At 41.0% G+C, this 1141866-nt stretch overlaps 9 protein-coding genes, 1 non-coding gene and 3 pseudogenes across 26 annotated transcripts; 6 read left to right on the forward strand and 7 right to left on the reverse strand.

The window, feature by feature from the left end:
- The first annotated feature begins 43617 nt into the window (after positions 1–43617).
- Positions 43618–112063, forward strand: SWAP70 (switching B cell complex subunit SWAP70). The gene is made up of 12 exons (XM_058545964.1): positions 43618–43748; positions 64923–65063; positions 79397–79570; positions 88756–88983; positions 90970–91116; positions 92511–92619; positions 94351–94532; positions 101518–101625; positions 103237–103403; positions 109193–109391; positions 110401–110497; positions 110821–112063. Exons 1-12 carry the CDS (start codon positions 43650–43652, stop codon positions 110925–110927), a joined length of 1758 nt encoding a protein of 585 aa, XP_058401947.1. The 5' UTR covers positions 43618–43649; the 3' UTR covers positions 110928–112063.
- A 23575-nt stretch (positions 112064–135638) lies between these two features.
- SBF2 (SET binding factor 2) lies at positions 135639–643586 on the reverse strand. 5 transcript variants are annotated; one of them, XM_058545970.1, is made up of 42 exons: positions 643407–643586; positions 531031–531116; positions 414004–414141; positions 393341–393463; positions 391899–392009; positions 389758–389863; positions 366603–366735; positions 365229–365337; positions 362968–363081; positions 357672–357749; positions 356171–356284; positions 355586–355714; positions 353074–353172; positions 335496–335700; positions 329886–329995; positions 328347–328496; positions 256472–256540; positions 209631–209801; positions 207186–207448; positions 205111–205283; positions 204197–204270; positions 202281–202476; positions 199023–199150; positions 197392–197567; positions 194683–194828; positions 192451–192649; positions 185555–185751; positions 183264–183404; positions 182278–182373; positions 174631–174705; positions 173093–173277; positions 168271–168447; positions 166071–166172; positions 164844–165029; positions 149412–149538; positions 146949–147076; positions 145552–145785; positions 144363–144467; positions 142735–142928; positions 141961–142048; positions 138547–138678; positions 135642–137514 (listed from the first exon to the last, which is right to left on the reverse strand). In XM_058545970.1, exons 1-42 carry the CDS (start codon positions 643459–643461, stop codon positions 137416–137418), a joined length of 5721 nt encoding a protein of 1906 aa, XP_058401953.1. In that variant the 5' UTR covers positions 643462–643586; the 3' UTR covers positions 135642–137415. The 5 variants fall into 5 exon arrangements, with proteins under 5 accessions (XP_058401952.1, XP_058401953.1, XP_058401950.1 ...); XM_058545965.1 differs by lacking the exon at positions 174631–174705 and having other exon boundaries at positions 135643–137514; XM_058545967.1 differs by lacking the exons at positions 174631–174705; positions 393341–393463.
- On the forward strand, positions 589397–591412 carry LOC131408873 (mitochondrial fission factor-like; annotated as a pseudogene).
- A 9070-nt stretch (positions 643587–652656) lies between the features above and the next one.
- ADM (adrenomedullin) lies at positions 652657–655022 on the forward strand. Of its 2 annotated transcripts, none has more exons than XM_058544681.1 (4): positions 652657–652799; positions 653239–653357; positions 653511–653660; positions 653871–655022. In XM_058544681.1, exons 2-4 carry the CDS (start codon positions 653260–653262, stop codon positions 654184–654186), a joined length of 564 nt encoding a protein of 187 aa, XP_058400664.1. In that variant the 5' UTR covers positions 652657–652799; positions 653239–653259; the 3' UTR covers positions 654187–655022. The 2 variants fall into 2 exon arrangements, with proteins under 2 accessions (XP_058400664.1, XP_058400663.1); XM_058544680.1 differs by having other exon boundaries at positions 653868–655020.
- Positions 655023–681472: 26450 nt separating this feature from the next.
- LOC131408123 (large ribosomal subunit protein uL22-like) lies at positions 681473–682063 on the forward strand (annotated as a pseudogene).
- Positions 682064–765436: 83373 nt separating this feature from the next.
- On the forward strand, positions 765437–808102 carry AMPD3 (adenosine monophosphate deaminase 3). 9 transcript variants are annotated; one of them, XM_058545972.1, is made up of 16 exons: positions 765437–765692; positions 775041–775266; positions 782123–782312; positions 785637–785799; positions 787992–788211; positions 790118–790247; positions 794207–794401; positions 796212–796343; positions 796818–796981; positions 797750–797876; positions 800660–800823; positions 801958–802078; positions 803242–803415; positions 805048–805158; positions 806243–806419; positions 807688–808102. In XM_058545972.1, exons 1-15 carry the CDS (start codon positions 765569–765571, stop codon positions 806417–806419), a joined length of 2418 nt encoding a protein of 805 aa, XP_058401955.1. In that variant the 5' UTR covers positions 765437–765568; the 3' UTR covers positions 807688–808102. The 9 variants fall into 9 exon arrangements, with proteins under 9 accessions (XP_058401955.1, XP_058401954.1, XP_058401956.1 ...); XM_058545971.1 differs by having other exon boundaries at positions 806243–808102; XM_058545973.1 differs by having other exon boundaries at positions 765437–765680; positions 806243–808102.
- Positions 808103–809691: 1589 nt separating this feature from the next.
- On the reverse strand, positions 809692–854571 carry RNF141 (ring finger protein 141). The gene is made up of 6 exons (XM_058545981.1): positions 854483–854571; positions 846867–847056; positions 843519–843627; positions 836000–836181; positions 831173–831280; positions 809692–812807 (listed from the first exon to the last, which is right to left on the reverse strand). The coding sequence occupies exons 2-6, from the start codon at positions 847007–847009 to the stop codon at positions 812657–812659; spliced, it is 693 nt and encodes a 230-aa protein (XP_058401964.1). The 5' UTR covers positions 847010–847056; positions 854483–854571; the 3' UTR covers positions 809692–812656.
- LOC131409170 (U2 spliceosomal RNA) lies at positions 843270–843441 on the reverse strand (annotated as a pseudogene).
- Positions 854572–875847: 21276 nt separating the features above from the next.
- Positions 875848–889015, reverse strand: LYVE1 (lymphatic vessel endothelial hyaluronan receptor 1). Its single transcript, XM_058546304.1, has 6 exons — positions 888931–889015; positions 885307–885478; positions 885058–885197; positions 878777–879088; positions 877811–877889; positions 875848–877278 (listed from the first exon to the last, which is right to left on the reverse strand). The coding sequence occupies exons 1-6, from the start codon at positions 889013–889015 to the stop codon at positions 877092–877094; spliced, it is 975 nt and encodes a 324-aa protein (XP_058402287.1). The 3' UTR covers positions 875848–877091.
- A 7532-nt stretch (positions 889016–896547) lies between these two features.
- Positions 896548–1012123, reverse strand: IRAG1 (inositol 1,4,5-triphosphate receptor associated 1). 4 transcript variants are annotated; one of them, XM_058544683.1, is made up of 21 exons: positions 1012057–1012123; positions 971074–971231; positions 954084–954184; positions 952924–952994; positions 950715–950888; positions 949591–949668; positions 948783–948835; positions 948526–948570; positions 946682–947299; positions 944384–944462; positions 932908–933031; positions 927200–927230; positions 924686–924826; positions 924065–924196; positions 921628–921769; positions 915166–915215; positions 914522–914629; positions 912521–912585; positions 904633–904752; positions 903134–903268; positions 896548–898159 (listed from the first exon to the last, which is right to left on the reverse strand). In XM_058544683.1, the coding sequence occupies exons 1-21, from the start codon at positions 1012121–1012123 to the stop codon at positions 897916–897918; spliced, it is 2736 nt and encodes a 911-aa protein (XP_058400666.1). In that variant the 3' UTR covers positions 896548–897915. The 4 variants fall into 4 exon arrangements, with proteins under 4 accessions (XP_058400666.1, XP_058400665.1, XP_058400668.1 ...); XM_058544682.1 differs by having other exon boundaries at positions 948526–948573; XM_058544685.1 differs by lacking the exon at positions 946682–947299.
- A 44783-nt stretch (positions 1012124–1056906) lies between these two features.
- CTR9 (CTR9 homolog, Paf1/RNA polymerase II complex component) lies at positions 1056907–1085876 on the forward strand. Its single transcript, XM_058545982.1, has 25 exons — positions 1056907–1057076; positions 1058293–1058391; positions 1060406–1060645; positions 1061170–1061287; positions 1061765–1061854; positions 1064460–1064608; positions 1068169–1068276; positions 1071415–1071522; positions 1071630–1071866; positions 1072095–1072184; positions 1072297–1072425; positions 1072532–1072715; positions 1074144–1074232; positions 1074980–1075165; positions 1075254–1075341; positions 1075830–1075978; positions 1077429–1077545; positions 1077706–1077851; positions 1078780–1078851; positions 1079395–1079530; positions 1079685–1079831; positions 1080260–1080417; positions 1081755–1081851; positions 1082068–1082180; positions 1084796–1085876. The coding sequence occupies exons 1-25, from the start codon at positions 1057032–1057034 to the stop codon at positions 1085220–1085222; spliced, it is 3522 nt and encodes a 1173-aa protein (XP_058401965.1). The 5' UTR covers positions 1056907–1057031; the 3' UTR covers positions 1085223–1085876.
- Positions 1085877–1102133: 16257 nt separating this feature from the next.
- On the reverse strand, positions 1102134–1113748 carry EIF4G2 (eukaryotic translation initiation factor 4 gamma 2). The gene is made up of 24 exons (XM_058546305.1): positions 1113520–1113748; positions 1112569–1113368; positions 1112388–1112475; positions 1111842–1111968; positions 1111449–1111514; positions 1110572–1110712; positions 1109898–1110000; positions 1109136–1109267; positions 1108982–1109048; positions 1108738–1108889; positions 1108265–1108375; positions 1107987–1108070; positions 1107798–1107896; positions 1107389–1107530; positions 1107133–1107293; positions 1106655–1106768; positions 1105978–1106103; positions 1105722–1105826; positions 1105418–1105633; positions 1105071–1105329; positions 1104548–1104752; positions 1104204–1104415; positions 1103997–1104118; positions 1102134–1102961 (listed from the first exon to the last, which is right to left on the reverse strand). Exons 1-24 carry the CDS (start codon positions 1113746–1113748, stop codon positions 1102896–1102898), a joined length of 3927 nt encoding a protein of 1308 aa, XP_058402288.1. The 3' UTR covers positions 1102134–1102895.
- On the reverse strand, positions 1106460–1106602 carry LOC131409209 (small nucleolar RNA SNORD97). The gene has a single exon (XR_009220887.1). It is a non-coding gene; the product is annotated as a small nucleolar RNA SNORD97 (small nucleolar RNA).
- Positions 1113749–1141866: the final 28118 nt, after the last annotated feature.

Here is a 1141866-nt window from a genome sequence, read left to right on the forward strand (position 1 = left end):
TGAAGAGAGGGAGAGGGGTGCTGTGGGACTGACTGACCAGGGACCAAAAGAGACCATGATTAAAGTGGGCTCCATGCTGTGCAGACCCAGGTCCTAGGCTATGTCTACAGCCCTATGTACAGTTTAGGCTTTGCACCAAGTTCCCAACAGAAATTTGGTGATGTTGCTTGGGAGCCTCTACAGGGCCTGGCCCTGGTGAAGGGACGGATAATTTGACCTGAGTCAGAATAGAAGTAGACAGTGGTTTGTTGCACCCCCGGCCTTGGTGGGTATGCCCTTGTCATGGATCCTGTGGCTGGTCCCCCACCCATGCCATCCTCTCCCCTCTATGGAGGAACCATCTCTTTAGGTAGGATTGACTTCACTTCCAGCCCCAATGGTGTGTTCTAAACCAATTAGAGAAACCCTACTCCCTTGGCCAAGCCATTGGTTCAGAGAGGGGCCTACGCCAGCTCTGCCCTCTGTGTGTTGGCTTTTTTTTGGCACGGGGGTTGCTTTGGAGGTGGGCACATGACAGACATTGGCCCAAACAGATTGAAGCCCAGTAATCTGTACAGACGATGTGGTGTAGAGACGCACAATCTGAAAAAAACTGTAGCCATTTCTGTCCGCATGAAGGGAAACAGCCCTAGGACAAGGCCAACACACAGAGGAGGGCAGAGCTGAGAGTCAACAAAGCCACTGAAGATGCTGGAAAGTCCCGGATCAAATCCTTATTGCTTCCAAGACAATAAAGGCCTTGTATTATTTAAACCAGTTTGAGTTGAGTTTTCTGTTACTCTCCCTTTCCTGAGCGCATCCTGACTGAGAGAAATATACCTTAGGCATCCCTTTGTCCCATCAGTTTCTCCGCACCACCTTGGAGGGCCAAACTGTGTCTGCGGGGCAGGGACGGGGCAGAGTCTGGCGTTCTTAGCCCTCAGAGGATTGTGATTCTGAAGACGGAGCTGGATGTAAACTCTGAGCCAGGGAGCCAGCCAGTCTTCTCCGGCAGAATATTTGGCCTCCAGCCTCTATCTTGGTGACCCAGACACTTATTTATATGTTGTAGAATCTTTTGCACTATCAACCTGTATTCTTAGTAATCTCCCTAAGTTAGGTTTCTCTGAATAAGAATGTTTCTTCCTGTCTCTGATCTTTACCATGTTGTTCTTATCTGCCTCCCCCTCCCCCTCTCATTTACTCCGTGCATATTCATCACGTGCCTCCATGTGGCAGACACTGTTCTGGGCACCCGGGATACGTCAGTGAACCAAACAGGCACCAGCCCCTGCCCTCAGAGGCTTACAGTCTAACGGGGAAATGCAGACAATAAACAAAATAAACAAGTGAAATAAAGAAATATACATATCTTTTGATAGTGATAAGTGGAAAACCCAGCGCAGGGAGTTTTTTTGTCTGTTCCCCTCACTGAGAAAGTTGTTTTGGCTTTTGAGTAAAGATTTGAAGCAAGTGAGGCATGGGCCCCGTGTGAGTATGGAGGGGAAAAGCATTCTTGGCCGAAGTGGGCTTGTGCCTGGTGCGTTTGAGGAGCAGCAAGGAGGCCTGTTTGACTCAGAGGAGTGATGGAGGGGAAGGAGTAGAGAAAAGGTCAGAGAGGCGATGGGGCCTTTCGGGCATAGTGAGCACTTCAGCTTTTACAGCTAATAGATGGGGAGACAAGAGTAGGTTTTAAGCAGAGGATAAATAGGACCTGACTCAGCTTTTAAAGGAAAGAGAGGAATCAAGGATGACTCCAAGTTTTTGGCCTGAGCAAATGAAAGAATTGACTTGCTATTAACTGAGATGCAGGCTGTCAGAGAAACTACTTTGTGTGTGTGTGGGTGTGGGTGTGGGTGTGGGTGTGGGTGTGGGTGTGGGTGTGTGGGTGTGTTTAGGGGAGGAGGGTTGGAGAACAGGTGTTCAGTCTTGGACATTTAAGTTTGACGCCCATTTTGAGAGGTGAAGTGGACACATGGATGTTTGAGTCTGGAGTTCAGGGCAGAGCTTTGAGATACAGCTCTGTTTGAGAATCGTTAGGATAGTATTGGTATTTATTTACTTTTTGTTTTGTTTTGTTATTGAGGAAAATTGGCCCTGTGCTAACATCTGTTGCCAGTCTTCCTCCTGTTTTTCCTTTCTTCTCCCGCAAAGCCCCAGGAGATAGTTGTATGTCACAGTTGTCCTTCTAGTTGCTCTATGAGGGGCGCCATCACAGCATGGCTTGATGAGCGCGTGCACAGGTCTGCGCCCAGGAGCTGAACTGGCAAACCCCAGGCCACTGAAGCAGAGCATGCGAACTTAACTGCTATGCCACCAGGCCGGCCCCAGTATTGGTATTTCCAACCACAAAACTTGATAAACCTACTCAAAAAAAAAAAAAAAGAAAAAAACATTTTATATCAACTATTTTTTAATTAAAAAAAAAGAAAAGCAAAACAAAAACAACTCCACTTTTTTTGCTTTTACTTTGAAGACCCCCTTCTCTGAACTGAGGCAGTACTGTAATTCACATCTGTAGGTACTTTATTTAGAAAAGGCCTGAGTACACGGACAATGAAGAAGTAGCATTTTCTGTCCGGCTGACTGCAGCTCTGGGAGAGGATGTGATGAAGCCATCTTTTTGCAGGGTCACGTTCCATTGAGGCTAAGGTCTGGTTAGTTTAGTGAAGATAAAATAACAGATATTTGACTATATCACTTCAGACGAATGAATTCATCATTATCAATGTGTATACAAAGTAAATCAAATTTTACAATATTTATAATGCATGGCTAAAAAGGAGTCAAATGGTGCTCTACTAGTCACACGCTCTCGCCTTACGGTCATTGCACTCTTTGTTCCCTCTAACCTGGAGCACTCTTCCCACAGACACCGACAAGATTTGGTTGCTCACTTTGTTTGCCTCTCTCTGTTCAGGTGTGAGCTTATCAGAGAGGCCTGCCCTAACCAAATTCAAATAACACAGTGGGGCCCATCACTGGCTGCTCTATTTTTTCTCTTAGCCCCATTACCACCATACACGGTGTGTATCTGTCTGTTTATTGTCTGCTCCCCTCCATTACAACGAACTCCTCAATAGCTATAAGCTGAATGCATGGAGATCACCATATTGCTGTATTGTGACTTGTATTGTATACAAGAATTGTCTGAAGCTATAGTGACTATTATTTTACCGCTTTGCTAACATTATGCATTACAATTTTAAAACATTTTTGTTACTTTAATAGATGTAAGGTGCTATGTCAAGGTTTTTGTTTTGTTTCGTTTTTCCATGTACACAACTCGGCAAGCACAGACCAACCACAATACACACCCATCGTCATCCTTGGACCCACCAACATGAGGTCTCCCGCACACCTCTCCCGCGCACCGCCGCTGCCCACCGCAGGGATGGCGTGCGTGGCACCGGAACCTCATGGTTGTTTTAAGTTTAAAATTTTTGATTATCAAAGACAATGAACATTTCCCCATGCACTGTGTACTAATTTTATTTCTCCTTGTGAATTATATACTTACCTTCTTTGTCTATTTAGTTATTGTTATCTTGATTGTTTTTATATATTTAAACAAGCTTTATACTTTTGATGTATTTTCTACTTGCTATCTGGCACATTTTCCTTAAGCTTTTTGTCTTTTTAAAATCCTGTCTGGTTTTTATATTCTTGAATGTTAGTCTTCCTTTGCAGTTTCTTCTATTGTTTCAAATGTTTGAGGATGCTCACATCTAGCCATAAACATAACTGTTTTATCCTATTTAATATAGTTTTCCTATGACTTAAAAAAATATATTTAGCATTTTAATCCACTTGGAGTTTATTTTGATGTATAATGTGGAACTTACATTTTTTTCTCCAAATTTTCATTCGTTTATCAGAGCGTTCCTTACTAAGTAATCCTTCCTTACTGCCATGTTTGGGAATACTACTTTACTGTGTGTCCCGTCAGGATTATGTATATGCACGGATGTTTGTTCAGTCTCATTCCTTTCAGTTGATCTCAGCTTCTATTTTTGGCTCTGGTCTCGGCCCCCGCCCAGCAGGACGTGACTATTTCGCCCCCTGCAGGCGGCCGTTGTTCCCAGATCCCGGGAAGCCTGGGGCAGGGCCGCGGGGGCGCTCACTCTCTGGTATCTGCCCTCTGAGCCTGAGTGGACGTGTCGCTCTGTCCCTGCAGGAGGATTTGGGGCCCCTTTGACCAGCTTTCTTCTGTCTTGGTCTCCTGGGGCCTTGAGCGTCCGCCATCCTACGTCTCTAGTACCCAGTAGAGCCGGGCCTCTACCCAGCCGTCGGGTGGGGACTGTCCCCTCGGGCTTCTCCCCTTGTCGTCTTTCCACCTGACCTCGGGGCCCGCGGCCCGCGGTTCTGACCATCCGCGCGGAATTCCGCGGCGCGGAGGCGCTGCGCCCTGATAGGTTCTGGGCGCTGACTTTCCAGCTCACCCAGAAGCTGCTCGCTGGGCCCGCATATTTCCCTCCACTTCCCCTGCTGTCCCCCATCCTTCTCAGCACATCACCGACTGTATCCGCTCCTAACAAGGGGCTCACTGTTGGAAGTGCTGCTGAAGCAGACACGATTCAAACATGAAAAATAAAATAGTTTATTTATTCAACAGATGCCCAATACCCACTGTGTGCCAGATACTGTTGTCAGGTGAACCCCGCTCTCAGCAGCCCGGGGCGCCTAGAACCAGCCAGGTTTGGTTGCCAAAGTCGAAACCAGGTCTGAGCATCTCAGGGAAGAAGTGGAGAGCTGGGAGGAGGGACCGTCCTGGAGCGGTCAGTGATGGGGCATGGGCCGGGCTAAGCACCCCTCTCCTCGCTATCTCCGGGTTAATCCGCGAGCCTCCGGGAGGAAGGCGTCCAGGCCGAGCCGGAGCCCCACAGCGCCCCCGCCGGCGCCGCGGCGTACTGCGCGCCCCTCCTGCAGGAAGGCGGGGCGCTCCCCGGGGCAGGGCCCGGCGCCCGGGCGCGCCCAGGCGAGGGAGCTCGCGGGCAGGACATTCCGCAGTTGTCGCGGCGGGTGACGGCCGCCCACGCCCGTGCCCCTCGGGGCTCCGCTCAGGGGCGCTCACCCGGAGCAACCTCGACGGCTGCGTCTAGCGCTCATGCCCACGCTGGCAACTCTTTAGACACGGGATGACAATCCAGGTCCGGAAAACCCAGTCATAATCGCAGAATAAAACTTAAATACACGTGAGCCAACCAGCGACTGCAGCATTTCCGTGAAAAAGCCCCAAAGCTGGGGTCGGCTCCCGCGGAGCCTCAGATCCTCCGACGTCGCGGCCCCGAGCCCTGTGCCCTCCAGCGCCTGGGCCTGGGGCAGGGGAACGGCCGGCAGGACCCACTCTCTTGGAAGAGACACTTGGGAGACAGCCTTGCTGCAGGGATAGGGGACCCCTGGGATAGGAGACCCCTTTAACATGCTCCTGGGCCTGCACAGGCGTGTACTGTCTCTCTGGAGAACATATATAACAACAACAAAAAAGTCTGAATTCAGTATTTCTTTTAAATAAATTTGTATTTATTCATCACAATCCTATCCACAGACTTTAAAAATAGTGTTCCGGGGGCCGGCCCGGTGGCGCAAGCGGTTAAGTGCGCGCGCTCCGCTGCGGCGGCCCGGGGTTCGCTGGTTCGGATCCTGGGCGCGCACCGACGCACTGCTTGGCAAGCCATGCTGTGGCGGCGTCCCATATAAAGTGGAGGAAGATGGGCACGGATGTTAGCCCAGGGCCGTCTTCCTCAGCAAAAAAAAAGAGGAGGACTGGCGGATGTTAGCACAGGGCTGATCTCCTCACAAAAAAAAAAAAAAAAAAAAAATAGTGTTCCGGTTGTGCACGTTGTAAGTAACACATTGTATTTATTCTGGGGGTACAGGGACAATCAGGATTGTCTAGGATTTAGGGGGTCCATGAAAACTCTGAAATTGTTTCAAGTTTTTGGGCTGATGTACATTTTTCTGGGAAGAAGTTCTATAGCTTTTATGACTACCAAAGAGTTCGTAACCTTAGTTTGGTTAAGAAATGCTGGTTTAAAGTTAACGCTCAGTGAGTTTACCGTTCAGAACCCTTTGCATGAACACTCAGCACCCACTGAGGGCCCGACGCCCACGAATCTGGACCTCCGTGGAAGAGTTTGGTTCTTGGGTGAGGGTCACTAGAACCTGGACTTGTCTTTTCCTCCTTACAGAAGCCCCCCACCCCCACCCCCACCTCACAAAAACTCCAGGGGCCTGAGTGGTTTCGGTTTAAAGCCAAGTTGGGTTCAAGTAGATTTACTTCTGCATTTCTCTGAGCTTAAATAGAAATAGCTCTCTGGTAGGTTTTTTCCCTGTGTTAGTCATGCAAACGCTCTATGCCTCACTGACCACTCAGTTTCAGCCTCTGGGGTAGCCCTCTGCACAGGCCTGACCCAGGACCCCTGTGCCATTGCACGGGAGTCTCTGGGGAACTTGGGTGCTGACTTCACTGGGCTGGGATTTTCCTCAGCCAACGTGCCCAAGGGAGTTAAAACGTGTTCCTTTTAAGGAAAAAAGAATACAAGATTTTTTTTTTTAATTGTGAAGAAAAAAGATTACAAAACCACCCATAATCCCACTAATAGGCCCAACGCAATAAGTAATTTTGGTTTTAATATCAGCTCTCCTGTGCGTACACATTCTGGATTGCTGTGATTGTAGCAGTATAGTAATTATATATTTAGAACTGTTCTAATTTACAGTCTACTACTTTTCCTTAACATACCCTAAACATTTACTGTCTTCATAATCAGTGTTTTTAATGGCTGCATACTTTTCCACCCTACGGGCACACTTCATCATTTCCCTTTGTTGTACATTTGCATGGGTTTCAAGTGATTGCTGTGTGTAGTGTTGTTTTACGCCATGAACTTGTGTTCAGAGTTCATGCTGAGGTTTTTTTTCTCTGGCCAATTTCTGGTGTCATGATGACAACTTCAAGCTCCAGAGAAGCCATGCTTCATTCATTCATTCATTCCTTCATCCAGCAAATATTGAATGAATGTCCACTGCACACCAGGCATGGGTCCAAGCACCGAGAATACGTTAAGTGAACAAGTCTCTGGCACTATGGAGCTTACATTCTAGTTAGGGAAGACAGACAACACAGATATATAGATATAATATATATTATAACGTCAGGTAGTGATAGATACAACAGAGAGAAATGAAGCAAGGTAAGGGAGATCGGGTTTACTCTTTTTGTAGTGAAGTCAGGGAAGACTTTTTGATAAGGTGATGTTTGAGCAGAGACATGAAGGAAGTGAAGGAGCAACATTTTTGCAAATCTGGGGAAAGCTTTCTAGGCAGAGGAAACACAGCAAAGGCTCTGAGCCAGGAGTGTGCTTGGCATGTGGGAGGCCAGTATGACAGGAGTAAAGTGAGTGGGGAGGAGGGAAAAGGGACGCGATTAGAGAGGTGGGTTGTATGTGGTGGGAGGCCACATCCTGTGGGGCCTACAGACTTTTATTTTGAGATCAGGAGCCATTAGATGGTCTTGAGCAGAGGAATGAGATGCTCTGACTTACCTTTCAAAACACTCAGTTTGGTCAGACTGTCAGAGCAGACGGTCAGAATTTGGAGGTTGTTACAGTAATCCAGGCGAGAGATGATGTGGTTCTTTGGACCAGAATACCATGATGAAGGAGGTAGGGATAGCCTGGGGGTGGATCCAACAGGATTGTTGATGGTTTAAATGTGAAGTTTGAAAGGAAGAGTCAAAGATGACTCAAAGATTTAGGAAGAATGGAATCGCCATTGAGTTTTTTGAGTTTTGTTGTTTGTTCTTTTGTTTGTATTTTGTAGAGGGAGACAGGGAATTAGGAATTTAGTTTTGGACATGCTAAATTTTTTAAATAATTTTATTTATTTATTTATTTTCCCCCCAAAGCCCCAGTAGATAGTTGTATGCCATAGCTGCACATCCTTCTAGTCGCTGTATGTGGGACGCGGCCTCAGCATGGCCGGAGAAGCTGTGTGTCGGGTGCCTGCCCAGGACCCAAACCCGGGCCGCCAGCAGCAGAGTGCATGCACTTAACCTCTAAGCCACGGGGCCGGCCCTGGGTATGCTAAATTTGAGATATCTGTTAGAATGCTATGCACATAAGTCAAGTAGGCAGTTGAATATAAGAGGTTGCAGTTTAGGGGAAAAGTCAGAGCTAATTTTGGAGGTGTCATTGAATACATGATATTTAAAGCATGAGATGGCATGAGATCCACCCAGACCTCTGTCCCCAATCATTTACCCAGCTGTCTACCAGACATCTCCACTTGGATGTCTAAAAGACAACCCAGGGTCAACGTGTCCACACCCAGACATCAGACCTTACCCCTAACCTGCTCCGCCCTCAGCCTCCCCCATCTCAGTTATGAGAGTGCGTTCTTCCGGTGCTCAGACTAAAACCTGGGAGTAGTACTTTACTTTTTCTCTCACCTCCCACATCCAGTCTGTCAGGAAATCCTGTTGGCTCTGCCTCCTAAATATATCCAGAATCTAATCCAAACACTTCTCACCACCTCCACGGCTACCTTCCTGGTCAGAGACACTAGTAGTTATTTCTTGCCTGGGTTACTGCAATGGCCTCCTAAATTTCCTCTGCTTCTACCCCGACCTCCAGCCTCACCTCACCGGTCTATTCTCAACACAGGAGCCCGAGGGATTCTTTTAAAACATGTCAGAGCAACTCCCGCCTCTGCTCAAAACCCTCCAACAGCTTGCTGTTTCACTCAGAGTAAAAGACGCAGTCCTCATAATAACCTGCAAGGCCCTATGTGATCTGACCCAGAGCAGCATACCTCTCTCTCCCGCTGTTCTTTTCATCCTTCACTTTGCTCCAGCAACATGGGTCTCCTTGTTGTTCCCCACACATGCCAGACTCTCTCCCGCCTCAGGTCTCTCTATTTGGAACGCCCTTCTCTCAGCTATGCCCCTTGTCTCACTCCCTCACCTTCTTAAAATTTTGCTCAAGTCTCACTTTCTCAGTGACCCTGCTTCTGACCACCATACTTAATATGCAACAGCTTTCAGCCTGTACTCTGACCTCTCTCTCCTCTCCCTTGTTCTTTTCTGTATACCTTTTCACCTTATAACATATGATATAATGGATTTATCTGAATGTGAGCTCTTCCAGAGCAGGAATCTTGGTTTTGTCTTTTTTTGTTTACTGGTGTGTCCCAAATGCCCAGAACAGTGCCTGGCACATGGCAGATGTCCATACATTTGCTGAGTGAATGGATAGTTGAAAGTAGAGCATAATGAGATGAGCCTGATGGTCTCCAAGGCAGATTGTGATGGTGAAGCTGAAATATGGGAGTGGTGGAAGATGCCAAGAGCAGGTATAGGTATAATGCTGAGACTCCTTCTGGGCTGGGTGAAGGGTCCAGATAAAAAATTATTAGGACTTGAACCAAGGCAGGGAATGGAAGCATATTAGAAAAGTGACAGTCTTAAAACTCTGGAAATTAGAGAAATCCCATAGTTACTTCTTCATTCATTCATTCACTCAGTCATTCATCAAATGCTTTCTCTGCACCTACAATATGGAAGATACTGGGATCAATGTAGTGTCCAGTCAGAGTCTTCCTGAGTTAAAAAGTGAAGTGTCCAAGTGGCTGAAGGACATGGTGGGCATTTGTCTCAGTCTCATAGGGTGACCAACACGCTGTAGGAGCTGCCAAACATCTCAGAGGTGGGAAGAGTGACAGAAGAGTGAAGTGATTGGCTGGTGCTCCTCTGGCAAATACGCATGCTCTTTCACTGCCCAGGAGCTCTGGGCCTGCTGTGGATCAAGGAGGGCACAGATATGGGATCAGAACTCCAAAGCTTCCCCAACAGCCATGTAGGGCAGCTGTGTAAGCTGAGAGCCTGCTCAGCCTTCCCTTTCCTCCCTCACCTCTTGTGAACTGTCTGAGGCCAGTCAAGTCCTGGGGCAGGATATGTTGGCCGGTGGAAGGGGTGCTAGGAAGACCTACAAATTAAACCAATTCGAGATTCATCTCGGTTAACCAGCAGGGTTTTCAAACATGCAAGTCCCTGAAAAGACGGAGATGGATGGGATCTAGGGTTAGGGGAATCCTGGGAGGGGGAGTCTGCCTGCAGGGACTATGCACAGACAAGTTCACTGGACCGTGGGGTCCAGAGGCAGCTGGAAACACAAAGGGTGTCACAGTTTCATCCTTTACTATCTCAAGTGTGTTTGTGTGCATAACTTGTCACATTGCTTTAGACCCTCACGGCAAGCAAAGATCTGGATCCAGGCCAGGGTGACCCCTCGCCTTTTGACTCCTCTCCACTCCAGCTCTTCCACATCCTCTCCCACTTGGGGTCTGGTATCATAAAAATCATCCCATTTTGTAACTGCGGTTGCTTTATGGAAATGAGATCGGGTGGGACAAAGAGGCTGACCTCTCACTATTTATACTTTGGTGTTATTTGAATTCTTAAAATAAGCAGGAGTTATTTTTGTTATTTAAAAATAACAAAATGGGGCCGGCCCGGTGGCTTAGCGGTTAAGTGCTCACGCTCCGATACTGGGGGCCCGGGGTTCGGATCCCGGGTGTGCACCGATGCACCGCTTCTCCGGCCGTGCTGAGGCTGCGTCCCACATACAGCAAGGAGAAGGATGTGCAACTATGATACACAACTATCTACCGGGGTTTTGGGGAGAAAAAGGAGGAGGACTGGCAATAGATGTTAGCTTGGAGCCAGTCTTCCTCAGCAAAAAGAGGAGGATTAGCATGGATGTTAGCTCAGGGCTGATCTTCCTCACAAAAATAAAACAAAAATATAAAAAAATAAAAATTTAAAAATAACAAAATGGATGGGGGCTGGGTGATAAAATTACTCAGTTTCAAAGAGGCCCTGCAACTGAGTCCGCAGTATTTGGACTTAGACTTTCAGCAAGTTAGTCTTATTTTTTAAAAAAGAAAATATGGAATAAAAACACAGACACCCTGATAAGCCAGCAAGTGTCAGTATTGCTGACGACTGTCCCCTGCCCTCCACCCTCGATGCTGCTGCCTTGGTTTAGGACTCAGTGCCTTTCTCCAGGCCTGTAAACTCCACGAGGGCGAGGCTGTGGTTATTATTGATCTCCAGAGCATAGCACAGTGCCCGGCACAGAGTGCCCAGTCCATCAATAAATGCTACAAGTGAATGGACTATGGCAACAATCTCATATAGGTCTCCTTGCCTCTAGTCTCACATTTGCTGCTAATTAAATTCAGCAGATTCATTAATACACCTACTATAGGCTGGATATTTCCTACTATTGTCTTCAGCCAGCAGTCTTCAAACTTTTGAGCTTCTGTATTCCCCAAAATCAGTTTTAGAATTTGTATTACAAGGTTAAATAATTTCAAAGAATGTAATTTCTGGCTTATTGTATATATATTGACATTTACAACTATTATAACACCTTTTAAAAACATATATCTAATAGAATCTGAATACCATGGCAGCTTAATGCATACCGTTATCCATTAAAAAGAAAAATAGACAAAGTCTTCTTTAAAGTGGGAATTTTATCTTGTGCCTTTTTCTCCTTGAACTTGTAAAATCCATTGTACTCTCCCCATGAAATTTTATCCTGATAAAACCTATTGTTATCCTTGAAAGTCTTTTATTATTTTCTTATTCTTTTCTTTTTTTTTATAATTTTATTTATTTTTCCCCCAAAGCCCCAGTAGATAGTTGTATGTCATAGCTGCACATCCTTTTAGTTGCTGTATGTGGGACACGGCCTCAGCATGGCTGGAGAAGCGGTGCGTCAGTGCGTGCCCGGGATCCGAACCCGGGCCACCAGCAGCGGAGCTCGCGCACTTAACCGCTAAGCCACAGGGCCGGCCCTATTTTCTTATTCCTTTTGTAACAAAAAAAAAAATATATGAATTGAAATAAAAAAATATTTCCTGTGATCATCAGATTATAGTGTTAAATTTCTTCCAAACTGAATTAGCATTATAATTATTATTAGTACACAATTAGTCAAAACAACATAAATATGTTTTAAATTATGATAAATAATTATTAAACATAAAAACAAAACTTTAGTGAAAGTGTCTCTTTTATGGAGATGGATGGGCCTGTGTTTTTATTAGTCCACGTATCAGTGGTTAAATATTACTTTGTTCACGTAGATAAGTAAATGAGACTGGAAGGAGTTTTGTTATTGCACTTTCTCAATTTTTTGAGCCTCTTTTGAGTTATATGCCAAAAATCATATAGTAATCTATTATCAAAAATTATTTTAATAATCTATCAACTGATGACTCAATTTTCAGTTTTGTTGAAAGCAAAAGAATTGGAAACCACCTGACTTTCAAAAGGATTTGTTACCCAATTAGACTTGTTCACTTTTCAGTTTCTGGGAAGCATACCAAGAAAGGCTTTACCAAGACTTAACAAATTAATATTACTTATTTCTTTGGTTCTTTCAGATAGAGACACCTTATTTAATCCAGTATACTCAGAAAGAATTGGGAACATAAAAACATTAATTTAAATATGCCTTGACAACATAATTTTTTTAAACAACATGCTTTTATCTTATTTTAGGCTTCAAGTATAATTTGTCAAAATCTTGGATCTGCAGATTTGATTCATTCAATTTAAGAGAAATGTCTGCCGTGTAAAGAAAATTGGCAAAACCAGCATATTATCAAATTAATCAGCCAATCAGGCTTCATTTTTCAATTTCAATAAACATGTTGTGTTTCCCTACAGATCTTGTTTGAATTCCAGTTCTAAATTGAATAAGGCAGATAAGGCAGAGAGCCTTGCCCGGAGTTTGTGCCTGGATGATGTAAGGTGCTGCCACTCTCAGTATTTCCTGCTGAAGTTCTCTTTGCTTTGCTCTCACAGGATTCTGTCTCCAAAGCCACGCATTCTTTCACAGCAGTCTGGATATGGAAGAAGGAATAAAACTTGTCATTGTTACTTGTTCTAAGTCTACAAAAATCTAATTGAAACATCTCAACATGTGCCAAATCACCCCGTGTTCAAAGGGATGTTGCAAACTTAACAGAAATATGTATAGGACAAGGAAAGACATGAAGCCTACAGGTGACCTGTTTAAAGAGATGAATTTTTTTATATCCTGAGTCAATTTACAATATAAGACTCAGAATGGGTGAGAGATATCTTTCCTGTGTAAAGAGAAGGGAGATTGTGAAAGGGGTGGTGGGAATGGATGACAATCATGATGGTATACACTGCCGGTACATCCTTACGTCAGTTTTAGGCAAAAGTACTCATGGAAGTCAAAGATCCTCTTAAACTGATCCCCTCAAACTGTCCATGCCTGCACACCCCTTGAAAGCCCAGTTTAGAGACCACTATCTTACAGTACAGTTCTGATCACCCACCTCCCCACCAAAGGCTTCAACAGCCTCTCATTGCCTGGGGTGGTAGCTCCTAATGCGATTACCATCAGAAGCATGGGTCACACTCCCAAAGATTATGATTCAGGATTGCTAAAGTGGAGCTCCAGGACGTGCTTGTTTACAAAGTTCCCCGAGTAACTCTGATGGCCAGGGAGACTAAAGCCTTCTGACGGAACAAGCCCCTGGCTCTTTTTTGCAGCCTTTCCCTCCACCCCCACTGCACAATTGTTCTCAGCGACTCCAACAGCCAGGTGGATGACTCGCCAACACCCAGGCCTCTCAATTCTTTGACATTCTAGTCACCGATGCCATTCCCTCCACTTCTCCCTACTCTCGTGGATTCACCTGGGGTCTTACCACCAGAATCTTCACCACCTCTGCCATCTCCCCCTTCCATTTCTCCAGCTCACTTGCTCTCGTGACTCCATGTTCTGGCAGGCAGAATACAGGTTCCCCAAAGATGTTCACGTTCTGATCCCAGGAACCTGTGAATATGTTATCTCACGTGGCAAAACGGACTTTGCAGACGTAAAAAGGTTACAAACTTTAAATAGGTAGATTAGCCTGGATTATCTAGGTGGGCCCAATCTAATCACATGAGCCTTTAAAAGCAGAGGACTTTCTCTGGTGGGAGTCAGAGAGATGCAACAAAAGAGTAAAGCAGAAGAGGGGCCGGCCCGGTGGTGCAAGCTGTTAGGTGCGCGCTCCGCTGCGCCGGCCCGGGGTTCGCCTGTTCGGATCTCGGGCACGCACCGACGCACCGCTTGGCAAGCCATCCTGTGGCGGCGTCCCATATAAAGTGGAGGAAGATGGGCACAGATGTTAGCCCAGGGCCCGTCTTCCTCAGCCAAAAAGAGGAGGATTAGCAGATGTTAGCTCAGGGCTGATCTTCCTGACAAAAAACAAAAAAAGAGTAAAGCAGAAGAGATGTGGCAGGAGGGAAGTCAGAGAGATTTGAAGTATAAGGAGGACCCCACATACCATTGCTGGTGGGAAGATGGAGGAGACTATGTGACAAGGAATGCAGCAGTTTTAAGAAGCTATAGAGGCTCCTGGCTGACAGCCAGCAAGGAAATGGGGACCTGAGCCCTACAACCGCAAGAAACTGAATTCCGTCAACAATCTGATTAAGCTTAGAGGAAGATTTACCCTAGAATCTCCTGAAAGGAATGCAGTCCGACCAACATATTGATTTCAGCCTTTATGAGACTCTGACAGAGGACCCAGTGGAGCCACGCCGTACCTGGGTGAACTTCTGACCTACAGAGCTGTGAGATAATCAGTGGTGTGTTTTTAGCCACTTAGTTTGCGGTAATTTGTTATGGTAGCAATAGAAAATGAATACACTATACTATAATTATTTGACTTTATTATATTTTAAGACATTGACCCCACCACTTTATCACTATTGATCAGCCCCCTCATGCCCTTACTTTCTTTCTTTGCCAATTTAGACTCTCTAGTCTGCCATTTTAATTATTCCCTTATCAGTATTCTCAGCTCTCCTGTTCTTTCCCTTCATTGCAGTGCTGCTCAAACTTAACTGGGCAGAGCATCAGAATCACCAAGGGCTTGTGAAAACACAGATCGCTGGGCCCTACCTGCGGAGTTTCTGATTCAGGAGGTCTGAAGTGAGGCCTGAGAATTTGCATTTCTTACCAGTTTTCAATGATTCTTTTGCTGCTCGTCCAGAGACCACACTTGGAGAAGCACTGCTTTGCTGCAGGCACGCTGATTGAGCTCAACTCTGTCTTCTCTGCACCTGCAACCAAGCAGCTGGATGCTGCTCATGAGAAAGTACCGACTGGGTTGACTGCTTTCGTGTCAATTCGTGATTACAGACTCCAGATGGGGCCTCAATTACTGCCTGGCTGCCCTTTCACGTTTTCCTGGTAAGGTCTCTATCTTTCTTCACACTCTGTCCTCTCTTCTCAAACCTCCAATATCCTGCCCGCCCCTTGGTTTCAGCCGATAACCTCACCTCCCATACTTTAGTGAGGAACCGGAAGCCAGGAGAAGGGAACTCCCTCATCTTCCCACTAATAGGCTCTAACTGTGCTGGAGGCTGCTCTCTCCTCCTGTTCAATAGAAAGATCTATCTCTGCCCATCACCAGCCAACCTCTCCTCCTATGCTCTGCATCCCATTGCTCTCACCTCTCCAAGAACTCTGCTTCTCTAATCCCCTCCTTTTTCCTATGCTGTGATGTATGTGTCAATCTGGATTATTCTTTGTAGCCCCATTTTTAACCCTCCTTTGACCTTATATCCTCTTCCCATTTCTCTGCTCCCATTCACGGCAAAATTCTTGAAAAAGTTGTTACCTTACCATGTTTCTACCTCCTCGCTTCCCATTCACTCTTCTAAAAGATGTGTGGGACATTATTTATTGAATAAATATTACATTGGATACCTGATATTTGTTGAGCATGGTTCTGTGGTCCTTGCTTTCACAGATTTCACGGACAAACTCCTAAACATGGCATTTACAACTAGTGACAAGTGCTGTGCAGAAAACAGAGGGATGTGATGGTTTTCGTGACTCAGAAGGACATTCAAGAAATCCATATTGAGCACCCACAATGCACTGGGAACAGTTCTAGGCACTGAGAAAACATCAGTGAAGAAAGCAGACAAAGCTTCCAGTCCACATGGAGTCTGCATTTTAGTGGGAGACTACAGAAAATAAGCAACAACAACAAAATGTAAAAAATATATATTAGATAGTGATATACGATATAAAGAAAAAAATAAAGCAGAGAGAGTTAGGGAGTGTATGCAGGGAGATTGTAATTAAATCAGATGGTCAGATAAGGCCCCTCTGAGAAGGTGCATTGGAGTAAAGGCCTGAGGGAGGAGAAGGAGTTAGCTGGGCAGATATCTGGGGGAAGAACATTCCAGGCAGAGAAAACAGCAGGAGCACAGACCTCAGGGCGAGAGCATGCCTGGTTGGTTGGTGTAACTGCAAGAAACTGCAAAGAATGACAAGGAGGCCATTCCGCCTGGAGCTAGGGGAGCCAGGGGCACCAGCAAGGGTAGGAGATGAGCCCAGTGTCATCAGGGGCCAGATTGTGTAGAGCAGAGGTTGACAAACTTTTTCTGTAAAGTGCCAGATAGTAAATATTTAAAGCTTTGCAGGCCACATGTGGTCTCTGTCACGTATTCTTCCTCTTATTTTTTATTTTAAACAACGCTTTAAAAGTGTAAAAGTCTTCTCTTCTCTGACAGCACAAGGATTTGGCCCATGGCCTTAGTTTGCCACCCCGTGGGACCCTGTAGGCCGGTGTAAAGACTTTGGTCTTACTCTGGGTGAGATGAGAAGCAGTGGAGGATTCTGAGCAGAGGTGACATGTGACCTCTCTTACTTTTGAAAAGATCCCTCCTGCTGTTGTGTGGAGAATAGGCTGAAGTGAGGGTGAAGGAGGAAGCAGAGACACTGCAGTTTAGGTTACATACTGTGGCAAAATAAACTAGCCTATAACTTAGAGGCTTACACAACTAACTTTCGTTGTTACTCATGGTTCTGTGGGTCAGGAATTCGGACGAAGCACAGCAGGGCTAGCAGTTTCTGCTGGGCCTGGAATGTCCCGTTTGGCTTCTTCACTCACATGTGTTCACAGTCGGGGGCTGGCTGCAACAGCTACCCCAGGGTCATATGTCTGGCAGCTTGGTGCTCGCTGTTGGCTGGATTCTTCGGTTCACCTCCAGGTGGTCTCACAGCCTCTCCCTCTTCCTGTGGCCTCTCCAGCAGCGAAGCCAGACTTCTTATATGGCAGCTCAGGGCTTCCAAAAGTGCACGGGTGGAAGCTAAACCAGGCTGTCTTAAGGCTTAGGCTCATCACTGGCAAGCATCAGTTCTGCCACATTCTCTTATTTAAAGCAGGGTACAGGGCCAGCCTAGATTTGAGGGGAGAGACCCCTCGAGGACATGAATACAGGAGCTATAGTTCACTAGGGTCACCAAAGTGACGGTCCAACACCACTGAATTGAAAGCCATTTCAATTGAGGAAAGACGTGATGGTGGTTTGGACCAAGGTGTGAGCAATGGAGATGGTGAGAATCCCCTGGTTTCTGAATATGTTTTTTTTTTTTTTTTAAAGATTTATTTATTTATTTTCCCCCCAAAGCCCCAGTAGATAGTTGTATGTCATAGTTGCACAGCCTTCCAGTTGCCGTATGTGGGACACGGCCTCAGCGTGGCCGGAGAAGCGGTGCGTCGGTGTGCGCCCGGGATCCGAACCCGGGCCGCCAGCATCAGAGAGCACGCACTTAACCGCTAAGCCACAGGGCCGGCCCTATGGATATGTTTTGAAGGTTGAGTTGAGAGGATTTGCTGACGGCATTGGATGTGGGTGTGAGACAGAGAGGAGTCAAGGGTAACTCTGAGGTTTTCAGTTTGAGCACCTGGAAGAATGCCTTTTAACTGAGAAGTGGAAGACTGAGGGAGGGGCAGATTTAGGAGGTCTATCAGGAGTCCCCGTTTGGAATTTTAAGTTTGAAATTTCTATTGGACACACAAGTGAAGATAACAAGGAACAGCTGAATACGCAGGTTTGGAGAGGCCTGGTGTGGATATATGATTTGCAAGTTGTCAGTGTATAGATGGTATTTAAAGCCACGAGACATGATGATATCACAAATGCCCCAAAAGCAAGAAAGGGAGATTCCTAGGTGCCAGAAACCAACAAGGAGCCCACGGCTGGTATAGCGAGCAGAGTCTGAAGCTGGGACAGGATAGGTCTTAGGCCCTGAAGATGGGATTTTAATGTTGATATGGCAACAGGAGATGAGGCTTTTGCTTTGATAAGACCGGGAGCTGGAATGAAGGTCCCATCATAAAGTATGAAAGAGTCCACTAGAAGTCTAGCAGAGTGACCGAAAATTGGTACTCTATGGAGAAATTCCAAAACAGGGTGGACAGGGGGTGTTCCTAAAACCTTGCAGAGAAAAAGAATAGTTTTCTGCAAAGGCTCAAAGATCAGGATGCATCTGAATTCTCAGCTTTCTCATGGAAAGCTAGGAGGCAATGGAAAAATGCCTTCAAAATACTGAGGAAAAAATAATTTTCAGCTTAGAATTCAAACCCTACCAAGCTATCAAGTGACGGTAGAAAAAAATACTTTCAGGGGCTGGCCCAGTGGCGTAGTGCCTAAGTTCGCACCCTCTGTTTCTGCGGCCCAGGGTTCGCAGGTTTGAAACCCAGGAGCGGACCTATGTACCGCTTATCAAGCCATGCTGTGGCAGCTGTCCCACATATAAAGTAGAGGAAGATGGGCACGGATGTTAGCCCAGGGCCAATCTTCCTCAGCAAAAAGAGGAGGATTGGCAACAGATGTTAGCTCAGCTAATCTTCCCCACAAAAAAAGAAAAAGAAAAAAATATTTTCAGATATGCAAAGGCTCAAAAAAATATTACTTCTAGATATACAGATGGCCAATAGGCACATGAAAAGATGTTCAACATCACTAATCATTAGGGAAATGCAAATCAAAACAACACTAAGATACCACCTCACACCCGTTAGAATGGCTATAATCACCAAGACAAAAAACAACAAGTGTTGGAGAGGATGTGGAGAAACAGGAACCCTCATACACAGCTGGTGGGAATGCAAACCGGTGCAGCCTCTGTGGAAAACGGTATGGAGATTCCTCAAAGACTTAAAAATAGAGATGCCCTATGACCCAGCCATCCCATTACTGGGAATCTATCCAACAAACCTGAAATCAACAATCCAAAGAGGCTTATGCACCCCTATGTTCGTTGCAGCATTATTCACCATAGCCAAGAAGTGGAAGCAACCTAAGTGTCCCTCGACTGACAACTGGATTAAGAAAATGTGGTATATATATACAATGAAATACTACTCAGCCATAAAAAAAGACAAAATCGTCCCATTTGCAACAACATGGATGGGCCTGGAATGTATAATGTTAAGTGAAATAAACCAGAAAGAGAAAGACAAACACTGTATGATCTCACTCATATGTGGAATATAAACCAACACATGGACAGAGAAAACTGTACTGTGGTTACCAGGGGCAGTGGGGGGTGGGGGGTGGGCACAAGGGGTGAAGGGAGTCATATATATGGTGATGGACAAACAAAAATGCACAACCCAAAATTTCACAATGTTAAAAAACATTAAAACATCAATAAAAAAAAAGTGTTACTTCTAGTGCACTCTTGGGACACAACAGGAGAATTTGCTCCACTAAAACAAGGGGATAAACCAAGAGGGAGGAAGAATAGGAACCAGAGATCAGGTTTTCATCACAAGAGAGAGGTGAAGGAAATCCCCAGAATGATGGTGAACGGAGAATCAAGACGACGATGATGTTGCAGTCTTAGAGGACAACCAGTTCATACTGGAACGAGTCAGAAGGCTCCAGGGGAGACTTCTCCAAGTAGAAGGAATCGACAGAATGCCTAATGAGAATAAATATACCTGAGACAAGATTTACATAGCTGGCGGAAAGTTTGGAGATACATTAGGATGAGTACATAGAAAACTAAGCAAATAAAAATCTAGACTTTTTTTTAAGGGAAAACAAAACTAAAAATAAAAGTTGCCAATAGATCGTAATATGTCATGATTTCTAAGATGTTAAAATGTGAACAAATGTACACGTTAGAATAAAAATCCAATAGTTCATTTAGTAAGGGCCCGTGAGTGGTAAGAATTTCTTAGTTATTATACACCGAAATTCCTCCTCCCCCAACACTCTTGAATAATAATTTGGCTGAGTGTAAATTTCTTTCAGTCCTAAGGCTTTTTCTTCAATTCTGGGGAAAAAAAAAAGCTCAGTAATTTTCTCTTCAAATATTGCTTTTTCTATCATTGCTTTCAATTTTTTTCCTCTGGAACTCCTATTTTATACATATTTAAACCTTTTAATGTGTTCTCCACGTCTTTAACTGTTCTCTCTTTTTGTTTATCTCATGCTATATGCTGAATGAGTTCCTCCAGTTTTCTCTTCCAATTCTCTAATTTACTCTTCAAGTGTATGCAATCTAGAGTTTTTCTCCTATTTATGGCCTTTTAGACTTCAATTAGGGTATTTTTCATTTCAAGGATTTGTTTTGTTTGGTGAGGAAGATTGTCGCTGAGCTAACATCTGTGCCAATCTTCCTCTGTTTTGTATGTGGGACACCGCCACAGCATGGCTTGATGAGCAGTGTGTAAGTCTGTGCCCGGGATCTGAACCTGCGAACCCTGGCCACCAAAGCAGAGCGCATGAACTCAACCACTATGCCACCAGGCCTGCCTCCATTTCAAGGATTTCTAACTGGTTATCATCCATATTGTTTCATTTCAGCCTCTTTTTACTTGATAATTTCCTTTTGAAATGGAAAGTGTGCATTCATCGCTGAACATTTCAACAAACTATTTTAAAGTCTTTCTATACTCTTTTACGAGTTTCCAGAGGAAAACTGAGAAAATTTCTGATCTGATTGTCAATTTTAAAGGCTATCTTTCTCACCAGTAGGTTCTTTGATATGTTTTGGAATTATGGTTTGCAGTGAGAAAGTATTTATTTTTGTTTGCTTTCTCTCTCTTTCTTACTTTCCCTTCATCTCTTTGCAGGATGCCTCCGTCTGGCCCACTGGGCCTCAACCTAGAGCCAGGGCTTCGGATTATGATTCTCCACCCCTGGGCCTTTGGAATATGGCGGGTCTAGCCATGGGGTCAGCAGACAGTTTGACAATTCCTGGCAGCCAGGTGTTCTCTTTGTTTCCCACCTACCAGGGCTCTAACGGAGCCAGAGTCCGCATTGACAGCTACATTCTTCAGCTTTTCTTTTACAAGCAGCGGGGCCCACGTCAGCCTCTGGTATCAGGCTGTGACTTTCAGCTCCCCACATTGTGGTGAGCGCTTTACCCCCACAGGAGCTGAACTCTCACCCAGCTGCCAATGTCCAACTTCTAGACTTAGAGCCCACAAGCCAGAGACATCAGCCCTCTCACCTTACTGTGTTTCTGTTCCACTTCTGGCGCATGGGGATATGTGAATCTACCTACGTCTTTCTTTAAAATCATTTTTAGACTTTAAATGTCATGGCTATGTGTTTGAAGCAAAGGGGTTTTTGGAGATATAAATTTACTTCCTTGTGTTGACTTCAACCTCCTCACACCTGCTTTCTGCCCCCCACTCCTCTACTGAAACCACTAAGCCAAATTCACTTGCGAGCTCTAGGTTGCCAAATCTAAGGGACTTGTTTCTGTCCTAATCATAGTTGAATATTTGGCAGCTTTTGGCATAACTGACTGCCTGGTTCTTTTTTTTTTTGAGATATAATTGACATATAACTTAATGTTAGTTTTAGGTGTATAACATAATGAGTTGTTATATGTATATATTGCGAAAGGATTACCTCAATAGCTTTAGTTAACATCCATCACCACACATATTTACGATGTTTTTTCTTGTGATAAGAACTTTTAAGGTCTATTCTCTTAGCAACTTTCAAATATACAATACAGTATTGTTAACTATAGTCACCATGCTGTACGTTACATCCAGAGGACTTATTTATCTTATAACTGGAAGTTTGTACCTCTTGACTCCCTTCATCTATTTTACCCAACCCCCGACTCCCTCCCACCTCCGGCAACCACCAATCTGTTCTCTGTATCTATGAATTTGTGTGTTTTTTTTTTTTAGATTCCACATATAAGTGAGATTGTACAGTATTCATACAGTATTTGTCTTTCTCTGTCTGGCTCGTGTTACTTAGCATAATGTCCTCAAGGTCCATCCACATTGTCGCAAATGGCAGGATTTCTTTTTTTTTAATAGCTGAATTATATTCCATTGTATATCACATTTTCTTTATCCAGTCATCTGTTGATGGGCACTTCAGTTGTTTCTATGTCTTGGCTATTGTAAATAATGCTGCATCACTGGCCGGTTTGCTTGGTAACCCAGCACTGTCCTGATTCTCACTCTCATTGTCCTTTGCAGCTCAATAGATCAGCAATTTTAAGATATTCCTTTGTCTTCTGGCATTTATTGCTGCTGATGAGTAGTTTGCTATATAGTTTGTTAGTCTTTTGTAGGTAGTCTGTCTTTTTCCATAGGTTGCTTTTAAGATTTCTGTTTCTTATAACCGATGTTTTCCAATTTTACCATGCTGTCTACATATGAATTTATTTGTGTTTTGCTCTGTATCTTGCAACCTGCACCTGGCAGATAATGTGAGCTCAGGTCCCACACTGGTGCAGAAACAGGCTTGGGGTTCCAGTTTATCATATACGATTTTTTTTCTCCCTGTGGCCCAGGCCAATGGCAAGTTTTCTTGCTCCTTCCCTGGGCTGGTAAGCAGGGTTTTTCTCTCCTCCTTTGGGGAGCACATAGGACCTTTGTTCCAATTCCAGGTCTTGTTAGGGTTCAAAGATTCCTTCTGTTGCCATATCAACATTAAAATCCCATCCTTAATCTCAAAGACCTATCCTATCTTTGCTTCAGATTCTGCTCACCATGCTAGCTTCCCTTTTGATTTCTGGCACCAGGGAATTCCCCTTTCTTGCTTTCAATCTCAGTTATATCTTAAGAAAAAGTTATCCAGCATTTCTATTTGTCTGAGAGGTGCTTCAGTTCCATCAGCTTGTCCTGGTTTCAGATACCATTTTGGAACTCAAAGCCCAGAATTTGACACTTTCTCCTCACTAGGGTCTTTTGAGTCCTCTTTCCTGGGTCAATGAACCTCATCCCCAAGATCTAGTACAACTGAGCTAGCCAAAATTGAGTTTTGGTCACTTGAAGCTAATCTTTAATACAATGACGGTTGGGAATTTCTGACCTTCAGGATAAATTTCAAGTTCCCCAAATATGTTCCTAACTCTATTTCCTGTTATCCTCTCCTATACAACCAACGCTTTTGATGAACCAAAGTACTTGCTATTGTCCACGTGCCCCTGAGTTTCTTATATCTGTGACCTTGCATATGACGCTCCCTTTTATCCATAATACTTTTGCCATCACTGCAGGCCCAATCCAACCTCTCTTTCAAGGTCCAGCCCAATAGGTGCTCCTATGAAGCCTGGCTAATCTTCCCAGCCTAAAGGTATCTGTGCTTCCTCTGGATTTCTGTGACTGAGGGAAGCAGCTGTGGTGTGAAGGACTGAACCCACAAACTGATATCAGGACTCGTGGGCTCAGGACGTGGCTCTGCTACTCTTTAGCAGTCTCTTTTTACCTATCTGAGCTTCAATTTTTCTTATATAAAACAGAGATGGGGGCCGGCCCGGTGGCGCAAGCGGTTAAGTGCGCGCGCTCCACTGCGGCGGCCTGGGGTTCCCTGGTTCGGATCCCGGGCGCGCACAGACGCACTGCTTGGCAAGCCATGCTGTGGCGGCGTCCCATATAAAGTGGAGGAAGATGGTCACAGATGTTAGCCCAGGGCCGTCTTCCTCAGCAAAAAAAGAGGAGGATTGGCGGATGTTAGCACAGGGCTGATCTCCTCACAAAAAAAAAAAAAAAAAAAAAAAACAAAAACAGAGATGGAAGTATTTACCTCCCAGAGTTAAAGCCTTTTTAATGACTCTTAGTTTTGTGTGACAGAAAAACCAACCCAAACTGGCTTCAAACAAAAGGGCATTTATTGGGGGGCTGGCCCTGTGGCGTAGTGGCTAAGATCGCACACTCCACTTTGGCGCCCCAGGGTTAACAGGTTCAGATCCCAGGCACGGATCTATGTACCACTCACCAAGCCATGCTGTGGTGGCGTCCCATATACAAAATAGAGGAGGATGGACACGGATGTTAGCTTAGAGCTAATCTTCCTCAGCAAAAAGAGGAAGATTGGCAATGGATGTTAGCTCAGAGCCAGTCTTCCTCACAAAATAATAAATAAATAAAAAAACAAAGCTCTCTCTCTAAAAAAGGGGGGGCATTTATTGGTTTATATAGGTGAAAAGTCTAGGTGCAGAGATGACTTTAGAGGTGAATTCAAGGCTCAGATGATATCATCAGGACTCTGTATCTCTCCTTCTCTTGGTTCTGTCTCTTGCTCTGTCGCGTTCGGGCTCCGGTTCAAAGAGAAGCAAGATGGCTGGCAGCAGGCCCAGAACTCAGTCTCTCTGCTTCCAGTCCAGCAGACAAGCTTGACCACCTCTTTCTCAGAAGTCCCAAAAACTCCTGTTGCTCTCATTGGGTCATGTTCCTGTCCCTGAGGTGGTCACTATGGCCAGGAGAATTTGAGGCCTGGATGGGCTGGGGCCCAGGAGACTTGTCCTACCTCAGACCCTGGGGTGTAGCCCTGCCTGCAGCAGATGAGATGAGAAGTATGGGTACCTTTACCAGAATGATGAAAGGATGCTGGACAAGAAAAACTGCAGATGTCCAGCCCAAGGATCAAATGAGATAATATAAGGAAACTGACTTCAGAAAGTCCCATTTGACTATGAACGATGATTATTATTTGGGTATATCTCTCTGTGGCACTTAGCACTTTCTTCCTTCTATCCACAGTCATCTGGTTCACGCTTTACCTCCCCTACCACACTCTGAGCAGCTAGAGAGCAGGGACTGTGCTCTAGTCGTCTCTGGAGCACTCCACCGCTTCTAACTCAGCACCTAGGGGCCGGCCCGGTGGCGCAAGCGGTTAAGTGTGTGCGCTCTGCTTCAGCGGCCCGGGGTTCGCAAGTTCGGATCCTGGGCGCACACCGACGCACCGCTTGGTAAGCCATGCTGTGGCGGCGTCCCATATAAAGTAGAGGAAGGTGGGCATGGATGTTAGCTCAGGGCCACTCTTCCTCAAGAAAAAAGGGGAGGATTGGCATCGGATCTTAGCTCAGGACTAGTCCTCCTCACAAAAAAAAAAACTCAGCACCTAGAAATTAGAAAGTACCCAATAAGTGATTGTGGGATAACTGAATGGACCTAAAATCCAAAGCATTCCCCAGAATTCTGTTAATCCCTGCGCCAAACTCTCAGAAGACTTTAGAGACCTTTAACCTTTCACTGGGGTCATGGATAAGGCGGCTCTGGCTTTTTCATTGCGGGTGGAGGGTGGGGTGAGATAATTTCAGGAGGACGTGTCCTTGCATTGATTTATTGACCTGGCCAGGCTGAGACCAGACAGAGAAAAGAAGAGTCCTTCTGATTTGTTTATTTATTCGATGTCTGCTTAATTTTTCTCTTCCTGTCCTTATTAGAGAAGAGTGGGCTTCAGGAAAGCGCAGACTGAACCAAAGAACTTCCCAAAGGCGCTCACTAGCAGGGCAGGTTTGGGGCTCCCTCCTGATCCTTGAGGCCTGAGCTTCCAGGAAGTTTTGAGTTTAATAATTAAAGGAACTGGATATCTGTTCTAGTCAGAAAGCTGGAAGCTCAGCCCAGTGAGTCTGTTCTCCCGGGTCTCTGTCGCTGTGTTCATTTCCTTAGATTTCCTGTCTGAACAAAGTCTGGAGCTGCTGGGACCAACTGGAGCTTGGGAAACTGAGCTCTTAAAGGAAGGAATACAGGACTCAGATCACCTCTTGAAACAGTCTACAGCTGGCCCCTGCTCCAGAGTTGTCCTGAAGCAGCTTTTTGGCTGATCTTGCCATAGAGAGACATTCTCTTCAGCTACAAGTGTTAAGTAGGAAAGGCAATGTGGCTTAACATATAGTATATTGGGGCTGAAGGGACCCCCTAGTTTTCAACCCGCCCTCTCTTGTGTTGTAGCAATGACGCTATTCCAAGAACCTGGGCCCTAGCAGGGCAGAAACTACAGGGACACTTTTTTAAAGAAGGAAAGTTACATGATTACGGTATTCAGAACATGGACACAAGCACTTGACTAAATTGCAGAGTCATTGTTGGAAACAGTGTTTCAATTCCTGTACATCAAAGACACTTGCTGGGTGGGGGCGGGGGGTGGGGAGTGGGAATGAGAACCGACCAAGGGCAGTCTTAGCAGATCAGGAGTCACCAAAGGAAAATCTGAGCTGGGCGGGTCAGCAGCTCCCAGCCTGGTGCTCGGCAGACTCCGCAGCACAAGCTGAGTGCTGCTTAAAAGAAACTCCCTGTTCGCTATCTTCACTTCCTGGACTGTCCAAGTCAGTGCAAACTCAATTCTGGAAGGATATCCCTTGACTTTCAGGTTCCGACCTTGCCTCCCCTTCGTGTCTCTGTCTCTTCCCCAGTTGGCATCTTATCTCTCTTCCTGACTCTGGCTTCCTCTTTGGGCCTCAGCAAGGCTCTCACAACTTTTCTGGGTAATGCTGTCCTTGTCTGAGCCTGCCCTTTGGTCTCTCTTTCCCACAGGCAGCCACAGGCACTCTAACCAGGGACATGCAGCAGCATGGCCTTATAGAAAGAGCCTGGACATAGGTGGCTTCTAATCCTAGCTCTGCCATTTATTAACAGAGTGAACTTGAACAAGTTATTTCACCTCTCTGAGGTTCAGTTTCCTCATCTGTAAAATGGGGATAACTTATCTTATTGGGTTTCTATGAGGGTTTGATAAGATAAAGGACCTAGGACAGCAAGCAGGTTGACCCTTTGTAAATGGCAGCTCCCATTAGGCTGCCCTACACACATCACACAAACACGACCCTCCTACCCCACCAGTGATAGCATCTGACCGACAGAATCAGGCGTTTACCCTAGCGGAAAAGTCCTGCAGAGATGGAGCCTCCACTTCCTCATTTGTAACCTGCTCTAATGTTTCACAATCTGTTAGTCAGGAAATTGTTCTTAATATCTACCCTAACTTCCTCCTGTTACAATGTGTCATATCACACTTAGTTTAAATAACACACAAATAGACCTATGAAAATGAACAGATTTTTCTATGAGTCAGAGGCGTTCACAGGCCTTGAGTTTACTCCTATCTTCAAGAAAACAGGGAATATTTGTTGTGTGACCACTGCAGACCAGGGACTGTGCTGCGCTATGCTGGGAAGCTCCAGAGAGGCATGACAAGACTCTCTTGAGATTCATGTCTCGTTTGGACCAGCTGTCTCAGTCTCTTTCCCTTTCTTATTTTTTCAGTTGCAATTGAATGACTGATCCTAATTTATAAAGCCTAGGAACACAGCAAAAGGAGTTTAGTAGGACTGATCACATTGGTGGCTAATCACTGACATGCAACTTGGCTCTGGCAAGGATTGAAATGAAAATTGTGTTTCGGTCTTTGACATTTAAGCAGATGATACTAACCAGCCCCATGCAACAGATCACTCATTCAACTATGCAGGTGCATTTTGCAGCTAATCCTTCTTGCGAGGCTATTACTATGAATCACATCTTTTTAGCAATGTGGTCCAGAGGCTAAGTGTCTAAGAAGGTCCTGTGCAAGGGAAACGTTTGCCCTGCCTGGTGGTACTGGGCAGATGTCTCAACTCTCACACGTGTCCACCGTACGAACATGCTCTAAGCCTATGGCCGAGGCTGCAAACTGGCAGCCTGTGGACCGAGGACAGCCTGTGGATGTGTTCTGTTCGGCTCCACAGTGTTTTGTTTTTGTTTTTTAAGTTGAATTTGTTGTCCTAATCTAAAACTTGATAGATCCACATGACCTAGGTTTCTGGCTTTTCTTGAAAAAGGGAAGATCTGGCAACACTGAAGCTGCAGTAATATCACGTGGGTCTGAGTGGAGATGCTTCCCGGACATGGGACCACCATTTCCCACTGCCTTATTCCCGCTCAGTTTCACTCGTGTATGGAACCTGCCACGCCCCTGAAGGCACGTGAGTTGGGGACTTAGCCTGCGAAGTCCCTTTGTCATTGATAGAAAGCACAGCTGCTAGTGTTCTGTTTGTTTGGGCTCTCTAAATTCTCTTCCTCCACCAGAAACGATACCAGTAGAAATCGGTGTTTGTGATTCCTGCAGATATGTCTTCCCTGAGTTTATATTTAACGCCACAGTTGAAGTTACCAGTAGGTTCTCATACGAGGATCGAGGGGATGAACGCTTCTTTGAAATTTGCCGCTCTGCACAGTTTCTAGGATCTTTATTTTTTCTTTTTTGAGGAAGATTAGCCCTGAGCTAACATCTGTTGCCAATCCTCTTTTTTGCTGAGGAAGATTGGCCATGAGCTAATGTCTGCGCCCATTAGCGCTGAGCTAACGCCTGTTGCCAATCCTCCTCTTTTTTCCTGAGGAAGACTGGCCCTGAACTAACATCTGTGCCCATCTTCTTCTATTTTATATGTGGGACGCAAGCAGTGCGTATGTCCGTGCTGGGGATCCGAACCTGCCAACCCTGGGCCGCCAAGCGGAGCCCGCGAAGATAACCACTACGCCACTGGGCCAGCCCCCCTCTAGGTTCTTTAAAGTCCAGGGGGCTTCTGTGTGTACAGATGAACACTCTCTACAACTTCCAGCATAACTGATGCTCAATTATCACATTTATATACCTAATAAACAAAACTCAGAAAAGTAAAATTTCTTAAACTACATTTAAATCCTGACTACAAATTATATTTCTTTTGGGTGAAAATAACAGAAAGCCCTGACTCAAAATGGCTTAAACAACAAAGAAATGTATGATCTCGAGTAACGTGAAGCCCTGAGGTGAGGCGGGCAGTGGGCGCACCTCCACTTCATTGTGCTTTTCTTGGTTCTGCCCTTCTCCGTGTGTTGGCAGCAACTTCACGCTTGTAGCAATGTGGCTGCTCCAATGACATTATCAGATCCAGACACAATAATTCAGAGGAGGAAGTGGGACTCTTATTTCCCTTTTTTGGGACTATGGAAACCTCTCCCAGAAGCCCCACAGTGCACTTTTACTCACATCTCATTGGCCAGAGTTGTGTCACGTGCTCATTCCTAAACCAATCTCTGGCAAGGAGAATGGGACGGCCAGTTGGCCTTTACTAATTATTCTGGAGTGGAATCACTGTTGGGGAGTCCAGCATAATGATCACTACATAACTTGACTAGATTCCCTTAAATAATCCAAACTATAATCATAAATCCAGTGAGACTGATTCCTTGAACTTTCAAACATCCTAACACACCAAATAGCAGACAGAAACACAAAAGTAAAATAATCACAAAGGCTATAATCACATTTAAATTAATTTAAAAATATTTAAAATCATGGATTTAATTTCTTTTTCACTACCTCTATACTTATTATTATAAGTAATATTTATTTGATATTTTTCTAGATTTACAGTGAGTTTACTAGACTCCAAATTGAAATAATACCATCTCATACTGGTCCAGGTTGTAGGTTATTTATGTAAATTGATTCTTGGCTGGAGAAGGGAATTTGGTGGCACCTTCTACACCTAAGCTGGCATGCATCAGGCTACCCCCTCTTTCATAATAGCTTTATTGAGATAAAATTCACATACTATACAATTCACCATTTGAAGTATACAATTCAATGGTTTTTAGTATATTCACAGAGTTGTGCCACTATCACCACAATCAATTTTAGAACATTTTCATCACTCCAGTAAGAAACCCATTAGGAGGCGCTCTCCATTTCCTCCCTTCTCCAAGCTGTAGGCAACCACCCACCTACTTTCTGTTTCTATGGATTTGCCTGTTTATACAAATGGAGTCATACATTTTGTGGAGGCTAGGCCCTATCTAATCATTAAACTTTACTTGCTCCATCAGTGCCACTTGTCATGCCTATACCTTTCATAGGGGATTTCCTGAAATTGTGTATTTTAAAGTTTTGCTTGGTTATTATTATATGATTGGTTGTACTGCCTTTGTTATATATTGACCCAGTAGTTTGGAATGGTTGGAAATATAAACACGCCTTATATATTAGGCATTCACTCCCTTCCCTTCTTCCTCCATGTCTTCCTTCCTTTCCTTCTTCCTTTCCTTCTTCCACAGGTAAGTATTGAGCATATTCTCTGTATCAGGTATTGTGCCAGGCACTGGGAATCTAACAATGAACGTGCAGGTTGGCCCTTCCCCTTATGGACTTAGAGTTGGGTGGAGCTCCTGTCCCCTCTGCTGATGACTTGAGGAGGCCATGCCATGTGGGTGCTGCTGAGTTACTATTCCAGAATGTTCATCGGGTCCCCAGAGAAGCTTCCTTCTTCTTACCATATCTCCAATCTTTCCCAACTCTCCCATCATCTAACCCTTGACATACTATCTTCAGGTGTATAATTACCACCATTTATGCAAACTTTTTCTGTACATGCTTAATTATCTTATTACCACAACAACTCATGAAACGTATCAGATTTGCTTTGTTATCAAGTTTTACTTGATTACAACACTAGACTGTTCATTTATTTCATATTTATACCTAGATTCTTCCAAAAAAGGATTAAAATTAAAGCAGAACACAGGTCATTTATAAATAGCCACAGTATACATGTTAGCAGCTAACTGGAAAATCTTTCCCACAGTTGAGCACTAAATTTATTTTGGACCAAAAAAAGAATGCAAGCAAATTTGTATCAGTGAAGAGACTTTCTAATGGTGACAGATGATTCAAATGAAGATCATAAAAGAGAAGAGGTTACCATCATAGATTTGGTGAAGGGTTAACAATTAAGGAAGTATAGAGTATATCAAGGAAGTATATTTTTATATTAGAACAAAAATAATTTAGAGTTGGATAAAAATAGAAAGTTTTAATGTAAACTGATGAACTTAAAAAGAAAAATAGGGGTCAGCCTGGTGGCGCAAGCGGTTAAGTGCGCACGCTCTGCTGCAGCTGCCCAGGGTTCGCTGGTTCGGATCCCCGGTGCGCACCAGCACCGCTTGTTAAGGCACACTGTGGCAGCGTCCCATATAAAGTAGAGGAAGATGGGCATGGATGTTAGCCCAGGGCCAGTCTTCCTCACCAAAAAAGAGGAGGATTGGCATTGGATGTTAGCTCAGGGCTGGTCCTCCTTACACACACACAAAAAAAATTCTTCAGGTTTGTCACCTGGAAACAACTTTTTGTTGTTGTTAGTGCGTAGAGTCGATTCTGACTCCTAGAGACCCTGGGTACAGCAGTGCCGAATCTTAACCACTAGACCACCAGGCTGGCTGGAAACAATCTTACTCACTACTAAATTGATTTGCGTGCCCAACATCCAGACTTTGGATTCTCTATGCACCTTAAAAATAAACCAAGGCTTTTCGAAGCCTAGCCAATTCCATGTCTTGGAGAAGGGAAAAATCAGGAGGGGCTTGTAACATCCAAGAAAAGGATGCTTCCAAAAATATTTAAAATGGTGCTGATTAGACATTGAAGCCAATACAACAGGGTTCTCACTGGTCATGTTGTGATTCTTTTGAGCATGAGAAAAGAGTAATATACAGTTAATTATAACATTTGTAAAAGTCTATGAGTCGAAGGGAAAAGATTTAAAGTATAAAAAATGGTAATTATATTACAAAAGGAGGATAAATAAAATATATTTAAATTTTTATTAGTTTTCAAAGTAGGTGCTAATTGTTTTGGCTGCTTTGTTTCTTCTGTTAAATATATTTTGTGCATAAAGTATAAACATAGATTTCTCTCGTGTAATGAGGGAAGAGTGTATACAGGGAACTGTGAATAAGCCAAAGAATTATATGAAATGCAGGAATTGTACCAAGAACAAGAAAAAATGATTAACTTGATTAACCAGGTGTGATAATGTGTTACAAGATGATGCATTAATCAAATGTCATGAAGAAAGAAAGTTGACTCTGCAAACTCAATCCTTTGTTTCCTGGGAGGTAAAACCTTGCATGGACTCTACTCATACATTAAAGGTTAGCTGATTGGAGAGATGAGGAAAGATTGGAAATATGGGAAGGAGCAGGAAGCTACTCTGAGGGCCTGATGAACATTCTGAAATAGTAACTCAGCAGCACCCACATGGCATGGCCTCCTCAAATCATCAGCAGAGGGGACAGGACCTCCACCCAACTATAAGTCCATGAGGGGAAGGGCCAACCTACACGTTCATTGTTGGATCCCCAGTGCCTGACACTATACCTGATACAGAGAATATGCTCAATACTTATCTGTGGAAGGAGGAAAGGAAGAAAGAAAGGAAGGAAAGCATGGAGGAAGAAAGGAAGGGAGTGAAGAATGGAAGAAAAAAATTTTTTTTTTTTTTTTGTGGGGAAGACCAGCCCTGAGCTAACATCTGCCAATCCTCCCTCTTTTTGCTGAGGAAGATTGGCCCTGGGCTAAGATCTGTGCCCATCTTCCTCCACTTTATATGGGACGCCGCCACAGCACGGTTCGACCAGCGGTTCATCGGTGCACGCCCGGGATCCGAACCGGCAAACCCCAGGCCGCCGCAGCGGAGCACGCACACTTAACCGCTTGTGCCACCGGGCCAGCCCCTAAAAAATGTTTTTTTTTTTTCATATTGCTTATTTTCTCCCCACCTTTATTGAGGTATAATTGACAAAAAAAATTGTACATATTTAAGGTGTATGACGATGTTTTGATATATGTATACATTATGAAATAATTGCCACAATCAAGCTAATTAACACATCTATCACTTCACATTGTTACCATTTTTTTTTCGTTTGTTTGTTTTTTGGTGGTGAGAACACTTACGATCTACTCTCTTAAATTTCAAGTATACAAAACAGTATCGTTAACTATATTCACATTGCTGTACATCAGATCTCCAGAAGTTACGTATCTTGCACAAGTGAAACTTTGTACCATTGACCCATATCTGCCTATTTCCCCCTCCCACCAGCCCCTGGCAACCACCATTCTACTCTCTGATTCTGTGAGTTTGACTATGTTAGATTCCACATATAAGTGAGATCATGCAGTATTTGTCTTTCTGTGTTGGGTTTATTTCACTTAACATAGTGTCCTCCAGGTTCATCCATGTTGTCACAAACATCAAGATTTTCTTCTTTGTAAAGGCTGAATAATATCCCATTGTATATATATACCCCACATTTTCTTTATCCATTCACCTGTCGATGGACATTTAGGTTGTTTCCATATTTTGGCTACCTGTGAATAATGCTGCAATGAACATGGGAGTGCAGATATCTCTTGAAGATACTGATTTCATTTTCTTTGGATATATACCCAGAGTCAGACTGCTGGACTGTAAGTCATTCTATTTTTAATTTTTTGAGGAAACTCCATACTGTTTTCTATAATGGCTGTATTAAAAGAAAAGATGTTTGATGCCACTCCCAGAGGGAGAAGATTGATGGAAAGAGATGACCTCTTCTCTGCTACTCTCTCCATCAGTTTCCTGTGTGGGGTCTGAGGCCTGAGTTGTTCTGTCCTTGCTGAGAGTCAATAAAAGGCCAGAAAGAAGAAGGATATTCATCCTGATGCTGAACTGGACCAGGACACCAGTGTTTGGCTTGTCCTAGCTCCCAGAATCTCTATGTACACATGGCTGTCAGTAGAGGTTTCCAGCAGATTCAAACCATGGCTGTTTCCCATTAGAAAAAGGTGGTGGGGCCGGCCCGGTGGCGCAGCAGTTAAGTGCGTGCGCTCTGCTATGGTGGCCCGGAGTTCGCAGGTTTGGATCCCGGGCATGCACAGACGCATCGCTTGTCAAGCCATGCTGTGGCGGCGTCCCATATAAAGTAGAGGAAGATGGGCACGGATGTTAGCCCAGGGCCAATCTTCCTCAGCAAAAAAGAGGAGGATTGGCAACAGATGTTAGCTCAGGGCTGATCTTCCTTACAAAAAAAAAAAAAAGAAAAGAGAAAGGTGGTGGGCAAGAGGGAACCACATGAGTATTATTGAATTAGGGCTTCAGAGAGGTTTCATAGCTGCTTCCAACTCTCTCCTCTCCTTCTCTCCCCAAAACTGAAGTAAATGGCCAGAGCAGCCATAATTGAAGCTTTCTTTACCATTCCCAGGTCAAGTGGGCTGAAATTTCATCCACTAGAGATTAATTTATACTTCCAGGTTAACACTCAAGGATTGGCTGAAGGTAGAGAAGGATTTGTCATTCAAACCTAAGTGTGGAGTACCTTAACTTAGATTGCTTTCCTACGCTCAGGAGAAGGGGAGTTTTGATGGAGAGGGTAGAGAGGAAGGATAAAGAATTAACTCAGGCACAAGGGGCACTCTGAAGGGAGAGTGGGGCTGAGAGGAGTGCTAGAGGCCAAGGAGACTTTGCACCTCTCTGGCTGCACTTTCTTAGCCTCTTTCATGCGTTCTTCTTTAAGCCACTCAAATTTTGGTGATCGCTGGGATTCTGCCCTAGACTCTTGTCTCATCTTACTTTCTACTCTCTCTAGCTGATCTCGTCCACTCATCTACTTGTATGTCACACCTGGGCTGGACATTACCCATAGGCCTCAAGTCACGTTCTTGCCTTTGACCAAAGGAACCATGTACAAATCAGCACTTCTTCAGGTTCTGCCTCCCACCCTTGGGTTTGGTCGATCTCCCTGATTTCTGCACCACTGCTTTTATGCCAGATTCCTCTTCTCTCTGTCTAGTCCTTTCATATTTCACTACTCATTTGGAGGGTCTGCCTGCCTTTTGGATTCAGTTTCTCCTAAAAAAAAATCTCTCTCTTATATCACCTTTCTGACTGTAAAGACCAAGGTATCTTAGCCTATTATTCTGACACCAATTCAATGCTTGAGTTTTTTCCCTACACCAAACAATTCTCCAACACCAGCCAGTGTCAATTCTATCATTATCTTCCCAGAGATAGCATCAGATTCTGCAGGTTAAGGGCTCAGTCCCACATGCTGCCCCCACGTCAGACGCCAATCGCAAGTCCAGGTTGTTGCCTGTGCTTCTGATGGACTGGCTGTAAATCAGAGGTTCCCACGACCCCTTCTTGCATTTGATTGATTTGTAGAGTGGCTCACAGAACTCAGGAAACCAATTTACTTACTAGACTACCGGTTTATTACAAAGGATATTAAAGGATACGAATGAACAGCCAGATGAAGAGATACATAGGCTGAGGTCCAAACACAGGGGCTTCTGTTTCTGTGGAGTTTGGTGCCTGGCACGTGGATCTGGTTCACCAACCTGGAAGCTCTCCAAACCCCCTCCTTTTGGGTTTTTTGGAGGCTTCACTACATAGGCATGATTGATTAAACCATTGGCCCTGGTGATTGAACTCAGTCTCTGGTCTCTCTTGCCTTCCTGGAGTCAAAGGGCTGGGACTGAAAGTTCCAACTCTCTAATCACACTGTTGGTTCCTCCAGCAACCAGCCCCCAACCGTAGGTGCTTTCCAAAAGTCACCTCAGTAACATAACAGAAGACATCTTTATTGCTGTCATCACTTAGGAAATTCCAAGGGTTTAAGGGCACTATATGCAGGAACAGGAGGAAGACCAAATACAGATATCTTTTTTTTTTTTGCAGGGGAAGATTCACCCTACGTTAACATCTGTTGCCAATGTTCCTTCTTTTTTTTTTTTCCCTTCTTTTCCCCCCTGAAAACCCCAGTACATAGTTGTATATGGTTATAAGTTCTTCTGGTTCTTCAACGTGAGCCACCGTCACAGCATGGCTACTGACAGACGAGTGGTGTGGTTCCGCACCTGGGAACCAAACCTGGGCTGCCAAAGTGGAGCACACCAAACTTTAACCACTAGGCCATCAGGGCTGGCTCAAATACATATTTCTTATTATAAATCAGAATATTACATAGCCAAAACGCTGTTCTACATTACTCCTTCTCCTTCATCTCCCACATACTATTATTACTATTTTTTTGGCTTCTGTACTGCAGCTAGCTCTTTCTGGAATGCGCTTCCTTCTCTCTACAACTGTCTGTGAACTTTTACTAATTCTCAAGACTCAATCTCCACCTCTGAGAAGTCTACCCTCATCCCTAACCTCAGTGTGTCGGGCTCACATGGATTTTCACGCCTTCAGTGGGGCAGTAGATCTGGCCTTGGGCTCAGTGAAGGACCATTAAATCAGCCTAAACTCCAGCTGGTGATGTCTGGGAAGGCTTTCAGAGTTAGCCCTGTCACACAATTTTTATAATAAAAGGCAAAATTTTGCTGCTTTTGCACCTTGAGCAAACCACCCAACCCTAAGGCCTCAGAGACTTTTGTCCTTGTTGGCATCAGAACTCTAATATTATTATTCTCTTCCTTCCTGTATGTCACTATTGCCCCTCCCATTTGGATAGGCTTTAGGGGTTACGCCCAGCTGTTATCTTATTTGTTCCTCACAGACCCAACCCTGCGAGGCAGAGAGGGCTGTTGTTTTCACTGGTGGAGGAGACTGCAATTTCACCTGGCTCTGAGGATGTGGGGAGGCCTCACTCCTGGAGGCTCTGCTTAAATCCCAGGACTGGCTTATGAAACTTCTCATGGAACTAGAAGCTTCCTCTTGTTCCCAGGAAAGCTGTGGGGTAATCAGCTGCTGAATGGCCAGGGGCTGGACACCACTCCCACATCTACCAACTTCAGGCACAGTCGTCCAGCATTTCTGCTTCTTGCTGCCAGATTGCACCCACTGATTACAGGGTATTTCAGACCTTTGGGGAAGATAAGAGCTCTACGGAGCTAGAGCCCCTGGCTCATTAGGCATCAGATACCGACCTCCGGGATTTCTCCTCTCATCTCAAGACTCTCGCCGTCGTTCTCCACACTCCAGCCACACTGGCTTTCACTTGGGTTTCTTGACTAAACCATACTGTGGTAAGGCCATTCTTTCTGTCTGGAAGGTTCTTCCCTCATTTTTTTGCCCAGTTAACTGCAACTCATCCTTCAGGACTCAGACTCATTGTCACTCCTCATTTGCAGCCGTCCTTGTTCCCAACAGATCAGTATGCTCACCTGTATACACTCTCACATCAGCCTGTACTTTTCCTTTGTAGCACTTAGCAGAAAAAGACAGGATGGACTGGAATGCAGTCCAAGGGAGGGAATGCCATTTATTTGTAACACTTAGAAAGCACATAAGTGTTAGCCATGACTAAGCTAGTCCTGAATCAAAGAACACAATCCTTTCAAAACTAATTTTAAAGGATTTCAGGTACTTCATCTGTACCTTTCAAACATGATTGAGCTATATAGTCTCCCATGACACCTCTTAAAAATCCCCCTTTCCTATCCACTGCCTTCACATACTACAACTGCTGTTCCTTTCTTCTCAACAACTGCCCCTTCTCCAAAAAACTCTGCATTGTGGTCTTCTTTGTTTCTTCCTAATTCTCCATTACAAAAAACAGCTCAAGAACTGGTGTGGGAAGAGAGGACTCTCCTTGGAAGGCAGGGGAGGGGAAGAGTCTGAGTAGGCTAAGCCAGAATCTTCTTTGGTGATCAAGGAAGGAAACATTATCTTGGGAACATTACCTTGCAGCTATCTAATGCTACATAACAAAACACCTAAAACTTAGTGGCATAAAACAACAACCATTTTATTATGCTCATGATTTAGTAGGTGGGAAGTTTGGGCAGAGCGCAGAGGGTATGGTTTGTTTTTGCTTCCCAGTGTCTGGGGCCTCAGCTGGGTTGGCTCAAATGGCTGGAGATGGCAGGGACAGCTTGACTGGGGTGATATGTCTGGGGTTTCAGTTGTTCTCCATGTAGTGTCTGCTGGGACTGGAATGTCCAAGATGGCCCCCCTTCACTCATATATCTGATGTCTGGTCTGGTATGGTTGAAACAGCTGGGGTCTGGCCAGCATTGTTCTCTCTTTCCATGTGGCCTTTCTATGTGGCTTTAGTTTCTCACAGCATGGCAGCAAGTTTCCAAGAGTGAGAATTCCAAGAAATCCAGGTGAAAGTTGTAAGGCTTTTTATGACCTGGCCTTAGAAGTCCCAGGGTGTCACTTCTGTCACATTCTACTGATCAAACAAATCACTGAGTCCAGCTGATATCTAAGAAGAGGGGAATCAGACTTCACTTCTTGATATGAGGAGTAGTATGGATCTATATGGAGGGACAGAATTCATGGCAGCCATCTTGGAGACTATCTACCACCCCATCCCAGCCACTACAATTCATTTACCTTTCATGGAATTGGCTTGAAGTCCAAAATCTCATCAAAATCAGGTTCAGGTGGATGAAGCTCCTTGATTGCAACTCCCCTTCATCTGAAGAACCACGAATTAAAGAGACAAATTATTTGTCCCTTCCCTGCCTTTGTTGGGGGGTCCCCAGGACCACACACAGGTTTGATGATTCACTAGGAGGACTTACAGGACTCAATTTATAGTCACACTCATGCCTAAGATTTATTAAAACAAAAAGATACAGAGCAAATTCAGTACAGGGAAAAGGCACATGAGGGCAACATCCAGAGAAAACCAGGTGAAGCTTCCAGAGTCCTCTCCCAGTGGAGTCACACAAGATGTGCTTAATTCCCCCAGAAACGAGTTGTAAAAACACATATGAAATGTTGCCAACCAGGGAAACTCATTAGAGACTCAGTGCCCAGGGCTTTTACTGAGGTCTGGTCATGTAGGCAACCTCTGCCTGGCATGTACCCAAATTGTAGACTCCCAGAGGAAGACAGATGTTCCACATAAACCATATTGTTTGCACAAAATGTTTAGACATAGAGAACCATTATTATCAGTTAACGGCGGGAACCTTCCTGAAATCTAGGCCAATCTTGTAAGCAGACCTTTCTAAGAAAAAACAGTCAGGCCTGCTATGTTAACTCTTTTTTGCACATTGGCCAACATGTACTGATAATATAGGGACAGAATAGCTACAAAAAACTCTCCCATTTAAAAAAGTGGAGAGAAGAAGGACGAGAGGCACATAGTAGTCACTGGTCCACAGCAATTCTGAAATCCATCCGGGTACATGTTTCTAGTTCATGGACTAAGGCCCAGTCCTGCTCCATGGGAGTATTTCTTTGTGATTCTTGGCTCTTCCCTCTGGCTCTTGGCTCTGCGCTTAGTCATTCTTCATTTTCCATAAGAAACAGTCTGTGTTTGCAAATGAGTTGCTTTTTCAGCCTGCTTCCTGTTCATATAAGGTTGAGTGTCCCAAGGCCTCTTCTCATTTTGAACTATCTCTGTTCTTTTTAGTCCAAGTTGGTAGTGCTTCTACCAATATAATTCTCTTAATGACATTGTGGGTTTTCTGTTAATCATATTTAGGTTCACTCTATTAGACAAACACCATGTTATAAAATCTCCTAAAGATCATCCCTTCTCTTCTTTGGGCTGAGAATCAAGATACCATGAGATAATGCTCTTAAAAGTCTTAGAGCCTTTTTGTCTAATTGGGAGTGTCTATGAAGCATACCCTTCAACCTTACATTTATTTCCTGAGCTGAAAAAAATCTTAAGATGATTTTTACCCAGAGGCCATACGTTACTTGAGGTGTGCTGGATTTAATTTTTGCTATTAGGCCATATCCTGTTTTGAGACTCTTAAAGTGGAAGAGACTGGGGATTAGAAACAGTTTTATTTTTGAACCTAGTAAGTCTTGGCTCCTTTACAGTACCTCTAAATTCTGCTTGAAAATTGAACAATTTCTTCTTTAGTTCAACTCCCTTCTTGAATTTTGTCTTAGACAAATAGAAGAAGCCAGTTGGAAATTCAACATTCTGATTGGAAATCTCGTTAGCCACATCGACAAGATCATTAAGTATCCTTTCTATTTTTCATAGATACCTTTCTATTTTTTACATTACCTCAGGCAACAGTGTTGCCAAGCTTTCTGCCACTATATAACACTGGCCACCCTTTATCCAACTGTATTAATTTGCTAGGGGTGCCATAATAAGCTACCACAAACTGGGAGGCTTAAACAACAGAACTGGGTGGCTTAAACAATAGAAATTTATTGTCTCACAGTTCTGGAGGCTAGAAGTGGAAGATCAAGGTGTCATAGTGTTGGTTTCTTCTAAGAGCTCTGAGGAAGAATCTGTTCCATGCCTCTCTCTTAGCTTCTGGTGGTTTGCTGGCAATTTTTGGTGTTCCTTAGCTTGTAGAGCCATCACCTTGATCTCTGCCTTCATGTTCACGTGTCATTCTCCCTGTATACATGATTTATGTCCAAATTTCCCCTTTTATAAAGACACCAGTCATAGTGGATTAGGGTCCACCCTAATGACCTCATTTTGACTGGATTACCTCTGTAAAGACTTGGTCTCCAAATAAGATCACATTCTGAGGTACTGGGGGTTAGGACTTAAACATATGAATTTTGAGGGGACACAATTCAACTCATAACACTTTCATAACAATTCCCTCACTGCCCCTTCAAGCCCTCACTTGAGGCCATTTTAGCTCCTGCCCACCCCCTGTCCAAAGCCAATAGCATACATTTTTTGTTAGCAGTATCTAACTTCAATGTCAGTATCAGTTATGGGCTGATTAGGGAATACAGGATTTATTATAGGGTTTATATATAACACAACTGCAGAAGAAGCTAAGAAAGAAAATGTCTAGATGGAGATGGCTGGAGGATCAGAGAAAAGTCATTAACCAGGGATCACAAAGAAAGCTGGTGAAGAAGTCTATGGAAGGCTGTTGGCTCTGCATCCAGTAATGAGCCTGAAATTGATAGGTCATTAGGACTAGCAGTTGGGAAGAAAAGTTGGAATGGATTGGGGGAGAGTGAGGACAAACTAGAATCCACAATGACAAACTGGAAGCCAGTTTGTCAACACAATGGACAAATGGATGACAAATGGAAACTCTAGCTATCTCGCACATTGATAATACAGGTGGTCTGCCAAAGAAGTTGATGCCCTTACCATAGAACTACATGTGTGCCTTGCCCGAGGGCTTGGAGAAGCTGAAATAGGAGAGGTGATGGGCGCTGGAGGAACTGGGGGCCGGCTGCCGCTCTGCACAAAAGAAGCGTGGCAGCAGGTCCATATCAAGTTTACAATCTGCAGCTGGCACCTGGCACGCTACATCAACCTTTGGAGCACAAGGACAGCTTCGCCTGCTCCTTCCAAATCTTACACAAATTTCTTTTGTGGCTAATCCTATCCTGGAACCAGTCTGGGAAGGGAAATTTGGGGAACTAAATTCCAGCTTAGCTGAACTGACAGTACAAAATGACCACATGAGCCAAACGTCAACAGCTGCCAGACACCATGATGCTGTGTCTCATACATATCAGTTTCTCAGTTAAACCTAAAAGCAGTTTTGCAAGATAAATATTAGCATTCCCATTTTACAGCTGAGGAAAGGAAGCCTCATATTTGCTCATAGGTGAGCAAGTGGTAGAGCCTGGATTCTGCCCCACATCTGTGTGATAGCCAGCTTCCAAGATGGTCCCTAGCGATTCTTGCCTACTGGTATTCATGCTGTTTTGTAGTTTCCCTCCCACATTAACTAGGTCTGACTCGAGTAATCAGTAGAACGTTGCAGAAGAATGACTTTCGAGGCTGGATCATAAAAGACATTGCAGATTCTACTTTTCTCTTGCTTGCATCACTTGGTCTGGGGAAAGCCAGCTGGCATGCTGTAAGAACATCAAGTAGCCTGTAGGTAGACCCACATACGGAGGAACTGAGACTTTTTTTGAACTAGTCCATGTAGTTGAATGATCTTGGAAATGGATTCTCCAGCACCAGCCTAGCCTTCTGATGACTACAGCCCCATAGTCTAACTGAAATCTCCCAAGAGACCTCAAGCCAGAACTACACAGCTAAGTAGCTTCTAAATTCCAGACCCATAGAAAATACGAGATAATGTTTATTATTGTTTTAAGCAGCTAAATTTTGGGTTAATTGGTTATACGGTGAAAGATAACTAATATAATCTGTTAGAGTCCAAAGCACAGCCCTTTCATGACGTCATTCTGCTTTAAAATCTGTTTGGATTATGAGAATGGGGACTGTGGAAGAAGTAGGAATTTGGAAGTTCAGAATGTTCTGGTTATGTGATTAAAAAAAACTTTGAAATGTCTGTTTGGTGCTTCCAGATACTGAGAGAGAAGGAGTGTCATCTAGGTTTAAGCTGAACCTTGAGAATTAGGAGGGTTTCTTCTTTGTCACTACCCAGGGAATGAAGAAATTAGAGGTTAGATAATTTGTTTTTGCTGACAGGTAGACTTGGGCTGGAGGTGGGGAAAATAAATGATAGAAAGTGCATTCTGGCAGGGTGAAAAGTCCTGACAAATGATGAAGAGGGTGGGGCCTCTAGGGCCCTCACAGCAGGGAACCCACAGCCCCTTTGCTTCTGCCCCTTGCCTCCAACTGGGCCATCCTCTCTTCTGCCCCATCAAGTTCCCTTTAGCTTCAAGCTCATTGAAGCAGCTCCTGCTTTTTCTGCTCTTTCCAAATCCCTCTTCCTTATGATGCTCTTTTCCTATTTTATAAGATACACGTGTGCTAAATAGGACCATAAAAGAGGAAAACCCCAACTTTACCTGAAAACCATCTCCTTTTGAAAACTCTTGGTATTTGTTTTTCACCATATTGTCCAGATTTGGTCTTGGATTGGAGAGGCGAGGCACTGTGCCTGGTGACTTAACCAGGTTGGAGTCAGCCAGCAATAGTTATTATTCTCGGATGTGAGCACTAGAAGAACCTTTCCAGAACATCTGGTGCGACGATGCTCATTATATACGTAGAGAATTTGAAGCCCACAGAGTTCAAGTGACCATTGTTATTGTTATAGATATTAATTGAACATCTACAACGAGGAGGACGGTCTTCTAGGCTTGCATAAATTCTTTTAGATGGTCCACTCATTCTGATTAAATAAGATGGGTGGAGTGATCCTCCCAGATCCATTACGCAAGCACAGAAACACCAAAACAGCAGCACAATCTGGGTCAAGCTCTTCCTAAATTGTAAACTGACCCTCAACAGCTGAGGGTTAGGAAGAAAAGCTTACCTGAACCCTCTGACTTCTAAACCCACCTTAAGCCTCGTCTCTGAGCCCCCAGAGCCCACTATACAGTAGGCATCAAGAAAGGTTTGCGAAATGAATGAACCAACTTCCCTGAGACCCTTCCTTGCCTCCCCTCCCCGCCCCCACATCCCCTCCCACTACGGACTGCGCTAGCATTTGAGCCCCTGCCCAGGGACTTTTCGGGGTCTTGTCTGGTCTCCTCAGACAGCGACCCCGTCCCCGCAGCAGGACCATGCTTCCCTTCTTCACTGCGGGGCGCCGGCTGGAGCCGGGCAGGCTGCTCACCCCTACTCTCATATTTTCCTCGGAATGGGCATTCTTGTCCAGGGAGCACGCGAGCACCGAAAGCGGCCCGAGCTTGCCCAGGGAACACTAGGGGGCTGCAGAGTGGCTCACGATCCTAGCCGGGACAGGAGGCCGGGCACTCCCGCCGCGCTCTCCCGGCCCCGCGCGCGCCGCCCCGGGCAGGCGCCGAGTGGGCGGGGCCTGGCGGGGGCGGGGCCTGCCGCGGTCAGGTGACGGCGCTGCGGGCGGCGGCGGCCCAGGCGGAGGGGCGTCAGAGGCGCCGAGGGGCCGGCGGGGCAGGCGGCGCAGCGGGGCCGCGGCCATGGGGGGCTTGAAGGACCAGCTGCTCAAGGCCATCTGGCACGCCTTCACCGCGCTCGACCTGGACCACAGCGGCAAGGTCTCCAAGTCCCAGCTCAAGGTGGGCGCCCCCCGCCCCGGCGCGCGCTCCACTGTCCCCGGGTGGCAGCGGGACCCGGCCGGCGGTGACCGCAGGGAGGGGCAGGCCGGAATGCGGCCGGGCGGACTGCGTGGGGCGGAGGGGCCGAGACCGGGAGTTGGCGTTTTCTGCCTCCCTCTTGCCGTCGGGCCGTGCCCTCGGGCCGGTGCGTTCGGCCCCTCGGGGCTCCCCGTGAGCGAGGGAAGGCGAGGTGGGTCTGCGGGGGGCGAGCCGGGCTCCCTGTTGGCGCGGGCGGCCCAGAGAGTTTCGGACTCGGAGGGGGCAGTGGGAGGCTCTCAGACAACCTGCTCCGAGTTTCCCCCTTACTCTCGGAGAGGAAGGGACTTGCGCAGGGTTACTGGGCAGAACCTTCTACAGCGCACGCCCCACACCGAGGCAGTCCGCAAAACGGCCAGCTGCACCCGAGGCTCGGGGCAGTTCAGAAAAGGGAGAAGTGCCCCCGAGCCCGGCCTCCAGCGGCCTCCTCCTTTGGGGGGCTTTGGCGGTGGGGGGCGCTTTCTGACTCGTGAAGAAGACCTCCCCATCCAGAGTCCTCAGGTCTGGAACTAGTCAAGGGTGTGCTGTGTCCTGCAAGGACCTTAGTTCCGGGTGAGGAGCACTGATCTTTCTGGCACCCTGCAAAAGCGACTGCTTTTGCAGAGTCTTTATTGGGACTGCCAAAGACCCTACCACTAAATGCAAGTATGACGTATAAATAAAGGAATGCTTATAAATTGAGTAACCCCAAGGAGGAAACGTGGCGCTTAGCCAGGAGTAATTGGCAGCTTCTTGAAAAGTATAAATTATGGAAACAGACAAGAAGAGCCATTCAGAAGCATTTTCAAATATACACATTTTGGATCTGAATGTCTGATTTTCTTAGCCTCTTCTGGGAATGAATTTTTGAAGATTGGGTTTGCTTTGTATATTTTGTGCAGTAATCACAAAGGTTCTTATGAGTAGTGGCTTTTATGCCTGTAGGACTTAGCATTTCCCCCTGTCTTCCTTTTGCCTTCCTCTCTTTTTCTCATTCATAAAATCATAGTCTGGAAGAGTTCTACAGAGGTCTTCCACTTAATCTTTATTTTACTTTATTTTTTAATTTAACATACAGTAAAATTACAGTACAGTTCTATGAGTTTTAATATGTGTGGATTTGTGTAACTACTACGAAAATCAGGGTTCCATCAGTTCCATCATCCCAAAAAGCTCCCTCATGATGCCCCCTCACCCCCTACTGCTGGCAACCAATGATCTGTTCTTAATTGCTATAGTTTTGTCTTTTCCACAGTGTCATGTAAATGGAGTCATACAGTATGTAACCTTTTGACACTGGCTTCTTTTACTCAGCATAATGCCTGAGTAAAGAAAGAGATAAAGAATCTCTTTCTTCCATGTTGTTGTGTGTGTCAATAATTCTTTTTATAGCTAGGTAATATTCCATTGTATGGATGTACTGTAGTTAATCCATGCACCCTTGAAGAACATTTGTGTTATTTCTGGTTTTTGGTGATTACCAATAGAGCTGCATTTTATTTTTTACTGTTTTTACTTTTAATTTACCTATACTACTATATTTAAAGTGGATTTCTTGTAGATAGCATTTAGTTGAGTCTTGAGTTTTAATCCATTCTAACAATCTGTCTTTTAACTGACGTGTTTAGACCATTTACATTTAATGTAATTATTGATATGGTTAGAGTTAGGGATACCATTTTATTTTTTGGTTTCTGCTTCTTTGTTCCTCTATTTCTCCTTTCTTTCCTTTATTTTTTTAAATTAATTTTATTGTAAGGAAGATCGGCCCTGAGCTAACATCTACCAGTCCTCCTCTTTTTTTGCTGAGGAAGATCCATGCCCGTCTTCCTCTACCTTATATGGGACGCCGCCACAGCATGGCTCGACAAGCAGTGCGTCAGTGCACGCCCAGGATCTGAACTGGCGAACCCCGGGCCGCCGGAGCGGAGTGCGCGCACTTAACTGCTTGTGCCACTGGGCCAGCCCTTTCCTTCTTTTAGATTATTTGAATATATTTTAGTATTCTGTTTTAATACTGGGCTTTTGACTATCTTTCTTTGTATAGTTTTTTTAATGGTTGCTCTAGGGATTATAATGTACATATCTAATTTTTCACAGTCTACTTAGAATTAATATTTTATCACTTTCAGAGGAATGTAGAAACCTTATGACCATATAGGTCTGTTTAACCTCCCTGCTTTATGCTGTATTTGTCATATTTATTAATCTACATACATTGAAAACCCCATCAGACAATGTTAAACTTTTTTGCTTTCAACCATAATTTTTATTTTAAAGATCTTAAGAGAAGAATAGTTTTCCCCAGATATTCCAAAATTACCCCTTAATTTTGTAGATAAGGTAGATGAAACTTCTGGCATGTTTGGTAACGTGTCCAAAGTCACAGTTGTAAGTAGTAGCTAAATCTAGAACCAAGATTTTCAGTACTTTTGAGCCAGTGTTTTTTCATTTGTTCTCTTACAAGTGATGGCATAAATGAGATGTTTTCTATTACTTTTGTTGCACTCCATTCAAAGCTGTCTTTGTGACTGTTTATAGAAAAAGTGTCCAGAGGATTCTTGACTGCAGACTTGGCTGGAAATACTACATCCCACTTCATAGCTTTTACCCACAAGATGTTGATAATGCAACTGTGCAGTTGTGTCTTATCTCTCCCTTGTCTACTTAACTGAGAGACTGGGATTGATTCAGTTCTGTTTATCTTGTCAGTGTTTCTGGAATTGAAAATATTAAAAAATTTTTATTAAAGTCTCTCATTTTTGGTGTTTTGACTCTGAAGTTTGATGTTCAACGATCCATTGACTAGGCGTAGAATTTTTGCCTTAATTTGTTTATTCATTCCTTTATTCATACAGTAATCTTTGTGTCTACTCTGTGTAAGGTACCATGCTAATTTCATAAAAAGATTAGTATTTTTGGGCCCTTAAGAGTTAATATCTACTTGGAGGAAATATCATATAATTGATTTATTAAATAGCAGATTAAAAGTTACATATCCAAAATGAGGGTTAAAATTTATTGGCTTTGAAAAACTATATGGGCATTCTAAAATATTTTTGACACTTGTCTTTTTGAATTAGCTTCGCAACTTTTGACACAGTGAATGGATACATTCACTAACTAAGTAATGGACACTTCATATGTTAGATACTGTGCCCAATTCTAAGGGTGATATAGTGGTAAAGGTGGGGAAAAAAGGAACAAATATGAATCTTTGCCTTCAAAGAGTTTAAATTTTGGTAGGCAAAATAAGAAGATAAGCAACCATTATAGAAGGCTCGCTCTCTCTCTCTAGATTGTATTACTCAGACAATTACCCTATCCTTAAAAAATGTAAAGTCTGGTGTAAGAGATAAGAAATACAGAAATATTATTGGGTGGAAGATACTGAGTGGGACAGAAGATAAGGGGCCATGAGATTTTAGAGGATTAGGCAATTGCATTTTACTGGTGGGATTACTTCATGAAGGAACCTTTTTGAAATGAACTCTGAGGAAAGCTAGTATATGATTATGTAGAAATGGGGGAGGATTAAGCCCATTTTATTCATTCTTCATTCAATGGATATTTATTGATTGCAGGTAGCTCTAAGGGATCCCTGTGAACTATTGAAGGAGACAGGAATTAATCAGGCATTTATGGGGACTTCTGTGTAACTTAATTTGAATTGGAGTGTAGAAAGTGTGTGTGTGTTTGTGCGTATGTATAAGAGAGAATTATTGGTTATTGGTTAGATTGGTGGTTACCAGAGGGGAAGTGAGGAGGGAGGAGGGCAAAAGGAGTAATAGGACGCATGTGTACAGTGACAGATGGTAATTAGTCTTTGGGTGGGGAACACGATGTAGTCTACATAGAAATTGAAATATAATGATGTGCACCTGAAAAAAATTATCATTTTTTTAAATATGTTCCTGCTTTACAGTTCAGAATATATGAGCAAAGTAAAAAGAAAAAAAGAGAGTTATTGCTGGTGATAAAGCTGTAGAACTAGATGGGGGTTAATGCATGGAAGGCTTTGAGTGCCATGCTAGTTAGGAAGATGCTATAGGGCCTCTAAGTTTTCTGAAGGGTGATGGGCCGTGATCAGAATTGCACTTTAGGAAGTCGCTTGGGCAGTAGCATATGTACTGGGTTGGAATGGAATACAGAGGAGTGGAGTGAAGTGGGCAGATTGGAATTAGGAAACCATTACAGTAGCCCAGAGGAGAGGTAATGGGGGCCAGAGGCAGTGAGGATGGACAAGGGGAGGATCGTGGGTGAAGTAACCTTGCTGTCCACAGGCCTAGACCCATGATTGAGCATGAGGAGAAATGGACAGAGTTAGAAATGTCTCTCGTTTCAGCTATGAATGACCAATGGATAGTAGTGGTTTTTAATGGAAAGGAAAGTTATGAGAAGGAACTGTTTAGAGAATAAATGATACAATTAATTTTGAACATGTAGAGTTTTGTTTATTTTTTTGTTTTTGAGGTCCTTAATGGATAGATATTTAGCTGGAGATGATGTCTTTGGAAAATGTGGAGCTGGTGGTACAGGATCTGATAGTTGAAGCTTGGAAAAAGGAGAGAAGAGATTCATCGATGGCCTCGGGGAATGGCTAGAGTAGATGGTGAGAGGAGGAATAGAAGCCAGGGGACCAGAAATCAGAGATAAGAACCACTTTAGGGCAACCTTGGAGCTGAGGGAGAAGAGATTTTCAAGGAAGACATGGTCTCTTATCTTTGAGAGTTAATTTATTATTGTTCTATACATATGTTTTGGAGATTGTAAAGTAATGAGATTGATTCTTCCCTGCCATAGCTTGTAAACTACATATTTCTTCTCTAAAGAGAAGTTGTGAAAAGTTTGGAGTATTGGCATCATCTTGGGAATAAATATATTTTTTACTTTTAAAGAGATTACAGTACAGTACTCATTCAGATAAATGTTTTTGAGTCACTGCTATAATTAGTAAATATTGGCCTTGAGGGCCCCCAGTTTAATACAGAAAGGCTTATTTTTTATACCCAATTTTTATTATTAACTAATAGCATATTTTGAGTAAAACAAAAATTACTATCTAAATAGATGTTGAAAGTTGAAATCCAAAGAAAAAATTAACATAAGAAATATATTTTGTTGTTCCAAATGTAGACTTTCATTAAACTTATCAATAAAATAAAAATACAGAACACAGAATTTAAAAACCACTTGTGACTTACATAAGCTACTAGAGAAGCAGATATTGGGTTGTCATGTAGTCACAGTGATGTTGGCTTGTTAAAACAACTAGACATGAGCTCATTGCAGGTGACTATCTTCTTGACTCATCATTAAAGTAGCACCCCCCCCCCCGCCCCCCATCAAAAAAAAAGGGAACCACTTCTCCCTCACTTTCCTTACCTTGATTCTTCTCTTGCTTCCTTCCACATGCCCTGTGGGCTCCTTGGGCTTTTTCCTGGCCATCTGTGTATCTCCTGCAGGGCCCTCTGTCGGTTCCAGTTGTGGCGTTTCTGGCTCCCCACCTGAGTTGCAGCTGTACAAGTCTTCACCCCCACGTCCAGCCTGTGCACCCCCACAGAAGTCATCAGCTACATTAGCTTAATTTGCAATTGGATTTTAGAAGATAGCTCATTATTTTATTGTCATATTGATCTGGTGTTACTTTTTTTTTCAGGCTGGAATACAGAGGGACACTAAACTAAGTTGTTTTAAGCTTTTTAAATTTTATTTATTTTATTTTTTTTTGAAGGGGAAGCTTCACCCTAAACTAACATCTGTTGCCAATCTTCCTCCTTTTTCCTTCCTTTTTCCCCCTTGAAGCCCCAGTACATAGTTGTGTATAGTTGTAAGTTCTGGTTCTTCTATGTGAGCTGCTGCCACAGCATGGCTACTGACAGACAGGTTGTGTGGTTCTGTGCCCAGGAACTGAACCCCAGGCTGCCTAAGTGGAGCGCACCAAACTAACCACTAGGCCATCAGGGCTGGCTCGAAGCTTTTTTTTGTGTAGAGATCTGCTTTTCAGCTGCTGAAGTAGATAGCAGTAGGCTAATGGTGGGGAAAGAAATCTTCAGAAATACATTTTCTACTTGCTTTTAAACTTGTATTCATGAATAGCCCTTCTTTAGAACAAACTGTATAGTTTAAGACTTTATTATTTGTTTTGAATGCAGTTTTGGTATAGTCTGTAATAACTGATGGGAGATTAAAAACTACTGAGAGAGATTGATGGAAACATTTCTTTATAGGAACGTGCTAGGTACATAGAGGTAGCTGAGTAAATATTGTTGAGTTAAATATTAGAAATTATTTTTTCACCAAATTTTTCCTTGTGTTGGTGTTTGTGCCTTTCTTTTGTCTAGATTTTTTTTTTAATGAGGGATATTTGTGTATGGATTCCATATTTTAGGAAACCTTATTAGTATGCCATCTGAAACAGACATTGTTACTTTTAGGTTCTGTCAACCTACAAAAAGAGAAACCACTTTAAGAGGCAAAGTGTTTATTTGGGATCAAAGAATTGCAATTTGGGGAGCACAGATTCAGATAGAAACCGAATCATGTCCCAGTTGCAGGAGAGGGGCTCAGGGTTCTTATGGGAAAAAGGCAGGAAGATGAGGTAAGTTGTAGTGAAGAAGAGTTCACTGCTGCTAGCTGAGGTAAGGCTGGGTTTGTACTTTGTAGATTGGCTTGAGATTTGGTCATCAGGCAGAAGGCTAGCCTTGCACTTCATTGATTGGTTAGTGATTCACTTATCAGCAAAGTCCAATTTCACTAGTTTTTACAAATAGGATATTCTTGTCCTTACTGACTTCTTGGCATGTTGGCAGTTTGTCCAATCTAGAAGATCTAAGGAAGAGAAGGCCTGCAAGGCAGTCCCTCTGAAATGGCTGCTCGCCTTTATTTTAATTTGGCTGCACTCATGTCATCTTTCATAGTCATGACGTAAATTTGCAGAAGTCATAATGCACTAGGTGTAGGGCATATTATTTGAAGTAGAGGTAATTATTTTCTTCTCCACTGATGTTTAAAAATTATCTTCAGATTATTTAGAATTTCAGTGGTCTTGCTGAAGATAGTAAATCTCAAATCCTACTTAAAAATACAGGCAATTCCAAGAAGATAAAAAAATGAAGGCTATTGTTTAAACAGATGTACATTAAAAAGAAACCTTTTTCTGTAACTATGTATGGTGACATATGTTAACTAGACTTATTGTGATGATCATTTTGCAGTTTATACAAATATAGAATCATTATGTTGTACACCTGAAACTAATAGAATGTTGTATGTCAGTTATACCTCAATTAAAAAAAAAAACAGCTTTTGAATAGTTCATGTATACACATGGTATAAAATTCATAAAGTTCAAAAGGGCGTTTATAAAACTGAAAAGTAAGTTTCCTCTAGCCCCTGGCCCACACTAGTTCCCTGCCTTGGAAGTAACCATTACTACTAGTTTCTTATGTTCTTTCCTGAGATCAAAATGTACCTTAAAATTAATACTCTTATTGTTATAGTAAGTGTTTTCCTCTTAAATATAGCAAAATCTAGTGACATTTTTGCAGCCTCTATTATAACTTTACTTTTCAATTATGGTTGCAGTGTGAATTACATGTCAGTGCTGGAAATGTCTTGAAATAAGCTTATTGGCTCCGCGTTTTTATTTTTACTTTTAGAAACACAGGGTTTTGTTTTGTTTTGAATTGTGCCCTTTTGAGGTAAAAGAGCTTACAACTCCAGGGAGGATCTAAATGAAAAAAAATTATTCGAGGAACAACATGGGTAGTTTGAATCTTTATTCTTTTCTTAGTGATAGATTTTCAACTAAATGTTTTTATTCTTTGCCTTGCATTTGGTTTACATATCTTGTGAATAATCGTGTGTTCTGTTCCCATGTAGGCATTTAGCCTCAAGTATTTTTAACTTTGCTGGTTACAAAAGTAATTGAGCCAGGCCAGTGGTCAGTTGAAAATATAAAAGAAGCAAGTTGCAGCAAAGGGCTTTTATTGTGTGAAACACAGTGTAAAAGATATAGTTAATTCTTGTGAACTTAGCATGTATAGTATTCCCTCCCAGATCTTTAGCATTATGTTTCTGTTAACCCCTGTGGTAAAAGTTGTTTCTGTTGAGGAACTAAAAATCTAATTTTAAAAATGGGGTTAGGGAATTGGAGTCATGAGTGAGCCTATAAAAGTCTTTGTAAATATTTTTTATATTTCACCAAAATAAAACAGTGAAGACAGCGCTCTAAATAAAGAGGATATCCGAGATATTTTAAAATCTTAAAATAGTGATAATGGATTCCGGGTTACTTCCTTTCTCCATTCCTTACTTGCTGGAAACTTTTCAGTGAGATATCTTGGAAATTTTTGTTTTTTTTGGAATAAATGTAAACTTTTGCTTTATTGAGGATAATATGTAAACCATGAGGCACTTTTTTGTGTGTCTGGCCCTCCATCTTAATAGCTAGTGCATTTCTAATCTTCTGACTCAGCTTTTAACCTTCCTGATCCCGGTTTCGTATTTCCTTTGGGGTCTCACCACAGTCCCAGAGGTATACCCTAGCTGGAAGCTAGAGACGGAACAGGCTTCGAGTGACCTTTCTCACTTAGTTTGCCATTACAGAGTAGGTATTTCTCATTTCCTCCCAACAGGAGGGTTATTATAGTCCCCTCAGTGATATTTAGCACACTGGAACTCGAGGTACTCCGACCTGCCTCCTCAGTGCCTCTTATGGGTGTCCCTGTTCTCTTTCCACAGCATAAACCTAAGGTAGCTCCTTGCCTCAGCTTCCTTTTTCTTCCCCAAGTCTTCATTTCGTAAATCTATTTTTCTTCTTTGTTTCCTTCTTCTCATTCTATCTTCAGGTTCCGTCTTTTTTACTCAAAAATTGTGTCTACTTGAAACTGCAATTCTTGGCCATTAATTAATTAATTATGGAAAGGTGTTTAGGAGTAAATCTGCATATAGTCGAATTTCACATAAGGAGATCTTGTGATTAGGGAGAGATTTCTGCAATGTTGGAAAAACTAATTTTTTCATCTTAGGACTTTTGTGTGCCTTCTATAACTTTTCCTTCTTTAGGAGTAATTAGCTTTACAGCTATGTTTGATTTGGACTAGGAGAGTAGTATATGTGGGCATGGTGGAACAACCAGAAGAAGTGACACCAGGTAGGATAAAAGTTGTTCTGGTCAAATGTACAGCATTGAAACTATTATATTTCCCTGGACAGGCAGCTCTGGGAGGGTGCAACACCATCTGCCTTGCCAAGCAGCACGTCCCCATCAATTCTATCAGTTCTTATGTGATGGATGTCTCAGCCAGATGGCTGTTACACTGGAGTTGAGAGCAGGAGCCTGTGGGCAGCTGACTCAGCTCTCAATGACTTTCTTCAGTGTTGACTTGAGAAAATGCTGTGAGATAGTGGGACCCCAGTCAGACTAGATTGGAAATCTGAGGTTCTCTACCTGGGTGACTTTGGGGAATTTGCTGTGCTTCTTATATTTTAAGATTATCTGTTAAATGGGAATAATAAGACAGTTAGCAACATGCATGTTGACTAGGTGAAGCTTGACAGCCTTTATGTGTGACAACAGAAACATTTACTAGCCACCTATTTCCTACCAAACACTGATGTTGAAGAAAATTAATCTACAAAACATTATATGAATTTGAAGGTTTCTACTGACTGAACACCTTTTGTTAGGGACTTGGGGAAAGAAAAAAATATACAACGTTGTCCCTTACCTTGAGGAGTGTGTGGTTTAATAAAGAAGACAATACATGAAATGACCTCAACCAGAAAACATATAAGAAAGTTCTAGAGAGTCTGGAAAATGAGTGCTCTAGGCCGTGCTGTCCAGTACTTTAGCCCTTAGCCACATTTGGCTATTGAGCATTGAAAAGTGGCTAGTCTGAATGGAGATGTGCTGTAAGTGTAAAATATACACTGGATTTCAGGAACTTAGTACAAAAAAAGAATGTAAGATATCTATTTAATAATTTTAAAATATTGATTACATGTTGAATTTATAATATTTTGGATGTATTATTAAAATTAATTTCACCTGTTTCCTTTTGCTTTCTAAAAATGTTGCCGTTAAAATTTTAAATTCCATATGTAGGGCCGGCCCCGTGGCTTAGCGGTTAAGTGTGCGCGCTCCGCTGCTGGCGACCTGGGTTCGGATCTCGGGCGTGCACTGACGCACCGCTTCTCCGGCCATGCTGAGGCCACGTCCCACATACAGCAACTAGTAGGATGTGCAGCTATGACATACAACTATCTACTGGGGCTTTGGGGGGAAAAAATAAATAAATAAAATCTTAAAAAAAAAATTCCATGTGTAGTTTGCATTATATTTCTATTGGACAGGGCTGCTGTAGAAGTTCAAAGGAAATAGAGAAAAAGATGCAGGCAGTTGTAGACAAGGAAAGTTTCATGGAGGAGATAGAACGTCAGCTGTTTCTGGAGGGAGTAGGACAGATCTTGTCCAGTATAGTCACAGAAAGATGGCAGATATGGTGGTGGCATTGTAGATGAGAGCAAGAGCCCAAACTTGAAGTATTTGTGAGCAGTAAGGAAATACTCTGGGTAGAGTAGAATGTTTGCTTTGAGGCATAGCAGAAAATTAGGATTTAAAGGGAGATGGGGTTACATTTTAGGTGTTTTTGTTCTTGCATAGAATAGATGGTTAAGATGTATTTGTTGACTGACAGTCTCTGTTAGGGTGAGTAGTTCAGAACTGATCCTATAAAGAGGAAAAGTCATTAAAAGTTTTTGGGTAGATATATGACAAAGTTACAGTTTTGAGATTATTCTGATGATGTGAGTGTTATGATTAGAGGTGAGAGGCTGGAGATGGGAGACGAATTGGGGGGCTGCTGTGAAAGTTGATGAGTAAGTTGATAAGCGCTGGACTGGGATAGTAGCAGTGGGAATCAAAACAGTTATGTTCCCTACTCTTATAGAGCTTAGAATCTGGTGAATGATACAGACCAGCAAACTGGCAACTCAAATATAGTGAGATATAGGAAGTACATAGTGCTGGGGAATGCAGAGGAAGGGAACCTGCCTAAATTGCAAGGAGGATTGGAGGAGTTAGGCCTGAGGATGCATCCTAGAGGAAAAGCCATTTGTCACTGACTTTAAGGGATGTGTGAAACTCCTCTATAAGAACTTCTATGATGAAAGATTTGAAAGTAAATCCCTTGGAGGAACAGGAAGAGTTGTCAGGAGAAAGAGCACTGGTTGGAGATTCAAAAGACCTTTCTCTGCTCTGTCATTTCTGTGGCTATGGGAAATCACTTCTTGCTGGGCTTTAGTTTCTTTATTTGTAAAATGTGGAGTAGCGGACAAGATCTTTGAGGTTTAGCCTTCTAATTTAACTTTGTTAACTTGATGTGTTTACCATGGTCATATCCTGGTGAGCGGTTGCTGTGCAGCAGCTCTTCGTTAGGGCCTCGGAAGGAAGAATGGGACTCGCTACCGAGGGCAAGGAGCCCTTGTTTCCCCAGCGTCACATTCTCTGGTTAGCCTGAAGCAGATAGAGCAGCTCACTCAGTGGAGAGAGGAGTTGGCATTGCGGGGGCTGAATTAGATCTGGAAATAGGACAAACTATAAGAAAAAGAGGTACAAGAAGAGGAGATTCCATAGTTGTGTGTTGAGGGAGTGGTGATATCAAAGTCAGAATCAGGGTTGGAAACCTGTTTTGGGGATAAAGGGGATGAGTTCTCTTTTGGCTCTGTTGGATATGAGGCAAATTTAGTGTAGAAATCGCTAGTAATCCTTAGTGATATAAACCAGAGCTCAGTTGACAGGTCAGGACCAGAAAGGGATCTGAGAGTCGTTAGAATAGAGGTGACTGACTTGAAGTTGTCAGAATAAAAGCTCTTTTTAAGAAGAGAGTAAGGAGAAGGAAGAACTTAGGGTTGAAACTTGGGCTTTGGGAAATTTCCAGATTGGGAGAATGAGGGGTGAGGGAGGTGAGCCCATAAAAGCACCTTCGTAGAGGAAAGAGAAGAACTTAGAAAATATTATGTCGTGGGACTGAAGAAAGTCTCAAAGGAGGGCATGATCGACACTGCCATTGCCAGAGACTTGGGAGAGTGACTTGTTCAGAGAAGTGTCTGTCCCGGTTGGGTTCTCCAGGAAGCAGATGTTGAGACAGAATTGGGAGTGCAAAGGGTTATTGAGGAGAAACACTTGTGGGGGAAAAAAAGAGCGAAGAAGCAGGATTGGGAAAAGGAGCTGTGAAACCGTGATATGGATTTGACAAAACTGGGGGCTCTGCAGCAAAGATGGCCTGTTGGAGGACTCCCATGTTGGAGAGAAATGATACTACCGCCATGTTTAGTCGTTGGTTGGGGACTGGCCACAGAAGAGTGCGGTCTTGGCTGTTACCAGCTTACTCAGTCATTGGCTGAGGTTTACCCTGAAGGCAGTAGCAGCTGGAGGCTCTTAGCAAACCACAGTTCTTGTAGCTGGGCGGCTGTTCTTTTCTCGAGGAGGGATCTGAGCAGTACGTTTCTGTCTGTCACAGAATCCTTTTTAAAAAGCAATTTCGCAAGATTGATAGGGAGAGAAGCGTATTATGGGGACCATAAAGGGATAGAGTGGCCAGAAGATGGGGCAACAGAGGTAAACCTCAGATTTGTGATCTTTATCATCACCTTGAGTGTATACTGTGGCTTCAGGTCTTCTCTTGGAGAAGAGTGTACTAAATTGAGCTACCTGATTTCTCTCTCTTCTACTATAGAGTTCTCTCTCGCACACTTGTTAATTCTTATTGAATCCTTTCCTCAGAAATCTTGAATTTGGAGGAACTAGACTGCTTTACTAGATCTCAGGCCAGACGAGTTACGCCTGCTAGATCTGGTGGTATTAATAACTAATAGAGGCATTGTTTTTTACTCTGAAAGTGGTCTGAATTAGAGATTCCAATTAAACAAAAATTCTTTCTGGAAACATGTTAGTATAGTAAAATAAATTAAAAGACCCACATCTAGATAAAGATGATGGAGAAGCAAACTAAACTAAGAAAAAAAGAAAAAGAAAATTCTTAATTGGACTCATTTAGCAAACATTTGTTGAACAGCTCTCTCATCAGACACTTTATTAGGTTTTGGTATTGCACAGATGGATAAAATATAGACTCTCTCTTTAAGGAACGTCAGAGTAGCGGGAGAGATAGACACAGAAGCTTACTGGAGTTAAATCTTCTTACAAATGATTTATCTTCTTGAAGACATTTGTTCGTGCTGTATTCTGGTGGGAGGCTGGAATCTTAAGGAGGCTGTCCCAGATCGGGAATCTTTATTACCCGTAGTATGGCTTCTTTTTTTTTTTTAATTTTATTTATTTATTTTTTCCCCCAAAGCCCCAGTAGGTAGTTGTATGTCATAGTTGCACATCCTTTTAGTTGCTGTATGTGGGACGCAGCCTCAGCATGGCCGGAGAAGCGGTGCGTCGGTGCGTGCCCGGGATCCGAACCCGGGACGCCAGCAGCGGAGCTCGCGCACTTAACTGCTAAGCCACAGGGCTGGCCCAGTGTGGCTTCTTCAAGAGCATAGTTCTTTATGGATGACTCAAGTGAGTTAATTTCATCAACTGTATAGTCCTACAATGATCTCTTAGTATTTTGTAATTTTATTGGTGCGCTCTAGCTGGAACCCCCAAATATATTTAATTTTTAAATTTTCCTTACATATAAAAGTTTTACTTTTTATGATTATAAGGATACTATGTAGAATATTGAAACAACATACTAAAGTATAGAGGTAAAGATAAAAGTTCCCAAAATTCTACCACCAAAGGCAGATGCGGTTTACTTTTTAGTGACTATCTTTTCTCTCCCTCCACCTCCCCCTCCTGTAATTTTCCCTCTCTCCCTCTCCCCTTTGCCCCCTGCACGCATACATAAAAATATATCCTTTTATGTAAATGGGAGAGTATTTCATATGCTTTTGTAACCTATTCTCTTAACCATTGTGTTAGTATCATCTTTCCGTATCAATGCGTATAGATACAGACACCAACCTTTATAATTATTATCAGCTCTTTCACTGTGTTGATGCATCATGCTTTATTTAACCACTTTCATATTCACAGATATGTGAGGTGTTTTGAGGTTTTCAGCCAGGGATGCTGCTAAATATCCTGCAGTGCATAGGATGCCCCCCCATTCTTCCCAAACAGAGAATTATCTGGCCCAAAATGTCAGAGTGCTGAGATGGAGAAAATCTGCTCTATGCTTTCTCCAGTTTTAGGGATTGGCAATCTTTACTCCCCTATACCTGCTTAAACACCAGGTATTGTTACTCAGGCAAAAAGTAATAGCTCTTTTAATTTTCATTATTTTGATAACTAATGAGGTAAAGCATCTTTTCCTATATTTAGTAGTCATTAGTTTCTTTTGTGAATTTTGTTTCTATTGTGAATCATGTTTCTATTAGATGTTCTCCTCTTTTACTTGAGTGATTTGAATATTGGAACTATTAGCCTTTTTTGCTTATTTGTTTGTGCTCTCTCTTTTTAAAGGGAAATTAAAAATTTCTTATTTGGTCAAATTTACCAATATTTTCTGTTTGGTTTCTGAAGAGGGCTAAGTTAATGAATTATCCAAAATAACTTATTAAAGATGGTTCATTTAGAATGTAATCCAGTGGCATATACTGTAGTTTAGTGGCATATATTTTATGGACAACATCACAAGTGATTTTGAATTAGATATCCTTTCTTAATCTGTCCATAAGTGTTACACTCCTACTGAGTCCTCCTGCCTTAGCCCTCCTAGTCACTGTGAAGGATATGGAAAAAAAATATTAGGCAGGGTTTCCTCCCTTCCTGAGCTGCAGTTAGGTATTTGAGATACCATTAGCTTATGAAACCGAACAACTAAATGCTAAATAAGAGTTTGGTGGGGGAGGGGGAGCAATGAAGGTTTCCTAGAGTTTATGAAGTTGACCGGGTCTTGAAGGATGTGACTAGGCGGAAGGGAATGTTTCCAGCACAGGGCATCATTGTGAGACAGGCAGTTAGGAGACTTGGGTTCTCGTCCCTGCTTTATCACTAATCAGTGTGTGACTTATGCCAAGTCTCAGGCTCCGGTCTTTTTATCTATGAAATAAGGAGATAGGAGTAGGATATTTCCTAAGATTGTTGTCATTATTAAAATACTATGGTTTTACAGTTAAAAGAGAATTTTTATAAAGAATCCATTCAGCATTTATTGAAAGCTTTCTGCGTTCTAGGCAGCATGCTAGGTGCTGTGGGAGTGCAAGAATGGGTAAGACATGATTCTTTCTTTCAGAAATTTACAGTCTTATGGGAGAGAAAAATCATGTATGCTAGTGTAAAATGAGAAATACAGAGTGCTCGGGAAGTGCAGAGTAGGGAAGACCATCTTGATTTTGGGTGGTGGAGGCCTCAGAAAGAGATGGCATTTATGTTAGGTAGAAATGAAAGTAGGGGTGGTTGGAGCAAAGGCCTGGAGGAAGAAGAGGGATGGTACAGGGTTTGCTTTGGGTACAGTGAGTAAATTTGTTTGGCTGGATTTGTACGGTTGATGCAGAGGGGTAGGAAAAAATAAGGCTAGAAAGGTAAAGTGGGGCTAGCTTGTGGAGTGACTAAATATGGAGTTCAGATACTTAGTTGGCTTTTACTCCTGTAGGCTTTTATGAGTTTTAGACAGGGGGATAATGTGATGTAAGCAGCACTTGAAGATTAATTTGGTAAAAGTGTCTAGGATGGTGATTGATTGCGTTCAGGGAGTGAGGGGAGGCATTGTCAGCGCTGACTTTGAGATTTTTGAAGCCGAATACAGTAAAGATAGTTTAACAGAAAGCAAGTAAGACTTAAGCAGTGACAAGCAGGTTGAAAGGATATTGTCGGGAAAGGGAAAATGACTCCATGTGGTAAGGGGCAGGACTTCTATTAAGACAATGCTCTTAAGGCAAGGCATAGCAGCGGTAGGAAATTGGTCATTCTGGTTCATTGTTAGGAAGAGTTTTCTGGTAATTTGCCATTAGCTTGAAATTTTATAAATCAGACAGGAATGTTCATATTTTAAAAAAAGATTGCCCATAATGTGTTATAATTCTATAATTGTGTCGGTTCAGATAAGCTTGTTGGAATAGAGATCCCCACCCCCCTTTTTTCACTGTTGAATTTTGCCCATTACACACTTCCTGTAAAGGGAAACAATGTGTGACTTGGGGGGGGCACATTTCAGAGAACCTTTATAATCTCTACATCTTTGGGAGGGAGGAGTGAATATTATGCGCTCATGAGTGTTAAAACACTGTTTAGTCGTTCATATTCTTCACTTCATTTTCATGATTGTTGGAGCAAAATGCTTAAAAGGGGTAAATGGCAAACCACTGAACAGGAACAGACCACACGAGTAGGGCTCATACAGTTCATTAGTCATCTCTTGTCAGTGGAGGCCTTGCAGAGGCAAGAGCGGACAGCTATGAAGGAACTGGAGAGATGAGTTTCTGGCATGGATATGGATCTTTTATTGTAGCAACAGTAGTTTATTCTTCAAATTGGGCATCAGAGCAAAGTTGCTTAGCAATCATGTGGGTGCTAAAAGAATGGGCTTTGGAGGAGCAGGCATTTGAAGTGGGATAAATTCAACTTCTTCAAGAAACTTGCAGACACTCTGATTAGAGCGATTCGGGGGCAGTTGTTTTACAAAGCAAGAACTTGTCGTCCTCTTTCCTCCAGATTGCTTTTGTCCTGGTTTGCTTTCTAGCTTCCTCATCTGGAGAAGAGGCTGTAGTGTGTCTTGGAACTGGTTCCCCCAAAGGCAGGTGCTAGGAGATGGGGGATTCCAGAGCAAGAATGGTCTCAGATTTCTAGGCATATGTAGTTCTTTGCCACTGGATTTAACTTGGCTCTGCTAAATAGCGCCAGCCCTGTTGCTGGGTCCTGGAGAACTGACTGGGTGGGGATGGGGGAGCACCATTCCATCACTGCACCTTAGCAACAATGTGCATGCATGCCCACACAGTCACTTTTGTATAGGCGGGGCTCTCTGCTTTTCCACAAAGAGAGAGAAGGTGGCACAGGGTGGAAAGGGCATGAAAGCGTGAGGCTTGGGTTCTAGTCCCAGTTTCACTGCGCATAAAACTGTGATTTGGGGCATATCTCCTAATCTCTGACTCAGCCTCTTTATCAGTAAAAGAGCGGTAATAGCTACTGTCCTGGTGTGTAGTATCTACACACCAGCTGATGGATGATGTGAGTCTACTCTGAAAAGTATAAACTGCTGCCTAAGCTCATGGAGCTTTTATTTCTTGTTACTAGCTTGTAGTCTGGCCTTCAAGATTTTGGTTTCTTTATATATTTTACTTTTTGTTTTAAAAAAATCGACATACTGTCTAGGGTTTTAAAAAAATTGCAGATAAAAATTTTTAAGAAATTTTAAAGATAGCACACAGTTTTTTTTTCTTTTAGTAATAAAACCTTTTCAGTTATCTATTGTTCAGTTTGTTGTTATTTTGTTTGGAGAAGACTTTCCTATTCTAGGCCTTACTAATGAAAAAGCTGAATTTCTGATCTGAATTATTGTTCTTTTTGCTGAATTCATGAGTTGAGTTTGGGTTAACAGTTAAAGATTGGGCTTTAAAAAAAATTTTTTTTAGAGACAAGTCCAACTCCTCATTTTGCGGTGAGGATACTGAGACTAAGCGAATAAGTAGCAAAATATTAAAGCATTAACAAAGGGCAAATGGCAAACCACTAAACAGGAACAGACCACATGAGCAGAGCTGGTGCTCAGGTCTCCTCCTCCACGGTCTTTGTTACTGTAATGTGCTGCCTCCCTCACAGTTTGCTTAAGTAAAGACAGGTGGTTAAAAGAATTAGCACTGAATTCAGCTATCCCTGTATTTAACAAAAGTGCTGTTTAATTTTGTCCAAGGCTGAAGTCTAGAATTCAAATCTAAATCTCCAGTGGGGGCCGGCCCCGTGGCTTGGCGGTTAGGTGCGCGCACTCCGCTGCTGGCGGTCCGGGTTTGGATCCCTGGTGCGCACCGTCGGGCCGCTTCTCTGGCCATGCTGGGGCGGCGTCCCACACGCAGCGGCGAGAGGGATGTGCAGCTGTGACATACAACTATCTACTGGGGCCTTGGGGAAGAAAAAAAGGAGGAGGATTGGCAATAGCTGTTAGCTCAGAGCTGGTCTTCCTCAGCAAAAAAGAGGAGGATTAGCACAGATGTTAGCTCAGGGCTGATTTCCCTCACCAAGAAAAAAATAAAATAAAATAAATCTCCAGTGGGATCACTGAGTTGAACTAAGCACCTACGCATACGAAGAGCATTGTTGTTGACTTTAGAGAACTAAAAATATAATGTTCCTTATTACTAGAGAGTGATGGGACCAGGGATTATAAAACCTGAGTTCCAGTCTCAGTTCTGCTAAGTAACTTTAGTCAAGAAAAACAAATTTAATCTCTTTGAGCCAGTACTCACCATCTGTCAGATGAGAAGGATGGCAATAAGGCATTCAAGACCCCTGCCAGGACTTCAGTTGGAGGATCTGTGAAACCCAAAGACAGAGAAAGGGGTGGGTGTGAGAGAGATTGGTGTCTCCTTTCTGTACCCTGAGGATTTTGCATTAATCAACCACTTTTTTCGTGTTATGCCCCTATCTGGAAAGCCTTCCAGTTGCCCTTTTCCTCTCCAGCTGCTCTCCTTATTTTAAGGCCTAGGTTACATTTCGCTTCCTTTATGAAGTCATTGTATCACACCCTATGTCTCCTTTTGGAACTCATTTATTGCCCTTACATCTCACTCATCGGTTAATCATGGTACATATGTCTTTCTTTTATACCTCATTTCTAGGGAGTAGGTTAATGTAGAAGAAAAAGTATAGACTTTGAAGATAAATAGATTTAGTTGTATGATCTTAGGCTGGCCACTTTTTAAAAATATATATTTAATTTTTTAAGTAGGTAATACATTTTTGAGTAGGTAAATTTTTTTTCCTCAAAACTTAATAGAAAGGGGAGGTACAGTAAAAAAAAGTCTTCTGCCCCTGGTCTACCATCCAACTAGTCTTTCCCCTACTGTTATTAGTTTCTTACATATGTTCCTAGAGTTTCTTATTTTTTCTTCCTTTTTCGTTTGCATAAAAGGTGGCACACTACGTGTAGTCTTAGGTACATTGCTTTTTTCACTTAATTTATCTTGGAGATCTTTTCATATCACTACACGGTGAGCGTCCTCATTGTTCTTAATGTTTTATGGATGTACCATAGTTTAACCAGTGGTTGGGAATTTTTACTTCAGTAAAGTCCCAAATGATTTTAAAATTTGAATGACCTTTGAGCTTTATCTAAGAAATATGCTCTTTATTTCCCTAAAACTTTTATTTCTGTAGTACAGTTTTTAAGCACTTTACATTCTTGAAGTTGACCTTAACAAAACCTCTTGGTGGGTAGATACTCTATAGGTTTTACTAGGTTAGTAGAGAAAGGAAATATCTAGTTAGGGTTTTGCTGACTGTGGTGCAAGATTCTTCAATAAAAGCTCCGCCGTGCTCTTTTCATGTGCTCCACTGCTGGCAAATAGAGAGTTTGCTTGAGAAACACAGCCTGCTTTGTAGGGGCTGATAAAAGTCTTCATTACTTCATTTATAACCATTTGTTAATTTACTTCCTTTACTTTACTTACTTCCTTAAAACCAATAGAGCATGTAGAAAAGGATCTCCACATAAACGAAGCTTTGAGAAACAAAACAAATGTAGGAAGAAGATATGCAAATGTTCTTTTTATAGATAAAATTTTTTTAATCTTAAAAAAAATTCTAACTGAAATACGTGTATGCAGAAAAAAGTGACTTGCTTAATGGAATTGCAAGTCTTCATTGAGATGAATGCGGCTCTTTAAAGTGATTAAATGGGTAGGACTGAGAAAAATAGGAAATATTTTAACCTGGGATTTAACATCTAGTAAGATTCTCTGTTAAAGGAAGTACAGCCTTAGCTATGTAATTTGACCTGATTAGAATGCACAAATGAAGTGAAAGGGATTTCAGTTTTATTTTTAAATTTTCATTTAATGTGAAACAGATTAGTACTGAGACAGCCCAAACTGCTAATTTAACTACTTGAATGTTAAAGTATGCACTTACGTTATCGCCAAGATCAGTAACCCTTTGTGCAGTGTTGCGTCAGTTAACGATGGGATGTGTTCTGAGAAATGTGTCATTAGGTGGTTTTGTCGTACAAACATCACCCAGTGTACTTACACAAACCTAGACGGTATAGCCTACTACACACCTAGGCTATGAGATACTAATCTTACAGGACCACTGTCGTATATACGGTCCATCTTTGACTGAAACGTCAGTATGCGACACATGACTGACTATATGGAATGCAAATTTTCTACAAAATATTTTCAACCATTGTGACTCCTGAGATTTTTTTTTTTTTTTTTTGACTCCTGAGATATTTTTGCTATTGATTTTTTCTCATATTTCTAAACTGGGCCCTTGATTTCTTTCTCTTTTTATATTCGTACTCTTTTATACTCATGCTGAAAACTTAGCCTAGCATCATAGAAGTTTAGAGATGTTTGGACACCTAGACATTACAAATTAATATTTGGTATATTTGTTATCTTGGCCCTTCCTATTGAACAAATGAGAAAACTGAAGCCCAGAGATGTGATTAGCTCAGGTCAGCCACCTTGTCCAGAACCCCTGGCTGCAGCTGCCCCGAATCAGGTTCTTTCTCTTACAGCTCCAAGACTGACACTGCTTTACTTGGGGAGGAGTTTAATTTTGAACACACTTCTTTTGCTCTTTCCCCTCTTTTTCTTTCTAATGTGGGCCAGTTTGTAAAAGACGACAAGGAGTATGAGGCACAGATCTTGCATGGGGCCTGGCTCATTGTAGGCATGTGAGAGAGACTTGTTTGAAGTGAACCAGAACTGGGGAGAGAATGTGAGACACTCTTGGGTAACAAGTAGGGAGCTGGCAGCTGAGCGGTACTCAGCCCATATTTGCTAGTTTATTCTCCATCTTTCTCTCCCCGGGGCAGGGAGTAGCCAGTTGTGTTCAGATAGTGAAGGTGCCATGTGCTGGTTAGTGGATGTCTTTTAACTACTCTGTTTCCCTCTTAGGTCCTTTCCCATAACCTGTGCACAGTGCTGAAGGTTCCACATGACCCTGTTGCCCTTGAGGAGCACTTCAGGGATGATGATGAGGGGCCCGTCTCCAATCAGGGCTACATGCCGTATTTAAACAAGTTCATTTTGGAAAAGGTATGATTCTACCCTGTTCCTGCTTACAGCATTTTTTGATTTGCACATTTCAGGTGGGCCCCAGAGCCCCTTGTTAGTGAGTTCACTAAGGAGTTGAGGTGAGAAGCATCAAGAGATAAATCAGGAAGGAAAGAAAGAATGAGAGACTGACAATGCATCCTATTTCTCCCTCTTCTCCACTATCTTCTAAAACTTGGTTTGATATTTTTCCAACTTGGCTCATTTTTTGAAGTTAAGAACTGCATTTTGTATTAATCGGTACCTCTCTTCTCTTAGGGTGCTTTTTTTCCTTTTTAAATTCTGGTTCCTCATGTACTGGCAACAGTCGTTAAAACATGGGTATGGTGGGGTAAAATGTGAATACGACAGGTGATGTTAATTATCTTTACTAAATAGATATTATACAGCAAAGTTTTCATCTTAGACTTTTCAGGGTACCACTCAGGTGCTTCCTCTGGGGTCTGTTGTGAGTAGAGATGCTGCAAAAACCTATTATGTGTTTGGAAGCCAACTATAATGTATTGGCATTGACTGCCATGTTCAGTTTCTCTCTTGGTTTGGATAATTAAAAATTGACACATGGAAGTGTTGAATTTAATGTACTTTTATTTCTTTTTAGAAGAAAATAATCTAAACTGCTATTACATTTAAGTAACTAAAAAAATTGGTGATTAAAAAATTATAAAAGGTAGCACATGCTTATTATTAAATAGGCAATTAATACAGATATATATGACATAAAAAGTGAATGTCCCTTTACACTTTTTAATCTGACTCTCCAGGAGTAACCACTGTTAACAGTTTGGTGAAAATCTTTGCAGACCTTTTTTGATATACATGCAAACACAACTACATAATACGTAGTGTTTCGTTTCTATATGAATAGGATCATGCTATACATATAATTCTTCAACTTATTTTTTTTAACTGACCAATATGTTAGTGTCATCTTTCCATATAATGTACATTTAGTTTAGATACGAAAGTAATCATATTCACATGAAGGGCTGGGAATTCCTGCTTTTGCTTATTTATAACACCAACCGTGAAATTTTTGATATATTTCAAAAATGCCTTTCAAAAAGTGACAGTGATAATACTTTTAAATTAAAAATAAAATACATTTAAAAAAAATTCTAGGGCCGGCCCCGTGGCTTAGCGGTTAAGTGCGTGAGCTCCACTGCTGGCGGCCCGGGTTCGTATCCCGGGCCCGCATTGACGCACCGCTTCTCCAGCCATGCTGAAGCCGCGTCCCACATACAGCAGCTAGAAGGATGTGCAACTATGACATACAACTATCTACTGGGGCTTTGGGGGGGAAAAAAAAAGGAGGAGGATTGGCAATAGATGTTAGCTCAGAGCCGGTCTTCCTCAGCAAAAAGAGGAGGATTAGCATGGATGTTAGCTCAGGGCTGATCTTCCTCACAAAAATAAAAGAAAAAAAAAATTCTATTTTCCCATCACCTAAATAGCACAACTATTACATTTTTTTTCCTGTGACTTCTTTGGATTTTTATTGCTATTTATATTTATAAATTCTTTTTGTAGTTTAGTGTCTTTATATTAGCAAAGTACAGTAATTAAAATTTATAATAATTTAAGTTAGTTTGGAAAATGTTGGTCAGGATTCTTTTTAAAAATCACATTATAATTTTCAGAAATTTTGTAGCAAAGATTGTCAGAATTACAGTGTGTTCATGTATGTTGTATTCTTTATAGCTATATCTGTTATTCCAAATCAGTCTCACAATACAATTTTCTACTCTTTATTTGTGTGTGTGTTTTATGTGTATATGTGTTATATATATTTCCTAAGTATTTTCTCTGCGGAGATGATAACATTGCCTTGATCATAATTAAATTAAAAAAGATATTAAGCACGCCATAATGAAATGTAAAATTTAATCACACTCACAAAAGCCACATATTGTATGATTGCATACATGTATAAAATGTCCAAAATAGGCAAACACATATTTAGTGGTTGCCAGAGGCTGAGGGGAGGTGGGAGTGGTGAGTGACTGCTAATTGCTTCGGGATTTCTTTTTGGGGGTGATGAAAATGTTCTAGAGTTAAATAGTAATGATGGTTGTAAAACCTTGTGAGTATACCAAAAACTTCTGAATTGTACGCTTTACAGGGTGAATTTTATGGAATGTGATTTATATCTCAATAAAAATGATTTAATAAAATTGTATAGAAACTGATGTGTGAGGTCTGAAAACTTCACAGTATGATGTACTATTTTCTGGAGCTGTTTTGGTTGCTGTTGTGTTCATTGATCAGGTTCATTTGTGTTCTATAGTTGTATTATAAGTAATTATGTCTTATATTCAGCAAATATTTGATGACCTACTGTGTGCATGTGTTTAATCTTAAAAATTAAGGAAAATAAGCAGAATTTTGTCTGTTATTAAAATATAGAACATACTTGGAAATTCTCAGAAACCTGGAAATTGCTTTGGTTTTCAGTACTCGAATTCATGTGGGCTGGGCCAGTGGATAAACAGAGTTTAATATCTTGAAATACTGTATCCTAATACTGCATTTTGTTCTCCTTGGTGTAACTTTGTTTAAACATCTTGAATTTTAAGTTTTAAAATGTTCTTTGTTTTAGTATTTAGGTATTGTAAAGTATTGTAACTGAGAGAGAGAATATAGCAGTATTTAAAAAAATCCAAAAATGAGCCACTAAATTTGGAGAAAAACTTATTTACAGAGCGAGTGAGGATGTGATGAAACAGTGAGCCCTTGTTTATTATTGCTTAGCCACCTGGAGTGGAATTTTGCCAGTTCTTCAATCCAAATACAGCAGCCAAGGTTTCCATGGTGTGGGTTTAAATTAAGCAAAGATTAGTGCCTTGTTTTAAAACTTAGTTGAAAAAAAATGCCAAGAGTGACTGAAGAATGTTAACATAAAACTTAGAGATTGTCATCAGTTATGCAAAGAAAATGTGAAATAATGATTAAACATTTGCAAGATGTGCTTACATACATACATATATATATACACACACACACACTGTCTCATTTGATCTTCATGTTAATCCTGCAATGCATAACTGAATTCTTACCCCGTTTAACTCAGGAAGAAACAGACCCTAAGGCTGCCTAACTGATAAGGTATAGATGATTTTGAACCTAAGCCATTTAACTTCTAGATCAGTGTTCTTTTAACTGTACAGTTGAGGGATTAATTACTCCCTTCCAGAATTATTCTGTTTTTACAGTTATTGGATACGTTGGGCAGGAGTGAAGTGGCTTCAGAGCCATTCTGATAATCTCAAATTCTCTCAGCCTCTGTCTAGTTCTCTTGGGTTCTTTCTGAAGTGTTTTAAGATGATCCTTTTCTCTTAATTAGTATCTAGTGTTTCTTAGTGTTCATTTTGGTCAGTTTTCCCCCAGGTCATTTTAGAAGTTTTCTGCCTTTGCTTAGGAGAATCATTCTGAAGGGGTTGGGACCAAGAGATAAATTATGTTGAAACTCGCTTTCCAAAAAGTAATTTTTTCCATTTGGTTTTGATATCTACTTCTTCAGAGATAATCATTCCTGTTGTTTTTCACACTGAGAATTTATTTTCAGTTTTTCTGAGACTTCAGATGATTAATATGTCTGTTCTTATATAAAATATTTTGCCTCCTCTGAATATTAACTTTTTCTTTTTGGCTTTTTGTTAAATCCCTTCTTTTAGTAAAGAATGGACTTCGATAAACATCTGGGAAGATTTTTTTGTGAGCTTTTACCTTTTTTTTTTGGGCAAAGAGACACTATACCTGGATTATCTGACAGTGAATGATAGAAGAAAGTGGTATATTGTTACCTTTTTACTAGTGAGCCCCAATAGACTACATCAAAACCTAGTTCTTGGGGCTGGCCCAGTGGCACAGTGGTTAAGTTTGCACGTTCCGCATCGGTGGCCTGGGATTCGCCAGTTCAGATCCTGGGTCCGGACCTACTCACCGCTCATCAAGCCACGCTGAGGCGGCTTCCCACAAAAGAACTAGAAGGATCTACAACTAGGGTATACAACTATGTGCTGGGGGCTTTGGGAAGAAAAAAGAAAAAAAAAAACTAGTTCTGCTTCAGCATGTTTTATGGGCAATCTAATTCTTTTGTGAGATTTAATAGCCTGTTAAGCTTTTTGGTTAAAATCATTGTCAGTTCTTTTCTCTGATTCTACATGTTAAAGGTTGGTCTAGACTACGTGATTAAAACCAATAATCCATTGGCAATATACCAAGTCCTAATTGGGGACTCTGCTGCTTTCTGACGTAATCCTTTTTGTTTGTTTGTTTGTTTGTTTTTGGAAACATACATGCACTCAAAAGAAAAACACAAAGAGAAACAGTTCAGTTCAATATAATGAACCTTTCTCTAGAGGCTAGGAGCCTCTGCATTCTATTTTCCTAGGCTGACATTTATACTTTCTTACCAGATGCTTGCTGTTCATGTGTCAGTTATAGTTCTTCCATAAAATGAGGTTTCATATTTCTGTTAGTTCAATGAATATGCCTCAGCACTCAAAATGTTTTCAAATGTGTGCCTAACAACTATCGTTTAATAGGAAGTGGTACTGCTCTTAAATACCCAAACCCTGCTTTTGCATGGTTCTTTCTTACTGCCCTTTGGCATGTTGTTTTTTCTTTCATTGTTCCCTGAAGATTATATAGTATTAATTTGGCACAATGGTCAAGTTGGACTCTATTTTTATCATATGTGTGAAGTTATACGGGACTAAAAACTTCTGAGTGAGTAAAGAGGTTCCATGCTGACAACTATGGATGACTTTATGCCATTGAACACTGGCCAGCAATATAAATCTAAGAGTGATGTAGTTTGAAGAAATACTTGTTTTTAAAATAATAAGTTTATTGAGATATAATTCACATACCGTACAATTTAACTACTTAAAGTGTACAAGTCAGTGGTTTTTAGTATAGTCACTTTTTTGTGCAACCATCACCACAATCAATTTTAGAATATTTTCATCATCCTTCCTCAAAAAAACCATACCCGTTAGCACTCACTCTCTCCTCCATAGCCCTAGGCAACCACTAATCTGTTTTCTGTCTCTATGGATTTGCCTATTCTGGACTCATACAATATGAGTGGAATCATATAATATGAGGCCTTTTGTGTCTGCCTTCTTTCACTTAGCATAATATTTTCAAGTTTCATCCACGTTGTCGCATGTAATGGTACTTTGTTCCTTTTTGTGGTTGAATAATATTGCATTGTGGATATACTACATTTTGTTTGCATCTTCATGAGGTGATGGACATTTGAATTGCTTCTACTTTTTGGTTATTATGAATTTGCTGCTGTGAGCATTCATGTTCAAGTTTTTGTGTGGATATGTGTTTTCACTTCTCTTGGGTATATACCTAGGAATTGTTGGGTCATATGGCAACTCTGTGTTTAACCTTTTCAGGAACTGCCAAACTGCCAAAAGCAGCTGTGCATTTTACTTTCCTACTGGCAATGTATGAGTGTTTCTGTTTTTTTTTGTGAGGAAGATCAGCCCTGAGCTAGCATCCATGCTAATCCTCCTCTTTTTGCTGAGGAAGACCGGCTCTGAGCTAACATGTATTGCTAATCCTCATCCTTTTTTTCCCCCAAAGCCCCAGTAGATAGTTGTGTGTCATAGTTGCACATCCTTCTAGTTGCTGTATGTGAAACGTGGCCTCAGCATGGCCGGACAAGCGGTGCGTCAGTGCGCGCCCGGGATCCGAACCCGGCCCACCAGTAGCGGAGTGCGTGCACTTAACTGCTAAGCCATGGGGCCGGCCCTGTATGAGTGTTTCAATTTCTTCATATCCTCACCAGCACTTGTTATTTTCTGTTGTTTTGATTATAGCCATCCTAGTGGGTGTAAAGTAAAGTATAGTATCTTACTGAGTTTTGATTTGCATCTCCCTGATGATTAATATAAAATATTGTTTTTAAAGGTTTTTTTAAATTGTAAAGGTAATACAGGCTATTGTTGGAAATTAAGGAAAGAAAGGAATTTATTAAGAAAATGTATATCACCTATAACCTTACCATCTAGAGGCAGTCACTGTTAACATTTTGATCTGTTTGCTTTGAGTCTGTATTTTTTAAAATACGTTTTGTGTGTATTATTTTTCAAGTTGGGATCATATTGAACACTTAACATTAATATTGCCTTTCCCATGTCATTAACAATTTTTTGAAAACATGAGTCTTAAGATAAAAATGCTAACATTTATTTAGTTTACTGTATATCGGGCACTATGCTAAATGTTTTAAACCAGTATTCTACTTAGTCTTTATATCAATTCTGTGGGTTAAGTACTATCATTACCATCATTTTAAAGATGAAGAGACTGGGCCTTGGGTTAAAGGTCTTGCCTGAGGTCACCCAGCTACTAAGTATTCAGTGACTGTATAATAGCTTTGTACCATAACTTTATAACCATTCCCTTTTTGGTGGACTTATATTTTATTTTTTTTCCACTCTTATAAGTAATAGTGATTATCCTAGGTAAATTTTTATCTGTCTCTGATTCTCTTTTTAGAATAGATTATTTAAGTAGGCTTATTGATCAAAGAGTATGAATGCTTTCTGAGAAAACAAATTCTAACAATTTCTTTTTTTTTTTTAATACATCATAGTAAGTTTAAAGATTTTATTTATTTATTTATTTTCCCCCCAAAGCCCCAGTAGATAGTTGTATGTCATAGCTGCACATCCTTCTAGTTGCTGTATGCGGGACGCGGCCTCAGCATGGCCAGAGAAGCGGTGCGTCGGTGCACGCCCGGGATCCGAACCCAGGTAGCCAGCAGCGGAGCGCGCGCACTTAACCACTAAGCCACGGGGCCGGCCCTCTTTTTTTTTTTTTTAATAATTTTATTTATTTATTTTTTTTCCCTCAAAACCCCAGTAGATAGTTGTATGTCATAGCTGCACTTTCTTCTAGTTGCTGTATGTGGGATGCAGCCTCAGCATGGCCAGAGAAACAGTGCGTAGGTGTGCGCCCAGGATCCGAACCTGGGCTGCCAGCAGCGGAGCGTGCGCACTTAACTGCTAAGCCATGGGGCTGGCCCCTAACAGTTTCTAAAGTATCAAATTGGCCAATTTCCCTGTCTTCTGATAACTGTCTCTGTGCCACAGAACTTTAATTTTGAGCTGGTTTGGATGAAAATTCTAGTTTAGAAAACATGTGAGTTTAGTTTTGTAAATACTTTTAATACTTTGAGTCAGAATTAAGGTCTATAAATAGTATTGCTGTCTTATTGTTCATATGTATGGATCAGTGAAAAGCAAATATATGGTAAAAATAAGAACAACTCTACACATTTCTTTCTAGGAAATTATCTTCCATTTGGACACCTTGAAACCACTGGCAGCTGTAATTAGTTTTCCAAAAGATGTGAGACTATCAGTTTAATATGTGTGATATAAACTGGGATTTTGGAGCACAATTTGTAATCTTATTTATTTATTTATTTTTGTGAGGAAGATCGGCCCTGAGCTAACATCTGTGGTAATCTTCCTTTTTTTGCTGAGGAAGACCGGCTCTGAGCTAACGTCTATTGCCAGTCCTCCTCCTTTTTTTCCCCCAAAGCCACCCAGTAGATAGTTGTACATCATAGTTGCACATTCTTCTAGTTGCTGTATGTGGGACACCGCCTCAGCATGGCCGGAGAAGCGGTGCGTCGGTGCACGCCCGGGATCCGAACCCAGCCCGCCAGTAGCGGAGCTCCCGCGCTTAACCACTAAGCCACGACGCCGGCCCACAATTTGTAATCTTAGATGAGATGGAGTATGGTATCATAGATATCTAGACCTTTTGTACTTAGAATGGACCTAGAGATCATCTCAATTTACAGATTTATTTTACTTTAGTAAGCATTAAATATTGAACTCATACCCTTCAGTGGCTTGCTGCTGTTTTTAGGTCAAGTCCAACATCCTTATCATGGCATACAGGGCCATGTTCAATTTGGCCACTGCCGTCCTCTCCAGGTTCCTCTTCCTTCTCTCCCCTTTTTGTGTCTTCAGGGCAACTATGTTGGCCTTCTCTCTGTTCCTCAAATTACCAAGATTATTCCTGCCACAGAGCCTTCAGACATGCTGCTTCCTCTGTTGTAAGGCTTCCTCCATTCATAACATGCAGCTAATTCCTGTTCATCCTTTAGGTCTCGGATTGATTGTCGCTTCCTCAGGGAGGTTTCTCTAGGTAGCGCCACCCCTTCCCAGAGTTAACCAGCTCTCCTATAACGTGATCTCACAGCATCCTGTGCTTTTCTTTGTGGCACTTACCACAATTTTCATCATATGGGTAGTTGTGTTATTGCTGTGTTGTTTGATATCTGATTCCCCTTCTAGAGTGTAAGTTCTGTGGTGGTGAGGACTGGTTCACTGTTGTCCAGCTCTATTGATTGTTTCCTTTGTGTGTGGAAGTTTTTAAGTTTGATGTAGTTTTCATTTGTCTATTTTTGCTTTTGTTGCCTGTGCTTTTACTGTCATATCCAAGAAATCGTTGTCCATTCCAATGTCATGAAGCTTTTCTGTTTTCTTCTAGGAGTTTTATACTTTCAGGTCTTACATTTAGATCTTTACTCCATTTTGAGTTAGTTTTTGTATATGATGTAAGATAAGGATCCATCTTCATTCTATTGCATGTGGATATTCAGTTTTCCTAACACCATTTTTTGAAGAGATTATCCTTTCCTCATTGTATAGTCTTGGCATCCTTGTTAAAGATCATTTGACCATATATGTGAGGGTTTATTTTGGGCTCTCTATTCTGTTTAATTGGTCTATGTGTCTGTCTTTATGACAGTACCATACTGTTTTGATTACTGTAGCTTTGTAATGTTTTGAAATCAGGAAGTGTAAGGCCTCCAGCTTTGTTTTTCCTCTGAAGATTATTTTGGCTATTCATGATCCTTGACATTCCATATGAATTTTAGGATGATGTTTTCTGTTTCTGCAAAAAAAAGCCATTGGGATTTTAATAGGGATTGCATTGAATCTGTAAATTGCTTTGGGTAGTATGGACATTTTAACAATATTAGGTGTTCTAATCCATCAACATGGATGTCTTTCCATTTGTGTCATCTTTAATTTCTTTGAGTAATGTTTTATAGTTTTCAATGTACAAGTCTTTTGCCTCCTTAGTTGCGATTGTTCTTAAGTATTTTATTCTTGTTGATGCTATTGTAAAGAGATTGTTTTCTTAATTTCCTTTTCAGATTGTTCAATGTTAGTGTATAGAAACACAACAGATTTTTTTTTTATATTTAGTGGTTTTTTAATTGATGTCATAATAGTTTATAACATTGTGAATTTTTAGTTGTACATTATTGTTTGTCAGTCACCATATAAATGCGTCCCTTCACCCCTTGTGCCCACCCTCCAACCCCTTCCCCCTGGTAACCACCAAACTGTTCTCTCTGCCTGGGTGTTAGTTTATATTCCACATATGAGAGAGGTCATACAGTGTTTGTCTTTCTCTGGCTTATTTCGCTTAACATAATACCCTCCAGGTCCATCCGTGTTGCAAATGGGATGATTTGTCTCTTTTTTTATGGCTAAGTAGTATTCCACTGTGTGTGTGTGTAACCACATCTTCTTTATCCAGTCATCAGTCGAGGGACACTTGGGTTGCTTCCACTTCTTGGCTGTAGTGAATAATGCTGCAATGAACATAGGGGTGCATAAGCCTCTTTGGATTGTTGATTTCAGGTTCTCTGGATAGATACCCCGTAGTGGGATAGCTGGATCATAAGGTATTTCTATTTTTAATTTTTTGAGGAATCTCCATACTGTTTTCCATAGAGGCTGCACCAGTTTGCATTCCCACCAGCAGTGAATGAGGGTTCCCTTTTCTCCACAGCCTCTCCAACATTTGTTATTTTTTGTCTTGGTGATTATAGCCATTCTGACGGGTGTAAGGTGATATCTTAGTGTTGTTCTGATTTGCATTTCCCTGATGATTAGTTATGTTGATCATCTTTTCATGTGCCTATTGTCCATCTGTATATCTTCCTTGGAAAAATGTCTGTTCATATCCTATGCCCATTTTTTGATTGAGTTTTTGTTTTTTTGTTGTTCAGTTGTGTGAGTTCTTCATATATTATGGAGATTAACCCCTTGTCAGATATATGCTTTGAAAATACTTTCTCCCAGCTGGTGGGTTGTCTTTTCATTTTGATTCTGGTTTCATTTGCCTTGCAGAAACTGTTTAGTCTGATGAAGTCCCACTTGTTTATTTTTTCTTTTGTTTCCCTTGTCCATGTAGACATGGAATTTGAAAAGATCCCTCTATGACCAATGTCAAAGAGTGTTCTGCCTATGTTTTCTTGCAGGAGTTTTATATATTTCAGGTCTCAGTTTCAAGTCTTTGATCCATTTTGAGTTAATTTTTGTGGATGGTGAAAGAAGATGGTCTACTTTCATTCTTTTGCATGTGGCTGTCCAGTTTTCCCAGCACCGTTTATTGAAGAGACTTTCCTTTCTCCATTGTATGTTCTTAGCTCCTTTGTCAAAGATTAGCTGTCTGTAGATGGAAACACAACTGAATTTTGACTGCTGGTTTTGTATCCTGCAGCTTTGCTGAATTGTTTATTAGTTCTAAGAGTTCTTTTGTGGACTCTTTAGAGTTTTCTACATATAAGAAAGAAGATGTCATCTGCAAACAGAGATAATTTTACTTCCTTTTCAATTTGGATGCTTTTTATTTCTTTTTCTTGCATAGCTGCTCTGGCTAGGACTTTTAGTACTGTGTTGAATAGAAGTGGCGAGAGTGGGTGTCCTTGCCTTGTTCCTGATCTTAGAGGAAAAGCTTTCAGGTTTTCACTGTTGAGTATGATATGCGAGCTATGGGCTTTTCATATATGATCTGATTCTGTACTTTTTTAAAAGGTGTAAATGCCATCATTTAATATGCTTTTACTTTTGAAGCGTGATTAAACTAAAGAATTAGATTTTAGAGAAGGAATGAGCCAAACAGACAACTTATTAAAATTAAGTGAGATGCAGTGAACTTGGATCAAAAAGCCCCTACTTATTTCCTGGGAAAACTAATTTATGGAGGGTTTGCTTGGTTTCTAGTCCCATTGCAATCTTACTTCTACCCAAACTTCTTGGCTGTCATGAAGGTAACTAGTGACGACTGAATTGAAAAACTGGTGGTCTTTTCTGAAACAACTCCTCCTTAATCTCTCTGTAGCGTTTGGCACTATTGGTCATACCTTCTTAAATGCTTCCTCGCTCAGTTTTTGTATCTCTGTGGTCCTCCTACCACTTTCAGGAGTATTGCTCTTTCAGTCATCATAATTCCTCCTCCTCCTCTTGCTTTGTACGTGTGAGTATCCCCTGAGGTTCGGTTTTTGATCCCATCTCTTTTCTCACTTTATGTTCTCTCTCAGTGATTTCATTGACCGTCGTGGCTCCAGTCATCATCGGCATGCAGTTGATTCACAAATCTGCCTCTCCTCTTAGGGTACAGTACCGCCTCTTTGATTATCTTTGGACATCTCCATCCAAATGTCTTACCAGAACTTCAGGCTGAAGATGCCCATAATTGAAAACTTTATCTTTCTTTCTCTCTTGTTTTTGTCCCCTTCATCTTGTGACTCTTTCTCAAACATGGTTGGTGTGCTGCTCCTGGCATGCCTTTGCTCATAGCATTTCCTTTCCTGTCCTTTGGAATACTTTTCCTTGCACTCTTCATTGTACTTCAAAGAAGCTCATCTCAAATAGCATCTTTTCTGGCGGGAAGATGTCCTGCTCTTTCTCTGCTCTAAAACCCTTTATTTGGGGGTTTCCTACAGGCTGTTTCTTAAAATTTTAAAGCTCTTTGTGAGTTGGTTTGTGTTTGCTTTTCCAACTGTAAATCTAACCACTCCCCCTTAGGAACTCTATATTTCACCACATAATCCATGTAGAATCACTTCTTGTTCCTCAGAGCGAGGCTATATGCTTTTGTGCACATGTCATTTCCTCTGTGTGGCATATCTTCCACTTAGTGTTTTTTAGGAGTGCGAGTGGATAGAGTTGATGGTCATGGCCTTTGAAACTAGTCCTATAGAGATGTCTTCCATCATGCAGATGTCCTTCATCTACTGAGTTCTACAAGTACTTTGCTATAGTGGAAAGAGACAGCATTTGAGCTTTGATTTAAACTCTGGTTTTGATATTTACTGGCCATGTGAACTTAGTACTCAGTTTTTTGAACATCTATTTCGTGATCTGTAAAATAAGGACAATATTTAACCTTATGGGGCTAATATGAAGTTTAAGTGAGAAGCTGCATATAAAATGCCAAGCGTGTACTAAGTTCTCAATAAATGGTAAAGAAAAGAAAAGAAGAAAGAGAAGCTGCAGCAGGAGCTATTGCTTTCCCTTTGTGGGATCCATTGTGTACGATGGGGCTGTGGGACATAGTGCCAGACTGACACTGGGTGCTGAAGGCAGAGCACAAAGGATGTCTTCCTACTCCTGGGGAACTGGTTTGCCAACCACAAAGTCTAGTTACGGATTGAGAGAAACTTCTCCCTGCAGCTGGCTTGCAGCCGGCTAGTGACTTCTTCCTTACAGGGCACACAGCACTCTGTTTGTATCTCTCTAAGGAAATGTTTTGATCATGTTGTTCTGCCACCCCTCTGCCTCCTCCAATATATCTTCCATATTGTCCCAGAATATGGCTTTTAAAATGTAGGTTGTGCGTGTTGCTCCCTTCCACTCTTTTAGTACAGATAAATCCTAACTCCTTAATGTGAATTATAAGGCTCTTCGTGATCTGGTCTTCACCTCCCTCTCTAGCCTCATCTTTCACTGTGCCCCATGCAGTGGATATATGTTGTTTTTTTGTCTGTGCAGTATCTGAACTCTTTTCTTATGTTTGGGAAATTTCCACAGCGTCTTGGTATGGGACAGAACCTGTCTCACATCTCAGATATTGAAAAGTTCAGATAGTCATTTTCCCTGCTCTCTGGCAGCTAGAGTGGAGGAATGTGACCCAGGCTCAGCTAATGGGACTTTGAATCTGCAGTGAGTGACACAGAGGATCAAGAACTGGGTCAGTGGCAACAGTGATGGCCTCAGGTTACATTGGCAGTGGTATCTCCATCACTGCATTTAAAGGACATGAATAGTTTCAACTGTAGTTCTGACTGCCTAGTCTAGCTTGGTAATGACTTAGTTTCAGAGCCTAGATTTTCCAGCCCTGTGTTAGATCTTGGAGGTTACCCATTATATTTCCAGTAAATTCCTTTTCTGTTTAAAGGAACCCAAGGTAGTTTCTGTTATTTGCCCTTACGAAGAGCCTTGACTCATACCACTCTCTAACACCAAGTGCCCCATTCATGTTAAACTTCCCACAGTTCTTCCAAACCCACTATGGTTAGTTGTCTCCACCTCTGGGCTTTTTCACATTCTGCTTTACCTGGAACACCCTTTACCCCATTCTTATACTATTTGACTCTTAATGGTTCTTTAGGACTCAGCTCTGTTGTCATATTGTTCTTTCTGCCAATCTTCCCCTAATTCTTAAGATTGGATTAGCCTCTCAGTGTTCCCACAGAACCCTCTGCTTATCTCTATTATAGTACTTATCACACTATATTGTAATTGTTGTTGACATTCCTTGGAGACATGGGCTAGTGTTATATTAAGTATCTTTGCATTGCCCCTGGCAGATAATAATTACTGTCTAAATTTTATCTGTTGAATGAGTGAAAAACTATTGAATTATACACTTTGTTAAATTAAAATTTGTCTATTTGTATATCTGTTTTCCATAATAAACTGAATATTCTAAGAGCAGAGACCAAGTTCTTCATCTTTATATCCTTAATTTGTAGCATAGTACTTGGCTCATAGTAGACGCTGAGGGAATGTTATGCATGATTGAATGACTGAATGGCAGGGCTGTCTTTTTAGAATTTCAGTTAAACAGTTTTTTCCAAAAGAAAGTATCTTCTTTGACTATATAGATAAAGATGAGCTATCTGCATGTGGCTCACGTTGAGTAATTGACATTCTCAATTCCTCTGTATCAGGATTGGTAGTCTATTTAGAAGATAATGTGTGCACATGAAAAAATAACCATTCGACAAGTCAGTATTTGTGCCAAGTGAGTGATATGGACAGGTGTTGCTTTGGTGTCAAGCTAAATATAACATTCTTAACTGAGCCTTTGAAAGTGTGGTACCTAAGCAAATATTTACAAAATGGTTATTGGTTAATTGGATTGATTAAAATGGAAATTTGTAGTAGGCTTTGTCTTTTTGTTTTACTTGGCTTATATACTGCTTATTTTGGACTGGTTCATTGGAACTTTTCCTCATTCCTTTCTAGGTCCAAGACAACTTTGACAAGATTGAGTTCAATAGGATGTGTTGGACCCTCTGTGTCAAAAAAAACCTCACAAAGAGTCCGCTGCTCATTACGGAAGAAGATGCATTTAAAGTATGGGTTATTTTCAACTTTTTATCTGAGGACAAGTATCCATTAATTATTGTGCCAGAAGAGGTAAGGTGTGGCTCTGGGAAGTTTTTACGTGGTCATCTTAGCATTTAATAGATCTACTTTGGAAGTATTTGTGTTAATTCGGTGGAGATATGGAAGGAGATCCTGGACTACTGTTTTCGGATCAGAGGCAAAACAGCTTGAATCTAAAAAAAGTCCAAAACTTAATGATTTGGGGTCATGCAATACCCCTAGAGATTTGCAGACAGGGTGGGACTCTTCCTTTCTAAATTGCTGTAATTATAGATGAATCCATCCTTATGTCCAAAGAGTCTTTATTCAGTACGAGTCACAACATAATTTTCTGTCTCCTTGCATGCTGGCAAAACTGTAAGAACTGGCTTAGTGATGCCATATGGGAAACACATAGGATCCAGAAGGTTGTTTCAAGGCTGTTTTATGTGAAGAAATACTATTCTTGTTTCAAAGTCCAGGATGGTAACTTTTTACCATACTTTCCAAAATAAGTGAAAAAGGACATTTGCTTGTTTTGTTCTGGGTTATTTTTCCTGAGCTTCCAAAGGAAAAAAAATACAGGAGTAAGGTTTCTGTGCTATCTTACTGCCCTAAAAAATTATACATGTAATACTTGCTTATTACAGTAGTAAATTTAGAACAGACTGATGATATGCAAAATTAAAATCAGCTGTAATCCTTCCCTTAAAAAATAGTCATCTGTAATCCCTTAACCTTGGACAAATTATTTAACCTCTTGAGTTTTAATTTCCTAATCTATAAAATATGGCTCATAACAATGTTTCCTTTAAGGATGGTAAGGTTCTGCATTTAAAGGACTCAGCTCAGTGCCTGGCATGTAATCTGTACTCAGTAAATATGTTAACTCCTATGACTACTATTTTGCATACATTTTTGCACACTAGTCTGCATATTTCCTTAGGATAAATTTCCAGCAGTGGAATTCTGAGTCCTAAGAAATATACTCTTTCAAGGTATTAGATGAACAGGCAGAATTGCCCTTCAGAAAGGCTGTACCAATTTATACACCTACCAGTAGTGGTCGAGGGTGCCCATGTAATTACCCATCCTGCCAATACAGAGTCTAGTCTATGATTTCTATGATTCATGTTCATGTTAGGAAAATCTGAGAGTTCACACTGCAATATTTTATTTAAAATCAGCAAGCATTTATTGACTGCCAACAATAAGCAAGGTACCAAGAGGAATACAAAGTGAAAAAGATTACTTCTTGCCTTCAAGGAATTTACAGTCTGCTGGAGGGAAAACACAAGTGTAATTCAAAGCAAAGTAGACTGCCTGTTATAATAGAGATGCATATGCCATGCAGATACAGAGAAGGGAAAGATTTGTACCCGTTTGGGGAAGTAAAGAATCAAGGAAGGCTTTTCAAGAGAGGCAGTATAATGTGGTGGTTAGAAGCAGGGTCTCAAACTTTTTCAGTAAAGAGCCAGACAGTAAATATTTGAGGCTTTGTGGGCCATCCTGCTTCTGTCGCAGCTACTCAACTCTGCTGTTACGCGTGAAAGCAGCCACAGACAGTATGTTGCTGTACTTCAATAAAATGGTGGTGTGATTTGAATTTTCTATGATTTTCATGGGTCATAAAGTATTATTCTTTTGATTTTTTTTCCCCGACCACTTAAATATGTAAAAACTGTCCTTAGATCACGTGTGTGTAAAAACATACTGTGAGCCAGGTTTAGCTGCTGGGCTAGTTTGGCTTGTGGGCCGTAATTTGCTGTTCCCTGGTTAAGAGCAGGGGTCTGGAGTCAGATTTCCGGGATTTGAATTCTCGCTCCATCAGTGTTCACTAGCTGTGTGACCTTGGGCAATTTACTTAATTTGTTTTTGCTGCAGTTTTCTGAACTGTAAAATAGGGCTAATGCTAGTATCTACTCCTACTGTTCTTGTGACGATCAAATGAGAAGAATGCCTGGCCCCCAGAAAGTGCTCATTAAGTGTTAGCTATTATATTTATGGGGAAAGTAGCACTTATTCTGGGTCTTAAAGGTGGGAAGAGTTTTGACTAATGGAGAAGGCAGGGAGAAGAATTCTGGATGGGAGAAACAGTAGGCGAGGTCATGTGAGGCAGGAAAGCAAAGGGCACGTTCTGAGATGAGTGAGGTATCCATCTTGACTGAATTGCCAATTAGGATGCTTGCTTGGAAACAGCCAGACTGGCTGATTTAAGCCAAAAAGGATCTGTGGTAGCTCACAGAATCGCCATTATGGCTGAAAAACCAGGTGTGGACGCTATGCAGCCTGGAACCATACTGGTCACTCCAGTGAGGAACCACAGGGAAAATGCTGCTGCCACCAGAGGGTAGGTATTGCACCTGTACCGTGGAACTCCTCTGGCCCTGCACGCTGGGTGCTGCCTAGGAACTCACATCTTTCTGCGACCGTTCTTGCTACCAGGGAGAGTTCTCTATGGTGCCCGTTTTCCAATTCACAGTCAGCGGATAGTGCATCAAATTGGTATGGCCTAGGTCAGGCGCCATAAGCTAGCTGCAAAGGAGGCTTGGAAAGGGTGCATTTGCTTTTTTAGCTTCTACACTGAGAGGTAGGGAATTCCCCAGACATAAGAAAGGCTTAGATGCTGGGCAGTCAAAAAGAATGACACATGTCCTTTCTAACTGAAACTTGGTGGCTGTGAAGAAGAGTGGTGGTAGATGAGGCTGGAAAGAGTTTTGACTTTATCCTATAGGCAGTGGGGAGCTGTGAGTCCTTGATGATTTTTGAGCAGGAGAGTGATGGGTAAATAGATGAAATATGGAAAGATGGGAGATGGGAAGTTGAGAGAAGGTAAGTGGTATTGAGGACTGAAGTACAGTAGTGTCACTGAACGTGGAAAAGAAGGCCAGATGGGAGGTACCTGGAGGTCACAGGACCAAGCTCATAGTGCCTGGCTGGGCGGAAATATAGACAACTTTCAGGTCTGGGCAACCGAGAGGTTATATAATGTAATTGTTTAAAGTATGGTCTTTGAAATCAGACTGCCTGGTTTGAATCCTCACTCCACCACTTTTTAGCTATGTGACCTTGAACAAATTACTTAATTTCTCGGTGTGGGTTTCCCCATCTTTTGGGGATAACTGCTTTCTTCATTGGACTCTTGCGAGGATTAAAATAGTTGATGTACGTGAAGCATTTAACATCATATGTGGCCCCATGATAAGTGCTTACTAAGTGGTGTGTGTGTAGGAATGAATGCAGGATGATGAACAAATTGGGGATACAATGTGTGATGATGTACATTTGGTATCTTAGGTGGAACATCCCTGTGGAGCAGCCCTGTATTTAACTGAAGTGCATACCCGGAGTTTGTGAGAGGCCAAGGCTGGAGAAAGAGATAAGGAAGCCATGGGACTAGGTTAGATCAGGTAGGAAGAGACTGGAGTGGGAGAAGTGAGGCTGAGGACAGAACCTTGGGACCATTTCTGTAGCAGGAGGAGAAAGTAGATTTGGTAAAGGAAGTTGAATTGAACAGTCTGTGAGGTAGGGGGAGAGCTGGGAGAGTGTTGAGTCATGCATGCCAAAGAAAGAAAAAGTTCTAGGAAGCAGAAAAGTAGTTACTGGCATTCGATGCTACAGAAAAATTAGAGAGTAGTAAGTGAGAAGTTGCCTTTGGATTTAACAATTAGGTGGTCATTGGTAATCAAGGAGAAGGCAGTTGCACTATAGTGGTGGGAATAGTTTCTTAGTGCTTAATAACCATAATGGTGGGCCTATATGTTAAAGGGGAAATAAAAAATAAAACATGCTATGGAATTTTTGTCCATGAAAATTGTCTAGCTTAATACAAAGACATATAGAAGGAAATGGACTATTGATCGGCATAGAAAAAGATATACCAATAGTATTTTAAAAACCTAGCTGCTGCTTGGAAGAATTATGCTAGTAAAATCTCCAGTATCGTCTTTTAAGACATTTTGTAGTTATACTCAGTATTCCAAAATTATTGGTGTATTTTTTGGAACTGGAAGTGAGATGGGTCTCTTAGCTGTGATGTTTTGGTCCTTTTCATCACTAAAATATTCCTGGTGGACTTGAAAGTGACCTTGTCCTGATTTCACAATTGGAAATTAGTGAGTAAGGAGACTTACCTGTTCCTCGAGGCAGCTCTTGCTTTTAAGGTGGAGGACTTGTCGTTGGCTCTCAGTCGTCCCTGAGCCACAGGCTGTGAAGGGAGCCAGTTTCAGCATCAGCGTCCTGACTGCTTTGCCTAAGAAACTCACAAAATGCCTGCTCCAGGTGGCCTGAAAAATTGGGACCCACGTGAGCTTTGATGTGAGCCACGACTGTATCCTTTCTGCACCCCAGGGCCCAGTCAAGACTCGTAGCATGCTTACCTTCATCTTTGCAGGCAGACAGGAATGTCTTGGTTCTCTTTCCAAACAAGTTAATCTCATTTGAGAGAGGAACAGCCTCTTTTTGACTTGGTAGAATAGCCAGGCAGCATACCTCGTCGTGTTATTGTTTGGACTTTATGTTTTGACGTCCTTAACTCCCTCAGCATTTCTCTGGTTAGAAATAGAATTAGAGTTAGTTTTACAGATTATTGCTCTGTGGCCAGGAATACTTGTGTGGGGAAAGAAGGGATCACTGGAACAGATTTATGTGGAATTGCCTTGTCTGGCTGCTGAACCAGCCTCCCGAGGTTTAAAATATGGCCTTATATTTATTGAGCTCTTAGCACATCTCCTGGCCTTTGTCCAAGCCAGGAGATGGCCTTTGACCAAGCACTGCAAACTCAAGGTTGCACTATTTTATGGAAAACACTAGAGTCATAATATTTCTTAAGGTGGCCATTCTCTGTGAGATTTTGCTTCCTTTCTAAATACTTTAGTAACATTTAAAAAAATATTTTGAACTAGTTTCAGATTTACAGATTTTAATAAAATTTAATGTGAAAACATATTTAAAAAATAAAATTTGAAGAATAATGTCTTAATTTGTCAGGAGTTTAATTTGTAATCTTACCAACAGTTTTTAGGCTTTATAAATTTAAAGTAATTTTTATGTTTCCAATAATCTACTTACCATAATAATTATTTGCATTTTAAGTCCAGAATGTTTTAAAGAGTTTATTCTCCAGTTTTAATACTATATAAGATATAAATAACAGTGGTAGTTATATAAATAACTTTGCTTTTGACTCAGTTTCCCACTACCCAGAAAGTAGTGTCAAGAATATTGAATATTTAAATGACTTAGCACACAAAAGTCAAGAAATATTATGTCCACATTTGAGATGGTTCCGTAATTTTTGTCAAATGGTATTCCTGGAAATGTGTGTCTGTAAAGTGTAGTTTTTACAGTAGTATTCATTTCCCACAAAGCCAAGAACAAAACAGGATGTGTCTGTTGTGGGCATATTTGGAAGAATTGCCTTGATGCAATTAAATATCAAACCTGAAACAGTTTTAAGAGACCCTCAGTGAAATAAAACCTGAATTGTTGTTAAGCCAATAAAGGCCCTTTTAAATGATGACAAGGAAAGAACTTTTAACAAAATAAATTTTGGAGCCAAAGGCCTCGAAAATCACATGCAGCTTGAAAGTTTATTCTTTGTTATTTTTGGTGAAACTTGCTTGGAAGGAGGAAGTAAGCTGCTTCCTGAAACTGAATGAGCTCTTAGAATTGATGCAGGCCACTCGAGACTCACACGGCAGCACGTGACCTATTATTCTGTGTAATTGAATAGTTGAGAATGGTAATGTTTGTCTCTCCTTGGCCCAGATCTTAAGTTATTTGGTTATGATAAGTATGTGATTGTGTTGAAAGTCAACAGGAAATGAATTTAGATTAGTTGTCTGGTCACTGGGAATGCTGAGCAGATGCTGGGTGCTCATGTCAAACTCAGAAGAGTTTGGGAGGGCACCTTCAGAAAGGTTCAGGGTGAACCTGGGAAGCTGCTTCTAGAGCTGCGTTTGCTAACAGGGACTTTCTGTTACAAACGTTATAAAAGGTCATCTGATACCCAGGAGGAACTGAAGCTCCGAGTGTGAGGGGCTTGGGTTCATTCACAGTGGTACAAAGAGCTGAGGCTGTCTCCTGACTTGTAGTACAAGTGGTCAGTCAAATGCACCATCTTGTCACGCCACTTTTCGTCATCCTGTACATACATGTGGCCATGTGCATATGCTTCCACTGGCCCTGCTACTGAAACTTCTAGTTGTGCCGGTACTACCTCTACCGCAAGTTGCGATCAGGCAGCATGGTCTCTTCTTTTTGCTGCCTTAGGGAGATCGAACTTCTGTACGTGTTATTGCCTCTAAGTTACTTAACCTTGGGCAATTATTTATCTTAGTGTCCTTTTTGACTTTCTTTTTCTCTCTCTCTCTCTTCAATCTCTTCTTGCCTTTAACCTTTTTTCCCTCTTCTCTTTTGTCCCGTTCTCTCCTTCCCTCTTCGCTTTCTCGTGCTTCCTCTTAACCATTTCCTTTTTCTGTCTTCCACTGACTATCCCTGTTACTTCTATTTAAGAACCAAGACAATAATACTATCTGATAAACTTAACAGTGGATGATATATTGCCAGCAAGAGAAAGGAAAGACCTAAGTGTGTTTTTCTCCAACAAGTAAATGTTTGTTGACCACCTAGCATATGCTACATTTAGGGGGTAAGATAATCTCCATACTAGAGGAGCTTATAATATCTCATCAAATTAAATCTGTAGAACTCTTGATATTTTTTGACCTTGTGATATTTTGTGAATGTACATTTCTTTGCAAACATGTTTTTCCTGTTATTGGCATTCTTTTTCTGTTAAAATATGTTATCTCACAAATAGCGTTATAACCAAATTAATGGAAGTGCAAAGAAGAGAAGGAAAAAATTCACAACCCTGCCTGTAAAATTAGATTTACTGTTTCTATGTTTTCCTCTAGTATTGGTCAAAATATTTATGTAATCTTTATGCAGTGGAAATCATAGGTAAACTTAATTTTGCATTCTTCACTTTATGTTACTTCATAAATGCTTTCTTAAATGTAATTTTAAATGGTTGAATAATATTCCACTCAGTGCAGAATGGAAGTAACATTGGTGGAGTACCGCTGTGCCAAACATTGTGCAAAATGTTCTGTTTGTTTCCATAGTACTTAGATATGGTGAATGTTATTATTCTCATTCCATAGATGAGAAAATTGAGGCTTAGCTTAATTTATTTCAGTTTAGCAAACATTAATTGCTACTACTTTCTAGGTACCATGCTGAGTTCTGGAGATTCAAAGATGAGTGATACGTGGTTCTTCCTATAAGGAATTCAGAAAATAGTGGGGAAGCAAATGAGTAAAGAGATAATTTTAATACAATATGCTAACTGCAGTGACGGAGAAGAACACCTGGCCTGGTCAGAGCAGGTTTGCTAGAGCAGTGCTTCTCAAACTTTAATGTGCATGTGGAAGTACCTGGGGTTCTTGTTAAAAGGCAGATTCTGATTTTTGGATCTTTGGTCGGGGTCTGAGATTCTTCATTTCTAATAGGCTTCTAGGTGCTCCTGCTGCTGGTCCACATACCTCACTTTGAGTAGTAATATTAATATCCTAGACAATGTAGGACTTGGACAAATGCCAGCTAGCTGGGTAGAGAAATGGAGAAAGGTGTGTTAAGTGGGTAAACTACTTGTAATCTATGGCAAGTGTTGGCGAATTACAGCTTGCTGGCTGAATCCAGCCGATGGCCTGTTTTTAAATTGTGTATGTACTAGGAATAGTTTTTACATTTTCAAAGGGTTGTAAAGAGACCTCTAAAACAAAGAAGAACATATAACAGAGATGCACAAAGCCTGAAATATTTACTGTCTAGTCGTTTACAGAACAAGCTTGAGACCCTTGATCGGTCGTATTGGTAGTATTGGTGGCGTGTAAAATCTGCAGTGGGGCATAGCGGAAGATGTGTTAGAGACAGCAGGCAGGGATGCAGAGGAGCTTAGCCTTTGTCTTTGAAGTGATAGGGAGCCAAGGCAGAGTTTACAGATGGGGGGGGGGTCACAGGCTTGGGTTTTGTTTTAGAAAAATCTTTCTGGCAGAATACAGATAAAAGGGGGCAAGGCTAGAGGCCAGGATACCAACTGGGACACCTGGACAAAGGCAGGTCGAGTAGGAAGGGCCGGATTTGAGAACTGTCTTGGGCAAAGCTTTTCATTCTCTTTTGACTGCAACCCGTAGGAAGATAAATATTTTATTTCACGACCCAGCACACATAGACACGTGCATACCTAGAGCAAAACTTGTCACAAAGCAGTATTTGTCTTTATTGTGGATGACCTCAAATGTTTTTCACTCCATTAAAGAAAATGCTGGTTACTACCCACTAAATTGATTTCATGTAGGATTATAACCTACATTTTGAAAAACACTGATCTAGGGAAGTAAAAACAGTACGATTTTGTCACTGATTTGATGTAAGAGAGTGGGGAACAAGGCGTGGGTGAATGGTGTTGCTCCCGAGTGAAATCAGTAATCGAAGGGGAAGCCATTTGGAAGGTAGAGATGATTCATTCATTTTTGGACATGTTGAGTTTGAGAGCCCTGTAGGATACCCAGGCTTTCCAGAATATAAGAGAGATTAATTTCTCATTCAGTATTACTGCCTCACTGTTTTGTTTAACTGCTATTATTTCAATAGCAGTATTTTCTACACAAACGTATGTGTTTCGAGATTTGATGAGCTCTTCCAGCCCAGGCTAGGAATTCAACCATTGTTTACAACATTGTCTGTTCTAATGGCAGGAAGCAGCATGAATTTCAAATAATTGACTTACATGGAAAATTTGTAAATTGGGGACTAACTTATTCATACTACTTTGAGATGCTTATTTAACTTAGTGCTTGCATATTAGTTCAGTAAGATTAATATTCTGATATATTGAAATATTTATCCAAGAGAGTAATCAGATCACATTAATTAGTGTGTGTATGGTAGTGTATGTGTGCAATTTACTTTAGTTCTGTATACAAATATACTATACTGTTAGAGGGTTATCACTTTTTGAATCCTTTACTTGTTCTAGGTAATATAGAACCAGTGGCATTTATTCATACCCTTCTCTCTGATAGTGTCATGATCCTTTAAAGATACATTTTGGAACTGTCAAAGAATATTTCTTAAATTGACCTTATCAGTGTAAATAACATAGATACATGCCTAAGTTGAAAAGTGATTTTTTTTACTAGGAAATAATTTTTTATTTCTTTATAAAGATTGAATACCTGCTTAAGAAACTTACAGAAGCTATGGGAGGAGGTTGGCAGCAAGAACAATTTGAACATTATAAAATCAACTTTGATGACAGTAAAGATGGCCTTTCTGCATGGGAACTGATTGAGCTTGTTGGAAATGGACAGTTTAGCAAAGGCATGGATCGGCAGACAGTGTCTATGGCAATTAATGAAGTCTTTAATGAGCTTATACTAGATGTGTTGAAACAGGTAAGAGACCTATAACATTGTACTTCTCCTCACCTTTAGAATTTGACGTTTGAAATAAAACAAATTTTCATCACAAAGATCACTTATACTTTTACACTGATTTAAAGCAGGAATAAAGTTTCTTATTTTCCCAGACTTGTATTAGGCTTTCATTTTAAAGAATTATTGGTGTAATTTTGAAGTACAGTTAAGCATTGAAAAGTTACTATTTTAGAAGAACTGTTTAAATGATCACATTTCCAAACTATTTTTAAAGTACTTTCATGTGTACATCCATACTCACTGATTTGAAAGATCCCCATGGCATGTTATTCAGAGAAGAAGGTTGTTGAACAGCAGGTGTCTGTAACTGTCATGTAACGTATGTATAGAGCCATCCGGAAGGATGTTCACCACCATGTTAAAAGTGATGGCCTCTGGATTGTAGGATATCTGTAAATTTTATTTTCTTCTTTGTTCCTTTCTTATTATTGAACTTACTACTATATATGATTTTATACATGAATCTGTGTATATAATTATTATATGTTATTTTTATAAAATCGGAAAAACACCTTACTTTTGGAAAAAAATACCTTTATATAGCAAAGTTGCATTTATCTTATTAGATTATGATGTTTGTTTTCTCAGCGCCTGCATAGCGTCTGATATACATATGGGAAACTTAATGCTTGTTAAGTAGGATTTATATATTTTTTAGTGGATCTTGCGAATTTCTTACATTATTACATTAATAATAACTCCAATTTGGGATTTTCTTACTTTGGTCCTTTCTTTGCTCTGTAATGATATTGTTGTCTTTGCTCTTTTTTCCTAATGGAGCCAATCAATAAACATTAATTGAAGCTTAAGTTGTATAGGTTTTTGGTGCTGCAGAGAAATATGAGACATGGTCTCTGAAGAGGACTTCTAGGCACACCAGGATGGCAGGATATAGGACTACAGATGGATTTCAGTATGAGATAGCTTTTGCTTAAATGGCCAGTATTAGGAAACTGAATAAGTAATATGATTAGAACTTAGTGTAATAATCAAATGATACATACAGTTGAGCTAATATCATATATTTAATGATATGTTCATAGGCTATCAGCACCTGTACATTTAATATTTAAAATGTCAGCTATTCTCGAATAACCCTGAAGGGCTTTGGCCTATAATACCGTGTAATTTTCCTGAAGTACAAATTTGAATTACACACCTTTGAGGCTGATATGTGTGGAGGAAGTGGAGGGCTAGTAAGTGTGAGCGTAGAAGCTGCACTTAGAAGCCAGTATCCTAACTAGTGGTCCAGTTCTTTTTCTGCTCATTCTGGAGTGGAGTTCATCCTCCAGAATAGTAAGAGGTCAGATAGAAAGGTAGGTTGATGCCAGTAGGTGATTGATTCAGAAGATATACTTGGCCAAGTTGACACCGTTTAGCATTTTCATTGATTGAGATTTTAATTCACTGAGAATCACTGTTAGAGTATTTTTTGTTTTAAACAGAATGGACAGAATAGTATAATGAACTCCCATATTCCATCACCCAGCCCCAGTAACCACGAAAACATGGTTAATCCTACCCCTCCTGCTTTTGCCTCTCCTGTATTATCTTGAAACAAATCTTAGACATTTCCTTTTCTCTATAAATATTTCAATAGGTATCCTTAAAAGATAAGGAATTTTACAAAACCACAGTGCTATTAACATCAGGGATTCTAGGTCTACTATCTGTATATAGCTTTGGAGGGTGGGGATTGTCTGAGTGTCTAAAATTCTGTCTAAACTTTTGTCTGCATGTGCTTGCATGAATTTGACTGGGTCTAGTGCCCCTGACCTTCATAGATCCTCAAAGCGTTCATGATCCACAAAGGGGAAGAACCCTTGATATTCATGTATTTACGGACTGTGTATCAGATAATGGAGAGGCTAGAGTATCAAGGAAGAGATATCAGATCTTATTAATAAAAGGACAGGCATTTATATCAGATTTAATCTTTCATAGGGTTACATGATGAAAAAAGGCCATAAACGGAAAAACTGGACTGAACGCTGGTTTGTACTAAAACCTAACATAATTTCTTATTATGTGGGTGAGGATCTGAAAGATAAGAAAGGAGATATTCTCTTGGATGAAAACTGCTGTGTAGAGGTAAGAGTCTACTGTTACCTCTTTCTGGTGCTGCCCCCTGCTGCTCAAGTAGTTTATCTTGCTGCTTCTAGACGTGAGCGCCTTAAAATAATCTCAGAATTTACATTTCCAAAATAATGTAGGCATACAGTTGCCATAGTTTCTGAACTAAAAATTAAAAATACCTGAAGAAATTTTTTCTAATGTGAATTTATTTTCTTATACTAATGAACAAAGTATACGATTAAATCTCATTTATTTGTGCATTTAGGGAATCATTTATTGAATAAAATGGATTGTAAAAAAGAAACCAAAAAAAAAAAATTCAGTAATACAATGTTTTAAATCATGAATATACCAGGAAATCTGGGCCATTTTGAGTGCAATAAATATAACTAAAGAAGATGAGAGCCTTATTTTTGAATATTTTGGGTGACTTTCAAGGACACTTTATTCACAGCTGTTAATTCTGTAAAGAAGTGAAGTCCTCAAGAACATACATTTTTGAATTTTTAATTTATATCTGAACTATCACCATGTCTGTATTTGTTGAAGAACATTTAAAATACCTAAGATTGGGCCGGCCCCGTGGCTTAGCGGTTAGGTGTGTGCGCTCTGCTGCCGGCGGCCCGGGTTCGGATCCCGGGCGCACACCGACGCACCGCTTCTCTGGCCATGCTGAGGCCGTGTCCCACGTACAGCAACTAGAAGAATGTGCAGCTATGACGTACAACTATCTACTGGGGCTTTGGGGGGAAAAAATAAATAAATAAAATCTTAAAAAAAATAAAATAAAATAAAATACCTAAGATCTCACTCTTAAATGATAATGTATTTTTCTGGATGAAGTGGTATAGATATATTAATGCCTTAGGGTGTGCAACACCTGTTAAGGGGTCTCCTTAGATTCTTAGATTCAACTAAACTAAACGTGGAGACTCACAAGATTACCATAGACCATACCAGTCTACTTATAAGGACATAGGACAGGAACCACAGCTTGTCTGCAACAACACCTCAGGTTCAAGGAGAGGAGAGCTGCATTAGGCGGGTGTGAGAATCACCCTGGCTTAGAAGCCTCATAGCCCATAGGACTCAATTCCTCTTGTACCAATTCCATGGATATGCCTTCCAGCGTTCCTGTAAGGGATGCGCTCAGGTACAAGAGTCACTGTACTCAGGAAGGGCCAAAGCATGGCATCCCCATCAGGTGTTGATGGTTCTCCCAATCCAGATGTAGTATACTGATCAGGGGTCATTGTTACCGTAAGTATCGTCTAGTAATAAACCAGTAATATGCATTTATAGATATTTTTCATTGATGTTGAGTTTCAGCCAGATTTGTATAAATAAAGGTTGAATTTAGTTTAAATACTTAAAAATAAAATTTTAAAGAACTGATTTTGCTGTTTTAGTCCCTACCTGACAAAGATGGAAAGAAATGCCTTTTTCTTATAAAATGTTTTGATAAGACCTTTGAAATCAGTGCTTCGGATAAGAAGAAGAAACAGGAGTGGATTCAGGGTAAGGTAATTTTTATTATTTGTCATGATCTAGCTTGAGAGCTCTGACTCTCTATTTTTGTATCTCATTAAAGATGCTAAGGCATTGTTTTCTCATTGTCTATAGCTATTTCTGCATGTACCATAGTAGCTGAAAGAAAAACAAATTAAGAAGAGTTCCCAAATTTTTCATCAATTTCTTTTGCATAATAAGCTTGTGAGAAAATTATAAACTGGACATTTTAGGTTTTATTTTACTCTTACTATTTAAAGAGTGTGGAATTTCCCCTTTTAAGGACTATGAAAAAATTTAAAGTGGCCATGTTAAGTTTTTAGTAACCTATAAAACAGAAGAGGAAGAATGCAATAGCTTTAGAATAATTTTTAAGATCTGTTATTTCCACAAGAAATCACTAGTTTCAAATAATATCTCAATTTGATTTAATAACTTTTAAGCTAAAGTATTATTCCAAAATTAGTAAAGAATGAAACACTATATATGAGATTTTTTTTTTAGTCACGAAAGGGGATTCTGAATATGATATTCTTGGACATGGGTAAAATTATATTCTACTGAAAACCATGGTCATTTTTTATGTGGTTTAAGAGTTTGAGGCAAGTGCATCTAAGCTTTGAACCCTCTTTCCTGAGTCACTTGTGTCGAGTTATGAATTCGGTAACTGTTTCCTCTTCTGTGGAATGGGGAAAATAATAGTACCCACCTCTCAGAGTTGTTGTGAGGGCTAGTAATTAGATAATGAAGATATACTTGCTCATTTTTAAAATGACACATCATTGCAGAAATGTTTGTGATAGATTGCAAACAACCTAAATGTACATTAGTTGGGAAATGATTGGATAAATTATGGTATAGCTACACAATGGAGTACTGTGCAGTACTTTATTACTGATATGGAAAGCTCTCCAAGATAAATTAAGTGAAAAAACCAAGGCTCAGAAGAGTGTGTTATACCACCATTTGTGTCAAAAGAAGATGGAGAATGTGTATACATGTTTATTTGTATATGCTTAAAATATCTCAGGAAAGATGCCCAAGAAACTGTTAGCATTAGTTGCTAGTGGAGAGGGGAACCCAGTACTTAGGGATAGGAGTAGGAGGGAGACTTCCTCTGTGTCCCTTCATGCTTTTGGATTTGAACAATATGAAAGTATTAGCTATTTAAAAAGTTAAATTTATATAATTTAAACAATCAGGAAAGAAATCAGATTTCATGTAAAAATTAGATAATGCACATAAAGTATATACATATAGCAAGTATTCAATAAATGGTAGCTGCTGTTATCGTTTCAGGAAAGGTGTGTGTAGGGAGATGGTTTCACAGACATAGATGAGGGGCAGACGAAACACAGCAGATCTGATATCAGGAAGTTTGAATCTCAGCCCTTATGTGTCTTATTTGGCCTTTTGAGAAATATAGAGAAGGGTGTTGAAAGTGTTGTAAATTTTTCAAATGTCTGCAGTCTTCTTGAATCAAGTATCTGTTTAAGCAGATAAATACGCAGTTACGGAATTTTGGAGCTGGAAGGGACTTTAGAGATCATCTCTCTCATTTTAGAGATGAGGAGGGTGATGCTGCAAGAGGTTATGTGACTTACTCAGGGTCACACCACTACTTAGTGGCAGAATCAGAATCTACACTGGGTCTCTGGTTTTCTTCCCATTGTGCTGTTTGCATGTTAGGCTTACAAAGAATGAGGGATATTTCCCGTTTTTTGTCTACACCTTTCACAGCCATTCATTCTACCATCCACCTGTTGAAGTTGGGCAGCCCCCCACCACACAAAGAAGCCCGCCTACGTCGGAAAGAACTCCGGAAGAAGCTGCTGGCTGAGCAGGAGGAGCTGGAACGACAGATGAAGGAGCTCCAGGCTGCCAACGAAAACAAGCAGCAGGAGCTGGAGACCGTGAGGAAGGTGGGAGTGGACACTGGGCTCGGGGAGGGCTCTCCGTTTCATTGCGGGAGCCCCAGCTGCCTTACTTACGAGCTTTGGTTTTACCGAGCCCAGGTTACTGCAATGTTAGGGAGATTTTTTGGTGAACCGTGTTCTCAGGAAGTGTATCTAGACCACTGAGTGAGACACCCTGGTTTTCCCAGCCCTGAAAGTATGAGGGTCTCAGGGCAGCACGGACAGTTCATTAACCAGAAAAGCATATTTATAAGAACAGTGAGCACAGCTGAATTTTGTCAGAGAAAGATGAGAAATTTTATTTCCCGTGTGATGTCAAGGTCACTTTTGGTGACCTGGGCAGGGTCTGCTGCTTTTTTAGTCTTTCCCCCTGGCCTCCCATCTTCACGCATGAGTACTGTGGAAGACCCTTAGTGTACAAGTGTGGGTTTTACTTACTATTTGGAATCAAAGATACAGTCTGAGTTAGCTTCTCCTCCCATCTCAGAGCTGGGAGGTCAAGTACCATAGGCTGTCCAGGACAGTTGACGTTCCCTGGGAAGCTTTGTTCCCAGTTATGTCACGGCTCTGGGGGTGGTGGTGAGTCCCCAGTGGTGAGCATGGTCTTTATTTGGGACACCTTTGGGTTGAGCCTCTGTGCCAGCAGTCAGTGAATACCTGCTAACCACAAGCTCAAAGACCCTTTTGTGTCTTCCTGTGTAGCACCTTTGCCCTGGGATATGGGGGTTGCTCATCGTAAAGGCCCCACATTCCTGGTGGGTTTCTCCCTTTGGAACCTATGAAAGTGCCACACTCTGTGCTGACTTCCTCCGAGTAGACTCGCAATTAAAGAATTTTTTTATGCTTTTATAATCTTAGGAACCATGTAGGCATACAATCTTAGACACAGTTGTTCCTCTCCAGCACACCTACTTTCTAAAGGCAGCTCCTCAGGTTTTGCTGCTCTTTCTCCCAAGTCACTCTTGCATCTTGCCTCTTTTGGCTGCAACACATTTTCTTTAAAAACTCCCTTAATAGGCTAGGATGAGCACCTGAAGTATGTGATTGCTGGTTCCTCCCTCCACTGCGCACACAGAAGTGTTACGAGAGTGGGATGGGGCTCTGGGCTTGCTGTCCTTCTTTTGTAATTTTTAAAAATTACGAAATAGCTCATAAAGGGTAGAGTTTGAAATATGTATATACAAATAATCAGAAAGTGAATACCCCTGAAACTACTACCCAGGTTAAGATAGAATATTGCCAGTATTTTAAAGCTCCTGTGTCCTTTTTCTTTCTTTCTTTTTAATTTTTAAAAAGTTGCAGACAGTAAGATTCGTGGTTTATGTATAGTTTTACGAGTTTTTACATGTGCCTAGACCCTTGTAACCACCACAGACAGAATACAGAACAATTACAATGCCCCAAAGAATTCCCTCACACAGCTCCTTGTATTCAGACTCCCTCTCCTCACCCCAACCCCTGGAGACCACTCATCTGTTTCTGTAGTTTTGCCTTTCCCAAATTGTCATATAGATGGAATCATACAGTATGTAAGTTTTCAGTGGGTTCTTTTACTTAGCATCATGCATTTGAGATTTATTAATCTGGTGTCCTTTTAAAACTCTTTTAACCTCTGCAGCCCAGGAGCACGTAGGTGCCCTGCTCTGTGTTATGTTAATGCGTGCCTGAGTTGGCAAGGCCTAGGCCTACCTGGACAGCTTTCCCACCACTGAGTTTTAAAGAATTATTTAAGTAACTGATTTGGGATTTGATGGATAAGCGTTGGAAAATTATTACAGATCCCTTAATAATCTTTAATTTTCTTTTTGTTATCAAGAAATAAAATTCTCCAATTTTTCATTAAAGCATTTTTGGAAAAGTACTGCTTACATGAATATTTTAATCACTTGGAATTAGGTTATTTTTTTTGTGGGTTTTATAAGACTTGATAGGCCTCATTTAATTCAGAAGAAGGAATACGAAATCATGGTAGTTTTTATAAATTAATAGATTTCTTTAAAGGTTTACCCAAATAAATTTTTTTAAAAAGACTTAATTTTTTTTGCTGAGGAAGATTTGCCCTGAGCTAACATCCGTTGCCAATCTTCCTCTTTTTGCTTGAGAAAGATTCTCCCTGAGCTAACACCTGTCCCAGTCTTCCTCTATTTTGTATGTGGGTCGCTGCCACAGCATGGCCACTGATGAGTGGTGTAGGTCCTTGTTCGGGAACCAAACCTGGGCTGCTGAAGTGGAGAGTGCCAAACTTAACCACTAGGCCACTGGGGCTGGCCCATATTTTCCCTTTTTTTTTCTATTGATGTCATGATAGTTTATAACATGATGAGGTTCCAGTTGTACATTATTATTTGTCAGTCACCACATAAATGCACCCCTTCACCCCTTGTGCCCACCCCCAAACTCCCTTCCTCCTGGTAACCACCAAACTGTTCTCTCTGTCTGTGTGTTAGTTTATATTCCACATATGAGTGAAGTCATACAGTGTTTTTCTTTCTCTGTCTGGCTTATTTCACTTAACATCACACCCTCCAGGTCCCTCCACGTTGTTGCAAATGGGATGATATTTGTCTTTTTTATGGCCGAATAGTATTCTGTTGTATATGTATACCGCATCATCTTTATCCAGTCATCAGTTGAGGGACACTTGGGTTGCTTCCACTTCTTGGCTATAGTGAATAATGCTGCAGTGAACATAGGGGTGTATAAGCCTCTTTGGATTGTTGATTTCAAGTTCTTTGGATAAATACCCAGAAGTAGGATAGTTGGATCATAAGGTATTTCTGTTTTTAATTTTTTATTTTTTTTATTTTTGTGAGGAGGACTAGCCCTGAGCTAACATCTGATGGCAATCCTCCTCTTTTTTCTTGAGGAAGATTGGCCCTGGGCTAACATCCTTTATATGTGATGCCACCACAGCATGGCTTAATAAGCGGTGCATCGGTGTGCGCCCGGGATCCCAACCTGCGAACCCCAGGCCGCCGAAGCAGAGCGCGTGCACTTAACCGCTGCATCACTGCACCGGCCCCTGTTTTTAACTTTTTTTTTTTTTTTTTGGAGGAAGATCAGCCCTGAGCTAACATCCATGGCAATCCTCCTCTTTTTGCTGAGGAAGACTGGCTCTGAGCTAACATCCGTGCCCATCTTCCTCCACTTTATGTGGGATGCCGCCACAGCATGGCCTGACAAGCAGTGCGTCTGTGCACGCCCAGGATCTGAACCCGGGCCGCCAGCAGCGGAGCGCGTGCACTTAACCACTATGCCACCGGACTGGCCCCTGTTTTTAATTTTTTGAGGAATCTCCATACTGTTTTCCATAGAGGCTGCACCAGTTTGCATTCCCACCAGCAGTGAATGATTAGAAATGCAAAATGATTTGCATTTCTCTGATGATTAGTTATGTTGAACATCTTTTCATGTGCCTATTGGCCATCTGTATATCTTCCTTGGAAAAATGTCTGTTCACATCCTCTGCCCATTTTTTGATTGGGTTGTTTGTTTTTTTGTTGTTCAGCTGTGTGAGTTCTTTATATATTATGGAGATTAACCCCTTGTCACATATCTGATTTGCAAATATCTTCTCCCAGCTTGTGGGTTGTCTTTTTATTTTGATCCTGGTTTCCTTTGCCTTGCAGAAGCTTTTAGTCTGATGAAGTCCCACTTGTTTATTTTTTCTTTTGTTTCCCTTATCCTATTTTCCCTTTTTTTTTTGTGAGGAAGATTAGCCCTGAGCTAACATCTGATGCCAATCCTCCTCTTTTTGCTGAGGAAGATTGGCCCTGCGCTAACATCCATGCCCATCTTCCTCTACTTTACATGGGACACCCCCACAGTATGGCTTGATAAGCAGTGCATCGGTGCTCACCTGGGATCCGAACCCAGCAAACCCTGGTCGCTGAAGTGGAGCACGTGCACTTAACTGCTATACCACCGGGCTGGCCCCTGTTTTCCCATTTTTTAAACACAAAAACTACATATCCAACCTTATAGCTCTGCATATAGTTTAAAGATTTTATTTATTTATTCCCCCCCCCCCAAGCCCCAGTAGATAGTTGTATGTCATAGCTGCACATCCTTCTAGTTGCTGTATGTGGGACGCGGCCTCAGCATGGCCAGAGAAGCAGTGCGTCGGTGCGTGCCAGGGATCCGAACCCAGGCCGCCAGCAGCAGAGCGTGTGCACTTAACCGCTAAGCCACGGGGCCGGCCCCTCTGCATATAGTTTAATTCACTTAATATATTTTTTGAGATCTTTCTATATCAGTAAAAAGAGAGCTTCCTCATTCTTTTTTATGGCTATGTAATATTCTGTTATATGCCTGTATCATTACTTACTTAACCAGTCCCCTATTGATGAACACATGGGTTGTTTTAATCAACAGTGCTACGGGGACTTATTTTGTACCTGTGTTAATACATATTCTAATGTATCTGTAGAATACATTCTCAGAAGTGGGATTGCTGAATCAGAGAGTATATATAGATCTGTAATTTTGAAATCTAGGCTGATGGAACAGCTGCCGTTTCAAATTTTGCTGTTCACTGTACCAGAGGAAAAGTGTTCTAGGGTTTGGCATTTAAGTACTCCAGCCCAGAAATATCACACTTCGCTTCTATTTACAATATTTTGACCAGAACTAGTCACACATGTTTCTGATGAGAAGTCAGCTGTTGGTCTTACTGGAGTTTGTGTGTGATGAGTCCTTTTCCTCTTGTTGCTTTCAAGATTTTCTTTTTGTCTTTGTCTTTCCATGGTTTTAGTAGGATATGTGTGGGTGTGGATCTGTGTTTATCCTAGAGTTTGTTGAACATCTTGGATGTGTAGATTAATGTTTTCCATCAAATTGGGAAAGTTTTCAGCCATTATTTTTTCAAATAATTTTCTGCTCTTTTCTCTCCTTCTGAAATTCTCATTATGTGAATGTTGGTGCCCTTAATGGTGTCCTACATTTCTCTGAGGCTCTGTTCGTTTTTCATTCCTTTTTCTCTCTGTTCTTCAGATTGCATTTCTATCAATTTATCTTTGATAGATTCTCTTGCAGCCCAAATATACAGGTGAGAACTTCTAGTGAATTTTTCATTTCAGTTATTGTACTTTTCAATTCCAGAATTTCCATTTGGTTCTATTTATAATTTCTTTTTATTGATATTCTCTATTTGATGGGATAGCATCATACCTTCTATTACTTCCTTAAGCATAGTTTCCTTTAGTTCTTTAAACATATAACTTCTTTGAAGCTGTGCTAAATCCACCATCTGGGTCTCTTTTCAAAGGTGCTTTCTATTGCCTGTATGAGTCACACTTTCCTCTTTCTTTGCATGTCTCATAATTTTTTGTTGAAAACTGGACATTTTAGATAATATATTGGAGCACTCTGGATTTGGATTCTTCCCCTGCCCCAAGGGCTTGTTGTTTGCTCGCTTATTCATTTAGTGGCTTTGCTGGCCTATTTCAGTGAGGTCTGTTTTCCTCATGGTGTGAAGCCTCTGACTCTCCTCCTCAGAGGCACAGCCTTGGGCATGTGCACTGCACCCTGGGGTCCCCGTGATGTTAGCTGGGCTCTCTTGAGTGTCTCTTTCTCTCATTTCTCTGTTAAGCTGTCTGCCTCTGTTGGTATCATATCGAGCTGTTAGATCTCACTGGTCTCCAGCTGATTGCTTTATTGTTTTCAGCGATGCCCTGGGGCCTAAATTCCCCCACAGTCTGATATTATATTTCAGGCCCACATATATGTAGTCTTTGAGGCTTGTTCCTATGACAGGAGGGCTCTTCTTTGCTGTCTCACCCTGGTTCTCTCTGTCAAACTTCTAGCTGGTCTGTGGTTTAGTTTGTTGGTCTCATGAAGCTACAAGCCTCTTCTTAATTCCTTAACACCACCATCTCCGTTGTTTTCAAGAGCATCTTTAGGCTTGAACTTCCTCACACTGTGTTTTAAAGTCAGTCAGTCTCTAGGGAGAGCTTCAGAGCCTGCTTTTCTCTGTGGGCAAACCCCAGTGCCAGTGCTCTGGAGCTGAGGGCGGAGACAGTGGGCTGCTTCTCTTGGAGTGATACCCCCTTTTGATGAGCCTGTCACTAGGTGGAGGTGGTAGCCTCTGGTCTTCTCAGCTTGCTTCTGCTGGCGTGGAACCTCTGCCCTACAAATTAGTTGGGACAAGGGTGATCAGGCCCAGTATCCTCAGCCTGTCAGACCTGAGGTGGAACTTCCACCCTGTGAGTGGGGGCTGGTGGAGGAAGAGAGCCCCAGACCTCTTAGCCACTCTTGCCTGGAGTAGGGTTTCTGCAACATGGAGCTGAGTAGGGTGAGAAATACTGGCGGCCTGCCCCTCCTGGGGAGATACTATAGTCCTAGACTGTGAGCTGAGGATAGAGGGAACCCTGTGTTCTTGGTTCCATTGCCATGGAATAGAGCTTCGTTCTCCCTGACGTTGTGGAGGAAGAGAATGGGCCACAGTGGCTCAAATGCCAGACTCCTGCTGTTAGTACTGAGATTTAGATGATTTTTCTTGCATACATGTTTTCCATTTGCTATATGCCCTTAGGATAATTCCCAGAGACTTTAAATGTTTTTGTTTTTAATTGTTATTTCGCTGGAGAAAGGATCCACGGAGTTCCTCATTCCATCCTTCCGGAAGTTGAGCTCTGGTAAAAAAGTTAAGGAATAATGTGTAAGATAACAAAACTGTGTAGGAAGAGCTCAAGAAATAGATCTCGAACCTCACAAATGCATTTGCAAGTGAATTCAGCTCAATGACTGTACTAAAATTTTCTTTGCAAAATGTTGTTTAGACTTATCAGTAGTCATTCATTTACCTAATTTGCGTGTTGACTGGGAAAATTGTTGGAATGGAATTCCAGAAGATCTAAAAATTTGTATTCTGTCTTTATTGAGCATTAAGAATGTTTGACTTCTCCCGTGTATTTAAGTGCATTTCCCTCTCCAAATGCACTCTCACTGGAACATTTCCTGCTTCTCTCTGGATGGGTTTTTGATTGGGTAGAAACTGGAAGAAGCAGCATCTCGGGCAGCAGAAGAGGAAAAGAAACGCCTTCAGACTCAAGTGGAACTACAGGCCAGGTTCAACACCGAGCTGGAGCGAGAGAAGCTTGTGAGTACCACATGGCTGGGGAATGCTGCTGCGTCCACTCACAGAGCCAGCCTGGGTCAGTGGAGGGACGAAGGCCTGGAGGCTGGAGTGGGGCTGTCTTGTCAGCTTGACTCCGATACTGATTGGCAATGGGGAAGTTATAGGGGAGTTATTGGGGAAGTTATGTGTTGGTTCATTCATCCGTTATCAATTTATTGAGCACCTTCTATGTTCTGGGCGCCATGCCAAGGATGTAAAGGTGAAAGACATAAACCTTCCTTTCAAGACCCTGAAGTAGAAATTTATGGAGTGGGGTGATAAGTACTGTGGTTAAGGTGACTGTATGTCCAGGTTTGCCTGGGACAGTCCCTGCCATCCTGGTGTAATTATTAATAGCATCCCTCTTCCTTCTCAGAGTGTCCTGGCTTGGCAAATAAATAGCTATGGAAAAAGTAAGCATAGATTTCATGGCATTTTTCCTCTGTAGTGAGCAAAATGGGGGGTTCTGAAATCATGAGAACATGTGAGCTCTGGTCTGCTGCTCTTGGCAGCTTTGATTCATCTTAGAGGTTCCCATCCCCAAGAGACCCAAGATCCAGGTTGTTTTAGGTAGTTGGCTGGTTAATTGGAAGACAGGTCTTCTCACACTGAGTTATAACGTGTGGGAGAGTGCTAAGCCCAGAGCCTATTAAATAGATGCTCATGACATTTCCTTCAGTAACTTTTTGTTCCTTAGAGTTGAAATAGACAGGTTAGTGTTATGAGAGAGAAGTACACAGAGGAAGGTGATGTGATGGGAGGAAGTGCTAGCTACGCGCACAGCCAAGGGGTCCAGGTTTGCTTCCTCTCTGCTCCTTCTAACTGAGCATGAGTTTTCTCTTTAAGTCGGGGATTATCATATGATCTCTCATGACTCTTATAAGGATAAAGTGAGCTAATGCAAGTGAAAATATTTTATAAACCACAGACACATATGCTCATGTGTGTGCTGTTACATTTAGGATGTCCTTGTCTTTTAATTTTTAAGGCAGAGATTCAAAACTCTTTAATCCAGGGGGAAGAAACCATACACTTGTTAGGACTCGAACTTAACGACTTGAGTTCCTCCCTGGCTGGAGGTGCCCTAGGGAGGGCGAGGGAGGGGATGCTAGGCAGCCAGGTAAGTGCAGGGGGAGGCGCTGCAGATCAATCTCTCCTTTTCCCTTTATTTTAACCCTTCGGCTGTTCTGACTGGGAAAAGCTTCATTCCTTTTAGAGAAGACTCTGTTGGTAAAGAGCTTGCGTCTTTAAGGTAGAAAAGAATTTAAGGAGAAATTATACAGGGAAACATTTTTTTTCTTGACTTGAGTCTTCAAATGTGGAGTGGAAGGGATGGAAATTATACCAGGGCAGGAAAACAGGCTTGGGATTGTAGTTGGCCCCTGGACTCTGTGGGCGTGGTCTTGGTGTTGGTATTGGGGGTGGTGCTCTCACTCCCTCTGTCTTTAGTTCCAGGACTGAAGGACGGGCCCCGCCACCCCAGTGGGCTGCAGCCATGGGCTGTGGTAATCCCTCAGGATGGTGGTGGAGTGGGAGGCTTTCCCTGAGGGCCAAGTCCACCTGGGTTTAACCCTGACCCTTTTATACCCTCAGATCAGACAGCAGATGGAAGAACAGGTTGCCCAAAAGTCCTCTGAACTGGAACAGTACTTGCAGCGAGTACGGGAGCTGGAAGACATGTACCTAAAGCTGCAGGAGGCTCTTGAGGATGAGAGACAGGCCCGGCAAGACGAAGAGACTGTGCGGAAGCTTCAGGCCAGGTGCAGATCAGTTTGTGTGCTGCGCTTTTATGTGCTTTGCTTCGGCTAATACAGTTTCTGGGAATTACTAACGCTCCAGTGGAGGGGGGGAGAGTCTCTGCCAGATTAGAGTGACCCTGGAGGCTTGGCTGGCTGCATTATTCATTCTCAATCGAGGGTCCTGGAAAACCTGTGCTTCTGGGGCTAAAGGCAGACCTTATATCTATTTTAAGAGCAGTCTGGTAGGTATGTTTGATGAGGTCCCCTTAGTCGTAGTCTAGAATGTCCACGGACCCAGGATCAGCTCTGGTGAGAACCTGGCTTCGTTGACGTGTTCCAGACCAGAGGGCACCCTTGGTGTGGAGATGGGCCTCCTTCAGGCCAGAGGTGCAGCATTTTGGGGGGATAAGGAGGAAGCAGTTTCCACGTGGTCATTCAGGACTGGTGACATTCCTCACATAATTCTTACTTGAAATCTTAGTTTTAGAAGTTATTGAAGCCTAGATTTTTTTCCTTAGAGGTTTTTAAAGTCAGGTTTACTATTTATGATGGTCATGTTCTCAGATGAGAACTCTCCGTTTTTGGCCTTTGTAGCAGCAGGGAGGACGAAGTAGAATGAAGATGCCGAAGGGAAGATTGGAGCTACCCTCTTTCCGGTTCTAACTTGCTTCCCATCTGCTTTCTTTAAGACGTCTGTCAGGGATACAACCCTGAGAATGTTTACCCCAGTCACAGCAGCTGTTCAGTGAAGGTGTGCCGTAGGCTTTGAGCTGTGACCCCCTGTTTTGGGAGCAGTTGTGAGATGAGCTGGGGTAGATTTTCCATGGCTGCCATTCCACATGTGGAGCAGCAAAGGATGTCATTTAATCTTTAAGTAGGAAGAGGGGAAAAAGGAGGTCTTTGTTGTTGTATACTTTGCTAAAAATGACTTCAAAAATAAGTAGGTTTTGAAAATTTTGATTTTTTTAAGAAAAAATGATCTTTTAAATAGAAAATTAAATGCTTAGCATATTGCTTGGCATTTATGAGTCCCACAAGTGTGTGTTCCCTGTGCCGTGGTGTTAAGCAGATTCTTGGAACCACCATACAGCCACCACTAGGCAGTGATGTTGGCACAAGACCCACCGCGTGGGAAGGTTTGAGTCCCACGTAACTTTCAGAGAGAGCCATTCTCAGGGACACTAGATGGTTTTTGAGCCTCTTTATAATTTGTAATGTGTCCAGAGTTTATAGATTGCCCTGGTGCAGAGAATTCAGGTGAGCTGTGGCATATGTATTACTTCTCTACAGTTTTGAGAGAGGTCGATTATGACATAGCAGAGATTAGATCACAGAGGGAACCAGCTAACTCTAGAAATTTATTAAAGTATTAGTTATTTTGTGTTTATAGAATGAGTGGCATTTTGAATAAGAGACAATTTTGGATAATTGAAACTTGTAGTTTTTAACCAGTGGTAAATATCAGAATCACCTGTACAACTTTTTAAAAAATACACATGTAGGGCCTGTCCCACATTTACTGAATCAAAATATCCATGGACAGGAGCCAGGCATGAGTATTATTATTTAAAAAGCTCTAGCTAATTATTTTGCACATTCTGATAGCAAATGTAAAATAAAGTAAATAGCAAAATGGTTTCAGCCCTTCGAATGCACATATAACCACTGCATACAGCTCTGCTCCAATAAACTTAAATTATTGCACAAAAGAGAACTTTTCGTGGTGTGCAAAGGCCACTTTATATATGTAATTATTTCACTGTTCTAAATTATTTTTCTTTTGACTTTGTTTTTGGAACTTGAAATGGACAAATTTGCCCCCTCTAGTGGTCATTTTTAAGTGAGGCGAGTCCATCTCTTGCTGACATCATAGAAGGCTGGGCCTGATTGAGAGAGACATTTTGTCAGTTTGGCAAAGGGACTTTTCTCCTTGTTTCCCGCTCCTCAGAGTAGGCCTTTCTGGGTAGAAAATCAAGGAAAGTCACCATGGGGTTGGGGTAGAAACATTTAAGTCTGGCACTAATGAAATGAAACACAATCTCAGGCCAAGTGTGTCTGTAAAGGGCTGTTTAGTTAACCTTCTCTTCCTTTCTTTAAGCAATAGCAAGTCATTCTTGGAATCTTTGGCATCTCATTGTTCTTCCAATGGATGGTCCTTTCTCTGTCAGTGTCTTAAGTTTCCCCAGAGATAGTTTTTATAGTCCATTGTTTAAATACGAAAACTTTGCCTTGAGCCATCTGAGTCTTGTCATTTTTTTTCATTAAAATTGAAGTTTGTTTTTTTGATGTGTAATCCTGAAGGTTATCTACCCTCTTCTGAATGGGAACTCAGAAGAAAACTGTTCATTTAACATTTGGACAACTCAATTATTGGGAAGTTCTTGAGGCTGAGCCATAATCGGTCCCATTTATAACTTCCACCCACTAAAGTTTTGGCTCTGTAAGGCCTGGGAGCATGCCTTAGTCATGTCTGTGTTCTCAGCACCAAGTGCAGTGCCTGGCACATGGTGAGTGCCCCAGGGATACTTTTTGAATGGATGAATGGATCCAAGTTCTACTCACTGGGGCCACGTGGAACAACAGTCTCTGTTGCACCTGATAATACTTTTCATCTGTTTGAAGGCGCTTAGGGACTGAGCTCTGGAGTGAGGTCTGTTTGATTCCCAGCTCTGATACTTCCTAGCTGTGGAATGTTAGAGAAGTTATTTCACTCCTCTGACCTTTCAGTTCCCTATCTATAAAATAAGGATAATTGCCAACCTTGTAGGGTTGTTGTGAAGACTACATGAGATAATGCATGCAGAGTGCTTAGTGTGATGTCTCGCATGTGGTAGTCACTCAGAGTGTGTTAGTTTCAGTTCCTTTATCTCATTTGCAGATGAGGAAGATATATAATGTCTAGAATGTCAAAGTAAGCATTCATAAAAGTTATTGACTGGCTGGAATGATGGTTTTATTTATTTTTTATTTTTCGCTTGGGAAAAATTTGCCCTGAGCTAACATCTGTTGCCAATCTTCCTCTCTCTTCCCCCCGCCCCACAAAGCCCCAGCACATAGTTGTATATTCTAGTTGTAAGTTCTTCTAGTTCTTCTGTGAGAGCTGCCACCACAGCAAGGCTACTGACAGACGAATGGTGTGGTTCTGCACCTGGGAACTGAACATGGGCTGCCAAAGTGGAGCATGCAAAACTTTAACCACTAGACCATCAGGGCTGCCTCTAGAATGATGGTTTTAGACCAACATGATAGTTTAAAATATCAACAGAACAAGTACAGGATCCAGGAGACTTGGCTTAATAACAATTCATTTGAGAAGATTCAGGGTCTTACTTCCTTGTGATGTGTGATTGCCAAAAACCTTGTATTCTCTCGGGTAGTCTTAATGAATGCCAAGTGTCCAGAGCAAATGAGGTAATAGTTCCTCTGTAATAATAAGAGCTGCGGTTTATTCAGCACTTTCTACATGGTAGGTACTGTTCTAAGTACCTTACAGGCATTATCACATTTGATGCATCAGCAAACCTCTGATGGTGGGTGTAGTTCCTTTTCCTTTTTTTTTTTTTGAGGAAGATCAGCCCTGAGCTAACATCCATGCCAATCCTCCTCTTTTTGCTGAGGAAGACCAGCCCTGAGCTAACATCTATTGCCAATCTTCCTCCTTTTTTTTTTTTTCCCCTTTTTATCCTCAAAGCCCCAGTAGACAGTTATATGTCTTAGTTGCACATCCTTCTAGTTGCTGTATGTGGGACGCCGCCTCAGCATGGCCGGACAAGCAGTGCATCGGTGCGCGCCCGGGATCCGAACCTGGGCCACCAGTAGCGGAGCGCGCACACTTAACCACTAAGCCGTGGGGCCGGCCCCCTTTTCCTTTTTTATATATGAGGAAACTGAGGTGCAGAGAGGTTAAAGTCTTTGGTCAGGGGTCTTGTTTGGAAACCACAGAAATCAACTTGGGTTATCTAAAGTAATGAAAGAATTTCTTGGAAGGTTCTTGAATAGTTCACCAATTCCATAGAAGGGCAAGTGGCCAGGCCTGGGTCACAGGCACAAACCAAGGGAAACTGAGCAGCCCAATCCAGGCCACGGGAACAGTCCAGTGATGATGCCACTGATGCCAACATTGGCGCCACGAGTTGGTAGTCACCACTGCTCCTGCTGTCCCTCGACACTGGGTGTTGCTGCCACCAGCAGGATAAATTCTCCACTGTGTCTGTTCCTTTGTGTCAGTTGTTTCAAAGTTCCAGGAGAGGCATCTGCTTAGCAAAGCCCACCTCAGGCTTCCGCTGTGCCCTGGCTGCCACGGGCAGGAGGGCAGTTGTCTGGCCTGTGGCTTCTGTAATGGGAGATGGGCTCTACTTTCCATCAAGACGCCTGCTGTGGCAGATTGCTGAGCAGCCTAAACGCCTGCAGATGTCCATTCCCCCCTCCACACTTTCACCCCTTGGATGAGGACACATCCCGGGGCCCTCCCCATCTTGTTTACTGTTGTATCCGCAGTGCCTGGAAAAGCACATAGAAGGTGCATAATATGTACCCATTGAGTGAGTGGATGAATTCTGCACTGGTCAGACCACTAGTGTTGTGTTGTTTGCAGTGTCGTGTTCACTTGTGGATGTCACACTCCAAGAGACATCGCAGGAGGGAGTAGTCTGGTCCTTTGTGGAACTAGAGACAGTGGATGGGAGAGGCCATCTTAGTTGAGGAAGAACTTTCTAAGGATTGAGGCTGCCCGTGTATTAACTGGCCTGATTTGTGAAGTGGTGAGAAGCCCATCACGCAGAGTATTTGAGCGGAGTTGGATAGCTGCCTCACAGGATGTTGGAGAGGGTGTTCTTGTGGTGATGCAGGTGGGAGATTGGGGTGGAGGAGTTGGGGAGTGGTCAGATGAGGGGTGTGTGTGTGTAGTCTGTTACTTTTCTTCCTTTGTTGTTGGTTTTAGAAGAGCAAACACTCCCACGTAGTAGTAGCTGGCCTGCTACGGGGCTCTTTACATGATGCTGATGGTCAGGCCCCTAGAACTGTGTCCTGGGCTGGCGTCTAACCACGTTCTTTACACTTTGGGTACAGGATGGGGCTGTGTGTTAGTTTGTTTAAATACCAACACAGTTGGATGTTCTGATAGGTAGCCCGTTATTGAAAGATGACATTTTGGAGTCACACAGACCTGGGTTGAAATCCACTGCTACCTGTGCAAAGTGAGCTCTGCGGTGGCTTCGTCTGTAATGGAGGGGTGACTGCAGGAGGCAGGATTGCTGGGGGGCTGGCCGTAGTGGAGGGCGGTGCTGGCGTGTAGTGACTGCTCCGTAAGAGCTCTCTGTTGTTAGTCTGCCTTTTGTTGGCTCCTTCTTCCCTCACCTTCATTAGTTGAATTATCAGCTCTTTCCTGGGTGATAGGCTTTTACTAGATGAAAAACGTCTTAATGTTGTAGCAACCAGGCAAACGTGGCCCTGCCACCTGCCAGGTGGGTGACCTAGTCCAGGTCACTTAACCTTCTGCCTCTCTTTGTTCATCTCTAAAATGTGAGTAATAACAGTACTTAAGTTTATTGTGAGGATTGAGGAAATACACTTAGCTCGTGGCCCAGTTCGTGGCACATTAAACCCTCCTTAAATATTATTAATTTTTGTTCAAAAAAGGGTGAAACAGAGCGAGCTTGGAGCGGGTCACCTTGCCAGCTTTGTGAACGTGGGCCTGTGGCTCCGGTTCCCTCCTTGCACAGTGAGGGAGGTGGATTAGACAGCCTCGGTGTTCTCTCCTGCTGGTTGGGAGTGTGACCGGGCACAGTTGATCGGAGCTCTCCACATTGCAGGTTGTTGGAGGAAGAGTCTTCCAAGAGGGCTGAGCTGGAGAAGTGGCACTTGGAGCAGCAGCAGGCCATTCAGACGACCGAAGCGGAGAAGCAGGAGTTGGAGAATCAGCGCGTTATGAAAGAACGGGCCCTTCAGGAAGCCATGGAGCAGCTGCAGCAGCTCGAGTTAGAGCGGAAGCAAGCGCTTGAGCAGTATGAGGTACCTACACAGCTCCCTGCAAACGTGTGCATTGCAATTTTTAAAAACAAACATTTTTTAATAACAGTATTTGCTTAGCGGTGAGAAGCTGTAGTAAGAATTTTGCTTACTAGGTAAGAAGAAAGAAGAAATCTTCACAGGCGATGAGGTGTATCCGTCAGAGTCCAGTCAGGAGACAGAAACCACACAGTGAATCTAACAGGGAAAGCTTAATCTAAACAATTGTTAGCTGTAGCAGGATTACCTACGAGGCGGTACAGGAGACTCCAAGAACACGGGAGTGGCGGATGCAGGAAGCAGCCACTGCCTGTAGGACTGAGGCAGGGCACCCAGGGAAGGAGCACGTCTGGAATTGCGCCCCTTTGTTCCTCGCCCCTTCAGCCCAGTGCTGTGCTCCAGACCTCCTGGGAGAGGGCATGGCCTTGGCCCACCGAATGGCAGAAAAGCTTACCCAGGTGCCGTGCTGGCAGAACTCACGGGGAGGCCGCCCTCTGGCGCACTGGCGGAAGCTGCCCACAGGGAGGTGCCACTAAAATTCCCTGGGGTGAGCACTCTGGGTGTCCCAGGTGCCACGGGAGCTGCTGATAGGAGCGTAGTGGAGCCTGGAAGCAAAGTCCTTTCCTCCTCCAGTGTCCCTCTAGCACCCTCTACTGACAAAGCTTAAATGGCGCCAACTGGTGAGGAAGAAGTATCCTAGTGTCACAGCAAGGCAAGGAAGAGTGGATTTGGAGCCAAGAGGCAGTGAGCCATCACTGACACACAGGATTTTATATTCATCTATAGTTAGTGTGAATTAGGTCCTCTGTGTGACCTCGGGCAGGTTACTTAACCACTCTGAATCTTAGTTTCCACATCTGTAAAATGGGAGGAATAACAGTTCCTGGTTCTTAGAGTGGCTGTGAGGATTTAATGAGATAATCTACAAACATACAGTAAGTGCCCAGTCATTGTTATTTGGCTCTTACACTACCTGTGTGTTTGCATAATCCAAAATCTGCTTTTGTTCCAGGGAGTTAAAAAGAAGCTGGAGATGGCGACTAATAAGACCAAGAGCTGGAAGGACAAGGTGGCCCAGCATGAAGGATTAATTCGATTGATAGAACCAGGTAACACACTCTTTAAAGTAATCATATATTTATTCAATTTATTTTTCTCTTTGATTTGTGTATTTCAGTTGTACTAAGAAACTTCTTTAGCCCAAATATACAGAAACCAAACTGTTTAGGGTAAACTTCTCTTGAATAACTTGCCCTCTAATAGATGAGAATCCCCATTGTATACATCTTCTAGTTGTATTGGCTGGTATGACATTTTTGGCTGTTCCTCAGAGAAGAAATTAAGTAGAAAAATTACTGTTTTTGTCTGTGGAAAAATGACGTTAGTTGAAGAATATAACACTTCCTATATTTAAAGTGTGTTGGTCTCTTAGGTTCAAAAAAGCCTCACCTGATCACTAACTGGGGCCCTGCGGCCTTCACTGAGGCAGAGCTGGAAGAGAGAGAGAAGACCTGGAAAGGAAAAAAGACCACGGAGTGAGCCTGAGCGAGCGCAGAGAGCTCGTGTCAGTTATGTCGATTCCAAGCGTAGCTGGAAAGCTCTCTGCTCAAGACACACGGACCTGGCTTGGCTGTTTCTCACTCCTCTGCCTTCAGCCCTCCTGCTGGGTCAGTGTCCTAAGGAAGGCTTCTTACTGATCGTCCTGCAGATAAGGGCTAACCTGAAAAGGAAAAAAAGGCAACATTGTCAAGCTCTTTATTTACTCTTTCTTTGAAAACTTCAGCTTCTGAAAATTCCCTTTTAGCCTCTCAGATTCTTGTCAGAAGGCGCGGCGTGCAAACAGTGCAGTGGGCACTGTTGTCTGCAGCGTTAGGAGGGGGCGGGAGGCGCTCAGGATCACCGGCCGTCAGAACCTCCGTGGACGGACGCGTCAGTTGTTTCCTTGGGCAGCATGGTTCCTTCTCGGGGTATGTTTCTGAACTAGGTTGGCCCGTCTGCTTGCCGGTGCCTGTCAGCTGACATCGCAGGCCTCTGACCCCTGCTGCTCTGATGGAGAAGTCATTGGCACACGTGGACCTGCCTTGATTAAGCGGTTACGGTCCACGTGTGCGGTTGTGCAGAAGGTTTCTAGTTAACAGTGTTACTGATTCATATCCCGGCTTCAGCAGCAATGTCTCGGAGGCAGAAATCCCTTTAAACAATGCTTTGGCTAAGATAGATCCTTGTGAATCAAAGACAGCACAGAGACGCACAAAGTAAATCCCGTTGGAATGACATTTTGCTACTAACTGAATTCCTCCTCATATTTAAAAGGGTTTCAGCTGTCAAAGTGCTGACAGACCCCTGGGTTTTCCTTTTGTAGTTACTGTACAGAGAATTTCAGGAGTGTGTGAATGCTTGTCATAATCAGGCCTTTTCCTTAATAAATAGAGATATGATCATTTATAGGAATTATACATGAAAAAAGTTTTAAAAATGTATTTTTGTGATGTGCTACGTTGAGAGGGAACAAAATATTTATGATTTTAAAACATTCTTACCTAAATATTGTACAATGTAATATGCTGAACTTTCTTAAATTTTTGCTAATTTTCTAAGATATATTAAAAATGTTTTGTATTTTTTTTTTTTAGTAAAATGAACTCAGTAAGAAAATAAAAAATACCAGAAAAACATACATTTTAAACTGATTTAATAGAACAGTAGGGTAAGGTTGTGTGTGTGTGTGCATTTTCATGTAATGAGATGGACTTGTGTTGAGGGGCACTTCCTGAGGACACTGGGTTTGGAGTTCGGACCCCCAAACCAACGCTATCACGAAGTTAGCTCTGGCTTTGTGTTTGGTGTTTGAGTCACTAATGTGGGAAACCGTGGCCGATGTGTCAGCTCACAAACAGGAACTCACAGAGATGATTTCTCCCTCATTGTTGCTGTTACCTCCGAATCCTCTTACCTCTGCTTTCCCAAATTTTCTTTTTATGCTCTTCGGTTTTTCTTTCCGTTTTACCAGAGTAAACAGTGTGGTTTTTTGTTTTGGTTTTTCATGGTTGCCAAGATTGTGGACTGAGCAGGCCCACTCAGGCCAGCTTGATTGTCTCGGAAGGCTGATCTTTCCCTTCTAGAGAGAGAGAACACGCTGGTTGGTGTTTTTTAAAACTGTTCTTTCTCTACTGCAGTGATTCTTAACCAGGGACGATTCCCTCCCCCAGGGGACATTTGGCAGTGTCCAGAGACATTTTTGGTTGTCACAACTGGGAGTGTTACTGGCATCTAGTGGGTCGGGGCCAGGGATGCTGCCAGGCATCCTACAGTTCACAGGGCAGCCCCCTGTTACAAAGAATTACCTGGCCTCAGATGTCAGTGGTGCCGAGGTTGAGAAAACCCGCTCCACAGCAAGGCACGTTCTGTTGTCCAGCACGGAACAGGCTCTGGAGGGAGGGTTCCCTTTAAGGAGTCCCAGAAGTGGACTCTGGTGTGAACTGGGCATATCTGGAAGGCAGAGAGGCCGTTTGCTCTGCGAGCCAGCAGAGAGCAGAGGGCAGGGGCTTTGGCGCACCCCGAGTGGGGCGTTGTGCTTCAGAGGCTCTGTAAATGCCTTTTGAATACAGATCCAGCAGGAATTGCTCTGGACGTGTTTGAAAGTCTTTCTGTGACGCAGGTTGCTGGGGCGTGAAGTGTAAAAGCTGCCATGACCTAATTTCTTCTCATGAGTGCCTGCACACGGGGGTCTGCCGGAGCCGCCCAGCAGCTGGGGAGGAATGAGTGTTCAGATTCACTGCCCAGCTGCGGATGGACTCGAGGAGCACTGGAGCCGTTCCACTTGGCAAAGCCTCCATCGTATCTTCAGGGTGGTGCCAGCAAGGCCCAGCTGCCCTAGTGGAGCAGGATCAGGTTAACGTCAGGCCACACGGAAGTGGGAGAGGCACTGCCCAGCTGTGACCAGCTCATAGTGGGTGCTCAAAATTTATTGAAAGAGTCAGCCTTGGGAATAGTTTAAGGAATGTCTGTTTCTTTCTTTCCTCTCTCTTCCCCTCTACTTCCTTCTTTATTTATACGTTCATTTTGAGACCTGTCAAAGTCACCCCTCAACTTTGGGAAGCTATTTTGTAGTATCTGCTAAAGCTAAAGTCAACACCTACCCTACAGGCCAGCAGTTCCGTACCCAGGAGAAAGGAGGCACCGAAAGACCCTACAAGGAGGTCACAGCAGCTCTGTTTAGGATGACCCACCAGAAACAACCTAGACGCCCATCTGGAGACAACAGATCAATGAGTTGTGGTATCTGCAGACAAAGGATACTACACTTTAATTAAAATAACATGTCATTGAGAGATGCAGCAACATGGATAAATCTCACCGACATGTTGAGCCAAGAACGCGATCATAGAGAGCATACTTTGTGATTTCATTTATATTAATTTCCAGAGCCAGCAAAGCTCATCTGTGGATTTCGAAGTCGATTGTGGTTACCTAGGGGTAGAAGGGGGTGGTTGACTGGAAAAGGGACCAGTGAACCTTCTGGGATGCAGAAACGGGTAGTAGTTACGTCAGTAAAATTTATCAACTTTACACTCAGGATTTGTGCCGTTTACTGCTTGTAACTGTAGAACCTCTAGAATGCTAGAACTGGCTAGTCCCTAGAGGTCAGCTGGTCCAAACCCCTCAGCAGGGAAGGACCTGGAAGGGGAAGAGCCAAATCCACACAGGAACTCCTGACCCTCTTCCAGGATGCAGCTCAGTCCACCACCTGCCTCCACTTGAGTCCTTGAAGTACATTTCGATGTCAGACATCATCTCAGTGTGTTTCTATTCCCCATCACCCGCCAGTCACACGTCCAGCTTCAGCCCTCTGTGGAGAGAGGGCCCTGACCCCTTCTAATCCAGCGCTCAGCTTCCGTTGACCCTTCTGAGGTTGCTGAGCCTTTCGCCCTGGGTAGTGGGTACATCTGTGGTGGACACTAAATTCCAACAGGGCTGGATTCAGAGTCCTTTTCCTGTCCCCATCACACAGACGCAGCACACTGACTGTGAGGGCTGTGCACCCACAGGAATGCAGGCCTTCCTCCCTGTTTATGTCCACCTCCTCAGTCCACAGGGCCCAGCTGAGGGCCAACAGGACGTGAAGAGTGGGGAAAGGCAAGCTCTGTCTAGCAACCCCCATTCCATTCAGTCCCTGAGCCCAGCGGCCTGCCCGTCCTTGCCATCTGAATCCCTCATTTCCTGTCCCCTGTCATTCTGCCTCTCCCTCAGCCAACACTCTGCCTTGACTAAGCAGGCCTCCCTGGGCCCCACTTTCTACGTTTTCCCTCCTCTGCTCTCTGTGTCTCTGGCCCTCCTGATGGGTCAGCTAGGACCGTGCTGGGCCAGCTCCCCTGGGAAGATGCACAGGCTGGTTTCGAGGATGCCAGGATTGCTGCCCCCTCCGCGCTCTTCTGTCCCCCTCCGCCCCTTGGAAGCCCAGGCCCAGCCCATCTCCTCCCACGCAAGAAGAGTGACCAGCATCACGTCCAACACTGCCGAACTGGGCTTTCCATCCCCTCTGGAGGGCATAGGCATCTGAAATATTTGTTTACAAGGAACACACAGTCCACCCAAAAAAGGTGTAACGGTGGAAGATTCCATCCCCGAGCCCCAAGGCCCTGTACTCCTCACAGCACAGTTAGCTGTAAGATGGCTAAGGGGATAGAGTGAATGGCTTCTTTGCTGAGTGGCTGCTCTCTCAGCCTGAGTCAGAGTGCTTGGCCTTCAAAAGTACTGAGTTGGAAAGGACCCTGGGTTTCAGAGACAGACCTGGCTTCTACTCATGTTTCTACCTTACTGTGTCACCTTGAGTGAGTCAGATTCGGGGTCTGCCTTCTGAGAGGGAATACTGAACAGGTAATGTGTCTTTCTGAGGGTGTCACACCTGGAGGCACACGATGTCCATCTGTCCCTCATTGGTGAGGGAATGCATGACCTGCTCATGTTTCCCCACATTGCAGAGACACGCTTCCCCCCGATGTTTCGTCTCGGTGCATTTTCTTTAGAAAGTCATGTGGTGAGGGGCTTTCCATCCTGACTGGGCCAGGCCACGTAATGGGGATTTTGCTGGTGGACTCCAAGTTCTGAGAAAATCCCGCAGATGACTGAGGTAGGTCATGCAAGGCTACCGGAAAGTTTGAGAAGCACCTTGGGTGCTGTCTTTGCACTTCCACAGGCAGGTGTCACTTCCCAGGTGACCTGCAAAGGCAGGTACCTGGCAAGTGTTGGAATGGCTGAGTGAACAAATGCGGTCCTAGGGTGCTCCTGCTGAGCAAGGCTCCCACTTCGTCTGTCACACCAGCCCGTTGGAGGCCCAGCCAGGCTGTGAAGTAGATCTCAAGGGCTTGTGACTGCTGCCTCCCAGTAGATCCCCGAGGACCCCCAGCCTCTGCCTTCCCCTCAGGGATCCTGTGGCCTCCTTGATGGCATTCCAGCTTTTCTGCTGTGGTGTCCAGAGCCAGTCACTCTACCTCCCAGGGCCTCACCCGACAGCTGCGGCTCCCACCACCACTTCTGAAGTTCTTGCTGATTCCATCTCAACACCGGTGGGGTGAGGCTCCCTACTGGCACTTCAGCTCTGATGAACTTTCCCAAAGGCAAACCCAGAGCTCCTTAAGGGCAGGACGGCCTCCTCATGGCTGTATTGCCAGCACAGGGCACCTAGTAGGTCCTCAGTAAATGCAGGCTTTTTAATGGCCCCTTTCTGAAATAAGTCCCTGTCGTCCAATACATCCCAGATACATTCCCCGCTGTGCCTGATCAGAGCTCGAAGGAGACAACAGTGAAACTCCCAGGAGTTTCTGATCCATTTGAAGCATTTACCCCACCCTATCCTGAGGCTGGGGACACTTTTTCCTTCCTTTCCTCTTAAAGTTAGTCCCAGCATATGTGAAGGACGGACCACCAACCCCAAAGGCTCAAGTCCTGGGCTCCGTTTCTCCCATCGACGTGAGAGACTTCATTCATGCAAAGAGATACTAGACGGCGGAAAACTTCCAGAATTCCCGCCATGGACAGGCCGATTGGGCCCCTTCTCTCCCTCTTGTGATTAAAAAGACAAGATTTGTAGTTTTTCTTAGCACAATGTAATACACACCCAATGGGGAAAATAGAAAGCAGGAATGCACAGAGAATAATAAACGTCGCCACAATCCCACCCTCCGGAGACAGTCACCAGGCTTTCCGTGTGCAGCCCCCCGGCCCCCATTTCGGGCCGGTGTGACAGAGGAGCACGCCCCTCCCCACCCCCCGAGGGACAGTGCCACCACCCAGAGCCTCTGTGCCAGGTCCTGGAATGGCCCGGACCCAGGGGCAGGGGGCTGTTCACGCCTTGGGGGAAAAGGACCCGGTGCCGAGGCCGAGCCGCGGGGACCGCGTCGGGGGCCCCGGAGGCGGCCGCCAGGGGGCAGGCGAGCGCCGCGGGTCCCGGCCGGCCCAGGCGCTGCGCCCTCCCCCGCTGGCCGCCGGCCGCTGTCCGGCTGTCCTGCCCCAGGCCGGGTCGGTCGGGTCGGCCGTGTCGGGGCGCGGTGGCCGCGGCCGCGTCCCCCTCGCTCCTCGGGAAGGCGGCCGCGCGGGCCGGGTGGGGGCGGCGGGTCGCAGCCGAGTCCTGCCGGCGGGTGAGGAGACCCCAGGCCCGGAGCCAGCCCGGCGCGACGTCCTCTTGTCTTCAACGACCCACAAAGTTGGCGCTGTTTTCCTATTTTACGGATGAGGAAAGTGAGGCTTGGAGAGTTAGGTAGTTGCCCGAGGGGACACAGACAATGACGGATCTGGGACAAAACCCAGGTGTCCTGACTCCAGGGCGTCTCCCAGCCGTTCGGGCATGTACCCCGTGCTGCAAGTGCGGGCCTGCCCGGAGCACCTGGGGGAGAATGGGGACCCCCCCCTCCCCGTTCCTCAGCCCGTGAGGATGTCCCCTAGGGGCCTAAGTAGGGCCCTGCTGGCACCTGGAGGCATGTTGCCACGATCCACCCTCCCCACTGCCCCCGCACGCACAGCCTGGGCCTGTTTCGGGAAGTGCCCAGGAAGGCGGCAGCCCTGTCCCCTCTGTCTCCTGTGGATGGCTGGGCTGGAGCCGCCTGGTTGGGATGAGAGTGGGTGAGGAGGGAGGGGAAGCAGCCAACAAGCCCGGCCTGTTTCCTAACTGGTTTGACCCCGGCTGTCCCTGTGAAGGCCCCAGCAAACAGAGCAAGGTCATCCAGGGCGAAATTCCAGTCTGAGCCCTGAGCAGTAACTTTGGTTTTTCCGATAAGGCTCAAGAAAGGACGGAGTGTCCTCCCCACACCCCTACCCTGTCAGCACCTCCACTCTTGTGAAGCCTCCACTGCAGACAGCCTGCCTCAAGAAGAGACAAAGATAGACCCCGGGACAGATAAGGAGCGAGCCAGGGAGAGACAGGCAAGGAACACAGAGGGAGAAGATGGGGAGGGACCAGGCAGGGCCGGGGCTCTGGAGCCCCAACCATCAGAAATGGTTCCAGGATTGCACTTGCTAAGGCCATGAATGGGTGCGGATGTTGGAGAAAGATGCAGTCATGGCTGAAACAGAGGGTTTTTTGAGGTGGTAGAAAAACGGATTGGGCTGGCAGCTCTGTACCTTGGGGCCTGTTTCCTGATGTGTGGGAACCTGGGACTGGTGGGTGAGGGGGATGGAGCAGTCAATGTGAGGTGTCGCCTCCCAGCCTCCAGGAGGCCAGGCCAGAGAGGTGGAGATGGGGACCCTATACCCGTGGTGGAGGGGACAGGGAGGGGGCCAGGGGGCAAATGCAGCTGGGCCCAGACTGCTAAGTCCCTCCTGCTTACCAGAGGCTTCTGGCTCAAGACTTCTTCCCTGCACACTCTGTGATAGAGTATTTGCACCCAACACTGGCTATTTGGCTTGGCAAGTGAGCAAGGTCGTAAAGTCACAGCTGGCCTGTGGGCACACAGTCACCATATGCGGCTGAGTCAGTCACAACCACTTCCCCCACCCCCTGGAGGGCAAAAGCCTCTGCTCGTGCCTGCACACACGGACATATCCACACAGGCACCTACAGACGCTGCGTGCTGCTGAGTCATAGCTGCTGCCTCAGGGAGCATGTACCTGCACCTACACGCACACAGATACCCACAGACGCCATGCACACCTGAGTCACCAACAGTGTGGAACCCTGAGGGAGGGCACCACGAGTATGTTCTGCCATCCCTGTATAGACACAGATACCCATGTATACACACGTGCATACATGTGCCCAATGTACGTCCTGTTGTGCCTGCGACATCATACTAGGGGATCAACAAATGTTTGTGGAATGAATCAAAGAGTTAACGAATGAATATCTAACAAGTGACAATGCCAGCTACACCCCCACTGCTCGGAGACTCAGTAAAATCGGTTGGGGCAGCGCTGCAGGGTGGGTCCTGAGTCTGTGTCTGCAGGGAGTTGTCTTGCTCCAAATATAGCCTCCGTGGGCGGGCGGGGAGCCAGGGCTGCCTCCCAGACCGTGACTTCACTGGGCCTGTGGCCCAGCCTCTGAGGAGTTGGAGAAAATTAACAGAGAAGAGGCCCCAGCTTTCCGCAGCCAGGGCTGAGCTGTGAGACTGGAGTTGGTGGGTGACCGTATACTCTGGAAATGTCACTTGTCAGGGGCTGGAGCTGTAGGACAGAGGGCTCTGCAGATGGGCCTAGAAAGGACTGGTTCTAGGTTGAGCCTCACGGGAACTCCCTGTCCTGAACATCTTGGGCAGAACGTGCAGGAGGCACTGCCCCACTTGAGAGCGGGGGCAGGCACCATGCTGGGCTCCACCTGGTGGTGGCCAGACCAAGGCCCTGTTAGACGGTCCCTCATGTGGGCGGGCCTGCTCCCAGGGCTGCTCTCCTGTCTGCTCCTTGAAGCTTCCTCTGTCTAGCCGCTATGCCTCTGTGCTAATTCATCGTCTGGAATATTGCAATATTACCCCACATGCTTATGTAACTTTTCTGCTGAAAGCCCTTCCACAGCTCCCCACTGTTGAGCAGTGAAGTTGGATGACTTAGCCTGGTGCTCAAGATCCTTCCTAATGTGGCTCCACTCTACCGTGTGTGTTTTGAAAGGCTGAAGTAGGGAGGGGTAGTTGCTTGGTTATGTGCCGATGGGTGGATGGGCGGACTCCAGGCCGATGGATACTTATATGGATGAAGGACCAGTGGACTGCTTGATTTGTAGACAGATGATTAGATGTCTAGATGATTGGGAGGCTAGATGCAAGGGTGGAGACATGGATGGGTGTGTGGTTGGAAGGATAGTGTTCAAGTCAAGGCTATTTTGGTTGTAAGAAACAGAACCCCACGTGTCATCAGGAAAGGGGTGGGGACGATTGTGAGGATACAGTGGGTAACCTTTCAGGCCCCCCCGGCGTGAGGCCTCAGGAAGATTGGAACTGGCAAGTCAGGAATGGCAGCCCTTCTCTCCATGTCTTCAAGACCTCAGTCTGTCATCCCTGCTTTTCGGTGTGTTCTCATCCCTCTCTCGGCTGGCGTGATTTTCCTCCTCATGGCCCAGCAGCCATCCTTGTGGCCACTCTATCTCCTTCCTTCCACAAGTTTTTATCAAGTGCTTATTTATGTGTCTGTTTGGACCTTGACGATGCTTTTGTGTGCTGGAAAATAGCCTGCAAACAAAACATTCCTACCTTCATGAAGCCTGCTTTCTGTGGGGAGAGAGAGAATAAGCAGTTGTATGGGAAGTGGGGACCCCTGCTGTGGAAACAATCGAGTGGGCATGGAGAGGGCTGGGGTGCTGTTAGAGACGACAGGCTCAGGGAGAGCGTCTCTGATCAGGTAACATTTGAGTGGAGATGTGAAGAAAGTGAGGGGTGAGGCCTGAAGATATCTGGGGAAGAGTGTTCTAGGAAGAGGGCATGGCAAGTGTGGTGGCCCTGAGATGGGACCTCTCAGCATGTTTGAGGAACATCAGCAAGGCCAGTGTGGCTGATGCAGGGTGAACAAGGGGGCTGGAGGTAGGAGATGAGGTCGGAAGGGCAGCAGAGGGACAGATCACAAAGGGTTTTGCAAGCCGTTGTAAGGACTTAGACTTTTACTCCAAGAAAGACTGGAAGACGCTAGAGGATGCTCAACAGAGAAGTGACACAATCTTCCATTTGGTAAAGAGCCCTCTGGCTGCCATGTTGAGAACAGACTGAAGGGGCCCTGGTGGGAGTCGGGAGACCAGATAGGAGGCTCTTGCAGAAATCCAGGTGGGAGATGGACCAGGGTGGCAATGGTGAAGGTGGCGGCAAGTGGTCCAGTTTAGGATGTAATTTGAAGGTGGAGTTACCAGGATTTGCTGATGGATGGGCTGTGGGTGTGAGAGAAAGGAACATTCTGGCAAGGGTGACTCTAAGACTTCTGGCCAGGGCAACTATAAAGATAGAGTTTCCGTTTCTGAGGAAGAAAAGCAAGTTTTCTTTTTGGCCGGAGGGAGTGTAGGGAGAGGAATTTCACTGTAGTTGTGTCCAGGTGGCGATGCCTACTGATACTCAAGTGGAGATTTTAAGAGGCAGTTGGGTATATGAGTCTGGGGTTCAGGAAAGAGGTTTAAGCCGCCTTCCAGTGTGGGACTTCTCGCCAGCCAGATGGCAATTAAAGCCATGAGACAGATGAGATCACCTAGGGAGAGAGTAAAGAGAGAAGAGAATAGGTTCCGGGCGTGACTCCTGGGCCCCTCCAGTGTCGTAGGTTTGGGAGAAGAATAACCACCACAGGAGACAGAGATGGAGTGGCTGGTGAGATTGGAGGAAAACCAGGGTGAAGAAACGTTTGGATCCAGAGGGAATGAATGTGGTCAAAGCTGCTGATAAAGTGAGGCAGGGCCCGAGTGAAGGGTTTGATAGAAGACAGCAGCTTTAGTTCTCACTCACGACCAGCATTTGCAAATCTCTCATTGGGTGAGGCGGCTCCTCGCAGATCAGCTGTGGACTAGGAGGACATGTGGTCCGACGTGGCCATCCCGCTCCACCCTTCTGCTGGGGTGGCTGTGCATTTGTCTCAGCTAATGAGGGCTTAATGCAGGGGTGCCCAGCTGTCCCTGCGTCTCCTGAGCTGTGCAGTCCCTGTGGATCCCAATTCTTTCAGGGCAGAGGCGAACAGCAGGCTTAATAGAAAACTTCAGTTAATGGAAAACTTACCAGAACAATAGCTTACTGATGTTCAGGCTGGAATCCGGAGCTTGACGCAACCTGACTTCTCAGTAATACCTCACATTCACACTCTCCGAGGAGGGGAATGTGTGTGGTTGGCTGTCTGTCACCGCCAGTACAGACGACCTCTTCTGGGCAGAGTTTTATGCCAAGCTACTCAAGTTATAAGTTATATGTGTGTGTGTATATACACACATATATATCACATACAAGCCTCTATCTATATCTGTCTATCTATCTGTAATACACACACAAATACACACACAGACGCATAGGTGCCTTAGCTGAGGAATCCCAAGAACCGGGTCGTGGTCTATTCAGGGTTGTCCAAGGAAGGAGAACTGATTTCGCTTAATGCATGTGATATAATCCTCACACTTTATGCAGAGAGAAACCTCCCCTCCCCTCAGAAAGGGTAGGTGGGTGTGATGGGTCCTAGAGCTTCAAATGCTCTTTCTTAGTATAAATGGGTTGTGAGAATAGTGAAGAGATCACTAGATATGTATGTCATATGAATAAATGGTGAATATTCAGGCTGATGAGCCGTGAGGTCAGATTGGATCAGAGAGAAGGGGATAGGTGGCTGGACGGAATGTTAAAATGGATGATTGGTAGTTAGTTGGATGATTAAATTGGATAGAGAAACGGACGGTTAGATGATGACTCTAGATTGATGCATATGTGAATTTAAGGTTAATAGATGGACATCAAATGGAGGGAGGGATGGCAGTGGTGTCTCAGAATCATCTGGAAGGTTTGTTAGACACAGGCTGTTGGACCCGGCCTCTGGAGTTTTTTGATTTAACAGATCTGTACGGGGCCCAAGAATCTGCATTTCTAACAAGTTTCCAGGTGATGCTGATGCTCCTGGTCCAGCGAGTCCCCTCTGAGAACCACTGCCCTCTGGTATCCCTGGGATTGTCCTATACCGCAAGCCAGGTGGCATTGCCTGGAGGGGTCAGGGATGTCAGCCAGGTCTCCAGACATCCTGTCACTGGCAAGGGGCCTCATGTTCATGATAGGCCTAGGGGCCATGCCTCTTCTCCTGGAGAGATAGCACCCTTATCACAGCCACCACTGTCTGTCCAGCTAGCTCCAATCCCTGCTGTCCACAAGCAGGGTTAAATAGGGTCCAGAAGGTGCACGCACATGGCCATCGAAGGCGCTGGACCTTGGCTGTGGGGCCCATGGAGCCATCCTGGGCAGTGCCTCAGCCGGCCCAGCGCACAGGGTCAGAGGGGCCCCTGAGCCCCCTCTGCCCGCTGCACCTCAGAAACCGCCCCTGGAAATGTTGGAAGCTGCTCTCGCCTTCCTTACCCTCAGCTTCCCAGAGAAGTGTTCCCTCTGGGGCCAGAACTGGACGAGGTGACTCTCGGGCTGCTCCTTGTGCCTCTGGGGAGAGCAGCGTGGCAGTGGGCAGTGAAGACACCACTGCACCAGGAGGCCAGGAGTCCCACGCTCCCTCTGGCTCAGCCCCTGACGTGCGTGCAGAGTGGCCCCGCCAAGTCCCCCACGGGCTCGAAACCATCTTTCTGTTTGTCATCCCGCTTTCTCAGGTATTGTCAGCCTCTAGTCTCAGCAGGACCCTCCTCGGCCACATTTCAAAGTGAGCTCAAGCCTCTCTTGCCTTAAAAATGAACAGAAATCCTCTTTGACTCCGCAGCCCTGCCGCTGCTGCCCCATTCCTCCCTCTCCCGTTCCCGGTGCAATTCCTGCAGAGCTGTTTATACGCACGTCTGTCTCCACCTCTCGCGTTCCTCCCGGCCCACGACGGTCTGGCTTCTACGCCCCTCTCTCCACTGAAACGTGCCCCTCAGTCACCAGTGACCTTCAGGACGATAAATCCTGTGTCCACTCCTCCTCCTCATCCTAGTTTTCCGGCAGCTGCCAGCACTCCCGAACACTCCTGGCTTCTCGATCACTCTCCTCCACTCCTTGCTTGACACAGCATTCTTCTGGTTCTTTCTATATCGGTAACTGCTCCCCTATCGCCTTCCGCCAGGTCCATCCTCTACTGGCCAGCCAGCACTTGTGACCTTGAGGCTCAGGTTGGCTCTCTCCTCCTCTTACTCCAAACTCGCACCCTTGGCAACTTGATCCCTGTCTCAGCTTGGATGCCCGTCTCTACTTTTCTGCTCCCCAAAAGTGCATCTCCAGCTCGCCCCTTTCTGTGTAGCCACATGTTCACTAGGACGTGTGAAAGGTACCTGGGGCTCCACATGCCCGAGGCCACACTCACGACCCTTTCCCCTCCCCACCAGAGCCCTGCTCAGCCCTCGGTGCTCGCTGTCTCAGAGAGAGGCAACGCCAGCCGTCCAGCTGTGCAACTCAGAAACCCAGGGGGCCTTTGACCCCTCTCCCCTGCAGCCTGCATGGCCAGACTGCCACCAGCTTCTCTCATCTTATTTCCGCAACAGCTTTGGAGTCTGCACACTTCTTCGCATGGTCACTGTCCCATCCTGATCCATACCACGGTCATTTTTCCCTGAACCACAACAGCCTCTTAAGTGGTGTCCCCACATCCCCTCCTGTGTGCCTCCAACCCATTTTCCTTATTGCAGCCACTCTGCACATGGGTTCTGCCTGGCGGCTGAGAGATGGGGAGACTGCTCTCCCAGAGAGGGTGGGGCCTGCTTCCGGTCACAGCGGGGGCCGGAGTCCGGGCAGCTCTGTTTCCATGTAGGCTGGAGGCTTGTTAGAGCTCAGCCAGGCCTCCTCATAATGGGGAAGAGGCTCTGAAATTTGCAGTATCAGGTTTCGGAAAACACGGGGTCAGGGTCAGCAGAGCAGCTGGTGGTGGGGAAGGCCAGGCCTAGCTAATTTCCTGTCAGAATGGCCCGGAGGCCCCAGTGCCTCTCTGGGCTGGCCACAGGGGAGGAGGTGCCGGGAATGGCTCACATTCCTCTGGCCGGGGCTGCACCGAGCCTCGGGGGACCTGCGGGGAATGAGGAGGTGGATCTGCTGAGGCCAGAGCTGGGGGCTCTCTGCAGGGACCAGGCATCTGTTGTCCAGCCCTTAGGCTGGGATGGGTCCAGGGACTGTGGAGCAGACACAGAAAAACCATTGCAGCTGCTGGGGCTTTGGGATAAATGAGCCCCACCTCACATTTCACAGATGAGGAAACAGAGGCTCAGACAGGACCAGATCTCACCGGGATCACTCGAGCTTCCTGGTTCTCAGCCCTGAGCTCTCTGTTTCTTCTGGCCAGGCCTGTGTTTCCTGGAAGGCCCAGCTTTGCTGAGCTGTGTGACGTGGGGGACAAGCCGGGCTAGGCCTGCGCTCCTCTTGGAAGGGAAGCAGGAACCCTCCCTTCCAGACGAGGTATATGCTTCTCAGGTGGTCTAGCTGTGGGGTGGGCGGCCCGGGGAGAGGGTGTGAGAGCGCTGAGTCAGCTGTGGGCCTTCTGTGCTCTGCCTGGAAGGCCCAGCTCATTCCACCCCAGAGGGAACTTTGTGCCCTGGTCCAGGCCCCAGGAGGGTGAGGCCGTGGAGGTATGCTCCTGGCCTGGAATGGCCCTCCGAGCGGCCTGGCCAGGCTGGGTGGGAGGCAGAGGTCACGGGTCACCTGTACTCTCGATTCTCTGGCACCACGACTGGCCTGGTTGAGTATGATGGCCGGGGAGGGCGAGCCCAGGACGCAGTCCCACGAGTGTGGGCTCCAACCCGGCTCCCTCAGACACTCCTGTGTGACCTTGGATGGGTCATCTCACCTCTGCAAACCGTGGATCCTCAGCTGCAAAGTGGGGAGGGACTCAATTTCTTTCTCTCTGTCAAGTTGTTCGGTGGGTCTGTGACGTGGGCAGGGGGTCTCCTGCCCGACGCTGTGGGACAACCCCTCCCAGAGCCCGAAAGTGCTGCCCATGCCCTCTCTCCAGCAGCGCCCCAGGGGGAAGCACACGGCCTGCTCGTGGGGTCCGGGCCAGGACCTCTGCGCTGCTGGCCATCCTTCCCCCACGCACCTGACTCTGAGGCTGCGGCCATTTTCGGGAGTCCCAGGGATCAACCTGACAGTCCTGACTGCCTCTCTCCCCTCCCTCCCCTCCACCCCCACCAGTTAGGCCCCAGTCCTACAGAGGCCGCCTCAGGAATGTCTCTGAAGCTTCCGCGTCTATCCAGCCCCACTGCCTTCTCAAGTCTGAACAACCACAACAGCCCCTAGCCGCCCTCCCTGCTTCCCAGTGCCCCTGCATTCTTCACCAGGGAAACCTTTCTAAACACGTGTCACCACCTTGCCCTCCTCCACTTCACCTTTGCCCAGCTAGCTCCTGCTTGTCATAAGACTCAGCATAAACGTCATTTACTCAGGGAAGTCTTCTCCGATCCCCAGGGCTGGACTAGGATTTCCTCTCATCTTTCTACAGGCCCCCAGCTGTCCCCACCCTGTCATAGCTCTGATCACACTAGATTTCACACCTTGCAGGTGTGGATAATGGTTCATTTTACTTGGGATCCAGAGTAGCCAGAAGGGGCATCAACACACAGCAAGCATCAATAACTGTATGTTGAATGAATGAATGATGGACAGACAAATACAGGGAAAGTGGGACACACTATAGTTTGGGGTGACCGGCCCTACCAGACCATAGGAGGTTCCATCCTACAGTTGGCGGTTTGGGGGGAACGTGGTCATCCTGGTACCTCACATACTGAGGCCCAGGGCAGAGAGATGAGTTCCACTTGCCTCCCACTGGTGAGGATCAGCTGATGGGGCCACGGCAGGGCCCCCCAGCCCCACCTGCTAAACTCAGCTGCGCCAGGAAATGTAGATGTTGAGAGGGCACCAAAAACAGGTGGAATCCAGGCAATGGGTGGGCCTGTGTCGCCAGTGTCTGCGTGGATGTGCCTGTGTCACCAGGGTGTGTACATGTGCAAGTGTATATGTGTGAGCACGTGTGCCCTTGTCTGCTGTGTCAGGAATGTGTGTGTGCATGCGTGAGTGCCCCCCCTCAGGGCCTTGCAGTGACTCCTGACACAGCCCAGCCCCCGGGGACCACGCCCTCCACAGCACCTCTGCCCTCTGCCTCCCTCCCGCCTCTCCCTTGGCTCCCCAATCCCACGTCCCTGCTCTGGGCTCCTGTGCCCTGCACACCCCTGTCATTGCACGTACCATTGTAATTCATCTGTGTGATGCTACATTAGTTTCCTGTTGCTGTTGTAAAAAATTACCACAAACTTAGTGGCTTAAAACAACAAAAATTTATCATCTTACAGTTCTGGAGGTCAGAAGTCCAAGAGGGGTCTCACTGGGCTCAAATCAAGGCGTCGGCAGGTCTGTGTTCATTTCTGGAGGCTCTGGGGGGGATCTGTTTTCTTCCCTTTCCCGGCTTCCAGAGGCGGCCCACATTCCTTGGCCCATAACCCCCTTCCATCTTCAATGCCAGCCATGGCTGGCTGTGTCGGTCTTGTATCGCGTCACTCTGACACTCGCTTCTGCCTCCCCCTTCCACTTATAAGGACCCTGGTGATGGCACTGGGTCATCCAGGATGAGCTCTTGAGGTCGGCTGATTAGCAGCCTTAATTCCATCCGCAACCTTAATTCTCCTTTGCATGTCAGGTAGCTTGTTCATAAATTCTGGGGATTAGGATGTGGACATCTTCAGGCAGCGGGGTTGGGGGGCATTATTCTGCTCATCGTAGTCTGTCTCCTCTTTTGGCTGTGAGCTCTTTGAGCCTGCGCTGTATCTTACTCACCCAGAGGCTCCTGGGGAGCAGAACAGTGCCCAGCCTGCCCCAGGTGTGTGTTACATATTTGTTGAGTGACTCTGATTCAACCAACAATTTATTGAGGATCCATTTTGTACTGGCTACTTTCACATCATCGCAGTTTTTATTCCCATTTCGTAGGTGAAGAAAATGAGGCTCAGGGAAGTTAAGAACCACCCAAGGCCTAAAAGCTAGTAAGTGACAGAGCCAGAAGCTTCAGTGTACGCTGACCGTAGTAGAAAATGCTGACATCTTCGTTCCTTTGTGTCCAGAACTCTACAAGAGCTAAGCCCCTAGTCCTTTGGTGGTGTCCATGAAAATGCACCTCTCAGATTTCAGACTGGTCCCCCTGCTGCACTTGGATAGCCATCACTGTTTGTGCTGAGGCTCTCGGGCTGCTCCCAGCCAGCGACCATGGCAGGTCCCCTCTTGGGAGATGCAGGACTTCCCTGATAGACAACTTTGGCACAAGAACGCCCCATTGGCCTCGCTACTTTCTTAGATCTGAACCGCAGCCTAAGACTCTTCCACCGCACCTTCTGTCCTTCCCTCTCTCCTTCGCAGGGGTCAAACCTATGTCATTGTCTTGACGTCCCTCCCAACTTTCCCCTGGCTCCCTGCCCATCTTCCCTCCCTGCCCATTTATAGGAGGAACAGGTGTTCCTCCTATAAATCTCTTGCACATAGAATCCTGTCTTGGTGTCTACTTCTTCAAGGACCAGAAGCAACATAAGTGGTTTGAGGAAACAGTGATAAGATGGGGACTTGGGGCTGTCTCACTCAGAGAGGACGGGGAGGAAGATGTGGTCCTGGTTGACAGGGGGCCCCAGAGAGTCCCTAGAGCAAGGCAGCAGCTCAAATGCTAAATATTTCCCTGGCGAGGACCTGGGAAAGTTTCCTAGAGGAGGGGAATGCTGTCACAGGTGTGATAATTCAGGCATTTGAAAAATACGGGGGAACAATGCCTTCAAACAATGAGCTGGTTACTGCAGACGAATGAAGAAGGACTGTGGGCCACTAACGAGCAGTTGATGGCTAAGTGTGGAAGCCAGAGAGCCCTGCGGTAGCTTACAAAGAGGCCCTTATCTCTGGCAGCAGAGAGCAGCGGAGTGGCAGGCTGAAGGCAAATTGTGAGCGTCGCAGAGCTCCAGATAAGTCTGAATGCTCAGCCAAGGAAGTTATGTGAAGGTCGGACCCCGGTGGGGAAAATCTGGACCCCCAAACCATGAGATACAGACATCTGGATGGATACCCTGAGGACATTGGCGCTGCAGCCTCCCTGACCCTCTGAGCTTGCAGAGGTGGCCCACCCTTCCTCGCAAGAGCTACCACCTCCACTGTGCTGAAGATGCCAGAGAGGCCTCACCCCTGCAGGTGCCCTCTCAGGAGGTGCCCCCGCTGCCTCTCTTGGGTGCCAGGGACAATTGTTAGGGCTGAAGTCCAGAATAATGGGGCTGGGGACATGCTGGGCCTGATAAGGGAGGAAGGAGACTATACCATGAAAGAATAGTGGCTCTCATGGATACTGGAAGGGGCCAGGAGATCCTGCTGGGACTGGATTTTGAGAGTGCCTGATTAAGGAGGCTGGAATATAAGACTGGATAAGCAAGAACCCACTGACCTGAGGGCACTATCTTGAGACTCAAGATTTAATACCCTAGCTAGGACACCAGGGGATGCGGCAGACTCTGCTGGGGTGGCTCTTGGAAGTCTGGAAAAAGCAGTGGCCAACACTCAGTGAAGTGGAAACACCTGAGTTCTCCTGGCACACAGTAGAGAAGAAATTTAAAAAGCTGAGGAAAGTGGACATACTGCAACAGATATGTAAGGCCAGTAATGACAGGCAAGGACAGAGGGGCAGGCGAGGGGGCTTGACCCACAGAAAGTTGTGGAGATGGTGAATGGAACATGGTGTCCCAAGGAGCAAAACAGACAGGCAGCCAATAAGGCTCAGCTTAATATCTACAACCAAAAACGCAGACAGGAGTGGAGGAGCAGGAGGCAGGGGCAATAGAAAGTCACGGTCCCTTATTCAGTTCCCAGGCCTGAGCCCATATTCAGATATGAAACCCGCTGACTGACAAGGTGGCCAGGTTTCTAGGAGGAGGGACCCTGCAAAACTGCAAGTATGTATCGTGATGATTCCTTCAGCATTTTCCCAAAGGCCTATGGCCATTTATTCGGGTGATTGGTCACCAGAGAAGGGAATAACAAGACATTTAAGGACTAGCAGACACAGAGTTTGAGTTGACACTAACACCTGGAGACTCAAAGCAGCATCATGGGCTCTTTGTCATAGCCAGGCCTATGGTGGTCAGGTAATAAGTGGAGTCCTGGCTAAAGTCTGGCTTGCAGTGGGCTTACTGGGTCCATGAAGCCACCCAGTAGTCCCTTGTACCCGAGTGTTTAATTAGAATTCACATGCTTTGACGGTTGGAGTAACTCTCACATTGGGTTCCTCTTCTACTGGGTAGGAGCTATTATAGCCAGGAAGGCCAAGTAGAAACTTCTGAAACTGCCTTCTCCCCCCCACCCCCCACCCTGCCTGAGATGGTAAATAAAAAACAGCATCTCATCCTAGGGGATGTGGTAGAAATTAATGCCACAACTAACAACTTAAAGGATGAAGGAGTGGTGGTCCCTACCATTTATTTCTTCATTGAATTCACCAGTCTGACCTCTGCAGAAACTGGATGGATCCTGGAGGAAGACTGTAGGCTGCCTCAGCTTCACCAAGGGGTAGCCCTGCTGGCAGCTGCTGTGCCTGACGTGGAATCATTGCTGGAGCAGGTGCATGAGGCCTGAGGTATGCAGTCAGCAGTCACTAGGTGAACGCAGTCTTCTCCATTCGAGTTAGAAAAGAGGATCAGAAACAGTTCACAGACAACAATATTCATTTACAGTTCTCCCTCAGTGCTATGTTAACTGTCTCGCTCTCTGTCATAATATGATCCCAAGAGATCAGGACCACGTGGATATCCCACAGAACATCACATTGACCCGTTACATCAATGGCACCATGCTGATTAGACAGGACGAGCAAGAGGCGTCCCTATGCTGGAGGCCATGGCTAAGTCACAAGCACTCCAGAGTGTGGCATACAAAACCTAAAGATTCAAGGACCTGCCATTTCAGTGAAGTTCTTAAGGGGTTCACTGGTCAGGAGTATGACAGGATATCCTCTCTCGAGTAAAAGAAATGGCTGCATTTTGTATTTCTTACCACAACAAAGCAGAGTGCCTGGTGACCCTCTTGGGGTTAGAGACAATACATTATCCTGGGTGGCATGGAAGGCTGCCAGCTGTAGGTGGGTCTCGTGCCAGGAAAAGGCTCTGCAGGAGGTCCAGGCTGAAGTGCAAGCAGTCCTGCCGTTTGGGTTATACGATTTGGCAGACTCTCTGGGGTTGGAAGGTCAGTAGTGGGAAAGGGAAACGATGTAGTATGGAGCTTACGGCAAATCCCAGAGGGAGAATTGCAAAGAGCGCCCCTGGGATTCCACAGCAAGGCCATGCCACTGGCAACAGAGGACTACATGCCTTTGGAGAAACCATTTCTGGCGTGTTACTAGGCTCTGGTAGAGACAGAACACCTGACCACGGCACACTAAGTGGGACATCTGAAACTGCCCCTTGTCAGCTGGGTTCTGTTGGATGCATCAAGTCATAAAGTCAGATGGGTCTGGCAGCAGTCCATCATAATATGGAAGTGCTATCTCTGGGACTGAGCCTGAGTGAGGCCAGAGGGCATGAGTAAACTGCATGAGAACACAGCCAGAGCCTGTCCCCTGGTGTGTACTTATGGCCACATGGAGGGTCCTGTACAACCAGCTGAAAGAGGAGGAAAACGCCTGAGCTTGGTTTATGGATGGGTTGACGTGGCACATGGGTACAAGCTGAAGCTGGATGGTGGCTGCATGACAGGTGTAAGGGAAAGGGAAAATATTCCCATGGGTAGAGCTGTGAGCAGAGTACTTGGTCATCTACTTAGTGCACAAGAAAAAGTGGCCCAAGGTGGTGAGAATATATGCACACTCTTGGGCAGTGGCCAATGGCCTGGCTGTTTGGTCAGGGGCCTGGAAGGAAAAGGACTGGAAGACTGGGGACAAGGAGCGTGGGGTAGAGGCACGCAGATGGACATATGGGAGAAAGCATGAAGCATCAGGATCGCAGTACCACACATTAATGCCCATTAGAATGCACTCAACACAGAAGAGGCAGTGAATAAGCCAGTAAACAAAATGACATGGACAGTTGACACAAGCCAGTCCTTGTCAGTGGCTACTCTGGAACTGGCATGATGGGCATATGAGGGGAGTGGCCACAGTGGCAGAGGCAGAAGCCATACAGGAGCTAACGTGGACCCAACAGCACAGACTCCCACAAACCAAGGCCACTCTGGGTGCTGCTGCTGCTGCTGAATGTCCAACCTGTCAGCAACAGAGACGAGTGCTGAGTCCCTGCAATGGCACTATTCCTCAAGGAGCCCGACTCACCACTTGAGGGCAAGTCAACTACATCAGGCCCCTTCCATCCTGGAAGGGTCAGCGGTTCATCTTCATAGGGATAGAGATCTATTCTGCGTTTGCCTTTCCTGACCACAGAGCCTCAGTCAGCACCACTATCCAGGGACTTACAGAATGCCTCATCCACAGGCGTGGAATGCCATACAGTATAGCATTTGACCAGGGACACAACAAGGGTCCTGTTGTACTACAGACTATGGCTGCTACCAGGGCACTTTGGAGTCCTTGTGTCCACGGACCAGCAGGGAGACTTGACCCTGATCAGGAGGATGTAGGGCTGCTGCTACATAATGGGGACAGAAAGGAATGTGTGTGCCCAAGTGACCCACTGGGCACCCCCAGGTAACCCCACTGTCACTGTGAAAGGACACGCACAGCAACCCTGACCTGAGAAGGGTTTGGTCACCAAGCATTTAGGTCCGTCCCCCTTCCCCTCTTCCCCGGAATGGTTTGGGTCACACCACCAGGTAAGCCATCAACATCTGCCAAAGTTGTTGAGGGTGAGAATTCAGAATAGAGAGTGGGGAGGGAGAGGATGAGATTAACTCCAACGACAGGGGCTGTAGTTAGTCCTACCATCTCCCTTTCTCTCTTCTGAGTCTCCCTTAGGAACAGAGGCCCAAGGGCGACAGGGAGGAGCTGCTCTCTCAATCTGGTGGAGAAGCAGATCTGTGTGGCACAAGGGTGAACTGTGACAACCATGAACAGACTTCTCTCAGGCCTCTGACTGCAGGGATTGTAAGTGACCGTCAGCCCCAGCTGCTGTATCCTGGAATCTATTCCTGTGTTTGTGCTAAACAAACTTCCCGTTTGTTCTTCCCGTGAGCTGCTGCCTGCCAATGACTGAGTGTGGCAGGATCCTAGGCAGGCCCCTTCTCAGGAGATGTGGCATTCCTCTGACGATTCCCGATGGCTTGAGGACTTCTCCCCTGCCTTGCCGAACTTCCTTAGAACTATGCTGCAGTCTAAGTCTCCTCCACCCAACTTTCCTTCCTTCTCTTTCTCTCTCACAAGGTCACACCTGCACCATGGTCTCCTGGCTCTCCCAGCCTCCCCTGCTTTCCTTCCATTACAATTTGAGAAGCACTGATTTAGATGATTTGGTCTTTTTCAGCAAATCCTTTAAATCTCAGTTTGGAGTCCTTGCAAAGTTAGAGTTGGAATCACGAAATCACAGATCGTCTGGGTCTTTCATTTTATAGGTCAAAGCCCAGCAAAGTTAGGTCACTGGTTCAAGGTGATATCGTGAATTAGAATAGAGCCAGCACCCAGATCTCTTGCCTCCCAGCCCTTCCCACTGTAGGCTCTGCTGTGAGCAGACTACTCGCTCTAAATCTGCTTTGTCTAGTACGGTAGCACTGGAAATGTGGCTAGTTGTGGTGTAATAAAAAAAAAAAAAACCTTGGTCTTTGTCTTAGGTTCCTGGCATAGAGTCCATCAAACCCTTAGAATTTCCCCAGTGATAGGAGTATCTCTTGTTATTCATAAGGATTCCCTTTGACCACACCTGCATTTATGGGAATGAAGTGCCCCCTGCCCCCATAGCTTCAGGAGGAGGCTGGTCATTAGAAAGACCAAACATGTGAATAGAGGGTGGGAACTTGCAGCCTCTGGGCAGAGGATGGGGGCTGGAGAATGAGTTATAAAAACTCTTGAACAAGATTCAGAGAGCTTCCGGCTGATGACCACACTGAGGTGTCAGGAAGGTGGCATGCCCTGAGAGGCACGGAAGCACTGCACTACTCCTTCTCCCATACCTTGCCCTACGCATCTCTTCTATTTGGCTGTTGTTGAGTTGTATCCTTTATAATAAACCGATAAACACAAGTAAAGTGTTTTCCTGAGTTCTGTGAGTTCTTCTAGAGAATTATTGAACCTGAGGAGGGGTATGGGAACCCCCAGATTTATAGCTGGTTGGTCAGAAGTATAGATGGCCACTGGTACGTGCATCTAAAGTGGGGGCAGTCTTGTGGGACTGAGTCCTAAACTGTGGAGTCTGCACTAACTCTGGGGAGTTAGTGTCGGAACTGAATGACATTGTTGGACACCCAGTTGGTGTCAGAGAATTGGAGAATTGGTGTGGAAAAATGACATGCATTTGGTATGAGAAGTGGTGTCAGAAACAAGATAACACACTAGTCCAAACTGAGCTGTGCTGCAAGTGTAAAATACACACTGGATTTTGAGGACTCAGAATGAACAAAGAATATAAAAGACTTCATTAATAATTTTTTGTATTGATTTCATGTTGAAATAATAATTTTGACATATTGGGTTAAATATATTATTAAAAATAAGATAAAATATGTAATTAAAATGAACTTCATCTATTTCTTTTTACTTTTAGAAAAAAGATACCTAAGCGGCTAGCATTCTATATTTACCTGACGGTGCTGCCTAAGCCCCATCTCTTTGTCCATACTGCTTTTTTTTGTTTTTTTTTTTTAGAGATTTTATTTATTTATTCCCCCCCTCCAAGCCCCAGTAGATAGTTGTCTGTTATAGCCACACATTTCCAGTTGCTGTATGCGGGACGCGGCCCCAGCATGGCTGGAGAAGCGGTGCGTCGGTGCGCGCCCGGGATCCGAGCCCGGGATCCGAGCCCGGGCCACCAGCAGCGGAGCGCGTGCACTTAACCACTAAGCCACGGGGCCGGCCCATACTGCTTTCTTCTCTGCTAATTCATAGCTCTGGTTGCCATTGCTGAGGGCACCTCCTGGTTATCAGCTTGAGATCTTCCAGAAATTCTCTACGGGATGATGGGGTTACTTAACGACTCTTAAAAGAACTCCTGACAAAATATCTAGAAATGTCGATTTCCATCGAAAAGCAAACCTGCCATGCCATTAACAGTTTAAGCTCTAGCTCTGGAATGGAGATGGCAGGTGGAGGGGTTTAGGGGTTGAAAATAAAGGACTTGAGCCAAATGGGTTGCAGACAGGGGCCTGCACTGATGTGGTCCTGTGGGTCACATCTTCCAGGAGCCCTGATGTAGAAAGGCTTTGTCACAGGAGCTACGGGAGAGGAGGGACCCTGTTAAGGCTCTTGCAGGGCGCACGGCCCTAGTCTTTCCTCCTTGGAACCCAGTGCCCTTCTCCCCCTCACAGCTAAGACCTGAGGAAGGAAGGGCATCTGGATTCTGACACTGTGAACACAGCTTGTGCTCAGCCCCCAAGCCCAGTTGTTTCCCTCCTGACTAAATCTCAGGGACACAGCAGGGACAGAACGGCCAGGTCCCAGGGCCAGTCATTAGGAAGAGAGACCTGGGACCAGCGAAGGCCTGAGGGCCTTTGCCTGGATCACATGAGCTCCCTAGACTGAGGAAATCTGAAGGCTCAAGGAGGGGGATGTCACTGCTTTGCCTTGAGCCTCTGTGGCTCTTGGGGGTCCTTTTTGCCTGGCTCAGAGAGGGCTCCAGGATATCAAAAGACGTAGAGGTTCAGCTCTGAGATGAGAACCTGCGTTCTGTTGGCTACATGCTGAGATGTGGCCAGGGTCTCCAGGGTAAACTCCAAGGGCTTAAGCAGAGGAAGTGCTGTCCAGAGCTGAAATCACTGATCCTTCATTTGTGCTGTTTAACAATTTCCTGAGGCAGAATAGTCTGCTACTCAACCAGAGTTCAATGTCTCCTGCTTAAAATTCTCACCAATTGCCACATACCATAGGCAGTAAAACTGTGACCCAGGACTTAACCAATTCCACACAGCTCATTAGAGGCACAGGGTGGGAGTGGTGGCCTCAGGTCTCTTACTGAAACTCTGCAGCAGTGCATCTAGAACCTAGAAGCTCATGCCAACATGTCCAGTGTCTCTAGCTACTTCATGAGCACAGGGCAGTGATGACATTAATAGAACCAAGGCAAAAATGGGTCGTGCTGTGTTTTACCCTTGAACCTTTAGTTCCACGTATCAATCCTGAATGCTGCCTCCTGAGCACTAGGTGCTGCAGAATGAACTTTACTTCACAGTAATGAGGGATTCTTTTTCTTAAGAAATAAATTTAATTCAAGGTGGTTAGTGAATGTAAGGCATGTAATGCCTTCATGAAAGTTAAAGGAATCCAGTTACAAAAGAAGCACTGTGTACAGTCTCAAATAGCTGAAGGTACAATGGGCTCCATATATTACAAAGTACAAAAAATTATTTCATATACAAAGAAAAAATACAAATAATGTGCAAAACCCATTTTCACAGGTGGCAATTTATAAAATGGAAATGATAGAAAAATCCTTCATTCTTACTATCTCCCAATTTCTTATATATTAACACAGTTCTATTTCCTAATGTGTGGATAATTTTAAATTTGAAAATCTGATTTCTTTTTAATCTACAAAGTGGTTTTTTATTTTTTAAAAAGGAAACCATTTTATTACCGAAATCTTATGAATGAATCAGTTTAGTTAATTTTATATTAAATTATAAGCAGACTATCTGAAAAACAAGGATATAGAAATCATATATACAGACTTTTGAAATATTAGTTTGATATTTAACATATTAACATTTCAGAACAAACGCAATGACCTTAGCTACCTCTGACTCCAGTTGGCTGCAGTGGCCATAGCAGAGGTGCTGCTTCTGCTCACCGTGAACAGACAGCACTCCTCAGATCTCAGGCTGAGCAAACACAAGGTTATCATCAAGAGTGAAGAAAGTCTGCACACAGTTCTTCTTGTTCCGTGCAGAAACGCTGGGTATCCAATCTCGGCACAGCACGACAGTGGTCTGCACAGCCCTGTCACAGGTGTGGGGTGGTCATGAACAGCTGGTTCTGTCCTTCCAAAATCTCCACTTCATTAGGAGCTCAGTGCAAGTTTGTTTCGTGGGTTAGTGCATTCAGCTTTTTGAATGTTATTTCATGTAAGACGCTGTCAGGGAACAGAAGAATACATAGGAACACAAGGTCCTGGGTCCTCAGGACACTTTTGGCCTAGAGAATTCAGTGTTTTCCTGCACTGGCCTGGTCACTGTTACATCATTCCCTGGACGATCTTTTTCCACCAGGATAACCCCTGTGCTCCCCTTTGCCGGCCACTGAGCACCAGTGTTCTTGCTGTCAACCCCAGAGGCCGAGCAGGGATTATGGAAGCACCTTTTGGCAGCACCAGAGAACTGAGCATTTCTAAGGCCAGGCAGTAAGAGTAGGAGCCTCTGATGGGAAACCTATTCTATGCCCAATGTATGATGATCTTGGAGGGTTTTGATTTTTGCTTGTCAGAAAGCTCTCCAAGGAAATTATGACCTTGGAGAACAAAAATGATCTAGCTTTCATGAACAAGGACCCAAGTAGGTGGTAGCCATTTTGTCTAGGGGATGGAGGACAGTTGGCTCAGGAAGCATTCTTCTGATGCCTAACCACTAAGACCCGGTTAGAACAATCTAGTGCAAGAAACAGGGAATACTTGGGGCTCTTGACTAGACCTGTGTGACACATCCACTCAGGCTAAGTAGACACAGCAACTGCTGAAAGAGGGGACTGGGTAAGACTGGCCAGGAGAACCTCAGGCCCTGGGATGACTCATCAGAACTGAACAGGAAGCTGTCAGCTCCTCAAGGATTCATGCACTCTTTTTCTATCTGGCAGCATGAGTCCTTCCTCCCTCTTCTGCTTGGGTTGACCATGGGCATCAGGCGTCAGAGAGACAGCTCTGGATCCTGTCAATCCACTGCTGGGCACTCTGTCCATCCTGGGCACAGAAGTTATACACACGTTTGCTGGTCTTGAGCTACAAAGCCAAATGAAGAGAAGCAGAGATGAAGGGCAGGTGTGCGAATCAATCCCTGGGACCTGCCCTCTCGTACTGCCCAGAACTTCCGTATTTTCTCTCCCTCCACTACCTACTGTCATTGCCTTTAGAGTCACTTTACTTTTCTGGTCCTCAAAGTCACAGGGGATGATTAACATCCCCATGGCCGATTAACATCTGCCAGAAGGGTACTGCATTAAAAGGACACACACAAGGAGAGCCTTACTTTGCATCCTCCTGGGGCCTTCCTTGACTAAGGAGGAGGCTCAGGGATGGCTGGAGCTTCTGCAGCCACAGCACTGCATGCACTGCACCAACACAGCAAAGGTGCCAAGGAAGCTCCCTGTGCTCCTTAGGGAAGCCTAAGACTCATCCACACCAGGATAAAGTTGGATTTCATGTTCCTCTTCCATCTCCTTCTCTGGTCTTCAGTTGGGGCCCCACTGGAAACCCAGAGTTAGAGAAAGGGCCTCATGGCCTGAGCAAGGCCCTGGAGTATGACATCTGCTCCTTATGAAGCCCTGCTTGGCTCTGGGGACTAGATAAGTCCTCTATCATTTGGCCATAAAATGCCCCAAGGCCCACCTAAGGGCTGCTGAAGATGTTAGGGCAGACAGTCATCCTGTGTGACTAAGGACGGTGAAGCATGAAGACCACTAGATATGACGGAAGTAGCATCTGTTCTTGACAGTAGGTGGTGAGTGAAATAACTAACAATATTTAACAATGAGTTCATTTGCTTCCATGTGTGTGGCTGGACACCTTTTGAAGGAATCCTTTGTGCACAGCAATGTGTAGCCTTTCCGAGACATATGAACTGCTAGGAGAGGTCAGGTTTGGGGATCAAGAGTGCTGAGCTCAAGTTCTGTAGCAATTCCCATAGTCAGGGGGTCTGTGACCCATCTGTAGTCACTACCAATTACTCTGAGGCCCCATAATTCTTGGAGGTGGATGGATTATAAGAATTCATGTGCAGGCAGAGCTAGGAAAAGACACGTAAGATCAACTTACATCAAAGAAAGCCTTGTCACTCGTGTGCTTCGGGGCTCCCATGCTGGGGCCAGCAGGGATGACCATTTCTACTTCAGCCAGATCAATGTGGCCTTTACAGCTTGTGTCCTCACCCGAGTCATAGTATCGCAGCTGGAACCAAAAGGATACAGATGGGATATAAGAGACACAGAAAGAGAAATGGCATGGATTTTCCAACTGTATTTGAATACTTTCCTCTGTATCTTGTTAAACTATGCCTGGAAGAATGGACAAGAATTAAAAACACTGGTTGCCTCTAAGAAGGAGCACTAGGTGGCTAGGAGAAAAGAGAAAAAAGACACGTATTTTTTGAAATTTGAAAAAATGTATTGCATATTAAAAAATAAAATTAAATATCAACTAACAACTGTGAAAAATATATGTAACATATAAAAAAGGGGTTAATGTTTAGAATATGCACAGAATTTCTAGAAAGTGATAAGAAAAAGATAAACCTAGAAAAATGGTCAAAAGATCTCAACAGGCAAGTCACAGAAGAAACACAAATGACCTATAAACATTTGAAAAGATGAGCAACCTCACTGATCAAAGAAAAGTAAATGAAATCAAAGAGATTTCACTTTTCACTTAGTTTAAGAAAAATGGCTGATAATATCCAGGTTGAATGTAAGATACTAGGTACTCTCGAACACTGTTAGTGGGAATATAATTTGTTAGAAATTCTTGGAGAACAATTTGGCAATATCAACTAAAATTTAAAATGTTTATGCCTACTGATACACTCTTCCCACCTCTAGAAATTTATCCTACAGAAACATTCCCACGAGCAGGCAAAGATACATGGATGAAGAGGTTTCCTTCAGCACTGTTGTTTGTTTTTTGTTTTTGTGAGGAAAACTGGCTCTGAGCTAACATCCATTGCCAATCCTCCTCTTTTTGCTGAGGAAGACTGGCTCTAAGCTAACATCTGTGCCCATCTCGCTTGATGAGTGGCGCATAGGTCCGCACCTGGGATCCGAACCTGTGAACCCCAGGCTGCCAAAGCAGAGCACGCGAAGTTAACCACTATGCCACCAGGCTGGCCCCCCTTCAGCACTGTTTTTATCAGCTAAAAATTGAAAAGATCTATCTGTCTTTCAGCGGGGTATTGGTTCATTAAATGATAGTACATCAATAACATGGAATACTGTACATACAAATATGATAAGGAAGATCTATACGAACTGGCAGGAAAATATGTTCAAGATACATTATATAAAAATAGTAAGTTGCCAAATAGCATGTAGATATAAAATGATTTCTGAAAAACATAATAAATAGCTTAACATTTGACTGAGCGGTTACTATGTGCCAGGACTGTTCTGGTTGTTTTTGTATATAACCCATTTAACCCTCCTAGCAACCCAAACTATATATACATACATATACATCTATACATATGAAAATTATTTAGAGAAATAGATATCATATTGTTAATAGGAGCTATCCCTGGGAGTTGGGGCACAGGGGATTTTTCCATCTTTATGAGATGATTGAATTTGGTGTAACAACCATGTATTACTTTTGGAATGAGAAAAGTATTTTTAAAAATCAAAGATTGCTGGTGAAAAAGACCTATTGATCCATAGTCTGGATCTCACTCTCTAATCTATGCAGCAGGAATGTGTCTGGTGCCTCTGTCACTGTGGTTCTGGCCTCAGACCTTTCTCTGTCTCTCCCTTCGGGCATGGTATGTGTAGGGCTAAATGGAAAAACTGTATACCCTGCACGTTAAAGGAAGCCAAAAGATTGGTAAGAATGCAAGTATAATTTGACGTAATTGTAAATTACAGAAAAATTATGACATTCTCCCATGTTATATTTAGTGGTTTAATGGAACTTTTCTACACAGTGTTGGCTGTATGATTTCAGAGACATTGTTATTTTAAAGTACAGCTCCCTAAAAAGGGCTTCCATTGCATGTTTGAAAATAAGTTCTCTATATTCTTCCACAAAGACTCTGCATAACCTTTATGAAACCCCTTGAGCAGAGGGAAAGTCTTCACCTGGAAGGAGTCTTCTAGATGCAAGTCCCAACCAGAGCATTGTACAGGGGGAACAGTTCACATCTTTCCCAACAGATTCCATTTTAGAGATGAATGCATTGAGAACCAAAATGTGTACCCTCTGCCTCAAGGCTGACTCGTCAGTTCCAAGGTAGAGTGAGGCCTGCAGTCAGAACAGGGGAGGCCATGCGACTCTCCTAGTGAAAGGTGCAGAGGGACTGAGGATTGGGTACGGATCCCTCTCTCCTGAGGTCACTGGAACAAAGATTGTGACACTGAGGACTGCAGAAGCTGCTACAGCTATAGCTAAGAACCTAACAACGGGCAAAAGCTTCCCTGCCATGGTCAGCAAGCTCCAGGCCAGTACTTGCCCACTGTGAATTCCAGGTTTGGGTGGCACATCCCCTTCTGCCTGTCTCAGGGCCCACTCCCCGCTCTGTTGCTGCCATCTCTGAGGGATAACGATGCCTTCTTTAGTAACCAGTACAGTGATGGGCACAGAGAAGGTGTTAAATAAATGTTTGTTGAATAAATTAATGTCCTCAGTTTTGAATGGATGCTTTATGCTGCAAGGATGAAGGTCATTTGTATTCTGGGGAGTGCTCACAGGCGCAGCCTCTATACGTGCGTGTGGTATGCAGCACATTGAAAACCTCAAGTCTTCCCCGGCCTGGGTTTTAAGAGCAGGCAGCAAGAGAGAGTTGAGCATTAAAAAGCGGAGTTCTATTGCTCTTAATGACAGCCTGGCGGTCGAGTGGTTAAGATTCAGCACTCTCACTGCTGCGGCCCCAATTTGTTTCCAGTCAGGGAACCACACCACCCATCTGTCAGTTGTCACACTGTGGCGGCTGTGTGTTGCTGTGATGCTGCAAGCTATGCCACCGGTATTTCAAATACCAGCAGGGTCACCCGTGGTGGACAGTTTCAGTGGAGCTTCCAGACTAGACAGACTAGGAAGAAGAACACGGCCACCCACTTCTGGAAAAACTGGCCACGAAAACTCTATGAATAGCTGCGGAGCGTTGTCTGATATAGTGTCAGGAGGTGAGAGGATGGCGCAAAAAGACTAGGCAGGGTTCTGCTCTGCTGTACACAAGGTTGCCAGGAGTCAGAATCGACTTGACAGCACTAATGATAAAATTGTTCTTAATGCTCTGGGCTCTGCTGTCACTGCCTCTGCCTGCACATACCAGGCAGGGCTACTTTGGAACTTCCTCAGAAGGCTACTGCCCTGGCTCAGGGACATGGAGGAGACCCCGGGCAGCGTATGAGTGGCCTTGGGAAAGCAGCCTGCAGATGAGGGACGTATCTGCTGAGAGTCACACGACAGCCCAGGACGGAGCCGCGCCAAGAAAGAAGGTATCTCTGTAGGCCATGACAGTATTACCTGATGTTTTGTTACATCCAAAACGAACCAACGGGGCTTCCATCCTTTCAGCAAAGCCCCTCTTTTGTAAAGTGTTCCCTCAAAGGACCTAGAAGAAATGATGACAAGGCAGTTAATTTTGATTTTTCATTCAAAAAATGCTTTAAAGAGGATGTCTGTTGTTTTTGTTTGTCAAGTCTCTATTTCCCCCAGATAATCCGAAAAAGGCCAATTAGAGTTCTTGGTAGAATTTTTCTACTAGACCTGCCTCTTTCTGCTGGAGTTACCAAACTTGTGAGGTTTGGAGCTCTCAGTAGCCATCTTTTGTGCCATGTTGGGATTCAAGCAACTCACAGGAGAGAGCCGAGCTGGCACATAGACTGAAGCCTGAAGACACTGTGTGAGAAACTGGCATAACCTTGGCCTTCCCAGTTTATGGGAGTAAATTCCTTTTTGCTTGAGCTAGCATGAGCTGGATTTCTGATGTCTGCCACTAAAAAAGTGCTGACTAACACTTATTCCCTCAAAAGATCTGGCAGACGTGAGATAATAACAATCAGGACTCAACCACAAATAACTACAACCTCTTGGCATTATTTTAGTTGTAATTTTGATTTTTCCTCTTCAAAGAACCATCTAACGCATTTAAAACAGAAACAAAGAATTAAAACAAATCCATTTTAAGTTTACAGAAGGCTGTACCGCACAGCCTAGCTTATTAAAGGGCCTGTGCTGTCGCCTTAAGCAGGGTGGGGTGTGTTTTTTCAGCCACCCGGCAGGGCTCAGCATGTCAACCTGTTTTCGTCATTCTTGGACGTGTACTGGCTGTACAGCGTGGCTGCTCTTCGGTCCACTCCATTGGATGGGGAGATGCTGGCATTCTGCTCATCCCCCATGCTGCTGTCTGGGAGGTGCAGCAGAGACCTCTTCTGATAGGAAGGTAGGTTGGTAGACACAATTCCTGGGGAGCCCGAAGGGTGTCTCTGGGGCTGAAAAAGACAGAACAGGAGCTAGGAAAGCTTTACAAAGACTTTAAGCAACTGATCTAATAATTCCATTTCTAAAAATTTATCTCAAGGAGAAAACTAGACCAATAAGCAAATTTATATACAGAGATGTTTATCCTGGAGTTGTTTATAATAGTAAAAAATCGGAAATAACCTAAATGTCTATCATTAAGAGACTGGTTAAAAAAAACGTCTTTCCATAGAATGGATTTCTTGTTAGCCATTGAAAATGATGTTGCTGATTTATATACAGTGACAAATGGAAGGACATGTATGCCACAGTAAGTAAACAAGGGAGCAGGTTTAAAATAGTATGTATAGTAAATCCCTTTTATACGTATGTTTAGAATGATAAAACAAGTTTGACAGTATAGTGGTTTATTTCTAGGATATAAATTATGGGTGATTTTTGTCTTCTATTTATAACTTTCTGTGTATTATCTTATTTAAAAGAATAAATATATCTCACTTTCATAATCAGAAAAAAAAAATCAAGAAACTATTTTATTTTTCAGGGAAAAAAAGCAGAAAGACATCCACCTGTGGTCTGTCTGATACCAGCTCCTGAACTGCCATTTGAGGGCAGGAGATGGCACCCAGAGGCTCCCTCTCACACTCAGAGGCTTCCTTTCCACTCCGCTGTCCTGGACCCTCTGTGACATCTCACTCTGCTGACCTCTTCTTTCTGAAGTGCTCTTCACACACTCACCTGTCCTAACTTCCCTCTGTTGCATTTGGACCCAGTCTGACGTGGGTCTGACTGGTGGCTGTACCAAGTACTGTGTGATCTCTGTGCCTGTCCCTTCACATAGGAGATGGGACACCACTCCCTCACTGTGGGTTAAAGAGGATGCTAATGTGTGTACGGTGCTCAGCACAATCCCTTGCACGTGTTAACATGCTTGATAAAAGTTTCTTAAATCAGAAACAGAAAAGGGGGCGTGAGATGCAGAAAACAGTATTTGGTTTTAAAATGTTTTTATGATAAATGTTTCTTAATTCAGAAATAGAAAAGGGAGTGTGAACAACGGAAAGCAGCCTATTCTGTCATTTTAAAATATTTTATCTTCTCTGATTATTTCTCTGGAGCAAACATGGTCTTGGCATTCCCCTCCTCCCTCATGTGGTAGAAAATCAGCTGAAACCACAGAGGCACTGAGATAGAAAAGAACCCAGTAATTTCCCCTGGATACAGGGCCTTGACACATAAGTATTATGTCACTGTGGTAAAGTGAGACACTCAGGAAGTGTTCAGTCATGTGGAACTTTCTGCCCTGGACCCCCAGGCCATGACCCCTCCCTTCCCACGCTTTCCTTTGGCCATTAACCCACCTGGGTTGCCTGTGGCAGTGGGCCCCACCTGACCTAGCACCTCAAAAAGCTCAGAGTAGCCCTCGAAGGGTTTTGCCAACTCACACGGTCTGCTCTGGGCTCTTCTTTAAGGTCCATGGTTACCCTTTCCCACAGCTGCTGCCACTTCTCAGGGGTTTGGTTCAATTTATGCTCTAATCTTTCGATTTCCTGCAAAGTAATTAAAAGGAGTTTTCTGACAGACAAGTATTTCACAGAAATCAGGATATGCCCCAGAACCACATCTGTGTACAGGGCCCAGATGAACAGCGTGGCCAGAGGGCAGCTGAAGACAGCGGTAAACACGGGCCTCGGAGGTCTCCCAAGCCAGGAATAGTGGCGGGAGCTCTGGCTGGTGTGATGTACTGTGGCAGAGATGATTTATCAGGATCTGTAACCAGGGCTTTTTGTACAGAATGGCTTAAATAGAAAGATGAAATATGTATCCCAAACACCTTCACCCTTGGCCAGCCCATAGGAAATCTGATGGCCACAACTAAAGGTCGAGCACTGGGCTGGCGCCCAAACCCTAATAGCCGAGGTAGATGAGAAGTCCATCCTTGACAGAGGAACCCCTCAACTCTTATGATTCAAACCACATGTGGAAAGAATGAACCAAGAAATGCCCAAGGAATGCCCAAATTTCTTTGGACAGGGAAGCTAGAGATCAAAGCAGCCGCCTCTGTGCAGTGCTTTCACTGAAGCATGATCCTCCTGGTCAGAAAACCAGGCGGAGAGGACTCTTCAGGAACTGTTTGGCCCATATCAGGGCTCAAACCCTTTCCTCAGGGCTGCTGCTCTCATCAGGGTGGCTACTGCCAGGATGGTTTCACTCCAGAATATTCCTTGTAGGAGACTGTTGGCAGTACTCCCATCAGGCCCTCAGCTACCCACACTTCTGACCAGAGGAAGTAAGGCACCCACAAAAGCCATAACCCAGGCCTGACTCAGGCTGCTTGGGCAGCTACAACAGCTGGAAAGCTGCAAATTGCTCCATTTGCTCGACTGCTTTCTCATAATGCTGGAAAACTCATTTTATGGAGACTCTCTTCGAGTAGCTGAACCTGGTCCCACTGATGCTGGAGAGCAAATTTGGTTTCCTCATACTCCTGGAGTGCTACCTATAATGCTAGCCCAGAGTAAGAAGAGCCATGTCCAGAAGTTTGTGACCAGTTAACTTAGCCTGGTTCCTGAGGCCTCAGGTGCCTCCAGGGCCATGGTGCCCTAGGTGTGTGTCTACACATGGCGGACTTACATTGAAGAGGCTGGTGAGAGCATCGGGCTGAGTACAGCTAACATCATCATAGCACGGCCACACTGTTTTCCTCTGGCTCTGGGGCCCAGCTCCTGCAGCCAGGTCAGAGTCCTCGGAGGGGACCTGCTTGGGGGGCAGCATCATCCAGTCATATGAAGGTCCTGTGGAAAGGGTCTCCTCTATGTAGTAATCCCACTTCTTGAGGCTGGAGACATTTACACTGGGCTTCAGGGCCTGTTTAAAGAAAATTCTGAAATGTAGTTTCATTTTGACCCCAAAGTACTCCAAACTTATTGGCAGGCCAGCCCCTAATATTTGCAGGGGCAAGGACAAGAGTATGAATGGAGGTTCAACCATCACATGTCTAAATATTTAAACATCATACATCAAGATATACTATTACATATGTTCTATCTTCCTACCTGGACAAATATAACTTCCTAAGGACCTGGAAGGCCAGGCTCAAACTGAGAATTCTTGGACTCCTCAGATTCTACATCAGAAAGTGGTGGCACTGGGGAAGCTGGTCCCAGCTCCCAGTCCTTGGCCTAACCTCCCGCTCCTCCCACCCCGGCTGTGTCCTATATTCTGAGGGTCTTTTATGAATGTGTGTATATACCACACGCAGCTAAACACTGCCCACTTCCTGCCAAACAGTTACTTCTTAGCTGCCTTTTGGGCCTGGTGGTGCATGCACTGGCTTGGGAAAGAGACTTGGAGAAGTAGTCTAGTGAGGAACTTGAACCCGGGCAAGGAATTCTGAGGTACCAGAGCATGGTTTAGAAGAAGGAGGGGCATCTAAGCATGGAAACTTAGTTTCTCGGACTCCTCACCTCACGAGGAGGGTGCAGCTGGAGAAAGACCAGAGGCCTTCTTGCCCCGGAGTAAGGTAGTACCCCTTATCAAACCAGTCTGTTCCATCCCAGAGCCTATTCCATGTAAATGTGGCAGAGCATGGTTGCCCCTGAGATGTCATCCTTCTTGGGCTGGTCTCCAAACATCCTTGCTTCCCATGGAGTTCTTCCACGGCTTTGGTACAAATGGACTTAGGGAAATCTTTTCTAAAGTATTTTAGATTTTTCAGCTCAGACGACCTGTTGAGGTTTCAAGTTTTGTTTGTTCTTTCTTCCTAGGGAAAGTTGTCTTGCTTTGATTTTCTTGAAGTTATCCTTTCTAGGTTTTGGGGGCCAGCTCCTAATTTTTGTGGTCAAGAATATTGTGAACAGTCTCCATTCCACCATAACCCAAACCCATAGGGTATCAAACTTTTAAATAGTTTCTAGGATGAAACCTAGTCAAACGTTTATAAAAAGCTTAAACAGCTTACATACATCAAAAGGAGGGAAAATTTTAACACGAAATATTCAGAAAATGAAACAAATGCTTTCTTACTGTACCTCTATTTCCAGTGGTGAATACAAATAATTAAAGAAAATGGGACTCCTCTTGTGCATTCTATCAATACACTCCCAAATACAAATCCCTTTTTTGGCATGCTTGTCTCCTTTATCATCAAATAAAGTTCCTGTAAATCCAAAAAAATTCAACAAAAGTCAAATAAATCAACAGTTCACCTGAAAGTATGATGCATGTAGCAGATGAAAAATGGAATATTTCTTACGGCTCTAGAAACAGCAATGTATGTACAGAAACTTTAGAAAATAACTGCAGAGCTAAAGATAGGAATGAACATCAGAGCTATATGGAAACAAATCCAAATGGAAGGAAAACATCTGATAAGTTTTTCCCAAGCATTTTGCAGTCCATCACGACTCCCTTCCACACCACATCCTACATGTATATCTAGATTCAGAGAGGTCCATGCCAGGAGACAGTCTACACATTTTTCAAGAGAAGATGTAAGGACTTAGTGTTGATTTGATGAAACTCAGTTAAAAACATAATTTTATGTTTATTTTTTAAGTCGTTGGCTGTTTATTATGAAGCCATTTAAAGTGTTTTCTTGTTTAGTAGTTTATATATACCACAAATCATGGTCATGGATACTCTGGATGACAGAAGGGTGTGGTCTGTATCCCTGGGTGACTTAAAAACAAAAGATGAATTTAGGGGGAGCACTTCAAGGATTTTCTGACACTATCTTTGCACCTTTCAAACAGTCAATCTGTTACTCACATGAGCCCACTCCACTCACAGAGAGGAAAATGTGTTAAGGTGAGGCAGGAAGTATTTCTTTAAAAGGCCAGGAAGGGTGCCTCTCTTAACAGTGCTGTCTTGCTTTGAACGAAGTGACACAGTCAAAAGTCAACAAGACCTTTACCAGTTTATCAGAAAAAAGTGTCTCAAGTCCAAGGCTGCACAAAATCCTATAATATGAGGGGCCCCCCCAGACTAATTAATGTTTTCTTCTCTACCTTTTAACTGCAGAGGTCCAGCGCAGTAGTTCTCAACGTTGGCCACACATTAGAAAAACCAAAGGCTTTAAAAAAAAACCCCAATGCCTAGGTCTTACTTCAGACCAATTAAATCAGAATCTCTGAGGACGGACCCCAGATATTAGTCATTTTAAAAGTCCTCCGAGTGACGCCAATGTCCAACGTGACCAGCTCTACTTAATGCCTTCCCAACACACGGTGCTTAAGAAATTAAGGTTTCTGATTATGATGTGTGGAATGACAAGTTTATGAGTCAACAAAGGTCTGGAAGTATAAACGGGATGGGAAATGGTCTCACCAGTGTTGTCTCCCTTACCGAAAGTATGAAATATCACACTAGACAACTTTAATAGCATGCACTGGAAAGCAGTATTTCCTGATTTCATATTTTAAACTGAGAACATCAGTAAATATTTTCAGCCACTAAAAGAGTCTACTTTATGAATATTCAGGCACATATAATAACCTGAAAATAGCTGTTTTTTTTTTTTTTTTTTTGCTTGAGGGCCATTAGCCCTGAGCTAACATCTGTGCCAATCTTCCTCTACTTTATATGTGGGTTGCTGCTGCAGTGTGGCTGACGAGTGGTGTAGGTTCGGGCCCAGGATCCGAACCTGTGAACCCAGGCCGCTGAAGCAGAGTGTGCTGAACTTAACCACTACGCCATGGGGTGGCCCCATGAAAATAGCTGATTTTTAAAAATTGGCTTATTTTCTTAACAAAAATAGTCATGTGTATCCTCCCTTCCCCTCTCCCTAAACAACAACAAAAGTAAGAATATAAAACCCTCTTGGGGAATGTTTTCACAGGTGCTGACTGACTTTCAGAATCTACTCTTTACAACTATTACTGTTATTAAAAACTATAATAAAGTCTAAAATTCACTGAGTGCTTACTATGTTCTGGCAACTATGCTAAGAAATTTACAAATATTTCCCAATGTGATCATTATGGCCCAAAGGGGTGGGTGCTATTATTGTCCTCATTTTAAAGATGAGGAAACTGAGGAACCCAGAGAGGTACCTAACTTGTCCAAAGTACTCAGTTGGTCACTGGGAGTGCTGGGATTTAACCTTCGTCCATTTGCTCCGGAGCCCATGGCCTTAACTGCTATTCAAACTGCCTCCAAGGGTAGGTACCTTTCCCACCAGAGTGTACCAGGGATGGAAAAACTGAGTCAAACGTTTCTCCTCAATCAGTGATACCACTATGAGATATTAAAATAGTAAGCAGATTTAACTTTTCAAAAGGGCTACAGGGATGACCACTTGCAGTGCCAAAGAGTTAACACAGTGCATAATCTCAGAATCTGGGGACTTGCTGATATTCACTCTACTTTCATAGTTCAGAGTAAAACCCTAAAATGGCCTGGCCATACTTGGGGGTAGTTATGTTATTAGAGTTTTTAATTAAAATCACACAAAACTAAAAAAAAAGACGGGACAAGGGTATGCAAACACGTACCGTGCTCTAATCTTTCATAGTCTGAATCCAGGAGAAATGTTTTAAAGCGATTGGATACATAATGGAAAGCCAAGAACTTTAAGTAATAGAGATTGAATTCAAACTCAGTTGGATACTGGTTATGAACCTGAAACACACAAAGCAAAGAGTAAGAATCAAACCGAACAAAAAGTAGATGCCATCCACTAAATGCTGACTTGAAATATGCAGGAGACCATTTGGTCACTCAATCAATTGAATTCCTACCATGGATGGAGGGGGGAAGGGAACCAGCCTTTCTGAGCACCTGCTATGTGCCAGACACCATGCTAGGGGTTTTAATAAACATAATCTCACTTAATCTCCATGGCAACACTGCAAGATAGGCATTATTTTTTCCAGCTTTATTGAGCTATAACTGACATAATATTCTGTAAGTTTAAGGTATACAAACGTAATGATTTGATATTCATATCTATTGTGAAATGATTAGCACTGTAAGGTTAGTTACACCTCCATTACTTCACATAATTTTTTTGTGGTAGCACATCTAAGATCTACTCTCATAGCAACTTTCAAGTATATAATAGAGTTTTGTTAACTATAGTCACCATGCTATGCACTGGATCCCCAGAACTTATTCTTCTTGTATCTGGAAGTTTGTATCCTTTGATCAACATCTCCTCATTCCCCTCACTCCCCAATCCCTGGCAACCACCATTCTACTCTCTGTTTCTATGAGTTTGGCTTTTTTAGCTTCCACATATAAGTGAGATCATACAGTATGTATCTTTCTCTGACTTATTTCACTTAACATAATGCCCTCAAGGTCCATCCATATTGTCACAAATGGCAGGATTTCCTTTTTTTCTCATAGCTGAATAACATTCTATTGTTTATATAGATAACATTTTCTTTATCCATTCATCCATCGATGGACACTGAGGTTGTTTCCATATCTTGGCTATCGTGAATAATGCTGCAATGAACGTGAGAGTACAGATATTTCTTTGAGATAGTCATTTCCGTCCCCTCGGATACAGCCAGAAGTGGGACTGCTAGATTATATGGCAGTTCCATTTTCAATTTTTTGAGGAAGGTCCTCCATAGTGGCTGCACCAATTTACACTCCTACCAACAGTGCACAAGGGTTCCCTTTTCTCCATATTCTCGGCAACACTTGTTCTTTCTTGTCATTTTGATAACAGCCATTCTAACAGGTGTGAGGCAATAACTCATTGTGGTTGATTTGCATTTCCCTGATGATTGATGATATTGAGCACCTTTTCACCTATCTATTGGCCATTTGTATGTCTTCTTTGGAAAAACATCTAGTCAGATCCTCTGAAGATGGGCATTATTACCCCCACTTTACAAACGAGGAAGCTGAGGATGAGTAAGACTGAGTAATTTACCCAAGGTCATTCAGCAGTAACTAGCAAGCCCAAATTTGAACACTGGCTTGTTAGGCTCCAAGGTCTCTGCCCCATTCACTACCTCATACTGTGCTACGCACTTGACAGATACAAATTAACATAAGTTATGGTTCTTGCTTTTCAGGTACGTGTGGTATAATAGTGTGTAATACAACAAGAAAAACTGTACCCATATAAGTTTGGTGGTGAAAGGAATGAGAAGAGAAAGTGGTGGTTTAGGAGGACAGCAAGAGTTCTCTGGGTGAAAGAAATGTGTGCCTGTCTGAAAGCAATGCAGAAGAACAAATTGTGGAGAAAGAGCTGATAACTAACGGAATAAGGCCCTGGGAAAGTAAGATGAACAAAGCTAAGGGCCTGGAAACAGGAAACAGCTTGGAAATGAGGAGGGATAGAAGAGTAGGCAAAAAGAAAGATATGTTCAAGTGCCAAGGGGAGGGGGCAGAGCTTTGCCTTTTAACCTCAATTTTTCATCAGTAAGTTAGGCAGTGAGGTCACTGGACATAGGAACAAGGATGAGTGAATGACATGGGAGAGGGGAGCAAGGGAGAGCTTGGTCACTGATCTATAGCATACTTTAGGCCAGCTGTATGCAGACTCTTTGGAGCCATCTATGTTGGTAGAAGTCAGGCTGATGACCTTGTGACACCCTCCAATCCACCTACAATCTCACCTCTATATTGCTCAAATAATCTCTCATGACCAGTTAGAGAATTTTGTTTGGTTGAGATAAGTTCCAGTCATAATTGTACTTGCTTAAAAGCTGTTCCAAATGAACACTGCAGGCAGGCTAAAAGCCAGCTTTCTTCTCGATGTTTAATTTGGCAATGCAGACTCACACTTGGTCAGCCAAAGTGAGAAGGCATATGTGTAATATGTTAATTGCCCAATAGATCAATGGGAATTTATAGTCATGATCCGAATATCATCGATTTAACAAAGTTTATCATCTGGTTAGAAACCTAGTTTTCTGTGATGATTAAAGGTTTTTTCCCCCTACATTTTCTTATTGGCTTTTTAATTGAACTAAAATTTTAGCTCATAAGTAATAGAAAACATAATGGATTTTAGGAAGACGTACTAAGACTTTGACTCTTATGCAATGGGCTTGGATACTGTGGAGCTGCTTCCCTGACCTGAGTCACTGCCCTTCCTGCTGCATCAGGTCTCCACAAGACAGGAGAGTTTTCCATGAGACAACTGTGACATGGCTCTGAATAGCTAGGTACTGTGCCCTATTCCAGGTTTTTAGGAAAAAAAACCCAAGCTCCTCGTTCGGAATCAATAGTGCCACCCCAAGGGGCCAGTGTGCACAAAGTGGAGGGGGGTGACAGATTGTGGGTGGTAGGACAGAAGAAGAAAACAGGCCCAGGCGGATGGAACTTGGTTCTCTACCATCTGAGAGTCTCAGGGAGGAGAAATCTGCAATGTGCTCAGGCAGGATGAGCTCCAAGAACAGCAGCCCTTGGATTAAACCTCGGTAGTCACAGGCCAGCCCCCTGGCTCACTGTTTCCAGGGGAAGAAGAGTTCAGGCCTATTACCACTGACCCAGTCCACAAGAGGTTCTAAAAACTCTTTTAAAAACCGTTATTAAACAAAGCTCCAGAATAACAAAACTTTTCTTTCAATGACTGTTCTCCATAGAAACCACTTGCCTCATACATATTTGTTTCTTTCCTTGATTATTCTGATATTTAATATGCTAAGGATTATAATTTTGAAGACCGACTTCTGAAGTAAAGTGGAATGGAAATGATACTGAATATGACCTTAAGTTGAACTTACAGGCATTTCAGGGAGATCATATGCCAGGACTAGAAGCAAAACTCCTCTACAAGTGGAAAAATGCTTTCACAGCCCACTATACTGTGTGACTGCCTCACCACAAACCCTGCACTCGACAATTACGTTAGAAAGGTTAGACACTTCTCCAAGGCCGCTGGCACTCATCCGGCTTGAATTGGAACTGGTGCTTAGAGAGCATCAAGGTGTAAGCGCTTGGGGGCACCAACGTGTGTATGTGTGTGTGTCTGCGTCTGTGTGCCACAGTGGCACCTGCAGCTGCTAACTGCTTTGGGTTGAAAAACAATCTGCCCTCAAACTGGTCAAGTCTGTTGGAAGTGGAAGAGAAGATACTGAACAACTTGTTTTTTTCTTTTTTTTCACTCTTTAGCAACAGTTTAAGCAACAAGCATGTGAGAATTTCTTCAATGGAAAGAAAAAACCAGATTGACCTGAACGCTGGGTTGATTAATATCTAGATAACCACATTTGGAATCTGTATTAAGAAACACAAGGAATTTTCTGAAATGTCTTTGTACCACAATGAGAAATGAAGACGTGATTGTATTCATAAGACAAAATCTGGTGCTTAGATTGCCAGTAAAAAAGAAAAATTATACTTTCTTCATTTAGGCCTATATCCCAGGGACTCAGTCTGTCCAATTCATTGGCTTCTTTTCCTCTTTGTCATTGGGACACCTAGACTCTTCTGCTGTACCACACCACAGTGGTCTCCAAAAGGCACAATCCACATCCTTCCTTTTCCTTCTGTTAAGTATTGTTTTAATAGAAGAAATGGGATCAGGCCAAGGAGACTTCCTCTAAGGACTTACGATATAGGGAATGAATGAGAGTTTAGAGGTTTGTTAGGCATAAGATTTTTTTGTTTTAACAGCTTTAGTGAGGTATTATTGACATACAATAAGCTGTACATATTTAAAGCATACAATTTGATAACTTTTGACGTATCTACACACCCGTGAAACCATCACCACAACCGAGATAATGAACTTGTCACCCAAAACTCCCCAAAGTTTCCTTGTGCCCCTTTTGCCTCTTCCTGCATGCTCCTCTCCAAGCAACCACTGATTTGTTTTTTGTCATTTGAGATTAATTTGTATTTACCAGAACTTTATATAGTAAATGGAATCATAAGTATGTACTCCTTTTTGTCTGCCTTCTTTCAGTAGGCATAATTCTTTGAGATGCATCCACGTTGTTGGGTTATGAGTAGTTAATTCCTTTTTACAGCTAAGTCGTACTCCATTGTATGGATATACCACAGTTTGTTTATTCATTCACCTGTGGACAGACATTGGGTTGCTTCTGGACTTTTGGTTATTTACATATAAAGCTGCTATGAACAGTTATGTACAAGTCTTTGTATGGGTACAAGCTTTCGTTTCTCTTGCGTAACTGCCTAGGAATGGAATGCTGAATCATACGTTGGTAAGCATGTTTAACTTTTTAAGAAATGGCCAAACTGTTTTCCCAAATGGTGGTACAATTTTATATTCCCACCAGCAGTGTTAGAGAGTTCCAGTTCCTCTACATCCTTGTCAACACTTTGGGTAGTCAGTTTTTAAAATTTTAGCCATTAAAATAGGTATGTAGTGGTATTTCATTCTGATTTTAATTTGCATTTCCTAATGACTAATGATGTTAAGTATCTTTTCATGTGCTTATTTGCCATCTGTATATCTTTGGTGAAGTTAGTACAAATATTTTGCCCATAAAAAAATAGGTTGGTTGTTTTCTTATTATTGAGTTTTGAGAGATCTTTATATACTCTGGATACTAGTCCCTTAGCAGATATATGATTTGCAGATATTTCCTCCCACTCTGTGATTTGTCTTTTCATTTTCTTAACAGTGATTTTTGAAGAACAGAAGTTTTTAATTTTGACAAAGTCTAATTTATCAATTTGTTCTTTTACAGATCATGCTTTTGGTGTTGAATCTAAGATATCCTTGCCTAACCCAAGGTCATAAAGATTTTTTCCTATGTTTTCTTCTATAAGTTTTATAGTAGTAGGTCTTACATTTTAGGTCTATGATCCCTTTTGAATTAATTTTTATAGTGGTGCTAGGTATGGATCAAAGTTAATTTTTTTTGCATCTGAAAATCCAAGTGTCTGGCACCACTTGTTGAAAAGACTGTCCTTTCTCTACTGATTGCTTTTGCACCTCCATCAAAAGTCACTTGTCCATACATCATATGTGTGGGACTATTTTTGGACTATTTCATTCCGATCGATTTATCTTTATAACAATTATCACACTGTTTTGATTACTATAGCTTTATAATAAAATCAGATGGTGCTAGTCCTCCAATTTTGTTCTTTTTCAAAGTTGTTTTGGTTATTCTAGATCCTTTGCATTTCCATATGGATTTTAGAATTAGCTTGCCAATTTCTATAAAATAGCCTCCTGGGAGTTTGATTGTGACTACACTGAATCTTTAGATCAACTTGGGGAGACTGACATTTCAACAATATTGAGTCTTCTGATCTATGAACAAGAGATATCTCTTGATTTATTTAGGTCTTTAATTTCTCTCAGTACTATTTTGTAGTTTTCAGTGTCCAGGTCTTTAACGTATTTTGTTAGATTTCTTTCATGTTTTTTGATACTATTACAAATGATAATGATTTTTAAATTTCAATTTTCTAACAGTTCATTGCTAGTACGTGGAAATACAATTGATTTTTGTATCTTGATCATGTATTCTGCAGCCTTGCTAAACTCACTTATTCTAGTAGCTTTTTTTTTTGTAGATTCCATAGACAATCATGTTGTTTGTGAATAACGATAGTTTTACTTCTTCCTTTCTAATGTGGCTATCTTTATTATTATTACTATTTTCTTGCCTTATTGCATGGCTAGGACCTTTACTACAATGTTGAGTAGAAGTGGTGAAGCAGACAACCACGTCTTGTTCCTGATCTTAGAGGGAAAGCATTCAGTCTTTCACTATTAAGTCTGATGTTAGCTGTAGGTTTTTAAAAAAATAGATACTATTTATAGTTTGAGGAAGTTCTCTTCCACTCTTGGTTTCCTGAGATTTTTTTTTTACTTTAGTGAGGAACATCAGCCCTGAGCTAACATCCATTGCCACTCCTCCTCTTTTTGCTGAGGAAGATTGGTCCTGGGCTAACATCCGTGCCCATCTTCCTCTACTTTATATGTGGGACGCCTGCCACAGCATGGCTTGGTAAGCGGTGCATGGGTCGGCGCCCAGGATCTGAACCTGCAAATCCTGGGCTGCCAAAGTGGAGTGTGCGAACTTAACCACTACGCCACCGGGCCAGCTCCTGAGAATTTTTATAAGGAATGGATATTATATTTTGTCAAATGCTTTTTCTGCATCTATTGAGATGATCACATGGTTTTTCTTTTTTTGTTTCTTAATATGGTGAATTACATTGATTTTGAATGTGAAACCAACAGCATTCCTGGGATAAACCCCACCTGACCATGGTATATTATCCTTTAAATACATTACTGGAGTTGATTTGCTAAAACTTTGTTTAGAAAGTTTGAATCTATGGTCATAAGGGGTACTGGTCTATAGTTTTCTTTTGCTGTCTTTGTCAGACCAGGATAAGGCTGGCCTCATAGATTGAGATGGGAAGTATTCCCTTTACTTCAATTTTCTGGAAGAGTTTTTGTAGAACTGCTATTATTTCTTCCCTAAATACTTGGTGGAATTTGCCAGTGAAGCCACCTGGGTCTGAAGTTTTCAGCATGGAAAGATTTTAACTACAATTTCAATTTCTTTAATAGACATAGGCCTATTCAAGTTATGTATTTCTTCTTGAGTGAGTGTGGTAATTTGTGTCTTTCAAGGAATTTGTCCATTTCATCTAAATTGTTGATTTTATTGGTGCAAAAATGTTCACAATATTCCCTATGGTCCTTTTAATATCTGTAGAATCTGTAGTGATGTCATCTTTCCCATTTCTAATACTGGTAATTTGTGTCATCTTTCTTTGATCAGTCTGGCTAGAGGTTGATCAATTTTATTGATCTTTTCAAAGAACAGCTTTTGATTTCATTAGTTTTCTTTATTGTTGGCCACAAGATTTTTAGGGCCTAAAGGCAAATCTGCTTCAAATAAATTTAGCCTTATTATGTTATGCAGAATTGGAAATGATAGGCATCTCAGCCTATAAATTAATTCTAAATGAACATTTCCCCGAATATGCTGACGAACAGTCTTAGGCCTTTCTCAGGCGTCATCTGGATTCTGTTGCTCAAAATAATTTTGCATTTATCTCGATGAAGATTAAGAATATACAGATTTAAAAGACTAAGTTGTGTGAGGCATTTTAGTTTTGTTTTCCATTACGGAGTGAAACCTGCCAATTTTTTTTTTCTTTATAAGAAGAGAATCTGAAATGGAATTTGGAGAAACATGAATTTACAGGGTCTTACTTTTTGCCCATGTGCCATTAAGTACTTTGTAAAATTTAAGGGCCTATAAAAATAAGCTATGACTCAAATTCCAGGCAAGATGAACGTTTTGGGAATAAAATACAAATTGGATTTTGCTTTCAAGTACTACAAATATTAAACTACAAAAAACCATATGTAGAATGGTATCAACATTTGAAATACTGTGAATATGGTAAGATACACCCTAGAAAAATATGCAGCTAATATTAGTTTTTGCTATTTCACAGGTTAAGATTTAACAAATGTTAATTGTGTACCTTCTACTGTGTCAATTACTCTACATAAAACTTTTAATCTTTCCAAGATAGATAGAGATATATATATATATATGTATACATATATATATGTATGTATATACATAAAGAAACTGAAGCACAGAGAGGTTAAATAATTTGTTAAAGATAAACAAATTAGTAAATGAGACTGATATGCAAACTCAGATTTTAAAATAGCTTGAATTCTGTCAATTTTTGCTAGTTTCAGTGAATGGGAAGCAGGCAGATACCAGAAACTGTTGAATATACCATGACTCCATTAGCTAGAGTTATTGCGTCAATATTAATGGATACATTTTAGAGTGGCCAACCTGTGTGAGGGCAGCTTAGCTCCTCATACATGTGCTCACAAGCAAAGCTCCTATCTCCAAAAGGCAAATAGCTTTTCGCTTTGGAATAGGACCTAGCATAGTGCTGGTATACGGTAATTGCGAGGAGAATCATATCATGAAGCCAGACCAGAACGAGTCAATTTATAATTTGAATAAACTTCAAAAGCAAAGTTATAACTGTTATTTGTTTTTCTCAAAGTAGGAAATAATGAAAAAGTTCTAAGATGCACTCAGATTTACTCTAATGCTGAAATAAAGGAAATGCTTTCTTATACTTCATGTTTTTGTTCACATTATACATATTTTTCCCCATAGTATTGTATCTTAAAAAGAAATTTTAGGTAAATTTCATTTTTGTATTTTGGATGTATTTTCCTTTTGAATTTGGTTCCACTATTTTAAGAAAAGGAAGCATCCTGTAATGATATCATTTGAACTAAGCCAATTTCTTTTAGAAGCAACAAGAAATCTGCCAGATGTTGCTATTATGAAACAGTGATCTAGCATTTATAATTCATCTGACACCTGGATATACTGGCGTAAACAATGGCTTTTTATATGATGAGGCAGTTCTAATTTAAGATCAGTGCTTCATCTGTTTTCTTTGTAACTCTATTAGTACTAATGGGCAAGTTTAGGCATATGTCCATGGAAGAAATAGTTAACAAGCAGCAAACACATTCCACCTGGGGAAAGTTTCGCTTGCTGCTACATAATTTTGCACTTATTTTTTTAATGTTGTTGGGCCTGGCTTTGTTTCGTGTCCCTGAGAGACTGAGGACAGCACTAACTCGAATTGTCTGGCAAAAGCCAAGGTCATGTAAAGCACTAGTGTTCACTTGAAAGGTGTTCAAAGAAGGCATTTTCTAATGCCTAAAACCAGCATGTAGGAGATGATGAAACACTACCTTAAATTAAGTCAGCAAGAGTCAGAAGCACTATTTGTTAACTATAGTCTTCTGTTTTTGAATGCAAAAACAATCCCTTTTTAGCACAAAATAATTTGCTTCACCAAAGCTGATACCTATCATAGGCAAGCATGTTTTAAATACCGCAATTAAGGTCATATGTTTGCTTTGCCATGACTTGTCTCCACTCAGGTTATTATTTAAGAGGGTAGTAAGTCAAAGGAGGGTTCAGGCAAATTTTTAAAAATTTATATTTTAATTAAAAAATTTTTAATATAGTACAGTCAGATTTGAAATCATATTAAAGGGGCCTTTAGACACTTAATATTATTTTCTATACTTTGTGAAGCGTTTCACCTGCAAATAATTGCGTTTTCATTAAAAGTCAACTTCCGTTTTCAATTTCAGAACTAATTAGTTTACATAGAACGTTTGAATTTTAACTCCTTATTTAAAATAAAAACAGTTACCAGAAATTAAATATATACCCCAAGTTGCTTTACATAACTTAACATTACATAGTTTTAGCATCTATTGTAATGTACTCTAAAGATAACAAGGTAATTTACACTTCATTTTATTTTATGTTAAATTGCTTTGTTTACACCACTTACGAGGTACTCACAGAATACAGGTTCCTTTCCAACATTCTAGACTACTCACACTCCCACCCATCTCACTGCAGCTCTAACAGTAAAATATAAGCGCTACATTCCAAGTAATTATTATTATACTTGGGACACAATGATGTTCCCATCTGCAAGGACAGTACGTCTTATATGCAAACATCCCATTTCTTACCCATTGTGAGTGGATTCTTTTGCTGACTCTAATGTCTAGGTATGCAGAATTCTGCAAGTTGAACATGGATATTTAACACATTTAATAGTGCATTTAACTTAAGCCAAATTTAGCCATACAAACTCAGCCTGCTGCAACTCTCCCTCAATTAAAGGAAAGGAATTTTTAAAAGGTAAAAAACCCAAAAGGAGGTGGGGAGAATGGGAGGAGAGACAGAAGCAGGCCAAGAAAATTCTATAAATTTTTGAAAGATGGAAAACAGAAAGAAGAATAGCAATAAATGATAGAAGATGAGAAGCTAGACTGGGATGCCTGCAGGATGAAAATGATTTGAGAAGGTAACAGTTTGCCCTGTAAACCCACGAAGGCTCAGGACTCAGAGGCCCAAGTGCTGAGTAACATATATTGGGATGAAAAGGAGGCTAAAAATGAAGCCTAGCTGTAAGTCTATGGAGGCAGTGACTACCCCATGTAGTCATGTGATTACCTTGTTGCAAGCAAGAGATTAGAGGTTTGTTTTCTGAAAAAAACCAAACTTGATAAGCTCTGGACTTTGGAACACCAGGCACAACTGGGTTAGTGATGAGGCTTGAAACTGAAAATAGCATGGAAAAAGCAAAAATCTGCACACTTCACTGGGATCTCCCTGGACCCATTTCCTGGCCTGCTTCCAGAAAGCAGCAGCCAGGCTTATAAGTACTCTCTGGGCACCAGACTGACAAATTTTTCTCTGTAAAAACCAGATAGCTGCTGTTTTCTTTTTCTGGAACTCCTGCTTAGTGAGATGTAGAACTTATTAAACTTTTTTTTTTAGGTTCATTGAAATATAATTTACATATAATAAAATGTCCCTATTTTAAGCATACAGGTTGATTAGTTTTGGTCATTGTATACATTTGTGTAACCACCACCATCAGAATACAGAACAGTTCCCTCATCCTAAAAAGTTTGCTCATGCCCTTCATAGTCGATCCTCTCCCCCGACTACTGGTCCCAGGTAACCACTGATCTGTTTCTGGTCACTATGGTTTTGCCTCTTGTAAAATTTCCTACAAATAAAATCATATAGTGTGTAGTCTTTTTTATCTGGCTTCCCCCCCCCCAGTTTTACTGAGAAAGAATTGACATACATCATTGTATAAGTTTAAGGTGTACAGCATGATGGTTTGACATATATTGTAAAATAATTACCACAATAGGTTTTGTTACATCCATCATCTCATATAGATACAATAAAAAGAAAAAAAAAATTCTCCTCGTGATGAGATTTACCTAGCTTTTTTTCACTGATCACGATTTTAAGATTTGTTCAGGTTGTTGTGTATATTAATATTCATTCCTTTTGCTTGCTGAGTAGTACACCATTGTATAGAGATACCAGAATTTATTCATCTGTCCACCAGTTGATGGACATGTGGTTTGTTTTTCATGCTACCCCTTTGTAGTCACACTCATTCCCTTCCCCCCACTATCTCTAACCAATAATTTATTTTCTATCTCTATAATTTTGTCATTTTGAGAATGTTATATAAATGGAATCATATAGTATGTGACCATTTGAGATTGCTTTTTTTCACTCAACATAATGCTCTTGAGATCCATTCAAGTTGTTGCATGTATCAACAGTTCATTCCTTTTTATTGCTGAGCATTATTCCATAGTATGAATGTACCACATTTTGTTTAGCCATTCACTGTTGTAGGACATTTTGGCCCCTCCCCTCCTCCAGCTTTTGGCTATTATGAATAAAACTTCTATAAACAATACTTTTGTATTTGAAGTGAGTTTCTTATAAACAGCATATAGTTAGGTCATGGTATATTTAGACCATTTCCATTTAATGTAATTATTGATATGTTAGGGCTTAAGTCTGTCATTTTATTTTTTGTCTTCAGTTTGTTCCATTTTTTTCCTTTTCTTTTTCCTGCCTTCTGTGGATTATTTTCTTTTAGCATTCCATTTTGATTTATCTATAGTGTTTCTGAGTGTCTCTCGTAATACAGTGTTTCTCGTGGTTGTTCTAGGTATTACTTTATACATCTTATCATAGTCCATTGGTGTTGACATCCTACCAGTGTCAGCGAAGTGTAGAAACCTTGCTTCCCTTCACATCCCTTTATGCTCCCCCACTTATAATATAATTGTCTTAACTATTTCCTCTACATATATTGAGAACTATATCAGTGTTATAATTTTTGCTCCAACTATCAAACATAATTTAGAAAACTCAAGAGGAGAAGAAAAGTCTATGGTATTTTACTTTCTGTTGTTCTTTTTTCCTTCCTGATATTCTAAGATTCTTTCTTTTATCATTTATTTTCTGATATTAGCTATTTAGGTCTATGATCCATTTCAAATAAATTTTCATGAATAACATAAGGGTCAAGGTTCATACTTTTCCATACAGATATCCAGTTGTTCCAATACCATTTGTTGAAAAGTATCCTTTCCCCATGTCCAGGCTTTATAATTATTTTCCGTGAGAGAAGTTGTCTTTAGAGTCTTAATACCTCACTGGTAGAAGCAGTAGTCAAACTTACTCATTTTAAACTCTATTTTACCTTGTGAAATCTGAGGATGTTACCTCAACATGATATATAAAAAAGGAAAGTGACAAAACTTTTATTTCAGAAATAAAAAAAACCTTAAGTTAACTTTAGGATAAAAATATGTGAAACTGAAAATATTAGACATTTTCTATACGCCTATTGATGCTACCTTAAAAGACTCAGAAAAGAAATTTATTACACAAACAGCCTATTCGCAGTTTAATTCTTATTAAAAAACAAAGCTGACAAGGGTTCAGTTTAATTCTTACTAAAAAAAGTCTACATGGGTGATTCCACCCGCCATTCCTCTCATTGAATTTATGCCTCAGAGTCAGATTTTGATGGGAGCTGTGACTCTGATGTTCCCTCATTTGGTCTCTGTTCCTATATGTTCTTTTTTTTTTTTTTTAAAGATTTTATTTATTTATTTATTTTTTCCCCCAGAGCCCCAGTAGATAGTTGTATGTCATAGCTGCACATCCTTCTAGTTGCTGTATGTGGGACACGGCCTCAGCATGGCCGGAGAAGCGGTGCGTTGGTGCACGCCCGGGATCCGAACCCAGGCCGCCAGCAGCGGAGCGCGTGCACTTAACCGCTAAGCCACGGGGCCTGCTCTGTTCCTATATGTTCTTTAAGTGTGACCACTACACTATGAGGATTGTGATTTTAATAAAGATAAGCATCTTTATATGCTTATCTTTAGAAAGCCAACTGCTTCATTTAGTGTTCAACTGAATAAATAGTGATATTATCTCAATGCAGGGGTAAAAACAGAGTGTACTTACTGAGACAGAACATAGGCCTCCAGTGAGAGCCATACGAACCTTTCAAGGGAAAATCTGACATTATTATATTCAAACTGGATATGAGGAAGAGTAATTCTTTAAAACGTGGAGCCACTGAAAGCTTTTGTTTTAAAGATTTTTGTGAAAGAAAATAATAGCATTGTATCTGAGCTTTCAGAAGTTTCTGTCAGCAATTCTACTTAGGATATTTTAGATGGTTTTGAGGAAGGGTAGTGAGAGCCCGAACAAGGCTGAAGAAGGAGATCATTCAAATTTTCATTTATTCATTCATTATATATATATATTTATTGAGTGTCTCCTACATTCCAGAGACTAAAATTATAATTGTGTTAGATACCAGGGATATGAAGACTAATATGACATAGTCCCTGTTCCCAAGAATTCTCAGTTTAAGTAGAAGGCAATAGACACATACAAATAAATATATTCTAGTGTTATAGATGCTACCAAAGTACATGGTTCATTAGGAATACAAATGGGGTCAGGAAAAGACTTAGAAAGAATCCTGAAATAAACTATAGTGCTGAGAACAGTGCCTGGCACCTAGTGAGCAGTCAATAAATATTAGTAATGATTGTTAGTAGTAGTATATAGGCAAGAAGGCAGGAAACAGCCTAGCGCATTCGGTAAGCATCGTTAAGACCACAAGATCATAAAACTCATATGCTTTCACCTCCAGAAGTGACAAAAGATGCTTGCTCCTTTCCTTTTGTCCCAGTTAAGCTTTCTGTTTCAGAGACAATGGGCTCCAAACTTCTCCCTCATCTATTTGCCAAAAGGAGTATGAATAAAAAGGCTAACATTCAAAAAGGAAACAAAGATACCACTTGCTGCAAAGAGTTTAAAAGTATAAGTTTAACCTTGTGAGCAGCTTCTCCAGATGCTGCTCAGACAGAATCAACTGAAATTATTCAATAGGGCTTTTCTTTAAGAAGCTGATTGGAGCAATCAAAAACATGACCACCAGTGTGTGTATGTGAGGGATGGGGTCGGGGGATGGGAAGTCACTGCTAATAGGTATGGAGTTTCTTTTCGGGGTGATAAAATCTCCTAAAATTGATTGTGGTAATTGCACAATCTGTGAATATACTAAAAACTACTGAAGTATACACTTTAAATAAATGTTTTTAAAAATTATGTAGTGAATTTATAAAGTTGATCAAGTGATTAATAGAATAAAAAACAAAACAAAACAAAACATAACCACATACCAACTTGGCCTCTTCAGAAGAACTAGTTCCAACTCTGGTTCCTGAAAACATTTCCACCTTTCCTTCCAACAGATACTTGAGGCCAACATATTTCAAAGAGGCTCACTGTTTTGACAAATATGTTTGACATGCCAGAACCCATTCACTGTCGTGGTGCAGATGAAATTTAGCCACCGGTGCCAATACCTTCAACTTGCAAACCCAGTGCCATGCAATTCTCAAGCCCAATCCTGACCAAGCCCAATTAGTAAGTTTATATCTGATATGCCCGAAATGAAGGTAGGAGGGAGCCTAGAGCATTCACATCTCCCCACCTCCGCTCCCACTGGGTTAGACTGGATTATATACCTGGGTTTCTGTCTCGTCTCTTGATTAGCCTTGATTAGGTCACTCAGTAGAATTGAGCCAGTGTTCTCAACCTTATAGACTTGCCTGGTTGGGTCCTGATTCTTTCTCTAGGAGTTAAGCTCTACCTCCTACATTCCCAGGCACAAGCTAGGGTCGTTCCAAGGGAAGGTCTTCTAGGGAAGACCACACGCTGGATTTCAGGCCCTGCAATCACCGAGAGATTTTTCTCCTTCTACCCTAGGTCAAACCTTCTTGGAGAACAAGCCCAAGTTTGCTCCTCTTCTCGAGAGATGGTAATTTAGAGTGCTGGCCACTTCACTTGGGGGCCAGCCCAATAGCCAGTTCAGCTGTCCTAGTTTCAGAAACCAACTAATTTCTTTTTCTTCTCCATTCCCAGAAATCCACTGCTAAGATTTTGGCAGATCTTATGGCTAAGTCCATCAGAGTTATGACATGAAGGTACCTCGCACAGCACTGCAATACTCAATAAATGCTAGCTCTTTTCTTTTCTTTCCTTCATATCAAGTCAATTTAAGTTTGCTTTACTTACCTGGTGTACACAGTCTAAGAACTGTAGGAAGACTGGAGCAAAACCACTACCCTGACAGTTGAGGGTCAAGCTGCTCCGCTGACTGAATTTATGACCAAAAGAGAGCCACTCTTTTTCGATCAACATCCGGAAGCCTTCAAGTGTCCTATAAAAGGGATCACTGAGCAACTGAACCAGGGATGTCACCTAGGGCACAAACAGGATAAACACTTCATTACTTTCAGTCCTGAAAAAATCCTGTGGCTAAGACAAAGCACTTCCTTTTTTTTTTTTTTTTGTGAGGAAGATCAGCCCTGAGCTAACATCCGTGCTAATCCTCCTCTTTTTGCTGAGGAAGACCGGCTCTGAGCTAACATCTATTGCCAATCCTCCTCCTTTTTTTTCCCTCAAAGCCCCAGTAGATAGTTGTATGTCATAGTTGCACACCCTTCTAGTTGCTGTATGTGGGATGCGGCCCCAGCATGGCCGGAGAAGTGGCGCGTTGGTGCGTGCGCGGGATCTGAACCTGGGCAGCCAGCAGCAGAGCGCATGCACCCAACCGCTAAGCCACAGGGCCGGCCCAGCACTTTCTTTTAATGATAGCTAATTCACAAGCAAAGTTACCTGGACAGCAAATTTGTTCCCTAACTGCTCCAGGACAGCCAATCAAAATAATTCTGCAAACTTTCCAGTAAAAACTAAAACTCAAATTCCTTTTGGCTACATGCTTTCTTTCAGGGAAGTAAGATTTTAATCCTTACCTGGCCAGTCTGTTGACTGTGGCCTTCTCCTAGGTTAATTAATGAGGTCAGAGGATCAGTTTAAACCTACATCTACTTTTTGGCCGGTGTAGATTAACGTCTTACTGTAGTTTATACTCATACTTTTCCTTTTCACTCTGGAGTGAGTAAAGGAGGGGCTTATAGAGATCCAGGGAAAGGACTGACAAAACCTGGGAAGGATGGTCCATGTCCTACACTGCTGGGTCAGGGGCTCCATTTGCATGCTTGCATTGTGTCTGTGGTGAGGGAGCCTGATGCACTGAGCCAGAGCTCCATGCTATCTAGGGCCTGGAAGCTCATGGCACAGAGCTTTCTGATGGATACCAGGTGGTGTTTAACACAGAACTTTCTCTGTCTGTAAACACATTAGTCATTACACAAAAGATTCATCTGCAGAATTTAAAAACAAGTGAATTGAAATACAAATATAAAACTAAACATCCGAAAATATGTTTTAATAGTTTACTTGTGCAGTGATGTCCCAGCCTTCTTCCAAACAGACCAAAACTGAGGAACCATTCTCAAGTATTTCTGATACAACCACAGCCAGCTGCATTATCCTGTGAAGCTAAGAGATAGGAAGGGAGGCCACAATTAGATCAAACACTTTCTGAGCACAAAGAACAGAAAGGCTTGCTATCAACCTTAGATAATCAAACAAGTTAGGGATAAAGTATTTGGAAAGAAGAACCACATAAGTTATAAATACTTAAAGTTCTTTGTCAAAATCAAGATTAAACAATTACATATTTTAAAACAATGTGTTCAAGTGATACGTGAACAATGTGTTCAAATAAACCGACCTTACATGATCCCCCCCAAAGTAGAAGAGCTATAATTCCAGAGTGGAAAAGACAGAGATTCTAAGTGGCTCTCCTAACATAGTTATTGGACTTAAATTTTGTTTTCCTATGATGTAGTAAGTTCTGTTTCAGATATTCTTAACTTTTCTGGAATTAGATAGTGGTGGATGCTTGCACAACTTTGTGAATACACTAAAAAGCACCAAATTGTACACTTTAAAAGGATGAATTTTATGGTAAACGAGTTATATCTTTAAAAAAAAGGCACCCATTTGTCTGTACTGTGTATTAAACGGGAAGAAAACTTATATTTGTGCTCAGCTTTTTAAGCAAAGGCAATTGACTCAAAGTCTCTAATGAATAATAGGGTGTGAGCAGAGCACACAGATTTCAAAACCAAATGTGTAACATTCTAATTTTAAAAAATATTTTAAGCATCACTTGACATAATTTGTAGAATGTATCCAACTCTGAACTAAAACAAAACAAAACACCCCCACAATTTAAACGGAGGTAGGCTATTTTAAACACAGGAAGAAGGCACATGTCCTCTCCAGCAATAGGAAGCTCCTCACTGTTCCTAAACCACTGCTATTACCAGGCCTGAATTCTCTTGGGCTTAGCATTTGCTCTGAGTTAACTTTTAAAATGCCAACATCCCAAGTGGGGCAATGTTTTCCACTGTTTTTAGTCACTAACTTCTGGTATGGATTCACTGTGGAGGAAGGAGCAGAACATAGAATGTACCAGAAACACAGACAGATAGGTTGAAAGGTAGAAATAGTTTGGGGCTTGGGCTTATAGCTTAGGGACAGAAAGGAGTATTGATCAGCTCCTTCCATAGGTACTCAAAGTATCACGAATTGCCTTAATAGTAATTAATATACCTTGATATAGATTTATAGCTAACTGTACATGTGGCTGTTATTCTATAGTTTACGTACCTTGAGAATAGTCACTGCCCTGAGTACTTACATCATTTTCCGGCATTTTTTGCCTTTTAGTCCAATGTACTGTGGCAAACAACCCCTTTCCTCCTCAAGAGAGGCAGGAGGCTTGGAGGTGGGTGAGGGTAGGGGATAGAGGGGCTGGGAACCCCCTGCAGGGGAGAAGGAATAATGGACATAGCATCAGAGGCCCAGAGACGAGGCTGAAGGCTATACTGCAGAGATGCTCTTGGCCAAATGTCTGCATCAGCGTCTAAAACATGCATGTCATAAATACCTTTCTTTCTGTGGTTTGGAAGAAATGTGGGTTATGTGTGCTAGTATACCTATTTCTCTTTAATTTCACAATAAGAGTCCAATTAAAAAGATCCCAAGCTTGACTTAGCTGAAGGAAGGATATGTGGTTTTACTAAACCTTAGGTAGGCCTCAGGGCATCTAATGTGCCTTTGGTGGCTGGTTTGGGGGTGAATCTAGAATCTAGAGACATGGAACAGGCAGAGAGAAATGGAAGGTGAAAAAGTAAGAAGGAAAAGCTCTTGGAATCATTTAGAAATCACATTCTGTCCTGGATCCTCACTCTGCTGACAACAGAACAGGGCCCTATAAAATGTATGTTGATTAAATTTATTGTGTACCAAAAAGTTTCCATCTAAAAATACTGCTCTCCTCCTTAGCATCCTATGGAGACCAAGTTTTCAATTACAGAGTGATAAAAACCCAAGGATGAAGAACTCTACTCCTCATCTCCTGTATCATAGTTTCCTGGTACTGAAAGGCCTTTATAGAGGGCACACGATAAAGGAGAGAATACCAGGTAGTGGGGGAACACAGTATCTTTTTCTCAAATGTGAATTCTGTATATCCACTTGCACCTCTCTTTCTCTGAGTTATAAGGCAAGCTGCTCCAGATATTACCTGTGGGAACCACTCAGAGTCTCCCAGGGCTTTCAGAAAGGTCACTTCTGAGTCAGTAGGGATGGTGCTTGGGACACAAGCCCTCATCAGCTTTTTAAAACTGGCTTTCACTTGTCGGATGTCATGAAATTCAACAGGAACAAACTCACAATTTAAAGCAAATTCTAACTTGAAGTTCTGTGGATGAAGATGCAGAAAATTAGGTTGATGAAGTGCTATAGGCAAAAGATCAATGTTTTCAACAGGGCAGTGCTTAGTGATATACAGTTAGTTGAGGCCAAGCAGCTGCAGAGGCTGCAATGGATTAAGAAAGTCAATCTTGTGTGGATAATGTGTCAGGATTGCTGGAAAGAACCATTCAGTAAAGTCTAGTGGTGTGACTTGGGTTGTTGTCATTCTGAGCACTTGAAGAGACTACTGTAGGCTGGAACCTGATGGAGCTTATAACACCGAATATAAGCCAATTATAAAGCCATGAACCTGAAAGTCTAAATAGGAACCAACGATACATGGACAGCATGATTAATCCAAAACTGTAAACTAAGTCTCCCTAAGACGCACATCGTAATTAAAAGGTAATATACTGCTGAGGTTCCAGAATTCTACAAATTAAAGTTAGTAGACATACACATATTTGTTTCTTATTATGCAAGTAAGACATAGTCATTGTAAAAATGAAAAAAAAGTAGAGCTAAACATTGAGAAGGAAATAAAAATCACCGTCACACTGCCCTAAGACTACAACATTGTAGTTACTCTTTTAAAGTCAATAATGAAAAAATATATACTGTAAAACATGAAAGGCTTTGTTGATTTCTAGCTTTGGGAGAATATTTTTTCACTCAATATGACACCTATCAATCTATATTAATCTGAGTACTTTTATCATTTATATCTTTAAAACATATGGAATTTATTCTATGTGAGGTTGCACTTGTAATTAAAGAGAGCTACACTGATGGCTCATTGGTATATTTTATTTTGATTATCTAGTCGCCTAGTTCTCAAGAAGATTTAAAAGTTCTCTAACTTCTTGTCAGAGAATAAATTAATTTTCTCATATTCTTTCCACTTTCTTCACATTCTGCCCAAATTACTCTACTGGATGGTCTGCTTTTCTAAGAGTAAAACTACTTTCTGGAGATCAGTCGTACAACAATGTGAATGTCCTTAACACTACTGAACTGTACATGTTAAGATGGTAAATTTTATGTTATCTGTATTTTACCACAATTAAAATAACCGCCAAGGATTTATACATAGGGTCTGTTTAATGTTATTTTATTTTATTTTTATTTTTTTTGGTGAGGAAGATTAGCTCTGAGCTAACATCTGTTGGCAATCCTCCTCTTTTCACTGAGGGAGATTGGCCCTGGGCTAATATCCGTGCCCATCTTCCTCTACTTTATATGTGGGATGCTGCCACAGCACAGCTTGATAAGCAGTGCATAGGTCTGCACCTGGGATCTGAACCCGGGCCACTGAAGCAGAGCGCATGAACTTAAGCACTACACCACCAGGCCGGCCCCTGTTTAATATTTTATATTGGTTATTTCAGAGTATTTTTTTAAAGGCTTATTAAAGTTTTAAAATAAAAAGCAAAAATTCCCAAGTTTTTTTTTTTTTTCTTTAAATTGCATTTCCAACATGTATTAAGAAAAAAAAGTTCCTTTGTCTTAGTAATACCACTTTTAGGAAGCAACCCTAAAGAAATAATCTAAAACATAGGGGAAAAAAAAAACCCTAGTGAATTGTATCTCAGTAAAAAATTATACGCTTGAAAATATGACTGCAATTTTACATATAGAAGACAAAGAAAGTAACTGAACTATCCAACAATATGGAATGTTACCTAGTCATTAAAATAATTATGAAGACTATTATATGGGTTGGCCCCATGGCTTAGTGGTTAAGTGCACGCGCTCCGCTGTTGGCGGCCCGGGGTTGAGATCCCGGGTGCGCAGCGACGCACAGCTTCTCCGGCCATGCCGAGGCCGCGTCCCACATACAGCAACTAGACGGATGTGCAACTATGACATACAACTATCTACTGGGGCTTTGGGGGAAAAAAAAAGACTATTATACAACATGGAAATGTTATGGCTTGAGATAAAGAACTTAGCAGTATAAATAGGTTCTTTTCTATTAGTTTTTTTTTTTTTTTAAACTTACAGTAGATAAAAAATGGTTTACTTTTCAGGAAAACTAGCTTCCTTTCCATTTCCCAACTATACCTGAGCTAGGGATGCCTATCTTATAAACCAGGAATCATCAACCATAGTGTTGAGACACACTTCAAGGTCATAAGGAATTTATTACTAAGTATAAGGTATTAAAGAACGTAAATTAAAAAAGGTAAACAAGGGGCCAGCCCCGTGGCGTAGTGGTTAAGTGCTTGCGCTGTGCTGCTGGCGGCCCGGATTTGGATCCCAGGGGTGCACCAAGGCACCCCTTGTCAGGCCATGCTGTGGTGGTGTCCCATATAAATTAGAGGAAGATAGGCACAGATGTTAGCACAGGGCCAGTCTTCCTCAGCAAGAGGAGGATTGGCATGGATGTTAGCTCAAGGCTGACCTTCCTCTCAAAAAAAAAAGAAGGTAAACAAGACCAGTTTAAGATTATTTAGAATAAGTCACCCTCACTTACTTGCTTTCCCATATGTTTCCTTTGTTGGGAGAAAAAGGTGTGGAGCTGCAACGAGACAGCACTGTGCTAGCTAGAATGTGGCACACATCAGACAGATAGGACCCACACTCTCCAGACACGACTGAATTAACAAAACACAAAACTGGAAGGGAGTATACAGAAATCCTAATAACTACTGTGCCAGGATGGTGGAATTATGTATGTATGTATCTATGTATGTATGTATTTATTTATTTATTTTGTGAGGAAGATCAGCCCTGAGCTAACATTCATGCTAATCCTCCTCTTTTTGCTGAGGAAGACCGGCTCTGAGCTAACATCTATTGCCAACGCTCCTCCCTTTTCTTTTTTTTCTTCCCCAAAGCCCCAGTAGATAGCTGTATGCCATAGTTGCACATCCTTCTAGTTGCTGTATGTGGGACGTGGCCTCAGCATGGCCGGAGAAGCAGTGCGTCGGTGCACGCCTGGGATCCGAACCCAGGCCGCCAGTCGCGGAGCGCACGCACTTAACCGCTAGGCCACCGGGCTGACCCTATTTATTTATTTTAAATGTTTGCTTTTTATTTTTACTATTTTTTTTTTTTTTTGGTGAGGAAGATTGGCCCTGAGCTAACATCCGTGCCCATCCGTGCCCATCTTCCTCTATTTTGTATATGGGACGCCGCCACAGCATGGCTTGATGAGTGGTGCATAGGTCCACACCCGGGATCCGAACCTGCGACCCCCTGGGCCACCAAAGCAGAGCACACAAACTAAACCACTACGCCACCGGGCCGGCCCCTATGTTTTTTAAATATAATGCTTTGTTGATGAAAGAAAGAAAGAAAGGAGGGAGGGAAAGAGGGAGGAAAGGCGGAAGGGTCTCAAGAGGTCAGTCTTTCTTACCCATATGTGCATGATCACACAGCTAATCTGAGGACTGATGTGCGAAGGGGATGGCAGAGGTGAGCATTCAGCAGACAAATCTTGGGGAGTGATTCAGATCATGAATAAGCGGTGTGCTGAAGTGTGGAAAGTCTCTGCTCTGGAAAAGACATTGGTGCCAAGGAGGCTGTGCAGGCAACCCTGGATTGCTGCTGAAGTGTTCCAACTATTTTCTGGATATAAAATTATCTGCTGTATCAGAAGACACGTGTGCATATTTAAAAACTGAGCATTACCCAGCAGTTTCATGTCCTCTACCCTAGAGGTTGGTGACTAAGCGATTGCAGCAGTCCAGGCAGTGGGAGAAGAGCTGGCAAAGGCAGCTTGCCTCCGAAGAGATGACTCAGTCACTGGCATCTTGAGGACCAAGCATGTGGGATCCTGCTCACAGCCTCTGCTCCACAGTTCAACTGAAGGTCTGTCTAGATTGTCCAGTGCTGACTGGAGCACTGGACTAAACTCTGAGGGGATTTCTGAATTAACAAATACTTTTATTTCCCATACACCTGTCAGCAGTAATGAAATTTATTTTGTAATGTGTGAATTGCAAAAATATTAAACCTGAGGAATTACTGTTGCTTTTGGAGGTAGAGATTATCTTTACAATTTACGGGACCTGAGCATAGTGCTCTTTAGCATAATAATTTAAAAGTTAGAATAAAGTTGATTAGCATTTAATATTTTGAATTCTCTGACATGTCTTAGGACAAGCGTCTCTGTATATACAGCCTTGTGAAGTTTTAAAAAACCTAACTTAGAAAACATACCCCTGGCCTGTGTAGTGCCACAGTCCTCTTCTTTCCCCTCTTTTACCTTGCTATAACTTTATTTATCAATAGGTTTACAACAACAAAACCACCTGTTTTGCCATGGGCACAGATTCCTACAGAAACTGAACTAAGAGAGTGGAAAATCACAGCCTGAATAAGCCTTATTTCTTTTTTGTATGTATACTTCCTAATATTCCTGATGTTTATGCTGATTTTTTTATGATTATAAATAAGTACATATTTTCATAGCTAATAAATATGCATATGTACCTGTGTGTGTGTATATATATATAAATATAAGTATATGGTAGATATACATATATACATATGAGTTAAAATTTTTTTTGTGATTGATTATTCACTCCAGGTTAAGAATCCATGGTGCAAAAAAAAAATTTCTAGGAAAGCTGGTTTATGAGATAAGTTTTATAAACTACCTTTATGTATCCATAAAGTTTCCAAGTGAGAAAAAGAAATCTTACCCTTAGTTGTGACTTTTCACCAAATATATAAAGGGTTGCTTGGCGTTTCAAGAGCTGGTTTTGCAGGTAGGTGCTGTTACTAAAGGAGGCCGTGTGATCCTTGCCTGCCAGCCTGGCGCCAACATCAATGAAGGATGTTGGAGAGCTGATCAGGCGAGTGCTAGAGCGAAGACTTGCCCATACACCTTCACAAAAGCCAAAATAATTGAGTGAGATAATCTGATGTGGGAATGCCACTGAACAGGGAAAAAGATGCATGCTCTATAGGTACAGTTTTAGAGGTAACAGCAAGTTTATCTAAGTAATAATGATCATATTGATTATCTGTCATTTACTTTTGTAACATATAAATATTACTTAATATAGCATTTCAAAATCATACAATCTTAGGCTCAGAGGGACCTAAGAAGTCACCCAAGTCAATCCTATTTTTGTATTTTAATGTAAAGTCAATATTTATAAGTAAATACTGAGATCATAACTAGAAAGAGTGCACTGACACTGGGAAACAAGAAATAGGAGCAGAAGGCACACTGAAGCCTGGGGAGGAGAATGTGGAGTGACTCAGTTTCTCAGGGCTTCATGAAAGAAGTAAGGCACATCCTTCTGCTTTAGTCAGTCAATTCAACAAGAATCTAGATTAAGAAATAAATTAGAACTTTACTAAACCTACTAAAATCTGAGGCTAGATTTAGAATTAATATTTGTGTATCATGCCAAAACGATGTAATTTTAAACTAGTAAAGATTATATTATAGTCTTTTTTTCCCAGTATCCATGAAAAATAGTGAGAAGTTATAAATTTGGTAATCTGCATTTCACTGAATCTTAGGAGGTTTTATTTAAAATTTACAGTCAAAAGCAGATATCTTCTAAGGGAAAGGTCAAGCTAAGCTGCTAGAAAAATCTGTTATAAGTTGCCCTTAATTATACTAATTAGGAGAATCAAGGATTTCTATACGCAAGGGAGACTACTAAATATTAAATATCCAAACACAAAGGCATATACTAAGTCTCAAATTTGACTAGCACTGCAGCACCTTCAAAACAACAGAGCCCCTTATATGTGCCCATAGACCACGGTGCTCATTCAGTGATGCGGTCACAGAGGTACAGGACACAGCCACTGCTTCTCTGAAGTGGGTTTTCTTCTCTTGATTTGGAAAGGCTCTTTGAGAAGCTTTAATCTTTGCCAGATCTTAAATCAAGCCACGTTTCTAGGTGACTAAAAGTCACCATGATAATGTCACATCTGTTTCTCTCTTTATAAGCATTTATAGGGTCAGGAGACCAGCTCCCAAAAAAGGGTTTGTAGGTGATTTCTGCCTAACATGGATGAATCTTTCTATATACCTATAAGCTTGTCTTAGATATTATGGCAAGTTTTTGTAAATGGAATCACAGAAGAAATTCAGAATGTGGATGGGAATAAAGGACATAATTTGACAAACAAATGTGAAAAAAGTCACTTGTAACACATAGGCTTTCATATGAAGATGTTGAGAAAGAGTGACACATCAGGACGGATAATACAGTACCTTGATTATGGACTCTTGCCTTAGTTGAAGATTTGGGATTTGACTGAGTAAAACATTTATTTCTGTACCCATGCACTGGTAGGTAAGATTAAAGACAGAAGGAGGAATGAAATGTATATAGCAGCAAACATCAGAGAAAAATGAGTAAGAGAAGAATAAGTTATTTATTTTTTTAAATTAACATAGGAGAAAAATGTAAACGTAATAAAAGTAGAAGATTTGATTAGCAAATAAAAAGCTGCGCAGTCACACAAAAAAGATGAAGTGAGTGCCTGTTAAATGAAACTTCAGCACCTGTTTATAAATATCATAAGCACAATGAAATGGACAGCACAGCAGAGAGGGCCACTAAAAAATTATACCAAATGGAATAAGCTTTTGAAGATTGTCATTTGGTGAGAAACAAATTTATAGAATAAAATTAAGAAATTTGGGGAAGGGGGTAAATGTTAGGAATGCATTGGCCCTAGTATTCGGGAAGGCTGATTGACTGGCAAATGCTACGTGTTGTGCAACACGTTTGTTCTTTGAGTAAGGTCATCACATCAGGAATAAAGCTCTAGCAACCATTTGGAATAACTAAGGGCATGTTTTTGCAGTAGAGCATTAAGCATTGCCACACTATCTTCTTTTTTCTTTTGGAAATTACATTTATTTTCCATAAACAGATAGTTATGAGCAGCAAAAATTCATGATCCTGTGACAATACCCAATGCCACTAAAAGTACAGCTTGTGATGATTGAAGTAATGACTTCTCCTAAAATCCTTACTTGCACCAAAATGATAGGCAGTATTAGAGATAATACTTTTGTAATTTGAGTAATATTTTTCTCTCCAACAGAAAAAGTGTTTCATGACTACGGCAAACTTTACCCAGTAATAACAAAAACAGTGAGTAGTAAGTTACTGTTATATTATTTCCTGAGTAAAAGAACTGTTCAAGTCAATTAAGAAAAATGATTCTGTATTTATTCAGGAAGGAAAACTTTAACAGCAGTATTATTAAGCTATACATTGCAAAACTGCATAAAATATGACATAAATTTGATAAAGGAAAAATCATTAGAAGTAATTTTTCATTTCCTTCTCACTCCTTTGGAAGCAGGAAACGAAGGGCACTGATGCCTTTAGTGGCCAAAGGAAGTGAAGAAGCTAAGGGCTGCAGAGGCACTGGCTGACTGCACACAGAGAATGCCACTGCAAGACAGAACAAAGACCTGGGACATCAGGGCAAAGGCACAGGCCTCCTGTGTGCTGGCCGACTGCTCTCCTTTCTGTCAAGGTTTTGAGCTTTCCTATTGGAATATGGGACACTAAATGCTTATAGTGAAGCTTGAGTGATTCCTGATTCTGAGATACTGTTCCCCAAACACATCACACTTTCGCATGCTAGGCCCTCTGCGTGGAATGACTTCTCCCATTTCTTTACCTGACAAACTCCTTATTCCTTAAGATCAGGGAACAATGTGAACTCCTCTGAAAAGCATTCCTGACTGTCCCCAGAGTTGTAGAGAGCCCTATTTGAACTCTGATCACATGGCATTGTGATTATTTGCACACTTTATTCTCCTAGATTGTGTGCTCTAAAGGGCAGGGACCTAATCATATTTGTTCTTATATCCATGCTGAGAGCCTGATATATAGGTACTGAAAACATTTGTTGATTATTTTCTTTTGGAAAATAGATATATTGTAAGCTGTTGTGGTCCTCTACTATATCTTCAACTCAATTATTTGCCCTGAAAGAATGAAAAGAGGGGTACTAAATAAAAAAACATTAAACACATCCCCAAATTTGTTTTTAGCGCCAAGTCAATTCCAACTCCTAGTGACGCTGTGTACAGCAGAGCAGAGCCCTGCCTCGTCTTTTCGTGCCATCCTCTCACCTTCCAGCACTGTATCAGACAATGCTCCACTGCTAGTCATAGGGTTTTCATGGCCAATTTAGCTTAGTTAGCTTTCAGACTAAGACAAACTAAAAACAAGGACTTCCCCAAACAGAGGCTCATTAATGAAAAACTGCCAAGTGTTTATCACGTAGCAGAAAATCAGTAATGAGAAAATGGTCTGTACTGATAAGGGGCCAACAGAGGGCTGTGAGAACTGTAATCCTGTCTGGCAGTCATGTTAACGAAAGGAATTACACTACTGCACTGGTGGTGAGGTCTACTTAGCTTCCTGAGTGATTCCTAGGTGTCAAATACTTGTCCTAAGCATGTAACACTGGTCTGGAGTCATGTTTTTCCAAACAGCCGGGTCCCCTTTGTGGTCTGTGAAATCACTTTAGTAGGTCAAATCAGCATTTTTAAAAAAGTGAAACAGATTAGAATTGAAAATACTACGTGTACTGCATGTGGTATAGATGAATATTGTTTCATGAAACTTTTGTTTTAGTATATATACTTTGCATTGTGACTTAGTACTACCTGAATTGTGATATAAAATGAATATGTGTCTGTACATACAGATATAAAATGTATTTCTTACTGGGAGTCATAATCAAAAGTATTTGAAAGTTCTTGGCCTAGACCTAGAACATATGCCCTCTAAATTCTTGCCTTAGGCCAGTGAAGTACAATCTGGCTTAAGGCAATTTAGAATCCCCTGAGGAGTTTTTGTTTTTTTGTTTTTTTTTGAGGAAGATTGGCCCTGTGCTAACATATGTTGCCAATCTTCCTCTTTTTTCTTTTTTCTCCCTAAAGCCCCAGTACATAGTTGTAGAGTTGTAGCTCTTCTATGTGGGATGCCGCCTCAGCATGGCTTGATGAAGGGTGAGGAGGTCCAAGCCCAGGATCCGAACCGGCAAACCCCAGGCGGCTAAAGCCGAAAGCAGGAACTTAACGGCTATGCCACTGGGCCAGCCCACTGGCTTAAGGCAGTTTAAATGCAAATATAGACTTTCCTCCCATTTCAGCAGAGTATTAGGCAACAATAGTGATAATAACCACAACAATAATAATGGAACTAACATTTACTGAGCTCTTATTAATGGCCAGTTACTAAGTTAAGTGCTTTACATATATTATTTCATTTACTCCTTGTAACTACTCTAAAGCTAGATACTATTTATCATCTCCATTTTACTGATGAGGACACTGCGAATTAAGATGCTTCCTAAATTGCTTATTATCACACACTAAGTGGTAGGGCTGTGGTTTGAATTTGAATGTAACTGAACCAAACTCTTGGTGTCTTGTCACCTAAGCAACCATGTGACCCTGGATCTGTCCAGCAGGGTCTGGCTAAGGGGACTACTTCAGTGAAGAAGTGATGCAGTTCATCCCACCCATGGGAATGCACTGTTGTTTAGAGCATGAGGGTTTCTTAAGGACTGGTCGTGTTCCCTCCACTCTGTTCTGACCAATCAAAGGAGAGAAGGAAAAGAATGTTTGGGTTGGATGTGGGGATGAGGTCTGTATTTATCAATGTGACCTTATGCCTAGCAGTGCATGAGACACAAGCTATATTCAGTGAATGCTGCGCTGAAATGGACTGAACTAATCCTAGTCTCAGTTATGCTGTTATTTGCTAAGTGACTTTGGCCAAGACACTTCATCTCTCAGAGCCTCTTAAAATACCTATTCTGGAGGTTATTTCGAGGATAACATAACACATGTAGAGGAACTTAAAGGGTCATGGAAATGCAAAAGATGAAAAATTAAAAGCTGCCTCTATGTGGCTACTTCTCAATATACCCAGCTATTAGATTTTTGTATTTTCTCATGGCATTTTTCTAATCAACAAAATAATTTATCCAAGTTGTAAGTATATGTGTTTTCCCCAAGGAATTCAAAAGCTATTTTAATATTAAATGAAAAACAATGTGATCTACTTACATCTTTTTTTTTCAACTGGTTCTTGTGTAAAACAGGTTGCCTCCCCTGTCATAGGAACCCATAGACATGCTTGCTGAATGCAAAGTGATCACCCTGACTGAAAAAACGGTGAAGGAGAAGGTGGAGGTCAATCTAAACTCTAGCTCATCAGAGTGGGAAAGGCACACAATGGAAATAACATAAGAAGGAAACAAGGAACTAAGATTCTATGACAAAGAATGGAATAAAAAACAATGAAAATAGACAGAAGAGCAAAAACGATGTTAAGAGGAAGATTTAGCGATAGGAGGCTCCTCCCATACAGGGTAAATAAGGAACTTCTGGAGAAGTGGTACCTAGCTCTCTGCAAGAATGAAGAGACTCTGTACTTGAGGGTAGGAACAAGGAAACGACCTACTTGCAGGGGATGCAAGTGTCCATCCCTAGGCTTGCCCCAGCCAATCTGAGTGTGTGTCTGCCTGTCAGGTTCAGGTTAACAGGGAATCTTCTGAGACTTCCCAAACTTGCTTGCTCCAGTCCATTCCTGCTACTCTATGTGAGGAGAAATGACACTCTTGGAAGACACAAAGGAAGCAGCTCTAGGGACCACAGAAAAAGTTCAAGGTGCCAGGAAACAGAAGTATGTCATCTTCCAATTAATCACTGGGACCTTGGAAGATTTGGCTTTAGGAGTGAAGAATTAAGAGATGAGGCAAAAGAATGAGATTTGTATTTCTGGATCCTAGCTTAAGACACCAGAATGATGGGCACTTGGTTAGGAGCAAAAAAACTGTCATAAGGAAACATACTAAGTTCACAGTAATTTTCAGGAGAAAATATTTGGGAAGGGTGTCAGAAATAATAATTATGGCCTCGTTGTGCACAGAGTGGGTCAGAAACAAATTAAATAGGAGATTTTAACCCTAAGAAGTAAATATAGCCTTCCAGGTACCTTTGAGAAGAGCAAAGAATGGACTCATGCTTAGAATGTAACCATTAGTGGGGATCCCCTTGTATTAAAAAGCCATGAGTCTGAGGCCAATATAAAAAAACAGAAGATAATGTAGTTGGAACAGATTGGTGAATATCCATGAGCCTTAGGTACCAACACAGAGGGAGAGACAATTTTGTAGCTAAAATTTATATTATAGGTCACCTGGCCAAACAGAGGAATAGGTCATGTGTTCCTTATGAAATTTACAAAGGCAAAACACAAGAACAGGGTGTGGGGTGAGAGGGCTTCAACTAACCAGACCTGTGCTGGAAGCTGCATTCTACCAAAAGCTGAATGGAAAAGTTGTGACGCGCTGCCAACAATATAAACTTTCAGATGGTAAATAAAGCAATAAGGGGAACTGCAACCTTGAACCAAATTTGACAGAAGAAATACCAGGAACCTTAGGAGAAAGTCACTGTACTATCTTTTAGTTCAAATTCACCAAGAAAGAACTGATGAGAAGAATGAAGTTTGTATCTTTAACTTTAAAACAATGGTATTTCAAAAATTCAGAAAAAAGCTATATATGACTGTTATGGGTTGAACTGTGTCTCCCACCCCCTAAATTCATATGCTGTGGTCCTAACACCCAGTTAGGGTGGTCACTCAGAATGTGACCTCATTTGGAAACAGTGATTGCAGATGTAACTAGTTATTAAGATGAGGTCATACTGGAGTGGGGTGGGCCCCTAATTCAATATGAGTGGTGCCCTTATAAAAAGGGGAAATTTGGAGACAGATACACAGGGAGAACGTCATATGAAGATGAAGGCAGAGATCTGGGTGATGTTTCCACAAACTAACAAATGCTAAAGACTGCCAGCAAACCACCAGAAGCTAGTGGAATGGTATGAACAGATTCCTCTTCACAGCCCTCAGAAGGAAGCAACTCTGACGACATCCTGATTTCGGACTTCTAGCCTCCAGAACTTTGAGACAATAGTTGTTTAAGCCACACAGTTTGTGGTACTTTGTTACAGTAGCCCTAACAAACTAATACAATGACCTTAAGGCCTAATGAGGAAGATGACTGAAGAAGGATGAAAGCTTTTAGAAAATCCTGCAATCGCAGAAAGTTCTAATGAGGTAGGAAAAATAGTATCCAAAGAACCAATATGACTGCCAGGAGATGTGCATAGTAGTCTCGGTTTTCAAAGGGAAAAAAGTGAATTTTGTAAAATAAAGACTTTATGTTGATTCTAAACCAAATTCTAGAATGGACTATTTATAATTACTTAGGAAAAAGCACTTATTCCTATAATGAATCATGCTAAACTAACCATAAAGTCTTCTGTGATACAATTAACAGTTTGAAAGACTGGCAACTATTGGATTAAAAAGATTGGCAGAGATTTAGAAATATGGGCCAGGTGAGTTTTAGTAGGAGGACTCATAACCAGTACAGATTAACAGATCAGTCTCTTTCTTCAGAGATGCTTCTATACTATTTTGCTGAAGGCTTTTGTCCTCAGCTCTGCTTTGTTCAACATTTTTTAAAATAAATCACACAAGAACAGCGATCAAATCTATGGCTGACAAGAGGCTTGGGAAGACAGCTAATACACTGGTGGACAGAATCAAGATCCAAAGGTCTAAAACAATAGTCCATATCAAAAAAGATGAAATTTTGTAGGTACAGTACATAGTATATTTAGGTCTAAAAACAAACCCTCCAGGCTGTTAAGAACAACAGCACATGTGAAGCAGACAAAGAGATTTCAAACGATATTAATCTCAATATGAGTCAACCTCATGATGGGGCTGCCCCCACATCTAATGTAATCTTAGGCTGCACTGAGTTCAGGTCTGTGGAGAATATACAGAATGACAAGGATGGTGAGTGGACTGCAACCATTTGAATGGGGACATTTAGCGTTAACTAAAGTTCTCAGAGAGAAAAGATGAGCAGTTTTTAAATCTGAAGAGTTGTAGTGAGGGAGATTTGATTTAGAATTTTCTAACCTTAGATGGCAGAGCTAAGGTCAATATGTAAAAGTTACACGGTGGTAGATTTTTAGATCAATATGAGAAATAATTTTCTAACAAATAGACTTGCTTACAAATGCAAGGGACTACTTTTGGGAAGAAATGAGTTCCCCATTACTGATGATGTTCAAGCAGAACCAAGATGACTCACTTGGTATGTTTTTAAGGAGATTCAGCATTGCATGGGAGTGAGAGGAAGAGTCTAAGATGCTATGACTCCACTGTGAAGCAGTAGGACCTTACAATCCAGATACCTGGTTTGGAATTTCCTCTGCAAAGTAAAAGAATCTAACACAAACCTCCAGAGACCAAAGTAGACCACACTTGAGAGCTAAAAGAGCCAATGTTCAGCCCTTCTCTATTTTCTCATGCCAGCAGCAACAGCCCAGAAGAAAAAAAGAGTGACCTGGACATTATTCTCTCTTATTCCCCAAACTAGCATTTCAGAGAACAGGAGTAAAAATAACAAGCACTGGAGGTAGAGCCCTTGGGTCTTGGATCACTTCTCCCTGCTGTTCATGCTTCTGTGATCAGTCATTCTACCCTGCAAACCCAAAGCATAATCGAGTACTCCCAGGACTGATTCACCATTTAGACATGCTCCCCTCACCTCCCAATGCTTCCAAACCCATCAATAGATAAGATTTCAGCAATTATTATACCTCTTGTCCCACAAGGCTTAAATCATCTGTCACCATGCTAGTAACAAATTTGATCATTCCTTTAGAAAAGGGTAATTAAAAACAATTTGAACTATAATCAGTTGATTTAAAGTATCACTATCTAGAAAAAAGTTTCCTGCTTTTAAGGTTGTATCAGTGCTCAGTCATAAAATCAATCTTACTAACCTCCTCGAGCAAAGCTATTGGATGGGTTTACATCCAAATGTCCTGGCACTACCTGCTTAAGCACAGTGGACATTCTCGAAGTCCTCCTTTCAGTCCCTAAAGTCAGCCAAAAGAAGAACAAAAACCATGTCGTTCGGGTTAACATTACTCAAATGACAAAAAGTTATCTTCATGTGTAGCATGTCTAATTGCTGCCAAACATTGTACTTTTTAAGTACCCAAAGCTTTAACAGAGATAACAGGCACTGTTACTGTTTCCTCAGAGATACACACATCTGCAAGATTATAGAGGGTTAGGTTTGGCAAGTGCAATCAGAGAATTTAATGATACATGAAGCAAGCATGCATGGTGTTACTTTACAAGAAAAGCCACTTTCTGCTTATGTTGAGCTAATTCAAATAGCTGATTAAGCCAAGGAGACCAACTTCTCAAGTCACATGCTCCTGTGTCTAACATATTAGGGTTACCTCTACATGAACCCTTTGGGGTTCCATCACATGATAACTGAAACAAAATATTAGTACAAGTCTTAATGGCTTCATCCAAGTCTAGTGAAAACAAACTGTACTGCAAATCATAAAAGGCTGCAGAAATTTTTGGAATTTCAAACTTATAAATGACGATTTTAATAAATATACATTTAAATAAACAGATGTTCAACTTATACATTCAATTTTGTAATAATATTTTAAAGTCAACGTAATACAGATTCTAGGGGGAAAAAAACCCAGGTGACTTTATGTTCCCCACCTCCTCCCCTATTACTCCTTTACAAAAGAAATAATTGAACCTCGAAATTTGGTTACTATTTACTAGAAATTAATAGTGGTACCCTGCTTTCTAAGTAAAAGGAGCTAAAGCTATAGCCCCACAAGGTATAACTTTAAGGAGTCATGTTGAAGGAACAGTGCAAATAACTAAAGAGACAAACCCTAGGAATGAATCTGACCTTTCATAGTTGTCAAGAAGTATTATCAAATCTTACCTGGAGACAGAGCAAGTGCGGGCCTGACAGTAAGGGTGTTATTGCCACTGAGTTTCTGATGGACAGAAACTGCACTCAGTAAGGCTTGCAAGTACTTTTCTTGTTCTATGCTACTGGAAGATTCTAAAGAGGAGGTAGGAGCTATAAAAGGAAAAGATACTGAATAAAACAAACTGTCTCTATGTTAATAAAACAGGCTTTTATATCTATATATATTTTGTTTATTCTTTCTATACACAGCGTTTAAGTTACCACACCCAAATATAGAAACCAGTCCCACTTAAAGCTCCAAACTATTAAATGGCTAATCCTCCCATGATATTGGTTTCACCACACCTACTTCTTGATTGCCTCACCATCCTCCTGGAAAGATCCCAGGTTTGGAAACCAGCACACGGCTGTCTTTCCAAGTACAGGTGCCGTTTCTCATATCCAAGCAACTCAAAATGAAGATTCACAAAAGGCAACATCCTCTTGATGATCTCCCCCAACCATCCTGTCCATGCTACTGTTTGGGAGCAGAGGATGGAGTGGGCTCCCTTGGCATCCCAGAATGGGCAGAAGTGAGAATTTCCCAATACCAGTAGCTTTATTCCAATTCTGCCATAGAGGCCTAACAGAGGACATGAACTTGTAGAGGTTTGTTGCAGGAAGGGTGGAGGAAGATGGGGAGAAGGCAGAAGCAGCTACTGCTAGATTCCCTGGTCCTTCTAAAAGAGAAGCAAAAAGTACGCACAGATGGAAACAATTGTGAGAGCGATTCTGGGTGGGAGGGAGTCTGAGCCTGGTTTGTGTGGAGTAAAACAGTGTCACTGACATTGGCCCAGGCACTTTAAAGAGGCATCAGGAGGGACTCACTAGAAGGCCAATAGATAGTAACAAATTTTCTTACAAGCTGAATAGGAAATAAATAATTAGCATTATTATATCATTGTATTTTATCAACTTTAAGATGCCATTACCATACTTTATAAACTTAAGACGTCATCAATTATAAGATGCACTATTATTTTATGTACTAAGTATAAAAACCTCTGCCACTTAAACTATGATGTAATTCTTTCCGATCACATCAACTGTAAGGTGCATCCCGATTTCAAAGTTATTAAAATGTGAGAAAATGTATGAGCTCAAAAATATGAAATATAGTAAATTTATATTCGATTAAAAAAATAAAAAGCCAGTGGAATACAAAAGTTTCAATTTTTTTCCAAAAGCTCAGTGATATACTCATTAATGTTCCTGAAATGATTCACTCACTTTACGTAACTTACATATGCTGTGTTCTATTATACCCACTATGTGGCTTGGGAAGATTCCTCAGGGTGGAAACAGTTAAAACCAAGCTGCCTTCAATTATACCAATTTTGAGAGTCCAAGCCAGGTGAAATAACAATGATAATAATAATGTAGTGTTGTGTGTGTGCTGCCCTCAGTCAACTGAATGATCAAAGACACTGGCCAACTTTTAACTTTCAGGAGGGAAATAGATGAGAATAAAGAAGAGATATCAAAAAGCACATGGTTCTATCTGCTGAACCATAGAACTTGAGCTACCTCATTTCCAAAGAGGCATGAATGCAGCCATCCCTAAACTGGATCTGATATCTCAGTGGTCCATTGTTTAATTTTATTAAGCATCTACTATAAGCTAGAAATTATGAGGAAGGTCAGCAAAATATAACTCTTGACTGACTTCAAGATCTCAGACATGGTGCTCAAAAATATCATCAGAAAAAGAAACAGTAGCACTTATTATTTCTGTTTTCTTAAGTTGGCCACCCTCTAGCTTTCTAAAAACTGCTTTGCTTCAGAGCTCCAAAAGCAGCATTTGGTCATTAGTAGCTAACTTGTTTTTGTGTGCGCGTGTGACTTGTAGGAATGAGAGAGGACATCTCATATCACATGGGACAGAATCCCTACTTGCCTCTGAAGCTGTTAAATATATTTGGATGCTTCCCAGAAGAAAAGAAAAAGATTAGTATAATTTAGTTTCCATCTGTGGCTACTCTGTTGAAATGAAAATAGCCTAGAACCAGACTTTATGTTAATTTCTATTAAAATCCAAATATAGACACACATATTAAGTAGGATGTCAAATTCAAGGTGGAGTCCCACATTGTCAGGTATAGCTCCTAAGTTCTACGCGTTGTATACAGCACAGCGGAAAAGTCTACGTGTGAGAGGCTTAATGAAAGGGCACAACTGGCATTCCCTCATTTTACTTCCTTTATTTTTAGGAATAACTCTGAAGTGAAAGGATCATAATTGTGCTGTAGAGACATGCTTACCTGCCTGAGGGGAATTTTGAGATTTGAAAAGACCAACTACTCCCTTCCCATGGAATCCTCCAGATCGGAGGAGCAGGGTACTGCTTCTTGAGTTCTTCCAACATACAACAGGCAGGCGATTGTGTCGATAGCAGCGGGCTACTCTTGGCAAACTGCTGTCCTGTACAGCTTGAGGTACAACTAAAAGGCCGGGATAGCTTCAGGGATACGCAAGGGAGAAAGAGAACCATTTGGGTGGGTGAGGGGGGGGTGGGGAGAGGAGAAGGAAAAAGAAATGGGGAGAGAGAGAGAGACAATATAAAAATATGAAAATCAAAATATCATGGTAATTTTCTAAGACTCAGAAACATATTGCTTTAGGGGTAAGATATATATTTCAAAATATGGAACTTAGTTTCAACTCAGTTCCTCAGGGGTTCAGAAGAAAAGGCCTAGATGATGAAAACAGCCAACTCATCCACTAATCTGTAGTTTTTCTGAAATAAGCCCCCTTCAGTGATACTAGACTTTTGCTGAATAATATAAGCTTAGAAAATAAAAAATGTTATATAGGATTATTAAAAAGGCCTCTGTTACAGCCCAGTGGTGTAGTGGTTAAGGTTGTGCTCTCTGCTTTGGCGGCCCAGGGTTCACGGGTTCAGATCCTGGGTGCAGACCTACGCACCGCTTATCAAGCCATGCTGTGGCGGTGTCCCATATAAAGTAGAGGAAGACGGGCACAGATGTTAGCCCAGGGCCAACCTTTCTCAGCAAAAGAGGAGGACTGGCAACGAATGTTAGCTCAGGGCTAATCTTCCTCACAAAAAAAAGAAAGAAAAGAAAAGAAAATAGGCCTCTGTTAAACTGATGATTTCCTTTGCCTTATATACTACTTTTCATCAACTTGAAATAAAGATCGTAAGATTAACATATTAATGTCAACTTTACAAGAATGACAAGTCAACCTGTCAACTCATTAGATTGCTGAATGACAACAGAGAATGGAGTACACTAATATTACACTGCCTGAGATGGTGAAAGAATTAAATAACAAAACCAAATGGCTTTTGATATGAGAACAATATGTTCAAGTGTTAAGGTCAGTTTAAATATTTTATTAACACTACGTATTGATAATTAAAAAAAAGATTAGCTCATAAAGTTACAGGCTATGATACTGGGAAAACAACAGACAAGAGTACTTTGTTTTTATAGATTAGTAAGTACAACAAGACAGGCAAATTTCAGAGTCATTGCTTTCCTTTAGTTTAGTTAGAAATACTACACTAAAGAGATTTCACATTAATAACGTCCCAACTTCTAATCCCCTATCTTTTTTTGTGTGTGTGATTTTTTTACTGTGGTAAAATATACCTAACATAAAATTTAACATGTTAATCATTTTTAAGTATACAAGTCAGTGACATTAAGTACATTCACCATATTGTGCAATCATCACAACTATCCATTTCCCAGAACTTCTAATTCCTTAACTTGATATAACCCAGTGCCGGAGGAGGGAGACGAAATCCAGGATATGGTCATGTAAATCACAGCCTTCAGCGACTTTAGTGAATGCCAAATTAACTTTCCATACTCGACCAGGGATACCTTGGAGGCATTCTGAAAACCTAGCACTTTGGTGCTCTAGGAAGTTATAGGCTATATTTTTCTAATACAAATTGATGAGGAGTCCTAACTGTAGACTAATCATTCACAAAGACTGGAAAAGCAGTTGCATCATTAGGGCCCTCTATTTCTAATTCCACTTTAATATTTGTTTTTCCCCCACCTGCTTCTGGATACAATGATTTTGTGTATTAGATAAGGGAGTAATGCTTAATGGCTTCAGGTGCTGTCTTCAGTAACTGGGAGAGAACCTGCGTACCCCTTCACTTCCTGCCCCTTTAGTGGGCTGTTCCCTTGTTCCACAGGACACGAGCACCACAGACCATGCTCTGCTACACACAGGATCTAAGACTTTCTTGCTCCCAGGCATGGGCTTGAGCGATAGCTGGATAGCCACTGGTGCTGGGGTAAACAGTGTTGAGCCTGAAGATCAACAGAAGCTACTCTCAGTACCAGTCTCGTTTAGCAATGAAAGATACACCCATTTACCCTGCCACCCACACCATCCCCACTACCTGGAGGCATCAGCCCTGGGCTCCAGAGTAAGCCTCAAGAGGTACACTGGGCTTCAGGAGCTGCTGTGGAAAGTTTTTAACCAAAGAATAACACACTTACAAATGCTTGAAACATAAATGAATGATAACAAAAAAGAAATCTATAAGTCAAGAAATGGACCATTACCAGCATCCAAGAAGATCCCTTTGTGTCTCCTCCCAAGCATTATTTCTCCCTCCTCCTCAAAGATTATCAACTATCCTTGACTGTTAACAACGTGGATGACTTTTGCCTGATTTTGAATTTTAGAAAAAAGGAACCAATAAAATTTACTCTTTGGTGTCTGGCTTCTTTTGCTCAACATTATGTTTGTGAGAACCATCCACGCTATTGCATATAGCTGGTTTGCTTATTTTCATAGCTGTAGAATACCCCACTATCTGATCCCACTATGTGATTACACTACTTATTTATCCATTCTTCTACTGTTGATTTTGAGTAGTTTCTAGTTTTTGACTATGTAAGAAAAATGTTGCCATGAATATTCTTGCAGATGTCTTTTGGGAGCACATATGCATTTCTATTGGAAATTCTACTCCATTTAGGAGTAGAATTTTATTAGATCTAATTTTATTAGATATTAAACATCTAGGAGTAGATGTTTATTAGATGTTGCCAGACAGCTTTCCAAAGTTGTTTAACCAATTTATAGTCCCACCAGCAATAAGTGAGAGTTCTACTTGCTCGACACTCTTACTAGCATTTTGTATTGTTGGTCTTCTAAATTTTAGCCATTTTTGCAGGTATAAAGCAGCCTCATTGGGACTTTAATTTGTATTTATCTGAAGAATAATACGCTGAGCATCTTTTCAACCTATTCTTTTCTTGGCTGCCATAATATTCTCTTTTATGAAGTGCCTTTTTAAGTCTCCTGCCTTTTTTTTTTTTCTTTTGGTGAGGAAGATCGGCCCTGAGCTAACATCTGTTGCCAATCCCCCTCTTTTTGCTTGAGGAAGATTGTCCCTGAGCTAACGTCCACACCAATCTTCCTCTATTTTGTATGTGGGAGGCCACCACAGCATGCCTTAATGAGTAGTGTGTAGGTCCGTGCCCGGGATATGAACCCGCGAACCCCAGGCCGCCAAAGCTGAGTGCATGAACTTAACCACTACACCACGAGGCCAGCCCCACTCTCCTGCTATTTTTTTTAACTGCTTTTTTACTCTCTTAATGATATCTTCTGATGTACAGAAGTTCTTAATTCATCAATCTTTTACTTTATGGATAGTGCTTTTGCTGTCCTAAGAAATCTTTCCCTACTTCAAGGTCATGAAGATATTCTCCTATCTTCTAGAGGCTTTATTGTTTTATAGCCTTTTACATGTAGATCTCTAGGATCAATGGAGTGTAAGGTGGGGTCAAAATTAATTTTTTTCTCTTGTGGATAGCCAGCACCACTTATGGAAAAAACATCTTTTATCCACTGCTCTTAAGTGCTATGTTTATTTTCAATCAAGTGTTCATATATGTTGAACTGTTTCTGTAGTCCCTATTTTGTTCCAATGGTCTGTTTTTCTATCCTTGTGCTAATACCATACTGTCTTAATTACTGTAGCTTTATAAAAAATCTTGATATACTGTAGTGTTATTCTATGACTATCCTGACTACTTTTGGCCTTTTGTATTTTTATATAACCCTTAGAATCCTCTTTTCTTTTTTTTTTTTTTTTGTGACGAAGATTAGCCCTGAGCTAACATCTAATGCTGATCCTCCTCTTTTTGCCAAGGAAGATTGGTCCCAGGCTAACATCTGTGCCCACCTTCATCTACTTTATATGGGACGCCGCCACAGCACAGCTTGACAAGCGGTGTGTTGGTGCGCACCCGGGATCCGAACCTGTGAACCTTGGGTGGCCAAAGCGGAGTGCGCGCACTTAACCGTTGCGCCACCAGGCCGGCCCCAGAATCCTCTTTTCAATTTCTGTAAACATTTTGCTGGGATTTTGATTGGGACTGCATTGAATCTAGATCGATTTCTGGAGAAATTACAGTTTTAGAGTATTGACTATTCTAATCAAGAACATGAAATATTTATTTATATCTTTAATGATCCTCAATATTGTTTTGACTATTCCGTGTACAGATCTTACACATCTTTCATAAGATTTATTTCTAAATATTTAAGGGTTTTTAGTGCTATTCTAAATAGCATCAGTAGTACCAAAATAACATCACTTAAAATTTCCTTTTTAAATTATTTGTTTTTGGTATATATATGACTAATTTTTCTGTAATGACCTTGTATCAGCGACCTTACTAAATTCACTTATTAATTTTAAAAGTTTATCTGTAGATTCCTTCAGATTTTCTATGCATACAATCAGGTCAGCTGTGAATAATGATAGTTTTATTTCTTTCTTTTCGAGCTTTATACCTTTTATTATTTATTTTTCTGGCTTTTTTGCACTTCCTAGGTCTTCTAGTGCAACACAGAATAGAAGTGGTGATAGCGGGCATCCTGGTCTTGTCCTGATTTCAGAGTAAAGGTTTTCAATATTTTACCATTAAGCATTTTTTGCTGTAGGATTTTCTTAGACACTTACTAGATTAAGGAATTTCCCTTGTATTTCTAATTTGCTAAGACTTCTTTTCTTAAAAATCACAAATGTATATTATATTTTATAAAACGATTTTCTGTATATAATGAACTTACATTTTTCTTCCTAATTCTTATAATGTAGTGAATTATACTGATTGCATTTCAAGTGTCAAAGCAGTTCTGTATTCCTGTAATAGACTCCACTTGGTCACAATAAATTGTGTGTGAAATGAACTTTTTGTCATTATGAACCATCCTTCTTTACTGCTAGTAAAATGTTACTTTAAAATCTACTTTGATATTTATATAGTGACAATACCTTTTTTAAATTTTTTGTGTGTGTGTGTGTGAGGAAGATTGGCCCTGAGCTAACACCTGCTGCCAATTTTCCTCTTTTTGCTTAAGGAAGATTGTCTCTGAGCTAACACCTGTGCCAATCCTCCTCTATTTTTTGTATGTGGGATGCCACCACAGCATGGCTTGATGAGCAGTATGTAGGTGTGTGCTCGGGATCCAAACCCGCAAACCCTGGGCCGCCGAAGCAGAGCACGCGAACCCAACCACTACAGCACCGGGCTGGCCCCAATAGCTTTTTTAAAGGTAGTTTTGCATGGAGTATTTGTTCCATTCTTTTACTTTCAACTTTTTTGTATTCTTCCATATTAGATATATCCTGTAAAAGCAGCATAAAGCTTTAAAATAATTCTGATAATCTTTTTCTTTTAATTGGAGCATTTAGCCAATTTATAAGTAATGTAATTACTGATACATTTGAATTTAAATCTATCCTCTTACTATTTGCTTTCTATTTGTTCTATCTGGTCTACAGTCCCTTTTCTTTCCTTTCTTGCCTTCTTTTGGACTATTTTTTATTATTCTATTTTCTTCCTTCTAATAGCTTGAGGGACATATATCATTTTATATCACCACAAATGCTTTATAACAAGTGTTCTAATAAGTGGTCTACTAAAATTTTATTTTGTTTCTGACAGATTGAAATGATAGGTGAGGCCTGTTTTCTCACTGGCAGGCATGATTTCGACAGCAAGTCTCCCAGACAGCAGGACATCACACCCCTGACACCACCACTTACACTCACCTACAAAGAGATTGTGTCAGACAGACAGAGTATTCAGGAAAATTATTCCACAGTCAACAGAATCATAGCCTTTCAGGACTTAATGCAAAATTTTTATTTGGCCCAAATCTCAAATTATATTCCCAACTTGTTTCTCAAGTTTCACATTATTTGTAAATTTAAACTGTCATTTAAAATGAAATATCTGTAGTTCTTCAAGAAGAGTGGGGTAAACTAATATCAACATTAAGACAACTTTCTAAAACATGTACAAGGCTTACAATTTACAAAGTACTTTCATAGCATTATTCTATTTAATCAAACCAGGAATTTATAAATGCAAAGAAAAGAACTTACCTGGAGATGAAAATGATTAAACTTGTAGATGGTGGAAATGTAGTTTTAAAAAATATAAAACATGGAATAGGGCTTAACACATATACAAAACAGCGAGAGATGATAAGAATAGAAAAAAGAAAATGTGTTCATTTACATTCTTTAAGTAATATCCCTTGAAAATATTCTAATTAGACAGCATAAGAAAACCCTGTCCACACTTGGGTCAGCATATTACAGCCCGTGGCCAAAACTGGCCCCGCCTATCATTTACTTCCTATCTATGGCTGCTTTTGTGGCAGAGTTGAGTAGTTGCAACAAGAGACCATACGGCCTGCCACACTGAAAATATGTACTATCTGACCCTTCAAAGAAAAAGTTTGCGGACCCCCGGCCTACAGCAGACCTTCATCTCTCCTATTTGCCTGGGCAAGTCCTATTCTTACTTCCATTATCTTCAGGCATGCTAGAAAAGAGGCACATGGGAAGAGAAAGACAGATAAGGAAAACTCATGAAGGCGACAAAAACTTCTACCTTTCACCTTCTGATCTAATATAGGCACTGCTGAGAGTAATCGTACTTCTGAAAATGCCAATGAGACACTTGCTCATGCTGTGTAAAAAGTGTCCCTTAAACACACACATCCCTGGGGACCTCGCTCCTTTCCCTCCCTCTCTCTCTCTCTCTCTCTCTCTCTCTGGGCTATAGATGCAAATAGCCTATTCAAGACTCAAACAGAAGAAAGAAGGTCTTCTTCTGGAGCCCACTAACAGACTTACCTCCGGCAGAGTGAATACATCCTGTTGCAGGCAGTGATTCTAAAATACTCTGGTTTTGAGCGAGAAGAGCTGCCACTTATGGTTCCCAAACCCAAACGTTGATAGTCTCTGAAACAAGCTTTTTCCACTAACTGTTCCATTGTGGACTTCTCTGAGGCCTTCAGAGTGGTGCTTGTGGGGAGTTCGCTGTCATCTGAAACTGGGATGGCAGAAACAGGTTTGGGAGAAATGATAGAGCTCAAAGTAGAGGATTAAAAACCTCCTTTTGAAGAGGATCCTTAAACCAAGAGAGGTTTATATTAGGGCCGCAGGTACTCTGTGTATCACAAATTAAATCATGTAACTTCTATGAGGAATCATTATGCTCAAATTGAAATCGTAATGGATAGTCAGGAAATAAAATATCAGAAGCTCAATTAACTCAAAATGTCAGAGAAATTAACTCAAAATTTCTAAACACAATATAATTTTGAATTCATTACCCATATTTTTCTGTTTCAGTCAGCCTTGCTTATTAATGCCAAAGTGTAGTGATTTCTACCTAGGACTCTATAGAATAAACACGTAAACTTGGTCAGAGGCTAATTCGTCAGTAAAATTAATCTTTAATACAATCACTACACAAACTCATCATCCAGGTTTCAGTTAACTTTTCAGAGCATAAACTTTTATTAGAAATTTCTACATTAAGCAGAAGTTCACTAGTGGGGAACACCTTTCTTAGAGAGGTATGAAGAAGTTATACTTTTTTTGTAGAAATATTTTTGTCAGAGGATGTGGCATACATGGGAAACTCCCTCACAATTTTGCAATCACAAGTTACAGAATCCTTTAAGATTTTAGACGTGGAAGAATTTACCCAATAATCAAGTATTTTAGGGAGGATTAAAAAAAAATTCCTAATTGGTACTGCATGTTCTACCTAAAAAAAATTCCATGTTAAAAACTGTCCTTATTTATTTTCCTATGTATTTTTAAAGTGAGAGAAGTCAAATTAAGCTTTCAAAGTTTTCGGAAATGTACTCAAAATTTTAATGTCAAAGGGAACAACATGGCTCTCTTCCATTAAAAGAAAAAAAAAAACCTAACAGCTTATCCCTACAAATATAAGACTTTGTATTTTAGTTTGTGAACTGCACAATGCAAATATGTTATCAGGTATCAGTTTTATGTTGGCCTTTTATTTTCAGAGGAGGAAACAGCATTACATAATTTGGTCTTTTGATGGAATAACTATCATAGAATAATAGTTTTGGTTCTGTGAAATCATAAAAACTTTGAATTAGAAGAATCCATAGTGATGAGTAGCAGTAAATTTTTTATGGCTTTCCATGTGACTGTGAGGAGGCCAGGGTTCCAACAAATGGTCCTTTCAGTAATGTAATGGTGGGTCTTTTCATCGCCCCCAGAGGCAAGCCTGTAGGTACATATACTGAAATGAGACCTTTAGCCAGTGATCTCTCTAAAGATGAAGTTTCTTTCTTTAAAATCTTGTTATTGTTATTATTATAGTAGTAGAAGCAGTAGTTGTATATTCACTGGTGGTTGATTCTAAGATTCTGAGAAGCAAAAGGGTGTAGTGGCATCCTGTCTTCCATTAGATCAGATTCTTTCTAGTGTTAATTTCACAAGCATACTCGATAGTGGGTTAAAGAATAAAAAACAGTCAATAAGACATTTTCCTTCTGGTTTTCTGCCTCTATTTTCCCAGCTGAGAGGTAGCTCAGCTTCCCAGATTCTGTTCTTTTAAATATTTAGCAGACATTTTTTTCTTATAACCTAAGAATCCTTTCATCTTAGGTCCCCCTTTTGATTTAGAGCACCCACAATGTTCTTACTCAAACCCCAAATCTTCAGATTCAAATATGCAATGGCCTTAGTTCCTTATTCTTACTCCATAACAATAAGCTACAGGTGACTACTTCGCACCTAAATTTCCTATGCAGTGCATTTCTTTCTTTCTCCCTGTGATAAGACCCACATAACCATGGCCAGTTAGCTTTATGGATTTAGTAAAGGAGAAGTAGAATTTAACAAAATCTTATCTGAACAATAGAATATTGGGAAAATAAAAAATTTTTTTCCATTTCTGAGAAGCTGGTGCTTCCAATCTTCTTATGAGATCTACGTTTTTGTGAGTCAAAGTTTAAGTGCAACTAAGTTTTTTATTCTTATTCATATAAGAAGAAAAAATAAAACTGATTCATGAAGGAAAAAAGAGTTCTCACATACCAGATATATCGTCGTCTTCATTCCCTCCAGGACGATTCACTCTCTCTTCCACAATTGTCCCTGTCCTCCTCTTCAATAAATACTGCCGCCCAATTGTCATTTTCCCTGCCCTTTTGGCACCTTTCACAATTGTTTTTGAGAAGGTGCTACAAGTTATAAAACCAAAGAGAATGTCCATTTAATATGAAGATACCACTTACATTTTTTGATAACTACATAGTTTAATTTGTTTCTTCTCCATTCCCACAGCCACTAGTATTGCCCAGACCTTCATTAAGCCTTTCCTTTAGATCACTTTTTATATGGTAGTAGACTAATTTCCTTTAAACACTGTCCTGTTGTCATCAGGACACTGTTTTAGGCAAATAAGTGCAAGAACCTAGAGCAGGACACAAACTACTTATCACCCCAAATCTAAACTCTTTGGTTTGGCTTTTTGGTCAAGCATGCTCCTAACCCACTCTGGTTACCCATGCCACTGCCTCCAGCCGTCCCCACAAACCATGCCTGTGGAAGTCCTCCTGCATGGAAAGCTAGCCTGTCTCCTTCTCTGCTGATTCCAACTCTCTACTAACTCAAAGGCTTTTCTCTGAGATCATATGACAATTATAGTTGGCAACACTCTTACTTATCTCTTAAATGTTTTAAGTGTATGTGTAGGTTCCTGCCTTCTGATGCTATAAACCTTTTCAGATATAGAAAAGAATAATGTAATTCCCCTTTTTTGAGAGAAAAAAAAAAGGAAATCAGAAATTTGAGTACCCTTTTGAGAATCAGCTTTAATTAAAGGGGAACTAGGTTGTAAATTACTTGGACCTAAAAGTAGTTTACTTAAACAGTTTAGCTTTTCTTGGTGACAGAACATCTGGGTACAGAGTATTTACAATGCAGAGAATTAAACAAAGAACCTATTTCCTGAATGATCACATTGAGATGAAGGTTTTAAGTAAGATTGTTTTTGATTACGCTCTTCTCTACCACAAAGAATAGAACTCTTTCTGTGTTTTCTCACCATTTGGTGAAAAGTGATAAAGATTCTTTTATTGTCATATAGTTTTACCAGACCCTGTTTTCAGTCATCTAAAATGTAAATCTGAGGGTTATGAAACATGTTTTAGATAATTGTTAGAAATTATAAAATACTGATATTTCCTAAATTAAATCTACTGTAAATCACTTCAGGTGTAACAATATAATCTCAATGGGATTTTTGAAATTTTATTCCAGCTAGAGCTATATCCTTTGTTTTATATACACAAAACAATTCCAAGATGTTTTAAAATTTAAAATTGCTATATCTCTGTCCCAGCTGGATAGAATAAGCTTGATACAAGAAGCTTAATTATATATATATATATATAATTTTCCCCCAATAGTTTTTAAACATAAAACACCATACAAATCTTTGTTTCTTCCATAGAGGGATGGGATAATGAATATTATAGGCTCCTCTGTGACTCCATAGTGCTAAAACAAGATGCTTGGCTCACTGTCACAAATACCTAGGAAGCTGTTCATGTTTCAGCGTATCACTCCTGGATATGTGTGTTCTCCTTTGCTTATCAGGTAACAGTGGTACAGGTGGCTAGCTGTGCAATTTAGAAATGACAGACTATCTGAAACCTCAACTCCTCGATAATTCCCAGCATACCTCACTTTCAGGCAAAGGAAAAGCCTTTTCTCCAAAGTCTGCAGAGTATTCCCTAACGTGTAACTTGTATAGGCAGATGCCCAAATTCCAGGTAATTAATGAAGAATGAATAGAAATTTTAGCCCCTATATTTTATCACTAATTGAAGAGAATTTTAAGCAAATGTTATTTTGTAATAATTGAAATTTAAAGTTTCAACATAAATTCCCAAAAATTTCCATCAGAAAATGAGGATTCCTAAAGAAATATGACAACTAAATGCAATGCCTGATCCCGGATTGGATCCTATACCAGGCAGAAAAAAAAAAGTAGTTATAAAGGATCATAAGCAAAATTTGAATATGGACTTTGGGTTAGATAAAAGTTTTATACCAATTAAATTTCCTGGTTTGGATTACTGTAGTGTGGTTATAAAAGATAATGTCGTTGTTCATGGGAAATATATATTGATGTATTTAAGGATAAAGGCGTGTTATGTACGTAACTCAAATGGTTTAGAAAAACATATATTTATAGGTATGTCAACTATACTTCAATAAAAAATATATATATGAGAGAGAATGATAATGAAATGGAGCAAAACATAAACAATTGGTGAATCTGGGTAAAGAGCATACAGGAATTCTTTGTACTATGTTGTAACTTTTAAGTTTGAAATTATATCAAAACAAAAAGTTACAAAAGAAAAAGAAAAGGCTCCCATCTTCAGATCAAAGCAAAACTGTCTACTAGGCCTGACTATTAATGAAAACTAAAAGAGGTGCTCAAAGGAAGTTAGAAAGTGATCAATACAGGAAAAGGGGAAAACAGAATTTCACATTCTAAAAATGCATCATGAGCAATGGACACGATAGTCAAAGTCTCTTGTAGCTTTCAGTTTCTGAAACTTGTTACATATATCAATGTTGCTGCCCCATAACTTTCTGAGCTTGGTCCCATGGGCTTAACAGAATGGCAAACAAAAAGAGCAGTCACTTACACATTGACCCAAAGGATAGGGCACTTCTGACAGTCAACTACGGGAGGGCTGACAGGAAGAAACCCGACAGTTTTCTTACCGAAAGGAAGTGTTCTTTTCCTTCTGTTTGGGTAACATTATCTGTGGGGTAGTTTGTCCAGCAGCAAAAGCAAAGGTGGTGAAAATGGACTGAGGATAACGGAACTTCATCAGCTGTTTCTTAAAGATCTCTACTACTTCTGGACTCACTTCTTCATCAAATGCTACTTTAATCAACTAGAGACAAAAGAGATTAAACACATCAGAAGCATTAAGGATTTCCAGGTAACTTCCTCCAAAATTACTGAAATAGCAGAAAATAACAATACTAAATGGCAAGAGGTTGGAGGTTGAAGGGATCTGGGATATCATGCAATACAATTTTTTATTTATTTTTTTTATTTTTTTCCCCAAAGCCCCAGTAGACAGTTGTATGTCATAGCTGCACTTCCTTCTAGTTGCTATACATGGGACGTGGTCTCAGCATGGCCGGAGAAGCAGTGCGTTGGTGCGCGCCCGGGATCCGAACCCAGGCCGCCAGCAGTGGAGTGCGCGCACTTAACTGCTAAGCCACGGGGCCAGCCCCAACTTTTTAATTTTAAAAATAAAGATATAAGACTCAGAAAGGTTTACTTGCCATAGATGGTTAGCTGGCAAGGAAAATCGTGTATCTTAAAGTTGGGTTTCTCTAAGATTACCTTTTCTATGATGGGATAGAGAAATTAACTTATAGTGACTGAAGTAGGAAACATGTCTTTCTCATTTCTCAACTGTTGGTTCTAGATAGGTAATTTGGCATAATAAGGTCTCTTCCTATCCAGAGATAGTATAAATCTAGGAAGAAAAAACTCAGTTTGACTAGAATGCTAACCAGTGTGACCAGGCAATATTCTAGTTTAGAGTCCTTTGGCAGTTGGAACAGTGAAGAAATCCCTAGGAGGTCACTGCTTTCAGGTGATGGGGGAAGGTGTGGAGCCTAGAGATCAGCAGCCTCACATTTCACACAATCAGATGTGGAGGTACTTAGGCACGGCTTCTTAACTGGAAGGAGCGAGGCAAGAATTGGAGCCTCTGGAAATCTGAGGAGTCAGAGACAAGGTATGAGGAACGAGAAAGCAAAATGTCACAGACTGAGAATTGTAAAAAAAAAAAAAAACGAAAAAGTAAGAAAGGATCACTCTTCCAGTGTCTGGTTTACAACAGTAATTCTACAAGTTCTGATATGTTCAGAGCCCCCTGGAAAAATCTTTGCTTTATTAGGGGTTATTTAGTTAGAATCAATAGTACTTTAGCCCTAGCTACAACTCTGAGTTTCACCTCTTTCACAGAAGAGCCATAGGGAATTTCCTTCTGAAACAAATGTCAAGAGAAGTGCTTTCTATCTAAAGGCTTTATCAAACACAAATTGAGTACAACTTGGAAGAGAACAAGAGTCAATTGTGTGTGTCTGAATTTCTAAGATCACTAAATATTGACAGATAATCTGTTGGTACTCTGAGTTGGCCAAGGGGCTCAGGGAATGAAGGATTAAATCCAAGACTATACATGAATTTACTCAGCTGAAGATTACCCTCTCAGACCCTCTGATCCTCCTCATCCTTTAACTTCTGACTACATTACCACAAAAAGTGCCCACAATGTCATTTGTAGAAAACTTTTAAATAGTGGAAGAATGGCTCCTTTTCTTAATACCTGAAAAGATGCTGATGTGATCTGCAGTCCTTCCTGCATGTTCTGCTGGAGCTGGTTCTGCATCGTGATCTTCTTCTCCTTGGTGACGGAGGCAATAGGAAAACTTCGCACAACTGTCTGCTCACCAACTATAGGAAAACAGAACACAGACTCAGCAACAGCACTTTACAGCTCATTCTAGTGTCTCTGCTGCTCATTTTATCAACCTCTGCTGGAGAAATGTATCTGGAGAGGACGACACCCAGGAATGCAGTGAGAGAAAAATGCCATGATTCTAGAATCGCATTCATTAATTTTATTGGATGGCAATTCACTCCTGAGACACAGTCCTTTCCCAGAGTGAAGGAACTGTCACAACCTGCCTGCCTTCGTTCTATTTCCCAAACCTATGTGTACCCCACAAGATCACCTGGTTTAAGGCAATCTTACAGGAAGAAGAGGTTTTATACAGAAAACATAAATATCTTCAAATATTGAAAAGATACCCATGATATTTAATGTAAGAATAAAGCAAAGGAGAAAAGGTTTTTAAAGTTTATTTCCGTATGTGGTAAAAGGTGCTGTACTATGTATATGTGCCTTCAGAAGATATAAGCCTGGGGTTAGGCCCAAGATTTTTAGGAGTTTAAATATTAAATCAAGAAAGGGAAAACCATAAATAATTATTTATCAACTAACTGAGGTTATGAAGATGAGGGTCTAGAAAAGAAGTAGCATACATGAAGCCCCCCTTGAAGAGCTTACGGTTCCCCATGGGAGAAGAGAGTCACATGCAGAATAGAACAACATGTAATTAGCTTCTAGGTTTGAAGGGATGAGGCTTTAAATATTTTAGAAGGGGAGAAGATTTCTGGATGCTAGACGGCTAGAGAATGGTTCCTGGAAGAAGTGAGAGAGAAGGTGAGCTTTGAAGACAGTGTAGGTTTGGATTTGCAGAGGGGAAGAGGGAGGGCATTTCAGGCAGTGGTACAAGTAAGAACAGGAGCAGCAATGTGCAAGGCCCCTCAGCTAGTAAGCCAGAGAGGGTGAGATGTGAACTAGGTTTATCTGACTTAAGAGCCCATACATTTATCTACTTATTATCACCAGAATTCCTCATTCCCTGGACCTGTCAATTCCTAACCTTGAAAATTCTGATTATCCTCTTATGTTAAGCTCCTACCCAGAGGCTAAACAAAATCGGGATATACACAGGATTTAAGTTCTAGGATGTATTAAACAAGCTATGCTTATATAACAAAGGTAAAGTTATTTCTATGGGTCATTAAAAGAGAAATTTTAAATTAAAAATTTAAAAAGAGAAATAAAACACAAGAGACAAATAAAAAGGTTTCCTTTGATAAAAACAGTTATCCTAAAATTATGAAATTACACCAAAAATTAACAGGAAAAAATAAGAGAATAATACAAGCTTTCACACTAAGTACGGCTTTGATTTATTTAAAAGAAATAAATTAGAGCAACTTAAATGACCAACTATCTCATATATTTATATGCCCAAAATGTATGTTCATGGCCACTGAGCTCACAAAAGTTATAGTACAAAAAAATTATAAGTACGGGACATTTAGTTCCTTTTAAAAATATATTTGCTTTCAAATACAAATGTTATTTATGTATAGTAATATGACAAGAGAGGGCTGAGAAATTTTGTTCTATTTCTCACTCTTTTTCAAAATGAGCACAACTATTCCTATGGATTTATTTTGTTCATTGAATTTTATGAGCTTTTTGCTTATTATATGGTAAGCAATCTTTTATAACCAAGATAATAAACCCTCTTGATTCTATCCAAGCAAGAAATTATACAGTTGTGAGATTTTAAAGATAATACATTTTATACATCTGAATCCCACTGTCTAACAAAATGCACAGCACACAGTACATACTCATCAAATGCTACTGAATGAACAATTTTAGACGAGGAAGGAATTTTAGTGACCTTCATCCCAATGGTTCTCAGTCCTCAGCATGCATCACCATCGCTTCTGGGGCTTAAAAATACAGATGCCTGGGTCTCCCCATTCCTAGAATCCTATTCCAGATTCAATATCAATTGTTTGAGGGTTGGGTCCAGAAATTGGTATTTTTTTAAAGCTTCCCAGATAATTCAAATATACAGTCAAGGCTGAGAACCAATGAATTCTCACCAATCAAACCCAATTCCCTAATTTTATAAAAGGGGAAATTGAAACCCAGAGAAGTTAGAGGACTTAAAAAATCAAGATCTGTCAACAGCAATATAAATCTGAGTTTCTGGATTTGAAGTCCAATAATTTTATTCAAAATCTTATAGGCTTTTTCCATCAACCAGAATAGTTTATATAGAGACTACAGTGATTTTAAACAGATAATTCAGACTTGATAGGGCATGCTATTCCTTTCTTTCTTTTTTTTTTTTTTTGTGAGGAAGATCAGCCCTGAGCTAACATCAATGCCAATCCTCCTCTTTTTGCTGAGGAAGACCGGCTCTGAGCTAACATCTATTGCCAATCCTCCTCCTTTTTTTTTTTCCCCCCCCCAAAGCCCCAGTAGATAGTTATATGTCATAGTTGCACATCCTTCTAGTTGCTGTATGTGGGACACGGCCTCAGCATGGCCGGAGAAGCGGTGCGTCGGTGCGCGCCCGGGACCCGAACCCGGGCTGCCAGTAGCGGAGCGCGCGCACTTAACCGCTAAACCACGGGGCCGGCCCTATTCCTGTCTAATATAGATGATAGCATAGCATAGTGGAAAATAGAAGTTGAGAGAGTTTAGTGGATAGAAAAGAAGTTTTATGCTAAGAGGGAAATGAGGTTAGTTGAAATGGGATGAGAGGGAAGTGGAGTGAGTTAGTGCTGTATAACCCTGTGATGCTTAATACATCCTTCCACAGAAGGGATCATGTGCCTGGAAAACCTTAGCCTTACAGTTAACGGCAGGACTCGGAAAAGTGGGGCAAATCAGCAGGGGACACTATTAGCAGCTAGATACTGGGAATATCCCCAGGTCACAAGATGCTGCCTCATGAAATTATGATCATTTCAGTGAATGAACCCATGATTTACTGTTTAAAAGATACCTTTTGTTCTTCAAGTAAGAATTAATCTATGATCCAAATTATTATTAGCTTTGACAGATAAAAGAATTCTAAAAAATATCTATGTGGTAAAAGGCTTACTTTGAATCTGAAATGACCTGCAAATCACTGTACACAGATGGAATCAAAACCTCATGTAGCACATAGACATCCATGTTCTGATGACATATGAGCCATACCTAGCTGATCATGGGGAGTCCCTCTGAAGAGAATTCTATAAGTGGTGAGGAACAAGGCTCCTTCTGCTGGCAGGAGCTGAGGACCTCCAAGAAGGCCTCCGGTGGCTTCTTCTCTTCCATCAGGATCCAGTAGGACTCGAAGACCTTCACAAACAATTTCTTCTCCCGGCAGTAGAGCAGGTCTAAGAATCTTGGGCTAATAACAGAGAAAGTATTTTAAACAGAACTCTTGTGGTGTTTCTTAGACCAAGGTTATCTTTTCAGCTACAGATCTAAACAACTTGAGCCAGATTTCCCAGGTAGCCAAAATGAGAAAACAGATTTGGGAAGAGGCAGAAATAACATTTCTGCATCTAAATGTAAAAAGATTCTTGGCAGCATTGCTAATGAACAGTAAAATCATTGGAAATTACTAAAATGTTTGAAACATCTATTCAATGGAACATTTTGCAACTGTTAAAAAAATTACATGGATATATATATATGTTAAGATAGAAAGATATCCAGAATACATTGTTAAGTAAAAAAGAAAGTTGCAAACCAGTATGTTTATTATGATCCTCTTTTTGGAAAAAGAAAAAAAAATTGTAAGGCTATGAACCAAACTGTTAAAGGTGGTGCTATCATGATTAAGGGTAGAGGTGGTGGGGTGGAGGACCAGGGGGAACTTCCACTTTTTACAATACGTATTTCTTTAATGCTTCAATTTTATACAAAGAACACTATTAGGTTTTTTTTTTTTAATGATTTTTTTCCCCTCCCCAAAGCCCCAGGACATAGTTGTATATACTAGTTGTACGTCCTTCTAGTTCTTCTAGTTATTCAGTAGCTGCTACAGCATGGCTACTGACAGACGAGTGGCGTGGTTCTGCGCCTGGGAACCGAACCCGGGCTGCTGATGCGTAGCGTGCCGAATTTCAACCACTAGGCCATCAGGGCTGGCTCCACTGTTACTTTTGCAAATTGAAAAAAATAAATACTTAAAAAAATGGATGCATCTTTAAAAAGACCCGCCCTTCTTGGCCTTTATTGAAGATTAACATAATAAATGGCCAAGTAATGAACATTTACATATCCTGGGAAATAAGGAACCATATGATACACTCTTCTGAAGAGTAGTTTAGTGTTAGAAAAAAAATCCATCTCTCCTGAAGATAATATGCTTATTTGTTACTAAGCGATAAAAACTATATAAATCAAGAGTATTCTTTTTGTTGGCTCTAGGAAGCTCAGAGCTAAATGTAAAGCGAAAGTATAATGATCACTGTGTCTCAGATTTCTGATAGAATTATCTTTCCTATCCATCTGGCTTCTGATTTCTCCTTTGAATTTCTTTTTAATAGTTATGTTATATAGGCAAGAGGGTCCTGAACCCTAGTCCATAGACTGGTGCCAGACTAGCTGCAAAATAACTATCTGGGAGGCTTGTTAAAGTACAGATTCCCAGGCCAAGTCCCAATTGTACTCCAATTCAGGAGGCTGGGGTAGGGTTCAGGACTCTCAATTGTTAATAGACTTCCCAGATGCTGTAATGTGTGCTTGTAATATACACAGATTCAGGAACCTGCTGTTTTTATGGTAATTGCCTTAAGGCCTTTTTTTAGGGAAGTAGGCAGAACAAAAAATCTTGGCTTGGGCTTGGAAGTTAGAATGTTCATAATTTATGCCCTGCCTACAAAAGTAGACTCAACAAGAGGTTATTATTCCTCCTTTATTGAGTCCACTATGCTTACTTCAGTATCTTTTCTATGAGGATCTACATGATAAACTCCTCTGAAAGTTTAATGTATCATTAAAACTGGAGCTAGTCTCTGTAAAAGGTTAGGAGAAGGTACTTTCTGGAGCACAACAGTCTATTGTTGCTGTTTTTAAGAAGAGATGTTATACCCTGAAAGCATGTGGTCTGGAATAATTACCTTCTGTATAGGTGGAAGTCTTCTACTCTCTCGATGCACTGCTTCTAGGGTCTCAATGTGCATAGCTACAATTCCTAGGGTGAGTCAGAGTATTCAAAGTGAAAGAACACAAAACAAGCAGAATTAAAACAAATTCTGGATATTTTAGAATTAAAAACTAATCATAGTTTAGTGGTTCCTCAAATAGTTAAACACAGAATTACCATATGACCCAGCAATTCTACTCCTAGGTATATACCCAGAATTGAAAATAAGAACTCAAACAGATACTTGTATGTGAATATTCGTAGTAGTGCTATTCACAATAGCCAGAAGGTGGAAACAATCCAAGTGTCCATCAACAGATGAATGGATAAACAAAATGTGGTATATCCACACAGTGGAATATCATTCAGCCATAAACAGGAATGAAGTTCTGATACCTGCTACAACATGGATGAACCTTGAAAACATTACGCTAAGTGAAATAAGCCAGACACAAAAGGACAAATATTATATGATTTCATTTATATGTAATATCTAGAATAGGGAAATTCATAGAGATAGAAAGTAGATTAGAGGTTACCAGGGGCTAGGGGGCGGAGAATGAGGAGTTATCGTTTAATGGGTACAGAGTGTCTGCTTGGGGTGATGGAAAAGTTTTGGTAATAGACAGTGGTGATGGCTGCACAACATTGTGAACGTAATTAATGCCACTGAATTTTCTACTTAAAATGGCAAATTTTATGTTATATATCTTTTACCACAATTTAAAAATATTTAAAAAACCTAACCAGAACATAATTAAATAGCATGGCTAAACTACCAGAAGACAAATATTGCAGGTATTATGCTGGAAAAAGTAGACCCACAAGAAAAGTTTTTACTCAATTATCTCTAATATTCTGGTTCTCTAATATCTGCAAAGTGATTACCTGGTATCATGCAATGAAGGCTCTTGATGTGATCCTGAGTAACTCCACTTTCTGTACAAACCTTATCAATAAATCGCGTAATGAAACGCACAACAGAATTGGCAATATCATTATTCTCTGAATCTTCAAACCCACTTTCTGTGTCATAGCTCTCAGCTACACTTCCTGCAATACTAAGAAAGTTAAGAAAAGAAATTATGGTCAGTACTCAAATGTAACAAATGACTACTATATCACAGTCAATTTCCACAGCAAGTTAAACTTGCTCAAACAGATGTATACTCAAGCAGAAGGCTCACTTAACGCCATGGCTCCTTCACAGGTGATAGCGGTGAAACATGATATTCTACTTGCCTACATTGGGAAGCTACTGTCAGGCATTGTCCTTTGGACTCACATTTGTTTTTGTAAGGAATCCTTCAGTCATTCTCCTAAAAGGACCTCAGGAACCACAGAAAATAAGCAAAAAGGGACTCTTTCATTTATAATCTGATACTTGAACCTTCTAAAAAAAACATGTCCTCCCAAGTTAATTACCACATCGAATCAGACAAAGCAATATGGCTATCTTTTGCCTTTGGCAACTGAGGGACATGTTCCCTGGTAGGCAAAGTAAAAGAACTTTTTTCAGCAATAGTATGTTCTTCCAAACGGAAGAAACAAATTGTCCTACGAATCCTTCTCTTGCTAATATTTATCTCTCTCTGAGGGAATCACAACCTTTTTGGTCACTTTGAAGCCATCATTCTTCTGTAGGTGACAAAGTTATGCAAGAGAAGGGGATAAATATGAAATGGAGTGTGAAAGCTCAATCCCTGCTCTCGGTGCTTATTCAGTTCACACTATTCAACAAACATTCCTGCCTCCTGTGCCTTCGTTTAGACTGCTAATCATGGAGAAGACTCATTTGCCTGTTCTAACCTACTCAGTTCTCTTTCCTCCAAATCGAGCCACATTACCTGAATCAGTGTTAAGGTAAAGCTAAGCAGTGAATATGGCCATCACACCATCCCAAGCGTTAAAAGACTTCAGCCACTCACTATGTAAATCAGGTTATAGAAAAATGTCATGAAAAAAAAAAAAGCAAGGTAGGAGAAAGAGTGATGGACATGAGCTTAAGATGGGGAAGTCAGGAAGGCCTCTCTGGGTAGGTGACATTTGAGCAGAGAACTAAATGAAGTGAGGGAGTGATTCTTGTGACTATTTTAAGGAGGGTATTTCAGATTGCAGGAACAAGTACAAAGGCCCTGAGGCAGGATTACGCTTAGAGTGTTTGAAGATTAGCATTAGCAGGACACCAGTTTGGCTGACTGAGAGCGATAGGAAACAAGGTCAGAGCAGTCACCAGGGGCCAGATCCTGTTAGGCCTTGTAGTCCACGGGTTTTATTCTCAGGGGTATGGGAAGTCACTGTTGAGAGCAAGGCATGGCTGAGGACATGATTACAGGGAAATGCCATAGCTAGCTGAGGAATAGGAGGGCCAAGAAACAAATAATCACTTTGGCAAGAAGAGTTCATTAGTAATTTTCCAGAGCACTTTCTGTATATTGCTATGGTAGAAAGCACCTAAAGGGCTGGATCACTAGTGGGTGAGACGTTTGAAAACTTAGGTCATGAAAGAGAAGACAGTATGAGAGGTGGTTAAGAATAGTTGGATGGGGGGCTGGCCCCGTGGCTTAGCGGTTAAGTGCGTGCTCTGCTACTGGCGGCCCGGGTTCAGATCTGGGCGCGCACTGACGCACTGCTTCTCCGGCCATGCTGAGGCGGCGTCCCACATACAGCAACTAGAAGGATGTGCAACTATGACATATAACTATCTACTGGGGCTTTGGGGAAAATGGGGGAGGGGAAGGGAGGAGGATTGGCAATAGATGTTAGCTCAGGGCTGGTCTTCCTCAGCAAAAACGAATAGTTGGATGAAGAGAAGGTCTTTTAATAGCGAAGAGCTGAGCAAGTCTGAAGGTGGGGAAAATGGATAAATTTTGAAATATGTATGGCAATATTCGCCCAAAATACTTTATATTCTCTGCTAAGCCAAGAAGAATAGAATTCTCTGTGTGTCCACATTTCAGTACCTGTTTGTGACAATGCTATTGCTCCCACTCTCCCAGTCCCCTGGCGCCGATGTTCTTAGGAGCTTGTTTTTACTCGTATCCAGTGGAACTAGCAGGTTGACCATGAGGTTTGCAAAGTGAATGGCCTGACTGAAGACAGTACTTTCCTCACGTTGCACCAGCTCCTGCTGAGCTGATTTGCTCAGAGTAGGCCAAAGGCGTAGCTGCTCGGCCGCCAGGTCCATTGCTGTCTTCTCCTGATACTGGTCATCAGGAAGCTTATCCTAAAAAACAAAGCAATACAATCGAAATCTATCACTTCACACAAGCTTCAAAAAACATGGAAGATGTTTTAATAACTCATCTACTAAATACCTATGTCAGCAAAAACAAAAACAGAGAAACAAAACAAAACCTAGTCTTCTTTATTTCCCAGCTCCAGCAGGCTCTGAGTGGAACCATATGACAAACCCAAGGAAGCAGCAGGAAAGCACAGATGGAAACACTTCTCATTGCTAACATTTCACTGCATTTATTTACCTCTACGGCTCCATCCCTTTCAAGCTGCCAGTTATGACAAATTGTTGACCTGAAGTACCTATAAAAACTCAGGTATGAATGCTCCAGTAGCATTTACTAATACTCTGATATGTTTCTTTTATTCTGCTCTTTGGGAGAAGAAGATAGAATGACCAAAGTCACAAAAAATAGAGCTAGATTTCCTTGTAAATGTGAGAGTCAAACATTATCACCACTTGGGTATATAGATGACCATGGGATTTTTAAGAGGGGTTTGCTAGTAGGCTGAAGATTAAACAATAACAGTAACCCACATCTGCCTAGCACTTTATAGCTTATGAAGAGCTGGCATATCTATAGTCTCACACATCTAATCCGGGGCTCAGAGGCAGGCTTCTTTAGAACAGAGGACACAGAAGCAGTGACACGTGTTTGCTCTACAAATGCTTTTGCGATAAACCAACGTTAGCGTTACAGCTGCTTAAAAAACTATCAAAAGCACCCCACCTGCCCAATTATTTCTGGAACATGTCTTTACATCTGCTACAAATTATTCCTTACCCAAGCGCATGTGGTGTTTTGAAAGAAAAATCTAAGTTTTAAATTAAATTAAGCAAACAATTTACACTAACAGTGTACAATAATAATTTGGAATATCAGATAGGTGTCAGATAGTGCTATTTGTTATTAAAGTTTCTGTTCTTATCATACTTAATACTAGACCAATAATACATTTAAAATTACACGAGGCATAGAAATATTTGAGTATAACTATATAGTTTCTGTTAGATATCTAGGTTCATTTATTTCACATTAGGTCAATTTAAAATAGCATAATAGAAAGGATCAGTAGCAGTGTGTTAGCTCAGTATAAGAATTAAAAATTACTCTTTTTTTTTTTTTGTGAGGAAGATCGGCCCTGAGCTAACATCTACCAATCCTCCTCTTTTTGCTGAGGAAGACTGGCCCTGGGCTAACATCCATGCCCATCTTCCTCTACTTTATATGGGACGCCGCCACAGCATGGCTTGCCAAGCAGTGCGTCAGTGTGCGCCCGGGATCTGAACCTGCGAACCCCGGGCTGCCGCAGTGGAGTGCGCACTTAACCACTTGCGCCACCAGGCCGGCCCCTAAAAATTACTCTTAAAGTGAATCAACACTGATATTCAAGTCTTTAATGCTGCTTTAAGTTCAATTAACGAGGATGATAATTTCTAACATTATTTCCTATATTTACAAATATAGGATATATTTATATTTATATACTTACTATATTACTTAAATGCCCTTTACTTGTATTAGACATTAAAATCTTACAATAATCATATCTATTCATTTTACCAATGAGGAAATAAGGCACAGAGAGGCAAAGCGAATTGCCCAAGACCAGACAGCTAGTGAACATTTTAAAATTTCAGAAAAATTTAAACTACTTTTTCAAACTAAAAATAATTTTATTTTAAAATATTTTCTTGGTATTTTATGCTGATAAAATAAATGGAAGCCTATAGAATATTCCTAACAGGAGACCTAGATTTATTGCTGGCATACTTTTGAGCAGAACTACTGAATTTTACATTTATTTTAGAGTCAATTAACTTTAATTTGACATTTCTTCAAGAAGTTAATTGCACAAAGACATCTGCCTAGGTATTCTAGGTTTGTTCTTTCTGTTCAACCTCCTATAATAGTTTCCAGGGAATTCTTACTTACTAAAATATAATAAAGCAATTCTAGTGCTAAAGAACCGTATTAAGAAGTTATTATGAAAAAATATGTCATAAATCAACAGAAGAAAGATGCTCACCAACAAGGCTCCCTAACGTAAACCCCAAATACATTGGTAGGATGTGGCTAGATTTCCTTTTGTGCTGGGAATACATGAAGAAGCTTTCCTTGAAGCCAGGATCCCAGCCCCACACAAGTACCTTTCTTCTCTTGTCTCACCTTTTGCTTCACATGTGGGATGTGATTGTCTTCCTTGGCTGAGAGATACAGGGAACGAACCTGTTCCTGCACTGCATTATAAAAGGTTGTCTCCCAGAATTGCTGATTTGTCCAAATGGAGTGGTCCTGTACGCAGGTGTAGGCAAACTGGCTGACTCCAGGGGCCAGTTTCTGTGAGAACACACAATATACATCACCATGGGGCTGACAGAGTCATGACAGTTCAGGTTACAGGGGCCACAGTTAACCACGGGATCAAATGATTTATCTATAAACGATATCTTACAGCAGGATGAGCTTAGCAACTAGCAATCTACTCATTTTTAACTGGCAACTTTGGGCTTGCTATCAAATCCTTTAGGGTCTCAGTCACTTTATCTATTAAAATGGACATTTTAGCAGCAGCTAAAAATCAAAGTTATTATATGAATTAGAGAATATATGAAAAGTACCTACCACTGTACTGTGCACACAGTAGGCACTGGAGAGTTGGTAGGCCTCATTACAATTAGGACATATAAGAAAATCCATCACAATCTAAACATAAAACTCCAGATAATTTAAAATTTCTTCTACTTGGTTTTAGAGTACATTTTGGGGGGGTACTAATCGACATGTGAGTGAGCCTACAACTTGGCCTTACACACAGAATGAAGGCGTGTCATGAATTTGGGACTCGAGAGGAATTGCACCCTCCCTACTGCTCACTCTAGCCCTTTACCTCCCCAACAAGGCTGCTGCCTGGCTCACATACTTCCTAGCAGACTGTCCTGGGCTTCAAGGGCATTTTCTGGTAACCAAGTCTGGGCATGGGAAGGTAATCTCAAACCAAATCTTTCTTTCCAGGACTTCCTGCTGGGCTTCAAAATAAGAGTAAACCATACTCCGTGATTAACAACAGAAGTAAGGAAAACTAACTCTGTCACTTGAGACACTTCATAAATATTTATATATCTCTTTAAATACTAAAATCTTGTTAAGATGCACATTATTATCGCCTATTTATTTACTGGTGAGAAAGAGTGGCCCTGAGCCAACACCTGTTGCCAATCTCCCTCTTTTTGCTTGAGGAAGACTGGCCCTGAGCTAACATCCATTCCCATCTTCCTCTATTTTTTGTATGTGGGACATCGCCACAGCATGGCGTGAAGAGTGGTGTAGGTCCACACCCGGGATCCGAACCTGCAAACCCGGGCCACTGAAGCAGAGGATGCCGAACCCAACCACTACACCACCAGGTCGGCCCTATTGCCAATTTAAAGAAAAGAAAATAGAAGTTCAGGGAGGTTTAAGTGATTGCCCAAGGCCATATAGCAATTACATAAGTGGTGAAATTGGGTTTCAAACCCAAAGTTTATTCGGTTCCAAAGCTCCTGATCTTTTTACTATACCAAATTGTCTTGCAAAGGAACTGAAAGAAAATCATAAAATAAATTAAATACCAATTAGCACTGCTGTCTGTTTTTTTTTTGCACTTTAGGATTTTGTTTCCCAAAGTAATATTCTGCCTCAAAACCTCTGATATGATTTTAATTAACACTGTGTTTGTAATTTTACAGATAATATACATTGCTAAATTTCAGTTAATGATCTGAGTCATCTTTCCACAGTTATTGCTTTCACCTCTAAAAGTTAAAAATGTTTCAATTTTTTTTTTTTTTTGGTGAGGAAGATTATCCCTGAGCTAACATCCGTTGCCAATCTTCCTCTTTTTGCTGAGGAAGATTGGCCCTGGGCTAACATCTGTGCCCATCTTCCTCTACTTTATACGGGATGCTGCCACAGTATGGCTTGACAAGCGGTGTGTTGGTCCGCGCCTGAGATCCAAACCTGGGGAACCCCAGGCCACTGAAGCAGAGTGCACGAACTTAACCACTATGCCATCAGGCCAGCCCCTCAAAAATTTTTTAATCCATCATCCTCAGCAAACAGCAAGTAACACTCTCAATAAACATAATTTTTTTTGTCCATTTTATTCTTTGGAATTGAGTTCATTTGTTTTTTGAGAGTGGAACTAAAGTTTCTGATAATATAAGTTTTATTTTGAAGCAATTTGATAAGCTGAATTCTCTTCTCCTGAAATGTTGGACACAGAAGATTATTATTAAGGTTATATACATAACAGTTATGTAGCAAAAGTTGGTTCATTTCTTAGGGATGCACAGCAGATGTACAAGATACTTGGTAAAAATTATATGCTCAAAACATGCTAATTTCCTTCTTGGTCTAGAGCAGACTAAACCTTGAACTGGAATAGGCACCATGCCTACCATGAAATGTAGTACTTGTGTAGCTGAACGTAGGGTGGCTGTGATTTTGCCTATGAGAGTTTGTGTATTTCTGCATCCCATGTGTAAGTAAGTCCCTTTTAAGATAGGCCTATGCACTGTTGCTGAGGTGGTCGACTATAACTCTATTAGGTGGCTGTAAGCAGGGACTGACCATGAAGCAAAAATCAGGAGTTTCCCAAGGCGAAGCTGCACGAAGATCACTGTTGGTCTTCACAATGCCTGTCTGCTCATTTAAGACACGGCTACTATCTACCCATGGGAAATCAGAGACAAAATGTGTGTGGTTCTGTGAGTATGTCAGCAGAAGCCACAGACACTGTGAATCACATGCTCCTTATACTCTGCTTGAAGATACTTCGGATGTGGGCTGCAAATTTTTCTTTTGCCCCTAAGCACTCTAAGGACTAACAACGACCCCAGTAGCAGCGCATAGGCCTATTTTGAGAGATTTTAAAGGCATGAAATTGAAACAAGATAAAAGCATAATTCTCAACTGCCTCTCCCATGAGCATAATCAGAGGCAGCACCATTTCTTACAAAGGCAATGTAATGAATAGCAGCTCTTAAAATTTTGGAGTTCTGAAATTATATTAATATAGATGAGCTCAGAAAAACTGAGCTCTGAACAAATCCTTATCAGTTTCTCACATGAAGTACTTTTAGGATCTTCAACACATCAAAAAAGTTATTATTAATTATAAATCTCTTACTACAACTTGACAGAGCTCTACAGGAATCTGACAGTATGATGAAGCCCTGCCTTTCTCTTTCAGCATTTTTCTTACTGATGCTGCATTTTCACTTTCCTTGGCACATATCAGTTATTATCTTCCTGTTTATTCTGAAACTAAAAGTGAATATGTAAAAAATTCCCTATATCTTTTGAATATAAGTGGACTATGTATGTTCTAAGGCAGAAAAACGGTATAAAACAGAGTGACAGGGGCCCAAAGAGTCAGAACCCACAGCTTGTTTACTAGGTGAGAATTATAGCAGGATGAAGTGATTATACGATAAATAGTTTTTGGTGGCAAGACAGTCACAAATGGCTATGGCACCTGACACATGCATAAGAAATCATTAATTCTCAAATACTACTTCGAATATTATTATCTTTCCTAACCTGAAATTTGCCTCCTTTCTTTGTGGTTTCCTGCTATGTCTTCTCAACGGCAAGGGGCACTATATCCCTCGCTCTTAGGATGGGCAGGGCCACTGCACTGATGGGCAGGGGTGTTCTTAGGACCAGCAGAGGGCAGTAGCACCTTATTCTGCCTAGATTCCATCAGGGCTTTAGATAGGAATTGCAAAAACGGAGCTCTGCAGTCTGGCTGGGCTATCAAGTGGGTAGTACGGTGAACACTGCATGTCCTCACTGTACATTTGAGAGACCCTATAAAGAAAATGGATTTGGCTAAGGTCACCCACCAAGATGGGTAGTAGAGAAGGGAACAGAAATAAGGTTTTCCATTATTCTACATCATTTCCGTAAGATACAAAAATTAAGATATTCCATAAAACAAAATTATAATTATCTAGAGAAAGATGCAACAAGACTGTTTAGGATTTTAGATTCAGTGTATCCTGTGACAGTAATAGTAGTTTTAGTAAACAAAGAAAATAAGCACCTGTGGATAAAACTATCTCCTGGTTCTAATCACTTCTTTGATTTGAAGAAAAAAACTTTCCCAAGACGGTTTCTCAAATTGGTCCATATGCCAATTTCATGACCTTTCATTTTATTTTATTTTTTAAAATTAATTAATTTTTTAAAAATGCAGCTTCTGATTCAGTAGGTCTGTGTGCAGAAAAGATTCTGCATTTCTTCTTTTTTTTTTTTTTTGCAGGGGAAGATTCGCCCTACGCTAACATCCGTTGCCAATCTTCCTCCCCTTTCTTTCTTCTTCCTCTCCAAAGCCCCAGTACACAGGTGCGTATGGTCGTAAGTTCTTCTGGTTCTTCTATGTGAGCCGCTGCCGCAGCATGGCTACCAACAGACAAGTGGTGTGGTTCCACGCACAGGGAACTGAACCTGGGCCGCCAAAGCAGAGCATGCCGAACTTTAACCAGCAGGCCACCAGAGCTGGCTCGTGACTTTTTATTTTGCACAAAGATGAGACTCAATTTGCACTGAGAGTGTGAGGGTGGTGGTGCTGGTAGAGGATGCTGTTGTCAAATGACATTTCTCTTTCTTTCCCTTTAATTCTGGCAACAATATTTACTTTACATTTCATAATAATTCTTATGATTCTGTTCTAAAGAAACAAGTGATATTTTGCCATGAACTTTTATGAGATGTTTAAGAATGTGTTGACTTCCTTCCTTATCTAGAAAAAATAGCCCTGAAGGTACTAGATTAAGCAATGGCATTCATTTTCCACAAAGCATTCAAAGGAAACCCAGCATGGGACAGGATATAGAGAATAAATTCATGGGGCTCACCAACCAGCAGGCCAGATTCAAATCCAAATAAATGCACAAATCACCTCAGAGACGAGCTGGTCAAGGGAAAGGTTAAGATAGCAGTACGAGGGGCCTGTCTAAGGCCTGTCTGGCTAGACATGTTTGCTCTCCAGGCCCAAGGCTCTAATTAGGGAGCTCAGAGGGAAACCAGATTTCAGGGAAAAAAGCTAGCTGGCAGGACTAATTCCTTAAATATGTAACGGTCTTAAAGAATACGGCAAAATACAAAGATTCACTGTTTTGATTGCTGGGTATTTCCTATCCAGTTCTGCACACTGGAATACAAGTGCACCTCACTGCACAGTTCAGAGATGGTGCCAGCCAGTCCTTTTATGATTCTACACTGGTCTGACCAAGTCCAGATACTAAGTCACTTTAAGAATTTATTTCTGAGTATTTTCTGATGAACTTTGGAAATGCTTAGTCTTGAGGGACAAACAAAAGGAAGATAGGAATAGGAAAAATGTGCATCTAAAACCTGTATTTATCAATTTTAACCAAATCTTAAACATATTTGCTTTGTGCATTTTTTTTTTAAACAAAGGACACATAATATTACAGATTTGGTTGCAGCCCACTGTGTACCTCTCTTGATCCCATTTCCCTTCTATCTTAGAGGTAACAAGGATCCTGAATTAGGTATTTTTCATGCCCATTTATGTTTTTCCACCTGTATATATGCATAAAGAGTATACAGGATTATATTGCAGGTTTCATTTTATCTCTTATTGATGCTTTTCAAAGTATACAACTTATATTTCACTGATCTATGTAAAATTTAACTAAACTATGTAATTAGGACAAAACGCAACTGGCTCTTTGTAAACATACAACTCAGTTATTAGGGGCAGAAAGAGAGTGGCCTATAAGCAATGAGTATTTAGGATACTGTGTTCATTAGTCGTTAGGAGTTACAGAATGGTGAGTAATCCAATTAAAAGGAGGTGATTATGAGAATCTACTATAGTTTTTCCTGTTCTACTACCTGATACTCTAAGTGCAAGTAACTTCAAATTCATAATGGTCTAAACCTCTCTGGGGTTGCTTAGAAGATCCAGGCACATAATTTTTGCACAAGAAGTATATTCATTCAACACTATTGCCCAGTATTCATTTGATGTGCCAATGTCAGTAGTTGGAATGACAGGGTTGAAGTCCTTCTAATGATTATCCTTCTAATGATTCTCTGTATTAAGTTGCTTAGTAAATATTGAGAAATCAGAGTATGAATCAATTTCTTTCCTTTGTGGTCCAGAAATTAAATACAGGCTTGTTGTCAAGTACTTTGCCTGGGTTTGGTACTCTTAAAAACACAACACAGGCTCCAAATTCCCTCTCCGTTTTTTTTTTGCAGGTTTTTAAACTTTATATAAATGGTATCATATTATGTTTTATTCTGCAACTTGGTTTTTCATACATTATGTTGCTAGACTTATCCACGTAATAATAAATAATAATTATTACTATAACTAACCTGTACTGAGCTCTCACTATGTATATTTATCCACTGACTTAGTCCTTACAGCAATCTCATGATTACCCTGTTTTAAAGGTGAATAAACTGAGGCACAGAGAAGTTAAGTAACTAGTCTAAGAGAATACTGTTAGGAAGTGGCAGAACCAGAGCTGGGATTCAAACCCTGGTAGTTTAGCTACAGAATCTAGTTTTGTAATCCCTGCGCAGTTAACCACTGTATGGAATTCCATTGTATGAATATATAGCATTTCCTCGTTCCTGTTAATGGACATTTGTATTGTTTCCAACTTTTTGCTATTATACACAATGGCGCATGAATATTATCACACATGTCAACTGCCAACTTTGATTATTGGTTTCAGTACCATGGAATAGTGCCTGGTGGTACTTAAGAGAGGCCTAACAAATACGGTAATTCCCATTGTTATCTGTCCAAAAACATTTTTGAGTTATTGTACAGTGGTTATTTTTCCAATGAGAAATTATTTCATGCAGATTTTTTGCAAATCCACTATTTAAAAAAATTAACAATAATTCTTTAATATCAACTATCTAGTCAGTGTTTAAACTTTTAATTATCTTTATGTTAAAAAAGTTTTTCTTTGTTTTCTTTCCTTTTTTGTCCCTTTTAAATAATCAGTCTGTTTGACTTAGGAAGGACTCAAATAAGGTCCATACATTATTCCAACAGAATTTCCATCAGTCTGGTGATTGCTGACTGCATTCCAGTGGTGTCATGTGACATTCTTTTGTCCTCTGTATTTCCTGCAAATTGGTAGTTGGATCTACAGGCTTGATCTAGATTCAGGCTTGATTGTTTGGCAAGAATACTTCATGGACAGTACTACCATAAGAGATACATCTGGTTGTTTCTCCTTTTGTGATGTTAAAGGCCACTGATGGTCAATGTCTAGATTCATTAATCATTAGGAGTAATAAAATAGTGACATTCTCACTCTACCTTTACTCTCTCACTTATTAGCTGGAATATTTCTATAAAGAGAAACTTCTCATCAACTGTTTGGTGATCCAAACATACAGTCTGTATTAGAAAGCACGATACATACATGATTTTATCCCTTCATTTATCAGTTTTAAAAACAATGAGTTGTTTTTCCAGCATCCATCATAGATGACCACTTCGTTTTTCTCTTTTTTATTCATATTTTTATGAACTCATGGATTTTTAAACATTTGATGTAACTATTCTTAAACCTGTTTAGAAACAAATAAAAAAAAATCTATCCTTACGTGTTTACTGGAAACTTGTGTTTTTCATTAACTCAATACCAAGCACTATGGGATCCCTGTCTACAAAGTGCCTATATAATCTATATGGAGAGACAACAACTCCAGATGTGTTGACTGATGAACCTAACAATGTTGTTCATAACAGCACTGTAAACCGGGAGATAAAGGGCCTGACTGGGAGAACACAATCAGGAAAAAGACTACTAGTAGATATATCACAAAGTGTTTTCTCTGAGATGTAAATGTAAAAGGAACAATAGAAGAAAGACATCAGTGGGTCCTGGCACAGGAAATGGAGGAATTTGGTGAGTCATAGCTCTCACTATGTGTACTTGCAAATGGCCCAAAAGCTCAACAAAAGTGTTTACTAAGGCATTATCTTTAATAGCTATACCCTCTCCAAAGTTAGCAATTTTAATGTCTAACTATAGAGAAGAAAAGTTAGGCAAATGATGGTACATTATTAACATAAAAAAATTAAACTGCCATTAAAGTGGTTAATATGATGATGTGCTTATGAATGAAGTGTTTACGCTACACTTCAGAAAACAAGTCAATATTACGTCTGCAAGTACACAAAGACTGGGAGGAAAAAGGCAAAAGGAAAATGAAGTAAAGGTAATGGAATTTTGAACAATTTATTTTCCGTTTCCAAAAATAATTTTAGGGAATATTTTTATTAAATGTGGCAGATTGAATATTTTTTTGCTCCCCAAACCTCACTGAAATGACAGCAAAGGAAAAAAATTGCAGAAACATATAAAAACAAAGAGAATGAGAAAGGAGACAACACTAGATCAGCGATGGTAATAAAATTTTTGAAGTCATAAAATGGATTTATAAGCAATAACAAATTTTGAAGATCAGATAAAACTGAAACCCCATACTACTTAGAGAAGAAAAAGCCCTTTTCACACTTTCAAAGAGTGAATTTTATGGTATATAAATTATATCTCAATAAAAAAATGTAAACAACCCAAATGTTCAACTGATAAATAAAATGTGGTATATACGTAAAATGTAACATTATGTGTCAATAAAAAGATATCAGGTACTGATACATGCTATACCATGGATGAACCTTGAAAACAAGCTAAGTGAAAGAAGCCAGTCATCAAAGATCACATGTTGTATGATTTCATTCATATGAAATATCCAGAACAGGCAAATTCATAGAGACAGAAAGTAGATTAGGGGTGGCCTAGGGCTTAGGGGATGAGGGAAATAGGTAGTGACACATAGTGTGTACAGTGTTTCTTTTCATGGTAATGAAAATATTTTAAAATTGATTGTGGTAGAAGGGAATATACTAAAAACCATTGAATTGTATACTTAAAGGGATGAATTGTATGGCATGCTAATTGTATCTCAATAAAACATTAAAAAAGAGGTTGCTGACAGGAGGAACTAAGTGAAGACATGTGGAAACTATTTATATTATCTTTGCAACTTTTGGTAAATGTCAAAATAACCTAAAATAAAAGTTTACTTTAAAAAAAGGATGGAAAAAGATATACTATGCTGACACTAGTAAAAGGAAAGCAGGAGTGGATATGTTTTTAGAAGATGATTTAGATTTCCAAGCAAAGAATATTACCACAGATAAAGAAAGTCATTTCATAATGGTAAAGGGTCAATTAATCAAGAAGACACAAAAACCCAAAGTGTTTACGTACCATAAAAGAGAACTTCAAAATACATGAACAAAATCTGATAGAAATGCAAGAGAAATAAATACACAACTATAGTTGGGGATTTCAACTTCTCTCTCTAAATAATTAATAGAAATGTAAGCAGAAAATCAGCAAGGACATAACAGACTTGAATAACACTATCAACTAACTTAACCTGATTGACATTGACAGCACAACAGCAAAATACCCACGCTTCTGAAGTGCATACAAAACATTTACCAAGAAAACCTGAATTCTGGGGAAGTCTTAATATATTTAAAGGGATTCAAATCATACAAAGTATATTCTCTGACAAAAATAGAAATAAACTAGAAATCAATAACAGAAGGGTATCTGGAACATCTCCAAATATTTGGAAACTAGATGATTCATGGATCAAAGAAGAAACAAAAGGGGAAATCAGAAAGTACTTTGTACTAAATGAAAATGAAAACACAACATGTCAGAATTTCCGGAATGCCATTAAAGCAATACTTTGGGGGAGATTCACAGCACTAAATACCTGTATTAGAAAAGAATAATGTTTTCAAATCAATGACCTCAGCTTACACTTACAGAAATTAGAAAAAGAAAAGCAAATTAAAGTCAAGGTGAGCAGAAAAAGGGAATTAATAAATGAAAGCAGTCATCAATGAAACAGAAAACAGAAAAATAATAAAAAAAAAAATCAGTGAAACCCAAAACTGTTTTTTTGAGAAGATTAATAAAATGGATAAATCTCTAGCCAGACTGATTAGAAATAAAAAGACAAAACTGCCAATATCAGAAATGAGAGGTAATATTACTAAAGACTCTACAGATATTAAAAGGATCATAAAGAAATAATCACGAATAACTTTATGTTAACAATATTGACAACTTAGGTGAAATGGATAAATTCCTTGAAAGATACTGTGGGGGATCAGAATTGGCCACCCCAAAATGTGTCTCTATGGCATAAGGATTATTTTGGGCTGGTTACTTTTAAAAACTGCAGACATAGGAAAAACTCTGAAAACCAAGCAAAAGTAGAAGTTATCCTTTGTAAGAGACACTTACATTTGTATGGGAAATCTCCATTTGTGAAGGTATCTCCCTCTCTGTACCACGAAGAAGGGGAGACGACCTTATCTCTAGAAACTCTTATCAATGCAGAAGGCTAGACTTAAATTTGCATAATAACTTTACTCTTGTTTACTGTCCTTTTCTGGTAATCTCCCATAACTGACTCCCCCCACCCCTAACATCCTCCTTTGTCTTTAGCTGAAGATAGTATTTAAGGTAACAGCCTCTGCCATTTTAGAGAGTTACTCAGTTTTCCTGGGTCTCTCCCATGTATACATGTTATAAATCTTTGTTTGATTTTTCTCCTGTTATTCTGTCTCACGTCAATTTAATTCATAGCCCAGCCAGAAGGACCCGGAGGGTAGAGGATCTGTCTTCCTCTCCTACAATGCAAACTACTAAACCCCACTCAAGAGGAAAAAGATAACCTGAATAGGCCCATATCTACCAGAGAAAATGAAATTGTAGTAAAAAATTTTCCCACAAAGAAAACTCCTGACACAAGTGGCTTCACCAGGAATTCTACCAAACATTTAAGAAAGAACTAATACCAATTCAACACAAACTCTTCCAAATAATTAAAGAGGAGGGAATACTTCCAACTCATTCTATGAATTTGTTATCTCTGATAACAAAACCAGAACACACTACAAAAATAAACCAATATGCTTAATGAACATAGATGGAAAAATTCTAAACAAAATATTCTAGCATATATTAAAAAGATAATACATTATAACCAAGGGAGTGAGAGAGTTGCAAATTCATAACAAGGCAACGGTTTAACAAGTGAGAGTGAGGGTGGACGAGGCATTGACAACTAATAGTTCCAGTGCCCAAGCCCTATTGGCTTCGCAGATTCCAGAGATGGAGTGACAAATACAAATACAAAATTTGTATTTACCCAAAATAGCACATGTTCTAAAGTAACTGTTATTCTTGCACTGATGGAACTTATATTGTTCTTAGATAAATATAATAGATTAGCCATTCTAAAAATGGCTTTGGTGATGCTATTGATTCTTGGATTCCACTTGATCAGAGGAAAACTGTCTTTTTAGGACTTGGGGATTGCTTTCAGCAACCTGAAACAATCACTATAAAGCAATTTTTATAGTGTGCCACAAAGGTCTAAAGAGATGTGAATTAGTACAGTATAAAAATATTAGGACATTGGATTTGGCAATGATTTCTTGGATATGACATCAAAGGCACAGGTAACAAAAAAAGAAATAGACAAATTGGATACATTGGATTTGGCAATGATTTCTTGGATATGACATCAAAGGCACAGGTAACAAAAAAAGAAATAGACAAATTGGATTTCCTGAAAATTAAAAATTTTGTGCATCAAAAGACACTACCTACAGAGTAACAAGGCAACCCACAGAATGGGAGAAAATATTTGCAAATCATATATTTGATTAATATCCAGAATATACAGAACTTCTAAAACTCAACAATAACAAAAAACCTGATTCAAAAATGGGCAAAGGACTTGAATAGACATTTCTCCAAAGAAGATATACAAATGGCCAACAAGCACATAAAAACATGCTCAACATCACTAATAATTAGGAAAATGCAAATCAAAACTACAATAAGATACCAGCTCACACCCATTAGGATGGCTACTATCAAAAAAACAGAAAATAACAAGTGTTGGTGAGAATGTGGAGAAAAGGGAACCCTTGTGCACTGTTGGTGGGAATGTAAAATGGTACAGCTGCTGTGGAAAACAGTGTGGTGGTTTCTCAAAAAAATAAAAACAGTATTACCATATGATCTAGCAATTTCACTTCAAAAGAACTGAAAGCAGAATCTCAAAAAGATATTCGTACATCCATGTTCAGAGCAGCATTATTCACAATAGCTAAAATGCAGAAGCAATCAAAATGTCCATTGACTGATAAAGGGATAAACAAAATGTGGTATATACATACAATGGAATATTATTCAGCCTTAAAAAGGAGGGAAATTGTGCAATATGCTATAACATGCATGAACCTTGAGGACGTTATGTTAAGTGAAATAAGCTGGTCACAGAAAGACAAATACTGTATGATTCCACTTATATGAGGTACTTTATTGTTGTTAGTGCCCTAGAGTTGATTTTGACTCTTAATGACCCTGTGTACAGCAGAGCAGAACCCTGCCTGGTCTTTTTGCACTATCCTCTCTAACCTTCCAGTGCCATATTAGACAATGCTCTGCTGCCATTCATGGCCATTTTTTTCAGAAGTGGGTGGCCAGGTCCTTCTTCCTAATCTGTCTTATTCTGGAAGCTCCACTGAGAGCTGTCCATGGGGACAGAGTATTTGAAATATGGGTGGCACAGTTTTCAGCATCATGCAGTTGCCACAGTATGACAACTGACACACGGGTGGTATAGTTCCCTGACCAGAAACGAATCTGGGCAGTGGCGGTGAGGTGCTGAATCATAACCACTAGACCACCAGGGCTGGTTATATGAAGTACTTAGAGTAGTCAAAATCATAAAGACAGAAAGTGTAATGGTGGCTGCCAAAGGCTAGGGGGAGAGGAGAATGAGGAATTATTGTTTAATAAGTATAGAGTTACAGTTTCATAAGATGAAAGGAGTTATTGGGATAGATGGTGGTGATGGTTGCACAACAACGTGAATGTATTTAATACCATTGAACTGTACACTTAAAAATGGTTAAGATGTCAAATTTTATATTATGTTTTATATTATATTTTACCACAATAAAAAAAGAAAAAAAATTAGCTCACAGTCATGGAGGTAGTTGTAGTCATTCACCACAGTCTGATAATTCAGAAGCTACATTATGGAAGCAAAGCTAAGAAGATTATGGTGTACTGTGCCAACTTCATTTCAGGGTAGCTTTGCCCCATGAAGATAGGAAGAGTCAATATGTAAAACACTTAGCATAGTACCTGGCACTTAATACGTATTTAGTAAATAGTAGCAGCAGCCAGGGGCTCAAAGAGATAGTGGGGGCTATGGCACAGTTGTACAAGGTCATAGTTTAACAGCTGAAAGCCCATGTGGGAAGTCATGGATATCTCTGGAAAATATAAGCACTTGCCTAGGTAGAGGAACGGTAAGTGGTTTTAGGGATCTGCAGAGGCAACGAGGCAGGCCAGGCACCTAGAAAGCTGGCTACGGCCATCCACCTCTAGATGTCCTGCATGTAATAGGTCACTACTATATTAGGATAAAAAGACAAGGGTGTATCCCCCGGAAAAGCACATTTTTTTTCTCGTGTGATTAAACTTCAGAGTTTAAATCCTCCGATTAAATTTGGATAATGTTATCTCTCTCTCAGAGACTGTTCTGATGACAAAGAGAATCTAGAGGAAAAACACAATTAGCAAGCTCTGATTTTAAGTGATTTTTAACTCGAATTTTACTACCAAGTAAATAACCTAAGAAAAATGAACTTCTTCCTTATTTTCTTCTTCTTACTAGATGAAAGCAGAAACCACAGTACTATTGAATTACATTTTTGTAGTAGAACTTTTCTTTCTTTAGTTTCCATCTACTCAACTTTTCCAGAGACAAAATAATAATAATAATTAAATTATTTTGTTAGAATTACAAAATGCAAAGTAAGTCCTGAAAGCATTTCCTATAAACAACAAAATCAACATGTTAGGGCCTAAATTTCTGAATTTCACTGAAGTTTTGACTAAAAAACTTAAGACTCTTGTCAATGACCAAATAAAGACTCAAATTGTAGGTTGCACCCATGGTACAATCAACCGTGGGTGAAGTAACTGTAATTGTTACTTCAGCGCCTACATTTTCTAGGGGTTTTATTTTGAAACTGCGGTCTTCAAAGAACGAGTGACGGACAGCCAGTGTGATTCACTAAGCTGGTGCCCACGCAAAGTGGAGGCCACAGAGCAGTAAATACTGGGGTTGGATCTTGAAAAGTTTCTGACTGATAGAAAATTCTCAGATGAGTCATTAAGCTCCTAGCTTAAGTTCATTATGAAGATAACACCTTCTTGATTTGGATGTATATCTGACAGAGGTAGACCAACCTATTTTTGAGAAGAAAAACCTAGTATTATAAGCTGACTATATATAATGGGGGAAGAAAATGTATTTCTTAAAAAGAAATATGCCCCTGTTTTTGAGGAAAACAGCTCTTCAACTTTAGTTCTACTGCTTATTTATTTTGGAAAGATTCATTAAAACTGAGACTGTAGAATGAGGAACAAGCTGTTGGCCTAGTAGCCATTTTTCAGGAAGAAGAATTATCTATTGAATCATATAGATTGGGTCAAAGTTATCCAAGTGTTTGTATGGGTAAGCCCACACCTATATTTAGAATTCTAGAAAATAAATAAATAGCAGTAATTTCCGGCTAAAAAATAACCAAGACAGGACCAGGGCTGAGAATAAATAGCTGTAAAGCTATATTAAACTGTTCTAGGACTGAAGATGGTTTTCAAGCTCCAAGGGTTCATGTCTTACTTCTTATTTATTTATTTATTTATTTTTTAATTATTTATTTTTTGGTGAGGAAGACTGGCCGTGAACTAACATCCATTGCCAATCTTCCTCTTTTTGCTTGAGGAAGATTGTTGCTGAGCTAACATCTGTGCCAATCTTCCTCTATTTTGTTATGTGGGATGCCGCCACAGCATGGCTTGATGAGCAGTGTGTAGGTCTGTGCCTGGGATCCCAACCCACAAATCAACCCCGGGCTGCCAAAGCGAAGTGCGCAAACTTAACCACTATGCCACTGGGCCAGCATACTTCTAAGGCTTTTAGGAACACCGCAAAATCCATCTCCCTATCCCCAATCCCCAGCCTCTATGTCCATTTATTAATGTCTAGATTTTTACTATTCATGTTTCATTCTTATAGTTTAAGGCCTGGTTCCTACTTAAAAGCAAATATCCCTGCAGGTTTGGGGATACCTTTACCCAGTTGGCCATAACCGAGTATGAAAGAAACCTTTGAGATTAAGTTTCCTTAACACGGTAGAAAAAGCAGTCATAAACGAATTGGAAGTCTGAAGCAGGAGAAAATAAGAGGGCCAATGAAGTTGGAAAAGGGTATGGAACAAGGCTGGGGAAACCATATATTTCCCCAATTTGCCTGGTCAACTCTCCCTGGGAGGTCCAGTTTGGGTCCTTAGAAGAAGCAGAAAAAGGTTCTCAATTCATAGCAAGGTGGAAGGAGTTCAAATTCAATGTACGTAAGTGGCGGCAGGTTTTTCTGTGTATCATCAAACACTTGCAGAAGTATGCACATCTGCTGGTGTGAGAGCACAAATGTGAAAGTATATGGGTACACACAAGCACGTAACAGTCGTTAAACTTAAATCACTTACTTGTTTTGAAGTATAGACTCATTAAATTAAAAGAAACCTCAGAAAGAGCTTAATTTTTTCAGTGACACATGGGGATGCTGAGACACAGAGAAGTAAAGGGACATAACCAAGGTCACACAGCTAATTAGAGCAGTGATAAAACCAGAAAATGATGTTTTCTAAGATACTAAATAATCCGGCCACATCCTCTCTTTCTCAACTTCCTGGGTACGTAGATGTCATCCTGCAGGCGCAAGTGCTAAATGCTCTGTATGCTAAACATACTCTTTGCTTTCCCACCATCATGACATTGGTTAAGCTATTTCTTCCACTTGGAATCTCTCCTTCCAATCTCTAATGGTTAAAATCCTACCCATTCTGCAAGAGCCTATTCAAATGCTACCTCTTTCAAACTGCCTTCCCTAGTTGCTCCCTCTCTATTTCATATCCGTTATGGACTGACTGTTTGTGTCCCCCTAAAATTCATATGTTGAAGCCCTAACCTCCTGTGTGGTTGTATTTGAAGGAAGTAATTAAGGTTAAACGAGGTCATAAGGGTGCTGCCCTGATCTAATAGGATTAGTGTCCTTATAAGAAGAGACACCAGAGAGTATCTGGTATCTCTCTCTCTTCCTCTCCTTTCACCACCACCCCACTGCATATATGCACTGAAGAAAGGCCACGTGAGGACATAGTAAGAAAGCTACTGCAAGCCAGAAAGACAGTCTTTAACCAGAAACTGAACTGGTCAGAACCTTGATCTTGGATTTCTAGCCTCCAGAACCATGAGAAAATAAATGTTCGTTGTGGAAGCCGCCCCATCTCTGGTATTTTGTTATGGCAGCCTGAGCAGACTAAGACACTATCTTACACAGAACTTTGTTTATACTTCTCTAACAATTATTTCATTCTATTTTTACATTTAGGACTATTTTTGTTCAAGAATGTGCTGAAATTACATGTTAGAACCTCTCTCAGAATTACACAAGATAGAACAGGTTTTGACAGATTTTAGTTGGAATGTGGTAAAATGTAATAGCAATAGAGAGTATTGGTAATTGTATTACAACAAAAATGATCAAGGTACAGAAGGTTTTTTAAAATAAGTAATACTCTATTGTCTTATAAGAAAATTTATTGTATGAAATCAGTTCCTATATTGTTCTTATTTTTGCATGCTTATTAAGAGATGATAAATATTTATTAAAAGGCCAACAATTTATTAGGCTTTAAGAACTAAGCATTTCTATTAATTAATTAAACATAAATAGTTTAAAAATTTTGTGTACAGAAAAGGGTCTCTTCTAATAGATTTTGAGGGCAGAAACATGGCACATCTTGGCATCAACTCAAATGTTTGGTTAAAGTATCTTAAACATAGGTATTGGAGATATACAAAATTTTGCTTATTGAATTCTAAACAGGTTAATTACATATTTTCCAGGGATTTGCTTCTAACAGTACATTTTTTATTCTAATTTTATTATCTGGAAATGTCACCCAAGAGTATAGTGACATTCTCTAATTTCTCACAGTCATTCCAGATGGTTCTCTGAGTTTTTCCTGGTAATCCCCTGACATCAATACTAAAGCACTATTATGACTGAGGGTTCTCTCTGCTTTCATTTCCCTAGTACTTAAATCTCCCTCTGAAAGTGGTCTCTCTTTATCTTGATGCCTTTCACATCAGGTAAAAATCTATCAGTGATTAACAGGGACAACTGCAAAGTTGCAGAAATTAAACACAGACCTCATGAGTTAGGTACAAAATGTTTCCCTTTGGACATAGAGGGAATTTGCTGCGTCACCGAGTCAAGTATTTATAGCATCACATAATTTATCTTCTGCTGTAATAACTTCTGTAATTCAGCAGCTCCTCCACAAGTCTCCATCAAATCTATGATTTCTCAAAAATGCTAACAATGCTGACTAATAAGAAGGAAACAGTGCTACCCTAAGCAAAATTAAACTAGAAGAGTAACCTATTTATAAAGTGCTCTTTAGGAACAAGTCGTTAATAAAATCTTTGCTTTTGCTACCCGCAAAGAGTGTCATGAGTTTTGCATTTTACATTCTTTTCTCAATTATGTTATTGGGGTGTACCTCACCAAAAGTCTTCTAATTCCTATCCTTAGGCCTTTTCTCTACTACACCACACAACCAGAAGAAGCTAAAAGCTACAGCTTGTAAAGCTGGCATCCTGTTAGCTGCATCTGGCCGCAGATGTGTTTTGTTTTGGCTGTCTAGGGTTTTTAAAAAATTAAGCCAACATTTAAAAACAAAGAGATTCTACATAAAAGCTAAATTTCTAGGGTCAGCCCAGTGGCGCAGCGGTTACGTGTGCATGCTCCGCTGCTGGAGGCCTGGGTTCGGATCCTGGGTGCGCACTGATGCACCGCTTGTCAGGCCATGCTGTGGTGGCGTCCCATGTAAAGTGGAGGAAGATGGGCACAGATGTTAGCCCAGGGCCAGTCTTCCTCAGCAAAAAAAAGAGGAGGATTGGTATGGATGTTAGCTCAGGGGTGATCTTCCTCTCTCTCACACACACACACACACACACACAAGCTAAATTTCTAGCTTCTCTTGAAAAACTGAACGATGTGGTAACAATGTTCCTGCATTCCTGCATGGTGACAACTGCTGGAGCTGAGCAGTGGTGGCCCTCATTAGATGTGCTCTTCCTTTGGCCTGCTTAACTCATTTGCATTATCTGTTTGGCCTCTGTAGGTACTTGGTTTGTAATCCTTACTAAAAGCAAACTATGCTACAGATAACTTTCCATGTGGATCTCTCCCTAAGTACTCTAATTAACACTTGTCTGTTATTCTAGCCTACTAAATGGCCTCTGTTCCTCCAACCTCCCCATCCTCCCCAACATCTTCCACACTGCTGTAAGTTTCTGAAACACATTCACGTCACTGCCCTGTTCCGGAGTGTGCTATTGCATGCTTCTTAGCGACTAGAGAATAATATTAGTCTAAACTCCTTAACGTGACATTCTAGGCATTCTGTGATTTGATTCCAAATTACCTTTCCTGTCATATTTTCCACATCTAATGACTAAGTAGATTGACACTATCCTAAAAGGAAGTGTCAAGTGGCCCGCTATTAAGTTCTGCCCTTTTCAACATTTTATCAATGATTTAGATGACAGGAAGCATGATTTTCAAATTTAAGTAGGAGAAGGAATATGAAATATTTATAATTTATTTACATCCATTCTGTGAGATGCGTGCCTTAATCCTTTTACTGCCTTTGGTAAGTGCTCACCATGGAAAACAGAAAGATCTGGGGTCAACAGTGTTTTAAGACTACACACATGTCAATCATAAACATAAAGATACTAATGCTCTTTCGTCTCTTACCCATGGTAAGCATACCTAAAGCATTTTTGGATCTTATTTTTTCAAGACAATGAAGAAAAACAGGATGACAGATAAAGGATATAAATGAATTGAAGCAACGATTAAATAAAATAAGATTTGCATTTGGACAGAAAGCTCTCTGCACAGCACTGGCACCTAAGGGTAAATTATACTATAACCACAAACATTTTTCAGAGCACCACAGATGTGTTTAGTACTCTGCTGGGGGCTGGGATGGTAATTCTAAAATGTACTGTCACGTACAAAGTTTTAAAACATTGGGATGAAACCATTAAAACAGCCTATAGTTGTGTTAGGAAGAACAAAAATAACTGTCAATTGTGACACAGCATCCCACTATAGAGAAAGTTATGCTGTAAAAATGTAAAGTTTATTAATTCCAAAAAATATGATATAGTCCAGAGAATTTTCTTTACTCAATCCTTCTAGAGGATTCAAATTCCACTCCTGGTGGGCCAATTTTTCATGATAACACTTTGGCATGGGGCATGCCCAGATGTCACTTGCAATGCACTTCCCAGAAGTCATGTCAGTTTCAGCTAACTTTCTTGGATGGAAAAGATAACAGATTTTAGCTTTGGCTAAGTATAGTCTCTGGAACTGCCCCTGACCCCAAAATTAAACAAATGAATTTGTTTTGTAAGGAAAACAAGAAAGCAAAATGTCTGGGTTTTCCATAGCTTTCCTTGTAAACCACAGATCTTTATAACATAATGAGTCAAATCATCAGACATGCAATTGGGAAATCAATTACTTAGTAAATAGACAAAAATTCTGGTCCAATACAAATGTCTCCTTAACTTGAGAGACAGCAAAAATGCAAATGGCAACCAGAGAACATTTCAGAAAAGGCATTCTAGGGCTTGCTTGAGCAAAAAGAAACCTCTTCATTATTTGTTAACCTCTGAGAATTATGAATTAGTACTTTCATTGTTATATTATAGAAAATTTCCTAAAAAATTCACAGATATTGGGATGAAGCCAGTAAAATTTTGATTGTAACCACAAAGAAGAACAAGAATTATTAATGGTGACACAATATCCTGAATCACAGAAGGTATACAATTGCATATTTCAGCAGATATTTGTAATATGTGAAGTAATTTAGCATGATGGGGCCACTGATTAGCACTTCCACATATGGTGTTCTATTTTTGTGAAACTTCTAATACAGTTCTTGAAAATGTCTTCTCTTGCACTAATTGATATTTCTTTTAAACCATATTCCACGGCAAAGTTAATAAAATATTGTTTCATTTATGTTGGTCCCCTCACCCAAGCACCTATAACAGTTCCTTATTGATCATATCTGGATGTCAGAACTTGGCATAAAGGTCTATATAAGGATAATAATGATATTAGCTAACACTTACCTAGAACTTACTAGGTACTAGTATTTCTGCTATCTATTGCTGCATAAAAATAACAGCTAAAAAGTTAGTGGCTTAAAAACAACCATTTCATTATCTCTCACTATTTTATAGGTTGACTAATGGTTAGAAGAATGAATTCTGGATTCAAACTACCTGAGTTTAAATAATTCTGGGTAATTTTTCTGTGATTTATCTTATTCATCTGTTAAAGATAAAAGTAGGGTTTTTAATTTCATAATCTCTCAGGGTTATGATTTTGAGGATCAAACGGCATGTTACACGTAAGATGCTTACTACAGTGTCTGGTACGCAGGAAATGTTCAGTCAACGCTAGGTATTATTATTATTGCATTTTATAAATTCTTTTTCCCCAACTCAATTATAATAAATCACAAGCTCCTCAAAGGCAGAAGCTAGATCTTCTATGTTGAGATTCCTCATTTAGCCTACCAAAGGGTTCTCAAGACAAAGAAAGAGCTGAATAAATTTTTTTTTTTTTTTTTTGTGAGGAGATCAGCCCTGCGCTAACATCCGCCAATCCTCCTCTTTTTTTTTTTTTTTGCTGAGGAAGACGGCCCTGGGCTAACATCGGTGCCCATCTTCCTCCACTTTATATGGGACGCCGCCACAGCATGGCTTACCAAGCAGTGCGTCGGTGCGCGCCCGGGATCCGAACCAGCGAACCCCGGGCCGCCGCAGCGGAGCGCGCGCACTTAACCGCTTGCGCCACCGGGCCGGCCCCAAGAGCTGAATAAATATTTTTTGATTTGAATAGGTGCAATGAATTAATATAGGTATCCTTCATTTTTCATCAACCTGTCTTTTAGAATTTTAAACTTACAGATCTGAAAAAAGGGCATGAATTTATTTTTTGGACCCTAAAATCTCAGGTTTTTTCCTCCTAGCATGGATAGTACTGTCTTTACAACCACTGTCTACTGGCCAAGTATGTTATTAAGCTATATTAGACATTATCAGCATTTTCACAAGAAGTTGCTCAAGGTTTTGAGACCCTTAAAGATTTTTGAGTCCGACTATGGAACTTTTAAGACATTGATGTCCAGGCCTCAGCCCCAGAGATTTTGATTTCAACTGGCCTTTGATGGGAGCTTTGCATCTGTTGCCTTTAAAATCACTCCAGGTGATTCTAACATGGAGCAGGGCTGAGAATCATGGATCCAGGCCCAAGGATTAGAGCTCATATAGAGCGATGAGTGATCTGGAATCAGGGGACTTGGGCTCCTGTACTGAACGTCAAATAATCAATCCAATTCAATAAACTTTCTGGTGACATACTCTGGACCATTTGAAGATGGGAGTGGGTTTCAAATCTTTTTTTTTTTAAATGTTTTAGCTTTTCTTCAAATGAAATCTTATTTGTAAGTTCAATGTATGTAAAAGAAACAGAAGGGAAGGGGGTTAGGATCAGGAATTTCTGCCATATTGCATTAGCTTTCCCACTGCTCTTCTCAGTAGGAAGCTGACTCTTAACTCTCCATTTTTCTACTAGTTTTGGTGGCACACTTGCTCCTTATCCCAAGGCGGCAGGTTTCACTTTTCCTGGAGCACAACTGAAATGAGGACAAGCATTTGTCATAGAGATGTGGGTACACAAAACATTTGTGCTCACAAAAACCCTGGCCCAGGAGGGTCCCTATCTGCTCAAGCCCTATGGGTGGCACTGCATTCTGTGCCCAGGTTCTGACTTCTCACTTAAGACTCTCCTACGTGTCTTCTGAGGTAAATCAAGAATTAGCCACTTTTCTCCAATTACTCTTGCTAATATTTAAAGAAAACCTAACAAAATAAGTTATGTATTCAATCACGTAAACACATTCCAAACATTTCCTGGAAACACCCTAAGCAGTATATATATAAACCAAAGCTTCTGGGACCTAGATATTCAAATAGTGTAATTACTTCCCATTACTACACATGATGTCAACACTTCCAAGTGGCTCATGTACTTTTAAGTGCATTATTTAAATATTTTGAAATATTCTTTAAATAATTTAAAATCTATAGTCTAATATTTTCTTCTAACCCTCGTGTTGCCCATGAACAAAACCCTGTCTAGTCTAGGCCTGTATAATTCACAATCATCCCCACCCCCCTGCCACCCCAAGTTAAAAAGGTGGGACAGTGGGTAGAAATAGCAGAGATCTTACTGGTTCGAAGTAAAACCACAGTGGACATTAAGGCTGGCTAGTTCCTTTCTCAATCTGAGAGACACAAACATTTTATACTGTATTCTTTACATGGTAATAGCAAAGTAAAAAGAGATATACTTTGGGAGAAGTCCATTTTCTCTAGAAGATGAAAATATTCAAACAAATTTTCATGTTTTGATTAAGTTATTCTGTGGTAAAGATTTTATTTTTAAATCCATACATCAGCAATTATTTGATTGTCCTAGAATCCTGCAACAGGATCCATGACGCCAGGTAAACCAAGGCCAAGGCAGAATCAGAATCAGACTCACAGAGGATGACCTCTGCAGCCCTGCCCCCTCTAAAAAAGAAAATGTACTTGGAGGGGCCAATAGAATACATCAAATTCCCTGCTATTGTAGAAAAAAGTAGAATCTAGCTTCAACTTATAATTATATTTCTTTTCTCATTGTTTTCTTGCAAAATAAATTATTAGTTGATTTTTGATGGCACTACATAACCTACTAAAAGACTGCTCAAATTATCGACTTTCTTGTAACTTCTATTTCAAAGTAGGAATTTTGCAATTTCTCTTGATCTCCTACATATGATTCTCTTGTTTTGTCTCATTCTTTGTCTTTTCTTTCTTTTCTCATTCCATAGATTTTTTTTCCAAGTTTCTGACCTTTATTATTTTCTCTTCTTTCTCCTCCCAATAGGGCTTGGTAATCTCTCTTTAGAAGACTTTCAAATGTATATCTTTAGCCAGACCTATCTTTCAAATTAAAATTCTGTAATTTTCAGTGTTTTCTACACAGCTCCACATAGAAGTTCTATAGCAGAGGCTACAAACTGGCAGTGTGCAGTATTGTTTTGAACTTTATTATTAATAATTAGGGAATTTTTAAAAAGCAGATTTCTATCTTTTGAAAAGTGCAAGACTTGGCACTGTGCCCACATTACTGGAATTAAAGAGAAGATGTTCCCTTAACATGGAACAAGCATTCTCCAGTTCTGTACAATTTCCACTTCAATCATTTACATTGGTTGTCTGGCTTTTTTAAGCATCTGAGTTTGCAAGCTTGTTAAAGAGGATAAGAAGAATAGATAGCAGGCCTGAAGAGAACTTTTTAATTCCTTCTACCCCAAAATGTCAAATGTTTAGTGACAGTCTGCTTCTAAACATATATTTGCCACGATACCATTGGGGAATTAGTCAGATGTTTTGTTTGTTTTCAGTTTGAGTAATCAGCATATGACCTTTTAGTAGGGAGTGTACAGCCTGATAAGTAGAGCAGGGTGTATGTGTGTATGGCGGGGAGGATGGTTCTCATGGAGCCCTTGGAGGGTTATCGTCCAAAGCTCTCCTGACTCAAGAGCAATATACAAACCATGTCCTCCATTCTTATACAACTCTCCCCTTCCCCACATTACCGATTTGTTATTGCCATCAAAACTCAGCACAGAAACAAGAATTAACTGGACAGTTGGTTTGAGTGTTGATTCTTGTGTTAGATAACCAATATGTCCACATATAGGACTTCAGATTGGCTTTTACTACATTCATAACACTTCCTGGGAGAACTGAGCTAAACTTGACAAGAGGAAGAAGAGGAGGAAAAGCTGTAATAACAACAAAAAAATCAGCAGTAATCATTAACATTTATTGAAGGCTTATTATGTGCTGGGCAGTAAGCACTTTACATGTGCTATCGCATTTAATGCTTATAATAACCCTATAAGGTAGATATCATCACCCTTACTTATAGTTAATGACACTGTGGCACAGAGAAGTAAAATAACATGCCCAAGGTCACAGAGCTATTAAGTCCCAGTCAATCTGACTCCAGTGTCCACTCACTAGAGGTTAAATTTTGTGAAGCTGGAAGGAAGCTGTATTTTGGAAGCTGTGTACTGTAAAAGGGATGGATAGACCTCACCAAGAAAGTGACATGTAAGCAAAGACATGAGGGAACTGAGGGACAAAATCATAGAGTTAATTTAGGAAAGTGCCTCTGAGTAGGATGAGAAGCAATTAGAGGGTTTTGAGCAGAAGAACAACATGATTTGAATTATATTTTAAAAGGCCAAGTCTGGCAGCTGTGTCGACAACAGAATATAAGGGACAAAGGTGAAAGCAGAGAAACCAATAAGAGGGTAATAATCCAGGCAAGAGATTACAGTGGCTTAGAAATTGTTTCTTTAATTTATAAGTGTAGAGTACGTTTACAAATTTCAGTCTCCCTACCCAATACCGAAGGTTCTAGATTCCAGGTAATGCTAGATGCTTTCCATTCAGCTGCAACTTTAGCAGCAGCAGCAGCATACAACCTTAGATTCCTGCTTCCTTTTCATTTTTCACCCTTGAAGATTTCCCTGACTTTCTTGTGTTTAGTTATGCATTTAAGAAGATATTTGTATTTTATCCTACATTTTTAGTGTTTTATTGCTGGTGGTGGTGATGTTTGCGGGGGAGGGGTGTTTCAGAATATCTAGCATGCTCTATTGCCAGAGTGGAAGTCCCTAGGTTTGAATGCCACCTTTCCCTATTTACTAGTTGTGTGACCTTGGCAAATTATTTAAATTGATCTACACTCAGTTTCCTCAAATGTGAAACGGAGACAATAACACCTAGATCATGGAGTTGCTGCCAAGGTTATGATCTAACGCATATAAAGTGCTTAGCCACAATGTGTGGCACATAGGAAATGCTTAATATACTTTAACTATCACTATGGTCATCAACATCCTTGCAGCATCTTATACATAGTAGGTACTCAACAAACGATTGTTGCAGTGATCTATTGAAAATGAATTACAAATGGCAGTGTGCTCAGTGGGAAAGATGGGTAGCTGGTTCTTCTCTAAGTATATATCATGACCAGAGCCAACTGCATAAAAATGTTACAAGGAAAACTCTTGCCACCCGCTTCCTTTGAAAAAGGGGTTACACTCACATAGCTGTGATTCATTAAATGTTTTCAGGTAAACAACCATGCTGTGTTTATCGCCACCTCCCACTACCCCGGGACCAGAAGGGAAGGGGGAGGTAATCAGCCAAATGTCAAACCCAAAAATCTCAAGCTTTCGAAAATAGTCAGTGTATGCAAACAGAGGGAAAGAAAGTAGGATCTCTCCTCTGTAACTTGTGGGTCTCCCTGAGATGCTGGTTCTTTTCTTCTTCCAGGCAGTGTTTCCTCAGGAGGTCTGCAGTTGATATGGGGGCAGTGCGTAAGCTGTTTAGTAGGTTCCCTGGAGGAGGCACAGGACCTCTTCTTTCCATGAGACTATTACACTCATTAGCTATTTAAAGAAGATAATATCAGACGAAAGTTTAATTGATCTCTATTTTAAAGTAAGTATAGTTAAAATTTTCCCATAAAATGTATCTTAAATATAAATCAATGTTATCTGAATTATAAATCACACAGTCTGGGCTGGTCAAGGCAAATTAGTTCTAGAGAAGTAGGTGAAGATTTGATCTCACTAAGAGCAGTCACCAGTTTCCACAAGGAAAATTTCATTTCATAACCTGAACTAATCCTGAGGGGAATCTGTATAAAACAACGGATGGCTCAGAGGTAATGCAATTCTTCTCCTGAAATCAGCTCAGGGTCTGTGGTATTTATGGTGGCTGGGCATCATCCATCATTCCATCATTCCCCACAAAGGACAGCCCAACACATGTTAGTAATATAACATGTTATTACATATTATATCATATATATTACATATAATATTCATATATTGTTAAAATAGTAAAAAAATCTTTCCGAGGTTTAACAAGTTAAAATGACTTTGAATATGGCTTACTTTTTTGACTCTGATAATATCTCTGTGGGTAAATTTTAAAATTTTCATAGTAAATTCTATATACAAATCAAAATTATCAAGTATTAGAAAATCCATGAGGGAAAAAATTATTTCATGAGCTTGCACCCTTGCACCTTGTTTTCTAAAACCTAGATATCTGAGTTTCAGATAAGCCCAAATTTTAGATAAGAAGTAGACCATGTTTTAAAGAATTTAAAAAATGGCATGATTACACCTAAAAAATGGAATAATTAATAGTTATTATTATCCCATGCATATAAAGCATTTAGCATAGTTCCTGGTATGTGAGAAGTATGATAAAAGTAATTATGATTATTATTTCATTTATTTTCTTTCTATAGCCAATAGATATAATAGTTATATTAAAATTAACATTAATGCATTAATGATTGTCATATTCACACGACAGTTTATAGATGAGGTCTTACTGGTCTCATTCAGTTTAACTGGGCTCTAGTGACATTGGGAAAATACACAGACAATAGTAGTTAGGTCCAGATCACACATAACAGGTTACAGGTAACTTTCAGTTTGGTATAAACCAAATTAAACAAATAAATCAACCAGCATTAGCGAGGAAACTAAGTTGGGTAAAAGAAAGTACTTACACACCATCATTATGTAGAATCTTTCCAAGAATATTTTTTAAAATGGTGCCCAATCCATTTCATGTACATATTTTAATTAAAAAAAATTTTTTTTTTTTTTTGGTGAGGAAGATCAGCCCTGAGCTAACATCCATGCTAATCCTCCTCTTTTTGCTGAGGAAGACCAGCTATGAGCTAACATCTATTGCCAATCCTCCTCCTTTTTTTTTCCCCAAAGCCCCAGTAGATAGTTGTATGTCATAGTTGCACATCCTTCTAGTTGCTGTATGTGAGACGCGGCCTCAGCATGGCTAGAGAGGCGGCGTCAGTGCACGCTCAGGATCCGAACCCGGGCTGCCAGTAGCGGAGCGCGTGCACTTAACTGCCAAGCCATGGGGCCGGCCCCCATGTACATATTTTAAATTCTCATTTATAACTCTCCTTTTAAAGTTAGGCTGTTGCCCCAAATCACTTATGAAAAATTTCATAAGTGGAATTTAGCTGAGGATATATACCCAAGATTCTGATCTTTTCTTAGTATACTAAATACCCTTTACAATAATTGTACTCACACCATGTTCTCCCAATCTCTTAGTATAGTAGACACTTATTCCCCCTTAAGGCACCAAATTCCAGAACAGGAAAATAAATATTAAAAACTAAGAATAGAGACAAGTCAGACCATCTTCCTGTTCCCAAGGATCTGGTTTGACCCCCATGTTGAATGGTAATTTGTACTTCAAACTCTGCTCTGTTATACAACAATCTAGAAGAAAAGGCAGGTCCTTCCTCCAAGGTGGATATTTCTCCGAGAATGATTGGGATTAACAGTTTTGATTGGAAAGTGCTAATAAATCTTGAGGTTGAATGTTAACTACTGGTAACAAATTATCTTTTGTGATAACCACTTTCTCTATAACATTAATAAAAGTGTCTTGATTTGTGTAGCTTTCATGTATACTAATCTTGAAGGATGCTATAAGACTGGCTGAAGCAGAAGCAATAACAGAAAGAGGGTTCTGAAAAGAAGGAAAAGAGGAGAGAACGAGGAATAAGCCCAGGAAAGCATGGAAAGTTGACCAGAAAGCCTGATGGAGAAGGCACCAATGCAAGGCAGAGGACACAACTCACACATGAACCCAGAGATAAAAAGGAGAAACAGAATTCCCACAAATCACAGTGTCACCATGTAAGGGAGACTAAAAAAAAAAAACAAAACAGGTTAGTCTCCTCAATCGTTGACACACTCCTGCTCAGTACAACAGTTGACTTTGTTTCCTCCTATTTTGCTTACTACCAGTGATTTTCATGCCTGTCTACCCTACTAGATAACTAATGAATAGCAGAAACCATGTCTTATGCATCACTACAACTCATAAAACACCAAGTACAGAGTTTTACACAAAGGACATACTCAGAGACTTTGTTGAAATAAAATTTTCTACCAAGGTGGTTAAAGCAACTTTACATTTATGAGTAACCATGTTTCTTCAAATCTTGTTTTTGCTATTAGTTTATTTAAACCTTTTTAAAAAAATTATGAGTGTTGAAGTAAAAAATCTTTATTACTTATTCAACATTATTCAAATTCCTTAACATGGCACATGGGGCTCTTCATAGTCTAGCCACAGACTACCTTTTCTTACTGCCTCCATCTCCAGTCACAATTCCCAGTAAGTGATTCATGGTGTTTTCTCTGCCTGTAATATTTATGTCTTCCCTGATGACACATTCCTCATCTCATCCCCACTTATAAGACAAATACCTACTTATCTTCCAAGGCACAAAAGCCACAATTTCTTCGTAGTATTCCTTGTTGTACCAGGAATTAATATACTTATAGTACTTACATTGTATCTGTTTTAGAACATTTAAGTTGTATTCTGTTTTACTAATCTATCTTTTCTCTAAATCTGTGTGCTCCCCAAGGGCAAAGACCTTGACTTGTTCACTTTGTATTCCTAACACTTGGGACACGGTAGTAGTTCAATGTCTATTGAACTGAATTGTACTAAATTTCTTTGGAATAGAGAAAAAACCAGAATCTGAGTAGACTGCCTTATTATCTGAAGAATGAAGAAAAGGGTCCCAAACTTTTAATCATAATATGAAAGAAGTTGAAAAGTTCAGAAAAACACTCCACAAATACTTGTTAATTCTTCACTGAAAAATACAATAATGCATATCCGTTCTAAAGCTTCTGAGTCAATTACTCCATTGTTGCCTTATCTCACTAGTTTAAACAGTGACTATAAACCAATATTAATAAAGAACAGTAATTCTAAACTAATTATAATGATTCACAGTTTCTCAGAAGCAGAGGTTTTCCAGGAAGACTAGGAGAAAAGAGCAGCCATCTAAAACTGGAAAGAAAAAGTGAGAGGAGCAAGAAGAGGCTGCACTGAGAGGGAGGAGGAGGAAGGAATGCTAAGTAGTCCTAAAGCACAAGAAGAAAATGAAGGGAGGAAATAAAAGCAAGACACGATTTTTCTGGCCGTTCTAAAATTCTGCTGTGCTGGAGGCAACTGTTACAATAAACACATGCATATCTTTCCCAAAGCCAAATTTGGATTCAGCCCAGTGCTGATGCCTGTCTTCACTATCAAACATTTTTCTGCTGACTAACTGATTTTTAAGATTAGTATTTGATTTTACAGCAGAAAAAAGATGAAAAAAGACCCTTCATCACTCTCTTTTTTTTTTGCCAAAAATGTTATCCTTGGAGATCTGTTGCAGGAAATACAACGTATCCAGATCATGAAGTCTAAGAAAAACAAAATTCTTTTCTTATTTTGTAGATTTTTAAGAACTTTTCTTGTCATTTACTAATGGGAAAAAAAAAGAACTGATGAAATAACTATTTTTTATATTACTATAACATTTTTTTCTAGCAGCAATCTTAATCTCACGAACATGGGTTCATTTGGATTCCACAGTTAGAATTATCTGCAAGCTGTCATCTCTATAGCAGGACAAGTAGGGTCTATTTATGACCAAGAGGGAAAGCCAGTTAGTTACTCAAGCAACTTCAAAATCATCAGAGAAATACAAAAGTCCATCTGGTGTGACTTCTGAGTACTCAGTATGTTTTCTATTGGAAATATGTGGAAATTAAAGATTTCTAAATAATGATATGTAACAATTATTTATTAACCATAACATCCAAGTAATCAGCATTTCCTGACTTTGCCCCTCCAAGCCAAAGCTTAATGAAGTATCCTTGCTAGATATATGGATGAAAATGACTGGAGAAATGAGGGGAAACAGGAGAAATGCCAACTCAGTACCTCTAAGCAAAAAGATAAAAAAAGCTCCCAGAAGTATGCTGCATAAATTGGGACTCACTTGGGGAATCCTATTATAGATAAAGAACATGAGCTTTGGAGTCAGACAGAACTGAGTTTGAGTCCCGGCCCTGCCACTTACTAGCTAAGTGGTATAGATTCTCTCTAAACCATATTTCCTTTACCTCAAAATAGGAATAGTATCCACTGAGTTGGATTAGCTACTGCAAGTCAAATATAGCATCTTGTGCTATGCAGTAAGAATTTAACAAATATTAGCACCATTATTATTCCTATCACCTTCCTCCGGACTTCTCTTCTTTACCATGTTCTATTAGAGACATAGGCTTACACAAGAAATATCAAGCTCTGACATCAAAGATGCAGATAGCAGATTTTAGTTTACTCATTTTGGGGGGGGGCAGGAGGCAGGGGTTGTGAGCAGAATTACCGCTAGAGTCTGGTAGCAGGAAGGTTATTGCTCAGAACATGGCTCAGGAAATTCTGCAGTTCTCCATGCTTTAATGTTCACTCTCTGCTTCGCTGACTGATTAGGTGAGCTGGGTTTACACATATGACTTCTTTCAGGTAGTGATCAACAGATTTTCGTATCACATCACCCTGAATATACTTGCTTTGGGCTTTTATATTTTGAAATAGCAATAATACCTAGGTCTCAAATTTTATTTACAGTCAGATAAGCTAGTAGATGTTCACTTAGAATGTATAAGCAAAAGTTAAAATTTAGCAATAGAAAAATTAAAGAACTGTAAAATCCTGTAGACAGAAATGTAAAATATATATTTCTTCAAACTGAGAAATCATGCTTTACATCTCACATTTTTTCCTAATGTATTTATTAAAAGAGAATTAGTTTATATATTACATTTTGAATTAGATACAATTTGAAAGAATACAGAAGGTGACCTAAGCACTCTGGGTACAGAAAATTCTTCATTAATAATTAACAATCCTAAAGAACTCTTCTAACAACATGGATGAACTTCAAATACTTTATGCTCAGGGAAAGAAGCCAGACATAAAGAAACATATATTGTATGATTCCATTTACATGAAATGTCCAGAAAAGGCAAATTTATAGAGACAGTATATTAGTGGTTGCCTGGGAATGAGGAGTGACTGTAAATGCGCATGAGGTTTCTTTTTGGGGTGAGGGAAATGTTCTAAAATTAAACAGTGGTGACAGTTGTACAACTCTGTATATATACTAAAAATTGATGAAATATACACTTAAAATGAGTGAATTTTATGGTATATAAATTAAACCTCAATAAACCTGTTAAAAAAATAAATCTTCTATGTGACTGAATACTAGAAAAGACGTTTTTACATGGTGAATGAAATGAGAATTCTGAAGAGGAAATCTGTGACCAGGAACCAGGTGAGGAAAGGGTTACTGAGAATCTGAATAATAACTAACATGGTCTGTCAAATGTTTTCCAGACAATGTGCTGTTTTTCAGAAGTTGATGTCCCTGTTTTCACAGATGTTGCCATCTTACAGTGAAACTTACACGGTTGCAGCAAGACCTCTGCAAATTGCTCCAGCTCCAAGTGTCCAAAAGTTACCATGGACCCATCATGTAAGGGCCTGTTGCATTGAATCTGTTATGTAATGGTACCTTGACCTTGCTATGTAATGGCATGTTGCACTGAACCTGTATGTAATGGTAGCTTGAACTTGTTATGTAATGGCATGTTACACTGAACATGTTACGCACTGGTGCCTTGAATACATTATGTAATGGCATGTTACATAGAACTATTATGTAATGTTACTTTGACCTTGTTATGTAATGGCATGTTACATTGAATTCATTATGTAATGGCCTGCACATGTGTCCTGATTGAACCCAGTTGTTACAAAGTTGTAACACATCTTCTGCACTCGTGTGCATAAAGTCTTGCGAGGGGGATACTGCTTTGGGAGCTATCATCAGTGTTCTCCACTGCTTGTGCAAGCAATAAAACTTTTCTTAACCCACTTCAACCTTGGTTGTGCTTTTCGGCTCCACACTCACCAAGAGGCAAACCCACTGAGTTTGGTTACAGTTTTTGGCGACCCAGATGGGACATCTCCTCTGAAGCCTGATACCCTTGTCATTCAACCTCCAACAGGGGAAGCAATGGGCAGCAGCAGCTCGCTCGGGCTAACTCCTCTATGCCACTGGGGACTTAGTGAGTAAAGGGAGAGGTTCCTACTGGTGCCTGACTCATTGGCCCTGTAACACTACTACCTTGGACAAACTCAGCAGCCACACCAGACCATTCTGTCTGGGAGTTCTCCTGGAGTGGTGAGTAGTGCTACACCCACAAGTTGGCCAGAAAAGTCTTTTTGAATTGGGTGAAGAATGGTTTTGGGTATAAACTGCACAGATTTCTGATTCCCAGGTTTGGTTTCTATTCTGGCCAAAGCAGCTATAGGTCTGGGAGATTGAGAGACATCTCTGTCCTGGCTGCAGGAGAGGCTGGTCGGGGATGCCTGACTGAGAAAAACCTCCATAACCTAGGGAGAGATCTCCATAGGCAGCTCCAAGCTCTGGGAAGGGAGGTTCAGCTGTACATCTTTGAGCCCCCTGTGCGTGTGTGTATGTGTGTGGGGGTGTGATATTGCTAGAGGGCTCTGATAGTGGTACGAAAGTATTTTAATTACATCTAGGTTAGAATTGTGTTTATGTGTTTACTTTATGTGTTTACTAACTACCCCTCAGGAACTAGAAACAAATGTATAGCAGCAGTATGGGCAATACAGCATACATACCAAAGAAATGCCCACTGCGGTGCCTCCTTCATCATTGGCAATTATTTGGCTGTACTCCCATGACTAAAAAGAGAAGGATATTCTTTTGTAATACAGCTTGGCCCCAATATAACTTGGGAAGTCAGGAAAGGTGGCCAGAAAATGGGTTGCTGAAATATAACACCATCTTACAATTGGACTTTTTATGCAAAAGGGAAGGGAAATGGGAAGAAATTCCCTATATACGATGCTTTATGGCTTTATATCAAAATTAGGGGCTACTGCAAAAATACAAATTGACCAAACTTAAGACTAAACCTTCTGCCCCAAAAGAGAATACCTTCCTAGTACTAGAAAGTTCCCCAGACAATAGAACCTGTTCTATCCCGCTAGGAGATGGGACGGGGAAGTTTTGCCATCTGCTCCCCTCACCCCGGCTCCAGCGAGACTCAGAGAGCAGCCCCCTCCTTATCCTCCTAATCAGAAGTCTGCCCCTAAGGAGCTGCACTCATTCACTGCCCCTCCTAAACCTATCCCCCTCACCCTGCCTGATAGCACTACTAGACATGGGGCTCGTTACAATCCAGGGAAAAGCGGAATTTTCCCCTTACAACAAGTCCCTGATGGGGATGGGAACCTTATAAATGTCCATGTGGCGTTCACACCTCAGACCTTTACAACTGGAAGGCATATTCTCAGGGTCTGTGGGCGGACCCTGGAGAGGATCCTTAATTTAACGAGGGTTATAGTATCTACTCATAACCCCACTTGGGCTGATGTACAGACTCTCCTGTCAACTCTCCTCACTGGAGAAGAAAAGGCAGCAGTTTTAGCTGAAGCCTGAAAAGAGGCAGATAAACAACATGCCAATCAGCTCGATCACCAGATTTGGTGACTGGCTGAACAGTCAGTGCCCGCCCACAGATCCAGACCAGGACCCCAAGAGAACAGGGGACAAGGCAGCCTTAGAGCACTACAGAAACATGCTCCTGAAGGGGATGCAGGCAGTGGGAAAACCTCCTCTTAGCTGGAATACATTCAGGGAAATTCAGCAAAGGCCAGATGAGAATCCATCAGCATTTATGCAAAGACTGAGGGAATGCCTTCAAAAATATACCCCCTGGAGCTTTGATGGTGAAGGCAGCCAAATGGTGCTAGGAACTTATTTCATATCTCAGAGTGCCCCTGTTATCTGGAGGAAACTCTACTGGCCATTTGTCCTGAGATCAATCCCTCCCAGTTGGTGGAGATTGCCTTTAAGGTCTTCAACAACTGAGATGTGGCAGAAGAGGAAAAGATGAGAAGAAGATGAAAAAGCAAGCAGCCTTGTCAGCAGTGGTGTTGCAGTCTAACCCAGGTAACCCGGGAGGAAGGAAGACCACGGGTGAGTGCCCCTGGTTCCCAATATGGGACCAAACAAGTGCTGATAGCGCTTGGGCCTAGTCAATGTGCTTACTGCAGGCAGGAGGGACACTGGAAGAGGGAATGCCCAAACCATCCCCAGAGAGGGAAGGGGCCAGACAAGTCCAATTCCTTTCAGCTATCCTCAACCGGAGAGGACGACTGAGGAGGCCAAGGGGCGCCCCGTTCGGCTCTTGAAATCTCCTCTGAGGAGCCCTGGTTATTTTAGATATCGCAAGAGAGGAAATAGAGTTCCTGCTCAACATGGGAGCCACATACTCTGTACTGACCACTAAAAAGGGCACTCTATCCAAGAGGGAATGTAACATAAAGGGGTATCAGGAAAGGGAGAAACAAAGCATTTCCTAGAGCCTCTGACATGTGAAATAGGTTCTAAAGTGTTAAAACACTCTTTTTCATACGTTTCAGTGTCCAATTCTCTTGTTGGGGAGGGATCGTTAGCAAAGTTAGAGGCCACCATAAGTCTGCAGCAGGACAAAATAGAAGCTCAGGTTTCTCAGAACAGAGGAGCGGAATTTGTGGTACTCCTTCGTGAGTGGATCAAACTGGCTAAGGTCATTCCAGAAAATATTTTAACTAAGGCTGATCCCAACGTTTGGGCACAAGAGCAGGTGGGATGGGCTGTTAACGCCCAGCTGGTTAGGCAGACTTGAAGTAGAGTGACCCCTTTAAAACCTGAGGCTTTAGTGGGGATTCTGCCTGTACTAAATAGGCTTTTGAGGCAAGGAGTAATAAGGCCTTGCACATCTCCCTGCAACACCCCCATCCTGCCTATTAAGAAACCTGGGACACGGGCCCCATGGCTTAGCGGTTAAGTGCGTGCGCTCCGCTACTGGCGGCCAGGGTTCGGATCCCGGGCGCGCACCAACGCACCGCTTCTCCGGCCATGCTGAGGCCGCGTCCCACATACAGCAACTAGAAGGATGTGCAACTATGACATGCAAGTATCTGCTGGGGCTTTGGGGGAAAAAAAGGAGGAGGATTGGCAATAGATGTTAGCTCATAGCCGGTCTTCCTCAGCAAAAAGAGGAGGATTAACATGGATGCTAGATCAGGGCTGATCTTCCTCACAAAAAAAAAAAAAAAAGAAACCTGGGACAGGAAAATACAGGTTTGTACAAGACCTCAGAGCTATAGATGAGGCTGTCAGGGACATTCACCCGGTGGTGCCAGACCCATTTACCCTCCCAGAAAACTGGCCTGGAGATAGTAAATATTATACCGTACTGGACCTAAAGGTTGCTTTCTTCTGCATCCCTTTAGACCCTGAGTCTCAGGAATTATTTGCTTTTGAATGGGAGGATCCTAAGACTCATCAGAAACAGCAATATTGTTGGACTGTGTTGCTACAAGGATTTAAAAATTCCCCAACCATTTTTGGGTAAATCCTTAGCAGAGACTTAAAATTAAGCTGTGGGACTTTATTGTAATATGTAGATGACATCCTTATTGCAAGCCCCACAAAGGAGGACTCTGATAAGAACACGGTTGTGCTTCTGAACTGTTTAGCTGAAATGGGTCATAAAGTCTCTGGAGAAAAGGCACAAATATCTAAGGCAGCTGTTAAGCATTTGGGGTTCATAATTTCACAAGGCCAATGCAGCCTTCTCCAAGAAAGAAAATTAGCCATTTACCCACTGGTCCCCCAACCACTAGGAAACAATCACGAGGGTTTCTGGGAATGGCAGGTTTCTGCCGCATTTGGATTCCCAATTTCAGATTAATAGCAAAATCCTTATACGGTAAGTTGCAGGGGCAAGAAACCGATCCCTTTGAGTGGGACACGCAATGTGAACAGGCTTCCAAAATACTAAAAGAGCTCTTGATGAGTGCTCCTGCTTTGGGTTTACCTGATTCAACTAAACCTTTTGATTTATAGGTGCATGAAAAACAAGGAGTGTAGCCTTAGTAGTATTAACTCAAGAGAGTGGTGGACTATTTTTCAAAACAATTGGATACTATGTCCTCCGGCTGGCCGCCCTGTCTGTGGGCCATGACAGCCACTTGCCTGTTAATTCAAGAGGCAGAAAAACTCATGATGGGACAGCCCCTACCTGTGTGGACCCTATATCAGGTTTCAAGTGTTCTGGAAACGAGAGGACACCACTGGCTCATGAGTGGCAGAATGTTGCAGTATCAGGCGACACTGCTAGATACTCCTCAACTACTCTTAAAGTCTTGCCAGGTCCTAAATCTAGCCACCTTGCTTCCTATATCATAGGAGCCTCTGGTGCATGATTGTTCTGAGCTAGTGGATTAGATACATTCAAGCAGGGGAGACCTCCAGAGTGACCTTTTGCAGAATGCAGAGGAAGTATGGTTTGTGGATGGAAGCAGTTTGGCTGTTAATGGTCAAGGCCGAGCAGAAGCCACCACAGAAGCAAGGGCGCTCTCCCCAGGAGTATCAGCACAAAAGGCAGAACTTATTGCCCTGATAAGGGCATTAGAACTGGGGAAAGAAAAAATTTTAACTATGTACGCTGATTCCAAATACGTCTTCTCTGTTATTCATGCCCACGGGGCTATTTGGAAAGGCGGGCGTCTGTCAGCTGACAGGAAAGAAATCAAATATGGAAGGGAAATTCTCAGGCTGCTTTCAGCAATCAATGAACCCAAGGAGGCTGCCACAGGACACTGCAAAGGACATCGGAAGGGAGAATCAGAAGAGATTAAGGGAAATCATTTGGCTGATGCAGCTGCCAAACAAGCAGCTGTAGCAGAGGAGGTTTTCCAACTTGCCTCATTCCCTCTTCACCCCTCTACGAATTCACCCCCAAATACACCCCAGAAGAAAAAGAGAAAGCTAAGAGGGTTGGCTTCCAAATGTCTCCAGTCTCAGGGGGGTAGATGATGGACAGCAGTGGAAAGGTCTGGTCGCCTAAAAATATAGCTTGTGCAAAAATTGAATCTGCTCACAATTCCACTCGCCATGGAAAGGAAACCTGTACTACTGGCTTCTGGGCATAACGAGAACCTCAGGTTTAAAGGAGATAATAGACAAGCTAACAGAGCAATGTGTACACTGCCAACAAAATAATGTACACACCAGGCCACCAATACTACCTCTGGCAAGAGCTGTACAGTCCAGGGGAACCCTGCGAGGGGAAGATTGGCAGGTGGACTTTATGGTTATGCCAACTGCACCAGGAGGGTTTAGGTATCTCTTGGTTTTTGTAGACACTTTTACTGGGTGGGTTGAAGCCTTTCTTTGCAGAACAGGAAAGGGAGGGGAAGTGACAAAAGGACTGATAAAAGAAATTCTCCCGAGGTTTGGACCACCTAGGTCAGTCCAAAGTGACAATGGTCCCGCCTTCACATCAAGAGTAGTTGCCAGAGTCTCTCAAACACTGGGAATACAATGGAAACTGCATGTGGCCTGGAGACCTCAATCTTTGGGGAAAACTGAAAGAACCAACCGTACCCTGAAGGTCACTTTGGCCAAACTCTGCCAAGAGGCACAGGACAACTGGCTGAAGCTTTTGCCCATTGCCTTGACCTGATTCAGGGCTGCTCCTTAAGGAAAACTCAAGCTAAGCCCTTTTGAAATGTTATATGAAAGGGCCTTTCTGGGTGGTAAAGGTTTAATAATGCACCCTGATAAAGAGATCAAATCAGCTGTAAAGCACATAATTAACCTAGGGCAAGTAATGTCTAACCTTCATAAACAGGTCAATCTGAATCTTCCTTCTCCTACAGAAATAAAGCTTCATCCCTGTGAGTCGGGGGAATGGGCATACTCGAAAATCTGGAAGTCTAGGTTCCCCCAGAACCACCTTAAGCCCATTTGGACAGGGCCTTGTTTGATCTTACTAACCACTCACTCTTCTCTTAAATTGCAAAGTGTGACCCCCTGGATCCACCACACTTGGGTTAAGCAAACTCAGGAGCCAGAAACTGTCACCGTTCCCACCAACTCCCATTCCTGCAAACCAATATCAAACTCGAAGTTCCTGCTCAGGAAGGGTGCCAAGGATCCAGAGATAAGTAATGCCTAAATCTACTGGTTATATTATAGCTTGTATCCTTATCTACCTTTCTTCACAAAGGACATTAACACAGACCCCCTTAATTCCCTGGGAAACTAACGCAAGAGTAAACCTTTCTAGAATCACAGTGAAGGGTAATGGATTGTCCCAATGCTAGATATGCCATAAGCACCCCCAAACCAAAAGTGGATGGCCTGTCGCTTATCCTACACAATCAGAGCCCAATATTAGCATATTTGAAGGGCCCCCAAAGACTTTTAGTGGACTCCCTTCTATTGCAGTAGAGTTGGGCTCCTCAGGTATAAATCTAAATTATTTAAATCTTTTACCCTAGTAACAAATCACACTAGTCTGAACTGCACTTCAATCAGTGAAACTTGTCACCGATGTTTACCAAAAAAGGGCAACATAAACCAATCCTCTGTATACCCTATCACTTTTAATATTACCTAATGCTGCAGCCCAAATGAAACTCATTGGTGCCCTAAACTGAAAAGGTATATAAAAAGCCCAAGGGAAAACTTCTAAACCAGTGCAAATTCTGGACAGGAATACAAAGGCAAAAGCCCCTTAGATACTGGGAGCTTACTTATCCGTCTCCTTTGGTAGCTGGAAGGGTACCCACAGGTCCCATAAAATATAAGTTAACTCATGGGGGACCAGTGGCACAGACAATGCCCAGTTGCACAGACAACGCCCCTGCTGGAGCATTACACTACTCAACTGGTGTAACAGTACCATGCCCCGATGGGCCTGTGCACCCCCAGGATATGTCTTCCTCTGCAGCTCCCCACACCATAGGCTCCCTGACTATCATTCCCCTTCTGCTGTCTTCCTTCCCCCACTGCTTGCAATAGTCCATCCATGCTTAGATAATGTATACTACGTGGGACAATGTACAATGGGAATGAAGGGTCCCACAGGTATAACAATATACAACCATACCCAACACCACTCCAGAGAGAAAAGGGCTATTGAATTGATGTTGGCAGGAACTGGATTAACAGTAGGACTGGCTGCACCCTAGAGAGGATTCATATATCATGAAGTGACGGTAAGGAACCCAACTAAATCTCTTGAAATATTGGCTAGTAATACAGGAAAAGCAAGCCAAAACACACGAGTATCCTTAGATTCACTAGCCAACGTGGTGCTGGACAACAGAATGGCCTTAGATTACCTACTGGCTGAACAAGGAGGTATATGCGCAGTGACTAATACTTCATGCTGTACATGGGTAAATACTTCAGGAGAAGTTGAGGTGAATATTAAGAAAATATTTGACCAAGCTACATAGCTACACACCTTTAACCAGAAAGATAGTATAGCCACCGAGGTAACGGACACCGTAAAAAAGGCCATCCCCTCTGCAACCTGGTTCTTGCCGTTCATAGGCCCCTTTATACTTCTCCTGTTATTATTAATTTTTGGTCCATCATCTTTAATATGTTAGTTAGATTTGTTAGTTCTTGGTTGGAACAATTCAAGTTACAAATAATGCTTCTGCGATGGTACCAACCATTGCAGAACTCAGCCCTGAAATTTATCTTAGCCTGGCATCACGAGTGTTTTACTCCTGTAACTCCCCTGACAACGACCCTGATCAGCAGGAAGCAGTTACAGAAGACTGAACGTCATGCCTTATCCCTCAAGAATGAGGAGTAAAATATCTCAGGGGAATTTATGACTGGCAACCAGGTGAGGAAAGGGTTACTGAGAATCTGAATAATAACTAACATGGTCTGTCAAATGTTTTCTAGACAATGTGCTGTTTTTCAGAAGTTGAAGTCCCTGCTTTTGCAGATGTTGCCATCTTACAGTGAAATTTAACATGGTTGCAGCAAGACCCCTGCAAATTGCTCCAGCTCCAAGTGTCCAAAAGTTACCACGGACCCGTTATGTAATGACATGTACTTTGAACTCGTTATGTAATGGCATGTGGCATTGACCTCGTTATGTAATGGCCTGTTGCACTGAACTCGTTATGTAGTGGTACCTTGACCTCGTTATGTAATGCATTGCACTGAACCTGTCGTGTAATGGCATGTTACACTGAACTCGTTACGTAATGGCACCTTGAACTTGTTATGTAATGGCCTGCCCATGTGCCCTGATTAAGCCCAGTTGTTACAGAGTTGTAATATATCCTCTGTACTCTTGTGTACGAAGTCTCCACTGGCACTAGGCTTGGGAGGGACACTGCTTTGGGAGCTATCTGCTGTGTTCTCATTGCTTGTGCAAGCAATAAATCTTATCTTCACCCACTTCAGCCTTGGTTGTCCTTTTCGGCTCTGCACTCAGCAAGAGATGAACTCATTAAGTTCAGTTACAAATCTATTTCTACTGAGAATGAGAGCCTGAATAACAACACTCTTATGCTGAAGTAAGACCTATCTTGATCAATAAAACATCAGAGTGCCATTTGCGTTTGCAAGATCTTTGGAATCTGGGAAAGTGTCTCTTCAGGGTGCTTGATTTTAACGTAAATAGGGCCTTGCAGGACATTTGGTCTTGCCCAAAACGTTCAAAGGACATTTGGTCCACGCCAAAATGTCCTGGATATTTGGTCCTGTCCAAAACGTCCATAAGACATTTGGTCCATCAGACACTTGGTCCACACCAAAAGGTCCTTGATATCTGGTCATCTTGGGTCCTGCCCAAAACATCCATGGAGACATTTGGTCCATGCCAAAAGGTTCTTGAAATTTGGTCCTGTCCAAAGCCATTTGGCACAGACCAAATATGCTCATGGATGTTTTGGACAGGACCAAATAGCAAGGAACTTTTGGCATGGATCAAATGTCTTCTGGATGTTTTGGACAGGACCAAATATCCAGGACCTTTTGGTGTGGACCAAATGTTTTACTGACTTTTTAGACAGGACCAAATGTCTGCTAATCAAATAGGGTATTTGTTTCCTCCCAGGGTAAACATAAACTACAATGGGTACCACAGGAGAAAGTGTCAGCTCTCCTTAGAGTCACTTGGAGCGTCAGTAACCAACAGATGTGCCTCAAGGAAGTAATGGAAAGGATTCATCATATTTTTTTGTGTGTGTAAGTGAGGTAGATCAGCCCTGAGCTAACATCTGATGCCAATCTTCCTCTTTTTTTGCTGAGGAAGATTGGCCCTGGGCTAACATCTGTGCCCATCTTCCTCTACTTTATATGGGATGCGGCCACAGCATGGCTTGACAAGCGGTGCGTCAGTGCGTGCCCGGGATTCGAACCTGTGAACCCTCGGGGTGCTGCAGCGGAGCACACACAGTTAACCGCTGCACCACAAGGCCGGCCCCAGGATTTGTCATATTTTGATAGATTCCAGGACACTCTCCAGATTATCTGAGTTTTTAAGAACTACAGCAGAGTGACCTAAGTATATGGGGTCATGGAAGAGAAGGCATTAAATGGTGGCTCATGGTGAAGGGGCCCATGGCCTGCATGGTTGCTCACTGCCATCATGGGGAAAGAGTAATACAAGGGTATCCTATTTTGGTTCTATTTCTGCTTTGACTATTGAGTTTTATTTTACTCTTTATTCTTTTTCTTCCAACAAAGTAACATTTAGACAAGAACCCCTGCTTTAAACTTTGACTATATATTTTGGTTCTTAATTTAACAAACATGATCTTTAAATAAAAAGGATATAAATAAACAAAGAGTACCCCAATGTTACTCATTAACTGTGAAATGATTCCTCTGTCAATAGCTGATTAATGGATACGAAAGGTTATTAGACAGCATATTTCTTGAGGGTAAGGACCATGTGTTATTCATCTGCAACAAACACAAGCACAGGGCTTGGCACACCTAATAAATGTTTGCTGAACTGAGAATGAAAGCACTCTATAAACAATAAACGTAAGTGTAAAAGATTACATCATTTTTCACCATAAAGTAATCCTAACAATTGAAGGTATTGGCTGGCTATTAAGGTACTAACTTCAAGACAGGCTTCATAAGATAAAGAAGCATGAATTACATACAACTTATTAAAAGTAGAGAAAAGTGAGAAGGAATTGTAGGGGGAAAAACTCTAAATTTGTGGTGGCTGTGGCATAATAAATTCCCAAGGATCTAAGGTAGATAATGTTACAAGTGGAATATCTTGGATAGTTTTACACAATAAATAAAGCTCTAAAAGATGAACATCATATTTCATCTGGGTCAATGAAATATTCTGTTCTTATGAGAATGGTAAGTGTATATATATATACACTATCTTTTCATTAAAAAGAAAATATATATGCAGTCATTAAAAATAATTAGGGATATGTGCTATATACCTAATCAGGTATATGGAAGGGTCTCCAAGATATACTACTAAGTAAAAAAAGGTGAGAAAACAGTGTGAATGGTTTCATTACTTTAGCTTTTTTTTTTTTTTTTAAGAGATAATTTTATTTGTATAGGCTGGCAATAATGCATGACTTTTTTTCCCCCAAGAAGAAGTCAACTGTCAGAGGATAATAGAGTAGAGGTGGGAAAGGCAGTGTTTATTTTGCATTTTAATCTTTCTGTACCATCTGAATTCTCTGACCATGTATATGTATTACTTTTATTTAAGAAAACGTCTATCTAGTTGATGGAATTGTGCACCACTTTGGCTTCTTGCTTCTGATTTATTGTATTAGAAAGACTAACATAAGCTCCTAGTGGCCATGTCAATATTTTATTCATGTCATTGCCCACTATGTTGCCTGGCACAGTAACTTTGTATATTGAGATGCTCAGCAAATTTTTGTTGCATTGAAAAAAAAAAGACTAAGGAATGTTATTAAAAACATTTTCAAAGTAAGTTTTTTTTTTTTTAAAAGACTTTATTTATTTATTTTCCCCCCCAAAGCCCCAGTAGATAGTTGTATGTCATAGCTGCACATCCTTCTAGTTGCTGTATGTGGGACGCGGCCTCAGCATGGCTGGAGAAGCGGTGCGTCAGTGCGCGCCCGGGATCTGAACCCGGGCCGCCAGCAGCGGAGCACGCGCACTTAACCGCCAAGCCACGGGGCGGGCCCTCAAAGTAAGTTTAAACAAGACAACCACCTGAGTCCATTCTCTGAAGCAAGGCTGAGCAAGGCCCAGGAGTTTATACTGGCTGAATAGTATGAGGAAGGCTCATTTGCAATCTGTGGCCAGGATAATGCAACTTACATCTACAGAATTTTCCTGAATTAACAAACCCACTATGCACCAGAAATAATTTCCCATAAGACAGAAATTTAGAAAGTATCTAAGAATCAGTATGATCTACCCTTATCCTCTCTAACCCCTCTGTTGGTTATCAATGTAGTGCCTCTTTCTTCTAAATCAACCTTTCTTTGCCCTGCTTTGTGGTACTGGAGCTGGATTTGTAAACACTTCTCCTTTGCAAACTGGCACAATATTAAGCTTTGTCAGCAAGGGGTGCTGAAGGGACATTGCAGTAGAAAGTGGTTTCTTTTCCTGGTTCTGGTGTGCTTTTTCCTTCTCGCTCCTGTGGCATGCAACTGCTAGTGGTGTGTGGCAAACCCAGAGGTGAAATTTAGCAAGTTTCAGTGGCACTCTAGACAGTGGCTTCCTATCAAGTTTCATGGGCACTCCGGTGAGTGGATTCCCAGCAAGTCTTGCCAGAACTCCAGCAGGCAGTTTCCTGCATGCCAGCCCTGGTCTGTGGCACCTCCGTGAATTTCTATGCCATCCAGTGGCCACATCAACACCTGTCCAACAAGGTCTGAATCTCAATCTTGGGAGGGGAGGAACCCTCTTCCAAGTTTGCTCCTTTCTCTGAGCCGGAGAGGTAGTATTTGCTTCCTTTATCTGCTATTCCTATATTCTTTAGAATTCTTTTTACTTCTTAGTAGTTAATCCCCTGTTACGACTTAGTAACTCCCTATATTAAGATTTTCCTGCTCATATTACAGGTATGGTTTCTGGCTCCTAATTGGACCTTGACTAATTTACACCCAAACCAAATCAAACCAAAACAAACCAAATCAAATCAAACCCAAGCCAACAACAAAGAATTAAATCCACAAGCTCACCCCTAAAACATAAGTTTGAATTACTAAGTTTGATAATACATGCCAGAAACAGCACGGCATTTAGCTCAACTTGTTAACTCTCACAAAACTAAAAAACACAGCGTGATGGTTTTGTACTGTGTAAACTAAGCTAAGCTAGAATTACATTTCCTAGAATTCTCTTCCCTCTATGGTTGCAGGTAAGGGTTGGCCACAAGAGAAATTTGTCCAAGATTTGGAAGGCAAAAAATGAAGCAGCAGTCATTACACTCTGAAAGTCAGTCTAGGACGCCAGTTGCTGCTGTAGCTCGTACACTCTATCACTGATCTGCTGGCTCATCTTGCTGATGTGGGGAATGTACTAAGTTCACAATTCCTCTAGTTCCCGCCGGATCTGTTCCCTCAGCTTCTCCTAGGCCAAGGCCAAGTACAACTGTAGCTCATGGCCAACAGTGCTGCGTCTTTTGCGGGTCATCAGCACTGTCGAGGTTGGAAGAAGTAAGAGATATATACAGTTTGTTCTTGTTCTTTCCTGTGTCATATCTAGCTTTTCTTCCTGACTGCTGCTCTGATGACCTACAGAGACTTCGGGCCCACAGGTAGACTCTAATTCAAAGCCTTCCATAAACTTCTTCCCCAGCTTCCATAACAGCATAAGGGCTGGTCCCTATAATAAATTCCTTACTTCACATATCACTCATGGTATTTCTGCTATCATGATCTCACTAATATACACTGTAAAACGGTGAATATGATCCAGCTTAAAAAAAATCATAACTGACTTGGGTCACTTGAGCAACTGAGTTTCTATTATCAATTCTTATTTTCCCTATGTTTCTTCTTATATATTTCTACATAATATCTAAGTTTAAAAAATATCTTAGATGTTGAAAGTGGGAAAGATTTTAAATGCCATGTTCTTTAACATGCCCATGTGAGGGACCATATGAAGGCTAGTTAGATATAGGACTGACTTTTCTGGCTGCTCTGATATGGTGATAAATTTTCTAGGTGGCTTAGGATCCAAGAGAGCCTGGCCTATTTTGTAACAGTGTTCACCACACTAGCAGAGGAATGAGATGCAGGAGTAGGGTGTTCAGAGCAGACTAGTATGCATGCATCGAAGGAAAACTGCAGTGGGCCTGGAGCTGGGCTTAAACTGGGGAGAGAAGACCAAAAGATGATGCTGAAGCTCTGGCCAACTGTAATTAGTTTCTAAACCCCAAATTCATTTGTTTGACCTTTTTGAGATTTGTCCTTGTTTCCTGAGCATGCTCAGTATGACTTGCCAGTTCTCAGAAGCGTGAACCTCGTAACTTCCACTTTCTATTTTATAAGGGGATGGGAAGGTAAGTACGAAGAAAGGGGGAAATGCAGTGATTTAGCAGCAGAGAAAGAGCTCCTGATTATGGAGAACCTTTGGGTTAAGACCGTTAACTCAGAGCCTGCGGACAGACTCCTTGACATAAAGTTTTTAAAAAAGTGGCCTTATCAATAAATATTTATTGAGCATCTACTAGCTGCAGGAAGGTAGCTAGGCCTCATCAGTTAGAAATAGTGGATGAAACAAAAAGGATGGGCAGAACAAAAAGAATAAGAGAATCCTACCAGCTTCTAAGGGCATGGATCACTTCATAGCTGAGACTCTAACTGAGACATTTTACCTGGTGCCTCGTTTTCTCACACAGATCTGGGAATACTTAATAAGCTTTCCTGACTTAGAGCCCATGAAACATGGAGTCAGTTAAGCCAGAAGCCCTACCATACCACCTTTCTTGAAGTCCTGGGCCTCCTGAAGCTAACTGCGTGTGGCTGGGTAAGTCAGCCTGGCTCCAGAGGTTTACTGTTGTTTACTGCACGTTTCAGAAGGATGCGTTAAATGAACTATTCAGTGTGTGGCTATTTAATTCTTTACAAGTCCTTCATAGGAAAAGAGAGAGTAAGAAGAATTTGCTGGATTTGTTTGCCATAAAAACCAATCTCTTTATGAAAAGGTATGGCTAGGAGAACTGTAATAAATGACAGAATTAAGAAAGTCACTGAACATTTCAGAAAATTCTCAGAAGGTTCATAGAAATTGCCAATGAAGTTAAACTCTAATTTCTGCCCCCATTTATTTATTTAGTTTGTTCATTCATTTGTTCATTCAACAAATATTTACCGATTGACACTGGGATATATCAGCGAATAAGACAGATAATATCCCAGCCTCATGGAATTTACTTTCTGTGTTGAGGGAAAACAGTCAAATGTAAAAAAATCAATACATAACATAATTTCAGGTGCTATAAAGTCCTATAAAGAAAAAAAAATCAGGGATGGAATGGGTGGGGTTCTATCTTAGCAGATGATTTAATGTTATATATTAAATTTTCTACACATAGTATGCAATAAATGTTATAATAAATATAACCACAGATATGTCTTAGATATACTAAAGAGACAAGATTCATGTAGTTCCATGATAAATCAAACTGAATATGTTTATATAAATCATAATGAGCTTATGTATAGACCAATGAAACTTACCCTATAGAAAGCACTGATCAAAGGGAGTAATGCTGCAGCAATGTTATATTCTTCTAAACTTGAACAATCCTTAAACAAAACAAAGAGAAATGAACATTATTAGGACATTTACCAGAAATCACAAATATATGGAAAAAAAATCTAGGATACATTGTTTACTGTCCTATGGGATTTTTACTTTTACTTCAAATTGTCACTAAGGCTTAGTTAGGTAAGTTTGAAAAAAAAACCTGTCCTTGAAGCACATTCTCTTAGAAATGAGATAAAATATGTTTCAGAAAGATATTTTCATACACTATTGGTGAGCAGCTATCTTTACTTTCCAGTTTTACAAAGATTGTGTTAAAAGCTGTGTAATTTATTTATTTATTTATTTTTCAAGGAAGATTGGCCCTGAGCTAACATCTGTTGCCAATCCTCCTCTTTTCCTCTTTTTTCCTCCCCAAAGTCCCCAGCACACAGTTGCACATCCCAGCTTCAGGTCCCCCCAGTTCCTCCATGTGGGACGCCACCCCAGCATGGCTTGATGAGCCGTGAGCAGGTCCGTGTCCAGGATCTGACCCAAGGGACCCTGGGCTGCCGAAGTGGAACACGCAAACTTCACTGTTATGCCACCAGGCCAGCCCCAAAAGCTGTGTAATTTATACAAAAAATTTTTTAGAGGGGGTTTTAGTAGATTTACTGTATTTCATGGAGTCTAAGATTTTTTTTTTTTCCCCAAATTTTAACTTCTCTGAGCCTGGGATGCATCTAATTATTCATTGGAAATATTTTTCTCTCTCTTAGTGTTACATACAAAGGGTATTTTGTTATTGATCAGGCAAAAAATATCACTGATGTCAAAACCCATTGGGTGAAATGTTGCTGGGGAATGGGATAGTCAAAATCTCAGTGGGAATGTAAAGTGGTGCAGCTGCTAGGAATACAGCAGCTCCTCAAAAATTGGAAGATAGAGAATTACCATATGACGTAGCAATTCTACTTCTGGGTATACATCCAAAACCACAGTGACTTGAAGAGATATTTGTACATTCATGTTCATAGAGGCATAATTCACAACAGCCAAAAGGTTTTGAAAGCAATCCAATGGTGAACAAAATGAGATACACACACACACACACAAATGGAATATTATTCAGCTTTAAAAAGGAAGGAAATTCTGACACATGCTACAACACGGATAAACCTGGAGGACATTATGCTAAGTGATTATTTGTATACAGTTATATTAACCAGTTCTTCCTCTGTCTGGCAGCCGGGCACAACGTGAGCCATGGGGAAGACCTGGAACAATGCCCACAGGCAGCAAAAAGCTGCAACTGACCTCCTCCTTAGAGGGTCAGGTATAGTAATTACAGCCTCAAGCTTAGACAATGTAGCTATCTCCATCAAAATGCAAATTCATTAGCCATCAATTATTCATATGTTTGAATGAGTTTATTTTAGACTCATAGAGCTGGGACCTTATATATCAATGCAATTCCTCTACTTTTCAGATGAGAAAAAAGAGGCTAGAAGTCAGCCATAGAGCTAGTACTGGAATCTGGATTTATTTTATTTTATTTTATTTATTTATTTATTTTTCCCCCAAAGCCCCAGTAGATAGTTGTTATGTCACAGTTGCACATCCTTCTAGTTGCTGTATGTGGGACGCGGCCTCAGCACGGCCGGACAAGCGGTGCGACGGTGCGCGCCCAGGATCCGAACCCGGGCCGCCAGTAGCGGAGCGTGCACACTTAGCCGCTAAGCCACGGGGCCGGCCCTGGAATCTGGATTTATCTACCCATCAGCGTGGTGCTTTTTCCTCTAGACATTGCCTTTTGTACTTAATTGCTTTCCTCCTGTTCTTGTGGTGGGGGATATGAGTTTTTTGAGCTTCCAGCGCTAATTTTGGAGTGTGAGGGAGGGAGGACAGGGGGAACAGGCCTCAAAAGGAGAGCAGGAGGAGGCTTAGGGCTGCATAAGGGCACTAGTGTCAGGGACAAGGCTCCTAGAAAATAGGGGAGGCAGTCAGAAAGCAAAGTGAAAATACACGATAGACAACCTTGGCCTATTTCAAAACACTACTAAGGCTGGGCAGGGCTGAGGGTGGGAGTAGGGCAGGTATAGCACTGCCTTGAGGAAAGGAAGGAAGAAACTTTCTTTCACAAGTCATGGCCCAAAGGTGGCCATCTCCTCTAAAGCTTGTCTGGCCCAGTGTGAGTACATTTGGTGCTACGACATGCTGAAAGAGTTCTCAACTGAATTTCATGCATTGTCAGCTCTGAAAAACACAGTTGTAGAATACACTGAATGTTCAACTCCAAAGAATACTGAAACAACTCTCTGCAAATAAAGACAAATCTCTGCAATAAAGAATCATTCTCATAATGCTGACATTCTCTGGCACAATTTAAAAAAATGACTAAAAGATAGGCTCAATCTTCCTGTACTATTCTAAAAATAATACTTCTAATTAATTCATCACACTGAGTAAATATTTATTGGATAAATGAATAAGTGAATGAATAAAGGAATAAATATAAGGAGAGAGAGGAATGAGAAAAAGGAGCTAAGGAGAAAAACTTGGGAAAGTCATATATTTATGTAGAGGGAGTAAGGGAAAATCAAGATGGAAAAGGAGAATTAGGAGAGAGCAGTATTATAGATGCCAAGAGAAGAAGAAATGACCAATACTGTTGAATGCTTCAAAGGAAATTCAGTAAAATAAAGACTGAGAAAAAGCCAAGAAACTTGTGAACATAAGAGGTCCCTGGTGAACTTGACACCATTAGGGTTAGGTGACCAGAGTAAAACAAAAGGCCCAGAGTGTAAATGTTCATAGTTGTAAAGGAAAGGGAGGTAATAAGACAGCTGTTTGAGGAGTTATGACATCCAAATGGGTAATTTAATGAATCTGGTAGGACTGACCCAGATGAATACTAAGATTTTATGGAATCCTTCGATTCTATAAGAATTAGAAGGGATCCAAGCACACTAAGGAGGAAAATCCAGAGGAGGAGAGAGTTGAAAAAGAAAGGTCACTGGTAGAGCAAGGTCTCTCAGACATGGCTGGTAGTCAATAGGTCCCCATTTCCAAAAGGGAAATATCTCATTTTCATAAAAGGCAAATAAACAGAATTTATATTAAACATCAGGATCCTTGAATATATCAGCAAATACAACATACTAGGAGAGAGAAGCTTAGTCCTGCAAGGAAGACTCCCAGGTTATGCAAGGAAACATACCTAAGAGATTTCTATGGGGGTGGAGGTGGGGGTGTTCTCAAACTGTTCTGTAAACACTAGTTTTAAAGAGTATTGATAGCTGTTACTTGAGGGGAAATTGGGGAAATGCTAGGTAAACAAAATTGAATAAGGTGTTTTTGTTTGTTTTTTAAAAACTGTAGGACTTATCAGGGTTTTTAACTGTGACTGTATGAAGGGAATTTGGTAGGCAGCATTTTCAAACCTAATTTGACTAAGAACACTTTTAAAGAAAGCAGTTGAAAATACATTCTGAAAAAACGATGATTTAAGATCAATTAGAGAATTGGTTGGAGAGAATTCCAACCAAAAGATCATTTTAAAACTTAGTTATGGACTTTTATTTCTTGACTTATGGTTGATTTGACATAAGTATTATGTCATATTCTGACAGGCACTTTTGCTGAAAATAATTAAAAATGCTAGAGAAAATATTTTTAAATCTTTAATGCAAAGCAATGAACTGGCAAGAAAGTAAGAAATACTCAGACCAAAATGTAAGTTAAGTGGGAACTTGGAGAGACAAACAGAGCACTGAAGCATAATTTTACCTCAGGAGCAATTGGTGAGCAAAGTAAAGCTGAGTATTAGTTTTGAACAACTGAAAGGACTCAAGAGATAGGAAACAAAGCTCAGTGCTCAGTCAAGGTAGGAAGCCCATTAGGAAAACTACCATAAAGCTGGGACCCCTGGGGCCAACAAGGACACCAGATGGAAAGTCTAAGATATAAAAAGATAATTCAGCAAGGAAACTGATAAACATGTGGGTAAATCTAAACATACAGTGACTATACAAAATAATGACAATAATGTCTTTTGGTATTAAAGAAAATTAAGATACAACTAACATATACAACCACAGTAGCACAGAAGTTATTCACTCCAGTGGTGGACTGGAGTTATATATATATTTTTTTTTGTGAGGAAGATCAGTCCTGTGCTAACATCTGCCAATCTTCCTCTTTTTTTTGCTGAGGAAGACTGGCCCTGGGCTAACATCCGTGCCCATCTTCCTCCACCCTATATGGGATGCCGCCACAGCATGGCTTGCCAAGCGGTGCGTCGGTGCACACCCGGGATCCGAACCGGCGAACCCCGGGCTGCCGCAGCGGAGCGCGTGCACTTAACTACTTGCACCACTGGGCCAGCCCCCTGGAGTTAGATTTTGATAAATTAAGTAAGCATTTAAAAATTTCTATACTATTGCCAAAGGAATAGAAACAGAATGGGTTAAAACTTCCAAACTAGTGGAGGAAAAAATGGAATAAGAGAAAAACAAACACAAAAACCTAAAACCCAAAGAAAAGCAAGAAAGAGGAAAAGAAACCCAACAAGGGAAACAAGCAGAAAAGAACAAAATAAGATGGTAGGAATAAATAAAAATATAATATCAGAAATGGACCAAATTTTCTGGCTAAAAGACAAAGACTGTCACTGAATAAAATACTAGAATCCAAATATTTGCTGTTTAAAAAGACATATCTAGGGGCCGGCCCGGTGGCGCAAGCGGTTAAGTGCGCGCGCTCCGCTGCGGTGGCCCGGGGTTCGCTGGTTCGGATCCCGGGTGCGCACCGACGCACTGCTTGGTAAGCCATGCTGTGGCGGCGTCCCATATAAAGTGGAGGAAGATAGGCACAGATGTTAGCCCAGGGCCGTCTTCCTCAGCAAAAAAAGAGGAGGATTGGCTGATGTTAGCTCAGGGCTGATCTCCTCACAAAAAAAAAAAAAAAAAAAAAAAGACATATCTATAACTTAAGGATACACAAAAGTTAAAAGGATGGAAAAAGATGTACCAAGCAAGCACCAAAAGAAGTTGAGACAGCTATTTTAACAATCATACAAAATAATCTTAAGGCAAAAAGCATTGCTAGAAAAAAAAGAAGCATTATATAAAATAGCTTAATATACCGGAAAGATATAAAATTTTAAATGTGTATAAACTTAATAACTTAGCCTTAGCCTCAAAATATATAAAGCAAAAATTGACAGACATATAAAGAAAAATAGATAAATTCACAATGGCACTGAAGTGTTTTTTTTTTTTTTTGGTGAAGAAGATTGGCCCTGAGCTAACATCTGTTGCCAATCTTCCTCTCTTTGCTTGAGGAAGATTGTTGCTGAGCTAACATCTGTGCCAATCTTCCTCTATTTTGTATGTGGGACACCACCACAGCATGGCTTGATGAGCAGTGTCCATGCCTTGGATCAGAACCAGTGAACCCTGGGCTGTCGGAGTGGAGCACACAAACTTAGCCACTAAGCCAATGTGCCAGCCCCTGAAAGATTTTAATGTACCTCTCTCAGTAATTGATAGATCAAGCAGGTAGAAAAGTCAGTAATTCTACAGAAGATTTTTTAAAAAGTTAGAGCTAATGGATATATACAAAACACTATACACAAAAACCTACTTGATTTATACTCTAACACTGGACCCACAACTGTTCAGATGGATTTCGAAAAACTGACTTCACAATGGGCCATAAAATAAGTCTCAGTAAATTTTAAAAGATTAATAACATATAGATACAGTTGTCAGACCACAATATAATCAAGTTAAAAATCTTGTTAATACAAGTAAAATATTTAAAATTCTACCTGGCACACAGCAAGTACTCAATAAATGTTGTTATTATTATCACTGAGTCTAGGAAATGCTTAGCATAGCACACTGTATTGTAATTATCTATTTACTTTTCTGTCTCCTTACGAAGCTATTAGCTCTTTGATGGTATTTCTACAGCAGTGAATAAGAAGCAGTATCAACGTTTATGGAAAGCCGTTGAATGATTTATGACTTTTTCAGAATGTCATGAAGCAGAAAGGTCAGTAGAAACAAATTATCTTGCTAGGTCTTAGATTTCCAGAATGAGCATTGAGAGTAGTTAGCACGATACTCCTTTGAATAACAATTTTCACTCATTTAACAAATATTTATTGAGTATCTACTATGTGGCAGGCATTTTGTAGCTAATGAACTCAGAAAACTACCCCAAGAGGGAAGACAGATAAATAAGAACACACTTTAAAGGGCTGAGATAGATTCATGGCTGAATGGAACACATCTTTAAAATACGAGGGACAACCATGTTCACTCATGATCTGTCTTTGGCAATAGTTGCTGGAGTTAGGTTACTGGTTGGATAGCTCTTAACTTAGAGCTCACATATAAAAGAATGACACTGGACCCCTGTCTTATACCATACACAAAAATGAACTCAAAATGGATTAAAGACTTGAATGTAACACCTGAAACCGTAAAAATTCCTAGGAGAAAACAAAGGTGGTAAGCTCCTTGATTTTGGTCTTGGCAATGATTTTTGGCATTTGACACCAAAAGCAAAGGCAACAACAGCAAAAATAAACAAGTTGGACCACATCAAACTAAAAAGCTGCACAGCAAAGGAAACCATCAACAAAATGAAAAGGCAATCTATGCAATGGGAGAAAATATTTCCAAACCACATATTCAGTAAGGGTTTAATATCCAAAGCATGCAAGGAACTCATACCACTCAATAGCAAAAAAACAAATAACCCAATTAAAAAATGAGCAAAGGAACTGAACATACATTTTTCCAAAGAAGATATGCAAATGGCCAATAGGCATTGACGAGAAAGATGCTCAATATCATTAAACATCAGGGAAATGCAAATCAAAACCACAATGACATATCACCTCACATCTGTTAGAATGGCTATTACCAAAAAAAACAAGACAAAACAAATGCTGGTGAGGAACCCTTGTACACTATTGGTGGGAATGTAAACTGGTACAGCCACTATGGAAAACGGTATGGAGGTTCCTCAAGAAATTAAAAATAGAACTACCACGTGATCCAACCATCTCACTTCTGGGTATTTATCCAAAGAAAATGAAAACACTATCTCGAGGAGACATCTGTACTCCCATGTTCACTGCAACATTATTTACAATAGCCAAGGTGTGGAAACCACCTAAGCATCCATCAATGGTTGAATGGATAAAGAAAACATAGTGTATATATATATATACAATGAGATATTACTCAGCCTTAAAAAGAAAGGAAATCCTACCATTTGCAACAACATGGATGAACCTGGAGGGCATTATGGTAAGTGAAATAAGCCAAACAGAGAAAGACAAATACTGCGTGGTATTACTTATAGGTGGAATCTGAAGGAAAAAAAAAAAAGGTCGAACTCAGAAACAGAGTAGAATGGTAGTCGCCAGGGACTGGGACAAGGGGGAAATAGGAAGAGGTTGGTAAAAGGGTACAAACTTTCAATTATAAGATGAATAAAGCCTGAAGATCTAATGTATAACACGGTGACTATAGTTGACAATACTGTATTGTACAAATGAAATTTGCTAGGAGAATAGAACTTAAGTATTCTCACCAAAAATAGGGCAAATATGTGAATATGTGAGGCAGTGGATGTGTTAATTAACTAGACTCTGGGAATCCTTTCACAATGTACTATTATCAAATCGTCATGTGATTTCATATCATGTAATAATATATTACAATTTTATTTGTCAATTATACCTCAGTAAAGCTGGAAACAAACATATGGGGAGGCCATGTAGGAAAACACACCTTTTTCCTATATGGTATCACTGTATGTTCTCTTATCATCTCCATGGATTTTATAAAACAATCCCAGAACACAGAAAAAAGTGTGAATCATCTTTCTCTTCCTGACTTATTCCTCATCCCCTTGCTTGGGACACTGCTATGCACAAGAATGTCATCCCCCTTGTTCTAGCACATCTGAATTTCTTTAACAGAAATGCCTTGCATGTTTCTGAAGACTGTCATGAGGCCCAAGGCAATAAAATTCAACAGGCTTGAGCTGTAATTTTCTAAGGAAATGGTTGGAATGCCAAGATGCCTTTTGACTTTGATTTCACAGCAGGGCTTCATTTGTAATGATGCTGTCCAAACTTTAAATGACAACAGCTGTGATATGAAGCCCCACACACTCATTTATAAAAATTTCCCACAAATTAAAAAAAATTAAACAATGGGGAATTTCAATCCATGACCAATTAGCAGGGAACAGGCAATCACAAAACATTGAGGGGCTATTTATTATCTTACAAAATGTTTACACATTGTAGTGCATGTCTCAAACCTGAGCACCAGTCAAATGCTGATTGCAAAATATAAATATAAAATTCTTTGCAAATCATGTTAGAGACATTCTAAGTTAATTAGGTTGAAAAATGGAAAATTTTCAAAACAATAAGTCTACAACTATTGACATAGCAATAGCATTCCGGAATAGTGCAGTTATCTGTAGGGGAATCAGTCCATAAACACACATCCTGAAGTCCCCTGTGCTTTGGCCACATAACGGCAATGTAGTTACAGACATACCAGGCAATTTATAAGCTTGCAAGGACTTGAATACTTATACATGTTTTATTCTGAACTTTGCTATGTAGTTTACCTTTAATTTTCCTGCTACAATTGAAGAGTGAGCCCTGCAATCTTAATTTTCCATTATCCTCAATTAATTCATACTTTTCATCTGCATACTTTTGAACTGTCGTGGCCAGCACTGCTATTTCATAAAACTTTGGAATCTCTCAAAAAATGATATATTTAAACATTAAAGAAAAAAATGAGATTGAAAGGCACAATATCTTACAGAACTGGCTTTTCTTTAGAGTTTAGATTAGACATAACTCAGGAAAGAATTTTTCTGAATTCTCCAAAACATTGAGAACATTTGCATCTTCTACATAGGGACAAAAATTAAAACTACCAAAGGCAAAAATACCTCTTTATATCCTATTACTCTCCTGCTCAAAAATCTCAGCTATGTTCTGACCATTACGGGATAATGACCACACTCTTCTGCCGGGCCCTCCATCATGTGGACCCATCTCCACATCCAGTCAACCATATGGCCCTCCTGCTACAAGCCGCAGCTCTAGTCAGTCTGCTCTACTTATCACCCTCTCTTCTATGTCATAATTATTCCTACCACATCTAATATTCCTAGGAATACCATCCACATGCCTTGCTTTGTCATTTACACTCTTCCCCTTTGGTACCTCCATATGCATGCCCCCATACTTCCCCACCCTTTCCAAGTACAGTGCTAAGCACAAAATAAGCAAAAGGACTCTTCTTATAGTTTCAGCCTCAGGTTATATTTTAATGCTAAATAAATTTATATAATTATAAAGAACGTATCACAATTTTGAACACTGGTTATTTAACATGTACCGTGATGCCCACTGGAATAGAAGAAGGTGAATGCAAGGCTTGACAAATAATATCAAGCTTTGTTTTAAGCTTTTGAGTGAATAGCCCAAGTCTGTTTTAATTTTATATGCTTGGAAACTAGAACATTGCACCTGGCATACAGCAATGATAGCTAACATTTATTGAGTGCTTACTCAGTATCAGACATTTTAAGTATGAATTTACACAAATTATTTCATTTAATCTTTACAACATCTCTAGGAGGTAGATAATATAATTATTTCCATTTTGTTGATGAAGGAATTGAGCCTCTCAGAGGTTAAATAATCGCCTGGGACTACATGGCCACAAATGGCAGAGCCAGAATTCGAACCCAGGTAGTCTCACTCCAGTATTTGTGCTTAAGATCTCTATGTTCTCTTGCCTCTCAAATGCAATAAGGCATGAAACTAAATCTAAAAATGATATCTGTGGAAACACATAATTCAGGCTAAAGAAGAAATCTTCCAGTAATTATAAATAATATCCTCAAGAGAGTTTGAAACATCTATGCAAAAGCAACTGAAAATTTAAAGTGTGACTGCTAAAATTAAAATGCAAAGGAAGAGCTGGAAGATATTTTTTTTCTCCTGGTATCCTTTTATTTCATCTCTATCTTCAGGATGTCAAAAAAAAAATTCAGAAATACAGAGGACCAAGTCAAAGCTTCTAAAATACGCCTAACAGGAGTGCTGGAAATAGAGATTAGAGAAAGTAGGTAAGAGAAAGTGGAAGAAATAATGAAAAGAATTTAGTCTTCAGATGCAAGGAGTCCAGTGAGTGTCAAACAGGACAAATGTAAAAAGATATCTGGTAGGATCAAAATGTAGTATAGTGATACAAAGGAATACTACATGAAAGTGAAAATAAATGAATTATAGCTATATCCAACATCACGGATGAATCTCCCAAACACAATTTTGACCCAAAGAATAAAAAAGACAAAAAGAATACATCATCACCACTATCATCATCATCAAATTAGTCACTACTGAAACATACCTTCTTGATTAACGTTTGCCTCTATTTATCTCATCAAATCACATCAGGGTAAACATGTGCTGATACAATGTAGGATTTCATGAATTCTACCATAGTGATGTCAAAGAATTGCTTAAATCAAATCATACTGATAAAAGGAGAATCCAATAAAGTTAGATCAAGTAAAAAAGAGATAATTAGGATGATTTTATGATAAGTGCTCTAAAAGAAAATGATTTGATATCAAAGAATTAAGGGAATCCCTTGAGAAAAATAATGAAGGCTTTGAATACTTTTGCAAAAATGATTACCTTTAGGACAGTGCTATAAAAGCTAAACACATAGTAAGCCATGATGCAATTTTGTTAGAAAAACTATTTTAAATACTCTTCTCTCTCCCAAACAAAAGTCAGATTCATACTTTAGTTCTAAAAAAATCAGCACATGGTTAAAATTGTAACCTAATTATTTGTTAAAATAAAATTTTATAATTTATTCTTTTAAATATAATGTACCAAACGAACTCTTTTTTCCACTATTTGGTATGAAATTTCAGTCTCTATTTTAAATGGATTTACTAGAGGTGATAGTGAAAATTAGTTCTATTCTTAAGGATCTAAAGGATGCAGGAGTGATGGTCGCTGTCATATAGCTATTTAATTCCCCAGTCTGGTGTCGGCGGAAATGAGATCCTGGAGGATGAAAGTAGACTACAGCAAACTGAACCAAGCAGTAGCTTCAATCGCAGTTATAGAACAAAGATGTGTTGTCTTTGCTAAAGCAGATTATCACGGCCTCAGGTATGTTGTATGCAACCACTGATTTGGTGAATATGTTCTTTTCTATTCCTATCAGAGAGGAGGATCTCAAACAGTCCGCATTAATATGAAATGGACAATGGGAAATATTTACAATTTTGCCTTGGGGGTATGTTAACTAAACCCTCTCCCACCCAAATCCAGTCTGAAGAAATTTGGAGCATTTGAACATCATACAGAACATTATATTGATCTACTACATTGATGACATCGTTCTAATTGGGCTGGATGAGCAAGGAGCGGCTATCATGTTGGAAATCTTGGTAAGACATATGCACTCCAGAGGATGGGAGATAAACCTTATGAAGGCTCTGGCATGCTGGGACATCTCATTCAAAGTAAAGGAAAATGTGTTGCATCTTATATCTCCCACCATGAAGAAGGAAGCACAACTTCTGGTAGGTCTCTTTGGGTTATGGAAGCAGCATATTCCACATCTAAGACTGCTGCTCTGGTTCACACCAGGTGACGTAAAAAGCTGCCAGCTTTGAGTGGGGCCCAGAGCAAGAAAGGACTTTGTAGCAGATCCAGGAATCAATAAGCCCTCCTTACCATCACATTCAGTGACCCATTTGGAGAATCTGCACTTTCCATTGCTATAACTCTGAGCTCTGCAAGGTTAGAGGTTCTGGTCCCCAAAAGAGGAACACTTCTACCAGGGGACAAAACAAGAATCTCATTAATCTATAAACTACAGCTGTCACCAAGGCACTTTAGACTCCTAATGCCCAGGGACCAGCAGACAAGAAAAGAGCCATCATCTTGGCAGAGATAACTGAACCTGAATGCCAGGTGGAGGTAGGGCTAATGTTACACAAAGGGAACGACAACAAATGTTTGGCACCCAGGTAAGTCCTTGGGAACCTCTTGGTACTTCCTTATCAAATTCTGATGAAAAATGGACAAGCGCAGCAAACCTGGGCTGAGAAAGACATGGTGACCAGGGGCTAAGACTCCTCTAGGATGAGGGAAGCCACTAAAAATAGAGATGTTAGCTAAGGATGAGGGAATCAGGAATGGATAGCAGAGAAGGGAGATTAAGTATCCTTTGCACCCTACGATCAGCTACAGCTGCAGGGGCCAAAGTTTGCCCCACTTACCCTCTTCTAAGTTTCCCCCAGCAAGAGAGGCACACTAGAATTCTGGAGGAACTGCTTCTGAATACACATGAAGAAGTGGAGCCAAGCAGCACAGCGAACATGGCAGATACTCCTTCAAGGTAGGATTTGTTGACCCCATGACCGGGAGTGTTGTCAACAGCCCTTCCTGAGGCAGCCAATATTCAGTAACTGATCAAAGTGTGGATATAAAGACCTAGCCATTTTGGCTTAATGTAGGAAAACTCCAGCTCTGGAACTCTGTGTGGATTTGGTAGAGGCTATTCTTGAGCCCACAGTATTGCTTGACTTCTCCTTCTGCCCAGTTCTGCTTCTTTTCCCTTCCTTCCATAGGTGTTGATCTCAAGAGCACTACCTAACAAACATCCTTTGCACTAAACTCTGCCTCAGAATCTGTTTCCAACCTGAAACAACTTCCTAATAAATTAGTAGCACACACATCTTTGCCTTGGGTTCTGTTTTCTGGGGAAACCCAGGCTAGGACAGATCTGTAGTTTGAAAAGATCACTATGGCTACAGGATGATGAATGGGTTAGGGAGGGAAGAAGAACAGATGTGGGAAGAATGCTTAGAAGGGTATTATAGCAGTCTAGGTGGAATGATGGTAATTTGATTAGGGTATTAGAGGTAGAGGTAGAGAGAGGTGGATTGAGCTGAAAGATTTTTACGAGGTAAAAACCAATATAACTTGGTGTTAAGGATGAAGGAGAAGAAGGTGTCAAGGATGGCTCTTAGGTTTTGGTTTGTATAACTGTATCAATGGTGGTGCCATCTGCTGCAACTGAGAACAATGGAAGGAGACCAGGTTTGAGGGTTGAGGGGTAGAGGAAATGAATATCATAATTCACTTTGTAACTATTAAAGCTGAATATCTTTGGGGCCGGCCTGGTGGTGCAAGCGGTTAAGTGCACACGCTCAGCTTCGGCGGCCCGGGGTTCACAGGTTCGGATCCCGGGCGTGCACCGACGCACTGCTTGGTAAGCCATGCTGTGGCGGCGTCCCATATAAAGTAGAGGAAGATGGGCACGGATGTTAGCTCAGGGCCACTCTTCCTCAAGAGAAAAAAAAAAAGGGGAGGATTGGCATCAGATGTTAGCTTAGGGCTAGTTCTCCTCACATACACACACAAAAAAAGATGAATATCTTTGAGACATGAAAATGAGATGTTAGGTAGCTAGTTGGACATATGGGTGTAGAGCTCAGAGGAAAGGTATGGAGTAGAGAAATTTGTGAGTCATCAACAGATAGGTGGTAATTTAAGTTGTGAGTGTGAAAGAGATCATCCTTGAAGAGGGTATAGAATGAGACAAAAAAAAGAATATAAAACTTCAAAAACTAAAAGCCAAGTGGAGAAGGATGAGCTTTCAAAGATGGAGAAGGAACGGCCAGAGAGGAGGATACACAGGAAATGTTTCATCATGGAAGCCAAGGAAAGAGAGTGCTTCAAAATGAAATTCTAATTGATAAACTGCTTCCTCTATCTTCAAAGCAAGGAAAAGCTGGTGAACTTAACCATGAAGAGATAACATTAATAATTTATATACTTTACATAATTTCAAGGTAGCTACTATACTGTATTTTTTGTTTGCCTTCCTTTGTCCCCTCCACCCAAAAAAAGACCATACGTAAGTTCCTGTGAGGAAAAAAGAAAGTGAAATACAAATCTTCAACATTTAGAATGGCTGATCTGTTACATTTAGAAGCAATAATAAATAAAATTATATAAATTATATAAATATATATAAATTATATATAATAAAATTATGGAAAAGCCTTCTACATTAGAAAAGCTTTCATGTATGTAAGCGAGGTTATAAAGAAAAACAGTTATTTTTAGTATTTCAAATACACAAGTTATCATTATGCTGCCTCTATAATAATATAGCAAAAGATAAAATAATCAAATACTTATACAACCAATTATCACAAATAACTAGAGACAATTTTCTTCATGATCTATATTGTAAAAATAATGGTAACAAGATCAGAAAAAACTTAACGAGCTCTTAGTTTCAAGAAGAATATTTTGGAATGTCATTGTAAAGAGTTAAAAATAGACATTAGCATAAAAATTTTAAATTGTGAGACTATAACTGCTCAGCAGCATTATTTATAAAATTTTTTTTCAAACTCAAAATCAGGTTCCAAACAATGAATGAAATATATGAAAGTGAGACTCAATTAACCACATCTAATCATCCTTGAAGATAAACACACAAGGAATGATCAACTGTGTGGGTTAAATGTATTTTCTCTGAAGCACTGATAAGAAAGATACTCAGTAAAATGTGAAATGTTACATAAGGGCAGGATAGTAACATGAAAGCAGCCCTGGGAATCCTAAGAAAACAACGAGCAAGTTCTGAACTTATTTCTTAACCACAATGTAAACCTGGACACTGGCCAGAAGATCAACCCCCTCTAGATTGGCTTTGGCCTTCTGAACCCCTCACCCCCACTTTCACTGGCAAAGGTCACCACCAATGACCTCTTACTTGCCAACCAAATGGATTGTGTTTAGACATTTAATTTAACCTCTACACCATTTGTTAAGATTAAACACATGCTTCTTTTTAAAAAACAACTTCCCTTTAAAAAACTCACAAACTTCCATTTCATTATTAAAAATCTAGGAAATACAAGTAAGTGAAAAGAAAGAAAAACATTTGGTGATAAATCCTACGACCTTTACACAACCAATGTAACATTTTGATGTCTATACTTCATATTTTTCCTAATCACAAATTATATATTTATTCATATAATTTAACTTTATTTTTTATATAGTCACTTCAAATTTAAACTAATTTTCTTCCTCAGTCTCCATGACTCCACTTTCTACGACTCTTTCATCTCAATATCCTTTATAGGATTTTATTATTCTGCCTACCCCCCCACTGTCAGTATTTCTCTAATTTTTTTCATCCTCAGATCTCCTTTCTTATAGTAGCTACTTTCCTTAGGCTGGCTCAACCATTTCTACCGTATAAAGTGCCACTGAAATCTATATTTTCAGCCTAGATAATCTTCCTCAGCTCCAGCTGACTGGATACCTCCAATTTGATGTCTTCTAAAGACCTCAAACTCAATATATCTTAAATTGAATTATCTCCACCCCTCACCCCCACCTTCAAGCCTAATATTCTTCTATAATATCTTGGTAAAAAGGACCAGCATCTATTCAGTCACCTCGCCAGAAATCTTTCTATTACATCATACCCTCACATTCAATCAGATATCAAGTTGATGCTTCCAATGTGACCTTCCTTCCATCTATCCATCCAACAAATATCTTTGAACTAGGTGCACTGTGCTGGGGGCTATGAATTAAACAGTTATATAATCATTGCCCTCTTGAAGCTCAATCAAACACCGTTAATTCTGTCTTCATCACATTTGTCATCTGTTCCCTCTTCTTCATACTTAGTACCTTTGTTTGGAATTTCACCAGGGCTATAACTTCTTTACTTCTACTAATTTTTTGAGCCTCTGGGGAGTTCTGCAGTATAAATCAGAATGCTTCTCTGCTTTCTCCTGTCCTCCTAATTTCAGCTTTCCCATGTCTGTTAAGTCAGTTACCACTTGTCCATTTGCTTTCTGTCTTCTAAAATTTTATCGCTAACATTTCTTTACCTGTTTTCTTTGTCCTTGTGGATTTATGTTTATCTTTAAAAAAAATCCTCTACTACCATTTTTAGTTGAGTTTCAGAAGGAGAGTGGAAGCAAATGTATGGAGGTAAATGACCAGGAATCCAGAATCAGGTCATTCTAGAGTTTATAATTTCTAGAAGTTTCTTTATGCCACCATTGTTAGAATATCTTAATATCTTTTCCTAGCGACATGGTTTTCCAGCAAGATTTGAAACAGCCTCTCCCTCATTCCTTTTAAAAAACTTATTAGTGTCTTATCTCATATAGTCATCTAGTCACTGAGGAAATAGGAAATAAAATTCAGTAAGTAGGCAGATATATTAGGAGAGTATAGCAACCATGTATAATTTATTAGGCTCAATATTGTGCAAATATTAGTGACACACACCTTGGGCCTTAAATCTCAGGTGGTAACTAGGCCTGATTTTTTATTTTGGAACTTTATAGTCTGTCTGTCAAGTGACTGGCATGCAGCCTATCAAATTCTCTTTCTGATCTTAAACACCTTAGAGAATCACGTATGTTTCTTCCACAAAACTTTTGGAACACACACACACACACACACACACACACACACAAAGCCACGGTATTTTTGAAAGGATATGAGAGTGAACCTTGAAACTGAATAATCATCCAAATACTCACTTAAATCTTACTGCTTTCTTAGGTGAAAACAAATCACACCATTGGCGGGAATTTTTTTTTTTTAAATCAGACTTTTTTCTTTCTAGGTATAACTTTCCTAGATAGCACATGAACATACAAAATAGAAAGAATTTACTAGCTATGGCGGCTCAGGAAAGGCAATAGGCGCATAGGGACTGTGAAGGTACTGGACATGAGAAAAGGAGTGGCAAGGTTACTGTAAAAAAAGAGAAGAATCCTTGTTGGAGAAGAGGGATCAGAAAAAATCTTTTTTTTTTTTTTTTGCATGAAAAGATAGGCAGAATTGGGAAGGGGAAAGAATTTATTCTAAGTTGAATGGCTAAGCTTTGGACAGGCGTAGGGGAAGGAGGGTATAGGAAGCAAAGGCAAGAGCCAGGCCAAGATCCTGATACAGAGAGAAGCTATTGGTTTTGAGTGCAGTTTACAAGACCTGTTATGGATACTCTGGGCACCAGTATGAGCAAAACATATCATCAATTAGCACAATATGTCTTAGTATATATCTGTATAAAACCTAGTCTGTCTTTCACAACCTAGAAGAAAGAGATAAATTCCTAGAAACACACAACCTACAAAGACTGAATCATGAAGAAACAGAAAATCTGAACAGACCGATTAGTAGTAAGGAGATTGAATAAGTAATCAAAAACCTCTCACCTAACAAAAGTCCAGGACTAGATGACTTCACTGGTGAATTCTACCAAAAATTTAAAGAAGAATTAATACCAATCCTTCTCAAATTCTTCCAAAAAAGAGAAGAGGAGAGAATACTTCTAAATTTATTTTACAAGGCCAGCATTACTCTGATACCAAAACCAGACAAGGACACCACAAGAAAAGAAAATTACAGGCCAATATCCCTGATGAACATAGAAGCAAAAATCCTCAACAAAATATTAGCAAACTGAATTCAACAATATATTAAAAGGCTCATATATCATGATCAAGTGGGATGCAAGGATGATTCAGTATCTGCAAATCAATCAATGTGATACCCTACATTGATAAAATGAAGGATAAAAATCCTATGATCATTGAAATAGATGCAGAAAAGCATCTGACAAAACTCAACATTGATTCATGATAAAAATTTTAAACAAAGTGGGTATAGAGGGAACATACGTCAACGTAAAAAAGGCCACACACGACAAACCCACAGCTAACATCATACTTAATGGTGAAAAGCTAAAAGCTTTTCCTCTAAGATCAGGAACAAGACAAAGATGCCCACACTTGCCACTTTTATTCAACATCGTATTGGAAGTCCCAGCCAGAGCAATTAGGCAAGAAAAAGAAATAAAAGGCATCCAAATTAGAGAGGACAGAGTAAAACTGTCACTATTTGCAGATGACATGATATTGTATATAAAAAACCCTATAGACTCCACCAAAAAATTGTTAGAACTAATCAACAAATTTAGTAAAGTTGCAGGATACAAAATCAATACAAAAAATCAGTTGCATTTCTATACACTAACAACAAACTATCAGATAGAGAAATTAAGAAAACAATCCCATTTACAATTGCATCCAAAAAATAAAATTCCTAGGGATAAATTTAACCACGAAGGTGAAAGACCTGTACACTGAAAACTATAAGACACTGATGAAAAAAATTGAAGATGACACAAATAAATGGAAAGATATTCCATGCTCATTGATTAGAAGAATATTGTTGATATGTCCATACTACCCAAAGCAATCTACAGATTCAATGCAATCCCTATCCAAATTCCAATGACATTTTCTACAGAAACAGAACAAATAATCTTAAAATTTGTATGGCTCCCACAAAAGATCCTGAATAGCTAAAGCAAAGAACAAAGCTAGAGGCATCATACTTCCTGATTTCAAACTATATTACAAAGCCATAGTAATCAAAACAGTATGGTATTGGCATAAAAACAGACACTTGGATCAATGGAACAGAACAGAGAGCCCAGAAATAAACCTACACATATACTGTCAATTAATTAATGACAAAGGAGCCAAGAATATACAATAAGGAAAGGACAGTCTCTTCAATAAATGGCATTGGGAAAACTGGACAGCCACATGCAAAAGAATGAAACTAGTCTTACACCATGCACAAAAATTAACTCAAAATGGATTAAAGACTTGAACGTTAAGACCTGAAACCATAAAACTCCTAGAAGAAAACATAGGCAGTAAGCTCCTTGGTATTGGTCTTGGCGATGGTTTTTTGAATTTGACACCAAAAGCAACGGCAACAAAAGCAAAAATAAACAAGTGGGACTACATCAAACTAAAAAGCTTCTGCATCGCAAAGGAAACCATCAATAAAATCAAAAGGTGACCTACAGAATGGGAGAAAATATTTGGAAATCATATATATGATAAGGGGTTAATATCCAAAATATATAAGGAACTTATATAACTCAATAGCAAAAAACCCAAACAATTCGATTAAAAAATGGGCAGAGGATCTGAATAGACATTTTTCCAAAGAAGACATACAAATGGCCAACAGGTACATGAAAAGGTGCTCAACATCACTAATCAGGGAAATGCAAATCAAAACCAAAATGAGATATCACCGTACACCTGTTAGAATGGCTATAATCAAGAAGACAAGAAACAACAAATGTTAGCAAGGATGTGGAGAAAAGGGAACCCTTGTGCACTGCTGGTGGGAATGCAAATTGGTGCAGTCACTATGGAAAACAGTATGGAGGTTACCCCAAAAATTAAAAATAGAATACCACTTGATCCAGCAATTCCACTTCTGGGTATTTATCCAAAGGAAATGAAAACACTAACTCGAAAAGATACATGCATTTCAATGTTCATTGCAGCATTATTTACAGTAGCCAAGCCAAGACACTGATGGATGAATGGATAAAGAAAAAAACTATGTCTACACACACACACCACGGAATATTATTCAGCCATAAAAAAGAAGGAAATCTTGCCATTTGCAGCAACAGAGATGGACCTTGAGGGTATTATGCTAAGTGAAGTAAGTCAGACAAAGAGAAATATTGTATGATCACTTACATGTGGAATTAAAAAACCCCCAAAATCAAACTCATAGACACAGAGAACAGATTAGTGTTTGCCAGAGGTGGAGGGTGGGTGAAATGGGTGAAGGTGGTCAAAAGGTACAAACTTCCAGTGATAAAATAAATAAGTCCTGGGGCTATAATGTATAGCATGACGACTATAGTTAATAATATTGTATTGTATATTTGAAAGTAAAGAGAGTAGATCTTAAAAGTTCTTATCACAAGAAAAAAAATTGTAACTGTGTGGTGATGGATATTAGACTTATAGTGGTGATCATTTTGCAATATATACAAATATCAACTCATTATGTTGTACTCCTGAAACTAATATACTGTTATATGTCAATTACATCTCAAAAAAAAAAAAAAAAACCTAGTCTGTCTTTCAGAGCATACACCTAAAGGAATTTTGTAATCAGGGTGCAGATTATTAGACTCTCCTCTACTTGAGTGATCAGGTTTTTCCTTCTTTCGCATGTGAAAAGAGACATTATCTGAGAGTTCTTTATGATTTTATACTTTCTCTCTGAGATTTCAGTGCTGTGTAGAAAAGCAGTCCCTCAAAGTACTTATTTTAAAGGAGTAGTTGCAAAATGAGGCCAATTTCCTGAAACAAAACTGATTGGCTGGTAAAGAGTAAGTTTGGTTGTGGTGCCCACGCCCTTTCTTTCAGAATGTCTAGGTGTCAGGACAGTGGTACCTTAGTCAGGGAAGTATGAAGTGGAGAGAGGTCATGTCTTTCTAATGCTTTGGTGTTTTGGCAGGGCTCCACAACTACTCCTACTCTTAATCTTCCCACTCATTGTGAACACTGCCCTACTTCCTTCTTTCTCATTTCAGTTTGCCTCTCCTCTCTTCTTAGTCTATTTGCCTATAATAGTAGTTCAGAAAACGTGGTCCCTGGACCAGCAGCACAAATGAGTATGACTTGACAACCTGTTAAATATGCAAATTCTCAGGCTCCACTCCAGACCCACTGGATCAGAAATCTAGGTGTGGGGACCAGGAGTCTCTATTTTAACAAGCTCTCCAGTTATTCTAATGCATGCTAACCCTTGAGAATCATTGGCCTATAGTGTACTAATATTGTCCTTTCTGATACGACCTTGAATCATTCTAGAAAAATAGGATTATATCTGTCTTTATTTTAGGTGAATGTGTGAAATATTTTGAGTTATTCAAATTACTCTACATTTGCTTAAAGTAATTGGCACGAAATTCTTTAGACTGAAATCTAAGCATTTAAAAAATCTTTATCGGTGCCGGTCCGGTGGCACAAGCGGTTAAGTGCACGCGCTCCGCTGCAGCAGCCCAGGGTTCGCTGGTTCGGATCCTGGGCGCGCACCGATGCACTGCTTGTCAAGCCATGCTGTGGCGGCACCCCATATAAAGTAGAGGAAGATGGGCATGGATGTTAGCCCAGGGCCAGTCTTCCTCAGCAAAAAAAGAGGAGGATTGGCAGATGTTAGCTCAGGGCTGATCTTCCTCACCAAAAAAAAAAAAAAAAAAATCTTTATCTTAGTTTATACTTACATGCCTTCATTTTTTCAGCCAATAAACATGGGCCTACAAAGTGAAAACTTACATATGGTATCTACCACTGGAGTTACTCTGTCTGCAAAGGGCTTATAAGCTAGTGGAACTAACAGACAGGCAGGCCTAGCAAGAACTAATGCAAATCCATGTGTTTAACATGCCACATTAGGAGCAGAAAATGGTGTTATGGGAACATAGAAGAGGGAGTGATTCCACCATAGCGATAGAAAAGGCTTTATGAATGAGCAGCATTTGAGCTGGACTGGAAGATGAATAGGTTCTTTGGATTCATTTCTCTTCTTTTACATCTTTCTTCCAATTTTTTCCTCTTATATGCCATTAGTTAATGGCTGTTATTTTGCATATGGTTTTACTGCAGTGTTTTAAAAATATATAAAGCTTAAACATGACAACCATTATATATATTCTGCACTGGAAATAAGGCCCACTGATTTTGATTTTAAGAAAAGCATTGTTTTGCCTCAAGAGAAATTTCCAATATTGAGCTAGTTTATATTTATTTAAGTGAATTTAAACATTTCCTTTAGATAAATATGAAGAAATATTATTATGGTTATAGACCAAACACTATTTTATTGTTTAAAGACCATGTGTAGCATATTGGAAAAAGCACAGGACTGAATATCATTAATACCATATTCTTATCCATAGTATGTCACTATCTGGTACTGTCATCTTGAGCAAATCACTTCATCTCTCTGGACCTTAGTTTCTTCATCTAGAACACAGTTTGGACTCAATGATCTCTAATGACTTCTATTTTTATTTCTTCTTTGTCTAAACCCTTTTGAATTCCATTTATGAGTTCAACTGGTTCAATTATTAAAATATTCATCAAGAAAGGGAATGCCTCTTTTTGTGGCTATCTAGGCAAATATCCACTGCAAATATTTTGGCTACAAGGGTAGATTCCAGAAACTAGTCACATGAAGTTTACAGAACACAATGTTAGGCTCAAAACGTGCTCATGACAGACCACATTAGGAAAGAGTGTCCTTAAAATTACATTACTTCATCTCTAATGAGAAGTGTCTCAAGAGGCCACGGCAGTGGTCAGAACCTCGGCCGAACAACTTTCTGATGTATTATTGAAAGAAAAGTCATTCCTCAAACTGCAAAACCTGCTCTAAAACATACCCTAATTAAAAACAACAACAAAACCGGTAAGGCCAGAGTTGCATTCCACAAATGGAGAGCCTGAGACATTTACATCAAGTGGAAGAATTTTTGCTACAGTGAGACAGACTTTGGGGAAAGATGAGACTCGCTGATCACATGGCTAGAATATTTCAGTCCAAATAAAATTCGTAGTGCACAGGAACATTATGGCAACTGTTTACTATGGTTGTGAAATTTTGAATCTGTCAAAAGTTGAGTAACTTTAAAGAATGAAATGCTATATAAAAAGGAGCACATCTTCCTGACTCTAAAACAGGTTGTAGATCTTCACCATTTTCTAGGCTGGCTCCTCCTGGCAGACGGAGGTCATGCTGAGAACTGCAGGAGGAGGGATTTAGCAGTGACTTTTTGAAATGTACCACCTTACTGGCCAAGTGTCTGTACCTAAATGATTTTCCTCACCCTTTTAAAAGTGCATCTCTAATTCCTGGCCCCAAACACTTGCCTAAAGTTCAGCCAAATATCACAGTGAGATCAAGCTAAATGGATTTCACTGTAGTGTGAAGCGTGAGGAAGACAGAGAGTTACAGACAAGAAGGTTTAGTAGCTTGGGTTGAGTTTTATGCTAGTTCCATTATTAAAATGCAATCTTTGCTAAATCTCTGGAAGGGCTTTGCTGTTCTCAATTGTTCTTTTTTCACCAGTCTTCTATTACCAGTGTCAAAGGAAAACGAACGTAGATAAAGTGAAGCAGGACCAGGGTCTTGGACTGAGTTTTGAGCATAGGATTTTACAGCAATAATGTCTGACGGAAATATACTATGAGCCATATGTGTAATTTAAAATTTTCTAGTAGTCTGATTTAAAAGAGTAAAAAGAAACACGTAAAATTAAATGTAATAATATATTTTATCTAACCCAATACATCTAAAATACAATCATTTCAACTTGTAATCAATATAAAAATCATTAATGAGTTATTTTACACTCTTTTTTCCAGACTAAGTCCTCAAAATCCAGTGTGTATTTCATACTTACAGCCCATCTCAATTTGGACTAGCTACATTTCACATACTTGGTCTCTAGTTCCACATGGCATCTTAAGTAACGCTACATGAGACTGTAACACCCTTAATATCTGGGTCTTGTAAGCCCAAAGTTATGGAAACTGTGATTTTCCCTCTTTTTTCTTCCCATAACTGCTCTTTCCTTGGGCTTTTGGTTGCAATTTGGAATATCATTTAGAAAATTTATAGCAAAGGATATCAAGCCAGGGCACTAAACTTCTTATAGGGCAACTAAAAAATATCAATCTCTGCAGGCTAAAGAATAAGGAGGTTTGGAACCAGGTAATAAAATGTTTTTCATAAAATTAGTCATAGATAAAAGAAAGAAGAGATCAGTCTTGAACTTCAAAGGGTATCAAAGCTAAGCAGATTCAAAGACTGAGATGTGGATCTTTTCCCTTTGACCTTGTTATGAAACTAAGTTGTCTCTGCTGCAAACTATTTATAATCTGGCTTAAGTTGTACTTATAAAAAGTGTTTCATCCTTTTCATTTTTTTCTCTTTTCACAGTGAGGCTTGATCATTTATGTGCTGAATAAGTAGAAAAATATTTGGGGCAAACTGTGTTTGACTCTCCTGTAGCTGTTAGAAATTTGTAAACTTCTTTTGACATTGGTAAACTTTCAAAACTGGAGTGTACACTCGAGATTCAGAAAAGTTTTTCCTTTTTTTTTTGAACAAACTACCAGTACAAAGATCTTATGAAGGGAGAAAAAAAAAGGATAGCGCAACTTAAAATTTCACAATGCTATACTTATTGAGATTCTTATACTAGAATATATATTCTTTTCAAGTGTACAAGGAATATTTATCAATATAGACCATATACTAGACCATAAAACACATCTTAATAAATTTAAAAGATTTCAAATCATAGAAAGCATGTTTTATGACCGTAATAGAATTAAATTAGAAAGAATTAACAGAAAAATTTCTGGAAGACCCACTAAGATGTAGTAACTACATAACACAATTCTGAATAACCCAAGGGTTTAAGAAGAAATCAAAAGGGAAATGAAAGTATTTTAAAATGAATGGAAATGAAAATATATCAAAATTTGTTGGCTCCTGCTAAAGTAGTACTTAGTGGGATATTTATAGCACTGAATGCCTACATTAGAAAAGAAGAAAGGTCTCAAATCAATCACCGCAGCTTCTACCTTAAAAAAATAGAAAAAGAGTCAATTAAAAATGAAGCAGGTAGAAGAAAGGAAATATTAAATATTGGATCAGAACTCAATAACAAAAAACAAAAACAATAAAGAAATCAATAAAACCCAAAACTGGTTCTTTGAGAAAGTCAATAAAATAGACAAATCTCTAGCCAGATTAAACAGGACAAAAAGAGAGGCTGGCCCCGTGGCTTAGCAGTTAAGTGCACGCACTCTGCTACTGGCGGCCCGGGTTCGGATCCTGGGCACGCACCGACACACTGTTTGTCCGGCCATGCTGAGGCTGCGTCCCACACACAGCAACTAGAAGGATGTGCAACTATGACATGCAACTATCTACTGGGGCCTTGGGGGAAAAAAAGGAGAACTGGCAATAGATGTTAGCTCAGAGCCGGTCTTCCTCAGCAAAAAGAGGAGGATTAGCATGGATGTTAGCTCAGGGCTGATCTTCCTCAGAAAAAAACAAAACAAAACAAAAAAATACAGGAAAAAAAGAGAAGCCAACATATTGCTATGAGAAATGACATTACTTACAGAATCTATGGATATTAAAAACATAATAAGGAAATACGATTAGCAACTTTGTGCTTATAACTGGACAGCTTAGATTAAAAAGACAAATTCCTTGCAAGACACGAGCTGCCAAAGCTCTTTTAAAAAAGTAGATAACCTGAATAGCACGTCTACAAAATAACTGAAGTTGTAGTTAAAAACCTCCCACAAAGAAAAATCCAGGGCTGGAATACCTAATTGGTGAATTCTATCAAATATTTAAGTAAGAAATAATACCAATTCTAGACAAATTCTACCAGAAAATTGAATAGAAGGATATACTTGCCAACTCATTTTATGAGCTTAGAATACCCTGCTTCCAAAACCAGACAAAGATATTAAAAGAAAACTATGGATTAATATCCTTCATAAACAGAGAAAGAAAAATTCTAAGCACAATTTTAGCAAACTGAATCCAACAACATATTTAAAAAGTTACTACATCAGGACCAACTGGAATGGAGAGCTGGTTTCACATTAGAAAATTACCATAATTCGGAGGACAGAAGTCAAGATGGCGGCGTAAGCAGACTCAGAACTCACCTCCTCCCGTGGACACAGCCAATTTACAACTACTCATGGAAAAATTACCCCTGAGACAGAACTCAAAACTGGATAAAAGGAACTCCTGCAACAACGGACAATCCTAACTGAGGTGGAAGAGGCAGAGACTCCCTTCTGTAGAGGAAAAACGCCGCCTTCACAAGCCGCCAGCTTCACGGCCGCCGGGAGCAGCTCACAGGTACGCAGCCTCCCTGGAGGCGCGGGGCCCTGAGCCGGGGAGCGCCCCGCTGCGGGCATTTTGTGGACCCAGCACAATCGAGACCAGCGGCATAATATCTGACTGTGCCTGCTACTAAAACATTGGGGAGTACCCCCAGAAAACCCGGTTCACAAAGAAACTAAAACCAGCTATTAAAGGGCCCGCGCGCAAACTCAACCAGTTCAGACAGCATCCTAAAATCACCAGAAAGAAAGATGCACAGTGCTGTGGTGAAAAGAGACTCACCTAATAGGCCCTGAGTGCATCTCGGTGAGGGGTGAGACCTCTCCAGGGACTGGGACTTGGCAGCGGCCATTGTTGTGGCCTGGTGTGGGCGTGCTGACACAGACACCATTGGAGTTCTCCCTGAGGCCTGCTAGCCCAGGGTCTGCCCCACCCGCTAGAGCACCGATTTAATCCAGCTCGGCCAGGGCAGGCAGCCCACCCTAGAGACTGGCCCCACCCAACAACAAGCCCTCAGGCAACTTGTGGGCCTGCATAGATTGGTGACTGGATTCTCTGCAGCCTGGCAACTGAGCCGACTTGAGCGGAGCAGGGTGTGCACAAGGACAAGGAGCGGGTGGAGAGTGTGGGGCGGTGGCGGAGTGTGTGGGGCTCCCGCCGTGGAGAGACTGGGTCCGCCTGGGGAGGTCGGGGTGCGCACATGGGGCAGGACTGTGTTGACTGTGTGTGTGGACCTGTGGGTGGCAGGGCTTGTCAGCTGCAGAAGACTTGTGCTTCTCAAAGACCCACATAGGGGTTTGCCCCACCTTCCAAAGCCTGAAACAATCGGGTGCTCCTGTGCCTGAGGCCAGCCCCACCCAGCTGCAATCCTGAGAGAGCTGACAAGAGACCTAATAGGCTAGAGGCTTACAGCAATTCTAAGGCCCTGAGCCTAACAACCTGCCACGCTGGGGGCCTACTCACTTAAAAAAGAAATACTGCAACACAAATGTGGTATTAGAACTTGCAGCTAACTGTGCTGGGGCTCCCGACACCTGATAAAGAGACTGAAGGGCCCACAACAACTACAAGCAGCTGAGCATTACAACAGCTGGCCAGGAGCATAACTCAGCCTCCCTGGGTGCCTACAGGGAGAGCAAAGAGGCCACAACAGAAGGACACACGTAGCCCACACAGGGGTCACCCCTGGAACATTGAGAACTGAGGGAAGCAAACTGGAAGCCTCCTAAGGCATCACTTACATAAGGTCACCTATCCAAGAGCGGGAGACATAGCTGACCTACCTAATACGTAGACACAAGCACAGGGAAAGAGGCAAAATGAGGAGGCAAAAGAATACATTCCAAGTAAGGGAACAGGACAAAACCCCAGAAAGGAAACTAAGTGAAACAGAAATGAGCAACCTACCCGACAGAGAGTTCAAACTAAGAGTGTTAAGGATGCTCACTGATCTGGGGAGAAGAATAGATGAACTCAGTGAGAATGTCAACAAAGAAAGGGAAGATATAAAAAAGAACCAATCAGAAATGAAGAATACAATACTGGAAATGAAAAATTCATTAGAGGGACTCAAAAGCAGAGTAGAGGATACAGAAGAACGGATCTGCGAGCTGGACGAAAGACTAGAAGAAATTACCCAAGGTGAATGGGTAAAAGAGAAAAGAATTAAAAAGAAGGAGGACAGTCTAAGGGATCTCTGGGACAACATCAAGCCCACTAACATCCGTGTTATAGGTGTCCTGGGAGGAGGAGAGTGAGACAAGGGGGCAGAGAATCTATGTCAAGAAATAATAGATGAAAACTTCCCTAACGTAAGGAAGGAAACAGACATCCAGGTACAGGAAGCACAGAGAGCCCCAAACAAGAAAAACCCAAAGAGGCCCACACCAAGACACATCATAATCAAAATGTCCAGAATTAAAGATAAAGAGGGAATCCTAAAAGCCGCAAGAGAATGTCAAGTTACATACAAAGGAAACCCCATAAGGCTATCAGCTGACTTCTCAGCAGAAACCTTACAGGCTAGAAGAGAATGGCACGATATATTTAAAGTGCTAAAAGGAAAAAACTTACAGCCAAGAATACTCTACCCAGCAAGGTTATCATTTAAAATGGAAGGAGAGATCAAAAATTTCCCAGACAAGCAAAAATTAAAGGAGTTTGTCACCAAGAAACCAGTGCTACAAGAAATGTTAAAGGGACTGATTTAAGCGGAAAAGAGAAGACTACAAATAGGAAAAATTATTTATTTCTATGATAAGAACGTAATGGATACAAATGCACAAACAAGAGGTTAGATATGATATCAAAAACATAAAAGGAAAGAGGAGGGGCGTTAAAGAGTACAGCTTTCAGACAGAGGCCAAACTAAAGTGACGATCAATTCTGTATAGCAGAAGAAAGGAACAGAGAAGGACTACTAAAACACTGAGGGGAAAAAAAAAAAAGTTAAAAAATGGCAGTAAGTATGTATTTATCAATAGCTACTTTAAACGTCAATGGACTAAATGCTCCAATTAAAAGGCATAGGGTGGCGGACTGGATAAAAAAACAAGACCCATATATATGCTGCATACAAGAGACACACTTCAGACCTAAAGACACTCACAAACTGAAAGTGAAGGGATGGAAAAAGATACTCCACGCAAATGGCAATGAAAAGAAAGTGGGGGTAGCAGTACTCATATCAGACAAAATAGACATTAAAACAAAAACTGGAAAAAGAGAGAAAGAAGGGCATGACATAATGATCAAGGGAACAATCCAACAAGAGGATATAACACTTGTAAATATCTACGTACCCAATGTAGGTGCACCTAAATATATAAAGCAATTATTAACAGACATAAAAACAGAAATAGACAGTAACACAATAATAGTAGGGGACTTTAACACTCCACTGACACCAATGGATAGATCATCCAAACAGAAGATCAATAAGGAAACATTGGCCTTAAACGACACACTAGAACAGATGGACCTAGTACATATATACAGAGCATTCCATCCAAAAACTGAAGAATATACGTTCTTTTCAAATGCACATGGAACATTCTCCAGGATTGATCACATATTAGGCCACAAAACAAGTCTCCATAAATTTAAGAAGACTGAAATAATACCAAGCATCTTTTCTGACCACAACGGTATGAAACTAGAAATCAACTATAGGAAGAAAATCAGAAAAGCCCCAAATACGTGGAGATTAAACAAAATGCTACTGAACGACGACTGGGGTAACGAAGAAATCAAAAAATACCTGGAGACAAATGAAAATGAAAATACGACATGCCAGAATTTATGGGATACAGCAAAAGCAGTTCTAAGAGGGAAGTTTATAGCGATACAGGCCTATCTCAACAAACAAGAAAAATCTCAAATAAACAATCTAACAATGCACCTAAAGGAACTGGAAAAAGAAGAACAAACAAAGCCCAAAATGAGTAGAAGAAGGGAAATAATAAAAATCAGAGCAGAAATAAATGAAATAGAGAACAAAAAACCAATAGAAAAAAATTAATAAAACCAAGAGCCGGTTCTTTGAAAAGATCAACAAAATTGACAAACCTTTAGCTAGACTCACCAGGAAAAAAAGAGAGAAGGCACAAATAAGTAAAATCAGAAATGAAAGAGGAGCGGTTACAACAGACACCTCAGAAATACAAAAGATTATAAGAGAATACTATGAAAAGCTATATGCCAACCAATTCGACAATCTGGAAGAAATGGATAAATTCTTAGAATCATACAACCTTCCAAAACTGGATCAAGAAGAAGTAGAGAATTTGAATAGACCAATCACCCGTAAGGAGATCGAAACAGTAATCACAAACCTCCCCAAAAATAAAAGTCCAGGACCAGACGGCTTCCCTGGTGAATTCTACCAAACATTCAAAGAAGACTTAATACCTGTCCTTCTCAAACTCTTCCAAAAAATTGAAGAGGGGGAGAAGCTCCCTAACTCATTCTACGAAAGTGACATTACCCTGATACCAAAACCAGACAAGGACAACACAAAAAAAGAAAATTACAGGCCAATATCACTGACAAACATCGATGCAAAAATCCTCAACAAAATACTAGCAAATCGCATACAACAATACGTTAAAAAGATTATACACCATGATCAAGTGGGATTTATTCCAGGTATGCAGGGATGGTTTAACATTCGCAAATCAATCAACGTAATACACCACATTAATAAAATGAAGAATAAAAATCACATGATCATCTCAATAGACGCAGAGAAAGCATTTGACAAGATACAGCATCCATTTATGATAAAAACTCTGAATAAAATGGGTATAGAAGGAAAGTACCTCAACATAATAAAGACCATATATGACAAACCCACAGCTAATATCATCCTCAATGGTGAAAAACTGAAAGCTATCCCTCTAAGAACAGGAACCAGACAAGGATGCCCACTCTCACCACTCCTATTTAACATAGTACTGGAAGTCCTAGCCAGAGCAATCAGGCAAGAGAAAAAAAGAAAAGGGATCCAAATTGGAAAGGAAGAAGTGAAACTGTCACTATTTACAGATGACATGATTTTATATATAGAATACCCTAAAGAATCCACCAGAAAACTTTTAGAAGTAATAAACGAATATGGTAAAGTTGCAGGATACAAAATCAACATACAAAAATCAGTTGCATTTCTGTACACTAACAGTGAAGTAGCAGAAAGAGAAATTAAGAATACCATCCCATTTACAATTGCAACAAAAATAAAATACCTAGGAATAAACTTAACCAAAGAGGTGAAAGATCTGTACACCGAAAACTATAAAACATTTCTGAAAGAAATTGAGGAAGACACAAAGAAATGGAAAGATATTCCTTGCTCTTGGATTGGAAGAATTAACATAGTTAAGATGTCCGTACTTCCTAAAGCTATCTATAGATTCAATGCAATCCCTATCAAAGTTCCAACAACATTTTTCACAGAAATAGTACAAAGAATCCTAAAATTTATATGGAACAACAAAAGACCCCGAATAGCTAAAGGAATCCTGAGAAAAAAGAACAAAGCTGGAGGTATCACACTCCCTGATTTCAAAATATACTACAAAGCTATAGTAACCAAAACAGCATGGTACTGGCACAAAAACAGACACACAGATCAATGGAATAGAATCGAAAGCCCAGAAGTAAACCCACACATGTATGGACAGCTAATCTTTGACAAAGGAGCCAAGAACATACAATGGGGAAAAGAAAGTCTCTTCAACAAATGGTGTTGGGAAAACTGGATAGCCACATGCAAAAAAATGAAAGTAGACCCTTACCTTACACCACACACAAAAATTAACTCCGAATGGATTAAAGACTTGAATGTAAGACCTGAAACTGTGAAACTTCTAGAAGAAAACATAGGCAGTACGCTCTTCAACATCGGTCTTAACAACATCTTTTCAAACACCACGTCTGACCGGGCAAGAGAAACAATAGAAAAAATAAACAAATGGGACTACATCAAACTAAAAAGCTTCTGCACAGCAAAGGAAACCATCAACAAAACAAAAAGACAACCTAACAATTGGGAGAAGATATTTGCAAACCATACTTCTGATAAGGACTTAATCTCCAAAATATATAAAGAACTCATGCATCTCAACAACAAAAAAACTACCAACCCAAATAAAAAATGGGCAAAAGACCTGAACAGACATTTCTCCAAAGAAGATAGACAGATGGCCAACAGACACATGAAAAGATGTTCAAAATCACTATCAGGGAAATGCAAATCAAAACTACAATGAGATATCACCTCACGCCCGTCAGAATGGCTATAATTAACAGGACAGGAAACAACAAGTGTTGGAGAGGATGTGGAGAGAAGGGAACTCTCATAAACTGCTGGTGGCAGTGCAAACTGGTGCAGCCACTATGGAAAACAGTATGGAGATTCCTCAAAAAATTAAGGATAGAACTACCATATGATCCAACTATTCCACTGTTGGGTATTTATCAAAAGAACTTGAAAACACCAATGCATAAAGATACATGCACCCCTGTGTTCATTGCAGCGTGATTCACAATAGCCAAGACTTGGAAGCAACCTAAATGCCCATCAAGGGACGAATGGATAAAGAAGATGTGGTATATATACACAATGGAATACTACTCAGCCATAAGAAACGATGAATTCCAGCCATTTGTGACAACATGGATGGACATTGAGGGTATAATGCAAAGTGAAATAAGTCAGAGGGAGAAGGTCAAATACTGTATGATTTCCTTCATTAAGTAGTAGATAATAACAACAATAAACAAACACATAGGGACAGAGATTGGATTGGTGGTTACCAGAGGGGAAGGGGGGAGGGAGGAGGGTGAAAGGGATAATTCGGTACATGTGTGTGGTGATGGGTTGTAATTAGTATTTTGGTGGTGAACATGATGTAATCTATGTAGAAATAGAAGTATAATGATGTACACCTGAAATTTTTACAATGTTATAAACCAATGTTACTGCAATAAACAAAAAATTAAAAAAAAAAAGAAAATTACCATAATTCATCGTGTTAAAAAACTAAAAAGAAAAACATGACCATCTTAATAGGCACAGAAAAAAGAATCTGACATAATCCAACATCCATTCTTGATAAAAACTCTGAGCATCCGAGGAATCAAAGGACACTTCTTCAAACAGACCGAGCATTTACGAAAAACCTGTAGCTGACATCTGCACTTACATCTACATTTAATGGTGCAAGACTGAATGCTGTCCCCCTAAGACTGGCAAAAACAAAAAGATGCCTGCTCTTACCACTTTCATTTAACATTTTACTGAAAGAGCTAGCCAGTGTGATAAGGCAAGAAAAAACAAGTAACAGGCATATAGATTGGAAAGAAAAAAGCAACACTGTTTTTATTCACAGACAGCATGATTATCTATGTAGAAAATCTACTATAAAACTTAATAGGGGCCAGCCTGGTAGCATAGCAGTTAAGTGCACGCGCTCTGCTTTGGCAGCCTGGGGTTCGCAGGTTCGGATCCCAGGTGCCCACTGATGCACTGCTTGTTAAGCCATGTTGTGGTGGCATCCCATATAAAGTAGAAGAAGATGGGCACTGATGTTGCCCAGGGCCAATCTTCCTCAGCAAAATGAGGAGGGCCGGGCCGGTGGCGTAGTGGTTAAGTGCGCGTGTTCTGTTGAGGAGGCCCGGGGTTCGGATCCTGGGAGTGTACTGACGCACCACTTGTCAAGCCATGCTGTGGTGGCATTCCATATAAAGTGGAGGAAGATGGGCACGGATGTTAGCCCAGGGCCAGTCTTCCTCAGTAAAAAGAGGAGGATTGGTAGATGTTAGTTCAGGGCTGATCTTCTCGCCAAAAAAAAAAAAAAAGAGGAGGACTGGCATCGGATGTTAGCTCACGGCTAATCTTCCTCAAAAAAAAAGAAAACTTACTAGAACTAATACATTAGTTTAGGATGGTTATAGGACACATGATTAATATACATATACTGAACATAAAATCAATTGTAGTTTTACATAAAATCAACAATTAGAAATTGAAATAAAAAATACCATTTATAATAGAATAAAAACAGTATGAAATACCTAGGGATAAATCTGATAAAAGATGTGAAAAAACTGTACACTAAACTCCACACTACAAAATATTGCTGAAAGAAATTTAAGAAGACCTAAGTAATTAGACAGGTATACTGAGTTCATGGGACAATTCAATATTGTCCCATGAACAATACAAGTCCTTGTATATATGATCTATTTGATAAAGGATTTAACATCAAAAATCATATATTTGATAAATGACTTGTAAAAATCACATATTTGATAAAGGATTTAATTGACATTAAGATATCAGTTCTCCTTAAACTGATATAAAGATTCAACACAATCTCAAAACAGAATCCCAGCAGCCTTTCTTTGTACAAATTGAAAAACTCATTTTAAAATTCCTATGGAAATGCAAAGGACTGAGAATACCCAAAACAACTTTAAAAAGAAGAACAAAGTTGGAGAACTAACAATACCTATTTTAAGATGTATTTAAAGCTACAGTGATTAAAAAGAGTGTGATGTTGACATAAAGATAGAAAAATACATTAATCGAACAGAACAGAGAGTGCAGAAATAGACCCACACGTATATGGACAACTGTTTTTCCCCAAAAGTGCAAAGTCAATTCAATGAGGAAAGAATACTGTTTTCAACAAATGATCCTACAACAGTTGGATATCTATTTGTAAAAAAATTGAACTTGGCTCCATATCTTGCACACTTATAAAATAATAAACTCAAAACAGATCATAGACCTAAATATAAAACCTAAATGTATTTTTAGAAGAAAAAAACATAGAAAACTTTTGTCACCTTGGGTTTAGAAAAGACTTATCTATCCATAAAGCATATCTATCCATAAAAAACAAATTGATAAACTGGACTTCATCAAAATAAAAAAAAACTTCTGATTTTTCAAAGACACTGTTCAGAAAATAAAAAGACATCTGAAAGAAAATATTTAAAAATCACATATTTGATAAAGAACTTGTATTCAGAATAGATAAAAATCTCCAAACTCAGCAATAAGAAAACAAACAACCCAATTAAAAATGGACAGAATATTTGAATAGACACTTCAACAAAGATATACAGATGGCAAATAAGCAAAGATAGAAAATATTATTAGTCATTAGGGAAAGGCAAATTAAAACCACGTGACATACCACTACACACCTATTAGGATGGCTAAAACTAAGAAGACTGACCACAGTAAGCATTGGAAAAGATGTGGAGATACTGGAACTCTCATATACTTGTGGTGGGAATGAAAAATGATACAGCCACTTGGAAAACAGCTTGGCAATTTCAACAAAAGTTAAATATACACCTACTATAGAATCCAGCTATTCCACTCCTAAGATTTTACCCAATACAAATGAATGCGTATATCCATCAAAGACCTGTAAATGAACATTCAGAGTAGCTTTATTTGTAAAAGCTTCAAATTGGAAACAAACCAAATAATCATCAACAGGTGGATGGCTAAACAAACTGTGGTATATCTATACAATGGGATATTACTTACCAATAAAAAAGGATGAACTATTGATACATGCTACAACATAGATGAATCTCAAAATGATTTGAATAAAAGAAGCCAGACAAAGAAGATTACATATTTGATTCCATACTATGATTCCATTTATATAAAATTTAGAAAATGCAAACTAATCTATAATGATAGAAAGACTAGTAGTCACCTGAGGATGGGTAGGAAGGTAGGGTATAGAGAGGAGGGGAGAGAAGAATTAAAAAGGGGCACCAGTAAACTTTTGGGGATGATGGATATGCTCAATATCATGGTTGTGGTGATGGTTTCATAGGTATATACACGTATTTAAAAAGTTATCAAGTTGTACACTTGAAATATGTTCAGTTTATTACACACCAAGCATTCAGTTTATTATATGTTTAAGATATTACAAAAAGCTATTATCAGTGCTATGGTAAAAGTACATAAGAGATGAAGATAGTGGCCATTTCTACCTGAGCATGACATGAAAGATAAAAGTTGAGCTGAGGCTTGAATGATATGCTAACTAGATTTGGGGGAAACTGGAGGGTAACAGGCATTCCAGGTCAAGAAAGTTAGATGAAGAAAGGTACAAAGGCAAAACATAGTTTGGTCACTACACTGTAAAGAAGGTGGCTAAGTGGAATTTAAACTAGTAAGATGAGACATAGTGATAAATATAATGCTAGAAAGGAAGGCATGGCTTTGTATGCCATTCTAAAATATGTTGACCTTACTTTGTAGGTGAGTAAAGTTGAAAATTTTATACACATCTGAATTTGCTTCCTCCTAAATACACAACCAAATTTGCTTCCTCCTAAAACCCCACTTAAATTACAATAAAGACATTATTTTCTTAAAAAAGGTATGTACTATAACTATACACTTAATAAGATAACTAACTTAATAAGAATGGGAGGAAATGGAAAGCTGAAATGCAGATGAACAAATAGCAGAAATGGGAACGCTAAACCCTAAACTGACAATGGGGAAAATGAAGAACAATCCAATTTACACATGAGAATCTTTAAAGGCTTAGGAAGTGGCAGCAACAGCTACTTCTGAAATTGGGTGAAGGAAGTACTACAAAAGGAGAACTATTTATAGTCTATTTAAAAAGAAGCTGGACTACCAGACTGTCTCATCCACTCCATGTAGCTGGACTACCACCCCTCTCCTACTCCAGCAGACACCTGGGGAAAGTACAACAGAGGATCACTGGATTGCAGGACACCAAACAGTTGAAGGTAGGTGTACCATACTGAAAATGAGGGAAATTAAGTAAAATATTACATATTGAATGTTAAGACACCTAGCCTTCTCAGTCTAAGGGGCTCCTAGAACTCTGGCAGCCAGGTCTTTTCCTTCTAGGCAGGAGACTAGAAGATTATTTTCTGGGAAATCTGAACAGCCCTCTGCACCCCAAAAAGGAAAAAAATTGAAGATACTGACATTGAAGGTTCCCCTATAAGCAGACAACCAAAGATTACCAGACATCTGAGCAAAGGTTCTAATATAAAAGACAAAGGCCAAAAGAAAAAATTGGCAAAAGGAGCTACAGGGAGACAGAAACCACGAAAGGATATGGAAATTTCTCTCTCTCACACACACACACACGTACACACAATCAGTATCTTCAGAGAGATATGTGAAGTTATTACATCATGAAACAAAATCAGAATAGCAAAAAAAAGGGAATATTCAGAGAATAAAAATTCCTTGGATATTAAAAAATATGATGGCTGAAATGTAAAAATCAAAAGAAGGGTTGGAAGATAATGTTGAGGTAATCTCCCAGAAGGTAAAGCAAAAGAGTAGAGAAAGAAAATAGTATAGAAAAGAAAAGAAAATTAGAGGACTGGTCCAGGAAGGCCAACATATGAACAGTATAAATCCCAGAAGAACAAATTGAGAAAATGAAGGAATGGAAATCAAAGAAAATAATTGAAGAAAATTGCTCAGAATTTAAGGACAGAAATTTCCAGACTGAAAGGGTCAGTCAGATATCCAGCATAACACATGCTAATAGCCCAATGACATTAGGGGACATCATTGTGAAATTTTAGAAGACTGGAGTCAAAGAGAAGATCCTTCAAGCTTCTACAGAGAAAAAACACAAGTTTCATAGGAAGGGTAAAGGAATCCAAGGAATTCCAGTGAGGGAAATTTATCAATTTAATCCATTTTATCAACACATTAAGAGAGAGAAAAACATATTATTATAATAGGTGCTGAAAAGCCATAAAAATATTTATCAGCCAATACATATAAAGCTAAGTAAAATGGAAATAGAAGAAAGCTAGTTAAATATAAGGACTATTCACTAAAGCCAAATAATAAATATTATCCTAAATGACAAAACACTAACCATTTCAATCAGGAAGGAGACAGGAATGACTTCTATGAGACATTTTTTTTTTTTTAATATTTTTGAATTCAGAAACATCTCATGAGACTTGGATGTTCAGAGGAGGTTTTGGGGAAGGGACTGTGATTTGAAACGGGGCTTGAAGAATGGGAAGTCTTTCTTTCTTTTCTTTTTTTTTTTGAGGAAGATTGGCCTTGAGCTAACATCTGTTGCCAATCTTCCTCTTTTTCTTTTTTCTCCCTAACGCCCCAGTATATAGTTGTATATCCTAGATGTAGGTCCTTCTAGTTCTTCTATGTGGGACGCCGCCTGAGCATGGCTTGATGAGCAGTGAGTAGATCCACGCCCAGGATCCAAACCAGTGAACCCTGGGCCGCCAGAGAGGAATGCGTGAACTTAACCGAGGCACCACCGGGCTACCCTGATGACATTTTTACTTAACACTGTCTTGGAGCTTCTGGCAAATACAATGAGACAGAAAAATTAAATAAACAAATGGGGTCCACGTTGGCAAAGAAGGGATAAAACTATCTTTTTGGGGGGGCTGGTACCTTTGTATGCCTAGAAAACCCCAGACACCGTAATAGAAAACTGAAATTAATAAGAGAATTTGGTAAAATTGATAGATACGAAATAAATATATAAAATCAATTCCTCTGATTTATTTTATCAAAAAGTAACTAGAAATAGAAATGGGAAAAGCACTCCATTCACAATAGCAATACAAACTAAAAAATAGTAGGGAATACATGTAACAAAGCAAAAAATTTGTAAGCAGAACACTTTAAAAGCTTATTGAAAGGTATAAAACAAAAATTGAAAAATGGACCAGTTATTGGATGAGAAGACTTAATATAATAAAATATTAATTCTCTCCGAATTAACACAAATTAAATGCAATTTCAGTTGGTTTGCATTCTCAATTCTAATTGCTTTTTTGGGGGGAATTGAATATTATCATCCTAATGTTTATATGAAAGAATCAATGCCCAGGAATGGCTAAAAAAGTACAAAAAAGAATATTACTGTAAGATGATTTGCCTTATCAGGTATCAGGACATAATAAAGTCCCTTAATCAAATGAATATGGTGTTAGTCTAGATATACATAAATATCCATGGATTGGAATAATAAATCCAGAAATAAATTACAGTATGTATGAGAATTCAATATATGACAAATGTGGTAGTTCAATTCAGTGTGAAAGTTATGAATTATTTAATAAATTGTTCTGGCATTAACTGGCTATCCTTCTGGAAGAAAATAAAGTTGAACACACAATATACTATGTAATTATAAAAATAGATTCCAGATGGAATAAGAATCTTGCAAGAACATTTAGACAACATGTACATCTTGCGAATGAAGAAAACGTTATTAATTAGAGTGAAAAAACAGAGGCTAAGAAAAAGAACAGCCTGTGGAACAACAAAAGACCCCGAATAGCTAAAGGAATCCTGAGAAAAAAGAACAAAGCTGGAGGTATCACACTCCCTGATTTCAAAATATACTACACAGCTATAGTAACCAAAACAGCATGGTACTGGCACAAAAACAGACACACAGATCAATGGAACAGAATCGAAAGCCCAGAAATAAACCCACACATCTATGGACAGCTAATCTTCGACAAAGGAGCCAAGAACATACAATGGAGAAAAGAAAGTCTCTTCAACAAATGGTGTTGGGAAAACTGGACAGCCACATGCAAAAAAATGAAAATAGACCCTTACTTTACACCATACACAAAAATTAACTCCAAATGGATTAAAGACTTGAATGTAAGACCTGAAACTGTGAAACTTCTAGAAGAAAACATAGGCAGTATGCTCTTCGCCATTGGTCTTAGCAACATATTTTCAAGCACCATGTCTGACTGGGCAAGAGAAACAACAGAAAAAATAAACAAATGGGACTACATCAAACTAAAAAGCTTCTGCACAGCAAAGGAAACCATCAACAAAACAAAAAGACAACCTAACAATTGGGAGAAGATATTTGCAAACCATACATCTGATAAGGGCTAATCTCCAAAATATATAAAGAACTCATGCATCTCAACAACAAAAAAACTACCCACCCAATTAAAAAATGGGCAAAAGACCTGAACAGACATTTCTCCAAAGAAGATAGACAGATGGCCAACAGGCAGATGAAAAGATGATCAACATCATTAACTATCAGGGAAATGCAAATCAAAACTACAATGAGGTATCACCTCACGCCCGTCAGAATGGCTATAATTAACAGGACAGGAAACAACAAGTGTTGGAGAGGATGTGGAGAGAAGGGAACTCTCATACACTGCTGGTGGGAGTGCAAACTGGTGCAGCCACTATGGAAAACAGTATGGAGATTCCTCAAAAAATTAAGGATAGAACTACCATGTGATCCAGCTATTCCACTGCTGGGTATTTATCCAAAGAACTTGAAAACACCAATTTGTAAAGGTACATGCACCCCTGTGTTCATTGCAGCGTTATTCACAATAGCCAAGACTTGGAAGCAACCTAAGTGCCCATCAAGGGATGAATGGATAAAGATGATGTGGTATATATACACAATGGAATACTACTCAGCCATAAGAAACGATGAAATCCAGCCATTTGTGACAACATGGATGGACATTGAGGGTATTATGCAAAGTGAAATAAGTCAGAGGGAGAAGGTCAAATACCGTATGATCTCACTTATTAAGTAGTAGATAATAACAACAACAAACAAACACATAGAGACAGAGATTGGATTGGTGGTTACTAGAGGGGAAGGGAGGAGTGAGGAGGGCGAAAGGGATAATTCGGCACATGTGTGTGGTGATGGGTTGTAATTAGTATTTGGGTGGTGAACATGATGCAGAAATAGAATCTATGTAGAAATAGAAGTATAATGATGTACACCTGAAATTTATACAATGTTATAAACCAATGTTACTGCAATAAACAAAAAATTAAAAAAAAAAATCAGCCAAAATCTGAGCAAAACTTTAAAAGTTTTTCTATGGCAAAAGATAAAATACAAAGCCAACAGATAAATAATGTTTGGGAAAAAAATTTTTTAATGCCATATCTACATTAAACAAAGTGTTCTTCCAAAACGTCTAGAAAAAGTCAGACAATCCAAATGAAAAATGGCCAAGAGGTATGCACAAGCAAGTCACAGTAGAACAACTCTGGACAGGTCAAACAAACATCTAAATTGACGCTAAAATTCATTAATAGTCAAATAATTGCAAATTGAAGAAACAATGAGATTAGCTGATTGGTTGACTGGTTGATTCATTCATTTCTAATTCACACACTCAACAAATATATATTGAAACTTTCCATGGGCCAGGCACTGTTCTAGGTGCTGGGGATCACAAGTGAACTAAACAAAGTCTTTTATATGTACTTTTTGCCATATCATTTTGCCCATTTGGTAGACAGCAAACACTGAAAAGAGCAGTTGAACCTATCATTGGCAGGAATGTTGGGAAGGACATACTCTCAATAATTGCTGACAGAAACATGAAACCTAACAGCCTTTTTGAAAAGCAATCTGGCAATATCTATTAAAACTAAATATACATATACTCTCTGATCAAGCAATTCCATTCCTAGGACTCTCACCCACAGAAATACAAAACTATCAGTAAAAAAAGACATAAAACAAGTCCATTTATTGAAGATTTAAGGTGGGAAAAAAAACTTGACAGAAAGTGAATTCCCATCAATCGGAAAATGCTTGAAAAAAAATTGGGTTGCAGTCACACCATGAAATATTATGCAGTAATTAAAAAGAATGTCTTAGAGCCCTGGTTCCTAAACTGTGGGATGAGTCACCTGGGGCGCTACATCAAAATCACAGGAGTGACATGGTATAATTTTAATTTTCAAGGGAAACACAGCATCTTTCAACATCTCTTGACACTGCATGAACAACTAGCTTGAGGTAATTCAGTTTCAACATCAGATTGTGCTACATTACCACCAACGACATCCTATCTTTGTGAAGCTGGGTATTCAGTGGTTGCTGTGATTTAAAAGCAAGTACTATCCTAAAAGCAAGGTGAAACAGGAAATGTATAGTGCAAACCATGGTTTGAGCAGCTGTGCAGTACTTAACAGGAGCACACATCCCATTAGTAAGCAATTGTAGTTATTTAAAAAAGAAATAAAAGTATTAATTTTTTTCAATTATTTTTTCAAATGGTTATTTAGTTGTAAGGACATAAATACACATTAAGTTGTCCCTAACTACTTAATAAGTGAGGCTGTTAGGTATTTCTATCGGCCCAGGGGGCACCAAGAAAAAACTGCTGAGATATTGAGGACTCTGAACTCAGGAATTTGGGAACCTCTTAAACCTGTAGCTTAAGAAGTTAAAAATGACAGAATAAAATTAAAAAGTAGACAAATGGAAATAATAAAAATGAGCAGAAATTAATACAAAGTTAAAGGGTTTGTAGAGTAATAAAACTGGCAAAACCAATTTAAAAAAAGAAAATTTCTTTTTTAAAAACAAAAAATCAGGGGCCGGCCCCGTGGCTTAGCGGTTAAGTGCGCAAGCTCCGCTGCTGGCAGCCTGGGTTCGCATCCCAGGCGTGCACTGATGCACCGCTTGTCCGGCCATGCTGAAGCGGCGTCCCACATACAGCAACTAGAGGGATGCGCAACGATGACTTACAACTATCTACTGGGGCTTTGGGGAGAAAAGGGGAAAAAAAAAGGAGGAGGATTGGCAATAGATGTTAGCTCAGGGCTGGTCTTCCTCAGCAAAAAGAGGAGGATTGGCATGGGTGTTAGCTCAGGGCTGATCTTCCTCACAAAAAAAAAAGAAAAGAAAAGAAAAAATCAACAATAGACGAAGTCCTAGGAAAAAATTATCAAATAAACTCAAGAAAAAAATGAAAAATCTGGGGGCCGGCCCGGTGGCACAAGCGGTTAAGTGCGCGTGCTCTGCTGTGGCGGCCCGGGGCTCGACAGTTTGGATCCCGGCCGCGTACCAATGCACTGCTTGGCAAGCTATGCTGTGGCTGGCGGTGTCCCATATAAAGTGGAGGAAGATGGGCATGGATGTTAGTCCAGGGCCAGTCTTCCTCAGCAAAAAAAAGAGGATTGGCAGATGTTAGCACAGGGCTGATCTCCTCACAAAAAAAAAGAAAAATCTAGTCTATAATTAGAAATTTAAAATATTCCTACAGTGAAAATACTAGGTTCAGATGGCTTCACTAGTGAATTCTAACAAACTTCCAAGGAACATGCTATTTCAATCTAACACGTATACTGTTTCAGAGAAGAGATACAGAAGAACACTCCCTGCTTAATTTTCTGACACTATTACTTTTCACCAATACTAGCCAAGGACAATATGAGAAATTATAGGCTAATGTCAATCATGGAAACAATCAATCATGAGAAAAATTCCTAACATATCAAGTCCAACAATCCATAAAAACAATTGACATTTGCAGAAAAAGCATTTCATAAAATTCAACACCTATTAATGATAAAAACTCTTAACAAACTAAGAATGGAAGAGGACTTTTTAACCTCATACAGGACATCTACCACTTTTCAGCAAATATAAAGTTCAATGATTAAACTTTAAAAGAAAGGTGCTATCACTTCTATTTAACGTTATATACTATAAATCCTTGCCAGACAATTAGAAAAGAAAAAGAAATAAAACACATAAAGTTTGGAAAATAAGGTAAAAAGCAATATTAATTCTGGATGATATGATTACCAACATAAAGAACTAAAAAGAACATGTAGACAAATTATTAAATTGCAAAATTAATAAATTTACCATATTTCTATATCTCAGAAAAAAGCAATTAGAATATGTAATTTTAAAAGCTATCACCTACAATAGCAACAAGAGTAACAACAAAAAAATAGGGTAACCAGGAATAGATCTAACAAGAGATGTGTAAGACCTTCGTGGAGAAAATCATAACATGTTATTAAAAGACATTAAAGGCCTATATACATTAAAATATGCCATGTTTACAGATAGGAAGACTTTAAAAATGTTAGTTCTTCCCTAAATTAGTCTATGGATTCAATGTAATTTTAATTAAAGTCTCAATAGAGTTTCTCATGGAATTTAATAGGGTGATTCTAAAATTATATAGAAAAGCAAAGGGCAAAGAATAGGCAAGATATTTCTTAGAAAGATATAGCATGGGGACTTGCCTTGCAGATATTACAATTTATTATAAAACTGTAATATTATGTGATGCTTTTGTGAAAACAGGCAAATAGATGAACAGAACAGAAATCCTGAACAGACCCACATATTTATAGAGATGTGATGTATGAAAAGGGGGCCACAGAAAATCACTGGAGAAAGGATATACTATTAAATAAATCGTTCTGCAGGCAATTGGTTATACATTCAAAAAAATAAACTGGATCTCTACCTCATAGAATACACAAAAAATCAGTTTCAGATAGAGTAATGACTTAAATATGAAAGGCAAAATTATTAAACTTTTTAAGAGGACATGAGAATATCTTTATGACCTCATGGAAGGGAAGGATTTTTTGTACAAGACATAAAAAAGTAAAAACCATAAAGGAAATGATTAATGAAGTTGACTACATTAAAATTACAAACTTACATTCATCAAAAGATACCAGAAAAACAAGGAGAAGACAACCACAAACTAGGAAGAGACACCTGCAACATGAAAGGATTGGTGTTCAGAACATATTAAGAGCTCCTATAAATCAACAGGAAAAAGATACACAATACAAAAGGAAAAAAGGGCAAATAAAACAAATGGGCATTTCCTTATACAGAAAACATGCAAAGCCAATAAACACGAAAAATTGTTCCATTTGATTAGTTATCAGGGAAATGCAAATTATAACTACAATGATACACCCTTTTACAATCACCAGATTGGTAGATTGTAATTGTAATTGTAATTCTTAAAAATTAAGAATTTATTAATACCAAAAGTTGTCAAGGATGTGAAGTAATAGAAACTCTCATACATTGTTGTAAGAATGTAAGAATGTAAGAAAGAAAATTTGTAAAGATATTTTAGAGAATAATTTGTCATAATCTAGTAAAGTTGAAGTTGCTCATACTCTTGACTCAGCAATTCCATTCCTGTGTGTTTATTCAAGAGAAATTCTTGCACAACTGCATCAGTGCATAAAAATGGTCATTACAACACTGTTCCAGTTACAACACTGTTGTCATTGTTCCAGTCCAGCAATGAAAACAGTCCAGATGTCCTTCAACAGTAGAATGGACTCACACAGCAGGGAATATAAATAAACCATAACTACACGCATCAACATGGATGAGCATTATGAGCAGTTGCTCAATAAATACTTATCGTATAAATGAAGAAACAGGATGATTCCAATTACATGAAGGTCGAAACAGGCAAAATTAAACTGAGTAATATTTTAAGAGTACACATATGGGGTAAAACCATGAGGAAAAGCAAAGGAATGAATAACACCAAATTCAGGAGAGTGGCTCTAAGGAAGAGGAAGAGTGGGAGCAGTCGGGATGGAGCTCACAAAGACTTCAATGTTAATGTTCTATTTCTTAAACTGGGTGTTGGGTACATGTGTGTTTATTTTGTTTTTATTCTTTAAACAATACATATGCATAAATACTATATATTTCACAAATATAATTTCATAAGTCACACAGTGATTACTTGACAACAAGGTCAAGCTGAGATGCAGAATGGGTAATGATTAGCAAGGTTTACACGCTACCTAAGTGTTCCACTAGCACACACTAGCATTACATGTACAGCTCAAATTTCCGTCTCAGCAAAAATACAAATTACTATGTTTCATGGATTGTTCTCAAATAGTCAACACATAGAATGTCAAATCTGTGATTGTCAGCAGTCAGTTATATTTCCATTAAATGCCCTTTAATTATGTAAACACAATGAAATCTGATATAACTAGATAATATTTTAAATTTCATTTGCAAAAGCAATTATTTTATTGCCCAGAACATTTGGAAATTATTGTTGGTCTTTTCTACACATTTAGACAGATGTAACTCAGGTAAGTATAATATAACAAATTTGCAGAAAATGAAGAGTGCTACTTAAGGATTTTCCTGACCTGTACCAGAAGTTGTTTCAGAAGAAAAGCAACTTAAAGCATAGAAATATGGAAGTGGTTCTCTGATCTGATGAGAGTCACAAGCATTAATAATTGCCAGGATTGGAGGGAGGGGGCATGAATAGGCAGAGCACAGAGGATTTTTACAGTAGTGAAAATATTCTGTACAAAACCATAAGGATGGATACATCTTATTATACATTTGTCCAAACCCAATGAATGTACACCACCAAGAGTGAAACATAATAAAAACTATGGACTTTAGGTGAATATGATACATCAATGTAGGTTCATTAATTGTAACAAATGTACCACTCTGGTGGGGAATGTTGACAATGCGGTAGGCTATGCATGTGTGAGGGCAGCAGGTATATGGGAAATCTCTATACCTTCCCCTCAATTTTGCTGTGAACCTAAAGCTGTTCTTAAAAAATACAGTCTTAATAAACATAATTATTAAAAACAAAAGCATTAATAAATCTTTGTCAGTAGTTAATGAGAAACTGGTAATCCATGGCACTCAACGGAAAAACAATTACTTAAATTATCACCTATAGACAACTATAATCAAGTGCCTATAGATAATGAACTAATTGTTGCCATAAATACTTCAGTTCAAATAAGGGGAACAATGAGGCTAGTCCATTGTTTCAAAGTGTTCTAGAGAATACAGAGAAAGATCATAATAAGCTCAGCACGTTAAATTCCTATCACAAGGTTCAGGTAAGGGACTGGAAAGTTTCTATGTTCTAAAAGATTCTGTAGCTGCAGGGTTAAGATGTCTAAATATTATAACAAAGTCTAATCCTGTAGGTGACAATTACAATACAAACTGAGTTTACAATCTCACATGGTCTCATGTTAAATTAGGGTATTGACTGGAAAGAAGACGGTGGTGACTGCACAGTGTCAACTTAGCTAAACCGGAAGTACGTTCCTCAGAATTCCCTTTCCTGGAAGGTTCTGAGTTAGAGTTGCCAGAGATTTGGAAGGCGGAAGTGAAGCAGCATGCATGCTTATGTTCAGAGGTCAGTGTAGGGTTAGGTGCTGCAGGCACATACTGTCATTGATCTGCTGGATTATCTTGTCAGTCAGACCTGCAGCTCCTGCTGGATTTCCTCTTGCAGCTTCTCTGAATTCTGAGCTAGTGCATGGGTAGCTCTGTAGTGAAGGGAATTAACTTTTCCTGCAAGTCAACTGCATCATCATAGTTGAAGGCTTAAAGGCAAAGAGAGATACACAGGGGCTCAATTTGTCCTTGCTCTCCTCCTCTTCAAAAACAGGAAAATATATGGACTAAATAATCTACGAACTCAAGTAATTATAGGTGTATAGATAAATCCTATATTTTAATTAATGTAGTAGGCAAGGGTAAATTTGAACATTGTACTTTATTACACAGGATTACAAATAAGTCCTTCAATATTCACACATGTTGCTGTGTATACATTCAGCACATCTTTAAAAGCTGCTGCATAGTACTCCACATGGTGTACATCTGCCAAATTTTATCTGGCTTCTATCCCAGTGACAAACAGATTGCCCCAATGCCCTGCCATCACAAATAAGTGAGTAACCAAGTACAAGTCCTTTTATGGTCTTGTGTAAGATCTCTCTCTCAATCAGTCACCTATTCAGGACTACTGCTGGATCACAGGGTATGTATACTCTCCTCTGGACTAAGTACCACCTGACTGCTCTCCAAAATGACTGTATTTATCTCTGCTCTCAACAGCAGTGCAGGAAGATTCCTATACTGCCACACTCCTACCAACACTGCATTATTCTACTTTCTAATTTTTGCCAGTCTAAGTAAGAATATAAAGAGTTACTGTTTTAATTTGCATATCCTTACAGCTTTTTGAGTTCTCTTTTTTATAAAGAGCCTATTCATATCTTTTTTTCATTTTTCCATTTGGGCTGCTGCTTTATTCTTGGTAATTTACAGAAATTCTTTGTATATTCTAGATATTATTTCCTTCCTTGTTGTTTAGACATCGTAAAACAAGCAAGATTTCTGGTCTATTAATTAACATCTGTAATTTAACTTCATCTATGTTGTCCTTCATTGATTAAAAAGTCTTAATAACTTAAGAAATCCATCTGGTTTTTTCTTTGTATTGTTGTATGTATGTTTTAAATTTTAAGAATTTCTTCTCTGCCCCTAGGTCACAAAGATATTCATCTTCATTTCTTCTATTAACTTTGGAGTTTTATCTTTACATTTAGATGTTTAATCTATCTGAAGAACATCCTTAAACGTGTTACTATCTAGGAATGCTTTATTTCTCTTCATATAGTGATCTAATTTCCCAAAACCATTTACTAAATAAGCTCTCCTTTCCCCACTGATTTGTGACACCTATTAAGTTCCCACGAACATGAGTCTGTCTCTGTGCGCTCTCTTCTATTTCATTGACTTCTTAGTCTGTTTGGGTTCTAATACAACAATGGTTTTATTATTATGATTTCAAAGTACATCTTGATATCTGGTAGGGAAAGTCCCCTCTTCTCTGTTCTTCATGTTCTTTCATATAAATTTTAGAAGAATATTACCAAGATCCTCAAAAATTTCAACTAGACTGACTAAAAAATGGGCAAAAGACTTAAAAAGACATTTCTCCAAAGAAGATATACAAATGGTCAATAAACTCAGCAACGCCACTACCATTAAGGAAATGCAAATCAAAATCACAATGAGATACCACCTCACACCCTTAGGATGGCTATTATCAAAAGAACAGAAAATAACAATCCTCTGACGAGGCTATGGGGAAACTGGAACCCTTGTGCACTGTTGGTGGGAATGTAATATGGTACAACCACTGTGGAAAACAGTACGGCAGTTCCTCAAAAATTAAAAACAGAATTACCATATGATCCAGTAATTCCACTTCTGGGTAGATGCTCAGAAGAACTGAAAGCAGGGACTTGAAGAGATATTTGTATACCCACGTTCACTGTAGCATTATTTACAATAGCCAAAAGGTACAAAACCACCTAAAGTGTTTGTAGACAGATAGGTGGATAAGCAAAATGTGGTATATACATACCATGGGACATTATCTCAGCCTTAAAAAGGAAGGAAATTCTGACACATGCTACAACATGGATGAACCATGAGGACATTATGCTAAGTGAAATAAGCCACTCACAGAGAGACAAATACTATATGATTCCACTTATATGAGTACTTAGAGTATTCAAATTCATAAAGACAGAAATGATGATTGCCAGGGGCTGGGTGGGGGAGGGGAGAAATGGCAATTATTGTTTAATTGGTACAGAGTTTCAGTTTGGGAAGATGGAAAAAGTTCTGGAGATGAATGGTGGTGATGTTTGGGTAACAATGTTAATGTACTTAATGCCACTTATCCGTACACTTAAAAATGGTTAAAGTGGTAAATTTTATGTTATGTATATTTTACTACAATAAAAAAATCTGTAACTAGAGCTCATTCATTCTTTGAGCACTTCTGTACTTTCTGGAATATAAAGATACTCCAAACATTTCTTATATTTTCCTTGCCCTAGTCCTGGCCCAAGGCATTTCTTTAAGAAGTCATTTCTTCCTTTTAGTTGAGACTCGTATTTAAAAACCAAGGTCTGGAGACTAGGTGTGCACATTGTTACTGGGGTGTCTCTGCTGCCAGGCCTTCTCAATGAATAGAGCTAGAAAATACATATATGCACCACCCCCTCCCCACAGACATATACACAAATTTCCACTTATGTTTATTTCAGTATCTACCTATATATGTTGAAAACTATGAGTTCATATCATTAGCTCTAATTGATTCAAACACTAGGATTCATACTAGCTTTCTCCTTTTCTATATTTGTACCTTCTTCTCTATCAGTGAAAAACCTGGCTACCATTATCCTCAATATCTTTACTTATTTGCTCAGTCTTCTGAAGGTAAACAGTATTCTGACTCCACTGGGCCACCAATACCACCTCGCCTAGACTCACCGTTTGCAAGGAAGGGGCCAGGCTCTGCCTGGCTGTGATTACTGCCCTGCCTGGGCCTGCCTAATGGTGCTTGGACGCAGGACAAAGGAAGGAGAGAAGGAAGGAAAGAAAGAATAAAGAAGGGAAGGAAGGGAGGGAAGAGAGAGGAAAGATTTTTAAAAAATTTTATTTAGTTAGTTTTTGCTGGCAAAAAGAAATGCTATTGATTTTTGTAGATCTTATATTCAGCAACTGAACTAAATCACCTTATTCATTAAAATAATTTGTTCAACGTGGCACTTTTTCTAGGCAGAGGATCATATCACCTGAAAATAATGACAGCTTTCTCTTCCTCTTCTAATTCTTAGATCTCATTTCTTTTTCCCCCTTTATAATATTGTTTTTTTAAATTAAGACATAATTGACATATAACATTGTATCAGTTGTAGGTGTACAACATAATGATTTGACAACATTGTTAACCATAGTGATAACAGTAAGCATCTTCATCTTGCCCCAATCTTGAGAGAATGCATATAGTTTCTTCATTCACTATAAGGCTTGCTGTAGGTCTTTGGTATGTAGGTTTTACCAAGTATGGAAGCTTTTCTCTAATAACAGTTTGCTAAGAACTTTTACACAAATACACACTGAACTTTATGAAATGCCTTCTCTGCACTGATTAAGATAATCATAATTTTTCTCCTTTAATCTATTATTGTGGTGAATTACACTAAAAGAAACCTGGGATCAAATCTACTATCTTGTGATGTTTTATTTATTTATTTTTTTGTGAGGAAGATCAGCTCTGAGCTAATATCTGATGCCAATTCTCTTTTTTGCTGAGGAAGACTGCCTCTGAGCTAACATCCGTGCCCATCTTCCTCTACTTTATATGGGACACCACCACAGCATGGCTTGACAGGTGGTGCACTGGTGCGCACCCGGGATCTGAACCTGTGAAACCTGGGCCACCGAAGCAGAGGGCAGGCACTTAGCTGCTGCGCAACTGGGCCGGCCCCTTGCGATGTTTTATTTTTTTAATGCAATCCTGGAATCAATTAGCCAAATATTTTATTTAGGAGTTCTGCATTTATATTGATGTTAAAAAATGGGACTATTTTTTTCTTTCCTTTTTGCATTCCTGTTTGGTTTTTGAACCCAATTTACACTAGCTTCATAAAATGGCATTAAAAACATAATGCTGATGGACAAAAGAAACAGAATAAATATACAACACACCACTTACATAAATTAAAAATACATGTGCACTAACAGACATTTTTTCAAGAACATCTGCATAGCAAACAATATATTAAACACATTACAATGACTGGAGAAAATTGGAAGTATAATGGTGATAAAAATAAACAAACAAATAAATAAAATAAGAAAAGGACCCTGCATGGACTACAGATGATAATGTTATGAACTGCGGAGGGCCAGGATTGCTCCTAGTGAGCAAGGATGAGAAAAAAGATCCTGAGATCATGGAATTCAGAGGCAAGAGGAAACTTGGGGGCATCTAGTCTAATCTCCCTGACAATGGAGGAATCCTTTTTCAGCTTTCCTGAAAATGACTAGAGTATTTGATGGAATACTCTATGCAATGGTCATTGCATATCTATAAAGTTGTCCATTTTGCTGTTGAAAAGTTTTAAATGTTAGCTCCAACCTAACATTTCCAGATTTAGCAAATCAGAATCTCTGATGATGGGGCCCAGAAACGCATACTTAAAAAATTTAAGAAAAGTTTTGAAAATGACTATGCTAGATAATTAGATGCTGCTTTTTCAACTCTAGCTACATATCAAATTTACCTGTGGAAATTTAAAGAAATACAGATGCTTAAGCTTCATCTCTCATGATTCTAACGCAGTAGGTATGAACGCTTGTGCTTTACATATATCAATAACAGTACTGTCTATTGGGACAGTATTGATCAGCTATATGTGAACTTTAAGTTTTACTTTCAAGCAGAGGTCATGAATTATCAAACTATCCATCTACATTCTCTTACTGAGATATTCCTGTGCACAGAGACACAAAAGTGAACAGAAGCTGGCTCTGGTTGGGGATTAGATTATAGCCAAGAAAGGGTAAAAGCTACTGGCCTGTGTAGGGATGGAAACTGTATAACTGAAGCTATAACCAGCTGAGGTAAGCAGCTACTTATATTACATTCACTTACTCATTTACTCATTCATCAAATTTTTATTGAGAGACTACTTCATGCCAGACATATGGGAAATATGGATAGGCCAACAGGCAATTTCATTACATGTGATAAGTGCTATTGCAGGGTCACAGTGGATAGGATGGGAGCAGTACAAGATACAGTGGAAGCACACAGAAGTGGTTATCAATCCATAACCGATGGGCTGAGGAAGGCTTTTTAGGAGGAAGTGACATCTAAACTGAGATTAAAGGATGAGTAGGAGTTAGCTGGGTGAAAGGGATGATTGAGGGAGTGAGGAATAGAAGGAAATAGTGTTTCAAACTAAGGGAATACAATGTGCAAAGGCCAGAGGATGACAGCAGTGAAAGATGAAGCTATAGAGGCAGACAGGGGCCAGGACATGATTAGTAGGGGGATGGGTCAGATGGAGGTTGGGAGTCCAGTTATGAAGTAGGTGTAGTGGGGCCGGCCCGCTCGCACAAGCGGTTAAGTGCGAGCGCTGCGGCAGCCCGGGGTTCGCCGGTTCGGATCCTGGGTGCCCATTGACGCACTGCTTGGCAAGCCATGCTGTGGCAGCCTCCCATATAAAGTGGAGGAAGATGGGCACGGATGTTAGCCCAGGGCCAGTCTTCCTCAGCAGAAAAAGAGGAGGGTTGGCAGACGTTAGCACATGGCTGGTCTCCTCACAAAAAAAAAAAAAAAAAAAGAAGTAGGTGTAGTAACAGAGGTAAGAAATGTTGGTGACTTATATCAGGATATTGTAATTTAAGGTCAGAAAAAAGTGGATGGAGTTGAGAGATATTTAGGAAGCAGAATCCATAGGACTCAGAGGCTGACTGGATATAAGCATAAAGCTAAGAGAGACTAATTCCATGTTTTTGGCTTATTGGTTCTATTTGATGAACTAGGACACTCAGGAGGAAGAGGTGTGGGTCGTGGCTGGATATGGGGGTAAAAGATGATTATTTCAGTTTGGAACATAACATCTAAATAGCTTTGGGACATTTAAGTAAAGATGGACAGTAACCAGCAGGACATTCAGTTGTGGAACATAGGATGTAGATTTGGGCTTGAGATACAGATTTAGAAGGCATAAGTATAAGACGGTAATGCAGATGAATAAGATTGCCTACGGAGAATCTTAGACTGGGAGAAGATCTAAAGATGGATCCAAAATGCAAATGAATATCACCATTTCCAGGATGGGGGAAGAGAAGCCCTACCAAGAAGACCGAAAAAGAGATTTAAAACAAGTAGAAAACCAGGAGAAATGGTATCATTAAAGATAAGGGAAGAGAGTTTTGCAAAGAGGTGACAGTGGTTACCATCAAATGCTACCAAGTGTCAAATAAGATAAGAACTGAGGATGGTAGTGGTAGTGAGGGTCAGGGGGCAAAAAAAAAACTGATAAGTTTCCACTAGATTTATCAGTGAGTTTTCATCAATGATTTTGATTGGGTGGTGGTATTTGAAGATTTGGCCTAAACATTACAACTATTAGGATAGCTGACTTCTTAATGAATTTTCTCCTAAATCCGAAACTCAAAGGTGTTGACAACCAAGTTAGCGCCTTGATAAGTAACTTAGAAAAGTAGACTCTTATTTCAATAAATACTGCTTCCATGAAATTATGTAATCATTCATGTATTCAAACAATATCTGAATACTTCCTATGTGTCAGGTGCTGTGCTGGATGTTGGGTATACAATGATGAACACTAAAAACAAGGTCTGTTTTCATTCAGTTAAGGTTGGAGTTTTTCAATAGCAACTGTTATTTTAAAAAATGAAAATAAAGATCCACAAGTTTCCAGAATACAGGTTCCTGATCCAAACCTAAATTCAGCTATAGAGCACCCACTGCCACAGTTTTTGAAGAACGCAGTATCAGTGAGTTAAAGGCACAGAGTAAAAAAAACAAAACAAAACTAGATTTAGGACTTAACTTCTTCAATTTACGAGCTGTGTGATTTGGGAAAATTACTCAATTTCTTTGAGCCTATTTCCAGAGGGTAGTAGTGATTGTGGCTGACCTATTTTCAGAGCCAAATAAAGCTGAGGTTGGGCTGGCCCCATGGCTTAGTGGTTAAGTTCAGCGCATTCCGCTTCGGTGGCCCGGGTTCACGGATTCAGATCCTGGGCACAGACCTACACACTCTTCAGCCACGATATGGCAGCGTCCCACGTATAAAGTAGAGGAAGATTGGCACAGATGTTAGCTCAGGGCTAATCTTCCTCAGGCAAAAAATGATGAAGATTGGCAACAGATGTTAGCTCAGGGTAAATCTTCCTTAGCAAAAACAAAAAGAAAGCTGAGGTTGTTTGAGGCAGTCAGAGTGATACAGGTATCCAAGAAGGAATAGGACAGGACAATTATTGATGATGGCTAGATGGTTCTCTTACGGGGGGAGTGGGGAATGAAAGCAGAGTTGGGGCGTAGGAACTGACTTTAACAGCCCTTTCTGCTTAGATTCTCCTCCACAAGAAGTAAACCAAAGAATGACTAAATAAAAAGAATGTGTACGTGGTGAAGCTTGTTGACTGTGAACTTCATTATAGCATGACCTTGTTGAGCTGTTCTGTTGAGAAATAGAATTCTTTGCAGCAAAATAGAATTTCCCTTAGCCAGACCTAGTGTCTCCCAGGCCACATGTCTCCTCGCTCTTAAAAATAAATATGCAAACAAACAAACAAACCTCTAATCTTCTGCCAGGGTAAAGGAGAGGCCACTGGCTGTTCACACGGAATTGATAAAGGGAATCCAACTCCATCTTAAAGAGACTTCCAACCAATCCTCTTTTTAATGTTTTAGCCCCACCTTAACCTGCTTTCAGAGATAACTCAATGTGCCAAATTCTTGAGCCTTCTGCAGTTTGCAAATTGGGCTGCTTCAAGGCTTTTACAATTGTCAATTAGGAAAAGGCTTTCTTGGGTCTGCTAAGTAAAGTCACTCATCCATCAGCTTTCTGTTTTCCCAGATGTTGTTGTTGTTTTCTCCTCTCCTGTTTTGCCTGTGGGTTTATGCATTAAAAAAATCCTTTACTGAACCTGAAATCAACAATCTAAAGAGGGTTATGCACCCCCATGTTCATTGCAGCATTATCCACTATAGCCAAGAAGTAGAAGCAACCCAAGCATCCCTCAACTGATGACTGGATAAAGAAGATGTGGTATACATAAACAATGGACTACTACTCAGCCATAAAAAAGACAAAATTGTCCCATTTGCAACAACATGGATGGACTGGAGAGTATTACGTTAAGTGTAATAAGCCAGACAGAGAAAGACAAACACCGTATGATTTCACTCATATGTGGAAGATAAACTAACACATGGACAGAAAGAACAGTTTGGTGGTTACCGGGGGGAAGGGGGTTAGGGGTGGCCACAAGGGGTGAAGGGATGCATTTATATGGTGACTGACAAACAATAATGTACACCTAAAATTTCACAATGTTATAAACTATTATGACATCAATAAAAAAATACATCCATTAAAAAAATAAAGTCTTTAATAAAAAAAAATCCTTTACTTTTGTTTTAGTGTGGTTTTGAGTAGTAGCTGAGGTTAAACGTATGTATTCAATCTGTTCACTTTAACCAGAAGTTACTCTATATACTCCTCTCATCTCATCTCCCACTATCTTTCTATACTACACTTGGCAACATGGAAATATTTTTTAACTTTCAAAAACACAGGCCCTTTCTACACTTTTTTTTCTACTAGCAACTTCTGTCTGGAAAACTCTCCTCTCCCAATCCTTGTCCAACAAATGCCTTCTGTGACTACCTCCTTCCCACTCTAAATCAAGTAACCCCATAATAGCGTTCGTAGTACTTTTCCACACATATCTATCAGTGCACGTCCCACTATATTATAAATACTGGTTTACCTGTGAGTTTTTCCTTCTAGACTGTGTACTCCTTAAGAACTAGGATTATATCTTAATAATCTCAGTATGTCCAGTACCTAGTATAGAGACTAGACCATGACAGAAATCAGTAAATGTTTGGAGAAAGAGAAGAGAGGAAAGGAATAAAATACATACCCTGATTAAACAAGATGTATTCTAATGATATTCTTAAATGTGTTAGTCTGTTCTGGGCTGCTATAACAAAATACCACAGACTGGGTGGTTTATAAACAATAGATATTTATTTCTCAGAGTTCTGGAGGTTGGAAGCCCAGGATAACGGTGCCAGCATGGTTGGGTGAGGACCTTCTTCAGGGTTGCAGACTTCTCCTTGTATCCTTACATGGTGGAAGGGGCTAGGGAGCTCTGTTGGCTCTCTTTATAAGGGCATTAATCTCATTCGTGAGGGCTCTGCCTTCATGACCTAATCACCTCCCCAAAGCTCCACCTCCTAATGCCATCACCTTGGGGGTTAGGTTTCCAACATATGAATCCAACAGGACACATTCAGACCATAGCACTTAATAAAATCCCCAAATTTGCTACTTCACACATAGAAACTGGTCATCAGCAGCGCTTGAGTGTCCTTAAAAATTTCTAGATTGTTAAATCAATCTGATCTGGAAAGTTTGGGGTTCCAGAAGAAAAGCCTCTTTTCTCATACTTTTAAACCTCTATGTGGTTTCCTATATTATTCAGAGCTCTTGGTCTAAGAAGCCCAATATAAGAATTTATCCAGCAACCAATGAAATTTTATAAAAACATTTTGTTGGTGACTGGAATTTTCAGCCTTGATAAAATCTGACGCTTGACTATTGAGCCTCTCCTCTTTAATAAGGCAGGACCCTTGGCTACCTTTGGAGATACTGACTACTGCCTGAAGTCACACTAAGCTCACTGTTCAGTAGCTTACTTTTTTTTTTTTTTCATAGTAAGACTTTCTCAATGAAGAGAAAGTCACTGATTTACATTCAGGCACAAGTTCCTTATCTTGTCACACACTAGCACTTTGAATAGTACTGTGCTAGACCATCTCATTATATCCTCCATCTGTCTTAACTTCCCTTCCATACTTTCTATCTTCTCTCTCTCTGCTCCACTGCGTGTAATTGTTTCAGATGTGTATTCCAGTTCACTATAATTCTCTCTTCCACTGTGTCTAGTCTGAAGTTTAACCTATCCATTGAGTTTTTTGTAATTATGTATTTATTTCTTTGTTTACTTATTTTATCTGGACATTTCAAACATATATCAAAGTTGAAAGAATTTTACACTGAACACCTGTATACTTTCTACCTAGACTGCATCATTAACATTTTACTATGCTTGCTGCATCATTTATCTATCCATCTTTCTATCCATTAATCCATCTTATTTTTACTCCATTTCAAAGCGAATTGCAGACATCAATTATACTTTCCCCTAAGTACTCTAGCATGCATATCATTAGAGTTCAATATTTGTTTATAGGGTTTTGCTCTACAATTTACATACAATAAAATATACAAATCTTAAGCATACATTCACTGAGTTTTGACAAATATGTCATAATATTTTTGAAATTTAGCCGTGTGGTTGCATGTCTACTAGTTTGTTTCTATTGCCAAATAGTATTACATTGTATGGATATGCGATAGTTAAAAAAAAAAATGCATTCTTCGATGGACACATGGGCTGTTTTTAGTTTTAGGCTACTATGAATAAAGCTCCTATGAATATTTCTGTATAAGTCTTTTTGTAGATATGTCTTCATTTCTTTTAGGTAAGACCCAGGAGTGAAATTGTTGAGTACAGGATAGGTATATGCTTAGTTTTATAAGAATCTCCCAGACTTTTTTCCAAAGTGATTGTACCAGTTTACATTCTCAACAATAAAGTGTGAGAAATACAGTTATTTACCACCCTGTCAACATTTGGTGTGGTCAGTCTGTCTAATTTTAGCCATACTGGTGGTTATATAGTAGTATCTCATAGCAGTTTTATTTGCATTTCCCGGATAACTAATAAATATTGGGTACTTCTTCATGTGCTTATTGACCATTCACATATCTTATTTTGTGAATGCCTGTTGAATGCCTGTTCAAATTACCCATTAAAAAAACTGGTTTGTTTGGCTTCTTCTTCTTAAGTTGTAGACGTTCTTTATATAAACATGAAATCAGTTCTTTGCCACATATACATTTTGGGAATATTTTTTCCCAGTCTTGCCTCTTCATTTTCTTAATGGTGTCTTTTGATGAGCATTAGTTTTCATTTCAATGAAATATAGTGATCATTTTTTTTCTTTTTTGGTTATTGCTTTCTGTGACTTAAGAAACTGTTGCCTACTCCCAAGTCATGAAACTATTCCATGTTTTCCCTTAAAAGCTTTACGGTTTTATATTTTATGTTTAGGTCCATGATGTACCTCAAATTAATTCTTGTGTTTGATGTGAGCTGGAGGTCAAGGTTCACTTTTTTCCAAATGGATATTCAGGTACTCCAGCACTATTTATGGAAAAAATTTTCCTCCTATTGGATTGCTTTGGTGCCTTTGTCAAAAATCCCATAAATATGGGTCTATTTCTGGGTGTTCTTTCCATTGATCTATTTGTTGATGCTTATGTCAGTAACCACACTGTCTTGATTATTGTGAGTTGATTGTAAGACTTGAAAACAGGTAGTTTAAGTCCTCCAATTGTGTTCTTTTTTGAGATTGCTTTGGCCATCCTAAGTACTCTGCATTTCCATATAAATTTTAGAACCAGCCTGTCAATTTCTAGAAAAAAGCCTAATGCAATTGTGATTGGGACTGCATTCAACCTATAGATTGATTTGCAGAGAACTGACATCTTACCAATATTGAGTCTTCCACATCCTTTGAGCTTTTACTTTTAATGATTATATAATTTAAATTTACCTGGCCATTTTTCTTAGTCTCTTGTTATTTGCCTATTTTATATTCAATCTTTTATTTATTTAAATATTTTAATTATGTATTCAAATTGGATAATTTCAATATATAAAGTCTTTGGGGGTCTAAATCTGTTGTTGTTGTTTCTGTTGACACTAATTCATATTGGCTCATTTCCTTGGTATTTGGTCATTTTTAAATTGTTAGTTCATATTTTATTGAATTTCATCTGTGGGAATCCTGACTGCCTAAACTAGGGCTGCATTATTCCATAAAGGATTTACAACTGCTTCTTCTGGAGGGAAGGGTGAGGAGCATACTATTGAAGAGGAATTATTTTATTTCTTTTCCAGTGTCCTCGCCTGATGCAAAACTCTCAGGTTCAACCAGGTCTCTTTACAGAGGCCAAGGCTTAATTGTGCTCACAAATCTGGTTTTCCCAACTGCTAATTTCTCAGGATTTGGTTTTCCCTATTTGTCCTTTTCTAGAAAGTAGAGGAGGGGTCTATCAGAGATTTCCTTTTCTTCTTGGGAAAAATAATGTATCAAAATCGTGTGTTTTTGGTTTTTTGTTTTGCAATTTTCTAAGATCTATTTCTATGCTAGTGAGAGAGACCCTCATAGCATGCAGTTTATTATGATGCTAAAAATGGAGGACTTCACTGGGTTTTTATATTATAATTTATTGTTAAAAGACCTTAGCTAAGATCTTGACACATAAAAAGTTTTAATAATGTACCTGCTAAAATGGAAAGGGTTAAGGCCATGATATTTGTGGAGAAATTTCTAGTAATCTCAGTTATAAAAAATACTAAAATATGATCAGTTATTTGAAGTGAGATGATATGTAGGAATAATCTATAACCTCTACAAATCAGTCCTTCAAAAAATTATCTTGGCAATGAAAAAACCTGATAAACAAAATAGCCCCTTGGCAGTACTCATGTTCTATTTAATTTTCCCCTGAGGATAGGAAAGACAGAATAACTTCGAGGTCACGAAAAGCAAAAATCACTAAAGTTTTGGAATCACTACCTAAGAATTAGTTCATTTAGTTAATGTTTCTTTCTTAAAACACCAACACAGATGTTTGGCCTCTCTGCCTTGAAACTCTAGGCTTTTGCAAAAAATGTTCAGAATGTCACATTAAATCCCCACAAGCAACATTGTTAAAACAAGAGTATAAATATTAGTAAATCCCAAGTTAGCAATAAATAACCTATTAAAATAAGAATATCACATGCGAGCCCATTTATAACTGAGAAGAGCCTCTATATAATGTTAAACATTAGCATGTGCTAGAATGAAGACAGAATCTATTTTTATGTATTTACGAAATACTGCATTATAAAATATTAAGTGCCTATCAGTCCAGGTGTATTTGAAAGCAGCAAAAATCCATGTCTTTTTTTTGAAAAATAATTATTCAAATGAAAAAGAAAAATATTTGTAGCCCAAGGGCACTTGGCTATTCTATAAGTGACTTTCTAATTAGTATATGCTAAAATTAAGTTTAGAGAAAGCCTTATAACTTAGTTCTTCAGTTAATAAATAGCACAGAAAATACTAATGAAAAAAAGCTCCCCAAAAGAGTTTCTGTAGTTCTATCACCAATTATAGGGAATCAGGAAATTATACAACTTTAGGGCTTCTATAGATCTTGATCTGTTAATCAAATTCCTTTGTTCTCTATAATGACAGTAGCAAAGTAACTGTAACAAAGTGACAATAGTAACAAAAGACGTTGCTTTTTTAGAGCAAATTTATTATGTTTTACTCTTCTCATAAAGATGTTCAATAATTTCCTTCCTACAAAAATGAGAATCTTCTTTTAAATTATAAAAGATATACTTGTTATGTTTTATATAATTTAATTATGCTTGTATATGTGTGTTTCAAGCAGAGAAAGGTTTAAATTGAAAGTCAAAACTCTTCTAATCCATATGCCAGAGATAACCACTGTTAAGAATTTAGTGTAAATATCCTTCCAGATTTTTACTATGATAAACACACATACATACATGTAAGTCTAGGTCAAAAACAAAATATTATATTTACTTTATGTAACCTCCCTTTTGCCCACCGAACAACATATAATTGAAGTTTTTCCATATGGGTACATATTACAGGTCTACCTCTTTCTATTTAGTAGCTGAACAGTATTCCAAAGAACAGTTGTACTCTAATTAAATATCCAAATGTTAAACATTTAGGTTGCTTTCTATTTTTGCTATTATAAACTACTATAGCAGTGTCTTATACTCTAAAGTAAGAATGTGTTTCCAGTAAAGGTCAATCTCTCCTATCTTGTCAATTTGCTTAAACAAACTACAAAAATCTTGTTACAAGAGTACATTTTTGATGCTAGATTTTAAGTTAGAATTTCTGAGAAAGATATCCTTTGAAATGGGCTTGAAAAGATAAATACGCCCTACAAAAAAATCTAACAGTAGTACCCTAAGACATTAATGTGTATAAGCGATAAGGTTATGAAGAATAATGATACAATGAATACCCATATACCTAGTTTAAGAAATAGAGTATTACTATCACCTTGGAAGATCTTTATGTTCACTGCCCTTTCTCTCTGTCCCCCAGTGGTAATTTTCTTCAATATTTTGTTCATCATTCCCTTTTCTTTTTTTTCCAGCTTTACTGAGGTATAATTGATAAAATTATAGTACAACGTGATGATTAATATACACATACACTGCCTTGCTTTTCTTTATAATTTTACCCCGTATGTTGTATCCCTAAATTAAATATCCCAAAATAATATATTACAGGCTTTGAATTTTATACAAATGGAATCATATTGTAATTGAATTGCCTTTTTATTTTTGGACAAAATTATCTTCTTTCTGATTCACCTACATTATTCCTTGTAGCTGTAATTCATTCATTTTCTCTGCTAATAATATTCTAATATAAGAAGATACCATAACTTACTTACCCATTCTACTGCTGGTTGGCATATGAGTTGTTTCCAGTTTTCTGCTATTTCAAACTATGTTATAATGAACATTTTTGTGTCTCTTGGTATATGTGGGCAAGAGTTCATATTCAGCTTTACAGGAAAATGACAAATTATCTTATATCTTATTACATTTTCTAAAGGAATTGTACCATTTTACACTCTAACCAGCAGAGTTTACTTGTTCCACTTGTTCTCTAACTTCACCAATACTTGATATGATCTAATTTTTTAATTATTACAAAATAGGGGATGTAAAGGGCTATCTCATTGAGGTTTTAATTTACATTTCTCCAATTATTAACATAAATCATCTTTTTTTTAGATCTACTTTTTATACACTTATGATTCAACTGGGTTTCCTTTTCTCTGAGATACTTTTAAAGTCTTTTGCCCATTTAAAATTAGGGTTTTGTGTTTTTCTTATTGATTTGTAGGAGTTTTTATAATCTGAGTACTAATCCATTGGCAGTGATAGGCTTTGCAAACATCTCTTACTCTGAGGTTTGCATTTTTAGTCTCTTCATGGCATTTTTTGATGAACAGAAGTTCTTAATTTTAATGTAGTCAAAATCATCAATCTTTTAAGATAGGCACTATTTGTGACTTGTTTAACAAATCTTTTCCTACGCTAAAGTCATAAAAATATTTCCCTTATTATGTTTGAAAAATTGTATAGGTTGGCTTTTCATATTTAAGTCTTTAATCCACATGAAACTGATTTTAGTGTATGGTATGAGGTATCTATACATTTTTTGTGTACATGGTACATTATGTGTACATGGTCACTCAATTGTCTCAGCACTATTTACTGAATTTTTCATCTTATTGCCACTGATCTGAAATGCCAACTTTGTCATGCCAACTTTGTCATAAATCATGTTTCTATATATGTATACATCTGTTTATGAAAGCTATATTCTGTCCTATTGGTCAATTTGTTTTTCTTTTTTTTTTCAAAATAATTGTATAATAATAATTTTTTAGAAACAACTGGAGAAAATTTGTCTAGAAATAAGACATTTCTATTTTGGCTATCCTCTTCAGGTTCAAGTGGCTAAAAATTACACTGACTTATAATCATCTTTTTTTTTTTTAATTTTTTGTTTATTGCAGTAACATTGTTTTATAACATTGTAAAAATTTCAGGTGTACATCATTATACTTCTATTTCTGCATAGATTACATCATGTTCACCACCAAAATACTAATTACAACCCATCACCACACACATGTACTGAATTATCCCTTTCACCCTCCTCCCTCCACCCCTCCCCTCTGGTAACCACCAATCCAATCTCTGTGCCTATGTGCTTGTTTATTGTTGCTATTACCTACTACTTAATGAAGGAAATCATACGGTATTTGACCTTCTCCCTCTGACTTATTTCACTTTGCATTATACCCTCAATGTCCATCCACGTTGTCACAAATGGCTGGATTCCATCGTTTCTTATGGCTGAGTAGTATTCCACTGTGTATATATACCACATCTTCTTTATCCATTCGTCCCTTGATGGGCACTTAGGTTGCTTCCAAGTCTTGGCTATTGTGAATAACGCTGCAATGAACACAGGGGTGCATATACCTTTACAAATTAGTGTTTTCAAGTTCTTTGGGTAAATACCCAACAGTGGAATAGCTGGATCATATGGTAGTTCTATCCTTGATTTTTTGAGGAATCTCCATACTGTTTTCCACAGTGGCTGCACCAGTTTGCACTCCTACCAGCAGTGTATGAGAGTTCCCTTCTCTCCATATCCTCTCCAACACTTGTTTCCTGTCCTGTTAATTATAGCCATTCTGACGGGCGTGAGGTGATACCTCATTGTAGGTTTTTTTTTTTTTTTAAAGATTTTATTTATTTATTTTTGTACCCCGAAAGCCCCAGTAGATAGTTGTATGTCATAGCTGCACATCCTTCTAGTTGATGTATGTGGGACGCGGCCTCAGCATGGCTGGAGAAGCAGTACGTCGGTGCGCGCCCGGGATCCGAACCCGGGCCGCCAGCAGCGGAGCGTGCGCACTTAACCGCTAAGCCATGGGGTTGGCCCCTCATTGTAGTTTTGATTTGCATTTCCCTGATAGATAGTGATTTTGAACATCTTTTCACATGTCTGTTGGCCATCTGTATATCTTTGGAGAAATGTCTGTTCAGGTCTTTTGTCCATTTTTTAATTGGGTTGGTAGTTTTTTTGTTGTTGAGATGCATGAGTTCTTTATATATTTTGGAGATTAAGCCCTTATCAGAAGTATGGTTTGCAAATATCTTCTCCCAATTGTTAGGTTGTCTTTTCGTTTTGTTGATGGTTTCCTTTGCTGTGCAGAAGCTTTTTAGTTTGATGTAGTCCCATTTGTTTATTTTTTCTATTGTTTCTCTTGCCCGGTCAGACGTGGTGTTTGAAAAGATGCTGCTAAGACCGATATCGAAGAGCGTACTGCCTATGTTTTCTTCTAGAAGTTTCACAGTTTCAGGTCTTACATTCAAGTCTTTAATCCATTCGGAGTTAATTTTTGTGTGTGGTGTAAGGTAAGGGTCTACTTTCATTTTTTTGCATGTGGCTATCCAGTTTTCCCAACACCATTTGTTGAAGAGACTTTCTTTTCCCCATTGTATGTTCTTGGCTCCTTTGTCAAAGATTAGCTGTCCATACATGTGTGGGTTTATTTCTGGGCTTTCGATTCTATTCCATTGATCTGTGTGTCTGCTTTTGTGCCAGTACCATGCTGTTTTGGTTACTATAGCTTTGTAGTATATTTTGAAATCAGGGAGTGTGATACCTCCAGCTTTGTTCTTTTTTCTCAGGATTCTTTTAGCTATTCGGGGTCTTTTGTTGTTCCATATAAATTTTAGGATTCTTTGTACTATTTCTGTGAAAAGTGTTGTTGGAACTTTGATAGGGATTGCACTGAATCTATAGATGGCTTTAGGAAGTACGGACATCTTAACTATGTTAATTCTTCCAATCCAAGAGCACGGAATATCTTTCCATTTCTTTGTGTCTTCTTCAATTTATTTCAGAAATGTTTTATAGTTTTTGGTGTACAGATCTTTCACCTCTTTGGTTAAGTTTATTCCTAGGTATTTTATTCTTTTTGTTGCAATTGTAAATGGGATGGTATTCTTAATTTCTCTTTCTGCTACTTTGTTGTTAGTGTACAGAAATGCTACTGGTTTTTGTATGTTGATTTTGTATCCTGCAACTTTACCATATTCGTTTATTACTTCTAAAAGTTTTCTGGTGGATTCTTTAGGGTATTCTATATATAAAATCATGTCATCTGTAAATAGTGACAGTTTCACTTCTTCCTTTCCAATTTGGATCCCTTTTCTTTTTTTCTCTTGCCTGATTGCTCTGGCTAGGACTTCCAGTACTATGTTAAATAGGAGTGGTGAGAGTGGGCATCCTTGCCTGGTTCCTGTTCTTAGAGGGATAGCTTTCAGTTTTTCACCATTGAGGATGATATTAGCTGTGGGTTTGTCATATATGGTCTTTATTATGTTGAGGTACTTTCCTTCTATACCCATTTTATTCAGAGTTTTTATCATAAATGGATGCTGTATCTTGTCAAATGCTTTCTCTGCATCTATTGAGATGATCATGTGATATTTATTCTTCATTTTATTAATTTGGTGTATCACGTTGATTGATTTGCGAATGTTAAACCATCCCTGCATACTTGGAATAAATCCCACTTGATCATGGTGTATAATCTTTTTAACGTATTGTTGTATGCGATTTGCTAGTATTTTGTTGAGGATTTTTGCATCGATGTTCATCAGTGGTATTGGCCTGTAATTTTCTTTTTTTGTGTTGTCCTTGTCTGGTTTTGGTATCAGGGTAATGTCAGCTTCGTAGAATGAGTTAGGGAGCTTCCCCCCCTCCTCAATTTTTTGGAAGAGTTTGAGAAGGACAGGTATTAAGTCTTCTTTGAATGTTTGGTAGAATTCACCAGGGAACCCTTCTGGTCCTGGACTTTTATTTTTGGGGAGGTTTGTGATTAGTGTTTCGATCTCCTTACTGGTGATTGGTCTATTCAAATTCTCTACTTCTTCTTGATCCAGTTTTGGAAGGTTGTATGATTCTAAGAATTTATCCATTTCTTCCAGATTGTCGAATTGGTTGGCATATAGCTTTTCATAGTATTCTCTTATAATCTTTTGTATTTCTGAGGTGTCTGTTGTAACCTCTCCTCTTTCATTTCTGATTTTACTTATTTGTGCCTTCTCTCTTTTTTTCTTGGTGAGTCTAGCTAAAGGTTTGTCAATTTTGTTGATCTTTTCAAAGAACCGGCTCTTGGTTTTATTAATTTTTTCTATTGGTTTTTTGTTCTCTATTTCATTTATTTCTGCTCTGATTTTTATTATTTCCCTTCTTCTACTGATTTGGGGCTTTGTTTGTTCTTCTTTTTCCAGTTCCTTTAGGTGCATTGTTAGATTGTTTATTTGAGATTTTTCTTGTTTGTTGAGATAGGCCTGTATTGCTATAAACTTCCTTCTTAGAACCGCTTTTGCTGTATCCCATAAATTCTGGCATGTCGTATTTTCATTTTCATTTGTCTCCAGGTATTTTTTGATTTCTTCGTTAACCCAGTCGTTGTTCAGTAGCATTTTGTTTAATCTCCACATATTTGGGGCTTTTCTCATTTCCTTCCTATAGTTGATTTCTACTTTCATACCGTTGTGGTCAGAAAAGATGCTTGGTATTATTTCAATCTTCTTAAATTTATGGAGACTTGTTTTGTGGCCTAATATGTGATCAATCCTGGAGAATGTTCCATGTGCATTTGAAAAGAACGTGTATTCTTCGGTTTTTGGATGGAATGCTCTGTATATATGTACTAGGTCCATCTGTTCTAGTGTGTCGTTTAAGGCCAATGTTTCCTTATTGCTCTTGTGTTTGGATGATCTATCTGTTGGTGTAAGTGGGTTGTTAAAGTTCCCTACTATTATTGTGTTACTGTCTATTTCTGTTTTTATGTCTGTTAATAATTGCTTTATATATTTAGGTGCACCTACATTGGGTGCGTAGATATTTACAAGTGTTATATCCTCTTGTTGGATTGTTCCCTTGATCATGATGTCATGCCCTTCTTTCTCTCTTTTTCCAGTTTTTGTTTTAAAGTCTATTTTGTCTGATATGAGTACTGCTACCCCCACTTTCTTTTCATTGTCATTTGCATGGAGTATGTTTTTCCATCCCTTCACTTTCATTTTGTGAGTGTCTTTAGGTCTGAAGTGTGTCTCTTGCATGCAGCATATATATGGGTCTTGTTTTTTTATCCAGTCCGCCACCCTATGCCTTTTAATTGGAGCATTTAGTCCATTGACGTTTAAAGTAGCTATTGATAAGTATGTACTTACTGCCATTTTTTAACTTTTTTTTTTTCTCTCAGTGATTTAGCTTCCTTCTCTGTTCCTTTCTTCTTCTATACAGAATTGATCGTCACTTTAGTTTGACCTCTGTCTGAAAGCTGTACTCTTTAACTCCCCTCCTCCCTCCTTTTATGTTTTTGATATCAAATCTAACCTCTTTTTTGTGCATTTGTATCCATTACGTTCTTATCATGGAAATAGATAATTTTTCCTATTTGTGGTCTTCTCTTTTCCCCTTAAATCAGTCCCTTTAACATTTCTTGTAGCACTGGCTTCTTGGCGACAAACTCCTTTAATTTTTGCTTGTCTGGGAAATTTTTGATCTCTCCTTCTATTTTGAATGATAACCTTGCTGGGTAGAGTATTCTTGGCTGTAAGTTTTTTCCTTTTAGCACTTTAAATATATCGTGCCATTCTCTTCTAGCCTGTAAGGTTTCTGCAGAGAAGTCAGCTGATAGCCTTATGGGGTTTCCTTTTTATGTAACTTGTCTTTCTCTTGCGGCTTTTAGGATTCTTTCTTTATCTTTAATTCTGGACATTTTGATTATGATGTGTCTTGGTGTGGGCCTCTTTGGGTTTTTCTTGTTTGGGGCTCTCTGTGCTTACTGTACCTGGATGTCTGTTTCCTTCCTTACGTTAGGGAAGTTTTCATCTATTATTTCTTGAAATAGATTCTCTGCCCCCTTGTCTCGCTCTGCTCCTTCCGGGACACCTATAACACGGATGTTAGTGCAATTGATGTTGTCCCAGAGGTCCCTTAGACTGTCCTCACTCTTTTTAATTCTTTTCTCTTTTACCCGTTCACCTTGGGTAATTTCTTCTAGTCTTTCGTCCAGCTCGCAGATCCGTTCTTCTGTATCCTCTACTCTGCTTTTGAGTCCCTCTAATGAATTCTTCATTTCCAGTATTGTATTCTTCATTTCTGATTGGTTCTTTTTTATATCTTCCCTTTCTTTGTTGACATTCTCACTGAGTTCATCTATTCTTCTCCCCAGATCAGTGAGCATCCTTAACACTCTTAGTTTGAACTCTCTGTCGGGTAGGTTGCTCATTTCTGTTTCACTTAGTTCCTTTTCTGGGGTTTTGTCCTGTTCCCTTACTTGGAATGTATTCTTTTGCCTCCTCATTTTGCCTCTTTCCCTGTGCTTGTGTCTACATATTAGATAGGTCAGCTATGTCTCCCGCTCTTGGATAGGTGACCTTATGTAAGTGATGCCTTAGGAGGCTTCCAGTGTGCTTCCCTCAGTTCTCAATGTTCCAGGGGTGACCCCTATGTGGGCTATGTGTGTCCTTCTGTTGTGGCCTCTTTGCTCTCCCTGTAGGCACCCAGGGAGGCTGAGTTATGCTCCTGGCCAGCTGTTGTAATGCTCAGCTGCTTGTAGTTGTTGTGGGCCCTTCAGTCTCTTTATCAGGTGTGGGGAGCCCCAGCACAGTTGGCTGCAAGTTCTAATACCACATTTGTGTTGCAGTATTTCTTTTAAGTGAGTAGGTCCCAGTGTGGCAGGTTGTTAGGCTCAGTGGCTTACAACTGCTATAAGCCTCCAGCCTTTAGGTCTCTTGTCAGCTCTCTGAGGATTGCAGCTGGGTGGGGCTGGCCTCAGGCACAGGAGCACCCAATTGTTTCAGGCTTTGGAAGGTGGGGCAAACCCCCTATGTGGGTCTTTGAGAAGCACAAGTCTTCTGCAGCTGACAAACCCTGCCGCCCACAGGTCCACACACACAGTCAACACAGTCCTGCCCCGTGTGCGCACCCCGACCTCCCCAAGCGGACCCAGTCTCTCCATGGTGGGACCCCCACACACTCCACCACCGCCCTGCACTCTCCACCCGCTCCGTGTGCACACCCTGCCCCACTGAAGTAGGCTCTGTTGCCAGGCTGCAGAGAATCCAGTCACCAATCTATGCAGGCCCACAAGTTGCCTGAGGGCTTGTTGTTGGGTGGGGCCAGTCTCTAGGGTGGGCTGCCTGCCCTGGCTGAGCTGGATTAAATCGGTGCTCTAGTGAGTGGGGCAGACCCTGGGCTAGCAGGCCTCAGGGAGAACTCCAATGGCGTCTGTGTCAGCACGCCCACACCAGGCCACAACAATGGTTGCCACCAATGTCCCAGTCCCTGGAGAGGTCTCACCCCTCACCGAGATGCACTCAGGGCCTATTAGGTGAGTCTCTTTTCACCACAGCACTGTGCACCTTTCTTTCTGGTAATTTTAGGTTGCTCTCTGAAATGGGTGAGTTTGTGCACGGGCCCTTTAAGAGCCGGTTTTAGTTCTTTGTGAACCGGGTTTTCTGGGGGTACTCCCCAATGTTTTAGTAGCAGGCACAGTCAGATATTATGCCGCTGGTCTCAATTGTGCTGGGTCCACAAAATGCCCCCTGCGGGGGCGCTCTCCGGCTCAGGGCCCCGCGTCTCCAGGGAGGCTGCATACCTGTGCGCTGCTCCCGGCGGCCGTGAAGCTGGTGGCTTGTGAAGGCGGCGTTTTTCCTCTCCAGAAGGGTGTCTCTGCCTCTTCCACCTCAGTTAGGATTGTCCGTTGTTGCAGGAGTTCCTCTTATCCAGTTTTGAGTTCTGTCTCAGGGGTAATTTTTCCATGAGTAGTTGTAAATTGTCTGTGTCCATGGGAGGAGGTGAGCTCAGAATCTGCTTTCGCCGCCATCTTGACTCGACCCTCGGTCAATTTGTTTATGATTGTGCCAATACCACACTGTCTTCATTACTACAATCTTAAACTAATTAAATTTTTTTTCGGTTTTATTGAGGTATAATTGACAAATAAAATGGTAAGATATTTAAAGTGACATCGTGGTGATTTGATATACAGTCGGCCCTCCATATTCATGGGTTCCACATCCACCGATTCAACCACCCTCGGATAGTATACTATGTTTATGACCTATACTATGTTTACCACCGATGGTTGGTTGAATCCTCAAATGTGGAACCTGTGAATACGGAGGGCTGACTAAGGGACTTGAGCTTCCACAGATTTTGGTGTCCACAGGGGGTCCTGGAACCAATTCTCCAAGGATACTGAGGGTCAACCGTATGTATGCATTGTGAAAGGATTCTTACAGTTGAGTTAACATATCCATCACCTCCCATTTATCTTTTTTCTTTTTTGTGTGAACATTTAAATTCTACGCTCAGCAAACTTCAATTATACAATATAGCGTTATCAACTATAGTAACTATATTTTACATTAGAGCCTCAGCCTTATTCACCTTATAGCTAAAAGTCTGCACCTCTTACCATCCTGTCCCTAACTCCCCCACCCCTCAGCCCAGCAACCACTTTTCTACTCTCTGTTTCTAAAAGTTTGACATTTTTTTAAAAAAAGATTCCACATATAAGTGATAGCATGCAGTATCTGTCTTTCTCTGGCTTATTTCACTTAGCATAATGCCTTCGAAGTCTATCCATGTTGTCACAAATGGTAGGATTTCCTTCCTTCTCATGGCTGAATAATATTCCATTGTATACCACATCTTTTTTTTTTTTTTTTTGAGGAAGATCAGCCCTGAGCTAACATCTGCCAATCCTCCTATTTTTGCTGAGGAAGACTGGCCCTGCGCTAACATCTGTGCCCATCTTCCTCCACTTTATATGGGACGCCGCCACAGCATGGCTTGACAAGCAGTGCGTTGGTGCGTACCCGGGATCCGAACCAGCGAACCCTGGGCCGCTGCAGTGGAGCGCACGCACTTAACTGCTTGCAACACCAGGCCAGCCCCAACCACCTCTTCTTTATCCATTCATCCATCAATGGACACTTAGGTTGTTTCTATATCTTGGCTATTGTGAACAATGCTGCAGTGAACATGGAAGTGCAGATATCTCTTCGAGATCCTGTTTTCATTTCCTTTGGATATATCCAGAAGTAAGATTCCTAGATCATACGGTAGTTCTATTTTTAATTTCTTGAGGAACTTCCATACTGTTTTCCATAGTGGCTGTACCAATTTACATTCTCACCAACAGTGCACAAGGGCCCCTTTTCTCCACATCCTTGATAATACTTGTTATCTCTTGTCCTTTTGATAATAGCCATCTTACAGATGTGAGGTGATATTTCATTGTAGTTTTGATTTGCATTTCCCTGATGATTAGTGATGTTGAGCACGTTCTCATGTACCATTTGTACGTCCTCTTTAAACTACTTTTTGATATCTGACAAGGCCAATTCCCACACTCTGTTTTTTAGGAGTGCGTTGGTAATTCTAGGTTTTTGCTCTTCCAATTGGGATTCTGATGGGAACTGCATTGTCTCTATAGATTATTTTGGGGCAGAAATGATATCTCTATAATGTTGAGTCTTCCAATCCATAAACATGGTATATCTTTCCATTTATTTATGCCTTCTTTCATCCACAATTTTTATTATTAATTATACTCTATAATTCTCAATTTCCAATCTACCAGAATTTAACATGCATTTTATTTAGTTTCTCTAGAGTCCCAGAGACAGTCTTTGAAATCTTAATATTTAATTACATTTTTTTCCTTGTGCAAAAAAAGTTTGAGAAATGATTTTAGGATTTTTGCATCACCTGTAAAAAATATGCCAACGTCATAGATATACAACAAGATAGATAGGGTGGGGAAATCAGATTATTTCCTTCTGCTAAATTTTGTTTTCATTATTTTGTGTGAAGTTTATCTCTGTAAGATCATACACATATTTTGAAGCCAACCAGAAATAATTTTTTGTGCTTTACACATGCAAGTGGTTAGTAAACACTTAATTGAGTAATTCATTTATCATTTGGATTATCCACCATTCACTGCCCTTTGCCTTAATGGTACAACTGAAAACTAACTAAAAAGCACTGACATGAATATAGACATTAAGTAATATATAACTGAATGTTTTAAAGATGACTTTTCATTTTCAGAAAGTTTGCTTATAGAACTAGGAAAATAATCTAGTATTTTTCAAGAAAAAACAAAGAAGGAATGAAAAACTCTTAATGTTTATGCCAAGTAATAAATGTTTCTGAAAGAAACAGTATGGATTATTGGCTCTTCATCCTATTAGCTGTGGAGGGCTCAAGAACTTGATATAACAGTAATTACTGATTCTCCTGGAAAAATACAAAGTATTCTCAAAGAAGAAGAATAATCTGAAAGAACTAAAAATTACCTGTAGAGTACAGTTCATCATCCTAATTATGTAGTCAAACTGTTGATGGTCTAATATTGCTCGGTTTTGCTGGACATGCAAACCCAGCTCATCAGTGAGACACTGTCTTGCTGCCTTTCCTTTAAGGGCTCTCAATGCAGCAGGAAGGGTCTGAGGAAAGGAGAGGCAGAAATGAACAAAAGGTGCCACTGGAGAAAAATAACTTCCAATCACACTGAAGACTCAAATGCATCCTGTAAACCATTTAAGATCGTTATTGGTAGAATTAAACTCCTAGAAAAAAGTTGATTTTCTATTAAGAACAATTATAAAATAATGGATTTATAGTTATTTTTATTTGTAATCCAGAATGAAAAGTAAGTAGAATTAGTTTACATATAAATTAAAAAAACATTAACTTCTCTTTTTAAAAAAACTCATCAAAACTTTGGTCACAAAAATGACTGTTGCTTCAGATCACGAGTCAAAACCACAGACATTTAGACACCTTTTTTCAATAACTGGCCACATCTCCATGGCAAGAATAGAAGGAAAAATTAAAATGACAAGAAACACAAGTGATTTCACACTTTAAACTAGTCAGCTATTTAATCACTACTCAGTTTTGTGATTGGAAAATTCTACAATTTCTTCTCCTCGTTTCAATATCAAAATAAAGAAAAAGAAAAGGACTCAGAACCACAAATAGAAATCTCTAGGTTTATGCATTAAAACTCTTTCACCCACAAGAATGCTTCTTCCAGTTGACCAGTCACAGCCTAATTAATTTACTGTACATAAAATAATAATAGACTTATTTAACTTTTTAACTTTGAAAACGTAAAAAACAGAACAAAGGAGCAAATAAGAAGGAAGGGAAGAAGCCTGTAAGTAGGAGGGCATAATCTTATTATAGGCAGGCACAAGAAATAGGATGTGAACGCTGAAAGCAAGAGATGCAAAAGAAAGTCTGTAACACTTCACCCTTAAGAAACCAGAGAAACCAAAAAACTCAAACAGAGAGGTTTAGGGTCACTGAATGTAAGGGTAAAAACTTTACTCTTCACTTTACACGCTTTACTAGCTTTACATCTTGTAACAGATGTTCAGAACTATGAAGATTCACTAAGAAAAGGTTACATTATGTTTAGTATGTTTTACTAAAGAGGGCAAGAAAATGTGCTTTAACGAAGCACAGTTAAGTTGAATACCACGGTTTCCATAATTCATTACTTATTCTGACTAGATTCTTTGCAATAAATAAAATTACATTGAAAATGTTAAGTTTCTAAGTACTACGCCAAAATAAGATTTAATGAACAGGGTTTAAAAGTTTGAGGGAAAAAAATGACTATCAATATTTCTCTGGTAGCCATATACTTAGGCTTGGCTGAGATTTTAAATCTTAAGACACTATTCATTTACAATGATCAAAACAATGAAGGGACACTTTATAATGAAAAGGGATGGAATTAGAGGAAAGGTTAGTTGGCAAGCTCAGCATGTAAATCTGAAAGAGAAATGATGAATGCTTACTTGGGAAAGATGACATTTTATTACCTTTTCAGTCTCCAATGTTTTATTTTCAAATATGAACGAGATGCAGTTTCTAACAACTTCCAATCTCTGTGCACTGTTGAAAACTGTTGTCACCTTATCCATTATTGAAACTAGTAAAGGAATATAAAGAAAACACAAAAAAATTAAACTCCTTTGGCAATTAGAAAAGCAAGAGGAATATTACTGTTTATAGTTCACATGACTGTAACTATTTACATGACCAACACTTAGAGTTTACTTTTTTCCCTTATTACCTGGCATTGAAGGTATTCCATTTTATTACTTTGATTACATTTTTAGGTTTGAAGTGTCAGGCTAGTCAATGGCTTATTGAGGATAATTTCACAGGACAGATTTTAATGATATACTTAACTCTTATGCAAATTAATTCATATTGCACAGTAAAATTATATTAAGCAAAAGTAAACATCTGTTTTTAACTGTAATTGTAAACAAACTGATAAATATTTGAAGTACAAGATCATGACAAAAGTGGTGGTGATATTTCTAAGACATTACCAAAGAAAAACCACATACACAAAAAACTAGATTCTACAAATTTGAGTAGACAGGACTTGAAGAATCACTGTACAAAAAGAGAAATGATCATAGCCAAAGAACTGTTGTACAAACTCGGGAGTCACTTTTTAGTCCTGTGACCTTAGTACTTGCCACCTTTACCATAAGGTTCAATAATTCTAGTCTATTACATAGACTAAAATTACTTAAAATAAATTTAACTTATTAAAAGAATATTGGAGAGGTAACCACCAACCATCCTGAAACTGACCAAGCCTCACTACAAGAGCTACGCCCATGACCTTTACCTTATTTTTAATGCAAAGATCTCTCCAGGAGGAGCTTAGGCCTCATTATGTGGAAGCATGTTCTCCAACTGAGCCTGTGCAAGCGAATACCCGCCTCTCCCGTTTGAATATTCATTTCCCAACAGAAATACAAGTTCCTGCTTCCCTTTGTTTGGGAATGCCATGGCTTTGGAAATGATTCCTCATGGCCTCCTATTTGCTGAAAATACACTTTACTTTGTAAGACAACTTCCACTGGTGTAGAGTCTTATTTAATTCACCAGGAGGCGAGCCCCCCGAAAAATGATATTGTTTCTTTGTTCGGTAACAGCATCATTTGTACAAATGAGGTAGTCTCAATAATTCTTAAGCCAAAAAGATAGACTCCTTATATTTCACGGCTGCTCTTGGAATCTAAAGGCATAATCTCTTCACCTCTCCCATACCTAATAAGAAAGACTATCATATATTACTCATTAGCATCCCTTTCATTAATATAAAACCTTAATCCTTCAAATAATTTTTTTGTGTGTGTGTGAGGAAGATCAGCCCTGAGCTAACATCCATGCTAATCCTCCTCTTTTTGCTGAGGGAGACCGGCTCTGAGCTAATATCTATTGCCAATCCTCCTCCTTTTTTTTCCCCAAAGCCCCAGTAGATAGTTGTATGTCATAGTTGCACACCCTTCTAGTTGCTGTACGTGGGACGCGGCCTCAGCATGGCTGGAGAAGTGGTGCGTCAGTGCGCGCCCGGGATCCGAACTCGGGCTGCCAGTAGCGGAGCGCACGCACTTAACCGCTAAGCCACGGGGCCGGCCCTCAAATAACTTTTTAAACTTTTTTTAATTTTGAAATAATTATAAGCCCAGAAAAAGTTGCAAAATAGTACAGAGAAGATCCATGCACTCATTACCCAGCTCCCCCCAATGGTGACATGCTGCATAACTATAGTGCTTTATCACAATCAGGAAATCAATTGGTACAATATAATCAAATAGACAACAGATTTTACCAGTTTTATTCAAATTATTTTTAATCATGTAACATTAATATTTTATATGACCATAATGTTAAGTAGATTATTTCATATAACTTTTCTGTCTGAAATGCTCTTTCTTAATTGTGGGCTCTGGGGTTTCCCACACATGTCAGTCAGTGGCATAGACTGAAATAGAAATTGATCCATTCCACAGTAGAAAACTTCGTAGAGTCTCCAAGTCATACCACATACTCTACTGAGAGAGCAACATCTTTAAGCTATGTTTATAAACTTTTAATTCTAAAATCTCTTTACCAGTATTTTAAATTTTCTTTAGGATGAGCCATTAAAAAACCCACATTTTCTTATAATAAGTCTGTTTACCATCTGGGAATTATTATTTTCCTTTGGAGACTATGACTTAGTTTGCTCCCAGAAGAAAGTTCTTTACTTGGAGTTATTGATACTTCAGGGATTGGCCAAATCCCCACTTGTGGTATTCTAATACTAGCTTTTGAACATTTGATAACAACTCTGGTTAATGGGTATCTGACTTGCCAGGGCTTCTCTTCCAAGGCTTTGACTTTCAAATGCTAGCTCCAGCCAATCATCATTACTCTGTCCACTCTGAGGAATAGTTGGAAACTAATAACCTCTCAAAATGTGAATGCCTTTTAAGATGACAGAGAAATTTTACACTCATATTAAATGGGCATCATGTAAAACAAAACATTCATACTTCTAAATTTTAGTACAAGGGAAATCTTGATTCTGATCAACCCAAATGAATCAGAAAGTTGGACAGAAGCCCCTGCATTCATTCATTCATTCATTTATTTTGGCTTTACAGGAAGTGCATGCAGGGCCAAATACTGAGTCATGTGTACCTCTCTTACTGATTACAGTGAGACATTCCATATGCATCTAAAGAAAGAATTTCATGTGATTGAAAATGAAGAAGGTAAAGAAATTATGCAAAGATAATACTGAGACGACCAAGGCTACAATTCAAGCAAATTAAATTTTAAACAAACTTCTAATCTGTTCATGTGAATATTTAAAGAAAGCATTCAACTAGCTTATGAATATTAAAATAACACGACCAAATCCTTCAAAAAATAACTATTTACCCTAACATATCTACCTTCTCTGTCTTCTTCTCTATGTGAAAATACAAACGACACTTAAGTAAAAGCTGTTAATTCTTAGGAAAATAATGGCAAATTAACATTACTAAAAAAATAAAACATTAATATGAACATTACTATATAAATAATATAACAAATGTTAATAATACATAAATCATGAACATTACTATATAATTAATATATTGGCATCCATTAATAATAAAATTACACTCACTTCCAGGTATGATGGAACAGTTTGTAGCAAACTAAAACTCCTAGCAGGAACAATTATAAAAGTCAGATAAAATGCAAAAACCATCTATTTAAATATATCAGAGAGCTACAGAAGCACAAAGATTAGAGGACCTAAGATTCCAGAGAAGGGAAAAGACTGGAGACACATCCATTTTTTCCCTAGGACAGTTGCCAATACTGGGTGCAAAACAAGAGGACGAGAATCCAGGCTTGATTCTGGCAGATGGCTGGGCTGACCAGCAGAGTTTCTGGTGAAAGCTGAACTGACAAAAGTGGATGTGTGCCACAGTCTTAGGTAAACCTCTAAAAGAGCAGTAAACAAATGAAAAAAGAACAAGTTAACATAGATAAATTATGGAATAAGAAAAATAGTTTATTAATCCAAAAGAAGACAATAAAGCAGGGGAAAACATAAACAGGGGGATCAAAGAGAAAAAATATCTTTGGGTGGTGAATATGAAGTAGTCTACACAGAAATCGAAATATAATGATGTATACCCGCAATTTATATAATGTTATAAACCAATGTTACCTCAATTAAAAAATAATGAAATATATTAAAAAAAGGAAACAAACAAAAAAGAAAGAAAAAAATAACTCAGTAAATTACATTAAAGCCATTACTATGTTAGTAATTATATTTATATAAATGAGCTAAATACAAGTAATATACTAATATAGTCAGACTGGCTAAAAAAACCCACCACATGCTGCTTACAGGAGGCATACCTTAAATATAAGGACCCAAAAAGTTTGAAAATATCACTTTTTTTTTTTTTTTGTGAGGAAGATCAGCCCTGAGCTAACATCTGCCAATCCTCCTCTTTGTTTTTTGCTGAGGAAGACTGGCCCTGGGCTAACATCTGTGCCCATCTTCCTGCACTTTATATGGGACGCCACCACAGCATGGCTTGACAAGCGGTGTGTCGTGCGCGCCCAGGATCCGAACCGGCGAACCCCGGGCCGCCGCAGCGGAGCGCGCACACTTAACTGCTTGTGCCACCAGACCGGCCCCCAAAAAGTTTGAAAATAAAAGGATAAAAAAAGATAAACCATACAAACACTAACCAAAGTAAAGCTGATGTAGCTATATAAACATCAAGGTACACTTTAAGGCAAGAAGCATTACTAGAGACAAAGAGGGACATTTCATAATGACAAACGGATCAGTCACCAGGATGCTATAATATTTGTGAATACATTTGCATCCAATAAATCAACTTCAAAATATATAAAGAAAAAAATGGATAGAACTAAAATGAGAAATGGGCTATTCTACTATTATGAGAGACTTGAACATATCTCCCTCAACAGCTAGAGAAAAAGAAGAGAAGAGATAAAAATCAGTAAACAAAGACAACTCACAGAATGGGAAAATATATTTGCAAATCATTTATCTGATAAGGGACTTGTATACAGAATATATAGAGAACTCTTACAACTCTATAACGAAAGGACAAATAGCTCAATTTAAAAATGGGCAAAGGATCTGAATAGACATTTCCCCAGGGAAGATAGAAAAATGGCCAATAAGCACATGAAAAGATGCTCTACCTCATTAGTAGATGTGGAGAAATCAGAACACCCATGGGAATGGGTGGTGGGAATGTAAAATGTTGAAACTGCTTTAGAAAATATTCCTCAAAACATTAAACATTAAATATAGACTTACTGTATGACCCAGCAATTCCACACTTAGGTATATACCTGAGAGAACTGAAAACGTATGTCCACACAAAAACTGACATATGAATGTTCACAGCAGCATTATTAACAGTAGCCAAAAAGTAGAAACAACCCAAATATCCACCAAATGATGAATGGATAACAAAATGTGACATACAGCCATACAACGGAATGTTATTGTGGCCATAAAAAGCAGTGAAATACTGAAACGCTACACGGATGAACGTTGAAAATCTTACGCTAAATGAAAGAAGCCAGTTACAAAATATCACATATTGTATGATTTCATTTATATAAAATGTCAGCAATAGGCAAATCTATAAAGACAGAAAGTAGATTACTGTTGAAAGCTAGGGAAGGAGTGGTTTTGGTGGAAAATGGGGAGTGACTGTTAATGGGTATTTCTATTTGGGGTAATAAAAACGTTCTGAAAGGAATGGTTACACAACTCTGTGAATATACTAAAAATCACTGAATTGTACACTCTAAATGGGTGAATTTTATGGTATGTGAATTATATCTCAATATAGCTGTTTTTAAAAAAGAAAAGATTCTATAGTGGTAGCAGTTAGGTTAATGGTTATTCTTTGAGAGGTAGTGAATGCAACAGTGTTTCTGGGTGTTGCTAATGCTCTGATTGTAGTTACAGGAGTTTGTTCACTTTGTGAAAAGTCACCAAGTTGTACAACTTTAGTTTTTGTGTCTTATATCTTGACAAAAGATTTACCTTTAAAACAAACAGACAGACAAATACATACCAACAGGTGGACCTGCTGGCACAACACATTTCTTTTCCACTCGTGAAGCAGGAGGTGCATTCTGGTTCTTAGCAAGATTTTCCTGTATTAATTCCTGTACTCGGGTTTCATTAATCTTTGGGAAAGGAAGAATATGCACTCGCAAGTGAGATCCTTCTGTTGGGCGTGGAACTTTCTGGAATGCCATATGAGGGTTTGGATTCTCCTGCAACATTAAACATAGGTAAAATTTTTCAAAAGTTAAGATAACAACGGCAGACTGCCATGAAGGGAGTGGGAGTTCAGAGGGAGGCAAACTGAAATCAGACTGATGAGTGATCGTATATACATTCAAATACATGCCATAAAATACAGATACCAGAATCTTATACTTCTTACACGATCTATCAGCAGCATCTGGTACAGCTGATCACTCTTCTCCTTCCACGAACACTTTCTTCACTTGGTTTCTAAGTCTTTTTGCAACATCTTTGTCTATTTTTCATCTCCCTAATCTTTTAACTCTGTAAATACTCCAGAGCTCACCTCTTTTCTATTTACACTTACTTCCTTGATGGTAACTTCCAGTCTCAAATCTTTAAACCAGGGCCAGCCCCGTGGCTTAGCGGTTAAGTGCGCACGCTCCGCTACTGGCAGCCCGGGTTCGCATCCCTGGCGCGCACCCACGCACCGCTTTTCCGGCCATGCTGAGGCTGTGTCCCACATACAGCAACTAGAAGGATGTGCAACTATGACATACAACTATCTACTGGGGCTTTGGGGAAAAAAAGGAGGAGGACTGGCAATAGATGTTAGCTCAGAGGCGGTCTTCCTCAGCAAAAAAAAGAGGAGGATTAGCATGGTGTTAGCTCAGGGCTGATCTTCCTCACACACACAAAAAAATCTTTAAACCATAAAAACACCAATGATTCACAAATTTTTGTCTCCAACTGAGCTTTCTCCTGAACTCCATACCCATATATTCAACTGTCTACATACAGTATTTCCATTTGGATTTAAAATAACATCGTAAATATATGTCCAAAATGAAGCACTTAATCTTCACCTCCTCCAAACCTGCTTTCTACTGTCTTCTCCACGTCAGTAAATGGCATATTTATTTTTCCAATCACTCAGGTGAAAAGCTTAGAGTTATCTTAAAGCCTTTCTCTAACATCCAATTATCCATTCCTCTGCAAACCTTTTGGACTTTGTCTTTAAAATACGTTCATGATCTGACCACTTTTCAGCAATACCTTGGTTCAAGCCAACGTCTTCATGTTACTACAGACCAACAGTCTCCTAGCTGGTCTCTGTGCTTTCATCCTTGCTCCCTCCCTCACTCTATTCTTAACACTGCAGACAGACTGATCTAGCTACAAGTGTGTCAAATCATCACCTAACTACTCTGTGCATTCAAACAGCTCTTCATCTTACTCAGAGTATAATCCAAATTTCTTACAATAATTTACAAGGCCCCACAAGATCTGGCTTTTCCATATGACCATATCCTACTACTGTTTTCTTCATTCATTCTCCTCCAACCCCCAGGCCTTCTTGTTCCTGCCTAAGGCCTTTGCACTTTGCTGTTCCCTCTGCCTCTAATGCCTGTCCCCTCTCCAATTTGTACAGCATCTTCTCTCCCTTCTTGCATTTCTTTGCTCAAATGCCGCCCTTCTTGGCCACCCTATCTAAAATTATACCCCTCAACACAGTCCTTATCTCCCTTATAATATTTTTCTCTTTAGCACTTATTACCTTCTCACATACTATAAATTTAATTTGTTTATTGCCTATCCTTCTCTCACTAAAATGAAGCTCCATGAGAGCAGACAATTCAGCCAATTAAAAAAATATTTTTTGTTCTCTGCTGCATACCTATTGCATCGAGAAACTGCTTGGCACATAGCAGGCACACTAAACTACTTCCTACTGTATCCTAATGAGAGGGAAACAATGTTGAACACATATTAGGATTGCAATAACTGAATTAAATGTGTCATTTAATATTTTCATAGACCCTTAGGGCTGGCATAGATTTTTATCCAGTTACCTCCTTAAGTAGGATTATATTTCAAATACTTTAGGTAGTGTGGAATCCATCCTTTTAATAAAGTTCTCTAGGGAAGGCTGCTTTACAATCATTCTTAGACTGATTCTAGCATTTACTATCCTTTGCAACCATAAAAATCCTTTTCATCCCTGAACCTATGTTATTCATGTTATAGATTAAGCTCATTACTACCCTATACATTCTCTGGACAGTTAAAATGGCCAACCGTCATCATTTACTACAATTCTTTTTGGTTATTTGACATAGATCCAGTTAAAAAAAAGTTTGGGCCATGGCAGATGATATAGATAGCATATCTCAGCAATACAAAGGAAATAATACTCCTTTAAGTGTCAAAAAGCCTGGGCTCTAGTTTTTGCTCTACTCATTACGTGATGCTGGATAAATAACTCTGTCTAAGGATATACTTAGGCTTCTCTTACACAACATTCCTGAGAAGGTGAAATCAGATACGAAACCTGTTCTTGCCAAAGTAGCCCTCATACACACTTTGTATTTTCCCCTTATATCATTAACAAAGGTAAGGAAAAGTAAACAAGTAAATTCCTATGCCAAGTCTTCATGATCACCACTTTCTAAACTATATGTTGAAAAAACTGTTCTAAAATTATGCCTGGATTAAGACCAACACCACTAGTCTGTAGTTTCTGAAATTGCCCTTTTCAAAAAGTAATACGTTTGTTCTTCTCTGTTCTTTAGGCACAACATCTAAGATACCTTGTCTTTTCAAAAGTTATAAATAACAATTTTCTAAACTCCATTGACATTTTTTTCAGGTTGGGGATGTAATTCATGTGAATTTTGAGGTCTGAATCAAATCATTTAAAGTACATTCTTTACTACTTCTGTTTCTATTTATACTTATTTTCTTTAATAAAAATTAAAACTTTAAATATATTTTCCATGATGTAATATTTATCATAACAAATTTTTAAACATGGAAAAACAACAGCAGAAAAGACATTTTCTTAGTGATGCCAGTACTTTTTTTTTTTTTTTTTTTTTTTTTTGTGAGGAGATCAGCCCTGAGCTAACATCCGCCAATCCTCCTCTTTTTTTGCTGAGGAAGACGGCCCTGGGCTAACATCTGTGCCTATCTTCCTCCACTTTATATGGGACGCCGCCACAGCATGGCTTACCAAGCAGTGCGTCGGTGCGCGCCCGGGATCCGAACCAGCGAACCCCGGGCCGCCGCAGCGGAGCGCGCGCACTTAACCGCTTGCGCCACCGGGCCGGCCCCGCCAGTACTTTTATAGCTATATTTTATCTACTTCTCTTACTATGTATTCTTTTATCTTGTTCCAAAAATGACTTAAGGTAGTTTAGAAAATTAAGGATAAATATATTGCTTCTAGTCAAAATCCTCATGTGACAAGTTCATCCTAAACTTTACAAGGAAGAACAAAGATCCAAAAATAGTCAAGGCAATTCTGAATTAGAGTAAGTGGAGAAATCAAACTTTCCATATATCAAAACTTACATAAGGAGAGAAGTCAAGATGGCGGCGTAAGCAGACACTGAATTCACCTCCTCCCGCGGACACAGCCAATTTACAACTACTCTTGAAAAAATTACCCCTGAGACAGAACTGAAAACTGGATAAGAGGCACTCCTGCAACAAAGGACAATCCTAGTCGAGGTGGAAGAGGCAGAAACTCCCTTCTGGAGAGAAAAAACGCCGCCTTCACAAGGCGCCAGCTTCACAGCAGCCCGGGAGCAGCCCAAAGGTCTGCAGCCTCCCTGGAGAAGCAGGGCCCTGAGCCGGGGAGCGCCCCTGCTGTAGGCATTTTGTGGACCCAGCACAATCAAGACAAGTGGCATAATATCTGACTTTGCCTGCTAGAAAACATTAGTACCTCCAGCAAAGCTGGTTCACAAAGAAATTAAAACCGGCTCTTAAAGGGCACATGCACAAACTCACCGGGTTCAGAAAGCAAACTAAAATCACCAGAAAGAAAGGTGCACAGCCCTTTGGGGAAAACAGACTCACCTGAGAGGGTCTGAGTGCATCTCGGTGAGAGGTGAGACCTCTCCAGGGAGTGGGACATTGGCGGCGGCCATTGTTGTGGCCTGGTGTGGGCGTGCTGACACAGATGCCATTGGAGTTCGCCCTGAGGCCTGCTAGCCCAAGGTCTGCCCCACCCACTAGAGCACAGATTTAATCCAGCTCAGCCAGGGAGGGAGCCCACCTTAGGGACTGGCTCCACCCAACAACAAGCCCTCAGGCAACTTGTGGGCCTGCATAGATTGGTGACTGGATTCTCTGCAGCCTGGTGACTGAGCCCATGTCAGTGGGGCAGGGCGTGCACAAGGAGCGAGTGGAGAGTGTGGGGCACTGGCGGAGTGTGTGGGGCTCCTGCTGTGGAGAGACTGGGTCCACTTCAGGAGGTCGGGGCACGCACACGGGGAAGGACTGTGTTGACTGTGTGTGTGGACCTGTGGGCGGCAGGGCTTGTCAGCTGCAGAAGACTTGTGTTTCTCAAAAACCCACATAGGGGGTTTGCCCAACCTTCCAAAGCCTGAAACAATTGGGTGCTCCCGTGCCTGAGGCCAGCCCCACCCAGCTGCAATCCTCAGAGAGCTGACAAGAGACCTAAAGGCTGGAGGCTTATAGCAATTGTAAGCCCCTGAGCCTAACAACCTGTCACGCTGGGGGCCTACTCACTTAAAAGAAATACTGCAACACAAATGTGGTATTAGAACTTGCAGCCAACTGTGCTGGGGCTTCCCACACCCGATAAAGAGACTGAAGGGCACACAACAACTACAAGCAGCTGAGCATTACAACAGCTGGCCAGGAGCATAACTTAGCCTCCCTGGGCACCTACAGGGAGAGCAAACACGCCACAATAGAAGGACACACATAGCCCACATAGGGGTCACTCCTCGGACATTCAGAACTGAGGGAAGCACACTGCAGGCCTCCTAAGGCATCACTTATTTAAGGTCACCTATCCAAGAGGAGGAGACGTAGCTGACCTACCTAATACACAGACACAAGCACAGGGAAAGAGGTAAAATGAGGAGGCAAAGGAATACATTCCAAGTAAGGGAACAGGACAAAACCCCAGAAAAGGAACTAAGTGAAACAGAAATGAGCAACTTACCTGACAGCGAGTTCAAACAAAGAGTGTTAAGAATACTCACTGATCTGGGGAGAAGAATAGATGAACTCAGTGAGAATGTCAACAAAGAAATGGAAGATATAAAAAAGAACCAATCAGAAATGAAGAATACAATACTGGAAATGAAAAATTCACTAGAGGGACTCAAAAGCAGAGTAGAGGATACAGAAGAAGGGATCTGTGAGCTGGATGAAAGACTAGAAGAAATTACCCAAGCTGAACAGGTGAAAGAAAAACAATTAAAAAGAGTGAGGACAGTCTAAGGGACCTCTGGGACAACATCAAGCACACTAACATCCGTGTTATAGGTGTCCCGGAAGGAGAAGAGCGAGACAAAGGGGCAGAGAATCTATTTGATGAAATAATAGATGAAAACTTCCCTAACGTAAGGAAGGAAACAGACATCCAGGTACAGAAAGCACAGAGAGCACCAAACGAGATAAACCCAAAGAGGCCCACACCAAAACACATCATAATCAAAATGTCCAGAATTAAAGATAAAGAGAGAATCCTAAAAGCCTCAAGAGAAAGACAAGTTACATACAAAGGAAACCCCATAAGGCTATCAGCTGACTTCTCAGCAGAAACTTTACAGACTAGAAGAGAGTGGCACGATGTATTTAAAGTGATAAAGGGAAAAAACTTACAGCCAAGAATACTCTATCCAGCAAGGTTATCATTCAAAATAGAAGGAGAGATAAAAAGTTTCCCAGACAAGCAAAAATTAAAGGAGTTGGTCACCAAGAAACCAACAAATTTCTGCTACAAGAAATGTTAAAGGGACTGATTTAAGGGGAAAAGAGAAGATCACAAATAGGAAAAATTATCTATTTCCACAATAAGAGGGTAATGGATACAATTGCACAAAATGAGGTTAGATATGATATCAAAAACATAAAATGAGGGAGGAAGGGAGTTAAAGAGTAGAGCTTTCAGACAGAGGTCAAACTAAAGAGACCATCAATTCTGTATAGAGGACTACTAAAACATTGAGAAAAAAAAAAAGTTAAAAAATTGCAGTAAGTACATACTTATCAATAGTTACTTTAAACGTCAATGGACTAAATGCTCCAATTAAAGGCATAGGGTGGCTGACTGGATAAAAAAACAAGACCCATATATATGCTGCATGCAAGAGACACACTTCAGACCTAAAGACACTCACAAAATGAAAATGAAGGGATGGAAAAAGATACTCCATGCAAATGGCAATGAAAAGAAAGCTCGGGTAGCAATACTCATATCAGACAAAATAGACTTTAAAACAAAAACGGTAAAAAGAGACAAAGAAGGGCATTACGTAATTATCAAGGGAACAATCCAACAAGAGGATGTAACACTTGTAAATATCTACGCATCCAAAGTAGGAGCACCTAAATATATAAAGCAATTATTAACAGACATAAAAAGAGAAATAGACAGTGACACAATAATAGTAGGGGACATTAACACTCCACTTACACCAACAGATAGATCATCCAAACAGAAGATCAATAAGGAAACATTGGCCTTAAACGACACACTAGAACAGATGGATCTAGTAGATATATACAGAGCATTCCATCCAAAAACCAAATATACGTTCTTTTCAAATGCACATGGAACATTCTCCAGGATTGATCACATATGAGTCCACAAAACAAGCTACATAAATTTAAGAAGACTGAAATAACACCAAGTATCCTTTCTGACCACAATGGTAGGAAACTAGAAATCAACTATACGAAGAAAATCAGAAAAGCCCCAAACATGTGGAGATTAAACAAAATGCTACTGAACAATGATTGAGTCAAGGAAGAAATCAAAGGAGAAATCAAAAAATACCTGGAGACAAATGAAAATGAAAATACGACATGCCAGAATTTATGGGATACAGCAAAAGCGGTTCTAAGAGGGAAGTTTATAGCGATACAGGCCTATCTCAACAAACAAGAAAAATCTCAAATAAACAATCTAACAATGCACCTAAAGGAATCGGAAAAAGAAGAACAAACAAAGCCCAAAATCAGTAGAAGAAGGGAAATAATAAAAATCAGAGCAGAAATAAATGAAATAGAGATTAAAAAAATAATAGATAAAATTAATAAAACCAAGAGCTGGTTCTTTGAAAAGATCAACAAAATTGACAAACCTTTAGCTAGACTCACCAAGATAAAAAGAGAGAAGGCTCAAACAAGTAAAATCAGAAACAAAAGAGGAGAAATTACAACAGACACATCAGAAATACAAAAGATTATAAGACAATACTATGAAAAGCTATATGCCAACAAATTCAACAATCTGGAAGAAATGGATAAATTCTTAGAATCATACAACCTTCCAAAACTGGATCAAGAAGAAGTAGAGAATTTGAATAGACCAAATCACCAGTAAGGAGATCGAAACAGTAATCAAAAACCTGCCCAAGAATAAAAGTCCTGGACCACATGGCTTCCCTGGTGAATTCTACCAAATATTCAAAGAAGACTTAATACCTATCCTTCTCAAACTCTTCCAAAAAATTGAGGAGGGGGCGACGCTTCCTAACAGAAGACCCCGAATAGCTAAAGGAATCCTGAGAAAAAAGAACAAAGCTGGAGGTATCACACTCCCTGATTTCAAAATATACTACAAAGCTATAGTAACCAAAACAGCATGGTACTGGCACAAAAGCAGACACACAGATCAATGGAACAGAATCGAAAACCCAGAAATAAACCCACACGTCTATGGACAGCTAATCTTCAACAAAGGAGCCAAGAACATACAATAGAGAAAAGTAAGTCTCTTCAACAAATGGTGTTGGGAAAACTGGATAGCCACATGCAAAAAAACGAAAGCACACTCTTACCTTACACCATACACAAAAATTAACTCCAAATGGATTAAAAACTTGAACGTAAGACCTGACATTATGAAACTTCTAGAAGAAAACATAGGCAGTACGCTCTTCGACATCGGTCTTAGCAACATCTTTTCAAGCACCACGTCTGACCGGGCAAGAGAAACAATAGAAAAAATAAACAAATGGGACTACATCAAACTAAGAAGCTTCTGCACAGCAAAGGAAACCATCAACAAAACGAAAAGACAACCTAACAATTGGGAGAAGATATTTGCAAACCATACTTCTGATAAGGGCTTAATCTCCAAAATATATAAAGAACTCATGCATCTCAACAATAAAAAAACTAACAACCCAATTAAAAAATGGGCAAAAGACCTGAACAGACATTTCTCCAAAGAAGATAGACAGATGGCCAGCAGACACATGAAAAGATGTTCAAAATCACTAACTATCAGGGAAATGCAAATCAAAACTACAATGAGATATCACCTCACACCCGTCAGAAAGGCTATAATTAACAAGACAGGAAACAACATGTGTTGGAGAGGATGTGGAGAGAAGGGAACTCTCGTACACTGCTGGTGGGAGTGCAAACTGGTGCAGCCACTATGGAAAACAGTATGGAGATTCCTCAAAAAATTAAGGATAGAACTACCATATGATCCAGCTATTCCACTGTTGGGTATTTATCTAAAGAACTTGAAAACACCAATGCGTAAAGATACACGGACCCCTGTGTTCATTGCAGCGTTATTCACAGTAGCCAAGACTTGGAAGCAACCTAAGTGCCCACAAAGGAAAAAGGGATAAGGGAGATGTGGTATATATACACAATGGAAGACTACTCAGCCATAAGAAAAGATGAAATCGTCATTTGTGACAACATGGATGGACACTGAGGGTATTATGCAAAGTGAAATAAGTCAGAGGGAGAAGGTCAAATACTGTATGATCTCACTCAGTAAGTAGTAGATAATAACAACAACAAACAAACACATAGATACAGAGATTGGATTGGTGGTTACCAGAGGGGAAGGAGGGAGGGAGGAGGGCGAAAGGTATAATTCGGCACATGTGTGTGGTGATGGGTTGTAATTAGTATTTGGGTGGTGAACATGATGTAATCTATGCAGAAATAGAAGTATAATGATGTACACCTGAAATTTATACAATGTTATAAACCAATGTTACTGCAATAAACAAAAAATTTAAAAAAAAACTTACATAAACCCTTAATAAGTAATATAGCATGGCAATTGGTATTAGTGAAGGGTTAAAAGGGCTAGTGGAATAGAGAGCCCGACTATGTGTGAAAACGTGATAGATACAAGCGGCACTACAATTCAGAGGGACAGCCTGGACAACTCAGTGAGAGAGGCGTGCAACAAAGTATTTTTAGTTCATGGTCTCTGATGTCAGACTGCTTGGGTCAAATCCCAGCTTAGCCACTTACTAGTAGTGTGAGCTGGTGCAGTGTCAACTCACTCACCACTTGTGTTTTAGTTTCTTCATCTGTAATGAAGATAATAATATAGTACGTACTTCATAAGGTTCTTGTGAGGACAGAATGAGTTATTAGAGGAAAGATTTTAGAACACACACACAGACACACACACACACACACTCACACTTCCCCAGAATAAATCTGAAAGCTGTTTTTCAAAAGTCTAGGGTACGTTTCATTTGAAAAATATTTATTCACCACATATTCTATGGCATGACACCAGGCCTCTAAAACTAAAACCATCTCTTTCTCACAAGATTCCCATCATCATATGACCAGGTAGTTATAGTTTAACAACAACAACAATAATAATAATTGTACTCCGTAAGGGTTTAAATAGAAATCACCTATTCAAGATATTGCTGCTAGTCATTAATAGTGTTTTTATTCTCATAAGCAATCTGAAATATCGTAAACCAAATCCATACACAATTCAGAATAACAAGCATTTTTTTTAATCATTTTAAAACAAAGTTCGAAGGTGAGGCTATCCTGTAGTTGTATAGATATTGTACATAAAAATTCAGACTACAGGTTAAAGTTACTAAATTATAATATATTCAATTGTGTTTAGAAGATTTACACTAAAATCTAGCATTTGGTTTTCTGGCTGCTGTGTCTGTACACTGCTGCCCTCTAACGGGCAGTGTAGTAAATACAAGGACCACTTCACTACCTTAACACCCAACTTGCTTACGTAACGACTTGTGAGAAGACAGCAGAAAAGAGAGGAAGTTTAAGGCTCATTGAACTCTGCATATTCTTAGAAACATCTGCTCTTACTTGTAACTACAAATATATTTAAACCAGTCCCTTGAAGATTACTGAGTTCATTAAAAACCACAGCTTTTGTTGTTGAATTTCCTTGCCAAAACAAGGAAAATTCCTTATTTTCCAATAGAACAAAGAAGCAGCCAAATTTTCATCTTTGATTGCAGCTAAGTGCAAATATAAAGTAATAACCAAAGATTTAGAGAACTAAACACTTAATGGTGAACACGGTAACAATTTGTCCAAGGCAACCAACATGAACTGCCAAGAAAGCTGGCACAATGCACTATCGTTTAGATGGAATTTTGAAGTTGAATAATGATTTTCAAGAAATGGGCTCTGTAATCCTGCTGTAACAGTATACTATAGTAATGGGCGGTACAATGATTTTCTCAGGATTGAAAAAATGACACACACGCCATCTGGTCTGGAAATATGGATTTTTCTCTTTTTCTGGCAAGCTAAATGAGACTATGACTAGGGCTTACAGAAAATAAGGCTGAAAATGCACTTCAAATAAAAGCAAGGCAAAGCACAGCAAAACAAAAACCTCCAACCCTACTGGAAATTCAAAGTAGGCAACAGCCACACCGGGGAAAAAATTTTCTTCCCACACACTGGTCTCAGTAGTGAATGACAAAACAATGTGACCTTGTTAGAGGTTACCAAGTTTTCCATATTAATTCAGGCATTTAATAATTATTATAGTGCACAAATTATACCTAGAGCTGTGTGGTATAGCAAATTACACAAATCCTTTCAAACACAGACGAAACCAATACTGGCATTGGACTAAGTCGTTAAATACTGACAAAATGTAACTGGCCTTTTTAGAGTTGCCTGGCTGTGAACACAACATTGATGGAATGAAACATTTTCAATTTTTCAGCCTCACAGGCCATTCAGTGATCAGCCAACGGAATTAATGTTTCATCCTTAATACAAATAAATTTGGTGTACACCTTTAATATCTAATGTGTTGGTTGGATTAATCCAGAGTTTCTCAACCTTGGCACTATTGACATTTTGGGCTAGATAATTCTTCATTTGGTGGGTGCGGGAAGTGGGTGTCTCATATATTAGAAGATGTTTAGAAGCATCCCTGGCCTTTACCTACTAGATACTAGCATACCCTCTCTAGTTGTGAGAACCAAAAATGTCTCCAGACATTGCCAAATTTTGGGGTTGCCTTGTTGAGAACCACTGGTCTAATTCATGATTCTAGATGAAGGCTTCATATTCTAAGACAAGTACTCTTTTCACAAGTACCAAGGGAGCATAAAGTGACTAGCTAAGAGACTTATTTTTAAAATCTATTTGTTTCAATGCTAGGCAATGAAATACCCATAAGGCACATATAGAAATCTCATATTATCTAATAAGAAAGTCCAAGTCCTCTCATTTTTCCCTTAACTTTTAAGAAATCTGTCAGAAAAATTACACAATCTAGCAAATATTTATACACAATTGCAGATGCAAAGCAAATCAGAAAAATTGCACTATGTAAAGCCGTAAAACACATGTCCAACTGATTTCTTGATGCCTTGGAATGAAGGTTTTATAAAGTTCTTGTCTTGGCTTATCTTAATGTTCTCATTTTGTGTGCAGTTAGTGGTACCTTTAGAAGTGTATATCAAGAATCATAGGGACAGACCAGGTAAGTAGCTAAATGTGCTGTCATGCAGACATCGAAGATTCTGAAAGCCAACGTGGGCCAATCTAGTATTACTGACCAGGCATGGAAAGAAAAGTTGTATAGATGTTTGGCCAATAATCTTCATGGTATAAACCTTGCCAACTTGCCATGCTGACACAATTTGTCTCTAATGAATTTATTCCTTTCCTTCTCTTTCTTCCACCTTCCCATTCCCCTCCTCCACCAAAGTTACCAAATACTTTTAATTATTTAGGAAGCTCCAGAAAGTTAAAAGAGCAGCTAAACTAAAGCAGTTATAATTCATCCTACTCACATTCCTGCAATTCATTCCTACTCACTAGAAAATAATATAAAGGAATGGTGAGGAGAAACAGAAAAATTAAGGTTCGTTTTTGAGGTACTTCAAAGGGAAGGAGATAGGCTAGATATACATACCAGACTTCAATGCAATCAAGTATTTACAAACATCTGAATGGAATCACCAGGTCTCAGTTCTAACCCAATAATAAGGAAACAGTCAAATTATATGGTTAGTTCTTGCTTACCAAAAGGGAATTTTAGAAATGTGATAAAAAACAGAACTGACTAGTTAAAAATAGAACCATCTGGATCATTTTCCTTGCATTGAGACCATCCTTCCTCCCTCCCCTCAACTTCCTGCATGACCCAAGAAAGTAACTTTACCATCATGCTCTGCTTTTTAACTTTGTAAAGTATTTACTTCAGGAATGTTAGGACTATGATGGACTTCAGAATCTCAGAACTAGAAGGAATCGCAGAAAGTTTGATGACACTCCATTGGGATATTCTCAAATTCTCACTCATCATGTAGTGCATCCTCTTCTCAAGGATATAAGGGGAATCATGTACCTAGAAAATGCCTGGCACCAGTAGGCGCCTAATAAATACATACTGAATGAATGGAATTGATTAAATTAAATGGAACAGAACTAGATTGTGGGGAAAAAAGTCCAATAAGGGCTCAAGAAATGCAGATCACATTTGAAGGGTGATTTCCATCTCTTACTAGTAAACACAATCCCTCATGATGCTCACTTTAGAAGTGTCATTTTTAAAGGACTGGGCTTGTTTGTGTTGTACATTCACCTTTAAGAATGCATAATTACTAAAATTTATTTTATTGCAGTTTTCAGTTTTGTGTTGGCTTAGCATAAGCTATATATCATAAAATTTAAGTTCTAGGATGGCAAGAAAGGAATTTACTTCGTTTTTGCATCAAAGCGCCTTGTCCCACTTCCTTACATACATTGTGTACTCAGTCATGTCACAGAGACAAACCTGTGTCAGAACCCCAACTCTGGTCACTTACTGGCTATAAGATTTTACAACTCTGGAATTGTCTTGTAAAGACCTAAGAAATAAACATTCAATTATTAAAGGGATCAGTCCCAGAGTCTTAAACACTGATTCCCATTTGACGTTTTGTTATTCTTTGAAATCCATCAATAAATCACTCCTAGTGGGCAAGCACAAAAACTTTCTAATCTTCAGTTTCCTCACAGATCAAAAGAGGAAGTACGTTAAAGCACTTTACAAAGAACAAAGTATAAAGTCAATTGTTGGAAATACTATTTTTCCAATTGGAGATGAGCCAGCCTAATGGAGTGAAAGAATGTAGACTTAGGAATTGCATAGATAAAAATTCCTGAATTTAAAATATGGATTCAATCACTTAATAGCCATATGATTCTCAGACAATTAACCCCAGTAAAATGGGGATAATGATATCTATCCTACATTGTTGTTATGAGGATTAGAGATGATATATGTAAACTACTTAATCCCATGAGTGGTACATAGTGCTAAATACTCAATATTTATTATTATTACAAAAAGTCAATAGAAATTTCTCATCTGATCATGCTGTACATTAGTTCTACATAGCCATCATAAATGGCAAAAACCAACATAGAATACAAGTTTTCATTCTGACAGAATTTTTTTTTAAGTCTCAGCACACTAATCAAGAAATAGATTTATTATACTGGACACAATTTTATGTGGAGTTTAGGGTTATCAGTCCCAGGGATAAATTTTAAAATAACTTCAGAAATAAAATTCATAAATAATTGAACAATATGAAACAAAGAAATACATTTTTTTCCCCAATATTTATTGAATCTTTAATATGGGCCAATTACTGTTCCAAAGTTCATTATGTGTATTGACTCATTTATTCATCTTAACAATCTTTTTTTTTTTTTAATTTTCTGTTTATTGCAGTAACATTGGTTTATGACATTGTAAAAATTTCAGGTGTACATCATTATACTTCTATTTCTGCATAGATTACATCATGTTCACCACCCAAATACTAATTACAACCCATAATCACACACATGTACCGAATTATCCCCTTCACCCTCCTCCCTCCCCCCTTCCCCTCTGGTAACCACCAATCCAATCTCTGTGCCTATGTGTTTGTTTATTGTTGTTATTATCTACTACTTAATGAAGGAAATCATACGGTATTTGACCTTCTCCCTCTGACTTATTTCACTTTGCATTATACCCTCAATGTCCATCCATGTTGTCACAAATGGCTGGATTTCATCATTTCTTATGGCTGAGTAGTATTCCATTGTGCATATATACCACATCTTCTTTATCCATTCGTCCCTTGATGGGCACTTAGGTTGCTTCCAAGTCTTGGCTATTGTGAATAACACTGCAATGAACACAGGGGTGCATGTATCTTTATGCATTGGTGTTTTCAAGTTCTTTGGATAAATACCCAACAGTGGAATAGCTGGATCATATGGTAGTGCTATCCTTAATTTTTTGAGGAATCTCCATACTGTTTTCCATAGTGGCTGCACCAGTTTGCACTCCCACCAGCAGTGTACGAGAGTTCCCTTCTCTCCACATCCTCTCCAACACATGTTGTTTCCTGTCCTGTTAATTATAGCCATTCTGACGGGCGTGAGGTGATATCTCATTGTAGTTTTGATTTGCATTTCCCTGATAGTTAGTGATTTTGAACATCTTTTCATGTGTCTGTTGGCCATCTGTCTATCTTCTTTGGAGAAATGTCTGTTCAGGTCTTTTGCCCATTTTTTAATTGGGTGGGTAGTTTTTTTGTTGTTGAGATGCATGAGTTCTTTATATATTTTGGAGATTAAGCCCTTATCAGAAGTATGGTTTGCAAATATCTTCTCCCAATTGTTAAGTTGTCTTTTCGTTTTGTTGATGGTTTCCTTTGCTGTGCAGAAGCTTCTTAGTTTGATGTAGTCCCATTTGTTTATTTTTTCTATTGTTTCTCTTGCCCGGTCAGACGTGGTGTTTGAAAAGATGCTGCTAGGACCGATGTCGAAGAGCGTACTGCCTATGTTTTCTTCTAGAAGTTTCACAGTTTCAGGTCTTACATTCAAGTCTTTAATCCATTTGGAGTTAATTTTTGTGTATGGTGTAAGGTAAGGGTCTACTTTCATTTTTTTGCATGTGGCTATCCAGTTTTCCCAACACCATTTGTTGAAGAGACTTTCTTTTCCCCATTGTATGTTCTTGGCTCCTTTGTCAAAGATTAGCTGTCCATAGATGTGTGGGTTTACTTCTGGGCTTTCGATTCTATTCCATTGATCTGTGTGTCTGTTTTTGTGCCAGTACCATGCTGTTTTGGTTACTATAGCTTTGTAGTATATTTTGAAATCAGGGAGTGTGATACCTCCAGCTTTGTTCTTTTTTCTCAGGATTCCTTTAGCTATTCGGGGTCTTCTGTTGTTCCATATAAATTTTAGGATTCTTTGTTCTATTTCTGTGAAAAATGTTGTTGGAACTTTGATAGGGATTGCATTGAATCTATAGATGGCTTTAGGAAGTATGGACATCTTAACTATGTTAATTCCTCAAATCCAAGAGCACGGAATATCTTTCCATTTCTTTGTGTCTTCTTCAATTTATTTCAGAAATGTTTTATAGTTTTCGGTGTACAGATCTTTCACCTCTTTGGTTAAGTTTATTCCTAGGTATTTTATTCTTTTTGTTGCAATTGTAAATGGGATGGTATTCTTAATTTCTCTTTCTGCTACTTCGTTGTTAGTGTACAGCAATGCAACTGATTTTTGTATGTTGATTTTGTATCCTGCAACTTTATCATATTTGTTTATTACTTCTAAAAGTTTTCTGGTGGATTCTTTAGGGTTTTCTATATATAAAATCATGTCATCTGTAAATAGTGACAGTTTCACTTCTTCCTTTCCAATTTGGATCCCTTTTATTTCAAAGAAATACATTTTAGTATTCCTGCTTTTATCCAGATTTCTCAGATTTTTTTTTTCTCCTTTTTTCTCCCCAAAGCTCCAGTAGATAGTTGTATGTCATAGTTGCACCTCCTTCTAGTTGCTGTATGTGGGACGCTGCCTCAACATGGCCCGACAAGCGGTGCATTGGTGCACGCCCGGGATCTGAACCCAGGCCGCCAGTAGCGGAGCGTGAGCATTTAGCCACTAAGCCACAGGGCCGCCCCCCCACCTTTTTTCCCCCTCAGATTTTGAATGGATGAGACAAAGCACTGACTAATGTCCAAAAAGGTCCACCTATTCAAATAATTAAGTTAAACAATACCAGGATTTCAATTCCAAATCCTTCTGAACTATATTTCCTTGAAAACACATTTCCTTCAACTTTCCCCTGGAAGCCCATACTTCCCACTTACTTTCCTTTTCTTAGTAAAAGGATTCAGCTCTGAAAATCTTCACAAGCAAGAGGAATGACTAGTAACCATCAGCCAAAATCCATTTTGCCTAATGTACATAATATTCCTGTCATCTTAGGTTCTCTTCTTTCCTGGTATCCAAATGATTATTTCACACCTTACCACATCTCAATCTTTTTAACTTATTGCATTTCTTCTATACAGGGAATATTTTCACCCTTGAGTTTCTGTGGTCACTTGACAATTTGCTTTCTTTCTCTCAGCTTTTCACTCCCTGACTGTTCAAAACAATACAACTCAAACAATTTTCCTGATCTAGTTGACAATCACTGTATCAAGCTAAAGCAGAGTACATTGGTCAGTTCTGAGGTAGTTCTGGTCTCCAAGGAGTCTAATCTTTATGTCTTAAAAATGCTCAGTATGCTCTTAAGAAGGCAGAGACCTAAATGAAAATCACAATGAGGGCAAGTGACAACCTGGAAAATTGTGACTAAGATTTTTTTTTTCTTTTTTTTTTTTTGTGAGGAAGATCAGCCCTGAGCTAACATCCATGCCAATCCTCCTCTTTTTGCTGAGGAAGACTGGCCCTGGGCTAACATCTGTGCCCATCTTCCTCCACTTTATATGGGACGCTGCCACAGCATGGCCTGACAAGTGGTACATCGGTGCATGCCCGGGATCCAAACCCCAGCCGCCAGCAGCCAAGCGTGCGCACTTAACCGCTACGGCACGAGGCCAGCCCCTAAGATGTTTTTAAAATACAGTGATTGACAGGAAAATCACTTTGAAAAATGAGGTCTATTTTGATGCACAGTACCCACTGCAATATCGTGTAACTTACAGTCCCAAAGGTTTTAAGTTAGAGCAAAAAGATTATCATTAGAAAGATAAATCTTTTTAGTTTTTCAAACAAAATACTTTATTAATACCTTTAAAATTAATGACTATCTAAATAAACATACTTACATTTTTGAATAGTTGCTCAGCAAGTTCTCTGACATGCTTTATCATCTTCGATGGGTTATTTTCTTCAACTTTAATCCGCTCTACTTCAAAAGCTACCAACTTGGAAAACGAATCAAATGGCAAAACATCAACTCCAAAATATGCTGAATTAGAAAACTGTGTGAAAGTCTGATACAATTTGCAAACCAAAAAGCATCCAAAATACATACTATTATTAAAACAAACTATTTTAGATTTTTACTGGGTTTCACGTCTATTCTAGAGTTAGTTGTCAATCAAGTCCTTGGATGGTCTGGTAGTCTCTCCCTGACGATTTTAGGTCCCTATTTCTTCTTGAGAAAAGTCATGTCTGGAACTCAGGGAGACCCTCTCATTCTCTAGGCCTCAATCAGAGAATTCTCTCACTCAGAGAATTTCAGAAGGTCAGAGTCTCCAAACATTCCCCTAACTCATAAACCATGAACCAAACATACAAGTCAGGTTGCTGAGACTCCAGTCCTAGCTCTGCTGACAGTGTGATTTGGAACAATTCGCTTAAACTCCTGAGCTTCCGTTTCTTCATCTCTAAAATAAGATGGAAGAACAAGATGACCTTTAGGCTCCTTCTAGTTCTCAAACTATACAAATTCTAGTCCACTTCCCTACTAACCAATTTACTGGGAGAACTGTGTGGATGTGTACACTTGGAGTGGAGAAAAGAGTACTGACAGGAAAAAATTGCAAGTGGGGAGGAGAGGTAAAGAGATGGATGATTTTTTTAAAAAAAGCATATAATATAGGATTTTTCCTTCTAAAAACTAATATAGAGTCACTGGAGCAGACAGACATAAAAACTGTGACTTCACCTATTCTAGGCCAGAATTCAGAAAGATTGTTAAACAAAAGCAAACATTTCTTTCCTTCTAAGAGGCCTATTTATTTGATAGGAGAGTGGGGACAAGACAACACACATTGCAAGCTGCCTCTCAAAGCTCCATAAGCCTTCCATGTGGTAGGCAGCCCTAGGCTAAATGAAAACAAGAATCCCTTTCCCAGTAGCAAATGCTAGTTTCCTACAAAAGCACATTCCCATACGAACCAATTAAATGGCCAAAAAGGGTAGAAGAAGAAATTACTTAGATTTGGCGCCTCATTCCTTTTAGGCCCTTGACTGAAGTACGCACATGAACAATTGGCTTTCGAGTAACAACATCAATAAGACACCAAAAGTCATCACTGTAGGCAGAATATAGAACTGGATGAACACTAAAGGGAGACCCAACAGAAGTCTTGGACAGAGTCCTTGCCTTACCATTGTTTCCAATCTAGAGGATATATACATGTATCTTATATATATAAATGTACTGACTACTTAGCTCAGGATCTAAAGGCTGATACATGTTAGTATTAGACAATCAATGATCAATCATATTAAACGTTGGTATTAGAGATCAGTGATCAATAATTGACCAGAAAGAATTGTTCACCTCAGGGCAATCTCTCCTAAATCTTCGTACGCTTTGTGTTATTATTAACTAAAGCATTTGGTGTAGGTCTCCAAACTCAGAACTAAAACATGTGCCTCTTCTTCCATTCTTACTGTGAATACTTAACTATCTTTACAGAGAATAAAAGATCCTTCTCTGAACTGAGGATCTTTAAGATCTTGATTCCTATCTTGTCTATACAAAATAAAACCACCAGCAGCAAACATGATCACTATTACTATTCTCCAGTATCTTGGGTGCTAGGAGTGTTTTTTTTTTTCTTTTACAGACTTTAAGAAACTTTTAGATTTATTGGTTCCAATACAGTGCTCTTTCAGAAATTGAAATGGGAATAATATTTGTTGTTGTATCCACCAGAATGGGCTGCTGTGAACATAGTTAAATGATAAATGGAAAGATGCATTAAAATAAGAGAAATCACAACTAACACAAAATAGCATGCTTATTTTGAGTCACATTTGTCCTAATTCTCCCTTTATTTGGCCAATTCCTTGAAGACAGGGAGTAAATCTGTCTTCCATATATTTAACATCTCCTAAGGGAGCTAGACAAATGTTGATTTTTGATTAGTGAGAATGCCACTAAGCTAAACTATGGTTCTAGGACACTGATAGGCTAAAGGTAACTGCAGTTTGAAATCACATATCTATACATTAAACTTAGACCTTTCTCTCTATGAAACTTATAAAGGAATCCTTGTATTACTGACTTCAAAAATAAGAGTTCTATTTATACAATCACTGTAAATTTTTCAAAAAGATTTTAATCAACTATTTAAAATTCAGTTCTTCAAGGTTTTTATGTACTTCTGAGACATCTTATAATTATATTTTTTCTAATTTTTCTAGTCCACATTTTAAATACCAAGAGCTGATAAGCATAATAGTAAATAATATCGATTATCAGATATTTAATTTATAATATATTTATGATTTTGATTAAATGTTTAAAATACTACTTCTCTACTTTTAAGTAGTAGTCTAATTTTGTCTGTATATAATGCATTAATTTGATAAGAACTATACCTCATCAAAGAGATCACAGGATCTATAGGGAGGACCTCTTTCTGAAACAAAACCTGCAAATGCCATTCCATTGAGAACTTTAATGAGGAAATCATTCTCAACCAAACCACGCTGCCCCAAGAAAGCTGTCTGTAAAGAAAGAAAATGTGAAATGAATAAATTATCACTTAGTAATGGATGAATGGTCAAAACAAAAATACAATAGAAAGATCAAAGCCTGAATAAATGTCTTCATGCATAAATGTTATAAAATACTTTTCTCTCAAAAAAGAGTTTTTGATACCTGAAATACTACACGTATTGGAAAGAATAAAAATGAATCTGTCCATAAATCAGGAGGAGAAATCCGAAATTAACACAATTTTAAAAGAAAAACCAATTTAAAGTTAATATATTCTAAAGGAAAACATGTCAGTTCCATAGTAGTATTAAAACTTATCATCTAACCACACAAAGCAGAGACTTTAAATAACCACATTTGATAAATTAAGGTCAAAATACATGGTTAGAAAAAAGACAATCAAGTTGTTTTATTAAATTACAGTCTACATTTTGGACAGATATAATATGGTACTGTTATCTTACCTTGTGAAAATGTATTACTGGTTCTGCATGAATTCTGATAAGTTGCAGGCATGATCTATATCCTTGGAAAAGTTGTGCAAATAATCTAAGAAAAACTGCACGCACTTCTTTATCCTGAAAACATAAGAAGAAACATGTGGTAATCGAATTTCTTAAAAAACAAATGAAATATCGCAAAGTCAAAAGTTGGAAACAACCTGAGAGATTATTTAATAAATTTGTCTGTGCTTCCTACACATAAGTGTCATTTGTGGCAGCCCTGAGTGCTGGGTGTCTAGTCCATCCCATTGTTGGACAGCACAGGCTGTTAAATAGTTTTTGTTATATTGAACCAAATAAAACTTGCCTCTAATACAACCAACTTTCCTCTCAGGAAAAATATAAGTCACAAAGTCTCCTCTTTTACCATGTTAGAGAAGGGAATATTTCCCAAGTCATTTGATTTTTATATCCATCAAAAGAATTATAGTCACAAAAATAAAAGAAAAAAAACTCAGAAGACTGTATTTTAAAAGCTTATGAAATTCTTTCAAAGTTTATCAAACTTATAAAAATCTATCTTATATTAATAAGGTATAACTTAAAAATCTGTTTTGATAATTCGGGTTTTAATAAAATCAAAGTTTTAGAACCGTAAGGAAACTTACAGATTTATTTAGTCAACTCCTTATTTAACTGATGAGAAAATGGACAAGAATGCTTAAGTAGGGGCCAGCCCCGTGGCGCAGCAGTTAAGTGTGTGCACTCCGCTGCTGGTGGCCCGGGTTCGGATCCCAGGCACACACCGAGGCACCGCTTGTTGGGCCATGCTGTGGCGGTGTCCCATATAAAGTGGAGGAAGATGGGCACAGATGTTAGCCCAGGGCCAGTCTTCCTCAGCAAAAAGAGGAGGATTGGCATGGATGTTAGCTCAGGGCTGGTCTTCCTCAGAAAAAAAAACAACAAAAAAAAGAATGCTTAAGTAACTTGTCACAGGTGTCCAGCTCTATGAGGCTCTTTAATGGCCACAAATCTCATCTCTAAGAAATGCATTGGGCAAAATAAAAAAGGGGCCTGTGTTACATACTTACCCTTTTATGGTTTCTAATAGGAACTCTTTTCATCCACTCACTCCTCAAACTTGATTCTCTGCTGTTATCAACAATCAGTTTCCATTTTTTGTAAGCTTCCCTTTTTTATCCTTCCCTAACCCTTTTGATTTGATCCTTGGCACAGTTTTCCAGGCCATAATCTAGGTTCTGCCTTTTTGTCCCATACTTACTCATGCCTCCTCAGGACAACAGTCGTAGCCCTGCTCCCCTCCCAGTCACTATGCTGCCCTGTGGCTCCTCCTTGAGCAGGCCATAAGGTCAGTTAGTGGCAATTCTCCTAATTTCTAATTTGGTATACTTTTTACTAGACTGTCCATCTAACTCTCACTACTCTCAGCTTCTTTAATAACCATACAAGTAAAAGTATAGCTCTCTTTAAAAGCATCAAATATAAATATTAAACTTCTTACCAGCATTTTTGAGTGGGATAAAGCTGTTCGTGAAGGGGGAAAAGCATGATCTGCTACTTCCAAATCTGGGTGTAGAATCTAAAGCAAAGAAGTTTTGTTATGTAAAAGATCTTAACATCAATAAAATATAATATTTAATCTACTTGAGACACTAAGATGAAAAAGTATCACACCACATTAACAAAATGAGGAATAAAAATCACATGATCATCTCAAAAGACACAGAGACAGCATTTGAAAAGATCCAACATCCATTTATGACAAAAACTCTCAAAAAAATGAGTATAGAAGGAAACTACCTCAACATAATAAAGGCCATACATGACAAACCCACAGCCAACATCATACTTAATGGTGAAAAACTGAAAGCCATCCATCTGAGAACAGGAACAAGACAAGGGGGCCCACTCTCAGCACTCCTATTCAACATAGTACTGGAGGTTTTGGCCAGGGCAATTAGGGAAGAAAAAGAAATAAAAGGGATCCAAATTGGAAAGGAAGAAGTGAAATGCTTACTGTTTGAGGACGACATGATTCTATATAAAGAATCCACCAGGAAACTATTAGAAATAATCAACAACTACAGCAAAGTTGCATGGTACAAAATCAACTTACAAAAATCAGTTGCATCTATACACTAATAACAAACTAGCAGAAAGAGAAGTCAAGAATACAATCCCATTGACAATCACAACAAAAAGAATAAAATATCTAGGAATAAATTTAACCAAGGAGGTAAAAGACCTATGCACTGAAAACTATAAGACATTACTGAAAGAAATCAAAGACGACGTAAAGAAATAGAAAGATATTCCGTGCTCATGGATTGGAAACATAGTTAAAATGTCCATATTACCAAAAGCTACAGATTCAGTGCAATCCCAATCAGAACCCCAATGACATTCTTCACAGAAATAGACAAAGAATCCTAATCCTATACGGAAGAACAAAAGACCCCAAATAGCCAAAGCAATCCTGAGAAAAATGAACAAAGCTGGAGGCATCACAATCTCTGACTTCAAAATATACTACAAAGCTATAGTCATCAAAACAGCATGGTACTGGCACAAAAACAGACACACAGATCAATGGAACAGAATTGAAAGCCCCAAAATAAAAATACACATCTACAACAGCTAATCTTCGACAAAGGAGCCACAAACATACAATGGAGAAAAGAAAGTCTCTTCAGTAAATGGTGCTGGGAAAACTGGACAGCCACATGCAAAAGAATGAAAGTAGACCATTATCTTTCACCATATACAAACAATAAATCAAAATGGATTAAAGACTTGAATGTAAGACCTGAAACCATAAAACTCCTAGACGAAAATACAGGCAGTACACTCTTGACATCAGTCTTAGCAGCATCTTTTTGAATATCATGTCTACTCAGGCATGGGAAACAAAAGAAAAAATAAATAAATGGGACTACATCAGACTAAAAAGCTTCTGCAAGTTAAAGGAAACCCAGAACAAAATGAAAAGACAACCCACTAACTCAGAGAAAATATTTGTATATCATATATCCAACAAGGGGTTAATCTCCAAAATATATAAAGAACTCATACAACTCAACAACAAAACAACAAGCAACCCGACCAACAAATGGGTAGAGGATACGAACACACATTTTTCCACAGAAGATATACAGATGGCCAACAGGCACATGAAAAGATGTTCAACATCACTAATCATCAGGGAAATGCAAATCAAAACTACAATGAGATATATCACCTTACACCCATCAGAATGGCTATAACTAACAATATAAAAAATAATAAATGTTGGAGAGGATGTGGAGAAAAGGCAACCCTCATACCCTGCTGGTGGGAAGGTGAACTGGTACAGCCACCATGGAAAACAGTATGGAGATTTCTCAAAAAATTAAAAATAGAAATACCATACAACCCAGCTATCCCACTGCTGGTTATTTATCCAAAGAACTTGAAATCAACAATTGAAAGAGATTTATACACCCCTGTGTTCACTGCAGCATTATTCACAATAGCCAAGACATGGAAGCAACCCAAGTGCCCATCAACTGTATGAATGGATAAAGCAGATGTGGTATATGTCTCTCTCTCTCTCTCTCTCTCTCTCTCTCTCTCTATACACAATGGAATACTACTCAGCCATAAAAAAAGACAAAATCATCCCATTTGCAACAACATGGATGGACCTTGAGGGTATGATGTTAAGTGAAATAAGCCAGATAGAAAAAGACAAACACCAAATGATTTCACTCCTATGTGGAAGATAAAGAAACACAGGGCCAAAGAGAACAGATTAGTGGTTACCAGAGAAGAAGGAGGCTGTGGGGTGGGCGAAAGGGGTAAAGGGGCACATACATACAGTGACGGATAAAAATTAGACTCTTGGTGGTGAGCACAATGCAGTCTACACAGAAACTGATAAACAATAATGCACACCTGAAATTTCACAACGTTATAAACCTAGTGACCTCAATAAAATAATTGAAAAAAAAGATATAAACAGAAGTGAAGCACATATTTGCATTTGCTATGACAGAAACCTCCACAACACACTAAAGAAGTATAAAAAGTGAGAAAGGTCAATGTTACCTGTTGGGAGGACGAGAAGAGGAGGCACAGTCAATAAAGGTTTTATAAAAGAAAAAAACAAAAAGAAAGAAAAAGTATCAGTACATGAATTATGACCTATTCCCTCCATGAAATACAACGCAATTAGCTGAGGCAGCTCTGTATGGAAAACTACTACTGTGGAAAGATCTCCAAGACAAAATATTTAATGAAAAAGTATGTTCTAGAAAAACACACATAGTATAGTCTCATTTATTTGAAAATAAAACAAAATAAACCTTAAATCAATATATATACACACACTGATATACATATAAATGAAAATGTCAAGTTCTGAGAGAATATACACTAAACTATAAAATAGTAGTTACCTCTGGGAAGGGAAAGGTCTAGGGCAGAGCTATTGGTCCATACAGTCGAAATTTTCAGCAAGTATTTGTTTTTATATTTCTTAGTGTAATTAAAAATTAATTAGTTAATTAACTAAAATACTAAGGAGAAAGGGAATAAGCTTATGAACCTCACAGTCCAGAGGGGTAAAAGTACAATACAACGTGACAAGTACTAGAAGTATATAACTAATAATATATAAAATATAAAGTATAATTATTCAACCTAGGGAAAGCTAAAGAAAAGAAGGTAACATTTGAGTTAGGCTTTGAAAGCAAGCAAGTTGAGGAGCAGGTGGGAAAGAAAGTCCATGCAGGACTTACACAGAGAAAAAGATGAAATTGCATCAGTATGTAGCAAATTGTTGTCTTTGCAGAATCATTTTCAAATACTCAGGTTTTGGTAGTATGCTTATGATAGATCAAAAGACTCAAAATAGTACTTTAAAATGTCAGTAAAATATTGACAGTATTTATAACCCAATCACCACTAGACTACTGTACTGTCTTCATGTCTGTACAATCATCCATGGTTATTACACAGTTCAAGTAGTGTGCTGCCATTTGTTACAATTATTTACTAACCAAACGAAGCTCTTATATTTGTGTGTCAAAGCTCCCATATGGTCCATCAAATGAGATTTCTTTCTGGTCCTAGTTTGACAATATACTATGCTCTTATGTCTTATTTGTATGACAACACTACAGCATATAATCCACCATTGTGCTTGACAACTACAAAAACAGGCACACTCAGTTTTACCAAAAATGAATTTAACTCATTGATCAAATTTGGTGCCATAGGTGTCACAGGTTAAGGTATACCAGTGTGCAGCTGAACCTCTACTAGAAGCTATTGACTTAAGAACTAAAATCTTATCTTTGCCAATTTTGGCACTTAATCCTTGAATAATTATAAATATCATTATTAAGTAATCATATATAAGATTTAAAAACTTATTTAAGATTTCTAGAAATATTAAACTTTTTCAATCACTCAAATACTACCTTCTCAGCTTTTGCTATATCCATACACCATTGATGCAATTATTTAATTAATATTTTTCTTTAAATTGTCTTTAAATCAACTCACTTCTTTAAATCTAATATTTTCTTAGATGAAATATCTGTGAAATTGCAGGTTTTACATGCTATTTTAAAGAAACATTATAATACATACATAATTATTAAAATAAAAAAAGTTGCCCCATACCACCCCTAACCATCTCCACACTTCACTTGGGGAAACATTCACCTAGTCATCCTATGTATAAAACATTCATCCAACAGATAAGGACCAGGAAACAAAGGTCTAGAGATGGAATGTGATTTGCTCAATGATATCAAGTGGCAGGATGCAGGCTGGAATTTAGGTCTCCTGAATCCTACACTAGTGTTCTTTCCTCTGTCACACCTCGTATTACAGATTACAAATTACATTAGGATAAGCCAGTCTTCTCTAAATGTTTCCATCCCATAAATACCACTATAACAACATAAGGACTAATATAAATTTGAAAATTTTCTGAGAATAAAACCCTTCCTGGTAATCCTAGACTTCTGAGTTCCTATTTAAGGGGGGAAAAAAGGTTTTAAACAGCTCAGGCTGGAATATTATTCAAGAGGAATATGAAGTCCTTAGTTCTAGTGATGGCTTGAAAAGAAATGCAGAATTCATAAGTTTCAATTTTCTGATGACGGATAAATGAGCACCTAAAACGTTGTCAGTAAAATAAAATACTGTGCTTTCAAAAATCAACTAAGGTAAAATAACTACAAAAAATTACATCCACTTCAATGAGAAACATCCAGGCCATAAGATTTCTTAAAACTTCACTGCATAGAATGCTGGACATTTAGTCTATCAATAAGTTACATCTTTCTGTAGTAACTTGAAAACATTGGCAAGACAATATCACACAGTTTTGCAAATAGCACATCTACCAAAGAGGAACGAGATGTCAATAAGGAGGTCGAAGGAGAAGGAACAGGGGCTAGCTTCTAACAGGGGATGTTAGGGGAATCAGGGATTTTGAGGCAGAGTCTGGTCTTGTTTCCAAAGGTGTGCTTCCAATACCTAGCACAGTATTCAGTTTATAGTAACAACTAAATAAATATCCTCAGTGAAAGAATGAACGTAGAAGAAATATTCAGTTAGGATTCAAAGTATATTCTTTAGACACCTAATAAAGAATCTTATTCTAAACTATACAAGAATATATTCATGTTTTAAGAACACATAACTCTCTTTTCTAAGTGATTACAATGCAAATAATATTTAATTCCAATTACCTTAGTTTAGATTTAAATTAAGAGAAAATTACTATGAACAAAATGTCATACCAAAGAAAGAGCTGCTTGAGTCTGCTGTAGAAGTGGTTCCGGGAGGGAAGAGAGGTGAATACATTCAGGAATTTTAATAGTGCCTCCATCCAAATCGGCTATGATTACATCTAACTGAAGGAGATAAAAAAATTAATCTATAATTAATAAAATGTATTTGTTGTTAAGAAATTAATTTGGCCTTCACTAATTCAAAATGAGAAGAACCAGGTATGGAAGAGACTCCTGGCTGCCCATAGTAACAGAATGCTGGGTTCATGGCTTCCCCACTACCATATATGTCCTAGCTTCCTTTGAAATTAGGTGTGGCATGTGACTAAGTTTCTGCCAATGGAAGACGAGAAGTGATGTGTACACTTCCAGGTATTCAAAATAGAGGGGATGCAAGGCTCTCCTATGCTCTCCTTCCTCTTCTCATGGCTGAAACCATGAACTGGCAGCAAGCCAACCTTTAACATTCAGATGATGACAATGCCTAAGGGGATTCTGGTGGAGAAACAAGAAGGAAAGAAGCTTGGACCTTGAATGAGTTCATGGACGAAATTTGACCGGCATAATGGAACACTTCTATGGACTATGGATGAGTGTTAAATAAAATTTCATTTTGTTTGAGCCTTTGCATTTTGGGTGCTTTATTATAGTAGTTTAGCCATATCCTAAATAACATAGTAATTATTACAAGAGTTAACAAGCAGAGCAATTAGTATATATCAAAATGGTACTATTTAGGTACTTAAGAAAGAAACTGATTTTTAGAACTTTACAACAGTCTATTTAAAAATAACATACATAAAAATGTAATAGAGAAACTAGTCAAGATTGCTGAAATTATTACATTGATAATAGGATTAAAATTCATTCTAATTCATTCATTACAAAATTAAGCAATTTACTTTTGGCAACACTTAGTTTATCCTACCTCCAGAGACTGTTGATATTTAGTGGGAAAAAATTACCTACGAACTAGATGGGTATGCTTCTAAATAGTACTAACTAGGTTTTACTGAATATGTTTATTGATTTACACGCTTTTATATGGTGATATCGAAGCTAAATAGGAACTAGATATCAACATATAAGGTTAGGAAGAATGACTAATATATGAATGAGGGTCCTGTTCATAATTACAATGTTGAGTAGTCTTTTGTCAGTTTAAATGACACCTATGATTTGATTACAATTACAAATATGTAAGTACCAACAGAGCTTACCTCTTTGCTGGCATTTAAAACTAAAACAAAAGGTAGAATTACAAAATCTTAAGGATCTGTGAATCACAGATGTCATATAGCCCAACTTTTCATAAATAAACAATTTCTCTTAAACCCCCAAAAAGTGTCATGCAATCTGTTCCTTGCACTCTTCTTACAGTGCTTGAGAGTACACTCTTCACATAAGAAAATCCATTCATCACCATTGGGCAGCTCTAATAGTTGAAAACTCTTATGTTAAGCAGAAATTTGTTTCTATATCCACTATTACTGATTCTATTTCCACCTTTAGAGGTACAAAAAAACAATTCTTACCCTTTCCTAAAACAGCCGCTTAAAAATATTTATCCTTAGCTATCAAATAGTATTAGGTTATTACCTGAGAAAATTTCCTTAGAGTCTCACTGAATATAGTTTCTAAACTTTTGACAATTCTGGATGTCCTTCTGTGAAGTGCATTATTTTGTTTGTTTGTACTCTTCAAGTGCAGTACAGAGAACTAAATATGTTATTCCAGAACTGGCTTGAACGTAGAGTATTACTCTCCTTCTTTGGTATTTCTAGTCATATGGCATTAAGAATACAATAATTTGGCGGGGCTTATACTGAACTTGTATTCCACTAAAATTCTTCACTCTTTCGCAAATGCTTTTTGCTTTTCAGTTCTCAGTCATTCAGCATTAACACAGGCTTCATTTCAAAATATGAATAAATTAAAGCACTCATAAAAGTAAAAATAGAATACTAATTAATGAATTACTTTATCTTCCTTTCTCATAGATAGGATGAAGACTACAGAAAGATAAACTTAATATGCCAAAAGAAGGGCATTTTAAAATACCAATGAATTCATTTTTTAAGTCTTCCTTACTTGCTATAAGAAAAAATTAATATATTTAGATTTTTTAATGATGCTTTTCTTCTGGCCAATCTTTTCTATTGGGAATACAACAGATCTGAAAACAGTAATTAGTTGAAATGTTATAGGACTCAAAGAAATATGATTAACCTCTGGCCTCAATAACTGGCAATTTAAAGATGAATACTTACAAGTTCATGAACATCGGTTTTAAAGACAGAATGTACTCCAATAATGAAAGGTGTTGGGGAACTTAGAACTTCCAGTAGCTGAGCCGGGAGAATGGGAATATACGGATAACTAGAAATAATAAAAATATATATGAGATATATTTGTTTTTCCATAATATAAACGTATTTTTCTTTCATTGTTATGCTGTATGAATTTTAGATTACCTATGTTTAGAAATTATCAGTAATATTCTCATGGTTGTTAATATTAAATTTTTGAAAGAAAAGATTAAAAGAAAATCCTCATGTGAAAGATACCATCAGATACAAGATATAAAGTAAATGGAACCCAGGGGAATTTCCTTATCCCTCCTAGGCAAGGAGTCTCTAGGTTTTTAATCTTGCTTGAAAGCATTTTTCCTTACATAGAAATCTGACATCATCTGAAATCAGTAATACTGACTCACTGATGGGTCCTACCCCTCAATATTGGTGATGAATTGTTTCTATAAAACAACCATTTAAATTCCATTTTTCTACACTTGATTTTTGCATTCAATAAGATTGGCAAAGTACAAAAATTAAGGCCTAGAACACTCTATTAGCTAGGGGTTAAGAAAAGAACATAGGTTAAAAAAGTTTTTTTAAATAAAATCTGGAGACAGTCTAAATTTTTTTCTAGTTTGTATGAACTTAAATTTCCTAGATGTTATGATTATCAAATTGATAAAACAGTAATTAGAATAAAATATTCTACTTATAGCACTATCAGGCATCACTATTTAGACTGGTTTTTTACTTTTTATTATGGAAAAATTTTAACATACCCACCCCCCAAAACGTAGAGAGAAGAAAAGGAAAATGAAGTCCCATGTATCCAATATAGCTTTGACGATTACCAATGCATAGTCACATATATATTTCTACCCACTTTTGCTCTCTCCCCTACAGTATTATTTGAAGCAAATCCCAGATATCATATCATTTATACATACTTTAGTAGGTATCTAAAAAAGATAAAGGTTCTTTTTTAATAGACTCATAATACCACTATAACCTCTAAAAATTAATAATAATTCCTTAATATCACATAATCAGACAGCACTAACCTAAGACTTTTATTATCAACTGTATTCAAAGAGAATTAAATGTTGCTGACAATACTATTCAAATTAATCATTTTTTCACTATTAATCAACATTCACTAATGGAAAACTTGGAAAAGTTCCAAATTCTAGTCTAGATTTCTATCAGAATCATGACTCACATAACAGTATAACTTTGTAAAATATGCCCTTGTGGTTCAAAACTATTGTGCAAATGACATTTCAACTGATCATCAATAAGTAATGCATAATTTAGGAATAAATAAAAATACCAAGTAAGAAACCTCACCTATATTTAAGAGGAAACATTAAAGATTCCAGGGCTCTACAAGCATCACTAAGTCTCTGGAAACTTGCAGAATGGAAGAGAACCTTATTTTCCGTGAGGACTGCACAAAAGAGGCTGAGGACATTTTGAATTCCTGAAAACACAAGAGCAATGCTTACTAAATGCATTTAATTTTATAAGTGCTGCCAACAAACACAGACTTAGAATGATATGAAATGAACAAGTCAATTTTTGTGTGTGTGTGTATGAGGAACATCAGCCCTGAGCTAACATCCATGCTAATCCTCCTCTTTTTGCTGAGGAAGACCGGCTCTGAGCTAACATCCACTGCCAATCCTCCTCCTTTTTTTCCCCAAAGCCCCAGTAGATAGTTGTATGTCATAGTTGCGCATCCTTCTAGTTGCTGTATGTGGGACGCGGCCTCAGCATGGCCAGAGAAGCGGTGCATCAGTGCACGCCTGGGATGCGAACCTGGGCCGCCAGTAGTGGAGTGCTCGCACTCAACCGCTAAGCCACGGGGCCAGCTCCATAAAGTAAATATTTTTGAAATTTCTGAAGAAATATATTTGGTTAAACTTTGTCCATGTAACCTATGGGTATTTGTTTTCCCAAACTTTCAGTTTTGTTTGTCTTTATTCTTCAAATCAGTCTAACAGTCATTGAACATATTAGTTGTTTAGAAATACACTATTATCTTCTTTTCAACATCATCTCCAAGGTCTGTACTTAAATTCCTATTTTAGACGCTGGCATTGCTCTAATAACTTTTTTCCCCTTTAAAGTCCCTTTGTCTGATGTTAATATAACCACACCAGCTTTGCTGCTGAAATTTTCTAGGTCTATCTTTTTCCATCTTTTTACTTCAACTTTTCTCTACTTCTTGTAAATAGCATATAGGTGACATTTTTTTAAATCCAGTCTGACAATCTTTGTCTTTTAACTAGAGTATTTAATCAACTTACACTTATTGTAATTATTTCTGTATCTACATATATACAGCATCTTATTTTATATTTCTTATTTGTTCCACCTCTTTTTTTCCTTTCTTTATGATTTCTATTTATCCTGCCTCTTCTTTTACCCCTTCTGCTAGTGTGGAATTTATAAGCTCTGTTTCTATTTTTTAGTGGCAACTCTAGAAAATACAGCATGCATACTTATCAAATTGAAGTTAAATAAGTACATTGTTGCTTATTTTCTCATTTTTATTACTGAATCATCTTTCTTTATATCAGTTCAACATTAATTACATGGATCCACTAAATCAAGAGTCCCCATTAGTTTTCTCAAGGTAAAATACTTCCTGTATCTCCCTTTACCATAGCTTGTCCCTTCACAAGACACATGCAAATTCTTTCTCGGCCTATTATAAATTGCTATCCTCTTTTATCATTTCCAACTTACCCCATATGATACACCCGAACTTTTGGTTCAGGTTTTTAATCTTCTCTCATTTGGACTAATGTATGAGTTTCATAACTTGTTTCCCTAATCTAGTCTTCATCTACTGCAAATCTATCCTCCAGGCAGTCTCTAGCATGATGGACATAAAATACAAATCTGATTATGTCACTTTCATGCCTCAAACCCTTCAACATCTTCCCATCCTTTTTGGTAGTGATTTTCATATGTATTCTGTTCTAGAGAAGTAATTTAGTAAGAAAAGCTTTCCTTCAACTTGTCTTATATATTAATCTCTCTGAGCATCAGTTGGTAAAATGACGATAATATTAAAACTTATCTTACAGAGTTGCTATAAAAAAGAAATGAGATAATGCATGGCATTCTCAGCACAGTACCATGGTAAATAATCCAGATATTATGATTATTATTGTAATTATTATAGCTGTAACTGTTAACTTGCTTTGAAGTTAGGGTTCTGATCCTAAAAATGTTTGAAAACACCTAACCTACAAGATTAAGTCTGAGCTCTGTGACAAAATGCCTTCATGGTCTTACTCCCATCTTTCTAACCCAGTTGTCACCTCTCACACCTGTGTGATCAATACTGAACTAATCTAGCTCTCAGAACACTTCTTTCAGTTTGATATCTCTGCTTCTTTTGCTCATGTTCTTTCTGCCTGATGTCCACTTCATTAAAATGTGAGTTCGTCATAGATAACTCTGGGCCTTATACACTGATATCCCTCCTGCCTAGCACGGCATATGCTATACAGGAGGCACTCAAGAATGTTTCACTGAACTGAGTAGCTCTCTGAAGAGTGATATGATTCACTAATAAAAGATATTAAAATTTCATTAAAAGATGCCAGAGAATATCTTTATAAATTCAGTTAGGGAAAGTGTAAAATACACAAATCATAAATGAAAGATTGATATATTCAATTATTTGAAACTAAAAATTTTCCCATCAATGGGGCCTGCCCCATGGCATAGCGGTTAAGTGCACGCACTCCACTGCTGGCAGCCTGGGTTCGGATCCCGGGTGCACACCGATGCACCACTTGTCAGGCCATGCTGTAGTGGTGTCCCATATAAAGTGGAGGAAGATAGGCACAGATGTTAGCCCAGGGCCAGTCTTCCTCAGCAAAAAGAGGAGGATTGGCATGGATGTTAGCTCAGGGCCGATCTTCTTCACAAAAAAAAAAAAATTTCCCATCAAAAAATAACATAAATAAAGTGAAGACAAGTCTCAGACTGAGAAAAGTTACGTAGAAAGTATATAAATATAAAAGGATGTCCAAAATATGCTTTTAAAAATCCCCACTAAAATCAATAGGAAAAAAGCAACATAAGAGAATAACATGAACTTAAAATTAACAGAAGAGGAAACCAAAATGGCTGATAAGCATATGAAAAGATGCTACACCACCTCTAATAGTCAGAAAAAGTCTATCTAATAAATTCATGAGATATGATTTTAAATCTATCACAACAGCCAAAATTGAAGCCTGACAATTCTAAGTTTTTATGGGGATGGGTAGGAAAAGAAACTATCATACATACTGCTGTGAGGAATATAAATAAAGTTAAGATGCACATACCCTACAACCTAGTTATTATGGTAATTCTAGTAATTCCATTATTAGTTATTTATCATGGAAATTTTCTCACATGTACCCAAGAAAAGTATAAAAAGGTATATTATAGCAGTACTGAAACAATGAAAAAAGTGAACACGTCCTAAATGTGAGAATGAATGAATAAATTGTGGTAAAATCATACTATGAAATTATTATACTTTCTCTGAAGATGGTAAATGTTGACTGGAACCAAAAACTAAAACAAAATTTATTATTCACAATTTATAAAACTAAATATTCATTAAAAATTTAAATACAATTTTCAAGTGATATGGACTTTGTGGGTAAGTTTGTAGCATTTATACTTGTGAATTTAATATAGATTAACACTTCATTAAGACTTTTGGGATACCTGTAAAGCAGCGAAAATAAGAAAGCTAACACCTCATATATCAACATGAATAACTCTCCCAAATATAACGTTAAGTGAGGAAAGTAAGGTGTATAATGATTATATAGAATGATAGCATTTACGTATTGTTTAAAACCATACAAAACACTGCTATATATTGTTTAGGTATATGTAAACATACAAAGTATAAAGATATGTCTGGGACTAATAATCACCAAATTCAAACAGTGTTTATCTCTGGGGAGAGTAGGCACATGCAGGAAGTTTCAATTTTATTTATGACAGTGTATTTAGTAAACTGGATCATGAAATACATGGATTTTTTAAACACTTCTCCGGAAATAATTTAAAACTTACAGAAAAGTTGCAAGAATAAGGGTAGTGCACAGAGCACCCATCTAGCCTTTACCATGACTCACCTACTGTTAAAATTTTGCTCCATTTGCTCTAACATCTGTACTTATGAGCTAGTGCATACTCTCTGACTCCCTCTCTCTCTTCACACACACTTTTTCTGAGCAATTTGAGTGTATACACCATGACATTTACCCCTAAATACTTCAGTGTGTTTTCCTAAGAATAAAGATAATATCTTACATAACCACAGTACAGTTATCACCTTCTGCAAATTTAACATTGTTACAATATTTTAAGTCTAATCTCATATCTGTATTCCAACATTGTCCATTGACCAAATAATATTCTTTAGAGCCTTTTCCCTACAGTCAGGATTCGTTTTAGGATCAGATATTCCGTTTAGTTGTCACGTGTCTTTAGTCTCATTAAAAATGGAGCATTTCTACAACCTTTAAAAAGTTTTTCTTTTATTGAGGTAAAATTCACATACTATAAAATCAACCATTCTTAACAGAACAATTTATTGATTTGCTTATGTTGAACCACCTTGCATCCCAGGAATAAATCCCACTTGATCATGGTATATGATTCTTTTAAGGTATTGTTGAATTTGGTTTGGTAATATTTTGCTGAGGATTTTCACATCCATGTTCATCAGAATACTGGCCTGTAGTTTCTTTTTCTTGTAGTGTCTATGTCTGTCTTTCATATCAGGGTAATGCTGGCCTTGTAAATGAGTTTGGAAGTGTTCCCTCTTCTATTTTTTTTTTGTTGTTGTTGGGAAAGATTTGCCCTGAGCTAACATTTGTTGTCAACCTTCCTTTCTATTTTTTTTCTTCCCAAAGCCCCACTACATAGTTGTATATTTTAGTTGTAAGTTCTAGTTCTTCTACGTGAGCTGCCGCCACAGCATGGCCACTGACAGACGAATGGTGTGGTTCCGCGCCCAGGAACCGAACCTGGGCCCCCGAAGTGGAGTGCACCAAATTTTAACCAAAAGGCCATTAGGGCTGGTTCCTTCCTCTTCTATTTTTTGAAAGCGTTTGAGATGGATAGGTATTCATTCTTCTTTAAATGTTTGGCAGAATTCATCAGTGAAGCCATGTGGTCCTGGACTTTCCTTTTTGGGATATTTTTGCTTACTAATTCAATCTCCTTACTAGTAATTGTTCTGTTCAGATTTTCTATTTCCTTGGTAGGTTATATGTTTCTAGGCATTTTTCCATGCTTCTAGGTTATCTAATTTGTTGGCATCTAACTGTTCATAGTAGCCTCTCACAATCCTTAGTATTTCTGTGGTATCAGTTGTAATGTCTCCTCTTTCATACCTGATTTTGAGTTTTATGTCTTTTTTTTAGTTAGTCTACCCAAGGGTTTGTCAATTTTATCTTTTCAAAAAAATAGCTCTTAGTTTCATTGATCTTTTGTATTGTCTTATTACTCTCCATTTTACATATTTCTGCTCTGATCTTTGTTATTTCCTTCCTTCTATTAACTCTGAGCTTAGTTTGTCCTTCTTTTTCTTGTTCTTTAGGGTATAAAGTTAAGTTGTCTATTTGAGATCTTTCTTTGTCTTAATGTAGGTGTTTATCACTATAAAATTCCTTCTTAGATCTGCTTTTGCTGCATCCCATAAGTTTTGGTATGTTGTGTTTCTATTTTCATTTGTCTCATGATATTCTTGATTTCCCTTTTGATTTCTTCGTTGATTCATTGGTTGTTCAGGAGCATGTTGTTTAATCTTTACATATTTGTGAGTTTTCAAGTTTTCTTGTTATTACTTGCTAGTTTCATACTTTTGTGGTCAGAAAAGAAACTTGATATGATTTCAATCTTCTTAAATTTATTGACTTGTTTTGTGGCCAACATACGATCTATTCTGGAAAATATTCCACGTGGACTTGAGAAGAATGTGTATTCTGCTGCTGTTGGACGGAAGGTTCTGTATATGCTTGTTAGGTCCATCTGGTCTAAAGTGTTGTTTAAATCCAATTTTCTGTCTGGATGATCTATCCATTGTTGAACGTGGGGTACTGACGTCGTCTACTATTATTATATTGCCATTTTCCCCTTCAGATCTGTTAATATTTGCTTTATATATTTGGGTGCTCTGGCAAGGGTGCATAAATATTTACAATTTTTACATCCTCTTGATGAATTGACTACTTTATCATTATATAATGACCTTATTTGTCTCTTATTCCAGTTTTTGGCTTAAAGTCTGATATAAGTATAGCTATCTGTGTTTTCTTTCAGTTTGCATTTGCATGGAATGTATTTTTACATAACCTTTACCTTCAGTCCAGAAAGCTAAAGTGAGTCTTTTTTCTTTCAGGTTCCAGTGAGTATAGCAGTCAACACCTAGATATATGCTTAGTAGAAGCTGGATCCTCAGGCAGCTACTTGTAAACTATGAAGTCAAACCCCTTTTAGGAAAACACTGGGAGATGGGCATTTTTGCCTGCTCCCTCTGCAATTGGCCCTAAGGGGGCAGTTGCAGTGAGTGCTCACATGTCCATTAAGAACTATTTGTTTGTTTGCTATAGTCCTGTGGGACTCGTGAATGCAAGCCCTGTTGGCTTTCAGAGCTAGGTGTTTTGGGAGCACATCTCTCAGGTGGGAGCCTTAAAAGTTGGGATGCAAGATGTGTGGTCTAAATCCTTCATTCTTCAGGGAGAAGTTGGGAGTTGGGGGTTCCCTCTTCGATTGATGGCACTGTGCTGGGAGTGGGGTTTATGGCAAGAGTGTACCTCAGCCTTTCCTATCCATTTCAATGTGGGTATTTTCTGAGGAGCACAATGTGTAGGAGTCACTCAACAATCCTAGTTTCTGGATTTCTCTCAGAAGGAATTGCTCCGTATGTCGCTATACATTCGGTACATCTGTGGTAGGAGTGAAATGCAGGAGGCTCCTGTGTTGCCAGCTTGGCCCAGAGTCTCATCCAGCCCTTCTATGACTCTCATTTTCAGGATTTCCCTGTTAAATTTCTGGTTGGTCTGCCACTAGTCCCAACTAGGATTGTAACTTACACAACCAGAGTTATTTTTTTCCATTCATTTCCTACTGAGTTCAATACTATTGATAAATAAATGGCAAGCAACAGGATATATTGGAACATATGAGGAAGTCATCTGGTGTAAAACTAATTCAGCCTGACCTTGTTTTTCCAAAAGGGCCTGAGGCCTTTGAACTTGCATTGTATATCTGCTTTAAGCATTTACCATGTCCCAAAGACAAGAACAAATGCCCTTAAGATAAGGATGCAACTTCCCCCACACTGGCATTTCCTTAAGGAGAAGCATTTCTCCCTAGGCTAGGATTTGATTGCTGCGCTCATCCTGTGACCACCCACCTTGAGACAACAGACCTGCTACCTGCTGTGTCCCTCAATCGCTATGCCAACAGGACAATCTTGTGACTACTGTAAAAAGGATGCTGCAATCATATGTGATACATGTTCTTTGACAGTATATAACTTCTCTGTACACCCCACTTCTTTGGTGCCTTTCCTTGGGGAAGGATGGCCCTGGGCTATATGGTCCTCAAATTTGGCTCATAATAAACTCACCCGAATTTTGATTTATAGATTGATTACGGATTATTTGAGTCGACACTATTTTTACTGACAATGATGTAGGTTTAAGCTTCCCAACCCATTTGGCAGCAAAGCTGCTAGCTTTACGGCCAGCGCTGCTCTGGTAAAACTACCATTCTTACTGATAGAGCTGAGGTCTGAGGGAGATGGGAGCAAACCCAGGTAAGAATGCTGCAGATTCTTACTGTTCTTACCCAAAGTTCTAGCATGAATAAATGCTTCTGAGTTTGTTGCTTGCTTTTGGTCAATTTCCAGAGCTCTGTAATAGTTGTATTCAACAAATTTTGTCTAGTCTTATACTGGTTTTTGGTGAAAGGATTTGCCAAATTCTTCATACTGCCATAACCAGAAGTATTGTCCTTGGTGATGTCAATTTTGTTCACCTAAACTTTTGTTCAATGCTGTCTAATTTCTCCAATGTATATGTCATATTTTTCCTTACAACTAATATGTGTGGTCAGACACTATGCCCATGCAAATATCTTGTTCCTCACCAAATTTCTGCCTATATTTTGCATCTATTGATAACTACTGCCTGATTCAGTCTTTACTATGATGATTATAAAATGATTTTCCAAATCTACCATTTCCTCTACATTCACCAGTCAGCAATCAACATTCTGTAATATGCAGACTCCTCATTTATCCCCCACTAACCTGCTTATTTATACATCCATTATCAGTATGGATTCACGGATTCCTATTTTTTATTCCAATATTCTGTAAGTCATTACTGCCCTTAATTACTTTCGTGCTAAACAAGTCCTAGATTTAGACAGTGGGCACCCCTTATCCTAGTTCCTTGTGACATGAAGCCTTTGTTTTGTTTTTTTTTTTCAGTTCTTTCTTACTTTCTGACTTAAAAAAATAATCTAGGCTTATATTCTACCTACTCTGTCCCTACCCTAAGTTCAGCCATTGTTCCAAGAAGTCCTGGTTCTTTTTTGTGAGGAATGGTATTAAAGACCAAGATTCTGGGTATTAGAGTAAATGTTAGGTCATTTCTACTAGGGTATCTTTGTTTGTAGGACACTTCTGCAGCTAGAAGAAGAAATATATGCATGTACATACATTTATACATACACATACATGAACACATTTACATGCATATAGACAGACATACACATACATACGTATACACAAACACACATATTTGAGAAATCCTGTGTCCATACCATTACTTTCAATTCCAATCTATTCCCACAGGGTCTCCCCACCAACTTCAATACATATTTGTATGTCCCTTCTTCCAGTGAGAACCCTAGATCCTAATAAAATAAACATATTTATTCATTTGCTAAATCTTATATTACACATAAAATAGTTGCAGAATTTTTTCAGCCATTATAACTCAAAAACTAAATCAACTAAAAAGGAATTCACAATTTTTTTGCAATTCTCTCCTCAAACCTGTCCAAAACTGAGGTTTTATAGTCAAAGACTGTGTTCATAAGTTACTTAGTTTTTCTTCTTCACTGTGGTTACATTATTCATTTGAAAGACAGTGGAGTTTATTTGTTTCTGTATGCTTTCAATTTTAAGATTTTCTTTTTCGTTTCTTCCCATCATGATGGATCTAATATTATTTTCTGAAGATGTAAGACCTAAATATACTTTCAGAAGTCAAAACTATATAAGAAGGCCTACTCAGAGAAGCGTCACTCCTTCAACTGAATTAATAGTATCGTGCCAATATCAATTTCCCGGTTGTTATAAAGTACTATGATAATATAAGATATTGTTGTTGGGGGAAGGTGGTGATGTATACTTGAGGATTCTCGGCACCAATTTAGCAACTTCTTGTGAGTCAAAGTATTTAAAAATAAAAATTTATATTAAAAAAGTCTGTGGTTGCATTAGTTTCCAATGGCTGCTGTAACAACTTATCACAAGTTTGATGGCTTAAAACAACACAAACATATTATCTTAAAGTTCTGGATGTCAGAAGTCCTACAGCTCATGATCCCCTTCCATCCTCAAAGCTGGCAAAGGCCAGTTGAGTTTTTCTCACTTAATGTGATGTCAGGGTCCATCACTCTGACACTGACTCTTTTGCCTTCCTCTTCTATCTGTTAAGGACAATTGTGATTACACTGGGCCTACCTAAAGGAACTGACCCTCAAGTTGGATTTTGAAGGATAAGCAGGAGTTAGGGAGACAAGAGCAGCAAGGTTTTCAAAGCTGACGGAAGACCTACATGCAAAGAAACAGAGGACTAAAGGAGGAAAGGGCACTAAGAGACCTACAAGTAGCTCTGCCAAGTGCAAGTTTATGAAAAATTTGTATCCACAGGAAGGAGGCTAGGTTTTTTCCCTGAAGACTCTGAGGAAGAACTTTTCCCTCCTCACTCCTATCTGAACCCTCCGCAATTCTCTACAGAAAAGATAATCCATTCTGACAACCCATCAGAAAATAAAAGTCCCAGTCAGCATCATTTAGCATCAGATAAACCGTGAAGAAGGAAGGCATGCAGTTGTAAGGGACTCTATCCTACTTATATCAGTAAAAACAATCAGCTTATGATATCAAGGGGGGAAATAATACACTATACTTACTAAAATAGGAATTTATCTCTCACATATTAGGAATAAGTTAGGGATAATATTCTAGTGCTTAAAGAGTAAGTTTTTCATTATCCAGAAAATTATATAGTGTTATAAAGAATAAGTTACCCATGCCTAAATGTTTTTATTCCTAACTAGCAATGCTTGTTGCTGTATTCACAGCTACATAGTTATTTAGAAATTCAATTTCTCTGAACTACAAGTCATAATCAGTTTTCTACATAACCTTGAATTGTTTCCTAGTCTTCGGCAGCCAATGTCTATCCAAAGCTGCACAACAGCAGAGAAGACAATATGAAAAATAAACATTCCAGTGATAATTACTACTGATTTCGTTACAATGGTACATACACATCCTGTTGATTATTCAAATAGTAAAACATTCTGAAAAATTACTTCCTGATCTTAACATTTCTTTATGGGTTAAAGTTCTAAAATTCATAGCATCAAACATTAACAAATGTATTTGTCTCCCATTTTGAAAAAACAACACAGAAAACTTTTCTCCAGAATCCTCTCCTCCTCTGAATAATGACACGTTGCACAAATAGAACACTGTCTCAACTTTCAAATGGGAAAATTGAGGAAGACCTGGTTTTAAGACAGGATATATTTCAGAAAGCTTTAAACAATTTATTATAGTTCTTTCTGGTCAATCTACAATGAAGAAAACAATATAATAATGGTCATGGCTTAATATAAGTCATGAAAAAGGAGATTTCTGATTCAATCGATCAATATTTAAGTATCTACTATCCTCCAGGCACTGGGAATACAGCAATGAAGAAAAACAAAACCCCTACCTTCACAGGTTAACTAAAGCATTATATAGTTTATATAGTTTAGTTTTGTAACTATCACTAGGAGGCAATGTGTAATATTTGTTACAAATTCAGTATATTATTTCTAAATATGTTAGAAATGAAAATATTCTAAGTAAAAAATAGTGAAGAAAAATATAACTGAATTGAGCGACCATACATGAGTATAATTTAGTCGTTACGAACATGGATGGGCTTATTCCCTTCAGTGTGACATGAATTAAATACACTCTATGTGCTTTTAAGTAGACCTTAGCAATGTGGTAATCTTTAAATATAAGGAGTCCATTAACAAATACATATGACTACAAAGAATTCAAATCTAAAATTGTATATATCCCATGTAACAATCCATAAAAGACCAATTCAACCAAAACTATGTAAAAAGGTACAGCACATTTCTTTCCTTGTTTAACACTATAATTGGTTCTTTGGATGTAAGGTAATCACATCAGATTATTCCAACCCCAAATGGCCCAGATTCCTAGTCTGTGCCTATTCTGACTGACCAGTTTTTAAATCTACTTTTAAGTCTAAATTTAAGAAGCAGGAAGCAAAAGGAGCCTTGGGAGTAGAATAGCAAACCAACGGGAAGGATAATACAGAGTAACTGGAGAATTAAAGCAGGGAACAAGAAAGAGGGAACTGCCTTGGCAGAAATAACTCTTTTAATTAAAACTTCTTTTCTTCTCCCTTCTCCTCCCTTCCTCCACTATTAAACTTTTACCAAGTTGCTGAAATATACAGGAAACTGCTACACTGTAGGGGTGGATATAAACAAATCTGAGGCAGGCTGATAGGAGCTCACAGTTCACTGAAGATGGCAGGTTGGTAAATAAATAGTTAAAACACAACAGAATAGAGACATATACAAAGTGCTACAGCGGGCCGGCCCCCGTGGCGTAGCGGTTAAGTGCATGTGCTCCACTGCTGGTGGCCCACAGCGCACACTGACGCACAGCTTGTCAAGCCATGCTGTGGTGGCGTCCCATATAAAGCGGAAGAAGATGGGCAAAGATGTTAGCCCAGGGCCAGTCTTCCTCAGCAAAAAGAGGAGGATTGGCATGAATGTTAGCTCAGGGCTGATCTTCCTCACAAAAAAAAACAAAAACAAAAACAAAAAATACAAAGTGCTACAGAGCACAGAAAAGAGGGTAAGTTATCCTGCTACCATTTGTAAGTTGCATACTTAAATGCTGGAGTAGCCAAATTTTATAAGACTATTAATCTCTAAAGTCCTGAAAGAGCAAAATGAAATTTTAGACAAGAGAACTTCGCGACAATGAAAGATAATACTTAACGGCTTCTTGTCTCAGAGCATTTGCATTCATTAAAGAGTAACTCGATACAAACACAGAGATAGCTATTTAACAGCAGCATTTAAGCACCATAAAAAGAAAATGGAGAAGACAGTTTTGAACCAGGATTCTTCCGAACTGTCCTCAAATTATATCATGTAGCAACCACATAGTTTATTTATGTGTAATTCTAGCAAGCGTAGTACACTTGTCAACAAGCACTCAATCGGTCAATGACCATCAGTCTTTGGTATTTTAACAATGGTTTCCTTTACAAAACTAGCATAAATATTTAATCTTTTATTTTGAAAAGAAAAGCAATCAATTTCCTGATAACATTCTGACTATTTCCTACAACCTTATACTCAAGCTTCATCAAACATCTTACTATTTCATGAAGGCATTTCATGGCTCTATACTCTTGCTTATGGTCTTCTTTCTGCATGGAATGCCCTTCTTCCTCTTTCCTAGCTGGTAAGAGTTAGCTCTTGGTATCTCTTTATTGTACTAAATACACTGTACTATAATTTTTGAAACATAATCTGTTTCTCCACTAGGCTAAAAGTATATCTGGGATAAAGGCTGTGAGTTTTTCATCTTTATATCTCTAGTAACTTAGCACAGGACCTGGCACATGGTAATGGCTTTGTAAACATTTGATGACAAAAATATACTCCTGCAGGTGGGCATTATAGGGACTTTATTCTTTGTGCTATTTATTACAAAAAATTAAATTCAAACAGTCTTCCCTAAAGATCCTTAGGCCTCTGGAGTAGAGTAAACATGGTAAGCAGTTTCTTCAGAAAAGTGCTCCAGAACAGACTAGTGAGTGAGAAGATTTAATTTGTTTCAAATTCCCAAGAAAAACAGTTGATATTCAAATTGTCAAAAAATGATTAATCATAGATATAGTTGCAGTAAAAAACTAAATTTCCTATTTCCTCCTTTTCCACCTAGACCAAATATGCCATTCATGGTAATGGTCTAAACTCTTCAGCACTCAAATTCTCTATCTTTTTAACTATATATATTGGAAAAGAAAATGGCTGCTTCAATTCTTCCCATTATAATTGAGAATAAGACTAAAACAAGTAATAACACTACATGAATAAGCTGGGAAAACTGAGTGAAAACAGAAACATGATCCAAGGCACTCAATTTTGATTATTTAAGGAAAAAGGACAAAAATCATTCTACAAATTGATGCGTTAATCATGTGGTTCATAAATTTACTAATCAACATATTCTTAAAGGTGTTACCTTTAAAGAGAACAATTTTGCACAACATAAGCCTTCATTCTTTCCTCTGGCATCTTTTCATCTTTCTATTTCAGGAATATAAATCATTTTTGATACACTTATAAAAGTTAATATAACTTCAAGAATAATTATATAGCATTATAGACAGAAGCTCTTCCAGGGGAAGACAAAAGAGAGAACACCAAAAGTTTTCCATTAAAATATTTAAAAACAGAAACAACTTTCTGAATAGCAAGTTATGGCTACAATCAACATTTTAAGGATATTTATGTACAAAGTAAAAGTAATATTTGTAAGATAAACTGAAGAAAAAACTCTAGCCACTTTAATAATTAAAAAAAATCTATATTTAGTATTAGAGATAATCAACACAGAAATAATGACTTAACAATAGTTACTGAAAAACTAGCTAAAGTTAAATATGGATAAGCAAAAAGAAAGCATGCATATAAAAAAGTTTATACCAAGACTAAATCATGATGAAACATAAATTTTGAACAAATAATGAGTAAGGAGATTGAAATTGTAATCAAAAACCTCCCAACGAAGAAAAGGCCAGGACAAGATGATTTCACTGGTAAATTCCACCAGACATTTAAAGAAGAATTAATATCAATCCTTCTCAAATTCTTCCAAAAAACTGAAGAGGAAACGCTCCCCAACTAATTTTACAAGGCCAGCATTACCCTGATAAAAAAAAAGCCAGATAAGGAGACTATACAAAAAGAAAACTGTAAGTCAATATCTCTGATAGATACAGATGCAGAAATTATCAATAAAGTACCAGCAAATTGAATTCAACAGCACATTAAAAGTGTCATACACAACGATCATGTGAGATTTATTCTAGGGGCGCAGGGATGGTTCAACATACACAAATCAATCAATGTGATACACCACATTAATAGAATGGGAGATTAAAAAACCATATGAACATCTCAACAGATGCAGAATAAGCATTTGACAAAATTCAACACCCTTTCATGATAAAAACTCTCAACAAATTACAAATTGAGTATAGAAGTAATGTACCTCAACATAATAAATGCCATATACTACAAGTCCACAGCTAACGTCTTACTCAATGGTGAAAGGCTGAAAGATTTCCTGCTAACATCAGGAACAAGACAAGGTTGTCCACTCTCACCACTACTATTCAATACAGTACTGGAAGTCCTAGCCAGAGCAATGGGCAAGGAAAAGAAATAAAAAACATCCAAAGTGGAAAGGAAAAAGTAAAATGGTCTGTCTTCAGATGATACGATTTTATATACAGAAAATCCTAGACTCCACCAAAAAACTGTTAGAACTAATAAAAGAATTCAGTAAAGTTGCAGGATCAACAGACAAAAATCAGTTTTGTTTCTATACACTAACAATGAACTATCTGAAAAAGAAATAAACAATCCCATTTACAATAGCATCAAAAATAATAAAATATTTAGGAATAAATTTAACCAAGAAGGTGAAAGATCCATATATTGAAAACTACAAGACTTTGATGAAAGAAACTGAAGAAGACACAAATGAATGGAAAGATGTCCCATGTTCACGGATCAGAAGAATTAATATTGTTAAAATGTCCACACTACCCAAAACCATCTATGGATTCAGTGCAATCTCTATCGAAATTCTAATTATATTTTTCACAGAAATAAAAAAAAAACTATCTTAAAATTCACATGGAACCATAAAAGACCTCAAATAGCCAAAGCAATCCTGAGAAAGAAGAACAAAGCTTGAGGCATCACACTTCCTGATTTCAAACTATATTACAAACCTATAGTAATCAAAACAGTATGTTACTTGCATAAAAACAGACACATAGATCAATGGGACAGAATCTAGAGTGTAGAAATAAACTGAAACATATACAGTCAACTAATATTTGACAGAGGAGCTAAGAATATACAATGGGGAAAAGATAGTCTCTTCAATAAATGGTGCTGGGAAAACTGGACAGTCACATGCAAAAGAATGAAATTGGACCCCTATCTTACATCACTCACAAAAAATAACTCAACATGGACTAAATATATAAATTTAAAAACCAAAACTATAAAACTATTAGGAAAAAAACAGGGAAAAAGCTCCTTGACACTGATTTTGGCAATGAATTTTTGGATGTTACACCAAAAGCACAAGCAGCAAAAAACAAAAATAAACAAGTTGAAAAGTTTCTGTACAGCAAAAGAAACAATCAGCAAAATAAAAAGGCAACCTACAAAATAGGAGAAAATATATGCAAACCATCTATTTGATAAGGGATTAATATACATAATATGTAAGGAACTCATACAACTCAATAGTAAAAAAACAATCCAATTAAAAAAACAGCAAAGGACTTAGACATTTTTCCAAAGAAGACATAAAAATGCCAACAGGTACACAAAAAGAGGCTCAACATCACTAATTATCAGGGAAATGCAAATGAAAATCACAATGAGATATCACCTTACACTTGTTGGAATGGTTCTTATCAAAAAGACAAGAAGAGATAACAAGTGTTGGCAAAGATGTGGAGAAAAGGGAACTGTTGTGCACTTTTGGTGGCAAGTTAAATTGGTGCAGCCACTATGGAAAACAGTATGGGAGTTCCTCAAAGATTAAAAATAGAACTACCATTTGATTCAGCAATCCTACCTCTGGGTATATATCCAAAGGAAATGAAATCACTGTCTGGGAGAGGTATCTACACTCCCATGTTCACTGTAGCATTATTCATAAAACCCAAGACATGGAAACAACCTAAATGTCCATCAATGGATGAATGGAAAAAGATGTGGTATACATATATACATACAACGGAATGTTATTCAGCCTTAAAAAAGAAAGAAAAAAGAAGGAAATTCTGCATTTTGTGACAACATGGATACACTTTGAAGGCATTATGCTAACTGAAACAAGTCAGACAGAGAAAGACAAATACTCTATGTTCTCACTTATATGAGGAATCTAACAAGCTGAACTCTTAGAAATAGAGTAGAAGGGTGGTTGCCAGAGGTTAAGGGTTGTGGGAAATGGGGAGATGTCCGTCAAAGGGTACAAATTACAGGTTTAAAATGAATAAATTCTCTCGATCTAATGTACAGCAAGGTGACTGTAACTAACAATATTGTATTATATACTTGAAAGTTGTTAAGAGAGTAGATCTTAAATATTATCAGCACACACACACAAAAATGATAATTATGTGAGGGGATGTGTTTACCTTTATTGTGGTAATCATTTTGTAATATATAAGTGCATCAAATCACCACAATGTAAACTTTAAACTTACATATGTTGTAAGTCAATAATATCTCAATAAAGCTGGAAAAAAAAGGATAAACACAGATGACATGAGACTAATGTTTAACCATGGAAACAGAGTGATGATAGCTGAAGGCCCAAGATCATTTTAGTCTGTGACTTTAAAAATGTTTAATAAACAGTATACTATAAAAGCTGAAGAATAAGTATTCTAAAACTAGTGTGTCTGCAGTTAAAATACAAATTATAGGTGAACAGATATGACAAAAGATGTCATGAGAATTTCAAAAAATTATTTGGGTCAAGGAGGGACACAAACAGCTATGGATTAGATTAAAAAATCAGAAGGGCTATAAAAACCAGTTCCTGTGAATACAACCTATTTAACACAAAAAATAACACTACAGTTTTCTACACTTAAAACACAAATCTTCAGGTAAACAAAAATAGTTCACATAGGCTGCAACAAGAAACAAACAAACTAACAAGATGGCAAGTCAGAGATGAAGGGGATTAACAGGAATTTATAGGGAATGAGATGGGTGACAGCAAAAGTCTGCATAATTATTTCAGGCAAACACAGAGACCTCGCAAACTGTGAAAAACAAATTCATTATCATAACAATCCTTGGAGAGAAGAACCAAGGAAATGCTATCATTACATTTAGACCTTTCACAGGAAAACCAGTCAAGGCTACAAAAAAAATCTTATAGTCTTATCTGCTTCCCGTCTGTGCTTTGTAAAATCCACCACCACCACCCCACCCCCAACCCAGGTAGTGAACTCTGATAATGGTCTAATATTGGCCTTCAACAACAGTCCAACCAAAATGACTGGTGATAAGAGCATGCCTTCAGACAGAATTATCAGTACCACATGCTCTGGAAACTACAACTCTGCATACACTGCGGTTTTAGAGTCATCCTTCTTTCTCCTTTCCTTCCTTATCTTTTCCTTATTCTTTCCCTGGAAAAGTAAATTTTGAATACGTAAGCAAAACATAATTAAGCTCAAAATACCAGAGCGTATTGATCTTCAAATGACTAATCATCACGTGTTTTAACACACTTCATCCATACACAGAACATTTCCTAATGAGTTATGATTGCCATTTTCTTCATGGCTAGTGTGTTCATTCATTTATTCAACAAACATTGATGCCTTCTGTGCCTAAGACACTATGCCAGATATAGAGGACACAGAGAATAAGACAAGCCAGTTCTCGAAGCTCACAGTCTAGTAAGGGAAAACTCCATATTAACAGGAGAAAAGCACAGAGTAGAATTTCCATACCATCCCTGAGATATCTGAGAATCAATATATCAGCCCTGTAATGCTTACCTCTAGACTTTTCGTTATCTGAGAAGGATAAAATCTAATTTGTTCAAGTATTGCACTTTTTTTTTCTTTTTTTTTTAAAGAGGAAGATTTGCTCTGAGCTAAAATCTATTGCCAATCTTCCTCTTTTTTTTGCTTGAGGAAGATTAGCCCTGAGCTAACATCTGTGCCAATCTTCCTCTATTTTGTACGTGGGTTGCCGCCACAGCATGGCTTGGCGAGTGGTGTAGGTCCGTGCCCGGGATCTGAACCCACGAACCTGGACCACTGAAGCAGAGTGTGCCGGACTTAACCACTATGCCACAGGGCCAGCCCCAAGCATTGCACTGTTTTAAAAAAATAAAAATTAGATATACATATAAAGAGTTAAACAGTTTTATATATTTTTAAAAATATATTTTTCTCCTAAGATAAAACACAAATATAGAACACCATACAAACCAAATGCATGGCTTAATGAATTATCTTACAAATAGCACTTACATTGAGAAACCCTAGAAGCCCTTCCATGTGCCCCCAATCACAACCACCTCTCCATTGCCATTAAGTAACCATTATCCTGACTTTGCTATTAACCATTTTCCTGATTTTTTTCTATACGCAGTTTTGTCACTCAAATGTGCATCCCTAGACACTACAGTTCAATCTTACTCTATTAAAAATGCGATGTGTTTTAAATCTCTTTTAATCTAGAGGTTCGGCTTCCATTCCTTTTCTTTCAATTTATTTGTTAAAGAACCTGGGACATTTGACTGATAGAGTTTCCGAGAGCCTGGATTTTGACAACTGCAGTCTTTTGGCGCAGTTCCATGTGTTCCCCTATCTTCTGTATTTCCTGTGATCAGACTCAGATTTAATCCTTCTGGTAAAACTACAGGTAGTGTTTGGTAAGGTTAGGTACATAACATCTGCTTGTTTTTCTTCTCATGATAACAGTTATTGATGCTTAGATCTTCATTCACTGAGGGCTGTAAAATGATGATGTTCTATTTCCATAATTTCTTTTTCATTTACTGATGCAATACTTTTAAAAAGCAACAATTCTCCTCATCTACTATTGGGTTACCTTGTAAAACTATAGTTCATATAGACAAGGCAAAATAAATGCATGATTGATGATCCTTTATTGATAAGTTTTCAAGATAAAGTAGTTCCTTGTCATATTTTGAGGTAACAATTTTTTTATTTTAATATTATGAATTCATGGATTTAAAAATATTTTCTGGGTTTCAATCAACTGCAATTATTATCATTTTTGATGCTCAAATTGTACCATCTTAGATCAGTTGCAAGCCTCTTCAAGATGGATCCTGAGTTCTTTTGACAAGCCCCTAATAGCTTTTCTTTATTGAGATATAATTCACATACCATAAAATTCACCCTTTTAAAGTATACAATTCACTGGTTTTGAGTATAGTCACAGGTTGTGAAACCATCACCAGTGCTTAACTCCAAAACAATTTCATGACCTGAAGAGAAACCCCATACTCATTCAGAGTCACTTTCCATTGTTCCCTCCTCCTAGCTCCTGTCAATCACTAATCTACTTTCTGTCTCTATAGATTTGCCTATTCTAGACATTTCATATAAACGGAATCATACAATATGTGGCCTTTTGTGTCTGGCTTCTTTCACTTAACAATGTTTTCATGATTTGTCCATGTTGTAGCATGTATCATCACTTCATTCCTTTTTGTGGTTGAATAATATTCCATTGTGTGGATATACTATAATTTGTTTATCCATTCATCAGCTGACAGACATTTGAGATGTTTCCAGTTTTTGGCTATAATGAATAACGCTGCTATGAACATTCATGTACAAGTTTTTGTTTGAACATATGTTTTCAATTCACTTGTAGAATTTGATATATTTTGACACATGTATATACCTGTAAAACCATCGCCACAATCAAGATAACGAACACAAACATCATTCCAAGGTTTTCTCACGTCCCTTCATAATCCCTCTCTTCTCACTCCCCAGGTAACCAGTGATCTGCTTCTGCCACCATAGATTAGGCCACATTTTCTAGAACTTTATAGAAACCGAATCATACACTATGCATTCTTTTTTCTCTTGCTTTTTTCATTCAGCATAATTATTTTCAGATTAATCCATGCTGTAGCATGTATCAATAATTCATTACTTTATACTGCTTAGTAGTATTCCATCGTATGGATAAACCACAGATTATTTCTCCCTTATCATCACCATTATCCATTACCAAGGATGGACACTGAGCTTGCTTCCAGTTTTCTACTATTATAAAATATGAATATTCACATACAAATATTTTTATGAATAATTTTCCTATCATTTTCCTTAGGTAAATGCCTTTTTAAAAAAGTCAAACTGTGTTCCAAGTTAGCTGTCCCATTCAAATTCTCATTACCAGTCAAAGTTCCAATTCCTCCATATCTTTGCCAATATTCAGGCAGCCCTCTGAAAAGCTAGAATGTTGATGCTCCTCTCCCTCCTTCCCCAGGGATAAGCCTCTCCTTCTTTTTTGCACACCTTCTCCTAATTGCGCCAAGCTTTGATGGTCGCAGAAAGCCACCCTCACTCTTCTTTGTGTTCGGTGGCACTCGGGCATCCAAACTATGCTGATTCTGTCAGTGCTCCAATTGAAGTGAGACAGAAACCAGTCCCTCGGGCAGCCCTCCATAAAGCTGGAACATTGGAAGCCAGTCCACTCTTCTCTTTCCTCTCCCTCAAGGAGAAGCTGCAAGCTGGGGCATCCTCTCCCAGTGCTGAGCTGTGCTGGGTTGCGGGAGAGGCTGACCAGGTAAAGTGAAATTGCTCTTCTTACCCATTTCAAGGTTGCTGTTCTCAGCTTTGTGATCATCTAGGGTACTGAAACTTCTTAACTGGATTCTGGAAATCTCATAAAGGTATTTTGGTCTGCATATCATTGCTAAATCGATGTTTCTGTGGGAGAACAAGGACCAGGACTTCCTATTCTGTCATCTTGCTGACGTCACTCCCCAAATTCTCATTCTTGACTGTTTATCTCCTTCACTATTTTAAGCACAGTAATTTTAATATCTGAATCTTATAACTATTTTCTGGCACTCCTGTGGATCTTTTATACTGTCTATGATTTTTTTCTTTCTTTCACATAGGTTTAGTTCTCGTGTTTCTGATTAATTTTGACTGAGTGTTGGGCACATATATGAAAAATTATAGATATACTGGAGGCCTAGAATACAGTTATCTTGTTCCAGAGAAAATTTACTTTTACTTCTACTATATGGCTAGAGACAGTAGTATCAAGGATCATCGTAATCCATTTCAAGGAACTGAAATAATTTCAAGCTGTACTTCAGTTCCTCAGGGGGCCTGTCTACTTGTGATATACCTAGGAGTGGTCCCAACTCAAAGCATGAGAGCATTATAAAGGAATCTCCCTTGGGAAAACCTGAACTCCAATTTTCCCCTTCCCTGTGGGATATCAATAGTGCTGATCAGCTTTGTAGTTACTTCCAAAATCAACAGGGGCTCTGGGAAAAATTGGTTCCAAATATCTGGCTCACTTCTCTAGGTTTTCTTCTTCTCTTGGACCATGGCTTGGTAATTCTTTACTGTTTCTGATGCTTTCAAGCAGATGTTATTTATATTTGTATAGCTTTTCTAGTAGTCAGTGTTAAAAGGGTTAGTCTGAATTACAGAGGCCAATATTAATGGAAGAGAGGTCCAGGATTTTATAAATTTATACTTTATCTATAGCAGTTTTTCTCAGTGGGAGTGCTACTGGTATTTGAGGTAAAAATTCTTCTGGTGCATATATGTCATGCATAACAGATATTTAATATCCCTGGTCCTGGGCATTAAATGCCAGTAACAATCCCTCCTCTCCCCCTCAAATCACTGTAAAAACTAAAAAGCATGAGAGGTTTATAAGGCATTCATTAAGTATAAGATAAATGGTAGCATTTTGGAATGTGAAATTATTTTATTTGTGTCATATCCTTCTATTCCTCTTCATGGTAAATCTTTGCTTTGATTGATCCTTTAGAAGTATACAGGTGAACAGTGCTTGGCCAAAAGCAATTAAGTCAATGGTTAGAAGGGACAATGGACAGGCTGCTGGTAGTCCATGAAGCCCCTAAAATTATTTCCAAAAGTTTGTGGAAGGAGGATTTTCATCAAGAATATGTTCTTTAGAAAAGTAAGTGCCACCAGGGAAAAATTACCTATTTCACACATTAAAGAAAACAGCTTTAATTAAATTAGGACTCACTTGAGATGATCCAGTGAGTAGAAACTTTCAGGGGGGCAGAGAAAAAAGGACACGTAATTTTTTAGAGTTTGAACTCCTAAGGGGAGACAGACGTAATAGAGAAGAACTACTACTTTCGGATTGGTATCACCATTCATCTTTATTAGGATACCAAAAAACTCTACTTATATTTACATTAATCTCTTCTAAGTCTTTTTAAATTTAACTGATTGAAGTCACAGCAAAAGAATAAGGATGAGGCTACTAATGAAAAGGAGTGGTAAATTACAGAGCAGAGCAAGGAGCAAAAATCAACACGAGACAGGAAGGAAATAAAAGGGTAGAATTTTTGTGCAAGGAACTAAGAATTCCATGGAGAAGCAGAGTATGAGCCCCAGGGAAGGGAAGGTTTCAATATAACTAGAAAAAGACAAGCATAGATGAAGAACAATGACAAAGACTGAATCAAAGAGAGTGGGACACTCATATGCAGGCACATATAAAGGACAAGTAAGAGGTAAAGCAAATGGGAATCTCTAGCAGCCTTAGTCTGAGACATCCTCATTTTTAAGTTGTATTACTCCTTAAATGAAGTACAAGCTGTCCAGTGTACATAAGACACTTTCTAGTGTCCTCCCCCCAGTTCTTCATCCTAGCCATTGCTAGAAAATTGGAGATAAAAGTCCTGATAGAAGGACAGGACTTTTAGTTCTATCTGACAAGTTTTCTACAAAACTACAATTCCAGGAAAGCAATTCATCTAATGAAAAGCAAAATATACTATCTACTCATCTTTTAGGCATAAAGAAAATATTTCTACCTTCCAAAAGTCTAATTGACTCTAGAGCAAAAGAGGCCTAAAAATTAAAAAAAAAAAAAAAGGAATGAATACTAGTTAAGACTAGGACCCACATAATTATATATTTTGTATATCAGGTATTTAATGATTTGCTTTTTATTTTCTTGATTCCTGTCGTGATGTGAGGTTAAAATAAATCTTTTTTTCGTAGGCTTCTATAAGAGGACATTGAAAATGGGAGAGAAGACATACCCAACTGCTGAAACAGGAGAGCCACACTAGTGCCTGTGACTGGAAGACTATCATGCAAAGGAGTCTGAATCAGCTGTCTATCTCCTGCACCCAAGGAAAACAGCTTCTGCAGAATGGGAGAAAAACACACAAACACACAAATGATTTCTTTTCAGACATTTTCTTAAGATTAAAAAATCCCTTTGAAGTTCAAATTTGGATCAGATGATGACCATATAAGATCCAATTAACAGATGCAAAGGGCAACAATGTAGCCTAAAACATTGAAGTTACTTTGTGCCCAACTGAGTATGGTACAAGAAAATTCAGGAGTTGAAAGTTGGAAATTTCGTAGTGATGAGATATGAAAATCACTGACAATCAGACAATTAAAAAATAATAAAACGTTAAAGTCAACATTTATATGCCAAGTGTATCTTAATAAAACTGGGAAAAATAAAAGAACTATAACATGAGTCACATATGTAATTCTAAAATTTCTGGTAGCCAAAATAAAAAAGTTTTTAAAAATAAAATAACATAAAGTCAACAAAAATCCCATCATAGTAAAGACCCATAAAACAATTCCACTGCTTTAAAGTTTAGGTTGAATCATGACCAAACTTACATTTCATATTCTGCCCTTGGAGCAGAGGTAGGAGAATGAGGGAGGAGAGAGCAGGAGGAAGAAAAGAAGATAAAAACTTAAGAGTAATTAAAGACACTTGGAAAGACAGAAGACAGTTGAAAAGACAAAGGGCAAGGAAAAAGGATGCCAATTTCATTATCAGTAACATCTCTGTCAGACTGAGGATAAACAATGTAATTTTTAGAGGGCTGTCCTCTTCCCCAATATTACATAAGGATAAGCAAAATAAGTAATCAACTAATCAATTTTAGGGCTTAAGGAAAAGTATTTTTTTCTTTTTTTAAAGTACGGTGTCCTAGAAACATTAAGTCATAGCAGCTGAGGTTCTTATTTTTCTACTCCAGAAATATGAATATGAAATACTTTAAGCCATACAGAAATATGAAATTTTAAATATGAAAATCTCAACACATACAGAAGACGAAAAACACATGACCACTTTGAGAAAGTTTTATTTCAGTAAAAGAGTTTAATGTCCTCATCTGAGGCTCAATCTGTGACAAAATTCTTGGGAAATTTTAAGGTACAGATTATACTTTCCAAAGAAGATCTGTGATTTTACAGGATGGTCAACATTATTATTATTAAAGGTAGCAAACTGGAATAACAAAAATAAGCCCTCTTCTTTCAAAGCTTAAAGGCAAGCTATTCTATTAAAGATTACAAACAATACACAAAATGATTTTAGGACCACATATAATTGCTGTTATCCAGGGAAATTAATAAATAAATGAATCTATTCAGAAGTAGTTATAATGTTACAAAGAATCGTTTTGAGAGTTTTCTTAATGTTATCTAATTTTTATCACTCAAATTTTTTTTGTGTGTGAGGAAGATCAGCCCTGAGCTAACATCCATGCTAATCCTCCTCTTTTTGCTGAGGAAGACTGGCTCTGAGCTAACATCCATTGCCAATCCTCCTCCTTTTTTCTTTTCCCCCAAAGCCCCAGTAGATAGTTGGATGTTGTAGTTACGCATCTTGCTAGTTGCTGTATGTGGGACGCGGCCTCAGCATGGCCGGACAAGTGGTGCGTCAGTGCGTGCCTGGGATCCGAACCCAGGCCACCAGTAGTGGAGAGCGCGCACTTAACCGCTGAGCCACGGGGCCAGCCCTCACTCAAATTTTTTGATTTAAGTTAATAAAATGAGGTTTAACTATATTATATAGAGGAGTAAAAAAGGTAGAAAGAACACATTTTAAATAAGTTCAACTTAAAAAAGTGTATTTCCAAGAAAATGTAAACCAGAGCTCAAGTTACACAAAATATGACTTCTAATTATGCTATGTGAAAGGTGAACCCTGTGTTAAAACTAACCTCATGACCTAAGAAAAAAATGGAATCTTGGGTCTCTACAAGGCAGACTATAGGGACAATGCTTAAGTAAACTAAGATCCTCTTTAAAATGAAAATATTTAAAAAATTCTGTTTTTCCTTTTCTTCATAAATTAAATTAACTGGAGGAGAGGAAAAAAGGAACAGGCCCCCTTCATCTCTTTTTTTATTCTATTTACCTGAGACCCTCCAGCCGCTGGGACAAGGCATGCACACAGGTTTGCAATGAGACTTTCCAAGGAGACATTCAGACTGTCCACATATACAGTGTAGATCAAACCCAAGCAAGCCTGCAAAGAGAAGACGCATGTAGTCATTTCATGGAAAAAGAAAGCACTAAAAATAAATTGTTGTGACATTTGCTCCTAGGAAAACTTCTCTTTGAACCTAGTAAAGTATATTCTGTAGTGACCATGAAATAACTTTTAAGCAGCGAATGTTATTAGGTTTATTAAATTTTCCTCCAGAAGCAGAAGCTCTAAATGAGCTTTTGAGATGAGTTTATAAAAAGCAGAAATCCATAATTTGTAAAACAGGTGTTTGTGTTCAGATAACCACTCTAGCAAATTTATAGGGCTTAAAACTGTTTTTGTTTCAACTTACTTTGCAAAACTCCAAATTTCAAGATAAAAATTTAGAAATTTTATCTTGTTTTGTGATTCTTATAAATTCAGAACATTTAGTCTACAGAAAAGTTTGACTTATGTGAATTATTACAAAGGATAGCAAAATAGAGACAAGACGTGACTAACACTTGAAGCTCCAAAGAAGGTAGGTGGTAAAATGGAAGACAAAATGCAATCTTTATGAATCTTTCAGTTTATTAAAACTTGTGGCTCTGAAAAATTAGTATTCATCAGGATTTACCCACTGTCATTGAAATTTGGACACTAAGTTAATTTTTCTAGAATATATATAATTTCAGCAATATGAAAAAATTTTCCAGAAATTATGTAATAATATCCCAAATCCTTGGGAAATTTTAAGGTATAGTTTATACTTTCCAAAGACATGTGATTCTAGATAATAGTCAACATTACTATAACTAAAGATAGCAAGTGAAATAAGAAAAATAAACCTTCTTCTTTCAAAGCTTAAAAGTATTTATAACTAAAATTTTTTTCTTACATTTGAAAATTCTGAGTGTCTAAAAAAAGAAAATATCTGGAAGTAAACGACATTTTAAAGCTATGTTGGCAGTAGCACAATCTGAACTATTTGAAATTGTAAATATCCATCCTATTTACTTGAACCTGGACTCCTCAAAAGAAGGTGAATAAAAATATACAAAGTTGTTATATTACTATGCATTTTAAATTTGCTACAGGTAACTATACAAATGATTTCTTTAGGATTCATAAGTTTTGGAATCAGTAAACATGGGACCTATTTTAAAACAAATACTACACGCTTAGAAGTTTAAATAGTGACATTAACATACTCAGGTATTTATTTCATCCAACATGAATACATTTCCTCTGTTCATACTAACTTTACTTTATTGATGAATTCCTAAATCAATTTCAAGATATTTTAAATACAAAGAACTTGTTACCATGATTCACTCAAAACAGATTTACACAATAATGCAAATCAATAATGACAACTATGAGTTCTTTACCCTAAAAATTTCTGGATAATCTAATCTGGATACCAACACCAGGCTTTTAGGAGCAAACACTTCTGCAGGCTGAATTAAACCAGTCACTTCCACTTCACCTTCAATCTCCTCCTTCTTTGTTCCCTAGAAAAAGAGGCACTATAATCAAGACAGAATTTCCTAGGTTTATAACTCAACAAAGGCATATCACACACTTCCATATAATTTACAAAATCCAAAATTAATTATAAGATATCTTATAATTAACAAAAATCAAATTAAAAATAAAGAACATACTTTGAGAGGAATCTAAGAAGCAAGCAGGCAAGAAATTATCAAGCAGAGCATACTTATTTCATTTCACTAAACTTTACCTGAGCATTTGGTTTCTGTGTGAGGTGCCAGCAATCAAAGGTAAATAAGACACATTCAAATCACTTTAAATAGTGACCCAAACGACTAAAAATGACACTTGAATGGAAAGTCAGTTTTCAAAAGAAGAAAAAATCTGTCTTAGAAGTAAGGCACTAATTTTCATTTTTGTTTTTCTGCTTATCTCCATCTTTCAAACAGAGGTGATAATCTTTTAGGATTCTAAGGCTTGCAGAATGCTCAAAGCTCTTGGAAGTAAAGCCCAATCAGCTCTAAATTCCATTTGTTCATAAGCAACAAGGATGATTTTTTGAGGAGAGAATATTTTTTTATACACAAAACTAAACTTCAGAATGCACTTAATGCCACTGAATTGTACACTTAAAATGGTTAAAATAGTAAATCTTATATCATGTATATTTTGGCACAATAAAAAAAATCTAGAATTAAAAACACACCTGTTTCTTTTTTTTTTTTTTTTTTATAATTTTATTTATTTTTTCCCCCACAGCCCCAGTAGATAGTTGTATGTCATAGTTGCACATCCTTCTAGTTGCTGTATGTGGGACACGGCCTCAGCATGGCCGGAGAAGCGGTACGTTGGTGCGCGCCCGGGATCCGAACCTGGGCCGCCAACAGCAGAGCGCGCGCACTTAACCGCTAAGCCACCGGGCCGGCCCAAAAAACACCTAAGTTTCAGTGACTAAATACTGGTTAATAAAATAAACTTTGAAAAATATTCTCATTTATGAGTCAACAAATATTTCCTATGCACTTATGTTCCATAATACTATATGATGCACTATAAAAGTTTTAAGTAAAAAAAAAAAGACAAAGTAGTAAAGCACTCAGATTTATTTCTAGATGATATTCTAAGATGCTAGGACATTTTCCCTAACTAGAATCCTCTTCTCTTTCTTTTCCAATTATGAAAGGTTCAGCTTCAAATTTATCTTCCTTCTTGAAGCCTTTCCTTCACTGATTTTTCTCTCACTCTTAATTCCCAGTGTAGTTCACCAACATATCACACTTGCTCAAACTTATTTCTCCTGCCAAACTGCTACTGCACAAAATTGGGGTTTCTTGCTTGATGCACATAAAGAGCCAATTACTATGGCATCAGCTTTTGAGAAAAGAATACAGCTTTACTGCAAGATCGATCTGCAAGGAAACAGAAGGCATAAACTCTCAGATCTGTCTCTCCAATACACGGCTTGGGTCAAAATTTATGAGACGAAGGGCAGGACGATCTACAGTGTGGAGATAGATGATTGCTCTTCATAGGATGTATGTTCACAAAACGGTGGTGTTAGTAGGATCTAAGGCTGGAGTTTTCAGCCCCTTGATGTCAAAAGGGTCACTTATCAGGCATTTGTGCAGGCCTGGTGGATGGGCTGGTGGTCTCAACCAGCCTGAACTGAACAAGGGGTTGTTTCTCTGTTCCTGAAAAACCACTCTTCACTACTCTGTTGATACGACGGGGTCAGTCGAACTGGCCCTAGAGGGCCTGTGGTTATAAAACCTTGCCCCCACAAAATGTCACATCCAACTGCCTGCTTGACATCTCCACTTAAATGACTAACAGGTATCTCAAACATGTCCAAAACATAGCTCCAATCTTTCTCCCCAACTGCACTCCTCCTGCAGTTAATGGAAATCCTATCCTTCCACTTGGCAAATCAAACATTCTGATTCTCATCTCCTTCATACCCCATATCCAAACTGTCAGCAAATCCAGGTTTCTCACCACCTCCACTGCTACCACAATACTACGAGCCATCATCGCTTGCCTCCCTCCATCTCCTCTATTCCTCTTTAGCCCCATTTCGCTTCCTTGCTGCTGCTCAAACATGATGGGCACGCTCTTTGCTAAGGGTCTAAAGCCCACGTTTGTTATTCCTTTGCCTGGAATACTCTTTCCACAGATATCCTAATGACTAATTCCCTCATCTCTCTTAGGTCTTCATTCAAGCAACTTCTGCTCTGTCAAGACTTTGCTGGCACCCTAATTGAAACTGCAATATCCTAACACTCCCTACCCACTTTCCTTGCTTTATTTTTGTCCACGGCACTTGTTACCGTGCAGCATATTATGAAATTCACTTATGTTGTTTCTTGGTTTGTCTGTCTTCTCGACCAGAATATGCTCCATAAAGACCAGGATTTCTCTCTGTTTTTGCTCACTGGTAATTTCCCAGTTCCTAAAACAAGAGCTGGGCACATAATTGATATTTACTTAATATTTGTTCACTGCATACAGGCAGGAATGAATTTTCTTGGAACAGGTTTTTTTTTGGTGAGGAAAATTTGCCTTGAGCTAACATCTGTTGCCAATTTTCCTCTTTTTTCGCTTGAGGAAGATTAGCCCTGAGCTAACATCTGTGTCAATCTTCCTCTATTTTGTTTGTGGGTCGCCACCACAGCACAGCTGATGAGTGGTGTAGGTCCGCACCCAGAACCTGAACCTGCGAACCCCGGCCCCCAAAGTAGAGCGCACCAAATTTAACCATCACGCCACAGGGCCGGCCCCTTGGAATAGTTTTTGGGGTATTTTACCAAGGGAAGTATTTTCCCCCCTACTTATGGAGGCCAAGAACTGTATTTTCTATCTCCTTTGGAGCCCATATAGTTTCTAATACAGTGAAATATAACCAAGTATTAGATGTCTATGGAATGCACACACCCAAAGGGAACTATTTGTTTACTTTTTATATGTGTGATAAGGTCCATATGCTCCTGAGAGATTTTCATTTGTTACAAAGCAAAAGCTAAAATTAGGTTGGTTCATTTCTGGAATCCTTAAAAATAATAAAAATGTGATGAATATGAATTTACCAAAGATTTCCACACTTTATGAATCATATTCTTCATGGATTACTAACAAATTTGAAATGACAGAAAAATGACTGAAATTCCTGAAAGAGATAAAGCTATCCACATTTTTTTGAGATTGTGATAAATGCCCTAGAGTACCATTAAGAAGTCAGCTTGAGTAAGTTAGATAACTATTTCAGAATAAATGACCATTAATCTACTTTGACCAAAACACATAATAGAATGCACTCGTCATTTCCTAAAGCTATTCTTTAATTATACGTCGCTAAATGGAATAGTTTTTAAGAAGAAAGAAGAAAGGTTCACTATAATGTAAATCAATATCAAGTAAAAAAATTCCATTTTTATTTACACCACTTTTTATTACAGATATTGACTTTTACTTTGTAAATGTGCTATAAATCATAAGATGTGATTATTCTTAATTCCAAAAGCTCTTCTAAAAGAATACAATGTCCCAAGTTTAGAAAAAAATAATATTTCTTTTTTCAAAGCAAAATGTACTGCTATGATAAAATAAATTTAATAACCTAAAAACTGTTGGTTAAAATAAGGTTTGTTCCAGAAGATGGTAATGTGGTGTTTTTGATCACATGTAAGGAAATACTGCCTCTTCTTTACAGCTGCTACACAATATCTTTTGTGTAATAATTATGTAATGAGACTGGCTTTGTGTTTTACAATGACAGATTTTCACATATAGGAAAGACACGAGAAACTTAAAAATGAGCATGAAGTTAAAAATATAGGTCACGAATATAATAGATGTTATAATAACGCTTTGGAATCTAATATTTTATAATATAAAACATTTTCACATATTTTATCTCACTGAACAATATTTGCAAGACTTCTTCTAACCTAAGATTATTCCTTGGTTTTAGTAGACAGAGCCAAGGAGGTCAGAGAAGGCTTCTCTGAGAAGGTGATGCTGGAGCTGACACCTAAAAGACAAGAAGCAACTAGTCTCTTGAAAATCTAAGGGCAGAACATTCCAGACACAGGGACAGGCAAATGCAAAGGGCCTAAGGTAGGAAGGAGTTTGGTATATTTTAAGAAACAGCCAGAATACACGAAACTTAAGTAGCTAGGGGGAAAAATATTGCAGAGGAAACTGGAGAGTTAAAAAGGGCTAGACTATCCACGGCCTTGAAGCCAAGGTAAGGAGTTTCGATTTTTAAACTAAATGCCCTGGGAATCTGTTGAAGGGTTTTAAGCAAGGAGGCTAATCTCAATTCTATTTTGAAAAGATCACTGATGCTGAATGGAGAACAGTTTGTAAGGAGGCAAAAGTAGAAATAGGAAGGCTGGTTAGAAGTCTCTTTGGCAGTTCAAGCAAGATAGATGGTAGAGTGGTAACAGGGGACACAAAGAAAAGTAGATGATTGAAGATTTATTTTGGACATAGAGTTGACAGGATTTGCTGATGGCTATAATGTGAAGGATGAAAGAAAAAGAGGCTAAGGGATAACTCTAAGTTTTTGTTTGAACACCTGGATGGATAGTAATGACATTTATTGAGATTAGGAAAATTAGAAAAAGATTAGGGGCTGGGGATTGGAGAAAGGAATGGGTACAATTAGGAGGCGATGCACCTGGCATATATTAAAGGCTCCATAAATATGAGTTCCATTCCTCTTTCAACCAGTGTTTTTTCTATTATATAAAAACAGGACAGCAAGAAGCTGAAACTCTGTTTAGAAATAATGGCTATAAATTCAATTATATCTTAAGCAAAAAAAAGAAAGAAAGAATGGCTATAAAAACAATTTGAAGGTAATCATACATATATTGACATGGGAATATATCAATATAAACACAACAACTCTAAGAAGTATCATGCAGTATGTATGTGTATATATATATTTTTGTATTAAATATGTCTACATTTTTAATATGGAGGAGAAAAGGCCTGGAAGGTTATACTCCAAAAGATTAGCAGTTGTCTTTGGGTCATGGGATTATGTTTGATATATATCACACAAAAAATATACACATATCGAGAAAAAAATAATTTTCTAAAATATTTATATTTGTATTATCTTTATAACAAAAAGTTCAAAGGTTTAAAAAGAAATAGTAATGTATCAGTATGTGTTTATTTATGAAACACTTACTACATGGTTGGCCACATAGTGGGTGCCACAGAAGGATAAGGTACAGTCCCTTCTGTCAGGAAATTTATAGTCTAGCTTAAGTGCTAAAAGCAACACAGGTGAAAAAACAACAATAAGTGCAAAACAATATTGTAATATTTTGGAGTTCATATTTAAAGTGCTTGAGAAGCTCTGAGAAGGGAAATCAGTGAGGCCCACAGCAGTGAGCTGGGACTTAAAGGTTAAATAGAACAGAGAGAAAGGGAAAGGGAAAAGAAGAGGTCCAACAATGAGGCAAGTCAAAGCACCCAGAGAGGTCAAGCTGAGAAAAAAGCAGTATGCTTTGTACTGTGGCCAGCGTGAATTGTACATATATCCACCCTGCCTATTTCATTTTCCTAATTTTAGTTTTTATGTACCTTTTAAAAATATGATGACCTAAATACTAAATTTTTATGCTAGGCATATTTAACTAAAATTCCTTCCCTATGTTGACATTATTAGTTGATAAAATAGATTAATTTGCAATTGATTTTTTAATATAAAAAAGATATGGTAATGGTAATTTATTGAAGCTTTTCATTTTCAGCATCTTTTATTTCAAAAATTCTTACTGCATATCTTCTCTAAAACATCTTTTACCCTCCAATTAATGTCTAGTGAATATATCAGAATTAATGAATTAATCATGATAAATTGAGGAATATGGTCACTGGTACTGAGGTATGTTCCTGCTTATCAGTTATCTCCAAGACATAATTAAATCATGTTTCAATTGTCATAAACCACTCAAGAATTCTTTGGTGTATCTTATAGAATTACTAAGAACATCTAGGACTGACTTAAAATGTCAAAATTATGAGAAACACTATTAAGCTAATCCTTATCTCTGGAGAAAAAGAGATAATGAATGCAAACTTTTGTGTGAGGTGAGAATAGCAAATAAACTTCATGTTTGTTTTCTTTCTAACAAGGTTAACCATCTCAAAATTAGGTTCTCATAAATTTAAAAACATTATTTTGGGAACCACCATAATTAATGAACTCTTTTGAAAGTTCTTTTCCACTATTTGTTAAAATTAGTGAAAAAATTAGAAATGATAAAACATTAAATAATTTTTTTAGAATAAACAATTACATTAATATTATTTGTTGAGTTATAAGATCATAGAACTTAGGTTTACCAATGCATAGGTTAAATAAAATATATTTCCCTGGAATCCCTGATAGAGAAGTTTATATGCTGGACACCAAGATCAAGATTTCAGCTTTATTTTCTTAAAGAATACACGTCAAAACCTTGTTAATGATCATGTAACATGGCATATGGAAACATTCCATAAATAAATAGAACATTTGCTTATAAACAAACATCAAGCAATAAATTCCAGCAATGCACATTCATCTAAAATGTATGCCTTATTCAGATGACGAGGAATAGTATTCTGTGGATTATAATTTGGGTGGAAATTTTAAAGTATATCTACTATGAGCAAAATTAAAATATATCTCTAAAATCAGATACAGTTAACATGACAGAATAATAAAAATAATAAAATACTAGAAGGTACCTACTTCATTTTACAAACTAGCAATTTCATGCCCAGAGAGATAAAATAAATTGCCAAGGTCATACAGCTCATTAAAGGTATAATGGAGATTAACAAGTCAAGTCTTCTAACTCTTGGACTAGTTCTCTTTCCATTCTCTTGTATTCTTTTTTTTTTTTTTAAAGATTTTATTTATTTATTTTTGCCCCCAAAGCCCCAGTAGATAGTTGTATGTCATAGCTGTACATCCTTCTAGTTGCTGTACGTGGGACGCGGCCTCAGCATGGCGGGAGAAGCGGTGCGTTGGTGCACGCCCAGGATCCGAATCTGGGCCGCCAGCAGCGGAGGGCGCGCACCTAACCGCTAAGCCACGGGGCCGGCCCATTCTCTTGTATTCTTATACATAACCTTTATGAGTAATAGGCATTAGTTCAAGGAAACTGCTTAGAAGAGATGACATATGAGAATCCAAATTGTAAATCTGCAAAGATGTTTAGACCTTTTTTTCCTTTAAATATATTTGCATGTAATAATCCTTCTTGTGTTACATTAAAATAGTAATAACAATATGCAGTGTTTACTGCAGCCCTCCTTAGTGTAAAATTGTTGTCAAAATTTTAGAAAAGGCATTTAATGCTGAAGGACTTTGGGAACCTGTTCTCAAAAATTTCTCCTGTTTTTTAAATGTCTCATATCATTTAAGCATAAATAATATTAACTACTCATAGCTAATTCAGTGAAAGTTTTTCCCTACAAAATGCATCTATGAAGAATGTCAAGGGGATGTTAAGATTCAGCATCCTGTCCATCAGCCAACTGTCGTTTTAAAAAGGGGGAAAGGGCGGAGACAGAACCCTTTCATAAAAAGCATAATCTTCATCATTTTATACTATAAGTAGAGTCCCATGTGAATATCTGCATATGCTGCAAATTATCAAACTATAGAACAGACTCAGGATATATAAGTCCTCCAATTTTTTATCTCTGTCTGAATTATGTTACTTATGCTAGTTTTCACTAGACTCTCCTTGTTGAATAAGGTCTGAGGATTAGTCTCTAGAATACTATCAAATATATGTTGATTGGCAAGCCCAGTTCCCACACTTCTCTATTCATAATTTCTAATTTAGTAAGGTTATCATTGACAAAACCCTCCTTAAGGGAATCAAGATTTTCCAAAGAGATGTTCATCACAGTGTTATTCATAATATTGACAAAAGGGGAAATAAACATCCATCAGGAGATGGATTAAGTATGTTATATCCATATGGTTGATTAGTATGTAGACATTAATTATATCTGTAAAGTTTTAGTAAAAAACCTTTCAATAATATTGAAAGAAAATATATCAAACTATTTTTTTTTCTGTTCTCTTACTTTTCTCCAAATACACACTAAGTTTTCCAAAATGAGCACAGTTTAGTTTGATAACCAGGGGAGGGGAAAGAGAAACAAACAAAAAAAATGACTGGGTTATTCTTCAGATAAATCTATCATAACGTTTCATATGTGACCTCCTCCACTGTTCCAAGCTTTCCCATCAAGGGATCAGTTTAGAAATCCATTTTTATTACTTCATTTTTCCAGGTAAATTGGTCAATCATTTGGAATTGTTGCATTTTATTATGAGCGTTTAAATTTATTTTGTTTTCTCACAAAGTTCAACAACCACTTAAATAACGTTTGTTAAAATGTACAGATTCCATTGATTTGTAATGTTTCCATTGTCAGATACTGATAATAAATAAGACCAATTGTGGTCTTATTCTTGACACTTATTCCTGAACCACTGATATAATTTTTGCAGCCTCATGGTACACGTTTTAGTATTTGATATTAGTATTTGGTCTTCGGAGGCAGACAGATTCAAGCTGTTTGACTTAGTACCTGAATATCCCTGGGTAAGTCTTTTAGCTTCATCTATGAAATGGGAATATTAAAACCTACCAAGTGGTGTTCTTGTGAGAATAAAATAAACTACGTGTAAATTAAACAAAATGGAATAAAATAAAGTGTAAAACCTTTAGAAGAGTGCCTGGTACATAAGCCTTAAATTATCATAAGCACTAAAATCTTTTTTCCTACCCAGAAGCTTTTTGCCTGGATTGCCCTTTTTCTTTCCCTTACTCTAAGTCTTAGCTCTTGCTTTTTAAATGTCCACTGAGTCCTTTAAACTCTGTAAGACTTATTCCAGCTGCCCAGTCTTCAATTATTAACTCTTTCATTGAACTGGTACTTAGCATAAGGTACTTTGGAATGTCTTTAAACTTAAGTTTTGATTTTGCCTCCCAAGCTAGATTTTAAGCTGACTGAGATGAAGAAACATATCTTATGCCTTCTATGTATCTCCCTCTTTATTCTTCATCTTACTTCCCCAAAGTACCCTCATTCATCTGCCCCCTTTCTTCAATGACATTGTTTGCTGAGATACCAAATATCTTTACTGCGAATTGCATCATTATTATTGGTTCACAAACACGTTACAAGACTTTAAAATGATACAACTAAATAAAAAATGTAGATAGGTCTATCATTTTTTTAGATAAGCTATAAAAAGCAACCTCACATCTATCATACTTTACTGATTACTTAAAAAATTTGCAATCACATTGCCTACTTGGGTAATTCTGGGAATATGTTATCACAAGTTTAATGTCAAAATTTTGCTTGTGATTTTTGACAGTGTTACTGTATCTCGGAAAGATAAGAGCCAATAATTTTAAAGTTGCACAACTATACTTTGGATGGTGTGTGTCCCTAAGTTCCTCCTCTTCAGGCTTCCAAATAATGTGTCATAGTATATTTGGTATGAAATAATTCACACCAAACGAGAATTAAAAGATCTATTTTTGAACTGATGATATGATCCAAAAATAAAAGAAAAACACATTTTTTTACAAGTACATAGTTAACTGTTCACACTGAAAATGGGAACAACATTAATGATGACCTAGATAGGAACATCATCTGGGTTTTAATATATTTTTTAAAATTCTCCCTCATTGTTTGTACCATTTTTGGGACCAATTTCAAAAGACATTAACCTTCCGTTCTGAGCACAGAAAAACTGTCATGCAATTACGGCTAGCACCTACTACCTAAGTGAAATTATATAGAAGCCAGAATTCTTACAATTTATTTACATTTTCAGAATCTTGGAAAAACTCTTAAGAAGCAGACTCTAACCTTCTGTAAGTCAACTGTAAAACCTAAATAAATTATAATTTTTTGGTCCCCTTAAAAATGGGAAAATTATTTAAAGACAAATAACTTTTTAAACACTGATTCCAAATACACAAGAACTTAGATCTTGGTTTCAGTATTAATCCCTACTCAAATGAGCCAGGGCTCCTTAGAGAAATGGCTGATTTCAAGGCTGTGGCAAGGAAGGAATAAGATGAGCCTGGATCAGCTTGTTATGACAAAAAGTTAAAAAAAAATGGTTTAAAAAAATGCTGGGGCCTTGTCAAAAGAATACAGGAACCAACCTAAAAGGGTGCCCGCTGGTCAAATCTAGGACAATTTGTGCATTAAAACAATGAAAACCATTAATTATATACTATTGAGGAAAAAATAAACTGGAATACATGAGTCCATAGCTCAGACAGATAGACAAGACAGGAAAGCTCTTGCTTATACTAAAATGTCAACTGCTGACTGGTAAAGGTAGAGGGTGCGTTGAGTTGAAAATAACCATTTTGTAACCATTATAACAAAAATTGGCACAGGCAAGAATCAATCACTAAATGCTAAATGTAGGAGGGCATGATTAATGAGTAAGAATATTTGCATAGTCTTAAAGGGTCTTCCCACAGATTGTTTACTAGTTGCAAGTAGAAAAACAGCAACTATACAATAGAGATAAGTGACAATCACCTGACCAGGTTACCAAAATTAACATCATCAATGGGGGGCAGATAGACATTGTGTACTTACAGATGTGTACCCATAGACAGAGACCTTTATAAGGAACACATTTAGTATTCCAAATCTTGGTAGTATTCCAACTGTTGATGTATAACTTAAATCTAAAGACGAGAGATATCAGAGAAAACACAAAATAATGAAAATTATATTAAAAAGGGCATAGGGATCTGTATTATTTAAAAAAAAAATTATTCTTTGCTCAACAATAAAATGTTGAGGGGCCGGCCCGGTGGCACAAGCGGTCAAGTGAGCACGCTCTGCTGCGGCAGCCCGGGGTTCGCTGGTTCGGATACCAGGCATGCACCGACGCACCACTTGTCAAGCCATGCTGTGGTAGCGTCCCATATAAAGTGGAGGAAGATGGGCATGGATGTTAGCCCAGGGCCAGTCTTCCTCAGCAGAAAAAAAAAAAGAGGAGGATTGGCAGATGTTAGCTCAGGGCCGATCTTCCTCACCAAAAAAAAAAAAAAACAATAAAATGTTGAGCAACTATTCCAGATGAAAAGAGACAAAAGAGAAATGATAATTAAATGCAGTACATCATTTTAAACTGCATCCTGTACTGAAGACAAAAGAAAAAAAAAGGCTATAAAGGACATTATTAGGTTAAATGACAAAACTGAAATATGAATGGATTAGATAAAAGTATAATATCGATGTTAAACTTCCATAAAGTACTGATACTCACACTATGTTTATGTAAGAGATCATACTTATTCCTATGAAATATACACTGAAGACTTTAGGGCAAAGGGAGATGACACATGCAAATTTCTCTCAAATGGTTCAGAAAAAAATGTGTGCGTGTGCGTGTGTGTGTAAGGAGAAAGAGGGAGTGAGGGAGAGAGAGAGATGGATCTATTAAAAATAATAAATAATATTATTTATGATAAAGAAATGGTATAAAACATTAAAATAGGTAAATACCAGTAAACGGTATATAGATGTTTGCAATATTCTTATAACTTTTCTGCAAGTTTGAAATTATTTCCAAATAAAAAGTTCAAAAAATATCCAAGAATTCCTAGAACCTCTTCATAAATACTTGCTATAATGTCTGCATGTATTGCTTTCTGTCAGTTTATCTGGGGTTCCTAGAACCTCTTTACACCTGTTATATTGTCTTTCTTTTCAGCTTTATCGAGATATAATGGACAAAACTGTAAGATGTTTAGAGTGGTGATTTGATATACAGATACATTGTGAAAGGATTCCATCAACTAGTTAATTAACATATCCATCACTGCACATATTTCTCTCATTTTTGTTATGAACGTTTAAGATCTACTCTCAGCAAATTTCATATAGAATATAGAGTTTATCATCAATAGTCATCATGTTCTACTATAGATCCTCAGACCTTTATTCATCTTATAGCTGAAAGTTTGTACCGTTTTATCAACCTCTTCCTATTTCCCCAACCCCTCAGCCCCTAGCAACCACCATTCTATTCTATTTTTGTGAGTTTGATTTTTTTTTTAAGATTCCACATATAAATGATACCATGCCGTATCTGTCTTTGTCTGACATATTTTACTTAGCATAATGCCCTCAAGGTCAATCCACGTTGTTGTAAATGGCAGGATTTCCTTCTTTCTCATGGCTGAATAATATTGCATGATATATATGATATATATGTGATATATATATATCACATCTTTATCCATTCAACCATTGATGGACAACTAGGTTGTTTCCATATCATGGCTGTTGTGAATACTGCTGCAATTAACATGGGAGTACAGATATCTTTTTGATATCCTCTTTTCATTTCCTTTGGATATATACCCAGCAGTGGGATTCCTACATCATATGGCAGTTCTCTTTTTAATTTTTTGAGGAACCTCCATACTGTTTTCCATAGTGGCTGTACCAATTCACATTTCCACCAGCAGTGCACAAGGGTTCCCTTTTCTCCAGTCTTGCGAACACTTACCTCGTCTTTTTTTTTCATAATAGCCATTCTAACACATATGAGGTGGTATTTTGGTTTTGATCTGCATGTCCCTGATGATTACTGATGTTGAGCACCTTTCCGCATATGTGTTGGCCATTTATGTCTTCTTTGGAAAAATGTCTATTTAAGTCTTTTGCCCATTTTTGAACTGGATTTTTTTTTGCTATTGAGTTGTATGAGTTCTTTATGTATTTTGGATATTAACCCCTTATCAGATATATGATTATAAATATTTTCTCCCATTCTGTAGGTTGTCTTTTGATTTTGCTGGTGTCCTTTGCTGTGCAGAAGCTTTCTACTTTCTTGTAGTCTTACTTGTTTAGTTTTGCTCTTGGTGTCAGATTTAAAAACAACTGCCAAGACCTTCATCAAGGAGCTTACTCCATACGTTTTCTTTTAGGAGTTAATTCTGTTTTAGGTCTTACATTCAAGTCTTTAATCCAGTCTGAATTTGTTTTTGTACATGGTGTAACACATAGGTCCAGTTTTGTTCTTTTGCATGTGGTTGTCCAGTTTTCCCAACACCATTTACTGAATGGATTATCCTTTCGCCACTGTATATTCTTGACTCCTCTGTCACCATTAATTGACTATATATGCATGAGTTTATTTCTGGGCTCTGTATGCTGTTCCACTGATCTATGCATCTGTTTTTATGCCAATACCATACTGTTTTGATTACTATAGTTTTGTAATATACTTTGAAATCAGGAAGTGTGATGCCTCTAACTTTATTCTTCTTTCTCAAGATTACTTTGGCTATTTGGGATCTTTTGTGGTTTCATAAGAGTTTTAGAATTTTTTCTCTTTCTGTGAAAAATGTCATTAGAATTTTGATAGAGATTGCAGTGAATCTGTAGATTTCTTCGTATGGACATCTTAACATTATTAATTCTTCCAGTCCACGAGTATGAACTACCTTTCCATTCATTTGTGTCCTCTTCAATTTCTATCATCAATGTCTTATAGTTTTCAGGGTACAGATCTTTTACCTCCTTGATAAATTTATTCCTAGGTAATTTAGTATTTTTCATGCAATTACAAATGGGACTGTTTTCTTAATTTCTCTTTTTGATAGTTAGTTGTTAGTATATACAAATGCAATTGATTTTTGTGTATCGATTTCGTATCCTGCAACTTTACACAATTTGTTTATTGGTTCTAAAATTTTTGGTAGTCTTTAGATATTTTTTATATATAATATCATGTCATCTGCAAACAGAGACAGTTTTACTTCTTCCTTTCTGATTTGGATGCCTTATATTTCCTTTTCTTGCCTAATTTCTCAGGCTAGGACTTCCAATACTATGTTGAATAAAAGTGGCAAGAGTTACAAGTGACTTCTACTGGAACTTATGAGAAAAGCATTGAGCTTTTCACTGTTGACTATGATGTTAGCTGTGGACTTGTCATATATGGCATTTATTATGTTGAAGTATGTTCCCTCTATACTCAGTTTGTTGAGAGTTTTATCATCAATGGATGCTGAATTTTGTCAAAGGCTTTTTCCGCATCTATTAAGAAGATCATATGATTTTTATCCTTAATTTTGTTAAAGTGATGTGTCACATTCATTGATTTGCATGTTTATAACCACCCCTGCATCCCAGGAATAAATCCCACTTGATCATGGTGGATGATCCTTTAAATGTATTGTTGAATTCAGTTTGCTAAATTTTTTTTGTTGTTGAGGATTTTTGCACCCACGTTCATCAGGGATATCAGCTTGTGTTTTCTTTTCTTGTGGTGTCCTTGTCTGATTTTGGTATCAGGGTAATGCTGGCCTCGTAATATGAGTTAGGAAGTGTTCCTTTCCTCTTTGATGTTTTGGAAGAGTTTGAGAAGGACTGATATTAATTCTTCTTTAGATGTAAGGTAGAATTGACCAGTAAAGCCATCTGGTCCTGGACTTTTCTTTGGTGGGAGGTTTTTTGTTTGTTTTTTTTGTGTGTGAGCAAGATTAGCCCTGAGCCAACATCTGCTGCAAATCCTCCTCCTTTTGCTGAGGAAGACTGGCCCTGGGCTAACATCCATGCCCATCTTCCTCTACTTTATGTGGGACGTCGCCACAGTATGGTTTGATAAGCAGTGCATTGGTCCACACCCAGGATCTGAACCCATAAACCCTGGGCCACTGAAGCAGAGCACACAAACTTAACCACTATGCCACCAGGCTGGCCTCGGTGGGAAGTTTTTGATTACTGATTCAATGTCTTCACTAATAATTGGTCTGTTCATATTTTATATTTCTTCATGATTTAGTCTTGGTAGGTCTTACGTTTCTAGAAACATATCTATTTTGTCTAGGTTGTCCAATTTGTTGGCGAGTAATCATTCATAATACATAATAGTCTCTTATGATCCTTTGTATTTGTGTGGTATCAGTTCTAATGTCCTCTCTTTCATTTCTAATTTTATTTATTTCAGTCCTTTTTCTTTTTTCTTGATGAGTCTAGCTAAAAGTTTGTCAACTTTGTTTATCTTTTCCAAAAACAGCTCTTAGTTTCATTGATCTTTTCTATTGTCTTTTTACTCTCTATTTCACTTATTCCCACTCAGATATTTGTTATTTCTTTCTTTCTACTAAATTTAGGCTTAGTTTGTTCTTTTTCTAGTTACCTAAAGTGTAAACTTAGGTTGTTTATTGGAGATCTTTCATTTTTCTTAATGTAGGTGTTTATCACTACAAGCTCCCCCCTTATATCTGCTTCTGCTTCATCTCATATATTGGTAGGCCAAATTTCCATTTTCATTTGTCTCAGATATTTTTTGATGCCTCTTTTAGTTGATTTTTTGACCCATGGGTTGTTCAGTAACATGTTGTTTAATCTTCACATATTTGTGAATTTTCCAGTTTTCTTCTAATTGATTTCTATTTTCACACTTTTGTGGTCAGAAAAGAAGCTTGATATGATTTTAGTCTTCTTAAATTTATTAAGACTTGCTTTGTGGCCTAACATAAGATCTATCCTGGAGAATCTTCCAAGTAGGCTTGAGAAGAATGTGTATTCTGCTGCTGTTGGATGGAAGGTTCTGCATATGTGTGTTAGGTCCATCTGGTCTAACATGTCATTTAAGTTCTATTTTCCTTATTGATTTTCTGTCTGGATGATCCATCTATTGTTGAATGTGGGATACTGATGTCCTACACTATTATTGTATTGCCGTCAGTTTCTTCCTTCAGATCTGTTAATATTTTCTTTATATATTTAGGTGCTCTGATGTTGGGTGCATAAATATTTACAACTGTTAAATCCTCTTGATGAGTCGACTACTTTATCATTATTTAACGACCTTTTTTGTCTCTTATTCCAGTTTTTGGCTTAAAGTCTATTCTTCTCTGATAAATACAGCTACCCTACCTTTCTTTTGGTTTCCATTTGCATGGAATATCTTTTTCAGTCCCTTCACTTTCATTTTATATGTATCTTTCAGACTGAAGTGAGTCTCTGATAAGTAGGATACAGTTGGGTCTTACTTCTTTATCCATTCAGCCATTCTATGTCTTTGGATTGGAGAATTTAGTCCACTTACATTTAAAGTAATTATTGATCAGTTTGTACTTACTATTGCCATTCTGTTAATTATTTTCTGGCTATTTCATAATTCCTTTGTTCCTTCCTCCCTCTCTTACTCTCTTCCTTTGTGATTTGATGATTTTCTGTAGTGGTATATGCTTAGATTTCTTTTTCTTTACCTTCTGTGTAACTACTATAGGTTTTGCTTTGTGGTTACCATGAGGTTTAAATAAAACAACTTATAACAGTCTATTTTAAGTTTATAACAACTTAAGTTTGAACATATTATAAAGCTCTACATTTTTACCCCCCCATTTTATGTTTTTGATGTCACAATTTACATCTTTTTATGTTGTGTATCCATTAACAAGTTACTATAGTTATAGTTATTTTTACTGCTTTTGTCTTTTAATCTTCATACTAGCTTTATAAGTGATTAACCCACCACCTTTACAACATTACATTATTCTGAAATTTACTATATATTTATCTTTACAAGTGAAATTTATACTTTATGTTTTCCTGTTACTAATCAGCACCCTTTCATTTCAGCTTAAAAAACTCCCTTTAACATTTCTCGTAAGGCCAGTCTAGTGGTGATAAACTCATTTAGCTTTTGTTTGTCTGAAAAATTCTCTCTCCTTTAATTCTGAAGGACAATGTTGCCAGGTGGAGTATTCTTGGTTGGCAGTTTTTACCTTTCAACACTTTGAATGTGTCACCATTCCCTTCTGGCCTGTAAAGTTTCTACTGAAACATCTGCTCATAGTCATATGGGGGTTACCTTTTAAGAACAAGTTGTTTTTCTCTTGCTGTTTTTAAGATTCTTTCTTTGTCTTTAACTTTTGACACTTTAATTATGTACTGTGGTGTGGGTCTCTTAGGGTTCATCTTATTTGGAACTCTCTGGGCTTCCTGGATCTAGATGTCTGTTTTCTTCTCCAGGTCAGGGAAGTTTTCAGCCATTATTTCTTCAAAGAAGTTTTCTGCCCCTTTCTCTCTCTCTTCTCCTTTTGGGACTCCTATAATATGATTGTTGGTCCCCTTGATGTTGTCCCATAAGTCCTTTAAGTTATCTCCATTCTTTTTTCTTACTACTGTTTTGATTGGGTGATTTCCACTGCCCTATCCTCAAGATCACTAATCCTTTCTTCAGCTTCATCTAGTCTGCTATTGAATCCCTCTAGTGTATTTTTCAATTCAGTTATTGTATTCTTCAGCTCTGTGCCTTCTATTTGGTACTTTCTGATATTTTCTATTTCTTTGTTGAAATTCTCACTTTGTTCATTCATTCTTCTCTTGAGTTTGGTGAGCATCTTTATCACTATTATTTTGAACTCTTTATCAGGTAAATCACTTATCTCTATTTCACTAAGATCTTTTTTCCTGAGGTTTTATCTGGTTCCTTCATTTGGGACATATTCCTCTATTTCTTCATTTTCCTTGACTCTCAGTGTTGGTTTCTATGCTTTAGATAAAACTGCCACCTCTCCTAGTCTTGAAGGAGTGGCCTCTTGTAGAAGATGAACCTTATTGTTCAACCCTGCCCTAGCTCTTGGTTATCTCTCAAACCTTTGCGATTATACAAGCAGCCTACTTAACTCTTAGTACTCCCTACAGTTGAAGGTGTGCCAAGACCCGTGAGTGTCTCAAAGGCGAGGATCTCAGTCATCACCTAGATTCAGGATAATTGGAAGCCAGACTCTCAGACAGCAGCTTTTAATGTATGCCAATATATCTCTTTCAGTGAAAGACTTGGAGATGGGCATTTCTATCTGCTCCCTCTGCACTAAGCCCTGGAGGGGACGGCTCATTAAGAATGTGCTTTGCACAGGCCTGTGCATCTGGGAGCTCAAGCCCTGCTGGCCACCAGAGCCAAGGGATTACAAAGGTGCATTCCTTGGGTGGCAGCTGCAAAATCTGGGGTGCCAAACATGTGCACAGCTCTTTCCAGGAAGAAATCAGTGAACTGGAGTGGGCCAGAGAGAAAATGTGGAGATAGCATCTGCCGGCCTCTGTAGTCTCTGGGGAGGATCAGAATCAGCCCTCAGATGTGTGCTAAATTAGAAACTTGACCCAGGAAGCAGCTTTTAAAGTATGGGACTAGGACTCTTTCAGGGAAAGATTGGGAGATGGGTCTTTCTCTCTGCTCCTTCCAAACTGAGCCCTGGGGGTATAGCCACAGGGAATCCTTGCAAACTCATTAAGAACGCTTTCTTTGTTTGCTATAGTCTGGTGGGTCTCGTGGACATAAGCCCCACTGGCTTACAGAGCTGGGTGTTTTGGGGGCCCAACTCTCAGGTGGAAGTCTTACAAGTTGGGGGCTAGATGTTGGGTATGAACCCTTCACACCTCAGGGAAAAGCTGGGAGTTGTAAATTCCTTCCTTCCTTCCCAATTGCACGTCACTGTCCTGGAGGTGGGGTTTAGGCGAGAGTGTATCCCAGCCTTTCCTACTTGTTTCAATGTGGGTATTTTCTCATTTGCCTGATGTGTAGGAGTTGCTCAGCTAGTTTCTGGATTTCTTTCAGAGGGAATCCCTCTGTGTGCAGCTGTAGACTCAGTGTGTCCATGAGAGGAAGTGAGTTTAGGAGCTTCCTATGTTGCCATTTTAGACTGGAGTCCTCCTTAATATATTACTTTTCTGTCAGTTTATTTGGGGCAAGAGGAGTTGATAACTAAGGAGAGAGAAGGGAGAACCTAAATAATCACAGTTAATTTCAGTAGACAATTCTAGGGAGTTTGAAGAGATACCCTCAAGAATATGGAAAGAAAAGAAAATATTGCATTCTCAGTACTTAAATACTAAAGATCAACATAGAAATAAAGGTCACCTAAAAGAGATAGAGAGGTTCTTGGGTGGAGAACACTCTTTCTTATTTAGACTGAATTGATCAAAATGGGAATTTGATCAGTTGTTTGTTGGCAACATCCACCCAAACACTATCCAGGACAGAGAAGACTATAGTAATTGACTTTTAAGTTTTCTGTCCCCATTGACAACATAATCTCTAATTTCAAACAGAAAGAAACGGGCTGTGTTAGTCTGGCAGGTATTAAATATCTGACATCAAATATTCTTTAGTTTGATTCTACAATCAAAATGCTTCTGATTTTGATATGGCTTCTCACAAAGATCTGATAAGGAGAGAATGTGCTGATAATGCAGATAATGCGTATTTTTGTTCCATGGAACCTCTGAAATTAATAAACTAGTACGCTGGTTTTAATACATCAGTCTAATGAACTCAGATAACGTGAGTCTGTGTCATAAAAGGTGATTTGTCTCCTCTTGTACTGAAAAATCAGATTTCTGCATCTAGAAAATTCAGATCTTGGAGTTTAGTTAAGTTAACCAAAACAACAAATGCTCCTTTGTGAGGTCATTTCAGAAAGCAATCCTTTTCCCCAGTGGTGAAACACATTCATCTGCATCCAGCAGAAAGTACAGCAGATAATACAGACTGGCTCACTCAACATCAACCCAACTCTTTCATAGTTTCCTTCTTGTACTATAGAGCCTTGAAAGCAAAACAAACAAACAAATAACAATAACAGAAAAGTTTTTCTAATTCCTTTGCAGGGGGTGGGATCTGCATGCAATCTGACTTTCAGAAGGAAACAGCCCATATGAGACTAAAGCATAAGTCACCACTGTGAGACAGTGGGTGCACATAGAAGATTGGATTTTTAGGGCAACAACTGGGAAGGTTGTAGTGTCTGGTACCTGACCTCATAAGTGTCAAGTAGTCAAAGATAGAAAAAGTATGGTTTCTACTAGAATCGCCCCAAGCTAGGTAGTTCCTAGTACCCAGAATGGGTTCCCTGCTCACTCCTCACCCATGAAATTACATAAGCTGCCCAATACGTTGTTATAAATCTTTTTTCTGCGGTAAATTAGAGAAAGTAGATCCAGTTGTCTGAAACTAACAACCCAAACTAATTCTCTTAAAGACTCAGTATTTTTAATTTCTATGGTTCTATCTTATGAAGTTCAGTCCTATCACGTTGATACTACCACCAATAATAATAATGAGTTGACATTTATTTGGGTGCTTAAAAATTAATATCAAGCATTGTGATAAGTGATTTATAAACATTCTGATTAAATGCTCTATATTCTGTGAAAGACCCCTCAGGAGAAGGACTGACAGGAAAATCATAGGTTCACCATGAGAGGATACAAATCTTCTAATAAACCAATTCACAGATATGCTATTCTTAGAAATATTCAGATTATGATCAATATTTTAAAGAGAACAAACTTTAACAGTAACTTTACCTTCCTGCTCTCTTCTCCAACAGTATAGTACCTCAATCTTTTTAAAGTAGCCCATAGACTCAAACTTGTAGTTCTAACAAACACAAATATGGCATCAAAAAAACTAAATATTGTCCCTTTGTCTGTACTTTGGCTAGAAAAATTGTACCTGAAGATTGATCTCTGCCTCATAGAAGGTTAGGCATGAGCAGTAGTGTCGATCTGAGTCAATATCTGTCAGGACTATCACAAAAAACGTTGGTTGCTTCCTCTCTCTGGACAGCTGCCACCCGCCGGGCTGACAAAACTAAATGGGATAGGAAAAAAAATTATCAGATTTTAAAAGTATAATGAAAATTTATTATTTATCAGTCTCTGAGAAATGTTAAATGTTCCCCCATTTTTAAAAATTTCCAGCTGATGGGATATGTTACCTCAGCCAAAAAAAAAAAAAAAGTACAGATTCATAATGTAGAACACTTTCACTAACGTGCAAATACACATTTTATGAGGACAGCCTAGATTTTCCACAGATGTCACTCATTCTGAGACCTAGGCTGGTATATGCAGGAACATATCACCAAAACGGAAAAAACTTTCCTCCATTAGAACAAATCATGAAATAATTTGAAGATAAAGTGCTAAGAACCTATCACTGATGGAAAACAGAATTATTTTAAAATTTCTTCATTAATCTAAGAGTCTTCAATTCAGTACAAGGAAAAAGATATCTTGTTCATCAAGACAGACCACATTCCGGGCCATAAAATACACTTTAATGTAAAAAAGAACAGAAATCATACACTTTACGCTCTCAGACCACAACAGAATTATACTAGAAATCAATAAGAGAAAGATAGCTGGAAAATCCCCAAAATACTTGGAGATTAAACAACACACTTCTAAATAACACATAGGTCAAGACAAAATCTCAAAAGAAATTTAAAAGTATTTTGAATTAAGTGAAAATGAAAATACAACTTATCAACATTTGTGGGATTCAGCAAAAGCACTGCTTAGAAGGAAATTTATAGCCTTGAATGCATATATTAGAAAAGAAAAAAGATCTAAAATCAATAATCTAAGATTCTATCACAGGAACTAGAAGAAGAAGAGCAAATTAAATCCAAAGTAAACAGAAGAAAAGAAATAATAGAATTACAGCAGAAATCAATGAAATTGAAAATAGGAAATCAATAGAGAAAATCAACAAAAGCTATAGCTGGTTCTTTGAAAAGAGCATTAAAATCGACAAGCCTCTAGCCAGCCTAACTAAGAAAAAGGAGAGAAGATACAAATTACTAATACCAGAAATAAAAAAGGGGCCACCACTACAGATGCCAGGGACATTAAAAAGATAATAAAGGAATACTATGAACAACTCTATGCTCCCAAATTTGATAATCTAGATGAAATGAACCAATCCCTTGAAAGCCACAATATAATAAAACTCACCCAAGAAGAAACAGACCATCTGAATAGGCATATATGTAGTAAAGGAATTGACTGAATCAGTATTAAGTAATCTTCCCAAACAGAAAGCACCAGGCTCAAATGGGTTCACTGGTGAATTCTACCAAATTTAGGGAAGAAATTATACCATTCTCTACAATCTTTTCCAGAAAACAGAAGCAAAGGCAATATTTCCTGATTCATTCTATGAAGCCACATTACCCTAATACCGAAACCAGAAAAAGAAATTACAAGAAAACTACAGACCAATATCTCTCACGAACATAGATGCAAAAATCCTCAACAAAATATTTACAAATCGCATCCAACAACGAATGAAAAGAATTATAGACCATGACCAAGTAGGATTTATTCCAGGTATGCAAGGCTGGTTCAACATCTGAAAATCAATTAATCACATCAAGAAGCTAAACAAGAAAAAAAAATCACGTGATCATATCTGTAGATGCAGAAAAGGCATTTGAGAAAATCCAACACCCATTCTCGATAAAACCTCTTAGCAAAATAAGAACAGAGGGGAAGTTCCTTAACTTGATAGGGAACATTTACAAAAAACCTACAGTTAACATCATACTTAAGAGTAAGAAACTAGAAGCTTTCTCACTAAGATTAAGGAAGGATGTCCCCTCTCACCACATCTTTTCCAAATTGTACTGGAAGTCCTAGCTAATGCAATTAGACAAAAAAAAAAGGAAATAAAAGCTATACAGATTGGGAAGGAAGAAATATAACTGTCTTTGTTCACAGAAGACATGATTATCTGTGCCGAAAATCTGAAAAAATCAACAAAAAACCTTCTGGAAATAATAAGCAATTATAGCAAGGTTCCAGGATACAAGGTTAATATACAAAAACCACTTGCTTTCCTATATACCAACAATGAACAAGTGTTATTTGAAATTAAAATACAATACCATTTATATTAGCAGCCTCCAAAAATGAAATACTTAGGCATACATCTAACAAAATATGTACAAGATCTACATGAGGAAAACTAAAAAATTCTGACAAAAGAAATCAAAGAGTAACTAAATAAAGAGAGACATATTTCATGTTCATGAACAGTAAGACTCATTGTCTGTCAGGTCTTCCCAACTTGATCTATAAATTCAAAGCAATCCTAACCAAAATCCCAGCAAGTTATTTTGTGGATATTGACAGAATGATTTTAAGGTTTATAAAGAGAGGCAAAAGACCCAGAATAGCTAACACAATACTGAAGGAGAAGAATGAAGTTGGAGGAATGACACTATCTGACTTCAAGACTTACTTTAAAGCTACAGCAATCAAGACAGTGTGGTATTGGTGAAAGAGGAGACAAATAAATCAACCAAACAGAATAGAGAACACAGAAACAACCCACATAAATATAGTCAACTGAACTTTGACAAAGGAGCAAAGGCAACGTAGTGGAGAAAAGATAGATTTTTCAACAAAAGGTGCCGGAATGACTAGATATTCACATACAAGAAAATTAATCTAGACATAGACCTTACACTCTTCACAAAAATCAGCTCAAAGTGGGGCTGGTCCCATGGCATAGTGGTTAAGCTCAGTGCACTCTGCTTTGGTGGCCTGGGTCCAGGGGTTCAGATCCCGGGCACAGACCTGCACCACTCGTCAGCCATGCTGTGGCGGCAACCTACATACAAAATAGAGGAAGACTGGCATGGATGTTAGCTCAGAGCTAATCTTCCTCAAGCAAAAAGAAAAAAAAAAAGAGGAAGATTGGCAACAGATGGTAGCTCAGGGTGAATCTTCCTCAGCAAAAAAAAAAAAAAAAAAAAAAGCTCAAAGTAGGTAATACACCTAAAGGTAAAACACAAAACTATAAAACTCCTGTAAGATAACATAGGAGAAAATCTAGATGAGCTTTGGTTTGGCAATGACTTTTTAGATACAACATCAAAACAATGAAGTATGAAAGAAAAAATTAACAAGCTAGGGCCCAGCCCGGTGGCGTAGCGGTTGGGTGCGTGCACTCCACTGCAGTGGCCCAGGGTTCGGATCCCAGGCACACACCGGTGCACTGCTTGTCAAGCCATGCTGTGGCGGCGTCCCACATAAAGTGGAGGAAGATGGGCATGGATGTTAGCCCAGGGCCAGTCTTCCTCAGCAAAAAGAGGAGGATTGGCATCGGACGTTAGCTCAGGATTAATCTTCCTCACACACACAACAAAATTGATAGGTTAGGCTTCACTAAAATTAAAAACTTCTGCTCTATGAAAGACATGGTCAAGAAAATGAAAAGACGGGCCAGTCCAGTGGTGTAGTGGTTAAGTTTGCACCCTCTACTTCAGTGGCCCGGGGTTCGCGGGTTCGGATCCTGGGCGCAGACCTATGCACCACTTATCAAGCCATGCTGTGGCGGCGTCCCATATAAAGTAGAGGAAGATGGGTACGGATGTTAGCCCAGAGCCGATCTTCCTCAACAAAAAGAGGAGGATTGGCAACAGATGTTAGCTCAGGGCTAATCTTCATCACCAAAACAAAAAAAGACAGAAAGAAAGAAAGAAAATGAAAAGACAAGCCAAGGACAGAGAAAATATTTGCAAAAGACATATCCGATAATGTACTGTCATCCAAAACATACAATGAATTCTTAAAAGTCAACAAGAAAACGAACAACCCAATTAAAAAATGGGCAAAAGATATGAATAGACACCTCACCAAAAATATATATATAGATGGCAAATAAGCATATGCAGAGATGTTCAACATCATTCATTAGGGAATTGCAAATTAAAACAACGAGATACTACTACACACCTATTAGAATGGCTAAAATCCAAAACACTGACAATGCCAAATACTGAAAGGATGTAGAGCCACAGGAACTCTTATTCAATGCTGGTGGGAATGCAAAATGGTGCAGCCACTTCGGAAGACAGGGTGGCAGTTTCTTACAAAACTAAACATACTCTGACCATATGATCCAGCAATTGTGCTCCTTAGTATTTATCCAAAGGAGCTGAAAACATATGTTCACACAAAAACCTGTACAGGGATGTTTACAGCAGCTTTATTCATAATTGCCAAAACTTAGAAGCAACCCAGATGTCATTCAGTAGGTGAATGGGTAAATAAACCGTGGCACATCCAAGACAATGGAATATTATTCAGCACTAAAAAGAAATGAGCTCTCAAGCCATGAAAAGGCATTGAGGAACTTTAAATGTATATTACTAAGTGAAAGATGCCAATCTGAAAGGGCTACATATGGTATGATTCCAACTATATGACATTCTGGAAAATACAAAACTATGGAGACAACAAAACGATTAGTGGTTGCCCGGGACTGGAGGCATGATGGAGACATGAATAGGCAGAACACAGAGGATTTTTAGGGCAGTGAAACTATTTTGTATGATACTATAATGGTGGATACATGTTGTTATACATTTGTCAAAAACCTATAGAGTGTACAACACCAAAAGAGAATCGTAATGTAAATTATGGACTTTGAATGATAATGATGTGTGAATCGATGTAGGTTCATTGATTGTAACAAATGTACCACTGTGGTGGGAGGTATTGATAGTGTGGGAGGCTGTGTGTTTTGGGAACCGGGAGTATATGGGAACTCTTTGTACTTTCTGCTCAATTTTGCTGTGAATCTAAAACTGCTCTAAAAAGTAAAGTCTATTTTTAAAAATCTGAAGAAAAAAAAGATATCTTGAGTAGCAGTATTGTTCAAGAGATGGAACAGAAATAGAAATGAGCTCACCAATACAGCAGCTTTCTATGCCAGATAACTTTCTGTTACTCTGCTTAATAACTGTGTAATCGTGAGCAATTTATTTAACCTCTCAGTGCCTCAGTTTCCTCATCTATAAAAAGTAGAATATTAGTATCTACCTGCTAGTACTCTTGGGAAGCTTATATAAGTGAACACACGCAAAGTGCTCAGAATAGCAGCTGGCACATAAATCAGCGAAGTAAATGTTACTTATTATGATTATTACTCCCTTGGATTCAACCTCAGCTTCTTCTTCTTCTTCTTCTTTTTTTTTTTGTGAGGAAGATCAGCCCTGAGCTAACATCCATGCCAATCCTCCTCTTTTTGCTGAGGAAGACCGACCATGAGCTAACATCTATTGCCAATCCTCCTCCTTTTTTTTTTTTTTTTTCCATTTTTGTCCCCAAAGCCCCAGTAGATAGTTGTATGTCACAGTTGCACATCCCTCTAGTTGCTGTATGTGGGATGGTGCCTCAGCATGGCTGGACAAGCGGTGCGTCGGTGCACGCTCGGGATCCGAACCCAGGCCACCAGTAGCGGTGCGCACGCACTTAACTGCTAAGCCACGGGGCCGGCCCCCCCAACCTAAGCTTCTATCATCACATTTATAACACTTTCTTTCCTCTTCTGTATCAATTTTTTCTAAAACCTGCCCCTCTTTTCATTGCCTCCCTGACCCAGTCTAAAGAGACATCAAAAAAGTAAGATCTGGATGATTTCCTACATTTGGAGAAAGATATTAATCACATTTACAGTTTCTCTACCAAATGAGAAATTCTACCAGACTCATTTCCTTAAGCAGACATCATGAAGGATACATAAAGAAATAGCATGAAAAGCTTAAAGACACATTAATTAGCATATAAATGAAAACATTTTTCTCTCCTATGTTTTTGTTTTCAAATAGTAATTTATTCAACAAATATTTATTGAGCACTTTAGTATCATTTATTCTATGAAGCCTTCTCTGAAACTCTCCAGTTTTTCTAGCTTCCTCCAAACCAAAGAATCAAGGAGTTCCTCTCCTGTATTACAAAACAATTTTTATTATAATAAATCATTATAATAATAATAACCTTTCCTCCTATATATGTCCCTAGAACTTATTATCTAGTCTACTAATCTGGTACAGAAAAGTTGACTTGTCGTTTTCTTTATGCATATATTTCTCCCTCAACAATCCACCTAAGTTCCAGGACTTTATGTCTTACGCTTTCCTGTGGCCACCATAGGCCTTTTTTATTCTAGAATAGCAGCCATCAAAGTGTGGTACGCAGAATCACAGGAGTCCCAGTGGTCAAAACTATTTTCAAAATAATACTAAGAATTAGTTGTTTCTTTCACCCTGTTGACATTTATATTGATGGTGCAAAAGTAATGGTGGGTAAAGCTGCTGGAGCCTTATCAAGAATCAATGCAGCAGCACCAAACTATACTTGCAGTCATTGTATTCTTCATAGCTGCATATGTGCAGTTGAGAAAAAAAAAAAAAGCCAGGGGTCGGCCTGGTGGTGTAGTGGTTAAGTTTGCACACTGCTTTGGCAGCCAGGGGTTCGCGGGTTCAGATCCCAGTTGCAGACCTATGCACCACTCATCAAGCCATGCTGTGGTGGCATCCCACATACAAAAAATAGAGGAAGACTGGCACAAATGTTAGCTCAGGGACAATCTTCTTCACCAAAATAAAAAAAGCCAGTTTCAGTTAACAATGTCCTTGATGAAGCAATAAACATTTACATTTCTTTATAACTTGACCCATGAGTATACAACTTTTTAAATAGTCTAGGTTTCAAATACTAAGTACATATGAAGCACTTTTGCTGTATATAGAATATGACAGTTGTTGAGAGAAAAACTACCTGTGTAGTTGTTTAAGCTGTGAGCTGAACTAGCTGTCTTTTTTATTCAAGAATGCCATTTTTTGGGCCGGCCCCGTGGCTTAGCGGTTAAGCGCGTGCGCTCCGATGCTGGCGGCCCCGGTTCTAATCCCGGGCGCGCACCGACGCACCGCTTCTCCGGCCATGCTGAGGCCGCGTCCCACATACAGCAGCTAGAAGGATGTGCAGCTATGACATACAACCATCTACTGGGGCTTTGGGGATAAATAAATAAAATTATTAAAAAAAAAAAAAAAAAAAGAATGCCATTTTTTACCTGAAAGAATAACTGACAGACAAATATGCTTGTACAGACTTATGTATTTTGCAGATATTTTCTCAAAATGAACGAATTGGGCCTGTCACTTCAAGATAAAGATTTGAGACTATCTGTTACCAATGATAAAATGAGCTTTCAAGCAACATCATGAGCCTGACAGCTTTGCATTACTGATGAATATGACAGTGATATTAACTAACGTAATAGTTTAACTATTATATAATGATGTGTCAATATTTAGAAGATTTGCATAACTCACTGATTCCATATTTATCAAATGACCAATGCATGATGCTATAAAACCATGCACGGATAAAAGGTCCATTCGAAATGCTAAGTAGACCAATCGATTTAATGTAACAGAGTATAAAAAGTTCATTGATATGTTTACAGATTCCACAATGCAACCAACCTTTAAGAAATTACTATTTGTTGAATTTTGGTATTGTATTCAAGTAAGAGTTTCCACAATTATCTGAAAAAATTATTAAAATATTCTTCCTTTTTCCAACTACATTTTTTGTGAGACCTGATTTTCTTCATATATTTTAACCAAAACAGCATATTGCAAAAGCTTGAATGCAGAGTAGGTATGAGAACCCAGGTGTCTTTTATTAAGCCAGTATCAATGATATTTATAAAAATATAAAACAATACCATTCTTTTCCCTATTTTTTTCTTTTGGAAACTATAGTTATTTTTTCATAAAAATATGCTATTTAATATGCAATAGTTTATTGTAATTTTTAAATGAATAAATAAGTAGTTTTCAATTTTCTAGTTGTAATTTCTAATACATAAATGAATAGATAAAACTACATAACTAAAACTCTTTGGGGATTCTCAATAATTTGTGAGAGAATAAAGTGTGAGACCCAAAAGTACGAGACCTGCTATTCTAGTGAAATGAGTATTTACACGTAACTAGCCTTGGCTTAAGCTACTTGGGTAGCAGAAAGGTATAATCTGGTGGAACTGGGGAGTTATATCAGGTTACTACAAAACCCAGAAGTGTCTTTCAAAATCTTCTTACTCTCTCTCAACAAACTTCTTTCCTGAATTAGTACATCATTTTCTAAAATGAGTTTCACAATCAGAAAAGAGGTGTCTGAACTTGAGTTATAAAATAATGATACAGTCTGAATCATCAGTTCCACTTGTTCAACAAACAACCCTTCTGATACAAAGTGAATCCGTTCTGTGAATTAATAACAAATAATCTCATTCTTTTAGAGGTCTGTCATTCATCATCATTAGCGGCTCAGTAGGCTTGGTAAATGGTACTAAAAGCTATACACCACAAAATGCCTGCATATTATCACAAAATTTAAATGCAACTACAGGTTTTCAATAAGGATTAAACTAAATCTCTTTACATTAGTTCCAATTTTATTAAATATACTGATTTCTCAAATCAAAGGTACTCATCAAAGAGGAGAATTCATAAATAACAAAGTTACTTTTATAAGCAAATAGATCTATTACTCAAATGAGCAATCAGATATTTTGTTGCTTAAAACTAGAAAAAGCAACTCAATGTGCCCACTTTTCTCAAATGCTTGACACATATACAGAATATAATAAAAATATTACAGAGTAACCAAAAATGTCCATAGCATTATTATGACTAATTGGAATGATCTCTCGAAGGTGAAATAGTGTAGAAGGTTCTTAGGATAATCACCTTTAATATTTCCCTAGACCTTCATCCACATCCGTAAATTTACAGCTTACTGTGACACATTTTATTGCACAACATTTAACTTAAAAAATTAAAGGTGTCCCTTTAAAAAAAAAAGGCCTATAAGAAAGTTCCTTCTTCTTATAGAAAATAATAAACACATAACATCTAGGAAGAGAATATCAAGGTTTAGGTGGTAAGATCTCCTTAGTTACTTAAATGGCCCCATTTCCCTAAGTTTACATTATAACAGAAATTCTGTTAAATTCTAATTTAAAAGAACAGTATTAACAGTAAAACTTTTGGGAAATTCCCAGGATTCTTTTTCAGATTCAGTAAGTACTTCTTCAAAACTAAGCTTAATGTGACCAAAACTAAGATAGTAATGGTAATTCATGGTAGGCCTGGTTAGGTATTTTTTACTAAATTTTTCACAAAGAGGCTGTCAAGGGGTCGGCCCCGTGGCTTAGCGGTTAAGTGCGTGCGCTCCACTGCTGGCGGCCTGGGTTCGGATCCCGGGCACGCACAGACGCACCGCTTCTCTGGCCACGCTGAGGCTGTGTCCCACATACAGCAACTAGAAGGTTGTGCAGCTATGACATACAACTATCTACTGGGGCTTTGGAGGGAAAAAATAAATAAATAAAATCTTAAAAAACAAAACAAAACAAAACAAAAAACAAAGAGGCTGTCAAGATAGTCAACTAGACACTGGTTACTCATGAGATCTCTTATTTCACACATAAAATTATAGCTATATAAAGGAATTATTTTATACTATGCATTTAAAAATATCACTGAGTGATACTTCATAGGAAATTTTGATGCTGCATTCTCAAATGAAACATATTAATATACAAATATTCAGAAAATAAACAATAGCTCACACAACTGAGTTTACAAAAATGTTTTTTGAAAGGACGAAAAGAAATTTAACTTCCAGTTAAATGTCTACTTTTCAAATTTACTGTATCATAAGATTAAGTAATAAGAGAATTTGGGGTATCAAGAGATGATCCCACTATTTAATGAGAAGTACTCCAGGCCGGCCCCGTGGCTTAGCGGTTAAGTGCATGCGCTCCACTACTGGCGGCCCTTGTTCGGATCCCGGGCATGCACCGACGCACCGCTTCTCCGGCCATGCTGCGGCCGTGTCCCACATACAGCAACTAGAAGGATGCACAACTACAACATACAACTATCTACTGGGGCTTTAGGGGAAAAAAGGAGGAGGATTAGCAATAGATATTAGCTCAGAGAGGGTCTTCCTCAGCAAAAAGAGGAGGATTAGCAGGGATGTTAGCTCAGGGCTCATCTTCCTCACAAAAAAAAAAAAAAAAAAAATGAGAAGTACTCCTCATAGGATTTAGATTTGAAATGTAATAATGCTAGCTGGTTCAATCCTTCCAAATCTTAACTAAAAGTGTGCTGAGGAAGTAATAAACAATGAGGGAGTGGACACTACAATTCTTGAACCTGAGCTTGAGTCACATTTCTGACAGGAATGTGAAAGCATGTTTAGACAGCTGGAAACAGGGTAGTCACTAAAAGATAGTAAGCAGAATGATAAGCATTAAACAAACAGGATAAAATCAGGATTTTACTCTCCCCAGTGTCTTTATTGGCAAATGGGAAAAAAAATGCTATCACAGGTGCAAAACCTAAACTGTTTAGAATTGACTGTCAAAACAGACTAGCCTACATTTTGCCCTCCTTTTTCAAGTCACTGAGGAAACACATCTATTTGGAGCGACATTATCAACGAACATACCATATAAGGTGACAAATGATACTGTTTTCATACATACATGAGTGTACATGCAACAACTTATGTTTTTGACTACTCCCTTCCATGTGATCCTCATCATTTCACATAGATCACGCTCATAAAAATTTTACAACATATCTAGGAACCGTCAATATTGGGATTCCTTTTCAGGATGTCATCTGTCTTTGTTCAGCTCCAGTTTTCTTTGAGACCTTGGCATAACCTGGAAATAAATGATACTTCAAGGTTGCAAGGTTAGAACTGACAGACATTGCTAGACTCCACACATTAATGCATTACAAATACCAACTTTGTTTACTTGTTTGTTTCTTTCATTGCCCAAATGTATGAAGTAGATCATTTGTAAATAGGCCACCCATTGCAAACAAAAGATGAGTGCCAATAATCCCTCATATTTGTGAAACACTTTATATATAATTGTATCTCACAAGACTCATTTTACAAATGATGAAACCAAGGCTATGAGACATTAAGGCCATACAGCTAGTATGTGACAAAGGCAAGACTAGAATTCAAGTCTCTGTATCTCTAGGAACTATGTCTTTTCACTGCTGAATTATCTTTATAAATCACCCTATGGATATTATTTTATGTTAATACTTTTTTAGGGAAGGAGAACTGGTTTTGTAGAGCACAACCAAAATGAGCACACAAGTGTTTAATTACTCTTGAATTTCTTTTTAAAGGTTAGGCAATTCCAAAATTATTTTGTTTTGCTGATAGATTTCTTTTCTAAAGAGGAGAGAAATGAAATGATAACAAAGAACTGTTATCATGAACTATATTCTGACCAAAGAAGAACTGATTTGTGAAATAAAATGACAGAAACTTTAGGAGACTGAACTCCACTGCCAAGCCAGGCCATGGCAGTATCAGGCATGTGCTCTACACTTTAGACAGATATTTTTCAAAAGTTCAAGAAAACACAGTGGTCCTTAAGACTTTGGAAGAGAAATCAATTTAAGAGTTGGGAAACTCTCAAATCTTTTGTTATCATAAAATAATGAGTGTCTAATTTTAGTAGACAGCTTTTAACAAAGTATACTTTAAAAAGACTATCCAGAGCCAACTCCGGTGGCCTAGTGGTTAAGCAGCCCAGGTTCGGTTCCTGGCCATGGACCTACACCACTCGTCTATCAGTGGCCATGCTGTAGCGGTAGCTCACACACAAAATAGAGGAAGACTGGCAGCAGATGTTAGCTCAGGACGAAACTTCCTCAGCAAAAAGAGGAATATTGGCAACAGATGTTAGATCAGGGCAAATCCTCCTCAGCAGAAAAAAAAAAAAAAAAAAAAAGACATCCAAACCTATTTGCTTTAAACAAAGCTTCATTTAAATGGGTCACCTATACTTCTTTTAGCAGAAATTTACATTCAGATATTTTATTACTACTACACAACATTACATTGTCTTCATCAGTATAATAAAACTTTCACTATGTGTAAGATCATATGATTGTCTGCCAGAAAATCCAAGAAAACTGACTAAACACTGCTGGAATTAATAAGAGTTTAGCTATGTAGGCAGATATAAGAACATATAAAAATCAATAGTTTTCTTTGATACCAGCAATAAGTAACAGAAAAAAGATCCTACTCATAATCTTAACATGCTCTCAAAGCCACAGGATGAGTTAACCTAACTTCTCAAGATTTGAATATTTTGGCATATCAGTCTCATAAAGAGCCCTACACATCAGGCTTTAAATATAAAAATTTCAAGAAGCAAACTCCAAAGAGAAAAATGAACATTTGAAATAGCTTCTAACACTCAAGTTTTGAAAAAATGTAACTATACATGATTTACAAATTTAAAACAATTCCAAGATGAAGAGCACACAAAAAAGTTACTAATGACTTCCAGCTAAGGATGGCAGATGAAACAAATGTGTTTACTTCCAAGACCTCCTGAAAACCCTCTAAGATTGGAATAAAAAATATACAAACAGGAAAGTAATGTGAAAGGAGATAACAATAGGTTTAAAGTGTTAACAAGATTTTGGAAGCCAGAAAACTGGTTTACACTATAAATTCCTGGAAAATATAAAAAATGGGAGGTACTAGGTATGTATGAATGTCACCAAACATAGAGGAAAGACTAAAACAAACAAACCAAAGGAACTCAGTGGCCATAGAGAACACAAGGAAAAGCAGAAAACTTCAAACACAGGAGAATGAAGAAGGGATCAAAATCATTAAGAAGGGGAGTCCATAAACGTGAGAACATTTACAGAATAAGAGTGAGATAATAAAAATTAAAATAAAGCAACTGGAACACTGCCAATAGGTGCCCAAAAGGGACAAACAAATGGAAAATGGGAGACAAACAAGTAAGAAAATTAGATCACTGCAGGAGTACTAAACCTTAGGTAATAGGAAATTCAGAAAGAGTATATATGAAGGAAAAATTTATAAAAGAAATAACAGTAGCCAGTCCCATAGTGTGATGCTTGAGTTTGGTGCATTCTGCTTTGGCAGCCCGCATTTGTGGTTTGGATCCCGGGCACAGACATATACCACTCGTCAGCCACACTGGGGCAGCAACCCACATTTAAAGTAGAGAGAGATTGGCATGGATAGTAGCTCAGGGCTAATGTCCTCAAGCAAAAAAGGAGGAAGACTGGCAACAGATTTTAGCTCAGGGCTAATCTTCCTCAGCAAAAAAGGAAGAAAGAAAGAAATAACAACATAGCCCTCTCCCCCCGCATAAAGGCCCAGAACCATAGGAGAGAAGACTAAATTTCCATATGTCTAGAATAAAAAATTAGTGTTTTTTAGAATTTATTGTTAGCACATCATCTTGAAATTTCAGAAAATAAAAGATAAAGAGAAGACCCTAAAGAGAAAAAAATAAAGATAAAGAGAAAAAAATAGGTATTTTACAATGGATCAAAAATCAAAATAGCAACAGAAATCTATTAACATAATTAATCACATTAATAGATATAATCATAAAAGTAATAAAACCAATGCCATAATTTAAAATACAGCATATAATTCAACATAATGCTCATTCTGAAATAAATAATATAATGAGTTCTATTATCAGTGATATTTGTTTACTGGACATACTAGCCAAAGCAATTAGTGTAGGAGAAAGAACTTAAAGATATAAAAATTGGAAGGTAAAATTATTATTATTTCCCAATGATATGATTGTATAACCTGGAAAACCGAAGAAGATCAACCAAAAAACTACTATAAACAATAAGAGAATGCAATGAGGTAATAAAATGTAAAATTAACATATAGAGATGACTCTTACTCTGGGCCAAGATTTGCCCTGGAGACCGAAACACTTTAAAAAGCTGGACAAAATATATAAAATAACGGTTTGCAAGACACTGGATAACAGGCAATGAAGGACAAAGATCCCTGAAAGGCAGGAAACAAACAATGTGAGCTCTACTATTGGCCCCACCGTCTGCCTTGAGAGAGTTTACAGGGCACGGTGCAGGAAGAGGGAATGGAGGCAGAGCTTAGAGGACTCCCTAGATGAGGAGACAGAGCAGAGACTCCTTGGGGACCAAAGCAGTTATAGTTCTTAGGACAGAACACCAGAGAGGAGGGAGCCATACAGAGAACGAACGTGAGAGATCTGCAGAGGGTTCCTCTCGAGAGTTCAGCAGGGTACTGATCAGTGCATATGTGTGAGGAAACCACCTGAGGCTGGCAAAAGAGCCATCTGAAAAGATTAGAGAAAATAGTGCCTTAAGCGTGTTAAGCATGGCTGAGAAAAGTGCCTATTCCCATCATCCAGACTGGAAAAACTCATAATTCACAGGACAGTGGATAGAGTACACAGGTTTTGCCTCAGTAGTGGGAATAAATTAGTCCCAGATTGGATCTGCTCTGAACTCACATAACAAATCATAAAAGCAAGACCCAAAAAGACCATATTGTTTACAAGTAACTTAACTGCATTTCAGAAGCTCAAGATTTATAGGAATACAAAATATCCACCACCCAACAAAATAAAATTCACAATGTCAGGCATCCTATTAAAGATTAACAGGTATGCAAAGAGATAGGGAAATACAACCCATAACGAAGAGAATATTCAATCAAAACTGACCTAGAACTGAGCGAGATATTAGAATGAACAGAAAAAGACACAGAAAGAGATACTATAACTGATTCCCACATATGTTGGAAATGTTAAATATAGACATGGAAAATATAAAAGATTCAAATCAAACTTCTGAAGAAGAAAACTACAATGTATGAAGATAAAAAATATACTAGATGGGATGCACAACAGATTAAATGCTGCAGAAGAAAAGATCAGTAAGCTTGAATTCACACCAATAAAAATTATCTAAAATGAAATACAGAGAGAAAAAAGAACGCTCCAAAATGAAATGAGCATCAGTGAGCTCTGGGACAACTTCAAGCAGCCTAACATATGACTAGTAAGAATCAACAAAGTGAGGAGGAGGGGAAAAAAAAAAAATTTGAAGAAATAATAGCCAAAAATAATACCAGATGAAAATATGGACCTACACAAAACAATGAAGAGCACCAGAAGCGGTAACTACATGGGTAAATACATAAGATTTTTTTCTTATTATTTAAATCTTTAAAAGATGATTGACTATATAAACGAAAATAACATTGGAGCATGAGGTTTATAGTATACATAAAAGTAAAATGTATGTCAACAATTGCACAAAAGTCTGGAGGGGAAGATGGAACAGTACAGTAGTACTATATGGTTCATATACTATAGGAAAGGAGGTATAGTATCACTTGAAGGTAGAGTGTGATAAGTTAAATACACCATAAGTTAGGGGCTGGCCTGGTGGCGCAAGCAGTTAAGTGCGCACGCTCTGCTGCGGCGGCCCAGGGTTTGGATCCCGGGCGCGCACCACTGACGCACCGCTTGGCAAGCCATGCTGTGGTGGCGTCCCATATAAAGTAGAGGAAAATGGGCATGGATGTTAGCCCAGGGCCAGTCTTCCTCAGCAAAAAGAGGAGGATTGGCAGGTGTTAGCTCAGGGCCAATCTTCCTCACAAAAAACAACAACAAAAAATACACCATAAGTTAAAGATGTATAAGCGCACAAAATGACAAAACAGAGTTAAAACTAATAAGCCAACAAAGGAAATAAAATGGAATAATCAAGAAAAATACTTGATTAACCTAAAAGAAAGCAGAAAATACAGGAAAAGACCAATGAGATGAATAGAAAACAAATGGCAAATAATAGACTCAAGCCTAATTACATTAATAATCACATTAAATGGCAGAAATATTGAGTTTGGATAAAAAAGCATGACCCAACCATATACTGCCTACAAGAAACACTTTAAATATAAAGAACCAAAGAAGTAAAAAGAAAAAGGATGGAAAATAGATATCTCATGCTAACATTAACCAAAAGAAAGCTGGAGTGGCTATATTAATATCAATGTAGATTTCAGAGCAAAGAATGTTAACAGGAACAAAAAAGCCATTTTATAATAATATATGGGCCAATTCATCAAGAGGACATAAAATCCTAAATATTTATGCTCCTAATAAAGATCTCCAAAATACATGAAACAAATCTGATAGAACTGCAAGAAAAAGTCACAAGTTTCCTCTATTTTAGTCAAAGATTTCAAAATCTCTCTCTCAATAAATGATAGAACAAGTAGACAAAAAAATAGTACAGATGTAGAAGATTTGAACAATACTATCAACCAACTTGAATTAATTCATGTTTACAGAACATCCCACACAACAGCAGCAGAATACACATTCTTTTCAAGCATACTTGGAACATTTACCAAGATAGAGCATATTCTGGGCCATAATATAAGTTGCAATAAATTTAAAAACATTCAAATCATAAGAAGTATGTTCTCATACCACAAGGGATTAAATTAAAAATCAAAAACAGAAAGATCTCTGGAAAATCCACAATATTTGGAAACTAAATAACACATTAACTCATAGATCAAAGAAGAAATCAAAAGAGAAATTACAAAGTACTTTGAATTAAATGAAAATGAAAATACAACCTATCAGACTTTGGGGGATGCTACTAAAGAAGGATTTAAGGGGAAAGTTATGGCACTAACCACTTAAAATAGAAAAGAAGAGGGCCGGCCCAGTGGCCTAGTAGTTAGAGTTCTGCATGCTCCGCTTCAGTCGCCCAGGTTCACAGATTCAGATCCCAGGCACGGGCCTACACCACTCGTCAGCCATGCTGTGGCGGCAACCCAGATACAAAATAGAAGAAGACTGGCCACACATGTTCGCTTAGGGTGAGTCTTTCTCAAGCAAAAAGAGGAAGATTGGCACAGATGTTAGCTCAGGGTGAATCTTCCTCAGCAAAAAAAAAAAAAAAAAGACAAGAAGAAAAGTCTCAGTCACTGAACACAGCTTCTACCTTAAAAACCAGATAAAGAAGAGAAAATTGGGGGCCGGCCCGGTGGCGCAAGCGGTTAAGTGCGCGCGCTCCGCTGCGGCGGCCCGGGGTTCGCTGGTTCGGATCCCGGGCGCGCACCGACGCACTGCTTGGCAAGCCATGCTGTGGCGGCGTCCCATATAAAGTGGAGGAAGATGGGCACAGATGTTGGCCCAGGGCCGTCTTCCTCAGCAAAAAAAAAAGAGGAGGATTGGCGGATGTTAGCACAGGGCTGATCTCCTCAAAAAAAAAAAAAAAAAAAAAAAAAAAGAAGAGAAAATTGAATTCAAAGTAAACAGTAAAACGGAAATAACAGAAATCAAAACAGAAATCAATGAAATAGAGAAAAGACACAATAGAAAAAAGTAATGAAAGTAACAGTTGGTTCTTTGAGAAGATCAAAAATTTGATATACCTGATAAAAAGCAGAGTATTCATGAAAAAAAGAGGACACAAATTGCCAACATCAGGAATGAGGTAAATGGCGTCACTAGAGATTCTACAGATATTAAAAGGATCATAAGGGTATATCATGAATAACTTTTTGCACATAAACTTGACAACTGGATAAAATAGACAAACTCTCTGAAAAACACAAACTACCCAAGCTAACTCATGAACAGATAACCTAAATAATTCTATATTTATCAAAAAAATTGAAATTGTAGTTAAAAACCTTCCAATAAAGAAAACTACAGTGTCAGATGGCTTTACTGGTGAATTTTACTAAACATTTAGGGAATCAGTAATAATAGCAATTTTACACAAACTCTTCCAAAAACATGAAAAGGAGAGAATACTTCCCAACTCATTCTATGAGGCCAGTATTATCCTGATACCAGAACCTGACAGACATTACAAGAAAAGAAAACTATAGTCCAATATCCCTCATGAACACAGTTGCAAAAATTCTTCAAAAAATATTTTTTAGCAAACTGAATCCGAAAATACAATAAAAGGCTAATACATCATGACCAAGTGGGATTTATCCCAGGAATACAGGGTTGGTTTACATTTGAAAAGCAATAGATATAATCTGTCATTTTAACATGTTTACATAAGAGAACATAACAAACTAAAAAAGAAAAACATGATCATTTCAATAGAAGCAGAAAGAGCATTTGACAAAATTCCGCATCATTTCTGTTAAAAACTCTGAGCACGCTAGGAGTAAAAGCAAATTTCCTTAACCTGATAAAAGGCATCTATGCAAAACCTACAGCTAACATCATACTTAACGTTGAAAAACTGAATGCTTTTCTGCTAAGATCAGGAACAAGACAGGCATGTCCACAATCACCACTTCTGTTCTACTTTGTGCTGCAGGTTCTAGCCTGAGCTAGAGAAGAGAAGGAGGGAGGAATGCAATGCATACAGATTGGAAGAGAAGAAATAAAACTGTCCCTACTATGTCCCTAGTTGCTGAAAAACTAAAGAAGATCTAAATAAATAGGAAGATATACCTTGTTCAAGGGTTGGCTAACTCAATATTATTAAGATGTCAATTCTCCAAATTAATCTATGTTTGAATAAATCTATGATTTACTGCGATTCCAATCCAAATGCCAGCAGTGTTTTGTTATTGTTGTTGTTTGGTAGAAATTGAAAAACTGAAGTTAAAATTCCACTGGGAATGTAAAGGACCTAGAATAGCCAAAACAACTTTGAAAAAGACAAGACTGGAGAACTAACACACCTGATTCCAAGAATTGAGAAAAAGCCAGAGTAATAAAAAACAACGTGGTATTAGAGTAAAGACAGGCAAACAGATCAATGGAACAAAACAGTCTAGAAATAAACCCACACATATAAGGACAACTGATCTCCCCCCATTAATTGGAAATTTTAATACTTGCTCAAGGAAAGTATAACTGTCGTTATGTGTTGTAAAAGTAAAGGATAATGAAATGAAGCAATATGTTAATGGAGAAGGGTCTCTAAACAGAAGAAATTCTCCCTGCAAACTGGGTTCCCTGCTCTATTGCTACTTACAAGCCATCTCCAACTGCCAGCCCAGCACAACATTCACACAGGTAAATTTTACTTTGCATATATTTATATAGGATTAAGTGCTTTCTTAAGTGATTTAAAGGATAAATCATACGCAACTGAATTATCTGCTTATAATTCACCCTTTCTAATCCTTAGACACCTGTCCTGGGGAATGAACCACTGGAGTTACAGAACTTCTGGGTAGCTCATCTTATTTGGACCCCTCCATTCAATGCTATTTTCTAAAGCCTCATTTTGGTCTCAGGAGAACCAGGGTCCTTTTCTGTTTGAATACAAGGTCCAGCCCTCTGCCCAGTGGTCCTATACACCACTGATCTGACCATTTCAGCGAGTTCCAGAGCTATGGCTTTAGTAACACTATTTTCCTATTTCTTCTCCATTTTTGTTATTAAAGCTCCAGCATTGTGGTTAAGACTTAGGATTCTAGAATAAGAGACACCTATACTCAAATTTCAGCACTGCCATTTATTTAGCTGTGTGGCTCCCAGAAACCATTTTCAAATCTTTAAAATGGAAATACATTGATCTACCTTATGTGATTTTTGTAGAAACAATTTTATGCACCTAAAATGTTTAAAACTGTACCCAGCAAAGAGTAAACATTTAATAAATAGTAGTCGTTGCTATTATCATTATCACTATTATTATTACCCACCTACCCCCAGTTACTCCCTTCAAAATAATTTCAACTTGATTTTTATCTACCTCTAAGCTCTAAGCAATTCACAGCATTGTTGCCTTTAAGGGGCCAATGAACAAAAATTCATATCGCTTTAAAATTTTTAAACAAATACTTAATGAATCTGTTTTCGTTGTTAAAAATGCAAATAATACGTACATTTGTAAAGAACTTCAAATTCTTGCTGCCTGACCCAGTAATATGGATACTCTACCCTTCACCTCCAACCACATTAGTCATTCTTAACAGCCTTATGTGTTTCCTTCCCAATATGGTTGCACCACTTCTATACACGTCTGTGTTATATAAATATTCAAGTTTAATTCAAATATTGCAATGAAACCCATTTATCCTTATCTAGATTCACTGTCAACATTTCACCACATACAAATATGCAGTTTTGCTTTTTAGCATACATATTTCATACATCTCATTTAGCCTCTAAGGTAGAACTTATTAAGATTGTAGTTACTAAAATTGAAATTTATAAACAGCTTCTAAGAGAAGATGAATCATATCATCAAGACTTTGTATATTTTATGGGAAAATTAAGATTTTAGTTAGCAGAGAGAGTTGACATTTCAAGATCTTTCAGGCCCAACAAATCTGCTTACTTCCTGAAGCTCACTGCCCTTCAAGAGTCAAAAATATTCACATAAAAATGGCTCAGGGAAACAGTTATAGCTACACTTTTAATTGAAAAACAGGGATTAACAAATAGTCATAAGAATTCCTTGTTTTTTAGAATTCAAAATTTAGTGCTTAAATAGAGGAAATAAGGTGAGTTTTGTTACAATTCCTTTTCCTTTCCAATTTATAAACAGTATTTATAAACATTGGAATTTTATTAATTTCCTGGATAACAAACGAAAGGAATGCTATCATTTGGGGCTTTTCCACTTATAATTCCATTACCATGATCTCAAAAAACAAAGAACCGAGTGGAATCTTGACTTAAAATGACTCCTTCAAAAGGCCTATACATAATGTGGCTGATATTACATGAAATTTAAACTTGAGAAATTACACCATTTGCAAAACATTTACTTGCATTCTTGTCCTTTAAAGTGCTTCGTAAGAGCCGAAGGACAATGGTAAATTTGAGAATTACCGGTAGTCTACTTAAAGAAAACAGAATTCAAGGGCCTGCTATCCCCTAATACAGCCTCATCTAAAGAGCAAAAAGGAATGCAGGGTGCCAGAGGTACTTTTATTTTTAAAAGAAAAGTTTACAAAACAAAAGGAAAAAGCAGATATCACTTACCCAAGGAAAAATAACTTATTAGCAGGTCGGAACAGGGAACAATTGCCCAAGGTGAAACCTTTTATAAAATAAAATTACATCTTGTATATTAAGCTCAGTATACTAAAAACTGGCTTCAAAATAAAGTACATGCAAAAAAGTTTCAACAAAATATTAGCCAATCTAATCCTGCAGTATATAAAAAGAATAATAAACCCAAACAAGTGGGGTTTATCCAGACGACTTAAGGCTGGTTCAAAATTCAAAAATAAATCAATGCAATCCATCATATTAGTGTAAAAAAGAAAAATCACATCATAATATCAATAGATCAGAAAAAGCATTTAACAAAACTTCCACACCCATCAGGACAAAAATTCTTGGTAACCTAGGAATAGAAGGGCTCTTCAGCCTGATAAAAGGCATGTGCAATAAACCTACAGCTGACATCACAGTAAATGGTGAAGGACAAAATGTTTCCTTCCACTTACAAACAGGAACAATGTAACAACAGCTACATTCACTGTTCTGGCAAGAAAAGACATATCGATGAGAAAAGAAGAAATAAAACTGTCCTGATTTGCAGATGACAAGAATGTCTATGTAGAAAATCCCACGGAATCTACAAAAAACATTCTAGAACTAATATGAATAAAATTGCAGGATACAAGGTCAACACAAAAATCACTTACATTTTTATATACTAGCAATAAACAATATGAAACCAAAATTTAAAAAAAAACAACAGTAACATTTATAATATCTCCAATAAAATGGACATAGTTATAAATCTAACAAATCATGGCATTGATGCAAGAAATCAAAGAAGATCTAAATAAATGGAGAGACATACTAAAGATGTCAACTTTCACCAAAATGATCTATAGATTTAATGCAATATCAATCAAAGTCCAAGCAGAGTTTCTTTTTTTTGTTTTTTCTGAGGAAGATTCACCCTGAGCTAACATCCTCTGCCAGTCTTTCTCTTTTTGTACGTGAGCCGCTGCCACAGCATGGCCACTGACGGACTAGTGGTGTAGGTCTGCGCCCAGGAACTGAACCTGGACCGCTGAAGTGGAGCACACTGAACTTAACCACTTGGCCACTGGGGCTGGCCCAAGCAGGGCTTTTTTTGTAGATAGAGACAAGCTCATTCTTAAACATTGCATGGTAGGACAAAAGTTCTAGAATAGCTAAAAGAATTTTGCAAAAGAAAATTAATTTGGTGGAATCACACAACTAAGTTTTACGACTTACTATAAAGCTACAGTAATCAAGAGAGTGTGGTATTGGTGAAGAAATATAGACATCAATGAAACAGAATAGACAGTCTAGAAATAGACCCATATAAATATGGCCATCCAATCTTTGCCAAAGGTGCCAAAGCAGTTTAATTGAGAAAGAATAGTGTTTTCTCAATAAATGATGTTGGGACAACAGGTCATCTATGTGCACGCAAAAAAGCAAAGTTAATCTCAATCTAAACCACCTATCTTATTCAAAGATTAACTTCAAATGGACCAGAGATCTAAATATAAAACACAAAAGCATAAAACTTTTAGAAGAAAACATAAGAGAACATCTTTATGACCTGGGGTTAGGAAAAGAGTTCTTAGAAATAACACAAAGCAGGATCCATAAAAAAAAAAATTAATAAATCGGACTTCACCAAACTAAAAAACTTTGCCTCTAAGAAAGACACTATTAAGAAAATGAAAAGCCGAGCCTCCAGAACATATAAAGAACTCCTGAAACTCAACAGTAAAAAACCAAACCACCGCATCAGAAAATGGGCAAGGATTTGAACAGATATTTCTCCAAAGAAGATATACAAATGGCCAAAAATACATGAAAAGATATTCAACATCAGTAGTCATTACGGAAATGCAGATAAAATACACAATGAGATAGCACCTTACACCCATTATGATGGGTATAATCAAAAAGACCGATAAAAGTGTTGGCAAGGATGTGCAGAAACTGGAACCCTCTGTCTTGATATGAGTACAGCCATGTTTGGCTGCTCCATTGACCTACAGCCACCAGCACAAAAAGAAATATAAAAGCTGCTTTCTGTGTGGTGGGAACTGGCCCTTCTCCCACAGAGATAGTTGCAATGTGTAAAAATTTCAAGGCCCTTCGGGCACCGCAGCCTGGGGTAGACCGGCCATCTGTGCCAGGCTGGGACGATAACGAGGGTAAACAATGCACGTACACAACTGCTGGGCTGGGATGATAGCCAGGAGGCTCAGTGCACGTATGCCACTGATAACCATTTGTGCATGGGAACACTAAATGCTTGCTCTGGAAACTGTAACTGCTTATATAAACTGCTGGAAACCGAGGCCTGGTGAGAGTCTCACCTGTGGAGGGGACACCCAGCCCAGGAACTCTGATGATCGGATTCCCGCCCAGCTGTGTCAAGCGAAGGGACTCTCCCCTGCAGTGGGGCATGGATGTTGTGAGTAATTGATTTGTGGTGAAGTAATTGATTTGTGGTGAAGTAATTGATTTGTTGTGAATAATTGATCTGATGTGTTCTCTTTTCAGTCAACCTGGTGTTTCCTTTCCGTTTGATTTGTGTCATTTCCCTTCAGTGGATGTGGATGTTTTTCCCTTTCATTATATGATCTATTCTAATCTGCTGCTATCTCAGTCGATGTGGATGTTTTCCCTTTCCAGTCGAGCTGATGTTTTCCCCTCTTAATATTTGACCTATTCGGATCTGTTTGCGGACTATCGCCTTTACTATCCTCTATATAATAAAATATACCTTCAGTCCATTTGTTTGGAGTGGAAAGTTTCTTTTATGTCTCCGATCGAATCCCCCAAACCTCTCATAACACCCTCATACACTGCTGATGGGAATGTAAAATGGTGCAGCTCCTTTTGAAAAACAATCTGGCAGTTAGCACAAAACAGAGCTACCATACGGCCCAGTAATTCCAATCCTAGGTATATACCCAAGAAAAACGGAAACATGTCCACAGAAAAACTTTGTACACGAATGTTCACAGCACATTATTCACAGCAGCCAAAACTAGAAACAACCCAAATGCTCTTCAATAGGTGAATGGCTAAACAAACTATGGTATCCACATAATGGAATACTAAGTAATAAAAAGGAACAAACTACTGATACCTGCAACAACTTGGATGGATCTCAAATACATTACGCTAACTGAAAGAAACCAGGACCTAGAGGTTATACACTGTGTGATTCCATTTATACAGCATTCTCAAAAAGATAAAATTACTTTTTCTCAAAAAAGAAAAAGTATGGAGAACATATCAGTGGTTGCCACGGGTTACAAGTGGTAGGAGCTGTCAAACTAAAGGAATAGCAGGAGGCAGTTGGTTGGAATGATGGAACTGTCCTGTATCCTGATGGTATTGGTTGTTGCACTGATCTAAACACGTGTTACAATACAGAGAGCTGTACACTAAACAAACAAAAAGGTCAATTATGCTGCATAATAATTTAAACAAAAAAATTTTAAATAAACAAAATTCTATTAATCCCAGCAGCTGCCCATGAAAAGTAAAAAAATAAACATGGCCAAATTGGAGTTTTTAAGCCCAAATAAACAGGATTTTTTTCCAGGGGTCTCTGATTACTTAGGGGAATAAAAGGGGGGTAGGAGGGGGGGTATTGAGTGTGCCACAATTTATGCTATGGTTTCCCTAAAAGCAGATCCTGAAGTAAGGATTTCAGTAAGTCGTTTATTTGGGAGATAATCCCAGGAAATTGTAGCGGGGGAGTAGGGAAGAGAAGGCAGCCATGGTGTACATTAATGAGCAGGCTACAGCTGTGGGCAACTGGTGCTTGGCCACACTGGGGAACTCGGAGAGACAGTGTAGGACACGCATTAGAGTTATTCCACTCAAGGGACAAGGGAGCTAGAGGTTTATCCCTCAATTTCTGTAAGTCATCAATTGAAGGCTGCTCCTGGGGTGCATGAATTCCCCAGAACTTCTGGCCTGCCAATGTGCAGGGGCAGAGCAGGTTCCAGGGGACAAAGAAAGCCCTCAAGCTAAAATTCATACGTGCTGGCAGTCAGACGTCAGGAGAACATGGAAGAAATGGAAGGTGCTGATGAAAAATGGCCAGAGCGCTGAGAAAAAACGGACAGGGCACTGACAACATTTGCTCCAGATGGGTAAACATGTATGGCTGGATATTAATAGAATCATCTCTGAAATAAAACCCAAGAAACTGCCTCTGGAGGATCAGAATAGAGGGGACATTTCACTTGTTATTCTTTTTGAATTTTTCAATGTGAATGTAAATAATACCTTTTTAAGGCTACTGCGACCATCCAGGAGAAAGACGATGGCAGCTAGGATTGTGCTCAAAGCGTTGGGGATGGGGAAAAATTAATGGATTATTTTGAAGGTGCAGTTAATGGGATGGGTGTGGTATGCGAGGGAAAGAGGATAACCCACAATGAGATTTTGGTTTTTGGGGTCTGAGCAACTGCAGGTATTGGAAAATGGGTCAATAGTAGTGCCTTTGTAGGGCTGTTGTGAATACAAAAGTGCTTAGAACAGTGCCTACCTAGCATGTAGTAAGTACTCAATAAAAGTTACACCAAGAAAAACAACATAGGCTTTTACATATACTGCTCTATATTTACGTATTTCCTATGTTCCTCATGAAATTGAAGTAAAATTATTATTTTAATTTTTAAATTATTAAAATTATTAAATTCCTTATTAAATTGAAATTAAAGGACAGCAATTTCTTTAACAAATGACTTGCAAGGAAAATCAAGAAAAGAAGAAAACTATCAATTAAGAAAGACTTAAGACCTATCAAATAAAAGCAATATGTGGACCTTGTTTGGATACTGATTCAAGCAAAACAACTGTGAAAAGATAGTGAAAGAGCAATACACACACATACATACATGAATGGGAAAATATGAAGACTTGGATATTTGGTGATATTAAAGAATTGTTAATTTTTTTAGGCATGATGATGTTGCAGTTGTGTTAATAAACAAAAAGAGGTCTTATCTTTTAGAAATACATACTGAAATATTTATGAATGAAATAATATTAAGTTGAAATACATGGAATTATCATTTTGTAGGTCAAAAATGGATGAATATGGACAATCTCATATGGTCCAATTAATATAATATCTGTGGTTTGTTTCGAAATAACCCAACTGGGAGGGTGTGAGGCTGGTGTGTAGATAAGGATAATAAATGAAAAAAGAATGACCCAGAGTTAAGGACTGTTGTAGCTGGATGATGAGTATACGGGAGTTCACTGTTCTCTCTTCTGATGTTTTAATTTTCCTATGTTTTTAATGAAAACAGAACTGAGGAGAGAACCCCACCTTATAGAACTGTGCCTTGCTCAGTGTTTATTAGCACTCTATATGACACATGGTAAATATCAAAAACATAGATGTTGAAATGATGTCTAAACCAATATTCTTCTTAGAAAGGCCCATCTATAAGAAATGATGGGCTAACAAAAACACAGCTAACCGTGTAATGCACAACCTAAAGGGGGACTAAAAACAAAACAAACTAGTTAGACAAGCAAAGGAAAATATAACAGAAAAACAAAATTAGAAACCAACTGTTCTTCAAATTTCATAAAACTCTCACATGTGACTTATTGACTCTTCATTCTGCAGATTTTACTATCTCTTTAAGTTCATGACAGTTATATATTCCTCACACTACAATCCCTTCCACCTACTTTTAATCAGTATTTTATGTGATTTCATTTAGGCTGACTAAAAAACATTAGTTCCGAATTCCATTACCTATGTGTTTACTAGATATGGATGTAGGTATCAACTAGATAAACAATATAGAAAATTTTAAGTATGTCCATTAAGTTCTCTAGAGTCTTTTTTTTTAATCACACACAATTTTAAATTCATCTAAAAGAGATTTCTGTCCTATAGCCAGGCAAATGTTGCTTATACATATAATACATATTAAATACAACTTGCTATTTATAGCCAATGTTAGTATAGATATTCTATCTATACTAACTATACTATCTATACTATATCCGAGATATTCTATCTCGGATAGCCCTAAATGAGTTTATTAAGACATAATAGTTTAAAAGTTACATAAAAATATATCAATGTTTCCTTAATATTATGAAGAACTTTTTAATAATCACAGCTGTCAAACAATGGTTAATAACTATCTCCTAAAGAATAAGAACCCCTTACTGGACCTATTAAACCAGAAGCTAGATGGCAATTTACTAGATGTACTGAAAAACAGATTCATAAAGAAAGCTTAACTTGATCATCTCATGGCCTTTGGCACCAGGCAGAAAAGAACTGAGTCCTGATTTCTGGTCCTAATTTAGGTTATGATTTTTGTGAACTTACCTAATTTCTCTGAACCTCAGTTTTTCTTGTACATAAAATACCTCATATTTTGCTGATAAGACTAAATGATATAATGCATGTAAATTGTTTAGCATAGTTCTTGGGACACAGTAAATGACTATTAAACACTCTTATAGAACCTTTGGCCTGTCACACAGCTGGTACTCAGATATACTAGCAATCAATATCACCTTTATTACTACTGCTGTTGCTATTACTATAGAAAGGAATAGTAGTTAGTTGATGAATAGAACAGAGGAAATCTCTCACCGTGGGATAGTAGAGGGAACAGAAGGCCATTGTTGGAGGATAGGATCCAGGTCCTATGTGTCAGTATTTCTATAAGCAATGGGAACAGTGGTGGTAACCCAGTGGCTGATGGTAATTAATTTGATTAGTTTACTGAACAACTACTATGCATTAATCATTGAAAAGAGAATAAGAAACATAAAATCCCTGCCCTGTGAGAGTTTACCTTCTAGTATTTCTGGTGATTTCAACGATGTTACTTAACATAAAGTAATTCAAGAAAAACATGTGAACTCGAAATACGTGTATAGTAGCTGTCTCTTCTGTGGATCCAGGCAAGGGTGGCTACATCCCTTAGACGACTGGTACTATAAAGTTTGCAAAGAAATGACACTTCAAATTACAGTGGTATCTGATATAGAAACTACCAAATATTAAGTATATAAACCTCACAAAGCATCTGTAATGAAATCATTTGGTAGCCAAGGATCAAATGAAAGTATGTTTCCAAGTATCAATTCAATCCATGGCTGAGATTTCAATGGCAAAAACAACCCAAGTTTTACTGTAAATGGTGACGGACTGGAACACTGCACAAAAGCTATCATTCTTCAAAATAGAGGATACAGTATAACTTGTGATTTGGAAATAACTCAAAATATATATCTAAAGAAACTAATGAAATATGATTCAACCAGTTCAAAATTTGTTAGTTTTAGCTCTCACGAGCTTTACAAAAATGTTTGGTATGAAATGCTAACACTGTTTTTGATAAGACCTGTCCAAACAAGATGAGTATTATTTACCAAAACAGAAAAACAAAGTTTTAGCCTGATATGGGCAGTTGGCTAGCTTTAAATTTTATCATCTATCAGTCACCCGGAATATTTACTGCTATTTACTTAATGCAGCCTTCTGAGAAAGGCACTAGCAGAATATTCACTGGCTGCTAAATATTATTGTTAGAAGCAGCAACCAGAGATGGTTATCTGTTTAAGCTGTTTATCTTTGCCCCTTGGAAAAAAAAAATTACAGCAAATGGAACAAAATGTTCTACTGGAAAAGCTCAGTCTAAATGCATCTGGATAATAGCAAAATGGGTGTCTCCTTGGAACTTCAGAGGTAACAATCTCTGAAAAGCAGCCTGAAGGTAAAAATCTTTTCAATTATTACATTATCAAAAAATAAAATGTATAAAGAGAAAATTTTTCCCCTGAAAAAGCAACATCTAAATCAGTCATTCACAGAAGAGACAAAAATTGACTGCCACATCACAAGAGCGTGCCTAGACCCAAGCATCAAGACCAATAAGGATGAAGACTGAATAGCAAGGTCAGACCTACATAGCAAACAAAAAAGGTAAAGAAGAAACGGCTAAGTGGTCTCCAACCAGATTAGCTCATGGGAAAATGTTTGGCATATAAAATAAAATAATAGCATATCTTATGTTTACATAGCACCTGGGCATTTTAGATCAAAGATCACCTTCTCAATAAAGTTTTGTTCATTTCCTCAAGTCTAAACTGCTCTTTTTGGGGGGCAATCTTAATTCACTGTTTAATATCTGTATTTGAGCATTTATCACAGATTACATTGTATTACAAAGTTGTATGTCCCACTCTATTATAAATAACCATAGAGCTGTGCTTTACTCAATTATTTCTCTAGAACTTAGCAATATATCTCTCTCCAAACAGGTGCTAAGTAAAACTTTGACTCCATTATCTTCTACAATGTTCACAACTATCCCACGAGATGGTGAAAGCAGATATTATACCTGTTTTTATAAAGAGGAAACTGAAATACAAAAAGGTTAATGTGCCCAGATTCACCCAGGTAGGCTCCAGGATTTCAGACTTCTAGGCTAATAATGTCCCTTTGTACAACAGTGTTTAAAAGACTTGAGTAGTAGATACTCATGGAGAAATAACACAGAATTTAGAATTAAACTAAGCAATCACAAGTTAACAATATTCTATAAAGAAACCTTGCAGAGGACCAGTAAAAGAATAAAATTTTATTTATAATCTTGAGTTTTCCTTGCCTTTCCTTATCTATTGAAAATCAAGAGGAGTTAAGCCAAGTATATTTATTCTGAAATCTACTAATCTAGGAATATGACTTCAAATCAGGATGGCATAATAATGAACCTTCGATCACTAACTGTACACCAAAAATATGGCCAGGATATATAAAATATATGGAAACAAAAAAGATATAGTCAGGTTCAAAAACAAGATAAACATCTCCAATGGCCAGTAATAAAATAGAAATGATTAAAAAAATAAATAAATAAATTTGGCTAAAAGCTCAGGCCTGTTATAGATCTTAAATAGGAATGACAGAGTTCAGTACCACACCAGCCCTGGCTTCCAAGCAATGAACTGATTCAAGAAAGAAGGCTAGAAAACACACACTCACACACACTCACAGACAGCAGTCAACCTTCACGAAGGGCTTTTAGGAAAATGCCTGTCTAAGGGGGAGGGGTTGGGAGGAGGGCAGTGACATAATCTACTAACCTATTACAAGAAACTGAACCAAAGTACTGAATGTTTCTGTTATATTGCCAATATAACTTGTGATAGAATCACTGAAATTCTGGAATAAGTCTTGGTTCTGGATTGGGGGACAAGACAGGTTAAAGTGAAAGTTAACTGAATACCTAGAGACAGACAGGTATGAGCAAAGAGCAAAGAAGGGGAGAGAAAAACAACAGAAAAATATCTCCCATTCAAAATGAGCCAGCAAACTAATATTCAAAATAATATAAAGAAATCTTATACTAAAAGTTACAGCCAGAAAAATCAATGATCAGAACATGAATTTACTCAATATGAAATTAATTTGATAGAAATAATAAAAACTTTAAAAATAAGTTCATATAGAATGTTCAAATGTTCAATGAAAGCAAAACTTCAAGTGAAAATGAACAAGAAATTATGAAAGCAAAAGCAGGAGAGGGAGAAAGGTAGGTATGAAGACAACCCAATTAGAAAATATGAAAATGAAAAATACAGTCATTGAAATAAAAAAATCAACAGATGAAATAAACTCTTTTCTAGATGGATTGAAGGTAGAATTCTTGAATTAGAAGATAACCCTGATACATTCACCAGGAACTCAGAGAGTCAGGAAAAAAAAAAAAAGTTTAATTGAAACCACTCCTAAAGAAAGTCTCTTCAACAAATGGTGTTGGGAAAACTGGACAGACTCGTGCAAAAAAATAAAAGTAGACCATTATCTTACACCATACACAAAAATTAACTCAAAATGGATTAAAGACTTGAATGTAAGACCTGAAACCATGAAATTTCTAGAAGAAAACATAGGAAGTACGCTCTTCGACATAGGTTTTAGCAACATATTTTCAAGCACCATGTCTGACCGTGCAATAGAAACAACAGAAAAAATAAACAAATAGGGACTACATCAAACTAAAAAGGTGCATAGCAAAGGAAACCATCAACAAAAGGCACTGTTATGAGAATGAAAAGATAAAGCTACAGATTGGGAGAAATATTTACAAAACATATACATGTGTAGAAACTACATAAAGAACTTTTCTTATAAATCAATAATAAAAACAACTCAATTTAAAAAATGGGTAAATATTTGAACAGATATTTCACCCAAGAACATATTTCAAATGGTAAATAACCAAAATAAGATACCAATACACACTCATTAGAATGGTTAAAATTAAAAAGATTAAATCTACTAAGTGTTGGCCAGGATGCAGAAGAACCAGAACTCTTATACACTGCTTGTAAGAATGGAAATTGGTAAAATGTGTTTGGAAAACAGTTTAGCAGTTTTCTTTTTTTTAACAGAGCAATTTAAATTAGACTGATGAGGGAGTAGGGGTGGCAGAACCCAGAAGAGGGATGTTGAACTGTGTTTTTGTAGAAGCAAAGGAAGAGCATTTGAGTCATCGGGAGCAGGATATTTTTTTGTTTTTTACAGGGGAAGAGTTGCCCTATGCTAACATCTGTTGCCAATCTTCCTCCCTTTTTTTCTCCCCCACCAAAGCCCCAGTACATAGTTGTGTTTAGTTCTAAGTTCTTCTAGTTCTTCTACGTGAGCCGCCGCCACAGCATGGCTACTGACAGACAAGTGTTGTGGTTCCGCACCCGGGAACCAAACCCAGGCCACCAAAGCGGAGCGCGCCGAACTTGAACCACAAGGCAATCAGGGCTGGCTCAGGCTGGCAGTTTTCTTAAAAAGTTAAACATACACCTAACATATGATCCAGTTATTCAACTTTCATGAATTTCTCACAAGAGAAATGGAATCATATATAAATGTAAAGGTTTTACACAAATGGTTTTAGCAGCTTTATAATAGAGAAAACTGGCAACAACTAAATGTTCATCAGCAGGTGAATGGATACAGTTGTGGTATATACAGACAATGAAATACTACTCAGCAATAAAGAGACACAATTTATTGATATATGCAACAACAAATATGAATTTCAAAATAATAATGTTGAGTGAAAGAAGCTAGACCAAAAAATAATACATACTGCAAAATTCTATTTATATTAAATATTCTAGAAAATGCAAACTAGTCTATAGTGACAGAAAGCCTGAGACTGTAAGGCAGGGAAAGAGAAAGGAAAGTTTTGGGAAATAATAGATATACATTCATTTTCTTGATTGTGTTAAAGATTTTATGGCTGTACACATATGTCAAAACTCAAATTGTACACTTTCAATATGTACAGTTTATTATACCTCAATGAAAGAAACACATGCAAATAAATATTTCCAGAACTTTGAGAACTTGAAATACTTAATCCTCTTAAACAGTGAAATTATATAATAGCCCTGTGATTTTGTATATATTAAGTAACTGATCGATTTTTTTGTTTTGTGAGAACAATCATTACAATTTTTTTTTAAGAATAGTATAACGAATCCAATTCAATATCACTCAGCTTCAACAATCAACTCATGGCTAGTCTTGTGCCATGTATTACCACCTCTTACCTCTCCAGTCTATTTACTTATTTTCTTCTTACCTTTTGACCTCCTTCACCCCTTTCTCCTACCCCCTGCCTCTGGCAACCACCTATCTGTTCTCTGTATCTGTGAGCTTGTTTTTTTTTTTTTTTTTTTGAGATTCCACATATAAGAGAGATCATACTTTTGTATTTGTCTTTCTCTGTCTGACTTATTTCACCTAGCATAATGCCCTTGAGGTCTATCCATGTTGTCACAAACGGCAAGATTTCACTTTTATTTTCATAAAAAAAAAAATTTTTTTTTAATTTTTATTATTCTTTATTGTTTTTAGGAAGACTGACCCTGAGCTAATATCTGTTGCCAATCTTCCTCTTTTTCTTTTCTCTCCCCAAAGCCCCAGTACTATATCCTAGTTGTATATCCTAGTTGTAGGTCCTTCCAGTTCTTCTATGTGGGATGCCATCTCAGCATGGCTTGATGAGCGGTGTGCAGGTTCGTGCCCAGGATCAAAACCAGCAAACACCAGGCCGCTGAAGTGAAGCATGCGAACTTAACTACTATGCCACCAGGTGGGCCCCAAGATTTCATTATTTTTTATGGCTGAAAAATATTTCATTGTATATATACATATACCACAATTTCTTTATCCATTCATTCATCGATGAATACAGGTTTTTTATATATCTTGGCTATTGTAAATAATGCTGCAGTGAACATGAGGGTCCATATATCTTTTGGAATTAGTGTTTTCATTTTTTTTGGATAAAGACCCATAAGTAGAATTGCTGGATCATATAATAGTTCTATTTTTAATTTTTTGAGCACCCTCCATACTGTTTTCTATAGTGGTTGCACTAATTCACATTCCCACCAACAGAGCACAACAGTTCCCTTTTCTCCACATCCTCACCAACACTTGTTATTTCCTGTCTTTCTGATAATAACCATTCTAACAAGTGTGAGGTGATATTTCATTGTGGTTTTTTTTTTTTTTACAATTTTTTTTTTTGTGTGAGGAAGATCAACCCTGAGCTAACATCCATGCCAATCCTCCCTGTCTTGCCGAGGAAGACCGGCCCTGGGCCAACATTCGCACCCATCCTCCTCCATTTCACATGGAACGCCGCCACAGCATGGCCTGACAAGCTGTGCCTGGGTGTGCGCCCGGGATCCGAACCCGGGCCGCCAGCAGCAGAGCGTGCACACCCAACTGCCATGCCACTGGGCCAGCCCAATTTCATTGTGGTTTTGATTTGCATTTCCCTAATGATCAATGATGCTGAGCATCTTTTCATGTACCCGTTGGCCATCTGTATGTCTTCTTTGGAAAAATGTCTATTCAGACCTTCTGCCCATTTTTTAATTGGACTGTTTATCTTTTTTCTGTTGAGTTGTATGAGTGCTTTATGTAGTTTGGATATTAGCCCCTGACCAGATATATGATTTGCAAATATTTTCTCCCATTCAGTAGGTTGCTTTTATATTTTCTTGATGGTTTCCATTGCTGTGCAGAAGTTTTATAGTTTGATGTAGTCCTACGTGTTTATTTTTGTTTTTGTTGCTTTTGATTTTGGTGTCAGTTTCAAAAAAAAAAAAAAGTAATTGCCAAGACCTATGTCAAGGAGCTTACTGCCTATGTTTTCTTCTAGGAGTTTTATGATTTCAGATCTTACGTTCAAGTCTTTAATCCATTTTGAGTTAATTTTTGTTCACAGTGTGTAAGATGGTGGTCCAGTTTCATTCTTTTGCATGTAACTATCCAGTTTTCCCAATGCCATTTATTGAAGAGACTACCTTTTTCCCATTGTACATTCTTGACTCATTTGTCATAAATTAATCAATCATATACGTGTGGGTTTATTTCTGGGCTTCTCTATCTTGTTTCATTGATCCATGTTTCTGTTTTTATGCTAATACCATACTGTTTTAATTATTCTGACTTTGTAATATAGTTTGAAATCAGGGAGCATGATGCCTCCAGCTTTGTTCTTCTTTCTCAAGATTGCTTTGGCTATTCAAGGTCTTTTTTGGTTCCATAAAAATTTTAGGATTATTTGTTCTATTTCCGTGGAAAATGTCATTGGAATTTTGATAGGGATTACACTGAATCTGTAGATTGCTTTCGGTAGTATGGACATTTTCACAATATTGATTCTTCCAATTTATGAGCACAGAATATCTTTCCATTTGTTTGTGTTTTCTTAAATTTCTTTCATTAATGTCTTATAGTTTTCAATATATAGGTCTTTCACCTCCTTGGTTAAATTTATTCCTAGGTATTTTATTCCTTTCGATGTGATTATAAATAAGACTGTTTTCTTAATTTCCCTTTTTGATAGTTCGTTATTCGTGTATAGAAACATAACAGCTTTTGTGTATTGATTTCGCATCCTGCAACTTTACTGAATTCATTGATTGGTTCTAACAGTTTTTTGAGAGAGTCTTTAAGTTTTTCTATATATAATCATCTGCATATAGGGACAGTTTTACTTCTTCCTTTCCAATTTGGATGCCTTTTATTTCATTTCTTTTTTCTTGCCTAATTGCTCTGGCTAGGACTTACAATACTATGTTGAATAAAAGTGGGGAGAGTGGGCATCTTAGTCTTGTTCCTGATCTCAGATGAAAAACTTTCAGCTTTTCACCATTGAGTATGATGTTAGTTGTGGACTTGTCATATATGGCCTTTATTATGTTGAGGTACATGCCCTCTATACCCACTTTGTTGAGAGTTTTTATCATAAATGGATGTTGAATTTTGTTAAATGTTTTTTCTGCATCTATCAAGATGATCATATGATTTTTATCCTTCATTTTGTTAATGTGGTGTACCACACTGACTGATTTGCAGATGTTGAACCATCTTTGCATCCCTGGAAATAAATCCTACTTGATCATGGTGTATGATCCTTTCAATGTATTTTTGAATTCAGTTTGCTAATATTTTGTTGAGAATTTCTGCATCTATGTTCATCAGGAATATAATTTTCTTTTCTTGTGGCATCCTGGTCTGGTTTTGGTATCAGGGTAATGCTGGCCTCATAAAATGTACAGTTTATTACATAGTCATGCACTGCATAAGGATGTTTTAGTCAATGATGAACTACATATATGACAGTGACCCCATAAAATTAGTACCATACAGCCTAGGTGTGTAGTAGGCCATACCATCTAGGATTGTTTATGTACACTCTATGATGTTCACACAATGATGAAATCGCCTAACGACACATTTCTCAGAACATATCCCCGTCGTGAAGTGATGTATGACTATACCTCAATGAAAAAAAACACATGTAAATATTTTCAGAACTTTAATAATTCGATCCTCTTAAACAGTAAAATTATATAGCCTCATTATTTTGTATATGTAAGTAACTGATCAATTTTTAATAGCCTTTCCCCAATTAAATTTTAATCCAAACTCTACTAAAATCATTATAATGGTAGGTTTAAAAAAAAATGAACTAGCTGATCTGTTTTCTGTTCATCTGAAAATTTTACCCATAAATCTCTTAAGAAATTAAGCTACAAAAAATTTACAGAAAAAATATCTACTTACTAAAGTAAAGCCCTTAAAAACAAATCTGTGTTTTACTCATCTATTAATCATCATAGCCTAGGACACTGCCTGGAACACAGTAAATTAAATGTTTACTCCATTAATGAGTTAATATGCTCAAATCACTTTCTACTCTTGCTCTTTCTCCGTTACTCACTGGCAAGGTCTAATATTAAGACTCATTATAAAATGGAATTATTCCACCTCTAAGACATCAAACTCTGACCCTTCCCTCTTCCTAGCCCCCACATTCTCATTTTCTCAGAATCTATTACTTTCCCTTAAACTATAAATTCACTTCATGGTGTCTGCTAGTCCTCAGCCACTCTTTGCCTTACTACTCATCTTAGATCCCAAAGTAACAAGGTCATTGAATATAAGAAACCAAATTCCACTGCCCAACACTCAAAGACTTCCTTATGGAAGTCTTGGCCCCAACATATCTTTCAGATTTCTCTCTTATTATATTTCTTCAGCCTAAACAACCTATGTGCCAATAAAACCTTCACTGTTTTCAAACATACCTGGGACTTCCTTGATTCTGTATCTTTCAAAATGTTCCTTTTTTGAATGTCTACCTCATCCTCCAACTGTTCCTCAAAGTACTACAAATCTTTCAAGCTTTAGCTCAATCTCACTTCCTCTATAAGCACATCCCTGATTTACTTTAATTAAAATAATTCTATTGCCTCCATGGATGCCTGGAGTACTTTATTTATACCTCTTGTAAGTAAATATTATGTGTACAGAGGGCTGTCAGGTAACCAAAAAAAATTGGAAATATAGAAATAAAACCATTTTCTAAGATAAAGTTTAAAGAATGAATACATTTTAATAGAATAAAATGCCTTTTAAAGAGATTCTGGTCCACAGGACAGACTAAGATGCAACTAATGGCATTTTGAATTATTTAAAAACATACTCTCAAAAGAATTGTATTAACTAGGAAGGAGGTGAGGAGAAAAGGGAAATTCATGAGCATTGAGAAATAAAAATTGAGTACACCAATGTTCACAGCAGTATCATTCACAACAGCCAAAAGGTAGAAACAACCCAAATGTCTATCAACAGATGAATGGATAAACAAAATGTGGTATATACATATAATGGAGTATTGTTCAGCTTTAAAAAGTAATGAAAGTCTGATACATGCTATAACATGGATGAACCTTGAAGACATTATGCTAAGTGAAATAAGCCAGAGACAAAAGGACAAATATTGTATGATTCCACTTATATGAGATACCTAGAAAAGTCAAATTCATAAAGACAGAAAGCAGAACAGTGGTTACCAAGGGCTGGAGGAGGAGGAGGAACAAGGAGTTATTGTTTAATGGATACAGAGTTTCTGTAAGAAATGATGAAAAAGTTCTAGAGACTGATAGTAGTGATGGTTGCACAACAATGTGAATATATTTAATGCCACTGAAGTGTACACTTAAAATGGTTAAAGTGGCGGACCGGCCCCATGGCATAGTGGTTAAGTTCTGTGCATTCCGCTTTGGCAGCCTAGGTTCGTGGGTTCAGATCCCGGGTGCGGACCTACTACTCATCAGCCATGCTGAGGCGGCAACCCACAGACAAAATAGAGGAAGATTGGCATAAATGTCAGCTCAGGGCTAATCTTCCTCAAGCGAAAAAAAAAAGAGGAAGGCTGGCAACAGACGTTAGCTCAGGGTAAATCTGTCTCAGAAAAAAAAAAACGTTAAAATGGTAAATTTTATGTTATGTATATTTTACTATAATTAGATATATAAACTTAGTGAAAGAAGATGTAACAGGTCTCACTCAAACACTGACCCAGGTAGTAGGGACCATGTCCACCGAACAGATATAAATTTACTATGAAAAATGAACACATAAAACGATCAGAACCTGGTATAATTAAATAATCCAAAGATAATTTCTGACTTCTTAAGTCCCAAGTGATAGGTAGGTATGCTAAATCAAATACACATCTTTTTTTTTCCCCACTTCCTGAATTTCCAGCTCTGGAAGCTATGGAAAAGGAGCTTCTACTAAGAAATCTAACTTTTATGGTATTACCATTCTCACGCAAGAAAACGCAAGAAAATGGTATTTGAGAAATAATTATTGGAAACTCATCAACATACCTTCTAGAGATCATATAACTATAAAGTATCATGGTGTATCTACTATATGCAAGATATTGTGCTACAAATCAAGTGTAATGAAGTATAACACTATCTTCACTTTTGGGGAATACAATCTTGTTTGGGACTAGACAGGGAAGTATTAAAAGGTAAACACAATACAAAGTAACATACACTTGGTGCCAAATGAGTGACACAAACAATAGATCCTAAAGGAGCTAAGAGAAGAAAGTACAACATCCATATCAAACATAACACAAACCTTCCTATAAACTTTTTCATGATTTTCAAGAAGTGTCAGTTTTCTACTTGGTTACTACCCTCCTCTATATAAAGTTTTCCCTAATTATTTTAGCCTCTATGTACCATTTACTATACTTTATGCCATATTCTGTATTCAGTTTCTTATAAGTAGGCTTGTTACCCCAATAATTATGCATTAACAGAAAGCATCCATAATGCTTAGCATAATTCTGTACATAAAGAATGTGCTCCATAAACACTCGATGAACTGAAATGAATGTTTCCAAATAAATTAAGCACTCAAGAATAATGCCCAGTATACATAATAAATACAAACAATTAATTATTATTTAATGTTTGCAATACAGATAACTTGGGGGAAGAGGGAAGGGAAGAGGAGCGCCTATATCTCATCATTTTTCTCCCTTCAAAAAGTATTAGCACTATGGACATGGAAGGTATTCAACAGTTACTTTTATTTCAGGATAATTCTATACTTCCCAGGTGAACCAGTACATATTTTTGTGGTTTGTTGCAGAAGGAGATATATTTAATGAAGCATGAAACGATCTAAAACCAAGAAAATTGTTGGTTATGATGCAGTTTCAGTTCCCAGTAGATTTCTAGGCAGTTTTTGGGTTTTGCTTCCATGTTTTTCTTAGTTGGAAGAGGTCCAGAGGGTATCAGCCCAGTCTGGAATGCTCAAGTAAAAGTTGAATTCAATTTATTTGTACTGTAAAATTTAGTCACCCTAAACTAATTTAAAAGAAATTTAAAATTAAAAATTTGAAGACTACCAAAGATAAACTCAACTATAGAGGAAAAATTATGTCAAATATGATCTAAAGAAAATAACTTTTAAAGTCACATACAAAAGCAGAAAGAAAGAAAAGTTAGTAATTTTAAGAAACAAATTAAAATAATAAATCCCAAGAGAATAGAAGGGGTCTAGGGCCCTAGAAAAATCCATAATTTGGCAACCAAAATTATAACTAATGCCCTACTTTTTTTCTTAGAGATAATGTATACTAAGCAGTTTTATTTCTTTCTAGAAAATAGATAATTTTTATTGCTATATTTAGTTTTAAAACTTATTACAGAGATCGGTGAGTATAGGGCGTAAGTTGCCATTTTTGCAAACTATCTGCGGTTGTGATTAGCTGAAGTATAAAGTTATAAGTGAAAAACTTTGGCCTGCCCTAAAATAGAACCTAACTTTCACATTCAAACATGAGAAAGAGGTATATCATAAGTCATTGTCAGTGCTACTATGTAATCATATAACTCTATCATTATCACAGATCTGTTTTCTCTATGTTCTAGAACTAGAAAATTCTGGCAATTTAAGTCAACTGTACCAAAGCCACAAGTTCTGTGATAGGAATGAAAGAGGGTATGAATTAGAAGCAAAGAAAAACCATTAAAGATTAGAATAAGCAGATGGCACATAACACATGCATTTAAATTCAGGAATTAAACTAAAGGAGCTTAGGGCCGGCCCCGTGGCTTAGCGGTTAAGTGCACGCACTCCGCTGCTGGCGGCCCGGGTTCGGATCCTGGACGCGCACCGACGCACCGCTTCTCCGGCCATGCTGAGGCCGCGTCCCACATACAGCAACTAGAAGGATGTGCAGCTATGACGTACAATTATCTACTGGGGATTTGGGGGAAAAAATAAATAAATAAACTAAAGGAGCTTAGCCAAAACCGCAAGGTGTGTGTATGTGAGAGAGAGAAAGGGAAACAGAGAGACAGAGAGGATACACATCATGAATGCAGTGTGGGCAATTCTACCTAATATTCTACTCAGTAAGATTATACCCTAGAATGACGAGATGACGTATAAGACGAGAAACAAAAACCTGTTTTCCACATAGCTGACTTCAATTGAGGAAGGTCTTTTAGGGGGGGAAAAAAAAATCCTTGTACTGTGTATGATTCAAGTATTTAAGCCACAATGTATAATTTTCAATCAACACAAACTCAAAATACACTAACAACTTCATCCAGTGCTCAGCTGGAAAAACAAATCAGTTTCTTCCAACATTGAAAGAACCAGCTGCTTTAGATGTAAAATTCAGTCTTATCTTTGTACTATACAGATTTATCAAATTTCATGAGAAAACCTTGGCAGTACAAGGTTTTGCCTTATGTGCTAACTTCAGAACCTAAGTCTCACATGATTCTCACATATAGAGTAGTACTAGATATAATAGTTAACCTAAACTAAATACTCTTCTAGTGTTATTTTAAAGCCAATAAATAAGAGATATAATTTCCATCTTACTAAATTATAATTAACTGTTTGAAAAATATTATTTTGTATGTTGAAAAAAATTATCCCAAATACCGTGAGTACTCAGCAAATGCTAACTTGTGGTATTTTGTAATAGAGCTATGTACAGTCTGAAAATATGTGCTAGGATGAGAAGCATATATCTGAACAAATAAATGTTATTCTTATTTCAACCTGCCATTTCTTAATCTACTTCAAATAGTTCAAAATTTAATTTCTCTTGGGATTTCTACTTTGACCCATGTGTTATTTAGAAATGTGTTGCTCAATCTCCAAGTATATTGGCACTTTCCCACTATCTATTATTGATTTCCAGTTTAATTCCACTGTGGTCTGAGAACAGACATTGTGTGATGTCCATTCTTTTAAATTTGTTAAGGTACGTTTTATGGCCCAGAATGTGGTCTTACTTGGTGAATGTTCCATGTGAGCTTGAGAAGAATGTGTATTCTGCTGTTGCTGTCTATAGATGTCCATTATATCCAGCTGATTGATGGCACTGAGTTCAACTATGTCCTTACCGATTTTCTGCCTACTTAATATGAACATTTGTGATACAGGGGTGTCGAAGTCTCCAACTATTAATAGTGGATTCATCTATTCCTCTTGTAGTTCTACCACGTTTTGCTTCATATATTTTGACACTCTGTCTTTAGGCACATACACATTAAGGATCATTAGGTCTTCTTGGAGAATTGACCTCTTTATCATACGAAATGCCCCTCTTTATCCCTGATAACTTTCCTTGTTCTGAAGTTTTATCTGTTTGAAATTAATACAGCTATTCCCACTTTCTCTTGATTAGTGTTTGCATGGTTTACCTTTCTCCATCCATTTGCTTTTAATCTGTATGTGTCTTTATGTTTAAAGTGAGTTTCTTGTAGACAACATATAGTCGGGTATTGCTTTTTGATCCACTCTGACAATCCCTGTTTTCTAATTGGTGCATTTAGACCATTGCTGTTCAAAGTATTTGTTGATATAGGTGGATTAATATCTACTATATTTGTTACTATTTTCTATTTGTTGTGCTTTTTCTCTGTTTTATTTTTGTCTTCCACACTTTTCTCTGCTTTTTGTGGTTTTAATTGAACATTTTATATGATTCTATTTTCTCTTCTTTCTAGCATATCTTTCTTTTTAAAATTGTTTTTAGTGTTTGCCCTAGAGTTTGCAATACATACCACAACTAATCCAAGTCCACTTTCAAATAAGACTGTATCACTTCACAGGTAGTGCGAGCACCTTATGACAACAAATAATCCTAACAAAAATGACAAAATAATCCTAATTCCTCTGTCCCTTCCCTTGTATCATTGCTGTCATTCATTTTGCTTACACATAAGCATGTACATGTATATATGCATGCATACATAGTCAAATACAGTGTTGCTATTTTTATTTTGAACAAACTGTTATCTGTTAGATCAATTAAGAATTAGAAAAATAAAGCTTTTTATTTTGCTTTCATTTATTCCTTCTCCAATGCTCTTCCTTTCTTTACATAGAGCTGAGTCTCTGACCTATATCATTTTCCTTCTCTCTAAAGAATTTCTTTAAACATTTCTTGCAAAGCAGGTCTACTGGCAACAAATTCCTTCAATGTTTGTTTTTCTGAGAAAGTCTTTATTTCTACCTTACTTCAGAAGGATAATTTCGCAGGGTAGAGAATTCTAGGCTGGTGATTTTTTTTCCCTCAACACTGTAGACATTTCACTTAGCTCTCTTCTTGCTTGCATGGCTTCTGAGGAGAAGTCAGATGTGACTCTTCTCTTTGCTCCTCTATATTACATTTCTTTTCCTCTGGGTTTCAGGATTTTATCTTTAATTTTTCGTAGTTTGAAAATGATATGCCTAGGTGTAGTTTTGTTTTTGTTTTTTGTCATTTATTCCGCTTTGTGTTACTGAGCTTCCTGGTACTATGGTTTGGTGTCTGACATTAATTTAGAGAAATTCTCTGCCATTGTTTCAAATATTTCTTCTGTTCCTTTCTCTCTCTCTTCTTCTGGTATTCCTGTTACACGTACATTATACCTTTTGTAGTTGACTCACAGTCCTTGGACATTCTGTTCTGGTTTTTTAGTCTTTTTTCTCTTTGCTTTTCAGTTTTAGAGGTTTCTACTGACATATTCTCAAAGATTTTCTCAGCCATGTTCAGTTTACTAATAAGCCCATCAAAAGCATTCTTCATTTCTGTTACAGTGTTTTTATCTCTAGCATTTTTTTATTCTTTCCTAAAATTTCCATCTCCCTGTTTACATTGCTCACTGTTCTTATATGCTGTCTACTTTATCTATTAGAGCCCTTAGAATATTGTTTGAAATACCTGGTCTCCTAATTCCAATCCCTGCCATATCTCAACCTGGTTCTGATGCTTGCTTTGTCTCGTTCAACTGTGGTTTTTACTTTTTAGTATGTCTTGTAATTTTTTCTTGATAGGCAGGCACGATGTACTGGTAAAAGGAACTGCTGTAAATAAGCCTTTACTAATGTGTTGGTAAGGTGTGGAGGGAAGTTTTTATAGTTCTATGATTAGTTCTCAGTCTATTAATGAGCCTTTGCCTCTGGACTGTGAACTTCGCAAGTGTTTCTCAACACCTTCCCACCTCGTTGGGACAGGATGGCTAGAGTGGGCTGCAGTTGGGCATTTCCCTTCTTCCCTTCTTCTCTATGGACTGCTCGAGTCACTTGGAGTTGGATATTTTCTTTATCCCAGGTCAGTTAGGCTAGGACAAAACCCCAGCAGTTTAGGCCCTGTTTAAACAGTTTCTCCTGAGGGCAGACTTTATTAAGAAGAACAGAATGCTCTGGTGTATTTCAAAATTGTTCCTTCTCCACGGGACTTTTCTCCAAAATTCACTGTGAGAGCCTAGTAGAGATCTAGAGGTAAGGCCAAAAAAGTCTGGGGGTTCCCCCTAGAGTTTTTCTCTCTCAGATTTGCCCACTCTGAGCCTCCAGCAATTCCCAATTACAGTTCATATTTCCCTGCCCCAGCACTGTTCCTGTGAAGTGGCTGCTCTGGTAAGTTGTGATTTTCTGTATTCATCTTTCAGTCTCTCCAATTTTGGGGGCAGCAGTTTGCCCTGTGAAGATTTACAGATCTAAGAAGAGTTGCTGATTTTTCAGTTTGTTCAGCTTTTTACTTGTTAGGATGGAGAGGTGTCTTCCAAGTTTCATATATGCCAGACCAAAACTACAAGTCCAAGCTACATTAAATAGTGAAGTGCTTCAAAAGTAAACTGACCCAGGGGCCTGCTCCATGGCTTAGCGGTTAAGTGTGCGTGCTCCGCTGCTGGCGGCCTGGGTTCGGATCCCGGGTGTGCACCAATGCACCGCTTCTCGGCCATGCTGAGGCTGCGTCCCACATACAGCAACTAGAAGGATGTGCAACTATGACATACAACTATCTACTCGGGCTGTGGGGGGAAAAATAAGTAAATAAAAATCTTTAAAAGTAAACTGACCCAGGAGCCATAGAATGTCCTAACATCTAGTAATTACAAATAACCCATGCCACACTGATTCAACAACAAAGGAAATTTTCATGAACCAATCTCTCTCTATATTTTTAAGTATTTGGCTAAATAGATGCTACAGGTTCTAAAAACCAGATAATTATATTTTTCTAAATGCCAGCTAATTTATCACTAAGTCTTAGGTATAGTCTATAAGCAAAAGCTTAAAACCAAAATTACTTACACAGTAAAAAAAAAAATGCAAGGGAGTCAGAATTTTAGCTTTTTAATATATTAGATTTAGTATAAATAAAAGAAAATAAATATTTTCCCTGGAAATACATATTTTCAACTATTTAGTTTGATTAGCCTCATAAGTCAAGGTTCTTTAACAGAGCAATGGAATTAGCAAAATGTCTAAGTTATATCCTTTACTTTATCAAGAGGATAACCTTGAGAATGTCATTAGGAATCAGTTATTCCTATCTAAATTACTTGCCCTCTTCTCCATAAGGTATTTTAAAATAATAATAAAATAATATTTCTCACAAGCTTTATGATACTTAGAGGAAAGTCACTATGCAAGTACCAAATAATGGAACTGCTGAAGGCCAGGGACAAAGTAAGTATTCATAAATCTCACACAAGAGGTAAGTCCTTTAAAAGTACTGCTTTTTTGCTAGAATCAAAAGGTAGCTCAGCAGTACACTGCTGACCGTCATGCTGAACTTTTCCGTCACCTCCCAAAGTGGGTCATTATTTTTTCTCAAAATGCTTTAGGGAAAAAGGAAAATTATTTTATGAAGTATAAAACAATTTGCTTTCCAAAATATAGAGTTTATGATTAATTTTTTCTGGCACTATTACAGGCAGCAGCAATAGAAAATGGTACAAAATTAGACACCTATATAAAAGAAGCCTACAGAATGAAGAAAGGGGAAATAAATTTAATAAATTTACAGCATTCAGTCATCATGGCTCCCTCTAGAAGCTACTATTCTGATCCATTTTGGTTCTAGATTAAACATTTAAACACTAGGCAGTGAAATGGTATTACTTTCCAGGCAAGTGCCTGTTCATTCATTCAGGCAGAGACCACAAAAGAAAATAAACAAATAAAAAACTCCTAAACCTATAAAAGAAAATATTAATAAAAAGAAATCCTCATAAATTTTTCTGGTAAGGAAATTAAGAATTAAAGAAAGTAACTAGCTCAAATCCTAAGAGCATGCAAAGTCCAGTACATCTGACTTTCCCATTTTTAACCTATTCTTTCAGCAACATTTAATAGGGTTTACCACTTGCTCCTTCCTGAAACACTTCCTCTCCAATCTTACTTGACACTACACTCACCCATTCTTCTGCATATCTCACTGACAGTTCCTTCTTGGCCTCTTGTGCCAAAACTCTAAATGTTGGAGTTTACTAGAACTGGATGAGTTCACTCCCCAGATGAAATCATCCAGTTCCAAGGCTTGAAGATTACATTTATATATATAGTGAAGAACCTTAAATACATATATCTACAACATAGACTCATAAATCCAATTACTCATTTAACATCTGCACTTGAGGTGTACCAGGCATTTTCAATTCAATGTGGCCCAAACCAAATGATTGATTTTTCCCTTCAACCATGTACCCAGGTCCAAAAATCTAGGAGTCATCAAAGATTCCTGTTTCTATCAAATGTGATATCACCTACACCAGGCAAGTGTTACTGGTTCTGTTTTCATAAAATAAAAGTCTAAGCTCATCTCAACATCTATAACTGCTGTAAAATATTTTTATATTACGTCCTTTGATGTTAATGTGCCCTTGTTTCTGTTGGGTATATATCAAAGAGTAAAACTGTTAGGTCATGGGGTATGCATACATTTACCCTTAGCAGTTACTGCCAGTTTTAAAAGCGGTTTGTGGGTTGCTCTCATTAGCAGGGTGCAAGTGTTCCATTTGCTTCATTTTTGCCAAATGTATTATTTGTGTAACTTTTACCCCCAAATTGCAGCCTAAAACAGCAAACATTTATCTCACAGTTTCTTTGGGTCCAGGAGCTCAGCATCTGGGTAGCTCCGGCTCAGGGTCTCCCCTGAGATTGCAGTTAGTCTGTCAGCCAGAGCAGCAGATCTGCTTCCAAGCTCACTCACATGGCTGTTAGCAGGCCTCAGTTCCTCCCCAAACAGGCCTCTCCATAGGCCGCCTGAGTGTCCTCATGATACAGCAGTTGGCTTCCTCCAGAGCAGTTATTCAAGAGAAAGATAAGGTGAGAAAGCACACTCAAGATGGAAGCTGCAGTCTTTTTAAAACCTAATCTCAGAAGTGACATTCTTCTTCTAATAGAGTTGAAAACTGTTGCTTATATACGTACGTTTTGTAAATATTTTGGCCTAATTTGTCACTTACCTTTTCATTCCCTTAACAGTGGCCTAATTTGTAGATTTTAGAGATGTACATTTTGTAAATATTTTGGCCTAATTTGTCACTTATCTTTTCATTCTCTTAACAGTGGCTGTTGATGAGAAAAATCCCTTTTTTTGAAGAAGTCTAATTTATCAGTTTGTTCTTTTATGATTATTGCCTGCTCTGTACTGCGTATCTGCCTATCCTAAGGTGGTGAAGATATTCTCCTAAGCATCTATGAAAAGCTTTATAAGTCTAACTTTTAAATTTAGATCTATAATCCATCTAGAACTGATTATTATTTCTGGCATTCTAGCCTCATTAGTTGAAAAGACATTCCTTTCCCTCTCTGAATTGCTTTGTCACCTTGGGCAAAATCAACTGATCTTTCGAGTGTGGATCTTTTCCTGGATTCTCTGTTCTGCCCTATTGATCTATTTGTATATTTTATGCTAAGACGATGCTGCCTCGAGTACTAAACTTTAGAGTAAATCTTGAATTTACAGAATGTAAATCTTTCAGTTTTTTTTTCCTTTTTTGGTTGTTATAAGTCCTTTGAATTTCTATAGAAATTTTAGAATCATCTTGTTAACTTTTATCAAAAAATTCCAAGGGGATTATTATGTTTGGTATTATATTCAAACAGACTAAAACAGGAAGAATGTTGACAATTCTATGAAATCCAATCCATAAACATGATTTATCTAAGCCTTTATTTTATCTTCTTTAATTTATCTCAACAATGTTTTAGAGTTTTCAATTAGAGATCTTGTGTGTGTTTTCTTAAATTAATCCAAAGTATTTCATGTGTTTTGAAACTATTAAAATTGGAATTTATTTAATACCATTTCCACTTAAGGCCACTAGACTACAGAAAGAAAATTTATATTTATAATACTAGCCTTGTACCCTGAGACCTTGCTAAATTCACTTAGTTCTAGTAACTGTTTGTAGATTTACAGTTTTCTAAAGAAATATATCATTTGCAAATAAAGATGGTTTTACTTTTCCCTTTCCAATCATTATGCCTTTTGTCTCACAACATAGCATATACAAACAACATAGCAATGTTGAATATAAGTGGTGAGAGTGGCATCTTTGTTACGTTCCCAATCTCAGGGGGAAATTGTTTTCAATGTTATCCTATTAAGTAGGATATTAGCTCTAGGTTTTTTGTTTTGTTTTGTTTTGGTGAGGAAGATTAGCCCTGAGCTAACATCCGTTGCCAATCCTCTTCTTTTTGCTGAGGAAGATTGGCCCTGGGCTAACATCTGTGCCTATCTTCCTCTATTTTTATATGTGGGACGCCTACCATAGCATGGCTTGATAAGCAGTGCCTAAGTCTGCGCCTGGGATCCAAACCTGCGAACCCCGGGACGCCAAAGCGGAAGGTGCGAACTTAACCACTACGTCCCTGGGCCGGTCCCTAGCTCTAGGTTTTTTGAAGATGACCTTCATCAGACTGGGGAAACTTGCTTACAGTCCTAATGTAAGGGGAAAATTTTTTTATTATAAATGGGTGTTCAATTCTTTCAAAGTTTTTCTTGCTTCTATTGAAACAACCATATATATGGTCACTTTGTCTTTTACTGTGTTTACATGATGAATTACACTGATTCATTTTCAAATGTTAAATGAACGTTGTATTCATGGGTAAATCTCTACTTCATTATGATGAATCATGATGCATTATACTTTTTATATATTGCTAAGAGATTTGACGTCCAAATACTTAGGTAAGGATTTGTACATTTGCATTCATGAGGAATAGCAGTCCACAATTTTCTTTTCTTTTAATGTTCTTATCTAGTGTAGGTGTGAGGGTTATGCTGACCTCAAAGGAAAAGTTCGGAATTGTTCCCTCCCCCTCCTCCTCTATTTTCTAAAATAGTTTGTGTAAAATTAGTATTATTTCTTCCTGTATGTATGAAAGAATTCATCATTAAAGCCACCTGGACCTGACGATTTTCCTGTGGAAAGGGTTTTGATAATGAATTCAATTTCTATAATAGATACTGGGTTAATCAGATTTCTCTTTCAATTTATGTTTTACTAAGTTGAAATTTGTCCATTACATTTAATTTGTCAAATTTATGAGCATAAAATTGTTCATAACATTCCTTTGTTTTCTTCTGAATATCAGTAGTGATATGGTGATATAACCTCTTTCATTCCTAACATCAATAATTTTTGTGTGTGTGAGTGTGTGTTTTATTAGACTTGGCAACGACTTCTTCAATTTTAGAAATTTTTTTTTTCTTCAAAGAAAAAATTTCTCTCTTACCTTTGTCAGTTTTTTATTTTCTATTTTATTGTTTTCTACTCTTACCTTTATTATTACTTCCTTCTAAACACCTTGATTTAATTTGATTATCATTTTATATCTTAAGGTGGAAACTTGAATCATTAATTGTAAACGTTTCATTTTATTATATAATCATTTAAAGGTAAAAATTTTCCTGTAAGCACTGCTTCAGCTGTACATCGAATTTTTTTAAAATCAATTTTAATGAGATAGGATTTACATAAATAAAATGTACCCATTTGAAATATACATATTGATGAGTTTTGAAAATTTTATATACCCATGAAACAATCTCCACAATTAAAATATTGGACATGTCCTCACTTCAAAAAATTCCGTCCTGCCTTGCTGCAGTCAATTCCCTCTATCCATACCCAGCCCTGACAACCACTGATCTGCTTAGTGTCACTAAATCTTGCTTTATCAAGATTTCATATAAATGGAATCTCACAGAATATAGTCCTTTATGTCTCATTACTAGCACTCTGAATAATGACCTGGAGATACATCCATGTTGTTGTGAGTACCAGTTATACCTTCCTTTTTAAAATAGCTTTATTTAGGTATAAATTTACATACATTGAAACACACTCATTTCAGGTACATAGTCAGATAAATGTTGGTAACTGAAGAGTCATGTAACCATCACCCTAAAGGGTTTCCTTGTACCCCTTTGCAGTTGACCATCTCTCTTGCCGCTAGCCCTAGGTAACCACTGATATGATATCTGTCCCTATCATTTTGCCTTTTAAAGAATTTCATGTAGACGGAATCATATAGTCTCTGGCTTTTGTCTTTGACTTTTTTCACTTAGCATAAGGTTTTTGAGATTCATCATTATTCTAACATGTATTAATATTTCATTCCATGTTATTGTTGAGTAGAACTCTGTTGTATAAATGTATCACATTTTTTAATCCATTAACCTGTTGAGGAAAAGTACACGGTTTAAGAAACTAGCTGATTCTTATCCAAAGTGAGCATACCATTTTACACTACCAACAGGAATGTATGAAAGTTCCAGTAACTCCACATTCTCAGTAACATTTGATATTATGAGTATTTTCAATTAGACATTCTATTGGGTGTGCAAAGGTATCTCACTATGGTTTTAATATGTAAATCCCTAATGACCAAGGACACTGAACACACTGGCCATTCGTACACTTTATTTCCTAAGGTGCTAGTACAAATCATTCGCCCATTTTCTAGTCAGGTTGATATTTCTGAGTTGTAAGAATTCTTTATATCTTGGTTAAAAGTCCTTTATCATGTATGTATTTTGCAAAATACTTTCTGCTAAACTGTGCCTTGCAGTTTCATATTACTATTGATAGTGTCTTTTGATGAGCAGAAGTATTTAACTGTGATCAAGTATAATTTATCAACTTTTTCTTTTATGGTTTCTGCTTTTTGTACCCTAAGACATCTTTGCCTAAACCAAGGTCTCAAAGAATTTATCCTCGGCCTTCCTCTGGAAGTTTTATATCTTTAGCTCTAACATTTAAATATATGATTAATTTCAACTTAATTTTGGCATGTGGAATGAGATAATGATTGTGATTCATTTTTGTCTTATGGATTTCCAGCTGTTCCAGTACAATTTATGAAAAAGATTATCTTTTCCCCCACAGAATTGTCTAGGTAGACTTACCAAGTCAGTGGACCATATCTTTGGAGATCTATTTGTTGATTCTCTTTTTTCTGTTTCATTGATATATATGTCTATCTTTGTGCCAATATCACATTTCTTTATTATTGTACCTTTTTATTAAGACTAGAAATCAGGTAGGGTAGGTTCTCCAACTTTTTTTTTTTTTTTTTTTTTTACATATCTAGGGTCCACTGCATTTCCAAATGAATTTTAGAATTAGCTTTTAGCTTGTAAGGTTCTTAAAAAAACACAAAAGATCTGTTGGAATTTAAATATTTAAAAGAGACTGGGTTGAATCTTCAGATCAATTTGGGCAGAATTCTCATCTTTAAAATACTGAGTCTTCAAATGCATGAACATGACACATATCTTCATTTATTTAAGACCTTTAAAATTTCTCTCAGTAGTATTTTGTAATTTGCCCAATATATCTCCTTATTGATGTTTTCTATTTGATGAGACATGGTTATTTTATCTTCTTTTACTTCTTAAAGCATGGTTTCCCTTAGTTCTTTGAACATATTTATAATAGGTGCTTTAAAATATTTGTCAGCTAAGTCTATCATCTGAACACCTTCAAAGACAGTTTCTATTGCCTGCTTTCTTCCCTGAGTATGGGTCATATTTCCCTGTTTCTTTGCATGTCTTATCATTTTTGGTTTAAAACTGTACTTTTTAGATAATATATTTATTAACTCTGGATACTGATCTCCCGCCCATCCAGGGACAGTGGTCGTGGTTTGCTTATTTCTTTAATGACTTGGCTGGACTATTTTAGTGAAATCCATCTCCCTCACAGCGTGCAGCTTCTGAAGATGCTCCTCAGAAGGCATAGCCTAGGGCATGCACAAAGATACTCTAGGATAACAGTAGTTTTGGCAGGGTTCTGCTTGTCTCTTTCTCTGATTTCTCTAAATTGTCTGCTTCTGTTGCTAACACATCCAGCTGTTAGCCTCCCCTAACTGCTGGCTCATTGCTCTGTTGTTTTCAACAGTGCAGCTGGGCATAAATTGCTCTACAGTCTTATCCAATTAAATCCTGTCCTCTTTGCAGAGGATAGTCTTTGAAGCCAGTATTTGATGTTTGTTCTAACCCCAGGAAGGCTACTTCTTAGCTATCTCTTTCGCTGGTTTTATCTAGTAAACTTCTAGCTGGTCTACAATTTATCTTGTTGTGTTCATGGAGCTATAAGCCTTCTCTTAATTGCCTAGTACCAAAATCACCACTGTTTTTGAGCACACTCTTAGGCTAGAACTTTCCCACACCCTGTTCCAAATAAAGTCAGTTCCCTTGGGGACAGCTTCAGAGCTCTCTGTTCTTATGGCCTGCCTCTCTTCCTAGGCAAAACCTTTGTACCACTTCCCTGGAGCTGGAGGTGGTAACAGTGGCCAGCTTTTCTCAGAGTGACACCTCTGCTTTATGAGTAGGGTGCTGGTTGGGTGCACTCACTTCTAGTCTTCTCGTCTTGCCCCTCCCAGTATGAAAACGCTACCCTACTAGCAAGTTGGGCTGAGGGCGATTGAGGCCTCAGTATTCTCTCTCTGCTGCTCCTGGAGGGCTGGTGAAGGAGGAGAGTCCCAGACCTCTTACCTGTTCTTGCCTGGAATGCAGCCTCTGCAACATGAAGCTGGAGGGGAATAAGGAATGCTGGCAGCTTGTACCTTCTGGGGAAAAACCATAGTCCCAGACTGGAAGCTGAGGGGGTGGGATGAGGTAGCAAGCCCTGTGTACTTGTCTGAACCTGCTTGGGGTAAGGCTTCCATTGCTGACCTGCTGGGGTAGAGGGAGGGAGCAGGTTGTGGCTCTGCCACCGACTCTCACTGCTCTTACTGAGATTTAGTAGATTTTCTTGAATAAACGTTTCTTCATTTGCTATATGCCTTTAGGACTATTTCCAGAGACTTTAAATGGTTGGTTGGGGTTTTTCTGGTTTGCTTATTTGTTTTAACTTTCACCAGTTATGCTGGTTTTGCTGGGAAGAGGGTCTGTGGAGCATCTCACGTCACCATTTCAGAAGTCATCCTGACGATATATTTTTTTATCTTTTATTGAATGCTAAACACTCGTATTCCTGGGATAAAGTCCAGTTGGTAATAGTACATGATCTATTTTATATATTAGTAGATTCAAATTGCTAATATTCTATTAAGGATATTTTTATCTCTCTTCACTAGGGATAATGGCCTGTTGTTTTCTCTTCCTGTAATGTCTTGGCCTGGTTTTAAGATCAGGATAATGCTGGCCTCATAATAAGGTGGTAAGTATTTTTTCCTCCTCTATTTCCTGAAAGACTCTGTGAATGGCTGGAAATAAGTAAATGCTGTAGGCGTTCAAAAGAAAAAAGAAAACACTGTGTCCCAGGATTGATATGGGTGGTAGAATTTGAGTTTGGCCTAGGAAAGATAGTCTTAGGAGAGGCGGGTAAAGAAATGGCATAACTAAATGCACAAATATGGGAAATTTCAAAATGACCTTAGGAAATAAGTAGCCCACTTTGCTAGAACTCAGCAACTTTTGTCATCTTGGTAATGAGCCACTGAAACATGATGATAGAAAAAAATATTTTATACAAAGAATTTATATCTCCAACTTTCAGTTCCTTCATGAAGAATCATCACACTGCTATAATCTTATTAAAATAAATGGATTGTGCTATTCTTTGTACAACACAAACATGGTATCACTACATGATAAATACCTTTTGAATGATGGAAACAGTAGGCATTTGATATTCTTTTAACCTGCAAAAATCTGAACTCACTTCTTATATTTAGGAAATACCCAATTTATGAGGCCATTCCACTAACATAAGATGAAAATGCCAAATACTTTGGCTCTCATTCTTTGTTGCAGCCACAGTACAGCACATGACCTAACCTGTGCCAATCAGCCATCAGCCAAAAGTACAAAGAAGCAGGAATGGGTGGCTGGAAGCAGCAGCTATATCCAGTTTTCAAGAGCAGATTCTGCAGATTCTATAGCTAACACCATCCATAATGATGAAAGAGTGAATGTTTTCTGCTTAAAATTGGTAACAAGACAGGATGTCTATTGTCACCACTTCTATTCAATATTGTACTGGAAGATCTAGCCAGCGCAATAAGGCAAGAAAAAGAAATAAAAGATATACAGATTAGAAAGAAAATGGTCTTTACTAGTAGACTACATGATCATCTACGTCAACACGTTTTTCCCTTAAAGGCAGAGATGGTAAATATTTTAGGCTTGTGGGCCATATGGTCTCTGTCACAACTACTCAACTTTGCCACTGTAGACTGAAAGAAGCCCATAGACAATACAATAACAAATGGACATGACTGTGTTTCAACAAAACTTTATTTACAAAAAAAGTGGCTGGTACATGGACCATAGTTTGAGGAATTCTGGTAGAGTTTGAAAATATGATGAAATCTACCCCAAAAGCTCACAGACATAATTGAGTTTTAAAAGATTGCAAGACACAAGATCAATATACAAAAATTAATTATATTTCTATATACTTATAATGAAACTGAATATGAAATTTAAAAACAATGCTATTTACACTAGCATCAAAAAATATGAAACACTTAGAGATAAATCTGAGAAAGGATGTGAAAAAAACAGTATACTGTCAACTGTCCCCACAGTGGTCTATAGATTCAACACAATCCCAATCAATATTCCAGTGGGCTTTTATTTTTAGAAACTGAAAAGCAGATTATAAAATTTATACGGAAATGCAAAGGACTTAGAAGAGCCAAAACAACTCTGAAAAAAAAAGTGCAAAGTCCAGATTTCAAGAACCATTATAAAGATACAGTATTCAAAATAGTGTACTATTGGCATCAAGATAGACAAATAGATCGTGAAACAAAATAGAGAGTACAGGCACAGATCCACACATATATAGACAACTGATTTCTGACAAAAGTGCAAAGGAAAATTCACTGGAGCAAGAATAGTCTTTTCTTTTGCTGAGGAAGATTTGCCCTGAGCTAACATCTGTTGCCAGTCTTCCTCTTTTTTCGCTTGAGGAAGTTTAGCCCTGAGCTAACATCTGTGTCAATCTTCCTTTATTTTGTATGTGGGCTGCCACCACAGCATGGCTGACAAGCGGTGTAGCTCAGTGCCTGGGATCCAGACCTGCAAACCCAGGCCGCTGAAGTGTATCATGCCAAACTGAACTACTACGCCACCACAGGACTGGCCCCAAGAAGAGTCTTTTCAACAAACAGTCTGGAACAACTGGATTTCCACAGGCAAAAAGTGAACGTCAATCCATACCTTGCACCACACGCAAAAATCAACTGAAAATGGGTCAGAGACCTCTGAAAAACTCTAAAAATAAAAAATTCTTAGAAGAATACATAAGAAAAAAACCTTAGTGATCACTCTGGATTAGGCAATCATTTCTTAGATATAACAACAAAATAACAATCCATAAACAAAACAAATTTCATGAAATGGACATTAACATTTGAAACTTCTATTCTCCCAAAAAAAAAAAAAAAACTGGTATGAAAATAAAAATACAAGCCAGAGCCTTGAAAACAACTTTGCAAAGCATATATCTGATCAAGGACGTGTATCCATAATAAAAAAGACCACTCAAAACTCAAAAAGAGGAAAACAACCCAATTAGAAAATCGCAAAATATCTGAATGGGCACTTCACCAAAGAAGATATCCAGATGGCAAATAACAACATGAAAATATGCTCAACATCATTAGTCATTAAGGAAATGCATATTAAAATCATGAGACACTATCATATAGCTATTAGGATGGCTAAAATTAAAAAGACAGATCATACTAAGTGTTGATGAGGATGTGAAGAAACTAGAATTCACATACACTGATGATGAAAATATAAAATGGTATAACCACTTTGGGAAAAAAGGTTTGGACATTTCTTTAGAAAGTTAAACATACACCTACCATCTGATCTAGCCATTCCACTTGGGTAAAAATCCCAAGAAAAAAGAAAGCATATGTCCAAAGAATACATAAATGTTCATAGCAGCTTTATTTGTAATAGCCAAAAACTGGAAACATCCCAAAGATCCACCAACAGCTAAAGGGATAAACAAATTGTAGTATATCAATACACTGTAATATTACTCAAAAGAAAAACAAAAGGAATGGATTACTGATACATGATAAAACATGAATGAATCTCAAAATAATTACGCTGACTGAAATAAGCCAGACAAAAGAGAGTACATAGTATATGATTCCAATTTATATAAAACTTTAGAAACTGGAACCTAATACATAGTGACAGAAAGGAGATAAGTGAATGTCTGGTAGAGGGAGGCAGATGGGGAAGAGTGGGAGGGAGAGAGTACAAAAGGGCAATAGGAAATTATTACAGGGGATGAGTATGTTCATTATCTTCACTGTGGTGGTTTCATGTGTGTATACATATGTCAAAATTTTTCAAATATGTGTAGTTTTTAATATATGTGGTTTATTATACATAAATTATACCTCAGCAAACCTATTGAAATAAAAAATTTAAAGAAAACATAAGAAAATCTTTGTTACATTGGTAGAGACATCTCAGAGATTATCATCTCTCTGCAGACATGCAAAAAAACACAATTGATTAAAAAAATGATAAAATTAGACTTCATTAAAATTAAAAGTTTCTGCTCTTTGAAAGATACTTATAAAGGAATGAAAAGACACAATGCAGATCGACAGAAAAATATTTACAAACCATACACCTGGTGAAGGACTTTTTTATCTAGATAGATTTTTTGTTAAATCTCTAAACTCAATAATAAGAAAACAAAAAAAAAAAACAATTTTAAAAACGGGTCAAATATTTGAATACATACTTCACCAAATAAGATATAGAGATGGCATTTGAACACATGAAAAATTGCTCAATATTGTAAGTCATTAGGGAAATAAAAATTAAAATCACAATGAGATGCGACTACACACTAACCCAAAGGCTAAAATTAAAAAGACTGACCCTACCGAAAGTTGGCCAAGATGTGGGGGCACTGGAACTCTCATATACCACTTGAGGGAATGCAAAACGGTACAATGTTTTCGAAAAACACTTTGGCAGTTTCCTTAAAGAGTTAAATATACACATATACACAGTTAAATATACCTAGTCATTCAACTTCTAGGAATTTATCCTAGAGAAATGAAATCATATGTCCACACAAAGACTTGACACAAATGTTCATGGCAACTTTACTTATTATAGCAAAAAATTGGAAATAACCAAATGTTCATCAACAATTTAATGGATAAACAAATTATGGTATATACATACAGTGGAATACTACTCAGCAATAAAAAATGAATTATAAATACATGCAACAACAAAGATGGATCTTGAAATAAGTATGTTAAGTAAAAGAATCCAGATAAAAAAGAATACATACTGTACGACTCCATTTATATAAAATTCTAGAGAACAGAAACTAATCTTGTATCCATTTCATTGGGCTGCTGTGACAAATTACCATAAACTTGGTGGCTTAAAACAACAGAATTTATTCTGTTAAGGTTCTGAAGGCCAGAAGTCCAAAGTCAAGGTGTTGGTAGGGCTGGTTCCTTCTGTAGGCTCGAGGAAGAAACTATTCTATGCTTCTTGCCTAGATTCTGGTGGCTGCCAGCAATACTTGGCAGTCCTTGGCTGGTAGATGCATCACTCCAATTTCTACCTCCATTACATCACCTTCTCCTCTCCATGTCTTCTCTCTTTCTTGTATAAGGACATCTGTCACTGGATTTAGGGCCCATCCTAATCCAGGATGAGCTCATCTCCAAATCTTTAACTTAATTACATCTTTCAATAAGGTCACATTCACATGTTCCAAGTGGCCATTTCTTCTCGGAGGCTACCATTCAACCCACTACAAGTGTACAGTGACAGAAAGCAAATCAGTGGTTGTCTGAGGAAGGGGAGAGATGAGAAGAAAAGATTACAAAGGGGCATGAAAAAACTTCTGAGGTGATGGATATGTCCATTATCTTGATTGTGGCAGTGGCTTCATAGATATATGCATATGTTGAAAGTTATTCAAGTGTACCCTTTGCAATAAGAACACCATCATTTCTCATGTCTGAGTCTCAAAATACAACCATCAAATGGTACTCACCAAAGTAAGTGATCACGATTTCAAAGAAGACAAAGGGAAAAGGGTTAGGAAAGGATATAAAATTGAGAAAGAATAGTAGAACAAACTGAGCTGTAAATGAATGACAGAGGCTAACGAAGGAGTTCCACAACCTGAAAGGGAAGAAAGGTAAATCAAACAGCTTAAAATTAGTACCCTGAACATTGCCTGCTATACAGACCCTCAAGAAATACTTTTAAAAGGTAAACATATACCTATACATAGAAAAAGAGTCAATGTATCAATGAAACATTCATTTATATTTCCCTGTGATAACCATAAGATGGTATTCATAGACCCAAGGAACAAAAAGTAAGGGCATAGAACATCAAAGAAGGCTGCAAAAGCAAACGGTAATAGATAACTTTTTAAAGTGGCTGTATGTACCAGTACAGCCAACTAGTACAGATTTTCTAACAGTAACACTAATATAAACATGATCCAAAAAAATTAATGTTTCCTTCTTAATTCCCATTTGCCAAGAACAAAATTGTATATGCCAATGACTAAAGTGGAAGGAAAGGTTAAAAGCAGGAGTAAGGGGGAAAGAAGTAGGAATCCTCAAGACTGGCCCCTTCCAAGACTCTTATAATACCTACAATTTGGTGATGCATTGGAAAATCTGCTGAAATAAAAAAATTCTTGCCATGTTATTTAGAAACCACTAAATTAGATACATATGCAAAATGTATTTTTTATCCACAGAAAGTTTAAAGTTAAAAAACATATAGAAAACCTAACAGCTGCAGATTTATCTACAAGTAAACTTTATTATGTTATCATATAAAAAATATATCACGTTAAAGGATAAAAAAATAATCCTTGAAAAAAACCAAACATCCTCTTTAATGAGCAACACATATTTGTTCTAGTGTATCAAGTTTAACTCACATGACTAGCAGCTTGGTTTGGCAGTCTCAATGCATAAGACAAATAATTCATAAAAGTTTGACAATATTATTTTTAGTTCACATGCTTCTTGGATTGAGCCCATAAATGCTTCTACTTTATGCTACTCTAGGGACTCCATTCAGACACAAATACATTTGTTAGCAATTGTGAGGATGAGGGAGGAACTGAGTATATCCACCATTCTATTCCAAACTGCCATTTGGGCAACATTTAGAATACAACAATTAAAAAATGACTGTTGTTGCTTCTAAATGGAGTCAATGAAGTATGACAGTATAATTGAGACTACACAATACTATGTACAAGAAGTACATTTCTACTAATTGTTAGGGTCACCAATGATCATGACCTGATAAGTTTAACAATTTAATTGATCTCTCTTTCATAAAACAGTGTTTGAGAATGGTTACACAAAACATCTTGTTAAATGTAAAGAGTATTTACAAGTACCTTGATTATATTATGAAGCACAAAACATTTTTACTTTTAATGAGGGAGAAATATATCTAAAATTAGAACTTAACACAAACATCTGAATCAATTGTTTCCTCAACTACTTCCAAACAAAATATTTCAAATTCCACACAAGATTCTGCAAACCCATGAGTACAAACTCTAATCTAGACACTGAATTTGGATCATCTCGGTGGAGGAAATCCATGAACCAGATGTGAATTTATTCTTCCAGATGTATTTTATATATTTGAGGAAAAATAAAACATTTCTTCACTGCCTTTATTTGAGGCCACTTAGAAATACACTAAGACAAAGACAGCAAAAAGAAAATCTTACAAATCTTGAGTCCTCCACTACTCTAAGGCAGTCATTTATTGAATTATTACTAAATTAACCAAACTCCATATACAGTTGCACATTATCAATGAACATTAAAGTAACTGGTAACTCAGAATCAATTTAACATTTATAATCCACTATTTTTCTCAGTGTCAGTAGCCATACTAATAACATAATACTAGTAACATAAAAAACATAAATTGTTTTAAACAATTTTTGTTTTGACATTATATGGAAATTAAATAGAAAAATACATCTATAGTTTTAACTAAAATGTCATGACTTCAACATCTGAGATAAATTTCTACACAGAAATAAATGAATCACAGTAAACACTAAGAAATAGCAGCTAATCATGCATCAATGCACATTACAGAAGTATAAATACACACACACAAGTACATTAAACTGACAATTTTTGTCCATCTTATGTTTTCAGTAATTTAATAAGAATGTTAAAAGTATGATATCCTGGCATAAAATGAGTATTTTAAATTTAGTACCCCATTTTAATTTTAATAATATAATTTTAGATGATTTTACAGAAACACTTTATGGTTATCCAAAGAATTTAAATTCTAAACTAAAAGAAGAAACTTTTCTAGGTAGGAAATATTAAATAAAAGATTACTTTTTAACCTAAGGGATGAGAATGATTCCCTATATGCATCAGAAAATAAGTGTGAGGTAGCAGACAAAAATATATGCCATGGGCTTCAGTACAACTGTGCGATAACTCAAATCCGAGAAACTGTTTCTTTTCTGATACTAAAAAGTACCAGGAATGGATCATTTACACCCACACATATTTATTTAATATACAATTTTGGTGGTGTGCCAACAACTCTCAGCTTCACTAAGAATTCCTCTTTGGAAGTAAGAAACTGTGGTTGGATTTTAAATACAAATAAATTAAGAACAAAAATTTAACTTAAGTGTTCTGTTACAGATGTTTATGTTTTCTTTTCACTATTAAGAAAAAAATCTGTCAAAAAAAAATCCTATTCATTTAATAAGAAACCAGTTATAATTTTTTAATCTTTTTTTTATTGTAAAATTTTTGTTGTACATTATTATCAGTCACCTTATAAGTACATCCCTCCACCCCTTGTGCCCACCCCTCACCCCCCTAGCCCCTGGTAAGCACCAAACAGTTCTATCTGTGCGTGTGTTGGTTTATCTTCCAGATATGAGTGAAATCGTGCACTGTCTTTCTCTTTCTGGCTTATTTCACTTAACATAATACCCTCCAGGTCCATCCATGTTGTTGCAAATGGGACGATTTTGTTTTTTTTTAATGGCTGAGTAGTATTCCATGGTATATATATGCCACATCTTCTTTATCCAATCATCAGTCGAGGGACACTTGGATTGCTTCATGTCTTGGCTATAGTGAAGAACGCTGCAATGAACATAGGGGTGCATAAGCCTGTTTGGATTGCTGATTTCAGGTTCGTTGGGTAGATACCCAGTAGTGGGATAGCTGGATCATAAGGTATTTCTATTTTTAATTTTTTGAGGAATCTCCATACTGTTTTCCATAGTGGCTGCACCAGTTTGCATTCCTACCAGCAGTGGATTAGGGTTCCCATTTCTCCACAGCCTCTCCAGCATTTGTTGCTTTTTGTCCTGGTGATTACAGCCATTCTAATGGGTGTAAGATGATATCTTAGTGTGGTTTTGATTTGCATTTCCCTGATGATTAGTGATGTTGAGCATCTTTTCATGTGCCTATTGGCCATCTGCATATCTCCTCTGGAGAAATGTCTGTTTATTTCCTCTTTCCATTTTTTGATTGGGTTGTTTGTTTTTTTGTTATTCAGTTGTGTGAATTCTTTATATATAATGGAGATTAATCCCTTGTCAGATGTACGGTTTGCAAATATTTTTTCCCAGCTGGTGGGTTCCCTATTCTTTTTGATCCTGGTTTCATTTGCCTTGTAGAAGCTCTTTAATCTGATGAAGTCTCACTTGTTTATTTTTTCTTTTGTTTCCCTTGTCTAAGTAGACATGGAATTCAAAAAGATCACTTTACGGCTGATGACATGTAGTGTACTACCTATATTTTCCTCCAGGAGTTTTAAAGTTTCAGGTCTCACCTTCAGGTCTTTGATCCATTTTGAGTTAATTTTTGTGTATGGTGAAAGAAGATGGTCTACTTTCATTCTTTTGCAAGTGGCTGTCCAGTTTTCCCAGCACCATTTATTGAAGAGACTTTTCTTTCTCCACTGTATGTCCTTAGCTCCTTTGTCAAAGATTAGCTGCCCAGAGATATGAGGTTTTATTTCTGGACTTTCAATTCTGTTGCATTGATCTGTGTCTGTTTTTGTACCAGTACCATGCTGTTTTAATTACTATCGCTTTGTAGTATGTTTTGAAGTCAGGGATTGTGATGCCTCCAGCCTTGTTTTTCTTTTTCAGGATTGCTTTAGCTATACGGGGTCTTTTGTTGCCCCATATGAATGTTAGTATTCTTTGTTCTATTTCTGTGAAGAATGTCCTTGGGATTCTGATTGGGATTGCATTGAATCTGTAGATTGCTTTAGGTAGTATGGACATTATAACAATGTTTATCCTTCCAACCCAAGTGCATGGACTATTTTTCCATTTCTTTATGTCATCATTGATTTCACTCAGTAATGTCTTATAGTTTTCATTGTATAGGTCTTTCACTTCCTTGGTTAAATTTACTCCTAGCTATTTTATTCTTTTTGTTGCAATTGTAAATGGGATTGTCTTCTTGAGTTCTCTTTCTGTTAGTTGGTTGTTGGTACATAGAAATGCAACTGATTTCTGTAAGTGGATTTTGTACCCTGCCACTTGGCTGTAGTTGTTGATTATTTCTAATGGTTTTCCAATGGATTCTTTAGGGTTTTCTATATATAAGATCATGTCTTCTGAAAACGGTGCGAGTTTCACTTCTTCATTGCCTATTTGGATTCCTTTTATTCCTTTTTCTTGCCTAATTGCTCTGGCCAGAACCTCCAGTACTGTGTTGAATAAGAGTGGCGAGAATGGGCATCCTTGTCTTGTTCCTGGTTTCAGAGGGATGGCTTTCAGTTTTTCCCCATTGAGTATGATGTTGGCTGTGGGTTTGTCATCTATGGCCTTCATTATGTTAAGGTACTTTCCTTCTACACCCATTTTGTTGAGAATTTTTATCATAAATGGATGTTGGATCTTGTCAAAAGCCTTCTCTGCATCTATTGAGATGATCATATGGTTTTTATTCCTCATTTTGTTAACGGGGCATATCACACTGATTGATTTGTGGATGTTGAACCAGCCCTGTGTCCCTGGTATAAATCGAACTTGATCGTGGTGTATGATCTTTTTAATGTATTGCTGTATTCGGTTTGCCAATATTTTGTTGAGGATTTTTGCATCTATGTTCATCAGGTATATTGGTCTATAGTTTTCCTTCTTAGTATTGTCTTTGCCTGGCTTTGGTATCAGGGTGATGTTGGCCTCGTAGAATTTGTTGGGAAGTGTTCCATCTTCCTCTATTTTTTGGAATAGTTTGAGAAGGATAGGTGTTAAGTCTTCTTTGAATGTAAGGTAAAATTCTCCAGAGAAGTCATCTGGTCCTGGACTTTTATTTTGGGGGAGGTATTTGATTACTATTTCAATCTCTTTACTTGTGATTGGTCTATTCAGGTTCTCTATTTCTTCTTGATTCAGTTTTGGGAGGTTGTATGAGTCTAAGAATTTATCCATTTCTTCTAGATTGTCCAGTTTGTTGGAATATAGTTTCTCATAGTATTCTCTTATAATCTTTTGTATTTCTGTGGTATCTGTTGTAATTTCTCCTTTTTCATTTCTAATTTTATTTATTTGAGCCTTCTCTCTTTTTTTCTTGGTGAGTTTGGCTAAGGGTTTGTCAATTTTGTTTATCTTCTCAAAGAACCAGCTCTTTGTTTCATTGATCCTTTCTACTGTTTTTGCGATTGCAATTTCATTTATTTCTGCTCTGATTTTTATTATTTCCCTCCTTCTGCTGACTTTAGGCTTTGTTTGTTCTTCTTTTTCTAATTCTGTTAGGCATAGTTTGAGGTTGCTTATTTGGGCTTTTTCTTGTTTGTTAAGGTGGGCCTGTATTGCTATGAGTTTCCCTCTCAGGACCACTTTTGCTGCATCCCATAGGAGTTGGTACAGTGCATTTTCATTTTCATTTGTCTCCAGATATGATTTGATTTCTCCTTTAATTTCATCAATGAGCCATTGGTTGTTTAGTAGCATGTTGTTGAGTCTCCACAGTTTTGTCACTTTCCTGGTATTTTCCTTGTAGTTGATTTCTAACTTCATGGCATTATGGTCTGAAAAGATGCCTGTTATGATTTCAATCTTCTTAAATTTATACAAGCATGCCTTGTTTCCCAACATATGGTCTATTCTTGAGAATGTTCCATGCGCGCTTGGGAAGAATGTGTAATCTGCCGTGTTTGGATGGAGTGCTCTGTATATGTCTATTAAGTCCATCTCATATAGTTTTTCGTTTAGGTCCATTATTTCCTTATTTATTTTCTGTCTGGATGATCTGTCCATTGATGAGAGTGGGGTGTTAAGATCCCCTACTACTATTGTGTTGTTGTTAATATCTCCTTTTAGGTTTGTTAACAGTTGCTTTATGTACCTTGGTGCTCCGGTATTGGGTGCATATATATTTAAAAGTGATAAGTCTTCTTGGTGGAGTGTCCCTTTTATCATTATATATTGCCCCTCTTTGTCTCTCATTACCTGTTTTATCTTGAAGTCAACTTTGTCTGATATAAGTATGGCAACACCTGCTTTCTTTTGTTTGCCATTAGCTTGGAGTATTGTCTTCCATCCTTTCACTCTGAGCCTGTGTTTGTCTTTAGAGCTGAGATGTGTTTCCAGGAGGCAGCATATTGTTGGGTCTTGTTTTTTAATCCATCCTACCACTCTGTGTCTTTTTATTGGAGAGTTCAGTCCATTTACATTTAGGATAATTATTGATATATGGGGGCTTGTGGTTGTTATTTTATCGCTCTTTTTCCAGTTCTTTTGCATTTCTTTTGTTTCTTGTCCCGTGTGTTTCAGACTACCAATGTAGTTTGGTAGTTCTGTATGGTGGTTCTCTTTCTTTATCGTGTGTGATTCTGTTCTGATTATTTGGTTAGTGGTTACCATGAGGTTTGTATAAAAAATCTCATGGATATGATAGTCCATTTTTTTTGATGGCCTCTTATTCCCTTAGACTAATTCGATTCTATCCCTTTCTTCTTCCCCTTCTAAGTTATTGTCATCACATCTTATTCCTTCTTGTGTTGTGAGTTCATGTTTAACATGATGAGGTTATATTTATGCTTGGTGCTTACCTTCCCTTGATCTTTGCTTTTATATTTAAGTGTTTGCTAATCTATTTTGATAGAGGACCACAATTTTTCTGGTTTTGTTGACGTATTTTCCTCCTTGTTCAAAACTTTGACTCCCCTTTCTCTTTTTTTTCCTCAGGGATGAGGGCCTTCTTGAGCACTTCTTGTAGTGGGGGTCTTGTGGCAATGAACTCCCTTAGCTTTTGTTTATCTGAGATAGTTACTATTTCTCCATCATATCTGAAGGATATTTTTGTTGGATAGAGTATTCTTGGCTGAAAGTTTCTGTCCTTCAGAATTTTGAATACATCATTCCACTCTCTCCTAGCCTGTAAAGTTTCTGTCGAGAAATCGGCTGAGAGCCTAATAGGAAATCCTTCGTATGTTATTTTTTTTGTCTAGCTGCCCTTAATATTTTTTCTTTGTTGTCGACTTTTGCCAGCTTTACTACTATGTGCCTTGGAGAGGGTCTTTTCATGTTGATATATTTAGGAGATCTATTTATTTCATTCACTAGTATTTCCAGCTCCATCCGCAGGTTTGGGAAGTTCTCAGATATTATTTCTTTGAACAAGTTCTCTGCTCCTTTTTCCCTCTCTTCTCCCTCTGGAATACCTATAATCCTTATGTTGGGTTTCCTAATGGAGTCGGATATTTCTCGGAGAGTTTCTTCATTTCTTTTAGTCTTAGTTCTCTTTCCTCCTCCATCTGGAGCATTTCTGCATTGCTGTCCTCAATATTGCTTCCAGATTTGTCTTTATCTCCTCTATTGTGTTTTTCATCTCTAAGACTTCTGATTGGTTTTTGTTTACAATCTCAATCTCTTTTGTGAAGAAACTCTTGATTTCATTGAATTGTCTGTCTGTGTTTTCTTGGATTTCATTAAGCTTTTTTATGATGACTATTTTGAATTTTCTGTCATTAAGGTTATACATTTCTGTGCTTTCTGGGTTGACTTCTGGGTGCTTGTCATTTTCCTTTTGGTCTGGAGATTTAATATATTTTTGCATGGTGCCTGTCAGTGTTGGCTTACTTTTCCTCATAGTGAAAATATATGGTCGCAGTTTCCTCCTGCTGCCGCTGGGTGGGGGTCAAGGGCTGTGTATTCTGGCTTGCCTCAACCCGTGGGCACTCTCATAAGCCCCTGGTTTAGCTGAGGCATGGCTGAGTGGAGGCTGCTTGGGGGGAAGTGTGGGAACAGCTGGAGCTGGAGCATGGGAACAGCTGATACTGGAACGCAGCTAGGCCAAAGAAGCTGGAACTGGAGTCCACTGAGCCAAAGAAGGAGGAGCTGGAGCGCAGCTGGGCCAAAGAAGCTGGAACTGGAGTGCACTGAGCCGAAGAAGGAAGAGCTGGAGCGCCACTGGGCCAAAAGAACTGGAACTGGAGTGTGCTGGGCTGAAGGAGGAGGAGCTGGAGTGCGCTGGGCCAAAGAAGGAGGAGCTGGAGCGTCTCTGGGCCACAGAAGCTGGAACTGGAGTATGCTGGGCCAAGTTGCTGGTGCCAAGTCAGCTGGAGCCTGAGCACAGGCCACGCCGAAGCCGCTGGAGCCAGAGGTGGGGGGGGGGGCGGTCAAGCCGGAGGAGATGGGGGCGGGGCACGGTCCAGCCGAAGGAGCTGGGGCCATGGCACAGGGAAGCCAGGGAAGCTGGGGCTGTGGCTTCGTCCAGCTGGAGCAGCTGCGGCTCTGGGGTGGTGGGGCCTGAACTGCCACTGCCTCTGGTGCAGGGGCACAGGCTCGCTTCGCTGCTGGTCAGGCCCGGGCACCTGGGGGCCGCTGCCTGTGGGGGTAGGTGAGGTCACGCTGCCCCTGCTGGTGGGGCCTGGGCACCTAGGGGCTGCTGCCTGTGGGGGTGGGGCCCGGGCACCTGGGGGCTGCTGCCTGTGGGAGTGGGGCCCGGGCACCTGGGGGCCGCTGCCTCAGGACGGGGCTGAGCTGAAGCGCTGCTGTGCTGAAGCACCAGTCGGGTGGGCCAGGCTGGGGAGGGGCGCTTACTTTTGCCTCCCTGATCTCAGAGGTTTCTCCCTTCACTGTCGCTCTCTGCTCTCCTGAGGGGCTAGCTTGTTGAAACTACCCTGGCAACAGTTCCGCTCCCTCCACAGGGGGATCCCCTCGGGCTGTGAGGGGTCTTGGAGAGTGCCGGTTTTCAGGCAGCGAGCCACCCCTCCCCCTCCTCTGAGAGTTGCGTGGTCTCAGTCTCTGGGTCACAGTCCTTGGGGAATGAAAGGAGCTCCTCTGACCTCCATCCACTTCCTCTGGGGATTCCAGTGCCTCCTTCCTTGGGTGTACAGCTGCCTGGGTGCCTCAGCCATCACCTGTGTTGTGCGAATAGCTTCTGTTGGAATATGAATGTCCTTTTTGTTGTGTCTTAGAGGGGGAGAGTTCAATGGGGGAAGCTTACTCCGCCATGATGCTGACGTCATTCTCCAGTTATAAGTTTTATTTAAACTTCATATTTGAATTTGAATGACATAAAAGTTACTCCGAATAGCAGAAAGATGAAGAATCTCCGATTTCAAGGAATAAAATATGAATGACACTAACCATGAACCAAAACGTCACATTTCTTAAATGATAAGATTGAACCCTTGATTTCTAAAATATATCTGGCTTTTACTTTATTTAAACTCATGAAAAAAACACAAAAACCTGATGGGGCCAGCCCAGTGGCGTAGTGGCTAAGTTTGGCATGCTCCGCTTCAGCGGCCCAGGTTTGCAGGTTCAGAGCCCAGGCATGGACCTACACCACTCATCAAGCCATGCCGTGGTAGTGACTCACATACAAAATAGAGAAAGATTGGCACAGATGTTAGCTCAGGGCCAATCTTCCTCACCAAAAAAACAAAAAAACCTGAGAGTAAATCAGGCATTCACCATCAGATAAGGTAAATATGGCATTTACCAGTCAGTTAGCAAACACATCTCTGGAGAAAATAAAATTCGTGGGGTGCAAGAAACAGAACACACAAGCAAAAAGAATAAACAGAAGAGGTAAGAGAAAGGAAAGCAAAATCATTTAAATCTAACATAGCTCTTTAAATAATAAAGTACATGAAAGAATATAAGAGAATGTTCCTATTAGGACAAAAACTTACTATGTTGAAACAGAATGAAGAATAAACAGGAAAAAAGTGCATTAAAATTATATACTTATGATGGAGAACAGACATGAGGAATTTTTTTTATCTTTTCCTCCACCAAATTATTTTCTTAAAGTATTAAAGAAGTCATACCTGACAGAGATCATTCTCTAATAATAACACATGTTTAAAAGGATAATGCCTTTCTTTGGTGGTATTTTTATACCTTTATTGAGGTATAATTGACAAATAAAATTGTAAGATATTTAAAGTGTACAATGTGATGATTTAATATATGTATATATCATGAAAGGAATCTCCCCATTGAGTTAACACATCTAAAATGCTATACTTAAAAATCTTATGTATTTTTATTAAAACCTCATAAAATAAACATTTGCAAAGAATAATTCATAAAATATCAAAATATAAACAAGCTTGTTACATCTAATATTTCTCTATAGGAATATGATAGGTCAAATAAGGAAAGAATACAATTATTAGAGATTTCTAAATGGTTTTAAAACACTAATTAAAGTATTACTATATTTTTCAGTCAAATATCTACTGAGAGCCTACCACATGACAGGTTATTTCACTACATGCTAAAGATGCACTGGCATATAAGCAAGGCATGATCACTGCCCTCGTAAAGGTTACTTTCTAGTGGGACAGTGAGACATAAGTCAGAGATGTGATAAGTACCACTCAGGAAAATCATTCAGTTTTTCATTTTCTGGAATATTTCATATAAGACAGAGGTAACTTACTAATACTAGAAATTTTGGTAAAATTCACAAGTGAAACAACTGAGACTGGTGTTTATCTTACACGCAGTTTTTAAAAACTGAATCCATTTCTTTAACGGTTAGAGTTCTTTTTAGATTTTCTATTTCCTTTAATCATTAACTTTGGTAATTTACATTTTTCTAGAAAAATAGAAATTCTAAATTTTATGCAGAATTTTCATATTTTTAGAATAAATTTGTTCAAAGTTGCTATTATAATTTTTAAAAATCTCAATATATGCCCTTTATATTTCTAATATTGTTAGTGTGTACTTCTATTATTCTTGATCAATGTTGTCAGGGGGATTTGCCCAAGTTCAAATACCGGCTCCACCATTTACAAGTTGTGTGGACTTAAGCAAGTTTCTAACTTCTCTGGGCTCAGTTTCCTCAATTTTTAAATAGGAATAAAAACAGTACTTTTCCCAAAGGATTACTGAAGGAATTAAATGAGATAATACATGTAAAGCATTAAAACATGCTTGGCAAATAATACGTGCTCAATAAATATTACCTATTATTATTAAGTGTGGATTTATTTTTCTGCATCTTGTTTGGAACACAGTATGCTTCTTCAATCTAAAATCTCATGATTTTCTTTAATTTTGGAAAATTAGTAGGCTTTATCTTCCTTTCAGACATTGTCTCTTATTCATTCTCTCTAGTCTCTGGTTCTGAAACTCCTATTAGACATAAGTTGGACACTCTCTCATTCTGTCTTCCATGATCTTGACATTTCTTATATATTTTTTTTTTCTCTTTATATATCTATGCCATTTTCTGGGTGATATCCTCAAATCCCTCTTTGAATTAACTAATTCTCTCTTCAAATGATTACACAATACTATAGTAAGAAATATGTTATGGCACATAAAAAGAACACAAAAGTTTGTTGAATGAAAATCACTGACATTTTAATTCCAATTATGGTATTTTTTCACTTCTAAGCATTGTTTGATCTCTTTCAAATCATCCCGTTTCTCTTTCATATTGAGCAAGTTTTCCATTATGGTTCCTATTCCTTCTTTTAATCTCTAATCATTTTAAACAAACATGTTTTATAGCCTCTTTAAGGTTTTTCTATTATCTCGTTCTTGTATTTATTCTCTTGCTTGTTTTGTCTACTCATTCTCTGCTTGGTAGTTTGTTTCCTCCTACGGTTTACAACGTCTACAACCTTCAGCAGAGGTTGCTTTATGCTGAGGGACCCTAGTATGCCCTGAGCTATGAAGACACACCTAAAGGACAGGTACCTTTGTTCATTTCTTTTGCCAGGCCCCAAGGAATTTCACTGGTCCCTGACCAATGAGATGGGAAAGAAGTTCATCTGCATACTTGAGTTTGTATAAACCATTTACATATAAATACCTTTTTGTTTGTTTTATATTAATCTTTTAATTATAATATGGATGGCTTCATTACTGTTACGGAAATTCCTGGCTTCAGTGAGCAAATAAATGTAACGTTCTTTTAGATGCTTTTCCCTGAAATAATAATATATTCAAATCATACCAGAAATGCATATTCCTATCCCAAGTACTGGCAGTTCTAATTTTTTCTATAAATCATCTTCCTAATAAAGAATTGCAATATATTACTGTATATTTTAGAAGTAATAGTGATGATAATGATAATAAATACATTTGGGTAGTATGTTAAAAGTTTACATAATCCTTGAAGTAAATTTAAAACACACTATCTTTCATTTGCTCCTCACAACCACCCTGGGAAGAAGACAGGGCATGACTTACTACCCCCATTTTAGACGTAAAGATCTGAGGTCCAAAGCTGTTGGCTCGAGTGCACACACAGAAATATACTACACTCTCACTTACTCTTCATTAATTAGTAACTATTCTTTTTTGTTAATTCTGGATATTAATTCCTGCAATACTCTTCACCTATTTTACTTCAATTATTAGTATATAACACTAATTGAGACTCCAAATCTATTAGACAGATAATAATGCTATAAGCATTATGAAAACACCATATAATCTCAATTCTAAGACATATCTTTCACACTTCAATGTTTCTACAATCAGGATGGATCTTCCAATTCATCTCAAAAGAAACCTGCTGCTTATTATGCAGAAAAGTAAGTTATGACACCACTACGAACACAATTACGCATATAAAATATCTATCTGTTCATCTAAATATCACTTTGGTTAAGGTATTTGCATTTGTAGCACCAAATGTGATTGAATTTTAATCCCTAGATGTCTGTTAAATTTTTTTAAACAGACTATACTGTGATTCTGAAACAGAAAGAATATACATATAAAGTTGATTGTCACATACCAGGGAGATAATTAAATACAGTGAGAAAATGTGAAATCTTTAAGAATTGATTGCTGAATTCAAATGCCAGGACAGAATTTATGCATCATGGAAAACTCAGATACTCTCTTTCAAACATTCCAATGAAACACTGATAGATTAATTTTCCAAAACACTGCTTTTGTGATGTAACTCTCCTATGCAAGAATCTATAATGGCTTCTTATTGCCTCCTAATTCAAATACATACTTCTACAAAACTTTCAAGGTCATCCATTATCTGACTTTATAAATTTATGCAATTTTAATTTCCATTTTTTCCCCACTTGTACCTCCCTGAGTCTCTGCTTCAGTGAGGTCAGTCTCTTACAGGAGGTCCTCATCTTTCTTACAACCCTGCCTTGATCTGTTCACTTCCCCGCATCTTCTTCTGCCTAGCAAATAAAACTCTACCCACCCTACCATCACAATTCAAGTCTTAATCTACTTAATTTTGAGCTCCTGTTTTAAGTAGAGACACTATTATATGTTACCCATGACACTTATCTATTTATTTGTTTCTTAATTTTTCCTTTTTCCTAACTTAGATCTTGAGAGCCTTGGAACTATGGAAAACATCATCATCCATCCTTTCTCTTCTCCATTAGAGGAGAGAAAATTTATTAGAAAGAAAAGGATGACTTAAAAGATAGGAGACTAAATCTCAGAGAAATTAAATGAAGTGCCCAGATCAAAGAGCTAAATAGTTCAACCCAGTCAAAAATCCAGTTTAGTGATCTTTCCCTTCAACATAGTATTGACACACAAGGTATGGAGTAAAACAAAAGATATGTATCAAACCCAGGTCCTATTTTGCTTTTCAGCTTAATATAAAAAATAAAATCACAAACAGGGTCCTTTATATACTTCTGTTTCTTGTATGTTAACCCACCGACATTCCTCTTTCCCACTTAGACTGAAAGTTTATGAACTCTGAATTAAAGTTCCAATACAAATTAGGTATCATTACTGGGAGGGGAGGAGAGAAAGAGGATTAGTTATGGACTTGCTTAGACACACACAGTTGTATTTAAACTTGGTAAAGCAGTGTTAAGAGTCTCTCTTGGGTGCTATTTACACTTTTTTTCCTGATTATAATCATGCAATATGATTCCATTTGAGATTTCAAGTAAAGCTGGAATGCTATATTCTCTAAAGAACAAATAGTGTTTAGTTTAAAAAAAAATGGAATGTGATACTTCTGGTCAAAAGTTCTCTTTCTGGAATTCATGATAAATGAAAAGAATTTTGGCAGCTCCTATGTCATTCTGCATCTCACAAGCAACGTGCAATTCCTCATGTCACTAAACTTAGTTATTCACTGAAATAACTGATGTTATTACAAAACAAGTTAAAGAAACAAACAAAGCCTTCTTCAGTTCCTGCCCTGATTCATCATTAGAATTCACCTTTCCTTTCACCTCATCCACAATTCCAGATATTGAATGCCAAATGTTGGTCTCACTGAAAGACAGGACGTTAGACAACTTAAACACCAGCAAAATTGAATTCAGCTATCTTTAGTCACTGACTGATGACTCTATTCCTATTCGTTCATTTTTCAAGTAATACTATGTCCTTCCCGAAAGTTCTTTTTGCATTCCAGATTACGACAGGGACTGAAATACAACAAAGGAAAAATGCAAAAAGTCAAGTGTCAGGACAAGAGTTAGAAGCATATACACATATGCAGGTAAGTCTGGGTCAAATTCCTGTTCAGTAAGATCTTAATCTTTATAAAAATTTTTAAAGAAATATTACTTAATTTAGCCTAAAGAAAATTAATTCTGCCTTAGTATTAAATTTAAAACGTCATCAGAAAGTGTACATTGTAACATATGTAAGGGGAAAATATTTATAAAGCATTTTTAAAATTCTGTAATAAATTGTATTTGATTGTACCATATATCCTGTTTTTCTAATGTCATGTGATAATCGGATATAAGAAATGTTACCATCAATTTTTCATCTCCTATTTCAGAACAGAAATTAAATATATCTGCTTTCCCCCACCCCCAAAATCAGAGATGATATGACTAAATTAGTTAAAATTTATTTCTAAAATATACCAAGAGGAGTTTCAAAAAACAAACAATTTTATAAGAACACTAGAAATCACAAACATTTAAACAGTTGTACACACTCTATATTTAAATCGACCAGAATTCATTTAACAAATGACTATTGTCTCTACTTCTACTGCTGATTACCTGCTGGTGCACAAAAAAACCCCACACATCTTCCTCTGTTCAAGTCACATCTGCAGGAAAAACGCTACTAAAAAAAGAACAGTTTGCTGTTCCAAGTTAATATCCTGCCAGTAGATATTTTGCAATGCTCAGGGCTGAAAAATGTTCTCAAAGAATAGTTTTATATTCTCATATATTTAAGGCAGAAATTCCAGACTCAGAAAATTAATATGGAAGTTGTATTATTAATTAATATATTTTACTGAATAAGTCTGCCACCTTTGTCTGAATCTCCAATGTGTACCATATTTTTAAAACCCTATAATAACAAAAAGTGTCTCAGTACTCCCTGTTCCCTTGTCTTTTGCATCAAATATATTTACCATTTATGATTTTCACATGTAAATACTAGTATCAACAACAAATTACAAATTTCATTTTGAAAAATCCAGAAGTGAGAATTTAGATAGATGTACAGATAAAAATCTTGGAGGTATAAACAATAAGAAGCACAATTCTAGGTGAACTGCACTTAATCTTTCAAATAAAGCAAACATTTAGGTTAAAAAATGTTATTTAACTGTATGTATGCCACTGCCAAGTTAAAAGTAGATTTTAAAGTTCTTAACCAAGTGATGTGTATGCATTGGTGAAAACCATTCATAAGAGAACTTGATACATTTGTTTTCACAAATCCCTTCAATTTACTATTAATAAGGGTTCTCCGATTTCAACTCCAATGGCTGAATTAATAAATGATTGCTTAGTGAATTAGAATTTAGGGCCGCCTCATGGCTTAGCGGTTAAGTGCGCGTGCTCCGCTACTGGCGGCCCAGGTTCAGATCCTGGGCGCGCACCGACGCACCGCTTGTCCGGCCCTGCTGAGGCCACGTCCCATACAGCAACTAGAAGGATGCGCAACTATGACATACAACTATCTACTTTGGCGGCTTTGGGGAAAAAAAAGGAGGAGGATTAGCATGGATGTTAGCTCATGGCTAACAAAAAAGAAAAGAATTTAACATTATGTGAACCAAAGAATATTTAAAATCATGGAATGAAATTATTTACAAGACCACATGATATCATCTACCTAGAAGCTTATCTTACAATTCCTTACATTTTTATTTTTATTCCAGTAGTTCTCAAACCTGACTATGCTATGGAATCACCTGGGAGGTTTTTTAAATTTTTCAGTGCCAGGACCCCATCCCAAACCATATAAATCAGAATATCTTGGCAGTTAGATCTCAGTATCAATATTTTTTTTAATTCTTAATTGTGGTAAAAACAAAATTTACCATCTTAACTATTTTTAATGTACAGTTCAGTATGTTAACTACATTCACATTGTTGTGGAACAGTTCTCTAGAACTTTATCATTTTGCATGACTGAAACTCTACACTCATTAAACAACATCTCACCATTTCCCCTTCCCCCAACTCCTGGCAAAAACCGTTCCACTTTTTGTTTCTAAGAGTTTGGCTACTTGAGAGACCTCACATAAGTGAAATCATACAGTGAACCTCAAGATTCATCCATGTTGTATCATGGGATAGAATTTCCTTCTTTTTTAAGGCCAATATTCCATTGTATGTATATACGACATTTCTTAATCCATTCATCAGTTAATGAACACTTAGGTTGCTTCCACGTTTTAGCTATTGTGAATAAACGCTGCTGTGAACATGGGTATACAAATATTTCTTTGAGACTCTGCTTTCAGTCTTTTGGCTATATAACCAGAAATGGAATTGCTGGATCATACGGTAATTCTATTTTTAATTTTTTGAGGAACCACCATATTGTTTTCCACAGGAGCTGCACCATTTTACATTCCCACCAACAGTGCCCAAGGGTTCCAAATTTTCCACATCTTTACTAACACTCGTTATTTTCTGACGGTAGTCATCCTAAGTGATGTGAGGTGGTATCTCACTGTGTTTTTGATTTGCATTTCCCTATCAGTGATGGTTGGCAACATTCAAGGAATAACCTCCAGTCAGAGATATGGAATTGACATTAAGAAGAAAAAATAATCATGCACAGAGAGGTAATGGTTGAAATACGCTTGATAATAGTCAAAATTTTCAGGTAAGACTGGTTTGCTTCTTCATCCCACTCAGCCTGCTTCCTTCCTTGAACCTCCTCAGTCTCTCCTTTTCCTATAGAATATTCTCTTTCAATCCAATTCTGTTCTTAAGAAAGGATTTAATATCAATTCGGGTATGTTTCTGATTTCTCCCAAGGACATTTACATAGAAAGCCTTAACACTGTTTAGATAGTGAAAGATTTATTTTTTGCACATGGTAAAAAGGAGAAGCTTTAAGCCACAACTACAATGCAGAGGTACTCAGGGCTAGTACTCTCACAAGTCAATTTTAAAGATGACTAACTAGTAGTTGGTCAACTATTTCACCTAAGGCTGACCACTTTTAGAAACAAAAATAACCAATATCGATATAAGAATATACTTTGGTACACACCAAGCATTTACTTGGAGACCTGTAGAACAAACTACATTTTTCTTATGTATTTTAGAGAGTAGAGCTAGAACTCAAAGTAGGTCCTGAAAATCTGCTTAATATTTGAACCATGAGAATTTTCTAATATCTCACTTATTCAATACCCTCAATTATGCTGAATACAGACAAAGTCCTAAAAATAGGCCAAAACAAGCAACAGTTAAGGAGTAAAATTAGATACCAAAAATCTTTGTTAAAAGGCACTTGATTTTCCTTATAGGAGAATCCTTTGATTCTCACTGAGTTATTGGATACTATCAGTTTACACACAATTTTAGTAAATTTAATTTTATGATTTTTCCAATCTATAACAAATACATTTACACTCGGGGTGAAGATGGAGATATGGAAGTCTGAACAAGCACAGTCATCTAGGTTGGCCTTTCTACCTACGCATTGCATATTACTTGCAAGCATTACTTACTACAGCCTATTAACGAGAATTGATACTCACACTGAGCAGCCTTACTCGTCAAACAAAGAAATTACATTAGTATGCAATCTTAGAGAGATACATGGCTCATAAGGTATATACCTTTGCAGCTGTAGTGCACGCACACACACACACACACCTTGTCTACACATTTCTTCTGCTTTCTGCCAACAGCTACTCAAACCTTGACTCCTCCATGAGTCACCACATAAGCAGCTCATTACTTTGACTTTACTCCTCCCTCCCTGCCCAGTCTTACCACTCCAACCACCTGACTCAACTGGAGGAAACCCTTACCCCCATTTTCCCCTACTGAAAGCAATGAATTCATCGGGATTACAGTGTCACAAAATACTACAAAACTGAATCCAAGAATGCACACCTTTGAAACAGAAAGGTAGGGAGGAAGAGTATTGAGGAAAAGAAATGGGAGTAAAAAGTGAAACAAGAGGCCCAGCTCACAAATATTTGTAATTTATTTGAGTAAAAATATTCATCCTCCTCTCTTAGTAGTTTATTTATGACAGACACTTTGGGGTATTACATACTATTAATACGTGTTCTGCTTTCTCCCTTTTATCAGTAGGAAAAACTGAAGGGTTTCCCTATTACCTGAGTAGTTTTATAAAATGCCACAACAGGAAATCTCCCAAAGAATGTGATATTTAAGTTTTTGTATTTATATGAAAAAAATTCTTTAAAAAATACAAGAATTAAAATCACCTATCCCTTCTTGAAAAAAACAGGTAAAACATTTTCTTACACCACTAAAGTAAATAAATTTTCCTGTATGTCTTCAGACTTAGCTATAAATATACACGTGTAATAGTTTTTTGTATAAAAATTTATATCTGTCCATATCTTCCTTTTCTCATGTAACAGTATCATGGAGAGCTTTCCAGACAAATCTACCTAATTCTTTCCCGTAAATCTGAAACTTGGTATATAACCACAAGACTACTGAGAAGGTTTTCAGTATTTTGCTACAAGAAATACCAACGAACGTGCTTGTTGTGACAAGTTAAAATCTCATCATTAATGTGTGAATATGTCTATACAGTTACCACACTTACTTATAGACCTTTTATAGTTTGGCCAATCTGATAGCCAAACTCTTCATTCACTGTTATTTTAATTTGCCTTTAAAAATTACAACTGAGATTGGAGGCAGCTTCTCATGGTCATTGGCAATGTGAATTTTTTCTTCAGTGAATGGACAGTTTGTATTCTTTCTATTTTTTTCTATTGGGTTTTATTGTTCATTTCTAGATGCTCATTGATTAAGGATATCGACCTCTTTGTCTTTTAACTTGGTTGACAATGTCTACCACAGTACACAATGTTAAGAAAATTCATCCAAAACTTGAAAATGAAAAGAGAGTATAGCACATTCTTTCAACGTCATACTGAAGCACTGTTTTAACAAGCCCACCAAAGGATTATTTAATTTTTGAGGAGAATATACTTATAAAGAACTTTCTAATTTACTATTTGATTAGATCCCAGACACGATGAAGTTCAATGTGACTTGCACATTTCTTTCCTGGGGAAAACATAAACCCAAAGGTTGTAGTTTTATAACTCTGTAGGATATTAACTAGTTTTGTAGGATATTAACAAACTAGTTTTGTATCTTATCAATCTTATTCTTACGGCATCTTTTTGAAAAACCCTTTCCAGATGGACTATATAAGTCCCTATTCTTCAAATGTTCTGGAATCTAGCTTTATCATCTTACTAGTTCCCACATTAATTAAAAGGTCGAGGGGCCAGCCTTGTGGTGCAGTGGTTAGGTGCGCACACTCTGCTGCTGCAGCCTGGGGTTCAGATCCTGGGCCCGCACCGACGCACTGCTCATCAAGCCATGCTGTGGCGGCGTCCCATATAAAGTAGAGGAAGATGGGCACAGATGTTAGCCCAGGGCCAATCTTCCTCACCAAAAAAAAAAAAAAAAAAGTTGAATGTGGTTTTGACATGTGTTCATTCCATACTTGTATGAGAGTTGTATTTCTAATGTTGGAAAACTATACTTCTAAAGAAGCATTTAACTTATTTGTATATAGATCTATCAATGTTTTTCCTTTAAGGCTCTGGGCTTTCTCTTTAACTAAGGAAGGCCACCTCCATCTTTGTACTATAAAAACAAACAAAAATGTACATTCTGTTATATTTTCAATAGGTTTAAAAAAATTTTTACTTACAATTTTATCAATACTACAATCATGTAGTTTTACTTTTAATATATAATGAATCACGGTGATATATTACATTACGCATAGTAAAACAAGCTGTATTTGCAGAATAAAAACCACATAGCATATTACTCTCACAACACACTAACAGATTCAATTATCTAATAATTTGTTTAGGATCTCTGCATCTGTATTTTTTCTTTTTTGCCATCTTCATTAGGTTTTCTGTATTAAAAGTAATGCTGCCTTCATATAATTCACTAGGATGTTTTTTATATTTTCACCGTTTTGGAACTGTTTTAATAACTTAAGAATTATCAGTTATTTGTTAATGAGCTACACTAGAAAGGGCAGTACGCAAATATAACTAGTACATAGGCCTGCTGCCCTTTTTTTCGTTTTTTTGTGAGGAAGATCAGCCCGGAGCTAACATCCATGCCAATCCTCCTCTTTTTTTTGCTGAGGAAGACTGGCCTGAGCTAACATCTATTGCCAATCCTCCTCCTTTTTTTTTTTTTTTTCCCGTTTTCTCCCCAAAGCCCCAGTAGATAGTTGTATGTCATAGTTGCACATCCTTGTAGTTGCTGTATGTAGGACGCCGCCTCAGTGTGGCCAGAGAAGCAGTGCGTCAGTGCGCGCCCGGGATCCGGACGTGGGCCACCAGTAGTGGAGCACACACACTTAACCACTAAGTCACGGGGCCGGCCCCTGCCCTTTTTTTATAACAGATCTTTAACAACTCTTTTCTTAATTATTTAAATAAACTTTTTATCTTAGAATAATTTTAGATTTACAAAACAGTTATAAATACAATACAGAGTTTTTGTACATTCTTCACCAGCTTCCTCTAATGTTACCATCTTATACAGCATGGTACATTTATCCAAACTAAGGCATTATCATTAGTATAATACTATTAACTAAGCTAGATCTACGCAGATTTCTGTTTTTCCACTAATGTCCTTTTTCATGATACCAGACTGCTTACAGTGTCATGACTCCTTAGTCTCCTCTGATCCATGACAGTTTTTCAATCTTTTCTTTTCATAAACTTGACAGTTTTTTAAAGTACTGGTCAGAAATTTTGCAGTAAGTCCTGCAATTTGGGTTTGTCTGATAGGTTCTCATTCCTAACTGCCGTTATGGGTTTTGGGGAAGTGAAATGCCCTTCTCATTGCATCCTATCAAGTGGTACACTCTATCAACACGACTTGTTACTGGTGATATTAACATTGATCACTTGATTATTAACAGTTTTTTTCACTTCATCCACTGTTATCAGTCTCTTCAGTTGAGTTTCATTCTGATAATTTATATTTCGTTTAAAAATAACTCGTCTCATCTAGAATTAAAAAACTTATGTTGAAAACTGCACAAAATCTTTTACTCCTTTATCATTAATGTCTTCTAAATCTGTGGTTATATTGCTTTTCTCAATTCTAATGCTGTATTATTATTGTTTTCTTTCTTTTTTTCCTTAGATATCTTTGAGGTTTGCCTATTTTGCACATCTTTTGTTTTGAGTTTTATTATCAATTTATATTTTTGGTTTTCTAATTTACTGTCACCTTTTAATTCCATTATTCATCCAAGAAGCAGTATTTAGATCTTGACAGATGGCCAGGGTGTTGATAGATCAAAAAGCGAAGGGAAGGCAAACAGAACAAAGCAGATGACCAAAGCAACAGAGGACTGGAAAATATGAGGCATGTAATCTGACTTAGCTACAATATATAATACATGTAGGAATGGGAATGTAAGAATAGATGTAAGCAATAATGAACAGGTTGGGATAAAATATTATATTCAATAAATAGATCTCTTCAAAAAATTAAACATAAAATTTCCATAGGATCCAGTAATTCCACTTCTGGGTATATTTTCAAAAGAATTGAAAGCAAGATCTTAAAGAGATATTTGCACACACATGTTCATTGCAGCATTATTCACAATAGCCAGAAAGTGGAAATAATGTCTACTGATGAATGAATGGATAAACAAAATGTGGTATATACATAAAACAGAATATTATTCAGCCTTAAAAATGAATTAAATTCCGATACTTGCTCCACTGTGGATAAACCCTGAAGTCATTATACTAAGTGAAACAAGCAAGACATAAAACAACAAATATTGTATGATTCCACTTATATGACGTACCTAAAATAGGCAAATTTATAGGGACAGAAAGGAGAACAGAGATTACCAGAGACTGAGGGCAAAGGGGATGGGGAGTTACTAGTTTAATTGATACACAGTTTCAGTTTGGAATGATAAAAAAGAAGTTCTGGAGATGGATAGTGGTGACTGTTTCACTACAATATGAATGTACTTAATGCCATTGAACAGTACACTTAAAAATGGCTAAGATGGTGGCTGGCCCGGTGGTGCAGCAGTTAAGTGCACGCACTCAGCTTCAGCGGCCCGGGGTTCGCAGGTTTGGATCCCTGGCACACACCAACGCACCACTTGTCAAGCCATGCTGTGACGGCGTCCCATATAAAGTAGAGGAAAATGGGCATGGATGTTAGCCCAGCGCCAATCTTCCTCAGCAAAAAAAAGAGGAGGATTGGCATCGGACGTTAGCTCAGGGCTGGTCTTCCTCACAAAAAAAAAAAAAAAAGGCTAAGATTTATCTTATATATTTTTTTTCAAATTTTTTTATGGTGGTAAAATACATATAAAATAAAATTTACCGTCTTAACTATTTTTAAATATACAACATTATAAATGTATTAAATGCATTCATAATGTTGTAAACCATCACCATCATCCATCTCTGTAATTCTTTATCTTACAAAACTGAAACTCTATTATCCATTAAACAACAACTCTCCATTCTCCCCTTCCCACAGCCCATGGCAACCACCATTCTACTTTATGTCTCTGTGATTTTCACTACATTAAGTATCTCATATAAGTGAAATCATACAGTATTTGTCTTTTTGTGACTGGCTTATTTCACCTAGTATAATGTACTCAAGGTTCATCCATGTTGTAGCATGTGTCAGAATTTCCTTCCTTTTTAAGGCTGAATAACATTCCATTGTGTGTATATGCCACATTTTGCTTATCCACTCATCTGTCAACAGACACTTGGTTGCTTGCACATTTTAGCTACTGTGAACAATACTAGTGTGAACATGTGTGTGCAAATATCTCAAGACCCTCCTTTCAATTCTTTTGGGTATATACCCAGAGTGAAATTGCTGGATCATATAGTAATTCTATTTTTAATTTTTTGAGGAACGACTATACTGTTTTCCACAGCAGAAATTGTATTACCATACAATCCAACAACCACTTTCCTTGATATTTACTCAAAGGAGCTGAAAACTTATGTCCACATAAAATCCTTCACATGAATGTTTATAGCAGCTTTATTCATAATTGCCAAAACTTGGAAGCAACCAAGACGTGCTTCAGTAGGTAATTGAACAAATAATCTTGGTACATCCAGACAATGAAATATAATTCAGTGCTAAAAAGAAATGAGATATCAAGCCATGAAAAGACATGGAAGAATCTTAAATGCATAATACTAAGTAAAAGAAGCCAATCCGAAAAGGCTACATACTATATGATTCCAACTATATAACATTCCGGACAAGACAAAACTATGGAGACAATAAAAAGATCAGTGGTTGCCATAAGGGGCAGGGGTATGAACAGACAGAGCATAGAGGATTTTTAGGGCAATGAAAATATTCTGTATGGTACCATAATGATGGACACATGTCATTACACATTTGTCCATACCCATAGAATGTACACCAACAAGAGTGAACCCTAAGGTAAACTTTGGACTTTGGGTGATTATGATGTGTCAATGCAGGTTCATCCTTGAAAAAAAATGGACCACTCCAGGGGCCGGCCTTGTGGCGTAGTGGTTAAGTGCGCATGCTCCGCTGCAGCGGCCCAGGGTTCGGATCCTGGGCATGCAACAACGCACTGCTTGTCAAGCCATGCTGTGGCGGCGTCCCATATACAGTGGAGGAAGATGGGCACGGATGTTAGCCCAGGGCCAATCTTCCTCAGAATAAAGAGGAGGATTGGCAACAGATGTTAGCTCAGGGCTGGTCTTCCTCATAAGAAAAAAAAAAAAGGACCACTCTGGTGAGTGATGTTGACAGTAGGTGAGGCTATGCATGTGTGGGGGCAGAGGGTATATGGGAAATCTCAGTACCTCCCTCTCAATTTTGTTGTAAACATAAAACTGCTCTAAAAAATATGAAGTCTTAAAAAATTTTTTTAAAAGAACAAATTGTCAAACTGTCTCCCCTGTTGGGTTAGTCTTATCCTCATAATCTTCTGAAGAAGCCATGCTAATTCTTCCAGTGCTTGCCACCTATTCTCATGTTGTTTTCTTCCTGAACATGCCTCCATTGCCTCCACATCCCACTTCCCCATCTAAATTTTACCCATCTTCCAAGGATTAATTCTCTTCCATGAAGTCTTTCCCAATAATTCTACTTCTACTTCCAGTCCAAACATCCTTTTGGCACATACCTTTGTGCCAAAGTATGTCACCTGACTATAGTCAATTTAAGCATTTTATTTATTAACATCATATATTAGTTAAATAGACAGTCTTCATCTACTGGAACAAGATTGAAGGCACCCTAAGAGATAGAGAGTATGTCATATTTCTTTTATATCCCTACATGGCCTATCACAGTGCTAAATAATAGGGAACAGAACACGTAAGTGGTTAAGAATTCAAGTTCCCATGTCACTAAGTCAATGCAAAAACTAGTTGGACAACTTACTAGCTCGTATGATGCTAAGCAAGTTACTTAATCTGAGCCTCACTTTTCTCATTTATAAAACAGGAAAAACAAAATTATCTATAAGTGAGGATTAAATAAAATAATGAATGTTACAAGAACATAAGCACTCAATAAATGTTAGCTTTTGGTATTATTATTAGAAAGTACCTCATAATATTTAGTGTAACTGGTGGTTAGCAAATTTCTAAGAAGTTTAATTTTAAATGAAACTTTCAAATTATGGTAAATCTACAGCATATTGATGCCCAACCTTAGAAGATAACACAATAAACACATACTTATTTGTTTGCCAGTTTATTATCTATCTTCCTAACTAGACTAGCTCCATGCAGTCAAGGATTAAGTCTATTTTACATACTACCAATTCAGTATCAGAATATGAGAGAAACGCAGTGCACATAAGTTGGCATTCAAATAAATGCTGAATAAATTAATGAAATGGCTAATATTTCATAAAGCCCAAAGAATTTACACAGATACATAATTAACAACAACCCCTTTTCCCTTCTAAAAAATTGATTTTACCTTCCTGAGAACTAAAAGCAAAGGTTATATTTTTGCAAGGGTCACCACAGAATATCAATCTGTCTCAGTTCCCAGCCTATCTTACAACATGTTCTAATACCAAGAACACATGCCAGATAAAGAATCTGTAGGCGGCCAGCCCGGTGGCGCAAGCAGTTAAGTGCGCACGCTCTGCTGCGACGGCCCGGGGTTCGCAGGTTCGGATCCTGGGCGCGCACCAACACACCACTTGTTAAGCCATGCTGTGGCGGCGTCCCATATAAAGTAGAGGAAGATGGCCAATGTATGTTAGCTCAGGGCCAGTCTTCCTCAAGAAAAAAGGGGAGGATTGGCATCAGATGTTAGCTCAGGGCTGGTCCTCCTCACAAAAAAAAGAATCTGTAGTGGTACATAACACACTAGTGACTGTGGAATTAGATGAGAGTACAGTACTGAACTGCAAAGTTCTAAAAAGACTATTGTTGTTCGAACTGAAAGTGAGAAATGATATATTTTGTCAGTTTTATTAATTTATAAATTCAATTTATAGGAAAAAAATGCTCAAAATGAAAGGTAGTGAATTTACAGAGTTGTAAACTTTTCTTCAGTTTAAAACAGCTAGGGGAAATAGCTGTGTTTTCTTTCAAACTATATTTCCTAATCATTTTATATGAATAAATGTTTATTTTTCTGCTTATTTTCTTATCTAGTTTAATTCAGCTATCAAAACAGGAATTTCTCTCCACCTGGACCAATACAGATAATATCCAAACAAGTTGACCACAGGCTCAAAGAGTTACGTCTCCCATGGAATACTATTTCTTGCTCCTTTGCTATTATTTCCTTGGTGGTAAGAAGCCTCGAGAAAAATGGTTTTGTTGTTACTTGCATGCAATTTCTCTCCTTTCCTCAAAGCAATCAATAGCTATTTATTAAACACACAGCCATGCACTGTACTTAAGCATTGAGGAAACTAAGAAATTAAATTATGAGTAAGGCAGGTGCTCTCTTATATCAGCTCACAACCTTATTATATCCTCCTTGTTATTTTTTTTAATTTAGTGTATTTTTATTGTCCTGATGCTCACTTTACCCTCATCCACCTAAAAACCTTCAGCGATCATGGGTTAGACCTGTAAAATATATAATCCACAGCCATCCACTTCTCTCCACATCCACTGCCATCACCCTGGTTCAAACCACTGTACTCTTTTTAATTGACCTATTATTGCAATAACTAACTAACAAGCTAACAAACTAACTGATCGCTTACTTTCACTCTTGTTTAGTTACAGGCTAGAGTGTGAGCTTTCTAAACCCTAAACTGGCATTTCAATATTTTTTTCATTAAGCTTAAAAACATATTATGAAAATTTTCAAATATTAAAAAAGAGAAGAATCTAATGAACACGCATTTACCTACCACCCAGACTTAACAATTATTAAGATTATGTCACAATTGCTTCTTTTTTTTAATTGACATATAATTGACATATAACATTATACTAGCTTTTGGTGTATAACATAGTGATCCGACATTTGTACATATTGTGAAGTGATCAAGTCCTCCTTTAACTGTATTGAAAGCAATTAAGTGGAAATCATTTAACTTCCAAAAGGATTTGTACCCGGTATAAGAACTATTTAGTTTATTTTCTGGAAAGTATACAAAATGGGTTTTCAAAAAATTATCTTATGAATATTAATCATACATGTTCCTCTTTCACCTAAAGATAGCTTCTTTAATCAAATATACTAAAAAGGAATTGGAAAAACTTAAAATACTCTTAAATTTCAATATACCTCTGCAAAACAATATTTTTTAACTTTGTATCTTGAAATAATTGTAGAATCTAAACAAGGTGCAAAGAGAGTACAGACAGGCTTCTTGTACTCTTTATCTAATTTCCCCCAACGATAACTTCTTACACAAATATAGTATAATATCAACACCAGAAAACTGACATTAGTACAATGTGAGTGTATAGTACTGTCATTTTCTCACTTTCATGTATTTGTGTAATCACCATCGCAAACAAGAAATAAAACTATTCCATCACCACAAAGACCTCCCTCATGCTACACCTTTATAGTTCCACCCAACTCCCACCCCCACCTCAATGCCCTGGCAACCACTAATTTGTTCACAACCTGTATAATTTTGTTATTTTGAGAATGCTATATAAATGGAATCATACACTATGTGCCTTTCTGAAATTGGCTTTTTTCACTCAGCATAACGCCCTTAAGATCCATCCAAGTTGTTGAGTGTATCAATAGTTTATTATTTTTTATTGCTGGGTAGTAAGCCAGGTATCTATGTATCACAGTTTGTTTAACCATTTACTTATTGTAAGACATTTTAGTTGTTTCCAATTTTTGGAAATTGAAAATAAAATAATGTATGGGTTTCTGTGTGGAAATAAGTTTTCATTTCTCTGAGAAAAATGCCCAAAAGTACAATTACTGAGTCATACGGTTAATTGCGTAGTTGGTATTTTAAGAAATTGCCAAACTGTTTTCCAGAATGACTGCACCATTTTACATTCCTACTAGCAATATATGAGAGATCCAGTGCTTCTGCATCCTTGCCAGCATTTGGTAGTGTCACTATTTTTTATTGTAGCTCTTCTAACAGCTATATAGTAATATCTAATCTGAGTCTTAATCTCCAATTCCCTAATGGCCAGTGATGTTGGACATTCATTCACGTGCTCATTTGCCATTTCCATACCCTTTTTGGTGAGGAATCTTTTCATGTCTTTTACCTATTTTCTAAATGGATTGTTGTTGTTTAAGATTGAGATTTGGGAGTTCTTTATATAGTCTACACATAAGTCCTTTGTCAGATATGTGGTTTGCCAATATTTTATCCCAGTATTTTCATTGTCATCACAGATATTTAGCAAAGCACAAGTATTTAATTTTTAATGAATTCCAACTTATGAATTTTTCTTTTCTAGACCATGCTTTTTACATCACATCTAAGAATTCTTCATCAAGCCTTAGTTCCCAAAGACAGTCCGTTTTCTTCTAACAGTTTTGTAGTTTTACATTTTAAACTTCAATCTATGATCCATTTTGAGTTATTTTTGTATAAATTGTGAACTTTAGGTCAAGATTAATTTTTTTTGTCTATGAATATCCAATTCCTCTCACACCGTCTGTTGAAAAAACTATCCTCCATTGAATTGCTTTTGCACTTCTGTCAAGAGTCAGCTGGCTGTTAGCATATGGGGCTATTTCTGGGTTCACTATTCTGTGCCATTGATCTATGCATGTATAGATCTTCTACCAATAGCACAGTTTTAATTACGGTAGCTACATAATGAGTCCTTAAATCAAGGAGAGTGATTACTCGCACTGTATTCTCTTTTACAATAGTCTTTAGCTATCCTAGTTCCTATGCCTTTTCATACAAATTATAGAATAATCTCATCCATGTATAGAAAAAATCTTTTGAAATTTTAATAGAAATTGTGCTAAACCTACATATCAATTTGGATAGAATTAACATCATCGAGTCTTCCAATCCATAAATATGGTATGTCTCTCCATTTATTTAGATCTTCTTTTATTTCATCAGCATTTTGTAGTTTCAGCATACAAATCCCGTACATGTTTTGTTGGATTTATTCCTAAGTAAATCATTTTTTAAGTGACTGTAAATGATATTTTATTTTCATTTCAGTTTCCACATAGTCATTGCTAGTATATAGAAATACAATTAATTTTTGTATATTGATCTCATATGCTGTGAACGTATGGAATTCGATTATTAGTTCTACATAGAATTCTACACAGATCATCATGCCACCTGCAAATAGGGACAGCTTTATTTCTTCCTTTCCAATCTATATACCTTTTATTTCCTTGTTTTGCCTTATTTTGCTAGCGAGATCTTCCAGTATTATATTGAATAGCAGTAGAGAGAGCAGACATCCTTACCTTACTGCCAATCTTAGAGGGAAAGCATTCAATCTTTCACCATTAAGGATAATGTTGTTTATAGCCTTTTTGTAGATGTTCTTTACCAAGGTGAAGTAGTTTCTCTCTATTTCTAGTTTTGAGTTTTGTTTATTTATCATGAATGAGTGCTGAATTTTGTCAAACTGAATTTTGTCAAATGCTTTTTCTGCATTGACTGATATGGTCATGGGATCTTTAGTCTTTACCTGTTAATATGGTGGATTACATTGATTTGATTTTCAAATACTGAACTAGCCTTATATCCCAATAAACCCATTGGGTTATGGTATATAATTCTTTTTGTATATTGCTGAGTTCAATTTGATAATATTTTGTTAAGAAGTTTTGCATCTATATTCAGGAAAAATATTGGGTCCGTAGTTTTCTTTTTTTTTTTTGTATTGTCTTTGGTTTTGGTATCAGGGTAACACTGGCTTCATTAAATGAACTGGGAAGTGTTCCCTTTTCTTTATTTTTTGGAAAGGATTGTGTAGAATTGGTGATAATTCTTCTTTAAACATTTGATAAAATTCTCCAGTGCAATCATCTAGGCCTGGAGATTCTATTATGAAAATTTTTAAATTACAAATTCAATTTCCTTAATATAGTGTTACTCGAATTATCTATTTCATATTGGGTGAACTGCAGTAGTTTGTGCTTTTCAAGGCATTGGTCCATTCATTTCATTTAAGTTGTCAGATTTATGTGTGTAGAGTTGTTTGTACTATTTCCTTATTAACTCTTTAAAAACTGTGGGTCTGTAGTGATATCCCATTTCATTTATGATATTGATAATTTGTCATAAATGTTCTATAAATGTTCCTTAGATCCTATGATTGATAGTATATCTTTGCTGATTTTCTGTCTAGTGGTTCTATCAATTGTTGAGAGAAGCGTGCTAAAGTCTTTTAACTATAATTGTGCATTTATCTGTTTCTCCTTTCACTTCTATCAGTTTGGTTTCACATTTTACAACTCTGTTGTTTGGTGCATACACATTTAAAATTGCTATGACTTCTTGATGGATCGATGCTTTTATTGTTATGTAACATCCCTCTCTGTCCTGGTAATTTTTTTGCTCTGAAGTCTATTTTATCTGATATTAATATAGCCACTCCTACTTTCTTTTCATTAATGTTTGCATACTTTCTCCATTCTTTCTCTTTCAAACTATCTATATTATCACACCTGAAGTGAGTTCTTAGAGACAGCATAAAATGGGTCATGATTTTTTATACACTCTGTCAGTATGTATCTTTTAATTGGTATACTTGTACCATTCATATTTAATGTAATTATTTATATCATAGGGCTTAAGTCTGCCATTTTATTTTTTTTCCTGTTTGTTCTCTGTGTTTTACATTTCTTTATTTTCTTTTTACTGCTTTTCTGTAGATTATGTGAACATTTTTTAGCATTCCACTTTGATTTATTTATAATGGTCTTGAGTACATTTTTTTATAAAGATTTTATAGTGGTTGCTCTAAGTATTATATCATATATAACTAACAGCACAGTCAACTAGTGTTGACATTTATCCAATTTGAGTGAAGTATAAAAGCTTTACTTCCCTCTACGTCCCTTTAGCTTCCTCCATTTATAATAGCTATTTTAAATATTTCCTATACGTACACTGAGAACTACATCAAACAACATGTTATAAATTTTGCTTCAGTTGTCAAACATAATTAAGAAAACTCAAGAAGAGAGGAACAGTTTATTGTGTTTACCTATTTTTACTCTGTCATTCTTTCTTCCTCCCTAATGTTCCTAGTTTCTTTCTTTTAACAGTTCCTTTCTGCTTAAAGAACTCCCTTTAGTCATTCTTTTAGGGTAGGTCTGCTGGCGACAAATTCTAATGTGTTTTCTAACACCAACCATCAATTCTCCAAAACCAAAACCAAAATGTCCAACAATTCAATTCAATTCCGATACTAACTACCTGGAGTTAGTGCACACCCCATATGTTAAGGGCTTTACTTAGTTTATCAGTTTATTTATAAAAGATACAACTCAGAAACAGCCAAATGGAAGAGATGCATAGGGCAAGGTATGCAAGGGGGAGGGGCATGGAGCTTCCATGCCCTCTTCAGGCATGCCCACCCTCCTAGCAAGTTGATGCTCACCAACCTGGAAGCTCTCTGAATCTCACTGTTCAAGAGTTTTTATAGAGCTCAATTTCCAGCCCCCTTTCCCCTTCTGGGAGTGTGGGGCTGAAAGTTCCAACCTTCTAATCACTTGGTCTTTCTGGTGACCAGTCCCATCCTGAGGCTATCTAGAATCCCCAACCCTAAGTCACCTCAGTAGCATAAACTCAGGTATTGTAGAAAGAGACTCGTTATGAATAACAAAAGATACTCCTTATCACTCAGGAAAAATCCAAGGGTATTAAGAGCTCTGTGCAGGAACTGGGAACAAAGATCAAATATAGTTTTGTATGAACTTCACAAATTCTTAGTATGCCTTTATCTGAGACTCTCTTGATTTCTCCTTCATTCCCAAACAATACAGAATTCTTTTCTTAAATCACTTGAAAAATATTATGTCACTTTCTATGGGCTCTATAGCTTCTGTTGAGAAATCTGCTGTCACTCAAAATTTTTCCCCCTCTAAGTTAGGTGTCATTTCTCTCCTGCTGCTTCCAAGATATTTTGTCTTTAGTTTTCAGAAATTTGACCATGATGTGCCTTAGCATAGATTTATTTGGATTTATCCTTTTTGGAATTCACTCAGCTTCTTGACTCTGTATGTTTGTATCTTTTGCCAAATTTGGGGATTTTCCACTATTATTTCTTCAAATACTTTTACAGTCCCATCCTCTTTCTCTTCTTCCAGCACTCTGATGGTATGAACGTTACCTTCTGATATAGTCCCACAGGTACCTGAAGCTCCATTCATTTATTTTGGTCTATTTTCTCTCAGTTGTTAAGACTCAGTAATTTCTATTGTTCTATCTTCATGTTCATGGGCTCTTTCCTACATCCTTTCTATGCTGATGTTGAGTCCATCCATTGAGTTTTTTCTTTGTTTTTAATTTTCAGTTATTGTATTTTTTGCTTCTAAAATTTCCATTTAGTTCTCTTTATACCTTCTATTTCTTTGCTGAGACATTCTGTTTTTTCATTTGTTTCAAGTGTGTTTGTAATTGCTCAATGGAGCATTTTTATGATAGCTGCTTTAAAATTTTTGTCAGGTAATTCTAACATCTGTGCCATTTTGGTGTTGGCATCTGTTGACTGTCTTTTCTCATTCAAGTTAAGATTTTCCTGGTTCTTGGTATTATGACTGATTTTCATCTGAAACCTAGGCATTTAAAATATTATGTATGAAACTCTAGATCTTTTTGTTGTTGTTGTTGTTGAAGTATTTTTTTATTGATATTTTATAACATTGTGAAATTTTGGTTGTACATTTTTGTTTGTCCATCACCATATACATGACTCCCTTCACCCCTTGTGCCCAACCCCCACCCCCTTTGCCCCTGGTAACCACAATACACTTCTTTCTGACCATGTGTTGGTTTATATTGCACATATGAGTGAAATCATACAGTGTTTGTCTTTCTCTTTCTGGCTTATTTCACTTAACATAATACCCTCCAGGTCCATCCATGTTGTTGCAAATGGGACAATTTTGTCTTTTTTATGGCTGAGTAGTATTCCATTGTATATATATACCACATTTTCTTGATCCAATCATCAGTCGAGGGACACGGGTTGCTTACACTTCTTGGCTATAGTGAATAACGCTGCAATGAACATAGGGGTGCATAAGCCTCTTTGGATTGTTGATTTCAGGTTTGTTGGATAGATTCCCAGTAGTGGGATAGCTGGATCATAGGGTATTTCTGTTTTTAATTTTTTGAGGAATCTCCATACCATTTTCCATAGAGGCTGCACCAGTTTGCATTCCCATCAGCGGTGTATGAGAGTTCCTGTTTCTCCACATCCTCTCCAACATTTGTTGTTTTTTGTCTTGGTGATTATAGCCATTCTAATGGGCGTGAGGTGATATCTTAGTGTTGTTTTGATTTGCATTTCCCTGATGCTTAGTGATGTTGAACACCTTTTCATATGCCTATTGGCCATCTGTATATCTTCTTTGGAGAAGTGTCTGTTCCATTTCCTCTGCCCATTTTTTGATAGAGTTGTTTGTTTTTTTGTTGTTCAGTTGTGTGAGTTCTTTATATATTATGGAGATTAACCCCTTGTCAGATATATGTTTTGCAAATATTTTCTCCCAGCTGGTGGGTTGTCTATTCATTTTGATCCTGGTTTCGTTTGTCTTGTAGAAGCTCTTTAATCTGATGAAGGCCCACTTGTTTATTTTTTCTTTAGTTTCCCTAGTCTGACTAGGCATGGCATCTGAAAAGATTCCTTTATGACCAATGTCAAATAGCGTGTTGCCTATATTTTCTTCTATGAGTGAAACTCTAGATCTAGATCTTAGTCAAATCTTCTACATTAGCATGCCTCCTCTAACACTGCTCTGGCAAGGAAAGAGGGGTGCTGCCAATTATTGCCTGCATGGAGTGAAGTCCAGTTTCCCCACTCAGTCTCCACGGATACCACTGGGGAAGGGGTTTCTTGTTATTAGTGGGCAGAGGTAGAAGTTCAGGCTCTCCACTAGGCCTCCACTGATTCTACTCGGACTGGAAGCAGCAGGGCTGCCTCATCGCTGCTCCCTATGTTGCCTTCACTGACACTGTGGGTGGTGGCCTCATTAGTGCTGGGTGGTGGTAAAAATCCTGAGTCTCCAATAGGCCTCCTCTGATACCACTTGACTGTGGAGGAGGGGTGCCTCCTTATTGCCAGGTGGGGGTGGAAGTGCAGGCTTTCCATTCGGTCTCTAACAACACCCCGGGGGTGGAAGGGGATTGATTTATCACCAGGCCTGAATGAAAATCCTGACTGCAATGAAAATCCTGACTTCCCAATCAGCCTTCTCTGACACCACTGCAGTAGGGATAGAGGTACGGCTACAGTTTTTTCTGTGGTGTTTGGTGGAGTAGAGTAGTTATCATCTAAAAGTTTCTTGTCTTGGTAAGCTGCCCTTTCCTGGTCTTTTGGCTAGAGAAAGCATGCTTTTCTTACCTTTTTCCTGTCTGCACCAATTGGCATTTCTGGGTTGCCGGCTTCTCTAGCACCCAACCTGGGATATACAAGTAAACAAAAAACCCAAAGATCTCACTCCCATGTTGTTCCTCAGGTCCCTTTATGTTTAAGAGTCCCTTTACCGATCTGCCTTTCTCTTTAAGAGTCTTCTCATGTATTTTTTTAAAAAATAGAATGTCCGAGGATTTTAGCCATACTTAATGGGGCGAATAAGGAAAAGTATATCTATTCCATCTTTCTGGAAGCATACATGAAAATGATATTTTTGATTAAATGTTTTTTTATTCTCTCAGCCTCTAATGTATTTTAATCAAAACCTTCAAGCTACAAATTTAGTTCAACTTATAAAAAATGGGTGCCATATAATTCATTTGACAAAACTAATACTTGCCAAATCAGTTAAACTGAATTTACTTTCTACCAGAAAAGGTCTGAATGTATTTTTTAATTTTAATAAATGTGTTAATATTTGTCTCTGTGACAATCAACTGTTTAAGAAATTCTGATGTAAGGCTGGGAGAATAGGGGAGGAAGGGGCAGGAGGGACAGAGATGACAGGATGCTGAGGAAATTTGCTGCCTGGACACAATCTCATGTAACATTTAAATGTCATAAAGTTCCTAAGCCTAAAGGTGCTCAAATCTGACTTTTTGCAACATTTGATGTAACATTCAGGTTAGTAAGAACAGAAGTAAAAGTTATCCATCCTCTTTAAACTCTTAAGCCTTGCAATTCTGCACCTTTCCTTAAGAAACATCAATCCCCCAAGATTTCACCCTAAATTTCTGATGAAGGAAATTACAAAAGACCTAAATAAATGGAGAGAAATTCTGGGTTCATGGATTGGTAGATCAGTATTGTTAAGATGTCACTTCTCCCTAAATTGATCTACAGATTCAACGCAATCCCCATCAAATTCCCAGCAGGCTTTTTCACAGATAGCAACAAGCGAGTTTTGACAAATCCATAGAAATGTGTATCCCCAATAAATAATATTTTCTGATCTTGATTTAACCTTCAAGTCTTTTCTACTCTATTCACGCTCTGCATGTTCAATATGACTACTTAACATATGCACACAGCCATGATAATTTTTAGTACCTTATTAGAGATATAAATAATATTGTGTCTAGCTTTCTCATTAGACCCTTGCTCTAACTGTTTACAATTTCATGGGGTGGGGAGGGAAACAATATTAAGCCTTTAGACTTTACAAAAGCGATGCTCCTGGCAGAAAGACAAATATTCGTGTGACAAATATTTGCTCAGTCAACACATGTAAGTGTAAATGAGATATATTCCAAGAAGTTGGGATGATGTAAGAGAAGTTGTTCCATAGTTATTTTCTATATGATCTTCTACAGTCAAAAAATCTTTACGGCCTCACTGCACACACAAAAAAGTTTAAACCCATTAATGAAGTATTAAGAGTCACAAACAATTGGCCCCTACTACCTTTGCAGAGTTCTCTTCTGTTATGACCTAACATCCCTCCAAATCCAAAACAAATACTAAGTTTCAGGCAACTTAACATCCTATCTCAGGACTTTTGCTAAAGCAATACAAATGCCTTTTCTCTCTAGCATGTTCAAGTTCCACTTATCTTCCAATTACTCTTGCTGCACAATAAACTATCCCAAAACGTAGTAGCTTAAATTAAGCCCTCATGGAGTCTGTGGAACAGTAATTCAGACAGTGCAGGAACAGAACACTATTCTCATTCTCTGAACAAATATCAACATAGAAGATTAAGATCAACAGATTAAGATTAGTTATTTCTGGAAAATAGCATTACTGATGGAACAGAGAGTATTTAAATAAAAATTTAATAATTTAACATTTAAATTTAAGTTAACTGAAATGATTTAAAATCTGTTTCAAAAAATAAATTTAAGTTTTAACTACATTGCTCTGTTTTGTTTAAATAATTAAATATATTTTATTAAATAAAACTATCCAGACTCCAAAAGCTATACTTTAAACAGCTGGAAATGGTTCACCTTGAAAGTAATTGATCATCTGTTTTAATTCTACTTTAAACAAATGTCTCACATTTTGCACCTGAATAAAACAGTTGAGACTTAAATACTTCAAAGAAAAACATTAAAAAAAACGGTATGAGATAGATCCATTTCATTGTTGTTATTTTTCTTCCCCCAAGTCTGTATAAAAAGGTCAATTGCTAAGTAAAAACAAGAACAGGCATGAAATGGGAGTATAAATAACCAAATAAGGATAAAGGTATAACTGCAGCAATTACCTAATGTATTAAATTCACAATCACACATGACTAAAACTTTCTGGAATTGGGGTGAAATCATTACAGAAACACTAGTCAGCATTTCTTGTTAGACTCCTAGATAGTTAAAGGGTTCCTCCCAACTTTCTATGCTAAAGGTTACATGCACCTCCCTTGGAGGAGAATATGTTTATACGTTATCATCAAACCTTATATTCTGATATACATGATCTCTAACCTTCAAGGATTCAGTGACATTTGAAAATATCTATATTCAGCTATGCATACATAAACCATACTTAACACCTCTAAAAACATCCATAATATAAGTCCAAGGAATCCAGTTCTAAAGAGGTTCAACCAGAAAATCCCTTAGCTATTTCTTTGCTCACCCAGCCCTCTCTCTTCTGCATCCTTCTTCTTCCAGTGAGTAGAGAGAAAGACCACAAGATTCCATATACCCACTGACACCTTTCATTGGGATTCCTTTCCGCCCAAGAAACAGCACACCTGAAAGGGCTTTGAAAACAGTCAAGTGCTATTCAAATGTAGTTATTGCACAGAACTTATTTTCTTGGCTATAAGAACAACACCCATTCACACAATTCTTTACAGATCACAAAGTATACAACAGATAATTAGGTGGTTGATGAAACAAGTTAATTAAAGCAGGGAATCATAAAAAATGATAAACATCGCTGACTTTTATTTTAACTTAAAACATAAATCTACATTATTTTATTATAATAAGAGATTCTTAGGATGTTTAGAATAAATATGATTATTTGCAGGATATTCTTTCTATTGTTTTATCAAAACTTAAACTAAATTTTGATATAATACAGAATTATGGATTGGGCAGCTTTGGCTACCGCAGAAGAATTTCTAGCTTTGGAGGTAATTTCAACTCCTCCTCCTCTTCATACTTAGATCCATCTATTTCTGTCACTATGTGCATGATATCTACATCATAATGTAATTTTCCAACTAATCATGAACGTTAATCAATTATTACATATCATCTTTACTAAACTATAGGAACATATATATAATTTTATAGACATCAGTTGATAAACTATTTTCAGTTTCTTTTTGCAGTTATTTTCTGTAGCATTGTCAAACTTAATCCTTGGTTTTGTCCAAGACTTAGGGAAAACTGAGCAGGGAATTTTGTTCCATATGTAAACACCATCTTTAACGTTGATGACTTATAAAAGGTGCAGAAAACCTAGAATCTTGTATTCAATTTATTCCAAAACATAACTTAAAAATTTTCACCATTCCTGAACCCCTTAATCCATGTGCTGAATTAAGAATATTAAATTTATTAATTTTTAAAAGCCTCTTAAATATTGTCTTAATTTCCTCCCTACTGAGAGCTGAAGGAACACTGAGTGCCTATATAAGTATAGCACGCAAAGTCAAAGTACACCATAAGATAGATATAACAATGAATCAAAGACATAGTAGATTCTGGCTGAGGCAAGCAAAGAAAGTTCCAGAGGCAAGCAAAATTGACATGCATGTTAAATGAAAAGTAAGAAGGGGAAGAGAAGGGGAATTCCAGGAGAAAGGAACAGCATGTTCAAAGGTAAAGATGTAGGAAATGCATTCCATAATGCACTTCTGGAAAAGAAAGCCAGTTTAACATGTTTAGAATACAGAAGGTGTGGAAAGAGCAGAAAAGGATGATAGTACTAGACGAGGCTGTCTTAGGAAGAAACCTTGAAGCTAGATAATAAAAGACTTTGTCTCTCATGTTCAGTACAGATGCAACCATCATACGCCTTTCGATTTGCTGTTCGTTGAATGCAACTTTGGTTGCATTAATAGAAGTAACATCTATCTCAAATGGAAAAGTTACAGTCATTTTCTCTGCATTACAACCTATTCATCTAGTTACGTAAGGTACACTTAAAAAAGAAATAGTGTCAAAGTAGAGAGTTCCAGAGAAAAGCAACCAGGAAACAAGGCACATTCAGTATCATCACAGAATATATGACTGAAGATACTGGAAACGTTAACTCTTATAACTTTAATATCCTCCTGTGTGATGACTTCCAAATCTATATCCCGAGGCCTGACCTGTCCCCTGGGTTTCAAATGCATAACCACATGCGTGCTGGATATATTTACTTGACTGTTTCTCACACATTTTGGCCTCAATCTGAGAGACAGCATAGTGTAAAGAGCATCAGTGCTGGAACCAGACTGCCATCATTTAAATCCAGAGCCTGGATTCCAGGCTCTACCAGTTACAGCTATGTACTAGACCCTGAACAAATTAACTTGACCTCTTTGTGCCTCAACTTTCTCATCTATAAAATGGAAATAATAATACTTACCTCATAAGATTGTCATGAGATTTAAACACGTAATTTTTGAAAGCTCTTAAAATAGAACTGGACACATACTAAGTACTATAAGTGTTTGTGAAATTAAAAAAAAATACCTAATAACTAAATTCAAACTCTCTATCCCAAAAACTATGCCTCTTTCTACAATATTTATTTCAGAAAATGACTCCAAGACAAGAACTTTGCCTCTTTCCACACCTTAACCTCTTTTTTCAGTGAGTCCTTCAAGTCCTTGCCATAAGGGCCAAGAAGATCTGGCCAGAGAAGGGGAAAAAAAAGAGAAAGAAGGAGGAAAGGGAGAAGAAGGAAAAAGGAAGAGGAGGGAAGAAAGAGAGAAGAAAGAGAAACTGAGGAATTATGGCAGTATATACACCAAAATGTTAACAGTGGTTATCCCTGGTTAAAGAGATTACAAGTAATCATTTTCTTCTTTATATATCTTTCTGAATTTCAGAGATCTTCTAAAAGATAAAAATGTGCCACCCTAAAAGCTGTTTTGAAAATGTCTTTGATGATATTCTAGATAAACTCTAAGTCCTTCACTAGCTGGTTCCTATGCTGTCTGCACTTCTCATATCCCCTGCATCCTCTCATATCTGTACCTCTGCACAAGCAGCTATTCTCTACCTAGAACATCATCCCCATTCACCTTCACCTGGCTAACTCTTACCCACATAGGTACCATCTCCTCTGGAAAGTCGTCTTTGACCACAACCCTGCTCTCTTCAAATGCACTATTCCAACCTAGGTTAAATACCCCTTCTATATGCACCTTGAGAACCCACTGTACACATACAGCATTTATCCTAGTGTAAGTTCAATAATTAAAAGTGTTTATAGGTTTGTTTCCCCCTTTCCTTGAGATAAGGAACACACTTATTTGTTTTCCTACTCCAGCATCTAACACAGTACCTGACACATAGTAGGGGATCAAAAAAAGTTTGTTGTGCAAATGACTCCACAGTCATATTACTTTATATTCTATTATGTTGCCTCTCAAGAGCTGTATAAAAGTTGAAAAGGTGAATTCTTAAAACCACAGATCCCCAGTCTGAGCGTACTCAAAGTGAAACAAAATGCTACCACTCTTGCTCCTTCAGTCAGTCATTTATTCACCAAATATTGATTTAGTACCTCATATATGCCTAGTACTGGGGATACAAGGATAAGCAAAAACAAAGGGTTTCTTCTCTCATGATACTTTGAGGTGGGGAGAAGAGAAAGCAAATATTGGCTAAATACTCACAGCTACTAAATAAACACTAGTGAAGTGACCCTGAAGTTAAGAAATACATTTCTAACAGAACATATAATGAAAGACATCACCATGTTTGGAAAGATTAAAGATTCTTAATTAGGAATGAGATTAGGTTACACGAAGATAGCAATTTTCAATCTTTTCTTCTGGCTGCCACATACATGGACATATCCAGAGTTATGCATTCTTTCCACAACAAGCTAAATAACTCTACGCCTAATGAACAGGGCATGAAGCCTCATAGTGCTTGACAGTTACACTACCTCTTCTTAAAAAAACTAAGCAAAAGCCAGTTCTTTATGACTTTCAAAACCAAGAACTTCAAGAGAAACCAATCTTAATTTCCTGCCCACAAATTATTAGTCCAGGGATGACTAGCTGAAGGCTGTCCTGAAAGGACTCTCTATATTGGAGGATGTGGCAAAGACTGCTAGCTACCCATCAAATATCTATTTTTCCCTTTTTCCCCTATGAAGAGATTTTACTGGGGATGGCAATATGCCCAGCTCAAAAACAAACAAAACAAAACAAAACAAAAACACTAAATTTCTCTGCCTTTCTTGTAGTCAGGTATGGTTACATACTAGTTCTGGCCAGGGAGATATAAATTTAAGTCACTGGGTGCACTTCTGGGAAAGTTCTTTTTAAAAGGAGTAAGACTCAGCCACATTTTTAACCTGCTCTCCCTTTCCCTGTCTTTCTGCCTAGTATAAGAACATGAAGATAAAGGGTCACATCTCATAAAGGCAGGAGTAGAAAGAGCCTGAGTCTTCAATGAAATCACGAAATTGCTATACCAGCACCAAATCACCTACTTCCAGACTTTTTTATTTTACAGGGAAGAAAAATATATCCCCACCTCATTTAAGCCACTATTGTTTGGGTTTTCTGTTACATGCACTTAAATCTAAGCCTAATGCATGCTGATGATAACTAACGGAACTACACAAAACCTCTCTCCATGGGGTCAATGGAAGAATATAATTCACAACGGCATACATGGCCAAGAGTGACAAGACACATCCTAATGCTGAACACCCAAAGCAGAGTTGCTTGAAATCAGAACTCAGGGTTTAAGGCTACCTGAGCAAGCTTCCTCCTTGCAACTAGACAAAGCATTAACTAAAATGGTAGTGCTTTCTCTTCCAGTCAAAAAAGGATATTAGAATGTAGCTGAGAACAACACTATTTTAGGGATAGCCTTAAATATACTCTTCTTAAAAAAAATAAAACAGTCACAAGTTTTACTAGTTGAAATATCAGTACCAAATTGCCAGGCTCCCTCCAAATTCTAACATGCTTATCTGGCATACAGTTAAACAGACAGGCGCATTAAACATTTACAAGGAATGAACAGAAATGTGTATGCATAGTTCATTTAAATGGTGATGGGCAGAGGGAAATCAGAAAGAAGGAAATTTAAGACTAAATGATTTCCGTCGATCTAAGAATAACTAGGGACAGTCGTGTTTATGTGTGGGGCTTCCTCCAGTCTGACAGCTTTCCTCAGACTGTCCCTTTTATCTCTAATTTTTGAAAAACAGCTTTTCCAGATGAGTCTTTGGGCTAGTTTTAGTTCCTCTAAGAAAGCATATTGCTTCCTTGTAGGTTCCATAAGAACACTAGGGAGTGGATAAGGGTAGAGGCGAGCAAAAATTGTGTAGGACAGTCCAAAGGACCAGATAAATTCATTGAGGGTCAAAGCTAATGTCATGGAGTGAGGTCTAGTAGAAAAAATAAAATCTGCCATCAGAGTTTTGAATTTAATTGAGCTCAGACACAGTGTTCAGATGAGGGTGACAAAAGTAGGAAATAAATATTTTCAATATGGCATTTTAAGAGAAATGAATTGCAATTACAGTAATAAAACATTTTCAAAGACCTTTTCTATCTCCCACTTCCCTAAAATACACAATAAGACTAACATGATTTAATAATTAAAACTGCACAACTAATCTTCCACATCTTGGTTCTACAAGTTTGAGAGGGTATAGAGAGCAGAAAAGGAAAGAGAATGAAGTCTCCTAGGACTGCTCCAAATGAAAGAAATCCTTCTTATATCACTAAGTTTTATACCAAGATCATAGTACTATTTTGGAAAACACACCCTAGTAATGACGACAATAGTAACAACAGCTAACACATAATGATAACAATGTACCAGGCACTGTTCTAAGCACTTTATGTGTATTAATTCATTTGATCTTCATAATAATCCTATAAGGTAAATACTATTTTTATTCCTAATAGACTGTTGAAAAGAGGCACGGAGTCTTTAAATAATTTGCCCAAGCTCACAGAGCTACTAACTGGAGAAGCCAGAATTAAAACTCAAGTAGTCAGTTTCCAGAGTCCATGCTCTTAATCACTTTACCAAACTGTCTTTCTGGGGGTTACACCTTAAATTCATTTGGAGAGTCAAACTGGACAGAGCTGAAATTATTTCTACTTTCTCACTATCTTGTCAAGGTACTACTACTCTCCCAGTCACCCAAGTTTGAATCTGTGAGGTAACTTTCGGTCCCTCAGTGCATTCCATATTCAATTAGTCATCCAACCAAACCCTGTCAATTAAATACTCCATTTCCACTCCTATTGTCATCATCCTGGCGATTCTGGAGCCAAAAACTGCATCAGCTTTTCAAGAAGCCAACAGCTCATGCCAACCTTATTAATAAAACATCTTTTTCACATGAACTGCAGGTCTCTTACATCAGTTTTATGGGACATAATTATAATAAAATATTTTACATTTCCCCGTAAAAGTTCTCCTTATTAATGTCAGTCCATCATTCTAGCCTATATATTAAATTTCCCTTCCAGATATATACCAAACAGTAGATAAGCAAACCTTCAAAGTAAACTAAAAATGTATCAATCACATTCCCTATTCAAATGAAACACAGAGACTTTAAGGTTTTAGCACTGGAAATAAAATCTACAGGAAAGGAGGGTAGCTGGATCAAACGACCTTTTAACCCCTAAATTACACTTGGCCGTATAGTGCTCTCACTTCAATTACTATAATCATAACTTATATAACCCTCAAGGGAGCACAGTGCTTCCTTTAATCCATTTTGGTTCCAATGAGCATCAATGAGATAGTTTTAGAGACTTTAAAAGGACTTTACCAAATAGGGAGAACTAAACAGAAACAAAGGCCAAGAAACTTCATAACAGTCCATAGCATTCAATAAATCACAGCGCTCTCCAACCTTTTTCACTTCTGCAACACAGAAGACATGTATTTACACAGCATACACGGTAAATCACAAAACTGCTCAGTCAGTGGTCTCAATATCTCAACACACCAATGGCTCATGGCACCACGTGGCAAGCTCCACATTCAACTACCGCAGCTTATTTGCTTTCAGTATTCGTAAATTCTAATCTATTCCAAAGCAGAGAGCCGTCCAAAGCCCAGGACAACTTTGAAGCTCCTTCATATGGATTCCTTGCTTCCCAGCTCCCTTTGTGCCAGGACGTGGGAAGTGCTATCTTCTGTTCTTCCTCTTGAAAGGCAGAAAGAAATAATAGCTAATTCTGACCTATACCTTGGACCCTCCTATTTTATTTCGGTTTCAAATCTGGAAGAAATGCCTCATCTAGCTGCTTGGTAACTGACAATGTGAATGACTTCAGTCAATTAGTGAGCTCTTACCTCCACGTATAAGGAGCAGCTACCTGAACCAAAGGGCTAAGGTGATCTGACATTATAAAATACATCATTATTAGTATTTGAAACTTGCCACAGATATTAATCCAGTGTGATATGGGTGAGAATTTCACATTATCCAATGCCTTATAACATCTTATAATGCCCTTGCAGCATTGCAGCTAACACTTCTAAAAATGACTGCAGAGCAGCAGCAAGAGCTCAGGAATCCACTGGCAGTAGCTGGCACTAGTCTCCAGTCCCCAGTGTGATCTGTTGAAAAGCTAGCCATAAACAATGTCCAAAGATTTGTCAGAGCTGGAATTTCTTTTTGAAAAGAAGAATACAACTTAATTAAAATCCTAAATGTACACTGACATGGTATAACATCCAGCATTACATGAAACCAGATCCCCATCTTAGTCACTTGAACTAGATTATGCAAGTGTCTAAAATCTCATTCTTCGTATAATATAATTAAATAGTGTGGTAAGATTCAATATTCCGCCCTGCATATGTTCTAGAAAATCCAATTTTATTAGGTTAAGAGTCCTATATTTATAATTTAATGACATATCCAAACATTTTAGAACCTCCAACTTTTGAAAAAGGAATTTGAATATGTATATATTTTAATACAAATTTAGCAAACAGGCTTTTGAGAAGGAAAAAACATAGTATTTCCAAGTACAGTAAAAACAACTGAAATATTAACCTGAAAAGGTCAGGTTAATGCTCTGACAAATCTGAGGAAACGAACAAGATCCTTGAAGATGATGTATATAAGACTATGAAGGTGAATATATACACAAGTGGAAGTTCACCATCACTATAAAAATGCTACTAGACTGAATACGAGGCCACAGGCCACATCTGTCTTATTTACCATTGTATTCCCAGCACCTATCACATTGTCCAGCACATAACAGGCACTAAGAAAATACTTATGGATGAATCACTGTAAGTATTTAATATAGGCTAAAGATACATGACCACTTGGCAAGACTAATGTATACAAACTGATTTAATCATCAAAAGGGAGGTTGGAATTTGACCAGGAAACCTTTAAGATCCCTTCCAAACCCTCAGATTCCATAACATTTCCATCATTACCCCAGCAAAGATTTTAAATGAGGGTCATACTCTATTACAGGAAGGACTTTTAGAGAAATGTCTACCAATAACCAGGGGCTAGGCAGTCTTTTTATACAGATCTTTATCAAGCAGGAAAAAAGAAAGAAAAAGAGTAAAAGAGAATCAGTAAACATTAGTGACCTTAAAGGACAAATTAACCTTATTTATATATTTCTGTATTTAGAAACTAGGCAATTACATTAATCTAAAAAAATGATCAAGTCTATGAATTGTATGAAAAGAATAAATCCTTAAATGCTGTATTATGTATGCCAACAAATAATTAGGGAAACAAGTCCCTGGTATCAAAAGCATATAGAATCATTTTTTCCTTATAAGCCCCAAATTGAAAAGTCCTATGTTAGTTAAGTAATTACTCAGTTATAGGATTAATTTAGAAATGCATAAGATTTTTACACTTGTACTTAACTTGCTTTAATGATAAACTGCAAATGAGGACTCTACATCTCTCTACCTTTTTCTTTTCTTTGTATGAAATACATATATTTTTTAAAATATTGTATCACATTCAAATAGGTTGCACATTGAATGTATAACCTATTTGACTACAGAAAATTATAATCACGGTCATGTACAACCCACATGTCTGAATAATTCTTGGCTACTTTAGGCCAAGAAACTAAAGTCCATCACTACTTCATATTAAAGGTATTTTCTTTAATAATTTGGTACGGTTAAAACTATGTAGTTATAAGTTTCTTGGTAATTTTTATCAAAAACATGCAAAATTCTAAAAGCTATTTAACTAGCTCATTTGCTTTCCTTAGACTCTTTGGCAAGCAGCAACAGGTAACTGGTTGTCTTGGTTATTTACAAACTAATGGGCCATCATTGTTCCCATCACTCCTTTATTATTTTTTAATAATAGTACTTATCACTTCTCAGGTACTATATAATTTACTTATTCATTATGGTTAGTGCCAATCCCTCTACTCTAGAAATTTAAGTTCTAAGAAGACAGGGATTTTCTCTGGTTCACTGCCATATCTTTAACATCGACCTCAGTGGCTGACACACAGAAAGCGCTCAATAAATATCTGTTAAATGAATGACCTGGCAGTAAGTCATAGCTAAAATTTTCAAAATGGCTATAAATTTTAAGGCAAAATACTGGACAAATGAGCAAATTACCAAAAAAAAGTTGTGTTTTTCCTAAGTACTCACAAGCCGGCTTTTTTCCTTTTTTTGTTTAGGGAGATTGGCCCTGGGCTAACATCTGTGCCCATCTTCCTCTACTTTATATGTGGGACACCTGCCACAGCATGGCTTGATAAGTAATGTGTAGGTCCGCGCCCAGGATCCAGGCCTGCGAAACCCTGGGCCACCGAAGCGGAGCGTGTGAACTACGCCACCAGGATGGCCCCATAAGCCAGCTTTTTAATGATCTTTTTTTTTAAGAAAATCACCAGTGATCTATATCTAACTTATTAGTTTCTGGACTCTACCCTAACCCCTTTTTTCATGTTTAGGAAACAATTCTTCACTTTTAGTAGCAGCAGCATCACATCATTCTACTTAAAGCTGTCACTGTCTCCAACAGGCAACAGGCTGTTCTGTGAGATAAAATTACAGACATTACCTAGGTAGAACAATATTAATATAAGTAAATATTCATGTGGAATTGAAATGCATCGTCCAGAAATTTTAAAGAAGCCACACTCAGTTTAAAAGAATCTCTAGTTGATGGAATTAGTAGAAAATATTACTTATGAGCAGGGGGTCTTCCTGTGTCTCTTTTCAACTCAGAATATGTCTCTTCCTTCATTTCTCTGGCCTGTCAGAAAGTAAAACATTTAAAACCAGAATCCAGGGTTTTTGTTTATCAGTCCTCAGAAGTCTCAGGAAAAGCAATCACTGCCTGGGGAAAGAACCCAGGGAACCTCAAACAATGGAGACCACAAATTAATTCACAAATAGCACTTCTTAGAAGTTTTATAGTAGTTTATTCCTCCTTCCAAAGTAAGTACATAGTACTGAATTTGAGAAAAGTACTGAAGATCTTACTACCCTTAATGAAATCTTTCAGTCAGTTATGAACCCAACAGTAGAATCTAACTCTTTAATTAGAACACTATGGCTGGGGCCGACCCAGTGGCACAAGCGGTTAAGTGCGCGCACTCCACTGTGGCGGCCCTGGGGTTCGCCAGTTCAGATCCTGGGCGCGTTATCGATGCACTGCTTGGCAAGCCATGCTGTGGCGGTGTCCCATATAAGGTGGAGGAAGATGGGCACGGATGTTAGCCTAGGGCCAGCAAAAAAAGAGGAGGATTGGCAGATGTTAGCACAGGGCTGATTTCCTCACACACACAAAAAAAGAACACTATGGCTGTCATAAAGTTATTCCTGAGGCCACACATACTATAGGTGTTTCTTGTAAATATAGTCTATCTTTGGAAAAAACAAAAGCTGCCAACTCCTTAATTACCAACAGACATGTCACTAGACTCTTGTGATTTTAACACTAAAATATTTTTCTATTTGTGTCTTCCTAATGCACATTAAACCTTCCTAATAAGAACAAGGCTTATTCTGTTAATTATTTAATTTTTTTAAAAAAATTAGCAAAAAAAAAAATTTTTTTTAACAATCAGCTTGCCCCATCTAACACAAAGAATATTTTATTTTAGTTTTAGAAAAGCTTTAGCAGAGTCAAAAGACCAGGGTTTTATAATCATCTCAGCCAACAGTAAGTAGCTATATGACCTTGGGTAAATTATTAAATTTCTAGATTTCAATATCTAATTTTTAGCATGAATGGAGATGAATTTCAGCATCTAAAATAAATTTAACTTATCTAAAATTGTAAGTTTTCTCTTTCACTTTCTGAATCTTAAATTTATACAAATTTTCCCAACTTTCGAAATGATCTGTCTAAATTTTCACATATATTTCATATTCTGGATAATTCTTGGCCTAACTTAAAGTATCTTTAAGCTAGCCAGAATTAGCTGTGTAAAGAAATAAACTTTACTGAGAAGAGATTATCTTTGTGACTAATTTATGAAATACTGACCCTATTTTTAGCTTTTATTATCTTTAAGGAGATGTATTTAAGGAAAGATGTTCCTACCATCCCCCTTCATGGACACATTTCAGTGCAACACAACAGTAAACTATTGCTGACATAAGTACAAACTACATAGAAATACTATCAATTAAGACATACATATATAATTTCAAGGCCTTTCTTGAAAGTAAGGAAAGTCTAGTGATGATAAAATTTGCTGTAATAGTACACACAGCCATATCACTGATAGATTTATAATTGATTAATAAACTTTTAGTTCTCAAAGATTAAAAAACTTTTCAATAAATATACATATTTGTGTTTTGTCACCTTAGTAATAACTCTCTCCCCCTAAACTTTTGCATACGGGTGATATTAGTGACTTTCTATAGACACATAAGTACCACTAGAGGCCACCAAATACTTCACTTTTTAAAACTGGCACATTTGTAAGTTATAAGGTGATGACCATGCACAGTAACATCCATAACTGGGAAAGTTCCACATGAATATTCATAGTACAATACAAACTCAAGCAAAAAGATGTGAACAAATTTCATACATTAATAAGATGTCTTGACCATCAAAGAACTGGTTAGACCAAGAACTGGGGGGTGGAGGATGGACAGTATCAAAATATCCTCCTTATATACCTTTGAAATTAGATTATATGACCTAGAGAGTTGATGCTCTCACTAAACAGCTGTTGCCTTTTATAATCAAATTATATACCTATATAAAGGTATATATACCGATACAGACAGATAAATAAAATCTCAGAGTTCAGTATTCTTTCCTCCATATCACATAATCTTTCACATATAATAATGTTTTTATATCTAAAGTTGGCTGCCATCTAAAGCCATTAAAACTTTAAAAAAGAAGTTCTGTTGTCAAAGTCATCCCATAGATTTGAATATACCCAAAATTTTGGTTTCAAGAAAACCTGGCTAGCAGAATAGGTAACACCTGAGAAAACTTTGCTCTGAGTTCCTAGGTGAACTGCTCCTAGTCTCCCATGTCCCCTCATTTCTTCCAATGTCCTCCTCCTCACTAAAGGTAAATGGCAAAAAACAGAAGGCCCAAGGAGCATCCAAAGATTTTGTAGATCCAGGCAAAATCTATAAAACAAAATGGGAATTCTTGCTATCTGACTATCCACTTTTTCTGCATGATGCTATACTACTTTTCAAAGGATTTTCAAGTACTCCAGAGAAACTTTATTTAGTCATGCTTTTGGTGTTCTATTTAAAAATCTTTGCTTAACTAAAGGTCACAGAGATGTTCTCCTAAGTTTTCTTTTAAAACCTTTATAGTTTTAGCTTTTACATTTAATCTATAATCCATTTCAGGTTAATTTTCCTATATGGTGTGAGGTAGGATCAAGGCTAATTTTTTTACCAAATGGATATTTAGTTGTTCCAGCACCATTTGTTGAAAATCCTATCTTTTCCACAACTGAATTACCTTGGCAACTCTACTGAAAATCAATTTACCATATGTGTGAGTTTGCTTCTAGACTGTTGCATGGATCTACACATCTATCCTTAAGCCAATACCACACTGTCTTGAATACTGAGCTTTACAGTATGTCTTGAAACCAGGTAGCACAAGTCCTCCAACTGTGTTCTTTCTTCTAAGAATTGTTTTGGCTATTTGTTATACCATATGTCTTAGAGATTTATTCATGTCACTGCATAAAGCACTATCTCATACTTTTCTAAAACAATTTTAGTATTAGTAAAATATACATAACATAAAACTTATCATCTTCATCATTTTTAAGTGTACACTTAGTGTTAAGTACATTCATATTGTTCTGTAACCAATCTCCAGAACTCTTTTCATCTTGTAAAACTGAAAATCTACACCCACTAAACGACTCCCCATTTCTCCCTGCCCCTGGACCCTGTCAACCACCATTCTACTTTGTCTCTATGAATTTGACTACTCTAGGTACCTCATATAAATGGAATCATAAAGTGTTTGTCTTTTTGTAACTGGCTTATTTCACTTAGCAAAATGTCCTCAAGGTTCATCCATGCTGTAGCATATGTCAGAATCTCTTTTCTTTTTAAGGCTGAATAATATTCCACTGTGTGTATATACCACATTTTGTTTATCCATTCTTCTGTCAATGGACTCTTGGGCTGTTTCAACCTTTTGGCTATTGTGAATAGTGCCACTATGGACATGTGTGTACAAATATCTGCTCGAGGCCCTGCTTTTGGTTCTTTTGGGTACATACCCAATGTGAAATTGCTGGATCATATAGTAATTCTATTTTCAATTATTTGAGGAACCGCCATACGGTTTTCTATAGCAGCTGCACCATTTCACATTTCCATCAACAGGATTGCAATTTCTCTACATCCTCACCACCCCTTGTTATTTTCTGGGTTTAACAGAAGCCATCATAATAGGTGTGAAGTGGTATCTCACTGTAGTTTTGATTTGCATTTTGCTAATGATTAGTGATGGTATCATCTTTTCATGTGCTTGTTAGCCATTTGTACATCTTCTTCTGTCTCACACTTTTTAACAGTTGCATTATATTCTGATGAATGACTGTGGCACCACTAATTCAATAAGTCTCCTATTATGGATGTTTAGGTAGTTTCTATTCTTCCTCTATGAATAACCTTATACATGCATATGTATAAGTAACTATACAAATAAGTTTGTTCAGGATAGTACCAGTTTATGCATGCTTTGTAATTCACTACCTTTCACGCTCAAAAGCATTCTGGTTTGAATAATATATATTTACCATAGTGTCAGTTTAGCTACAGGGCAAATTGCTAGAAGTGAAATTAGGCAAGAACTACCTTCGATTTAACCTTCCAGGATATTTGTTACCGAAGTCACCCCACACTAGAAATCTGGTATTAGAAAAAGATACCAAAATATGGATTAGCTCTGCCTGAGACATGTAGGCAATACAATTAGATTACAGGAATTACAGAAAAGGATAATCAAAGGCATGACTGGGATTCAAATACAAAAGACTGACAGACTAGTGATACCATCACTTTCCAGAGAAAACGAAACACCAAAAAGTGAAAACTGATTCTTACAGCAAGTCTGTAATAAGGGGGCCACAAAAACAAAATAAAACAAAAACAGGAAAAAAATGGAAGAAAAGTAACTGGAGTCGAAATTAAGAGAAAATTAGCATGATGAACACCCATGTTGTATTTTCTCTGACATCAAATATGTGGGTTTTTTCCCAACACCAATGGGGTGTCCAACAATTCAATTCAATTCTGACACCAACTACCCAGAGTTAGCACAGACACCATAGGTCAAAGGCTCAGGGTTCAGCCCCACAAGACTGCCCTCACTTCAGATGCCAGCTGCAAACAGGGCACCCAGGCTAAGCATATTTCTGCCTGCAGACTATAAATTCAGGGGTTCAAATGACCACACCCCTCAGGTTCAATAATTCACTAGAACAACTCACAGAACTCAGGAAAGCACTTTATTTAACATTTACCAGTTTATTATAAAAGATGCAATCCAGGAACAGCCAAATGGAAGAGATGTGTAATGCAAGGTATGGAGGAAGGGGGTGGCACAGAGCCTCCATATCTTCTCCAAGCACACTACTTTCCCAGCTCATCAATGTGTTCACCAACTTGGAAGATCTGTGAACCTCTTGTTTAGGGGTTTTGTGGAAGTTTCATTAGGTACGCAGTTGGTGATTGAACTCAATCTCCAGCCCCTTTCCCCTCCCCGTGGGGCTGAAATTTTCAGCCTTCTAATCACATGGTTGATTCCTCTGGCAGATCAGTCCCCTCCCTGAAGCTGTCTAGGGCCCTCTAAACCCATAAGCCATCTCATTAGCATACAAGACATAGTAAATTCCAAAGGTTTCAGGAGCTCTGTGCCAGGAATTGAGACAAAGACTAAATATTTATTTTTTATTATACCACAAAGACCGAATTAGTGATGTCAAAAACTAAAGTGGTCAAGAAGAATTAAGATAAGGGAAAGGATCTTTGAATTCAGCAAGAACACTGTGGCAGAGAAAAGCTAGTTGTTCACTAAATCTGTTTCATTTTTCTCCTAGGCAGACATCTAGGCTTTATTTGCCAAATTCTCATTACAGTTAACTGTGGCTATACAACTAACTTCTGATAAATGGAATAAAATAGAAGTGATGTATACAGCTTCCCAGGCCTACCCCATAAAACCCATATTTACTATCTTCCATGCTCTCTCCTACTACACTCTGCCAACTGAATACTGATGCCCAAGATGACCCTGAGAATCACACTTTGAAGATGGCAAGCCCCACTACTACCTACCCCACTGCCACTAATCAGACTTTATACAAGTAAGAAGAAAAAAACTTCTATCATGCTAGCCACTAAGATCTCAAGGTTCATCTATTATAATAGCTAGTATTACCTTAATGAATTTAGAAAATATTAATAAACTTCAACCCTGCAACTTCAGAATGGAAAGGACATAAACTATACTTCAGAATAAACCCCTGAAATGTGAGTGAGATGGGTATGAGAGATGAGAGTAAGAAATCAACATTATAGTTTATCAAAATATTAATAGATAATCACCTGATAATTGCCCTGTAGGAAAAGTAATATTATCAGAAAGGGTAAATTAACTTTGCTCAAGGTTTTAAAATTCCAAATCCCATATTCTTTCCACTGTACCATACTCGACTCTTAGAGAAATGAAGACAGCAAATGAAGAAGGATCATTTGAAACATTTTATAATGAAGAAACAGAATAACAGCTAAAAGAAATAAAATCAAGAAAATATTTTTTAACTAATATTAAGAATACTTGGGATGAACGAAAATGAAAGAGTAGAAAAAGGTACTGGAAGTTAAGAAGCATAGATTAACCCATAGCAGTGATATGATAGACAATTACATGAGAGATGAGTAGCAATATTCCATGTGGTAGAGGGCCAGGCTACTTGCAAACAATATGAATTTGTTGTAGGTTAGGCTGTGTAGTTCTACATCTTCCTCAGGAAGTTCTCTACAGCCTCAAAGCATCAGGTATAGCAGAACTCCAGCATGGCAAGCAAACCTTGTCTAAGATGGTTTTGAAAGCAGTACTTAAGTAGTAGACCATGGAGACTGCGTAGGTGAAGATTCTGTAGCATAACTGAGGCTATCGATGCATTAGCAAAATAAACACAAGCGTGAGTAACTGAAAGTCTAGTATAGGATAACAAACCACTTTAGTGAGCATGGAGGAATGCGAGAAGAATAACACCAAGACTGACGATCTTCCACCTCAGAGATGTTGAGAGAATCTACTACCTCAGATGTACCCTCTAGACTCCACCAGGTTACAACCTGCCATGTGGTTTTGTTACTTCAAAGAGACAATTGTCTGGGGGTAGGAAACAAAAACGTGAGCTCAAACCACCACTTTCCAGCTTAAACTCCATCTATATCCACTTGCTTTGTTGTGAACACAACTTAAAAAGTCCTTTTGGTAGTCCTTAGTATGTTTTAAAAGCCACGTCTTCACACTTCATAGCAGTATTCTTATGTTTTCATCCTCAACTCTATGCAAAATCAAGATTCCTTCCACACATCCTTTACACTATCTTTAAAACTGAATTCATCACCAAGTGCTCTACCTCAGCACAGAGGCTTTAGATGCTACCTATAGTACTTTCAATAGGTATCTTTTATAATTATATTTTTTTTATTTTTAGCTGTCTTGTTGTATTTCTCAAATCTCTCTAGCTGGCAAATTATCTTGCCTATCTTTATTCTAAAGAATTACTTATATAGCTGGCTTTTTTTTTCTGAAGAAGATTCGCCCTGAGCTAACATCCGCTGCCAATCTTCCTCTTTTTGTATGTGAGCTACCAGCCCAGCATCGCCACTAACAGACGAGTGGTGTAGGTCCACACCCAGGAAATGAACCTAGGCCGTCGAAGTGGAGCGCGCCAAACTTAATCACTAGGCCACCGGGGCTGGCCCGACAGCTGGCTTTTTATACTCACATGCAGGAACCTACATTTCTACCTATTATATTTCATCTTCTTAGATAAAGGTCCTGTAATTCCAGCCTTTTAAAATCTTTGTGAACCCGGATTGTGTCATCCAATATGTTCATTACCATTCTCATCCTGCTTTCACGCATATTCCTCTACAAAGAGGGGAGAAAATTCTCTACCATCCTTTCTACACTCAGTTCCCTGACCAAACAGTGTTCATAGCTAGGTCAGATGGACAACTGCTATCTCATTTGTTATATTCAATACATTCTAAATAGCATAAAGAATTAAAGCATTACATGGTATTTAACACTTACTTCTCTGCCCTCAAATGGCATCCCATACTACGGCTACTTCTCCTATGCTACAACCGCAGGATGTTGAATATAGACTTTTTTTCCCTCTTCTCCCCAATCTATACTTACAATTACAGAAAACTGGATTCATATCGAAGGTAGTCAAATCACTAGTCTATAATTTAAATAACAGAATTAATTTCTTAAGAACCTCAAATTTATAAATTCTGTTTCTCTCTCTTTTACTCAAGCCACAACATTTTGTATCACAGTACTTTAAGTCTTCAAAAAGAAATTAGATGGATCTACAAATGCCTCAGTGCAGGCAATCCCTAGTGAAGATTATGGCACATTTTCTGAATTATGATATAAAAAAGATTCACTTCTGAGAAAAGGCATCTTTAAAAAGAGCTGGTGCCGAAACAACACTACTTTGCTGATGTCCAAAATCTAGCAATAAAAACATTTGTTCCCATAATCAGAAATAGATTGTTAGCCATAGAATGCCTCTGCAAAACGATTCTTAAATTTTCTTTGAAATACTGTCACTAAAATTAACTGAAACTTTATTTATATGACTGTCTGTGGTTTCCACGTATGCTTAAAAAGCACAAGAAAAAGATAAAAATATCCCAGAATTGGAAAAGCAGTCATTATGTTTGGTTTAGCTTATTTTCATATTTTTATTTTTAAAATCCATCCAAATTAAAGTTCAGCATTTCTCAATAGAAGAAAAGAAAAAGAAGGCAATTTCTTTACATAAAAACAGAAAGAATAAATTCAGCATCCTCTAAATTAAATTTGGGATTTGACTTTTTAGTGAATGAATTCCTAAAATCCTTTCTCACAAGTCATAAACTTCAGTCTTCAGGCTGAACACAATTATCCTTCTTTCATTTAGAATTTAAATACATCAAACATATGCTGTCTGGGGAGGAGAGGTGGCAAGAGAAAATAATTTCAATATAATATTATGCTCTAAACCCCGCTTTACCCTCACATAAACTAAACAAGTGAAGTTGATTTCTATCCAATAACACCACACTCTTTTAACATTTCTGAACCCCAGTTCTTCCAAATTATAGAACCCTGTTTTCAGATCCTGCATTTACACTAAAATACAAATGATAATCATAGCATAAAGTGTCACTCTCAGAAAAGTCTCAGATCTTGGCTGAGACTAAGTCAAAAGACATGGGTTTGAATCCTAGCTCTACTGCATCTTAGCTGTTAGCTTAGTGAAATTGTTTAAACTCCCTAATCCTCAGTTTACTTATCTGTAAACTCGATATACTACCACCAATCATCTAATTTATATGAGTTCATCATAGTCTATCAAACCTATATAACTGTTACAAATTACATTAACCTTATATGCTAAAAAGTTTTTCCACTACGTTGGAAGGAGTAAGTTTTTTTTCCCTGTAAATCATCGGAAAAGGGTCACTACCACCCTAGAATCAACAAACCACTTAGGGACTTGGCCAGATCACCTTCAATTAGACTAAAACCTTATTAGGCCTATCTCTGGTCTTGAAGCTACAGGAGTTACTCTAGATTACACAGTATTTCACAGTTATTCAAGTTACTGCTGTTCATATGCAGGATAGTTGCACATCTCTTATACATGAAATATAGCACAAAGCAATAAATAATAAAAAGACAACAAAAATTTAACAATTAATGATACTATTATGCTTAAAAAATGGGCTTTGATAGATGTTAGATAAACAAATTTATTTTGTACTTGACAAAGCACAATAGACATTACAAGATCAGAACTGCTATCAATTACAGAAAAATTAAAAGAAAATTTCCAACATAATCCAGCAGATCAAATATTCTTTTTTTTTTTAAATAATTTTATTTATTTATTTTTCCCCCAAAGCCCCAGTAGATAGTTGCATGCCACAGTTGCACATCCCTCTAGTGGCTGTATGTGGGACGCGGCCTCAGCATGGCCGGACAAGCGTGCGTCGGTGTGCGCCCGGGATCCGAACCGGGCTGCCAGCAGCGGAGCGCGCACACTTAACCGCTAAGCCACGGGGCCAGCCCCTCAAATATTCTTTAAATATTAATCTAGCTCAACAAATCTTGAAATGCTTTGCTCAGAATCAGCCAAGAAGTCATCTAGGAAAATCTTAGGCGAGGAAAATTTCTGCCTACCTCTTAGCACCTCCATTTCACTAATCTAGCAGCACACGACTCTACATGTTATTGGAGAGACACTGTCGGCACTTAAATATGGGAGTGTTGTCATGCAAAGAAAATATACTATTTAGTAAGTAGTCAAATCAATACGTGTTTCTCCTTCACTACTGGAAAAACACCGCAGGCATCACAGTATCTAAGCCCTTGGCTTTCAAAATACAAAAATTATCCCCTTTCAGTCATAGCTAAACAGCTAGTGCCAAATCATGATCTCTCCCCATCCCAATAACCTCTATTGTGCTTGAAACTTACGAAGGTTGTTCACTGTTCATATTGTCAAACTGATGTAGTTTATATCCCTCCACACTTTGAAGTGAGGGAGGATAGGAACTCACAAAAATTTCCAAAAGATCCCCAGCACCAAAATTTTCCCCTGTCTTTCATCACTAAAAAGGATGCTGAAACAAGATTTAAAAGCTTTAATAGCGCCTGGCCCTGTGGCCGAGTGGTTCAAGTTCCATGAACTCCACTTCGGCAGCCCAGGTTCATGGGTTCGGATCTCGGGCACAGACCTACTCCACTCACCAGCCATGCTGTGGCAGTGTCCCACATACAAACAGAGGAAGATTGGCACAGATGTTAACTTAGGGCTAATCTTCCTCAAGCGAAAAAAGAAGAGGATTGGCAATGGATGTTAGCTCAGGGTGAATCTTCCTCAGAGGGGAAAAAAAAAAGCTTTAATAGTACAAATACCTGGTTATTCACACCTTAAGGCCAATTACTAGTATTTGTAGGTATGTGCAGGAGAAGAGAAATGAATACAAGGGCTCTCCAAAAAGTTACTTTTCCTTGGATCCTCACATTCTTTTCCCATTTTTAATACCAAAATTCAAAATTTACCCTCTCTGTGGATCTACAGAACCCACGGCCTTCTTTACACAGCTGGGTTATAACAATCAAAATTAAGCATTCACCAATGTATCTTTTATTCTCAGTGAAGCAGAAATAGACAGTTATTAGCTAAAATGAGAAAATTCACAATTTTCAACACCAGTTTTACTCCTAATGGATATTTCTGATCATGCTAACAAGAGAACAAACAATTCCTCCTCTGGTGGAGGTGCTACAAGACGTCAAATAGCAACAACGACCATAACAATAATCAACTGGCTACCTCATTTACCAAGAACTTACCTCATGCAAGATATTGATCTAAGCATTTTATGTGTATTTTTTTCCCATTTTTATCTTTACAACAACCCTATGAGATTAGTATGTCATATCCTCACTGTATAGATGAGGACTCTGTTGCTCAAAGAAGTTAAGTAGCTTGTCAAAAGTCATACCACAGAGCTGAGATTTCAATCCTGGCAGTCTCCTCCAGAGCCTGCACTCTCCACCATCATATTGTATAAACGTTCTCTCAACGAGAACTGCTTTGAAGAATACTTCCCATTTGTGTGGATGTATACACACACACAATATAAATACACACACATACATACACACACACACACACGCACACACCAGTATGTTTGAGAACCAAACTTTATACAGCAAAATACTTTGGTGATCATCTTCCCAGTCCCTCATTTTACCATCATCGATCCGCCACCAGACAGAATGTCCTGGCCATCATAAATTATGCTCAACCATTAAATTCCTTTGAAATTGCTGACAGAAATAAAGCAACTGAACTGCACTATTACAAAGCAACCTACAGATACTACAGCTAAAAACAAAGAATTCAGATTTGTGATTTCAAGACTAAACTCAAACCATGACCGGGCACCATTAAACCAACCTTTTGGTTTTTTGTCTGTTTTTCATTTATTTTTCACTAAAACAATAACCTGGAAATTTTCAGAAAAGAATATAATAAGTGTTTCTTTAGTGACACTGTCAATGAAGCTACTAGCCTAAGATTTTGACTAAAGAATCAGAGGAATTTTTCAGCTTCCAAGTACATAAAGATCATCAATTTCATCTTTAATATTAGAGAGAAGTTTAAATGGGAAAAAGAACAGCAAAACAGGCATTCCAGAATCAATGTATTCAAAGATTACTGTACTTGGGGGTTCAGGGGATTTATTTCTAGTAACATGCTATAATTAAATCAAAAAATTACTTAACAGTAATTGTGACATAAATATGACCATAACCATAACATAAAAAGAAAAGTACCATTATAAAAGTACAATAATGCAACAGCAACTTACCAATTCAATTCCCTGTGGAAAAGGTGTATCATCCCAGTCCTTCTGTGGAAATCTCTGGATTATTTTCCCCAGGCCGGCTCCTGACCCTATTATTAAAATCAAAGTGAATTAGTTATAGGGTACTAAAAAATCTGAATACTCACTATATTAATACTTATTTCTAAATGAATATTTGTTGAATAAATTGATATACTGATTAAACATTTTCAAGTTTTAAAAGGCGTAATAAAAGTATTTTCCTTTTAAACATAATACTGAAATGACAGGCAATCCCTATCCTACAGATTCTCAAAAGAGTGACAATACGAAAAGCTAAGAAAAATAGACACAGGCATTTAAATCTCGAGTATCTACCACACCATGGGAGTAACTGCCTTTTGTTCCCAATAAGGAAAGCAATCTTCTCATTATCACAAGTTGAAACTTAGAAAGAACTTTTCTATGGAGACAAAGTAATTTTAAGTGACAAATGAAATGGTACTGTTAGTGCTAAGCTTCAGTTATGGGTTATAAGCACTGTTATGGGTAAAATATCAAGACTTTTAGAGCAGCACGGGAACCTGACCACTGTCTAGGCAGGCTTTTTCAACATTAGCACTATGGATGTTTTGGGCCAGATTATTCTTTGTACTGTGTTGGGAGGTTAGGGTGGGGGCTGTCCTGTGCATTGTAAGATGATCAGCAGCATCCTTAGTTCAACCCACTAGATGCCACCACCACCACCACCAAGTTGTTACCACGAAAATGTCTCCAGACATTGCCAAATGTCCTTGGGGCAGGGGCAAAATTGCCCCGGGTTGAAAACTACTGGTCTATTATCATTATTGTTATAAAATTATCCTGTGACTCTCAAGAATGGATCAACTTATTACTGAATATTGAGGATGTAATCTACGAGTAAGTTGAGGACGGAAAGTATATGTTAGATCTAAATTGCTTTTTGCCATACTTTTTAAAGAGCTTCAAGTGCTTGCATATTCTACATGTTGTCCCAGCTCATTCTGAGGTAAAAGCAACAACATTTTGATTATTTGTACATCTAACTTAAGAAAGCCTTTAACACCTGATTCAATTTGTTACTTTTTTTTTTAAATCATCCACTATCATCTCTCACTCTCATCCCTGTGAATTCAATTTCCCCTTTGCCCTTCATCTGAAGTTCAATCACTTCATGACCAAATTTTTTTTAAAAGATAAATTGAAAGTTAAAGTCACTTTACTGACCAACTCAGTCTGTGTTCTAAAACTAAGGTCACATTTGAAAAAGGCAAAATAAAATAAAAATATTCTCAATTAGAATGAACAACTGCTGCAGTACAGTAACTCCTGATATATCCATATCATTATAGGGGAATGAAGGATTTCATTAAAAGTAAACTAAACTAAACATAGTTTATCATAGGCACTCACTTTTCAAACTCCACCTCAAGCATTACCACTTCTGACATCCTAAGCAGAGCTAATTCGACAAATTGCTAGGTACTGGAAATACACAAATGAAAAAGATATGGCCCCTATCCTCAAGGAACTCATAATCTATTAGGAGAAACAGACAAATGAACTGATAATTTCAGTATATCATGGTAAGTACCATGACAGAAGGGAAACTAACCTAGCGTAACAGAGAAGACCACAGAAAACTCTAGAAGTAATGACAGCAAGCTTTTTCTTTCTTTTCAGCTTTTCTTTCTTTCTTTGTATCGCCAAGCACCTCGTGTACTGAATTCCTGGCACTTAGTTCCTACTGAGTTAAACGTTTATTTTAATAAATTCGTTAATACTGACAGAAATTGTTTTAAGCTTACATCTCCCTGTCTTTTTAAATAGAGATAAATGCGTGTTATTTATCTCATCATATTTAACCAGGTGTCCCTATATTGTTTTTCAGTTCTGAAAGTCATACCTAATATATTTTAGGCTCAATAACTATTTTATCATATTAATTTTTACTAATTATAAAAATAATGTAAATTATAAAAATTTAAATACATAAAAATATAAAGAAGAAATCACCCATAATCCCACACCCGGAGACAATTACTGCTAACATTTTGGACTATCTTATCCTGGTTCTTTTCCTACAAGTGTATTTTTTCTACAGAATTGAGATCATACTAAACTTAGCTTTATATATTGGTTTATTACTTAATATTTTACAATAAGTCTTTAATGTTGTATGTACATTTTCTAGTTTCTCACTATTATAAATAATGCTACCAAAAGCATTTTTCTATGTAAATCTTTATCCTCACTTCATTTTTCCTAAGAAAAATTCTTAGGTATATAACTACAGGGTCAAAGAGTATCCAAAATTTTAAAGACTCCCACAAAGCCAAAGGGCCTACCAGGAAGACATTTATCAATTTTTTTACATTCTGTGTATAAGAATGAGACTGGCATTTTCACTACATCTTTACCAACTGCCATTTTAAGAATTTGTTTGCTTTAATTACTGCCAATTTGAGAGATGAAAAATTCCTCTTCGGCAGGACCACAACTTACAAAAGTTCTCCAGAAGCAACATATTATTTATTGATTTCATAATAATATGCAGTGTTTCAATAACATGAAAGCTTAGTTTGAAATGTTGACATAACATTTATAAATGCACAGAGAAATATGATTCATGAGTGATAAGACTTTCTGTTATATGATAATGCATTTCAAAATTAGGTAAGAAACAGGCAAAAATAAAAATCGTAAAATGATATTTCAATACAAATAAAATGTGGAAAGAGCTACAATAACTTGGTTCCAAATATCAAATATGTAAATTGCTGCAGCTAACAACTTTTGCGGAACTTATGAAAGTATCCTACGAAAAGTAAACAAACATTTTCTGATTCTCGTATCCTGATTTTTAAGTGTTTGGTCTCAATGTTTAAACTTATTTTCCAAGTTTATACATTCTGTCTGATAACCATTCTTAAAGGTAGTACTGGTTGTATTTAAGAATGCTGAGAAGGTGACATTTTACATTGAGAAGCAAGCTATAGTGAGAGAAGACTGTTCTAGAGTCAGATGTCCACCTGTAGACTGATCCTTACGTTCAGAGGTGAAGTAGATCATGTCAGTCAGAGTGGCTGTGGAAGCAGCTCCTATCTGTGCTACATATTAAACAAGGCTGGGTTACTGGGTAGGGAGAGGAAGAAATTCCTCAAAAGAAAGGGGACTACTTCCTGGAAAGGAGAGGTGGTAGGCAGACAAAATTGTGATTGTCCACTGCAATGTACACAGCTACATTGAAAAAAGGGGAGTTATTAGTCAGTGCCTTCTTGTTTTTCTTCCCAGCACCTACTCTCCCACCTCATCATAAAACCAAGAAATATGATGACCAAATGGAGCTCATATATAAAAAAGGGGACCTTCAGCAGGATACCAGCACATTTGCAAATGGCTTTCTTTGAAAAACGAACATACGCTAGACAAACTGCCCAAAACAAATTTAGGTAGGGTGAGGAAATACTGGCCTGCTCAGGCACACTTTTCCCTCCCTAATGTTTGGTAACCCTCTTTCCCTTGGGTCCTGGTAGCGCTGTTGGGTCACCCAGTCCAGCCACAAGGATTAGCAAGTGACCTAGGATGATCCAACCATCCACCACCCCCCTGGCAAAGTGACTGTTCTAGCCTTGGCCAATGACCCCAGAAGAGTTGAACAGTATTCTCTGGGGTTGCTACCTAGTATGCTTTGGTGTGGAGTTGCCACTAGCTATGAGGAAGAAGTACATCTGCAGAAGAACTGAAGAATGAGTAGGGGTTAATCAGAAGAAGAAATTTAATACTCTGCTCTACACAAAACAGGATGCTTGGTATTTGTTAATTGTACCAACTGACAAAAATTAATTATTTGAATGCCTTCTGTGTGTGCTTACAGTATAGATGTATAAAGTATATACTGTTTGGTCTAGTATAGGCTCTGAACTTTGAGAAATGCTACTCTAATACATAATTCACTAAATCTTTTGCTATGATATGTTTATCTAAGCAAACAGATCAGAGGTTATCTATACCAGACTTATTTTATGCTGCCCATCTGCTCACACCCCCTTCTATCAAAAATGGCACCACCCACAGTTCAAGGAAGGACAGCAGTCATGTTCAGGAGCATAGAATCCTACCACTCCTCTCACTAGCCTCATTTATTTGGTTATTACATTTACTGTTACTTATCTGTCTCACCTCACTAGAACGAAAATAATGATTTTTGGCCTGCTTTGTTTACTGATGTACCCCAGGCACTTAGAACAATTCTTGGTACATATTAGACACAAAATACTTGTCAAATAAATGAATGGGACTATTAGGTAGGCAAGGGCAACTATAAACTGACAAGCAACTTATGACCAGAGTGACTGGCTATAAAAGATATCCTAGACAAATCAAATTCCTCTGCTAGGGAATTTTGAACAGAAAAAAATGAGAGACTAAAGCAGCCAAAAAGATGTATCAAGACTTGCTATGATGTGGGGCCGGCCTGGTGGCACAGCAGTTAAGTTTCCTCATTCTGCTTTGGCAGCCTGGGGTTCGCAGGTTCGGATCCTGAGCATGGACCTACTCACTGCTCATCAGGCCATGCTGAGGCAGCGTCCCACACAGAAGAACCAGAAGGACCTACAACTAGGATATACAACTATGTACCGGGGGCTTTGGGGAGAAAAAGAAAAAAGAAAAGAGGAAGATTGGCAACAGATGTTAGCTCAGGGCCAATCTTCCTCAAAAAAGAAAAGAAAAGAAAAGAAAAACAAAAAAAAGACTTGCTATGATGTAAAGAAAGCACAGGCAACCAGAGGGGTAATGTGTAAAACCAGCCATAGAACAACAGAAACTCTAGGCAGAGACTTGCCGGTAGAAACAGGTTAACAGTACAGACATGGAAAGAAGCAGTGATGCCACAAGAAAGAGGCTGTACAGCTGTCTAAGTTCTATGCAGCACTGCAGCGAAAGATGACACAAGAAAGAGGCTGTACAGCTGTCTAAGTTCTATGCAGCACTGCAGCGTCTTTCATCAAACTTCTGAGGTATTCTTTACAATATTCCTTCCTCTTGAGCTAGAATGGGTCTGTATTCCTTGTCACTCCAGAATACACTGTAAGAAGCACCCTGGTAGATTAAGCTCTTTCAAACTGGTAAAGGGTCTAGAAACAGTTACATAAAAAGAAGATTTAGTCAGAAGGACTAAAAGAAATTATCACAACCGGAGTTTTAGTATAAGCTACCAGTTTTTGTGTTCTGGAAAGCGGGACAGAATGGTAAGAGGACGAATCCAGACAATCCTTCACATAGACTATTACAGTAATTCATTTATTCAACACTATGGCAGGCTTTGTATTAGGTGCAAAGGAGAGAAAGATAAAACTTGCTGTGACAGTATTTAGGACTTGAATTGAGGTTCTTGAAATGCAAATAAAAGGGCAGATGTGGGCACAGTATAACAACAGAGTAAAGGTTAGGAAAGAAAACAATATTGTTTGGAAATCAGGTCACGAGTCTAACGAAACCAGGAACAGAAAAATTAAAAAACTCCACATTTTGGAACAGAGATATTTCTTATCTCTATTTTGACATAAGAGCAGCATCATTTAAGTACAATGATGAGAAATGTAAGCTTCTGAAAATCCAAATAAAATAATAAGTAATAAGCATCCAAAAGAAAAATCTTAACAGCAGACATTCTTTCATGGTTTAAAAAGCAATTCAAAGTTGTCTGAAAGTGCATGATGTGTGTATGATGACTTCTTCTCACCGTGACTTTGCTTTTTAGATGATTTACAGTCATGCACTGCATAACAACGTTTTGGACAATGAAGGACCACATATACGATGGTGGTCCCATAAGATTAGTATCATATAGGCTAGGTGTATGGTAGGCTATTCCATCTGGGTTTGTGTAAGTACTGCAAGGGAGAAGGAAATTTTCCTCTACCTTTCTAGGTTCTTCCAGCTGGTCTAAGAATTAAATCGACATGAGACAGATTAACAGGAGAAAAACAAACAAAAGTTTAATAACATATATACACGGGAGAAACCCAGGAAAATCAGGTAACTCGCCAAAATAGCCAAAGCCCTCACCTTAAATACCATTCTCAGCTAAAGACAAAAGATGTTGGGGTTGGGGAGAGTCAGGGACTTGAAAGGGAAGGAAGGCAATTCACAGGTAGGTGAAATGGAGCAAACATTTGGAAAACAAGTGACTGTTTCCCACACAAAAACAGAAGAACATAGAGGGGAACCCAACAAATAGATTTTTTCTAGGTTCCTCTCTGTCAACTACCTAGTTCACGTTATGCTCGCTTCCTGAGACAGGTTTTTGATCCGAATTGTTTTAGGCAGTTAAGGGAGAGGTAACAAGAAAAGCTTTCTGAGTCTTTTGTTTCTTAAAAATAATCAGTCTAAAATAATCTTCATGTTAAGGAGACACATTTTGGGGTGGCAAATTTTGTTCTCCAGTACACTCTATGATATTCACACAATGATGAAATTGTCTAATGACGCATTTCTCAGAACATATCCCTGTCGTTAAGTGACGCATGACTGTATACACTCAGCACACTTGACACTCAGTCCACATTTAATACTGCAAAAATATTCATGAATAATTGTGGGAATTTAAGTATAGACTTTCTGACTGGCTAACACATTTCAAATACATAAACCAAATAGACTAAATTTATTATTATTATATGCAAAGGCAGAAGTTTCTTCAGCTCTATTAATAATGAAGGGTATGTAGTTGACTTTGTCTGTCTGGCTTATTTCACTTAGCATAATGATGAGAAGTGGGGGAAAATAGGGAGAGATTGGTAAAAAGTACAAACTTTCAGCTATAAGATGAGTAAGGTCTTTTCAACATCCATTTCTGATAAAAATTCTCATCAAAGTGGGTATAGAAGGAACATACCTCAACATAATAAAGGCCATATATGACAATTCCACAGCTAACATCATACTCAATGGTGAAAAGCTAAAAGCTTTTCCTCTAAGATCAGGAACAAGACAAAGATACCCACTCTCCCCACTTGTATTCAACATAGTATTGGAAGTGCTAGCCACAGCAATTAGGCAAAAACAAGAAAAAAAAGGCATCCAAATCAGAGAGGAAGGAGCAAAACTGTCACTATTTGCAGATGACATAACGTTATATATAAAAAACTAAAGGGGCCGGCCCGGTGGCGCAAGCGGTTAAGTGCGCGCGCTCCGCCGCGGCGGCCCGGGGTTCGCTGGTTCGGATCCCGGGCGCGCACCGACGCACTGCCTGGTAAGCCATGCTGTGGCGGCATCCCATATAAAGTGGAGGAAGATGGGCACCGATGTTAGCCCAGGGCCGTCTTCCTCAGCGAAAAAAGAGGAGGATTGGCGGATGTTAGCTCAGGGCTGATCTCCTCACAAAAAAAAAAAAACTAAAGACTCCACCAAAAAACTATTAAAACTAATCAATGAATTCAGTAGAGTTGCAGGATACGAAACCAATACACAAAAATCTGATGTGTTTCTACACACTAATAATAATCTACCAAAAAGAGGAATTAAGAAAACACTCCCATTTACATCAAAAAGAATAAAATACCTAGGAATAAATTTAACCAAGGGGGGTGAAAGACCTGTACACTGAAAACTGTAAGACATTAATGAAAGAAATTGAAGAAAACACACATAAATGGAAAGATATTCCATGCTCATGGATTAGAAGAATTAATATTGTGAAAATGTCCATATTACCCAAAGCAATCTACAGATTCAATGCATTCCCTATCAAAATTGCAATGGCATTTTTCACAGAAATAGAACATATAATCCTAAAATTTGTATGGAACCACAAAAGACCCCGAATAGCCACAGCAATCTTGAGAAAGAAGAACAAAGCTGAAAGCATCATGTTCCCTGATTTCAAATTATATTACAAAGCTATAGTAATCAAAACAGTATGTACTGTCATAAAAACACACAGATCAACGGAACAAAATACAGAGCCCAGAAATACACCTCTGCATATATGGTCAATTAATTTGCAACAAAGGAGCCAAGAATATACGATGGAGAAAGGATAGTCTATTCAATAAATTGTACTGGGAAAACTGGATAGTTATATGCAAAAGAATGAAACTGGACCACTATCTTACACCATACACAAAAATCAACTCGAAATGAATTAAAGACTTGAACATAAGACCTAAAACCATAAAACTCCTAGAAGAAAACATAGGCAATAAGTTCCTTGACATCAGTTTTAGCGATGATTTTCTAGATTTAAGCAAAAGTAAAGGCAAAAAACGCAAAAAATATACAAATGGGACTACATCAAGCTAAAAAGCTTCTGCACAGCAAAGGAAACCATTGAGAAAATGTAAAGGAACCTACCGAATGGGAGAAAATATTTGTAAATCATATATCTGATAAGAGGTTAATATCCAAAATATATAAAGAACTCATACAACTCAATAGCAAAAAGACAATCTGATTAAAAAATGGGCAGAGGATCTGAATACACATTTTTCCAAAGAAGATATACAGATGGCCAGCAGGTACATGAAAAGGTACTCAACATCACTAATTATCAGGGAAATGCAAATTGAAACCACAATGAGATATCACCTCACACCTGTTAGAATGGCTATTACCAAAAAGACAAGAAATAATAAGTGTTGGTAAGGATGTGGAGAAAAGGAAAAAGGAAAACCCTTGTTCACTCTAGGTGGGATTGTAAATTGGTGCAGCTACTACTAAGGAAAACAGTATGGAGGTTCCTCAAAAAATTAACAACAGAGCTGCCATATGATCCAGCAATTCCATTTCTAGAAATTAATCTGAAGCAAATGAAAACACTAACTCAAAATGATGTATGCATCCCGATGTTCACTTCAGCATTATTTACAATAGCCAAGATATGGAAACAACCTAAGTATCCATCAACAAATGAATAGATAAAGAAAATGTGATATATATATATATATATATAATGGAATATTATTCAGTCATAAAAAAAGAATGAAAGCTTGCCATCTGCAACAACATGGATGAACCTTGAAGGCACTATGCTAAGTAAAGTAAGTCAGACAGAGAAAGACAAATACCGTATGATCTCACTTATAGATGGGATGTAAAAATAAAAATAAAGGGAGAGAGAAGTCAAGATGGCGGCATAGGCAGACTCTGAACTCACCTCCTCCCACGGACACAGCCAATTTACAACTACTCGTGGAAAAATTACCCAAGACGGAACTGAAAACTGGGTAAGAGGAACTCCAGCAACAAAGGACAATCCTAATAGAGGTAGAAGAGGCAGAAGCTCCTGTCGTGAGAGGAAAAACGCCGCCTTCAGAAGCCGCAGCGCCTCACGGCCGCCAGGGAGCATCCTAAAGGTCCGCAGCCTCCCCGGAGGCGCGTGGCCCTGAGCCGGGGAGCACCCCAGCTGTGGGCATTTTGTGGACCCAGTACAATTGAGACGAGTGGAATAATATCTGACTTTGCCTGCTACTAAAACATTGGGGAGTACCCATAGTAAAGCTGGTTCACAAAGATTTTAAAACCGGCTTTTAAAGGGCCCACGCGCAAACTCACCCGTTTCAGAAAGCAACCTAAAATCACCAGAAAGAAAGGTGCACAGTGCTTTGGTGAAGAGAGACTCACCTGATAGGCCCTGAATGCATCTCAGTGAGAGGTGAGACCTCTCCGGGCACTGGGACATTGGCGGTGGCCATTGTTGTGGCCTGGTGTGGGCATGCTGAGACAGACACAGTTGGGGTTCTCCCTGGGGCCTACTAGTGCAGGTCTGCCCCACTCAGTAGAGCACCGATTTAATCCAGCTCAGCCAGGGCAGGCAGCCCACCCTAGAGACTGGCCCCACCCAACAACAAGCCCTCAGGCAACTTGTGGGCCTGCACAGATTGGTGACTGGATTCTCTGCAGCCTGGTAACTGAGCCCACTTCAGTGGCGTAGGGCATGCACAAGAAACAGGTGGAGAGTGTGGGGCGGTGGTGGAGTGTGTGGGGCTCCCGCCGTGGAGAGACTGGGTCCACTTCAGGAGGTCAGGGTGCACACACGGGGCACGACTGTGTTGACTGTGTGTGTGGACCTGTGGGCGGCAGGGCTTGTCAGCTGCAGAAGACTTGTGCTTCTCAAAGACCCACAGAGGGGGTTTGCCCCACCTACCCAAGCCTGAAACAATCGGGTGCTCCCGTGCCTGAGGCCAGCCCCACCCAGCTGCAATCCTCAGAGAGCTGACAAGAGACCTAAAGGCTGGAGGCTTATAGCAATTGTAAGTCCCTGAGCCTAGCAACCTGCCACGCTGGGGGCGTACTCACTTAAAAGAAATACTGCAACACAAATGTGGTATTAGAACTTACAGTCAACTGTGCTGGGGCTCCCCACACCTGATAAAGAGACTGAAGGGCCCACAACAACTACGAGCAGCTGAGCATTACAACAGCTGGCCAGGAACATAACTCGGCCTCCCTCGGCGCCTACAGGGAGAGCAAACAGGCCACAACAGAAGGACACACATAGCCCACATAGGGGTCACCCCTGGGACACTGAGAACCGAGGGAAGCACACTGCAGGCCTCCTAAGCCATCATTTACATAAGGTCACCTATCCAAGAACAGGAGACGTAGCTGACATACCTAATACATAGACACAAACACAGGGAAAGAGGCAAAACGATGAGGCAAAGGTATACCTTCCAAGTAAGGGAACAGAACAAAACCCCAGAAAAGGAACTAAGTGAAACAGAAATGAGCAACCTACCTGACAGTGAATTCAAACAAAGAGTGTTAAGGATGCTCACTGATCTGGGGAGAAGAATAGATGAACTCAGTGAGAATGTCAACAAAGAAATGGAAAACATAAAAAAGAACCAATCAGAAATGAAGAATACAATACTGGAAATGAAAAATTCACTAGAGGGACTCAAAAGCAGAGTAGAGGATACAGAAGAACGGATCTGCGAGCTGGACGAAAGACTAGAAGAAATTACCCAAGCTGAACAGGTAAAAGAGAAAAGAATTAAAAAGAGTGAGGACAGCCTAACGGACCTCTGGGACAACATCAAGCACGCTAACATCCGTGTTATAGGTGTCCTGGAAGGAGAAGAGCGAGACAAAGGGGCAGAGAATCTATTTCAAGAAATAATACATGAAAACTTCCCTAACGTAAGGAAGGAAACAGACATCCAGGTACAGGAAGCACAGAGAGCCCCAAACAAGATAAACCCAAAGAGGTCCACACCAAGACACATCATAATCAAAATGTCCAGAATTAAAGATAAAGAGAGAATACTAAAAGCCTCAAGAGAAAGACAAGTTACATACAAAGGAAACCCCATAAGGCTATCAGCTCACTTCTCAGCAGAAACGTTACAGGCTAGAATCGAGTGGCATGATATATTTAAAGAGCTAAAAGGAAAAAACTTACAGCCAAGAATACTCTACCCAGCAAGGTTATCATTCAAAATGGAAGGAGAGATCAAAAATTTCCCAGACAAGCAAAAATTAAGGGAGTTCGTCAACAAGAAACCAGTGCTACAAGAAACGTTAGAGGGACTGATTTAAGGGGAAAAGAGAAGACCACAAATAGGAAAAATTATCTATTTCCATGATAAGAACATAATGGATACAAATGCAAAAAAAAAGAGGTTAGATATGATATCAAAAACATAAAATGAGGGAGGAGGGGAGTTAAAGAGTAGAGCTTTCAGAAAGAGGTCAAACTAAAGAGATCATCAATTCTGTATAGAAGGAGAAAGACAAGAGAAGGACTACTAAAACACTGAGAAAAAAAAAGTTAAAAAATGGCAGTAAGTACATACTTATCAATAGCTACGTTAAAGGTCAGTGGACTAAATGCTCCAATTAAAAGGTATAGGGTGGCTGATTGGATAAAAAAACAAGACCCATATATATGCTGCATACAAGAGACACAGTTCAGACCTAAAGACACTCACAACTGAGAGTGAAGGGATGGAAAAAGATACTCCATGCAAATGGCAATGAAAAGAAAGCTGGGGTAGCAATACTCATATCAGACAAAATAGACTTTAAAACAAAAACTGGAAAAAGAGACAAAGAAGGGCATTACATAATGATCAAGGGAACAATCCAACAAGAGGATATAACACTTGTAAATATCTACGCACCCAATGTAGGTGCACCTAAATATATAAAGCAATTATTAACAGACATAAAAAGAGAAATAGACAGTAACACAATAATAGTAGGGGGCTTTAACACTCCACTTACACCAATGGATAGATCATCCAAACAGAAGATCAATAAGGAAACATTGGCCTTAAATGACACACTAGAACAGATAGAGCTGGTAGATACATACAGAGCATTCCATCCAAAAACCGAACAATACACGTTCTTTTCAAATGCACATGGAACATTCTCCAGGACTGATCACATATTAGGCCACAAAACAAGTCTCCATAAATTTAAGAAGATTGAAATAATACCAAGCATCTTTTCTGACCACAACAGTATGAAACTAGAAATCAACTATAGGAAGAAAATCAGAAAAGCCACAAATACGTGGAGATTAAACAAAATGCTACTGAACAATGACTGGGTCAACAAAGAAATCAAAGAAGAAATCAAAAAATACCTGGAGACAAAATGAAAATACGACATGCCAGAATTTATGGGATACAGCAAAAGCAGTTATAAGAAGGAAGTTTATAGCAATACAGGCCTATCTCAACAAACAAGAAAAATCTCAAATAAACAATCTAACAATGCACCTAAAGGAACTGGAAAAAGAAGAACAAACAAAGCCCAAAATCAGTAGAAGAAGGGAAATAATAAAAATCAGAGCAGAAATAAATGAAATAGAGACTAAAAAAAATAGAAAAAATTACTAAAACCAAGAGCTGCTTCTTTGAAAAGATCAATGAAATTGACAAACTTTTAGCTAGACTCACCAATAAAAAAAGAGAGAAGGCACAAATAAGTAAAATCAGAAATGAAAGAGGAGAGGTTACAACAGACACCTCAGAAATACAAAAGATTATAAGAGAATACTATGAAAAGCTATATGCCAACAAATTCAACAATCTGGAAGAAATGGATAAATTCTTAGAATCATACAACCTTCCAAAAGTGGATCAAGAAGAAATAGAGAATTTGAATAGACCAATCACCAGTAAGGATATCGAAACAGTAATCACAAACCTCCCCAAAACTAAAAGTCCAGGACCAGACGGCTTCCCTGGTGAATTCTACCAAACATTCAAAGAAGACTTAATACCTATCCTTCTCAAACTCTTCCAAAAAATTGAGGAGAGGGGGAAACTCCCTAACTCATTCTACGAAGCTGACATTACCCTGATACCAAAACCAGACAAGGATAACAGAAAAAAAGAAAATTACAGGCCAATATCACTGATGAACATCGATGCAAAAATCCTCAACAAAATACTAGCGAACAATATGTTAAACAGATTGTACACCATGATCAAGTGGGATTTATTCCAGGTATGCAGGGATGGTTCAACATTCGCAAATCAATCAACGTGATACACCACATTAAGAAAATGAAGAATAAAAATCACATGATCATCTCAATAGATGCAGAGAAAGCATTTGACAAGACACAGCACCCATTTATGATAAAAATTTTGAATAAAACGAGGATAGAAAGAAAGTACCTCAACATAATAAAGACGATATATGACAAACCCACAGCTAATATCATCCTCAATGGTGAAAAACTGAAAGCTATCCCTCTAAGAACAGGAACCAGACAAGGATGCCCACTCTCACCACTCCTATTTAACATAGTACTGGAAGACCTAGCCAGAGCAATCAGGCAAGAAAAGGAAATAAAAGGGATCCAAATTGGAAAGGAAGAAGTGAAACTGTCACTATTTGCAGATGACAGGATTTTATATACAGAAAACCCTAAAGAATCCACCAAAAAACTTTTAGAAGTAATAAAGGAATACGGTAAAGTTGTAGGATACAAAATCAACATACAAAAATCAGTTGCATTTCTGTACACTAACAACAAAGTAGCAGAAAGAGAAATTAAGAATACCATCCCATTTACAATTGCAACAAAAAGAATAAAATACCTAGGAATAAACTTAACCAAAGAGGTGAAAGATCCGTACACGGAAAACTATAAAACATTGCTGAAAGAAATTGAAGAAGACACAAAGAAATGGAAAGATATTCCGTGCTCTTGGATTAGAAGAATTAACATAGTTAAGATGTCCATAGTTCCAAGAGCAATCTATAGATTCAATGCAATCCCTATCAAAGTTCCAACAACATTTTTCACAGAAATAGAACAAAGAATCCTAAAATTTATATGGAACAACAAAAGACCCCAAACAGCTAAAGGAATCCCGAGAAAAAAGAACAAAGCTGGAGGTATCACACTCTCTGATTTCAAAATATACTACAAAGCTATAGTAACCAAAACAGCATGGTACTGGCACAAAACAGACACACAGATCAATGGAATAGAATCGAAAGCCCAGAAATAAACCCACACATCTATGGACAGCTAATCTTTGACAAAGGAGCCAAGAACATACAATGGAGAAGAGAAAGTCTCTTCAACAAACGGTGTTGGGAAAACTGGATAGCCACATGCAAAAAAATGAAAGTAGACCCTTACCTTACACCACACAAAAAAATTAACTCTAAATGGATTAAAGACTTGAATGTAAGATCTCAAACTATGAAACTTCTAGAAGAAAACATAGGCAGTATGCTCTTCGACATCGGTCTTAGCAACATATTTTCAAGCACCATGTCTGACGGGGCAAGAGATACACTAGAAAAAATAAACAAATGGGACTACATCAAACTAAAGAGCTTCTGCACAGCAAAGGAAACCATCAACAAAATGAAAAGACAACCTAACAATTGGGAGAAGATATTTGCAAACCATACATCTGATAAGGGCTTAATCTCCAAAATATATAAAGAACTCATGCATCTCAACAACAAAAAAAACTAACAACCCAATTAAAAAATGGGCAAAAGTCCTAAACAGACATTTCTCCAAAGAAGATAGACAGATGGCCAACAGACACATGAAAAGATGTTCAAAATCATTAACTATCAGGGAAATGCAAATCAAAACTACAATGAGATATCACCTCACGCCCGTCAAAATGGCTATAATTAACAAGACAGGAAACAACATGTGTTGGGGAGGATGTGGAGAGAAGGGAACTCTCATACACTGCTGGTGGGAGTGCAAACTGGTGCAGCCACTATGGAAAACAGTATGGAGATTCCTCAAAAAATCAAGGATAGAACGACCATATGACCCAGCTATTCCACTGCTGGGTATTTATCCAAAGAACTTGAAAACACCAATGCATAAAGATACATGCACCCCTGTGTTCATTGCAGCGTTATTCACAATAGCCAAGACTTGGAAGCAACCTAAGTGCCCATCAAGGGACGAATGGAGAAAGAGGATGTGGTATATATACACAATGGAATACTACTCAGACATAAGAAACAATGAAATCCAACCATTTGTGACAACATGGATGGACATTGAGGGTATTATGCAGTGATATAAGTCAGAGGGAGAAGGTCAAATACCATATGATTTCCTTCATTAAGTAGTAGATAATAACAACAATAAACAAACACATAGAGACAGGGATTGGATTGGTGGTTACCAGAGGGGGAAGGGGGAGGGAGGAGGGCAAAAAGGATAATTCAGCAAATGTGTGTGGTGATGGGTTGTAATTAGTATTTGGGTGGTGAACATGATGTAATCTATGCAGAAATAGAAGTATAATGATGTACATCTGAAATTTATACAATGATATCAACCAATGTTACTGCAATAAACAAAAAATTTTAAAAATAAATAAATAAATAAACCAAGCTCAGAGATATAGAGAACAGATTGGTGGCTGCCAGAGGCAAGGGGTGGAGAAAATGATTGAAGGGGATCAAAAGGTACAAAATTCCAGTTATACAATAAATAAGTCATGGGGATGTAATGTACAGCATAGTGACTACTGTTAATAATATTGTGTTGCATATTTGAAAGTTGCTAAGACAAGAAATCTTAAAAGTTCTCAGAAGAAAAGAGACTTATTGTGGCAGTCATTTTGCAATATATACAAATATCAAATCACTGTTGTACACCTAAAACTAACATAATGTTATATATTAATTATACCTCAGTAAATAAATAAATAAAAATAGACAGCATCAAGATTGCACAACCAAACTGGCAAAATGACATAAAGACCAATGGAACAGAACAGAAAGCCCAGAAATAAACCCTCATGAATATGGTCAAATAATCTTTAATAGGGGTGCCAAGGCCACACAATGGAGAAAGGATAGTCTCTTCAACAAATGGTGCTGGGAAAACTGGATATCCACATGCAAAAGAATAAAGTTGGATGATTACCTTACACCATATACAAAAATTACCTCAAAATGGATTAAAGACCTAAACCTAAGATCTGAAACTATAAAACTCCTAGAAGAAAACATAGGCAAAAGCTTCATGACATTGGATTTGACGATGATTTCTCAGATATGACATCAAAAGCACAGGCAACAAAAGTAAAAATGAACAAATGGGACTATATCAAACCTAAAAACCAGGCAGCAAAGGAAACAATCAACACAGTGAAATGCAACCTGAGAAATGGGAGAAAATATATGCAAACCATATATATGATAAGACATTAACATCCAGAATATATAAAGAACTCCTACAACTCAGCAACAATAACAACAAAACCCAAATAATCCAATTAAAAAATAGGCAAGGACTTGAACAGACATTTCTGCAAAGAAGACATACAGATGGCCAACTAGCATATGAAAAGAAGCTCAACATTACTAATCATTGGGGAAATGCAAATCAAAACCACGAAGAGGGCTGGCCCCGTGGCTTAGAGGTTTAGTGTGCGCGCTCCGCTGCTGGCGTCCCGGGTTCGGATCCCGGGCGCGCACCGACGCACCGCTTCTCTGGCCATGCTGAGGCTGCGTCCCACATACAGCAACTAGAAGGATGCACAGTTATGACATACAAGTATCTACTGGGGCTTTGGGGGAAAAATAAATAAATAAAATTAAAAAAAAAAAACCCACAAAGAGATATCACCTCACACAGGTTGGGATGGCACTATCAAAAATCCAGAAAATAACAATGTTAGTGAGGTCAGGAGAAATTGGAACCCATGTGCACTGTTGGTTGGAAGGTAAAATGTACAGCCATTATGGTAAACAGTATGGAGGTGCCTCAAAAAATAAAAATACAATTACGATATGATACAGCAATCCCACTTCTGGGTATACATTCAAAAGAATTGGAAACAGGATCTCTTGAAATGATATATGCACACCCATGTCCACTGCCGCATTATTCATGACAGCCAAGAGGTGAAAACAACCGAAACAACCATTAACACATGAATGGATAAAGAAAATGTGTTATACACATACAATGGAATATTATTCAGCCTTAAAAAAGAAGGAAATCCTGTCATATGCTATAACATAGTTGAACTTTGAGGACACTAGGTTAAGTAAAATAAGCCAGTCACAAAAAAAGACAAATACTGCATGATTCCACTTATATAAAGTACATAAAGTAGTCAAACTCTTAGAAACAAAAGTAGAACGGTGGTTGCCAGGGGCTGGGGGAAGGGGAGAACAGAGAGTTGTTGCTCAACGGATACAGAGATTCAGTTTTGCAAGATGAAAAAGTTCTAGGGACTTGTTGCACAACAATGTGCTATAGTATATATATGGTAGTTAACACTACTGTACTATATACTTAAAAATGTTTAAGATAAATTTTATGTCATGCATTTATTTACTGCAATTAAAAAAAAAAGAGCACAACCAAATACTAATGGACAACATTTACAACAAAACTAGGTGAAAAGGTATCCCCAAAATACTTCAATTGGAGGAAAACCACTAACATCCACAAAACCTGCAAAGTATCAGCATCTGTGCAGGAGTAAGAAGGAAGCAACGATAATGGCTTGAGAATAGGAGAACCCCAAAACAGCCAAAAAGTATTCACTGGAAAGCTGAATAGCCAATTTGAGAACAGCACCTAAAAACGGAAGAGCAAAGACCACTCTTCTGCAGCAAGGACTAAAATTGCTGTAGCAGTCTAGGCACCCATACTGGAGAAACTGCAGGGACTAGAATCAAAATTGAGCAGGAAAGGAGTTATACTATCCGACTTCAAGACTTATAATAACACTACAGAAATCAAGGCAATATGGGACTGCCATTAGAATCAATAAATAAATCATATTAACAGACAATAAAAACCACAATGACTGTCTCAATAAATGCAGAAAAAGCATTTGACAAAATTCAATATGCATTCATGATAAAAATGCTCAGCAAAGTACAAATAAAATTTCCTCACTATGATAAACAGCTGTTATAAAAAGCCTATGGCCAACATTATACTTAACAGTTAAAGACTGAATCCTTTCCCACTAAGATTCAGAAAAAGGATGTCCACTCTCATGACTTCCATTCAACATTATACTGGAAGTCCTAACCAGTGCGATAAGCAAGAAGAATATGTAAAAAGTATACACACAGGAAAAGTAGAACTAATATTGTCTTTATTTGCAAAAAACCTATAAAAAAATCCTAAGAAAGCTAAAAAAGAGTTACCAGAACCAATAAATGGTTTAGCAAGGCTTCCAAGGGTCAATATAAAAAAATTGATTATATTTCTATACACTGGTATATTTCTACATACTAGCAATAAAATTAAAATTTAAAAATACCATATGCCATAGCATCAAAAATCATGAAATATTTCGGACCATTAACAGGTAAAAAGATAAACAAACTGTCCTATATCCATACAATGGAGTATTATTCTGCACTAAAAAGGAACATGTAACACCATGAATAAATCTCAAAATAATTAGGTTAAGCAAAAGAAGCCAAAGGCAAACAAGTACATACTATAGGATTCCATTCATGTGAAATTACAGAAAAGACAAATCTAACCCTTAGTGATAGAAAGTAGATCATGGTTGCTCAGGGCTAGGGATGAGTATTAGGGATTGACTTGAATGAAAGGGGTACAAAGGACCTTTGTAGAGTGATGGAAGTTTTCTTTCTTTTTATTACAGCAGTGTTTATATGAGCAAATACTTCTGCTACCAGAGTTAAGACAATCTGGGAGAAATATATCTTCTTTTAAACTTTGCCTATAGTCAGAATGGAATCTATCATAGTCTATGGAAGGATGAGGCTGGCATAAGTCATCTGTAATGTATATTTTCCTCATATACAAGTTTTCTCCATCTGTGAACATGCTTTTCTAGTCTGTGTTTGGATAGGTATTGTGACAGTAATGTGCAGTATTTCAAGGCAGCCTATTCTATTTTTGGATGATTACCATAAAAGATCTTTCTGAGAAACTGATATATGAAATTTAATTATGCCATGCATATTATAATAATCAATCTATCATATTCTTTTATTTCAAAAAACAGCACTAAATGTAATATGTGAATACAAACTGAGAAGATAACTGTGTCTATTAAAATTTAAGGAGAAAAACTATTTCTCTCTCTTCTTTGGCTCCTTCTATGTATACCTTTTGGTTTTTAATCACAAAATAGTTAGGTATCTTTAGATGAATCTGAATAATTTTTAACTCTTTCTAAGCCCAAGAAGATAGGAAATGTCTTTAGTTATTAGGAGCACTAGGTTGAATAGTGTACCCCGAAGGTTCATGTCTACTTGGAACCTCAGAATGGTTTGGAAATATGGTCTTAGAAGATACAATTAGTTAAGATGAGGTCATACTGGATTAGGGTGGGCCCTAATCCAATGACTGGTGCCCTGGTAAGAAAAAACAGAGACACAGACAGACACACAGGGTAAACGTCGTGTGAAGACACAAGACAAGGCTGGAGTGCTACAGCTGCAAGGCAAAGAATGCCCAGGACCGCAGGCAACCACCACAAGCTGGGAGAGAGGCATGGAACAGACTCTCCCTCAGAATCCTCCAGAAAGAACCAACCTTGCCAACACCTTGATTTCAGTCTTCCAGTCTCTAGAACTGTGAGAGAATAAATTTCTGTTGTTTTAAGCTACCCAATTTGTAGTACTTTGTTATAGCAGCTCTAGAAAACTAAAATATTTGGTAATAAATATTTCATTACATTAATAAGTATTTGATTTTGTTGACATGAAAGAAACACTTGAAAAAAAATCTATTTTGTATAATACTTACCTGTTGGTCATAGTCCTCCTTCTTGGGGCTATAGAGGATAAATTTAGTCTCATTGCTACATGATAATTCTTCAAATATTTGAAAACAGCTAACAAAAACCTTGCCTCCTGCCTCCTCTTCCATGCCTCTCCCCAATGCCCCAATCTTCTCTTTTTCAATTCTAAACATTTTCAATTTGTCCCACGGATCCCGATATTTTTTTACATGGTTAAGAACATGGATGTGGAATTTAGACTACCTGCAATCTAATCCAGTTCCACCATTTACATGCTACGTGACCCTAGGAAAATTGCATTACCTCTCTTGTGCTTCATTTTTGCCCACATGTAAAACACGGATACTATTACCTCTTTTTTTTTTTTGTGAGGAAGATCAGCCCTGAGCTAACATCCATGCCAATCTTCCTCTTTTTTTTGCCAGAGGAAGACTGGCCCTGAGCTAACATCCGTGCCCATCTTCCTCGACTTTATGTGGGATGCCGCCACAGCATGGCCTGAGAAGCGGTGCGTCAGCGCGTGCCCAGGGTCCGAACCCGGGCCACCAGCAGCAGAGCGCGCACACTTAACCGCTACACCACGAGGCCAGCCCCTATTACCTCTCTCTTAGAGTTCTTGTGAGGAAAAACACGAGTTAATATACGTCAAGTGTTTCAATAAGCGTTTGGCACATGGTAAATGCTATATAAATATTTGTGATGATGATGACGACGACGACAACCATCGTAATTACAACAAAATGAGTGTGTGCCAGTTTGTCTGAGTAGCACTCAGAGCTGAACATAATACTTGAGATTACTGGGCTGGTCTAACTGAAACAGTGTAGAGAACTGTTGCTCTAGATAAGTGTGTCACTAACAATGAACCTTGGTGTTGTATTAGCCCTTTGGTGACCACAGGACTCCTGATTTATTGAAGTTATTTTTTAATGAGACATGTAAATCTTTTAAAACATGTTTTGATACTATATTGCACATGTACAAAAGGTGTTTTAGACTCAAGTTATATCTCTGCTAAATTTATTCAGTCAGCCCAGCACACTCATTATTTAGATCTTATGTCTGTTATCCACTTACTTATATTACTCAATATTTTAATTTTTTTAGTTAGGGCATACAAATAAAATGTGACTATTTTAAGTTAACAGTTTGATGGGTGTTGACAAACTCTCAATAAAAACAATTTCAGTAAAATAAAAACAAAAATTGAAAAAACGGAAATGATTTAATTGTGTTATACTAAAAAATTGCTCAAGGAGTTCCTCCAGAAAATATTTTCCAAAAACTTCATCAATATTGGCATAAGTCTGATTAAAATTTTTTATTTTCCCAATTGGAGTCAAAATTTTCACACGGAAAAAGTCTTGGTCAAAACATGCTATATACACATTACTGACATTGGCACCAGTCCTTCTATTTCATTCTATCCCAAAAAGATTTGCTTGGAACTTCAGCATTGTGCCTAGCACCTGTTCTCTCAGTCACTGAGAATATCACCTCAGGGGAGACGACTGAAGCAAAAGCATAATATGCTAGAAAATCAGAACTTCTGACCTTTTGGGTACATGTAATTCACTTATTCATCTTAATAGGGTAGAAGCTGATCAAGAGAAATTTAATTTAGCTGTTCCTAGGTAAAACTAAGATAAGAGTCATATTCAACTTGCAGGTCTCAAGCTTCCCATGCTTGATTTATAAAATCCGCTTTTTAGCAAATGATAATTTTTTTAAATGTTGTTTTCTTCTTCACCAGAAAACTTGTGTTACAATGCCAAAATAATCAACCAGAAAATCAAAGCTCACCAAAATAAGTAGATCTAATTGTGCCAGTATAGACCAACTTTCAAAGGATAAGGAAAATAAAAGCTGTTCATTCACTGAAAAGAAGGCATGCAGGAAATCATTCCACAAAAGACTTTCATATTTGATCCATTTAGCATTTAATCAAAGAAGTCTGTTCATCTGAACTGAAACAAGCCTTTTTGTGGTTATTCAAAAATTTAGGTAGGAATGTAATGTGATTTTCCGATTTTCCCGTATAATCTCCTATTATTCAAAAGGTTTATTTGGAACACATAAGCTAATTTTTTTCCAGAGTTAAACTTAGCAAAGACCCCACAGGCTTTTACAGAAGTGAAAAAGAATGCACTGTAAAATTGAACAGAATACACAGAGAACCAGATATACCATTAAAAATAATAAATCAACAACAGTTACATAACTTTAGTCTCTATTAAATTCATAATTCATTGATAACGTATAAATCCAATGATTTGGAGAATAAATGTCAAGATTAAGAAAAACAGAAAAGTGTACAAATTGAAATTAAAACTAAAAATATGATTTAGCATTTTGACAAAGTTCTTCAGATTGCATCTTCTTCCTGAATAAAAATGCCTTCTTTAAGAGCAATGAAGGAAGAACTGTTGGCAGTCTGAAATGCTGTAAAACTACATGGTTGTGTGTCAATATTTTAAAAAAGAAAGCCTTATCAAGCCTATATCTCCAAATATCTACCAAATGTGTGCCCACTCCCAGCATCATTCACAATCACTCTAATAGCTCAAACTCTCATCATCTTTCACCTGGATGACAGCAGCAGCCTCATCATCTCCCTGCTTCCTGTTTCTCTTCAGTCCAACATGTTCCAACTTCTGGCAGTATGGAAATACTTAGCTCTGCAAAGTCAAAGTTCATAACGCTAACTCTCTTGATCAAAAGCATTAAATGATTCTCCCACTGGCTACATAATAAAACAGTCCAAAACCACTGCTTTAGGGACTTCCACATCACCTAAGATGGGAGTAACAAGGACTGAATTTACCTTCCGACCTGCAACGACTAAAAAAATAGACAAAAATATATGAAACAATGGTTTTCAAACACTGACATCAGGGAGTATAGGACAGTAAACCCTGAGAGAAAGCAAACAAATTAAGTGAGCCCTACAATTGCCCCCGCTTACTCCCTAGTGAGAGTTTCCAGACTGCAGGACAGCAAGGAGGAATCCAAGTGGAGTCCAGCAATCTCCCTGAGCTGAAGCAATAGAGTTGGGAGTCAAGGAAAGCCAATGAAGTTAGAGTTCACAGGGCAGCGTACTAAAGGGAAGTGAGAGTCATAGGAAAAGAGAGGTCCAGAGATCTGCAGAGGGTCTCCCTGAAGTCTTCAGCTGAGTACTGATTAGTACTTGACTGTGAGAAAACCACCTGAGGCCAGGGAATAAACCACATGAGAGGAATAAACAGAATGACCCCCAGAGCTCACACAAAGCCAGGAACAGTCTGTGTTCCCAGCAGCCAAGAGGAAAAAAACAATGCCTTAATTTCCTGAGTTTCAGTCAGAGAATTCAGAAGGGTATTGCTTCAGTAGTGTGGAAAAATCGGCTCTAGACTAAATGCTGCTGTGGGCCCACCAAACAAAACAGAAAACCAAGCCTCAAAAAGATCAAGCTATTTCCAAGTGATTTAATTACATCCCAGAATAAAGTTCAACAATATTTATAGGAACACAAAAATATCCAGCACTCAACAGAGTAAAATGCACAATGTCTAACATCCAGCCAAAAACCACCAGGCATGAAAAGAGGTAGAAAAGTATCAGCCATAATGAGGAGAAAAATCAATTGAAACAGACTCCAAATTGACACAGATGATGAAATTAGTAGATAAAGAGATTCAAAGGTATTATAGCTATGTTGCATATTTTCAGGAATAGAGACACAAAAAATACACTGGACAGAATTAATGAATTAGACACTAGAGAAAAAAAGATCAATGATCTCAAGTTACAGAAGTAGAAACTCTCCAAAATGAAACACAGAGAGACAAACAGACTGAAAAAAAAAATGAACAGAGCAGCAGAGAGCTGTGGAACAACTTCTATTGGCCTAACATGCATATAACAGGAGTCCCAGTGCAAGCTAGAAGACAGCAGAGTAACATCTTTAAAACACTGAAAGAAAAAAAAAATGTCAACATTTTAGGCCCTGTGGGCCTGAGATTCCCGTCCCCAACCAAGAGACATCAGACAGCCCAGCCTGGAAACATCTTCTGCCACCTCAGGCATCACCAGCACGGACCAGTAGGAGAACCAGGTAAATCAAGAAGACCAAAATAACAACGCAAAGGCTCTGAAAATTAAACTGCCACTGGAACAACAGCTCACAAAATTAGACATGGTCCATGTGCTAAATGTAAACAGAATGGCTACCTTAATGGCCAAAATGTCCAGGATATAATAAAAAATCACCCATCATACCAGGAACCAGGAAAATCAAAACCTGAATGAGAAAAGACAATCAACTGATGTCAACACAGACATGAATCAGATGTTGGAATATCTAACAAGGATTTTAAAGCAGCTGTCATAAAAGTTCACCAACAATCAATCACAAATTTCTTGAAACAAATGAAAAAATAGAAAATATCAGCAAAAAAATAAAAGTTATAAATCAAGCGGAAATTCTAAAACTAAAAAATAAAATAACCAAAACAAAAATCTCAGTGGATGGGTTCAACAGTAGAATAGAGATGGCATGGATAGAATTAGTGAATTTAAGGTCACATCAATAGAATTCATCCAGTCTGAACAACTGAGAGAAAATAAACTAAACTACAAAGAACAGAACCTTGGGGATCCATGAGACCATAACAAAATATCTAATATTCAGATCACTAGAGTACTAGAAGGAAAAGAAGGAGTGGGACTAAAAGAGTATTCAGAGATAATGGGAAATATTCCAAAATTTGGCAAACCACCAAAAAATTCAATAAGTTGAATGAATCTCAAAGAGGATAAACTCAAAGAAATTTACACCGAGACACATCCTTATTAAACTTCTGAAAACTAAAAAGAAAAATAATCTTGAAAGAAGCCAAAGAGCAAAAACATATTGCCTATAGGATAACACCAACTCAAATGACAGCAAATTTCTTATCAGAAACCCTGGAGGTCAGAAGAAGTGGCACAACATTTTTCAAGTGCTGAAAGAAAGAACTGTCAACTATGAATTCTATTTCCAACAAAACTATCCTTCAAGAATGAAGGGGAAATCCAGACGTTCTCAGATAAAGAAAAACTAAAAGAATTTGTCACTAGCAGACCTACCCTTAAAGACTAGCTGAAGGAAGTTGTTCAAACAGAAAGGAAATGCTAAAAGAAGCAATACTGGAGCATAAGAAAGGAAGATCAATGGACAGAGCAAAATAGGAGTACACACAATAAACTATCACTCTCTTTGTGAGTTTTATAAATCATATCTGATGAAAACAAAAATTTTAACAATTCAATTCAATGTTTGAATACCTTTTATAATATCCCCAGTTGTTCATCCTCTGCCTTCATCTCTAAGCTAAATGAAAGCACAACTTCCCAAATCATTAGAAAGTTCTTCCATATGTGGAAATATTTGTTCAGAATCCAAATCTCCCTAGGACTGGGGTTTTCTTTTTGCTCAGGTCAGTCACCCTCAGACACAGATCCAATCAACATTTATTGTGCTGTTACTCTACATGAGGCATTTAACGGTAACATTCTATGAAATAAAAATATTAATCTCCATTTTACACACAAAGAAATAAACTTACACATCAGGTAATGTTCCCAAAGTCATACTGTATAAATAAGTGGCAGACCACAAATGTGAATCCAAGTCATCCTAAATCTAGTACTCAAATGCTTTTCAACCAATGGCTGGTGTCCTGATGTCAGCTGGCTCTGAACTTTTTCCCAGGGCAATATCCTCCATCCTCTATCCTTATTCCAACCTTTGGAATCACTTAAAACTTCTCTGTCCTTGAAGCTTACTGACTGCCTGACTTGTAACCTTCAGTCGCTGTACTGTGGCAGAGCTGATGGGTGGGAACTGCCAGAATTAACCCTTTTCTCAACACAGAACTTAATCTGGGTATGATTCTAATAAATATGCCTAGTTGTAGGGCCCTGACTCTCTCCTATTCTTCCTATTCCACTGAAAGAAACCAGACCATCCCAGGGCAGGCCCAGAGATACAATAATTAATATTTGCTATACTCAAGGCAACAAGCTAAAAATAAGCTCAACCCTCTCCCACAAGTAATCTTTCAACTAAGTAAAGACAACTTCTCTGTCTTCTCAAAAGTAAATATGATTTCCATTTCCCTTCCCAACTGAGGCACTCTTCTAAGTCCCAGGGTCTTTCTATTTATCAAAACATCACTACATTAAAGACATCAACAGTAATTATGAATAAACAGAAATAACTCAAAATATAAATATCTTCCCAAAGTAAATATCTTCAAACTAATCTAAGAAAGTCCTCACAGATATACACAGACAGCATTGAGTCTTGTTTTAAAAAGAACACTACATTGGTAATCAGGAGATCTCAGGCTTTCTTAGCTCTATCTCTAACTAGCAACCTTAAGCAAATCCTCTAACTTCTCTGAGCCTCAGTCTCTCACCTATCAAGTGATCTTAGGTCCCTTCTGGCTCTAAAATTCTATGCATGATAAACACCAGAAAACGTAAATTACATACATGTTACCACTAGAGGGCAAAAAACTACGGTTGCTGACTTAAAAAGGAGACAAAAATTTCCAGATAGATTACCTTGATAGGAAAACTATACTCATTTAAACAATATGAACTAAACTAAGCCTCAATAACTTGTCTACTGGCAAAGAACTCCAGGCTACAGCCTAAACATTGTTATTTTGTAAGATGCAGAATAACAGACCTCTTTCTGGACTGGTTAAAATTATCTGAAACCAATCGACTATCACAAAGATATGCTTGTTGTGTAATACTGAGAAATCAGCGACCTTACAAATGAGGAGGGGTAGAAGAAGTAGGGCAGAAAGAACATAGGTGGAGGGAAAGGAGAATGGAAGAGAAGAAAAATAAGCATGTTTGGGGGTTTTTCGTTGTTGTTGTTGGAATTTCTGCAGTATAACAGTATCTGAGCCTTTCAAAGTACTACAGAAATGTATTACCATTATACCACAGAATATTTAGCTTCTGTTGATAATACAGCAGAAAGAAATATTCCCACATGAAAATTTCAGACAAATTCCTTAGAAACAGCTTTAAAACAATAATATGTTGGTAGTATGTAAAATACATCAATCCTTTTAGAATAAAGAGAGAATTGCAAATTTAAAACATAATTCCTCTTTACTGTGATTTGCTGTTATCATATTCACTATGTTTTTAAAGTTTCCCTCCAATTGAAGATAAGATTATTTTGTGACAGGTACTTAGTTTTAGCCTAAGAATTTTAAAATAGAACATTTTTTGGGCCGGCCTCGTGGCTTGGCAGTTAAGTGCGCGCGCTCCGCTGCTGGCAGCCCGGGTTCGGATCCCGGGCGCGCACCCACTCACCGCTTCTCCGGCCATGCTGAGGACGCGTCCCACATACAGCAACTAGAAGGATGTGCAGCTATGACATACAACAATCTACTGGGGCTTTGGGGGAAAATAAATAAATAAATAAATAAAATCTTTAAAATAGAACATTTTTAAACTAAGGAGAAAAGTTATTGATTGAACAACAGCAAAGGTCATCATGTTCATCTCCCTTAAACAAGAGATTCCTACCTGTTGCATAATGCAACCAGACACGATACACATAAGTTTCTCATTAAAACTCATTCAACATGTCCCTCTCAATGGATTCCCTAACCCTAAGAGAATAAAGGAGAAGGCAGAAAAATGTCTAAGTTCTAAAGAATCTCTAGCAATTCTTTTAAAGAATCTGATTGCAAATCAATCAGGCCTTTAAAGAAATACAGATGCCAAATTTCTTCTTCCCAAATAGCGTTTAAACATGTCCTCTACCTACAATGCCTCCCCTTCACAAATCCATATTCTTTTGCATCTCTAACGCCCCATCTCCAACTCAAAGTTCACCTTTGAGCAAAACTACAGCACAGATAATCCCAGCCTTATGTTTTTTGCTCAACTCTTCTCAAAAAACTCCCCAGGAATGAAGCCATGGGTGTTGGGTCGAGAGATAGCTGTCCACAGAGGCTTTTGCTTGAGCAACGTATATGTGCTTTCAGTACCTGCATCTTGCCCAATCCCAGATATATCACTTCCATTTGATAATGGAATGCTGCTTGCTATGCATGACCTGCATAGGTAGCTCATGTCACTGGTTTCCAGTATCTGGGCATTTGTTCTCCATTAGATATAACAGCAAGCCTGTAGCCTTTTTCAAAGTAGAATATTTGCTTGCCAAAGAGGATATAGCTTAGCTCCAAAATCAAGGGGCCCTCACTGTGTTTCTCCTGTCAGAGTCTGCAGTAAGCTCCACATAGCAACCTAAGGGCAGCTTTACAAATTATTTAGTAAAGGGGTTGGAATAGTACACTTAAATGTAGTATATCCTGACTCCAAATGCAAAGAGATCCACTAGGTATTGTACTTCCTTTTGGTAGCAGAGGATATAAGATATATATATATATGATATTATATATATATATATTTTAATGCATTGATAGATCAATAATTAATCGGCAGGTGTCAGGGTCTGTTTCTAGTGAAGAGAGGAGACCACACATGGAGCACCAAATACAACCAGAATGGTGGAAGAAGCTTATGATAATACATCATCATTCTCCAAGATCTATCTTCCACACAGGAAAAACAAGACAGTTAAATGCAGCCTGAACCTTTCCACACCTGAACATTTCAAGTCTTTTTTTTTTTTTTTTTTTGTGAGGAGATCAGCCCTGTGCTAACATCCGCCAATCCTCCTTTTTTTTTTTTTGCCGAGGAAGACGGCCCTGGGCTAACATCCGTGCCCATCCTCCTCCACTTTATATGGGTCGCCGCCACAGCATGGCTCGCCAAAGCAGTGCGTCGGTGCGCGCCCGGGATCTGAACCAGCGAACCCCGGGCCGCTGCAGCGGAGCGCGCGCACCCAACCGCTTGCGCCACTGGGCCGGCCCCCATTTGAAGTCTTTAATGTGGCACTAATATCTGTAATTCAGGATGTAAGACTACTTTTGGTTTATTATCTTGGTAGAAAAAGAGAGCTTCAGGGAGTTACACTTGGCTCTTCCTACCATAAAGGTTCTTAATCCATGGATATGGATGCCAATTTGGGAATTCTCCCAGCTATCAAACACATTTATTCGAAATAAGCACTAAGGAACAAGATATAACCACAGCATGAATTCACAGACTCGCCAGGCCCACTGTGAAATAGTTTCAAGCCAAAGCTCCACTCCATACTTGATTTCCATAAGCTCCTATTCTGTCTGGTGGGACACAGTGGTATCCTGAGTCACTAGGAATTAGCCTTAGCTCAAGTTCCAACAATCCCTGAATGGTTTGAGTATTTTCCCTTCCCTGATGCACAGTTACAGTCACAAATGGCCAAAGGTCTCTTTCTTTGGAGAAGTCTATGAAGAAAATTAACTGCACCTACTAGTGATATTATCAAAAGTCTCGCCTCAAAGGACAGTCTCTTAGTGAACCACCCCTCCACGTCAGTCTTAGGGATCCCTTGATCAATTTCCCTACTATAATAACCTTGCCTCTGATGGATAAGTTGTTACCTGCCTCTGCTACTCCAGGATCCCACTAAATTCAGGGGGCCCATTTTATAGCAGCATCTCTCATATTCCTACCAAGGCCAGAGAAGACAGCCACTACAGCACTTTTTAAAGATGCCAGCATTTCCCTCACCACTGTATTTTCTTAAAGGAAGTAGAGAACATCCATCTTGGGGGACATAATTAGAGATTAAGGAAGCCAGCTGCACATAGTAAATTCACCCCAACATTCCTAACTCCCCAACTCTGGCATCTCAACTTTATTCAATATAGGTCACTACTGATTCAAGGTTTCAGTCAACCAAACAAGCAGTTAGAACCAGTCCTTGCTGCTTGAGCAATCATCAAATGTGAAATCTCCCACAGGGGAACCTACATTAATAAATTCAGCCCAAACTAAAATTAGATTACTTCTTTCATAGTCTAGTACTCTCAAAATCCAATTTTGTATCTTTGTCCTAGGTTTTTGCTAATATAAATTAATAAAATTCTTATAATTTTTTTTGATGCATAAAACTTGTCTTCGATTTTGAAATTGGCCCCTTGGACTTGCTGGGATCTAACTCTAGCTATAGGTCTAGAGGCCATGAGGTGGTAGGGATGGGAATGAGAACAGCTATAGTGCAACAAGGTGAGGTCATTACAGCACCTTTAAGCAAGGCAGGACCACTCTACCAGTCAAGGAAAGAGGGGTTGCTTCTGCTGGCAAGGGAGGCTCACTAAAAATTATAGGTTAAGAATACCTGGAGTGATCCAAATACTCCCAACGTCACCACTCCAATTCTTGGAATTTCACTCTTTCCCAATCAATGCCCCAACTTACACCTAAGAGATCTGATTAAGCTGTGGATTCAGCCTACATTGTAGTTCAACAACCTGTTGGACCAAATTCTGCACCTGATTTTGGCTCTGACATCTCTAGAGTTATAAGACGTAAAAGGTTCTTTTAAGCCAATCACAAAACTCTTTAGTTCTTTAAGAATAACTTCAACCAACTTGAAACTCTGACCTTGCCACTTTCTTTAAATCAGAGTTTCTCAAACTCAGCACTATTGACATTTGGGGCCAGATAACTCAGTTGTTATGGTGGGGAGGAGGCAGTCCTATAGCACCCTCTTCCTCCCGTTATGACAACCAAAAATGTCTCCATATATTGCCAAACAGCCCCTGGAGGGCAAAATTACCCCAGGTTGAGAACCACTGCTTTAAACTCCTCGGTGGAGTTAAAAACAGTCAATCCTCCCATAATCTTTACATTCCTTTGTCTCCTAAAATACAGCACCACTCAGTCTGCCAAAGCTTTGCCTTCAACATTTATTTCATTCCAGATGACTACAGGTGAAAACAAGTAACTTTCACCACTAGGTGCCATGGACTGATTACCAATGACCCTTCTATATTCCTTGAGGATCTGTTGCCTATAACACTTTTGGTACCAATTACTGCATTGGTCCAGGATCAGAATCCACTCTAGGTAGTTTAAGCAAAAAGGGATTTAATACAAGAATCAAATGCTCACAAAATCATTAGAAAAATGGAGAGGTAGGCTCTAGACTGACTGAGCTCCCAGAAACAACTCCTAGCCCACAGAATCACTCTGCCTTAGCCACAATCAGGAAAGCTGTCACCATCACTGCAGGCAGCTAGCAAACAAGGAAGCTGCTGCAGAAGCTGCAGAAATAGAAAGCCACCCACTAAATTAGGAAGCTGCCCCCCATAAACTGCTAACTCAGAACCATTCTCTCTCTCTTACAATCCATGCCAGAAAAATTCAAGCCCATGCCCATCTCTATCCCCAGGTGGTTCAGTTCCAAATCAAAGTGTATCTGAAGGGTGGAACCTAAACCATGTCAGAAACAAAGTAGCCTGTAGGGAAAGAATGTGCCAGTCAGGAAGACTATTAAGTACTCTCATTCTGAAAGTTACATTTCTCACTGTCATTTTAAAAACTGGTATTCTCCAAGAGAAATACTGAGTTGTAATCTATCAATAATAAAGTTTCCTGAGCCTGCATTACTGAAGAGTAAATTCCAGACTAAGGTGAACGCCATCTAGTAGGAATCTCATCTGGTCTTCCATAAAGAATCTCCTTCATCAATAACAACCATGTACCTCTTATGATTGTGAACTGCAACGTTGTCCCACACCCACTTACAATGGTTTCACTTTGGGTCCTCATGATTTCTTGCAGAAATCTAACAGATTTCTGTTACTACTGTAACAGCTTCCTGTTCTCCTTGACTTCACTGTTGCCTACTCCATATCATTTTCCTTAGTGCTGCCAGAATTTGTATAGCATTTACTTCAGTTAACTAATTGTTCTTTCAACACATTCAGGATAATGGTCAAATTCCTAATAATCTGAACCTTACCTCTCATCCATATCTTTATGAGCACTCTAGTTTCAACCACCTATTTTTGCAGCCCAAGTCTAGTCCAATCGAACTCATCTATCCGCCTTTGATTATATTGTGCCTTCGGCCCGAAACTCTCCTCTTCAATCCCATCTCCTTTTCTCTCATCAACAGGTTAACTCTTAAACATTTTACAAGATTAAGTTCAAGTGTCTTCTCCTTTTAGAAATGTTTCCTGACACTCTGTGTCCCAAGACTAAGTGTTCCTTTTCTGTACTTCCGTAATGTCTTATTCCAAATCTTTAAGGGGGAAAAGTCAAGCAGTTATGTAATCTCCCGCAGGATTTAGCAGCTCTAAAACATAAGAGAAAAAAATGAATTGTTAGGCTCATTCAATGCTGGGATTATTGGATTGAGACAATCAGTAGAATAAGAAAGCTGAGGGTAGATTAGACTAAAGTTGAATTGAACAGCTATGGAATTCTAACTAGGAAAGGAAAAAAATGATGCTAAAAGGGGGCTGGGAGATTATTTCACTCTATTGTTGGAGATATCTAAATTATTTTAAAACTTTGTTTTTCTTTGCACTGAGTCAAAATCTTTTCCAAGTATTCTCACCAATTTTCTCTTATCCTCCTCTCCTATTTCCTCTAACGGAACTGAGTGATTTTCCTATTATAGATTGCTCTAATCCTTATCACGTAGTGTCCAATTAAAGTTTAACAATTTAAGGAATATGGAAGAATAATTAGCTCAGAATAAGAACTTCTAAAAGAACTAAAAAGTAGAAAGCCAATGGATAAGAAAGAGATAATTTATCTTAGGAAAAAGCAAATATTTAAACTTGTAAATAAATTAATGTCTAAATGAATATTCTAAAAAGTCACAACAAATAATATAGGAGCTAAAGTGTACATTAATTTCTTTATCTGTCACAGTAATCAGCAGACACTGTACATCTGATAATTCAAGAAACAAAAGTTTAATAATATTATTTAAAGTAAATAAAGTATCCTCTAGACTAACAACATTAACATAGCAAACAAACATCAGGAGGTAGAGGGAGAAGTTAGTTATTAGGTTTACTAAATTCCCTATCTTTCGTATCGGAGAACCAATAGATGCTGTCTGAAGTTGTTTACTACATTTCCATTCCTCTATAATGTGTCCACCAACAAAACAAAAACAAACAACCTGAAAAGAGGTCTTACTTTAAAGAAGCAGGAATGAGGGTGGGCAAGGTAAGGGTCACTTTTTACTTCATATTCTTCTGTTTATTTACTGTTTTGTTTAAAAAACAAAACAAAAACAACCAGCTAAAAATAAAAGTTACTAGTGCATATAATATGGAAAAAAATAAGTAGCAAAATCTGTGATTACATTCTCAAAAAAATAAAAAGCAAATGAAATGACTACTGACAACTTTAGACAGACAGACGTCCCATTTCTCCTCCTTCTGTACACTGATAACATAATAATCATTCCAACATGCAAATTTGACTGTGTCACACCTACACTAAAACATGTCAATGGTTTCCCACTATCTATAATTTAAAGTCCAAAGTCCCTGGCATGGAATTCAAGGTTCTTAATAATTTGGTTCCAGCCCAATCTCTCTGGCCTCATATTTTCACACATCCCCATATACACTCTATAACTATGGCCACACCAAAACTACTTGCTATTCTTCTAAAGGGTTATTCATTCTTAGTCTCCCACATATTTATTTATGCTCTTCTCTCTTCTTCCTAGAAAGCCCCTTATTCTATTCTTCAGCAGGCATACCCTTATTTCCCATAGATACAACACAGAAATCACAGCCTCTTGAAAGTCTTCTTGCATTTCCTCTCTTCCCTACCAGACCAAGTTAAAGTTCCCTTCCTCTATGCTCTTCACAGTAGCCTATTTATCCCTCTATCACGCCTCCTTTCACTTACATTACTATTTTCTGTTTACCTGACTGTCTTCCCCACTAGAACGTGATCTCTTAAGATTAGGAACTGTGACTTCTCTCATTGAGTCAGGCAATTTACAAAGGCAATATTCAAAAGGATAATTTCTCAAGCTGGTATACACAGTAAGGAGTATAACCATGAAGGGAATTTCCCCGCACAAAAAGGAACAAGGGGGAGTTCTGCTTCTGGTATGGCTACGTGAGCACCTACCAGACCAACTCTCCCACAGATAACTACAAATTGTGAACAAAATACAAAAATCAACTCCCTAAAGGCACTGAAGAGTGACTAAAGAAGCAAATATTAGAAAGAAGTCAACACTTGGAAGACAGCAGTATTAGGTGAATTTCTCATTTACAACTTTTTGCCAGAGGGCAGGTCCAGTCAGCACCATGGGGATACCTAAAACTCTAATATAAACCTCACGACTTAGTATCTTGAAGACCCAGAGGACAGAGTTCAGGTAGACCACACATGCTAAAAAGGAGAGAAATTTCAGAAAGAAGAGAGCCAGAGAGGAAGAGACACAAGATTCTAGGTACAAACTCTGTACAAGCCTCTGGCTGACCTCTGAACCACGTACGCTAGGAGTAAACTATAAAAAGCCCAACTAAGGATAAAAGAACTGAATTAAGACTACCACACAAGAGACAGAGCTTAGAGTTTCAGTCCAATCCTGTTAACTACCCACTAAACAAAAGCATCAACACTCTTTGGAGGAATATAACAGAATTCAGAGTCTCCACAACTTCATATGCACAATGTCCAGGATACAATCCAAAATTCCTTGACAGACAAAAAAATTAGGAAAAAATGACCCATTTTCAAGAGAAAAGATGAAAAGAGAGAGAGAAAAGATAACCAATAGGGACTAAATACAAGATTGCTCAGATGTTAGAATTAGTAGACAAAGATTTTCAAGCAAGTATTACGACTATGCTCAATGGCACAGAGAAAAATACGATCATAACAAATGAAATCTTAACAGAGCAATAGAAACTAAAAAATAACCAAAGAGAAATCCTAGAACTGAAAAATACAACATCTAAAATAAAAAATTCACTGGATGAGCTTAACAGTAGAATGACAGAGAAAAAACTCAGTGCATTCGAAAATAGATCAATAAAATTATGGAATTTGAAGAAAAGAAAGAAAAAAAGATTTAGGAGAAAAAAAGGAACAGAGCCTCAGGGCCAGCAGACCTGCACACAAAATGCTAAAAGAATTTCTTCAGGCTGCAGGAAAATGATACCAGATGGAAAATCAGATCTTCATAAAGAATAAAGAGCATTAGCAATGTCTTGAAATATATTAATTCAACAAATACTTAATAAGAACCTAGAATAGACAATGTCCTTTAGGCAATTAATGTGTTTCATTAACCTTGTGTATAAATTGTTTTTATTAATTTGTGCCATATTTTCAGGGATGTTTTCTCAGTAGTTCTCCATATTCCAGACATAAGTCTCTTTATGTCCTGCTATAGACTAAAGGTTTGTCCCTTCAAATTCATATGTTGACATCCTAACCCCCAATGTGATGGTATTAGGAGGTGGGCCTTTGAAAAGTGGTTAGGTCATGGGAGTGGAGCCCTCACAAATAGGATTAGTGCCTTTATTAAGAGAGACCCCAGAGAACTCCATTGCCCCTTCTGCCACGTGAGGACACAGAGAGAAGATGGCTGTCTATGAACCAGGAAGCAGGCTCTCACCAGACAGTGAATCTGCTAGCACCTTGATCTTGGACTTCCCAGCCTCCAGAACTACTAGAAATAAATTACTGCTGCTTGTAAGCACTCAGTCTATGGAATTTTGTTATAGAAGCTTAAACAGACCAAGACATCTCTCCCAAACTGCATATTTGAAAGTTTTATTCATTTTATGAAACCAAGAATGCAAATAAAAAGTAATGCAGTAGGCATACACTGTAGAATACTTTTATTTACTGACTATAATATCTAATAAGCTAGAAAGACGGACATCAATTATGTTTCCTCCCTGTCCCATGTTCAATTCCTCAATATGTCCTGGCATTTCCATCTCCTAAATATAGCTTCAATCCATCCACTTATCTCAATCTTTACTGCCTCTACTCAAGCCATCCTCATTTCTTACCTGGATTACTATTTTCCCCCCTGCCCTTCCATTATTCTCACAACAGCCACAAATTGGATTATGTCACTATCCTAAATTGACTCCCCACTGCACTTTGAATAAAAATCTAAACTCCTTACCAAGCTTACGAGATCTGTGTGATCTGGCCCCTACTTCCACAATCTCATTCATCTCATTCTAGTCTCAACTTCACTCATTATATTTCAGCTATAGAGGCCCTCCTTTCAATTCCGTGAACATGCCAAACTCTTTTAGTCCTCAAGTTCTTTGTACAGACTGTTCCCTCAAACTGCCTTACTCCCTCTACCCTATCCATCCCCTAGTGCAATGGACTGAATGATTGAATCCTTCCCCCTCAAATTCTTATGTTGAAATCCTAACCCTCAATGTGATAGCATTAGGAGGAAGGGCCTTTGGAAGGTAATTAGGTCATGAGGGTAGAGTCCTCATGAATGGGATTAATGCCTTTATAAAGAGAACCCAGAAAGCTCCTTGCCCTCTTTCTACCATGTGAGGATACAACAAGAAGATAGCAGTCTGCAACCCAGAAGAAGGCCCTCACACCAGACCCCAACAATGCTGGCACCCTGATCTTGAACTTCCTGCCACCAGAACTGTGAGAAATAAATTTCAGTTGTTTATAAGCCACCTAGTCTATGGTACTTTGTTACAGCAGCCTGAACTAAGACACTCAGCTATTCACATGGCTGGTTCATTCTAATCCTTTACATGTTAGTTTACGTGTCACGTCTTCAGAGTGCTTATCCTGATCACCTTGTCACAAATAGGTCTCCCCATTACTCTCCAATGTTGCACTATTTTTTCGCTTCATAACACTTGTCACAAATTGTAATTATGGTGTTTTTGTTTTGTTTTGTTTTGTTTTGCTTTCCTTCACTTTGCTTTTTCTTGTCTGAGACCCCTATAGGACTATACCTCCACAAAAACAGGGACTACGTCTGCATGGTTTACCAGGATGCCCTATGGCTAATACAACAAGAATACCGGGGGTGCTTAACAATTTTTTATTAATTTTATTAACTGAAAACCAAAAGTAGGTTCAAGTATTCACACATCTCAAATATTTTCATTTTAAACAGTTTATTTGACATCTTAGTTTATGGGCAGGGAGGTGTGAGGAGACTTACTTGACAAATGTTCATGCAAAATTTTTATTAAAAATAAAGAAAACACAAAATATTTCCTTTAATGTCCCTGAGAATCTGTGTTACTCAAAATTAGGATTAAAAATACTTAAACTTACATAAATCAAAAAAACAAATCACTGGCAATATTCCAGACTAACCCACATCAGGAGCATATCTTAAAATACACCAATTTGAGAATATTACTGATAATATTTAACAATTTCAATTAAAAAAAATAAAAACATTTCTAACTTCTATAAAAAAAGACCTAAGTGGAACATTAAATTATGCCAGAGAATGAAAAAGATCTTTTAAATAGATGCAGCATTTTGAAAACCCAACCTACTATCAAGAAAGCAGCTGTCTAAGTGTAGAAAAATGTTAAGAAAATAGTAAACATCTAAATCCTAGACAAGGAGTACCCTCTGTCCCTAAAGACTAGTCATAGAGGTTGTATTTGTGCTATTATAAATAGAAATTTATTTCCCAATAATTGTTCTATATTTATTTCCTTTATTATCTCTACAGGAGAACCAGATGACAATGACTACATCATTTTAAAAAAAAAAAGAGAAAAAGAGCTGTTTTTTTGCTTTCATTTCTTTAATTTTATTAAAAGCAATATTCAATTCATCCATCCTGCCGTGGAAGTTCTTAAAGTAACATTTTGTGCAGTTTACTTCTAACTATCCCAAGACAAACTATTTCTACTAAGCAGAAGAACATTTGGAACATTCGATCATTCTGGACTCAAACATTTGTAACATTTGTAGTAAATTAAAATACGATACCATTTATTATCTGTCAGATTGGCAAAAGTTAAACCGACAATACCCAGAGCTGATGAGGGGATTTTTTTTTAAAAAAAGCACTCATATACCTTGCTGCTAGAAGTGTAAATTGGCAAAATTTATAGAGACCAATTAGTAATATGTTTCAGAAGTTTTAAAAATGTGCATGCCTTTTAAACCAGGATTTTCATTCCTAAAATTTTATCCAAAGGAAATAAGCAGTCAGAAAAGATATGTAAGCCTGTTTGCTGCAACACTGTTGGATAATACTGAAAAAATTTAAATAACCTACATATCATTTGGTCATCTGACACTGGTAATTGGTTAAGTGAATTACAGTATACCCATAAATCAGTCTGGGTCCAGTCATAAATAGGTACAATTCATTTTTTTAAATAAACACCACATATCTTTATATATGAGCATAGAAAGATGTCCAAAACATAGTAAATGGAAAAAACTCACAAACAGCATTATAGTATGAGCCAATATTTAAGAAACAAAACATATTTGTGTGTGTGTGCGGTACACATGCATTTTCAAGAAGTCGGAAAGTACATATACCAAAATATTAACAAAATTACATCTAAGTGGTATGATTTCTTATTTATATTTTTATTTTGTCTGAATTTTAAAAAAATTTTAAATGAGCATCTACTACTTTTATTATGGGGGGAAAAGATGCTTTCATATGGGAAAAGTTTATTTCCCAAATATCAGGCCTACTTTCAAATTTCCCCAAAATAAATCCTATTACTTCTATAACAATATGAAGTCCTTCAGAAAAGGCATCTCTTTTGTACTCAGTAGTAGAAGTTGTTTTCTCTGGTAGGCAGTGATGAATTTGTGCTATTTTATTCATACTTTCTCCAGGCCCAGGGTGACCAAGATTACGTACTGGCCATCTGGGAGGCCCCAGTTGCCTGGGGTCAGGAAGGCAACCTATGAAATACAATACTGAAAACATAAATGGTCCCACACAGTCCCTTTAAACCAATATTTTCTTATTGAGACATAATTGACGTTTAACACTATGTAAGTTTAAGGTGTACAAATATTGATGTGATACATTTATATTGCACTATGATTGTCATTGTGGCATTAGCTAACACCTCTGTCCTGTTACATAATTATCATTTCTTCTTGTGGTGAGAACAATTAAGATCTACTCTTTTGGGGCCGGCCCCGTGGCTTAGTGGTTAAGTGCGCGTGCTCTGCTACAGGCGGCCCCGGTTCGGATCCCAGGCGTGCACCGACGCACCGCTTGTCTGGCCATGCTGAGGCGGCATCCCACATACAGCAACTAGAAGGATGTGCAACTATGACATACAACTATCTACTGGGGCTTTGGGGAGAAAAAGGGGAAAAAAAAATCTACTCTTCTAGAAAGTTTAATGTTTATCATAGTTTTGATGTCTATAATCATTGTACTATGTCTTAGATCTCCAGGACTTATTTATCTGCTAGTTGCAAGTATGTACCCTTCAACAACATCTCTCCCATTCCCCTAACACTCAGCCCCTGATGACCACCACCATTCCACTCTCTGCTTTTTAGAATTTAGCTTTTTTAGATTCCACATATAAGAAATATCACACAGTATTTGTCTTTCTCTGTCTGACTTACCTCACTTATCATAATGTTCTCTAGGTCCATCCATGTTGTTGCAAATAGCAGGATTTCCTTTTTTCTCATAGCTGAATAATATTCCATTATGTGTGTGTGTGTGTGTGTGTGTGTGTGTGTGTGTGTGTACCACATCTTCTTTATCCATTCATCCACTGATGGACACTTAGATTGTTCCCATATCTTGGCTACTGTGAATAATGCTGCAATAAACATGGAAGGGCATACATCTCTTCGATAACTTGTTTTCACTTCCTTTGGATATATACCCAGAAGTGGGAATGCTGGATCTATGGTAGCTCTATTTTCAATTTTTTGAGGACCCTCCATACTATTCTCCATAGTGGCTGAACCAGTTTACAATCTCACCAACAGCGTAAAAAGGTTCCCTTTTCTCCACATCCTCACCAACACTTGTTATCTCTTGTCTTCTTGATGACAGCCATTTTTACAGCTGTGAGGTGACATCTCATTGTGGTTTTGATTTGCATTTCCTTGATGATAAGTGATGTTGAGTACGTTTTCATGTACATATTGGCCATCTGAATGCCTTCTTTGGAAAAATGTCTATTCAAGTCCTTTGCCCATTTTTTAATCAGATTGTTTTTTCTGTTATTAAGTTGTATGAGTTCTTTATAAACTGGGGATATTAACCCCTTATCTGATACATGGTTTGCAAATATTTTCTCCCATTCCGTAGGCTGACTTTTCATTTTGTTAATTGTTTCTTTTGCTGTGCAGAAGGTTTTAAGTTTGAAATAGTCCCAATTGTTGATTTTTTCTTTTGATTTGGTATCATATCCAAAAAATCATTGTCAGGACCAATGGTGAGGAGATTCACCCCTATGTTTTCTTCTAAGTGTTTTACAGTATCAGGTCTTATGTGTAAGTCTTTGATCCATTTTGAGTTAACTGTTGTGAGTGGTGTAAGATAGGGGTCCAATTTCATTTTTCTGCATGTGGTTATTCAGTTTTCCCAACACTATTTGTTGAAGAGACTATCCTTTCACCATTGAATGTTCTTGGCTCCCTTATCAAATATTAATTCACCATATATGCAGGAGTTTAATTCTGGACTCTCTATTCTGTTCCATTGATCTATGTATCTATTTTTATGCCAGTACCATACTGTTTGAATTATAATAGCTTTGTAGTATTGTTTGAAATCGGAAAGCATGATGCCTATGGTTTTGTTCTTCTTTCTCACGATTGCTTTGGCTATCTGGGGTTTTTTGTGGTTCCATACAATATTCAGTATCGTTTTTTCTATTTCTTTGAAAAATGTCATTGGAATTTTGACAGGGAATGTGCTGAATCTATAGATGGCTTTGGGTAGCAGGAACATTTTAACAATATTAACTATTCCAATCCATAAACACAAGATGTCCTTCCATTTGTTTGTGTCTTCTTCGTTTTCTTTCAATAAGGTCTTGCAGTTTTCATTGTACAGATCTTTCACATCTTTGGTTAAATTTATTCCTTGGTATTTTATTGTTTTTTTATGCTATTATGAATGGGATAGTTTTATTTATTTTATTTATGATTCATTGTTATTGTATAGAAATGCAACATTTCTGTGTATTGATTTTATATCCTGCAACTTTACTGAATTCACTAATTAGATCCAACAGGGTTTTTATTATTTAATTATTTTATTGAGGTCCTATTGGCTTATAACATTGTGTAACTTCAGGTGTACATTATTATATATCAGTTTCTGTACAGACTGCACTGTGTTCACCAACAGTCTAGTTTTTTCCGTCACCATACATATGTGCCCTTTTACCCCTTTCGCCCTACCCCCTACCCGCTTCCCCTCTGGTAACCACTAATCTGTTCTTTTTATCCATGTGTTTGCTTATCTTCCACATATGAGTGAAATCATATGGTGTTTGTCTTCCCTTGTCTGGCTTATTTTGCTTAGCATAATACCCTCAAGGTCCATCCATGTTGTTGCAAATGGCACAATTTTGTCTTTTTTTATGGCTGAGTAGTATTCCATTGTATATCTATACACCACATCTTCTTTATCCATTCATCCGTTGATGGGCACTTGGGTTGCTTCTGAGTCTTGGCTACTATGAATAATGCTGCAACAAACATAGAGATGCATAAATCTCTTTGAATTGTTGATTTCATGTTCTTTGGATAAAAATACAGTGGTGGGATAGCTGGATCGTATGGTATTTCTATTTTTAATGTTTTGAGAAATTTCCATACTGTTTTCCACAGTGGCTGCACCAGTTTGCATTCCCACCAGCAGTGTATGAGAGTTCCCTTTTCTCCGCATCCTCTCCAACATTTGTTATTTTTTGTCTTGTTAATTATAGCCATTCTGATGGGTGTAAGGTGATATCTCATTGTAGTTTGATTTGCATTTCCCTAATAATTAGTGATGTTAAACATCTTTTTATGTGCCTGCTGGCCATCTGTACATCTTCTTTGAGAAAGTGTCTATTCATATCGTCTGCCCATTTTTGGATCAGGTTGTTTGTTTTTTTGTTGTTGAGCTGTATGAGTTCTTTATATATTTGGGAAATTAACCCCTTGTCATATATATGATTTGCAAGTATTTTCTCCCAGTTGGCAGGTTATCTTTTCATTTTGTTCATAGTTTCCTTTGAAGAGCATGATACTAGCAGAAAAACAGACACACGGATCAACAGAACAAAATCGAGAGTCCAGAAATAAAACCACAAATCTATGGACAGCTAATCTTCTACAAAGGAGCTAAGAACATACAATGGAGAAAGGAAAGTCTCTTCAATAAATGGTGTTGGGAAAACTTGACAGCCACATGCAAAAGAATGAAAGTAGACCATTATCTTACACCATACACAAAAATTAACTACAAATGGATTAAAGACTTGAATGTAAGACCTGAAACCATAAAACTCCAGGAAGAAAATATAGGCAGTACACTCTTTGACTTTGGTCTTAGCAGTATCTTTTCAAATACCATGTCTACTCAGGCAAGGGAAACAAACAAACAAAAAAAACAAATGGGACTACATTAGCTCCAGAGCTTTTTAGTTGAATCTTTGGGATTTTCAATATGTAGGATCATAACATCTGCAAATAACGACAATTTTACTTCTTCCTTACCAATCTGGCTGCCTTTTATTTCTTTGTCTTGCTTGATTGCTCTAGCTAGGACTTCTAGTACTATGTTTAATGCGAGTTGTGAGAGTGGGCACCCTTGTTTTGTTCCTGATCTTAGAAGAAATGCTTTCCATTTTTTTCCATTGAATATAATGTTAGCTGTGGATTAGTTGTATATGGTCTTTATTATGTTGAGGTATATTCCTTCTACACCCAATCTGTTGAGAATTTTTTTCATGAAAGGATGTTGTATTTTGTCAAATGCTGTTTCTGCATCTATTGAGATGATCATATGACTTTTATCTTTCATTCTATTAATGTGGTGTATCACACTTATTGATTCACATATGTTGAACCTAAGCCAATATTTTCAAAGGAGTTAACTAGCCATAAACTAAGACTTATTTTTAATACTGATTTTCATATCTTTTTGTTTACTGCATCTTCTCTTTAAAAGTTTCATGTTGATATACAAATTTTCTAATTTTACCTTTTAAAGTAGTTACCTTGTCATTTCTATCAATTCTCTCCATTTTTACCATATTTTGACAAGATTTCTTCACATGTGTGATAAACATAATACTCTAATCTTCATCACAACTGTACAGGAGGAGCTATTCTATCCTTATCTTAAAGCATAAGAACTATGTAGCCAAATCCCCCACCCTCAAAAAAAATCTTTCTACTGCCAGATCATTATTTAGCTGCTCTCATTCTGAATAATCCACCTCTCATAATCTTATCTATACCACTTATTTTTAAGATTCTCTAAACTAAAAAATAATCCATTTATTGGAAGAATAAACATAGTTAAAATGTCCATACTACCTAAAGCAATCTACAGATTCAATGCAATCCCAGTCAGACTCCCAATGAGATTCTTCACAGAAATAGAACAAAAGAATCCTAAAATTCACACGAGGCAACAAAAAACCCGGAATAGCTAAAGCAATCCTGAAACAAAAGAACAAAGCTGGAGGCATCATAATCTCTGACTTCAAAATATACTACAAAGCTATAGTAGTCAAAATAGCATGGTACTGGCACAAAAACAGACACACGGATTAGTGGAACAGAACTGAAAGTCCAGAAATAAAACCACACATCTACGGACAGCTAATCTTCAACAAAGGAACTAAGAACATATAATTTCCATTGGAAAGTCTCTTCAATAAATGGTGTTGGGAAAACTGGACAGCCACATGCAAAACAATGAAAGTAGACCATTATCTTTTACCATACACAAAAACTAACTCAAAATGGATTAAAGACCTGAAGGTAAGACCTGAAACCATAAAACTCCTAGAAGAAAATACAGGCAGTACACTCTTTGACATCGGTCTTAGAAGGATCTTTTCGAATGCCATATCTACTCGGGCAAGGGAAACAAAAGAAAAGATAAACAATGGGACTTCATTAGACTAAAGAGCTTCTGCAAGGCAAAGGAAGCTATGAACAAAATGAAAAGACACCCCACCAACTGGGAGAAAATATTTGCAAATCATATATCCAACAAGGCGTTAATCTCCAAAATATATAAAAAACTCATACAACTCAACAACAAAAACACAAACACCTGATCACAAAATGAGCAGAGGATATGAACAGACATTTTTCCAAAGTAGATATATGGATGTCCAACAGGCACATGAAAAGATGTTCAACATCACTAATCATCAGGGAAATGCAAATCAAAACTACAATGAGATATCACCTTACACCTATTAGAATAGCTATAATTACCAAGACAAAAAACAACAAATGTTGGAGAGGATGTGGAGAAAAACGTACCCTCATACACTGTCGGTAGGAATGCAAACTGGTACAGCCGCTATGGAAAACAGTATGGAGATTTCTCAAAAAACTAAAAATCGAAATACCATATGACCCAGCTATACTAGAACTGAGTATTTATCCAAAGAACTTGAAATCAACAATTCAAAGAGACTTATGTACTCCTATGTTCATTGCAGCATTATTCACTATAGCCAAGATGTGGAAGCAACCCAAGTGCCCATTGACTGATGAATGGATAAAGAAGATGTGGTATATACAACGGAATACTACTCAGCCATAAAAAAAAGACAAAATCGTCCCACTCACAACAACATGGATGGAACATGAGGGTATTATGTTAAGTGAGATAAGCCAGTCAGAGAAAGACAAACACCATATGATTTCACTCCTATGTGGGAGATAAACAGATACACGGACAAAGAGACAACAGATTAGTGGTTAGCAAAGGGCAAGGGGGTTGGGGGATGGGCATAAGGGGTAAAAGGGCACATATATATGGTGACTGACAAATAATAATGTACAACTGAAATTTCACAATGTTATAAACCATTATGACACCAATAAAAAAAAGTGAAAAAAATAATCCATTTATTTTTCCTTAACTTCCTGGCGTATCCCTTAGCCAAAGAAAAATTTTTTTCTCAAAAATTCTGTTATTTTGAACCTATGATAATTCTCTAAAAAAAGTATGATTAATATGGCAGCCAAGGAGATGAGCCATTCAGATCTCTTTTCAAGAAAGAACTTAGGATTCAGCTGCAGGGAGGGTAATTAGCTAGTAGAGTCTTCAGGTTCTACCTCAGCTTTCTAGTCAAAACCACAATCTTCCCAGGCATACCCCAACCAATGACTGTGCACATTTGGGATATTAGGACCTAGCTATTTCTGCTTAACATGAGACTCCTCTAAGAAGCAATCTTTGCTCTAGAGCTTTCCATTCGGTTGGCTGAGACCTTGTCAGATCTGCATTATGGTGAGGAGATTCTCCTGACCCTGTCCTGCTTCCTTTAATCTTTCACAGGCAGTGTTCTCCAACACATCTCTTGCATTCCTAGGTACACCTCAGCACCTTCTTCCCAAAGGACTCAACAGACACAATTATTTAATACTGATATAGCAATATCATTCATCAAAGATCCAGATATAAAACTATAATTTTAGCACCTCAATAAAAACATCTATTTCTCTGATTTATATACCCCCTTGAATTCTTCCATAGGTACTCACAGGATGAGATTTAGAAAATAATGCTCTACAACAATATGAAAACAAGTGACACTCTTTATAAGTTAAAAGGTTTATTTTTTGGATCAAAATAAAGAATGAGTCTTCAGGAAAAAAAAAGATTCGTATTAAGATATTAAAAATAGATATGCAGAAGAATTTTACTGTTTATTTGGGATGTTGGTTGCAGTAGCTGTTTTTACTCCTCACTTTAATTCTGAAAATGTTTTACTCTGACACCAAAGATGCATTTTGTTATGAGCCAATTCCACTAAGCCAACGTCCTAGCTTGATTAATTTTCTGTACAGCAGAATTAAACCATTCTTTTTAAAAAAAAAAAAAAAGTTCATTTGCTGAACTGCTACACCAATTCTCTCACCATGTACATTCTATAATAACAATTTTTGTTTTACATCCATATCAAGTTTTTTGAAATGTTAGCTTCTATCATTGTGACTTCTGGTCGGGCTCAATTTCCACCATAATGAGTTTCCCTTTCCTAACCAATTCTGTGTTTCCCAGGTCACATTTTACAGATCTAAATTTTGTCAAGAGGATTTTGTTACTACCAGATTATAATCAATAACAAAATCTTCCACATGCAGTTACAGCTGTTAGATTTTATTTGTGTTACTTCTACCCTATCAAATAATAGGAACAAAAATTCTTTGTAATCAAAAGCCCCTACTTCAAAATCGTTTTTCTTCATATTCAAGTCATAACTCAAATGTCATCTTCTCAAAGGGATCATCTTTTATCCCTATTAGGAAAAGGACAAGAGCATTCAAAACAGAAAGAACAATGGGGACAAGCCTGGTGGGGCGACCTGACAAAAAGAAAACCAGTGTGGCTATGGCTTAGTAAAGAAGGACAAGTGGTACAACAATGCCTCAGTTTAGATGTGACACATAAATTTGCTCATATTTCATTGGTTAAAGTTAGTCACATGGTCCTTTTGTACAAGGACGGCTACAAAGGTAGTATTTCTGTGTGCCAAGGAAGGAAAAACAGGTCTGGGTGAATACAGGTAGTTTCTTCTATGAACACATACCTTATAGAACTTATAAAGATCAAAATGAGGTAATATCAAGTTCTTAGCCCAAGCCAACATTTGTGAGTATTCAATAAATGGCAACAAATTTATATTTTATTGTTTTTCATGAATACACGCTAAGTATACTTCCTTTTCCAGGTGAACATGCAACATTGTTTTTTTTAATAATTTTATTTATTTATTTATTTTTTCCCCAAAGCCCCAGTAGATAGTTGTATGTCATATCTGCACATCCTTCTAGTTGCTGCATGTGGGACGCGGCCTCAGCATGGCCGGAGAAGCGGTGCGTCGGTGTGCGCCTGGGATCCAAACCCGGGCCGCCAGCAGCAGAGCGCGCACACTTAACCGCTAAGCCACGGGGCCGGCCCATGAAACATTTTTTAAAAGCCAGTTGAAAACCTTCACCAACACTAACACCAAGCCTATACTATACAAACTTCTTCCTTTTTGTGAAAATTGAGAAAATACTTTCACAGCAACTATCTTTTTAAAATTTCTCTAGTTTTTCACAATTCCTCAATGACCATCACTGACCATGCCTTAGGACCACCACTGACAATGCTCTAGAATTTTATTAATCCATGACAGGAAACCTGACATTACTACATCTAGATATTCATCATCCAACATTAGTATCAACTTCCTTTAAAAAACGGTGGTCCTCATATGACCAGAAAGGGTACAAAAGAAGAAAGAAAATAACCAATAAACGTTTGAAAAAGTGTTCAATTTAAATAGCATGACTTTTACTTCTGAAAGTAACGTATATATAGTAATTCGGACCAACTTTTCTGATGCAAACAATTAGAAAAGCTGAACTATACATTAAAATCATCTGATTATAGGCATTCAAGAGTCAAAAAGACAGATAAAAAAGAATTACAGAGCACAGATCCAGAAGAAGAAGAGGGAAATGCAGAGGTAAGACCAGCATTGTAGGCCACTTTTCCCCTAGCGCAATTCTGCAAATCCAGCTGAAGATTTAGAAGATCAGCAGGACTTCTGACAGGCACATAGGGATAGAGAACAAAAACTGGAGTCTAGAGTCCACCAAGAAAAGGAGCGTAGTTAAATATCCTGTGCTTGGAGTCCATACTCTGAAGGGCTACTCCCTAGGAAGCCTAAAATAAACTGATTATCCTTGGGATTACAGCTTAACCTCAAATCATCTCAGTACTTAAAAGTGGATTGAGGGCCAGTCCCGAGGCATAGTGGTTAAGTTCGGTGCACTCTGCTTCAGCAGCCTGGGTTCCCAGGTTCAAATCCTGGGCACAGACCTACCACTCATAGGCCATGCTGTGGTGACAACCCATATACAAAATAAAGGTAGACTGGCACAGATGTTAGCTCAGGGCTAATCTTCCTCAAGTAAAAACAGAGGAAGATTGGCAACAGATGTTAGCTCAGGGCTAATCTTCCTCAGTAAAAAAAAAGGGGGAGAGGATTAAGGTGATACAGTGCCCCTCACCACCTGCCAGAAGCAAACATAAATCTTTATCCTAAACCTTAAGTTATTTCTATAAATTTTCTATTTATAATGTCCAACACTCTATCAAATATGACTAGACATAGAAGGAAAGATAGAAAAAAAAAAAAGGAAAAATAGATCTCCCAAGAGATCCAGAAAATAGTTATCCAAAACAGACTCCAAAATACCCATATCTTAGGTGCCTGCGTAGACTTACATAAGAATGTCCCTAGCAGCTTTATCTGTAATGGGCAAAGACTGAAAACAACATAACTGCCTTTAAATAGATGAATGGATCAACAAATTGAGATATATCCATATAATGAAACACTACTCAGCAATAAAAAGAAAGTATTTGAGGGGCCGGGCCGGTGGCACAGCGGTTAAGTGTGCATGCTCCGCTGCAGCGGCCCGGGGTTCACAGGTTTGGATCCCGGGTGCGCACCAACACACCACTTCCTAAGCCATGCTGTGGCGGCGTTCCATATAAAATAGAGGAGAATGGGCATAGATGTTAGCCCAGGGCCAAACTTCCTCAAGAAAAAAGGGGAGGATGAGCATCGGATGTTGTTAGCTCAGGGCTAGTCCTCCTCAGAAAAAAAAAAAAAGTATTTGATACACACCACCACATGGATGAATCTCAAAATAATCATGCTGAGTGAAAGAAAAAAAAAAAAAAAAAAAAAACAGTACCTGCTGTACATTTATATGAATTTCCAAAAATATAAGTACTCTACAGTGACAGAAAGTGGATTGGTGGTTGCTTAGGAATGGGGAGCATAAGGGAGAAAGGAGTAGGAGGTAAGGATTACAAAGGCATACAAAGAAACTTTTGAGAATAACGGATATCTTCATTAGGTTGATCGTGGTGATGGGTTTCACCAGTATAAACAAATCAAGTCATTACACTGTACATTTTAAACATGTCTAGTTTAACACTAATTATATCTCAATAAACCTGAAAAAAATAACCATGCTTAATATGTTCAAAGAAATAGAAGACAAGAGTAACAAAATCATCCAAGATGATCTCTATTTTTTACAAAAGAACCAAATAAATAATCTAAAATTGAAGCTTACAAGTAACCAAAATTAAGAATTCAATGGGTGAGATTAACAGCAGCTCAGAACACAGGTTAGAAAAAAATATGCAGAATAAAACACAAAGAGAAAAAATGATGAAATATATCAAAAACAAAAGGAGGGAAGTAAGAGATACAGGGAATACAGTGGGAAGGCCAAATATACATATACTTGGGGTTCCAAAAGGAGAAAAAAAATGAAACAGAAAAACATCAAAGTGATAATGGTTTAAAATTTTTTTATACTGTTTTTAAAACATCATGATAGGATTCAGAAAGACCTGTGAAACTCAAACAAATAAGTGCAAAGAAAACCTTGCTGAGTTCAAAGACAAAGGAAAAAACGCTTAAAGCAGCCAGAGGGGGAAAATCAGACTACCTCAAGGAAAGAAAAATCAGACTCCCAGCTAACTTCAACAGAAACAATGGAAGCCAGAACACAACACAAACACATCCTAAAACTGCTGAATGATAACAACTGCCGATCTAGAATTCTATTCCCTGCAAAAATATCTCCCAAGCACGAATGTGAAATAAACATATTTTCAAACAAAAACTGAGAGAGCTGTCAGAATTCCCACACAGAAAATTCAGCATAACTATTTTGAGACTCATTCATGTGGTTGTGCATATCAATAGTGTCTTCCTTTCTACTGCTGAGTAGGAGGCAACTGTGTGATACGCCTCAATTTGTTTATACATTCATCTGTTGATGGACATTTGAGTTGTTTGCAGTTTGGGACTATTACAAATAAAGTGTGCTTGAGCAGAAAAAAAAAAAAATCCCAGATGAAAGCCTTAGAGAAATAAGAAAGAAAAAAGTAACTGAAAAAGAAAATACATGGGTAAAAACTAAATGAATATTGACTGTTTAAACAATAACTACAGCAGCTGGAAGTCAAGATGGCGGCGTAGGCAGACTCTGAACTCACCTCCTCCCGCAGACACAGCCAATTTACAACTACTCGTGGAAAAATTACACCTGAGACAGAACTGAAAACTGATTAAGAGGAACTCCTGCAACAACGGACAATCCTAATTGAGGTGGAAGAGGCAGAAACTCCTTTCTGGAGAGGAAAAACGCCACCTTCACAAGCCACAGCACCTCATGGCAGCCCGGAAGCACCCCACAGGTACGCAGCCCTCCCTGGAGGAGCGGGGCCCGGAGCCCCCGCTGTAGGCATTTTGTAGACCCAACACAATAGAGATGAGTGGCATAATATCTGACTTTGCCGGCTACTAAAACATTGGGGAGTACCCCCAGAAAAGCTGGTTCACAAATAAATTAAAACTGGCTATTAAAGGGCACACGCGCAAACTCACCCTTTTCAGAAAGAAACCTAAAATTACCAGAAAGAAAGGTGCACAGTGCTGTGGTGAAAAGAGACTCACCTAATAGGTGCTGAGTGCATCTCGGTGAGATGCACCTCTCCAGGGACTGGGACATTGGCGGTGGCCATTGTTGTGCCCTGGTGTGGGCATGCTGACACAAACGCCATTGGAGTTCTCCCTGAGGCCTGCTAGCCGAGGGTCTGTCCCACCCAGTAGAGCACCAATTTAATCCAGCTCAGCCAGGGCAGGCAGGCCACCCTAGAGACTGGCCCCACCCAACAACAAGCCTTCAGGGAACTTGTGGGCCTGCATAGATTGGTGACTGGATTCTCTGCAGCCTGGCAACTGAGCCCACTTCAGCAGGGCAGGGCGTACACAAGGAGCGGGTGGAGAGTGTGGGGCTCTCGCCGTGGAGAGACTGGGTCCACTTTGGGAGGTCGGGGCAAGCACACGGGGCAGGACTGTGTTGACTGTGTGTGTGGACCTGTGGGCGGCAGGGTTTGTCAGCTGCAGAAGACTTGTGCTTCTCAAAGACCCACAGAGGGGGTTTGCCCCACCTTCCAAAGCCTGAAACAATTGGGTACCCCTGTGCCTGAGGCCAGCGCCACCCAGCTGCAATCCTCAGAGAGCTGACAAGAGACCTAAAGGCTGGAGGCTTATAGCAATTGTAAGCCCCTGAGCCTAACAACCTGCCACACTGGGACCTACTAACTTAAAAGAAATACTGCAACACAAATGTGGTATTAGAACTTGCAGCCAACTGTGCTGGGGCTCCCCACACCTGATAAAGAGACTGAAGGGCCCACAACAACTACGAGCAGCTGAGCATTACAACAGCTGGCCAGGAGCATAACTCGGCCTCCCTGGGCATCTACAGGGAGAGCAAAAGGCCACAACAGAAGCACACATGTAGCCCACATAGGGGTCACCCCTGGAACACTGAGAACCGAGGGAAGCACAATGCAGGCCTCCTAAGCCATAACTTACATAAGGTCACCTATCCAAGAACAGGAGACGTAGCTGACCTACCTAATACGTAGACACAAGCACAGGGAAAGAGGCAAAATGAGGAGGCAAAGGAATACATTCCAAGTAAGGGAACAGGACAAAACACCAGAAAAGGAACTAAGTGAAACAGAAATGAGCAACCTACCTGACAGTGAATTCAAACAAAGAGTGTTAAGGATGCTCACTGATCTGGGGAGAAGAATAGATGAACTCAGTGAGAATGTCAACAAAGAAATGGAAAACATAAAAAAGAACCAATCAGAAATGAAGAATACAATACTGGAAATGAAAAATTCACTAGAGGGACTCAAAAGCAGAGTAGAGGATACAGAAGAACGGATCTGCGAGCTGGACGAAAGACTAGAAGAAATTACCCAAGCTGAACAGGTAAAAGAGAAAAGATTAAAAAGAGTGAGGACAGCCTAAGGGACCTCTGGGACAACATCAAGCATGCTAACATCCGTGTTATAGGTGTCCCGGAAGGAGAAGAGCGAGACAAAGGGGTAGAGAATCTATTTCAAGAAATAATACATGAAAACTTCCCTAACATAAGGAAGGAAACAGACATCCAGATACAGGAGGCACAGAGAGCCCCAAACAAGATAAACCCAAAGAGGCCCACACCAAGACACATCAAAATCAAAACGTCCAGAATTAAAGATAAAAAGAGAATTCTAAAAGCCGCAAGAGAAAGTCAAGTTACATACAAAGGAAACCCCATAAGGCTATCAGCTCACTTCTCAGCAGAAACCTTACAGGCTAGAAGAGAGTGGCACCATATATTTAAATTGCTAAAAGGAAAAAACTTACAGCCAAGAATACTCTACCCAGCAAGGTTATCATTCAAAATGGAAGGAGAGATCAAAAATTTCCCAGACAAGCAAAAATTAAGGGAGTTCGTCAACAAGAAACCAGTGCTACAAGAAACGTTAAAGGGACTGATTTAAGGGGAAAAGAGAAGACCACAAATAGGAAAAATTATCTATTTCCATGATAAGAACATAATGGATACAAATGCAAAAAAAAGAGGTTAGATATGATATCAAAAACATAAAATGAGGGAGGAGGGGAGTTAAAGAGTAGAGCTTTCAGAAAGAGGTCAAACTAAAGAGACCATCAATTCTGTACAGAAGAAAAAAGGAACAGAGAAGGACTACTAAAACACTGAGGAAAAAAAAAGTTAAAAAATGGCAGTAAGTACATACTTATCAATAGCTACTTTAAACGTCAATGGACTAAATGCTCCAATTAAAAGGCACAGGGTGGCTGATTGGATAAAAAAAAAAAGACCCATATATATGCTGCATACAAGAGACACAGTTCAGACCTAAAGACACTCACAATCTGAAAGTGAAGGGATGGAAAAACATACTCCACGCAAACAGCCATGAAAAAAAGCTGGAGTAGCAGTACTCATATCAGACAAAATAGACTTTAAAACAAAAACTGTAAAAAAAGACAAAGAAGGGAATTACATAATGATCAAGGGAACAATCCAACTAGAGGAAATGACACTTCTAAATATCTACGCACCCAATGTAGGGGCACCTAAATATATAAAGCAATTATTAACAGACATAAAAACAGAAATAGACAGTAACACAATAATAGTAGGGGACTTTAACACTCCACTTACACCAATGGATAGGTCATCCAAACAGAAGATCAATAAGGAAACATTGGCCTTAAACGACACACTAGAACAGATGGACCTAGTAGATATATACAGAGCATTCCATCCAAAAACCGAACAATACACGTTCTTTTCAAATGCACATGGAACATTCTCCAGGACTGATCACATATTAGGTCACAAAACAAGTCTCCATAAATTTAAGAAGACTGAAATAATACCAAGCATCTTTTCTGACCACAACGGTATGAAACTAGAAATCAACTATAGGAAGAAAATCAGAAAAGCCACAAATATGTGGAGATTAAACAAAATGCTACTGAACAACGACTGGGTCAACGAAGAAATCAAAGAAGAAATCAAAAAATACCTGGAGACAAATGAAAATGAAAATACGACATTCCAGAATTTATGGGATACAGCAAAAGCGGTTCTAAGAGGGAAGTTTATAGCGATACAGGCCTATCTCAACAAACAAGAAAAATCTCAAATAAACAATCTAACAATGCACCTAAAGGAACTGGAAAAAGAAGAATAAACAAAGCCCAAAATCAGTAGAAGAAGGGAAATAATAAAAATCAGAGCAGAAATAAATGAAATAGAGACCAAAAAAAAATAGAAAAAATTAATGAAACTAAGAGCTGGTTCTTTGAAAAGATAAACAAAATCGACAAACCTTTAGCCGGACTCACCAAGAAAAAAAGAGAGAAGGCACAAATAAATAAAATCAGAAAGGAAAGAGGAGGGTCGGCCCCGTGGCTTAGCAGTTAAGTGCGCGCGCTCCGCTGCTCACGGCCTGGGTTCGGATCCCGGGTGCGCAACGACACACCACTTGTCCGGCCATGCGGAGGCCATGTCCCACATACAGCAACTAGAAGGATGTGCAACTATGACATACAACTATCTACTGGGGCTTTGGGGGAAAAATATAAATAAAATTATTAAAAAAAAAAGAAATGAAAGAGGAGAAATTACAACAGACACCTCAGAAATACAAAAGATTATAAGAGAATACCATGTGAAGCTATATGCCAACAAATTCAACAATCTGGAAGAAATGGATAAATTCTTAGAATCATACAACCTTCCAAAACTGGATCAAGAAGAAATAGAGAATTTGAATAGACCAATCACCAGTAAAGAGATCGAAACAGTAATCAAAAACCTCCCCAAAAATAAAAGTCCAGGACCAGATGGCTTCCCTGGTGAATTCTACCAAACATTCAAAGAAGACTTAATACCTATCCTTCTCAAACTCTTCCAAAAAACTGAGGAGGGGGAGAAGCTCTCTAACTCATTCTACGAAGCTGACATTACCCTGATACCAAAACCAGACAAGGACAACACAAAAAAAAGAAAACTACAGGCCAATATCACTCATGAACATTGATGCAAAAATCCTCAACAAAATACTAGCAAATCGCATACAACAATATGTTAAAAAGATTGTACACCACGATCAAGTGGGATTTATTCCAGGTATGCAGGGATGGTTTAACATTCGCAAATCAATCAACGTGATACACCACATTAAGAAAATGAAGAATGAAAATCACATGATCATCTCAATAGATGCGGAGAAAGCATTTGACAAGATACAGCATCCACTCATGATAAAAACTCTGAATAAAATGGGTACAGAAGGAAAGTACCTCAACATAATAAAGACCATATATGACAAACCCACAGCTAATATCATCCTCAATGGTGAAAAACTGAAAGCTATCCCTCTAAGAACAGGAACCAGACAAGGATGCCCACTCTCACCACTCCTATTTAACATAGTACTGGAAGTCCTAGCCAGAGCAATCAGGCAAGAGAAAGAAAGAAAAGGGATCCAAATTGGAAAGGAAGAAGTGAAACTGTCACTATTTGCAGATGACATGATTTTATATACAGAAAACCCTAAAGAATCCACCAAAAAACTTTTAGAAGTAATAAAGGAATACGGTAAAGTTGCAGGATACAAAATCAATATGTGAAAATCAGTTGGATTTCTATACACTAACAACGAAGTAGCAGAAAGAGAAATTAAGAATACCATCCCATTTACAATTGCAACAAAAAGAATAAAATACCCAGGAATAAACTTAACCAAAGAGATGAAAGAGCTGTACACAGAAAACTATAAAACATTGCTGAAAGAAATTGAAGAAGACACAAAGAAATGGAAAGATATTCCGTGCTCTTGGATTGGAAGAATTAACATAGTTAAGATGTCCATAGTTCCAAGAGCAATCTATAGATTCAATGCAATCCCTATCAAAGTTCCAACAACATTTTTCACAGAAATAGAACAAAGAATCCTAAAATTTATATGGAACAACAAAAGACCCCGAATAGCTAAACGAATCCCAAGAAAAAAGAACAAAGCTGGAGGTACCACACTCCCTGATTTCAAAATATACTACAAAGCTATAGTAACCAAAACAGCATGGTACTGGCACAAAAACAGACACACAGATCAATGGAATAGAATCGAAAGCCCAGAAATAAACCCACACATCTATGGACAGCTAATCTTTGACAAAGGAGCCAAGAACATACAATGGAGAAACGAAAGTCTCTTCAACAAACGGTGTTGGGAAAACTGGATAGCCACATGCAAAAAAATGAAAGTAGACCCTTACCTTACACCATACACAAAAATTAACTCCGAATGGATTAAAGACTTGAATGTAAGACCTGAAACTATGAAACTTCTCGAAGAAAACACAGGCAGTACGCTCTTCGACATCGGTCTTAGCAACATATTTTCAAGCACCATGTCTGACCGGGCAAGAGAAACAATAGAAAAAATAAACAAATGGGACTACATCAAACTAAAAAGCTTCTGTACAGCAAAGGAAACCATCAACAAAACGAAAAGACAACCTAACAATTGGGAGAAGATATTTGCAAACCATACATCTGATAAGGGCTTAATCTCCAAAATATATAAAGAACTCATGCATCTCAACAACAAAAAACCTAACAACCCAATTAAAAAATGGGCAAAAGACCTAAACAGACATTTCTCCAAAGAAGATAGACAGATGGCCAACAGGCACATGAAAAGATGTTCAAAATCATTAACTATCACGGAAATGCAAATCAAAACTACAATGAGATATCACCTCACGCCTGTCAGAATGGCTATAATTAACAAGACAGCAAACAACATATGTTGGAGAGGATGTGGAGAGAAGGGAACTCTCATACACTGCTGGTGGCAGTGCAAACTGGTGCAGCCACTATGGAAAACAGTATGGAGATTCCTCAAAAAATCATGGATAGAACGACCATATGATCCAGCTATTCCACTGCTGGGTATTTATCCAAAGAACTTGAAAACACCAATGCATAAAGATACATGCACCCCTGTGTTCATTGCAGCGTTATTCACAATAGCCAAGACTTGGAAGCAACCTACGTGCCCATCAAGGGATGAATGGAGAAAGAGGATGTGGTATATATACACAATGGAATACTACTCAGCCATAAGAAACGATGAAATCCAGCCATTTGTGACAACATGGATGGACATTGAGGGTATTACGCAAAGTGAAATAAGTCAGAGGGAGAAGGTCAAATACCGTATGATTTCCTTCATTAAGTAGTAGATAATAACAACAATAAACAAACACATAGAGACAGGGATTGGATTGGTGGTTACCAGAGGGGAAGGGGGGAGGGGGCAGGGCGAAAGGGATAATTCGGCACATGTGTGTGGTGATGGGTTGTAATTAGTATTTGGGTGGTGAACATGATGTAATCTATGCGGAAATAGAAGTATAATGATGTACACCTCAAATTTATACAATGTTATAAATCAATGTTACTGCAATAAATAAAAAATTTAAAAAATAAATAAATAAATAAACAATAACTACAAACCCAATAGGGTTTAAATTTTAAACAGAATTAAACTACAACAGTAGCACAAAAGTCAGGAGTGATAAATGGAGTTAAAGTGTTCTCAAGTCCTTGCACTAGGAAGAAGAGGATAAAAGTACCTATTTATATTATTAGCCTTTTATAATTCAGAGAAAATTCAGTACTAATTGTAAAGAAATGTGAGACATTTCATGCTTAAATTCAACAAATATTTACTAACACTTGCCATATGCCAGGCACAAAACTAGGCACTGTGTATATACAGTGGTGAACAAAATAAACTATAAACAACTCAAAGCCTACCAACCGGAAAATGGATAAATACATTACAGTTTCTTCATAAAATGGAATACTACACAACAATGAAAACAAACCACAATTACACACAACATGGATGAACCTCAAAACATAATGTTGAGTGAAAGAAGAAAGAAACAAAAGAATACTTACTATATTCTTCCATTCATACAAAGTGCAAACACAGGCAAGAGTAATCTATGGAATTATAAAACAGTATAACTTTGGAGAGGAGGAAGGGTTAATGCTTGGAATGGAGCATAATGAGGGCTTCTGGGCTACTGATAACGGTCTATTTCTTGAATGAATGGTGGCTACACAGGTGTGTTCATTTTGGGGATTATTTACTGAGCTGTGTAGTTTGTATACATTTCTCTATGCACAGTATAATTTAATAAAAAGTTTTTAAAAAGATGGTGTAGTCTATATTTACTGACATGGAAAACTTTAGAACATACTTCTGAGAAAGTAAGTTCTAAGAAAAAGGTCTCTCCCGGCCCGCTGCGGGCCGCTCCAGCAGGTGCCTGCCCAGGCACCTCCGTGTGCTCCAACAACAGCCCCTGAGAGCAGGCCACTCCGGCAGGTGCCTGCCCGGGTGCCTCTGGGTGCTCCAACAATGGCCCCTGAGAGCGCCCACCAGAGCACCCCAGCAGCCAGCGGGCGGCAGCCCTCCCCAGGGACCCTCCAGCGGGCCCAGGGGGGACAAAAGTGGCTCTAGATCCAGCACATGCACATTGAAGCAGGTTAAAGGATTTAATATGAAGCCCAGAAGCAGACAGTGCCAAACAGCAAGCAGTACTTAGTACACATTTAGTGAGTGGGGCAGCATTTCCTTCTCCCACTGCTGCTGAGATGGCGGAAATTAGTCGAATTCAGTATGAAATGTAATACACCAAAGGTATTAGTCAGCGAATGAGGGACCCGGAAAAATTAAAGATAGCACCACCAAATGCTGACCTGGAACAAGGATTCCAAGAAGGAGTTCCGAATGCTAGTGTGGTTATGCAGGTTCCAGAGAGGACTGCCGTAGCAGGAAATAATGAAGACATTCCATTTTTAAGACCAGCAGATCTTGACCTTATTCAGTCAACTCCCTTTAAACCTCTGGCACTGAAAACACCACCTCAAATAAATCCCACTTGATCATGGCGTATAATCTTTTTAACGTATTGTTGTATGCGATTTGCTAGTATTTTGTTAGGGATTTTTGCATCCATGTTCATCAGTGATATTGGCCCGTAGTTTTCTTTTTTTGTGTTGTCCTTGTCTGGTTTTGGTATCAGGGTAATGTCTGCTTCGTAGAATGAGTTAGGGAGCGTCCCCACCTCCTCAATTTTTTGGAAGAGTTTGAGAAGGATAGGTATTAAGTCTTCTTTGAATGTTTGGTAGAATTCACCAGGGAAGCCGTCTGGTCCTGGACTTTTATTTTTGGGGAGGTTTGTGATTACTGTTTCGATCTCCTTACTGGTGATTGGTCTATTCAAATTCTCTACTTCTTCTTGATCCAGTTTTGGAAGGTTGTATGATTCTAAGAATTTATCCATTTCTTCCAGATTGTTGAATTTGTTGGCATATAGCTTTTCATAGTATTCTCTTATAATCTTTTGTATTTCTGAGGTGTCTGTTGTAACCTCTCCTCTTTCATTTCTGATTTTACTTATTTGTGCCTTCTCTCTTTTTTTCTTGGTGAGTCTAGCTAAAGGTTTGTCAATTTTGTTGATCTTTTCAAAGAACCAGCTCTTGGTTTTATTAATTTTTTCTATTGTTTTTTTGGTCTCTATTTCATTTATTTCTGCTCTGATTTTTATTATTTCCCTTCTTCTACTGATTTTGGGCTTTGTTTGTTCTTCTTTTTCCAGTTCCTTTAGGTGCACTGTTAGATTGTTTATTTGAGATTTTTCTTGTTTGTTGAGCTAGGCCTGTACACCTGAAATTTATACAATGTTATAAACCAATGTTACTGCAATAAACAAAAAATTTTTTTAAAAAAGTGAAAAAAAAAAAAAGGGCCGGCCCCGTGGCTTGGTGGTTAAGTGCGTGCGCTCCGATGCTGGCGGCCCGGGTTCGGATCCCGGGCGCGCACCGGGGCACCACTTCTCCGTCCATCCTGGGGCTGAGTCCCACATGCAGCAGCTGCAGGGATGTGCAGCTATGACATACGACATCTACTGGGGCTTTGGGGGAAAAAATAAATAAATAAAATCTTTAAAAAAAAGTGAAAAAAAAATAATGCATTAAATGTTCTGGGGGGCATATAATAATCATTTATACTGTCATTTTCTGATAAAAATATTTGTCTTGCTAAGAATCCAAATTTGTATTTTGATAATAAATCTATATTAATTAAAAAAAAAAAAAAAGAAAACACCACCTCATGTACTTACGCTAAGTGAAAGACCACTAGATTTTGCGGATTTAGAAAGAGCTCCTCCAGCCCCTCAAAACGAAGAAATCCATGCAGTTGGCAGGCTGAAAAGAGAGCGTTCTCTGAGTGAAAATGCTGTTCGCGAAATCGGACAGCTGGTCAGAACTGACTCCATGTATGGCATTTCAAATGTAGATACAACAATTGAAGCAACTTCAGATGACATGACTGTTGTAGATGCAACTTCGTTAAGACCACAGATAATCAAACTAAACAGACGTCTACAACTTCTAGAAGAGGAGAACAAAGAACGTGCTAAAAGAGAAATGGTCATGTATTCCATTACTGTAGTGTTCTGGCTGTTTAATAGCTGGCTCTGGTTTTGCCACTATAGGTAACCTCAGCTCTTGAAAATACTGTCTCAACAGCTAAAAATATAAAGAATTTACAAACTTCTTTGTTTCTGTCTTCGCATTGTATGCCATTTTATAGTCCATGCCCTGAAACTGTAGTTCTTCTAGAAAGGAATGGGGAAGGACTTATATTTGCAGAAGTAAAGGTATATTCTGACACTCAGCCGTATTCACTTTTAACCAGTTCTGCAGTAATACCTACTTAAAATTCTCCCTTTGCATGTTTTGTAAATAGGCTCTAGTTTGATTTTTTTTTTTGAGGAATTATTTTTTTGCCTCATCAGTCTGCACAACTAATTCTCTGAATGGGAGAGAGAGTGCATAGGGAACGGATTTAGAAAAATATCTGTAAAAGAAAAATACTTTATTTTGTCCCGTTTCTCAAACTATTAAGCAGTTTTGTTAACAGATATTTTTGCATCCACATTTCAGCATTAACACTTCTGAAGTCATGGTCTGGTGTCCAATTTAATAAAATCAAGCCACCTCATGTTTCATGATCACCTTCATTAAAGTAATTTCTAACATTTTCAGCAGTTTAATATTTATGTAAAATGTGCGTTATTTTTATTTTAGTTTTTAGATGGTTTTCTATAAAGTATGTTTTTACTAAGTCCATGTGTGAATGATTTTAAAAACTACAGAATAAAGTACAAATGTAGTGTGTTTAATAAACTGTCAACCAAAGAAAGAAAAAGAAGAAACTACTGAATAGTAGTTTCATCTCTTTTTTATAAAAAATTGCATATATACACAAAAGAATTCTGGGAGAATGACACCAAAATATCAACAATAGTTGTATCTGAGTGGCATAAATATGGGCAGTGTTTTTCTCCCCATATTGGTCCATTTTTTAATTTATCTACAACAAACATAGAAATCTTACATAATATATTTGATAACCAATTATAAAAGAACAATAGCCGTTTTGTCCTCTTTACTCCAAACATAATTCTCCTTGAAAGAAAAGATCAAAGCCAAATGGGATTAGAAAAGCTCTGCTTTCTCTCTGACAATCTACTAATATAACACCTCAGTTCCAAACAGCAGGACTATTCTTTCTTCATTATTATTGCTACCAAAACACTTTTTAAAGCTTTTTATGGACTTAAGCATTTGTTACAAGCTTCATTCTAAGCTTTGGCCTTCTCCACACTATTTTTACACTCTAATGTCTCTCTTTTATATTCTTCTTTGTTTATATGGCTGTTCTTGCCTTTTTACAAGTCTTTTCAATATCTGCATTCATCAGTATTCTCATTTTATTTCACCTTCTATTCTTCTCACAGGCAATACCCCATGATTTTTTTTAGAATGTCTTCTTCAAAGAGCTAGACACTAGAAAATTAAAATTTCACCAATTCCATGCTATTCAAACACCAAATTCAGATGTCTCTCAGCTCTCCTTGTCACTAAAGTAGTACTTAACTCTTTTATAGTTAACTATAAAACACTGTAACCCTTTCAATGCAGTTACCCAATATTCAAAACTTTATGTGCTTCATTTTGGGGTTTTCCTAACATTGTTTTGATCAAACCTTTAAACAGTAAAATAAAACATACAAATATTAACTATGACAATTTATAGTTATTTAATTTTACTTATATTACATAAAATTTATAAAATGAGAGGACAAAACTACATGTGATTCTACCACTCTAACACAATCTGTTTTGGTGCACATCCTCCTCCTTTCATTTATTTTCATTTGTGTTTTGTTTCACAACTATAATTATTTTGTATATACGATTTTCGGTTTTGACTTTTTTCCCAACTATACCATTAGCTACTATAAATAATGCTAAAATAAACATCTTCCTATAGTAAGTTTTCCATATTTTGCATTATATTCTTAGGTTAGATTCATAGTCTTCACTAAGACATCATGAAAAAGGTGGGACTTGAATTAAAGGATAGAGGATTTTGAATACAGAGAAGGACACAGCACAAGCAAGGCCCTGAATCTGAGCTCTTCTGGGAATACAGATTGGTTCAGTTCGGCTGGTGCATTATATCTAAATATAAAGGAAAACAATAAGAAATAAAAGTTGGAAAGAGGGGTTGAAGCAAGATAATGGAGGACTTTTATTAAGTGGACAATGGAGGGTAACTAGAGTGTTTTTCTTTTTTAAATAACACACAGGTTAATGTAACTGACATGTATTTCCCAAAATTAATAAAAATCTTAAGGTACCTGTAACATTTTTTTATCTGGAGACCTACCTTACATCACAAAATTACAAACCATTCTCTTAGCAGAACTTTTGTTAAGCTTCAATGTTTTTCAGGTTCCCCTTCTAAAAAGTAAGTTGATTCAAGAGAATAAGACAAGCCACAGACTGGGGAAAAATAACACATCTGATAAAGGACTGTTATCCAAACTATATAAAGAACTCTTACTACTCAACAATAAGAAAATGAACAACCCAATAATTTAAAAATGGGCAAAAGATATGAAAAGACACCTCACCAAAGAAGATATACAGACAGGGCAAATAAGCATATGAAAAGATGTTTAACATCATATTTCATTAGGGAACTGCAAATTAAAACAATGAGATACCATCACACATCTATCAGAATGGCCAAAATCCAAAACACTGACAACATTAAATGCTGACAAAGATGTGGAGAAACAGGAACTCTCATTCATTGCTGGTGGGAATGCAAAATGGTACAGCTACTTTGGAAGACAGTTTGGCAGTTTCTCAACAAAACTAAACAACTCTTACCAGATAACCCAGTGATTGTGCTCCTTGGTATTTACCCAAAGGAGCTGAAAACATATGTCCACATAAAAACCTGCATGTGGATGTTTAAAGTAGCTTTACTCATAAGTGCAAAAATTTGGAAGCAACCAAGATGTCCTTCAGTAGGTGTGTGGAAAAATAAACTGTGGCACATCCAAGACAATGGAATATTATTCAAAGCTAAAAAGAAATGAACTATCAAGCCATGAAAAGACATAGAAGAACCTTAAATGTACATTACTAAGTCAAAGACAGCAATCTGAAAAGGCTACATATGGTATGATTTAAACTATATGACACCCTGCAAAAGGCAAAACTATGGAGACAGCAGAAAGATCAGTGGTTGTCAGGGGTCAGGAGAGAGGGAGGAACAAATACGTAAAACACAGAAGATTTTTAGGGCAGTGAAACTATTCTGTACGATACCATAATGGCGGATACAAGTCATTATACATTCGTCAAAACCCACAGAATGTACAACACCAAGAGCAAACCCTAATGTAAACTATGGACTTTAGGTGATACTGATGTGTCAATATAGGTTCATCAACTGTAAAAAATGTCCCACTCTGGTGCAGGATGTTGATAGTGGGGGAGATTGTGCATTTGGGGGTAGAAAGTATATAGGAACTCTGTACTTTCACCTCAATTTTGCTGTGAACCTAAAACTACTCTAAAAAATAAAGTTTTTTTTTTTAAGTGATTTGATGATATCTCAAAAGCACCTAAGAGTCCTGTATGCAATAGAAGAGCAGTTCATTAATGCTTCATCAAATCCTAACTTGATCACAGAATTACAAACATCAAAATAAGCATGCCACTGGGGCCAGCCCTGAGGCATAGTGGTTAAGTCCAGTGCGTTCCGCTTCAGCAGTCCAGGCTCACGGGTTCAGACCCCAGGCACGGACATACACCACTTGTCAGCCATGCTGTGGCGGCAACCCGAATACAAAATAAAGGAAGACTGGCACAGATGTTAGCTCAGGGGTAATCTCCCTCAACCAAAAAAAAAAAAGAGCAAGACTGACAGCAGATATTAGCTGAAGGCAAATCTCCCTCAGCAAAAAAAAAAAAAAAAAAAGCCTGCCAGAAGCCTGCCCAGGTTCAGCATCATGGTCTTAATTGGGATTTACGTTACAAGGGTGTATTCATTTGTTAAAACTCAAACTGTACACTTATGATCTGTGCATTTTATTCTATATAAATTTTACCTCTATTTTTAAAAAGAATTACAAAATAAAAGATAAAATCTAATTAAAAAAATAAAAAGCATAAAAGAAAAAAGCAGGTCTGTAGGACTGCAACCACGCGTGTAAACGAGGAGGAGGTAAGTGGAGAATATAAATACATAATTACTTCTCTATGTATAGAATATCTGTGGAAGGATACAAGGAAATGGCTCTCCAAAGGGAAACTGGGTAGCTGGAAGACAGGAATAGGACAGGTTTTCACTGCTTAACTTTGGTATCTTTTTAATTCATGAGGCTTCATTTTCCATTCAAAACAATTTTAAAATGTACAAATATGATCACTCTCACTTTTAAAGTAAAAATCAAACCAAAAATTCTCATTGATATACTATTGAGTTCTCTCAGTTTTGGGGATTAAAGTCTGAATTGACAATTACAGCCTTGCTACTCAGTGTGGACCTCAGGCCAACAGCATCAACATTACCTGGAACCTGTTAAAAGTGCTCACTTTTTAGGGTGGTTCTAACAATGAGCTAGAGAGAGAGGCAGAGAGATAGATATAAACATACATATACATATATGCCAAAAGTTGTTGACTTGTATACCTAGAATGTGTGAATTTTATCGTATGTAAATCACACCTTAAAAAAAGTTAATTTTTTTAAAGAAAAATTGCAGTATCTCAGGCCCCACCTCAGACTTACTGAATCACAAGCTACATTTTTTGACACATCTCCAGGTGATTCATATGCACATTAAAACTTGAGATGCACATTGTTTCGGAGTATTTGTAAACATTAACACAGTTTGTCATTGTAGGCAATTCAAGACTTTTCTTTGTATGTCTCTCAAACTGACTATAAACTCTATAGGGCAGGGGCTATGTCTATTCTGTGCACTACTGGCACATAACAGGTACTCAATAAACACTTGCCAAATGAAAGAAAGAAATACACTTCTTTACGATTATTACTAAATTTTCTCTCTTACTATTTTTAGCAGAACCCCTTTCTCTTCTGATTTAATATCTACCTTCCTTAGCCAAGGGGTACAGCTGAGAGCTTACAGAGAAAAGATTCCGAGCATATCATTTTGTTATGACTATAATGGAAAAGGAAGAAAAATAGTATAAGCCCTAACCAATAAAGCAAAGTATACATATTACACTTTTTTCAGTTGTTTTCTTATTTTAATCTTCAAAACACCTCTTTTACGAGTTGATTGTAAGAGTTTTTTTACAAAGCAAACAAATCTTGCAAAATAATTAACATCCAGGTAATTGTGAAACTTTAAAACGATTTTGAAGAAACTTAATTGGGTATTATAGTTAGTAAGCAAATAAAATTAGTATACCTGAAGTTTGTTTTCTCTGTTTCAAAAGTTTTAAAATAAAGGAGAGGTGTTACCAAAGAAACAATAATTAGCAATGCGACCACAAAGAGAAAGGATTTAAAAACAGGAGAGGATAAAACACAAGTTTAGAAGTGGAAAAGCAGCTGGATAAATTAAACTGAATTAGCTCATCACAGAGCACTAAATTCTAGGCCATCAGGGGGAATGACAAGAAGCTACCCAATACACTTCAGAACTCTCAAAAAGCTCTGCAGTTGGCAGTACCATATACTTCCAAAAGTGAAGGGTGAGTGGGAACTGTTTGAAAGCCTAGTTAAGCAGCAGTTAGATCCCCAAACATCCTCCCTTCTCCATGTACCTGGGTGACTGTCCTTGCTCCATCCCAGAAGAATTTTTCCGTCAGGAAAAATTTAAAGAGAAGGTAACTGGCCTATGAGAATACTTAGCATTTGAGAGTAGGGATACCAAACTGAAAAGACAGGGAATTGTGTAAAACTTTACACAGTGAATGCTGCAACCCCAAACAATCTTCTCCTACCTGGCTCCCAAAATTCTGGCAACCAAACCTATATCTCTCAGGCAGGAGATGGGAAGATCCTTCTCTGGGAAATCTGACAAACCCAAGATAAAAGATCAAAGAAGGTTATCAAATCCAATCCCAGCAAGATCACCAAATAGTGAAGTCCACCATCCAAAACCTCATAAGATCATGAGAAAGCTAAGGAAAGAGGATTCATAGAGGTATTTCAGTTAGGGTTAGGTTGGGCTTGCAAGTGACTAGAAACCTCAAGCAACAACAGCTTAAACAAAAAGAAAGTTTTTTCTCTTCCACATAAATGAAGTAATCCAGGGCTGGTATGGAGGATGCATAACTACCTTTTCATTCTACAATATTCAATACATACCTTTTACTTCCCAGTCAAAGGAAGATGGCTGCTCGAGTTCCAACTATAACATCCACCTTCTAACCAGCAGGAAAGAAAGGTAATGAAAGTTGTGTTCCTTTCTCTTAAAAACACTTCCCAGGGGCTGGCCCAGTGGCATAGCAGTTAAGTTCACATGTTCCGCTTTGGCGGCCCGGGGTTCACATGTTCGGATCCCAGGTGCAGACCTACACACCCCTCATCAAGCCATGCTGTGGCGGCATCCCATATATAAAATAGAGGAAGATGGGCACAGGTGTTAGCTCAGGGCCAATCTTCCTCAGCAAAAAGAGGAAGATTGGCAACAGATGTTAGTTCATGGCCAATCTCCTTTACCAAAAAAAAAAACAAAACAAAACACCTCCCAGAAGTCACATATGACTTACCATTCAGTAATTAATCATATCACCACAACCAGTTCCAAGAAAATTGGAACATGTCTTTATTCCAGGTAGCCAAGTACACAGCTAAAAACCAGAGGTTCCCTGAGAAAGAGAGGGAAACAGATACTTTGGGACAACTAGCAGCCTCTGCCATAAGCAGCAAAAACCAAAAGAATGAGCTTTATTTGTGTGTGTGTGTGTGTGTGTGTGTGTGTATGAGGAAGACCCAGCCATGAGCTAACATCGATGCCAATTCTCCTCTTCTTACCAAGGAAGATCGGCCCTGGGCTAACATCAGTGCCTATCTTCCTCTACTTTATATGGGACATCGCCACAGCATGGCTTGATGAGCGGTGCGTCAGTGTGAACCCGGGGTCCGAACCAGCGAACCCTCGGGTGCCAAAGCGGAGCGTGTGCACCTAACCGGCTGCGCCACCAGGCCAGCCCCCAAGAATCAGCTTTCAAAGTTCCCAGGTATGCCTCTGGGGAAGAGAAAAATGATAGGGTGATGAGAGAGTAGTGCTAAAGAATACTGGTTTTTATAATAAGCTTCACAGAACTATTTGATTTTAAATTATGCACATATATAATTTGATTAAAAAAAATTTTTTAAGCATGATGGGAGAAAAGGAAGTAGAAATAGAGCCACAACTTCTGTTTCTGAAAGCTTGTCTTTTTTCTTTTTGGGGAGTGATGCAGTAGATAGAGGTAAGAACTGTATAAAATCAAAAGTAAGCCGTCTACCTGTTAGCGTTTGGTCTTTAAGACAGCGATTTTAACTGCTCAGAATACTTTTATTTTTTAAACTTCTGTTTGTTCCTGGCTATGTTCCTGATTCTATGGGGAAACACAAAGTTATGGCAAAGAATCTCTAAATCACAGAATCTACCAATACTTAAATACTAATCTACCAATACTAAAAGCACAATGACTGCTTTGGGGGAAGTCTGCAATTGTTTTTACTAAAAGGGGCACTTTTTCTCATAAAGGTAACAATTACTATTGACCTAAGATTCACTATAGCGAATCACAGTATAATTTAGTTTGTCAGTAGTTTAAGATAACTCATAGATTAAGATTCTCCAACAAAAAAGGCATTTGGTCTTTTGCCCCTTTATCAGGTTGACTTTAGATAAAAAGCCTGGGGAAGCACTGACTGAAAAACAAATCTACCTGTTTGTCAAGTTCTTTATAGGAAACGATTATAAATATTTGAAATATAAATAAAGGAGAAAAAACAGAAACACATGGTAGCAAAAGAAGATAAGTTAATGTCACATTTATGAAGATATATTATCCCCCAGACATTGCTTTTTCATAAACAAGAGTAGAGTAACACAATACTATTAGACTTTCCTAGTTAAGCTGCATCAATATTTTAATGTTTACTTAGATTGATCATATTTCCTCTCATGTTTCAGATTTATTGCCATCTCTAACCGTTTTTAAATGCTGTGAACAATGACTCATTTTGCTAAAAGCCTCTTTTCTGGGCCAAAAATAATCAGTTTGACTAATTCAAATTATAGAAGGAAAACTGGCCCACGAAACTGAGAGTAATCTAAGACCCCACAGGGCTAATGGGTGGCAGAGCCATAAACACAGGTCTCTGGCATCTATGTCAAAAAAGGAAAGAAGCACAATTTCCACAACATCCTCTGGTCAGTAATGCCACAAGCAAAGTCCCTGTTTCTCCTACCCAGCTAACCAGTTAGTCTCATTTACACCAACTAAGTGTGCTTTACCTAAAGGATGGGGGTGGTAGTATTAAGCAAGATGGGCTCTTTCTGATTACCAGAACTATATGCAGATTCATTTAAGTTACTTCATAATGAGAGTTTAGTGCTAGCATATATGGAGAAGAGTGGAAGCACAAGAAAAGTCTCCACAATCAGGCCTCAATGAGAACTGGAACACTGGTCAGAATAAAATAAAATTGGTATCCCAACAGGAACACTACTGATCATTGTCATAATTCAGTTTCCTGATTCTGCCTCTACTATGACTGTGGTTATGTTTTACTCTCCACTACGACTGCTCTCTCTACCATATGGTTTCTCCTGTTCTGCAGCTTCTGCTTACTGCCTTCTTTGCCATCTCATATTCCAATTCCCTAAAGAAGAGGATCAGACTGAGTCAATTCATCATTTTATAAGACAGAACTACTGTACAGTCCTTGGGTCAAGCTAATTTATAAGCTACTGGCCTACATATATATCACTGATGCCAATCCCTGATCCAATTAATTGTGGCAAGGTGGAGGGGATTCATGATACAAAGCATAACAACTGATGCAAGCCCTTGCAGGTGCTTTTTTCAGAAATGGCCTGTGGCTGTCGCTCACATTTGGAGCATTATGTTTATCCATATACATCTGGTTTATAAATCAAAACATCATTAGGTAAATTCAGACTTAAAAACCTGGCCCCCTCTCTCCAGAGCAATCTCTCACCATACTGTCACCCCCTACGCACACACTCCTACACAGCAGATCTCAAACAATAATCTTGCCTCACACCACCCCCAATAATTTCTACTCCTGGGTGTACAAAATTTAATAGCCTCTCTCTCATCAATATCTTTTCTCTGAACTGAGGTTCTGCTTGAAACTCATGTTTATTCTATATTTATCCTAAAATGAAGTCTGACACATTAATTATGCTAGATAAAACTATTCAGATACAAGACAATTTCCTATTATAGAAGAATGATTGCCCTACCTAGTGCACCCAAACATTTTTTAGTAGAAGCACAAGTAATTTTACAGATCACCATTTATTAAGTATTTACCATGTCAGGCACTGGGCTAAGCACCTGACAGGAAATAGTACAAATTAGCAAACTGAGGCCCAGAAAGGTTAAGTTCGTACCCAAAATCACATCTAATTAACAGCAGAGCTGAAATTCAAATATTACCTACATAATGCCAAGGCCCATATTTTTAACAATCATCCTCTACTGTCAATGACTGCCAAGTAGTATTACTAATAGTATTTTATAACACTAACCAATCCTACCCCAAACTCTAATGCAATGCTTCCCAAAATACTGCTCAGTGAGATATCTATCATACAATAAGTGTTCTGTGACCAGATAAGTGTGAGAAATGTTATATTAAAAAGAGCTCATCAAACTTCCATATTGCAGGGATTCTCAGAATTTTTAATATGCCAATCCGCACTACGAATCCCCAAGAAGTAAATACATCAAGCAGAGTTTCCCACGTATATTTAGTCAAAGTTACCACACTTCACAGGCCATTGCCTGGAACTAATGTTATGTAGAATGCACCTTAGATATGACATCAAAAAACATAAAACCGGGGGACTGGCTAGTGGCGCAAGCGGTTAAGTGCTTGCACTCCGCCGCGGTGGCCCGGGGTTCGCCGGTTTGGATCCCGGGCGCGTACCGACGCACCACTTCGCAAGCCATGCTGTGGTGGAGTCCCATATAAAGTGGAGGAAGATGGGCACGGAGGTTAGCCTAGGGCCACTCTTCCTCAGCAAAAAAAGAGGAGGATTGGCAGATGTTAGCACAGGGCTGATCTTCCTCTCACACACAAAAAAAACAAACATAAAATCAGAGGGGCGGGGGGAAGTATAGGGCTTTTAGTAAGAGGTCAAACTTAAGAGGCCATCAACTTCATATAGATTGCTATTTACATAATTTATTATATATGAACCTCATGGTAATCACAAACCAAAAACCTACAATAAATACACAAAAAATAAAGAGAAAGAAACCCAAACATATTATTAAAGAAAGCCATCAAATCACAAGGGAAGAGAGAAAGAGAAGAAGAAATGAACAGAGAAGAACAGCAAAAATATCTGGAAAAAATGTAACAAAATGGCAATAAGTACACACTTGTTAATAGCTACTTTAAATGTAAATGGACTAAATGATCCAATCAAAAGAAACAGGGTGGAGAGTGACATCATCATCATGGTGGAGTGAGCTTTCCCATAAACTCTTCCCCCCATAAGATACAACAAAAGGAACAGTCACAGACCAACAATGGAATCCTAGACAGCGAAAAGCAAGGTCAGAAAGATCCACACTGCTGCACATTTGAGAGTGGAATGTGCTGGGCCCCCGGAGGAAGTGGGGAGAGGTAAGGAGAACTCCTCTCCGTCCCCATCAGATCAGCGATCCCAGCCCTCGTGGCTCCCAGAGAGGGGGGAGGGGCGGCCCTCTGCGGGAAACCGTAGCTCTTCCAGCTCTCTCAGCCAGTGGGACACCCCCACACAGAGGACTCAGAACTGCTACAGCGTACCATCAACATCCGAGCACCCCAGGAGAGCGGATAATGAGGGGCGAGTGAGAAGCCCCCCACGCCAGGGACCCAGCAGGCAAAAGAGAGAGCCCCCCCACTCCCCGCAAGCTGGACACAGCAGCTCAGCCGACCAGACGAGACCAAGCGGCTGGCGGATGGCAGCAAACAGCCAAGGCAGAGCGCAGGGGGCTCAGATTACACAGCCCTTTAGCCCTACACAGTGGCGGCGGGTGGAAATTGCAACCAGATATTTCCAGGATGAGGAAAAACAAAGCCAATACAGGAACCACAACGGAAAGGTACGTGAAATCACCAGATCAGAAGGAAAATGACAAGCACCCAGAAACCAACCCTGAAGACACAGAAATCCATAACCTAAACGACAGAGATTTCAAAATAGCTATCATAAAAAAACTCAACAAAATACGAGACAACACAGACAAATAATTCGATGAGATTAGGAGTTTCTTCACAAAAGAGATTGAAATCATAAAGAAAAACCAATCAGTAATGATGGAGATGAAGAACACAATGGAGGAGATAAAGGAGAATCTGGAATCTTTAAAGAACAGAGCTGAAAATATAGAGGAAAGAATTAGCATTATAGACGATAGGAATACAGATATGCTCCAGATGGAAGAGAAGAGAGGACTAAGACTAAAAAGAAATGAAGAAAGTCTCCGAGAAATATCTGACTCTATTAGGAAATGTAACATAAGAATTATAGGTATTCCTGAGAGAGAAGAGAGGGAAAGAGGAACAGAGTACCTATTCAAGGAAATAATAGCTGAGAACTTCCCAAATCTGGGGAAGGAGCAGGAAATACCAGTAAGTGAAGCCAACAGGTCACCTAAATACATCAACAGGCAAAGGCCCACTCCACGACATGTAGTGGTAATGCTGGCCAAAGTCAATGACAAAGAAACAATATTAAGAGCAGCTAGACAAAAACAAAAAATAACATACAAAGGAACTCCATCAGGCTCTCAGTGGATTTCTCAACAGACACTTTACAGGCTAGGAGAGACTGGCATGATATATTCAAAATACTGAAAGACAAAAACTTTCAGCCAAGAATACTCTATCCAGCAAAAATATCCTTCAAATATGATGGAGAAATAGGAACTTTCCTAGATAAGCAAAAGCTAAGGGAGTTCATGGCCACGATACCCTGACTACAAGAAATACTCAAGAAGGCCCTCAGGCCTGAAAAAAAGAAGAGAAAGGGAATACAAAGCTTGGAGCAAGGAGTAAAATAGGTAGAAAAACTCAGAAAAATAGTAGATCTTTACCGGAATAGGTTAGCAACCACTTAAATACCAAAATCAAAGATCAAAGGAAGGAATTCACCAAAAATAAATTTAACCTCATCACTCTAAACACACACCCACAACACAAGATAGAATAAGGTATAACAAGAATGACTTAGAAGGGGAAGAGGAAAGTGATTGAATTGACTTAGTGTAGGGAAATAGGAGGTCATCAGATAATGGACTATCTCAAACACAAGATTTTTTTATACAAACCTGAAGGTAACCACTAAACAAATAATCAAAACAAAATCACATATGATAAACAAAGGGAAAACTAGAAGAGTCATAAGACAGAACAACCAAACTGAATTGGCAGTCCGAAACAAATGGGACAAGAAACAAAGGAAATGCAAAAGAACTGGAAAATAAGTGACAAAACAGCAACATTAAGCCCTCATGTATCAATAATTACCCTAAATGTAAATGGACTGAACTCTCCAATCAAAAGATACAGAGTGGCAAGATGGATTAAAAAGCAAGACCCAACAATATGCTGCCTCCTGGATACACATCTCAGCTCTAAAGACAAACACAGGCTCAGAGTGAAAGGATGAAAGACAATACTCCAAGCTAATGGCAAACAAAAGAAAGCAGGTGTTGCCATTCTCATATCAGACAAAGTAGACTTCAAGATAAAACAGGTTAAGAGAGACAAAGAAGGAAAATATATAATGATAGAAGGGACACTCCACCAAGAAGACATATCACTTATAAATATATATGCACCCAACATCGGAGCACCAATGTACATAAAGCAACTATTGACAATCCTAAAAGGAAACATTAATAACACCACAATAGGGCCGGCCCCGTGGCTTAGTGGTTAAGTGAGCGCGCTCCACTGCTGGCGACCCGGGTTCGGATCCCGGGCTCGCACCGACGCGCTGCTTCTCCGGCCATGCTGAGGCCACGTCCCACATACAGCACCTAGAAGGATGTGCAGCTATGACACACAACTATCTACTGGGGCTTTGGGGGAAAAATAAATAAATAAAAATCTTTATAAAAAAAAATAAACACCACAATAATAGTAGGGGATCTTAATACCCCGCTTACATCAACGGATAGATCATCCAGACAAAAAGTCAATAAAGAAATAGTGGACTTAAATGAAAAACTGGAAGAGATGGACCTAGTAGACATATACAGAGCACTCCATCCAAAAACAGCTGACTACACATTCTTCTCAAGCACGCATGGAACATTCTCAAGGATAGACCATATGTTGGGAAACAAAGCAACCCTCAATAAATTTAAGAAGACTGAAATCATAACAAGCATCTTTTCAGACCATAATACTATGAAACTGGAAAGCAACCACGAAAAAAAAACTGGGAAAGTGACAAAAATGTGGAGATTAAACAACATGCTACTGAACAACCAATGGATCATTGATGAAATTAAAGGGGAAATCAAAAACTATCTGGAAACAAACGAAAATGAAAATATGCCATACCAAACCATATGGGATGCAGCAAAAGTGGTCCTGAGAGGGAAACTCATAGCAATACAAGCTCACCTTAACAAACAAGAAAAAGCCCAAATAAGCAACCTTAAATTACACCTAACAGAACTAGAAAAAGAAGAACAAACAAAGCCCAAAGTCAGTAGAAGGAGAGAAATAATAAAAATCAGAGCAGAAATAAAAGAAATTGAGACGAAAAAAACAGTAGAAAGGATTAATGAAACAAAGAGTTGGTTCTTTGAGAAGATAAACAAAATTGACAAACAGCCAGACTTACTAAGAAAAAAAGAGAAAAGGCTCAAGAAAATAAAATTAGAAACAAAAGAGGAGAAATTACAACAGATACCACAGAAATACAGAGGATTATAAGAGAATACTATGAGAAAATATATGCCAACAAATTGGACAATCTAGAAGAAATGGATAAATTCTTAGACTCATGCAACCTCCCAACACTGAACCAAGAAGAAATGGAGAATCTGAATAGACCAATCACAAGTAAAGAGATTGAAACAGTAATCAAAAATCTCCCAAAAAATAAAAGTCCAGGACCAGATGGCTTCTCCAGTGAATTTTACCAAACATTCAAAGAAGATTTAATACCCATCCTTCTCAAACTATTCCAAAAAATAGAGGAAGATGGAACACTTCCCAACACATTCTACCAGGCCAACATCACCCTGATTCCAAAGCCAGACAAGGACAATACAAAGAAGGAAAATTACAGGCCAATGTCGCTAATGAACATAGATGCAAAAATCCTCAAAAAAATATTGGCAAACCGAATATAGCAACACATTAAAAAGATCATACACCATGATCAAGTGGGATTTATACCAGGGACGCAGGGATGGTTCAACATCCGCAAATCACTCAACATGATACACCACATCAACAAAACAAAGAATAAAAACCACATGGTCATCTCAATAGACGCAGAGAAGGCATTTGACAAGATACAACATCCATTTATGATAAAAACTCTCAACAAAATGGGTATAGAAGGGAAGTATCTCAACATAATAAAGGCTATTTATGACAAACCCACAGCCAACATCATACTCAACAGGGAAAGACTGAAAGCTATTCCTCTGAGAACAGGAACGAGGCAGGGCTACCCATTCTCACCACTCCTATTCAACATAGTACTGGAGGTTTTGGCCAGAGAAATTAGGCAAGAAAAAGGAATAAAAGGAATCCAAATAGGCAACAAAGAAGTGAAACTCTCACTATTTGCAGATGACATGATTTTATATATAGAAAGCCCTAAAGAATCCGTTGGAAAACTATTAGAAATAATCAACAACTACAGCAAAGTCGCAGTATACAAAATCAATCTACAAAAATCAGTTGCATTTCTGTATGCTAATAACGAACTAACAGAAAGAGAGCTCAAAAAGATAATACCATTTACAAGTGCATCAAAAAGAATAAAATATCTAGGAATAAATCTTACCAAGGAGGTGAAAGACCTATACAATGAAAACTGCAAGACATTACTGAAAGAAATCGAGGATGACATAAAGAAATGGAAAAACATCCCATGCATATGGATTGGAAGAATAAACATAGTTAAAATGTCTATATTACCTAAAGCAATCTACAGAGTCAATGCAATCCCAATCAGAATTCCAATAACATTCTTCATGGAAATAGAAAAAAGAACACTAAAATTCATATAGGGCAACAAAAGACCCTGAATAGCTAAAGCAATCCTAAGAAAAAAGAACAAAGCTGGAGGCATCACAATCCCTGACTTCAAAACATACTACAAAGCAACAGTAATCAAAACAGCATGGTACTGGTACAAAAACAGACACACAGATCAATGGAACAGAACTGAAAGCCCAGAAATAAAACCACACATATACGGACAGCTAATTTTCGACAAAGGAGCTAAGAACATACAATGGAGTAAGGAAAGTCTCTTCAATAAATGGTGTTGGGAAAACTGGACAGCCACATGCTAAAGAATGAAAGTGGACCATCTGCTATGGCCATTCACAAAAATTAACTCAAAATGGATCAAAGACCTGAAGGTGAGACCTGAAACTATAAAACTCATAGAAGAAAATACAGGCAACACACTATCTGACATTGGTCATAAAGGAATCAATTCGGATGACGTGCCTACCCAGACTAGGGAAACTAAAGAAAAAATAAACAAGTGGGCCTTCATCAGATTAAAGAGCTTCTACAAGACAAACGAAACCAGAATCAAGATGAACAGACAACCCACCAGCTGGGAGAAAATATCTGCAAAACATATATCTGACAAGGGGTTAATCTCCATAATATATAAAGAACTCACACAACTGAACAACAAACAAACAAACAACCCGATCAAAAACTGGGCAGAGGAAATGAACAGACACTTCTCCAAAGAAGATACACAGATGGCCAATAGGCACATGAAAAGATGTTCAACATCACTAATCATCAGGGAAATGCAAATCAGAACAACACTAAGATATCACCTCACGCCCGTTAGAATGGCTATAATCACCAAGACAAAAAACAACAAATGTTGGAGCGGATGTGGAGAAACAGGAACCCTCATACACAGCTGGTGGGAATGCAAACTGGTGCAGCCTCTATGGAAAACGGTATGGAGATTCCTCAAAGAATTAAAAATAGAGATGCCCTATGATCCAGCTATCCCACTACTGGGAATCTATCCAACGAACCTGAAATCAACAATCCAAAGAGGTTTATGCACCCCTATGTTCATTGCAGCATTATCCACTATAGCCAAGAAGTGGAAGCAACCTAAGCGTCCCTTGACTGATGATTGGATCAAGAAGATGTGGTATATATATACAATGACAAAATCGTCCCATTTGCAACAACATGGATGGGCCTGGAGGGTATTATGTTAAGTGAAGTAAGCCAGAAAGAGAAAGACAAACACTGTATGATCTCACTCATATGTGGAATATAAACCAACACATGGACAGAGAAAACTGTATTGTGGTTACCAGGGGCAATGGGGATGGGGGGTGGGCACAAGGGGTGAAGGGAGACATATACATGGTGATGGACAAACAAAAATGTAAAACCCAAAATTTCACAACGTTATAAACTATTAAAACATCAATTAAAAAAAAAAAGGAAAGAAACAGGGTGCCTGAATGGATAAAAAAACAAGACCCATAAATATGCCACACACAAGTGACACACTTCAGACCTAAAGACACTCACGAACTAAAAGTAAAGGGATGGAAAAATATACTCCATGCAAATGGCAATGAAAAGAAAGCTGGGGTAGCAATACTTATATCAGACAAAACAGACTTTAAAACAAAACTGTAACAAGAGACAAAGAAGGGCATTTCATAACAATAAAGAGAATAATCCAACAGGAGGACTTAACACTTGTAAACATCTATGCATCCAACAAAGGAGCACCTAAATACATAAGGCAATTATTGACATACAAAAAAGGAGAAATTGATAGTAACACAATAATGGTAGAGGACTTTAACACTCCACTTACATCAATGGATAGGTCATCCAAACAGAAGATCAATAAGGAAACTCTGTCTTAAGTGACACATCAGACCAGATAGACTTAGTAGATATATACAGAACATTCCATCCAAAAGCTGCAGAATATACATTCTTTTCAAATGCACATGGAACACTGTCCCGGAGAGATCACATATTAAAACAATTCTCAATAAATTTAAGAAGACTGAAACAATACTAAGCATCTTTTCTGACCACAACAGCATGAAACTAGAAATCAACTACAAGAAGAAAATTGGAGAGCCACAAATATGTGGAGATTAAACAAAATGCTACTGAACAACGACTGGGTCAATGAAGAAATCAAAGGAGAAATCAAAAATACCTGGAAACAAATGAAAATCAAAATATGACACACCAAAACTTACAGGATACAGCAAAAGCAGTACTAAGAAGAAAGTTTATAGCAATAAAGGCCCATCTCAAGAAACAAGAAAAACTTTAAATAAAAAATTTAACAATACACCTAAAGGAACTAAAAATAAGAAACCAAGCCCAAAATTAGTAGAAGGAAAGAAATTAAAAAATCAGAGTGGAGGGGCCAGCCCTGTGGCGTAGTGGTTAAGTGTGTGCGCTCCGCTGCTGGTGGCCTGGGTTCAGATCCTGGGCGCACACCGACGCACCGCTTGTCAGGCCATGCTGTGGCGGTGTCCCATATAAAGTGGAGGAAGACAGGCACAGATGTTAGCCCATCCTTCCTCAGCAAAAAGAGGAGGATCAGCATGGATGTTAGCTCACGGCTGATCTTCCTAAAAACAGAGTGGAAATAAATGAGTAGAGACTAAAAAAATAGAAAAAGATCAAGGAAACTAAGAGCTGGTCCTTTGAAAAGATAAACAAAATTGACAAACCTCTAGCTAGAATCACCAAGAAAAAAAAGAAAGAAGGCTCAAATAAATAAAATCAGAAATAAGAGAGGAGAAATTACTACAGACATCACAGAAATACAAAGGATTATAAGAGAATAGTATGAAAAACTATATGCCAACAAACTGGATAATCTAGAAGAAATGGATAAATTCTCAGAATCATACAACCTTCCAAAACTGAATCAAGAAGAAACAGAGAATATGAACAGACCAATCACTAGTAAGGAGATCAAAACATTAATCAAAAACCTCCCCAAAAACAAAAGTCCAGGACCAGATAGCTTCCCGGGTGAATGCTACTAAACACTCAAAGAAGATTTAATACTTATCCTTCTCAAACTCTTCCAAAAAATTGAAGAGGAGCAGACACTTCCTACCTCATTCTATGAGGCCAACATTACCCTGATACCAAAACCATACAAGGACAATACAAAAAAGAAAACTACAAGCCAATACCACTGATGAACATAAATGCAAAAATCCTAAATAAAATGCCAGCAAATCAAATACAACAATACATTAAAAGAATCATACACCATGATCAAGTTGGATTTATTCCAGGGATGCAAGGATGGTTCAACATCCACAAATCAATCAACGTGATACACCACATTAACAAAATAAAGAATAAAAATCACATGATCATCTCAACAGATGCAGAGAAAGCATCTGATAAGACACAGCATCTATTTATGATAAAAATTCTGGATAAAATGGGTATAGAAGGAAAGTACCTTGACATAATAAAGGCCATATATATGACGATACCACAGCTAACATCATACTCAGTGGTGAAAAACTGAAAGCTATCCCTCTAAAAACAGGAATAAGACAAGGATGCTCACTTTTGCCATTCGAATTTAACATAGTATTGGAAGTCCTACCCAGAGCAATCAGGCAAGAAAAAGAAATAAAAGGGATCCAAATTGGAAAGGAAGAAGTGAAACTGTCACTATTTGCAGAAGACATGATTTTGTATATAAAATACCCTAAAGAATCTACCAAAAAAACCCTATTAGAAATAATAACTACAATAAAGTTGCAGGGTACAAAATCAACATACAAAAATCAGTTACGTTTCTATACACTAACAACGAAATAGCAGAAAGAGAAATTAAGAATACAATCCCATTTCCAATCACAACAAAAAGAATAAAATACCTAGGAATAAATTTAATCAAAGAGATGAAAGACCCGTACACTGAAAACTATAAAACATTGCTGAAAGAAATTGAAGACGACACAAAGAAATCGAAAGATATTCCGTGCTCATGGATTTGAAGAATTAACATAGTTAAAATGTCCATACTTTCTAAAGCAATCTACAGATTCAATGCAATCCCTATCAAAGTCCCAACGACACGTTTCATGGAAACAGAACAAAGAATCCTAAAATTTATATGGAACAACAAAAAGACCCCAAATAGCCAAAGGAATCCTCAGAAAAAAAACAAAGCTGTAGGTATCACACTCCCTGATTTCAAAATATACTACAAAGCTATAGAAATCAAAAACAGCATGGTACTGGCACAAAAAAAAGACTCATAGATCAACGGAACAAAATCGAGAGCCCAGAAATAAATTAGCTGTCCATACGGACAGCTAATTTTCAACAAAGGAGCCAAGAACATACAACAGAGAAAGGAAAGTCTCTTCAATAAACAGTGTTGGGAAAAATGCCAAAGAATGCCAAAGAATGAAAGTAGACCATTATCTTAAACTATAAGCAAAAATTAACTCAAAATTGATTAAAGACTTGAATTTAAGACCTGAAACCACAAAAATCCTAGAAGAAAACATAGGCAGTATGCTCTTTGACACTGGTCTTAGCAGTATCTTTTTGAATACCATGTCTACTCAGGCAAGGGAAACAAAAGAAAAACAAATGGGACTACATCAAACTAAAAACCTTTTACACAGCAAAGGAAACCATCAACAAAACTAAAAGACAACCTAACAAGTGGGAGGACATATTTTTAATTCATGTACCTGATAAGGGGTTAATATCAAAAATATATTAAAAACTCATACAACTCAACAACAAAAAAACAAACAACCCAATTGAAAAATGGGCAACCAATCAGAATCCCAATGACATTCCTCATGGAAATAGAACAGAAGAATCCTAAAATTCATATGGGGCAACAAAAGACCCCAAATAGCTAAAGCAATCCTGAAAAAAAATAACAAAGCTGGAGGCCACACAATCTCTGACTTCAAAATATACTACAAAGCTATAATAATCAAAACAGCATGGTACTGGTACAAAAACAGACACACAGATCAATGGAACAGAATTGAAAGCCCAGAAATAATACCACACATCTACCGACAGCTAATCTTCGACAAAGGAGCTAAGAACATACAATGGAGAGAGGACAGTCTCTTCAATAAATGGTGCTGGGAAAACTGGACAGCCAGATGCAAAAGAATGCAAGTAGACCATTATCTTTCGCTATACACAAAAATTAACTTAGGGGCTGGCCCAGTGGTGTAGCAGTTAAGTTCACGCACTCTGCTTCGCTGGCCCCAGGTTCACTGGTTCAGATCCTGGGCGTGGACCTATGCACCGCTCATCAAGTCATGCTGAGGCAGCATCCCACATAAAGCAACTGGAAGGATGTACAACTATGACATGCAACTATCTGCTGGGGCTTTGGGGAGAAAAAAGGAAAAAAAGGAGGAAGATTGGCAACAGATGTTAGCTCAGGGCCAATCTTCCTCAAAAAAAAAAAACTTCACCTTCAAAAAAAACATTCTTCTAAAAAAAAAATTAACTCAAAATGGATTAAAGACTTGAAGGTAAGACCTGAAACTATAAAACTCCTAGAAGAAAATATAGGCAATACACTCTTTGACATCGGTTTTAGAGGGATCTTTTCGAATTCCATGTCTACACGGACAAGGGAAACAAAAGAAAAAATAAACAAGTGGGACTCCATCAGACTTGCAAAGAGCTTCTGCAAGGCAAAGGAAACGAGGATCAAAATGAAAAGACAACCCAGCAACTTGGAGAAAATATTTGCAAATCATATATCCGACAAGGGGTTAATCTCCATAATATATAAAGAACTCACACAACCGAACAACAAAAAACCAAACAACCTGATCAAAAAATGGGCAGAAGAAATGAACAGACACTTTTCCAAGGAAGACATACAGATGGCCAATAGGCACATGAAAAGATGTTCAACATCACTAATCATCAGGGAAATGCAAATAAAAACTACCCTAAGATATCACCTTACACGTGCTGGAATAGCTATAATCACCAAGACAAAAAATAACAAATATTGGAGAGGATGTGGAGAAAAGGGAACCCTCACATACCGCTGGTCAGAATGCAAACTGGCACAGCCACTACGGAAAACAGTATGGAGATTTCTCAAAAATTTAAAAATAGAAATACCATTTGACCCAGCTATCCCACTACTAGGTATTTATGCAAAGAACTTGAAATCAACAACCCAAAGAGATTTATGCACCCCTATGTTCACTGCAGCATTAGTCACTATAGTCAAGACATGGAAGCAACCCAAGTGTCCATCGACTTATGATTGGATAAAGATGTGGTATATATATACAATGGAATACTACTCAGCCATAAAAAAAGACAAAATCGTCCCATTCACAACAACATGGATGGACCTGGAAGGTATTATGTTAAGCGAAATAAGCCAGACAGAGAAAGACAAACACCATATGATTTCACTCATGTGGAAGATAAACTAACACATGGACAGAGAGAACAGTTTGGTGGTTAGCGGGGGGAAGCGGATTGAGGGGTGAGCACAAGGCATGAAGGGGCGCATTCATATGGTGACTGACAAATAATAATGTACAACTGAAATTTCAATGTTATAAACTATTATGACCTTAATTAAAAAAAAACAAAACATTCAAACCAAAAAAAAAAAAAAGGGCAAAAGATCTGAATAGACATTTTTCCAAAGAAGATGTAGAGATGGCCAACAGGCACATGAAAAGATGTTCAACATCACTAATTGTTAGAGAAATGCAAATCAAAACTACAATGAGATATCACCTCACGGCCGTCACAATGGCTATAATTAACAAGACAAGAAATAACAAGTGTTAGAGAGGATGTGGAGAAAAGGGAACCCTCATACACTGCTGGTGGGAATATAAACTGGTGCAGACACTATGAAAAATAGAATAGAACTACCATATGATTCAGCGACAACACTTCTGGGTATTTATCCAAAGAACATGAAAACACTAAGTCGAAAAGATATGTGCACCCCTATATTCATTGCAGCATTATTCACAACAGCCAAGACTTGGAAACAACCTAAGAGCCCATCAATGGACGAATGGATAAATAAGATGTGGTATATATACACAATGGAATACTACTCAGCCATAAAAAAATGATGAAATCGTGCCATTTGCAACAACATAGATGGACTTTTAGGGTATTATGCTAAGTGAAATAAGTCAGAGAAAGTCAAATACTGTATGATTTCACTCATAAGTGGAAGACAAAAACCACAACAACAAACACACAGATAAAGAGATTAGATTGGTGGTTACCAGAGGGGAAGGAGGGAGGGGGAAAGGCAACAGGAGTAAAAGGGCACGTGTGTATGGTGATGGATGGTAATTAGTCTTTGGGTGGTGAACATAATGTATTCTACACAGAAACTGAAATATAATGACACACACCTAAAATTTATGTAATCTTAGAAACCAATGTTACCTCAATAAAACAAGAAAATATTTATCTAGTAAAAAATTTCACATGACAATCTTTTTGATAATTTCAGCTAAACTAGGTCAGTTAGTTATCAGTAAATCTTATGATACCTCCCGATCCATACCGCACTTCTAGGTGAAAATGCCATGGCCATGCTGAGGGCCAGTGGTCACGTTTTAGATCATGTGACTTTACCTCTGTTCAGAAATGACTGTACAGGATAGGCACCCCAAAGACAATCCGTTCACTTATGCGATCGGCCTCAAAAAGGTGAGACGGGACAATATAATTTATCCCAAGCAATGGGAAACAAACAATAAAGCAGAGGGACTGGAAGAGCCAGACAGCAGCAATAGGACAGCTAGTGGAAATTACAAAGAAATAGGAAACTACTAGGAAGCAAGGGAACCGCACAACGATAAAAAAAGGAGGAGTGGAACAGAGAAGGCATGCAGAGATAAGCAACAGACAGGCTATGTGCCTGCACTGGGGGCTATTTCTACCTCCTGTGAAATGTGCCCTTGATTTCTATGAGATCTTTGTTGTACTCTTATAAAAACCTCCCTTTTGATTGAACTAGCTTGAGTTCATGAAAGCTAGAAGGAAAAGCTCTCTTTTCCTTCCAACCAATCCTATTTAAATTCAAATGAGGCAACTTTAATTCATTTCACTGAAATGAAGCAGTACAGCTCAGGTGTTAAAAGAGTAAAGATTATAGAATGTTTGGAATTGAACCCCAGGTCCTTCACTGTAAGATGCAAAACTTTGGACACATTACCTAAAGCCTTCAATTCCCATGGGGAAAATGGAAATAATGAGAGCATCTCCACCTTAGTAACGCTGTAAGGATTAAATGAGATGTTGGTAAAGGGCTTTGTACATAGAAAGCACTGAATAAATATTAGCTATTATTACTATTAACTTACATGTAACTCTTTTCTCTCACTCAACATAAAAATCTTGTCCTTTGACCAACAAAGAAAGAAGAAAAAAAATCTTATTTCAGGATGTAAAAATATGGTAAATGTTTTTTAAAAATTTTCTAGTACACTGCAACCATAATGCCTTAACCCCAGGGAATCTCTCACCTTTTGTACACTTTGCAGAACTAATAATATCAAATACTCTGAAAATATCTTTGATCTTAATGAAACGATTTTTCCACAACAGGATAAAAATGTTACATCAATACCAGATATACCTTATCTAAAGCATCAACATTTTTAAAGATTCCAAAACATAACAACTCTTAAAGGATAATAAAATAAACCTATTTTATAAAATAATAAATTATTTCTTTTATTCTAAGATTATTATATCTGGAATCAACATGCAGACCTACTATAATAACAAGAAATACAAAGGGAACAAATACATAGGAGCTTCTATTGAGGCCTTTTAATAACAAACAATTTCAAATCCAAAGACAAGTGATCTCATCACCACTTACTGTGTTTTTAACCCTACTAATGCCTGGATCATATTAGCTTCACTCCATATATTCAAATAGTTATTTACTTCATAGGAATAATTCATAGTAATTTTTAATAATTATTTATCTATATCATACTCTTCTGATTCAGATAGTTTGGGTTCTCCTGTTTATCTGATAGCAAAGAAATTAGATCAACTTTAGATATTACATCAAAATTTTAAAACCCCATAATTTTATTAATTTGCTCCCACCACCCACAATGTGTTAACAAAATTAAAAGTGTACATTATTTTTTTTCAATAAGATTAATTATCTTTCACAAGTAATTGAATCTGTGTCCACTAAAGGCAAAATTTGGTATAGGAAAAAGAGCTAATATTTGAGCATTACTACATGTACAGTAACAACTCAAAAATGATAATCCAGGGGCCGGCCCAGTGGTGCAAGTGGTTAAGTATGCACGCTCTGCTGCGGTAGCCCAGGGTTCGCCGGTTCGGATCCTGGGCGCGCACTGACGCACTGCTTGGCAAGCCATGCTGTGGCAGTGTCCCATATAAAGTGGAGGAAGATGGGCACAGATGTTAGCCCAGGGCCAGTCTTCCCCAGCAAAAAAAAAGAGGAGGATTGGCAGATGTTAGCACAGGGCTGATCTTCCTCACACACACACACACACACACACACACACAAATGATAATCCAATTTTGATATGGACAAATGATCTGAACAGACACTTCACCAATAAGCACAAGAAAAAATGATCTACAACATTAATCAGAAAAATAGAGCAATGAAAACCACAATGAGATACTACTACACACACCCTAGAACGGCTAAAATTTTAAAAATTGACAACACCAACTATTGATGAGATTGTAGAATAACTGCAAGTCTCATACATTGTTGGTAGGGATGTAAAATGGTACAACCACTTTGGGAAAAGATGTGGCAGTTTCTTTTAAAAGTAAGCATTACACACACCTATGACCAAGAAATTCTAAGTATTAACCCAAGAGAAATAGAAAAATATTTTCACAAAAAGACTCATAAGAATATTCATAGCAGTATTATTCATTACAGCCAAAACTGGAAACAGTACAGGTATCCATCAATAGAATAGATAAACTGTTGTATCCAGTCCATACAATGGAATATTACTCAGCAAAAAAAAGGAACAAACTTCTGACAGACATAGTAATGTGAATGCATGTCGAAAACATTATGCTGAGTGAAAGAAGCTTTACATAAAGGAGTATATGCTGTATAATTCCACTTACATGAAGTTCTAGAATGGGTAAAATTAATCTAGGGTGAAAAAAATCAGAACAGTGACAGTGATGGCCTCTGCAAGGGTGGGGGCAAGAATTTACTGGCAACAGGCATAAGGGATCATTTTGGGGTAATGGTACTGTACTATATCTTGATATGGGATTAGGTTATTCAGATGTGTCAAATTTCCAGGAATGTAAACCTGAGATGTGTATCTCATTATAGGTAAATTTTACATCAAAAGAAAAAAGGTTAAAAAAAGTATTTCACTCTAGTTAATGACATGCATGACAAACTAGTTAGGGGGGAGTATACCGATATCAACAATTTACTTTGAAATGCATCCAAAAAAAGATGGATAAACGGATGATAGAGGAATGAACAGATGGATTAATATGTGATAAAATAGGTAAAATAGTAAAATGTTAATTGTACAACGTAGGCAGTAGGCATGTGGTATTCACTGTAAACTTCTTTCAACTTTTGCTACAACTTTGAAAATTTTCATAATCAAACGTAGGGGGAAAAAACTGACCCAATCCTTCAAGGTTTTAACTCAAAGGTTTAACTCAGTTATTTCCATGAGCCCTTTCCTGTCACCCTCGGCCTCCTGAACACTAGTCTTACTGCCTATAACACTCATCTGGCAACTTTATGTTATTTTTTCACATATGGTCTTGTATTTATAAAACAGAGTGTAAGCCTCTTTAGGGGTTGTTTCTTGATAGAGGGGATAGAAAAGACTGTAGTGATCTGTTGATTGTGCTTTCTATATAAGCATAAATTCTTTTATGAGTCATAGTTTCTGAAAGACAACTAACCTGTCAGTCAACTAAAATATAAACAGAAACATGTATGTAACTACATACATGCATACACAACACACACAATGAAAACTAAAATAAACACCATGATAACTTTTAACCAACTACCCTTGATTTTTTTTTAATCCTTTATTATTAATGAAATATCTTATGTCTACTGAATTCAACTACCGAAATCACTTGTGCAACAAGAACTAGTTGATGCTTTCTCAAAATATTCTGTAAAGAGCTATGGCACCAGAGGCCTCAGATCTTTATCTGAGGATAAAGGTATCCTCAGGAGGTTATATGGAGTCTATAACTTTAACTCTATTTAAGATGGGAAAACACCTGTGTAAAAAGTGATGACATTCTTTAATATTGATCAACATCTTCTCATTGTTCCATACAACATTCAATTAATCCTAAAGAAGGTTTACTACCTTGCTGTTTCAAATATTATACACAATATACATTTAGGATCTTAAAATCTCCTGTCACTTTTGATACCTTCTTTCCATATCTGCTAAAGGCCAATAATAAAACATTTAAGAATCTTCTGTTATCTTTCTTTAAATAAAAAATGTCAGCAAAATAGACTTCAAAACATACTACAAAGCAGTAGTAATCAAAACAGCATGGTACTGGTACAAACACACACACACAGATCAATGGAACAGAATTGAAAGCCCAGAAATAAAACCACACATATACGGACAGCTAATTTTCGACAAAGGAGTTAAGAACATACAATGGAGAAAGGACAGTCTCTTCAATGAATGGTGTTCAGAAAACTGGACAGCCACATGCAAAAGAATGAAAGTGGACCATCTGCTATGGCCATTCACAAAAATTAACTCAAAATGGATCAAAGACCTGAAAGTGAGACCTGAAACTATAAAACTCATAGAAGAAAATATAGGCAACACACTATCTGACACTGGTCATAAAGGAATCTTTTCGGATGACATGCCTACCCAGACTAGGGAAACTAAAGAAAAATAAGCAAGTGGGACTTTATCAGATTAAAGAGCTTCTACAAGACAAACGAAACCAGAATCAAGATGAACAGCCAACCCGCCAGCTGGGAGAAAATATTTGCAAGACATATATCTGACAAGGGGTTAATCTCCATAATATATAAAGAACTCACACAACTGAACAACAAAAAAACAAACAACCCAATCAAAAAATGGGCAGAGGAAATAAACAGATACTTCTCCAAAGAAGATATACAGATGGCCAATAGGCACATGAAAAGATGTTCAACATCACTAATCGTCAACTAAGATATCACCTCATACCCGTTGGAATGGCTATAATCACCAAGACAAAAAACAACAAATGTTGGAGAGGATGTGGAGAAACAGGAACCCTCATACACAGCCGGTGGGAATGCAAACTGATGCAGCCTCTATGGAAAACGGTATGGAGATTCCTCAAAAAATTAAAAATAGAAATACCCTATGATCCAGCTATCCCACTACTGGGAATCTATACAACAAACCTGAAATCAACAATCCAAACAGGCTTATGCACCCCTATGTTCATGGCAGCATTATTCACTATAGCCAAGAAGTGGAAGTAACCTAAATGTCCCTCAACTAATAACTGGATCAAGAAGATGTGGTATATATATACAATGGAATACTACTCAGCCATAAAAAAAGACAAAATCGTCCCATTTGCAACAACATGGATGGGCCTGGAGGGTATTATGTTAGGTGAAGTAAGCCAGAAAGAGAAAGACAAACACTGTATGATCTCACTCATATGTGGAATATAAACCAACACATGGACAGAGAAAACTGTATTGTGGTTACCAGGGGCAATGGGGGTAGGGAGTGGGCACAAGGGGTGAAGGGAGACATACACATATGGTGATGGACAAACAAAAACGTACCACCCAAAATTTCACAATGACATAAACTATTAAAGTATCAGTTAAAAAAAAAAAAGTCAGCAAAAGAAATCAACATTTAGGTACAGACAAAAGGAAATAAGCACATAAATCATTCATCTTTTATAGTAATTTTAATGATTCCACATTTTTATCCCCAAAAGAAAAAACATGAAGCTAGAAGTATCAGATATAGCAAATACTCAAACAAGTTTTTTGTTTTTTCTTTTAATAATTTTATTTATTTACTTTTTTTCCCCCAAAGCCCCAGTAGATAGTTGTATGTCATAGCTGCACATCCTCCTAGTTGCTGTACGTGGGACGCGGCCTCAGCATGGAGAAGCAGTCCATCGGTGCGCACCCGGGATCCGAACCCGGGCCGCCAGCAGCGGAGCGCACGCACTTAACCGCTAAGCCATGGGGCCGGCCCACAAAGAAGTTTTTTTTTTTAATTTATCTGAATTGTCATGACATAACTCTGGAAGAAACTACAATTTACTTTCTGTTTAAAGTAAATTGTCACTGCCGTGTATGAGTGACCAAGAGAATGACTATTATATTCTTAAAACATTAATGATAACTACGACTAATTCAAACTACAGGAATGTTAATTACTATTATCAAGAAAAACCTCTACTGGAACAAACTATGAACTTTAAACAAGCAAGAGACCTTTACTCCTAATCAGTTGTGTAAACTAGAATAAGTACCTAACTCAACAGGCTTTAGATTCCTCATTTATGAAGAGTTTGTACAAAGCCTCCATGTTGTGCTTAAGAATATAAACTTTTGACCATATTAGAGAATATTCAATTACATTTACTAAATACAAACAAGAATATGCCATATCTAATGAAAAATTTATCCCAGCTGAAATTAAAATCTCTGGAATATTCAATATATTCAAAAATCCTTACGGGGAAAGTGAGGGAATACTTGAACAGTCCAAATTATCCATCTAAAAAAAATCAAAAAAGTATTTAATAGTCAAAAATAATATACCACTAGTACTGCTTGAGAAAAGTTATCCAAACAAGTCTTAAAACAACAATGATCTGATAACTAAAAAAAAATTCATGATTTGTGAAGTTAATATAAAAAAATAAGAACTACAAGATAATTCAAGGTGCTTATATGAATGTGCTTCCATGTTAAGTAAAGCCTACTAAGGGACATTTGGAAATAGCAGGCAGTTTGGAAATCTTAAAGCTTAACAGAGTCAAATTTCAAGATGGTTCTACTGCCACACTCCCCTCTTTATGGCTCCAGAGTATTCTTTTGTGTGTGTGTGTGTGTGTGTGTGCAGGGAAAGATTCGCCCTGAGCTAACATCTGTTGCCAATCTTCCTCTTTTTTTTTTTTTCTTCCCAAGGCCCCCCAGTGCATGGTTGTATATCCTAGTTGTAAGTCCCTCTACTTCTTCTTTAGGGGCCACCACCACAGCATGGCCACTGACAGATGGGTGGTGAGGTTCCATGACCGGGAAAAGAAGCTGGGCCACCAAAGCAGTGAGCGCCAAACTTTAACCATTAGACCATCAGGGCTGGCCCTCCAGAGTATTCCTTATAATGAGGAATGAACGGCCAGCAACCATAATCTTCCCCCCACTTCCATCAGTAACTTCTACAGTGACTCAGTCTCTCTCGTCTCTAACCTTAATAATCAAAATACTTAAGGGAAATTAAATTTAAGTTTCCCCTCAGAAAAAAAGCTGAGAATAAGTGATTTAGTGGTTATAATAAAGACTCCATCTATTTACACTAAAAATTCTCTTTTTAGGGAAGATGATATAGGAAGGTGCCTGTTTAAAGAGAGAATGGGGGACCAGCCCCATGGCTTAGCGGTTGAGCATGCGCGCTCCGCTACTGGCAGCCCAGGTTCGGATCCCGGGCGTGCACTGACGCACCACTTCTCCGGCCACGCTGAGGCAGCGTCCCACATACAGCAACTAGAAGGATGTGCAACTATGACATACAACTATCTACGGGGGCTTTGGGGAGAAAAAGGGAAAAAAAGGAGGAGGATCGGCAACAGATGTTAGCTCAGAGCCAGTCTTCATCAGCAAAAAGAGGAGGATTGGCATGGATGTTAGCTCAGGGCTGATCTTCCTCACAAAAGAATTTCAAAAAAATAAAAAATAAAGAGAGAATGGGAGCAGCAGAAGGATGGCATGTAGGCTGCCATCTCCCCTAAGTAAATTGTTCATTCAATATTCATTCTACATATAGTTATTAAGGGTCTTTTATGTACCAGGTATTTTAGTAGGCACCAGGAATACAAAAATGAGTAGGATACAGCCCCTGTCTTAAAAGAGCTCCCAGTCAAGTACAGAAGTCAGCAAAATAATCAGCACAAGGTACCTTTTTTTAAAATATGTTAAAAATCTATATCTCTAGACAATTAATATGAAAACATTCAGAGAATTCAATAAAAACTATATCCAGCTGATATTTTGTGAAACATGCCTAAATATTATATATATATGTATGAAGAACATATATATACACAAATGTAAAAATAATAGCTGTCATTTTTCGTGTGCTTTTTCTGCTAGGCAGAAGACCCTGCTTATGAGCTTATTTAATCCTCAATAACAATCTCATGAAGCAGGGACTACTATTACTATTATCCCAGGTTTACAGAGGACACACTGAGCTCAGGAGTTAAGCAATTTGTCCAAGGTCACACTCCAGTAGGTGGTTAAGCAGAAATTCAAACTCAGGCTGTCTGACTCAAGAATTTATGCTCAATTGTGAACAACCAATCAGTTCTACTACCTCATGCAGATCCTCACTGCAATAGCAGAGCAAGAGTGGACACTATTTGGACAATTAGAGACCTCTCAGCCAAGGATGGAGCATTGAGTCTGTAAAGGACTAGGAGACACCACTCACTATGATAGGGAAGGAATACCCCGTCATGTAGGACGCCGTGACCGCATGATACAAATAATATAGATTTCCTCTGTCACTGACACTGTTTAGATACCTTGAAGCATCCTGGGTATGAATTTGAAGCCAGTGGCAAACTACTGAAAGATTAAACATAGAGTGACATGACCATTTTATTGGAAAAAAAGTACTCTGGTAGCAGTATGGAACTAGCTGGAGAAGAATTTAACTGCAAGGAGAGGGATAAGGAGGTTCCTATGGCAGACTTGCTAGCTGTCTCCTAACAGCTACGATGATGGTGGTGGTGATAACAGAAGCCTCAATTTTAACTAGGGATATGAACAATATTTCCCAGTATCCCCTTTAGCTAACTTTCATCCAAAGGAAGTGATGTGGGCCTTTAAAGGGAGGGAGCTATCCCTTCTTCCCTACTTCCTCCATCTTCATACTTAGAATATAGATGTGATAGAGCTAAGCTTTTAAGTATAAAGCTGGGAACAGCCTGGGTCCAGATGCCTTACAAACTCAAAACTGTCTACACTCAGACCTTTATGTGAGAGAGAAATCAATTTCTGTATTATTTAAGACATTTACGTTAGATCTGTCCTACAGGCAGCCAAACATCTATCCTAACAAAGTGAGTGCTCTTTATAGTAATCGAAGTAGGGACTGAAAAAGACCTGACCTATGGCACCGACTGTGGGAAGAGACAGAAAAAGAGGAAGGTGAGAAAAATTTTAAAAAGAAAATAAGACACTTTGAAGTGAAAGTGAGGGAGAAAGGGGAAAGTGTGGCAAGTTTCTGACTTGCGTGAATGACCAAGAGGAAAAGGTTTGGAAGAGCCAGATGTTTACTTGAACATGCTGAATTTCGAATTCCTATGAGACATTTAGGTGGATTTGTTTTTTCTGTAGGCAGTTCCACCTCCTAGTCCCTACCTCCATACCCTTGCTAGTGTCTTCTTGATGCCTTATAGATGTCCAAAGCCACCCACTCAATCATTACAAATTTAGTAGGCTTCACATGGATATGGATGTGAGCCTTTTAAAAGAATTTTCTACTTCTCTACTAGTAAGATTGATCAAGCCTAGCAAAATTAGATAAATTCCTTAAGAACAAAGCCCATATCCCTCCCCCACTACCCAATCACTCAATGCACACTTGACTGAATGGCTAACAGGAAGCCATTTGGCACTCTACTTACGAAAGGCTGCTAAACTTTCTTTAAAGGAGAAGAGTCCAGCTTTTTCCTAAATGCTCTAATCCTATTAGTCTAACCTATAAAAGGGCACACTCAGTATTTGGCTTGTTTTTTGTTGTGGCATCATGCCTGGCACGTAATAGTCAATAAACATTTCTTGAATAAACAAATAATATACTTATCTGGGGATCCCCCATTTTCCACACAGGATTTGGGCACAGTATAAGAACACGAGCCTTTGACTAAAAAAACCAGGATTCAGGTACTGATACCACCAGTCCCAGCTGTATAACCTCAAGCAAATTACCTAATGTCTCCAAGTCTCAGTAACTTTACCTACCTTATATATTTGTTGTGAGAAATTAATGACATTAGATAAAGTCTGGCACATAGTATTTTATAAATGGCTGCCATTATTAACAGAAATTATGCATCCCATCTTGCACACAATTAAAAAAGGCCAGAGACTATTATCATATAATCTCCTGAAACATATCATGATAACTTTAGCAAATGCTATAGTATCTTCAAATATCTTTCATTCTTCTACAACCACACTCCTCAAAGACGTAATCTGAACAATAGCAAGGAAGAGATTTGGGGGGGTAGGAGGGTAATATAGTTTTTTTGGTAAATCGGTTAACTTGTATTTTCAAAAACCTTCAGTTTTTCTCTATCCTAAATCAATCTTTATTGTTGTTCCCTCTCATTTCTTTCCTCCTTTTAAAAAAAATTATTTTTATTAATCTAATCCTGTGTGGATTTTGGCTTACTCAGGCTAAAATTATTTGGTAAAACATCTGTCTCAAAAGAAAAACAAGTAACACTCTTTTCGAATTCCATACAACCGCGTGGGACAATTATATGAAGTATTTGTAAAATTCACTCCAGTCCCAACTGCTACTTTCCATTGCAAATTAATTTTCATACTATTTTCCAAGTTTGTTCCAACACTCGATTTCTCTCTCTAAAGTAACTAGACTTAGCTTAAGCTGGAAAAATCAAAGGACATATTTTTACCTACAAGCAGATGTCATTAACTATAAACAGATTTTTTTTCACTTAAAAACTTGCCCCAAAACTAGTTATTTTCTGTAAAACAAGAATCTTCAATATCAAGTTTTTCAATGTTATATTTTAAATAAAATATAACAATATAATATTTTGCTTGAAGGAGAAAATAACTTGAGATGTCGAGTTCCCAAACAAGTTAATTGTTTTCTTCAAATCATAGTACTAACTGACCTTGTAAATTAATCAAGTACACAAAGAGCTACAATGGATCAAAAGAAAAGAGGTCATCTACAGAATGGTCTCACTGGTGGAAAAGGGGCCTTTCCAAGGAAGATACAAATTCTTTCACCTAACTCAGTCTATTAGGGAAATCACTGAAAAGAAAGCCCTACAAATCTGTTCATTCAATAAATACTCAGTAAATAATTATTCACCTCCCATTAAGTAAAGTAGTCTGCTAAAATAATAGCAGTATCTCTGCTGAAAGAACTTTTTTTTTCCAGTTTCAAAGATTTCTCTACTCATAGAATATTGGGATTTATTTAGACCATGCCCTCAAGGAACTCTTTCAGTCTAGATAAATCAAACAAATACAAAAAAGAAGACCTTGGAATCTTCAGAACTCAGGTTCCTGGTTTTATATATTCTTAGAATATAATGAAGGCCAAAGACAAGTAGCAATCTGTAATGTTTCAGAGACATAATTTGAGTTAGGCATAAGGTCCAATCTCCCTGATCCAGTCCCTTAGCATTCTCACCTTCATGAAGCTATGCAGTTTCCTCTGTTGTTGCTTAAGCGATAACTTTGGTTAAGTGATTTTTTCCTAATTAAAATCCTCCTGAAGGAAATGGGAGTATGAACTGACACAATCTTGCCAGAAGACAACTGAGCAATATACCTCAAAACTATTTTTAAAAATGTTCTTTTGGATTTCAGGAATGGTGGAACTAGAAGTTTAAATGATGTTTCCAAAGTTCTGTCTCTCTTCATTTTTTAACTATCTTTGCCTCTGTCCTATATTCAGACAGACTCTCTAAACATGGTAAGGAAAATCCACATTGGCAGCCCCAACTTGTTCATAGTGTTCTACCTTAGTCATCCCTGTAGAAAGAGAGAGACTTGCTTGTTCCTTCCAAAAAAAAAGCCCCAAGAATGGCTCTAATTGGCCCAGCTTAAGGTAGGGGGTGGGAGTAACTAGGACTGCCACTTTCCCTGGGACCACAGGGAATAGAAGACATGCTTCCCAAAGGAAGGGATGCTGAGCAGAAAATTAACATCCATCCATATAAATGTACATATCCTTTGACCCAGCAATTACACTTCTAGGAATTAAAACTTACACTATCATTGTGTGCCAGACATTGTTTAAATAATTTACAAGAGGAGCCGGCCCCGTGGCTTAGCGGTTAAGTGCACGCGCTCTGCTACTGGCGGCCCGAGTTCAGATGCTGGGCGCGCACCGACGCACCACTTGTCTGGCGACGCTGAGGCGGCGTCCCACATAGAGCAACTAGAAGAATGTGCAACTATGACATACCACTATCTACTGGGGCTTTGGGGAGAAAAAGGGAAAAAAAGGAGGAGGATTGGCAATAGATGTTAGCTCAGGGCTAATCTTCCTGACAAAAAAAAATAAAAATAATAATTTACAAGAATTAACTCATTTAGTCTTCACAACTCTATGAGGTAGATATTACTATTTATTATTATCCCATTTTATAGATACAGAAACTCAGACACAGAAAAATTAAATTACTTGTCTAAGGCCAGAACTATGAAGAGGCAAAACCAGGAATCAAACTCGGATCATCTGGCTCCATTCCACCCTTTTAACTACTAAACTCCACTGCCTCTTTCTTTATCTACTTATCCCAAGAAATTAAAGATGAATGCAAAGATTTAACTAGGAGGATTCATCACAGACCTATTTATAACAGCAAAAATTTAGAAATAACCAAAAATGTCTAATCATAAGAGATTAATTGGTAAAATTATTATATGTATATTAAATTATAAATTAAGATGATAAAACACTTTAGCTAATAAAAATTAATGCTATAATATATATATTTAGAATACGGAAAGCTGCCAATAATATACAGTTAAGTTTAAAAAACACAGACTGCATAAATGAACAGATGCTATGAACTTGTTTCGTAAAAAGTAAAAAAGAAATAATGATACATATAGATATATATATGGATGCACACAAAAATCTCTGGAAAGATATTTGTTAAAATGTCAGCAGTACATCACTTCACACCCACTAGGAGTAGCAACTGCAAAGTCAAGGAGAACAATCTTGATTCCTTAGGAGAATGGTACATAGTTCACTATAGTTGAGGCTTACTTATTTGCCAGTTATAAACTACTCACATAATTTCCTTAAGTCTTTCATCAATTTCTTCAATAGCTTCAAATCTCATGACCCACAAGTACAAATAACTCTTGGCAAACATGATGAATTCACCATACCATTTCTTTAAAATTATCCATTAAAAATAAACAATTCCTAGTGAGCCTCCACGTAATGTGTACATAAAAGACCAGTTATGCTGTTTTGGTTTGGTTTTTTAATTAGATGCTTTGGTAACTAATTATTCTGTTTAATCACTAGTAGGAAAAAACAGACCCATTATACAAGAGAGTAAAAAGAAAGCGATAGGAAAGCTTTCAGAAACCATTACTTCAACTTAACTGTACAAATTAAATCGGTCCAGGATTTAGATGTTTTTGGACTTAAACTATTGTTTTTTAAAAACTGTTTCAACTAACATTCATGCTTGCTGAGTAATAAAAATGGTATCATTATTTGTTCAGATTAAAATCAAACAGAGAAGATTACAAAGCATCAATTAAAAATAAATATAAACACATAGTTCTACAGAACTTATTTTTCTTTTAAAAGTAACAGAAAATATGATGCTTGCTTAGCTGTGCTTTGATTTGTACATGAATGTTATGACCATGTTTCTAGGTAACATCAAATTTGTGTCAATACTGGGACTATGGGTGGAAAACAGGTGAAAATATAAAGGTGTCCTCTCCCCACACTTGTGTATGCGTAAATCTTTTGTTGTGCTGAATTCTAATAGACAGACCAGTTGGTGGTGTAGTTTAAGGCCTGCGGGTAAGGAACGGAATATCTCGTGAAGCACAGTCCTGGTATAATCATCCAGAAGAGACAGATCCTTGGACAGGAAACTAGAGCCAGGAAAGTGGACCTTAGATAGATCTGACAGGAATGTACTGTCTGTTTGGTCCCCACCTAGAGCCTAGACTTAAGGAGACATGTTGAAAGGAAAGATGACCTCAATTATATGATGGCAAGCCAGAAACTAGGTAGGACAATATTCTTTTAGGAGACCACAGACCAAAAAGGAGACAACTATACCTTGCAAACCAGCTGACCAACTTAAAAATTACTCTCTGGCTTCATTACCCTTTTCATCTTTAGCCTTTACAAAAGTCTTATTTCAGTGTTCCAGCCTTGTTTTCAGCTGTGTCTCAGCAAATAAAGAGGAAATGATTGAGTGGGGAGGGAGTTATTTGGGCCAGAACATTAAGAAAAAAATGGCATTCCATGAGAACACTAGAGAAATAGAAGAATTGGAGCTCTGAGGTCAAGCCAGCCCTTCCCATGTGGTGGCTTTCTTTCCGTTGCCAACCTTGGAAGACTGGGGTTTCATTTTATTAGGAGAACTAGAAAGTTTCTGTAAAAGTACCTAGAACCAAATTAACTGTGACAAGATCTGAAGAGAGAAGTACTACAGTCAAGAGTTAACAACTTTTTGTAATATTAGAAATTTTTATAACAAGTATGTACTACTACAATAAGTAAAATATAAAACAATTTAGTAAGACACAGGTCAGTCAAAGCAGGAATACAGTGATGCACTAGAACCACGTCAGTATGAGTCAAAACTGGGTGGAAAAATAGATGAGCAGAGGATACCTGGACAGAAGAAGAATTCAAGAGCCAAGCAGAAAAGATCAGTCAGAAAGTAGGTCTAAAGTAGATAAAGTCAAGACGTGAGTAAAACAGGATGCACAGATTGTAGAGAAAGGAGACCAGGCCACCAGTCAGAAATCAAAGGCAATTAACCTGCTTCCCAAAAAAGAAAGCACTTTTCCCAAGGTGTGATCCCATTTGTGCTTGTAGCTGCAAAAGCAAAACATTGCTTTAAAAGAATGTAGCGGCAATCCCTAAATGCCAAGACCAAAAAAAGATATTTTACTCCTTAGGAACCTAATTCTCCACTGGGACAACTTGGTGGGTATGACACCCATCTCCCTATAACATTCTACTTACACAATGTAAAACTAAAATATTTTAAGTTATTTGTTGGATGTATTAAATATTGTTTTAATTTCATGTTTTTAACTACTAAGGCAAAACATATACCTTACAAAACTAAAATTACTTTTACTTATGTGACTTTTCATTAACTTTTATTCTATGGCTTAATAGTCTTTTTATAAAAAACAGGTTTGCAGGCTGGCCCGGTGGCATAGCGGTTACATTCATGGGCTCGGCTTCGGCAGCCTGAGGTTCACAGGTTCAGATCCCAGGCACAGACCTACGCACTGCTTGTCAAGCCATGCTGTGGCGGCGTCCCACATAAAGTAGATGACGATGGGCATGGATGTTAGCCCAGGGTCAATCTTCCTCAACAAAAAGAGGAGGATCGGCAATGGATCTTAGCTCAGGGCTAATCTTTCTCACACACACACCAAAAAAATAGGTTTGCCAATCCTCCTCAGTTCCAAAGCTGCAACAGAATCTTAAACAAACAAAACAAAATACCAATATGCTAGAAGGGGTAAAACAAAAATTGCTTCTTGAGAAACATATAACACTTTAACAATTCACTGTTCCAAAATAATATTTTAACATAAAATGAAATGCTATAGGTTCTATCCATTTTCAATTATATGTACCTGTGAAGGTCCACCACGTAGCTTCTTAAAACAACGTTTAAAAGAGTGTGTAAACCTATGTGATGTTTCATTGCTGTGTCTGAATTTACATGGTATTCATAATACTCTAGATTACAAGATGCTTTAGGTCTCAGAGCTTGAAAATTCTCTTCAAGTTTTGGTCACAGTTATAATCAGGTAAGCAGTAAATTTAAGAAGCTTGAAAAGAAGCCATTTTTTTCTGAGATTATAGCTAATGATCTTTCAACAATGATCACTTTGCATAGTTTAACACTTACTTTCTACAAAAAAGACCATGCTGATGAGGGGAAAAATGTTTCTCACCATAATTACGAGTCTGGACTCACCTGTTATACCAAAAAATAGCAACCATACTTTGCAACAGAAAAATCTTTTCAAAAGCAAGTTCATCTTCCTGACTGCCAAAGTTCTCTCCTACAGAAACACTTATGAACCTTCCTGGGTAACAGGTTTTTAAATTTTGTTTTCCAAAATATCAAGAATTTCAACTTCAAAGATGAAGTGCAGAAGGACAAGAAAAAAATGCAATGAAATGTGACTGGCCTCTGAAAATAGTTGGAAAAAAAAACTTTCTTAGCTGCTCTAATATAATCTCCATTTATTACTTACCAGTTCTCCTCTTATATTTCAGCCAAACTGAGGATCTACTCACTGTTTATCACTTCAGTGCCTTTGCCATTACTACTGCTCCCTCACCTGAAAATCCCTTCCCTATTCTTCTCCCTCACTCTTCTTCACCACCATCCCTAGACGCTGCAATGTGTTTATAATGAAAAGTTTTGATTTAAAGTCAGAAAATCGACTTCAAGTCCCATTTAATCCCATTTACGATCTGGATGAAAGTGGGCAAATTATTCAACTTTGATGGACCCCACAGAGTAACTCACTGTGTTACTACGAAGAGTCACTGAGATAAAGTATGTGAAAACACTGAATTGTTTTTAATGGATGAACTGAAAATCCAATCTGATAGTCTGCCTATAATGCAAATGCCTAAAGAAATAAATGTAAGCTGTGTAACACATTCAAAGAAAGTATCTATTGACTTTACCAACACAATAATATGGAAAGAACAGGTGGCACTAGTGAAAGAACAAAGAACATATATAACTCTAAACCTTTCTAAAAACTATTGCAAAGCCATATCTTCCAAGGAATTCTCAATTTTCTGTAGCATATTATTCACTCCAGTGTTTACAGCAAATGTTGTGCTTTTGTTTTTTTGTTTTTAAGTGGGAGACACAATCATGTATTTCTGTTTAACTCCATTAGACAGAGCATCCAGCCTAGGAGACCACGGATATAGTTCGGGCTCCAGATGCATCAAGCCTCCCTCTCTCCCCCTGCCCCTGGCCATACATTTAGATGGCCCCAGGCACCCAGTCAGACGTTGGTCATGGTGAGTCCTTGGTCATTAGAATGTTCCTCTAACTTGTAATGTTGTGGGAATGTTTTTTTAAATATATTTGGCTTTGAATGTATAATCCATTATAAAATTATTTTTTAAAAATTTTTAAGTCTTGTATTTAGCACTGTTCTGTCCAGATAAATTTCCTAATATTTACAAACAGCTAGCATCATAAAAACTGCCTGAACCACTGTGTTTGTAGTGGGTTGAATACTGTCCCCCCAAAATTCACGTCCACCAGAACCCCAGGATGTGACCTTATTTGAAAATAGGGTCTTCACAAATGTAATTAGTTAAGGATCTCAAAATGAAATCATCCTGGATTTAGGGTAGGCCCCAAATCCAATGATTAGTGTCTTCATAAGAGAAAGGAGAAGGCGATTTGGACACAGAAACACAGAAAAGGCCATGTGAAGACGAGGCAGAAATTAGAGTTACGCTACTACAAATCAAGGAAGCCTAGGGCCACCAGAAGTTGGAAGAGCCAAAGAAGGATTCTTCTCTAGAGTCTTCAGAGGGAGCATTGCCCTCCTGGCACCTTGATTTCAGACTTCTAGCCTCCAGAACTGTGAGAGAATAAGTGTCTGTTGTTTTAAGCCACAAAGTTTGTGATAATTTGTTATGCAGCCCTAGGAAAATAACACAGTGTTAGAGACCTAACCTAAAGCTATTACACAATATAATGTACTGTTGTTAAAACATTTTAAAAAGTGAGGATAGCAACTAGAACGATGTGCAGCTATGACATACAACTATCTACTGGGGCTTTGGGGGGAAAAGAAATAAATAAATAAAATCTTTAAAAAAAAAAAAAAGTGAGGATCATTTCTCTGGCACTTCCCTATAATAGCGTTAACACTCCCTTAAAACATAAGCTTTTTTCTTTTCTCTTCTTAGTTCATCTTTTTGTTCCTGTACTCCAGAATAATCTGGAACTGTACATACAATAAAAAAAACCTAGCCTGTTTGAAATTCATCTAAACTTAAGGAGAAATTGTATGAAATATTTCCATAGGTAAAATTATTTTTTCATTCATTTTTTCAGCAAACAATAGAAAACCTACAGATATAACTGAAAAAAAACCCTATTTTCTGAAAAATTCTCCCGTGAAGACATTGACAAGTATAAGGAAAAGTAAAATAATTATGAAATTATAAAAGTTATATTTTCCTTCACACTATAGATTACAGAAATGAGAATTTTAAATGAATAGCATTTACTTTATAAACAATTTCATAACCCAAATCATTACTCAAATTCAGCAATAATTAAATAACAGGACATTAAATCTTGTGATGTCTCAGTTTTGACAACAGCAATGTTTTAAAGTTAAGAAATGCTAGTCCACCAACACAAAGATTTAGTCAATGCCTTCATTTTTATAATGTTTTTTTTTAAATAATTTCATTTATTTATTTTTTCCTCCAAAGTCCCAGTAGATAGTTGTATGTCATAGTTGCACTTCCTTCTAGTTGCTGTATGTGGGACGCGGCCTCAGCATGGCCAGAGAAGCGGTGCGTCGGTGCGCGCCTGGGATCCGAACCCGGGCCGCCAGCAGTGGAGCGTGCGCACTTAACCGCTAAGCCACAGGGCTGGCCCTATAATGGTTTTTAATGAAGATGATCATCAGATCAGGCACAACAAACTATAATATATAAATTAACCTACAACTGGGAAATAAAATTGTTGCTTGAAAAGTTGTTCTGAGAGGTTTGTTAGGTTTCTTAGAAATTCATTATTTAGATACCTGTATCTAAAATTTAAAAGCTCACCCTGAAACCTCTCTCAGCACCCTTCACCACCACCTTTTCCCAATACTTCCTTGTACATTAATGCTGTTTACCTGTATATTTCTGGTTCTAAAATATGCCTACGTGACTTGTCACCTCCCACAAAGTCCCACAGCTGATCAGTGACATGTTCTGATGTACCACATTATAGAATATCTCTAGGATTAACGAAACGGCAGTTTTATTTTCCAAAGTGCACTCTTTAGAGATCACTGATATATCTGTACATATGTGCTTGAGACCCCAAGTTCTGAGGAACTTTCTTCCCATACCTAGCCTCACTCTCTCCAGCATCAACTGCTCTCATTCCACTGATTTCCACTCTTCTGCCTTCCTGTATGCTCAAATCTGTCCTATCCATTTTTTTAAAACTCTCATTGGACCTCATTATTTCTGCAATTCAATTCAAACATGTCTTATTAAGCATTAATCAGCCAGACAACTCTGGGATACAAAAAAAAAAGTAATTTTTATCCTGAAGAGAAAGCATTCGAAGTTTTCCAACGAGATATTCTTACCTCTCAAAATCAGATGACTCAAACAAATGGTCCTAATCTGCTGTCTCCACTTTCTATTCTTTCTCTTGCTTAAAGTTTTGCAATTTGGTCTACAACACAACATTCCAGCTCAAACAATTCTGGGGTAAGACTATCCTTCATATAAATTCTCAAAAGACAGCACGGTGTACCGGATTATAGGCATCAAGAAACTTCTAGTCCAGGATTTGTCACTCAATAGCTGTGTAACCATTCACAAATAACAACAACCATTCACAAATAACAACTTCCAGCTTCTGGTGGCCCTAGGCTTCCTTGATTTGTAGTAGCATTCACATTGGTTCCTTATCCAGAAATTGGATTGAATTAGATGATCTGTACAGTTAACTTTCAACTCTAAAGTTTTATGAAATGCAAAGATCTTCATTAACTCCACATCTCACTAATCTCTATCTGCCACACCTGACACAGAGACTATGACTTCGGATTCCGATCTCCTTCACCTCTGTGTATCTGGATTAAGATTAGCTACATACAACAGAAAACTCTGATTTATATGATTTATAATGGTTTAAATGTACAAGGTTATAGTCTTTCATGTAAAAAAAAAAATCCTGAAAGGCAGCTATCACAATCTTGCTATAAGTCATTAGGGACCCAGCTTCTTTCTAGCTTTTTGCTCTGATATCCCTAGAGTGTAGGCCCTTATCCACATGGTTCAAGATGGCTGGTGGAACTCCAGTCTTTATATCAGCACACCAGTCTCAGGAAAGAGAAAAACTAGGAAGGCATACCATCACCCTTTAAAAATACTTTTGGGAGCCAGCCCTGATGGCCTAGCGGTTAAAGTTCGGCATGCTCTACTCCGGTGGCCCAGGTTCGGTTCCCGGGCGCAGAACCACACCACTCGTCTGTCAGTAGCCATGCTGTGGCGGCAGCTCACATAGAAGAACTACAGGGACTTACAACTAGAATATACAACCATGTACTGGGGCTTTGGGGAGAAAAAAAAAAAAGAGAGAGAGAGAGGAAGATTGGCAATAGATGTTAGCTCAGAGTGAATCTTTCCCAGCAAAAAGAAAAGAATACTTTTGGGATACTGTGCTCATCATTTCCACTTATATCCAACTGACCAGAACTTATTCACAAGTTTATATCTATTAGAAACTTGAAAACAGTCTCTCTTCTGCATGACCACATGACTAGCCAAAAATCATGTGTGCTATGACCACAGAGGAGAAAAATGGCTATTGGGGAAAACTAAATGTCTCTCCCAAACTCTCCAAACCCGTCTTCTACGGTTCCTTTTATTTTCCATCCTCTTAGCAACAGTGTTCCCCAAAGCTCAGTCCTTGGTCCTCTATTTGTCTGTCTGTACACCAGCTTTCTGAGGGCACCCACAGTGTCATAGCTCTATCTACTCTAATGACTCTCAAGTCTTTGTGTCCAGCCCCTACCTGTCCCATCTTTTGAAGTCTCCATTTGGATAGCTATAAAATAAAACCCATTACCTTCCAAGCCCACAAAGACAAATAACTAATTTTAAAAGAAAAGCATTTTCGATCTTCCTATTTAAGTCACAGTATCACAAGTATCCAGACCTTCAGGTTTGGCATTTTGAAGTCACCTCTGACCCCTCTTTCCACAAGCCATAGGGTGCAAGTCATAAAAAGCTTCTAAAAAGAAATGAAATAAATTGGACTCCATGAGGTTCATACAGCATATGACTTGGGACATGCATTTATCAAACTGGCTTTGGCTCCCCACACCACTACTGTAATGTTCAAAAGTCGCTATCCTAATTATCAAGTCCATGAGCCTACCTGCTCTAGACTGAATGTTTGTGTCCTCCCAAAATTCATATGTTGAAATCTAATCCCCCACGTGATGGCTTTTGGAGGTGGGGCCAAAGCGATGGTATTTGGAGGTGACTAGGTCATGAGGGCTCTGCCCTCATGAATGGGATAAGTGTCCTTATAAAAGAGACCCTAGAGAGTTCCTTTGCCCCTTCTTCCATGTGAGGACACGGTGAGAAGACGGCCATCTATGAGCCAGGAAGCGAGCCCTAACAAGATCCTGAATCTGCCTGTGCCTTGATCTTGGATTTCCCAGCCTCCAGAGCTGTGACAAATAAATGTTTGTGGTTTACGTCACTCAGTCTATGGTAATTTGTTATAGTAGCCCAAATGGACTGAGACACTATGTTTAGTTCTCATTATACATGATATCTTCAGAGCATTTGACATTTATTCATCATTTCCTCCTCCTCAAAATTCTCTACACCCCAGGGTTTCCATCATAATGCACTATCTTGGTTCTCCTGCAATATCTCTGACCACTCCTATTCAGTTTCCTGGCTGCTATTGCTCTATCTACCTCTTAAATATTAAATTTTCTCTGGGTTCAATTCTTAGGCAACTCTTCTTTTCACTCCATACACATTTCCTAAACAATCTCACTTTTTCTTTATATCTGACAATCAACTGGCTATTGCTAATTGCCAAATTAAACCTCTAAATCTTCACTTCTCTCCTTATCTCCTGACCCATATATCCAAACACCTAAATGACATCTCTACCTTGATTACAGGCAGGCACCTTTAATTCAATATATCCAAAACTAAGCTCAGCATTTCCTTCCTTCATCCAAATTCATTTCTTCTCCTGAATTCCCTATTTGCATGATTCACAGCATCATCACCCACCCAATTACCGAAGCTAGAAAATTGGTCCTCTATCCTTCTGTCTCTACACTGACTTTCTGAGGGCACCCACACAGTGTCATAGCTATATCTACTCTAATGACTCTCAACTACTCTTTTTCCTTTACTCCTCACATCCATTCATTACTAAATTTTGCTAATTTGAGCTTTCAAATTTCTCCAAAATCCATACCTTCCTTTCCATTCCCACTGTAAAAGCTCCTGAGTCTTCTCACACTGGTCTTTCTCCCTCCAGTTCATTGTCATTTGAGTCACACTTCTATGTTGTTTCTTACTTTTCAAGAACCCCCACTTTTCAAGAGATCCCACAGTCTACAGAGTAAATGCTAAATTCCACAGCCTGGAATTTTGATATACAGAGGTTTTCACAGTCTGACCCCAGCCCACTCTAGGATCAAAGTTTACCTCAATTCCCATCTACACTATACTTCTTGCCATTCCTGGAACAAGACATTCACACATTTACATGTTTTTCTCTCTGCCTGTAATCTCCCCTACTCTCTTTTCCATGTGGCAAATGCTTACTAATCCTACATAACTTGCTTTAAACATCATTTCTCTTAAGAAGTCTTTTCTTTCCTTCAGTAAAGTGGGTCCTTCTTCTTCATCCATCATTACTTATTTCAAGATTGTCCGTATTAACAACTAAGTTAGGTGTAGTCTTATTCTTTACTCATTTATTTTTGTTCTAGCACTTAGCACAATGCCTGGCAAAGCAATAAATTCTTGCCAAATCAATGAATTCCAAATGGTTCTTGACAGTTGGCAACAAACAGCAGCCAAGAATTCCTAACTACTTCAATATAGAACGGGGGAGGGGGAGGGAACTCAGGTTGACTATGAACTACAATGGTTCAATAATAGTTCAATCATCAATTTTTAAAATGTCTTGAACTATGATATTTCAGGTATTGTGCATAAATTTACCGCTTTAGCTTATCTCACGTATACTGCTTAAATAAAACTGATGAAACACCTAAGAACTATTTCAAATGCTTTCTCTAATATACTTAAGCAAGTTGATATGAAAGAACACAAGAACCTCAATGATTATGATACTTCACTGCAGGTTAAATACCATCTAGATAAATGGATTAAATTCTAAATGTATTAATGGACAGCAAAAGTAAACAAAAAGAAAGAAGTAAAGGCATATAAGGGAATTAACCCACATGGTCATTATCAATTTTTCTTGGATAAATCTCAGTGAAAGTAGAAATAAGAAAAATAAAACGTTGGCTAAATAACTTCACCTATTAGAAACAAATGATATTTCCTAATTATCATGCCATAGTACATATGCAAACTCAGGAAAATAAAGTCTTAATTTCAAATTTCCAAAATCACTGTCACAAAAATCAGTGGTTTTCAGGCTATGTTCTCCTCAGCATGACAGTAGTGTTATAAGAACACAAAACGGAAAACAACTTAAACATCCAATAATAAAGTGAATGATGAAGTTAAATTGATATACCCATAAGATATAACAATTCAGACACTGAAGATTATGTTTTTCTGGAATTTTATAGAATAACTTTTCCTTACGTCATCAATGTTAAGGAAAAAATAAGGATATTATGGGTATCTTTTTAATCTTCCTTACAACTTTTTTTAAATTAAACTTTTTATTTTGAGATAGTTGTAAGAAATAACACAAAAATCCCATTTCTCTTTACTCAGTTTCCCCCAATGGTAACATCTTGCAAAATTATAGTATAATATTAACACCAGGATACTGACGTTAATACAATCTACTTTCTTATTCACATTCCCCAAGTTATATTGTACTCATTTGTGTCTGTATGTGTGTGTGTGTATATTTAGTTCTACGCAATTTTATCACATATCTATGTTCATGTATCCACCAACCGGCCAAGATACAAAACAGTTCCATCACCACAAAAATCCCTGTTACCTTTTTATAACCACACTCCCCTCCCATCTTCCTTCCTTACAGCTTTTTGTATTTTCCATACTTTCAGCAACTGTGTACTCATTCAATACATCTTTATTAATCACCTACTATATGCCAACCACTCTTCTTTGTATATAATTCAAACAGCATGTATTAACTACTTTTCCAGTTCGTAAAAGTAACTTTTCAAATGACAAAGTTTTATCTTCTTTCAATTCAATTTTAAAATAGAAATATGATATACAATAGAATACGACTCAGCCATAAAAAAAGATGAAATCTTGGGCAGGCCTGGTGGTGTAGCGGCTAAGTATGCACGCTCCACTGAGGCAGCCCGGGGTTTGAATCCCAGGCGCGCACCGACACACCTCTTGTCAAGCCATGCTGTGACAGTATCCCATATAAAGTGGAGGAAGATAGGCAAAGATGTTAGCCCAGGGCCAGTCTTCCTCAGCAAAAAAAAACAAGAGGAGGACTGGCAGATGTTAGCTCAGGGCTGATCTTCCTCACACACACACAAAAAAAGATGAAATCTTGACATTGCAACGACATGGTTGGACCTTGAAGGTATTATGCTAAGCAAAATAAGTCAGATGGAGAAAGCCAAATATCATCTGATTTCACTTATATGTGGCAGATAAAAACAACAACAAACAAATACCTAGATACAGAGAACAGATGGGTAGTTACCAGAGGGGAAAAGAGGTAGGAGGAGGGCAAAAAGGGATAAACAGGCACATTCATACGGTGACGGATGGCAACTAGACTCTTGGTGGTGAACATGATGCACTCTCTACATAAGTCGAAACATAACGATGTACACCTGAAATTTATACGTTATAAACCAATTTTTTATTATCTCAATAAAAAATTTAAAAAATAGAAATATGAAAAAATTAACTAAAAAGTATTATTGACAAGACATTTTAGGAATAAAAATAAAGAGTGTGTCAGTTGAATAATTCTAGAGGACTCTGGTATTAAATACAGAACATTTCAGTATCATATTATCATAATATGACTAGCTTTTAGAGAGGTTTAGGTAACAAAATCACACTAACTCCTGAAGAAAACTTTACAATAAAAGTTTTCAGAATCAATTAGGTTTATTCTTCACTTATAATTCAAACAAGTACATAGATTTAGTGGATTTTCTTCCAATAAGTTTTTACTAAGGGTTTTACATAAAAAGGACTACTCAAAGGATACAACTTAAGATACAAAAGTATTCAAATGTCTAAAAAGTGATCCAAACTAAAACGTCCGCATGTCTGAAAAGTGATCCAAACTAAAACGTCCGCTCTTCAAAAGACACTGTTAAGAAAATGAAAAGGCAAGTCACAGATTGGAAGAAAATATTTGCGAAACTCCTGATAAAGACTTGTATCTAGAACCCTCAATAATAAGAAGCCAAAGAAGCAATTCAATAAAAAAGAACAAAAATTTGGTCACTTTATAAAAAATATTCTAATGCAATATGCACATGAAAGGGTGATCGACATCATTAGCCACCAGGAAAATGCAAATTGAAACCACAATAAGATACTACTATAGGGGCCGGCCCTGAGGCTTAGCAGTTAAGTGCGGAGCTCCACTACTGGTGGCCCAGGTTAAGATCCCAGGCTCGCACAGACGCACCGCTTCTCCGACCATGCTGAAGCCGAGTCCCACATACAGCAACTAGAAGGAGGTGCAACTATGACATACAACTGTCTACTGGGGCTTTGGGGAGAAAAAGGGAAAAAAAGGAGGAGGATTGGCAATAGATGTTAGCTCAGGGCTGGTCTTCCTCAGCAAAAAGAGGAGGATTGGCATGGATGTTAGCTGAGGGCTGATCTTCCTCACAAAAAAAAAAAAAAAGAAAAATTACGCCAAGTAAAAAAAAAAAAAGATACATTTCACTATCGAGATTCTACCATTTATAAAAGTTTCCGGATTTTGTTACTTAAAAAGATAATCTTCCATTTTTTTTTATTTTTTGTTTATTGCGGTAACATTAGTTTATAACATTGTATAAATTTCATTTCCTGAGGGGAACGGGGAGTAGTCACTATAGCCCTGGGGTGGGGTGCAGATTGTCAGAGCCCAAGTGAACCAAGGACGGAGTCCACCAGGGGAGAAATGGGCAAAAGTGTTCAGTCACAGCCCAAGCACTGTAAGGAGGGTGTCAACACAGACTGGCAACCTGGTATGGGGCACTGGGTGTGAGGAGAGTGAGGAGGACGTCTTCACGTGGAAGCAGCCAGTTTGGGGTGTCAGAGCCTAAGTGCGGCGAGAAGTATATCCACAAACAGTGAGGAAGCTAATATGGGGAGTCAGAGCCAGAGCAGGTTAAGGAGGATGTCCTTATATTGGGGCATCCTGGTATGGGCTGTGAGATCCTGACAGAGGTAGAAAGGTGGGAGAGAGAGAATGAAGAATCCAAGCCCAGCAGAGAAAGCCAGGCATCCAGGAGAGGAGGGGGTGGTAGCAAAGATGAAAGATTGGTTAAATACAGGGAGACTGAACAAACAAGTAAATATATTAAGGATAATGGAAGCCAGATTTCTCACTGTCAGAGAAGTGTATTACAAATATGAAAAAGGAAAAAACTAGAATAGACACTGCAGTGTTGGACTGAAATCAGAGGTACTGGCGTGCACTCATGGTTTTCAATATATACAGATAAATAAGTATAGATGTAAATGTGCATGCATGTGTGTGTACATACATATATTCTCCTGCTCTGTCCATTAAGAGCGGTGGGAACAGTAACAACCCAACAGCAATAAACACACTAGCACTGAGATCTTAGCTTCTAAATGTTATTCTCCACTAAAAGGATCAGGGCTCCCTAGAGAAATGGCTGATTCTAGGACTAATGCAGGGACAGTACAAGAGAAGCCCAGAACATCTTCTTGTGCCAAAAAGTAAAGACATGCTCAAAGAATGATGGGAGCATGTCATAAGAACACAGAAGCCAACGTGAATGGGTTCTCACTGGCCCAATGAGGAACAATTTGAACATCAACATAAATAGTAACAGAATATAATCCACTAAAAAAAACAGAAAACCATGAATCCTTACAGATATGAATAAAGGAATACATGAAAAGTTTGATGAAGAACAAGATATTTACATAGTTCAAAGTACTCCTCACAAAAACTGTTATTAATTATTACATATTAACTTTATTTATTTATTTTTGTGTGTGTGAGGAAGATCAGCCTTGAGCTAACATCCATGCTAATCCTCCTCTTGTTGCTGAGGAAGACCGGCTCTGAGCTAACGTCTATTGCCAATCCTCCTCCTTTGTTTCCCCAAAGCCCCAGTAGATAGTTGTGTGTCATAGTTGCACATCCTTCTAGTTGCTGTATGTGGGACGCGGCCTCAGCATGGCGGGAGAAGCGGTGCGTGGGTGCGCGTCCAGGATCCGAACCCGGGCCGCAAGTAGCGGAGCGCGCACACTTAACCGCTAAGCCACGGGGCCGGCCCCACATATTAACTTTATAGTGAAAAAGCCTGGCAGACATTACTTATCTCAAGTAATCAAAGTGAAAATCACCAATGAGACAAACTGAAATTGCGCACCACCTGACAGGATGCAATGAGCATAACTTCTGTGATATTCCTGCCCAAGTTCATTAACTGTATGTATCTAATCATAAGAGAACACATAATCCCAAATTGAGGGGCATTCTACAAAATAACTGCCCTATAATCTTCATAAGTGTCAAGGTTATGAAAGTCAACAGAAGATGAAGGAATTGTTCCAGATTAAAGAAGACTAAAGAGACATGACAAATAAATGCAACACAATTCTGAACTGGATCCTTTTGTCAGTAGAGATCAATGGCACAATAAACAGAACTTGACCCAGTCTGAGAACTACATGGAGTATCAGTGTTAATTTCCTGATTTTGATGATTGTATTGTGATTACGTAGGAGAATATTCTTGTTTGTAGAGAATGCACACTAAAGCATTCTGAGGTGATAGGGTATCAGGTCAGCAGCTTCCTCTCAAATGGTTCAGGGGAAAAAAAGTTCTTTGTACTGTACTTGCAAGTTTTCTGCAAGTTTGTGATTGTTTCAAATTTTTCTAAAAGTGAGAAAAAAAAGTCGCTCAAAATGAAATGATGTTAAAAACAAACTGTCATTCTCCATATTGTTAATCCTGGTAAGAAAGAGACACCAGACTATGCAAAATTACTAGGAAATAAAAAATACAATTTTGGAGCCAGAAGATACATTAATATAGCCCAATCCCTTCTCTAAACAGTTGACCTCACTCAGGTCAGGAATGATGAAAGATTAAAATATAAAAGGTTCCCACTAAAGGAAGTTATTAGGAGAGGAACAGTGAAAGGAGCAGTCGACCTAGAGTGGGCAGAACAATGGTATTCTGAAATTACAAATGGCTGTAATCATCAGCAAAACACAATCTCAGCATCTCCTCTGAAAAATGAAGGGACTGTCTAGCTGATATTTAAAATTCCTTGCAAATGTGTGACCAGAATTACCCTGAAATAGATGTGCTTCCCTAGCTCAATTTATTACATTATGCTTAGCTACACAGTAATACAAAGGAATAAACATACAAAAATAAACGTGCGTGAATCCTCAATTCTCGTAAATTGCGGAAGTCCATAAATTAAATTAAAAGGCAATGCATTTGCCAAACTGTCCCTTATGAAGAAAATTTTGTAACGAATGAAAAAACAATTAAAACACATCAAACTGAAACAAGATCACCTTCAGCGGTCTGCTAACTGTCCTTACTTAAAAGATAGTGTTCAGTCATTCTGAAATGACCGTCACATTTGTCCTGAAAGCACAGGGAGCATTTCCTAGAAATGCTTCAAAGCACAAGGATCCTTTTCCCTTCCCCGGGAACACGCGTTCACCGGGGCGGTGACTAGACTGGCCCCCAACAGAGGCCGCCCTGGACTCCCAGCACTTCCTTTTGGAGAAGACAGCCCCCTGCGTCACTCGTTACTCACTCAGGATGCAGGGCAGAAGTTTATCCCCGAGGAACTTAGCACAGTTGGCTCCCGCCCTCCCAGCCTTGCGGTCCTGGCCCAATCCCGCCGGCACCAGGGCGCTGCCCCCGGTCCCCGAGCCCCTCCAGAGCGAGGGGCGCGGCACCCAGACTCGGCCCCAGCTGGGCCGCCCCGGCGGACGCGGCCTCCTCCCCTTCTCCTCCCCCTCCCCCTCCCCTCGAGCGGGTCCCTCACGCCCACCGCGAGGCTCTGCCCGGCCCAGAAGGCCCGACGCCGGCAGACCGCCCGCTCCGCCACGACGCGGCCCGGCCCGGCCCGGCCCTCCCCGCCTCCCGGCTGCGACGCCCAGCCCCGCAGAGCCCACTGGACAGCGGCCGGAGGGCGGGGGCGGGGAGGCCCGGGGGCGGCGCCCGCCCCACACCCTTACCTGGCTTCTCGTGGTCGTAGCCTACCACGATGAAGTAGTCGGCCAGCCGGGCCATGGCCGCCGCCGCCTCGCCCGGGAAGCGGGTGTCCGTCGCCGCCCTCGCCGCCGCCGCCCACCGGGCCCGGGAGGGCTCAGCATTTTCCCTGCAGCAGCAGTAGCGGCAGCGACGGCACTTCAGCCATGTTTGACAACCGGGGCGCGCTCTGCGCCTGCGCCGCGCCTGGCGCCCGCTCCTCCCCCGCCCCCACCCGCGCCGGTTTGGCGGCGGGAGCCCCGGCGGTGACCACCCCCACCCACTACCTCCGCGGGCCGCTCGGGCCGCTGGCTTTGGGCAGTGGGCGACCGGCGTATTGCCGCCACCGCAGCCGCTCGAGGTGGTTCACTTTGAGGCCTGGCTGCCTCTTCGTGGCCCACCTCCGCGTCCCCCTCCCCTATTTTTCCTAAAGCTGGGTATCCTTCCTTCCGCCTTCTCTACTCTTTCTTTCTGTATCTGGGAAGAAGAGACAGGGATGGTTGAGGGGTCCCCTGGAAAGGTTGCTGCTTCCCCTCCCCCCTCTCTTCCCAAAGACGAGAATCTCCCGCCCTCGACTGAAAGCATGGAATTTGCACCGCCAGGGCTTTTGCTGCACGTTTCCTGTTTATGTTGTGCAGATGGGAATTTTAGGAACATGCCATCGAGCGGACTGGGGAGGGAGAGGCTTTTGCGCAATCCTCAGAGGCGCCTCGTGCTTCAGTGCTGGGTGGGCTGGGGGCGGTTGGCCTGGGCTTCCCCCGGAGCTCCCCGGGGTGGGGGGGCTGGATTCCATCGAAGAACGCGGCATCCTCGGGATCCTCCTGAACTGGCCCGGGCCAACGGAGTGCGAGGGAGTAGGCTTGTCTCTCCCAGGGGAGCCCCTTCTGCCTAAGCTTTCTCCCCTCGCAGCGGTCCCAGGGCTCTTGTAGCGGGAGCAAGTGGTGACTTCCAACGTCCCTGCTCAAACACGCAGTAGAAAAAATTAGTGGGTCTCATCATCCAATGTAGGGATTATCTAGATGCTTTCTTTTTTGCTGCATCTCTTATTGATCATTTCGAATTTGGCTGATGAGACACCCAGATGAGCTTTCTTTGTCATCTGTTAGTATCTCGTGAAGTTTTAGTGGCAGAATATGTTACTTTACAAGTGATAGACTTGAAGTTTTGGGAATCTCCATGGTTTGCAAATGTGATCATCTTCGTGGTTGCTTATCACTGCTAATTATTTTTTTAACTCATTATTAATTATTTAATCCTTACCATTTACATATAAGATCTCTTAGCAAAGTGCCTGGTTAGTGTTTAACAAATATTTTTAATGACTGAATGTACAGTTTTCCCCCACCTACCATCAGGAAGCCTCAATGGCTTGAACTCTGAACTGGGAGTTCAGAGAGTTTGTGTTTCAGCTCCTGAAAGTTTAATTGATCATTTCCTCTTTCTGTGCCACACACTCTTCATCTACAGATTGAGAGGGTAGGGCTGCACTAGAAGAACTGAAACTCCCAGGAAGGACTACTTTAGGGGTTCATTTGCAAATTGCTTGTATTCAAACTGAATCAGCCTAGTTGCAGGGGTGAATGGAAGGTAACAGATTGATCCTGGAAATAATTAAACTGAGAAAGCTTCCATCACACCTCAGGTAAGAATCCTCTCTGTAACTTCCCTGAGAGCTCTTCATCCGACATGATCACTTGCAGTAGAGTAATCTTACTTCCTTGGGAGGCAGCTCATTCCACTGTTTAACAGCCCTATTGTTAGAAAGCTCTTCCTTGTTGTGTCCAAGTTGTCCTGTAACTTCCCCTGATTTTGCTGTCTGGAACTGTCCAGAAAAAAAACAAAAGCTATCTTTGTATGATAGCCTTTCAGATTTTTAAGGCAGCTATCGTGTTCCTTCCCCATTTTAGTTTGTTAAAGTGAAATTCACAATAATATAATTAACCATTTTAAACTGTACAATTAAGTGGTATTTAGTACGTTCACGATGTTGTGCAACTACCACCTGTATCTGGTTCCACATTTTCGTCAGCAAGAAAACCCCACACCCATTAAGTAATCACTCTCCCCCACATGTTCCCCTCCCCCAGCTCCTGGTAACCTCCAATTTGCTTTCTGTCTCTATGGATTTACCTATTATGGATATTTGATGTAAATACAGTCATACAATATGTGACCTTTTGTGTCTGGGTTCTTTCATTTAATGTGTTTTCAAGGTTTATCCACATCGTGGCATGAATCTGTACTTCATTATGTTTTATGGCTGAATAATATTCCGTTGTATGTATAACCATATGAAGTCCAATTTATCTATTTTTTCTTTTGTTTCCTATGCTTTTGGTGTCATCTCTAATAATCCATTGACAAATCCAAGATCATGAAGATTTACTCCTATGTTTTCTTGTAAGAGTTTAATAGTTTAGTTCTTGCATTTAGGCCACTAATCCATTTTGAGTTAATTTTTAAATATAACGTGAGGTAGGGGTCCCATTTTACTTTTTAAATGTGTTGCTTTTTATTTCATTCACAAGTATTGGTTTAAATTATTTTAACTTTTGTTTAAATCAAAGCTTAGCTGTTTTCAAGCCTAGAATCAAATGTTGTGTGCTTTTAGGTATATTCCATCTGTTAGGTTACAGGGAGGCTGCTAGACCATTTGCAAATGGGTTTTTTTGTAGCATAGGGATTTTGACATATCCCAGGTATATGTGTTTGTATACACACATGAACATATTTAGCATACACTGTAGCTGTGCTTTGCTTCTCAGCCAACAGCTGCCAGTCTGCTGAAACTGATAAGCCCTGACAAGGCAGCCTGAGTACTGAGGTTGGCTGAAGGCCAAACCATCCCCTGAGATAACCACCATCACCTTTCACCAAAGAGTGAGAGAGTAAAGCAAGCTCAGATTTGTTTTACTGAAGGCTGGCAGGAGCAGGAAGGGAGGAAGACTACGCAACACGATGATATATAGACAGCAGATGCCTTTCTTTTATGCTTTAGAAGACAAATAGGAGCCAATTGCTAGTGAGCAAGAATTATCAGCCCGATGCTCCTGCAGTTGGCTGTTGTGGAGTGAGTGGTTGATCTGTACAGTCATTTCAAGTGCTTCCTGTGGTTAGCCACTACAGTTCAGAGAGGCGGTATGGGAGTTTGATTTGACCAAATGTCTGCAGGCAGGGCTGGGGCCTCTTCGAATGATCTCTACCAACCAGTAACAAAGACGACTAAGTAGCTGTGGTAGAAAATTCCCTGATACATTGCCACATCTCCATCCACTCAGTTGCCTAAGTAAGAAATTTAATAATTGTTACCCTTGATACCTGCCTCTCTCTTAGCCCCACATTCATCACTCAATCCTATCGATCCTACTTCCCAAATATATACACTTCTCTCCAGTCCACCCTCACTCCATCCCACTAGTCTGAGCCACTATCACCTCCCACCTTGACTATTGCAATAGCTGCCTAACTGGTTTCATTGGTGGTTCCAGACCTTCCACATAGGTAAAATTAAGGACAGTAAGTGGGTGATGAACCCTGTCTTCAAATTAAATTTGTATAGCAAACACACTGTTTCTACCATGGGCATATGTTTGGGGTGCAGGAAGGAGGCTTCAGAGATGGCTAATAGAAATTGTCCTGCAGGTGCTTTCACATGTATGGTTACATGAATAGTTGAATCTTGACACTCATATGCAATACCCCTGACATTAGCAGCTGCAGTATAAATAGGTGCTGTGGGAGATTGCAGGCTGCTTTTACTTAGATTGCATGTTTATTTGGTGAGCAGGACTGGGTACATAATTTGTGGAGCCTAATGCAAAATGAAAATGTAGGACCCTCTGTTCAAAAATTATCAAGAATTTTAAAACAGTGACAGGCAGAGCATTAAACCAAGTGTGGGGCCCTGTGCGACTGAACAGGGTGCACATCCATGAAGCTGGCTCTGTTGGTGAAGCTTAAGGGGGAGTGTGTGTGTGTGTGTGTGTGTGTGTGTGTGTAGGGGTGGATTAAACGAGACTGTGGGAGAACGAGGCCCTCCCCAGTCTCTCCAGGGCATCACCACTGCACTGCTTCTGTTCTTGCTCCTCCCTAACCCATCTACCACATTCAGTAGCAAAAATAATCTTTTAAATAAATGTATATCAGATCATGTCTCTCCTGTCTTCAAACCTGTCAATAGCTTCCCGTGGCACCATGAATAAAGTGCAAAATCTTAATCATGTCCCAAAGGGTCCTATTTACTCTGATCCTGATGACCTCTTTAATCTCATTTCATGCCACTCTTCTCCCTCACTCAATACATTCCAATCACAGGACTGCTTTCATTTTCCCTAACGTACCAAGTTCTTTCTCATCTCTAAGCTTTTGCATATGCTGTTTCCTCTACTTGGAACATTACATCCCTCTAGTCTTGCTTTTCCTTCAGAACACTTAACACAGTTTATAATCACGTATTTATTCCTATGAAGATTTGTTTATGTCTGGCTACCCCACCAAGCTGTAAGCTTGTTGAAGGCAAGAATGATGTTTGGGGCTAGCCCGGTGGTGTAGTGGTTAAGTTCACGCCTCCGCTTCTGCAGCTTGGGGTTCTTGGTTCCAACCCCCGGTGCAGACCTACATCACTCATCAAGCCATGCTGTGGCAGCAACCCACATACAAAAAAAATAGAGGACGATTGGCACAGATGTTAGCTCAGGGACAATCTTCCTCAAGCAAAAAGAGGAGGATTGGCAACGCATGTTAGCTCAGGGCCAATCTTCCTCACCAAAAAAAAAAAAAAAAAAGAATGATGTTTGCATTGATGATTACTGTATGCCCCGTACTTAGCACAGAGCTAGGCATGTAATACATGCTCAGTAAATATTTGTTGAAGGAATGAATGAACTTTTAAATCATGCAGGTCCATACATAAGAATTCCCTCATTCCAATGGTTCTAATCTAATAGTAAAGGATCCCCACCTGGAGGCAGGTAGCATGATGGTTGCTCTCATTAACACCATTCTCATTGGCTAGAGATGACCCCAAATGGTCTAATCATCTCTTTTATAATCTACTTATTAATGCCATTCATTGTGCCATGAGTAGTAAATTTCTCTTGAAGTCATTTCATCTTGTTCTAACTGTTAGTATAACAAGCTCCTGTATGTTAACCATCTTCTCTGTGTTCTCTTTCATTTGTCCTATAGCAACTTACCTTCTTTAAGCTTCAGGGAGGTTTGTCTTCTGGCTTAATCACATACAAGAACTGATTGTTTCTTACCTCTGTTGTGTGCAGGAGCACAAAAATGAGGCAGCAAAAGCATTACTTTTCTTTATGCTGATGCTCTGGAAAATATTATGCCCTAAATATTTAATTAAGGTTAATATTAATTAAGATTAACTGCCTTCCCTGCCTCCACTACTCCAAGACAAACCTTAATGCTATAGAAACTGTTTTTTCTTCTGTATCAGCATTCTTAACTTGGTCAACCTCCTGAAATTGTATGCTTATTTTATATTTAAATTGGTTTATGTATATGTGCATTTTTCTGGAAAGGATCTATGTTTTATTAGCGCCTTAGAGAAGTCAGAGATCCCAAAAAAGTGCCTTGAGCTTTGTATCCTGTTTTACTTCACCCTGTGAGTGACCAAATCAGCAAAGTTAATTGTTTCCTTTCTCTAAACCATTTTGTGTTATGACTCCAGGATGCTTCTTGAACCTTGTTTTCAAATGAACTTTGTAAACAAGCCTTCAGCCTAGCAGAGGCATTTTGAACCATATGAATAATAAATGCATTCAAAAATTTCCTGTTTGAACTTTTTTCAAAGTTCAAACTTTAGGCATCTGAGATAATTATGCAATGCACTTAGCTACTCACTTTTAGTCATTATTATTAATATCATTATTATTATATTTATTGTTTCTCATTACTTTTCTGCATGACCTGAGTGTGGTCACACTGGCTTTAGGGACTGTGTCCACAATGTTAGCTGAGAAACCACCACCACAAGTTTTTTAAAACTCCAAACATTACTAAGCATAAGGCTTGGATTTAGGGCCTAAAAATAATTCAGATGGAATGTGAGGAAGAAATTGAGACACCCTTATACAACAAGCCTTTAGCATATTTGTATGTCTGTGCATATGATGTCAGGATACACACATTTATTACAAGGCTGTGGGGGTTCATTTACAATCGGACCCTTTAAAAATTCTTGGGTGCAAGAAAAGAGGATCTTCATTAACCAGAATTTCTTTTCTTTTTTTTCTCTTTTCTTACCAGTGAGATTTTAAAGATGTTTCTTCCATCCTTGCTTGTACTCAATGGGAATCTACAATCACTGAAACTTGAATGGATGAAGCTCCACGTTAACAAATCACCAAAAGCAGAACTCCCCCTGTGGTGTTTCCTTCTAGATCCGACCATTTAACAGAAAACGCATTCTAATGATTTTTTTTTCCTTAACAATGATTGAGTAAGCAAACCCGAGGTTCCACAGGAAAAATAGATGCCAATATTTGGCAAATTTTATATATTTTTTTCGACTTATACCCCACAACGCTTCGGGGAACACTCTGACCCTGTCGCCCACCCACGCAAACACACACAATTTCGAAGATACGGATATTCTAGAAAAATCCTGAGCTGCCAATCCAGCACTTGATTTAAAGAAGGAATTGGAAGGTTCTCAAACGTCAGATCTCTAAGTGCCAGAGCTACAAGGCGCACCTGGGCTGATGAGGAGCGTGCCAAGGCTCTCAGGTGGGAAGTCCTGGCACTGCGGCTACACCGCTGGCTTAGGCACTTGAGCCGGGCGGAGCAGAGCCGAGTCTCCACTCCTAGGCTTGCTTTGCTTGTTGAAGCCTCTCGCAGCTCAAAGCGAAGTTTGCACCAAGAGCACGCTTCGCGATCCTGCAGCCTGAGCGAGAGTTCAGTCCCCGCTTCCCCCAACGGAATCAGAGGCTCTCCCAAAGGACTCAGCGAGGAGGCAACGAAGTACAGCCGCACAGTCCTCGGCAGACCAACCCCCCGCCCCCCCCGGGCTGGTGGGAACTGGCAGGTACGAGTCCAGATCACGGGACCTTCCCTGGCTGTAGGCCGGCGCCCAGCTGTCCTTGACCTCCTCAGCAGTCGGAGGCGCGAGCCAGGGAAATGAAAGTAAAACCTGTCTTGGCGCGCACCCAGCTGGAGGCTGGCGACAAGTAGGTCGCATCCTCAGACGAGACTGACTGTCCTGGACAGGGTCTGTGAGAAGAGCCTGACTCGCAGGGGACGAAATGAAAGGAAGAGATGTGAAATAGAAAAACAGAATGGTTAGCTCGAGACGCTTCTGGAAACAGAGCGGGCGCAGTAATAGCTGCTGTCTGCGGTGCCGGCGGACTAGCCCCCTGACCCAGTCTGCTGCAGTGACTGCTCTGCCGCCAGCCGGGCAACTCGAACCCAGCCAGTACGCTGCGCTGTACCTCCCTGACCCTCGGCGTCCCGAGGCTGAACCGAGCCAGAGCCAGGAATCTGTCCCCCGGCCTCAGCTGGAACTCAGGTCCGCTCAGGTGACTCCCTCCGGGAAGAGTCCTCAGAATAAATAACTTTGGCGCAGCCATTCCTTCCCCAAGTGCAATGTCCACGGTTCAGTCCTGAGAGTGAAAAGTCGGCTGAGCCAGCAGTGCGCGGCCCAGACCAGGCAAGGTCCGCGCCGCCCAGCGCTTTTGCACTGGGTCTCAGAACCAGTGTGGCGGAGCAGGTAGGAAGCTTAGAGATCTGCTGGGCGAAACCAGAAAGGGGTCGTGACTTGTCCATGTTCACACAGCGAATTGCTGTAGAATGAGGACTAGAAGCCGGTCTGCAGAGTCCCAGTGGTCCGGCTCCCTCGGCCGCTCAGTTTGGGGACTGGGCTTCAGGACCTGTGACTAGGGTAGTGGGTGATAAGACACCAGAGGCCTGCATGCAAGAAGTAGGGAGCCCCAGGGGCTGAGTTCCCTCCCCAGTTTGGCCCCCAGGAGAGAAGTAAGAAAGTGAAGTCAAGAAGCAGTGATGGAGGAGCACAAACGGGTGACAAACGTGCTTGGGGGTGATTCATCATGAACAAGCATAAATCCTTGGGCGGGGGCTAGGACTCTCCTCTCCCCCTTGATGAGATGATGACCCCAGCCTGGAAAAATCCTCGCCGCGCCCCAGCTTGCTTGTGGGGCCGAGTTAGGATTCTACTGCTTACTACCTTCAGTGTGACTTTAGGCAAATGTTTCTCCTCTCTGGACTTCAATTTTGTACTTGCTGAAATAAGAAAAGTAATGTTACCTTCCTCTCCTAACGCAAGGGTAGGTGTGAGGCTCAAAGGAGATCAGGATGTGGCTGTGCTTTGTAAACTGTAAAGCGATTAACATACGTGAAGCATTAGTGTGCTCCCTGTCATAAATCCTCACGTTTACAGTGGGTGAGTGAAGGCTCCGAGGGCAGCCAGGCGAACTCTCAGGTTGTAACCTTATAAGGCATAACTGGTTACAAGGGGGAAACACCGAAACGGCATCTTTTGTCCTAATTTTGGTTATTTCTATATTTCCAAATAGGCATGTAAATTCTGAAACTTCAGACAACTCCCCCCTGCAAATGTCAATTCTCAAATCAGCCTTTCCGAGCCTTGCCCCTATTGCGAAATCTCACTAGCCCATTCCAGAACCTTGGAGTCTCGGCCGCTCTCGGGGCGTGCTGGCGAGCCCCGCTCCTCCCCTCTGTGCTGTGTGCATTGCCCCTGGGGTCTGGGGTCTGGGTTCTGGGGTCTGGGGTCGCGGCCAGGTCAGGCGCCGAGCCGGCAGGGGGCGCGGTCCGCTCGAGACCACTCGGGAGCCACAGCTCCCGAGTTCCCGGGCTCGGGTCATCTGCGTGGCAGCCCCCGCTGGCTCTTGCAGTTCCATGCCAGGAGGGCTCGTTCTCTGGGCTGCATAGGTCCTGGGTAAGGACTCCCAGAGGTTGTACGGGCCCTACTTTGCCCTGGCTTACCCTGTGCTTACCCTATGCTTACCCTGAACCCTGTGCTCAGAGAGTACGAGTTGTGGCAGTTCCTGCACCAATCTCCTAGAGCTCACCTCTGGGCATGAGGACCCCCACCCCCACCCCCAAACCACACAGCCACAGGCAAGCAATGCGCGCGCCCGAGTGCAGGAGAGCGCGCCTGAGGGAAGAAAGGGAGGGCAAGGGCAGCTCAGGCCCCGCCCCCTGTGCTCTTATAAAGCCGAGGAACCAGAGCCGGCCACTCAGTGGTTTCTTGGTGACACTAAGCGGAACAGCTTGAGCCTTGCCACCTCTGGTTTCTCACCGCAGCTTGGACGTTGGGGTTTTGCCACTGCTAGAGCGACATCTCAGACTTTTCCTTCCAGATCTTGGCAGATCATCCTTTTCAGCAGGTAGGCGCCTCAGGAGGGACGGGTTAAAGGGGGGGGGGGGGCTTGCCCAGGCCGGAGACTGGGAGGGCTGGGTGAGGGGTGCAACCAACTTTGGAGGGTCCCGTGCGGGGCGCGTCCCACATCCCGGGCCCAGCTCGTGCACACAGCGGGAACTCCAGAGATCCACTCCCCTCTGCTCCGTCAGCCAAATCCCGAGGAGTTGAGCCGGGAACCACTGGGATCCTGGCGCTGGGCAACGGCCTCCCTTGTGGGGCCTGTCACCCGCCTGGCGGGTGCAAATGCCGCTGGCGCCTCTCTGCGCCCCGGGGAGATAAGCGTCTGAGCCAGGCAGAGCGCGGGCTGTGCCTGCCGCCGGGGCCCCCGCCCGTCCTCCGTGCCCCGCCCGGACGGTGCTGCAGGCCCGGGTGCTCACGCTCGGCTCCTCTCTCTCCTTCCCCAGGGTCTGCGCATCGCCGCCGGGATGAAGCTGGTTCCCGTCGCCCTCATGTACCTGGGCTCGCTCGCCTTCTTAGGTGCCGACACCGCACGGCTAGACGTGGCGTCAGAGTTCCGAAAAAAGTGAGTGGCAGGCAACGCGTTCCCCGGTCTTTGTACCTGGAAGACAAGGGAAACTGGCCGTTAGTCCCGAGGGATTAGCAGTAAATGGGAGCAGGAACGGGCCGGGACCTCGCCTGGGCGCGTATGCGAATCGAGTGTATTTGTGTTTTCTAGATGGAATAAGTGGGCGCTCAGTCGTGGAAAGAGGGAACTTCGGGTGTCCAGCAGCTACCCCACCGGGCTCGCGGACGTGAAGGCTGGGCCTGCCCAGACTCTCATTCTGCCCCAGGACGTGAAGGGCGCCTCTCGAAGCCCCCAGGCCAGGTAATTATGCCGGGCGCCATCGCGGAGTGGGCAAGGGAAACTCTGCTCCACTACCCTGGCCCTGGAGATCGTCAGGGCTGTATGGCAGTTCAGATGGCGGTAGCAGTTTCCAGCCCCCTCTGCTCCTAGAGTGGCTCCCGTTTCTGGGGCTGGGGCTAAAGCCCGACTTCATGGGGGTTCTCATGATGCCTTCCTTCCCCTCTCCAGCAGTCCGGACGCTGCCCGCATCCGAGTCAAGCGCTACCGCCAGAGTATGAACAACTTCCAGGGCCTGCGGAGCTTTGGCTGTCGCTTCGGGACGTGCACGGTGCAGAAGCTGGCGCACCAGATCTACCAGTTCACAGACAAGGACAAGGACGGCGTCGCCCCCAGGAGCAAGATCAGCCCCCAGGGCTACGGCCGCCGGCGCCGGCGCTCCCTGCCTGAGGCCAGCCCGGGCCGGACTCTGTCGTTCCCGGAGCCACAGGCACGCGGAGCTCCGGCTTCCCGAGGGCAACAAGTGCTCGCCACCCTTCTTAGGATTTAGGCGCCTGTAGCAGCAGCGGACAATCGAGCAGGCATTCCGCTGGCGCCTCCCGGGGCAGAGGGCTTTCCCGAGCCGAGCCCCTCAGCCAATGGGGACCGGGCTGAGACAACTCTTCAGAGACCCGCAGTCCGGGAGGCACCGTCCGGCGATGAGCCATGGCTTTGCAGGGTCCCCTCCTCTTTGGAGGTAGAGTTCCCTTCGCCCTAATCGGGCCCAGGTGCCCCAGTGGGGCAGAGGAATCCGAGGAAATGTCTGCCAGGCTCACAGAGAGGAGAAACTGAGAATTAAATGCTGAGACCCCCGGGGCAGGGGTCTGAGCCACTGCCGTGCCCGCCCACAAACTCATTTCTCACGGGGTGTCACCCCACCCGGGCGCAAGCCTCACTATTACTTGAACTTTCCAAAACCTAGAGAGGAAAAGTGCAATGCGTGTTGTATATACAGAGGTAACTATCAATATTTAAGTTTGTTGCTGTCAAGATTTTTTTTTTGTAACTTCAAATATAGAGATATTTTTGTACGTTATATATTGTATTAAGGGCATTTTAAAGCAATTGTATTGTCCCCTTCCCCTCTATTTTAATAAGTGAATGTTTCAGCGAGGTGTAACATTGTTGTTTGCTGCGTGGAATGTGTGAGAGTGTTGGTGTGCCTGAAAGAAGGACTGATTACCTCTTGTGAAAGAAGGAAACACCGTGTCTCTGTATAATCTATTTACATAAAATGGGTGATATTCGGAATAGCAAAACAATAAACTGTCTCAATGCTGATTCATTCTCGGGTCACGCGTCTTGGAAGGGAGGGCGCCTCTGGTACTGGACCGCCGGGGAGCCTCGGGTCCCGCCGCCTGGCGTGGGAAGGTGGGCTGGCTGCGCGGGCGCGTGCTGGCCCCTCTCCGCGCCGGCCGAGCTGTCAGCAGCTCGCTCTCGTGCGGAGCGCGTGTCCCGCGTGCGGGTCAGCGCTGCGCAGAGACGCCGGAGGTCACCGTGTCGCGTGGCGGCCGGGCCAGGTTGGGTAGGGTGAGCCCTAGTGGGGAGGCGAGCCTGGACTCTCCGGGTTGCGCAACAGAGTCTCGGATTTTATGGAGTTGCTCAGGGAACGCTGCGCGAAAGCGCGCCTCGGCGAGTTGGAGTGGTCTCCGAGGCCGCCTAAGCGAGGAGTTTCCCTGGGCTGCCGCGGTGTTCAAGTTAGAAGCTACTCCAGCAAAATGTTGGGACTTCTCTGGGAAAACGACAGCCGGGCCAGTCAACCCCAGTGCTCCCCGCCCCTGGTGCCCCAGCGAGGCCGCGTGCTCATAAGCGAGGCTGTGGCGCCCCCAGGCGGCCGCCTCGGACGGGCCCGAGAGCCGGCAGGCACTACGTGCGGTTTAATAAATCCTCCTACGTGGGAGTCAGCACACAGCCTTAATGAAAGAGGAAAGAAAAAAACAGTTTGCAGATGCCAACCAGGGCCGGCCCCCCTAGACCTGCACGGCGGCTCCCTGTTCTGGGACCGTGACTCAGCGCCCACACGCTGCGCAGCGTGCAGCTGCTGGCCGGAGGCGGGCAGGACGGACGTGCCGCCGGAACCGTGCGCCGCGGACGGCCTGAGACCTTCATTGTTCCACCTCCCCTTGCCGCTCTCCTCTTCCTTCCTCCTTCCCAAGCCTTTTACATTTTTTCTCCAGTTCTTTCCCGCTTTCCTTTCTCTCTCTCCTTCCTTCCTGCACCGTGCTTTCTTTATGCCTTATCATCTTAGAAGGTTCACCCTGGTTCCCGTGAGAGAAGCTGGACACTAAGCCCCATTGAGTGACTGGAAGGGCAGGGGACATGGGAACGGTTAGGCAGAAGGGGAGGATAAAGAAAGGCACCCCTGGATTTTACTTCCCTGCCCCATTTGTCTCATCCAACATCCTGACGACCCGGGATGGAAACCAACTGCTTGTCCTTTCCAGAAAGTTTCCCTGGCCTTTCCACTTCAAAGCATGGCTGAAATGTTGGTGTTTATCGGTAATCTCAGACACCTTCCTGGTGGAGAAAATCTGAGAGTGAGTTTGGAGAATGGAAAGTTTCTTCCGGCAGCCTACCTTCTCCTGGGTCTTTTGCATCAATTGCATATCACAAGGCCCCTTCTGAGGCCCTAAGATAGCACCTTTCAGAAGAAGCTGGGGGGGAAACACTGAGAGAGACAGGTCCTAGGTCCCGGGTTCAGAGACAACCTGCTTCTGAAGCAGTTTCCATTTAGAAAAAAGTAGATCCTAGCACATGGAATTTCCCTAAAATCAGATGAAGCCTCAGTTTTGAGCACCTGGCTGTTAACAGTGTCAGTCTTCATACAGTTCACTGTCTTATTCAATCTTAACAATTTTGTGAGGTTCATCAGAATTGAGGGGGTTACAAATGCAGCAACAGACCATCGCTGTCCTCAAGGGCCTTTTAATAAATATTCACTTAGAGGGAACGCTGTGCCAGGCACTGCAAAAGGTACAGGACATGTATGAATGAAAGAGTGACTGAAAATTTCAGTCATGGAATTTCTGTGCCAGTGAGTGGTTCTGGGTGGTCTGAAGGGGCTAGAGAAACCGCAGAGAGCAGCAAACACTTCAGCCTCACAGACAGTGGCTCCGGATTAAACACTCACCCTTCTCCTTGAGCCGAGGTTCGTCCCATAGCCACAGAGCCCTCCAGCCAAACCTCACCCTGGCGGAGCTTCAGCCGGCAGACAAAGCTGCCAGAGGCAGGTTGGGCACTAGCTTAGGGCTGTTCTGAGCAGGGAACAAGCATCCAGCCTTCTGCCCAGGGAGTCTTATGACTCCCTTCAGGGAGTCCAAGGTAAGAGAAGGAGATGGTTCAGCTCTGAGATGAAACAGACAGCTGCTCAGCCGGAGTCGTTCCCAACTGAAAATCCTATGATTGGAGACATGTCTGAAGAGACATGAGACCCTCCTAAGACCAGTCGGGTACAAGTTCAGAATTGACTGAAGGTCACCATCAAACCCTGGGGACCATCTCTGTGAGCCATTCAACGTATCTTCTGGATTTTTTTCATAAGGTGTTGAAGCCTGTCAGGATAAGGCCTTCTGATGCCAAGGACACATCGTTTATCATGAGTGATGAGTCATTTGTGAGCTGATTCGACCAGTCTGTGGCTGAGGAGTAGTCACAGCTTTTATCTTTAGCTACTGTTGATGGCTGTGGGAATGGTACCACCCATTTGTAATCAAACACAGGGTACTAGGCGATTTCTTGAAAAGCCAACACCTTGGCTGAACAGCTAAGGGTGGAAGGGAGTGATGGGGAGGAATGGAAATTGATTCTTTTTTTAGCACCTGCTTTGTATCAGACATTCTGCTAGCCACTTTATATACCTTATCTCATTTAATTCTTACAGCAGCCATGTGAAGTAGGTGTTATTATGTTTGTAGATAAGGAAATCGAACCTCAGAGACATAAAGTGACTTAGCCAAGGTCACACAGTGAATAATAAGTGCTGGAGCCTGGATTTGCACACAAGTGCTACAGGCTATTTTGATGCTGTGAAGACATAGAGAATAAAGTGGGATAATTTTAACATTGGAATTCTCAAGCCAGATGTCCCCAAATGTCCTCTAATACGGGGATGGCTTGGGTGGGTGATTTACACCTGTGGTTCTGAAAGATTTATATGAGGCTGGTAGGACTGGAAAGAGAACTGCTTCAGCGGTATGCTTGGGGAGTGCAAAATAAATAAATGAAGTGAGTTTTTAAAGTCTTGGTCCTGGTTTGAAGCAGGGATTATAAATCAGAAATAGTCTTTTTTTTACCCCCCTGAGCTAAGCCACTGACCTCTTTGGTTTTCGTTGCCAAATATAGTCAGAACATACACTGAAGGCCTCAAGAGCTGGCTTCTGAGGGGAAGGCCTTCTGAGCTATTCCTGGCCAAACACAGCCCCACTCTGAGGTCTTGAGTTGCCCGGAAGAACACCTGTGTCTACAAAACTGCAAATAGAGTTTCCACCCTTGAGGTGGAACCTTTTGTGTCTTTGGCAACCGCTGCCCAAGGCAGCTTTTCAAGGCTGTTGTGAGCTGACTGAGAGAGTTAGGAGTGCTGCCTCTCCTTCCCCAGCCAAGGAGAGGGCCCTGTTATCCTGGGTCCCTCAGAGGTTTCTGCCAAAGCTGATTGGAGGCTTGGTCTTCAATTGCATGGGAAGAAGGGTGGGGCTAGATAGCTATCTGGTGGTCCCACTGGTCTTGTTCCAGAGCTATTTTGAAACATTCTGGATAAACAATAAAATGTCTATGATCACACAGGCAGTTGAATTTAGTAGGTTATTGTACATTTATCCAACAGCAGGAAAGTAGTTCTGAGTATTAAGATGAATTTTTGAAACATAAAAAATGAATTTTATTTATTACACAGTATTTATTCAGTGTAGAAAAAAAGAAAAGCTTCACCTTTCATACCACTCCCAGAGATAACTGTTACCTGCAAATAGAGTTTCCACCCTTAATTATATTACTATATTAATATATATTAATATTTTGTTAATATTATTATTAATATATTATATATAATATTATTATAATATTAATATTATATATAATATATAATAATATTATTAATATAATAATATTATATTAATATTTTAATATATACCCTTTTAGACATTTATACATATATTATACATATAAACATATATGCATACTTTTAAAAATTGAACTCAAGTGCAGAAAGCTGAATTAAACATACCCGGTTTAAGGCAAATTGTCATTTAACAATCTTCAAGACTTCTCTCTTGTTTTATTTTAACAAGATAAACTTCATTTATCTTGGACTTGAACTTTATTTATCTTCATTTATTGGTCATTTGGACTTTCCGTAATGGGCCACACAATTAAAAAAAAGTGGGATCATATTGGCCTGTAACCTGCTTTTTTTTTCACTCATCAGTGTATTTTGGGCATCTTTCCATGTCCATAAATGTATCTATTCAACATCATTTTTATTACCTGCACAATATTTCATCATATGAAAATATCATAATTTATTTAACCACTCCTCTGCTATTGAACATTAAGATTTTCCCCTCTTCATATTTACCATGAAAAATGCCCCAATAAACGTCTTTGTGCATTCATCTTAGGGTAATTTTATGAATTGTTTTAAAGATAAATTCTGAGAAGTAAAATTATTGGGTCAATGGGTATATACTTTTTTTTTGTTAAATCATTTGCTACGTACTGCCAAATTGCCCTCTGGAGTGATCAGTTTTTACTTCTATTAACAGTATATAAATGTCCATTTCCTACATTCTTAGTAACACTGAACATTATCCTTCTTTTCTAATACTGTGTCATCTGATAGGTAAAAATTATATTTCTTATTACTTTTTAGAAAGTTTATTTTCCTATATTTTTGAGACTGTATTTTATATCTTAATAATTCTAAACTTATTTAGTTTATGGTTTCTTTCTAGTAACTCTGTTATCTTTATCAGCTGACTCTTGTTCATCATGATTTGTTTCCTCCTATTTTCTGTAATTTTGGATTCTGAGCTCAACTTACTAAAGCTTAATCTATAGTGATTCTCTATGGCCTGGGTTGAGGTGAATCTCTCCAGAGAAGTTTGTATTTGCTTCTTCCTATTACTCCACAGTTATTACCAGCCTGGGACCATTTTTTATGTTAATTTCTTGCTTTGGTTCCTAAACCATGCACATGTGCATCTGTGCTGGAGATGTGGGGTGTAGTCTTTTGAGGACCCTGGATTTACTTGAGTGTCTCAGTTCCTTTTTTTCTGTCCCTAAGACAGTCTTTTTGTTACCAAGGAGAGGAAGTCCCTCCCCAAAGCCCAGGCAACTACTTTTCAGCTGAAGCTTTTCATTCTGCTGTTTAGTTATCTTGGTTTGGTCTCCTGTGGATTTCCTGTATTTTCATGGGAGTTCAGTTATGCATGTAAAAGGATGTTAAGTATATTTTACTTAGCATTTCTAGATCTTTTGTAGTAGCAGAGTTTTCAGCTTATCTAGTCTACCATATCACCAGCCATAGAAATCGGCATCAACTATTCTCATTATTACTTTGACTTACAATATTTCTTTGATCAATAGTGAGATTAAATATTTTTCATATCTTTATGATAATTTATATTTCCTCATATATGTATATTTTTAGTTCTTGATCCTTTCATTCTATTGGAGTGTTTGTCTTTTTCCTATTGATTTGAAATACTAGTTAATGTTTAAGAATATTAAAATTTGGTCACATACACATATTTCTTTTTTTCTTCTTATGGAGTATGGTTTGTTTTTTGCCATACAAAACTTATAGATGTTTATATAATCAAAGATACCAATCTTTCCCTTTATAATTTCTGCCTTTATTGGCTTGCTTAGGAAGCCCTTCTCTGTCTCAATGTTTTAGAATATTCACCTATTTTTTTCTATTACTTTTATGATTTCATTTTGTACTTTAAACATTTTAATGGAACTAGACTTTATTTTGGTATATGATGTGAGGTAGAAATTTAAATTTATTTTTTTCTCCCAAATTGTTAGCCAGTTGTCTAACACATATACTAAGTAGTACATATTTTCTGCAGGATTTGAGAGGCTTCCTTCATCATATACTACAGAGGTTTTCAAGCTGTGTTCTACAGAGCCACAAGGTTTCCCTAAGTTACTTCTGCAGTTTCCTGTGGAGACAAGGAGGAAGCAAAAGAGCTAGACTCTTTTCCAGCTTCTAGTGGAGCAGTTCTACTCTTTTTTGTTTGTTTGTTTTATACTTTGGGGCTCCATGTCAGATTTTATTTAAGGAAAGAGTTCATCTCCTTGCAAATCAGTAATTTAATAAATTATTAAACAGTAAATATTTGACTATTTCTGGTCCTTTTACTCTCTTCCATTGCTCAGTCTGTCTTTTCCTGCACCAGTTTAACAATTTAAAAAGTTGTTATGAAACTTTTCAAACTTACACAAAATAGAGAAACTAACATAATGAACTCCCATATACCTGTCATTAAAAGCCAATAATTGTTGAGATTTTGCCACATTTAATTCATCTATCGGTTTTCTTTTCTGTTTGTTTTGTTTCTTGCCAGAGTATCTGGTTTTCTTTTCTTCCTTCTCTCCCTCCCTCCTTCCCTTCCTTCCTTCTTCTTTCCTGTTCTCTTCTCTTCTTTCTTCTTTTCCCTAGACATCATATCATTTCACCCACGCACATTTCAGTATGCATCTGTTAAAAAAAAGAGTGAAAAAAGAACGTTTTCTTACATAACCAAATGCTCTTGTCACACTTACCGTTAACAATAATTTTGTGGTATCATCTCATACCCAGTCTATAATCAAATTTGCCTTATTGCCTCAAAAATGTCTTTTGACAGTGGTTTGTAGAAAACAGACTCCAAACAAGATTGTTACATCTCTGACGTTTCTTTTCATCTAGAGCCACCCGCCTCCCTTTTGTTTTCATGCCATTGACTTGTTGAAGAAAACAATGTTTTAATAATTGTCATTTAGAACTTCTATTATCAAGATAAATCTTGATTCTCCACTTCACTCTGCCTGTGTAGACTCAGCCAGAACATCCTGGCCTGCTCACTTGTTAGGATGTGGTGGGGATGGGAGGACTGGAGTGGTCAATATTGCAGTATTTCTCACAGAAAGAAAGTATCTTGAAATGTTAATCTTTGTGCTTTGCTTTGCTACACTTTTTCCACTTGACCTTTCCCCTAGTAAATCAGAGGCATTGCCTCAAGGAGATTTAGGATTGGTACAACCGGAATTCGAAGAGAAAGAAACAGTCAGAATAAAACAGTCAGTGTTCAGTTTTCTGATTTTTGAAATAGCCTCTTAAAGCCCACATCAAAAACAATAGTTTTGAAAGCCAAAGCCTTTTATTTGCAGAGAACCACGTTTTGTTGAGAGGAGAAAAGGCCCTTGAGAATCAAAAGGGAAATCCCAGAAGCATGAAGGATTGAGCTTTGCCCTGAGAACATACTGGAAAGAGACCAGAGGGAGAGCCAGACTAAGCCCCTTCACCCTAGTGTGCTCTGGCCTGGGGGAGACCAAGGACCTAAGAGGTTAGAGGGAGGCCTGGGGGGAAAGAGTCCCACCAAGAAGAGGATGGCAGCGTGGAGAGACTGCACGAAGAGCCACGTTAGCAGTTCTTTTTACCACTGCCCGGGGTCTTTCATCATCAACAGCCTGCAGGTTTCACCGTCAGATGGCCCAGCAGTAGTGACACTTGCCTGTGCCCAGAGTCATTGTTGAGCCCCATCTAGATTGCTCTGTGTGGTAGAGGGCACTAATAAGTCACCCCCAACTTCTTAGATCAAAGGGTGGGCAGTTTACACCAAAGAGGTGGTGGGGCTGAAGGGAGAGCCACCCACCTCTGTAACTGGGTGAGTTGGACGCTGGAGTCTCACTGCATTACATTCACAAGTCACATATGGCACAGGATCGCCAGCCTAGTTTTGCTCTTGTGTTCTAGCCTAGGTTTTGTCTCAATTTGATGGGTTTGTTGTGCCAGTTAGAGCCAATTAACCTCTTCTGCCTGTTCACATCACTTAGGGGAGATTTAAAAAAAAAAAACTGACACCAGGCCACACCCCAAACCAATTGAACTAGATTCTCGTGGGTGGAGTATAATATCATTGCGTGATTGTGAGTAAAATTTTCTCTTCGTGAGGCCACTTAACTTTGTTCAACTCAGACATTAGCACTCTTCAGCTATTTCAAAAATGCATCCCAGTGGTCATAACAGACTGAGACCAAGAGTTAGTTTATTTATTTATTTAGTTGGTTAGTTAGTTAGTTTTAGATTTAGGGTTGTATCCGGTAACACAGACAGAAATAGAAGGGTTAACTGCAGCCAGCATGGGCAGGTGTTTGGAGAGAAGGCCAGCTGCAGGCGGTGGGAAGAAGGCCAGCCCAGGGCGAGGTAACAGACAACAGGTGGTTGTGCTGTAAGGCGTTGGCATCAAGGAGGAACAGCAGGAAGTAACATGGCATCAAGAATGGCAGAAACCACAGCGGTAGGCAGGCCCCAGGGAAGTCTAGATGTAGGAGGCGGAGAGGGACAGTTTGTGTCAGCTCATTATGGGCTGAAGTGGGTCTCCCCTTCCCAAATTTATATGTCGATGTTCTAACCCTCAGAATCTCAGAATGTGACTATATTTGGAGACAAGGCCTTTAAAGAGGTAGTTAATGTAAAATGAGGTCTTATATGTGGGCCCTAATCCACTATGACTGGTGTCCTTATAAGAAGAGGAGATTAGGACACAGACGATGCACAGACTGAGGGGCGACCAGGTGGGGACACAAAGAGAAGGCGGCCATTTGCACGCCAAGAGAAAGGCCTCAGAAAAAACCAAACCTGCTGGCAACTTGATCTTGGACTTTTAGCCTCCAGAACTGTGAGAAAAAAAAGTTTCTCTTGGGGGCCGGCCCAGTGGCCCAAGCGGTTAAGTGTGCGCGCTCCGCTGCGGCAGCCCAGGGTTCGCCGGTTGGGATCCTGGGCGCTCACCAATTCACTGCTTGGCAAGCCGTGCTGTGGCGGCATCCCATATAAAGTGGAGGAAGATGGGCACGAATGTTAGCCCAGGGCCAGTCTTCCTCAGGAAAAAAAAAAAAAGAGGAGGATTGGCAGATGTTAGCACAGGGCTGATCTCCTCACCAAAAAAAAAAAAAAAAAAGTTTCTCTTGGGCCAGGCCCGATGGCCTTGTGGTTCAAGTTCGGTGCACTCTGCTTCGGTGGCCCAGGTTCGGTTCCCAGGTGTGGAACCACACCATTCATCTGTCAGTGGCCATTCTGTGGTGGCGACTCACATAAACAAAAAAAAAAAAAAAAAAGGAGGAAGATTGGCAATAGATGTTAGCTCAGGGCAAATCTTCCCCGGCAAAAAAAAAATTTCTTTTGTTTAAGCCACCCAATTTATGGTATTTCATTATGGCAGCCCTAGTAGACTAATATACTGCTGCCTGAGATTGGTGAGGACAGAGCAGGGCTGTAGTCCTAGAGATTGTGTATCATGGCTAGGTCTCAGTGTCAGGCACATAACAAGGGTCAGGGAACCAGGGTTGGGGTCACTGATTCAGGGAAAGCAGGATCTCATTCATTCAATAAACAATATTTTATTAAGCTCCTACTCTGTGCTGGTCCCCATTCCAGACACTGGATATACTGCTATGGCAGTGGTCCAGATGAGAGGTGGTGTCGGACTGGATTAGGTGATTAGCAGTGGATAAGGTGATTTGACACTGAAACAACCCAACATGGAGGTGATGTTCCTTAAGTCTCCCTGACCAGGCATGTACCTACCTGCAGAGGAGTTTGAGTGACCTCATTTTCAGAGAGAAGGAACTATGGAGCAGAGACCAGGCAGGTTACTTATAACTAATTCAGGTATATGATTTGTCTCTCTGGGAGAAAGTCAAGTTTCGGTTTACACAAAGTTTTCACTGGCACCTATCTTAACAAACTTGGATGTTTCCCCTGAATGTCTCCATCTCATGTTCTTTAATTTAACAGGTAACATTCCAACTTTATCTTAACTTTGTTAGTTTTTCTAAAACGTCAAAGTTTCTTTCCCAAACCATGTTTCAATGGAAAACTCAAGCGTTTCCAGGCAATAACTCCATCATCTCTGCCACCGTAGACATCATCAGATAAACTTTCCTAATTCATACCACATCTGCTCTCCCAGCCCTGTATGACCTTGAGCATAAAAAAACCCTTCAAATTATTTTTTCCCAAAATAAGCATCCATCCCAAATTTCCCCCACCAATTTTCTATTTAATGAAAGACAAATTGTCAACATTGAATCAGCCAACTTTTATTAAAAGCTGGGAAGTCTTTCAAAAGCTTTCAGAGTAAACTGTCCTGTTAAACATAACAAGTAGATAATGGAAAATAGTTGCATCTATATGGTCCCTGTTGATCTTGTTGCAAATTCTGGTAATTGGAAACTGCTTGGACACAGGTATCTTTCTCTACTTTGTCACTGTATAGGACTCTTTCCTCACTCCATTCCCTGTATTTGAAAAATTAAAGTGAAGTGACAGCCCAAGATCTCCCAACTGGTTTGCCCTGTAGCCTAGTTTCCTTTGGCAGGCAGCTTGGGGGAATAGTAAAGGACATGGGCTTTGAAGTCAGCCAGCCTTGAGTTTGCACACAAATCCTTCCTTCTCTTAGCCCTGTAATTGTGGGCAAATCACTTAACCTGAGTCTCAGTTTCAGTATCTATAAAATGGGGATAATAATATTTACCTTATAGGCTTGTTGTGAGGATTAATGATACAACATATACGAAAGCATCAGCCTAATGCCTGGCAGTGTAGTAAATGCTCATTAAATGGCAACTGTTTTTAATAGTGACAACTAAGGATGCCTTGATTTAAAAAAAACACATAACATCTGCCCTCTCCCCATGGCAGAACCCAAGGCTGAAACAGTAGGCATACCACTTCACTTTAGATTAATCATCTTTGAAACGAGGAGATGGAATCGATGGTCTCTGAGATGCCTCCCCTCTAGCTCCAACATTCTAAGATCTTATATTCAGGGAAAAATAAACATTGAAGAGCAGAAGACATTAAATCATCTTTTCTGACTAGTTCCTCTAGAGGCTTAAGCTGTGCTTCACTGGCACTTCCAGTTCCAAAGCTTTAGGATTATGTCTTTTCAAGAGAGCAAGGCTTGGAGGAGGAGGCCTTGATGAAGGATACCAGGTAACTACATGGCTGCAAAAACAATTCTTCCGGGTAATAGATTGAGAGCAAAGGGACATTTGACCTTTTCAAGATGTTTTTTAATGCAAAATACAACGTATTGCACATAATCTTGTTTTCTTGATGGATCCTTTAAAAAATCTGGCATATTGATGACTCCACTTAAAAGCACTGAAGATGGGGGCCAGAAGGAAACTTTTTCTTTCTGAACAATGACTGAGAAGGGAATTCTAATGAATAGTTTGGCACATGTATCTCATTTTCTGGCTGCTTCAGGACCCAAGAGCCAGTAGGTCATAATTAAAGCCAATAATGGCAACTCCAGACAGTTATCCAAATATTTTCCTGGTGCTGTCAATTCTCTGCATTAAATGATTTAACATCATGTTTGGGGAGTGTAGAACATACATGCAGAGAGGGAATTAAATGTTGATATAAATTCTGGAACATTTGCTGTAAGTTGCCCACAAAGATACTGTTTATTACATTCAAAGGAATTGTAGAATGTTTTCCTTAGTAGATAATTTTAAAGGACCCTTTCTGTGCAGAGAGCTGTGAAGTTTGTCCTTAAGTCCTCAGAACAAGATCACATTTTTTCTGCAGGATAGAAAAAAATCATGTGTTTAAGGCTGAAGCCTCGTGTTTTGTAAATAAGTGAACTTCTCCTACCTCCACTGCACCTTTCAGGAATGTTCTCTTTGATCACCAGGAGCTGCTAATGCTGCTGACGTAGTTATGTAACTTACAAAAGGCCAAAGCTACTCACTTTCCTGTCAACTCCACTTTCAAAAAGAAAACCCACAAATATATCTCTTTGTAAAATCTGTTTAGGTTTTGGAAACAAGGTCTTCAATTTTGTCTTTTTCTTCTGTAACAAGTTTTGTATCTTTAGAAATAATAACTATGCAAAATCCTCCAACACCATCCTCACCCCCTCTCCCTACTTGAGACAATAAGAGAGTTTCCTTCTGGATGGAAATTAAGCAGCTCAATCTAAAGTGAGTCTGAGAGAGTTCTGAAGCACCGTTTTGGGATGAAATAAACTGGCCAGTCACTTCATAAAGGCAAAACTAGATTTGCTCTGCAAAACAATTCAGCAAAAACTTGGGTTCCAAACTCCCCAGTGTTGTGCTGTGACAATGGAAACTTTCCAGCCACAACTTGAAGTTGAGAGCCAAGGACAATACTAAGGCAAGGAAGATATTTGAGGCCAAACCAGAGAGTGATCTTGGCGCTGCCTGCTCTGGAGCCCAGAACTACAGCAGCTGTGGGATGGTGATGTAGTCTTCGCAGGTCTCTAACTCTCTAGGTGCACCAGAGACCAAATTTTAAATTCTGCCTCGTCTCTCCTCTCTTTCTCTAGCCCTACATTTTGCCCATGGGTTACATCATAATAGATGGTGAAAATGCTGTGAGGCATACTTCCACTTAATCATACTCGGGTTTCTTTGAGGGCCTCCCCATTCTGAATGAGCAACTCCTTGACATTGGGCAAGAGAACACGAGACACAAGGTCACAGCCTCTGTGTCTGTGATCAGGACACCCTGTGGCAGTCACTTTCCTGCCTGGCCTGCAGAACCAGGCTGGCCTCTGGCTTGGGGTGGTAGGGAGACTTTTTTGGGGGTTCTCTTGTCAAAGTTCACAGAGCCCACTGGAGAAAACTCCATATTCTCCACATCAAAAGCTGGCCGTGTGCCAGTCTCTGGGCCAGCTGGCTGACTCAGAGATGAGATTATTCCATGACATGGTTTTCATTCTAGTCCAAAGGGTAAAAAATGTAAAACTTTGCTGCCACCTGCTGTTTCCTTAGGAATAAATTCTTGAAATGATTCTAGGATGGTTACGTGATGGTTTATTTTAGCAAAATGCCTTGAGGAATTTGGGGGATTTCAGAATATTTGTTTGTATAGTTGGGTACCAGCTGGTCTGTCATTTCCTAGGATGTATTGTTGGGCCACATGGCTGGCTTCCTTCTTTTAGGCCATTAAGTTCTGTCTGCCTCGTCCCTTGGTATAAGCACAGGAGGGAAGGGCAGACTCCCTGACCCCAGATAACCTTCCAAGAGAGCCTACACAGGGCTCTGGCCAATGAGATTTAGATTTGGAAGCCATTTCCTCATGAGCCAATGACGTCATGGAAGCCATAACCAAAGGCTAATTTCTCAAGCACAAACTATTCTCCTCTGGGTGTGTCACTGGGTAGTGTTGCTTGGAAGTGTCCCACGGAAGTGCTCTTCTCAGTGGGGGTGGCTGTAGACCTTGAGATGAGGTTCATTTGTGATGTCTCCAAATGTTTTATCATTGTCTTTCTTAAGGAAACTGAGGCAGATTAAGAAAGAGTGGTCCCCAGGAAAATGAAGCCTAGCCCAATTTGAATCACTCTCAGGTAACAAGTCTTGAGCTCAAGTTACATGATGAGAGGAAGGAGGGAAATGGTATCTCCTTGAAGTACAGGTAAAGAGCGTGGGAAGAGTTAATAGTCACAAGCTTAGATGGGCCTGATAAGGGCCCTTAGTCATTTTATTAGAGGCATCAAGAGGACAGAGGCCTCCTAGTCTTGACTATATCAGTAGCTTGTTGCTTCTCCAAGTCAGAAAGTGGGATTTTCCTCTTTGCAGTCTCCGGGAAGATCCATTTGTATGTAAACGAGTTCCTTTCAATTGTCTTTTGAGAATTCTTTCAAGCAAGACCTTTTTATTGGCAGAGATTAATGACTCTATTAAGTGTGTTTTCATATAATTCTAAGTGCCTATTCTTCCTCTTTTTTAAAAAACTGTAAGATCTGGGACTTTGTAGATGGACACAGAATGAAGCTTTAAGGAAATGACCCTTAACCTTTCTCTTATCAAACAGAAAATGCATCTGAGTGGTACTGATAAGCAGTGAAGGCATATGATGTCTGGCATGATATTTGGCATGCAGTAGCAAGTTTGTTAAATGAATGATCAAACTCATCACCGGTAGGTCTGTGAGTCCTTTTGGGGAGGGGTGAGGATAGAAAGGAGCAGAAGGAAGAGTCTCAGAGTTAATAAGGTGCCAAGTCTGTGGATACAGAGAATCATAGGAGCTAGAATGCTATGGTAGGACCAAAACTAATACTATATAAGCTTCAAAATTTGTATATATTACTTGTAAATTAAATACAACTCTTGGAAAAAAAATCAAACAACAAGAAGGTTATAATGTACAAAATTCTTCCTTCCATGTCTCATTTCCTAAACACTACCATTGTTAATGTCTTGGACAAGTTTGACTGTGTTTATGCTTCATGTATTTTCTTGTTTATGTCCCCGTTGTTCTCTCTTAGAATTTTGTAAGGGCTTTGGAAAAGTTCCAGCTTGTTCCAGTTGTGTAAAGAAGAGTTCAGGGAAGGGGTTTGTATACTACTAAAGAAACATCAGTTTCTCCCCAGGGGGGCTAATGTGATGATGGCAATGGGATGCAAAGTGGGAGACTCGAAGCAGGAAGAAAAACTCAAGAGGACTGGTTTGGGGTAGTGGTTTCAGCTTCCTCTCCCCTCCTGGAGAGTCTCGCTTTATTTTTTAGGTTTTCTTTCTTTTCCTTCCCCCAGCTTTACTGAGGTATGATAGACAAATAAAATTGCATATATTTGAAGTGTTCAACATGACGGTTTGATATATGTATACATTGTGAAATGATTATCACAACTAAGCTAATTAACACATTCATCACCTCACACAGTTACCTTTTGTGTGTATGCATGGTGAGAACTCTTAAGATTTACCCTCTTAGCAAATTTTGAGTATACAATACAGTATTATTAACTATAGTCACGATGCTGTACATTACATCCCCAGAACTCATTCATCTCATAACTGAAAGTTCGTGCCCTTTGACCCACATCTACCATTTTCCCCTCCCCCCAGCCCCTGGCCACCACCATTCTACTCTCTGTTTCTATGAGTTCAAATATTTTTTTTTTTTAGAGTCCACATATGAGTGAGATCATACAGTATTACACAGTATTTGTCTTCTGGAGATTCTCTTGATAGTGCTTAGGCCTTGAAGGTTCTGGATTTTTTTTTCAGGAAGGGAAGCAACTTCTCAGGAGAATAATGAAGTTGATGCTTACCCGTGTGCTTGACTTGAGTAGCGTAGGAGCTCCCCATCCCGTGCCTCTGTTGATCTCTTGCTCCCCCTAGAAACCCTGTCCCAGCCCAAATGTCAAAGCTCGAGGCCTCAACCTGGTTCTGCACTCTGGCGTGGGAAAGAGAGTGTAGTAATTGTCAAGAGCACTCAAGATGACCATAGGTAGGGCAGGTGACTGGTAAACACTGCCCCTCACAAGACTATCAGAGCTCTGTCCTGACTAATGTTATTTTGCAAGTGTATTTATGAGGCACCCTGGTGACTGACTAGATGAACAAGATCATCACTATTTCTGCAAACCTGTCCTCTGATGAACACACACTCCTGCTGGATGGAGTCAGGACATGTTGGTTGAGTGTTTTAGATACCAGTTCTTGCCCCTCCTGTTGTGCTTGGTAACTAGGATGCTGTCAAGAAAATACAGCAGGGCTTCTATGAGCTTAGAAAGAGCATTTCAAAATATTACTTTAGCCTTTTGTCCTTTCAGTCTGTTTTTCCTAGAACAAATGTAATCTTAGTCGCTACAAATTCTGTTTAAAATAGCTCTTCTGGTGAGTCACCTAAAGTTAAGCTGTAGATATAGCATTGTTTTGGCCCTGTCAAGCTTGAAATGTTAGCCAAGTTCTAGTAACTACTCAGTGGAGGGAGCTGGTGGTATGCTCGCACATGTGTTTTGGGGTAGATCCTAAAATGTCCAGAGAAAAAGATATGCCTTAGATGAGCACGTCAGTATTACGCATCTCAGAAAGGGCTGTAAGAGCTTCAGAAGCATAATGAATGGTCTCTGCAGGCTCAGACACTCCTCACAGCCCAAGACATGTGAAGGTTCTGCCCGTTGCACACCAGCCCCCACCCCAACAAGTGGACAGAAACTTGGGGAAATTTCCAAGAGGCCATCCAGAGGGGTCAGAGGACCTTGCAGATGCTCTAAGGAAGAAATTAAAGCTTTAAACAGAACGTCATGCCATGACTTTAAAGGTCATTTTCTAGTTCACACTTACATCAGACTCTAAATATTGTCAGAAAGCAGATGACTTTGCCAGGACCATGAACAGTAAAATCACTCAAAACAGACCACAGAAATCTTCAAGGCCAGTGCAGCCGTGGCAGGCCACAATGGTCAAACCTGATGCTGCCCTGTGAGAGACCTCAATAGGAATGAGCAACAGCAGCTGCTTAAAGGAAAATTTATAGTACTCACTGACCCTCAAAACTTTCAAAAGCCTTTCAAGCCACATGAGTGCATGCAACCTTGTTTCTCTTTCTTCCACCAAATGGAAGTGAAGTGTGAAGGAGAGACTCGCATTCCTTAAACGAAGTCCCTTGTCAGAGACCAGCTGTACTAGCACCTTGGAATGCTCTGCCCTTCTCCCTTCCCATGGCATAGCTTGGTGCCCAGTTAGCACTGAGCAGTAGCTATCAGCTTTACCCTCCTGCTGGCCCCACCCTCTGCTGGCCAAAGCCAGGTCACCTCCTGCCAGGCAGCTGCTGGGTGAAAGTCCAAAAGAATTTTCCTGAATAAACAAGTCAAAGAAAGGCAGTTCCCAGCAGTGGATGAGGCTGTGCTCCAGAAGTCTATTTGCAAATCTGTCCTTTGGAACTTGGAAGACATTCCCCAGGAGAAGCAATGTTATGCATTGTGGCAAGGTTCCCAGGCTAGCCCATAGCACTGATTTAACACAGAATGGACTTGGAAAGCAGTGCCCTAGAACTAGCCATCAGGGGTAATGAATTTGTAGTCTCTTCTCTTCAGTTTATAGACATTTTCTCACTAGGCGTGGTACCAGCTGAGGTGGGAATCCAAAGCTGCCTCAGACTTGTGGGGTAGGTTGATTCAGTGGCCGCTGGGTGCCTACACAGTGGTGAGATCTTCCCCGTCTCATGAAACCCCTGGTCCCCTTTCCCACCTATGTGCTTTAGGCTAAGGGTGAAGGGATGACTATCCCAGCTTTTCTTTAGTTTGATTCCTCAAGGTATCCTAGTGTTGGGCCAGATAAGCCTGGGTGAGAATCCTGGCTCTACCACTTACACAGTTGCACAGCCTTTCTGAGCTTCAGCTGTTCCTCAGCAAAACTCGGGTAATGTATACCTAAGAGAGCCCTAGGTTTGCCTCCCTAACATCTGTTCTCCTTCTCTTGGTAACTACCATGACTTTTTTTAGAGTACTCACATCTCTCCCCAACAGATCTTTCCATTCCTGAAGGCTCAGGCCTAGTGCAATTCCATTTCCAGGCCATTATTGTAGACCTCATGGTGGGTACTGGCCTAATTCAGGCCAATGAGCTTGTAGAAGTTTACTGGTTACTTCCAGAAACAAAAAAATTCCCTCTCTCCTCCTACATAAGAATGGGGTGTGTATGTGGTCCCAGTAGCAATGGAAAGCCACTCTGAGACTGCAACAGAGGCCAGCCCTAGATGGCAGCTCTCACTGCAGGTGGTAGAGCAGAAAGATGGAAAACACTGGACTCTTTGAAGAAGTTCCTGAATTCCTAAATCAATCCATTCTGAAGCCTGTTCTACTTCTGTTGTTTCAAGTATGTGAACCAATAATCTGCTTCACTTTGTGCTCTTTTGAGTTGAGCTTTCTATGCTTGCAATGGAAGGTGTGTTAATTGATAGTTCACACACCGGACTTACCATTGGTATTAAATGAGATAAAGCATTCACAGAATTTAGCACAGTGCCTGACTTATAGGTATGACCCCCACCCTTCCAGCCCAAGGGCATTAGTGGGATAGATCACAGTTTCTCAGGCGTTTGTTGGGGAGATGGTAGAAGTGGGTCTGGCTCAGTAGATCTCAACTAGACCTTAGCCTGTTTTGGGGCTTGGGCATCTTGCCTGGACTAGGAGGTGACCCTGCTGGACTGGTTCTAGTCTTAGGGTCAATCCCTTTGAAGGGAGTGGGCCTTGTAAGCCTGGGTTTCTGCTAGCCCCTGGGCAGGTATATACATTAAAGAGGGTTGGGGGACAAAGAGGGAAGAAAGGAGAAACCGTGATTTCCTGGAGCAATAACAAAAGGACCCATTTTTGGGATCAGAGTTAATCTCTTCCCTTCTTTCTTTCCTCCTCTCTTACTTACACTTTTTTGCACTCCCAATTCTCATCAGGCCTGGAGAAGAAGGGGAAGTCAGAGATGGGATGGATCTCTGGTAAGGGAGGGGAGGTATTTGCTGGAGAGGGAAAGGACAACTTTTACTATCTCAGTATGAAGACTTTTTTGCATTTAAGAGTAGCAGGGATCTCAGTTTTCAGACTAAACAGTGGATTTAGACTCCTATAGGAGGTTGGCAAGGCTGGTCTCTTGGAGTCTGTGCATGAAGGATAAGAATCTAGGCAGGGCAGCCTGCTTCAAGCACAAAGGGTTGTGTTGTGACTGTGGTAGGAGGGAGGAGTATTTTGGAGTACATGTAGTGGCTGTAAGTCAGATTTCTGGTCATTTCATCACCTCCAGATTTAGGCCTGAGTCCCTAGGGAGAGGAGACTGCAATAAAAGAATAAGCTAACACAAAGCTGGCGTGACTGAAGTCTGTGTAAGGAACCTGGCTCACGTCATGTTACTGCTTTGCAATCTTGCTACATAAGAAGGGTAGAGCTCATCTATCCCATTTTAGCACGCTGCTTTTGGAGTATGCTAGAACACAAGATGGAGAAGGAGTGTAAGAAAACATTTCTTCACAAAAATAGGTTAAGGGCGCCATGTTCCAACAGGGAAATTAATGCCTAGAAGTGAAAATAGAACTCTAGTGTGACCCAAGTAGAACAGGATTGAACTGCCAACCTCTTATCTGGACACTAGATTTATGACTGTAGTCAAGAATTGCTCTAGCCTTTGTTTTTATCAGTCACATTCCATTAGTGCCTCATAATGAATCTGTGGTCAATAAAAAACCCACTTGTTTTTTACATGAACTGCTGCCAAGCCAGGAATCCCTGTGAATTTGTACTGTTGATTTTTTGAAACTAAATACAGAACTTAACAATGGTCCTTGTTGAATTTTGTGCTGTTCAGGTGATTTTGTATCTTGCTTCTTTCACCTATTAGCTATTACTCTAAACTTTGTGCTTATCTTCTTCGTCTTCATTCAAGTCATATATAAAAATGTTGCCTAGGGCAGGGTATAAGAAGAGTGCCTGTGACTCTGCATGGGGAACTTCCTGCTGATGGACACCCAGTTATTTATCAACTTTCTGCGCATATGGCTGTTCAGTCAGCTGCAAAGCCGCGTCACAATGCTTTTATACCACTCGCCTTCCTGACCTTATCCTCACTGGATCCTGAGATGCTTTGTCCAACGCTTTAGTGAAATCAAGTTACACTGTCTTTTATAGTCCTCACCTTCCCGACCTCATCCATCACTGGATCCTGGGACGCTTTGTCCAACGCTTTACTGAAATCAGGTTATACTGCCTCTGGCATTTTGACCCCTAGCAGCCTGGCACTTACCCAATGCCTTGCACGTGGTAGGCTCTCCATAAATGTTTGCTGAATTAAACTGAAATCCCTGAGTCATCAGCTTAATAACCGCATATTTAAAAAAAGGGAAATGAGGCATGATTAACTGGTGAGACGTGATTAATTGGCTTCCTAGTGCTCTTTATATTACTTTTCATTGTTTTAAATCAAAATATTAAAATGTCACACATTGTAGAAAAACAAAACGCAGACTACGATTGACGATAACCATTATGCCAATTATTATCATTATTAATATCCATTATTATGATTGTTTTCTTTAAAAAACATAATCATGTGAAATGTCATTTTTCATTTAATCTATTTTGGTCACCTTTCTGTAACTGATTAGAATTCGGTTGTGTGGATCTCATTTTTTTCTAAGCGTTTAACAAATCATCTGTTTAAATTCTTTAGGTTCTGCCATCACAGTCATTTGTCATTAAATTATGGCATTAATCCATTTTTCCTAGAGTACATTGAGCACCTATCATCTGCCAGATCTTCGGTAAGAACAGTGAGGAATTAAAAAGAAAAATGGGCAAGGTCCTGACCGTTCTGAGGCTTGGAATCTGAAACCAGCATGCCGCGTGGTAAGGGCTGCTGCAGAAGAGTGTGCCGCATGCTCTGGGGCCTTGGTTAAATGCTAAGGATGGTAATCCTCTCTTTCTCTGGGGGGATCCTTGGAGCTTGGAGCAGCAACCAAGAGATGTGCAGCAGCTGAGGCTCTCATCACTGCCTGAGTTCTTCTGCCACCCTTAGATCTAGGATAGCTAAAACTGACGGGCTGTCTGTCTTCAGACAGCTCCTGCCCAGGCAGAGTGTGCTAAAAGAGGTACCTGCTCTGGGTGAGGGCCCCGTGTCCCTTCCCTATATCTGTGGTTATCAGATCTGCACAGGGTCCTTATCACAGAGACCCTAACAGAGAGAAGAAGAGAGAAAAATGAAGAGAGCATATGCCAATCATGGCAGGCAGACTCTTAAGGTGACCTCTATGAGCTCCGTCTCTGACATTTACACCTTTGTATAATCCCTTCTTCCTGAGTGTGGATGTGGCCTGTGACTTCTTTCTAACCAATAGAACGCAGCAAAGGTGATGGAATGTAAGTGATTATTAATTTTGTTGAGTATGATCTTAGTGCCGTCTTGCTGAACTGTTCTCTTGGCTTTTAGGAAGCGAATGGCCGTGTTGGGAACTCCGTGTGCTAAGGACCTGTGAGCAGCCTCTAAGAGCTGAGGGTGTCCACTGGCTGACAGGCGTGAAACTGAAGCCCTGAGTTCTACAACCACAAGGAATTGAATTCTGCCAACAGAATTCCGGGTGAGCTTGGAGCAGATTTCCCCTAGACTAGCCTCAGATGAGAACAGAGCCCTGGCTGCAACTTGATTACCGCCTTCTGGGACCCTAAGCAGAAGGTCCAGTTAAGTCATGTTTAGACTCCTGAACCACAGAAACTGTGAGAGAATACATGTATGTTCTATTAAGCAGTTAAATTTGTGGTAATATTGTTAAGTAGCAATAGATAACTAATAGCGCACTGGTTGGTCTCTTCTGCCTTCCATAAGACCTGCAGGGTGAAAATTGGACAGAGGGCAGAGAGGTTGAAGGGAAACTCAACAAACTTGATGAAGAGAGAATGGACTTTTGCTGTGAAACTCTGCCATATTTCATTCACTCATTAACTCAGTCATTTGTTAAAGGTTGTTAAATTGGAAGTATGGACAGGCACATCAAGATATGTGTATCAGTCAGGTTTCTGGGAAGGATAATGTTATAGATTGAATTGTGCCCCGCCAAATTCATATACGGAAGCTCTAAACCCCAGTACCTCAGCATGTGACTGTATTTGGAGACAGGAGAGAGATAATTAAGTTGAAATAAAACCGTTAGGGTGGGCCCCAATCAAATCTGACCGATGTCCTTATAAGAAGAGGAGATTAGGACACACAGAGAAACACCAGGGGTACATCTACACAGAGCGGTGACCATGTGAAGAGGCAGCAAGAGGGCTGCCATCTGCAAGCCAAGGAGGGAGGCCTCAGGAGACGCCAACCCCGCCAACGCCTTGATCTTGGACTTCTAGCCTCCAGAATCGTGAGAAAACAAATTTCTATTGCTTAAGGCATCCAGTCTGTGGTATTTTCTTATGGCAGCCTGAGTAGACAAATATAGATATAGAAACCTCTAGATATTTTAAGCACAGAAGGCTTTAATATAGGGAGTTAGGTGCTTTCAAAATATTGGAAGAGCTGGAGTAGTTGCCACCAAAACTAATGTGTTCGAGAACGCACTGCTGTGGATGTGATCTGGCAATCATGAAGCTGATGCCTCTTCTGTCAACTCTGCCACAGCCATCACAGCTCCCTCTTAACACCCAGAAAGGTGGTGAACACCTTCATGTTTTCCCACTGAAAAGCTGAGATCAGCTGCCCATCTGGCTTTCTATACTCAGGTGCCTGTGACTTTGATTGCCAGGAGAAAGTGGCAGTGGGGTGATGCCTTCCATCTGACTTATGCCTTCCAAATCTCATGTAAGAACAGTTAATTGAATTTAGTATCCTGGCTGCAAGGGAGGTGTAGTTTTTAACTTTCCAGCCTCTATAGCATGGGAAAGCACAAAGAAGGGTGTGGGAAGTGATGCCAAAGCCTGTAGACATATCCAGCACCATATGCTAGACATAACAAGTGCCAAGACAAATCAACCGGTAGGCATTCAAAGTAGATACCTGAAACTGATGACAAAGTTCATTGACCTGCTCACCTACATCAAAGGTATAAACTGCATGGAAAAGAGAGGATTTATAAAGAAGATGGCTTTGGAAAAGTTGTACAGTTTTATCTCCACCTATCCCAAGTAAAAGGGCTGAGTGCTTCTCCCATCATCTCAGGTCGAGGGAAAAGGGATTCAACAGGACCACTCCGAGAGCTTGACGTGGATCTCCTGCATCCATGGATCCTGCGTGGATCACAATTGCATAGGCATGGGAGGGTTCACGCTGGACTGTTATCTGACTTCTGCCTTGGAAAATGTAAAAGATGGAGATGGTTTGGGGAGCTGCTCAGACCTCGGGGGTGAAGAAGAGGTGGTTGATCTGGGTAGCTTGCTCTTCTTGAGTTTGTTAGGGCAGAGAATGTGTGAGTGTTCCAAGAACCGTGGAATGTCACAGGAGAAGTGAATTGGGAGAGTTAGAGGAAGCACTTGAGTTGAATCATTGAAGAGTTAGCTAAGCTGAGAAGGGCAGAGCATGGCATTCCATGCAGAGGGAACAGCATATGCAAAGACTCAGAGGCACGAATGGGCCTGGAATGTCTGGGGAAAAGTTAAATATTTGGAGTAGCTGTGGTGTATTTTGAGGGTATGGGGAGTACAAGAAATTGGCTTGGAAAAATACCTTAAGCACACGTTGTGCTTCCAAGTTTAGCCTTTGTTCTTTTTTTTTTGTGGGGAAGATCAGCTCTGAGCTAACATCCATGCCAATCCTCCTCTTTTTGCTGAGGAAGACTGGCCCTGAGCTAACACCTATTGCCAATCGTCCTCCTTTTTTTTTTTCCCTTTTTCTCCCCAAAGCCCCAGTAGATAGTTGTACGCCACAGTTGCACATCCTTCTAGTTGCTATATGTGGGATGCCGCCTCAGCATGACCCGACAAGCTGTGCATCAGTGCGCGCCCGGGATCCGAACTCCGGCTGCCAGTAGCAGAGCGCACGCACTTAACCGCTAAGCCACGGGGCCGGCCCCCTAGCCTTTGTTCTTTAGGAGCTAGGGAATTACTGTAGGGTTTTTTCCTTTTAAATTAATACACTTTATTTTTTAGAACATTTTAGATGTACAGAAAAACTGAGCAGATAGTACAGAGAGTTCCCACATAACCCCACCTAGTTTCCCCTATTATTAACATCTTACATTAGCATGGTACATTTATTATAATTCATGAATCTATACTGATACATTATTATTAACTAAAGTTCATAGTTTATTCAGATCTCCTTAGTTTTTACTTAATGCCCTTTTTCTGTTCTAGAATCCCATCCAGGATACCACATTATATTTAATTATCATTTCTCCTTAGGTTCCTCTTGGCTGTGACGGTTTCTCAGACTTTCCTCTTTTTGATAACCTTGATAGTTTTGAGGAGTACTGGTCAGGCATATTGTAGGACGTCCATTTATTGGAATTTGTCTGCTCATGAGAAAATAATGATTAGATTGGGGTTGTGGCAACTCTAGGTTTTTCAGTATAATTTGATCTATGTTTTAAAAAAGTGATTCGGGGGCCGGCCCGGTGGCTTAGCGGTTAGGTGTGCGTGCTCTGCTGGCGGCCTGGGTTCGGATCCCGGGCGCGCACAGACGCACCGCTTCTTCGGCCATGCTGAGGCCACGTCCCACATACAGTAACTAGAAGGATGTGCAGCTATGACATGCAACTATCTACTGGGGCTTTGGGGGGAAAAAATAAAAATAAAAAGTTTAAAAAAGTGATTTGGGGCCAGTGTGAAGGGTAAATGAGATGGAGTGTATTAAATTGGTATCCTTTCGTTAGCAAGCCCTGCAATGGCTTCCTATCACAATTACATATATAAAAAAATCTTACTCTTTAATATGGCTTACAGAGCCCTGTAGGATCTGGACCCAGCCTGCCTTTCTGACCTCATCTGCTGACACTCTTCTTGCTCTTTAAGCTTCAACCACACTGACTTTTGTTTCCGTTTCTTCAAGGTACAAGGTTTGCTGCCCTCAGGACATTGGAGTGATTTTTGTTACGTAATCCAGGTGGAAGATGAGTTGGGCCTGAGTTAGAGGAGGACGGGCAGATTAGAGAGCACATATGTTGTAGGATTGACAGGATTTTGACTGATTGGATATGAAACAAAGAAAAGAGAGGATCTGAGTACAGTTCTGAGATTTGTAGCTTGAATGACCTGGTCACTGGACTTGACCATTCAGTGAGACGGGGAACGCAGGAGTTTGGAGGGGGAGCATCATGAGGTCACAATGACACACTGAGTTTGATTAGCTGTGGGACATCGAGACGTTCTTGTTCAGCAGGCAGTTGGAAATCCTGAGTTTTCAGTTCAGGAGGGAGGTTAGAAGAAGAGTAACTGCCAAACAAGAGATTGTGGCAGGGGCTCTGATTATTAATTCAACTGGGATAAACCCAAGGGACATATTTGCAGTAATTCAAACCCTTGGCAGCAAACAGTTTAATGTGAACTTCAGGTCAGCAGAGAAATTAAATTTATTTTGGAGACTATCAGGCAAAAGGAGGCCAGGACTTCGGGGAGGATTTTGTGGTCATTCCACTCGCCAGGCTTAGGGTAACGATTGCTTCTTTTCTACTGGAATGAAACTTTGGGACTTGGAAAGGCTGCTGTATTAACTAATTAATATAGCTTGGTTACCTGAGTTAACCATCTGGTTACCAAGAGAATAAAAGCTGTAAGCTAAGAAGGGTGGAGCAGAGGGATAGAAGGAGCCTGATTCCTTAATGACATCCTTTAGCAACGATGCTGGTTCTTGTCTACCCGCTTCTGGATTTTGTGTTATGTGGGAAAAATGCCTTTACTTCTTTACGCCAGTACACTAGCTCTCAAACTTAGCTGCCCATTAGAATCACCCGTGGAGAATTAAAGTTCCCAATGCTTAAATCACTCTGTGTACCACCAATTGAGTAGGAATGTCTCGTGATGAGACCTAAGCATCAGTAAATTTTAAAACTCCGTAGATGATTTCAATGTGTAGCCAAGTTTGAGGACCACTGGTGCAAATCACTGTTTTTTGTTTTTATTTTATCATGTTGTTACTCCCAGCTGGACACTATTGTTACAATACATGTGTTGAAACTATATTTAAACAACAGAAGCATATATGTTCTCCCATCTCTACTATCAGCTCCATCTCGACTACCATCCCTAGGAGAATCACAACCCTTTGAGTGCTGTGCCTCTTCTCTCAAAATTTCCTTTCTGCATATACAAATGTATATTAGTTTTCTATTAGAAAAGTCCTTCTCAGGGCTATTCAAGTAGGGCCTGAGAAGTGACGTTGCCGTATAGCCTGGAAAAATCAGGACAATGCTGACTTCAAGTTTTTTATCTCCATAAACCAGTAGAACACAGAGGAAATGTCAATATTTTTGCATCCAAACTACCTCTCCCAGCCTGCATTTTGCATTCTGAAATAGAAGAAAATAATATTTCATTGATACAGTCTAATCTTCTACATCAGATGTTTTAAAATTGGCATAGAACTTTCTGTCTATGATTAATTATGTAATGATGAGACACAGAAGATGTTGAAAATGATGTTGCTGGGCTTCACTGTAGGGTAATTCTCAACTTTTGTGTAGCAAAATCCTCTTCTTTGAGTTCTTGCCTCAAGTTTTGGTTGTTTGAGGGTGGGTTCTTTTGAAGTATCTTTTTCGGTTCATGTTTTTGTTTTATTTGAAGTTGAAAATCACATTGAGATCCAGGAGAGGTTGAAATTGGCACATGATAACATTTTCAGTAGCTCTGCTACGCTTGATAACGTATCTAAAAATGTATATAAAAATATTCCTTTGTTGAAAAACCTGAGCTCCAGAGTGAGGATTCCTGTAGCACCAAGTATTAATTTTATGACTTTACAAAGAAACTTATAAGATATATGCTAATTTGTTTCTCATGAGAGGCAACTTTGCATGACAAATTCTAGAATGAGAAGGCATGGGTTCAAATCCCAACTCTGCCAACAAGAAATAACAAGTGTTGGCAAGGACTTGGAGAAAAGGGAACACTTGTGCACCGTTGGTGGGAATGTGAATTGGTGCAGCCACTATGAAAAACAGCATGGAGGTTCCTCAAAAAATTAAAATTAGAAATACCATATGATCCAGCAATTCCGCTTCTGGGGATTTATCCGAAGAAGACGAAAATACTAACTCAAAAAGATATATGCACCTCCATGTTCATTGCAGCATTATTCACAATAGCCAAGATATGGAAGCAACCTAGTGTCCATCGATGGATGAATGGATAAAGAAGAGGTGGTGTGCTCTTCCTCTTCCCATAAGTGGCCTGAGGTGATCTCTGAAAATGTTTCGCTACTCCCTTGACCCAGAAAACCCTACAAAGTCATGCAAATCAAGAGGTTCAAGTCTTTGTGTTCATTTTTAGAACACTCATGAAACTTCCCAGGCCATCAAGGGTGTGCATATCTGAAAAGCCACCAAGTGTCTGAAGGATGTCACTTTAAAGAAGCAGTGTGTGCCATTCCGTCGTTACAATGGTGGAGTTGGTAGGTGTGCCTAGGCCAAACAGTGGAGCTGGATACAGGGCCAGTGGCCCAAAAAGAGTGCTGAATTTTTACTGCACATGCTTAAAAATGCAGAGAGTAATGCTGAACTTAAGGGTTTGGATGTAGCTTCTCTGGTCATTGAGCACATCTAGGTGAACAAAGCCCCCAAGATGGGGCGCAGGACATACAGAGCCCATGGGCGGATTAACCCCTACATGAGCGCTCCCTGTCACATTGAGATGATTCTCACTGAAAAAGAGCAGATGGTTCCTAAACCAGAAGAGGAGGTCGTACAGAAGGAAAAGATATCCCAAAAGAAACTGAAGAAACAAAAACTTATGTCTTGGGAATAAACTGAGCATAAAATAAATGCAAATAAAAGTAAAAGCAGAAAAAAAAAAAGATGTGGTGTGTATATATATACAATGAAATATTATTCAGCCATAAAAAAGAAGGAAATTTTGCCATTGGTGACAACATGGATAGACCTTGAGGGCATTATGCTAAGTGAAATAAGTCAGACAAAGAAAGACGAATACTGTATTATCTCATTTATATGTGGAATCTAAACAACAACAACAATAAAAAAAAGCCTGAGCTCATGGGTACAGAGAACAGAGTGGTGGTTGCCAGAAGTGGGGGGTGGGCAAAATGGAAAAAGGGTGTTAAAAAGTACAAACTACCAATTATAACACAAATAAATCCTGGGGATGTAACATACAGCATGGTGACTGTAGTTAATAATACTGTATTGTATATTTGAAAGTTGCTAAGAGAGTAAGTCTTAAAAATTCTCATCACAAGAAAAACATTTTGTAACTATATATGGTGATGGATGTTAACTAGACTTATTGTGGTGATCATTTTGCAATATATACAAATATTGAATCATTATGTTGTACACCTGAAACTAATATAATGTTATATGTCAGTTATATTTAAAAACAAAAATCCCAACTCTGCCCTATTGGCTATGTGACTTGGGCTTATTACCAAATTAATATGCTTCACTTTTCTTATCTATAAAATGTGGATATTATTGTGAGGATTAAAGGAGATAATAAATGTAAAACTTTTAGAAATGTGTCTACTACATATTAAATGCCCAGTAAATATTAACTATTATGATTATCTGTATTAATTTGGACACATAGTCCTGAATACCTATGCTCAAAAGTAAATTCCTTTTTTGTGGGATTTTTTTCCCCAGATTTTCAGTTGACATGGATTCCCCCCACGCCACCCCTTCCCCCATTTCTATTGAGTTCCTTGTTGGGATTTCACCATTATTGTCTCATTTTCCTCTCATCTTCTCACTCTACACATTCTTCCTGAGCTCCAGTTTATCACTATATGCTGAATGGTTCCCATATCTTAAGCTCAGTCTAAATCTTTTTCACATACGCTCCAGGTTCCTGTAACTTTTCACACGTTACTACTTGGACGTTCCATAACACTTTGTCCCTTAAACCTGTATTCCCTATTGCAAAGAATGGCACATTAATGCCCAATTTCTGGGTGTAATCCATGATTCTTCCCTTTCACATCTGTCAAACAGTCTATCAAATGTGTCTCCAATCTATCCACTTCTCTCCACCCCCTTTCTGACAGCCCTAGTTAGGCCATTGTCCTCTCTTTCAGCTACTGCAGTAGCTTCCCATTCTCCAGGCTTCACTGTATAGCTTTAGTAATATTTCTCAAATGAAAACCGTCATACTATCCCCTGGCTTAAAACTTTTCAGTGACTCCCTATTGTCCTCATGATAAAATACAAACTCCTTAACAAAGTTTATAAGTTCTTTCATGATCTGGCCCATGCTTAGCCTTCCAGCCTCATCTCTTGTCCTTCCCTTCTTTACGTTCTAAGGCCCAGACTTACTGAATGAATCCAATGTGCCATCTGTCATCTCAGGGCCTTGGCAATTGCTGCTCCCTCTACTAGTTTCTTCTCCTTGCCCCCACCCTTTGCCCGGCCCCACTTTGTCTGCCTAACTCCTACTGATCCTTTACATCTCAGTTCAAGTATCACTTCCTCTGAGAAAACTTCCCTGACTCCCAAACCTGTGTTAAGGGTACCTCCTATGTGTTCTTATAGGACTAATTCTTCTTCTTATTGCACTTAATCACACCATGTTGTAATTATATGCTTACTTATCTGCATCACTTACTACAGGGAGATACAGATAAAGCTTGATAAAGGCAAAGTTTGTGTAATCAGTATCTATTACTCTATCCGGCTTCCTCCACATTTTCCCGGGGGATAGCACTTCTTTTCTGATACCTAGTTCTCTTGTAGTTTCTGGAGGGTTTGGTAGCTCTTTACATGACTTAGATCAGAGGTGAATGTCTAGTCCAAATGGGAGCAGTCATGGTACAAATGCTGTGGCAGGATAATGATAAAGTATAATGGATGCTGGATTCAAATCTTGGCTCTTCCCTGTAATAGTGTGTGAACATCTTTGTGTTTTTATCTTTTCATCTATAAATGTGTATAATAATACCAACATTGTGATAGATGCATCTTGAAGAAAGACAGTGAACTACTGTAAATCTAATCAGATAGTGGTTACAGACATAGTTTCATTATTGGAAAAATTCAACATATCTGGTGTGTGGCTGTTGCTCTGAATGCTTTTTTCTCTGCACTTCTTGGGAAAGACCATCAGAAGCAGTTTGCCTTCGGTTGGCAGGGCCAGCAATATACCTCCCCTATCCTACCTCAGGGGTGTATCAACTCTCCAGCCCTATGTCATAATCTTGTTCCAAGGAAACTTGATTGCCTTTCCATCCTGAATCACCCTGGTTCATTAGATTGATGACATCATGCTGATGCTACCATGCTTCCCGGTAAGCAGGAGGTAGCAATTACTCTAGATACACTGGAAAGACAGATGCATGCAGAGGGTTGGAAATAGATTCCACAAAAATACAGGCACTTGCCATCTCTGTAAAATTTCTAGAGCTCCAATGTTCTGAGGCACAGTGAGATATCTTTTCCAAAATGAAGAAAAAGTTGCTGCATCTGGCTCCCCCCGCCCAGAGCTAAGAAAAGAGGTACAATACCTATTGGACCTCTGTAGGTTTTGGAGGCAACACATTACTCATTTAGACGTGAAACTTTCACTGATTTATTGAGAAACCTGAAAAGCTGCTAGTTTTGAGTGAGAACCCAAACAAGAGAAGGCTTTGCATCAGGCCCAGGCTGCCATGCAAACTCCTCTACCACTTGGGTTGTATAGTGCAGCACATCCAATGGTGCTTGAAGTGCCAGTGGCAGCTACGGACACTGTATGGAGAATTTAGCAGGCTCTAGGTGAATCACAGCCTAGATTTTGGAGGAAAGCTTTACCATCTTCTGAAGAAAACTATTCTCTGGAGAAAGTTTCTAGATTGTAATTGGGCCTTAATAGAGACTGAATGCTTGATCATGAGTCACCAAGTTACCATGTAACCTAAGAAACTGGATGTTGTCTGACTCTCTAAGCCATCAAATCGGTCATTCACAGCAGCATTCCATCATTAGATGAAAGTGGTATATAAGATATCAGGCTCAAGCAAGACCTGAAGGCACAAATAAGTTGCACAAGCAAATAGTGCAGATGCCTATGACACGTGCTCCTAACACATTGCCTCTTCTCTCCCAACCTGAATCTGTGGCCTCTCGGGAAGTTCCATCTGACAAGTTGGCCGAGGAGGAAAAATACCAGGCCTAGTTTAAAGATGGGTCTGTACCATATGCTGGCACTGCCCCAAAGTGGGTGATTATAGCACTGTGGTCCCACCATCAAGGGTGGCTTTGAAAGGTAGGAGAGAAGGAAAATCCTCGCAGTGGGTAGAAGTATGGATCTATATTGACTCAGGAGTAGTGGCTAATGGTTTGGTGGGATGATCAAGACTTGGAAGGATCATGATTGGAAAATTAGTGAAAGAAGTTCTGAGAAAGAGGTCTGTGGGTAGAACTCGTTGAAAATGAACCAAGAGTTAAGATAATGTACCCCATGTGAATGCTCACCAAACAGAAATCTCATGAGAAGAGAGTCTTAATAAGCAGGTGGATCAGATGACCTGATTGTGAACATCTGTTAGATTCTTTCCTCAGCCACTCCTGTCTTAGTCAAATGGAAACCAAACAAAGTGGTCCATGGAGATTATTCATGGGCTCAGCAACATGGATTTCCAATCAACACTGCTGAATGTCCAGACTGCCAACAGCAGAGACCAACACTGAGCGTTCAATACGGCACCATTCCTTGGGAGCAGCAGCCAGCCACCTGGTGGAAGATTGGTTACAAAAGATCACTTCCATTATGGAAGAGACAGAACTTGGTTCTCAATGAAATAGACACTCTGGATATAAAATTGCCTTCTCTATTTACAACGCTTCTACCAAAACCGCCATCTAGGGATTTACAGAATGTGTTATTCACATGGTATTTCACAAAGTATTGGTTCTGACTAGGGAACTCACTGGAAATGAAGAAGTGGGACAATGGGCTCATGCTCAGGGAATTCACTGGTCTTGCAATGTTGCCCATCACCTTGAAGCAGCTAGCCTAATAAAGTGGTGGTATGACCTTTAGACTTAGTTACAGTGCCAGATGGATGGAAACACCTTGCAGAACTGGGGCAATGTCCTCCAGGATATAATATATGCTATAAATTCACGGCCAATATATGTTGCTATTTCTCCTATAGCAAGTTTTTACGAGTCCAGGAATCAAGGAGTGGAAATGGGAGTGGTTCCTTTTACTATTACATTTAGTGGTCCACGAGTGAAATTTTTGCTTCATATCTCCACCGTTTTAGGTTCTGTTGGTCTAGAAGTCTTATTCCCAAGGGAGGAATGCTTCCACCAGGGAACATCTCAATGGTACCATTAAACTGGAAGTAAAGACTACCACCTGGCCACTTTGGGCTCCTCATGCCAACGAATCAACAGGAAAAGAAGGAGGTTGCTAAACTGCTGGGGATGTTTGATCCTGACTATTAAGGGGAAATTGGATTTTCCTCAGAGAGGAGCCCTTAGAGGCCTGTGTGACCCATATATCAAGGACAAGTCTACTGAATTAGATCTGTATTTAGTCAGAACTCTTATTAATTGCAAGGAATAGAATCACACATCAAAGTAGCTTGAGAGAAACATGGAATTTACTTACAGAATTATCTCCTGGAACTCAAGGACAAGACTGAAGTTGGCCCTGAGGAATGAAGTGGAACCAGGCTCTCAAATCCGGGCACAGCTCTCCATATCCCATTTCTGCCTCTCTCTGTACATCAGTTTCATTCTTTGTTCTTATTGCAGACTGATCTTCTCTACAACTCAGTTCATGTGGCTGAAAACATGGCTGCTAATAGTAACAGCTTTAGCTACCTGGAGAGAGATTGATGTCTCTTTTCTGTTCTGGTTGCAAACATCCTGGGGAAGAATTCTGATTAGTCCAGTTTGGTTCAATGTTTAAGTGAGGGGTCATATTATACTGACATGGTGGCTTCCATGAAAACCTCATGGATAGAGATGGTTGGTCAGGAGGTTGGGAAGTGATTGTGAGAGAATCTGTTCCCAGAAGAAGAAGAAGGATGGTGGGCTGACAAATTATGGGAGTCTACTACTAAATAGTCCAATTTTTCTACCTAATAATAATAACAAAAGTAAATGAATAAATAAATAATAACTAATATTTATAGAGCTTATGATGTGCTAGACACCACGTGTTAGACATAAATGTGGTGTCTAGCAAAACACAGGGTTGTTGTGAGGATTTAATGAGGGAATGTGTGTGTGTATATATATATATCACAGTCTATAAGGTAAGTTTAATTTCTATCCCCATTTTACAGATGAGAAAAAGGAGCCTTAAAGAGAGTTGAGTAACTAGTCCAAGTAAATAGTTGAGCTGGAACTTGAACCAAGGCTTACTTGTTTCCGAGGACTGTTCTTCTACCATGACACCCACACCTAGTTTCCAGGCTCTAGGCACTCAGTCTCACCACAAACCCTAGGGTGCTAACTGGGACCCTGAAACTCTGCAAAGGTCCTGCCAGCTACTTTTTCTGGGCTAGATTTTGTGCCTGGGCTCCAGGTGTCTGAGTCTGTGGGATCAATTGACCCTGAACCTCGTTTTCTTGTATGTAAAAATGGGTTGCTATAAGAGTTATGAAAACTACATAGGGTAGATATTTTTGTCTATCATGTTTGCCGCTAATCCCCTGCAGTGCTGGGCACTTGACAATTATTTGTTAAGTGAATGAATGAGACAAAGTGAGACTCACAAGGGTCCTGCTTGAAGAATAATAGGATATTCTTGCCTTTGGACTGTTAGGCTTTTGTGTGTAGGGTTTGGCAAGTGATAGGGAGAAGTGGAGGAGATTTTTAAGAAGCTGTGTATATGGGGAGGGAGGGAGGAAGGAGCAGAGGAAGAGAGGGAGAGAGAGGGAGGGAGGAGAGAGGAAGAACTCTGCTCCAGGGAAGTTTCAGAGACTGTGGAAGGAGAGGGCGGAGAAGACAAATGGACATCGGATTAAGATTTACTAGTGGTCTGTGATGTAGATGTCCCTTCTGTGTCCCCGTGTGGTAAAATCTGTATTACTCACTATTGTTTTAGAGATGGGTTTGCCAAGCGCTGGCCTTGAGGTGGGTATGGAGTGATGGTCTGGGGCTGAGCACACACAGGTTACAGTTAAATGAGACAAGGTAGGTGAAATCTCTGGCCCAGCACCTGGCCCGTGGAAGTCACTCAGTAAATGTCTATTCCCCTGGGAGCCCATGACCTTGACTGACCTCTTATACATCCAAGCACAGAACAGGGCTTGGCACACAGAGACTTCTCAGCATGTCTGCCCCCCTGCCAAGTGGATTTCCAAGGGCTCTGCTTGATAGCCTGACAAAGCACTGCGAGACAGAGACTTTTGCGCCACTTCACTCTATGCAGAGTTCCCACATGCCCATGAGGAGCACAGCTGACACACACACTCACAAAAGAAAACACTCTTTAGCCTGGTTGGGAGACTCCTGGGTAAGCACTGATGTAATTTGTTTTCACAAAAACTATAACAGGCTTCTGAGTTAAGCATTTGCTCAGCTGGTCTGTGCCAAAGAGGACGGTTGCTTTATGTCATTGCCTGTTGACAATGGTCATAGTCAGGCATTGTACCTCAAAGGCCATAACGTTCCAAATGATTACTAGCGGTGAGCTGCTCCAGAGGTCTGGAGGGATCACACTGGGTGCCCAGCCAGGGCTGACCCCAGGGATTCTACTCCAGGTGTAAGAGAGTTGGTAGACAAAGGAAATGACAAGCAGTCCAGGCCCCGGCGCCCCACCTGCTGCCCTTGGGCACAAATGCTCTCAGATTTGCCATAGATATTTTAATCAGGACGTCCCTTTCATATGAATCAGAGGAATGCAAGTTCTATATTTACTTGTTTACCCCTTCTACCGGATTGTGACGCCTAAGAGGGCAGGAATGTGACTTGTTCATTGCATTATGCCTGTTGCTTAGCACAAAGCCAGGCACAAAGGACGCATGTGGTGAAAGTGTGTGGGACAGAAGAATGAATGTAGCGTCCTCTTTTGAGTCCTCTATTTTCAGGCTCTTCTTTATGCTCTTTCTTTGGCATGGGTCCCTGCTCACTGCAGGTGTCTCCTAAGAGCTTATATCCCTGTGTTTCCTTCTCATCCTGGAAACGGAAGTTCATTTTGAAGGCTGCGCTATTGTTTATCCTGCTTGTAATCCCAAACTGAATGGGACTGATTTGTTGCATGCTTGGCTGGTCTTCACACAGCATGTTTTTGTGATACATAGCATTTCCTTTTAGACCAAGTGTGCCTGGTGGAGTGGCGAGAACCAGAGCACCCAATGCAGACCAGTGTTCTAAATTTCAGCTTTCTCACTTTCTAATTATGGAATTCAGGCAAGTTATTGGATTTCACAGAACCTTGGTTTACTCTGCCCATAAAGTGGGTACAAGGTGAACTTGGCTGAGGTTGGACCCAAAGATATTTAGATTTCTTGATAAGCAGAGACTGAAAAAGAACTGTCATTTGAAAGTCATATGCAATTTTATGCCTCCTAAAAGAGGAGATGTCTAGGAAAACACCTCCTATGAGCATTACGCAAATGTAGAGCAAAAATCTTACTCTGGAATGAGGAGAGTCTGATATTCTGTGGCTCCAAGAAACTAAAATGCTTGGCAAAATTGTGTAAAAAGTTGTCATTATATTAGGCAGAGTTGACCTCTCCAAATGGTTTCTTTTGGAGCAGTGTTATTTCCTGAGTATGGATTTAGACTGCTATTTGTCTATTATTGCTTTTAGAAGATGGATGCATCATTTTTCGACTAATCAATCACTGAAGCTCAGGAGCTGAGACATTGAAGATGTCTGGAAGACTGCATCACCCTGGTTATAAACTCACGTCAGAGGAGAGAACATGCAATAGAACCTAACTGGGCTTTATGGGGCTCAATATTGGCTGGGCAGTCTCACATCCATGGTGTTCTATGGTCAGAACGCTTGTTCTGATATCATTCAGAAATTGGAGTTTTCCCTGAAATGGACACTTCAATTCTCTGGCCTCTGGAACAAGATCAATCCTAATGCAGGAAATAAAGACACAGGAGTGGGCCTTAGATTGGAGTGTGGGGAAATAACTGCCTCCTTTCTCTGGACCTCGAGGATTTGGGGAATCGAGAGTATTCCCACTGCGAGGCAGGCTGGTCCTTGCCCCATGGCAGCTGCAGAGAGGAGTGTAGAAGTCACACCGGGACCTGGGAAATCTGAGCAAAAGTATTGAGTTCTAAGTTTCTTTCTCTTGAAATTCTCTTCTCTTCTCTCCAAGTCTGTGTTATCACAATGACAAAATGGGGGAAGGGTCTGTGCAGCTCATGCTGGGACAGAGCAGAGGACTTAGGAAAGTTGTACCCTGAGGGAAGCAGATGTTCAGACCCAGGAGTCCCCCAAGTGGAACCAGGCAGCTGGCTGAGGTGGAAAGTGCGGGAGAAACGGGTGGGCCATGCAAGCGCTCCCCAGGGGAACTTCATAAAAGCCTGGATTTCTTGAAGACAAGTGGGATGGGGCTCAAGCTACAGTGATTGGGGTATTAAGTAGAAGCATGAGTTCACAAACTGGTAAAGTCTGACCTACTTGAATTACATCCAGATACTAGTATTTACTTCCTTCAGCTGTCAAGGGCTTGCTATTACAGTCAGCTTTTACCAAATGTAGCTACTATCGTTACTACTGTAAGTTGAACTGATCGCTCTCTGACATGCCTTCTTGCTCAGAGGCTCTGTGAGTCTGTGGGTGCTGGAGGAAGCACTGGAGTCAGCCTGGCTTGAGTGTCCATCGGTTCTCCCTACCACATCCTCCTCGCTCACTGTCCTGTTTCTGCTCAACTGGCATGGAGTGTGGGGCAATGCTGGAATGTTTCAGAACATGTAGCCAGGGCAATGTTGTAATTCATTAGGAGTCATTCTTAAGTGGAGAGAAGCTTGTACTTCAGATAGTCGGTCACATTCTTGGAAATTGTGTTTCTGAGGTCTCCCTGGTTGCAGGGGGGCCAATTCCCATTTATCTTGTGACATGCTGAGATGCTGTTTGAGCGTTTCTTAAAAGTAGAGGAAACATTTCAAGAGGAGCACAAACAAAATCTCAATTTCAAAATAGCAAGCAATATAAATCGTTCTTAAAATTTGCACATGAGCAGATCAGGCAATGCTGTGGAACAAGGCCAAAGAGCCATGTGGCAGATTATATTTTTCAAAGATGGCCATGACACCATCTCTCCTCTCACGTGCTGTTCCTGTGATGACACTTTGACATTCCTTCTTTTGAGAGATGATGTGCATGTTCCATCTCTTTGAATCCGGGCGGGCTTGTGACTTTGGGGGAAGTGATGCTATATGACTGAGCCTAGGTCATAAAAAGTGATACAATTTCTGCCTGGTTTTTGCGGGCTGCTCACTCTTGGAACCTGTGTTAGATATCTATTGCCGTGTAACAAATCACCCCCAAACTTAGCAATTTAAATCAACACACATTTATTATTTATTCCACAGTTTTTCTGAGTGAGGAATTTGACCATGACTTACTTGGCTTGCTCCTCTGCTGCAGGATCTCTCATAAGGTTCCAATCAATTCTTCAAGGGTTGTTGGACTGAAGTCCTTGGTTCTCACTGGCTCTTGGCCAGCATAACCCTCAATTCCTTGCCATGTGGGCCTCTCCAAAGTGGCAGTATGCTTCATCAAAGTCAGCAAGAGAGAGAGAGTCTGAAAATAAGATAGAAGTAACAATCTTTTGTATCCTAATCATGGAAAAAATGTTACCATATTTTATTGGTTACAAGCAAGTTACTCAAGGGGATATGATTACTCAAGGCTGTGAATACCAGGAGGTAGGGGTCATTGGGGGTCATCTTAGAGGGCTTGTAAATTACCACAGCGCCTAACCACCACACTATGAGAAAGCCCAGATGGGGAGGTCACATGCAGATGTTCCAACATTAAACTCGTGAGAGAAAGAGCCTTTAGATTATTCCGGTACCCAGCCATTGAGTAACCTCCAGCTTTCAGACTTCCCAGTTGAGGTTCCAGACATTGTGGAACAAATACAAACTGTCCTTGCTATGCCCTTTCTGAATTCTTGACCCATATAATCTTTGAGAATAATAAACTACCACTAGGTGCTAACTATAACAAGCCACATATCTTGAAGCTTCATTGCTCACCTGGTCACCTGGTTTGACCATATGAAATACCCATTGGACAATTTTTGCAACTAGATTGATATCACATTTCAGCCCCAAGTTTGCAACCTGAGAATACTCTAAGAGTCCACGCAGGTTTGAAAAACCTTGGAATTTTCTGGTTGCTGTAGGCATCACTTACTTTTTGGCTCACCTCAAAAACGTAGCAGCCCACTTTGGGTGTCTTTCCTGTAGCAGCAGTTGGTAAAATGCCTTCAAGGAGCGTAAGACAAATTGAGTTTTCCCAGGCTCCATTCTGGGATCCAGCTGAGCTTTCATGGCCAAGGGCATAATTTTGAATCAGCAGGATGTTCTAAACTTTCTTATCAGTCTGTTTTAAATAGGACAATCATAGTGCTTGGTCTGGCATGAACTATGCATCAGAATAATTCTGCATACTTTTTGTTTACACATGTGTATTGAGGTGGAAAAAATTTGGAATTACTTTAACATCTGGCCCTAGAATTCTTCTATGGGAGGGAAGTGTCTTTGAAAAAAGAGTTTGGTAAAGAAGCAATAGGGGTGCAAGAATGTGCCCTCCCCAGCCTCTCTACACGAGATAAGGAAAGGAATCTGTTTCTGAGTTTGGAGACATGGTGGGAAGAGGGAGGAAGGGAGGACAAAGAAGGGAGAAGGAAGACAGAGCAGCTAGAGGAGTATGTGAGGGTGGGTGCAGTGAAAGACGGTGCCATGCTGGGGCCAATAGAGGAAACCATCACAAAGAGGGTGGCTAATAAGGACTGAGGAGGGCAGGAATGTACAGTGAGGATTTCTAGGTTGTCTGTTGTACAGTGAGAGATGGGACTCTTTCCCTGTGACCCGTCAACATTTTCAGCAAAATCTACTAATCTCATACGTGGTGTGTCTAAAATTTTTTTTCCATTAAAGGGCTAAATTTTGTTCCTGGATTGATATGGTGCTGAATGAAGACCGTATTCAAAGAACATTAACCCTGAGAGAGCAGGACGTGTCCTGAGTATCTACAGAAATCACAGAGAAAGCATGGACTTCCACAGGCCATGGTGATGTGTATTTTGAGCCAATGTTGCCTAACTCTCATGTTGCAGGGAGGTCCTGGCTGACTTCAGGTAGTGGGGCCACCTGAGCATCTACATGTGTCAGGCCCAGCCTGGTTGCTGGCCCCTATGTCGTTCCTCAATTTTCCACCTTTTCTCTTCCCTTGGCCTATACATGTGACGCCCTGACCTGCGCGTATAGGCCCAGCCCTGCTCCAGGCCCCTGGGACATCCTGGAGATGCAAGAGGCATTTAACTAGATCCAACCTGATGGTCTACGGCTCCACATAAAGTCAGATTTGCTGCTCATACTTTCCGGACTTCATGCCCCTGTCTTGAAAACTGGAACTCATTTTTATTCTCAGATCCTGGGGCCTTCTCTCCTGTACCCTAGGGGCCCCGGGACTTGTAATTGGACTTCTGCTTTGGAGTCTATTCCTAAATTTCTTCTCTGGTATTCCACCTACTTGTTTCCTCTTAGGAGTGAGGAATCTTGGGCTCTAGGCCTAGATCTGACACAAACTTACTATTTGACTTTTGCAAAGTCACTTTTACTCTCTGGCCCTTGGATTCCTCACCTGTAAAACATTGTGGTTGGGAAGTGATTATTAACTCAGCAGTCTTGGACACGAGTTATGCAGGTTCCTCAGCAGCGTGGCCTAGATGGGATGGGTCCTGGGAGTCCTGGCAGTGGCTATAAAGGTGTGGTCACTTCTAGCCGGGTCAGGGCAGGGCTTGTGATTGCAGGGCTCCATCCAGTGTCAGGGTGCAGCCATGGAGCGTAAAGCGGAATCAGGCACAGGATCTTGGTTTTCAATATTCAATTGAACACACAAACTAAACCAGTGGCTAGGAGTTCTTGAGCAGGGTCCCATCCCCTGTAGGAGGATACTGTTCAGGGCAGACAGGGACTCAGAAGCACAACCAGAACCCAAGCCAATGGGACTTGAGTTCAGGGCAAGTCTCGGTTTTCCAGGAGCAATGGAAAGACAATCAGGGAAACTGAGGCTGAAAGTCAGGTGTATGGCCTGAATCAATATAGCTGGCAGATTGTGACTAGGGGACCGTGGGGGTTGTTTATAGCTTACTAGTTTTTTTGGAGAAAAATAACAAGATTATTTTGGGGCAACTATATCAGCAAGTGCCGTTGAAATTGCTTAGGTCTTCCCTTTTCTGCTCAAGGCTGCCCTAGAATGGGCTAAATCTGCCTACGGAGGAGCACGGATTGCTGATTCCAGACCTCTCCAGGCAAAAGATTCTAGGGCTCCTTGAACAGTCTCAGACATGTCAGGAAGGGTCAGGTAAGGACAGCCCACAGCAACCTTCATGCTCGCAGAGAGTATAGGTCACTGCACCCTTGGACTGGAGCCCCTCTATAGCATGTGTGTTGGATCAGCCCTTGGGGAGAACACCACACATACCTGTGGGGTTCACACTAGTGTGTGGGAGAAAAATCACAGTGTCTGACACTTAGTACGCCCTCAGTACATGTTGATTAAATGAATGAAAAAGGAAAGTTGAAAAAACGAACAGGAAATACTGGCTGGGAGAAATGATAGAATAATAGTGATCCTGGGAAATAGTCCTATTCCCCTCATGTGATCCTTACCATCAACAACTGAGTCTTAACCTTTCCCCTATAATGAGAAAAATAATTCTCAAAACACATTTTCAGATTATACATTGCCAGAGCCAGGGAGATGTTCCTTGGCCTAGTAATCCCACTCTGGGGATTCTATCATAAGGAAATAATTCAACAAAAACAAAACCCTAAGTGCACAAAGATATTTATTACAGCATCATCTGAGACAGCAGAAAAATGGAAACAGCCCATGCATTCAACAACGAGAGACAGGCTGAGTAAATGTTGGTACGTCTGCTCGGTGGAATATTCTGAAACCATTAAAAAGATCACTGTGAAGATTATGTACCAAACACGAAAAACACATAATAAAAAACTTTGTAAAAAAGAAGTATAGAAAATGCTGCATACATTATGAGTGCAAATGCAAGGATGCTCTTCCTTGTCTCAACCAATCAATTTTGTCCAAGTTCCTATCACTGTGGTTAAATTCTGAAAGGAATGTAAAAGGTATTTCAGAATATCTAATTCTTCCCACCCTTGCTCTGATTTGAAAAATGATACATACCAGAATTCTGGAAAGATGGCAGGAGTGGGGCTGCATAAGTATTTGTATCTTCTTGAATCACCACATGAAAAACAGACAGAGCAATTAGTTAACAAAACTGAAGACCTAGGGGAAACATTTACAACAAAATTAGGTGACAAAATACAAGCACTAACAACCACCATGTGTTAAAGGCATCTGTGTGGGAGAGAGCAGAGGGAAGCCACAGGGCGTCTGATGGACCGGAGAAATTGTGAAGAAACAACAGACATGATGGAAAGCATGGAGGGTCAATTTGAGAGCAGCAGCTGAGACTAGAGGGCGTTTGCTCCCTCCAATTACGAATGAGAACAAAGTGCTTTAGGGTAAAATTTAAAGGGCCAGGGGTGGTCTATACTCTTTGAATGTGAACTCCTGAAACCGAAAGTCCATGTGCCGTTTAAAGACAGTGCCCCACACCGAGGGAAACTTCTAGGAGAGGAATAGAAATTGATAAGATAGAGACAAGAAAAAAAAAAAAAAAAACCAGAAAAAAACTAAAGAAAGAGAAAGTTCAGATAAAAGCAGGGAAGGAGAAAAGATACAGAAAATCTTAAAAAGGAAACTGTTTTAAAAAATAAACTTTTAATTTTAGAATGCAGACTGCCACTTTTTGACATTACCTGAACACAATGGAAGAGGGAGATCTGTGAAGTTAAAAAAGCTATTTTAACAAAATTCTGGAAAACTAAACTCACATCAACATAATCAACAAAAAAGTATCAAGGTCAAAATTTCCGTGAGGAAAAGGAACAAGCAGCATTATAATAAACCTATAGACAATGAAAGCATGCCAGAGAGACATGCTCAAAAAGCAGATCAAAATATAACATTCTATTTCAAAGCAAGAGATTAAATGACATAAGTCAGAATTTGAAAAACAAAGAAATGAGATCACAGAACGAAAGAATTAGAAATAGCAAAAAAAATTATTTGAGAAATGAGGACTCAATTAGAAGAAAATGAAAGGGAAAAACACAATGAATAATGCCTTAAGATAAGTAGAAGGAGAAAAGGAGGAATGAAAAAAATAACTTTTTTATTTGGGAATAATTTTAGATTTATAGAAAAGTTGCAAAGATAGTACAGAGAATTCCTGTACTCTTCACCCAGCTTACCCTAATATTAACATAACTGTAGTGCATTTGTCAAAACTAAGAAACTAACATTGATATGATATTATGAACAAAACCACAGACTTTATTTGGATTTCACCCGTTTTTTTCAGTAATGTGCTTTTTTCTATTCCAGGATCCAAAGTCACATACTGTGGAAGACAATACACAGACACCTAACAACACAATATTTGCAATGCTCAGCATTCAAAAAATTACTAGTTATGGAAAAAGCAAGAACCGTAAGTAGGAGAAGAATCAGTCAGTAGAAACAGATGTAGATATTAAAGAAATAATGGAATTTGCAGAAAAGAACACTAAAACAGTTATTATAAATATGTTCAAGTATTTAAAGAGTAAAATGAACATAATGAGGAAGGAAGTAATAGATATAAAAAAGAATGAAATGGAAATTCCAGAGTCGACAAATACAATATGTAAAACAAAAAATTTACTGGACGAGCTTAACAAATTGGACATTGTGAAAAGATTAGTGAATATGAGGGCAGAGCAATAGAAACTATCCCACACTGTAATATAGAGGAGAAAAAAAAAGACTGAAAAAGATGATCAGAGCCTCTGTCTCTTATGCGACAGTAACAAGTGGTATAACATGGGTGTAATTGGAGTCCTAAAGTGGGGGAGGGGGCAAAAAAATCATGGCAGAAAAAGTTTTCACATTTAATAAAAACTACAAATCCAGAGACCCAAGAAGTGCAAGTCCCAGGCGGGAAAAATATAAAGTAAACCACACCAAGGCACAACATAATCAAATTCTTCAAAGCCAATGACAAGAAAAAAAATCTTAAACTCAGCCAGAGAAATTCAGAAAGAGATACATTACATATAGGGGGACAGAGACAAGAGTGACTGCAAAAACAAGCCATTGTTTCTAACACCACCCTTATAGTACTAAAAGAAAAATCTGTCAACCTAGAATTCTGTATCCAGGAAAAATATCGTTTAAAAACAAAGGTAAAATAATGACTTTCTGAGACAAATTAGAAGCTGAGAGAGTTTGGGACTATTACTTGCCCTACAAAAATGTCAAAGGAAGTTCTTAAGACTAGAGAAATATGATACCACATGGAAACTTGGAGCCACACAAAGGCAAGTAGAGTGGAGGAAATGCCAAACATGAGTATTTATACAAGAATTTTTCCTCATTTTAACATTTTATTAGACAATTCACTATTTAAAAATAATAACAATGTTTCATGGTGCTCACAACGTATGTAGCAGTAAAATGTGTGACCACAATAGCATAAAGGATGAGATGGGGAAACAGAAGCATAATGTTATAAGATGTGTTACACATAAAGTGGTATGTTATTTGAAGGTAGACTGTAATAGATAAATATATATATACAAAACATGAAGCAACCACTCAAAACAAAAGGCAAAAAAAGTACTTCCAAATAAATGTAGCCAAAAAACTCCAAATAAGTGGAGATAAAATGGAATATTGAAAAAGCAATCGAGGAATCCAAAAGAAGTCAGGAAAAGAAAAAGAAAGAAACAACAAAGAACAAATGGGACAAATAGAAAACAAGCAGCAAGATGATAAATTTAAATCCAACCATATAGATAATTACATTAAACATAAATGGTCCAGATGGCTCAGTTAAAAACAGAGACCCAACTTTGTGCTGTCCACAAGAAACCTGCTTTAAATATAAAGAGACAGATGGGTTAAAATTAAAAGGATAGAAAAAGATACACCTTGCAAACACTTATCAAGAGAAAACTGGAGTGACTATATTAACACCAAACAAAGTAGACTTCAGGATAAGAAATATTACCAAGCATAATAAGAGACATTTCCTAATGACAAAAGGGTCAATTCATCAAGAAGATATAATTCTAAATGTGTATATACCCTATAACACAGCTTCAAAATATATGAAGAAAAACTGACACAGTGAAAGGAGAAATGGACAAACCCACAATTATAGTTGGAGATATCAACACTCTATTCTCAGTAGTAATCGACAGAACAGACAGATAATCAGTAAGAACAAAGAAAACTTGAACACCATCTACCAACTTGACCTAACTGACATTTATAACACATTAACATCCAACAACAGCAGAACACACATTTTTTTCAAGTGCATGTGGAACATTCACCAAGACAAAACACATTATGGGTCATAAAATGTCTCAATAAATTTAAAAGTATTGAGATCACATAGAGTATGTTCTGTAAAATGAATAAAATTAAAAATCAATAACAGGGGCCGGCCCCGTGGCTTAGCGGTTAAGTGCGCGTGCTCTGCTACTGGCAGCCCGGGTTCAGATCCTGGGCGCGCACTGATGCTCTGCTTCTCCGGCCATGCTGAGGCAGCGTCCCACGTACAGCAACTAGGAGGATGTGCAACTATGACATACAACTATCTACTGGGGCTTTGGGGGAAAAAAAAAAGGAGGAGGATTGGCAATAGATGTTAGCTCCGAGCCGGTCTTCCTCAGCAAAAAGAGGAGGATTAGCATGGATGTTAGCTCAGGGCTGATCTTCCTCACCAAAAAAAAGAAAAAAAAAATCAATGACAAAAATATAACTGGAAAATCCACAACTATTTGGAAATTAAATGACACTCTTCCAAATAACTCACAGGTCAAAGATGGGAAATAAGATATTTTGAATTGGATGATAATGAAAACACAACAAATCAAAATCGGTGGTATGTAGCTAAAGCAGTGCTTTCAAATAAATTTTAGCTTTAAATGTTGATATTAGAAAATAAAGCCCTACGGGCAGGCCTGGTGGAATTGCGGTTAAGTTCCAGCATTCCACTTTGGTGGCCTGGAGTTTACTGGTTTGGATCCTGGGTGTGGACCTATGCACCGCTCATCAAGCCATGCTGAGGCGGTGTCCCACATAGAAGATCTAGAAGGACCTACAACTAGGATATGCAACTATGTACTGGGGCTTTGGGGAGAGAAAAGAAAAAGAGGAAGATTGGCAACAGATGTTAGCTCAGGGCCAATATTCCTCAGAAAAAATAAAAAAATAAAATAAAAAAGAAAAAATAAGAAAATAAAGCCCTGAAAATCAATGATCTCAGTTTCCACCATAAAAAAATAGAAAAAAAAGCAAATTGAACACAAAGTAAGTAGATAGAAGGAAATAATTGAGTGGAAACTATTGCAATAGAATACAAAAAAATAAAATTGAACACAGAAAGTCAATAAAACTGAAAGTTTGTTCTTTGAAAAGATCAATAAAATTGATAAACCTCTAACTAGACCAATGAAAAAGATACAAATTGCTAGCATTACGAATGAAAGAGGATACATCATTATAAACCATTAAGCTTAATGAGTGAATTCTATCATACATTTAGGATGAGATAATACCAATTCAATATGAACTCGTGGAAAAACTAAAGGAAGAACACTACCTAACTTATTTTAGGAGGTCAGCATTATTCTGATACCAAAACCAGACAAAGATGTTACAAGAAAACTAAAGACCAATATCTCTCATGAACAGAGATAAAAAAAATTCGTAAAATTCCTGCAAATTGAAGCCAACAGTACATGAAAAACATAATATGTCGTGACCAAGTGGGTTTTATCCCAGGAATGAGAGGTTGACTTAACATTTGAAACAGAAAATCCATCAATATGTGAAGATCAGTTAACTACTTACACATATTTCACTTACTTTTTTTTGCACATTTAAAATATTAAATAATCTGGAATTTATTTGAGCGTACGGTGCCAGGTGAGAATATGACTTTTTTGTCAAAGAGTTATTTTCCCCAATACTATTTGTTAAATAATTTGACATTTCCTCATTAATTTTTGATGTTTTCTTTATCATGCCTTAAGTTACTAATTTGCATATTTGCCAGTACTTTACCAGTATTATAGTTTTATAATGTTTAATAACAGTAGTTTTAAAATATGTTTTATATCTGGCAAAGCAAAAGATCTCCAATATTCTTCTTGTAACCATTTTCCCCACCTCTTCTTTCTTAAAATTAAATGTATTTATTAACAGGTAATATATTTACTTAGCTTAAAACTCAAATCATGGAAAAAGGTATACAGATGCAAATAAATGTTACTAGTTTCTTCTGTATTCATCCATAGATATTTTATGTTTAAACTAGTAAATATAAATTTTCCTGTTTTTTTAAATATGTATATATAAGTGGTAGCAAACTATGCAGTTGTATGTACCTTAATTTTTCACTTAACATTTTATTTTGAGTTCAATCCTTTTCAGTACATAAAAAGCTTCCTCATACTTTTTTTAAGCTGCGTAGTATACCATTGAATGGATACCACAATTTATTGAAAAATTTCCTATTGATACATATTTAAGTTGTTTCCATTTTCTTATGTAATAAAAATAAATAAAAAAGAATAACATTGTACATATTTTTTTTAAATAGATACAAGGATATCTGTAGGATAAATTCGTAGAAAAGGAATTTCTAGATTAAAAGGCATGTGCGCTTATAATTATTAAATATTGCCAAATTACTCTCCATGAAGACTGTGCTAATATACAGTACCATCAGCGATGTATGAGAGTGCCTATTTACCCACACCCTTATTATCAATGACATGTTTTCAATTTTTTTGATAGTTAACATTCCAGGGGGTGAAAAAACTTACATTGCCTATTGTTTTAATTCACGTTTCTTCTATTGTGATTTCTTTTTAAAGCTCTTCTTGACTATTATTTTATTTCTGGAAGTTATCTTGGAATTATATAGCATTGATAAATAAGGCATCATATTGATAATGATAATTTTCTTTTAGCACCTCTTGTTTCTGTTTTATGCCTTCCTTTATTGCATTGGCCTTAACTTCTAGAACAATATTAAATAATAATGGTGAGACTGATCATTCTTCTTTGGTTACTGATTTTGATTTTACGTGAGCTATTGCTACTCATCATTATGTTAAGAGATTATCCCATTATTCCTAAACTTTTAAAGTTAAAAAAAACCCAACAGAAATGGATGTAGAATTTTAGTGAATGTTTTTCAGAATCTAGATTTGGGTGCCTTATTTTTCTTATTGATGCACTGTATAATTTTAATACATTTCCTAATGTCAAACCTTCCTTACTTGCCAGAATAAACCCTGCTTGGCTATCATGGATAATTTTTTAATGTGCTTTAATCCAGTTTGTTAATGTTTTGTTCAAATTTTTTCTGTTCCCATTTAAAAGTGAGACTGTCATTTCTTTTTTGTGTATTTGCTCTTCTTGACAGGTTTTGTTATCAGGGTTATGATGACCTCATGAAATCATAGGTCAGCTTTTCCTCTTTGCTTTTTTGCCTCAATTCCTCTCTGCTCTCCTGGCCCGGGGAGAACAGGGCTGGCCTGTGTTCAGAGCTACTCCAGGACCTGGTGACCTCCAGCATGTTCTCAGCTCTCTCCTCGACTCTTAGTGGTGTTGTCTCTGGCATCTCTCTGCTTCTCCTTTGGTCTGACCTCCCAGTGTGCTCCCCTAGCATCTGAGTGCCAACCTGTGCTGGCCTCTGTGTGAACCCAGGGGAGGGGATTTCCTTGGCAGACGGAGGCTCTCCATGTGTCCCTCTCACTTCCTCCACGAGTTCTCCCAGCTGCGCTCACCAGCTCTCCCCGGGGCTTCTACCTCCAGCTCTCTGCTGCCCTCACCTGCCCTCTGGCCACCATGTCTGTCCTTGTCATGGCTTGCTGTAGCCAGAGGCATTGAGAATGGGACTGACGTCCCCAGGTCCGGCGTTCATAGATATCTTGAAGCCCCTGGGAGTCCTCCAGAGCAACTGAGGGGGGCGCTGCAGTGAGGCGATGGGTTGTTTTGGCCGCCTCTGAAGAAATGGAGTGCCCGAATAGACCCCAATGGGCTCTGCCCTTACCGAGGAACACAAATCACATTTCTGTCACAGGGCACCTCTGAGAAGGCCTGGTGTGGTCTGGCAGGACAGCTCTGCGAGCCTCAGAGTGGGGAAGAGGTCACATTCACTCTGGACCTTTGTCCAACATGAATATGGTGTCTCCAGAGACAGCTGTGGCCTGAGAGGTGTCCATGACTTGCATCTCTCCACCCCCGCCTCTCATGCTGCTTTCCTCTCCTTTCCTGCTACCCTGACAATTTGTACGTCTAGGCTTTCTGATCAGCGGTCAGCTGTGAATGACACGAGATGGTGAGGCCTGAGCTACACAGTGATTTGTCTGGCTCAGGCTGACACTTTCCTTTCCATCTCCCATGACACCATCTACGGCTGAGGCCATGAGGAGGCAGTTTTGTAAGTGTGTTGTTTATCACTATTTAATCTCACCTAGTGGTTAAGAGTATGGCATCTAGAGTCAGGCAGATTAGGGTTGAATTCTGGGTATGTCATTTATTAGCTGTGTGACCATGGACAAGTAACTTGACCTCTCTGAACCAACATTCCTTATCTTTAAAATAGAAAAATAATGGGTATACTTGTTAGGTTGTTGTGAGATGATAATGTATATAAAGCATTTGGCCTAACACCTGTCCTAGTAAATATTCTATAGATGTTAGCTAAGATTCTTCTTTATCCTGATTATTATTGAATCTCTCCTGAGAATCAAGGTAACTCCTTAGCTGACATTCAAGGCTCTCTACAATCAGTTTTCAAGCTGTCTTTCCAGCCTTATCTCCACGGCTCCATTGCACATACTCAGCCCACTTTTAACCTCCTTGCTTTTATGCCTGCTGTTGCCTTAAACCAGTCTCCTCTCTTATCATCATTACTTGCTGAGAATCTTCCCAATTGTCAAGACCCAAGTTAAATGCCAACCTAACCCATGAGGAGTTCCTGGCTGCCCCATTCAGAGGCTCTCTCTGCCTGCTCCTGGAGCATTGCCCTTGTAACTCTGTGTTCAGTCACGAAGCAGGAGACGATATTGGTCCCTGAGAGTGAAATTCAATGACAAAGTTCATGCGACACATGTCCTGAGTTTCTGTGGACATGCCCCTCCTGAAGAGTTGACCTCTGAGTGCCTCAGGCCTTCGAGGCACAGTGGGCTCCAGAATTTCTCCATTGGAGGGGCTAGGGAGCGAGCCCGTGGAAGGGGAAGCTAGAAGTCTTGGTTTGCGTGACAGACGCACTGATTTCCCTTGCACTGTGTGTTTATTAGGGATGGCTTAGGGCCTGGGGGTGGATGGCTTTGCTCCGGCTGAGGAACCACGGGTATTTCCTAATCTGTGAGTGAGCAAATGGAGTCCTTAGACCTGGCCAATAAGCAAACCAGCTCTAACCTAAGCTGTTCTTGGAAGTAAGAATGTAAAAAAAAGTGTGAAGAGGTCATATGGGGTTTGCCGAGAGACAAGCCAGAGCGTTACAATGTGTTGTCCCATAGCCACCTCTAGGTCTTTTTGTGAAAGGCCTGCTGGGGAGATGGGACCTTTGCCTGGGTTGGGTGGGCTGGGAAGGCTCGTGTGGGTAAGAACTTGACATTCCTAGGAGTTGAGCTTCTAGTCAAAAGGGAGAGAACTGGGGCCTAGGCAGGAAAGGACATTACTTCTCTAGGGACCTCTCAGGTCTGATGGGAGCTGGGCCTATATCTACCTACCAAGAACCACGGTCAGGAGGTCAGGCTAGGGCCAGAGGTGTACTCATCTCTGGGAAGTGGCTTGGGAGCTGTCCCCAGGGATCCCAAGGATCTGGCCATGCTTTGGAACATGAAATCTGGTGTGTGTGTGACCTGGGGTCTAGGCATCCTCCCTCTGGATCAAAGGGCCGGGTGAGGGAAGGGTAGAGTGTAATGGGTGGGGTATTAGGGAATGACTCAGGCCTGACACAGAGGACTCAAGAGATGCTCACCCCTTTGGACTGCTGTGTGCTCTAAGGCAGCAAAGGATGAACTGAGTCCAGGGATGATGGAGTGACGGACAGTGAATCTTTCACAGCACAGCCCTGGCGAAGCCTCATGTTGCCACACTCTAGCCTAGGCCGCAGGATCCAGCCCTAGCCCCTTCCTTGATTTTCTCTCTGAAAAGTCTGTTCCTCTCTCAGACCTTGAGGAGTCATTAGTGCTGTTTGCCAAATATTTCCAGTTCTCCTCTCTTCCAGGCATATGACAAGATTGCACTTCCGGGCACCCTTGTGGCTGGCTGGAGCCAAAGTGACCGTTTATGGCTAACAGGTTGTGAATGGAAGGAATATGCATCATTTCTGGACCAGAGCACCTCATTGCTAATACAAGACCCTTGAGAGTTCTCCATCTGCCAATGGTTTTGACAATGTTCAAGATGATGATCTATCAGCCTGGGTTCCCAAGTGAGGAGATATGGAGCCAAGCCTCCAGCCATGGACAGGTGGCATAAGAGGGAAATAAACCTCTGTTGTTATAAACCACTTATTTCTGTCAACCCTGCCTCACTGAAGATCTAGGTCTCCTGTCTAGTCCCAGGTTTTACTGTTCCATAACATTAGAAGATCTGCTTTACTTTTCTTTTTCAAGACTCTGAGTCCCCTGATTTACTTCTGTCCTCCTCTTTCTTTTCCTGGTTCTTATCCTTTGCACATGTATCCCTGGGTCCCAGTGCTACCTTGTCATTGCTTAGCTTCATTCTTAGGGCCCCCAAATTCCCCTCTGTGACCATGAAGAAAGGTGGGCTCCTCTCAGAAAAGATTGTAGAGGCTGGAGCAGGAAAGGGCGGATGGTGTGTGGCAGCCAGCTTCCAAGATGGCCCTGGATCCCCACCTCCTGCGATCCACACCCTTGTGTAGTCCCCTCCCACCTGGTGCCAGCATAGGTCTATGTGATCAACAGAATGTGGCAGAAGTGGTGGCATGTCTTTCCAAGACTAGGTTATAAAAGATTGAAGTTTCTGTCTTGGTCACTCTCTCTCTAGGCAATTCAGTCTGGGGGAAGCCCTGTCATGAGATGCTATGGAGAGGTCCAGGTGACAAGGAACTAAAGCCCCCTGCCCAGAGCCCTCTAGTGAGCTTGACAGTGGCTGCTCCAGACCCAGTCAAGCCTCAGACGACTGCAGCCCCGGCTGACACCTTGACTGCAACCTCCCAAGAAGCTGAGACAAGACACCCTGAGCCAGAACCACCCTGCTAAACCACTCCTGAATTCCTGACCCTATAACAAGTGTTTATTGTTTTAAGCTACTAAGTTTGGATTAGCTCATTATGAGCAATAAATAGCTAGTGGAGGGAGGTGCTGGGGAGATTGTGTTTGGGATGTCAAAGCTCAGTACAATAACGATGATAGATCTCTGCTTGGCCTAGGTTGTGTCCCTCTGGGACAGATTTGGCCTTTGTGCGTGGTTGCTGAGGGACCTCTCAGGACAGCACTCAATCCAGAGGAGGAGGGGACAGGACATATGAACCCAGCTGGGTGTCTATCCCTTGGAAATGTCTCTTGACCCAGTCCCAAGAGACTCACTCAAGCCTGGCTTGTGATGAACAGGGAGTTCTAAGTAAACACTGAAGCCATGTTACAAGTCACACATTGTCACACATTGGTGCACCAGCTGCATTCCTTTAGGATGCCTTTGCTGAGTGTGACATGCAGAGAGAGCTGGTAGGACACTGTGAGGATTCTAGTACACCTGTGGTGGTGCCGGGTGCAAGGAGCAGCTGCAGAAACTAGAGCCCTGTAGAGTAGTGGGTGCCCCAGAGATAGGTGAGCCAAGATACCCCCTGGGGGACACATTCACAGGAGTGAGGGCCTGAGTTACTGAGGGGGAGCAATAAGCTGGTGAAGTAGAACTATTGCTGTTGAAGCGTCTTCACTCATGGTTGTAGCCTTGCGGGGCTTGGGGAAATTTGGGGTCCAATAATAATAACAACAGATACTGTTGTTCTACTTATTAAGCACTTGCTATGTCTGACTTCAAAGTAAATAGTTCACGTACATCATATTTTTCAAGCTTTGAAATAATCTATAAGGTGGATATTATTCCCATTTTACAGATGAAAAAACTGACATTACATAACTTGCTTCCTCCAAAAGTCAAAGCTGGGGCCACATGGGCAGCCACCTTCCACTCTTAAAAGCACAGTCCTCTGATCCCCCCATATGACACGGAGGACTCAACTCTGGTTGCGTTCTAGGCACATAGAGATCTGACCCCTTTGACAGACCAAGTCCCCTGGAAGAGAGTCTTCCAGGCCCAGCCTAAGGCTCTTGGCTCCAGGAAGTGACCTGCTTTTACCCAGGAGTCAGCAAAATGTGCAGATAACTTATACAAGCCATTGGCAGAGCGCATTTGAAGTGATGTATGAACCTCCCGCACTTAAGCTTACACTCTGAGCAGGAGCAAATAGGAGTCAAATCCCCAGAAGCAATTTACTTCAACGAATGAGGACTCTGTCACTTCAAGACTGAGTTCCAGGAAACTGCAAAAGGGGAGGTGGGCGACAACAATGTGAATATGCTTAACTCTACTGAGCTGTACGCTGAAAAGTGTTAAGATGGTAAATTCTATATGTGTTCTACTACAATTAAAAATTTAAGAAAAGGAGATGTGGGGAATTATCGTCACTAATAATGTAAGTGGGGTCTGAAAGAAGGAAGTGACTAGTCTAGTGAAGGTTAGTATGGGTCTGTGTGGAATGCGGGTCATCACAATGGAGAGGCGGTGATTCACTGGCCAGTAATGGCAAGGAAGACCAGAGAAGACCACACAGAACTCTATGTGGAGCTGGTACTGGTGAGGAGGGCTTGGCAGTTAATCCTAGGCTCCCAATGTGGCCATGACTAATGTACTCTAGTCACAGTCACTGTATGTTTTTATATATAAATATATGTATACACACACGTACATATACACATTATATACATCATGTAACATATACTACATTATATAATGTAAGTTATATAATATATGTATATATACTTGTGTTAGTATGTATATATACACGTCATGCACTGCATAATGACGATTCGGTTGATGACGGATCGTATGTATGACGGTGGTCCCATAAGATTAGCACCATATAGCCTAGGTGTGTAGTAGGCTATACCATCTAGGTTTGTGTAAGTACACTCTATGATGTTCGCACAATGAGAAATTGCCTAACAATGCATTTTTCAGAAGGTATCACTTTTGTTAAGAGACATGTGACTGTAATTAATAAACAATAATATATGGTTAATAACATAGGATGGGTTCAAGTCTTTCAAATGATCCTTTGCCGCCTTTACAAAGTCCTGGGTCACAGAGGCCTTTCAGGTTTGTTGAGGAAGTTGGCTGCATGGGTGGACCCTGTAGTCATCACTCCAGGGCTGAGTGGTGGTCCCAGATGAGCTGCCTGTTCCTGTCTGTCTGGGCTACATGTTAGACCTGCAGCAGAGTCCAGAAAGCCAGCAAGGCAGAAACAGCCCATGTTACAAAGATCTGGTGGGAACATCCAGACTCTCTTCTGCTCCTGCGGGCTCCCTGGGAGGTGGGACCCTGACCGGGCTCTCAGAGAGAAGCCTTGTGGGTGACGAGTTTGGGAATAGGTTTGGGAATCTCGGCTTCTTCTGAAAGGTGTTATCCTTGAGTGCTGGGCATGGGGCAGTTGGGAGAGGAGCTGTGGCTCCTGTTTCTTGCTCACTGACAAATGGAAGTCCTTTGGAGAAACTCGGCTTGACTGAGAGGTGTGAAATGAGTGACATCTGACTCCCAGACCTTTATGCTCTCTACTCTTTCCAAGGCTCTGGGATGGTATTTAAGAGTATCCCTCCTGCCAGGGCCAGCCCGGTGGCGCAGTTGTTAAGTTTGGCATGCTCTGCTTCTGTGGCCCGGGGTTTGCAGGTACAAATCCCAGGCGCGGACCTACTCACCGCTTGTCAAGCCATGCTGTGGTGGCGTCCCGCATACAAAACCGAGGAAGATTGGCACAGATGTTAGTTCAGGGACAGTCTTCCTCAAGCAAAAAGAGGAAGATTGGCAACGGATGTTAGCTCAGGGCCAATCTTCCTGACCAAAAAAAAAAAAAAGAATATCCCTCCTGCCTAACCAGCTTTTCCACTCCTGGACCAGGGAGGACCTGCTCCCTTTGACCATGCCACACCTAGACAGGATTTCAGGGTGGCTCCACACCCCCTTCATTCCTCTCTTGGCTCAGTCCACAACTGTCTCTTACCCTGGATTATAACCCCTATGAGGGCAGACACCATGTCTTACTCATCTTGGGAGCTTCTGCAGCTTCTCCTTCCCTCTGTCCCTCCATGTGCCTCATATATAATGTACAACGGAGGATCCCAGTGACCGTTTGTTAAGAACCCTGTCCCCAGATGCTCCTCTCGGCAGTACTGTCTTCTCCTCTTTGCCCTACAAACCAAGTGCTGAGGATTTATAACTTTGCACTGTCAGCCAGAGTTCTTAAACTGCAGTTTATCTTAGTCTGTGGTCTCCAGATTCTTGCTCGATTTCTCTCTCTCTAGAAATCTCCCAGATAAATCACAGCCAGTCATATCCGTGCTGTACCTCTCCCCAGAACAGCTAGCACTAGGGGAGAGTTAGAAAGCCTTGGAAGAGCATCCAGGAAGCCGCTGTATTACAGATGGGAGAACAAACCCCCCGAGAGGAGAAGGGACTTGCCCAAAGTCACGATTTTGAGTCAGGGCCAGAAGTCAGCTCTCTTGCCTCCCAGGGCCTTCAGGGCTCAGAGTGCTGGCCTGGGGGCCTCCTTCTTCATGCCGCCTGAGGTTTTGAAAGGGCCCTCACCTTTCAGGCATCACCTCTGGAGAGGCAGGTTGATTAGCTGGGCCAGGCAGAGAGTGTCTGCTCCAGGGGAGGCCAACTGCTCAGGGTCTGAGAGAAAAGAGCTGGCCCGACAGAGTGGAGAAAATAGCCAGTGGTCCTCTTGGCTTTGCATGCAGTGACTTCTCCCGTCAAGTAGCAGTTTAACAAGGAACCCAGGGAACAAATAGTGTCTTGCTGGAATTCACCCTGAACGTGAACTTGGTAAAGCGTTCACGGCCATTGGAACTCCCTGCCTACCCCATCTGTCTTCAGACAGGAGGACTGTTTTGTTTTTGTGGCCTCACGGTAATGTTTTTCTCATCAGCCGAGGCTGATTCCTGCCCGGGTCCCGACCAAGGCCGCTGGCCGCACGTCATGCTGAGTTCTGGAGGGGAGAAGGTGGTCACACTGCTTTACAGAGCTCTTTTCCAGGCACTGTTCTCTTGATCCTCAGTGAAGCCCTGGGTGACAGGCAGGGAAGTCCTTGTTAGTCCCTTGTTTATAGGAGACACTATGGCCCAGAGAGGACAAGTGATTAACCCAAGACCACACAGCTAGTGAGTTACCAAGATCAGGAGGCGGTGTTCAAATTCCAGCTCTATTTTCTGTGAAGATCATTTGAATCTAGGGTGCCCTACTTACTAGTTGTAGGATCTTGATCATTACTTAACCACTCTGCCTCAGTTTCCTCACTTTTAAAATTGAGACTATAGCATGTCCCTCATTGTGTTGTTGGGAGATTAAATGAGCCAATATATGTAAAGTACTTAACCCTGTGCCTGGCAGTCAGTAAGTACTGAACAATGTTAGAAATTGTTGTTACTATTATTATCAAGTCTGGCTCTGCTCTGAGACAGGACAAGTCTCCTCCGAGCTCAGATGTGGATCCCTCCAGGCAAAAGCAATAATGCTGCAAAATCCTTAGAGATAATACAGTTTGTCCACTCATTTAATTTTATTATTATTTTTAAAATCCGACATTTGAAGATAATCATATATAATTACTCTTGTGATACACAGTAATTGGGCACTCGAGGTCAGTGGTACACAGAAATGGTTGAAATTATTATTATGTTTATGTAGCCAAATAAAATTTTTAGTATTTTTTTCTCTTTTTTTGTTATTCTTTGATGTCTATAATTGACATCCATGTCATCGCATTTCTCCATTACATGCACCTTTTAATCTTGATCATATACACTGACAATGACTCACATTAAGAGAAAAAAATAGAAAAAAACAGTATTATTCATAATGTTTGGGAAGTGGGGGAGGGGAAATGGAGGAAGTGTAAGGGTCTTAATTTTTTTAATCTATTATAGCAGCCAGTCAGTTGATACTTTCTAAAATTAAGGCATGTTAAAAAAATAAGGATTCCGGTTTCTTAATATTTTTTATAATATATTTTCTTAATGTTAGAGGTATCTTTGAGAAATAATATCTCTTGTGGAGAGTAAATGAAGTTAAGAAATTCCATTAGCTTTACTTTAGTGTCTTTGTCTTTTGTTAAATTCAAGGAAAACTAAATTTTTTACCTTTTATTAAATAGCATGTGTAGTATGATCCCTTTTTAATTCTTTCTTTTTTTTTATTTCTTAGTTATTATTATTATTATTTTTTTGCTGAGGAAGATTCACCCTGAGCTAACATCTGTTGCCAATCTTCCTCTTTTTGTATGTGAGCTGCTGCCACAGCACGGTCACTGACAGACAAGTGGTGTAGGTCTGTGCCTGGGAACCAAATCTGGGCTGCTGAAGTGGAGTGTGCTGAACTTAACCACTAGGCCACCGGGGCTGGCCCTTGATTAACTACTTCTTGACATTCATCCATCCATCTATCCATCCATCCATCCATCCAGCCAGCTAGCCAGCCAGCCACTCTTTCTTCTTAGTTACCTGCCTATCTAGCCTTCTCTCTGTATATATAAAGAGAGAAGTATCTGCAATGATGTTCACTCATGTTACTCATGATTATTTTGAAGTCATGGGATTTTGAAGATTTTTAAATATCTTCTTTGTGCTCTTCAATATTGTTTGAATTCTTTATAATAAGCATGTAGCATTTTAATAAAAATAAAGCATTATCTTAGAAAAGAGAGGGAGACAATGTTTCTGGATTTCCCCAACATTTGGAGTTTCCTTGCTCTTGCCAACTTCCATATACTCCATATACTTCCACCCCATATACTCCATAACCAAGACTTTCAGGCTCATCCAATACCCATGATGGTCCCACTCCAGGCTCTTCCTCCCAGAGCTCACATCAGGTGTGCTTAGTGCTGGAGAACTTGAGTGGCAGAAATTCTTTGCAAAGAGGCTGTGAATAGCCTGGCAGGGAGGCAGATAACTGAGGGAAGGTGGCTAAGGACAGGGAAACAGGAAAAGGGCTCTGAGTTCCTGGCAATTCCTCATCTTACATATGAGGAGACCAAGCATAGAGGCGAAGAGTGACTTGTTCAGAGTCAGCCACTCTGTCACATGCATCCAAGGAAATCAATTGCCCCTTCAAAGGCCATCAAACTTTTTCTCCAAGACCTACAAGTAGGGAGAGGTGACGGTGCCTTAGGTCCTTATTCTTGGTTGAAAAATGAAGAAGGAAGGGGAAGGGTGTGGGAGAGACATTCGGACCACAATCTCTTCCTCTCCAGCAGCTAGTTCTATTTTCATATTAGGTCTGCCAGAATTAGTATCTGTGGGGACTGCAAGACCCCCGGGGGCATCTACAGCAGCCACTGCACTGAATGTTTAGAATCAGAGAAAAGGAGTCCTGGGCAGATATTATGTCTGGATTTGAGTGGAGAAGATTCAGAATACAGAGAAGATTCAGAAGACTCTGGCAACCAATTATTGTCTTCCCTATGCCAACCAGGGGACGTGGTCTATGTTTACTTACATTCTTATAGTATTTTACATTTCTTTGGGGATGGGGTGGTGGTAGCGGTGTGGAAGGGGTTCCTCCACAGCTCATGAGGAGGGCAGACCCTGTCCAACTCCAGGATATTGTCAGCACCTCTCTGGTGGACAGCTCCACAGCAACCACCAGAATCTTCTCCCATCTCAATGGGGCCACTGGGCCACTGGGCCACTGGGCCACTGTTCTATGTGTTCTGTGAATGATGATTTACCTTTCTCTTGTCATTTCTCCTTTCTTTATTTCTTTCTTTCTCAAAAAATTCACTTTGTGGTAAGGAAGCTTCAATTCAAGAGGTTTTATTCTTTAAGATACATAAGACAATGTATAAAAAAGAATATCAAATTGGTCTGAATAAAAAATTCTTTTGGCTAAATATAGGAGCCTGAGTGATTGAGTTAGAAACAGCTCAGGGATGTGTGTGTCATATCTCAGGAATCTTCTATGACAGGATTTTCAGATCCAAACCAACATCAAGGACACATCATCTTACAAAAATTATTTTGGGCTACTTCCCAGTGTTATTGCAATATGGGAGAGGTTAGTTGGACACTGAAATCTTAGAATTTCAAGGATACTTTAATGTTTTAAGGCTAGAGTTCAGAATATTTGAAATCTGGGCTGTCCCAAACAATCCAGAATTATGATTATTGTGCCCATAGCCAGTAGTCTATAATGACTCAGGTAAAAGAGGGAAATCTAACTGGAAATGTCCTGGAATTGTGACACTCCAGGAACTAAAATACTTTAGGGTGCACAGATATTTTCCTGCTAAGAGTGAGCATAAAGATTTGAAAAAGTGTGATTCCGTCTATTGCTTTGCTTAAGAGAAGTGGAACACTGCTGTTGATGCCTGGAAGAAGACATGTGGTCAGGTCAGGCGCTGGTAGGAGAGGCTGGATGGCTTCCATTAGGCTCCTTATAACGCAGCCTTTATCTGGGGAAGTCACGTTGGCCCAGAGTCTGGCTGCCAGCCTGGAAGTCTTGGAAATGCAATTTTGTCTATACTGAGAGTGGCTCCATCTCACTCAGAACAGGGTTTCACTGTCTAAGCTCACAAGAGCTCGTTGTATAAATTACTTGCCAAGTGTTCATTGGCAGTGAGAAAAATAGAACTCCTTGGGGACTGGATGGTTGCTGCTTCTAGTCAGTATCCCCTCTTTTTCTATAGAAAAGCCGTCTGGGAAGCCAAGTGGCAATCAGAAGTTTGCTTGGTGAGCTTGGAAGAAGAATAAGGGGAGACGGTCTTATTATGGTAGGGTTTGATGTCCACGGATTCTGATCAGCTATTCCCCTCATGTCCAGGATGGGGGAAGACCTGCCACCGAAGCTGGATAAGTTAAGGTCTTGTGTTAAGGAAATGACCCTCTTTGTTTGGGTCCCTCCCAAAGCAAACCCTGAAACAAGGATTTGAATGCAAGTAGTTTGTCTGGGAGGTGGTCCCACGAAATGGCGGTAGTGGAGTGGGGAAGCAGAACAGGGAAGGAGGAACAACAGGTGTGTTAGGACACAAGTTACTATTGTGGGCAAGTGGAACTTCATCTCACTGGGGACTCTGAGAGAGAGTGCACAACGTGCAACTCAGTGTTAACCAACCCTAGGGGCAAGATATCTGGGCTCCTCATCCACCTACTTTCATAAGTCATTGGTTGAGTGATGCTCCTGACCACTGGGTCAGGCGGGGTGGTTAACTTGCTGACACATCCAGCCTATTGTGTTTCTGGACGGAATGAGCTCTGGTGGCCAGGGGGACTCCTCAGGTCAAGAGACACAGGTGTGGCAGTTAGAAGATGGTCTAGTGGGCAGCAAAATGGATAGCGCTGAGGAGATGTAAGTGAGGGCACAGGTAGCATATACCACACCCTCTGCCCATCTCCATATTGTGGCCAGTTGTGACCTGTGTACTATCTCTGCTTCCTTTCATGCTCACCCTTTCTTTTAATTGAGGTCACATTGGTTTATAACATTATATACATTTCAAGTGTACATCATTATATTTCAATGAAGTGTAAACATCATTGTGTTCACCACCAAAAGTTTAGTTTGCGTCCATCACTGTACGTATGTGCCCCTTTACCCCTTTGGCCCTCTCTCTACTCCCTTCCCCTCTGATAACCACCAGTCTGTTCTCTGTATCTATGTGTTTGTTGCTGTTATCTTCCACACATGAGTGAAATCATACAATATTTGGCTTTCTCAATCTGACCTATTTCACTTAATACTCATCCTTTTTAACTGTACCTGTATCGCTGACCAATACCATTTATGATTGATCCAGTCTCTTTACTTTTAAAATAAATTTGTGAAGCCTAATCAATTAGATTTTGCTCTTCTTACTCCTGACCCCAGAAATAGTCTATGATATTTCCTTTTTACATGTTCCTAGTTTTATTTGGAATATGGGTGTTTTAATAGTTTAATTCTTAGAATTTTGGGAGTTCCTTGCTGATGACCATATGTACTGCTTCCAGGAAGTGGGGATGGGAAGGAGGAGAAACATATTAGTAATTAAAAAAGGAAGGACATTCAGAAACAGAGTATTTGATGTGTTCTCAACTTGTTATGAGATTTGACCGCTGATTCTTGAGTTCATCTGGAAGAGAAAAGACACAAGCCTAGCCAAGAACATTTTGAAAAAGAACAATGATGAAGAATTTGCCCTATCAAATACCAAAATATACTATAAAGCTACAGTGATTAAAACATTGTGGTTTTGGCAGAGGAATAGACAAATAATTCACAATGGAGTCCAGAAACAGAGCCATGTACGTGTGGGAGTTTAGTATATGATGACTATGGCATTTCACTTAAGAGGATAAAGGGAGGAGAATAAGGGTGAATTATATAATAAGTGGTGCTATTAGATATCCATTGGGAAAAGAATTAAGTTAGATTCCTATCTACATATATACAAAAATAAAATTCAAATGTGGAAGTAACACTAAAGAACAAAACTAAAATATTTTGGAACAAAATATATGAGAGTATTTTTTAAATCTTGGGCTGGGTAAGACCATTCTAAGTAAGATACAAAAATTTAGAAGCCTTACTAAGGAAGAGGCTGGAAGATTTGCCTACGTAGTATTAACAACATTTGCTCAAGCTTAAGACACCATAAACAAGGCCCGAATGTGAGATAAACTCTCTGGCTCTCTGTCCCTCTCTCTAGTTTTTGTCTTTCTCTATATGACTCTCCTCTTCCCAGTCCCTGTCCATCTTTCTGAGTCTCGGCTCTCCTCTTCTGCATCTCTGCTCCTCCCCCTCTGAGTCTCTGAGCCTTCCTCTTTTGGTTTTCTCCTGTCTCATCTCTGAGGTTGTCTCACAGGCTGAAAAGCTGACGGGTTCCAGACAGACAAACAGTGAATTCACACATGGACTGGAGAGGCACTAAGAAAAAAATATGGTAAAGTAGGGGGAACAATTTGCAGTATTTACACAGCAAAATATCAAGATTCATAAAACATATAGCAATTATTAAAAAAGTCTATAAAAAAGGCAAAAGCACAATTGGAAAATTGGGTAAAGGATAGACACAGGCAATTGGAAGATGTTGAAATGTAAGTGGCTTAGTGGGTGCTCCGATGTACCAGAGTCCGTCCTTCAGGGCAGGGCACCCACTCCCCAGATTCTGGGAGTCTCGGCACCTCCTGGCTCTCAACTGAGTCCCCCTACAGGAATTGTCATTTATTTAGAACTAAAGGAAATTCTGCCACTCCTAAGAGAGCAGTCACAGAAGTCTGAAACACACTAAAAACAGTGACATTGTCTGTCATTTATAAATACAAGTGGCCTTCACAGCTGCCACCATAATAATTGTGTTGAATGCCTAAGCATGACTTTAGTCTTTTTAATTTAAGCACTCGGTTCTCTTCCCTCATAAAAAAGTGAATGGCCTAATTTGCATTTATGTCAATTACATTTTATTGTCTAAATCAAGCCTTTTGGTATTTGTTTGCTTCTATGTCAGTCTGTGAGGTTACTAAGAAATCTGCTCTGCCCTCCCTGTTCTCCTGGAAGGAGATCTGACCTCAGGCCGGGCTATCTTAGCGACACATCCTCAGCCTTGGAAGGAGGCCGGGAGAGGGGCCAGCCGCTGAATGCCTCTCTGGGATACAGAAACACCACATGGACTGGAGCGGACTCGCGGTTATGAGAGTTGGTCAAAGGGAAATGACCCCGACAACAACAACAGCTGGGGTTGTAATTGTGATTTCCCTGGCGGCTCTGCGAATCCATGTTCTCATCCTCCCCCGTCTCTTGCCCAGGCACAACGTGATCGGATGTTTACTGCCCACCTTGAGCAGTTGAGGTCCAGAGAGGCCAAGGATATGAGCTGGGAGGACAACAGTGGGACTCGAACCCAAATGTCAGACTGCACCCATTCCTGAATGTGGGCATGGCTCCCCTAAAAAGCCCTCCCTTCCTCCTTGCTCTCCCAGGCCCTTGTACATTCCCAACTATGCCAGATTGGAAATATCTCTGTGACTGTTGGGCTATTCTTGTAACACCTGGGCAGGGTGTGGTGGGGTGCAGTCCATCGCCAGGGGCACCTCTTACTGTCATGCACACCTGCAGAGTCCAGAGGATGCAGCAAAAGATTTATTTAATTTCCTCATCAAATCATTCATCGGTCCATACAGAAGTAGCCTTAGATAGGAAATTGGGAGTTCCCTTTGCTGTCTTCATGTCCCTTATGATCCTGTTTCTTTTTCCCACTCCTTGGCCTCCCTGGTCTCCCCCGGGATCCCAACTCTGTTCTGGAGCTGTGGCATCATATCCTGAGGTTTTACTTTCTTTCAAAATCATCAGAGAGAAGCATCCATAACACAAATCATCCTCTTTCTAATATTGATTGCCTTCCACAGCCTGGGGTCTTTATGCTAGCAGAGTTTCTGTCACTCTACTGTGATGGTCTAGAGACAAGCTTTCCGCACAAGAGATGGTGGGGTGATGTGTAGGAAAGGAGGGTGTGGGGAAAGTAAACCTCACACTGCTGCTGTGTCTCTTGGGTCTGTCTCCTGACCAGAGAGTGGGCTCCCTGAGGGCGGGAATATGCCATAATCCCTCCTACCCCACACCAAGCAGAGGCTGCTGCAAAGTAGTGGTTCAATGAGCGTTGGATGAGTGAAAACACTCAGGCTAGAGAGAAGCAGACATCAACAGCATTCTGGATGCCTCCTCCACACGTGGCTGGTATGACTTCTTTTTATTCATTCATTCGGTGACATTAACAACTATCTTCACCAGCTCTGGGCTGGAGAGAACAAGGATCTGTTCCTCACCTCAAGGAGCTTCCAAGCTGCTCTGGAGGAACCGGACAAGCCAAACAATCGCAGTACTGTCTTAATGCTACTAGGACTGGGGTTGACACAAGGGATGGCGGGAGCTCAGAGGAAGGACCCTCATCCAGACAGGGGAATTGGGGAAGGCTTAAAGTTCTTTTGAGAAGCGGTTAGGTTCCTGGCCAGACATGGGGAGAGGGTGAGGGGAGCCAGCGGAGAGGGAGCTGACCCGCGGTGGGGCCAGCAAAAAACTTGGCTATTTTGACCAGCCTCTGGCCAGGAAGGGGAGTGAGAAGCCTCAAATGTAGCTTTGACACTGTTTTTCTTTCTTCTGGAGAGCTGCCACGTGCCGCCACAGAGAGTATTTCACGGGTAGATGCATATTATTGCAATGTGTTTATCTAGGAAACCAGAGCCCAGCTCTAGCATCTGGTTTTCAGCACAATCCTGAATGAAGTCCAATTTTCCAGTCCGGTTAATGAAAATAAAACTTGGGAAGTTGTGGGCTGGCTGCATCAGGGGTTGAGTCCTGGGCTCATGTGGGGTCACGGACTGCAGGGCCGGAAGGGCTTGGGCAGGTCAGGGATTCATTCTGGACTGGCCATGAGGCCGGCACTAAAGACAACCTTGCACAGGGAGGGAGAGCTGCCCGGACCGGCTCTGAGGAACACGCCCCATGGAGGAATGGCTGTCTTTGGATCCTATCTGTCTCAACCTGACAAAAGTTGACTGAGCACCTACTGTGGCCAAAGCCCTGGGCTGGGTCGTGCGGTGGGGGTGAGACACAGATGTTAAGCAGCATGTGTCCCCAGCCTGCCAGAGAACAGAGCACGGGGGTGGGGAGGCCCAGCCAGGGAAGCTGACTGACGGGCAGGGACCCGTGACAGCCCCTGTCAGTACGCACCACTTTGAAGCTCTTGGGAGACTTGGGATCAGAGAGGCACCCATTTTAAAAAGTCAGCTTAAAAAAAGATACAGCTGGGCTTCAGGGAGACCTGGAACTCAGAACTGAAAGTCCTCGGGCTCTCTTTGCCCCTCATGTCTTCCAATCATGCATATTTGTCTCATTTTCCTTCTCAGGGCAGACTGGAGTTTCTCTGCTCTCCAGACTGCATGGCAAGAAGACACTATTGCCTCACAGTTCCTGAGTTCACAGGAGTGTCTTCTCTCTCTTCTTTCCCCAGTTCCAAATTCCTTGGGAAAAGGTGTTAATTGGCCCTGGTGGGGCCAAGCTTACTCTTGGAAATATCAGCTATGGCTAAGGATCATGGGCACAAATGTGGCTGAGGGGAGCCCACCCTGGGATCCTGTGCCCCAGGCTCTTCTTCACAGAAAGTGCTTACAGTAAGACACACATCACAGACAGCTCCTCCTCTGACGGCAGCTCTACCTTTGTGAGGGAGATGGTAGGGAAATGGAGCCTCGCCAGTTAGTGTCAGAAGCAGGGCTGGACCCAGAGCGCCTAACTCCTAGCCCAGTGCTCTTTCCATCACACCCTGTTCCGTCAGTCTTGATGTGAAGCCAACAATTGTGAAATCAACTTTGCCTATGTAGTTTCCCCTCAGGAGCAGCTGCAGAATGAGCAGTGTTGATTACAGAGAATTTTGTTGGCGGGGCTTGGAGTGAGCTGTGTTGTGGCTAGTTGCAACCCTTGGGGAAGCTGTCAGAAGGTGTGTATCACAGGTCGCAGACAGGGTGACCTCTCACAGGGGTGTGAGGATCCTGGGGGAAGGATGGCCCCTTACTCTTATCTTCTTTACCTGGAGGCTGCTTCATAAGACAGAAAGGAGGGAAGGCCAGGGCAGGGCAGGAAGGAGGTGCCTCTTTCTCCTGAGCCCTGGCTCAAACTAGGGAATCAGAGAGTCATAAAATGGCCTTTGATGGAGAAGCCTTTCCCTGAGGGTAGAGAGGAGAGTCCCCAAGCCAAGCCAGACAGCTAGCTCCTAAGGACCCCAAGGAGAAGAAAGGAAATTTGGTGTCACACTTCAAACCTCCTGGAAAAGACATTTTTCTCTCATTCCACCATTTGCTATGGGAAATGATGCTAGTGTTCTCCAGGATGCTGTCAGCTGTGTGTATACCTGGCTGCTCCTGCCTCTGTCTCTCTAGCACCTCATGACTGCAGTCATTGATATCACCACTTCCAGACCAGAGCCCATCCCAGGGCCTGAGCCAGTGCTGATGGGATCCTCAGTCCCCACTCCATGGTGCTTGAAATCGTCTTCCTACCAGTAGACCTGGCATGGGGAGCATCAGGCTGGGCCCCTGGCTGGGCTCTTCCTGTCTGTCTGTGTTGATATATCCATAGACCAGGCTCCCACCTTAGTCCCTTCTTTCTAGTTCACTTGGTTATATACTTTGCTGAAGCTTGTGCCTGGGGCTCTATACCAACTTACAGCCTTTGAACGTACTGTCATTCCTCCAGTCACTGATGAAGGGAACTCTGGCACCATGGTGCAGCTTCACCTGGTTCTATGTCACCTGTCGTCTTTCTCATCTCTGCCTACTGGATGATTGTCTCTAATACTAATGCCAACCAGAAATGCCCTCTGAATAGTCCACCTGCCCATTTTGCAGCTGGGCTGGAACCCCTGGTTCTGGGTTAGTGAGGAGGCTCTCTCTATTTTCTCTTGTTTCTCCCCTTGACCCTGCATGCTTCCTACGTGCGCCCGTTGGAGTGACACTTGGTGTGGGCTGTGCTTCCCGTCCCACTAGACCTTGTACCGGAGTCTTCTCTCCTTTCTATTTGTCTCTCTTCTGCTGGTTTCAAGGGTAGTTGGGAGTCAGTGGGCAGCAGCCCTTCCTCCAGGGAGCAGACCTCCTAGTGCACCAATGAGGGACATTTTAGAGTCAAGTCTGTCATGTACACATGTCCCAGAGTATCATGGATCATCCTCCATCAGTTCACCAACCAGTGAGATGAACCTGAATCCAAGCAGCTTTGCCCAAGGTGAAGAAGGAGAAAAGCAGACTATACTCCTATTCTTTTGGTTCTAACTCTTTCTCCCATGATGCAGGCAGGTATCATCTGAGTACACTGAAGCCTGACTTCTCCTAGTCTCTTTCTCAATCCAGATACTGAAATGACATTGTTTACGTCTCTGAACTTGGGTCTATAAGGTTCCTGCAAGTGCAGGGTCTGGTCTGTCTAATCACCTCTCTTCCTTTCTGTAGCTTCTACCCGAGTCTGAAATCCCCTCATCCACCTATTCACCCACTCACCCACCAACTCATTCATCCAGTCATTCAGTAAATGCTTCTGCCAGGTTCCGTGCTAAGCAATGAGAACACAATGACAAAGTCAGACATGATTTCTTTGCAAGGAGCCTTGTGCCCTGCCTCTGTCTCCCCAGCACCTCTCAGCTGGAGTCACTGAAGTGTCCATCTCTAGACCTAGGCTCATTCCTGCAGGAAGGATAGACAAAAGTGGGGAGCCTGATGATAAACATGTAAACATATAATTAACTGCTAATTGGCTAAAAGTTATACAGGAAACAAATGGGACAGCAAAAGAGAATAACAAGGAATGTGGAGGTGGGGGATGTATTCAGAAAGGATGTTGGGAGTAGGCTTTCTGAGGAAGTGACCTTTAAGCTGAGATCTGAATGATATGGTGGAGGGACAAAAATGTACAGGCAGCAGGAAATAAAAAATGCTAAGGCCCTGAGGTGGGAAAGAAAATGTGTTCTAGAAATGAAAAGGCAGCATGGCTGAAGTACAGCAAATGAGAAAGAAGCATGAAATGAGACCAGGGAGGTAGGCAGGAGGTAATGCACAGATTTTGGCCATGGTGAGGAAGTTGGAAAGGGAAAAGGCTTAAACAAGTGATGTGATCTGATTTACACTTTTAAAAGATTACTCCAGCTGCTGCGTGGAAAATAGATTGGAGAGGGGGCACATGGAAGCAGGGAGACCAAGTAAGAACTACTATGGTCTTTCAGCTGAGAGGTGATGGTGGCTTGATCTCATGTCATGGCACATTTTTGGATACAGAACAGAAAGATTAGATGTGGTAGGTGAGGGAGACTCCATGTTTTACTCCCATGTTTCTGGCTTGAGAAACTGGGTGAATAGTGGTGCCACTAACTGGGAGATATGGAGACAGCAAGCAGAGAAGCTTCAGAGTTTGAGACAGGAAATCCAGAGTTCAGACTCGAGCGTGTTAAGGGAAGATCTCCATTAGACATCCAAGTGGGTCAAGTAGGCAGTTGGATAAAGGAGACTGGAGCTCAGAGAAGAGGTTTGGGCTGGAGTCAAATAAATCGGAGTTGTCAGCACATGGAGAATAGATAAGACAGGAGGGACACCTTCTTGTCTGCTTCCCTGGGAGCTTTGCACCAGAGCTAAGGTCTGTCATGCTGTTTTGAGGAAAGAGGTCACCGGGGGGTAGAGGGGTGCTGGGATGCCCATCTAATAGGTGTGAGGGCTCCTGGGCTCCTGCAGGGCCAGGACAGGGCGTGAATAGTGCTTCGAGTGGGGCAGGAGAACTTGCTCTTCTTCACTGGGACCAACCTTTCCTAGGATTTCTCTAAATTCTATTGATTCTTTTTTGTTTTGCCCTGGAAACTACTTTTTATGTAAGCCCTCTCAGAAAGTGACACATCACGGAAAAATCCTCTTGGATTTGGATTCAGCAAAGGCAGAGATGGCACATGTGGCTCTGTGGTGGGGAGGCCCTCCCCGAGGACGCGCCACAGGGAGAAGGGCAGGAAAATGGACGCAGGTGGCCAGGCTGAGTCATGGCAATTCTGCACTCCTGAGAAACCACGCATAGCTCCACGTTCATGTGATGTGCAGGGGGGCAGAGGGGGGCCCTCGGACACGCCTGATATTCAAAGCAGGAAGGGGAGAATTGGAAAAGGAGGAGAAAACGTCATTTCTGTGGGGCAGGAGAACACCCTGTGCTTCTCCAGTTTCCAGGAGGAATGTTTCCTGCCTGGAGCTCTGGTGTCTCTCTCTGGCTGAGTTCTCTGGGATAGAAGACCGTGACGTGATCCCAGGGACCCTCCAGGGGAGGTTCCTGCTGCCATCATTCTTGACTTTAGAGACAAATTTGGGGAAGCAGAGTCCTTTCCCTGCTGCCCACATGCAGAGGTTCCCGAGTTACTTCTTCAGGGAGAAGGTCCTTAGCTCCTCATTTCTTTGCCGCTTCTGTTCCTCATTTCTTTGACTTATTTCCCCCTCCTCTCTCTCTGCTTGCCCTTGCTCATCTATTTATTTCCTGACTCTGTGCCTCACTATGGAATGAAGTAGTGTGTAGGGGGTGATGGTGTTGGCCGTAGCTGTAGAATGTTGATGGTGGGAACAGAAAGTGAGGAACAAGCAGGGAAGCTTCTATACTCACTGACCCCAGAAGGAGCTTCTTCAGGCCACAAGGCCGTGGTACTCAGTAATCAAGTAGGAGGCACAAAGTGGAGATGACCACTCTGGTGGGCAATGAGAAGGGGAGCAGCTGTGTCCATGGGCACATTTGCTAGAAGACAATTTTCAAGGTGATATGTTGACATGACAGTTGTTAAGATTATAATGAAGAAAGACTAGTGGAAGCAATGTTGAGAGCACAAGTGTAAACTTGCAGAGACAGTAGTCAAAGCGTGACCCCCTGGTGGTCCTTCTCTCTCACTGCCCCTCCCCCCTCCACAGGCTTCTCCCTGAGGTTAAAACCTGTCTCACGTCTGGGGATGAGATAGTGTAATCGGGAGGCAAGGCAATGGCTGTTGACAATGCAGTCATAGAGGTCTCTCTGGGGTGTACGGTGGCCCAGGAGTGGCTGGCACAGGAGCTCTCAACAGTGAAACCACCCCTCCCCCTTCTTTTTTCCCCACCTCTTACGAGTTTTGTGGAGTTAATACGCCAACCCTGGACAAACATTCCAATGGCTTCTCATCTTTCTCAGAATACAATCCAAAGTTCTTATCATGGATTTAAGACCCTATGTGAATTGGTCTGCCACTACACTCTCCCTTGCTCACTCTATTCCAGCCACGCTGGCCTCCCCGCTGTTCCTCAAACATGCCAACACGTCACACCTCCAGGTCTTCATGTTTGCTGTTCCTGCTGCTTGGAAAGCTCTGCTCTCACAGACCTGCCTGGCTCACTTCCTCACTTCCTTCAGGCCTCTGCTCAAATGCTACCTTAACAAAGAGGCTTTCTCCAGGCATCCTACACAAATTAGACACCTCCCCTATTCGCCTCTCCACCATCATCCCCTACCATGCTTAATTTTTCCTCATAGCTCTATCACTCCGTAACTTATTAAGTATCTGTCTGTTTGCTTCTTGTCTGTCTTTCCCACTTGAATGTAACTGTTTGGTTCACTACTGCATTCCCAAAGCCTAAAACAGCGTCTGGCACACGGAGGAATTCAATAAATATTTGTTGAGTGAGTGAATGAATGACTACGTCTGATGAGAGGAGAGGTTTTGGTGACTCTTCAGCTTTGATATGTACTCTGCAGAGTGAATGTTTGTCACATTTATCAACATTTTCTTTAAATTAAATCCATTTTCTAATAATCTTGTCTCATCAGCGTAAGAGACCTCCTCAGTGTTGGGCTAGTTCCAGGTTGTTCCTGGAAGGACTGCTCGGAGCTGGACAGGCCAGAAGGTGATGCTCAGGCCGGGCCCTTGACGCCTGAGAAGAGGTTCAGAGCACTCTTGGAACTTCCACAATGATCTCACACTTAATTGAATTTTCCCAGAGGGAAGCCGGGGCTGTGCCCCTCTCTGTGGATCAAGTGGTGGGAAGGGGTGTATTAGTCAGGGTTCTCCAGAAAAATGCGACCAATAGGATGGACACACACACACACACACACACACACACACATTTATCTATGTATGTATGTATGTATCTGTCTATCTATCTATATATCTATCTATATATCTATATCTACCGGTATCAGAAAGCTGGGTGGAACATAGACAGGACACAGATAAGACTGGAGATGGAGTCAGTTAGCAGGAAAGAATGGGAGATGAGAGAGGGACAGATTTGAAAGAGGAGAAATGGAGGGGACGTCAGCCGAATGACCACTGTCCCAGTAGAGTAGATAGAGAGGCTATTTGGAAAAGACTGAGGTTGGCAAAGGAGGCTTTGGGGGCTTGAAGGGAGAAGAGAAGGGCAGATTGTTGGCCAGAGAAGTGGGGACTCCGGAGCTGAATGAGGGTCTGTAGGAAGGCTCCCTGGTAGATGGAGAGCATGAGTCTGCAGCAGGGCCAAACTTCTTCTGTAAGTGACCCGCCCACAGTCCTCACTGGCAAAGGGTCTGGGGATCAGGGAAGAGGGGTCTAGAAGTCAAGGAGGCCAGAGGGTGCGTGGCTGATGTGCACTGGGAGAACTGGGAGAGGTCCAGAGCCTGGAGGTTGTCCGGAGGTTCAGGGGCAGGCTAGGCAGAAGCAGGGAGGTAAGAGGTAGACTGGAGGCTGTGTCTCAAAGGGGGAATCCAGAGCCAATGGAATGGCAGGTGGTTCCTCATGGTGACCACGTCCCTGTGCCCCTGTATATGCTCTTCCCTGGGCTAGAACACCCCTGCCTCCCACACATTCTTGCGGTGGCAGCCCCAGGCTCTCCCCCTTCCCTGACCCCTAAGCAGAGATAATCACCACCTCCTCTGTGCCCCCAGCCGCCTGGACCTGCCTCCTCACAACACTTTTCAGGCTGGACTGAAGGTGAGGGGGCCCTCTATCCCTCTCATTCCCCCACACCCCCCAACCATGAGTCACCGCCCCCTGTGGGTATTGAATAACTATGTCCTGCAATGGGGCTCTCCTGACAGAGAGTTTACAAAGGAGCCCTGTCAAGGCCCTGGGCCCCACCTGAGTGTGTGTGTGTGTGGGGGGGAGGGGACGTGGTGGGAAGCTGGGTCTCCTCTCTCTGCTCTTTGCTTTCTCTCCTCGTTCTTTTCTGCCTTTCTAAGCCCTCACCTCCACTGACCCTTCTGGCCCTTCCATTCTCTGTTCTGAGGAAAGGTGACAGAAAGATCCAGATCAAGTGGCGGCCTCAGACGTGCTGGGGCCGAACAGCCCCCAGACGTGCGCACAGCAGCAAGTTCAAGTTCGTACTGGCCTGTGGGGGGCACCGAGGAGGCGGTGGAGGTGGCAGCGTGCAGGGAGAGCAGGGGGCGCCCCCAGGTCTGTCTGAGGCGTGCAGAGATCCGGGCCTGTGTTTGGAGACCTCACTATCAGAGGCGAAACAGGCCCAGAGACGGCAAAGAAGCTGCTTATGGTGCAACGCGAGTTCCCGGGATGTGAGCAGCCACCCGAGGGCTTGAGCTGCCCTGGCTGTGTGATCTAGTGCCAGCTGCAATCTTAGTTGTTGCGTCTATAAAATGGGGATAATAAGAGGACAATTAAATGCGAAATGTTATGAAAAGTGTTTTTTCACGTCTCTCACTGATAGAGGCTGGGACTAAAGTCCCTAGAACTTAAATTTCCTGATTTCCAGCCTAATACCTTTTGCATCCACCAAACATGTTTGGCAGAGCTAAGGGTGAAGTGTTCTCCTTGGGGTGGGCCACCACTCTGAGGACGGTGAGTTCTCAACCAACCACTGTGAATGCTGTTGACTTGACTATATCACATGATGAGAGTGCAGTAGAGAGGGGACTGTGGGAAGCAAAAAAGAGTGAAAAGTTGCTCCCCCCAACCCTTATCAAAAGCCCATTATTAATTCAACTAATATTTATTGAGTACCTATCATATGTCGGGCTCTGTTCCAGGCACTGGGAATACAGTGGCGAGCAGATAGCAAAGTTCTTGCTTTCATGGAGATTCTAGACGTTTTTTTGCCTTTGAAGTCCTGACTTATCCTGCCCTAGATTAGCTTCAGGCTCCCCTAAACCAGGGGCCATAAGGTCTCTTCCCCGCCACCCCCAATCTCAGTCCCTGCCCTCTGTTAACTCCAGCCTTGAAGGAGCTATGTGCCTGGAGCAGAATGCCAGGCCCAGCAGGAGCAATGCCAAGGCCTTTGGAGGCCAGAGGCAACACCTCTCCACCCCCCGCTCTCCCACAGCCTCCTCAGGTGTTGCCTGCCCCCGCCAGGGTGGGGAGCTCTGGGCTTTGTCAGGCAAGGACTGTCCTCAGAGTCTGCCTAGACTCTCCCAGAGCAAAGTGTAGCTGAGCTCCGGGCTGGCTCCCTCTGCCCCTCCTCTACCTCGCTCTCAGAGAATTCAGTCTGTCTCTAATTCCCCAGCCTCAACTCTAGGCGCCAGCTTGAGCCTTCCTGAAATTTTCCAGCTGCTGGTTCTCTCTGACTGCATCTAACTTTCTAATCCCCAGGCCCCTGCTTTTGCTTGGAGCTCAGGAGCCCAGGTCTAGAGCCCCTGAGAAATGAAACCATAGCTGATAATCTCTGGGGTTCCTAGAGAGCCCTGCTGAGTGGAGGCAGCCTGGCCCTGGGATGGGCACAAGGGGGCTGGGGTTTGGTCCTGCTGCTCCTACTTGCTTGCTGTGTGATGTAGGGCAAGTCACTTTCCATCTCTGAGCTCATGTTACTTGTTTGTTCATCTACCCCTTCGTCCATCCAACAGGCCTTTTTTTTTTTTTTTTTGTGAGGAGGACTAGCCATGAGCTAACATCCGATGCCAATCCTCCCCCTTTTTCTTGAGGAAGACTGGCCCTGAGCTAACATCCGTGCCCATCTTCCTCTACTTTATATGGGATGCCGCCACAGCATGGCTTACCAAGCGGTGTGTTGGTGGGCACCTGGGATCCGAACCTGCGAACCCCGGGCCGCCGAAGCAGAGCGCGTGCACTTACCCGCTTGCGCCACCGGGCCGGCCCCCATGCAACAGGCCTTTTGACTGCTCTCCATTTCCTGGGACTATTGGATAGAGGCCCAGCCCCACAGCTTGGCATTTAAGGCCCTTCACAGTCCGAGCCATCTAAGCGGGAGCTGGGTGAGAGGTTTTGCTTCCTGGACTGCTCTTATTCTGCCCTGATTTCCCAGCCCTTCACCACACCTGGAGCCTAGCTGGTCTCCACCAGGCAGGCTACAGAGGAACACTCAGGGCACCTGAGCACAGAGCAGCTCTGTCTTGCCCAGAATTTCCTGGGGATTCTGGCTGCCTGTTGCTAAAGGACCCAAGGGTTTGGAAGAAGCTCTCCCAGTCCCTGAGCTCAGGCCTAAACTTGGGGATGGGGGAGGCAGCACAGTGAAGCAGGTTATAATGAGAACCAGGGAGGGCCGGCTGACCTGGAAAGGCTCCACGGGGTAGGCCCAGGGTGGACAGCCCAGGGAAGAGAAGGAAAGATGGGAAGTCAAAGAGTTCTGGAGACTAGGAGAGACCTGGAAGTGGCCATGGGCAGGTTGGTTTGACTCAGAAGAGGGGACTTGGGTTTGCTGCTGCCTTGGAGTACAGCCCAGAGTGGGCATGTGTCCTGTTCCATCTCTTGTGACTACAGTGCTCAGTTCAGGGACTGGTGCATCTGTCAGAGTGAATTCCACGACTTGAGTAGGAACTTTGGGTAAAAGACTTGTTCTTTTCAGCCTGGACTTGTATCTGGAAGATGAAAGTTAGAGTTGCTGGTAGTCATTTTTCCTTAGATTTGAAATTTGAGATGGAAGCAGGATGACAGCAGAGAGGAGGCAGAGCTAGACTGGGTGATGCCATGATATAAGCCCCGTATGAAGCCTTGCCTGGAGCTAGCCATCCCTGGGACTTTTTAGTTTCATAGGCCTTTTTTTTTTAACTTGCGCCAGTTAGAATTGTGTGTGTGTGTGTGTGTGTGTGTGTGTGTATTTAACCACTTGCAACCAAAAGTGTCCCACCCAATCCAGAGCCCATGATAAAATTCTTCTTCAGATAGACCAATGTGATAGGGGAAGATTTCTCAAGAGACCATCGGAACTCAGTGTCACAGTGACTCAGTGGAGCTCATCTGCTGATGACTGCTGTCTTGTTCAGGGGCTAGTGGGGACCCCACTGATGCAGAGACTGGCAGCCTGGGGGGCCCAGGAGAGCCACTTTATGGTTTCAAATGAGGCATGCCCAGATCCTGTCCATCTGGACACTACTGCACCTGCCTTGTGTATCACATGTATCGGTGACTAGGAAGAGGCAGGGCTGATTACTGTGAACCTCTCCAACCCAATGTAAGTCCACTCACATAGTCCAGAGAAAAGGGATTAATTGGATACCAAGACTGGGACTTAATCTCCTGGCAAGCAGACTTGGGGAGGGGGTGAGTGCTTCTAAGGTCCCACTTAGAAGCAAAGGCTGGGAGAGAAATCCTGTGTCCCTCTGATGTCCTTCATCACAGTAGTCATTCATGACTGTTGCCACACTTCCTTGTTATGATTTAACCTTCTGACAGCCCTCCTAAAACAGATTTCTGGATTTGACCTGGAAAAGTAGGGGCTAGACAGGGAGCCAGGGCCTCTGGCCTGCAGAGGTTCCCAAATGTGGCAGACCAGGATGAAGATGGGATAGAACTGAACTCTAGGACATACTACATAGAATTTGTAGTTTGCTGGATTTGGACTCAGAGGAGAACTGAAATTACCTCAATAGTACATGATCTATAATTCCTATTTCAGATAAGAACTCAGTTGTCCTTAAACAAAGTTTTTGATGCCTGCGTAAATGATCCTCAACTTTTATATGTTCTGATTTTCATACAACTTTCACCTATGTAAGTATACATTGATACCTTCAAACTGGTACCTTATCTATCAGCTGATGGATGACGATTTTGTGTTCTTGCTTGGGGACCACTTGTTACCTGCTGCTGTTTGGGGATAAAAGGTTGGATCTCTACCTAGACGATGGGGTGGGGGTCCAGGAAGTGTTTATGGCGGAGCTGGCCCCTTTTCCCTCAATGTGCCAAGCTGACCCCCAAATCCCCTGGATTCCTGGGGCCTGGGGCTTGCCGGTTGATATCAGCTTGCTGAACAGGGTGGGTGCTTCCTTCTCCCCTCTCCCCTCCTGTGGCCTTTGTGTGTGGTAGGGGTGGGGAAAGCGTTCAGTGGCTGGTGGTTCTAGGTGATGGCAACGGTGGTCTCCTGGCCGTGGATGATGGAGACTTTGCTCATGCTGTAGTAGTGGAGAAGATGAGGACAGAGAGGGGTGATGGACTCAAGAGGAGGAGCCCAGGCTGGACCTTCCCAGGCCCCGTGGAGCATCAGGGGGATGCCCGTGAAGGCTCTCTCCTGCCAGGACCCAAGGCAGCCATAATGCCTGTGTAACAAGGATCATATTTTTGCAAATATAAAACTGATATGCTTAATCGCGCTGTAGTCACTGTTTTCCCTACAGATCCAGCTATAAAGATTATCACTAGAGGGCAGAAGAGACTTCTTTAGCAGGACAACAGGCTTCCCAGCCCTGGGCCACTGCTTCTCCATAGTCTGGGGCTGTGCTGCCTAATCTTTCCCCGTTCACAGCATGCACAGAAAACGAGAAGGCGTATGGCACACTAGGGAAGACTGAAGGGAGTTTGGGGACACCTGGATGGGGCTTAGTGAAAAAATTCCCAACATTTTTTCATGTTGTGTAATTATGGTTATGTAATTATAAAGTAAAATATTAATATTGAATTTGTGTAAAACTCTAAATAAAATCGTTTCAAACATTTTATTGTTAAATATGAGCCTGCTTCCGTTAACATATCTTTTTATACCTGATTGCAGGTTGAAAATAGCAACATGAAATTTCTGATCAAGATTTTTAATGATTTCTTCAAGTTCTTGATAATCATCGACAAGAAATTTTGTGTGTACAAATTGGTGGTAAAAATTAAAAACAACTTTAGAACCACTCAAAAATTTATAGCACTTCAAGTTATATATAAGGTTTTTCTTTCTTCCATTGACAAGTGCAATGTTGAAATTGCTTGTGATAAGGGGTTGGATTTAGCACCTTTCCGATTTGAGTGGACTGAAATAACGATGAAGCCCGCTTTGCAGAATACACACGCATTTTAAAGCAGTCACCCTGCAGCCAGCTTAGATGTCACTTAAAAAGCTCGGCTGGGGCCGGCCCCGTGGCTTAGCGGTTGGGTGCGTGCACTCCGCTGCTGGCGGCCCGGGTTCGGATCCCGGGCCCAGACCGACGCACCGCTTCTCCGGCCATGCTGAGGCCGCGTCCCACATGCAGCGGCTGGAAGGATGTGCAGCTATGACATACAACTATCTGCTGGGGCTTTGGGGGGGTGGGGGAAGCTTGGCTGCTGCAAAAGTCAGAAACAGGTCGTATACACAGAGTGACCATTGCCATGACTTGTCCTGAAGGGGTCTGGTTTATGCCTTCTGACCTGATGTGACTATTCATAGCACCTCCTTTCCATCCAAAGAAAAAACAAACGTGTCAGTTTGGTGTTGATATGCATAACATGGATGAATCTCGAAAACATCCTGAGTGAAAGAAGCCAGACTCAAAAAGTACATGCTGTCTGATTGATTTCATTTATTTGAAATTCTAGAACAGACACAACTAATTTGTAGTGATGGAAAGCAGATGAGTAGTTGTCTGGGGCAGCGGTGGGTGGGGAGAGAGGGATGACCTCAAAGGGGTCCCTAGGAGCTTTTGAGGGGGAATGGCAAGTTTTCTATCTTGATTGTGGTTGTGGTTACACTGTGGGTCACTCACAATCATGTTTGTCAAAACTTATAGCACTGAATATTTAAAATGGGTGCATATTATTGTATGTAAATTAAGCCTCATTAAAGTTGATTTAAAAAGAACAAAGTGTACCAGTTTGGACAATATATGACGTAGTTTCTGTATATATGCATGAAGAGATTCAGGGCTGCCAGGATGCTGTGCCCACCAGGAGCACCCCCTCTCTCCCTGCCCGTGCCCCACCCCTTTTGGCCTCTGCGCTCCCTGGGCACATGGGACACACACTGCTCCTTGTCCACAGCAGGCAGAGGCACCCTCTGCAGCTGACTGCCAAAGGATATGTCCAGGTGGTGGAGGCCTCGATCACCACTTGGGGGAAGGTCATTGTCCTTGCTGTTCAAGGGGGCTGGCCTGTAGGTGAGGCTCTGCCCAGGAGGGACCAGCGCATGCACTCCAGCTGCCCCTCACCTGAGGGCTGAGGGCATCATCACACCACTTAGCGGCACATCTCTAGCCCATTTAAGGCCCTCCTTTGACAGCTCTAGCCTAGGGAGGGTACTCATGCTTGTCCCTAAGGCTTACTTGGGAGGCTAGAGTCACAAAGGGGGAAGATCTTAAGTAAAGGAAATAAATATATGCCCACTTCTTGGTCCCAGTTGATTATGGGAGGAAGAAGGAGAGGGAAAGTGAGAGAAGGAAGGAGGAGGGGAGGAGGGGAAGAGAAGCAGAGCAGTCAGACACGTGGGTCTAAACTCTCTTTCTGGTCTTTGGTCTATGGCAGGTCTGTGAAGGGCCAGATAGTAAATATTTCAGGTTTTCAGGTCGTCTGGTCTCTGCTGCAACTCCCTAACTCTTCATTGTAGTGGGAAAGCAACCACGGACAACATAGACATGAACGAATGTGGTTGTGCTCCAATACAATTTATTTATGGATGCTGAAATTTGAATTCATGTAATTTTCATGTGTCACAAAATGTAATTCTTCCTTTGTTTTTTTCCAACCATTTAAAAATGTAAAAACGCTCTTAGCTCACAGGCCTTACAAAACAGGTGGTGGTGGGCTGGATTCGGCTGGCCGGGCCTAGCTTGCCAACTCCTTGTCTAGAGGGGTGTGTTCAGTATGGGGGATCCTGAGGGTGCAGGGCTTCTGGAAAGGCATGACTCTTGGATTTCTGGGTTTCAACATAGTTAAGGAAGCCATGACCTTTCGCTTTACTGGGATGTTCTCAGTTCCTATTTGTTTTGCATGGAACCCAGGAGCGTTCTCAATCCCTGAAGGAGCTGATATATTTTAACTTTCTGAGTACAACCCCATCCATAATACACAAATGTATTATTTGACTTTCAGTCGTTTGAATTTGACTTTCAAATAAGTTTTCAGAAACCATTCAGCTTGATATAAATAAATGAAGTCCAGGGTGGGAGCCCCTTTAGGTACCATTATAAGAAGCTAATTCGGTGCTGGACCAAGAGTCCATTGAGTCAGTCCCCCTGGTACACAGAGTGGGCAGGCAGGTAAGCAGTGTCTCCCATGGGAAGGGTTGGAGTAGGGCCTGTTTCTGGGCATGCGTGACCCTTAACACCTGCATATCTTTAGCTCCGACTGCATGCACAGATATCCACAGCCAACTCTGCTGTTTGCTACTGTCCCTTCCCTCCTGGGCCCCATGTCTTGCTCTCATTCTGCATCCCTGGATCCTTCTGTCCCTCAGTCCCTTCTCCTCCTCTTTGTCACAATGCACAGTCTTTTGGTTTTGTTCTCGGGGGCTTTGCTGAAATCAGGAATTGGTACGCAGGATGGTGCTGCTGCACAGGCCTTGGCCCTCCCACCCCAGTCACCTGGGGGCTCTCCTGCGCCCCCTGTTTGTGAATTGAGTGAGTGAAAATGGCAGTTTGGCTCAGGAATAGTGAAGCTGGATTACATGCTGGTTCCCTTCACTTGCTCCCTTGTTGGAAGCTACCCCCTTCAGAGTCCTGCTCCTGGGGTGATGTGGCCATAGGAGGGCTGGCCACCCTGATTTCTTCTCTGCCTCCTCCCCTCACTCCGTCTGCCCTTACCCATTCACTAGATGTCTTCTCCGTGGAGTCAACAGATGGTAATTGTGGGTTCTCAGCCTGCTTCCCCTCAGGGGCTGGGCCGGGCTGTCTGTATCCCTCCAGGACCTAGAACAACGCGGGGCCCAGGGTGGGCCTTGATAATGTTTGTCGGCTGGAATTGGCCCTGCAGTTCACTCCAGGATCTGCCCAGTCGGGCTAGAGACTGGGAGCTTTAGCCAGCCCCTGCTGCCATGTCCTCAAGGGCCCTCAGTCACTGGGGCTGCCTTCGGGTCACTGTACTCCAGAACACTCTGTCATGTTTACAAACAGAGACTCCAGGGGCAGGGAGGGATGGGGAACAAGGAGGGAGCCTGTAACACTACAGGGCAGAGAGGGGTGGAGATGGCAGGGACAAGGTCAGATTACAGAAAGTGACTTTGGCTGAACATTGACATGGGGCAGGGCCAGAGAGAGCAGGGAGCAGAATGCAGGGGGAGCAGACCTGTGCCCCAGGCTTGACCCTGGGTTTCCTGCTGGGGCCTGCCCTCCGGGGAGAGAAGCTAGCTGCCTTCACCCAGGGAGAGCCATATGTGGCAGGCAGGCATCTGAGGGCTCCTTCGGCTCCCTGGGGTCTAGTTATGGGGGCTAGAGACCCAGGGTCTCACCTCCCCTGGGGGCTTACAGGAGGGAGTTTCAACTCTCAGATTTCCCCCACTGAGGGCTCCACAGGATAATTGCTGCGGGAAAAGGCAATTGGCAGGAAGGGGATTTCTCTGGGACTCTGTGTTTTGTGGATTGAGTGGGGCACCAGGGAGGCCTTGGAGAATTGGTGGGTGGGACCACACAGCTTGGTCCTCTGTGGCAAAGGCCTGAGATGTCTCTGCTGCTTTTGTCTTAACAGGTTTGTTCTTTCCTACACGAGGAACGTTAAAACATGATCTTCTAGCATCAGGCTCCGAGTCGGGCTCCGGGCTCCGAAAGGAAGCTCAAAGCCTAGAGCATGGAGAGGGGCTGGGTGAGAAAGCAGACGGCTTGTCAGGTGACATGTGCTTTAATAGGGAACTGCAGAAAATGGTGAGGGGCTTGGGGGGGGTGGTGTCCATCTCTGACTGGAGGTGGGGCTCTTGAGGACACCTTCCCAGAGCAAATGGCACTTTAGCAGATGGCGGAGTGGGGAGGCAGAAGGATGGTAATTCCAACCAGAGGGAACAGCATTTGAAAAGGCATGGAGGTGACAGAGAGCTCTCTTTCCCATCCCTTCAGACAGTCAGGAAGCTTTGACACCAGTGCTGGGGAGGGTAACCCAGGATGAACCCGCTCCCAACACACACACACACACACACACACACACACACACACACACCCCTCTGTTTAAGAGCTCCCATGAGGTCCACTTTGTGGGGGTATGGTCAACCCCGGGGTCGGGGGTGTGGGGGGGCGTGTCTGAAAGGGTTAAATGCTATCAGCTTCCACTAAAGCCTCCAGGAAAGGAAAGTGCTGGTTATCATGCCCTAGGCATGCATTCTACCCTTCAAATCTGGGGGACTCTGCAGTCCCCCCACCCCTTCCTCCCCCCCCCACTCCAACTGCAGCCCCCAGGGAAGCCTTGGAGTAGGAGAGAGAGAGACTTAAAACAAGGTTCCTGGGTGTGATGGCCATGGTAATGGCTGCCACCAGGGTTAGATTGCGGAGGTCTGGTGCGCGTGGACCACCCGAAAGAATGTGGGGGCCAGCTCCTACTTAACACCTGTGTCTGCTCTGGTCTCACGGCTTCTAAGACAGCAGTATATTCACCAGGATATCCCCTGTGAATCCTGGCCCCAGTTCAGGGGTTGGAGGAGCTTAACAGCAGCAAGACTTGACTTCTATTCCAGGAATGGACGGTTTGGGGATGTTGGCGCCCGTCTTGGCAGAATGGAGATTGGGCTTGTTGAAGTTTGAGAAGTTTTAGAGAATGTTAAGAGCTGACAATTCTCGTAGAGTTCTTGTCTTGGACTTTTCAAACTGGGATGTGTAATGCTATGCCAAGGACACGCAAAGTTGGGATAAATATGGACCACCTTCCTGGAGCATCAATTCGATGTGAATTATTTGTGGGGGATACCACTCCCACCTATGTTTACACTAAGACAAATATATATATATAGGAGCAAAACACAAAATTCACATAAATGTTTAAGCGAATAAGGAGCCTGACAGAAATCTCAAGTTTCAGAGGCATCTTCAGGCTATCCTCCCAGACCCTTGGGATTTTCATTATTTCCTCTGCTGTTCACTGTCACTCTCTCCACATTTTATGAATGAGGAAAATAGGTCCAGAGAGTTGGGTCAGTGACTTGCCTAAGTGATACCACAGAACAAGAGGTGGGGGTGGGACTAGAAGCCACATCGCTGGACTCTGCACTCAGCATGTTGTCTACTACCCAATAGTGAGTCTAAAGTTTCATGTTTTAGTATTTTGGTTTCAGTAGTGCCATGGAGATAACCAAATCCCTCTTGTCAAAGCAGTCTTTGAACACGATGGGAGGGAATGTGGGGCAGGGGAAAGAGTCAAGGACTGACAGTCAACAGACTGGATTTTCTCCCCAAGCAGTTCTTTCAGTAATAAAGCTCTGTGACTTTAGGCAAACTGCTTAACTCCCCTGGGCATTACCTCCTTCCCTATCTATAAAATGTGGAGGTTACACAAGATACTGTCTCACAATCTGGCCTTTTATGAAGCGGGACCACTGCCTGCCTTTCTAGAACCTCCAGAACTGCAGTCGGCTCCTCCTGGCCATCCTAGAGGCGCTCAGGAAGTGGCAGCCTGCAGCTCAGCCGGCCACCTCTGCATAACAATCACCCAGGAAGACTGCAAGTGGGGCTTGGACAGGGTGTGGAAAATCAGTCTTCTGCAGGCTGCCCCCTGACTTTGTTGGGGATCACCTGGCTATGAGGTCAAGGTCAGAGCCGCTCAAGCTGTTCCAGTAAGGGTGTTTGTTATGAGCACACTGGGCCGTCTCGCAGCCTGGGACAGGAAGAACTGCCCCGTCCTGGCCTGAGGCTGGCACCTGAAGCTGTTCCCATTTCCCGGGGGCAGTAGTGTCTTTCATCTCTGCTGCTTTCTCTCTCCTCTAGTCTTCCTCTGCTTGCACGCAGCCACCCTGGCTACCAGCCAGGCATGGGTGTAACTCCCAGCTCCTCAGTGAGCTACGGAGTAGATCTGTGAACTTGGCTGACTGCTGAGCTGGGCGGTGACAGGAGTGTCACCGTTCATACGTAATTTTTTACTTAACCCCCTGCTTTCAGGACAGCGCCGGGGATCTCTCATCCTTGTCTCTCTGGATCAATTTCTGCAGAAACTACACCATTTATTTCCCACCAGCAGAGTTTCCTGGCGGTGCAGGATTAGGGAGGGACTCTGGGGGGGTCAACGCCTCCTTATAAAGACTTTCTCCCTATCATCCTGTTTTCAGCCCCATTTCTCACCTTGGCTCAAATTCATGAGCCTCTCTGGGGTGCAGTGGGTGGATCCAGCTTGCTTCTTCTTGGCACCCCCATCTTTTACTGGGCTTTGATTTCAGCTTTCTCTGCTTTATTAAGTTAGTTACCACTATCCAGCCTCTTACCTCTTCCAACGATTTATTGACTTCTCTTGTCCTCTGTCACCTCCAGCCATTCTCTTTGTTCTTGTGGGCTCATTCTTTTTTATTTCATTACTTTTGCTTTAGTGAGTATCAGGAGGGAATGGAGATGCACGTGTGTTTAAACCCACATGCTTAACTGGAGTCCTAGTCACCATTCAACACATTCTTTTGTCGCCGTCAGTCCTTTGAAACTCTTCTTGTCAAGGACACACATTTTTTCATGTTGCCAGATCTGATGGTCAGCTCACTGACCTCACAACACAGTCTCTCAGCACATTCCACACACTTGACCGCTGCCTTCTTCATGACGAACTTGCTGCTTTTGACCTTCATGATAAAACATCTTCTGATTTGTTTGGCTTGCTTCACTCTCTTTGCTAATTCTTCCTCTTCTGGATTCCCATGAGATCTTTCCTTGGTCCTCTTCTCTTCTCTGTCTATACACCTTCCGTAGTTGATCTGATCCAGTCCTGGGGCTTTAAATACCTCCTATATGCCGAAGCCCCCCACATATCTATCTCCAGCCCTGATGTCTTCCCTGAATTCCAACTGCTTACTGGACATCTCCATTTGGATACCTAATGGGCGTCTCAAACTTAACTTGAGTAAACCAGAATTCTTGCTCTTCCCCCTAAACCTGTTCCTTCCTAGTCTTCTCCATCTAAGTGAATGATGTGCCCGTGTATCCAGTTGTTCAAGACCAAAACCCAAGATCATGCTTTTCTTTGCTCTTTCCTTCTCTGCTCCCATTTACTATATGAGCAAACCCCGTCAGTGCCTCCACGATGTGCTGTTGCGTCCACTTCTTTCCAGCGGCACTGCTGACTGCCCCTGTTAAGGCACCTTCATGTCTTGCTTGGACTACGCCAGTTACCTCCTGACTGATTTCCCTGCTTCCACCGTTGCTCCCCATGTCCGTGATCCACCTTCTACACTGTAGATGAAATGATTCCATTGAAGATGTCTATCAGGCCCCAATTCACCTAAAGCAGGAGTCAGGAAACCACAGCCTGCTGGGTAACTCTGACCTGCCATCTGTGTGTGTGTGTGTGTGTGTGTGTGTGTGTGTGTGTGAGGAAGACTAGCCCTGAGCTAATATCCGTTGCCAATCCTCCTCTTTTTTGCTGAGGAAGATTGGCCCTGGGCTAACATCTGTGCCCATCTTCCTCTGCTTTACATGGAATGCCACCACAGGATGGCTTGACAAGTGGTGCATATGTCCACGCCCAGGATCTGAACTTGCAAACCGCGGGCCGCCGAAGTGGAGCACACCAACTTACCCACTATCCCACGGGGCTGGCCTCTTGTGATCTGTTTTTATATTAATCATAAGCCAAGAATGGTGTTTACATCTTGAAAAAAAAATCAAAAGAAGAAGAATATGTCATGTCACATGAAAATTATATGAAATTCAAATTTTAGTTTTTATAAATAAAATTGTATTGGAACACAGCTACACACAGTTGTTTATGTATTGTCTGGCTGCTTTCGCACTACAACGGCAGAGGTGAGAGGTTGTGACAGAGACCACATGGCCTCAAAGCCTAAAATATTTACTATCTTTACAGAAAAAGTTTCCTAAGTTCTGACATAATCACAAATATAGTTCAACACTTCGATCATTTAAAATTTGTGGATGGGAGTGTACGGTCAGCGTTTGTTTTCCTGTGAGAATTAAGAAATTCTCCAAAGTGTTTGTCTCATTGGGAGAAACTCTTTGGGCTAAATATACCATAATTCTAAGTGAAAAAGAAAGCAGATTCTTTCATCTCATTTAAAATCTAAGAAATAAGATGCACTAATTATCAAAAGTTATTTAAAAGTTCAGTCAAAACCAGACTTACTATGGATTGGAGTGAACGACTTCTTAACCTTTCTTCTGAGCATGTTCTTAATTTAAAAATTAGCTCAACATTAGCAAATAAAATATGAAAGAGAGTTTGTATTTTAAAAAAGTTCTATCAGATTATGCCACTCTCTTATTTAAGATTCTCCAGTGATTTCCTGTTGCCTTTAAAATGAAACCCAAGCTCCTTACCAAGGCCTCTGCTCTTCTGCAAACTCCTACCAGCCTTCCTTGTTTTACAGGCTTCAGCCAGACCGGCCTTTCTGTTGCTCTCTCCTATCTACCCCAGGACCTTTACATTTGCTCTTCCTTCAATCCAGAATGTTCCTGGTGGCCACAACACCTCATCGTTTGTGTGTAAGCTCATATTTACCTTTCCAGAGAGGTTTTCCTGGTCTGTTTTATCTAGAGTAGGCAGCCCTTCTCCCAAATCACTCTCTAGAACATCACTTTGTCTTGTTTGTATTTTTAAAAGTTCGTAGCAAGTATCATTATCCAAAATTATCTTATTCATATATTTTTTTACTTGTGTATCATCTAACTCTCCCCATTAAAAAATTACCCCTTAAGGAAGGGCCCTTGTCTGTCTTGTTCATTTTTTGTATCTCCACCTACCACAGTGCTTGGAAATCGTGTGCAATAAATACATGTGCAATAAATGAATGAATAACCAGTTAAACTAAAGGGACTAGGAGCAGGGGTAGTTCTCAGAGAAGAGCAGGTAGGTGGAACAGGCACCTCTAAACGTCTCTTGAACTTTTCTTCCTTTCCTCACTCAAGGCCAGAGTATTACGAAGTCTGACGATTTTATAAAGAGTCAGCAAGCAGAAATTGAAGGGTAAAGGCGAGGACAAGAAGTTAGGGGGTGGGGGTTGCCCAGTGGCACAGCTTTGCCAAGATTTTGCTCTGTTCCTCAGCCCCAAATAGCATAGTTTTCCATTGTGACGTTCTGTAACTTTTTGTGCAATTTTCTTTCACAGATTTTTGGGTAATTTTCCAGATGGTCAGTCAGCTCATAAGTGCAGCCATGAGGAATGAGACTCAGAAGGGCTGGGAGGCCCTGAGACTATCAGAGAGAGGACGTGGTGTGCTGTTGGCACCAAACACTGGTTCCCAGCTCTCCTTTGTGCTGAAGAGTTCAGGAGTGTGACACACAGGATGTCCCTTTGTGGCTCTTTTTAAAGAGAGTGCTTAAAAGAAGCCCATTTTGCCTCCAAGTTAAAACTGGAATCTGTGGTCTGCAGCTCAGAGCAGATGTTAAGACACAAATTCTCCCCAGGAGTTTGGGCTGTAGTTCGGGAAATGACTGTTTATCAGTTTCCCTTCCTTTGTGTTTCCCTGTGGTTATTGAAGTTTTTGGTTTGGGGGGAAAAAACAAAAATAAAAATAGAAACAAACATATTTATAAAAAAAGAGAGGGAGAGATAAAATTTTAACCTTTTGAAGAAGGGAAAGAGGGAAGCCGGGCACAGAGCACATTTCCTTTATGGGCGACTTGAGGCTCTGGAGGGGTCACAGCGCTCCTACAGAATTTTTACAGAACTGAGGAAGTGGGGGGCCAAGCTTTTGAAACCTCTGCATCCTGCCCCCTGCCCACAATCCAGGGCAGCGGCGTGAAGGAGCTGTGCACAAGGTGGGGGCTTCCGCAGAGGCCTCCCACCTCCCTCCCACCCTGCCCGCAGTCCTGGGGCTGTGACTGTCACTCCTTTGGCGACTCAGGGAAGAGGCAGCATGAGAAAAATGCTCAGTCATCTTGCAGATACTGGGCATCTCCAGGCAACGCATTCTTATTGACTTAACAGCAGAGCTGGCTGGCAAGTTCCATGTTATGTTCTCCATGATCTGAGGACTTGTTGCTTGGGCTCCTTCATGTCTGACCCAGTTCTTAGTCCAGATCTGGCTTCTTAACTAATCCCTGTGCTGGCACACCCACATAGTAACCAGGCCTGTTCAGGCTTGTTCTATAGTTTCTAAGGATGGGGGTGGTGGGGAGAGCAGTAACCTGGTCTGCTCAGTCTGGGCACAAGGATTTAAGCAGTGACTACCTGTTGAAATCCATCTGGCCAAGGTGTCCTTCTACAATGACAGGTGTCTCTTATTACCATATCCAGAGGAGGGCTTTCTCTTGGAACTCTATAGAGACAACGACAACACAAAGGTTAGTCCAGAATGACTGAGCTGACACTAGGCGATGAGAACTCTACAAGTGGATTTAAGCCAATGTATGGACACAGTAACCACAAAGAAGATGAAGTGTTGTTCGGTTGCTGATGCTGATCCCTCTTCACTAGGGGACTGTGACAACTATAGTCAGATGTGGCCGAGGAAATCATCTGTATCCTGATTCTATCTGCATCGTCTTTTGCTATCTTAGCCTGGTTTTATTTCTTAATCCTCTTCTGTATCTCAAGCTGTCTGCATACCACATTGTCTACATTGAAATGATTTACTTTCTGAAAACGGGATTTAATGTCAAGGGTGGAGAAATCCTGGTCTCGCCATCAGCAGTTGCTCAAAGTTCACAGTAAAGGAGCAAATCTTCCATGGCTATCTGTTTGAGGAGGTTTCAGCCCATCCAATATGTTTGGCTTTGCATGGACTCCTTAAGATACCAGGGACTGCCTTTAGATCAGAGTCACCACGACATTAAAATAGGCCCCTACTCGCCTCTGGTTCATGGTTTTGGACCTGAACCTCTCCTGACAGCTCCACAGACTGTGTTCTGGCTTGCTCCTGATCCCTCCTGTTCCCGACTTGGCATTTTTTTTTTTTCATCTTTGGCCTCAGTTTACCTTTTGCACCTGACATTTGGTCCATGTTGCTGGCTCCACTCTGCCTATGGACACCTGGATAAAGACTCTCTTTCCAGCCTTGCTCCCAAAGCTCCTCCTTGGCCCAGATCCCTCTAGCCAGCTTCTGCCAGCCTTGTCCAGTTGAAGAGCAGGATCTAGACACATCTGAGTGTCTCTGCCAGCCTCCAGTTGTGCCCAAGCTTGGCTTCTTCTTGGCTGTGCCTTTTGCTGGGCCATGCCACGAGCATGGGGCCAGTTGACAGGGATGTGTGCTGACTTGCACAAGTCTCCTTACTGCCGAAAGTCATTGGTTCCCCATTCTCTGGTCTTCTGCCACTAAGCATCTCCCATCTGTCGCCACTTGGAGTTTGGGTGTTTAATCATTTCATGACCACATACACGGGTCACACATTTACATGACCCTTCTGAGAGCACCCTTTCAGTAATTAATAGTCCTTAACATTTATTCAGTGATTTATGGTCAACAGAGTACCTTAGGTATATTCACACACATCATTTCATCCACATTTCTTTCTATTTTCTTTTGCAATCAAGACTTAGAGTCAACTTACCTACTAGGCTTATTAGGGCCAAGGGTCCATGAAAATATTTTAATTTCTATTTTTTTTAAAACAGAGCAAAAAAGAATATAAAAATAATTAATATATACAATGAACCCAATCTGGATTATGTTTGTCTTTATACCAACGCATTCATAAAATATAATTTTAAATATCATTATATGGTAGAAGTTGCTCATGGAGACAAAAGTGTCTGGGGCTCACGAAAGTCATAATGTGACCCTGAAAGGACGGGTGCTCTGCATTTGACACCAACATGGACTTGCTGTGTAAATTTGGATGTTTCTTGACATAACAGTTTTCTCTACCAGAAAAATGAGAAGAAAAATTTCTATACCCATTCATTTCCCAGGACTTTTATTAAGACAAAAGTGAAAGTGTCTAAACTTCTTAGAAGAAAGGCTTATTTAATGATAGGACTATCTCAGCTGCCAACAACAAGTATCTATCTCAAATTAGCCTAGACAAAAAGAAAATGTATTGGCTCTCATAACTGAAAACTCTAGGTTTCAGTTTCAGGCATAGCTGGATCAAGGAACCCAAAAACTTTGCCAGGAATCTGTTTCTCTATTTTCTATATCTCTTGGTATGGCTTCCCTCTATGTTGGACTTCTTTTCTAGCACACTTTCCCCACATGTTGAAAGCGTCTCAGAGACTCCAGGCTTTCAGGATCTTTAAGTTTGTGACCTTAAAAGAAGAGAGACTCCTCCTAATACTCAACCAATTCCTTGGAAGACTCTAATTAGTCCTTGCCCAGGTGTCTTGGATTTCCCTGTGTCCAGGGGATGGAGTGCTCTGTTTAGCCATCTTGATTGTCTGCTCTCTGTGACTTGATTGACAGTCTCACAAGACTCCCTTGGAAGAGGGGGAGGGCAGTTTCCAGATGAGGAAACACAGACAAAATAACATGTCCACCCCTGGGCTGATACAGTCTGAGAAGTTATTAATATTCTGTCACTTGCAGGGCATTAGAACCAGTTGAAATTTGCTCAGAACCTCTACTTAGCTTTCCAGACCTGAGTCCTGTGGGAGCCCATCAGAGTTTAGTAGAGACCACATGAACTCATTTAATTTTCACAAAATCTGTGAGGCAAGTATTAGCTCCACTATTTTTTCCACTTAAAAATAATTAGTAATGGAGAAAGGAAAGTCTCTTCAACAAATGGTGTTAGGAACACTGGACAGCTACATGCAAAAAAATGAAAGTAGACCATTATCTCACACCATACACAAAAATTAACTCAAAATGGATTAAAGACTTGAATGTAAGACCTGAAACCATGAAACTTCTAGAAGAAAACATAGGAAGTACGCTCTTTGACATGGATCTTAGCAACATATTTTCAAGTACCATGTCTGACTGGGCAAGGGAAACAATAGAAAAAATAAACAAATGGGACTATATCAAACTAAAAAGCTTCTGCACAACAAAGGAAACCATCAACAGAATGGAAAGACGACTTAACAATTGGGAGAAGATATGTGCAAACTATATATCTGATAAGGGGTTAATCTCCAAAATATATAAAGAACTCATACATCTCAACAACAACAACAAACCTAACAAACCAATTAAAAAATGGGCAAAAGACCTGAACAGACATTTCTCCAAAGAAGATATACAGATGGCCAACAAGCACATGAAAAGATGTTCAACATCATTAACTATCAGGGAAATGCAAATCAAAACTACAATGAGATGTTACTTCACGACCATCAGAATGGCTATAATTAACAAGATAGGAAACAACAAGTGTTGGAGAGGATGTGGAGAGAAGGGAACTCTCATACACTGCTGGTGGGAGTGCAAACTGGTGCAGCCACTATGGAAAACAGTATGGAGATTCCTCAAAAAATTAAAAATAGAACTACCATATGATCCAGCTATTCCACTGCTGGGTGTTTATCCAAAGAACGTGAAAACAGCAACGTGTAAAGATACATGCACCCCTGTGTTCATTGCAGCGTGATTCACAATAGCCAAGACTTGGAAGCAACCTAGGTGTCCATCAAGGGACAAATAGATAAAGAAGATGTGGTATATACACAATGGAATACCACTCAGCCATAAGAAACGATGAAATCCAGCCGTTTGTGACAACATGGATGGACGTTGAGAGTATTATGCTAAGCGAAATAAGTCAGAGGGAGAAGGTCACATACTGTATGATCTCACTCATAAGCAGAAGATAAAAACAACAACAAACAAACACACAGAGACAGAGATTGGATTGGTGGTTCCCAGAGAGCAAGAGGGGAGGGAGAAGGGTGAAAGGGATGATTAGGCACATGTGTGTGCTGATGGATTGTAATTAGTATTTGGGTGGGGAACATGATGTAATCTATGCAGAAATAGAAGTATAATGATGTACAACTGAAATTTATACAATGTTATAAACCAATGTTACCACAATAAAAAAATAAATAAAGTATAGAAGAATGGATAAAATACCATAAGACCTTTAATAAATGTCAGCTGTTATTATCAGTGGAACTAGAAAAATTAATAAAATATAGAAGACTAAAAAAAAATTAGTAAACTTCATTTTTTAAAGAAGTTTTAGGTTCACAGCAAAATTGAGCGGAAAGTACAGAGAGTTCTCATATACCCCCTGCCACCTCTCCAATCTCCCCCACTATCATCACACCACCCCACAGTGGTATATTTGTTACAATCGATGAACCTACACTGACACATCACAATCACCCAAAGTCCATAGTTTACCTTAGGGTTCTTTCTTGGTGTCATTCATTCTATGGGTTTTGACGAATATATAGTGACATATATCCACCATTAGAGTATCATACAGAATAGTTTCACTGCCCTAAAAATCCTTTATGCTCCGACTATTCATCCCTCCCTCTTCCCAACTCCTGACAACCACCAATCTTTTCATTGTTTCCATAATTTTTCCTTTTCCAGAACATCATGCAGTTGGAATCATACAGTATGTAGCCTTTTCAGATTGGCTTCTTTCACTTAGTAACATGCATTTGAAAAAAAAAAAAAAGTAATCTGGCTTTGTTTCCTCCATGTCTCTTTATGGCTTGATAGCTCATTTCTTTTTAGAGCTAAATAATATTCCATTCTCTGGATGGACCACAGTTTATTTATCTACTTGCCTACTGAGGGACATCTTGGTTGCTTCCAAGTTTTGGCAATTATGAATAAAGCTGCTACAAAACATCCATGTGCAGATTTTTGTGTGAACATATGTTTTCAACTCATGTGAGAAAATACCAATGAGCACAATTACTGGATCGTATGGTCAGAGCATGTTTAGTTCTGTAAGAAACTGCAAACTGTCTTCCAAAGTGGCTGCACCATTTTGCATTCCCACGAAGAAGGAATGAGAGTTCCCGTCGCTCCACATCCTCCTCAGCATTTAGTGTTGTCAATGTTTTGGATTTTGGCCATTCTAATAGGCATGTAGCAGACCTCGTTGTTGTTTTAATTTGTAACTCCCTAATGACATATGATGTTGAACATCTTTTCATACGCTTATTTGTCATTAGTATATCTTCTTTGGTGAGGTGTCTGTTAAGATCTTTTGCCCATTTTTTAATCGGGTTATTTTGTTATTGTTGAGTTTTAAGAGTTCTTTGTATAATTTGGAAAACAGTCCTTTATCAGATGTGTCTTTTGGAAATATTTTCTCCTAGTCTGTGACTTGTTTTCTCATCCTCTTACTAGCTCCACTTTTATAGACAACAAATATTACAAGTTATTGAGTACTTACCATACCCTGAGCTCTGTGGTAAACACCCTACATATATCATCTCATAAAAATTCTGTGAAGTGCTGTGCTTGCTGATGTTCTTTAGACTGCAAGCAGAAGAAACTAACTCTGGCTAGCTAAGTAAAGAAGGAATGTACTGAAAGCATAATAGCATATCTCATGGGATAGGAGAAAGAGTGGAACAATCCAAACTGGGAAGGATAGGAATGCACTCACACCTGCTTTTGTAGGCTCCTTACAAGGTGGATTTGGGGATAAACCTGGTGCAGTCCTAGTGGCTCCTAGGCCCTGTTCTCTCTTTGTTCCAAATACCACATTCCTTTGAGGGAACATCTGATTGCCCACCTTGGGTCAGTTATCTATCCCTGCACCAATCAGGTTGAAGGGCCATGTAGCAGAGGCATGGCCACTGGGGGCCCTCACTTTTGCATGAGGGCTATTGTCAGAGAAAAGGAAGCACTATGAACCAGTTAGCCACCCAAAGGGGTATCTACTGCAAGCACGTAGTTGTATCAGCCAGGGTCCTGGCACATCCAAAAGTGGGTGATTGAAGAGCATTTAATAAGGGGATTAAGTGGGAAGAGTTCAGGGAGAGTAAGAAGGGATGTTAGAGTATCTGGGGGCTAGTGACAGGGGGAGCTGCTACCATCCCAGGCCTGGCGAGGAAAGGTAGTGGTTTGTGGAACCTGTGGAGAAAGCTGTGAGGAGAAGGCTGCCTGAAAAGTAGCCGTGGTGTTTGGGAGAGGGTCGCAATCAACCCTCAGCAGACCAGCAGTGGGTGATCTAGGGAAATAAATACCAAATTTCACTCTCCTCCTATCTGCCCATTTCTTGGGCACAACCAGAAGCCAGAGAGTGATGGAGCCCTTTGGTATGGTTCTTATAGGCCCGGGGCACAGGTCAGGGTGTGCAAAGAAGGGTGGAGAGTGGATCTGGAGGGGCAAATAGAAGACAGCCAACACAATAATATAAATCCGAGCTGATGGATGAAGAGTCAGGTTCGGAGGAGTTAGTGACGGGTTCAGATTCATACAGTTAATTCAAGATCAGAGATGGAGTCTGAACTCGGTCAGTCTGACTCCAGAACTCGTGCTTCTAACCACTGTGCTCTGTTGCCTCTTGGATGGAGACCCAGAATTCAAACACTGGATTAACCACACACAGCTCAGGTGAATCCTTTATCCCTCTGGTACCGTTGCAATATCACCTCTTAGCTGCAGCAGCAACAAAGCCCACAGTCTAGCCCCCTCAGAGTGGTGCTGACGGACTCACACTTGCTGGTTTCCCTCTGGTCCCTCATCCTAGGCTTCGCAGAGCCATGTGGTTTGGAATATCAGAGGCAGTCAAAGTGGAGTCCAAGCTTCTTGCCATCGCTCAGGCAGCTCTGCTCTCCTGTGGGTGGGGTTGTGATGGAGATTTAAACTGCCCTCCAAGTAGGTCTCTCCTCTCTAAGTCCTCAGGGGAGTGTTCTCAGGCTTGGATCACACATTTGTGAGGGTTAATACCATTATCAGACGCCTGTTCATCTCATATAAATAGGCCCATTAACGCCTCAGCTAGCCGGCCATGTACTTTCCTGCCACTGCTTGGACTCCCCAGACAAGCGCATTTCCAATCAGGCATGCAGAGAGAAATAGCATAATAGCAATAACATTCACTGTATGGTTTTGTTTCTTATCCCATTATTTTCCAGCTCTTTAACTAATAATAGGTAACATCTATTATACACTTACTGTGTGCTAGGCACCGAACTGTTTTTACATGGATTGTCTCATTTCATCTTGACAATAAACCTAAGAGGTAGGTACTACTTAATCCCCATTTTACAGATGAGGAAACTGAAGCTTATAGGGGTTAAGTATGGTGCCTTAGGTGACATCATTATTAAGTAGTAGATTTAGAGGTTTGAACCTAGACAGCCTGGCTCCAGAGCCCACACCACTTAACCATGATGCCTCCTCCTGTTCTAGATGGCCTGTATTCATAAAATAGTGGACCCTAATCAACCTTATTCCCCTTCAAGGTGAAATTCTGTTATGTTTAGGAAATAGGGGTATGGTGGAGACTACTAGTGATCACCAAATATCCATGTGTTCCTGTAAATTAGTTTCCATCTACGTTGCAGTTGAGTTGGGGCCACTATGACCGGCCCATCAGATGTAGGCAGAAGTGATATGCACCATTTTTGAGCTCGCCAATAACCCCCCTGCACTATCAGCCACTCTCTGTTGCTCTTGTCCATGATTCCAAAAGTGAAGAACTCTGAGATGGCTAACCTGCCCTATGTAAGGAGCCTGTTACTGCTTGGAGAAAGTCATGCAGGTGAGTTACCTGACCTGCACTGGATGTTGACAAGAGTGAGAAATAAACCTTTGTTGGGTTAGACCAGTCAGATTTTCGAGTTTATTTATTACCACAATATAGCTTATTGTACTCTGACTAACATAAATATTATACTATTGTACTAATATATATTGCACTAATAGAAATATTGGTACCTCGAAGTAGGGCACTGCTCTAACAGCTTAATGATCTACTGGCATTCTGAGAGAAAAACTAATGTTGGAGACTGGAAATATCCCAATGCATGCTATGTAGTGCTGAAGCACTATCAACTGATCCAACTTGGGAGGCAGAACCCATGTTTACTTACATGACATCTCTAGGAGGAGAGATTGAAAAACAGGATGTTAGCAGTGCATATTGGCTACCATTGGTTGCATTTGTCAAGGTATTACCAGAAAACGATAAGCTCAGAATAGAACTGACCAGATATTCGTAGAATGGATAACAAACAAACAAACGAACAAAACCCCATGCCCAACTATGTACTGTCTACAAGAGACCCATGTTAGATTCAAAGACAGATACAGGTTAAAAGTAAAAACATGGAAAAAGATATACCATGCAAATAGTAACCAAAAGAAAGCTGGAATGGCTATACTATTACCAGACAAAACCGTCTTTAAGACAAAAATTGTTACTAGAGACAAAGAAGGACATTTTTATTCTTTTATTATTAAAAAAGAATCAATCCATCAAGAATATATAAACATTATAAACATATATGAATCTAATAACAGAGCCCCAAAATACGTGAAGCAAAACCCAACAGAATTGGAGAAATAGTTGTACAATAATAGTTGAAGATTTTAATACCCCACTTTCAATAACATATAGAACAACTAGACAGAAGATGAGCAAGGAAATTGAGACTTGAACAACAATATAAACAAACTAGACCTAACAGACAGCAATAGAACTCTCCAGTCAACCACAGCAGAATATACATTCTTCTCAAGTGAACATGGAACATTCTCTAGGCTGGAACGTATGTCAAGCCATAAAACAAATCTCAATAAATTTAAAAGGTTTGGAATAATGCATGTCCCCCAACTACAATAGAATGAAATTAGAAAGCGATAACAGAAGGAAATTCACAAACGTGGAAATTAAACATATTTCTTCTGAATAATCAATGGGTCAAACAAGAAATCCCAAGGGAAATTAGAAAATACTTTGGGATGAATGAAAATGAAAACATAAAGTATCAAAACTTATGGGATACAATTAAAGCAGTGCAAGGGAAATATATAACTGTAAACTCCTATATTAAAGAGAAGAAAGATCTCAAATCAATAACCTAAACTTTCACCCTATGAACTAGAAAAGGAAAAGCAAACGAAACTCAAAGCAAGAAGAAGGAAGGAAATAATAAATATCAGAGCAGAAATAAATGAAATATAAATAGAAAAACTATAGAGAAAATCAATAAACCCAAAAGTTGTTTCTTTGAAAAGATCAACAAAATTGACAAACTTTTACCTTGAATGACCAAAAAAAAAAAAAAAGAGAGAAGCCTCAAATTACTAAAATCAGAAATGAAAGAGGGGACATTACTACTGCCCCTACAAAAATAAAAAGGAATATAAAGGAATACTGTGAACACTTCTACGCCAACAAATTAGATAACCTAATTGGAATAATACACGTTCCAGGAACATACATAATGTATGTTCTAGGAATAAATTCCCAGAAAGACATAAACTACTGAGACTGACTCAAGAAAAAGTAGAAAATTAGGACAAACTTGTAACAAGAGATTGATCAGTAATAAAAAACTTGCCAGAGAGAAAAGCAAAGGACAGATGGCTTCACTAGTGAATTCTATCAAACATTTAAAGAAGAGTTAACCCTAATACTTCACAAATACTTCCCCAAAAAATAAGAAGAGGGAACATTTTCTAAGTCATTACAATGTATTACTGTGATGTCAGGGGCAGAATAACATATCACAAGCAGAGAAAACTACAGACCAATATCACGTTGAATATAGATGCAAAAATCCTCAACAAAATATCAGCAAACCAAATCCAGCTACGTGTAAAAAGTATTATATACCATGACCAAGTGGGATTTATCTCAGGAATGCAAGATTGGTTCAACATACAAAAATCAATAAACATAATATACCATTTTAATAGAATAAAGGACAAAAACTACATTATCATATCAATAAATGCAGAAAAAGCATTTGACAAATCCAACACCCTTTCATGATAAAGACACTCAACAAACTAGGAATAGAAGGGAACTTTCTTCGTCTGCATCTATGAAAACCCCACAGCTAACATCATACTTCATAATGAAAGACTGAAAGACTTCCCCCTAAGATCAGGAATAAAACAAGGACATCCACTCTTGCAAATTCTATTCAACATTGTACTGTAGGTTGTAGCCAGGGGACTTAGTCAAGAGAAAGAAATAAAAGGTATCCAGATTTGAACAGAAGAAGTAAAATGATCTCTGTTTGCAGATGACATATTCGTGAATACAGAAAATCCAAAGGAATTCGCAAAAAGACTCTTAGAGCTAATAATGAATTCAGCAAGACTGCAGGATATAAGAGCAATATACAATACTATATACTAGTAATGAACAATCCAAAAATGAAGTTAAGAAAACAATTCCATTTATAGTAGCATCAAAAATAATAAAATATTTAGGGATAAATTTAGCAAAAGTGCAATACTTGTACCCTGAAAACTACAAAATATTGTCAAAAGAAATTACAGAAGACCTAAACAAATGGAAAGACATCTCATATTCATGAATTTGAAGACTTAATATCATTAAGATGACAGTTCTCTCCAAATTGATCTACAGATTCAATGTAATTGCTATCAAAATCCCAGCTGGATTTTTCAGAATTGACAAGCTGATCCTAAAATTCATGTGGAAATACAAGGGATTCAGAATAGTCAAAGCAATCTTGAGAAAGAAGAACAAACTTGGAGGATTCACATTTCCTGATTTCAAAACTCACTACGAAACTATGATAAGACCCGGTGTTACTGGCATATAGCTAGACATATAGATCAATGGAATAGTATTGAGAGTCCAGAAGTAAATCCACACATTTACAGTCAATTCATTGTTGACAAGAATGCCAAGACCATTCAATGAGGAACCAACAGTTTCTTCAACAAACGGTGTTGGGAAAACCACATGCAAAAGAATGAAGTTGGATCCCTACTTCACATCATATATAGAAAGTAACTCAAAATTTATAAAGACCTAAATTTAAGAGCTAAAATTGTAAAACTCTTAGAATAAAACACAGATGTAATCTTCATCATCTTGGATTAGGCAATGGTTTTCTATGTATAATACCAAAAGCACAAGCAACAAGAGAAAAAGTAGACTTCGTGAAAATTAAAGGACACTATATGGTGTTTCAAAGGACACTCTAAAAAAAGTGAAAAGACAATTCACAGAATAGGAGAAAATATTTGTAAATCATATATATCTGATAAAGGTCTAATGTCCAGAATATACAGAGAGCTATTATAACTCAACAGTAAAAAGAGAAATCACTTGATTTAAAAATGGGCAAAGGACCTGATAGACATTTCTCCAAGATGTACAAGTGGCCAATAAGCACGTGAAAAGATGTTCAACATCATTAGTCATTAGGGAAATTCAAATTAAAACTGTGAGATACAACTTCCCACCCACTGAGCTGGCTATAATCAAATAGAGACAATGATGAGTGCTGCTGAGGATGTGGAGAAATTGGAACCGTCATATATTGCTGGTGAGGATGTCATATGGTATGGCTGCTTTGGAAACCAGTTTGCCAGTTCTTCAAAATGTTAAACATAGAGTTCCCATGTGACCCACCAATTCCACTCCTAGGTATCTATCCAAGAGAAACGAAAACACATGTCCACATAAAGCCTTGTACCCAAATGTTCATGGAAGAATTATTCATAATAGTCCCAAAGTGGAAACAATCTACATATCCATCAACAGATGAATAGAGAAACAAAATACGATATATCTATACAATTTAATATTATTCAGCCATAAAAAGAAATGAAGTAATGATTCATATTACAACATGAATGAACATTAGGCTAAGTGAAAGAAACCACACAGAAAAGACCATACATTATATGATTCTATTTATCTGAAATGTCTGTAATAGGCAAATCCATAGAGACAGAAAGTAGATTAATGGTTTCCAGGAGATAGAGGGAGCAGGAAATGGGTAGTGACTGCTAATGGTTACAAGGTTTCTTTTCAAGATGACAAAAATGTTCTGAAATTAGGTAGTGGTGATGACTGCACAATTTTGTGAATATACTGGAAACCACTGAATTGTACACTTCAAAAGAGTGAATATTATGGTATGCGAGTTATATCTCAATAAAAAAAATAGGTGGCTGTTTTGCCAGCACAAATTAAATGGAATAAACAAAGTCCAGAATGTTGAGGCCTGTAGAGTTAGAAAAGCTGACTGCTTCTAGTTCCCAAATAGTAAAAGATGGGAATTTAAAAGGCTTTGCATGACAAAGACCCAAGAAAATGTCTCAGTTGATTAAAGTGAATCATGGAAAATAACTTATTAAAGGTGTGTTCCTTTGTTCCAGCTAGTTTCAAGGAAATCATTATCACATTGAAAAAGAGAGCACAGGGGCAAGAAGGCAAAAAAATAAAGCAAATTTGAAAACTGCTTTACAAAGGAAAATTGAGTGTGGATGTTGGCAAATGGAAACATCTGGATACAAACAGATCAGAAGCTTACCAAATTTTTGAGGAAACTGCGTTGTCAAAGAAACCACAAGCCTGTGTAAAAACATGAATCTGTTAGTTAAGCCTTAAAACAGCCTCTGGCAGGAAGTTACACAACCCCTAAGGAGAGCAGTCTCTCCAACTCCCTCTTTAGATGTGGCCAAGGAGAATAAGGGACCAGGTGGAAGCCACTCAGAGGGTGGTGCCAAGGATCACAAAGAACAATGGATGAGGGAATTCCTGCCCCAGGTTAGGCAGCCTTTATAATATCTGCCCATTGGTATTTCAGCACTGTAATACCAGGGTGTCTGTAGAACTGTGACCACTGTGGGTCTCTCAGTCTTCCTCTTTCTGAATGGGAACGTTTATTGACGTTATCCTATTCCTGTTCATCGTTGCATATTGTATGTTGGCATGGATATGAGGCAGATAACTTGGCTTTTTAGTTCACAGGTCTTCTGTCTAAGAGGAGCTAGATCTCTTCCTGAAGGGAGAGGATTACGAAATGCAATGACAGGTTGGATTTTGGATCGTCTTCCACGAGGAGCCATTGAAGGTGTTCTACTTGTGGGAGGAAGGGAACAAAGGGATATTTAATGATCAGAAGAGTGAACTGTGGCAGAGACTGTTCTTGCACACCAAATCGGCTTGCCAAGTGCTCCTCTAATTTCCCAGCCTAAGATGCTGACCAGTAATTTTCCTTTCTTGTAATGTCTTTCTGAGCTTTCAGTATTAAAGTTTTGCAAGTCTTATAAAATGAGTTTGGATGTTTCCCTTCTTCTTCTATTCTCTGGATGCATTTGTTTAGATCAGTACTGTTTATCCCTCAAATTTTTGTGAAGCCATTGGGCCTGCTGTTTCCTTTGTGGGAAGAGTTTCAATTTTAGATTCAATATCTTTCATAGATATAGGACTTTTGGTATTTTCTATTTCTTCTTGTGGCAATTTTGGTAAACTGCATTTTAAGAAACTTACTTATTTCACCAAAAATTTCCAATTTACTAGCATAAATAGTGGCACATAGAATGCCAATCTATTGTTTATATGTTTATAATATCCCCTCATTATCCTTTTAATGTCTGTAAAGTCTGTAATGATATCCCATTTTTCATACCTGATTTTGGTATTTGTGTTTTCTCTCTCTCCCTCTCCTTCTCTTTTTTTTTTTTCCTAGGTTTATCCTGCTAGGAGTTTATTAATTATATTAATCTGTTCAAAGAATAAACTTTTGACTTTTTTGATTTTCTCTATTGTATGTCTTTTTTCTATTTCAAAGATTCCTGCTCTTATCTTTATTCCTCCCTTCAACTTTTTTAGGTTTAATTTGCTGTTCTTTTTTTAGCATTTCAGTTGGAAATTTGGATCATTGGTTTTCAACCTTACTCATTTTTTAATATACAGATTTAAAGGCATAAATTTTCTTCTAGGCACAGCTTTGGTCGTGGTATTGGCCATACTACCTCCCTTCTCCCATGCATCAAGTAGTGAAAGACTCAGAGATGGTGGAAATGCAGGAGGGAACCTGCGTGAATCTCTGAGTCACTATTTGGAGGAGAGCCATGCAGGAAAGCTGCCTGACCTGCAATTGCTTGTGATATAAGCAAGAAACATAACTTTGATGTGTTGAACTACTGAGTTTTGTTGGTTTGTTTGTTTTGTATAGGCCTATACAGCCTTCCCTATCTTGGCTTGTCTTACATCAGCTCCTGTCTCTGTCCATACTGTAGTTTGCCAGGACTTCTCTTTTATCCCCCCAAATAACAATATTATGAGATTAAGAGGTTTTTACTGAAGATGCAGGGGTAATGGAGGAGCATTACAGCTCAGCACACAACAGGAAACAACTTTAAATTTAATATGCTTTCCCCTCCAGTCTGTAGGGAATTTTTCATTGTCTTTTTGGTTTCTCCCTGCCCTGTTGCCAGGTTTGTGGGTTCCCTTCTCCATTTAGACGCTTCCCTCATAGTTCATAATCTTTCTTCTTCCCACCCCTCCTATTCCAGAGCACTCCTAAACTCTCCAGCTCTTACATGTGGCTTTTCTTTACCTTGGATAAAATCTAACTCCTAGTCATGGTGTCTTTTCTACTGACCACAGCACACCCAGAGATCTGGGGCAGAAAGGAGGCTGTGGGCAGGCCCTTCAAGCTGAGAGGTTTCATTCCCCAGAATCTAGAGTTATAGTTTTGAAAATTTTCTTGCCAACTTCTTTTTTCTATGCTCAGGTTTTTACTTCATTCATTTTATTTTTCACATAGTTGAAATCATGCTGTGTCTTACTTTATCTGTCATAAGCATTTACTATATTAGTATATGATCTTGGTAAACATCTTTCTGCATTCACATTTTTTTTCCTATTTAAAAACACAATTATCAATCCTAAAGGGTGTAAGAAGGACATGCAACTCCCTGACATCCCACCCGCTGGACAGAGAGCATTTAAGAAACTGGGCTGCATGGCCTCGGCTGCTTACAGCTGGACAGAGAGAAGAATATGCAGAAAGTTGATGGAGTGACTGCTTGGACACAGCTGTCCCTTAGCAAACTGTACTAGAGCCACGGTCCTGGTGGGACAGCCTGGTGTCTGAGACTCAGGACTGCCAGATTCAGATGCATCTGGCTCAGTCTGGAGCTGTTATGGGGCGGGGGGCAGACAGCAGCCTGTTCTCAGAAGGATCTAGGACCTTTTTTGGGAAAGGGTCCAGCCTGTGCATGTTGCCCTGGCCCATCCTCAGAGGGAGTGGCTGTAACGGAAAGTGGACAAAAACAGGGATGTTTCAATGAAATTTCTGTGGGAGTATTGGGCTACCTTGCTTTGTGTTCTCTGTTCTCTGTAATAGTGACCCACGGAGGACAGGAAGGGAATGGCAGGAGGGATCCTTCCCGCTCATGGTGGACAACACTGGGGAACAGATTGGACACAGCTGCCTGAGGCATGAGCTGGACCGAACTATGTTGGTCTAGAAAAGCGCAGTCAGCAGACCTCCACATCAGGCTGCCATAAGAACTGGCCACGACTTCAATGCTCAGCCTGATTGCGTACCAGCCACTAGCTCACAAAAAGGCTAAAGGTTGGAAGGAGGTCAGAGGGCCAGGGTGGTGACTCTTAGCACTGTTCCCAGATCCTTGGCTGAGGAGGAGAGAGAAGCTAGAGGGGCAGGTGGGCTCAGCCAGGTGTCTGTAGCCATCAGGTTCATAGGAAAGCCTGCAGGCCAGGTTAGAGACAGGAAAAGCCTATGCTGAAGACTAACCCCGGCATAGGGACTTAGTGAGGGGTCTGGAGAGAAAGGTTAGGGCTGTGAGGAAAAGGGCCTACCAGGACCAAAGGAGTTGGCCAGGTAACACGAGGCGCGTAAGACAACCTGGAATCTGGCTTTATTGGAATCACGTAATCAGTGTAGCTGCTCTTTCGTCTTGCCCCTTCAGGCCCAGGGAGTAACACTCTGCTGTTACTAGCCCTTGAGTACCATACAAATCCTCACCGTCTCCTACACCCTTCCCACATCTTTGTAAATAGTCCCTCTATTAAATTATCTATTAAATCTACCATCCTAATATCTCCCTCGATTAAATTATCTACTATTATCTATGTCCCTAAAAGTCCCTCTATTAAATTATCTGTTAAATCAATTATCCTAACATGAATGTACCATCTGTTTGCTGCTGGGACCCTACTGATACTGAAGCTATTCTGGTGATGGCTCTGGGGAGGCCTGATGGGACTCTGGCTCTCAGGAACCAGCTCTGGAGATGGAGGATGGGGACATGGGTTTCATTGGTCGACCTGCTGTAGGGAAGGTATGTGAGGAAAGCACGAAAGATAAGGATAGAGACTGTGAGTTCATTGACATACTTGACATACGTTGACAGAGATCCCTGGCAGGAATGGAATTTGACAATGCATTTAGGCCTAATTCATAGGGGATGGGTAGAGATTAGACTGATCTGATTTGAAGCGGGAATGGGTGGTGGTATTAGGAGGCAGGAAGGCTGGAGTAAGACCATAGCCCAGAACCATTAACATCACCCAGATCTTATTCCATTTGCTTCTTGGAGAAAGGCTGAACAGAAGGCCGGACTCTGGGGGAGGATGAATGATTAAATTTAGAGCCCACTGAAGAAAGAGGAGGATGGGATGGTTGGTACCTGGCGCTGGAGTGCCTGCATAGTGGCACCCTCTATAATTTTGGCTGAAGAAATAAAGACACTTACAAAACAGCATGGGGAGAAGGACATTCTTCTCCACTGAATTCCGGAATATACTCACATGGAAGGAATGTTTGAGAGAGACAGAACTGGAAATATTCGGAAAACACAAGGGGTTGGGGTGGGCTTGAGGAATTTTAAAGCAGGTTTGTTATGAATTTAATAAGTGCTGGAAAAGTGACAGGATTTGGAAAAGTTAATTTAAAAACAACGCCACCCTGGAGCACTAAATCTGGTTCTATTTACCCAGGCCATGTGGTACTTCCCTTAGTAAAATAAGGAATTTATACACGTTGGAAATTGAGCTTTTATTGTGCAAACCTAACAGAATGTGCAATCATGAACACATGACAGAAATAAAGTTCAGGAGGAAATGACTCAGTATTGTTCCCCTAAATTCTCCCAGGGCCTTTGCACATGCTATTCCCAAGGTCTGCAACCTTTTTCTCCTTCCTCATACCCAAAAGGAGGTCAGGCTTTCTTGTTATGCTCTGATACAACCCTTGTACTTTTCCTTCACAGCACCACCACTGTTGGAAGTCATGTTTTTGTGTGGTCATTTGATAAATATCCTGTCTTGCTCCTTAGCTGATAACCTCCATGAAGGCAAGAACTGTGTTCTGATCACCATTGTTGCTCTAGAACCTAGTGCCTGACACCTGCCAGATGCCCAATAGATATTTCATGCATGACTGCCTGAAGAACTTTTAGAGCATGTCAAGTTAAGACTGGCTTCCCAAGTAAGAGAGAGTGGAGCATAATATATACTTCTGGTAACCTCAGGCCTTTCTTGCCTGCATTTCTCTGTGCAAAGACCTTTATCTGACACCACACTAGGGGAGGGAGCGGGAACATGTGATACCAGCATGATAACTGTTGACATCAGGACTTCATGAGGAGGGGTAGTGAGGACTTTAATCAGATAGAGTCCCGCCCTCACAGCACGAGAGACACACAATGCCTCTGATTTCCCTGAAATTGCCAAAGGCTTTCACGTACCTCAGAGGTCTTGGATCTTGGAGTGGCTGCTACAACTCTGCAAATACCATGGTGCACTGAGACCGACTGGGAGAAGTTCTGAGGTGGTGAGGATATCGAAACAGCACTGTGTTGATATTTTGCTCTGCTTTCTTTGATGTGAGATTTTAGGCTTGGTATAATTAAGTTAATCATGAAAATTATGGCAGTTATATTTGGAAAGGAAGGCGATGGCTTGGTGGAGTTACACGTGAGAGAACAAGCACCAGTGTCATCGGCCAGTGATGTTACATAGCTGTGCGGTGTCGCCAATGGAGGTAAGTGGAAGTGTGGTATGGCGGCTTCATTAAAAGACATTCTGCACACACCCTCTGCCTTTTATTCTTCATTCCTTCCTTCGTCTTTTTGTTTTTTTTGTGTGTGGTAAGAACACTTAACATGAGATCTATCCTCTTAACAGATTTTTAAGTATACAATACAGTATTGTTATCTATAGGCACAACGTTGAACAGCAGATCTCTAGAACTTATTCATCTTGCATAACTGAAATTTTATACATGTTGAATAGCCATTTCCCTCTCCCCCTAGTCCCTGGCAACCACCATTCTATTCTTTCCTTCTACGAGCTTGACTATTTTAGGTAACTCATATAAGTGGAATCATCCAGTATTTGTCCTTAAGGTTCATCCATGTTGTCACATATTGCAGGATTTCCTTATTGTTTAAGGCTGAATAAAATTCCATTTTATGTATATATCACATTTTCTTTATCCATTCATCTCTCGATGGACATTTATGTTGCATCCACTTCTTGGCTACTGTGAATAGCAGTGCAACGAACGTAGGAGTGCTAATATCTCTTCGAGGTCCTGATTTCAATTCTTTGGGGTAAATATGCAGAAGTGGGATTGCTGGATCATACAGTAATACAACTTAATAGTAAAAAAACTAGTAACTTGATTTAAAAATGGGCTAAAGACTTGAATAGACATTTCTCTAAAGAAAACATACAAAAGGCCAACAGGTATATGAAAAGATGCTCAACATCACTAATCATCAGGGAAATGCAAATCAAAACCACAACGAGATATCACTTCACATCTGTTAGGATGGCTATTATGAAGAAAACAAAAGACAACAAGTGTTGCCAAAGATGTGGAGAAATCACAACCCTTGTACGCTGTTGGTAGAAATGCAAACTGGTGCAGCTGCTATGAAAAATAGCATGGAGGGGCCGGCCCGGTGGCGCAAGCGGTTAAGTGCGCGTGCTCCGCTGCGGCGGCCCGGGGTTCGCTGGTTCGGATCCCGGGCGCGCACCAACGCACTGCTTGGCAAGCCATGCTGTGGCGGCGTCCCATATAAAGTGGAGGAAGATGGGCACAGATGTTAGCCCAGGGCCGTCTTCCTCAGCAAAAAAAGAGGAGGATTGGCGGATGTTAGCACAGGGCTGATCTCCTCACAAAAAAAAAAAAAAAAAAAAAAAAAAAAATAGCATGGAGATTCCTCAAAAAATTAAAAATAGAACTACCATGTGATCCTTCCTCCTTGCTCCATGAAACATGCATCTAACGGCTGAAGATCTAGCTGTAAGTTCTTCTTAGCAAAGGAAGGGGGACTGCTAATTCCCACAAGGATGAGGGCCACACTCGAGGCGGGTAGTGGCTGGAAGGAGTCTGAGGATTTGTGATGTGCCTGTGATTCCCAGCTGGACTATTTGGTGAAAAAAAGAGAGAAAGAAACATTTCTCTTATTTATCTCTTTGTTTTTGGTCTCTGTTACCTTCAGCTGAACCTAATTCTGACTAATACATTTGGGAGTACTAAATAGTTGGTAAACCACAAGCTTTCACTATGTTTATTTAGAAAGGACCTCAACTTTGCCATCGGTCACTGGGAATTGATTTGGCTTAAGTGGGAATTATCTGGAATGTGATGTAGATATGAAACATGCAGATGGGCTAGTGACTGGGGTTATCTTTCAGGAACACTTGACAGGTGATAGACACCAGTGACTTCCAACCCATTTATTTCTCTTTCTCAAAGACTCACCCTTTAGACAAATCACAAGCTGGGGGAACTTCAGCCCACCCTGTTTTGGGGCTTGTCCTGTGTTCTCTCCAAGACTTCTGAGGATTCCTGGGAGGAGCTCATGTGTCATAGTGACCTCTGGGTGCTCATTCCTTGTTCTGTGCTAATCCTCTTTCCTCCGGCAGCTGCTATCCTTTCTTTCCTGGGTCCCTCCAGCATGGAACAAAACTCTTCCTTCTTTGTTCCCTCAGAGCACCTATAACACCACTGTGCCTAAAGGTTTGTGGGTAGTTTGATAGTTGATAAAAGAGTCATTTTCCCTGGGCCTGTTAACACTTAATGATGCAAAGAAACAGTGGAACCATGAAATAAGGTTTTAAAAAAATTTATCTTTTTGTTTTTTTGTTCTTTCAACAATTTTTTTATCATAGTAAAATATACAGAACACAAAAATTGCCATTTTAATGTGTACAATTTTATATGCACATTTTATGTGTATACTTCAGTGGCATTAATACATTCACAATGTTGTGCAACTATCACAATTTTTTATTTTTTATTTCCCAAATCAAATTCTTATGCAGAGTCCTCCTCCCTCACCCAGAGGTGTTATTATCCTCAGTGAGATCATAGTCAGGCTGATTCTTAAATAACAAGAATTCAGGAGCTGGAAGAATTCCTATGCTTCCCTCTGATACCATTTAAGCTGCTCCCATTCCTCCAGATGTAGAATCCACAGAGCTGAGGATGGATTGTTGCTAACAGTGTTGTCGAGGACTGATGGTGGCCAGCCTTCTGGAGCCTGACACTTAGCTGGGAAGCAGACACCGCGGGATAGAATAGCTACATACCCTTTCTCCTGCTTCAGCCTTTGACCCTGTTGCTCATCGAATGGTTGGGCAGGCAGTTCTGAACCAGGGATTGGGAAGACGACAGACTGGGATCAGGAATGCTAGAAGCTGCAGCCAGGAGGGATGTTGGGAATGAGTATGGCCTAACGGGAATGTGTGTGTGCGTGTGTGTGTGTGCGTGTGTGTGTGTGTATGTGTGCAAAGGGCAATGGGGGAAGACTGCATCTCTGGGAGACAGAGGTCACAGCCACATCTGAGGCTCTACTCTGCCCACCTCCCTCTCACTCCTCCCAAATAATTCTAGAGTCATGCTAGAATTTGACATCCGAATTTCAAATTATAAGGTAAGAGATGAAGGGAGTTGGGGGGCAGATGATTGGAGAGTTCAGACTATGGGTTAAATGTGCAAGGCCGATGAGGCTGCGATTCCCATATACAGAAGTCCACCTGCAGAGTCTCACCAGAATGGTGTCATGATTAGGCTGATGGTGGAGTTTTGAAGAGTTTGAAAGACACACAAACATAGAGACAAGCTACCGGTGAGCTAGAGCAGTAGCCTAGGATTGTCTTGCACAGAGTCCTGGAGGGAAGGCAGAGACCTGCAGGCCATTTTTAGATGGAGAATGGATCCCCATTAATTGCGATTTAATTACAGAGACTGTGCGCCTATCAGCAGACAGGGGAGCCTCAGCCCCTGGCCACTGACAGAGCATTCTGTAGTCATGTGCCATGGGCCCCAAGCCTCAAATCCCCACCCACTGACCCTCCTCACTCTAGTCCAGAGAGGAGTGACTGAGGGACTCTAAGCCCAAGATCCCCAGTCATCCCAAGACTCAGCCCCAGTTCTTTCCTGAGGCCCCCTCTCCCCCTCCTGGCCTGGGCATGGAGCCCATGACATCCCCCCTACTTCCTGTCAGACAGCTACATTGCCAATCCTGAGGGCACATGCTCTGGGGCTAGTGCCTAGTTCTCACTCACACTAATTTTCAAAGTGCTCAGGTTTGGTTCTCTCTTTTCTAGAAACCCATTTCAGAAAGAAGGAACCAGTTTCTTAACAGTGAGGGGACTGCTATGCCCACTCTCAGACTCCAGCTTGCTTAGGGCTGATTGACTACATGGTGGCAAATGCCTGGCAAGGGGACTGAGGCTCGAGCTGGAGTAGAGAGGCAGGTGGGGGGAAGGCTGTGCTCCCATTACACCAGAGCACTGGGGGGCTGCAATGCCCTCCATGCCCAGAACACTGCTCTGGGCGCTCTTCTTCCAGCCGCCGTGGACTCCTGATGTACCTGTCTCTGCCCCGTTGTCAGACCATATGCCATGATTTCAGTCCACTCTAGTAGAAGGCCCCAGGGCACTTTGGTTTGAAAACTGGATGTGTCTGATGAGGCTCTGCTAAAGCACTCTCAGAGGCAGAGCCCCTCTCCTATTATCTCCTGGGGGGAGATTTTTGGCTTCTGTAGCTGGGGAGACTATAAAAGGAGACAGAGAAATTGGGTTTTTGGAGGCTGCCATGCCCATCTTGGATGTGTGTGTGCATTGTGGAACCACAGAGGAGAGCTTTAGTGTGTGGGGGAGCACAGACCCCAGACACCTCTAGGTTTCGGAAAACACTTGAATAAGCCCCACAGCTCTGGTCCCACTGCTCTCCAGGTGTTCCAGTCTGAATGATTGGAGCATCGGGCCGACTGGAGGAGAGAGAGGATACAGGATGTCTGTTCCTCATGGCAGAAGCATGGAGAAGAGACTGGTGCTGCTGTTGCTGGGGGGTGAGGACGGGGAGGCGGTTGTGCTGGCAGAGATTAGTTAGGTGGTGTTCACACTGAACTGAGGGAATGGGAGGGATGGATTAAATCTGTGGTCTTCAAAGTAGGATGTGCAGGATGATCCATTGGAATGTAGAAGAAAAATTAAAACTTCTATTTATATTTATTTTTTAGTGTAAAAATAAATAAATTAAGATTCACCAATATTTACTATATAGTTTGACACAGGCTCCCTTACTCAGCCCTGTGTCAGGTGCTCATGTCATGTCATAGTGGGGGCATACTCAGGAAAGAGAGGGGATTCTACAACACAGGGCTGGGGGGACTGCAGCACGCCCACTGGTCCAGTTGCTTTCAAGTGAATCATGAGGTATAACGAATTACTTGTATCCCAGGTGGTAGATAGACAGATTATATCAACTATCATTTAACTAAACTAATTCTGGCAAAAAGGATAAGCGGTTTGAAAAGAATCCTGCGAAGCAATCCATAGACTGAAAATAATATGAATAGTGCAAGCAAAAGCAAACTCAGAAAAATGGCAGAGCCAACAATTGTCTACTACTCATATGAGATCCATTATGACGATATAGCCATTTCTGAGAAGGGAGCTGACCAGGAGAAAGTTCAAATTTATAAAAAAAAAACTACTTGAAATATGGATTTACATCACTATAGTCAACAGCCAACCTGAGTGTATATTGGACCTTGAGGTATTAGCTAATAATAATACAAATATGCATGTAAATTCTAAACACCCAGAGCATGAAGACAAACCTCTACAATTTTTTTTGGGGGGGGATATTCCAAGTCATGCAATACTTAGTTGAATACTTTTGCCAAATGTTATTAGACGTAATAAACATGTTTAGACACCTCTTTTGATGTTTCTCACTTAATAGTACAAGGCAAAATGTCAGCCATTATCATTGGGAAAAAACGCTGTTTTATTTGCTGTGGTCAAAGCGACTGAATTAGTAAAGAGAGATGGCAACACATAAAAATGCATTCTGTTGGCAGACGCAGAAAACACTGTCAAAGACTTGAAGAAAAGGTTTTAGAACACATGATGTGTTAAGGAGTTTGGCTATATGGTCAGATGTAAATTGCTAACACGTTTCACCTTAAGTCTTTGCATACTTTTCAAATGGCATTCATAAAGTAACACTTGTGATCTCCTAAAGGAAAGATGTGTTTATGGTGTGAGTGGCTTATTTAGCATAACATGCTGTGGTTTTTATGTGTAAGAGTAACCAATGATGGGGTGGCTGCCCTGACTGAAATACAAAACTGGGGGGTGGGGGCAGGGAGGGACTAAGTATGAAACCCAACAATTGCATCATTCATTTACAAACTATAACAATAAAGAAGTTAAAGTTAGAAGAGCACAAAATACTACAGGATGTCAATAATATGGTTAATTAAAAAAAATTAAAATACAACAGAATCTTTACAATACTCTGTAATGAGATATGGAATGAGACTATGAAAATCTTTTCTATCACTCAAAGGTTTGCTGATTATCTCAAGGCAAAGAACTTAAAAGTTGTGGAATTGAAAGATGTGTTTCTTTAACAAAAGAACAAGTATTCTAAATTTGCTGACCTCTGATGTGCTGGCTGTGACGGTCACAAGTGCACGCACACAATGTATCCTTTCAGGTAGAGGTGACATTTTAGCAATGAATTGAGAAAATAACTGCTTTGGGAGAATCAGGTTATGGGGAAAGCACTTTGAAAACTGATGTTTGGAACTGTTTCTATTATCATGTGATTTTAACGCCTAGATGAAGCGTGTCAAAGTCGCTTATACAGACTGTCATAGCCACAGTCTTCAAAATTAAGAAATACACTTTTGAACTCATTTTAAGATCTTCCAAATGAAAAGTTTCAAGGGTTTAAAAAATCCCATTGTTAAAAATATTCGCAAGAACAACTGACGAAAACATCATCTAGAACATTGGCTTCATGGACAAAGATGAGTTTTCTGGTAGAATTTCAGGTTTGCAATTTGGTGGATGGGATTTAAACAGTGAGAATTACGGTTTAATAAGTGTAGTCAAAGATAGAATTCCTCTATTTGGGTCTATTTATCTTTGTGAGATACCTTTTTCTTTTTTTTGGCAATAACAGCCATGAGGACTAAGTATTGACATTAACTGAACTTAAAAGCATACTTTCTAGTCTCATAAAATATTAAATGAAGATTTATTATTACCATTTTTAATCATGTTGCTTTCACGAAACAGATTTTTGCTCATAACTTTGAAGTGAAAAGAAAAAGGTACATCGTACCATTCACTACAATTGAAGTAATTTAAAATTATTGTTTCATCTTTACCACATCCTTTAATGGTTTTTATTGTGCTTTATAATACGTATTTTAGCAAGTTCATGTGCATATCGCATGTGCATATCATTTATAAATAAGTAAATTATAAATACCAGGCTACAAGGTAGAAAGAATAAAACTTGGTGCTTAAATGAGACAACCATGAGGAAGCAGTTGGCACGGTGAGGGACACATGGTGGGTGCTCACTAATGAATAGTTTCATTTCTCCCTTGGTGACAATTTGGTGTGAGACATGAAAGGGAGAAAGAGTCCAGGATGGCTCCCAAGCGTGGCCTGGGGCAGTGGGTGGTGGCAGTGGTGATGGTGTCATTGACTAAGACCGGAAACACAGGAGCAGGAGCAGGTTGTGGTGCATTCCTGGGAGGAAATTAGGAGTCTGAATTTGGATACGTTTCCGTGGGCCAAGGAACCTCTAGTGATGTGCCCCGGGAAGTTGGACTCACCATCTGAAGCTCCGGAGCATTCTGGGCTGGAGATGAGGTTCAAGAGCCGTTAGAACGCAGGAAGTTGTTAAAACAATGGGAGTGGGTGAGATCCCCCGAGGGGGCCAGCAGAATGAGGAAGGGGGAAACGGTGGGACCCCAGGGAACGCCACAATAAAAAGCCAGGGCGTGGAGGCCGAGAACCAAGGTACTCACCAAGGTATGTGGAAAATCTGGAGAGAGAGAGAGGGAGGGCGGCAGGGCCAACTCTGGAAGCAGTGTATTCCAAGCGTTCCAGGAAGGAGGGCGTGGCCAGCAGGTTCAGGAGCTGGGAGAGGCGAGTAAGGGAGGCTACAGGCTCCCACTGTCTTGGGCAACTAGGAGGTCAGTCCGGACTTGGAGGGGCGGGTGTATAAGCCAGCGAGCAAAGGGTTGGAGAAGGTGTGTGTGTCTGTGTGTGTGTTGGGAGGGGCAGGAAGGTGATTCAAGGGACCAGACCGACGCCCGGGGGAAAACCAATGCTTGCGGGTCTGTTCAGCTACAGGGAGTAAGTCACCTGTTTGGGGCTGTGACCCCAGAATCTCACTTCGGGAAAAGTCCGGGCGGCGGGGGGCGGAGGGGAGGGGTTCGGGCAAATCCGAAGACCGTGGGCAGCGCTCTCGGTCCCGGCGGGTGGCGACGGAGGCGAGGTCCGGGGAGCCTGGCAAGAGTCTGACCCTGGGCTGCGGCGGGCGCGCTTCCGGCCGAGGGACAGGGTGGCCGCCGGGCCGCTGGCGCTCTCAAGTTTCCAGTGGCAGCGCGGCCCAGGCGCTTCAGGTAGAGGCGGGCGGGTCTGGTGGGCGGGCGGCGGCGCCCCGCGCCCCCCTGCTGCCCGCTTGTCGCCTGTCCTCCGCTCCGCGCCCAGGCAGGCTCTTTCCCTGCGGAGGCGGCTCCCCTCCTCCCGCTGGGCAGGCCCGGGGCCGGGGATCCGCAGCGCTGCGCCCTCGGCACGCGGGGTCCCCGCTCCTGCCGCGGGGTGCACCGCAGGCTCCCGCTGAGCGCGGGCGGGGGGCGCGGCCTGGCCTGGCCAGGGCCGGGCCCGGCTGGCTGCTGTGCCGGGCAGCCTCCTCCGCGGCGCTTGCCGTGCGCCTGCCCAGCGCCGCCACCTGCGCTCCAGCCCGGGCCGCCCCCTGAACCCGGTGAGTGCGCGCGATGCTGCGCCGCTGACCTTGGGCCCGCGCCCCGGGATCGGAACCTCGGCTCTGGGCTTCCCAGCTCACCGAGGCGGCGGCTCCGACCCCGGCTCATCCCCGGCCCGCGCCCTTGCCTGTGCTCCTGCCCCTGTCCCTGCTGTGGCCTGGGCGCCAGAGGCCTCAGGTGAGCCGGCCGCATCTCACCTCCCTGCGGCCTACATTGGATTCCTAAGGTTTAGAGAAATTAAGGGACCCGGGACTTGCTGTCACTTAAGCTCCCGGACAAGTTTCTAGGTGCTTGAGGACTGGCCGGATGCTACGGGCCGAGGTGGACTTCTGGAGGAGGATGGACAGGATGAGTGGGTGATGGGGTCGTTTGAGACCTTCATCTTTACCTCTTTGGCTCTCTCCCTGCACGGGAGGCTACTGCGCTCTGGCAATCGGCTCTCTGCCCTTGAACTTCCTGGTAGCTGCTTTGCCAGGGGAGCTGCTAATGGCTTGTCTTGGCTGACAGAGGCCTCTGGGGTGAGTTTTGAGAGGCTCTGTAGCAGGAGAGGCTTGCTAACTAGAGTGTCATCTCCCACAACTGTTAAGTCCTTGCATGTGGCTGGAAACTTGGTGATGACAAATTAGCAAAGGAGCTGGGTGAAAGCTTGAAGCAGTAGGAGGAATTTTAGCACGGTCCTGAGCCCTTGCTGCCTATCCCCCTGGATGTGGTTACCAACATTTGACCGTCTTCAGGGAAAAGCTGGCTGCAGCTGGAACCCTCAGAGGAGAAATTCCTCCTTGGGCTCTGAAGCGTCAACGCTGAGTGGTAGTGCAGCCATTGAACCAGGCAGACAGAGCCCCTGTCAGCTCTCACCTCTCAGAGTATTGACAGCAGGTTTGGGGTAGTTAATCTGGCCTGCCTGCAACTCTGGCTCCAACTCTGAGGGGCCTGCTTGCTCTGAAGATGGTGGTATGGGGCTGCCCTGTCTGAGAATGATGGGGCTTGCATGGGTGGGTTGCTAGGAGACTCTTGGACCTCTTAGCCCCACCCTCAGCTCAACCTCAGTCCTTCTGAGATCTTGGATAAGGAGTGAGTGGCTCTTAGCTAGGTCAAGAAGTTCTTTGAGAGAAGAGACCTCTTTTTCTTATCCGTATACTAGGTGAAGCACTCTTCAAATGGACTCAAAATCAATCCCAGATCTTGAAAACATCATGGGCAGATAAAAAGTAGCCTTAGGGTTAAGCAGGGATATACTTTTTCTCCCCTAATGCTCCTGATTGGCCTTCCTGGTTCTTTCTCCAAATATATGATTCTCTTAGTTCTTCCGCGTGCTGGCTGCATGTCTAGGACGGGAGACCATGGCTTCGGGCTTTGATATATAAGGGGCTGGAGCATGAGATGATGGGCTCATGGTGGGAGTGTTGGCCGTGCAAAGTCAGCAGGAAGTTTCATTCATAGAGGAGAAAGCTGTTTCTCCTGATCTGGTTTCACATTTAAACATGGTTTCCGTCTTCCTGCACCCAAACAGGAACTTGAGAGAGTACCTGGCGTGTAATAATGCTCAATTAATAATGTCGAATAAAAGGATTCGTGTCTAGATGAAACTTCATGTTCCTTTTCTCAGTTGGACTCTCTTGTACCTAATATCATGACGACGATGATGACAATGATGTTGATGGATAATACTTATATAAAGCACATACTATGTGCCAGGTACTATCCTAAGCACTGTACATGTGCTAATTAATTTAATTGTCATGGCTGTCGGTGCTGTTATTATCCCCATTTTATAGGGAATGAAACTGAGCCAGAGAAGTTTAGTACTGTCACTTGCCTAAGGTCATGCAACTCGGTGGTGGAACAGGATTCACACCTAGGTAGTTTGGCTTGAGTCCTGTACTGACTCTTGAGATTGCATAGGTAGATTCATCACTTAGCACATTCACTCATTCATTATTTTATGCATTCATTCATTCAACAAATATTTAGCGATACCTGTGTATTCCAGGCATGGGAATACAATAGTGGATGAGGTGGGCAAGGTCTGTCATGGGGCTGATATTTGGCAGGTGAAGCCCCTTTGCCTAATTCCCGCAGGAGCCATGCACACCTCAGAAACGAGAAGGAAAATGGACGCCTATAGGCAAGCCCGCAGCATCCTTTTAGGGGAGGGCAGAGGAATATCTTTCCTGATGAGACATAATTTGATTCTAGCCTTTCCTGTCTTTTGGGGTTTGTAAGGGGCACTTAAGAGATAGAAGTGAATGCAGTCTGGTCTCCTGGGCAGGAGATGCAGGCCCCGGGCCTGGTTATCATAGATTGTCTTAATGAACCCTTCAAAAGGGAAATAAGGCTTTGAGCTTGGGACCAGTGCTCTGCAGTTCAAAGAAACACGAGGAGCAGTGGCATGTTACACTCAGGTGGAATTGTGAGTTCCTGGGCAAAACTTGCCCTTCTGACACAGAGCCACAGTTTCCTCCTAAACTGCCACTGTTCTGGAGGGTCTTGCATCCCTTTAGTTCAGTGGGACCCTTCGCCATTGTTCCAACCTGTGTTGTCTTAGTGGGGCTGCTGCCCATCTCTGTCTGGACCTGATGGAGTCACACCCATAGCTGGGCCCCAGGAAGGCAGCTTTTTCTAGGTTGGAAAACGAAGGCTCAAAGTGGAAGGCATTTTCCAAAGCCGATGCCATGGGATATTAATAGGTGTGTTTTCCCATGGTGGCAGCGGTGGGAGGGTCAAATAAGTGTGTTGGGTTAAACAGAGTTAAGCAGCTTTCTTTACTGCAGGACTTCTTGGGTGTTTAGAATGACTCCCAAGAAGGGACTGTCGTAGGCAGTATTTTCCAAGCCTTCTGACCTTTTATGTTCTATAGACTACACTTTGGAAAATGCTTGTCTAGACTAAGGCTACGCACGGTCTGGTTAAAGGTGCAGAATAAAATTCCCAGAATGTGTTGGGTCTGCGGAGGTTCTCAGCTGCACGTGCTAGGATGCTCCCGTTGCAACCCCATCCTGCCTTCCCCCTCCCCCAGACACACCGGCAGGAGGAATCATTTGCCCTTCCTCCCTTCTGGCAGAACAGTACTAAGGGCTTGGATTTTTTTTTTCTCTATGCTTTAAGTCCGTTTAATTATTTAGTGGATAAATATTAGCCTCCCTCGAGGTTGCTTGTAGCCTGCTGGTTGCACTGTTTATAAACAGCTGTGAGGACAGGTGGGTCATAATCTCTGAGTAGCTAAAGCCCCAGCAGCAGCCCGAGGATTGTGTGTCAACCCTGTAATCCTGCTCCGCATGCACAGGAATTATTATGTGCGCTCAGGAAGGCACAACCTCACGACTGGACATGAGGAGGTGACTCAGGCCCAAGTCAGGGCTAGAGCTAGCCTTTCAGTAAACAACTGACCCATCCTTTCTCGGCTCTTCTGCCTGGGATTTCAACAGCACCACAGAAATAGCCATTTTGCTCATGGGTTCCCAGACCCACACCGTTTGTCTAAGTCACTGGGAGGCCATGTGTCTGTTCTGAGCCTTCTCACACAGGACTGTCCTTGCCCTAAAGGGCGGGTGAAGAGTGGAGCTTTGCGCCCTGCGATGCTGTTTTAATCCACCCTGCTTGCTTTTAGAGAACTGCTCCTGTGGGTCACTTGAGGCAGCTCCACCTTCCCCGGGGAGAGTGGCAGCTGCTGGTGGCAGGGTGGCGAGTCCAGCCGGCGCTCAGGAGGCTTCTCAGAGCTGGAGGCCCACGAGGGAGCCGTGGACGGCAGTAAGAAGGGGGAGGGGGATGGGCTCAGGTGGGTCAGGCGGGGCACACATTGCTGTGTCTTCGTGTGTGTGTATGTGTGTGTGTATGTGTGCACGGGCACGCACGCTCTGGTAGAGCTTGTCAGACTGCCCAGTCACCTGTGATGTGCAGCTTCCTTCAGGGAAGAAAGGAAGGAGTGGGACAAGGCGTGCCAGCTTTTCATCCTGGCCTGCTCCTGTGCTGAGGCGTCCCCTCTCCCTGAGTCTCTGTCCTTTCCTGGGAAGGGAGGGAGCAGCTCATGGTCCTTCCCTCTTTTAGAGGAGGAGGGGAGGGAGGAGCTTGTATTGGCAACTGGGCTCAGAGCTCCCCCTGCCAGTCCTGGGGTGCCCTCAGAAGGGTTGCTTTGGGGGGGGCTTCTAAGGGGGGCAGGCAGGCTGTGCTGTAGACGAATCCCCTTGGTAAGATGAACCTCGTCGCCAGCCAAGCCTGACGTGCTGTTCAAACGGAAGCAGCAGAGGTGATGATATCGCAGGCACGCACGTTGCTGCTCAGCTTTCAGGAGGGGTCTGGACGTTGGAGGGAGGCTGTGGCTTATCTTCTGTGGTTGCTCAGGAAGGCTGAATGTGCCGCTGTGCTGGGGCAGCGGCAACTTTAGTTTCTCACTCTGGAGAGGGCGGCAAACAGGGCCGGGACACTGCATTCAGGACACAACAGCTGCGGCTCACCGGCGTTACCTGGGCCCTCTCGGACTCTCGGAAATTTTCCACTTACATTTCATATTCACGGAAGAGTTTCCAGCCCAGGCTTTTCCTGCTCTTGCTCACGGCTGCTCACAGATATGCAAAATAGATACCTCCCATCCCAGCAGCGGCAGACAGGACCCAGCTAGCCGCCTTACACACTGACTCAGCTCAGCCTCCCGGGCAGCACGCAGCCCCCGGCCTGAGTGCGTCGCCTGTGTGGCATCCTCAGGATCAGCCATGGAGACTTCAGTGCCAGGCTCAGGTCTGTGTCGTGGGTTCTGACGATGGGACTCTGGCGAGAGCAAGGAGCAGCTTCATTTGTGTCGGGAGGGGGTTTAAGTGGCACAGTGCTTCCTTTCTGGAGGGTTGAAAAGTTACTGTTGGTTGAAATTGGTGGCATTTTACCACTTTCTTACTTTGGGACACTTCTACAAGCTCTCTGGAGGGTGTTGTATGTAACAAGGAGATAAGCCATATCACTAGCGATGCCGGTGAATTCAGTTAAGCCTCCCAAGCCTGCTGGCTTCAACTGACAAACTGTTGAAAGCCAGGCTTGAAGAAGCAGTGGGCACTGAAGCTCTGCTCCGTGTCTGTAGAGTGAGCTTTCCTCGCCATGCCTGGCCTGGCAGGGGTCTGTGGGTCCTAGAAGGGAGGCAAGCTCCAGAGGGAGGGGTTGGCAGGTGGGAGCCGTCTGCCAAGGGTGTCCAGAAGACATGTCCAGAAGGCTCCTCAGGCCCACTGACTTAACCCTGCACCCCAGGTGGGTTACATGGTCCATGCTGAGGCACGGCGTGAAGTCTTCACCAATTATTTAAGACATTGGTAGTAGTTCTGCAGGAGATTCATGCGGGTTATGTGAAAAAGAGGTCCATGGGGAAATGCTGCTCTCTGATCCTTGAGTCCTCGATGTGCCTTGTGACTCAGGGGTGAGGGGCCGTGGAAGGCAGCATCTCCCAAATAATTGACCACAGGACCCCTTTTACCAGCAACAGGTATCGACTTCTCGTGGGATCCAGTGTGGAAAAGGCTGATTTAAGCTTTTTAAGCTAAAGAAAAAGGAAAAGCTTTTGTAGAAAGATGCATTCTGAAAAGTATGTTTAGTTGACTTGAGCAACCTAAAGGGCCTCATGGAAAAACATGGCGGGATCTGGCATAAGAGCCCTCAGATACAAAGGATCCCCCAAATGCCCATTTCTGAGGAGGCCTGGGGGACGTGGCTGGGTCAGGCCTGTGTGTCTTTGTGGGGGTCAGGGGGAGGGTGTAGGAAGGTGGTGGTGGGCCGCTTCTGTCCAGGGCAAGGGCTAGTGCAGAGGTGGGTCTCAGTGGTGTAGTTCCCTTTGCACTGCCCTTTCCCTGGTGTGGGGTAGGCGGGAGAGGACCCTAATTGCCAAAACCTGGGATGTAGACGTTTGATTCATTTTCCCATTTTTCTCTCTTTTTATAAACTCTTAAGTCTTTTCGTTTTCTTTCTATCTTCCTTGTGCTTGTTAAAATGACATTATAACAGCATCAGTGATAGAAATCAGGTACTGCCTCACACACAGCCAATGCTGCCACCTGGCCATTTGAGTGTGTGTCCCTCCTGCAGCCCTTGTCCATAAGGGGACACATTTTCATATCATTGTCATGAAAGTGTGGGGACAGTTTTATGGATTAATTTTTTCGTTTGCTGTTATTGCACAAGATATTTTTTTTGTGATTTCGCTGTCCTCATAATTATAATTTTGGTTGCTTAACTTTTTTTTCAAGTGAGGATGTTTTTATTTGGACATTTTAAAGCTAGTCATGTAAAGAGTGCAGGCAAACATCTTTGTGCTTTTTCCTTCCTTCAGATTCTTTTCTTAGAAGCAATTTCTAGAAGCATGTTTACTCTGTCAAATGGGATGGATGCTTTATGGCATTTGCTGCCCCTTGCCTGGGCCTGTTTGCTGTCTGCTTCTGAGGTGCCATGTGAGGTTTTGGAATGCTGCATTTGACCGTGGGGTTGGGGGGTGGGGTTCCAGCTTTGTTCTCACCTAGCGCTCCTCCTGGGTGCAGTTCTTTGTCTTTCTCGCCTCTGTCACCTTCTTCTCCAAGCCTCTGCTCTCATGGTTTCCAGCTTCCCCTTCTGTCTGCTATGAGGATGTGGAAAGCTCCATGGTCAGCTCGGTGGTTCCTCTTCCTCTCTGCAGGACAGGCCTGTGCTGTCCTAGTCTCTGCTGCTCAGAACAGCACTGTTGGTGCCGAGGTGCTTCTCTCCTTACCAGCTCCCTCCCCCTCCCCCCAAGGGTGAGTGAGGCCCAGGAAAGGCACAGCCCTGGGTGTGGAGGGAAGGAGGAAATTGGTGTCACAGCCAAGGGGCCCACAGATATACTTTGCCCGTTATTAGCCTGCTTTCCTCCTTCCTGTCTGTGTCATGAATGAGACTCACGTGCTGCAGAGAAGACCAGGGCAGCAAGCCTGCCCTGCTCTGGAAACCTCTCTGGTACCTAGAATTCCGGCACTTAGAACTGAGAGGGCCTTGGAGACCACTTAGTCCCTTCATCTCACAGATGAGAGCATTGTGAGGAGCAGAGAATCACTGTCCCAAGGCTGCTCAGTGTGCTCCTCCTGCCCTGTGGTTGCTTCCTCTCCCTGCCAGACAGCAACTGGGCAGGTCTCACCTTCATCCTCATCTGTCGGGCTGACGGAACCGTCACTCCTCTCTCTGAACTTTCCTTACAGAAACCGTGGTGGTAGGTGGATGGGAAACTCCTCTCCCAGAGCCGCTCCTGGTGGAGGTGGCGTGTTGAAAGGATGCGGTATTCATCCCTTTCACAAGTGTGATGCCGGGGACGGTGAGGAGACCTGCCCTGACACCCAAATGGACAGAGAGAAGCAGCACAGCGTAGCGGTTAAGAATACAGACGCGGGAACCAGGTGCCTGGGTTCAAATTCCTGCACAGATGCTCAGAGAGGAATGTGACAGGGGAGCCAAAGGCTGAGGACAGCACGAGTCTCTGCCACTTATTGAAAGTGTGCCCTGGCAAGTTGTGCCTTCATTTTCTCATCTGTAAAATGGAAATAATAGGACTGAGTTCATAAGCATAAAGGCCTTTGGAGGGTGTACTTACTAAGCGCTATGTAAGTGTTGAAAGAAAGACATACAGACAGAAAGACAGAAAGAAAAGAAAGAAACCAACCAGGTGGTTTAGTCCAGCTGCTGATAGTAAGGAACCAGTGTGCAGAGAGGTGGCGAAGGGCAAGCTTCTCTGAGGAAGTGAGTTTTCAGCTGGCCTGAAGGTCAAGGGTATCCTTGTCCCCAAACCTTTATTTTATTGGCTGTGTCTTGTGAGAAGTTCCAGGGGGTTTGGGAGACCGTGGAACCACATTTGCAGATTCTTTCTTTTCAGCAAAGGCCCCATTTATGAGATGAAGAAGGCAGCTTTGGGTTCCCCAGGGCTCTGCTGTCACCTCTGGGACCTTAAGCTAACCATTAGACACCTTGGGCTTTGGCCCTTCCTCTCTGTGCAGCGGGAGCGAGGTTTGGTCATTGTTGCACCCGGAACGGCCTCCTCATAGTCCGCAGGAGAGTGGTTCTGAACTCTCCTCTCTCTTCTCCATCATGGAAACAGTGGGGAAGGCAGGGCTGCCAGTGTGCTGAGGATTCCCCGAGTTTGGGAAAATGGAAGCACGCTTGGTTGGACAGTTCCTTCTTTGACTTCTGAACCTTTGTTTTCTCATGAGATATAAGTGGCCCGACACTCTTCACATCCACCTACTTACTGAGCTAGTTTTTAAAATCGGCAGGCTGGGTTCGGTCTGGAGAATTCCTGAGTAGACGGCTGACCGCATGGAGCAGGGGGGCCTGGCCCTTGTTTCAGCACCTTCTCCTCCTCCACACTGGTGACTCAGGCCATCCTGTAATTCATGAAACTTAAGGCTTGTTCTTTTTCTGCTAGCCGAGATGCCGCGCCAGTTCCCCAAGCTGAACATCTCTGAGGTGGACGAGCAAGTCCGGCTCCTGGCCGAGAAGGTGTTTGCTAAAGTGCTCCGAGAAGAGGACAGCAAAGATGCCCTGTCCCTCTTCACCGTCCCCGAGGACTGCCCCATCGGGCAGAAGGAGGCCAAGGAGAGGGAGCTGCAGAAGGAGCTGGCGGAGCAGCAGTCTGTGGAGACTGCAAAAAGGTTTGTTCCCTCCCACGCCTCAGCTCTGGTGCACACGGGCAGACCAGGCAGGCGGGGGACGTGCGTCCCGAGATGAGGCACCTCGTGGGGACTGGCCTCTGCCTGGGAGCTGAGTTTATTTCTTAACCAAGGCCACTTAATTCACCACTTATTTCTTGAAGGACATTTGGTGCCTCTGTTAGGTTGAAAAGATCAAAAACCGCTTTCTCTCTGCTGCTATTTTAGTAACAAATCCTGTGCATAAAGACACACCATTTCCAAAAGACATTTCCATTTTCCTTTTGGAAATTTGAGGATTGCTTGGGAAACGTCGTTTTACTTCCTTCATCCCTTGACAAATATTTTGCCTTGTTAATTAGACAAGTAATTTGCCTTATTAATCAGCTCGCTATTTGCCAGGTGTGTGCTGGGCGCTGGAGTGCACTAATGAACAGAATAGATACCATCCCTGCCCTGTAGAGCTTACAGTTGGTCCAGACCGTAATTAACTGGACAAGTTAATTAAAAAATGATGAGTTGTGATAAATGCTGTATCAGTCAGAGTCTAACTGGAAATACAGAAACCAGTCAAGTATTGGAAATAGGATTTTAAGGCAGGGAATTGGTTACAGAGGTGGTGGAGAACTGAGAAGAAAAGCAGTGGTGGGGGTGGGGGTGGGCAGCCCTGAGAGGAGACACAGTAGGAAGAAGCTACCCCCCTAGGCTGGAGAGACAATGGAAAGAGGTGGTGTTGCTGGAGGCCAGGGTGGAGGAGTTGGAACTGTGGGGGCCTTTCCAGTGGAAACTGGAACCAAGAAGGCGAGGCAACAGCTGTAGAGACACCTCCCAAGGCAGAGATGGAGGCAGGAGACACCTGGCTTTAAGCCTCTGGCACCTTCCAGTTTCCCCCAGTGGTTGCCATTGGCTAAACCTGGCCAGAAGGCAGATGACAGATAGCTTAAACACCGGGGAAGATGAGAGAGGATCGGAGGACAAACAGGCGCAGGCCCAGCACGGCTGCTAGAAGGGAGATGAAGGAGTTGAGGAGGGTGGGGAGAAGGAGGGGTGGGAGAGTCCTTTTTATTTTTTTAAAGATTTTATTTATTTATTTATTTTCCTCCCAGAGCCCCAGTAGATAGTTGTATGTCATAGCTGCACATCCCTCTAGTTGCTGTATGTGGGACGCAGCCTCAGCATGGCCAGAGAAGCGGTGCGTCGGTGCGCGCCCGGGATCCGAACCCAGGCCGCCAGCAGCGGAGCACGCGCACTTAACGGCCAAGCCACGGGGCCGGCCCAAGGATGAGTCCTTTTTTAGATTGGATAGTTAGGGAAGGACTCTCAGGAGGTGACATGATACCTGATACTTAAAGGGTGTAAAGGAGCTAGCTATGCCTATAGCTGGGTTGGAGCCTTACAGGTCGGGGAGCCAGGACAAAGGCCCTCAAGTCTATTCCAGGAGGCCCCTGTGGGCAGAGGCGTGGTTAAAGGGGGGAGTGCCATGACCTCAGCATGGAGGGGTGGGCAGTGCCCAGATCAGACGGCCTTGTGCGCTGTGATAAGAAATTTGGATCTTAGTTCAAGTGCAATGGGAAGCCCTCACTCTTTCACAGTTTATCTTACCTGGGACAGCAGAATTAAAGAATAAAACGCTTTGAGGAAGTGTTTGGTGGGTCTATAGCTGGGTGCCTGCCTGGCCAGCACACTGTAGTCCTCAACAGCTAATGTAGTGAGACTTGAGCCCTCTCTGCAACCTACTCAGCCATCAGGGCCTTTCTAAGGTACCTCCTTATTTTTAAAGGCAAGTCCTTTCCTTTCTTGGCAATAGAAAATTGCAGTATTTCCTTACTTTTTTGGGAAAGAAGGAAAAAGTGGAGTACTGGTATAAAAGCAAGAACAGAGTTTCACCATCCGTAGAATAAGTGCTTTCCTTCCTCTGAGGGGCCGTGAGCCCATGAAGTGAAGGAGTGGTTGGTGCCATCAGCCAGCCTTGTGTTGAGTGAGGTGGGGTGGCCCCAGGCCTGGCGTGGTCACCCCTGAGGGTAAAGAAGAGCGTGACTGTGGAGACCCTTGTCCACGCTGCCCTGGCTTGATGCAGTGCAGTTAAGTGCAGTGCAATTCCAGGCTGACTTGATGAACTGAACCGTCTGCGGGACCTTCTGTGTCTGATGAACTGAGCGTTTTAGACCCTTCATAATGAGAAGAGAAGGAGTCTTGGCATTTTTTATAATCAGGAATAATAGGTTTCTGAGGCCTATTCCGTGTCACAGGGTGACATGGGCTGACATCTGCGAGAAGAGACCCTTCTCTTCTTATCAATGCCCAGGCTCATGGCAAGATGGAAGCCTTCTTACTTGAAGTCCAAACGTGCTCTGTGGTTTCCAGAAACTCCTCTGCAACTCCTCTCCACTTGTGGTGGTCTCGGTTTGCATCCCTGCCCCTTTTGACTGGAAGCTCCTTGAGGACTGTATCTGGCTCCACTGCCTCCCCAGGATCCAGCCCAGGACTCAGCCTGTGTTGGTGAGCAGTGGATGTGTGGCAGAGGAAAGACGTCCTGTTCCTCCACTGCCGCCAGATACCGCATCAGGGTGGCCACAGCTCCCTCGATCTCTGGGTTCTGCCACTCACTAGTACACTCTGTGACCTTGGGCAGATTAGGAAACCTCTCTGTGCCCCAGTTTCTTCCTTACCTATAAAGTGGGGAATAGTATCTGCTTTCATGGGGTGTTGTGAGGAATGAGGGAATTAACGTATGTGAAAGGCTTAGGACAGTGCCTGGGTCACAGTGAGCCTCCTGTAAATGTTAACTCTTTATCCAGCTTCCTGCTGCGGGGCGGGCAGCAACAGCAGCTCCTGCTTGCTGTGGGCTAAGTGCTGGGCTATGCAGCTCACTCGGTCTTTAATCCCCACGTCAAACTTACCAAGTGTGTGTTCTAGGATCTAGATATTGCAGATGAGGAAACTAAGGCTCAGAGAAGTTAACTTGTACAAGGACACATAGCAAGTAAGTGACAGAGCAGGGACTGAAACCCACGTCCTTTGAATCTAGGACCCCACATTGGATCACGAGGCTGTCCCATCTCCAGTCAGAGTGGGGCTTTGGTGTGAAGTCCTCTGGACGGAAGGCCCCTGGGAAGAGGCTGGCTGTTCTGTAGAAGAGCTGGGAGGCCTCTGGGGTTCTTAACTTGGGTTAAGCATATGAATCAATGTTATAACGGGAAGGCTCTGGGGTGCCCGGGTGCTGAGGAGGGCCAGGAAGTGGGGAAGGATAAAGATGGGGACACAGTGAATGGCAGGGGCAGCCAAGGGCCAGAGTGGGTGGGGGTACCAGACAGGTGCTGAGAGATGCTGTAATAAATAGCAGCTCATGTGACCAATTCACGGTCCTGTGTCGAGGGCCTGAGCAGGTGTCCTCACAGCCCCACACCCTGCCAGCACTGTGGCAGGAGTGAGATTCTGCCAGGTGGACATGAGGGTTGGGGAGGGAATGGGCGTGCCAGCTGTGGCAGAGCAAGCTGGCTTACTCTGGTGCCCCAAGGGTTAGCACGAGGTGCAACAGGCGGGGCTGTGGACAGACAGATCTTGGCCCATCGTAAGGAAGTGCTTTCTAACAGTGGAATGGATCATGTTTTGTTCACCTTGTGTTTGTGTGCTTAGCACTGGCCTGGCCCAGAGGAGGTGCTTGGTAAATATTTTTTGGATAAATCATTCGATGCTGATATCTTGTTCAGAAATGTAGTGAGCTCTCTATCACTGGAGGTATTCAAGCAAAGTCTGTCTCAGTGAGAGGATTGGGGTGTGTAGTCTTTAAAGTCCTTTCCAGCCGGGACACTCCGTGGTTCTATAATTCAGAAAAAGCTTATGGTAACTTCTTTTATTATTATGACGCATGTGGGGCTTCAGACAGCCTTGGGAGGGAAAGGACAGGCGTGAGGACACACACACACACACACACACACACACAGAGTCACTCAGCTGCCGCTCTCCCCTTTGTTGGCAGAGCCTCGGTTGTATAGAATGGATGGTGGATATGGGCCTATGGTAGGCAGAATTTGTAAAATGTCCCCCCCCGTCAATCTCCAGACCCTTTGAATATGATGAGACATCAGTCCTGTGGTTATGGTGTGGTATATGTCACCATGGATCTGAAGATAGGGAGGTCACTAGGGTGAGCCTGATCTAATCGCGTGAGTCCTTAGAGCAGAGAGCTTTCTCAGGCTGGTAGTGGATGGGGAAGTCAGAGACTCGGAGCACCAGAACCATGTGCCGCGCCTGGCTTTGAAGATGGAGGAGCTGTGTGCAAGAATCAGAGAGTGACCCCTGCCCAATGCCAGCAAGGAACCTGGGACCTCAGTGTATGGTCACAGGGAACTGAATTCTGCCAACAACCTGAATGAGCTTAGAAGCGGATTCTTTCCAGATAATCACATCTTGATTTTGCCGTTTTGATACCCTGAGCATGGAGCCCAGCCAACTACTGAGACTTCTCACCCACAGAACTGTGAACCAGTAAATGGGTGTTGTTTGAAGCCACCAGGCTTGTGGTAGTTTGTTGTGCAGCCATAGAAAATGAACACAGGGCCCTCCTCTTGGGCTCCATTTAGTTTTTCCAATTTTCTTAGATATAAGCTCGGCAGTTAGCTCTGTTATTCCAAGCCCTTTCCCAAGGTGAGTGGGCCCTGAGGAGTTGTCCCATCTGTTGTTAAACCCATCCCTGGTGCCTGCAGTCTGAGCTCCCAGCCCACGGATGTTCACCTGTGATGATCTGGGGCTCACCTGAAGACCAGGCTGGAGCCATGATGAATGTCTTCAAGGAGAATTCCCTGGGCACCAGCTGGTGGATATTGGCTTCCCCACTGGGGCAGAAACATTCCTAGGACAAGCCTGGTTGGCTTAGGTTGCTTAGGCAGCTTTATGATTATGGTGTTTTGTTTTGGTTTTTTTCTTTCTTACCTATTGCTCACCTTAGATGTCACCTTGCTTCTCCTTGGCAGGGTTGGCCCTCAGGCAGCATTGGCTGAGGATGTGGGGGTGAAGTTGGCATAGAGATAAAAACAGTGACCTGGCAGGCATGTGAGTGATACAGAAGCCGGAATCTCATGGGACCTGGCTGAACCTGTGAGAATGTGACAAGGAGCCCAAAGTAAAGGCTCTTCCTCTAGGTGTGAACATCCAAAAGATGCCAAAGTGAGAACCTCATTGCTCAAGGTGAATCTGCCTCTGAGGAATGATTGACTGGCATGCGTTGGCATCTTCCTTGGGGCATGATGCTTGGCCCAGCTCTGTGTGATGGACGGATGGCAGGCTGGGGAAAGCCTGGGCTGGAGGCTCCCAAAGTTCAGGCTGAGTTTCCTAAACAACCCAGTGCATCTGTTATGCAGGGCCAGGGGCAGGGCAAAGACTCCTGAAAAGGGGCCACCTCCACCTTCCAGGTGTAAACAGCCTTGTCCCCAAAGAGGTGATAACGCGGGTGGGCGGATAAGGACTGGAGAGCCATGGCAAGAGGTGGGTGCATAGATAGGGGAGGGAACTGTGGTTCCTGAAAAATCAGAAATGGGTCTATGAGAAGGAGACCTGGCCAAGAGCGAAGAGGAAGACAGCTGCTTCCAGGTGAGTCATAGGTCTGTCTGGGGATCAAATGATTTCTCCACACCCTATAGATGTCCCTGGTGCCTGGAGAAGAGGAGGGGTCTGACGGGCTCTCGTGGGTTATGATGGTCATTGAGTCCTTTCCTGGTGGCTGTCGGCCATGGTTGTGGTAGGATAAGTACCCAGGAGGCTGCTGGTCCCTCTGGCACAAAGTAGGGCAGGTAGTCAGCTAGTTTCTGGCATTGGACACCTCTGGGTGGTGATGCTGGGGGCTGGGTTCCATTGGGGGCAGAAAGAGACATGGGAGAGGGGAGTGCTGATGGCCTCACCTCACTGCTAGTTAACTCCCTTCCTGGGCGTTCTAGGACTTGGGGTGGTGTCATTTGAAATGTTACTCTTTACTTAACAAGGAAGGTGAGTGTTCCCAAATCAGCATTGCAAATCAGCCTGAGCTTGTGGCATTTTAAACCAACCTTGTGCCCACGTCCCCAAGAGTTGGCGAAGTCATCTTTTGATGCCAAAGTGACGGGTCCAGAGGGACCCGAAATTGATGCTGATCGAGCCCTTTCCCATAAAGCAGGATACAGATCTGTGCCCACCCCGGCGGCAGCAGCCAGGATGGCACATGTCAGGCTTGAGGAAGGAGCCGCCAGGGTGATGGGGTAGAGCGGGTACCAGGGAGAAGGGAGGCTAAGGATTATCTGCCGCCTTGCCATGTGACTTTGTGTAAGCGCTTTTCCATCTCTGGGCTCCTGACTCCTTCTTTATGAAAAAAGGAGGTGGTTGACCATCATGATCTCTTCTGGCTCCAATGCCCCAAATTTCTAACTCTGAAATACAGTGGGATTGTCTCTGTGTGACCCTGTTCATAGTCCTTCCCGAGACTACTCATATGCTGGGACTTAGGGTTGGGGTTATCTGAAGATAGCATGCTGGTTGATTTGACATTGTCCTCGTTTCTCCTGCCCTTGGCGTTAGACCCCTGTGGCATGGTCTGCCCTCTGTCTCCTAAGTCATTTGCCCACTCGAATGCTCTGTGTGCCTTGCAAACACAGCCCACGGCACTTCTTAGTGACCACAGGGAGGGGCGTCTGGAGGGCTGTTCTGTACCTCATGCACAGAGACGTGTGTAAGAGGAAGGCGTAAATAATTAGAAACTTCTAAATGGTAGGGCCAGCACCACTGATTAATCAGAGAAAAATTCTCCTGCCGTGTATATAACAAAGACTCTTTCTCGCCTGCTCCAATTAGCTGCTGATGTCTCCCACTTTTCCTTGTCCTTGGCTTTTAGAAAGAAAAGTTTCAAGATGATTCGGTCCCAGTCCCTGTCTCTGCAAATACCGACGCAAGATTGGAAGGCCCCCCCGACAGCCAGTCCGGCCATGTCTCCCACAACCCCTGTCACTTCCCAGCCCATGCCAGCGCCCTATGCTGTGCCCGAGTTCCAGCGGGTCACCATCAGCGGAGATTACTGTGCCGGGGTAAGGTGTCTCTCACTCCCCGCTCTCTGCGGGCTCCCCGGGGGCTGTGAAGTATGTGCTTTATGCAGAAGTTGGGGGCCCTTGGGCCACTGGGGTCATGCCCAGCCCTGAAGCCTGGCCTGGTCTGTGAGTGTCTGGGAGGTGGCGGGCAGGAGGCACAGGAGTCTGAAGAGAAGAAGGGTCCTAGCCAACGTTGTGAGGTGTGGGTGTGTCTAAGGCGCTACTCATCCCTGTGAAGAGGGCCTTGGGCTGCGGGCTGGCACACTGTGGCTGTGGCCTGTGAGTTCCATATGTTCTCTGGGCCCAGAACGCTGCTCTCTGTTCCTGTAGCCCATTGAGGAAGGTGCTGGCTTGGGCCCTTTAGTGCTCCCAAACGTTGAATGGATTCAAAGTCCCGGTGTTGGTTGATTTATGTGAAATCAATTATTGCTGATTCAGCTCTTTCTAAGTGCTTAGAATTAGTATCCTTAGATGCAGGCTAGACTCTCCCAACTGGGAAGAGAGGGTCTTGATGAGAAAGTGAACAAGATTGGTTTACAACAAGTTAGTTAACTCAGTCCCTGAAAATGTGCTAATTTCACCTGGTAGATGATGCGTTTTGATTGCTTCTTTCTTGAAGAGAAGTATCCCTTAGTGCCAGGCTGAAGTCTTGTTCTATCTCCCTGGCCCTCAATCTTCCATGCCTCAGCTGGCCTTGTTATTCTCTCTTTATCTCTTCTTTTTAACAATAGTTTTAGAATATATAGTATATCTGAGAAAGCAAACGGCTTACTACTCTTCTTATAAATTTTCTCCTAGCTTTAAAAAAATTTTTACTTTTTGTGCATTATAGAATCCTTGCATATGGTACATAATTTAAAAGGTACAAAAATTATACCAGTCCTCCAGCCACCCAATTCCCCTCCTCAGAGGCAACCCTTGGTTTCGGTTTCTTGTGTGTTCTCACATAGATGGCCTATGTACTTACAATTAATTATGCGCACATAGTTCATTTATTTACTTGTACACAAATGGAAGTTTACTACACACATTATACAGACCCTAGCTTTTTTCACTTAACAGTATATCTTGGAGGTAATGCCATATCAATATGTAAAGAACTTCCTTGCTCTTTTTTATAAGTGGGTAGTATTCCACTGTGTGGATGTACCGTACTTTATTTTATCTAAGTTCCTAGGGCTGGGCATTTTGGTGGGATTGGAAGGGGTGCAGGCCTTGTGTGAAGATGCAGCTTCCTGACCAGAAGCCTTGGTGTCCACCTGGCCAGTAGAAAGGGAGAGTAGAGGTGGGCTGACAGCCAGCTGAATGGGAGGACACTGGCCTGGTGCATTAACTGGCTTCTTTCAGTCAGTCTCCTGGCTGGCACAAAGTAGGGCACAGAGCCCCTGAACTGGGCAGTTGGTCCCCAGAGAGCTCCAAGTCCGTGAGAGGCAGGCGGGCCTTACAGATTGCCTTGGCCCCCAGTGGGTTTGTGGCTGGGCATGGGGCCTGCAGTGGCTACAAGTTGACCGGTGGCTGCTGGTCCCCTGGGATCCTAAGCACCCTCTCTGATATCTTCAACCATGGCCTGAGCCCCTTGCCATGCTGAGTCCATCGGTTCTGCAGACAGTGTTTGGCTTTGTTGTGGGCAGGGGCATATTTTCTGTCTAAGGTGTTTGCCTCTGCTCACGTATTCCTGCTGCTCTCAGAAGCCATCCACTGGAAGGTGTAAAATGGAATTAACACACCCCAATGGGGGCACTTGGCATCAGGAAGGAGAAGCTACTTCCTTAACAGAAACCAAGGACTAACATTTAGTAAAAGTATAAAAACATGCATGGGAAAGATATATATCAACTCCCTTCCTCTGAGGATGGAGTGGGGTGGAGGAGGGGGGAGAGTTGAGTTTTAGCTGTATCTGTGATGATTTATTTATTCAAACATATAAGAGATCTGAAACGATGAAAAATATTGAAATTGTTAGATCTGGAAGGTAGATACACGAATGTCTGTCATATTCTCTTCAGTGCTTGTCTGTATGTTTAACATATTTCAAAACTAAAAATGATCTTTTAATTGAAGCAGAGGAGGACACTTCCAGGCCCCAGCCCTCCCCACTCTGTGCTCTGCCGGCATCTTGTGCCTCCCTCTGCTGCCTCAGGTAGCCCCTGTTATGACCGTCGGTTAGCTGCACGCCTCCCCAAGCGTGTTTGGATTTCTGCCATACACGCCCTTCCCAAACAAAGATGAATGAGCCCACTGGAAGGTGGGAATTGATCTCATTCATTGTTGAGTACGAAGCAGCTCTGGGAAGCAGAGCATCTTTAGGCTTTGGGAATCCATCAGATCAGAGTCTGAAGTTTGACTTTGTAACTTCCTGGTGAGTGCTTTATCCTCTCTGGGTCTCAGTTTCCCCATTTGTAAAATGGGCTGCAGTGAGGACTGAAATGAAATCTACAGAAAGGGTCTGGCACATAACACATGCCAATAAGTGCTCGTTGACTGGGCTGGTTGGGGTGATTACCAGACCATCGGAAGCCTGGGGTTAGCAAAGCAGCAGACTGAGGATGCAGAAGTTTTTATTTTTACCTCCGAAAAACCCTTGTATTTTCTCAACTGAAAAATGATGGTACTCACGCTCATCAGGGTTGTGGTCCAGGCTTTGCCTCTTCATATGCTGGGTGCAACAGCAACTTTGTGGTTGAATCAGCAGCTCTTGAGGCTGGCCTTGGGGTGTGCAGGCCAGGTACCTGCCTCTCTCCAGCAGCCGTTAACTCTCTTTCTCTGTCAGGGGTCCCCAAGGCCACCCCTGGGGTTCAGCGAATCGCTAGGAGGACTCCTAGGATTCAGCACATGGCTGTACTCATGACTAGGATTCATTACAGTGAAAGGATGCAGAGCAATGTCAGCACAGGGAAAGGGCACGTGGGGCGGGGTCTGGTGGAGGCCAGCTGCAAGCTTCCCGGGGCCCTCTCCCAGTGGAGTCACCAGCACACACTTGATTACTTCAGCATCGAATTGTGACAACATGTGTAAAGTGTCGTCTACCATGGAGCTCACTAGAGACTCAGCGTCTAAGGTTCTTACTGGGGCTGGTCACACATCTGCATAGCACATCCCCAGATCCCAGACTCCCAGAAGGAAATCAGGTGTTCAGCATAAACCACGGTGTTTGTACAAACAGTTTAGGCACTGCAAACCACTCTGATTAGTCAGGGAATGGTGGGAATGCTCCCGAAAAAAATCCCCAAGTTTCCAACTGCCAGCCAAGGGCCAATGTTGCAGCAAATCTTGCTAAAGACAGCGGTCTCAGCATAGCCGTGTGAATGCTCTTCCCTTCTGCAGGTCACTGTGGAGGACTATGAGCAGGCTGCCAAGAGCCTGGCCAAGGCCCTGAAGATCCGGGAGAAGTACGCCCGGCTCGCCTATCACCGCTTCCCACGGACCACTGCCCAGTACCTAGGTCATCAGTGGGTGGACACTGCACCTCCAGAAGAGGGCCTCCCAGGTATGGCGCTGTGGCTGCAGTGGGGTCCAAAGTGGGGCCCCAAGAGTTGGTCAGGACTTTTTACTGACTGGATGTATTTCCCCCAGATGATGTTTTAAGGGCAGAGCCCTGGTATTGGCTTCTCCACACCGATGTTCGCTGGCTTCCCCAGCGGATTGATTCAAGGCACTGTGTGCACCTTGCCCTGGGGAGAGCTGAGCTGCAGAAGTTAAGAGAGAGATGAAAGACAGTCCCTGATCTTGGGAGTTCTCAGGGACACAGGCAGTCCCATGCTGGATATTTAAAACAACACGATCAGACAGTAAATGTCGAATCGAAAGTAGGCTCTGGAGTCAAACACATCAGCATTCCGATCTAAGCTCGGCCACTTTCTTGGGCAAGGTATTTCTCCAATCCTCAGTTTCTCAATCTGTAAAAGGGGAATAATAATAACATCTCTCCCCTGGGCCTGGTGTGAGGATTAACTGAGAGAATGCACGTGAAGGACTTAGCACAGTTCTGGCATCTAGTGCATAGTCAGTAAATGGTAGCCACGTTTCTGCTGTGGAGTTCGGGGAAGGGGAGATCTGAGAGGGCAGGATGGTTTCTGGTGGAGTCTGTTTGGCCTGTGAAGGACCCAGCAGCAGTAGAGGCTGTAAGTAATATGAATGAAGACAATAGGAATCCTTGATCTTGAACGTTGGTGATGGGGGGGTCAGATGAGGGCCTGGTGTTCTGTGCCAGTGCCCAGGACCCTGGCTGCCCCCTGGGTGTGGTTGGTGCCAAGATGTCTCCAACCTCTGGCTTTCTTGAGGCTCTGAGACCTGGACTTTGAACATCTGTTACTACCTGGGGCCCTGGGTACATCTCAGTCTTTCTGGGCCCATTTCCTGTCTGTGTAAGGGAAGTTGATCCTATCTGCCCCAGTTTTGGCAAGGGCAGACAGGAATAACTGTCAAATGTGTACTTTATACAAAACAGAGGACCCAGGGGTCCTGGGCCTGAGTGTGGGGAGGTGGAGGCTGTGGCTTCACCCAGGCCTTTGTACTGGCTACATCTCACAGGCCACTGGCTCCCTTTAGGGACTCCAGAGCTGGCCTATGGCCGTGCCTGATGCGGGGACATCAGTCCCCAGCTCTGCACTGTTTTGGCCTGTGACACCTCACATCTGCTCTAGGGGCAGCCTATTCCAAGCACTGATGGGGGGCACCCAGCTAGGTCACCCTGCCTTGGTTGCCTCCTTTGATGAGGATTCCAGGGTTTCCTCCTGCCTGGGCTGGCAGCAGGGCAGCTGGATCCTACATGGGGTTGGCTGATGTGCAGAGTTGAAGCCTCCAGTTCTGCTATTTAGCACAACCTGTTCCTTGGCCAGAGACAGAGCTTCTCGAGAGTCAGGAAAACTCATTACGAGAGTAATGAGAATAATGCTTTATAATTATGTGTTGGGCATTACTGTTTACAAAGCATTTTTCTATACCCAATATTGCAGCCCTCACAATAGCCCATTAAGGCAGGGGGTGTTATCCTCAGATGAGCAGGCAGAAGCAGAGAGGTAAAGTGGTTTGCTCAAAATCTCAAAGCTGGGAAACGGCCAAGAGATGTTTTCTGCCTCCTGTGGTCTAGCTCAACCTGCAGCTGTGGGGACAGACAGCTCTGTCGTTGGTATTCCCTGCTCTGTGGGAGAAAAGCTCCCTATTCTCCACTCGTTTGGGGGGCGGTGTCTTCTTCCTCTAGCCCCTTCACTGCCCTGGGCTCAGGAAGCTGTGGGAGGACAGGGACAATTATTTCCACTGGGCAGTTCCAGGTGCTGTCTGTTCTCTTATTAGGAGAAGACACAGCTGCCCTCTTGAATATGCCTGGCATCCCTGAAGGGCCCAGGAGGCTGAAGCTCATTTCAGTTAAATTTAAAAAGTGTACTGAAGTGCCAGCCATGTGCCAGGGACTGTTCTAGGAAGTGGGGTTGCAGCAGTGAACAAAACAGACATATACGACCCAAGATCAATAGGGGAAATTATTTTACATAGCAGTAAGTGCTAAGGAGACAAAATGGAGCAGGGAGGAGGGTATGGGATGTCGGGGCAGGTGGGGTGGGTGGGGCTGGGTGGGTGTTAGACAGAATGACCAGGACAGGCCTCACCGGGAAGGCGACTTTTGAGCCCACGCGAGCTCACAAGGTCAGGGGCACTTTGCTATCATTCAATCCTGTTTTGCAGACTTCTGCCCTCCCCCAAAGCCCCAGGAAGACCCGTACTGTCTAGATGATGCTCCCCCCAACCTGGGCTACCTGGTCCAGATGCAGGGGGGCATCCTTTTCGTGTATGATAACCAGAAGATGCTGGCTTGCCAGGAGCCCCACAGCCTGCCCTACCCTGACCTGGAGACCTACACGGTGGACATGAGCCACATCCTGGCTCTCATCACTGATGGCCCCACGTAAGCCAGCTTTCTCCGTGTCCACCTCTCTTTGCAAGGGTGCTGGGTGGGTGCACGGGTAGGAAAGGGCTGGGAAAGTCCAGCTAGGCGACCCTTTTGCTCTGGGATCTCCCGCACTTAAACCGTCCCAGAAAGAGAGTGGTTTTACCTTTTCCCAGTGCAACAATTCTCCATTGTAGGCTGGCATAGTCTTAGAGTTGGTACTACTTGTCTCTCCTGCGTGTGTAGGTGTGGAGCTTCTGTTTGCTGGTGGCCACCTGTGCACTGTAAAATGGCTGTCCCCACTCGCCCCAGGCAGGACAGCAGCCTTGCAGAGAGTCACCAGCCCAGGGCATTATCGTAGGTGGTGAAGTGATGGAGACTGTTGCTGCAGGTGTTGGGTTTTCTGTGTTTTTTGGAGGGGAGTGCAGGGAGCCTGGCAACTCTGTGCCATGACCCCCATGATGCTTGTGGGCTTGGCTAGAGCCAACCCGGCAGACAGTCTTGCTGTTTTTGGCCCCTCACTTCTTGGAGAGCACTTACGCTCATCAGCAATGGAGATTCAGGATGCCCGGACCCTGAGCCTCCGAATGGCTGGCCTGGGAGTGCCCAGGCGGGACTGGGATTCTGGGGGAGGGAGAGGGGGTTGGTCACAGCCAAGGAACTTCTCTCTCGCCCTGCCTTTTGGGTTTTGCTGAGAATGGATGTGATGCCAGTCTCCAAGGGAGGAGAGTGGGTGCCAAGGGGAGGGGCAGATGGGTCTTGGTCCTCACTGATCTGAGGGCAGAGCTGAGACCTGGGAGGGGAAAGAGCAGTTCCTGGAGGCCCACCTCAGCCAATGTGAGGAGGAGCTGCGAGGGGAAGCCTTGGGAGGGCGGGAACGAGGGTGTGTGAGCAGTGACTGTCCTGTCCCAGAGGCTGTCAGGGAGAGTCCTGCTGGCGAGAGGGACTTGAGACTCTCCCACAGTCCACTCTGGGCTCATCTCAGCAGAGCAGTGATGGTGCTGTTCCAGGGGCGGCAGCCACTCCCTGTGAAAGTCAGAGGGATTGGATGCCAAGGGAGCTGCTGTTTGCATGGGGGCCCAAGGAAGCAGGGTGGCGTGATTTGTGGTGAAGGTTCCATGTGGCTGTGGGCACAGGCGTGTGGCCAGGTACCTGGGCTGGGTGTGGCTGGCAGTTGGCAGAGAGCAGTGAGCACCCCCACCCACAACGGTGGGGCATCAGTCCTTGCAGAGATTTCTGTCCTAGTAACACACATCCCCACATTTCTAATCCACCCACAATGCAAAAGATCCTCCTTTTGTCTTGAAACCTCAGACTTGAGAGGTCCTCGGGTCTTGGGGCTTCGGGGATGTCATTGGTCAGAGGGCGGTTCCTCTGCACCAAGGTGGGCAGGTCACACCTTATAGTTTGACAGTGCTACCGATCATCTGGGCAGAAGCTAAACTCCTTTCAAGGAATTAAAGGCAGCTGAGGATAGATGGGAGCATAGAAAGAAGGAAGGGATGAGGGAGGGAGACTTTTATTGAGTGTCCACTATACTCAGAGGTAGGCCCTTCACACGCATAAGCCAATGTAACCCTTACTTCAGCCTTGGGGATTCCCATCTCCATATTTGTTCATGGCAAACAGAGGCTCAGATCAGTTGCCTAAGCACGTGAAGCTAGAAGTCAAAGAACCTGTACGAGGTTGCAAAGTCAGCGCTGTACTGCCCTGAGTCTTGACTCTCCACCCATTTCACAGAGCACACGGATATGATTACACAGTTCAGCAGGGTCTGTAGAAAGCTGGGACCTCCTTATCCCTCCCTGCTCCATCCTGACCATCCACCTGATGGCTGGTCCCCACAGACACTGGAGGTCTCCAAACTGGAGAGCTTGATGCGACTTCTCCTCAACTGTGGTTTCTCCCCCTTCCCAACCTGCAGGAAGACATATTGTCACCGGCGACTGAACTTTCTGGAATCCAAGTTCAGCCTTCACGAGATGTTAAATGAAATGTCCGAGTTCAAAGAGTTGAAGAGTAACCCCCACCGAGACTTCTATAATGTGAGAAAGGTGCGTTAGTGGGCCAGTGTTCAGAGCCACCCTGCCACCTCGGTCCCCCTGCCAACCCACTGGGATGCCCTGAGCCAGGCAGGGGGTAGTTCCCTGTGTGGCCTTCCTTGGCCAGAGGAGTGTGATATGTGTATGCAGAAGGAAGACTGTTGAGTTGCCTCCCTTGTATCAGGCTTTGCCTCAGATGGTAGTTGGTAAGACTCTAGGTGGAAACCTTTGTCCATGTTGTATATCTGTTGGGATGCGGCTTCTTCCTTGGAAAATAGGGCATGACCTGTTAATTGGTCATAAGAGGCCAGGCTACTTTTAACGTAGAGGATGTATTAAATTCATCATGGAGAGAAAAAGTTGTCATGACCTCTTTGGACTTGGGAGTTTGTGGTTTTGCTTCCCTCTGGATCAGGTGTATTTAAAAAAAACCCTCCGACATGCTCCTAGTCTGCCCCTCCCCTAGAGTGGACGAGCAGCGTGGCCTGGGCTCAGGCGCCCACAGGGGCTGCCCCCGGGGCAGCTGTGGATTTTAATGATCGCAGCCTCCAGCTTTTCCATTTTCTTCCATTTCACAAATATACGGGTGAGGTATGAGATCAGTGCTAAGCATGGGGCATTTGATGTTGAACAAGAGTCACTTCCTGTCCAGAAGAAGTTCCCAGTCTATTACTGTTAGTGTGCTAAGTGTTGTGACAGGGGTGGCTTTCAGGAAGAGGTCAGAACAGAGCTGACTTAAAGCATGAGTAGGAGTTAGCCAGGCAGAGGAGAATGGGGTAGAGAAATGGAAGTGATGGCATTCCAGGCAGAGGCAACAGCATGTGCAAATACCTGTTGCATATGGAGGAGCGACAGAGCGTGTGAGAGAGGAGAGAGACTGAGTAGTGTGTTGTCGTGACTGCCAGAAGTGCAGTGTGGCAGGAGCTCAGGGGTTGGGGGAGAGGGAGCGGTGCGCTGTGGGGAGAGCGAGGTTGCTGAGCATGTGAGGTTCTGGATCACGCAGGCGCCCATGGGCTTCTCAGAGGAAGCAGGAAGGCCGGCCGGGGTATGGTAGCGAGCTGGGAGAGAAGCTCATGGGGGACGGGTAGGGATTAGGCTTTGCCTGGAGGAGGGATTGCCAAACCCGAGCTGAGTCACAGTGGGGCCTCATCTCCAGAGGGGCCTCTGTCCCAGGTGGAACTTCTTGAAAACTGCCCCTCCCTGGGGTCAGCTTTGATAGGGGAGGGTAGGCCAGGGGAGGATGAGGCTCCTCTGGGAAAGCCCAGCTCAGGCCTCCGGGGCCTCCTGGCTGGGACACTCAGCAATCCTAGAGGGAAGGCCCCCTCCAGGGAGGCCCCAAGGTCACCTCTTCTAAGTGTCATGAGATCGGGCATGGATTCCCACGTGAATAGGATCAAGAGCCTTAACAGTGGGAGTTTGGCTTCTGCTCATGGGCTGTGCGACTTAGGGAAGTATCTTGGGGATTTCTAGGCAGGGGTGAGAGGATGTGTGTTAGACACCGTCTACCTGGCATTTTCACCTTCAAGTATTGTTCCTTCTCTGTGAGCCTTGGGTGTTCAGACAGGTGGGTGCCCCAGTCACTGTGCCAACTCCTCTCAGCCCTGCCTGAATGCACCCTATTCAGCATTCAGCACCTGCCTAGATGGGCATCCAAAGAAACTCTTCACCCAGCCCAGCGCAGCCCCGGCCTCCATGTACGTGAACGCTCTGGGCCTGACTGCTTCCTGCTGCCCGGGGCAAGGTGTCCTTGCTGACGGCGCTTGCTCCGACACTGTTTGCTTCCGAGGTGGGGCCCCAGTGGGCGTTCCTGGGCCAACCAGGGCATGCTCTGAGGCAGGAGCTGTGCGTGGCCGTGGGTCTGTATGGGTGGCATTTGTGAAAGCACCTGCAGCATCACAGCAGTTCGTGGGTTATGACACCACAGGGCCCAACCAGCAGGACTGTGTAACAGACAGTTGTTTTTTGTTCAGCGCTAAGAACGAGGTGCTGAGTGTGTTTGCTGCTTGGGAGTTGGGTAGAATTAGGCCTTATCCACTTTGATTTAAGTGTTATATCAGAGATAGCAAATAGGTTTCATCTTCTGTGCCAAACTTGACCACTTGGGAGTGGCTACCCAAGGCTTCTCCTGAGGCTTATTGGGATGAGTGCTGTAATTGATTATTGATGTCTGCCCTGGGTATGGAGGTCAGTGTTGGCTTAGGGGTCAGGTATTGGCCAGCTCTGTTTGGAAATTACTGTTTGTTTAGACCTGAATCTTAGATGAAAGCAAGAAGGCGCTCAGATCTTTGTGAATTGAAAAGACTAATATCCAATGACAGGCTCTTTTACTTGTTCCTAAAATAATCACTTTGGAGATTCTGAAGTTTGGATCGGATTCTTCCTGGATTGTCCAGTTGTTTTTCTCCCTCATCTTGTGACTCGTGGGCGTAAGGACAGGCTGCACCCCCTGCAGTGTGTTGTTGGTATGCTGGAGGACACAACCAGAAAGCCCAGAATGTGCTAAGTCACGCTGAGATAGTTGAGCCCAGCTGTGTCTGGCCGAGCTAAGCCGGGCTGACCTTCTCCTGTGCCTCCCACATGAGCCCAGCCCGTCCCTGAGGTACCTCAGCCTTTCACTGTGCTCTGGGTGCTGTTTTAGATTTTGGTGCTTTGAATTGTTTCATTGCTCTGATGTCTAGTGGTCTGTCTTGCTGGTGGGAGTGGCAGCATTAATGGCAGAAAGGGCCCTGATGAGTGAGTGATGTGGCCAATGACACGGGCTGGTTGGTATAAAGTAAATCAAATGTCCGGTTTGGCACGACTTGGAGATGCCTGGCCAGCTGTGGACAGCATTCCCTGGCCTAAGGTCAGCCGCCTCCTCACCCCAGCCCTGGCAGAGTGCCCAGTTGGCTCCAGCAGTAACGGCAGAGTGCAGTCTGGCCTGTGAGGCTGCTGCCACCCTCCCTGGGGACCTCCCTTAGGCCCCTTGGGCTCATGGAAGGGGAGTCAGGATGCCCACTGAGTCTTCAGGCCATTCCTCAGACTAGCCAGGGCTCCATTTCTTTAGGAGTGGTGGCTGAAGGAAATGCTCTGGGGATTCCAAGAGAGGTCAATGGCAAGAGTGGGATTTCATGGGGCATTTGGTGGGCCCTCAGGGTTATTTGAGGATGTGGATATCATTGAAACTATTGGAACCTACCACACCTGCTCATTGGTTCATCCATCCATCCATTGATTCAGCTAATACTTCATACCAGCCTGAGGCATAGGTGCTGGAGGTTTAGCTGCATCAGACATGGTCACTGTCCTTGAGGAGTGAGCTCCCGGTCTAGTGACAGAGTAGACAGAAAACTAATAGAGTGGATCAGGAGGACATGTACCAGAATGGGAGTGTCTGTGCTAGGTTCCCAGGCAGGCAATGGAAAAACTGATCAGTTGTGCTTGGGGGATAAGGATTGGCTTCCAAGTGGAGGAGGTCATAGGAAATTTCCAGGTGGGTGAGATTGGTGAGGAGGAAGGAAGGCATGCGAGGCTGAGGAAATGCATGGACCAGGTGGCGTGGTGTGGAATGTCATGGTGCCCCAGGCACCTGTGAGTGGTGTGGTGGCTGGAGCATAGAGCAGGGCAGTGGTGTGGTGAGAGTTAAGGTTTGAAGTCAGCCTTGAATCCCAGGCTCAGGGGCTTGGGCTTTATCTTGAAGACTTGGGGGCCATTGCTGCTTTGTTAACAGGGGAGTGGCCGGATCCAACCTATGTTTTAAAAAGGTCTCTTGATGCTGTAAGGAGGTGGATTGGGCAGCAAGGCTAGAAGGAGGAAGATCAGTTCCCAAGTCTAGAGGAGAGATGGGGAGGGGAATCCGGGCATTGGTGGGGGCTGGCTCTGTGGCCCATAAGGTGCTGAGGCTCTGCTCTCCACATTGAAGGGTGGGTGTCCTAACTCTTGTGGCCAGGGGAGGTGGCCTGGCTCATGGGCTGCTGGACACTGTATTGCAGGTGGACACACACATCCATGCAGCTGCCTGCATGAACCAGAAGCACTTGCTGCGCTTCATCAAGCACACGTACCAGACAGAGCCTGACAGGATAGTGGCCGAGAAGCGGGGCCGGAAGGTCACCCTGAGGCAGGTGTTTGACAGCCTGCACATGGACCCGTACTATCTCACCGTGGATTCACTGGACGTCCACGCGGTGAGTGAGCTGCTGCCCAGGGCTTCAGGCAGTCCTGGTCGGGGACTCAGTCCCCTGGAAAGCAGCCATGATTGTGCTTGGAGCGAGGATGGCTGTGTAAGCAGCTCTTTCTCTTCTTGTCATGGAGACTGTGAGCGGTGATTTGGCCCCAGAGAATAACAGGGCTGGGAGCAGCCATGGGACAGGGGAAAAGATGTGTGACTCTGAAGTCTGACAGGTCCCAGTTCTAATTCTACTTCTGCCTCTTAGGAGTTGTGTGCCCTGAAGCAACTCACTTAAGCTTCTGTTTCCTTGCTTATAAAATGGTGAGTGCTACGTGCCTTGTTGACATGACAAAGTTATTAAAATACTAAATGATGGTGCAGCTGCTATAGAAAACAGTATGGAGTTTCCTAGAAAACAGTATGGAGTTTCCTCAAAAAGTTAAACACAGAATTACCATATATTCCAGAAATTCTACTTTTGGGTGTATACCTGATACTCAAAAGTATTGAAAGTACTAAAACAGATACCTGCATGTCAATGCTTATAGCAGCATTATTTACAATTATTCCACCTTATTACAAAAGGTGGAAGCAACCCAAGTGTCCATCAATGGATGAATGGATAAACAAAATGTGGTATACACATACAATGGAATATTATTCGGCCTTAAAAAAGGAATAAAGTAGTGATACCTCCTACAACATGGATGAACCTTGAAAACAATATGCTAAGTCAAAGAAGCCAGACACAAAAGGACAAATACTGTATGATTCCACTTATATGAAGCACCTAGAATAGGCAAATTCAGAGACAGAAAAGAGAATGGTGGTTACCAGGGGCTGAGGGGAGGGGGTCATGGGGAGTTATTGTTTAATGGGTACAGAGTTTCAGTTTTACAAGATGGAAAGAATTCTGGAGATGGATGGTGGTGATGGTTGCACAACACAATGAATGTATTTAATACCACTATACACTTACAAATGGTTAAAATGGTAAATTTTGTGTTATGTATATTTTACCACAATAAAAAAAAATCTCAGTTAAACAAACAAAACCCAATGAGATAATATGGAGAAAGTGCCTGATGAAGTCTAAGCAGTAATTTGTTGTTGTTAGTGCCATCAAGTTGCTTCTGACTCCTAGCGACCCTGTGTACAGCAGAGTGGAACCCTGCCTGGTCTTTTTGCGCCATCCTCCCACCTTCCAGTGCTGTATCAGACAATGCTCTGCTGCTATTCATAGGGTTTTCACGGCTAATTTTTTTGGAAGTGGATGGTCAGGTCCTTCTTCCTAATCTCTCTAGTCTGGAAGCTCTACTGTCCACCATGGGTGACCCTGCTGCTATTTGAAATACCGGTGGCATAGCTTTCAGCATCACAGCAACACACAGCCGCCACAGTATGACAACCGCCAGCTGGGTGGTGTGGGAAACGAACCCAGGCCGCAGTGGTGAGAGTGCTGAATCTTAACCACTAGTCCACGTGTACTGGCCCTAAGCAGTACTAGGATACACTTTATTATCGATTGTTCGATAGGCTAGTATTCTCTGCTCACTCAGCCAGCCACGCTCCTAGCCACGGTACCTGGGAGCACCAGGCCTCTTGATCCTCCTTCACAGAGGGTCTCACGAAAGGACCCCAAGGCTCACCAAGTGAGGATACACGGTCCTGGCCCCCGGACTTTCCAAGATTTCACGCAAGAACTGACATAGAAGGCATCTTTCAGTGTGGCGACACTTAAGGCCACTTTGAAAAGGCCTGTAGAGGGGAGTGTGGGGTGACTGCAGAACAGTGTGGTGATCTCGTTGGTGGTCTCCTCTCTCCAGGGCCGGCAGACATTCCATCGCTTTGACAAGTTCAACTCCAAATACAATCCTGTGGGGGCCAGTGAGCTGCGCGACCTGTATTTGAAAACTGAAAACTACCTGGGAGGAGAGTACCTTGCTCGGATGATCAAGGTGAGGAGCTCTCGGCCTCTCCAAGCTCTCCTCCGATACCTGGCAGCATCTGCCTTTGGGGGGGGCCCTGCATGGCCTCCTGTCCTCTTTCCCTTCCTGAGTCCCCATCCGTCCACCATCCACCCCAGGCAAGGCTCAGGTGCCCATGGCAGGCAAGAGGAGGGGGCGGGTGTCCACCCCCGGCAGTGCTCACAGCATCCAGGCTCACTGCCCTGTTTGTGGCCTGAACTTGGCTGGTTGCAGGTTAGCTCCACTTGGAGATGCTTCTGCTGCCTGGCCTGGTTAAGTGTGTGACAGTGTAGACCCAAGGCCTTCCTCCCCAGGAAGGAGCCCCTGCTGAGGCAGAGTTACTGCTTAGAGGGCAGCAAGGGGATGTAGATCAGGCCTCGCCAGCCCGGGAGCAGGTGGCTGAGGGACCTGCAGGATCGAGCAGCTGGGGTGCTCTTGGGTTGATCTGGCTCTTCTTGGTTCCAGGAGGTGGCCCGCGAGCTGGAGGAGAGCAAGTACCAGTACTCAGAGCCGCGGCTCTCCATCTACGGCCGCAGTCCTGAGGAGTGGCCCAACCTGGCCCGCTGGTTCATCCAGCACAAGGTCTACTCACCCAACATGCGCTGGATCATCCAGGTGCCCCGGATCTAGTAAGTGAGGTGGCCTGCTGTCTGCCCGTGCCCTCTGGGGACGCCAACCTGTCCCGCATCGGCTGCTGAGGCTGCACTATTGAGGGGTGGGGCCTGGTCCAGTGCCAGCTTAGGCCTTTCCTCCCCAGGGATTTTCCTACTGGGAGGGGTGATGGGCAAAGCTGGCCTTGTGACACTTAATCTCTTGTTCTTTGAAGAACATGTATGTGCAAAGGCCTGGTGGGAACCACCACCCATCTTCTCAGTGGGGTTTGAGGATGGATTATCCTTTTGGGTGAGCCTTGGGGTACGAGTGACCTGGTGGTGGCCTATATTGCTGGTCCTGTCCCTGGATATGACTCAGACCACCACCGTTCTCTCTAGTCTGGCCAATGTGGGCTCATGGCTCATGGATGGGCTGGGATGTGTGGTTTAGGGGGACTGAACTGAGTGGCAGAGAGTTTGGATCACTGAAAAATTTGAGGACTCATCTCTCAGACCCTTGGTCAGCCTGAATCCCAACAGCCCACTCCCAGCATGGCCTCTAGCTTGAGAAAGCTCTCAGATGGGCATGGGTAGGTGTTCAGATTGCAAACCAATGCCTAGTATCACAGAACTTGCTGGGAGCTGGAGAGGAGGGGAAGGATCTGTGTTCAAGCCACACCTCTGACTCTACTCTGGGTTTAAATGTGATCACAAGCTGCCTGAGGAAGGAACTGGGGCGGGTCTCTGACAGGCCAAGGGGGCTGCTGGGCCCACCTTAATCAGTGAGTCTTCGCTTTCCCCCAGTGACATATTTAGGGCAAAGAAGCTGCTGCCAAGCTTTGGGAAGATGCTGGAGAACATCTTCCTGCCCCTTTTTGAGGCCACAATCAACCCTCAAGATCACCGAGAGCTTCACCTCTTCCTCAAATATGTAAGTGTGGGTGGCGCCCCCGGTGATGTGCACAGTGGCGGAGGGAGGAGAGGATTCCACGTGGGTTGGGTCAGGCTTCCCTTCTCAGATCCTGTCACTTGTGTGCCCCAGGCATGGGGTTGCCAGCGCCAAGCTGAATTTCTACAATAATGAGCTTGCTCCAGGAGGGGAAGTCCCCTTCTCCTCAGGGGCAGCCCTGGGTGTGTGGCTGGGGTGCTGGGAAGGCAGCAGTGGGAAAGACTGAGGAGTCAGTTCCTGGCCAGGTGGGGCTGGAAAGACTGGATCCTGCTCTCAGCAGCACCGAGTGGCCTCGGGTCTTCAGAAGTGCAGACATTTCAGCGTTTCTGCTTCTGCCCAGAAACAATGGTCCTCACACCTTGTTTGGTTAAGTAGACAAGCCCCACAAAATATATTTATCTGGTTAGTTATGGGAGAGGAGGAGAAGGGATGGAGGAGAGACTTAACCAGAAAAGGCATGAAGGGGGCAGGTGCGGTTCCTCCCTCTGGATGCCTAGAATAGAGGTGGCTGCAGACAGTGGGAAGCAAGTTCAGTTCCTGGTGGAGGTTATGAGGATGATTTCTGACAGGGAGGGAGGCAGAGAGGATTCCAGAGGGCTGGGAGTGTGGGGGCGGGGTGATAGAGTTTGTGTGTGTGTGTGTGTAGGGGCTGCCAGGAAAGTGTTTGGACAGGCTGAGGGACATCACTGAATTTATGTTTTAGATAAACACTGTTGTGTGGAGAAGGGCTTGGGACAGAAGGTAGCTGGAGGTGGGAGGAAGGGGGCAAGGTGAGAGTCAGGGGTCCTGCTCCAGCGATGGAGACGGATGACGGGGGCTTGAAGCAGCAGGAACAGCTCAAGCTTGATTGTTTGCTGCCTGCCCCAGTGATCCACGCCATGGCATGATCTCCTTCCGCCTCACAATTACCCTACTTCACACTGTTGTGTTGGTGTTCATAATAAGCAGAATTATTACGCGCTTGCTGTGTGTTAGACGCTGTGTTAAGTGCTCTCCATGGAGTGTCTCATTTAATCCTCACACAGCCCTGTGAAGTGACTAGCTCCAGTTTACACACGAGGAAATTAAAACTGAGAGATCACCAAGCTAAAGAATGGCAGGACTGGAGTTCATATCCAGGCAGCCTGACTCGAGAGTAGGTGTCATTATCCGCACACTATACTGCTTCCCCAGTAAGAAGAGTGAGATGTATACAGATGGCAGGCCAGAAACCCTGGGCAGTGGTAGGCATGGGTATAGAATGGCAGGGCCTGGGCAAAGACTGAGGTGAGCAAGAGGGAAGAGTCTATGGTGCCTCCCAGTGCCCGGCTGTGTGGAGGGTGGACGGTCGCCTCTCAGAGGTCACTGCCCACGGTGGGAGAAGAGCAGGCTTGGGGAGGAGGAGGAGTTGGGGTTTGGATGTATTTTGTGCTTGAGGCCCGTGGAAGGTCCTGTTTGAGGCCCTGCATCAGCTGGATAGAGCTCAGGAGAGGGGCTGACATTACCCCCAGGCCAAGCCCCCGAGGGTTCAGGTGAGGCAGGAGCTAGTGAGTGCAGAGCAGAGCTTGAGGTCCTCCCCAGGCTCCCAGACCCGTTCAGGCCATGCTGAGAGCTGTGGTGGCAACCCTGTCATTTCCTTTGAAGATATGGCTCTGTGACAGGGAAGATTCTGCCAAGACCCTCGTGGTCCCTTGCTCCTCTGGGCCCGCACTGCCCATATAGGAACAGGAGAGGCTGGCAGACCTGGCTGGGGCCTGGGCCTGGGCTGAGAGCCCCCCAGTTTGGGCCAGCGTGGAGCGAGGTGGACAGTCTTTCAGAGGCCCCTTCCCGAAGCACTGCTGTGGCTGAGTAAAAGGAGGGAGATGTGTTTGCAAAACTGCCCCTCTGTGCTGGCTGAGAGGCTGGGTCCTCTGTAGGTACATTTGTGGTCAGGGCCTGACCTCTGGGATCAGGTGACTGGGAAGCCTGTGACCAGGGTGGGGCCTCTGGGGGCATGGATTGGGCCCCAGCTGAGTTGTGACTGCAGTGGAAGGATGGGGGTCTCCTGAGCTCCTATGACCTGGCTCAGAGGGCAGGGAGCAGAGCTGCCTCCGTCCCAGGAACTACAACTCAGCCTTCCAACGGACCCTCTTGGACAGGGCCCACCTTGGCCTGTTTGTGAGGCATCCCGGCTGGTTTCTCGCGGCCGCACCTGGGACATGCCCTAGGGCATTCTCCACGCACAGCCCCAGAGTCCAGACCCTGAGCCCTTTTAGGCTCAGAGCCTGGTCGTCTCACTGGGCAAGTTCCTTAATCGCTTTGGTCTTGGTCTGCTCACAGCCAAGCCCTCCCTCACACGGTCGCTCTGAGTATTAAATTGTATGGTCAGTGCTTCACGCAGGGCCTGACTGCAGAAGGTGCGTGGGAAATGCCTGTCCCCTTCCCCCCTCACAGCCGTTGTCACTGCTGCTGGCTACCTTGCGGTGCTGGTCTCCTTCTTGGCGCAGCAGAGGGATGGGTGGTGGGTATGGCTGCCTCACTGCTCACCTGGCCTGGTCTGAGTGTCCCTTCACCATCGCCACTACCATGCAGGAGCCTGATACTCTCCAGTCTGGCCTCCTGGGTACCTTTGGAAGCCCTGGAGGGACAGGCTGTGGCATCGTGCCCACTCCCCATCCCTGGGAGAAATGTGGCCTCAGGCAGGCCACGGGGTCCCCAGCTGAGATGTGAACCTGAGAGGCCTGGACTCTAAGGCCTTTGGCAGCTCCTCTGCCTTGGCTTGATGCGGGACCCCTCCTCCTCCCCAGGTGACGGGGTTTGACAGCGTGGATGATGAGTCCAAGCACAGCGAACACATGTTCTCAGAAAAGAGCCCCAGCCCAGACATCTGGACCAGCGAGCAGAACCCGCCCTACAGCTACTACCTGTACTACATGTACGCCAACATCATGGTGCTCAACAACCTCCGCAGGTGGGTGAGCTCAGCCCCGCACACAAGCCCGCACACCTCAAACCCAGGCACACAGCCCAGCACACGACACAGGGCCCAGGCCCACAGGGCCACACATCCAGGCATGCCCACTACAACACAGACACGATCACACACACAATGCAGCCAAACCCCGTGCCTGTACACACGTGTTCATACACACACCCACCAACACCTACATGTGTACCTGTCCCTCTGATATGATACAGACAGGCTGTGCCAGCACACACGCATGTTCACACCGACAGTGCTCACACATGCATTTACTCATGCAACAAATTATTGCCCCTGCTATGTGACAGGCACTGTCCTAGGCACTGGACATATAAGAGGGAACAAAACAGACTAAATCCATGCCTTCATGGAACTTACATCCCGTGGTCTCACATGCACAGGCTGCCACCAAGGCACACAACACACGAGGCACACACGGCAGGAGTCGGGTGCCCAGGGCAGCAGGACACTGAGCCATTCATGCCCCTCTGTGGGCACCTAGCATCCTGCCCTGCTGGGCTGCGGGGCCTCATAGCTCAGCCTACGCCAATGCTAGTTTGTGGGAGTGGAGGTTCTGAATGGGCCATGATTGCAAGAAGATGGCCTAGTGTTGGGGTGGGGGCAGTCCTGGGCTGAGCTTTCGGAGATAGGGGCTCTAGTGCTGGCTCTGCCGCGGCCCTGCTCAGTGGATTCTAACGTCTGACTCCACTCTCCAGGTTTGCCCATTCTCCTAACAAAGAGGTTGGACTCGATGGTTTCTCATGGCTTTTCCTGCTCTGAAGGTCTATGAATCTGGGCTACAAGGCCTGGTGCAGAGGGAAAGGAGAGAAGTCGATGGAGGATAGGGCAGGCTCTCTTTCTACCACCTGGGGTAGAGGGAACAGGCCCCCTCTCTGTTCCCCAGAGATGGTGGCTTTTGGTTCTGAGGAGCTCTGGGCCTGGGCCTCTGCATTTTGGGAGTGGTAGTTTCCAGGCTGCCCTGTGTCAGCTGTGCTGACCCTGCCATGGGTGTGTGTCTCCCCTGGAGTAGGCCCTGAGCTAGGCATGCAGGCCCCAGGCCTGTGGGCTCTGGGCAGGGTGGACCGGGGTCCTTGCTGACCAAGAGCCTCACTTCTCCTCCAGGGAACGAGGCCTGAGCACTTTCCTGTTCCGGCCTCACTGTGGGGAGGCTGGCTCCATCACCCACCTGGTGTCTGCTTTCCTGACTGCTGACAACATTTCCCATGGGCTGCTCCTCAAGAAGGTAACCAGGCCACTCATGGAAGCCTGCCCTGCAGTGATGGTCCTGCCCTGGGCTCCCTGGGGAGGAATGGGATCTCCTGGGCTCCTGTCCACCCCTCTGGTCAGTGAGGCTAAAAGGCTGGGACCTTTTTCTGGGCGGGGCTGTCTGTAGTCATCTTGGGTTCATATTTAATTATGAAAGTAATATAATCAAACACATCACAATTTGGATTTCCAAAAAATGGAGAAATGGAAAAAAAAAAAACCCTTACTGCTGTTAATAGAAACAGCCATTATTAGCTTTTTAGTATTTATAATAATTCTCATCTTTTTTACCAGAGCATATTTCTAATGTGCTTATTATCATAATGAACACAGATTTTTGGTTCCTGCTTTGTCCCTTAACTTTGTATAACAAGCATTTTTCTGTGCCACAGCATAATACAGTATCTATGCTCCTCATCGTAAAGGTTCTTGGAAGGATGGCCCACCACTTGGATGGTCTATAGTTGATTCAACCAATCTCCAAATGTTGGACAGTCCATCCAACTTTTCACTCGTGTAAATAATGCTACCATGAGCTTGGTGCATTTGGTCTTCTCTATAGTTTGGATCGCTTCCATAGGAACAATGTTTGCTCCAACTCCTCTCCTGTCCTGGTCCCTGCGAGGTCTTACCCACGTCACATTTCTGGGTGGGGCAGGCGCCACATCAGAAAACCACTCTAGCCCAGTCAGGTCTGGCCCTTCCCATGTCCGAGGAGCTGGGGTGTTTAGTCTCAACCTGAATGTTTGCAGTCAAAGCAACAAAACAACAAACCTGAAACGAGCCCTTAGGGTCAGCGCTGGGGGAAGGGAGCTGAGTATGTAGGTTGGGGTCAGCCCAGGGCCTTGCAGCTGCCCTTCCTGCCCTGAGCTGTGCCTCCAGTCTGGAGCTAAGAGGGTGCACTTCTTACAGTGGGCAGGAGGATGGGCGTATGATGTAGGGATGAGGTGGACGCAGAGGTGGGGAAGGTGAGGGTGGGGTTGGGTGTCCTGGCTTTGGGGACCTTGGGCTTGGTTAGGGACTTGCACAGACACTGCCTAGACCCCTGGTTTCCACGGATGAATGCTCCTCCTCTCCTCCTTCCTTCCCTCCTCTCCCATCTCTGGCACTTGTCACCTGAGTTTGGTGGTTCTTTTGCAGAGTCCGGTGTTGCAGTATCTCTACTACCTTGCTCAGATCCCCATTGCCATGTCTCCCCTTAGCAACAACAGTCTGTTCCTCGAATATTCCAGAAACCCTCTGAGGGAATTCCTGCACAAGGGACTGCAGGTTTCCCTCTCCACCGATGACCCCATGCAGTTCCATTACACGAAGGTGAGGATTTCGGGGAAGGTGCGGACTTAGGTGCCCAGTCCTGGCCTCTCCTCTCACGGCAGGTACCTGAGCACATGGCTCGGTTCTGCTTTCAGGGTGGGGCTGGTGGCCTAGTGAAGATAAGACATGAGCTCCTGGGGAGGGAAAAGGGTTCCTTCCAGGAGCCCTGTCTTTGGGGTCCTTGAATCCTTGAAGGCACAATTTCATTTCTTTGCTTTTCTCTATTTTCCCTTTCTTTGACATTTACTAGCTCTGTGATGTTGGTAAAGTTACTTGACCTCTCTGTATCTTATTCCTCTTCATCTGTAAAATAGGGATAAAATTGTCTGTGCATCTACATTGTGAGGATTTATTAAGATAATGAATCAAAGAGTCTAATATAGTGTCTGCATGTAGCATGTATTCAAAATGTTAGCTACCATTTTTATTAATACTGTTATTATTCTTACACTTTGGATCTCTGGGGAAAGAGAAAAGGGAAAGGCGATGTCATTCGTGGGGACCAGCCATTTGTGTACCCAGCACGTTTTGATGGTGTCGATAAGACCAGCCACTGATTAGTAAAAATAGAAATGCCAGAGTCTTCTAGGATAGATTCTCTAAGCTTTTGGTCCCAGGACCCCTTTATACTTGAGGCCCTCAGAGAGCTGTTGTTTATGTGAGTTATATCTAGTGATATTTAACTGTTAGAAACTGAGAAACTGAAAAATATTAACGCATTTAAAAATAACATTAATAAACCTATTAAATGTTAACATAAATAGCAATTTTTGTGAAAAATAACCATATTTCCAAAAAAAAATGGCATTGAGAATGGCATTGTTTTACATTTTTGCTAATCTCTTTAATGTTGGGTTTAATAGAAGCTGGATTCTCATCTCTGCTTCTGCAGTCAATCTGTTGTGATAGATTGTTTTTATCAAAGTATATGAAGAAACTCTTGCTTCACAAAGATACATAGTTGGAAAAGGGATGACCTTTCAAAAGGCCTCGGGGAGGCCCCCGGGATCTTTGGACCATAGTTTGAGAATCGCTGCTGTAGGATACCGAGGCAATGGGGTGGAGAAGAGCTAATGGAAGGGCTTGTGATGAATGTCAGACATTTCACACCCTAGAAGATAAAGTGAAAGCACAGCTCAAACCCAAATCCTTTTGGGATTGTACTGTCTTACACTTGACCATTTCTCATTCTTATTTAATGTTCTATCTCTGCTCTTAGTACTTTACTCAGATTAACTTTTATTTTTGGACAATCTTAAGAAAATGATGTGTTAAATGAAAAGCAAAGCTATAGAGAAGATACTAAAAGTGTGCAAGACCAGGGAGATTGTCAAAGGAGAGCAGAGGCTGGCAGCCCCACGCCTGGCACAGGGCTTCAAACATGTGTTGGTCAACAAATAAACGTGTAGGTGTTCTTTGATAGATCTCTCTTTGGAAACCTGAGATCACACACACAAAAAGATCTTAGGAGTTCATAACTTAAGGGGGGATGTTGTTTTGGTTATCCAGATGCCAGACATCAAAGACAAATTACATCTGCAATGTCTGTCTGATGTTTCTAGCTTTGGAAATATGTGAAGAATTGGAATGGCTATTCTACCATCTAATACATTTCCTTTGGGGGGAGTCTAGGAAGCACTTATGGAAGAATACGCAATTGCAGCTCAAGTGTGGAAGCTGAGTACGTGTGACCTGTGCGAAATCGCCAGGAACAGCGTGCTGCAGAGCGGCCTCTCGCATCAGGTACGGTGTGTGACGGCACTGCCCTGTCTCTCCCGTGCTTTCAACACATGTACAATGAAGGCCTGCTGTGTGCACTGGGGTCAGTGATGAACAGAACAAGAAGGGTCTTTGTCACACTGACACTCATGTTCTGGGGGAGCATCCTGGGGAGACTCCTGAATTTTCATGGCTGCTCTGTCACCCTTTTCAAACCTCTACAAATGTCACCTCCTTAGAGAGGCCTTTCCTGATCATCTGTTCTACAACAGACACACACTTGCCATCATTCTCCATCCCTTAACCTGTTTTTCTTCATAACATTTATTACTACTGACATCATAATATAAAACACATTGTAGTCATGTGTTTTTCTGTCTTTTCTTCTAGAATGTAAGTTCCATTAGGGTAGAGATTGTTTTGTTCAACATTTTATCCCTAGGGCCTAGAATAGTCCTTGGCACATAGTAGGCACTCAATATTTCTTGAATAGATGAACAGTATCTAGATTGAATTAAAAAACTCCAGGGATGGGACCTGGACATGAGTCTTTTTTTTTTCACAGTTTCCTAGGTGCTTCTGACATGGAGCCAGGGTTGAGAACCATTGGTCTAGATGGTGTCTTAGGTCCCTAGGTACTTCCCCTGGGTGATGTCACTGGTATAGGAAGACGGCTGCATTGGTGCTGCTCTCGTTGGCTGCTGATGCAGAGAAGAGTTAAAGGCTCGAGATTCAATTTGTGCAGACTTGGTTCCTTGCACTGGCCCTCCCCAGAAACACCTGTCTGCCCTTGTCAGCTCTCAGGAGGGACTTAGAGTCTTGATGCCTTCACTTTGCCTTCATCAGTGCCAGCAAACTCTTGCAATTCTTATCTTTCCTTTCTGATTAAGGAAAGCAGTCAGAAATGTAGGGAATGAATGTGGTTGTCAGGGGGCCATCCTTGAGGACACAGAAGCCAGGAGGATTTTATAAGAGCCTTGTGGGGAAAGAGGGACATCGGCTTCAGAGGGACTCGTCTGATTTGGTGTGGCTAATGTCAAAGCTGCTATGTGGATACAGAAAGTGAATCTAAGGTATACTGTTTCTTTGTATTTCTCTTGGTCCACAGGAAAAGCAAAGGTTTCTGGGACACAATTACTATAAAGAAGGACCTGAAGGAAATGATATTCGAAAGACAAACGTTGCTCAGATCCGGATGGCGTTCCGACACGAGACCTTATGCAATGAACTCAGCTTCCTGTCTGACGCCATGAAATCAGAAGAGATCACAGCCCTGACCAAATAGGTCCAGCACTGGACGTGCAATTTAACTTTGATTTAATTTCAAGTCTGCTGTGATTAACAGTGGTCGAGATACCAAATTAGGACTTTCCATGGAGAGGATGCCTCTGAAGAACTTGCAAACTAGTGATTTTAGTTGCACTGTTCACTTTAAGATCTAACGTGCCCCCTTCTGTTAATATTTCTGAGTAATAGATGGTGACTCCTCCTTGGGGATCTGGGAGCCGGACATTTGTCTGTACTCATTCCTAATTTGCCAAATATTTCTTTTGAAACCACTAGTGCTTGCATTGTTGGGGCCAGGATCTTCCACAGTCCAATGCCCACTGACATGAGGTCTGGTTTTCTGCCATAGTCCTCTATCGGCCCTGCAGGCTAGTTGGTAGTTGTTCATTTCAGCCTCTGGCTGGCTGGTTGCCTTAAGCAAAATCAATTTCAAAGCTCCCTTTCATAAAGGAGCTACTTTGAGAGAATTAAAATAGAAAACTTTTTCTTGACAATTTGCATTTTTTATGAATTTCTTAAACTGTTTTATTTAGCCCTCATCCCTCCTTTCTATTTAAGAAGCCAAATGTGCACAATGAAACAACCACTCCTGTCTGTGTCTTGGTTTCCTCATCTGAAAAGTGAGGGTTGGGACTAGAGGAGTGGTTTTCAAACAGTGTTCTGTGAATGCCCCTCCAGGACCACTTCAGGGTGGGGGAGGGCAGTGGGAGTGAGGTTCTGGGTGCTGCCTTTACTTCCTCAAAGCGACTCTGTTTTATCAGTTTGATGTTGGGGCTTCCACATATTTTCATTTGAACTAAGGACTTTGAAAAGCACAGGACTAGATGATCTCTGTTCCTCTTGGCTCAAATATTCTATGATGGTAGCCCAATTATCATTTTACTTATGAAGAGTTAGGGCCAGAGAAGTGAAATTTGCTTCAGGTCACACAGCTAATAAGTAACAGGACTAGAACCAGGTCTCCTTGCTGCTAATCCAGGCCCTTCCCCGCTATTCCATTAGGCCTGACCAATGGAAGATTTTTTATCATTGTAACCTGATGCATTTTTTTTTTAAGGTGAAATTTCTTCCTTACCTAATGCGCAGACTTCTTCAGAAGATATAAGTGGTCCCAGGGGCTAGGTCGAAAGCATTTTTTAAGACCCATCTGAATTTAAGCTTCACCAATGTACTCTCCATCTGTGTTACTAGTGCCTGGTACATAGTAGGTGCTCAATAAATGTATATTGAATAACTGAATAATTTCTCTTTTGGCACCTTTTTCAGGATATATGCTCCTAGTACTCAACAAGCTGCTGGAGGACCTTCCTGTCTATCTCTGTGGGCAAATGCAGACTACAGGATGTCCTTCTGAATCACTTCAGAGTTAGAAGAACCTTATTTTTGCCTGTGAAAATGCTTATTTGACTTTAGATTGTCTTGTCCTGTGACTTTATAGTACTTGTCCCCTCCACTGGTCAACTCAGCATATGGAACAATAAATGTAGTCTTACATATGCTATCTTATAGCTAATCATGAAATTGAATGAAAACCCAGCATTTATCTTAGGCATTCATTATTTTTGAAAAGCCCCCATTTGTATATGTTTGTCTTAACATAAGTATCATACAGTTTTTCATTGTCATTTTATCTGTATCAAGTGTTTGTTTTTTAATTAAATAAAGTCTGTTAGGACTGTGACTCAATGATGTCAAGTTAATACTATTTAAAGCAAATGTTTAAGTTTTTTACTTTAAGAAAAGATTGGGCATTCTGAAAAGCTACCAATAATAACTACTAATTTTTCTTTTACTAGGACTCAGACATGGATGACATTCACTAGGAAAACTCAAAATGTTCAAACTGAGGCTCGTTAGAGCCTGAAGGTGTACCTTTGCTCTCTTTTTCTCTAACTTCCGCCTTGTTACGGCTTGTGAGCAAACCACACATGTTCATTTCCTTTTCCCTGGACATTACTTTAGTCTGTGCAGCCAACACTTGTTGGATTTTACTTGTCCTGCAAACTTTTCAGACAACTTTTTCTTTCTTTTTTTTTTTTGGTGAGGAAGATTGTCCCTGAGCTAACATCTGTGTCCATCTTCCTCTATTTTGTATGTGGGATGTCGCCACAGCATGGCTTGATGAGCGGTGTGTAGGTCTGTGCCTGGGATCTGAACCCGTGAACCCTGGGCCGCTGAAGCGAAGCATGTGTACTTAACTAGTACACCACTGCCACCGGGCCAGCCTCTCAGACACCTTTTTCTATAGCACTTTGCACTTTTATTACATCATTGTACCTAACTGGGCTTTTTAGGGGGTGAATCCCTCCTTTATTTTGTGTTTGCAGTGGCAATCAAAGGCCATTGTATACTAGCCCAAGTTTCTAAAAGAACAGTTTTTGAGGTATGTTATCCGTTACTCTAAAAGGCTCGAGTTCACATTATGTGTTCCTTCAAACAGCATTGCTGAAATGATCAATATCATTGCTCTTTGCCACATGAACACAAGTCACAGCTCCTGGGGTGGTACTTACCAAGCGTGTCTTGGGTCTTTACTTCCTCTTATCTTGGACTAAAGCAGAGTTGAAAGCATATCCCTCTGGCTTTCTCTTGACTTGTTTCTGAGTGCTGTGTTGGTGAAACAATACTCATCTTTTTCTGGGTCTGAAGACACAACTGAAGGTGATATGTTGGTAATATACCTGAGTATTCTATACCTGAAACTATGACTGTTACAAAGAACAAGTGTAACTAATTGCAATAAAAGGAACGCTAATTAGACAAACACAGTTCCTTGGAAATTTTTACACCCTCAACCTCTAAATAAATATTTTATTAGAAAGATAGAGGATGCCAGAAAGTAAGACTATAGACAGCTTCAAGTGTCAAAATACATCTGTGAGGAGGCTTTTATGTCTTTTGATACCAAAATGTGTACTTCTCCATGATGATACACACCAGTAAATTTAATTACAAACTGCTGTTCCTTATAAATGGCTTTCCTCTTCTCAGCACTAAGATTCTAACATGCTTCTCTAATTATAGTCTTTTATCTTGGAAATGATTTTACAGGGTAAACATCAAAACTACTTTTTATCAATTATTTTACTGATTGGAGTATTTATCAATTATTTTTACAGCCCAATAGGGTAAAAAGACATGAAAACATGAAAGTCTGTTGTCATTGTGTTGCCCATCATGAATGTGGGTGATTGGCTGATTTCCCTAATCTCCAAGTAGTTTTCTTATTTCTGGATAGATCACGTAAGAATGAAGAAAAAACCAGTTAAATTCTTCGGACTGTCTTTTACTGGATCCAACTTCCTAATGTTAAAAATCACTGAACCAGAAGATATTTTTAAGCAGCCTTATTTCCCAGACATATATTAGGTGCAAGGAAGTCGAGTCCAATTTGAAATGAATTTTAAAACATAGCACACAAACATCACAACCCCCTAGAGCACAATACAAAACAGTCTTCCAAAGAATGTAAACATTTAGTAGATAAGAATGTGAAACTATGTGATAAGGAAAAAATCTCTTCAATTAGCTAAAATTTACTTGCTAAAGATTATTTATTGCACAATATATCAGTTTGTCCTAAGAATAAAACAGATAGTATTATTCTCAACTTCTAAATTCAGTACATAGTCAAATCTATTTTCTCAAACTAAAGTTCTACAGCATTATAAACCCTTTGTTACTGAGTTAGGATAGGGAAAACTTTATAACTTATAAAACAAATTCTTTAGAGTTTATGAAACCATTTCACACATCCTAGAAGGCACGCATTATATTTCCTATCATAGTAAGTGCATTTAAGTACTTCATATTAAAAAAAGACAAAGCTGTACAGAATACAAAAAGTGTACATTTCATCCATTAAACAAATTTACAACTTTTATGATTAGTTATTACAGTAGAACCTACCTAACATTCACATCTAAAGAATTATCACTCAGTTTAATGGAGTGAGCAAAAAACTGTGCTCATTTATTTGATAAGGCTAATAAAAACATTTTACATTTCACAGTAGATCAGTTAGTATCTTGGAACTCATATTGGAAAATAAGAAGATTTAGGCAATATCAAGTCACTGGGCTCACTGTTAAATAATTCCTTGAAAGGTGAAGCACTCTGGGGAATAAAATCATTGGCTATACCAAGAAAGATAAAAAAATCTGTAAAGCAAGTTTGTTTATTTTCAGAAACATTCTTTAATTAGGCAATCTGACTTAGACTCAGCAAGTCTAATCCAAAAGGACAATTTAAAATCTTGGATCTGGAAAAGATCTCAGAGGATCATCTATCCCAAGGTTTTAAAAATATGTCACACGGAATACTAAGAATCCATGGAGGAGATTCAGAGTTTGACTTAAAATTAATTTAAAAAAATATTTTTTGGAAAAAAAATTAATGTTAAAAAGGTCCCATCATATAACTTGTGTTAGCAAATTCTAATATATTGGATTATCACCAATGCATTAATACATGTTTTCACTGGTTGATTTTATAATATTTAGTTATTATAGTATATAAAGTTTATATAAGGAAATTTATATTAATGAAATATGACTTTTATATAGTGGGGTAGGGTACGTGCGTGTAGGGGTTCTGAGTGAGATTTTACTTGAAAAAAGAAAAAGGTTCTACTGCTGAAATAAGGTGTGAAAACCACAGATAAAGTCTCAGTTTCTAAAGTAGGAACCTACAAACCAGAGGAAGGGGCCTCCTCAAGGTCACACAACCATCAAGCGCACTGTCAGGTTGCTATGATGGAGTCCCCAGTACTCTGCTTGCACAAACAACCATAGTGAGTGTTTAGCTATTTGGTACTGAGCTGACCCCATCATGAACGTCAATCAATTAGTTATAAGTATTTTTGGGGTAAAATCAAGCTACCTTTGGTCAGACATTTTTCCTAGAAATGAATTACTTAATTTGCATGCCTATTAAAATCCTAGTATCCAAAAATTCTGCCATCAATAAGCAGCAACTTAAATTGTGTACTTTGGTACTTTGGAAAATAGTACTATTTGCAACTTACTAATAATAAGTGAGAAAAGTTATGTGGAATGTTAACATACTTTTTAAAGGAGACTAGTTATATTTTATGCTGAAATGTTAATATTTAGCATAAAACAAAAATTTTACAGTATAAGCGAAATTTTAAAAAAATGGTTTGAGTGCCACTGAATGTCGTGATTCCATTATAACTATACTCTTTCAGAGTATTTCAAAGTAAGTACAGTGAAACAATAAGAAACCAAGTTATCTCCTAATTTTCAGAGGTGTTTTATGTACATATGGTTAAAAGGCTACAACCTATTTTCTTCTCTCTTAATCCAAGAAATTTGAGGACTTTGAGGCTTCAGAAAGATGCTTTCAAGACAATAAAAGCACCATAAACCAATATTGAATGATTTATCACATAATTTGGAAATATGAAATTTATGAGCTGTGATGAAGAAAAATTTTCTTCTAAAACTCCAAGATGCATGAGCATTATCAAAAGCTATTGAGAACAATTTCCAAGCTGTAGGAAAGCATTTCCAGAACAGCCAAGAAGATTCCCCAGCAGATACCCATTTACAAGGCAAAGTCACGCCCAACTTTACAGTCCTTACTAAAACTATACAACATGGAAAAAAAAAAGACTTTTAAGTAAAAAACATGTAGTTCCAAAACACACTGCTAAAGTTGTGAAATAATTATGGATGATTTCAAGTAAAAATTATTAAAGGAGCAATAATTAACCACAAGGGGGCATATATACTCCTTAGATTCCAGCAGAAAGACTAATTTAAGTAGTAACATGCACTTTGATGTATTCTACATTTTCAGTCATTTAAAATTTTCTCAGATGGCTACAACTTTTTAACATTCTAGGTTTATTTTTAAACCTAACTAAATAGATTCCAGAATACTCCTACCCTGAAAAATAGAAGTGTCTCAGAAGCCTCTGGAAATGTTGCTGTTACCTCAGCAAAAGATTCAAGAGCAATTAGTTCTAATATATATTAGAACAGACAAATAAGAGGAAAATATAACCTAAAATAGTAGCAAATTTTAGTTTACCATAAATGGAAGACATGGAAAGTTTATCAAAAGAAATGAGACAAATTGTCAGAATAGTGAAAATAAGAGGGTGGGGAAAACTGATTTCTCTGTGTCTGTGCCACAACATCCCTGAATTCTTCCCCCATGACCAAAGTGTTTGTAGCCCACAACAGCAACAGAACATTTCCCCCCAAGGTCATGGCCTGTGGGGCTGGCCTGCCTCATCAGCCATGTTAAGAATATAGTTAGCCATATCATCTTCAGTGGGTGCATCTGACACCACCCAAGACTCATTCGCTCCAGTCATCTGTAGGCGACAAATAGGGCAATTCCTGTGTCGATCACTCCTATTAGAGAAGTCAAAGAAAGAACAGTTTTTCTTTTCCTTCTTTTTAAAAAACAGGTTTGTTTGAAAAGTAATACATGTACATAGTTTTTAAAACAAGTAAACATCATAAAAGTATACAGTGAAAAATAAACCTTTCCCTCCTGCCCAATCTTTAGTTCTTATCCCCAGGGTAACGACTGTTACCGGTTTCTTCCATACTCTTCTATAGATAGACTAAGCACGCTCAAGCTGGTGTGCATATGTACATCACTGCTCTTTTTACTTGGCTATACATCTTGTAGGACGTTATGTATCAGCACATGTTAGAACTGTCTATTCTTTTTAAATATACACTGCATGGATAGGCCATAATTCATTTAACTAGTCTCCTATAGGACATTTAGGTTTTTTCCTGCCTTTTGCCACTATAAACAACAGAATGGAAGCATTCAAGGCTTAAAATAAAAGATGAACTTTACATGCAGAATAATTTTCTGATAGGGAAAGAACTTATATATGATTGCTTAAATAAGACTACGTTTTCCAGAGGGATGTTTTTGTCTTGTCAAATATTATTTTGGAAATTTCAAAAATACCATATTTGAGCCAGAAACATGTCATACGGGGAAAATTTTTTTCTCTTCATCTCTCAGTGAAATCTGAGACGAAAGTAATTAAATTATATCAATTGCTCTTTGGCTTTTGTGCAAAAATCTAGAAATCTGTTCCAAAAACTAAATGTGAAAGCTAGAGCTGGCACATATTATTCAGATTCATTTCTGGCTCCTCAGAGAACCAGATTTTACAAGATAATTATGTGTGCTCTTTGGTGCACAAAAATCACAATTTTAAAACAGTCAACTTCTGCTTCTGGTCAACAGGGACCAAATTTATCTTCCCACTTAAAACAACTATAAAACACAGGACAAAATGCAGTCATGTGCCACATAATGACGTTTCAGCCAACGACAGACCACATATATGACGGAAGTCCCATAAGATTAGCACCACATAGCCTAGGCATGTAGTGGGCTACACCATCTAAGTTTATATAAGTACAGTCTATGACGTTCACACAACAACGAAATCACTTAACAATGCATTTCTCAGAACATATCCCTGTTGTTAAGCGACGCATGATTGTACATGAAACAACGGTTTTCAACACTGGACATCAGATGACAAAGGACAATAATCCTTGAGAGATGCGAAGCAAAAGAAGGTGAGCCCTAAAACTGCCCCAGCTTACTGCCTTGAGAGTTTCCAGGCTGCAGAGCAAGCAGGGGAAACCTAGATGCAGCCTGGCAGACATGCTGAGTTGAAGAGACAGAGCTGAGAATCTCAGGAGGCCAAGGCAGCTAGAGTTCACAGAGCAGAGTACTGGAGAGGAGAACCCCACACAAATGGAGAATTAGAATCTACTGAAATGTCCCTCTAGAGTATATTCAGCAGAGTAATGGCTAGTGTGTGCATCTGAGGAAACTAATGGAAGCTGAGGAATGACCAAAGGATTTGAGGAAAGAGTATCTAAAGTGCACACAGGGCCTGGGATGTTGCCTGTTCCCACCAGCCAGACTAGAAAACCTCATAATTCATGCAGCATTGAGTACAGTACTCTGAAGGGTCTTGCCTCATTAGTGGGGCATAATTAGCTCTCAACTAAACACAGCTCTGGTCCTGTCTAACAAACCATAAAAGCAAGACTCGAAAGGATCAAACTGTTTCCAAGTAATTATATTCCAGAACAAAGCTCAAGAATATTTATAGGAATACAAAAATATCCAGTACCCAAAAAGGTAAAAATCACAATGTCTGGCACCCAATCAAGAACTACCAGGCACACAAAGAAGCAGAAAATTACAACCCAAAATGAAGAGAAAAATCAACGAAAACCAACTCAGAACTGAGAAGAGTTCAAGATGGTGGCGTAGAAAGACTCTGAACTCACCTCTTCCCACGGACACTATAAATTTACAGCTACATATGGAATAATTTTCCTCTGAAAAGAACTTGAGAACTGGACAAGAGCACCTCTACAACCCAGGATAAAAGAGACACACAGAGAAGGGTAGGGGAGACAAAGACTCGGTCTTGCTCAGGATCCCACCCCAGGCATGGTGTCCCATAATCAGGAAGGGATCCCCAAAATATGAACTTCCCCCCAAGGAGTGAAGGGACGGTGCCACATATCAGGCACCTCAACCCTTAGGTCTGGCAGTGAAAAGATGAGCCCCCAAAACGTATGGTTTTGAAAATCAACAGGGATTAAGTCCAGGGAAAACATGGAAATGTAGGGAATGGAAAACTCACTCTTAAACAGTTTGCATGTAGACCTACTCACCCTAAGATTGAGTGCAAAAGCAAGAATTTGAAAAGTGCCCAGCCATAAGAGAGGGAGACCGACTTACTGTTCCTAAACTGGCTGCTGGAGAGGCAGGAACCTGTAGTGACTTTCTCCAGGGACAGAAACCCCGGCAAATGCCATTTCTGATGCCCTCCCACTAGCTTGCTAGCCCTGGTGGGCGTGCTCTGCCCCCCATCCACCCCACACAGCAGCCCTCGACAACTGGGACAGGTAAGTGTCCCACGTGCCACCCTCCCAGCACAGTAGCCATGCTGCAACCAGGCTGGCCAAGAGCCCTGCACTCTGCCCACTCTGTGCAGTAGTGGGCCACATGGGGGCTGGGTGAACACCCTGTGCCTTGCCCTCCTCATGCAGCAGCTGTGCAACAACTGGGCAGGGCAAGTGCCCTGAGCCCCACCCACCCCACACCACAGCCACACCACAACCGTGCCAGATGAATGCATTATGCCCTGCCCTCACTGCACAGTAGCCACAACCCTGCCACAACTGGCAGAGACACATAGTCCACACAAAGGACACCCCTTAAGTGCCTGGCTCTGGAGGCCAGGGGAAATTGCACTTATGGGCCTCATGTATCATCTCCTACACAAGACCACTCCTTCAAGACTGGGAGAGGTAGCTGTTTCACCTAATACATACAAACACAGAGAGTCAGGCAAAATGAGGAGACAAAGAAATATGTTCCAAACTGAAAAACAAGACAAATCCTCAGAAAAAGACCTTAATGAAAAGGAGATAAGCAACCTACCTGATACAGAGTTCAAAGTAACGGTCATAAAGATGCTCACTGACCTCAAGAAAAGAATGGATGAACACAGTGAGAACTTCAACAAAGAGACAGAAAATATAACAAAGCGCCAATCAGAAGTTTATAACTGCACTGAAAAACACACCAGAGGGGTTCAACAACAGAACGGATGAAGTAGAATCATGAATCAGTGAACTGAAAGACAAAGCAACGGATCTCACCCAGACATAGCAGCATAATGAAAAGAGAATTAAAAAAGCAAAGATATCTTAAGGAACCTCTGGGACAACATCAAATGGAATAACATTCACATTGTAGGGGCCCGAGAAGGAGAAGCGAGATAGAAAGAGTCAGAAAAAGTACTGAAGAAATAATGGATGAAAATTTCTCTAATCTGGGGAAGGAAACAGACATCTAGATCCAGGAAGCCCAGAGAGTTCCAAATATATGAACCCAAAGAGACCCACACCAAGACACATTATAATTAAAATGGTAAAAGTTAAGGATAAAGAGAATATTAAAAGCAACTAGAGGAAAACAACTTATTACGTACAAGGGAAACCCCATAAGGCTATCAGCAGATTTTTCAACAAAAACTTTACAGGCCAGAAGGGAGTGACATGATATATTCAAAGTGCTGAAAAGACAAAATTTCCAACCAAGAATTCTCTACCCAGCAAGGTTATCACTCAGAATCGAAGGGGAGATTAAGAGTTTCCCAGATAAGCAAAAGCTAAAGGAGTTCATCAACACTAAACTGGCCTTACAAGAAATGTTAAAAGGACTTCTCTAAGCTGAAGAGACACCAACTAATAATAAGAAAACATACAAAAGTAATAATCTCACTGGAAAAGGTAAATTGATAGTAAAGGTAGTGGATTAATCACTTATAAAAGCAAGTATGAAGGTCAAAAGACAAAAAGGAGTAAAATAAACTAAAATTAGAAAATTAGTTAAGGGATGCATAAAATAAAAAAGATGCAAAATGTATCATCAAAAATATAAAGGGGCCGGCCCGGTGGCGCAAGCGGTTAAGTGCGCGCGCTCCGCTGCGGCGGCCCGGGGTTCGCTGGTTCGGATCCCGGGCGCGCACCGACGCACTGCTTGGTAAGCCATGCTGTGGTGGCGTCCCATATAAAGTGGAGGAAGATGGGCACAGATGTTAGCCCAGGGCCGTCTTCCTCAGCAAAAAAAAGAGGAGGATTGGCGGATGTTAGCTCAGGGCTGATCTCCTCACAAAAAAAAAAAAAAAAAAAAAAAAAAAAAAAAAAAAAAAATATAAAACATGGGGGCTGGGCCAGTGGTGCAAGCGGTTAAGTGCGTGCGCTCCACTGCGGTGGCCCGGGGTTCGCCAGTTCAGATCCTGGGAGCACACTGATGCGCTGCTTGGCAAGCCATGCTGTGGCGGCGTCCCATATAAAGTGGAGGAAGACGGGCACGGATGTTAGCCCAGGGCCAGTCTTCCTCAGCAGAAAAAAAGAGGAGGACTGGCAGATGTTAGCACAGGGCTGATCTCCTCTAAATAAATAAACAAACAAATAAATAAATAAATAAATAAATAAATAAAACATGGAGGGAGTAGTAAAAATGTTAAACTTTGGAACGTGTTCAAATTTAAGTTGCTATCAACTTAAAAGAGACTGTTATACACATAGGATGTTATATGTGAATGTTACGGTAACTGCAAAGAAAAAACTTATAGTAAATACACAAAAGAAAAAGAGAAAGGTGGGGTGTAGTGGTTAAGTTTGCACACTCCATTTCGGTGGCCCAGGGTTCACAGGTTTTGATCCCAGGTGTGGACACACGCACTGCTTATCAAGCCATGCTGTGGCAGGTGTCCCACATATAGAGGAAGATGGGCACAGATGTTAGCCCAGGGCCAATCTTCCTCAGCAAAAAGGGGAGGATTGGCAACAGAAGTTAGCTCAGGGCTAATCTTCCTCACAAAAAAAAAAAAAAAAAGAAAGAAAATGAGAAAGGAATCAACATAACACCAAAGAAAGCCATCAAACTACAAGGAAAGAGAGAAAGAGAAAAAGAAAGAAACAGAGAGGAACTATAAAACCAGCCAGAAAACAATGAACAAAATGGCAATACGTACATACCTATCAATAATTACTTTAAATGTAAATGGACTAAATTCACCAGTCAAATGACACAGAGTGGTTGAATGGGTAAAAAAACAAGACCCATCTATATGCTGCCTATAAGAGATTCACTTCAGAAGTAAGGACACACACAGACTGAAAGTGAAGGGATGGAAAAAGATATTCCACAGAAACGGTAACAAAAAGAAAGGTGGTGCATCTATAATCATATCAGACAAAATAGGCTTTAAAACAAAGGCTGGAATAAAAGACAAAGAAGGGCACTACATGATGATAAAAGGGTCAATCCAGCAAGAAGATATAACATTTATAAATATATATATATGCACCCAACACAGGAACATCAAAATACATTAAGACCAAGATCCTGATACAGAGAGAAGCTATCAGTTTTGAATATAGTTTATAAGACCTAATATGGATACTCCGGGCACCAGCAGGAGCAAAACATATCATTAATTAGTACACATATACCTTAGTTTATATCTGTATAAAACCTAGTCTGTCTTTCACAACCTAGAAGAAATGGATAAATTCCTAGAAACATACAACCTGCCAAGACTGAAATCATGAAGAAATAGAAAATCTGAACAGACCGATTAATAGTAAGGAGATTGAATAAGTAATCAAAAATCTCCCAACAAACAAAAGTCCAGGACCAGATGGCTTCACTGATGAATTACACCAAACAAATAAAGAAGAATTAATACCAATCTTTCTCAAACTCTTCCAAAAATAGAAGAGGAGAGAATACTTACAAACTCATTTTATAAGCCCAGCATTACCCTGATACCAAAACCAGACAAAGACACTACAAAAAAAGAAAATTACAGGCCAATATCCATGTTGAACATAGGTGCAAAAATCCTCAACAAAATATTAGCAAACCAAATCAAATAATACATTAAAAGGATCATACATCATGATAAAGTGGGATTTATTCCCAGGATGCAAGGATGGTTCAACATCTGCAAATCAATCAGTGTGATGGAGCATATTAACAAAACGAAGGATAAAAATCATATGATCATCTAATAGATGTGGAAAAAACATTTGACAATATTAACATCCATTTATGATAAAAACTCTCAACAAAGTGGGTATAAAGGGAATGTACCTCAACATAATAAAGGCCATATATGACAAACCCACAACTAACATCATACTCAATGGTGAAAAGCTGAAAGCTTTTCCTCTAAGATCAGGAATAAGACAAGGATGCTCACTCTTGCCACTTTTATTCAACATAGTATTGGAAGTCCTAGCCACAGCAATTAGGCAAGAAAAAGAAATAGAAGGCATTCAAACTGGAAAGGAAGAAGTAAAAGTATCACTATTTGCAGATGACATGACATTATACAGTTGTGTGCCACAGAAAGACACTTTGATCCAGTGATGGACTGTATATATGATGGTGATCACAAAAGATTAGCACCATATAGCCTAGGTGTGTAGTAGGCTACACCGTCTAGGTTTGTGTAAGTACACTCTATGATGTTTGCACAATGACAAAATCACCTAATGATGCATTTCTCAGAACCTATCCCCATCGTTAAGCGATGCATGACTGTATACAGAAAACTCTAAAGACTCCACCAAAAAACTACTAGAACTAAGAAATGAATTCAGTAAAGTTCAGGATACAAAATTAATATACAGAAATCTTTGCATTTCTATACACTAATAATGTACTGTCAGAAAGAGAAATTAAGAAAATAATCCCATTTACAATTGTGTCAAAAAGAATAAAATAACTAGGAATAAACTTAACCAACGAGGTAAAAGACCTGTACTCTGAAAACTATAAGATCCTAGCGAAAGAAACTGAAGATGACATAAATAAATGGAAAGATATACTGTGCTCAAGAATTGGTAGAATTAATATTGTTAAAATGTCCATACTACCCAAAGCAATCTACAGATTCAATCCCTATCAAAATACCCATGGTATTTTTTACAAAACTAGAAAAAATCATCCTAAAATCTGTATGGAACCACAAAAGACCCTGAATAGCCAAAGCAACCTTAAGAAAGAAGAACAAAGCTGGAGGTATCAAGCTCCCTGAGTTCAAACTATGCTACAAAGCTCTAGTAATCAAAACAGTATGGTACTGGCACAAAAACAGACACACAGATCAATGGAATAGAACTGAGAGCCCAGAAATAAACCCAGGTGTATGTGGTCAATTAATTTACGATAAAGGAGGCAGAAATATACAGGGGGGAAAGAGTCTCTTCATAAATGGTGCTGGGAAAACTGGACAGCTACATGCAAAAGAATGAAACTGGACCACTATCCTACATCATATACAAAAATAAACTCATAACAGATTAAAGACTTAAATGTAAGACCTGAAACCATAAAACTCCGAGAAGAAAACATAGACAGTAAACTCTCAGACATTGGTTTTAGCAATATTTTTTTGGATATGTCTCCTCAGGCAAGGGCAACAAAAGCAAAAATAAATAAATGGGACTACATCAAACCAAAAAGCTTTCGCACAGTAAAGGAAACCATCAACAAAGTGAAAAGGCAGGACCTGCCCAATGGTGTAGTGGTTAAGTTCGCATGCTCTGCTTCGGCGGCCCGGGGTTCACAGGTTTGGATCCCAGGCGCGGACCCACACGCTGCGTGTCAAGCCATGCTGTGGCGGTATCCCGTATAAAGTAGAGGAAGATGGGCATGGATGTTAGCCCAGGGCCAATCTTCCTCAGAAAAAGAGGAGGATTGGCAACGGATGTTAGCTCAGGGCTAATCTTCCTCACAAAAAAAAAAAAAAGAAAGAAAAGGCAACCTACTGAATGGGAGAAGATATTTATGCAAATGATATATCCAATAAGTGGTTAATATCCAAAAGATATAAAGAACTAATACAATTCAATAGCAAAAAAACAAACAATCCAATTAAAAAATGGGCAGAGGACCTGAATAGACATTTTTCCAAAGAAGACATACAGAGGGCCAACAGGCAGATGAAAAGACGCTCAACATCACTAATCATCAGAGAAATGCAAATCAAAACCATAATGAGATATCACCTCACATCTGTCAGAATGGCTATTATCAAAAAGACAACAAATAACAAGTGTTGGCAAGGATATGGAGAAAAGGGAACCCTCGTGCAATGTTGGTGGCAATGTAAATTGGTGCAGCCACTATGGAAAACAGTATGGAGATTCCTCAGAAAATTAAAAATAGAACTACCATACAATCCAGCAATTCCATTTCTGGGTTTATATCCAAAGAAAACGAAAACACTAATGCAAAAAGATATGCACTCCTATGTTCACTGCAGCATTATTTATAATAGCCAAGATATGGAAGCAACCTAAGAGTCCACTGATAGAATAATGGATAAAGAAGATGTGGTAAATATACACAATAGAATATTAGCCATAAAAAAGAATGAAATCTTGCCATTTGCACCAACATGGATGGATCTAGAGGGTATTATGCTAAGCGAAGTAAGTCAGACAGAGAAAGACATATACTGTATGATTTGACTTGTATGAGGAATCTAAAAAACAAAACCAACAAACAAAATGAAACAGAAACAGACTTACAGATACAGAGATCAAACTGGTGGTCATCAGAGGGAAGGGGGGTCAGGGGAGGAGCGAAATAGGTGAGGGAGATTAAGTACAAACTTCCAGTCGTAAAATAAATAAGTCACGAGGATGTAATGCACAGTATAGGGAATAGAGTCAATAATATTGTAATAACTTTGTATGGTGACAGATGGTAACTAGACACATGGTGGTGATCATTTTGTAATGTATAAAATTACTGAATCACTATGTTGTATGCCTGAAACTACCTAGAGTGGAGGGATCCACACTGCCGCACATCTGAGAGCAGAACGTGCTGGGCCCCCGGAGGAAGTGGGGAGAGGTAAGGAGAACTCTTCTCCCTCCCCATCAGATCAGCGATCCCGGTCCGCGCGGCTCCCAGAGAGGGGGGAGGGGCGGCCCTCGGCGGGGAAACCGTGGCTCTTCGGACTCACAGCCAGTGGGAAACTCCCGCACAGAGGACTCAGAGGAGCCACAGGGCTACCATCAACATCTGAGCACCCCAGAGAGCGGATAAAGAGGGGCAAACGAGAAGTCTCCCACGTCAGGGACCCAGAGGGCAAAAGAGAGAGCTCCCCGCTCCCCGCAACCTGGACTCTGCAGCTCAACCGACCAGACCAGACCTAGCGATTCGAGGCAGACCTGATCAAACGACTGGACCCGTGGATCGCAGCAGGGAAAAAACAAAACAAAACTGCGGATCGCAGCAGAAAAACCGGGGCAGAGCGCAGGGGGCTTAGACTACACAGCCCTTTACCACCAGACAGTGGCGGCAGGTGGAAATTGCAACCAGAGACTTCTAGGATGAGGAAAAACAAAAACAACACAGGAACCACAATGCAAAAATATATGAAATCACCAGACCAGAAACAAAATGACAAGCACCCAGAAATCAACCCCGAAGACACAGAAATCCATAAACTAAATGACAGAGATTTCAAAATAGCTATCATAAAAACACTCAACGAAATACGAGACAACACAGACAAACAATTCAATGAGATTAGGAGTTTCTTTACAAAAGAGATTGAAATCATAAAGAAAAACCAATCAGTGCTGATGGAGATGAAGAACACAATGCAGGAGATAAAGGAGAATCTGGAATCCTTAAAGAACAGAGCTGACAATATGGAGGAAAGAATTAGTACTTTAGAGGATAGGAATACAGATATACTCCAGATGGAAGAGGAGAGAGAACTAAGACTAAAAAGAAATGAAGAAAGACTCCGAGAAATATCTGACTCTATTAGAAAATGTAACATAAGAATTATAGGTATTCCTGAGGGAGAGGAGAGGGAAAGAGGAACAGAGAGCCTATTCAAGGAAATAATAGCTGAGAATTTCCCAAATCTGGGGAAGGAGCAGGAAATACCAGTAAGCGAAGCCAACAGGACACCTATATATATTAACAGACAAAGGCCTTCACCACGACACCTAGTGGTAAGGCTAGCCAGGGTCAATGACAAAGAAACAATATTAAGGGCAGCTAGACAAAAACAAAAAATAACGTACAAAGGAACTCCCATCAGGCTCTCAGCGGATTTCTCAACAGAAACTTTTCAGGCTAGAAGAGACTGGAATGATATATTCAAAATACTGAAAGACAAAAACTTTCAGCCAAGAATACTCTATCCAGCAAAAATATCCTTCAAATATGATGGAGAAATAGTAACTCTCCCAGATAAACAAAAGCTAATGGAGTTCATGGCCACGAGACCCCCACTACAAGAAATACTCAAGAAGGCCCTCAGGCCTGAAAAAAAGAAGAGAAAGGGAACACAAAGCTTGGAGGAAGGAGAAAAGTAGGTAGACAAAATCAGAGAAATAGTAGATCTTTACCAGAATAGGTTAGCAACCACTTAAATACTAAACTCAAAGATCAAAGGAAGAAATTCACCAAAAATAAATTTAACCTCATCACTGTAAACACACAGCCACAACACAAGATAGAATAAGGTATAACAAGAACAACTTAGAAGGGGAAGAGGAAAGTGACTGAATTGACTTAGTATAAGGAAATAGGAGGCTATCAGATAATGGACTATCTCATACACAAGATTTTTTGCCCAAACCTCAAGGTAACCACTAAATAAATAATCAAAGCAAAACCACATATGATAAACAAAGAGAAAACTAGAAGAATCATAAGACAGAACAACCAAAATGAATTGGCAGTCCAAAACAAATGGGACAAGAAACAAAGGAAATGCAAAAGAACCAGAAAATAAGTGACAAAACAGCAACATTAAGCCCTCATATATCAATAATTACCCTAAATGTAAATGGATTGAACTCTCCAATCAAAAGATACAGAGTGGCAGGATGGATTAAAAAGCAAGACCCAACAATATGCTGCCTTCAGGAAACACATCTTAGCACTAAAGACAAGCACAGGCTCAGAGTGAAAGGATGGAAGACAATACTCCAAGCTAATGGCAAACAAAAGAAAGCAGGTGTTGTCATACTCATATCAGACAAAGCAGACTTCAAGATAAAACAGGTTAAGAAAGACAAAGAAGGGAAATATATAATGATAAAAGGGACACTACATCAAGAAGACATATCACTTATAAATATATATGCACCCAACATAGGAGCACCAATGTACATAAAGCAACTATTAACAAACCTAAAAGGAGAAATCAACAACAACACAATAATAGTAGGGGATCTTAACACCCCACTTACAGCAATGGATAGATTAGCCAGACAAAAAGTTAATAAAGAAATATTAGACTTAAATGAAAAACTGGACGAGATGGACCTAGTAGACATATACAGAGCACTCCATCCAAAAACAGCTGACTACACATTCTTCTCAAGCGCACATGGAACATTCTCTAGGATAGACCATATGTTGGGAAACAAAGCAAGCCTCAATAAATTTAAGAAGATTGAAATCATAACAAGCATCTTTTCAGACCATAAGGCTATGAAACTGGAAATGAACCATGAAAAAAAAACTGGGAAAGTGACAAAAATGTGGAGATTAAACAACATGCTACTGAACAACCAATGGCTCATTGATGAAATTAAAGGGGAAATCAAAAACTATCTGGAAACAAACGAAAATGATAACATGCCATATCAAACCATATGGGATGCAGCAAAAGCGGTCCTGAGAGGGAAACTCATAGCGATACAAGCCCACCTTAACAAACAAGAAAAAGCCCTAATAGGCAACCTTAAATTACACCTAACAGAACCAGAAAAAGAAGAACAAACAAAGCCCAAAGCCAGCAGAAGGAGAGAAATAATAAAAATCAGAGCAGAAATAAATGAAATTGAGACCAAAAAAACAGTAGAAAGGATTAATGAAACAAAGAGTTGGTTCTTTGAGAAGATAAACAAAATCGACAAACCCTTAGCCAGGCTTACTAAGAAAAAAAGAGAAAAGGCTCAAGTAAATAAAATTAGAAATGAAAGAGGAGAAATTACAACGGATACCATGGAAATACAGAGGATTATAAGAGAATACTATGAGAAATTATATGCCAACAAATTGGACAATCTAGAAGAAATGGATAAATTCTTAGACTTATACAACCTCCCAAAATTGAACCAAGAAGAAATGGAGAATCTGAATAGACCAATAACAAGTAAAGAGATTGAAATAGTAATCAAAAACCTCCCAAAAAATAAAAGTCCAGGACCAGATGGCTTCTCCAGTGAATTTTACCAAACATTCAAAGAAGATTTAATACCCATCCTTCTCAAACTATTCCAAAAAATAGAGGAAGATGGAACACTTCCTAAATCATTCTATGAGGACAACATCACCCTGATACCAAAACCAGACAAAGACAATACAAAGAAAGAAAATTACAGGCCAATATCGCTGATGAACATTGATGCAAAAATCCTCAACAAAATATTGGCAAACCGAATACAACAATACATTAAAAAGATCATACACCATGATCAAGTGGGATTTATACCAGGGACACAGGGATGGTTCAACATCCGCAAATCAATCAACGTGATACATCACATCAACAAAACAAAGAATAAAAACCACATGATCATCTCAATAGACGCAGAGAAGGCATTTGACAAGATACAACATCCATTTATGATAAAAACTCTCAATAAAATGGGAATAGAAGGAAAGTACCTCAACATAATAAAGGCCATATATGACAAACCCACAGCCAACATCATACTCAACGGGGAAAGACTGAAAGCCATTCCTCTGAGAACAGGAACGAGGCAGGGCTGCCCACTCTCACCACTCCTGTTCAACATAGTACTGGAGGTTTTGGCCAGAGCAATTAGGCAAGAAAAAGGAATAAAAGGAATCCAAATAGGTAACAAAGAAGTGAAACTCTCACTATTTGCAGATGACATGATTGTATATATAGAAAACCCTAAAGAATCTGTTGGAAAACTATTAGAAACAATCAACAACTACAGCAAAGTTGCAGGGTACAAAATCAATCTACAAAAATCAGTTGCATTTCTATATGCTAATAATGAACTAACAGAAAGAGAGCTCAAAAAGATAATACCATTTACAATTGCATCAAAAAGAATAAAATACCTAGGAATAAATCTTACCAAGGAGGTGAAGGACCTATACAATGAGAACTACAAGACATTATTGAAAGAAATCCATGATGACATAAAGAAATGGAAAGATATCCCATGCACGTGGATTGGAAGAATAAACATAGTTAAAATGTCTATATTACCTAAAGCAATCTACAGATTCAATGCAATCCCAATCAGAATCCCAATGACATTCTTCACAGAAATAGAAAAAAGAATACTAAAATTTATATGGGGCAACAAAAGACCCCGAATAGCTAAAGAAATCCTAAAGAAAAAGAACAAAGCAGGAGGCATCACAATCCCTGACTTCAAAACATACTACAAAGCAATAGTAATCAAAACAGCATGGTAGTGGTACAAAAACAGACACACAGATCAATGGAACAGAATTGAAAGCCCAGAAATAAAACCACACATATACGGACAGCTAATTTTCGACAAAGGTGCTAAGAACATGCAATGGAGAAAGGAAAGTCTCTTCAATAAATGGTGTTGGGAAAACTGGACAGCCACATGCAAAAGAATGAAAGTGGACCATGTGCTATCGCCATTCACAAAAATTAACTCAAAATGGATCAAAGACCTGAGGGTGAGACCTGAAACTATAAAACTCAAAGAAGAAAATATAGGCAACACACTATTTGACATTGGTTTTAAAGGAATCTTTTCGGATGACATGCCTACCCAGACTAGGGAAACTAAAGAAAAAATAAACAAGTGGGACTTTATCAGATTAAAGAGCTTTTATAAGACAAATGAAACCAGAATCAAGATGAACAGACAACCAAGCAGCTGGGAGAGAATATTTGCAAAACATACATCTGACAAGGGGTTGATCTCCATAATATATAAAGAACTCACACAATTGAACAACAAAAAAACAAACAACCCGATCAAAAAATGGGCAGAGGAAATGAACAGACACTTCTTCAAGGAAGATATACAGATGGCCAACAGGCACATGAAAAGATGCTCAACATCACTAATCATCAGGGAAATGCAAATCAAAACAACACTAAGATACCACCTCACGCCTGTTAGAATGGCTATAATCACCAAGACAAAAAACAACAAATGTTGGAGAGGATGTGGAGAAACAGGAACCCTCATACACAGCTGGTGGGAATGCAAATTGGTGCAGCCTCTATGGAAAACGGTATGGAGATTCCTCAAAGAATTAAAAATAGAGATACCCTATGATCCAGCCATCCCACTACTGGGAATCTATCCAACGCACCTGAAATCAACAATCCAAAGAGGCTTATGCACCCCTATGTTCATTGCAGCATTATTCACCATAGCCAAGAAGTGGAAGCAACTTAAGTGTCCCTCGACTGACGATTGGATTAAGAAAATGTGGTATATATATACAATGGAATACTACTCAGCCATAAAAAAAGACAAAATCGTCCCATTTGCAACAACATGGATGGGGCTGGAGCGTATTATGTTAAGTGAAATAAGCCAGAAAGAGAAAGACAAACACTGTATGATCTCACTCATATGTGGAATATGAACCAACACATGGACAGAGAAAACTGGACTGTGGTTACCAGGGGCAGTGGGGGTGGGGGGTGGGCACAAGGGGTGAAGGGAGTCATATATGTGGTGATGGACAAACAAAAATGTACAACCCAAAATTTCACAATGTTAGAAACCATTAAAACATCAATAAAAAACAACAACAACAACAACAACAAAAAAACAACAATCCAGAACTGACATAGATGTTAAAATTAAAGAAAATTAAAGGTTATGATAACCATATTCTATATATTAAAAAAACTAGAGGAAAGACCAAACATATTAAGCAGAGACATGGAAGATATTAAAAGACTCAAATCAGGGGCCGGCCCGGTGGCGCAAGCGGTTAAGTGCGCGCGCTCCGCTGCGGCGGCCCGGGGTTCGCTGGTTCGGATCCCGGGCGCGCACCGACGCACTGCTTGGTAAGTCATGCTGTGGCGGCGTCCCATATAAAGTGGAGGAAGATGGGCACCGATGTTAGCCCAGGGCCGTCTTCCTCAGCAAAAAAAAGAGGAGGATTGGCGGATGTTAGCTCAGGGCTGATCTCCTCACAAAAAAAAAAAAAAAAAAAAAAAAAGACTCAAATCAAACTTCTAGAGATGAAAACTACAAGATCTGAAGTAAAAAATACACTAGATGGAATTAACGGCAAGTTAGACATTGCAGGAAAAAAAGTTAGTGAATTTGAAAAGACATAGCAATATTAACTATCCGAAATGAAACACACAGAAAATTACTCAAAAAAGAAAACAAAAAAGGAAAATAGCACCAGTGAGCTGTGGGACAACTTCAAGTGGTCTAACATTTGTGTAACTGGAGTCCCAGAAGGAGAGAGAAAGAGAACAGAACAAAATATTTGAGAAAATAATTGCTGAAAAATTTCCAAAACTGATGATACTACAAACCTACAAATCCAAAGAGATTGATGAATCCTAAGCACAAGGAACAAGAAGAAAACTACTCTAAGGCACATCATAATCAAATTGCTCAAAACCAGTGATAAAGAAAAAAACCTTAAAAGCAGCCAAAGAAAAGAGGCACATTACCCACGAGGGAAAAAAGGTAAGGATGACAGCAGATTTCTCACAGGAAACAATGCAAGCAAGAAGAGGGTGGAGCAACACCATTAAAGTAACTAAGAGAAAAATACTGTCAGGCTAGAATTCTACGTCCAGAAAAAATATCTTTCAAAAATGATGGTCAGACATTCAAGAAAATCCTACGGAATCTACAAAAAAGCTATCAGAACTAATAAATGAGTTTAGTAAGGTTTCATGATACCAGATTAATACACAAAAATCTATTGTATTTCTATATACCAGCAACAAACAATCAGAAATTGAAATAAAAAATACCATTTAAAATAGCATAAAATATAAAATGCTTGTTAGGGATAAATCTGTCAAAGATATGTAACACTGAAAACTACAAAAATTGATGAGAGAAATGAAAGAAGACCTATATAAACAGAGAAATATACTGTGTTTGTAGACTGGCAGACTCAGTATTGTTTAGAAGTTAACACTTTCCAAATTAATCTATTTATCTGACACAACTCCAATCAAAATCCTCACAGTTTTTTTGGTAGAAATTGAGAAGTTGATTCTAAAACTCATACTGAAATACAGAAGACCTAGAACAGCCAAAACAACTTTGAAAAAGAAGAACAAAGTTGGAGGACTAACGCTCCCTGGTTTTAAGACTTACAAAGCTATATTAATCAAGGTACTGTTATTGGTGTGAAATAGACAAACGGATCAATGGAACAGAACAGAGTCCAGAAATAGACCCACAAGTATTTGAACAACTGATTTTCAACAAAGGTGCAGAGGCAATTTAGTGAAAAAAAGAGTCTTTTTAACAAATTATGCTGGAGCAACTGGATAGCCATATGGCAAAAAAAAAGAATTTTGATCTATACCTCACATCATATACACAAATAAAGACCTAAATGTAAAACCTAAAAACTGAAAACTATAAAACTTTTGGAAGAAAATCTTTGTGACTTTGGGCTAGACAAAGATTTCTTAGATATGACACTAAAATCACTATCCATAAACCACAAACTGATAAATTGGACTTCACCCAAATTAAAAACTCTACACTTTGAAAGGCAGTCTTAAGAGAATGAAAAGACGAATCACAAAGTGAGAGAAAATATTTGCAAATAATATATCTGATAAAGGATGTATCCATAATATATATAGAACTTACAAACTTGATATGAAAACAATCCAGAAAAGAAATGGGCAAAAGATTTGAATGGATACTTCACCAAAGAAGACATACAGATGGTAAATTAGCATATGAAAATATGCTCAAGATCATCAGTCAGTAGGGAAATGCAAATTAAAACCACAATGAGATACCACCACACATCTATTAGAATGGATAAAAATAAAAGGACCGACCATACCAAGTATTGGCAAGGATATGGAGCAACTGGATCTCTCATCCCCTGCTGGTGGGAGTGTAAAGGGCACAACCACCTTGGAAAACAGTTGGCAGTTTCTTAAAAAGTTAAACATATCTACCATATGATCTAGCCATTCCACTTCTAGGAATTTACCCAAAGAAAAAACAAAATATACATCCATAAAAAGACTTGTCCACAAATGTATACAGCAGCTTTATTTGTAATAGCCAAAAATAGGAAAAAACTCAATGTCTATCAACAGGTGAATGGATAAATAAGCTGTGGTACATTCACACAATGACTACTACTTGGCAATAAAAAGTAGGGAACTACTGATACATGCTACAACATGGATAAATGTCGAAATAATTATATTGAATGAAAGAAGCCAGACCAAAAAAGAGTACATGCTGTATAATTCCATTTATAAAAATCCTAGAAAATCCAAATTATTTTATAGTGACTGAAAGCAGATTAGTGGTTGTCTGGGGACCGGAAGGAAGCGGGGGAAGGAGACTTTACAATGGGGCACGAGGTAACTTTTGGGGGTGATGGATTTGTTTATTATCTGGATTGTGATGCCAGTTTTTATGGGTGTGTACATATGTGAAAACATTTCAAATTGTACTTTAAATATATGTAGTTTATGTATGTCAATTATAGATTGTCCTAAATGCTTGATTCTTATTTTGTAAAATAATAAGCTTGACTAACTGATCTCTAAAGTTACCTCCAGGTCCAATATTCAATATCCAAGGATTCATATTATTCCTTCTAATCATATAGAGAGAAAAAATGTAGAAATGAAGAGAAAAATGGAAGAAAAAAAGAAGTGTTTGATTCCAGACTCAAGTCAGGTACAAATCTCCTTATAACAAAAGTAAACTGTCAAAACTAAGATACATCCCCACATTTTACAAACTTTAGGTATAAAAATAAAAATATTTTTAATCAGTAGGAGGCATGTCATAAAATTCAAGGTACTAAAGAACAAACTCTCTTATACATAACTACAATATTCTTGTATTTTTTGAAGTTTATTCATACACACTCTCCCATTTGACCTTTGCCTATTGCATGAAGGCAGCAGATAACTTACCATTTATCAATACACTTCTGACAAAAGCTGTGAGCACAAGGCAGGATGAGGTCAACTCGACCATCCATACAGATGCAACACTCCTCTTCATCCGTCAGCTGCTTCACCCTGCAATGGGAAAACTGAGCTGGAGCAATGATATTCTCTGCTGTCATTAAGCTTTAAACTTTGTTTCCATTGCCTTAAAAAGCATTATCAAACATGTATGTACTCTCAGCATAAAGCACAGCATGACTTGTGCAAAATCAGACTAAATTAATATATATTTTAGGGATAACAAATATACTACAGAAGAAGTCCTAAGAGGGACAAATTTTATAAAGAAAGACTGGATAAAAGATAAATTCTGTGACGGTTAAAAAGAAATACAGACAAAAACTAGAAATATTCAGGTCTTCCTCCCATTTTAATCATATTGAATTTACATAAACAAATTCAATCAATATATGATTTATTTACCACGTAGGATACAAAGCTCTCAAAAATTTGGGCCTTGCCATCAGGGTCTTACGCTGCTGATACTGACGATGGGCAGTAAATGAAAGAATGGCTTGGTTTTAAGTATCAGGTGCTATGGGAAATACAAAAGAGATAGAAAGCAAAGTCTCTGTCCTCAAGGAGTTCTTTCATTCATCTTGGGAGGAAAAGAGATGTTGAATCTTCCACTGCAGCCACAATTTAGAGTGTCCCTGAATGAGCCAGTGCCTTTGGCTGCATGTTCCCCTTACCTGGAATACTCTTGTGAGTTTGCTAAACTCCAACCTCAGTAACTTAGCTCAAAATATCATCTTCTCTCTGTGCTCCAAATCAACATTTGCCTCAATTAAGGACTTAAGTATTGCATTTTAATTGGCTGTTTATTGGTTGGTGTATCCATACACTATAAGTTCTTTGAATATAGGGAGTATGTCTTAGGTTCTCAATAAATGTTTCTTAAAGTGATTTTAATTTGCTTTTATCCTCTGTGCTATTCTGTAATTTTTAGGTTTGCTTCATCAAGCATGTATTACTTTTATAATTATATAAACACTGAATGTTTCAAAGTACAGGCACTAGACCACAAGGTTCTTAAGGGTAGGAGCTATCTCTGACACGTTTTTATTCCCTACTGTGCTGATAGCACTGTATATAACACATTGAGATAGCACTTTAAAATCTCTCAATTTGAACATAAAATAGAATATAAGAAAATGTCAAATGTGCATTACATGGATTATGTGCTAAGTAAAGAAGGAAAAATGAGTATATTTCAAACTTGTTAGAAAGATGAGGTAGAAAAATGATAGGATTTTGACAGACAGGACATTCTAGGTGAATAAACAAAGCTGTGTAGGTAGAAAAAAAGCTGTGTGTGTGTGTGTGTGTGTGTGTCTATGTGTCTGCGTCTAACAAGGAGCCTGACATGATGCTCTGGAGAGAAACTGAGAGAAAAGGTTGCTTAAATATAGTAGAGATGCTCTAATTCTTGAACGTCAAAATAGCAAGTTTAAACTTATTCTGACAGGCAAACTATAGGAAGATTAATTGGGAGTGCAGTATGAGGGACAGTCTAGAGGGAGGAAAGCCAACCAGATCCACATTTCAGCAACTTATCTGGGAGATAATTAGGGCCTGTCTAAGGGGCATGACAAAAGACAAATCATCAGGATATGGTAACAGATTAAATGTTATGCTTTAGTAAGGACAAAAGAGGGCAGCCATTGAACTGAGATGCGGAAACTGAAGGAAAACCTAGATGGATGTGGATCTAACGTATTTGATTTTTTTCTATATATATATAGTGTAAAGTTTAGGTGCCTTTTAGTTGCTACATACTGTGCCAGACCCAGATGAATTAGGATCTCTGCTTCTGAGGAGCTTACAATTTACATCCAAGATGTAGACTTGGGTGGCAGTGGCAGAGAATATAACTGAATCCATAAAGAGTAACAGAATTGTGAAAGTTAGAGTTTAAAAGTGAGGAGCAGTGAGCTAAGAAGAAGAATAGCATTCTGGATAGAGGTTAAAGACCAGGAGACACAGAAGCAGCCAGTGGAAGCTGTACAATGTTCACTTGATTTTTTGCTACCTTTCTAGCAGCACGATGATCAGAAGAAGGAAGGAGAAAGAGTATTGCTCTGTTTGTCCTTGTTAGACCACCTGTAGAGTGGAGCATTCAGTTCTACGCCCACTACTCTCAAAAACATATTGACAGATAAAGGATCACCCAGGAAAGCCTCTGGGACGTAGAAGAGATCCATAGAAACAAAGGCTCAGTGAGAATCTGATTACTGTTTTCAAATATTTGAAGGGCTAGAAGAGAGAACACACTTGTTTGGTCGAATTCCAGAGGGCACAGTCCTGAAAGCAATAAGTAGAATACAGTAATAGTTTAATAATAATGATAGTTAACTCTTACAGACACATTATTATGCGCCAGGCACTGTTCTAAGCATTTTACATATATTAACTCTCTTAACTCTCTCAACAGTCCTATGAAGCAGATATCGTTATCGCCCTCTTTTAAAAGATGAGGAAACTGAGGAAAGAGAGTTTAATAACTTGTCCAAAGTTATACAGTTAGGAGCAGAGCCAGGATTTGAACACAAGCAGTTTGGTTCTATAGTCTGGGTTAGGTTGCCTTAAGAGAGCCGGATTTTGGCTACTCTGAGGAATATTAAAAAAAAAGGGAAAACTTTATAGTGATGAGAGCATCTACATATGAAAAGGCTTGCTTCTCTGAGGCAGTGAGTCCCATACAGGTATTCAAGTACAAGTTGGACTACCACTTGGCTAAATGTGGTAAGTAGAGTCTTACTACTCAAAGTGTTATTTGTGGATCAGCAGCAGTGACACCACCTGGGAGCTTGAGATTCTCAAACCACTGAATATCAAAGTTGAGGAAGCAGTGTAGTACAGAGGCTTTATGCACCAGAGAGTAATAATGCTGAGGTTAGGAGCATGGCTATATTGCTGGACAGGCCTGAATGTGAGTCTCAGCTAGGCCAATTTCTAACCAGGTCACTTATTTGTCCAAACCCTAGTTTCTTCATCTGAAATGGGCCAAAAATTGTATTCCCATGGGGTTGCTGCCAGGATTTAATGCATTTCTACATGTAAAGCATTTACCACAATGCCTAATACCCTATAAGTACTAAATAAATATAAACCACTAACAGAAATATGCATCAGATGTAAGTTTGAACCAAATAAGTACCCCTTAAGATTCCCTTCAACTTAAAAAGTCTGTTTTTCTATGAACTAGTCTATCAGGGTGTAACTAAAAACCAAAAAACTCAAAGGCAAGAAGCAGCTCTAACCTACTAATCAGGTATTGAGTTTCCTAGTCTCAAGGGCACATGAAAAGGGATAATACTCTTACCTCCTTCATTAAGATGACTGCAAGAAGAAAAACATATTACTTTATTTTCATTTGCTACCATAGAGCTTAAATATACTGGTAAACACTATTCTCAGCTTTCAAAATACTTTAAAAAAAAATCTTCTGGGGCTGGCCCCGCAGCCTAGAGGTTAAGTTTGGCACGCTCCACTTTGGTGGCCTGGGTTCAGTTCCCAGGCATGGACCTACACCACTTGTCGGCAGCCATACTGTGGTGGCAACCCACACACAAAATAGAGGAAGATTGGCACAGATGTTAGCTCAGGGTGAATCTTCCTCAGCAAAAAGAGGAAGACTGGCAACAGATGTTAGTTCAGGGCAAATCTTCCTCAGCAAAAAGCAACAACAAAAACAAATCATCACCCTGAAGAGGGAGAGGAAAAAAAGCAGAAAATCAGACACCTGTCTTTGAAAGATTAACTTTACAAAATATGGAAAAGATAAGCGTAAACACTGCCTATAATGTCCTAAAACTCATTTGGCATTTCAGTAACACTTTTACAGCCCAAATCTGGAAAACCAAATCATCTGTTTAAAGATAAAAAGGAAATGATAAATGGAAAATACAATTTTACTAAAACATAGTATTTGGAAACCAGTTGTCTACGAATGGACCAGAAAATGCAACTGTAAATGGAGCAATAAAAGAGAAATTCTTGTTAAGCATATTCTTAACTGTAAGGTAAAAGACACTGTCAATACAGATTTCTGCTGTCTGCCCAGTACAACAACAAGACAGGATGTCGACATGTCTGGACACACGTAAGACTTTTTCCAATGAGGCATTTACGAGTTTAAATTATGGTCATGGTCAAATGGCAACAGGTGGGAGCTTTCACATGCCAAAAGCATTATAGAAAAGGAAAAGAAAGTTTAGATAGAACAATAATATATTAGGCCTGAGTAAACAAGCACCATTACAGAAAACTCTGGCTGACTTCATTTCCTTCTGGTACCTCGGTATATGCAATATGTGCACCAACTACTTGTTCATTCCTGAATGGCCTGCCAAGTCCTGGAGCCAATATTTAACATTTTAATGCTCTGATTAGTCAGATACTTTTAAGAAAAACTGGAATGGTTTTGCCAGATTCTTGAACCTAATTCCCTGAAGGGCTCTGATTGTTTAAGAACCTAAATATCTATTATAAAAGGGGCACTAACTATCTCCTTTATCATTAAATGCAAGCATGTAGAGTGGATCATGGAAACCGGGTTGACGAAAACATTACCTGGTGTGAGTCACTTCAATTTTTCTTTAATTTGGCACTCTAACAATGTCCTGAAACACAGAACAATCCAAAAACTGATCTGGGATATAATATCAACTGAGACAAAAAGTAATGGGATTTAAGATGTCACAAAGAGCACCAGCAAATATACTAATGAGATTTCAACAGCTTGCATATTGAAAAATAAGTGAAAAATGGTAATTATGCATTGTCTACCTTCCCATCCAAAGACTAGCCTGACAAGACGTGACCGATGACAAGTTTTCATCAAGGTCTTCAGAGGTGGAGCTCTGGGCCAATACTCCTGCTGCTTGACTTGTGATGTCTTTATAAAGCTGAAGAAACTGGTATAAATTCATGATTCGTGATGCTTCCACAATGCCACTGCTTTTGTTAATCTAAAAATACAAAGAAAATGAAAAAAAAAGTTGATTACTTCTCTGATCAAGTTTTCCTAAAAAAGGGGAACAAATATTTAGTCAAACATCCTAGGAAATAGAAGTTATCAAGGTTTGCAAATTACCTACCAAGAGAGTAAGAGTCTGAACAAATGAATATGATCATGTCCCCTACAGTTGTCGGGTTCAAAGTACTTTTACACAAATTTATCCCGTCTGATACTCAAAATAACCCTGTAGGGTTGATTAGGCATTATCCCGTTTAGAGTTGACGAGGTTAGGCAACTTTCCCAGACTTAAGAAATGAATTTTAGAGATCAGTATCGACAATTCGTTTCATTTTAATTTTTTAATTAAAGAATTTCTGAAAGGATTTATTCGAATCTAACAATCACATGCCATTCTACTATAACTGAAACAACAGATTGCTTTCTTGAACATCTTAAATTCTATTTTATACCAAAACTTCCAAACTAAAGCAAAAAAAATTACATTAAAGTAAATCCTAATAAAAAGTGGTTGAATTTTTCCCAGAAGGCCATTTTGAGCTTTAGCAAACAAAAAACTCATTTACTATGAAGTGGAACCAGTGGCCTAGAGGTTGTACCTCTCCCCACTCTAGCTTACGTTCTTAGTGTGAGGAGATATTTGGGGCAAGTGTTGGGTAATAGGTAAGGAGAGAGAATATTGCTTTCATAAGACTTTGGGAATCATGGAGTGGGGCATATATTCTCTTTTGAAATGACCAAAGCCAGTAGGATGAGGGTGTAATATCATGGGATGAAGAACTTGAGGTAATCAGCGACAGATCAGAGATGTCAAAGACTTTCTTTCAGCACAGGAGATGGTATGGAAAACTGTGGGAACAGAGGAAGCAATGAAATCTATTAAGTTCATATCAAAGTAAATGGAACAAACAAAATTAGAAAACATTTAGAAAGAAATGAAGAGTGCAGGGAGAGATATAGATAGAAGGCCTTAAAATTGTGAATGAAGTAGGTTTGGAAATGCGTTGATGGAACTGGGGATATGAGAAAGTGAGGTAGTTAAGTTACATATTAAAAAAACATTATTGTAGCAAGATTTCAATATTTGGAATGAAAATAATAATAATAATTACAACCAATATTTATTGTTTACTATTTGAGAAGGCAGTGAGAGAAAAACTGAGAATCAAGTATGAATCAGATTCTATATTATGAAAATGGTACAATCATCTCTAATCAGAAAATTGATTTAATTTCAGGAAGGTAAGATCTATATGGAGATGTAAATATGTAATATTCCTTGTAATAAAGGACTGTACATGGGGTAGAGAATAAACAGAATTAAAAGTGATAGGAATTTATAGAGGCTTACAGAACAGACTTGCAGAGCTGAGGAAACTGGGGCAGTCCTCCTTTGGAACTGCACAGTGCAGAAGAAATTAGGAAATAATTCATAGAAACCTAGTATTTAATAGCAAAGTTTATCAAACTACAACTATCATAATCATAGGATCCATGCAACAAATATTTATTGAGTATCTATTATGTGGATGTCACAGATACTCTGTTGCACCACTCTAGGCACTGGTGACAGTGTGTATAAAACAGACAAAAATCCTACACTATAGTTAGGAGAGACAGACAAATAAAATACAGACTAGGTAAGATAAGTGTTATGGAGAAGATTAAACGGAGGATAGGAAATGCTGAAGGGCTGTAGGGAAGGCCTCACAGAGAAGGTGACATTTAAGAACGGGAAGAGGTGCAGGAATGAGTCATATGGATCTTTGGGGGAAAGATCATTCCAGCCTGAGAGAACAGGAAGTGCAAAGACTGTTAGGCAGAAGTGCACCTGGCAAGGAGCACAATGAATCCAGCAAGGAGCCCAGGGCGGTTGGAATAGAACAAGAGAGAAAGGAGTGGTAGAAGATAATGTCAGAGGGTGAGGTAGGGACAGAACGTACAGGAGTTTGCTGAACATAATAATGACTTGGGCTTTTATTCCAAGGGCTTGGAAGGTCACTGGAGGGTTTCCAGCCAAGGAGTAATATGATCTGATTTCATTTCAGATTATGAGTGGAAAAGCCTGGTGGTGGTGCTTAAACTAGACAGAACGGGGGCAAGGGCAGAAGCAGGGAGACCAGTTAGGAGGCTACTGGAACAATCCTGGTGAGAGATGACGGTTGCTAGGAATACGGTGGTAGTAGTGGAGATGGTGAGAACTGGCCAGATTCCGAATATATTTTGATGAGAAACCTGACAGGATTTACTTATGGATTGATTGTGCGATACGAGAAAAGAGAAGTCAAGGACGACGCCAAGGTTTTGGTCTAAGTAACAAGACGGATGAAGATAATGTAATTCACGAGGTTTCTTAACAGCCACCTTAGTTCATAATTTTTAATTAATCTATTAATTTTTCTAACATTATTCCCATAAAATATTCCATTTAAACATCATTTAGATTATTTTTTACAATGTATTAAATATTGAGGATAATCATCATAACAGATGGTAGATAGTCAAGATAAGGTCTTATTGTAAATACAGAAGGTTATAGCACCATTGTTTTTTGGTTCTTAAGAGTAAGAAATATGAAATTTCAGTCTACTATCAGTTTTTCATATTGCTCAACTCTTTTTTGTGTGTGTGAGGAAGACTGGCCCTGAGCTAACATCTACTGCCAATCCTCCTCTTTTCACTTGAGGAAGATCATCGCTGAGCTAACATCTGTGCTAGTCTTCCTCCACTTTATATACGGGCTGCTGCTGCAGCATGGCTCGATGAGCAGTGCATAGGTCTGCACCTGGGATCCAAACCCATGAACCCAGGGCCGCTGAAGCGGAGAACACAAACTTAACCACTATGCCACTGGGCCAGCCCCAAGGCCTTCAAATCTTTTTTTCTAATGTAAACACTGACTTCTAATAGATTCTTTCAAAAAGAACCTAAGGAATGCAAATAAAAACATTTCTTTAGAGTAAACTAAAATCATGAACAATTACACAAATGAAAGATCTGATTGCCTATGTCTTCAATATGTCTTCTGTTTTTCTATTTAGAATCTTATTTTAAGGAAGATGTTTAATCACACACAGACGTAATGGTTACACATACTGAGGCAAAAAGGAGTTTGACTAATTGTAAAATTAAACATTAATTCTGTGCTTGGCAAGGAGGAGCAGCAGAAAACTAAGGGATCAGAAACCTGATACATTCACATTCACACAGCTTTCTACAATTTATACTGGCCTCTTCGATGTGAGCTGAGTACTTTATGAAATAAAGACAGAGAGAGAATGTAATTTAGATACTATACTGCATCAATAAACAAGGAAAGCTTCAACCTATCCCAGTCATTTAAAATGAGAGTATTTCAACAGATTTTTTTTGGTTCATTCAATATACATTGAATTCTTACCAGGTGTAAAGCATTACAGGCTGTAAGAGATACAAGAATGAATCTAGACAGAGTTCCTGCCCTCAGGAGTTTACTATCTACTAGGGGAGCTAAGAACCTAAATAAATAATTTTATTCTTAACATAGAATTTAATTATGAAGTATGAATAGTGCTGCTGGAATTTAGAAGAGGTAAGAGAATTTCTGTTAGGGAAGACTTTATGGATGAGATGGTATTTGTGGGAGACCTTTAAAGAGACATCTAGTTAGATTAGAATAGTGCAGAAACCATTGGCTGATTACCCAAATGCCATTCCTACTTTTCATTGTCAGCAGAGCCCTGATTTTGTTTTGGTGTACCACTACCTGAAATGACTCAGGAGTCAATCCTGGTGAGTCTAATCTAAACCAATCATGGTAATCACATCCCCTTTGTCAGTGTAGGTGTAAGAAGGGGACATGAGCTAATATTGACCTAATGATTGGGAAGAGGGATCTGTTAGGTCTTTGAATGAACCAATCCAGGAGCTACTTTATATCAAGGTTTTTTGAAAAGTGAGAATATAAATAATGTTTTTGTTTATACTGTCAGAACAGGGGTTTTCTGTGACTTGTAGCTAATGGCAATTTAAATGACAGAGGAATGGACATTCTAGTTGAGGGAACTCAATGAGCAGAGGCACCAAGGTGGAAAAGGTAACAGCTATAGAGTCTTAAATTAGTTAAGCCTGGTGAGTGACTGTAGCATTCAAACGGGGATAGTAGTGAATAAAACTATTGTAGAAGGCCTTGACTGCCAGGTTAAGAAGTTGGGACTATTTTGTAGCCAATGAGGAATTGCTGAAGAATTTTAAGCAGGAAAGTGATCTGATGAGTTGTGCTTGAGAAAGGTTAATCTCAAAGCATCATTAATTACAAATAGAAGAGTCTGGCACTGGTCCTGTGGCCTAGTGGTTAAGTTCGGCACGCTCCACTTCAGCAACCCAGGTTTGGTTCCCGGGCATGGACCTACACCAGTCGTTGGTGGCCATGCTGTGGCAGTGACCCACATACAAAATAGAGGAAGACTGGCAAGGATGTTAGCTCAGGGTGAATCTTCCTCAAGCAAAAAGAGGAAGACTGGCAACAGATATTAGCTCAGGGAGAAACTTCCTCAAGCAAAAAAAAAAAAAAAAAAGAAAAAAGAAGAGTCTGGAGGTGTGGAGATTAACACAGAACCTAAGATAATCCAGATGCGAAGAAAGAGGGGCCAGAGCTATAGTTAAAGTCTTCTAGAGGGCATGGAATTTTTCTTATGAATAAACTGGAAGTGAGACCTGGTAAGAGGTAAAATTGACAAGATTTTATCTTGACAAGATCAGATGGCTGGCTACTGTAGAGGAGAGGGCAAGAAAAGAAGAAAGAATGCATTTTTTTCAGAAATGACCTTGTCACTAGAGTTCTTATAAATTTGAGGTTGATTTCCAAATAGTTCTGAAAGATTATGTGCAATATAAACTCACAGCTGTCAGATGATGCAGTATTGGAGATACTGAGCCCATTTGAATGGATTTTACATTTTTAGGCCAATTCTTCATTTCTTCTTTACTTTATTCCTTTGCAAAGTCAAAAGCTGAGGATTCTGGGGCCGGCCCGGTGGCGCAAGCGGTTGGGTGCGCGCGCTCCGCTGCGGCGGCCCGGGGTTCGCTGGTTCGGATCCCGGGCGCGCACTGACACACTGCTTTGGCAAGCCATGCTGTGGCGGCGTCCCATATAAAGTGGAGGAAGATGGGCACGGATGTTAGCCCAGGGCCGTCTTCCTCGGCAAAAAAAGAGGAGGATTGGCGGATGTTAGCACAGGGCTAATCTCCTCACAAAAAAAAAAAAAAAAAGCTGAGGATTCTCAGAGTTCTTTTGGGAGTATGCGTACTTATAACATTGTAAAAAACCCCTAATGAATTTAATATAAATATAATATAAACTCAACAACAACAACAATAAAAAAACAGAAAATGGGAAAAATATGCGGTTGGCATACAAGTTTTGAGACCAGAAATTGAAGTATAACAAAACATGATCTTGGATCAGGTTGTCAGTATTTCAATGTGTATTCTGTTACAATGATTTCTAACACATTATACCTTATATAAAGTTACACTGCTACCCATACTAGTGCCGCATTAGCTACCGCTGTGATGAATAATGCAAAAAATTTTTGAATGATGGTTCTCTGGCAGCTGTTATATCTCTCTTTAACATTTGGACTTAAAAAAAAAATTGACTAAGCAAATGTTCAATGTGAATGGACCCAGCGGAATGGTATTAAAGTGTACTGTGTATTTCCTCTAAATCAACTGTAAACGTTAACAGGCTCCATTCAACTTCAGGCACTTAGCCAAGTCTGGAATTAACATCTGTCTTTGTTCCTCTAATCCTCTCTAAAGTACTTTTATTACTTAAATTGATTAGAACTTCTAATTTGATCAACTATCCATAATTAATCCTACTACACTTAAAGTATAGTAGTGGTAATCAACTCACTGGGGAAATGTGGCATATTAAGTGGGGAACCCCCAAGGTCCATGACACAAAGGGAAAAATTCTCCTTACACAGGAGTTCCTTAAGGGTTGATCAGGAGTGGACTTCAGAGCATTCACGAATGTTCAATTTATTGTTTATATGCATATGGATGATTTTTTTGTGTAGGTGTGAGGAAGATTAGCCCTGAGCTAACATCTGTTGCCAGTCCTCCTCTTTTTGCTGAGGAAGATTGGCCCTGGGCTAATATCCGTGCCCACCTTCCTCTACTTTATATGTGGGATGCCTGCCACAGCATGGCTTGATAAGCGGTGCGTAGGTCAGCGCCTGGGATCTGCCGCCGGGAACCCCGGGCTGCCAAAGCAGAGCGCTGGAACTTAACCACTACGCCACCAGGCCGGCCCCTGAATATGGATGATTTTATTGTTTGTTTTAGAGCAGGGGCTGGGATAGGAGGAGGCCTAATAAAATCGTTCCTGCATTTTTACCAGGTCTGTGGCCTCAAAAAAGTTAAGGACCATCTATTCTAACCTACCCATTGGTGGATGAGGCTTCCTAATATTCTATGACAGCTGCCCTTATATTTTTTAGCAGTGTTGATATATTTAATTGTTTAAAATTTAAAGATCAACTAAGAGACACAGTGCACTGATGGTGAAAAATCCATTCAATAACTAAAAATTACTAAAACAAAACAAAAAACCCCAAACTTTCTAATGGATTTTAAAATTCTTATTAAACGAATGAAACCTAGTGTTCTTTTTTTTTTTGGTGAGGAAGATCAGCCCTGTGCTAACATCCACCAATCCTCCTCCGTTTTTTTTTTGTTGCTGAGGAAGACTGGCCCTGTGCTAACATCCGTGCCCATCTTCCTCCACTTTATATGGGATGCTGCCACAGCACGGCTTGCTAATCATTGCATCGGTGCGCGCCCGGGATCCGAACCGGCGAACTCCGGGCCGCTGCAGCGGAGTGCATGCACTTAACTACTTGTGCCACCGGGCCGGCGCCGAAACCTAGTGTTCTTAAAAGTGATCTCCTAAGACTATTTTAATTTCTAGATAGGGTGTCACCTTAAGACTCCACAGCCAGCTAAAATCCAAAAAGAGAGGTGGAAGGTAAGGATGAGAGTTTACTACCACCCTCTGTGATTATTAAAATCTCTGCTATATGGCAATTATACAAACAGTGAGATTCAAATAGCTAACCTGGAAGGCAATAAAACTATGTTTTTCATAGTTTTATAAATAAATGATAATAACCAAATTATTAACATTTATTTCTACTATAGAATATTATTAAACTGATAAGAACAGATACTACACTTGATCTTAGCCAAAAGGCCGAGAAGGGATCTATATTACACTATTAAACATAGTTTTAACCACCAAAATAGTTTAAGCTCAGAGTTGGAAGTCTCTGTCACTCTCACCTTGGTACAGACCACCCGTACAACCACTTTCCAAAAGGCAGAAGAATCAGATCCAGGTTGTACCTCAAAGAGAAGATGTTTTTCCTGGCCAGCTGCTACTTTAGCAGTTCTGAAAAGAGACAAACATATTTGTTAATTTTATGAAAAGTCATCATATGAAATAATGGAGCTATGAAAACAGTTTCGAGAAACACTTTAAAACAGAGAAGGAAATCTGAAGAAGACACACAAAGACAAATAACAAGAATAATGATTGTAATAATTAGATTCTTAAAACATATGGCTAGAGAATGTTTTGATTATAAACATATAACTTAATTTCCAAGGATTTTAAAGTCAACAGCATAGTGGAATGATATTTATAAATCTCTTTTTGTCATATCTATATCTCAACGGTCCTTACATTTCTAACAAAGACATCTAGAAAAAAACATGTCCGAGGAATCAGGTTTTTAAAGAAAAAGCATAGCTGGTTTCACTTATCCAAATTTTGACTATTGCCTCAGATGTATATAAAGTGTGAAAAAAATCTTGCTCTTGGTTGAGTCCTTATTTAAACAGTAATACTAACACATCTCTTTGAAAATTTTCGTTTTATAGATAATTTGGGACCGGATCAAGCAAATGATTTTGAGACACTTTAAATATAGCTTTACTGTCTTCACCTAGCAGAATAATTTTAATTTAGAGAGCCAGAGGATTCTAACAAAAAAAATATAATACTCTTAGAGGCTAATTCAATATCATACTATCAATGCCAATTTAAATCAGTTCAAAGACATATTTACGTATTGCAGCTCCCTTTTATCATGACTCCACTTCTCTCCAAGCACCAGTGGAGATATCACGCTCGACTAAGTGACTTACAGCTAAATAAATGGAGGCCATCGAAAATTATGCTACCATCCCCAGGGAAGAAAGTCAGCCAGCGAAAGTCATTCAGCTGCGCCAGTTTCCAGTTCTGCTTTCTAGTTATCAAACCATGCTCCTTCTGTATAGGTTTAACTTTAAATAAAACAGTTCTCAGACAGCACTGCACTTGTGAAATGCCCAACCCTGACCCACGGGAACTGATTTTAAGAACCAAATCCAGCCAGAAGTGTCCTGTTCTAAATAAACAAAAGGAAGATATTCTTGACCCTCACTTCTGTGTTACACGGTAAGCTTAGCTTGCGGACGCTTTCACAGAGCACATTTTATCCAGTAGCTCTAGGCCAAATCGCAAATTTTATAGAATAGACTAGGTTTACATCTGTAAGTTCCAAGACTCTTAAGGGATGGCAAATGTCATTGATTACTCTTCATAAGAGTTGAAATGATAAACATAAAAAAGCATTCCAGTCTTGTGATACTATCAAATTCTCAATCCAATTTTATTCCTTAAGAATATGGTCCCAGAAATAATGCTTCAAATACTACCATTTGGATAATCTAAGAAAAGGAAAAAAGTAAAATACTAGAATTCCAAAAACCCATGACTACATTTTTATTATAAAAGATCAGACAATATACAAATATTTACAGTAAAATGTAAAATCTCCCTTCACTGCCCGCTTTTTCTGCCAACTACCCAGAGACCCAGTGGGTATCCTTCTAGTTCATTTTCTGTGCATTTATATATATATATATATATATATATATATATATATATATATATCCATAAAGGATCCACCCATATATCCATACAGGGTTTTGTTTTGTTTTTTTTAATGAACAAAATCCAATATTCTTAGAAGAAATGATCGTCTAAGATAACTTTAACTTTTAAGACATTCTTTATTCTTCATGACTGGCTAATAACAGTATACTTGAGCCATGTCCATAAAAAGAGTGTATTTCCTTCTCTTTATCTAATGTGTTCCAGATGGCCAAATATGTCTCTTATCTAATACAGCCACCACAAAGCTTGGGGAGTATCTTACCCTAAACTATTAACAGTGACTATAATACAAGTTGATACATACTAAGTGGTCCTAGATTGCTAGGTGATTTTGTTTGGCCTTTTTTGGGTTTAAGGAGAGGTAATTTGGGATAGTGGAAAGAACTTCAGACTCAGGGAGAGCTGGATCTGCCACATTTGGATCATTTTAGGCCTCAGTTAAAAGGTCCAACCCTCAGCAAAGTGCGTTGCACATATTACATGCTCAGTGAATGTTAGCTAAAATGAGTAGACTAAAGAGAGAACCTTGAACATCTCATTTAAAAGACAATGCCAATAAGTTATAATTATACCCCTAGGGAGATAGAAGGCATATATATATCTTCTATATACAAAGAGAGGTAGATGTGGGTGCTGCTAGAGGAAGACAATAGCAAGAAGTGACATCTGCTCACCTGTCACTAGGGGAGAAAACACACAAACAAAAAAGCAGTATTTTAAAAGCAAACAATCTGGGGTCATTCAGGGACAAAGAGCCTTGTATGTTTTAATAGCTTCTATACAGATCAGTATTATAGTTGATATAATAAAGAATAAATTTACAAAGAAAAGGCTAAGTTCTATTAGGTGTGCTCTGTAAGATGGCAGAGAAATTTATATTCCATCTTAGAAATCTATTCAAGTGTTAAGTAGAGATTTAAAGATGTTAGCTAATTAGAAAATATTAATAAACAAAATATCTTATTCTTCAGTGACGACAAATGAATTATTATTTTGTTTGTTTTTTGGAAGATTGGCCCTGAGCTAACATCTGTTGCCAATCTTCCTCCTTTTTTCTCCCCAAAGCCCCAGTAGATAGTTGTATGTCATAGTTGCACAACCTTCTAGTCGCTGTATGTGGGACACCGCCTCAGCATGGCTTGATGAGCGGTGGTAGGTCCACGCCCACGATCTGAATCGGCAAATCCCAGGTTGCCGAAGCAGAGCATGCGAACTTAACCGCTACACCATCAGGCAGCCCTGACAACTGCATTCTTATTATATATGTATTTCTCTGGCAAAATAATGGCTCAGTGAACAGATACAGAAGACTGATTTCTTTACTAACCAGTTGAACTGGTTGATGTACAGAAACCTGAGTGCCCTTTGACTATCCTAGGAGCCTTTCTCTAGGTTGGCTAATTGGCATATTCTCTTCTGTTATGCATCCCTTTAGTGCTTTCAAACAAGAGTCAATTTATACGCTTGTGTTCACAATCCAATTTCAAGTTCCTTCAGTCTCTTTTGTTCCTATTACATATTTTTAAATAACCACATAGAAATTACAGGAGGCACTCTATAAATATTTCCTAACTGCTGCTGAAAACACTAAGTCTTAGCAATCAAAACTTCTGGTCACCTCTTAGACAGTCATGACATATGGGGCATACTTCAGGGGGAAAAATAAAATGAAAAACAGCAAGACTTACACGTCATTAAGTTCAGCTACTCTCCCAAGAAATTCTTCATAAGTCAAGGAGCCACTTTCTCGGACCAATGTGACATGTTTTGCTACTTTTTCTGGTAACTTGTTAAGAACCAACTGCGTTTGATCTGAAAATTGCTGTCCCATGATGAAATGATGTCTTTTGAAATCCAGAGTGTTGTTTCACGTAGTTTCTGTCAAATATATATAAAAGTTACTTTTATATATAATATAAAAACAGCAATATATCCACCCCTTCAAGAAAATTGAGAAAAACCAGGAATACCTTTAAGTGAGAGCTCATTAGACTTACATGAGCCTAAGGTGGACTTTATTTAAACAATGATACTTTTAAAGATTTATATTTCTATTTATTAAGATTACATAGCTAAATGAGAAAACAGGATTCACTTACATTATTGGGAGGGTGTGGAGCTTCTAACTTCTATAATTTCACCAAGTCAAAAACCATTACACAGATGCGCGCATGCATGCACACACAAAGGCATTTAAGTGACTGTATTTAATAGGAAGCTTCTTTACCTTATACAATTTTCTTAAGAACATTTCCTGACTGCTTACCATGAGTCAGACTCCAAACTAAGGGCTTTCCATATATTATCTCATTTATTTCTTACAACAACCCTAAGAGGTAGACATTATTATATTCCTATTTTACAAATAAGGATATAGAGCTAAGTGACTTATCTACAGTTAAACAGTTGGTAAGTGGTTGAAGTGAACTTTGAACTCACGTTTTTCAGATTCTAGTGCTCATATTTTTAACCACTATTATATACTATGATATATAATCATTACATAATTACACCAGCTAAAAGAAATTTGTTGTTGAATTACTTCATTTATAAATGTATAACTTATTTTTAATTGTAAAATATACATAAATTAAACAGACTTTTGGTTTGAAAAACCTAAGAAAATTACAATGTTAGATTATTTAACCACCTTACATTTTCTGCTTAGAAAAAAAAAAGACAGCTCTTTTGCTTTTTAACTTCTCTAGGTGTTAACTTAAAATTTATGTAACTTATTTTCTAAATATGAAGGTGATATTTTAGTTAAAAGGCTGGATCACTACTTTAATAATCTACTATTAATACAGATCAATAAGTTATTGAATTGACTTAAAAAATTTAATCACAAAACATTTATTTAATAACCACTTACTCTAAAGTCTTAAAAGATATAATTCTATGTATCGTGGCTAGAGAAGAGTTGGATGTTTTTATTCTAGATAGCTTTTTCCTTTGGTAAATAATGACAGAATATCAAGCATTGAGAATATGGTTAAAATAGAAATTAATATAAATTTTTAGTATTTACTTATGTTGACTTATTCTATAACTGAATATGAAAATCCCTATTTAATACCAACACTACTACTAATAATAGTAAAAGCAACTAATATTTGTTGACCACTTCCATTATGTAACACAATCTTCTAAGCACGTTACACATATTCATGATTTCGGTCATTTAACTCCCTATAATAACCATTTTATAGATGAAGAAACAGGATAGTTAAAGAAACAAGCACTGAAAGGTTAAAGTAACAAAGTCACATAGCTAATTGTTTTTTTTAAAAATAAAGTTAGAAAAAGAAAAATGCATTACAATTTAAAAAAAATCTGATCCCCTCCTTGAGAAATTCCATTTTATTTACCCATCAAAGACTATCATTTTATCTCAGCCAAATTAACACTCATATCATATAAAGCAGGTGAAATAGTAAAATTTTATAGAAAAAATTTTGCCGGGAAACCTGCTTTATCATTTAATCAAAAAAAAAAAAAGTTATAACTCTATAAAATATATAACTTTATGAAACCATATATAATAAGAGTTCTCAGTAACCATAATATGTAAATTTGCTTTTGGTATTAAAATTTAATGTACTGTATTTGAGGTTTATTCTTCTACTCACATAAAATATAGGAAAACTACAATTGTACTAAAAAAGAAAAACTCAACAATTACTGTTTTGAATCTGAGCCTACTTGGCAACGATAAACATTACAGAGATGTAATGTTTATAATACATATAAGATAAGATAAATAGTTTATAATACATATAAGATAAGATAAATAAGATAAATATTACAGAGATAAATGAAAGGAAGCTGTTGAGGAAGATCCAGGCCACTAAAAAAAAAATCTCTGAAAGCAAAACTATATATTTTAAATATAGTCAAGTGGATTCATAGCAACTACATTCAAAGAGAAACAAAGTTCTTAGCTTAGAGGTGGTCTCTACGGTATTCAACATTAGTGATTTCTGGATTTTACAGACTAGTAAAATCTCAAAGCATCATGGTGTTGCACATTTATTTTTATTCTAAGTAAAGACAGTTTCCAGAAATAAGCAAAAAATCCCCAAACAATAAAAATTTAAAAAAGAAGAATTTATTACCTGAAAAGTAGAAGGATAGAATATTAGAATAAAAGTCCTTCCCAAAAGGCATTAACTTCACACTGACAAATACTACATATATACACCTACACTATTGTCCTTTTTATTTTTGTTCTAATCCAAACATGTGAAAACATCATCAGAAGCCAATGGTTATAGACTGGTGTTAGGGAACCTTTGTGTTACATGGTCTTGTATTTTTTTAATTTTTATTTTTTGTGAGGAAGATCAGCCCTGAGCTAACATCCACGCCAATCCTCCTCTTTTTGCTGAGGAAGACCGGCCCTGGGCTAACATCTGTGCCCATCTTCCTCCACTTTATATGGGACACTGCCACAGCACAGCCTGACAAGCGGTGCATCGGTGCGCGCCCGGGATCCGAACCCGGGCCGCCAGCAGTGGAGCGCGAGCACCTAACCGCCACGCCACGGGGCTGGCCCCGTTATATGGTCTTTTAAAAATTAAACTCAACAAATACCATGTGCCCGGTGCTGTGATATGTTCTGGGGATACAACGGTGAGTGAAAGAAACATGGTTCTTGACGCCACGGAGGCATCTGACACAGTGGGGAAAAGACAACAATCACACCACTAAACATACAATTACAAAATGAGAAGCACTAAGCCAAACAAGCAAGCCAAACAAGGTGCTACAAAAGCCTATAGGAGGACTTGACCTAGTCTTGTATCAGGGAAGAAGTCCTTAGGCAAACATTTGATTTGAGATGATCAGTCAGCCAGAGAAGAGCGGTAGAGGCATGGTGAAGGGAGGACATTCCAGGCAGAGGTAATAGAAAGTGCCGAACATTGGAAGGAGCATGGTGCCTTTGCGGTAATAAAAAAAGGCCAGAGTGACTAACGCAGAGCAGCAGAGGGAGAGAAAGACTGGCACCAAGAGATGGACTGTTTAACATTTTTACTGATGACTCGAAGACAAGACTCCATGCCTGCCCAGTCTGTGGATGACTAAAATTGAAATGAATGAATAATGTCCACTGAATATCAGAATTAAGACTGAAATAGATACTGATTTTCTGAAACAGAATAAATTATATCAAATACAACTTAAGAGTTAAATCCTGAATATGTTTTGAAAAGCCAATTGCACAAAAAACACACAGGTAAGATGGGCTTAAAACCAGTTCAACTATAAAAGCTCTGAGGGTTTCAGTCAAACTAAGTCAATAGTAAAGAGGGACAAGAAAGATGCTAAAATAATCCTAAACTCTTGCTAGAAGCAGACGTCCAGAGCGAGAGCCCAGTCCCATTGTACTCTGTAATGGTTCCACCCCACTGAAGTTCTGTAATCAGCTCTAAGCAGTTGCACTTTTAAAGGGCATTCATCATTTGAACATATTTGGGAGAGCATACAAGATGTTAAGGATCTCGAAAAGGAAACGAAGCAATTTATTCTAGATAATCATAGTTTAGTAACCATGTGAAGCAATATGATAGGTTTGTTCAAACATCTGAAGAGTTTTCATGTGGAAGAGGAAGTAAGATTTATTTTATGTAGTTCAGAGAACCGAATAGCCAATAAAGTTTAAATAAGGCAGATTTCAGGTCAGTGTAAGAATTTCCTATCATCCATAATTATCCAGAAGTGTTAAGGGCTGTCTTGTAATGTATGTGAGCTTGCTTTCATTGGAAGTGTGGAGGTGTTTAATAAAGATCAGAAGTTCATCTAATGAGTGTTTTAGAGAAGATTTTCGCTTGGGTGAGAAGCGGAGTAGGTAACCTCTAAAATATTTTACTCCCAAAGTGAAACTTAAATCTCCTCTAGTTTTCCTGTACCAATCCAATCAAAATGCAATAAGAGATGCTAATCAACCAGAATGAAAACGTTAAATTACACTTACATTACTTAACAAAAAAAAAATTAAACTTTTGAAATATATAGTCTTAATATTTAGAGTAAAACATGTAATGATAATTTAATCAATGTGCTCACCAAACAGCTATTTAAAAAGAAGCCTTAGTTGCTTATTTATTGAGTTAGAAAATGGTCCCTTTTGTTTCTGCATTGTTTTGATCTGGTGCCCTAACTCTGAATGGTAAGGTTTATCATTTGAGGCAGCATATTAACTTGTTATCCTACAATTGCACTTGGTATCTGGGAAACCTGATCACTAACTCCTTGGATTACAAGGTAACACTATCTAGAGACTACTGAGAGGGCCTGGAACAGTGGTTCTTAACCTGGTTCAGTGCAGATGGCCCGGAATTTACAGTTCATTTTGAATATCATAAAATAATGATAAATATTAACATCCATCACTAGCATAAAAATATGACTCTATGATCTACATGCAACATAAAACCACAACCGGTGGTTGTGGACATGCACAACTGGTGCATGTTCACAAAAACAATCTATTGAGGCCACCCTCTAGTCACTCAGCACAGCTTTTTCAGTGTTCCTCTTTGGTGACTCTGCACATTCTTCTATCATGGCACATATTAGGAGTTAGGTCACTTGACCATCCCCCTCCGTGAGCTTTTTGAGGATAGTAGCTGTGCTCTCTCTTTTGGCAGATACATAAGCATACAATAAATGTTTATGAATGGATATAGTATATATTGACAGTTTTTGTTTTCTTATTATTCACTTAGTATTCTTTTGCCTCTTGTTAACTTGTTCAGTCATCTTACCAGTACTAACTTGGAGAGAAGCTGAAGTTAAAAAATACATGAAAGAAAAAAATACAAAATTGTAAATTTTATCATTAAATTAATGTTTATGGGGGCCCACCCGGTGGCGCAAGCGGTTAAGTGTGCGCACTCCACTGCAGCAGCCCGTGGTTCACCGGTTCGGATCCCGGGCGCGCACCAACGCACCGCTTGGCAAGCTATGCGGTGGCGGCGTCCCATATAAAGTGGAGGAAGATGGGCACGGAGGTTAGCCCAGGGCTGATCTTCCTCACAAAAAAATTAATTAATTAATTAATGTTTATGTAAACTGAGAGATATTCATTACTTGATATTAGCAAAATACTTCCTTCTAGATTATGGAACTGTACTATTGTATAGGAATGTAATTTTCAAACCAATGGCATAGAATTCAGCAAAAGACAAATCTCTGGTCAAGATTTCTCAAAGAACTAGCAGCTCTCATACTACTGTGTCACCTATAATTCAGTCCTTTCTAGAAGGGATAATAATGTGCTTTCAAGAAATATTTGAAGGATTTTCTAAATAAAGAACAATTGTTACTTTGAAACTCACAAGAATATCAAGGATTCCAAAAATGTCACTAGTGGGTGGTAACATACACTTGATTACTTCTTTTTCTAACAAATGAATTGCTGTAGTTCAAATATTCTTATAAAGATATAAAAATTACATCATGGGTAATTGGCCAAAAAAAAAAAAAACTCTATGAAAATTTAAACCATATCCATTCATAAAAGGATTAAAGCAAAGTTGATAAGCCTGACAGTGGAACAAGTTGACTAGCTCACAAGTTCTGTAGTATTTAGAAAACCTCTCTGAAACCTGTTCTCCATGAAATTTTGTATCAAATTCTTTACTTACACAAAGATATTTATAATTGAAATAATCATCAACTATTTTCATTGTCAGCTTTAACATCAGTGATAAAAATTAAGTACTAAAAAATAGGTCTCTAAGGATACTATTTAATTTCTTATTGCTTATTCAAACTCTAGATTTGTAAACAGATTATCAGCTGTTCTGCAAGACAAGAAATTAACAGCAGTTATAACAGATACACATGAAACAATCAGACCAGTCAGAGTCACTACAGAATCTGGAATGCCTGTTCTGGGCTCAAAGATCTTAATCAGAAAAAAATTTTATAGAAAGAAAAACTACAAAAGGATAAGAATTAAGATTAAGAATATGCATTTCTGATAGCACCAGTGTGTTCACTAAATACATTTCATATTTGGAAAAATACCGTAACTAGGCTTACAAGAATTCTCTCTGGACCTTCCTTACCTTTTTGGGAAGAGAGGGGGAAGCGTGTTAAGTGTTTAGACGTGAACTAAGAAGGATCAGCTACAAACATCAAATATAAAGTTCACTTACACAAATGACAAAGAACACATTTTGGAGAACACATCATATTCTGGAGGAAAATATTTAGAAACTGGAGAAAACTCTATATTATTTTTGAGTTCTGAACTCAGAAAGCATCACTTCTTAGAGGGGTGACTTCAACAGAGGTGACTAATTTAGGATCACTGGTTCGCAGCACTTCTTGCCCCAAATGAAATTCTGAACGGCTGGAGTTCATTTTATAGCAAGAAGAGTGGGCGAAGGGGAGCGGAAAAGAATAACTTTATGCAGAAGATCTAAGAATTATAAACTATGGGCAGCGTTACGGCGGCTTTATAAATACGCCAGAGGAAAGAACGGAATCACTTGCCACCGTGAAATAGGACAGGGTCAGAATATGGACGTACATTGCAATTTAATAAAGGGGCTGGGGATAAATCTGAATACTACTACTAAATCCACATTTTGTAACACGACACAAATAACAGAAGTCATTTCAAAAGCTAATACAGAAGGCTTCCTTTCCAGGAATAATTACTACCATGATTAGCAAGGAAACGCTCTGTCGCAGCCGGGTCTCGGGGTAGCTGGTTCGACAAGGCAAAGCCTTCGGGAAGGGGAGCAGCCTAACCTAATTTAGAAACGCAGGGCCGGCTAAGAAGATCGACTTGGCCTTTTCTGAGCAGTCGCCCCAAGCAAGGGTTTCTAATCTGGAGGGTCCGGTGCGGCGGGGGCGCACGGGCAGTCTACTAAAGACACCGGCCACCCTCCGGCCACCCTCGCGGGGCTCTTCCTCGCCGCCTCGGCCCCTCCTCAAGCGCACCTGCACTGTAACCAACAGCTACGCTCGCCGGCCGGCGGCGAGATTCAAAAGCGGTTCCGGGCTGGAGGAAGGAAAACCCTCTCCTCGGCCCCCAGAACCACCCGCCAAACAGGACCAGCCACCTCCACCCCTAGCCGCTGGGCCGGCTGGGGGACGGCGCATCCACGGAAACGCCTCCCAAGCCAGCCCCGCTCCCCGAGCCGAGGCCTAGAAAGGGCGGCGGGCCGGGCCTGTCTCCCCACTGAAGCCGGCCCGGCAGTCGAGGCCTGGCGGTGATTCCACCGCAGCCCGAGGTCGTGGAGCAGCTGGGAAGAGGAACGGCGGACAGACAGCCTGCGGGGCTCACCCAAGTTCAAGGCATCGCGCTTCCGGCGGCAGCGGCGCCGCCCCAGCCCGCCGCTCAGACCCGGAGCGCCGCCGGCGCCTCGGGCGGCGACCGGGTCGCACGTCAGTGACGCAGAGGCCCTGCCCCCAGCGCGTTGCCTGGAGAGAGCGCCTAACCTTCCTCCCCAGAGCTCTGCCCCGGCTCACCTCACTGGCCTCCCTTCTCCTGAAGACCTTCGAGCCGAACCCCGAGGCCATCTGAGAGGGAATGGTAGCGGCCAAGGCCAAGGAGGGGGCTGCGCCCAAGTGGCGGCGGGAGAGGCCTCGCCTGGCAGCTCCTCGAGGCCGGAGCCGCATGGGGTGTTACGGCCTGGCCGACTGCCGCCTCTCCTGGTGCCATCTCCCGAGCGGGCTCTCCAGGGCCCAGCTGGTGACAAAGGCCACAGTGCCAGCCCCGGTTTGGTCAAGGGCTGAATTCCAAGCCACCACTTATTAGGCATCCGACCTCCCACTGTTCGTAGCTACACAGAGATCATCTCGTTTCTTTACCATGCAATGGGGCCGATTATGCTCACCAAGCTAGATTCGAAGCATGAGAGAATATATGGAAAGTTACTAGCACAGGGTCCGGAATGGTGAGCCCTAATAAATGGCAGACATTATTATTATGAACACGTGTTGGCGATATGATGGCCAGGTATGGTTGACACTATTGCCTCTATGCTTAGCGGCTAAAGTAAACTACTTCTTATGCTTGTTAATGTTTCCATACCCGTCCTTCCTCAGTCATTTGTAGATTTACCTTGTGAAGAATTAAACCTGCCCTCTAACAATAGATAGTACTTATTGACTATTTACTATGCAGGCCCTGTTCTAAGTACTTTAAAGGTCTTATTAAATGTAACCCTCACAGCAATCCTATGAGGTAGGTGTTATTAATACTCTCATTTTACAGATTTAGGAAGGTCAATTAAGTTTTCCAAGGTCAACCAACCACTAAGGAGCAGAGCCAGATTCAAACCCAATCTGACTGAACCTGGAGCCTGTGCTTTTAACTCTTGGTCTAAACTGCCTCAGTAAGATGGTAAGACTTCATCAGGGCCAGGTCCACGTCTATCTGTGTACTTCTTTTTTTTTTAAACCGTATGGAGAGCGTACTGAGATTGTCTCCCTGACAACCAGCACGGAGCCTGACATGCAATAGTTGTTCAATGTTTGAACATTTAATGAATATTTGAACCCTGGAAAAACTAAGAGCCTAATAATGAAGTATAAATAATGATTTAGTAAATTAAAAAAATATCTAATGAAGTTCAACAGGGTCCTATAGTTGAGCCTAATCTGGGTCTGGGAGTCAGGAATATTTCTCTGTAAAACTTGCTTTCAGTTAAATACTAGTATTGGAGAGTTGGTGCAACAAAACAAGACAAAGAAATAAAAGGCATCCAGATTGGAAAAGAAGAAGTACCACTGTATTTGCAGACAAAAATGCTATGGAATACTACAAAAAAAGCTACTAGAACTAGTAAATGCGTTTAGCAAAGTTGCAGGATACAAAGTCAATGTACAAAAATCAGTTGTATTTCTATATACTATAAACGAACAATTAGACACTGAAATTTTAAAAGTACTATTTAGCAGCAAAAAAAAAAAAAAAAAAAGAAATACTTAGGAATAAATTTGACCAAAGATGTGAAAGGCATATAAACTGTACTACAAAACATTGTGAGAGAAATTAAAGATCTAAATACAGACATGTACCGTGTTAATGGATCAGAAGATTCAATATTTTTAAGATGTTATTTATCTCTGAATTGATCTATAGATTTAAGGCAAGTCCAATAAGAATCATAGCAGATTCTTTCTGTGGAAATTATCAAGCTGATTCTAAAATTTATATGGAAGTGCAAAGGACCTAGGGTAGCCAAAACTTTGATCAAGAAAAACAAAGTTGAGGGACTTATACCACCTGATTTCAAGACATTATAAGAGCTACAGTAATCAACATAGTGTGGTATTGTTACTGAACCAAAGTGAGTTCCTTTCTTGGTGAGTTGAAATCAAAGCCTTCATCAGAAGTAGTTGTCACACAAAATACAATTTATTTGCAGCAAATAAGGAGACCACAGGGAATCACTTCCAAAGCTGTGGCTCCCTGAGCAAGGGAAAACAGGTGCCTTTTATTTCAGATGGGGAATGAATATTCAAAAGGGAAGTTTTCTCATTACATGTAGATGTAGGTATGAGCTCACACAGGCATAGTTTGAAAACATGCTTTTACATACATCACATGTTAGGCTAGTAAGGCTTAAGCTCCTCCAGGAGTGGAGATCTTAACATTAAAATGAAGCAAAGGTAACTTTTGGACGCTTCTCGGCCCATCTGCTCGAGCATTGCTCTTGCTGTGGGGTCTGGATTGGTTCAGGGCAGTTGGTGATTGTATCTCTTAACATAACTGAAAAAAAAATTTGAGAAACAGTTAAGTGCTTTTGAAACCTCTGTTGAGTTACTCAGAGCAGTTAATCGGTGACAGTGTCAGTGTAAAGATAGACAAATAGAGCAATGTAACAGAATAGAGAGCCAAGAGATAGACCTACCATATATGGTCAACTGATTTTCAACAGATATGCCAAGGGAATTCAATGGGTCAAGGATAAGCTTTTCAACAAACAAGGCTGGAAGAATTGGATAGTATATGCGAAAAAATAAAAAGAATCTTGATCCTTTCCTCATACTATACACAAAAATTAACTAAAAATTGATCATAAATCTAAATTGAAGAGCTAAAATTATAAAACTTATAGAAGAGAACATAGGAGAAAAATCTAAGTGACCTTGAATTTGGAACAGATTTCTTAAACATGGCACAAAAAGCACAAACAGTAAAAGGAAGAAAAATTGATAGATTTTATTTCATCAAAATTAAAACTTCTGTTTTTCAAAACACACTTAAGAAAATGAAAAGGCAAGCCATAGACTAGGAGAACATATTTGCAAAACATATATTTGACAAAGGACTTCTAACTAGAATACATAAAGAACTCTTACAACTCAGTAAGGAGACAAAGAACCTAATTTTAAAAATGGGCAAAAAATTTAAACAGAGACTTCACCAAAGAAAATATATAGATGAAAAAATAAGCTCGTGAAAAGACGCTCAACATCATTAGTCATTAAGGAAATGCAAGTTAGAAGTACAATGAGATATCACTGCATTGCCTAGTCACTAGAATGGCTAAAATTAAAAAGACTAATCATACAAAGCATTGGCAAGGATGTGAAACAACTAGAATTCTCATATACTGCATGTGGGGAATGTAAAATGATACAATTATTTTGGAAGTCAGTTTGGCCATTTCTTAAAAAGCTAAACATACACCTACCATATGATCCAGCCATTCCACTCCTAGATATTTACCCACAAAGACTTGTACATGAATATTCATGGCAGCATTATTTGTAATAGGCCCAAACTGGAAACAACCCAAATGTCCATTAACAGATGAATGGACAACAAATTGTGGTATATCCACACAATGGAATACTACTCAGCAATAAGAAGGAATGAATGATTGGTATACTCAACGACATTAATGGATCTCAACATAATTATTCTGAGTGAAAGAAGCCAGACCAAAAAAGAATAATACTGTGTAATTCCATGATATAAAATTCTAGAAAAGCTATAACGATGAAAAGCAGATCAGTGGTTGCTTGGGGATGTGGGGGCGTGAAACAGGGTGAGTGGAGATGGTTGGGAAGGTGGTATCACAAAGGGGCAGGAGGAAACCTTTTGGGGTGATGGATATGTTCATTTTCTTGATTAGAGTGAAGGTTTCACAGGTGTATCCTTATGTCAAAACTTCTCAAATTGTACACTTTTATCATGAGCGGTTTATTGTATGGCAATAATACCTCAGTGAAATTGGGGAAAAAGACATATCTATCTAAATTTTAAAAGGCTTTATCAGCTTAATCTGAGCCTGGGAGTCAGGAAGATCACTCTGCAAATTGCCTTCAATTTTATAAAATGGGACCAGTACTCACGGAGAATATAGTGAGGATGAGACTACAAGACTAAAATATTTTAAAATTAGTATTATTATTGACATCTCTAGATAGTTCCTTCTCATTACTATGGCTTTCTTCCTAACTTTGCGCAAGCATAATGAATTAACTAGAATGTAAAACAGAATAAGACAGTAGTAAGGATTATCTTAAAAACCATAGTAGAAGAGATTAGAAATTCTCTCTGGAATAGAAGTTATCGAGTTATTTTGTGGCAAGATAAGGAAACCTTTATGTTTCTTACATATAAAAAAAGTGTAGGAAAAGTGTTTGTAGAAAACCATAAATATAAATACTAAGAGTTATGGAAGAAGGAACCTCTAAGTGAACCCTTTCATAAGAAGGATCCTTTTGTAATGAATCTTGCAATTTGTAATGTGTATTCAGATTTCATGGTTTAGGTAGGTATTTTCCAGTTAAAACACTAGAGACTTCAAAAAAATTGTAGTAAATACAGTCCTGTAGTGAAGACCAGGAAAATTTGAGAGACTTTTGAAATGATGTTTTTCTAGGAAGGTATATCCAACGCCTCCTGCTTTTCGTAAGGTCACTAAACATCTGTGACAGGACTGTGGGAATATATGAGGAAGGCTGTTAGTGGCTATGAGTTGTAAACATTTTTAACTTCCTGCCTGTAATTCATAAAATCATAAAGTTCACAGAATGGTTTAATAAATCATCTGGTCCAACATCCTTCTTTTATAGATGAGGAAACTGAGATCCAAAGATGGGAAGTGATTCACCTTAGGACTGCAGAGCAAGTTCACTAAACTGGGTTAGAATCCAGATTTCCTGGCGGCTAGTCTAGTGCTTTTTTTTGCAGTACGTTACTGCTTTTGATTATATCAGTGCAGAATACTGAGGAACAACGTGTCACCTACAATTAAGATGAAAGCTTCAGCATCTTCCAGGATGCTGCACCTGGAGGTTTTCATATCTTATTGATCCCTCCTTTCTGGCCACTGCTTCTCAAGCTCTGTACTCAGCCCTCTGCTTTTATTTTTAAACATTTGGAGAGCCCATGCGCTCATAGCCTCAATTATCACCTGTATTCAGACAATTTCCAAATCTACATTGCCAGTGGTTATCTTTCATTGGTGTTGGAATCCTGTACTTCCATGTTTTCATAGACTATCTCCCCAGGAATGAAGGTACTACAGTAATGGCACCTGAACTCAACAATTCCCACATCAAAGTGGCTTGATAAAAAGGAGACCAGTATTCCTTCTGGTCTCCCAGCTAAAGCATATGAAGAGATTTCCTTCTGTCTCCTAAAGCATTCTGTCATGGTATTCTGTATTTCCTGTAAAATTTCTCCTCGTTCTATTTTTTTATCCTTTTTTTGAGTTCTTAGTGTGTGCCAGGCACCATAAATGTCCTTTATGTATTATCTCATGTAAGGCTCACAAGGGTCCTAAAAGATAGACGTTAAGGATAGATATTAATATTATCTTAATTTCACAGAAGAGAAAACAGCCCTAGAGAGGTGAAATAACTTGCCCAAGTTCACATAGTTCATAAATGGCAGAGCAGGGGTTCAAATCTACTTCTGATTTCAGAACCTCAAGTTTTAGCTACTGCACTGTATTTCTGTTGGGTTTAACACATTCTTGTCTATTCCGTACTATCGTCTCAGTCTAAGTTCCATGTTATCTCACAGACAGGTTAGTATAATAACTTATACGTCTTAGCTGATCAACTTGTCCTGAAATGTATTTATTCAGTCCATCTTGTAACTTGCTGCCAAGCAACCTAAAATATTATCTTTATTAAGCCTATACCATAAAAATGCTGGTGCTCAGTATCAGGCCAGAGCAGGTCAACAAAATGGACCCCAGTGTTTGGGAACCCATTATAGATGGGTGATTTTACCACCCCACTGCCCCAAAGATCTATCTGGATCTTAGGGAGAGTTAGTTCTGTATATTACCTACCCCCACTGTTATCATGTTAATCCAAGCCTCCCAACACCCTCCCCCACAAACCTTCGTTGCTATGTTGTGTGATCACTGATCTCAGTGCCACTCATGGCCCACTTTCCTTTGGCATACCTCGTCTTCACCTGCCTCAGGCTAGCTTCCTCTCTGCCTCAGTCATCTCCTCATCTGCCCCAGTCATGACCTCGGGAATTCCCATTCTCCTGCAAACAACTCTTTTGTCATTATCTGCTTTTTCTTTGAACACTTTCTGCTGCAACCAGAGGAATCCACTTCCCTGACAACCTCTTTGGCTAGGAGACAAGTTAACATTCTCTTCCCTAGCTGTCAGTTACTTTCACACCAATGTTTTACTACTATGAATCAGCCATCTCTGCTCCGTTCCACTCTTCCATCTGGAAGCCTGGTTTTTCCTAAGCCAGCTAAGCCTAATAACTACAGATCAAAGAAGTCATGTTTCTCCTCATGCAAATGCAAGACTCAAACCTTACCATTGTCATGTAAGGCAAGGAAAGATCAATCCAGCACATGCCGACAGGGCCAGCAGAAGTGAAGTGAGAAAGTTCAAGAACAACACAGAGTACTTTGATCCTGGGAGCTATCCACCTTGGTCTTTTGGGTCCTTGTTGCCAGACAGACAGACCAATGGAAAATGACCCAGTCTCCTCTGAGAGAGAAAAACCCAGGTCAGTTTATCACTCTGCTACATGGAAAACCAGCACTAGAAGCGGCCAGTTCATGATTACATTTTCCAGTATCTAAAAAATGTCTTTTTACAGATAGTAAATTTGTGCTAATTTGTTTTGAATTAGGATCCAAACAAGATGCTCTCATTGCATTTGATTGTTATATATATATTTTAAATTTTTCGTTTATTGCAGTAACATTGGTTTATAACATTGTATAAATTTCAGGTGTACATCATCATACTTCTATTTTAATTTAGAGCCGTCCTCCTCCCCTCCTTTTTTCATGCTATTAATTTGTTGCAGAAACTGGGTGTATTAGTCAAGGTTCAACGAGAGAAACAGAACCAGTAGAAAATACAATCTAAGAGATTTACTGCAAAGCATTGGCTTACTCAGTTGTAGGGGCTGGTAAGGCAAGCTAGAAATCCATAGGGCAAGCTATCACGCTGGAACTTTTGGGCATGAGCTGAAACTACAATACACAGTAGAATTTCTTCTGGGAAGCCTCAGTTCTGCTCCTAAATTCTTTCTGATTGAATCAGACCTCCCAGATTATCTAGAATAATCTCTCTTATTTAAAGTCAATTGGTTACGGACTTCAATTACATTTACAAAACACTTTCACAGAAACACTTAGATTCGTGTTTGATTGACAAACGAAGGACTAAAGTTTAGCCACATTGATGCATAAAGACTGTCACACTGGGTCAGTTGTTGTATAGACTATCCCTACATTCTGGATTTATCTGTTTTTTTTCTTTGTGATGTCGTTTACCTTGTTCCTTTTCTCCCCATATTTCCCTTAAATGCAGAGGCTTGGTTAGATTCATGTTTGACTGATTTGGCAAGAATGCTTCACAGGTGGTGCTGTGTGCTTCATGTTGCATCGCGTCAGGAGGCCCACAATGTCTGCTTGTCCCACTTTAAGACTGAGCACTGGGGTTCTCATCAATATTTTATCTAATGGTTTTATCCATTATGATGTTAGTATGAATCCATTTTATTAGGGATTACAAAATGGTGGTTTTCTAACTATTTATTTACTAGTGTCACTTCTATAAAAAACTTTCCTTTTTGAACCAGGGCTATTTGGTTACCCTGAAATACTGTCTATACAAGAAAGGCAGGAGAAATGCCAAATTCTTTCCTTTTAAGGAGTTGGTACTCAGTTACTTTCAATTGTGTCCAATGTGTGGAATTTTAACTTCGTTTAGTATAATTATAAGTTCATGTGTTTTATATATTTTATCAATTGCATTTATTATTACTTTTGATGTTTATATAGTCCCATCTTTGGCCAGTGGTAACCCCATGATATTGTCTTTTTGACAAGCTTTGGTAGCTTCCTTGGGTTCTGGTCCCTGGTTATCTTCTATAGCTCCTGCTCCAGACCTTGAACTCCTCCAAGGAGTTCTGGATCCTTTCGCTGGAGAATGGTATTTAGAGACCACAACCTGGTTGTTAGGTGTATTCACAGCTATTGGATTGTCATTACTTCTAGTCCTTTTCCATGGACAGAGCTAGGGAATGTATGTGTTTGAAAAGAAAATAACAATCTAGAGTTCAAACTGATGTTCCTAATTTAAATTTAATATTGCACAATTTTAAATCTTTGATTTTATACTTATATCTCTTTTATCTTACATTGACAATCTTAATCCCTAACAACATTAAGTAATTACTTACATTACTTTATAAAATATAGAAAACAGATTCAAAATAATAATACTAGTATGACTACAGACTATTAGGTTACTGAATGAAGTTTACACATTCTTACTGCTCTATTTGTTCTTAAAATATATATCACTAAAAATGTAGAGTCAAAACACTGTGTTCTAGTCCCTTGAAATAATTCTCCTTTTTTTTAAAGTGGTTTCTCAGTTTGTTTTTTTACTTCTAAGGATTGCTTCATAAATTTAATTTTACCTTTGAAAAGTAGAAGTTTTCTATGTTTCCAAAGTAGGAACTATATAAAGAGGCATGTTTGAGAAGTATCATGCCCATTCCCAATCCTACACCTTGCTATCTCCTTACTCCTATATTTAAATATTTTGATCTTTCTTTCCAGTATTTTTGCAAATATAAGCAAATACATATATACAGATATGTAAATAAAAATATATTTGTGTTTACCACCCCATTTTTACACAAAATGTAGTGTTCTGTAACTTTCTCTTTTTTCACTTACTAATATATCCTGAAGATCACTCCCATACCAGTAATTAAAGGACAGAGATTTACCTCATTCTTTTTGACAAATACATAGAATTCCAACATGTGGATTTACAATAGTTTACTCAACCAGACCCCTACTGATGGACATTTGGGTTGTTATTACCCATAGAATTCTGCAGTGAATGATTTTTTGTATAAGTAATTTCACATTTTTTTTTTTTGCTGGATATTATCAAATTCTTGTCTATGGGAGGAATTATCAGCAGTAATATATAAGAGCGCTCATTACTCTGCATCTGGATTGAAAGAATATGTTGTCATATTTTTGGATTTGTGCCAATTTGATAGAAGTGCTATATCAGACATTAGTTTTAATTCTCATTTTTCTTGTTATGAATGATGTTGAGCATCTTTTCTTATGTTTAAGAGCCATTTTCGTTTTTGTTGTGAATTGTCTATTCTTATGTTTTGTCCATTTTCCCCACCGGGTTAATGGTTTTATTTATTTTTTAATGTTTAAGAGCTCTTTATATATTAAATATATTAGCTCTTTGTTTATATTTTAAATTGCAGATACCATTTTCAGGTTTGTCATTTGTCTTTTGATGTTGCTTAATGGGAATTTTTGGCCATGTGGACTTTTTAATTTTTATGTAGTCAAATTCATCGAAGTATATATGTAGTCTAGTCTTTATAAAGGTACCAATCTTGTCTTTATTGCGTCTAGATTTTTCATGATAGGAAGATTTTCCTCACTTCCAGGTTATAAAAGGATGCATGTTTTCTTCTAGTAGTTATAAGGTTTCATTTATTATGTTTAAAGCTTCAATCCATCTGGAATTTTTCCTGGCATATGATGTGAAAGGCAGGTATGATTTTATCCTTTTTGCTAAATGGTTCTCCAGTTGTTCCAAACAGCATTTAGTCCATCTTTCCCCCTCCCAGCTGATTTGTCCCCTTTTAACATATATTAAATTGTCACATGCAGTTAGGTCTATTTGTGACGTGACTATTCTGTTACATTGGTCTATCTTCGTGTACTAGTGCTACATTGTTTTGATTATAGGGGCTTTATAATATGTTTTATTATCTTGTAGGACTAAGCTCCTCCTCTATTGCTCTTTTTTTCCCCTGGGGAGAGAACTCCTCTGAAGGGAAAAGAAGTTGGGCTATTATGAATGACTGTCTAATAAAGCCTTAGTCATTGGATGGGTCGTGGACTGGAGTGAAGTGATTTTGACTAGGTTTTGTCCATGAACCAATTCCCATGGGATCAAGTCTAAGTCACAGATTTACAGAGGGATGTCAAGAAAAGCTACAAAAGCTGTCTGCACTAGAAAGACAGTATATTAGGTTATAGTAGGTACCGCTTTGGTCCGTTTTTAATGGAGGTTTTCACAAATGGAGACAGAAGCTCTAATTCTCCACTTGTCCCACACTAGGGTTGCTAGATAAAATAAAGGATGCCCAGTTAAATTTGAATTTTGGGTGGACAACAAACAATTTTTTAGTATAAGTGTACCCCACATATTACTTCATACAAATATATGGGACATACTTACACTAAATATTATCTGTTGCTTACCTGAAATTCAAATTTAAGTGGGCATCCTGGCGTTTGTTTTGCTAAATCCAACAAGACTGTCTAGACATATTCCTTAGCTTCGGTACTTCAAGGATTCCAGTGCATCGTTGTGTGAGGAAACAGTGACTGCAATAATATCTGGTGGAGATGGCAGTGCCTGCAGAATTTTGTGGTTACTGGAGGAAAAGGCAGCAGTTTCTAGTAGACAAAAAATAATCTAGAGAAGTAGCATTGTTTCCTGGTAAATGAGACCTAGGATACTACCAGGGAAGCAGCAGCAGAGTCTGGCAAAGTCAGTGGTGCCTCATAGGTGTGGCAGGTCCCAGAGGATATAGAAGCAGTGCTTTGTATGGGCAGTGGTGCCTGGTAGATGTGATGATACCTAGAGAAAGTAGTCACGGTGCTTGGTGGGGAAGGAAGAAACAAGCAGAAGCCGTCAGTACTCACTGGGAAGATAAGATAGTATTCATAGGAGTGGAATTAGACCAAGAGCAGTGGGAAAAAACTTAATGCCATATGGAAGGTGATCACATTTGCTTATGAGCACATTCGAGTCACCTGCTTCTGGATGAACCTGGAGGTTTGCTTTTTGTCAAGGAGCAGGACATTGGTGCTTCCCAAGCTATCACTCTGGGAAAGGAGAATAAAGGAAGTATATAGATAGTGTAACAAAGATAATTATCTTTGCCCCCACCCACACTTTATTGATATCAACCAATAACCCTCGGTGCAGGGCTCTCCGTGGAAACTCTTTTGAGCAAAGGGCTTAAGCCTGGAGGCATAAGTAGTTTCCAGAAAGAGAAGGAGGTAACAGGAACCACAAGTTCACTTATCTAACTATATACATTAGGTTGGAAGTGATGGATGAGAATGGCTACCACGCCTCCAGGGACCAGGCAGGAAGCAGAGAATCGAGTGCCACTAGTGGGTACTGAGCTTTAAGGCAGAATAACTCTACCCACCAGTAAAATATGGCCCAGTAGAGATCCCGGCCTTTATCAATCAGGTTAGAAACTCCTCTTCCCATGAGGAGGGTATTAGAAAGGGGACATGTAGAGGTGAGAGCAAGGATGGGAATATTCTCTTGCTTACAGTAAAGTTTGAAGTGTTCCCCAGCTCTGGTTGCCACCACATGACTTTTTCCCCCCATGCTGATGCAGGCCACCCAGTTTACTCACTAAAGTATTCTTGTGTCATTTTGACTGAGCATCCTAATACTTGGATCTACCTGCCTTGGGATTTCAGACACAGGGCAAGATTCCCTGCAGACAAAGGCATATTTTAGTCCAAATTGGGATCAGGTTTGCCTCTTGCCTCTACCCAGACACCAGTCAATACCCATGGTGAGTTTACATCATCTCTGATTTCTCTTAGTGGTATATACCTCATCCTGCTCTCCTTTCCGGATTTATAACCCAGACGTATTTTCCGTGCTGAATCTTCAGATTTAGACATCTCATCCCCATACCTCTACCATATAGAAGTTTCTGTTATGTTCTTCCACTTGATAGTATATCTTTAATAGGTTCTTTTAAAAAAGCTACTGAAGGAGAAAACATAACATGATTTTAAGATATTTTGTTATGATACTGTAATTGTATGCAGTTTTGTAACATCTGAGTCTTTGTTATTGCTGTTATTATTTACGATATGGATTTTTGCTGAAATCATAATCTTCATAGGTAAAAGACTATGCACAATGGAGCACCATATTAGGTCTTTTGGTTATTCATAGAGATTTTACTTTTAATTGATTTTGTCTTTTTTGATTACAGAAAAATGTCTTCAACTTAGCTGAAGACCAAATCCAAACAAAATAACAACAATTGGAGTAGTAAAAAATAAAAGTCCGGAAATGTCTCCAAAGTGTTCTAATTTCTAGAAAATGATGGTGTTTAGTGTGCAGAATTCCAGATTGCCAAGAAGCATCCTAGACTTCAAAGACTAACATAAAAATCTAGAGAACAGGGAACCAAATTTTTGCCAATATTTATTGGCTTTGTGGTTGCTGAGGGAGTTCCACTTTCTTTGACTTGACCGTAGTCCAAAACACAGTTTCCGTGTTAAGATAAATATTAGCACGAGATTGCTCAATAAGGTGAGTCAATGGCTAACTCAGAGAGTAAAGTTCAAGTCCAATAGCCTTTATGCCCTCTTCTGGCTTATTCACAACTGCATTCTATACCTAAAGACAGTCATCAGGAAGAACAGTATTCAGGTGGACAGGAACAATTGGTCCTGTATTGAATGATCTTAACACTCAATACAGATAGCTGAATAAAGATATGACGTGGAGCTCATGAAATCCCAAAGAGTGTATGCATTCGTTCATTCAACAATATTTACTGAGAGCCAACTATATGTGTGCTAGCTTTGCATATACTACACAAGTGCTAAGGATGAAAGAAAAAATAAAATATGTACACAACTGTGGAATAATAGAAAATATATATATTGGTCTCTACCTTTGAATTCTGGCACAGAACTCCTAAAACCCTTGTAATTTCATAAGTGATAAAAGCACTAGGAGCATCTTTTGTTCTAATATTTAGTTTTTGACCTCGGGTCCTAACACAGAGCTCCTAAATCTCCTGGAATTTCCTGGGTGATAGCAGTGTCTTTTGTTCTAATGAGGTGATTCTTGTTGGGCTCCTAGATGGGGACTGGTCGCCAGAAAGACCAAGCCATGATTAGAAACTTGGAACTTTCAGCCCTACCTCCAATTTTCCAGAGATGTGCTGAAGCCTCCATAAAGATCCCAAAAGTATGGGGTTCGGAGAACTTCCAGATTGGTGAACAAAGTGGAGGTGCTGGGAGAGTGGTGTGCCCGGAAATGGCATGGAAGCTATGTACCCCTTCCCATATACCTTGTCCTATGCATCTCTTCCATCTGGATATTAATCTGTATCCTTTTTCATAGCCATTTATAATAAACTGGTAAACAGTAAATAAACTGTTTTCCCGAGTTCTGTGAGTTACTCTAGCAAATTAATTGAACCCAAGGAGGGGGTAGTGGGATTTATAGCTAATGGGTCAGAAGCACAAGTAACAACCTGGACTTACGATTGGTGTCTGAAGTGGGTGGGCAGTCTTGTAGGACTGAACCCTTAACCTGTGGGATCTGACGCCATATATAGGTAGATAGTGTCAGAATTGAGATAAATTGTAAGACACCCAACTGGTGTCCCAGAAAATTGCTGTGGTAGCGAAAACCCCCCACATATCTGGTGTCAGAAGTGTTGTGAGTGTGGTGGTAGCGTGAGAGTAAGGGAAAGACACACAGGAGGAAGATAGTTTTTCTAACACAATAACTAGCAATAATACAATGTAGCACATGCTAACAGATATACAAACAAATTGCAAAGAGAAGAAATGAGAAGGAGTCGTTAATGTAGGAGACAGCCTTCCAGAATGGCTCCCAGTGATCCCCACCTCCTGGCATTCACACCCTTGTATAAACACCTCCCCTTAAGTGTGGCTGGACATAGGGACTTGCTAATACTGAAGAGAATATGGCAAAAGTAATGGGATATCACATCCAAGATTAGGTCTAAAAGGTTATGACTTCCATCTTGCTAGCACAGTCTCTCTTTGGCTCTTCATCTTGCTTGCTCTGGTGCAGCAAGTGGCCATTTTTTGAGCTGCCCCAATGGCGAATTCCACATGAGAAAGTACTGAGGGAAGCCTTTGGCCAATAGCAAACAAGGAACTAAATGCTGCCAACAACCGTGTAAGTGAACTTGGAAGTGATTCCTCCCCTAGTAGAACCCTGAGATGAATATAGCCTTGGCTGACACTGATTGCAGCTTTGTGAGAGCCCTGAAGCAGAGGACCCAGTTAGTCAGGCCTGGATTCCTGACCCACCACAACTCGAGATATATGTTGTTATAAGCCATTAAGTTTTGGGGTAATTTGTTATGCAGCAATAGATAACTTAAAATTAGGAAGAAAGGCGAGGGTAATTGAAACAGAAGAATCAGCACTTGCAAAGATGAGAGGGTATAGTACAGATTAAATTCTGGAATGGCAAATGATCTCGTGTAGTATTTATAGCATGAAGCATCCTTGTAGGAATGACTGGAGATAAGGTTTGAGATGAGGATTTGAGAGGATTTGAGCCCAGATTGTAAAGTGTTTTCAGTGTCATTTGTATCAGTCAGAGTTCCCTCACAGCAAACAGAAACCTCTCCAACTATTTTAAATAGAAAAAATTTAACACGAGGATTAGGTACATACGAAATTCTTGGAAGAGCTTAGAACTAAATCTGATTGCTGCTATGACTGTAATTGCCTCTCAACACCCATGAAGCTTGGCTAGATTCTGGAACTTTGCTGCAGAAAAGCTCAGTATCTCCATGATCGTGCTTGCCTGCAGCAATAGCTGAAGTAGCATAAAGTTGGTCTCTCCTCCCTTCTGCCTTCTAACTCATGTGGGTGTGCAATAATTGGTAGAATCTAATTTGTATCCATAAAATTGCTTGTAGTAGGGAAAACCTACAAATCTAATTTGTATCCAGCTGTAGAGAGTCTGGGAAAAGCAGTTTTGGTTTTCCACCCTCTACGGTTTAGGAAGGCACACATTGAAACAGATGCTGAATGCCAACTCACCATATCCACCCAGTATAGTGATGTGTTTGGACTTCTGGAAAAAATGGGGATCCTACAGAGGTCCGAAGAGTGACATGATGAGCTCTGTATCAGATCAAATTTACTTTGGTAGGACAGAAGGATGGACTGTAGGTGTGACAGAGAGATTGCTGAGATTGCAAACAGGGAGAGAAAAGGCATGGATGAAAAGTGATTAGAGCTTGAACTCAGATCTGGGAAACAGCAAGAAGAGGTCAGAGAATATGTAAGACAAAGTAAATTGAGTTCATGCCAATTCAGTTAATATTAATGCCACCATTCAAGCTCTATGGCCGTTAATTCATATCCCTGAATGACCCTGGATAATACTACTCCAGGGACGGTATTATTTTATTATCAAGTCTAATAATTCTTTATGCTTCATTAAGCTTAGATGTCTGTGCTTCAGGCTTGGAGTGGCGCTGAAGTGAAAGAAACACAGCATAGCAATCAAAACGAACTTCAAAATATTCCTTTCTTTGCCTTTTTCAAAAACCATGAAAGGGATTTAAATACATATACCACAGCAAAGTTTGTAAAAATCTCCTTTCCTCTCCTATCTACTTCCATCACAGACCACAGTCACGCTGGGGCATCTCCTTCCACAAATCCCCCAAATTTCTCGACACCTAGCTCCATGCAACTCTTCCCCATTCCCCTTCCCTCCCTGCCTCCTGCTCATTCCTTTCTTATATAGGTTGACTTAGACTCTGCAGCAAGGTACATCTTTCCTTTTAGGAAGGGAGATAAGGGGGAAAGGTAGACTGGCAATTAGAGGAGTAGAGGTCCCGTGTTAATGTTTATCCTGCTGCAATTTTCACTGTCAACTATTGGATATTTTTCCTCATTCTTTTACCTATAAACTAATCTCTCCCTATTCCCTCTCAAGTCCTCAACTATCATTTGCATGTTAATGGCTTAATAATCTTTATCTTTATTCCTCTCTTTCCCCCATATCTAAAATTTTACCTGCTTTATAGATACTTCCACCAAGATGTTCTGTTTCCATACCACAAACAACACATCATCACGCCAAGCTCATTATCTTCCCTCTCAAACATGCTTTCCTTTTTTTCATTCCCTAACTCGGCTAGTGAAATCACCCTTCACGTAGCTGCCCAAATTGAAAACTTCACTGTTGCCTTTGAGTTATTTTAATATCTAATCAATTAGCCAAGACTTTTGATTTTAGTCTCAGAAACATCTCTGGAATCCCTTTTCTGTCCATTTTCTCTGCCTTTGCCTTAGACCAAGCCCTTACCATCTCACATGGGCACTCTTTGTCTTACTGCTTCTCATCCCTCTTCTCTCTAGTTCAGTGATTCCCATTCACTGGTCCTGGGACCAGCTGGATCAGATTCTTTGGGAGTTTTTTTGCTTTTGTTTGTTTGTTTGCTTCCACACAGATTTCTTGGTCCTAAATATGTAAAAACATTCTGATTCTATTGGGCTGGGATGGGGGCCTGTGATTTTGAACTTTTACAAATCTGCTTAGATGGGTCTGATGATCAGCTAGGTTTGGTTTAACAATTTTTTTAGTCCATATTTTATACCACCACGAGAATCATCTTTTAGAATCCCTCAAATTTTATTATTACGTGATGATCATAAGGCACTGATGCTTTTATGTGCCAATCAGAGACGGTGCTCAGCCTTAGAATGAACATGCCAGAGAGTCTGTCACTTGCATACCTTCCCAGCCTCCTTTTATCCATCTCTTCCCTACTGCCATGACACCGGAGGCTGCAGCCACAGTAGACAACTGGCCGTCTAGGGAACACTGCTCCCTCTTTCACATCTCTGTGGCTTTGCAAGACCAAAAATCTCAGACTTGTTCTTTCTCATATTTTCCTGACCAAAATCTTACATATCCATAAAGGCCTAGCTCAAATACCATGACCTTCATGAAACCTTTCCAGATAAAATCAGTCAGAAGTAGTTTCCCCTCTGAGTTCCCATAGTCTGTGCCTAAATTATAGCACTTAGTACAGGTAAGTTCGAAGTACTGTGAGTTGTAAATCATCTCTCTCTTTTCAGATACTGAGCTCTCTCTTTGCCTAATAGTAATGGTATGTATATGTGGTGGGCAAGGCTGGAGTAGGGGGAGGAATGTGGAAGGAGAGACAGTTGGAAGGGCAGAAGGAATTAGATCCCAATCATAGGACTTTGTGTACTTGCTCTCAGCTTGTCTACATTATCCTAAATGGTTATCTTAATTACAGCTCAGAAAATTATTTCCTCTAGTTAGTTGGCAAGGACCAATCCATTGACTGGCACTTATCAATGGGTAAGTCATCACTGGCTCATACTAAAATGAGAAAGATAAGGTCTGTGTAGTGAGTTTTTCATAAAACTGGACTTATTTAGTGACTTCTCTTTATTCTGATTTTATATCCTTCCTCTTTGCTATCTTTCATAAAACGATAGTGATGTTAGACAGTATAATTTTCATATATCTTTGTCTAAAATAATTAAAAAGTTGGAAACCCTATTTTGCTCCTGAAATTTAAAAAACAATCATTTGTCTATGAAATTGGAAAATATTGGGATTGCTGTTGCCTGGGTTTATGGGAGAGGGCCTAGAAGCAATGAAATCCCAGTAGCAATGAGCACACCTAGGTCTTGATTTCTAATACCATTCTAAAAAAAAAGGAGGCTAGGACTCTCTGGAGAAATGGCTGATTCTGAGACTGAGGCAGGAAATGTATTATAACATGAGTTTGGATCATCAGAAAAGTAAAGAAGTGCCCAAGAAAAACACAATAATGGGGGTAGGTCAAAGAGACATGGGAACAAACTGAAAAAGTTCCCAGTGGCCAAAGCTGGGACAATTTGAGCAAAAAATAAATTAAATAGTATTGGATTATAACCTAAAGTAGAAAATAAATGTTCATCAGTCCATACTCATGTAAATAAATGATTGAATAAATTAATGAGGGAGAATAGATGAATCTCCTGTGCAGGAGAATTCCAAATAACTTATGTAGATATTCTGCTTTCAAGGAGGCAGAGCGTAATTGCCCTCTATTTAAGTATGGGCTGTGCATAGTGACTTCTTTCCAAAGAGTACAGTGTGGAAAGAGGACAAAAGAGTAACTTTACACTGGAGAAACCTGACGAACACGACCTCAGCCAAGTGCTCAAGGTTAACATCAACAGTGATAGGTCATGTTGATAATATGTACCCTTGATGTGCTGTGAGGAAAATGGCACTTCACTTCTGTCTGTCTGTCTCCCCTCCTCCAGGGTAATCATAAGAAAACATCAGAGAAATCCCAACTGAGGGACATTCCGCACAATACTTGACCAGTACTTCTCACAATTGACAAGGTTATCAAGAACAAGGAAAGTCCGAGAAACCATCACAGCCACGAGGAGCCTAAGGAGACATGACGACTACATGTAATATGGATGGAATCCTGGAACAGAAATAAAGATATTAGGTAAAAACTAAGGAAATGAGAATCAAGTATGGATTTTAGTTAACAATAATGTATCAATACTGGTTCATTAATTGTGAAAAAGGTACCTTACTAATATAAGATGTTAATAGTAGGGGAAACAGTGTGGGGTATATGGGAACTCAGTACTAGCTTCACATTTTTTTTTTGTAAATTTAAAACTATTCTAAAATACGTTTGTTTTTTAAAAGCAAATGGCCTTCTAGAAACTAAATGGGTACATCTTAAATCACATCAGCTCTATTTGGAAATTTGGGCATTTCCTGGGGAACATACATAAAGGAGAATGCTCCCAGCTGATTTTAGTATTATTAAAATGCTCTTAGGTCAACCTTGACCTTACATATAGACTATTATAGGGTAAACAATTAAATTTTATTTACATTTAACTAGGAGGTTGAACTGATGAATAATTGCTTCTCTTCCTGTTTGGAGACTTAAACCATTTCTTTTTTGGTGTGTAAGTGACTCTCCCATTTCTTAGTAAGAACTTATTTACTTGCATATTATTATTATCATCCTTAGAAAACTGTTCTTCCCTAGAGCAATTGATTTTGCTCTGGGCACTCGCTAAAGGTCTAGAGAAAAACAATAAAATGTAGGATTCTTTGGTCTGGAAATCAACATGATTTAATTTTGTTCAAGCCAATGGACATTTATAAACTCTCACTATGCGCAAGCATGAGCTGGGCCTCAAGTCACCTGCTTTACTCCAGCTTTCTACCCTTAGCAATAGCTTGTCTTTATTGGACTCACGTTGGCATGTTAGTATTTGATAGTTGGCTTGGCCTTTATAAAAAGCATGCAGCTTTACAGGAGACTCCTTCTCAAGACAGAGTACTTTTGCCCAAAGGAATGGATCTATAGTGTTTGAGCCGGGGAGGCGGGCATGAAGAAGAGGCGTTTCTGGGCAGGGAGCTCCTTTGCACCACCTGGAAATGTAATCATATGGCTGTCTACCTGCCTCGTTTGAAGACTGGCTTTGGTAGGCTGGATTATAGGACTGCACCGGGGTGGTCCCTCATATTCTTCCAATTTCTCTTTGTTCAATGGAACGTAAAGAGAATTTGAGTAGGAAGAAGGAGACTGCTAGGCCAGACTCCACTTCTAGCTATCTGTAACACTGGACTTTATTTTTTTTACTCTGTGAAAAAAGAGTTTAGAGGAGCCTATCTTGCATCCTTCTGAGCCTTGTATGAGCTGGACCAGGTAAGTGTTTGCTGGGGTTGATGTCTGCATCCATGAGGGAGCAGTTCTCAAGGTTTTTTAGTGGTTCCCTTTTCTCCTAGTTATTGCAAATGAATTTAAGAAAGAGTCCCTGAAGTTGGGACAGGATCCTGAATTGTTTTTCTTACTTCACCACCGTTGTTTTTGGCAAGTAACTGATTTCAAGCTTGCAAGTTGGAATAGTTTATGTCACTATATTGTCACGTGCAAGAGAAGCACAGCAGTGAAGGGAAATGAGTATGGGCTCTGCATACTCTACCTCTACCACTTAGCTAGACCTGTGACCACTGATAAGTGCTGTAAATCCTACCTCTACCACTTAGCTAGACCTGTGACCACTGATAAGTGCTGTAACTCCTCTAAAAATCCAATTTTCTAATTAATAAAAACTTCTCAGGGAAGATGTGGTGATTAAATAGGACAATATGTGAAAATGACTGTTGACTAGTAGGCCCTCGATAAAAGTTTGTTTCCTTCCTTCCTCCCTCCTTTCCTTCCTTCCTTCTTTTCTTCCATAATGACGGAAGTTACATATTTTCATCAGAATGTTTGCAATTGACATTTGGGCTATCAAGTGATTATATGTGGCCAGGCGGGGTTTTTCCCTTCCCCCTTCCTCCTCCTGGATATGGCATATACCTGTCTAAATTAACAGAAGAAGATAGTATCCTAATATGTAGTAGATCCCCACAAGATGGGAGATCTAGTGTGGAAGATCTGATTATTTTTCAGCTAACCCACACAGAAGGAAGATCACTACTTAGGCTCTTCCTCCTTTTTCTTCTTCATTCCCTGAGAACTGGATGAGGCTGATAAAGTTTAAGGATTGACAAACCAGAGTTTCAAACTCATAGACCTCAGGGACTCGCAGGTTGTAAATGAGTGAAATGCGCTGGGTGTGAAAAAAAAGGTAACAGTATTACAAGATCCATAGGAAATGGCACATTTACTTTGGCTTGAGGGTTCAAGAGAGAGTGGTGAGGACTGTGGTGAGGTGGAAAGAGCATAGCCCATTTAAAGGGGACAGCCACTACTTAGTAACAGATGATTACTGCTGTGAGGAAATATGGGTTCTCTATCTCCAGGTATTTTCATTTTTCAAGGGAACTCCAAAATATAAATATGTGAAATCTCTTGATTTTTAATCCTTGGCAATTAAACTAGATTTTAAGATAATACTCTGTGGACCAATCAAAAAAGACTATGCCAGCAGGATATGGCCTGTGGGCTGAGAGGATCATGGAGCCCGGGGTCACTGGTGAGGGAAAGAAGATATTAGCAGTCTAAGTGGAGGAAGACTAGAGAAAGGGAGAGACAAAGCTAGAGAAACAGGACAAATGAGCTATCCTGAATCTCCAGCTCCCTGTAACCTCTAATCCCTGAAACGGATTAGAACGTAGGACTTGAATCCCAAGAAAAGGACTTCTTTATGTGTGTGTACTTGACCAACTTAAAACAAGACCGTCTGAAGCAAGAACAGCCCACATGTACTATTGGGTTTACATACGATTGTATTTCAACAACTGAAGTTGTCTCTCTTACTTTTGCAAACAATGAATTACTTGAATTTTGCATGAAAGGTATAATGCATCCATGTAAATAAGAGAGCAAAGAAGTTTTCTGAATGCTTTTATTTTTGGAAGACTAATATTTCTGCTCTTCTCAGGCTCTTCTTCCTAGAAAAAGGATACCTGGTGATTCATTTGTTAATGGCATTTAAAAAGTGTGCTTTGGTGGATAGAGGTAATAATGTACATTTTAGGTAGGTTAATAATAAATTAAGGTTATAATGGTTGCCGGATTAGAGAAAATAATGAATAGATTAGTCTCAGAAAAAAAAATTAGTTGTGGAAGTGGATAAGCTGGGGATATCAAAGCTGAAAAAAGTTAGCCTCGCACAACGTTCTATTATATGCAATTGTTTGATGAATAATATTCAATTACAGAATGTAATACCTCAGACAGTGCCTGACATATAGAAGGTATTCAGGAAATGTTTGTTAAATTTTATGCTTTTTAACACAGTAATTTTCCTCAGTAATAATTTCTGTAGCTCAGATAAAAATAGATAATTGTAAGAGATTATTTTTTTTGGTTTCTTGTCAAAGTATATTCTTCTAGAGAAAATAGCAGCAGCAGGAGAAGGAGAGTAAAGAAAGTGTGTGTGTGTTCTAAAAAGGGAGTCCAATGCGGATTATTCAGAGATGAATACTTTGACCCTGTCTGTCTTTATAGTCCTTACTGACAATATGCTGTCGATAGCCTCAGCCCCACTGTTTTTCTCTATTTATTTTGGCTTTACAGAGATTAGGTCTCAAGTCACGGGAATCTCCATGGCCTTCAGTTGCTAAACTTTTCTTTCCTTCTTTTGCTCTTGCCTGACTCAGAAGGACATGCCAGGTGGTATAAGGGTTTCCTTTTCAGAGCTGAGGAAAGGATCTGGGCTGTGGAGTCAATAGGGAAAGCCACGGCCTCCGTGGTTTCTTGGCTTTCAACTCACCTATTCTCAGTCAGCCTGGAGGCCTCTTTACAAACGTGTTTTGATTAGCTGTTTTAGATCCTTGTGCTTTGCAAAGTTCCTTTCTCCCACTGCGATATTATTAGTACATAACCAGGCTAGAAATGCTGTGGGAAGTTTTGGAGGTAGGAGAATAGGATCCAGAAAGAATTGCAGTAAGAAGAAAGCAATTTCCTTTGGTGAGCTGCATAGTCCAAGGGTAGCCCTGAGCTGATTCCAGTTAGGAACCAAGAGTAGACTTTCTTGTTTGGTTCTTTGGTCCTTTTAGTTTCCCCATCTGGGGCCAGGATATGTATCAGGAAAGAAATCAGCCTCAGCTGTGTCCTCTCATTTCTTTCTCATCTAAACTTCAGCTTCCAGGCATCGCACTGTAGTTTTGGGTGGACTCTTGGGCTCTTCTGGCTTCTTATCAGTTTTCTTTGCTTCTTCATTAGGGTTGCTATCATTGGCCTTCTCCTCTTTCACTACTTTAGTTTCAATCATTTCCTTCTGCTGATTCTTGTTTGTAAAAGGGAAGGTCTTCACATACCTGTAGGCATAAACATAAAATTCAAGTGAGAGACTTCTATGTAACACATATAACAATAGATAACGCTTTGTCCGCAATGGCCCATGTTGGCACAGTACACTGGGTACCTCTATTTCAGAGAGATGCTAACACATGCACTCTCAAATACATTAGCACATCCCCACCTTAATGGATTCATTTAGATGGGACAGTAAGTTCACAGAACAAACTTTAGGCTGACTTCGCAACCCTCCCAGCAAACACAAAGAATTGAAAATCAAATAAAACATATACATTTCAGTCTTTTCTTTTTCCTTTTTCTTTTCAAAGGGACAACCATTGACCTATATCTAAAGGCTGGATGACATGCGTGTGCTGAAATAGTAGGAAAGATTGGGTGGTAGGGAGGAGAGATGGGATGAGGGAGAAAATTTACAGTATAAGAGGACTGCCATTTCCATTTTGACCAAGAAAATGCTAACAACAACCTTGGAAAAACAAAGATAGGGATGTGACAAAGATTACAGGACTAATGATATGCCAACAACCCTACCTTTTGATGTAGCAAACTGCGAGAGCAGCTGCAGCAGCAAAGAAGAGGAGAGCAAGAATTAGCAGAGCCGTGGGAAGACCTGGAGGAAACAGAGACGTGCCTGGTTGGTCCTTCACATACACATTGTCGTGCACTGCTCTTCTAACAACTCATCTTCACAACATCAAGACAGCAGATAGTGCAGGAGAAAATCCTCCTCTGTGACCATACAGAGGATGGGATGTTGGACCCTCATCTGCTTCTTTGCTTCTTGCCTCTAGAATCCTTGGCCTTGCCTCTCATGCTCTCTCTATTCTCTAAGTTACAATATGACAGATAGATTTCATTCCCTCTCTGTGGCCTTGAGGTGGTAAATTTGGAGCTAAGACCCTTACTTTTTTTTTTTTTGGTGAGGAAGATGAGCCGTGAGCTAACATCTGTTGCCAATCCTCCTCTTTTTGCTGAGGAAGACTGGCCCTGGGCTAACATCTGTGCCCATCTTCCTCTACTTTATATGTGGGACGCCTGCCACAGCATGGCTTGTTGAGTGGTGCAAATGTCCACGCCTGGGATCCAAACCTGCGAACCTTGGGCTGCCAAAGTGGAGCGCGTGAACTTAACCACTATGCCACCTGGTCGGCCTCAAGACCCCTACTTTTAAAATAGGAAAACAAACTTTCTAAAACAAACTAATCATAGGCATTTAAGATACATATTTTAAAAAGAACTTCTACATATTAATAGATAGTAATTTATTTTTAAAGGCTTTGAGTTTTAAAAGAAGCTATTTTATACTCATAATTTTTAGTTTAATCATTAAGGTTCTTTAGAGCCCTCATATTCTAAGACTTTATGAAAGTTGAGTTTGCAATAAACCTTTATTTGTACTTGGCAGGTCCTGAGTGCCAAATCTGGAGACAGGCTAGTTTCTATGCATTATCTGTTACACACAAACACGTGCATAATGCAGACACAGAAAGCTTTTACCTCCAAACCCAACAGCTTCATTCTTGAATGCTGGTTTATTTTTCATGTATGATTCAGTTTCCGTAGTTATGGTGCTAGTTTCCATAAAAGCTTCTGTTATGCAAATTAATTTTCTTTTCCTCTGAGTAGAAGTGGAAGCCAAAGCTGTAGTGGGAGCACGAGCAGGTGTAGTCAAGAAAGGTGCATCGGTGGATGATGCTGAGTATGTGCTGTCACTGATGGTCATTTCTCTTGTGTATGTTGCAGTTTGAGTGTTGAATATGGTATCTTTGGTGATGGTAATTTCTGGAATGCATGAGTTAATCCAAGTATCTGTCAGCGAAGGGAGAAATGAAATAACAAGTGAGTATTGCAACAGCCTCCTAACTGGTCTTCCTGCCTCTAGTCTTACTCCCCTCCAATCCCCTTATACTGCAGCTGGAATGGTCTTAAAAAAAATGCAAATCTAATCAGATGACTTCCTTCCTTAGAATCCTTCAGTGACTGCCTCCGCTGCCTGGCCTAGAAGGCCCTCCATAATCTGGCCCCTGCGGACATGACCCACCTCTTCTGGTCAGTCTTTCTCTTGTTCCTCCTGCCATATTGAAATTCCTTCAGTTCTTTGATATGCTTTCTCTCACATCCAAGCCTTTGACCACAATGTTTTCTTCACTCTTTGCCCCCTCTTTCTTTAGCTAACTCTTCCTTATCCTTCAGGTCTCAGAATGAATATCTCTTTCTTAGGCAGACTTGGGTCCCTGGGCATATATTCGTGTACCTCCTTATACTTACCTTGTCACAGTTCTCATTACACTGCTCCCCACTGGACTGTGAGCTCCTTAGAAGCAGAAACTCTATCTGTCTTGGTCATCATGGTGTGTGTACTGTGCCTGGCTCACAGTATATGCTCAGTAAATATTTGATGAATAAAAGAAGGAAGGAAAAGTGAAAGGGAAGAAGGAGTAGATGGGGAGACCAAATACACACACGTGACACCATTTTAGGACAAAGATCTACTAAAACCATATTTCTCTGTGCTCATCAAAAAAAAAAAAAAAATTAAAAAAGGGAAGAGGACAGGGGAGAGATGTAGGTTTGCTTTCCAATCTGTTGAATGTGGTAGAGAGGAAACTGATATTTATTAAACTTCTTGCTCTGAGTCAACCATGGAACTTCATTTAATAATTTTATCAAACTCTCGTTTATATAGGAGGAAACTAAAGTTCAGAGAAATTGAATGACTTGCCCAAAGTCGCATGGCTAGTAAACGGCAGAGCCATGCAATATATTATAATGTGCATCTGTTTTAAATTCCTAGTTATTTGCAGCAGTGGGTAGCATCAGTCGGAATGTTAGCTATGAAAAAAAGTTATTCCATTCATTTTTGAAAATTAAATAAATTACCAATCAGGAACGTGGATACTGCTGATAAAATATTTTTGACCACAGATGTATTCAGGCAGAATTTTATACTATTCATTTTACTTTGAAAAGACCTCTATTCAAATAGACATTATCCTTGACCTCTGCCCTGAACTTTTACTTACATTTCCCATTCTTGAGCACATGCTAAGTTCTTCCTTCAAAAAATGAACACTTTTGAATATCAGGGGAAAAAAAAACCATACGAGCATAGTATACTGTGTTGGGAACTGAAAATACAGAGACGAATAAGGTATGGTTCCTGTTTCCAGGAGACAGCGGCATTTTGATAAGGGTAGGAGGAGATCACCGGGGATTCACAGAGGAGATGGCATTTGGTAGGGTATGGGGGATTAACGCATTCAGTCAACAAATATTTATTGAGCTCCAGCTCTGTGCCAGGCACTGTTCTAGGTACTAGGATATGGTGCAAACAAGACAAAGTCCCTGCTCGTAAAGGGCTTATAGGCTATTGGAAGAAGAGATAATAAAAAAATAAATAAATAACCCAGAAATTTTGGAGGATGGTAAACGTTGAGAAGAAAGTGAAACAGGGTAAGGGTTAAACTGGTAGGGTTGGGGTGGGAGACAGATACTCTGGATAGAGTGATAGAGTGATAAGAGAAAGTCTCTGTAGGGAGGTAATACTTAAGCTAAGACCTGAATGATGAAAAGTAGCCAGTCATTGACGATCTAGGGCAAAAGCATTCCAAGTAAAGAGAACAGGATGTTCAGGAGCCTGAAGCTGAATGAACTCAGCATATTTGATGAATAAAAGGCCAGTATGGCTGGAACAGAGCAGCACTTCATCTAGTATGGAGGAGGGAAGAGAATATCCAAGTCAATAGGAATAGCATGATCCAAGAATGCAGAAGTTTGAAAGTGTAGTTACCTTAGAAAAATGACAAGGAGAGCAGTGTGGCTGGTGCATACGTGATTGGGAGCATGAAAGACTGCAAGCAGGAGATGAGACTGGGAAGAGAGGTTGGGGCCAGAGTATCAAGATTCATAACTGCCATGTTAAACCATTTGGAATTTGTTCTGTAGGAGAGAGAATTTTCATCTGGGGTCCACAAACCTTCCAGGTGATATAGAAAAGTTCTCGTATATGCCCACTATGATGCCTTATTTGCAAAAGGCTTTATAGTTTACATCATATTCTCAAATAGGAAGTCATTCAAGGGCTGTGGAGCAGAGGAGTAACATAATTATCCGTGGAGGTGTGTGGAGGATGAAACGCAGAGAGGAGAGAGTACAATCCAGGAGCAAAGAAGGAGATTATTGCAATATCACAGAAGCAGGGGAATCCAGAAGTATCTGGAATCCTAAAACTTAGATCTTAGATATTTTCTAGGGAAAAGTGATTCTCAGTCCTGGCTACAGATTAGAATCATCTGGGGACCTTTTAAAAATTATTGATGCCCGGGACCCACCAGGGCCTATGTTATTGAGGTGTGATCATCACCATGGAAGGTGCTACATGGAAGTAACATGGCTCTTTCCCTTATTGACTTGTGACCACAGCATGGTACACTCTGAGCATCAGTTACTTCTCCTGGGAAGTAAAAATGACACACTTGTGTCATTTTACTGGAGATTAAGGAGATGTAAATGTGCAGGGCCTAGCGTAGTGTATGGGCATATTAGATAAGATCTATAAGAATTAATTTCCTTTGCCTCTCTGTTCATTAAGTGTAGCCGAGAGGGCCACGGTGTGAGGGATCAACAGCAATCTGGTTCCATGATCCCTAACTGGTTGAGGACACAATGCGTCTCACCTGGAAGTGTTAGGACCTGGCTCTCCTTCCCCTCCAACCTATACATACAATTTCTCTAGAATGTGCCAAGTGCTCTGATAGATATTAAACACAGAGTGCGGTTGGAGTTCAAGAGGAAACGTAGGGGTAAGGAGTATAGAAAGGCTTCTTGGACAAGTTGGGCTTGAGATTTGAATAAAGAGTAGGAGTTAGACAGGTGATGAGGAGGGTGGGCATTGTGTAGAGGGAACAGCAGGAAACAGGTGGTGCATGCAGAGCATTTAAAGCACTTTGGTCTGATCCCCAAAGCTTGCGAAGATAATGGTAAGAAGGATAATTAGGGCAAGGTTGAGGGTCAGGGTTAGGGTTACTCTGATCCCCGGACCTCACAAGATAGCAATGAAAAAGGAAGTTACAAAAACAAAGAAACCTAGGGTAAGTTTAGGATTAGTGTTAGGACGAGGCTTAGGGTAACTTTGATCCTCACAAAGGTAACAACTGAGGCAGGTGAACCTAATATATTTCAAAATGATAATATAACCACACAGAGGAGTAAATTCTTTCGGTCCCTTTCACACACAACTCTCTGACAGTACATCCTTAGAGAGATATCTTCTGAAGACTAAAAGAAATGCAAAGAAATCTCAAATTCCACTCAGTAGGTTTATTATTCCTAATAATGTTGGTTTTATAATTTTGAAACTATCATAGGATAAGAAACTATATTAATATTATTTATTGGGTACTAAGATTTTCCATATAAGAGAAAAAAGATAGTATAAAATAAAGTAAACTAAGTATAAAGACAAGGTAAACTAAGAAAAAACTTGCATTGTTAAATTTGAGTTGGAAATATCTATACAAATTCATAACTTTTAAATATATATGTATGTGTGTATATATATATTTCCTAGCTGTCCACTAAAAAGGATAGAGAAGCAATGAAAACTCCAGTAGTAATGAGAACAACTTGCATCCAGATCTTGGTTTCTAATTAACATTCTCCATTGACAAGAACCAGGGACCCTTGGAAAAATAAATGGCCAATTCCCTATCTGGGACAGAGAAAGTACTAAGTGAGCCTGGGACATGTTATTATACCAGAAAGCAAGGAATTTTTCAAATACTAGTGGGATAAAGGACACAAAAGTTAACTAGAAGGGGCTCCCGCTCAACAAATTGGAGAAAATGTGAGCATCAAAAGAATAAAAGAATAATAATTGTAAAAATGATTAGAATAAATAATAAGTAAATATGTAAATAAGTAAATATAAGTATATATAAGTAAATATAAGAATAAGTAAAATTCCATGTGTCCATGGTAGTCTAGGGAGAAGGGAGAAGATGTGTGTGTCTGCGTGAGAGAGAGAGAGAGACAGAGAGATTCTTTTTTACTGCAGAATGCCAGCTAATAAGTTAATAAATGTAGAAGGAAGACTAGATTTAGAAAAATCACCATTTAGCAGCCCCACATATAATAACTGATTCCAGCAAGGATCATCAATGGCTGCTTAAACTACTAGATAAAAGAAGGTTGGGGGTCAGAACATTTGCATGGTGCCAAGATATCCCATTATAGATTACCTACTCATTGCAAAGGGGAAAACATATCTTTATAAGTTCATTAGAGAGATCTGGCAGCCACCATCTTACTCAAATGGTCGAAGTTAGCATATTAACAGTGGGACATACTGACATTAAGTGCCTTTTGTTGGGATGTGATCCAAAGTACACGATATCATCTATGAAGTATTTTTGCCAAAAATATTGAACATGAGTCTAATCAAACCTCACCAGACTTTAAGTATACAGGCAATATAGGGGATGGAAGTACTAGTTCAAAGAAACCACGAAGAAATGCACAAATCCAAGTCCTCTTCCTCCAGCTCCCTTCTGTTTAGTCCAGAGGGCTGGGTATCATCCATCACACTGACAGCTGGCAGGAAGGCCGGGCAGTTAAAAGGCCAGGCCATTTGACAGGCCTGGGCTAGCTATGAGATAAACAGGCACGTGAACCACCAATTCTCCAGCCAAAAGAGCCAGGTGGAAGAGGTGGAGGAGAGGAGGAAGATGATAAGGAAAATGTTGGAAGAAGCTTTGTGTCCCAGTCTCGACCCTGCCACTGACTATAGGGCTTTGAACAAACCAGACCTCCATTCTGAGCTACCGTCGTTTCATCCGTGAAGTGAGGGAAGTGGACAAAGCGTCCTTCAGGGCCCTTCCTAGGCCACAGCCCCCTGGTTCAGAAAACTGCTTGGACCCCATGTTGCCTTTGGGCGACATAATGTTGCTGGTGCACATTTATCTCCTGATCTTAGAGAATGACTTTGGAATCTATCCTTGTGTGTGACCACTCAGCTGTGTGATCTTTGGAAGGTCAGATTTATGAGTATGTATGAAGAGTAATAAATCAGACAGAGGTTGTTATGACAAAGTGAGAACAAGCATTTAGTAAAAGAAAAACTTTCTGAGAAGTTTTTTAGGTAAAGCCCTTGGGCTAAGGTGGCCGAGGTCTCCAAGCAACGTCAAAAGGAAGATTGCGTGACCCTAAGCCAATCAAGCCTACGTTCTAGCTTCAACTTCTTCCTTCATAAAATGGAGCTTGGGTCCAGTTCTTAACAACGTCAAATGCAGCATCTGAATTTCCTCTCCTATGAAGGAATGTGAGGTAACAAAAAGAGTTAGACCTGTGTTTGAATCTTTATAGTAATGAGACCTTAGACACATGTACTTACATCCTCTGAGCTAAGTTTTTTCATCTGCAAAATGGGGATGATAAAGCATACCTCAGCGGGAGATTGTCCAGTGCACAGAGATAACTGAGGACATTGCTTTGTCCACAGTGGCTGTTTCCTCCCCTTCTTCCTGTTTATCTTATAAGATGGAGTGGGGAGCTGATGGAACCTCCTGGGATGTCCTCTCTCTCTATATTTCTCTAACTCTTTCCTCTGAGGGGCACGCTGCCACGTCTAGCCTGGTCACAGAGTCAGTCTTGGGAGGGTTAAATGACCATCACCATGACTGCTTTTGCTGCTGCTCAGGGTTACTCTTCTCAGACAGGTCATAGAGCTACAGAAACCCAGAGAAAACACGCCACGTGGAAAGGCTGCAGATTTGACTCACCAGATGAGTTGTGACAGTAGGCACTGGACTTTGCGCTGAGACTGTTTCTCCAGACCAGGACGCCCTTCCCATTCTTGCCACACTTGGGGTTTGGGAAAATCCGAGGGATGACCAAGAACTTATCTTCAACCCATCCGTAGCTGTAACAGAATACACGTTAGCTGAATGGATGCATTTATTGCTATTGCTGAGCAAGAACACAGAGCCTAAAGAGCTCCAGCAGTGTTTGTGAATCCAGCTGTTTCTCACCTGCAAGTCTCAAAGCCAGAGTTCCATGCTGCTTCAATCTGGTCTCTGCTGGCCAAAGTTAGACCCAACAGCCTACAGGCCTCCTGGGCTTCTGAGAAATTCAGCTGCTCCTTTGCCTTTTTGTTCACAAGGGTGACGCCCACAATTCTGCATGGCCTTGAGATAGAAAGCTCTGCAAAGGAATCACAGAGGTCCTCAGTTTGCTGCTGTCCTTGTTCCCAGCCCTGAGGCTCTCCTTCCTAGCAGAGCATTATTGTCTTGATACAGCAATGAGGTCCTTGGGGCTGGGATTGAAGTTTAGAAATAACGGGACACAGGCCAGGCATTTCCCACAAGGACACCCTGCTGGGTTAGGTGGGTGCTTACTCTGGTCCAAGCTGTACCTCTCAGCACATCCGAGTCATCATACCCCATTGCTTTAAGGTGCCTTGTTCATTACATGGAGGCTTCGCCCACCAGTTCCTGTGAGGAGGTCTACATGATGCAGTTGCTGTAAACCTTTTTGGAGTCTATAAAATGAAGGGTCTGAGTCTTTGAGAAATAGAATTCAGGGCTCTGGTTGATAGAATAGTTAGTAATACTCCAAACCAATGTGGGTTGGGGCACCACTATTTCTGAGATGGGCTGAAAAATGTTTCACTTGGTGTAACAGAATGTGAGCTTTCTCAGTCCCAGGTCTTCTCTGACCATTGGAGGGCAGGCTTACTCAGAAGTTCCTGGAGGAGCCGGGCAGTAAACCTTGCATGGCAGAGAAACTAAATAGAGGAAATAGCTTTAGAGTCAGACCTGGATTTGAGTCCAGTCTATGTCGCCTGCTAGCTCTGTGACCTTAGGCTAGTTACTTCATCTCTTTGAGCCTCAGTTTCCTTATTTATAAAATTGAGGGAGTAACAATGTCTATTGTATATAGTAGTGAGAGTTAAATGAGTTAATTCAAATAAAAATGCTTAGCATGGTGCCTGCCACAAAGTAGGTGCTCAATAAGTCATAAATAACATTTTATCATTATGTTATCTTTAAAGCATTTTGGTTTTAGTCTGCTAATGATTGATGTCCCTGGGGAAGCTGAGGCAGTTGAATAGTTAAGATGTGAAAAATATTTTACTCAAAAATCTAACGAATCTGAGAGTTCCTTTGCTCCCTTCCCTCTGGGTTCTGGGATTTATAGACTGTATGAAATTGCAAAGTTGCATTGCATTCAGGTACGTTATTCCTATTGGGCTTCATCCATAAAAGGCCATAAAAAGGCATTTCAATCCCCCAAGTAATTGCTTGTACATGGATCTATGCACTGGATGTCCAGGCAAATGCTTTGACCACGTTCTAGGTTGGTATTTGAAAGAAGTTTCTTCTTGCAAACACAGAAGGAGTATATCTAAGTCCTCTATGTGAACTTGCTGTGCTCTGGAGCAGGGGGATGGGGGAAAGGATATGTATAAATGATGAGGATGCCCTTGTTTGCTTCCAGACCTTGCTCTCACCAAAAGAGAGATCAGAGAGCCAGCACCCCAATATGAGTGTTTGTGACAAAACACCTCTTATGACTGTTATGTACTAACACCTATACCAGTACTGATATTAATACTAATATTAATTCCAACATTTATCATCTGTTGATGCGACTCTGTGCCAAACTCTCTCTCTTTTAATAGAAAATTGAGGCTCAGAGAGATTAAGTAGCTTTCCCAAGTCTAAGGATATAGAACAACTAGGCGGCTGACTGCCTCCAATTATGACTGACTCTGAAACCCCAGTTCTTAACTGGGACTCTGTTCTGCTTCCCTGTGCTACGGGGAGAAGATGAACACAAACACACACACACGCACATGCACGCACACACAAAATTAGAGCTGAACTCTCAGGACACACCATTTGTCCTGGAATTTGGCTCGTTTAGCCCATGAGTTTGCTATTGCTCAAACTTCTATGGCTGTTCCTTTGGGAATACCTGTAGTGAAGATTTATTAACTACACTATAAAGTTTTCTTGATACTTTCTCATCATATCTCATTTTTACTCTAAATATTATTATTATGAGTAATGACAAAACTCTTCTGGGCAATTGACCTCACTTTGAATATTTCTTCTATTGTTAATTAGCTGTGGGACCTTAGGCAAGTTAGCATTCTCATCTGTAAAATGGGGATGGTTATATTTTTGTCACAGAATTTTTGTTAGAATTAAATTAGATAACTTGTACCTAGTGGAGGCTGGGTCCGTAGCAGGCAGTCAACAAATATTAATCAATTTTATGCTTTCCTATTTCATTTAAGGACAAAAATAGGGAGCCAAAATTCCAGGGGTACTCCAGTAACCCCTTCCTTAAGATTTCTTAGGAAACAACAGGCATAGTAGAAATAGTATACGCTTAGGAATCAGACAGAAGTGAATTCGAACCCAGGTTTTATTATATACCACCTGTGTGACATTAGGCAAGTCATTTGGCCTCACTGAGCCTGGTTCTTCGTCTATAAAATGTCTTTTTGAGAATAAGTATATTTTATCTATATACTTAACTCTGTATCTCCACATAATAGACCCTCAAATATACAGGTTCCCATCCTCATCCACTCACCTTCATCAGCCACCTTTTCCCCCATCATGGTTCTGAATAACATTCGGTTGTTTCCAAAAATTTAATTTTCTTAGAAAATTTTTGCCATCATCGAAGATGGTCCAAAGAGTGTGATGAAATCAAAGAACAATTTCCAAAATCGTTGAGTAATGGCAGCATTTTGGGGAAAAGTGAATAGTTACCCCAGGGGGATTTCAAAGAGGACCAAGCTTATTTGAAAGCAGCAGTTCTGGTATTTGATAAAAAGTCAATCATATAACTCTAAAGTCCCTTATTAAATTAAATACATCAATATATGAATCAACTCTGGGTGTCTGTTCCCGACATAGCCTATATCTCAGGGCATCTTTCAGCATAGAAGCATATAACTTTTCTTTTGAAGTGCTAAGATTTTTATTTGCCCAAAGCTGCAATGAGTGATTTGTGGTTACAATTTTTTGCCTGCAATGCAGAATGAAGTTACCATTTAGGCATCTCAAAAGCCCAGAAATCATTTCAAATCATTCCTTTGGTAGACAGCTGATGGCTAATTTTCAAACCTATATTTTTACAGATTTTTTTCAGTTAATTTATTATTTACTGCGTATTAAAAACATATGCATTCCATGATAGTATAGTAAAATTGAAATTAAAATAATTAACTGGCACTTCTAAAAGCATAAAACATGACAATATTCTGTGAAAGTTAGCTATTTTCCCCAGGCTTAGTGATTGCTTAAAATTTTCACAATCATGATTTGCTTCTTCAATGAAACACTTTTAAAAACAAATGATCTTTCCTCAATGTTTTGTTTCAAAATATTCTCATTAAAAATACCCCATAACCAAAAATAAAAGTCAAAATAACATAAAGGTAAATGTGAATCATTTTGGTGAAGTTGACCATATGGTGAAAATATTTCTGGAAGAGCAATACTGTCAATTAGATCTTCTGTGGACACTGAGGGTTGCCCCCACTCCCAGCAATCCACAGTCAAGAACCAAGTAGGGTTAGAATGGTTTGTAAGATTTTGCCTTGTCTCAGGTTGGCAATCTGGTGATAAACTTACCTTCTACTCGGAGAGAGCCTTGGACCAGGAGCCTTGTGGTCCAGATGGCAGCAAGAAGCAACACCAGGCTGAAGCACTTGGCCATCGTGCCAACCCCTTCAGAGCCAGAGAAGCACCTCAGATGGCCACTGGCAGTAACAGAGGCAGACAATCACCAGTCTGGATGGAGACTTCTGGAAATATGTTGGGGCCCCCACTTCATAACAGAGACATCCGGATTTCCCCACTTTCAAGCTTCTGACTTTGTCAAGGTCACTGGGGGAAATGAGTGACATCCCTTGAACGCCCAGGCTGTACTTTGTGGATGGCTTTCTGGAAAATTTAGCTCATGCTGACTCAGAAAACACACAAATGAGGAAGGCAGATAGCACAGTGTGAACTGCTGAAGATTTCCCTGATTCCCATATTCCCTGCCACCGCCCACCTCCCCCACCAGCTCAGTTCTCACATCGTTCATTGTTATTGTGTGTGGAGTCCATTCATTTATATACTCCTAGGAATGTCTTTGTCTCTAAAGGAGATTGAGCATGGATCGTGTTTTTTTTTCTCTCACAATCCGTGTTTCTTTTTCCAGCTGCATATCCTTGTGGTCTGTGGGGAGGATGATGCTGAGGCTCTTGAAAGCAAATGCCTATTTAGATACCAAGGTCAGAGTCTTCATGCCTCCCTTTGGGACTTCTTTTATGCATTTGACATTTCTATACCACTACAGGTGATTCCTTCTTCAAAGGAACTAGACACATAAAAAAATTCATATTTACAAAACACAACTTGGGGGCAATTTATAAAATTGTTCATTTTACACTTTACAAAAGGATTTCTGACTGTACAAGAGAAATCACCACAGGGGTTCTTTATATAATAACTCTCTCTTTAATAACTTCTCTTATGTTCTAGTAGACCAAACTTCAATTTAGACTTCCCTTTTCTCATTTGGTGAGTGTGAGGTTTATCTGTACTCTGTATGAGCAGACTGCACTCTCTGTTTTCCCGGCTAGATTTTCAGTGGTTTGTTCTCCATGGTAATTGTGGAATTCTGGTTTGAGGGCAATGCCTTGAGCGAAGGTTTATGAGTTTCCTCCAAACGAATGTCATTTATAGGAATAGTGTATGGATAACTAGTTCTTTTCTATACAAATGGTATCAGTCATAAGTTAGATATCTACAGAAAAAACCAATAATGAGAGGAGAATCTGCTCTACACAAACACAAGGGACTTCTAAGAGACCAGGGGGATAGCCCTTAAATAACTCCAATATCTAAATATCTTTAGAACTCCTTTCTTAGGCGAGCACAAGCCCCAGGCTATGGGTACCTCAGAAACATGTGACTCCTTCACCATGGAACCAGGTAGACAGGAAAGCAGGTAGACAGGTAAGTGGGAATCACATTCTCCTCCGTATTATCCTTAAAGCCTAGCATCGTGCCTGAAAGAGAGCTAGCCGTCAAGCATTTGCTCAAGTGTTACAAAAAGAAAGAAGGAAGGAAACAGGAAGGGGAAGAAAATGAATTATGGAAGGCAAAGCTTTGGATGGGAAAAATACCTCACGAGAAATGAGAAGACTGACCTAAATTTTGGAAACAAATTCCTAGCAGGGGAAGTATTTTGTATGAGTTTTCTCGCAAATGGGTGTCATTTGTATGAATAGATAAAGAGAGTCTGCATGACTGTGCTGGTGCTTAAAAATGAGTTTCTGGAAGAGGAACAATCTTGTTTTTTGGATATCCCTATTGAGAGAAGTTAGGCCACTACTGGAATGTGATTGAAAATGCTTGATGGTAACTTGCTGCCTCTCTTGTTAAGCGTGAATATCCTCAGTCTTAGCTTCTAGGCCTCTCACTCAAGATAGGTCTCTGAAGAATTCATTGCCAAGAGAGCTATAAAGAAAATATTACCAGATAATCTCTCTTCACCATTTTGACAAAAAGTGTTCAGGATATGGAAAAAGAACTAGCAGCACCATCTACTTCTTTTTGTTGTTGTTGAGAAAGATTTGCCCTGAGCTAAGATCTATTGGCAATCTTCCTCTTTTTGCTTGAGGAAAATTTGCCCTGCGGTAGCATCTGTGCCAATCTTCCTCTGTTTTGTATATGGGTTGTAGCCACAGCATGGCTGCCGATGAGTGGTATAGGTCTGCCCCTGGAACCAAACCTGGGCGGCTGAAGCAGAGTGCACTGAACTTAACTACTAGGCCACGGGGCCAGCCCCCAGCACTGTCCACTTCTAAAATAACAGCTTATGCTGTAATCAAGGAGAACCAACAGTTAAAGAAAAAAATTGTGGAATCAGAAGGGAAATTTGAAAAGTTAAATGAAAATGAAGAGAACAACAAGTTTCAAAGGAGAGCAGGAAATATGGACTCTCCAGGCTGGTTTTCTTGTTCCCTGGGTATGGAATACAGGAGTGAAAGTGATATTTAATCTGTTCTATGAAAATAAAAATTTAAATAGAATAGACATTTTGAAATGTGGCATGAAAGAAGGAAATATGGTACAACTAAGAGTCTTGGACTGAGGGTAATATCTAAATTTTAGTTTAAGTTCTAATACTAACTAGCTGTGTGACCTTGAACAAGTCATTTAACTTCTCTAGGCCTCGGTTTTATCATGTGTCAAGTAAGGGAGTTGAGTTATGTGAACTTAAAAATATTATATCATTCTATGGTACTGATATTACAGGGATTACTTGTTTTCTAAAATATGTAGATAGGAAAATGTATTAGTCAGCGTCGTGTAACTGCCATAACAAACAACTCCAACATCAGTGCCTTAACAAAATAACAGTTTATTTCTCTCATGTTACAATCCAATGGCTGACAATGGTGGTAGTGGTGGGGTGTGTGTGTGGGAGGTGGATTTTGCCACACATAGTTATTCAGAGACTGTGTCCCTCTTCCACCACCTAGTACCTCAGAACCCTCCCCAAGATCTACATTGAGCCAGCAACCAAGGGAAGAGAGTGTGGAGGATTGTGCTGGAGATTGTTTTAGGGGCCAGGCCTGGGAAGTGGCTATATCACTTCCAGCCATGTCCCATTGGCCAGAACTTTGTCATGTGATCCCATCTAACTGCAAAGGAGTCTGGGAAATGTAATCTGGTTGTGTGCCTAGGAGTGAAAAAGGAAAATGATTTGGTAAACACACAGCAGTCTCTGCCACAGTTTAGCCTGGTCACCCAATATGGGGCTCAATGTTCCTCCCACACATAGAATATAGTCACTGTGTTCTCACGGGAGACAATCCAAGGTCCCATCCAGCTCAAAGTCCATGACCTCTGAATTATTCTCAGTCTCCCCTATCAGGTCCAACTGTGGCACTTTGTGGTCTGGTAACCTATGAACTAAAAAAGCTATATGCTGCCCCCCAAATGTAATGGTGAAGCAGGATCTGGATAACCAGAGAAAGGATAGGAATGGGAGACCCAGCAGTCACCCGGTCATAGTAGTTCTGGAATACCAATAAATAGAGCATATAAAGCCCACTCTATCAATTTTCTATTGCTGCATAACATATTACAGCAGACATAGCGACTTAAACAACACTCATTTATTGTCACAGTTCTGTAGGTCAGAAGTCGGGGAGGGCTCAACTGTGTCCTCTGCTCTGGGTCTCACGAGACTGAAATCAAGGTCCTGGCTGGGCTGGGCTCTCACCTGGAGGCTCTAGGGGGAGAATCCACTTCCATGCTCATTCAGGTTGTTGGCAGAATTCTTTTCTTTGGGGTTATAAGAATGAGGTCCCTGTTTCCTTGCTGGCTGTCAACTGGGGTCCATTCTCTGTTCTTGGAGGCTGCCTGCATTTCTTCTCACGCAGCCTGCTGCATTTTCAAAGCAGCAATGACATTTTGAGTCCTTCTCACATCTCTAATCTCTCTAACTTCCACTTCTACCATTAGCCAGACAACGCATTCTGGTTCTAAGGGCTCATTTGATTACATTGGGCCCACCTGGATGATCTTCCTATTTTATGGTCAACTGTACCATATAATATAACAGGAGTGATATGTCATATTCAAAGGCTCTGGGGATTGGGGTGGGACATCTTTGGGGGGACATTTTAGAAATTCTGCCTACCTCAATTACCTACCTTTGATTAGATCTTGATTCTGCTTTCTGGGAGAAACTCCCAGGTCTCGTGTCCACTGATCTCTGTAGTCCTTCATTGTATATAATCTTCTTTGGCCACATTTGAAGTGGGAGTTAGGGAGTATGCCCTCCTTGGGATCTCATAGCTTTTACAATCAACTTTCTGCTGATGTAAGCTTGATCCCAAAAGTTGTTTTCTAACTTGAGCCATTGATGGAGTTCTTAGTTCTGGCTTGTGTTTCTTTGTAAATACAATTCCCTCACAAACTTAGATTTCTGATCTATTTGCTTCCATTTGATTCCATGAGCCAATAACCACACCCCAAATCCTTTCCCAGTCATAATTCTCAAGATGTATTTCTTCGTTTTCTCAGCCCCATGCATTTCTCTTTCTCTAATTTAATGGTGGCTACACTGAGTTCATTTGAAACCACAGATGGAAGGGCCATATCCTTGATCTGGTCTTTGCCATAGGCTGAGTTGATTTGCTTTCAACCGAGAAATTTTATTGGTTCTTTTCCACTCCAAACTCTTTTCAGTCTTACTATTTGGGTTTAGATGCAGTCAGGTTTTCTAACCCTTCAATCCTTCAATCTAAACACTCTATATTCTATTTCCCTTCTGCTTCCAAATAGCCAATTCTTTCCTGAGTGCTTCTTTTTCTTGCAATACCTTGCCAAAGGCAGCCAATAAATGTTCACATACCCCAACACTCTGATTCTTTCCAGCCAGTTATCCTAGAGCTATGGGCTGCCCATGGGCTGCCTTTCAAGTTATCATGGGTAAGACTATACCAAATATTTTTTGTTTTATTCACAACATGGGTCACCATGTTTCTAGTCCCTGGGATCAATTTTCTTGTTTCATGTCACTTGACTGCTAGGCCAGTGCATCATATTTGGAAAACTTCTTATTGAAGCAACCCATTTCTGGTTCAAATGTATGCATTAGTCAGTGTGGGCTAACTGCTATAACAAATATTCCTGAATTTCAGCGGCTTACTACACTAACATTTTACTTCTTGCTCATGTCACAGTTGAATGCTGAGTGCCCATTGAAAGACCTAGCTTCCTCCTAGTGGTTCTACAATTTTCTTAGGCCTCAGGTCCTCAACTGAGTCCTCTGACTTTGGTGGGCAGAGAGGGGAATAGAGAGAGTGTGAAGTATTGTGCAGGGGAGGCTGTTTTTAGGAAACTAGATCTGGAAAGTCTACATTCCCCTGCAACTAGCTGCAAGAAAGACTGAAAAATGTAGTCTATCTATGGAAATCAGGTTGGTGAAAATTCAGCAGTCTCTATCACAGCAAAATGTATTAACTTAAAAAATCATAAGCCAGGAAGGTACAGGAAACTAGGATCAGGAATGGGGAAGGGGAGAAAGAGAGGAATTTTTTTCAGCCCCTGGGAGGTAGCCCACAGTACAATGACCCAAGGGCTGGGGACTTCTGGTTGCTTCTGGGAGGCACTAATATCCAAAGGGATCTAATTCAGGGATGGGGCAAGGTCGTGGCTCAGCTCCATAAAATGAGGAGGCATTTGGCTGCTGCTGAAGGTTTGGAAATGTGCTTTTATTTTCAAACTCAGGTATGTGACACTCTATAATTCAATGCTAGCACACCTGTGTGATGTTTAACAACATTAGGAACTGACAGCCAGTGATACACACCTCCAACGTCTTCCTCTCCATTTACTCTGCCAGGCTGTACATGGGGAGCAATACATAGGGCTTTGTGGCGGCCGGGAAGTGAAGGTCCTTTTAGGAGGTGACATCAACGATGACACAAACAACACATCACTCTGAAAATGAGGGTAGGCACCCAGAGTCCTAGGGCTAAGCAGCAATGTTAGACTTCAGAGGAATTTTGAGGGGAACTGTTATTTCAGATCAGTATCACTGTTGGAAATATAGGGCTTGTTTCTCTCCATTTCACTGCTGCTTTGGCAACAGTTCCAACTGCTTCAGATCCATCTTTGCTTTTCAGAAAGAAATATTGATAAGCATTTTTTCAGGAATGCCCTTAGAAATGTGGTTCTTCTTATGCTCCTTCTTTTCCTCAACCTCCCTTACTCACAGGGTAGTTTGGGTGAGGGCCTGGTCTGGAAGTATTCTTGCAGGCCTTTCTGTGGAGCACCTGGAGGTTCAGGAGGACACCGCATCTCCTCTCCCAGCCTTTGTCTCAACTGGAAACAAAGGTGGGAACCCTGTGGCCAAGAGGACAATGGGCCAGCTCAGCCTGGTCCTTCTTTAAGGAAGACTGAGACTGAACATTGCCAGCCTAGAGTCCTGTCCCACAGCCACTCTCTAAGGAGCTCTATTTGCATCCTATCTTTGGCTCTGAGGCCTAAGGCTTCTTAAGTGGGCCCGATTCCCCTGGAAGGGGAAGGGGCAGGGTAAACATCCATCCATGCCCCCAAAGTCCATCTGCCTTGATCTGCACCTCTTTACCTTAATGGCACATCCTTTGTCAACCCTGGCTTGGTCTTCTCTCACAGTGGTTTTCTAGCCACTGTAAAGGATGGCCCCCTTAAATCAACATGTTGTTTTAAAGTGGGGCCTGATCTAGGTGGGTCTTCTGAAAGGAGTGTTCACATCAAGCTTAGTCCTTGAGCTTGGAAATGGAGTTGCTAGTCGGGTCTCATTTCTGCTCTCAGAATAAGACTGAAAAATATTAGAATAAGTTAAGGCTAGTAAAGATGTTATTTTTCTCATTAAGATGGTGGTGGTGATGGTGCTGGTATTAGGAAGTATGCAAAGTGTCAGCTGTCCCCAGGCTGCTCTCCGCCATCTTGAATGCTCACTTGTTCTTTTGTCAAACATTTAACGAAACCCTTCCAAGCATTAGCCACCATGCTAGGCACTTACCCAGAGAATGGGTAAGACATGGTTCTTGTCTTTGAGGAAAAATGCTCCGGGAGATGGATATATAAATAAATTATTGTGATACACTGTCATGATGGTCAATAAAGAAAATGTTTAAAAAGTGCCAGAAAGCACAGAGGAGGCATGACCTATTACGACGGGAATGGTGGGGAGGTGCTGTCCCACAGCTGCTCTCTTGGGAGCTCCATTTGCATCCTGTCTGGCTCTGAGGGCCTAAACTCCTTCAGTGGGTCCAGTCCAGAACTATACACAATTAATTTTACTATTAAAACTCTTTTCCTATCTCTTTCCTATGAATTCGAGCATCCTATCCACGACTCTGACATGATGAACTCATACACCTCATACATCTCTTAAGAAAAAATTTTTTACATCCAAGCCTATAGGAAGGGGATGATTTTTGCACTTGGTCCTGAAGATTGCCCAGAAGCAAAGAGAATGGCAGAAGAAAAACTAGTGAATGGAGGAACAGAGCTGTGAGAAAAAGCAGTTTAGTCTGGGAATCAGAAACGGATTGGAGTGGCTGAGGGGCCGCTTGGGGGAGTGGGACCGGAATGTCAGGCGTCCAGTTGGGAGACCATTGGAAGAGGAAATTTCATGGAGGGGGGAAGAGCACAGCCCCCGGAGCCAGCCTGCCTGGGTTTGAGTTCCAGCCCCACGATCTACTAGCTTGGTGTCCTCAGCAGGTTACCTGTGGTTCATGTGCTTCAGTTTTCTAATTTGAAAGTGGGATGAGTCATATCCACGTCATAGTTTTCTTTGTCTTGAAGATTAAATGAATTAATACCTAGATAATACCTGGAACAGTGTTTGGCTCATAGTACGTTCTATATGAGTGGTAGCAACAAAACAAAAGAGAAACAACCACAATAAAACCCTCACGGAAACCAACATCGCCCCAAACTGGTTAGGGATGAATGAAGGCAGTGGCCGTAAAGGTGGAGCGAGAAGTCAAACTGGAGGTGGGATGTGTTCCCTCAGTGTTATGCTCAACTATTGGGAATGCTCTGAAACATACTTGGGCTGGAAATCCCGTTTGAACTGAAGCACTAATATGAACTGCACACTTGCACACACGGAAGCTGAAAGCACACCGTGTCTCCTCCTTCCTCTGAGAGGTGGGTTAACTGCTCTCAACGGAAAAGAACAAGTGGGAACAGACTGTGCTGTACAGCAGCTTAGAAGTAGCACTTGAAATGGAGACCAGTAATTTTGCCATTGAAGCCATGAGTTTTCTGTGTTTTTCGAACATCTAAAATCCATGTGGAGAGCTCATTGAACAAGTGCTGGTGACTGCCCCACACCTAGTGAAAACCTGTGGGTTGGCTTTATCCAGAACACACACCCAGAGCACACGTTTGGAGGGTTGTTGGCTTCATGCACATGCACGCTGTGTGTATGTGTGTGTTGTGTGTGTGTACAGATGCATATATATTAATTCCATCTTCCCATTTCGTTTCAAGCACTGAGCTAAATTCAGCCTGAATATTTTTCTGAGACACCTTTTCTACTTCTGTAAAGAGAAACTCTGATTCCAAAGGGGAAAAGGGAAGGCTGAAGGAGTCTGTGAGAATGAGATGGGAAATGGGAAGATATTCACGTCACGACTCCAAATTCCAGGTCTGGTCCTCAGGGTCAGAGTTAGCCTTTAGGCACAATTCTTCCTGATTACCAACTGCAGAGAGGAAAAAGGGGAGAGTGAGCTTCTTACTGTCCCCCACAGTGAAGGTGCTCTATTTCTCCTGGCCATCTGAGCTAGCGGCAGGCGACCTTCTCTTCCATCAGTTTTTTGGTGAAGGTAACTTCTTCGTCCATCGAAACTTTCCCAGTTTTGTTGATCTTCTCAGAACATCAGTTACGTGTATGAATAGCTGCCACTGGGATGCTGAGCATGAAAGAACCCTTCCTTATTCCCTGAAGGGCTGGTGGCAGCGTACCCACACCCGGGCCTGACACACTATGCTTGGGGAAAGCGTTGTCGCTGTATGCTGGAGCAGGGCACTGGTTGGGTATCAGGTTTCCTACTGCTCTGTAGGCTGCTCGTGCTGGAGTCCTGAGCCCCACCAGGAGTCCCTCTGGGCTGCTGAACAAGTGGATCTCCCAAGGGGCCCATCAGCCTGCTCTACGCATGAGTTATAGGAATTGTAGAGCCCCAGCACAACAGTCAAGACCAGCATTGCTGCGGCCATCATCCAGATGACTTGCCAGTGCTGACACAGTTTGGGAAACATGACTTGTAAGAAATGAACCAAATCTTCAAGTTTGCTGTCAAATGAAAAAAGAGGTATAGGTTTCAGTATATAGCGTACACATACGATGCCCAGACACATCCTTCTCCATCTGGGAATACCTCCCATGCTGTCTAGAGCAATGGTTCTCACACTCAGCTGTGCATAGATTCGCTTGGCAGCAATTATTTAAAATACCCCAGGCCTACGGAATAAGACTCTCCAAATTTTAAACAAGGAATCAATAGTTTAAAATTTTACCCAGGGGACTGTGACACCACAAGTCCATAGCTTTGACATTGGGAGCAACTGGGCTAGAACACTCTATTTACTTGTTTGCTCATTCTTTCATTCACATATGCCCTCATCTATTCATGGGATGGTCGTTGATACCTGAACTCTCCCAAGCCCCAGGACACAAGGTTGGCTGACCCCTACTCCCAGGCATCCAGACAGGACCAGCATCTTTTCTGCTCTTGGTGTTGGTGATCAGTTCCAAGTTCTAATCTGTCCCCTGCCTCCATGCTCAGATGCATAAGTTGTTGTTCTCGGTTCCATATCTGACTCTGTCCAGAGTCAGGACTGTGCTAAATCCTAGAAGACTCTTGATGTCCAGTGTTAAATGACAAGGAATCAGATCAACCTCAAGAGCTCACTTCAAACCATCCCAGGGGCAACCAGAGGACTAGTAGCCTCCTGCAACCTCTGCGTGGCTTATTCAACTCCACTAATCTTCACTCCCTAATTTTTACCTCCTCCTCTTTCTCTCCCCTCTCCACTGTCTCTTTATTCTCTCTTCCCTCCTTCCCTTTCATCTTCCCCTCCTCCATTTTCTGCTGCTTCATTCCCCTTTTTCCTCTTCCTTTCTTCCCAACTGCCTTTCAACTTTTTCACTCTCTTTGTGGCCTAGTGAAGAGACATTTGGCCAGATGGCCCACTTTGAAGAATCCATTCTTAGAGCTTTCTGGAGAAGCCCTGGAAATGTTCATTAAGCTGGTATTTCTTCATGTTTCTAATCGCAGGTCTGTTTTTTTAAACATAATGTAAAAAATGAGAATACTGAGGATCACCAATTGGAGGAGGTGAGGAAAGTGACAGGGGCTCTGAGATCTTGAGGCTCACATAGATACTGAAATATGGAGGCCATTTGCTGAGAAGTAGAGAGCATTAATTCAGAGTTAGTAGAAAAAAGATGCCTTACAGTGGATAGAAAGACTCAAAAAATACCCTCTTTGGAAAGGGCAGATGCTCAGAGTGCTGCCTCAGATGCTAAGGCACTGATTGTTTCTTTTCCATGTGGGAACCCTCTGATGGTCAATTCAGGGACAATTAAGCAGAGCAAAACAGTGAGCACATTAGCTGAGGTGAAAATCATCAGCTATTTTCACAACTATTGGGAAGGGACAGCTTGGAAATGGAAGCTTATTTTCTTTCAGCCCTATTTAGATTCTTAGTTTCTATTTAGATATAATCGGATGCTAAAATGCAGTCTTTCCTTTGGACTGCATTTCCATGCTCCCAAATCAAGCTGCCAGAGTGGGAGAATCCTACTCTAACCTGACTCTTAAGTGGGCTGCAAAGAAGGTCAAGATCTGGCTCTGTGACCCTTAGCTGGTCACCCATCTTCAGCCTATAAAAGAGATTACAAATAGAATTCGATTAGAAATAGAATTCCTTTGGAAATCCATTTTTGATTGTTCTGAGTTCTACCCACTCCTCCATAGGGAGGGATGCGGTTGCTTCCCCCTCACCTGGGCCTAGAGAGGGGCTTCAGAGATGCTGCTTTGAGAGTTCGATATGTTGCAGTTTGGGGGACACAGTGGACTGGTGTGTCCAGTCAGAGAAATCTGAAGAGCAAGAATCTTGCTAAAGTGCTTGATCTGAATAGGGGGCCATGATAGGGAAAACCGCCCTCCTACCAATAGCAGGCCAAAGGTACACATTCCACCTTAACTGGATGTAGCCAGGTGAAGGAGCACTGGCATGGGGTGTCATAGATCCTGCTCAGAAATGTTATCTAGATGCTGAACAACAAACGTATTCTTACAGCTGCCCAAGGACTGAGAGAGGGATTTTAAGTGGCCATTTGAAGAGATACACTTGACCTCATAAAGGGACCTACAGCTGAGAGATGCTCAGGAATGGTGTGAATGTGTGTGTACGCTGAGGGGTGGGAGAAGTAGTTTTCTTTGAAGGTCTCATAAAGCAACACACTAAAGAAAGTCAGCTTTAAACCCCTGCCAAGGCCTGGAGCCTGCTCACAATAATATCAGTCAAGTAATACCTTCCCTACCCCCTTAATCTCGATTCCCTTTCCCAGCATTTGCCCCAGAGAGGTCAGACACCACATTAGCAAAGCTGGGGTGGAGACAGGAGTGCAAGAGGAACAGAGATAAAGAAGCCACGCTCCCCGTCCCCACTACAGGCTTCCTTCCCGAGGCAGACTGGAGCTGGAGGAGGAGAGAAGCTTCAGCTTGATAAAATGTTCAGGCTTTTGACTATTTCAGGGAACTGATCCTTTCAATTACTGAAAAGAAGTATTCTTGGAACTTAAACTTGACCAGAGGATTTCTTTTTTCTGAAAGTTATTGGAAAAGTACAAGAATCTGCCTATATCATCTTGACCCCATAAAGCAGGTTTCAATGGGCAGAAGAGACAGAAGTTTCCTGCTGCACACCTTGTGAGTCTCACTTGTTCAGTGTATTACATAAATGTCAGAAGACTGTGTTCCCTATTTTAATATGGTTAAGATATTGGGTCAATTTACCCAAAATTCATTTAAGTTGATCCTCCAGAAAGTAATATTTATAATAGATTACATTGTTATCCATTATTATAACAGAGGAGAAATTCAGACAAAAAGACTAGTGTTTGATGTTGAATCTCTTAAATAAGGAGTCAGCTGTTGGAGTTAGCCCAGTGTTCTTAAAAAGCACTAAGTAGGACGTGGAACTTTTAATAATTTCAAACCTTGCTTGTCAATGAGATGCCAAAATTTCATGGGGGGTATTGTGTTTGAGCTCAGGTCCCTGCAGGCAACTGTGTGTCTCAGGGACTCAGCGACGAGTGAGGACTACCTGGCATTGAAGACCACAGCTCTCAGGGCCACTCTGGCTTGGGTGATAGGAGAGGAAGAGACCCTTTAGCTGTGAGGGGGCAGTTTATATGACAGCAGCCTTAGTCGTTATGGAGAAGATGACACCACACTGCTGGGCCTACATCCTGTGCTGAAGGACAAGGACCCTTCTGAGGGCCGTGCTGATGCCTGGTGTCCCTCACCTGAGGAATGGGCATGTTCTCAAGACCAAAAAGTAAATCTGAGAGGGAGCAAAGTTTGGAAGAGAGATCGAGGCCTCTCAGGATCAGCAGGACCAAGAGGACACTCTCGGACAATGGATGGGAAGAGAGGCCATTGCTATGTGTTGCTCATCAGCAGCTGGACAGAGAGGGACCCAGACACAGCCTTACTTCCCCTGGGGTTTCATGAAATGGGAGGGAGCCGCCCATCGACTGAGATCAAATTAGCTAGATAAGGATTCCAGCCCTGTGTTTTGTAAACCAGACTGTTTATATCCCATGTACTCTCTCTGTTTAGTTCTCTTTTGTTCTTTCTTGGTGTTTGGAAGTGTTAGGAGTTCCAGCCTGTCTTAGCTGTATTGATGGGAGCCAAAGGAAGGGCTGTTGTCCAGGCCTGGGCTTGACTGCATTAAAGGGGAGGAAGGCAGTGTGGTGGTCTACAAAACAAGAGCAGAGGACCCCCGAGAGAGAGAAGACACAGGGTCTGGTGCTTGGAGTAGAGATTGTGCTTTCATTGTTAAAACTGGGGGGTTCTTTTCATTAGGGGAGGTGGTGCTTCCTAGCACAGGTTTGTTTTCAACAGAGAAGCATTTTCTCCAGCTCTCCCAGACTGCTCTTCCCTTGAACATTGGGAATGGCTCATGCAGGCTGAGGCCACTCACTCTGGTTGAATCTTCCACCAACTGGGCTCTCTTGGTTGTTCTTATGTGCTTTGAAACGCATCTATCTCACTTATAACCTTCATTTAATTACCTTACTCATTGCATGAATGTGATTTCCAGACTCTGCCAGCAATGAGACATAGACATATACCCTGTCTCAAGTTTAGCAGCTGATTAGATAATTAATCATTTTGGCTGGAGCCACCCTGGACCCAAGACAGCCTGGTTGTCTATAAACAAAGATTTTGGTGAAGCATTCCATTTGCTGTAACCACATTTTTAAAAATCAAAATTCAAGACTTCCGGTCTGAATTTACTAATAGAGACAATAGAGAAGAATATATGAAATTGGGGGCTATCGTTAAAATCCAGGACACTGATGTGGTCACTATATCCATAGGGCACAGGAAGGACAAGGTGCAGGATCTATACTATCTTTATCCACATGTTATATATTTTTTTCCTGATTTAGGAAAAAATACACTTGAAATATAAAATTCATTTAAAAAAAAAAAAAAACCCAAGTATTTCCAATGCAAAGTGAAAACACTATCCAGATGACCAAGCTTGTCTGATCAGCATGAAAGGGACCTGTTGGAGACTCACCTTTGTCACTAAGCTGAGTTTGTTCCTTCCCCCATGTGATCTCTCTGCCCCTGTTGTTGTAAGGACCCCCCTCTAGGGCTTTGGGCCAAGTCCCTTGACCTTGGCTCTTTCATGGGGATGGCTAGGAAAGGAGCTAACTGTGGCTGGGCTAGGAGGGACTCCAGTCAGATTTCCTCACAGTTTCTCAGCTCCTGGGAGCTCCTTACTGCTGCTGGCCCTGCCCTTGACCACCTCTGACCCCCTCAGCTCTTGCAAATGTCCCCTTGTTAACTATTTTGGCTCCGTGGTGTTTCCTCTGCCTCCTCCCCCAACGTGGGTGTCCTCTTGGTTTCTGTTGGCTGCTCATATGGGCCCCAGGCCCACTGCTGCCCTGGACAGACGCCTCCAGGGATGTTGTGCAATGAAATCAGTTGTGACCCATTTCAGCAATGGCAAGGGCTCCAACCTGCTTCTCTGCTCCTTTTCCTCTTCCTCAGTTTCTTCTGCCTCTTCAGGTTCCTCAGGACTCTCATTCTTCTGTTCTTCCTCCTCCTCCTTCAGGTCCTGAAGCTCTTTGGTCTTCTTTAGACCTTCCTGGTATCTGGAAGGCAAAAAGGAACAACTGAGTCTGGGAAGGCCAGGCTCAGAGCATCCTTTCCTGAGTTCCTAGAGGTGGGGACCTGAGCACTTCCAATAACTATGCACTTCCTGTGGTTCCACACAACAGGAAAAAGCTGGGAAGCTCCCTGAATCCCAAGGTGGCTTGTGTCAGTACAATTTCCCCTCACTCCCCAGTCATCTTTCCTGTTTATGTGAAAGTGTGACAAAACTGACAGGGAAAAAACATGGGTGCAGAGTCTCCTGACTGGGTTCTTCTGCTACAAAACATTCAGTCGAGATAAGACTGCACTGTTCTCTGTGTAACCTTGGCTCTTCAGCTCCTCTCCTGTAAAGAGCAGAGGGTGGCACCCGTCTCACAAAGTGTTGGAACATTTTGAGAAAATGCCAGGCATACAGCTTGACCTAGGAAGGTGACACTCGTCACATAGGCTTGTGGGGACATTTTACAGAAGTGACAGGCACACAGCTTGGCCTAGAGAGGTACTCAGTAAATGTTTACAAAGCCAGTGGAGGCATTTATCCCCACGCATTCTGAGCAGAGAGGACAGTTGTGGGTGAAGAGACAGGCTTTCCAAGAGAAACCCTTCTGATTTCCTTCTCCCAGGATCAATATTACACTGAATGGACTGTTTTTGCTTGCCCTACAGCTGAGCATTTAAGGTCAGTGCGGTTTGGCTGGGGCAACGCCACCAACGTGTACGTGACTGCCACGCAGAAGCCCACAGGGGCCATGTCAGTGGGAAGCTGCGTCTCCCTCAGGGGCTGCGGGGAGAGGAGGAGCATGAGCCTGGTCAGAGGTCATTCTCTACCTGGCTGGGCTTGGGCCCTGCTCAGTACTCTGTCCCGTCAGTGACTGAAACAGGCCAGAGGTGCCACTGAAGCTCAATGAGAGAAGGGGACAGCTGGAAGGTGAGGGGACTCCAGTTTAGAGGAATAAGGGATGCCTGGGGCAGTTCTAGGAAGCGGAGTTGTAGCTGCTCCTGGGCACTGCTGGCAGCAACATGACTGCTCCAAGCATGAACACGTGTCAGGAAGCCTCAGACACCACCAAGACGAACCCACCCAGGGCCCCTGATTTCCAGACCATTCTGGGCAGTGGTGTTTTGGTGGCTTTCTGCCTAAAAAGAGGGCAGTCTAGTTATTGTCTAACCACACCCTCTCACCCTGCTTCCTCCTGTCCTTCCTGTGGAACAGTACTGCTCTTTCCTATGCAGGTCTTTACTGAGGCAAGGAGGTCCTGGGGCCACTGGTTGCTTCCCTAAATCCTCTAAGAGACAGGAAAGGCCTGTGGGAAGGTATCTGAGACCCGCCAGGTGACCTCAGGGTGGCCGAGGTCTGACTCACCCCTTATTGTACGCTTCTTCCTCCATCCTGGCCTTGGCCTCCGGGCTAATCTCCTCCAGGCAGCTCGGAGTTGGCATGGGAGCGGAGGCTTCACAATCTGGTTCCCCATTTGTCTTCCCACTAGTGAGAGGAGGGAGTACAGGGCGTCCTTTCAGGGAAAGATTGGGTGTCTGAAAACCAAACCATGTCTTTGACCCCTTCCCGTTCAGAAGTGAAGAAACTCATTCTGGATTGAATTCATTTCAATCCTTCTACCTTGAGACAAGATTTTATAAAGGCCCTAGTCCGTGAATCCTCCCTAGACCCCCAAACATCAGAAGCTGCATCAGCTCCCCTTTTCCTCATGCTCCCAAATCCACCTTTATTCTTACTCTAGGAGAAGCTGTGAGTGGACAGACAGCTATCGGGAGCTCCACAGTGCTAAGATGAGGAAGATGGAGGTGGACCAAAATACTCAGGGTCGTTCCACACCTTTACTCTATCCTTTGCTTCAGTATTTAAATATCTATTGAGCACTGACTAAGTCACAGGCACCTTGTAATATGCTGGGGATACATCAGAAAATAAAGGAAACAGTCTTTGCCGACATGGAGCTTAGCAGGAGAGAAAGCCCCCAAAAACAAAAGAAAAAATATGTAATTAATTACAAATTGTGATAACTTTTAGGAAAGAAACAAACTCTGTGCAGTGACAGAAAATAACGAAGAGAGAATTTGCGTAGATTAAGTGGTGAGAAAAGGCCTCTCAGGCTGTGTAACTGAAGCACAGATCTGAAAGATAAGAAGTCAGCCACATCTACAGCAGAGGGAAAGCAGAAGATGCAAGATGTAGAAGAAGACAAGAAGAAGACAAAAGACATGGAGATATTTGAGGAACTGAAAAGAGGAAATGTGGCAGGAGTTCAAATTTTGGATGCCTATGAGGTATCCAGGTAGAGATGTCAAGTAGGTAGTTGGATATACCAAAGTGAGTTCGAGAAGAGCTCTGGGCTGGAGATATTCATTTGGCATCATCAGAATGTAGATGATATGTAAAGCCAGGGGAATGGATAAGATTGCCTAGGGAGATAGTATGAGGAAGGATGAGAAGAGGACCCAGGACCAAGCCATGGGCATCTCTGCCCTTAGCTCAGGTGGAGAAGGAGGAGCCTACAGAGGAGACTGAGAAGTAGCAGCCAGAGAGGTAGGAGGAAAACTAGGAGAGCATGGAGTCCTGGGAGCCAAGAGAGGAGAGTGTGTCAAGGAGGGAGAGTTAAGTGTCACAAACACTTCTGAGAGTTCGTGTCGGATGAGTACAGAAAAGGTGACTGTTAGACTTGATAATATGGTGGTCAAGAGGAGCTTTGATGAAATGGTGGGAGCCAAAGACAGACTGGATGGGCTTAGTAAAGAATGGGGCGTGAGAAAGGAAGACGTAGATACAGTAATTTGACTCGAAAGGGGAGTAGAAGTGTATGCTGGGGGAATGTACAGCTGAAGAAGTGGGTCAAGGAATGAAAGCACATTTGAACGTGGACAGAAATGATAAAAATAGAGGGGACGAGCGAAAGGGGGTGATCACAGGAACAAATTCCTGGAAAAGGGAAGTAGGAACAGACCTTAGAAAGATGGAGAAACTTCCCCTCGGTTATAACGAAGGGAGGAAGGAGGTGCAGATGGTAGGTTGTAGGTTGGGGATCTGGTGAAGGAAGATGAGAGGGCTCTTATCTGATAGCTTAAATTTTCTCTGTCAAGGGGAAGACAAGGTCATCTGCTGAGAGTGACAGGGAGAGAGGCCCAGGAAGTTTTGAGGAGAGAGGAGAAGGCCTAAAGAGTCATGTGAGAGAAGGGGACAATGAACAGGCTAGAAAGTCATAGTAGGATGCTGGGCAGAGCTGGGGGCCCATTGAAGGTGTGGGGTCACGAGTTTAAAGGAAGTATCCTGATGGCCATGCCTTCCCTATAGATTCTGCAGCCCACCTAGGTGTCCGGAATCCCGATGTGAGGAATTTCAAGGAGGAGCCCTCGAAGGAGGCACAATGGCGAGCAGAACTTTTCAGCCAGATTCTGAGAGCTCACAGCTGCCACCCTCGTTGACCTCTCAGACAGGCTTTATGAGTGGGCCTTATACCTTCTCCTCATTCTTGGTGTCAGTTTCCCGTCTCTTAGTTTCTCTCAGACCTTGCAAAATTTACATTTCATCAGGCTGGAAACCAAAACCCATTGTGAACAAGAAAGATAACACTCTAAAAATATCAGCTATTCATAACGTTTCGCCTTGTGCAAACTACATTATCCACTCCCTTCCACGTGACCTCGGCCTAATGTGCAGTTTCCTATTTGTTCAAATGATTAGAACAAGAGCAGAAAAACACAGCTATAGCCAAGAGCCGGGAAACTATCTTATGAAAGATATTTATATATTAGAAATAAAATATTGGTGTCAGACTTCTAACTTCTTTTATCTACAGCCGTCAACCTTAGAGGTTAATGATAGACGTGTATGAAGGAGGACAGTGTAGCATGGAGGAAAAGAGCCTGCCTAAGGCAAACCTGGGTTCAAATCCCAGCTCCAACACATGCAAATTACTTAACCTTCCTGAACTTCAGATTCCTCCACTGTAAAATGGGGATAATAATAGTCACCTGATGGTGGTAGTATAAGAATTAATGAAGAAATATAAGTAAACTTTCTAGAATATGGGAACAATAAATAAACATTTATTGTTATTATTAGTTGTGTAGTAAATTTATTGGTAAAATTTGGGAGCAATCTGAGGTTCTTTCAAACCTGATCCATAAAGAAATCCAAGCTGGTAAATTACCAGGCAATTATTTATATCTTCAAGGGAAAACTTGATATATATATTACTCTGATACTTCGGAATCAGAAGAACCCTAAATGTGAATTTAAAGTACGGTAAAATTTACACAAAATTGCTTTAATAAATTTCTCAGGTGCATGTCTATTGTGTGCCATAACACACTCATGCATCTTAAAGTTTTGCTGACCAAGTGATGGTAAACACTTTCACTGTCCTCGGTCACTGCTCTCTAGAGACCAAAACTTTTCCCGGTAGAGCTGGAAAGCCGGCTCTGAACAAATACTATTGTTCTCAGTTTGACAGGTGAGGAAACCAAGGCTCAGAGAGGTTAAGTAACCAGACTGAGTTCACACAACCAGTGTGATGGAACTTGAATTTGACCTGTTCAGTCTGACGTCTGCTGAAGTTCGTGACTGCACTAGCTGCCAACCATGTAGGGTATTATCCCACTTGACAGATGACAAACCCAAGCTCAGGTTGATTAAATGACTTGCGTAAGTTCACATTATTGGTGGTTGGTAGGCCTGGCTGGACTCTCACCTTGGTCTTCTAACTTCATGTCAAGATGCACTTTCCACACCTCCTTGAGCCCTCCCTTTCAAGAGAAATCTTTCCCTGGGGATCTGAGCAGTGTGTGGCGTCCCAGGGTACCTGCTGAGTGAAGCATTCCTGTGCTCAGGCTGGCCCATGGCTTATGAGGCTGCTTGTTTAGCGAAGGAGATGGGCTGGGAGAGACTCTGGTTTAATCCTTGGGATAGAGTGGGAAGTAGGAGGAAACGCACGCTGTGTAAAATGTTTGCTCTTCTCTCCTGATCCCTAGACTGAGCTTACAGTTCCTTAATTATCTTCTCTAACTACCTGGAAGTTTCTCCCTGTGCATTTTTAAGACTCAGTTCAAATACCTTCTCCTCTGTGGAAACTTTGCCAATGTTTTCTCTCTCCCACACCCTCTGGTTAAAGTTGATCTCTCCCTCCCTCTCTGCCCTCATTGTACTTCTGTCCCAGCATAACTCGGAGATAGGGCATTTTATGTTTCATAGACATGCCCATCCCTCCACGTGACTGTGACCACAGGGAGAGGGGCTGTGTGAGTTAGAATGGTGCTTGGCACACAGTGAGTGACTTTACGTGTTTATTGAGTTACGTTGACTTCACTGTGGCTCGTCCAGTCTCTTCCTATTAATCTTGCAAAATGAGCAAGGCCTCTTTGTAAACAACTATTTCCTGAGAACCCAGTGTTTCAGTTGAGCTGAAGGACTCTCTATGTATGGCTGAAAACTTGGAGCTGAGCACAGCCTGTGCCCACCCTAAGGATTTCTGGGCCAAACACTCATGGATCTTGGTGTCTATTCCCAGCCTTAGATCTTGCATGCTTTCTTTCTGAGATGATTCATTAAAATGAGGCTCATTGTTCTCTCGTGTCCACCAGGTCAAAAGCGTTTGTCATTGTGCTCAGCTCTCAGTAACATGAGGGGCTATTTAGTCAAAATATTAGCTGTTTGACTGGCAGGTATATTAGAGTCTATTTTTTCCATGTTGTAAACAATATTTGAAAGTGACTATAATCTTTTCCAATGGACAGATCTCACCTTCTTGAGCTCAGCAATGTCTCTGAGCCACCCCCACTGCCGTGGCTCCCTCAGACAAGCCCAGACCAGGGGATCTGAGTTAGAAGAGCTTCTTTATTCTCTGTTACTCAGTCCCAAATTCCTGGGGTTCCACTACTAGTTGATTGAGGACTCATTCCAGTATACTATCAGCAAAGGGGAGTTGCTTACTGTACATATTTCATGTCACATAAAACCTTTGAGCAATTTACCCTGGCTGCTTCAAAAGTATAGAAAAAAATGGTTATTTTAGAGATTATAGTGAAAATTGCCCTGTGATGTATCAGTATAGTGGCTCCTTTTATGAAATGAGTCTTGTGCATCGTCCACATCCATGGCTTTGCTGATCCCACAGTGAATGGCTCCACGTACACCCTCTGCTCCCACCTCACCCTGCCCTCCTCTCCACGCCCGGGCAGTCACTAGGTTCTTTCACAACAGCTCATGGGAGCTTTTTCAAAAATAGCTCTTAAATCCACCCTCTTCTCTTCAGTCATACTGACCTTCTTTCTGTTCTTCCAGTTGGAGGGTCTATTAAGAGGTTAAGAGCATGGGTTCTGCTATCTACTAGCTGTACAGCCTCAGGCAAATGATGATTTCTGTTTCCTCATCTATAAAATAGGGATATTAATAGTATACCTACCTCATGGGATTATGGTAAGGATTAAATGAGATCATTCATGTAAAGCGATTAGAATAGCACTTGGCATAAAGTAAGCCTGCTGTAAATAATAGTTGTTATCATTATCACCATCATCATCATTATTCCTTGACTACTCCGTACTTTTTCGCCTCAGAGCCTGAAATAGTTAACCTCCAGTTCACCTAGTTAATGATATAGTCTTCAGGTTTCGCTTTAAAAGTAGATTCCTAGAGGAAACATTTTCTGAGGACCCCACCCCCCCATATCAAATCTGGGTTAAGGCGCTCATTTTCTTGTGTGTTGTTCCATTAGCAACCTGTACTTCCTCATGATGTCACCCATCACAACATACTATAATGGGCTGTTTCCCACCTCTCTTTCCCACTAGACTGTGAGCTTCTTGAGTGCATTCTAGGTGCTCGGCCCTTGGTAGTTAATTGTTGAAGGAATGAAAGAATAAAAGACTACGAATAAATAGCTCTTCCTACTTGTGGAACCGCTCTTGAGCTTTGTTCTGTTTGAATCTTCAAGACTAACTTTAAATATCCCTCTCTATATTTTTCCCTAAGTCTACAGGTTCTTAGACTCTCGTGGAGTGAAGAACAGTTTACTATGAAGTGACCTACAATAACAAGGCTCAGAATTCTCTCAAATCCCATTGGGCAGTGCAGTCAGCTCTCAGGTATTTGCTTGAGAACTAGCTGCAGGTAATCTCATCTTTCATGTGCTTAGCCAATTCCCTTCCTGCTTAGTCACCGTATGCTTAGGGAAATGCGAAATTATTTTAACATCAAGCTGAATACAACAATCTAGAAAGCAATGTTTATTAACTTATAAGGCATTGTTTCTCTTTGACAATATGGAAGAGGTAGTTAGAATTGACTGTATTCACGTTAGAATGGAAGATATGAATTCATTTTCACTCACAAATTGTCTCAGTCTCATTGCAAGCCTCTTGGCAATCTATTAAATGTTTCTAGTTTCATGAATTCAGATGGAAGTCACTTAGCACCTTTTAGAAATCCAGAGGGGGAAGCTGTTGTTAGTCTGATCCCTCCTCCTTTGAATACCTCTCCCCTTTTGGCAGCCATCTTTATAGGCTGGGTGTGTTCCCACCAGGCGAGTCAGCCACAGCATGACTAATGTATCATGGCGGTCTCTCTGGCAGCCCATGAGCTGCAGATACCTTCCTGGGGCTTCTTGCTTGACTTGCCTCAATCCTCACTCTGTCCTCATTTCAAACCCTTGGGATGGTGAGGCTACCATTGATCCTCAGTCATTGCCACTCCCGATTTAGGGCTGCTGTCTGCTGTCCCCAGTTCTGCATCTCACTTTTTCCTACCAAGGATAGTTCGTTCAGGTTTTTGGTGCTCCCCACTACCTCACATAGAAGCTCTCAAGTGGCCTGAGCATTAGCTCTACAGACTCCAGGCCCTGCTCCATCATGATTAGAGTCCGTTGAGAAGAGTGGGGACATAGATTTTCTGTCTTGGCTGGCTCTGCAGGCTGAGAGTTGGGAATGAGGCCTTGTTGAGGGCCCTCCTGGAGAAGGCATTGGTGTACTCGAGTCAGGATGGGAAGGGAGAATTTTAGTGAGCTTCTCACTCAGGTCATTGAGTGACAATTTCTGGAGAGATTCAGAGACCATGGGCCAGCACTATGACTCTAGGGCCTTGGCAAGATTCTGTGACTTTGGTTACTACCACATGGCTGTTAGCTTGTCACCCCCTCACAATTTCCCTGTAGTTATCAGGAAAACAATGAGACAAAGAAACAAACAAAAATACCCTACACAACATGAAAGTCCTGTAAGCTTACGTGGGGTGAGATGGCAAAGCAAGGAAATGCCGGGCAAACTTCAAGATTAATGTGGAGTGAGTCACTAAGTGTTAGGTTGGTGGTTGCATATACTGAGAGGTGAGGAACACAGGCTGAGTCTGGAGGTGGGAGCATAGGAACTTGTCTGTCCTGAAAAGGGGCCCAACATAGACATTCCTTGCCAGATCAAGCAAAACTATTCCTACAGCAATGAAAAATGAAGGACTAAAGCTGTCTCAAGGCAAGGAAGAATAGAGGTATATGTTCTACTAAGTGAAGAAAGACACAAGGGGAAAATTCTGAGAGGTGGCAGCTGTGATCCAGATGTTTTCCAGCAAGCAAATGAAAGATCTTGAAAAGCAAGTTATAAACTCCTCTGAGTGTGTAGAAAACAGCCTGGCTTGCTCTGGCTGAGGATGAAAAGAGCTGCAAATTGCATAGATGCCTAGAAAAGCTAGGCTTAGCAGACACTGTTGGTTGCCAATTCAATATTCACTCTCCTTCCCACTTCCCAACAGCAATATGATTCTGCTCAAGAATTTACTCTTCTTCATGGGCCCATTTTATTTCATGGGAAGCTGACCCTTTCTCCCCTCTCCAGGGCATAGTTTAAGCCCATGACAACTATCCTATTCCCAAAGCCTGTGATTGGTTTAGAAAGGGACCATGTTCCAAATTTGCCTACAAGATAAGAAGGAAGACTGAGGAAAGGCTTCTGGGTTCATTCCTATGGAAGAAACACGGGAAGAGATGGTCCCTTTCTTCCTCTAGATATTGTCATGTCTGGATGAAATACCTGGAACTCACAGCCATTTACCACAAGCCTGCTGATGAAGTCAACACCCAAAGTGGGCAGAGGCAAGGAAGCTGTAGAGGCCGAGCTGGGGCTCTGATGTACCACTCCTGGAAAAGCCCTACCTCTGGACTTACTATTTACGCCACTTTGAGTTGGGGCTTTCTTGTATCTGAGTTTTCCTCAGAGACTCCCAAAATTAAGACAAAAATCAACAAACTTACTTTTCCAAAAGTGCAGGCAGTGCTGAGGTGACAGGTAGGTTGCCTTTCCCGTTGGGTGATTCCGACTGAATGGAAAACAGGAGACAGAGAATTGAGGATCAGCTAGGAAAGAAGAAGCCAGAGCTGCTAGGTCTCTGATGATGCTGGGGAGGGGCTGTGGCTTCTCTTCTTTCCCTCCGCCCTTCCCCATGCTTTGTAATCTGCCTCTGAGCCCAGGCATTGGGCCTTCCCTGTCCTCCTTTCCTCAGAGCCCTGTGGGGCACATGCGACTTGCACCTTTTCCTTCTCTTCTTCCAAGTTTCCTTGAGTGAAGAGAAGAGTTTATATTTTGAGGCTCCATTCTGGAGGGGAGCCATCAGTTTTTCTCAGTCCCCTGTTTACTGGCTTGGAATGAATACCAGTGGGCCTCCTACCAAACACAAGCCTATCATTTCCCTGGAGATACAGCTCCAAGCACAATTCTCAGGAGACACTTATCATTACTAAAAGCTGAAGCCATCAGAAATTTCTTTATGACAAATTCCCCAGGACTACCACCTTTTTTTTTTGTTGCAATGGATTTGGGTTAAGCAATTGTTCTCAACTCCGGCTACACGTTAGAATCACCTGGGGGAGATTTTTTTTAAAGTACTGATACAATCCAGAATCTTGGGGTAGAGCCTAGGCATAGAATGTTTTAGAAGTACCCCGCATGATTTTAATGTATATCCCTGGTTGCCAACTCCTAGTCTAAAGGAGTATATATTTGGGAACCACATTTATATATTTAGAATAGTATGGGAAATAGCTCTGTTAAAACACACTAACTAGCTCTCCCCAAGCTCCTTTTTAAAAAATTTTTTTCAGGTTCCTTTGTTATAGTGGGTGATTTGGGAATTTATTTTGATTTCATAGATGATTGAAATGCTCAGGCAGGGAGAGGTGAAAGTCTAAGAGTTATTACTCCCTATTGGCACCACAATAGAGCTTGAATCCACTTGACCTACTGCTCACACAATCAGATTGTTTCCTTACAGACCAGTGCTGGTCAAGGACGGGGCATAGAGAGACAACTAGAGAAAGAACTAGAAGAGTATGAGATAGAATCAGCTAGATTCACAAAGGCTTGGGATCTGGAAAATATTTTGTTATATAGGAACCATCTTTGTTTACGAAAAATTGAAATGGAATTTTTTCTGATTATAAGTAATGTATTCTTATTATAGAAATATAAAAAGGCATCAAGAAAATAAAAATCACCTGTAGTTTTACCATTGCCCAGAGATAACCATTATAGTTTTACATATATTCTTCCAGAATTTTCTATGTTGACACATAGAAAAACACTCTTTTTTTTTTTAAATAGCACAACAGAATTATACTATGTATACTGGGATTTTTTGTATATACTGTTTTTTAATTGTCTTTTATTAAAAAATTATGGTAATTTTTTCGTGTCAATAAATAGATTTATATTCTAATTATTATTTTTAGTGGTTCCATAGAAACCCCTTATAGGGATATCCATAATTTATTAAACCAATCTTTTATTAAAGGAAATTCCGGTTATTTCCAGTTTTTCACTGTTGTAAACAATGCTGCAATGAATCAAGGCAGGAAAACATTGGGCTTAAAAACTCAGGCTCTGGAATCAGAGAGTCTAGGCTTCAAAGCTTCAGAGCTTCAAAGCTCTACCACTTAGTACACAACGCGAGCTTCAGCTGCTTCAACCCACTGCAAAGCTGAAAAAAATCATCCCACCCTGGAAGGCTGTGGCTTAAGCATGAAAAGAGATACCATTTGCAAGGGAACCCTCTCTGAGCTGCCAGCACCTCGCTCACAGATACTGAGTCTTCTTCTCAGAGCAGCGGAACACGTGGAGGCCTGGTCTATATTGAGCTTTTTGAGCTCATAGCCCAGAATCTGTGCTGGGAATTTCCTCTCCTTGTTGACCCTGCCCCCATCTGGGTCACCCCATGGTAGTGAGCCTGAGGGCTGGGAGGCAGGCACCATCATACTCACCAGGGCTGGTAAGGAGGGGATGGGTGACGAGCTGGGGGATTGGCCAGGCAGGTTCAGGGCATTAAACTTGGGAACCACAGCAACGCTGACCCTCCGGCGGGGCATGTTCTGTGGAAAGAGAAGTGACCAGGCCCACTGTCATGAAGGGGGCAGCACTCACAGTTCAGAAAGGCCTGGAAAACGCCTACTAGTTCTAATGCTGTAATAACATTCACCGGATATTTTGGCTTTGGGGTAGTGATGATGGTAGGGTTTGGTGTGGAGAGAGTAGCCAAAGTTGACACAAATTTTCCGTTAGTGGTGAATGATTTCTCAACATGTTTCTACTTTAGCTAATTAGGTCCTGAAGAAATGGAACAGAAATGACCCCCAGTCTCTGAGTAACACCCTGAATAGTGTACAAAAACTATAGCAATACTGAGGTTGATGCATCATTTCATGTTCATTTAAGGGATGGTACAGTCAGGGAAACCATGAGCGAGAGAAGGTTGGAGGATGAGCTTGCAGGTGCGGGAAGCTGAATTAGACTCTCTGTCCAGAGGTTCTCCGGCACCCATGGATCCAAGAATGAGTGATCTCCTAGGTGACTGGAAACTTCTGTTGTCCTCCTTCTGGGAGCCCTGGTATTCCTTGAAAATTCATACCTTTCCCAGCGTGAGGGACATGGACCGTGCTGTGCGAGGGACCCCGTCTTCTGCAGCAGGAAGGAACAGAGAAGAGAACGCAGGTAAGTTTTCAGAGTAGGCTCCGGCAGGAAACAGATAGGCAGAAACTAAGCCAAGGTATCTATGGGCCAGAACTGGCCCTCAAGGGCCTAGGCACTGCGGACGCTGAGTTTCACCTTTCACCGTGTGAGACGATCATCTGCAGAGGGGGTACTTTTTTGGACAGAATCTTTATCCTAACTCCTCTGGGCTCTATGAGAAGCCCCACTCTTGACCTCTGATCTCCACCTGACACCAGTGCACAGTCTCTGGGTAATACCCTGGAGAGTGTGTAAAACTGCTCGTAGCAATACCAAGGCTCATTGGGTCATTTCTTGCTCATCCAAGGGAGGTACAGTCAGGGAAACGAGAAGTGAGGAAGGTGCGGGGTTGATAGAGAATGGAAACCTGTTGACAGAAGTAGTTTCAATGTGTCACCTACAAAATAATTCAGAACAAAGGAAACCAGCACCTTAAGATTTCCCTCTCCTTAGTACATACATTAAATGATAGAGTTCACCTAAAATGTTTAGCACCACACCTGGATAATACTGCCACCAGAAAACATCAATATGTGTAGAGAAAGGTTTTTTTGTGCATGTGTCTATGAGGAAGATTAGCCCTGAGCTAACATCCAATGCCAATCCTCCTCTTTTTTTCTGAGGAAGATTGGCCCTGGGTTAACATCTGTGCCCATCTTCCTCTACTTTATATGTGGGATGCCCGCCACAGCATGGCTTGATAAGCAGTACATAGGTCTGCGCCCGGGATCCGAACCTGTGAACCCAGGCCACCGAAGCGGAGCGTGTGAACTTAACCACTATGCCACCGGGCTGGCCCCTAGAGAACAGTTTTTTTTTTTTTTTTGTGAGGAGATCAGCCCTGTGCTAACATCCGCCAATCCTCCTCTTTTTTTTTTTTGCCGAGGAAGACGGCCCTGGGCTAACATCCGTGCCCATCCTCCTCCACTTTATATGGGACGCTGCCACAGCATGGCTTGCCAAAGCAGTGCGTCGGTGCGCGCCCGGGATCCGAACCAGCGAACCCTGGGCCGCCACAGCGGAGCGCGCGCACCCAACCGCTTGCGCCACCCGGCCGGCCCCTAGAGAACAGTTTTTGAAAGCTCAATTCACTTTGATTCAGTTTCACCAATGTCACGTAGCCTGTATAACTGCCTATCCCTGATATCTATGTATTTTAGGTATGTCTCTTAAAAAGCACTTGGCTGATTTTTTTTCCTAATCTAATCTGAGATTTGATATTAACCAACAAGTTTAAGCTGTTTATATTTCTTGTGATTATTGATATATTTATACCTTCTTATCTTGTATTTTCTATTTAGCTTGCTTCATTAATTGATATTTTTCTAACCACCCCTCCCACAGCCCACATTGGTTTGGAAGTTGTATATTTTAGTTCTAATCTTTAGTGTGTCCCTTACATTTTTAACATATTATATGACTTTAAAATTAATCAAGATCTCTACTCTTTTCTTGAATAAATCTTAAAACAATAACTCCCTCAAATCTTAAATTATACTATCTTTCAGTATTTTTATTTCACCTTGTTTTTGTAATCCCAAATTATTTATCATGATTGTTGTTTTATAGAGTGAATGATTTTTAGATTTACGCACATTTACAAATGTCTTTGCTCATTATTCCTTCTTGCATTCTACTTTATTTTTATCCCAATTTTATCTTTCCCTAAGTACATCCTTTAGTTTTCTTTTGACAAGAGTCTGTGAGAGGTAAACTCTCTCAACTGTTGTCTCAAAATATCTTTACCTAGCTGGCAATCTCTCATGATAGTTTAGCTGGTTATATTATCTCTAGGTTGACCGTGATTTCCTCTCAGCTCTTTAAAGACTTTACCTCTTTGTCTTCTGGTACAATTATTGAGAACTGACATTCATTTTTAAGTAATCTGTCTTCTCTCTCTGGTAACTTTTAAGATCTTCACTTTGTCTTTGCTCCTCTGTTTTTGTTTTTTTTTTTTTTTGAGGAAGATTGGCCCCGAGCCACATCTATTGCCAATCTTCCTCTTTTTCTTTTTTCTCCCCAGAGCCCTGGTACATAGTTGTATATCCCAGTTGTAGGTCCTTCTTCTATGTGGGATGCCACCTCAGCATGGCTTGATGAGTGGTGAGTAGGTCTGCACCCAGGATCTGAACTGGTGGACCCCAAGCCACCGAAGCAGAATGTGTGAACTTAACTTTTTTGCCACCAGGCCTGCCCCTGTCTTTGCTCTTCTGCTGTTTCTCTTGATGTGTTTTTATTTCTCTTGCTTGGAATTCACTGTACTTTCTGAATCCAATGATTTATGCCTTTCTTTAGATTTTCAGATTCTGGAAAATCCCTTTGAATACTTTCTCTCCCCCATTTTCTCCTTACGGATCTCCTAATAAATGTATTTGGAACTTTTTCATTCTATACTCCATATCCCATATCTTACAATGTTTCTTTCATATTTTTAATCAATTTATCCTTCTGAACTGCATTTTGGGTAACTTCCTCAAATCTATCTTGTGGTTAACTATTTTTCTTTGACTTTGCTCAACCTGATTTAAATGTTGTACCAATCAGGATAAGCTAGGTATGTTAGAATAATAAACAACCCCAAAGTCTTAATGGCTTATAACAAAGATTTATTTCTTGCTTATGCTACATGTCCATTTGCTTCTGAGTTGGCAGCAGGTTCTGCTCTGCATTTCCTCACTCAGGACTCAGACTAATGGAGCTTCTACTATTCTGGAGCAGGGATGATTGTGACATCAGGAGGAAGAAACATAGGGCAAATTGCACACTAGTTTCTGAAAGGCTTCAGCTCAAATGTCACACGTGTTCTACTCACATTTTATTCGCCATGCCACATGGCCTCACCTAACTTTAAGGGGTTGGAGAAGTGTGCCCAGAAAGGGGAGACTGGGAATACTGAGGAATAGCGTCAACTGTAGTAACAACACACCTAAACTACTGAGTTTTTAATTTCCATGACTCTGGTCCTCATTTCTAAGAGTGCTATTTTATCCTTTTTTGATAATTGTATTCTTTTAATCTTATGTTTTTGACTCATTTTTTATACTTCTAATAATTTTAAACATATCTTTTTAAAAAATTTGTCAGGCTGTTTTACTATCTGCAGTCCTTCAGGATATAATCCTGTTGTTTGGTGTGTCTGATGATTCTCACTCATGGTGGATTGTTTTCTTGTGTATTTTATAATTCTATACTGTGAATTCCTCTTCAGTGAGGTTATTTAGAGGAATCCTGTGTGTCCTGGGTGGAGGGTGTCTCTCTCCAGAGTGGCTTTATGTTTGTTTCTGGCAGTGTTCCTAGAGGCACCATCGTGCCTCTGGTCTTTTCAGATTCTCTGCATACTGCATCATCACTTCTGTGGTGCGTGTCTTTTTGGGGAGTATACTTCTCCGATGGGAAAGGAGAAAGTATTTTCTTCCTACTACAGCCTGGGGTGAAACAGTCAAACTTCCTTGATTTGTTTCTCCACTGTTTGGTGAGTGTTTTTTGCGTGTCCAAATTCTGTCTAAAGATGCAGTCCTTGGAAAATCTTAACTTTCTAGGAGAGTCTCAGAGTCAGCTCTCTGCCATGGATGTTCAAGGCCTCATCTCAGACTGCATGTGAGTGCAAAAGCCCGGAGCCCAGATAACTGAGGCTGACTCCTGGCCCCGAGGAAGCTGCAGGGGCAGCTTGGTTTCAGTTCTCTTTTTTTTTCCTGTATCTGAGTATTTCAATTGCTTTTCTTGTAGATTCAGCTTTTCTTTTAGACTAATGTTTGCTTTATTTCATCCAGCAGAAACTTCTAAGTGTTTGCGGTCAAAGGATTTTCAAGTTTTCCAGTCAGCCAAAACAGCAGAACCAGAAAATATTCTTTATATGTGAGGAGTTCATACAAATTAATAAAATATCAATCTTACAACTGGGCAAAAGATATAATTAGAGAATTTACAAAAGTGGAAATATAGATGTCCAATAAACATTTGCAAAGGTCAATAATTACAAATTAAAGCTATGAGATGAGATACAGCTTTGACCTATCAAAGTAAAAAATATTCTTGAAAAGAGAGGAGAAGAATGTCAATGGCACAATAAATGGAGCATCATTATAACCCATTAAATGTAAATATCAATGAGCTATTTGAAAATAACTTGCTTTAAGAGCCGTATAAGTACTTCTTTCCCTTAAACTACTATTTTTACTTCTAGAAATCTATCTTAACAAAATAATCCAAAACGCACTCAGTACGTTTCATAGTCAGAAAAAAAAGAATAGGTCTTATATTTTTCTTTTAAATGTGTATCACCTTTCTTGAAATCAGAGATACTTTTCTTTCACTGTAGTGTTCAGAGTCTTAGGCATAGACCAACTTTGCCAGAATTCAAATAAAGGCTTAAAAACCAAGCACTGTCAGGGAGCGGTCCCAGAGTATCTGATGGACACGCCTGGTGGGTGGGTGCTGGCCCCTCCGCATCAGCCACGCTGAGGTACGGTGTGGGAAAACAATGGAGTGGGAACAAATGTCTGAAAACCACTCATTCACCGTTCACGACTTAGCGACGGTCTCCCTTTCTATTGTCAGCACTTTCCGATCCCCCCAGACTGAATGTGGAACGCTGCAGTGTGCTCCCCATGGAAGTGTGCTTACTTCTGTCATTGGTTACATTGCCCTGCCTTTCCCACAGGTTGGTTGGAAACTGTGTGCCTCTATATTCCAGTATCATGTGAGGCACACCAAAGGTGCTCAATAAATGCTGTAGAATGAATGAATGAGACTCATGGGTAAGTGTGCTCATTCCATAAATCTTGGGTAAAGAGGTTCGCAGGAGACCTCGCACCTTGCAGGACAATAATGCAAGAGCCCACGTGTTAGGATTTCTTTGGTGGCAAATTCCCCAGCTTCCAACACTGACAGGGAGGTTTGTCAGAGGCCCAGACGCATGTGGGTCAGGAGCCTTGCTGCCAAGATCCCAGGCAGACAGTCTGCAGCGTGTGTACACTGCCTCCAGACTCTGGGAAGCATCACTGATATTCCCCAGGAAACTTGTGAAACCTCCTGTTTATAAAGGTTTCTCCATCTGTTATACTTTCTGTACTTTCCCTCCTCCTGCTCTTGGTAACACGGATGTTTGCATTCCACAGGGACTCCTGTCACTAAAAGGTCTGTTTTCTCCTGCTAATACCACCCTTGTCAGTCAGGCCCAACCCTGGCAACTCCCAAGGAGAGATCCTGGTCTGAGGCACCGTCCTCCTCCTCCTGAAACACTGCAGGAGCCTTCTAACTCGTCTCTCTAGGCCTCAGCGACTACACTGCCTAACGCATTGCTCACTCTGACGTCAGACAAATCTTCTAAAAATAAAATCTGACCATGTCAGGTGGCATGAACTCACCAGAGACTCCTCATTGCCTAGAGGACAAAGGCCCAAATTGTTAGCGTGGCCTGGCACGTGGCCCTGGCCTACCAAATCTCGCCTTCAAGTTGACATCATCACACCCCAACATTGCAAGCAAGTCAAACTGCTTCATATTCTCACCCCAAACTCCACACCTTTGTACGTGCTGTTTCCTCCACCCAGGATGCATCTCTCCCTCTTGCCTGGAGAACTCCTATTTTTACTTTAAAACACTGCCCAGATGCCATCCCTCTGTAAAGCTTTCCTTGATTCCCTCAAGCAGAATCAGATGGCTGTTCCTCTGTGTTCCTATAACAATCTGTACAGAATGCTTTTTAAAAAAGAGTATTTTTTTTAAACATTTGTGTTGCCCACGAGTCTGCTATTTATCTCAGCAATGTCTCCTTTAGCCAGGCTCTCACTCGGCCCCCAATGCCTAGGCCTCATCTCTCACCTGGGCTGTTGTAATAGCAGCTTCCTGGGTTTCCCTGTCTCTGGCTTTGCCCTAGTCATGTAACCGCCACACCATAATCAGAGGGAATCTTCTAAACATATATGATTGTGTCATTTCTCCAATCGAAATCTTTGGTTGGATCTCTAATGCTTTCCAGGATAAAGTCCAAATTCCTTAGCATGTACTGCCTAGAAGGGGCCCCTAAAGCACAAAGACTATAGGGTCTGGGGTCTGTCATCTCACAAAGTAGAGTGAGCTCTTGCCACCTGTGGGCTTCGCACCAGTGGTCAGAAGCTCTGGTTAATTGTGTCAGGAGTCGCTATGCGTCCATGCGTGTTTTCTGGTTCCAGGCCCCCAGGATCACTGGAGCAGTGCTGCGAGGCCCCTGTGGGCAGCTGCAAGGCCCCCTGGGCAGAGGCAGTGAGCCTCGCTCAACCTGAAGCAGGTCCTGGAGCTGCCCTGATAGGGTGATTCTATCCTAGAGCAATCAGGGACCCACACTGAGGGGCCAGGATGGGGCAGGAGCCCAGTTCCTTACCGGAGGTGCCGCAGCTGCGGCTTGAATTCTGATTTGCAAGTTTTTTAAACTCCATGAGCTCCGCATGGTCCTTCTCATACGTCCTCTTCAGATTCTCCACATACTGCATCATCACCTCTGTCGCCTTTGACATGCGCTTTTCCTGCAGAGAAGGAGAGCATGAGTGCATGGGGCAGTTGGAGAAAAGGCTCATGGGCACTTGGTGTCTCTGAGTGAGGCTCCGGGCTGGGAGAATTGAAAGGATACAGGGACCAATCAGACGTGGCTCTGCCCTCTAGGAGTCTGCGGTCCACCATGGGGATCAGACACCTGCACTCAGGGAGAACAAGAACAAGCACAGCCACAGAGTGCAGGGGGATGAGGGGTGGGAGAGAGGCATCTCTGCTTGCAGACAACGGGCCGGGGAGGCTTCCTGGAGATGGAGTGAAGTGGAGGTAGGGCATGGGCATCAGACAGAGAGCACTCAAGCCAGGAAGTCCAAGAGCAAAGGTCCAGGGGCAGGACATCGCAGGGCTTGTATCTGGGTGAGGATTTATCCTCCAGGCAGGAGTCTTTGGAGAGTGAAAGGGGGTGCTATTAAGAGTTATGCTGGGGGGCCGGCCCTGTCTCGTAGTGGTTAAGTTTGCGTGCTCCACTTCAGCAGCCTGGGGTTTGCAGATTCAAATCCTGGGTGCTACTGACGCACCGCTCATCAAGCCACACTGTGGTGGCGTCCCACATACAAAATAGAGGAAGATGGGCACAGATGTTAGCTCAGGGCCAATCTTCCTCAGCAAAAAAGAGGAGGATTCACAAGAGATGTTAGCTCAGAGCCAGTCTTCCTCACAAAAAAAAAAAAAAAAAGAAGAAGAAGAAGAATTATGCTGGGCTAACAGGTGTATACCATGACTGTCTGGAAAACCAGGAAAGTACAGGTCATACTACGTGTTTAAGAATCAGCTAGTAGTTGGGTTTCTTCGCAAAAAAATAGGTAGCTAGGGTTGGGTTGTGAAGGATCTTGAATGCTAGACTAAGGAACTTGGACATTTTCTGAAGGAAAAGGGGAGCCATCGAATGTCTTAAAATGAGGGAGTGACATAGTCAGGCCCCCAGTGGAGACTGGACTGAAGGGAGTGAGAGCAACAGGAAAGAGAAGCCAGGTGCCTGAACCAGTCTCAGGAACCAGAAAGGAGGGGACTGAGATGGAAGCTGGGGGTGGGGAAGCCATTTGGAGGAGCCTGAAGACTGCAGTGGGCAACGCATGGGCTGAGAAACACGTGTGGGAGGCTGCAGAGAATGAGGGAGTTTTTCTCTGCTTATACTCCTTGGATCCCTCAGAGAGCCCAGCCCAGGCCTGCCTGGCCACAGAGGGACATGCTCAGTCACCATCCCTGGAAAATTTCCCTGCAGCCGTGAGCCGAGACCAGCCACTGCCCTCACGCTCTCCCTTTGTTGCTGCTCCCAGCTGGAGTGACTTCCTGGGTGCCGCTGCTGAGTCAGGTGCCCTTTCGCCGGAAGCACACAGGGGTGGGACAGGCCAGCAGCTTGTCCTTCCTTCATTCTACAAGAACTATTGGGGGTTGTGCCCCAGGACACCCCAATGATGCAACCGATGCCTCAGGACACGGCTCCATGGTAACAGCAGCAGTGGTAATAACATCGAGGTGCTTAACAGGTATGACAGCACGTTATATGGTAGATACTATCATCACCTGTATTTTACCATTGGAGAAGCTGGAGCACAGAGAACTCGGGAACCTGCCTGAGGTCACACAGCGAATGCTGGTGGAGCTGGGATCAGGCTTCAGGCAGTCTTACCCCACGACACCATCCTGGATCAGGGCGGCGCCTGGGGTGCTTCAGGGCATCAAAGTGGCTGAGAGGGAGCCAGCTCTGGGCCTGCACCCCAGCTCCGCCTCTCACGAGCGCTACTACCTTTCCGAGACTTCATGTCTTCATCAGGGGATAAGGATGTTTACTTTATGGGGTGGCTGGGAGGAATAAATGAAACAAAGCAGTCTTTCCTAAAGCATGTTTTGCCAAATGTTAGTTCCATGGGAGCTGAATAGGTATTTTGTGAGAAAAATAAAAGGAAGAGATGGTTCTTCGGTCAAATACACTTGGGAAATCCATAGATAAAGTTAAACAGGCCTCTTTACCATAGGGCTTCCTAAAGCCTTGATCATGCCAATATGTATAGAGATCTCCAAGAAAGGGAGGTGGTACGCAGCAGTTCCCAAACCTATGTGTCCACAGAAAGCTTTTTCCAAGGAGCATCTCGAGGGTCTAACGGTCCACCAAAAATACTCTGAGAAAATCACAATAATGTACACAGGATGTCTGGCACAGAGGAGGCCACCAATAAGTGGCATCTGTGGCTGTCGCCGCTTACATTCTTGCTCTGGTTACTGCGGGCGGAGTGGAGCCAGTCCGCAGGGCTGGGGGCTGGCGAGCTCACCTGGCGGACGGCGCCCACCATCTCGGCTCGGCTGGAGAGACGGGCAGCCAGGCGGTGCAGGACAGCGATGTCCTCCAGCAGCTTCTCGTAGGTCTCCCGGTGCTCACAGTGGTGCCAGAGCGAAGCTGAGGACTGAGGGGCGAGAAGGAACGTCACCTGGGGTCCTCACGTACCAAGACTTGACTTGGGCTCTCACAAGACGAACCCTGGTCCCTGTCCTGGCTGAGAGGAGTGGCCTTTGCGGGGCCCAGGCTACAGCTTCTGCTGGGGACTGGAGTGCCCAATGTGGACACTCTATGCCTGGCTGGCCTATAAGGAGGGACTCACATCTGGGTCTCTTGTGCCCAAGGAGCTCCCTTGGCTATCTTAGGTCACCCAGCCCCCTGCTGAGAAGCTCCCACAGGCTCAGAGGACTTAGCCACAGCCCCGAGGTAACCAGGCCTTCAGGATTTCCGCCTCAGCTCCTCCCAGCTCTCTGAGGAAGACTGTCTGGCGCAGGGGCTTGGCCTGATTTCTCATTTTGAGAGATTCTACTTGATGCCTGAGAAAAGCAGGACCCCCGGCATAGCCCTCAGAGACCGTCCCTCCTCCCCGGATTCCCCAGTCAGGCTCCACAATTACCGTAATGGAAGCTTTGAAGTTTTCCAGTTCCTTCTCTGTGTTCTCCTCTGTCAGGTTGCGTTCCCTTTCAGCCTGGTTAATTCTAGATTCCAGGGTGTAGCTGTCATTTCTAAAGGCCAAGGACAGTTGTACAAACACGTTCTGTTGGGAACAAGAGTGTGGGAGAGGTGCTAGGAGGAGTCACTGCCGGGAGCAAAGCTACAGGTGTCATTCTTGTACGAGCTTTTTCCGTCAGCTCCTGAAACCAGTCGCTAAAGCAGCCATGTGCAAGTGAAACTCTCCCTTCACAGTCAACTGCACAAAAGATGGTGAAATAGTAACCCGAGGCCCATGCTAGGTCCTTCCCAGAACAGAAGACCAAATGCGTTTTACTGAAAAATAATGAAAGAATAACACTTCGCTTTTCCCTGAATTTCAAGAAAATAACATCCTGTATTTGCGTTTAGATAAACTCAGGCCAACGCAGCTGGTTGTGTAAGCAGTTTGAATTCGTGCTAGGATTTATTGCACGTGGGTTTTGGAGGTTTCACATGAAACCACTGTATTGAAAGAAAATTTGAGAGGTAAGCCTGGTTGACTTAAAGCAAATTTCAACCAGCATCTTGCCTGAGTATTCTAAATCCTACGTTGAAAGCAGCTTTAAGAAGCTACCAGGAGATTAAATAAGACCAGGTATGACTCTGTTAGGAGAAGCTTTCTGGAAGAAATATTCCATGCAAAAATGCAGGCTGCATGAATGAACTTTGAAAGGTAGTATATTGATCAGACACGGAATTCCTGGAATAACGGGAAACTAATGGGGAGGAGAAATAGACAGACTCTACACAGGGAGGAAGCAATGGTCTTCATTTTTACAGCCTTCATCTGCCCTGCCTGAGTCAAGTGGTAGCAGATTTACATCCTTGGGGTGAGCTAAGTCTGCCTGAGTTTCTGAAGTTCATGTAACACAGCCATGGTAGGCAGACATCTCCAGACAGAGAACTGAAGGCCCTGAACTGAGCCGATAATGATGATGATAGCAATATTGAAAGCTACTCCTTATTGAGGACCAGCTATCTGCCAGCACTGCTATGAGTTTATGCACCTTAGCTCATTTAATCCCACAATAACCCTCTGTGATAGGAACTGCTATGTCCACTTTAGGGGTAAAGAGACCGAGACCAGAGAGGTCATTAACTTGTTCAAGGCGACACGGGGAGTGGCAGAGCCAGGACTCAACCTCAGACTATCTGATTCCAAAGCCTATGCCGCCTTCACCACACTAAGCACTGATCACGTTTGTATACGTCTGAGGACAGGAGCCAGCCGTTCAACAAACCACCCACGGCCCATCCTCACCAATGTCGGTGGGTGGGCATCCTCTGCCCTCAAACCTCAGGCCAGTTAAGTTTATCAATAATGCTCACTGTTTAGTTCTCTACACCTGGGTTATCTCCTCAATGGCATTGGGACAGAGTCCTGAATTCACTAGGAACACCTGTGTGCAAATGTTGGCTCTGCTAAGCACTGGGTCTGGGACATTGGGTAACTTATTTAATCACTCAGTTTCTTCCTTTTTCTAATTCCTGCTCTACCTGCTTCTCAGAGCTGGTGGGAGGATCAGCAGAGAGGCTGGATATGAGCGTTTTATGAACTGCAAGTGCAATGTCTGTGTGCAAGGTAATTGTTACTACCTGTGGCAGATATTTCACATTGTCTTCCTCTGCTTATGTGGTCCACTGGGTCTCAGGAAGGGTATGTTCATTTTCTTGTTATCCATGGCAAGCCATGCTATAAAGACTATAAAACCTTCCATCCTCTCAACCTGAAGTGAAGAGATTCTGGAATCATCCATGTTCTTGCTCCCTTCCTTCTATCAACTCCAATGGAATTGTCTTGGAAACAAACTTGTGCTGGCATCAGAGGTCCTCCCCGGCTCGCCTTGGACGCATTCTCTTTGTCCGTCTACCCCTTCACCAGAAGGAAACCAAATTCCTCTCAGCTCACTTACCACCCCATGGGGACAACATTTCTACAGAGACAAGGAGGCCCCGAGCGGAAGCAACAGGGGATCAGGAAGGCTGGAGAGCTGACAGCACAGCCTCCCGCCTTGGCTGAGCTAGCTTTGCTAGGTCTGAAACCCTCAGACGGGAAGCACCTTCTTCCTCCAGACTTCCTCCAAAGTTTGAAACTTGAAATCTGACCATCTTTTAATAACTTTGAAATAAATTTAATTCAAGTCTACAGCCTCCCAGCTGACTTTGTGTATCTAAGTCATACTTTTAAAGAACATAAACAATCCTTGAAGGAATGTGGAATTTCCAACTACCTTCTCGTCTCTGACCAAATCTGTCAAAATCTTCCATTAACTGTGGTGGGGGATCTCAGAGGTTCAATAGGGCTGACCACGACGTCCATATTACCCCACAGTCACTCATTCTCATTTGTGTGTAAAAATGTCAGGGCAGAGGCTGGAGAAGGGAATGTTTTGAATAAACCAGGCACTAAATTTCATAAAGCACTGGAGTTACTTACCTCAACTTCCTTTTCAGTGAGCGGGGGAGCACTGCGAAAAAGAAAAGACACGCTAATGAACGTCTTCCAACCTATGAAATAAACTAAAAGGTGACTTCGATGAACCAGCAGACCATGTGTTTCTGGGAATGGAGTAAGCTGAGTTGGTGAGATGGAAAAGATACAGGGTACCCTTGTGTGAGCTCTGTAACTCATGGGATATTTGTCCAGATATTGACTCCCAGAGGAAGTGTGGTGGAAAATATTAGATCCTGGGGTCAGTCCTCCGCCAGTGCCTCTACTGTCTGTGACTTTGGGCAAGTTATTTAATCTATATTTGCTCATCTGTAAAATGGGAATAATATTATCTACTTTGCAGGAGTCTTATAAGGAATATATATATGTATGCATGTATATATATGTATAAATACATATATTTGAGCGTTTTATGACACTCACACATGCATTTGTGTATGTATATATGCATAAATATGTATATATGCATATATGTGTGTACGTACATATGTGGATGCACATAGACACCCACACTCGGTAGGCACTCCGGAGATGTCAACTATTATTATGACTAACTCACAGGCTTGCTGTGAGGACTTAATAAGAAAATGAATGAGCCATGTGCTTTATAAACTGGACACATCTGAGCAGCCATTGTAATTTTAGGGGGGCTACCCAGGTCTGCAAAGCCTGACCCTCCCGCTGACTCTGAGGGTTGTGACAAGGGTGCACGTGGAACAGAGAATACAAGGTAGGAGAGAGCAGCCAGAGCTCTTCTCCACAGCGAGAGCCTCCTCTGATGGCTGGAATCAGAGACGGGGCAAGACGGTCCCTGCCGGCACAGAGGTGTGTCCCTCTGAGAAGCTCCTTGTCCTTTTGTCTGCATACTCGCTCTGTGCTGCTGCCACTGCCGCTCCTGCTGGTAACTAAAGCCAGCCTCATTCTGAAACCCACAACATAAATACTGCTCGGGCCCTTTCCTGTGCTGGGCTGGAAGGACTGGGAGGGGTCCCATCAACGTCACAGAACTTGGCAATGGAGTGTGCTATCGATAAGATTCTCAGGAAACACAGCTTCCTCTCTTTGACAGGTGTGGAGGGACCACGAGAGCAAAGGTAGGGGTCAGCTCTGCCTGCGAGGGGCTGGTTCTCACCCCTGACAAGGGGCTGTGAGAGCCTTCCTGTCAGGATGAGGCATCAAGACCCCACGGCCATCAAGTCAGCAGAGTGTAGAGCACGGGATAAACAACAGCAAAGATGTTGATGCTGAAAGTTCTCGTCACACCCCCCTGTCCGGCCCTTTCTTCTGCGGGCCGGCCAGCATCATCTCAGCTGTCACAGAGAGCATGCATATTGCTTAAACGATTTATCAAAGCTCCTTCTGCTTGTTTTTGACTCCCGGCTTAGTTTGGATATCATGCGAAATTTACACCTTTCCATCAATTAACCAAACTTATTTTTCCATACTGATGACTCACTTTCTGCTTTTTTTGCTATAGAACATGCTTTTTTTTTTTTTTTTTTTGTGAGGAGATCAGCCCTGTGCTAACACCCGCCAATCCTCCTCTTTTTTTGCTGAGGAAGACGGCCCTGGGCTAACATCTGTGCCCATCTTCCTCCACTTTATATGGGATGCCGCCACAGCATGGCTTGCCAAGCAGTGCGTCGGTGCGCGCCCGGGATCCGAACCAGCGAACCCCGGGCCGCCGCAGCGGAGCGCTCGCACTTAACCGCTTGTGCCACCGGGCCGGCCCCTAGAACATGCTTTTAAAAAATATATACAAAGCCCTGAGGACTCAGGGAGGTGTAATTTAGGTATAAAGCCATATGACGTGGCCAGCTCCTGATGCAGAGAACTATGCCTTGTGAACTGGCAAAGGCAGCCAAGGGGCCGAGCCGTGGGCCTCCAAAAAGACAGAGGCCTAGCAGGTGATGTGCAAGCAGACCACTCTGGATAGCGTTGCCTGCCTCAGAATTCCAACTCCCTTAATAGGTCTTAGAATAAAACCAAGGCATTCTGTGAGCTGGCCCCTTCCAGACTCCACTCTCCAGCCACAAGGGCTATTCTACTCCTCAAACACACTTACCTCATTGTGGCCCCAGGGCCTTTGCATTACTGTTCTCCCCTTTTTTCCCACTCTGTTTTGTAACAGCTTTATTGAAATATAATTCACATACCATAAATATCTACCCGTTTACAATTTATAATTCAGTAGTTTTTAGTATATTCAAAGAATTGTACAACCATCACCGCAATTTTAGAACTTTTTCATCATTCCAAAAAGAAACCCTGTACCCATTAGCAGTCACTCTCCATCTCTCCCAACCCCCAGCCCCAGCCCTAGGCAACAACTAATCTACTTTCTGTCTCTATGGATTTCCCTGTTCCGGAGATTCCATGTAAATGGAATCACACAACATGTGGTCTTTTGTGGCTGGCTTCTTTCACTTAGCCTAATGTTTTCAAGGTTCATCCATGTGGTAGCATATATCAGTACTTCATTTTTATGGCTGAATACTACCCATTGAATGGATACATCGCATTTTATTTATCTGTTCATCAGACATTTGGGTTGTTTCTACTTGTTAGTGATTATGAACAACACTGTTATTGAATGTTCATGTGCAAGTTTTTGTGTGGTCATAGATTTTCATTTCTCTTTGTTTTATACCTAGGAGTGGAACTGCTGGGCCATATGGTAACTCTACGTTTAACTTTTTGACGAACTGCCAAACTGTTATTCCAAAGTGGCTGCACCATTTTACTGAGGATTCCAATTCCTCGACACCATCACCAACACTCATTATTGCCCATGTTTTTTATTATAACCATTGTAGTGGATGTGAAAGTGTATCTCATGGTAGTTTGGAGTTGCATTTCCCTAATGATTAATGATGTTGAGCATTTTTTCATTTGCTTATTGACCCCTCATATATATTCTTTGAAGAAATGTCTACTTAAGGCCTTTGCCCACTTAAAAAGATTATCTTTTTATTGAGTTATGAGGTTCTTTATATCTTCTGGAAACAAGTCCCTTATTGCATACGTGATTTGCAAATATTTTCTCCTGTTCTGTGGGTTGTCTTTTCACTTTCTTGATGGTCTTGTTTGCATCACAAAAGTTTTCAATTTTGATGAAGTACCATTAATTCATTTTTTCTCTTGTTGCTTGTGCTTTTGGTGTCATATCTAAGAAACCATCATGGACTAACCCAAGGACACGAAAATTTGCTCCTATTTTCATCTAACGGTTTTATAGCATTAGCTCCTACACTTAGGCCTATGATGCATTTTGAGTTAATTTTTGTGTATTGTGTGAGGTAGAGTTCCAACTTGACTCTTTTGCATGTAGCTATCCAGTCGTTCCAGCACCATTTGTTGAAATCGCTGCTCTTTTTGTCTGGAAATCTTTTCACCAAAATCTTTGCCTGGATGGCTTCTTTTTGTCATTTGCATGGCTCAGATTAATTACTACTCTATCATAGAGGCCTTCCTTCACCCCCTACCCAATGTTGCATTCCCATGTCATTCTCTGTATGTGCCTATTTCCTGGTCTTTCTAGCAGCTTTGCTGTCTGAAATCATTCATTTGGTTACTTGGATATTATTTGTCTCCGCACCTAGAATTTAAGTGCCATCAGAACAGAGACTGTGTCTGCTTGTTCTCGATTCTGTCTGGCACATAATAGGCACCCAATGAATATTTCTTGATTAAATGCCCGTTTATTGCTTATGTTGGTGTTTGGCTTCAGCTACCTTATCCAGTGATATTTCCTCTTTGCCCTCTTGTTAACCAACCACTGACCATGTCCCTAATTTGGGTTCTAGACCTCGTTTTTCCACTGAACCCATTCCACTTGCTGACCCTATGAGCTCCTTTTCAGTACTGTCTGATCCCAATTTACATAGTCTACATAGAATATGAAACCAACGCCTTCTTCATATTAAAACTCAAGTGTAATCTTCCCATATTTTGCTGGGGAAAGAATCTTGAAGCTCTGGCTTTCTTCTGTTGGATGACATCTTAGACAATTTGTCAATCTATCCCAAGCCCCAAACCAGGGCTAGAGGGTGCTAAGCCCAACCAAGGGCCCAAGTTGGAAATAGGCTCTACTGAGGCCAGGAGCAGGGAGGCTGGTTTGGTGGTTGGAGCAGGGAGGTTGGGGATGGGCAATGTGGCTATTGACACCTGCACGAGAGCCTCTGACCCCAATCTCAGAGCCTGGACCACATGCTTCAGAAGCTGATCTTATCTGTTGACCATGACGGCCCAGCCTGTCCTCATGGTTGGTAGCTAGCTGATGTTAACTTACTCAAGGAAGATAGAACTGCTCAGTCTCCCTCTGCTGGGGAAGCTGGGGGAATTTAATTAGCTGGAGGTGTCCCCTAATCATATTAATTATCTTCAACTTCACCGAGGAAAAAGAAGCCGATCACACTTGTGACCAGCCTTGTCCTTGCAGGCTGAAGAGCACCGATGATTGTTTTGGTATTTGTGACAGGCCCCTGGTATAGATGGAAAGCATTAGGTCTGGAATCAGCCCACCCTGAGTTTAGTTCCTGCCTCTGTTGCTTGCTAGCATGTTGCTTTGCTTCTTTGTTCCCTCACTGAAGACAAACAAAATAAAATCTTCCTTTTCTGCCTCCCTGGGTTGCCACGAATACCAAAAGACACACAACATGTAAACATCTCTGTATCTTGCAGCGCACTTGGGGTGCTTCTCTTTTGGTTTCCTGCCTCTGGACACTCCTCTCTACCTTCCACGAGGTGAACTGGCCCAGCCCACGCCCTCCTCCAGCTGTGAATACAGCCCACTCTGACTTGTTTCTAGCACTTTTTCTGATATTTGTTTAGTGACTAGGTCCCTTTGAGTAGTGCCCTGATGACTCTGTGTTTTAGGTGATTACAGTTTGAAATTTGAACACATCACACCCACTGGGCAGTAAACTTGTTTTCCTTTCATATTTGCCCCAAATCGGGGAGCTCTGTTGGGCCTGACTGCTCCTCCTAATAGCCTTTCCCCTGCAACAGTTCAGTCTCCGGGTTGCTGGGCTTGGCGGGAGGCCTCACCTGCAGGGACCCAGTCAATCCCCATTGCTAGCTGGTACCCTCTCTTCTCTCCCTTATACTCCAAACAGTTTACTTTTCAATCAATCCGGTTATCAAGGGCCTGTCCTGTGCTGACATGGTCCTAAGTCCCTGCTCACACACCATCTCCTTTAGCTAGCGCAACACCCCACTGACCACAGAGCACCTATGACCCCTGTTGTAAAGGTGAGGAGGCCGAAGCTCAGGAAGCAAAGTCGCTTTCTCCACATGTGTGGAGGAGCCTGATAGGTTTTCCAAGCAATCCTGCTTCATGTGGTTCCAAATGTTCTACATTCCTATCTACACAGATACCAGACCTAGAATCTCCCAGGTATAGGTTAATGGTGGATCTGGGATTGAAACCATGTCTCCTGGCCCAAACCCCACCACCCTCTACTGCCCTGAGCCTCTGGTGACCCTCATGCCCTCCTATGATCCCCACCTGCTCTTTGCAGTGGGACCACCTCACCTGGCCCTTTCTTATTCTTTTTGTTTTGGATGCGTTAGCCCTGTCTGGACCATTGGACTTTGACCCTTCCGAGGCTGGTGCTCCTCTGTGTCCCATCTAGAATCTAGCCCATGGCCCACCCAATACTGGGTTTTCTGCAACCCATGCCTGCTTTTACCTTCCAGGGAGAGACTTGTGGACCCGCAGCTTGCGCAGCAGCACGTCAGAAATATTGGGCATGACATCGAAGCCACTCTTGGACTCTTCTTCCTCAGTAGCTGGGGAGAGTTCAGACAGGAGCCCTGGAAAAACAAGCGCTTAACTTATAAAATGTCTGTTTGAGATCACAGTAGTACTGTTGGCAACTTGTTTCAGGGGCTAAGGAAGAGCTTTAACATTTATAAGAACCTAGTTACGTGCCAGGGGCTTTACAATTGTTTTATCCTCACAATGACCCAATGAGCTAGAACTTAATCATCTCATTTTATAAGTGGGTAAACCAAGACTCAGCAAGGTTAATAACTTGCTTAAGTTCACAGAACTAGTAAATGGCATAGTCAGACTTCAAACCAACTCTATATGTTCAAAATTCTATGTTCTTCCCATTGCTCCCCACAGCACTAAGCAGGCTCTCCTGTCTGGGGTCCGAGGTTGGTTTCTGGCAACTGGAAGCTGATTGGCTCTTTGGCTATAATGTTTGGAAAAGTGCTCTCTCTTTGGCAGACTTCTCAGGAGGCCTGCTGCCCAATTATTCTTCCTCAAATGAATTCAACAGTTCAATCATCTACGTCCTGCTGCTTATTTCAATAAACCCATCCCTAGAGCACCAGATGAGCCCATCACCTCATTCAGAAGCGATGAATCCATCTCAGTGCTTTTTTAAAATGAAGCAGGTTTTCCATTAGCTGTGACCATCACTCTGCTAGAAATCAGTGTCTGGTTCCATATCCCCATAGATCAGAATAGAAACAGGGTTTTTCCAGGATAAAGATAAGATAGTTAGATCGTTTACAGATCTCAGAAATAGATGCCTCCTAGTCAACAGAACCAGTGAACAGTCTTTTGTTATCTCATAAATCTATTTCGGGTCTGTGCTCTGAAGGCAGAAAGAACAAACCACATATTCTGTTTCCCATAAATCTTTCTCCTATTTGAAGGCAGCTCTTGGTACCTCTCCAAATCTCCCCATCTCCAGGCTCTAGCCCTGTTTTCCCGACTGCTCACTGTGGCCCACTATGGCCCATGGCCTCTAGATATCACCCCCTGCCTGCACGCATTCTGGTTGTTGCTGTTCCAGAGGCCCTGATGTGCTCTAACAAGCTCTTAGCAAAGGAGGACATTGGCAAATGTCCCTAGCATTGGTATTTGTTATTCATGCAGCATAGACTTGCTGTGCCTTCCTATGGGCTCACAGTACATTTAGCCTCAATTCTCTTTTACTTGAGCCAAATCAGGCATCTTCATCCCATATAATGGTTTCCATTTGTATGTAGGACTTTATAGTTATCCGTGTTTTACCATCTCTCCTGGATTTTGACCCAGCAGATTTCCAACCTGCTCAATCATTTTCCAGAATGGTAGGCCAGGCCAGAGATCAGGACTATAGGCATAGTTGTGGTAGCCATCTAAATGAAACTAAGGTTGGGTGTCATGTAAGCGAGAAGCCTCATCACAGGAGACCATGCAGAGAGAAGGGGGGGTATAGTTTGACTCAAGGTAAAGAATGGTTAAATAATTTGAGCTTTCCAATAACAGAATGGTGTTCATGAGTTTCCAGGTACTCAAGGTATCCCAGCAAAGCTGGAGGGCCATCTGTCAGAGATGGGGCTGTCAGTGATCCTTCTTTGGATATAAGATTGGACTAGATGTTCTCTTAGCTACCTGTCACCTCTTGGGTTCCTTCCTGGCATTTATTGCTCTCTGACATTTCCATGGGACAGATGGTAAACCTTGTGGTGTCTCTGGCCTCACTCTGCTTTCATGTATCTACACTGCACCCAGCAGAGAGATAATTAAGCAGTGGGCTCCTGAGAAATCTATATGATTGCTTGAAACAGATGAGATCTAAGAATCAACTGAAAGCCATACCAGGGGCTTTTGCCTAGAAGAGTCCCCTGGGTTGAGCAACACCCCCTGCCCAAGGTAACTAGTTAGGGCTTCTAGCCCTACTAAAATGGCTGTCTGAAGAGTGACCCCAGAACTGGTGGATCCCAGAACCAGCCACCTTCCTCCTCAACTCAATTTTTAAAACCAACCAAAAATATACCAGCAACTCTCAAATACAGGAAAAGGCAACAATCTTTAAAAATAATGGCCAGGGCTGGCCCTGTGGCTTAGGGGTTAAGTGCGCGCGCTCTGCTGCTGGTGGTCCGGGTTTGGATCCCAGGCGTGCACCGACGCACCGCCTCTCCGGCCATGCTGAGGCTGCGTCCCACATACAGTAACTAGGATGTGCAGCTATGACATACAACTATCTACTGGGACTTGGGGAAAAAAATAAATAAATAAATAAAATTATAAAAATAATGGCCAAAGAAAGACAGAACTTACTGGAAATAAATGTAGAGCTCCCACCCTTGATGACCCTTTTTTCTTCCCTCAAAGAATCAGTACTGAGAGGAAGAGTGAGAGGAAAAACTGTGACCAAGACTGCAAAACCACAGAATGGGAAGGAAGTGGACTGAGCGGTGAGCAGGCAGCCTGCGGAGGAGATTCAGAAAGTTTCTCTACAGCAGAAGGATCTCCATCCCACCATAACAATCCTCCAACAAAAGAAAGCGGCCTCTGCCGCTCTTGGCTTTTCTTACTGAGGAGGAGGGGAGAGGAAAGGCAGAATGATTGCACAGTATTCTACCAGAGCTGATTACCTCAATCAATATGGAGGGATTTACCAGAAAGGAAGACAAAAGAGAAAATAAATAAAACAAGCCCCTCCGATGGAGTAAGTGGCGGGAGACACATGGAAAGCCCCAACTGAAGCTGCCCCTCCCCATTCTGAGATATAGTACTGTGGCCAAACCCATTGGATTTTGTCTATCTTTTCCTTCCTCTAACTGGCAGTGGGGTGAAAGTGGCTGCTGGGAACAATTGGGTCAAGTCTGGAAAATAAACACCTGGGCAGATTGTATCTACAATTCAAGATTCCCTTGGGTGAAGTAATCTATAACTTACTATTGCCCACCCAATGGAATAAAATATGCCCACACTTTGGGGTAATAAACTCAAGTGTTGGACTATAAACAAAGTTATATAAAAAGAGCAGAAACCAATCCCACATACACCACTATGCACAGTTCCATCTGAACTTCCCCTTTTCCTCACCGCCCAAGCAGTAACAAGGCAGACACAAAATACCCAGTCCTCAGCTAAGCACTGTAGGAGGACGGAGATCTCAGATTAGGTAGGAAGGAGTCAGTGAAAATTGACCTACACAATACGTCTAGGTAAGGAGAAAATTCAGGTAGAAATGCCCACATCAAAAATTCTAAAAATTTAAAAAATGGCATTGTGACTATACAAAAATACTATCGTCTGAAGAGGAAGGAAAGAAGAAAGGAGGTATAAAGGGCAGAAGAAAGGAAACACGCAGGAGACAGATGTCAGGATGGAAACAAAGATGCAGGAAGCACACCAAAAATGCATTTTTGTGAAAAATGTATACCACAAATGCTTTGACTCAAGAAGAAATTAGAACTTGAAGAAAATGAAAATAGGAAATCAGAGGTGAGATGAGAGGATCATACATACATGGAAGAAGACTACAATTTAAGGAAATAAATTGAAGACCAAAATAACAGAACTAGTGAGAAATTATAAAAATATAGAACTAACCAATATGTTGGAAATATGAAGGAATAAAACAGATACAGCCTCAAACTGAATTAGTAAGCAGGGTGGGGGAGATTGAAATGAGAACAAGGAATGTAGAGAAGGAAAGAAAGACAGAAGTATTTAAAGGTAGGTTAACGGACCTGTAGTTGAGACATCGATGAGAAATCTGTGGATTATGGTGTCTCTGAAGTTGTGAACAAAACAACAAAGAACATACTTAATGATATAATAGAAGAAAAGTTCTCCTCAATTGAAGGAAAATCTGAACTTGCAGATTGAAGGAGCACACATGTTAAGAAAAAAAATATATATATATGGATAAAGAAATGCTTCCCCAACTACCCTCACAGAAAGAGTCAGCCATCTACAGGGAATGGTGAGGGTTGAGGAATGCTGGAAATCAGCTGGTCTCAGACTTCTGTACAGCACTGAATACAATGGAGCATCTACAAAGTTCTGAGGGAAAGAGTGGCCCAGAATTTATAACCATGCAAGCGGTTCTTCAAGAATAAAGATAACATTTTCAAATGTGCTGGAATTCAGGGAACATAGCACCTCTGAGCTCTTCTAGGAAAACTATTGGATAATGAAATCCAGCTAAACAAGACATAAATCAAAATAATGAACTTGGGAATGATGAGCCATAGAAGAGGGCCTAGTGGTGAGCATGAACTCCTTTTATATATACGTTTAAGGCTAAACAACTACGGAAATTATCATTTCAGTATGGAATGTACATGCTGTAACCTTAATAATAGAAAAAGGATAATTTATCATTTGTACAGGTAGAGATGGAAAGGTAGGAAGAAATATGAAGGTGAGAAGAAAGGCTGCCATTCTCATCTTTTCCTGCATGAAGTCATAATCCAAATTTAAAACATATAATGTAAAAATAGTACCTCGATAACTCCAAACCCTTAATGCATTTCATAATATATATTTTAAACTTTTAAAAACTAATCTCTTTTTTTTGGAGGAAGCAATTATCCAAATTCAACAAGTCCTACAGTTTCACTTCACTTTCATTCAAGTTCAATTAAATTTTAATAATTTTTATTTCAAAAAAGTGTATCTGGCAGTCTAGCATAATCTCTCTCCTTCCTCCCTCCCTCCTTCTGTATTTGTGGCGAAGGGCATATTTGATGTAAGCTATTTCTCCTTTCTTCTTTGTATTTTTTACTATTAGTTAAATTTTTTGGTAATGAACATGAGCTATTTTTAACAAAAGCAGTAAAATTATTTTTAAAATATCTGCTTGTACTAGCTCATTCCAACGAAAGCATTTGTTTCTGGCAATCTCAGGGACTTGGAAAAGGAACTTTTGGCACTTCTGGCTAAAGATGCTCTGAGCCCCAGGATGACCCCAATAAGGCCAAAGCTACTTGTTGGGGATAAACTTTCTTCAGATTGATCTTCTCAGGGAGGCCTTTCCCCTGCCTGAGACTGAGAGCTCTGGACCCAGACTGGGGGTGTCTGGAAGGACTGCCATTCAGGGCATGTCTCTGCCTCAGCCCACACCTCTTTCAGCATCCAGGTCCAGAAACCCACCCGCTTCCTAGACATTGCCACCTGGACCTGGATAATAAAAGCCATTTCAACAGCCACCATTTATTGAACATCAACTATGCATTAGACACACTTTCTCATTCATTCCTTACGATAGCCCTTCAAAGTAAATATTGCTAAGCTCCTTTTCTGGTGAAACTGCAAACTAGGAAACTGAGGTTCTGCTAAGTTAAATAGATTCCCCGGGGTTCCAGCTAGTTAGTGGTAGAGCTGAGATGCAAAACCAGTCAGACTGTGGCATCCAAGCTGCTCCCCATGGGCATTCAACAAGTCAAAACCCAAACTCATTGTCTTCCTTCTCAAGTGAGCTCCTCCTCTGCGCTCCTAGTCCTGATTAACAGCACCATCACCCCCTCAGCCATGCAGACAGACACCTGGGGATCTTCCCGGTCTCCCCCTCCACCCAATCCGCTCACAAGTCCTGCCAAGCTGACCTCCAAATAGCTCTCAGACCTGTCCTCCCCACATTCCCACCTGCCTCTCTCAGTCTACAGCCTCATCACCTCTTACCAGGCTATTTCCACACCCTCTCACCTGGCGTCCCTGCCTCCAGCCTCTCCTGTTTCAGGCCAGCTTCCATAATCTGTCCAGAAGAATTATTCTCAAACTCAGTTTTGATCCTGATGCTTCCTTACCTGAAGGCTTCTCTGGCTTTCCAAGAGGTCCTGAATGAAGTTCAAACTCATTAGTTGGCCCTCAAAGCCTTCACTCTCCCTGATCCCCACCCACACTTCATCCTTGTCACCTATCCCTCTGGGACACATGGCCCATACTTGGTTCACGTGGGATTCCTTCTGTTCTGGAACAAGCAAAGTGCTAGAATACGCCCGCATGCCTTTGCTCCTGCTATTCCCTCTGCCTGAGATACCCTTCTTTTCCTCAGCTCAAAGCTGCTCCTCCTGGAAACCTGTCCTGACTCATTCACTGCCACTGAGCTGGCTGCCTGTTCCTCCATGTTCCTAGGTCCTTCATGTTCTTAAAGTCTTAACACCATGTATTGTAGTGACATTGCCTACCCTTGTGTTTTCTCTCCTAGAAAGTGAGGGGGAGCTCATTCATTTATTCACTATTTATTGAGTGCTTACTGTGCCCCAGGCAATGGGCTTTGAGCTAAGGATACAATGCTGAGCAAAACGGATGTGCCACTGTCCTCTGGGAGCTCATTATCTAGGGGACAGATATTAATCAGAGAAACACTCAAATATTGCATTTCATTCTGTGATAGATTTTATGAGGGAGAAGGATCTGGAGGTGGGTAACATCTTCCCTAGAAGAGTGACATTTGGGCAGATATCTAAAGACTGAATGGGAGTTCACTAGGCAAAGAGAAAGAGAGGAAGAACATTCCAAGTAGAGGGAACATCATGTGCCCAGCCTAAGAAGGAGGAGAAATGAGTTGCTGAAGGAAGACCAAGATGTTGAAAGTGAGGGGGAGAGGGGCCCTGGAAGATGCTGGGGAGGTGAGCAGGGTTAACCACACGGGGCCTTGTAGGTCCTACTAAGGATTCTAGTGCTCATCCTAAGAGCAGAATGAAACTTCTGGAGATGCTGACTCAGATTTATATTTCAGAGATTCCTCTGGCTGCGTGTGGACCGTGGACTGAGCTGGGTGAAGGGGTCAGGAGTGCAGACAGAGGGATGAGATAAGAGGCTGTTGAGATAGCTGAAGGGACTGATAATGACAGCTGGGACAAGGCCATCTCTTTGATGGCAGAGCTTGAGCCTTCTTCATCTCTGCATCCCCAACATGCAGCCTAGGAACTGGACCACAGTCAGCTTCACATCGTTGGTTTGAAATTACCCGCAAATGATCAAGACCCAAACATCCTACAAATGGTCCCTGCGAAGAGAACTGGTTGGATTGTTGGTGAGACCAGATGCAGCAGGGAAAAGAGCCTCCCAGTCCTCAGAAACTGAAGGAGAGCCAAACTTCTTAAGACTCCAGAATGTTCCGATAAGGATCTTCCCCACCTCCCAAATGAACAGCCAACAATCATCATAAAAAAGAGTTTTCCCCATGAGCTCATATGCACAGTTGTATTTAGAGCCTGTCAAAGGGCCAGCCTCTCCAGCTCCCAGGGAGGGCATCCCAAACCTTTTGTCCTGGATACAGGAGGGCATGAGGCTCTTTGATGGGGCTTTCAGAATGCAGGAAAAGGAAGTTATAGCTCTGCTGGTATCAATCAAACACATGTACAGAGTACAACGACATCCCACTTAGCTGGCAAGATAGCGTTCTACAACCTTAATAATAGAATTAAAATGGGTGCCAGGTTCCCACTAGAATAAAGACCAGGATCACATAAAAACATTACATCAGCTCAGTAAAGAAGATACTATTATTATCCCCATTTTATACATGAGCAAACTGAGCCATCTAGAGAACAAGAAACTTGCCCAGCCTATGCAGGTCAGTGGTGAAGCTTGAGCTCTTAACCCCTTAGATCCTGGAAATGAGAGAAAATGGGAGGGAGGGTGCATTTATTGAACACCTACCACGGTTAATTTTTTTTTTTTAATTTTATGTTCATAGGAGTCAAATTCATTTATCTGATAATTTTACTTCAGGATCCATCTTGTTTCCTATTAGTCTTGGATAGTGAGGTGTTGCTGTAGGTAGTGAATGTCTAAATTGGTATATTTTTTGTAAGTTAATGTGGCAGTATGCATATATATTTAAATGTAAATACCTTTGATCAAGCAATTTTACTTCCAAGACACTATCCCATGAATAAACTTATGCATTTCTATAAAGATACATCTAGGAGGATGTTTATGATAACATTGTTTAGAGAAAAAGTAGAAACAACCTAAATATTAATAAGAGATGGGTCAAATAATTGATATAGTTTCTCATGCCACGGAATACTACGAAGCAGTTAAAAAATAAAAAATTCCATATGCATTAAATAAGAAGCTATCTAAAGTATATTGTTACACAAAAATGACAACATGGCAGAGGCACCTGGTCATCCACCAAAATCTGTCCGCCCCTCCTTCCATGTGATTGGAGTTTAATCTGGGCACACGGCCTGCGGCCCACTAGTGATACATTCCCCAGCATCACTTGCTGCTACATATGGCCACACAATCATTTTCCTTGTCACCATTTTCATATCAGAGAATGTGGCCAAAGTAATAAAATATATCCAGATACACAGGAGAAATACACACACACACGCACAAGCACGCAACTAAGACAAATAGTGAATTTGATTAAATAAAAATAACAGATAGTTTGTGAATTTGAAAAAGAAAGACATTCTACAAAATGATCAAGAGCCTTTGGAATTAGACACATCTGGGTTCCAAACCTGGCTTCAGAAATTAATAACCATGTGAATTTAACCTCCCCGAGCCTCAATTTCCTCATTTGTAAAATGGGTATAACATGGCCCACCTCCCAGAGTTGTTGTGAGTGTTAAGCGGAATATTGTCAAATGCTTAGCACAGTACCTGGGACATAGTAATCCCTCTAGTTATAGTAATCATGCTAGCTAATCACTATAGTAATCACTCTATCATTTGTTAACAGTAATATCATACAAGAAACACGTATAATACTAAGCAGCATTCATCTATGCCACTAATTATCAGCTAGAAAAATCTAATGAAAAAAGAATCTTCTCCATAAGTAGGCAAAAATATATCACATAGAATGTACCCCATTAAGAGTTATGGGAGATCTATACAAAGAACCTTAAATCTTTTAGAGGAAAAAGAAAGGAATACTTAAATTAATAGAGGGACAAACCATGTGCCTGAATGAGAACTAAATGTTTGCAAATTAAATAATTAAAAAATCTGTAAACTGTAAAACAAATAAAACTAGGACAGATCTTCTGAATCCAATGTGTAGCTATAGAGTAATCAGAATTAAAATGTTGCATAAAATGGTCTCAATTTCACTTAGAGAAACAGGTGAGAGGCAAGTTGGAAAGGACCCGGAATCCTTGGATCTTAGGTTAGAGTTAAGAGACTTCCTAGGTCATCCAGTCCAAGAGGGAACAGAGACCCACAGAGGCTGAGGAACGTATTTCAAGACTCGTTAACTGGTGTCTGGAGGACATGAACTCAAATCTCCTGACTTCTTGTCCAGTTGTTTTTCCATTATTTTGCACTGAATCTTTGTATCTAGAACATAATGAATATTCTGAAAAAGAAGAGTGATGAGGGAGAAGTCCCTCACTGTCCACTAGAACATATTATAAAGCACAAGTAATTAAAATGGTGATCAGAATAAAACAGACTCAAGGGCCCAGAACGAGTCTTTGGTATATATTAAAAAGAATTGAGCATATGATTATCTAAAACACAAAATAACACAAAATACAAACTCTATTAAAATATTATTGAGGTAACAGGATCTTAAATCTTCAAATACCTATATCCAAAAATAAATTTCAGGGGTATTAGCAAAATAAATATAAATAAATCAAACTATAGATAAACTAGTAGAAAACAGATTTGCTATCCCAGTTAAGGAGAAGTAATATTTTTATAATGATTGAAATAATGGAAGACTTCTTGAAGGAAAAGATAGCCAGAAGTCCTTACATAAAAGCTTTATGATTTCTCTAAAATAACACAAAACTTGTTAAAGAGCAAAAAATGATAGAGTGAAAAAGTACTGAGAAAAATGCAGCCAACAAACGGTTAATAGCTATAGAGTTTATATATTACCAACAACATAAGCCAACAGAAAACCCAAGACCCAAATGGAACACGGGTAAAGAAATGAGTAGCTAATTCACCCAGTAAGAAAAAGTAAATAAATAAATAATTAAAAATGTTAAGTTTGAGTTTGCTTGCTAGCAAGTTAATTGAAGTAATAGTGCAATGGCATTTCATAGTACTTATAGTAATACATTATAGTTGTTATTACTATTGATTATCTGCTTCTTACTATATTCTGGCCAATTAGGAGCAAAAGCAAATTCAGTCCAGTGCTGGCACTTCTTGGGAGAAAGATCCCTCACTCAGTCTTTGCAGGTAGCTTTATACATTGGAGGCAATTTTCTAAATACAAATGCTTATACACTTTGACCCAGTAAATCTCAAGCCTGAGAATTTATCCCAAGGGATTAAATTAAAGGAAGAAAGAAAAAAACAGGTACAAAGTTGTTTACGGTAGGGTTGTTAATCATAGTTAAAAGAACTGTAAACATCTGAAATGCCCAACAATAGATACATTAATACAAAAGGACACTATGTACCCATTAAATGATAAATATGAGGACAAGTCAAAACATATGGAAGAGTTATGAAAGAACCTAAGTTCAAAAAGTAGAAACAGGAAGTTATACGTATACCATCAAATGAATTGTGGAAAAAGTATAAATATGGGTAAATACTAGAAAGAATAAAAAATTGTTGCTTTCTCAGAATTTATAGGGTTGTGGGTGAAATTTTAAGATAAATCTTTTCCTAGTGTTTTGAATCTGCTTTAATAAACAAATTAAAAGTAGAGAAGTCTATAATATTTTTTTCCCAAAGTTTCCTCTAAACATGGAATTAGTACTTTAGAAAAAAAATTGTTGGAAATTTTACTTCTGGGAATCTTCTTGTTAATGTTGAATAGGTAGGTGTTAGTTACTATATTTCAGACCACAGGCTTCCAATACGGTTGGTGGCACCCTGGACACACCCAAAAAACAATCCTCAAGCAGAAGGCTTCTATGCTGACACAGGTGGCATGAGCCGTCAGAAGAGGTAAGCCAGGAGATGGGGGTGGGGGAGAGAAGGGTACACAAAGTCTTGTTTTCTGAAGATGGGTCTGGCAGGATGGGTGGGTGGGGACTTGCAGTCACTGGGAGGGAAGGGTTGGTCTGGACTTTGTGGTGACAGCAGATTAGAAAGCAAGAGATGACTCTGATGTCTTGAAAAGAGGAACTGTTCTATTTGGGAGGCTTCCTGGGTGTGAGAGGAAAAGGAAAAGGAAGTGTCAGAAGTTCAGGCCTGGGTCACCCTCAGACCCAGTAGGTGCTAAGAAGGCTCAGGGAGGGCGGGCAGGGTCCAGAAGGGAGCTGGCTGGAGGGAGACAGTTGAGGGGTTCTCCGGGCAGGCAGGAAACATGATCTGATTCATTCATTCATCTGCAAATATTTACTGCGGGCCTGCTCTGGGTCTGGCCCACACGCCCACTGGGCAGACAAAGGCCCTAACGGGAAGCCTAGTGTTTACACGGTCACCTTCTTTGGTCTGAGGAGATGAATCCAGCCCTGGCCTGAGAAAAGTGTCCGCCGGACTGCACCTACCTTTTTCCTGTTCAGCCGCTTCACTAAGGTCTGGAAGCTTGAGCCCCACTAAGTTCTGATTTCTTAGCAGGATGTGCTCCTTTATAGGAAAAGGAAAAAAAAAAACATTTCAGATGATGACATTAGGCTGGACTCTTCTCTCAGTTCTGTCTGTGGCTCTGTGACCACTCAGCCTCATGTGGGGGACGACAGGGGCAGTGTCAAAGGTGTGTGGACAGTCATGCTGTGGTGACATGTGAGGAACAGCCAGAAGACAGTTCCTTTCCCAGCCCAAAGGTGCCTGAGACTCCACAGTGGGTGCCATATTCCTTGGGGTAAGATTGGCCTTGGCATGGCCTGCTTTTCACATACGCCTGTGGGCCTCAGGGCGAATGGGCTGCTCAGCCACACTGTGGCAGAGAGCTGGAGAGGGCTGGAGGACAAACGGATGCAGAGCCCAGGGCTCTGGGGACAGGAGGGTCCCTTGGGTGCGTATGGAGCTGCCGCTGGAAACAATCTTTTGATCTCGTGGCTGTGCTCCGAGCTGGCTGGAGCTTCCTGCCCTGTTGTTCTGGGCAGTGAGAGCCCACTTCCTGGAGTTGTGGCCTCCCCCGCCCCTAGTTCCTCAGTGGCCTGTTCTGGCACCTCTTGAGTTGTTCAACTCTCCAGACAAATGAGACCTGAGAGTTGCTGCCTCAAGGCAGCAGGCACAGCCGCCACTCTCCTGCCCGAGGCCTCAGCAGTCAGAGTCGGGGGAGAGATGGGGATGCTGACTGCAGGTATGTGGCACAGGTAGGCTCATACCTGCTCGGAGCCTATCAGCACCAGACCGGCGCCCCCAAGTGGAAATGTCTGACTCAGCCCCTTGCCCCTTGTGACATGCTTATTAGGGGGATTTTGTCATCCATCTGGCAGAGGCCACTGGAGTCGTTTGCCCCCTGGGTAACGAAGGAAAGGAAGGAGCCAGCAGAGGGTGCTCTGGCCCAAAGGGAAGTCAGGACCAGGGCCCTTGACCTGTGTCCTTAGCAAGCCAGAGGCCCACAGCCAATCATCTCTCGGCACACTGGATTGGGGTGGGCGTGCTCAGCTACTAGGGCAGTGGTTAGTGGGATGGGGCCTCCAGGTTCTCTGTGACATTCTTTGCTGCAGAGAGAAACTTGCAGGGGGGTGGGGGGTGGCCTGTTGCCTAGGCCTAGCCTCTGATGCCCAGAGGCCCATGAGGGCCAATACCTGGCTGTCTGGCCCCTTTGGGACTCTGGGACTCTGGCTCACTATGGGCAGCCCCTCCAGGCCCTAGGCTGATCCACTCGTTAGTGAGGTCTTCCTGGCTGTGTGGGGTTTTCTGTAAAATGTTAACACCAGAGCCGGGCCTCAGCTCCCCTTGAGCCTCCAACTCAGAGCATCATGGAAGAGTTCTGAATAGGACAGTGGCCAGCATCGGAGTGTGTCCCTGATGGCACAGAAACCCCCTCCCTGTGCTTGACCGCCATCAGGTGCCTCTTTTCCTTCCCTGTCCCATGCCTCCTCTGTAGAGGAGCCAAGAGAGCCTTGTCCAGCTCCAGCCGTAGGGGCGCCAAGTCCCACCCTGTGGAGTCCCGGCTGCCTTGGCCTGTGGCCTTCTGGGGAAGAAAGGACTGCAGATTCCTTTGTCCTGTTAACCTCTTCAGCTCAAACTCTGGTCTCTCTCCCCTACATCTCTGGATACCCCCAATCACCCCTTGCATAGGGTGGCAGTTCCATGAGAGACCACTGGGCCTGGGTTGATGGCCAATGAATGTTGGGGACATCATGGACATTGGAAGAAGTTCACCACGGGGGAGCAGCCCCTCGTAGCCATTATTACATTGTGGATGGATTGGAGGCCCTTTGTTAACAGGCACCTGGGCATTACGAAGGGAAAAGCTAGTCTATCCTTGCCCAGCCAAGTCCCAGGCAGGACAAGGCACTCTATCAAGGGCTTCCTGTTTATGAGCCACCAGCTCCGGCTGGAGGGGGAAACACAGCCCAGGATTCAGGGCCTGTGTATCCCTCCATGTACTCACCTTCCCCTTGAAATGTGGCTTTGTGTGGCAACTCTATCCCAGACTGACCTGGCCCCGGTAAGTGGTGTAAAAAGCCGCTGAAACTGGTGTTTATCAAGATGCCACACTGTGGGCCTGATCGCTCCGGGGTGGGGGCGTGGGGGAGGGCAGTTTAGGGCCCTGCAAGGTCCCAGTCCGGGCCAGAGCTGCCCTGCCCCAGGGCCAGCCCCCACCCAGAGGTGTTCAGCCCAGGGGGACGTGGAGTGCACAGCCCCCATACTGGCGCCCAGGAACCCACCTCACGGAGCTTGGTCAGTTTCTGCATCCGCACGGGCTGCACTTGTATCTGAAAGTCTTTGAGTCCAGGCGCCTTAGCCAGCTTGCTGCTAGCTCTGCCTGCAAAACGCTTCTCTTCCTCTGCCAGTGGTAGCTTGGCAAGCACTTTCTGCAGCCGGGGGCCAGGTTCTTCGGGGCCGCTGTCCCAGGAGACCCCCCGCAGCAGGGGGGGCCGGGACACAGGGGACCGCAGCTCGGATTTGGAGCCAACTTTGGACCCTGTCGGCTCTGCAGCTGTGCCTTTTCCCTGGGGGGCTGTGGGAGCCACCCCTCCAGAGCCCTGGGCTGGACTTCTGGGCAGAGGGTTGCCCTCCCTGGCTGTCTTCAGGAGCGGCTTCTCCAGCTCACTCTCAGCGGGGCCAGGCTGGGGGCTGTTCAAGGCCATCTTCCCACCACTGCCTGTGCCAGAAGCTGGGCCCTTGTGTGTGGCCTCAGGGTGCTGGAGGGGATCGAAGTTTTCCTTTTGTTCTATTGCAATCTCTTTGGACTTCTCAACTGTGGGAGAGCGAGGAGTCAGCCTGCCCTGAGACACTTTCCTCTGGTCATTCTGCTTCCGATCAGCTAGCCCTTTGGGGACACTCTGAAAGACACAAAGTAGAGCTGGGACCCCGGAGGCAGGTTGGAGAGGACATAGGTGGGGCCACTTCTGCTGTGGGACAGAGGCCACAGACCCTGCCTAGGGGCGTGTGTGTGTGTGCGTGTGTGTGCGTGTGTGTGTGTGTTTAGGGGTGTGGGCTAGGTGGAAGGAGAGGGCTTCTCAGTCAGGTCTGAGCCATTAAAGGGGACCCACAGAAAAGCCTGGGGTTTGTAAAACAGACAGGACAAGGGAACCTGCGATCCAAAACCTGCCGAGAACTTGCCAAGGGCTAGGAGCTGAAAGGACAGTGGAATAGAGGGCAGCTTGGGGCCAGTCACAGTTTTGGCCTTGACTCAGTTGCCCCAGATTTTAGTCCTGGCTCTGCCTGGAAAGGCCCTTGACCATTAGGGACTCAGATTTCCCATCAGGTTTGTGAAACCTCTGAAATTATATGCAAATGTATATGTGTGTTTGGGTGCGTTGTGTGTATTTTTCTGGAAAGAGAATCCACCGCTTTCAAGAACTTCTCACAGAGTTCCATGATCCGAAAGAGGTTAAGGATCACTGGACAAGGTGATTCTTGCAAAGCTGCTATCTTACTGCGCAGAAGTTGTAAGATTCTGCACACTTCCTTCACGTCCCGAGGGAAACCTGCTTTGTGAAGAGCATGTGGGTCCTCATTTGGGTTTTGTGTGGCTGTCTTGTGTGTGTGCTGAAACTCTTCCGGAGAACTCTACCCCAGACCCAGTTCTAGATGAGATTGTGTTCTATGCTGCTCTTAACACCACCTTGAGCACTGTGCTCTGAGCAGATGTGGGGCCCCCCTATCACTCATCAGCAAATACGAGGTTATCCTGGCTGTCCCCAGGAAGAATCTCGACCAGGGGCTGGAGCTTCCCTGCAATTTTCACTCGAGTTGACGAGAGCAGCAGTCTTGCCTGGCTGTTGCTAGGCCCTGTGGCCTCCCTGATCTCTGGCCAGCAGCCTGAGTGGGGGTGCAGGGTTATGAGCAGGACTACCACAGAGGTCACCCCCACTGAATCCTGCCTCCTCACGCCCTCCACCTCAGACTTCCAGTCACAATAGGGCAGGGGAACCTGCTAGCTTCCCCAGCCTCAACCCTCCGCTCATGCACACCCACTTGCAGGCTGCCCAGGGCCAGCGTAGGCTTCTGGGACACTGTGTCTCCCACACCCCAAGCATCCAAATTGGCCAGAGCTCAAACTCACAGGCTCGCCAAAGAGAGGTGAAGAGACTTCGGCCTCATTCCCCTTCTGCTGGAGGAAGCAAACACGAGTCAGTCAGCAATATGAGGAGATGATATCTCCTCTTGGAATACCCTTGAGGAGGTCCCCAACAGTGATGCAGATGCCTCCCCGCCCCGGCACCTCACCTCCAGTGGGTCATGGAGGGTCTCTCGGGTGTGTGTTAAGGGGTAAGAGGGCAGACCAGTTGACATAGAAACCCCAAATGGGGCCCCTGTTACCTGTGGTGGTGCTCCGGGCAGAGGTGACTGTGGGCCACTGCACGCATCCAAGCCTGGAATAATCCAAACACTGGTGAGAGATGTCCGGCACTCCAGACTCTCAGCTGTCCCTTTATCAAAACAGATCTACCTCCCCAGAATATCCTTTCTTAGCTCTCAGGCCTGGGAGCTAGTAACACCACCATTTGTCGAGTACCCCCCACATGCCAGGTTCTGTGGTGAGCCCGCATTTCATCATCACAGAAACCACATGAGGGAACTGAGGCAGAGGGAAATCAAGGTCACACAGCCAGGAAGTGTCAGCGCTGGGATTTGAACCTAGGCTGCCCGACCTGAGCATGAGCTTGCCAACAGCTCTGACAAGGGCAGGCTGCTCTCCCTGGCGTCCTGCCCCTTCCCCTACTGATGAGGGTGTGGCCCTGAACACAGCCTAATGAAAGGGAAGAAACCAAAAAGCAAAGAGTGCCTCAAATAGAGGCCTTTCCAAAGAAGCTCTGAGGTGACCTCTCTGAGAGGTCCAGTTGTAGTCCCCTTCCCACAACCTTGCCCCATCTTCACCCAGCCTGCCTCATCCTGGGCTGGGCCTGTCTCCCCACACTAGCTCAGAACCCTAAGAGAAAGTACATCCCCCACCTCTGAGGCAGCCCAGCCAGGCCAAGCTGGGGGCCTCCTGGGTAGAGGGCCAAACAGGGGTGCTGACTGGAAAGCCTGCGAGATGGGAGGCGTCCTGGTCAGGCCAGGGGAGGGGCTGAGCCGCCACCCAGAGGGAGAAGCCAGGGCAGGAAATGCCAGGGGCGCTGGGCCTCACCGGGAGGTGTGGGGACGGTGAGTGAGTTGCTCCGAGAGGATGCAGGAGAAGCTCCGGGACTGAGGTTTGGGGAAACAGCTGTGGAGACAGACACATATTGGCCAGCATTTATGAAGGTTTAGGACTTCAGCCTAATGAAGACATCTTTTCAGGTATTTCTGACCCCTAGGAACCTGGTCTGCCTAGTCGGCGTCAGGGGCTGATTCTGGACTGCCATATAAGATTCCTACCACACCCCAACACCTCCCTGCCGTCAGCCCAACAGAGGGGACACTTGGGTCATTAGGCGGGTGAGAATTGGGGTCACACTCCTCAGCCTGCTTGGCCTGACCTCCAAGTACCTTCTAGAAACAGACAACCTGGCATTGCTAGGCAGGTGCAGCTCCAAAGGCGGTACCTCCTAGACTTCCCAGGATGGCCCTGATTTCAAATGCTCCCCTTTGCCTCCTGAGGACCTTCAGACTTGTCCAAAACCTGCCCCAACTTTTTGCTCAGGAAGAAGAGTGACTTTAGCCAAAGGGGTAGCAGGAGGATTTCAGGGCCCAGGAAAACCTTCCTTCTGATCCAGAAATTCCATAAAGATGCCAAAGACCACCTTCGCTTCCCCACAGCGCCAGGATCCTTCCCAGAGCCCATAGCTGGAGATCAGGGAGAGGGAGCCCAGAGCTGGCCTCTGTGGACCTTTACTCAGGAGGTGCCCATAGGGTGTCCTGGGAAGGTGGAGATGTCACACAGACTCCGTCCATGCAGGGTGACCCAGGAGTCATGCCAATGGGCATCACCCAGAGGATTCAGGGATGGAGGAGGCCAAGTTACATTCATGGGTATCATATGGGCTGAGATTTCTTGGCGAAAAAGGAAGCCACATACAGGGACAAAAAAACAAATAGAGGAGCTTTCTGTGCTAGAGTTGGGTCAGTATTTTAGAGCTCCTGAAACGGGGCAAGGTGCCCTCTCCTCACAGATCCTCTCTGCAAGGCTCCATCCTCCTGGGGCCTAGAGGCCTGGGGTCAGGTGAATCAGAGGCCAGCCCTCGGAAGCAGGGCTCCCAGTGCAGCTGGGGCCTGGCCTTCCCACCCCCACTCTGCCTCCGAGGGGCTCAGGGGGCCACCTGCACATCCTACCTGACGGGGAGTCTCCGGGGCTGCTCCTGGACTTCCTCCCGCGGCGGGTCAGGAAACGCTCACTCACCGACTTGGCTTCTTCCAGCAGTGCCAGGTTTTTCTTCTTGTCCTCCTCTGAGATGCTGATGTCAGGCAGCTGGTCATTCACCAGGTCAATGATGTGCCCCGCAGGGTCTGCAGAAGGAGGTGAGCTTGGGTTGAGAGCCACGGAATCCTCGGCCCAGCCGAGAGGGCCCCCTCCTCACACCTCGGCCCCAGGAGGCTGCCCAGGGCTGACTCAGCCGCCAAGCCTCAGCCCAGTGCCGGGCCAGGGAGAGGGCTATGTGGGGACAGACAGGGCTTCCTTAACAGGCCTGGCCCCTCGGAGGCTTGTAGCCTGTGGCTGCAGCAGGTCCTCTGTCACAAATGCTCATGAAGCTACATTGGGTTCCCAGGAGTGTCCTAAACTCCACCACTAGGGAAGGCCATCAGGAGCCCCACTGTGTGCTATCTGCTCCCCTAGTGTATTCTTCCTTCAGGTCTCCATTTCTTCAACGAGCTAGTGAGCTTAACATGTGTGGATGAGGGAGCACTCCAAAGATCATAGGCCCAAGACACAATCCCATGACCACCTTCTCTTTCTTCTTCCCTCCACTCCCATTGTTTACCCCCATCCTTTTCCAAAACTGTCCCTTCTCCGGCAGCATTCTCTGGGTGAATGACACCACCTCCCACTCAGCTGCTCAGAAACACGGGAGTCCTCCACACTCCTGTCTTCCGAAGTCCTCCCACATCCAACCAACTGATCATTAACTCCTGGCATTGACCTCATAAATATTTCTGGAACTTGCCCCTTGTCTGCATTCTTGCTCATTAGCTCTCACCTGCACAATTACATCAGCCACCTCATAGGTCCCTCACCTCCAGGCTATCCCCTCCATCCCATCCTCCACTGCCTATCAGAGTGACCCTCCTATGAGCCGTATCTGACCATGCTGTTCTCCTGCCTCACCTCATTGGGATTCTTCATGGTCTCCCGTATGACAAAAGCCAATTTTGCTGACCCCATATGCTCCTCTGGAGGCCCCTCCCCTCCAGCCCCCTGGTGGTGAATGGCTCCCATTATGCCTCTCCAGCCTCCATTCCCCCTTCTTCTGGTCGTAGCTCCTCAGTTTGCATCAGGTGAAACCCCTCTGAGTCTCAATTACATTAGTTAGGAAAGAGCTAACATCCACCCACCACCTCACCCCAAGTGCCAGGAGTAGGACTGTGTTCAATGACCAGTCGATGAGTTCAATCCCCCTGGCCATAGTGATTGGCTCAGGGATGGCCACGGGAGGCCAATGAGAGGCAATCCTGGGAATTGTGTTGAGGATATGGGGAAGAGGAACTCTCTTTCCACTGATGGGATGCAAGCCTAGAGTTGCTGGTAGCCATTTGCCAAGAAGAAAGCAAACACACAGAAAGGAGACTCGAGAGATGGGATGGGACAGTTACTAATGACCCAACTTGAGCACCTGGTTTCAGCACTACCTGAAACCACAAGCCCTGGCTTTTATTTATTTTTATTTCTTGGTGTAAGAAATGTTGCTTCTTCCTCCTGGAATGCCTTCCCTCCCTCTTGCCTATCTGTCCAACTCTCTAAGGCACAACTCAAATACTCTCCTCTGGTATACCTACCCAAGCTCCTCCCTCCCCAGAGAGAATTGGACCCCTTCCTGCCTCAGTTTTCCAAACACTTCTGTGAAAGTCCTTACAGTGCAGTGTCCTGATTCTGTCTGTTCACTTCTCAGTCTCCTTATAGACTCTGAGCAATATGAAGGCAGAGACGGAGTCTGTATCATATCTATGTTCTGATGGTCCAGAACAGGTGTTGAGAGACCATCTAGGGAACAAGTGGGTGGTTGGGGCAGCCAGCCTTGCATTCACAAATGTGCCTGCCTGGATGTGGGCCTTTCTAGCAGGAGGCAGAGGGCTCTGCCCCCTAAGCCCCGGAATTGAGCCTTACCCAGCTGAGATGAGATGTCATACATCTTTTGAGCTCAAACACAGAGGGTCTGATCTACTTTGCCCTGCTGGGCTCGTAGGGATAGGCCTGTCTGAGGAGCAGGAGAGGGGAAGGGGCCCAGCCCGGCCAAGCTGCCAGACCTCAGTCTTCCTCCTCAAACACACCTTCAGCTGGACCCCTATGTCTGGTTGCAGAAATAAGATAAACTGGCCTAGCACTTACCCACAGAAGTCAGCGAAGTGGTGGAAACCTTCAAGTGTCGGTGAGAAAGCCTCCTGTGGGGACTATGAGCTCTGAAAGACAGAACAGAGACATCTTGTCAAGAAAATTTGTCCACAGCTTGGAAATAGGCAAACAGATGCCTGTATATTCTTTCAAAGTCATATGACGGCATCATCAAGCTTGTCTAAACCTGGGGACTTGTTAGAAATGCAAATTCTCAGGCTCCACCCAGAGCTACTGGATCAGAAACTCTGGGGGTGGGGCCCAGCCATCTGTGATTGAACGGACCCCCTAAGTGATTTTGATGCATGCTAAAGTTTTCAAACCACTGCCCTAAGAAGATGTAACTATTTACTATTTATTAGGGCCCAGACTCAATGAATATCTAACTTGTGGAAAACTCATAAAATATAAATAATTGTTTTCTGGTAGAAATGCAGATGATTTCTGTTTGGGAGAAAAGAAGAAAATACGATTTCATTGCCCTGTAGAGTATTAACCTGTTTTATATCTAACTTGGCAATTTTACTCCAGCATTTTTTTCCTCCCCACTGATTATGTACGCATATCCATGTCTTGTATTTTCCTTTGAACTGGCTTTGTTATCCTGATGGGTCCCCCATTAATGAATTAAATAAATCTTTGACACATGCTCACGATATATTTGTATGAGAATTATCTTTGTAACTTTGTGAGTATTGTAGACAATCTCATGCCAGCTAGACCAACGCATGGGCCAGTGCTGTGTAAAACCGAGGCAGGAATGTCCTGTTGCATGACAGCCAATGTCCCTCCCAAGAGATTGTCTTCCTCACAGGACCCGCTTTGGCCAGGGGTAGGATTCTACAGTCCAAGACTCACATCTTTCAGGTCTGTTTGCAGTTATTACAGGAAACTCCTCTGCTATGACTCGTGCTTTTCTTAAAGACTTAGCAAAGTGCAAAGAGCCGAATCCAGGAGAGGAAAAATAATTTGGGGGAGAAAGATAAAGGAAAAATCCCAAGCTCTCTCTCCCATTTTGAAAAACTACCTGATTGTATTTTCGTCAATAAAATGATCCAAGAAAGAAGAAAGAGTTTATAAAAAATAAAGCTGCTTAATCCCCATGTTCTAAGAAATATTGTTCTTCACAGAGCAAAGATCAGGCACATGGGATGCACCTGTTGGCCAGGTTTTTGTCAGTTTCTTCTTCCGGTGAGCTGGCATCCCCAGTCAGGACGATGGTGGGTGGACTGCAAGATACTCCTGCCGTGGGAGGGCCCTGGTGGTTTAGAACAAAAGCACAGATGGAGTTAGGCTTGGGATGGTGGAAGCTTCCAGGAAAACTGGAGCTGGAGCAATTATTCCAGCATCATGATACTCAGAGCCATCTTGATAAGGGGATCAATGCAGTTCATTTGGATTATTTTGGAAGAAAAAAAAAAAAAGATAGGCAGTTTCTCCTTCATTCCCCAGCAGGCAAATTCCCGAGCGTAACACGGTCCACTTTTCATGCACTAAGATTAGGGAGCCTCTAAGCCACCCCTGGTTAGTTCTCACTGACAATCTAGGAAATAAATGCCACCGAGTCCTCAGGCTGTGGCCAGCCCGTCTGGGGAAGAATGGAGGCCAGGAGGAAAGGCGGTGGCACCCACACATTCCTGATACTCAGTGACAGTCCTACATTTGGGTAAGTGTGACATTTTAGTGAAGGTGATTTGTTCAGTGGGTGATGGAATGCAGTTTAATTTTTGCAACTTTGTAAAAATGTTCATGTAAATAAATAACACATTTCTGAAATTAGAACAAAAGTTATTAGCCAGTCCTTAGCTTTTTGAGGTGTTATTTCACAACTACTAAACAAAACAAAACAAGTCTACTCATAATCAAAGTGAAGGAGTTATTATATCCTGTGTTGGTAAAGTTGTAGTGAATTGTTACACTTCTATGCTGCTGATGGCTGTGTGAGTTGTAAAACCATATCTGGAATAAAATAAATACTTGTTGGGTGAGTCAACGAATAAATGAAATAAAAGTGATATAGGAGATATAATAAGATCCATAAAGATGCACCTCAACCTGTGTGTCCCCACACCTAAATGGACTGGAGGTAAAAATGGGACCAGTTAACAGTCGTACACCATATCTCTGGTTCTTTGGCTATTACAGTATTTCCGTGGCAGAATTCTGTTCAGTTATGCCTGGGAGAGTCTCAGGGGTTCTCTCATATGTCCCTTCATCATTTTCCTTCTCCTCTGCCCCTCCCTGTTTACTGGAATGTGCCGCCAGGGCCCTCTGTGCACACCCTACTGTCGTGTGCCAAAGATCTGTCTCCTCGTGCTCCAGAGCATGTCACACCACCTCCCACTCTTGGTGTGGTCTCCTGCAGCTGCAGAGCAGTGGGTGCCCATCTTCCCATTGCCACTTTTTCTGGGGGCCGTGTCCTTCTGGAGCCACTGGGCATTAAGTATTATTACTTCTAGTGGCCCCACTGAAGCCATGGCCTGAAGTCTGCCCTCGCAGAGCCAGGGCTGAGCCATATTCTTTTTTTTTTTTTTTTTGGTGAGGAAGAGTGGCCCTGTGCTAACATCTGTGCCAGTATTCCTCTACTTTGTATGTGGCTCATCACCACAGCATGGCTTGACGAGTGCTGTGGGTCCATGCCCGGGATCTGAACCCGCAAACCCAGGCCACTGAAGCAGAGTGTGCCAGACTTAATCACCACATCACTTGGGCCCTCAGTATGCAGGTGTTGGCTCCTTGCAAGGTGAGGAGGAGGCCTTCTCTCTTTTTCACGTTATTCTTTGTTGTTAAATGGGTCCCGTTCAGTGCTGTCTGGACTTCTTAAATCCCACAATTTTTAGTGAAACTAGCTCTTCTCATTTTTAATTGTATCTCTTCCCTCCCTTGACCTCAAACTTAAGGCAGGGTGAGCTGACGAAGAGTCTCTGAGTGAGTCCAGCCAGGGAATGCCAGATCTCTGCGTTCCAGGACCTCATCAGCTGAAGGGAGCTGCAGTGGTTGGGGGAGGGAGAAGCACTCAGAATCTTCGAGCATGAGCACATGGAAGGGAAGTTTGGGCAGAGACTTCGGCTGGATGGGAGGACTAGGAAGAAGCGTTGCCATTTGGATGAGTAATACAGACCTGGGCTCAAATTTCTGCTCATCATCTATTAGCTGTGTTTCTTGGGCAAGTTATTTAACCTCTCTATGCCCCACAATCATAAAATCTAACTTACAAAGTTGATCTAAGGACTAAAAATAATGTTGATAAAGCACCTAGCACATGACTGATGTTTTCAATAAATGGTTATATTACTGTCAGATTATTTTTCTCTTTCATTTAACAAACACATTTTAGTTATCATGTACCAGGAGCAGCATGAGATACAAGGATCCTCAAGGGCTCACAGTCAAGCAAGGGATACAGAAGTAATTAATACTTATAATAAATATAAGATGATAAAAGATGGACCACATTCTCTGAAAGCTCAGAGGAAAGGAAAGAAAACTTTCTTATCAGGGGAGTTGGGGAAGATTTTCCAGAAGAGTTGACATTTGAGCTAGGTCTTAAGGGATGAATAGGAGCTTGAAAGACAAAGGTATTAGGGGAGAGGTTTTGGGCAAAGGGAATAGCATTAGCAAAAGGCATAGCTGGGCAATAGGGATTCATCAATGTAGCTGGAGCATAGACTGTGGGGTATGTGGGATAGAAGATTCAGGGATGGGGAAAAATATGAAACTAGAATAAAAGGTTGAGTTGGCTTCTGAAGGACCTTGGGTGCTACTCCAGGGAGTTTGGTCTTTATAGTTTTGGAGATGGAGAACACTGAGGGTTAGGCTTGGGAATAATTTGACTACCCAAAGAGAAAACAGAAATGTTGATAGCAGATTCATCCATGGATCCCCATGATTCACATTGTTTGAGATGATGGAAGTGGCCCAGTTATTAAAGCATCCATCCGCCCCGTAGGAATTTTGTGAAGCTTCTGGTAAATTGGAGCTATGTCACTATCCATTTGGACACCCACAGTTGGCCAATGTAGACTGATAGGGAGTCAGCATGATGCTTGCAGCTGGAACCAGGACTGGCCAATCTGCTCTCATACCCCAGAGCTTCATTCCCCCCAAGAACAGAGACATCCATCCTTCCGTCGAGGACTGCCTCTGGAAGAGACGCCCAGGGAGTTTCCCCAGAAGCAACAACTCTTTCTGTGGATAGAGTCCCCTTGACGGGCTGGTGGTGAGCTGGTCACTTGCTTTGTCCTCTTGTTGCACTGTCCCTCTGTTCTCACAAGTGTAAAATGGTCAAAGGCCTGCTCTGTCTCAGAAGAAGCTTGTGGGAATAAAATGAAATGACAAATGTGTGTAGACTTTTATAGGTGTCATATGGTCTACAAATCCCCATTAGTCACGGTTATCGCTAAAACGAATGGCGGCTCTACTCAGTTCTCCCACGTTTTGTCCACCAAGCTCCCCCAGTGGGAGGCCAGCAAGCAGCAAAGAGGCTGGGGCCTTCCAAGCAACCAGGAGGAAAGCAGGAGGAGCTTGGGTCGTGGTGTGGGACCTGAGGACACACGTGGAACAGTTTCCAGGGAAGCTGCTGAGGTCAAGAAGGGGAAGCAGTGTGTCAAAATGGCAGGTGATGGGATGGGGCTGGGGCAGGCAGGGCCAGGGGTAGGGGCCAAGTTAAATGGGGGTGCCAGGGAAGAGGGAGGAATGGGGGATTTTCTATTGTGCAGGTTCTCTGGTAGAGAGGGAAGGGCTGAAGTTTTTCCAGAGGCTTCTCTTCAAGTCACTGAAAGGATTTCTTGCTGCTGTGGTCTCTTGGATCTCAATTAAGGAATTAGTATTCTCTGAAGCCTATTTCCTGAGCTCAGAGGTGCCAATTAGAGACGTGAGGGCCCGTTAGCTGTGCGTAGTGTTTACAAGTTTTTATGTTAGTTACCAACATTTTACAACTGGAGGAATTCCCACAAAGGTCTGGATTTCCTGCTTTTCTTGCAAAACCAAGAGATCAAGCAACCTTGAGTTCACATTTCTGCAGAGTGCTCTTGGCTGGAGTCGCCTTATGCTGGCCTGCTGCAATCGTTTATGCTCCCTGCCTGGCCCTGAATGCATCTGAGTTACTGGCCCTGTGGCACGTAATTCTTAACCTGTCCTGATTTTTCTGGAGCACAGGAAGCTTGTACTTAAAACCTGTGCCGCCCATGTCATTTTTTGTGTGTGTGTTAAATCACTTTATTAAGGTCTGATTGACATACAAAAAGCTGTACATATTTAATGTATACAACTTGATGAGTTTAGAGATAAGCATATACCTGTGAAAACTTCACCACAGCCTATACCACAAACTTATCCATCACTTCCAAAAGTTTCCTTCCACCTTCTTATTTTATTATTATTATTATTATTACTGTGATAAAAACACTTATAATATCTACCCCCTTAGCAAATTTTTAGGTATACAATACAGTACTGCTAACTATAGGCACCATGCTGTACAATAGATCTCGAGGACTTGTTCACCTTTATAAATCCCATGTCATCTTCGTGGAGCTTCTTTCCTATATGGCCTCGTGGGTGACTGTTACCATGGCAATGCCAATCAAAATACCAACTCTGCTTACAGTGTGTGTGAAGTTCCTTCCCTGGGTGGATTTTATTTCGACCATGAAAGTTTGAGCTCAGAAAACTACCTTTTTCATGTTTGTCATATTTAGAGAATTTCTTTCTTGTATGAATCCTCCGGTAAACAAGAAGAAATAACACTTTGGCTAAAATACCATTTGCATGCTCATTATATCATATGGTTTCTGCTATCCTTTAGGGCAAGGCTTTTATAAATTCCCAGCATGCATTGGTACAGATGGGGAAGGTCTCTGTGAGGGGGCAGGAGGGGCCAAACATTAATTTCTGCGTGTTGTGTTCTGAAAAAAAAATTGTGGTGGTGAGGGGATTATGCCATATACCCATTTCCAAGAGTTGAATGCATTCAGGCTGCTAAGTAAGTATAATACAGCTCACTTATTTGTTGTATTTTATCGACACTACCTATTTCCCAGAGAAATTCGAAGTAACCAACAATAAAATATAAGATATAAAAACATGAGACTATAAAAATGGGGGAACAATTTGATAAATATAAATATCCCTAGCAGATAAAGAGAAATGCACGCTCCTTCTAAGCATCCATGGTTTGACTCTGAAGATAAACCGTTTGACCTGAAAGCTGATGAAGCCGTGACCCATGTGCTCCAGGCTCTGAGAAGGATTGCTTTCAAGAACTATCGAGCAGACAAGAAAACCAACGTAAAAAGAACTCCACTCTTCACTCTCACCTCCCAAACGACACAAAAGCGGAACAAATCTTAACTCCCATCCTCACCTCTCCTCTCCCCTTTGACTCTTCACTTGCTTACCCTCCCCACCCACATCCTCTCTCCCCCCCCTCCATCCTTAGCTGATTCCTCCAGCTCCATCCAGTTATTTACTGTGCAGAAAGTCTTAGCCTTCTTTGTACGATTGACTCATCAAAGTTTTCAACAGTCCTAGAATTTAAGAGAGGGGTCAGTCTGTAAACATTCACACATTATTATGCTTTATTCTGTCCACTCATCCAGCAAACATTTCCTGAATTCCTATCATGTGCTGTGGTCCATGCGAGGGCCTGGGAAGACAAAGGTGAACCAGGTAGACCTCTGAAATGCGTCCCAGTTACCACCATGGGATGGAGAGTGGAGTGGAAGTGCCAACGGCCTGGTGCCTTAGTGTTCACACCTGTGAGGTAAGTGGCCTGCAAAGCATTGGAGGTGCTGCTTTCTGGTGGAAGTTTCTTCTGCCTCCTGGCTAAAGGCCTTGCAGCAAAGCTTTCCTGAGGTGGCCGTCGTGCGTGGGGCTGCAGGCACCCTCACTCGGAGGAGGGTCAGGACAGAGGTGCCCACACAGAAAGGCAGAAACAAGCCATGGATGGCAAGTGCCGAGCATGTAACCACAAACACACACAATTCAAAGCTGCTTAAAAACCAGGAGGCACAAAGCAATCAGGGAGAAATCCTCTAATCCCCTGATGGAATGTCCTGGAATGCTCCTCACTCTCCTTGCAATGTATGCAAAATATACAGTAATAAAGTCAGTGTTCTTTCCCTAATCAGCTCACAGAATGGTTGAGCGAGCTCTGGGCAGTTTCTCCTAGTTTTCTGCAAAACTGTTTTGCGGGGAACTGTCACGTCTTGTGCCGGCTTTGTTGCATTCTAGCAGGCGCTGGCGAGACAGTAATCCAGGAGAGAGTGTGGGAAGGTTCCAGAGGCCCTCTGGGGTGAATTCTGCCAGGTTTTGAGGCAGTGGAAATAGAAATCCTTGCTCCCACTCTGAGCTGCCAAACAGAAGGCAAGGCCTCAGGAAAGCTCGCGGGGCAGCGCGGCCAAATAGAGAATCTGCCGGGCAAGCTACTGCCTTCGGCACTTCCAGGGCCTCGGGCTTGGGAGCCACACTAGTTCGCGGTCTAGCTTCCTGCTTACTAGCTGTGTGACTTTGGGCAAGTCACCTCCTCGCCTCTCTGTGCCTTGGTTACCTCATCTGTGGAAAAGAATTAAAGGGGTTGATATAGAAGTAGGATTGCCAGATAAAATACAGCATGCTCAGTTATATTTGAATTTCAAATAAACAACAAATAACTTTTTAGCATAAGTATGTCCCAAATATTGCATGGGCATAGCTGTATTTTCATTTGCTAAATCAGGCAGGTCCAGATGGAAAGCTCGTGGAAGGGCACCTGGTACCTAGTAAATGTTCCATAAGTGTCAGAGGTGGTATTCTGTTATTGTTACTTTGGGAGGGAATTAATTACTTGAGAATTTGGTTTTGAGGATTGTTGTTCTTAGTTTTGGGTCTGTTCAACCATTTGGAGTTAAATTGGGAGGGCCTAGCCCTTCTGGCCATGGAGCCACGGAGCATCTCCCCAGGGACATCTGGCCATCCAAGCCCAAGTAATCGATGACTCCCGGAGGAGCCCACCTGTGAGGCCACCTTCGCCTGGCTCCACTCCCTCTCTCACCATCTGCTTCTCAGACCAGGTCTACAGGCCCTTTGTGGGTTACAGACATGAGAAGCAAAGAAACAAATGTGGGTAGAGGGAAGTGACACTTCCTGAGACCTACTGTGTGCCAGGCCCTGTCCCTGACACTTCCCATGTGTTTCTCAATTAATCCTCCCAGCAATTCTGCAAATGCACCTCAGGCTACGTTTACAAATTGGGGATGACAAGACCTCCTGACCTTGCAGAATCATGAAGAGAAAATGAGAAGAGGAAGGAAGGCCCTGAGCTTGGATCAGGTGATTGAAACTTTTTTTCTCTCCCCTCTCTTCTCATTTCAATCCCCACTTTACCAAGAAAGAAATGGACTTGCCTAGGGCCGTGCAGCTGGGAGAGTGGAAGGGACCGAACACCAGGCCTGTTGGCCTTCCCATTACACGCGCTACCCATACAGTTGGTCCCAGTCTTTGGTCTCACCGCCTCTGGTTCCTGATGGCCCACAGGCCTCCGACTCCCCCTTATTCTTCCAAGCTGCACCCTTCCTCACAAGCTCCTTCTTCCAGCAAGCTCTCGAGCCAGCATGAGGCTGAACGCTGAGCTGGAAGAAAGATAGCAGGGGGCCGGCCCCGTGGCTTAGCGGTTGGGTGCTCGCGCTCCGCTGCTGGCGGCCCGGGGTTCGATCCCGGGCGCGCACCAACACACCAATTCTCCGGCCATGTTGAGGCCGCGTCCCACATACAGCAACTAGAGGGATGTGCAGCTATGACATACAACTATCTACTGGGGCTTTGGGGGAAAAATAAATAAATAAAATTATAAAAAAAAAAAAAAAAGATAGCAGGGGCACCCTTGTCACCCTTCCTGGGGCCCAACCTCTCCAGCGGTCCATTGCCCTTCCCTAGAGTCAGCTGAGCACTGGGGGGCTGGGCCATCTCCTGGCAAGCTCATCCTATAATAAACCAACAGGTCACATTTTGTTCTCCTTAAATAAACCTTATAGAAACATTTAAATGTTTATTTCACTCATAAATTCCCAGGAATGCACAACAGTTTCCTAACTGCTTGGGCGCAGGGATAAATATAGGCCAGTGTCAGAGACGGGAATATTATCTTCCTTTCCCCAACGTCACGTGACTAAGCCTGGGCTAGGAAGCTCTAAGCAACAGCCCCCGTCCCAGCCCCAGCCCCCGCCCAGGTGGGAGTGGGGGGTTTAGCTACTGCACTTGGGCCCTGGCAGACAGCCTGGGCGAGGGGGACCCTGCCAGAAGGCATTGTAGGGTAGTGAAGTCGGGGAGGCCTAGACCAGAATCCCACCTGGGTGACCTTGGGCAAGTTACTTAACTTCTCTGAGTTTCATGTTCTCAAACATTATGTGCAGCAAATAATCCCCACTTTCGAGGCTTGTTTTAAGGATTAGATAAGATAAAACAACAATAATAATAATGACGATGATGTTGATGGTGAGGGTGGTGGTGGAGGGTGAGCACTGTTGTGACTCTATTCCCAGGTGCCTCTCTCACAGCCTGGAGGGCAAACAGGGACTGCCTCTGTAGAGAGGGGCTTGGCCACAGAGAGGACTTAGCGTTCTTGTGACAGGGTAAAAGGACTCTCTAGGGACTTGCGAGAAAATGATTATTCCAGTGGCAAGTCCTAAGAGCATGGGAGAGAGCAGAAGTGCCTCTGCTGAGGTCTGCTGGATGTGGGGTTCTGCCCTGCCAAGCACTGAGGACCAGTTCCCCAGCTTCCTGAAGATGCCCAGTGCCCACCCTGTCGATCCCTCAGTGCACCCAGGGCCTGCCCTGCTTCTGGTGGACCCACCTTCCTGCCATTATCCACTTTATGCCTAGAGGTCAGGGATCAGTCATCACCAGATTATCCTGCCTTCTTCTTCACTGTCTTTACCCTCAGGCCAACAGACATCAGGTGTGTGGAAGCATACACTATGTCTATTAGCCTTACTCCGTGGAGAGTGTATCACCTGGCCAGACAGCAGTTCATCTATCATCGCCTCCTATTGTCTCCTCCTCCCTCTTTTCCTAACACCGTTCCTCCCTGCATTTCTTCTTCCCTTCAGTCCAGGCATTTAATCATCTGGCCAGCTAATCATCCACCCAACCTCTCACATAACCATCTGTCTATCCATCCATCCATCCATCCATCCATCCATCCAACCACGCACTCATCTTTCCATCTGTCCATCCATCCATCCACCCTTCCCTAAGCTCCCACCACATGCTAGAGCCTATGCTGAGAATTGGAGATACACACATGAAAGACAGCCTCTGATCCTAAGTAGCTCACAAGCAGTCTGGCAGGCGAATCAGGGAAGCAAAAAATAGCAAACTACTCCATTGCTCACAATAGGAACTAACGACAAATCATTGTAATATACATTCCTGACCATCTGTAACAACCAACATTTCTAAAACTCTTTCTGTTTCATCCTAAGCACGGCCACAGCTGCAATCTCACAGCTCTCACTCTGTGACCAGAACCACTGGAAGCCATCCTGGTGGAACTGTCCTCTTGGCCCGTTCCAAGCTTCTTTTCCATAGAGGATGGGGCATCGAGCACCTGCTCCCCCTGCCCGGGGCTTTTGGTGTCGGGACACTGGCTTTCCTGTTGGGTGGGGCAAGGGAAGGAGGCAAAGCTGGCAGGAACACCTCAGCAGAAACTTGCGTTGGAATCTCCACTCAACCATGACACAACTGTGTGACCTCTGACATTTACATGACCTCGCAGAGACTCAGTTTCTTCTTTTTTAAAATAAAGATAATAATAATATCTACCTTAGAGGGAAGAGACCACATAGCAGGTGCCCAATAGATGTCCCCAGTATCTTTTACACCAGATCCTAATGCTTTCCTGATAATTTATTTGAAGAGAATTCATTGAAGATCTTAATTGAGGCTGTTCTTGCAAAGGGTGTGATGAGAGAAGTGGGAATGAGCTCAGAGAGGATGAATTCAAAATCCTCAATTAGAGCATCCAAGGTACTGCCTAGTTTCTAGTGATCGGAGTGTACTTATCTGCCTCGCTTTTCTCATCTGTAAAATGGGATACTAATCATACTTGTCTCTTAGAGTTGTTGTGAGGTGGCTACGTGTAAAGTGCTCAGAGCAGTGCTCATCACATAGGAAGCATGGCATGAGGGCTCTCATTGGGTTAGTGGAGGGGGGTCCCCATACTGCAAAGTCCTTACAAGTTCCAACTGTTTTACATGCATTGTCTATTTTGTCTTCATCTCATTCCTAATAGAAAACTGAATCTTTAGATTCTAAACTTTATTCCCCCAGTGAGGGAGCACACATTTCCCAAGGTGTCTCCAGGGAGGTGTAGACAGAACTCCAGTCTGCTGGCCAGTGAAGACAAGGCCTGAACAGCCACGGGGAGGTAAAAACGGAGAAAAAAGCTGGCAAGTCACCTTAAGAAGTAAAGTGTATTGTTAAGCTCTAGATATTCCTGGGGACAGCACAGAACAAGGATCCTTCAATTCTAGATCAGAGAAGGTCATGAGAGAATACAAGAGCAAATCAGATCAGAAAGAACGGTCACTCGATTGTGAATCCACCAGGAAGGGAACTGCCCGAAAGTGGGGCCTAGGTGAGCTAGTGCTCAATACACATTTGTTGAATGAATTCGACAAACATTTATTGAGTAAATTCGATTCAATTCCTTGTCACGTGGAAGTGAAGTCATCTCTTTCCTGTGTGCTCAAACTCCACTGCAGTATAATGCAGTATTTTCTGGACTAGAAAGAAGAAAAAAAATAATTATAGCCCCGTTTTCTCGGCTCTTAGCCATGAGAGAATGGAATCCAGGTGCTGCTACTCCCTTGTTATTTGACTTTGGACAACTGGCTTAACCTCTCCAAGCCTTCATTTCCTAATCTGTAAAATGGGTACAGTCATTGCCATCATATAGGGCCTTATGAAGGTTATCTGAGATAATGAGTGTAAAGAGTTTAGCCTAGAACACAGTAAGAGCCCCATGTATTAGCTACTTTTCCTGCATTTGGACACGATACCAAATTGCTCTGAACTTCCGGTTTCCTGGGGATGAAGAGCTCTGTCGCCCGGCAGTGTTCGAGGACCGGCTGCAGTGATACACGTAAAAGGTTTTTGCAAACTGTTCTTTGCTGTATCAGGGACCGAGCACCTCCTATGAGCTGAGTCCTTTGCTTAGCACCATATATAGATTATTCTGGTAACTAAAGTCAAGCTGTCTGGGTTTGAATCTAGGCTTAACCGCTTAGCTGTGTTATCTTACATGTTACTTTTCTTTTCTGTGCTTAAAGTCTTCATCTGGAAATGGGAATAATAACAGTACCTACCTCACGGGGGTATTGTGAACATTAAATGAGATAATGTATACAACAAGCACAGTGCCTGGAACACGATAGAGTTGCCCTAAAGTTTCGCTGTTGTTAACGGGTTATAGATGAGGAAACTGAGGCAAAATGAATAACTCCCCCAGGGTCACACTCAGGGATGTGAAGCCCAGCTCTTTCCACTCTGCCGTACTCCTTATACCTTGTGTTCCTATGGAACGGAAGCGTTTCCTGCACCGTCTGGAACCCCCTGGCTGCCTGGGAACCCTGCCTGGTGCTCTTCTCTTCTATAGGGATGGCCGAGCAGGATCAGCTCTGGGCCCAGCCCACTGACTGATGATGGTGAGCCAGGGTGGGGCTCTGACCACGCTGACACAAACAGGGAGAGAATTCCAGCTTTGTCATGGCAGCAGCTGCCACGCTCTCCAGTTCTGGGCCAAAAGAGGAGGACACCCAGCAGCTTCATAGTCAGAGGTTCTAGGAGCTCCACGAGCAGATCCCTTCCTGTTAGGGCCACACACGGAGAGCTGCTTCTCCAGAGCACGCTCCAATTTCAGTTTCAGTTCATTAAAAATTGGGGTTGGGGGTGAGTGTGGGAGCAAGGATGCCACTAGTTAGTTGAGCGCTACAATGGTCTCATGTCAACAAGACGCTGCTGTACAACAGGGTGAAGCATCACTGTCTGTCTCGAGGGTCAGAAAGCGCAGTACAAAGTAGGCGCTTCATAGTAGGCTGGAGGGAGAGGAACGTGTGGCCTGGACCAGGAACAGCTTGGAGAGCTGTGTTTCTAGGAGATGATGTGCATCACCGTGCGCTGTTCTGTCATCTGGCTGGAGGAGAGTGAGGAAGGGGCCGCACAGGACCAGGCATGCGCAGCACAGTGTCTCGGCAGGATGTGTGACACAGAGCTTTGCCTCCGGCCCACAGGCACACCCACCTGGGAGGACGGCGGGCAGAGGGGTTTGGTGAGACCAGAACCACAAGCTGTGGCGCTTTGGAGATTGAACAGCAGTGAGTTCTGCAGGGGCCCAGGTTGGCCCTCTCAGATAAGGGCTATGGGAGCACAGGACAGTGTCCCCTTGGCCCAGGCACCTCACACAGAGGGCCCCAGAGGCAAAACCTACAGTGCCCAGTTCTGGATAGAGACTAAAAGTGTGGGCTCTGGGGCCAGGCTGCCTGGGTTCAAATCCTGGGCCTGCCACTTGGGAGCTGTGCGACCTTAGAGGAAGGTACTTAACTTCTCTGTGCCTCAATTTCCTCAGTTGTGAAATGGAGATGATGATGCCCCCCTCATAATGGATTTGAAGTTAAATGAGTTAATACAGTAGAATGGTACCTGGCATGTGGCTAGCTGTTATTATTAAGTGGCTGTGTGGACAATGGAGATGGGGGTGGGGAGGTCAGGGGTGGTGGTGGTAGATGCTGGAGCAGATAATGTGCAAGATGTGAGGTCTGCTTATGAGCTCACATGGACCTGCCTCTGGGTCTTCCTTGGAGGCAGGATCCTTCCTTGGAGAGGATGAGAGTTGTCCAGGTGGCAGCCAGGGCCAGTGAAAGCTGGGCTCTCACAGCTCGCATGAGCCTCTTTGCACCCTCAGCTTTGCAAGGCACCTCTGCAGAGGCCATGCTGTCCCAATAAGTCACTTTTCTAATATGGCTGCCAGTCACAGGCCAGGAAATCACAGATGCTCTGGTCACACTGCATCTGGGGCCTGGGGCCAGGTGTGCCCCACAGTGAAGGGGAGACAGGCAGTGATACGCCCACTGGAGGGTTTAGGGGAGGCTCTGAAAACTGTCATGGGAGCAAAGACTAGAGGAACTGGGGGAAAAGAGACCCTGGGAAGAGGCAGAAATAGCCTTCCTTGTCTGCAGGTTTTCACCCCTCTGCAGGGCTTTGTGGAGGGCAGGGCTGAGGGAGAGTCACGGGCCAGGCAGGGTCCAGCGTGACCAGCAAGCAGATCTGGCCACCACGGCACAGACTTCCTCATGACATAAGGAGCTCCCCGGTACAGAGCTATTCCTACAGATTCCAAGACCCACCCCGAGACTCTGTTCTGTAGGTCTGGGTTGGCTGAGGAATCCGGGCTTAAACAAGCTCCCAGATGACCGTTTGGGGGCTCACGCTATGCAGAACTTTCCTACCTGAAAGAGGGGGCTTAGATGTGATCCCTCGTAGCTCTGATGGTCTGTCATTGTGTGGTCCCCTAAGGCCCCAGGCTTGTGTCCTGACAGCTTCTATTCCTGCCAGAACCCCTTGCCTACCTCCCTTTGAACCCTCCCTGTTCAAGGGCCAACTCAGGAAACAGGCTCAGGACTCAGCCTCAGAGAGCGCATTGTTGGGAAGCTTCATTTCTTTGTGGGTTTTGATTACAGCTTCTGATTAGGGACCTAAAGGCCGTGTGTCCGTGTGTGAGAATCTGTGTGTGTGGAAGGGTGTGTGTGCGTATGTGTGCGTGCATGCAAAAAGAAAAACAGGATCTGGGCCTGGAGCTTTTGTGTTTTTGTGTGAGGAGGCCTCAGCGAGGGGTCATGTCAACAATGGGAAAGGAGGGCCGGGCCTAGGGAACCAGAAGGAGGGCTGGACCCCCGGGAGCTGTAAACTCAGAAGGATGCCCTGTTCTTTGCCTGCTTCACAGAGTGGGAATTCACACGGTACCGGGAGTTCCAGAGAGTCCTCCTGGCCAACCCCCTTCCCTGGCTGCCTGGTTTCCCCTGCTCACAGGCCTGAATCCTCCGCTGAGGCTGTGGCTGCCTGAGAAGCCCAATGTGGGTTGTCTGATTGGTACAATAGAGGGATTCTTCTTTGACGATGCCCGGTGGGCTTCTGAAGAATACAGGGAGGGCCGGTGCCTGTCCGTAAGGGAGAGAATGAAAGAATACTGAGTCTGATGTGGCCTTCAGTCTGGAGTCTAACCTGCCCCAGCTCCACGGTCCTTCAGGCCAAGGGAGGCACTAAGGGCTGGGCTGGACAGAGTCTGGGAGGGAGCCATTAACGCTTGCCCTGGGGAAGAGAAGAGGAACTGGAGGCACAGAAAAGTGAACAGACTCACGAGGTCTCTTGACCAGAATGTGGAGGAGCTGTGACATGAGCCCAGCTTGATCTGACTCCAGAGTCCATATTCTTAGATCCTGTGCTAATGGTCCTCCCCTATAGGACCTGGGCATCCTGGATCCAGCTCATCTAATTCTTCATGGGTCCTTCTCCACTGGACTCCAGCAATGCAGAGGCCATTGGACCTGCAAACAGCCTCTTTACTGTTCTGACTTCCCGTGAGTATGGGGATAGAGTCATGGCATTTGCGAGACCTTCAGAGACCCTCATGTTATAGAAGTCTGCTTCTGGGTCAAAGTCACAGGGAGGGTGAGCTTGTGGGAACCCGGAATCTGGAGCTCCTGCTGTTCAGCTAGGGTTCTTGGACCCTTGACTGTGGGGTGAGCTCGTGGACCCCTTCCCCTGCGTGGCCACCCCTAGAAACTTACCCTCCTCTCTGACCCAGTGGAGCTGCACCTGTGTGTGGTTTGAAGCCATGATGGTCAGAAGGGCCAGCGGGCTTTTGTGCTGTCTGGTTTTTGTCTCTTGAGGAGAAAGTTTGAAGGATCTACTAACTAGAGAGGTTTAGAACTAAGAGGAACTGAACTCAGTGTAAAAGGATCTCTTCATTGAGGGTGGCATTGCATCTTTGCCAACCTTTTATCATTATTGTTTTAGGAACACTTGCATTCTTGGAAAGCATGGCATGGCAGCTGTTCCGGGGAGTTGTCCAGGATTCAGGAGCTAGACTTTGCATGAGAATCTGACTTAAGGGCTTTACCATTGCTAGTGAAGTGGAAAGGGTCAGGGATGGTCAGGGCAGGGAGCCTGGGCTGGGGAGGAGGAATGCTAAGGGGATAGAACTGGGAAAGTCAAAGCCTGAGAATTGGGAGCAGTCACACTTGAATCCAGTTGTTGAATGTTTTGCTCTGTGTTGTCATTCCCTTCTTTAATCTCCAAGCTTTCAGTAGATTAAAAAAATTTTTGGAGCCAGCCCAGATGGCCTAGTGGTTAAAGTTCGGCACGCTCCGCCTTGGCAGCCCAGGTTCGGTTCCCGGTTGCGGAACCACACCACTTGTCTGTCAGTAGCCATGCTGTGGCAGCAGCTCACATAGAAGAACTAGAAGGACTTACAACTAGAATATACAACTATGTACTGGGGCTTTGGGGGGAGGAAAGAAAAAGAGAGAGGAATATTGGCAACAGTTGCTAGCTCAGGGTGAATCTTTCCCAGCAAAAAAAAAAATAAAGCACTCAGAGCTTGGCCTGATAGATTATTTAAAAAAAAAATTCTGTTGGTTAAACCTCATAGTTCACTGTTGGCAATGCTTTGGGGGAATTGTCCATACTTGGTGTGGTGCAGTAGCAGGAAAGGGGCAGAGCAGAGCATTCAGTTTGGAGAAGGCCAGACGTCACCTGTAGAGGAGCAGAGGAGCGATCTGGAGCCATTGAGAGCAAGTGACGAGCAGCATCCCCTGTGGCGCAAGACGTTCCTAGGAGGGGGGCTCAGTAAAACCCTGAGTTGGCTGCCTGTGGCCAGCTTGGCCCACTGCCATTTAAAAATGCAAGGGCTCCCTAAGGCTGCCTAGTTCTGCAACATCTCCATCACTTGAGCTTGGGATATGGAGATACAAGAGGCCATTCTTTTCTAAGTATTTATTATCCAAGTTCCCACGCTTATGATGTGTAAGAAAACAAATGTCATCATAACATGAAAATATTCACTAAGAATCTGCCCACTTATCAAATTCATGCTCACTCAGACATTCTTCCCTCACTTAACAAGTGTCTCCCAGCTCAGGGCAGTTTGGACAACCGTCAGACATAACAGGATCATAAACGTTCAGTGCAAACCGACTGCCAAATTCACGAAGTTTGGAAAACCACGTTGGAGAATTTCACATGTAAGGTCTTGGACCAATGAGAGCAGATGGAACTGGATCAGGCAACACATGAAGAAAAAATGATGAGGAAGACAACAAGATAGGTTCTTCGTGAGGGAATTATTTGCATATTGAAGGATTGAAAGAGGTCCTTGGGAAAATGAATGAAGCCCTTAAATATTAAATTTGTTTAATCTCTTAATGAAAGTGCTGTAAAGTGAAATATGAAGGATGCGGTATCATGTCGACAGATAATTTTGTTGGTATAAAAATAAACATACCGACACCAAAGTGAACATTGATTAATTCTTTGTTCATTCTAAAAAGTAGTATATAATCTATATTTTGTAATATGTATAGCTAAAAACAACTTATTTTCATAATTTCATTTATGCGATACAATGTCAATGAGACCCTTCAAATTAACTTATTTTCATCGTTTCCTTTTTTATAATACAATTTTGCTGATAATCTTTTTCACTCTTTACTATGAAATTTTGATCTTCATTTTAAGTGGACTCAGTTTAAATGACCTTTTGCTGCTGCCCTTGACCCCGACATGACCAGGCCCTCTGTGCTGATGGTTCTTCCCTGGTCTTTCTCCATCCCAGGGGGGCGCCTGCAAGGTGGGGTCGTTTGACTTCCCGGGAGGCCCCACTCAGACACAGCCTAGGAGCTTCCACTCTTAGGGTATGTGGGGGCCTTGGTCAATTCAAATGAACTTGGGGTACTTATTCCTCAGTGTGGAAGCCACACACCTTCCCCAGGCGCCCACTGCAGCCTGCACAGGCTGCCGGCAAACCCTCTGGCCAGGCCCGGCACTGTGGCCTCAGCCCAAGGTGCTTGGCGTGGCCCCGGCCAGGCTAGCTGCGGGTAGGGAGGGGGCACTTACTTGGCCGGCAGGGCTCTGGGCTGCCTGTGGCTCTCCAGGGGGCTCCTCGTCCTCGGGAATGTGGGGCATGGCAGCCTCCTGGCGGAAGTGGCCGCGTGTGCCCGGAACCTCCGCTGCGTCAGCCCCAAAGATGCTCCAAGAGGCCTGGGCTCCACAGGCTGAGGAGACGCCAAAAGGACAAGTCAAATCCACTGCCATCCCTGACCCCAGCTGGCTTCCATTTCCAGGAGCCACGAGCTGCAGAGAGAGCCTGCTCGAGCTTGCATCAACCCCGGAGGTTGGAGGAGGCCGGGAGAGGACACTGGGAAGGACATTTCCTCCTGCTCTCCAGCTCTGTTGACAAAGTCAGAGGTGACCTTAGAGAGTCTGCATCTAATTGGGTCCTTACAGTAAACACAACTATCCCAGAAGGGAGAAAAGTGCTTCCAACTCTTCAAAGCCACAGCTAGTGGAGGACACGCCATTGGGATCAGACGTGCACGTGTGTACACTGATTGAGCACCTACTGGGTGCCAGGCACTATCCTAGAAGCATCACCAGGATCACCTAATTGAATGCTCACGATGACCTCTGATGCCGGCATTAATGTTCGCATTTTATAGACAAGAGAACGGCTTCAGGGAGTGGCAACCACTTGCCCAAATCATATAAAGAATGAAGCATTTGAATCCAGATCTTCCTGATTCCGAGGCCAGGGCTCTTCCCACTATACCACACAGCCTTCCTTGGCCGGGGAAGGAGGAAGGAAGGAGCTTCCTGACTTCCTGCCCCATGGCTCGTCTCACGCCCTTCAGCAGCTCTCCTGACCCTCACTACAGGGCTCTCTCACTTGCGGACAGCCCTCATGGGCTGTCAGCCCTGCTAAAGCCACGATTCTGGAGGTTCAGCCAGGATGGACCTCGTGTGTCTTGTGCAGTGCTCACTCCCAGCAACCGTGAGTTGCTTCCCCAAAGCCAGGCTTATCCTATCCCCATTGTGTAGCAGCCTTGAGCCTGGCTGGGATGGACCCCAATTGGCATAATCTCACCCATCTCACCACAGTGAATGGCTCAGGGATAGACAATAGGCCCAGCCTCAGCCAATGGGCACACAACAGTGTGCCGGGACCCAGATGCTTTCTCTTGCTCTGGATGGCGGAGCGTGCAGATACGAAACCTTGTGCCGCTGCTGCCATTTTGCTTCCATGAGGAAGGTCAGACTGAGGATGGAACTGACACGCACAGAGAAGGGCAGAGTCGAGAGACCTGCAGAGGAACAAAGCTGGAGCCCCGATCAAGGTTCACCTGCAGCCGGACTCTTTCGGAACTAGCCAATTCCACTAACAACTAAATCTCCTTGTGTGTAAGTCCATTTGGGTAGGGTTTACTTGTAACCACTAACTTGTAAATAATTGTCCTGTTACTTGTAACTACTAACTGCTCTTACACGTCTTGCCAGTCAAGAGGCCTAAGACCAGGATCTCTCCAACAGACCGAGCCAATGGGTCTGGCTCCTCTGCGTCCTCTTAGCAAAAGAGACCAGGAATGTCAGCTCTCCATCTGGAGAGGCAGGATGGCAAGAGAGAGAGCACAGGCTTGGAACCAGATATCTGGATTTGAGTCCCCTCTCTGCCCCTCACTGGCTGTGTGGCCTTGAACGCTGGCTTCACCTCTGAGCCTTCGTTTTCTTGGCAGAGATAAGAACGCCTCCCCTGCAGGATTATTCCAAGGATGAAATGAGACAGCGCGGAATAGGTGCTCATGGGGGCCAGTGCAGCCCAGGAAGCTTGACCAGAGTCTAGAGGGCTCTGCCTGGCCTCTTCCCACTTCAGGTCCCCTTCCCCTATTGTGGGAAAGCCTTCAGGGACCTGCAGAACCAACAACCACCGATCTCTAACCTCAGAGGTTCCCTGAAGGAGATGCTCTGCTGAATGGCGGATGAAAACCACCAAACACGGATGTCATCCTCAGACTCCGCCCTCAGCCACAGTCAGGAGGCTGCCGGGACACACACAGGGGGAATGAGGAGTGCTGTCCCTTACTGAGTCCCTACTATGTCCTGGGTCCTGTGGAGGCACTGACTGCCGGAGGCTGCAGGAGGAAGAGCCAGAAAGGCCCACCCCCTCCCATGAAACTAGGTGTTCTTCCTGCCCCACAAATAGGGCTCGGAAAGGCCCTAGAGCCAGAGGGTGCAGGGCAGGCTTAGATCCGGCATCAGCCACAGCCCTGACAGATGCCTGCACCCACACACGCTCCCCTGACTGAGCAACCTGAGGCAGGCGAGGGGTCTCATTCATCCTGGACGCCCAGAAGAGTCATCCAAAATTGCTCATTGATTTGTATTTAAAGCACTAGAGACTTTTAGCCTCGGGGTTGATCATTGTAACCACCGTCTTGACTTTTTTGTCATTCTCCGCGGTGGAAAGGTAGCCCCATTCAGCTCTGAAACAGTTGGGGTGACCCCTGCTGGTCAGCTCAAGAAACCTCATCTCAAGTAGACTATCCATGAACTAAGTCACTCATTCATTCACCACAGACACTTGATGCTTTCCCTGCCCTGTGCTGGGTGCTGGTGACGTAGAGATGATGAAGATGTCTTGGGCCTCAGGAAGCACGGAGTCCAGCGGTGGGAGGCAGTAGGAAACAGTACAATGGGGTAGATAATTTGAAAGTGAGAAGTTGCAGGATCCCAGAAAAGGGTCCCTAACTGTGGAAATTGTGACAGGTGGGATGTAGTTCTGGTGAAGATTCCACCTTAGACGTGGTGTTTGAGCTGAGCCTTGAACACTGAAATGCTGAATGGAATGTCTCTGAATGGAAGAGGTGGAGGCCTGGAGGAGAGAGGAGACAGGAGGGGACAAGCCCCACTGGACAGATTTGACCTGGCTCTTGGGAATGAGAGCTATGGGGCCAGGGCATGCTGTGTCTCCCGTCCCAAATGGTTTCTGTATGAATAAACTGAGCATCAAGTTTGCCCAAAGGTGGGCTCTGTGGTTCATTTCTATCACCTTCACTTGGACTTCAGCAGCAGTGACATCAGCGGTGCTGGGCAAAGTGTATGGTAACAGGGGTCGAGGGTAGCAAAAGAGTATCCACATCCCCAATTCCACTACGGAAATTGGTTACACCTTCCAAGAAACCTCTTCAAATGATGTGTGATATATGTGCAGGTCCAGACTGTCTTAATAGGAGTATGATTTCCAAAACATGTGAGGTGACGGCTCCACTTTTCCTTGATGTCTTAATCTACACAAAGCGTATCATGCTCTGCATGCTAAGAAAGATTCAGACAGCTTGAGGCATGTTCCAAAAAGGAGAAGCAGGATGCAAGGGGACCAGAATTTGTGTTTAAAGAACTAAAGACCTTTAGCCTGGAGAAGAGCAAGTGCAGGGAGAAATAAAATCACTTCTCAGATATTCGGAAACCATTCGTGTAGTTCTATTGTCCCCAAAGGATCAGTGCAGGACCAACGGCTGAAAGGTCAGATCAAAGCGAGGGAAAGCTTTCTAGTGGTTGGAACCTTCTGAAGGTGAAATGGACTGCTCCTTGCGGTAGTGAGCTCCCCGTTCCAGGGAGAGTTCCAGCAAAGGCTGGGACAAGGGTCACAGGATTCCTAACCCACTTCAGGGGTCTTTTCCAACCCTGGAAGTCCCTAAAATCCTGGACTCTTCCTAGTCACAACAAACCACAGACTTGATGGCCCCATCCCACAGGATTCTGGGATCATGGGGTTCCGAAGTCGCATCAGAAATATCTCCCTTTCTTCCACCTCCTACTCCTCAAGAAAGACCTTAAGTCAGTCCCTGGGTCAGAAGGCAGAGTAAAACAGAAGCAGATTAAGTCAGACAATCACCACGAGACGTCAGCTGCGGGATAAAGCAGAGAGGATGCTGGCTGAGGTCCCACCCTCGACAAGACGGAACCTGAGCTCCTCAGGGGAGCCCCAGCGGCCTGCCTGCCGAGGCCATTCCCACGCTGCTCCTGCCCCGTTTGCTCTGTCTCCCATCCATTCTTATAAACTCGAGGCTTAAAATAGCAAGGTAGGAGCAGCGTCCCTCCCCCAGGGTGACATCTGGGTTCCGCTGGAGCTCGTGGGCACGCGGACCTCGCATCCATCACAGCAAAGTTTAGAATACAATCTCCAGGAAGCGGTGATCTAGAGCACCGACCCATAAAAGGAAAAAATATTTAGTAACGTTTGGTCTCCCAGCCGCTCTTTCTTTAATCCATTTTCAAGGCCCTTCTTGCTGCCTCTCCAGCCTGGTCAGTAAAGAGTTAGGTGGGTCATTGCCAAGAGCCAATCAGCTCTTGGGACTCCACTTATTCTGCCCCCAGCCAGAGCTTGAGTATAACCTGGCCCATTTTACAGGCAGGAAAACTGAGGTGCAGAGAAGGGAAGCAACCTGACTGGGTCCAGTTACCTTTGTACCTGGTGCAAATGATCTAAGATCCTCTGCTGGGATAACTATCCAGTCATTTGCGTTACTGAAAAGGCCAAAAGTCTCTAAACCATATTTAAATATTTCATCTGCCCCGGCTATGCTCATGAAAAAAAGCAAAGTAATATACATTTCTTCATTCTTTCATTCATTAGATATTTCTAGGTTGCCTACTGAGTATTAGCTACCACACTAGGTGCATTTCAAGTGCTACCCTATTTAACCCCCATGAGATGGGTTTTATTGTTTCCATTTTGTATAAGGAATTAAGGATCAGAGGGGTTTAGCAACTTGCTCGAGATCACACAGCTAATAAGCAGCAGGCCCAGGATTATAAACCAGGCTAGTCTGATTCCAAGGCCCATCATCTTCCCCCCAACCCCCAGCCTCCTCCACCAGGACTTCTGCAGCAGTGTAGCCACAGAACCCAGCATGAGGACCTGCCCCACAGAGGAGAACTGGAGTGTGGGTTCCCAGTGGGGCTAAGGATGGTGGAAGGGCAGGGGGATGAAGCAGGGGGCTGTCAGGCCATAAAGGGTCTTATGAGGGCAAGAGAGTGAGCCCATAGGTTGAGGTTGCATGACCCCCAGTGTGGGGTGGCAAATCCACCCATTCATCCGTCGGTGCATCCATCCACCCCTCGCCTTCCGACTCCTCCATTCATACAACTGTCCATTAGTTTGTCCATCCAAACTCTCACCCCAGGAAGTCCTACACTTCTTAGGTCAAGAGCACAGGCTCTGCCCCTGGGAATAGCTGCTGTAGGACGTGTGGGCTGTGGGGAGAGGGCAGGAGGCAGGAGAGGGCTGCTCTGACAGTGGCCATACAAGCACGGGCATACACATCCACAATTGGCAGAACACCTCCATCCTGCAGGCTGCACCTGCCGATGGCTTCTCGTGGGGGCCGCCTATGTCCCAGCAAGCACAGGGCCATCATCGGGAGTCACGGTTTAGCAAGGGCCTGTACAGAGACCACCCCCTTCAGCGCTCTCAGCAGCCCTGTGAGACGGGTAACGTAAGTATTATTGTTATTAACATTATGATCAGTCCCATTTCACAGATGAGGAAACAAAGGCCCGAAGACTTGCCCAAAGTCACATCGCCCATGAATGGCAGTGCTTGGGGTCAGCTGCAGGTCTGTCTGACTCTCCAGCTCCTTGCAGGGCCACGTCCACCAGCTCAGCGGTGTTGTTCTTGGCAAGCGGTGGCCTCTCACAATGGCCCCAAGGATGCCTCTCTCAGAGCCTTGTGAGCAGCCTAGAAGAGACCAAACACCTCTCTGAAACCCAGAAGCACAGCCTGCCAGCTGAGAGGCTCTCATATTCTCTCTGTTAAACTCTGAGTGTTGGAGGAAGAGCCACAGGCCCTTCTGGGAAACAACTGGTTAACCCAGACTCTGCTGACCTTTCTGGAATGACTCAGAATTCTCAGAAGGGAGTTTTTTTGTTCTTCCAGCTTTGAATTTTTGCTTTCATTTTAGCAACACAAAGAATTTGAAAGAGATTAGGTTGCTATTAATACCGCTGGTCTATCTCTAGATGAAGAATTCGATGGAGGGGATTGTTTGGTGTGACCGTGCACACATCTCTCTGTCTCTCTGCAAAGTCAGGGGATGGCAAGGAGGGCCCACCGGAGACTGGCCAGTCCCGCCCCCTGCTCTCTTCTCACAGGCCTAGACACGGCACGGACTTTCTCAAAGCCACACCTGTGAGTGAGGGGCAGTCAGAGAAGGTCCCAGAACCCCTGCTCCCTGGGCCCTGCTACACACGTCAGCTTCTGGCCCCTTGTTTGAAGGGTTTGCTTTTTGTAAATAATAAGCAAATGTGCCCATGCAGAGAAAGCAGGAGTCCCTTGGCCGTGCCTTCTGATCTTCCTTCCTCTCAGGGTCCCCCTCATAAGAGAGACTATGCTCCCTACTCGCTGCACTCTCCCCAGGGCCGTCCTGGACAGACTCGGAAACTCTCAGGCTTCAGAGATGGGCTCAAAGTGCTGAGAGGCACCTCTGTGGCTCCCAGGGCCTGGCCAAGTGCAGAGCTGTGTCCTGTACCCCAGGACTCTAAGAGAGCCCGAGTGGGGGTCCACCTCGGGATAGCCCCATCCTGCTCCCTAACCTTGGGATGCTGCGAGAGGGCTTTGGAGCTTGGCAGATTGGGTTCTAATTCTCTCTCTGCCTCTTTCTTGCTGGATTAGTCTCTCCTGGCCTCAGTTTCCCCATCTGTAAAGTGGAGGTAATAATACCTACCTTTTAGGGTTGTGGTAAGGATTAAATTATGACATACACACAAGGTGCCGGCACACAGTATGTATTCAACGAGTTATTTTCTCAGCCTCTGAATAGGGAGCTGAGTTCTCTTAGCCACAGAGTCATCAAAACCCAATCAAGGCCCAGACAGTCTGGTGTCCATCCTGGGCAGCAGAGATCACGGCTTTGTCTCTTGCAAGTAAAGGAGACACTGTCCTGGCCTGGCCAGGGCTTCTCCTTCATACTGACAAATAGATAAAAGACTGTCAGACAGATTGGAATTAAGCCCGTCAGGGGCTGTGCACTCTGGTGATGCTGACATTCACCCAGCTGTTGTGGAGCCAGTGGCTGCAGGTGGTGGGTTTAGAGAGAGAGGGCACAGTGCTGTGGTTAGTCCTTGCCGGGGGAGCAAGGGTGGGGTGTGGAAGGGCGGAAGGAAGGAGGAGAGGATGAGGGATTGGAAGGGGCTTCCCCAATGACTTTTGCCCTCAACACAGTCCCTCTGGTCCAGGGGCTGGGAGCACAGGGGCTGTGGCCTGGTGGTGCATCGGTGAGGCTGGCCCTGAGCACTCCTCAACAGCCCCTGGGGTCTGCACCCTCTGGCCATGCGCTCCAGTCCTGAGGATCTCTTACAGGCTCTGTAGGCTGGGGCTGCCTCCCTCTCCTGATTCAGAGCCCATTCTAGCCCTGGGAGTGAGCCAGCATCTGCTCAGACCAGTGCCAGGGCCACGTCCGGGAAGAGAGGCTGGGCCAGCGCCCAGAGGAAGAGAGCAGGAGTCTGCACAGCGCTCAGCTGGGGGGGGCACGGGAATAGTTTGAAATAGTAACTGAGGCCCCTCATATCTCCTTTCCTCTCATTGCCCTTCGCCTCAGGGGAACAGCCAAGCCGTTCTGTGGTCACTGCCTGTGGGGTGGGCTGTAGCAGCAGGAGGTGGAGAAAAGGGAGTCATCTCCGTCTCACAGTTCTCAAAGGGCTAGCCCTTAGGGAAATGGAAGTGCTCAGTGCACAGGAAAAAGATTTGGGAAAAACATCCTAAGTAAGGGTAAGTCTCCCCCCACCCAAGACTCGTAAAGATTGTGGGGCAAGGGAGAGACGGGAGAGGCGGGGTAGAGCAACGAGAGCGGAGACTCTGGTGGGTCCTGAGAAAGGGGCCTGTGCCCTGCTTCCCTGGGCAGGTGGAAAAAGATCCCTAAACCTGAGAGCAGAGAGGGCTTGGGCCCCATTTCCCAGACAGAACCCTGAGGAGAAGACCCCAAAGAGAGGAAACGGCTGTTTGGTATGACTTGCAGATAAGGCCTTCAGGCATCCCCCCAGGGTTTCTCACATCCCCTGGGGTGCGGCTGGGGCAGGGGGCGGAGAGCACAGTAATTTCTGTGTGCCCAGGAGCAGAGTTGCCAGACCAGAAAGTGCCTTGAGAAGGCTGATTCAGAGGCTACCTCCTGACCAAGGACTGACAGGAAGCATGATGGACACCTTTTCAAATGCCGGCCAGGACAGGTGAGGTCGGGCACCAGGGCGCCCCGACTCCCTGGCGCTCGGGAAGCCCCTTGGACCTTAGATGCTGCCCTGGAGGAAGAGGAGGGTTGGAGAAACCCTGAGATGCCCAGGACCCAGGTTCTACATGCCCTGAAAAATGGTCAAGCCAGGGCTGGACGTCCCCCCATCCCCAGCCCTGACAGGAAGTCAGCCAGACTGTTTCCCCAGGTTTCTTCTCCAGTTTGTTCACTTCAGCAATTCTTTTTAAAAATAAACCCACTTGAAAAAATTTTTTCTTCTTGGAAATATGTGCAATTGCTCAATCAGAGGCAGTTCAAAGGCACGGGGAACAGGAGACAAGGATTCCAGCCTCCCATTTAGCTCCTCGAAGAAATAAATCTTGCCTGGCTCTCTTTGTTCCAGGCAGCATCTTCCCTGAGTCACTTGCTCCAGGGTGACATGAGTCATCGTCCAGGGGTCAAGGACCACAGGGGTTCCCGGGTCTGCAAGGCTGACCAGGACACTGAGGGGCCATCAGGAAGAATGGAAGACCCAGAGCCGCCTCCTAGGTCCTGGGGCTGGCTCTGCCTTTCCAGGTGTGTGACCTCGGGGGTCACTGAGCCCATCTGAGCAGGGGGTGGACTTCTAGGCTCTTCCAACTTGTACTTTGTTGGAGCTTCTCCAGTGGTGTGCAAATTGTCAAGAATTCTGTGAGCTGGTCATTAAACACAGATATCATTAAAAATTAAATTACATTTGGGGCCAGCCCTGTGGCATAGTGGTTAAGTCCGGCGCCCTCTACCTCGGCAGCCCGGGTCCATGGGTTCAGATCCCAGGTGCAGACCTACACCACTTGTCAAGCCATGCTGTGGCGGCAACCCACGTATAAATAATAGAGAAAGATTGGCACAGATGTTAGCTCAGGGCTAATCTTCCTCAAGGAAAAAAAAAAAGAAGAAAATTGGCAAAGATGTTAGCTCAGAGCAAATCTTCCTCACCAAAAAAAAAGAAAAAAAATTACATTAAAAACAAAAGAAATTAATACCCAAAATAACCACATTGTAATTATTTTACTACATTTTACTATTACCTTTACTGTAAGATCACTCATTTCTATTCTATCTGTGTGGCGAGACACTATACAGTGATGTGATATTGTGGATCTCCTTCCAACTCCACGTCCAATGATGTCTAGTTAGTAGCCTGAAATTGGTCAAGACGGGAGCATTTATGCCACAGAAATCAGCAAAAGCTACCTATCAGGCATTTTTTTCCCAAGAGAGCTGGCTCTTAAGCATTTCCCCAGAGCACACCTCTGAGCCTCTCACCCGTGCCCCTCACCCCTGCCAGGGTGCAGAAGGAACACAGATGACTTTAATATCACCCATGATAGCACAGTTATGGAGATTTGACTGCCAATTGCCTTTGGACAACTCTTCCCTGGTGCACCATGGGCCCTTGCACTCACCACATCCCAAACAGAACCACCATTCCTTCCCTTCCCCAGCCCTGCCCTCCTCAGTCCCATTCCTCCTGCGCCCTAGTGAATGGCACTCAAGTTAAAACCTGGAAGTCATGATGACTCCTCCCTCTTCACCACCCCCAGATCATTCAGCTGGACTCCGAGTCCTGTCAATCCTAGTTCAGACATGTCTGGATCTCTTCCCTCCTTCCCATGGCCATGCCCCCTTGGTGTGACCTGAGTCACAGCAACAATGTCATTGGTGTCCTTATGTCTGGTCTGGCCTCTTCCAACCACTGTCCACAAGATGCCAGAGTAGTCTGTCTAAAACATAAACTGGATCATCCTTCTCCTTCTTAAAACTTTGAGGACTCCCTTTTCCACAGGACCAGTTCTGAGTCAAGATCCCAGCCACTCTCTCTGGCCTCATCTCCTATTTCTACCTTTATACACCTTATGCTCCAACCACAGTCGGTCAACAGCCAGCCTCCAAACATGCCCTGCTTTCTCAAGCCCTTTGCACACATCCTCTTCCCTATGCCTGGGCCGCCTTCTATCCTCTTTCTATATCTGATGAACTCCTATTCATCCCTCAAGATTCCGTTCAAATATGCCCTCCTTCATAAACGCATTCCTCCTCTTCATCCCAGAAAAAGCTACTCCCTTCCTGTATTAGTTTCCTACGGCTACTGTAACAAATTACTGCTAACTTGGTTTCTTAAAATAATACAAATTTATTATCTTACCGTTGTGGAGGTCATAAGTCTAAACTCAGTATCAGCAGGGCTGAGTTACTTCCACAGGCTCTAGGGGAAAAGCCATTGCCTTGCTTTTCCAGCTTCTAGAGGCTGCCTACACTCCTTGGCTGGTGGCCTTCTCTTCATCTTCAAAGCCAGCAGTGTAGCATCTTTTCTCCTGTCTAACCTCTACTTCCACCCTCACATTTCCTTATTGTCTGACTTTGTCCTGCCTCCTTCTTATAAGGGACCTTGGGATTATATGGGGCCCGTGTGGATAATCCAGGATGATCTCCCAGTGGAAGGATCCTCAATTCAATCATATCTGCAAAGGTCCCTTTTCCATTTACGGTAACATACTCACAGGATCCAGGGATTAGGACACAAACATCCTGGCGAGGGGCGGGGGAGGATCACTCAGTTTACCACACTTCTCTGTTCTCCCAGAGCACTTTGCACAGACCTCAACTCAGCTGGAATTTGAGCACCTCGACAGCAGGGACTCTACCTTATTCACATTTTTATGAGTATTGTAAAAAACATTCATATTTTTATGACCCATAGTCAGTACAGTGTCAAACACAGAATGGCCACTCACTAAACGTTTGTTGAATTAATTAATTAATGAAAGCATATCACTAATAAACAGATTGAGAAGTCTTGGCTTTAACTGACAACCAGCTTCTGTAAATATAGGATTCAAGCAGAGGTGGTAAATTCAAATCTTTCAGAGGCCAGGCTAGTGGGATGAATGACAGCCATTATGGGGTGTGGCAGACCAGACAGCACAGGCACCATCAAATGGGGACGGTTACCATTCAATTTTGGGATCATGAGAAAATAGGAGTCTTTGTTGGCCAGATCTCCCAATTTTTCAAGAAAAGCCAAATCCCAGATGTTTAACTATGAAATCCCCCAATTTATAAATGTTAAATCTAATTCAAAAATTTAGAGAAACACCATGCAGGCCAAACGAACACATCTCTGGGCAAGATGCAGTCTGCATCTGCCAGTTGCCACCTCTGATTTATACCTGGAGAAAATGTTCCTCTGGGCTTTTTCTGCAATTAATCTAATCCAAGTCAAGTCTAACAAGCAGTGCCAACTACGAGCACTATTGGAGATGGCTGGTGAGCTAAGCGGAGACTGGCCCACCCTAAAGACTGATGATTCCCCATCCCTCCCGTTCTTGAGGTGGTTTGTGATTCTCCGAGTCTCTCCTTGCTGTCTGGGCCCTGGAGTTGCTGCCTGAGGAGATGGCTCTTTGCCTGGGTGTGGCCTCGTTCCTGCATGGGAGGCTGGGCCCTGCTCCACGCAGAAGCCTCTCAGCATTCCAGTGGCCATGCCTCGGGCAATGTCATCAATCCAAACCCTCTCAGGCTGGGCGGCAAGCATGGGACACGGTACTGTGAGAAAAGCAGGGATTTGGGAGTGAAACAGACCAGGCTCCAGCCCAGCTCTGATCCTCACAGCTCAGTGACCCTCGACAAACAATGAACTTCTCTGGGATCAGGCTGTTGTTTGTAAGATGAGGTTAAGATACTTCGCTCAAAGTGTTGTTATGAGATTTAAATAAAATAAGGCATGTAACATATCCAGCACGTAGTAAATACTTAAGAAGTGTTCCTTTGCTCTGAGAAAAATATTGATAACACAAGTCACTGTGCTTCCTGCAACAGAAGACTTCACTTGCAACCTAGGTACGCTCCTTTCCACGCACCTCACAGGCTTGGTTTTCTGTTTCTCCAGCCCAGAGCAGATTAAAAGCAGCCAGAAGGGACAACTGACCACAGGAAGGAAGCAGCTACACTCTAAAGGGCAGATACAAGCACACAGCTGGGCACGGACTCGGGCGCATCTTCCTGGATACCTTCCTAGCCACTGAGCTCGGCTCTGGTTTACAGCCCAGCACAAAAGCTGGCAAGCATGAATGAAGCAAAGCTCCAAAGCCGGCTCCTTGGAAAAGAAAGGAGAGCGAGTTCCACTCTAGAACATTTCCATGCAGGGTGGTGAAAATGCATAAAGCCTTGATCCTTTAGACATAGTCATTGCTGTTCACAATATATTGATTGGTTGGAAAAAACAGGTGATTCTACCTTCATTTAAAAATCATATATACTTGTATGCATATACATTTTGTGTGAAATATATGTAGATAGATACATGGCTATATCTATCCATGGAGGTGGGGGGTGGGAAGTCAAGAAAGTTAAAACTCAAATGTTAAAAGTAGTTATCTTCAAGTGGAATTATGACTAAATTTAACATCCTTTAAATAGTTATATCTATATTTTTCCATTTTTTCTATAATGTGCATGACTTACTTACATAATAAATAATGGAATTGTTAAAGGAAAAAAAAAGATAATCTCTTTGGTGTCCTGGAAAAATTACTTAAAGAGAACAGTTTATGCCTAATGATCATGGATTACTTAGGCATCAATGGTCTTCTTTTCAGCATGTGCTGGTTAAGGCTTTGAGCCTTCCTGTGGAATTTCCTATCTGGAATTCCCTGACCAACTCTTGCTCATCCTTTAATACTCAGTTCAAATGTCACTTCCACCAGAAAGCCTGCCCTGATTTCCACCCCCCATACCCCTCTTCTGAGCTCTGTGTTCTCCCTTGCCTCATGGCTCTTCTCTTTATCTTGTAATCATTCATTTACTGGACCAGCAGTTCTCAACTGGCAAGAGGCATATATCTCCAGAGTGGTAGAAGTTGAATAGTCCTCCAATTAACTCTGATGAGGGGCTCCCCTATCAGCACACTATCCCCTCCAACTTGTCCCTTCTCCCTTCTCAGCCACACTTCACTAACAATCATGTCCTATTGCAAATTATGCATCCAATAATGGGTTAATATCCAAAGTATATAAAGAACTCATACAACTCAATAACAAGAAAACAAGCAACCCAATCAAAAAATGGATAGAGGACATGGGCAGACATTTTTCCAAAGAAGATATATACAGATGCCCAACAGGCACATAAAAAGATGTTCAACATCACTAATTATCAGGGAAATGCAAATCAAAACTACAGTGAGGTGTTGCCTCACGCCCGTCAGAATGGCTATTATTAAAAAGACAAGAAATAGCAAACGTTAGAGAGGATGTGGAGAAAAGGGAACCCTCATACCCTGCTGGTGGGAATGCAAAGTGGTGCAACCACTATGGAAAACAGTATGGAGATTTCTCAAAAAATTAAAAATAGAAATACCATATTATCTAGCTATTCCACTTCTGGGTATTTATCCAAAGAACACAAAAACAATAATTTGAAAAGATATATGCACCCCTAGGTTCATTGCAGCATTATTCACAATAGCCAAGACTTGGAAGCCACCCAAGTGCCCATCAGCAGATGAACGGATAAAGAAGAGGTGGTATACACACACACACACACACACACACACACACACACACACACAATGGAATACTACTCAGCCATAAAAAAGCCAAAATCTTGCCATTTGCGACAATGTCAATGGGCCTTGAGGGTATTACGCTAAGTGAAATAAGTCAAGCAGAGAAAGACAAAAAACGTACGACTTAGCTCATATGTGGAGGATAAACAAACAAATAAACACATAGATACAGAGAATAGATTGGTGGTTACCAGATGGGAAAGTGGTTGGGGAGAGGGCAAAAGGAGTAAAGGGGCACATGTGTACGGTAAAGTGACTGATGGCAACTAAACTTTTGGTGGTAAACATGATGTAGTCTATACAGAAGTTGAAATATAATGATGTACACCTGAAATTTATATAATATTATAAACCAATATGACCTCAAAAAAAAAATATATATATATAAAGAATCATGTCCTAGATGGTGGGCTTCCTGATGGCAGGGCCAGCGTGGAATTCATCTTTCAGGGTTTCTTGAATAGATGACTAAGTGAACGAATGAGCGAGTGAGTGAGTGAAAGCAGGTGTGTCACATACTCTGTGATAGAGAGGTTGAGAGTCCAAACCCTGGTTCTGAGGAAGCCTGGGGAAGCTGAGTGACCCTCCAAGGCTGATTTAATTTGTGGCTCCACCATGACCTTGGAGTTCCTCGCGTGAGAAGGGAGGAGGACTTAGCCCCATTTTTCCTCTTACCGGAGTGACATGAGCGCACATCACCTGGGCTGCTGCCTTTGCAGGTGGATGGCCTTGCCTGCCCCCATTGCCACCCAGCTGGCCCAGGTGCACAGCTGAGTTTTCCTCTCAGTGATGTAACCAGTTTCCTGTCTTCCCTGCCACACACATGTACAGGATCCCCGCTAGGGTTCTACCATCTAAAACCTCACAAAGGGCAAGGCATCCTCCACTGCCACCTGCAAGCCTCTGTTTGGTCATCCAGGAGTGCTTTGCAAAGTGACTTTTAGGATTAACTTAGCAACGGGCTTCCTGCTTTAACCTAAACCCAGCAGGAAGCCACAGAGCAGCCCCCCGGCCCTTCCAGCTCCACTTGGACAGCCGGCCAAAGCGATCCCAAATGGCTGTCGGTGGCGCTCAACGTGCCGTCACCCCAGAGTCTGCTGCCGCGGCACTCCTGGAACCTCTCCTTCCCAACAGAGCGGAGCCACGACAGTTTGCGACCTGGGCATAGCCTCTGGTCCCAAACCCGGACACATGGCCCAACTCCTGCTCTGTCAAGGGGACTGTGGTACTGCGGGGTCCTGGCAATCCAGCACCTGGAGTCACCCACTTCTGCGAGGTAGGCCTCTGGGAACTGGGGTCTCTTATTTCAGGGAGAAGGAATCGAATCAGCGTGATGGGCCGGAGGGGACCTCGGCAACAGCCACTCCTGCCCACCCTGCACATGCAGATCCTCAGAAGCCAACAGCAGGGCCGAACGGAAGCCAACAGCCTCTTCCTTGGATCTTCTGGCCTCTGTTCCTGAAGACGTCCATTCCTTAGGACGGAGACAAGGGTGGAGAAAGACAAGCTGGTGTTCTGTCTGGGCCATGCGATCTGTCAAGGGCCGCCCAGACCACCAGGAGCAGCCTGTCTGAAAAGCCAGGATCAGCACCCATCACCCTGGGAACGTTGTTCCAAATAAAAATAAAATTTCTTCCTTGACTCAGCAACACGCCTACCTCCAATCAAATAAATAAATGAATAAATGAACGCCCAGTTCCCAGTGCCTCCCTTTGCCAGTTCCTCCCTCCCACTTCCCCTTCTCCTCCCCCTCCCTTCTCAGCTTTGTCCTGGGAAGTGAGCACCGGGGTCTACATGCAGGACTAGTTTGGGAAAGTCAGAAGGAAAAGACGGTCTTCACGGTGCCATTCATTCATTCAAGAAATGCTTACTGAGCCTCCTCAGGGTCAGGAACTGCGCTAGGCCCCAGGCTCTGAGGTTGTCCTTCAAGGCTGCCTCCCCAGGACGCCTTCCCTGACCTCTCCCTTGTCTATGACAGCACAGTGAAGCTGCCCCCATCTGCCACGTGGTGTTTTCTGTTTCTTGTACATTAACCGCATCTGCCAAGCCCGTGAGCAGAGAGCTTTTTTTTTTTGTGCCCCAGCTGTGGGAACAGAGCACAGGTCCAGAGCTCCATACCCGGTGGATCCCTCGTCTTGAAAGCAAGGGCTCTAGGAATCAAACCTCACTTTTCATGTGACCAACTACACACATATACATAGTAGCTCGTGAATTCTCGCAGCTCCGTGAGGAAGGTATTCTATCTCCATCTTACAGATGAGGAAACCGAACCTCAAAGAGGTAAGGTGACTGACTTTAGGTCACACAGTCCGGAAACAGAGTCAGGACTAAAACCTGGGTCTCCTGTGCCCCAAATGGGGTCTCCAGCCCTTCTCAACAGAAGACCCATTCCCATTCTTCTTAACCTCAGCAGAGACAGAACCAGGGCCCTGAGGGATGTTTCGGATGTTTCCTGGCAGGGGGATCCTGATTGTTCCAGATCACAGTTCTACCTCAGACCCAGCGAGGACAACCCTGGCTGAAGCGCAGAACTGAAAGTCCCTCTCACAGCGTACCCCAGGGTAGATAGGAAGCAGCTGTGTCGCTAAGACAAACAGAAGAGGCAGCTCTTCCCTGCTGGGAAGGAGCTCCCCAGCCTCAAGGCCCATCCCCTATTTGTCTCCGCTCTGGGAATCCCAGTTCTCAGAGCTGCGGAAATAGGCCCAGTAACCTGGGGCTGGGCTGCAGGGCAGAGCCTGGCTAATATGTGCCTCAGGAGGCCAAAGGGAGGATTGCGATGGGCTCAGTGACAGGGGCCCTTTGGGGGAGTGGAGAGCAGACTGTGACACCAACCACCTGTGTGGGGACGAGTTCCTTCACCACTTGGGCCTTAGTCTCCCTGTCTCTACAGAACAGGGATGTTATCAGGTTGTGCCCCACTTTCTGCCCCAGGAGTTCAGAGTCCATGTTGCCTACTGAGAGCAGTCATACAGTCGGCGGTGAGGGGTCTAACTGGCAACCCCAGCGCTGGAGGCAGTCTTTGGACACCTTTGTGTCACATCCCCCCAGTTACAGTGATTGGTTCAAGGGTGAGCATGTGACCTGCCCAGAGCCAAAGAGACACAATAAGACTTTGCTGGGCATCCTGGGAAAGAGATTCTTACTCTTAACTGCAGATCTTGAATGTAAGAGAGTGAAAACAGAATCCTTGTTATGATGGTGAAGAAGAACTTGTCTCAGAATGGAATCAATGTGAAAGAGAGCACAGCAAAAAGCCAGAAAGAAACTAGATCCTGAGGCTGCTCTCTAAGGCCCTGATCAAGCTATGCCTGATATCCCTGGTCTTTTATGTTTCAAGAACCAATGGATACCCCTTTTTGCTTAAACTGGCCGTGTTGGCTTTTTTGGCACTTGCAATAAAGAGTTCCAACTGGTACAAACAGCCTAGCCTTTGTAAATGGGGCTGTACAGGGTATTTCTTGACACCAAAGGCTTCTCTCACCTGACTGTTCTGCTGCCTACATGAGAGTTTGAGATGGAAAACTCAGATCTAGAGTAAATGAGCTTGCCCTAGGTTATTCCCTAGCTAAACTTATCACCATGCTCCTCTCTTCAGAACCTGCTTCTCTTTCTGCATTCCCTGCCCCTATTGATGGGCTCCCAGAAACCCCAGCCCAAACTTCTGAATCCCACAGCCCCAGGATGCCTGCCCCCCACCCTTCCCTCACCACACACACGCGCATTTAAACTCAAGGCTCCAAAGGAGGGACGAGATTTGACCGCCCTCCATGTTCCTGCTGAAAGGTTAATATGGTGGACATAAAGACATGTTTGTCGAGTCAAATTTCAACCTTTAAATGATTTTCAGACGTCATTGCCTCCTTCTGGGTGACCACCAGGAACTTACTCCATCTACTCCTCAGTTCAGAGTCAGATGAGATCTGACTGTTAACCCGCCCCAGGAGAGCACACCCCAAGGCCGAGAGGCTGTGTGAACAGGCTCGTAGCCCTCTGCCCTGGACCGCAGCCCCCCAGTTTGGGGTGAGGACTCCAGTTTTCAGGACAAGAAGGAAGCTCGCACCTTGCCCCCTGAGGCCAGTGGAGGGGACGGGAGCAGTTGAGGATCTTGGTCGGGGTCTTTTTTTCACCAAGGGAACCTGAGCTGAACTGTATTTGCAGTTTGGTCAACTCCAAAGATGCTCCTTGGACACAGGCTGTGGCCATAAGAAGCCTCGTGCTAAAGTAAATTGGAGCAATTCCCTTGGTATCCAGATCTGTGCAAATAGCTGCAGAATTAGACACCACTTGAGAACAGACTATGGTAAACAGTGATGGGAAATGGCCCAGGAGGGTGGGGTGGGGAGGGCAAAGGCAGGAGCTTGGGAATGGCTCTCTCAACAGCAAACTTTTTGGTGGCCGGAGGCACATGAATTCCAGGGAACTGCCACTTAAACAGGCCTGTGCAACTGCGGCTGCGTAATGGTATGAGACAGGAAGTACCCACAGAGGATTTCTCTGGGGCCGGGGGGGCAGGGTCATCTTTGCACAATGGAAAGATGGGGAGTGCATGGAAGCAATTCCAAGGCAATAGCAGAAGAGAACCAATATTCATGGCACCTGGTTCTTTACATTCTTTATGTTATTCAGTCCCTACAAAGGCCTTGCATGGTATTATTATTCCCGTTTTACAGATGAGAAAACTGCAGCTCAGAAAGGATAAGTAATTTGCTCCAGGCATCACAATTACTAAGCACCGTAAACAGGGTTTGAGTTCAGGGTCATCTGACTCCAAGCCCAGGGTTCCGTCCAACGCATCATGAGGCTTCCAGGGCAGTACAGAACCCAGCAGCAGCAGCATCAACCACCTGCCAACACTGACACAGGACCAGAAGAGATTTTCACTGATTCATCATGGTGAAGGTATTGTCCTTAACATCAGATTCACATACGTTCTGTCTTAAATTACAGTTTGTTATTTGTATAATATCTCTCCTTGAGTTAATTGTTTGGTGAATAGCATAGAGTTCAATCCAGGGGTTAAGCTGAATCATTCTTAAGAAGCTTCTGGAAATTTCTCATCTGCATTTCCAGATGAAAGAAGCTGATAACTAACCAGAAAATGGACCCCAGGGAGGGTTGGTTCCCCTGATGAAGTAATCCATGTTGCAAGTGGAAGTCGCCTTCCTAAAACAAAACTTTGGTTGTATTTCTCCCTTGATTAAAACATTTCAGTGGCTCTCCATGCACCAATTCCCAAATCTGAGAATGCTTGCTAGAATCATCTGAGGCATCTGATAAAATGCATACTCCTGGGCGCATCCCAGATCTATTGAACCAGAATATCTGGCGATGGGGCCCAGGAATCTGTATGGCTAACAGTCCCTCAGGGCATTTTGATACAGCGCATCCGGAAGACCAGAGCTGGAAAACCCCTGGTCCATAGATTCCAAGTTCCAAGTCCAGGTTCATTGGCATGCATGCCAGTCTCTCTGCTCTGAGCTTACCAACCTCTCCTGTTTCTTCTCCATCCCACATTCCAGCATCACCGAATACCCCAGTTTCCAGAATATTCCCTGTGCTTTCAAATCTCTGTGCCACTCTTTCTGCCTCAAAGGCCCATTTCTCCCATCTGTGTCCATGGAAGACTCTACTCATCCTTTAGGACCCACCTCATGATCCTGACTAGATTAACCCCTTCTGCCCATTTCCTTTCAGAATTTTAAATTGTTTAGTTGGGAACATAGGCTGTAGAGCCAAACAGGGTTGGGTTTTACCTTGTATTTGCCACTTCCTAGCTCTGTGACGTTGGCTGTTGACTCTCGGTGTCCTCACATATTGTTGTGAAAACTAAGTATGCAAATATATATAAATTGTATATACAGTGCCTAATACAGGGTCTCTAGCACAGGGTAAGCTGTCAGAATGGTAGCTTTTATTATTATTACTATTATTATTTTTTGCATTCCCATATTATGATATTCCTTTACCACAGGGTTCAGCAAACCATGACCTGTGGGCCAAATCTGACTACTGGCTGTTTTTGTAAATAAAGTTTTATTGGAACACAGCTACAATCACTCATTTGTATATTGCTTATGGCTGTTTTTGCACTACAAGGGCAGAGTTGAGTAGTTGAGACAGACTCTATCTGACTTACAAAGTCTAAAATATTTACTGTTTGGCTTCTACAGAAAAAAATCTGCCAATGCTGTTCTAATATAATTGCAATTGTTTATTTTCAGGTTGGTCTCCCCCACCTGAAAGACAGCAACTGAATGGTTTTCATAGCAGACTCCTATTCGTCCTTCAAAACCCAATCTTTCTCATCTTTGTGTCCTCAACATTTGATATATAATTAGAGTTTGGCAAATGTTGAACTGAATCAAATAATTCTTTAACCTAGTTTAAATGTACATATCTCCAGAAATACCCTAAGGAGAAAGCTGGGCAAGACTTTCTGGAGGACCAGGGCTGAGGTAATAGAGATGCACACCTTTGGGAAAGTATAATCAGGCATTCGTGGGATCTAAGGTTTTCCCTGCAGCCCTGATTCTGCACCTGATTCTCCCTCCTGGGGCAGGGGAGCCCTGCCCTCTGTGCACCACAGACCGTCTCACTGCCTCCTACCACCCGACCCCAGCACCCTGGGCCTTACGGTTGGAATATTTTCCCTAATGGAGAGGAGAGGAAAAGCCCTTTCTAGGAAATATTCTTTTCAAAGGTTAGTATACTCCCATTATCCAAGAGGGCATAAATGGTTGGTCCAACTGGTTTGATGACCCTCATGGTCCTGACAGTGGGCCGTTGGATATACTCATTTTTAATAAATGAACTGATTGATACTTTTTCTCTGTAGATTTACATTTGTTTAGTTTTGATTCCCCATGAATTTGTGTTCCCTGAACAAAGCTCCTTTTGGGAAGAGAACTAGGATTTCAAAGCAATGAGGCCACTTCCTTGTGCGCTGGTTATGAAACCACTCTGTGACCTTCGGTCAGTCATGCCTTTCTCTGGGCTTCACTTTCAGCTTCTGTACAATGACTGTCAGACTTCTGACTCCCTGAAATTCTGGCCAGAGGGATGGCCTCCCCTAACTCTTGGTGACCAAAAGCTGACAACAGACAGCTTGATGGAGCTTCTTTCCTCTTCCGTGCCTCTGGGCCACAGGAACATACTGCCCTGTCTTCCCCTCTCCCCAGCAAATATAGCAATTCATGCCTACTGCCCTTTCTTGAGGCTTAAAGAAGATCCTTTAGCTCTGAAGCAGATCCTCAGAAGATAAGAAAATGCCACTGATGTGGTTGGAAAAATCTGAGTTGGATGACATGGAAACACAGAGCTCTCCCTTGAGGCGGGATGAGAAGTGCATGGAGGGAGGCCAAAGTCCATCCCTTCCTCGAGCCTCTGGGGACGGGCAGCCCACTCCCTCTTCCAGAACACAATGCCCCCCTTACCCTCCATCCTCTTTGCAGATACTCCCAGGGGTAACTGCTGAGCCTGCAGGATCCTGCTTATCTGGGGGCAAATCAGTCCTACTGTGGATTGTACGGGTTTTTACTGATTTCCCTGTGGGTGATTTATAACTGCCTGCTTCCTATAAGGGTTTGTGGCCAGATGTCAATAAAAACATTCAGAGGGCAGGAGAGTTAAAAATAAAGGACTGAAAAAGGGAGCAGAGACTGTGAAGGAAAGGGGGCAACAGCGCCACCGGCCGGGGCAGGACGACTCTTCAGTTCAGATGACCTAGGAGGAAACCTTGATTTTCAGCTCCTACTGACACATCTAATGTGGATCAGCAGCATCTTGCTTTTGGCTATTGTAAGAATTACAGAGCAAAGAATCGTTATATCTTGAGCTTCCAAGACTGACCCTTCGCTCAGAAAAGAACGGAATTAGAGTGAACTTTTGCATTTAAGAATTTTAAAGTTCACAGGCGTCTGCATTTAAGAACGTCAAATATCCCTTCACAGAAGGACTCTTCATGCAAGAACGTCACCATACTGTTTACACCGCAGGGTCTAGGATTACTTTTGCTTTTTTTGTGTGCGTGAGGAAGATCAGCCCTGAGCTAACGCCTGTTGCCAATCCTCCTCTTTTTTGCTGAGGAAGACTGGCCCTGGGCTAACACCTGTGCCCACCTCCCTCTACTTTATGTGAGACGCCTGCCACAGCATGGCTTGACAAGCAGCACACGGGTCGGTGCCTGGGATCTGAACCTGTGAACCCCAGGCCGCCAGAAGTAGAGCGTGTGCACTTAACCACTACACCACCGGCTGGCCCCTGCTTTTTTTTTTTTTAAAGCAGGAAGTATAAATAGAGGTTCTAAGAGTTAGGTGCATGTCTGAGTCTGATGGCTGGTCTTCAACCCTCCTTGATGTGGCTATAGTGTAAATGCTGACTAAAATGAGCTCGGGGAACACGCAGAACCATACGTGAGGATCCTTTAGCTCAGGGACAATAAGCAGTGCCTTTTTCTTTTTTAATACTTTTTTCTTTTTTTTTCTCCCCAAAGCCCCAGTAGATAGTTGTATGTCATAGTTGTACACCCTTCTAGTTGTTCTATGTGGGACGCCACCACAGCATGGCTTGATGAGCGGTGCGTAGATCCGTGCACAGGATCTGAACTGGCAAACCCCAGGCCACCAAAGCGGAGCGCGCGAACATAACCACTACACCACTGGACCAGCCCCAACAGTGCCTTTTATTTCTGGCTGCAGGTCACTCTCATTTGGTGGTCATGTAAATGGGTTATTTAAATAAATTCTGGCTTCACTAGTTGCAACTAACCAGAGATCAGATCTCTCAGAGGAGAACCAATAAGGCTATTGTTACGGGCGGAACTGTGTCCTCCCAAAATTCAAAGTTGAAGCCCCAGCCTCCAGCACCTCAGCATGTAACTGTATCTGGAGATAGGGCCTTTAAAGAGGTAATTAAGTCAAAATGAGGCCACTAGAGCGAGCCCTAATCCAACCTGTCTGGAGACCTTGTAAGAAGAGGAAATTTGGACACGTGGAGAGACCCCAGGGACGTGTGTGCACAGAGGAGAGACCATGTGTCCTCATGTGAGGACACAGCGAGGTGGTCATCTGCAAGCCAAGGAGAGAGGCCACAGGAGAAACCAAACCTGCTAACACCCTCAAACTGGACTTCTCCAGAACGGAGAAAATAAACTTCTACTGTTTAAGCCAACCAGTCTGTGGTGTTTTCTTTTATGGCAGCCCTAATAAACGAATACAGCTTTTGTTAGAATTTCTTAGCCATATCAGGTTTAAATTCAAATCTGTTTCAAACGTCTAGTCTTTGGAATTGGGATCAATAAATTCTGGGGAATGACTGTTTTAATATCTTTCCAGGCCAACCACAAGGCTCCTTTCAGGGCCTTTCTAATGAAATAAAAGTGTAGGCCCCAAGGATTCCAGTTTTGAAGATGTAAAACTATCTCTATTTGCAGATGACATGATCTTATATATAGAAAGTCCTGAGAAGTCCACTAAAAAACTATTAGAACTAATAAATAAGTTCAGCAAGGTTGCAGCATACAAGATTGATATACAAAAATAAATTGTTTCTATTCACTAGCAATGAACAATAGGAAAATGAAATTAAGAAAACAATCCCATTCATAATAGCATCAAAAAGCATAAAATACTTAGGAATACACTCAACAGAACTAAAAAAACCTTTTACTTTGAAAACAACAAAATATTGTTGAAAGACATTAAAGAAGACATAAATAGATGGAATGCCATCCCATGTTCATAGATCAGAAGACCTGGGGCCGGCCTGTTGGAGCAGCAGTTACGTGTGCGTGCTCTGCTTCGGCGGCCCGGGGTTAGCAGGTTTGGATCCTGGGCACGCACAGACGCACCGCTTGTCAAGCCGTGCTATGGAGGCGTCCTATATAAAGTGGAGGAAACCAGGTAGCCCGAGCCACGGAGCTCAGCGGTAGGAGACAGAGCAGTAATCAGGCAATCACAAGCATGGAAAGGGAGAGCTGATGCAGCAGTTCAAGATGCTCTGGAGGTACAAGGGGGCGTGCACACACACACACTGGAACCACACCACACTCAACACGCACAACATTCCTAAAAGTCAAATCATTTTTGCAGGGTGCACCATTTTTCATCTGCGGCATTTAGAATTCTGCTAGCAAAGACATTCACATATATGTTGTGCTTTTAGAAGTATGGGCACCATCAGGGACGACATCTTTTATTCTCTCGCTGATGTCTCTATAAAATGAAGCTCAAGGACAGGAGTCATTCCTCAGTCTGGACACTCCTCGTATTCTTTCCCCGTCATCAGTAAGGGAGGGCATTGGAAACAGAGAGGAATGTGACCTGCTACAAGGACACCAGCACTGCTCCTCTGGGCGTTCAGCTGGAAAGTTCCCAGATCACATCTGTTCCACTCCTTTCATCCCATACAGACCTGGCCCAATAAAGGCATCACGTGATGCCCATTTCCCTGTCTTGTGGCTCCTCAGCTGCTGACAGGCATGAGAGAGAATCTTAGCTCAGCAGGAAAAGTGACTCTGTTTCTCACACGGTGTCTGTTCCCTACTGATTCAGCCAACACTGAGAAGGGAAGTTCTGGATGTCTCCTGTTCTGATACCGTTTTTCCTAACTCCAGACTTAACCAGGGTCCAAGCTTCACAATATCCCTGAAATAGCCTTGAGGCACATCCTAAGATGGTGGCCCATCCATTTGTATTCGTTTGTGCAGTATTCTCTTTGGAGAAGTTGGTGTTGGGTGCTTTGGGCACTGTGTACCAGCACACAACTAGGAAACGCACAACCCAGTGCATGGGGGGAGTGGGCACTGGCCTGCAGATTCTGGGCAGGCTGAGCCAGGGCTGTGCTGGGAAACAGCCCTCACCCTCCCTGAAGCTCTCCCTGGCTGCCCATCGTTGGGAGCAGTAGCGAATTAATGTGATCCAGGCTCCAAAAATAGTAGCCAGAGCATCTAAAATTGCCCCCATCCTGGGCCGGACCAGTCCCCTGGGAATGTTGGCATTTCTAGAACGTCCCCATTCACCCAGAGTGCCTTGTGTCAGACCCCAGTGGGGCTCTGGGCAACTGTTAAGCTCTCTTGGTTCCATTTGCTCCTGCCCAGTCCCTCTCGACTCCGCATCACTTGCACTGCTTCCGGACAGGAAGTGCTCAAGATTTATGCCTGCCCTTACTAAGTCCAAGGCCTTCAACCTGGCACATGGCTCGGAAGGGCAGAAAGCACCCCTTGGAGAGTGGCCTGGGTAGCTCTCTGTCATTAGCTGTGACTTAATTCCTAAGAATGAAGACTGCAGAAACAGAATCACATGGAGAGGCCTGAGCTTCTGGCTTGCTGCTGATGCCGAAGGAAGCCCTCTCCACAGCAGTTTGTCTTTCTCTGATAAAATTATTCTGGGGTCCCAGAGAATTTTATCATCATGAAGACTTCTCACTCCAAGCATGCCTCAGTGCCTCTGCACATCCTGTTCTCTGTGTGTGGAATGCCCTTCATTCCCACTTCCCTGCCTGGCAAATGCCCCATCACCTTCTTCTGCGATGACTTGCTAAGGGCAGGGAACTTGGGGTGTTCAAATTTGTCTGCAATGAAAGCTTCTGAATGACCACCAGGCTATATTCCACGTCTAGAGATTCACGCCCCCACTCTCCCACCCACTGATCAACCAGGATTCCAGGGTGCCTTGCCCATGGGACAGGAGTGATTCACGGAATGAGCATCTCCCCTGTCTCGTGGAAACTGACCTCCGATCTTCTAACGATTAAGTGGTTGGGATCTATAATGGTTACGTGGGCATGCTGATTGAAATACAGTTTGAGTGTCTCTCAGCTTAAAGATCATGCACTTTGGTTCCAATTTTCTTAGCCATGACCTTTGTACTGATGCTTTAGTGGCTCCACTTTGCCTCCCTAAGAGATACCCATGCAGCACAGAACAGAGAAAGTGCTCGAGGGGTGGGGAGGGAGGACAAGTTAATCGATGCCTCAGTTTCCATCTCTGTAAAATGGAGATAATCGTTCCCACCTCAAGATGGTCAAGGGAATGGATTGAGGAGTGTAAACGACTTGGCACAGAGTTGCTGCTTTGGGGGGACATCTGCAGTTTTTGCCCATTTGGCACCCAGTCCCTGTTCTTCTGGAAACAGCAGCATCCTTATCATCCCTGTGCTTGGGGTGGGGGTGGTTGATGCCACTGTGGGAGTGGGCCTGTAACACGGGCCTGGCCCAGCAGAACACCCAGGCCCTGGCCCCGGGGATTAATTGAGGCATGGCCAGGGGATCCAGACTGGGCCAATAAATTCAGCTTGGTGACTTTTGTTGGAACTATTGGGGAGTTCTTGTTGCTGGGGTTTCTGCAAGATAGGATGTAAGCCAGGAACTCAAGTACCACTGTGCCATCACGAGGGAGAGGCCACCTGAAAACAGATCCAATACCAAGGACACTTGAGAGATAGGGGGAATGAGCCCCATGGACCCAGACATTTCTGAAACTGCCCTAGACTTCTCAGGTATGTGACCCAGAAAATTCTGATTATTGTCTAATCAAAATTGAATAAGTTTCTGTTCCATGCAAACAAGAATCTTGGCTAATGCAAAGCTCACCAGATTTGGTTTACCTTCTCCCTTCCTGCTGCCATTGCCCTGGGGGGCCTCCTTAACCCCTGGGGGACTATGCCACGGCTCATCTCTCTGTCCTCCCTGTCCACAGTCTCTTCCCCTTCAGTCCGTCTTCCACCACACTGATGGTTCTCAAACATGGGCTTAGTCACGTTACTCCTCAGCTTAGAAGACTCCTTGACTCCCCACTGCCTGGAGAGCGAGTCCCCACTGCCTCGCTCCACCTACAAAGCCCTCCAGAGTCTGACCCTAACTCCCTTTCAAGCTTATCCCTCAGGACCCTCTCCCCCAACTCCTCGCATGCTGCACCTGATTCATATCAACCTGTTCCACACTCGGAAACACTTCCCCCACTCTCCCACCTTTTGCCTCTCCCTGAAAACCTTCCACTTCTTATCTATCTGCCAAAATCCCACCTACTCGACTATCTTCTCTTCCAAGAAGACTTCACAGAAGGCCAAGGCAGAATAAATGTCTCGCTGCCCTGAACTTACTCCCTTGTTGTATATGGTACCTGTCAACCTGTCTTCAAGTGAGAATAATGTACACACATTTTGAGAGCAGGGAGCACATCTTACTCGATTCTGGATCCCCTTGGGTCCTTGCACAAGCTTTGTCCGCCATATGCCCTGGGTAAATTGGCTGACACAAGACTCCACCTTCCAGCTGACAAACTGTGAATCCCCTGCCCGTCCCCTCAACCATACTCTAAGAGAGGAGATCCTAACCTTTGGGCTATATTTCTTCTTTACCAGGAAACTTCTTTTTTTTTAATTGTGATAAAATACACATAACACAAAATTTACAATTTTAACCATTTGAAAGAGTACAATTCAGTGGCGTTAAGGACATTCATAATTTTGTGTACTGTCACCACTATCTAGTTCGAGAACTTTTTCATCACCCCAAATGGAAACCTCGTACCCATTAAGCAGTCACTCGCCATACCTCCCTTATTCCTTCTTATGACTGAATAATATTCCATTGCGTGGATGTACTACATTTTGTTTATCCATTCATCAGTTGATGGACATTTGGGTTGTTTCCACCTTTTGGCTGTTGTGAACAGCATTGCTACAAACATTATTGTACAAGTTTTGTTTGAACACCTGTTTTCAGTTCTCTTGGGTATATACCTAGGAGTAGAATGGCTGGGTCATATGGTAATTCTGTGTTTACCAGGAAGCTGCTTCTACTTGGCATCTCCAGTCTTTGCCAACATCCTGGGTCTGCTTGGCTGACTTCACCATCAGCTCTTTAGAAGGGAGCTATTTCATCCTGATTGTTGTCTCCTGATGGCAATGCTTAGAGGGTGCTTCTAGTTAACCTCTTGCTGTTTAGAGCTTTCTATTGACTAAGCTATTTCAGACCCACTATTTAATTTGTTCCTCATAGCAGTACTACAAGGTAGATACTTTTACATCCATTTTTCAGATGAGGAGTCTGAGGCTCCGTGGGGTGAAGCAACTTGACAAAGTCACACGGCCATTAGGGGCCCAGTGAGACTGACTCCCAGCCCAGTGCCCTTTCCACACCACTACTCTCAATTTGCCTCTCTGTCCAAGGTCTTTTTTTAAAATAATCATCTTCTGAAATTTATTATCAAATTCACCATTGTTTAGCAATGCCCCTTGCCAGATGACTAGACAATGCTGGCACAGACTTTTGCACACACTCTGCCAATTGGCACCTCATTTATAATCCAAACTTTTTTCTTTGCCTGCACCAAGGAGATCAACTTTTGCCTTTTCTGGGTCTTCTGGGACCTTCTGGAATCCTGGGTTAATGTTCCCTTTTGATGTTGATACGAAGCTAAATCTAGGTGTGTCCCACAAGTTCAATCCTAGCTCTCAGAATTTCCTCCCTATTCTTCTGTTCAACCCAAGAGCATCTCCTTCCTCTTCTCAGGAGGAAATGATCTCTTGGACTGGGGAGTCCCCTGACCTCTTTGGAGCAGAAAAGAGGCACAATGGCTTCCAGCCTGATGTGATAGAATTGGGCCCAGCCTCTTCCTTGGAAGCTTCCAACTTCAGTATCCTAGTTTCAAGTGGAACCACGTGGGAGACTAAAGAATAAGGCAAGCAAAATAGACAACAGATAACAATGAGAACATTCACCATTCATCACAGGCACACCACGTGCCTGATGCTGTAGGCATATTAGCTCACTCAATCCTCCTACTGCTCTAGGAGGCAAATGGTATTTTGAAGATAAGAAAACTGAGGCTCAGCGTGGTGCTGTGACTTCTCTGGAGGAACAGGGCTGATGGGTGGCCCAGGAGGACTGGAAACCAGCAGAGCTCATGCTGTCCCCACACTGGCCACCGTCTGCCTTCCAGGGAGAAAGTTTCTGGGCTAAGTGGCCCACTTAGAGCCTTCCTTGGCAGTTCTGCAAGCAGTGAGGGCTTTCCAGACATCACGTGATCCACCTCGGGTCCGCTCAAGCAAGAACGTCCCCAGCCAATTTCTGCCAAAATATTCTCTGCAACCCTCATTCTGGGTGATGTTGTCAGGGGCTGAAAATAAAGATTCTGTGTTTCAGTACATTTGGGAATATCAGCATGAGATGGGTTTCTGTCCTGCAGGACTTCTCAGCCTTTAAGAAGCAGATATGCAGTATAAATCTCCAAGTGGGAGAGAAAGTACAGAATGTTTCCCAAGCTTATTCGACCATGGAATGTGTTTTCAAGGAGTACCTCAAGGTGTCCACCTCAAAGCACTAGTTGGAGATGTCCCCAACCCTCTCAGATTAGTGGGGGTCCAGAGGTGAGAGACCAGAGCGGTTGTGCACGTGTGCTCTGGAGCCAGGCTGCCTGGGATCACATCTCAGCCCTGCCACGTAGTAGCTGCATGACCTTGGGCAAGTTACTTAGCCTTTCTGTGCCTCAGTTTCCTCATCTGTAACACGTGAGTGATGATAATAATGTAGATTATATAATGCACATGAACTTTTTAGAACAACATTTGGCACATAGTCAGTGCTCACTAAATGTTAGCTGGCATTTGAATCCTTCATAAACCTTGCAGAGGGGCATTTCCCACACTGCATCAGGAGCAGTTGTCCACACCTGGCACTTCCCACCCCAGGCCCACAGCCTCTCATTTTATCAAACCTCTCAGCGAGGATTGCGCAAAGCCCGTTAAAAGACGTCCCTGGTTCCCTAGGAATAACTCTTCCTATACTGAGGCTGCGAAGGCCTCCTTCTACTTCTACTTCATGTTTTTCTCCCTCACAGAAAGACACATAAGAGTCAGAAGACCGAGATTCTAAACCCAATTCACTCATTTTCCAGTGGGTTCTTGAGTTTCCTTCCCTATAACATAGGATGTCACAAGCCTGTAATCGAGGGGCACGGCACAGAGAGGGGAGGAGTTAGAGCACTAGGGAAGCCGAGGGGCTGCATGGCTAAGCGGCAGGGAGAGGGCAGCACCAGTGACAGGTGGCAAGTATCTTCCCCTTGGGGAAATGGGAGAGGGTACCTGTGACAAGGGTGCTTGGGTAGTGAATCAAGACAATTAACAGTAGCTGCTGCAACAGACTCCAAATCTCAGTGGCTTTGAATGTACATCTTGCTGACTTAAGTTTAATGCCAGTTGGGATGACTGCCTCCATCTTGTAGCAAGAAGTCCTATAACAGAAAGTCCTATATGGAATATATATCCAGCATTATGTGGGTATACAGATGCCAAGAATTCCTGGATGACCCTGGCTGCCAAAGCCATTCTCTTCTGTTGTCCAGTTGATGCTCCCTCACCCTTCTTGGAGAAGTAAGACCTTGGAGGAGGGTGTGCATTTGCCTCTGAGTTAATTTTCCCAGCTTTTCTAGGACTTCTCTCCAAACTCTGAGTCTCGTTGGCCACATTACAGTTCCTTAATGTCTGGCCTCTGGGAGGCCTCAGGCTCTGCAGGAGCTGTTAGTTGCCTCACTAATTCTCCACCTGTGGCAGAGACGATTAGTGCCCCCTGCATACTCCTGTGCTCCTCTGCACTTGCCAGCCTCCCTTGCAGTTGGTTGGGGCCGTGCCACTAGCTCTGGCCAACAGACTCTGCCTCGGTTGAGGCACCGAGAGCCTGCCTCCAGCATCCCTCTCTCCCTCTGCTGAGATGGCTCTAGAGGCCAAGTGCTTCATGGGAAAGCTGGAAGGACCAACTCAGGAGCAAATGCACCCCCTTCCCCTAGGTCTCACTTCTCCACTGAGGGGGCGGGGGGTGGGGGGGTGGAAGCCTCAGTTGGGTAAGAGAGGAGAATGGCTTTGGCAGACAAGGCCATTCAGGAATTCTTGGCATTTATACAGGCATTTAATGCTAAATATATTTTCCATATAAGATTTTCTGTTATTAAACTTCCTGCTGTAATTTGGGGTAATCGTGTGGCCTGTGATTCAGATATTCCCAGGAGTATCATGGGACAGGGTGGCAGGCAGCATGCTTGGACTCTAATATGCACATGAACCACCTGGGGGTCTTGTTAAGCTGCAGATTCTGACTCAGGAGGTCTGAGGCAGCACTCAAGAGTCTGCATTTCTAACAGCTCCCAGGTGATGCTGATGCTGCTGGGCCCTAGACCATGCTCTGAACGGTAAGGTGATGGGGCAGGGTGGACTTATCCATTAAGAGTGGTAGGAACAGTGCCTAGCGCCCATGAAAATGTTCCAATTTCTTCTAAAATCAGAAGAAAAAAATGAACTTTAAGGTCAAAGAAAATGTTTTAATAGATGACATTAATATATTTGTCTTTATACCGACAGAGTTATAAAACACATTTCTCAAGGAAGAAGTGGCTCATGAAGGCCAAGTGCCCAGGACCACAAAAATCCTCCTGTGGCCCTGGGGGTGGGCGGGGGGCAGCGGGAGGGGGACAGTGGGAAGGCTTATGCTACCTATAGTGCCTAAAACTGTGAAATCCACAGAATTCATGAAAGGTTATACAAATAACACGGCTCCATGGTCCTCTGGAAGGATCAAGTAAGATTCAGTCTGGAAACATAATATGCATGTGGTACTTAGCTGCTTAAACCATTTTCCTGGGTCTCCTCAAGTTCTTCAGATCTCCTCCACTTAGGGAGCTCTGAGGGGCACCCAATGCCTCCTGGGGGCCCCCAAATTCTAGTGCCTATGAAGTTCATCTCTTCCAAAGGACTGAGATCCAGGCTTTTTGGCCCACCTCCAGCACATGGGACACACCCAACGGCTCCCAGAGCTGGAGAGCTGGAGCAGCTGGCCCTACGGGGTGACAGAAGAGGGACCAGGCTCCGGAGGCTGCTTTTACTAGTGACAAACACAGACCATCGTCTCTCATCTGAGCAGCAAATGTCCAAAGCATGAGTCAAATGCCTTGTTAACAAGAAAGAGAATGTCCTTCAGCAGTAAATGTTTTCTTAAAAACCCAGCCTTCTATTTACTTTGGACCCGGCGCCAGTTCTGACTGTCCCTAAAGGCACTGCATGGGCTTTTAGAGAATGAACAATAACAGCTGACTCTTCTAACACACCTACAATCCTCCTCGTCACAGATGCAGTCTGACACAATCATTGCTCTGGGATGGCCTCAGTCACACAACTGCTGGGGCTAACCCCTGGGCTTTGAGGGGTGAATGGTTCACAGATGAAGAAACCAAGGTCTCGGAAGGGAGAAGCAATTTGCTCAAGGGCACAAAATGAGTTGGAGGCAGAGCCAAGCCTAGACCCTGAGACCACTGCTTATATACTCTCTTCATTTCAACTTAAGAGGTGATACCAGGGGTGGATATTAGAAGGCCTTCACTGTCTTCAAACCTGGGAGGGTTCATTCATTCGTTCATTCATTCACTCCCTCAATATCTACCAAGAACCTGCTACAAACTTGCCATGGTGCTACCTTCCCTTGCTACCTCTCTATAAACCCACAAGGATCTAACCTTTTTTGAAATCTTACTGACCCAGCTTCTACTCCCTCCTGGCCTGACAGCATCCAGTGTGAGATTCTCACTGTTGATGGGCTATACACACTTTGCACCAAGGGGAATCTAGCCTGGACTTTGCCACTTTCCACTTAGTAATCTTTAGTGAACTAGTAAACCACACAAAGCCTCAATTTTCTCGTCAGTTAAATGGAGATAATACTATTACCTATTTCACAGAGTGTTGCAAAAATATGAGATAATATTTGTCAAGCACTTAACACAGTATTTTAGCCAGTGTTCAATTAACCATAACTGTGCTAGTGATGATAATAAGTACAGTCATGCACCGCATAATGACATTTTCATCGGTGACTGATCACATATACGATGGTAGTCCCATAAGATTAGTACCATATAGCCTAGTGTGTAGTAGGCTGTACCATTTAGGTTTCTATAAGTACTGTAGAGGAGGAAGAAATTTTCCTCTACCTTGCTAGTTTCTTCTAGCTGGTCTAAGAATTAAATTGACACGAGACAGATTAACAGGATAAAAAGAGACAAAAGTTTAATAACATGTATACACGGGAGAAACCCAGGAAAACCAAGTAACTTGCCAAAATGGCCAAAGCCAGTCACCTTAAATACCATCCTCAGCTAAAGACAATAGAAGATGTTGGGGTTGGGGAGAGGCAGGGACTTCAAAGGGGAGAAAGGCAATTCACAGGTAAGTGAAAAGGAGCAAACATTTGGAAAACAAGTGTTTGGCCACACAGAAACAGAAGAACACAGAGGGGAGCCCAACAAACAGTCTTTTCTAGGTTCCTCCCTGTCCACCACCTAGTTCATGTTATGCTAAGGTGATAGCTCACGTCCTGAGACAGGTTTTTTTATCTGAATTCTTTTAGGCAGTTAAGGGAGAGGTAACAAAAATTTTCCAAGTCTTTTGTTTCTTAAAAATAATCAGCCTAAAATAATCCTCATGTTAAAGAGACAGTTGGGAGTGGGCAAATTTTGTTCCCCTTAAGTACACTCTATGATGTTCGCACAATGATGAAATCATACAATGATGAAATCGCATTTCTCAGAACGTATCCCCATCATTAAGTGATGTGTAACTGCACATTATTATTACTCTTGTAATTGTCATGTGAAAAAGCCCCTGGAGATTTCAGCAAGTGGAAGCTTCCCCTCCAGGACTCTGAAAGGTCAGGCTGTCTTTGTTTGCATGTCTGAGCAACTTCTGTGTTTTATAGACTGTAGGAATCATGATAGAGGGACAACTCGCCAAGCATTTCTGGATCTAATGTGCCAGACCCTTGAGCTCCATCACCACATCCATCTTTCTCTGCCTGGGCCCAGCTGACCAGAGAAACAATCTGCTTCTATCAGTGTAAGGCCCTGTGAACCCCAGACCTGTCGGGAATGTTGGCTGTACATGGGGACAATAGCAAGAAAATGAGGCTGCCCTCTGATGTACAATCACATGAAAAACCTACACACGAGGGACATGATTAGTCGTATATGGAAGTAACCCAAGAAATTGTCTGTAAATGTGGCTGAAGAGTTGGGAGGCTTGACTGGGATCTCCAGAAGACAGGACAGGAAGACAATTACAAGTTGGCAGGTGACAACATCCTTTGGAGAGACTTTTGCTTTCAGCAATTTCCCCTTTTCTAGAAGGAACCTCTACATTTAAGGGATAGCTCCCTATGGCCACATCTATACCCCATGATCCTGTCCCCTGACCATGGCTGATTGATACTGACCCAAGCTGGACCCATCAGGTTCTCTCTCCCCAGACCTCAGACAGAGACCAGGAGCCACTGGAGCCTGGTCAGTCTAAGGGCTGTGCCCTAGAGTGGTGGTCTTCAGAGCAGAGTAGGTGTGCCCAGGGAATGTGCAAGACAATCCAGCGGAATGTGAGAAGACAATCTGAAACTGTTACTTATTTTTACTTCCTTAGTATTAAATAAGCAGATTGACCATGGTGCCTTCATTCAGTCCATGTGTCGAAAGGTCACTGTCACATCCAGTTTGTGAGATGTTCTGAGGGAACAGGGGCAATTCTACAAAGGGGACTCACATAGCACTCTTGTATTCATTTGCTTTCAGTGAAGTGTGACACAGTTTGTATGTGCCCAAGTAAGTGGATTAGTGAAACATATTTATCTAGTTTTAACCAAACCAACCATCATAAAATGGGCATGTGGCTTAAAAATGCCCCTGCAAAAATTGTGGAGTGAAGACACTACTGCTAATAACACCACAAGCAACTCTCAAAAATTTTTTGCAATCTGGTGGATAAAACTGAAAATTTTACTTGCAGTTTTACAAACAATTCAGTAAGTAAGGATGCCCTTCCAACACATCAGCTATCCGAGCAGGTTATCCTCTGCCCGCCCTCTCTCTCTCCCTGCCCTGCCTCCTGATCCATTCTCTGCTCTGTGCACCCAGATAACACCTATGGGATGTATCATGGGAGATTCCATGCTTGCTGGCTGAGTTTGGCCAAGGGACCAGCAGGAGATGGGAGCAGAGAGAGGCAGGAGCATTTCCTCCCTGCTCCCTCCTTGCTTCAGCACTACCTCTCAGGCAGTGGCTGTATCCCTCCATAGCTACAGCTCATTCTGATGGACCCTCTTCCCTGGCTCCAAATAGAAATAAGAAATAAGAAAGAGCTAGAAATAAGAAGAGCTAATGCTTACTGGGTACAAAGAACAGATACTGGGCTAAGGGATTTAACTCTGCAGGGTGGGCACTATCGTTATCTCTGTCTTATAGGAGAGGAAACTGAGGCTCAGAGAGATTAAGTGCAGCTCGAGGTACGCAGCTAGTCAGTGGTGGAGCCACACAGTCACTCCAGGGCCCGCACTTTCCTCCAGGGCACTGTGCTGTCTCTAGCACAAGGCAGCATCTCCCTCTACGATAATGAGGGAAGAGCTGGTCAATGCTGTGCCCACCTCCCTACTCGGGGCCTGCACTCTTTTGACCACACCTGTATGAGCAAAGTCAAGGGTGTCTTCAGGCTCTGTTCTGCTTCTGATGAACCAGGAACCTTGGGCTTTCTGGAAACATCCTCTCGGTTAGCGTGTCAGTGGCAGAACACCCCGTGGCCTCTGTGTGTGCCTTCCCAGAGCAGCCACCATGCCATCTGCACCGCACCCCAGCCCTACAGCCCCGCTGTGAGCAGTATACCCTCTGGTCCCTCTCAGTCCTTCCTGCTGGCCCACAGGTTCCTAACTTTCTCTTGGTTTTGCGGGGGTAGCTCAGCTTCCCCCACACCCTGCCCTCACTGATACCCCTGCTCCTAGCACCCCCAATTTCCTCCAAGCCAGTGTTCCCTCAACTTGAGTCATCTGCACACCACCCTCACTTTTTTTGGCATGTTTGTGTGCTACCTAAACATTGATTGATTTAATGTTCTTTAATTTGACTAGCAATGAGCCAGAAAGCCAGGGGTGAAATCCTAGCTCTGCCATTTACCAGCTTTGTGTTGGTGGGTACATTCTTTACCCTCACTGTGCCTCAGTTTCCTCATCTGGATAATAGTAACCACTTCAGGAGGTGCTGTGAGGAGTAATGAAGAACCACAGGGGAAGCTTTAGAACAGCACTGAGCACACAGTAAGCGCTCAATAAGTGTTAGCCACCCTTGTCATTACATTTATTTAAAAAGGAAATTTCAGGGGCCGGCACCGTGGCGTAGCGGTTAAGTACGTGCGCTCAGCTGCTGGCGGCCCGGGTTCGGATCCCAGGCGCGCACCGACGCACGGCTTGTCCGGCAATGCTGAGGCGGTGTCCCACATACAGCAACTAGAAGGATGTGCAACTATGACGTACAAATATCTACTGGGGCTTTGGGGAGAAAAAGGGGGGAAAAAAGGGAGGAGGATTGGCAATAGATGTTAGCTCAGGGCTGGTCTTCCTCACAAAAAAAAAAAAAAAAGGAAATTTCATATCCCTACTATAAATGGCAAAATCAGTATCACCTATACCACAAATAGAGAGGAGTTGTAAAAATAATGAAATGAAAACAGTTATTAAATTCTAGCTATTGCCTGGCAAAGGCTCCGGGCCCAGGGCTTGCCCTCATTTTGTCAAGGCGGAAGACAAGCAAGTGTCTGAAAGAAGGAGAAGGCGTACCAGGCTCAAACAGAGTGGACAACTTGTCCTGATTTCCCTGAACTTCTGGTCTTAGTGCAGAAGGCTCTGCAGCACTCCCGTTCCCAGGCTACTTCAGATGGAGGCTTTCTCCCTCATCCGAAGGATTGACAAGAACTTAAAAGGGAATAACGTTCTTACAAGGCGAGTTCATGTGTTTAGGGCTGAGTCAGTATCCCCCTTATTATCATCTTGCAGAGCAAGCCCACACCCGGGGCCACGCCACACAAGCCCACCTCTGAGAGCTGAGTTTCCAAACGCCACAAACGCATGGAAAAGCCATCATGTGTGTGCTACTGAGACAGTTCCTCCAAAAGACCACATTTGTAAACGCCCCACGAGGGGAACAATGATTAAACTGTTGCACAGCTAAAATGATTCTATATTATACAGCCATTGAAAAATCATGCTTTGAAGTACCTTTAACGATGTGGAAAAATGATCATGATAGAGTGTTCAGTTAAAAAATAGCAGACTAACCAAGATGTCCTTCAGTAGGTGAGTGGACAATAAACTGTGGTCCATCCAGACAATGGAATATTATTCAGAACTAAAGAGAAATGAGCTACCAAGCCATGAAAAGACAAGGAGGAACTTTACTGTCTTATTCCAACTATATGACATTCTGGAAAGGGCAAAACTGTAGAGACAGTAAAAAGATCAGTGACTGCTGGGGTTGGAGTTGGGGGAGGGATGAATAGGTGGAGCACAGAGGATTTTTAGGGCAGTGAAAATACTCCGTGTGATACTATACTGTTGGATACAAGTCATTATACATTTGTCCAAACCCATAGAATGTATACCACCAAGAGTGAACCCTGAGGTAAACTATGAACTTTGGGTGATTATAATGTGTCAGTGTAGCTTCAGCTGTAACAAATGTCCACTCTGGTGCCAGATATTGATAATGGGGGAGGCTGCGCATGTGTCGGGGCGGGGGGTATATGGGAAATCTCTATACCTTCCTCTCAATTTTGCTGTGAGCCTAAAACTGCTCTAAAAAAATTGTCTTTAAAAATTTTTTAAAAACAGACTACAAAACCACATATAGTAAGACCCTCGTTTTATAAAATATAGAGAAACATAAAGAAACACCCCATAATATTAACAATATGTGTCTCTTAGTGATAGGATTCTGGAGGGATTTTTTATTTTATATTTATTTCTGAATTTCTTATTTATACTCATTTGTATATCTTCCAAGAAAGTTTAGCAACGAACATACCTTTTGTTACCAGGAAAAAAATTTGAATAAAAATTATAAATAAAAAAAGTACCAGGAAGAAAGGAAGTCAATTAAGCCCAGCCTTCGCAAACTGCTTTTTATGTCTGTGGCCGACTGGGAGAAGGGTTTTCCGTGTGGCTGACTGCCTGTTACCTGCTTTCCTTCTCCCCTGGAGAAGTCCCTTGCAGAGAAGGTGGGGCTCGGCCAAGGTCATACAGTCGCATTGCCTCTGCATCCCCTCCAGGGAGGCTGCCCTGGCCTGTCGCCTGAACTCAGGATTTGGCTTCCAAGGTCCACGTGGCAAACACAAGTCTTTTCTTGATTTTCCCATCACTTGGACTGTGACATTCGATAACTGACCCAGGACCCAGGTTACTAACTAGACGCTGGTGGCATCTAATGCAGAACGTGCCTGTTTTGGACTTAGGTGGCCTGAGCCAGAATCCCCACTCACCACCTAGCAGCTGTGTGTCCTGAGCCAGAATCCCCACTCACCACCTAGCAGCTGTGTGTCCTTGGGCTTCACCTCTTTCAGCCACAGCGTGCTCATCCTATCACAAGGATTAAACTAAATAGCGGTTCCAGCAGAGATCCTGGCGCAAGATGGGAACTCAATTAATATCCATTTCCTCTCCTCCTTCCTTCTACATTTACCACACGGGAACTCAGTTCCCTATCTCCCTCCACTCAAAGAGCTCCCCAAGAGGTAGGGGCAGAGTCTGGAGGCTCCAAGATCTCTCCTCTCCGTCTATCTAGGCCTCTGTTCCTCCTTGGCCAGTAAACAGAATTCCTCTGCTGACTGCCAAGCCACAGAGAGGATGACTGAGGGGCAGCCCAGTGGCTCCATGGGGCGACCCAGGAGAGGTGGCAGAGGGGAGGGCATGGATAACTTGAGATCTGCACCTTGCATCCTCTCTAGCCAGACTAGAAGAATCTGATCATCAGGCACACACACATAATAAAACCAGGGCCATTTAACCAGAACACACTTTACGAGCATTATGTACATCTCTTCATCAAAAAAAAAATTGATCTGAGCACCTATACACTCCTGGCATCATTCTGGGTGCTGGACACATAGTGGAGAATGAGAGAGGGTCTCTGCCCTCACAGGGCTCAGTCTCCATTCCTGCTGGAGGCGTGGGGTGCTCCATCCACCTTTATAACCAAGACTTAGAGGAAAGAGGCAGGGACCATTTGGGAAGCTGAGAACCCATATGTGTAGTTCAGCCCATCAGGCAAGGAGTCTAGCTTCCTCTCACAGAGACTCACAGAATCCTTCACCCCAAAACTCTGAGCCCATTGGGCCCGCTGGGAATTAGTTTCAAGTAGAAGGCGTTACATGGCCCTAACTATCCTCATCCAAGACACTAAATCCCCTGCTCTGTCACTGGGTGGCTGGGTGACTGTGGATAAGTCATTTTACATCCCCTACTCCTCGTGTCCTCATCTGTAAAATTGAGGTGAAGTTACATTCCTCAAGGCATTGCTGAAAAGAGCACATGAAATCACGCGTGGAGAACCTCAGAGTCAGAAGAGAGTTGGTGCTTACCCCACTGCCCTCTCAGAAATAGTACCCACCCGAGACGAACAGAGCATGGTGGTTAAGAGCAGAGCCTCCAGAGACGGGCTACCTGCGGTCAAATGGCAGCACTACCTCTCACCAGCTGTGCGACCTCTCTGTCCTAAAATGTCCCCATCTACAAGATGAGGGTAGTAACAATAATCCCTGCTTTGTAGAGTTGTGGGAGTTGTGTTACTGTATGGCAAGTGCCTAGAACAGCGTTCGAGGCATAGTATAAATGGCGTGTTTGCTTTTTTTCTTCCAGAACACGTTTATGGGGATCACTCATTATGTTGTAGCAATTAGCACGTGATTCTCTCTCCCAGGTGATCTTAGAGGGTATGCAGGAACATCCCACATACTACCAAGCATAAAGGAAGGTACAGAGGCTGTGAATACAAACAGCCATCCCCAACACACACACACACACCACTGAATCAGTGGTCAACATGACAATGACAACTGTGTTGTCCATTAGGTCAAAAATCACAAGCCACCATTTAAGGCAGGAGTATACCCTCACACTCACAGCTATGTTGAGGGGCAGGAGCACTGGAGCTAGAGTCATACAGACTTGAGTTCAAGTCCCAGCTCTGCTCTTTCTTAGTGGTCTGACCTTAGGCAAGTCACTTAACCTGAGTTTCTTCCCCGTAAAAGTGTTGGGGTGAGGTTGAAGGGAGTTAACTCCACCTGTCTCACCAGCATGTCATTGCCCCCTGGTAAGGACAAGGTAATCCTTCGCAGGCTCTAATGCCCTAGTGCTCCCAGCATAACAGTCCTGGGACACTTCCTCCTGTTTCCTGCAGGAGATCCAGCTCGGACAGGCCTGCGGGCTGCTTTTCTTTCCCCTGAGATCCCCCAAGAGCAACCTGAAGAGTGTTAAAAGCACAGCAGCTGCCGAGCTCTGGGAGGCAGGAGCTGGCCAAGAGTCCCAGACTCTGCACTCTGTTTACTCAAACTGCAGAGCATCTCTAGGCTTTTACAACTGTTTCCTGGGCAGGAAGGAGCAAGACAGCTGGGCCCCCGTCTGGCCTCTGGTTTCCACTGGTCTTTCCTTTGGAGAAAGCCAGCTTGAGTGCCTTTCACTCTAGCTTCAACCAAGCTCCTGGAGGTGAGCAGGGCTTGGGGTTCAGGCCAGGCACATGCACCCCCTCTAGGGGTGGGGGGAAGACAAAGTTGGAGAGAGAAGGAGAGACCGGGACAGAGATAAAAACAGGGGCTGCGACCAGAACACAGGACAGGAGGGGCAGGGAGAGAAACAGGGGCAGGGTCAAGGATGGAGACAGGGCTGGGCCAGCACGGGGTCCATGGTGGGGGGTGGGGGGTGGCACAGAGTGGGAGGGTGGCCAGAGAGAGTCACAAGTCAGCAAGAGCAGGGCAGGGAAAGGGGTAGCAGGGAGTGAGGGGAAGCCCTGCCTGGTGGGCTCGCATAATCTGGGGACCCTCTCTTGTCCCAAATGGGCTCACAGGAAATCTGGGGTGGGGATCTCCAGGCAGAACCCAAAGTTTCACCCTAACCTGTGCAGGCTTTCCACTGGCAAGCAAAAGGAGCACGATTTAGTTAGGTCAGGACTGGCAAGATTCAGTTCTCATTTAAAAATTATGATAGCAACAGTACAAACACTCAGCTGAAATGCCATCCAACAAAGCGAACTCCCCTGGAGTTCCCCTGGAAAGTTAAAGTCAAGAGCCCCCATCCCAGCACCCTGTACCTTTAAGGAGGAGAAGGGTTCCCTCCGCTCCCGGCTGAAGAGGCAGGTTATTCTTGGATATAGCGATGACTTACCTAAAACTGAGTTATTCCCCTTTCCTCCTCTGGCCAGCCTCTCTTCACTCTGGGGAGCTTTTACCATTTAAGGTCAATGTTACATCTGGCTCCGGAGCTCGGAGCTGAGAAGCCTCTGGCTGCCGAGCCTTGGCCGCCGCCTTCTCTGAGAGGGGCTGGGACTTGAAGCCCAGAGCTCCTCGGGGAGCCCCCTCGGCCGGCTCAGGGGGCTAGCGGCAGGGGAAGCTGACCAGGCCGGCCCCGGGGCTCAGGGCAGGCTGGGTCTGCGAGGCAGCAACTCGCCCTGGGCCCCTCCCGCGGGCAGCCGCACAGAGGATGGCAGTGCCCACGGGCAGCTCATGCCGCCCAGACTGTGCTGGCCAGACGGGGACCAAGGGAACTCTGCAGATCCGCCTCCCAGCCTGTCATCTCCAGCAAGCATGTGAGCACAAGACGCTGGCCTGGCGCCAGGAGAAACTGGGAACATTTCCTGTCCCGGGGATTCGGGGGCGGGGACTGCTCCCACCTTAAACCCTTGGGATTACCAGAGAGAAGGGCCTGGGAGATTCAGCTAATCCCAGACCTGGCACCAGCCCCGGGGGCTTCATTTTCTGCTCCTGCCCTCAGCAGCCCTGTGGTCTTCACACCGTGGAGCCTCAGTCTCGTCATCTCTAAAGTGGGAATAATAGTGGGCTATAGGAGGATGAAAGGAGGTCACATTGAAGAGTTTAGCACAGTGCCAGCACCCCATACGTGCTGATCGGCACAAATTAGTTTCCTGCCCCTGCCCAGACACAGGTGAGGAAAGGTTGCCTCTCTCCTGGAAGTCAGCATCCTGTCCCCACTCGTTCCTCACCCACCGTGGGTGCAGTGCCCACCTAGAGCAACATCACGGAGCTCCAGGCTCTGTGGGAGTCACGTGGGGGCTCCAGCAGTCTTCTGAGGTTAGAGGCAGCCCAGAGAAGCCCCTGGGTGGGGTTGCCTGATAAAATACAAGACACTCACCTAAATCTGAATTTCAGATAAACAGCACATAACTTTTTTAGTATAAGTATGTCCCAAATATTGCACGGGACATACTTATACTTTAAAAATATATGTTTTTTATCTGAAATTCTAATTTGAATGCATATCCTGCATTTTTTCTTTTTGCTAAATCAGGCAACTTGAGCCCTGGGCCATCACTTGCCGTCCCAGAAAACATTCACAGGTCATGCTGAGAGCCCTAGGGATTGGTGCTTCAAGGCCTGTGGCCTCAAGCCCCCCGGGTGATGGTTGCCTGGCTGTATACAGTCCTCATCCCCAGCTCCTAGCCATGAGTCAGTCCTGGCAGGCTTTCTCCACCGAGCCTGGCCCGCTGGGCTCCAGTCCTGGACTGTCCCTCCTCCCTGGATGTTATGAGAGATTCCTGACGAGAATGTAGCACATGCTATTACACCCGTAAATGATTGTCATTTTGTAGATGGGACCAGAGGAGACTGTCCTGGGTCCTAGTCATGCTTTCCCTCAGCTGTCTACACCTACCCATCTGCTGGGTACAGGCTCCCACTGGCAAAGCCACATGGTGGTAACTACTAGAATTGTAGGTATAGAGACTAGAAGGAATTTACCAAACTCTTTAGTGCTGTTTCTCCAACTTCATTGTGCATTAGCACCTGCAAGTGTGAAGCTCCTTGGACCCCTCTTCTGGAAATTCTAATTCTGTGAATCTAAAGTGGGACCCACGAATCTGCAGTTCAATTAAGGCCCTCGGGTGATTCTTCTGCATTTGGTCCAAGGACCCCATTTTGCGGAATGATGCTCCAAAGGTTGATCTTATGAATCCAGCAGAAGTCACTACAGAGACAACTAGAAACTGACGTTGAAATGGAACCAAAGGCTTTGTGTGCCTGCGAGGGAGGGTGTGTGTGTGTGTGTGTGTGTGTATACAAACCATATATCAAGCACCTACTGTATTAGATGCTTCCCACAAAAGCTTGCATGCATCCTCACAAGTGCCCTATGAAGTAGAACTATTATACTTTTCCTTCAAAAAGGAAACTGAGACTCAAAGAGGTGAGATGACCTGCTCGATGTTCCACAGCCGGTAAGTGGTAGAGCTGAGAGGTGAACTTAGGTGGCTTGACCCTAAAGCTCTTTCCCCTGTACCACACCGCCTCCCCTACAGCCAGGGTTTCCTAAACTGGGGTTCATGTAGCATTCAGTGGTCTCTGAGCCAACTGAAATGGTATGCAAAACACTTGAGATGTGTGTTTTCCTTGGGTAGAGGCCATAGCTTTCGCCAGACCCACAAAAGGGTCACAAAATAACTTTTAAAATCACTGCATTAATGCAAGCATTTCATAAAACACATTACTAGTGGGTGTGTAAAATGAAACACGCTCTATAGAAGACAATTTAGCGTTATCAAGATTATAAGGCTTGTATTCTTTGACCCAATTCCACTTCCAGAAATTTATTCTACAAACATACTCTCACATTTGGGAAATGACAAATGAACAAGATGATTCTTTGCAGCTTTGTCTATAAAAGCAAAAGGATTAGAAACAACATAAATGTCCACCAATCGGGTGCCATAAAAGATGATAGGGTACAGCCATAACAAAGGATAAGGAAGCTCTTTGGGTACTGATATGAAAAATCTCCAAGATACATGGTTAAGTGGAAAAAGTAAGATAACAAGACAGTATATACACGCACACAAATATACTTATAGGCACACATACACACTCACAAGTACCTGCGTGTGTGTGCACACAATCTCACTAAAAGTAGCACAATAAACGAAACTTTAACACTAGTTGCTCGTGGGAGGGGATCTAAGTGGCTGGGGCAAAGGCTATCTACTGTGTACCTCATTTATACATTTAAAGTTTTGAATCATAGGAGTAAATTATGCGTTTATATTCAAAAATAATAATGAAACAAAAGCATTGCTGTGAACAGGGATTTAACGAATTCATCTTTCAGCACTGCTTCCTCTAAATGTCAAAGAGTATTGGCATGAGCCTGACTAAAGGTTATTACTTTTTTTACTTTTTATTTGGGAATAATTACAGACACACAGGAAGTTGCAAAAATAGTACGAAGAGTCCGTGTGCTCTTCACTCAGCTTCTCCTGATGGTGACATCTTAGATGGCTCTTGTACAAGACCAAAGCCAGGAAGTCGACATTGGTACGTTACTGTTAACCAGACTACAGATCTTATTTTAAAAGTTATTTTTAAAAGATAGCCTTCTCACAGCTCATTTACTTGTTTAAAAATGTTTATTGAGCACATTTAGTGTTCCAGTCATAGTGTTGGATGATGGGATGTGGCAGGGACACTGCAGACCCATCCCTGTCCTCGTGGGGTGTAGACTAGTGAAGGCGACCCCCTTACTCAAGTAGGAATAGCATCATGGAGGCCCAGGATCCAGCAATGCACAAGGAGTGCTGACCATGGCTCTAAAAAAGGAACTGTGTCCCTCTGTCCTGGTCATGGAGCTTCACAGCTTGCCTGAAAGCTGACTTTTAATCCTTAAAAGAGCATGAGCAATTACTTGGGCTATATTTATCCTTGTTCCTGGAGCCACACAGGGATTTGGCCTCACTCTACCGAAATCTTGAGCTCATCCCTCATTCCCATCAGAGACAATTGTGTGTCCTCAGTATAAAAGTAGTGGGCCCGCAGAGGCACGCTGGCATGCAGCTCGGGGAGGAGCCCCCAACAGGCCATTTGACTCAAGGCCAGGGGAGAAGTTTAAAAGTCCCAGGCCAAAAGTAGGTCCTGGGACCAAGGGAAGCCAAGCCGGAGAAGCAGCATCTTGCCAAGAACACCACCAGCTCAGTGGGCCTGACAGCTGGGATGACCACACTGGGAGTTTTGACCCCCTGCCCCTTTCATACTAGGGGCTCTGTGTGATGCCCAGCACTTAGTAGGCCCTGGATGAGGGAGTCAACAAATATGTGGCCAAATCAGCAGGAATTGCATCCAGGTGATAAAGGCTGGTGCCATTTACTGAACATGGTGCCAGGCCCTGTGTCAGCTACTTTACAAGTCTGGTTGAGTCCTCATCAGATCCACGTGATGCAAGGCTTCTCACCCCCATGTCCTAGATAAGGAATCTGAGACTTGGAGATGTCGAGGAGCTTGCCAGTGTCTCATAATTTGTAAACCCATATCTTTCTGACTCTAGAGTTTCTGGGTGTCGGGTTCAAGACAGCAGTCTGGGAACATAAGGTATCTCCTCTCCCTCCCAGGATCCCATTAAAATGATAGCAAAGGACTCTTTGAGGAGGAATAAATTCTTAGCCACAAAGAGAATGGGAGGGGGCATGAATGAACACATTTCTGGAAGCTGTCAAGAAGATGGAGAAGTGGTGCCTAATGAAGCCTGAAGGAGGAGGCCTCAGCCTAGCCTTGGACGACCCACAGAGAAGGAGGCTCAGCTGCTCTGGTGCACCAGAGAGGCTCTGGACTTGAAAAGCCAGGTGTGACAAGGACAGAAATGAGATATGGAGTCAAACATAGGATGATTAAAAGTCTGTGGACATGGGCCAGCCCTGGTGGCCTAGTGTTTAAGTTCACGCACTCCAATTTGGCAGCCTGAGTTCGGTTTCTGGGCGCAGACCTACACCACTCATCTGTAGTGGCCAAGCTGTGGTGGCAGCTCACATACAAAAAGAAGAAGATTAGCAGCAGATGTTAGCTCAGGGAGAATCTTCCTCAGCAAAAAAAAATGTCTGCGGACAGAATGGGCTGGAAAGGAACTACCTCAAGTAACTTTTGTCCATAACATTTGGACTAAATTTCTTCAGGCTGAAGGAAAAAAAGAACCAAAAAACAAATATTGAGTAGATTTTTTTTGCATAGACATATGAATTAGAAATTCTGAAAATACTTTCTGTGCATTGTAGAATTGAGTAAATTAGTAAATATATTGTTAATAATGAGGGTCAAGTTGCTTACTGTTAAAGGAGGGAGTTACAAATATGGAAAGGAGGGAAAATAGAATAAACCATGCAGTGCTGTGTTGAAATTGTAGGTATTGGAGTGAACTAGATGGGCAAGTAGATAGATATATGGATATGTATATGAGCGTGTATATATAAACATATATGTTTATATTTGTATATGTACAGACAGAGATGTGTGTGCGCATAAACATACATCTGTTTCCTGGCTCTGCCCACTGAGAGGGCCTGGAAAAAACGATGCTTCAGGAGAATGAGCACACTTTGCACTCAGACTTTGATTTATAAATACCATTCTCCAATAAAAGAATTTAGGGCTCCTTGGAGAAATAGGTAATTCTAGGGCTGGGATAGCAAAAGTACAACACCTTATTGTGCCAAAAAGTAAGGAACTGCTTCAAGAATGATAGTGGCATGTCAAAAGGACTCAGGACCACTTGAAAGTGGCTCGCATTGGCCAAATCTGAGACAAGCTGAGCATTGAAGTAACAAATGATAGTAAAGGATTATAACTCGTGGATAAAATGGGAATCCACTAGCAGTCATGAGGTGGGCTGCGGAGAGAAAGGATCCTGGCGTTCTGACTTTGCTTTAGGCCAGTCCTGGAGGGAACAACTACTGGAAAAAATGTCATCCACTTTCTCCACTCTGCCCCAAGAGTGTGACTTACCCATTTGTTTCAAGGACGTGCACTATGCACATACCTTGTGCCTGGGCCTCTGCTAGGCAGTGAGGTTACAGAGGTGAGCAGAATGTGCCCTCTGACCTCCAGGAGCTTATGGTATGAGACTCAAGAAAGTAAGTAACACCCATGACATAGGTGTGTGCAAGTGGTTTGCAAACTGTCTGTTGATATGCTTATGTGTGGTGTTATTAGTAAAACTATTCTACAAGGAAGAACATGGTTAGTACTAGGGGTGGGCTAGAATGGGGTCACTGAACTTGAACCAAGCACTATAGGAGTTCCAAGGAAGAAGAAGTGGGGCCATTGAGGAAGGTTTGATCTTGAGGCATTGGCATTTGAGGCAGTCAGGAATCCAAACAGGCCAAGGTTTCAAGAAGTGGAGAGTGGGTCCAGGAGGGTATTCCTAGAGGAAGAAGTGGTGCAGGCCTATGTGTGGCAGTGGGAAAGTGCTCAGGAATGCAGTGACAAAAGTTCTGTTATGGGGCTTGGCTGAGGAGGTCAGACTGTGAAGGAGCCTTGAACCCCAGGCTTAAGAATTTGAACATACTTCCATGCATGCTGGGAGCCCCAGGAGGTTTCTAAGCAGGGATAGTGTATGATGAGAGCTGGGCTTTGGGAAGATTGTTCTAGGGCAAGGGGACCAGTCAGGGAATTATTGCTAAATGTCCTGGAAAGAGAGTGGGCTTTGGAGCCAGACTCCACGGAACTGTGGGGAATTAACTAACTTAATTAATTAATTAACTCCAGTGTCCATATCTTCTTGTTCAAAACGGGTAACACTGAGGATTGTCTTCAAAATAGCTAACTGTTATGGCCTAGGCACTGGCCAATTAGAATGGATACCAGGGGCTGTCCTGCTGGAGTAGCTGGATCCTAGAGGTCCCCTGCAATACCAGACATCAAGCCTTCAGTTGCCAGATCATGGGGAGGTCCAGAGAATCCTGCAGGAGAGTTCAGGGCAACTGGGGTGATTGGACGAACAGTCAGGGGTCTCAGGGTAGTAACTACTTACCAACTGACAAGGAAGTACCTCAATACTTTAACAATGCATGGCCATAGTGTGGTGGCTGGGCTGAATATTAGCCTGAGTGCTCCTGAGACACCCCATAAAGACATGGCACTCAAAAGAGAAGAAGATGTCAAGGAAGACCAGGTTGAGCAACTGGGCTTATAGTGGAGTCATTTATGGAGAGGGAGAAGCGAGCTGGGGGGATAGGAGTAACAGATTCAAGAGTTCCATTTCAGACATACTAAGTTTTAGATGACTGTGGAACATCCCAGCGGAGAGGACACATGGACAGGTGAACATGTGAACTCTGCAGAGAAGTGATAATGGCAGAGATGAGGGTGGGCAGACAGAGAGAGACTCAATAAACTTGTGACCTAACTGCACGTGGGGATGGAAAGAAGAGATCAGATGACTCCAAAGTTTTGATCCTTGGACGGGTAGAGAAAATGTTAATGCCATAAGGAAGCCAGGAGCAAGAGCGCATTGATTAAGGAAGACATGAGTTCAGTTTGAGATGCTGGTGGGATGCCCAGATGGAAATGCCCAGAAGATTGTTAGAAATGCAGGATTGCAGATATTGTTGCTTGAGAGAGGTTCAGACTGGTGACATAGATTTTATAAAAACAGATCTCTAGGAGACACTTAAGCTCAAATCTTCATTCACTCAGCAACCATGTGCTGACCTGAGCTTGTGGGAAGAGGGAGGGAGGATGTGGGTAAAATGAGACTGTGATACCAAAATGACCTTAGAAGTCCCATAAGGGGTTGGAGGTCAGGGGACGATTTCAGAGAAGACAGTACTGTTCTTCAGAGAAGTCTGGATGAGTTTGTCCCCTCCTCTGGACTCCCCTGCACCCTGTACTCACATACACCCATCAGAGAAGAGGTTTCCATGGCTCACATGCCTGCATACGAGGGTAAATGGACAACGCTGTTCACGGCTGCCAGTGATCATTTGGGGATTCTGGTGACCGCAGTTCCCACCAACACACCCAAAGAGCTGGGAGGAATCAGTATCTCAGCCTAACTGAAGCCCATTCCTAGCCCCCTGGAATGCTGGAACAAACCAAAGCGAAACTTGATATTAGACATCAGTCACTTGGTGTTGGGACTTTTCTGCCTCCCCTACCTAGTCGTGAGGTCCTTATAGACAGGGATCCTAGGCAATGCACCTCTATACTAGTAACAACACAATGACAACAGTGATGCATGAGTATCTATTATGTGTCAGGTACTGTGCTAAACCCCTCAAACAGATAATCTCATTCAATCCTCACTAAAGCCCCGTGAGGTAGGCATGCTATTATTAACATCAACCCATGCTAAAATGAGGAAACTAAGTCTTGGGGATTATAAGTAACTTGACCAAGGTTACCAGCTGTCAGAAGGCTTGGATTTCAATTCAGTCAAATTCCAGAACCAGCACCCCAAACCATTACCCCATACTGCCTCCTTGTACAATGGCCTCAGTGCCTAGCTTAACATCTGATACACGGTAAGTATCAAAAATTTTGGCTGAATTAAACTGGTAAGAATGAAAGAGCTAATGATGGGGTGTGGAGAGACAGGGTCTAGGTCTTTGAGGGAATATTTGAGCTGACTTGTGGACAGGGGAGACGAGTCAGTAGGAAGGGGGAGGCTAGGGAACACCAGTCTGCTGAGCACCACATCCGCAGTGAGAAAGAACAGAGGCCCGGGTGCAGCCAGTTGGAGGCCTGCTGGGTTCTGCTCAGTTCCAAGCACAGGCCAGGGCATCTAGGGGATGAAATGAGGTTTGGACTCTGCCACTAAGGAGACCACTACCTGGCCTGCTCATGAGGAGATGGAGCAGGGCTGGGAAGGCTAGAAGAGCTGTAGAAGGTTGGGGGGAAGAGAGGCCTCTGGATCTAGTTTGGTCAGGAAGGGCTTCACGGGAAAGGTAGAAGCTTCAGCTAGGCCTTGAGTGCTGAGTAGAACAGGGAAAGTCAAGGGAGGAAGAAGGAATTCCAGGTTGGGCCAACAGGCGAGCAGAACATAATGGCCAGAATGGGATGGGGAAAATGTAGAACTCTTTAAGCCGCAAAGAACAGAAACCCTTTAAGCTGCAAAGAACAGAAACCCACCCTGGCTGGCTCATACGTGAAGGGGGCTTATGCCAATGATAACCGAAACTCCACAGAACCCAAGGTTGGAAAAGGAAGTACACTCAGACCTCGAGGGGGCAGGGAGCCATGAGGACCTGAGGCCCCTCCTCTGTCTCTCTGCCCTAATGTCTGTATCCCTCTGCCTCCCACAGCCATGTAATTCTCTCTCTCTCTCTTTCCCTCTTTCCTTGTCTCCCTTGTTCCCTCTCTCCTTCTCTCTGTACATCTGCTTCCTCCTCCTCCTCCTCCTCTCTCTGCTCATGCCTTTTCTGGGTGCCACCTTGCTATAGCTCACAAGGCCTCTCGGCTCCAGCCCTCTCCTCCCTCCAACCACCTGACAACTGTCTTGTTTCAGATTCTCAGAAGCATCTGATTGGCCTAGCTTGTCTGTTTAAGCCAGGTCTCCTAAGTCATTAGCTACCTTTGGGACAGGGCTCTCTCTCTGATCTAATAGTCATGGTTGGGGCCATGCAATAAATACAGCGGCCCTTTTCAGAGGCCAGCAATCTCAGATGCTGGTGTCATCCAACCAGCAGTATCTTTATTCAGGGGATTCTGATTTCCTATGGCCAGGATGCTAGACCTCTTTGAGTTCAACCTACGATTGTGCTATCTCTTGTAACAACCATGCCATTACTTGGCTCATAGAAAACCCATGGTCCTCTGAGACTCCCAGATCTTTATCACAAGAATTGAGCTATCCCCACCTTGCCCTCCCCTCCACTATCCTGAGTAACACTGTAGTCTCAGCCAGTTCTTTAAACATAGGATTTCTGTGCTCGTGCCATGACACGACAGATTGTTTATCTCACTAAAGAAAGAGTCTAACCTTTCTCAGATTCTCCCTTCTGGCTTCACATAGTTTTTCTTTGGATGAAAAAGAGAAAGAGATGTGAAGCAGAAAAAGATTTTTGAAGTTTGCAAGTTGACATTCCACCATTAAATTAATGCTAACAAAAGCTCAATTTCACTAATCCTGAGAGGAACTTGATCTCCAGATGCACTAGACTTGCTGGTTCGCTGCCGGGACCACGAGGCCTCTTCTACAGCCCAGATTTGGGTGTTTTTCCTTTTTAAAAGACTTTGAAGTTGCAAAGAGCATATATCACTTTTTAAAAACAAACCCAAAAGAAGTTTTGTAAGCAGCTTTGTTCAAGTGAACGCTAGCTGAATTAAATAGAACAGTCCCTTTCATTACGATAAAAGAAGAGGAGGAGGAGGAGGGAGGTGTTTTTGTTCCTCTACACTTCCCTGATGTGTGATGCTGGGCTGCCCCAGGACTTAGTTCTCAGACCTAGATTCTTTTCTATCTGCACTCACTCTCAAGAGTATCTTATCCAAGTTCGTGATTTTAAATACCATCTATACTCTGAAGACTCTCAAGTGTTTATGTCCAGTCTGGACCTCTCCCCCAAACTCCAAAGTCGTATATCCAACTGCCTACTCAACATCTCCTCTTGGGTGTCCCATAGACATCTCCAACTTCACCCGTCCAACCACCAATACCTGCTCTTCCCTCAGTCTTCTCCATCTCAGGAAATGGCAAGACCATCCTTCAAGCTGCTCAAGCGCGAAACATGAGTCATTCACGACCCCCCTCTTCCTCCCCACACACCCTACAGGGAAACCATCAGAAAATCCTGTTGGCTCTATCTTCAAAATATGCCCAGAATCTGACCGTTTCTTACTCTATCACCACCAACACTACCCTAGTCCAGGCGACCATAACTCCTTGCCATGTCATCAATCCAATTGCCTCCTCACTGCTCTCCAGCCCCCACAAAACAAGCAGAGTGATTCTTTTCAATTATGAGTTAGGTCATGTCTTACAAGACTTACTTTGTACCAGATACCATACGCAGCAATTTATATACATCACTTATTCTCACAACACATTCTCAAAAAATATTTGGTCTGCGTTTTCCATTTAAGAGAATGAAGCTTAGAGGAATGAAATACCTTATGCAAGATCACACAGCTGCTCTGTGAAAGAGCTGGACCTGAACACTCCAAGGCCCATGCTCTTTCTTTTAATCCAGTTGCTGAAGAAGAATTTGATTTTTCCCTCGAGGAAATCCCTTTCTCAAAGCTACCTGATCAAATCAATACAATCTAAAGTCAAGTTCATAAAAAGAGATCTTAAAAAAATCAGGTAGGTAAGGACTGAAGAAAAGCAGGAAGAACACCTCTGTAGGTCTATCTTCTTGACAGCGGTTGATCTGCCCAATTTATTCTATTCAATCAGTAAATCCATCCAACTTATCGTTTGCTATGTCAGAAAGAGGTTTTTCAACTAGGTGTCCTGGGGCCATGTGAAGACAATACCAACCAGGACCACATGTTGTCTCCTTCCCCTCCTTGGGACTCTGGCCCTGTACTGTTTTCACATCATTCTGGGTGCAACGTTCCACAGCCTCAGTACCTCTTTTATTTCAACAGTGAACAAAAATTGACCAAACAAATATTTGAGCACATCCTCCAAACATGGAGAAATGTCTATGCTTCAGAATTCACAAATGCCCCATCCAATCCATTTGTTTTTGTAACCTTGAACTTTCACATTTAAAATAAACCATGTACTAAACAAAAGAATTCACTCTGGATCTGAGCCTTCCTTTGTGATCGTCCTTCCTTCATCTGGATTAAAAGCAAAAGACATCTTCTTAAAACATCTATGTCTGTTTTGAATTCTCCAAAAGCAATTTTTGAGGGGTACTGGGGACCTCCCTCATTATTCCTGGGTAGGAATTATGCTTGTTATTATTATTGTTTCTGAATGTTGAAAACATTCAGCGAATAGAAAACTACAAGGCAGGACCCTGGGGGTGGGGCACATGTTGAGGGGTCCCTCAAGAGCAGCAAGGGTCTGAGCAGAGATAGTAACCCCCTTGAAGGTGCACAGCCTCTGGCAGCCACCTTGGCTCTGCATGTAAGCTTCATCCCATGGCCCACAGGAATCTGCTTGTGTTTTGAATGTGGATATGGGGTGTTGGGGTGGGGGTTCTCATGAGCTAAAAATGTGGTGTGAACCAGAAAGGCTCTGAGAAAAGATAGTGTCTGCTATTAAGACACAGCTCAGACTACAAGAAGTAAAGTTCACCAAAGCGCAGAACCAGACTTAATACCAGCTTGCAACCAAGTTCCCAAAACACCAGAGAGCACAGAGGAAAAACCGGATGGAGTCTCAGGGATTACGGCCAAAGGGACTGACCAGGAAGGGAGAGAATGGGCATCTGTAGGGCCAGCAGAGGAGAGCAGGAAGGGAAGGGTTTTAGTCTTCCAGAAGTCTGAAGTCCCATACAGGCCTTAAGGAACATGGTGTATGCTGCGAGAATGGCCTATGGCCGGAGCAGGGACTCGAAGCCACAGCTTAATATTCATTTATTTATTCATTCCTTCAATAAATATGTATCTTTTTTGCTTCCTCCTGTCTAGTCTCCTGTCTCTACTCTTGCCTCTGTCCAATCCAATTCCCCTATAGCAGCCAGAGAGACACTTCTAAGATGCTATTCTGTTGCTTACACCCTCTGGCAGAGGGAACCAGATACCGGTGACTGAAACAACTCCATCCTTTGCATGAAGCGCTCCTCATCCTGCACCCTGCTAAGTCTGCCCTCCTCCTTCCTGCTTACGAGATCCACTGCTGACCTCGGACCCCTTAACTACCTTCCCTAGTTGGGTAAAAATAAAATCCCATCACAAAAGCCTCGGCAATGTCTTCTTTCATTTTGTATTAGAATAATTCTTTTAACTCTTGGAGTTGAATCTCATTTTTTGAGTTTTTAGAAGAGGAAAGAGGAGAGTTGGGTAGAATGAATGATGCTGCCTCACTGTGACTCCCATTCACCACTTCACTCTGCCCCCAGACCTTCTCACTGAGGCCTCCATATAACATCACCATGTAACAGAGGGACTGCTAACGTATACTTCAAAAAAACCACAATCTCTGCTATGAGAGCAGAAGTGGGAGCAGCAAACCACACTGAGGTAAATTGCACTTACTATGGGAAAAAAATCAACTGAGTGACCTCCTCTAACAAATATAAGGCAAAGAGGCACTCATACACACGAAAGAGGTGTAACAGAACTGTAGCCTGACAAAGACCACCTCTCCCAATGTTTGTGATACACAAAATTGTCCACTGGGGTAAATCTGCATAGGAGGCAAGGGCATTGAGCCCCTAACCCTTTCCTTTTGCAGGAACATTATTAGAACTTCACTGATATGTTGGGAGGGTCCCAATTGGGATCTTCGGGCAGGAAGGGACACCAAGGGCCCCAGACGGGAATACACCATGAGGGTCTGGGCTGGTTGTCCCGCTCATGATAAGAGCCTAAGTGTTTATGGAGGTGGGTTGGTTTCAGTGCAACACGTACCTGAGGCTGGAGGTCCCTCTCAACCAAGCAACCCTGGCATGGTGGTGTGCTTTGGGTATAATGCCTGAGTTGAATGTATGAACTAAAAGAGCTGTAACTTTAGAACCTAAATGTGAGACACCCTTGTGACCCAAGAGAGTAAATCAATCAGCTAGAGAACATTATGCTATGGTAACAAAACAACTCCAAAATCTCAAAGGCTTACAACAGTACAGGTTTATGTCTTAGTCATGTTACACACTGGCTATGGTTTGGCTGTAGCTCTGCTCCATGAACTCTTCACTTCAAACTGAAGGAGCAACACCTATGTAGGACACTGCCATTTTTGTGGCAGAGGAAATAGACAGATAGTGATGGCTCTTAAAGCTTCTGATTGGAAGTAGCACATTACTTCTATCTCATTGGCCAAAGCAAGTCATAGGGCCAAGCTGGACAGCAGTGGAGCGAGAAATACAATCCTTTCCTAACTAGCGCACAGTAGGGACAATTTACCACAGAGAGTTCTAGACCAATGAATGCATTATCATGGCAATGATTCACAACTAATGAGAAACTACGCCACCATATGATGGCAACAGAAACGGCAACAGCAACATCATCATTGGACCAATGGGACTCTAGAATTCTTTCTCTGCCTGGCACTCAGCTGCAGGACTGTCCCTTTGGACTGAGTAAGCCTCTCAGTTTATTAGAAAAGTCAAAGGAGGAGATACCACAAGTGGAAGATACTGGACTTCCTGCTAGAAGACAGGCATGTAGGTGCTTGAAAATTTTAAGGAGGATGACTGTAGTTGGGAAGGCAGTTCATACTAACTAGATACAAAATCAAGAAGGTGGCCTATGGTTATACAGTAAGCCATCAATCAATGGTGTCAGTACGCCAGGCAGGCACCGTTAAGCACTTCATATGAATTACATTAATCCACATAAGAATTTGTAAGTAAGTGATATTATTACCTCTATTTTACAGAAATGAAAACTTAGAAAGGTGGAGTACCCTTTCCTAGGATACGTAGCTAGCAGGTAGCAGAGTCCTGATTCAAACTCAAACCCATCTAACTCCAGAATTTTCTCTCTAAACCATAACATTTGCTTGCCTCCTTCTGATGCCCTTGCTCTGATACTCACCTCTTTAGTCTCTTTTCCTCTTCTGATTTGACTCCGTTTCCTTCTTTATGTCATTGCCTGTTTTTTCCCTAGAGATTCCCTCTGCCACTGCAGTGCTGGGAGCCTCTCCAAAGAAGGGTCCCCACTCTCCATCTCCGCATCTTGAAAGTCCAAAGGTAAACCTGCCCAGGTTCAGCTTCAAAGGTTGAGGTTGCTCTGGAGGGCCCTGGATTCCATATTTCTCCCTCACCTGCCAAGAATGCCCACCTTCCCTGCCTCGAGTGCATCTCTGGCTGCAACTCCCCACTCCCTCCAGTTCCACACTGGGAGCTTCAGCTCTGCTAGAGAAGGGGCATGAGGAAGAAGATCCCCAGAAGCAGACCCTGCAGCGAGTGCACAACGCAAGGCTAACTTGTTCTGATTCACAAAAAGAGGTCCCCATTTTTAGAAGAAGCAAACCTATTCAGCAAAGAACAACTCAGGAATTTTAAAACACTGAAACTGCTCCAAGTGACAGTCTTTCCGTTGTAGGCCCAGACTGTTCAAGGCCTTAAGCAGCCCCACACTTGGCATTTGGAAAGTCAGCAATTACCATTTCATCTGAACAAACAGCATCCTAATGTTTTGCTTTGGAAGGGTGACCATATGCTCTGAACCCAAAAGAAGGAAGACAGTTTGGTGAGAGAGATTTCTTTCCCAGTCTGTAAATATATTTAAAGGAAACGCTTCCTGATGACCTAAAATTCATACTACATTTGGTTTTGCGTTCAACAAAATCCCTTGTATAAACAAAAATAGAATTACATGAAATTGGAATTGTGCTCCGGTCCACAATTAACTTGTCAAGGCAGGCTTAGATCTGGAGGCTTTCTCCGAGAGTAGTGCATCTCAACATGTGCTCACCTACTGTGCGTGCTTTAAATATACATTCTTGGATTCTACTCAAGATCGGGGGTGGTGGAGTGTGGAATTCTGTCACTTCTAACAAGCTTTCTAAGAAATTCCCACTGAAATTTGAGAACCACTGTCCTAACTAGTGAAAGGCAAAAAAGAAAATGAGCTCATGTGAAATGTAAGTTTTAGAATCCCCCAAATGCCTATAACTTCTCTCAAAAACTAGTCCAGGAAATTACTTGCAAAAGATTGCTAGTATACTATAAATAGGGAAACAAAGATGAGAACACTAATTCCCCAAAACATAAGAATAATTTCTTTGAGGAAGGAGATGGTGTGTCCTCGGTGCAGAGTTGAGAGGAGGGCTTTAAGACAGATGTTTAGTTTTGCCAGGTGCCCTCTGTGTCCTCAGTGCAGAGGTGGGAGGAGGGCTTTAAGACAGATGTTTAGTTTTGCCAGGTGCCCTCTGTGTCCTCAGTGCAGAGGTGGGAGGAGGGCTTTAAGACAGATGTTTAGTTTTGCCAGGTGCCCTCTGTGGCTGGCAGTGGCAGGAATAGACTGAGACTGGGGAGAAGCCAGCAACCAGCCATGGTACTGGGCCTGGAGGCAGAGCCACAGGAGAGCTGAAGGGGCACCCCGGTTTTGTTCAGGTGTCCATCCTCCTCCAGAAAGCCTCATGCTTCAGTGGCCGCTCACCACACCCCATCATCAGGAGATGGCTCCTCTTTAATTTAAGCCAGTCACGGATCCCACTCTCCCTTCCAGCTGTGGGTTTAGGTACATGACCAAACCTAGCCAATGAGATGGGAACACAACTTCTGCTGAGGGGCTTCTGGGAAAGGTCTCTCCCCTACAAAGGAAGAGCTATCTGAAGAAACCATCCCGTCTTGCTCTGCGCATTGTAGGATCCAGCTATGATGCCGGGAACTGCAGCAGCCATCTTGCTACCAGTCTGAGGCCAAGCCTAGAATAGAACCAAGAGGCAGGGCTGGGGCCCTGGAGCTTGGAGCCAGCATGTCTCTGGGCTTCTAATTTCGTGAGATAATAATTATTGTTTGAATTGGGTTTCTATTAAATTGCACCAAAAGCATCCTAATTGCTAGAGGGAACTTCTTAAAACCCCCGACTCTGTGTGTGATAAAAGTGAAATCAGACAGAGAAATGTTTATTATTGTAAGAGCTGGCACTAGAATTCCTCTAGGGAGAGAACTGCTTTGTTGGGGAAAGTACCTTGAAAATTGTTGGGGTAGAAAGTGGAGCTTTACAGATCTGACTGTTAGCTGGAAAAGAGGTGTCAGACGGGGGACCACTCTGCACAGTAAAGGAAGAGGAGACTTCTGGACACTCTGGAGGAAGACATGACAGAAATAGGAGAGAGAAGTCAGTAAGAAGGTTTTGGGGTACATGTTGTGACCCCCTCCCTCTGCTCAATTCACAAATACTCACTGTGAGTGGATCTCTTGTGGACACCAGTGAAGGACTGAATTGTGTGTGCGGGTTGACATGGGGCATTTGAATCAGGATGGCTCACACAGTTGCAAGAGCCCAGAAGCAGAAGCACCAGGAGAATTCACAGTCGACTTGAGAAGATCTTTGGACTTCCCTGGCCTTTGGAATTTGGGATTTGGAGCAATCTTTTCCAGAGTTCAAACACTAAGGAGGCTCCAGCTGACAACTGCGCTACAGGGGCCAGCTTGTCACCCTGTATGAGGACAAGGCTAAAGGCTTAATCAAGGCCTCTCTATATTGTAGCTCATCAGTAGAGGTGCAAAAATCCCAGAGAATGCAAGGGAAAAAAAAAGTAAAACCTAATCCCCTGTCCAGCATTTGAAGAACGGAGTATCGCTGGGAGGTGGAGTAGCTGGAGCTACTAAATAGATCTAGGGCCATTCCTGCAGAACCAGTAATGAATGACTGAGCAAGCGTGAGAGGGTGGGGCCTAGCTGCTAGCTGCTCTGAGAAGAGGGGTTGGGGTTGTCCTCTTGCCCTGGCCTGGCCGGTTGGAAGTGCACCATCTGCCTGGACCTTGCATCTGGGATGTAACACAGGGTCTGCTGAGGTTGTCCCAACCTGCCCACCACTCCCATTCCCGCTATTTCCTGGGAAGAGCAATGAGAACTGTTAGAAGAGACCAATGAAGCAGCTTTAGGGATGACAGAAGACCTCAAAGGGCACAGGACCAGTTGGTACTTTCATATCTTTCTTACAACTGAAACCTGGGTCTTAGAAAACACAGGAGGCTTTGGGGAAGAAGATCTGGTTACAGGAATCAGGCTGGAGGGTGGAACTCATGATTCTTGGACTCTAGCACCTGAACAAGGGCAAACCTGGAAGACAAGCTAGCTCAGACACTTGCTGATCTGACCAAGAGGCCTGAGTGTGGAGCAGAATGGAGAAAATATCAGTCAAAACCGTACAACTAGGCAGGATCCACAGCAGAACTCCTGGCTCCAGGCTACCTGCCTGGAATTCCAGCTGTTGCGACTTGGGCGTCCCTGTCCTCATGCTCACCACTTCAGACGCGTCACCAGCTTACTTTAGACCCATGTTTTGAGGGACATGAAACAATTGTTGCTTACTCCTGGGTCACCACATATGCCAGTCAGAATCCTCTGCGTGCACCTGCCATTGGGTCACTTCCTCCAGCAGCTGCCCAGCTGGGGAGTGGGGGTGGGGGCAATCCTGGTCCCCAGCCCCTCCTGCTCATCCTGCTCTAAGTGACCATTCATCCACTCGGCCCCCTTCCTGTGAAACCCACCCAGCCCTCTGAGGTCACCCCTCATCTCTCCCCCGGCCTATTGCAGCAGTTTTCCCTCCCTGCCTCCACCCTCTACCACACGAATCCACTGCACAGAAAGCTCCCTGATCAGTCTTCTTGAGGTACAGTTTGGATCAGGTTGTCTACTTGGTCCAAATCTCTTCCATGTTATCTTCATTGCTTACAGAATAAAAGCTAAATCCCTCAGTGGGACATCCAAGATCCTACACAATCCAGGCCCAACTTTCCTTTCTAATTTCATTCCCCACTCTAGTCCCATATGAACCCCCCACCCCACGCTTAAATACATTTTCTCCTGTAATACTCTGTATGTTCCAACCTTCCTATCTTTTCTCAGTCTGTTTTTTACACTCTAAAGCCCTTCTCCCTCTCTGTACTCGTTGAAATCCTACCCATTCTTCACGACTCAAGACAAATACCACCTCCTCCATGAAGCCTTCCAGATATCCCTAGTTGGAAGTAAGTTCTCATTTTTCTCTGCTTCTTAGTACTTGTTGTCATCTAAATAGCCATCCTTGTCACTCTGTGCCTATACTTCAGTGAGTTGTTTTCCTTGTCTTTCTTAACCCTCACTTGAACTTAAACTCCTTGAGGGCAATACCGTGTATTAAATTGCTAGCATGGTGCGGATATGCAATAAATATTTGCTGAATCTGAGCTGAGCTACAAGATGAAATTAGAAAAGAAATTTTGGGGTAGTTAATAGAAGAAAGAAAGAATAGAGAGCCTGGATCTGTGTCCTCCGCAAAGCCAGCACGCCGTCAAGGATGAGGCTGAGGAGAAAGTCACTGTGTCCCCAGGTTGGCCACACCTCAAGGGCTCACTACTAATCCCTAACTGTTTTCAGCCATGCAAATCCTGCCACACTGTGCAGAGACAGAGCCTTGGCCTGATGAGAAGCAGACATGACAACTGTCCAAACTACAGGTCACCTGGCTGCTGAGATGCTGAAATGTTAATGCTGGAAGTGGGCGTCCCAGACACTCAAGCTCCCCGCTCTTGTGCCTCTCTCTCAGGCAGGAACCTTCCCGAATATGGCTCCCCTTGGCAGACGGGGCAGGGAGACCAGCTATCACATTGGGCTCCAATGAACAGCACCAAGATGGATTCGGGTGTGCAGAAGTCACAGAGGTCATGAAAGGTCTTCTGCTCTGCTCTGCACACACCCTGACGTCCCTTTGGCTTTCTGCTTCCCCACTTCCTTTGGAGTGGCAGAAAGAGGGCCCAGTGCTGGGCACTGCTTGTACCCCTGCCTCCACAGGAACCCAGCTTTCCTACAGAACTGGGAGGGCGGTGGGCTGCCATCCCTCCACTTCTCAGAGAATGAATTCTCAGTGATGTTGAAATTTGCTGTGAGGCATGAAGCTTCTCTGGAGTGACGTGGGTTGGAGGTAGGGTGATAAGGAGGTGAACAGAGTCAGGATCTGGCCTTGGCCCTAGGCTCTAGGGATCCAATATGGACACCAGGGCCAGGTGTAGCCTGTCTGACCCTTGGGAGCCCACCACCACCACCATCATCCTCACCACCGCTGCCACTGCTGTTTTGAGAAAAGGAAAAAAAGGAAAGACCTTCTGAGAATTAGCTCCTACACATGAATTTGGAGGCTTGTGGGGCCACCCATAGACCTGCCACTACCAGTGTGTGACTGATACACCCAGTATCTCAAGCAGAATGCAGTTCACTATATAAGGTTGAATGGTTACCATTTAATTCCTCTAAAATTCTATCAAAAATCAGGACTTTATAAGAGCTCCTGACAAATAATGATAGCTTACTATTATGGCTTGAATTGTGTCACCTCAAAATTCATATGTTGAAGTCCTAGCCCCCAGAAACTCAGAATGTGACCATATTTGGAAATACGGTCATTGCAGATGTAATTGGTTAAGATGAGATCACTAGGGTAGGCCCTAATCCAAAGACTGGTGTCCTTATAAAAAAAGGGAAATTTGGACATGGAGACACACACACAGGGAGAGCACCATGTGAAGAGACACAGGGGGAAGACAGCCATCTACAAGCCAAGGGGAGCGGCCTGGAACACATCCTTTCCTCACAGCCCTCGGAGGAATCAACCCCACAGGCATCTTGATTTTGGATTCCTAGCCTCCAGAACTGTGAGACAAAAAATTTCTGTTGTTTAAGCCACTCAGTCTGTGATACTTCATTTCAGCAGCCCTAACAAACTAATACACTTACCATTTAAAAATTCTCACTGTAAATCATCATCACTTATTTCAGTTAATCCTACAACAACCCAATAAATTACGTATTTTTACTTATCCTCATTTTCCAAACGAGGACTCTAAGGCACTGAAAGGTTAGAAAACTTGCCCGAGGTATTAAGTTGCTGAGCCAAGATTTGAACTCTACTGCTGACTCTGAAATCCCTGTTATTTTCTATACACCCGTCACTGCCTGGCTGTCCTTATGAATAATGCTGTCGTGTGTCCTGGGCTCACGTGGGTTATATCTGGTAGTTGTGCTCCCTGTGCGGACGTGGTCAATTCACTGTTGTCTACACAAGTGGGCTTTGTGCCATGCCACTCAGGGTAGACAATGCTCAGCAGCTCCCAGATGGCCACACAGGAGCCAGGGTGGCTGACAGGAGGAGGCCAGAGGGTGAGGCCAGTATTCATGGGCCTCACAGGCTCAGTGACAGTTCTACAGAGTGAGTGGCACTGGGCACTAAGAGAAGCCCGTGAGAATCCAGGGTAGATAGGAAACAGGTGGACACTTACATGGACTTGAGCCTGGAGAGGAATAAGGACAAGACATGGGGCAGAAATGCAGGACCTAGGACTCACAGAGACCACGGAGGCTACAATTCAAGGTCAGAGAAACCTCAGGGCTGGCCAGAAGGTGGGCTGGGGAGAGGCCACAGGAGCCCCTCAGGGAAGATGCTGCCCAAGGTCAGAAGTAACTGGTCTCTGAAACTGATTCCCTTGGGTCTGACCTTGGTGGGAACAAGGTAGAGGAGAGAAGAGGCTACTTGTCTAACCACTGGAGAAGTAACTACCCGTGTGCAAATGAAGCAAATGGGAAAATCCCATTTGTCAAGGGGGTTCTGCAGCCTTAGAACCACCCTGGGCTTTCATATGGGGTATCTCTGCCCCTGTTATGTCTGGTTCAAGTCCAAGGCTCATGAAAGGCCTTTAGCAGCTCTGGACAGAACAAGCCTTCCTCATTTCTCTTCTGATTCCAGGCGCTGACTTCCTACCAGATAACATACCAATGGGCCCAGCAGATGTGCCTCAGCTACTCCCTGAGCGTTTCCCAGCCACTATCAGCCGGCCACCACGGCTTCTCCAAGTGTCTGGAGTCTCAGATATGGGCTTACATGCTCACAAGATGGGACCAAGGCCAGCCTTGAGGAAGTTGATGACAGGGGACCTGCCTCCTCTCTGAGCTCTGCTCACCCAACTTTCCACCATTCCAGGATTTTCTCAAGTGTGCACACCTACCTTTGGTGGGACATGGATAAACATTTTAAATGTCATTATTTGTGTATTCTAATGCACATTTCAAAAAATAAATTTTCCAGAAGAGGCAAAATTTTAGAATCCCATTTTAGATTGAGCCTATAGAAGGGAGGGCAAATACGTTCCATTCAATCCAATTCTGACTGAGTGGTAGTGACTGCCCAGAGCACTGTGTTGAGAAGGATTCTGAAGAGGCCTCTGGGCTTAGCAAGAAAAAATTCCATGATCAATCAGTGGACAAAAGTGTGGACACAGGGAGTGCAACGTAGGTGCCACTCGTTTGCTACTTCTGGCCTGTGGCTCCCCTGGCGTTGTGGCCACTCTCTGGATTGCATGCCCTGACCCTCAAGCTTGTCTGCACTGTAGGGCTGGGAGCTGAGGTGGTTACCCGAGCCAGCTCGGCCTCCTTGGCTTCAGAATGTAGCACAAGGACTGGCACATAGCAGGTGTCCATACTTATGTGTTGATCTGTCAGACTTTGTGAAGATCATCTCAGTTGTCAGATTCTAGAAATGAACGTCCTAAGCTGGGGTTCCTTTCAATCTCCTCACACAGGAGGAAACATTATAGGAGCAGCATCCTGCTTACAGTGCTTTGGGATAACCAGTTAACAAACAATGTCACAAGAATCATAGTGAAATTCCTACCCTTTGATCCAGTGATAGCATCCTTGTGATGTTGTTCTAAGGAAACGCTCAAGAGAGGGGGAATATATTCATTCACGAATTTAGTAAACTTGCTAAAGATGTGAGGGTTGTGCAGAGGGGTCACTCTGCAGGGCACTCCTATTCCATCTCGTCAGCAACCACTCACTTCCCCCCACTTCTTCCCCTCTCTGTTTCACTTCTCCACTCCAGATGGCCTCAGAGGCTCCAAATGCCTCCCTCTCTGTTATAAAGAGGAATTCAACTCTTCGTAACTCCCCACCCAACCCCCATATGCGCCATTCAACACTCTCCCTCACACTCCACAAAAGGCAGCGAAAAGTGGTTATTGTTAGCATCGTTTTTTTTCCTTCTTCTCACATACACTATGGACTATTAGACAGCTATTAGGAAAAAAAGGGAGTTAGATCTGTACATACTGACATGAAAAACGATGTCGATGATTTATCATCAAATGAAAAAACAAACAAACAAATTGCAGGGCAATATAGAAAGTGTGGTACCTACATATCCATGAGGTCTGGCCTCCTGCATGTCAAACGGTCAGCAGTAGTTTCCTGTGGGGAGGAAATGGGGTTGGGGGATAGGTCACTTTTTTACTCCATAGAACTGTGTTGTTGGAATTTTATTTTACAATGAAAACGTATTAATTGTGTAAGTAAGAAAAAACAGATGTAGGATTCCAGCACAGGGAAAACAGGCCAAGGATTGCCAAGCCCCTGCCTTCTTGGAGAAGCAAATATTTACCCTCAGCTGGTTTGCTTGAGGCCAGCTACACATTTATCCCAACTGCCTCAAGAAGCTGAGAAAGGGTGGGCCCTCCTGTTGGAGGCATTGCTTGGAAAGCCAGGCTGAACGCTCTTGTGTTACTGCTGGGTAACAAGCCTTCTCTCTCCACTGTGCAGAACAGCCTTTCCAAATGGCTTGCCTGCATGCAGTGCACCAGGGTCTTCTGGGGCCTGGAGGATCCCTCCTTGATGGGCTCTCTTTCCTCTGGTGAGAGCCAGGCCAGAAACCCCGGGGTTCACCAGGACCAGAAGCTCCTCTTCCACGAGGAGAGGTAAGTGGATTCTGAGCTGCTGATGCCCTTTCTTACCTTTCTCGGCAGGATTAGTCAGACTTGGCCAAAACCAAGAAGAAACTCTGAATGAAAACAGGGAACACCCAGCCTCAGTTCTATCTTGTCCACCCCAATTCCTTTTCCTTTTGTCCACCATGCCTCAACTCATAGGAAACAAAGAGGATGAGTCAACAGGCTGTGGATTTTAACCACTTTCATGGATCAGGAGAGGCAGGAGCCTTGAATGTCCTCCCAGGTCAGATGGGAGCTTCCCTGCCATCTGAGGAGAAGAAAACACTTGGCAAGTTAGTGCTGGTTGTTGGCAAGAGGCCTCACTTCCTCCCACAGGGACATCTCCATAGGGCTGCTTGAGTGTCCTCACAACGTGGCAGCTGGCTTCCCCCAGAGCCAGTAGCCGAGAGTGATGGAGCCACGTCTTTTACGACCTAGTCTCAGAATTCACACATCACCTCTGCCATGTCTATTCATTAGACGCAAGTCAGTAAGTCTAGCCTAGACTCAGAAGTAAGGGAATTAGGCTCCACTTTTTGAAGAGAGAAGCATCAAAGAATTGGTGGGCATATTTTAAAACCACTACAGTTCTTACCTATCAGGCCTTGTACAGGTGTAAGAGACATAGACATGACTCATACAAAATCTCTGCCCTCAAGAAACTTTCAGCTTCACAAAGGAGACTGATATGTTACAGTGGATTATGGAAGCTGTGGGAACACAGAGGAGGAAGATTTCTCCCGGGGGAGGGGGACAGCGGGAGAGGAGTCTCTGAGAGCGGTAGCTTTTGATGTGGGCCTTGGAGTGTGAGTAGGAAAGAGTTAGACAAGGTGAACTGATGGTCAACATCCCTTCCAACCTCCTTCTAGTGTGCCTTCCTGTAGTACAGAAGCTGACAAGATAAAACTACATTCCCCTGATTCCCTTGCAGGCAACACTCTGGGTAGGATTTAGGTTCTGCCAGTAAGATGCACAAAAGCAACATTTGGAGGGCAATGGGCCAAGCTCCCATCCCCTCTGCTATTTCTGCTGACCAGTCTGCCATGGAGATGTTTGCTTTTTCTGCGGCACAGGCAGCAGAAGCCCCAGCGTTCAGACACTGGCTCATGGGTGTCCAGAGAAAGTGTGCGACACCCTTTTGTGAGATTGTGGACAGGGTGGCATGGTTCTGGGATGGCAGCTGTGCAAATTGGCAGGTGGCTTCTTGAGAGTAGAAAATGCTCAGTCCTTCTAAAACCTCTTCTAGGGTTGGAGTGGGAAGACTCAGAGTACACAGGCAGCTTTTCTCAAACTCTCCCTCCAGTGTCTATGCCTGGCCACCTCGACTTCAGCTTTTTCATACCCTCAAGTGCGTGAGGGGCCACCCCTTTGGAAGTACTCAGAGGTGATCTTACTTTGGAAAATGCCAGGATCTTGGAGCCTTAGCCACAACTGAGAGTGAAGCAGTTTCATTTTAACAACCAATTACTCCAAGTTAAAAACCATAAAATGCCAACAAAAAATCTGGCCTCTCCAGTCTTTTATTGTCTCCCTCCCTGAACCCATCACACACCCACAGGAAAGCTGCCAGCCAAATGGGGGTGTCACTGGATTCATTTAAGATACAAACATGGGAACTTCAGAAAGTTTATAAGCTCAGCAGTTGTCAGGAACCCAGCTTTGCTTCACTGCTGTGTGCCTCTGGTTTCTGGGCTGAGATGAGCAGGTTCACACAGAGCTCATCTCTCACCAGCCCTGGGTGCCGAGACACTGACTCTGATGGGTTGCTCTTGTCTTCAGTCTCTAATGCATCAGCATCACATGCCAGCCTCCGTGGGGCTCTCGCTCTCCCAGCACCACCCACCCACACCCCCACACCACCCTAGACACTCTTCAGAGACTGACATCCCCACACTCACTTGATAAATATTTATAGCTTAAGAGACAACAGGCTGGAAAACACACAACAGCCGTGGATCCCACCCACAGTGGGACTCACCTGGTGTCAGCTTGGCTTGCAAACCTCTCTGCGTGCAGGGCAAGGCCCACTGGGGAAGAGGTTATACACTGTCACTGCATGGCTGAGCAGTGACAGAATCTTGAAACCGGAAACCGATTCCAGCCGTGGATCTCCGTGGGTGCACACCCTCGATGGAAGACAAGCATGAAGACGAGATGGATTTGACTTTTGAAAGATGACTCTTTTTTGAACAGCAATAAAGAAACAGTGTCCAGATGTCCCTCCAAAAAAACCCTCTCAGCTTCTAAACATTTTCTAAGTCCTGGACCCCTTTCAGAATATGATTAAAGCTCTGAGTACTCTCCCCAGAAGAATGTACACAGACACATACACACAACGCTGTGCATGTAATAACTTCAGAGACTGAAAGATGAATTAGACCCAGACTTCTGCGTTCTAGAAGCTAACAGTCCTATGGAGAAGGTAAACAAACAAACAAAAGTACACGTAAATATAGATGAGAAAGTGACCAGGGCTCTGAAGGGTTGTGATGCTTAAGTATTTTGAGAGTTCATGGTGGAGAGAGATCAAGTCATAAGATAAAGAGCCAAGCAGAACATGAAGGAATCAGTCCTAAATGCTCTTCCTGTGTACTCCAGACGTCTGCTGAGGGCCTCTGCTCCTTGACATCCAAGAGAGGTGGCCTTGGATTTCTGAATTCCATGGACTAGTCAGTTCAACACCCTCTCCAATATTTCTGCTAGTTCCCTGTGGGGACCTTGGTCTCCTGTTCCTTCTACCTCTAAAAATGCTGGCTTCCTCACACACCACTTCTGTCCCCATACTACATCCTCCCCAACATGAGATTGGGTCACTCCTTGGTTTCCACAACAAAAAAAATTTGATCACACCATGTATTTATACAGGGTTTACAAAATATGGAGGTGGGTCCTGGAAAAGGGTCACGTTATACAGCACCTGGCCTTCTGCCACCCACGGAATCCTTCTGCCTTCTCTCCACACTTTTGTCTCTTTCCCCCTCTATTACAGGAGCAACTCAAAAAGTTCCTGAGCGAGCCTTGATGTCAGCTGATACCTAAACCGAGGAGGAGGACAGGGTGGGGACTGATGGGGGAGGGGGACTACCCTCTATCCAAGCACTTATCAAGGTATCCTTCCAAAACACACACATGGTGCTCTCTCTAAGAGGAATTCAGCAATAAAAGTCTCTCCATCTTACTTGTATTGGTTAGTTGAAGAGAACAAAATCCACTCTGGCTAGATTAAGCAAGAAAGGATTTATGACAGGGTATTAAGTGTCTTACAGAGCTACTAGGAGGGATTTAGAAAAGACTTTAGGTTGAGCTTTCCCAAAAGCTTCCCAAAGAACGTCTGGACCACCAAGGATGCTGCTCGCTCCAGAACCAGAGCTGCTCCCACCACAGGGCCACCAGCAAAACGGATGACTCTGGCCTCTCGACATCCAAGAGGCTCGTGACAGACACCAAGATGTCTGCTCATGCCACCAGAGAAAGCTCAGTCAGTCCCTCACCTGCAATGCCAGCAGAATAGCAAGAGCAGCAGAAGTGTGGTCTCTGCCTGGCTTCCACCCAGATCTCCACAAGTGCATCTGCTGGTTGAGCCTTAATTACCGCCAGATGCCTGATTGCATGGGAAATGTAGTTTTCAGCTTTCCAGCCTTTGCAGTACTGGACAGTCTGCTAGAAGGTAGATGGAATGGTTGAGTGCCAACCTACTGTGTATATACCACACCATATTATTTTGAATGGGGGGTAAAGAAGGAGGCTGAGGGGAGAACAGAGCTCACTTTTATTAGACACCTATTATATACTAGGCAATTTATATCCATTACTTATTTAATTCTTTCAACACACTATGAGTGGGTATTATCACCATATTAAAGGTATGGGAACTAAGGCTTCCAGTGGATAAGCTACTTGCCCAGTTCACATCAGGACAGATGCATCCTAGGACAGTAGGGGAAACCTCCACCCCTACTCCCAGAGCTCATACAAGCTAAGGAAAGGTAAATGGACAGGTTCATCCATTAGAAATTCCAAACATTCCTCATGGTCTCCACATTGACGTCCTCTGTGCACAAGCTCCTCCTATTTTGTCCAACATTCGCTTCCACTGATCACCTCAGGAACCACCTCATCTGCCAGATTCTGCCCAGGGCTGTCATCCAGGGTGATGTTCTGCTGGGCTGACACACCCACTACCGCTCTTGGGAAGCACACAAGCTGCTTCTCAGATGCCTTCCTCTTGTAGGAGTCTTTCACTGTTTCTTCCAATGTCATCAACAGTTTTGGAACATCTATCGTGCAACTGCTTTGGAAATCCAATCCAACCTCAGACTCTGGGGAATTGTCCTGGGGGCCTCATCATTGTGCCCCATTCATTTGTCACGAGAGTGTTCTCCACCTTCCTCGTTCAAATGATGGCTTTGGGTTCTGCAGTCTGCTTGTCTGCCAGTTACCAGCCATGCCACAAACTTGATTAATCTCTGAGCTCCAACCTCAGGGGCCCCGGTTGCAGTGTCTCACAGCACTCAGACTTGTCTTCCTCAGATTGATGCATATATAGGTCTCCCAACTGGCCTTTCACTCCTCACAGACCTTCCTCAGAGAATACCCTTCTGTGCAGAGAACAACAGGCCAGTCTCTTCCCAAGCCTATTGTGAGGACTTAGTGGGATCATTATGAGCTTCCCCAACATGTATTTGGACCTCAATAAATCCTAATTGCTTACCTCTATTCCGTTCCTGTGGTAGGCTGCTTCTGAAATGGTTCCCGATGGTTTGGTCTCTGGGTATTCACACCCTGCTGTAATCTCCTCTGTGTGTGTGTGTATGTGTGTAGGCTGGATCTAGTGAGTTGCTTCTAACACATAGAATGTGGCAAAAGTGATGGAGTGTCACTTCCAAGATTAGGCTACAAAGGACTATGATTTCCATCTTGCTTTTATTCACTCTTTCTTGCCTTCTCAGCTTGCTGGCTGTGCTGACGCAAGCTGCCGTGCTGGAGAGGCCCATACAGCCAGGAACTGAGGGAGACCTCCAGCCAATAGCTAGGAAGGAACTGAATCCTGCCAACAGACACATGAGCAAGCTTGAGAAGGCTCTTTCCCCAGTCAAGCCTTGAGATGACTACACACCAGGTGACACCTTGATTCCTGGGCCTGATGTCAGAGGGGGAAGCAGGCTCTCTGAGAGCCAACCCTTCCACGCCAGGCTTCCTTAATTCGGGAGTCTTCAGTAAACAAATGTATTTAAATCCCTTTGTCCTGATGTCTCCGTGAGGGGTGCTAGTCTTTTGTCTCGTGTAGTAAGCAGCTCCTCCTCGTTTTTCACATCAATAGGCAATGACAGAGGTAGGACATGGCTAAGCTCTCCCGCTTCCCACCAGCTTTCTCCCAAGGGAGAAAAAAGAAGAAAGCATTGTGGTAAAATAGATGAATTGGACTACATCAAAATTTAAAATCTCTGTGCATTAAAAAGTCAATGTGGGGGTTGTGAGGTGTGCTAGGCACTGTGCTAAGTGCTCTACTTGTGGTTTCTTATTTAATCCACATGAAGACCCTAGGAGGTAGGTCTCATTATTAGAGATGAAACTCAGGCTTCAACAAGTTAAGTAACTTGCCTGATATCACAGAGCTAACACATCAAGGCCCTGGGACCTAAACCCAGGACGACCTGGGCTCTGAAACTGTGTGCCCAGCCACCATGCCACACTGCCTCCCTTGCAAAGGTTGACTTTCCTCCTTCCTACCATGATCAGAACCCTGGGGTAAGAGGTTCTCTATCCTCCCCATTCCCACCATGCTCCCTGCCCCCTACCTCGCCCGTGAAAAGTTCAACAAACAGACGAGGATAACTTCCCTCATACCTCTTCCCCACTCCCCTCCCCAAGAGGCCCACCCAGACCGAGTCACATACAGAAGGCAGCCATGGATGTGGCAGATGTCATGCTACCCTGGAAGGGAGACCATGAGCTTCAGAGCCAAAGAGCCCTGGGTTGGAAGCCCAGCTCCACCCCTTCATAGCTGTTTGACACCAAGCAGGTGACAGCCTCTCTGAGCTTCACTCATCAACTGTAAAACGAAGTAAACAATGCTCACCTCTTAGGGTGTTTAGAGGGATTAAATAAGTATGTGCGCGCGCGCGCGCACACACACACACACACACACACACACACACACACACACACACACACACACATATATACACAAAATCTCCCATGTCAGCCGAGGTTGCTTGCCCTTTGAAATTCAGAAACATTGGCTTGAATCTCATCTCAACCTCTGCAAGGAACAAGATCCACTTAGAGAATTATTCCTCCACAGATTGCAATTGTGTCACTTTCCTTAGAAGGCAAAGAGGCTACAATTGGTCTTGGCTTTAAATATCATTTTCTTCTTCTCTGTTATGCGTGTAAAGCTCCAAGAACTGTTCCAGGTCCATTGTGGTCACTATGAGGACCAAAAGGCCAAGAAGGGGCAGGAAGAAACAGTCCTCCTCATTAAAGCAGAGGCTGGACCTCTCCCGGGACCCCATAGAAGAGTTCTGCGAGGAGCTGATCTATTTTGAGGTTTTCTGAAATAAGAAACCCAACCTGAAGGCCTTAAACAACCCAGACGATTTATTGATTTGCAAAATCTAAAGTTCAGACGCAGTGCTAGCTCCTGCGCAGCTTGTTCAGAGGCTCCCAACGTTTGGGGGACCACAACTCTGCCTGTGAGTCTCTCACTCCACCTCCCCCGTCATTTTTTTCTAAACTGGCCTTGGGGTAACAGGAAGGCTGCTGGCAGCTGCCAGGGCTCCTTGTGTCCTCACTCACATCGACTGGATCAACGTGGCTGTGTGTCCACTCCTAAAACAACCGCAGTGGCCAGGGAATGCCCAGGGGGTTGGGATTATGTTGATGATTTAGGCCGGTTGGAACCCACTCCTAAGACCAAGAGTTGATTTGATCCATATTGTTGCTATACACAATGGGATGGCTGCTGGAGAGGCAACCATATTATATACTACAAACCCTTTATCAGTGTGAGTGTGGGTGTGTTGTGTTGTGTGTGTCAATGTGTGTATGTGTGATGTATCACTGTGTGAGGTGTGTGTTTGTGTATATGGGTGTGTGTTATGTGTATGTGATGTGTCTGTGTGAGCATGTGTGTGAGTTATGTATATATAAGCGTATGTGTGCTTGGTAATCATTTCACAATATATGTAAGTCAATCATTATGCTGTATACCTTAAACTTAGTGCTGTGTGTCAATTATATATCAATAAAAATGGAAAAATAAAAAAATGTACGTATGCTGTGTGTGATTGTGTGTACACGTGTGTGTATGTGAAATGTGTGTGTATGTGCATTAGTTGAGAAGACCATGTGCCCAGATTAAGTGTCGCTTCCATTTGGGGCCTTTTACTCTGATCTCTCTGCTACCACCTTGCTGGCCCCTAGGGGGGCACCGTGCTCCCCCTTTGGCCCTCTGTCCGTGTGTGCAAATCCCTCTTTCCCTAAGCACAGGTGATAGGTTGGAAATTTTTAAAACAACTTTACTAACAAAAAAGGAGAACAGAAAGGAAATCAATTCGGAGAGCATAAGAAATATTCAAAGTTATTTCTGACAATGTACGTCGCAGAGCCAATAATTACCACCTATTTTCCCCAAAGTGCTGTCTGCCTTTGAGCTTTCCCAGCTCCTGCCTGGCTCTGACTGAGGGACACCGCCTTATTCCCTGTTTTGCAGAACAGTCTCCAGGAGGCTTGTCCCCTTGCAGCCAAGGCCAGAAATCCCATCTGAACTCACCATTTCCTCAGGGCCCTTCCTCCCCGCGCCCCTCCCCACTCCCCATCACTGTTCCAGGAGACTCTTCATTATACTCTGAAGTATAACAGCTTCATTATACTCTGTGTGGTAAGAATCAGCACAATCTAAATGCAAATAGGAAAGTGGCCTCACGCTCCCCATCAGCGCACTTCAGACTCCTACAAAGAATGCCAAGGTCACCTTCTCCCCAAACCCTAGTCTAGAGCTTGCGTTCTAGCTGCCTGGCCCGCTGCCCAGCCCCGCCCCCCCGGGTCGAGCCCGAATCCCAGTCCCATGTGGCCCTCTGCTGCCTTCTGCTGGGGCCTCGCCTACACAGCCCTGGAGTTCACCAGCAACACGGGACCAGGGGGCTGGGGCTCTTCCTCAATTCTGTTCCAGTTCCCCTTTGATCTGGCTGCTGGAACACAGCTCACCAATATTTTAACCCAGCCGTCACTACTGAGGTTGCTCAATTATTTTTTTTAAAAAAGTGGAGGTCATTTAAAATGCTCATTTCACAGGGCCATGGTGAAGAATAAAAGGGTATACGCATTTATTCATTCGTAAGTCAAATGTTTATTGCCTGCCAACTGTTTGCTAGACACCATGTTGGCACTAAGGATACAAAAAGGAATAAAAAATAAACTATCCCAAAAAGGAATAAATAAGATGCTGGGATGGAGTATAACAAGAGGAAGCTGCTTGGATGAGGAGGAAGCAACGCTTGAGCAGAATGCTCAGAATCCACCGAGAAAGGCGTAAGTGGTCTGGGGCTGAGTCTTCCAAACAGAGAGGCGAGAAGACTGTTGTGAAGGCCCGAAGGAAGGTGTCTGAGGTTGGGAGTAGCCAGAGCTGAGGCGAGGGGAGTAGACACTGGCCAGAGTGGGCAGAGCCTCATGGAGGGTGGAAAGAAGTCTGGACTTGATTCTCAGTGCAGTGAAGCATTGGGAAGTGGGTGTCTGAGATGGCGCCCTCCCACCCTTCCTTCCGTTCCTCTGGTTGCTCTGCGGTCTCTTGCTGGCTCCTTCTCCTTGCCCACAGCTCTGTCTTGACTCTTTTCTTCTCTTTCCACACTCTCTTCTCCCTCCATCATTTCACCTATTCCTAGAGTTCTAAATAACATTCATATGTGGGTTCGTATCGCCACCCTGGACCTCTCCTTCTGGCTCAAGATCCACGTATCAAGCTGCGTACTTGCTATCTGCTTTGAGATTTCTCCCATGTCTCAAATTTTACATCTCAGGCCTATGTTCTTGATATAACCCCAACCCACTCTCCTTCACTCCCAAACCTATGTCTCCTCTAAATCTTCCCCATCTCAGCAGACTTGCTGAGACTTGATAACGTAAATATGCCCGAAAATGATATTTTAAAAAGTCCCTCAACCCTCCCCCAATCATTGCCATTTTTCCATGTTAAAATGTTTACATACTTAAGGTGGGTCTACTTAAATTGTCCAGAAAGGTACAAAACGAAAAGCAGGCCCCTGAGAATCAGCCACGTGTCTTTCCTATTACTCACCCTACACCCAAGCTATCAAGAAATCTTGTTGATTCTACTTCCAGAATGTGTCTCAAAGTTGTCCATTTCTCCCCATCTGCACTGCCCATCCTGTGGCATGCCCACCACCATCTCTGGCCTGGAACACTGCAACAACCTCCTAACTGGCTTCCTCACTATTGCTCTCCTCCCACCCGTCTCCACACAACAGCCAGAGAGACAAAGTTATAGCCTGGGAAATTGGAGCATGTTGCTTCTCTACTTCAAATGCATTAACTGTTTCCCTTTGCACTTAGGATAAAACAAAGCTCTCTGACAAAATCTGGCCTTGGCTCCCAGCCTTTGGATATGTGGCTTCCTCTACCTAGAATGCTCCAGCCTTACTTCTTATTCTTCAAATGTTAGCCTAAACGTCACTCAGTCAGCAAGATCTCTGTCCACCCCGTCCAAAGCATCTCCACTTCTGGGTCTATCCGATATCAAAACATACTTTGAACCTTTAATCAATAAAGCAGTTTGATATAAGAGAAGAAATTAATGGAACTAAAGAAAAATCAGAAATGGACTGTAATGCACCAGGGAATTTAGTATACCATAAAGGTGAGATTTCAAATCACTGGGGAAAAGAGAGATTAGGAAATAAACGGTGAAATCACAACTAGTCAGTACCTATCTCTCTCCTTGCACCCAAATCAATTCCAGATGGATCAAATATTCAACATAAAAAATAAATTATAAAATATCTAAAAACGTGAGTTAATTTATTACTAATCTAAGAAAGAGGCTTTTCTGAGAAGTCTATAAAACCCAGAAGCCATAAAGAGAAAAGTTAATAAATTTGCGAAAAAGGGAAAAAAAACCCTAAAACTAAACCAAAAGACCAAGAGCCAAAACAGGGAAAACGTACAGTATTTAAAACATATTTGTCAAAGAGCTTTTTTCCTTAACTTAGACCTGATATAAATAAATATGAAAAAAAATAAACAACCCAATAGAAAATTGTGCAAAGGACAGAAATAGCTTATAGAAAAACAAATTCAAAAGACAATAGACATATGGAAAGATGCTCTACTTCATGCATAACTAAAGAAATACAAATCAAACAGTAAGAAAACATTTTTTTTTTCACTTATCAAACTGGCAGAATGCTTCTCTGATGATGGCAGGGGCGTGAGGGAATTAATACTAATGCAGTTTTACTGCAGGTTAATTCAGTAAAATCTATCAACATTTAAAGGCACATATCGGGCCGGCCCCGTGGCTCGGCACTTAAGCGCGTGTGCTCCGCTGCTGGCGGCTGGGGTTCGGATCCCGGGCGCGCACCCACGTACCGCTTCTCTGGCCATGCTGAGGCCGCGTTCCACCTACAGCAACTAGAAGGATGTGCAGCTATGACATACAACTATCTACCGGGGCTTTGGGGGGAAAAAAAAGAGGAGGATTGGCAATAGATGTTAGCTCAGAGCCAGTCTTCCTCAGAAAAAGAGGAAGATTAGCACGGATGTTAGCTCAGGGCTGATCTTCCTCACAAAAAAAATAAATAAATAAAAGGCACATATCCTTTCACCTAGCCAAGAATTAGACATTGTTATACCTACAAAAATGCAGCCATATAGATGTACAGGAATCCTCTTGGTTAGAAATTTTATAAAAACAAAACCCGAAGTGTCTGTTAAAAGTAGATAAATTATCTGTCATCCACCTGACACAATACTGTGCAGCAATTAAAGAGAGTAAAGGAGACCTGGATGTGCTGATGGAGGAAGGCTTTTAAGACATATCAATTTTCTTAATAATAATTAATTATAATAATAATTATTATATAATATTATATAATAATAATTAAGAGAATTAAGTCTTGATTAATGAATTCCTATTGTTTTTTTTGTGAGGAAGATCAGCCCTGAGCTAACCTCTGCCAATCCTCCTCTTTTTGCTGAGGAAGACTGGCCCTGGGCTAACATCCGTGCTCATCTTCCTCCACTTTATGTGGGATGCCGCCACAGCGCCGTTTGACAAGCGGTGCGCCGGTACGCGCCTGGGATCTGAACTGGCGAACCTGGGCCGCAGCAGCTGAGCGTGTGCACTTAACCGCTTGCGCCACCAGGCTGGCCCCAAGTAATTAATTCTTAATTCTTTTTTTCAAAAGCATGATGTAGAGGAAAATGATCCCTTTTGTATAAACTATAACATTGATGCATATGTGGGTAAATCCTTTTTTTTTTTGGAAGGAACCACAGGAAACTATGCTTTTTATCTTTGAGAAGAGAAAATGGGATGGGAAGGGAAGGAGCAAGATTCTCCTTTTTCATTTTTGTATTTTTCTGGAATAAAGCTGAAGGGCTTGAAAATGTTTACTTTGGATTTATATTATTTTTTAACGCTTTTTTAAAAACTTGGCACTTGATTGTTTGTTATCAAGTTCTGGCCTCTCAGTTCTCAATGCCCGTTTCAATACACGCTCTGTGCTAAACAACAGAATTCTTTTAAGCACGTCTCCTTCAAAGTGAGTAAGAAGCGAAGCTTCCTCAGTCAAAGGCACTGGAGGGACAAAGCAGGAGGAAGAGGCTTTCCTGCCATTTTCCGGGGATCAGGGGAGTGGATATGAGGGCAAATGCTGGAGCCTGCCTGGCCACAGGCCCAGAGCACTGTCTCCCTGTAACCCTACAGCCTCCACCTGCTGATAACCTTTCCACAGCCCTGTCCACAAAAACTCAAGCTCCTGAGCACTCCACATGCTCTAAAAGCCTGTCCACGCTAGGGCCCCGACCACCCATGCTGCCAGGTGCTGATGGTCTACATCCCTTCCTGCATCCAGAGGGTGGCCTCCTGCTTGTCCAGTGACTCCAGCCCAGCTCCAACCTGCCCAAATCAGCCAACTTCTCTGCTACCCAGTGGCTGAACCACACTGCTATGGACTGAATTGTGTCCCCCCAAAATTCATATATTAAGTCCTAAACCCCAGTGGGATGGTATTTGGAGATGGGCCTTTGGGAGGTAATTAGCTCCGGATGAGGTCATGCAAGTGGGGCCCATATGATGGGATCAGTGTTTTTGTAAGAAAAGACCCCAGAAAGCTTCTTTTCCTCTCTCTCCTTCCTTCCACCACATAAGGACTCGGCCAGAAACCAGCAGTCTGCAAGCCGGGAAGAAAGCCCTCGCCAGGGAACCTAATCAGCTGGCACCTTGACCTTGGACATCCCAGTCTCCAAGTCTGTGAAAAATAAATTCTGGTTGTTTAAGCAACCCAGTCTGTGGTATTTTGTTATGGCAGCCCCACCTGACTAATACACACTCCTTCTCACTGAAAGCTGGATCCCTCCCAAGTCTGTTCTTTGGGTGCACTCCCTAAGCCCTAGGGCACCAAAGAGAGTTTCCTTACATCTTAGTCAGTCGTTTATCACAGTTAATAATTCTTTATATTAAACTTAGCCTGCTTAACCTCCTATGTGATTTCTATCTCCTAATTGGACCCAAACTCTTCACCAATATTTTCTATCTTAGCACCTATTTCATAGCACTTATCCTAATTTGTAATTATTTTATTTCTTTTATTTATTTACTTATTGCTAATGTGTCTCCCACTAGACTATACACTCCACGATGACAAGGACCGTGTCTCTCTTCTGTATCTGCCCACTCAGTGCATAGTAGGAGCTCAGTATAGCCTTATTTACTGAGTGGGAAGTAGTAAAGTGTAGTGATTAAGAGTGTGGATTCTGGAACCATACTCTGTGGGTTAAAATCCCAGCTCAGCCTCTTCATAACTGTGTGACCTTGGGCAAGGTACTTACCTGTGCCTCAGTTTCCCCATCTATAAAATTGGGATAATAATAGTACCTACCTCATAGGACTGTTGTGAGGATTAAATTAATTAATATACAGAAAGCATTTAGAAGAGTTCCTGACACATAGTAAGTGCTGTATAAACTATATTATGTGAAAAAGGTCAAGGGAATGAAGACAGTCTGGAGACTGGTGGAATTGGTCATTGTCTTCAAGTTTCTGAAGGACTGTCACGTACAAGACCCATTAGACAAAACTACAACAGAAATGGGAAATTATAGGAAGGAAGCTGGGCTCGTTACAAAGCATTTGAGATGGTGTGAGCCGCCCTAGAGCTGCCAGTCACTGCAGGTTTGCCCGGCACTGCCCAGGTTTAAAGACTGAAAGTCCCACCCTGAGAAACCACTCGGGCCCAGGCAAATGAGATGCTTGGTCTCTAGCTGTCCCCCAGCAAGACCTCCCTCAGGAAGTAGGTGTGCCCCTCTCTGATGGGTGTGAGCAGAAGCTGAAGAACCATGGCTCAGGGATGTTAGAGAAAGGATTCCTGCAGGAGGAAGGAACTGGGATTAGAAGAACTTTAATCCAGATAAAAAAGCATATTTCAAAGAAGTAGCTTGCATCTGGAAACAGAAAAACCCAGGTTCAAATTCGGGCTCTGCCACTTACTAGCTGTATGATCTTGGATAACTTAATTAACTATCTGAGCCTCAGTTCCTTGATCTATAAAATAGGAATAATCATTCCCAACTTGTAAGGTTGTCGTTTGGATTAGATGTAACATATGTAACATGACTTGCACAGCGCCTGGTACAATGTGCAATTCGAGAAGGAAAGCTTTTCTTTCGGAGGTCCCACTCTAGGGTTCTCTAATCAGTGGTTCTCAAAGTGTGGTCCCTGGACCAAGAGCTTCAGCATCACCGGGAACTCACTAGAAATGCAAATTATCCACCCCACCCCATACCTACTGAATCAGAAACTGGGGGTGGGGCTCAGAAATCTGAGTTTTACGTAGCTCTCCAAGTTATGCTTGTTACACTAAAAAGTTTGAGAAGCTTGCTCTAAGGGACAGTCTTCTTTCTGAAACACGAAAATGGAAAATCTCTCCAAAATTTGAAAAGCTCTCTCTTTATTCCACCATAAAATAAAATTATCTTAAAATGAAAATAGCACTGAAATGTTGATTCCAATGCCTTTTTTTTTTTTGTTACAACTTCTTTTGTAAACACGTCTCACCAGGCAGGAGTCATCTGCATTCTGGCGTTGACACATCCTCAGCCAAAAAGCACTGATAAAGTGGCTGAGTTTGGTTACACTATGTAAACCACTCACTTGACCAATCATAAACTACACAGTCAAATTATTTCCCTACTCATAGAGGGAAGTAAGTAGGTAAGATAGTTGGGAAAGAAATTCTTAAATTGTTATAACATACTTCTTTAAGCAGAAAGTCACCCCAGGGGTAAGTAAAAAGAATTCTCATGGGAGGGCACATTAATTTTTTCTCTGCCCTAACAAGTCCCAGAATACAGTGATGTGTTTATAACATACATAAAGACAGACAAAAAATCAGGTAAAAGTATTTCTAAACAGCTCTAAACTCATTTTATAAACAAAGATCTTTTAATACACAAAACCTGAAATAGTTCAGTCAAAATAATCCATCTTTTCTTGAATTTGAAATGCTTCTCACAATTTTTAGGAATGAATGTGAAGAACAATCTTCACTTTTCAAGGTTCTGAAAATATCTTCAAAATATTTATTTAAACACTTAAGCAGAAAGCTTCATCTGTGCAAAGCAACAACCTGCAAATTCCACGTGTTCCTTTTCTTTTGGAAGCAACGTCTTTTGCTGTGATTCCAACTGCGGTTTTTATAAAGGAATTCAAAATCTATTTACATATTGAGCACCTTCTAGGTTCCTTACACCCGGAGAGGGGAGTATTCAGAAAGATCAGAGTCAGAGAGGAGAAAAGACTACATTCATGGTAAACAAGATAAATAAGATAAAAACAACAATAAACAAATACCTAGAGACAGAGATTGGATTGGTGGTTACCAGAGGGGGATAGGGGGAGGGAAGAGGGCCAAAGAGGCAATTAGGCATACGTGTATGGTGATGGATTGTAATTAGTCTTTGGGTGGTGAACATGATGTAATCGACACAGAAATCTAAATATAATGATGTACACCCGAAATTTATATAATGGTATAAACCAATGTTACTGCAAAAAAAAAAAAAAATGAGAAACAAAAGACTTTAAAAACATAAAATAAAAAAATTAAAAACAATTAAAATTTTAAAAAATTGAAAATAATAATAATAAATAAATAAAATATTTTCCTCATGGTATCCTCTCGGCTTGACACTCTTCCCACATTCTGCCTATTCAAATCCTACCCAGCTTTCAAGGCCATCTCAAATTCCATCTTCTTTCCTTCCTTCCTTCAACAAGGATCAATAATAAAATCCTTAATATAAGAAGGGATCTTTTGCTTCTTGTTTTTGCAGACAACAAGAAAGAGAGGAAGGGAAGATTTTGAGAGTCTATGTCCTACTTGAAGTGAGAAAACCTCAAAAGATAGAGCATAGGGTTGCAGTTTCCAAAGTACAGTCACATGAGCATTGACCTGTCGCATTACACCTCATCTTATTTCCACACCAATCCTAGGAGATGATGTGACCACCACGCATTGCCCCTCGCCATTGATAGATTACTGTACTCATGTCATAGGGCCATTCTGAAGATTAAATGAGTTTCAGCATGTAAAGTACTGACACAAGTAAACATTCAATACTTGTTAGTTACTATTATTTAATTCCCACTAGGGGAAGTAAGCATCAATCAAAGAGATTAAGTAACTTGGCCAGGCATCCCAGGGATACCACACACTTAGGGATAATTCCTCTGCTAATTTCTGGCCTTGGGAATTCCCAGACCAAGTGGGTAATGTCAAACATCAAACCTACCTGACATCAGATCTGTTTTCCAAGTTCTCAAGGGAGACCCTGCCACCTCTCTCCCAGCCCGCCCCCGTCACTACCACCACCACCATCTGCAACTTTGATATCCAGAGGCCAGACTGTCAGCTGTATTGACGAGATTTTTTCTTTAGTCCCCCTTTTACTCAGAGCGTGGTCTTTTAAAGGCTTCCTGCATGCGCCCAAATCCTCTAATTCTGTCTCTGAGTAAGCATTAAAACTCAAGTCCCTGAAGTAATGGAAAACAACACCCTGCTGTACCCTCCATGCTCTGGGTAGTCTAGCATAGGCTTCAGCTCCTGTTACTCAGACTATTAGATCTCTCAGCTATGCATTTACAAGGACATTTACTATGTCATTCTTGTTTTTTAATCCAGCATATCTAGGAGGATTTTGTGGTTGTTCTCACTTGTCAGAACTAAGATTCCTATCATAGTTTTTTACTTACAATCAAATTAGGCCTGTTAACCTTTACATCCCCAGTTCTTACCTAAGGGAGAATTTTATGTAGTTTTAAATTCCTGAAAATAAGCTCATGTTTTAGAGACTAATGTTTATTGAAGACTTAGAGGAAACTAAGGCATAGATTATAAAACAAGTGCCCAGACAAATGTGATGACACATCATAACCCTAAAATGTTTTACTAATGATCTTATATCTTAATATTTCAGAAACAAGCCTTATTTTAATAATTGACAGGTAAAAGTACAATTTAAAAATTCATCTGCTGGGCCGGCCCCGTGATGTAGCGGTTGGGTGCGCACACTCTGCTGCTGGCGGCGCGGGTTCGGATCCCGGGCGCACACAGACACACCGCTTGTCAGGCCATGCTGTGGCGGCATCCCATATAAAGTGGAGGAAGATGGGCACGGATGTTAGCTCAGGGCCAGTCTTCGTCAGCAAAAAGAGGAAGACTGGCATGGATGTTAGCTCAGGGCTGATCTTCCTCACACACAGACGCACATTAATAAATAAATAAATAAATTTAAAAAATAAAATAAAATTCACCTGCAAAGACTTATTGACAGGTGCTGTGAAGGGCTGAATTGTGTCCTCTCAAAATTCATATATTGTAGTCCTAACCACCAGTACCACAGAATGTGACTGTATTTAGGGATAGAATCTTAAAAGAGGTGATTAAGTTAAAATGAGGTCATTAGGGTGGGTCCTAATCCAATATGACTGGTATCCTCACAAGAGGAAATTAGAACACAGACACACACTGAGGGAAGACCACGTGAAGACATAGGGAGAAGAGGGCCGTCTGCAAGCTGAGGAAAGAGGTCTCGGAAGAAACCAACTCTGCTAACACCTTGATCTCAGACTTCGAGCCTCCAGACTTGCGAGAAAATAAATTTCTGTTGTTTAAGCCACCCAGTCTGTGGTACTTTGTTATGGTTGCCCTGGCTTATTGATACAGCTTCCTACTTTTTCTTAATAATGTATACAAACTACTTAAAACACTTCCCTTTGCTCCTGATAAAAGATATCTAATTTAACATCTCAAATATTCTTTGTTAAAATTAAATATTCTTTATTCAATTTTAATAATTAGCATATTTTATCAACATATAAAATAGTTCATTCTTCAGTGAGCTAAATGTATGTATTTATCAACTCTATGACTGACCACAATATCAACAACAGAAAAGTAAAGAATCTTGGCTATCTATTTTGAATACACACTTAAAATCCACACTGACCAGGGGCCTGCCCCGTGGCTTAGTGGTTAAGTGTGCGCGCTCCGCTGCTGGCAGCCCCGGTTCGGATCCCGGGCGCACACAGACGCACCGCTTCTCCGGCCATGCTGAGGCCGCGTCCCACATACAGCAACTAGAAGGATGTGCAGCTATGACATACAACTATCTACTGGGGGCTTTGGGGTGAAAATAAATAAATAAAAATAAATCTTAAAAAAAAAAAAATCCACACTGACCAAATACACACTCACTGCTTTACGTTGATCTGGTGCACTCCGACCCAACATGGAGCAGGGCATTTTGTGAACAGACATTGCACACTCGTGCCAGCTGAAATAAAATCTTTGTGCTGCAAAACTGGATCTACAGCTTAAAAATGTCTGATTTAATCAGTATCTACTGGAGTCAGGGGAAAACAAAAAACTGCCTGTGTCGAGAGTTGCACTTTAAGTCCCAATTGTTGCCAGGTGATTTTCTCTCCGACCCGTCCTCTGATTCCTTGCAGACTCTCTTCCCTGCCTGCCTGCTGTGTGCTAGAATTCCTCAGAACTTGGTCCTGGCCCTTCTCTTGTCACTCTATGCTCTCTCTAGAGTCTCTCATCTGATCCCACAGTTTTAAATTTCATCTATATGCCGGCGGCTCTCAGACTTATTTCTCCAGCTCAGAAACTGTCTTCCGAGCTCCAGATCTGTATGTCTGACTGCCTGTCTGATATCTGTCTCAGAGATACCAGAGACAGGGCAAACAACACATCTGAAAACCCAGCTCACGACCTACCCTTGCCCGAATGTTCTTCTCCACTAGTCATTCCTATCTTGGAAAATGACACTTCATTCACACAGTTGTTCACGCAAAACCTGGAAGTTCTTCTAGACACTACTTTTTCAATGCTGCCCATATTTAATGCATTAGCGAGCCCTAGTGATTAAGATTATATATATATATATTTAAGGTAGTGGAGGTGGAGACATATTCTACATATCCCTATATATTCTATATACTCTATATCTATATAGATATTCTGTATATCTCTCCAGTAGTTTCCTAAGTGGTCTGCCCACATCCTCTCAAACACTGCCCAATCTATTCTCCACAATGTAGCCAGAACAATCTTTTAAAACCACAAAACCAATTCTCTCTCTCTCTCACATACACATACTCATTGATACATACACGTCAGCTCAAACTTCTCAGTTTCATTGCACCTAAGATAAAATCCAAACTCCTCAACACATCCTGTGTCAAAAGAAGTCTCAGAGACAAAAGCATTTAGAAAAATAGTTTCCTTAGAAAAACACTTGCAGGGGCTGGCCCGGTGGCCTAGTGGTTAAGTTCACTCGTTCCGCTTCGGCAGCCTGAGGTTTGCCTGTTCAGATCCTGGGCGTGGACCTACTAACCTCTCATCAAGCCATGCTGAGGCAGCATCCCACATAGAAGAACTAGAAGAATCTACAACAAGGATATACAACTATGTACTGGCGCTTTAGGGAGAAAAAAGAAAAAGAGGAAGATTGGCAACAGATATTAGCTCAGGGCCAAGCCTCCTCCTCAAAAAAAAAAAACCTTGCAAAAGTTTATAAGTGAATTTAGGCTTTAAAAGAACTAGTTCATCAAACACACAACTCGAAGTTATAAGGTTTATAGTTAGTTGGTTCATGATGGAAAAAGAGAAATTTTCTTCTATGATTGCCATATTCCCCCAAATTATTGCATATCTTCAAACTCATAAAAGTCAGCGATTAAATTGTTTTTGTTAGGGAGTCAGTAATGTGGGAAATGCTGAAGGTTTCATTCACTTTGGAGACTATAGCTGATGTGACACTGTTCTTTTTTGGTTTACCTCAGTGCGTGAAGTGTTTTGTTTTTCCTTTAACTGTGGAATGCGATGTGTACACTTACTCATTTTGGAAGCAGGGTAAGGTGCCAGTTTTGCTTTACATGGATAAATCTGGGCATGATTTGACTACTTATGTCTTCAGCCTCAACTCATGCTATTCTCCTCCTCATTTTTTACGTTCCAGCCACACGGCCTTCTTTCAGGTTCACAAAGCTTTTCCTCAGTGTGCTATCCCCTCAGTCTGGTAGACACTCCCTATAGCCTTTATCTAGCCAAATTTTACTCATCTTCCAAGTTTCAACTTAAGTGTCATTTCCTCCAAATCCCAGTCTAAATTGGGTCCTCCTATTATTCAATCACAGTGTTCTGCATTAACAGTTAGGATGCCTTTGGCTGCCGGTAACTGAACGACTAATTCACATGTATCGCTAGGGTCTTTAAGGCCAGGGAGGCTCTGGGCATGAGAGTAACACTTAGCATGATGTGTACTTTTGTTTAATGCTCACTTATAAACCTTAAAACGTATTAAAGAGTATTTCCTGGAAATACAGTGCTGTGCTGTCCAATACAGTATCCACTAAATACTTGAGGTTATTGAGCACTTGAAATATGGCTAATGCAACTGAGGAATTGAATTTTAAATTTTATTTAAATTAATTTAAAATTTAAGACCAATAGTTCAGTTATTGGAAAACTTTTACGTGTGTTTGGAAAAATCCAAGTATGTGAATCTATTTTTTCAACTGTAAGTTTTCTGAAATCTAAATAGAGATCCTAGAGTATGTCCAATTAAAATTAAGCAACTGAATTAAGTATGTAAGCAGAAAGTACATACTAGATTTCCAAGACAAAGTATGAAAAAAATGTAAATTCTCTCAATTTTCATATTGATTACATGTTGAAATACTTTGGATATATTGGGTTAAACAAAATATAATACTAAAATTAATTTCATCTACTTTTTACTTTTTTAATGCAGCTACTACAAAATTTTAAATTAGGCAACTAGCATTATGTTTGTATTGGACGGCAAAGCGCCCAACGTTGAAATAGTTACACAACTAAGTTTCCACTTATAGGGTTTTGAAGAAGGTGGGAGGAAAGGCAACATCAAATTGGTACTTTTTAAAGGTGAGTGTGTAACATGTTGAAGCCAAGTTGGAGTTTGGGGCCAGAGTGGATGATGTATTGAGTAAAACAGGAGGCTGTTGCAGTAATCCAGGCAGGAAAGAACGATGTTGGCTTGGGATAGAATGGAGGTGGTGGAGATGAAGAGAAGGAATACATCTGAGAGACACTTAGAGGTAAAACTGACACTGTTTACAAATTTATTTAATCAGATCCTCCTCTGATTCAATCAAAACATTGATTGCAAACTAATTTAATTGTATTCTGTAATTTAATGAAAACAGTAATTAAAACGTATTTAATCAAATTCTATAATTTAACCAAAACATTGATTACAGGTTTAATCAAATTCTTCAACAATTTTGTTAAAATCACAAATCTAGCAGATTCTCACATGCTTCAAAGAAAAAAATAAAACCACACAAAATACATGACCTATCACAATGATTACAGAATTCATAGTAACGTTTATTTAAACGGATCACAAAAGTAGCACAGGTATGATTCGCACACAACAGCTGCTAAACAGGAACCAATGATTGGGTTGAAGAACGATTGGATTATCCGCAGCAATCTTGACAAGAAGACCAGATTGGCCAGCCCACCCCGAGAGGCCAGGTCCGGGCTCGGGGGCGGAGTCGGGCTCGGAGGAGAGGACTGCCGGAATTGGCCAGAGGCCCCACGTCAGTCCGTGGCCAGCCCCGAACCCGCGCCTCATTCGTCGCCCCGTCCCCCTCAGAGCGGGGCGGCCCGCCTTCGGCGCATTTATTCCGGACCGCGCCGGTGCCGGGCTCAGATCCAGAAGCCGCAGGCCCACGGAGCGGTAGACACGCCAACGAAAGCCTCGGAGCCGTCATCCCCAAGACAGAGAAACACCAGAGCCGAGCCGGAGCCCGCAGGCCCCCAGCGGGGAGTACTTCCGGGGCAGGGGGCGGGGCTGCCGGAAGTGGCCGGACGGCGAAGGCTGCTCGTTGTTTAAGCGGCTGACGGAAAGGAGAAGCCGGAGCTCCGGCGGCGCCGCGGGGCCGCAGTCGCCACCGGAGCCCGAGCGGCTGGCAGCGTCTGGAGGAGCCAGAAGCCAGGAGGACCGGCTGCGGAGCGGCGGGGCGAGACACCCGCTCGTCCTCTGGTCTCATCATGTCGCGGGGCTCCATCGAGATTCCCCTCCGGGACACTGACGAGGTGAGTGTCGAGTATGGGGGAGGGCAGGGGCCGTGAACTTGGACGATCTCCTCCTCCCCTTTCTCTCGACTTCGTCTCCGAAGCGGGCGCACCCTCTGCCCGCGGAGTCCGGATCGAAATCTCCGGCCGAAGCTCTGATCGCCTCCTTCCCCAGCCCCTGTGCCCTCCCCGGCTGGGAGCACCGCCTCCCCGCAGCCTCGGGGCACCTCGAGAAGGAGTTCTTGAAAGTTCTCCTCCAGCCTGTTCGTATCTGACAGTAGTCTGCGCTTTCCTGATTCGCGGGCGCAGGGGTGTGAGAGTGCTGGATAACTGTAAAGCACCTCGCAGGTCGCAGAGGTGGGCGCTGATGTCACCGTGGGCTCTCTGCTGCTCTGTCTTTCCCTGGGAATATATAGGATGTCGCCCTTTCTCCCTTAAAAACTCGAGTCTGTCATGCACAGGGTCTGCCACACAAGGCCCCATCAGCGGCATAGAGACCCCAAGATCTGGCCGCTGCTGTGTGCTGATAAAATGAGCCCCCCTCTCCCTGCCCGCCACCTCGTTCATGGTGGCCTGAGGCTTGTCCGAGTAAAGCTCTGAACATTGATGTATTGCTGCTGGATGTCTCATACTCTTATTTTTGTTTGATTGAGATATAATATTGAGATATAATTCACTTGCCGTAAAATCCAGTGGTCTTTAGTAATATTCACAAAGTTGTGTAACCATCACCACTGTCTAATTCCAGAACATTTTCTTACTATTATCTTTGTGCCCACATTTAGGAGTGTCTGTGATACACAAATGCTGCCTCCATGATTCATGTATGCAGTGCCATTCAACTTTGCATTGCTGCTAGGATGGTGCTTCTCAAGTTGTCAGACCTAGCCTCCGAGTCTCTGGGGTGCTTATCTGCACTTTACCTGCATTATATGTTAAGCAGGGTTTTGTTATGTTGTGTTTGAGTAAGCAGAGCTTTTGCAGTGTTTTATAGTTCTAGTGATTCGAGGACAACTAGCAGGATTTGTTTGCTTCTGTGTGCTTTTATTTTAGTAATGCCACATAACCTATTTGTCGTTTGCTCCTTAAACGTTTCTTAACATATTCTTGCTCAGCCGGGTTGAAAGTGAATACAAACCCTGCACGTATCTGTAGTGATGTATAGTCAAGAAAAGCAGCAAAGAAGAAATGTGAATTTAAAAAAGAACTAAGTTAAAACCTACATTTTGTGTTTTAGGTCATTGAACTTGACTTCGATCAGTTACCGGAGGGAGATGAAGTTATCAGTATTCTGAAACAGGAACATACACAGCTGCACATATGGATTGCTTTGGCGGTCAGTGTCCATATAACAAATGTTTTTATATGTTGACTGGGAAAAATATGTGGTTTCTGTTTTCAGATACGCTACTGGCCACCTGGGGTGCATGATAAGTAAATTAATTGTACCATGTGTATGGAAGTTAATTGTATCACTGTTTATGGAATGAAAAGGCCAGTTTCCTAAATGATGTGCTACTCCACTGGTAAATTAGTAGATGTTGGTAAAGGCAAAATTCATTTAAGTTAAATACTATATTGAGTATTTGATTATTTAGTGACTACTCAGTGAGGACTGGCTTATGGTTTATAGATAAGCTGAGAAAAAACAAGGTGCCACGATGTAAACATTGCCACTTGACATTGTTTCCTATGACAATAAAACATTTCCCGTAAAATACTCTAGAAGGTGATTAGGTTCCACGATAACCCACAGAAGTGCTTCTGGATGAAGTTTATCGCGAGATTAAGTTTTTTTTGTCCTGTTTGGTCCCTTCCGTAACATAAACACTACTAGAGATTCCCAGGAAAAGCACCTCAGAGAGCCTAAAATTCTAACACCCTCCACCATCCCCAGCACCAGCTGTGTAATGATGTTTCCTTTTTATGGGAACATTATAGTAAATGCTTGCAGTAGTATATGGTACTATAATCATTATTCCTAAGCAAGTGTACCACAGGTCACTTCCATGGAAGGATACATAGGAGGCTCCTAGTATTGTCTTGAAGGGTCAGAGAAGTAGGCCTGAAATTGGGCTAGTATCCAGTGCTCAAGCCCAACTCGAAGAGTTTCTTAGATGTGGATTTGCAGAAAAGTACTGTCAGTGACAAGCAGTGCCTTCCTGACTTGAAGTGCTAAGTTTTCCTAATCTATGGGGAACAAGCCATTCATGCTTGTCACACATTTTTTTCAAACCAGAAGAGAACTTAGATTTTTTTTTAGTACAAGTGCCTCCTTTGGTAGCACTTATATGAAAATTGGAGTATTGGAGGATTAGCATGGCACCTGTGGTAAAATAAATTGATGAAACATGAGGGCTATAGATTGTTACAGAGGAAAGAGTGTAGACTTTGCAATTCAAGAGGCCTTTTCTCAAATTCCAACTTGGCTGCTAGCTGTGTGACCTTAGACAAATGATCTGCCTTCTGAGCCTGTTTCCTCATCTAAATAGAGGGGTGTTAGTATTCACTTCAAGGGTGGTTGTACAGATTAGAGATAATGTATATGAAGTTCCTGGCATAGTATGTGGCCCATAGTAGGTGGTTAATAAATGATAGATATTTCTTTGATTGTTAATAAATGAAACTGATGTCCAGGGAAGTTATTCCACAGGCCCAAAGTCATAGATAATTTTTGATACATCTAGAACCCAAGTTTTCTGTTCAGAATTATTTATACCTCTCATTATTGCTTTCTCTCTCTTGAGCTCTGATTTAGTTTGAAATTAATTATTATCTGGGTAAGAAGTAAGCTAGAAACATTTGTAAGTGATTATAATTATTTTTAACAACTTTATTAGATAAAATTCACCTATAATGAACTGGTACGTATTTGATGTATACCATTTGATAAGTTTAGCATATGTATACGCCTGTGAAATCATCACCACAATCAAGATAATGCATATATCCATCACCCCTGAAAACTTTCCTTTAAACTCTCCCCTGCCCTCCACAGTGCCCAGGCAACCCCTGATCTGCTTTTTGTTGCTAAAGACTAGTTTGCATTTTCTAGAGTTTTATATAAATGGAATCATACAGTACATATGTATTCGTTTTGGTCTGGCTTCTTTCACTCAGCATAATTATTTTGAGATTTATCCATGTTGTAGCATGTATCAATAGTTCCTTCCTTTTCACTAGCCATTGTGCAGATACACCACAGCTGATTTGTGCATTCACCTGTTGATCAACAATTGGGTTGTTTCCAGTTTTTCGCTATTACAAGTAAAGCTGCTATAAATATTCGTGTACAACTTTTTGTATGGACATAGGCTTTAGTAATTCTAATTTGATTCTTTACCTTATAGCTGGAATACTACAAGCAAGGAAAAACAGAAGAGTTCGTAAAGTTGTTGGAAGCAGCACGTATAGATGGCAATTTGGACTATAGAGACCACGAAAAAGACCAGATGACTTGCTTGGATACACTGGCGGCCTATTATGTCCAACAGGCTCGGAAGGAAAAGAATAAGGACAATAAGAAAGATCTTATTACACAGGCAACCCTGCTGTATACAATGGCCGATAAAATTATTATGTATGATCAGGTAAAATAAGTTATATTTCTTTGAATTCATGAAAGTGGAAAAAAAATACCACATGAGAGCAAAATGTATGTGATAGGCAACAGATTTTTATTTTTCAAAGAGTTTTTCTTAAAATAACATGGTTGATACAAATCATCAAAAGGAAGAACGGCTCCTCGTTAAGACTGGAATTTCTTTGGTCCTTGTGCTGTTGAATTAATATGGGCAAATTTAGCATATGAGACTTATCCACGTGGGGAGTCAGTAATCCCAACATCTCCAGGTGAATTTCAAGCATATTTTAAGGAGTTTGAACTTTTATTTTTCTTATTGTTCCTGGCACAGAAGACTTGCATTTCAGGATAATTTCTCGGTTTGTAATTAAGAATTGTGTATTGGTAGTTTAAACACGTTATAGTTGGTAGAGGAATTTGTGATGCTCCACCTTCTTCCTATATAGTTTTCATTTTAGTGTTACACATTCGTGTTAAGTTGTGGTTAGTCCTTGATGAAGTCAAGTCTAAGATGATGCATTACATTTTCAGAACCATTTGTTGGGAAGAGCCTGCTTCTGCCTACTTGAAGGTGACAAAATGGATCAGGCTGATGCACAATTTCATTTCGTACTCAACCAGTCTCCAAATAATATTCCAGCCCTTCTTGGTAAGTCATTTTCAGCAACCATCTTAGGAATCTATATTTTTCAGCACGTGCGTGGAATATATCTCTTTATAATAGCTCCTTAGTAACTGAGCTGGACAGCAAAGTAAAAGAGCTTTACCTTATTAAAAATGAAGCTATCTGCAATAGATCATTGTTTCTCTTGAAATTACAGAAATAAAATATGTACCAGTTAAGAATAATTTGTTATCCACTTCTAAAGAGTCAATAAACAATCTCTATTTGGACAACTCTAAGCTATTTTAATTACTGTTTTATAACATTTAACATCAAGACAGGACTGTTCTGTTTATAGGCATAAATTTATATACCTTATGGAAAACAAGTTTTAATATGCAATCATTTTCACTATTTTCAAGTATTTCTTACTGGGAGATGTATTTGATTTAGGAGAGTTAGTGTAGAGCATATTAACCTTGTGTTCTTGAATCAGTGCGTGTTTATTTTAAAAAATTACAGGTAAAGCTTGCATTTCCTTCAACAAGAAGGATTACAGAGGAGCTCTTGCTTACTATAAGAAGGCATTGCGTACTAACCCAGGATGTCCAGGTAAGAGAAAACTTTGTCTAAGCTCTTTATGATCCAACTTAAAATATTGAGGATTTGGCAGTTGCTTATGAAGTTAGTTGTGAAAAGATATCGTAGGATTGTTGAAATGACAGAATTAAGATTTTTAAAAAATACTATGTTTGATTCAAAAGCTGAATAGATCGTGTTATAATCTTTTTACCCTGTAGTATTTTTCTTTTCAAAATCTCATTTATTTAGCAAATTTCATTGAGTACCAACAATGTGCCAGGCACCGTTCTAGACCCAGGGATTGCAGCAATGAACCAAAGAGACAAAAGTCCCTGCCCTCGTGGAATTCATTTTCCAGTGAGGTAGATAAACTAAATGAGTAAAATATATACTATGTAAGGTATTGATAAGGGAGTGTTGCTTAGAAAGGTTGACCAGGGAAATGCATTGCTGAAACATTCACGCAAAGACCTAAAAAAACTAAGAGGTATGCAGATACCTGGGAGAAGATTATTCCCAGAGAGAGGGAGTAGGAGGTACAAGGGTCCATGAAACAGTGGGCCTGGCAGGTTTGAGGAAGAGTGAGGAAGCCGGTGTGTCTGGAATGGAGAGGGAGAGGGAACGAGGACGAAAAGTAGTAAGAACTGGGGTCAAAGATATAACCAGGGACCAATCATGTAAGGTGTCACAGACTATTATAAGGACTTCAGCTTTTACTCTGAGAGACGTAGGAAGCCATTGGAGGGCTTTAGGCAGAGGAGTAAGTAAACGTGATCTGACTTATATTTAAAAGGATCGTTCGAGCTTCTGAGTTGACTAGACTGGGGCCTGGGGGCAAGGATAGAAGTAGGAAGACCAGGTAGAAGGCTATTGCAGTCATGCAGGTCAGAGAGGATTGTGGCTTGCTCTCGGGTGGTAATAGTGGAGGTGTAAGTGGTCAGATTCTAAATATCTTTTGAAGGAAGAACTGATGGAGTAGATGTGATGTGTGAAATCAAGGAGGAGTCAAAGGTACCTCCTTTGTATAAGCAATTGGAAGAGTGGAGTTACATTTTACGACGTTTGGAAAATAGTTCAAGAGGAACTCGTTTTAGACATGAAAAGTTTGAAGTGCCTTTTAGACGTACAAGTGGACAAGTCAGGAGGGCTGGAGTTCAGGAAAGAGGTCTGGGCCCAAGAAATTAATTTGGAAGTCATCAACATATAGAGGGTATATAGAGCCATGAAACTGTCTGAGGTCACCAGGGGAGTGAGTGTAGATGGAAAAGAGGTCCAGGGATGGAGGCCTAGGGTACTCTGACATTTCGAAGTTAGGAAATGAGGAAGAATCAGCAAAGGAGCCTGAGGCGGAGCAGCCGGAGGTGTAGGAGGAAAAGAGAGGAAGTGCACTGTCCTTGAAGTCAAATGTAAAATGTTTCCAGAAGGGGAGGGTGTCAGTGTCAGTTCTGTTGTTCGGCCAAATAAAATAGGGTCTGAGAATTGATCATTGGATTTGGCGGCATATAAATCATTAGTGACCTTGATAAAAGAAGTTTTCCTGGAATGTTGGTGGGGGTGGAGATCCTCATTGGAGCGGATTCAAGAGAAAATGGAAGGAAAGGAATTGGAGGCAGCAGGTGTAGATAGATCTCTCAAGGAGTTTTGCTATCAAGGGAACAATAGGAATGGGCTGACAACTGGAAAGGGAAATGGAATCGAGAGGATTTTTTTAAGGTGAAAGAATGTATGTGGATGAGAATAATCTAGTAGAGACGGGAAATTTGATGATGCAGGAAAAATAGGGGAGGGTTGCCGGAGCAGTGTGCTTAAATAGATGAGAAGGGGTAGGATCTAATGACCAGTGGAGAGGTTGGCCTTAGATAGGAACATGGTTGTGTTTTGGCATGGCCTTGAAATTGGGTAGCACGAGTAAGCATAGCCCTGAAGGGAATGACAGTATGTGCCTGTAGTCAGTCTCAATATTTAAGACCTTAATGAAACTTTTTGTTCTCTGTTTAAAAATTGCTCTTCAGGGGCCAGCCCCGTGGCTTGGTGGTTAAGTGCACACGCTCCGCTACTGGCGGCCCGGGTTCAGATCCCGGGCGTGCACCAATGCACCGTTTCTCCGGCCATGCTGGGGCCGCATCCCACATACAGCAACTAGAAGGATGTGCAACTATGACATACAACTATCTACTGGGGCTTTGGGGGAAGAAAAAAGGAGAAGGATTGGCAATAGATGTTAGCTCAGAGCCAGTCTTCCTCAGCAAAAAGAGGAGGATTAGCATGGATGTTAGCTCAGGGCTGATCTTCCTCACAAAAAAAAAAAAATTGCCCTTCAAAAATTAAATATTGAAGGTACAGTGTAGCCAGGAGTGTTAGTAGACACTCCTGAAAAATACCACTGTTATAGGTGTTCTGTGATGAGAAAGATATCCATGATGAGAGGGTGAGGGTCAGGGGGTGGGGGGAGAGTCTATAACCTAACCCCCGGTGAAACCAAGTTTGTGATATACCAAAAGATTTTGTAGCGTAGTTATACTGAGGTTAGTTTTGGGATTTTGCAACTCATAAATAGAGAATGTTTAAGCAGTTTTTAAAGTTCAAACCCTAAAAATGCCCTAGTTTGACAGATTGAATGACTTTATTTTTTTAGCGGAAGTTCGTTTAGGAATGGGCCATTGCTTTGTGAAACTTAACAAACTGGAGAAAGCTCGTCTGGCTTTCAGCAGAGCCCTGGAACTCAATTCCAAATGTGTGGGAGCATTGGTTGGTCTGGCTGTTCTAGAACTCAACAATAAAGAGGTATGTGAGTGAAAAAGTTATCTATTTCCTGACTGATTTTCAGACCCAGGTCCCTTATGTAAAACTGTTGAGGCCAGAGTGTTTTAGAAATCAAGATTTCAGATTATAGAAATGTAGTACTGTGTCTACACTGCATAATGTGTAATACCCCAGTTATTAGGACACAACCCCAAACGCAAAATTATATTTCTGTGGCAAAATGAGTGACTATTCACACTTAGGGAGTAGCTTCAAATTCAGGTAAACTTTTGCCACCAAATGAGCTTACTTTAAGATTACAAAAAAACTTATTTTTTTAGAGGTTTTTTGATTTTGGAATCTCAGATAAGGGATTATGGACTACATATCAGTTTGGAATGCTTTCAGTGGCAGTAACAAAAAGCACACTACAGTAACTTAAACACAAGAGTTTTTATTGTTTACTAAACAAGCTGTCTAAGGTCTCAGATTTGGCACCTCAGTATCATCAAACCCAGGGTTTTATATCTTTCTGTCCTCTCTTAATCTGTGGCCTTTCCTCCTCATGTCTGTCACTTCACAGTTGCAAGATAGCTGCTGCATCTCCCGGCATCTCGTCATTACATCAGCCTTATACGGAGGGAGGAAAGGGAGATGATAAAGGCTTTCTCTTGGAGAAGTTCTGTCCTATATTGACAAGGAAGCTCGCAGTCATGCTTCTCCTTATGTATAATTGTCTAGACAGAGTTACCAGGGTTTCTCAGCCTCAGCACTATTGATGTTTTGGGCTAGATAATATTTTGTTGTGGGGAATTATTCTACCCGTTATGGGATGTTTAGCAGCATCCTTGACCTCTGCCCACTAAGTGCCAGTACAACCCTTCTGTTTGTGATAACCGAAAACGACAGTGCCCGAAGTTGAGAACAACTGCCTTAGACCAGTCTCCAGGAAAGGGGAGTGGGTCATCTTGACTGGTTTAGAGCAATCATGATTCATCCTCTGGGGCTGGAGAAGAGGAGGAGGGAGCTTTCCTTCCTGACATCAAAAGATCTCCACAGGCTACAGAGTCTGGATTCTGTTAGCCGGGTAGGAGGGGTAAAATGGCTGTCGGGTAGTCCGCAGACGTCTGCCATACCAAGACAACGGCTAGAAGCACTAAACCCAAAGGGGCTCTGTGGGGGGAGGTGGGAGATGGGGACTAATAAAGCAGATAAATCTCAAGCAAGAACTGAACAAGAAAGTAAAAAGAGGAAAAATGTCACACAAACAAAACACAATATTAAGAATTAGGGGGATTTAATTACAAATACAATATAGATATATAAAAATCTTAAGAGGTTTCCAATTCTTGTCACAATGGTGAAATAGCAAAAGTTGCTGTCTGTCTCTGTCAATCCAGACCCTGGGGCAAAGTGAGAGGAAAGTGTGTAGAACTCAAGCATTAAACTATAATCTGTAAGAAGCTCCTAGAAAGATAGGAGGGAAGGAAAATGGGGAAAAGAGAGATAGCCATCATGGTTGGAGGATAGATTTTGGGAGACAGCAATGACCTAGATACACATATAGCAACATAGATATTATCTTAAAAACGTAGAGTTGAGCTACAAAAATAGAATGAGATTTATAGCCCATACTGTTTATGTGTGTTTAAAAAAACACATAAATGACATTACATATTTTATAAGATATGTGCATACTTAGAATATATAGCAAGCACATTAGAGTGGATAATTGTGATGAGGAGAGGATTAGAAGAAGGGATTGAGGGTGAAGGAGAAAAATAAAGTAAAACCAGAGGAGTGTGCCATGGAACAAAGAGGATAGGATATAAGAACTGAGAAGTATGGCAATACAATGAACAACATTTTGGTAATTTGACTCACATCAATAGAAATAGAAAACCCAAATAAGCTAATAACCATTAAAGAAATTGAGTCAGTAATCAGCCTACGGTGTCTTATTTGCCAAATCTTCAAGGAACAAATAATTCTTATCTAACACAAACTTTCAGAAAATATGAAAATGAAGGAAAGCTTCAGGTGTTTTTTATGAGGGTTACATATTGCTTAATACTAAACTCTGTAAAGGTGATAAGGAAAGAAAATTAGAGGCCAGATTCCATTTATGAATGTATATGCAAAAAAAAAAAAAATACACCATGATCAAGTAGATCAAGTAGATCCCAGGATTGCAAAGACATTACAACATTGAAAATCTGTGCCTCATTGTGATTGAAACCATATCATGGAAGTCTAAGGGAAGAAACATAATATGACTGTCCATCTAGGTGCAGAAAAAGCATCTGAGAAAATTCATCACTCGTTCGTTCTGTTCTAGGAATAGAAGGTGTTGCAGATACTATTGTTTATCCAGTAGCCATTTCATAGGAACATGCAGCTGTGTTTCCTAACAACAGAACCCCAGTTTTGTTCAGGTCCTAGGCAGAGATCCTTTGAATCCCAACAGTTTTCAGGGAGCTTGGACATCTGATCTAAACTTCATAAGAGCCAAAGACCAAGATTAGCCAAGATAGTTTTGAATAACAGTGAGGTAGGAAGAGAACTTCCTGACAGAGCTGTAGTGGCAGAGCTAGTGTGATGTTAGTACACGGTTAGAAGGACAGACCAGTGTAACAGAATAGAGAGCTCAAACTGACCTATGTGTAGGTGGAAACTTGAATACAACAGAGATCGTCTGATCAACAGTGGGCCATTGGTAATCAAAAGTTATATGCCTAACTCGTACCATAACTAATCCATTACAGGTGGACTAAAGACCTAAATGAGAAAAGCAAAACTTTAAAACTTTTAGAAGAAAATATGTGAAGTACTGATACATGCCTCAATAGGGATGAACTTTTAAAACATTATGCTATTAAAAAAAAACCATTACGCTCAATGAAAAGAGTCAGTTACCAAAGACCACATTGATTCCACAAAGACCACAAATGATTCCATTGATGTGAAATGTTCAGAATAGGGAAATCTATGGAGACAAAGCAGATTAATAATTAATTGCCTAGGGTTGGGGGCAGAGGGGAATGGTGGGAGGTCTGGGTGAGGGGTTGTGGATAAATGGAAATTGACTGCTAATGGGTATGGGCTTTCTTTTGGGGATAATGAAAGAGCTCCAAAATTAGATTGTGGTGATGGTTTCACAGCTCTGTGAACATACTAAAAAAAAGTTGAATTATACACTTTAAGCGGGTGAATAGTATGTGAATTATATCTCAGTAAAGCTGTTAAAAATCCAATCTTTTGGAGTATTTTCTATTATTTGCCTTAGGGATTAGCAGTAAAATGTTTGGGACTCTGATATCAAGTATATTTATTACATGCACCCAATATATCAGAGGGCAGGGAGGGCTTTCCAGTGAAGGTGCTCCTGCAATTGAGTTTGTTAAGAAAACTAAATTCTAACAATTTAACTCGCTATTTTAATTTTTTTTTGTCCCTGGTGAAGGTTAGTTAAAACAAGAGCTATATTTTGGTATCTGAACTTAAATTTATGTAACCTTATTTCTTCCGACTATAAAGAAAACTTTGAAAAAGTGCTAATTAAGTAGTATTTTCAATCAACCCTGCCGTCGTTTTTGTTGTAGGCTGATTCCATCAAAAATGGCGTCCAGCTGCTTTCCAGAGCCTACACTATCGATCCCAGCAACCCCATGGTATTGAACCACTTGGCAAATCACTTTTTCTTCAAAAAGGTAGGAGAAGTCATTTATTAAAGTTGTTTCTTTCTAAATCCTGATTTTTGTTTTGCTGTACTGCAGTTAGTACTTTATTTTTTTAACTTGGAAAGAAATTTGAAAATGTCAAGAGTTTTTTTTCAAATTAGAGTTTTAGTATTAGTTATCTGGGGTTGGGTACATTTGGTATTCATTCTTTCGCTTAATATTTATTAACTCTTTATACAGTACCCGACACTGTGATAGGGATGTGGAGGTCAGTAAGACATAGTTTCTACACTCAAGGAGTTTGGTTTCACAGAAAACACAGACATGTAAACAAATGTAAATGTAGAAATAAAAGTCTCAACCCTGCTGTGGTAGAGAAGTGAAAGAGGAAGTGATCAAGTGGTTAAGGAGGGTTTTCACCAAGAAGGAAAAGCTCTTGAACTGGGTTTTTAGGAGGTCACTAGGTAGTTAAAAGGGGAAAGGTGCAGGTGTGTGAAATAGTCTTCATAGTTTAGTTTAGTAAGAGCATAGCATATGGTGGGCTCCTGATAGGCAATAGATTTCTTAAATACTAATCCAAGATGTCATTGGTAAAGTTTTTATACAGTAAGCATGAAAGTTTAATCTGCCATATCAAAACCAGGTACTGAATTGTATTAAGAACTTAAAAATAGTTAAATAGCAGTTTAGGTAAAAGTTCACAAAACTGCATCAGTCTATATTAATAATAGATACTATGTTGCTGTTATTGTTGCTATTAACGTGCATTCAGTGCTTACTAAACACCAAGCATTGTTAAAAGTGCATTGAGTGAATTTATATAATATTCACAAGAGTCCTATGAGGTGGGTAATATTATCCTCATTTTGTGGATTAATAATTGAGGCAGAGTCAATAGCCTAAGGTCACCCAGCTGTTAACCATGATGCTTTACTCCCTCTGGCTATAGAAGCATACACCCCTTTCATAATGAATTATTAACTAAGCTTTATGCTATAACTATTATAGCACTAAAAGACAACTATTTAGGGAGAAGATGGAAATGTATCTTGTAAGTAAAGAGATAAGAACCGTTACTGTTTAGAGTAAAACAGTTACACAAGTTAGCTTTGTTTTTACTGAAACAAAGGACTGATGATTCTAAATATTTGAGTGCATATCTAATAATCATTGCTCACAGGTCTTAAGACAGCTTCCTTGAAGCAAATGAGAATTATTCAGTTTTTAATTTTCATTGTTGGTCACCCTTCCACTGCTGAAGATAAAGACTTGCCTGTACTTAAAACAATCAGGATATACAGAACCTTATAGATACACAAGTGAAATTTGTAAATCAAGCCAATCTGTTTGTGTTACTGAACACCTGGTCTGTGATCAGCATGTGCCAGGTGATGTGAGGTTATCTTGCGCTGAATTTGTGTCTTTAAGGTTTACAGAGCGTGTTTACATATGTTTTCTCGATTTGTCATTGCAGCAGCCCTCAGAGATAGGAAATAGGCAGGATATTTCTATTTCTCTTTCTTATAGATAAGAAAATTTGAGTCTCAGCAATGTTAAGTAACATCACTTGCCAAAATGCACTAAGCTAGCAGATAGTAAAGTTGAGATGTGGCTTTTAGTTCTCTGCCCACCAGACTACCTTGCCTCCCTACAGAAGAAAAGTTTAGCTGGGAAGAAAAGGTATTAATAATTAACATTCGACACTTCAGTAATTGAGTAGTGAAGTGGGTTTAAGGGTGGGCGCTTGTGACTCCTGGAACAAGTAACACAGACCTCCAGAAAGAGCTGAGAATTGAGTTTGGTCTTTTGATCTGAAAGAGAAGCAACCAGAATGCAGAGTGGGTTAAGGACGAAAACTGTGGGGGGAAAGAAACTAAAAAAGAGAAGTCTCAGTTGTGCTAAAGAAGGGGTGAATGAAGATTTTAAAATAGAATCTAATCTTCAATACGTTGTATGTTAACTTTCAAAAGAACTATTTTATTCCCTAAAACATGTGTTATGAGTCATAGAGTAATAAAACTAGGAAAATTAAAGTAGATTTCATAGCAAAACAAACCCAACGTTTGATGCTTCCCCTCATCCCAGTGAACAATATGTAAATTGAGCTAAAAGGCTGTGTGACATAGTTAAAAGTGTGGAGTTTGAATCACCTGGTTCAAATTCAGGCATCACCGTTATATAGTTATGTGGCTTTGGGCAAATAAGTTAATATTCCTAAACTTTTATTTCCTGCCTTGTAAAACAGTAATAATACCTACTTTATAGGATTTGAGACGTGGTAGTTAGGATTACGTGTACTATGCATATTAAGTACTTATCTAATAGGAAACACTCCATTGCTATTAAACTGCAATCACATTATTATTCCTAATGGGAAAAAAAAAATCTCAAAACTGGCCATTGACCAAACAAAAGCTCTTCTTCAGACCAGATTTCTAGTTATATGAATAAAATACATCCCTACTGAAACCAGAAAGTTGTTTCCTACCCCTGCTGTATATACTTTGAGACTCTCAGGAGATAAGCTGGATAATCCAAATTAAAGTCAGGTCCAGTGAGAAGGTGATGCGCATGCATTCAGATAGAGCCGAATTCAGATCCAGGAGCTGGCACTTGCCAACCTCATGACAGAACATTTCCTTTGGAGTCAGGAAAAAAGACTAAATTCAGATTCTAACTTTTCCACCTTAGCACACTTCACTTCTTTAAGCATCTATTTCCCCATCAATAAAATGGTAATAATGATACTCTTTGCAGGTTTTTCCATTAAGATTAGAACTAATGTAAGTATCGTACCTGGCATAGTGCTTGGCACATAATAGTTCTCAATAAATTATAACTGCTACCATTACTAGTAATAAGGGATTTAACCTGTCTTAGGTTTTCTCATTACAAAACTAGGGCTCATAGCTCAAAGGATTGTGGTGGGGATTAAATGAAGTAATATATGTAATTGGGCAGATGTTAAGTACTGCGTATATGTTACTTCTGTCTCCCTTGAATTTATCAGCAAGGGGAATGAGAAAAATGATTTGTAATTCTGGATACAGTGCTGTTATTGTTAATTCAATTAACACATTTTAAAAATGAAATTTGCAAAAGCCTTATGATTGAGATGATTAGAGTTGTTTAGTTCACTCCCTTGATTTTCGGGTCTCTCTTGTTCAGGATTATAGTAAAGTCCAGCACTTGGCTCTGCACGCCTTCCATAACACAGAAGTGGAGGCGATGCAAGCAGAGAGTTGCTATCAGCTGGCTAGATCATTCCACGTTCAGGTAAGACCATTTTATACCCTCTCTAAATATCTAGTTCTTTTGTTTTATAATATTTCAAGTCTTTTAAAAACTTTTGTTCATATTGTTGGTCTTGTTTCATTTTTTAGGAAGATTATGACCAAGCTTTCCAGTACTACTATCAAGCCACACAGTTTGCCTCATCTTCTTTTGTGCTGCCATTTTTTGGTTTGGGACAAATGTACATTTATCGAGGTGACAAAGAAAATGCATCTCAGTGCTTTGAGAAAGTTTTGAAAGCTTATCCTAATAATTATGAAACTATGAAAATTCTTGGCTCTCTATATGCTGCCTCAGAAGATCAAGAAAAACGAGACATCGCCAAGGTACATTTTTTAAAATCTTAGCTATTTTCTGTGAGCTATCCCTAGACTCTCATTCCTCATTTCTTGTTATTGCTAGTAGAGATATGATGGAAGCAGTTTTGTTAGCTGAGCTTGTTCCAGTTGAAATAGCAAACAGTTGACTTATTAAACCAGGTAGAGTAGCCACCACTTTTTGCTTTGACAGCCTGTGGTCGGAGTGCTTTACCTTAATGATCTCTTTTATCCCAGGGCCATTTGAAGAAGGTCACAGAACAGTATCCTGATGACGTTGAAGCTTGGATTGAATTGGCACAAATCTTAGAACAGACTGATATACAGGTATTTTAGCCACGTTTTCCATCTCCTACCTAGCATGTTTTTTGTAAACCTGTGTAGTGTTTCTCTCTCTCATTTTTACTTACACCTTATTCTGTCCACCATGAAAATTCAGGGTGCCCTTTCAGCCTATGGAACAGCAACACGGATCCTTCAGGAGAAAGTGCAGGCTGACGTCCCCCCAGAGATTCTGAACAATGTGGGTGCCCTCCATTTTAGACTTGGAAATCTAGGGGAGGCAAAGGTAGGAAAATAGAAGTAATCCCTTCTTTTTTACTGTTAAGTTGAATGCACACTTTTTTAGGTGTTATCAACTAAGTCTTTTAACAATGTAGTTTTCTTTCTCATAGAAATATTTTTTGGCATCGTTGGATCGTGCGAAGGCAGAAGCTGAGCATGATGAACATTATTATAATGCCATTTCTGTTACAACGTCCTACAATTTAGCCAGGCTGTATGAGGCAATGTGTGAATTCCATGAAGCAGAAAAGCTATATAAAAACATCTTACGGGAACATCCTAATTATGTTGACTGTAAGAATTTTAAGCTTTTTTTTTATGTATTAAAATTCCCACAACAGCAGCAAAAATTTAGCCTGAAAAAAAAAATCTTTCTTAGAACCAATAGTAAAAATTTTGAAGGTTATTGTGTCCCCTTTTCTTCAAGGCAAATTTGTGGCCTTAAAAAAAAAAAGATACAGTTTCACTTAAATTTATGTAACAAACTAAAACAACTAAGAACCCGTTGGACCATATTTCATAGACTTGGCTGTCTTCAGTGTGTCGGCTACCTTTGTTAGAGTTTTAACAACTCCTTGCCATATTTGGTGATGGATTTACTTTTGTGATGGTCCTGCTTTGATTTCATATAAACATTTTTGCGATGTTTGTAATATGAGAAAGAGTAGTGTTTTTCTTTGAAATAATTGTTAGTAAAACTGTCCTACCCTGAGATTTTACAATCTAGACATTGTAAAATTTGGAAAGTTTTTAATTAAAAATAATTTACAGGGGCCAGCCCAGTGGTGTAGTGGTTAAGTTCGTGTGCTCTGCTTTGGCGGCCTGGGGATTCACGGGTTTGGATCCCGGGCGCAGACCAACGCCCTGCTTATCAAGCCATGCTGTGGCGGTGTCCCATACAAAGTAGAGGAAGATGGGCACGGATGTTAGCCCAGGGCCAATCTTCCTCAGCAAAAAGAGGATTAGCAACAGATGTTAGCTGAGTGCTAATCTTAAACACACACACACACACACACACACACACACACACACAGATAATTTACATACTGTACTTCCTAAAGCTGTGATGTTTTGACTCTGGTCAAATCAGAAGCTATTAATTTGTTATATTAATATGTTGTTCATGCTGTTATGGATGCAAAAGTGATTTAAAATAAATAGGATTTTAGTTGAATGCCAGACTGAATTTGAATTGATTTGATAGGCAGTAGTAAGCCATTGTTGGTTTCTTGAGGAGAGTGACATTTTCTGGAGAAAATAACAACTTACATTTGTGTGGCACTTTTTTATTATTATTAAAGTGCAAGAGCCACAGTAATCCCTAGTAGTACATGCTTTCACTATTTTGCCACATGACAAGCAGCTTTTTAAGAAAAAGTAACTGACAGTGTTGTGTATCAGAGAGAAATTGGAAACAGAACAGCTCCAAGCTTTTTAAATCACTTAGCTTGAGATGAGGACTCCAACCAGGGTGCTAGCGTTGGGGATGGAGTGGAAGAGAGGAATGTGAGACAGTAAGTCTGGATAGTGACAGAGTTGCTCTTTAACTTGTCAGATTGTTAATTAGTTATGTTGATACTTTATATGTTTTTATCTGTGGATTTTCTCTTTGTTGTATGAATGTATTAACAGAAAACAATTGTTTCAAAAGTATGACTTTAAAATTATCATCCTTTATAGCTAGCATTTTAAGCATAAAAACTTTTAAATGTGTGTTTTCAGGCTATCTGCGCCTAGGAGCCATGGCTAGAGATAAAGGAAACTTTTATGAGGCTTCAGATTGGTTTAAGGAAGCTCTTCAGATTAATCAGGTTGGTAATATTAACTCTTAGGTTTGAAGAATAATTATTTCACCTTTTTCCCCCAGTAAATCAGTTTATCCTTTTTAATGGCTATCATATTTCTCATGTCTTGGTATTTTCCTGTTTTTTTCACTTACTTGTTAAAGATACTAAAGAGTATAGAAATCATCTAAACTTTTTGATTGTGGCCCACATAAGAAATAGATTTCACGTCATAGGCTAGTACACACATGTGTGTATACAAACAACTGAAATGAAACTTTTGCAAATCACTTTGTGCTCTTGCCATGTGCAGTACACTGATATCTTTACTGTATTCCATTTGTTATGCTGATAACTACACCCTAAATTGATTTTACAGCTCACTAATTGAACTCTCAGCTTGAAAAACACTGTTGTAAATGTAGTTCATAAACCTCTCAGTAATCAGCTATTATGGAAAGATGATTGAGCTCTCTGAATCCAAGTTACAGATTTTGCTTCTTTTTTTTTTGTGAGGAAGATCAGCCCTGACTTAACATCTGCCAATCCTCCTCTTTTTGCTGAGGAAGATTGGCCCTGGGCTAACATCTGTGCCTATCTTCCTCCACTTTATATGGGATGCCGCCACAGCATGGCTTGACAAGCGGTGTGTCAGTGCGCGCCCGGGATCCGAACTGGCGAACCCTGGGCTGCTGCAGAGGAGCGTGAGCACTTAACTGCTTGCGCCACCGGGCTGGCCCCCAGATTTTGCTTCTTTTTATATGTTTGTTTCAGGACCATCCAGATGCTTGGTCTTTGATTGGTAATCTTCATTTGGCGAAACAAGAATGGGGTCCAGGCCAGAAGAAATTCGAGAGGATATTAAAACAACCATCTACACAGAGTGACACTTATTCTATGCTGGCCCTTGGCAATGTCTGGCTCCAAACTTTGCATCAGCCCACCCGCGATCGGGAAAAGGTAATTTCTTTTTGTCTCTTTAAAACAAAACTGATACTTATTTGATTCTTGTTTGAATTTCTTTAGTAATGTTTGTTTCTTTTTATAGGAAAAGCGTCATCAAGATCGTGCTCTGGCCATCTACAAACAAGTACTGAGAAATGATGCGAAGAATCTATATGCTGCTAATGGCATAGGTGATTATAAGATTTGCATATCTGTAATAATTTGTGCAGAGAATGCTTTTACAGGAATGTTTGTAGATCAGAATTTCTCTCTAAATGTAATAAAGGTAGTTGTTTTAAAACAAGACTTTTCTGGCTGCAATTAGAAAATTCTTGGGGCCGGCCCTGTGGCTTAGCGGTTAAGTGCGCACGCTCCGCTACTGGCGGCCCAGGTTTGGATCCCGGGCGCGCACCAACGCACCGCTTCTCCGGCCATGCTGAGGCCGCGTCCCACATACAGCAACTAGAAGGATGTGCAACTATGACATACAACTATCTACTGGGGCTTTGGGGAAAAAAAAAAAAAAGGAGGAGGATTGGCAATAGATGTTAGCTCAGAGCCAGTCTTCCTCAGCAAAGAGAGCAGGATTAGCATGGATGTTAGCTCAGGGCTGATCTTCCTCACAAAAAAAAAAAAAAAGAAAGAAAATTCTTAAACGTGAACTTTTTTATAACTTTAGGAGCCGTTTTGGCCCACAAAGGGTATTTCCGTGAAGCTCGTGATGTATTTGCCCAAGTCAGAGAAGCCACAGCAGATATCAGTGATGTATGGTTGAACCTAGCACACATCTACGTGGAACAAAAGCAATATATCAGTGCCGTTCAGATGGTAACGTCTTATCTTTCAAGATATTTTTATATGGTGTTCATTGTTGAGCAGATGTTTTCTTAACCGTTCTGGCCCTGTCATGAAGCTGCGTGCTCTCTCTTGTGATACTGTGTCTATTCAGAGGTTTATAATTGGGTAATGTTAAGGCCAGTCTTTGGTGTCCAGACAGAGATGTGAGTCCTGGTTCACCACTAATTGCATGCCTTAGGCACAGGACATCCTCTCTGAGCCAGTTTCCCTGTTTACAAAATGGAGATAATTGTATCTTAATCTCATAGAATTTTGTGAGGGTCCAGTATGAAAGTACTTGGCACCATACTTAGCAGTAACATGCTCAGCATCTCAGTGGGTACCCAGAAGATAATAGGATTTAGTATTTGTTTGCTTGTTTTACCTTCTTATTTCTCAGATGGGACAACTGAGTTTCAGAAAGGTTAAATGACATTTTAAAAAGAAAAAGAAAAAACTCCATGGGGCTAAGTTTTCATGACTATAGAATTTTCTTATCTATATTTGTTTTCATATTTGTTGAGTGCTTGAACTTGGAGTAGAAAGAGTCATACTCGGCATCAATAGCACATTGAAAAGTAAAAAAGGCTCTTAGGCTCTATGGGAAATATTATAGTCAGAAAAAACAAGCTTCTTACCAAAGATAGAAGACAAAAGCAGTCCATGCTCTGGGAAGTGGTTCACCTTTTTTCTAAGAAGGGTGGGTATTATGATCATATTCAGAATACTGGAAAGGCGCTAGTCCCAAGGACTTACAGAACCTGGATTGCATATGGTCGTCTCAGAGGTGGTGTTTTTGGAGGTGGGCCTTCCTGATCTGTAGAATGATAATATTGCCTTTTTAAAATGCAAATTAATTACTAGGCATATTCAGGGAAAAACTATCTAACCATCTTCCATGAAAAAGATCTTACCTATGACAAGATATGTTCCATGATCAAAAAGTGACATATTCATGGCAAAGTTAACACCAGTATTGCTATATTTTTAGTTTTTCCAAGTTTTACCATAGTTTTACCAAGAAGTTAAAAGCCAGAACTGGGAGACTTCTCATGCTTATTGCCAGTCAGTTGGTAGAGAGTATGACCCAGAGGGGGGCCGGGTGTACGACTTCTAACAAGTTGTCAGTAAGCTGATTTTAGATGATATTGCTAAGGATATGAAAAGGGCTTCCAATCTGCTTATCCTTTCAGTGTTGGGCCAAATTTCAAATGGAAAAACCGTTTCGAGTATCTAGTTTTTCTTGATGATCAGATTTTTATGTTGTGAAAATGGATCCTGGTGAATGTCAAAAATCATTCTCAAATTATTCTTTGAAATTAACCATTCAAAGGCTAAAATGCCTTTTCACATAACTTTAAAATCACTTGAAATTTTGTTACAAAATGACAATGTCACTTAATCCTTGTTGTATTTTAATTAACTTTTTCTTTTATCATAGTATGAAAACTGCCTCAGAAAGTTCTATAAGCACCAGAACACTGAAGTTGTGCTCTATTTGGCCCGGGCCCTCTTCAAGTGTGGCAAGTTACAGGAATGCAAACAGACTTTGCTGAAGGTAAGAAAGGGAACTCGTTATTATTCTCATTCTGTTCTGTGCTGCACTGTACTTTTTTATTCTGTTTTATGCATGTTCGCATACCTAACACTCTAGTTGACTAAAATCCTTTTCATGTCATTAGATCACATGAAAGATTTGCTTTGTTTTTTATTTATAGGCTAGACATGTGGCACCCAGTGATACAGTGCTTATGTTTAATGTGGCCTTGGTCCTGCAAAGATTAGCTACCTCTGTCCTGAAAGATGAAAAGAGTAATCTGAAGGAAGTACTTAATGCTGTGAAAGAACTGGAGCTTGCACATAGGTAAAGATTTTGTAGAAACAACCTTTGAAATGCTTTGTTTCTTTAAACCCATGTGTCTCAAAAGGTGCCAAAAATCACTTCCCCCTAAAGGGAATCCTTCTCTATTAGAATCATTCCAGCTGTTTTTAAGCCAAAGCAGACAGCTGCCACCAGGTGGCGCCAAACCATAGCCAGGATCCTGCCAGATTTGGCTCATGTGGCTTGACCCCTAGAACCCTGGATTTTTCATTAATCTGACAAAAATATGACCCGGCATTTTACACACTTGAAATTTTTAGACTCCACTTATGTTGGTTTTACTTGTTATACCAGTGTGTCTTTTTATGGCATGTTAATTTTCGCTGAGCTAAGATTAAGGCCTTTACTCTTAAATATTGAGTAGGTTTATTCAGCACAACTCAAAATTTATGTAACTTTCTAGTATTTATTTGGTAATTCAGTGTGTGGTAAAATTAAAACCTGGCATCTCTTCAGGTTTTGTCCAGCCTTATTTGAATTCTTGTTTAAGCGTTTCTTGTCTTGCCTGGTAGATTGTAAGTGCTTTCATGGCCTGAGCCTCCTAACTGCTATGCGAACGTATTGCGTAAATTTAGTGTTTAGTAAATATTCATCGCTTGAATTGGTTTTCGGTTATTTGTGAATTTACTGATAACATGAAATATAATTTTGCTTATCTTAATGAACTTGTCTTTTATTAAACATACATTTTATTAAACATATGTATATTGATGAGAGTATTTTTTAAGTTGCACGTGTAATTTTACTTTTGAGATGACAGCCCTTCGTGTATGAAATATGTTCATGTAAGTCAGTCAATATGTAAGCCTTTTATCAGACTATTCTTGTACAAGAGAGTAAAAGTCTAAAGGGCCTATTTCATTATAATTTTTTTTTTAAGTAAAGTATTTTATTTTCTCATTCCATTTAGATACTTCAGTTACTTGAGTAAAGTGGGAGATAAAATGAGATTCGATTTGGCCCTCGCTGCTACAGAAGCCAGGTAACGTGACTGTTTGTGCAAGGTGACTTTGGGTGAGGCAGTGATATCGACGCGGGCTGGCAGAGTGACACAGTAGTGCACAGGTTCCTGGCCGTCCAGGGGTCACTCTTTTCACACTCCTCTCTGGGACTCCCCACCCTGGACCAAGGCTTTTTCCTAAGGGTCCTTTCCGGGAATATGTTAAAATTGATTTAGTGCAAGTACTGAAATTGTGTGGGAAAATACTTTTCTATCTATTTCAGTAACATCAGCTGTGTTACCAGAATCAAGATATGATTCCTGACTCTGAGTCGCATGTGAAGATAACATTGGAAATCTTTTTAGCTGTGCTTTGAGGGGACTTTTATATTTGGAAACAACGTAGTTGACAGTATTAGCTTATGAGAAACTAAATTAATTTTGCTAATTAAGACTTCCCATAGATATCAGCTAATGATCCTGCTTCAGACTTTTTAATCTGTGTAAAGAAAACAGATGCTCTGAGTTTCTGAACAAAAAGTATACTAGTTGCATTCATGTTTCTCTAAACCTGAAATGTTCTAGGCAATGCTCTGACTTACTGAGCCAGGCCCAGTACCATGTGGCCCGGGCACGCAAACAGGATGAAGAAGAAAGGGAGTTGCGGGCCAAACAAGAACAAGAAAAAGAACTGTTAAGGCAGAAACTTCTTAAAGAACAGGTATTTATTGTGTTTTCAGTTATACTAGAATAAAGAATTGTGTGCAAACATATACTTTGTATGTTAAAAAAGAAGTCCTTCTGATGGTAGCCATGATTTTTTTCTATCATAAGAACATTTTGATGAGGTTTTTCCTACTCTTTTTTCCTCATAGGAGGAGAAACGTCTCAGAGAAAAGGAAGAGCAAAAGAAACTTTTGGAACAGCGGGCTCAGTACGTAGAGAAGACCAAAAATATTCTTATATTTACTGGAGAGACTGAAGCAACAAAAGAAAAGAAGAGAGGCGGTGGTGGTGGACGGGTAAGAGGACCCCTGCTAACTCTGATGGGTAGTCCCTGTCTTTTGACTTGCAGAAATGAAGATAATTAGCTATATTCACTCAGTACTTAGTCCTTAGCTTTGACTTCCTCCTTTGCTAAGGGAGAGTCTTCCAACACAAGAGAATGCTTTAAATGGTATCCAGTATTTAGAAATGCATTCCAGTGTTAGCTCAGTATGTATTACCTTGTAGTGACCTAAGTAGTTGATGATTTTTGCCATTTGAAACATTCATCCCAATTAGAAGTCTTAAAAGTGTGGGCCTCACCAAACACCTCTTCCTGTCACTTGGTAAAAGATCCTTCTTTTGTCAAATGACCGATAGAATGTGGCCTCTTTCTGTACCACTGCATTCTGGACACATTCCACCAGCCAGGAAAGAACTGACTGTAGTCTTGTTTGGATTTCAGCGTTCTAAGAAGGGAGGAGAGTTTGAAGAATTTGTCAATGATGACACCGATGATGACCTGCCTATATCCAAAAAGAAGAAGAGAAGAAAGGGCAGTGGTAGTGAACAAGAAGGTGAAGACGAGGAGGGTGGTGAGAGGAAGAAGAAGAAGAGGAGAAGGTACTATCATCAGTGTGTTTTAAATACTCTTATAAAGGGGGCAAAAGACCTTTCACCTTATGAATCTCTCTTATGTTTAGAGTTTGCGAACACCTGGTAATCACTTGATCTTCCCAGACAGTGAAGCCTTTGGTTCCCCCACTTCCTACTGTAGTCCTAAGATAGACCCCATTACAAAGTCCCCTGAGTACTTGGAATCTCCATAGCTTTCCTTCTAAGAGCTCCGAGTTAGTCATAATTGCCTTTCTTTTTTTTTTTAATTTTTTTTTTGTTTGTTTGTTTGTTTTGTGAGGAAGACTGGCTCTGAGCTAACATCTATTGCCAATCCTCCTCCTTTTTTTTCCCAAAGCCCCAGTAAATAGTTGTATGTCATAGTTGCATGTCCTTCTAGTTGCTGTACCTGGGATGCGGCCTCAGCGTGGCCGGAGAAGCGGTGCGTCGGTGCGCGCCCGGGATCCGAACCCAGGCCGCCAGTAGCGGAGCACGCACACTTAACCGCAAAGCCACGGGGCCGGCCCATATAATTGGCTTTCTTATGTCTTTAAAATTGTAATATTTATTGGAAAATGTACACAATTTGGAATGAGAAAGCCTGGTATGTCCACACTGACTGTCCGTGTGCAATCTTAGAAAAGTTGCTGAGCCTCAGTTTCCTCTCCATAAGATGGTAATAGTGATGCCCACCTCATGGTTTTGCCCATGTATAAGATGTGAATTAGTGTGAAAGAAGGGCCTGCCTCTCCTCCTAGCCATCCACTGTTAAGTGGTGCCCTGCCCGTCTCTCACCTGGTGCTGCCCCTGAGCTGTTCCTCTCTCCTGGGGCTTTCCTGTCCAGGAACCTCCAGTGAGCTGTCTTACCCAGATCTGTTCTTCCCAACACTTGGCTAACTCTGCTTGGGAAAGAACCTGATGAATTCATTCAGACACAGACCTGTGGAACTGAAGCTATGATAGGACTTGAGCAGGCCTGGAATGAGTAGTTGGGAGAAAGAAAGAGGAGGGGAAAGACGTTGAGGTCTGGAACCTGGGTCTTTTCTCACATCCTCTATTGTTCCACCAAGTGCAAGATTCAGACTTATCTTAGATTAATAAGAGGGCTCAATAGTGACTAAGTTATTTGGCAAACATTGCATAAAGACATGGTTTTTGCAGACTCCTAAGCTGTGTCCAACAGGAGTAAGTTAGGACTCTGCCCTGGAAAAGTGTACAGTATGGTTGAGGACAGACCCAGAGAGAAGGGTATTCAGAATGAATAATATTTTGATAACAAAGTAGTCTTAGACTTTATAAGCATGAGTGAATCTTGACAAACTTGCTCTTGGGGTTCACTTTTTAAGACCTCCGAAGGGAGAAGAAGGATCTGATGATGATGAAACTGAAAATGGCCCAAAACCGAAAAAGCGCCGTCCACTAAAAACAGAGAAGAAGAAGGCCGTAAGTTCATATACTGTGGTTTTCTGCCCCCCACTAGGCATAAAAGATGGCAGTCCACTAGAATACATTCTTTCCCTGCAGTTTCTTCGAGCACAAATGCTTGTTTTTGAAGTTTATTGGTGCTCATTGATTGTATCATTACAGTGCAAACCCAATTTAACAAGATGTCCTAACGTAAGAATCTTGACTAATCTATTATGTTTGATCTTCCTTTAGCCCAAGCCAGAGCGTCTGCCTCCTTCAATGAAGGGAAAGATTAAATCCAAAGCCATAATATCATCGAGTGATGATTCTTCAGATGAGGATAAACTTAAAATTGCTGATGAAGGGTAGGAATTTTTCCCTTGGTATATTTTTCTAATGAAAGATAACTGAGAGTGGTCACTGTACCAGTGTCTTCTCTGCAGCTTCTTAGAATCTTACATCTGGAAGAAACTGTAGTACACATCTTATTCTAATGCTGTCATTTTGTCCTACCACATGTTTATCCCTCAAAGAAGAAAACCTGTTTTGAAATCTCATCTCTTCATGGATATTAGCTGAAATTTTTTGGATGGCGTCCTCCTAAATGAAATGTATCATTTTGTTACACTACTGTTGACTGGCTAAAAGTGTTAGAAGTAGCCTGAGCCTGGTCACGTGGAGACAGGGACCTTCTTGACCGTTTCCTCCTTTGTTGCTGTGCTGACTCAGCTCTACCTGCTTCGTGGAGGGCTTCTTCTAGACCGCTAGTCCAGTACTCTCCTAAATGTAGCTCACGGCCTACCTGGTGAAGCAATATTTAATTTTATTTGTCCTAAATTTGCCCCTTAAGCTCGAGGTATCCCCCATAAGGATTCCTAGACTAGGACTCTTAATACTGTGCTACACCATGTTCTTCTTTTTTTCTTTTTTTAGTAAGGAAGATCAGCCCTGAGCTAACATCCGATGCCAATCCTCCTCTTTTTGCCGAGGAAGATTGGCCCTGGGCTAACATCCATGCCCATCTTCCTTTACTTTATATGGGACGTGGCCACAGCATGGCTTGACAAGCGGCGTGTCGGTGTGCGCCCGGGATCCGAACCTGTGAACCCCAGGCCACCGAAGCGGAGCACACACACTTAACTGCTGCGCCACTGGGCTGGCCCCTCACCATGTTCTTATTCTGATGGCATCGTTTCATTCATTCATTCAACAGACATTTGAACATCCATTCTATGAGACAGCATGCTAAGTGCTAGGATACTGAGGAAAAAGACACAGACCCTGGCCCCAAGGAATTTATGCTTTAGAGGCAGTGGGGAATAACAGATAAACCAAAACCACATTATAGCGGGATAAGTATTCTCTCTTACATTCCACATTTATTACTCTCCGGGGACCATGCCTAATCTGGAGTTGAGGTGGTGGGGGGAGTTGTGAGCAACGTTTTTTGTAAAAGAAAGGCTGTTTTGAGTTGAGTCTTAGAAAAAGAGAGAGTCCTGGTTGGTTAGAGGTGAGGGAGAGCTGAGAGGTTAGCATGTGGAGGGGCTAACGGTGCTGGAGGGGCGCCAGCCTTGTTGGTAGGGATTATAGAGAACAATCTGTAAAGATTTGCAGTTCCCTTGTCCTCGGAAGATGCTGGCTCACACGAATTTGGATTGCTTTTCCCTGAACGCTCTTTTGCCCTTGCCCACGGTGTCACCCTGTCCACTGGTTAGAGGCAGGCATGATGGCATGCATGGCTTTAGAAGGAGCACTGTTAAAATGTGTAGGCAGAAAGGTCCAGTATGAGAAGCTGAGCTGCTGCCAAACCTACTCCTGAGGTCGCGACCACGTTGATTTGCGCCACTTGCGTCAGTTGAACTTCGTGCTGACCATCATGAAGTGTTTGCTTATTTGGCCGGACGGAATGGAGTGAATTGGCTCCCGGGGGCCGCCGGCCTCTCGTACATGTACAGAATGAGTATGCAGTGTCCTCTTCTTAGTCACTCTCCACATTCTCTCAGAGTGACTGGAGTCACATAACGTGGGGCTGGGTTTCTGCTTGCAGCTTTATGCAAAGAGCCTGTCTTCAGTCTGCGGGGTGTTTTCGTTTCTGAAGAGAGTAGTATATTTTGTCTCCCTTACCCTTTTTAGACTGAACCCTGTGGGACTGAATATTCCTTTCTTGCAGTATCTGTCATGGAAACCAAAACCGAGGAATATGCCAGAGGAGGAGTATGTCCTCCTCTCCAGAGCTCTGGGGGGTGAGCAGCTGTCACAGTGGTTAGGGGAGCCTCCAGGAAGCCAAGAGTCCCTGGGTGCCACCACCATCCCTTTCACCTGTCAACCGCTAAGAAGCGGGGGAGCTCGGAGCAAAACTAAACAAGCTGCAGAAGCCTGTAGCCCCAGCTCTCCGTCTGGAGTAGGTCTGGTCGCGGTGGAGGGCCCTAGTACAGTAGCAGATCCTGGGCCAGCAGTGGGGACTTTGCTTTTCAGGTATCTGATCGCACAGATGGTAATACGTTAGGGAAGCATCCCACTCACCAGCCTGGGAGAAGGTTAATTCTTCAAAGTCTCTACAGCCAAGTGTGATCCCAGGTTTCACCTCTGCTATGAATTTGTTTATAAAGATAAACAAACATATCCCTTCCTTTTCATAACTTCATATATGAAATTGAGAAATGCTTCATTCTGATGAATGGTGCCCAATGAAACCCAGTGAGAGTCCTCCTTCACTGTTTATATTCTCTTATAGCTAAAATGTCTTATTCTTTTTTCCTTTTTAATTCTTTTTTATTGTAAAATATATTACATTTACAAAAAAGTACACAAAACAAATTTCACAGAATGAACACCTGTGTAAACACTGTTCAGGTCAAGAATTAGAACATTAAGTGCCCTTATTTTTTAAAAGCACATTCTCTGGTTGTCAAGGCCACCGCCCCCCCCCACCCCCCATTGGCCAGAATCCTGGTGTCTAACCAGTGCTTGTCTTTGCCAGACATCCCCGGAACACCAACAGCAATAGCGACTCAGACGAGGGGGAACGGCGGCAGAAACGGGCCTCTTCGGAGAGCGATTCCGATGAGAACGAGAATAAGTCTGGCAGCGAGGCCGGCAGTCCCCGGAGGCCCCGAAGACAGCGGTCAGATGAGGATTCAGACAGCGACCAGCCGTCCAGAAAGAGAAGGCCCTCGGGTTCCGAACAGTCTGACAACGAATCTGTGCAGTCTGGGAGGAGCCACTCCGCGGGGTCAGAGATCGACTCTCGCCCGCCTTCTCCCAGTGCCGAGTCAGATCACGATTCAGAGAGAGGATCTGATAACGAGGGTTCTGGCCGAGGCTCTGGAAATGAATCAGAACCAGAGGGATCCAACAATGACGCCTCGGATCGGGGCTCAGAACATGGGTCAGATGATAGCGACTAGGTTTTATTTTATAAATAAGCTTCATCTCTGGAGGAAACTTTTTTAATATATGAAAGCTGTGATAAAAACGTTTCAGATGTTTAGTCAAACAATTGTGATTTTTTTCCTAAGGCAATTTTTTTTTTCTATCTGTTTGTATATTACTAAATTCCAAGAGACTTTCCTGTGCTAGAGTCCAATATTTGAGTCTCTTGAGCAAGTGAAGAATGTGCCAATTCTTCATTATGGTACAATTCCACCTGTCATATGTGAAAACTGCAGAGGAAGTAACCCCAGATGCTCAAGCATTCCTACAAAGGTTTGACTGAAACTGTGGCCGCCGTCTCATCTTCTTCGTATGTTAAGCAGCATACTGTTTTGATTTTTATTGCAATCTTTTACCAATTTGTGCGAGAAACTTGGTATTAATGTCTTTGTTCCATTTTAAGCTTAGATCGAAAATATTTTTATTTTCTGGATGAAGAGGTATCTACTGTATACTTGCACCAAAGTACAAATGAGAGGAAGGTTTTTTCGGTAGTGTAATACTGCAGCTGTGTAGATAAAACCACAAATATGTAACTTGCTAGGTTGAATAAGATGTGGGAAAAATGCTTTTCTGTTAGTAGAATGCAAAGACCTACCTAAGCCACATAATAAAGTTCTTTTACCAACTTTTATGGTAACTTTGTGTCTTTTTTTTTCCTCAGTATGTGCGTGTATGAAAATTGAGCATAAATCAACTATGTAATATTTGGAAGAACGTGAATTAAGCCAAAGGTTGTTTACTCAAAACTTTTGTAATTGTTTGTAGATTTGTGGAGTTTTTTAAAAAGATGCGAGAAAACTGTTACTAGTATGATTTTTATTTTCAGTAATTCAGTAATAATTTAAGAGTAATGCTTTTATGTAGCACTGTACAGTTTGTAAAAGAGCTATAATTAATATAGTCAACAAGTATTAAATGCATTATATTGGGCATTGAGAATGCAGAGATAAAATGTCTTTCTTGTCCTCAAAAATCTAGTGAAGAAGGTTGTTCATTGTCCCTAAGGTGTGAAAAATGGGGTGATGTTTGCACAGGTTGTGGGAGCACAAGGGAGGACAAAGTCAGTCTCCTGAAGGACGGGGGACTTGACAGGAGACTGGTCAGAGGACCAGCCAAGTGGAGAATTAAGAGGGGGGGTCATCGGTGGGGGGAGTCGCATGTGCAGCCATAGGAACTAGAATAACTGTAAGGGAGGCAAGGTGGATATCCGCCCGTGAAAGATGAAGAGCCTGAGATTCAGAAGGTCATGGAGCTAGTAAAGGTGAGGTTCACACTAGAACCAAGGTCTTCTGTCTCCTCTCTCCCGGCTTTTTCCAACATGGCACATATAACTGGAGGTGAATTAGTTAATCCCCAAATGACAAAAACCCACCTAAGTTAAGCATTTCCCAACTAATGACTCACTTAACTTCAAGTGGTAACTAAACAAAGTACATTGGTAGACGGTCCTGTGGAGAGCTGTGCGTGGAAGGATTTAACCTAACACGAGAGTGATTTCTCTACTGTTTCACTGCCTGCTTCAGGTTTGGGCTACAAAGGTGCTTTTAAGTACATGTCCTCAATTGCAGTGTTGGAGTCAATTCCACCTTCACATGGCTATTTCTCCCAGGTGTGCCCTCAGATTAGCAGAGCAGCAGTATTCTCCCCTGGCCACCTTGCTCGCATGAGAAGCCACTGTGTGGTTTCTTCAGGCACAGCTGTGCTTGGGCCACAGTCTGGAGCCTGGAGATAACAGAAATGACCAAGGAAAGGAGAATGCCCCACTGAGGAAGCCAAAGGCCCTGCTGACAAAGGAAATCGGACTGACCTGTTGCCTTTGCTCTGCTGCCCTCGGGAACTCTGAGCAGCTCTGTTGCCCTGGACCCTGCGTGCCAGGATCAGCCTTTCATTTCTTTATTTTTTTTCCTTTTTTTTGAGGTGTAATTGACATATACCAGTTTCAGGTGTACAACATAATGATTTGATATTTGTATATATTGCAAAATGATCACCACATTGTCTAGTTAATATTTGTCACCATATATAGTTACAAAAATGGAAAACAATATGGAGGGTTCTCTAAAAATTAAAAATAGAGCTACCATATGACCCAGCAATTCCACTTCTGGGTATTTATCAGAAGAAAACAAAAACACTAACGAAAAAATATATGCACCCCCGTGTTCATTGCAGCATTATTTACAATAGCCAAGACATGGAAACAACCTAAGTAACATAAGTTTTGTCCATCTATGGATGAATGGATAAAGAAAATGTGACACACACACACAATGGAATATTATTTAGCCATAACAAAGAATGAAATCTTGCCATTTGCAACAACATGGCTGGAACTTGAGGGTATTAAGTGAACTAAGACAGAGAAAGACAAATACCAGATGATCTCCCTTCTGTGTGAAATCTAAAAAAACAAAACAAGCTTATAGATACAGAGTACAGATTGGTTGTCAGAGGTAGGGGGTGGGTGGGGGAGTGAGTGAAATGGTGAAGGGAGTCAAAAGGTACAAACTTCTAGCTATAAATCAGTCATGGGGATGTAATGTACAGCATGGCAACTATAGTTAATAATACTGTAGCACAGGGGCCAGCTCGGTGGCATAGTAGTTAAGTTCACGAGCTCCACTTTGGCGGCCCGGGGTTCGCAGGTTCGAATCCTGGGCTTGGACATACGCACTGTTCATCAAGCCATGTGTGGCAGTGTCCCACATACAAAATAGAGGAAGATGGTCACAGATGTTAGCTCATGGCTAATCTTCCTCAGCAAAAATAAAAATAAAAAATAATAATACTGTAGCACATACTTGAAAGCTGCTAACAGTAGATCTCTAAAGTTCTTATCACAAGAAAAAAAGACGTAACTATATGTGGTGACAGATGAACCTTGTAGTTCAACCCTGCCTGAGCTCTTGGTTGTCTCTCAAACCTTCATGGTTGTCCAAGCAGCCTGTTTTACTTTAATAGCTCCCAGTAGTGGAGGGTGTGCCATGACCGGTCAGTGTCCCAAAGGGGAGGATCTCAGTCAGCACCCAGATTCAGGCAGTTGGAAGCCAGACCCCCAGGCAGCAGCTGTGCTGATCAGTTAATAGGCGTCTTTGCCAGAGAGGCTGAGTTCCTGGGTCTGTGGCCTCCTGCTCTGCCCTGAGGGGTGGCAGCTGTTTAAGATGGCAGGAAGCTGGAGCATGGCAGAGAAGGCCAAGACTGCCTCCAGCGGCCTCCGTTCCTTGAGAGCAGCTCCACAGGCCCCTTGATGTGCCCCCCAGGTCAGAGCTCCTGGGCAAGCACAGAGGCCTCTTTCCCAGAAAGACTGGGGGCTGTTTCAGTCTCTGTCTGTGCAGTGCCCTGGGGGTCTCGCCTGCCGAGAACTGACTCTCTGATTCTCACAGTCCCATGGGATCCAGGAATGCAAGCCTCTCTGGCCTTCACAGCCAGGCGATCAAGAGGCATCCCCTGGGCTGTAGCCACAAAAACTGGGTCACCAGGCGTAAAAACCAGGACGTCGGACGCGTGTACAAACTCCGCTCCAGGAGCTACGGGCGCCCTAAGCGCAGCAGAGGGAGAGCGCGAGGATGGCGGGGCTGGAGGGAGGCGGAGGGGGGTGCAAAGATGGCATTGCCAAGAAAAGAAAAGGAAAAGATGTGCCCACCGGCTTTAGCAAGACAGAGCGGGAAGATGCCCGCCGGGGGTGGAAAAAAAAAACAACAAAGTCTAGAGTTAAAAAAAAAAAAAAAGCATGGGGCGCGCAGGCTTGAGCAGTGCTGAGGGAGAGCGCGAAGATGGCGCTCACCAGCTCCCGGCCCTGGAGAGCGTCCCGCAGCCCCTGCCCCTCAGTCCGAGGCCTTAAGACCACAACTGAGCCTCCAGCCATGAAGTCTGGGCACCTTCCAGAGGCTGCTTCTGCCCTGGGCCCTGGGGTGAGTGAGTCCTTTAAGAGATGTTTCTCCAGCCCTGCGGGGCTTTTGGGCCTGAGCCCTGTTGGCTTTCAAAGCTAGATGTTTTGGGGGCTCGTCTCTCAGGTCATAAAATTAGGGGTGCCCAATGTGGGGTACAAACCTTTTGCTCCTCAGAGAGAAACTCTGGATTTTAAGTTCCCTCCCGGCTGTGGGTCACTGGTTGGGGAGGGAGGTGTTTATAGTGAGATTGTGTCTCAGCCTTTGCTACCCACTTAAATGTGTTTTGTTTTTGTTTTTTTTTCTCATTTGCCTAATGTGAAGGAGGCTTTCCACTAGTTTTTAGGTTTTTTTCGGGAGGAAATCGTTCCACGTGTAGCTGTAGATTCAGTGTGTCTGTGGGAGGAGGTGAATTCAGGATCCTCCTATGCCACCATCTTGAATCTTCCATTTCCCAGTGGAGTTGTGTCAGCAGAAGGCAGCGAGGACTGGTTGGTTAAGAGCAGAGATGCTGGGGTCTGGGAGTCCTGGACTGGAATCTGGCTTTGTGACCCTGACAAGCCGTGTGACCTCGGGCAGGTTACCTCCCTTGTTAGGCTGCTTTCCTCATCTCAAACAAACCATTTCTCCTACACTGTGTTTTGAAAGCCTCGCTTGGATCTGTCACAATTAAAGAATGTGATTTGCATTGGCTTTGATGTTAATTCAGAATTAGACCAAGTACCACAACCATAATTAGAGCTATTAAATTAAAAAAAAATTTGCTTAAATTTAGGCAAGGAAAGCTACCTTGTTATTCTGATTCTGAGACTAAACCACATCCTCTGCTGAAATTACTATTTTTATAACATGAGGTTTCCTAAGTGGGCAACTATTCCATTATAGCAGAAGACTATATGTACCTAACTCATAGGATCATTGCGAGGATTATGAGGGCAGGGCCAGGGACGAGCATGTGATGAGTTCCCAGGAAGGTCCTCCCCGTGATGGAATCGGTTCCGAATGGCTGGCACTATCCACCAAGCTCGCTGACCCGCGTGTAGACCAGCTGGGCACTGGCCCAGTTACTCTCTCATAGGTCATCCTTTTAAAAATTCTTCCTTCTTCCTAGTTCCCTTTGAGAAAAATATTTTTCATCTCCAGGAAATATGACTTTCCTGGAGCTTTTTAAGTATCCCTTGTTTTGATTCCACTGATGAGCAATTTCTTCTCTGGGAGAATAAGTAGCCAATAGAGGCAAGAAAGACTTTGAAAGGACACTGGTGTTTGCTCCTAGAACTGGAATTTGGAGCACAGGCCAGTGCGGCTTTTTCCTGATGGTAGCTTCTGATGCTCTGGTCTTCTTGGTGTGCTCCACCAGTACAGGTCAGTCACAATGCCTGCGGTGTAGCATCAGGAACACAGGAGAGTGTATATGCTACAGCCAAACCAAGTTCATCCAGATCTCAGCACGGCCTCTGATTTGGGTGGAGCAAATCAGCAAACTGCAGCCTGTCATCAGAGTCTCACTTTGCATCAGGCCGTGCGATAGGAAGGCTGCCCTGGTCTCTAGCCTAACACTAAAATGCTTCACTTTTCAGCCTCAGTATTCCTATCCCTATAAAATAAGGTTGTTTGAGATCCTTTTAAATTATATATTCCAGGGTCTTTGCAGAGAATTTTAAACGGACTATCTAGTCTACCTCAACTGTATTAGTAACTTGAGGTCTTTCTATTTCAAGTAATTGGAAACCATGTCTGCTATTTCAGGCCTAATTTTTTCATAGATACGGATAAATTATATGTTTTGCTTATGAAATTTATATATTTGCTGTTGCTTTTTGCTTTTCTTTATTCTGCTTACTACAGCAAAAATGTTTTTATAACGTTTTTCGTCTTGAAAACATTGAATTTTGGAAAATATCTCAACTCTTTATGCATTTTTCTTGACATAGCTGATCGATTCTAGACTGCCACCATTGCAACACTCCGGGGGCAGATCTGTATCTGTTAATGCAGTCCACAGCTAAGTAGTGAAGAGGACACTTACTAGGTGCAAGATATTGGGGCTGGATTTTCAAGTGTCTTATCCAGAAGTCACTAAATTTGTGAATTCACCTTCTTGTCAATTCTATCTCCTAAATAGACCTCTTTTTCGGTGTGTTCTCCAGAGTGTTTTCCGTGAAACGTGAGTCCCAAAAGACACTCCTTAAATAAGAATTCCATAGCCAATAAGTTAGGAAAATGCTATATCTGTAGTCCTATTGCAATTAGGATGCTTTTGGTGACAAATCACAGAAAACACTGTTTCAAACTGATTTAACAAAAAGGAAAGATTGTTGTATCCCATACTGGACATCTGGGGGGTTGTGGAAAGAAAGGTACAGTTCATTTCAGAAGAATCAGTATTGTCAAAGACTCAGCTTCATTCGTTCTTTTCATCATGCACACAGAAGAATGTGTGATGTGATAAATATGAAAACAATACAACCCCTGTCCCGCTACCAGCGGCTTCCTGTGTACCCTTTCTCAGTTGTACTCTCCCCATTCCCACAGAGGATACTTCTGAGTGAGGTATTTGACCCTCTTTTGATGATTGAGGGTCATAATTTGCACACTCATTGTGGTTGTGTGCTCCTCCAGAAAGTGAGGTGTGTCAGGCTCCTCACCTCTGCCTGGAACGACCTGACTATTGATTGAAATGATCTGTTCATATGTCCCCACGGACAGTGAACTCAAGGACAGGGATTATATCCTTTTCATCTGTTTTCCAAGGGCCAAGCATAAGACTTGGCAAGAAGTAAGTGCTAATTTATATTTGTTCTTAAAACCGAGTTTCTTATCTAAAAATAGAAGTTGCAAGAAAGGATTGGACTCTGCTCTGAGGCCTCTGGTAGCTCCATTCTTCTCTCCTACAGTGGGTTTTAGCAAATTCATTCTGTGGGAGTCATGAGTACACTTGGACGGTCAATGGCGGCCATTTGGTCTGAGTCCGAGTGCCCCTCACAGACATGGCGGCCGTTAGCAAGTGCGCTGCCAGACTCTCTACGTGCTTATCAATTGTAAGGTTTTTGTTTCTTAGAAATCGTTCTTATTGCTCATCAGATTTTGTTCTCATTTTGACAATTGTGAAGGCACTGAGTGTTAGTCAAACTACCGAAAGATCACTACTCTTGAGCATGATCCTAATAAACAAACCTGTAAGTTGGTCTTTAGTCCCAGGCAGGCTGGATTCATCTAAATGGGATGGAGTGTCTATGATAGCATCTTCGCCCGAGAGGGATCAGTGCCAAAACCTTTGTTCTCTCCTGGACTGTTTTGTTCTTCGAAACAATGCTGCTTTGGTTTCTCCAGTGGGAGCTGGTGCTCCCATTTCCTTAACTGGAAAGAAGTAGAGGCTTCATTTCCTGCCTCAGCCCGCCGTCTGATTGTCCTGGGCCGCCTGTGTGTGCCCGTGCCTGTGTGCACACACGCTCCACGCTTCTCTGTCCTCCTGCTGCTTCCAGCTTGGAGTGGCAGCTGAAGCAGTGTGAAGGAGCACGGTTGGGCCAAAGAGGTGGCAGAAGGGAGCACCACCATATTCCTTGGCATGAGCAATTAAGTGAGGGACAAATGCTGGGGCTGGCTTCATGGATGTTAAAACCTTGCTTCAGCAGCCTACAGCCCTCTTGTCGGTCTAGTCTGAACTCTCTGGCATTGGAACCACGCACATCTTCCTTTTCATGGTTCACAGAAATCTCAGAATTCAGGTTTCCACCCTTCTGATCCTCCAGGAAGACTCAGGGACTCATCCTGCTGGAATCTCACATTGCAAACAGCTGATCTTTCCGAAACTGCTATTCAAGGCAGCTTTGAAGCTCAGTTGTCACATGAGCTGGCAGTGTGCTCCCAGTGACAGTTGTGCTGTGGCTGGTGGGCCCCTTGTTCCCTGCAGTGGGGACAGCAAGTGCCTTACAGTTACTTGACCCCAGGGAATGGGGTCTGAGAATGGGGAGAGAGTTTGGCCTTTGGGAAGAGCTGGGACCTTTCATCCATAGTAAAAGGAGGGGACTCATGCGTCTGGGCACTTGTTGGCAAGTCAGTGGCTTTGATGGTAGGAAGACATGGGGGACGGAATTGCTTCTCAGTGAAGTAGAAGCTGAGTCTCAGGCCACTGTGGGGCCATGGTACAGTCCTCGGTCGTCAGCAAGGGGCCCTGTATCAGGTTGTGTATCAGGACTTATAAAACTTTAACAGGCTAATGAATCACTCAGGGATTCTGATCTAGTAGGTCTGGAGTGAGACCAGATATTTTGCATTTCTAACAAGCTCCCAGGTGATACTAGTCCAAAGACTACACTTTGAGTAGCAAGGTTGTATATCATTACAAATGTGCCCTTGCTGGGGGAACACCCACAATTTTTTTTCTTTGGGGTTGAAAGGCGTGGCAAGACAATTTCACCCGTTGGAGCTGGGGTATGGAGAGACAGGAAGGGGGAGATAAGTGTGGGAAAAGCTTAGGGAAGGAGAAGAAGTGAAGTAGTTGTTTTGAAGAGTGGGAAAGTGAGCACACCAGGGAGGGGTCAGGTCTGATGGCGCAAAGTTCAGAGGATCTGGGTCCTCAGAAGAAAGGAGGAGCACAAATGGTGGGGAGCACTGGTGGGAAGCAAGGTGGACGCTGGCCACTCCAGGGCCATTGGCGTGAGAGGAAAGTCAGCAAGGGAAGTGATGACATCAGGGGACAGCCAGGTTTCCCTAGGAGCAAAAAAGTGACACGACTGTTCAGAGAGAGTGAGGATACAGGACCATTTGCCGGTGACAGACTGTGGGAGCCAGAGAGTGTGGAGGAAGTGTTCGAGAGAGCAGGGGGTGGGGAATTGGGACAGACTGGCAGATGTACGGAGAAGTTCAGGGGTGAGGGTCCAGGGTGGATGACCAGAGCAGGCTTCTGGTGGACTGAGGTGGGAATGAGGCATGATGGGAAGATGGGTAACCAGTTCAGGCTGCGTAGAGTGGGGTCGTTGGGGGTGTGATGCACGCATCCTTTCTGGGGGAGCAAGACAGCGGGGAAGGGGCATGAGAACTATAGGAGAGACGTCACTCCTGGAACAGGTGGCTGGGGTGCCCCTCTTTAGGGCCCTGTTGCATTGTGGCACTGGGGCCTGAGGCATGTGGATGTGACCTTGTCTCTCCATGCACATTGTTGTTGATGTGGCTTTTTTAAAGCAATGTGGTTAGACAATGCAGTGTGTCCACGTTACACTGGTGACTAAATATCCACTGCTTAGCATTTCCTAAGAGAAAGCAATAATTGTGTTTTGAGCCCCAAATATCATATATGCCCGTATATAAGGTGGCCTGCATTACAACGTGACCCCATTCCCACTGTAAATGTTCTCTGACTGCCAAAAGGTTGTTGATTAACTGAAGTTTATAAACTTTTGGGATGTAGGGGAAATAGTTCAGTGTCTACTAATAATATTTAATTTATTAATTACAAATGCACATTTAAAATAATATATAAAATAAAACGTTGATTAAGAACTAGTGCTTTTTTCCATTCACATTTTATAACATAATTTTATTAAAATTCATCACAAAATCTTTGACCAGCGTCTTGGTCTGAGCCACTTTCCGAATCATCTAACATGGGTTGGGAGAGAACATTTTCTTCCGTTCCGTGGTGTTGTTTGAGGCCAGGCCTGAGAATCTGTGTTTTTGCTAACTCTTTACATCGTGTGATCATGTCCCCAGGAATACGGATTAAATCTGTGTTCAATTACTTTGTGCTTTTTTGGTTTGATTTTGTTTTTACACCAGGCTCATCAAGGGCCTTCCATAAACGTGGGAACCAGCATTGGCTGGGACCATTTCAGGTTAATGTGTCATGCCCAAGAGGCACATCGTTGTGCAAAAAGAGTAATTGAGACGGCCTCGTGTAATTGGAAACAAATTGTTAGAGCTAAACTGTCAGTCCACTCTCCCTGTTGGAGGTAATTTGGGGATGAGAAACTGTATGGGTATCTGTGGTATGAATTACTATGTTTTTTAAAATTTCCCCACCTTTTGAAATCAGCTCCAATTTTGACCATGTCTAGTAGAAAACACATGGGCTTTCGAGTTATTCCAACTCTAAATCCTAGCTCTTCCAATGACAAACTATGGGACTTTGGACGGTGGCTTCGTCTCCCTTTCCCCCAATTTCCTACTATCTAAAGTGGGATAACAGTATCTGCATCTCAGGACCGTCCTGAGAATCGGATACAGTGATGTATGCCGTGGGCCGGGCACAGAACTCAAAACAGCATTTTTCCTATTGATTTTTAAGAGAGTTTTGTGGTTAACCCTTTATTGTGTGTATGGCAAATATTTTTTTTAGTTTGTCCTTTGTTTATTTTCAGCCAAACAGATTAATAGACAAATCCATCAATATTTTTTTTCATGGTTTCTGGACTTTTCTTTTTTTCACGCAGAAGTGGATTTTGCATGGAGTTAAAGAAGCTTATGCTTCAGGGCCCCCAGCTGTTTGGGCCTCTTTCAAAGGGCTGTACCTAATTTTGTCTTTGTCATTTTGGATTCTTTTTCTTAAAAGGGCTCCTCAAATTGTATAAACTTTGGGCCCCGCAAAATCTGGAACTGCCCCTGATGTCATACGTAGAAAGGTCACTCTGCCCCAAATTATGAAAATTTTTAATATGATCAACTTTATATCTTTTGACATTTTTATTTTCTAATTTTTCAGTGCTAAAGTGGATTACTAGTGCAGTAATTGTCTTCAAAGAGTTAATTTTTCTCAGAATTAAATAGAGCTCCACCACTCACTCATTCACTCATTGGTTCATTCATCCAAACCCGTCCCTCACCTTTCACACCCAGCTGAGTTGTGAAGCAGCTGTTGGGTTCTTGGGGGGAGACCAGAAGGGGAAGGGCTGGGGGCTGCATGGTGGCCCTGGATGGGGTGGTTGTCGGGGGGGGGAGAGGTATGTTCGTTTTCTAGGGCTGCTGTATCAAAATACCAAAAACTGGGTGGCTTACTACAATAGAAATTTATTCTCTCACGGTTCTGGAGGCTACAAATCCAAAATCAAGATGTCAGCACGGCAACTGAAGGCTCCAGCGGAGAATCTGTCCATGCCTCTCCCTCAGCTTCTGGTGTTAGTGGCAACCCTTGGTGTTCCTTGGCTGTAGAGACATCACTCCAGTCTCTGCCTCGGTCATCCTATGGCACTCTCCCTGTGTGTCTGTGTGTGTCTCTTCTCTTCTTACAAAGACACCAGCACATTGGACTAGGGCCCACCCTAATGACCTCATCCTAAGTTGATTACATCTGCAAAGACCCGATTTCCAAATAAGGTCACGTTTCCAGGTACCTGGAGTTAGGACGTCAACGTATCTTTTAGGGGGGACACAACTCAACCCACACAGGGGGATTTGGAGGCTGATTGTTCTCACCTCAGGTCCTATGGCCCAACCCTCAGAGGTGCCTGCCCCTTCATGTGCTCACCCAGCTCTGACCACACACTTCCTGGGAGGAGGAGCTCACTGCCTCTGGGATGCGTCCCTTCATTTCTCCCTCTTCTTCTGTCCCCCCAGCGTGGCGTAGTGGTGATGAGTGCTGGCTCTTGAGATGCAGTGCAGCGTTCGAATCATGACCCCGTGACTTAAAGCTGTGTGTCCTAGCACTTTGAAAGAGTGTGCAGAAGGCGCTCATAACTACTTGTTGAATAAATGAAAGATCTTGGGCAAGATGCTTAACTTCAAGCCTCAGTTTCCTCAGAAGTAAAATTGAGATAGTAAAGTATCTGCCTCAAGGAGGCTGAGAAGATTAAATGGGATGATTGATCTAATGCACCTAGTCCAGTCTGGCATAGACTAAATGCTCAAGAAATGTTAGCCAGAATAATCATAATATGCCATAGCATAGCACTGGATAGTATGAATGGATGATTAATATTATTAATAAATAATATTAGTAATCCTCCAAAGATAGTCCATTCCACTTAGAATAAAAGCCAAAGTCCTTACTATCTCCCGCTAGTGCTACATGTCACCCCTGCCACCGTGCAGCCTCAGGCCCCTGCTCCCTGCTCTGCTGCACTGGCCCCTCACTGTCCTCAGACACTCCATTAGCCTTCTCATCTCAGGGCCTTGGGCTTCACTTCCCCTCTGCCCGGAAAGTTCTTCCTCCAGAGATCTGCACAGTTCACTCCCACACTTTATTTAGATCTTCGCTCAAAGGTCACTTCCTCATAAGGCCTTCCCTGAATACCCTATTTCAAGTCCCATTCACGTCACTCCCTATCTCTTATTCTGTTTTATTTCTCTGCGCATAGCACTTTTTACTACTGATGCTACATATTTGTTTATTCTCTCTCTGTGGTCACCTGGGATGTTTGCTCCGTAGGAAGCCTGTGTCTCGTCCACTCTTACCTCCCCAGCACTGGAATAGTGCCTGGCACCTACTTGGTACTCCATAACTATTTATGAGATGAATGGCCTCGAAGCACAATCCCACACCTGTCCAACACTGTTTTTCATTAATTGTCTGGCTCCTTGCAATGAGCCTAGGAGGTGGACAGACCAAGGATTCTTTCACAGATAAGGCAAATGAAGCCCAGAGAGGTGAAGCGATTGGCCTAAACTCACGGAACTAATTAATGGGGAAGCTGGGATTCAGGCTCTTGTCTGCGACTGTGTGTCCCATGCAGACCTGAGCAGCCCTCAAGGCTTCACTGCTTGTCAGTCACATCGCTGCATTGTCCACAGTTGAGAAGGGGACCAAGCCGAGGCCAGAATTCTCACTCTCCCTCCCCTTATTGATGAGCATGTCTGATAGGTCTTGGTCTTCTTTCCCTTGGGATGTCCTGGACAAATACCTTGTATCCTCCTGTTAAGGGGGTCTTCTCCGGAGAACCCGGCAGAGGGCGCTGTAGAGACAGCATCCTGATGGGTGGCCTTGCTTTATCCCACCCTCCTGCACTAACTCCAGGTGAGGTGGGATGGGAGGACAGTCTGTGGGTCTGGGCAGCCTGTATGACCCCAGTGTCTTGTTTCTGCTCCTCTCTGCTCTGTGCTCAGGTGTCTCCTTGGCCAGAGCCCTGACTTTCCTTGGAGGACACCCCTTGGAAGGCTGTGTCTAAATCTAGTGAGATCAGTGGGAAGGTGCTCTGTAAGTCGTTGTTCTCCTGGCCCCGCTGCACAGCTGACATTTGAAGCTGCTCCCCACCGTCCCCTCCAGCAGATGAAGAATGTCTCCTCACTCAGAAGTGTCACCTGCACTCTGTCCTTCTGGTGTAGGGTAGAAGAGAGATGGGAGCTCTGTGGAGCCAGGAGAAGGGCAAAGTTGGTTTCCCCACCTCTGCCTGGAAAGTCCTCCTTCGAACATTCACCAGGAAAGCGACTCTTCCTTGAAGTCTCAGCTTCTCCAGGATGTTTCCTCCTCTCAGCTTGGGTGGCCCCTTACTCACATCTCAACGTGGCCCACCATGTGCCCCAGGGCCGTATGATCTGCTCCTGTCTGTCTCCCCCGCTGGACAGTGGGCTCCTTGGGAGGAGAGACCGCGTCTCACTCATGCTGTGTCCCAGCCCCTAGCACAAGGCTGGCACAGATGAGGCGCTCACTTCTGAATGTACAAATGAATAAACTAATGTAATGTGGGGAACTGGGTGCTCTGTAATTGGGCTGGAAGCATTGGGAAACGGCAAGGTTGGGGCAGCCACAAATGAGAAAAACTCAAAGTCGCTACAACAAGCATTTATTGATAACTACCCCGTTTTTAGTTTCTGCCTAGTGGGCTGGTACAGATAGGAACAAAAATTATAATGTAGTATATCGACTATAGTCACTCATTCAGAGTTACCATGCAGTCAACGAAGCTTAAGTTTCAAGGCCATCCTCTTACACAGGACTCTTTCTGGACCTGATACTAATTTTGTAATCTTTAAGAGCCGCTCTTCTCCCTCACTCCCCAATTGTATAAAATTCAGGTTCCACAAAGCCTGGATTCATTGTTGCGTTCAGTACCTATTTCTTGATCCCTACTGTGTGCCCAGCACTGTGTGAGGCGCTGGGAATAGAGCAATGAGTAAGGCAGACACTCCCACCCTTGGAGCTCTTCTCAGGACAGTGGAAAGACAGGCAGTGAGCAGGTGGCACAGTGCAGCGGAGAAGTGCTAGATGGCGAAGAGGAGTACAGACAGCCTCGTGGTGGACACTTATGCTTTGTTTTGCCTGTCCACCCAAATCCCTTCCAAAGTTCTTTTTTTTCCTACACTGTAAGTCTTGGTGGGAGTCAGAGGCCCAAAAGGCCAGATCCTTGCTCTGCTAAAGGAAACCAAGGCAGCAAGAGCTGGACCACGATCCAAGCTTAGTCAGTCCTGGGCTTCTGCCTGGGGCTCTGAACCTGGACCCCGTGTTGCTGGGGAATTCATTCAGATCCTGGCAGGGGAAGCGCCATGGTTTCGTGGGGGTGGTTACAGCACTGCCCTAGCCAAGCTGTTGCTGTGCTTCACGCTACCCAGCTTCCCTCATGTGCTGCTCATTTCTAAGTCTGGTTCTCTGGGCTTCTTGCGGATCCCTTAAGTGGGGTTCCAATAAATTCCCTTTCTACTTCGTTTGTCCACAGTAAATTTCTCTTCCTTGCAGGAAAAAAAAAAAAAAAAAACTCTTGGCACAAACCCCACCAAATGGCTTTCCACCTAAATTTTTAAGTCAAAATACTAAATTTGGTCTACACAGCTCTACGTCTGATCTAGTCTCTCTTCCCTGTCCTTACCCCACACCCTATTTTTCTGATCTCATTTCCCCCAACCGGCCTTTGCTCATTCTACTGCCACCAGTGGCCGCCTTGCAGTTCCTGGGACATGTCAAGTATTGGAAATTTTGTTTCTACCTCCCCACCCGCCACCCCTAACTGGATGACTGGCTCTCCCTAGTCAGGCCTTGGCTCAAATGTCACTTTTAGTAGTAACGTTCCCATTGTCTGCCTTGTTACAAATGTAACCCTGAACACACACTCCCTATCCCACTTTCCTGCTTTAGGTATCTCCATATCTACCATTATTATATGATGTACAGTCGGCCCTCTGTGTCTGCAAGTTCTGTATCCGTGGATTCAACCAACCTCAGATCTAAAGGCCTACAATGGTTGCGCTTGTACTGACAATGTGCAGATTTTTTCTTCTTGTCATTATTCCCTCAACAATACAGCATAACAACTATTTACATTGCATTTACATTGTATTAGGTATTATAAGTAACCTACTGATGATTTAAAGTATACGGGAGGATGTGCCTAGGTTATATGCAAATACTACACGGTTTTATATAAGGGACTAGAGCATCCGTGAATTGTATCCACGGGAGGTCCCGGAACCAATGCCCGGGGATACTGAGGGACGACTGTACTGCATATTTAAATCTCTCTCCAGAATGTGAGATTGAAACCTTTGACGGTTTTGTTCACTGCCCTATCCCCAGCACCTGGAACAGTGCCTAGCACACATTAAGCACTCAAATACTTGTGAACCAAATCACGAGTGAATAAAATTATCCTACATGGCAGGATCTGCACACAGAAGGAAGACGTAGCAGAAATTGTCTTCTAGCTAGATCTCGGGTTCATCCCCACCACTTGTTAGCAGTGTGATCTTAGGCAAGATATTTCATTTCTCTGAGTCTTTATACTTCTTTTGAAAATGGGGCTAACGCTTAAGGATCACTAAGAGAACTAAATCAAGTCACACGTGCAAGTCACTAGCAGAGGAGAGAGCCTGGCACACACTAGTCCTTCGGTATGTGACCTCACGTCTTACCCAGTCTCCTCAACACAGCAGCCGACAACAAACCACTGCACGTCAGGTCTAACGCGAAGACTTCCTTTGGCCCCATTCCCTAGCTGAATTGGGAGAATTCTGGCTGTAAACTGAGGCCGAGACCCACTTCACTAACCACAAACCGCATTTGCTGGGTTAAAAACCAGTTTCCCCCCTTGGTGGGGAGGGTTGGGCAAAGCGCCAGGAATAACACAATTTATAGCTCATTTCTGCAGCTTAGCAGTCAGCTTCCCTAAGTTCTATTTCATGTCAGTTTACAGAAGTCGCTGCTTAGCCTGTATTTCATTGTATTCACCACCATATCCATTAAGAGCTGTAACTTGACTACCTGTTTGAGAATTTCAGTGGACTGCTAGAATACAGGAAGGGCTAGTTTCTCTGACACACACAGGACACAAATACTGGTCCTACCCATCACCCCTCTTGGAGAATAAGCAGGTAGAACATTGACAACATCCAAACCTCTATTGGGTTCAGCAGTATGGTTTATTACCATCTGCCTAGAGGTTCGCCCCACACCAAGCACAGGTTGCTCCTAGGGGCTAATTAGGACAGCAACCAGAACTCCAGGGGTAATTTCTCAAGAGCCTCTATCCAAACCAAAGTAAGCCCAGCATTGCCATGTTCCTAGGGCTGGTCAGGAAGGGGGTGGGGTTACATGCCAATGCTTATTTTATTAAGTGGCTTCTGAAAACACACTTTAACCGCCATGCCTCAGAGCTGCAGTTGGATTAAACAGCCAATTTTATTGGGCTACTGTGTGGTTTCAAGAGGTCATATCCTGATCAGCGGGCAGCTCCTGGGAATGATACCTGCAGGACAGCTATGCTTATCTTGGCCATGAGGGCGGTTAGCCTCTCAAGGTCATCACCACGTATTTCAATATGACAATAACAAGATAAATGTCACCATGGTTGTTGCTGTGCATTAGCAACGTCTCTCCAAATTCGAGACTTGTGATCTCAGCACTGCATTTGATTACTGGAATTGTGTATTAGTTACTTCCAATAACCTGACCTAAGGAGGAATAACCACCTTTAATTTTCTTCTCATCATGAAAAGGGATTTTGACTAAGAATTTAAAGTTCCCAAGTCTTCAAACTAACACAGGTCTCCTAACTCAAAACAAAAGCTAACAGGTCTTCATAAACGTGTATGCTACTTCAAGTCACACACAATCACATCAAGTCACACACAATCACATCAAGTATCACAATGTTTATTGATAGATACAAGTATATAAAATCAGGGCATGAACATGACTTGATAAATTAAGTAGACTTAATTTCAATACTATAATAAGAGGGACCAATTCAAATTCTCACCATTTGTTTCACACCCACAAAAACCACTTCAAGGGCATTAACGATCTCTCAAAACTGATCAGTTTTGTGCAAGTAAACCATGTTTCTTTTAAAAAGACTTGTGCACTTGCCCAGGCTCAAGGATATTAAAATCTAGCACATAAAGCCCATTACTAGAGGTAGAAATACAGGCAATATACTATTACGGCAACAACCATCAATTACAGTTAAGAATTTTTCTGTAACAACCAAATGGATAATCAAATATTGCAACAACTCAAGTATTACTGAGCAAAGTGCATTTCTACAGTATTCAGTGTTGCTATTCAGTTTTCTAACTTAAAACAGCCTATGATAACTGGCAGCAAAGAAGGTCCTTGCAATAGACTGCCTCTGCTTGAGAACTTATGATGTAATTATTGCATGCTGCTAATATACTATCTAAACATTAAAGATACTCCTAAAATATTTGATGGTAGACTATGATTAAGACATTACACTACAAAAAAACCTTATGCAGAAGGAAATCCTAACTGACGTGCTTCTGCTTTAAATATTGTGAAAACATTACAGCGGAATGAATTTTCGCAGTGGTTAGGTCAAATGCAGTTACATCATAGCAACAGTATGTTTTGCACAATTTAAGGCTTTGGCTGGTTCTTTAGTCAGCTTCTTCCTCTGATTCTTCTTCTTCAGCAGTTTCTAGCCAGGTTAGCCACTGATTCACCTATGAAGTTATAATATAACAAAATAAGTCGTACAAACAGAAGACAGGAAAACTGAAAGCAGTTTTGACTCAGGAACGAACTAGCAACGCACCAAAGGACAAAAATCTTAGGCAGTACCACACCTTTTATAACTGCAAACAGCCTCCCGAATATACTGCAAATACACTATTTGTATAGTAGCTTATTTTAAAAAGTGGTTATTTGTATTTGGGAAAACATACAAACTGTTCATGGCCAATCAGCTCAGCTGTCATTTTTCGACACTGCTCCAATTACATTTCCAGATCACTTTAATATGGGACAGTGGGCTCCTTCCAAACCTAAATATGTTAGTTCTGGGGAGGGAGAGGGGGGAGAAAAGATTCCTACAAAGTAGATTTTCAACCCCACCCCAGAACTGTTGGATCAGATTCCCCAAGAACAGGGCTCAATAAAAATGGCACAAGGATGATCCTCACGAAGCTAGTCTGTGAACCTCAGGAGTAAAGGTAAGATACTGAGACCAGTGCTGCTTAAAGCCTAGCCCCCTGGAAAACTACCAGGAGAATCACCTGGATTATGTACCATAGACCTAATCAGGCCTGGAATCTGCTTTTAAACCATTCTCCAAGTGATCAATGTACACTGTGATTTTAGAATCCCCTGATGTGTATGTTCTTCCCCTATGCCTAGAATTTCACTCAGTAAAATAGAAAATCAAGGTGTGAAAAATCAGAAGCAATCTCCTCTTCATCGATACTTTAAAAAAAAAGCTTAAATCCAATCTTGCACCATCACACCCAATCTGTTTAAGTAGTTTTACTTCTAAGACATTAGCCACCTCTAATTTAACATCTTACATACCACTAGGATTGAAGCCTTTCATTTCAAAGCTTTACCTCACACTGCTGCTAACTGCCTACTTGACCATAGCTTGTAATAGTGCAAACTACTAGGACTATTTTGCCTGTACTTCAGTTTTAAAGGCTCTTGACAAAGTAATACCAAGTAAATCAGAAAAAAGCAGACCCAAATTTCTCTAACAAAAGATTTACCTGGAACAAAGCCTTGCCTTTCCCAGGAAACTCTTGAGTTATATCTTCTTTCCAAGCCAAGAAAGCTTCTTCTTCAATAATTTCCATATCATAAAAGTGAACAAAAAAGCGGAGTAACATGCCTAAAAGACAAAATGTAACCCCACTCTTTAGTGTGCTGTTGAAGAACTGCCCCCACTCGCCATTCTTCTGACACTGGCCTCTCACCTTTCGGGAAGTTGCTGTTGTAGCAGTGCACCTGGAGAGCATAGAGGGCACTGACTTGTAGATCCACGTGATCATGAAGGAATTTCTGCATTACTGGCTTGAAAGAAAGAAGCAGTTGTTTTTCCTGCTCTAATTGTTCTTTGGAAGGAGCAGAGGAAGAATCTGTTTCATCACTGGGTGGGTTTACTTCACTAGAAATATACTGTAAGAAGCTGTACAGAAAGAGATCTTGTTAGAACCCAAAAGTGAATTTTCTAGCTCAAGCAACAGACACTCCTTAGTGTCCTGCCTTAATTATAACTTAACTCTGTACTACGTATAGAAGACCACAACTGTTATCTTACCTAGTCATTAAGATGTTCACAAATCCTTTATCTACATGAAGTTTGGGAGAGATGTTATCTTTAATCCATTTATATATGGTTTGAGGGGATGGATCCAACTTTATTTGCTTCAACAGTTCCTTCTCCAATTTGAGGAGTGGGAATAAGAAACTCAGTCCCTTTCCTTCCAAAATCTCCAACATGCGGTCCTTATTCTGATCAATTTCTGAAGCGACAAAGCCATTTGCATCATCAAGTAGTTCATTTTACCCAGTCGGCCTTTACAAATGATTTCCCAAATGTATAATATTCATGTCAAAGAATAAAGAACTGACCCAGCAAAGGAAACTCTTTAACATTTGGATAAAATAAAAATAGTTAAATCATAATAACCGTTTTTCATAAAGGTGAGCACCTGTTGTAATGCTTATTATTATCTGCACAGGATAATCACACTGACCTATATAAATCCACTCAAGGTACTAAGGAATCTGTAGATTTAGTATGAAAAAAACAAAACAAAAAATCCCCAGCATTCTCTTACCTGGGAGCATTTTCTGCATATTGACCTTGCTTTGTTGAAAAAGTTCTGTTAACCATTCTCGATCTTGTAATTTAGCTAATTGCTGAAGACAAAGTAAGAAGAGAGGGAAATGGGTGCCACTTTCCAGTGGTTGAGCTAGTTCTGAAATGCTCACCAGCTCTGAAATGATGGCACGAGCTGCAAACTGTGCTAAATATGATTTCACCAAGGGGATGTCAACCTCCAGTTTGGGGCACTGGTCCAATACATTCAGGAAAGCCTTTGAAGGAATATACAACATAATCAGTTCATTAGTTTTAAAATTTAAATGGAAAGAGAGTTCTCAAAGAATCAGAAAAGTGGTCTACCTGCATGAAGTTGTCACTTGTGGCTATCCCTTCCTGTTTGAGTAAACTGATCAAAGAACTTGCTTTTTCTTTATCTTCATCACTTCTATCTAGTGACAGGATGATTACTTTGCTTAACATCTCAGGAAGAAAGTGTTTAGGAGCTCTCATTTCTCTTACACCATTGACAGCTTCATTTGCATTTCCACTATTCAGATATTCAGTCACAACAGTTTCCTGAAAAGAACACAATCCAAATATCTTTAGTGTTTTCCTATCTCAAATACCCTCTAAGAATTAGACTATGGGATTATTCAGAACTTACTGTTAGTTTAAGTAGTTCTTCCTTTGACGGTGGTGGCTTTTTACTGGTCTTGGCAGGCTTTTCCTGGATAAGTGGTGGATTAGTTTTGAGACCAAGCTGAGGTGTCTAAAAAAATAACAACATAATGGGCATGAATGTCTAATAATTTTTTTCAAAAGGGAGCTTGTGAAGTAGGAGGAAGAAGACACTAAAAGTCTTTAGACATCTCCAGAACTACTAGAAAAACAGAAAACTTTGTTCTAACTATGATCCATACCTGACCCAGAGGTGGTGTTTGAGTGCGTGGTGGTTGTGCACTAGGAGGAATCATAGTTATCTGGGGCTGAAGCTTTGGCACTTGATTTTTATTCATTAGGAACGACTGAGCAGGCCTCAGGCTAATCTAGAATTGAAAAACAAATCAAAACAGATATCCAAATTAACAACATCCAGTTGGCTAACATTAAATACAGCATTCCAGCATCCTAAGACTAATTCAATATATACAAACATGATAGAATCTAGGGCAGAAATGCAAGTTTCTCTAGTAACTAAGATCTGATTCACACAAAAATAAGATACTGTTAGAAATCTTATATTTGTACCAGAATTCTCCTAGGATAAACATCACTACAATATTAAAATAAAACCCTCAAAATTTCAAGTTTAGAAAACACCTTGCGTTATTCTTAAGTTACAGGGAAATCACCATCAAAATGTTAACCATTTTCCTTGATCAAACTGAAGACTTTAAGAGGCTTGCCCTCATATCTCATAATCTTCGCTCATAGGACGCTGGGTATCCAAAGAAAGAAAAAGAAGTACAGAAGAGAGAGAAACAAGGTAAAGAACTCCAGCATTAAGTCCTCTTAATAACGCGTCTTTTTATAATCATCGGGCAACAGATTTCTGAATTGACAAACTATGGTATATAAGTAACATAGGGAAATGTACCTCATCTGCATTAAGCTGTCCTTTCTTAGAAAACCGAGGTGGCATATCCTTCGACTGTCCTTGCAGCTGGGATAAGAGTCCCTGACTCTGGTTATGGTAGAGCTGGCTTAGCCCCTATTTCAGAAAGGGAGAAAGAAAGTCTAGATAACAAGGGGTCACAAATTATGGTAATAAAGTACCAAAGGGATGAGCCAAGCCATAAAGAAAGCTTAATCGAATTTGCCCAGAGAAAGTAAAAGATGAAACAGGGAAGAATAAAAATCTAACCTAACTGTCAAATAAAGTGATGTGATTTTACTAATGCTTTACTAATTTTAAGGATGAGCATTTCACCCAGTTTCAAATAACTGTCAGATGTAGAACTGGTTTAAAAAACAAACATGACCCTAAAATATTTACATTTTTTAAAAAGCAAAAATAAATCACATATTCCAGGATTTAATACTTGTTGCCTAAACATTCTTAAAAATGTTCTTACCTGGCTTTTCATAAACTTGCCTCCCATCTCTCCAAACTGAGATTGTGTGGGAGGCATAATGTGTCCCCCATGGCCATTGAAGAGTTGATTTGAACGATGACGCCCCATGGTGGGTGAAAATCTATCCTGGATAACTCCTGGACCAGTACCAATTCCGCTACCTTAAAATACACACATAGACAACTCTTTACAACTCTACTACTAATTAAATGTAAAACTGATTTTTTAACATAACCAGTGTTTTGGTCAAAATCACCTGGCATTTGTCCAAACATATCAGCAAGTCCTCCAAGTGGATCTCTATCCATTTTCATCCTGGGTGGCATGAACGGTCCCTCCAGAAAGAAGTCACTTCTCATCCCTTGAGCCATAGGAGCAGGAATAAACACTCCTAGATCCTTTAGAAATAAAGTGAATAAATACTTGTTTCTGGACACTATTTTACCTAAAACTATTACACTGGGAAAAAAACAGAAAAGCTTCTGGACTAGTACAGTGCCATTTCTTTAATTTCTGTAAATAACTTCTTCCCCAAATGGCATACAAGACAATAAAAACATTAAGCTCCACCAAGTAAGATGGTCTCAAATAAGTGGTAAGAGGATCCCTGTGTTACTATAACCTTAAAACCCAGTTAATAAATAAAATTTAAAAAAAAATCTTACTTTCACTGCATCTTGACGGATTTGATTGATCGTCTTTGGTCCATTGTCAAGAAAAGCCTTGCGAGGAACCCAATGGTGTTCTCGCAACTCTACAGTATCCTTTAATTTAAAAAGTTTTAATAAGTCATTTTACTAATTTCTAAACACAAAAAGTCAGCTTATCAACGTATTTAAAGAAACCAGTTTTACCTGCAGCAGGAAACGAATCCTCGCTGGCAATTCCTTACTCAACATCAAGGAGCACATTCTGGCAAAGTACTGATCCATTAAGGACTAATCAAAGGGAAAAATACCTGATTAGAAAAAAGTGCTATGGCAAATGTATACTATTTAAGGTTTTTAAGATTTCTAGATTATAACCAAGGTTAATTACTAAATATGGTAATCCCTTCTAATATCACAAAAACAAGCCATTTAATAAAATTGAGACAAGCTAATTATATCATTTTTGCCAGCAACACACATACCTTGGCTCGTTCATGGTCTAACCTAGGTCCCACTGTCCTCATTATCTGACAGAGGCACTCCAGATCCTCTCCCATATCTTTGAGCTGGACTCTCTTCTTCTTTTCCAAAAGCTACCAAAAGAAATAAATGCCACATGTTGACGAAAAGCTTACTTGGTTTAGATGTAACACTTTGCCTTGTGTTTGCACTGACTCATAATTCCTACAGTATGTAGTACAGTACTTTCTATTTGGTCTGTGTTGAAGAAATCCCTCCAAGTTAAACAATTTTAATGTAAGTAGGTAATCAGTTCTACCCCTACCTTGCAAAAACACACTGCAACATTTAAATAACAGTTTTGCTGGCCATCTAAAATATTTAACCAGTCTAACAACATTCTCAGATGGCACAAAACAATTATGACTGACTCATTTCCTCCAAATATTGATGTACCCAGTGATTAATCTAGGCCTCAATTCCCAGTCATACTTACTGTTTTGATGCACTTATGAAGGATAGATTCATGAATAAGATCAAGCTTTCCAAGTTCTCCAATGAATTTGATATTCCCCAACATCTTGATCTTAGCAATGGCTCTCTGTTCCTCCTCCTCGGGGAGGAGGGGATTTTCACGCTTATCATAGACTGAAAAAAAATAGGAAATAAAGGCAACATTCAGATTTCAGAATTAAGTTCAAAATATACAGTACTACTTATTATCAAATCTAAACACTCACCATCAACATTTCTGGTTCGGTTTTCAAATTCATCTTGTAATTTGGAAATTAGGAGGCGTCTGAATGTCTATTGGAAACAAAGACATTTATCAGGTTTTGTTAATGAAATCTTTCCAATCATCTTTAAAATAAGCAAGCAAATACTACCACTTACTGTGCTTTGCTTCTGTCCTGGCTGACCCTCTGCTGCTGGGCCATCAAAGTTTGGTGCATCTTCTGCCAATCGCAGACATAGCTGAGCATACAGTGAGCTATACTTTGGCTCTTCTAGGGCTTTGTCCACAATCTACAGAAAATGTAATTTTAAAAAGTTTTTACTTAATACGACCATTTTGAAAGAATCCTTCCTTCATAACTTAATACTCCCTCATAGTCTTAAGGATCTTAAATCTTAGCAGAAACTTATTGACAAATTCTCTTATATTAGATAATGCATGTAAAGTGCTTAACATACAGCCTGAAAAATACAAGCACTTAAATGTTAGCTATTGCAGTGTAGCAAAGAAGTCCAATTACACAGTGCTCATACTAGCCACACCTCTACCCCTCAAGAGTTGAAAATACTTTGGATATCAAAACTATACACAGATGCTGGAATCTTATCGTCTGTCAACTATCATACAATTCATTTCCAAGACAAAAATATGGTGTTTTCCACAGAAGGAAAAAAAACACAAAACCTGAATAGCCTGCTGACAGCCCTTGTTTAACTCTCCAAGCACAGTATCAACAATTTAAAATTCACCTCTTAAATCTGATACCCTTAAAAGTCAGTGGTTTTTAACCATCAGTATTCAAAAATACATATACCTAGTCACACTTCAGAGTTTCAAGCAATAATGCAAGTGTAAAAAAACCAATTTGAGTTTGTTAAATATTTTTCTCTCCCTTTCAGTGAAGCCAACATTTAACTTACCAGCAGTATGACCCCTTTAAGGATGAGTTTTGACTCTACACCCACATTGAGGAGCTCAAGGCATAGCTTGTCAAACTTCTCAGGAGTAAGCTTATTTAGTATGCTAGGGAGAAAGGAATCACACTTTGTCAGCCAACACACAAAAAATTACTCAGTTGAAAAATAGTTCTTAAATTATGTTACGTTTGTTCCATTATCTCCATTTCAAGACATATCATCTTCTTATCCATCTAACCAAAGGGATACTGAAATAAATCTCTCACTGTTATTTAGATTACATCTGTACCTGACTGGGGGTCCCCAGCTGTTGGGCAAGAATCTTTCTCACATCCTCAAACCCAAGATCAAGAGCCTCCCTATTATCAAGGCCAGATCCAGAAGCTAAGACCATCATGTTCTGTGCTTCACTGGGTTACACACCAGGCATGGAAAATCTCAACACAAAAGGCTAGTGGATTTTAACCCAACGACTGAAAGCAACTCTAAGCCTCAAAATACTGATGAGCTGCTCTTCAGGTTAAGATAAAACTGTCAGCACTAGCATTTATTAAAATATATACTTGCGGCATGAACATTGCCTTTTAAGTGATACACCACACACACAAGAGAAATACAGCTAACCCATTCTTCTTCCCTCCTTTTAATAAAAGAACAGAACAGACCTGTAAACTTACCCTCTTACTTTCCTGAAGATTGCATCATGTCGTTCTTTTTCATTTGCGGAGTTGTTTGCTGCGGAGTTGTCATCTCGTCTAGTGCTTCGTGCAGGAATCCATTTCTGAGCGTTTTGCCCTGGGGTTTTCCCCAGGAACTCGCTAGTAAAAATTAACAAAAAGATGTATAATTAAGGTAATTGGAAACACAGCAGCCAGTCACATATCAAATACCATACCAATCAGAAATCCTTCTAAATAGAAAAAACACAGTCAGTCACATATCAAATACCATACCAATCAGAAATCCTTCTAACTAGAAAAAACACAGTTTAGGTTTTCTCAACTTCTTTTACAACTAAGCAACTCACAATCAGTGGTTCTCAAACAACACTGTGCATCTGAATCACCTGAAGGACTTGTTAAAACAGACTGCTGGGTCCATCCCCAGTTTCTGCTTTAGTGGGTCTGGGGTAGGGCCTGATAATTTGCATTTCTGACAAGCTCCCAGGGTGATGCCAATGCTGCTGGTCCAGGACCCCCACCTTGAGAACCAACATTTTCTAATGTCTTACGACCATGCCACATGCTTACCACTTTACTACTACCAATTAACATGAACAACAACTGCTGATTTCAGAAATATCATCACTGAAATAATCCAAAGAGTAAAAGGATAAAATAGTTTGAGAGCCTCAACTCACATTATATGATTTGGCTAAGAAACAATCAAGAGCTGACATTCTCAATTTAGGATACAGAGCAGTAAGATTAGGATGCCTGCTAGATGCTGCTAGATAGATGATGTCTATCATCACAACTATACTGTTATGCATAAGGAAGACATAATCTGAACCTGTTATTTATGAAACTCATTCATTTTACATGCTTACTATACCTGTTGCCAGCAGTCTTGGGATAGTGCTGAGGTGCACCCCTACTTCCTCCTCCGCCCGAAGAAGCACTATTTAAAAGAAAAATATTTTCTTTTAACTATACCCCAACTACGTCTCACTTAAAAGGGATAAAGGGACCCTTTAATTATTATTTTAGAAATTACACCACGATGAAGACAGAGCTTGGACCTAATGGAAAGCCAAATAACTGCCATCTGAAGGATAGATGTAATCAATTAACAGGGTAGTGAAAATTTAAGGACTTTAAAAAATATATCTGGCACATTATAAATTAAATGTGCAGCACATTAAGTCAAAATTATCTGGTGTGGCGATTCTTCTGGTTGTGTGATTGGTCTCTTCATAACAAATGCCAAAAATAAATCTACACATACCTGAAACGAGAAGCACCCCCTTCTGCGATCGCACTCTCCACTTTGGCGGCTTGACAACGAAGAATCTTCAAAAGAATAATATTAATGGATGGGGTGGGGAGGGAAGAGGATGGGAGAAATGAAAAACCTAGAAGGAGAGAGAGTAGCAAAATTAGACACTGCTAACAGAGGACTCCATAAACCCTCCTTCAATTATAATTTATTTCAGATCCTGGCACTGCAGCTGATTGAACTTTCACTGCATTGCAGAGCTCAAGACTAAAATAGAACGTACTCAAAACACAAACGGACAGTAAAACTTTACAGCCACCTGGAAACTCCCTTGTGTTCGAAGATTTAAAGAGCCGCCTTCATAGAAATGTAAGAACCTCTCAACTGCTAAGAACCCAGCTTTGAAAAAGCCGCATTCTACCTCCTTTGAAACCGAGCCCTGAGGTCAGTAACAGAGTCCAGCTCTACCAAGACCGGCACATGACATGGACACGTCCCAACAGTGTTACAGCCTCAACGACGAGCCCAACAACTGGCCGAGGGGTGGCTACAGACCGCGGGGCGGTTTTCCCCGCTGTCCCTTCTTGACCCGCTCCGCAGAGGGCCCCGGCGGACGCGAGCCGGACAGGGGGTCCGGCCGGCGCTAACAGGCGTAAAACCAGGCCACAACATGGCAGCAGGAACCTCCGCCCCGTTTTCCCTTCCTGGGAACAAAAGAGCAGCGGCTTCCTCCCACCAGGCTGAGTTCGGGAAGTGCCGCGGACAGCCTCCCGCGAGCCGCCGGGGCCAGCCTCGGCCGGCGGGCGGGCAGGGAGGGAGACCGCCCCCGCGGCCCGGCTCTTTGTTCTCGGGCAGGAAGGCGGCCTCCGTCCCCCGCCGCCTCCGAGCCGGCCCCCGCCCGCCCTATAAATCCCCCGGGGGCTGACGGCCGCCCCTCCGCAGCTGACACAAGGACCCCGGTCTCCGTCTTCCCTTCCCTCTCCCATCCCGGGTGGCGCCCGCCGGGAGACCCCTCGGCCTCCAGGCAGAGCAGCGTGCCGCTGCCCGCCGGCCCCGGACATACACACCTCCTCCCGCCGAAGGCCGGGCTCCGGGACTCCTGCGCCTCCGCCAGCCCCGTGCCAACCGCCGGGGCCCCGCCGGCCCGCGCCCCACCCCCCGCGGCGCGCGGCCCCGCCACGCTCGCCCCCGTCCCAACACACCCGCGCCTCGGCCCGCCTCGGCCCGGGCCCCGGCCCCGCAGGGGACGGCCGCCGACAGCCTCGACGACGGCCGCGGGCTGCCGGTTTCCTTCTACTCCGTCAATAACGGGAAGGGAGAACAAAGGCGAAGAACTTCCAGGTGACCGAAGCGCGAAAAAAACGCCAAAAAGGGTCGCCCCGCCCGGCTCCGCCTGCGGCCGCCATTTTGTGCCACTCGAAAAGAAGCGGCCAGGAGACGGCGGCCATTTTAGAGCGCTCCACTCCGCGGCGGCGGCGGCGGCGGCGGCGGCGGCTCCACTCACCTTCACCGAGAACTCAGCAGCTGCCGCCGCAGCTGCCTCCTCAGGATCGGGTCGTCGGGGACGGGAAAGGGAGGGGAAGGGGAACGGAAAACAAAAAAGGGGGAGGGAAGGGGGAGGAAGGAGTCGGGAACAGCCTGAAACTCTCAGATCAGAGGAGTCGCTGCTGCAGCCACCACCCAGTACCCGCCGCCACCTCCATAGAGCTCCGACTCGCTGCTGGCGCTGAGGCGTGTCTGAAGCCGAACTTATCACTCTGGGGCTGCCGAACCCACCAGAGCCGCGCCGAATGGCTCCTTCGCCACCCAATCAGCAGCCTGGCTGCTGCCCGCCACCAATCCGCGCAGGGCGGCAGGGAGGAGCCACCGGGCCAAGCTCGGTTGCGGCGCAGCCCCGCCGCAGTGCGCAAAGCCATATTCGCGAAGGCTCTGAGGCCAAGCTAGTGGCGTAAGGGAAAGTGAGCACGGTGGAGATGCGGGCCAGTTGCGTAAAGTCGAGAGCCCGTCTGAGTCTGCGTTGGTGTGGTTGTCTCATCTTCCTGCTGTCTCTTTGTTCCCTGACTCCGTACCCCATGCTCGAGTTATACAATCCCCTTTCCCGTCTACCGCGTTTTCTCACCGGGAATATGGGGGAAAACTTTGCCTTCTCCTACCCTACCCGGTTCCTGTCCGTGGCGTGTCATTGATTTTCCTGGCACCCCCAAGGAGCCGTGATTGTCCCTCGCAGGCCGGGCCTCCCTGGGACGGGCCTGGCGCCCCCGGGGCGCAGCGCTGGGAATCACTCTTGGTCTCTAGGTGCTCGGCTTCGGCAACCTTAGGCTGGAGGAGCCCGGAGAGCAGGGTTCAGGAGACAAGACGGTGCACCCAAAGGCATAAAGAAAGCTTCATTCAGCTCCCTATTTATTCCACCCCCTGCAGAGTGAATGAGAAAAGCATGAAAGAAAGGGGTTTATTGTCTTTGTACTTCACACAAGAAGCGGCTTTCCCCAAAGGAATGTCCGACCAGCGGTCACGGAGGAATACCCAGGATATACCAGACTTCTTCGGAAGAAGTGTTTGCAGAGCGCGGGCGTTTGGAGGATTTTAATTGCTAGCTCCTGGTTTTTGTTTGTTTTTAAGCACGTTGAACACTGTCAGCTGTGTATTTCCATTTTATGTAAGGTCCACCATAACAAATAGGATTAGGCTTTTCAAATCCGGCAGGTTGAACTGTTTATACTTCTCAGGTAAAATTTTAAAGGAGGGGAGGGGTACCGTAAAACGAAGTGTTCCGTCGTTTGCGACATTTGAGCTGTACAAAAATGGAGTCTTGGCTTTACAAAAATGGAGTCATGTTTCCATATACTTAACAGGAATTTCCCCATCTTTATTTTGAACATACAGTTCTTGATACAATGGGTAATCAAAGGCAAGAAAGTGTGTGTGTGTGTTTTAACATGCATGACTTTTAAAGAAAGTGTCCAATAAGGGCAGGATTTTCAAAGACCCAAACTTATGTTTGACATGTCAAAACAGCTCTTGGTGTTGAAAGCACCTAGTCCTTAATACAGTTTTCAAGAGAGTTGCAGTTTTTCCTAGGACGTTTAAACCTGATGATAGAAGGGTGTAGTGTTGCTCTGAAGGTTTCTAACACAATACCAGCATCTTGATATCTTTGCCATATAGAGACTGATCATTCCTCCTCCTTATTATACTACTACAATTATTGCTAAGTCAACTTCACTTGAATTTTAACAACTGGAAAAGATACTTTCACTCTTGGGAGTTAGTTACATGTTAAAAAAAAAAAAAGGAAACTACGTATTATTTTTGGGAAAGGTGCAAATTGTGTTTGAAATACAAGAGGTTTTACTTGGTAATTTCAAGATCCTTCTAGCTTCAAAATAACACCAGAATAATATTTCTTTATAATTTCTGTAGGGCTTTTACAGTTTGCAAAAATGCTTTCGTAAATGTGATATTTTATATTTACATAACCATTTACATTCTTCATGACTGATAATACATTAATCTGATAGAAAGAGTAGTGTTCAGAAACAGTAGTCTAGACTTCAAAGAGAATATTTACTGAGCCCTAAAACCTGGATCATCTTTTAATTGAGGAAATTGAAACTCAATAATTAAAAATAAAAAGGTTTTTACTTAATCTTTGCTCATTGTGAACCCCTCTGCTATGGATTTTGCAGGTATGAGTGTATGTGAGAAACTGGGCTGGGGGAGAGTAACCCAAGGTAGAAAAAGTGAAAATATGGATAATACACAATCTCTCAATTACCTTTCAATCAGTGAGAGAGATAGATATTCACAATTTTGAAATGCTTCCATCATATCTTATATGTATAAAAATTTAAGTCATTATCTGGAATTTAGCTTTTAGTTTATAGAAAATTGAATTTTAAATACACCCACTTCAATCTGCTAGTTTTTAACACTTCCATTTTATGTCAGTTTTCTATAAGACTGAAAAATGCTAGAGTCCTGACTGACTTGTTAACTCATATTTTTGCATTATTTTAACTAATCATGTCAAATGCTGGTTATTATTCTAACACATACAACTTCTAGAGCATCTGCTATCCTCTAAGTGTTTTAGGATTCCCTGATCATACATCGCCAGCCCAGATTTCTCACTAACCAATTCTGAATTTCCAAATGCCTGTTGATTGGAGATGCAGACTTCCAGCCATATTAAGTTTGGGCCACACAATAATTTTAAACATTTGAATTAGTTGACACTGAAATTTTAGGAGATTTTACACAGAAATCTAGATTTCCATCTTTTCATGAAAAATCTTAAAATATGGCAATATTGGGCCTGAAATTCCAACAGGGCAACGTTCAGGTATAGCTGGGTAGCAACTGCCTCATCTAGATGTTTTCTCTTCATTTTACCACAGTTCAATCTGACTTGATTCACTCATTTATCTTCCTCTCTGGCCTCTATAACCATCTTGCTTTTTTGAGTTATTTGTTCAAATTCAACAGATTCAGTATGTAACTGATCATCTTCGTATTATAAGGAAAAGGAGTCAGACCAGGTAGTTCAAATATTTTCTCTAGCACTTACTGTGTAACACTGGGGAAGTTATTTAACTGCTCTCTCTTCTTGATGGGAACAACAGTATTTATAGAGTTGTAAGGATTAAATGAGATAATGTATGTAAAGCACATAGCATAGTCCCTGACATAGTAATTACTTAGTGTCAGTTACCATATTATCAATAATACTGATTAACCGTTTCACAATTGCTAACTTTAGTTTTGCGAAAGATCCCACTATTCTATACTAGAAACTTGACTCTACATTTTCGCTTTCCTTTTAATCAGGTTTAATATTCAACCTGGTGTTATTTCCCTCTAAATAACCTGGCGTTATTTTCTTCTAAATCATCATCATCTTCCTATATTCGTCTTCCTCTCTACAATGTCATTGCATACATGCCATTCTATGCCTTGCAAATTTTTCTCCTGAATTATTAAAAAATTCCAGTTGGTCTCCTATAGTCTTTTCCCTCTACTCTGTATATTCACATTAGTCTTCCTTAAAACATGTTTTTTTCCCCCAACATATTATTACCATGCTTAAGAATCTTAGTGTTTCACTATTTTCTACATCAGTTGATCTCAACCTTGGGTGCACAGTAGAATCACCTGGGAACCTTATAAAACTCTCAATGTCCAGGCTGCATGCAAGACTAGATAAATCTGAATGTCTCTGAGTGGTATCCAGGCATCAAAAGCTTTCAAAGCTCTCCAAGAGATTCCAAGGTGCAGTCAAGGTTTGAGAAGTACTGTAGCAGAGTATTATAGAAAACGATAACATTTACAGCTGAAGAAAACCCTAGGGAAAGGAAACTGGGTTCTAGAAAAGACAAGAGATTTCCCCCAAATTGGGAAACAGACATCCCAGTTCATATGCTTTTGCCTGGCTTTCAAGCCCTTCATATTCTGGCCCTACCCTACCTCTTCTGTTGGCCTTATTTTTCACCACTCCCAGACACCCAATCTTCTCTCTTAGAGCCAGTTAGGCTGGTATTGCTGCTTCAAAAAATTCACTCCCACTAATGCTCCATTGCTTGAAATTTTGAAGCCATCCTGATTTATCCCCTCTACTGATTCATTCCTGAAGCACAGACATGAGTATGTGAGTGCCCTGCTCAAAAACCTCAGTAGGTCTCCCCTAACAGAATACCACCTGAACTCCTTAGTGTGGCCCTTTGTAGTCTTGTTTTAGACTATTTCCCTGTTCCTAGGCATATCCGTCCTCCATTCCTATTATCCATAATCTAGTTCTATGGTACTCAAATTTTGCTCCATTATAACACTTTGGTGGTCTTTGTCCACTTGGCAGAAAAAATTAAAGCTAATGAGTTAATATACAAATGGCTAGGCAAGGAGCTTGGGCTTAATCTCTGTTTTCAAGGAGCTCACAATCTAGACAAAGAAAAGATACATACACCAATCACATACAAGGGCAGGGAAGGGCAGAATCAATGCTAAACTGAACAACCAAGAAAAAACACTATAAGTTTTAATACAGGGAATAATAGGAGATGAGGTGTGGCCATCCTTCCTTGAGCACCAGAATGATAATTTGGGACTCACAAAGTTCTTGAGTTGATCAGAACTCTGATGAGTTCTAGTTTAAAGCTAATCAGTTTTAACTGATCAGAGTGCCATTTTAGGGAAATTAACCTTGTGGCTGGTGTAGAATGGATTGAAAGGCAAACCTGGAGATAAGGAGATCAGTGAGAAGGCTAGGTACTGTATTATTTTTATGGCGCTTATTTTTATCTCTCCTCCAAAATCATAAAGTCCTTGAGATCGGAAATACTTCTCTTCCATTTCCAGTAGGGATCTTTGCACACAGCAGGAGCTGAGAAAATATTTGTGCATATTATCTTGTTGAGATTTGTTCATTCCTTTTTCTCTTGGCTTCCATGACTTTACACTTTCCAGGATTTCCTCCTACCTCATTGTCTCCTTCACCAATTCAGCTGTCTTTGCTGGCTTCTCCTATATATTGACCTCTAAATATTGAAGTACCCAAGGATTTATTCTAGGCCTTCTTCTCTTCCCTCAGAATACTTTCCCCCTAGGTAATTCATCTATTCTATGACTTTAAATACTATTTATATAATGATGATTTCCAAATTCATATCTCCATTTCTGTTTCATCCCCCCCCATGCAAGTTACAGATATATGTCAAATGGCCTACTGAAATTTCCCCTTGGATATCTAATAGGCATTTCAAATTTAATATGTTCAGAATAGTTTTTTCTCCATTGTTCACCATCTGCCAGTTACTAAGGCCAAAAATCTATAAAATCATTCTTAATTCCTCTCTGTCTTTCATCTTCTATATCCAATCCATCGGAAGTTCTACTGGCTCTATCACCAAAATATATCTTAAATTGGTCCACTTCTCTTGATCTACATTGCTATCACTTTAACCACCATTATCCCTAGCCTAGATTACTGTAATAGCTTCCTAACTTGTCTGTCAACTTCCTCTCTTGCTCTCCAATATGTTCTCTACCCAGAAGCCAGTCATCTTTTAAAACTGTAAATCAGATACCACCACTCCATGCTTAAAACCTTGTGATCATGGATATACATTATATCCACAGTAAAATCCAAACTTCTCTTCCTGGCCTACATGGCCTTAACGTGATCCAGCCCTTGAATATCACTCTGACCTCACCTCCTGCCGTGTTCCTCCTTGACTGCTATACTGCTTCAGTCACTGGCCTTTTCTTCCACTCTTCAAACACATCAAGTTCAGGCAAAGCTTTCTATTCCTCCGACATGCAGATGGCTAGTTCTTTTTCAAGTTCCATGGCCCAAAAAGCTCTTATTCCAGTTTTTACATGGCTGGCTCTTTTTCATAATCTAGGTCTCAGCTTTGTGAACTTAAGGTCACTTTAGAAAAGCCTTCCCTGATCACCCAATGTGACGTCTCCTTTTCCAGGCACTGGAATCTATCGTGTTACTAATCTATCACATTACTCCACTTAATTTTTCTTCATAGTTCTTATCACTATCTGCAATGATGTTTTGTATTCTTTCTTGTGCATTGTCTGCTTACTGCATTAGGATGTGAGCCGAATGACAGCACGAACATTGTCTGTCATGTTCATTGTTATAGTCCTTAGATACAGTGCTTAGAATAGTTCCTGGCATATAGTAGGCATCAATAGATATTTACTGAATAGAAGAATATACATGCTCTCATTTAAGTCTCAGTACAAATCATGTGGAATAAGTAGTGAGGTGTCATTTCCCCCATTTTACAGACAGGGAAATTGAAAGGTGACTTTTCCAATGTAATTCAGTTAGTATGTGGCAGAATCTCACACTTCTCCAAGTACACTAAGCTCCCTCCTACAGCAACATGAATAATCATAATGGGGATATTCCTTTTTTATCACTTTTCCATACAATGTGTAAGGTGCTTGAATTAGTTTCCCGTGGCTGCTATAACAAATTGTCCCAAAGTGGGTGGCTTAAAACAACAGATTTTCTCACAGTTCTGGAGGTCTGAAGTCCAAAATCACGGTGTTGGCAAGTCTGTACTCCCTACAGCGGCTCTAGAAAACATCCATCTCTTGCCTCTTCCAGCTTCTGGTGGCTGTTGGCATTCCTTGGCTTGTGGCTGCATCTCTCTCTGCTCCATCTTCACATTGCCCTCTGTGTGTGTCTGTGTGTGTGTCTGTGTGTGTGTGTGTGTCACAAAACTCCTCCGACTCTCTGAGGATACATGTGATTCTACTCAGATAATTCAGGATAAACTCCTTCTCTCAAGATCCTTAACTTAATTACATCTTTTGCCATATAAGGTAGTAGTCACAGGTAGCAGGGATTAGGACATGGATATATCTTTGGGGGGCCACTATTCAGCCCACTATAGTGCTCATAGCATTTTAGTGCAGAACTAAATTCTTGGAACTCTGTTTAACAAGCCAGTCTTTCATTATTTGGATCATCATTCTTTCATTTAATAAATATTTAGTGAGCACCTAATGTATACAGTGTACAGTACTAGAAGTTGGGTATACATTGATAAACAATGGTAAGCACTTTATGCTTTGGGTGAGAGAGGGTACTATTAATAATTACTTTGGGAGCAGACATTAACCAGGGCTATACTAGGTAAACCAGGACATATGATCACCTTACTTATGATGCATATTGTTAGGCCAACGGAATGAAATAAACCAAGATCCTGCCTGCTAGTATTCTTCCCTTTGCCATTTTTCTTTTTTAAGTCAAACATACTGTTTAGTTTTTAAAGTTCTTAAATGGATAAATAGTAGTATGACTGAGGTGATCTCACTGGACTTCATCAATATGGAGACCCCTTATACCTTTGGATATTGGACTTGTGAAGTGCAAGGCCCAATTCAGGGCAAAATTTTCTGTACTAGACAGCCTAGAGACACATTTGAGCCTTAAATAGAGAAGGACAACTGATGCTTTCAGTTCACTGTATTTCATAATTTATTTTAGAAAAACTAAAGTTAAAGACTGGGTAATGTTCATCTGCAAGAAACACTACTAAAAGGTGATCAAGATTACTGGCAGCAACTTAGATGATATAGTCTTCAAGTTATGTGCAGTTCCTAGTATTCCTTTCTTTCCGAAGTAATAAAGTATACATGAATGCAAGTTACTAAGAATATTATTATAGAGATAATATTGCATCCACTCTAATTCATTAAAAAAGAAAATAATTTGCAAACTTTGGTACTTTATAATTTTTATTAGTGACAATACTTATTTACAATACATCTTACAACCAAATGTGACCAAAAAGTGTGCTAAAACAATGCAGGTAAAGAATCATTGTTCTTGAAAAGGCAAACTATTGAACTGAAATAGAGATACTTAAGTGCAATAAACCAAGTATTTAATCATGTTTTGGAGGGCAGAAAGTACACATGTCCAGAGCATAGATTATATACTTAATAATTTGTAAAGTGCTCAAGTTTATACCTTAAAGAATGCTTTTTTTTTTTTTTTGTGAGGAAGATCAGCCCTGAGCTAATATCCATGCCAATCCTCCTCTTTTTGCTAAGGAAGACTGGTCCTGGGCTAACATCCGTGCCCATCTTCCTCTACTTTATATGGGACGCTGCCACAGCATGGCCTGACAAGCGGTGCATTGGTGCGCGCCCGGGATCTGAACCCAGGCCGCCAGCAGTGGAGTGCGCGCACTTAACCACTACACCACGGGGCCAGCCCCTAAAGAATGCTTTCATATGCAGGAGAGATATTCTTATTTCCATTTCACAGATGAAGAAACTGAGGTTTGGAGAAGCTAACTCATTTGTGCATATCTATTTTTTAAACTTTTATTCCAGTGGTTTTCCTCTAGTTTATACTTCATCTCTTAATAGAGTATAGAGTATTCAGAACTAAGATAATGTATAGTACTTGTTTAATGCCACTAAACCATTTACCTGAGTCTGAATAATATAATCAAAGCAGCTGTGATGGTTAATTTTGTGTGTCAACTTTCCAAGGCCATGGTGCCCAAATATTTGATTGAACATTCTGGATGTTTCTGTGAAGGTGTTTTTGGATGAGGTTAACATTTAAATTGGTAGACTTTGAGGAAAGCAGATTACCCTCCATAATGTGGGTAGGCCTCATCCAATCAGTTGAAAGCCTTAACAGAACAAAGACTGACCTCCCCCAAACAAGAAGGACTTCTGCCAGCAGATTGTCTTCGGACTCAAACTGTCACTCTTCCCTGAGTCTCCAGCCTGTGATCCTACCCCATTAGATTTTGGACTCACTAAGCCCTAACAATCATGGGAGCCAATTGCTTAAAATCTCTCTCTCTCTCTCTCTCTCTCTCTCTCTCTCTCTCTCTATATATATGTGTGTGTGTGTATATATATATATACATCCTGCTGGTTCTGTTTCTCTGGAGAACCCTGACTAATATAACAGCTATTTAGAAAACTACTGTGACCAGGTAGAGTTGTTTTCTTAGAGAAGCTGAAACTAATCGCGTTCTCTTACTTTCTTTGGAAGGTTAATGGTTAATTTAAAAAGCTGGTCATTTAAAAAGAATGCCTGGTCTTAGGTAATTTTTAAAGTGGAAGTATAAGTATGGAAGACATTTAAACACTCAGTTACTAGGAGGTGAGTTTAAAATGCCAGGGGATAGGTTATTTATGCTGTTGCTCTGAGACCCAGTGCATATATTTACATATACTGGAGTGGAATTCTGGCTCTGGATCATTTACTAACTTGTTGAAAACTTAAGCAAGTTACTTATTTTGTATATTGGAATTACAGAATTTTCCTAGAGATATGCTATATGAATACATATGTTTCTCTTTACAAATCTTGTTTGATTTTCTCTGATGAAAGAAGCATCAATAATGATAAGTACCAAGTATAAGGATGATGACAATAATAATCATAATTCAAAGCTATGCAGCACTAGTTTTCTAAGTAGTCTAAAGCGCTTTCCCATGTTGGAGCACGTTGTCTTTGAGGGGAGATGGTAAGGGGTAGGTAGCAGTATCACAATTCCACAGATGATGCAGCTGAGGCACTCTTACATCTATATTTAGGGTCTTGCTCCTGAAGTTGCACAAAGCAGGGTCTAGAAGCCAGGATACCTAGTTCTCTGATGAAGTATTCTCCCTTCTTTTAAATTTGTTTGTCTCATATGTTTCCTGGGCTGGGAATTCAGGATCCCTGATTCTCCAGACTTAGGCAGTAAACCACAGTTGTATTTGCTGTATGTTTAGATATTCTACATTTCTAGTAATTTTGCCACAGATTGTGGTATAACCCTGAAGGACCACTTCAATGATGGAGTGAAAATTTCTAAGATTTATAAATACTGTTAAAAATTCCAGCACATCTGGACCTGGGTACTCTAGTACTCATCATGGCTGCTAATTTTATTTCTTGATTTCTTGACTTATTATTTTTGATAAGGAAGATTGGCCCTGAGCTAACAACTGTTGCCAATCCTCCTCTTTCTGCTGAGGAAGATTGGCTCTAAGCTAACATCTGTGCTCATCTTTCTCTATTTTTGTATATGGGATGCCACCACAGCATGGTTTGATGAATGGTGCATCAGTCCGTGCCCAGGATTCGAACCTGCAAACTCCGGGCCGCTGAAGCAGAGCGTGCAAATTTAACCACCCTGCCGGCCCATGGCTACTAATTTTAGACTGAAAATATTAGTGGAAATGGGAAAGATGTGAAAAAAAGAGAAATGGGAAAGTTTGGTGATGCCAGGTGAAGGAGTTGGCAGTTTTAACCAGCTGTGTGCTTTTTTGAATCTTAAATTTGGCAATGAAATTGAAATATGAAGTGTTCATTTTTACCCATTAAATTGTAAATTTATTAAATGTGATTTCTCTGTTTCACATAAAAATATTGCCCAAAGGGTAGTAGCCATTCTATCAATAATTTTGGTAGGATGATTTTTGTGCTCCTAAGAATTATTGAAATATTAATGACTTACTAAAAATAACTTATATTCTCACTGGTTGAATAATGATTTGCTTTATAGAGAGAGAATAGAGAGCCCATTCTAAAAGGGAAAGAAATTTGAAGATGGCGTGGCAGACCTATATATAACAAAGTGAATTTTGGTTGCTATTGCACCAAATAGTTACCTTTCCTTAGCTATAAATACACTGTTCTCTTGTTGACAGTTACATTTTATTGTGGCTGATTAGATAAAGGGTAGAGAAAGAACATTTGTGAACCACCAAGGAACTCAAAACAGAAACCAAAGATACCATGGTGAGCCAGTGCTGATCCACAGTTACCCAATGCTGTCTTGAAGACTGGAATCTTTGTCCCAGAGCACACATCCATTTTCACATCCCTACAGCTGAGCGTGGATCCTGTCTATGACTCCTGCCCTCCCTTAAATGAGAGAGTACCGATCAGAGTATCCAAATCAACAAAATATCTCAGTTTTGAATGCAGATAAAGCAGAACAAAGGATTGTCCTTTATTTTCGGTTAATTCACTGAATCCTTTTTTTAATCCTTTTTCCCCTCTCAAGCATCATTTATACTAGAACTTCAACTTTGTTTTAGAAAGGGTTCTTATTGTCTTCTGGACAGAACATTTTAATAATTTGTCTCCTTTCTGCATTCTTTCACTATGATTGCAAGCCAGAGATAAAGTCTAGCTGGATCTGGGAAAAAACTGGTGAGAAAGAGACTTCAATAAGTACACATATTCAACGGTAACTTCACTCACACTTTTCTGATTACTACTCGTTTTCCCACATCTCACTAGAACCAAAGAGCAAACACATATTTTGACAGACTACCAAATTAAAGCTAGAGGGGGAGAAAAGGACCGGAGTCATTTCAAGGTTCAAAGTAATGATTTCTGAGAACTTGGATAACTGAGAATTTGGGAAAGAGACAACGTATTGTTTATTTTTAATTATAGAAAAATAGAAGAAGATATATTTTGACAATCCCTGACAAATTTAAGAGAAAGACAAGAGGGATCATGATCTATGATTACAAAATGCACTTCTGCCCTCTCAAAGCAAACAGAATATAAGACAATATTAGAAGTCAAAGTAAATGTTCTTTCTTGCATTCAAGAGTCCATAGAGGCAGCCATGAAGGGGTGTCTAGATAAACAGCAACTTCTTTGCCATCATTACCATCTACAGACCAAATGCAGCTTATTAAGAAATGAATGCAGCATAGGTTCCGCGTCATCTCTTCCTAGCACAGCATCTGGAACTTCGTGGTCATTCAATAAACATCTGCTGAATTGTTAGTGTAGTAGAAGTAACATGGGTCTCTCCTCAATAAGGTTATAGGCCAACTCATAATAATTAACAAACGCTAAGTGCTTACTACGTTGCAAGGTATGCTCTAAATATTTTACAAGTGTACACCAACCCTAGGAGGTGGTTGATACTATTCTGTCTTTCACACACAAGGAAGCTGAGGCACAAAGAAATGAATATGTGGCAGAACCGGGATTTGAGAGGAGGCAGTATGGGTTCTAGATCCCAAAAGCTATATCACCACTTATACTGCCTCATGACAATCAGGAAAGAGCCCCAAGGTAACTCTACGCTAAATAAAACCAGAGCTAGATACCTGCCTGACCCAAGAACCAAGAAGAAGAGGTGTGCCACTAGGCTGCGGAATTGCTATAGATATGGGGAGCTGGCTGATAGTAAGCCCTGGGAATCAGGAAGGGCCTCTGCTAGCTTACAGAGTGGGGCAAACGCACTCATTCATACCCACAGCTTGGTTGGTGGATAGTGGAGCCATGGATGTCAGAGATTTTGACCCCTTCTCTGAGCACCTTTATGTTTTGCAGAAATTGGAAAATGAGACAGAGAGAAAGATGAAAAGCTTAGGACAAAAACCGGCATGGGGGGAGGGGCAGGTGGATCCAGGAGGCCAAGACTCGCAAGTTGATGAATCCATTGCAGCGGCAGTATGCTTGAATTCAGGGAGTTTTATTTTGTTTATTTATTTTTTTATAATTTTATTTATTTTTTTTCTCCCCAAAAGCCCCCGTAGATAGTTGTATGTCATAGCTGCACATCCTTCTAGTTGCTGTATGTGGGACGCGGCCTCAGCGTGGCCGGAGAAGCGGTGCGTCAGTGCGCGCCCGGGATCCGAACCCGGTCCGCCAGCAGTGGAGCGCTGGCACTTAACCACTAAGCCACAGGGCCAGCCCAAATTCAGGGAGTTTTAAAGCTTCTTCTTATCTCCACTACTAAAATTCTGCTCCTAAAAAGCCTTGTTCCTTTTGATCAAAGGAACAATATAAATACTAACAAGTAGTAATGAATTTGGTTTTTTAAAAAAACAATCTCTCAAATCAATCCTTTATGACAGATTAGAAGGGGAAGTGACATATGAAATTTAGGTTGACTTGAATGGAATTTTTAATTTTATGTGGCATAATCTCTCTAAGGGAGACAATTAGGAAGAAATGGTCCTGGGTGGACAATACTAGCATGTAATATTTTTCCTCATTGACAGAAGAAGCCTCCATCACCCTTGGTCCAACTGCTACATATAGACGCACAGAATCTACATGTAGATGCACAGATAACTGCTGATAGGCACCAGGTGAAGAGTAAGTGCAGCAGTTCATCCAAAAGAGGCCCATTATCCCATTCATGTGCAATTTCCCCCAGGGCTTACATGTGTGAGACCTCAAGGAAGGAAAGGGACACAGGAGGTGAGTGGCACCTAGGAGTCACTCTAGGTGAGTGGCACCCTCAAGTAAGCTGTGGAACAGATCTCATGAGCCTAGGCATCAATCAGCCTGTGTTAGAGCAGAAGGCTATACCTTCTAAATTTGAATTTTCCTTTTTGTAGTTTCTTTACTGACCCTTCTTTTGGAATCCCTTACGTTTTAATAAAACTCATTTTGAAAAAAAACCCAACAACCTCAAATGCACTAACAATAAAGAAAATTACCTACTATGTGCCAGGCATTGTGCTAAGGTGCTGGGGATATAGTAATAAAGAAGGCAGAAATGTCTCTGCCTTCATGTAACTAAAAATCTTTTGGCGAAGAAAGATACTCAAAAGGAAATTCAAATGTGATGTATTATGAAAGAGGAAGTACAAGTTGCTACGGGTATTAGTGGAGAGAGCAATTAGACATAAGCAGAAGAGAAATTCTCAGTGGAAAGAAATCAAAAGCCAAGATAAAAACCAAGAACTCTCAGGTGGGAATGGATGAAGATCCATGAAGCCAAGGATTTATTTGCTTGCCTTCAAGTGGGTTGAATATTTCAATTAGGTAAGGACCCTACTCTTTTTCTTTCTGGGCCTTTGTCCAGAAAGTGAGAGCATTCTGAAAGATTTGGTCTGAATACAGGTTCTTTTATTATTTTTATGGATTAATTAAAAGTGTTACACACAACAGGGCTACAGAATATGGGAGATGGGGCTGTTGTCCAGAAGAACTCATAGCCTCATTGGAGAGACAACGTATAAACACAGAAGAAATCAAAGTGAGCTGTTAGGAGACTATAAACGAATAAGAAGGCAGAGGAAGAAGTTGCTATGGACAGGAATGATAAGAGATGACATCATGATGATGTCCTATTTTAGAACTTATTGATGAGTTATGACACTCCAAGACAGGGCTTAGTGTATAAGACTGGGGTTTAAAACTAGACCAGGATTTATCAACCTTGACACTATTGACATTTTGGGCCAGATAATTCTTTGTTGTAGGAGGCTGTCCTGTGCAGTGTAAGATGTTTAGCAGCATCCCTGGTCTCTACCCACTACATCGGGTAGCAACATTCCCCCCAGTTATGACAACCAAAAATGTCTCCTGGCATTACCAAATGTCCCCTGGGAAGCAAAAATTACCCTCCAGTTGGGAACCACTGCATTAGACCCTGCTACCATGTTGAGCCTGGCTGATGGCAGAGGGAAGCTCAGCAATACAGGGGAGATTCAGTAGCCAAAGATGAGTTGATCTACAGTTAAGATGAGATAAACAGTTGGCATCAAGATTACATAATCCAGTATCTCTAAGAGGGTGGGGGTCTTGACTCCAGAATGCCAGGCAAAAACTTCTCTTTCAGTATGAAACATATGGGATGAATTGTCCTTGAGACTAAATGTCCAATGATCAAGACTAGATAGCTGGGGCCAGCTGGGTGGCTCAGTGGTTTAGTGCATGTGCTCCGCTTCGGTGGCCCGGGGTTCACAGGTTCGGATCCTGGGTGCATCCCACCGATGCACCACTTGTCAAGCCATGCTGTGGTGGCGTCCCATATAAAGCAGAGGAAGATGGGCGTGGATGTTAGCCCAGGGCCAATCTTCCTCAGCAAAAAAAGAGGAGGATTGGCAGTGGATGTTAGCTCAGGGCTAGTCTTCCTCACTAAAAAAAAAACAAAAAAATAAGACTAGATAGCTATATCTGGGCCAACTGAACAGGGAAGATACTAAGTCTCACTCAAAGGGAAGATAAAAATCTATTCGAACAAATATCTATAAGTTATATGTATGAGATAAGGGAAGATATTTTAATAATATTATATACTACTTATTGAGTGTCTACCATGTGCCAGGTACTTTACAAACATTATCTCACTTAATCCTTACAACTTTGTGAAGTATTACTATCCTCATAGTACAGCTAAGGTTTAGAGGAGTTAATAACTTGCCCAAGGTTATATGGGTAGTAAGTAAATAAGCCAAAGTTCAAACCCAAATTTGTCTGACCCCCAAAACCTTGATCTTTCTAATCACCATGCTGTCTTCTAAGGTGTGATGAGAGGACATGATGTGAAGGAAATTTCAGTTTCAGTAAGGGGTAGAGGAAATGAGTAGGGTCTGGCTAAAAGTGGGATTGTGTAAGGACGAGTCTTTACTCATATATTCAAAGGTTCTTAGCAAATATTTAATAAAAGTTTGTAAAATAGTATTGTATTTAATTCTGAGATTATGTTTGAGGGAGGCAGTGGTGAATGCTGAATCCTAAATATGAAAAAATTTTTTTCCCTGTTCTTAAAGAACTCTCAATCTAATATACCAGATACAACTAACAATTCTACAGTATAATAATAATATTTGATGTGAACAAGTGCTATGGGAGCTGTGGGTTGATGCTCAACCCTTTTCTAATCTGAAAAAGCTGGAAAGCTAATAAGTGCCATTTCCCAGACTCCTTTTCAGTTAGGATTCCAGATGTGATTCAGTTTGATGAATCTTGTGAGAAATGAATTCAGAACTGAGTCAATGTGAGGAGAGGGAAAACATACATGGAATCTTATTTGCTTGTGTGGATTTGGCAGAGGTGCTGTGTATGATTCTGGAGCTAGCAGTTTCCTGTAACAGTAGCAGCAGCAGCAGCAGCAAAGGTAATGCGGTTCTATGGTGCGAAACAATGGCAGCAGCTTCTGACAGCAATAGTAGTCAGAACATTTCTAATCATGGGAGATATAGAGTGCTTGTGAGGGCTGGAGGTTGTTCCAAGGAGGTGGACCTAGAGCTTGCTCCTCTAGTTCTTTTGTAAGTACTCAATTCCTTGTTTTGAAATCTCTTTTTGCCTAAACTAGACTGGATTCTGTGTTATGCAACTGAACACTGATTGAAGCAGTAGTAAGAAAAGTTGTTAACAATTGACTTTCCAGGAAATGGGAATGTGGAATGAGTTATCTGACTCAGATGTATTTTAAGACAGTGAGGACCTGGTAACTATTAGTGGAGACTGGCAGTCCATGATATACGGTGGAGAAACAGTTATTTAAATTATCACCTATGGACTACTAAATTAGTAAAATGTAAGCCAGAGACCATCTCTGCCATCACATGGAGTCAGTCTCTCTGGGAACAAAGACAACAGAGGAAGGCAGAGCCAAGAGATGGCAAGGCATGGATTCTTATTGACATGATTTGAGTCCCTGGATCCAGGTCTATCCATAGACTTCTCAGTTACATCAGAAAAATATATTCCATTTTTGCTTAAAAAAATTATCATCTGGGCTCCTCTGGAATGAAGTGCCTATTAAAGGCAAGGCTTTGTGGATGAATTGGCTGCTGAGTTAGACCATTATGGAAGGCACAAGGAATAGAAGGGCACGGATTGTGCTGGTTACTTCTAACTGTGCTAGAAAACTTAAAGAAAATTAGGCTCAAGATTTCAAATTTTTAGCTTAGCGCATTTTTAGAAAACCAGGGGTTTTCTATGATTGCCCTAAAAACATCCCTTATCTCTTATAGCCACAAGTCTCCTAACACACCAAAAATTAGAAGCAGAATCTTCTTCAGTAAAATGCTGAATCACCACAGAGGAGAATTAACAGCCTCATTTGATCTCTGACGTAGAAATTAGGGTACTGACTGTACATAAAAGAGAGGTACTCAAAACGCCGCTGAGTGTTCTCTGTCTGCAGAAGCAGCTCCCTTCTTCCGCTGGTCTTACCTTTCTTGAAAACTCTAAAGACACTTTATGATAACTGGTCGCCAAGAAGGCCCCAGCAATTCACACCTCTTAGTATTAAATGCCCCTGTGTAGTCCCCTCCTACAATGAATAGGGTTGACCTGTATAACCTATAGGATATTGCAGAAAGGATGGTACGTGACTTCTGAGGCTAGGTCACAAAGATATTGCACTTTCCACTTTGTTCTCTTAGATTTGGGGAAAGCCAGATGCCATGTTGTGAGGACACTCAAGCAGCACTATAGAGCAGTTCCACATGCTCTAGCCACAAGTGAGGTGAGGAACTGAAGCTTCCTGCTAACAACCAGCACTAGCTTGCTAGGTATGTGAGTGAGCCATCTTGGAAGCAGATCCTCCAGTCAAACCTTCGGATAACTGTGGCCCCAGATGACATCTTGACACCAACCTCATGAGAGAAACTGAGCCAGAACCACCCAGCTACGCCATTTCCGGATTCCTGACCTACAGAAACTGTGTCAAATGCTTGCCATTTTCAGTTGCTAAATTTTGGGTAATTTGTTATATAGTAATAGATAATGTACATCTCATCTTGCACAGGGATATCAATTTTCCTCCTTTTCTACCCTATCCCCTCTCACTAACTCCAAATCTATAAATTGAGTCAGAACTTAGCGTGCTCTAGGGGACCAATTATAAAGTAAATTTGGGAAGAGAAAAATTACATGCCAGAAGAATAGCAAGGTTTTGCTAAACTGCATTAGCAAAAGGCTGGGAAATATGTGTAGGAATAGATTCTGAGGGTGCAAGATCAAGGAAAGAAGAATTTATTGTTAAGAGAACACCAGATATTTTGGAGTCAATATACTAGTTCAGGTATCTAGGAGTGGTCTAGTTATACTCAGCTGATTAATTAAAAATAGTGCAACTGGTGACCAAAATTGAATAAAGTTTGGTTGCCACAAATTTCTTGATGTAATATTGAAGACAAGCTCCAAAGGTTTGTGAAGAAAGCAACATTGAAGATGGTTGTTTTTTGTATTGGATCATCCACCCCTGACTATGACCCCAGAAGGACCTAGAGCACATCTTCTTTTCACCCTATAGCAAGAAGAAATAGATCGATGAGAAGAGCAGAAGCATCCCTGAACATTACTGTAATGGCTGTCCTCTGGGGATAAAGGTTGCATGTGTTACCACTGAAATGAGCTTTCTAATTTCAATGATGGTGAAGGATCCTGAGGTGGCAGAGGTCAGGTAGCAGAATATAACTGCCATAGACACAGTGGGCACAATTACCAATACAAAGCTGTATCAGAGTGGTAATTGTAAGGTTTGACCTACAGAGATCTTTGGCAGTGGTTAACTGATCAGTGAGTTTCCAGACCTAAAATAGATGGGTAGCTCACTAAGGACTCAAATATTTGTGTAACCGGACAAACACTAGGTTGAGAAGACAGAGGCCTGATCAGAGATACCACTAAGAGTAATAGCCTTCACCCATTTCCTAGTCCTAAGAAGTTCACAGACCCAGAGGCCCCTGAACATAGAGTATGCTAAGTACCTATGAGAAAGGATCTTGTGATAACATCAAAAGTATGATGGGTAAATCTTTCTCTCGGCCTTTCCCCAAAGCGACATATAGCTATTTGCTAGGGTAAAACTGTGCACTGTGAGATGGGGGAGAGAAACATCTTGACCTTTAACAGATTACTGGACAATGGTGTTAATCCCTGGTGACCCAGAATACTATGCACACAAGACTCGCTGGTCTTACTATATATCCCCGTTATCCAGTAGCAGCTAGCCTTTAGAATTCTTGAATGGTCTTTTGAAGACTCAGTCCCAGTGCCAGCGGGAGGGAACACTTTGCAAAGTTAGGGTGTTGCCCTATAGCAGGGATTAGCAAATTACAGTCTGAGGGCCAAACCTGATCTACATCCTGTTTTTGTACAGCCTTTAAGAATGGCTTTTACACTTTTTAAGGGTTGTAAACAAAAATAAAGAACATGTGACAGATATCGTATGTGGCCCTGCAACCCTGGAATATTTACTATCTGGCTCTTTCCAGGAAAAAGTTTGCCAACTCCTCTCCTACAGCATCATGTGCTGTGAACTATCAACCTATATAGAGTGCTGTTTCTCCCTTATCTACAATACAAGAGCTGGGGAACCCAGTAGTGAGACAGACACCTTCCACTATTATACCTACTGATCCACTCATAAAATGTTTTGCTTTCTATTCCCACAGCTTTGAGCCTTGCCCATTTAAAGGTCTTAGTATCCAAGGAAGTAATACTCTCCCCAGAAAACCCAACAATGGTTCCACTTAACTGGAATTTTATACTACTAGTTGATTATTTTGAGCTCTTCATGACATTGGAACAACAGGAAAAAAAAAATAAGAGGTTACAGTGTAGGGTGGGATAATTTATCCTTGATATCAAGAGGAAATCTGAATCCTGCTACATAAGCGGAGCAAGGATGAGAATGTCTTGAACCCAGGGTATGCTTTGGGTCACCTTCTAGTATTGCCATTACAGTGGTAAAATTAATAGAAGACTATAGAAATCCAATTCAAGCAGAACCACCAATGACTCATTCCTCAGAAATGAAGATCACCACATCATGTGAAAACCTCAACCAGCTGTGGATGCCAGCAAAATGAATATGGAATAGATGATGATGGAAAGATGTTGTAAACAGAGCCTCAAAACCAGCTGTAGAAATGAGGATGTAGCGGCTACCCATTTCCTTTGCTCTGTTTTGTATATATCCATAAATGTTAATCATTCCCACTGACTTGCTTTCCCTCCTAGTTTATATAAAATATCTGTAGTTTAGTTAATGGTATTGTACTAATTTTAATTTATTAATTTTTATAATTATACTATGACTATATAAGAAGTTAACATTATAGAAAGCTAGGTGAAGGGCATATGTACTATTTTTGCAACTTTTCTGTAAGTCTAAATTTATTTCAAAATAAAAAGCTAAAAAAAGCACAATTATCATGAAAACATACAAAATATATAATTTAGAAATACATAAAATAAAAAGTGATGAGATTTTAGATGCAATCTGGCAATAAAAAAGAAGATGCACTTACAGAATATTTGCTCTTTAAAAAAAAATACAAATGGTATTAAATATTTCTTCTAAATTACACTAGCCATACCAGGAATTTTTCTTCTATCATTTCTTCAATTGTTGCTGCCCTAAAATTCTCTTATCTCTTCTTTGGAACTATGAGAGAGATACCGGAATCTCTGGATTTATCTCACATGTTTCTTAAATCACCTCTCCCCCAATATTTTTGTTCTTTTGGAGTAATTCTTCAGGTTATTCTTCCAGTTTTGCTAATTTGCTCTTCATCAAAGTCCATTTGCAGTTTAGACTACCTTTTAATTTTAATAATTTTTAGTTCTTTTTCATAAAAGTTAGATGCAATATTCTCTCATACTCCTCTGGGGATATTCTGTATAAGGATTAAACTTAAAGAAATACATGTAAGGTGCTTAGAACAATGCCTGAAACCACACCCAGTATGCACTAAATAAATAATTATTATTCCCAAGATCCTATTCTGTTTACTCTAATAACTATTTGCTTGGTTATTAGTTCTTTGTTTGTTGATTGGTGTTACCCTTTCATTGGTATTGGTTTTCCTTAGGGAGTTGGTGGTTCTTGATTTTGTTCTCATCTTGGTATTCCTTGTTCTCTCTGCATGATGCTGTTTCTGTTTATCAGTTTGCTCTGGTGATTATGAGGGAGGGATAAAATGTCACTTGGACAAGGCATACCAGTGGCTAATATTCTGGGTGTGAAATGAGGCTTCCTTTCCTGGATGTAGCCTCCTTGGGTACTGCCTGGCTTATCCACCCCAAGTTTCCAGAGTCACTGTGTCAGCCTAGGGGGAAACATCATTCTAGGGTACCTTTAGCTTTGGAGAGTGAATGGAGGGAGAAGCCAACCCAACCAGAGGTTTCAAATTTCATTCCCCAAACAATTACACTTTATGTTTGCTCTAGGGTATTGTGCCCCTCACCCCACCCCCCAACTTCCTGTAGCCATTGCCTCTGAGCTTGAAGGCTCTTGCTCTGCCAATCTGATCCCATTTGCCTTCTGACTTCCAGGGAGTACTCAAAATTCCAAATCTGCTAGTAATCCTGGGCCATACTTTTTTTTTTTTTTCTTTTTACAACTCTGTGCCTTGGTCACCTGGCAAACTCAGATTCATGCTTCAAGACTCAAAGTAGTTTTTTCCTCGTTTGATTCATACTTTTTTCGTGTGTGTGTGAGGAAGATGGGCCCTGAGCTAACATCTGCCAATCCTCCTCTTTTTTTGCTGAGGAAGATCCATGCTCATTTTCCTCTACTTTATATGGGATGCCGCCACAGCATGGCTCGACAAGCGGTGCGTCGGTGCTCGCCCAGGACCCGAACCGGGGGACCCCGGGCCACCGCAGCGGAGTGCGCGCACTTAACCGCTTGCGCCACCAGGCCAGCCCCATGATTCATACTTCTTTAACCCTATTTCTTCTCTGAACTTACACAGCTCCTCGTATACACCTTTGCTGTTATTTACAAATGTTTATGTCCTCGCCGACTAAACTGTGAATAAATTAACAAACGAAAGATATGCTCTCTAAAGGTCTATTAGTAACCCTAGTGTGTCCACCAGATTATTTTCCTTAGATGGTCTTGCTGAGAGGTAACTTATACTTGTATGCTTTTTAAAAAGTGAAAATTCTGGTATCACTAAAATTTGGCATTTATGGTGTCACAGACCAAGAATGAAAAAAGTTTAATTTACCCTATGAATAAAATGGTGAAGATGAACATCCTAGGAACAATTAGGATAGAGATGGCTTATTCGATACTAGAGAACAAATTTTTAACAATTTAGCAAGTTTCATTTCTAAACAAGTTTATGTTAACCCTACTTTGTTCCTATGTATTCAATGGGAGAAGCGTTATAGACGGAAACACTGTGGGCTTTGTAGTCAGGAAGATGTGATTTGGAATCTCAGGTCTGCTACTTCTTAGCTTTGCGAAACCGGATGAGCAACTTGCACACTGAGCCTGTGAGAGGCAGCCTTCTACAGTGGTTCACAGTGATCTCTGCCTCCTGGTATTCACACCTTTGTGTAATATTCTCTCCTCTTGAATGTGGGCTGTATCCAGTGTCTTAGATTTTTTTTTTAATAATGAACAGAAATTTTTTTCTTACAGTTGTTCTGGAGGCTGAGAAGCACAAGATCAAGAGGCTAGCAGATTCAGTGTCTGGTGAGAGCCTGCATCCTGGTTCATGTAGTGACTTGCTTTTAATGAATAGAATACAAGAAAAGTGATGGGATAACACTTTGAACATTAGGTTGTAAAAGTTTGTGACTTCTGTCTTACTGGCACTCTCTCACTTGCTCACTTTGATGAAGCCAGCTGGCATGTTGTAAGCAGCCCTATAGAGAAGTCCACGTGTCATGGAGCTGAGGGCAGCCTCCCACTCAGTCCAACAGCCTGCGAGAAACTGAATCCTGCCAACAGGAGTGAGCTTAGAAGTGGATCCTTCCCTGATGGAGCCTTAAAATGACTGCAGACCTGGCCAACACCTTCATTGCAGCCTGTGGGAGACTCTGAAGCAGACTCTGAAACTAAGCTGCACTTGGATTCCTGACCTACAGAAACTGTGAGGTAATATTGTTTTAAGCCACTAAGTTTATGCAGTAGATAACTAATAGAGCTTTAGTTTCCTCATCTCTAAAATGGAGTTGATAGCCTACCTCACAGAGTAATCATAATTAAATGAAATAATGTATATAAAGCATCTGGCATCCAACATACATTAAAAAAAAGATAACTATTAATTCAAGTCCACTAAGGATCTCTACCAGGTAATGTTTTGCTATAACATTGTTGGTATTAAAATAACGATTTTTAAGAATGCTATAGCATTTTACAGTGATTTTACATACATATCTTATTTGATTCTCAGAGCAGGGCTGTGAATAAAACTGTGGTATAATAAGAAATATATATGGTCTTAGTCCCGGGTTTCTGGCACAGAGCTCCTAAAACCCTTGGAATTTCCTGAGTGATAGGAGTGTCTTTTGTCATTCATTAGGAGTCACTTTCGAGCACACCTGAGTTTATGCTAATGAGGTGACTTAGGGTAGGGCCCCTAGATAGCCTCAGGATGGGGCTGTTCACCAGGAAGACCAAGTGATTAGAGGGTTGGAACTTTCAGACTCACCCACCGACCTCCGACCTCCGAAAAGGGGAAAGTGGGGGAGGGCTACAGATTAAGCTCTATAGAAACTCTTGAACAACAAAAGTTGATGAGCTTCTGGGTTGGTGAACATGTGGAGATGTGGGGAGAATGGCCCACCCAAGAGACAGCGCGGAAACTCTGCACCCCTTTCCAAATACCTTGCCCCATGCATGCATCTCTTCCATCTGGCTGTTCCTGAATTATATCCTTTTATAATAAACTGGTAAACTAAGTAAATGTTTCTGAGTTCTGTGAGCTGCTCTAGCACATTAATTGAACCCGAGGAGGGGGTCAGGGGAACCTCTCATCTATAGCTGGTCACCATAGAAGGCGACAACCTGGACTTGCTATTGGCATCTGAAGTGTACGGGGGGGGGGGGGGGGGGGGGGTTGGGCAGTCTTGTAGGACTGAGCCCTTAACCTGTGGGATCTGCTGCTATCTCCAGGTAGATAGTGTCAGAACTGAATTAAATTGTAGGACACCCAGTCAATGTCTGCTGAGAACTGAAGAAACGCTTGGTGGTGTTGAAAGAAACATATACTGAAAAAACAGAGAATAAAGTATTAATCTTCTTTTACAGTTGGAGAAACTGAGAGTCAGAGAACTTAAGTGACTTGTCCAAGGTTCCACAACTAGAAACTGTCAGAGCTGAGATTCAAACCTACTCTTTTCCCATCATTACCATATTGACATCCAACACTTATTTAATGAACTATTAGGTGTCAGGCAATTCTAGGCCCTGAGAATTCAGAGGTGAATAAGTAAAAGTCTCTGCCATCATGGAGCTTATATTCCTTCTTATACTATAAAATTGGAAATAGGGGCTGGCCTGGTTGCGTAGTGGTTAAGTCTGTGTGCTCCGCTTTGGCGGCCCAGGGTTCGCAGGTTCAGATCCTGGGCGTGGACCTACGCACTGCTTATCAAGCCATGCTGTGGCACGCGTCCCACATATAAAGTAGAGGAAGATGGACACAGATGTTAGCCCAGGGCCAATCTTCCTCAGCAAAAAAAGAGGAGGATTGGCAACGGATGTTAGCTCAGGGCTAATCTTCCTCACCAAAAAAAATAAAATAAAATAAAAATAGCAGAGAGCATAGCGATTATTTAAAAAATAAAATAGGAATTAATAATTTAAACTTTTCATTAACTAAATTTTTCCTATGTTTATTCTAGATTAGTGTGTTTTTAATATTTTATGACTTGGAAATACAACGTTTACTTAGTCATCAACTTTGTCCTGATTTGAGTAAATTTCACTAGCAGTGATGTAATAGAAAGCAGAGGCATGGTTGTGTGTTTCTGTATTTGACTGGCTAAGTACTAGATAAATGCTCCATACATACACCAAACAAGTCTTCACTGATTTTCATAACAGGATTTGTGTCTTGAACTTCAGATCTTTGTTTCTTTTCTATTCATTTCTCATGTTTTGGCGTAAAGTTTAGTTGATGAAAGTCTGCTTTTTTCCTTGAGTACAAAAGTAAGCAAACTAGAATAGACGCAGTTTATTGGTGTTGCACAATTTAAAGAGTGTTGGACTTATCTGATGCTTGCAGGAACACTGTAAGAACGTGCTAACTGGTAGTCAATTTATTGTAAAATTAGTAAGACTCAGAACTTCAAGCCCACAACAGACTAGAGCTCTTTATTGTATCTGACTGGACACTAAAGCCTTGAGAGTAGCTTGTTTTCTAGAACAAGTACACAGTTTGACTGTCAGGAAAAAAATTTGTTTCCAAAGCCTTCCTCAAAAGGGATGTTGGCTTAGTTCCTGATGACAGCTGTCTGGTCCATTTATGGTGATTTGATAGACCATATGTATATTTAAAAGCTGGGATGGGTACTTGAAAAGCAAATTGTTGTTAACATAGATGTATTCTAGAGCTATCTTCACTGCTGCCTCTTGAAATAGGTGCTTGGTTGAGAAAAAAACAGTGAACGAGTGTTGCTGAGTGAATCTGGGAGCCTCCAACAGCATTTGAGGCTTTGACAATATACTATGACTTTTTACCTCTTTTATAGTGTAAGAGATGATATCTAACCTTTTCATTTATACATATAGAATAATAAAAATAACATTTTGCATTTTAAATGCCCTTCTCTAAACCCAAATTACTTTATAAGTGTTGGGCAATTAATTCTTCTATAGCTGTAACATGGTTAGATAACCTACTGCAGAATTAACTGCCTAACACCTATGAAGTGCTCTGGAAATGGACATCTGGAGTGATTTTTTTAAATATTGTTTTAGTATCATGGAGAAAGCCTTGGAATAAAATCTTACTCTGTCATTCCAAGCCAACCCAGTGCTGTGTCATTCAGACCAGAGTTTCCTTTACATATTTTGGGCAGGGAGGTAGGGGCTACTTCTTTATATGAAATCTTGGAATCATCTGGTGGAGGGAGTTTAAAAATTAAGTTAAAAAATAATTCCAACAGTGAAATTCCTAAGAGTGAGTCCCTTTTGCTTCTCTACCCACTAAGAATTCTGAGATCCTCCTCCTTGAGGGACAGGGTATGGGTGGGGAAGAGTTATGGCACCAAAAAGGACATGGTGGTAGCAGCCAAACTGAAGTTACTGGATGAGGCTTGAAGACGCAACTTTATCTCTTCATTCAATAAAAACAAAATGAAAGCCAAATCTGGGCATTTTTGTAGATCACGGGCCTTGGAGTAATGCACTACATTTCCTATGACAAAAGATAATCATCATTAAATCTTGCATGCTCCCAAATTTAGCTAGTTGTCAAATTTGTGCCACCAAACAGTACCACAAGGAGTCCAGCGTGGTGCTATATGAGATGAAAAGGTCCAATGTGTGTTCCCTGCTCTCAAGAATGTAGATGGAGAAACTTTCACTATGTACATTTTCCAAAATGGGGTCTCCAAAGCTCTGGGTTCTCCTCAGAAGCATATGAAGGTCCCAGTATCATCAAAACTTTGGCTTTTCAAAAGAAACGGTCCTATGTGGGTGGACATCATGCCTGTAGCAACGGGTCTAAAATACCCGTTATAATAGCCCTTCCCTCAATGTCCTCACACATAGTTATCTATAAATACCCCTTGGAGGTGGTACCCTAACCCCCAACCCCTTCTCTCATTTCAGAGAATCACAATGGTTTCCCACTGTACTTGAAATAAAACCCAAACTCCTTACATCTGCCTCTAACACTCTAAGTAATCTGGTTCCTTCCTACTTCTTTGACAACTTCTACTATGCTCATGGTGCTCTTTGTTCCAGACATGTTAATCTTCTCTCTGTTCCTCAAACACACCAAGCTCTTTCTGTATCAGGGTGTTTGCAGCACTTGCCTTCTCTCCATCTGGAATTTTCTTTCTCCAATCTTCATTTGACTGGCTCCTTCTTTTGACTCAGGCTTTGGCTCAAATATCACTTTCTCGAAGAGACTGTCTCAGACGAACTCAGCTAACAGCCTCCTTCATTACTCTGACATTAACTTGTTTTATTTTCTTCAGAGCACTTAATAGTTTGTCTTTCCCACTAGAATGTAAATTCTTTTAGAGTAACGACACCTCTAGTCCCTTTTGTTTCTCAGTATTGCTATGGATTTAGTATAAGTCTGATATTTCTTTCAGCACATCTATGGAATTTTAGGAAAGTAGAGTCAAATGTAGGCATTTAGGTCACCTTAAACCTGAAGTCCCAGGTTTTTTTTTTTTTTTTTTTTTTTTTTATAATTTTATTTACTTTTCCCCCAAAGCCCCAGTAGATAGTTGTATGTCATAGCTGCACATCCTTCTAGTTGCTGTATGTGGGATGCGGCCTCAGCATGGCCGGAGAAGCGGTGCGCGCGCGAACCCGGGCTGCCAGCATCGGAGTGCGAGCACTTAACCACTAAGCCACGGGGCCGGCCCGAAGTCCCAGGTTTTTTGAAGAACGGTTTATTTTGCTCAAAGGTATTTGTCAAGAAAGCCAAGCTAACTGTGATGTGACAGATTTGGCCTTGGGAACACATTAACTCTTTTGAGAAGTTAAAACAATGCTTTAGCGAACTTGTTTGCAAATTTGACAGAAAGCGACTTCTAAGATAGAGGACCACTCAAACTATTTCAGGCTGATTATTTCCCCTACAAAGCATATGACTTATTAAACTTTTAAAAAATTCCATCATATTTATCAGGGTCTTCAACAAATTAAAGAAAAAAATGTACAGATTTCTTTTCAAGTTAATTTCTAATTTGAATTATATACCTGATTAGCCTAAGCCAATACATAAAATCCATTTATTACCAAGTTGTCCCAGGAAGAGAAATAAATGGCATTTGATGATATCTAATAATGTAAATATACATGCTGATTTAGTTTCTGGTCTATAAAATATTACCAGTGGCAGTGTTTTGAATGATAACACTACGGTAGACGGCTGAATAACCAGAGATCAGGCTATCTTAGTTAGGGATGGCACTAATCTCATCATTGCAGCTAAGTTTACCAATAAATTCTAGTTTTCTTTAACATTGCTTTCCCTTTAGACCACTTTATTAGTTAAAATGATTTTGCCTATGGTAATAGAAAGCCCAGTGTAAACTATCTTAAACAATACAAGGCACTTATTGGCCTAGGGAACAAAAAAATTAAAGGCAGGATAATGATCAAATGTGGTTCAGTCAGCGCTCTGGTTTAATTCCTCACTAATTTTTTGGCTCTGCCTTCCTCTATGTGCTGGCTTTATCCCCATGCTGGTCTAGAGAGCTGCAGCAATTCCAGGCTTCCCAAGTACACAGGACATTTATTTCTTCCTTAAGAGTAAGGAAATGTCTTTTCTCAAAGCCCCTATAATACTGCCCTTGCTTTTCACTAGCCTGTATTGGGTCACATGCTATTCCTGTGGCCAGGGTAATACTATGCCTTAATAGGCTTAGATCCAGTTTTCTGAACAGTTTTTGTAAGGGAAATGGCATCACACTCACCAGTGTTTTTCAAATGATGGATCATGACTCAAGAATGCATCATGAAATTAATCTCTGGGTCCTAATCATTTAAAAAATTAAACAGACTTCAGATTGCATCGCACATATGGAAGGTTAGTACTGTTTTATGAAACTTCCATCATCACACACACACACACCTGGATTATAAAGTAAAATCTGTTATTGTGAACTGGGGGCAATAAAAGTTTGAATGCTATCTTAGACAAAACAGGTTCACTCCCAAAAGCTGGAGTGGGGTCAGCTTTTGCTTAATTACATGGATTATGTGGGGGAAAAGTGGATACTTGAAGGAAAATCAGGGTACAGTTTGGTAGGAAAACAGATGCTGGGGATATAGTCAACAACTTCCACTGCAGCCTGCCTGACACTTTAGTTATTATTTAATCTATACTGGCT

Source organism: Diceros bicornis, chromosome 7 (genome assembly GCF_020826845.1).
Source record: "Diceros bicornis minor isolate mBicDic1 chromosome 7, mDicBic1.mat.cur, whole genome shotgun sequence".
Lineage (NCBI taxonomy): Eukaryota > Metazoa > Chordata > Mammalia > Perissodactyla > Rhinocerotidae > Diceros > Diceros bicornis.

Bases quoted from the DNA above. Each gene is read 5' to 3' on its own strand.
- CTR9 (XM_058545982.1), top strand. From the start codon at position 1,057,032: ATGTCGCGGGGCTCCATCGAGATTCCCCTCCGGGACACTGACGAG. The intron at 1,058,392-1,060,405 runs GTCAGTGTCCAT...TTTACCTTATAG, and splicing joins ACATATGGATTGCTTTGGCG to CTGGAATACTACAAGCAAGG. The intron at 1,081,852-1,082,067 runs GTAAGTTCATAT...ATCTTCCTTTAG, and splicing joins AAACAGAGAAGAAGAAGGCC to CCCAAGCCAGAGCGTCTGCC.
- SBF2 (XM_058545970.1), bottom strand. From the start codon at position 643,461: ATGGCCCGGCTGGCCGACTACTTCATCGTGGTAGGCTACGACCACGAG. The intron at 356,285-357,671 runs GTAAGAAGTTTA...TTATGTTTTCAG, and splicing joins TATCCCACTCAAAAATGCTG to GATAAAGAAGTGCGTGCAGT. The intron at 144,468-145,551 runs GTAAGTCCGCCA...ATTACTTTGCAG, and splicing joins CTCTCACCAGCCTCTTCAAT to GAAATCGAAAGATTAGAGCA.
- RNF141 (XM_058545981.1), bottom strand. From the start codon at position 847,009: ATGGGACAGCAATTTTCAGATCAAACGCAGTTGGTTCTTAACAAGTTA. The intron at 831,281-835,999 runs GTAGACAATGCA...TTCCCATTGCAG, and splicing joins GCTAGTCTTTGGATGGGAAG to GGTGAAGCAGCTGACGGATG. The intron at 812,808-831,172 runs GTAAGTTATCTG...CTTCTCTAATAG, and splicing joins CAGAAGTGTATTGATAAATG to GAGTGATCGACACAGGAATT.
- AMPD3 (XM_058545971.1), top strand. From the start codon at position 765,569: ATGGGAGTGGGTGAGATCCCCCGAGGGGGCCAGCAGAATGAGGAAGGG. The intron at 794,402-796,211 runs GTGAGTGAGCTG...TCCTCTCTCCAG, and splicing joins ATTCACTGGACGTCCACGCG to GGCCGGCAGACATTCCATCG. The intron at 796,344-796,817 runs GTGAGGAGCTCT...TCTTGGTTCCAG, and splicing joins ACCTTGCTCGGATGATCAAG to GAGGTGGCCCGCGAGCTGGA.
- SWAP70 (XM_058545964.1), top strand. From the start codon at position 43,650: ATGGGGGGCTTGAAGGACCAGCTGCTCAAGGCCATCTGGCACGCCTTC. The intron at 101,626-103,236 runs GTGAGTACCACA...TTATACCCTCAG, and splicing joins AGCTGGAGCGAGAGAAGCTT to ATCAGACAGCAGATGGAAGA. The intron at 109,392-110,400 runs GTACCTACACAG...CTTTTGTTCCAG, and splicing joins AAGCGCTTGAGCAGTATGAG to GGAGTTAAAAAGAAGCTGGA.
- LYVE1 (XM_058546304.1), bottom strand. From the start codon at position 889,015: ATGGCCAAGTGCTTCAGCCTGGTGTTGCTTCTTGCTGCCATCTGGACC. The intron at 877,890-878,776 runs GTAAAAGCTTTC...TGTTTCCTCCAG, and splicing joins TGAAGCTGTTGGGTTTGGAG to GTCTTCCCACGGCTCTGCTA. The intron at 877,279-877,810 runs GTAGGGTTGTTG...TTATGCCTACAG, and splicing joins GCAGTTTGCTACATCAAAAG to GTATGTGAAGACCTTCCCTT.
- EIF4G2 (XM_058546305.1), bottom strand. From the start codon at position 1,113,748: ATGGCTTTGCGCACTGCGGCGGGGCTGCGCCGCAACCGAGCTTGGCCC. The intron at 1,109,049-1,109,135 runs GTAAGTGGTAGT...TGTTTCCAATAG, and splicing joins CAGGACAGAAGCAAAGCACA to ACATTCAGACGCCTCCTAAT. The intron at 1,107,897-1,107,986 runs GTAAAACTGGTT...TTTAAATTAAAG, and splicing joins GGATTCGTTTCCTGCTGCAG to GATACTGTAGAGTTGCGAGA.
- ADM (XM_058544680.1), top strand. From the start codon at position 653,260: ATGAAGCTGGTTCCCGTCGCCCTCATGTACCTGGGCTCGCTCGCCTTC. The intron at 653,358-653,510 runs GTGAGTGGCAGG...TGTGTTTTCTAG, and splicing joins GCGTCAGAGTTCCGAAAAAA to ATGGAATAAGTGGGCGCTCA. The intron at 653,661-653,867 runs GTAATTATGCCG...TCCCCTCTCCAG, and splicing joins TCTCGAAGCCCCCAGGCCAG to CAGTCCGGACGCTGCCCGCA.
- IRAG1 (XM_058544682.1), bottom strand. From the start codon at position 1,012,123: ATGGTAAAAGCTCCCCAGAGTGAAGAGAGGCTGGCCAGAGGAGGAAAG. The intron at 948,574-948,782 runs GTAACAGGGGCC...TGCTTCCTCCAG, and splicing joins TGCCCGGAGCACCACCACAG to CAGAAGGGGAATGAGGCCGA. The intron at 933,032-944,383 runs GTAGGTGCAGTC...TTGTTTTTCCAG, and splicing joins AGCGGCTGAACAGGAAAAAG to GGCTCCTGTCTGAACTCTCC.